The sequence below is a fragment of the Phocoena sinus genome, chromosome 8 (genome assembly GCF_008692025.1).
Source record: "Phocoena sinus isolate mPhoSin1 chromosome 8, mPhoSin1.pri, whole genome shotgun sequence".
Lineage (NCBI taxonomy): Eukaryota > Metazoa > Chordata > Mammalia > Artiodactyla > Phocoenidae > Phocoena > Phocoena sinus.
Genome location: NC_045770.1, coordinates 77032358 through 78185790, shown reverse-complemented (window position 1 = coordinate 78185790; position 1153433 = coordinate 77032358). Strand labels below are relative to the sequence as shown.

The 1153433-nt window shown below is 36.1% G+C and overlaps 1 protein-coding gene and 2 pseudogenes across 1 annotated transcript; 2 read left to right on the top strand and 1 right to left on the bottom strand.

The window, feature by feature from the left end:
* Window positions 1-281343: 281343 nt before the first annotated feature.
* Window positions 281344-284494, top strand: LOC116758360 (annotated as a pseudogene).
* Window positions 284495-452274: 167780 nt separating this feature from the next.
* LUZP2 (leucine zipper protein 2) lies at window positions 452275-967122 on the bottom strand. Its single transcript, XM_032641180.1, is given in 15 exon segments — window positions 452275-452373; window positions 453129-453206; window positions 471123-471215; window positions 492831-492998; window positions 504146-504220; window positions 558706-558768; window positions 572096-572158; window positions 656201-656263; window positions 662859-662940; window positions 676059-676129; window positions 679872-679989; window positions 899259-899326; window positions 899328-899570; window positions 902697-902764; window positions 967026-967122. Coding segments are annotated over 15 exon segments (1449 nt in total).
* LOC116758944 lies at window positions 586665-586788 on the top strand (annotated as a pseudogene).
* Window positions 967123-1153433: the final 186311 nt, after the last annotated feature.

Here is a 1153433-nt window from a genome sequence, read left to right as displayed (position 1 = left end):
TTTGTTGAAAGACTTTTAACCACAGTTTTAATTTCATTACTTGTGATTGGTCTGTTCGTATATTCTATTTCTTCCTGGTTCAGTCTCGGCAGGTTGTACCTTTCTAAGAGTTTGTCTGTTTCTTCCAGGTTGTCCATTTTATTGGCATGCAGTTGCTTGTAGTTGTCTCTTATGATCCTTTCTATTTCTGCTGTGTCCGTTGTAACTTCTCCTTTTTCATTTCTAATTTTATTGATTTTAGTCCTCTCCCTTTTTTTCTTGACGAGTTTGGCTAAAGGTTTATCAATTTTGTTTATCTTCTTAAAGAACCAGCTTTTAGTTTTATTGATCTTTGCTATTGTTTTCTTCAGTTCTATACCATTAATTTCTGCTCTGATCTTTATGATTTCTTTCCTTGTATTGACTTTGGGTTTCTTTGTTCTTCTTTCTCTAGGTCCTTTAGTTGTAAGGTTGTTTATTTGAGATGTTTCTTGTTTCAGAGGTTTTGGGTTGCCTTGTTTTCATTGTCATTATATATGATAATATTTTAAAGGGCTATTAAAATACGCTTAACCTTGGATATCAAAGTCCATGTGTCTCCAGTTTCAAATAAGCGAAAGTTTTGTGAAGTAGCTAGGGCAAGACACATATAGTATATAGATCCATATGAAGTCAAAATTTATTTGAAAAGAAGATATGAATTTCTCAAATATGCTTGATGTTGGAGTACTGTGAGATTTTAGAACTAATTAATCATTGTGGTTTTAATAGTACTATACTGCAAGTGAGCAGTAAAAATAGCAAGACACAGTGAGAATGAAAGATTCAGCATATTTTCCTCAAACTGGACCCTCATCCCAAAACTCCATTAGCTCCACCAACAGTCCCCTCTCTTACCTGGGAGACTACAGACCCTGAGACTCACCTTCCCTCACTGTAGTAACAATATATGAGCAAGAGAGGAAGCCAGTGACATTTACCTTTGTAGGAAAAATCATATGCAGGTGACAACTATGATTTGACGAATTCTTTAGGGAGAGGGTAAAATTCCAGCAAGAGCAGAGGATTTATCTGAAAGCTTGTAGACATTCACAAAAAAAAAATTAGATAGTAATGAATGTGGGAGGTTGTTTTATGATATCCTCTGAAGGCCTAAGTGGTTTGAAAGATGATGATGAGATAGGGACTTGGGCTCGAACATGAGAAAAAAGGGCACTAATCTAGGAAAAAATTGATAGGGTCATCATTTTAGGGGAGCTGTTGCCATGGTGGAGTCATTGTGAGAACTGAATTTAGAAATCAGAAGACCACTGGACACTGTGGAGTCTGAATGGAGTATCATTAAAACAGGAAAGTATGGGTTAGGACAATAGGCTACCATGAGGGTGTGGAGTTAAGGGTTTTGCACAAATTATTAGCCCTTTGGTATGTGCATGTTTAGGTAGCAAACAGGAAAACAAATATTATCCAAATCTATGCAAAAAAGAAAGCTACAGAGTATATACTGAAGAAGGAAATAGAGCTTGTATTAGAGTGGGTGTATTTGTCTGAGTCTGTTTGGCTGACACTGAATTTAGAGCTCTGCCTTTTTTTTTTTATTGAAGTATGGTTGATTTACAATGTTGTGTTAATTTCTGCTGTACAGCAAAGTGATTTAGTTATACATGTACATATGTTCCTTTTTATATTCTTTTCCATTATGGTTTATCACAGGTTATTGAATATAGTTCCCTGTGCTATACAGTAGGACCTTGTTGTTTATCCATTCTGTATATACTAGTTTGCATCTGCTAATCCCAAACTCCCACTCCATCCCCCCTCCCCCTCCCCTTGGCAACCACAAGTCTGTTCTCTATGTCTCTGAGTCTGTTTCTGTTTCATAGATAAGTTCATTTATGTCACATTTTAGATTCTACATATAGGTGATATCATATGGTATTTGTCTTTCTCTTTCTGACTTACTTCACTTAGTTTGAAAACCTCTAGGTCCATCCATGTTGCTGCGAATGACATTATTTCATTCCTTTTTTATGGCTAAGTAGTATTCCATTGTATATATGTACCACATCTTTATCCATTCATCTGTTGACAGACATTTAGGTTGCTTCCATGTCTTGGCTATTGTGAATAGTGCTGCTTTGAACATAGGGTTTCATGTATCTTTTTGAATTAGTGTTTTATCTGGATATATGCCCAGGAGTGGAATTGCTGGATCATATGGAAACTCTATTTTTAGTTTTTTGAGGAACCTCCATATTGTTTTCCATAGTGGCAGCTACAATTTACATTCCCACCAACACTGTAGGAGAGTTTCCTTTTCTCCACACCCTCTCCAGCATTTGTTATTTGTAGACTTTATAATGATGGCCATTCTGACTGGTGTGAGGTGATATCTGATTGTAGTTTTGATTTGCATTTCTCTAATATTAATGATGTTGAGTATCTTTCATGTGCCTATTTGCCATCTGTATGTCTTTAAGCCATTTTGAGATTATTTTTGAATATGGTGTGAGGGTGTGTTCTAACTTCATTGATTTACATGCGCTGTCCAACTTTCCAGTACGACTTGCTGAAGAAACTGTTTTTTCCCCATTGCAGTATTGCCTCCTTTGTTGAAGATTAATTATCCTTTGGTGTGTGGGGTTTATTTCTGGACTCTCTATTCTGTTCCATTGATTCATATGTCCGTTTTTGTGCCAGTGACATGCTGTTTTGTTTACTGTAGCTTAGTAGTATTGTCTGAATTCTGGAGGGTTATTCTTCTTGTCTTTTTGAGTGTTGTCTCCTAGAAGCCCAGGACAAAGTAAAAAGTATATAATTAAAGGAAGGAGTAGTTGGTTTGTGACATAGAGATGTTTAGCTCACAAGTAATGAAATTCCTTAAGCGTTATTTAAAAATACAAGTTCTTAAAAAAAAAAAAAAAATACAAGTTCTTTAACAAAATTTCTGAGAATGTGTCTTACGTTTCCCATAAGTATTCAGCTAATATTTTGACAATGAAGGATTGAAACCGTGGAGTTAGGGATGCTAGTTTTAGTAACGAGAGAATAGGGAGATATTCTTTTGAGCAAGGGAATTATGTGTGATTAGAGCTGTGTTTTCAGAAGAATAACCTATTGACCATGTTTTGGAAAGTTTGGAGAAGAAGCTGCATTTCTGCAAGAATCATGCTGGCCTAAAACAAAGTGGTTAATATGGGAACTGATGAAACAACAGAAGCGTAAGTTACATTGCATAACTTGTTTCTGTGTGGTTTGATGTTTGATAAAAAAGACAAAATAGAAAGCAAATATGAATTAACATTATAGAATAATGTTAAATAGCAAGGGCCATGAAATAATAAAGGTTCATATTTGTTTCCTGACTCAGCACTTGATAGCTTTGGGATCTTAAATATGTCATGTGTTTCTCTTTCTCTTAATTTCCTTATAATTAAATATTAATAATTGTAGCCAAACCTAGTTTTATTGTGACCTCTGAAAGGAATAAATCTGGTAGAGTACTTAGTGGACTTATTTAGTGGAGGCTGTAAATTATTATATCTAGTAATATTTTAAAAGGTTTAATCATGTTTTTCAGGTAAAATGGTTCATTACATTAGTTTAGTGTTCATCATTCTGTAATAAAGAACATCAGGTAATGAATATGAAAGATAAATATGTTCTGGAAATCCCAAGTACAGTACATTCTTGAGTTGAATCAGTATAACTGAGAATTAGATATTCCAGCTCTTTACAATGTGATTTGAACATTATAGGGCACATTTAGTGTTCAGATGTACACTTTATGCTTACAGAAGCATTTTGGCTACCTGAGACTTCAATAGTTTGGGAGTTAGTTAGCGGATTTTGAATGAAATAGTCAATTACAGATGCAAGGTGTAAAAATGCAGATGCATTCAAAAAGAACTTTGGAAACTGTGGGCTGCAAGAAAGTCATTTGAAATGATATTTTCCATCAATGAGTCTTTTTATTAAAAAAAATGTTCCTTACATAAACTGATTATTACATTTATCAAAGCCCATTTGGATTAATCCATGTTTATAGGTTAGGAACAAATAATCATATTGGGGAAGTAAATGTGATGTGCAGTCACACAGTGACTTCTTCTCACAATATGATGTCTTCAGTATAATTTATTTGGAGCAACCTATTTCTCCAGAGAGAGAGCCCACCTTGTTGGTGGATTTTCTTTGTCATATGGAATGACATACCACTGTATTTCAACATAGCTGATGCTCCTCCCAATTTCTTTGTGTGTCAGCTACCTAGCTACGTGCTACCACATATATTCTAAATATAATCCTAGACTGTTTCTTCACACTAAAATATTTATGGCTGAGACCCTCCATATTCATCCTTTCAATGTAGAACTTTGGTTGAAAGTATGGGTTTTGGAACTGCAGTACCTTGATTTCAAATCCTAGCTCTGTCAAGTAAACAACTATTTTATCTTGAGGGAATATCTACTTTTCTAAGCCTTAGTTTCTTAATCTGAAAAATTCAGTAACTATTTCTTTATAATAAGGGCATTTTAAAGGTAAAATGATAACATATTCAATATTTAAGCACAGCTCTAGGAACTGATATCCTATGTAGTACTTTGTGTGGTTCAAAAGAAGCCTCCTCTCCTTCAATACACTTTACTGCCATGTGCCCATAAATTGTTACAATAAATAATTTTTATGATCACCAAGTGAATGGTGTCTCCTAGAGTTGTGTCCTATACAGCCTGCACAGCAATTGGCCACCCCCAAATGGCTGGCAAAAATAGGTGCTCAGTACATGGTTATGACAACAGTATCCCATTTATAAAGCCTTAAAAGTGGGAAGAATTTCAGACTAGTCTGTGGAAGGCAAGTGAGTTTGGGTGGTTAGTCCATATCCTCCATGCTAAACCTTTCTCTAATGAATTTTTGGCTTTTCTCTATCTAAAATTACTCAGACAATATGAGTTAGTTAAGCAGTACAAACAATATGCTACAATTCCACCTATTTTTCTTTATCATCCTGGAAAGTGTGAGGTGGGTTCCCTGTGCTAAGCTGTCATGAATTTCCCCTGGGAGAAGGTACTAGCCACTTAGACACTCCTCCTGACTTCTTAGCTCAATTTCAATAATCTTTGTGGATTTATATCCCTAATTACCCTATCTTACATTTTGTTTTCCCTGTAAGCTGCTCCAAATTATTTTGATTTGGAGAAAATTAGGTGTAAATACTAAACATATATGTAATCATACTTACACATTATGTTTGAAATAGAAAATGAATTTAGCCTCATATTTTCCACAGTTGCTGAACAGAGGCATGGTTTATGAATTGTGAGACTGTATGAAAGCTGATGAGGTAGTGAGACCCAGTAACTTTATTTAATCTTCCTTCTACAATTTGGTTGCCCTGATTTCCTCTACATGTTACAAAATGATTGACTGCTTAATATTATCATATCTCTGCTTTGAAGTTGCACTAACAAAAGGCAATTCAAGAACAGGGTTGAAAATATTTTATTCGGTTTTTGACAGTGTATGTTTAATTTACACTAATGCATATTTTAGAAAATAATTTTAAATGTTGCTGTTTTTATTTGCATAGCACCAGAAAGTCATTTATCTTCATGAAATTAACTCCCTTATTTTATTAATGTTGAATATTGCAAGTTAACTACCTCCTAATGAAATAAATTTAGGTGAAATGAAACGCTTTATTTATTATTCAGCATTTTACTACCAAGTCGTAAAGGTGATCAGCTTTAATAAGTTGTGCCATAACATTTCTCAATAGTCTGTGGTCAAAATAAGCAGAGATTATGTTATACAGACATCACAGTTATGATGGAAAATAAAGTATATGTATATTTAAAACAAAGTATTCATATTAGAAAATAAAATATTTACTGAACATGTTTTCAATTTAGTCAAGTAATAAAACTATTTTTCACAAAGTATTGTAATTACTGTGTTTTAAGCAATTGACACATACTATCTCATTTATTCCTAATGACAACCTTATAAAGTAGGCATTATTATTGTCCTCAATTCACAGATGAGGAAATCAGACACAAATAGAACAATGCTGCTGCTTTGATAGGCAGTAGATTAAACATATGTTTAACAACACCAAAAAGCTCAATGTTACATGAAATCATTGGAACAGGCAATTAAGAATAATTGAATCCCCCAATATGGAATTAGAATTAATACAAACATATAAAAGCATATACAGTGATTATATATATGCTTATATTATATACCTTTGCATTAATTCAAACATGAGCATGCATGTTTGTATGTGTGTATGTTCATGTGTGTGTAGAGAGACCTTCAATTTTAAATATACGGTTTAGTAAGTCCTCATATCAAGTGCCATCTCACTGGGTAATCGCTGAGACCATTATGCAGCTGTAACAACAAAGGAAAATAGCACAGATCTAAAGCTACCCATATCCCTTACTTTTCTAATGCATCATAATCTTGTGTCATCCATTGATCTTCAGACACATACTTTTGCATTGAAAATGGCTATTTTTTATCCTCGAGTGTCTATATTGTTTATAAAGAGATCTCAGTCTCTCTGTGTATAGTAGTTCAGTCAAGGTCTCTGTTGGCTCTTATATTGTCTAGTCTGGTCCCTATTAGCTACGGTGCAGCTTCAATAAAGAATAAACTTAGTAGAATTTACTCTTCTTCAAAAATGCCTGTCACGCACCTGGAGCACCTGCTCTGCAGCTCAGCAGCTCTGGGAGAGGTAACAGAGGCTAATTCTTAGTAGGAGGATCACGTCTAAATAGAATTATCTCCATAAAATGATCTTATTTTGTGCAGAAGTTACTGATACTATTACTTTGTCTGTTATAATAAGGCTCCCATCCTTCTCACTGCAACAGCCTAGGATTTTATACAGTATTTCTTATTTCTAATCTTTCATGTGAAATAAAATTTTAAGTGATAACACTAATTTGTTAATTGTGTTGTTTGTAATTTGCTTTAAGCCACTTCAGTATAAGTGAGGTGAGATACCTGTGTCTGTTAGTTCTCATGTCCACCTTGGGACAGTACATTTTGGAAGCTCTCTAATCAGCAGTGTAGTCTCCAGTGCTGCTGTTCTACAAATGTTTTAATATGGTTATGTGATCTTCGCTAGACTGTTTGCTAATTTTAAGTGATGATAAACATTTTTGCATTGATGAAATAAATGGTATTAAGATATGGGAATTAGTTAGAAACATTGTATACTCTGATATTATTAAGAATATAAAAATCTGGTGAGCGTAGTAGCCAATTCTCCCAAGTGGAGCTCTTAACCTAGGATTCCAGTTTGGTCCTGAATCCCACCCACCACCTGTGCAGAGCCGTGCAATCCAATTTGATAGAAGCCAGCCACATTCAGTCACTTAAATATAAGTGAAATAAAATTAACATTTTAGTATCTGTCGCTTAGTTTACATGGTTTTAGAGGCTGTCTGCTGCATCTACCCAAAACAACCCACAGTGTTGAAGTTCAAATTGGCTTATAACAGACAAAAATAATAATAGACTGCATCTCTAGAATCCTATTGTAAGCTAAAAAGTGCTGAGCACTTTGTCTGAATTAACATTTGATCTTTACAACAAATTTGAGGTAATTAATATGTTATCTCCATTCTTCTGATGGGGACAGGGAGGCACAGAAATATGCATATATATATATGCACATGCAACTGTAATTAGCACACAAATAGAACTTTATATTATAATTTCATATAAACATTACAAAAGCTTTTCCCTCATGGTTCTCTTTATTTTTTATAGTAACTGTAATTTAATACATATGCAATGTCAGTTGTATTGAGGTGTGATTTTAAGACTATTGTTCAATTCAATTTTTCATAGTCTTTTTAAAAATAATAAATGATTCAGTAATGAGCCTTTCTGTGCCTTAAACTTTCTGCTCCTGTTGAGCTATACTTGTTGAATAAATTCCCCAGGACAGATCGTGAAATAATTAGAACTATTGCCACATATTACCTTGTTTTTTCAAAAAGTTTATACTGCTTTACAATGCAAAAAGTAGCATAGTTATGCTCCAGTTTTACTGCATCTTGCTAGCAATGGGTACAATAATTATAATGTTTACAATTTGTTAGTGTAAAAATAATGCCCCCATATGCATTTTTACAGTTTTTTGATCTGACATGTACTATTATAAACATTGTCATTCTTAAAGGTGAACATTTTAACTGTCTGTATTTAGTATCTGCCTTTCTTATGTTAACTGAACATTTTGTGTTCATTTAACTTTCAGAATTTAACACCAAGTGTGGGAGATTAAAGGTAGACATTTTCTCTGTATTTGGTAATTACAAACTATTTGTAAGAGTTTTAAAAAATAGGTTCACTTGGTATTTCCATGTGCAGCACTGCTGCACCTATTTGAATAAATAACACATCATGACAGAATGCCAGATATTTGAAAGATCTGTGGGAATGTTGGAGTACAAAATTCCTAGAGCATGTTGAGTGCTTCCATGATTCCAGAAGCTCTTCTGATAGAGCTGCCTTATTAACTGTGCTTAAAATGTTTAAAAGGCAGTAAAACTGAAAGGGTAAAATTTAAAAACTACCCTTAGCCGTTTGTCTAATGCCTTACTTTTAGCACACGTTACAAGAGTGAACCTGGATCACAAATTCTTTGCCAACATTCAGTCAACTTTGTTGAACTTTTGTAGTACAGAAGATACTCATCCAACACATAAAATCTAGGACAAGGCAACCTTTAATAGTCTTTCTACATCTTAGAATTTATGATTCTGTCATTTCACTTTTTATTACTTAGACGGTCTTACAGTGCTGAAAGTGGGGATGGAGTAAGGAGTTGTACAACCTTCAATTTAAAGGAGGTTGAATGCTGTATTCTCTCTGTAAGATCAAAATAGTTAGGATCTGGAAAGCAGAGTATGTAGTCCCCAAATTTTTAACCTGATATATAAAAACTCCTTCAATCTTTTCCTGTTGTATTCTACTGCTCTGGCTCTATAGTAACTATTACTCAGGAGAATAAACACTCTTCATAAACAAGTCTCATTTTATTTTAATAATCTTAATATTTTATTTGAATGTCATGTGAGGATTCCTCACTCAAAACCCTGGCTATATAATTAAGGATCTTAATGATCCAATAAAGCCAATACCATCTGGTTCTGTCCTTTAGGCCAGGGGTCTCCAACCCCCTGAGCCGAGGACCGGTATGGGTCCTCAGCCTCTTAGGAACCGGGGCCACACAGCAGGAGGTGAGCGACTCCCCATGGCTCACATTACCCCTGAACCGTTCCATCCTCCCCCGTCCCTCCCCCATCCCTGCCCCGTCCATGGAAAAATTGTCTTCCACCAAACTGGTCCCTGGTGCCAAAAAGGTTGGGGACCGCTGCTTTAGGCTGAAATGAGGGGGGATGTGAAGCCCAGGCATTGGCTCGTGCCAGAATTGGTAAGTTAGGCTTATGCCTGATAGTAAGGGCTATGCCTGAAAGAAAGAGATAAATAACTAGACATCAGGCTTCTTAGAGCAGTGATGGTGTCTTACACCTTTTTATAGCCAGGCTAATTAGCTCAGGCCTGGGACATGGCTGGTTACCATACTTAGAGCTTTAACTAGGGGATCATGAAGCAGAATTAATAAGTTCTATGTCCCATTGACATGCGAAATGTAGAAGCAGAGAAAAAGTAAGTTATGAGAGAGAACAGTTGAAGAACCTGTGATCCCCAAAGTACGTACGGGGGAAGAGGTAGAGAGAAACAGAAAAATAATTTGAATTAGAGAAGACAAAATTATTCAGAAACAGACTGGATGACTATATGCTGAATTGCTAATAGTTATCTTATTGGTATAATTGCTTGTTTCTTTTATTTCTCTTTCCTGTTTTTGTTTCATATATAAAATATGTGTAACATTTCTATAGGGAAACTTTATATTACCATATGCTCTATGATCTAAACCCTCGTTTTTCTCTCTCTTCATCACTATCCTTTACCTAACCACTTCTAGCCAAGCCTGCTAAACCGATATTCAGTCACTTCCGCAAATACACTAAGGACTCTTCCATCTCAAGGTATCTGCCTTTCTTACTCTTCTTTTTGTCTGGATTACTGTTTCCCCAGTTCTCCATGTGACTGGATCTTCTGTGTCCTTAAGATCAGGATATGTACAGAAACCACCTCTTGCTGAGAAACCACATCTAAAGAATCCCACTATGTCCCCTCCCAACTCCAGGCATTGCCTACTAAGTCACTGGTGTATTTTCTTCATGGCACCTGTCAATGCGGAATATTAATTTACTTGTTTATTATCCTCTACTCAGTACCAGAAGGAAACTCCTTGAAGCAGGGACCTTGTCTAACTTGTACATTAATATGTCCCACACCTAGAACAATATCTGGTACCCAGTAAATGTTCAACTAGTCATTGCTGAATAAAAAATGAACAAGTGTATGTGTTTATTGTCATCTTAATATTCTCAAGTAGAGAATTACAGATATATCAAGATACAAACTTGGCAATTGATGAAAATGGATCTGGTGTTCCTTTAACTAGCATCCTCTAACTTCGCTATCTAAATGAACCAAATTGACTTAATAGTTATTTAGGTAACTATATTTCAAATAAATTTTATGCTTCCTTGGCAAAGTTGTGGTGAGGGTGTATAGGGGAGGAACAGTATTGTCCTTACCCAGGCTGGAGTGATTTCCATGTAGGGAATTGGCACTTTTGATTGCTGTGCATAGGCCTGGAAGGTAGAATCTGGAAATAGCTTCTAAAAAAAAGTAACAATGAAAATAATAGTTTCCTGTGCCATTAGTGAGCAAACTACTATATGCTAGGCATCTTGAATAGCTTATCCTTGTTTTGTAGCAAACATTATCCCAATCTTACATCAAATCTCAGTGGGAGACATCAGTGATTACCTCCTAGAGAGGACAGATTGCTGTAGGGCTAAGCCGTGCAACCTTGCTGTTAAGGTTGACATGGAACTAGGAATATTTGATGAATTCAAAGCCAGAATCCTTCATCTGCCTTGTTTTTTGAAGGTTATAATAGGGTATGCTATGATAGCAAAATTATGTCTTTTTCCTTCATTTATCTCAAATGTATCTGAGGCCATTTACCCTTATATAAATCATTTAGAAGCAACGGAAATTCCTTTTGCTTCCTTTGATAAAACCTTTTTTCCTCTAAGCAAACATCAGCAGAAAATAGTGTGCTTTCTCTCCCTCGTGATGCAACCTGAATCCACTTAGTCCGCTAAAGATAAGCATCCCTCTAAGGCACAGACCACAGGGAGGAAAAAGATTGATCAACGTTGTAGAAGAAAACTGTTATCTCTTCTAAAACTTCACCCTCCCTGTTTGACACCCACACCGAGTCTTCATTTATTTAATATAATTCTTAGCATGGAATGGAGCTCACCACTAAAATTAAGTAATTGGATCAACAAGGACCTGGTATAGATAGATAGTCAGATTCTTTCCAGTGGTCTACAAATCTAACATGGCAAACCCCTCACTACTTTGTCCACATTTTCTACGAGTAACCCCTCTTTGAATCTGTCCTGGACACACTGCCTTCCTTGCTGCCTTTGAATATACCAGGTATGCTTTGTTTTAAGTCTTTACTCTGTTGTTCCCCTCTGCCAGGAACGCTTTTGCCCAGACATCCATCCCACTCACTCGCCAGTGTTCTTCAAGTCTGAGCTCAAATTTAAACTTTGCAATGACGCCCTTCTCTGACTACCCATTTAAAGTTGCAACTGAACCCTGCCCCTTAACTTACTCTACTTTTATTTTCCATAGCATTTATTGAGTTCTAATATATACTGTAGCTTATCATTTTTATTGTTTATTGTGTATAAACAGTAAACCCCCTTGCTAGAATGTAAGCTCCATTAGTACCTGGATTCTTATGTACTTTGTTCATTGATGTATCTAAACTCTGAAAACACTGCAAGGTTCACAGTAGGCTCTCAATTAATATTTGTTGAATGATGGAAGTACTGGATAGCTTTCCTTTCCACCAAACAGCAAGTACTAACCAGATAATAAGCTAATGGTTGCATCCTTAAAGTCTTTCAGACAAGGATAAGAGGTATACAAAGAAAAATCCACAGCAGTGGCATCTAAGATAAGAGAGTATTCTTTCACTGAAAAATGGCAGTAACTTCTGGACTGAAAAAGAGACTATAATCCCATTGCTGAAATGGTTCCTTCTTGCAAAGGCACAAAGTGGAAATGAAAACTGTAAGAGCAATTTAATCTGAGCCTCTTTTGTGTTTCTTCTCCTACAGGTTGGTTGTTTTAAGGAAACTAAAACGAGAGCACAAAACATGAATTTCTTGTGTATCAATATCATGGGAAAATAGTGTTGGTGTTTCAACACTGACTCTCCACAGCGTACACACACACATGCATACGCACACAATCTCCACCTCCAGGATTTCATTGGAAATTACTTAATGAACTAATTAGCAAACTGGTAATCTTAGAGTAGTTACATTTATGCATTTGACCTATTAAAAGAATATTAAATCAGGAGGTGTGTATACATAATAAAATCCCTTTCTACAAGCTACACATTATTAATAAGGGTAAGAAGGTCTGAGATAATGGAAAGATTAATATTCTGACTACCTTGTTCTGAGATAAGGGAAAGGTTGATAATCTAACTACCTTGATGCTTGCAGTCGTTGTCTCAACCCAATGTGAATTCCATATTTGCTTTTCCTCCTCTGCTTCTAAGATTTGTAAGCTAAATTTTATTCTCAGATTCCTTCATATGGCATGATCTCCTTCACACATTCTGAAACCTGTAGCTAGCTCAGTGGTCATCAGTCTGTTTTGCTGAGGAAGGGAAATACAACACTTGTGGTCACTTTTTCTGTTTTGCTTGTGTGTGTGTGTACGTGTAAGTGCCTGTTTTTCCCGCCCTCCCTCTCTCCCTTCCTTCCTTCTTCCCTTTTTCTTTCTTTACTTCTCTCTTCCTTTCTGTTTCTCTTCCTTTCTCTTCTGTCTTTGCCTTCCTACTTTCCTTTCTTTCTCTTTCTTTTTCTCTATTTCGCGTGCTCTCTCTCCCTCTCTTCCTCCCTCCCTCCTCCCTTCCTTCCTTTCTTTCATAGAGTAACTTTTAGTTTCACTGAGACTTCTCTTCACAGTGACAAGATTCCTGATCCTGTTTTTTGCCCAATCGCTTAAACCCTCTGTATAACAAATACATGTAATAATTCAATTCCTGCCTTTGAGAATCTTTTAAAAATAGTTACAGAAATAAGGTTCAAATGTATGCATAATTAAATAAGCCAGAAAGATCCAGAGAGTGATGTATGTGATCTAGGCAGAACTTAAGCACTGTGGTAATCACAATGATGACTAGAGTATAAATAGAGCATTTAAAGTGAACTATACACTCTCCTGTGTGCTTTACGTGCAGTTCTCTTAACCTTATGAAAGATATGTTGAGAGAGTTCTCCTTGTTCGTATGAGGAAACTGAGATAAAAAATGTTAAAATAAACGTGCCAAAATTACACAGCTGATGACACAGGAACTCAAGGTTTCAGTCCAGGTCTGTCTGCCTCTAGAACCAAATCCATAAATCACATTACTTCTGCTGAGAACTAAAATGATCAGAATAGCTCCTTGTCAGGATGGAAATTGAGTAGGCCTTGCAAGTCGTTAAGGTTTAGGTTAGTGGAGAGGACAAGAAGGAAAAATAGCAACTCTGGCTCAGTGATAGTAAATTTATCACTGTAGGGGCTTCCCTGGTGGCGCAGCGGTTGAGAGTCCGCCTGCCGTTTCAGGGGACGGGTTCGTGCCCCGGTCCGGGAGGATCCCACATGCCGCGGAGCGGCTGGGCCCGTGAGCCATGGCCGCTGGGCCTGCGCGTCCGGAGCCTGTGCTCCGCAGCGGGAGGGGCCATGACGGTGAGAGGCCTGTGTACCGCAAAAAAAAAAAAAAAAAAAAAAATTTATCACTGTAAGGTGGTGTGATCGTGTGGCTTTCCCTTGTTTAGTAATTTTAGGGGCCTGCACATGAAGTTATTTGAAAGTTTGGCTATAAATAAATATCTCTGCTTCAGTACTTATTTCTGCTCATCATGGATTGGATGAAGACAATGAATTTGACAGATAGTTGGTTTTCCAGGATGATTCAAATGCTGGAAAACCCACATGATTATTGAAAAAAAAAAAGGAAGGGGTACCTGATTCCTTTTTCTTGGCCTCATTTTATAAAAAGAAAAAGAAAACTGAATTCACCCTGTCCAGCCAAATACATGTCATCCGATTTCAGTGCCTGAAGGATTCATCATTCTGTCAGGCCAGCTGCCTTTCTACATGCTGTTCATAATCACAACCCACACAAACAGTTTTTCGTGGAGAAACTGAAGAAGCAACTCAAGTTAATGAAAGACGTAGTCATGTGCAAAACAATAAGTTTAAAAGAAGAGCTATGAAGAGCTTATAGAAGATTAGACGTAATAAAGTTTTGAAAGACAAACCCGGGCATTCCAGGAAACACTGATTTGTTGGCATTAGTAACAGTGTGAAGGCAGTGACTCAGATAGAACCCTCAGGAGGAAAGTCAGCAACCATCAGCACTGATCCAGGTCCATTCATTAGCGCAGATAATGCACTCCTTCTCTACCACAGAAAGTAAATCAATTTCAAGTTGGCTTTGCATTAACAAAGACGGGGATTTTGCTTAGATATGTTATCATAAATTGAGGCAAACCCTGAATGCTAATGTTTTTTAAGAGAAAAAAAAATTGTTTTCCTTGAAGAAGGTAGCTGGTACAAGCCATAGGACCATTAAGCCTGGTTCACTCTATGGTGAAAATAAGGAGAAAGTTCATGCCTTGCATTATGGATAGTTTAGAACATACTGGAATCCCACATCCCATCCAAAAACACACATCTGAGTTCCTTGAGGGCAGTAAATGTCTTAGTGGCATTATAGTGGTAATCCTAATAGCCAAACACACTGGTGTATACATTGTAGATGATCCGTAACGTGAAATGAATTAAAGTACTTCCTTTTGAAGAAGTACTTTAAAGCAAGTAACCAAAAGGAGTGGGTGGCCTTTGACAGACAAAGAAAAACAAAAACTCTTAGCTTTTGACACAGAGGAAAAAAACCCTGAGAGATGTAACAGCCCTTACTCTTCTCAGCCAAGTAGTCATGCTTTACAGAGTTGCTATTAATGATTTTATATTATCAGTGAATATTGTGTTGTTTTCTTTTCTTTCTTTTTTTTTTTGCGGTACGCGGGCCTCTCACTGTTGTGGCCTCTCCCGTTGCGGAGCACAGGCTCCAGACGCGCAGGCTCAGCGGCCATGGCTCACGGGCCTAGCCGCTCGGCGGCATGTGGGATCTTCCCGGACCGGGGCACGAACCCGTGTCCCCTGCATCGGCAGGTGGACTCTCAACCACTGCCCCACCAGGGAAGCCTGAATATTGTGTTTTTGAATGATGACATTGTCTCCTAGGCTTTTATGCTCCAGATCTTATCTGTGCAGTTTGTACCCCCTGTTGTCTTTAACAATAAAGGATTCATTTAGATTCACCAAAATGTCATGCAATTTGATTGGTTTTCTATTTTAAAATGGGAAGATGGAAGCACCTGGCTTTCATAGCAGCCTTCAGTAATTCTGACCTTGGTTCAATAATCCATTTAGAAGGTAGAAAACGATTCTGTAATGCAAAGTACATAACCCAGCTACAGTTATCACAGAACATTTTCCAAGTGCTAACACCTTTCCTTTTGAAAACTCAAGAAGACATTCTTCAGTTCTTTGTTTTTATAATATGTTTTACTTTAGATTAGTCTGTGGTTATATTGTGTGTTGTCTCTCAAATACCTTGAGGATAAATAGATAATATCAATATAATAAAAACAAAACACAGGAGGTAAAGGTGGAAATGCATGTAGATAGCAGAAAAATATACTAGTGAGAAAATAAGTAAATAAAACTATTTTAACTGAGTGACAGAGGCCAAAGCATTCCCAGCATATTAAAATGTCCTCTGGAAAAAGCAATTATAAATGAAGCTAATATAGAAACACTATTTTGAGGAAAATGCTTGGAATGGCTGCCCTGTGTTCCCATAAGTTTCCCTTGGATGGATACTCTCATGTAGAAATACATTTATATTGCATTTCTATCTTGAATGTGTGAATTCTTATATTTTCAAAACTACAAAATGGAGCAGATGATTTACTGCAAAAATACTGTAAGATATAAAAGAAATGAAGACATATGATACACTTCTCTTATACTCTCACAGTTCCTGGCATAGTCTTGGGCATTTTATGATAAACTGGAAACTCTAGCATTGAGAAATTCCTCTATTACCTTGTATTGTCCGGGTCAATAGTCATCTTAAATATTTGCTGTGTAGTTATATGTGCCTTGGAACTTCAATACAAATAAATGCCATTCAGATATGTTTGGTTTGAATGATACTCTAGAAATAAATTAGTCCAGGGATGATAGGTAGATACAGAGACAGATTCTCTAATTGATTAATTGAGCTGCCTGGAATACTATATTGAAATGGACTCTGTTAGACTTAAGAAAACAGAATTTTGGGAAAGTTTAATGATGTCTCCTAAGGACATAGAAGAGAATATTTGTAACCTTTGCCCCAGATATTTGTTGTCACATATTCCATTAAAAAATTAATGTAAAATTCACATAACATACAATTCACCATTTTCACTTTGCCCATTTTAAAGTGTACAATTAAGTGGCTTTTAGTATGTTTGCAGTGCTGTGTAATCATCATCAGTATCTAATTCCAGAACATTTTCATCATCTTTAAAGAAACCCCATGCCTCCTAACTCCTCCTTATTCCCATCATCTGGAAACCACTAATCTACTTTCTGTCTCAATGGATTTGCCTATTCTAGATGTTTCATATAACTGACATCACAATATGTTATCTTTTATGTATTGTTTCTTCCACTTAGCATAATATATTTTCAAGGTTCATCCACGTAGTAGCATATATCAGTATTTAATTTCTTCTTAATTGAACAGATATATCACATTTTTGTCCATTCATACACGATTCAGTTTTACATTAACCAAGTAATATCCTTTGAAAAAAGATCATCTTTTTTGTAATTGTAACTATAACTTTTTGTAATTAATTAATGTACTTTGGTGGTATTTTAGTTGTTTTGATATTCGTATTTAACCCTTGATTTTTCATGGTAATGGAAAAGACCTTTCACATAAATCACCTCAAATTAAAAAAAAAAATAGATGAACATGTGAATTAACCTTAGAGTCACTACATATTTTTTATGCCCTATTTGAGCTATGTTCAAAATTTGACGTTAATGGTTAAAAAATAAAACTATGGTTAAGTCTTCTCAGAGTGGGCAAAGACGAAACAAATGAATATCCGGTTAATATAAAATAGAAATCATCTGCTATTAGAAATATCTTGTGTATCTTATTAATATTTAAGAACTCAGTGCCATGGACTAATGGAAAGAATACAGATTTTGGAGTCAGGCAGACATGGGTTTGAATGCTAGTTCCACTGTTTCTTAATTATGTATTACTTGGCATGTTACTTTAAGTTCCTCATCTGTAAAATGTGGATAATAATAATCCCCCAAACAGGGATAGAGCAAAGATTAAAGGAGCTAATATATGTAAAGTAACTAGTACATGGCACACAGGAGCTCAAGAAATATTAATTCCCTTCCTTTTGCAAACATTGCTTCTGCTTCATAATTAGTAATCTAGTGTTATCTGAATGAACTGCACAATCATTCCCTCCCTGCTTTTAATGCATTCTATTTCATTTTATTAGGAAAGCTTTCTTCCGTTTCCATTGCTTTTCACTCATTTCTTTTTTAATCTTCAGAAAAAAAAAACTGCCAAAAACAAAAACTTTAATCACTTCTAGAGTTATTGGCATATTCCCTATTTGACTTCCCATACTCCTTGTGTTCTTTAAGGTCAAGGAATTTATCAGAATTCACAGTGAAGGCTGGTGCAGTTTTTAGCTACTTTGATATTCATATTTAGCTACTGAAAGCCCCACCAAACTATAATCTCTTTGCAGAAGGTAACATGTTAAGTTTGAAGCTATGAAGACTCTGATACTTTACCCTACTTGCAATTTTCAAGCTAACAATTAACCTGTCAGAGTGTATAGTGTATGCATGTGTGTGAGGTATATATGCATGCATATTATGTATGTATATACACACATACACACACATATATATATACATACACATATATATGTATATACATTCTTATATATACTAAAGAACACACCATTTACTCACAGAGCATCTTGTGTTTCCTACCATTTCTCCACTCCCAGTTTCCCCAGGGTGAGCCATGGAGGTCTAGAGGTACCACAGGAGGAGAGGAACTCGTAAATTATAAAACTCAGTAGCTTACTTAGGGCACTGGCACATCTGCCTTTCCTCTCCTCCAGAGAAAGAGACATCTTTGCCTTGGAACATAAAACCTCTCTGGGAAGAGAAAGCTTTTCTATCTGGGAAAGAAGTAAATGACTCCAAGGGGAATATGAATTTAAGTCCCTCCAGAGCAATATATTATCTCTAACTTCCAAGGCATGTTTGTTATTCACTCATAAAGCCCAGACTGTGCAGAAATATGAAAATGTTCATGCAGCTTTTTCTCTCAACATAACCATGTCTGTCTGAAATTTGCATTTCCATTTCCCAGATGCTTGCTAGAATGAATTAATTTATGGTGTTTTCTTATTCCATGATTCTCTGCTTTTCAGCTCTTCTAACTGATTTTAAGAATTCCTCTTGTGAACATTTTCTTTCCCTACTAGAGTGTAGATCCCTTGTAAGCCTGAGCTGTACCTTATAGTTCTTTTGGAATCCATAGTGTTAATAATAGTGCTAGCTGCAAGGAAATTACACAGTAATACCTGGTGGCTGTCCATTTATTCCAGTTAGTCAACATAAAGAGGGGAAAAAAATCTATGTTTTTGTTATTTTAATGTATATGATTTGATGACATGTTCTTAGAAGGTATAGAACTCTTTTATTATCTGTGGTGTTAATGTACATGGTGTATCAAAGCATCTCCATGATATAGTGCAGGTGTCTGTCTGAATAGGAGTTTGATTCCATTACTTAAAATTAGTAACTTTTCAAACATGTTTTAAAAGAGTAGCTCCCATTGAGCTAACACTCTGTGCCTGGCCCTGTATCGGGCACCTTGCATACACTTTCTCACTTTTCACCTTTGTCTCCTTGGAGACAGGCATTGAGTACGGTTTAAAGTAGTTGTTCTATTATTCTTTTTGGAAGTTACTCAAAGCGATTAGTTAGGCAGCCTGACTAGAGGACAGTATAGGTACTCCATTCTTCTCTTACCCATGAACTTATTCGTTTAAAGGAGATTCAGTCTCTTATGCTACTGAGCGTATTTACGGCTTTGAAACGATGCCACGCAAATCTGTAACTGCTCTCTGTGAAGGATGGTAGGGCAGTTTGCCATTATCAACTACCATGGCATATAATTTTTCCCAGACACAGTATAAACTCTTTCCCATTCCAGAACAGGATGCATGATGCTAAAATTCTGGAAGCCAATATGTCTAGACATTGTGTTCTAACCCAGCATACAATGAGAATATAAACAGGAATATAAACAGCTTGGCCTGTGAGCCCTTGATTGCTTTTGCTTCTTTTCCCCTTCAAGATACGATTGATGTTTGCATGTGTGATTATTTGTCACTCCTCTGTGCCCGTTCTCTTCAAAGGTTGAGTTTCTAGGCAGTACTGAATAGTCCATGCCAAAAATTTGTGACTGTTTTTGCTATTCTCTTTTATTTTCACTGACATCAAAGTTTTTTCACTGACTTATTTCTGTCTTGGGAAATGCTAGGTTAGTTTCAAAATAGACCATAGTAGGAATGCTTTGGGACATAAAATAACTACTCTGTTAAATGAAAAAGTTATTGTGTTTGATGATTATGATAGATCAAGATGGCAGAAAAATTATTTGACATCCCTAAGAGATAGGGCTTAATTCTCTCCTTGCATCTCTACCCAAAAGTTATTGTATTTGATGATTATGATAGATCAAGATGGCAGAAAAATTATTTGACATCCCTAAGAGATAGGGCTTAATTCTCGCAAGGAGAGAATTAAGCCCTATCTCTTAGGGATGTCAAATACATCTCTACCCACCTTAGTAATTTGTCTAGCCAGTACAATGTGCTGGAAGTGACATGTGCATTTCAAGCTAGGTCAAAAGAAGCTTGCCCCCAAAGAAAGTTGCAGTGTTAATCATTTAACGTGCCAAGAAATGTATTTCATAATTTCTTATAGGCAAAATACTTCAATTTTAAACCACTAGTAAACTAAACTTGAAATAATTGCTCTAAACTTTAAAAAAAAACTATACTAAAAAAAACACATTTACTATGCTATCTACCTCAGTTGTCATATGGCCTTTCTCTGGTATTCAGATCACTATGAAATATGGGAAAAATTGAAAGATGATAAAAGAAGTATATTCATTGTGTCTCTTTTTAGGAAAAAGAATTTGGGATATATACTCTGGGAAGAGTATTCATCTCAAAAATAACAGATAGTCTAAAAGTAGCCTCATTTGTTTTTGTTTTTGCGGTACGCGGGCCTCTCACTGTTGTGGCCTCTCCCACTGCGGAGCGCAGGGTCAGCGGCCATGGCTCACGGGCCCAGTCGCTCCGCGGCATGTGGGATCTTCCCGGACCGGGGCACAAACCCGTGTCCCCTGCATCGGCAGGCGGACTCCCAACCACTGCACCACCAGGGAAGCCCTCCCTCATCACTTTTATTCAACATTGTATTAGAGGTCCCAGTCAGTTCAATAAATCTAGAAAAATAAATAAAAGGCATACAGATTGAAATGAAGGAAGTATAACTATTTATTTATAGATAGCATTACTGTCATGAAGGAAACTTTGCAATGTATACTAGAACTAATAGGTTGCAGAATTCAAGGTCAATATACAAAAATCAATTATATACCTGTATAATTTCATTAGATAATCATACATGGAGATCAAAATACCCTTCACAACATAAAAAATATGAAGTCCTTTGGGCTCAATATTAAAAAAAAAAAAGATGTCCAAGATCTTTACACTGAAAATACAAGCTCTTGCTGGGTTAATTATGGAGTGTCTGAATAAATGCAGATTTATGCCATGCTCAAGCAACAGAAACATTTAATATTATTAAAATATCAATATTAGGGAGAGACTATGTACATTCATACAATGGAATATTATTCAGTGATTAAAAGAAATGACCTATCAAGCCATGGAAAAACATGGAGGAACCTTACTTACATGTTGCTAAGTGAAAGGAGCCAATATGAAAATGTTCAATTAAAAATTTAAAAAGTTCTACAAAAAAAAAAACCCAATCAAAAATTAAGCAGAAGACCTGTATGGACATTTCTCCAAAGAAGACATACAGAAGGCCAATAGGCACATTAAAAAATGTTCAATATCAATACTTATTAGAGAAATGCAAATCAAAACCACACTGAGTTATCATTTCACACCTGTCAGAGTGGCCATCATTAAAAAGTCTACAAATAATAAATGCCGGAGAGAGTGTGGAGAAAAGGAAACCCTCCTACACTGTTGGTGGGACTGTAAATTGGTGCAGTCACTATGGAAAACAGTGTGGAGCTTCCTTAAAAAACTAAACAGTAGAGTACCATATGATCCAGCAATCCCACTCCTGGGCATGTATCCAGAGAAAACTAATTTGAAAAGATACATGCACCCCAATGTTCATAGCAGCACTACTTACAAAAGCTAAGACATGGAAGCAACCTAAATGTCCATTGACAGATGAATAGATAAAGAAGATGTGGTACATATATACAATGGAATATTACTCAGCCATTAAAAAAATGAAATAATGTCATTTGCAGCAACATGGATGGACCTGGAGGTTATCATACTAAGTGAAGTAAGACAGGGAAAGACAAATACCATATGATATCACTTATATGTGGAATCTAAAATAGGATACATACGTCTTTATTTACAAAATAGAAACAGACTCACAGAGGTAGAAAACAAACTTATGATTATACCTAAGGGGCAAGGGTGGGGACGAGATAAATTAGGAGTTTGGGATAAGCAGAAAAAATAATTAAGAAGGTTCTATATGGTTCCAAATATATGACATTCTGGAAAAGGCAAAAACAACAGCGGTTTTTGGTATCTTCTAACAAATTCCCTCTTATGATTAAGCCAAAAATAAATAAATTTGGCATATAAATGTAATAAGCATTTATATGTCATTTAACTTAGTTTTATTTTGTTATTTTTCAGGTGAAAGTAGATAAGTACACTAGAGAGAGACTTGACTTGGGGACTGAATAGAAAGAACAAAGATACAGACTTTAATTAAATATAAAAATAAATGTTATTTTACTCAGAAGAATCCAGTGAGGGAAATTCATATCAAAGTAGTAGGTATCTAAACAAACACGAACTTGGTGATATCATCATGTGAAAGCTGTAGAGAAGAATACAGCCTAGTATATGTAATTATTTTTGATTTGCAGTGAATTTGAATCATGTGCACAGCAAGATAGACTGAGAATTAGTCCAGTGGACCACACAGTATCCATACCCAGTGAATTATTGCTTTCTCTATATAATACTCTTATTTTATCTAGGTTTCATTTTTCCATCTGTTAGAATTCACCACCTTTTAAAGATATTGATAGGTTTTACTGGTATTTGGAATTTTAACTCACAAGGTTTTCTGACATTCTTTCCATTTCTTCCCAATACCAAGAATGGACTCTATATAAAACATAATTCCAGAAAATTTAGAGTATTAACTTTGGTGAAAATTAGACATATACCATTAATCAGATAACAGAAAGAAAATCAAGTGGTAAAAAAGAATTAGCAATGTTTGTAGAGTAATATAAGTAAAAATATGTGAATCCTGTTTTCACACTTTTACCTAGTAATCGTGGACGTGCCATCTCACCATTGGGAGCCTCAACTTTCTCATATTGCAAAACTAGTCTGGAGAACAGATGAAAGATAAGGAAAGCTCTTTAGACACTCTTCAATATACACTATTCTTAAGCATTCTTAAGTAGACCAACAGCAATATTAATAAACCTATGGCTAGCATGAGATTGTCACAGAACTGTTGTTCTTCAATGTGAAATACACTCAAACAGTATCTTGAATACTTGAATAATGGTTTACTTTAAAACCATGAATGGTAGTTGGACGACGGGTGCTTCTATAAGTATTTGTGGTGTTGGCTTACTGAAACCTCTGTTTTCATCCAGCATATTGCACTAGTTATTTAAATCTTTGCCAGCACAGTAGGCGATTACATATTATTCAGACCTTGGCCCAAGTTTGCTGCCTGGAAGTACTTTGTCCTAATAGAGTAATAATGGGTCAAAAGTATGACCAAATCCCCTTCCCATTGCAACTCTTATTCTCCTGCTCTCAATATTTTAGGAAATTCTGATGGCGTTTTTATTTCTCTTGACCACCTCTAGCTCTGATTCTTTGTTTCTACTGTAATTCTTATTCTCTGCTCTGCTACTTCCCACCTCTGTCATTTCTAAAGGATGACAATTCAGACAACATGAAGGGGACCGAACTGAAGCATAAAGTCTTTTCTTTAAAAAAGCATCAATTTCCCTCTAACCCCAAAGTTATAACATTATGAGTTTAGTACTGGCTAGTTTTCCATAGTTCATGTCATTTACTCTTGTAAATATCAGTGAGTTATGTTTTTATGGTGCATACTAAATTCTCCATTTTAGAGAGGGGGAAACTGAGGATCAGAATGGTTATGAAATATGATCATGTTAGGAAATAAGCAAAGATGTCTTACGGAATAGATTCCAACCTCTGATCTCCTTAATCTAGACCAGAAATGCTATTCTTCCCCTATTTAAGTTCGTTATTTGACTTCTTCAATAAGCATGCTCATCCATTATCTGGTAAAATGTTTTGTCCTTCCTTGTTATTTCTAATCTTATTCTCTCACTTTCTTTAATTTTCTTTTTGCAGGTCTACAGGTAGTAGTATTTCCTCTTTTTTTTTTTTTTTTTTTTTGTGGTACGCGGGCCTCTCACTGTTGTGGCCTCTCCCATTGTAGAGCACAGGCTCCCGACACGCAGGCTCAGCGGCCATGGCTCATGGGCCTAGCCCCCCCGCGGCATGTGGGATTTTCCTGGACCGGGGCACGAACCCGCGTCCCCTGCATCGGCAGGAGGACTCTCAACCACTGCACCACCAAGGAAGCCCAGTATTTCCTCTATATTTAATCCTTTTTCAGGCTGTATTGTTATTCTGAATGACATAAACACCAACCAAAATATAATTATAAATATTTCAAGTGTCAGCACATTGAAAGATTTTGATATCAGTAATTTCAGTTTCCTCTGTCTCCCACCGATTACAGTGTATAGCCAAAATCAACACATTTTGCAAGTTAGTACCAGGCTTTCCTTTGCTTTAATTTTCCTGTAGTTGAAGACGCTTATAATTCTGAAAGATAGTACTTCTTAATAATGATGCAAACGAAAATTGCAAATCTCACTTTAATTCAGTAAATTGTGGTAACAGTTTAGGATATCTCATTTTGCACCCATTGTTGACCCACTTGAAAATGATGACAGTTTATCCACAGTAGAAGCTAGTGCTGTGCTAAGAGGGAGCAATTATTAGAATTTTGTATCAACCACAGGCAGAATTTCCAAAATGTCAGCAGAATCATGTGCAAATTAACAACAAGATAAAATTAGCAGACCTGATAGAGATAAGCATAATAACTTCTACACAGCATAAAAATCTCGTTGAATAAAAAATGCAGGTTTATATTTTGGACTTTTGGAAAACAAGCATAAGGGTATATTTTTTCTTTTTCTATAATATGTTTCAACCATTTTGTTATTGGCCTAAGATGATCACTGTGTGTATTTACATGTTTGGTTATTTATAAGAAAATTAGGTTCAGTTTTGAGTATGTAAAGCAATACATTTCTCCCAAGGTTCAAACTATTTTCAGATCATTCTTTGCCTTTTGCAGGTTAGCTGCCTTTGAGCTTAGTGGCTTCAGTATAGAATGTTTTATTTCTGTTTCAACTTTTCTTTTAATTGGAACCTCAGCTCATGTCCTTATAAATCCTACAATTTTAGTTATTTCACAGAGAAATAATGTGGGATTGGCTGTATAACAGTGTGAGCTGATCTTAAAGTTTGAAGGGTGTGCTTTGGAATTTTGCTTTCAATCTACAAAAGGCAAAAACCACATCAAACTTGACAGAGCTCAACATTCATAATTCTCCTGTTGTCCTTACTTCACCCAGTAGCATCATTTCTCATCCTCTCAATCCATCCTTCCTATTAGAGTAGAATGTGAGATTTGATATTACTCATATGTTATTAAAGCTAAGGAATGTGTCCGTTCACTTAACAGATGTTGAACGAGCATTGTCTATATGCCAGAAAAACGCAGACGAACATGTTATTCCTTGTGAGAATTCCAGCATAGTATTCTCCTGGGGATCTTATTAAAATGCAGATCCAGATTCAGTAGGGTTGGCATATGGTCTGGTTTTCTACATTAGTAAGAAGCCCCCAAGGAGTAATAGTGCTGCTGGTCTGATCAGGAACCATACTGTGAGTCACAAGATTCCAGGAAAGTGAGAAAGAGTAAGAGTAAAAACAAAGTAAAGTGAAATAAGTATTTTTCCAGAGAGTTTTAAGTGTACAAATAAAAACGAATAAGGAAATGACTATAGAATTTCAGGAGTAGGGTTTCTAATTTTAAATAGGGTAGTCAAGGAAGCCTCCACTGAGAAGGTGATATTTGAGTAAAATCCTAAAAATTTTAGGTAGTAAGAAGCAGATATTTGGTGGGGAGAGCCTTCCAGGCAGAATAAATGAAAAATGCTTTGTGTAGCAACATGAGTAATGTGTTGAGGCCGGCAAGGTAGAATGTGGCCCATGAAGAATGAGTAGCAGAAGGAGCTTAGGAGAAGAAGTCAGAAAGTTAACAAGGAGCCAGATAATAGCGTTTTGTAGGCCTTTTAGTAATGACTTTGCCTTTTATTCTGAGTGGTATAGTGGGCTTTGAGGATCATTCTTATTACCCTTTTGAGAAATAAACACACACACACGTTAAATGCAGAAGCAGTGAGGTCATTTAGGAGGCTAGGGCAGTAAGCAAGATGAAGATGGTGGTGGTTTGTACGAAATGTTAGCTGTAAATGTGATGAGTGATAGATATATTTTGATGGTAAAAATGTCACTGATGGACTGATGTAGTAACTTAGAGGGGGGAAAAGAGGAGTTAAAAATGACTTCCCTGGTGGTGCAGTGGTTAAGACTCTGAGCTCCCATTGCAGGGGGCCCAGGTTCGATCCCTGGTCAGGGAACTAGATCCCACATGCAGCAACTAAGTTCGCATATCACAACGAATGAGCCCGCCTGCCACAACTAAGACCCAGCGCAACCAAATAAATAACAATAATTACAAAAATGATTCAAAATGCTTTGGCCTGGGCAACTGAAAGGAAGGAGATGTTGTTATGTGAGCAGGGAAGATCAAATGCATTGTAGAATTAGGGAGGAGATGAAGAGTTCAGTTTTGGAAATGTTAAGATCAAGATGGCTATTAGACGTTTAAGTTGATTTGAATAAGCAACTGGATATAAGAGTCTGGAGTTCAGGCTGGAGATATACGTCTTCATCAGTCTATATATGGAATTTGAAGGCAAGAGCCTGGATAAGATCACTATTAACGTTAATATAGATGAAAGGATTTCCTTTGTTAAGGCATCAGAAATATGAGAATGACCAGTAAAGGGGAATGAGAAGAAGTGATACTGGTAGGACAAAAGAACAAAGAGAACATGGTGGCTTGGAAGCCAGAAAGTTAGTGTTTCAAGGAGGATAAAAGGATTAACTGAGTCATTAACTAATGATGAGATTATGATCAGATATAGCAAAGTGGACCACACTGAAGATCTTGAGAACTGTTATTTTGATAGAGCAGCTGTCTTGATTAAAATGGGTCAAACATAAAATGGGCAAAGACACAATATAGACAGCTCTTTGAGGAAAGTGGGTTTTTTGTTTGTCATAAAGAAAGATATAGAGGGTGAGAGGAGGGTTTATTCAAGGATGTGAGAAACCACATCTAGTATGTGTGCTAAGCAAATAACAAATAGAAGAGAATTGATGATACAGGCAAAGGAAAGTGTAATTACCAAAGCAATACCCTTTCATAGGCAAGAGGGCATGGGATCCACTGCACAAGTGATGTGACAGGCTCTGCTAGGAGCACAGAATGTTTACCTACAGCAGAAGACTAGGCAGAAAACATGGGTAAAGGTGCAAGTCTGTGGGTAGATGTGGTGAAGCAAGGTGACAAGCAGAGAATGAGGATGGAGAGGTGGTATTTAGGGGTGTTGGGAGAGAGGAGTACATAAGAAATAATGCCTAGCAGACTAATGGAGTTCAAGAATTAGGAAAATATAGGGTAGTCATGTAAAGAAATTGTGGGCCCACTTGATGTTGGAGATCAAGAATGTAAACTGAAACCAGAAGATATGTTTGCGTGTTTCCCCCAGCTATGTTATGCTGATTAGGGATGCCCTAATTCTACCTTGGCTTTACTTTGATGTCTCAAAATAAGTCATAGGCTCAGGGAATACTGGAAAATATGTAGCAGTACCTCATTCTGTTATTACATAGGCTTGCTCCATAAATCCCAGGGCAGAACTCTGTAGCAGTACAGATGTGAGCATGCCTAAAATTCTCAGTGCGCTCTTTATAGTCCTAAACCTATATCCAAACAGTAATAACTTATTAACCTCCAACTGATCCCTTGCTAAAAGCTCCTGAAGCAATTAGTGCTTCCACATGGGTGTTTGATAAAAAGAAGGAATGAGCAGCCGTAGGCACCCAAGCATGTTCAGGAGGCAAGACCTAGTTCAATTTATAATTTCAGTCCTAAGAGGAAGAGGATTGTTGGAAAGAGAGCAAAGTGGCAGGGCTTTTTCTCATACTGGCAAATGCCAAGGGACATCTTACTCATCCTAGTTAATGAAAGGAAGAGATGGAAAAGAGAGAGAGAAATAGCAAAGAGTCATGTTGCCTTTTAAGTGGAGAGAAGGTTTTTGTTTTCTTCCTTGTATTTTATTGCTTATACTCCTACCACATCAGCCACATGTAGGAGGAAACTAAAGTTAATTACAGTGTGTTCAGTTTTTCATTACATTTTAAACACACATAATGTTTAATGAATATGGCAGATAAGTGTCCTATAAGCTGAACAATTTGGTTATTTTTTCCATCCAGAGTCTCTCACTTGTTTTTCTATTTAAAACTGTACCTTTAACCAGACCATGACATGCACATAAAGAGGTAGACCCAGTGTTTACTGTGCTTGATATTCAAGGCCCCTTCAGGGACACAAGTATGGGTCTACTGACTATATGCTTCCCTTTATACCTTATCTGTTAGTCCTGTCTCTTTAGATCATGACTTATCATCTTTTTCCAAACAAGCACTTGTCCCTCAGATCTAACAACATATTTGGTTTCTGTGGTTATGACTCTGGGCCTTTATTCTTTAGCCCACTTTTGTATTCATCCTTCCTTTACTTCCGGCTCACCTATTTCAATTATAACACTGAGGACCCAGGCTCAGTGTCAGTACATCAGACCATTATCCCTTCTAGGTCTTCCCATATACATTATACAAAGAGTAATTAGACACCTATAAAAATATACTGAAAATTTAAGCATATTATTCAACACTTCAACTCCCATATCCAGTAGGTTGCCAGGTTCTATCACTTCACCCTCTACAATAGCTCTTGTAGCAATTCCCTCCTATTTAAAGACCCAGTGTCAAAGTAGTGGCACTGAGTATTCACTGCTATGGACTGTGATGCTAACCTCTTAAATAGCATCCTCACTTTTAACTTTGTTCCCATTCAAGCCATTGATCTGGAGAGCTGTCAGACTGCTCTTCCTAAAACAGTGCTTTTTTTTTCAGGGGCTCTCAACTTACTGAATATATCAAATATGTTATGTTACAGAACATATAGAAAATATGTCTGAATTTGCATTCAGAATATTTCACCATCTTTTCCTATCCTGCCTTTCTGGTTATCTTCATTTTCATACAGGAAATTAAGGACTCAATAGCACTGAACTCCATTGCAAATATAAATTTTATTTTCCTTCATTATTAAATCTTCTGGCACTAACATTTAGAATACTCTCCACTCTACTATGTCTACTTCCAAAGATCCCATCTCATTCTTCCATAACATGTTCCGTGAGAACATCACATATCGGAATTAATGAATGGCAGAATTAATTTTTTTCCTTGTTCATTAACCCAAAGCTTTTTGTTTCTCTGTTACAAAAATCATCAAATCTTACTTTGAATTATCCTTAAGTGTACACCATAATATTATATCTGTAATATTTCAGGTTATTGAATGCCAGAAAAGCTTAATCATTTATATTTGTAAGCCTTTCAGGATTAGGAAATACTTGGCAAGTGGCAAATTATATAAAATTATTGTCAATTCAAAAATCATAACTAACTTCCTCTTTTCAATATGATGATTTCAGTACTTTAAATTAGCCATCCAGTTGTATGCATCTAGAAAACTAGACAGAATTCCTGAAGCAACTGTGTTTATGTATTAGACAACAGACAACGCAGAGCCGTTATCCCTGAGTGAATGGGAACAAGAATGATAATCTCCATCATCGCCCTATTTTTTGGCTTCAAGGCATTTATTGAACCACAGTGAGGAATTCAAACAGATACGTTGTATTTTTGAGCTGCGAAAGGAGAGATCAAAGATTAAGTAGTCCAGAATGAATGGAAATTGCATGTAGAATACTGAAAGGGTGCTAGTAGCAGAAATAACTCCATAAATTAGTATAAGGACTACTTTAGACTGCCTGAATATTAAGCTGAGCATACATAGGGTGGAACACGTGAGAGTGAACAAAGAACAAGCTTAGAGGGGAAAATGCTCAGTACAGGTAACGATTCCCAGAGCTCCTATAGCGTTGAGAAATATTAAAGTTCTAACGAATCTTAATGGTGAGATTTCGTGGAAAATTCTGGGTATTCAGGATTTGAATAAAGACCACACCTTAGGAGTGAGAAAATTCTAACCTGAGAATATAGGCTACTCTAGCCCAATAATAAAAAAGCTTAAAAGCAAGTCTTGGTTTCCACAATAAGGTGTTAATTTCTACTTAACACCTCAGTCCCTTCACATAAGGCTGGAAAGCAAAAAAACAAAAATTCACACAACAAAAATAAGCCTTAAAAAAAAAAAAAGCCTTGAAAGGACCAAGCTGATCTGCCTGGCAGAATAATGCCCCAAACTCTCTTAAGGAAGACGACAAAATCTAGACACTCAAAAATGTAGCATTTAGGGCTTCCCTGGTGGCGCAGTGGTTGAGAGTCTGCCTGCTGATGCAGGGGACACAGGTTTGTGCCCGGTCCAGGAAGATCCCATGTGCCGCGGGGCGGCTGGGCCCGTGAGCCATGGCCGCTGAGCCTGCGCGTCCAGAGCCTGTGCTCCGCAATGGGAGAGGCCACAACAGTGAGAAGCCCACGTACCGCCAAAAAAAAAAAAAAAAAAATGTAGCATTTATAATGTCCAGGATAAAATAAAACATCACTGAGCATACAAAGCATCAGGAAAATGGTATACTTAATGACAGAAATAATGCAATTAGAGGAAAAAGAATCTGGTAGAGATATGAAAATATGTGCAAATATGTAAAGGAAAACATTAACATAATGAAGAGAGAAATAGTAACACAAGAGGACAAGTAACATTTCTATAAGTTAAAATAGAATGTCTGAAGTAAAAAATTTGCTAAATGGTACTTATACCAAATTAGACTCTAGGAAAAAAATAATGAGTAAATTTGAAGACAATAGAAATGATATTTATAGTGATTTGCAGAATAAGAAAAAAAATGGATAAATGAAGGACAGAAAAGATATTTGAGTCAGTAATGGCCAGAGAAAATCCATCTTCTTTGAGTAATATTAAACATGGTCTGAAAAACTGAGTGAATCCAAACCAGAATAAAGAGACAACCACAAAATAGAAATTTCACAACCAAACTTTTAGATCAATAATAGAAAAAAATTTTTTTCTATTAAACAAAAATAAGAATGAAGGATAAAGAATAACTTATTAGAAAAAACATAATCTAAAACACATTGAAAATCCTAACAAAATGAATGAAAAAATAGTCTACTTGGAATTCTATATCACGTGGAAATATTTTTCTAAATCGACAGCAAAATGGTTTATATTCCAACAACAAAAGCTAAGAGAATTTTTACAAGCACATCTATAATGGAAGCCATGTCAACCAACCAACCAACCAACCAACAGAAAAACCCAATGATGTTCAACAGAAAGAAAAGTCCATATATAAAATTGAATCTACAAAAAGAATGTAGAAATGCCATTAAAAAGTGATTCTGCAACTTTGTGATTTTTTTTTTAAGTCATGTTTCTCTAAGTGTTTAAAACTCAAATTTGTTAGGACTTTCTCATGCCAAGATCCTTTGACAGAAAATAGTCTGTCACCTGATCTTAGTGTTGGTGGTTAAGCAACTGTCTGGTGCAAATTCACCACTGGCAAAGTCTCTTTAAACTCCAGGAGTCCAGGACAGCTGTGCCCCTTATGCCTAGATGGGTCCCTGTGTCACTCTGGCTTCAGTTTTTGCATCTGTACCAGAGCAGAGGAGCTTCAAAAGTCCTGCACAATCTTAAGGAGGAGAAACATGCTCCCAATCACCACACCACAGCAATAGGGAAGGTGAGGAGCAGGTAGAACATTGATAGATTGCGATAAATTGTACACAAAATTGTATGTCAACTACTTCAATAATGTTAAAATAATAATGGTAATATTATTAAAAACTATCATTATCTACCCTCTTCTCAAAGAGCTGAGGGATGCAAATAGAAATGCATTTTAGGTTAGAAATTGAAGCTGCTATTGTGGTGGTTGATTTTACTATTTCGGAACCAATTTTCAGTTGTCCGTTGGCTCAATGATCTAGCTGAACTATGAATCAGATTGCTAATCTTTTCCCACTTAATATCCTTCAGTGGTTCTGTTCCTACCTGGTACTCATTTCTTCAATATCATAGCCTTAGCCTTCTTTCTCTATTCTAAACTGCCTCCATGTACTTCTACAATGCAAAATTATGTGTTTCTTCCTAATATACATTGCTTTTGACTGCATTGTGAGACCTGCTTCTTCTTAAACATACTTTAGATTCACTCATCTGTGTCTTAGTACCTACTCTTCATTCTACAAATTTGGCAACACCCTCTGAATTTGTTATTTCCTCTATGTATCAATCCAAAACTTCCCACAGCTTACTAGAAATAACTGTTTCCTAATACAGTTGTAAAATTACTGGTTCCCCTTTTGTTTGACTCCTTCCTTCACAGACCCTGGTCTTAATGTACTCATCTGTAATAAATAGCTTAGGCAACCCATTTAACAAAATGTTCTTTAAAAAAAAATCATAGTTATCTAGGTTAGCAACTCTGGGCACCAGAATCTTGATATACATGTCAGCTTAACCTGCCTAGATACAACATCTAATAGTATCTAGACATGTTTATAACTCTTGATATTATATTGGTTCCAAGTGAATTTGTAAAAATCATTGATTACAATTTTGGTATGAGGTTATGTGCAAACATTAGCAATGATAAAGTTGACAGTTACAAAGATGTTACTGTAAGAAGGATGTAGTTGACCTTTATGACCTCATTGCCAGGTTCTAGTAAAGTCTCTTTGCTGGCCATGGAAAATGATTTCTGTTCAGAATACTGTGAAGTTCTCTTTGCATTGTACTTGTCCCTCTGATTTTCTTCTGTATCCCATGGGTTCTTACATAAAGTTGACTCTGAGCTAGAATGTTGTTTTTCCGCTTGAGGACCCCTAAAGGATATTAGTGAGACTGCACAGCTAAAAGTCTTTTTTTTTTTAAAATAACTCGGTCTCAATAAATGACTTGTAAGTAGGTCTTGTGAGAAACCCAGCTCCCTTTTTATTTATTTATTTTTCTCTTGTTCATTAAGAGTAGATTCAAGATCTCTCATCTGAACAACTTTTCTGGAAGATTTGCCTGTCTTATACATTCTTTCTACCATGATCATATACCACATCAAGGAGTAGGAGAGGTATCTTAAAGCCTGCTTCCTCTTTCTCTTCTGAAAAGACTCTATGGCTCCTTCTTCCCAACTTGCAAATCGATCACAGACTGTTTTTATAAGGGGGAAACATTTACAAGTTGTCCTGCATCATACCAGCTGGGCCTTTTCATTAGTCAAAACCTACATCCTTGCCTGAAGCTGATACGCTTGGGGCTTGCTTGGTCCATATGAATCAGTCATAAATTGGAGGGAGAGCTTTCTGTACTCTCTTCAAGCATGTTTATTTTTCTTATTTAAAACTCCCACAGTATATCTGAGCTAGGAAGCTTCTCCCTAGAGGCATGACCAATGTATATCGAGTTTTCTCTGTTATTCTAATTTTCTAGGATTTTCCTCTTCATGGCAATGACAACTCATTAAATGGACCAAAAAAAGTGGACTTAATGTTTATACAGTTGTAAAACTTTTCATCGATTTGAATTCACACACAATTAGTATTTTTAAAAAATCTTTTTCATACCATGCATTTCAATTTGGGATTCAAAAACCCTGGTCATTATAGTGAGAGGATATATTTTCCAGTATGCTTATACATCAAAAAGAGGTTAATATTCTTGGGAACTTGCTTTCTGATGAAAGTACAGTTTTGGAACAGTACTGCAATTCATTCTTAAATTTCAAGACTGGTTTGGTTGCCAAGATATACAGGATCATCCCTTGAGCATAAAAGACACTGTAGTTGTGCTAATTGTAATTAAGTCAAGAATGACTGTTCTTCCTGTTTAGAATGTCAAAAAGAGGTGGCAGTAAGTCACTGCCTAGACAGCGTGGCAAAAGAAACAGGTATAAGGACACTGACATATGATTTTAGTTAGATGAGTCACACCTAATTTCCTGTAATTCAAGAGATAAAGTCTCTGCCATTTTGGCAGACACACTCTATAAAGACTTGGTTAAATGACAGTGTGAAGTTGCACTTGGGCTGGAGCTTATGCTCATGAGTTAATTCGATAGGAATGCCATAACAAAGTACCACAGACTGGGTGGTTTAAATAACAAAAATTTATTTTCTCAAGAGAGGCTGGAAGTCCGAGATCAAGGTGTCTGCAGGGTTGGTTTCCTCTGAGTACCTCTCTCCTTAGCTTGTAGGTGACCATCTTTTCTTTGTCTTCACATGGTCTTTCCTCTGTGCATGCCTGTGTCCTAATCTCTTCTTATATAGACACCAGTCATGTTGGATTAGGACCCACTCATCTGGCTTCATTTTGCCATAATTACCTGTTTAAAGGTCCCATCTTCAAATATAGTGGCATGCTGAGGTACTAGGAAATAGACTTCAAGATAGGATTTTTTTAAGACACAACTTAGCCCCTAAAAGTCCTATCTGGGGCCCCTAACAGCCCTATCTTTTGCCTAGTAGTTCTTCTACTTCTACTTCCTACTTCTAAGTAGGACTTCTCTCAGTCATCCAGCACCTCTGTAGCACCTCTTTCATAGCAATGACCTGTAGAGTTCAGAGCTTCATGAAACATCAAATCTACCTGAACTGTATCTGAGTGAGGCTCCTGTCACATAGCATTTGACTTCTTGTCAGAAAGGACAATTTCTGGGCAAGGTGAACTTCATATCAATGCTGCCACTTACTTTCTAATGAGGAGACATGAGTTGGCTATCTAGGGAGCTATAACAATATCCTAATGATGAAATGCTCTTTTCTTAAAATTTAATTTAATTAATTAATTTATTATACAGCAGGTTTTTATTATCTATTTTATACATATTAGTGTATACATGTCATTCCCAATCTCCCAGTTCATCCCACCACCATCCCCCCGCCCACTTTCCCCCCTTGGTGTCCATACTTTGTTCTCTACATCTGTGTCTCTATTTCTGCCTTGCAAACCGGTTCATCTGTACCATTTTTCTAGATTCCACATACATGTGTTAATATATGGTATTTGTTTTCTCTTTCTGACTTACTTCACTCAGTGTGACAGTCTCTAGGTCCATCCATGTCTCTAAAAATGACCCAATTTCATTCCTTTTTATGGCTGAGTAATATTCCATTGTATATATGTACCACATCTTCTTTATCCATTCATCTCTCGATGGGCACTTAGGTTGCTTCCATGACCTGGCTATTGTAAATACTGCTGCAATGAACACTAGGGTGCATGTGTCTTTTTGAATTACGGTTTTCTCTGGGTATATGCTCAGTAGTGGGATTGCTGGGTCATATGGGAACTCTGTTTTTAGTTTTTTAAGGGACCTTCATATTGTTCTCCATAGTGGCTGTATCAATTTACATTCCCACCAACAGTGCAAGAGGGTTCCCTTTTCTCCACACCCTCTCCAGTATTTGTTGTTTGTAGATTTTCTTATGATGCCTATTCTAACTGGTGTGAGGTGATACCTCATTGTAGTTTTGATTTGCATTTCTCTAATAATTAGTGATGTTGAGCATCTTTTCATGTGCCTCTTGGCCATCTGTGTATCTTTGGAGAAATGTCTATTGAAGTCTTCTGCCCATTTTTGGATTGGGTTGTTTGTCTTTTTAATATTGAGTTGCATGAGCTGTTTATACATTTTGGAGGTTAATCTTCTGTCTGTTGATTCGTTTGTAAATATTTTCTCCCATTCTGAGGGTTGTCTTTTTGTCTTGTTTATAGTTTCCTTTGCTGTGCAAAAGATTTTAAGTTTCATTAGGTCCCATTTGTTCATTTTTGTTTTTATTTCCATTTCTCTAGGAGGTAGGTCAAAAAAAGACCTTGCTGTGATTTATGTCAAAGAGTGTTCTTCCTATGTTTTCTTCTAAGAGTGTTCTACTGTCCGGTCTTAGATTTAGGTCTTTAATCCATTTTGAGTTTATTTTGGTGCATGGTGTTAGGGAGTGTTCTAACTTCATTCTTTCAAACGTAGCTCTCCAGTTTTCCCAGCACCACTTATTGAAGAGACTGTCTTTTCTCCATTGTATATCCTTGCCTCCTTTATCATAGATTAGTTGACAGTAGGTGCATGGGTTTATCTCTGGGCTTTCTATCCTGTTCCACTGATCCATATTTCTGTTTTTGTGCCAGTACCATATTGTCTTGATTACTGTAGCTTTGTAGTATAGTCTGAAGTCAGGGAGTCCTATTCCTCCACCTCCATTTTTCTTTCTCAAGATTGCTTTGGCTATTCGGGGTCTTTTGTGTCTCCATACAAATTTTAAGATTTTTGTTCTAGCTCTGTAAAAAATGACATTGGTAATTTGATAGGGATTTCATCGAATCTGTAGATTGCTTTGGGTAGTAGAGGTCATTTTCACAATATTGATTCTTCCATTCCAAGAACATGGTATATCTCTCCGTCTGTTTGTGTCATCTTAAATTTCTTTCATCAGTGTCTTAAAATTTTCTGAGTATAGTTCTTTTACCTCCTTAGGTAGGTTTATTCCTAGGTATTTTATTCTTTTTGTTGCAATGGTGAATGGGATTGTTTCCTTAATTTCTCTTTCTGATCTTTCATTGTTAGTGTATAGGAATGCCAGAGATTTCTGTACGTTAATTTTGTATCCTGCAACTTTACCAAATTCATTGATTAGCTCTGTAGTTTTCTGGTAGCATCTTGAGGATTTTCTATGTATAGTATCATGTCATCTGAAAACAGTGACAGTTTTACTTCTTCTTTTCCAATTTTTATTCCTTTTATTTCTTTTTCTTCTCTGATTGCTGTGGCTAGAACTTCCAGACATATGTAGAATAATAGTGGTGAGAGTGGACATCCTTGTGTTGTTCCTGATCATAGAGGAATTGCTTTCTGTTTTTCACCATTGAGGATGATGTTTGCTGTGGGTTTGTCATATATGGCCTTTATTATGTTGAGGTAGGTTCCCTCTATGCACACTTTCTGAAGAGTTTTTATCATAAGTGGGTGTTGAATTTTGTCAAAAGCCTTTTCTGTATCTATTGAGATAATCATATGGTTTTTATTCTTCAGTTTGTTAATATGGTGTATCACATTGATTGATTTGCATATTTTGAAGAATCCTTGCATCCCTGAAATAAATACCACTTGATCATGGTGTATAATTCTTTACTCTCTTGTTGGATTCTGTTTGCTAGTATTCTGTTGAGGATTTTTCATCTATATTCATCAGTGATATTGGAATGTAACTTTCTTTTTTTTGGAAGTATCTCTGTCTGGTTTTGGTATCAGGGTGATGCTGATCTCATGGAATGAGTTTGGGTGTGTTCCTTCCTCTGAAGTTTTCTGGAAGAGTTTGAGAAGCATGGGTGTTAGCTCTTCTCTAAATGTTTGATAGAATTCACATGTGAAGCCAGCTGGTCCTGGACTTTTGTTTGTTTGAAGATTTCTAATCACCATTTCAATTTTGTTACTTCTGATTGGTCTGCTCATATTTTCTATTTCTTCCTGGTTCACTCTTGTAGGATTATACCTTTCTAAGAATTTGTCCATTCCTTCCAGATTGTACAATTCATTGGCATAGAGCTGCTTGTAGTAGTCTCTTAGGATGCTTTGTATTTCTGTGGTGTCTGTTGTAGCTTCTCCTTTTTCATTTCTAATTTTATTTATTTGAGTCCTCTCCCTCTTTTTCCTGATGATATGGCTAAAGGTTTATCAATTTTGTTTATCTTCTCAAAGAACCAGCTTTTAGTTTTATTGATCTTTGCTGTTGTTTTCTTTGTTTCTATTTCATTTATTTCTGCTCTGATCTTTATGATTTCTTTCCTTCTACTAATTTTGGATTTGTTTGTTCTTTCTCTAGTTCCTTTAGTTGTAAGGTTAGATTGTTTATTTGAGATTTTTCTTGTTTCTTGAGGTAGGATTGTGTTGCTTTAAACTTCCCTCTTAGAACTGCTTTTGCTGCATCCCATAAGTTTGGATCCTCATGTTTTCATTGTCATTTGTCTCTAGGTATTTTTTTGTTTACTCTCTGATTTTGTCAGTGATCTCTGGTTATTTAGTAACATATTGTTTAGCCTCCATGTGTTTGTGGTTTTACATTTTTTCCCCCTGTAATTGATTTCTAATCTCATAGCGTTGTGGTCAGAAAAGATGCTTGATATAGTTTCAGTTATCTCAGATTTACCGAGGCTTGATTTGTGACCCCAGATGTGATCTATCCTGGAGAATGTTCCGTCTGCACTTGAGAAGAAAGTGTAATCTGCTCTTTTCAGGTGGAATGTCCTATAAATAACAGTTAAATCTACCTGGTCTATTGTGTCATTTAAAGCTTGTGTTTCCTTATTAATTTTCTGACTGCATGATCTGTCAGTTGGTGTAAGTGATGTCTTGAAATACCCCAGTACTGTTGATTTCCTCTTTTATAGCTGTTAGCAGTTGCCTTCTGTATTGAGGTGCTCCCATGTTGGGTGCATATATATTTAGAATTATTATATCTTTTTCTTGGATTGATCCCTTGATTATTATGTAGTGTCCTTACTTGTTTCTTGTAACATTCTTTATTTTAAAGGGTATTTTATCTGATAGGAGTATTGCTACTCCAGCTTTCTTTTGATTTCCATTTGCATGGAATATCTTTTTCCATCCCCTCACTTTCCATCTGTATGTGTCCCTAGGTCTGAAGTGGGTCTCTTCTAGACAGCATATACATGGGTCTTGTTTTTGTATCCTTTCAGCAAGCTATGTCTTTGGGTTGGAGCATTTAATCCATTCACATTTAAGGTGATTATTGATATGTATGTTCCTATAATCATTTTCTTAATTGTTATGGGCTTGTTTTTGTATGTCCTTTTTCTTTTCCTGTGTTTCCCACTTAGAGAAGTTCCTTTAGCATTTTTTGTAGAGCTGGTTTGGTGATGCTGAATTCTCTTAGGTTTTGTTTGTCTGTAAAGCTTTTGATTTCTCTGTCAAATGTGAATGAGATCCTTGCTGGGTAGAGTAATCTTGGTTGTAGTTTCTTCCCTTTCACCACTTTAAATATATTGTGCCACTCCCTTCTGGCTTGTAGAGTTTCTGCTGAGAAATCAGCTGTTAACCTTATGGGAGTTCCCTTGTATGTTTTATTTTCTTTTTTCCCTTGTTGCTTTTAATAATTTTTCTTTGTCTTTATTTTCTGTCAATTTGATTACCATGTGTCTCGGCGTGTTCCTCATTGGGTTTATCCTGCTTGGGACTCTCTACACTTCCTGGACTTGGGTGACTATTTCCTTTCCCATGTTAGGGAACTTTTTGATTATAATCTCTTCAAATATTTTGTCGGGTCCTTTCTCTCTCTTTTCTCCTTCTGGGACCCCTATAATGTGAATGTTGGTGTGCGTAATGTTGTCCCAGAGGTCTCTTAGACTGTCTTCATTTCTTTTCCTTTTTTTTTTTCTTTATTCTGTTCTGTGGCATTCAATTCCACCATTCTGTCTTCCAGGTCACTTATCCGTTCTTTGGCCTTAGTTATTCTGCTATGGATTCCTTCTAGTGTATTTTTCATTTCGGTTACTGTATTGTTCATCTCTGTTTGTTTGTTCTTTAATTCTTCTAGGTGTTTGCTCTTTAATTCTTCTAGGTCTTTGTTAAACATTTCTTGCATCTTCTTGATCTTTGCCTCCATTCTTTTTCCAAGGTCCTGGATCATCTTCACTATCATTATTCTGAATTTTTTTCTGGAAAGTTTCCTATCTCTACTTCCTTTAATTGTTTTTCTGTGGTTTTATCTTGTTCCTTCATCTGGTGCATAGTCCTCTGCCTTTTCATTTTGTCTGTCTTTCTGTGAATGTGGTTTTTGTTCCACAGGCTGCAGAATTGTAGTACTTCTTGCTTCTGCTGTCTATGCTTTGACATGCTTTTTTGATTCTAGCAGGCATTTGTCTGACACCAAAATTCCCATCAGCACTCACAGAGAAAAGAAAAAGTCTCTCTGTGAATGCCATTTAGATTGCCAGCGAAACTAATTATGCTGTTACCCATTTTTAATATGCTTAATTTATCCTATTAAATTTTAACAGGATGTGCATATTTAACGTGATATACAGAAATACCTACAAAACAACTCTTTAATATTAGTGCCCTGTTATATTTGAAAGTAAAAATGAAAAGAATAAAATCTTGATGATATATCATTCAGAAACAGCAGGTATTGATAAACATAAATCTTCATTTTAATGTAGGCATGGGTTGTTTCTAATTAGCAGGTTTTATACATTTTGGAAAGTAAAACAAAACAAAACAAAGTGGAATCAATATTTATATACTCGGAAAATTTGTATTGTTTCCTTAGAAAAAGAAATAGCCTATAAATGGTGTTAAGACTGTGAAAGTAGTTTCATGATATTGTTGACCTCAGTAACTGTAGGCCAGGAAAATATATTTGCAGAGGACCATCCTCATCATTTGTATTTTGGCCATTTATGCCAGGGGTAGTAGCAGATTTCATTATTTACAGTCACTTACTATGACATTTAATTACTTATTGTCTCTTGTAATTACCTAAGGGTTTCATTGTTTACCCATGTTCTTGGCAGGGTTCTAAAGTCTGTGAGTGTAGTTGTATGTCTTTGAAAAAATGCAGGCAATAATCCATCCCATGATTGCTTAATCAAGCCTGGAATCACACTCCATGTTCAGGAACTATTTGTAAATTGGACTTGAAAATTGGCTATAATTGTCATCTCAAAATTCTAGGAGAGTATTCCTCAACCTGAATCAGAATTTTCAAGAATTTCACGAGATAAAAACGGAATCCCTGAATATGCATCTTTACATAGCGCCTCAGGAAAACATTCTTTCTCACTAAGGTCACGAATTTTATTACAGGATTTTATAATGTTAGGTGAGCCACCTATATCAGGATGCTGAAAGTTATTTCAGATTCTGCTGTCTCCTATCATAACCCTAAATCCAATCAGTACTAAATCTAGTGAGTTCTGCTTGCTTCATAATTATTTACCTCGCTTCTTTGTTTTTCATTTATTGCCATTGCCATAATTCAGACTCTACTGATATTTACTTGGATTCTATAATAATGATCCCATTGGTCTTTGTTCCTCTCATCTAAATGTTCTATTAAACTACTTTCCACATGGGACCCAGAGTGATCCTTCTCAGGGCAAATCGAACCTGAACCAAGATCAAGACCCTGCAGGGACTCTCCCTGGTCTTCATGCTAATTCCAACCTTGTTTTGGTGCACAGAAAATCTGTCAAAATCTGACCCTTACTTACATCTCCACCATTCTTATCCTCTCTGGGTAAGTAAATATTATTTAGAATTCAATTTTAGTTTTTCTGTTTACTTTTTAGCCATAACTCTTTGCATTCTTTTATTTTACTTAATTTGTTTTATTTTAGTGGTTGTTCTAGTAACTAAAATATATTTCCTTAAAATTTGGAAACCTACTTAAAGTTAATACAGTACCACCTTATCTTAACTGTAAAATCCTTGAAAATGCATAGTTCCACTCATACACTCCCTGTTCTTTGCAGCATATTTGTTATATGCATTACAGCTACATATGCTATAAAAACCCACAATTCAATGTCAAAATTGCCCTTTAATTAATTGCATGTTATTTTAAATAAATTAACAGAGAAAATAAACATATTTACACGTATATTTACCATTTCAGCACTTTTCATTTATTCCTGAAGATCTGAGTTTCCATCTTATATAATTTCCCTTAGAAACTTTCTGTATTATTTTGTGTAGTGCAGGCTTGCCACCATCTGGTTCTCTTAGTTTTATTTATGGCCTATCATAATTTGAAAGATATTTTCATTGTATAAAGGGATACACATTGACAATATATACTAATATATATGTTGGTGTGTGTATATACATACAGGTATATACATATATGCTTATATATCTATTTTCTTAAAGATACCTTTTCACTGTAAATTATACTTGAAATAAAACTGTATTGCTGTGTAACAAATTTCTTCCCTATTCCCCTGATTGCTGTTTTGTAAAGAATTAGATAGAAAACCAAAAAAGGGAGATCTGCTTGAATCTCAAATTTTGAGCATCAAATGATGTTTACTTTAAGCTAATTATTTGATTAATTAGTATCAGAGGAATGGTTAGTAACAGTATGGTTCACACAGAGATAATGACAGAAAGTTTTATCTACATTTCTTTCCAAACATAAAATCAGTAATCTTCTTAGTTACTCCTTTGATGAGCTTCCTGGATTAAAATAATAAACAAAATAAAAACCAAAAGGATATTTTCAATGTGTTATCAGTGCAGTAAAAGCCAAAATATTGTTGTTGCTTTCTATTAAATGCTCATTAGCAAACGACCATTTTGAATTTGAAATTGGTGTTTGCTTCATGAGTTAATTATGACATTTCTCCCATTTTAGATGCAACTCAATTAGCTTGCTGCTAAAAGCAAAAGGAATGGTGAGTTCCTTCAAATAATGTTAGTTGTTCCCTTTTAAACATCCACTAAATACATCATACTTAGGTGTGATACTCCTATACTTTTTTTTGCAAAGTCCGTTGGCTTTCAGAAATAAATAATGAAAATGTTGTGTGTGTGTGTGTGTGTGTGTGTGTGTGTGTGTGTGTGTGTACTGTATCTATCCATCTATGTCTGTACCTATATCATCTCTATCTACCTCTCCATCTATCTAATCTCCACCTTCTTGCTGCTCCTGTTGGCTTTCATCCCTGGAATTTTTTTGTGACCTGGAAGAAAAGTGTTTTCTTTAGAATTTTAAAGACAATGGATATCATGCATGAAGTCTTTAAGAACACTTATTCATGAATATCTGCATTTTTTTTCTGGAAAATGCAAAAGAGAATTGTGCTTTTGAAAGCCTGGGGTCATCAACAAGAAAATTTGGAATATTTATAGACTTTTTTTTCAAAACAAGATTTTATGAAGAGTAAAGCTGGAGAGAGGACTGGGGAAGAGAGCCTTGGGAAAAGTCAGTATAGCAATAGAAGCTTATAACTGAATTCATCAAGTTTTTCAAATGAGAACATACAGAAAAATCAGATAAGAGCTCCAGTAAAATTTATTTCAGATTACAAAGTAAGGTAATGTGTGTTTGTGGAGATGGTGTGTAGAGTTTAGTTAGAAGCATGTCTCTGTTCCAATAAGCATTGAAATTGATCATTCTCATGCTCAGTTCACTGAATGCAGGAGATGAGGAAGTTTCTAATTATGTTAGTTTTAATGTGAAAAAAAGTGATAAAGCATAATTTTAAGTTACACTGCTACTTAAGCTGTCTGTGGCGAGGAGAAATGTTTCCTTTGAGATCATATAACAAAAGAAAACATATGCTCTGGAATAAGCATTCTTAGTTTTTGATACTGTAACATTTTCAAAAATTATTTATAGATATTAAATAGTTACTTCTGATCTCGTATCACAGGTCAGAACTGTGAAGTAGGGAGCTTATAGAAAGTCCTTCTCTTTGCTAGTTTCATTTTAACTTAATTGAACAAAACAGAAGGATTAAATGATCTGTAAGCCAACATTAAAATGCATAGTCCTGGGTATTAAAATGGGGCAGGGTCAGGCAGATGGTCAGAGACGATTGCTACCCCTGTTTAGACAGGATGATTTTGAACGTTTTAGATAGGCCTGTGGCTCTGGAATGCCAAAGTGTCATAGGCAACTGTTTGCTTTAGTTGTTAAAAATAGAGCACTGTTTAAAATTTAGAACTATTTATTTAAAAACCTCAAAAGGGTTGTTAAATCTGTATGTAAGATGTTGTGTTTCCCATGAGCATGTCATCCAAGTAGAGCCTGCCAGAACAAAGCATCAAAGAAGAGTGTGTGTTGCCAAATTAAATCATGGTGTCAAAATATGAAACCAACTTAACCTGTAATACTTGAGGAAAATAGTATGTAAAGTAGGACCCAGTGAAAACACCTGGACAAGATATTGTCTATAGAGTTGAGTGTACCTTATTCATAAAGGTAACTCATCATTTGAAGTACCAGAATTTTATTTGAGACTAAACTTACTAAACTGATTAGTGGTGTTGAAATGCTGAAGTTAGGGTGAGATTTGCTCATAGCATTACTATAAGAATACCGTTCTTATTACTATAAGAATTGTTCATAGCATTACTTATAGCACTCAGATTTTGTCACAATTGGAGAGTTTGGAAGAATCCTTCACCCCCCATGTTTTGTCATTTGTCTCTTTTGTAAACATTGTCCCCTTCCCACCACTTCCCATAGGTAAGAAGTGCATATCCTCATCCTTCGAAGCTAGGGCCTGTGAATTCTGACATCTTGAGTATGTTGCATGAAAAACAACAAACAAGATACTAAAGTAGGGCTTCCCTGGTGGCGCAGTGGTTGAGAGTCCGCCTGCGGATGCAGGGGACACGGGTTCGTGCCCTGGTCCGGGAAGATCCCACGTGCCGTGAGCAGCTGGGCCCATGAGCCATGGCCGCTGAGCCTGTGCGTCCAGAGCCTGTGCTCTGCAACGGGAGAGGCCACAACAGTGAGAGGCATGCGTACCGCAAAAAAAAAAAAAAAAAAAAAGATACTAAAGTAACTCTAATTTCATTAATAAACATTCATGAAGCACTCATACTTTCTCAAGTACTTTGATAAACCTCTCAGATAGGGAATGAATAAATGTTTTTTGCTGAAGGAGCTCTCTGTCTGGTTCAGGAAACATGCTATGCAAACAAATAAAATACAGCCCAAAACAAATAGAAGCAAGAGTGGGGTTCTGAAGCAGGATGGGGGTCAATAGTTAGACTTGGCATGGGTGACTATTTCAGGGTCAACTCACTGGAAGACATTTACCTGAGTTTGTATTTAAATGAAAATGGAAAATTCCCAAGAAAGCAAGGAGAAAAGATGTTCCAAGATGAGGAATCTCCATAAGGAAAAAAATGCTCAATCGATCATAAGTATTAGACGGAAGAGAAAGGGATAGAAAAATCTAGGATGACACCAGTTTCAGACTTTGATATTGTGTGCATAACTGAGCAATAAGACAGGGAGAATTAGAGGAGGAACAGTTATGGGAGGGAAGGGCAGGAAAATGGGTAACATGATGAGAGCCACTTAGGGATTAAACAAAGCAAAGAACATAGCTTGTATCATTCACGTTCATGGCAAAAAACAGATGGCATACTCAAATTTGGGTAATTTGTGGCCAATGCATGATAAAGGAACAACTTATACAGGGGTGGGTAGGTTGTAGATAAGCTACAAGCAACAGTGAAGTACAAAGTGGATCCTAACAGCAGGTCATGGTCACCACCCCTATGGCTAAAGGCTGGCGGCAGTTATCTGAACATGGAGACAGATCTTTGCAGAGAAAACCATCTGAAAGGTTCTATGATCTTTGCTCAAAGGATGATCAAGCTTTGATCAAGCTTTCCCAGGCAGCCCTGCAGGAAGGAACCTGGGGAAACAAGTACACTAGGCTTATTTCTTTTCTCTCTTTTCTATCTATTATTAGCATTCTCCATTGGTCAAACCCAAACAGAAACCAGAAGCCAGGGAGTCACTGATATTTTCATATTGTTGAACTACCTTAGACACAGAATAGAGAAAAAAAAATGGTTAGTGTTTATTTGGAGAGACCAACAGAAGATTTCCAGTACATGGGTCAACTTATACCTTCAAGATTTGCTGTCTAAAGTGGTTTAAAATAAATACCGTTTCCCAAACAACTACTTTTCTCAAAAAATAAATTTCTTTTGCTATTTAATAATACTAGCAATAGGATATATATATATCTTCATAAGTTATAAAAGTCATATATATAAATGTGTTTTGTTCACATACACGAACCAACTCCCTGAAATTCCCCTTGTGTCTCTTGAGCCCATGTAGGGTCAATTTATTTTCTTCCAGTGAAATATTTGTTAGATCTGTTTCATCTGTTCCAAGCCGCAAACACTCCATTAGCTATAAACACTCCATTTAGTGTGACCTAGGTAAAATGTAATTACTATTGACTAGGTTCTAATTTTCCAAGGAATATTAAAAGTAATATGTCGAGAAAAATTATGAAATTTTCTTTTTTAGGAACAGTCCCAGATATCAATACAATACACAGAGGGCAGTTTGCCTACTATAAATGCCAAGTGTATGAAAATTGTTTTCAAATATTGTCAGTTATCAAGTGCCATAAGCATCTCTGTCACTTATGATGCTACGTAGAGAAGCAATCATTTGTCAGAATTTCTAGTCTAGAGAACTTTTACTATGAAAATACAGTTTCACAAGATGACTCTAGGAACAAATATTAGAAATTTCTATCAACATGATATTTATGGATCACTGAAGCATTTTGCCATTTCTTGAAACTATAGCATGGTAATTGTGTGAATTATTCTTTTTGGTACTACTCAGTAAAGTTTAAAAAGGCTATAAAAGGCAAAAGAAGTATACTTTTGACAGAATGAACCACTTTTGAGAAACATATTTCTTATAAATACTTGCTAAAAATGGCAAGTCATTTCTGAAGGGATAAGAATGACATAAGATGTGCTTCCCTGGTGGCGCAGTGGTTGAGAGTCCGCCTGCCGATGCAGGGGACACGGGTTTGTGCCCCGGTCCTGGAGGATCCCACATGCCGCGGAGCGGCTGGGCCCGTGAGCCATGGCCGCTGGGCCTGTGTGTCCGGAGCCTGTGCTCCACGGCGGGAGAGGCCACAACAGTGAGAGGCCCGCGTACCGCAAAAAAAAAAAAAAAAAAAAAAAAAAAAAAAAAAAAAAAAGAATGACATAAGATGATGTTCAGTTACTCCATAGTAATGTTAATAAATTATGCTGGAGCTTTAAAGTATAGGGTTGATGGGCCTGAGGACACTGTGTCAGGAGGGAGTTGGGAAGGAAACTTACTTAACCAAATAGTGAAGTTTGAAATCTTGAGTTATTACAGATTCGTTGAATACCCAAACTGTTCTGTTCCTTTTGGATAGGATATTCATGACAATTATATTTTGAAAGGAATTACTAGATTTTTTGATATCACAGAAAAATCTCAAGAAATAAATCCCATAATTTTTTAAATTGTATAATAAACAGTATGGTATAATAAGAGATGTGTTGAACTGAAATTCAAAAGAGTTTAAATTCTGATTCTTAAGCCGTGAAGGACTGTGACTTTGGAAAAGTCATATAATCTCTCTGGACTGCATTGCTGATGTATAAATTATTCTGGGTGGACATTATTTTAAAAATTATATCATCACTTTTACTTTTAATATTGATTAATATTGACTTTATAACTTGGTCCTGAAAAAGACCAGTTCATTCATAAAAGTTGTAAAAAAAAAAAAAAATACCCAAAGGATGATGCAGTCCTTGTTTTTAGTCTTTCTTTTATGATTAGCTAGAAAGTATTTCATAGTAAAGGCTCTAAGTGAATTTCAACTTTTAATGAGCAGAGTACACAATTTTTTTTGGTAATAAATTTATTTATATTTTTGGCTGCGTTGGGTCTTCACTGCTGCATGTGGGCTTTCTCTAGTTGCAGCGAGCAGGGGCTACTCTTCGATGTGGTATGCAGGCTTCTCATTGCGGTGGCTTCTCTTGTCGCGGGGTACGGGCTCTAGGTGTGTGGGCTTCAGTAGTTGTGGCACGCGGGCTCAGTAGTTGTGGCTTGCAGGCTCTAGAGTGTAGGCTCAGTAGTTGCGGCACACGGGCTTAGTTGCTCCCTGGCATGTGGGATCTTCCTGGGCTTGAACCCGTGTTCCCTGCATTGGCAGGTGGATTCTTAACCACTGTGCCACCAGGGAAGTCCCAGAATACACAATTCTTTGAAAAGTATACAATAAAATGTGCTAAAATGTACTTAGTAAGTTAATCAGAGACTCCTGGTTTAATGGGATCTAGACAATATGTTCCTAAATGCTAGTTCATGTACTCGCTTCACAAAAATTCCCATGGATGTTTTAAAACAAAGAAATTCCTGAGCCTTAACTAAGACACATAGAATAAGCCATGTCTGATGCAATCAAAATTTAAGTATAAAAACTACCTAGATAATTCTGATGTGCAGACATATTAGAGAATCAACTTTCTAGACCACCACTACCACTAACCTCATCACCACCACCACCACTCTCTGTGTTCTTAATAACAGTGTTCTTAATTGGGGAGGTGCAGACACTTGTTAGAATATAAACACTAAATGTAGCAAATAATAATAATAATAAAATAATAATTAGAGGGATTGCAGGTCAAAGTTTCAATGGCGTCTGAGGCTACCTAGTCCATCAAAGTCCTAACCCCTATAAAGCATTAAAAAAAATAAAATAAAATTAAAAAACCCTTAATGTCGGTTGGTCTGCTGCTGTTTTCATGCAAACATGGAGTTTCAGTGTTTGGACTGGAATATACTAGAAGGACTCAAATTCTAGTATTCTCTGGGAAGAATGTAAAGACCAATTATATGGTAGGTCACATGCTAGCGTTGGGTAAATTTTAAGAAATATGATGAATGTGTTTACAGCATAAAGGTAAAAGTACATCTTCCTGAAACAAACGTTATGTAGCCAGATCAAGGATACAGTTTCCTATAGCAGAAATGTTTGACTAGTGTCACTTCATTATAAACCTCATGATATACATTAAATTTTTCTATGTTGAGTAATAAATAAACTCTTTAGTTAAGATTAACTCTCACAGCAAGAAAATAGTAAACATTTACAGATTTAACCTTAAAAAGACCTTCACCCTCACTGGCTGAATTCCAAAATTGTTTTTGACTTTTGTGATCATCAGAATGAAAGGATATACTCTACCATTCTCTTTATTGAAAGTCCTAAAGTAAAACCACTAGAAAACAGATGAAAAAGATAAAGCTTTACGGCTGCTTGAGTAGGAGGATAGTTCAAAGTGAGGGTGTCTTGACTTCTGGCAGTAAGCAGATATTTTATATGTTACAAGCATTAGGATGATCATGAGAAAAGAATACTAAGAAACAGAAATGTGATGTGGGCCAAAGGGAAATATGTCCCTGAGGTTAGTTATAATTGACCTGTTTTCACAAGGAGATGCATAAGAGTAAGGAAAACTGGGAAATTGTGTTCTGCAATTTCACATTTGGAAAGAAAAATATTTGGCTTAGGATCAAGGCATGTTATTTTTGGTCAAACAAGGATTGCAGAAATCGTTAACCCTTTAACTCTTTAGAATTTTTCTGGGAAATGTAGTAACTAGTTGATTAATTCAGTAAGATAATTTCCTCTTTCAGATTTTCCTTAATTACAGTGGTGATCTTTAGTTTCTAATAATGTTAACTTAGAATTAGTCAATGTTTTAATCTTATTCTTATTTCACAACAGTCATGCAAAATGACTATAAAATGGAAAGAGTAGGGGAAAATTAGCTACTAGATTCCACTTCATTGTACACTCATTAAAACATTCATAGATAAAAGACTGGAGTAAACAAAGATGAATTTATTTCAACAGTATTTTATTATTTTCAGTGTCTCCCTTAATTAAATTTATTCTTAAATATTTGTTCTTTTTAATGCTATAGAAAGTGGAATTTTTAATTTCAATTATTTTTAATTGCTAGCGTATAGAAATTCAATTTAGCATATTTATCTTGTATCATGGTAAGCAGTGTACTGAAATTTAAAAGGTCTAGTTTGTGTGTTTGTATTTCTTAAGATTTCCCTCAAAAAATATCGTGCCGTCGTGAATGGAGATAATTGTGTTCCTTCCTTTCCAATCTGGATGCCTTTATTTCTTTATTGCTTTTTTCTTGCCTAATTGCCCTGAAAGAATTTCTTGTATATTGTCGAATAGAAGTGATGGGAGCAGACACCTTTGCCTTGCTCTTAATCCTAGGGGCAGGGGGCTGTATTCAGTCTTTCACCATTAAGTATGACGTTAGCTGTGTTTTTCATAAATGCCCTTTTTCAGGTTAAGGAAGTTCCCTATTATTCCTAATTTTTGAGTGTTTTAATCAACAAAAAGTATGCTGTATTTTGACAAATGTTTTCTCTTTGTCTCTTAAGATGACCATGTACAAATCAAATATGTACATGTTTTACATATATATTTCTATGTAATATATAATTTAATAATTTGTATATTATATACAATAATTTATATATTATACACACACAGAATAGATGTTTTAGTCTTTAATCTCTCTAAGTTGATGAAAATGAACTTTTGCTATTGAGAGTTGGAATTCATAGAAATGCAAAATCATCCATAGATATATTTACTCTCTGCAGTACTTCTGAAAGTTTTCCCTCTGCAAATACAAATACTCTGATACATTTTATCAAAAATTATATGATTCGTATGTAATTGTATATACGAATTATCAAGAGTATACCTGACAAGAATGAAGCACCTTTTCAATTAAGCATTGATGAGAACCAAATTTTCCACCTTAAATTTTACAAGTCTGATGATTGTAAGAGTTTACATAGGGTAGTGTTTTGCTCTGTAATTTTCAAATCTTGTCTTTACTACTCACACTCAGTGCTAAACACAGAGAATGTAGGGCACACTGGTACTGCAGTACCTCTGGCCCTGCACTTTTCTTTAACAAAGAGAAGTCACAACATAATGGTTGGTTATAATACTATCATATGTTATTCCAATTCATATATGTCCTGTCATAACTAAGTAACAAGTTATGACACAGAGTTAAATGATTGAAAGTATTCATGGGACTCCATAGGGCCTAGACATGTGAGGATTTAATAAAGGTAAAAGGTACTAGCAGGAGAAAGTGTACAGGCAATAATATAGCAGTTCTAAGATGTCCAGGCATAGTCCCTAAGTGTCCTTTATGGGTCTCATAAGACATACATTGTTTTTAGATTATGAACAGCCAAGGTATGTAGAAGACACCATGCTTTCAGGGGAATCAATGTATGAGTTCACTTAAGGGGCTCTTATATCCTGCTGGTCATGTAGTTAAATCCAGGCTGTGTAAGTACATATATATGATAAACAATGTAGACAAGCTAGTACAGGGTACTTCCAAGGAAATTTTGCATTTTCAACATCAGGTTAAAATTCATTAGCTAACGTATTTCATCTCTATCTTGGCCTAGGTTCGGTGTTAGACTTCCAAACATTCCTGGAGATCAGCGGAGCTACCTTAGTTCAGTGGCATGTTAAACATATTCTTATATAACTATATGTTAAAATTATGGCTAACTATAAAATACACTCCCTTTAACCCAAATTAAATGAACACTCCAACTCTAAACTCAACTTTTCCTCAATTGGATTCCCAAAATACCTGTGGCTACTCTATAATCAACTAATAGGATGAGAAATATGATACAGAGGAAGTTGGAATTGAAAGAGAAAGAGATTTAATTATATTAAAATTATCTTAACATTGCTTTTTTTTTTCTTTTTTCAAAATTTTACTCATGGTCATCTTACAAAGATGAACACGTTACTAAGGCCTATCGGAGCAGGTCCACGTGCTTAAGCAACCTCAAAGCTTAAATACTGTCAGAGTCACAGGAAATTGTCCTCTGCCAAGTTAATTTATTAAAATACAGAAAATGTAGATGTAAAATTGGATATCAGAAATCACGGGTTCTCAAGACCATGTGGCATGTTCCTTTAGAGAGTAAGGAGTCCATACTTGTCTTATTACTTCTTAATCTCTTCACTTCCAGTCTGCTGCTCTGTTGAGGGAACTATTCCTTTCTTTGAATGGGAATGTCCCTGATCATGTATCTGGCTCGAGCGTCCAACCAGGCTCAAAGCTCCTATAGATATTCTGGTCATCACAGTCATCATCATAATTATCACCCTCCCCAACACCATGACTGTTTAAAAACAGACAAACTTGTTATGTTGAGCAATTTAGTTCTCCATTGACTAGAAGTTCTTTACCCCTGAAAGCCCAGGATTTTAGTTTATTATTTTTGCATAACAAAACATGCCAAATTAAATTATTGTGTTCAGTTTCTTTGTAACACTTAGGAGGAGTCCCTGGGGTCCCTCTCTTCCTTCTCCAACAATCCAGTGAAAAAGGACAAAATCAGCTTTAAAATAAGTTTCTCCCTGTTTATGGCCTTTGAAGTTTCAGAAGTAATGTATATGAGTAACCTTTGATGCTGTGTGCAGTGAAGTGATTGTCCAAAGGGAGCTATAACTCATTAGAGATTGAGTTTATAGGAGCTAAGTCTGATGTAATTAAGGAAATTTTGGGGGTAAAAGTAAGATTTGAGTTGGAGCTGATATGCAGGGTTTCATATGTCAGTGAGAGACAAGACTGGAAAGTAGACTGGAGCCAAATCGCTAAGGTTTTGAAAGCTAAACTTTTTAGTTTTGACTCTATATTGATTCTGTATTGGACAATAGCAGTTATGAAGGTTTCTGAGCAGAAACTGAACATAATAAGAGCTATAAGTAAGGAAAGTCAATTCAGCAGCTGTGAGAGAGATAGAAAGCTGAAGAGAATAAAGGACCAATTAAGAGATGGCTAAGAGAGTGGAAGACCAGGTGAAAGGGAATCAAAAGACAGTTAGCAAAGAGAGAAATGGAATGAGCTTGAATAGAAAGCTTTCTGTTGACCTTCATCAGAATGTTGAAATAGATTTATGACATAGGTACCTGATTGAAAAGGTAAAATTTTATGCTATTTAAGAGAGACACACATAAATCTCATGTCACGTGAAGCTCCACTGAATTTTACATATTAATCTTACTGAAAAAAAGTATTAAACTTCTACCAACCTAATAATCACATTTGGATCTTTTCAGTGCTTCACTGCAGATCTTCACTGCAGATAACAGATATTAGGAATATAATCATAACACATTTCCTATGCTTAACTTGGTTCAGGCTGCCGTCACAAAATATAAAGTAGCAAATTACTTATTTTCAAAATGGGCATATATTATATCATATGCATGAATTTTTCAGTGAAATGTGCATTGTTGCAAAAGGACCATTGATATATGTGCTTATACTGAGTATCATCAGTACATAAAATGAATAAATTCTAATGATATGTGTCTCTTCTTGATGAATAGATCTAGAAATGAGATTTTCCTCGGAAAAATTACAGTCCCCCCCTCCTCCAGGAATTTGGAAATAAAACCTAGCAAACATCTGGGTTTCCTGTCAAAGGCAAATAATCTATGCTTAGAATCCTACATCAAAATCCCAGGATATTCAGATTTTGTTTTATAGTAGTGGCCTTAGATAGGACTGGTGAAGAAATGTGTATTTAGTTTATTTATTGAAATTGAACAAAATCTATGACTTTTATCTGTTTCCTGGAAATGGACTCTACAATGGTATGTGCATGTACATGTGATCGCAAGTGTTTCTAGAATAATACCTGTCAGGGAAGGAAAAAATTGGGATGTGGCACAGGAAAAATATAATTGTGAAGCATATGCAACAAAGTCTTCAACTAATCTCAGGGGGAATGTGACGTTGGAATGGCCCTTCAGAATTGTACTGACTTACGGAAAAGTGATGCTGCCTTTGCATCTCCACATCAACCACTCATTTGGATGAGGGCTACCTCCTGCTGTGGCACAGATTCTTGGGAGGTAGTTGTGGTTTCTCTTGTGGTACGCGGGCCTCTCACTGTTGTGGCCTCTCCGTTGAGGAGCAACAGGCTCCGGACGCCCAGGCTCAGCGGCCATGGCTCACGGGCCCAGCCACTCCGCGTCATGTGGGCTCTTCCCGGACCAGGGCACGAACCCGTGTCCCCTGCATCGGCAGGGGGACTCTCAACCACTGCGCCACCAGGGAAGCCCGGGAGGTAGTTCTTTGGAATCATCTCCAAGCTTCCACTCTTAGCACGCTCTAATAGACATAGCAGCCAATAGTCTTTGTCATATATATATTTTATTAGCTTCTCTCTTAAACTTAAAGTAATAACCAAAGCCATTAATAGAGTCTATATATTATCAGGCCATACTGTTTTATTTCTGTTCTTTGAATGTGTCAACTTCTTCCTAGCCATGAGGTCTTTGAACATGCTATTATTCTGCCTAAAAAATGTTGCAAAGCATAGTATAATCCAGAGAGAATTAAATTGAATCATACTTTAAGCCCACTTTAGCTGGTGTGGTCAAATGAAGTGCCACAGAATCGAGATAGCAAGGCCCTCTTGTTCTGAAATAATGTCATCTGTTTTTGGTAATAAACTTCCTTTTAAAATATTGGGTTGGCCAAAAAGTAACATCTTATGGAAAACCTGAATGAACATTTTGGCCAACCCAATATTAGTAGACTACATGTCTCATATTAAAATACATTTTTAAAAGTTCTTAGGTCTGATTTTTTTTTTTAGTGAAAACATTCCCTTTAATTCACTAGAATACACTGTTAAACTTTGAATAAACAGGTTATAACCATTTGGCTTCTTTACATCAGATCTATTTAAGAGATTCCCTTTTCTCTGTTGAGGAGTTTTTCTTACTCTTTAAGTAATACATTTCATAGTCCCAAATGAAATTGGCTATGTTTATTTTGTTATTACTTTATGGAAATAAATTATGTCTGCCAAAGGCAATGTTTCTAATCACTCTTTCCTAGGTTAACTGCAGTCTATATTTTAACTCAAGCTGGTTGTAGTGGACAGGGTCTTTGTGTGCTTTCTCTGATTCCCTCAATTATCCCTTCCTGCTCTTACACTTGTTCTTATTCTTTCCCTTTGTGTTCCACCCACTCTGCTGTCCCTGTGCTTCAGATTCAGGGTATCAGATCGGACATACCATATCTTATACTAAAGAAGGCTTTTGATGCAACCCTGAAGTGCAGAGGAGTTAATTCCCTATGGAGTGGACTTTGAACAGTGGCAGACAGGAAATGGGAGTGAGCTAAGCAAATGCATTCCTCCTCTTCCCCTTTCCAGGTAGGAATGGTTTCTCTTTGTCGTCCACATGGAAAATTTCTATGGGCCAAGTGAACGCACCTGCAGAACAGCCTGCTACGTGTCTTCCTAGGGTATCATGCACTGGTTGGCACCACGGTCATATATCACATCGTTTTCCGCTTGCTGCACACCTGTTCTCCTTCATCCTCACTGTCCTGTATTTGTAATGGCCAGATAAAGTGTCAGGACTCTACTCTTGGATTTGGGCTCTGCTGTCTACTGGCTTAAATTTCTGATATGAAACATTGTCTTCTTCTCCTCTTCCTCCTTCTCATTATTATTATTATTAATGTACATTAATTGCTGTATACGTCTTAGATTAATTTTTGCAGAGACACTATAATATGAAGTGAGTCTGTTCATTTTAATTAGCTAACACACATTTAGATTTACTTTACAAGTTTCTCTTTTTAAATAAAAGACATTGGTATAAATAATCAACTTGGAAGTTAACAAATGATACATGTCTTCAATGTGTCTTTTTTTATTATTATTTTTTTTGCGGTATGCGGGCCTTTCACTGTTGTGGCCTCTCCCATTGTGGAGCACAGGCTCCAGACGCGCAGGCTCAGTGGCCATGGCTCACGGGCCCAGCTGCTCCGCGGCATGTGGGATCTTCCCGGACCGGGACACAAACCTGTGTCCCCTGCATCGGCAGGCGGACTCTCAACCATTGCGCCACCAGGGAAGCCCAATATGTGTCATTTTTGAAGATTTCTTTTAAAAAAATTTTTTTTCAGTTCTGGTATCTCACCTCAGTTAGACCCCATAAGAAAAAAACAGGGGAGGTGTAAAATTGCAGTTAATAGTTGAGGTCTGAATTATGACTCCCTCTTGTTTCCTGGGTGTCTTAAATAATCTATTTAAACACACACCCCACCCCTTGTGCTCTGTGTTAATTTAATTCTTTACACATTTTGTTACCCAGGTATTTTTTGCCATGATAGTTTTACAGAAAATATGTACATACTTCTCTGACTTTGGCTTTTTTTCCTTAATATGGAAATCATGATTTCTCATGGAAATCATTCCAAGGCCATCTGATATTTTAAAAATTGATTACATGGTATTGATATGACATATTGAGTCATTTCAGTATTGTTGCATTGACACTTTTATTTTTATGGTATAAATTCCCAGGAGTTAAATCACTGTATCCAGTGATAGACCTTTTAACTATATATATATATTTGATATATATATATTTGATAACATATATTTGTTATCAAAATACTAACACATTTCAATTTTTTTACCATGTTTACTCAAGATATTTTCTTTAAGAGATAAAATAATACATTTAGAGTTTGTCTTCTTTATACCTCCTCAGAGACCTTTTCTAGATGTGACTTAAGAATCTGACAGTAGAGTATATCTTTTCCATTCATGTTTTATGCCTTTGTTCCACACATGTTCATTCACAGGCAAATATTTTTCGGTGAATTGTTCCAATTTACATGAATATCACATTATACATATATTTCTGCATCTTGCAGTTTTCCTCAGTATCTTCTTAGAATATCTATCCAACTTTAAATATCTATTGGATCTAATTCAGTAATTTTAACACCTATGTTGTACTCAGGGACTGTGTTTTTCTTTTGAATTTGTATTGTTTTGTAGCTTCTGTAAGAGGCCATACATAATGATGAATTATATCTACATTCAGAAGACAATAGATACTTAGTCAAACAGCCATCTGTTCATTCCTTGTTGTTCTTATGCAAATAACTCAGTGAGATCATTTATCTGAAGCTGAGACAGAAAATATAGATTTCAAGAAAATAAAAATTATGAAATGATTGTATATTCTCAAAAAGTAGAGATGATGCTCACAGAGTCATAAAGTCATGCTGCTACAAGGGACTTGGGAATTTTTCTCTTCTTTCATGCAAATCTTTGAAATGGGGTTGAATGTGGTCTCCTTACCATAGGATCATGCTTTAATTTTTAAACAAGAGGGTACCCCCTCCTACATTCAGTTATTAACTCCTGACTTCCAACCCCCTTTTTAAAATTTTCTTTCTTTGTTGCATGCGTATTACTTTTTCTCTCCAAACTGAATGCCTCTTTGGCTTTTCTGTAAAAGTTATTCTGCCACTGTGTCCTGAGCAACAAAGTTGGGTTTTGAGTGAGCTGGGGCTCTGGAGTCAGTCTAATTCTCTACTATCCAGATGTCTGACTTTGGGCAAGGTACTTTACCTCCCTGTGTCTTGGTCTAATCAGGTATAAAATGGAATGTAAAAATAATTTCTTCAAGGAGTATTATAAGAATAATCTTTACCATCATTATGCTTAAGCAACTCAGGCAAGTAGAATAAACTTGGGACAGTCTTTAGTTTCATAACCCAGTTTCACCATTTACCATTTACTCTTTGACACTGGGTAAGTCATACTTTCTGTAATCTCAGTCCTTCAGCTTGTATCTAAGAGAATTAATGCATACTTAATATTTTAAATAACATACAAAATGAATGAAGTACTGATAAACACTACAGTATGGATGAATCTTGAAAATATTATGCTAAGTGAAAGAAGTTAGTCACAAAAGCACATGTACCATGTGATTCCATTTATATGAATTGTCCAGAATGGGCAAAATCTATGTATAGAGAAAGTAGATTGGGGTTACCTAGGGCTGGGGGAGGCAGGGGAAATTGGGAGGTGATAGCTGAAGATCTGGCATTTCTTTTTGCTACAGTGAAAATGTTTTTGATTGTCATTGTACAACTCTGTGAATATAGTGCAAAAAAATCTTGAATTTAACTGTAAATGTGTGAATGTATGGTGTGTCAATTATCTTTCAATAAAGCTGTTAAAAACGCAGTAGAAAAAAATCAATAACCCAAAGTTTGGTTATTCAGAAAGACAAAAAGGAAATTGATAAATCAGTATCTAGAAGCTAGATTAAGAACAAAATGAGGGAATATCCAAGTTACTAAAATAAGGTATGAAAAGACATACCATTACTGACCTTACAAAGATCAAATGGAGTAAAAGGAACAGCTTGAAATGGTATTGTTAAAAGGTCATTTATTTCCTGCATCTAAACTCTACCACAGAGGGCTTCCCTGGTGGCGCAGTGGTTGAGAGTCCACCTGCCGATGCAGGGGACACGGATTCGTGCCCCGGTCCGGGAAGATCCCACATGCCGCGGAGCGGCTGGGCCCGTGAGCCATGGCTCCACAGCGGGAGAGGCCACAACAGTGAGAGGCCCACGTACCGCAAAAAAAAAAAAAAAAAGAAAAGAAAAAGAACCATAAACTCTACCACAAATATTAGTCAAAGAGGAAGTCAGCCCTCCTGTTATTAACTACCCTTTAATTTAGTAGTTGGGTTTGATATAGGCAGAATGTATCTAGGAAAGAACTCTGAGTTTGAATGGTACTTAAGTTCCACTAGAGGTTCCTGCAACTTTGAGTAAGTTATCTACTATAAAGATACATAAAAAGGTATTATTTCTCTCTAAAGTAAAAGTAATATCAGGCTTCATAGAGTTCTTGAGATAATTCACGTGCAAAATTTTATTATTCAGTTTCTGTGAGCGACTGCATCAATTGATAGGAAGTTTTATACGATAGAGCAGTACTTTGAATAAAGAAATTAATAGGTTTCGATGAGAAAAGGAATAAAGGGGAACAAGGAAAAATCAAAGTGACATGGATGAATAGTAAGTAGGTGAGACTGAATAATAGCATCTAAGAAATAAATGGGAATATCCCTAGGGAAGTAAATCTAAATTTTCTTTTGAAGAAGATGGGCCTTTGCAACTTGAGTTTGAATTTATGTTAGGGTATCTAAGTGAATTATTCCAATAGTGGGAATTATAAGTAGGTATAAAGGAGACCTTGAGTTTTTAAAATTTAAAATCCAGAACTTTATGCATAAAAGTAGATATTAAAATAATATGATTTGGTGAGCTTTCCATTGAACTGAGTATAAAGAAATAAAGGCCAGTACATCAGACTGAAATTTGAAGGGATGCTCAAATTTGAAAAGAAAAAGTAGGAAATGTTATCAAAGGTAGAGAAATAGAAAAAAAAAGAAAACATTATTTACTACAATTCAAAGAAAAATTGAATTATTGAAATAATTGTACTAGGTTAAGGCAAGTGAAGCATATTAGGGAAATAAAATGTTGGAGGTATTTTAAATAGTAAACACAGAGTGGCAAGAACAGAAGTTATATTGACAAGTGAGTTTAATAGAGAGTTGAATTAAAACAGGAAGTTACACAGGTTTACATGTAAGTTTAATTTTGTCATACATTCTTCTTATATCTAGGAACATTTTCACATACTTCTCTGGCCGTCTTATTGGCATTTGTGACCCCCATATGCTACCATTCTTTTACTCACTTCCTCTGCCAGCCACACTTGGGCTACTTGCTGTTCCTCAGTCATGCCAGGTACTCCAATTTCAAGGTGTTTGCATATGATATGTTCTGTGCCTAGAGTACTCTTCTACCTGGTACTTGGATGGCTAGTCCCTCATTTTTTTGAATTCCTTTTAAAATGTCACCTCTTTGGTGACATTTGGAGAATCCTTTGGAGAATCCTTTCCTAAAACTCATACAAAATATCTCTGATCACACTCCCTATGCTCTTTTCTGATTTATGTGTTTATTTATAACTCAATACTACCTGATATCATATAACAACTTTTTGTATTTATTTACTCATACGTCCTCCTTTAGAATGAAACTCCTTAAATATCAGTGATTCTGTGTTTTCACCACTCTATGTCTGACATTAGAAAAGTATCTGGAACATAATTGGTGCTTATTATCAGTTGGACTGTGTCCCCACACAAAAGATAATTAAGTCATGACCCCCAGTACCACAGAATGTGACCTTATTAAAATGACGTTGAATTCCTGAATTCTGTAGGCCTGATGTGCATATAAAAAGGGGAAACTTGGACAGAGAGATGGACACACAGGGGGAAAATGTTGTGAAGACCCACGGAGAATGCCATGTAAAGACAAAGGATTAGAGTGATAGTTCTACAAGCCAAAAAAAAAAAAAAACAAAGGGACAAAGATTGCCAACAAACTACCAGAAGCTAGGAAGAAATACAGAAATATTCCACTATTCATATCTAGGAACATTCTTATATGTTTTCACAAGAGTACTGGTCTGCCAACACCTTATTTCAGATTTCTAGCCTCCATAACTATGATACAGTAAGTTGCTGCTGTTTTATGTCACCCAGGTTTGTGGTACTTTGTTAACAGTAGCCCTAGGAATCTAATACAGTGTCTAATAAACATTTATCAGTGAATGAATTTGAGTTCCATAGGCAGATTTTGGAAAACACTGACACAATGCAAAATTTTGAAAATAATAAATCATTAAGAAAGAAAGAGATAAAAAGAGGAAGGAAAAGAGGGAGGGAGGAAGAGAGAAAAAGATAAATCTATTTGTGATCCTATGAAAACATTTTGCTTGGTTATGAAGCTGAAGAATAAGAGGACCTTGTTAGCCTAAGACAACTAAATGTTTTTCAGCAATCCAAAGTGTTTTGTGAATGAAGAGGAAAGGGCTTATATTATTATTTCTTGTTATAATCCAGGAATTGATTTTGAGTCAATGTAACATATTCTATAGTACTCTCAGAGTGTGGGGGGGAAAACAGTGTTTTTAAAAATGCCACTGGGAATTGATAGGAATTGCATTGAATCTGTAGATCACTTTGGGTTGTATTGACATTTCAACAATATTAAATTTTCCAACCCACGAACATAGGATATCTTTCTATATGTTTGTATCTTGTTTAATTTTTTCATCAATATTTGTGGTTTTCAGCATACACATCTTTTACCTTCTTAGTTAAGTATATTCCTAGGTATTTTATTCTTTTTGGTGCTATTGCTAATAGGTTATGTTCATAATTTTCAGGTAGTTTATTATTAGTTTATAGACTGTAACTGATTTTTGTATGTTGATTTTGTATTCTGCAACTTGAATTTGAAATAAATCCTGAATTTGTTTATTAGTTCTTTTTTTTTAAAGGAGTCCTTAGGATTTTCTATGTATAAGATCATGTCATTTTTAAAAAAAGACAATTTTACTTCTTCCTTTACAATTTGGATGCCTTTTATTCCTTTTTCCCGTATATTTGCTCTGACTAGGACTTCCAGTATTATGTTGAATAGAAGTGATAAGAGTGGGCATCCTTGCCTTGTTCCTGATATTAGAAGAAGGCACAAAAATGAACACCATTGTTTCTGATTTAATACTAACACCATGCGATTGAATTACCTCATTCATTTTAGAGGAGTTACTGTGTGTTAGGCCAATTACCTGTAAATGAGAATATAGGAAAATTATTCCTATAATTTGGGGTCTAATTAGACCCAAAACTTGAGTTCATTTGTACTTTATAATGAATAAGCCTGTAGCTCCTTTCCAAGGGTTGAAGAATATCTAAACTGATTCTTTAACATTTGATCCATTCATAGGATTATGTTTTACTAACGATCTATTGTTACTATGCTTAGGAGGTAGGGAAGTTCAGGTGATAATGCTCTCTTGCTTCAATGTAGTAAATACTCCCGAGCAATGCCTCACTTTGAGGTGGGCCTAGCAGTCCTCTGCTAACTTTCTTTCCCTTCCACTTTTGGTAAACCCATAGGAACTGGCCTCTTGGCTTTACTTTCCTCATATATGTATCCAGGCATGTCAATGGTCTCGAGGCTACTCTCATATTTATAGTCATAAATTCCCTTTCCATCTTTGATCTTAAAACCAGAGGCAGCTTCATGGGCCTGAGTCCTGTGCAATCACATAGGGTCCACTTTCTCAAAAGGGCCCCATGATTGGTTTTATGCTCTGATATGGCTGTCTTGAAATTTGTAATAATTTTATCTTTGAACTTGTGTTTTGTAAGTGAAGTCTAGTAGGAAATAGAGCATATGTGTGACCAGTGGATATATGTAGATAGATTGGGCAATAATAGCCATACTGGTGAACTCAAGCCCTCAGGCACTTACAGGTGAAGATGCAGCAGTAGAATTCATAAACAAGCATTTTGAATTACAGGTCTTCCTCTATGTTTGATGGGGTTAGGTCCCAATAAACCCATCATAAGTTGAAAATATTGTAAGTTGAAAACGTATTTAATACACCTAACATACTGAATATCATAGCTTAGCCTAGCCTACCTTAAACGTGCTCAGGACACTTAAATTAGCCTACAGCTGGGCAGAATTATCTAACACAGAGCCTATTTTGTAATAAAGTATTGACTATCTCATGTAATTTGTTGAATGCCATAATGAAAGTGAGAAACAGAATGGTTCTTTGGGCTACAGGATGGTTGTAGGTGTTACGGTTGTTTTCCTTCATGGTCTCATGGCTGACTGGGAGCTGTAGCTTGCTGCCACTGCCCAGTATCACAAGGAAGTATGTACAAAAATTGCTAGCCATGGAAAATATCACAATTTAAAACCTGAAGTTTGGTTTCTATTTAATGCATATTGCTTTCGCACCATCATAAAGTCAAAAAATATTAAACTCAACCGTTGTAAATTGGGGACTATCTGTATATACAAATGATAAATCCAATTTTGGCTTCACAATTTATAGGAAATATTAGAAGGACCACTATAATGCCACAATATAAATTTAAAGTTTAAATTAAATACAAAAACACAAGAAACTGATTTGCATGAGGTAGTAAATATTTTTAGAAACAATATCCATGAGAATCATCAGGTGTACATTGCACACAAGTTTATTTTGAAGTGTTGTTTTGTTACTGACCGGGGTTCTTGGCCTCTTTAATCAATAGAAATTGATAAGAGGCCAGATAAGAAATTCAGGCGGGGCTTTATTGAGGCCCCTGCTGCAGCAGGGGAGGAGCAAGAACAAGTACCAGGTTCCCTTGCTCGCTCACTCGCTCCTAGAGGGGGGGCGAGCTTGTTCCTTACATGGGGTGAGGGTAGGGGTGTATCCAGGGGTCGGGCCGGAGGGGTTTGCCCACCCCTGTGGTGGTGGTGTGTGTAGGGGGCGTGCACAGTAACCTGCCTTTGCTGCTGACACCCTGCTTTTGCTCCTGGCTCTTCAGAAGTGGCAGTTGGGTGTTTTGGACTTTTTTGTATCTTGTCCATAATTTGCCCCAGCTGTGCATGCGTGCAGTTATTTTTAGTGCCTTATAGTTTATTTGTATTTCCTGCTGGAGGAGATGTTTGTCCAGGTGCAAGCACTGCAGCAAACGGTTCCAGGTCACAGCCTGTCTCTGTTTCTTTTCAAATACATCAATTGAGAATAATTTGTAAATTTTGATGACCAAACAATGATTTTGCAGAAAGCCACCCATAAAAGTCTTATGATCAAAGTATCACATTAATAAAGTAGTATTATTTATCTTTTAAAATAAAAATGTGGCACCAAAAATATTTTTTCTGTAGTTTTGTAAGTTTATGTTATTATTTATGGATCACTGTTATTATCCCTATTATGTTTTATTAATAATAATGTGTTTGGAAAGGAAACACCTGTATATTTTAGCAGCTTTAATGGTACTTTTATTCCCCTATTTTTAACAAGCTGCCATGGATTTTCATTTTACATTGACACCCCCCAAATTGTGTGGCCAACCCTCCCTAAGCCTTAGGATGTAAGTCATTTATATCGAAGCCTGAAAGAGGACTTACTGGGCATAAGCTATTTATATTATGAAAACTTTTCATTCTCCTATTGCTTTTTGTGGGATCCCACAGAATAAAATAGTAGTGATAGGTAGAATTCAAACTCGAAAACCTACCTTACTCTCATCCATAAGTTCATAGTTTTCACCTTAAGTTCACAGTTTACATTAAGGCTCACTCCTGGTGATATTCTACGGGTTTGGACAGATATATAATCAAATATATTTATCATTATAGTATTATACAGGGTATTTTCACTGCCCTAAAAATCCTCTGTGCTCTACCTATTCATCCCCCAACCCCACCCCTGACAGCCATTGATCTTTTGATAGTCTCTTCAGTTTTGCCTTTACTATCATGTCGTGTATTGTAGTTGGAATCATACAATATATAGCCTTTTCATATTGTCTGTTTTCACTTAGTAATATACATTTAAGGTTCCTCCATTTTATTTCATGGCTTGATAGCTCATTTCTGAGATGTAGTTTAAAATTCTGAATTTTCTTGCATTCATTATATATCATAGATCAGACATGGGCTAAGTGTACAAAGACGAATCAGTTATGGCTCCCACATGATGCAGTTCACAGTTCAGAAGGAAAGGCAGGTGAACAGACTGAGGATAAGAATGAAAGTAATAAAGTCCTGTGATAGAGGCAAGTACACAGTCTTATAGAGATAAGGGGGAGCACCCCCTCCACAATGAGATAAAGGAAAGGGAGCTCAGAGATGACTTGGGGACTAAAACCTGAAAGATTAGAACTTCATTTAAGTCTGAAGAAGAGGAAAAGCTATGTACTAGGGAGAGATTGTTATCTTGTATAGAGGCACAAATAAGTGAGAGATCATGCTGCATTCAGAGATTTAGAAGTATAATCACATTGATTAAAACGTAGGCGTTAGGGCTTCCCTGGTGGCACAGTGGTTGAGAGTCCGCCTGCCGATGCAGGGGACACGGGTTCGTGCCCCGGTCCAGGAAGATCCCACATGCCGCGGAGCGGCTAGGCCCGTGAGCCATGGCTGCTGAGCCTGCGCATCCGGAGCCTGTGCTCCGCAACCGGAGAGGCCACAGCAGTGAGAGGCCCGCGTACCGCAAAAAACAAAAACAAACAAACAAAAAAAACACGTAGGCGTTAGGTGAAGAAGTAGCACATCTACTAGGATAGTTGGGTAGGGGTGTGTTCATCTTCTGGTGATTTTTCCTTACCTACATTGTCTGAAGACCTGGTTCGTTCATATGTTCCCTGACCCTGAGCTGTACCCATGGCCTCCGGGGCTTTGTTTCTGCTTCAGAGACTCTGATTCTGGTTTTAGAACTAATTCCAGCCTACCAACTATATCAGGCCTCAAGGGCTGTTCCTAACTGCTTACTTTGATTTCCCTGAAACTCAAGCATTTTTTTACCGTCTTGACCTGACACTGACCAAGAAGTCCATAAAGGAAAAAAGACTCAGTTTCGATTTTAACAAATGCATTAACCAAAGTTTAAACACCTCTGGGTCATTTGGCTATTTTATTTCCTTGGTTTAGGTTTGAAAACTATGATTAGTTCAAGGTGCACAGACTTAAACTGATCATAGTTTTTGCTTCATGACACACTTGCAGCATTGATCCATCATGATCCACTTTATTCATTTATTGAATTGGATAAGTATATAAGAGTAAAAATCACGACTGAATTGATTTGATTATGAAGGAACTGATCACTTGTATGAGACATCAGACAAAAAAGTTAAGCACAATGATATTTTGCGTTAAATACTTGTTTTTTTTTCCTTTCTTCAGAATGAGTAAACCCACACATTTGACTGGATGTTGTCAGAATGACACTTCAACCTTGGCTACAGTGGCAAGCAATCTCAAAGACATTCTTCTATGTAATCTTAATACCATTTTTCACACCTAACACTTAGAATTACATGATAATCAGCCTAACTCAGACTTCCCTAATTTTCTTCCAGTTGTCCTTTTCAGATACATACACACACACACACACTCACTCACACACTCACAAACACACACGGGACTGAGATCATCTGGGTAATTGATTCTTGCTCAAGGTCAGCAATGTGTTTGCCAAAATTTAGAGTCTGGCCCTGGTGTCATCTGAAGGCATTCTGTTTTTTTACCACAGCCTTAAGTGAAGTTCAATTAGTATGAATTAGACTTTGGGGCTGGCCAGTTCTTGACTCTCTCCAGTTTGAGTCTTAGGATTCCGAAGTAGAGAGTAAGTTACAAGCAGAATTTCTCCTTTGATTGTAGTGGTGTATACCACTTAAAATACTATCTGCTGACTTCTGTAAGGTAGAAAAAAAATATGTGCATATTTAACAAAATTAAAACTTTTGTGTTTCCTAGTTAGGAGATCTTAAACCAGAGTTATTTTATTAAAAAGAAAAGAAAAGAAAAGAAAAAGAACTCACTGCAAAACCAGATTCAAGCAACTTACTGAATCTGTAAGATGAAGGAGTAAAAGATAAAAAACTTTCACTCTCCCATTCCAGCTAAATGACAGTTCTACTATGTTCTGGAGATGTGTATATGCAAAATATTTAAAAAGTGTACATATCAGAGTCAAAACTTTGACCATGGAAAGGGAGGATTCCCCTCTGAAAGATATTCTCTAAAAGAATGGAAAAATCGGAGAACTATATCACTTATTCAGAAAGTATGTCTACATGTATCTATTTAAAAATATACATCAGAAATGAAGCATTAAACCAAGGAAGTTGGTGCATGCCTAAATTTCACTTTGGATTATTTCAGTCAAATTGTGCCACTTCATGTGCTGCCACTTTGGTGTTTGTGGAATATTACTTTTCTGTCACACTTCGCTAACTTTATTTTTCAAGGTCACGCATTTTCTTAGGCTTCTGAGAAGATGAGTCACTAATGAGCAAAGATCAGCATTGCTTAACTTCTTCATGTAGGAAGGATACATAGTGGTCAGAGGTATGGATTCAAGTCACTGGCACAAATCCTCTGGCAGAGAGAAATCATTTTCCAGTTTAATTATGAAAGTGACCTGACATGCTTTATAGCGTGGGACAATTATTCTTTATAAAATAGAAGTGCTATAAATTCTGATCCTCTGTCTCTTTTTCAGAAAAGCATGTGTTTTTTTCTGTCTCACAGCTTCTCTCAAACACGTAAATGGTGTGGCTGAAAGGTTGCATGATCAGGTCTCTTTCTGAAAATGTCAGGATATCCCCTTTACTTTATATCAGTTATAGCACCTCTCTATATTTCTAAATTTCTTCCAAATGATTCAATCATTCCCTTAGGTTGGACTGCACACAAGATTTCTACTCATCATTGGAAACGTCTGGGAAGAGCAGTGATGTATTTTGCTGAAGGGGAGTCATCAATCACCGTGTGTTCTAAATCAGCTCCTTGGTCAGACAAGGAAGAGGAAAGTAATTGAAGGATAGCATATATCTCTTGATTCTGGAATTTTTAGCCCACTGTCTTAAAACAACAAACAAACAAGAAAAGAACCACACACATAGAAAGGCTTCTCTTTCTGCTAGTTTGCAACAGAATTTGTTGACTCTCTAAATACTTGCTTATAAATATTTCTTTAGTGAGTTAAGTGACTTGGGGGTCATACATTTTGCCCTTAGCATTTCTAAAATGATGGTGAGAAGAGAAACATATGAATGAATTAGTCTGAGTTATTTTCTGATTCACTTAATTATGCATGAAACCAAAAATAAGAAACCCTGACCTTTATATGCTATAGAGAGAATGTGCTGTAGTATTCCATTCAAGTAGCTGTGAGGTAATTCATTGGTAAGATGCTAATGAGCAGAGAAATGATTCTCTGAAAAACGTTCAGTGTTATTTGGTGCCGGGCACAGTAATTAATTCCTTTGCTAAAGTCACTAGAGTAATTTTATCTCCTAATTCTGAAGCTAATAGCAGAATTTCCAAAATTTGAGGACAGTGTGACAAAACATTTCTCACAGTAAACCTGTCTCCCATTCACTGCCTCATTATCCTTGTAATTCATCATGATCAGAAAATTTGGCGGCAGTTGCTCTTGCAAATCAAGTGAGATTATTGATACATGGCAGCTGTTTCTTGGAATCCTTATATTGCAACAGTAAGCTGTTGGCGGGATGGGGGGGTGACAGATTATTTTAAATAGTTACCATTGAAACAGAAGGGACAGGGGCATGGCACAACCTTTGAAAGAATGACATAGTCCAGGGACATGACGTAAACTGATTAGGACCAGATGGATCCAAGATGGCAGACAGGTCAACTTCCACTAGACCTTGAGCCTCAGTATATGCTCACTGTAACACATCAGCAAATTAAATGACACTCACAGGTGCTATGACAGTTCCAAGGCTGACCATAAGAATCAAAAAGTGGGCGGTGACCCAATTCCTGGAAATCCCCGCCCCTTCCCAAAATAGCTGGAATACTCCTCCCACTCACTAGCCTATGAAATTACCCACCCCTATAAAAACTGACAACCCCATAGCCTGGTGCCTTTCTCACTTTCTGAGATGGCCCACACTCTGTCTGTGGAGTGTGTTTCTCTCTAAATAAATCCACTTCTTACCTATCACTTTCTCTCTCACTGAATTCTTTCTGCCAGGAGATATTAAGAACCTGAGCTTCATTAAGCCCTGAAACCAGGTGTGTGATCTCAGTTGGAAGACCGTGGGTTTTGGCCAGGTTCGAGTCCCGGCCGCATGGGTTCGAGTCCCAATTTGAGGTGCACAGTTTCACCATCACAGTACGAGATCAACTAAAACCTCACTTAAAACAAACAAAAATAAAAATAATTTAAATAACTATATCCAATAAAAATTGGCAACTATCTTTTTTTTTTTTTTTTTTTTTTTTTCGGTACGCAGGCCTCTCACTGTTGTGGCCTCTCCCATTGCAGAGCACAGGCTCCGGACACGCAGGCTCAGCGGCTGTGGCTCACGGGCCCAGCCGCTCTGTGGCATGTGGGATTTTCCTGGACCGGGACATGAATCCGTGTCCCCTGCATTGGCAGGCGGACTCTCAACCACTGAGCCACCAGGGAAGCCCTGGCAACTATCTTTAAAGCAGAGCAGAGGTATAGATATTCTTCTGTTTCTCATGACCTCAGACCTCTTTTGGGTTTATTTTATTGTGCAGATTTAGTAGGACGAAGTGGCCTTCAACTATAGTGACCAATGTCTGTCATGTCAGTATTTGTTTTCCTTTCTTCTTTTAATAGCCGCTGTATTTAATATTAGAATTCATTTTGAAAATACATGACCCTGTGCATGTATCAAGTTAGAAAATGATTTATTTGCCTGTACAGTGTGGTGATTCAAAGAAAAAGCATACTCCCAACCCATGATCACAGGAGACATGCTTTTAATCACTTTATCTTTTTTTCTGGTGTATCATTAAAAGGCATGTTTTATCAACTAGGACTAAGTTTTCTAAGGGAGCTATTTTAAAATGGAAAGCTTCAGAAAGCAGTAGAGGCAAATTAAACCACACTAGCTAGTAAACATGGATGCCTGTCACAAGACTCTTCTCCTTGAACATATATAGTGTTGCTGTGGCTTTTTATATTACATAGAATGTCCATGGGACTGCCATACGGGGGATGAAAAAGGTTTCTCTCTCCTGTGATCCATCTGTTTTTGCTGTTCAGTAATATTTAGCAGGTGAGGGCCTCAGCATACATTCCCTTGCTTAATATATTGATTTTCTGTGATAAAAAATTACTCCTGACTCTCCTGTTTTATAGTATTACTGGGGAGAATACCTCTCACTGCAGAAACCTATCTCCTCTTACTATGCTGATAGAGAAAGAGGGTTGGCTCCTAACCTAATCTTCCCCCAACATATGCTCTATTGTGGATTTTAATCATGAACAGAGAGATACAAAATAGAAAAATATTTCTACTCAACTATGGCATCATGGCTAGTCTGCTCCTTTATGGCATTGTAAACTTCAGAGTTCTGATTCACATCTCAGGAATGTAATCTTCAAGTCATGAATGACTATGAAGAATCTAGCTCACATAAGTTATATAAATTTTGGAAATTTAATTTAAAATAGACATAGCATTTTTTAAATCCCATAACACTATACATTGTATAGGTTCTAGTAAGAATGTTCCAGACTCTCTTGAGTTGTTTTTTTTTTTTTTTTTTTTAATTCTAACCTTTATCTGTTTACAACAGATAGATGATCATATGCTACTTAAAGCCTTATCTCATCAGTGGCTAATATGACCTCCCCACCTGACTCCCATTCCCTAAACTGAAAAATTCCTACCCATCCTCCAGGGCTCTGTGAGACAGATCAGGCACCACCTTCCCCGTCCTCAATTACTGTACCATTATTTATCTATTTTTTTAAAGTCTTAATCACATCATCTAAATAGTTGAAGTCCACAAAGCTGAATTACTAAATTGAGTTACTGTTTTTAACATAACAATAGGAGTTGTGAAAACCTGAAAGAATATGAGAAATGGAATTAGGAATCACACAGAGGAAGAGAATAGCTTTAAAGTGTCAGATGACCATTGCAGATCCCGTGACCCAAAGTTAGTCTATGTTTGATCCAAAAATAGCGTAAGAAGATTTTGTAGAATAAAGTACCCAGAGAGAAAGTTGAGGTAGGGTAACAATCTAGGCGTAGGGACTAGGGCCAAGGCGAAGGTACAGAAGGACACTGACAATTTGTTGGGAAATCTAACTGTAGACTTATATAGAAGCCAACTAGGTGTGAAATGGTAGAGAAAACTCTTATCTCTGCCCTCTGGAAATTAAAGAAATGGATCTTTTCAAATTTATTGAGGTGAAATTAATATGTAATAAATGCATCCATTTCAAGTGTGTAGTAATAACTTTTGGAAAGTGTATACAGTCAAGTAACCATCACAGTCAAGAAATAGAATATTTCCATTACTCCCCAAAAGTTTCCATTAGCTCTTTTCCACTCAGAATCTCTACTTCCAGTCCTAAGCAACTGCTGCTCTCCTTAGTGTCACTATAAATTATATTAGTCTTTTCAGCAGTCTCTATCAATGGAATCATATCGTATCTCCATTATGTCTGGCTTATTTCACTTCAGCATGATATTTTGAGATTCATCCATGTTTCTGTGTGTAGCAGTAAATTTTCATATCAATTTCTGAGTAGAATTCCACTATATATTAGTTTGTTTATTCTTTAATTGGAATACATTTACCTTGTTTCCAGTTTTAGAGTTATGAATGCAGCCAGTATAGTTATGTACAATTATTTGAGTTGATATATTTTAATTGGTCTAAAATGTTGATTCCTCTGGGCTAAAAATCCATAAGTATGATTTACAGGTTGTACGTTAAGTATGTGGTTAACTTTTTAAGAAACTGCAAAACTCTTTTCAAAGTGTTTCTGTAACCGAAAGTAGAGTCTGGCTGCTCACTGCTCAAAAGCCAATAAAGAGGCAAGGTTGGTGGAAAGGAAAGTTTGCTTTATTTTGGATGCCAGCAATGGGACCCCTGTCCAAAGGCTGACGTCCCCCCACTGACAGTCAGTGGGCAATAGCTTTCATAGACAGAGGGAGGGGGCTACATGCAGAAACAGCATGGTCAGCTCTGACAGTCATCTTGAAATTAGTCATGCAGTGGTCTGACCAATGTCATCTTGATTGTTTTAGGTACAGTTAACCTTCAGTTCCAGGGTCGGTTTGTTCCCATTTCTTTGAGGCCAGCTCTCGGAATGGTGGCAGCTTATGTCATGGCTACAGTGTGGTCATCGTGTAGTTAACTTCTTCCACCTGGCGGGGGTTTCAGTATCTATAAGACAGCTCCCAGGATGTGGCTTAGAATATTACCTATAGCCCTTGAGAAGGAACTAAAGGTCCTTGACTTTGCTTAATGACTAAACTATTATTATTTAGTCTCGTTGGACAGCTTGTCTTTGCTTCTGCATTTTCTCACTTCTCCTATTAAACTTATTCTTTTGCTGAAGTTTTTCCACAGACAAAAGGCAGGCTGAGGACATGGGGGTCAAGGACCATAGGGTCCTGCTCTGTTTCATGTCTACCATTGTATATTCCCAAGAGCAATGTATATACACTCCAGTTAGTTCACATCATTGCAAACACATAATACTGTCTTCCTCCTAAATTTTATCCATTTTAATTAATGTGTAGGAGAATCACATCTTGGTTTTCATTTGGATTTTCCTGATAATTAATGATTTGCACATCTTTTCATGTGCTTATTGGCCATTTATATGCCTTCTTGTGTGAGGTATATGTGCAAATATATTGACCATTATGAGTGACTATTTTTTGTTGTTATTGTATTGAGAGAATTCTTTGTATATTTCAGTAAAACATTTTGATTAAATATACACCTGTTAAAATTTCTCCAGTAGTTGGCTTGCCTTTTAATTTTCTTAATAGTATCTTTTGAAGGGCAGAAGTTTTCAAATTAAATGAAATTAAGTTTATCACTTCTAAATGTATGCACATTTTTTGTGTCCTAAGAAATAGTTTCTTATACCAGGGTCGCAAACAATTTCTTATATATTTTGTTTAAAGGCTTATTGTTCTAGGTTTCATATTTAGATCTATGATATATTTAGAGTTGAATTTTCTTTGTGGTGTAAAGCAACGTTCTAGGTTATTTTTAAATGTTTTGATGTGTAGGTCTATAATTGCTCCAACAAAATTTTTTTAGAAGATTCTTTATTCTGCATTGGGTTAAGTTGTTTGCCTTTTTAAAGGATCAACTGAGTACTGAGATATGGAAGCTGTATTCTGTTCTGTTGGTCTATATGTCTATTCTTATGCCTATACAACAACACTGTCATGATTTCTTTAGCTTTAGAGTAATTCTTGAAATTAGGTACTGTGATTACTCTATATTTTTCTTTTAAAATATCAATATTCTTAATCTTTTATATTTCCAAAAACTTAGGATCATCTTATTAATTTTTACAAAAATACTTAGGATTTTGATAGGGATTTCATTGAGTCTATAGATCAATTTTGGGAAGAATTAACACCTTTACTGAACCTCATAGTATATCTTTCCATTTATTTAGCTATTCTTTAATTTTCTTAGAAGTGTTTTGTAGTTGTCAATGTATAGATCTTGTACATATTTTGTTACACTTTAATATATTTTTGATGCCATTGTAAATGGTATTTTAAAAATTAATATTAGCTGTTGCTAGCATGTAGACATAAATTTCAGTATATTGCTCTTGTATTTTATAACCCTGTTGAACTCAGTTGTTAGTTCTAGTAGCACTTTGGGGGGCTCCTCCTGTAGCATTCTCTACATATATGATTATGTCTTCTGCTTGTGAATGCAGTGTTATTTCTTCACTTAAATCTGTGTGTCTGAGGTAGACACCTTCTGAAATTGCTCTTGATAATCCCTGTCTTGTGGCATTCATCCTCTGTGTAATGCCCTCTCTGAGAATGGGCAGGACCTAATGACTCGATTCTAATGACTAGAATATGACAAAGTGATGAGATATCACTTCTGATACTAAGTTACCAAAGGCAGTCTTTGCTCACCCTCTCCCTCTCTCACCTGCTCTTTTATGAGATAAATAGCTTAATAGAGAGATGTCACATGGTGAGAAGCTGAGCGTGACTTTGCCCAACAGACAGCAAGCAAAAGAGGCTACAAGTACAGGGCTTCCCTGGTGGCGCAGTGGTTGAGGGTCCGCCTGCTGATGCAGGAGACATGGGTTTGTGCCCCGGTCCGGGAAGATCCCACATGCCGCGGAGCGACTGGGCCCGTGAGCCATGGCCGCTGAGCCTGAGCGTCCGGAGCCTGTGCTCCGCAACGGGAGAGGCCACGGCAGTGAGAGGCCCACATACGCAAAGAAAAAAAAAAAAAAAAAGGCTACAAGTACAATAGTCTGCAAGGAACTGAGTCCTGCCAAGGAGCACGTAAGATTAGAAGAGAATCCTTCCGCAGTGAAAGTGAAACCTTGAGATGACTGAATGCCCCACTGACACATTGAGTGCAACTTTGTGAACAAGCCGGAGACAGGCTAGATTTCCTAGAACAGCGTTTTAAAAAGACAGATTACAATTCTCTTGTACATAATGTAAACAATAAAGATGTGGGTTGTAAAGTAAAATAGATTGTTGTGCTTACAGAAAAACATAAATCATAAAAGTAGCAAAAAAAAAGTAGCAAAACAAGGATGAGGCATCTGAAAATAAACAGAGAAAGGATTCTGGCATGCGTACAATTAAAAGAATCCCTGTATCTTTAAAGAAATTAGAAACATTCATTTAAATACCCCGTTATTTTCTTGTCTTTTTTTTTTTAACATCTTTATTGGAGTATAATTGCTTTACAGTGGTGTGTTAGTTTCTGCTTTATAACAAAGTGAATCAGTTATACATATACACATGTTCCCATATCTCTTCTTCCTTGCTTCTCTTTCCCTCCCACCCTCCCTATCCCACCCCTCTAGGTGGTCACAAACCACCTAGCTGATCTCCCTGTGGTACGCGGCTGCTTCCCACTAGCTATCCACTTTATGCTTGGTAGTGTATATATCTCCATGCCACTCTCTCACCTCGCCACAGCCTCCCCCTCGCCCTCCCCATATCCTCAAGTCCATGCTCTAGTAGGTTTGTGTCTTTATTCCCATCTTACCCCTAGGTTCTTCATGACTTTTTTTTTTTCCTTAGATTCCATATATATGTGTTAGCATACGGTATTTGTTTTTCTCTTTCTGACTTACTTCATTCTGTATGACAGACTCTAGGTCCATCCACCTCACCACAGATAGCTCAATTTCGTTTCTTTCTATGGCTAAGTAATATTCTGTTGTATGTATGTGCCACATCTTCTTTATCCATTCATCTGTTGATGGACACTTAGGTTGCTTCCATGTCCTGGCTATTGTAAATAGAGCTGCAATGAACATTTTGGTACATGACTCTTTGAATTCTGGTTTTCTCAGGGTATATGCCCAGTAGTGGGATTGGGTCATATGGTAGTTCTATTTTTAGTTTTTTAAGGAACCTCCATACTGTTCTCCATGGTGGCTGTATTTTCTTATCACCCACGATCACAGGGCTAGTGAGTGGCAGACCCTGGGTTAGGTCTAGGCTGGTCTGACAGACATACCCCTCCGGGACATCAAGTTTGGCCTGACTGCTGGCTCCAGTTTTGCCCTTATCTAATGAATGACCATGGACAAGTTCTTGACCTCACTGAGTCAGTTTCTCTGTGTATGACTACAGGCTCCTAACCCCTTTCCATAAATACAATTGCTGTGAGAATACCAACTAAATGAGATAAGGCCTTTGTAAGTATTTTAAAAACTCTAAAACAATCTGAAAATATAAAGATTATTAAAATTATAATGTATTTTAAAATATAAAATGGTTGTTGCTGTCACAGTTCTAGTAATTCTACTTTGGGAAAAGAAAGTAACAAAAGCAACAAAAGTTTGTTGAGAAAAAAGTTTATTATTTATTAAAATCTGTCAACAAAGTTTAAAAGCTGCTAAAAGACCATATATTTTCTCAGTCTCTTTCAATATACAGAGAAGAATGAACTGAAGTCAATACAGGTGGTAAATGATACAAATGTATGGATTTCAAAACATGATTTTACTGAGTGTACTATGCTCCACTGCTAAAGCAGGGCATGCAGTATGAGTCTGCCACTTTTCTGTGTTGTTCTTTACAATGTTAGGTGGGTTCCCAGTTTTATGAATTTACGTTTCCCTAAGAAAGTGAAATTGTGTAACCCAGATTGGGACTTGAACGCGTGGTTTTTGGTTGAGATCACATACCTGGTCTCAGGACTTAATGAAGCTCAGGTTCTTGATGTCTCGTCACAGAAAGAATTCAGTGAGAGACAAAGTGATAGGTAAGAAGTGGGTTTATTTAGAGAGAAACACACTCCACAGACAGAGTGTGGGGACGGCCCATCTCAGAAGGCGAGAGGCCCTGAAATATGGGGTGGTTAGTTTTTATGGACTGGGTAATTTCACAGGCTAATGAGTGTAAGGATTATCCCAGATATTTTGGGGAAGGCGTGGAGAGTTCCAGGAATTGGGCCACCACCCACTTTTTGATCTTTGATGGTCAGCCTTGGAAATGTCAAGGTGCTGGTGGGTGTGTCACTTAGCATGCTAATGTATTACAATGAGCATATAGTGAGGCTCAAGGTCCATTGGAAGTCAAATCTTCCACCACCTTGGACCTAGTTGGTTCTAACCAGTTTTTGTCATGTCCTATGGCTATGTCATTCTTTTAAAGGTTGTGCCCTGCCCCCTTCCCTCCTATTACAAAAGGACTATTTAAAATCTTGAACTAGTTTTTTAGCTTAAAGAATTAAACTGAACTGGAAACTCATTTCTTCTGTAAAGAGCAAATGAATATATTCAAGAGCAAAAGTATATACTTTCTGACAATTTTTTAATCCTTTGCTGGCCTAATTAAAAATAAAACAATGCTAGGAGAATATACATAGTGTTGAATTAAATTGAACTGTTTACTTATTCACACTTTCATTCATTACAGTCTCTAGAGAAGGAGAATTTATCAACTTATTTGGCCAACATTTAACATACTTTAGGGTGAGAGTTGGACAGTGGCTTTCTTGCCAACCTGAGTCTCCTGAAGACTATTCTGACACTTTGCCATCAGGGAGTCCACATGAGAGCAACACTGATGGGCCATTTCTAAGTGGTATAGGTCTCTGCAGGGGTCTAAAACTATAAAAAATTCTTCAAACGTATTTTGAAGTAATTTTATCCTAGAGGTGGGCCCTTTCCAGGCAATTTATTTTCAAATTTTGGAAATCCTTTAATGACTGGCAGCCCTTGTGTCTACAAATGAGGATAAATTCTAAAGACTTCTTTTCCTAGAATAAATCTCATCTTTCTCTGTGTCTTACTCTGATCTTAATCATTGTTGAGGAATATATTTTAACTTCCTTATTCAAGAGTTGTCTCTACTCTAATTTGAGGGATAAAAGCTATAACCCAGGGAAGTATTATTGTAAAGAAACAGAGCTCAGAGAGAGCTGTGACACAGCAAATAATGTTTGTGCTGTCTAGGATCTGTCTCTGGCTCTTATCAATGCATTTAATTTATTTTTTTATTTTTGGCTGCATTGGGTCTTCGTTGTCACACGCAGGCTTTCTCTAGTTGCAGTGAGCATGGGCTACTCTTCGTTGTGGTGCGGGGGCTTCTCACTGCGGTGGCTTCTCTGGTTGGGGAGCAGGGCTCTAGATGTGTGGGCTTCAGTACTTGTAGCACGTGGGCTCAGTAGTTGCAGCACGCAGGCTCAGTAGTTGTGACTCACAGGCTCTAGAACGCAGGCTCAGTAGTGGTGCACAGACTTGGTTGCTCCACAGCATGTGGGATCTTCCCAGACCAGGGATCGAATCCCTGTCCCCTGCATTGGCAGACGGATTCTTAACCACTGTGCCACCAGGGAAGTCCCCATGAATTTTAAAATATTTACCAGAAAAAAAAAAAAAATCTGGGGGAAAAAAAAAGAAATCTTCTGGGGATAAAAAAAAAAAAAAGGCCTGCTCTAAGGATCTGACTAGTTCTCTAGTAGAACACATTGTTCCATACATTTGGCCATTTAAGCCTAGTCAATTAGAAAGCTGGCATCATGGAAACTCTGAACATGTGCTAATGGAACAGGTTTTTTGGTTTGTTTCTTTTTTTATTTACTCTTGGAAAATACTATCAAGCATAGAAAAAGCTTAAATAGACAGTTCATGCATAGTGGTGAATTGTGAAAAAGTAAATGGATACAAATAGGCAATTAACGTATGAAAGGCAAATAGTAATACACCCTTGTGATTGATCAAAGAAATGTGTATTTAAAACAACATCCCAGCACTGGTTTTACTCTAACAGAATAAATATAATTGTTATTACAAAGTGGACTGGACCATAGTTACATTACTGTTGCCATGATAAATTGGTGTATTCTTTTTAAAAGCTAAAGAGGTAACATGTAACAATAGTTATGCAGGAATTCAAATGATCTAATCAAGAAAGCTAATTCCAGGAAACTACTCTATGATTATACATAAACAGAAGCCCGAAATTTAGTACAGAGAAATGCTTTTAGATGCATTCTCTATGATTGAAATTTAAAAATACTAGGAATAACTAAATTGTACAATATTATGAAATTGATACAAGGGGCCATTAAATGACCATTAAATGTTTAATTAATGTGAAGTCATAGCAGAACAATGAGAGGAGGGAGGCGTGGGCTTTTTACATGTTATCTAATATCATAAATAAATTTATATTAATACAGTGATTATATTTACATAAACATATGTACCTGTGTATAAACATGTCTCATCTTACCCTTCAGAATATAGGGGTAAAGTTGTATCTAATTTCTAGGATCACTCTGATGATTAAATGTGAAGTATAAAGTATGCATATAAATAAATTACATTCTAAAGTTATGATGAGGACTTCCCTGGTGGTGCAGTGGTTAAGAATATGCCTGCCAGGGCTTCCCTGGTGGCGCAGTGGTTGAGAATCTGCCTGTTAATGCAGGGGACACGGGTTTGAGCCCTGGTCTGGGAGGATCCCACATGCTGCGGAGCAGCTAGGCCCGTGAGCGACAACTACTGAGCCTGCGCGTCTGGAGCCTGTGCTCCGCAACAAGAGAGGCCGCGATAGTGAGAGGCCCACGCACCGCGATGAAGAGTGGCCCCCACTTGCCACAACTAGAGAAAGCCCTCGCACAGAAACGAAGACCCAACACAGCCATAAATAAATTTTAAAAAAATTAATTAAAAAAAAAAAAAAAAAGAATATGCCTGCCAATGCAGGGGACACAGGTTCGAGCCCTGGTCCAGGAAGATCCCACATGCTGCGGAGCAGCTAGGCCCATGTGCCACAACTACTGAGCCTGCGCTCTGGAGCCCGTGAGCCACAACTACTGAGCCCACGTGCCACAACTACTAAAGACCATGTATTTAGAGCCCATGCTCCACAACAGGAGAAGCCACCACAATGAGAAGCCCACACACTGCAATGAAGAGTGGCCCCCGCTCGCCACAACTAGAGAAAGCCCACACGCATCAAAGAAGACCCAACGCAGCCAAAAAAATAAATAAATTTATTTTAAAAAAATAAAGTTATGATGAGAAGATATCTATAATTAATAAATTACTTTCTAAGTGGGCTTTAGGTCAATAAAAATAAAGGGTCAAAATAAGTTATGTTCTCAGCTTTGTATTTTTTGTTGATGTAAGAGGTGTGACTTTGGTTCATGGAATTACAAAGCAGACATAATCATATTAAGGATAATATATTCATTTCATAATAGTGGAAACCACCTGTGCTATCCTCTAATCTCAATTTCACAAAGTACAACAGTGACATGTTCTAATGTATGCTAAGTCTCCATATCTCATTAGTATTCTACTCAACAGTCTCACAATTCATAAAATGAATGCATTTCTGCTCAGCAGTTTCAGAAAGTGTGAAACTTTGCCCATCGTCCATTTCAAATGACATTTGTATTTATGGAGTTTGTCTAAATATCCCATTTCCTCTGAACAGAAATGATTTGAAGCAGCTGTATTGCAAGGAAAAACGTAATAGAAAAAAAAAAAAGGACAATTAGGGTTAAAATCAAAAGGAAACCCTTGAAAGTGACCTGAGAGGTCTGGAGCTGCCAGTACTTTCTCATGGAGAGGCTGATGGTTAGAGTTGTGGTATACTGTTCTCGCTTCCTAACTAACAAATATGGTTTAAAAGGAAATTTTGATTGTATGAAAACAGAAAGTTGATCAAGTCAGGGGTGGGGGTGTGGTCTGGAATCTTAAGGAGACAGAAATTCCTTTCCTGTGCACTAACTGATGTGTAATTTCAGTGTCCCAACTTCCTTCCATTCTTATATGGCTTTGCTGTCTAGGAATAATTATAACAACTGTGTATTTGGCACTTAACTTTGTGACAACTTAGTGCTGATGTATACGGTTGAGCATGCTGTGTACTGCACAACACTGGAACCCTATTCACTTTGTAGTCAACTTAAATGCATATGTTCAAATCATTTTTAATGGCAGCAAGATGTCTTGGGGAAGGGAATCTGTTTTGGTTAACACAGAGACACCACATGGGTAAATTGTGGCCCTGAACTGTACTTAGAAGGTGAAATACATTATCTATTTTATTTTTATAGAAACCTTTTATAATGGAACAGTATCTTTTTTTTTTTTTTTTTTGGAGGGTGTGTGTTGGGTCTTCATTGCTGCGTCCGGGCTTTTCTCTAGTTGCGACGGGTGGGGGGCTACTCTTCGTTGTGGTGCGTGGGCTTCTCGTTGTGGTGGCTTCTCTTGTTGTGGAGCACAGGCTCTAGGCATATGGGCCTCAGTAGTTGTGGCTCACGGGTTCTAGAGCGCAGGGTCAGGAGTTGTGGTGATTGGGCTTAGTTGCTCTGCAGCTTGTGGGATCTTCCCGGGACCAGGGCTTGAACCCTTGTCCCCTGCATTGGCAGGCAGATTCTTAACTACTGTGCCACCAGGGAAGTCCCTGGAACAGTATCTTAATTTAAAGATGAAGACATTGAGCTTAAGAAAGATTGAAACTTGTCCAAGGTCATAGAGCTACTCATTGACAGACCTGGGACTTGAGTCCAGATTATTCTAATTATAAAGCTCATAAGTTTAAAAGAGTCATTTTATTATGGAAGTTCCAAACTTATTCAGTGTTAAAACAGACTATATTGAATCTCCATGTATCCATCACCCAGCTTCTGCAACTATCAGTGGTCTTGTCATCATGCTTCATTTATACTTCTATCCAGCATTTTAAAAATCTTATTTATATTTCCCAGGCTCCTCATCTTATGTTTTAAAAAAAGCTAATTACAATACATAGTTGAATTACAAGCGGCCTCCAGTATTTTATTTATGAAAGAGAAGTTCATGAACACACACATAAATTGGTCAGAAGAGAAATGAACAAAGATTGACCTTCTTGACTATTTTAAAAGTAAGGAAGACTAAAAAAATCAAACTCAAATATATATATATATATATATATAGTATATATTCTTAATGGAAAGCAATAAAAGTTCATAGATTCTGAAAGGCTTACCTAAACTTCTGGCAAAATGGGTTGTAACCACATGAGACTTTTAGCAGCTGTATCATCAGTTGACTTAAAGAAAAATCACATCCATACACATTTGAGATGGGAATGACCTCTGAGATCATGCAGTCAGTTCTTTATTATAAGATTGTGCTTGCTTTGCTTTGCAGTATATTCACCCACCTGATTTTAAAGTCAGACAACATAAAACAACAGGCTTATATAGACATCATAAAGGGCAATTACAAAAGTTGTCCCAGTTGCCTGATAATCATACACTAACTACTGACAAGTCAGAGAGATAGTGCCCTCCGAGATGTACAGTTGTCTTCACAGATAGGAGGTCATATTTCAATTATTATGACAAAAACATTTGATTGAGAATATTCAGTAAGTCAAAAAAGGTCTAATCATGGCATATGGAATTAAGAGTGATACAGAAATGTTAGAAATGTACATATTATATACTTATTTGCATATATTTTTATGTATATTAAGGTTTACATATAAATTTTAAGGTTTTTCTTTGTCTTTTGGGGGGTTAGGGGCAGGTCTTCCGTCAAGATTGTAATGTCTACTTATGCCAATGACTTTCTCAAAATTAGAGGATCCATCTAACTGTTTATTTTCTGGGAAATTCACTTTGATCTCCTGTGCATAATATTCAGCAACAGATTCAAAGTTGGGGTGGGGTGAGGTTGTGATTTATAGAGGCCTTTTTCTGAGTAGCTCCATCCTCTGGGAAGTATCCCATGTGCTCTACACAGTAAGCCAGTTCCGCCTTCCCATACTCCACACTCTCCCTCGTCAACTTAGGGTAGCCACTGTGTTTGGATCCTTCTCCTTGTGCCATGGCTCAGAAGGCATCTTTAGGCAGAAAGCCAGGGTTGATCATAGGGGTTCACCTCATTCTTTTCTCCTTCTCTTAGGGATTACAGCCCTGCAATTCTTATTTTTCAATGTTTGAGAAAATTTTTCAAAAATTTATTTCCCAGTTTTCTTGTTATTTAGAGGGGGAAGCTAAAACTAGTGCCAAGTACCCTATTATGACCACAGGCATAAATTTTCTCTACAAGGTTTAGCCCTTGGAGTATGTATGTATGTATTTATCTCTTACATGGACTGATTTAAATGTACTTCCTAAATACAGTCTTCCTGGATCACTCAGCTATAATTAAAATTAGACTTTATCCCCTTTTTCCTCAATAATGTTTACTCATATCCAAATTTTAAGTTGTGTCATATTTTATTTAGTTATGGATCAACCCCTGGTGGAGAGGTTGGTCTCTAATCTTGGGCTTCTCACTGTTGTGGCCTCTCCCGTTGTGGAGCACAGGCTCCGGACGCACAGGCTCAGCGGCCATGGCTCACGGGCCCAGCCGCTCCGCGGCATGTGGGATCTTCCCGGACCAGGGCACGAACCCGCGACCCCTGCATTGGCAGGTGGACTCTCAACCACTGTGCCACCAGGGAAGCCCCGGTCTCTAATCTTGAAAGTGGTGATACAAAAGGAACAATGCATCTACTTGCATGGTATCTTGCTTGAGAGTACCTTCTAAAATCAGCCACAAAATCTGCTGGGACAATCAAAGCTGATAACTTATTGAATTGAGGAGGCCACAGGCTGTCAAAGTCATTGTCAGGTTCTGGGCCATTCTGGAGTAGCCTCAATAATATAATGAATAAAATTTACAACATAGCTGTATCTTGTTAATCATATTACCAAGAGACCAGGCTCTGATATTTCCAAGCATATGGAAAAAATAAAGCTTAATTTGATAAGGTAGCAAACACTGCTTGACCACTCCATATAATGAAGCATTTTCTCTGTTGATGAAAAATAATATATACTGAGCAACACTGTGTATAGATTCTTTAAAAATAATTCTTTATATTAGAAACATCTCTATTGCAAATTACTGGACGTGTATTAGTCTCCTTCAATTGTAAATTCACCTCCACTACATGACTATTCATCCTCTATTCCATACTTGTACAAAGCAGATGTTTAATAAAAATATTATTAATCTAGGGAATTAAACTTCAACTGTTTAAGCTGTCATCCTGTCAATTCTGGAATTAATATATCTAAAATTGTGATAAAATAACTATGGTTTCACTATTTAAGGAGGCAATAATTAAAACTTACCTAAATTTTCATATTCAAATCTTTGACAGTCTCATGAAATGAGATATGGATTCTTTGCTGGAGAAAGCACCCATAAATTCATACATCATTTGCCTGTGACCTGAAGGAATTCCCTATTTATTCACGTAGGAAGTGATATTTTCAGTTTATCTAAAAGAGGGGGCAGACCCTGTTGGTATTTGCTAAATAGAAGGAGTCTAAGAAATAACAGTTTTGTCCTTGCAAGAATATTTGGGCAATTGGAGATACATTTGTCTCATTTCCTACTAAAAGAGCAATATATATAGTTTTAAGATAATAAACAATAATAACTATAAGGGAATGATGACTTTATTTCCTCTCATTTATGTAATCCGTTTAATAAACATTTAGTGTATTTCTACTACAGCTGGACACTGCAGAAAGTTTTAGGAATACTGTCATGAACCAAACAACCTTGGTTTTGCTTTTATGATTCTTCAGTTCTTGTTTGGGGAGATAAATAATGAACAGGTGAGCAAATAAGTAAACATATTCATTTTTACTATAAGGAATATAAATAAAATATAGCATTGTGATAGAAAATGTCTTTGGAGACCTGAAGGATGCAAATGTTGTAGGTAACTTATATATAACAGAAGAGTGTTCCAGACATAGGGAACAGAACCCAAAGGACTTGAGGTTGGGTAACGTCTAACGCCTTTTGGAGACACAGTGTGTGAGCATGGGAGCCCTCCACATTGTTCAGAATTAGATCAAGGATAGGAATATAGCCAATATTTTATAATAACTATAAATGGAGTACAGCCTTTAAAAATTGTGAAGCACTATATTGTATACCTATAACTTATAGGTACATCCATTATACTTTAGTAAAAAATTATATCAGGGATGGAGGGAGGAGGCAGATCATAGAGCACCATATGTCATGATAAAAGGCTCTCTGTTCAGCATCAAGCAAGGAAACTAAAAGAATGAACCCTTTCACAATGGAAGATGAAGCTACAAATTCCTACTAAAGAAATAAGTGATAATGAACCACTTATGAACTCAGGTTAGGAGAGAGAACAAACGTGAATAAGTATGCACCAGACACAAGAAGTAAAGGCATTGCAAAAGAGAAGCCATGTGACACAGACGAAAATAACATGATACCTAAATCACTAGATCCACCACTTTCTAGCCAGGCAGGTAGAAAGAAAACCAGAAGAAAGGGTTGTCGTGGAAATTAAGACAAAAAAAGTGTTCAAAACCAAGTAAATCTTTAAAATAAAATAGAAGTAGCAATGATTTCTAATGTAGAAGATAAAATGTAAATTTTAGGATAGATATGGAAAGATGCGCCATAGCATCTTTCAGAAACGTTAACTAATGCCATAATCATCACACTGGAAGTTTCTATGGCTTGTTAAATACAGGGATCAGAACTCTTACAAGCATCCTAAAACTAAATATGTTCCCTGGCATGTGATCAAGTGGAAGATAAAAGAGAGAATCTAGAATTTATTGATCACATACTCTGTGCTAGGCATTTTGAATAAGACAGTGATTAAGAACACAGAAGCAACAGATGAATTGCCAGTGTTCAAATCTCAGCTTTACCATTTATCAGCTCTGTGATCTTGAGCATGGGACATCCAAACATCAAAGGGTCCTAAAATGCTGTTTCAGTATTTTTATGTAGATCATTACTCATAGCACTATACATGTGGCTATAATAGTTTATTTAAAATCAGCTTGTTTTTCCAAATAATTGACCTATCTCATCAGAACTTTAGTGAGAGATACAACGAAAGAAGAATGAGCTGTTATTTAAGCCCTTTTCAGCTACAGCATTTATGTATTTCTCTTCTGCATACAATTAGTTAATACAATTGCTTCCTTCTTTATTTCTTTAATTGTTTTAAAGGTTTAATGTGCTAGCTCTCAATTTTTTGGAAATAAAATGCTCCCTAAACCAAGCTATGGGCTGAAAAACACATGCTCTGTTCAGGTAACCAGTTAGCAAGTTTAAAATCACTATGAAAATAACACATTTTAATTACTTTCTGATATAGTTGAGAGTTCAAATATGCCAATACATGTGACTGAGCAGTCAAGAGATAAATTTCTCCTTTCCCAGTCACTCCCACAGTTTAGATTTTTTTCCTTCTTGCTTCTGATATACAGTGTTATCTGCAGTGATGAATTTTAATGGTCTAATAAAGCTTTTCATTTACAGGAGGCTTTTTAATCAATGAGATCAGAATGAAAAGTGACGTAGTTAAGAAAAAATTGTCAGTTATAACAGAAAACCATTAAAAATTATACTTGTGTATCTATACGTGCAATGCCTATCTCCTTTTCACTTAAATCATATAAAGGAACATTTAATTGGCATCCACATCAGAGCTCTTTATCAACTTTCTTATACAACTACAACCATAATGCCTTCTGGTATTTTAACCGAAAGAAGACTTAAAGACACTTGATGACAATATGGATGTAAAATATGTCTAGATCATTATAATTACCGTCAAACTTATATAATAAAAATCAGTTATTTTAATGAGTAGCTTTTACTAATTCTTTCATATATTCATAGAAAAGCTAACTTTATTTCTTTAATGATATTTACTTATAGGTTATTTTAATTTAATATAATTGTACAATTACAAAAACACACAAATTATATAACTGTCTTTGGGAAGAGGCAGTTCAATGGGTGAAAATTCACTGACCTTAAAAATTTAGTGGGCTATGAACGTTGGTCACTATGGTTTACAGAAGAGAGAGGGTTCATCAGTTAATCCAGTGTGTCAGTTAAAGAGTTCATATTAAAAAGAGTATACTGTTCCTCAAAATGATAACGACCGTAAATGACAAACCCACAGCTAACATAATACTCAAATGGTAAAAATTGAAAACCATCCTTCTAAAATCAGGAACAAAACAAGGATGCCCACTCTCACCACTCTTATTCAACACAGTATTAGAAGTCCTAGCCAGAGCAATTAGGCAAAAAAAAAGAAAAGGCATCCAAGTTGGAAAAGAAAAGGTAAAACCATCACTCTTTGTGGGTGACATGATTTTATATATAGAAAACCCAAAGACTCCACCAAAACTATTCTAAACAATAAACACATACAGTAAATTTTCCAGGCAAAAAATCAACATACAAAATTCTGTTGTGTTTCTATATATTAACGATGAGGTATTAAGCAGGCCAAAAAGTGTCTTCAGTTTTTTAAGTAAAAATAAAAGACACATTTTTCATTTTCACCAAGAACTTTATTGAACAACATATTCATCCTTTTGTTCCACTACCTTCTGCCATTTTTCAGGCAACTTCATAATTCCATCTTCCCAAAACTTTTTATCTTTTTGAGCAAAAACTGTTCCAGGTGCCTTTTATAGTTTTCCAGGGAATTGAAATTTTTTCTCTTAAGAGAATTTTGTAAAGACCAAAATAAATGGAAATCTGAAGGTGCAATGTCTGGTGGATACGGCAGATGAATCAGAACTTCACAGCCAAGCTGTAACAGTTTTTGCCTGGTCTTCAAAGAAACATGCGGTCTTGCATTACCCTGATGGAAGATTATGCGTTTTCTGGTGACTAATTCTGGACGCTTTTCGTCAAGTGCTGCTTTCATTTGGTCTAATTGGGAACAGTACTTGTTGGAATTAATCATTTGGTTTTCCGGAAGAAGCTCATAATAGAGGACTCCCTTCCAATCCCACCATACTGACATCACCTTCTTTGGATGAAGACTGGGCTTTGGTGTGGTTGGTGGTGGTTCATTTCACTTACCCCATGATCTCTTCCATTCCACATTGTTGTACAGTGTCCACTTTTCATCACCCGTCACAATTTGTTTTAAAAACGGAAGATTTTCATTACATTTCAGTAGAGAATTGCATGCGGAAATATGGTCAGGAAGGTTTTTTGGCTTAACTTTTGTGGAACCCAGACATCAGAATGATTCACATAACCAAGCTGGTGCAAATGATTTTCAGTGCTTGATTTGGGTATTTTGAGTATGTCGGCTATCTCCCGCGTAGTATAACGTTGATTGTTCTCAATTATTGTTTCAATTTGATTGCTATCAACTTCAGCTCTTCTATCCGACCGTGGAGCATCATCCAATGAGAAATCTCCAGCACGAAACTTTGCAAACAACTTTTGACATGCTCGATCAGTCACAGCACCTTCTCCATACACTGCACAAATCTTTTTCGTGCATTTCAGTTGCGTTTCTACCGTTCTTGAAGTAATAAAGCATAATATGCCGAAAATGTTGCTTTTTGTCTTCCATCTTCAATATTAAAATGGCTACACAAAAATTCACCAATTTTGATGCCTTTTTTTAAAATGCACGCTGATATGACAGCTGTCACATACAGTCTAACAAAGTTGTTTCAAATGAAGTTAAAGACAACTAAGTGCTACTAGAGTCATCTTATGGAAAAAAAATGAACAAACCTTTTGGCCCACCCATTAGAAGAAAGAGAAATTAATAAAACAATCTCATTTATAACATAACATAAAATACCTAGATTTAACTAAGGAAGTGAAAGACCTATATACACTAAAAAATATAAAACATTGTTGAAAGAAATTGAAGAAGAAACAAATAAGTGGAAAGATATCCAGTACTCATGGATTGGAAGAATTAACATTGTTAAAAAGTCCATATTACCTAAAGCAACCTACAGAGTCAGTGCAGTCCCTATCAAAATCCAAAGCATATTTTTTCACATAAATGGAACAAAACATTCTAAAATTTATATGGAACCATGAAAGACCCGGAATAACCAAAGAAATCTTGAGAAAAAAGAACAAAGCTGATGGTATCACACTCCCTGATTTCAAACTATATTACAAAGCTGTAGTATTCAAAAAAGTATGGTATTGGCAGAAAAATAGATACATAGATCAACTGAACAGCATCAACAGCTAAGAAATAAACCTGCACATATGTAGATAATTAATTTATGACAAAGAAACAAAGATCATACAGCGGAGAAAGGACAGTCTCTTCAATAAATAGTGTTGGGAAAACTCAACAGTCATGTGCAAATGAAACTAGACCACTATCTCATACCATACATAAAAATCAACTCAAAATAGATTAAAGGTTTGAATCTAAGACCTGAAACCATAAAATTCCTGGAAGAAAACATAGGCAGTATGGTCTTTGACATTAGCCTTAGCAATATCTTTCTAGATTTGTTTTTTCAGGGAAGGGAAACAAAAGAAAAAATAAACAAGTGGAACTTCATCAAAATAAAAACCTCCTGCACAGCAAAGAAACCCATCAACCAAATGAAAAGACAACCTACTGAATGGGAGAAGATATTTGTGAATCATATATCCAATAAGGAGTTAATATCCAAAATATATAAAGAACTCATATAATCCAACAACAACAACAACAAAAACCCAATTAAAAAATGTGCAAAGAAGTTGAACAGTTTTACAAAGAAGACATACAGATGGATAGCAGGCACATGAAAAGATGTTCATCATCACTAATCATGGGGGAAGTACAAATCAAAACCACATGAATATTATATCTGTTAGAATGGCTGTTATCAAAAATACAGGAAATAAATGTTAGTGAGAATGTGGAGAAAAGAAAACACTCATACACTCTTAATGGGAATGTAAATCTGTGCAGCCTCTATGGAAAACAGTATGGAGATTCCTCAAAAAATTAGAAATAGAGCTACCATATGATCCAGCTATCCCACTTCTGGGTATTTATCCAAAGAATACAAAAACATTAATTTGAAAAGATATGTGTACTCCTATGTTTCTTTCAGCATTATTTACAATAGCCAAAATATGGAAATAACCTTACTGCCCATCAATGGATGAATAAAGAAGATATTTATAGTATATACACATGTAACACTACACAGCCATAGAAAAGATGAAATCTTGCCATTTGCAACAACATGGATGGATCTTGAGGGTATTATGCTAAGTCAAACTGGTCAGAGAAAGACAAATGTATGAAACCATGTGATTTCAATCATATGTGGAATATAAAAAAATGAACAAACCAAACAAGAATAAACACATAGGTACAGAGAACAGAGTAGTGGTTACAAGAGGGGGTGAGACAGCAGGGAGAGTGAAATGCGTAAAGAGGATCAACTGTATATTGATGGATGGAAACTAAATTTTTGTTGGCGATCACATTATAGGGTATACAGAAGTAGAACTATAATTTACACATGAAACATATAAACCAATGTTACTTCAATAAAAATAAATTTAAAAAAGAGCTTACCGTATTTTTGAAAAATTTGAAAATCAGTAAGTTATATGTCAAAAAGGTGAAGATGCTATACAGAGTTAAGGCATACTTGGTATCAATGTAGTATTTAATCTTGAATCTATAACACAACCAAGATGATTTGTCTCTGATAATACTTAAAATAACTAAATATAGTATTACCTGAGTTTCTAATGGTGTATTCCTAATGTTAATACTTTATATTGCTAATTTATATTTGTATCTGTACTTTAGAGAAAAAAATCACATTTAATTTTAAAGTACATATTTGGTACCAGATAAGTAGAGAATTTTCTCATATTTTAAATGAATAAGAAATAAGTTATTAGATAAGGAATGAACCACTGTACCTCTGGCATTGTCATTAGACAAACCCCACTGGACAAATAAGCCTACAGGTCTACAGAAAGGAAGAGAAAGTAACTTTTAGTTCTTATAGTCAATGAAACATACCGAATATGTGCATTTATGCACAAGTGTGTGCCTGTGATAGGCAGCAGTGTGTCTGATGGTAAATGGAGCATGAGGTTCATTGAGCTGGAAGGGTTGCATTTTCATTTTTATCTTCATCATTTTTCTCTATGTCTATTTTTTCAAAACATAGAACATTGGAGATGAAAGATATGTGAAACAATTTGTCATCCAGTGGTTGCAGCCATGTTCTTCAGAGGTCTAGGGATCCAGGCAAATACCTCAGTGTCCTCTGTTGGTGGATAGAGTCAGCGTTAGTGAGGAGAGGCCAGCACCTGAGGCTGGAGTTCTCCACCTCCAGCCCAAGAAGATTAGCACTTCCCTCTTTACAGAGCAGACTCCCACATAAGGTTTCCTTTGAAGAAAGAAAAAAAAGAAATCCATATTTTAAACTATTGAGATCTTACCCCTCCTTTTACAGATAAGAAAATGTTAAGGCCAGAAAGGTTTAGAATTCATTTAAGGTCACATACGTAGTAAGACTCAGTGCTACTCCTCAACACGCATATTTTAAAATTCCTTCTCTCTTCCTCCTCCCTCTCGTTTATTCCTTGCTGTGAAAATAAAGTTGAAGAAAACAATTCAAAAAATAATTATAGAGAATCCATTCTATACCAGAGGTACTCATCAAGTATCAGCCAAAGCTTGGATAATTCCAGCTGAAGTTTCTTCTCTGAAAGTTTTCTGATGGCTTCCTTATTATGAAGGATTTTAAGGCTGGGTCAGAGCTGATAAAGAAAGTGTGCTTTGACAGATTAGCAATGTCTATCATTGTTTTAGGAATGAGAGCACACAGCCACTGAAGCCCTGAACCCGGTGGTATTGATTATTGCTGCTGTAACAGATGATCAAAAACGTAGTGGTTTCAAACAATATCCATGTATTATCTCACACTTCTGTAGGTCAGAAGTCCAGGTATAGCACGACACAGCTTGGGGCTCTGTCATAAGATGTTTTACAGGAGTGAAATCAAGGAGGCAGCAGGGTAGCATTCCTTTTAGGTTGTTGATAGAATTCAGTTCCATGCAGAGATCCCTGTTTGCTTTCTGGCTGTTTCCAGGTAGACTCTCTTAACTCTTTGGCCACCTGTATTCCTCATCATGTTTCCTTCTTCATTTCCAAGGCAGCCTCAGTGCACTGAGTTCTCTCCCTTTGAATCTCTTTGACGTCTCCTTCTGCCTCACGTCTTCTGCCTCCAGCAAGAGAACAGTCTGTTCACAAGGGCTCATGGGATTAGGTTGGATGCGCCCAAATAATCCAGAATAACCTCCCTTTTTAAGATTAGTAACCTTAATTACATCTTCAAGCACTCTTTTGCCACATAACAAAACATATTTATAGGTCACAGGGATTAGGTCTTGGGTGTCTTTGGGAGGTCATTCTGTATACCACACCAGTTCCTCAGAGAGCCCTTTATTAAAACCAGGTATTTGTTTGGAAATCACAGCACATATTTTTCAATCATATTTATTTACTAAAGGTGTTTATAAATCAGCCATTATGAAAAATACATTTTAACCCATAAAACCCCAGCGTATTTAAACATACATTTAAAGAACTGTTATAAAGAAAAATATATCATAATCTTGATCTCTTAGGTATGAAGAATATTGGCATAATATATCCTCTTCAAAGAACATTAACCTGGAAGAAATAATAAATTTATAACATGCAAAGATCATTGTCTAAGTCATCTCAGTTGAATCAGTTGATGTACTGAGTCTAATAATTTTGAAGAAATAAAAGGAAGAATTTCAGTTAACAGTAGTCTCTTTAGGTAAGAAGGCAGGCAACCATCAATGTCTTTGAATGTCCATCTTCTTACAATCTCACCTTTGGATAAAGGAATCAATTTGACATGGATGATATGGAGAGAGACCAAGCCCTTTAAGTAAAAAATAACTGGGATGCTAAGAATCCATAAAATCAGTATGAGTTTACAAGATGATGCTATCCTCCTCCTTCCTTCTCCATATGCAGTTGTTAGGCTGTATTAATGGAGGTAGAATATGTAGTATAAGTGAGGAGATAATCCTCATCTCTGCATTGGTCAAGCTACACCTAAAATGTTGTATTCAATATTGGAAATCATGCTTTGTAGAAATAAACATTGTGGATTTTAGAATAGAGCTTCCAACATGTTAAGAGAGATCAAATAATGGCATTTGAGGAATTGTTAAAATAATTGAAGATAAGAATAAAGATCTAGTCCTATTTGCAATTATTTAAAAGACTTTCCTGAAATGAAAAAAAAAAAAAAAGGCTTCCCTGGTGGCGCAGTGGTTGAGAGTCCGCCTGCCGATGCAGGGGACGCGGGTTCGTGCCCCGGTCCGGGAGGATCCCACGTGCCGCGGAGCGGCTGGGCCCATGAGCCATGGCCGCTGAGCCTGCGCGTCCGGAGCCTGTGCTCCAGAATGGGAGAGGCCACAACAGCGAGAGGCCCACGTACCAAAAAAAAAAAAAAAAAAAAGGGAAGATTTTTGACTAATTAGGTCAAAGTAACAGAGAAGCATGTCTCTGCCTTAATAAAGGTAAGAGATAACTTCGTTACTTTGGGAACTGTTTAACACTGAAAAAGCTACCCCAGAGAGTGATCTCCTAGTAACTGGAGATGTTCAAGGAGGCCTTGATGAATATTTGGAGGTCATGCTATAGAGAGAGCAGCGGTGCTTCTCAAACTTTAATACACATACCAACCATCTGGGGACCTTGTTAAAACTGTAATGTCTGAATCGGTAGATCCAGGGTAGGCGTAAGAGTCTGCATTTCTAAGAAGTCCCAGGTAATGCAGATTGCTGCTGCTCCCCAGACCCCTCTCTGAGCAGCAATTTTGTGGAAGGATTACATGCACAGTATAGCAGAATGCATTAGTGATCTAAGAATCCTTTCATCCCTGATACCTTATTAAATCCTGTTGGGCATATGAGGAACACGATTGTTCTGTCGGTTAGGGAATTTCTATAATCCTTTCCACTTTGGCAAGAGAAATAGGCAAACTTTCACAAAAGTCAGAGAAAGTGAGATTATCTTGACTAAGAGGAGGACATCTGGGACTTGGTATACATTTCTCCTCACCATATATTATTTCTGTCTCTTATATTGAGGTTTTTGACAGCAAATGATGATCAGAAACTGTTTTCTGGTTCCCTTAGAGGTATCACTTCATTTTGTATAACTGTTCCTTGGCTTCATTTAGTATGTTTGAAGTAGAACTCTTAATTGAGGCCTTTATATTTGGATCATGCTTAAATGTCAAATGAATTTTGGCAAATTCCATGTGGCAGGCAAAAACATTCAACTTCCAAAGCCTTTTGTTCTTATTTTATACTTTCTATGGTCTCGCTGTAAAGGGAGGGCTGTTAAAACTTTAGTCACTGACTCTAAGCGGAAGCATGGTGACTGAATTATATAAATCTCTGATCAGAAATGTCTAAGCACTTTATCTGCATTAGCACATGGATTATAAACCATATGTAGTTTTCCCATAATTAAATATTTTCTCTAAAATGCAATGCATTTTCTGCTACATTAACAAAGTTCCATTCAAAGAAGGTAGTGATGGTTTCACTGCTACATGATTGATTCTAGTTACTTGTTTTGGCATTGGATGGGGGCTATCAAAGGGAAAAAAGTTAAGATTTTCACATAATTTTCAAAACCTGTCACAAAGCAGATAAAACAACCAATTATTCTCCCCTCCTCTTTATACTCTAATTTGAAGCCTTGTAGCTTCAAATTAGAATAAAAATGTCATTAGTATAGTTCAAATTTTAGCTCCTAGTACTAGCATCAGGCTAAGAACTCCACTAAGTCAAAGAAAGAATCTGCACCCATCAGTTTGAGAAGGCTGAAAGGAAAATAATGAAAGTACTAAGAAATGTTCTAATTCTTAGTATTTGTTTCCAATGTGTCTACTAATCATTAGTAAGTATGAGTACATGATTTAATAGATTTGTTACAGATTATGTAGAAAATCATTATAAATTGGTTCAAGGAGCTAGGCTTCAAGCTTTGTGCTCTGATTAATGGAAACCATTCTTTTAGGATGATAAAAGGGACAGTCAGTTTAGGGGAACTTAAGTTGACAGATTTTATTTACCATATTGGGAGAAAATGAAACTATTTACTTTGCATTTAGATGCCAATCATTGAAAAATCAATTCCTATAAATAGTTTCTATCTTCCTGTCTGCTTTAAAAGGAGACGGTTACAAAACCTCTTTAGAAGACTAATCTTGGTACAGGTCCACGTTTCAGAGGCCCAAAATGGTCTATCAAAAACAGATTCATAGTTGAAGAAATTTAATTTTTGAACAGTTGGGAAAGTAAAATTTCCACAGAACTCAACCAAGGTGGATGGGGTTGTCTTGATTTGGTACCATTGAGACATATATTAGTTGATCCTACTGTATGAGACTAAAGCAGGATATGTAGTTTTATATAGTTATATACATATGTGTATGTATATACACACACGTGTGTGTATGCATGTCTGTGTGTATATACTTCAAACATGTATATTGTTTTATTGAGCATGTCTTTAATACACAATGCTTATGTGACAGCAGTGTATTTGGAGATGGGGTGTGATAGGAAAATGAGTTCCAGGAGAATATGGAGGCAGACTGTAGAGATGGGGGGAAGCTGGAACCAGATGCTCATTGTGGAGTCCAGCATGTAAGAGGGAGAGGGATAGGGAGAGGGGAAGGAGGGAAGGGAGGGAGGGAGGGAGGAAAGAAAGAATGATATTTCTACAGAAATTGTTCGAGGGTATTTAGATTCATTTAGATTCATTTCTCATATGTCTATTGGAAAGAAAAAAAGACAAATTTAAACATCAGCTTTATTTTAAAGGGGTTCTGTACTCTTTTAAAGATGTTATTGTGTTAGAGAGAGAAATATTCACCGTTAACATTTAATAAATTCATTTTGCTCAAAATAGCATCATTATAGCTCTCCCAATTCCTATATTATCCTATTATTATTATTGCTATATCAGTATCTCAGTGTTTTACTTTAGGCTTGTATTAAAATATCTTTTAGTGCAAAATCGTACCTATCTTATCTGTATCCACATGCACTGCAAATTTTTATGGCTGCTTTTATCAGATAAATATGAGATTGACTTGTAAAGGCCAATAGAAATTCTAGTTGGGAACTGACTTGAGATTGCAATGAAAAAATAGATAATTTTATTCCTAGATTCTTTAATCTATTTTAATTTTGATTGGCTAGGAGCCAAGTATTCCAGATACGTGGAAATCTTACTTATTTCTCAACATTCTTCAATAGAAGCCCAAGTTCTTCCGTTCAAGGGTCTCAAAGCTCAGGTTAAAACACCCTCAGATTTTATATGCCCTTTTAACCCCTTCCACAGAATTTGGCTTTCCTGCATTGTTTTCAGAAACAGTTTTGAGTTCTATTTTCTGTCTCCTGTTGAAATTCCTAATGCTTATAGTCTTATAAAGAATTCTGTGATTCCATCATTGTCAATGGGAAGAGACCCTGCAAAAACACACTGAGGATATGAGAGTCCAGTGGTCACTCACTGAGCAGGATGATAGGAATGGAAAAGTGTTCAAATACCTGCTTCTTAGCAGGTGTGACCTCTTGGCTTTACTATGATTATGCAGGCTTTGTCATATGGAGAGAGGTGTGGGTTGAGAGGTGTTTCTGGGTTTTTTGTTTTGTTTTGTTTTTAAGATAATGGTATTAGCAAAGGTTTAATGAAAGTTTAGAGTTGATAAGTACACATTAAAATATGTCTTCCATTAAAAATTTGAGCTCTTTTCAGGCATACCAACTTATGGACGAACTGTGCTAGGAGAGTATAATAATTTTCCAAATTCTCAATTTTACAAAGATTACTGATTCTAGAGTAGGGGGAATAAAAACAAGGAGCTGTCAGATTGCCTCAGGTGTAAACATATATTATTTTAAAAACAATTTAAAAACCTAACAATATTGTTCTATGTGATTATGAATTCTTATTATATACTCTGTTCCTTTTATACACGTCTTGGAGATAACAACCCCAAAGGCAGTATGTTCTGGTATTGCGTGACATATACTAACAGTATCTTACCCTCTCTCTCTTCTCTTGCGCCCCCTATGTGTATGTGTGCGTGTGGCGTGTGTGTCTCCCTACCTCTGTTCTTTATAGCTGCTGCCATCCTTTCTGGGTTCCATTTTATACGACTACTATGGTTGCTTTTTTGTTATTGATACAATGGCAGAATTGAGTAGTTACAAGAGAAAGTGCATGGCCTGCAAAGCTAACATTGTTCCCTATTAAGCTTTAAAAAAAGTTTGCTGATCTTTGATATATGTTGTAAAACAGAACATTTTGAAGTAGGGAGAAAGATGGATTAGAAGGGTTTCCAAAATTCTACTCCCTATTGTAGCCATGGCAGACCTCACTTACTAATATGAGACAGTACAGATTTTACTGTCATACAGATGTGGACTCTTTTTTAATACTTTGAGATCTGGAGAAAATAACAATCTTTAAAATTAATTTTTCTTATTTGCAAAGTAAAGCAAAGCCACTTACTTTATTAATTAGAATACGTATATAAAACATAAAGTGTAGCTTTCTATAAATAATAATAATTTTTCTCTCTTCCAAATGTTTTTCATTAAAATGTCCTCATAAGTAGAACTAATAAGAAGTCTTAACAGGAATTTATGTTTTTACTGCATCCAAATAGGAATTTTGTGTTTCTTACTTGAGTATCTTGGTCCATAGAGTTCCCGTTGCTAGGATGCCCATCTTATTAGTAGACAACTGTCAAAATACATATCCCCACTTGTCCTTGTATATTTAACATAAAAGATACTCCTTTATATAACTTTTTTCACTTCCAATTCTTGAATAACTCCAGAAAATGTAGAATTTATGTCTTGTCATCACTATAGCTACTGATAGTATAAAAGTGGAAATACAGTAGATACAGAAATTCTAAATGAGAACTATTTCATGTACAAAGTTATCATTTTTCAAAGTGTGTTTTAAGGTGAAATTAAATAGATTAGCTCTTGATAATCTATTTGATTGTTTATTAATTGTTGTAGTAAATGACTCCTCAGTTTGAAGAAAATTATCATGAACTAGTAGCCATTAGTTAAATAATTAGAATCAGAGTAAAAGTATCAAAGTAAACATTGAACTAATTTGTTCAAAGATGGACTCCATTGCATAATTTTTATGTCTATGTGTGATTAAGAAAATCCATTCAAGGAAATACATGTGTGCATTACATATATAATTTGTCATGTATGTCATAAAATAATCAGTTTCCCAATTACATTTGTCATCTAAAATATAAATCAAATCCAGAAAGTGGTAAAATTTTCTTCTCACTAATCAATAGATGTTATGAAGGCCATTCACTAAAAATGAGGCCCTTGAATAATTGGAGAGTTCATAAAAACTTACTAAAAACCTACTTACTCCATTTTAGAAATAATTTTAACTGCTCCTGCTATTTAGTTTCTCAGGCTACAGAAAATTTGAGTTGTGGGGATTATAATTTTAGCAGGAAAAAATGAAAATTGATTATGAGAGATGAAAAAGAAAACTCATTGAGGACTTCCCTGGTGGCACAGTGGTTAAGAATCTGCCTAACAGTGCAGGGGACACAGGTTCGAGCCCTGGTCCGGGAAGATCCCACATGCCGCGGAGCAACTAAGCCCATGCGCCACAACTACTGAAGCCTGCGCGACTAGAGCCCATGCTCTGCAATGAGAAGCCACCGCAGTGAGAAGCCCGTGCATCGCAGCGAAGACCCAATGCAGCCAAAACTTAAATAAATAAAAAAAAAAAAAAAAAAAAAACTCATTGATAGAGGGAAAAAGAGAGAGGAAGATGAGTGTGGGAAGGCGAGAGGAAGAAAGAAAGGAAAACAAGAAATAGAATTGATTTATACAATGTGAAGCATTTTATGGCCATTTGAGCCAGTTGACCAATTTTTTTTTAATTGAATAAAGCAACCTAGGTATTTCTACCAATCCACTGAGATCTTCCTACAGGTGACATTAAGTGACATGTTGGACCTTCCCATTCTTTCTAGTAGTGAAATGGAAGTTAAAATCAAGTGAATTAGCTAGCTTCTTTGTCCTGAGCTATTGCCAGCCTTTGCCGTTTGTTAAATGCCAGAAATATCTTTGAGAACAAGCAGATGTTTTCTTCTACCAGAAATCAATTGCATTTATGTAAATTTATTCAGCTCTTCCCTTTGCCCCTCGGGTATGGCCTGAAAGGTTAGTATAAACCCGTAGATTCTAAAACAATAATAGCAGCAGACAAATGTAAAAAAATCAGAGCTCTGTGGATTAAGATGAATAGAATTTTAACAGTATTACTCAGAGTATATGCATTTTACCTTAGAAATTCATCCCCAAGAAATTTGAAGTACACAGTGTTTGTCCTGCATCTATTCGTAAGCTTTTGTATTATCTTCCACCTCTAATGAAGACATTCACCCATAGTCTCTATTAACATTTTATATTGCATTCATAGAAGAAAATATTTCAACTAGTGCATTTACTAAGCACTCTGGGAATGTGTCTGTTTGTTTTAAACCAGGGACTGTTCTCAAAGGATCACCCTATTTATTCCTTTATACGTAAAAGGGAACTTTTACCTAAGCATTTGTATCGAAGTAGGGGTTAGAAAGGAGAAGGCGAAGGTTAATTGTATTTCAGAATCAAAGGCAATATGGCAGCTGTTTGTGATTCTTTTATCACCTTGATTCCAGAACTTACTAAGAATTGCCTGTTGTGTTGTGCATGTGGGATAGAGCAGAGAACAGGAAAGAGACAGTTGTCATTTCATAGGGTTGTCAGGTGAGGGGAAATGTAAACATTAGATCCTCATTCAAGTCATCAGCTAGTTCATTATAACTGTGGTAAATGCTCTGAAAAATACACGTAGCCTTAAAATAATGAGGATGACTAATCTGTCTGGAATCAGAATTCTTTCCAAAGGAAGTGAAATTTAAGATGAGAGATACAGGTTAGATGGAGAAGAGTATACTGGCTAGAGTTAATAGATTGTATTAAAGTCTTGGGGTAGGAGGACAGTGTAGGAAGTTATCAACATCTACATGAGATTGTGGCTTTGCTTGAGTAACAGCTATGGAAATGGTGAGATATGGACAGATCCAAATTGAATTTCATATCCATGAAAGAAGAATTATCTATCTTCTGTTGTCTACTGTGTCCCCATCCATAACACAGCAGCTAGCTCTCAGTAAGTGCTCAGTTCCGTGTTATGAAAGTACCACAAATGGTTGCCATTGTTGTGTCTCTTTAGTCTGTTCCTAAACAAATATGGCCAATGTTAATGTTTGACAATTATCTTGTCATTGTCTGTTACATTACTGTATTTTTATATGTTTTTAAATATTTCACAAGACATTTCGCACTGCACTGTCATTGCCTGTGTGTTTGTCTGTATCTCCTACTAGCTAGCGTGACCTCAAAATACTATCTGATGTGTAGTCCTCTGGCTCACCATAGACTGTATAATTGTTATGCCCACAGCCATTCATTCTTAAAATAGCTGATGAAGAGCTCTCTGGAGAGTAATTACAGAGAAGTAACATATGATGCAAATTAATTGGGGGAAATTAATTCATGTAATTATCTTCCAGACAGAATAAAATAGGCATGTTTTTAGTTTTCTTTACCTTCTTTGTTCATGTACATGCACATTGAACATAGTTTTAAGCAAAGTTATACATGTTTTCTCTTTTCGTATTTTAGTTTGAGATTATAAATTTCATTTTTAAATTTATTGATTTCATATTATTCCATCTGGTTTCTGCATCGTTATTTATTTCTGTTATAATTACCTCTGCTATTACAATTGTCCTCCTGTTACCATTGTACCTTTTTTTTAACCTAAGTAAACACTGGGTCCTATTGTTTCTTCTTTTACTCACAGGGCATTTCTGCAGCAGTTATCCTCTGTCTTTCTTGAATCATTAGTTTCTTTCTTCATTTAAAAGTCCTTTTCTGTCAGTTGGGTCACTAGAACTTAGACACTGAGACCAAGTTAGGAGTGCAAAAAGTTTTTGGTGAGTGATTTCTATGAAAGACAGAAGTGAGAGAGAGCAGAATTGAACAAAGAAAGCCTTCAAAGTATGATGCAGGTTTGAGATCTGTGAAAAGAAAGGGAAGAGAAATCGGGAATGGGCAGGGAGATCCTTCATGTTAATGCTAATCTGCAATGTCTTGATCAATTCAACACGGATGTCCAGAACAAGGAATGCCTTAGAGAAGTCATGCAGGACACAGAAATGGACAGGCCATTCTCAGTCATTGACTCAGGCTGCCTGGCATGACCACGGCAGTGGTTTGAAAATGGCAGTGGATACAGAATGCACTTCCATCTGGACGCTGTCAACTAACTGTACTCTTGTAATATCACAGCTTTTTTCTTTAAGGGATATAAAAATAGCAGATGACCTTGAATGTTACAGCTTATCCTTTATGCTACATGAATCAACTTGTCTATTAGTGTTCAGGACTCAGCTCTTACAGAGTTTTCTGGGTCTTTCTTCCTGAGGAGATATTTAGAAGACAGAAAGTAGTGGGCTAACCTATAGGCCCCTCACTGAAGTTGGTTTCTGGGCCATAATTCGTACCCATTCTCTTCTTCTGTTTTCTATTCTTAATTTCTCTTGCCATTGAGTTGTCAGCTGGTTCCAATGGATTGCTTGGTGTTGTGGCCCAAATCCTCATTCTGGAAGAGTCTGAGGCCCTGTTAACCATACTTTTCTCAGGCCAGATTGTTATACCTACCATTCATAGTCCCAGTTGGACAAGGGATTACCAAGAAGTACCCAAGTAGATAACCTGTGTTCTACATATCATCTTCTCTGACCCTACTATGTAATAGTAGCCCAAATTTCTTTTCTCATCCATGTCAATTACCCATGCAAAGATGGTGGCTGCTCTTCTTGCATGCTGGTTCACTGACCAAAAGAATCTAAATTGCCCAAGTAGTAACCATAGATTCCTGTTTTAAGGAATCTTTGCTGTGCTCCCTAGCAAAAGTATTTTCCCTTTGGAACCAGGACCTTTAATCCTGCAAACCCTAGAGTTGCAGGGACAGAAAGCAAAACATACCTCAGTGACTCATTGGAAATCATGGTAAGTGGTGCCAGACACTCTTCTACCCCTTTGTGTCTGGCCTTTTGTGTTCTTCCTGTTGTGGACATAGTGCCATATATAGGTTTCTGATTTAGTTTATATTTTGCATCCTACAGGATAGAATCCTATACTCACAAACTATTCCTCTGAGCTGCTATTTCAGCTGTGCCTTTAGAAGGCCATTTGAACACTCTGTGAGACTATGATTATGGACTCACTTCTGTACCTCTTTTGCTGGTGAAATTTTATAGTGTGTGACATTCCATACCTGTGGATCATGTACTCCATAAACACTTGAATAATGATGTTGGCTGAGACCGTTCAGCCAGGAAAGGCAAGTCTGTATTGGGAATAGGTATCTTTCCTCTGAGATAGAATTCCTTGTCTTTCCAAGATGGAGAGAGCACAGTGTAACTGATTTGCCATCAGGCAGCTAGCTGGTTTCTTCAAGAAACAGTACCATATTGGAGACTTGGGGATTGGTCACTATTACTGGTAGATTTATTATTCAGAAGCAGGAGTAGTTAAATTGGCCTTGCTAAGAAGGATTCCATGCTATCTGAGCCTATATGCGGTTTCCATCTCTGCCACTCTGGTCACTCTGGGGGTTTGCCCAGTATTCCAGTGCTGAGGTAGCTGGATGACACCAACTGGCCAAATCATTTGCTAGATCTAGGAGCTCAAGTGATATGGGGCTTTTAAAGCCTCCTTTCCTCTAGGCATTGATTAAAGTTATACAGTCAGTTTCCTCCTTGAGCCCAGAAAAGATAGATGTCAGCAACTTCAGAATGTATTTATAGCTCATAACTGTAGTAAAGAGAAAGGCTGTTTCTCTCTTGAACCCTGTGTATTAAAAATTAAGGATGACTCCCATCTGTTGAGGTCACATATCCATCCTCAATGATTACTGAGACCACAGGGGTAAAGGTTCTTATAAACTGGTCTGGATTAGGTACCCACCTAATTAGTGAGTTAGGGCAGAAAGAACTTTTCATGATAGATTGCTTTACCTGAATCATAAGGAATATTTAGGTTTATTTCTCCAAAGTTAATTCTGGAAATAAAATCTAACCAAGAACCAGTGAGTTAAAAAAAAATGTCCAGTATAAGCATCTTAATGAATATTTTTCTCCTTCTGCATTATCTTATTATGAGACACCCTGTAGGGTATATTATACAAATAATAAATATGCATATATTTATATATGCTAGCATACTGATGTCTAAACAATATATTTTACAAGGTTATATGTCATGTTTGAATGTACCAAATTCACTCTGATCTCATTATTAATAACCATTATTTCATATTTTTGAAGTAATATATGGAAAATAGTGCTTCATTATTTAATGCTTTGCATATTTTAATTCTCAGTTTTGGTGAATATTGCTTCATATATGTTTATCTTTCTTATTACATCTGTGTAAATTGTCTGTTCATGTCCTTAATTTTTATTTGTCTGTTGCAAGCTTTGTTGTATTTTTTATCCTGAAAAGGAATAAACCTGTAATTATATTAACATTAACATGCTTGTCATTTTAAATGAAAAAAAAAAATCTTATTTTCACTTCTTTTGTTAATCATTTAATAATTAGTTACTTTTGATTCATTCATTTTGATTTATTAAAAAACTATCAACTGAGCTATGTTCTAAATATCTATATGGAACAAAAAGGCATGGTCCTTCTCTCCATGGAGTTTATTGTTAAATGTCATTTCAATCTTTTCAATAATCTCCCCTACTAGATCCAGTAAATATTAAAGGAAAATATACCATAAATAAATATGTTAAAGTCAAACATTCATTTTATTTGCATACTCCAATTCTTTAATATGTTACCATGTGCTGTGAATCTCTTTAAGAGTTATAGTAGATAGTGTTTCCAAAACATTTCTCCATGGAATAGTTCTTCCTGAAAGCATTAATTAGTGCTAGTGTTCAAGAACATTACAATTTTTTAAAATTTTGTAGTAGAATATCTTTCTACCTATCTTTAAAAAGTATTATTTTCTAACCTACCTGAATCTTCTTTTGACATATGCATAAAGTGTAGCTCTAAAATGACTTTCCTCAGGTTACCTAGTTATACAATATAATTAGTAAATATCATTTTCTTATTTCTCTTTGAATCTATTTATTAATTTCACATATAAATTTGGGTATTTTGAGTATTTCTGTTCTAATACATACACTACATTTCTCTTTTTGTGTCATTTGAAAATATTTTTGTTATTTCTCCTTTATTATTTAACTAAAAATTATACCGTGGCTAGTCTTCGATTTTAAACATTTTCGTATGTTTGTTTTCATATTTTCTGACTTTCTGTCACTGTAGTTTCTATTTTATATTGTAATTTTTTGTTAGTCAATTAAAATGTCTGATTGTGATTGGACTTATATTGTTCTAAGTTGATTAAGGAAGCTGAAGAAATTCATAAACATCAGTATTTAACCATCTCCTCCAGGAACATGATTTGCTTTTCCATTCCTTTACGTCTTTTAAAATACTTGTATTTTATTTTATATTGCCAATGATGACCAATGCACTATTTGATAACATTTTATTTAAGCTTTTTCTATAAGTATACATAGGTGGGTCTTTATACAATTTTTAAAACATTATCTCTATTAGATTTGGGGACACTCAATCATTCCAATATAAAATATCTCTTTACAAAAAAGAAATCCTTTGTATTTTAACTCCGTAACATTCACTTATTTTATCTTTGATGGCAAAATTAGATGTGTATGTAAATTAGATTAAGGTTATTTGAGGGCATGATTATGTTTATAATTAATGAGTATGATTATAAAAATATTTACATACTTTAGTTAAATATACCAAATTATATGCATACTTTCTGTCTAGCCAATGTTTTTGAAATGTCTTTCAAAAGTTTTTTAAAATATAAAAATATATTTTCATTAAATTAAAGGAACTCTTTTTTTTCACTACCTTATGTGTTATTTAGGTTGAGCATAAACCTTATTCAATTATTTTGGCTTTGGGTGAATTTTAATTGCTTTAAAAGCACTATCAGAGTTCCCAAACAAAGAATAATGTTTTGTTGTGGTATTAGATGTTTAAAAGTCTGTAGCACAGACAGCTTGGGATAATGGAAAGGTAAGTGCCTTGGATATAATGAAGTGAGCCAGCTTCTCTCAGTAAACTCACTTTGTGATCTGAAATTCTTTTGTCTTTCTGTATATAAAATTAAGACTTCTATGATTTATATCAGTTTACCACATAATCAGCATTATTTTGGAGGATCTACTCCCCAATTCTCAGTTAATTTGGTTTTGATGAAACTGAATCTCAATTGTTTGATGCTGAAGATGAGCCATATCTGTCCAATAAGGATTACATCTCATTTGTCCCAATTACTCATTCAGTAGTTACTGGGGTCCAAATTAGGCTAACCCAAAATGATGCTGGAAATTTTGCTAGAACTGTTGAGATAAGTTTTCACTTTTTACTGAGGTTATAAAGGTAATGAGAAATAAGTTTAGAAATAGTGCACATCCTTGCCACACTCTGGGTGAGTATGCCTGAGAATAAAGTCAATAAAGAGGAAAACAATGAAGAGAAGCATGAATGAAAGGATACAAATAAAAATATCCTCTGGATACCATTGGGACTCTTAATTTAGCAGTGCCTGAAGCTGGTTTTCCCCTTGGAATCTTTTATTACATATGCCCATTCTCTTTTCTGTATAAGCTAATGTGTGATGAGTATCACATGTAACAGTGTTCCGATATAAAATACAGCCTTGAATTAGATAAAATTTAGAATTTAGTATTCTAAGAATGCTTCTGGATTCTTAAGTCATTATCTACAAAAAATAGTTTTAAAACACTTATGAAGAATGACACTTATTCACTATAAAATTTACTTCTTTGAAAGCAACAATTCTTTGGATAGATGTTGAATGGTTACTTAGCAGAATAAATGACCATAATTATCTGATGATAACACCTCAAATCTTGATTTAGAGTTGTTATAGTCAGTTCAGACTGCTATAACAAATTACTATAGACTGAGTGACTTAACAACAAACATTTATTTTTCACAGTTCTGGAGGCTGAGAAGTCTAATATCAAGAGGGTATCAGATCCAGTGTCTGTTGAGGACTGCTTCCTAGCTTGTAAATAGCTGCTTTCTGTATCCTCACATGTCAGAGAGAGAGAAAGAGAGAGAGAGAGAAAGAGAAAGCAAACTCTCCTTTTTCTTCTTAGAAGGTTTCCGCCCTCATGCCATATTTACCTCCCAATGGGTCCACCTCCTAATACATTGGTTGTTATAATTTCAACATATGAATTTGGGTTAGACACAAGCATTCAGTCCATAACAAGATTTCAAGATAAATAATGTTTAACCAAACAAACAAACTTGTTAAGGATCTCTTAAGGATAATTGCTGACATAGTCCAATTATCTATCATATATTACCTGGCTTATTGTAATTATCTCCTAACTGTTCTCTCCATTTCTATTTGGGTTCCCTGATAGTCTTTTCTCAACACAATGTATGAAGTTGCTGCTTTAGAATATGTCATGTCACTCTCTGCTCAAAACATTCTCATGGTTCACCCAGAGCAAATTAATAATGCCGTAATAATGTCTTATATAGCCCTCTATGATCTAATGCTCCAAGATCTCTCTGGTTTCATATACTACCACTGTCTCTCTACCCACCCTGCCATGATGGACTCCTTGGTTTTCTGCAAATACACTAGATAGACTCCTCTCCTGGGTTCCTGTATTATTTTTCCTATAAATATATCCAGGCTTTCTCTCTTAACCTTCTTTAATTAGTACACAAATGTCACTTTCTCAGTGAGGATTTCCCTGACTACCGAATTTAAAATTGCAAAATCCCCTGGAATTGCTATCCTGTCTCTGCTTAATTTTCTCTGTGTCACTTAGCGCCAATCAATATTTTGTAGGGTTATTTATTTATATTATTTCTTCCATCTCCACCCTCTGTCAGAAACCAGCTCCTTGTGGCCATGAAGGCCAGATTTTAAAAATATCAATTTTGTTCATCAGTGAACACTCAGTACTCAGAAATTGCAAGAATGCCTTGCAAATAGTTGGAGTTGAGATATTTACTAAATTAAAGGATTAATAAATGTATTGGTTAATCAATGACAATAAATTTCACATAATTGGGGACTTCCCTGGCAGTCCAGTGGTTAAGACTCCGCACTTCCACTGCAGGGGGCACAGGTTCGAACCCTGGTTGGGGAACTAAGATCCCACATGCTGCGTGGCATGGCCAAAAAAAAAAAAACCTCACATACTTCGTAAATAAATATTTGTTGATACATAAATGAATGAAAGGATGAATAAACATAAATAAAAATAAAAGCATTTATATTAGAGTTTTTCAGAGAAATAGAATCAATAGGACATGTATAAATACACAGAAAGAAATTTATTATGAGGGATTAGCTTATTTAATTATGAAGGCTGAGAAGTCCCATGGTCTGCCATCTGTAAGCTGGAGGCCCAGGAAAGCTGGTGGTACAGTTTCTGTCCAAAAATGAAGGCCTGAGAACTGGGGAGTTGACGATGTTAAGTCCCGGTCAGAGTCCAAAGGCCAGAGAACTGAAAGCATCAGTGTCCGAGAGCGGGAGAAAATACCAGTCAAACAAAGATTAAATGTATCCTTCTTTCATCGTTTTTTTTTTTTTTCCTGTTTAGATCCTCAACAGATTGGATGATGACCACCCACATTGGTGAGGGCAATCTTCTTTGCTCTCAGGCTATTAATTCAAATGCTAGTAATCTCTTCCAATAACACCATCACAGACACACCCAGAAATAATGCTTTACCAGATACTGAGCAAGTCAAATTGACAGAAAATTAACTGTCACATGGATAAATGAATTTCTGGTACACTCTGGCCATATTGAACAAAAAGCAGTATATTGTTTCACTACATAGATTTTTGCACCTGAACAGCAGACTGATAATGCCATCCTATATTTATACCTCTTCTTGTAATTTTCAAAATATCTTAATATCTTTAGTTCATAAAATATCCTTATGAGATGGTCTGCCAGTTATCAGTTAATTCTTCAGTTCAAATTTAATCTCCTTCATCCTACTTTATACCAGAGCTGGACCTATAAACCCTTCTTCTTTGCCAGCTGGGACAGTATCATGCTTTTTCGTTAGAGGGTACAGGATGAGCACTGGAGGAGAAAAGTGCTTCTCATACTGGTACAGGTGTGCTCCTCTCTTCTAGCTCCTACATGATTCAGCAGACAGTGGTGTATGGAACATCTAGTGGTAATCCCTTCCAGTGAATTTCAGTGGTACCCTGGTACGCAGCTTCTCAAAGAGTTTCTCTGGCACCACAGTCAGTGGTTTCCTGCTTACCAGCTCCAGCCTGCAGCATTTCCATAAACCTTTCCATTATTCAAGGGCACAGCCTACACAACAAGGTCTTAATTTGTGTTGAGGATGGTCACCTTCCAAGTTTGTTTCTTTTTTGGACATTGTCTCAGCCATGGACATAGTGGCTGTTCCCTATATCTGTTATTCCTGTAATCTTTGCAGTTCTTTTTATCTCTTATGAATTATGAACTGTTACTACTTAATATGATTTTATATTATTTTTTCCCATTGAAATTATGAAGCAGTTCTGTGTCCTGATGACTGATACAAATAGGCATCAGATGTCTTATTTTATCAATGAGTGGCAGCTTAACCTTATGTGAGCCTTAGATTGCTCATCTGAGTAATACAGTAGAATTACTGATCTCTCAAATCCACTTCAGACATTAAATTATATTACATATGTGATAGGGTTCTGTATTTGCAATGATATGACCTTTAAATGTATCATCACTAAAATTATGTCCATTATTTCAAATCCCTGACATATTTGTTTATAGAAATCACAGACTCCCAAAGCCTATTTTCTGAACACTCCCTGTGTAATCAAGGTGTAGAATTAAAATCTGCCGGATTAAAGAGAAAATCCTTGCAAGAAGGAGCCTTTTCCGTATCAGAGAGGGCACATGTATTTAGGCTAGCTTTCATTTTACTTTCTTTACAACAACTGCAGTTTAGTCATCTTTCCATAACCTATATATAGTATGGTCCACCCAATTCTCCCATGGCTCACAGAATGCATCCTATCCTATCCTATTTATATTTCAGTCTACTCCATAATCTATCGCCTTCATCATACAAAAGTATAAAACTAACTCTCTTAACAGTCACATGATAATACTGCTCACCATAATATATACACTAACTAAAGCCGATTAGCCAAAATACATAGACTAAAATAATTTCTGGACAGTGTCCTATAATGAATAATTAGAGCATTTTGCAGTGCTCTTATGATGAAAATCTATTCATGGCCCTCAATTCTAGACAGTTTCTCTGTGCAGCTCATCAGTCACTCAATATATGAAGATTAAGAGGCATTCTGCTCTGAACATGAGTAATTTCAACAGATAACATCATCTTTGAAGAAGCAGACCAGTTGTTCATAGGGATGGGGAACCCTCTTGAACACATTTCAGGTTAGATCACTGATTAAAGTTGTCTGAAGTAGGCAATTACATTTCTATGCTAGGACCAATATCTTCTTGGAGCCGTAGTTTCTTTTACTCTAAAATGGGTAGTTGTGGGACTTCCCTGGCAGTCCAGCGGTTAAGTCTCTGCACTTCCACTGCAGGGGGCATGGGTTCGATCCGTGGTCAGGGAACTAGGATCCCACATGCAGCACGGCATGGCAAAAAAAATAAAATGGGTAATTGTAAGAAAGAAATGAGATAATCTGTGCAGAATTAGAAAATTAAAATATATATAAAATTCTAATTGAAAGAAAGCCTCATTTGTACACATATAATGTTAGGAAGTCATTTAACCTCCCCAAACCTCTTTTACCTTGTATGCAAATGGTGATAATAAAAATGATTCTCTTCTTAGCATTGTTATAAATGCTTATTCAGTGAATGGGACATAGAAAACATGCAGTATAAATTATCCATTATCGTTATTATTACTATAAGTATGCTGAGATACGTCCTTTTTACTCCTTAGCACTGCACACAGAAAAGGCATGGAATGTACTGTGGGACTTAATACACTTTGTCCTCCTGCTTGACTGGGTAGTATAGACTCTTTTTTTATGAAATAACTCCAGGAGTTCAGTGGAATCAGTCACTTGGTTGAGACATGTCTTTCAGCTGTAAGACTTCAGTCAGCTACTCCTAATCTTGATTCTCTGGGTACCCCAGATTTGGGGGTAAATGGCAGTACCTCCCCTGAGTTTTCTTTTGTGTATCATCTGTGACTTGATGATTTATCCACATTTACCTTCTAGGTGATTCTGCCAGGTACTCTGCAAGATCTTGATTGCTGATAGCCATGAAAATGAATGAAGAAATACAGCTCACTTGAAAAACGTAGATCATTATCATAACTCTGTTTTAATGTGCTCTGTTTGGTATGATTGTTTCATACGGGATTTCATATAGTATGATTCTTTTAAACATCAGGTTACCCCTAACAGCCTATTGAATGCAGGCTGGAATTATTTCATATACTGTCCTTTTCACCCAAATAATGTTAATTTTTACAACTCCCATTTAAAATTGAATAAGTTCACAGTGATGATATTTCCTCAGTTGCAATTTTCAAAATAATTGGTTATATAAAAGTTATTCCAAAAAAACCCTATAATTCTTAAATTACCATAAATACAGGTTTTAAAATACAGTTTTAAATCATTACCGGCCCCCTTATCGGCTCACATCTGAATTGCCATTTATAAATTTACCAGTCTTTATAGAGCAGCCCTCCACTATTAAACTTCTACTCTCAGGCAATTTCAGGTTCCTTATGTGGATTATAGTGATTAAAGGACCCTCAGTTGGACAGAATACTCAAGTTCGTTAGCCTCAAGTTCTCTTCACTTTGCAAATAGAATTAAAATATCTTTAAAATAATGTTTTCCCTAAATTATAAAGTTTTATTATATGCTAAACTTAGAGAAACAACAAACAACACTTCTGCAGATAGACAATTTTATATTGTTCTACCCGGAAAATGAACCTTAAAATAAGATGTTCTACCTTCAGGTTCTACCTTCTGCCATCTGCCATTTGTAAATGTTAAAGCCACAAGAATTAATTTGCTGTCTTGCATTTCAGTTTTGTTTATAAACAAAAATATGTCAACATTATAATAAATAATTTGCAAGAAAGTAATATAATTTTGCAATACAATTGTAATCAAATAATAAAAATATTCCTGGCACATAGCATTATATAATATTCAATTTCCCTTGCAGCTTAGGATCACATTTTACGTACATACCACTCATTCATCCAGCATGTATTAATGGCATCACTGTCAACTATGGACCAAACATTCTCCTTAATTCATAAAATGATGCTCAATAATTGTTAATATTATAAGCTCAGGTAATGTCTTCATACTATCAGGAATCTAAGATGTAATTTTAAGTTACTATTGGAAATAATTATAAAAGATGGAAATATATTTTCATAAGAAGAGCTAGAGAAGAAATGCCTAGCAGAGTAGATATAAATTTTTTACATTGAAGACATAGGAATAATATAAAATCAAGATAAAGAAGCCCTAAGCTTTGAATAGAATCCCTGCCTAATATGGGGTGGATGTAAACCATTTTAGTTCCTTCAAGTAGCTGAACGAACAAACATAGAAGGGGCTACTTTATTGGCTGGGACACTTGATTCTGATGACCAATGAGATATGGGGTTGCCACTCTACAGTGGATGCATGGAGAACTATGTCTGGAGTCTAGTTATATCAGTGTACTTTTATTCCTAAATAATAATTGTTAATGAGAACTATAGTTCTTATTGAAAAATAATTAGGATAGAGATTCATTCACTAATAATGATTGTACTGATTCATTCTCTTCAATGATGAAGTTATTTCTGTGAGAAACAGCTCTACAGAAAAATAATGAAATCAACCTGCTGAGTGTTAGAAGAGGTAAGGGTAAAGTGAAATGAATGATGGAAAAAAGGAAGCTATGATGATCTAATTCAGCCTAATGCCCTGCTAGAGAAGAAGAATAATAGCAGCTATGCTTTTGCCCTTGTTATTTATTTTAAAGATTTTCTTAAATTTTATATGAAGAGTATCCATGATACCTCACTTTACAACTTAAAATCCAGCTGAAAGTATGAATGAATTGGCATCATCCCTTCATGACTATGATGGTTCATGGGACTTTGTGCTTTCCCTGTTTGGTGGTAAGGAGGAATGTGAGTTTCTTCTTCCACGTAAAGGATATGAATGGACACTGAAAGGCAAAAAATGATTGGCACTGTCTCTAACTTGCTCTAACTTTTATAACCTGCATCATCTGGGCTTTGTCATTCTCTGAAGGCAGGTAGCAAATGGAAGGGACTGGCAGGATTATCAGAAAGCGGAGGGAGAGGAAGATGGGGTAATGAATCCTATGCCCTGTCTCGGCCATTCCCTTCTTGCTTTACTATGGATCTGATAGTGGCTGTGTTTGTGTTCTAAGCTACCAGCTAATATAGAATGGCTTTTTTCTCATCATTACTCTCCTGGCTGTCTTTAATGTTAGATTTAGATGTAGTGTTGTCTTCATGATGCTTGCTATCGTCGTCTTTACACTTGATTACACATACTGTGAGTGCGTAACTTTAATCCTTACCTTTGCTTATTCCACTGTAAGCAGTTTTTTCAGTAAATCGTTTTCAGAGAAAACCTTTGAGTGTCCATTCTGTTGCCTGCTGGTTACTTGACTATTATACCAGTCAGTAAAGTTTCACCTCAACACATGTTGTCTTCCTAGTAATACTTTCTCCTTTAACCTCTGTCCATTTCCACCTGGACTTAAGTTTTCTTCAGAAGGTAGTTGTAGTCTGTGCTATTGGTAAGACTACATAACGCAAAATTTATTTAAATAATAACCTCAGTTAAGAAAAGATTCACTGGGACTTCCCTGGTGGTGCAGTGGTTAAGAATCTGCCTGCCAATGCAGGGGACATGGGTTCGAGCTCTGGTCTGGGAAAATCCCATATGCCGTGGATCAACTAAGCCTGTGCACCACAACTACTGAGCCCATGCTTTAGAGCCCGCGAGCCACAACTACTGAGCCCGCGTGCCATAACTACTGAAGCCCACGCGCCTAGAGCCCATGCTTTGCAACAAAGAGAAGCTACCACAATGAGCAGCCCACACACCACAATGAAGAGTAGCCTCTGCTCGCTGCAACTAGTGAAAGCCTGCAACGAAGACCCAGCGCAGCCAAAAATAAAATTAATTAATTTAAAAATTTTAGAAAAGATTCACTGAAAATGATGTGGCTAAATATTCTACCCTTGAAAAATAAAAATGAATCCAGGATTGATGGCACCATAGACAATAGAGTATAGACAGTAGAGTTACTTCAACCTTGTGGACCTTTCCCTTTCTCAGAGACATTTTTCTTCTTAAATAACCTTTTTACATATTTGCTGAACAGAATTATTGAGTTGCTACAATCTCCTTAATTCATTGACTGATGATTAGAATTGGAAGGAATCTTAGTGATCACAAGGCCAAGAATGGAGAAGAGACTTGGCCAACATCCCGTAGTTTACAACCAGCAAAGTCAGGTGTGAGTCTTGGACTCCCTATGCAATGAGGGCATCCATGGGAGACGAGATATATGGCTCTTATTTATAGATTGCCCTCATAATAAATGTGTTTTACAAATTTAAGTGTGCATTGTTATATATTGTATACATGTGTATGCATGGCAATATTTATGGATAGATTGGTAGGAATAGAGGTAGGGCTAGAAATATCTATAAAATTTAGAGCTAGATATGAAGATATAGATAGAGGTATGCTTCTAGAATTAGGAGGTCTCCAATTAGGGGGGGGTGCCTTAAAGTGTAAGTCTTCTGAAAAGGATGAAGGACTAGCCCTGATCATTTCATTTATGATGATATTTCCCCAAACATCAGGGAAGCAACATGTAGTCCTGGTTCTGACAAGGCCCATAGGCTCTATCATTCTTTAAATCTCCCAGTTGGTTTCACCAAGAGGGAATAAGGCAACTGTGAATGGCCTGAAGGGGTTGCAGCTCCTTAATTACCACTCCTGCCCTATGATGTTGATTGAACATTAGAGTCCTCCCAGAGTTCCTGCCCAAGTTAGCCTTGGAGGTGTTCTACAGAGGACAGGAGCTTTGAGCAAACTGCACCAATAGATTCCGTGTAAGCTGCTGGGACAGTAGATATCCTGAAGGATGAGCTCAGAAATAAAACACAGGAAGCTGAGGAAAAGCAGAGGGAAATGACATGGCAGGATTTGGGACTTGTTACAAATTGATTCTGATGAGATAGTTGCTAAAAGCGAAGTGCAAAATATGCAGCTTCGTATTTTAAACCTTGCCCTGTTTATGAGAAAAAAATAAGACCTTGGAATTCAAGCCATGAATTTAGGTACAATTAAATGCAAAGAGTAAAATTAGTACTAAAACACGCCTTCCTCTGGCAGCAGCATCTAACCCTTGCTTTAGAATGGGTGCCATAAATGCGATTGGAGCCTAGCACAGGAGCAAGACACAGGGAAGTTGCTCAAAAAATGTATTGAAGGAATAATTACATTAGTGAAAGGTGGGTATCACATATACTGCAGACTGGCAACAAAAGACTACCAATTATAGAAGGATCTCTCTGCAAAGATCCAGAAGATTCACCAGGATTTTGGAAGTGCCTCATAGCCAGTATCATTATTCTATAGTGTATGGTTTGAATAAAGAATTCAGTTTCCTCTCCCACTGCTTCCTTCTGACCTTCCACAATAGATAGTAAATAATAGACCAGTTTTACTAGAGTTTCTTCTTTTTTTTTTTAAAGGAATGAAGTGGAATAACTGAAATAGAAGCGGTCATTCAGAGTTGTTGAAAGGTAAGGTTATTTCACTTTCTTTCTAATGTGACACATCCCCTGCCTCTGTGTGAATTGACCTGTGACCATCAGTACAGAAGATATTACTCAAGATCGGCATGTAGTAATTCTAAATGTACTGCAGTTAGAGAAAATCTTTTCAAAAATATCTTAAGTCAAAAGCAAAATATAGACTTGTTTAGACTTAAATACAGTAGATTTACTTGTGTGTTTTGTTCAGTTACATTCTGTTGAATGAAGGCCGTCGCCAGATGTGACACATTTGCAAACTTATTAAAGAGGGAAAAGGCTGTGGGGAAAAGCTTAAATAAGCATGTCTTTTCAAAGAAAATGTGATATGACAGAAATATGTAAATATGATATAAAGTAAACTTTAATCCACCATTATTTTTTCATAAAACTACATAATAGCATAATAAATTTTACTTTCATATTAAATATATACCATTAACTATGTATTGATAAATCTTAAGGATTACTTTATAATAATCTAACTGCCTTTGAAGTCTGTTGAACATTCATACAATAGGCTTCTGTTGTATAGTAAGTATGTCAGGTTTTTGGTCTGATAGTTACAAAATTGCTCCCTGGTGGAGGACCATGACTAATAGTGGTAAGTAGTCATCCATAATCCCAGAGAGAAATGCAAAACAAAACAGAACAATAAAACAAAAAAAAAAAGCTCACAGATAAGTAAGTAGTTCAGGGTGAGAAGTAATGTAAGCTTTAATTATATCTATACTATATTATTTTTTAACTGGTGGTGGATACATGAGTTTTTAAATTTATTTTTCAGTGTTCTTTTCTATGCAAAATATTTAAAATTAAAAATATATTCAAATAAGTTTAACATGGATTTATATCTATCCATAGTGGTGTGATCTAATCTTTTGGTTCCTGGACCTAATTCCAACATGGCAGGGGGCCTCCCACACAACATCAAGCTATTGTGGGATATCAGCAGGATGTCTGAGAATTCTACTCAATTCTGACACTGTTTACCTAGACATAACATTGGATTCCAGTGGTTAGGGGTTCAATTCTACAAGGGTATCTTCACCCTGCAAATTCAGACTTCAGTTGGAAGCCCAGGTTATCACCTGTGCTTCTGACTGACTGTTTATAGGTTGGAGGCTCCAAAGAACCCCCTCCTTCAACTTCAGACACCAGTTACACATACAGGTTGTTACTTGTACTTCTGACCAACTGACTACAGATCAGATGTTCCCCTGACCTCCTCCTTGGGTTCAGTTAATTTTCTAGAGCAGCTCACAGAACTCAGAGAAACATTTTACTTATTAGATTACTGGTTTATTATAAAATAATATAATTCAGAAACAGCCAGATAGAAGAGATGCATAGGGCAATGTATGGGCAAAGGACATGGAGCTTCCGTGACTTCTTCAGGGTGAAACTTCCAGCATCTCCACTTATTCATCAACATGGAAACTCTCTGAACCCTGTCCTTTTGGATTTGTATGGAGGCTTCTTTGCATAGGCATGATAGAATAAATCACTGGTCATTGGCAATTAATTCAACTTCCAGCTCCTCTTCCCTCTTCTGAGGCCAAGGGATGAGACAGAAAGTTCCCACCCTCCATCATGAGGCTGGTTCCCCTGGCAATCAGCCCCCATCCTTAGGTGACCTAAGGACATTCCAAAATTCACCTATAGACATAATAAAAGACACCACTTAAGAGATTCCAAGGTTTTTAGAAACTCTGTGCTAGAAACTGGATGGACCAAATATATATTTGTTATTATAAATCACAGTGTCAAACCTCACAATTTCAAAATTCCATGTAAGTATCTTAAGTATTACTTTAATGCAGTATAAATAAGGTTATGATTTGGAGACCATCATTATATATTAAGGACAAAATACAATAATTTCCTTACCTCAAATAAATGAATTCTGGCAGTTATGGTAAAATGTTCCATGGATAGGGCTTCCCTGGTGGCGCAGTGGTTGAGAGTTTGCCTGCCGATGCAGGGGACACGGGTTCGTGCCCTGGTTCGGGAAGATCCCACATGCCATGGACCGGCTGGGCCCGTGAGCCATGGCCGCTGAGCCTGTGCGTCCGGAGCCTGTGCTCCGCAACGGGAGAGGCCACAACAGTGAGAAGCCTGCGTACCACCAAAAAAGAAAAAAAAGTTCCATGGATAGATTCACAGGAGTATTAAAAAGGTGTTGTATCTCAAGGAATGCTAAGTTCAGGAAAATAATCTGCTCAGGGACACTGGTGACAATGCAGACCCAGGTAAGACAGAGATATATGAAGATTTTTTTTCTCACAGAATATAAAAGTAAATCAAAAGCAAGATGCTATTAATAATAAGTAAATAAATTAAAGCAGGAGATTATGATAAGGGAGCTTAACAAAAATTAATGGAACCAGAGAAAGCCTCCAGAAGGAAGTTATACTGATTGACAACTCATGGTATTCCATGCAGAAAAAGTGCCATTGAACACAAGCACATGAGAATATGGAGCAGTCTAAAAAACACATCACTCTCCCCACTAGAACAGACTTTTCCTTATTCTTTTTCAGAATCACGTCTCAATGAATTGAAGTATGCTAAACTTATTTGACCAGTCTCTTTGACCTGAGTCCACTGAACTGCATCTGTTGTTTGATGTTCATCCACTGACTCATTATCTAATTTGCCAAGTAAAATGCCTCACATTATATAAACTATAAAGAATAGAGAAAGAATGGAGGGAGAGAAGTAAACAACAAAGATATGATAGAGGTAAACATAAAAGGGGTAGAAAGAAAAAAAATATATGTATGGCAGACATATTCCTTGAAGGTTATCCAAACAGGTAGTTTTATTTCAATGCTTATTCTTCACAAAGATAACTTGATCTCGGTAGTTGTGTGCTCATTGTCCTAGTAAAGACATTAATCCACATCCTTATACGAAGCTGATTTGAAGATAAGATAGACATAGAATAGTTTTATCTCCTGCTCGCTCATTTATTTTCAAAGAAGTTTTGACAACCATTTCCTTTCACAGGGTATGTGTCTCCCGAAGACTCTGAGAATGTTACTTCTTACTCACTCAACAACGTATTCATACTTGAAACACTAAATGAAATATTTTCCTTACATCTAACCAGAAAACTCCTTGTTCAAATCAATACTCATATCTCTACCAAATTCATAACAGAGCATAATTTCTTAGCAGGTCCTGGGCATATGCAGTATACAATTAGAAAAGGTAATAGGATAATCAAATTATATGTTTTTTAAAACTTTATTTTCTTCAATATTTTCACCTGTGTTTTAAAATCACTTTATTGAGCTGTGATTTACAAGTAAAAAGCTATGCATACTTAATGCATACAACTTGATAAGTTTGGCGATAAGTATATACTCATCACCACCATCAAAGCCAAAGACATCTCCATCACCTCTCAAAGTTTCCTCTTGCCCCCACTGTTGTTATTATTATGTGTATAGAAATAACTCTAAACAAGATCTATCATCATAAAAACTTTTAAATATGCAGTACAGTATTATTAACTGTAGGCACCATGCTGTGAAGTGGATCTTCAGAATTAATTTATCTAGCATAACTGAAACTGTATCATTTGACCATCACCTCCCATTCCCTTTCCCCACAGTTCTTGTCTATCACTATCTCTTCTCTGCTTTCAGTTTGAGTATTTTAGAGTCTACATGTAGTTAGATCATGATGTATTTTTGTCTTTGTTTGGCTTATTTCACTTAGCATAATGTTACAAATGGCAGGATTTCCTTCTTTTTAAAAGTTGAATACTATTCCATTGTATGTCTATACAACATTTTCTTTATCTGTTCACCTGTTAATAAACATTCAGGTTGTTTCCATATCTTGGCTTTTGTGAATAATGCTGCAGTGAATATTAGAGTGCAGGTATCTTTTTGAGATCCTGATTTCAATTCCTGTGGAAAAATTACCAGAAGTGGGATTGTTGGATCATATGATAGATTTATTTTTAATTTTTTCATAAAACTCCACACTGTTTTCCACAGTGACTATACCAAATTACATTTCCACCAACAGTGTACCAGGGTTCCCTTTTTGCTATGTGCTCACCCACTCTTGTTGTCTTCTGTTTTTTTGAATGATAGCCTTCCTAACAGATGTGAGGTGATATCTCAGTGTTGGTTTGATCTGCATTTCCTTGATGAATACAAACGTTGGACACCGTTTCTTTTATGTATTGGTCATTTGTATGGTTTTTTTGTGTGTGTGAGAAACATCTACCTGGATACTTTGCCCAGTTTTTAATTGTATGTGACTGTGTTTGAGGTGTAGGAGTTCTTTATATATATTTGGTATTAACCCCCTATCAAACATATGATTAGCAAATATTTTCTTCCATTCTCTGAGTTGTCTTTTGACTCTTGTTTCTTTTGCTGTGTAAGATTTTTAGTTTGATATAATCCCACTTGTTTATTTTTTGCTCGTGCCTTTAGTGTCAGATCCAAAAAATTGTTGTAAGACAAATATCAAGGACTTTTCCCCCTGGTGTTTCAGTCATAGGTTTTTAAGTCTTTAATCCATTTTGAGTTGATTTTTGTGTATGGTGTTAGGTATAGGTCCAATTTCATTCTTTTGCATGTGGATATCCAGTTTTCCCAACACCATTTATTGAAGAAATTATCCTTTCCCCACTTTGTAGTCTTGGCATTCTTCTCAAAGATTAATTGACTATACACGTGTGGGATTATTTCTGAGCTATTTTTTAAAAAAATATTTTTTATTGTGGTAAAATATATATAACATAAAACTTTCTATCTTAACTGTTTTAAAATATAGTTTAGTGGTATTAAGTACATTATATAGTTGCTCAACCATCATCACCATCCATTTCCAGAATGCTTCATCTAGTAAAACTAAAACTCCTCACCCATTGGTCTATGTTACTGTTTTTATAGCAATACAATACTGTTTTGATTACTATAACTTTGTAATATAGTTTAAAATCAGAACGTGTGATGGCTTTGAGCATTCTCAAGATTGCTTGGCTATTTGGGGTCTTTTGTGGTCCCATACAAATTTTAGAGCTGCTTTTTCTATTTCTGGGGAAATGCCATTGGAGTTTTGATAAAGATTGCATTGAATCTGTGTATTGTTTTGTGTAGTATGGATATTTAACAATATTAATTCTTCTAATCCATGAATTTAGAATAACTTTGCATTTATTTGTGTCTTCTTCAGTCTTTTTTATTGGTGTTTTATAATTTTCAGTGTACTGATCTTTCATCTCCTTGGTTAAATTTATTCCTAAGTATTCTTGTTGATGCTATTATAAAAAAGATTATTTTCTTAATTTCTCTTTCTGATAGTTCATTGTTAGTGTATAGAAATGCAACTGATTTTTGTATATTAATATTGTATCCTGCAACTTTACTGAGTTAATTTATTAACTCAGTAAGTAAATTTATAAATATATAAATTTATAAATTATAAACTTATTTATAAATATATAAAATCCTAAACACTGAGTGGAGTCTTTAGGGTTTTATATATATAATATGCAGTCTGAAAATAGAGACAATTTTACTTCTTCCTTTCTAATTTGGATGCCTTTTGTTCCTTTTTCTTGCCTAATTGTTCTGCTAGGGCCTTTAGTTTTATATTGAATAGAAGTGGTTAGAGTGGGAACCCTTGTATTATTCACGATCTTAGAGGAAAAGCTTTCAGCTTTTTCCATTGAGTATGATGTTAGCTGTTGGCATGTTATACACACACACACACACACACACACACACACACACACACACATACACACACCTACAGCCTTTATTATATTGAGGTACACTCTTTCTATACCTAATTTGTTGAGAGTTTTTATTTTTATCATGAAGGGATGTTGAATTTTGTCAGATCCTTTTTCTGTGTCTATTGGGATGATCATATGATTTTTATCTTTCATTTGTGGGTGTGGTATACCACATTTATTGATTTACATATGTTGCACCATCCTTACATTCCAGGGGTATATTCCACCTGATTGTGATATATGATTATTTTAATGTTTTGCTGAATGTAGTTTGCTGCTTCAATTTCTTTACTCATTATTGATCTGCTCAGATTTTCAATTTCTTCTTGATTCAGTCCTGATAGGTGGTAGGTTTCTAGGAATTTCTCCATTTTTTCTAGCTGTACATTTTTTGGCAAATATTTATTCATGGAAATCTCTTACAACTCTTTGTATTTCTGTGATATCAGTTGTAATGCCCTTTGTTTTATTTAAACTTTTGTTATTTAAGTCTTTTCTCTCCTTTTCTTCATCTTGTTAAGGGTCTGTCAATTTTGTTTATCTTTTCAAAAAACAAAAATGGAATCACAACATAATTTATAGGATGCAATCAAAGCAGTTCTAAGAGGGAGTTTTACAGTGATAAATACCTATATTTAAAAAAAAGAAAAATTTTAATTGACAGCCTAACTTATACCTGAAGGAACTAGAAAAAGAAGAACAACTAAGCCCAAAGTTAGTAGATGGAAGGAAGTAATAAGGATTAGAGCAGAAATAAATGAAATATCAATGAGAAAAACAATAGACAAGATGAAGGTTACTGTGGACTATATATTTTAACCAAGTCTCATCTTTGTTGCTCTTCCCCTATCCCTCCCCAACCCTACTAATTGGGTGAATTACTAGTGAGTCAATCCTTTCCACACCCAAACTCTAATCATATTACATCATATCTCCTGGATACCCAGTGATTTGGAGCATATTGAATCATTACCTATAAAATGAAAAATGAACTTATCACTTTTCATCTTTTGCTAGTAACAAGAGACATGGTGTACAGATGGCCAAGAGGCACATGAAAAGATGCTCAACATCGTTAATTATTAGAGAAATGCAAATCAAACTGCTATGAGGTACCACCTCACACCAGTCAGAATGGCCTTCATTAAAAAGTCTACAAATAACAAATGCTGGTGAGGGTGTGGAGAAAAGGAAACCTTCCTACACTGTTGGTGAGAATGTAAGTTGGTGCAGCCACTGTGGAAAACAGTATGGAGGTTCCTCAAAAACTAAAAATACAGTTGCCGTATGATCCAACAGTCCCACTCCTGGGCATATATCTGGACAAAACTGTAATTCAAAAAGATACATGCAACTCTGTGTTCATAGCAGCACTATTCACAATAGCCAAGATGTGGAAACAACCTAAATGCCCCTCAACACATGAATGGATAAAGAAGGTGTGGCATGTATATACAATGGAATACTACTCAGCCATAAAAAAATGAAATAATGCTATTTACAGCAACATGGATGGACTTAGAGATTATGATACTCAGTGAAATAAGTCAGAAACAGAAAGACACATACCTTATGATATCACTTATATGAAGAATTTAAAGTATGACACAACTGAACCTATCTATGAGACAGAAATAGACTCACAGACATAGAGAACAGACTTACAGTTGCCAAGGGTGGGAGAGAGATGGCTTGGGAGTTTGAAGTTAGCAGATGCAAACCATTATATAATGAATGGGTAAACAACAAGATCCTACTGTATAGCCCAGGGAGATATATTCAGTATCCTGTGATAAGAATAAAAAAAAAAGAATTTTTTTGATATAAATATATATGTGTGTGTGTGTATATATATATATATATATATATATATATATAAAACTGAATCACTTTGCAGCAGAAATTAACAGAACATTGTAAATCAATTACACTTCAATAAAAATTAAAAACAAAAGACGAGACATAGTATTTTGGAGGCCTATTTGGATTTTGGAGACAGTGACCAACATATGAGTGAGTTGCTCCAAGTAATTCACCTAATAATCCTAAGCTTGTCAGATCTGAGTGAAACTCAGTACTAAAAATGATTCTTCCACAGGATTTCTTTTATCAAAACTTTGCTGTATTTGGCAAAAAACTATTCTCTTGGTGGATGGGACATTATCAGTAAAGACTAGCTAAATTATCTTCCCAGTTTGCCTCTTATCTGATAGTATATGATAGTTCTTTGGTTTTTTCCCCTAGTCTCTTTGTTTTTATATTTGATTTAGCCCATTTCTCCAATCCCTGGTGTCCCTAAACCATACATCAAAATCTTTTTTTTTTAAGTCTCAGGAAGAGCTTTTGTCTCCCATTCTTTTTTTTTAATTTTATTTATTTTTTTATATAGCAGGTTCTTATTAGTTATCCATTTTATACTTATTAGTGTATATATGTCAATGCAATCGCCCAATTCATCACACCACCACCACCCCATGCCACTTTACCCCCTTGTTGTCCATACATTTGTTCTCTACATCTGTGTCTCAATTTCTGCCCTGCAAACTGGTTCATCTGTACCACTTTTCTAGGTTCCACATTTATGCATTAATATGCGATATTTGTTATTCTCTTTCTGACTTACTTCACTCTGTATGACAGTCTCTATATCCATCCACATCTCTACAAATGACCCAACTTCGTTCCTTTTTATGGTTGAGTAATATTCCATTGTATATATGTATCACATATTCTTTATCCATTCGTCAGTTGATGGGGATTTAGGTTGCTTCCATGTCCTGGCTATTGTAAATAGTGCTGCAATGAACATTGGGGTGCATGTGTCTTTTTGAATTATGGTTTTCTCCAGCTATATGCCCAGTAGTGGAATTGCTGGGTTGTATTGTAGTTCTATTTTTAGTTTTTTAAGGAACCTCCATATTCTCCATAGTGGCTGTAGCACTTTACATTCCCACCACCAGTGCAAGAGCGTTCCCTTCTCTTCACACCCTCTCCAGCATTTGTTGTTTGTAGATTTTCTGATGATATCCATTCTAACTTGTGTGAGGTGATACCTCATTGTAGTTTTGATTTGCATTTCTTTAATAATTAGTGATGTTGAGCAGCTTTTCATGTGCTTCTTGGCCATCTGTATGTCTTCTTTGGAGAAATGTCTGTTTAGGTCTTCTGCCCATTTTTGGATTGGGTTGTTTGTTTTTTTAATACTGAACTGTATGAGCTATTTATATATTTTGGAGATTAATCCTTTGTCTGTTGATTCGTTTGCAAATATTTTCTCCCATTCTGAGGGTTGTCTTTTCATCTTGTTTGTAGTTTCCTTTGCTGTGCAAAAGATTTTAAGTTTCATTAGGTCCCATTTGTTTATTTTTGGTTTTATTTCCATTACTATAGGAGGGGGGTCAAAAAAGATCTTGCTGTGACTTATGTCAAAGAGTGTTCTTCCTATGCTTTCCTCTAAGAGTTTTATAGTGTCCAGTCTTACATTTAGGTCTCTAATCCATTTTGAGTTTATTTTTGGGTATGGTGTTAGGGAGTGTTCTAATTTCATTCTTTTACATGTAGCTGTCCAGTTTTCCCAGCACCACTTATTGAAGAGACTGTCTTTTCTCCATTGTACGTCCTTGCCTCCTTTGTCATAGATTAGTTGACCATAGGTTCATGGGTTTGTCTCTGGGCTTTCTATCTTGTTACAATGATCTATATTTCTGTTTTTGTTCCAGTACCATATTGTCTTGATTACTGTAGCTTTGTATTATAGTCTGAAGTCAGGGAGTCTGATTCCTCCAGCTCCGTTTTTTTTTCCCTCAGGACTATTTGGCTATTCGGTGTCTTTTGTGTCTCCTTACAAATTTTAAGATCTTTTGTTCTAGTTCTGTAAAAAATGCCATTGGTAATTCGATAGGGATTGCATTGAATCTGTAGATTGCTTTGGGTAGTCTAGTCATTTTCACAATATTGATTCTTCCAATCCAAGAACATGGTATATCTCTCCATCTGTTTGTATCATCTTTAATTTCTTTCATCAGTGTCTTATAGTTTTCTGCATACAGTCTTTTGTCTCCCTGGGTAGGTTTATTCCTATGTATTTTATTCTTTTCATTGCAATGGTGAAAGGGATTGTATCCTTAATTTCTCTTTCAGGGTTTTCATCATTACTGTATAGGAATGCAAGAGATTTCTGTGCATTACTTTTGTATCCTGCAACTTAGCAAATTCATTGATTATCTCTGGTAGTTTTCTGGTGGCATCTTTAGGATTCTCTATGTATAGTATCATGTCATCTGCAGACAGTGACAGTTTTACTTCTTCTTTGCCAATTTGTATTCCTTTTATTTTTTTTTTTCTTCTCTGATTGCTATGGGTAGGACTTCCAATACTATGTTGAATAATAGTGGTGAGAGTTTTTGCTGATTATTCATTTTAAATACAGCAGTGTGTACATGTGGCTTGTTCTTAAGGGATGCAGAATAGCGCTTCTTCACTGAATTTCAGCCTGGCTATACTGCTTAATCTTCCTTGTAGACACAGAAGAGACTCTAGCAAACACTATATTATATTCAAGAAACTGTCCAATTTCAGGTGCTTTAATGATCTACCCAATGGCTGGCTCATCATAAATTGTTGCTATATGATCCCTTTCACAACCATTGACACTGGCCTAATTGTTAACTCACAGTGCACTCTGAATTAGATAAAGACAAATGCTTTGTTCCTGAAGCTTATTTCCTCCTGTCAGAAAAATTATCTAAAACTTGGAAATAGGCAAACAGATTACTGAGTGCTTTTTTAGTGCAATTCTGGGCTTGCAACTTTGATAGAGTTTATATTGATTAGGCTGCTTTATAACTGTGTAAGAATAGATATTAACCTGCAGATTTTTATCAGGTAGAGAGGCAAATAATTTCTTTCTGGAAGAATAGATAACCTCAGGGTTATGGTTTATGGCCCTGCTAGACATTAATTAGATTTCTATATAAACCAGCATCCTTAACCTGGTATTTCTTTGTCAAATTTTCTATACACACTTAGCTTCCCAAGCATTCTTTGAACTGGTCATACCATTTTACAGCTTTTATTCTTAATTAATGAATTGAATAGAATCTTTGAATGTGCATTCTACGTGTATATGGAGAAATGATTTTTTTCCTTTTTGAAAATTATACTTTAACATCCTTTTTCATGCTCTCCTTTTTCATGATCAAGGCTCTAGTTCCTTTTTATCCCCACCCCAACAGACATCCTGAGGTTTCTGCAGTACTTTATATACAGTGTCAAGGTCAAAATCTTTTATTTTTAAGGGAAAAATTACAGTTCATTATGATTTACAAGCACATAGCAAAATACCATGAAACCAGTAGCTTCCAGAAGGGGCCGTTGCTATAGAGATCTCATTACAGATATCCTGCATGGAGATTGATTAGATGATTATTAGAATGATTATTATTTTCAGTGGCCAGTTACCACCTTTAATATTATTATACATTCGGACAGGAAGAGGAATAAAGCCATAAAGTTGCCAATCTGAAGACTTGGCGACTGTCTGGCATGCTGTTTGCTATGCAGGAGGTGGATCAGAAGGGAGGGAGAAAGCAAATTTGCTTCAACATTAGCTGAAAAAACTGGCAGTCCTGTGTAATAAATACCTCTACTGTAAATAATTTTTAGTCCACTGCAGTTTCCTTAGAGCAGGACAAATTTGGATAACAAGTTAGACTTCATATAGAGGGAAAATACTTAAAAGAATATTATATAGACAGCATGGCATATATAAGGCAGTGAGTCTTCAAATTGTGCATGAGTTCATTATGAGCACGTAATGAAAAAGCAGCTTCCTAGCATCTAGCTGGAGAAAAAGTAAGTCTCTTAAAGTAAGTCTGGGGTGTGATCCAGAAATCTATATTTATATTACTAGCCTCTGATTATTTAAATGCTGGTGTCATACCTAACACTTCAATACTAGGGTGGGTTAAGACAACACTGGTTTTCTCCCTTTAATCTCGGTTTTGCTTTCATGTGTCCTGGAGTAAGTCACCTATATTCTTTGTGTGGGTAACATAAATAATATGGTTAGTCTATAATGTATCTGTATCTATCTTTCATCCATCTATCTACCAACCAACCAAGTAACCAACCAACCAATCTCCTGACCTATCCCTATTTCAAGTCCTTGCACCATTCTTATTAGGATAATTTATGCCTCTTCTTTAATTTCCTCTGTATTCAGACTCTTTAATCTTGTCTAATTTCCTTAATATTCTGTCTGGGATATTCTAGTGATTTTGAGGGGAAGATTAAAGTGACAACACTCACATCACATGTCCATAAAATGTTACATACTTATCACAAGCACCCACTGCTTTTCTGAGCACTTCTTCAGTATTCAAAAAAATAAATAAATAAACAACAACAAACAAAATCTACCCTCTGTTGCCACTGGCATGCAAATTTGAGTGCTTTAAATGTGTCAGTTCATTATTATAGTGGATGCATCTAATCATTTTTTTTAGATCTGAAGAACAGTTGTTGGTGCACACACATGCACATGCATGCACACACACAGAGTAAAATCTACTAGGAATACCAGTCATATCAAAATAGACCATTAATTACACCAGCAAAAATATATTTCCAGTTGTCCTCGGAAAAATGTTATATGATGTTAAGTGATGGAGGAAAGTTGCACCCCTAAGAAAACTGTTCAGTGTATCATTCCGTGTATTTCCACTAACAAGATATTAAACTAAATCTAAAACTAGACTAGATTATATATACACCACAGCTGTACCTGTTATGCCATCAGTCACCTTAAATGTAATCCTTTTAGAACCATACTTAGAAGTTTATAAAGCATTTTTACCTTTGTTATCTCATTTGGTCCTCTTAGCAATCCTATGAGGTAAGGAGGGTAGGTGTGGATCTTCTTAGTTTATAGGCAAGGGTAATTAATTTCAGGGAGAATGCATGACTTGCCTCAGTACACAAGGCTAATTAGCCTGCAAGGGGCAGAACCAGGGTGTGGACCGAAAGTATATTAAATTAATTTCAGAGTGATTCTCACTACAGTGCCGTGACAAAGAAGTCATGGGACCAGTAAGAAAGTGAGCTTTCCGTTTATTTTTCCATCATTATTTAGTGAGCCACTACTTTGTGCCAACTGGGAATACAGCCATAAACAAAAGAGATAAAGTCTCTGCTCTCAAGGAGAGTGTATTTTGGACAGCTAGCAAATCAACAAATCAATATAAAGTGTAATGTTAAGTAATAAATATTATGAAGATAAAGACAGACATGGAGATAACAAGTAATAGGATTGACAAGGTAGAGCAGAGATGCTATTTTACATGGGATAGTCATTGTACACATCTCAGATAAGGTGATATTTGAATAGAGCCTGCAAAGGGGTGAGCTATTTGATATTGGAGGAATAGCAGCCATGGAAGAAAAAAAGAGCACAAAGACCCGGAGGCAAGATGTATTTGGGAGTTCCAGGCACAGCAAAGAGACCAGTGTGACTGGAGTCGAGTGAGCCATAGGTAGAGTAGCAAAAGATGAAGATATTTTGTCAATTAAATGGGAGACTATTGAAGAGTCTTAGGCGGGAGGGATGCTATGATTTGACTTATGTTTAAAATAGTTATGACTTTTTGTGCTATAAAGAGAGGAAAAGGGGTAAAATGGAATGATAGTTTAAGAGGCAAGTATAGTCATTCAAGAAACTTAAAAATGTTTAATTTTAAGATTTTAATGAATTTTGTGAGCTCCAAATCTTTCATGAGTTGTTCAGTTCTACAGAGGCCCTGTCTCATTTATCTCTTTCAAAGAAATTTTAATGTGTATCAGGGAGGGTTCTGTTCACAAGCAAACCTTTAAAAAGAGGTACTGGAGGGAGAAGAATTAAAGATGTCTATTAGTTTTTGAAGTTAGGATAAAGGAATATTGAAAAGAAAAGTAAATGCTCAATTTCTAAAATGAGAATAGAAATCTTATTTGAAAAAGATACGGAAGGTACTAGAATCATTTCCACCATAAAATTTAAAATATGGTTCTTTTGTTTTATCAGTGTTTTAAAACTCTCCTGGATTTTTATTTCTATTAAGTATCAAATAAAATTTGTAACTTTAAAATTTTACTCCTTTGTCCAAACAATTAAAAACAAAAAACTGGGCTTCCCTGGTGGCGCAGTGGTTGAGAGTCCGTCTGTCGATGCAGAGGACGCGGGTTCGTGCCCCAGTCCGGGAAGATCCCACATACCGCGGAGCGGCTGGGCCCATGAGCCATGGCCACTGAGCCTGCGCGTCCGGAGGCTGCGCTCCGCAGCGAGAGAGGCCACAGCAGTGAGAGGCCCGCATACCGAAAAAACAAAAGCAAAAAAAAAAAACTGCATTTCTCTTCAAAGTTGTATGTTAATGAACAGAGAGTAAAATTAAAAATAATACTGTAATTGCTAACTTTGAAATTTCATATTAAAACAAGAAGCATACACAACACTAATACTAATAACTGCTATCTTTTTACCAGTATTTCATAAATGAAAAGAAAATGACAATTCTTTTTTTTTTTTTTTCCTTTTTTGGCCATACCATGCAGCATGTGGGATCTTAGTTCCCCGACCAGGGATCAAACCCACGTGCCCTACGTTGGAAGCATGGAGTCTTAACCACTGGACCACCGGGGAAGTCCAACAATTCTTAAAACATAGGGAGAGAAAGAATTTCTTAGAAGAATCACTTTATTATCATGTTTCTCATTTTTTTTTTTGTTTTGTCTACATGTAGGATGTGGAAAATTTCAACACAAGCTACATTTACACATAGTTCAGTGTTTGAGAAACAGATTTCTCCTCTACTGGTCTCCTAAACTCACTTACAAGTGAAAAAAAATGACACTGATTCTCAATGTTGACATCACAGTGAAATGAGATAATGCATGCAACCCAATTCAAGAAGCAAATGAAAATTGCTCGGAAATGTGAATTAATGACTGGCCTCTTCAGTGAGGTAAGGCAGTGTAATGGAAGGAGCTCTGTTAGGCTCTCTCAGGTTACAATTCCTTTCATACTTATTAGTTTATGAACTTGAGAAAGTTACATCATCCCACTGATGTTCTGGTTTCTCAACTGAAAAGCAAGCAAAATAATAATCATTTAAAGGGTTATTAGGTTAAACAAAAAAGTATATATTGTTTCCTTATATGAAGATTTTTGCACATAGAAGATTGAGCAAAATTAAGCTCAATTGAGCTCAATTAATTTTAGTATTTTTCCTCCTATTCCTTCCCCAGCATTCCATCAAAATCTCTCTTATAATAATAAATGTATGAGAGTGGAAATGACACCATGCAATTATTATACTTTTTACAGCCCCAGATATCAACATATTAACTACTGTCTACAAGGGTCTTGGAATTATCAAAGGGTGTGCTATGGTTTTTCTTTCAAGCACATGTTTTGTTTTGTTTTTCTCATTGTTTTTCTTTTTATGTTTCAACAGCGCAAGAAAAAATTTTCCTCATTAAGTATCTTGTCTTCTTGAGAGATGTTCTCTCAGTGGATGCTTTTTTTCTTCCCATTTTGCCTCTGTTTTTTAGAGGGGCCTGCCAAAGAATCCTTAAGTTGGTTCTTTTGTTTTTAATTTATTTTTAACTATTTTTTTCTACCTCAAAAAATAAAGACTGATAATTTTAAAATTTATTTGTTTCTGGTAATAAGGCAGATGGAGTGGTTTATCAATTTTTCATTGCCACTTCTTGTTTTAATTTGATTCTGTACTATTTGCCTATTGTTCTTTTCTTTTTTTAATTAATTTTATTTATTTTTGGCTGTGTTGGGTCTTCGTTGCTGTGTGTGGGCTTTCTCTAGTGGTGGCGAGCGGGGGCTACTCTTTGTTGCGGTGCGTGGGCTTCTCATTGCGGGGGCTTCTCTTGTTGCAGAGCACGGGCTCTAGGCGCACGGGCTCAGTAGTTGTGGCTCTAGAGCGCAGGCTTGGTAGTTGTGGTGCACAGACTTAATTGCTCTGCAGTACGTGGGATCTTCCCAGACCAGAGGTGGAACCCGTGTCCCCTGCATTGGCAGGTGGATTCGTAACCACTGCGCCACCAGGGAAGTCCCTCTGCCTATTGTTCTAATCCTGTTTTTGTATTTATTATTGTTCTACATTGCAAAAAAAAGACCAATTTAATCTCATGACTTTTCTCAAATACATTTAAATAACTCAGAATAATTAAGTTAAAAATATAAGCAAGCAACTAGAAGTTCTAGTAGGCAGGAAATATATATATGCTGGGGAAAAACAAACAGCAACAAAAAACTCAGCACCAGTCTCCTCAGTTCGTTTAACTGAGAATGGGAAAGGTTAGAGACTAGAAAGAAGAATAATATTTAGAATATTCTAAAGGGGAATAATTAGAATGAAGAACCATGTGGCTTAGAAACATGATAGCATTCTGAGCAAATTTTTCAATGATACTACTGTTTGTACCAAATGGAATTTTCACCCTCATTTGTTAAAACGCTGTTTTAATACTTTATTCCTATTAAGAAAAAGTCAGAAATTGGCAAAAAATGAGAAGAATAAGAAGAAAAAATCACTAGAGGGAATACTAGATGCTTGACAAAACAGTCAATTCAGTTGTGGAGCCTACAGTGTAAGTGTTAGACTCATAGACAGTATAAAACATGGATTGTAGTACAGATTAACCAAGAGCTGTCGAAGTAACCCCAGGCAAATCATACTTCTTTTTTGAAACTTAATTTTCTTATCTGTAAAGTGAAAGAGTAAATACTAATTGTGTTACAATCTACAGTGCTATCTTAAAAATTATAAAATTATATTCAGCAAATATTATTGAAAATACGCTAAAGGCAAACATTTTGCTAGATGATAAAATTAATACAAAATTTCCCTGACAAATTGCTAATAATCTACTGCAAGAAGTCTTATAAAAATAACTAAGAAAACGTTATACAAGTATGCCCAGAGGCTGTGATACTGATATAAACCAAGTGCTCGGAAGACACCATGAGGTTGGTGGTGGGGTTTAGAATGTGAGCACTCACAGTGTTATCAATTAGACTGAGCTTTGTATTTGTACGTAATTGACTTGGCCATGTCTCTATCATATATTTTAGCATACCTTATATATTTTACATTTTATTTCCTCTAATTAAATAATCCCTCATTTCTGATAAGAAAATAAAATTAGAATAACATTATGACACACTCTAAATTCAGGTGTTACATGACAGATATCCAAAGAGCAAGCAGCCAACTGATCCAAAAGACCTTAGAAGCTATACGTCAGCCCTGCAGTAGCTGGAGGCAAGACCGTTTCTTAAAAAATTCCACAGTAGTCAGAATTTTGTGTGTAGAATCAAACCATTCAGACGGTCTGATGAGTTGTTGCCCAAAGTAATGATAGTATGTGGTCTTTGGCCAAAACAGGAAGGTGTGAAAGTCATATGGAATTTCTTCTTCTTTTTTCTTTTAAACGAAGTGTCTGCCAACAACTTATTTGAACTGGCAAATGTCACACAATAAACGTGGCATAATAGTAAACAAGAATTTTGCAAATCTCTGCCAAAATTCAGTTTTAACTTGAAAAGGCTGACAGAAGTTTCTCTTCTCTGCTCTAGGACTTACTGCTTTCGACAGATTCTCTCTTCTCATTGTCCCTAAACAACATCATCCTGCTGAATAAACTCCCCTTGGTCAGGGGAAGCAAGTATAACAACAGAAAACTAAACAGGGCTCCCAAGGCTAAGCAAAAGCCATTGTTGCATTTCATTTCCTCAGTGCATTAAGAAAACTTAAATGTATTTTACCTCTAGGACATGGAAGCATTACAAGACCCATTTAAATTGAGCATTGAGTCTTATTCCCTAAGTTAAAATAAAATGCACACTTTTATTGTAGATATGCTGTGAAACAATGTGAGATACATTTATGAGCTGTAGGACATGGGAGGGGGGATGGGATATTCTTTTCTCCCTTCATTTGACTTCAGTGTTATCATTTAAGCAAAACTACTGAGAATAATAACTCATTTTAAAATAATTTAAACATACCTCAAACTGAAAATGTAATATTTCCCTGAGCTCTTTATGATGCATTTCAAATTTTCTGAGTCTGTTAAAGAGAATCAAAGGACCAGGGCTAATTCCTATATTCCTTGAAAAGAGTACAGGCAGCATATGGAACCTGCAAAGATATCTGAGAATGAATATGATTCCTGACACCAACCCTGACCAACCATGGTTCACAAATCTTTAATACTAAAATTCCTGACCAAGACTTTTATGAGAAAGAACTAATTGTGATATATATATAGATATCATATAGATGTATACATATCTGTGATTATAATAAACATGAAAGGCATGAATGTCAATGTTTCTTAAAGCATGAGCATAAAACATTAATCAAAGAATAACCTAAGTCTATTTCATAAAATGTTTTAGATTCCTAAGCCCAACCCCTGACCTACCACATTCTAATAAGAAAAAAAATGGAAACCTGTGTATACACTTTTTAAAAACATGTATGTCAGGGGATTTTTAAGTATCATAAAGTTTAATATCTGTTGTTTTTACATTTTATAGACAAGGAGAAATTCGACCAAAGCAGGATTATAATATATTTCCTCTTGAGTTCAAGGCCAAGTGTTCTCCCCTGTATGATTCAATGTCAGATGTGACCAACAGTGGTTAGATAACTTGCTTTGCTCTTTATTCAGAGAACTCAGGTGTGCTCATCTCCCATGAGCAAGGACCTAGTATAGTCACCAGACCATAGATAGCTCACAGAGCCATTTTGTTTGATGGGTTTTTCTTCTCCTTAGTCAGAGATATTGGCCTCATATTGAACCTCGATAAATGTATGTGTTTTTTGGTTTTGTTTTGTTTTCCAAAATTAGAGTAAACAGGATAGCTGAGTGATCTTGAGGAAAGACAACTGTGATTGTTATAATTTGAAAGAGGGACTAGATTTGTACTGTGCTTCTGTTCAGAATCAGAAACAGCCATTTTTCCACTGAGAGATCAAATGTGCCCCTGTCAGCTTTCATTGAGATCTCTGATGGCCATAGAATCTTGGAGTTGAGATGGTCTCTTTAACAGTACCTAGTTCTCTCCCCTTTCAACAATGCCTCAGTGCTTAAAAACATCCCTTAGCACCAAATACATATATATATATGATTACATTCTCTTATTACTGTACAGACTCTCCATGTACCCTCCAAAGAGTAACAGGAAATATAAGAAAATAAAATAGGTAAAATGTTAAGATATTTTAAAATTCTGATTGTAAAAATGTAGAAACTAGCATTTAGCAAGTACCTAACATGTGACAGAGCCTGGGCACATTCATTTAACTTCTCACTGTTCAATGGACTATTGGATATATCCCTGGACACACTTAAAAGATAAAGAAACTGAGGCTTGGTTATCCAGCAAAAAAAAAAAAAAAAAAAAAAAAAGCATTTGAACCCAGATTTTTTTCCTGCTTTTCATACCCCTGTTCTTCCACTATGTGATTTCCATTGAGTATTTTTATAACTTCACTACTATGAGTTAACACAGAGCAAGTGGAATTATAAGAAAACCTCTTTTATTCATACACTCTGAGTCTCCCTGCCTGGAATCTCTGTGGTCCCTGTTACTTTGTCATGAGGAGAGCTGCAGATCCCTTGCCTTGTAAGAAAATGTGTGCTGGGTTTTGTGATCACTGCAGGAAGTGGTAAAAAGATTGCAGAGACAGACTCCCTGTGTTTAATTCCCAGCACTGTCATTTCTAATACGAGGCTTTAGGCACATTACTTAATCTCTCAAGTGTCTATTTCCCCATACTATATCCTGGGATTGTTGTGAGGTCCAAAGGAGACTGTTTGTGTAAAATAAAATGCTGAAAATCATGCCACAGCATGTGGTGTCATATTGTTTGTAGTACAGTTGTTATTACACTAAGCATCAGACATGTGACCTTGGGCACATTGCTTAACCCCTATTAGCTTGAGTTTTCTTGAATCTTAGAAAAATAAAATAACGTTTCTTTCATGCTTGTAAAGGGGAATTAAATTGGATGACTTATGTAATAAGATGTCTAGCAAAATACCAGGAAAAGAGCAGACACTTTATAAATGCTACTTTTCCCCTGTGTTCCAGATGGCTGTGGAGCCATCCTCTTCCTACCCTATTATGGTTTTGTATTAATGTGAGGGCTGATCTGAATATGTTGTTCTTTTGTGCTCAATACAAAACAAGTAGGTTAGTTGCGACCCTGCTCAGGAGGTACTATCTTCACTCCAAACTCGATGTTAGTTCTTAAAGAGATAAAAGGTGATTCTTCTGGTGAGGTTATGTAAGATTAGTATCTTACATCAACTTTTTTTTTTTTTTTTTTTTTTGGCGGTATGTGGGCCTCTCACTGCTGTGGCCTCTCCCGTTGCGGAGCGCAGGCTCAGCGGCCATGGCTCACGGGCCCAGCCGCTCCGCGGCATGTGGGATCTTCCCAGACCGGGGCACGAACCCGTGTCCCCTGCATCGGCAGGCGGACTCTCAACCACTGCGCCACGAGGGAAGCCCTTACATCAACTTTTTGATCAGTCTTACAACCTCCCAATAGAACATAACTGACATGTTACATAATAAATGAAGAGTCTGGGATCAATACCACTTACCCACTATCAAATCATAGTCTAAAAACCACAGTCTCAGAAATCATAGTCTATCATCTCTACCAACAAACTCACAATTTATGAGGTTTATTAGGGCTTTGACCTTTTTAAAAATGTAAATATATCAGGGCAGGGAAATTTGGAGCACCAATTATTGAATATCGATACATCTCTAGGAAAGATGTGTTTGTCTAAAACTGTGTCTTATATATTGGCCAGCAAGCCCTGTGCATCAGAATCACTCCTGGGATGTGCGATGTTTGTGGGGTGGAGTTGTGCTAGAATGACCATTTCTGAGTATCACATATTTCTTTCATTTAGAATTTGCTGAGAAATTACCTGGGTAATCTGCATTTAAAACCTTTTCAGGTGATTCTTATGCATATTTACATTTAAGAACAATTGATTATTTTAGCCTTGTCTGCACATCTGTTCTCCTAGAATAGATGAAAACTTAAAAAAAAGATAAATAATATGCCCTGATTCTGCTCACGGAGATTCAGATTTAATTGTTCTGGGATCACTCCTGGACATCGGTATATTGTTTAAAAAAAAAAAAACCCAGGTGATGTTAACATATAACCAGCGATAAGGACTACTGACTCAGCCTTGGAAACATATTCAACACCAGTCTCACCAATACCTTCCTTCTTATACCAGCTCATTGGTGACTTGGCCCTTAAGTGTTTCATTGCTGACTTGGCCCTTAAGTGTATTTGATCTTGAAGTCTCTGAATTTTGAACATTTCTGCACTAGAACATGTAGATTTTTGGAAGTAGAGACATGCAGTTTACTTGGGCAGGGTTAGAGAGCACTTCCAAATGGTACCCATGGAGTCGAGGTTTCTGATATGACCCAGAGTACGACTGTATAACTTGGTGATGGGAAAAGAGGCAAGAGAGGAAAGGACATCTGACAGGGAAAGTGAATGAATTGGGAAGAAAATTGCAAATTTGAGCAGGCACCACCCTTTCTACATAAAGCTGAAATTGAAAGTCATTCGAGATAGCAGACAGAAAATAGATTCTAAGGTGTCTTTTATCAGAATCACACTTAATGATCTTATACATTTGTAGAAGTTTCATAAAAATGGGAGAAAACACAAACACATTTTCCCTAAATAAAACCAGCTACATAATTTGTGGGGCCTGGTGCTAAATTAAAATATGGAAAAAAGGGCTATTAAATGTACTGAACATAAAGTTTGTTTCTAAAACAAAAGTGCTCCTTTTTTTCTACGATCTCTCTCAACATGGTGACTTTTTTTGCTTTTTGTTTGATTTGATGATTTTATAAACTTTTTAAATGTAGAAATAATTATAAATCTACATACAGTGGAAAAAAGAAACTGGAAGTATTTTCCTGCCTAGAATGATTCCTATTCCCCTTTGAACCTAAGTGGTTTGATTAAGAGGTGCTAAGAACATAATTTACTTTACACTTAATGTTCATACGACCTAAGTGAATAAGGAAAAGACCCTATGAGGGAGTTCTGTATTTTCTGGAAATTGTTTCTGTGTTTAGAGATACAGGAGAAGAGTAATCTTCTATTTGTGGGCTCTCTTTAGTCACCCTCCAGCCCTCCAAAGACAGTACATGGTTGTGACTTGGTTATTACACTCCTGTATTCTTTTTCCCCTAAATTCTATGTTGGGTCACACTGTGCTGTCTGCAAAAAAAGAAGTACAGGTTTGCAACTGTTATAATCATTTTGAAGAATAAGAAACAATCCAGAAAGATCCCATGTATCCTTTACACAGTAATCCCCAATGATGACATCTTGCAAAATTACAATAAACTATCACAACAAGTACATTAAAGTGACACAAAACATTTCCATCATAATAAGGATCTCTCATGGTGGCCTTTTACAGTCATTTGCACTTTCTTCCCAAACTCACCCTTTCTAGTACTGATACTTAACTCCTCGCAATAACTAACTGGTACCTCATTTTATAATCTTATCATTTCATGAATGTTATATAAGTGGAATCACAAAGTAAGTAATCTTTTGGGAGTGGTTTTTTTCCCCTCAGCAAATTTCTCTGGTGGTCCATTCATATTGGGTATCAATAGCTCATTCCTACTTAGTGTTGAATGGTGATCCATGTTATGGATGTATCAGTTTCTTTAACCATGTGTATCTGTTGAAAGACATCTGGGCTGTTTCCAGTTTGGGGCAATTTTGAATAGAGTTGCTATGAACATCCATGGACAGGATTTTGTGGGAGCATAAGTCTTCATTTCTCCGGATGAATGCCCAGGAGTGTGACTGATTGATTGTATGGTAATTGTGTGTATAGTTCTGTGTGTGTGTGTGTGTGTAGTTCTTAAAGAAACTATAAAACTGTTTTCCAAAGTGGGCTGTTATTTTACATTCCCACCAACATTATATGTGTGATGAGTTTCTCCGTATCCTTGTCAGAATTTGGTGTGTCACTATGCTGCTGTTTTTTGGGTTTTTTTTTTGCGGTACGTGGGCCTCTCACTGTTGTGGCCTCTCCCGTTGCAGAGCACAGGCTCCGGACGCGCAGGCTCAGCAGCCATGGCTCACAGGCCCAGCCGCTCCGCGGCATGTGGGATCTTCCCGGACCGGGGCACGAACCCGTGTCCCCTGCATCGGCAGGCGGACTCCCAACCACTGCGCCACCAGGGAAGCCCTATGCTGCTGTTTTGTTTGTTTGTTTTTAATTTTTATTTTTTACCTGAGCCATTGCTGTAGGTGTGCAGGTATCATTGTGTTTTTAATTTGTATTTCATCAGTGACTAAAGATGTTAAGCATCATTTTATATGCTTATTTGCAATCTCTGTATCCTCTTTAGTGAAAGGGCTGTCCTTATACCCATTTTCAAATTGGATGGTTTATACTTTTACAGTTCAGTTTTGAGAGTTCTATGTATGATCTAGTTAGTACTCTTTAAGCAAATGTTTTGGGTTTGCAAATATTTTAGTTTGTAAATATTTTCTCTTAGACTTAGCTTGTCTTTTCATCCTCTCTTAGCAAGGTCTTTCAGAGAGCAAAAGTTTTTAATTTAGGTAAAGTTCAATTCATCAATTTTTCTTTTTATGGACTGTACTTTAGGTGTCAAGCATATGGACGCTACATAATTGAAATCCCAAAGATGTTTTTCTGGTTTTTATTATAATGAGTGATTTTTGTTTTTTGAACAGCAGACAGTTTGGTGATTATGAGACTCTGGATCTTATTTAAACCTTCTGTTTTAGCTGGCTTCTTCCCACATTCATCATTTCCTCATTTTTTCCAGGTGAGAGTAAAAGTCCAGGTTCTGGGAGTGGGAAAGGGACAAATTAGAAGTATGGGATTATTAACATATACAAACTACTATATATAAAATAGATAAGCAACAAGGATTTACTGTATCGCACAAGGACTATACCCAAAATTTTGTAATAACCTGTAATGGAATATAATCTGCAAAATAACTGAATCACTATGCTGTGTACCTGAAACTAACACAATATTATAAATCAAGTATACTTCAGTAAAAGGAAACAAACAAACAAAAAAGTCCAGATTCTTCACTTAGTCTTTGTTGACACCTGATATGGGGAGGAGTTCCTTGATAGTAGAGGTGGGAGTGACAGTTCAGGCTCTCTGCTATCAGGTCTCTGCTGATACCACCCTGACTGGGAGATGTAGAAGTACCTACATATTACTGCCCACATGACACCATGGAGGGGGTGGACTTATCATTATGAGGTTTGAAAGTCCTGAATCTGCACTAAGCCATTTCCGACATCACCCCAGCTGGGAGGGGAGGAACACTTCATTATTCCTATAGGTGGGCTGGAAGTCTAGGCTCTCAGTTAAACCTTTGTTAACATGAGTGGCGGGGCGGGGGGTGGGGGGACTTGATCATTTTCTGTGGTGTTTGGCTAGAATAGAGAGATAATTGTCTAAATTTTTCTGTCTTGCGATTTGAATAGAAAGAGCTGGTGTGATATTGTGATTTATAATACATATTTTGTCTTCGTCCCATTTCTGGCATAGAGCTCTTAAAACCTTTGAAGTTTCTTAATAAGAGAGAGAAGTGTGCCCCTCTCTCAGATTAATCAAACCTGCAGAACGGGTCATGGGAACCTCTGATTTATGACCAGTTTGTCAGAAGTATAAGTAAAACCTGGGTTTGTGGTTGGAATCTGAAGTGGAAGACAGTCTTGTGGGACAGAGCCCTTAACTTGTGGAATTTGACGCCATCTCCAGGTGTACAGTGTCAGATTTGAGTTGAATTGTAACATACCCAGCTGGTGCTGGAGAGTTGCTTAGTGGTGTGGGTAAAAAAAACACACACACGTTGGGATTAGGTGCAGAACACTTAAGTAGCTTTTTCTGAGCCCTATCCTCCGTTCCTTCCTCCCTTCCTCCCTTCCTCTCTTCCTCTCTTCCTCTCTTCCTCTCTTCCTCTCTTCCCTTCCTTCCCTCCCTTCCCTCCTTTTCCTTCCCTCCTTCCTGTCCTTTCTTTCTTTCCTTCCTTTTTTTTTTTTCCTTTCTTTCACACTTAGGCATTTCCAGGTTGCTGACTTTTTTCAATTCCAAGTCTGTGATACATAAGTCATAAAGAAAACCCCTGGAACTCACCGCTATCATTTCCTGGGGCCAGTAGTCTCCAGCTCTTCTGGCTTTTCTCTAAGATTTCAATCTTCTTATATTTTCTTTATATATAATGTTTAAGGACTTTAATTGTACTCAGTACAATTGTACAGAGTAGGATATGGGCCCACTCTCAAATATTTAGCATAATAGAGAGGTCTTCCTATAAAACGTAATCTCGGAACTTCTGTCTCTAAATGCTTTGAAACTTCTTTTCCACTGGCTCTCTGTCTGGGGCTACTCTTCAGAAGGAGCTGGTAGCACTGTGTTCTGCAGGCAATGGACTGGGGCTTAAAACTCCTGGTTGTACTATGAGCTCTTCCAGTCATTCACTGTGTGCCTTCAGGCAGGTTGCTTTCTCTGCCAGTCCTCTGTTTCCTCATTTATAAAATAAATAAACTGTTTGGACTAATGAAGTCTAGAATTTACTTTAGCATCATATAGGGTGCATTTGACCTCCCTCACGTCTTCTTCCGATCAGTACGGCCAAGACTGTGTAATGTGTAGATTTGGCTTTTGTCTGTGGTATTGTGCCATTCACACACACTGAAATATTTCAAAAGTACGTGGCAGCAGGGATGAGAACGTGGGCCTCAGAGGTTCCAGTGTTGGACTTTCCAGTCTGGTAGCCAGTTATATGTGGTTATTTTTCAATTTTATGAGTGCAACTGAGGAATTTAAAATTTTAATTCTAATTAATTTAAATTTAAAACTGCTACTCAGTTCATTTGATAGAAAGCTTATGCATCTTCGGAGCAACTTGGGTATCTGAATTGCCTTTTCCAAATTCAAATTTTATGAAATCTAAATACAGATCAAGTACATAGATAAACATTTAGCATTCGAATTGAGATGTTCTGTTAGTCTAACATAAACGCAAGATTTTGGTGACTCAGAACAAAAAAGAAGGTTAACTATCTCATTAATAATTTTTGTATTGACTGTATGCTGACATGGTAATATTTTGGATATTGGGTTAAATAAAAGTATAGCATTAAAATTAACTTAATACGGTTTAGTTTTAGGGTTGTTGTTGTCATCTTTTTTTAAATGTCTTTTTTGGCTACTATTAAATTTGAAGTTACAGTTGTAGTTCTCATCATCTTTCTCTTGGATGGTGTTGTTCCAAGGAAAGGCAAATGTAGATGATCCTTGTATATCTGGTTCTGGGGATATTTGGATTTGATGACTAACCATGAAGATTTGTTTGTTCTTAGTCTTCCTCTTTTCCTTAAGTATTTCCACATGGCAGGGATTTGCAATGTTGGAGAGGATGAAGGTTGGCATCAAAACTGATTTAAGATTCCACAGTTACAGTATCAATTATTGATATTCATAAAGTTTAGGAATGGTTTTCTTTGGATAATCTCATCTTTTCCTGACTAAAACACAGTGGGGAGAAAATACCACTGTTTCCTGTATATAGATGAGAAGGATGAATCTCAGAAATCCTAGTCCCCAAATGACGTTATAGAATCCAATCTAGAGACTCTCAGTTACCCCTTATATTTGATTATTAAAGCGACCTCACATCTTTCCGACCCTACTTGTTCTGAGTGCTCCACAGTAATCCCCAACTACAATGAAAGTCAACTAAAACTGATGACTAAGTGTTAAGGCTTTGTTATGGGCTTCTGGGGTTTGAATCTGGGTCCATGACTTACTAGGTCGATAGGCAAATATCCATATTTTTAATCTCTCTCCTAGTTAGCTTCTTTTCATTTTTTAAGTTGTGGTGACGAAAACACACATAATGTAAAATCTACCTCTTAACAAATGTTTAAGTGTACAGTACTGTTAACTAAATGTACGTGTTGTACAGCAAATTTCTAGAAATTCATCTTGCATGACTGAACCTCTATACCCATTGGACAACAACTCCCCATTTCCCCTTCCCTACAGTCACTGGAAACCACCATTCTACTCTCTGCTCCTATAAGTTTGACTACATTAGGTACCTCATATAATTGAAATCGTGGTATTTGGTGATTGGCTTACTTCACTTACCATAATGTCTTCAAGTTTCATCTATGTTATAACATATGACAGAACTTCTTTTAAAAGTTGGGATTATAGTAGTACACACTGTCTAGATTAATTTTAAAGGCAAAATGAAGACAACACAAACCCTACAATATATTAAGAGATCATTTTATTTTCGTTTTTAATAATTTTAATAATAACTTCTATGCAGTGTGAAAAACAACTACTGAATAGGGTTGAACATGGCAAAAAGAAGAAAGTTCATGCTAAGAATCAGAGGGTGTACCCTCAGTCTTTAACAAAAGAACAAGAATGCCTAATGTCCCTCTCAACTTGAATAAACTTTAGACAGTCTTCTTTCTGATTGTAGGCCCCTGCCTTCCTTTTTCTTAAAGCATTTACTTTAGAAAACATTTGAGTTATTTCCCTGCCCCTTTGAGACATATGTAAAACTTTTTAAAAACCTCTTGTCAGTTTTAAGACCCAGGGATGTCTCTCTTAAGGACCTGGGAGGCATCCCTTTGAATTACAAGCATCCAGGAAGATATCACCCCTATCTCAGAGACCCTGTGGGATAGTAGGAGCCTAACTTTGATAGGCACCAATTAGCAAACACAGATGGCTTAATCACAGAGAAGAACATTAGCAAACTCAGGAATAACTCAATGTGTTCCACACATTCCACTGATAGACCTCTCCCAAAGTACTCCAGTACTTTTCTACCAGCTCAGCTCTCTCACCTTTATTTCGGCTGAGTTGAGTTACAACTTTAGCTCTGGCTTCTGTCCTCTATTGTAATAACCTTGAATAAAGTCTTCCTTACCTATTTAACCTTGTCTGGTGCAACTTTAGCTTTAACGAACAATATATCTTAGTATGTAAACATTCTTATAATACCTCTAATAAAATTTAAAGTCAAGGGCCATTATTAAAAAAAAAAAAACCTAAGAAAAATAATTCCTAGCAAAACCTCAGAGAAACAAACAAGAGAAGTACATTATTTTACTAAAAGATTATAAATTAGCTCACTCAAACTTATTGGTTTGTGGTTAAAAATTAACTAAATAAAAGATATTCCTCTTTTACTAGAGTTTTCCCAAGTTAACTTAATCATGGACTCTAAAAGGTCACTAAATCTGCCCCTCTCCTTATTACCTTTTTTGGATTACTTTCTTCCTTCTACAGGGCCCTGCTTTTTTTTTTTTTAATCTTATATACATGTATATTACCTCTAAATTCATAGAAAATTAACTTGAAAATAAAAGTTTCTTCTTTCTAATCATATTAAAATTTTCAACATTTTTGGAGGTGGCCCTTAATTAAAGACAACAAACATAGCAGGGTAGAGGTAATGCTGTTAGGGATACAAAAGTGAGTAAGGTTTGTCTTTGTTCTCAGTGTACACACTGTAATTATTTGCAGCAATAACTATACTGCAAATGGGATTCAGATATAAAAGGGGATACAAGCATATTTGTATTTGGAATGAAGAAATATATATAACATTCTTTATGGTTAGTAACAAAAATATATTTTATGATTAAGAGAGAGGAAATTTTGAATAATTATGTAAAGAAAAAGGAAAAATATTTCATTAAAGGAAACAGCATGAGCAAAGATGTGCTGTTTTAATCAAAGTGACCCAGGAACAAGAAGGTCAGCCAGTTTTGATTCACTATAGGGAAAATAGGGTAGTCATGGAAGATAATGCTACAAGGGTAAGCAGGGAGTTCAAAAATTGAACTGCACAGTGTGTACTTAATTGAAAAATCAATCCATAGGAGTCCTTATAGTTTTCAAAGCAGGGGTGTAACATGATTAGAGCCCTTGTCAAAATGATGCGGCAGCAGTACGTAGGCAGAATTGGAACATAAACCAATTCAGGGTGAAAAAATTTTAAAAAGAGCTTTAAAACAAAAAAACAAACTTGTTACTGCCTGACTTCTGACTTCAATACGTAGAATAAAGCTACAGTAATCAAGACAGTGTGGTATTAGCTAAATAACAGACCAGTGGAACAAAATAGAAAACCTAGATATAGGCCTTTGTAAGTATAGTCAACTGTATTCTAGATCAACCGATCTTTGACAAAAAAAGCAAAGGCAGTACAATGGGAAAAAACGATAGTCTTTTCAACAAATGGTGCTGTAACAACCAAACATCCACACAAAAAAATAAATCTAAGCAAAGGCCCTATACCCTTCACAAAAATTAAACCAAAATGAATCATAGACCTAAGTGTAAAATTCAAAACTATAAAAGTTCTAGAATGTAACATAGGAGAAAACCTAGATGAACTTAGGTATAGTGATGACTTTTAAGATGTAATACCAGGGTTTCCCTGGTGGCGCAGTGGTTGAGAGTCCGCCTGCCGATGCAGGGGACACGGGTTCGTGCCCTGGTCCGGGAAGATCCCACATGCCGCGGAGTGGCTGGGCCCGTGAGCCATTGCCGCTGGGCCTGCGTGTCCGGAGCCTGTGCTCCGCAACGGGAGGGGCCATAGCAGTGAGAAGCCCATGTACGGCAAAAAAAAAAACAACAAGAAAACTACAATGAGGTGTCAACTCACACCAGTCAGAATGGCCATCATCAAAAAATCTACAAACAATAAATGCTGGAGAGGGTGTGGAGAAAAGGGAACCCTCTCGCACTGTTGGTGGGAATGTAAATTGATACAACCACTATGGAGAACAGTGTGGAGGTTCCTTAAAACACTAAAAATAGAACTACCATATGACCCAGCAATCCCACTACTTAGCATATACCCAGAGAAAACCATAAACCATAAGCACTGGGCTTCCCTGATGGCGCAGTGGTTAAGAACCCACCTGCCAATGCAGGGGACACGGGTTCGAGCCCTGGTCTGGGAAGATCCCACATGCCATGAGCAGCTAAGCCCATGCACCACAACTACTGAGCCTGTGCTCTAGAGCCCACAAGCTGCAACTACTGAGCCCATGTGCCACAACCACTGAAGCCCATGCATCTAGAGCCTGTGCTCCACAACAAGAGAAGCCACCTCAATGAGAAGCCCATGCACCGCAACGAAGAGTAGACCCCGCTTGTCACAACTAGAGAAAGCCTGCGCTCAGCACAAGACCCAATGCAACCAAAAAAAAAAAAAACAAAAACAAAAACAAAAACCATAAGCACTATTTACAATAGCCAGGTCATGGAGGCAACCTAAATGCCTATCTACAGATGAGCGGATAAAGAAGATGTGGTACATATATACAATGGAATATTACTCAGACATTACATGGAACGAAACTGGGTCATTTGTAGAGACATGGATGGACCTAGAGACAGTCATATAGAATGAAATAAGTCAGAAAAACAAATATCATATATTAACGCAATATGTAGAATTTAGAAAAATGATACAGATGAACTATTTGCAAAGCAGAAATAGAAACACAGATGTAGAGAACAAATGTATGGACAGCAAGGGGGAAAGGGGGAGTGGGATGAATTGGGAGATTGGGATTGACATATACACAATACTATGTATAAAATAGGTAACTAATGAGAACCTACTGTATTGCACAGGGAAATCTACTCAGTGCTCTGTGGTGACCTAAATGGGAAGGAAATCCAAAAAAGAGAGAATATATGTATACATATAGCCGATTCACTTTGCTGTACAGCAGAAACTAACACAACATTGTAAAGCAACTATACCCCAATTAAAAAAAAAAAACATAGAATGCACAACACAAGAATGAACTGCAAAGTAAACCATGGACTTCCGGTAATAATGATATTGTCTATGTATGTCCATCAATTGTAACAAATGTACCACTGTAGTGTGGGATGTTGATAGTGGAGGATGCTGTTGGAACAGAGCATATATGGGAACTTTCTGGATTTTCAGCTCAATTTTTCTATATACCTAAAACTGCTCTAAACAATAAAGGCTATTAGACAAACTAACAACCTTTGGGGTAACAGGGAAATGAACTAAAGTGGCAATGGAAATGAGGTATAATCTATGGAAAATGAGAACTAATCTTACATTGGAAAATTTAAAGAAGTTAGAAATTTCAGGATTCAGAGAATATACAGAAATATAGAATATAAGGGAAAGGAATGACTTAGAAAGAGTTTGATTTCAGTTTGAATAAAAACAGCTTAAAACTTTGCAGTGCCTCAATGGAGATAAACTATGGAAGAGCTGCAAAAACCAAAACCCTAGCAAGAGTCAGAAACAGTCATTTACTTTGGCTAAAATGAATATCCAACACCTTTTTCTCTCATAGCCCCAGACTACAGGTGCTCCCAGAGAACAAAGCTAATAAAAACTCAGGAGGATTAAACAAACACTAGCTTGAACAGCAGTTTCGCGAGGCATTCAGACCAAAAATTACAGTTACCAAAAGGGTAAATTAAAGAACGGAATTAAAGCATAGTAATGGCAAAAGAACAATTCTATTGTATTTTGTTTTTTTGTGTGTGAGAAAATTGAAAAAACAATCCCAATTCTCTTCTCTAAATTCTATTTATTGTCTAACGGTATCGGAATGGCATTAAAGTAAATTGAAAATTAAACTCACCTATTATTGTAGCAATAGCTGTTTTCATTTCTTGGTAGTGACACTAGGTCTTTGGCCACATCCATATGCATGCAAATTAATAAATTTTCTTTACATACTGGTTTTCAGTGTATTTCAAAACATAAAATATATATATATATATTCAGTTTCATATATATCCAGTTTCATTTAAATGATTATGATTAGAGAACCATTCATCAATATTGATACATTATTATTATTGTCTATACATTATAATATACCCTTAGTCTTGAACTAATCTCTTTTTTTCCTTTTTCTTTTTTCTTATCCAGAATACTGTATTACATTTCCTAGTCATGTCTCCTTAGGCTTTTAACAAACTTTCATGTTTTTGATGACCTTGATAATTTTGAGGTATATTAGTGAAGTATTTTGTAGAATACCCATCAGTTGAATGTTGACTTTTTTTGTCCCATGATGAGACTGAAGTTACGGGTTTGGAGGAGGAAGAACACAGAAGTAAAGTGCCATTATCACCATATCATATCAAGAGCAAGTACTCTCAGCATGGCATCCTTAATGCTAATCTTGATCACCTGGCACAGAGGGTGTTTGGTTTCTCCATGGTAAAGTTACTCTTTCCATATTTTTTCCCTTTCAGAGGAAGTTACTACATGCATCTCACATTTAAGGAGAGGGATTTCCTGCTCCCTCCTTAAGTGCTGAGTACCAACGTAAACTATTTAGAATTTGTTTGCAAAAGAGATTTGTCTCCTCTCCATCATCTACGTATTCATTCAGTTATTTGTTTATATTAGTATCAACTCATGGAAATTTACTTTATACATTGCAGTATAATCCAGTTCTATTTTACTTAGATTATTGCTCCACTTGTTCCAGCTTTGGCCATTTAGAGCTCTTTCAGGTGGTTCCTGTGTCCTTTTGACATATGCTCATTTTTTTGATCACTTTATTTTGTGGCACTACAAGATGTTGAGGCTCATCTTGTATATTTCTTATCCCATCCAGCCCTAGAATTGGCTGTTTCTTCAAGGAGCCCTTGTCCCTTTTATTGGATAATGGTACTAGAAACAAAGACCTCGGTACTAGGTTTGTTCCTTGCTAGAGTATGATTATTTCTGGGCACTCTCAGCGGACAGAATAAGGGAAAATATATATGTGTATACTAACCAATGTATATACATACATCTATAAGTATTTTTATAGGTGGTTAATATGCGTCTACATTAAGGTAAACATGAGTTCATAATGATGTCTTCAACTCTATTCCATTATCGTGTATATCCTTCTAGCCTTCTCCCCTTCCTTATCTGTAACCTCTCACTCCAACAGTGAGAAACCTGGCTCCCATCATTCATCATCCATTTATTTAATCGTTCAATTCCAGTATACATCTGTAATGGTTTCAGAAGTGTTAATATGTATGCCTAGGGAAAACAATTTTATTACGTAGAGTGCGGTGCTAATGCATAGTTACGTTTCACTTTAGTCTTATAGATTCTATTCATTTCTAAAGTTGCTTATGGCAACACCATTTTTCCTCTACCCCCTTCAATAAGATTGCTTTATACATTTTTGAATACAGTTAGATTGTTCTGCTGCATTCTGCATTCCATCCTGGGATCATCCAGCCTCCTAAATTATTACCATCATTTTAAAATTTGCATATATTAAGTATGGTTCGCTGTTTGTGCTGTTCTATGAGTTTTAGCAAATGTATAGTGTCATGTATTCACCATTCAAGTATCATATACAACAGTTTCACTACTTCCCAAAAGAACCCTTGTATTTCACCTATTCAACACTCCTGCTGACCCCTGCTAAATCCCTGGCAACCACTGGTCTGTTTACCTTCTCTATAGTTTTGCCATTCTTAAAATGCCATATCCTTCTCTTATGGGGATGGTTTCAGCTTTGACTGTAGAATTAGAGGCAAGAGATATGCCCTACACAATACCTAGTAGCCTAACAGCACCAGTAAAGCAAATGTTTTTATACCCATTATATATATGATAATGAGGCTCAGTGATATAAAATGTGTTACAGAAGCTAAAATAATATTACACAGTAGACTATATGAAAATTTCTTACATAAAACGTATTAGTATAGCTACAATATACTCATGAAAAGTTTTATCATACATGTAATAAGCATGTTACACGTTGTATCTAGTGTGGGAATTAAGCATAGACAATGGAATAATTCTAGAAGCTTTTAAACAAGTCCCAAAGCAAATTGTGTAGCAGAAGACACTAACACATTACAAAAATGTAAAAGACTTCAAAAATACATTGATGCATTTAAATTTTCTTAAATCTCAATGTTCATTGAAAAGAAATAGAGAAGAAAATAAATTGTATTTTGGAGATATTGGATGTTGAATCAAAGCTGAGACGCTCAGTAACTGCACAAACCATTTATTGTCATATTCATCAGCATTGTGAGTACCACTCTTGGCAGATGACAACAGAAGAGTTGCTCCTTAGAAGTCTGGAGAAAGATTAGGGTGATAAATTCTGCCCCAAGTAAGCTTGTTATATACCTCTATTCTTATCAGGGCACTGAGGTGTTATATAGAGGGTATGAGAGGACAGAATATAAGGTTATATACTGATAGTAAATGTGCACAGCATACTGAAAATGCTATTAAGTAGATTAACCACATAATCTGTAGGATTCTATTTGAATTGTCATGCCTTTTGATCATCAAATATAAAATATTTGCTACTAATTAGTAATGTTCTATCAGATATGTGTACATATAAAATGTTCTGTCAGATATATATATATATATATATATATATATCTTAGAAGTACAAAAATAGCCAGTTACATCTTTCAAATCCTTGTGTGTTATACTTGATTCAAAATAATCTTTAAATTTTTATCATAGTTAAAGTAAACATTTTAAAAGAGAATCAAATATAATGCTTACATTTAAGCTTAATTTCAGTTTCATCCAATTAATGGTTTCTTCAATTACTCAAGAAGAAGGCAGACTGAACTCCTTCAGTGGGAACTGAAATGTCAAATTGTATATATTTTTAAGTCTATAGGCAAGGAACGACACATACTTCTTTGAGCATTCTTGAAAAAACGAAGGATTGGCTTTGGTCATTGTAAAGTCAAATATTTAGTTCACTAGAGGCAATTAATAGTTTTCTAGTGGCTATATCCTGAGTTGTATTTCTGCCAGAGAATAGCTCAAGAAAAAGTAAAATTGGAGAAATGCACTTCTAGTAATTTTTACACACACACACATACAAATACACACAAATACTGAATGGACACACTCTTTACTCCATCACTTCCCACTCCTTAGCCACACATTTCAAACTGTGAACTGTTTCATATTTTTCTTTAGCTTCTCTACTAGAAAGCAAAAGCTTTGATGGTGAATTTAGGTCTAACCAGAATCCATGATCAATACATATTTGTATCAAATATATTTATGGCAATAGTTTTGGATCTTTTGTTTCTCATACTTCATTCAAGAATTTGCCCCACTCCTTTAGTTCTAATTCCGTTGGGCTTCTGTTCATAAACTTTTAAATATTGATCTTGTTAAGAGTCTCCCTAATTCTTCAAAATCATAGCTTTGCAATTTTCCTTTTTTGTATTTCTCTGGACAATTAATAGTTGTTGATAATTCTGGAGTCAGACAGACAAAGATTTAAATCTTGTTTCTGCTATTTACCAGGTCTGTACTCCCAAGTTACATAATTTCTCTACGCTTCAGGGTTTTTTGGTTTTAACTTCTTAAATAAGGTTGATAAAGTCTGTAAAAATGTTGTTGTGAGGATCAACCATCACAGCCTGTATTTTTAGCCCAGTCACTGTCAAATGCTAAGATGTTAATTGTTACTCTTGATACTGTTTTTCATATTATTATTAATAATCAGACTTCAGAATTCCACACTGCCCATAGTTGACCAGCCTGTTTCTCCTCAGTGGACCTGACATTGTTACTTAACAGTGAAGCAAAGTAAGGGAGAGTGTCTTATCCAGTGCAGGCAGACCCCTAATATCCTTGCAATATGGCCTTGTTTATTGAATAAAATAATAATGAACGAAAAACAATAATGTAGCCTAGCATGTTATCTGCACGGAAAACAATGAATTGTCAATTTAGGAAATTATGTGGAAGTATGTGAAATTGAGGAATTATATGATGACCTAAACTAGTGGTATAGTTTGTATTCTATGAAAGAATTTTTTACCCTGAATTATTTTTATAATATTCTGTTTCTCATTTCATTGGGATAGCTATAATGTTTTACCAATATCTGAATAGAACTGAACTTTAGGTGAAAGTTGTTTTGTAGTCAGAGCCTTATTTAACAAAGTTATACATGAGAATATAAAACTAATTTCAAAAACTGACCAGTAATAGTAAAGACTAGAACAAGAGACAGAGCTTGACTTTGAATTACAGTTAGAATCTTCCCGTTATTTTAACATCAATAAAAGTATTTTTTGCTTTTAAAGTGTAGTACCATTTATTTTTAGGTGTTCCAGTTTCAACTGTATCTAGTAGAAATTAAAATGAACCTCATAAAACCATTTTCTTACTAGAAATGTAAGAATACTTATCAAACTTTTGAGAAGCTAGCTTTGGCTTTCAAATCAGTGATAACAGTTTAAATATTTTCTACTACATAATGAAACTGTGCCAATCTTTTAGTATTGGGAAAGAAAATGAACTGAAATTGTTTCAAAAGGTGCTTGCTGAGATACAGGTTTCCATGATAACTGAATAATGTGTCAGGGAAAACAAATTCTCATAGGACAAAAGTATTATTTGTGAGTGACTCTAAAGGGAAATGACGCATTCTGTGTTAACATGTGACAAAATTTGGAGGGGGCAGTGGGTTGATTTTAGTAACAAAGAGGAGAAAGAACGTACAAGCACATCATTTAACACTATTTCTTGATTTCCTATAAAATCTTATAGGATGTTATTTAAAACTCATCTATTGTAAGACTCTAATAGTGAATAATTTTATTTAAAAAATGTGCTTCAAATAACCGAATTTGAAAAAAATATATTTAAAAGTTAAAATTGCATATAAAACTTCAATCAAGATATTTTTTTAAATCACTTTTTTTCTTCCCAAATTTTTGTTTGATGGTATATATGATTTGCTATCATTCATATACTCTTTAGAAAGAATCAAATTTCTGTTGGGTAATTAATGTTGGAGCATTTTCCAAGCTCTCCAATATTTTGTTTTCAGTATTACATTTAAAGGCTGCTTAATGCAGTGTATGAATATAAATTTTCATTTAATCTGCATTCTTTTAATTAAGTGATATTTTTCAACACCATAATGTTATTATGAATAGTTTTGCAAACAAATCTTTGTGCACTTCACTTACTCTGATGTGTTAGCATTTCTATATTTGAAAAGCTAGTAATAGAATATTCTGAGACTACACATAATACAGCTGTTTCCTGGTGTTCTTAATTAAGAATGTCACATTTCCTACTTTTGCCTCAGTATCTACCATAATTTTCTCATCAACAAGAAGCTTTCAAGACAATGATTTATAAATGCACTCTGTGACAAATGAAGAAAGAGAATAAAAACAATGTGAAAATTAGAGAAAAGCAATGGAATTCTATGTAGGCATTAAATAGATGATTAGGTTAAAACTCTTTAATGACATGTAAGTATATTTTAGCGTATTTTTAGATATTAAATACTGTTATTTTTAAATGTGCATGTGATAAAAATTATTTCAAATTTAAAATCAGTCATCTCTAAATGCTGGTATTATGAATACTTATCAGTATTTTACAAAAGTTAAAAAGTAAAAATTTAGTCTGTATATTTGAAAAATTTCCAGGAAGAGGCACATTTTGTCAATTACTAACTTAAAAGCATTTCCGGGCTTCCCTGGTGGCGCAGTGGTTGAGAGTCCGCCTGCCGATGCAGGGGACACGGGTTCGTGCCCCGGTCTGGGAGGATCCCACGTGCCGCGGAGCGGCTGGGCCCGTGAGCCATGGCCGCTGAGCCTGCGCGTCCGGAGCCTGTCCTCCGCAACGGGAGAGGCCACAGCAGTGAGAGGCCCGCGTAACGCATAAAAAAAAAAAAAAAAAAAAAAAAAAAAAAGCATTTCCTCGAGAAAATGTGGCTCTTAAATATAAATGCTTCTTTTTTCATATATTATACATATCAATACTTTCATTAGAAAACTGATCACCTGCAGCATTTGTTATTCAAAAACTATCATGTTGTCAATTTCATATCTTATTTTGTTCCTACTTATCATTAAATAGGTGACCCGCAATTTATAGTGACGTTTAAAAGTATTTCCTCTGATATCACAACCTCCTTTAAAAGCACCAATAGTTTCCTATGGCTAAGGTATTCTCGCCTGCCTCCTTTCCCCAGAGGGGTCTTCTTTCAGCTCCTGGAGTATATGTGCTTTTTCCTGAAGCAGGACTTTCTCAAGCATGAGTGTGTTCAGTAAATATTAGCTGTGAGAGCACATGAAGCAACAAATTCACTTAATTTTCATTCTTGTTTTTGTTCGAATTTCTATAATGTATTAAGCAATGTGCATATAAGACTATGAGGAAAAAGCATTTTGATGCCCTAGACTTGTTTCAGAACACTGGATTTAGGTTTTCATTTTTTTTGTTGTTGTTGAGAATATGGTGTAATAACAGATACTCTGTCTTGTTGTGATAACATTAAAAATGTATGCATTGTAAAATATTTTTAACCATAGAGATCATATAAACTAAATTTATTATTATTCTTACTGCTACTGTTTTTATTGTTGTTGTGGATGGTATATTTATTGTTATTATTGTTGTAGGTTCTTTGTTCACCAAAAGATTTTTTTAAATGATATTAGAAAGCTTGAAAAGCAAAATACGGCAATAAAAACTCTAAGAATACAGGTTTCAGTTAATTTAAACTGATAAGTTATTCATTTGGGATCTCATTAGTGATGCTCTTCAAATACTTCAATAAATTTTATATGCTGGAGTTAAGTTTACAGGTAAAATGAGACATCTAATTCTAAAGCATAATCAACTTATAATTTTAGAAATGTATCTGCCATTAATTTTCCTTTCCACTGTTCTTCCCTTTTGTCCACTTTGTTACTGAACTATCAGTATTTCAGGCTCAGCCATCTCAAATGTCTGCCACATTCCAGGTCCTAGATATACAAAGATACAAAATAACCTAGTTTCCTACTTAAAAAGTTTAGGCAGTTTGAACCACACAAAGGATTTCACTAACTGTATAATATTATTATAGATAAAGAGAAATATTTAAAAATTACTTCCCAATGTGAACAAAAATTTTAAAATTCCTATGTAGTTTATATGTCTGAAAAAATTACAAATAAATCATAGTTGTCCAATATATTAAATATATTTGCTATTTGATAAAATATGCAATAATATTGATCATGTTCAAAAATACTTGCTACTATCTTGTAATAACTGAGGTTCTCTTAAAGAAAATTATACATACATACACACAAGCACGCAGGGTAGTGTCTTCTCTTAACCTACAATAGGTACAGTATACATCCAATTTATAATTGCATGAGTGTCACTTCTTCATAAAAAGTTGATGCAACTGCCTGCAAAAGGGCAGAGTTGCTGATAAGGTTATAATTGATGGGAATAACTTCTTAGTTTAGGGAACACATCCACTGGATTTTAAGAATTTTTTGAAGACTCAGAGTGTTTTTGCTTTTATAAATGGGAGATAAGAGATGGCTGCATATAGGATATGATACTTTAAAGCCAGCACTGCTTTTATAAATGGGAGATAAGAGATGGCTGCATATAGGATATGATACTTTAAACCCAAAAAGCTCTGCCGTGATTTCACAAAATCTTGAACAATTCAGTCACCATCATAACTAATTAATCTCAACACATACAGAAGGCTCTTGTTTCCTATGGTTTTGAGAAGTTCTTTTGGTGAAAGTTGGAATTATTTTGATTTGTTTTGCTTTAATTTTAATTGTTCAAACTCCATTTAGACTTCTACAGTGAATATTTTCACATAAATGGTTATGTAACATACTGTTCACACCTAGAGGTTTGAAACTAATAATAGTTTTAACTAAAAATTAATTGAGTTATGAAATGAGAGTATTGGTCTATAAGCATGTTTTTCAAATTAATTCTTTGAATTTCTGGATTTATACAGGGATGTCCATGATCCCCCAAGAGGGAAGACGAGGTTTGAGTAGAGAGGGAATATGCAGCCACTTATCACCTGCAAGAAAGGAGAGAGTTCTGATCTTTACCTATGTTCAAATATTAGACTTCTTGCTTAGAATTATTTTAAAAATAAAATAAAATAATTTGTCCTGCTATAAAAAGCACAAAACTCCCTTTTAACCTTGATTTTAAGATACGCCTTTTTATTTACAGCTGTAAGTAGCAGAACGGAGATTCAAACCAGGCAGTATAGCTTCAGAGTCTGCTGTTAATAGCTAGGCATGCTGCATTCCAGAAACTGTGCTAGAAATGTAACATGTAATCTCATTGCATTATGTTCAGTGTTTTTGAACCATCACCCTTGTTTCATAGAAAACTAATGAAAACTGGTAAATTGTGCAAAATGTCACACAGCCAGGGATGAAAGACCAGAAAACAGGATGTGAATAGTCTGTCAAACTCCACAGTCTGCACTCATGCATGTTGCTTGGCACTAAGTTTCTTACACTAATGTTAAGTTCTTTAGTCTCATAGCAGAAAAGGCATTTGATAGCAAATTCCAAAGCCATTCTCCAGGGTTTGATGTATAAAAGAGAGTCTAGAGTAGTGAGGGTGCCCTCATCAATACAGCTTGCAAGTGCCTTGCAGCACAGCACGTAAGTCAACATAGCCAAATCTCAAAGAGCAGTGTTAGCATCTCTCTAACACAAAATTATTTACATAGATCTGATTAGAAACATCCCTATCTTTAGAGGCTTGAAGATTCAAGAAGGTAGTGAATTCCAGGTACGTTTAATCTCAGAATGTATTCTGTTCAGGATGTATTCTGTTCAGAATTTTAAGGCGTTCATATTTTACCTTACTAAAATTATATTGAATTAATTTTTAAATTTAGTCTGTATCACTCTTTGGTATCATGATTACTTTTTTTTTTTCTTTGCTACCTGTTGTTTGAGGGCGCTTTGCATTAACATCACTTCTTATCTATTCTAATGTCCTATGTTCACTCTTGTAGAACAAGCGTGCGTCCTCATTCTTGTTTTTCAGCATTTGAAGACAAAGTAGAAGGTGGACAAATTAGTAGAAATGAGAAATGCTATAGGAAAGATTTGAATTATACAGTTAGAGTGTTTGGTATGGGGTGAGAGTCATATGGAGATCTTCAGTGTTTTGTCATCAAGGTCCAAGACTCCCCTAAATGCACTTTTTTACTGAGAAAATACAGGTCATTGGTATCTCCGTTTTTTGTTTGTGTCTTTGACTGACTTTTACATCCAAAGTTACAAGATCTTTATTCTTTCTTTTCAAATTGTCTCTCTTCTCAAATGCCGGTATGTCTCCTTTCATTGTCTAGCTGCTATACTTGGGCTCATGGCCATATTCCTTATTGCTTCCTATGGAACTTTGCACCAATTATTACCTATCTCTCTCATGCAGAATTTCAATATCTCCTTCCTTTGCTTCCTTTCTCTCTAATTAAAAATGTGTTCCCACCATTTACCTAAAAATTGGAGCTTCCCTTGATCTGTCTGCCCTTATCTTCACTACCAAATTTCCTGGAAGAATGATCCATGTTTACCTCCACACCCTTGCAAATTCCTGCCAATATTAACACACTTGTATTTCTCAAATCCAATTCCATTTCTCTTTTTAGCTACCACTCTCCCTCTATTGATCACCCAAAATATAGCAATCTTCCTTTCACTTTCCCTGCCTCCAGCTTCCTGCCTTCTGATCTTTTCCTCTATTTAACCACTTGAGGTATCTTTCTAAAACTTTAAGCTTGTCAGTGTTTCCCTTGCTTAAGTTCTTTCACTGACTTTCTAGTGGCTTCTTGATATGGCCTAAGTAATAGGTTGATAGATAAGCCCTGGAGAGGAAAAAATAAATCACATCAAATATTCTTTCCACATGCTATAAAGAAATAGAATTTTATATTTGGCATTTTATGCTTAGTGATTTTTATGGGAGAAAAAGAAACATAAGGAAAATAGGTCAATAATTTTTATCTCCAAAGCAAAATATGCCCTTACACTTAATAAGTCTATGGCTTGGTTCATTATCAGTCAGACCATATGGGGAAGTCTTCCTGATTTATGGCTAGGTAACTGGTAAACAAAAAATAATCTGCAATACCTTTATAATTACTTGTATCTGCTGCTTTAGGGACACCAAGGAAGCCATTACTACTGGGAGGGATTCCCTAACGATTATAATGACAGTATCTTAAAAGGAATTAGAACATGATTGGTATTATACGTATTATACGTATTATGTCATATATTATACGACAGTCCTAAGAATTCAATAGTGATATTTACTCTGAATATATATATATATATATATATATAACTTATTGGAATTAGGTACAGTAAAATTTCCACCAAAAAATAATGTTTATTTCCCTCTACATATATTTTTAATTTGGTAAAATACTAGTTAATTTTCTCTTCAGATTGTTACAAAAGCCCTTGAAAAGAGACCAAAGCTTATATCCCAGGGAATCTAGTTCTATAAGTAATGTTCTTATTTGATAGTCCCCAAGGTAAATGAAAGAGTGAACATTTATTAGCATATGATTTCAAACCATTCCTGGACACCAAGCAATGCAGCAGTGTTAAAAAGTCATAAAGCTAGCTTCAGTCAATGTATTGATATTTGTTAGTTCAATGATATTATGATTTAAACATGCAAGTGTTTAACCTACAACCTAAAAGAAAATAACTGAAAAAAAACTAAAAACCTAAAAAAATTGTGCACATATCAGTTTGCACATATTGATGTGAAAAATAAAGAATTTTAGGATTAAAAATGTTTGTTGTGTCTAAAATGCTCTGTCTACTAAGATGTAGGTATATAAGACATCAAGGCCTACCAAAAATAACTAAATATTTAAACTTATAAATACCTTGCAGAAGTTTTTTATTCCTATGCATTCGTTGTCATCCTCAAAATTATCTTGTTCATATCTTGGGAAGACATGTATTTAAATTTATATGTTTAAATAAATAGCATGTAAAGTATACAGTTACATAAATGGTAGATCCTTCGAGGAGTGGAAGGACTAGCTAATAGCAAACAACTGATCAGAAGGTGAGCTTTCAGACACTTATAACTGATATCTGTGCTCAGTGAGAGATTATCTGATCTAGTGGCAGGAAAATGGGGAGAATAAATAGTCTTATTTTTAACGTCGCCTTTAATTCCCAGTTTGAGAATCTCCATTATTCACAATGTTGGCTGTAAATTAGAATACCTACAGGCTTTTAAAATCATTTCCCAGACTGCACTCCAGCTCAATTAAATCAGTATCTCTGGACATGGGACTTTGGCATTAGAATATTTATAGCTCCATGGTGATTAAAATGCGTGGCACAGGTTGAGGATCACTGATCTATTATGACTCCAGGTGCATCTTGAGAGTTCTTGGAAAATTCTCTCCAACAGATTTTTGGCAAAGGAGAGAGAGATGCAAACACTCCTTGCTCCAAACCTGCAGATGACAAGCAGAATGTAATTTGCACTCGGGTGCCTTCAAGCTCCTGGATAGGGCTTGGTGCCCTGATGTGACTTTAGCATTCCTGACAAATTTGAAAACTTGGCAAATAGCCATTGTCCAATTAAACAGGTTCAACAATCATGGCCATTAAATTGCAAAGTTTAAGTCTAAGCCAGTGAGTGGCAGGGGAAGGAAGAAAACAGCCTGGCGTGGGGGTGTTCTAATAACATTATGTCATTGCTTTTTAATCTGCATTTCTTGTCCAAATTGTTTTTCATTGTTATCTTTTATTTCTGCTGTATCTTATACCATTTGCTGTTATAATCCATAAATTTAAATGTACTCTGAGGATTCTATTGTACTTTTAAGAAAACAATTCATACTTATTGTTTAGATATATTTTCACATGAACAATAAAATAAGGTAAGAGCTTAATTTTGGAGGAAAATAATATCATCCAATCAAAGAACCTTCCTTATATCTTTTCATAGTATTACCCAAGTTTCCAGATATGATCATGACACTGATTATATACATCTATCACTTGCTTTGTTGGTGCCAGTTGGATCACATTCAGATTGATTTTTCATAAGAACAGAATTTTGTGGCATTTTAACTTACTCCATTTTCTTTTTTTTTTTCTTTTTTTTTTCGCGGTACGCGGGCCTCTCACTGTTGCGGCCTCTCCCGTTGCGGAGCACAGGCTCCGGACACGCAGGCTCAGCGGCCATGGCTCACAGGCCCAGCCGCTCCGTGGCATGTGGGATCCTCCCGGACCAGGGCACGAACCCATGTCCCCTGCATCGGCAGGCGGACTCTCAACCACTGCGCCACCAGGGAAGCCCTGTTTTCAGATCTAAATAAAACTTATCATTGCCCTGAGCTGAAAACATGCCATTAGATTTGCTAAGTATAATTAAATTTAAAATGAGAGCAAAAACACCTGCAGAAGTATTCAGTCTAAAACTAGAGTTTGCCGTGTCTTACTGTGGAAAGTACCTCCTGTTTAAAATGTACTAACTTGACTGTACAGAAGCCACTTTATATGACTGCTTAGGCTCTATGCATATTTAAATATTTCTTAAAATCCTTGAAGAGGTGATGTTTACCCTTCAAAGATGAAAGTTTGCAAGCTATAAGGAATTATATGCACCAGTAATAAGGAGATTCATATTACATAGTGATTAATATAAAATTATCATCAGTTCTTACATAATGCAGCTTTTCACTTTCAAACCTTTTGATCCCAGGATGCAGCCTGCCAAAGATGAAAACTTTTTCATGTATTGTTTCTTCTAATTCTAGAAAATTGCTGGTAGGTCAGCATCTTAGTTAAAATGTAGATTATAGGATAGGTGATGCACAGAGTCACAGAAGCTCTTGTTTTGAAAGAACAAATGAGCTAGCTGTCGATAACCACATTTGATGTATGTATTGAATTAAACGTTAATATGCTTTTATTGTCAGAAGCCTGAAGTTTTCAAAGCCAATGCAGCCCTCTATCAGGCGATAGAAGGTATTATGATTCAACGAGTAATTTATAGCTAGAGCAGTAACTAGGCGAGATAAATTTGCTGTGAAACCATTAGGAAAAATTAGTTAATTCACCCATAATTATTGCTGAGGATATTTGTGCCCTGACCTACTCAATTAAGGCTTCAACACCTGCCGCTTTTTCTTTGCTATTCTGCTGAGAATTCCCTGGCCAATAAAACCATTTAGTTGTAGGAACATAGCTGAGTGATTACAGTGATTAAAAACAGATCTCACTCTTAACTCTGTGAGAAATTCTTCTTGCAGTTTTTTCAAAATTACTTTTCCTTATTGTTCAGGCCAAAGCTATAAGAATATATTATATATTTCCAAATTAACAGGATAAATCTTCTAGATGCATTAAGACGTATAAACAACATTTGCTTTAAAATGTTATGCTTAAACACTAACAGTTAATAAACAGGACATATAAAGAGGATCAAAGATAATGTATCAGATGGAGTAAGTGAACACCTTGTGTATTATGTGTGCATTAACTGAAGCTTGCCGAATACTTACTATTGTGGACAATTCATAATTATTAATTAATAACATCTTACGGGAAACCCGAACGAACTTTTTGGCCAACCCAATAGCTAGGCTCTCAAGTGGACAATAAAATGCTATTGCATATTTAGGAAGCAGGGTGTTTTATATAATGTGCTTGGTTTATTTTCTTCCATCAGCATCATTTGAGAATTTTCAGTGCTGGGTAGAATGGGCAGGGACATGTGAAGTGCCTTATTATCTGCCTTATTATTTCCAAACAGAGTAAGGTAGCCTTGTCTATGGTATAAACACACTGCATTGATTGGGGGTATTGTTAGGACAACAATGTTTGACTTATTCCATGAAAGTGACTCTGATAATAATGAAAGTGTCTTTGCAAAAGTTTTCCTCTTATACTATGATTCCATGTTTTCTTTCCTCTCTGGTGGTAAAAACAATCCTGAATTTGGTGGATATATTTTTGTAGTATATAAAAGCATTCTCTCTCTCTCTCTCCCTCTCTTTCTCGGTAGATAGATATATATATCGAGAGAGAGGTTTTATATATATATATATATATATATATATATATATATATATATATATATATGTATATATATAATGGACTATATATATTATATATATAGTCCATAAACCATATGTAAGCATGGTTCTTAATAATTTCAAACATTATGTAATGAATTCCACATTTCTAAGTCAATTGGTCAAATACTGATTCTTTTTTTGTAAACATGCACACATCATTTATTTTGTTATATATAATAATTGAGTAGCAGTTTCTAAAGACTATGGATTATTTTCATATGTATTAATAGCATATAATTTACAATGTATACACACACTGTAACAAAGCATGAAATACAAACTACTCAGCCTCTTAAAAGTAGCCTCCTGTTCAAGATTAACATGATAAACTATAACTAGTGTTAGTAAAACAGGAAATACTACTATGTTATTGAACCATCTAACCAGTGACTTTCTTTTTCTTTTCTTTTTCTTTGTTGGTTATCTATTTTAAATATAGCAGTGTGTACATGTCAATCCCAAACTCCCAATCTATTCTCCTCCCTCCACCCTTGCCCCCTAGTAACCATAAATTCATTCTCTAAGCCTGTGAGTCTGTTTCTGTTTTGTGAGTTCATTTGTAGCATTTTTTTGTTTTTAGATTCCACATATAAGCCATATCATATGATATTTGTCTTTCTCTGACTTACTTCACTTAGTATGGTAATCTCCAGGTCGATCCATTTTGCTGCAAAAAACATGGTTCAAAAGGCTACATGCACCCCAATGTTCACTGCAGCACTGTTTGTAATAGCCAAGACATGGAAGCAACCTAAATGTCCATCGACAGATGAATGGATAAAGATGTGCTATATATACAGTGGAATATTACTCAGTCATTAAAAAGAATGAAATAATGCCATTTGCAGCAACTATTGATTCTTATCTTCCTCATAATATCAGTAGAGTTTCACATTTGATCACAACTTTTTCTTACTAGACATATTTATTGAGCTTCTGTTCCTGACACAGAGCTACTAAATCCCTTGTATTCTCCTGGGTGATAGGAGCAACTTCTGTTCTAATGAGGGAACACTTGGTAGGCTCCTGGATGGGAACTTGTCACCAGAAAGACCAAGCCATGATTAGAAGCTAGGTACTTTCAGCTCCCCCCTACCCCATTCTCCAGAGAAAGGAGAGGGGATGGAAATTGAGTTAATCATCATGCCTACATGATGAAAGCTCCATAAAAATCACCAGTGTATGGAGTTGGTGAACACATTCCCTCATGACTCCATGGGGACAGAAGCTCCTGCACTTGGGATCCTTCGGAACTTTGCCTTGTGTATCTTTTTGTCTGGCTGTTCGTGTGATTCCTTCATCATATCCCTCATTATATAATAAGCTAGTAAACGTAAGTGCTTCCTTGAGTTTTGTGAGCATTTCTGGAAAATTATCAAACCCAGAAGGGGTTGTGAGAACTATAATTTATAGCTAGTTAGTCAGGAGTACAAGTGACAACCTGGACTTATAATTGGTGTCTGAAGTGGTATGGTCTTATGGAACTGAACTCAACTTGTGGGATCTGAAACTATCTCCAGGTAGGTAATGTCAGAACTGAATTGAATTGTAGGACACTAGGCTAGTGTCAGAGAATTGACCAGTGCAGGAAAAAAAAATTCATACATCTAGTGTCAGAAGTATTGTATGAGAGCAAAGGAAAACACAGCGCATTTTTCTTATACAGCTTCAGAGACACCATATTCTTATATTCTTGTGGATTGTGTTGCTTTGATTATTTTCCAGGGCATTTTTCCCCCTTTCCTCTTCCTCCTTCACTGGCCACTTTTCATTAGTTTCCATTGCTTCCCAATCTTTTCAACCTTGGGATTACCCATGTCTCAGTACTTGATCCTTCTCTCTATACTAACTGTCTTGGTACTCTCATTTAGCATAAACTTTAATTACCATCTGTGTTAATGGATTCCAAATGCATAGCTTTCAAATTCCAAATGCTTACCTAACATGTCTACTTGGATTTAACCATATCAAACCTAATAGGTCTAAAATGTACATGTGATCTGTGTCTCCAAACCTATTTCATCCACAGTCTTCCCCTTCTTCATAATGGAAAAACTCTGAATACTCCAAACAAGGCTACTATTTTCATAACTCACAATTTACACACAGATTTTTCAAAAATACTGTTGCCTTTGTTTTATGAATATATCCAGAATCTAGCATTGTGTATCCTTTATTTCCTCTATTTTAGAGACTCTCAATTTGTCACTGGTGCCATATTTACATTCAAGACACTGTGCGGAGATATGCAGGTGATTCAGAGATGAGTAAAAGATAATTCAAGACATCAGGGGTACTATTATCAAATAGAGATGCTCAAATATGTTCTCTAATAATTACAATTCAAGGAAAAAAAACCTTGATTCTATGAGTTTTGACTAATATCAAATAAACAAAGTATTAAGAGGTTTTTTTTTTACAGGAGGAAAACATCTAATACCAATCTGCTTGTGAATAAATAAAAATTAAAAACTATCTTATGTTTTAAAGTCTGAGTTCTGCAATTAAATACGTAAGTTTTGAAACCCAGACTCCTGAATTTACCAGCTATTGACATTATCCAAGTTACTTCATTTCTCTGGACTTGGTGCCCTAATTTTTAAAATGTAATTAATAACTGAGTGGATTGAGTTAATGAAGGTAAAGCACTTAGCAAGTGTTTTGTATATAGTAGGTGATCAATAGATATGAACAGCCATGCTTCATAGATGTCACTTCTATTCCCAACACATTTGCTCGCTTTTGTCTGCATTTCCTAACTCATGAACACCCAGCTTGCAATGTCTTTCTTTTTTTCCCTCCTTGCACCTTTCCAACTTAGGCATGCCCTTCCAGGCCTAGTGAAAACTTGCCTCTTTTAAAAAACAAAAAAAACCTTTTATTCTAATTAGTGTCACATAACTGGATTTTCCTCAAGTCCTTTCCCTGTACTTCATTGCACTTAATGTCTTGAGCTTCTCTTCATGCTATTTTTCAGTTTTATATTCTAACACCTTTTTGTATTTTTATTTTTTAATGGGACTCTGCATTCCTTAGGCGTAAATCATATTACTTCATTTGCATTTTCTTTCCTCAATATCAGATACAATGTTCTTCACAGAATGCACTTAACACAGGCTTGGCCAAATATCTACACTCGAAGCCTAAAAGTTTACATTAGAGGAATATATATGAATTTCACCCACTTATGATAATTCTCAAACTACACATTTCTGTAAGATGCACAGCTGTGATAGCCTATGCCTTAATGCTATATGCAGTTTGGATAAGTAAATAACTGTTAGAAAGTACTATTTCTTAAAGGGGGCTCTGTTTTGATGGATAATTTTCAGTGAACTCCTCTGTCAAAAAATAAAGATGAAATTGTATTTTATTTTTATCTATTCCAAAATGTATTACAAGCATAATAGTTTCATGAAGTCCAGTATGTTTTGGAGTGTGAGCTATATTAATTTTTCTAAGCAGAATTCAGAACATACATTTACAAATTAAATTTACTGGAATGCAAAAGTAATAAGGATTCTTACAGTGAGAAACACTAAGTTTATAGGGGAGGAAAGGATCTGAGATAAGATTTTAGTTAACTATGATCTTCAGAGAGGGATGCCAATGTCATAGATGTGTGTAAAAAGATCTAATGGGCTATTGTAGTGTTCAGAATAAGACTTCACTGATTTAGAACCTATTTGTTCCTTAAAAGCATACTAGGACTGCTACACATTATTTATGACAGAGCAATTTGAATCCGTCTAGAATTGAAGAGTAAAAAAATTAATTTGTTAGCCCTCACCACTGGTTAAATGATTTTATCTGAATGTCTATTGAAATCATTCTTGATTCTGTGTAGAGATGACAGATGATTTAATAAAAACTACTTAGAATTTTCTACTCAAATTAGTTAAGAGAAGTGGATTGGAAATTTTGAAGGCAATTTGACACCAAAATCAAGATAATTATATCTAGTGTCACATTCCTCTGATGATGTCCCCCTCCTCTCTTAAGCACAAGTTTGCTCATTCCTGTCTTCATGTATTTGTTCCTAATCTTTAACTAATGAGTACACTGCCAGGTTTGTCCCTTCTCTGCTTCTTATAAAACTGAATTTAATACTTTTATAGCAACAGCTAGTGGCTGTGCATATTATTATGGGAACAGATGCTTTTAAGGGACACCTGTCGTACAGTACAAATTTTGTCTTTTGAAAAGTTTTCTCTCTTTGTGTTTTTCTGCATGCAAAAGCCTACTTACTTTTTGGGGGAAACATCTGTGTTCAGAGCACACTTCATACGTTATAGAAGAGAGAGTTCCTTACGTGAAGGTGCTGAGGGACTCCATGGCAAGGTCACCTCTTTCCATCTCAATTCTAACTTCCAATGGTGTCTGAAATGTCACTATTAAAATCAGTGCTCTGGGTTGTAACTGTGATCTGTGTTCCATCAGTTTTATTCCATCACTAATTTATTCCTCAAACATTAAATGCTTCTGTGAACCATGTATTGAAAATAAAAAGAATCGTGAAAAACTACATATGATCTTGGAGATCTCACTGTCTCCTGGGGAGATAGACACAAATACTATAATACACAATATTATAATAAACAGTTTATATCATCATTATACAAAACACCTTGAACTTCTAGGTAAAATGCATATTCTTAGAAGAGTAATATTAGTATGATTATGTAAGAAAAATAATGGAGAACTTATAAACACGTTTGATTATTTAAAAAATATAATGAGCACAGTACACTATATAATGGAAATGACTATACATCCAATATATATACAACTGCAGCCCCAGAAATTGCAATTGCAATCCCTTGAAAGACCCCAACCAAGCTGCCCTTGAAAACCTGACCAGTAGAATACATAAGAGATAATAATAAATGCTTATTGTTGTTTAAGGTAAGAAGTTTTAGAATGATTTAATATATAGCTTAGATAAGTAATACCATAGAAAAGATATTCTTCATTGTATTCTTCTGTAAGTTTTAAAGTATGTACAAATTAATTTGTTTATGGATAAATAAAAAATTTCAAGTACTTCTTTTTTATCTCAAACATTTGTGGTTTAAAAAAATTGTCCTTTTCGCCAGTGACTTCTGTTGAAAATCAATTGGCCGTGTATGTGTCTGTCAATGAGAATGTTTTGTGCTCTCTTTTCTGTTCACTGGTCCTACTTGCCTATGCTTACTCTATCTCATACTGTCTTGATTATAGTAAGTTTAAAAATCATATGATGTAAGTTCTCCAATTTTTTTCTTATTTCTCAAGATTTTTTTTTTTTACTATCATAGGTCTTTTGCTTCCCCATATAAATTTTAGAAACAACTTGTCACTTCTTTAAAAAATTGAGCAAATTTTGACAGAAATTTATAAATATAATTTTTTAAATTACTGAATGCATTTGTAACATGCTAAAATCCATAATTATCTTACCCATAATTCTTTACTTAAATGTATTTTACTGTCATATCGGTCAGTGTACCTAGCTTATAGTAAGTATTCCAAAATATTTTGAAGAAATAAAGACAATTTATTTTCATTAATTTCTTCAATTCATAATTATTTTATTATAGTATGTTTTCTTTTTTCTCTTGAAGTTGAGCTTACATGTGAGACCTATACTGGATATGTATTGTCTTTTAGGTACTTTTTTTTTTCAATTTGGATTTTTCCACTAAATGGTGAAGTCTTGGGTTATATTTGTACTTTAAAAAAAATTCTAGGAGAAAACAGTGTTCTAACATACATCAGATATATGTGTATATATTATGTATATGTACGTATACATATTCTATAAAGATGGTTTAAACATTATCTAAAATTAGTATGTACAGTTAACAATGTACATACTATTTAATGAGTGATAGAGAAAATTTAAATAATGTATAAAGTTCTTAAAAATTTAGTACCATATCTTCAAAATGTGTTTTATGGAATACAAATTCTTAAATAAAATCAGTGAACAAAAAAGGCTTCACTGTTGGGCTTCCCTGGTGACGCAGTGGTTGAGAGTCCGCCTGCCAATGCAGGGGACATGGGTTCGTGCCCCCGTCCGGGAAGATCCCACATGCCGCGGAGCGGCTGGGCCCGTGAGCCATGGCCACTGAGCCTGCGCATCCGGAGCCTGTGCTCCGCAACGGGAGAGGCCACAACAGTGAGAGGCCCGCGTACCGCAAAAACAAAACAAAACAAAACAAAACAAAAAAGGCTTCACTGTCAAATCAAAAATTGTTAATCTTACACTCTATCCTCTTTCCCTTGGCTCTCTCAGTATATATTGGTTCATTAAACGTTCTGAGACATTCTGTTATAAAGAAGCCAGTTTATCAGTGTTAAAGATAGAATTCTGCAAACTAGTCTGACCATTTTACCCCATCTGGCAGAACATCTATTAATATCAGTCAGTTACAATGCTTTTCAGAAACTTGTAGACTAGGGTGTCCATGGACAAGAGGCATAGGCATTGATTAAAAAATTTTTATAAATGAGGAATTTCAGGTACCACCCCAGACCTAGTGAATCTGAATCTGCAAATTAACAGAATTCTTCAGGATGTTCTTATGCAGGTTAAATTTTAGAACAACTGCCTTAGTATACAATTTTTTTTTTTTTTTGTGGTACGCGGGCCTCTCACTGCTGTGGCCTCTCCCATTGCAGAGCACAGGCTCTGGACACGCAGGCCCAGCGGCCATGGCTCATGGGCCCAGCCGCTCCGCGGCATGTGGGATCTTCCCAGACCGGGGCATGAACCCGTGTCCCCTGCATCAGCAGGTGGACTCTCAACCCTGCGCCACCAGGGAAGCCCCTTAGTATACAATTTTTAAAATTTGGGTTTAATATCTTGCCCCCTAAATATCTATTATTAATGACCAGTGCTTAATTTAACTTTGGTTTTTATAAATATTAAAGATTTTTATGGAGTGCGTTGCTTCCAGGCTTTTAGACTATTCCTGTGTGCTCCAACATATGGGTTCTGTCACTGTAGGTTTCAGGTAAACTGTATAGCTGATTATATTCCAATCTTAAACTACTTGTTATAGAACATGGGAAAGGAGACATTAGTTTCCTTCTTAGCTCTCCTAAATCTCTATGAACATTTAAAATGTTTCTCTTCTGCCTTTAAAGTAAAACTTGTATTTTATATGTCCATATTATTACTGAAGTGGCTTGATTTGAAACAACATTTCTGCATTTTTTGATTGCCCTTTACCCCCATTGAATAGCTTGAAAAAGGGGGGAAACTAATGTCACAGAATAACTTTTAGATCTGAATCAGTGAGTGATGCCTATCCCTGAGGTCCTCCTTACAGTTATAAAAGTTTCTTATTACCATATTTCATTTTTATTTGCTACAGTTGGTTTCTTTCTTTCCTTCTCAATCTACATAAGAGAGGATTTTATTTGTTAAAGCAGGATTTTGATGGTTGTTTAAGTTCTGATATATATATGATATATATATATGATATATATATATATATTGATATATATATATATATATATATATCTTCCTTTGGGTAACCTTCCCAAAATTGGCAAATTTGCTGCATTTGAGTCTTCTCCCCCAAGATGGAAATCAGAAACTCATTTTCTGGGTCTCCCTGAAGGCATGTAGATATGTGAATCAAGTCTTTAAATCAGAGATACCAGTGTGAGACTTTTATTCAGAAGAAAACAATGTGAGGAAGCAGGTGTCTCAAGAAATTCATTTTTCAAAGAGGATGTTAGCAAAGGCAGTTAGTTTTGGTGGGTAGATTGGCAGAGGTTTTGAAGTTCTGTGCCCCTTGTCCGCACTGTGAGCTAATGTGTTCACTCCCTGGGTGTTCAGTGTCATTGCAGGAACAGTATTGGGTTGTAATTAGTGTTTTTCTGGGCTGTGTAATGTCAAAGTTCTAATCTTTGCTTCTCACCAAGTGATCTTTGCGTTGCCTAATATCTTTTTAAAAATTCCTGTTCTGCTTAAACGTGTTGCAATGGATTCTCTTGTTTGCAAATGAGAATGCAGACTAATAAATGATGAATGTTTTTAACATTACGTCAGTTAATTAGCTTTAAAATTGTGTCTGTAATAGGTTTATTGTCTTTCAAGAAAGTCTGAAATAGTGATAAGTACACAGTACATATTGAAAAATGTGTATAGGAGTTGATTTATATTTTCCTTGCTAAATTACAGAAACTTTCTAATTCTCTTTCCAACTGGATGATCATGATCTAAAATGGATAAAAAAATATGTTTGCTAATGTGTATTATTCCACAAATCTATCTTTCTTATCTTTATTCTGTTATATCCCAGATAGCAATGAAAAGAAACTAGCATAATAAGAAAATCTTTGGAAAAGTATATCAGATGATTCACTTCCAATTGCTCCCCTTATATGAGTTACTAAAGACATGGCAATTTTTGTGAATCAATGTAATTTTAGCACTCTTCTTGCCTGATTGTTTTGCAAGAAAGAAAGAAAGGAAGAAGAAGAAGACACTGTCACTGGCAAGTGATTCTCCTACCTGCTTATCTCCCTGAAGAACAACTCGTACAACATGTATGGAAATTGTGATTCAGCTGGATGATGTCCCAACTGAGGTACTTAAATTTTAAGTTTAAAGACTGATGACAAATGAGGATTACTTGGCCTGATTCTATATATCTAAGCTTCAGCACACAGAATTCACAAGATAATACATTATTTTGTGAATACTGCCAGGTGCATGCAATACTGCAATTGCATGCAAGAAAAGGAAAGATGACTGTGCTGATTACAGTCATGCCTCAGTATCTGTGTGGGATTGGTTCCGGGACTTGCCTTGAATAGCAGAACTGTGGATACTACAGTCCCATGGTCAGCCCTCCATATCTGCAGATGCAGAACCCATGGATAACAAGAGCAGACTGTATAATCACCTTGTTCTTCTAGATCTGTTCTTTCTCTACCTTCCTGTATCCCCAGTGTGCTGTCGGAGTGTGATCCTGATGGTTCCCTTGCACTCTGGGTTTGAGTTATGTTCAATCATTGAAGGACCAGAGAGAACATGGCCAAGTTAAAATATATTGTAGGCTGATCAAACCCAGGGAAAGCTTGTTGCTTAGGTTTTCCATTCCTTTACAGTGTCTAATCATTTTAGTTATAACTATTAATATTAGGGAAATTTAAACACATGGTTTATTATTTCCCTAAAAACTGAGGACATCCTCATTATTCTCATGCCATCATCCTTTTCTCTCTTTTTTTTTTAAGATTTATTTATTATTTATTTTTATTTTGGCTGCATTGGGTCTTAGTTGCGTCACTCGGGATCTTTTGTTGTGGCATGCAGGCTTCTGTCTAGTTGTGGTGCGCAGGCTCCAGGGCACGTGGGCTCTGTAGTTGTGGTGTGTGGGCTCTAGAGCACATGGGCTCTATAATTTGTGGCATGCAAGCTCTCTAGTTGAGGTGCACAAGCTCAGTAGTTGTGGCGCATGGGCCTAGTTGCCCTGCAGCATGTGGGATCTCAGTTCCCTGACCAGGGATGGAACCCATGTTCTCTGCAGTGCAAGGCGGATTCTTTACCACTGGACCACGAGGGAAGTCCCTCTCTCTTTCTTTATAATTATTCCAGCCTTGTTTTGCTTGTCTTCTGATTTATGTTTTCATGTAAACATTATAACCAGTTGTACTTTAAAGTGACTGTACTGTTTGCCTTATAGATTTGAGAGGAATTATAATCTGTCTTTTCAAAATGCCATTTGAAGAGAAATGTAATTTGTTTATTTTTGTGACTTTGCTTTTCAGATGCTTAAAAAAGGTACTTTTCCTTTTCATTTTTATTTTGCCATTTAAACATTTTAGGCTAAATAAGGAAGTTTAACTCTAAACATGCTCAAGTTTTATTCTTCAAATATCAAAGTTATCTATCAAATGCCATGTCATCACATCTTGACATGACATTATTTTAATGGATATAACACCTTTGTGAATACAAATGAAAACTTTTTTTGTTTTACTCTTGCAAGTAAATGACTAATACAAAGAAAATGTGTAATGTACTTTTTTACATTTGGTGTTGAATTTTTAAAAGTTGAATGAATGCAAAGAGGTCAGTTAACATAAGAGAAGAAGCAAATATGAAAAACAAATGGAAAAAATGTTCACTCTTTTGAGTAATCAACAAAAACATATTTAATCAAACTTAAGGCATCATGTTTATACTGTGAACACTAGACAATATTACAATTATAATGATGAGTGCTAGAAGATGTAGTGAAATGAAAACATTGAGATAGTTTTAGAAATTGTAAATTGGTTTAAATTTTTAAAAATCAATCAGGTAATAAGTAGCGATAGTTATAAAGACGTTTATGTACTCACTTCTGGTTATTGCCACTTTGAGATAGCTGGGGTGCTTGTATTCTAAGTTTATAGTAAAAAAGACAAAATTTTAACTCACAAACATACTTCTTGATGCATTATCTATTATTTAAAAAGAAAGGGAAAAAAGCCTGGAAATAACTGAAGTGAACAATGGTACTGAAATGGAACACTGATGCAAGCCTTATTACCTTATCATTAAATATATAGTTAGAATGGCGACTAAAGATAATGGGAAACATTTTGAAATATTACATTAAATAATAAATTTATATTTATTCAGTGATTATAGTTTCAGTAATACATTTCTGTTTGTGTATTTGCTTAATTTGAAAAATGGAAATGGAAATAAAATATTAACTACTTCATAGTTATGAGAAGTAAATGCAATAATATAAAGTGTTCAGAACAGTGTCTGGCTCATAATAAGCCTGCAATGTAGGTTATTATTGCTATTATTGTGAAACGGCATTGAAACGGCATAAGCCAGTTTTAGCTTTGAAATTATTGTTTTTTTCTTTGTTTGTTATGATATAACTCAGTGGTTCTTAACATTAGTGCAAGGTAATCTTTATGAGTCTCTATCCCCACAACCCCACACTGATCAGGTGGTATATCATAATGAAATTTGACTCTTGAATTCTGCTGCTCAAAGAAACATAACATTTTTTTTGAAAAAATGCTTTTGCACAAATACATACACAAATACTCAACTGTTACAGAACACTTACTGTAATCTTGATAAAGTTTCAGTTGTGAAACTAAGTGCTGAAAAAAGTATCTTGCAGAGACGACTCTCTTGAGGAAGATGCAGTATTTCATGGTTAGCTAGGCTAATTTAATGGTCTGATTAAACAACAAAATCCTCTCCCAGTTACAGAGACACAGGGCCAAAACTGAGCCCTAAGCCTGGACATACAGTCTGAGATCACAGGCTGCTAAAATCACCTCATGCAATTCTTATAAGGGGAGAGATGCCTGTAGAATCTTCCTAACTAATCTACATATATTGGCTGCCATATATTTCCCCAATGAAAACATATTTCTATTTATCTAGAGTAACTAGAAAATATTCTATTGAGGATGCTATAGCTATAGGTGAGCATTTTTAGTACCCCATCCATAAAGAATACACAAGTGATTAGAAAACTTCAAATATTAACTGCCATTAAAGTACAATTTAGAACTAAGACAGGTGTATTACATTGTCTCTGTTGAAATGTTGAGAATAAAATTAGAGAAAATATGACAATTATGAATGTTGTTATAATTTACCTTGAATATTTTACACATGAGTATACAATAAATAATTATACAACCAAATTATGGGCAAGGATGGGAGGAGGCACTTGATATTAAAGGAAGTAATTGTGAGGGGATGGAAAACATATGCCATGCAAATGGAAATCAAAACAAAGCTGGAGTAGCAATTCTCATGTCAGACAAAATAGACTTTAAAATAAAGACTATTAAAAGAGACAAAGAAGGACACTACATAATGATCAAGGGATTAATCCAAGAAAAAGATATAACAATTGTAAATATTTATGCATACAACATAGGAGCAACTCAATACATAAGGCAAATGCTAACAGCCATAAAAGGGGAAATCGACAATAACACAATAATAGTAGGGGATTTAACACCCTACTTTCACCAGTGGACAGATCAACCAAAATGAAAATAAATAAACACAAGCTTTAAATGATACATTAAAAAACATGGACTTAATTGATATTTATAGGACATTCCATCCAAAAACAACAGAATACACTTTCTTCTCAAGTGCTCATGGAACATTCTCCAGGATAGATCATATCTTGGGTCACAAATCAAGCCTTGGTAAATTTAATAAAATTGAAATCGTATCAAGTATCTTTCCTGACCACAACGCTATGAGACTAGATATCAATTACAGGAATAAAACCATAAAAAATACAAACACATGGAGGCTGAACAATACGCTGCTAAATAACAAAGAGATCACTAAAGAAATCAAAGAGGAAATCAAAAAATACCTAGAAACAAATGACAATGAAAACACGACAACCCAAAACCTACTGGATGCAACAAAAGCATTTCTAAGAGGGAAGTTTACAGCAATACAATCCTACCTCAAGAAACAAGAAAAATCTCAAATAAACAACCTAACCTTACACCTAAAGCAATTAGAGAAAGAAAAACAAAAAATCAAAATTAGCAGAAGGAAAGAAATCATAAACATCAGATCAGAAATAAATGAAAAGAAATGAAGGAAATGATAGCAAAGATCAATAAAACCAAAAGCTCTTCATTGAGATGATAAACAAAATTGATAAACCATTAGCCAGACTCATCACGATAAAAAGGGAGAAGGCTCAAATCAACAGAATATGAAAAAGGAGAAGTAACAACTGACACTGCAGAAATACAAAGGATCATGAGACATTACTACGAACAACCCTATGCAAGTAAAATGGACAACCTGGAAGAAATGGACAGATTCTTAGAAAAGCACAACCTTCTGTGCTTCCTGAACCAGGAAGAAATAGAAAATATAAACAGACTAATCACAAGCACTGAAATTGAAACTGTGATTAAAAATCTTCCAACAGACAAAAGCCCAGGACCAGATGGCTTCACAGGTGAATTCTATCAAACATTTAGTGAAGAGCTAACACCAGTCCTTCTCAAAATGTTCCAAAATATAGCAGAGAGAGGAACACACCCAAACGCATTCTTCAAGGCCACCATCACCCTGAAACCAAAACCAGACAAAGATGTCACAAAGAAAGAAAACTACAGGCCAATATCACTGATGAACATAGATGCAAAATCCTCAAAAAAATACTAGCAAACAGAATCCAGCAGCACATTAAAAGGATCATATACCATGATCCAGGGGGGTTTATCCCAGGAACACAAGGATTCATCAAACTAAACAAATTAACCAATGTGATACACCATATTAACAAACTGAAGGATTAAAACCATATAATCATCTCAATAGACACAGAAAAAGCTTTTGACAAAATTCAACACCCATTTATGATAAAAACTCTCCAGAAAGTAGGCAGAGAGGGAACTTACCTCAACATAATAAAGGCCATATCTGACAAACCCACAGCCAACATGGTTCTCAGTGATGAAAAACTGAAAGCATTTCCACTAAGATCAGGAACAAGGTTGCCCACTCTCACCACTATTATTCAACATAATTTTGGAAGTTTTAGCCACAGCATTCAGAGATGGAAAAGAAATAAAAGGAATCCAAATCGGAAAAGAAGAAGTAAAACTGTCACTGTTTGCAGATGACATGATACTATACATAGAGGATCCTAAAGATGCTACCAGAAAACTACTACAGCTAAGCAATGAATTTGGTAAAGTAGTAGGTTACAAAATTAATGCACAGAAATCTATTGCATTCCTATACACTAATGATGAAAAATCTGAAAGAGAAATTAAGGAAACAGTCCCATTTACCATTGCAACAAAAATAATAAAATACCTAGGAATAAACCTACCTAAGAAGACCAAAGACTGTATGCAGAAAACTATAAGACACTGATGAGAGAAATTAATATGATACAAACAGATGGAGAGATATACCATGTTCTTGGATTGGAAGAATCAACGTTGTGAAAATGACTGTACCTCCCAGAGCAATCTACAGATTCAATGCAATCCCTATCAAACTACCACTGGCATTTTTCACTGAACTAGAATAAAAAATTTCACAATTTGTATGGAAACACAAAAGACCCAGAATAGCCAAAGCAATCTTGAGAACGAAAAACGGAGCTGGAGGAATCAGGCTCCCTGACTTCAGACTATACTACAAAGCTACAGTAATCAAGACAGTATGGTATTGGCACAGAAACAGAAATATAGGTCAATGGAACAAGATAGAAAGCCCAGAGATAAACCCATGCACATATGGTCACCTTATCTTTGACGAAGGAGGCAAGAATACACAATGGAAAAAATACAGCATCTTCCATAAGTGGTGCTGGGAATAATGGAGAGACACATGCAAAAGAATGAAATTAGAACACACCCTAACACTATACACAAAAATGAACTCAAAATGGATTAAAGACCTAAATATAAGGCCAGATACTATAAAACTCTTTGAGCAAAACATAGGCAGAACACTCGATCACATGAATCACAGGGAGATCCTTTTTGACACACCTCCTAGAGAAATGGAAATTTAAAAAAATATAAACAAATGGGACTTAATGAAACTTAAAAGCTTTTGCACAGCAAAGAAACCATAAACAAAACGAAAAGATGACCCTCAGAATGGGAGAAAATATTTGCAAACGAAGCCACTGACAAAGGTTTAATCTCCAAAATATACAAGCAGCTCATGCAGCTCAATATCAAAAAAACAAACAACTCAAACCAAAAGTGGGCAGAAGATGTAAATAGACATTCCTCCAAAGAAGATATCCAGATTGCCAACAAACACATGAAATGATGCTCAACATCACTAATCAGAGAAATGCAAATCAAAACTACAGTTAGGTATCAGCTCACCCTGGTCAGAATGGCCATCATCAGAAAATCTACAAACAATAAATGCTGGAGAGGTGTGGAGAAAAGGGAACCCTCTTGCACTGTTGGTGGGAATGTAAATTGATACAGCCACTATGGAGAACAGTATGGAGGTTCCTTAAAATACTAAAATTAGAATTACCATATGACCCAGTAATCCCACTACTGGGCCTATACCCAGAGGAAACCATAATTCAAAAAGACACATGCACTCCAATGTTCATTGTAGCGCTGTTTACAATAACCAGGTCATCGAAGCAACCTAAATGCCCACTGACAGATGAATGGATAAAGAAGATGTGGTACCTATAGATGATGGGATATTACTCAGCTATGAGAAAGGAACGAAACTGGGTCATTTCTAGAGATGTGGATGGACCTAGAGATTGGCATACAGAGTGAAGTAAGTTAGAAAGAGAAAAACAAATATCGTATATTAATGCATATATGTGGAATCTAGAAAAATGGTACAGATGAACTGGTGTGCAAGGCAGAAATAGAGACACAGATGTAGAGAACAAACATATGGACACCAAGGGGGGATACTGGGGGGGTGGGTGGTGGTATGAACTGGGAAATTGGGATTGACATATATATATTAATATGTATAAAATAGATAGCTAATGAGAACCTGTTGCATAAAAATAAATTTTAAAAAGATTAAAAGAGGGCTTCCCTGGTGGCGCAGTGGTTGAGAGTCCGCCTGCCGATTCAGGGGACACGGGTTCGTGCCCTGGTCCGGGAAGATCCCACATGCCGCAGAGTGGCTGGGCCCGTGAGCCATGGCCACTTAGCCTGAGCATCTGGAGCCTGTGCTCCACAACGGGAGAAGCCCCAACAGTGAGAGGCCCGCTTACCAAAAAAAAAAAAGATTAAAAGACAAAAAAATAAATACATATAATTAGTATTTATCAATGATTATTAAAGTTTTGCTCCTCATGAAAAGGATTACATTGGAGTTATATTCATCCCCTGAATTTTCATATGCTTCAAATTTGAGAGTCATGAATAATAAATGTTTAAATTTTACCTAAGGGAATCTAAATGTGCATGCTTAACAATTCATAGAAGAGATGTGAGTCTTGATTACCTTGGACAGTTTTATTTCATTTCTCTGCCTCCTTTAGCTGCATTGAAGATTTTTCAATTTATATTAATTTTCAGTTTGTTTGTGATGTACCCAGTCATAGCTTTCTCATTTATATGTTCTTTGAGGTTCACTGAGCTTTTTGAATCTTTAAATTTATTATTTTTACCTAATTTGCAAAATTTCAATAATTATTACTTCCAAAAAGAAAATAAATCTGCTGAGCTGCAAAGGAGGTGACTTAGACAGCCCTAAATTAATTGTTGAAGAAAACTCTTCAGAGTTTCAGCTTTACATGAAGCTGGTCTGTAGCTAATTGGAACCAAAATAGGTTGGTCAACATAATTCACTAAGGAGAACCACTCTGAGCTATTTTAGATATAAGATTTGGATTTCTTTATAATTAGTATAGAAGTTCCAGTACAAGGGACAGCTGTTGCACTGAAAGTAATAAGAGAATCAGAAGATCCAGATATAATTTGAAATTAGCATTAGAACAAGTAGTAGAAAATATGCATGGTATCACATTATTTCAGTTTAATATAATCTTATATATTCTTATATTTTATGAAGCATGTGCTTACTTTAGCTCTAATTCTATAATGTGGAATTAATTATTCTCATTATTTCTAGTGATTTTATATAATATTGGATTAAATATTCACTTCTGTAACAGGAAAAATATATATGTAGTCTCCAGTGACAATTCAGCCTTCTCCTCTTTGACTCTGCTTCTTATTACATCATCTTTCAGATAAGGATTAGAACAGAAGCCCTCTACTGGCCTGCCCAGGGAGATTCATTCTGGAACCTCAGGAGATGTCTGTCTCCATTCTGCCTCTCTGTTATCTGTGGATAGAGGGCAAAGGAACAGGTATTTTCAGAAGTCAGTGTCTATGTAAATGCTTTGGATTAAAAAAGCTTCTGAGAACCCCCATCACTCACTTAATATTATTCTGGTTGGAGGCTAATTTAAATAATTTGGATAAGATGAAGGGATTTGGGGTAATTTTTTCTTTAAATGCTCTTTCAGCTATTAAAAAATGATTTATAAACATGGGTCACTCTCTGCTATGAAGAATATAAACTTTCTACCTCTCCAAAAATGGGTTTTCTCTGATCTACATGAGCTCATGTGTGACTTTATCTGCCTTACCTGTAAAGTGAGGTAGAGTTGTAGTAATAACCTAGGCTTTAGAACCTGGGGTCTTTCACTTGATAATTCTGTGACTTGGGAGGACTACTTGCTTTCTTTTTTCTTTGTTCTTCTCATCTGTCAATTTGGAATAATAATAATGGCTTTTTCACGTTGTCATTAGGATTAAAATAGATGATGCATGTAAATTGCATATAGTAGACTTTTATATCAAAGTTCTATTTTATTTGATTAAATTAAAAACATGTTATATATGTAGTAAACAACTTTAATTTTACAGGCAAAATTTTATGTGTTAAAAAACACATTTTTAGTTTATTCACTATAAAATTCTTGTATGTAATTGTAACCCCTGTTAATGACAGAACAAGATAATCAACAATATTGTGTTGTATTGATATAGGATACAGATATTTATGGTAATATGTAAACTTTAAAGATAGAGTAATAAGGTATGAACCAGTGAATTAGTCATCTGAATTAATTTATTTTCCATAGAAAGTGGTTAACTTATACAAGACAAAATTAATAAAAATAAAATTATTTCTGTAAAGATAAATTATATTATCTAGACTTATACTGAGAAAAGTAGCTCATTAAATGAATGACTTTCTAAATAACACTTAGGATCAATAAAATTAAAAACATTACAATAAAAACTTACGTACATGTCTAAATTTTTATTAACATTAAATCGAGTCTTTACTTGCTACAGTTTTCAAAACAGTTTGAAAATGAATAAATAAATAAATTTATATTTTAAAAAAAGATAAATTTAACCCTGCTTTTCTTTGGACAGTTAATAGCATTCTGGCTCATCTCAGGAAGCTGTGGAAGACATGCAGTCTTGAGAATTTGGCACTGCTACCACATTTCCACACTAAGGTAGAGATAACTTGATGGAAGACTTTCTGGTTTCAGCCAGGGTTATACTGCTGAACTGGGAATTTCAAATATGGGGAATGTATAAATCAGGAGAATTTTAGTAGAAACCAATCTAACATTGTTGAAACAAACTCAGAAAATGTCTTGTTAAAGATGCGTAGTTTTCCATGGAAGTGAGAGCAATAAAGGAACTCAGGAAGAACGTGGAATAGAGACTATTAACATGAAGGTTTTCTTCATCAGTTCCTGCCTCTCCAGTCTCTGCAAATCAATATCAGTTCTCTCTGTTTCACTTTTGGCCCGCAGACTTCTCTGACCCACTGGGTAGAAACTAGGCACTTCACAGCTCCTAAATTTGTGTGCAGTGAGACTGACTCAACCAATCCTTGTCCTAGTGCCAACCTCTCAGCACAGATTCTTAAATCGGTATATTAACTTGCATGTCTAGGGATGGCACTAAGAGTTTACTTGGTTAGTTAACCAAAATATAGATCTAAAGGTTGGCTACCCCAAATTAAGTCAAGATCTCATGACTCCCTTGGAATACTGTAGAGAATACTATCCAATGGCTTAAGAAGATCAGAATGTTAGAATAGACATATTATGTAGGACTTGTTAATATCTTCTATATCATCTAGGATACAAGGCTTTGAGAACCACATTAATAAAGGAGTAAGGCATGAAAGGCTTTGAGAGCTCTTTAGTGGAGTTTTTATACGCATAAGACATTACAGTGCCCCTAGTTAGTCAAGTAACCACCAAAAGTTGGAATCATAAGAGCTGGGTCCCCAGACTTAATGTAGGAGTTGAAGCACTATTAATATGCAGGTAAATTACAACAACTGGTTCTCTGGGGTGAGGAAGGAGGAGCGCTGATTTGTAGAATTTTCCAATTTCCATGTGAAAATCTTCACCATAGCTGGTTAGATAATTTCAAGCTACAAAGGTGGCATCACTGAATATGAAGACAGAAAGAGATAACACACAAAAGGCTTTCTCTACTCAGTGGGTGCCAACTTTAGCACACCACTAAAAAGAGTCATCTCTGTAGTGCTTCCGAATTCTTAACCTACAGAATCCATGTACGTTATGATTATTGATTTTTTCTGCCACTAAATGTTGGACTGATTTGTTACACAAACATAGTAATAGAAGAGGCATTACACTTTTTTTTTTTTACTACTCGATGTCATATTCCTTGTCTAAAGTAGAACTTGCCCTTTAAAAATTTTTTTAAAAAAACAGAAAGATACTCATATTTCTTACCCATCCACTAACAATAAAACAGAAGTTTTTTGGGGTTTCTTTTTCCCCTCCTCCTATAGCATCTAGCCACATTGATTTTTCCAATGTCTGTGTTACATAACAAACAGCAGTTTGGGTAATAGCCTCATATTCTAGGATAAAACACACATACACAATAAATTCTCATATATAATAGAATATGAAACAAAGACAACATGAAAAGAACATAATAATGGCATTAAATGATGTCAGTCATAAAAACTGTAACGTATAAAATGTTACGGTACTTGTTCTGTAAGTGTATAAACATCTCAAATTTTCTTCAAGATAGAGCATCTATAAAGCACAATGAGACATGTACACCATCTCATAGATGAAATTCTCCTTAGCCCATCAGATTATGCCTCCATCCTTGATACCCTGAAAAATGGCTCTGCTGAGAATTAACCCATGTTTCTGATTTACTTATCATCTTCCTCCCATCTGACCCCATGATTCCATATCCCAATTTCTCTGAGGGTTATTTTCTCCACTTATATATGAAGCCAGTATGACCAGCCATGAGAGAAAAGACTTTAATCATTTCCTTGGGATACGTCTTGGTGAAGTTAATAGGAATTGGAGATGCAGTCTAAGCATCAAGAACTCCATGCCCAAACTATAAATCAAAATAAGTAGGAGCTTGAGTCTGTTTCCAAAGGATGGACATAATCCAAAGTAAAATATTGGTGGCTCAGAGATGAAGTCAAGATCGGTGAAAGTCAGTACTGGGATAAGGAATGTTAGAAAGTCATAAAAATTGTTAGAAAGTATGTAGCAGTTGGTGTTAGGAACAGTAAGGGAACAAATAAAATATAGCCCAAATGCTCTAAGGGCACAGACGTCTCAAAGTCTTCATATTCCTTTCATAGCAAGTATGTCATCCTCAACAAAACCTTCCCCTAAATGCTCAAGGAGCTTGACTAAAGCTAGGCATTAATCTTGGAGGGTCCTCATACTTATACTTCCATAGACAGTAACTTATCCTTAAAAGTTTAGCTATTTCATAAAAATTGTTAGAAAGTCTCTATTACTTTCCTAAAAAGTATATACTGGGAAAAATGAACAACTTCTATAACATACTATAGAGCATTTTAGTTGTGCATTGTTATTACATAGAGTCCTATGCATCAGATGATGTTGTATTAAAGATAAAAGCCTGATACTCAGATTAAACAATGTACCCAAGTAAATGGTAATGGTTCTCAAATTCAGTTCTGATCAAAATGTATGTTTTATTTCTTGGTTCTTTTTTTTTAAGATCACATTGCCTCCCTGCTGCTTGGTAATTTGTAAATTTAAAGACTAAAGTAATGCAAATGTAAGTTTCTATACTTTTTACCATTTGATTTGCATATATTTGAATAAAAAGAAAATGCTTAAGTGAATTTTTTCTCTGTTATTTTCAATAATCAAGAACGTGTCATTTATTTGTGTACTTAAAGACTCAATCACAGCTATTTTCAAAGTTACATGATAGCATTTGTAAATTGAGACTATATTAAATGCATTATTGGAAAACATAAAAATATTAAAAAGTGTTCATCTTAAATTTTAGGTATTAAGCACTATATTATAGTGTTTTAAAACAGTTTAATTAAAATACTCAGCCTAAACACCTCTAACATTTCTCTATATCGTTTGAAATTCTTTTATAAATAATCTCTATGTACAAAAGTACAACCCATTTTCATGTTTTATACAGTTTATTTCACACAGCCAGCCCATTTATTTGAATATAATCATCTGTATTTTTATGAAAAAATAAAAGAGAATTATGGACACTCATAATCTTCTCTTTAAACAAAGATTTTGGTTGGTGTTGAGATTTGCCCAAGGATCTAAATGCACATAGCCAGCCTATCCCAGTGCTCCTGGAGAATACTCACATATGACTTAAGACTATCCAACACCCCACCAATTCTTAGTCATGATGGCTCCATCAAGATTAAGTAAAATAAGTTGCCTGGGAAAAAACTCCATCTTTCCAGAAGAAAGCAAACAACCTCCTTTTGTCCTGTATATCCCAAAATGCACACCCTCACTCACATCCCTTCATCTGCCTGCTCATGCAAATACACAAACTCCATCCTCACCACAGAACCCATGGCAAGAACTTGTCCAATTTCATTCTGTAAGCACAGATCCACCTGCACGGCCAATTTTTATTGTGCTCATTTCCTTTGGTTCTTAAACTGCCATTAGTTCTGTGTGTTCATCAGCCATTATAATGTGCTTACAGCTCAAACTTCTACAAGTACATAGGCATATAAAAGGGAAAGAAGTGAACATTTCCTCTTAATAGTATCTATAAATCTATATCTGTCTATCTAATTGTATTTTTGTATCTGTATGTCTGTGTATAAATGTATATGTATATAAATATATGTGCATATATGATTTTAAAATATTTAGTTTGAGATAATTTTAGATTTATAGGCTGTTTTGAAAAATAATACAGAGAAATCCTTTGTCTCCTTCACTCAATTTTCCTCAATGATAACATCTTGTATAAACTATAATTCAATATCACAAGAAGGAAAATGTCTTTAAATACAATCGACCAACCTCATTCAGATTTCAGATTGCATCAGTTTTACATTTAGACTTCTTTACTATAACTGAGTCTTCCAATACATGAACACATGATTCTCCATTTATTTAGGTCTTCCTTGATTTCATAAATCAACCTTATGTAATTTGCAGCATATAAACCTATACATATTTTGTTAGATAAAGACAAAATATTTATTTGGAGCCATTGAAAATGGTCTTGTGTTTCTGAATTCAGTTTCCACTTATTTGTTTCTAGTATGTAAAAATGCAATTGATCTTTGTATGTTGATCTTTTATCTTGTGATCTTGATGGACTCAGTTCTCTGAAGTTTTTTTTTCTTTTATTTTTGTTGTTATTATTGTTATTAGTTTATTGACTCCTTGGGATTTTCTAAGTAGAAAATCATGCCATCATCAAACAGGGCCAGTTTTTTTTCTTTCTAATATGTATGACTTTTATTTATTATTTTTCTTATTGTGCTGGCTAGAACTTCCTGTACTATGTTAAATAAAAGTGCACAGTGGTCATTCTTGCCTTGTTTCTGATCTTAGGGGGAAAGCATTCAGTCTTTCACTGTTAAGTATATGGCTAACTGGAGATTTCTTGTAGATGCTCTTTGTCAAGGTGAGATAATTCCATTCTATTCCTTATTTGCTGAGAGTTATTTTCATAAATTGGTGTTTGATTTTTGTCAAATACTTCTTCTGCATCAAATGATATGATCATGCATTTTTTTCCCTTAATCTATTAATAGAGCCAGGTATGTTGATTAATTTTCAAGTATTGAACCAAGCCTTGAATCCCTGGAATAAATTCCACTTGGTGACGCTATGTAATTGTTTTTACGTATTGTTAAGTTCTATTTCCTAATATTTTGATAAGAATTTGTATGTCAATATTCATGAAGTATTTAGTTGTTTTTATTTTTTATTCATTTTTTTTGTACAGTTCAGTCTCAGTGTAATACTTGCCTCATAATTTGAATTAGAGTGTGTTCTCTCTTTCTTCTGTATTCTGACAGTGATTGTATAAAATGAGCATTGATTCTCCTTTAAATGTTTGGTAGAATTCTCCAGTGAGGACTAGAAGTTTACATTTCAGGAACCTTTAAATTATGAATTAAATTTCTTTAAACGTTCCATGTTTATTTAGATTGTCATTTCATCTTGACAGAGATTTGGTAGCTTCTGGTTTTGAGGACTTAGTTCATTTTTTTCAAATTTTGCAAATTTATGAGCATAAAATGATTTATAGTATTCCCTTATTATCTTCTAAATGATTCAGGCTCAGTAGTTATATCCCCCATTTCATCTGTGGTAATGGTGATCTGTTTCTTCAGTGATATATTTTTTAATATTTTTTTTGAATTTAACTATGACATTGTATTTGAGGTAAGCTTCTTGTATTATAGAAAGCATATAGTTATATCATTTTCTCTTTTATTTTCTGTTTAGTCTGCTAGTCTGCAATTTGTATATGTAGATCATTTATATTTAATGCAATTATTGATGAGTTGGAACTTAAGTCTTGCAATTTATTATTTGTTTTTTTGTTTGTTTTCTCTGGTTCTTGTTTCTTTTCTTCATGTGGGTAACTTGAGCATTTTTAGTATCCCATCTTTCTATATTTGTAACATTGTTTATTATATTGTTTTGTATAGTTTTCTTAGTGATGTGCTAGGTATTACAATATATGTGCATAACTTATTGCTGTCTACTAAACAACGTTGTATCACTGCAAGTGAAATGTAGATCATTACTGCTCTTTAGGTTTCTTTACTCTCCTAAGTTTATAAATGCAATTAGACTGCGTATTTCCTCTCCATTTACTGAGTTCCACTTGACACTGTTCTCATTTGGGTTTCAAACATAAAATCTGATTTTTAAAAATTTGTGAAGAGGATAGTATTTACCATTATTCTATAAATTCTATTGTTTCTCCTTTTTCTGGAATTCTAAGACTTCTGCAATTATTGCCCTTTTTGGAGAACATTTTTTATCATTTTTTAAGAGGAAGTCTGTTGGTGACACATTCTCTTAGTTTTCTTCCTCTGAGAAGTATTTATTCCCTCTTCATACCTAAGGATATTTTCATTAGCCATAGAATTCAGGTTAACAGTTTTTTTTTCTTTTATCACTTGAAAAATGTCATATCAGCTCCTCTAGCTTCCATGGTTTCACATGAAAACTGTTATTCAAGTCACTGTTCCCCTATACATAATGGATGTTATCTCTCATTGCTTTCTATGTGTTTTCTTTGTTTTTAATTTTCAGGAGTTTAATCATGATGTGTATTAGCGTGAATACTTGTGGGCTTATCCTGTTTTCAATAGACTCAGCTTTCTTAATTTAGAAGTTTATGTCCTTCATTGAATTTGAGAAACTTTTAGCCGTTACTTTTCAATTTATTTTCAGCTTTACTCTCTGTTTCCTCTCTTTCTAGGATTTGGATAACACAAATTTTGGGATTATTCATTATTTTCCTACAGATCTTAAAAGCTTTGTTCCCTTCTTTTTTGTGTATAGTTTTTCTTCTCTTGTTCATGTGGGTAATTTCTATTGTTTTGTCTTCAAGTACAATGACTGATTCTTTCCTGTCATATTTATTCTGCTATTGAGCCTCTTCACTTCAATTTTCTGTATTGCATTTTTCAGTGTTATAATATCCATTTGGTTCTGTTTTGTATCTTTATTGCTTTGGTAGATTCTCTCTCTCTGTCTCTCTTAATTTGTTTCAAGATTATTTGTAATTAATTTTAAAAGTTAATGGTGGTTACTTTAAGATCACTGTTAGATAATTCCAATCTCTGATTTATCTCTATATTAGCAAGTGCTGATCGCTTTTGACTCATTCAGATTGTGAATTTCCTGATTCTTGGCATGATCAGTATTTTTTTATTTAGTTCTGTACATTTTGGCTATTATTCTAGAAGACTTTATGTTATATTTAAATCTTTTACTTTAGCAGATAGCCAGCCTGAGGTTTGCATGCAGAATTTGTTCTATTTTGATGGGCTGTGGTTCCAGTAACAATTTAGTTTTTCAAGCTTTTATAATACTTTTGGTCTCACTTTTTTGTGTGTGTCCTTGGAGTTAATGCTAATCCTTGTTTATGCTGCCTGCTAGCCCCTGCTGATGCTGCCTGCAGGGGCAGAAGGTATTTTTTCCTACTTGGCTGCCTGATGCCTCTAGGTGAGGGATGGGAGGTGAGGGATCCTGTGGCCCATCTGAATAGAGGGCACTTCCTTGGACCACTTCACTGGAGCCTGCCTTTGCCATGCCACAGGGCTACCTGGTGTCTCTAGGTGGGAGACGGAGGACCCTTTCCCTTGACTCCACATAGGGACAAAGAAGACTCCCTAGTCCTGGCTTATTCATGTTGGTTCAACCCCAGAAGAAGTCTATGGCTCCTGTAGGCTGAGAGTGCTCCCAAAGCCAAGACATTTGTTTTTTTTAGGGATTACCTGCTAGTATGTGGTTTTCTTCACGTTTTCAGTGGGACCTCCTTACGATCCATAGTGAAAGGGGTTTCTTCTGCTTTGTTAGAGTTCAGGAAACAATGGGTCTACATTATGTTTTGAAGCAGAATGAATGTCATGAGATAGTGTTCTCCCAGTCCTGTGATCCTTAGTTCATCCTCTTTTTTAAACATCTGTCAGCATTATACTTTGTTTGCCTGTTGTTTTATTTCCAAGTTTTATTGTGGTATTAGGGGAGAACTGGAAAGAGACAAGTCTATGCCATCTTGCTGAGACTAGAAGTTTATGTTCCTTGTTAATTATTTTTGTACTTCTCAGAAATAAAATCAATACAGGTATACCTCACAGATATTGTGGGTTCAGTTCCAAACCACCACAACAAATCAAATATTGCAATAAAGCAAGTCACACATTTTTTTGGTTTCCCAGTACATATAAAAGTTATGTTTCTACTATACTCTAGACTACTAAGTGTGCAGTAGCACTATATCTAAAAAAACAGTGTGCATGCATTAATTAAAAACTACTTTACTGCTAAAAAAAAAAATGCTAACCATCATCTCGGCCTTCAGCGTATTGTAATCTATTTGCTTGTAGAGGGTCTCGCCTTAATGTTGATGCTGCTGACTGATCAGGGTGGTGGTTGCTGAAGGTTGGGGTGACTGTGGCAGTTTCTTAAAATAAGACCACAATGAAGTTTGCTACATCGATTGACTTTTACTTTTATGAACAGTTTCTCTGGAGCATGCAATGCCTTTTAATAGCATTTGACCCACAGAAGAACTTCTTTCGAGATTGCAGTCAATCCTTTCAAATCCTGCCATGCTTTATCAACTATGTTTATGTAATGTTCTCAATCTTCAATTGTTATTTCAATAATCTTCACAGAATCTTCCCTAGGAGTAGATTCCATCTCAAGAACACTTTCTTTGCTCATCCATAAGAAGCAACTCCTCATCTATTCAAGTTTTATCATGAGATCACAGCAGTTCAGTCACATCTTCTGGCTCCTCTTCTAGTTCTCTTGACATTTCTACTGCATCTGCAGTTACTGCCTCTGCTCAAGTCTTGAAACTTTCAGTCATCCATGAGGGTTGGAATCAACTTCTTCCAGACTCCTGTTAATGTTGATATTTTGACCTCTAACCATGAATCTCAAATGTTCTTAATGGAATCTAGAATGATGAATCCTTTCCAGAAAGTTTCAATTTGCCAGATCTATCAGAGGAATCAGCTATAGCATTACAAAAGGTATTTCTTAAATGATAAGACTTGAAAATTGAAATTACTCTTTAATCCATGGGCTGCAGAATAGACACTGTGTTGACAGGCATGAAAACAACACTAATCCCATTGTACATCTCCATCAGAGCTCTTGGGTGACCAAGTTCATTGTCAATGAGCAGTCATATTTTGAAAGGAATGTTTTTTCTGAGTGGTAGTTCTCAACAGTGGGCTTAAAATCTTCAGTAAACTATGTTGTAAACAGATGTGTGGTCATCCAGGCTTTGTTGTTCCATTTATAGAGCACAGGCAGAGTAGAGTCAGCATAATTCTTAAGGGCCCTAGGATTTTCAGAATGGTAAATAAACATTGGCTTCAACTTCAAATAACTGGCTGCATTAGCCCCTTACAAGAGAGTCAGGCTATCCTTTGAAGCTTGAAGCCAGGCACTGACTTCTCCTCTCTAGCTAAGGAAGCCCTAGATGGCCCCTTCTTCCAATATAAGGCTGTTTCATCTACATTGAAAATCTATTGTTTGGTGTAGCCACCTTCCTTAATTATCTTAGCTAGAACTTTTGGATAACTTGATGCAGCTTCTATAACAGCACTTGCTGCTTCATCTTGCACTTTTAAGTTATGGAGATGGCTTCTTTCCTTAAACCTTATGAACCAACCTCTGCTAGCCCCAAACTTTGGTTCTGCAGCTTCCTCACCTCTCTCAGCCTTCCTAGAATTGAAGAGACAGGACTTTGCTCTGGATTAGGCTTTGGCTTAAGGTGATGTTGTGACTGGTTGAATCTTCTCTCTAGACCACTCAAACTTTCTCCATATCAGCAAGAAGGCTGTTTCACTTTCTCATCATAAGTGTATTCACTGGAGTAATACTTAATTTCCTTCAAGAACGTTTCTTTTGCATTCGAAATTTAGCTAACTGTTTGGCGCAAGAGGCCTAGCTTTTGGCATATCTCTGCTTTTGATATGCCTTCCTCACTTAGCTTAATCATTTCTAGCTTTTGATTTAAAGTGAGAGACATATCACTTTTCCCTTCATTTGAACACTTAGAGGGCATTGTAGGGTTATTAATTGGGCTAATTTCAATATTGTGTCTCAGGAAATAAGGAGGCTCAAGGAGAGGAAGACAGAAGGGGGAATGGCCAGTTAGTGGAGCAGTCATAACATACACATTTATCCATTAAGTTCACTGTCTTTATGGGCATTGTCTGAGACACCCCCAAAACAATAATAGTGACATCAAATATCACTGATCACCATAATAATTATAACAATAATGAAAAAGTTTGAAATATTGTGAGAATTACCAAAATGTAATGTAGAGACACCAAATGAGTAAGTGCTACTGGAAAAATGACATCAATAGACTGACTTGATGCAGGATTGCCACAAACCCTCAATTTGTGGCAAAAAATGGAATATCTGTGAAGCTCAATAAAGGAAAGTGCAATGAAATGAGCTATGCCTGTATAGCAAACTGAAATGATCATTATAAGCCTGAATAATTAATAATTAAGTGAGAAACTAAAAACTTCAAACAAAACCAAGAATAGGCTAAATTTATAACATCAGAACACCAAATTCCTCACTGGATGGAGGGAATTCTCCTTGTAAGAAATTTTCTGCACACTTAATATTAGAACTACAGTTGGTACAGTGAGTGCCTCAAACTGTAACATTGTCAATCACCAATTATTCTCTAAGTTCCCCCCTCCCCTTAGGGAGAAGCTCTTGAGAAGTTCATGATACATTATTGTCAAGAAGTCTTTCAGGAAATATGTCTTACACTAAAAAAATGAACCAGAGTGAAAAGAAGCATAGGACTTTATGTGAAAAATGGTAAAATCAAATTTCAGCATATATGATAAAGGAAGTATAGGTAAAATGGATTAATAGTTACAGGTCAATAAGAATTAGTAAAACTCAAGTCAATAGTTGGGTTATGAGTAATCATAAGCAAAGCAACTCAGTCATCTTAATGAGAAAATGTTAAACAACAGCCACCAAGTAAAGTGGTGCTCATCAATTTACATTTTCTTATCTAATAATGTATTTAAGTCATTTATTTTTTATTTGTTTTTCTTGTTTAATATATTTATTTAGTTCAGTAGTTGTTAGTCACCAGCTATAAGTTTATTTTTGTTTTTCTCTGAATTCCTGTGTAATTTTATCTACGTGTCCTCTGCCTGTTGTTTCAGTAGGTGCTTTGTGTAAATTTTAGAACTAGTTGGTTAAAAAATAAATTAATGATACAAAAATTTTAAAACTATGGTTGCTAAAAAAAGCAACTCAGTTAAGATTCTACACTCCTGAGAGACAAGGTTCAATGTAAGTTTGTCTGAAAGAACATTGTGGCCTGAACAAAGATGGTGGCAGTAGAGAAGTGGAAAATTTGAAATTTCAATTCTAATAGGTTTGTTCTTGTTTATACCATGAGCACGTTGGGCTGGCTCTTTCCATTTAAAAAACTAGGAATACTATTTAAATGCATTTTTTCCCTACTCTTTCAATGCTTTTTAGAGAGAAAATTTAGAATAAAATCACAATGCCAATAGACCCTAATAATCCTTTACCCTTACAAAATTAACTGTCCCCTGGAAGTCTTGTTTCTGCAAAGCATGGGACTGTTTGCTCTTACATACCAGAAAAAGATCTCACAAGATACAGAGATAAGAGATAAATAGATTGATAGATAAATAATAGAGTGCGAGGTTGCAGATGAAATTTTGCATGATATTTCACAGCCATCATTTATGTATAACCATTGGACAATGTGAATATATATATATGTGTATATATACACACATATATATTTTTTAGAATAAAATCTTCTAAAGCCTAAAATACATTTGGCAAAATGCTAGTGTTTGTTAAGTATAATGTGTGTTATATTTTTTATGAATTTTTGAGTTTGAAATATTCATAGGACACTATAGCAACAATTGTAACTTTTCTCTATTTTTGTGTTTTTCTCTAACCTACACTAGACAGTTATATTCAAATGTTATCTGACGACCCATCCCACACTCTGCATCCCCATTTCAAGAGACTATCAGGGAATTTTTCATTTCTTTTCACAAGGAAAATAAGGGCAAATCCACTGAAGGCCTTGCAGTTTATATAAACCATATTTTGCTTCTCAGAAGACCATCTGTTATTCATCAGATATCTATATGTCATTTTCTGAAATACAAGTCTTCAATATCAAAGAAGTCTGGTGAAAACAATATTCTATTTTAAGAAGTAATTTGTTTAATTTTGGATTTGTCATTCACCATTCCTTCTTGGTATCACGTAATTGTTAATATTCTCTTGTTTAAAGGATGGATAGGATCACTGTGAGAAGAAATTTTTACATTACTCAGGACATGTTAAAGAAGAAGAGAATTTTTAAAGTTTTAATTAGTCTATATTACTTGATTTCCTCAGTACTCTCTGGAGGAATAATAAAAATGAATGGGGGAATATTAGTAGAGAAGTATCTGGTTAGAAAATTATTTTTACTCTGTTGGAGTATTTAATATGTTCTTTATGAGGAAAAATGCTTAGAGCAAGTAATGGAAGTACAATAATAACATATCTTTCTGTAATAATCAAGAAGGATTTGACCAGAGTACAAGCTACTTGTCACTGTGAATAAATTGGGCTTTTTATTCACAGCATCAGAGTTTTAAGGGACCTTATATGCCCTGTCATCCAACTGCTTGATTTCACAATCAAGGAAACTGAACTCCAGAGCAAGTGAATAATTTTCCCAGACAAGCACCTGCAACATTCACATCTTTTATTAGACAGAATATGAATGCTTCTAGTTTTAGTAATGCTTTCTGTGAACATTTCCATTGTGTCTTCTACCACACTTCCTTGTGAAATATATATTTCAGAGTGATAAAGATTTGATATCTGAAATTAAAGGTTGAAAAAATCTTATTCATGTTGTTTTTTATTTATACAAATAGAAAAATCCTGAATCTTAGAAATGTGGAAACCCATTTCAGACTGAGGTTAAATATCAGCCCGCGTCTTCTTCATAAGATTCAGAGTTGCTTTTTATTTCAGATTTTACCAGCTATATTGCAGATATTGTTAATTATCTCTCCACCCATCTTTTAAACTTTTTCTCTCCATAGGGGTGGAGGTTAGAGGGGAAAATATATCGAAATTGGTATATCAATTCAAATTTTTGTATTTTTCTATATATGGACCTAATATAGGACCAATACATAGGACTAATATGTGACCAATATAATATCATTTATATGTTTTAAATTATATATTTTTAATATATATATTTTGCTTCCTATTGCTTCACTCAGTGTTGTGTAATCCAAATCTAGTTCATTCCTTTTACCTAATGAATAAAATTTTATTATATCACTGCACATAACTAGATTACTCCATTCCTCTTTTCAGGGACATTTCAGTTTCTAATTTTTGGACAATATACACTTTGTTGTACCAGACATTCATCTGCACATTGTGAAAGAAGTAGTGCATCAGGCAGAGTTACACAAAGAAAATGTTATTGAACTCTATACAATGTAGAAGATAGATTGAATTCAACTCTACTGAAACAAAAGGTGGGAGAGATTTTAAGCACTTGGGTGAGCTAATGGAAAAATACTGGAGAAGTTAGTGGGGTGCATGGTCAATGGGGTATGTCTAGCACAATGGGTTATTTCTGAGTTTTCAATTGTTTATCTCTACTATTCATCTGTGTTGCTAATTGGCCTTATCAAAATTAGGTTCCTACCTCCTACAGAAGCTGGGAGATAGGGAGAGTATCCTCTTGATTATATTTCAAAAGAATGACTCCCAGGTCCTTAAGAAAGTCATCCCAGAGTTGTAAAACTGGCAAGAGAGTATGAGAAGATTTACTCCAAAGGTCAGAGAAAGAATTTACAATTGCAAGTTTTCTCAAGTAAATGCTGTAAAAAAATTTTTTTTTAAATCAGGTACCTATACTTAGGAAATCAACATCCTAATGTTTAGTCAAACTGAAGGGAATGCAAAGGCCACCTTAGTTAGCATGTTAATGGGTTTATTTCATATTTGGATATCTAAGTAAAATTGCTGTTCACTGGTTATGCATACCTTCAAATTTGGTAGATATTGCTAATTATCAAAATATTTTACCGATTTTGAGTCCAATCAGTAGTGTATAAATGCTAAAATTTTCTACAATTGTTGCTAACTTTTTTTTTTTACTAATTATACAATTTTTATCATTATGCTGGCATTTCTTTTTATTTGATACACATTTTCTTGATTTCTAGTAATACTGTCATATTTGACATTTGACATTTCTCTTCGTTAACTGACTTTTCAAATCCTTTTTCTATCCAAATATTTTCCATTAGGTTGTCTTTTTCTTACTTCTTGTAGAAATTCTTTAGATAATTTCAGTAACAATCCTTTGTTCAATTAAGGCGTTAAAAATATCTTGTCCAATCTCTGATTAGTCTTTCAATTTTGCTTGGTTAATTTTACACAGTAAAAAATGTATTGGTATACAGTGTAGTCAAGTTTATCAGTCATTTCCTCTACACCTTTTTTTCCAGAGGCATCCAAGTAATTTCTTTATATCTCAAAGTCATAAAGATCACTATTTAATAATTTCTTCTAAAAAATTTACAGTAAACCATTTGCATTGAAGATTATTTTTGTTCAGAATATTTATCATGTATATGAGATTTTTTTCCCCCTCCTCACATGATATAAACAATTTTTATGAACTCTTTATTAATGGGTGCACTATTTCTTTATTATATATTCTAATGCTAACTCTTCAAACCTATGCTCTAAGATATGTGTGGATTGTTTTTTCCTAGATTCCCTGTATTTTTTGTTTGCTTTCGTTGTTTATCTCTGTATAATACAACTGTCTTTTATATATCAGGCTTATTTACAGCCCATTGGTACAGAGTAATGTCGAAATAAGCAAAACATTTAGTCTTCTGGAGTTGACATTACTGTGGAGAAAGATAAGCAATAAAAAAAAAATGATTAAATAAAAATGTTGTGATTTAAGCTTCAGAGATAAATGAATCAAGGAAGAATTAAGAATGGAAAGGTTACTTTTTTTTCTTTAAATAATGGGCAACACATTAATCACTGAGAGAATTATATTTAAGGAAGACAATGAAGGTGAGGAGTGAGCCATGTCTATATTTGAGGGTAAGACTAACAGAGAAATTGAAAATCAAAGAGACAAGACCTGAGGCGGGAACATGCCTCATATGTTTAAGAAACACCCAGGTGGACAGTACAGCTGGAGCAGATTGAGACACCATTTGGTAGACAATTTTAACAACTTTCACTTTTACTCTAACAGAAATAGGGAGCCAGTTCAAGGCTTTTGAGCAAAAGAATGATAATTACACTTCTGTTTTAGAAGGATTATTTTGGCCACTATGTCAACAGTAGAGAGGTAGGATACAAAAGGAGGAACAGGAAGAAAATTTAGGAAGCTATTGTAACAACCCAGGTATGAAGATGGTGCACTAATTGTCAAATAATATATACTTTAAAGGGGGTGATAAAGGTATTTTCTGGTGAATCATAAACTGGCTGGAATGAGATTGTAAAAGTAAAAATGACTAGAAGGTTTTTGGCCTGAGAATTAGAAGCATTTTCATTTTGCATCCGTTTCTTTGAAATACAAAATTATAAAACTTTATTAGATATAGATATAAATGTAAATGGGCTAACTGTATAGATATAATTGTAGTTTCATTGAAAAATACTGTCCTTTTTATTTTATTTTTGAATATCATTTTGGCAGTTCTTAGATCTTTAATCTTGCAAAGGAATTTTCTTATTAGCTTGTTAAAGTCTGTGAAACTCCTGGTGATATTTTGACCATCATTCTTTTGAATATATTAACAAGTTTACTCTCTTAGAGAGTAAAACACTAATTACTTACCTAGCAATGCATCATTCATATGGCAAATTTTATGTCTATACTGCCAAAACAGAAGTCTCTAAACTGAGATTAGTTTCAGATAATTTCCATTTTCATTGGACTAACATTTCTAAAGATTTTTAATTAAATTTAAATTGGCATTCAAGTAAAATATATACAATGACATATTTAGCCAAGAAACTGGAAACTGTGACTTATGTTTTGTTAATCAAAACAGAAGAAAATAGCTTTTAGAATCTAACGTAAAAAAAGCATTCTTTACAAAAAAGCATTCTTTACTAACAAAAGAATTTCCAATTAAAAGAATCAAAATTACATGAGAATAAGTCATTTAAATGCTTTGAAAAGGACCTCAAAAGTAGATATAATTTGATGCAATGGGCTTTATACTTAAATGTTCCCTTGTGGCCCACAGAAATAATTTCTACTTGACAAATGTAGTAATTAAGAAATATTTCACTTAATTGTTACAATTGGGATTGGGTTAGATTTTTAGATGATTTTAAATAGAGACCATAAATTGCTTGGGATAGTTACAAATTGATGTAACAAAAGAAAGCCAATGACAATATTTTAGTCTATTTCAAATGGACTGAAATTTTTGAAAAAATATACATAATTTCAGGGTAGAAATAATTTTTAAAACTCCTAAATTGGCCATGGTTAATATTTACTTCTCTAATTGGATATCATTTTAATTAGTATATACATAATTTAAAGATACAGATCTTTATTGATCACTTAAAATTACTTTTAATAAAATACCTTGTTTTCAGTCCCAAGGGAGGAAAAAGTGAACATTTAGAAATAGTTATTGCCCCAAGAGAGTGTCTCCAATATGTCCCACTGACAAAAAAAAAAAAATTGTATTTCCAATGTTTATTCCATTTACTAGTAAATAAAAACAAAACAAATGCCACAGAGATAATAAAAACTGTAATAATTTAAAAACTGTTACAATATGTTAAAAAGATTCATTAATCAATTCCCCATACCTGCTATAGAAAGAAATGAAGGTGATTCTATTCGTGAGTTTTCAGTCTCTTCCTTAAAATGTGTGCTTGTGTGTTTAATATATTATATATAGAAATAATTTGTGCAGTTGCAATACTATAGTTGATTTCCTAAAAAGCTATGCATGATATGGAAAAATATATCTCTTAATATCGATTTAGTGACAAGAGGGTAGGGAATCGGTTAGTAATTATATTTTAGTTGACCAAGTTCAGTTGCCACACTTCATTTATTTTATTATCTCCATTGCTTTTGAGAGAGAGAGAGAGAGAGAAATGGAGAAGGGCATGAGGGTAGGTGAGGAACAAAGAAAGGAGAGAATAGAAAGGAGGAAGGGAAAGAAGGGGTTGGAGAGGAGAGAGAGAAAAAAATGAAGAAAGAATTTAACTTTTACTGGGAGCTTAATCTGAGCCAGGCCTAAATTTAAGTACTGTATATAAAATATTCAATTCTTGTGATTACACCATAAAGTAGGTAAAATAAGTTCAGTAATATAGGCAAAAATATGGTATGTAGAAACTTAACAAGTGGAAGAGCCGGGGTTGTAACCAAGCAGGCCACTGACACAGACGCTCCTAAATGACTCCTCTAAAATCAAAACTACAATGAGGTACCACCTTACACCAATCAGAATAGCCACAAATAAAAAATGTACAAATCACAAATACTGGACAGGGTGTAGAGAAAAGGGAATCCTCCTACACTGTTGGTGGGAATGTAAATTGGTGCAGCCACTATGGAGAACAGTATGGAAGTTCCTCAAAATACTAAAAGTAGAGTTGTCATTTGATCCAGCAATCCCACTCCTGGACATACATCTGGACAAAACTATAATTCAAAAAGATGCATGCAACTCTGTGTTCATAGCAGCACTATTTACAATACCCAAGACGTGGAAACAATGTAAATGTCCCTCGACAGATGAAGGACAAAGAAGATGTGTTATGTATATACAATGGAATATTACTCAGCCATCAAAAAGAACGAAATAATGCCATTTGCAGCAACATGGATGGAACAAGTGATTATCATACTAAGTGAAGTAAGCCAGAAAGAGAAGACAAATACCATATCACTTATATGTGAAATCTAAAATATGACACAAATTAATTTATCTATGAAACAGAAACAGACTCACAGACATAGGGAACAGACTTGTGGTTGCCAAGGGGAAGGGGGGCAGGGGAGGGATGGTTGAGAGTTTGAGACTAGCAAATGCAAACTATTATATATAGACTGGATAAACAACAAGGTCCTATTGTATAGCACAGGGAACTATATTCAATATCCTGTAATAAACCATAATGGAAAATAAAAAATATAACTAAACTAAATGACACCTCTAGATGCCTTTAACCAAGGGTGGGCCATCTCCAGCTGATCATACTTTCCAAAATTCCCTACTTCCTTACACCCTCACATAAGCATGCATTTAATTTATTTTTACCTTAAATACATTGAAGACAGAATTTGTGAAACAGGAAAGGATTTCAGATTTAACATATATAAATTAATTTTTTCTACAGGCCAGACTCTGAAACAAGTTTTGTCTTGGATTGGGGAAGACTTAATCTCCTTGTCCATCACCCTTAGTCCTGAAAGCTACCCTAAATTAACTTTCAGTCCAAGCAAATGTGGTGTGCTTGCTTTCTAATCATATCTTCAAAACACTTATCATAAGGAGACTGTGGCTTCTGAACCCCTCCTTCCTACATGGAGATTACATAAATGCTACTGTTTCAGGTATTCAGTAACAAAGATGTTTTTAGTACCTGTAGGTATATCAAACTGACACATGGCAAATAAAACTTGATTACATCCAACTTTTTTTTTTTTTCCGGTGTGCGGGCCTCTCACGGTCGTGGCTTCTCCCATTGCGAAGCACACGCGCAGGCTAAGCAGCCATGGCTCTCGGGCCCAGCCGCTCCGCGGCACGTGGGACCCTCCCGGACTGGGGCACGAACCCGCGTCCCCCGCATCGGCAGGCGGACTCTCAACCACTGTGCCACCAGGGAAGCCCTACATCCAACATTTTTTTCAAGAAAAAGTCTTGATTTCCCTAACACTAACTGTAGTATTAGAGACATGGGACTATTTAAATTTCTGATCACTTTAATACATATTCTAATGATAAAGCACAATATAATTCAATACAACCACTTCCTTTTTATTATCTTTTTAAATTATCAAGATGGCTACTTTTTGGAAAAAGGTTGGAAAGGAGTTAGAAAAACAGCATACCAATTTCTTATGTGTTTATCCTGAGGACCAAGATTGAAATAAAATATGCTTCGGATTTGATTATCTGTGAATGTAAGATAACACAAATTGTCCAATCAGACATACACAATTCAGATAACGTACCCAGTGTCAAACTTCACTAATAAATTTAATGAGATAGGTCATTCTGAGTCCCAGGAAAAGCAGAAAATATCTATCTTAGAACTTTTCTGTCCACATAAGAATATTCTCTAGCCCATATTTTTGTTATGGCTCTCTCTAAATGTTGCGAACAGAGCATTACTTACAGAGAATGAAGCAATCTTGGAGATGCTACATCTCCATTTTATACGCTGATAATTATATAATGTGACATTTTGTAGGGATGTATAGCACACAAATCTATACAATCCATGTTTATTTATCATAGTCAATCCTGTACGTATCCTATACATAACAGATTCAACCTGCTAAAAACATTCTATACCTAAGTACTTCCCCTATAGTAATTACCAGAGTATGTCTGCCTGTAGGTCGGTTATTATATTTAGTAATAATCATCCTCCCTCCCTCCCTCCTTCCCATCCTTCCTTTCTTCCCTCCTTCCTTCCTTCCTTCCTTCCTTTTTTTCCTTTCATACTTTTATCAGTGAACCTACACTGGAAAAGTAGGAATAGGATTTTATTTATTTATTTATTTAACCTCTTTATTGGAGTATAATTATTTTACAGTCGTGTCAGTTTGTGCTGTATCACAAAGTGAATCAGCTATACATGTACATATATCCCCCATCCCTTCCTTCTTGCATCTCCCTCCCACCATCCCTATCCCACACCTATAGGTGGTCACAAAATACCAAGCTGATCTCCCTATGCTATGCAGCTGCTTCCAACTAGCTATCTATTTTACATTTGATAGTGTATATATGTCCATGCCACTCTCTCCCTTCATCCCAGTTTACCCTTGCCCCCTCCCCGAGTCCTCAAGCCCATTCCCTACATCTGTGTCTTTATTCCTGTCCTGCCCCTAGGTTCTTCAGAATCTTTTTTTTTTTTAGATTCCATATATATGTGTTAGCATATGGTATTTGTTTTTCTCTTTCTGACTTACTTCACTCTGTATGATAGACTCTAGGTCCATCCACCTCACTACAAATAACTCAATTTCATTTCTTTTTATGACTGAGTAATATTCCATTGTATGTATGTGTCACATCTTCTTTATCCATTCATCTGTCGATGGACATTTAGGATGCTTCCATGTCCTGGCTATTGTAAATAGTGCTGCAATGAACACTGTGGAACATGACTCATTTTGAATTATGGTTTTCTCTAGGCATGTGCCCAGCTATGGGATTGCTGGGTCGTATGGTAATTCTATTTTTAGTTTTTTAAAGAACCTCCATATGGTTCTCCATAGTGGCTCTATCAATTTACATTCCCACCAACAGTACAAGAGTGTTCCCTTTTCTCCACACACTCTCCAGCACTTATTGTTTGTAGACTTTTTGATGATGGCCATTCTGCAGGTGTGAGGTGATACCTCATTGTAGTTTTGATTTGCATTTCTCTAATGATTAGTGATGTTGAGCATCCTTTCATGTGTTTGTTGGCAATCTGTATACCTTCTTTGGAGAAATGCCTATTTAGGTCTTCTGCCCATTTTTGGATTGGGCTGTTTGTTTTTTTGATATTGAGCTGCTTGTATAATTTGGAGATTAATCCTTTGTCAGTTGCTTCATTTGCAAATATTTTCTCCCGTTCTGAGGGTTGTCTTTATGTCTTGTTTATGGTTTCCTTTTCTGTGCAAACCTCTTAGGTTTCATTAGGTCCCATTTGTTTATTTTTGTTTTTATTTCCCTTTCTCTAGGACATGGCTCAAAAAGGATCTTGCTGTGATTTACGTCATAGAGTATTCTGCCTGTGTTTTCCCATAAGAGTTTTATAGAGTCTGGCCTTATATTTAAGTCTTTAATCCATTTTGAGTTTATTTTTGTGTATGGTGTTAGGGAGTGTTCTAATTTCATTCTTTTACATGTAGTTGCCCAGTTTTCACAGCACCACTTATTAAAGAGGCTGTCCTTCTCGATTGTATATTCTTGCCTCCCTTATCAAAGATATGGTGACCATATGTGCATGGGTTTATCTCTGGGATTTCTATCCTGTTCCCTTGGTCTGTATTTCTGTTTTTGTGCCAGTACCATACTGTCTTGATGACTGTAGCTTTGTACTATAGATAAACGCACGCATATATGGGCACCTAATTTATGACAAAAGAGGCAAGAACATACAATGGAGAAAGGACAGCCTCTTCAATTAGTGGTGCTGGGAAAACTGGACAGCTACATGTAAAAGAATGAAATTACAACACTTCCTAACACCATACACAAAAATAAACTCAAAACGGATTAAAGACCTAAATGTAAGGCCAGACACTATAGAAGTTTTAGAGGAAAATATAGAACACTCTATGACATAAATCACAGCAAGATCCTTTTTGACCCACTTCCTAGAGTAGTGGAAATAAAAACAAAAATAAACAACTGGGAACGAAGGGGGGAAAGTGGGGCGTGGGGTGTGGGGGGGGTTGGATGAATTGGGAGATTGGGATTGACATATATACACTAATAAGTATAAAATAGATAACTTATAAGAACCTGCTGTATAGCACCGAGAACTCCACTTCGCTGTACAGTAGAAACTAACACAACATTGTAAAACAACTATACCCTAATAAAAAAAAATGGGACCTAATTAAACATAAAAGCTTTTGCACAGCAAAAGAAACCATAAACAAGATGAAAAGACAACTCTTAGAATGGGAGAAAATATTTGCAAATGAAGCAACTGACAAGGGATTAATTTCCAAAATGCACAAGCAGCTCATGTAGCTCAATATCAAAAGAAATCAAACAACCCAATGCAAAAATGGGCAGAAGACCTAAGTAGACATTTCACCAAAGACATACAGATTGCCAACAAACACGTGAAATGCAAATCAAAACCACAATGAGGTGTCACCTCACACCGGTCAGAATTGCCATCGTCAAAAAATCTACAAACAATAAATGCTGGAGAGGCTGTGGAGCAAAGAGAAGCTGCCTGCGCTGTTGGTGGGAATGTAAGTTGATACAGCCACTACGGAGAACAGTATGGAGTTTCCTTAAAAACTAAAAATGGAACTACCATATGATCCAGCAATCTCACTACTGGGCATATACCGTAAGAAAACCGTAACTCAGAAAGATACATGTACCACAGTAGTCACTGCAGCACTATTTACAATAGCCAAGTCATGGATATGTTTGACACTATCTTTCAAATGATTTTCTAAGACATATGGAGAGTATTTTCATTAGATTATAGAACATGTACCAATACACTTCTCAGAGAGTAAACTTGTGTTATGATATCAGTCTTAAATTTAAAAATCTGTACCCAAGACAGCTTAGGGTAATAGAAAGATTGATGATCCTGGGTATAAGGGGTTATGCCTATTCTTCTAGTAATTTACTTTGTGACATGAGGCAAATTACTTTCATATTCTACACCTTGGGTTTCCAAATGAATGCATGTATCATGAATAAATGCTTGTGTCCTATGCATCATTCTTTTGGGGAAACTACCACATTCCAATGATCAGTTACTATAGCTTTGATGAGACTGAAACCCATCCTGCACTGTAGAGGGCGCTGAAGGTAACCCAGATCTGGCCAGTCTGAACTCCATTTCCATAGCAAGTCACATTTTCAGTGATTGATTACGACCCAGATGGGCCAACAGATTTAATCCTAAGACTTTTGCTGACACTTGGAGAAGACAAATCCTCTTCCTGCTGAGGTTTTGAAGGGGGTAGAATTTTAGCTTAGGTCTGGTGGACATATTTGTCATAATCTAGAAGAGGCTGGGTGAGAATAAAGCCATCAGAGAGGAAAACACGGTAGAAACAATTTACAAATAATAATAAGTGTACCATACTCTTTATTATAAATTACTTTAGATAATTGATTTTTCCCTAACATATTCATTGATTTTTTTCTAACTTTTGTACTGTAGCCAACCTATAGTTGCAATTAAAAAAACAAATGTAGTTCTGTCTTGAATATTTACTGTTTTCGCCTATAATCATGTATAAATCCCAAGTGATAAAAGAAAGACATCTGCCAAATCTTTGCTCATTCATCAGAGTTGGAAATGACTTCTTCACTGAATTACATTTGAATGCTGGAAGACTATTTGCTCAAGTTTTTTTTTTTTTTGCTAATTACAATGTAATGGCTAAAAATATCATGCACGTTTAAGTTTAATTTGCACTATCAAAATTTCCCCCATTATTCTAAACAGTCAGCAAAACAATGAATCAAGCCCTGATTTGTAGCATTTGCAATTTTTGTTTTATAAATTGGTAAATTTCTACTATGGCCTATTTCAGCCTACCAACATAACTAAGCATTTGACACAGTGAAAAGATCTGTATTTTAACCATACATATACAATAGATTTAAATCTCAAGAGTATAGTTTACATTAAACTTAGTAAAATAATTGGGAAATTATGAATTTCAATTATGTATTACCTTTGTTTTTAATATAACATATTTAAGTCTAAGTTAATATAATTTAATTTTTAATAATGGCTGTATTTAACAACTTTAACAATTTTTTTTCACAGACATCCTGAAAATTTAACAATTACCACATTAGGATCTCTGTCTTCTTTGAGTCACAGTTTCTGGACTTTAAAATGGATAGTTTTGAGTATCAAATGAGATAATTCCTATAGAATGAAAAAGAAAATTGAATATCTTCATGAGGTTACTGGTACTAAATAGGGTTTTCCTTTCCATCAGAATTACAATCTCACTTAACATTTCCTTACATATGAAATATAATTGATAAAAGAATCCTCTTTTTAGGATTATTTTAGGAAGTAAATGAGACAAAGTTCTTAGCACAGTTTATGGGCATAAAAATCGAGTAATACTATCTATTGTTATTGGTTTAATTATTAAAACATTACTTTAGGTCTTACAGTTAAGGACATTCACTCCTGGGGTAGCATCTTCCCTTCATTTTCCTCATATATAGGGTGTGAAATAAAATTTTTGTCCCCTCAGCTTGTCTGGGCAAAATTATGTCCTTTGGATGGACTCACTCACAGGGCTTCTGTGATATGCTGTTGCCTGGCTGAAACTTAATTCAGCCTTGAAACTCCAACCAGCTTCTTCTAATTTTTAGCTCTCTGGACATTCAAACACAGGTAATCCTCAGTACCTCAAAAATGCTTTCTGTCACATATTGTCTGTTGCCTAGTTATGAACCCACAGTAATATCCTTGGGAGATTCCGTTAGTGAATTGGGGAGTTTGTGTGTCATAAAACAGCTCTACTACTGCAAACCAAAAAAAATAAACATGTAAATAATTTGAATATTTTAAAATGCAAATCATCATTATCACTCTGCTTTGGAGCATTGTGTTTGGTAAGATTGGAGTTAGGTTGGTCCATTCAGCATGAAGAGTTATTCAGACAGGAAGCCTGCTCTTAAATTATGCCAATCACTGGCTGAAATTATTCAGGAGCGTTTTCATTGAATATCTTCTTTCTCCAAATTCCAGTTAAAGCTGGATTTTAAATACAAGTGGTCACAAAATATTCATCCTAAGAACAGTGATTGTGATTCTTTATTAAACCAGCCTACCTACAGTTTTTAACATGCACTGCGGTGTTAAGTCATTACATGCCTTTTCATTAGCTCAAATCTATATTGAAGTTTATAGTCTTAGATGCCCTAATAGAACATCTCCCACTTTTTAAGACTTCACACTGATAGTTTTAGGCTACTCTTTGTTGAATTACAGTGATAAGAGACCTTCCTTCTGACATCATCTTGATTCACTGAATAACACAGTTCATTAGTTCCAAGGTCCCTTTCTCAATCTTCAATTCACTTTTCTAGCAGAATTAAAGCATATTTTAAATAAATTTTCCTCCTCAAACTGAAGCTTTACTACATACAGAATATGTTGGAACAACAGTCAACCTAAGCAGGTAAGAAGCCTTAGTTTATAAGGATTATAAATTTTGGAATAATCACGCCTGCATAATTCTGCTAATTGCAAGGGCCATGACTGACAGTCATTTTCTTTAATCAGTTTTTTATTAGTTTATCAGCATTTCTAGTTTTATTTATTTAAAAATATAAATATATATATGCATCAGCATCATAAAATATACAAAGTAAAATAATAAAAATATAAACTAAATGAAATTAAAAATACCTGGCACATAAGAATTACATAGTAAATATAATTTCCTTTGCTGGTTGGAATAAAATAAGTATGAGATAATCAATCATTAAATACATATTCAGTAAATGAGTTATCTACTACTTGACAAACACTGAGCTAGACACAGCATATAATGGTAAATGATGGAGTGGGTCATGATCTCTGTCACCATGCAGTTAACTTATACAAAGGTGGCTAATAAATCATAATTATAAACTGTTAATATAATGCATTTCATCATATACTCCGTAGGATTCTAAGAGATATGCTTAAGTTTCTGTTTGGAAAAATGATGAGAGAGAAAGCTAGAGTTTAACAAAATCCAGGAAATATAGATGAAAGGCACAGCAGTGAAATAGATATTTTCTTTTGAAAGCCTCAGCAAATAAAGTTGAGGCAAAGAAATCCTAAACCTTTGAAGTGAATCTTGGTGTAATGGGGGACAAAGCTGACATCTGTGCAAAACAGAGCTAATGTTGGCAGGTCAGAATACGATGAAATGTACTGATGAACTCTAGCATGAAATTACTGTGGAGAGAGCAAAGGCTATGTTTCCCTGCATGTTACAGAAAGTAATGAAATTTCTAACTGCTTTTATAGATAGAAAAACACATATATCTAGACTTGGGCATTTTGGAGGATTAGATTATTCTTCAGCATATTTACTCTCCCTCCCCTCCTCTATGGAAAGATTTTTTTACCAGTTGGGTTGGTCACGTATCTTGCTGTAGACAATGGCATATTAGCAGACGTGAGATGAGCAGAGGCTTAAAATGTGCTTGTGGGGTGGAACTTATCTTTTGTAACTCTCCTATATCCATGAAAAAGTAAATATTCTTCCCGGTAGCCATTCCCCCTTCAATCTGGGCCCAGAATAAATTCATCCTGAGCATATCTGAATGAAATTTACAGCTAAATATGCAGCTAGAGACAGAGCCACTCAGGCAAGCCCCACCTGTGTCAGCTAACACCTTAGTAGACGTACAACTGTGAAAACTAGAATAAATTGTTGCTTTAAAGTCAGGGAGTTTGTGTGGTTGTTATACAGTATTATACCTAATAAATATAGAAATTAGTAACAAAAAGGGAATGTTACTTTAACACAAACCTAAACTATGTGACAGTGGGCTTTGAAGTCAGGTGGTAAAGAGACAGAAGACTGTTAACCAAACCATCCTCTCTTAATGATTATATAAAGAGGTGGAGGCAGTGTAAGAATTTATTATCCAACTGTATGGAGAAAGCTCTGAAAGGTTATCTACGAGAGGGAATTGACAATGTCAGGTATTATTATATTTACCACAGGGATGGTATTAAAATATTTAACAAGTAGAAAAGAACTGGTACCATCAACTTAAATGTATACGACAAATAAAAATGGATTTTGGTCATAAACAACTGGTATGGCTGTAATGGTGCGAACCAGGTTAACGCATACTTTAATTCCAAATTATTTAACACTCCACAGAATGAAAAGATTTCTCTATGTTGATCAGAAAAAAAGAGTAGAATAACAAGTAATTTTTTGTAAAAAAAATAGGAAATAAGAATATTCTAATTCTTCGATAACTTTATTTACAATAATTACTCTTTTCTCCCACCCTGATTCTTATATTGATAACTCTTGTTTTCCAGTTATTTTCTATGCTGAAAAACTAGGTTTGAGTCTCAGCCACCAACTAGGTCATGCTAAAATATAAAATATAAACCCAGAGTCAATATTCTGCAGCATTTTTCAATTATTTTTTTAGCAGCTCTGTAAAGGTCTATTCTATTCACCTGCTGTATGTTGCACATAAGAAAATGAAAAGGCAATTTGAACATTAGCCTGTAATATTCTCTCCACTCTGAAAGAATTGCCTATTCCCTGCGTAATAAAATTCCTGTTTAGGTACATTGTACTGGTTATTCTCCATTTGCTCCACCAGATCCCATTTCTATTCTTTTCTGCCTTGTTCTGTGCCAAGGAGTCTGACCTCTAGATTGTATGTTCACATTGATTTTTAGTTAAATTGAGTTATTGGGAGTAACAGGTAGTTGATGATAGGAAGAGAGGAGAGAGATATTGGGGGTCTTTATTTTCCACAGCTAACTCTGCTCACACACTCTCTGTGGGATACTTACACTCTGATCTAGATATCACATTCTGATATATACGATGCCCCAGTTCATTTACCAGAGAAATCATAATGTTGACAGTCTTGCATGCAGCCCAGAACAAGAGAAAGTTTTGTAGTAGACACAAACAACAGTGCTACCTGTCCAGCTATATAGACGTTAGAATCCAGTGATAGCTGAGGTATCCCTGGCAGTTAGGAAAGGTATATGAAGCCTCTGGAATGTTCGAATAGGAGAATCAGAGTGGACTTGCCTAGGATTTTGAAGTAATGCCAATACTGTCTTTCTGTGTCAAATAGTCTCCCCATTTGAAAAATGGATCTAGGGTTGCTTCTGAGTCCTTTAAAGACTTATCAAGGACCATGGGACACGAAATGACTGTGGAAACTGAGATGGATTTCACAAAGTTTGAGTTGCCTGATTTAGCAAATGATAAAATGGGATGCATACAGTTGCAGTCTATTATGAAACAGAAATAAAATAAATAAAACAAGGATTAAGTTTGTCTTGAAGATTTAAGGAAATTGAATGAAAAGCAGGCTTAGACTCTCATGATACCTATTCCTACTACTTTGTTATCTCCCCCTCAATACAACCCAGTGGCTTCACAGGAAATTCCCTATGAGCAATTGATTAAAGAAGTAAAAGTTTGGCCTGGTTTGCAGATGAGTATACACCATCTGTTGGCACCCAACTGGGAAAAGATGGCCCTACCTTACAGCCTCTCTTAGGGATTTTCTGAAAGACAATGGTGAAGAAAAATTCTCCCAGTTAGCAAAACTACAGGCAATACATCTGTTATCTCCTCCAATATTAAAGATGGCCAGAAGTACAGATTAACACTAATTGAGGCACACTGTCTCATGGGTTGGCTAGATGGTTAAGAAGTTGAAAGAAAATTAAAATGTCTTGGAATGAAGTGTGAGGTGAAATCCCTTATAATGATCACAAATGTGAAGATATCTGTATCCAACACAAATATTCACTAACTGCCTTCCACTGGTCTCCTCATAATCAAAGGGAAAAGACAACCCATTCTTTCGAAGTTGTTCTGTGTCTTTCCCAGAATCCTGGGTTTGCCCAGTGATTCCCTGTACAAAATGGTTGTGGTGGCAGGAATGGTGTATATTAAGGCACATAACATTTTTAGTTCACCAAGACTGCCTTGCTCTTACCACTTCTGAGTGCCCAAAATGCTAATATCAGAGGTCAGTGCTGAGCTACTCTTATGGCTCCATTACTCCAGGAGATTGGCCCACCACCAAGGTGTAGGTTGATTACATTAGACATGAGAAGGAAAGGGACAGCAAAGTTGTCCCAAAGAAAGAAATAGATAGTTATTTTAATTTTGTTCTTGCCTACACAAAAGCATGTCTACCAGCAATACAATTTCCGGACTTATAAAATGTGTATTCATACACGATGTTCCATAAAATATTGCCTTTATTTAGGAATTCACTGTACAGTGAAATAAGTGTGGTGATAGGCTCACACACAGAACCGACAGATCTTACCACACGCCACATCACTTTGAAAAGCTGACAATAAAATGGCAAAACAGTGTATAGCATTAATTTTAGTAAGGAAATGGGAAAAATCCTAGAATTTTAGGTGGTATCCTAGAGGATGTGATCTATATCTTAAATTAGCAGCCAATATTTGGTGTCCTTTTCCCCATAACAAGAATAAATGGGTCTAGAAACCGAAAGGTGGAGGTGAATGTGGCCTATTTTAGTATTTTACCTTATAGCGCACTTCTAGAAAAGTTGTGTTTCCTAAACCTATTACTTTGCAATCAGTGGATGTGGAGGTTTACTCACCAAGGCAGGAACATTTTTAGTAAGAACCTGGGCATGGTTGTACTAAAATCTAAGGTACAATTTCCTACGGGGTGGTTTTTTTCTCATGTCTGTAAGCTCTCTCCAGGCTTCATTAACAGCCAGTTACCTCTTCTTTCCTCATGTCTCTCTTTGTCTACATGTGGTAACAACTTCTTGATGTTCCTAGACTCTGGGGACTTTATATTGCTTGTTAGATACCTTAGTTACTGTAAATAACTTCATTAAATCCTTTTCAGTTAAAATCTTTGAGCGTGCCATCTGTTTCCTGCCAGGAATATGACTGCTACATTTACCCATAAAATTCCCCTGAACATTCTCTTCCTTTCTTCCATTTCTTTTCCCCTTAGCCTCTGTTTAATCTACACCTACATTAAAAATTACCAGAATGAAGTGATTTTAATCTTTGCTATAGATGAAATTTTATTTAACCATTTTCAATTACATGACATTTTAATCAGGCATTGAAATCATACTCTGAAAATGACAATGAGCCAGGGATTCATATTACATCTGTAAAAGTTACATTACTTCTTGTATGAAAGTTTTGGTACGAAAAATGTGCCTATCCCTTTAAATTAAAAAGAAAAAATAAATTCACTTACAAGGGGCATGATAGAAATAGAAAATTATACAGATATATATGCAGATATAGATAGACCCAGGGATCAAGTGGTCAGCTAGTCAGAAATGATGATCTTTGTATGAGAAGGAATAATGGCTTCCCCAATCATTGCATTAACTATAATACTTTTCCAGATCAGAGAAACTAGGTAACCTCACTTCTGGCAAGACAACAAGGTTCTCTCATTCTTATAGGCTTTGGATTGGGTTCAACATGAAAGAATGAAACAACTGTGCTGTGAATGGCCTGAAGTCAACTACATCATTGCCTCTCTGACCAGAATTGAACTTCAGTGTCTTAGTGAATTCCCAGAGATCTGGCCTTGTGTAACTTGAGAGGTGTCTTCAGATAATAATAGCTTTGAGCAGAACACACTAATAGACTCCAGCGGACAGCCCAGGGGGATGCACTTGGTGAAAACATATATATAGCTTGAAGGAAATGGGAGAGATTGGAGGGAAAGTTACCTGCAGGAGGCTTGCATTAGCTACAGACTGATTTTGATGAGGAAGTTGATTGAAAAAACAAAAACATGCAAAGTGTGTCTTTATAGTCTAAAAGTGTACCTTATCTATCAAGCAATTATGTTGATTTTTAAAAAGAGCTTCAGATTCATGCTATCAATTTGCTAACAGTTAAAGGTGGAACAAAGAGTAACATTACCTCTAAAGTTGCCACAGCTATCTTTGACAGCAGACTTGAATTGTTGCTTTACAGTGGGTGCTGTAAGGGTGTTTGGAACCTAGCACCAAAACAGCACCCAGGGAGGTTATTCAAGAAACATATTCAAAGGCTTCCCTGGTGGCGCAGTGGTTGAGAGTCCACCTGCTGATGTAGGGGATACGCATTAGTGCCCTGGTCTGGGAAGATTCCACGTGCCGCAGAGCCGCTGGGCCCGTGAGCCATGGCCGCTGGGCCTGCGCGTCCGGAGCCTGTGCTCCGCTACGGGAGAGGCCACAACAGTGAGAGGCCCGCATACCGCAAAAAAAAAAAAAAAAAAAAAAAAAAAAGAAACATATTTAAGGTATGGAGACTAATATCACATCTATCATACATCGATATCAAAACACTATCATACATCGATATCAAAACACTATCAATCATGGCAGGATCTTTCTGTGAAGCTCCAGAAAATTCCCTAGGACTTTGGAAGTGCTTCATTGACTGTGTTCTCATTCAATACTGTATAAATTAATTGAGGGGGTAAAAAGTCAGTTTACCCTTACTTCCCTAGAGTCCTCTTTCCAACCCTCCACCCATGCTATCACAATCATATTCTAAATAATAGACCAGTTGTCCCATCACTGCTTATAGAGTGAAGTTGGCTAATAGACGTAAAGGAGGTCACCCTTGGTTGTAAAATTCAATCACTTCGCTTTACTTTCTAATGTAAAATATTTCTCACCTCTTTGTGAACTAACCTATGACTTTTGAAGCAGAAGATATACCTCAAGACAGAGAAGTAGTCATTCTAGATATATTACACATAGAGAAAACTTTTTTTTTTTGTGGTACGCGGGCCTCTCACTGCTGTGGCCTCTCCCGTTGTGGAGCACAGGCTCCGGACGCGCAGGCTTAGCGGCCATGGCTCACGGACCCAGCCGCTCCGCTGCATGTGGGATCTTTCCGGACCGGGGCACGAACCCATGTCTCCTGCATCGGCAGGCAGACTCTCAACCACTGCGCCACCAGGGAAGCCCCAAAACATTTTTTTTTTTAATCTTTTAGGACATGAGAAAAACTGAGCTTGTCATCTTGTTTATTACTAGGTCCAACAGATTTTCCTGCTTGTGTGCTTCTTTCAATTGTGTTTTCTTCAAAGAATACTGTCACCTCATAGGATTTTGAAAACCATTTATGGAAGAGGAAAAAGATACTGGGGAAAATATCCTCAAATAAATATGACTTTCCAAAGCAGAACTTCTTAAAAATTTATCTTTACTAAGTTACTTTTATCAAACATTCTAACTGTATAATATCAAGTAATATAATATCTGTACACTGTCAAGTAGTGTATAAAAAAGGTAGTCACAGATATAATTACGTTTTAAAATACTTTTTGTATAAACATTTTAAAACTGTGAATTATAAAGCAGACCGATATGAAAAGTACACATTTAATTTACCATCCCTGTCCAAAGCTAATATCAGTTCTTAATTTCATTTCTACTCTATGCACCACTTTAACCTAGGTGCAGGACAGCTCCATATCCAGTCTGGAGCCTTCTTGCATTAGCCGAATCAGCTCCAAGAATTACAGCCCCAAAGCAAAGAGAAATACCACAGATATCCATTTATGCTATAAAGTGTACTTTAATTCATCTTTAAACTTTTCCACAACACTGCATGGTCATGGCTCTCGTCTTGCAGTTTACACATATTTTCTATGCATTAATCATTTTAAAACACTACATATTAATATGCTAACTATATTTGATGTCTGTATAAGGGTCATATGTGTCTACTGTTTAGTGTATATTAGTATGTAATGTTTAATATACTATTGTGTATCTAACGTATGTCATAATAAAGATCTAGCCAATATGTATGGCTGATTCACTTTGTTATAAAGCAGAAACGGACACACCACTGTAGAGCAATTATACTCCAATAAAGATGTTAAAAAAAAAAAGACATAGCCAAACAAATTTTACACAGATTTGATAAGTATTCCCAGTAATATGACCTCACAGTTGCTTCCTTGTAGACAAGCTTTTAATGAAATTTAAAGTGTAATATGTGATTACAATGTGGAAATCATAAACAGACATGCATAGGATAGATGTCCTTCAGTTAAATGAATGGATACCTGTGGTTAGAATTAAAATTTCCAGTGAAAACTTTTAAAGTGATTTAAATATTGTGCCTCAAACATTCATGAACTAAAAGAGATGTTTTAGGGAACTGCAGTAAATGATTCAAAGGTAATATGGTATAACCATGACCTTGACAAGGTAGATGGCTGTAAAGACTTAGGAGAAAAAAATTGTATATATAAACATACACACATACACACACACACACACATATATATATATATATATGCAGAAAACAAATCGAAGGCAAGATATATAACTGTTCACATATAATGTAGAATTTTAAATATACATGTATGAATAATCAAGAATAAGTTATCGTAAGTTTCAAATAAGTGATTGGTGTTATGGATCTTTGTTCTTCCACTAATTGGATAGATTTGTATGTGAATTTACCTTTTTCCTTAACCTGAGTCTAATCAAATGACATCATACCTCTTGTTGCCATTCTTAAGGGAACAAAAGCATAGAATATGAACATTAGAGGAATCGGTATTAAATGTCCTCCTCTCCCAGATGTCTTCCTTCCCAGAAACTTCCAAAGGCATACTATAATTGTAAGGCCCTCTGCCACTTGTGTCAGGATGGCTGATGTTTTTGATTTTATGGAGTTGCATCCCTGGGGGACTAGGACTGTCACGTAGTTTTAGTAACATTGTATAGTTCTTAAAGTATGTTCTATACTTTTCAAAATTCTGTTCAGAAAATATTTTTTTAATTATTTAATGTATAGAAATATAGGTTGCATTTGATAGTGAAATCATGTGCTCTATAGTGTTTGCATGTGGACTTTGTTGCTAGATAACCTAGTTCAAGTTCTGGCTCCACCTTTAAGATTTGCTGGTTCTGGAACAGATTTTTTGGTTATATTTTGTTTTAACTAGTTCTGTTCCTGAACTTTATTATCTATAACATTAGGAATAATAGCTATGTCTATCTTACAGGGTAACCACCGTGATTACCAGTGATAATATATGTAAAGTGCCTGGAGCAATAACTGGCACATAGCAATTAATCAATAAATGCTTGCTCTTCACAGGTACACAAATCCAAAACTGTCAAAAGTTGAGTATACTACTTGCTCATGTTATAAAACTATTTCATTATGAAATGTATTCATCAAAACAAAACTGGTTGTCCAAAATTCAAGGTGCCATGCATACATGGGATAAATAAAAGAAATGAACCTACCAGTATATTTACAATATTTTACATGTGTAAAGGATGTAGAATGAGGGCTGCATGATATGGTACAGGCTACAGAAGCAATTGGTTAGATGTAAGCTGAATGTCGTAAACGTTAGGAAGTTGAAGAGGAGGGAAATAGACATTTGAAGTAAGAGGACAAACATATACTAAAGCATGACGTTTCATTCATTCACTTATTCAAAACATATTTATTGATGACCTGCAGTATAACAGGTACCATCCTAGGCATTGAAATATAACAGTGACCTGAAGAAAGTTCTACCCTTATAGAACTTATATTCTACAGAAAAGACACAGACAAATCAAAAACATACATTTAAATGTATGTCAGGTGTTTATAATTCCTACAGAGGAATGTAAAGCAAGATACGCACATACAGAGTGTGAGGTGGTGGGTTATCTCTTTGTACGGGGTGGTTAGGGATGGCCTCACTGATACGTAGCATTTGAGTAGAAGACAGAATGAAGTGAGGGAGGAAATAACAGTATATCTTGGGAAAGAATATTAAAAGCAGATAAAAAAGATATTTTCAAAATCTTGAAGTAAAGAATACTTTACCCTGATTGAGGAGCATCAAGGAACAGAGTTGTTGTAGTAGGCTGGGCCAAAGAAGAGTATTAGAAAAGGTCAGAAAAACAGTGGTAAGCGAGATCATACAGGGCTATGCTGGCTATTAAAAAGAAATTTGGAGTGAGTCGGAAAGCCACTGAGATACTTTCAGGAGAATAGTTAAACTATAGGATATTGTTTGTTGACTCTTGGTATCCATTTTTAAAAATTTATTTATTATTTATTTATTTAATTTTTTTGGCTGTGTTGGGTCTTTGTTGCTGCACGCGGGCTTTCTCTAGTTGCAGTGAGCAAGGGCTGCTCTTCGTTGCTGTGCACGGGCTTCTCACGCGGTGGCTTCCCTTGTTGCGGAGCACGGGTTCTAGGCGTGCGGGCTTCAATAGTTGTGGCACACAGGCTTAGTAGTTGTGGCTCGAGAGCTCTAGAGTGCAGGCTCAGTAGTTGTGGCACACGGGCTTAGTTGCTCCGCGGCATGTGGGATCTTCCGGGACCAGAGCTTGCACCCATGTCCCCTGCATTGGCAGGCAGATTCTTAACCACTGCACCACTAGGGTAGTCCCTCTTGGTGTCCATTTTCACCTCTATTAGTTTTCTCTATCATATGGATTGAAAAGCTAAAAACTACATTTTCCAGACTCCCTTGCACTTAGGGATCTGGGTTTGGGTTTCACACGTGAGATAGATTCTCATCAGATTTGGAAAGCAAAAAGAGGCAGTGACCATCTTCCTACAAATTCTTTCTATTTCTGATGATTGAGAATATTGTGGTTTTCCTAATAGCTACACTATTTTATAGTGGAAAAAATTGGAGGAAATAAACCTTCACAGATAAAGATCTGTGATTGCGTTTTCTGACCAGTTTGAGTACTGTGATGATCATATTAGTAGGGCATGGGCTAAAGATGGTTGATGTTATAAAGTGGCAAAAGAGTTAGTTGAATAATCTGCTTATGATCACTTGGAATAAAGGTAATACAAAAAGCAAGGTACCAATGGCATATTTATGATGATAACATGCAGCAAATTTGTATCAGAATTGGATCATAATCTCGGGGGTTTTAATTCTCTGACAAAGACATGGCCAGAAGGTCAAAAAGCTTCTATAACTAGAATGAAAATCTTTTAAAAAATACATTATCTATAACCACTTGGCTGATACAGTCTAAAATCAGTTAAAAATTACAGTCTCCTCCTGTAGTTTGCTCTAATATAATGTTAATAATAGCCTTGCCACGACTCTTATATGATAGTTAGAGATTTATAGGGACTGTGTGCATTTATAAAAAAGGAAATAGGATGATTTGGGTGAACTCTACATATTATGAATCTTTCAATCGACCAAGGTTTTCTTCTCAGCAGAGTGTCATTCTCTTTTGTGCGGTGTGTCAACACTAGCTTGATGACAAAGTTATCTCACCTGGAGGAGTTACTCAGCTAGAGGAAGGTGGTACTCCTCATTTACCAGATTATTACCCTTCATTGCTCTAGATTATAACTGGAGTCAGATCCCAGCATCATTCATGGGTAAGATTACAAAGACTGATCCAGGAGTAGACAGATTATTTATAAAAATATTTACAAGACTATTAATAATAAGTTTATGAACAATAACTCCAGTGATATTTCTCTGGGTGGACGCTAAGAAAGTCATATTAGGAAAGAAGAAATATATCAGCCCATATTTATTGATGTGTGTGAACATACTGAAGATTCTCTGTCCAATGCATTAGCACAAAAACCTACTTGTAATAGACATCTGAAAATTGGCTGAAATATCTGCTGAGTTAAAGCCTGTACTAAATTAAACCCAGACACAAGATATTTATGTGATAAAGGCAAACAAAGACATAGATAGGATATTGTAAGTCACATATCATGTGATAGCAAGCTTAGTAAACGAGATGAACACTAGAATCATTAAAAAGCTTTGTGATATCTGTAATTTATAGGTCATAGATGAAGAAGAGAAATGTGGTCATTGCAGTAGGCTCTCTTTGCTCAATGGTTACGATTAAATAACATGTGGCATCAAGCTGGGGAATGCACAGGGTATTATTCTTTCCTACTACATGAATGACATCTTGTTAATTTGACCTACCGACAAGAAGTAGCAGTTATCCTATGCACCTTGGTGATGTAAACGTGTGGAAAATGACTATTTCTGCAACCCCAATGATTCTATGGGTCACCTCCTAATGTTTTTGTACCAGAAATAAATATAAAGGGACATCTAAAATCATAAATGCGGTCAAGAACACTAATGGCTCAGATCTTGTAAGAATAAAGATTTGGCCCATTCAATATTAGATGAGAAAGTTGAGCTTACTGATGCCTGTGGTCCAAGGGAATGAAGAATGGATAGTGATGAGTCTGCTAAAGAAATAAATACTGTAACATTTGAGATTATTTTCTGAGATTATATAGATGTATGTGTGTATATGTTTTAGTGTGTAGGCATTACACCATTAAAATTTTTTCTGGTATTCTACTATCACATGCAAAGGTATATTAGTTGTATTTAATTTTTAATCTAAAAAAGGGAATGAATATGAACATAACTATACTGTCTCATATAATGATCTGTAAGTTCAATTAAATTTAGAAACAGTCCAGCATTTGGACTTCCAATAATTGCTTAGCTACGTGACTGTTTTTGACAATGAGATAGTCATTTATGACTGTGCACAAGGGCTTGAAATGTCCTTGTGCATTGGGACTTGTCCTGTTGTACCTTGTCAGTGACAAGGGAAGTGCTTCCACAGTATTGCAGCTTCTCTTTGAGCTTGGGCCTCAAAATGAATTCATGTGGTGTAGATCAGTGCTTAAGCAAAGCAGGGATCTAAACCCAATGGAAACTGCTACTTGAAGCATAGAACTCATCCACTTAACCACAAACACATAGGGAATATATACTTATCATATGCCACTGAGATTTTATGGTTGGTTGTTTTACCATAGCTAATTGATGCAGTTAATATGATAACTGAAGTTACAGGGATGTTTAAAATGTGCTTCAGGAAGCCACACAGCTTAGTTGTTTGGAATTCTTGCTCCATTTTATGACATATCAGAGTTATCCCATATTGAATAATTTAAAAGATGTCTTTCGTATTAAAACAAATACTGCTTCTATTTAGGAAGAGAATAACAATATCTCATGGGTTCTTAAAATTAATTAGGAGACATAAAATTTTCTGTATACAGAGAATTGCTTCTGTTTATACCTTAAGTAAGCTCAATCTCATCTAAAATTAGGTATATTATATATTAATGTGCAAAAGCTTGGTGAGCATTATTATGAGCTTTGATAATTCTTAAAATGTTTTAAAGTAAGTTGCATGGTCGAACTTATTTCAGAAATACATCTCCAGCAGGATTGTGGAATATAGATGTGTATATGTCAGGGAGCAAAGATTTTGCAATGCTGAGGGGCTAGTTTTAAGTTAGTGCAATAGTTCAGAAAAAACAATGACAAACTGTAGTAGCATTGTGCAATGATTAATTTGATGATGCTTAATGACATAAAAATATAGGGGAGGGCTTCCCTGGTGGCGCAGTTGTTGAGAGTCCGCCTGCCAATGCAGGGGACGCAGGTTCGTGCCCCGGTCCGGGAAGATCCCACATGCTGCAGAGCGGCTGGGCCCGTGAGCCATGGCCGCTGAGCCTGCGCATCCGGAGCCTGTGATCCACAACGGGAGAGGCCACAACAGTGAGAAGCCCGCGTACCGCAAAAAAAAAAAAAAAAAAATATATATATATATATATATATATGAAAGAAAAAAGCGTCAAGGATGAATAAAAAAGTCCCTGTTTAGTCTATGAGATAGAAAGCAATCCAAGATTGAACGCAGTGTTGGCACTCTAGAGGTGGAGGATGATTATTCAATTTGTCTCTTTCATAACACTTGAGACTATTATTCAATAATTTAATTTAAATATATATTTTCCAAACTCTGGCAGGGGTACACAATCAGGGAATACTTAGTTAAGTTGCCAAATATAATCTCATCCAGAAAGATGACATATTTTAGTTTGTAATACTCCTATTCATTGAGGAGTAACAACCAAGGATAGTAATAACATCCAAGGAAAGGTATATGTAGACAATATGCTATGTTTAAAAAAAAATCTTCATGAATAAATAAAGCAGATACCAGCTCCCTTGTTTCTAGAACTAGCACTCTCTCTACTCTCAGATGGCAGTGTTGAGCATCTGCAAAGACAGGATATCAATTAGCTAATGTCTCAGTTGTCCTCCCTAAATTTGAATCACTTTCAAGAAATATACTGTCATATTGGGACACAGAGAAATTATATTTCCAACATTGCTCATGAAATTAATCTCAAGACAGAAATAAGATACAAAAAAGATAGAAAAGTTCTCCACTAGATGAGTGTTGAAAAGTGAAACAACTAGTGTCAAACATTAACAAAAGAAATCTTCGATTCTCCCCTGCAATGAAACTCATCATAGTGCAATGTCAGCCTAAATGGCCTTTGCATTTGCATTACTTAATCTCTTCATAGAGAAACAGGAAGATAAGTAAGACATTGTCAGATCTCAGATCAACAGGGAATAGTAATCATGGATTGAGCATCATTTGCCCCAGCAAAGGAAGCTGAATGAAATTAAGGTTGTTATATCCTAAGAACAAACTATAGCTTGCACTAACTTTAGCCACACACTGTGACTTGCAGAAATTTCAGGCAGATGAATATCATCTCTTCTGAGTTGGCATAGTTTCTAGAAATAATATTTTGTTATAATAAATAGGCCTTTCTTGATCAGTGAGTAAACATCCAGACATGTCCCTTCAACAGTTATGCTACTTGTAAATCACATAAAGGGTAGCTAGACTGGCATACAGTAATGAGTGGAGAGGCAGAATATTAAGACTGGATTAAGAGTTCATTCCTTGGACTTAATAAGGATCTAGGATTGTGTCTCATTTGTGTCACTAACTGCAGGACACTGGGTTGGACGAGGTACTAAGCTAATATAAGCCTTAGGCTCCCTAAATAGAAATAAAATTTGCGTAAGAATTATGTAAGGTAATATATATTAAAGTTGTAACAGTTTTTAAAGCATGAAATAAAGAGGCAGAAAATTGTAGCTGTCAGTGATGACAGAATACTGGTCATGGTGGTTTTGATGTTATTTTTCTGGTTAGAACTCCCTAGTCCGATACATGTTTGTTGTAGTCCTTTGGCTTCCTGGTGAATTTACAATATGAGACAATTTGATTAAAAAGGATTACTTAGAGATTTTATAGGATTCTGTGACTCAATACACATTAAAGTAAAAAAGGCCCAGTATAAGTCTGAATCAGAGAAGAAGTTTACAAAGATTTCATAAATTGGAAATATAATTCTCCATATTCTGTAAAATCCACTATTTTTCCTTCCCAACACTACAACCACCCATGTATGGGTCCAGTGAGTAGAGAATGGGGGACTTGTGAATAAAATAATACAGGGAAAGGGGATTGCAAAGCACAGGAGAGAGAGTGTTCTGATTTAGATTAGGGGTCAACGAAAGTCTCACTGGTGGGGTAACAACTGAAGAGAGATATGAATGAATGGAGGAGGACCCTTTCTGGCAGGAGGATTTGTAGGAACTGAGGCCACAAGCAGAAGCAATGTGAAGCAATCAAGAAACATCAAGGCCAGTGTGACTGGAGCCCCCTGAGCAGAGGAGAGTGATGGGACACTAGGTGATGAGTTTGGACTTAAGGAATAGGACACTTAAGAGGAAAGGAATGAAATGCTGTGATTTGCATTTTTTTTCTTTAGTTTTTATTCCTTTACTAAAGATTTAGTTCCATATCTCAACTTAGAGATCACAGACGTAAGTTAATTCAGAAGAGTACTTTCTGATGTTGAAATGATAGTCACTTTTAGAATACTTTCTCATTATTAAGATGTACAAAGTAGCAGCTTTTCCAGTGAATTCCTGCCTAGTTGCACTTTCTTATCTTCCTTTTAGATACAGAAGGGTCTAAGGGCAACACTGTAATATATTCAAGAAATGGCCCAAGTTCAGGCTCTGTAATGGCTTACCAATCAGCTAGTAACTGCCAATCACCATTCTATTATTTCTATTATAATCAGTGAGAAGATTTCCTCTCCAAACTTGTCAGAAGCAAACTTTTATCTCCTGGAGTACGCTTCCTTTTCTGATACCTTTTTCATGGTCAAGTCTATCTATAGTACCCACTACTCTCTCTTAAGAAAACATCCAGAAACTTCTGTAACATTCAAAATACAGTATCACATCAAAACTCTTTATTCTGTAGGAAAAATCACAGTTCCTAAAACTTATAATGATGAAGAAATAATGGAATCATATTTTAAAAGAGGCTGTTCCCTAAGAGATTTCATCACAGCCATCTCTATGGCAGATGATTAGATTATTATTAGAATGATTATCCGTATTATTCCATTGATAATGTGATTGATAGCTTTTATATTCAGACCAAAAGAGGAAATAAGTCATTAAGTTGCTGTGTCATGGATTGCCAAGACCACCCCCAGGTTTAGTGATTCATTAGAGGGATCACAGGACACAGCATACAGTTGTATTTATGACTATGATTTATTATTATGAAAGAGTAGAAAACAAAATCAGAAAAAGTGCACATGGGGTGAAGTCCTGAGGAAACCAAGTACAAGCTTATGAGAGTCCTAAGAGTTCTCTCTCTTGGAATCACACAAAGTGCACTTAATTCATTCATCAGTGGATTAAGAAAACACATGTGTCATGTTGTCTACCAGGGAAACTCATTAGAGACTCAGTGCCAGCATATATGTTTGGGGGTATTCACATGAAAAACTGCTTATCATGTTAAAAATTTCCAGACTCCCGGAAGGAAAGCATGTGTTCAGCATAAACCTTATTGTTTGCATAAAATGTTTAGACACAATGAGCCACTCTAATCTAACTAGGAAATTGTGGGAACGCTCCTGAAAACCAAGTTTCCAGATGCCAGCCAATGGCCAACCTTTCAAGCAGGTCTTTCTAAGAACAGCTATCTCAGAACCAACACAACTATTTTTATCTGCTTTTGACAATCTGAAAATTTGATCACAGTCTGGCAAGGTGATTACTGTGTAAGAGTTGTACATGTGTTCATGTGCATACATAGTATATATAGTATTATGTGTGTATGTATATACACACGTGTATATATATATGTATATGGTCAGTTCACTACTACTACGAAGACAAATAAGTAAGATAATAGTATAACATATGCTGAAAGCAATGCTGGGGTTAGTGGTACTATTTTGGATAAGAGAAGATCAGTTAAAAAAAAAGTCTCTTAAAAAGAGTTATTTGAGTAGAGACTGGAACGAACATGAGGAGTAAGAATAAACATTGAGAGTCACAGACATAGAAAACGAACTTGTGGTTACCGGGGGGCAAGCTGGAGGTGGGGAGGGATAAACTGGGAGATTGGGACTGACATATATATATATATATATATATATATATATATATATATATATATATACACACACATACACATAACTAATAAGGGCCTACTGTATAGCACAAGGAACTCTACTCGATACTCTGTAATGACCCACATGGGAAAAGAATCTAAAAAATAGTGGATATATGTATATATATAACTGATTCACTTTGCTGTACAGCAGAAACTAACACAACATTGTAAATCAACTATACTCCAATAAAAATTTTTTTAAAAAGAAAAAAAAAACCATTAAGAGTAAGAATATTTGAGGAAGAGAGAAAAGTAAAAGCAAGGGTCCTGGGGCAGATGTTTGCTAGCAAATTAAAGAAACAGAAAGAAGGCCAGTGTGATTTGAGCAGGATGAGCCATGAGAAGAATGGAATGATATGAGGCCAAGAAAGGTTGACAGAACTGAGAACCTACTAGGTCAGGGTAAAAATCTTTTATGTTAAAATATGTTTTTAATCAAATTTGCAGGGAGATCGGAAGCCATTGGAACACTTAAGGAGAGGAGCGTCATGACCTGATTTAGGTTTTAAAGAATTGTTATGGAAACTGTACAGCAAATAGTTTATAGGGGTGGGGGTGAAAGCAGAGAGATGATATAGGAAGCTACTAGAGTAGTTCAAGAAGTATAAAGTTTTTATTTTAAGAGTTTTTAAGATTTATTAACCATTCCAAGCAGAATTCAGTAAAAGAAAAATCCCATTCACGTGAATCTATTTACATGTGTTCCTTTGAAAAAAAGGAGAGGGTTAAAGACTTCACTCAGAGGCTTTAGAGCTTGTAGTGATTAAAGATAGAAAAGAAAAGGTGATGTTTCATTTTCCTGCATAAGAAAAGAAAATCTCAATTCAAAATGCATAAATGTGAGTTGAATCCTTTCTACCATAAAATATGAACTGTGGTTGTTTTGATTAATGCTTTATCAATGTTTTAAATACCTCAGGTATTATTTCTCTGAGATCTTTGGAAGAATTTTTAAACTAGGAAAGCAAAGAGATGATCTGAAATGCATACTTTTATACCCTTTGTATAAGAATAGCAAACAGAGAACTTACAGTTTCAACAAACTACTCAGGCACTTAATTTAAAAAAAACAACTTTCTCATTGCAATTACAGACTAAGATTTTTCATTAAAATATTATATCTCTTAGTTATGGAAAATAAATATATGACTTATTTTTATTCTCTTTAAGGTTATCAATATTACTTATTAACATAAGGAAAAAGATCTAGAAAATAAATTATTTTTAAAAAGAACAAAATTCCATCGTATTACAATTTTTGCAATATACATAAACAAAATCACACAGACTGTATTGGACTTGGTGATTTACAACAGAGACAGAAAAAATTTATGTAAATAAATATTATGTGACAAAGCAAATGAATAAATAGTCACTTGATTCCACAGTTTTAGGGATTTTACAAGGATGATCACAGTATCTGTGACTCCGGTATCTTACCAGCTATAAGTATAATACAGAACTATCTTGAGGAATTCAGTGGTTTTTTTCTCCAGATAATTAAAAGTAGGAGTATTCTTTTGGAGGTGAGAAAATTACAATGCCTGCCCTCTACACACACACCAATACTTGCTGAATATGTTCAACGCATGAAAGTTTGTGTATGTATATTCAGAGGTTTTTTTACACATATGTACATATGAGCATTTTGAATATAAGTACATGGCAATGTGCATGTATGTATGCAAACATGTTAAATACATTGCATATATGGTAATAGGTAACGTTTATATAAGGGTTACTATAATCCAGGTATTCTGTTTATATTGTATGTTATTCAAATGGATACCTACTGTAATTATTAGATAGCCATTCTTATTTCAATTTTAAAATGATAAAAACGAGGCACATAATGGATAAAAAATGTGCCTATGATCATCCATTTAATGAATAGTTGAACTGAGAATCCCCAAGAAGTTCAAATCCAAAGTCTTTGGTTTTAACCATTATGCAGTACCACTTCTAATATATACATATGTCCCCTAGATGTTTGGACCTTACTATGTAGAGAAGTAACTATTAGATAAGCAGATTGGATACATTCTGAGCAGTTTATTACAAGACAGCGAATAGAGACCCATGCTCAGGAAGGTCTCTGCAGCCCTCTAATGAAAGCCACCACCACATACTTCATCCCTGGACCGAGAAAAAATAGATAAGCTTTCTGAGACAAGTATTAGTAAGCTTCCACTATTTATGCACATCTTAGGAAACAACTGGAGATGTTAGATAATGTGATGGAGAGAAATAGTAAGTGACTTGGTTTCCTACTTGTAATCCAGAGATTATCTGTGAAGATTATACAGTACACACTAGATCTTAGATAAAAGCAAAGAAACTTTGGTGGGTGACACCAGGGAAGAGTTAGCATTTTGTTCTTCAAGTTATTGGTATACATTTGACTAGCATTGACTGAAATTTCAAATACAACACACAGAGAACAGGCAAAGTTTTAAGGTATTGTTTTAAACAAAAAGTAAACACAGTTTTTACTCATAAACACACACTGGTTTAAAAAATATACTGAACTTTTTAAAGTTTGAAAAAATAGTCCATGCCCAGAAACATCCAATGCTAGTTCCAATCATAAGAACATTCCACCTATTGTTGCTGGGGACAAATGAAATATTCCAATTTCCTTGACATTATAGTTAAGTTATGATTTCTCTAATAACACACATTCTTTTTTTTTAGCATAGTCACAATGTGTATCATGTGACATACTTGCTTCCTTCATTTGCATCCAATTAAAATATACCTTGGATATAAATCAGAATAATATATAAAATTCCTTTAGGGTTCTCTGTATATGCAGCCCTGCTGAAATGAATCCACTCTTTGGGCATCCCATGAATGACTCCAATGTAACTCCTTAGTCTGGGTCCAACAGTAGCCAAATGAGCAGACATGAACCATTCATGTCCCTGAATGAAGATGGACAGGAACCAAGCCTGTAGATGAGGCAGGTTTCGATTTCTAAATCAAATGGTAGCTTTGGTCACTGCAACTATGTTGGGACTTCACACAAGAATAGTATCTCATGCTTTTAGAATCTTAATATCTCGTGCTTTTAGAGTTCTTGTGTATATAATCCTGTGAACAGTTAAAAAATAAAATAAAATCACAGAACCATGACAGGAATAAAGACACAGACATAGAGAAGGTACTTGAGGACATGGGGAGGGGGAAGGGTAAGCTGGGACAAAGTGAGAGAGTGGCATGGACATATATACACTACCAAATGTAAGATAGATAGCTAGTGGGAAGCAGCCGCATAGCACAGGAAGATCAGCTCCATGCTTTGTGACCACCTAGAGAGGTGGGCTAGGGAGGGTGGGAAGGAGATGCAAGAGGGAGGGGATATATGTATACATATAGCTGATTCACTTTGTTATGCAGCAGAAACTAACACAACATTGTAAAGCAATTACACTCCAATAAAGATGTGAAAAAAATAAAAATCACAGCAAGCAAACCAAAAAGTACTCAACACCTATTCTTACATTTTGCTGTGTCATATTATTAGGCATGGATACATGCATGGATATGTGTACCACACATGACAGGGGTGAACATATAGAGGCACATATGCTTAATGTATGTGCTAACAAACATGAATGTGCCCAAATGCCAGAAACCACAAACGAATATAGAACACATACCTAAGAGGACGCCCACAGTAGGACTATACAGAGTAATATCCACTCATAGAAGGAGACATATTTACATAAATACAAACACAATCAGGATTAATGATTTTCAGCTAATAGATGAGATCTTGAAGAATGAAACAGATGCATTCCAGAAGGATGTGAAATTTATTAGGAAACTCAAACACCAAAAAGCCTTTAAATCTTTACTCCCCTGATGAAGTGGTAATGAAAGGAGAAATGAGAGGCTGTGGACATAATTTTGTGAGGAAAAGAGATGTGTGCTAACTGCTCATCAAAAAGCTGTTCTGCCTTTCCAGAGGAAGTGTGAGCATATTTCTTCCAGAGTTCTGATTTCCCCAAGCTGCAATCAATTCTTTAATCCCTTACTCTGTGTATTCAAATTAATCTGAAAACACATAAATGAGACTCTCAATTTACTAACAGGAGACTAACTTTTGAGAAAATTCATTTTTCAAGCAGTCTAGAGGTCATCACATTCATGATCACCTAATTCACTTTCCTGGACACACGTAGCTGTTCTCACTTAAGGAAAGGAATAAAGGTACAGTCTGCACTATCATATCAGAAGTTTAAGATCAAAATTTCTTTCTTTCAAATGCACTCAATTTTTTATACATTCCCTGGCTTTAATATAAGCATGTGTATAGTTCAATGGCTAGACCCAAATCCACTAAGTAAATTTTATTTAAACATCTTAAATCATAATAGCAAGCATCCTTAGCAACATCAATTTCAGGAATTAAGAGTATACCTTATGAGTGTGCTGATGTGTTAATCACCCCTTCATTTACCAACACCTCCCCTACACTTCTGCCACTCTTTGTCAAAAACAACATGCCCTGTGGCTCCTGAATGAAGAGTCTACATTGTGTTTCTTATACTGGAAATATGATCACTTGACAATATGGAAACTGGGCAACACACATGTACCAGTTTACAGATTCAGATAACTGTTTCAGTAAAGGACACAAGTAGGATCTCTGGGGAGTTTCTGCTCTATCATCTCTATAATGCTTGGGACAAATATTGAAATAGCCTAAGGGGAGATAAACTGAAATTCCCAGGATGGATGTTTATCATCTTGGACCTGCTGCTCACTTAACAAGGGATAAGGGTAGAGCCTGGAGAGAGGTAGAACTCCTGTACTCAATTTTGCTCTATCCTTTAAACTTGAACAGAACAAATCTGCTAAATATATGTCACTAGAATAATGCAAATGAAATATTTTTCTAATAGCCAGACTTTACATAATAATAGGGTTAAAGAATAAGAAAAAAAGGAACACATGTTCTAGCTCTTTCTTCTCTCTCTTGGTAGAGATACTGACCATGGAAGCTAGAGATCTGCTTATTGTATAACCAGGAGCAGTTTACTATCCCTGTGGGATGGAGGGTGGGCATTGCTGGGAATAAGTGCACTTCATTACTGTTCTTCTCAAGTGGCATGTGTCTAAGAGGCATGAAGTAGAATGTTGTAACTAAGGAAATTAAGCAGTTTGGTTTGAACTAAGATAGATGAAGAGAAAACACATGTACACAGAATTTTTATTTGTGTTGATGCTGCCATGGTACATGGAAACCACTCCAGCCATAGAAAATTTTAATTTCAAACTTCTGGTCTTCTAATATGCACACAAACTCTAGAGATATACTGGAGAGAGTGGGAGAGAAAGAGAGACAGAGATAGATTATAAAATGTCTAAGGGAATAAATTAAGTTTAAAAGGCAACTAACCCAATCAACCTCAGAAGTCTTAGCTTGCACAGACTAAGAAGCAAAGGCATTTGCCTCAAATGCTGCTCTCATTCTCTACCCACCACATTTCCAAAATTATTTTTAGTTGAATCCCAGAATATACTTTCAAATATTTCAAGGTAATATCTGAAAATTAACAAAATTTCATTTTGGAGGTTTTGGAAATCTACATAGAATGTTAATTAAGCTTAACTCAAATGCCTTTTCCTAGGTGAAATCATCAGACAAGTTCTGATCCCTTTGTGCTAAAATCTTAATGCTTTTCTTGGTAGTAGTTACCACTGTTTGTAATTAGGTGTTTAATTGCATGCTATGTTGTTTAGCGGCTGCCTCTTCCACCAGAATGTAAGCTGTGTAAAGACAATGCTCTAACTTTTTCTGGAGAAACAGTAGGAGATACTGATTAAACACATGAACTCCAGCAACATATTACCAGTCAGTGTCCCAGTTCATCCTCTTACTACAAGTGTAATGATGGGCAAGTTGTGCAACATCTTTGTAATTGCTTCCTCCTGTATAAAATAAGGAGTAATATAGTATCTACTTCCCAGGATGTTGTAAGGATTTCACAGGTAGCATATCTCCTGAAACCACAATCATGAAAAAGACACTTTAGAGTATGCTGCAGTGTGGGTTCCTTTGTTAATTTAAGCATAATTATGAGGATAAAATTCTTTGATCATACATTGTTTATTAAATTTGAAAATTAAAGAAAATGATTGATGACTGGATATCAGCAACATCCAGTACCCTGTCTAATACCTTGATCTTATTGATAAAAACACCTTTAAATCTGTTTTTTGTGTGTGTGCTTCTCAGAAAACTTAGTGAAATAGTGTTCATAAAATTTTCAGTGTTTCTCAGGGGGAAAAGAAGAGATAAGTCCAAAATAATTATAACTTGTCAGTATCACGTCTTAACTATCTTATCAGCATTATAGCTATCATAGAAACAGACTTTCACGTTGTGAGAATACAAAGCAGATGTGAATCCTTGATGGAGTTCTTGCCACATTACTCCAGTTACAAATAGCACTCACCCTGTCTTGGGGGGAAAAAAAAACAGAAAATACTCCCGATGACTGCAAATGCTGAAATCAAGGAGAATTGCCCCCTTTCCTATATTATGGTAAAAAGCAGCATTTTCATAGTATAAATAGAACTTGGCTTGAGAAGTTATCCCAGGAACAGCATGTTGCCTGTGGAAACAAATTTACCTGCAAATAGTGCCAACAGGGTTTGCCTGGGAACCTCAGCTGCACCAGAAGGTCAAAGTAGCAGAAAACTGAATTGTCAGTGGCACTAAAGCCTGATAAACAGGCCAGACCCATAGAATGTACAATGCCAAGAGTGAATGTACTACTCTGGTGGGGGACGTTGATAATGGTGCAGGCTATGCATGTGAGGCCAGGAGGTGTAGGGGAAATCTCTATATGTTACGCTCAATTTTGCTGTGAACATTAAACTGATCTAAAAAAAATCTTAATAAAAAAATAGCTATCAGAAAATTAGTAATAGACAGAAACCTCCTCAACTTTATAAAGAACATCCACAAAAGAAAAAAAAAAGCCTACAGCTGACATCATACTTAATGGTGAATGCTTCCTCTCTAAGATCAGGGACGAGGCAAGAGCACACTCACCACTGCTGTTCAACAGAATGCTGCAAGTTCTAGCCAGCACAGTAAGTCAAGAAAATGAGATTAAATGGTTACAGATTGAAAAGGCATGTCCCTATTTGTAGTTGGCATGATTTTCTATGTATAAAACTCAAAAAACTTAAAAAATTTAAAACTAAGTGAGTTCAGTTTGTCTGCAGGATAAAATGTACATATATCTTACATAAACTGCATTTAGAGTAGCAATAAACATGTGGTCACCAACATTAAAAAAACAATACCATTTATATAGCCCCAAAATGAAGTAACTAGTTATCAATCTAACAATAGATTTACAGGACTTATATGCTGAAAACTACAAAATACTGAGAAAAGAAATCAAAAGTGTCTAAATAATTGAAGAAACATGCAGTGTTATAGACTGGAAGGCTAAACATAGCAAAGATGCAGATTCTCCCTAAATTGATCTATATAGCTTTAAAGCTATTCCTGTCAAAACTTCAGCAAAGTTTTTGTAGACATAGAAAAATTATTCTAAAACTCATGTTGAAAGTAAAAGGCCCTAGAACAACTAACATAATTTTCAAAAAAGGAAAATAAAGTGGGAAGAAACAATCCTCCGAACTATATAGTTAGGACTCTGTGGGAATTGGCTGAGGGATATTCAAATCTATGGAATAGAATAAAGAACTCAGATACAGAGGTCCACAAATATACCCAATTTGGGGGATTTTTTGTTTTGTTTTGTTTTTACATCTTTATTGGAGTATAATTGCTTTATGATGGTGTGTTAGTTTCTGGTTTATTACAAAGTGAATCAGTTATACATATACACATGTTCCCATATCTCTTCCATCTTGCATCTCCCTCCCTCCCACCCTCCCTATCCCACCCCTCTATGTGGTCACAAAGCACCGAGCTGATCTCCCTGTGCTATGCGGCTGCTTCCCACAAGCTATCTATTTTACGTTTGGTAGTGTATATATGTCCATGCCACTCTGTCACTTTGTCACAGCTTACCCTTCTCCCTCCCCATATCCTCAAGTCCATTCTCTAGTAGGTCTGTGTTTTTATTCCTGTCTTACCCCTAGGTTCTTCATGACATTTTTTTTTCTTAAATTCCATATATATGTGTTAGCATACGGTATTTGTCTTTCTCTTTCTGACTTACTTCACTCTGTATGACAGACTCTAGAGACTCAACCTCATTACAAATAGCTCAATTTTGTTTCTTTTTATGGCTGAGTAATATTCCATTGTATATATGTGCCACATCTTCTTTATCCATTCATCCGATGATGGACACTTAGGTTGTTTCCATCTCCTGGCTATTGTAAATAGAGCTGCAATGAACATTTTGGTACATGACTCTTTTTGAATTATGGTTTTCTCAGGGTATATGCCCAGTAGCAGGATTGCTGGGTCATACGGTAGTTCTATTTGTAGTTTTTTAAGGAACCTCCATACTGTTCTCCATAGTGGCTATACCAATTCACATTCCCACCAGCAGTGCAAGAGTGTTCTCTTTTCTCCACACCCTCTCCAGCATTTATTGTTCCTAGATTTTTTGATGATGGCCATTCTGACTGGTGTGAGATGATATCTCATTGTAGTTTTGATTTGCATTTCTCTAATGATTAATGATGTTGAGCATTCTTTCATGTGTTTGTTGGCAGTCTGTATATCTTCTTTGGAGAAATGTCTATTTAGGTCTTCTGCCCATTTTTGGATTGGGTTGTTTGTTTTTTTGTTATTGAGCTGCATGAGCTGCTTGTAAATTTTGGAGATTAATCCTTTGTCAGTTGCTTCATTTGCAAATATTTTCTCTCATTCTGAGGGTTGTCTTTTTGTCTTGTTTATGGTTTCCTTTGCTGTGCCAAAGCTTTGAAGTTTTATTAGGTCCCATTTGTTTATTTTTGTTTTTATTTCCATTTCTCTAGGAGGTGGGTCAAAAAGGATCTGGCTGTGATTTATGTCATAGAGTGTTCTGCCTATGTTTTCCTCTAAGAGTTTGGTAGTTTCTGGCCTTACATTTAGGTCTTTAAGACCTGTATGCAGAAAATTATAAGACACTGATGAAAGAAATTAAAGATGATACAAATAGATGGAGAGATATACCATATTCTTGGATTGGAAGAATCAACATGGTGAAAATGACTCTACTACCCAAAGCAATCTACAGATTCAATGCAATCCCTATCAAACTACCACTGGCATTTTTCACAGAACTAGAACATAAAATTTCACAATTTGTATGGAAACACAAAAGACCCCAAATAGCCAAAGTAATCTTGAGAATGAAAAACGGAGCTGGAGGAATCAGGCTCACTGACTTCAGACTATACTACAAAGCTACAGTAATCAAGACACTATGGTACTGGCACAAAAACAGAAGTAGAGATCAATGGAACAGGATAGAAAGCCCAGAGATAAACCCACACACATATGGTCACCTTATCTTTGATAAAGGAGGCAGGAATGTACAGTGGAGAAAGGACAGCCTCTTCAATAAGTGGTGCTGGGAAAACTGGACAGGTACATGTAAAAGTATGAGATTAGATCACTCCCTAACACCATACACAAAAATAAGCCCGATTTGTTTTTTACTGAGCAATCTGACATTGAAATCAGTTTGGTGGGTCTTATTCCAAGTATACTGAATGCATTTCAACTTCCTGATTCTGTCATTGATTTCCTTCTCATTTGATTCCAATAACAATCAGTGATATGAAACAAGGGTATATTTTAGATAATATTACGTATTCAAAAAAATAAAAACAGTATATAATAGTATTTTAGCATTTTATATAGTACATACTATATAATAGAAAATATATACAAAAATAATCATTGTGCATTTTCACAATTCTTTCTCTGTGTTGGAGTTTAAATAGAAGCCCAGACTTTACAGCGATAATTACATAAAATTATTGCTCAGACACCAAGTCACTGGAAATTATTCAGGCTCATTGAAGGATTTTTGGAACTCTACATTTTTAGACTTTCCTCTCCCTTCCTCTGTCATAAGCAGAATCAACCTGGAGATGACATGGACTTGTCAAGGTGGCTCTCTTCTCCCAGCTGACGAGAAGATAAAACTTGGCTAAATTTGTTAGAATTTGAGTTCACTTTATATTCAAATTATTTAAGTCATAGTTTCAGGGTTCAGTTAATGAATTCCCCATTTATTAGAACTCTCTGGAAGATTCAAGTTACATTTTTGAAGCTTCCCCCAAAACCTGTAGCAGGATTGAAGGTGACCCAAGTTGTGCGCATTTAGAACTCCAGAGAACAAAGCACAGTGCTTATAGGGTAGGACTGTCTGACACACCCACTGGACCTGGTAGATGAGTGACATTATAATTAAAATGACTTTATACTGATGAACTTGGACGCATCTATCCAGAGCCAGAGAATAGATGCAGTAGCTCAGGGTTTTCTAATTAGTTTCATAAAAAATAATTTACAGCCTTGCCCCCTGAAGGACAGCCTTCTGTAGTTGCCAACAATATTCATATGCTACCTTTAAGAAAAAGCTTTCATTTCAGGGTAATGTGATAACAAATCTGTAGGTACAAATTAAACTGGATAAATTATTATTTTTTGTTTTTGGTTGTTTTTCTTTCTATTTTCTGGTCAGAGGGTTTAATGAGCAAACTTACAAAATAGACTGTCTCCTGTCTTGTGATAAATGAACATTAAAATGATAAAAATATACGATATATTCCTTGTGCTAGTCCTTTGTAGTGTGCAAAAGTTGGCAGGATAGACAATTGGAGGAAAATGTAGGTTGGAAAATAAATCAAGCTTCAGGTATATGCATTTTGGTCATAAAAAGAAAGAAGAGGGGCTTCCCTGGTGGTGCAGTGGTTGAGAGTCCGCCTGCCGATGCAGGGCACACGGGTTTGGGCCCCAGTCCGGGAAGATCCCACATGCCGCGGAGCGGCTGGGCCCGTGAGCCCTGGCCGCTGGGCCTGCGCGTCTGGAGCCTGTGCTCTGCAACGGGAGAGGCCACAACAGTGAGAGGCCCGCATACCGCAAAATAAAAAAAATGGGGATGGGGTTGATATTGGGGAAGATTAGGTATTAATGTGCACTCAGCCATTGTTTATTTTAGGTTCTGCTTCTCATCTCACCTTCAAAAGTCTTAGATTAGCTCCCAGCATCTCTTTCCCAAATTGTTACGTTAAATCCTCTAACTCTTTTGAGCTGCATATTTCTCTAATCTATCCATAGTCAGCTTGAAAAGGTGTTTTTCTAAACCACAAATTTTATCAGATTATGTAATACACAAAATTAAATCTAAACAAGACAAAAAGTACTAACTTACTGCCAAAAGTTATGACCTCCCATTTCCCTGTAGGATAACATCTAGATTTCATAATTCAGTTTGTCTACATTTACCGCCTTTTATCCAAGAGCACCATTGTTAAGTCCCTATTACTAAGGTGCATGAAATGCTGTAAACTCAGCTTGTTCTTCTCCGAGCCTACCCTGCACGTTCACATTTTCTAGACCTTGCTCAGCACTCCCTAATATGGTCCCATGGCTAATGAATATCTTTTGAAGAGCAGTTTAAAGGACAAATCCCCAAGCCTAATAAATTCTGTGTAGTTAAAAGGTTATAAGCATCCTTTCTATCCTGCTATTTCCCCTGCTCCTCCATCAGAGAACACGATCACATAACTTCAAAGTAACTAAGTCTAAATTTGTCTCAAATATTCTTGTGAGTATAACACCAAGGAATGCAACAGATGTATATGAGTATAGATATAGTGGGTAGTTGATTAAATTTATGGAAGAACTACTTTCTAATTAAAGGAAACAAAAAATGAAAGTGGTAAGTTTAAGAATTAAACAAGGGACTTCCCTGGAGGTCCAGTGGTTAAGACTCCTCACTTCCACTGCAGGGGGCACAGGTTCCATCCCTAGTCAGGGAACTAAGATCCTGCATGCTGCAAGGCCAATACATACATACATATATACATACATACATACATAACTTGAGTTTTAAAAAAAAGAATTAAACAAGAGAGTACAATGAAAGGATAGGCACAGGTCTTCAAAATACTTATCTTGATTAGTTAAAAATTCAGCCTGATTAGAAAAAGTACCTGTCTTTGGAAATTAAGTAATAAAATATGCAGTTTGATCGGACAATCATTCAGAAATTCAGCTGCTTCAATATATGGCTTGCCCATTGAATTATACAGAAGACCTATGGAGGAACATAGCTGGGTCTGTAAATTATGAAATGGGATGAGCCACGAATGCATCTTCATTAAAACGATTACACATCATCTCACTTACATACAAATTTCCACCAATACTACCCCACTAATCTGTTTATTTCTGTGCTTTTTGACAACAATCTGCCATCTGCCAAAATGTGATAATCTAGCAGCAAAGCCATGCAAGATAACACCAAAACTATGTAGGTAAAGAAATCCCTCTAATTTCTTATCTCTCTGTGTGAAATTTAGCACACAATCCATGATGGGACGTGTGTTATACTGGTGTGTCTCCAAATAATCAATAGAATTACACTGTAGTAAGGAGAGAACAGATTTTGATCTGATTTGTGTCCCAACTTCATCTAGTACTAGCTGTAAAAATATAAGTTAAACAATATACTAAACATAGTAATCTAAAATACTTCTGGATTCCTAAAAGTTTGTGTTGTGTAGGATAGTGAAATTAAGCACCAGTGACAAAAATTGAGATTACTAACTACAAAATTTGACATTAAAACAAATAAACTAAAAAACCATTCAGCTACCATCTTTTACATCTGAACACACAAAACACAAGAAATATCCAATATCAAATATCAAAATAAACTAGCAAGCTTTAAATTAAGAAAGAAACAAGAAAATTATTCATGGAAAAGTCACTATTTTATTCCCTGTTTTCTCATTCCTTCAGGTTCTTATGATTTTGGACTGTAGAAAACATTATCACAAACTATTCCTTGTTTGTGGATTGGTACTGGGGAAACAGACTTAACCTCTACTGATTTCTTTCCTCTTTGTAAAAATGGGTATAATGATACTTATTCTTAAAATGTTGACACAGATCAAAATATAATAATAGATGCAGCACATATTTGGGGAATGCACAGTAGATACAAAACAAATGTGAGTTAATTTCTGGTCCCTTTCTGGAGGTTAACAATATAGCAGAAAAAGTGAAGAGGTTACACATCCCAGGTTCAAATTCCTTTACTACTTATTAGCTGTCTGAACTTGGGAAAGTTGCTTTATATGACTGATGTTCTGATTCTTCTTCTGTAAAGCAGATAAAACAACGCTTATTTTAAAGAGTTGTTAAAAGATTAAATATAATATATGAAGATTTCTAATAAAATACATTATCCAAAGTAGGTACTCAGTTAAGTTTAGTTTGTTCCATTCCTCTTCTTTTCTCAGCCTTCCTTTCTTTCAGTCAGAATGTCTATATGTTAACAATAAATAGATGGGTCCTATGAGGATGCAAACAGCAATATTTATATTAATTTTGCTATTTTTGGTGACATCACATTGGATAAAATGTAGCTCTCAGATCATCAGACCAGACATTCTGAGCTACTCTTTGGAAGTTTTAAAATTATTTTATATGCACATCTTTGATTTTAATGCAAATATCCCACTTGAAAATTTTTGTTGAATCAAATTTGTATTAAACAGGACATATGCCAAAGATCCCTGTAACCAAGGCTAGCAACTTATTTTCTTGAAAAGCCTTGAATGGGACATATCATTTCTTGTTTGTTTTTCTTAGAGTGATTTAATTCTCTGGAATTTAAAAAACAAAGTAAACAGAAGTAAAGTCAACAGAGGGATTTAGGCTCTGCAATGATTCATTGACAAGTCTTGGTTGAGTTTGTACCTGTGCTCCCTGTCTGTATTTCAAGAGAGGCTCATTAAATTGAGTTTCTTAAGACTTTTTTTTCCTGTAAAACCCTTAAAGAACACAGCAAAATAAAAAAACAAATGCATAACTGGCAAACAAAAACTATAGCAAATGGAATGAACTATGACAGAACAAAATCCAACCCCCCTATCTATTAAATTAAGAGATAGATGAGGCTAGATGCTGAAATTAAGCATCTTTTCCTAGAATATTACAAAGGAGAAAAATATTGCAATTAAGTTCTAAGTTGATTGGAAACGTGTGCATTTTGGAAAAATTTATTTGTGATAGTACCACCATTTGTTGCATTTATTACAATGGGCACTTTAGCACTGGTTAGCTATTCAGAAATCCTCAGGCATTGGAATAAAAGAGGAAAAAATAAAGAAGTTACAAAAGGAAAATAAGATTCTGAATCAAAGCAATAAATCTGAGGCCAGTTGACAGTGCCAATAACGAGTTTTAGACTGGGAAAGAGCACATGGGGTCTCAATATGAATTCTCTACTGACTGACCAAGTGACTCCAGGAAATCTATACTCCCTATTTTCTCAAACTTGTCTGCAATTTATTATATTTTTGAGATACACATTCCCTCTAGCTTTAAATATACATAATTCTATTTGATAAATATTAAACATTTGCCATGACAAGTAGTTTGATAGGAGCTGGAAGAGAATACAGTTATCTATATAGTTCGTGTTCTCAAATTTCTTTCAATCTAAAGCAAAAAGAGAACATTTAGAGGTAAATTAAAATTCTAGTTAGAGGACTTCTGACTGGACAAAATGGTGAAGACCTATTTTCATAAAGTACAACTGTAATCTTTGAATACAGTGTAGGATGCCGTGTAAAGAGAGCTCTGACATGTGGAAATAGGAAGACAGATGGTTAGAGACCCCAGGACTGATGGGAAGAGTGCCAGACAGGGTGTCTTATGACCCTAAAAGAAATAAGACATCCTTGTGACTAAAGTAGTCCTTAACATACTAACCTTACCTGTTTGGCCCGAAGTACTAAATAAATAAGGTATCCCTTTTTCTTTTTATTTATCCAAGTTTCACTTCGCTGTGGAATATTAATAGATACACTGCTCTTCCCTTGTTTTTTTCCTTCTTTCTGTTTTTGTCCTCCTTCTGTATGTTTGTGTTTTGTTACGTACTCTTGAATATTCCCTCTAAACTAGGAAAATAATTAAGCCAATTAAGCTTTAAATCAAGCTTTGGAGTTGGTCTTTAAGCTAACACACAGGCCAGCAGACTGAGATAGATGCTGATGGTGGATCCAAGAGGAGAAATGGGTAGTCCCTGTCCTCAGAGGAATTATGACATCGGATTTTACTTACACAAATTATTCCAACACAAAGCAGATTCAATATTATAAAAGTGGAACGAGCAGAAACGTGTGTTGAATGAAAGGGTTGAGAGCAAATCTCTTTGGAATGATAAGAAAAGGTATCTTGGAAGGATATTTTTTGAGATGGACTTTGAAGGATGGGAAGAAGTTTGACGGATTATGGCAGCAATGAGAACAGCATGGATGAAATAATATAAGCGAAGACATGGAGGTGTGGCGAGTTAGAATTATGATCAAGAAACAGTATATCAAACAATTTGACTTGGTTATAGAGGAGTGCATACAGGGAAGATAATACTTGAGAGGAAGGAAATTCCAATATTTGGCCAAGAGTGTGTCTATTATTAAATAATTCATAGGGAACCACTTAAACACTTTTAATGGAGGAGTATGGCATCATTATGCTCCTGCCAGGATGATGCAGTAGTAGTCAGTGTGAAGTTTAAGAATGGAAAATAAACAGGTGGGCAAATCCAGTTAAAGGGCTACTTAAGATCAGGTGGAGATATCAAAGGCCTGAAATAAGGTATTAACAGTGGTCATGTGACAAAAAGGACACTTATTTGAATAAAAAGAGATTAGAACCTGCATAGTTTGGAAAATTCAACTGAAATAGAGATGAAAAGAAAGGGGGTGTTCAGTTTAAATAAAAGGTTTAAAGCACTTGCAACTCCCAGAAAAGGTTGAGAGCAGTAAGAAGCCGAGCACGAGAAAGAGTCGGGAGAAGCATTTATTCTAACTAGTATTTATTTCACATTCAATACTTTTATTTTCCCCCCTATGGCTGAAAACCTGTAGATATACAACTAGGGAACAAAGCTATTGAGAACTGAAGAGGCAGAAGTAAACAAGAACACAAAAACAAATCTCTCCTGACATTTACAACAAAACCTAAGCTACAAATAGGCTTAGAGAATGGAAGCCAATCACCTCAACAGGCAACAGAGCAACTTTAGCATGTTTTATTTTTGTTGAATAATTGCAAAACTGATTAAATAGCCCACCTTATTTCTATAAATTGTATTTATTTTATAATAGTATTATAACTGAATTAAAATAAGTTAAAAATAAAACATTATTTTAGCATTGGTTATTTTTTATTTCTCTGGGTTCTCAAGTTCCTTGTTCATATCTTTATGTGTGCATATTTTACACGGTTAAAATTACAGTGCCTGTACTATTCTATATTCCATTTTTCATACATATAAATTGTTTTCATGTTGTGGGTTATATTATACATTTATGTTTTACGTTTCCGAACAATACTCTATTGATTAAATTTGTCAAAAATTGTAGAATTATTCTTCAGGGGTTGAAGTGTTAGGCTCTTTTTAGGTTTTGATTATCAGAGTTGATACTGTGATAAGTGTCAGTCTGCATATTACAAGCCTTTACTCTAAATCATGTCAGCTGATTCCAGGCATTTTCCTGTATCTTTCAGGCTTGGCTGTTAACTCCTGCTGGGAAGGCGTCTTGCCTTATTCCCCACTGCATCTGCTGAAACTTGCATATATTAAGCCCTAAAGTACATGTTTGTATAATGTGATTTTTCCTTTTCTTCAGTTATTAGCATAGGGAGAAGAGGAGAAGGAAGAATGAAAGGGAAATGAATGTTTTTATGGGTAGCAGAATAAGGTCAAAATGTGGTAATTTAGTTTACTACACACAGTGTGAGTCAAAGAAACATTTAGCAGCAGCTATGTGACAACATTATGCTAAGAAGTTGTTTTCTTTTTTTAAAGTGGACCTCAAAGAACATACAAAGCAGTTAATATTTGCTCTCATTTCCCTCCTCCCTTCCTAACAGTCACTGATACCTTTCTGGAGGCTTATTGCATCCTCATGAGATAAACAGGGTGGAGATAAGCAAATATACAGGCATACCATGTATACTTGGCATAATACATGCCCTACCCTACCCAACTTATGGGCAGGTATACCAAGGTAAGTTAATCGGACACTCCCTCCCAGGAATTTGAATATTGAACAGAGTATAGAACATCTATAAAGGGTTGGGTATATTCATTCTAGTATGGGGCATTGCCCTGATTCTCTGGCTACAAGACTTTTTTTCCCTTTTATTTCTAGTCTTGCCTCCCAGTTTTCTGGAACAGCCTTTATTCCAGTCCATTCCCAAGCTGGTCTCTCCTGTCTTCTCCTTGATACTGTAAAATCCTGATGTTCGGTCAATAAACTCCCTTGGTTTAACTTGTTCAGAATAATTTGCTTTGCTAGGAAACAAAGAGGTCTGTTGATACAAGTCATCAAACCCATAAAACCCCACATAAGAAAACTGTGGAAGAGCTGTGGTACAAGTTTACACTGGGAAACCACAAGAGGGACACCTAACCCAGCTCAGAGAGGAAGGAGTAGAGCCTAGCCAAACCGCATGGTCCATTTCAAAATATTTGCTGTATACGTAAAATAAACACATATAATTGTTTTAATTAGCATGCCTGTGCTTGTTTATTAAATTCTTCTGAAAATAATGTGTATTTAAGGAAATCAACCTAGCTTTTAACGGAGCATCAGAAAGAAGAAATATGTCCAGAATATAAGGTGACTTTGGAGAATTAAGTGGAACCAGAACTCACAGAACCTTCCAGAGCCCACTGAGCAAACTCCGAATTAAACAGAACCAGAACTCACAGAACTTTCCAGAGCCCACTGAGCAAACTCCGAATTAAACGGAACCAGAACTCACAGAACCTTCCAGAGTCCACAGAGCAAACTCTGAATTAAGTGGAAACAACTTACAGAACCTTCCGGAACCCACTGAGTAAACTCACAAAACCTTCCAGAGCCCACAGAGCAAGCAGAATTAAACGGAACCAGAACTCACAGAACCTTCCGGAACCCACTGAGCAAACTCTGTATTAAACGGAACCAGAACTCACCGGGAAGCTCTGGGCTGACAGCACCTTCAGGAGTCCGCCATGCACCCTTCCCCCATCAGGCTTGGTGCTCGTGGTTGGTCACCACCTCTGTGCTGGGCTGTCCTCGTTGTCTTCACAGACCGGCTGCTCTGACCCCTCCTGCGGCTCTGAGGCTGCTGACTCCTCACTGTTTTGTCTTACTGCCTCTCATTGCAGCGGGGGCAGGAGCCCGAATCCTCCTCCTCGTGGACCACATGCAGGCTCACTGGCATCACCTGGATCTTGTTGAAGTGCTGCATCCTAGGCCTTCAGCAGCAGATTGTTAAGAGGATCTGCACTTGACAAGGTTTCTCAATTATCTACAGTTACATAACAAATCACTCCAAAACATAGATGCTAAAAACAGTAAATATGTATGATCTCACACCGTTTCTTTTTTTTAAAGAGATAATATTTCATTTTTATTTTTTGACATCTTTATTGGAGTATAATTGCTTTACAATGGTGTGTTAGTTTCTGCTTTATAACAAAGTGAATCAGTTATACACATACATGTTCCCATATCTCCTCCCTCTTGCGTCTCCCTCCCTCCCACCCTCCCTATCCCACCCCTCTAGGTGGTCACAAAGCACCGAGCTGATTTCCCTGTGCTTTGCGGCTGCTTCCCACTAGCTATCTATTTTACATTTGGTAGTGTATATATGTCCATGCCACTCTCTCACTTTGTCACTGCTTACCCTTCCACCTTCCCATGTCCTCAAGTCCATTCTCTAGTAGGTCTGTGTCTTTATTCCCATCTTACCCCTAGGTTCTTCATGACCTTTTTTTTTCTTAGATTCCATACATATGTGTTAGCATACGGTATTTGTTTGTCTCTTTCTGACTTACTTCACTCTGTATGACAGACTCTAGGTCCATCCACCTCACTACAAATAACTCAATTTCATTTCTTTTTATGGCTGAGTAATATTCCATTGTATATCTGAGGGTCAGGGGGCAGCTTTGCTGGATGGCTCCGGCTCAGTCCTTCTGTGCCATAATTTTAGGGCACCCCTAAATTGTATATAATTTAATACAAAATTCATTTGAGTCCTTTTAAAAAGAGAGAATATAAAGACAGCTATTTCTCTCCTGTCTCTAAAAAAAATTATTTCCCTTTTTCCTAATAGAGATGAGGAAGTCATGTTGGAGAATTCATCATTTGCAGAATTTGGAACCAGGTAACCTGAACTGGAATCCAACATTCAATATTTCGTTATTTTTTATAATATTTCTCAAGATACTTTTTCTCTGTGCTTTAGTGTTATCATTTGTAAAATGAGCATAATAATAGAACATATTATTGTTATAAGTTTTAAACGAGTTTACTCATGCAAAGTGATTAGAATAGTACTTTCCACATTGTAAGTTTCCAGCAAATAATTATTTTAATTAATATTTAGTTATTGTTATATTAATGGGTTTTTAAAGGGATAAAACATAGTTTCTGTGCTAATATGTAAAATACAAAGGCAGTTGGACATTTTTGAGAGATTCAGTGAACAAGCGAACATAAGTAATAAGGAATGCTCATGCAATAGAAATTCAATTTTAAACCTATAAAGGTTAGTTCATAAACATTAACATAAATGCAGACTGCATAAATTAAAACTCGTGGAGAATCTCCCTCAGGCTATCAAGATGGCACAGTAGCAGTTCCTGGACAATTACATTTGGTGATTGGGGAGGAGCATTCTCTGTGAAAACGGATTTATAATGAACTTGCTCTGCAAGTGAATGTCTTCTAGAAATTAATTTTCTCTGTTTTGGATGTTCCAAGTTGAGAGAACAAAATGAATTGAGGTCCCTCATGTGAAAGTTGTTAACTTGTACTTAGGTGTGAATGGGGAAAACAGTAAATGGGACTGAAAGTAAGCAATTATGAACTAGAAGGTTGGATTAGAGGCAGATTGTAACAAATCATATTTAGACTTGATACTGTAGTTGCTGAGGACCTGAAGGTACTTTCTGGATCGAGAAATTATGTAATACAGATTAGTGACTTAGACAGTAGAAGCCAGCAGTGTGGCCAAGGTGATTAGAGGGAGCAAAGAGATCAGGAGAAAGGAGAGACGGTCAGAGGCTGTGGCACTAGGCTAAATGATTGATGATCAAGACCAGATCTCAGACTACAGCAATCAGAATGGAAATTAAGACATAAATTTAAGAGAAATGCACAATGGCCGTGGATAAGCAAATATATACTCCCTTCAAAGAAGTCCTAATTCTTCCAAGAAATGTAAGAGGTTCTAAATCTTCTAAGAAGTCTCATAACTTTTTTTATATATTATAGGACCTGGGAAGATGCAGGGAGAGTTCCTGGAGGTAAACACATGAAGGTAAGGGTATCCCCTTAGACTGTGCCCCCAGGGGATTTTAACTCAGCTTAATCTACCCTCAACCTCCAATATGCTACTCTTGAAAGAAAATTTTCAAATCCTAAGCATCACACTGAGTGGCTATCTTTGGTGTCTAAAACTGGTTATAAATGTACAGAGAGATAATATTGGCTTAGATAGCTACTTGGATGTTGTTAATGAAGCAAAGATTTAGATTTTCAAAAAGATGACCGTAGACTAAAGGCTTCATTTAAGCAGTTCCTCCATAGGTTATCAGAGACATCCATTTTTCTCAAATCCGTCATTGGACCACCTCTTAACTGTCCTGTCAGCAAGTTTCACCATCATTCACCACTCTCCCCATGAACTAGTCTCTTCATAAGTCTTCTAGGACTCACTCTTCTGGTCTTCCTAGTCCTCTGGCTCATCTTCTTGGACTTTAAATGCAGCAGGTCCTGAAAACTCTGCCCTGGACCATTGTACCCTCTCAGACTATACTCCTGCTCTCTGAGCTGTCTCATCCACACCTAGAATCTCCACTGCCCATCTTTACATAGCAACAAATGTACAACTCCCACCAGACTTCTCCCCAGAATCCAAGACCCTTGTATCCAGTTGCCTATTTGACATCACTCTTGCCCACCTCCTTCTCAGGCTTCAGGTATCAGGTATATTTTTACCTCCTCAGTGTTGCCTACTTGACCATCATATTTTATTCAAGTTTCCTCTGATATCCTCTATTCTAAAGTTATTATTCTTTCTTTCAAATTACACTTGAATTTGCCAGATTTCTCTATTTATTTTTAAATCCCTAATGGAGAGAATAGTTAACTTATCCAGTTTTGTACCATAACATTCTCCCTATTAATCCAATGAACACCTAGTTTCTAGACTATATTGTGGATTAAGAAACCCTTTGTTGAATGAATGTAGAGAAATTAATTATTTTCTAATGAGAAACATACTAATTAGGTGATAATTATATCATTTTGTAATAAGAAAGATTCAGATAAACTAATAAAAAAGCTGCCGACTTTCTGTTAAAAGCAGCTTACCTTATTAAGAATGCCCTCCTTGGCAATGTATGTTTTCTTATTCAGATTATCCAAAACACTACTAATTTTCTTATGCATTAGGATATTGTTATCTCTGATCAAACTCTGACATTTATTAATTCCTACTTCCTCTGAGTCTTACTGAAAGACAGGAGTTAATCTGATGTTATAATAGTAACTAATAGCACTTATTAACATTAACTCATTTTTACATAAAAATTAATAATATTCTAAGAATCTTCACATCTAACAATTTATTTGCTCCTTTCAGACAGTTATAAATCTGACATGATGATTAGAATTTTATACATGAAAGTCCATGGCTCAGAGTTTTCACATGGGTAAGTTCTCAGTAAGACAACAAAATAGAATGAACTAATGTAGACAATCCCTTATGATTTTCTCTCTTGCCCAGCTCCCGCTATTAATTTCAAAATGCTGATAAAATATAACCAAAATATAAATCTAATCCCAAATGAAAGAAAATGAAATCCTAGGTGCCAAATAAAGAGGGACGTAAGGCAACAGGGGAAAACTCATGAGTTTGGGAACAATTTGAATGGCTCATTAGCACTCATTCAGGCATAGAAGTTGGAGCCTTGGGATAAGGGAGAGATGCAGGAGGCTCTTAGCTCCTTGAACTAAGTCCTGAGCACAACTTGGGACAAAGAAATGACCCCATTACTGCCCCCACTGCATCAGTGAAACCATAGGGCTATATTCTCTGCTTGATAAAATAAAGTACCAAACAAATTGTAGCCCTGTTTAAAATGTACCAGGGATAAACTTTTAAAACACCCTCTATTAGCACCTTTTAATAAATCCTCCATTTAAGCAGCAAACTTCTTGACGGTTGAAATCATAACAGAGGTCATCCCCAGTCCCTAGTACTATGTTTTCTAATCAGGTTTGGCATATAATTAAAAAAAAAATCTTTAAGAAACAGGTGTCATAATAGAAGCAGCTGCTGTTGTCACTAGGCATGCATTAAAAATCGGACAGACATCCTTTTACTTCGCACTGACTTTGCCTTGTCAACTTGTCTAAAGCAGTATAAGCATCTAAAAAAGATGGGATGGAAGAGTGGTGAAACATGCTAGGGAGAATGTTAAACTGAATGAAGAGCACAGAGAAACTGATTGCTTTTCAGATTACCTTCACATCTTTTTATGTTTATAATCATTCATGTATTTTCTATTAATAGACATAAATACAGTCATGCAATTTGTCTATGTTGTTCAATGTTGTAAAGCCATCATGTGCCTCAGTTTCTGACACATAGAAGGACTCATCAGATTGTTTTCTCGATGAATGCTTCAACATACATGATTGATATATATATATTTTTTTCTTTTCTCTTTATGGCAGTGAAAGAAAGGTATATGCTATTTAATTAGCAAAGAAACATTAAAACAAATAGATCAAATTACCGTTTCTGTGGGTATCACTTTGACTCACCCCTCCCTTCTCTTTCACAGTGGGCCAGAGAGTCACAGATTGCTGTGCCAGGAGTGAACTCAGCCAGCTGGCACTGAGCAGTTTAAACATGTTCTCTCTTTTGCATATTGCCGTGGGATATGAGGGATAGAGTCAATGTGATAGAGTCAAGCATGTCCTGGACAGGCTCCAAAGCCTATGTGGTTGGAAATGCAGACATGAAATGGTCAGATCAGTCAGGGAGCAGCAATGATTATTTTTGTCCAAGGACCACATATTCTTTTTATTCAAATCTTGACTCTTCTTATCACATCACATATCAAAAAGCTGGATCTATAACAGTCCTAAGATACAGTTTCCCTTAAATGATCTATCTTAAGCATAGATTAAGGAAAAAAAAAAACAAGATATCATTGCTTTCAGATGTTGAAAACAGACAGCATGCACTACTCAGTCTTGGCTTACCCAGTTCCTATAGCAGGATTTGAACATCTATTGTACAACATAACATAATAAAATGTTCATTTTATACTGTTTGGTACAATTTTTTTGAATCTATAGGTCACTGTTTACCTTGAGGTTGACTAGTACCAAATGCCATCTGATGATATGTACTATGAACTCTATACAATGTAATTTACCCTGGATCTTAAAACCTTCTTCCTTTCCAAGGGCAGTCTTATCTTTGGAACGGCCACCCTCTCCCACACCAAAACAACAAATCCTTCCAACCTGATTAGCAATTAATATTAAATGGCATTAAATAATTAAAAGAAATAATTTAAATAAAAATTAAATAATTAGATTAGGAATTAAATAAATTAAATAATATTAAGATAAAAAGCAAACTCCTTACCAAAAATTCCTGTATAATCAGACCCCAACAAACTCTATAATATCATCTTTTACCCACCTACTATGTCTTGACCATATTATCCTTTTTTCTCCTGACCCTCAAATACAACAGTCTCACTCCCATCTCAGAGCCTCTTATTCTCCTGCCTGGAATACTCTTGCTGATGTAATTCACATAGCTGTCTCACCCCTGCTTGCTGCTTTCCAGTCTAGCAGACATCATCTATCACATTTCTTTAGTTGATGTCTTTTGTAGAACTCACTACCACTCTGCATTATCAAAAATATTTGTGTGTTTATTGTGCAATTTTCTCCCGTAGGATATAGTGTATATGTGGGCAGGTACTTTTTTGGGCAAGTTTTCTGTTTCCTTCAACAGCAATTGGTGTATAGAAGGCACCCCGTAAATTAAGGAGAAGTGTACTGAGATTGTTTTAAATCAGATGCTTATGGAGAGTTTTCCATGTGGTTCTCTATTTTAAATATTATAAGCAAAACCTGAATTCAAACTAGAATAAAACTGTGGTGTTGTGCTGCAGAACACGTGTATCTTATAAGCTATTATACCATATACTAAATATTATAAACAAATTTTAAATTCACACATTAAATTTTCTTGTGCTGCAGACATACATCTTATATAATGTGAATGGTACTTCAAGAACCAATGTGGTAGCTAGGAGAGAAATGTTAGAATGGTAGCTTTTAATTTAGGAGAGATAACAGTTTGTTTTTTGAGTCATGGCAGAAGAATACAATTTGTCTGGGAGTAAGTCATCCATGACCCTAACTCCTAGCTTTCTACAAAATGGAAAACAACATATGGCAGAATTAATTTTACCTTTAACTCTTTAAATGAATGTACAAATTCCCCACAATGATCTGGGTGCAAATCAGCCACTGGCTATGAAACAATCATGGGCAATGGAGATCAGGAGACTTTGCTTCAGCTCTGCTATTAAAAGAGTTGTAAGGGGCTTCCCTGGTGGCTCAGTGGTTGAGAGTCTGCCTGCCAATGCAGGAGATGAGGGTTCATGCCCCGGTCTGGGAAGATCCCACATGCTGCTGAGTGGCTGGGCCCGTGAGCCATGGCCCCTGAGCCTGCGCGCGTCCGGAGCCTGTGCGTGTCCGGAGCCTGTGCTCCGCAACCAGAGAGGCCACAACAGTGAGAGGCCCGCGTACCGCAAAAAAAAAAAAAAAAAAAAAAAAAAAAAAGAGTTGTATGAACACTAGAAAGTCATTTAACATTATTATGGCTCTGTTTTTAGAACATCTGTTGAGTCCTTCCAGATTTAATCAGGACTAATGTTTATTGCTGTTCATTTATTAATTCATGTGTTCATTTATGTATTCAATAATAAATATGTTTTGTTTTTTTTTTTCTAATCTGTTAGGTAATGGCTGTGGCAGAGAGTTAGGATTTCATACCTCTCAGGTCCTATGAGTCTAAGTTGCCTCACTTCTCTGTGTTTTAGGTTCATTATCCACAAATGATTAAATCAATGTGAAATGTGAACCTTTCCTGGCAAAATTGTTATGAGAGTCAAATGTGCTATTTTTTAAAAAAATGTATAAGGTAACAGAAAAATGCAGTAAATACTGATAGCTTGGGTAACCTCTGGGTAAGTAAGATTTCCACAATAAAGACGTTTCATAGGGTATTACCCAATAAATAATTGAATATGCAGGAAACTCAAGTCACGGTTGATTCTTTTAACTAGAGGTTAAAATTACTGATACATATCAGGAAACTGAGCTATGATTGATTCTTCAGATAGATGTTGAGAAGTATTCTGGTATGTTAAAGTGTTCTCATGTTTTGATTTATTTAAGATATTTTACGTGCAGATACAACATTCTTAGGAGGTACACAACTAAAAAGGGTTAAAACATCATGTAAATATGACAGAAAAAGGTGAGCAGCTATTTCATCAAACTGTAGTTTTTGCTCATTTGAAGTGAGCACAGCATTTCTTCCCGGCTTTACAGCAGAAGTTTATGGACCGCCCCCACGCAACTTAGAGGAGCTTTCTTGGACTCCAACACTCACTATAGCAAAAAGGAAAGGAAGCTCCAAAGTTGAGGGAATTGTTATCACAGAGGGCAATTCTTATGATCTTGTTCACTAATAATAAAATAACTGCAAGTTTACAGAGCACTTTCCATTGTTCTAAGTACTTTACATTTATTACATCATCTACTTTTTCATGAGCCTTATGAAGTAGGCTCCACTTTGTATTGGAGCATAAAGAGGTTTAAAATGTACACACAAGTCATTCAGTGGAAGAGCTAGGATAGGAAGGAGGGGAAACTGGGGAGGAAGAAAGAACAGATAGGAAGAAGGAAGAAAAAATGAATCTATGTTAAAGATGATCAAGTTAAGAGATATTTTTCCTTTATCAGAATTGTTCATCCCTTTTCATGGCTAAATCTAATTCCAAAGCAGGCTAAGTCCTACTTCATCAATGAAATATTTTTTAACTAAGTTATCTCACCCATAATTTTCTTTCAGCACTGGACTGGTCTTGGGACTCAGCACTTAGTCATTCCCTCATTTTCTAATTTGTAAAGATTGTCTGTGCACACAGATTGTGAGAGTTGTGGATCCTAAGATATGTCTTTAATATGTTGTTAAATGTTAACATACTATAAATATCTACAAGCTATATTTAATCAGTATTACCGACTTGAGATTTTTAAGTGTTGGTGTGTATGTACTGGTTTCATTAGTTTTGAATTCTGTATACAATTTCATTATTTGGAAAAAGAAAATATACCAAATTTATTTGTTTTCTCACTGAAAGATACTTGAATGACTTTCCATTTTTTCTTATTTTAAACATTGCTGCAATTAATATTCTTGTACAGGCATATATGAAAAATGCAAAAACTTTTTCTTCCCTCTTTGGTCTTCAGAGTGGTTGTACCACTTAAAAGTGTTTTGTGGTTACTTATTCCCTAGTATCCTGACCAAAAACTAATGTAATCAAAGTTTTTAATTTTTGCCAATTATTTCGATTCATATTTCTCATATTTCTGGTGGGATTGAGCATGTTTTTTTTCATAATATTTTAACTGAAACTTTTAATAGAAAATTGCAAGAATTAGTGCACTCCTCAATGACCTTACAAAATAATCACAAAGTATTACAACGATCCAAATGAAAAAGTAGAACATAAACACCACAGAAGCCTCCCTCCATGCCTCCTTCCACTCCCTACTTGCTCTCAAAGGTAACCATTGTCCTGGCATGTAACACAAGAGATTAGTTTTGTCTATTTCATGACTTAATATATAAAATTATTTGGTATTTATTCTTTGCACCTATCATATTTGGTCAACATAACAGTTTGCCGATCTCTTCATGGTCTTCCATGTGGTCAAAATTTATTTCAATTGCTGTGTTTTTAATTCATATTTATATATTCTTTATTTAATTTTATATGGACATCTGGGTTATTTACAGTTTCTATTATTAATAATATAGTTATGAATAATACTGCTCTGCATATACTTATAATTGTATTGTTAGCTTGCATACGCACACATTTCTGTTTCACATATATATGAATATACACTTAGGAGTGGAATATACATGTATATGCATATGTATACATATGTGCACATACATATGTATGTACGCATGTTTATACACATGTGTTGGTTTGCAAACTGGTCCCCAGACACAGAGGGCAAGGAGAAACTGCAGAAAGAGTCAGACTACTCCAGATTGGTAGGTGGCAGGTTTTATAAGCAGGAACCTTATATAAGAGACTTGTCTTGGGTGACTGCAAGAGGAGTATATCTCTGCATCAGCCAACCAGAATCTGTTAAAAGTTTATATAGAGTCCTTAATGATATTCAGTCATGTATAACATCCAGATGGTTTCAACAATACATTGCTTTCTTTAGGCTTCATCCTTGAAATGGCTCCCACTGTGGGAATAGTGGGCAGAACATACATCCCAAGGACAGGGGAGGGTGTGGAGTTTCTGAGTGAGCAGATCCAGCCTGCTGGTCAAGTAGCCATCTATCTTTTTGACGACTTCCTCTAACTAAATATATATATTTGTATATATGAATCTACACATACACACAAACACATACACTTAAGAATGGAATTACTAAGCCATAAATTATACGTATGTCCAGCTTGAATATACACTGACAATTTCCCAAAGTAGTTTATCTAGTTCCAGTATACTGAATTTATCAATTAATGGGTTAAATTTATATCTTTATAAAATCTAATCTTCCTCTCCATGAATTTAAATCTTTTCATGTTTACTCAGGTCTTCTTCAATACCCTTTAAGAATTATTGCATTGTTTATATCCTTTGAATATTGTTCAATATTTCTTTTTAAAGAATTCACACATCATATAATAGTTTTTTATTGCTGTTATGATAGTAGCTTTGATTTATCTATGACAGTTTCTGTTTAGTTTTTCCCACTAGGTTTTTATTTCTTTGAATTTTAACTAATTTGGAACTTACACATTTTCTTCCTTTTTCTTAAGGAATAAATATAAAATATGTAAAAGGCATGAGTGTCTTAATTAGAGCTAAATATATAAACCATAGTTTTAGTCTCTTTCTAAGCAATATAAGAAGGTAGAAATACCTTAACTAGCACATTCCCTTTCATCTTCTCTATGATCACGCTTTAATTTAACCATTTAATGGAGTGTAATGTACATATGAAGAGTGCACGTTGCATAGATGTGCAGAGGGACGCATTGTCCAAACTTAACACATGCATAACTAGCACCTCAATTAAGAAAGGAACACTATTACAAACTGGAAACTCCCTTCTTACTCCATTCCAAATAAAGATAGTAGAGGTAGTCATAGAGAAACAAGAAAGGAGATTCCAGAGGGATTTAAATGACAGTTTGAGAAGTTTGTTATGTTCTCACTAAAGATTAGGAAGCTTTCAGTGTTTTGTAATCTGAAGTCTCAAGACTGGAGTTGTGCTTAAGAAATGCTGGATCTGAGAGTGAGGGAAGAAGTCTGACAATTAGGGCACCATTTTGTTGTATATATGAGAGATTTTAATTGAGGAGGCAGAACAAATTTTAAGAAGGAAACAACCATAAAAGATATGGCAGTGCTGGAATTTGCAGGGCTCAGTGATTGATGTAGTGTTGGTGTAAATGAGGGGCCATGTGGGTGAAGGCGGAAAGCTAGGAAAATAATGACCATTATAAAGAACTGTGGAATTGAGACAAGCTTGGGCTTGAAACTTAGGGTGCAGGCATTTTTTTTCGGGTGCAGCTAACCAGCTTTCTGTCAGAAGTGAATGCCCGGGGTTCAGGAATAAAAATGTGTTATTAGATGGAAAACTAATAAATGTGTTATGAAAAGCATAGCTAAACTATGTATATGAATGCGGTCACCAAAAAGAAGGTACAAAGAAAATCAGAGCAGAAACTATTGTGAAAGTGAGTAGGGTGAGCAGACACATAAGAAGAACAAGAGAGTGAGGTATCCCCAGTGATAATGGACAAAAGAATGTCCATGAGGCAGTTGTGTCCACAGTATGAGAGGCTACAGAAAAGTCCAGGAAAAATAGGTGAGAAGGGAAGCTATTTAATTTGTCTTCTTAATTTATGCTCCTCTTTTATCTTTTTGCCCTTATCTACAACTAATTTGTCTTTGAACTGTCACTTTTCCTGTCAGAGATTAGGAACAGAGCCAGCCTTTAGTTATGGTTTATATACCTGGTGTCAAAATCGAAACCTGGTTTATATACCTGGTGTCAAAATCCAAACCTAAGTTAAAGATGTGTTTTGTGAATGTTACCATGTATTAGCAGAATGAATTTACTATTTCCCTTGTTGAACAAATGTTCACGTAGTGTTTAATATAAAACAATTACTTTTCTGTGCACTAGAGTTTTAACGATAAGGGAGACAAACCCCTCCCTTCATGGAGCTTTTGTTACAGTTGGAAATGCAGAAAACCACATATAAATGTGAAAAGATAATACAAGGTAGCAGTAAGTCTATGAAGAAAATCAAGCTGCAAAACCAATGTAGTAGCAAGAATGTAGCAGAGTGTAGTAGAGTTAATTGATAGAAGCAATTTTTCATCCCTTTCTGGAACCATCCCTTTGCATATGATTGAGGACTTCTTTCCTATTGAGAGATTATGTATGTTTCCCTTCCTATTGCTCCTGAAATTGGCCACTTACTTTGGCAAGTGATAGGTCTGCAGACATAATGTAAACAGACACTTCTAAAAGGGCTTGCATTTGGATTTTCCTATATCACTTCTGCATCAGCATAAAAAGACATGCCTGAACAATAAGTTGGGAGGAGACCTTCAAGATGGTGGAGGAGTAAGACGTGGAGATCACCTTCCTCCCCACAAATACATCAGAAATACATCTACATGTGGAACAATTCCTATAGAACACCTACTGAACGCTGGCAGAAGACCTCAGACCCCCCAAAAGGCAAGAAACTCCCCATGTACCTGAGTAGGGCAAAAGAAAAAACAGAGACAAAAGAATAGGGATGGGACCTGCATCAGTGGGAGGGAGCTGTGAAGGAGGAAAGGTTTCCACACACTAGAAGCCCCTTTGCAGGCGGAGACTGCGGGTGGCGGAGCGGGGAAGCTTTGGAGCCATGGAGGAGAGTGCAGCAACAGGGGTGAGGAGGGCAAAGTAAAGAGATTCCCGCACAGATGATCGGTGCTGACCAGCATGCACCAGCCCGAGAGGCTTGTCTGCTACCCCTGCCGGGGCGGGCGGGGGCTGAGAGTTCAGGCTCGGGCTTCAGAGCTTGGATCGCAGGGAGAGGACTGGGGTTGGCTGTGTGAACACAGGCTAAGGGGTGCTAGTGCACCATGGCTAGCCGGGAGGGAGTCTAGGAAAAAGTCTGAATCTGCCTAAGAGGCAAGGGACCATTGTTTCAGGGTGCACAAGGAAAGGGGATTCAGAGCACTGCCTAAACGAGCTCTAGTGATGGGCACCTGCCACGGCTATCAGCACGGAACCCAGAGACAGGCATGAAATGCTAAGGCTGCTGCTGCTGCCACCAAGAGTCCTATGTGCAAGCACAGGTCACTATCGACACTTCCCCTCGCGGGAGCCTGTGCAGCCCGCCACTGCCAGGGTCCCGTGATCCAGGGACAACTTCCCCGGGAGAGTACATGGCGCCTCAGGCTGTTGCAATGTCATGCTTGCCTCTGCTGCCGCAGGCTCGCCCCACATTCCATACCCCTCCCTCCCCCAGCCTGAGTAAGCCAGAGCCCCCGAAGCAGCTGCTCCTTTAACCCCGTCCTGTCTGGGCAAAGAACAGACGCCCTCAGGCGACCTACATGCAGAGGTGGGGCCAAAACCAAAGCTGAACCCCGGGAGCTGTGCAAACAAAGGAGAGAAAGGGGAATTTCTCCCAGAAGCCTCAGGAGCAGCGGATTAAATATCCACAATCAACTTGATGTACCCTGCATCTGTGGAATACCTGAATACACAACGAATCATCTGAAAATTGAGGCAGTGGAGTTTGGGAGCAACTGTAGACTTGGGGTTTGCTCTCTGCATCTAATTTGTTTCTGGTTTTAAGTTTATCTTAGTTTAGTATTTAGAGTTTATTATCATTGGCAGATTTGTTTATTGATTTGGTTGCTCTCTTCCTCTTTTTTTTATATATACAGATATGTATATATAATTTTTCCTTTTTCTCTTTTTGTGACTGTGTATGTGTATGCCTCTTTGTGTGAGTCTGTCTGTACAGCTTTGCTTTTACCATTTATCCTAGGGTTCTGTCTGTCCATTTTATTTTTATTTTTTTAGTATAGGTTTTAGCGCTTGTTATCATTCATGGACTTCTTTCTTGGTTAGGATGCTCTCTTCTTTCTTTCTTTCTTTTTTTTATTACTTTTTAATGTTATTATTTTTAATAATTATTTTCTATTTTAATAACTTCCCCTTCCTTCCTTTCTTTCTCTCTTTCTTTCTTTCTTCCTTTCTTTCTTCTTTCTCTCTTTCTTTTCCTCTCCCTATTCTTCTGAGCTGTGTGGCTCACAGGGTCTTTGTGTTCTGGCTGGGTGTCAGGCCTGGGCCTCTGAGGTGGGATAGCTGAGGCCAGGACACAGGTCCACCAGAGACCTCCTGGCTCCATGTAATATCAAACAGCAAAAGCTCTCCCAGAGATCTCCATCTCAACGCTAATACCCAGCTCCACCCAATGGTCAGCAAACTCCAGTGCTGGAAGCCCCATTGCCAAACAACTAGCAAGACAGGAAAACAACCCCACCCGGTAGGAGAGAGGCAGCCTAAAATCATAATAAGGTCACACACACCACAAAACACACAACCGGACGTGACCCTGTCCACCAGAAAGACAAGATCCAGCCACACCGCCCAGAACAAAGATACCAGTTCCCTCCATCAGGAAGCCTACACAAGACACTGAAACAACCTCAACCACTGTGGGCAGATACCAAAAAAAATGGGAACTACAAACCTGCAGCCTGCGAAAAGGAGACCCCCCCCAAACACAGTAAGTTAAACAAAATGAGAAGACAGAGAAATATGCAGCAGATGAAGGAGAAAGGTAAAAACCCACCAGACCAAACAAATGAAGAGGAAATAGGCAGTCTACCTGAAAAAGAATTCAGAGTAATGATAGTAAAGATGATCCGAAATCTTGGAAATAGAATGGAGAAATAACAAGGACCTAGAAGAACTAAAGAGCAAACAAAAAATGATGAACACCACAATAAATGAAATTAAAAATTCTCTAGAAGGAATCAATAGCAGAATAACTGAGGCAGAAGAATAGATAAGTGACCTGGAAGATAAAATACTGGAAATAACAGCTGCAGAGCAGAATAAAGAGAAAAGGATGAAAAGAATTGAGGAAAGTCTCAGAGAACTCTGGGACAACATTAAATACACCAACATTCGAATTATACGGGCCCCAGGAGAAGAAAAGAAAAAGAAAGGGTCTGAAAAAATATTTGAAGGGATTATAGTTGAAAACTTCACTAACTTGGGAAAGGAAATAGTCAATCAAGTCCAGGAAGTGTAGAGAATCCCATACAGGATAAATCCAAGGAGAAGCACACCAAGACACATATTAATCAAACTATCAAAAATTAAATACAAAGAAAAAATATCAAAAGCAGCAAGGGAAAAGCAACAAATAACACACAAGGGAATCCCCATAAGGTTAACAGCTGATCTTTCAGCAGAAACTCTGCAAGCAAGAAGGGAGTGGCAGGACATATTTAAAGTGATGAAAGGGAAAAACTTACAACCAAGATTACTCTACCCAGCAAAGATCTCATTCAGATTTGATGGAGAAATTAAAGCCTTTACAGACAAGCAAAAGCTAAAACAATTCAGCACCACCAAACCAACTTTACAACAAACACTAAAGGAACTTCTCTAGGTAAGAAACACAAGAGAAGGAAAAAACCTACAAAACCAAACCCAACACAATTAAGAAAATAGTAATAGGAACATACGTATCAGTAATTACCTTAAATGTAAATTGATTAAATGCTCCAACCAAAAGGCACAGACTGGCTGAACGGATACAAAAACAAGACCCGAATACATGCTGTCTGCAAGAGATCCACTTCAGACCTAGGGACACATAAAGACTGAAAGTGAGGAAATGGAAAAACTTATTCCATACAAATGGAAATCAATAGAAAGCTGGAGTAGTAATTTTTTTTTTTTTTTTTTTTTTTTTGTGGTATGCAGGCCTCTCACCGCCGTGGCCTCTCCCACTGTGGAGCACAGGCTCTGGATGCGCAGGCCCAGTGGCCACAGCTCACAGGCCCAGCCGCTCCACAGCAGGCGGGATCTTCCTGGACTGGGGCACAAACCCGTGTCCCCTGCATTGGCAGGCAGACTCCCAACCACTGCGCCACCAGGGAAGCTCTGGAGTAGTAATTCTTATATCAAACAAAATAGACTTTAAAATAAAGACTATTACAAGAGACAAAGAAGGACACTACATAGTGATCAAAGGATCATTCCAAGAAGATGATATAACAGTTGTAAATATTTATGCACTCAATATAGCAGCACCTCAATACATAAGGCAAATGCTAACAGCCATAAAAGGGGAAATTGACAGTAACACAATCATAGTAGGGGACTTTAACACCCCACTTTCACCAATGGACAGATCATCCAAAATGAAAATAAATAAGGAAACACAAGCTTTAAATGATACATTAAACGAGATGGACTTAAGTGATATTTATAGGACATTCCATCCAAAAACAACAGAAAACACTATTCTCTCAATTGCTCATGGGACATTCTCCAGGATAGATTATACCTTGGGTCACAAAGCAAGCCTTGGTAAATTTAAGAAAATTGAAATCATATCAAGTATCTTTTCTGACCACAATGCTATGAGACTAGATATCAATTACAGGAAAAAATCTGTAAAAAATACAAACACATAGAGGCTAAACAATACACTACTTAATAATCAAGAGATCACTGAAGAAATCAAAGAGGAAATAAAAAAATACTAGAAACAAATGACAATGAAAATATGATGACACAAAACCAATGGGATGAAGCAAAAGCAGTTCTAAGAAGGAAGTTTATAGCAATACACTCCTACCTCAAGAAACAAGAAACATCTCAAATAAACAACCTAACCTTACACCTAAAGCAATTAGAGAAAGAAGAACAAAAACCTCCCAAAGTTAGCAGAAGGAAAGAAATCATAAAGATCAGATCAGAAAAAAATGAAAAAGAAATGAAGGAAACGATAGCTAAGATCAATAAAACTAAAAGCTGGTTCTTTGAGAAGAGAAACAAAATTGATAAACCATTAGCCAGACTCATCAAGAAAAGAAGGGAGAAGACTCAAATCAATAGAATTAGAAATGAAAAAGGAGGAGTAACAACTGACACTACAGAAATACAAAGGATCATGAGAGATTACTACAAGCAAATATGTGCCAAAAAAATTGACAACCTGGAATAAGTGGACAAATTCTTAGAAAAGCAAAATCTTCCAAGACTGAACCAGGAAGAAATAGAAAATATAAACAAACCAATCACAGGCACTGAAATTGAGACTGATTAAAAATTTTCCAATAAACAAAAGCCCAGAATCAGATGGATTCACAGGCGAATTCTATCAAACATTTAGAGAAGAGCTAACACCTATCCTTCTCAAATTCTACCAAAATACAGCAGAGAGAGGAACACTCCCGAACTCATTCTACGAGGCCACTATCACCCTGATACCAAAACCAGACAAAGATGTCACAAAGAAAGAAAACTACAGGCCAATATCACTGATGCACATTGATGCAAAAATCCTCAACAAATACTAGCCAAGAGAATCCAACAGCACATTAAAAGGATCATATGCCATGATCAAGTGGGGTTTATCCCAGGAATGCAAGGATTCTTCAGGATACACAAATCAATCAATGTGATAAACCATATTAAAAAATTGAAGGAGAAAAACCATATGATCCTCTCAATAGATGCAGAAAAAGCTTTCGACAAAATTCAACATCCATTTATGATAAAAACCCTCCAGAAAGTAGGCATAGAGGGAACTTATCTCAACATAATAAAGGCCATTTATGACAAACTCACAGCCAATATAGGTCACAATGGTGAAAAACTAAAACCATTTCCACAGAGATCAGGGACAAGACAAGGTGGCCCACTCTCACCACTATTATTCAACATACTTTTGAAAGTTTTGGCCACCTCAGTCAGAGAATAAAAAGAAATAAAAGGAATCCAAAGCAGAAAAGAAGAAGTAACGCTGTCACTGTTTGCAGATGACATGATACTATACATAGAGAATCCTAAAGATGCTACCAGAAAACTACTACAGCTAATCAATGAATTTGGTAAAGTAGCAGGATACAAAATTAATGCACAGAAATCTCTTGCATTCCTATAGACTAATGATGAAAAATATGAAAGAGAAATTAAGGAAACACTCCCATTTACCATTGCAACAAAAAGAATACAATACCTAGGAATAAATCTACCTAAGGAGACAAAAGACCTGTATGCAGAAAACTATGACACTGATGAAAGAAAATAAAGATGATAGAAACAGATGGAGAGATATACCATGTTCTTGGACTGGAAGAATCAACATTATGAAAATGACTATACTACCAAAAGCAATCTACAGATCCAATGCAATCCCTATCAAAGTACCAATGGCATTTTTCACAGAACTAGAACAAAATATTTCACAATTTGTATGGAAACACAAAAGACCCCGAATAGCCAAAGCAGTCTTGAGAATGAAAAATGGAGCTGAAGGAATCAGGCTCCCTGACTTCAGACTATACTACAAAGCTACAGTAATCAAGACACTATGGTACTGGCACAAAAACAGAAATATAGATCAATGGAACAGGATAGAAAACCCGGAGATAAACCAAGCACATACGGTCACCTTATTTTTGATAAAGGGGGCAAGCATATACAATGGAGAGAAGACAGCCTCTTCAATAAGTGGTGCTGGGAAAACTGGACAGCTACATGTAAAAGAATGAAAATAGAACACTCCTTAACACCATACACAAAAATAAACTCAAAATGGTATAAAGACCTAAAAGTAAGGCCAGGCACTATCAAATTCTTAGAGGAAAGCATAGGCAGAACACTCTATGACATAAATCACAGCAAGATCCTTTTTGACCCACCTCCTAGAGAAAGGGAAATAAAAACAAAAATAAACAAATGGGACCTAATGAAACTTCAAAGCTTTTACACAGCAAAGGAAACCATAAAAAAGACCAAAAGACAACCCTCAGAATGGGAGAAAATATTTGCAAATGAAGCAACTGACAAAGTATTAATCTCCACAATTTACAAGCAGCTCAATATCAAAAAAAAATCAACAACCCAATCCAAAAATGGGCAAAAGACCTAAATAGACATTTCTCCAAAGAAGATATACAGATTTCCAACAAATACATGAAAGAATGCTCAACATCACTAATCATTCAGAAATGCAAATAAAAACTACAATGAGGTATCACCTCACACCAGTCAGAATGGCCATCATCAGAACAATCTACAAACAGTAAATGCTGGAGAGGATATGGAGAAAAGGGAACCCTCTTGCACTGTTAGTGGGAATGTAAATTGATACAGCCACTATGGAGAACACTATGGAGGTTCCTGAAAAAACTAAAAATAGAACTACCATACGACCCAGCAATCCCACTACCAGGCATATACCCTGAGAAAACCATAATTCAAAAAGGGTCATGTACCACAATGTTCACTACAGCTCTATTTACAATAGCCAGGACATGGAAGCAACCTAAGTGTCCACTGACAGATAAATGGATAGAGAAGATGTGGCACATATATACAATGGAATATTACTCAGTCATAAAAAATAACGAAATTGAGTTATTTGTAGTGAGGTGGATGGACATAGAGTCTGTCATACAGAGTGAAGTAAGTCAGAAAGAGAAAAACAAATACCATATGCTAACACATATATATAGAATAAAAGAAAAAAAAATTGTTCTGAAAAACCTAGGGCAGGACAGGAATAAAGATGCAGATGTAGAGATGGACTTGAGGGCATGGGGAGGTGGAAGGGTAAGCTGGGATGAAGTGAGAGAGTGGCATTGACTTATATATACTACCAAATGTAAAATAGATAGCTAGTGGCAAGCTACTGCATAGCACAGGGATATCAGCTCGGTGCTTTGTGACCACCTAGAAAGGTGGGATAGAGAGTGTGGGAGGGAGATGCAAGAGAGACGAGATATAGGGATATATTTATATGTATAGCTGATTCACTTTGTTATAAAGCAGAAACTAACACACAATTGTAAAGCAACTATACTCCAATAAAGATGTTAAAAAAATAAATAAATGATGAAATCTTCAAAAAAATATATATCAGCAAAGTATTTTTTTAAATATGTAAAAGGACTGCTTTTAAAAGTCAAATGGGTAACCCTGAAATTATAACCTAAGAGAGAGACCAAAAAATGAATGAAAAAATAAGAGGCATACTGAAGAAGTCTGGGAAGTCCGACAGATATTGGGAAAACTAAGGAATTTATCAGATCTGAAGGACATGAATATCAGAATTAAAATATTCACCAGATGGTCAAGCATAATCAATGAAAAAAGAAGTCTATAGATAGTTCATTAGGAAATTTCAAAATATCAAGGATAAAAAGAATGCTTTTTTGACCTATTAAAGCAGAAATTGGCAAACTATAGCTCATGTACCAAATCTGACCCACTATTTGTTTTTGTAAATAAAGTTTTATTGGAACATAAAAAAAGACTAAGTTGGAGGACACCTAACACTTGGTTTCAAACTGTATCATAAATTAAAAAGGCAGCAGGGGTATTGGTGAAAGTATAGACATATAGATCAATGTAAATGAATAGAGAACCTAGAAATAGGTTCATGTAAGTACAGTCAGCTGATCTTTGGAAAAGGAGCAAAAACAACCCAATGAAGAGCGAATGATATATGCAACAAATGATGATGAAATAATTGGACATTCATAGGCAGAAAATCCAACCTAGAAACAGACTTTATACCTTTCACAAATATTAACCCTGAATAGATAATAGATCTGAATAAAAAATAAAAAACTATACTCCAATATAAAATAAAAATTTTTAAAAACTATGAAAGTTCTGGGAGGAAAAAAAGTAGAGAAACTCCCTGTGGCTTTGAGTTTTTAGATACAACAGCAAAAACATGATCCATTAAAAAATTAAATTCTACTTTATTTTCATAGTAGAGAACAATAAATATATATACAAATGAATCTTAAATGCATATGCTTTGTGCAAAAAGCTAGTCTGAAAAGGCTGTATATTGCATGATTCCAATTACATTAACTTCTGTAGAAGATAAAACTATAGAGATGTTAAGCACATCAGTGGCTCCTAGGGGTTCAGAGGGGGAGGGAGAGAGTTGAATAGGTGAAGCACAGGGGTCCTTTTTTAGGGAGGTGAAAGTATTCTGCATGATACTGTAATGGGGGAATATATGACACTAGCCTGTTGTCAAAATGCATAGAAATTTAAGCATGACGAGTGAAGCTTAATGTATATAAGTTTAAAAAAACATCATTTAAGACATTGGGGAATTCTAGCATGGTATGAAGAATATAAGAAAACAATCTAGTACATTACAATGTATGAAAAATGCCACTGAAGGAGTTGGGCTACAAAGGTGCTGTCCTTAGTAATTTTTGGAAATGAATGGAGTCTGTAAGACTAAAGGCAAAAGTAACTGTACGCGAAGCACTGTACTCTAGTTGGCAAAGTTGTTTCCCTCAAAGGCTTGACTTAAGAATTATGACACTGGGATTGAACAATTAAGTAAATAGATGGAAGATGATGGGAACTTGGTTTCTTATTGTTGGGGTGAGAATTTACAGTAAATGAGTCTAGAATGGTCCAGGTAGAAATTCATTAGAGTTGTAGATATCAGAATGAATCCATGTTTTTTTTAAATGTATTTGCAGATAGCTGAATATAGAGATGCTTATATATAATATGTATATATACATGGGTCACTATAGACACATACATTTCCTTTGTTACTTGAGTGGGACTATAAATAATGACATCCCAAGAGCAATAAATACACCTAGTGGCTAAATATTGTTTTCTAATGCTGTCCCCCAATAAAAGTATCAGAGATCTTTGGAGAGAAGGCTGATTCTAGGAATGGGACAGGAAATATACAAGAGAATCTTATAGTGCAAAAAAGTAAGAAAGTACTCAAAAAACAAAACAAAAACCTCACAATAATGGGGTATGTCAAAAATACACAGGAACCAACTGAAACTGAAAGAGCTCCCAATTGCCAAAGCCAAAACAATTTGGACAACAAAATAAATCAAATAATTTTGCATTATAACCTAATATAAAATAAAGTATAAAATAAATATCTATAACTTTATAGTGATATAGATAAATTATTAATGGAGAAGGTTAGACAAAACTCTTGTGCAAGAGAATTTCAAATAATTTATTTAGATATTCTGCCCTCAAGGAGGTAGAATATAACTCTTCACTTCTTAAGTGTCAGCTGCACATGGTGACTTATTTCCCCAAAGTAACAGAAATGGGAACAAAAAGAGTCAGTTTACAGTGAATAAATCTGACAAATACTATCTCAGCAATGTGATTAAATTCAGCATTAACAATGGTAAGTCATGTTGATAGCATGTACCCTTGATATTATGAGATGAAAATGACATTTTGCTTTTGTGGTCTTTCTCCCAAACACAGATAACCTCAGTCTAATCATGAGAAAAACATCAGACAAATTCCATCTTAGGGGCATTCTGGAAAATACCTAACCAGTACTCCTCAAAATGGTTTAGGTCATCGAAACAAGGAAAATTTGAGAAACTGTCACAGACAAAAGAAGCCTAAAGGGACATATTGACTAAAGGTAATGAGATATCATGGTTGGGATCCTGGAATAGAAAAAGGATACATGGTAGAAAATGAGAAAAATGAATAAAGTATGAACTTGAGTTAATAATAAAGGATCAATGTTGGTTCACTAATTATGAAAAAATGTAACATAGTAATATAAAATGTTAATAATGAGGAAACTGGTTGTGGAGTACATGGGAACTCAACATCACATGTTCCACCAAACAGCTGAGATCCAGCCTTCCTAACATTGTCCATAATGACTGTACAAAACTACTTATACAGAATCAAACTTCCCCCTTTTCTCTATCTATGAACATGGTAATTCCTGGGATACTCACTGCTTCTGGAGAGGCAGCAGAGCTGAGCTGGAGATGAACCTTGGACCATGAGAACTGGCATGTAAATACTGACTTACTGGTTATGTAACTGGGGCAATTTACTAGCCTCTCTATGCCTCATACTCCACTCTGTAAACTGAGCATGATGACAGAAACCTCCTCATATGATTGTTAGGAGAATTAAATTGGAAAACACTTAGAATATTAGCTGATACATAATGAGTACATAAAATGAATGTGTAAGTAAAATAGTAAGTAAAAATGAATATGGTTTCTAGTTTTTCTTTTAATTGATGTATTATAAAAAGAGTCGAAGTAAGCATTCTAGAATGCTTATGACCTGGCAGGGATAATAGATTCCAACAGGAATAGCAAACATGTCTTTAAAGCTATGGAGCCACCAGCTCCCAGGATTTCCATTATTTAAATTGTTTAGGACCTCAGTGAACCTGGTATAAACTAGCTAAGAGACCATGGGAGTTAGAATATTACAGAAACAGTAAGTCAAGGTGATTACTGGAATTGTAGATAATATCCCACGTTGTGATAGATTCAATCCTATTCCTAAAAGAGTCATCTGCTTGCATTAATTCTTGCATTAAAGTCATAAAAATACAAATTAAGAAAACATGATTTCAGAATGTTAAACCAACAGAAGGCTCATTAGTCAAAGGTCTTTATTAGATACTTTCTATTTGTTTTAAATGAAGTAAGTTAACTAAAAAAAGACAAAATCCTGTATGAACTTTTGTGATGTTTATAGATTATAATATCATACAACCCACCTTCTTTTATATATAAAACTTCAAACACAAATAAAATCTTAACTACAAATAAAAGCATAATAGGTCCAGAGGAAACACAAATTGTAATACACGGTGTGATTTGGGGTGTGGTGATAAGGATGCAAGTGGAGGGCAGCCGAAAATTGTACTGCTAATAAGGTCATAATGTTCAGGGTATTTGCTGTAGCTGAGTTGTAAATTTAGTTCCAACCTTCCTTGAAGCCAAGTGTAAAGTAAAATACAGCCTGTTTTACAATTCTCATTATCAAGTAATCGAAAAGATACCAGAGACATAGAAGATGCAAAGCTATTCCAAGCAATAAGCTCTAAAATAAAAATCTTAGAAATCAAGGTCATAATTTAAGGCAAGAAAATCAATTAGGCCAGGAACCAAGATACTATAATCCAAATTTATGGTTGTTAAACTGAGGATAAAGCTGCAATTTTCTTTTTCTTTTTTATAAATTTATTTATTTCTTTTTGCCTACATTGGGTCTTCGTTGCTGCGCGTGGGCTTTCTCTAGTTGCCGTGAGCTGGGCAGGGGCCCACTCTTCGTTGCGGTGTGTGGGCTTCTCATTGCGGTGGCTTCTCTTTTTGCGGAACATGGGCTCTAGGCACACAGGCTTCAGTAGTTGTGACTCGCAGGCTCTAGAGCGCAAGCTCAGTAGTTGTGGTGCACGGGCTTAGTTGCTCCGTGGCATGTGGGATCTTCCCTGACCAGAGCTTGAACCCATGTCCCCTGCACTGGCAGGCAGATTCTTGACCACTGCGCCACCAGGGAAGCCCCTAGAGCTGCAATTTTAATGGTTTTCATCCCAAGGCACACAGAGTAGGATGAACAATTAGATTTTCTTTTTTCCCATCGTATGCGCTACATTTTACTTATTCTCACTCCCACTTGAGAATGGACTGAATACAAGCAAGAGAGAGTCTTTTCTATACTTTTTGATATGAAAGACTAGATCATTTGCCTCACCATTGTATTCTTAACAGCTAATAGTATCTGACACATAACAGATATTTTTGTGTAAATCCAAAATTTGAAATGATTTTTTTAAAATTCAGTTGAGTAATATTGGGCTAAACTGAGGGGATGTGCAGGCAGGCACGGATCTCTTAATATTGCCTAAATTCTCAGTTTATCCAATGACAAAGCATGCTGGGGAAGAACAGAGCGGTCAAAGTTAAGTATCAGCATATTCATGCCCACATGAAAGGTTTATGGCACTTTCTCCTCCTTGGAGAGACAACTGGGGACTGTACTGTGGCAGAAGATCAAGAAGATCTGACTCTTCAAAAATAGGGTTGAAAACAGATTCAGGGAATCTTGGTTCACTATGACTATAGTGGCCTCTTCAAAGTCGTAATAAAAAATATGGGATTTTCTCAAATTTGGAGGATTTTAATAATACATTTATCAGGAACTTTGGTTGTAGCAGCAAGATTAAGAGAATTTGAGAGGCAAAGGAGTGAGTTCAGGATGTGCAAAAGGTTTGTAATTGGCAAAAGTGAACCAAGGTCAGAAAATTCTAGAAGAAACCTTCATACACAAAAGGTTGCTATTCTGATTATTATTAAAAGTATTATGGGCTTCTCTGGTGGCGCGGTGGTTGAGAGTCCGCCTGCCGATGCAGGGGGATGAGAGTTCGTGCCCCGGTCCGGGAAGATCCCACATGCCGCGGAGCGGCTGGGCCCGTGAGCCATGGCCGCTGAGCCTGCGCGTCCGGAGCCTGTGCTCCGCAACGGGAGAGGCCACAACAGTGAGAGGCCCGCGTACCGAAAAAAAAAAAAAAAAAGTATGTAACTTACCAGTTACCTTGGGACCAATAACATTGCACAAATGTGTTTCAACACAATGATTAGAACTATAAGTAGTGGTCTTCAGACTGGGTTGCAGTCACCTTGGAGGTACATAAGACTGACTGTGGAAAGAGAGTTTTAGACCTTCTTCTCCTTCACCTCTTCCTTCTCCTCTTTCTTCTTTCCTCCCTCTTTCTTTTTCTCTTTATGTGTATATATAGATATACATATACGCACACACATATATACATACACACATATATACACACATATATTTATATACACGTATATATAATATATGTGCATGAGTGTATGTGAGTAATCCCTTTATTCTTTTCTATTTGGGGAACGGTTTATAATGCAATAGTATATCAATAATAATGATAATACCCCTCACTTATTGAGTGATATTATTAATATACACACAACATTGTTGTAAGCTTAACAAATATTAAACAATTCAATCCTCACAATGACTGTATGAAGTAGGTACTGTTATTACCCATCTCTTAGGATGAGGTTAAGAGTGGCATCTATTGATATAATAACTTACTGAAGGTCACAAAATTAGGAAGTGGCAGAGCTGCAATTCAAATCTAAGCAATCTGACTGCAGCGTTGGTGGTTCTGCCTACTACAGGAGTACGTGTATATAATGCATAATTAATAAAATATGAGCATATTTAGAGGTGTGTGCTCAAGAAATTTAAAAGGAATGACTTTTATAAAATATAAGAGATCATTTAGACTACCTTAAAAATTTTAAATTATTCATCTCAAGAGGCTAATGAATTAACAAAATGGATGTACTTAACAATGTTTGGAAAACCATTCTAGGATTAAAGTGCTGTTATACACGATGCAGCGCCTTTATAAGGATTTATTAAGCAATGTGTTCTGTTTGGTAGCACTGATCTATATGCTGTGTTTAATTCTTGGTATATATAGCACACAAATACAGATGACCTCTTCTTGCTACTTTACCATCTTTTTAAGGAGATGGAAAGTCAACAGTCCCTAAACAAAAACACACTAATACTAAAGTCAAGATTAACTTTGACCCTCAGGTTTTTTGTTGCAACATTTGATTCTATCAATGATAATATCTTCTGATTAACATTGAGAGAATTGGCCTTGAATCACTAACATATGTATAAGGAGCCAATTTAGCTTCTAAATTACGCAGAAATAGCTTAGCATAACATCTGGTTAATGTGCTACTAAAAATGAATTTAATTTTAATAGATTAAAGTTATATAAGCCTCCTTTGGGAGAAAGAGCAGACAAATTGAATTTTCTCAAATATAAGAATTATATGTAATACACATTTTTGTAAATGGGGACATTTTTATTAAAATAGGTATTTATTTTTGTGACTTTTTGGCATAAAATATCTAAAGTAATGAGTATTATGATATCTTCTGTATCAATTTTCTTTTAAGAGAATATAGTTTTTTTCTGTTAGTTTGTTGATTGATTGATTGATTGATTGATTGGTGTTGATTGGTGTTTATTGTGGGGTAATGGAGGGGAATGCTTCTCTTCTTTTTTCAGTGATGGATTTTGAATAAGGCAGCCTTGCACATACAATGCTAGCCTATGATTTCTTAAATCAATCAATCTCATTTTCCATGAGAGTTCTCAAATTTTCTGTGGTATTTACCTTGTAGTTGATTAATTTGTAATACTTTGTGGATGATTACTTTGAGACATTGAAGACACCTCTTATGCCTTCCACCTTTTCTTTTAACTCAGTGGTGGGAGTATATGGATAGACTTAAGGTGAATATTACATTATATGTGTACAAAGATGGGTACATTTTTCTCTGGAGAGAATTTGTAGCTTTCAAGAGATTCTTTAAAGGATTGAGTATTAGGAAAAAAAGAAGAAATATAATATTTTAGATCAATATTGAATTTCCCAAAAAGTCATTTCAGTAGTGATTAGTTTTCTCAGAATCAGAACTAAGTTGTTACAAGTTCCAAACCAATCATCGAGTGACTTCGATTAACTTATCTGTAAAAGAGTTACTTTGGATTAGGTTTACTTTTAGTGTCCTTTCTAACTAAAGAGCCCGTGTCTTTGGATTCATTTCAAAGAAACAAACAATTCCAGCTCAGATTGGAATTTACCAATACAATGGGCTATTTCAACTTTCTACAGTCATTATTGGCTATTTATTAACATTTTAAACATTGATACATATTTAGAGATTGTCCATGGGATGACAGTATGGAATTTTATTTATTAATGACATTTTGAATAATTTTCAGTTGATTTTTAGCTATGTTTAAAGAAATTGTTCAGCAGAAAGATCTGGTAAATGCTATTCCATTTAATCCCTTCTTCCCTAAATCTATTATCTCTTCAAATTTGTACATATATATATGTATACATATATATACATATGTATAATTATATATATCTACTCTGTGTGTGTGTAAAATGATGGTCATAAAGTGTGAAATAGGTACTTTATAAATCTTAGTAATTTATATCTTTGCCCCCAAAAACAATTTTTATGTTTTTTTTTCCCCTCATCTGGAAATATATTTTGGGGAACCTGAAAGAATTCATTCAGCCTTTTTTTTTTTTCTTTTTTTTTGCGGTACGCGGGCCTCTCACCGCTGTGGCCTCTCCCGTTGCGGAGCACAGGCTCCGGACGCGCAGGCTCAGCGGCCATGGCTCACGGTCCCAGCCACCTCCGCGGCATGTGGGATCCTCCCGGACCGGGGCACGAACCCGCGTCCCCTGCATCGGCAGGCGGACTCTCAACCACTGCGCCACCAGGGAAGCCCCATTCAGCCTTTTTGTGAGTTTAATTAGAGTATGAAAATACTGTTTCCTATGATTATCACATCTTGATGTATTTTCTTTTGGGGTTTAGATAACTCAGAGAAGTTATGAATGTGAATCAAGGAATGTGGCAGGTATTGAATGTCTCCTCATAATTTGGCATAAAGTGCCTGGGAGAAAGCTGAAGAAATGAAACTCTCAGAAGAAAGCCACTTCTTTAAACTTTTGTATGAAGTAGATCTTTCAGAACACTTTTATGCCTTTCATTTATTGGGCAATAATCTCTTAATAAATAAAATGTACCTTCGGGGCTGAAAAGTTTGAACTATGTAGGGCAGGCCTGCAGGCTGAAAATGCTTGGGCAGGAGCTGATGCTACAGTCTTAAGGCAGAATTTCTTCTCCAGGAAAATAATCTGTTTTGCTCATAGAGCCTTTTAAGTGATAGGATGAGTTCCACCCATATTGCTAAGGATAATCTACTTGAAGCCAAATTATTGTATATGTTAACCACATTTTTAAAATATCTTGGACTTCCCTGGCGGTCCAGTGGTTAAGACACCGTGCTTGCAACGCCGGGGTCTCGGGTTTGAACACTGGTCGGGGAACTAAGATCCCACCTGCCTCACAGTGTGGCCAAAAGAAAATATCTATATATTTCTATATATAGATATATAGCTTTGCAACACCAAGATTAGCATTTGGTTGAATAACTGGGTACTATAGCCTAGCAAGGTTGATACATAAAATATCACACCTGGATTAAGTATACAGAAGCTTAATATTAAAGTAAAAGAAGTAGACAGGGAGAAATAATTCACAGTTCATATCCATACTACTTTTACCATTTGGATCAGAAAGTTACTAGAAGGCAAATCATCCTTAAAGTCCAGACATTTGCATGTTTCTTTTGTTCATTATCTCATTTCATGTCTCAGGAATCATATTAGGACTTTCCAACAACACTTATGATGCCCTTTATATAGTCATTTATAGTTCAAATGAGAACCTCAATCCTTCACCACAGATCCAGAAATTGTAATTTGTTGTCTTCATGAAGTTAACATTTCCTGTGTTATGTCAGAAAAACTATCTAAAATTAGGAAGTAGACCAAGTGTTTACTGAATCTTCAATGCAGTGCTGAGCTTATTTATTGGCTGGTCTACTTTACAGCTCTATAGTGGCAAAGGTTAATATAAAAATTCTTGTTTAATTAGATACTGTAATGGTTAAGTTTATTTTTCAACTTAGGTGGGCCACAGTGCCCAGATATTTGATTAAACATTATTCTGGATGTTTCTGTTATGGAACATTTCATCTTCATGGCTTAAAATGGAATAATAGCCTCCAGTAGACTTGTGAAATAAACAGAGTTTATCATTGGGATGTTAACATCTACCTTATACTCTGACTTGTAAGACTACATTACCCCATGGGTTCAATGTCTTTGTGATTTCTGCATTTTAGAATTAGAATATCTACGGGTAATTCATTTTTAAACTTTTTTTTTCTCTTGAAGAAATACCTCTGATGAAGTTTTTTTCAAGGGCTGAGAAATCTATGGCTTGTTCCAGGCCTGACTTACTTTACTTTTATGTAGGATTGGACACTACTTTAAGAGTTTCCTCTTTAACAACATTATTCTCTAAGAACCCTGGGGAAAACTTTATCCTTCATTTATTTATTATGCCAGGCTGAATGTTTTCTTGCTATTTTCTACATCCTATTGTGGCTCTTCTCCATAAATAAACACAGGAAGTCCTCAACAGCTTTGGTTTTGGATATACCTATAGCTTCTTCAATGATTTGTATTCACCTGTCTTCCCTTGGCCAGACACCAATTCATTTTAATGTCTGAAAGATGCTTCAATTATATGGGCTTCTTAAAACTCAAATTCACCTATCTAAATAGATCGATGGAATAGAATAGAATCCAGAGGTATACTCACACATACTTTAAACAGTTGAGGTTTTCTTATATAATAGGGCAAATAAAATACACGTAGAGAACAAATGAGTCAATAAATTGTGTTGGGACAATTGGATATCCATATGCAAAAATATGAGCTTTGGTCCATACCTTGCACCATATACAAATATTAACTCAAAATGGATCATAGGACTAAATGGTAACCCTAAAACTGTAGAGATTATAGCAGGAAACATTTTTTACCTTGTGTTAAAAAAAGATTACTTGAGGGCTTCCCTGGTGATGCAGTGGTTGAGAGTCCGCCTGCCGATGCAGGGGATACAGGTTCGTGCCCCAGTCCGGGAGGATCCCACATGCCGCGGAGCGGCTAGGCCCGTGATCCATGGCCGCTGAGCCTGCGCGTCCGGAGCCTGTGCTCTGCAATGGGAGAGGCCACAACAGTGAGAGGCCCGTGTACTGCAAAAAAAAAAAAAAAAAAAAGATTACTTGAATATGACACCAGAAACACAATCCAAAAAGAACACATTCATAGATTATACTTCATCAAAATAAAAAATAACAATTTCTTCAAAAGGAACTTGTAAGAGAACAAAATGGGAAGCCAAAGATCAGAAGAAGATCAATACAAAGCATATATCTGATAAATGACTTTTATCCGGAATAGATAAAGAACTGTCGAGTCAACAGTAACAAAATGTACAACCTGATTTTAAAAAAAAGTGTACAAAATATTTGAGCAGATGATTCATCAGAAAGATATATGAATGGCAAAAATCACATAAAAAATGCTCAACATCATTCGTCAACAGGGAAATGTGAATTAACATCATAATTAAATATCACTGCACACCTATTTGAATAACAAAAATTAAAAAGACTAACCATACTAAATGCTTGAGAGGACATGAAGGAACCGAAAAGCTTGCACACTGCTGGTGGGAATGTAAAATGGTGCAACTACTTTGGGAAATAGTCATTTCATTCCTAGGTATTTACCCAAGAAAAAAGGAAATTTATGTCCATAAAAGATCTATACATGAATGTTCATAGAAACTTTGTAATGGTTAAAAACTGAAAGCAACACAAATGTCCATCAACAGGTGAATAGATTCACAAATTGTGTTACATTCATGCAGCGCAATAGTGCTTAGCAATTATTATTGATACAACAACCTAGACCCTTAACATTATATTTCCTTCTAGGCGCATTCTACTTCCTGCAAGAAAGCTTCTACAAACAAGCTGGTAAGCACAGTCTATGTGAAGTCCCATCACAAATAGATGCCATTAATTTCTAATTCAGGCACTATCAAGTATTGGTAAATATAGTTTCTTCATTATATGCATTCTCCTCCTTCATTCAATCTTTCAGCAGAGCTTTACCAACAACCCATTAAACTGAAGGCATTATTAATTTGCATACTATTTTAGATGAAAAACTTCTACCTTGCTTTCTCTGTTCTTTTCTCCTAACCATCATCCTTTTCTTTCCCCATATCTTTATTTAGTGTCATTCTTTATTTAGCTGGAAAAAACCCAGCAAATACAATACAAAATAAGATGAAATCTCTTACTTCATGAGGCTCATAGGAAACAGGTGTCTTAAACATTTTTGCATTCACCAGTAAAACTATGTCTTACACAGAGCAGCACACCAAAATGTATTTTGATGTTACATTTCAAGTCTCAGGAACTTCACTTTTACTCTTGGAATTTATTGTCAGAAGAGATATTTTGACCCAGGCGGTGGCCATGTTCTTAGCTATTCAGTCAGCTTCAAAGTATTTATTGTCTTCTCCACTAAATTTTAGGACTAGGCGTGTAGGCATGGCAGAATATATTAAAACTTCAACACCAAGCATGTTGTGCCACAATCAATTATTAAAAAGTTGAATTTTATATTGCATTTTCAGATCAACCAAGTTAACTTTGGAATATGTCAAGATCACAACCACATTGACATTTTTCTATGTGCCTTGCCCCATGTAGTAGCCCTTTATAATAAAGCCACTTTGATCTTCTTTTGTTGATTAACTATGCCAATCTCTTTCATACCTCAGGACCACTGCATGGCCATGTTTCTTCTGCCTAAAAGACTCTACAAAAAAAAAAAAAAAAAAAAAAGACTCTACAATTAGTAATATTTACTGGCCAATTCATTCATTCGTTAGATTTCAGCTGTAAATTCCAGTTTCTGAAAGATACCCACCTCTGATCACCCCAGTATAATTTTGGCACATAGTTACATTTCTCTTAGCATATGATATTTTTTCCAAGTATGTTAACTAGGTGTGTTATTATAATATATATATATATATAGCAAATTATATAACAACAGGCACAAACCAATGGCAACAGAACTGATGCTCATTTATGCTTAAGTAGGGTCCTGGGATGCCCTGTTGGAAGACTTATTACATATTTAGTTTCTGAATAATGGAAAGTTCAGGAACATTCAAAGGAATGGGCCAGGGTAACCTAGGTAATGACTATTTACCAAGTGCTACAGAAGGATTTCAAAATTTTCAATGCTATTCTGGTGCATACAGTTATATTTCAGTTTTCCTTATCACAGTTTCTATTTGTCTTTCTATCTGTGTTATTGTTTAACATTGCCCATTAGTCTCACTAGATAATATGCTCCATCACAATAAAAACTGCCTCTGTTTAAAAACCATTCAAACTATAATAGCTAGAGATGACTAATGAATAAACAAATGATTCTGATGCTGATGCATGATACTCTACTACATACTATATTAAGGAAAAAATGTTCTGTGTTCTCTTCCAAAGCACCTAGCATTGTTTTCCAATTTGTGTTTGGAAAGTCTTAGTGTTTGTAAGTAGGTACACTCTACACAGTTGAGTACTTGAGAGAGGTTTTTTCTTTTCTTTTTTTTTGGCCATGCCCTGCAGCTTGTAGGATCTTAGTTCCCCTACCAGGGATCGAACCCGTGCCCCCTGCATTGAATTCACTCCTGAACACGCCAGAAAATGCTCCTCTTGGAGCCATTATGGTTCATCACATAATTGACCTGACAGAAAATGGCTACACTCCCTTCTACCAGAAACAAGAATAATGGTTTATTAATATTATGAACAATAAAACCGAGGAACTAGGTATAAAATACATAGCAAGATTTTATAGGTGTCAGAATTACTAAGTCGGTGGTGAATATTTCCTGTAGGTACTTTTATCTAGTTGAATATGACTGAATGTAATGGTCCTCTCTACGTAAGCAAATCCTCCTGCCATTTGAATGCTGAATGGAGACAATTTTTGAGTGTGTCACTGACAAAGTATAACAGCTGTACTGGATGTCTGTCCCCCAAATCCTTTGAAAATGTTTGCTTTAACCAAAAAACAAACAACAACAACAAAAAAGATTGTCTCAAAGTCAGCAGGTAATTAAACTACCACATATTAGGTTTTCAAATTCCCCATCATTCTGAAAGTATTGTTATGTGAATTTATTTTTAATAATCTTATGGATTTGAATAGGTTCTCTTGCCTTATTGCTTAATGTGAATTATTTATTTTCCATTGGATTTACAAATGAAGCCAATATATACAGGATCTAGCAATCAAGATATAATGCAAACTCTGTAAATTATCTGGAGCCTCAGAAATGTGGGGTACCTGGCAGAGAAGGGTCAGAGAACTTGTGAACCTGTGCTAGTATTTGGTGTCTTACATAATGAATAATCTATTGTGAACTCAGTATGATTTTTAAGAAACACATGCATAGTGCTTATTATATACCAGCCATATTTCAAGCAATTTAAAATACTGTTACCTTTAAAACACTAAATGCAGGTATTCCCATTTTTACTTTCTCCGTGAGGTTCATGGAGGCTAAAGAAGGTATACAGCTAGAGAGTTACAAAATAAATCTCCTCTCTCCCATACCATCTAAATATCCTCCTTCAACTCTACTTTCTTTTTTGTTTTTTTTGTATAACATTTATCTTTCTAATATACCATATAAATATATTTTTTGAGATTTTATTTATTTGGTTACTAATCACTGCCTTTGTTTATTTATTTGGTTACTAATCTCCACCCACTAGAATATAAGCTAGATCAAGGAGGGATCATATCTCTTTCATTCACAGACATATCTTAAACATCTAGAACAGTGCCCGGAACACTAAAGGACCTCTATACATATTTAGTTAAATGAATATATGATTGTTACACCATATCATGCCATAGAAGGTAACTGTAAGCTTTTAAAATACTGTACTAAAAATTTATATCAAAACATGTGGAATTGAGTTAGTGCTCAATAAATATAATAATAATTAATACTATCATTAAAATATATAAATTCATTTTTTGTAATTTGACCACTACAAATTTATTTGAAATATAGTTATCTTGTTTCCCAAAACTAAAAGTCTCTTCAACTCTTGGAGTCACTTTTTAATTGTTGAATAGGAAATGCCCAAAATATCTTTTTCTTTTTTATTCTTTTTATACTATACTGCAAGAATGTCAATGATGTGTATGTTTTACTTGCATTTTCAAATATAGCCAACTTAAACATTGACTGAGATTACAAGAAGTTTCGTGGAATCAAGGGCAATCAGGAATTATTCAGATGGGGGTGTATGCCCATACAACCAAGTATGAATTTCTTCCAGCGTGTAACTTGAGGAGGGAGGACGTATGGAATCTGGCTTAAGACTGCTGAATCCTGATATACATATTTAAAAAGCCATTAATTTAAATAAATATTTTAATGAATAAGTGGGATTAAATATTTATTTAATACATCACATTTCCTGAGTGTACAAGGAAATACCAAAGTGAAGAAATTGTACTATTTTTCTAGAAACAGATTTCCAAGAAGAGTACAGGGTCCTGAGTTCTGGTTCTGGTTCTGTTTTCAAGCATATAGGCCTGAAAATGATATTAGTTCTTGATGTTTTCATCATCCCTCACTTATAAAGTGGGAATAAAGATGGCATTCTCTATATTGTCATATATATCAATACTATATCAATACCATATATCAATACTATTCAGTATTGATAGGTAATACTGATATTTGAGAATTGAGTTAGATCCTGTAAGTATAACACACTTGATAAACAGAAAACATTTTACTAATATAGGGACTTTTAAAATTAATTAAACAGTTAAAAACGCGAGAAAGTGAATGGAAATCTAAATTGTGACATGCTCACGCAGTGGAGCTCAGTAGCGACAATGACGTACTGAAACATACAAAAAAATGTATTCACACCAAAAAATTAACAAATAAACTTCTTTAATTTGAAATTGTTTTACTGGACATGACAAAACTCAAATTCTTATTTTGTTTAATCTGGGCAGCTTAGTAGATTAGACATTGCAAGGAGATCCTAGAAATTTTACTGCTCTTCTTCCTTTAATCATCCTTTATTCACAGACTCATTCATCCATTCCTTCACCAGTTTTTTCATGCATCAACCCAGGTACTGGCCAACTCATTGATCGGTCCTTCGTTTCCCACTCATTACATATGTGCATTGTATTATCTGTATATCCGTACAACTGCACATCTATGCACTTACCAATCTGTCTGTCATCTATCCTCTATTCATCCATTCATCCTCCTAACTCAGCATCTACCCAGTCACCCAACATTATTAAAACGGACTGTAACTTAGGCATTAAGCTCTATTAGACAACTAAGGAGTAAGAAAAAAATTGCATTAAGCTTATCTCAGGCAAGAGAGGAGATGAAGCTTAATTTCCTTTAGTTAATGAACTTTTTAAAATTGCAAATGACTTTCAAATAATTTTTTCGATATTCATCTCTTCACCTCTGTTTACTTTCATCATGAATTTTCAGAGCAATGTAGCCACACAGATAAAAATTACATGTGAAATTTGAGAAAAATATATAGCTACTCAGGCTCCAACACAAGACTTCTGTTGCACAACATCCATCAACTTAGCCTGGGTATCAGATATTCTGATATCTTTACAAGGATTTTGGTACGTAGCCCAGCACTGAGGACCATAGGCTTCAGAGAAATCCTACAATGTAGCTTTCATTCAATATTATGTTTTCATGGCATGCCTCAAGAGAACAAAGATATATATTTTTTAACCAGACGTCATACAATATAAATCTCACATTGTGTAAATATAGGCAACAAACCAATATAAACCAAAATATTCAAAGTGTGTGTAGTTATAGTTGTTAAAAACACCACATATGTTAGTGAAAAGAGAAACAGTACATTTTATAATAAACTTATGTTTATTAAGAAGAAAGAAAATACAGTTCTCTTTATACATCATTCACCTTACAGTTTTATAAGAAACTCCTTCATTTTCCAGGAGGAAATAATACTGAAGATATATTTCTGGATTCTCTCGACTCCTCATTAAGGGAGGAGGGGATTTTTATGAGTGATGGGTTGTGAGTTTAAAATCCATTGACCCTTTTTTTCTCTACTCAGCAGAGTTAAGTTAAAGTCATCTGTTGCTTGGTGACTTCTCTTTGTTCCTTCTTTTGGAACTCTCCCTGTGTAATAAACATTCTCCCCCACCTAATCTCTGTATGATAAGCAGAGCTGATTTATAGCTTAAAGCTTTCTTTACAGAAGCATTTCTGGAACCCATCTCTCTGTCTTGCTTTCAAGATTTTATGAAAATTAGTCTATAATTTGCTTTTTAGCTAGTCTGGAATCTGTCTTGCAAAACCAGTTCTTATATGCAAATATGGATTTAGGATGCAAAGATAATAAAGGGAGAAATAAATGTGATATAACACTTTTATGGACTAATACTGATAAGTCTGGAAAGATGGTTAAGGGGATGTTTTGTGGAGAGCTTTGTATACCTGGTAAAAAGACTGGACATAATCCTATAAGATTTGAAGAGATAAGAGGGATTTGAGAGAGGAGGAAATGGGCACAGTTGCATTTTGGACAGACAACTATTTAAGCTACAGTATAGGAGACCAGATGGAGAAGACTGAGGCAGGGGGGACCCGTGTGGTAGGCTCCGACAGTGATTTGGAGGGGGTGATAAAGTCTGGAAAAGAACAGTGGCTGTGGAAATGTAGAAGAATATTCAGAATGAAATATCTATTTTAACTTCGTATCATCATAAATAAATGGCCAATTATTATTGAAATATCTCTTACCTCTCCTGCTTCTGACTTCCAGAATTAGACGAGTAAGATCATCTACTTCACTGTTTTTGGTTTTCCTATTATTAAAACAGCAGAGAGAAAAACATGGAGGGGATGCATTTTGACATCTGAATACGTTGCTTAACCTCTAAAACTGGCAAATAGGAGTCTCTTCTGAGAAACACACTTCTCACCAGTAGCATCTGGCAGTTCATTCTGAAATATGTTTTCCAGGTTGCAAAGGACTTAGGATTTCACTGCAGAGTTTTCAAGGGAAAAGCTCTGTCCTTGCTGCTTTCAGTATCATTGTCTTTGAATCAGAACTTTGCATAGATGCAGTTTATGGACACAAAAGTCTCATTTAAGATGTTCCATCCATGTTAAATTTCAGTTAAACTCTAAAAGCTATTACTACTAATGAGGAGTAAAAGTTAAGGTATCAAGGCCTGGCATACAACACTCCCCAATATCTTTCAACTTCTGCCATGTCACCACTGATATCTTTTGCTATTTGTTATACCCAAGCTCTCCACGTTTTCTCCTATCTATATGCATTTGTTCATGCCATTGCCTCTGCCCCAATTCCCCCTCCCCAATTCCAACATTTTGCTGACTCCTTCTCTTTATAAATTCACTTCAAAGTTTAATTTCTTTTTGAAATATTTCTTATACACCCCAACCATTTCAACCCCCTTACACTATCCCCATACGCTGTGCAAAGTTTTCCAACTCTGTACTTTTTCTGTTTATTTTGAGAATCTTACAAATTTTAATGCATACGTGGTCAATAAATCAGCATTTCAAGTTTGCTTAAGAGAGACTCAAAAAGAAACAAGATTATTACAGCAAAAGCTCTTTATGTATACAATCAAAATTAGAGCGCTTACATCTGTTATCCCTGGAAAAATATGTTATAAGCAGTTGATAAAAAGTGTAATCTTTCAGGTCTCTTTTTGCAGACAGCAGTCAGCAACAACTGTTAATAAACTGCATTTAGTTCTTGTTCTCAATATCCATTTCTTTTCTCTAATAAATAGACTTATGTAAAACCTTTATTTGGAAAACATATTCTAGTGATAAACTTGTTCAGAAAAGCTATAATTGCTTTTTGATACATACTAGAGAATATAAGCTGAATCTTCTCTTGAATGGGCTTAAGGAACTCTTGCTTCTATAATGTTTAAATAAACAAAACAAATGTTTTACCCCAGGTGAAATGAATGAATTGCTCCCCACAGGCTTACAAGGCAGCTATGTAGCTACGGGAAAAAATTGGCCTGGAATACAGTTCCACATAACAAAAAGATTGAACAGTGCAAGGTTCTGAGTTAAGAAATTGCAACACATTTCTTGAAAGAGGGAAAAAGAATAGTTTTAAAGTCTGATAGAGTAGTCTGAAAGTTCCTTGAGAAATACAACATTTTGAAAAGTAGAGAGCAGTCCATTGGTAATGGAGAAAGAACGTGAATTTCAAATATATAGCTTAATAGATGGTCTTGCTTATGAGTAGTAAAATCATGTTTAAATGCATATACCCATATACGCTCATTGAACTTGTCAAATAACATTGAACAACATATATTAATCATACCCTTTACAGATAGGGAAAGTGATACCCAACCAGTTTTAGAGACTTTACTGTCTCAGTTTGCAAATAATCAAAAGAATTAAAGTAAAACCCAGATCACCTGAATTCAAATACGTTCCCTTCCCCCAAATGGCAAGAATTGACAAAATATTTGTAAGAAAATAATACATATATATAATAAATTCTAAATTGGTTAGTTGAGAAGACTTTTTTTTAAATTGTAAAGCAATTTTTCTCAAAGTTATTTTTTTCTGTCTCTTTCAGCATGTAGCAGTTCTGGTCGTTAGTGGCATTTCTTTACTGTGGTATATTGGTTGCCTGATTGAATGCAGGAAGCTCTGATATGACAAAAGTGTTTAACAGTATATACAAAGAGAATTTTTTAACATATCTGAAATATATCCATGACTACACCTATTTTCAGCTTCAGTAAATGTTCGTACTTTTAAATATCGACATGCGGTGGAAAATGTAGGATATATACAAATTGTGAAGTGAGTTAGAGGAGAGACTATTCAACGCAGAAGAAAAAGGTAAAGACATTGGTGGTTGTAGTTTCAGACTGGCTTTGCCTTTTAACTGTGGCTTAAGTGCAGGAGTTCAGGATATTAACATGACCTTAGCAACCTCCTTAAATACTGAGTTAGAGATGTTCACTCCCTTGAAAGATATTCAGAACTGGGCATAATTAACTGCAACCACAGCTGACCCCAATGTACCTGAAAGTTACACGTGATAAGGGGGTGGGGAAGATCCTGTTATCTCCTACTTGGACTTTCCTTAATCCAAATCACTTCAGAGGCATGGATGGCACAGGTGAATGAAGTGAGAGTACTGACAAACTATTTGCTGATATAACTTTTTTCCCCCCGATGATATATGAACGTGTTTGTAATTTCAGGAAACAATAATAGTTTGATAGTGCATAGGCATTGAGAAAGTAGTCTGTATATTTTGCTAACATACATGAATCATATTCAACTTAATTTATAGAGTGGTTTTCAATTGTATCAGAGTCAACTTCTTCTTTTCACAAAAATTAACATTCATTCATGAGTGTTAGAAGAAGATATTCATGGGTAATATAATTTGCCCATAACATAGTGTAAACAATTAAAATAATGCTCCCATTTTAAAATTGATATAAATGGAAACTTATTTATAACAAATCAAGATATATTTTAATACATACATTTTAAGCACGATAAGGTTTTTGAATTTTATTTATTTTTTATACAGCAGGCTCTTATTAGTCATCACATTTATACACATCAGTGTATACATGTCAATCCCAATCGCACAATTTATCACAACACCATCCCAACCCCCGCCCGCTTCCCCCCCTTGGTGTCCATACGTTTGTTTTCTACATCTGTGTCTCAATTTCTGCCCTGCAAACCGGTTCATCTGAACATTTTCCTAGGTTCCACATATATGTGTTTAATATACGATATTTGTTTTTCTCTTTCTGACTTACTTCACTCTGTATGACAGTCTCTAGATCCATCCACACCTCTACAAATGACCCAATTTCGTTCCTTTTTATGGCTGAGCAATATTCCATTGTATATATGTACATCTTCGTTATTCCATTCGTCTGTCGATGCGCATTTAGGTTGCTTCCATGACCTGGCTATTGTAAACAGTGCTGCAATGAACATTGGGGTGCATGTGTCTTTTTAAATTATGGTTTTCTCTGCGTATATGCCCAGTAGTGGGATTGCTGGGTTATATGGTAATTCTATTTTTAGTTTTTTAAGGACCCTCCATACTGTTCTCTATAGTGGCTGTATCAATTTACATTCCCAACAACAGTGCAAGAGGGTTCCCTTTCCTCCACACCCTCTCCAGCATCTGTTGTTTGTAGATTTTGTGATGATGCCCATTCTAACTGGTGTGAGGTGGTACCTCATTGTAGTTTTGATTTGCATTTCTCTAATAATTAGTGATGTTGAGCAGCTTTTCATGTGCTTCTTGGCCATCTGTGTGTCTTCTTTGGAGACATGTCTATTTAGATCTTCTGCCCATTTTTGGATTGGGTTGTTTGTTTATTTAATATTGAGCGGCATGAGCTGTTTATATACTTTGGAGATTAATCCTTTGTCAGTTGATTCATTTGCAAATATTTTCTCCCATTTTGAGGGTTGTCTTTTCGTCTTGTTTATGGCTTCCTTTGCTGTGCAAAAGCTTTTAAGTTTCATTAGGTCCCATTTGTTTATTTTTGTTTTTATTTCCATTACTCTAGGAGGTGGATCAAAAAAGATCTTTAAACATGATGAGTTCTAAAACCTAGTGAAGTGAAGTGACTACACGCTTGTACCTATACGTAAAATACAGTAGTCATAAATGCAACAACTTTTAAGGAAGACTGTTATAAGAGTACTGTATTGACAACTCACATCTCACAAGCAGCACTAGTATTAGTGACATTATTTTATGAAATTTGAATAGTCCATGATAAAGTTCTGAATGAGACAAATATTATTTTCCTTAGTTTGCTTTATAGCTGAATGTATTTATTTATTGTAAATTAAACTACTCATGAAATTTACTATGTATTAGACCCTTATGAAAAACTTTATTATTCTATAGAAACAGTTATATAGTTATAGTTTAGTTTCTGGTAATCAGATGACTGTGTATGTGTGTGTGTTTCATCTAAATAATGATCTGGTAAGGATTTTAAAGTCACGTTGAATGTGAAACAATACTTCTTTGTTTAGTATGGTCCTGGGCACTGTAGGATGACTCATGTCATCTTTCTTCCTAATCATAAACTACAGTGCAGCATTCCCCCCACAATTCCTACAGCACCTTTTGTGGGTGGCACCACCAATGTTCACAACAATAGTTTCTAGATGGATTTCTCAGTGGATAATCCATTTTCACTACTGGCAATTTAAAGTAATTGTAGCCAGTTATAAAATATTTGCTCCAAACAACACACAGTATTATCTGGAATGCCTTTCACACTTGGCCTGTAGAATCTCTCACCATCTTTTGATAAACCTACTCATTTTTAAAGAGTTAACTGAGGCAACACTTTCTCTAGGAATATTTTCCTAACACTCTAATCCAGACCCTGTAACCTTCCTCTAGACTACAATAAATTTTTCTCTGCTCTTTTCCTTACCATGTAGTAATATTTTGTTATAACTTAGTCATTCAATATTTTCACAGATTGTACTCCGTTTAAAGTTATTACAATATATGGCCATATTTCTCCATACTGTACCATATATCCTTGTTGCTTATTTTATACATAGTAGTTTCTATCTCTTAATCCCATACTCCTATCTTGCTCCTCCCCCTTTCCATGTCCCCACTGGTAACCACTAGTTTGTTCTCTATATCTGTGAGTCTTTTTATATATATATTTACTTTTGTTTGTTTTATTTTTTAGACTCCACATATAAGTGATAACGTAGAATATTTGTCATTCTCTGACTTATTTCACTAAGCATAATACCTTCTAGATCCATTCCCCTTGTTGCAAATGGCAGAATTTTATTCTTTTTAATGGCTGAGTGATATTCCATTGTATATAAATACTATATCTTCTTCATCCATTCATCTGTTGGTGGACACTTAGGTTGCTTCCATATCTTGGCTGTTTAAATAATGCTGCTATGAACATTGGGATGCATGTATCTTTTTGAATTAGTGTTTTTGTTTTTTTAAAAATATATATCCAGGAGTAGAATTGCTGGATCATATGGTAGTTCTATTTTTAGTTTTTTGAGGAACTCCCATATTGTTTTCCACAGTGGCTGCATCAATTTACAACCCCACCAGCTGTGTATAAGCGTTCCCTTTTTTCCACATCCTTGCCAACATTTGTTATTTGTGGTCTCTTTGGTGACAGCATTGACAGGTGTGAGGTAATCTCTCATTGCTGTTTTGATTTTCACTTATCTGATGTTTATCGATGTTGAGAGTACCTATTGGCCACCTGTATGTCTTCTTTGGAAAAATATTTATTCTTCTGCCCATTTTTAATGGGGTTGTTTGTTTGTTTTTGATATTGAATGCTGTTTGGATGAAATTTTGATTAATATTTTGAATATTAACCCCTTATCAGTCATATGACTTGCAAAATTTTTCTGTCATTCAGTAGGTTGTCTTTTTGTTTTCAGTGGTTTCCTTTGCTGAATAGAAGCTTTTAACTTTAATTAGGTCCCATTTGTTACCATACAGTATTGAAACTATCAGTTTAGAAATCTACCTCACCTACTTATAAAGCTTATCTGGATATGATAGGAGCATCTATCTCTAAAACATAACTAAATATCTGCCACACTGCAGGTGCTTGAAATTCAGTATTGCCTGCTGTTGAGTTTTCAAAGAAAGTTCAGCTATTTCTCACTAGACTTTCCATTTAAATTAAAATGTTTCAATGAAAGAGCCTTCATACGTTTCCTTGTGGAAGATTTATGTTAATTTTACAAATATATGAGCATCTGTATATTTTCATGGGGAACACACAGTGCCTTTTCTAGCACTGAGATGCTTGAAATGGGGTTATTTCCCTTTCAAACAAAAAACAAATAAATTATATTTTTTCCCTTGGCGCTTAAAAGAAATAAAACAAAATGTTTCAAAATGGTTATAATCGAGATCTCCTGTTATTTTATTCTACTGGGGAAAACACACTGGGTATCAAACATGCTAGACTGACTTCCAAACTGTAATCCACTATGGAAAATGTAGTACTTCGTAGTATTTCTCTCTAGATCTACTTTTTTTCTCCCTAAAAGAGCAAGCCTCTTAGAAATAGAATCTATTTCTTCTGTCATTATTATATCCTATCTTTAGTATGGTGCTTTGCCCTACTGGGTTAAAAAAAATTGAACTAAATATATGGGATGCCATTCACTACAAAATATTATTTTTTGAAAGATATATTCCTTTGTTCATTGAATATATGTTACGCACTTCTACGTTCCAAGCACTGAGACAACAACAGAGATAAAGGTGAAAATTCCTCCTGCAGGAGGTCATGATCTACTAGAAGAGGCTGACAGAAAAATCCCCAGCTCTGAGAGAGACAGGCATACGATGGGGTTGAGCATCAAACCAGTGGGTGCCTGAGCTGAAAGTCTGAGTATTGGAAGGCATCTGCTGGATAAGGAGAAATGGTGAAAAGAAAGAATGTGCAAAAGCCCCATAAAAAGCTTATTGTGGATATATGTGTGAAAGGAGCTGTGTCAGGAATGACTGAAATGTGACCTGAGGACTTCCATGTTCCCTGCCTGGGCTGAACTTTTGTTGAACACTCTAAAATCAAACCGCCGAATAGTTGCTGAATTGCCAAAACCAAAGAATAATGCTGAGAACTGGACTTTTTCTGGACGAAAGAAAACATACCTTTCCCTAGTAAAGGATGAGATGTACTCCACAACCCAATTGTACGTGTAGAACAAATTTATCCTCCAATCCAAAGTTTTGCTAAACAACTTGTGTAAGCCTGCCTGAACTTCTTTTTTCCCATCAAAACCCTTACCCATTTTCTCTGATGGGACACTATTCGGGGTTCCTCCAGAATCTGTGATCCCCAAATTGCAGTTCTAAGTCACCAAATAAACTACCTTTTTGCCTCTTTATAGCTCACGGTTCTTTTGGTTGACATATGCGAGAGGCTGGTGAGAGCAATGAGTGATAAGACTGAAGAGGTAGCCTGGTGCGTGAGCTACCTGACACCCTCTCTGCCAGATGAAGGCAAATCTTTGAAAGTATGATATTTTAGGGAAATCTGAACATCGTGTTTATTCTTTAGAAAGATTAGTACTCTGGATTCTGAATTAATTTATGTATCCAATATTGTCTTTTATGTAGGATTTGGTAGTTAATTTATGCATAGTGTTTATATCAATAGATAGAGGAAAAAAATTATTTTTTGCTTCCTTTGGGCCAGGTTGTAGTAGATTAATTACAAATATGCTCCCAATTCTTCCCTTCTGTATCTATACTCCTTTTAATAGACTTCACAAACCCTCCTAAGAAGAAGAGGAGTCAATTTCTCCATACCTCAAATCCGAGTTGGCCCTGTCACTTGACTTGGCCAGTAGGAAGCAGCAGGAATAGCTGTGTGCTAGTTCCAAGTCTAGGGCTCAAGACTCTTGCACATTTCTACTCTTACTCATGGACTCCACACCCTTCCCTCCAGCACCATCATCAAATCATATGCTAATAAGTACCAGCTAGCATGCTGGAATGCTGGACAATGAGACCATATGGAAGAGAGTAAATTTATCCCAGCTAAAGACATTTGAACCCAGGTATCAATAGTTCTTCCACAACTTACAACTGACCACATGCTCCTGAAGAAACCCAGCTGAGGTCAGATGAGTGTAGCAGAGATGAAAAGACCTTTCAGCAGATAAATAGATGTATAAGCATATGAAAATGTTTCTTGTTATAAGCCATTGATATCTGGTAGATATAAAAGGTACACCATTAAGGCAATGGATAACTTGATGTGTAGGCACTTCATAGTGTTTTACTATGTTACTTTAATGCTATCTACCTTGCAAGGCAAATAATATTATAGTCTGCATTTTTTAGACTATAAATCTGAGCTTATACAGTTAATTCTCTTTCCTCATTGGTACTCTAGCTCATTACTGCTAAAGCCCAGGATCTTCTCTGTCAACTGCATTGTCTTTTCAAATTCTTCTCTCTTGAGAAAAAAGAATGAAGTCAAGTATTTTGGTCTACAGTGTAACTCATGGAGAAATGAGTTGAATCGCAATGAACAAAACATATATCCATTGATTTCAACATTAATGAGTTTTTAGTCCAAGAAAACTGCAGTTTTCACCAGATAATGCAGCCCCTTAGGCAGAAAATATTATTAATTATGCTTTAAAAAGCATCCTTGCCCCTAGAATAGAAACTATGAAAAATACATATGATATGAGATCATTAAAAAGGAGTAGGAATTTCATCAGAATTATTGTTATGGGTATTCTCTCCTCAACCTACTTAATTAGAGAGCATAATGAGTGACCACTGTGATGGAAAACATCTCTCTCCTCTCAATTTATGAGAAAAAAAATAGTTTTAAAATGGTATCAACATTATCATTCCTTTCTCTCAGGCCCAGAATATAAAAGTATGCTATATATTTCCACATTCACAGAAAAAAATTGTTAGCTGCTTAAGCCACATTAATGTCACCTGTTTAAATAATAATGTTATGTTCAACCACTGCTAATCAGTAAACATGATAAACCAAGATCATCAGAGTTAACTTATTAGAGGAAATATATTTATACCTGGTTTATTATTTTTGCATTAATTGAAACTTGCCAAATATTTACTGCTGTGAAGAATTCTTTTTTTTTTTTTTTTGCTAATATAATGCTTTTCTTTATTTATTAAAAGAGACATTCCTGCTTTTCTGCGCTACCCAGAGAGGGGTCCATACAGCATTGCTCTGGGTTCATCTCGTAAGTTAAAGGAAACCCGGATCCCTTGATGTCCTGCAAATAAAGGAGAAGGATGTCCTCAAATTCCTTGCAGCAGGAACCCACCTAGGTAGCATCAACCTTGACTACCCAACAGAACAGTACATCTACAAAATGAAAAGTGATGGTATTACCTCATACACCTAAAGAGGACCTGGGAGAAGCTTCTGCTGGCAGCTCGTGCCATTGGTGCCATTGTTGCCATTGAAAACGGGGCAGATGTCAGTGTTGTATCCTCCGGGAATACTGGCTAGCAAACTGTGCTGAAGTTTGCTGCTGCCACTGGACCCCTCGTATTGCTGGCTGCTTTTCTCCTGGAATCTTCCCTAACGAGATCTAGGTAGCCTTCCGGGAGCCACGACTTCCCTTGGTTACTGATCCAGGGCTGATCTCAGAGGTGTCTTATGTTAACCCACCTACCGTCATTGTGTCCCACAGACTCTCCTCTGCACTATGTGGACATTGCCATCCCCGAGCAACGATAAGGGAGCTCACATGATAGTCCGCTGTGGTGGATGTGGCGGCCGTGCGGGGCGGGGGCGGGAGCGGCGGCGGCGGCAGCTGCAGCGGCGCGAGACGCGGGAAGATCTGCGCATGCGTGGCACTGTCTCCCATGAACCCCCGGGGTCAGATCAGCCTGATCTCTACTTCTACAGAGGTGCTGAAGAGATTGAAAAGGAAGAGCTGGCGGTGGCTGGAAAGGGTGTGACCCAGGAGGAATTTCCAGGTGAATGGACTGCTCCAGCTCCCAAGAATTTACTGTACTCTACCTGAGGTTGCAGACAGGTCTGCAGGTGCCCTCTGTGGCCATCCAGCAGTTCCCTCGTGAAGACTGCGGCACTCAGCTCACTACTGGGGACTGGACTGCAGCTTCCCCTGCTCAGGCCACTGAACAGGTAGGAACAGCCACTGAGTGGTCTTAAGTTGTTCTTCCACAGAACCTTAAACAGAAAATGTAAATAAGATTGACAGAAAATATAGTTTCTTAAAAAAAATGACATTCCTGAATTAGATTCAGTAGGATATTTTGTGGGTATGTATGTATGTATATATATACATACACACAAGCACACACACGTAGGAATGTATCTATCCCCACACATGTATGAATGTGTTTGGGTAATAGAGAAATGGAGAGACAGCTGTGGTTATATATACCTTTTATTCACTCACACATTTACAACAAAAGATATGCATCCCATTTATTGACCAATTAGATATGAACAAATGACTAACCACAATCACACATTTTCACCATGCTAAAAGTTTTCTTTTTAAAAAATGCATCCAAGTTTTTCTTTTAGATTAACCTACGTTTTATTTCTAATTAAAGTATAGTACTGGAGTTCAAAATAGCTGATACAACTTAACTGTTAAGAGTTTCAGAAATAAAGTGATTTCTGTCATACTTGTGTTTTATTTCCCCTGGATTTTTTGAAAGCAGATTATGGGGGAATATGAAAACTCTCAATACTTTTCTTATTGTTTTAATCCAGGATATTAGACCTGATAATGGTTTTGCATATGGCATCAATTGTGGGGTCTTTAAGATACAAGTGTTGTTTGCCTGATTCCATAAATATGAGATTAATATAGAAATTCTTTGAGGATGGTAAAAGAGACTATATACATATGTTTGTTTCTCTGTGTGTATTTCTTAGTGAATTCTTTGTTATTTTTCTCCATTATGTGATTTATCTTTTCAATCATAGCTATACAAAAGTTCACCTCATTTATAGTTTTATGTTGTTATTTCAATAACCATATTTTCAAGTTTTGCAGCTGTTTTTATAGGACCTAGTGCTAATGTTTTTTCACTCTGAAAATGGTTCATGTTTATCAGGCTTTTATTTTAAATGTTATTATTTCATTTGTATCTTTGAGATTCCTAAATATTATTTTGAAATCTTGTTACCCTGTCCTGTAAAACTGATTTTTTTGCAGTGCCTCCTCTGTGGTCTGATTTAGACTTTATTTACTTTCTTAGAAATAGATTTCTTATATATCTTAGAATATGGGTTCAAAGACCTATTTTGTGGGGAAATTTTCATTTTCTGTTTGATCCTTTAATTTTGCTCCTCTTTTCTACTCTGCTCACCTATACCTGTTGAGCGGGATTGTGATTGCCTGTACCTGATTCCAGTTTCCCCAGTCAGAAATCAGGTCTTACATGAGTTTTAGGGCTCTTTCTACAGGGAGATACTGTGACATCAGACGTCCATTCACCAACAAGTTAGTAACTCATCTCAGCCAAAAGTTACATGCTGCGTATTTATCACAAATGTGAGATATTCCTAGGTACACTTCTTTAAAGTGTGTGTGGGCTTGGGGAGTTGGAGACTGCTTTTACAAGTAAAGAAATTCTAACCTTGTCCTCACTTCAACCTATGAGTTCAGCTCTAGTGCTCTCTTTTTTTGGCATATTTTTATCCCTATAGTTAATCAAAGCTGAATTGCAGGCTGCATCTTCATTTTGTAAAGTTCAGAGAATAAAATTCTGCTTTGACTCTCTCCTGCTTCTGACCCAAGAACATAATCTTGTTTTTGTGTTTATTTTTTAAATAAGAGAAATTTATTTTGTCACTATTATGAAGGTTAGAAGTTAGGGATCAAGGCGACAGCAGAGCTGGTTTCTTCTTCTTCTTTTTTTTTTTTTCGGTACGCGGGCCTCTCACTGCTGTGGCCTCTTCCGTTGCGGAGCACAGGCTCCGGACGCGCAGGCTCAGCGGCCATGGCTCACGGGCCCAGCCGCTCCGCGGCATGTGGGATCTTCCCGGACCAGGGCACGAACCCGTGTCGCCTGCATCAGCAGGCGGACTCTCAACCACTACGCCACCAGGGAAGCCCTCTTCTTCTTTTTAAATTGAAATATAGTTGATTTATAATGTTTCAGGTGTACAGCAAAGTGATTCAGTTATACATATATATTTTTTCTTTTTCAAATTCTTTTCCATTGTAGATTATAGAAGATACTGAATATAATTCCCAATTACAATACAGTAGGTCCTAGTTGTTTATCTATTTTATATATAGTAATGTATATATATATATATATATATATATATTTTTTTTTTTTTTTTTTTTTTTTTTGTATGCGGGCCTCTCAGTGTTGTGGCCTCTCCCGCTGCGGAGCACAGGCTCCAGACGCGCAGGCTCCGGACGCGCAGGCTCAGCGGCCATGGCTCCGGACGCGCAGGCTCAGCGGCCATGGCTCACGGGCCCAGCTGCCCCACGGCACGTGGGATCCTCCCGGACCAGGGCACGAACCCATGTACCCTGCATCGGCAGGTGGACTCTCAACCACTGTGCCACCAGGGAAGCCCAGTAATGTCTATCTTTTAAGCTATTCTTGTTTTTGAGCTAAGGTATTTCTTTTTGGTTTTCTTCATATGTGCTTTTTTTGCTTTGTTTTTTTTTTGTTTTGCTATTGTTATGTTTTATACAAAAAGGAGTGTATTGATCTCTAAACCTATGGAATCCACCATTAACTTTTAAATATCCTTTTATTTTTGATATGCACTTACTTATCTGTTGTCTTGTTCCTCTTTATATATTCAGGTGTTTTTCTAAAAATTTTGAAAAAGTCCCATCCATCAAATAATGACTTTTTTTTTTTACCTTTACCCAGTCAGAGATAGTCTCAGTGAAAAAATAACTCTCAAGTTATATGGATCAGGAGTTAGTTTCCACCCAGTTCCAAGCTTCTCAAGTTGGTTTCTTTAGACATGCTAGAGAGGATCATTTAGTTATTTTGATTAAATTATGGATAGATATGTCTATATATCTATTTAATATATCACCCCCAACTATATATCTATATATAATTTAATAAAAATAACTAAGTATATATATGATGTTTATAAATACACTTAAAATATATTATATTTTATATATAAAGTTCTGTTTTCATATTATGTTTCTGTGTAAGAAAATTCTAATGACTTCTAATTGTTTATCATATCAAATATCAGTTCCTCATGTATCTTTTTCAGAAATACTGACTTTTCCCCATATGTTACATTAGAAGCATTCTCTTTAATTGATATCAAAAGGGGTGAATTAAGTCCAACAACTGTTTCTTCAACTGGTTTTTCTGTGCATATTAATGTCCTGAGGCAACACAGTTTTGGCCTTTAAGCATCTTTTTTTATATCAGGATGCTAAAATAAATATTTTAAGAATTATAATACAAGAATAGAATATATATCAGTTTTATGAATACTTTGGGTAGAATGAAATAATTACTTTAAGGGTATTCTCAGAAATGATATATAGTACCCCAAAATCTTATCTGCATGTGATTAGAATAAGAATATAGAGGATACTGTGGAAAAGAGAGTGAGCTCTGCAGTTAAATTCACCTGGTCTGAAACCCTAGCTCCATAGTTTACTAACTATTTCACCTGACCACTCTGGCCTAGAGGCCCTAAGCATAGAATGGGAATAATAATAGTAACTGTCTCATAGAGCTGATGAAGGTATAGAGATAACAGAAATAATGCATTTAGCAAGTGTTTTGAAAAAAATGTAAGTGGTCAATAAATATTAGCTGTCCTTATTCATAATTATCAGTATAATTCTCAATAAATTACTTGTTTCTCTCTATATACTTCACTAAGGACCAGCCTGGAGTATCTATTTTCCACCCTGTACTTTTCCAAGTTGGGCATGATCTTCAAGCCCCAGACACAAATTCCTCCTCCTCTAGAAACTTTTTGCTGATTAGCTCCCTGTCACTGGATTCTCCTAAATTCTATATTCTTATATTTGTTTTCAGCTTGTGCTTTGTTCACTTCATTTTATAACCTAGAACCTTTTTTTAAAAAATTAAAAGTCTTAAGAAAAATTGCCAGGTTCGTTAAATCAAAAACTATACAATATTCTTCACACGGAAGGCACTTAATAAAATTTTAGTTAAATACCTACTACAATCAAACCTGAAAGTATCAGTAGTGGAATATATAAGCTATGCATTTACCCATTTATAAATAGATAATTCTCAAAGTATGCATTGTTTTTTTTATTTTTACATCTGTGCCATCGTATTCCTTAGTGCTGTATAGAATTTTAGTCTAGTAAAAAAAGTAGTATTCATAATTCTTATGGGAGATTTTGTTTGTCTGGAACACTGTAGTTAAATGCTGCTTTTAAAAATAAGGATGGAATTTCATTTAAGCTACCTGAAAATAAATGATAAGTCCAATAATTTTTTTAAGTTTAACATGGTATGGAGTAAGAACTAAATTTTTTTTACACAAATGCAAGTTTAAGCCTATTGGAATGGAAAGAAAATTTGTAGTAGCAAGAGACTCCCGATAATTAACGTTAGCCCAAAGGGGTGAATAGGTTTGATAAGGGAAGTTTTACTTTTTGTCCAGTCTTTAGAGAGATAAGCCTATTTTACAGGCTAGCTCCATGGGCAGGCCAAGCTTATATTGATTGAAAATCTGATTCTTCCTTAGAAAACAGTTTGGTATGATTACTATAACTCCTCTCCTAGAACTATTATATGTCATTTATTACAGCACAATTTAGATCTAGTTCACATAGAACAAATTGAGCTGTGTTGTCTTTACCACTAGTTAGATTTCAGCTTGATGTCTGTTCAAATCATTCTTAAGCCTGAGTAGGTCTTACAGGCAGTTTTAAGACAAACTGCTTAGCATTTTCCATTTAACAAAATTAGTTCAAGGATTTAGATAGGAAATGTTGAAGGCAGTTTGACACCAAAATCAAGATATACCTTAACAAGCATCATACTTATCTGCTACAACCATCGTCCTAAGCATACTTGCTTGTTTTTATCCTCAAGCTTATGTTCATAATTTTAATACTGCCAGTTTGTTTTTCCTTTCCTAGATCTTTAAGAACTGAATAACAGTGTTATAGTAATTTCATGCTGAGTGATCAGACATGTTGTAAGGGGAATAGTGGCTACTTGTAGAAAACATGTTGTGCTATATGAATTTTCTCTTTTGAAAGTCAGTTATCTCAATGTGAACTTTATGCATGTGAATTAATATTTCAGTTTTTCAGGCAACATTATTTGTCTACACAATATGTCTGTCTACATACATCATTATAAAAGTTTAATCTCTTTATGATGGTACTTGAAACACTTCAAGCTCAAGGGTACCTTTCTGCATATCTACACTAGCTTCTAACAACGTCTAAACTGTCACCATTGAAGTTATTTCATTTATAGCTTCTTCATTTATAAAGTTCTTCATTTATAGGTTCATTGCCATACAGTCATTCATCTATCAAGCATTCATTGAGTATTTGTATGAACCAGATATAAAGGCATAATATAAGATACTTGACATAAAAGTCCTCACTGATTATTGGAAAATGGACATAAATGGTTTAATACACTAAACTGTAATAAGTCTATCTGAAAACTCTTTGACATTTTCAAACTTGTTTTTATGCATTGCTTTGCATTTTGATTCTTAAAAGCTCCACTAAGCACAACCACCTTTCCAGGCATATAGATTCGAATCAGCCCAACTAGAAACCTAATGTGCGTCTTCTTAATGTGTGTACCACCGGTAGATCTTTGCTACTGAATGTGCTAGAACATGTTTTGCGATTTTAAAAATAAATTGTTATTTGACAACAATCCTAAAAAAAAAAGTATAAAAGTATATATCACTATTTAAAATAAAGCATATTGGACCTTCACATAAACTGCATATTTCCTGGGAAATGAAATCAGAAAATATTTGGAAGATAATATCAGTAATTAATAGTTACTAGAATATAGAATATCATTAAATTTATATCATAATTTTTATAAAGCATGTGTTTCTAAGGCTTTTTGACAGCTATACTGAGATGCGATTTACATGTCATACCAAACAATTCAGTTTTTAGTGTATTCATAGAGTTGTACAACCATCAGGACAATCTTATTTAAAATATTCTCATTATCATGAAAAGAAATTTAATATCCCTGGATACAGGATGGTAGTCCAGTTGTTTAAAAAAATATCACTGCTGAATGGACTAATGTATCATAAGAAACAAATTGACTAGCCAGTGGAAAGTATCAATGTTCAAGACGTGTGAAAGATTTGTAGCTCTAAGAGCAGTGAGATCCAATGGCTATTGCAAAGTGCCATTTACATTCACAAAAAGATAATGAACAGCTCAGGGTGAGTGACAGGCAATTAAAATCAAGGTATGAAACCTGGGGAGCCTCTTTGATGAGCTCTCATCACCCAATGTGGGGAGAAAGGAGAAGTCAAAGACCAAGCACAGACCTCAATAGTTAGAGAGATTGAACATCAAGGATAGTTAAAGGCTGAACTAAGATGGTCTGCTTTAACAAGGCAAAGGCTCAGGCTGGGAAAACTCTGACCTGCATGATGCAAACGTCTGAGTGGGTGCCTGTGAAGATTTTCACTTCCCTGAATACTCTGAACCTTTTCAACCCGAGCACATGGCTCACCCCATGACACCAAAATTTTGACACCAAAATCAAGATATAATTTCTTCTATGAAGGAAGAAAATGCAGAGACCTCCCCTCCACAAGACAACACCTGCTCTCCTTAGGACCTGCCCCTCTTCCCCTCCTGTTTTACTAGGTTTATAATTAGAATTATGCCACAGCATAAGCCAGCATGACATACACTGAACCTGATAGTGGAGAGAAATGTCTAATAATCCAAAGGAGCTGCAGGGCCTAACAGGAATCTATTACTTTGGATTTTCCACCACTACCCAACCATGTGGACTGCCTCATTTATACAGACAAGTCTACATTATAGTCGGTTCAGGATAAATCATGCTGTGCTAATAACAAATGACCCTATAATCTCAGAATCCAATTGATTTACCACAGTCATGCTGGTTTATTTGCTACACATCTACCAAGGAAGAGCTGCCACTCAGCTCCGTGAATTGTCCCTGTGGGACTCAGTCTGACAGAGCAGGCTCAATTTGGAACAATGGTTCTCTTTATAGAGAACATGAAAGAAGAAGGCATTGACTCAAATCTTCATCTTGGAAGCTATTCATATGACTTCTTCTCATGTTTCACTGGTAAAAAAAAACCTCACAGCCCATTCTGCCATCAGCAGGACAGGTATTTTAGAATAGGCAGGTAATATTACAAACATTAATACAAACTGCCACATTTTAAAAATTTTTAATAGATTTTTATTGGGGTATAATTGCTTCATAATACTATGTTAGTTTCTGTTGCACAACAAAGTAAATCAGCCATATGTACACACGTCTCCATGTCCCCTCCCTCTTGAGCCTCCCTCCCATCCTCCGTATCCCACCCCTCTAGGTCATCGCAAAGCACGGGGCTGATCTCCCTGTGCTATGCTGCTGCTTCCCACCAGCCAACTATTTTACATTCGGTAGTCTATATCTGTCGTTGCTACTCTCACTTCGCCCAGCTTCACCCTCCCACCCCTTGTCTTCAAGTCCATTTTCTATGTCTACCTCTTTATTCCTGCCCCACAACTAGGTTCATCAGTAACATTTTTATTTTTTATTAGATTCCATATATATGCTTTATTTGTTTTACTCTTTCTGACTTACTTCACTCTATGATAGACTCTAGGTCCATCCACCTCACTACAAATAACTCAATTTCGTTTCTTTTTATGGCTGAGTAACATTCCATTGTATACATGTGCCACATCTTCTTTATTCATTCATCTGTCAATGGAAATTTAGGTTGCTTCCATGTCCTGGCTATTGTAAATAGTGCTGCAGGGGGACCTTGAAGATGGCGGAAGAGTAAGACGCGGAGATCGCCTTCCTCCCCACGGATACACCAGAAATACATCCACACGTGGAACAACTCCTACAGAACTCCTACTGAAGGCTGGCAGAAGACCTCAGACCTCCCAAAAGGCAAGAAACTCCCCACGTACCTGGGTAGGGCAAAAGAAAAAAGAAAAAACAGAGACAAAAGAATAAGGACGGCACCTGCATCAGTGGGAGGGAGCTGTGAAGGAGGAAAAGTTTCCACACACTAGGAAGCCCCTCCGCGGGCGGAGACTGCGGGAGGCGGAGGGGGGAGCTTCGGGACCGCGGAGTAGTGCACAGCGACGGGTGCGGAGGGCAAAGCGGGGAGATTCCTGCACAGACGATCGGTGCCGACCAGCACTCACCAACCCGAGAGGCTTGCTGCTCACCCACCGGGGCGGGCGGGGCTGCGAGCTGAGGCTCGGGTTTTGGTTTTGGACGGAGCTCAGGGAGAGGACTGGGGTTGGCGGCTTGACCATAGCCTGAAGGGGTTAGTGCACCACGACTAGCCGGGAGGGAGTTCGGGGAAAAGCCTGCACCAGCCGAAGAGGCAAGAGACTTTTTCTTCCCTCTTTGTCTCCTGGTGCGCGAGGAGAGGGGTTTAAGAGCGCTGCTTAAAGGAACTCCAGAGACGGGCGCGAGCCGCGGCTAAAAGCGCGAACCCCAGAGACGGGCGCGAGCCGCGGCTGAGGGCGCGAGCCGCCGAGACGGGCGTGAGCCGCGGCTGAAAGCGCAAACCCCAGAGACAGGCGCGAGCCGCGGCTGAGGGCGCGAGCCCCCGAGACGGGCGCGAGCCGCGGCTGAAAGCGCAAACCCCAGAGACGGGCGCGAGCCGCGGCTAAAACCGCGGACCCCAGAGACAGGCGGGAGACGCTAAGGCTGCTGCTGCCGCCACCAAGGGGCCTGTGTGCGAGCACAGGTCACTCTCCACACCCCTCTTCCGCGGAGCCTGTGCAGCCCGCCACTGCCAGGTTCCCGGGATCCAGGGACAACTTCCCCGGGACAGCGCACGGCGGGCCTCAGGCTGGTGCAACGTCACGCCGGCCTCTGCCGCAACGTCAAGCTGCCTCTGCCGCCGCAGGCCGGCCCCGCACGCAGTGCCCCTCCTTCCCCCATCCCCCAACCCCCGGCCTGAGTGAGCCGGAGGCCCCGAATCAGCGGCTCCTTTAACCCCGTCCTGTCTGAGCGAAAAAAACAGACGCCCTCCAGCGACCTACACGCAGAGGCAGGGCCAAATCCAAAGCTGAGCTCCTGTGAGCTGTGAAAACAAAGAAGAGAAAGGGAAATCTCTCCCAGCAGCCACAGAAGCAGCGGATTAAAGCTCCACAATCAACTTGATATACCCTGCATCTGTGGAATACCTGAATAGACAAGGAATGATCCCAAATTGAACAGGTGGAATTTAGGAGCGAAATCTATGATTTTTTTCCCTTTTCCTCTTTTTGTGAAGGTGTACGTGTATGCTCCTGTGTGACATCTAGTCTGTATACTCTAGCTTCCACCATTTGTCCTAGGGCTCTATCCGTCCATGACTTTTTTTAAAAATTCTTTTTCTTAATAATTAAGTTTAATTGTAATAACTTTATTATACTTTACCTTCGTTCTTTCTTTCTTTCCTTCCTTCCCTCCCTCCTTTAGACAACGAATCACCCCAAATTGAGGAGGTGGTCTCAGGGAGCAGGATTTATGATTTTTCCCCCTTTACCTCTTTTTGTGAAGGTGTATGTGTATGCTTCTGTGTAAGATTTTCTCTGTATAGCTTTGCTTCCAACATTTGTCCTAAGGTTCTATCCGTCCCTTTTTTTTTTTCTAAATATTTTTTAATTCAATAACTATATTATACTTTATTTTATTTTTACTGTATCATCTTTCTTTCTGTCTTTTTTTCCTTCTTTCCCTCCTTCCTTCCTTCCTCCCTCCCTCCCTCCTTTCTTTCCTTCTTTGCTTCTTTCTTCCTTCCTTCCTTTCCTCCTTTCCTTCTTTCTTTCCTCATACTTCTACTAATTCTCTCTACTTTTTCTCCCTTTTATTCTGAGCCGTGTGGATGAAAGGCTCTTGGTGCTCCAGCCAGGAGTCAGGGCTCTGCCTCTGAGGTAGGAGAGCCAACTTCAGGTCACTGGTCAACAAGAGACCTCCCAGCTCCACAGAATATTAAACAGCGGAAATCTCCCAGAGACCTCCATCTTAACACCAGCACCCAGCTTCACTCAACGACCAGCAAGCCACAGTGCTGGACAACCTATGCCAAACAACTAGCAAAACAGGAACACAACCCCACCCATTAGCAGAGAGGCTGCCTAAAATCATAATAAGGCCACAGACACCCCAAAACACACCACCAGACGTGAACCTGCCCACTAGAGAGACAAGATCCAGCCTCATCCAGCACAACACAGGCACTAGTCCCCTCCACCAGGAAGCCTACACAACCCACTGAAACAACCTTAGCCACTGGAGACAGACATCAAAAACAACGGGAACTACGAACCTGCAGCCTGCAAAAAGGAGACCCCAAACACAGTAAGATAAGCAAAATGAGAAGACAGAAAAACACACAGCAGATGAAGGAGCAAGATAAAAACCCACCAGACCTAACAAATGAAGAGGAAATAGGCAATCTACCTGAAAAAGAATTCAGAATAATGATAGTAAGGATGATCCAAAATCTTGGAAGTAGAATGGACAAAATGCAAGAAACAGTTAACAAGGACCTACAAGAACTAAAGATGAAACAAGCAACGATGAACAATGCAATAAATGAAATTAAAATCACTCTAGATAGGATCAATAGCAGAATAACTGAGGCAGAAGAACGGATAAGTGACCTGGAAGATAAAGTAGTGGAAATAACTACTGCAGAGCAGAATAAAGAAAAAAGAATGAAAAGAACTGAGGACAGTCTCAGAGACCTCTGGGACAACATGAAACGCACCAACATTCGAATTATAGGGGTTCCAGAAGAAGAAGAAAGAAAGAAAGGGACTGAGAAAATATTTGAAGAGATTATAGTTGAAAACTTCCCTAATATGGGAAAGGAAATAGTTAATCAAGTCCAGGAAGCACAGAGGGTCCCATACAGGATAAATACAAGGAGAAACACGCCAAGACACATATTAATCAAACTGTCAAAAATTAAATACAAAGAAAGCATATTAAAAGCAGCAAGGGAAAAACAACAAATAACACACAAGGGAATCCCCATAAGGTTAACAGCGGATCTCTCAGCAGAAACCCTACAAGCCAGAAGGGAGTGGCAGGACATACTGAAAGTGATGAAGGAGAATAGCCTGCAACCAAGACTACTCTACCCAGCAAGGATCTCATTCACATTTGATGGAGAAATTAAAACCTTTACAGACAAGCAAAAGCTGAGAGAGTTCAGCACCACCAAACCAGCTTTACAACAAATGCTAAAGGAACTTCTCTAGACACGAAACACAAGAGAAGGAAATGACCTATAGTAGCGAACCCAAAACAATATATAAAATGGAAATATGAACATACATATCGATAATTACCTTAAATGTAAATGGACTAAATGCTCCCACCAAAAGACACAGATTGGCTGAATGGATACAAAAACAAGACCCTTATATATGCTGTCTACAAGAGACCCACTTCAGAACTAGAGACACATACAGACTGAAAGTAAGGGGATGGAAAAAGATATTCCATGCAAATGGAAACCAAAAGAAAGCTGGAGTAGCAATTCTCATATCAGACAAAATAGACTTTAAAATAAGGACTATTAAAAGGGACAAAGAAGGACACTACATAATGATCAAGGGATCGATCCAAGAAGAAGATATAACAATTGTAAATATTTATGCACCCAACATAGGAGCACCTCAATACATAAGGCAAATACTAACAACCATAAAAGGGGAGATCAACAGTAACACATTCATAGTAGGGGACTTTAACACCCCACTTTCACCCATGGACAGATCATCCAAAATGAAAATAAATAAGGAAACACAAGCTTTAAATGATACATTAAACAAGATGGACTTAATTGATATTTATAGGACACTCCATCCAAAAACAACAGAATACACATTTTTCTCAAGTGCTCATGGAACATTCTCCAGGATAGATCATATCTTGGGTCACAAATCAAGCCTTGGTAAATTTAAGAAAACTGAAATTGTATCAAGTATCTTTTCCGACCACAACGCCATGAGACTAGATATCAACTACAGGAAAAGATCTGTAAAAAATACAAACACATGGAGGCTAAACAATACACTACTTAATAATGAAGTGATCACTGAAGAAATCAAAGAGGAAATAAAAAAATACCTAGAAACAAATGACAATGGAGACACAACGACCCAAAACCTATGGGATGCAGCAAAAGCAGTTCTAAGGGGGAAGTTTATAGCAATACAAGCCCACCTTAAGAAGCAGGAAACATCTCGAATAAACAACCTAACCTTGCACCTCAAGCAATTAGAGAAAGAAGAACAAAAAAACCCCAAAGCTAGCAGAAGGAAAGAAATCATAAAAATCAGATCAGAAATAAATGAAAAAGAAATGAAGGAAACAATAGCAAAGATCAATAAAACTAAAAGCTGGTTCTTTGAGAAGATAAACAAAATAGATAAACCACTTGCCAGACTCATCAAGAAAAAAAGGGAGAAGACTCAAATCAATAGAATTAGAAATGAAAAAGGAGAAGTAACAACTGACACTGCAGAAATAAAAAAAATCATGAGAGATTACTACAAGCAACTCTATGCCAATAAAATGGACAATCTGGAAGAAATGGACAAATTCTTAGAAATGCACAACCTGCCAAGACTGAATCAGGAAGAAATAGAAAATATGAACAGACCAATCACAAGCACTGAAATTGAAACTGTGATTAAAAACCTTCCAACAAACAAAAGCCCAGGACCAGATGGCTTCACAGGTGAATTCTATCAAACGTTTAGAGAAGAGCTAACACCTATCCTTCTCAAACTCTTCCAAAATATAGCAGAGGGAGGAACACTCCCAAATTCCTTCTACGAAGCCACCATCACCTTGATACCAAAACCAGACAAGGATGTCACAAAGAAAGAAAACTACAGGCCAATATCACTGATGAACATAGATGCAAAAATCCTCAACAAAATACTAGCAAACAGAATCCAACAGCACATTAAAAGGATCATACACCATGATCAAGTGGGGTTTATTCCAGGAATGCAAGGATTCTTCAATATACGCAAATCTATCAATGTGATAAACTATATTAACAAATTGAAGGAGAAAAACCATATGATCATCTCAATAGATGCAGAGAAAGCTTTCGACAAAATTCAACACCCATTTATGATAAAAACCCTCCAGAAAGTAGGCATAGAGGGAACTTTCCTAAACATAATAAAAGCCATATATGACAAGCCCACAGCAAACATCATCCTCAATGGTGAAAAACTGAAAGCATTTCCACTAAAATCAGGAACAAGACAAGGTTGCCCACTCTCACCACTCTTATTCAACATAGTTTTGGAAGTTTTAGCCACAGCAATCAGAGAAGAAAAGGAAATAAAAGGAATCCAAATCGGAAAAGAAGAAGTAAAGCTGTCACTGTTTGCAGATGACATGATACTATACATAGAGAATCCTAAAGATGCTACCAGAAAACTACTAGAGCTAATCAATGAATTTGGTAAAGTAGCAGGATACAAAATTAATGCACAGAAATCTCTGGCATTCCTATATACTAATGATGAAAAATCTGAAAGTGAAATCAAGAAAACACTCCCATTTACCATTGCAACAAAAAGAATAAAATATCTAGGAATAAACCTACCTAAGGATACGAAAGACCTGTATGCAGAAAATTATAAGACACTGATGAAAGAAATTAAAGATGATACAAATAGATGGAGAGATATACCATGTTCTTGGATGGGAAGAATCAACATTGTGAAAATGACTCTACTACCCAAAGCAATCTACAGATTCAATGCAATCCCTATCAAACTACCACTGGCATTTTTCACAGAACTAGAACAAAAAATTTCGCAATTTGTATGGAAACACAAAAGACCCCGAATAGCCAAAGCAATCTTTAGAACGAAAAAAGGAGCTGGAGGAATAAGGCTCCCTGACTTCAGACTATATTACAAAGCAACAGTAATCAAGACAGTATGGTACTGGCACAAAAACAGAAAGACAGATCAGTGGAACAGGATAGAAAGCCCAGAGATAAACCCACGCACATATGGACACCTTATCTTTGATAAAGGAGGCAGGAATGTACAGTGGAGAAAGGACAGCCTCTTCAATAAATGGTGCTGGGAAAACTGGACAGGTACATGTAAAAGTATGAGATTAGATCACTCCCTAACACCATACACAAAAATAAGCTCAAAATGGATTAAAGACCTAAATGTAAGGCCAGAAACTATCAAACTCTTAGAAGAAAACATAGGAAGAACACTCTATGACATAAATCACAGCAAGATCCTTTCTGACCCACCTCCTAGAGTAATGGAAATAAAAACAAAAATAAACAAATGGGACCTAATGAAACTTCAAAGCTTTTGCACAGCAAAGGAAACCATAACCAAGACCAAAAGACAACCCTCAGAATGGGAGAAAACATTTGCAAATGAAGCAACTGACAAAGGATTAATCTCCAAAATTTACAAGCAGCTCATGCAGCTCAATAACAAAAAAACAAACAACCCCATCCAAAAATGGGCAGAAGACCTAAATAGACATTTCTCCAAAGAAGATATACAGAATGCCAACAAACACATGAAAGAATGCTCAACATCATTAATCATTAGAGAAATGCAAATCAAAACTACAATGAGATATCATCTCACACCAGTCAGAATGGCCATCATCAAAAAATCAAGAAACAATAAATGCTGGAGAGGGTGTGGAGAAAAGGGGACACTCTTGCACTGCTGGTGGGAATGTGAATTGGTTCAGCCACTGTGGAGAACAGTATGGAGGTTCCTTAAAAAACTACAAATAGAATTACCATATGACCCAGCAATCCCACTACTTGGCATATACCCTGAGAAAACCAAAATTCAAAGAGAGTCATGTACCAAAATGTTCATTGCAGCTCTATTTACAATAGCCAGGACATGGAAACAACCTAAGCGCCCATCATCGGATGAATGGATAAAGAAGATGTGGCACATATACACAATGGAATATTACTCAGCCTTAAAAAGAAATGAAATTGAGCTATTTGTAATGAGATGGATAGACCTAGAATCTGTCATACAGAGTGAAGTAAGTCAGAAAGAAAAAGACAAATACCGTATGCTAACACATATATATGGAATTTAAGGGAAAAAAATGTCATGAAGAACCTAGGGGTAAGATAGGAATAAAGACGCAGACCTACTGGAGAACGGACTTAAGGATATGGGGAGGGGGAAGGGTGAGTTTTGACAGGGCGAGAGAGAGTCATGGACATATACACACTAACAAACGTAGTAAGGTAGATAGCTGGGGGGAAGCAGCCGCAAGGCACAGGGATATTAGCTCGGTGCTTTGTGACAGCCTGGAAGGGTGGGATGGGGAGAGTGGGAGGGAGGGAGACGCAAGAGGGAAGACATATGGGAACATATGTATATGTATAGCTGATTCACTTTGTTGTAAAGCAGAAACTAACACACCATTGTAAAGCAATTATACCCCAATAAAGATGTTTAAAAAAAAAAAAAAAGACCTAAATGTAAGGCCAGAAACTATCAAACTCTTAGAAGAAAACATAGGAAGAACACTCTATGACATAAATCACAGCAAGATCCTTTCTGACCCACCTCCTAGAGTAATGGAAATAAAAACAAAAATAAACAAATGGGACCTAATGAAACTTCAAAGCTTTTGCACAGCAAAGGAAACCATAACCAAGACCAAAAGACAACCCTCAGAATGGGAGAAAACATTTGCAAATGAAGCAACTGACAAAGGATTAATCTCCAAAATTTACAAGCAGCTCATGCAGCTCAATAACAAAAAAACAAACAACCCCATCCAAAAATGGGCAGAAGACCTAAATAGACATTTCTCCAAAGAAGATATACAGAATGCCAACAAACACATGAAAGAATGCTCAACATCATTAATCATTAGAGAAATGCAAATCAAAACTACAATGAGATATCATCTCACACCAGTCAGAATGGCCATCATCAAAAAATCAAGAAACAATAAATGCTGGAGAGGGTGTGGAGAAAAGGGGACACTCTTGCACTGCTGGTGGGAATGTGAATTGGTTCAGCCACTGTGGAGAACAGTATGGAGGTTCCTTAAAAAACTACAAATAGAATTACCATATGACCCAGCAATCCCACTACTTGGCATATACCCTGAGAAAACCAAAATTCAAAGAGAGTCATGTACCAAAATGTTCATCGCAGCTCTATTTACAATAGCCAGGACATGGAAACAACCTAAGCGCCCATCATCGGATGAATGGATAAAGAAGATGTGGCACATATACACAATGGAATATTACTCAGCCTTAAAAAGAAATGAAATTGAGCTATTTGTAATGAGATGGATAGACCTAGAATCTGTCATACAGAGTGAAGTAAGTCAGAAAGACAAAGACAAATACCGTATGCTAACACATATATATGGAATTTAAGGGAAAAAAATGTCATGAAGAACCTAGGGGTAAGATAGGAATAAAGACGCAGACCTACTGGAGAACGGACTTAAGGATATGGGGAGGGGGAAGGGTGAGTTTTGACAGGGCGAGAGAGAGTCATGGACATATACACACTAACAAACGTAGTAAGGTAGATAGCTGGGGGGAAGCAGCCGCAAGGCACAGGGATATTAGCTCGGTGCTTTGTGACAGCCTGGAAGGGTGGGATGGGGAGAGTGGGAGGGAGGGAGACGCAAGAGGGAAGACATATGGGAACATATGTATATGTATAGCTGATTCACTTTGTTGTAAAGCAGAAACTAACACACCATTGTAAAGCAATTATACCCCAATAAAGATGTTTAAAAAAAAAAAAAAAAAAATAGTGCTGCAATGAACATTGTGGTACATGTCTCTTTTTGAATTATGGTTTTCTCAGGGTATATGCCTAGTAGTGGGATTGCTGGGTCATATGGTAGTTCTATTGTTAGTTTTTTAAGGAACCTCCATACTGTTTTCCATAGTGGTTGTATCAATTTACATTCCCACAAACAGTGCAGGAGGGTTCCCTTTTCACCACACCATTTTCAGCATTTATTGCTTCTAGATTTGTTGATAATGGCCATTCTGACCAGCATGAGGTGACACCTCATTGTAGCTTTAATTTGCATTTCTCTAATAATTAGTTATGTTGAGCATCTTTTTATGTGCCTCTTGGCCATCTGTATGTCTTCCTTGGTGAAATGTCTGTTTAGGTCTTCTGCCCATTTTTTTTTTTTAACATCTTTATTGGGGTATAATTGCTTTACAATGGTGTGTTAGTTTCTGATTTATAACAAAGTGAATCAGCTATACATATACATGTGCTCCCATGTGTCTTCCCTCTTGCGTCTCCCTCCCTCCCACTCTCCCCCTCCCACCCCTCCAGGCTGTCCCAAAGCCCCGAGCTTATATCCCTGTGCCTTGCGGCTGCTTCCCCCTAGCTATCTACCTTACTACGTTTGTTAGTGTGTATATGTCCATGACTCTCTCTCGCCCTGTCAAAACTCACCCTTCCCCCTCCCCATATCCTCAAGTCCGTTCTCCAGTAGGTCTGCGCCTCTATTCCTGTCTTATCCCTAGGTTCTTCATGACATTTTTTCTCCTTAAATTCCATATATATGTGTTAGCATACGGTATTTGTCTTTGTCTTTCTGACTTACTTCACTCTGTATGACAGACTCTAGGTCTATCCATCTCATTACAAATATCTCAATTTCATTTCTTTTTAAGGCTGAGTAATATTCCATTGTGTATATGTGCCACATCTTCTTTATCCATTCGTCCGATGATGGGCGCTTAGGTTCTTTCCATCTCCGGGCTATTGTAAATAGAGCTGCAATGAACATTTTGGTACATGACTCTTTTTGAATTTTGGTTTTCTCAGGGTATATGCCCAGTAGTGGGATTGCTGGGTCATATGGTAATTCTAACTTCTGCCCATTTTTTAACTGGATTGTTTGGGGTTTTTTTGATATTGAGCTCCATGAGCTGTTTGTATATATTGGAGATTAATCCTTTGTCTGTTCTTTCATTTGCAAATATTTTCTCCCATTCTGAGGGTTGTCTTTTTGTCTTGTTTATGATTTCCTTTGCTGTGCAAAAGCTTTTAAGTTTAATTAAGTCTCATTTGTTTACTTTTGTTTTTATTTATGTTATTCTAGGAGGTGGATTAATAAAAGATCTTGCTATGATTTACATCAGAGTGCTTTTCCTATGTTTTCCTCTAAGAGTTTTATAGTGTCTTATCTTACATTTAAGTCTTTAATCCATTTGGAGCTTATTTTTGTGTATGGTGTTAGGTAGTGTTCTAATTTCATTCTTTTACATGTAGCTGTCCAGTTTTCCCAGAGCCACTTATTGAAGAGGCTGTCTTTTCTCCATTATATGTTCTTGCCTCCTTTGTCGTAAATTAGGTGCCCATATGTGCATGGGTTTATCTCTGGGCATTCTATCTTGTACCATTGATCTACATTTCTGTTTTGGGGCCAGTACCATACTGTCTTGATTACTGTAGCTTTGTGGTATAGTTTGAAGTTGGGGAGCCTGATTCCTCCAGTTCCATTTTTCTTTCTCAAGATTGCTTTGGGGCTTCCCTGGTGGCACAGTGGTTGAGAGTCAGCCTGCCGATGCAGGGGACACAGGTTTGTGCCCCAGTCCGGGAAGATCCCACATGCCACAGAGCGGCTAGGCCCGTGATCCATGGCTGCTGAGCCTGCGCGTCCGGAGCCTGTGCTCTGCAACGGGAGAGGCCACAACAATGAGAGGCCCGCATAACGCAAAAAAAAAAAAAAGATTGCTTTGGCTATTCAGGGTCTTTTGTGTTTCCATACAAATTGTAAAATTTTTTGTTCTAATTCTGTAAAGAATTCCGTTGGTAGTTTGATCGGGATTGCATTGAATCTGTAGATTGCTTTGGGTAGTATTATCATTTTCACCATATTGATTCTTCCAATCCAAGATGGTATGAATGTATTCTGATTAACTGTTTTCCTATAGGTGAATATTTTGGTTGTCTTACATGTTTCATCATTCTAAATTATGCTAAACAGAACATGTATCAACACATACACATTTTTCACATATTATTTTTTAGGTTAGGTTTAAATAATACAAAGAATATAGAATTCTTTTTCAGATCTGAAAATCTTCAGATCAACCTTTATATGTCTCTGCCTTTCTCTCTATTTTTTTTCTTTTTCTCATTTTTGTAAATTGCTTCATTCTTCCAAAAGTGTCTGACAAAAATTCTTCTAAAGAATGCATCTTTACAGTGATAAGGCAGAGTACAGAACCACCTTTACCTTTGGTCATTAAAAAATGAACATTTTCATCTACCAAGGAAGGAGAGGAGAGGAGGAAGGACAGTCTGCACTGCTCTGACACTGCATTACTCCCCACTGTTCTATGTCTTTTCTCCTTGCAGACACAGGTTGTGTAGGGAGTCAATTATTTACAAGTTTTGTGTGACTACATTGGGTCTAGTACCGACTTCTGATCAATTCTTGTATAACTTCTATTCCCGCTTTTTCGTCCCAAGCAGTAATGCAGAGCTGATGTTTCCTACTTAAATGGGATAATGATGTTTCCTACTTAAATGGGATAATGCCATTCTTTTTCAATTTTCAAACCCAGGTGTTTAGTGCTAATTCGTGGTTGTAACAGTCTATACAACATGAATTAATCACATCTAGTATATAGGGTGAAATCACAGGTTCAAAATTAAATATGTTTCATGTTGCTACATAAAGAATACAGTTTTTGACAATTTTAAATTAGAAACATATAAATCTTCAGTTGCTGTTCCTTCATTGGTAACGAGAATGATGTTGAAAATTATTTAAGGCCTCAAAGACAATAGCTGTGATTGAGGGTTTCTGAAAATAAGGGAGAATGATATGGGTATGTGTTCTTAAGCAAGTAGAGGAATTAGACTTATAGTTGGAAAACCTTCTCTGCTATAATAGGAGAAAGAGAAGAAAGTATGTGTGTGGTTACTGGCAGGTTTTAAGCTTTGATATAGATCAAGTACAAGTTTTCAGAACTGATAGGCAGAAAGTGACAGACCCTAATGGTTATGAATTAAACTGTAAAGTGGGGATAACAGTAGAATATATGTGCTTTTATTTAGATAGACTTGAATCCCAGAATCACAGTTTCCTTTCAACATTACTTTGTGGATATGACACATACACTTTACTCATTAGATTCCTCATTTTAAAATGGACATAATAATTTCACTTAATTTTTTAGGTTGTCACGAGAACTAAATAAACACTGCAAATAAAATGTTGACATTCAATAAATGTGATTGCTTCATTGCTTTATCTTAGATATTAAAGTAAACTACTTTAGGCTTTTCCATTATTTTATTATTCAGTACTAATTTTTGTTTCTTATGAATCTTAAGAGCAATTGTCAGAACTGAGAGGAGACTGAGAATACCAGTATAATATAAAAGGTTGCAGGGATACCAATGTTCCGTGTACATCTAACATTAGTGAACTGTGTAGAAATGTCTCCTCTGAAAATTATTCTCTGATCTTTATGGTTAGCGTATTTAGAAAGTACACTAAATCTATTTCATTGACAAATTTATAGTTGATACATATTTTTTAATTTAACTCAGCTGGATTCTCTAAAATATCATCTGAATATTAAACAATGAAATGATCAAATATATTGTTCATGGTTCAATTCTCTTGATTTCATGGATTAATTCTTAACTTAAAGTCAGAAGTTGGTGTTCATAGAGCTTCCCAGTGGCCCTCCTTAGAGGTGGACAAGAAATGGGGAAAAATGGAATTGAAATTCACCGTAGAGAATCTGTTTAGAGAATTTGTTTTCTCTAAACTTTTCCTTATAATATATATGATCTAGAGAGATTATATTTACCTTAAGTCAGTAAGTCAAACTTCAATTTTAAATTAGGTCTATAAAAAGAGAAAGTCGACAATTATCTGAGAACTAAAAGGTGAGGAAAACTCATGTATAAAAAAGGTACTTATTTAGCACATGTGATCAAAGTCTTATGAAAGAAAAAATATTCAGTAGAAAATATTATAGTTAAGTTTTTCCAAAGGTTTATTCCTTGGGATGTTAATAAATAACATGCATAAATCATCAGCTGCAAAAGCAGTAACCGTACAGGGATGGGGCACACTAAGTTTGGAATCACTGATTCCAAACAAATATTAACAAGGAATATTAATATTCCAAACAAATATTAATATTTGTTTAATATAAACAAATATTAACAAGGCAATTTACTGCAGGACTTCTCAGAACCTTTTTTTTTTTTTTTTTTTTTTTTGCCGTATGCGGGCCTCTCACTGTTGTGGCCTCTCCTGTTGTGGAGCACAGGCCCCGGACGCGCAGGCTCAGCGGCCATGGCTCATGGGTCCAGCCGCTCCGCGGCATGTGGGATCTTCCCGGACCGGGGCACGAACACGTGTCCCCTGCATCGGCAGGCGGACTCTCAACCACTGCACCACCAGGGAAGCCCTCAGAACCTTTAATACACACATATACTCTTTCAGTCTTCAAGAGGAACATGTAACATATAACATTTCTCAAATGTGTTTAATCACAAAACACTTTATTAACAATAAAACCTCTTGGAAATATTCTTAGAAAACAGGGATCAGGTAGACAGCTAAAAAGAAAGTTAGACAAGAAAAGTTTAGGAAGTAGATTGGTGCAAACAAAAAAATGGAAATGCATGAACTAATATATTGGTCTATTTTTTTCCTGAGAAAAAAGACTCACACACATACATACACATACAAACACACTCATATATGAGAAATTTTACAATGTCACAAACCAGTCCTCCTTAGTTTTATAATAAATGATTCACCAACATTAAAAAGACTAAATTTACATACTATTGGGACTCTTCTTTGAAATACTGGGAGATTTGCAATATTAAAAAATATATTATATACTTTAATAATAAATAATGCATAAATACAATCAATAAAGTAGGTTTTAATATTTCCAAGATACTAAACTAGCAGAATTAACCCTGGACTGAACAGGAAAGCAATTTAACCATCAGTTTTAATTGAATGAATGAAATGATCATGAAGCTTGTTAGTGTATCATCACATGAAAAATCTTGTTCATACTTTTCAAACCAATGCCCTCAGTTGAAAGTTTAGCATCATACAGCCTTGACAAAAAGGATTTCCAGATAAAGGCTCAACTTATGAAAGATAAAAACAATATTAACAGGACAGCAGATGTTAATGTACCAGGTATTCTATGCGGAACCTCTATTTTCACACATTCTAGGTAGAGAATCTGACATTTATACCATTTTGAGGAATGCTTATGATTATTGTTTTATAGTAACTTAGTTTTTCTTTGGAGAAAGTATATATTTTTTGTGGTATTGACACTGCTATAAGAGTAAAGGGGAAAAAGAGAAAGAATGAGGAATAAAAAGAAATAGCAAAGAAAATGGAGAGGGAGGTTTCTTCTCACTATATTAAACTCGAGTATATACCAATTGGGACATTCTTTTTTATACTTGTTTGTATTGTCTCTTCCTAGAATACCTATTTCTTCCTTTCTAATTGGCTAAATCTTAGATTTATTTCAACAATTAACTCTAGTACCATCTCTAGAAAACCTTCCTTGATTTTGCCCACCTACATGGGTCTGAATTAAGTGGTCCTTTTCTGTGCTACCCTGGGATTGGGCTGTATGACAGCATTGGTAGTTTTTACCATCCTGTATAATAATCACACACACACATCTATTTCCTGCATTAAACTGAGAGCTTCCTGACTACGGAGACGGTCTAATCCATTTCTTATCATGGACACCTACCCTGGCTCATCTTAGTGCTAACATTAATTTTATACATTAATTCAATAATAACAGCAAAATTGAACACCTACTATAGTTAAACCTTGAATGATGCAGGAGGGGTGGTGTTAGGGGGCCCATCCCCACAGAGTTGCATATCTGCATATAAATGTATAGTCAGCCCTCCATCTGGGTGCTTCCGCATCTGAGGATTCAACCAAGATTGTGAAGTACTGTAGTACTATATATAGTGAAAAAAATCTGAGTGGAAGTAGACCCAAACAGTTCAAGCCCGTGTTGTTCAAGGATCAACCATACATATCAAGCAGTATGACAGGCAATGATACCACAATGTTGACCAATACCAGACACATGAGTGCCTGTCCTCGTGACCTGTGCAGATTGAGGAAAGACTCCTGGAAGCAATGGCAAACACACGTATCACCTACGCCAGCAGCACTGTCAATCACAATCATGAAAATCCATCTTTAGTTGGCTGCTATAGCCATGCAGGAAGGATATAGCTAATAAGCCTGATGTTCTATTATTGGGGAAAAAGTTTCCTTTTATTTTAGTAGCTCTTAATATGACCAATGACAGTGGCCCCAAACTGGAGCATTGTAGTGAATCAACCATCTTGAGCCATAAAGCTCTTTCTCAGGGCACAGGTGAAAAGAATAAATTCACTTGGAGTGAATTTTCTCTTATGTTCATACGTGCTAACTTATAAAAAACAAAAATCCAAGGGCAAAATATTTACATTTCAGAAGTGGTCAATGATAAATGAAATAAATGCCAACCAAAGCTTTAAAACAATTATAAGTAAATAGTATACTTTGCAATGGAATATTACTCAGCCATAAAAAGAAACGAAATTGAGTTATTTGTAGTCAGGTGGATGGACCTAGAGTCTGTCATACAGAGTGAAGAAGGTCAGAAAGAGAAAAACAAAATACCGTATGCTAACACATATATATGAAATCTAAAAAAAATATGGTACTAATGAACCTAGTGGCAGGACAGGAATAAAGACGTAGACATAAAGAATGGACTTGAGGACACGGTGGGGAGGGGGAAGCTGGGGCAAAGTGAGAGTAGCATTGACATATACACACTACCGAATGTAAAATAGTTAGCTAGTGGGAAGCAGCCACGTAGCACAGGGAGATCAGCTTGGTGCTTTGTGATGACCTAGAGGGGTGGAATAGGGAGGGTGGGAGGGAGGCCCAAGAAGGAGGGCATATGGGGATATATGCATGCATATGGCTGATTCACTTTGTTGTACAACAGAAACTAACACAGTATTGTGAAGCAATTATACTCCAATAAAGATCTATTGAAAAAGAAAATAGCATACGTTGGAAACATCACAAGGAGGGGAGAATTCTGCCTCTTACTGTGAGCTCAACTTTAGCAGAGTCTGCCTGGGGCATGAGAGACATGTTTTCAAAGATATTTTCTGCCTCTCATCTCCTGGATGATATTCATGACCCAATGAAGTCTTAGAACCACATGTTTACTCTGGGACTTATGAAATCCCTCGATGAAGTATCCAGGAGGATTTTTGTGAGTCTAACTTTGTCAAGTCCCTCAATTTTAGAAACAAAGTACTTTCAAAATTGTTCCGACTAAGATGTCAATTCTTTCCCCCTTTCTCCCTCTCTTTCCCTAAAACTCTATTCAATATTTTCTCCCCCAGAACTCTATTTCAGATGCTTGGAGATTTATTCCTCTAGTTACTGGTGTATTTACACATTATTTATTGAGCACCTACTATACACCAGGCACTCTTCTAGACACTGAGACCACACCTTTGAGCAAAACAGATTATATTCCTGCTCAAATGGAGCTTATATTATAACAATGAAAAGTTTATCTTGATATCAAATATGAATTTTTCTAAGGACTGAATTACTGCTTATCATTTATAGTAAGTTTTAAAAAGTTGACTTTCACACACATAAAAGTTAAAATGGATGCAAGCAGAGAAATAAGAAACAAACAATGTGCAATGGGACAAGCCTAATTTATCTGTGATATTCTTACATTATTGAGAGGTTCAGAAATCTTTGTATTTTATAGTACTGATGTGAAGTACAGAGGTAACATACTAAAAATAAAATGCTTGATGTTATCACAAACCTCATATCAAAATGTTATCATTAATCATTTAGATCATGTGTTTACCTTTACACCTAAAGGTTATATTTATAGAAAGTTTATGTTAAGAAATCCTTATATTTCAGTATGAATGTTGTGAAAACTATAACCTTAAAAGATTATTTATTTGCTTTCTCAGTGTCCTCTATTCTACCCTTATTACAGCTGGTAATTTTACAAACAACCTTTTGTTCATGTTTCTGCTAACTGCTCTAAAAGTATTGCTATCAGGTAAGAGGATGTGAAACATTTATTGGGTACAATCATTATAAATCTCTATAGTGTTATCTTATTCCTTTAAAGAGCAGAAATCTATTTTCAACATTAAGCAGTAGTTAGGTCAGATCTATTGTTCAGGTAGACATCAGTTAAATTTGGCAATTTTCTCACCTTTCTTTCTGCTACCCAAAATAATCCTTTGGTGTATCTTTACAGACTTTTGTTCTAGCATTCTACTAGGGAAATGTCTTGAGAGCAGAAGTTTCCATTTACCCCAGTTCTCTCTACTGGATTGTGTGTGTGTGAGTTTTCTTTCACTCTATTATTTATCTCTGATTACTTTGGCACTTAATCCTTGGAAAATATGCTAAAATGGAAAATTAGAATAGAAGCTATTTTGGGACTCAAAAAAAGCATCTGTGAATGACTAAGAGCCCTGTAAACCAATGCAGTTCTAATAGGATGAAGGGCACTCACTGGTGAATGGAGAAAAGATGCAGAGTCTAGGGAAAGAATCTTAATTTTCAGAAAAGAAATGAGTGATACAACATTTACAGAGTAGCTGTTCTGCATCCTTTGCTGCCTTATGCAATGAAAATATTTAACTGAATTACACTCACCCCTCAACCCCCCAAAATGCCACAACACTTCTGTAAAGGTTATTTGACTTTTATTTTTTTAAGTGCAGGAATTGAGATCAAGATTAAATAATAATTCATCCAGGGTCACCCAGCAAGCAGTTACACACTGAGCTGAAATTTGAAACAAGGTGTTTCTGACTCCTAAAGGAAGCTATTTGCTTTCCTTTTCTACTTTACTGAAAGATGTAGGGGCAATGCCTGATCTCTTAAAGCTCAAACTGAGGAAGATTCCTCTAGAAAGTTCTCCTTAAGAAGGTTTAATTAACCCTTGGTCAACTTACATCTGAAAACATTAAGACACAAACCCAGTATCTCATGCAAGATATTTTTCATTTTGATTTGTTTTTTCTGTTATCTTTAATAGTAACAACTAAGGTTTACTGAATAGTGTCATATGGTTTCTAGAATATAATAGTATAATGGTCCCTGGAATATATAATGATATATATTCAGTATACTCTTATAACAGTATAATAGTATAATTGTTCCTAAAAAAACATTATATATACATATATATGTATATATATATGTATATATATATATGCATTTTATCCCAAAACATACAGTCCTACAAGACAACAGGTTAGATCTTATCTCTATTTAATATATGAAGAAACCAAAGCTCAGAGAGATGGAATGTTTTACCCAAGGTCACACAGCTGATGACTGGGAAAGCCAGGTTCTTTGCATTGTATCCTGATGACTTTTTAAAGATGGTTTGCAAGTACAGTGAGCCCTCCATATCAGTAAGTTCCACATCTGCAGATTCAATCAATATTCAAAAATATTTTGAAAATAAAATTAAGAAAAAATTTATAAAGTTCCCATAAGAAAAAATTAAATGTGCTGCACACTGACAACTACTTACATGGCATTTACAGCTACTTATACAACCTTCACATTGTATTAGGTATTATCAGTAATCTAGAGATGACTTAAAGTATACAGGAGGATGTACCTAAATTATATGCAAATACCACCCCATTTTCTATAAGGGACTTGAGCATCACAGATTTTAATATCTGTAGGCTTCCTGGAACCAATTCCTCTTGGAAACCGGGGAAAGATGCTACCTCTAAGGACACAGAAGAAGCAGCCTGGGCACATACCTACTACACTGCACAGGCACCAGTACCCACTCCTACTATATCATGTTCTGCCAGGGTGTTTTCACACAAGTGCTTTAACTCTCAAAAATCAGAGCCTTGCAATTTACTCGTGGCATGTGAAACATGTGGGCAGCAGCTTATATTTATTAGGGGGAAGATCAATTTCAGACATAATTAAGAGACTGAACTTTGGAATCAGAAAGATCTGTGTTTAAATACCAGTTTAACTAACTATATACTAGCTAAACAATCCTTAACAAGTTACTTGTCCTCTCTGAACTTTAGTTTCCACATATATAACACGAAAGAGAACATTGGTCAGCAATAAAAATAGAACAAGCTACTGATACGTGAAAAAACATTGCTGTGTCTCAAAAACATTATGCAGAGTAGATGAACTAATCTATGATGAAAATGATCATAACAGTTGTTGCATCTGGCTGGGGTTGGGAGAAACAGAAATTGATTTGAAGGGACACAAATGACTTTTTGAGTGTGATGGTAGTATTCATTATCTGGATAGTTACAAAAGTATATTTGTTTTCCAGAACTCATCAAATGACATGTTTAAGATTTGTGCATTCCTCTTATTTTATTTCCACCAAAAAAAATAAATAAAATATTGAATTCTGGTTAGTGATATTCAGGCTGAAATGTCTAGGGGTAAAGCATACTGAGTTTATAACTAAGGATCAAATAAATCCAAAATATGATAGATAAACTGCATTGTCAAATAAGACAGATAGCTGAATGGATAGAGAAATGGTTGGAAGGATATATACATGTTAAAGCAAACATAGTGTTGACGAAGTTGATCTAAGAAAGAAATGGAAAGTTTCATTCGAGGCAAATTTGAGAATTATAACCCAGGAAAAGCATCTCAGAAAGCTCTGAGAACTGTTGCACCCGTTAGAAGTCAAGGCACAGTTATATAAGTTTTTTGAGACAGAGGGCTGTACATTAAATGACATTTTATTGACAGTTTACACAATCCAGAGTTAAGTGTCTTCATGGCCTCTTACAGGATCAAGAAGGAATGTTATCTTTTAAGGAGTTGTCTTGTTGATGCTAGGAGAATGTTGCTGTTTATGGTTGAGCAGGTGTTTCTGATCATGGGGGAGGTTTAGTCGATGCATAATGCAGACATACAATGCACAGTAGGGGGAAGAGAGGAAGCCAAAGGGCAGAGACAAAATTTATGTTTAAATTTTTTCTGGTCTTGCCATAAAATATGAATTTTATTTCACAATAGCAAAATATATATTGTAGATTTTATGTGGTGTTAGTTCTTTCAAATTTTCCAAAAGGTTGAAAGTTTTTATAATAAGTGTTGGGGGGTAAACAGAGGGGTAAAAACATTAAAATAAAAGATATATTTCAAGGCATCCAGTAACCCATATCTTTGGTTAACATGAAGTTCTTCCAGAATAACTCTTTTTACAATGCTGTGAATATTTTATCTTCCAGCATTAGTTTGAGTCAGACTCTCAAAGACAAGTACGATTGACTCCTGAACAACATAGGGACTGTGCAGTCAAAAATCCATGTGTAACTTAACAGTCAGCACTCAACATTCATGGTTCCACATCTGTGGATTTAACCAACTGCAGATCATATAGTACTGTAGCACATATTTATTGAAAAAATGCTGTATATATAAGTGGACCCTCAAATTTCAAACCTGTGCTGTTCAAGGGTTAACTCTAGAATGTTTGTTATCTGGGTTAATAAGAGAGACATCTGTGCCCTCCTTGTCAAAGGGTTTAGTAGGGTAAGCCCAGACAGTTTTTTGGTTTTTTTTCCTTCCTCTCTCTTTTTTCTCTTTTTTGTGGTGCAAATGTTTGACTTAAACTTTGATTGCTGAGGCATCCATTTCAAAGAAACATTCACTTTTAGAGGGCTATCTGGAATAAACATCCTACCAGTCACAAGACTAGATACGTAGCCAGGCTTCCTCCCCACACTGAGGCTCCTTTGTTTTAGAGATCTTGGTTGATTTTGATAACTGACCATTTAGGCCACTGATTTTCTTTTCTCATCCCATGCTATAAATACCTCTCTTATGTTTTAAATTCACCAAGGAAGACTGAAACCCTAGGCACCCACCCTTGACCCCAGTAAAAGCAGAACCCCAGGTTTTCTCTCTCTCTCTCTTTTTTTTTACATCTTTATTGGAATATAATTGCTTTACAATGGTGTGTTAGTTTCTGCTTTATAACAAAGTGAATCAGTTATACATATACATATGTTCCCATATCTCCTCCCTCTTGCGTCTCCCTCCCTCCCACTCTCCCTATCCCACCCCTCTAGGTGGTCACAAAGCACGGAGCTGATCTCTCTGTGCTATGCGGCTGCTTCCCACGAAACGAAATTGAGCTATTTGTAATGAGGTGGATAGACCTAGAGTCTGTCATACAGAGTGAAGTAAGTCAGAAAGAGAAAGACAAATACCGTATGCTAACACATATATATGGAATTTAAGGAAAAAAATGTCATGAAGAACCTAGGGGTAAGACAGGAATAAAGACACAGACGTACTAGAGAATGGACTTGAGGATATGGGGAGGGGGAAGGGTAAGCTGTGACAAAGTGAGAGAGAGGCATGGACATATATACACTCTCTCTCTCTCTTTGTCTCTGTCTCTCTCAGCCTCTCTTTCTCTCTCTATGATCTTACTGTGTGGTCTCAAGTGTGCTGTGTAATATCTAGGTTTTGTAAAAAATAAACCTTCATTTTTTTCAGTGTCTTGCAATCATAATAAGAACCACAAGGGCTGGTCCAACCACAACATTGGTTATTGATAGCATAAAATGTTAATAAACAGAAACATCAATACAGTTGGGAGACCATAAGGGGGAGATCTCATACCCTGCGACAACAGCAGAGCCCAAGAGGAAGAAGAAAGACTACTCTTCTTTCCTGGCAAGGACATGGCCTCCCAACTGCATTTTCCCCTCTATAAAAGTGTTCTCCTTCCCTTGCTGTGCAGACCCTTGAACATGGCTCCCCATTGTTGGAGACCATGAATTGCACTTCTCTGCTGATCCCAGATATACCCATCTTTGCTGGAGAAGTATCTGGCAGTCTGTTTCTTTTAGGCCAACAATAGACTGAGACTGGCACAAAACAAGGATGAATCTGGTTTTATGAAAACAGAAACAATTGATATACTGCACAAGATAACAAGACTCCTCATTTAGAATCTTTAAATAGATATGTCAAAAATATTCAAGGACGTGATATTTCCTATGCAGAAGAAAAGCTACAGAATGTAACACTTAAGAATATTTTAAGAATATTTTAGGAATTTTCTTTGTATGGCACTAACTCAGTTATTTAAAATAAGATGTTTATTGCTATCTTTTAGTTTAAACATTAGAGAATGTCCATCCAGGACACAGTTTTCTTATTCAAGGGAAATTTAATTCAGACATTTAGTCTGCGCTTCCAGGGGATTATTAATTTTGACCTACAAAGAGAAGACAAAATCAGCTCCATTCTCTCTTTAGAATTATACAAATACACAATATAAGACTTGGAAAAAAATTTAAGATCATCTAGTTCATTGCTCTTCAAATTGTTTTCTTTGGACCCCTAAACATGTATTAAATGACTCCAAGCTTGGCCTAGGGAATTCTGGCCCCATTTCAATGAGAGAAACTTCTCTTTTATCTGTTCTACTTGAATAGATTCTGTTTGAAAAACAGGTGCTGCTGCAGGAAAAATACATGCCTGGAAAACTATTCACATAATAACTTATATCTAACTTCATCTAACCGATTAAGAAACAGGTTATTGAAGATAGGTTAAATGGCAAGAAGCAAAACCGCTACAGTAGTTAGTATCAGAACTAAAAATGGGATGTCCTTCTTCTGCCCTTTAGTTCAATGCTCTGCCTCTGATACTTCATTGCACTTTTTTTAGTTGTCTGTTTTTACTAGAGAGCATCATATCCTCTGATCACTGAGATAAATCAAGCTTCTCCATAAAAACACACAAAGAAATCCACAAAAACAAAAACATTGAATTAATTGTTAAATACCACAATTTCTTTTATAAGCAGTGCTATAATTCTCAAAGTTAGCATGCATTAGAATCACCAGAAAAAAAAATTTAAATCTATAGTCCTGGGCTTCCATCCTGATGTTCTGATGGAGTAGTGTCAGAAAGAGCTTAGGAATCTGTGTTTTTTTGTATGCATTTTAGTGTATGGGATCCTCAGTTATCCTTTGAGGCTATTAATTTAAGAAACACATTTTCAATGGTTGTTGTTTCCCAAATTTGGTTGATTATAGACTCATCTGAAGAGGTTTTTAAAATTACAGATTACTTAACTAAGACTACTCACTCAGACTGTTTAAGATAAGATCCGAGATTTGTGTTTTAAGAATTTTAAGGAAGCAGGGCTTCCCTGGTGTCGCAGTGGTTGAGAGTCCGCCTGCCAATGCAGGGGATACGGGTTCGTGCCCCGGTCCGGGAAGATCCCACATGCCGTGGAGCGGCTGGGCCCGTGAGCCATGGCCGCTGAGCCTGCGCATCCGGAGTCTGTGCTCCGCAACGGGAGAGGCCACAACAGTGAGAGGCCCGCGTACAGCAAAAAAAAAAAAAAAAAAAAAAAAAAAAATTTAAGGAAGCAAAACAAGCAAGCAAACAAACCAAAACCAAAAAAAAAAAAAAAAAACCCTAATCTCTGAAGAGTTCTGATTTGGGAATCAGTGTTAGTTGACAATATTGTATACCCATGGACATTCCTGGTGACTTTCTATCAAACAAAGCACACTACGTTTTTTAAAAATTAGACATCTCAAGGAGTCACTTTAAATTGCGTTTTAGGACAAAGACAATTTCCGCCTTTAAAAAATTAGAGTTAACGTTTATTTGAGGCAATAACTTAAACTTTTCTTTCACAATTACCATGTAAATTTATTACCATGCTATTTTTGTAACATTCTTATAATTCTTTGCAGATATAACCAGTAAGCATGAGTAAATTTACACTGGCAAGATACATATAAACTAGGCAGAAATTTTAAGAAAAATCAAAATGCCTATTTTGTCTAAAGTTGGATGAGAGATTACCAAAACACTTTTTAAAATTAAAAAAAAATTTTTTTTGTCCAGGACAGCAGTATTTGACTAGATAATTATGCCACTTTTCCAGTTGAGAGTTTCATTCGTTAATATAAACCAGATACTGGCTCATAATTTGTTCTTCAAAATATGATCAGTGCTCCATCTGCCCTAGAATCACCTGGGTGCATTTTAGAAATGAAGATTGCTGCATGACAACTAGGTATGCTGAGGTATGATGTAAGTGATGTGACAGAGGCGGGATGGCACAGGGCTGGCAAGAGGAACAGCAAATAATTCAGGATATAAAGGGTCAGAGTGGCATAAAATAGGATTAGACATTTAGATTGGGGGTCTGAAATGCTAGCATAACTAATTGTTACTTTATTCACAGAGCATGGGGTGGGTTGTGGGTTTAAGCGTTTTGAATCTAGTCACTCCCCACAATACTCTGGGGAAAAGTGGTGCACCCAGAGGTCACCAGGTACTGTTGTACCGCTCTGTCCTCAAAGGCAAGCACAACTCTGATGGCTCTTTCTGTGCTTTTGTTCAATCTCCTCTTTGACTGAAATCTTCCTCTAATTATCTGCCTAGAAACTCCCATGCATCTTAAGATCCAGTTCAAATGCCACATACATTTTGTTGCTCTTTTCCTTGAAACCTTTCTACTTTGCATTTCTTTTAAATGTATAATACAATCTTATGCATTTCTATTATATAATTATACTGTCAAGGAGGCGGAAATTTCCCCCTCTGCCTCTCTTGAGTTCTTGTGCCTGGACTAATAATAATATTGACAGAAGACAGATTAATAGGCAAAAAAATAAATAAATGTTAATTTGTGCATACGGAATTCTTGTGGAAATGGGACCTAAGAAGTGGTCAAAGCAAGCAGCTTTTGAACTTGTTAGAAAAAGAAATAATAAATTTGTGAGGTATTGGCAAGACAAAGAAGCCTAGGCTTTAGGTGCTTAATTAGAATGGGATTTGAGCAAAGTTTGGGCTTGGATAGTAAATTAGTAAAGAAGTAACAAGGTTTGTTTATACAGGCTCCTCGGCCCTGAATTCCCTGTCTGGTGATAAGAGTGTCCTACTTCCCAGTACAGGGAGGGCACATTTCACACAGGAGATTTATTTAGCTTTCAGAAAAAGAGAGATGAGGGTCCCTATTGCACTGGCTGTTTCTTAAGTAACTTTAATTCAAAATAATTAATATGCCATTGAGTCATATTTTGGGGTGGCCTGCCCATGGCCCTAACTAGGTATGCTGAGGGATGGTGTAAGTGATGTGACAGAGACGGTTGATTTTAGCATATTACTAACCCTTGATGTTAGCATATTACTTAGACAAATGGGTATGAAATTCCTCATTTGTAAAATGAGACTTTTTAACAGTACCGATGTCATACAAGTCTTGGGAGAATTAATTGAAATAATGTATATAAAGTGTTAGAACAGTGTCTGACATGTAGTAAGTGTTCTGCAAATACTAGCCATTAACTGCTACTATATGGCATTTATTACCTAGAACTAAAGTCAATGGTCGACATCTGTTTTGCTAACTAAACAGCAACTTTTTAAAGAAAGGAAATGTGCTTGAGTATAAATGGAGAATGCACTTAGAAATAATTGTTAGTAAATATCAACTAGATTTGATGGAAATATAAAAGTAAAACTTCTAGGGCAATGCTTTATAGCCCAGAATTAATTAGTGGTGTGAGGAATCAGAAATGATAAGGGCATAGTGTTTTGTGAGGGAGTATTTCTAGGACCGACACCACATAGACTGCTTTTCTGTCTAAGACTACAAGAGTTTGCATATCCCATATGGCTGTTGGCAACCTTTGGTATTCCTTGGCTTATAGGCGCAAAACCTGAATCTGCCTTTATCTTCACATGGCGTTCTCCCTGTAGCGTTATGTGTGTCTGTGTCCAAATTTCCCCTTTTCATAAGGGCACCAGTCATATTGGATTAGGGCCCACTCTAATGGCCTCATTTTAACTAATCATATCTGGAATAATGCAATTGCCAAATAAAGTTACGTTTTGGAGGTTAAGACTTCGCATATGAATTTTGGGGGGACACATTCAACCTACAACACAGGATAGATATTTTAACACAGGATCTACTATGTAAATAATTCTCTATTCATATAATGTTACATTTGAAAAACACATCAACTTGCAAGGCCATTTTAATCAAGGGTCATTGAAATTTCTCAAATCTAGAAGAACATACCCAATTTACCTGATGCATTTTCTTCTGAATCACATTTTCATAATAGCTTGAGTCTGCTTTCTGCTTTTATAAGAAGATTTAATGGACACATGTGAGTACCAAGGAATTCTGCACAAGTATAATGAGAATGCATATTCAGGTATAATGGGAATATTTTTTTCACGAAGTGTAACTAGTTTAATGTAAATTCTGCTGAATGACTGGGCCAACGGAATTATTAAGTTGCTACCACATAACATGTATAGATAAAATTTAACTCACAGTATTTAACCAGGCAGCAAAAACATTTTTCTTAAAGTTGGATTAAATAAGAGAAAGTACATTGAAAGTGCATATTGTAGTAAACCTTGATTTGGACATATGGTGTATCTAGGGACACAATGCAGAACTGAAAAACATTAGATCAAAGTGCATTGCAGAACTCTAGATAATTTCCAGTGAATACATGTATCTGTAACCGTATACTCTGCAGCTTTGATATTACCTAACTGTATACAATCTTTGTTTTTTTCCCTGTAAGTGCCAACTTTAATGAGTCTCTAAAAACAGTTCTACAATAGAAGACAAGGGTGATTTATTTGAAGATTTGAGCGATTACATTGTATTTGTCTTGTGTCCTTTTATAATATTCACAGTTGCAATCACAAAGATGAGAATTATAGTCATTCTGTAAAATTGAAGGTGAGTGTTAAAATCATCCCCATTTTACAAATAAAGTAATGGAGGGAGAATTTATGTAAGTTCCTCAAGCACGTATGTTTAATGAATGACAAAGCCAGAACTTGGACTTCTGAATCCATTTACATAACCACTAAACTACACCATATTTTACTTGTACTGAGTTAATTTATTTAATTTCATTTAATGATAATTCAACTAATGTATAAAAGCTAACTTAAAAGGAAAAATAAGCCCATCCTGAAATTTTAACCATGAACAATTAGAGGAGTTCAACAATTGGTCAACAAATATTTATTGAGCATTTACTTTGTGCCAGGCCTCATGCTATACCTGGCATTATAGCTGTGAATGAGACAGACAGTAGATGGGGTTTCATGGAGCTGAATTTGGACTCAAGGAGGGAAAGGAGGAGTAAAAAGGAAACAAATCAAAAAAAAAAAATTAGCTTCAATGCTAAAAATGGAAGCTAAAGAGATAATAAAACCCAAAGTGCCAGAGAGATTGCTGTAAATAGAGTGGTTGAAAGTTCTCTTTGAGAAGGTGATATTTGGGGTGAAAATTTAGTTATATAACTTTGGTTATGAGAGGCACCAGGGGAAGAGTGCTCCAGGCAGTGAGCAAAGCAAATAAAGAGGTAACTTGCGTGGTGTTTGCAACAAATATTAGAGAACTCTGCATTGCACCCAATGCAGAGAATCAATTTCAGGAGACTTATGATTGAAGACACAGGTTATTTCTGTTTGTTCCTCTAATGCCGTGACACATCTCCTAACAAGCATAATGAGAGGTCACCAGCTTGTGGTTCTATATTAATTAAATTTGGAGCTCTAAGACAGTAGAGGTCAAACTCTCCTTGAAATCCAATTAAGGTGATTTCTAAGTAATCAATAGAGAGTGATTTTTCTTGTATAAAAATGTTTAAAATTTTTTTCCCGCTTATAGAGCAATGTATCATCATATATATAGTTACACAGTCTCTTTATGCATTTATGAATATATAAAATAATTTTACATTAAATAAACCGACATCTGCACTTTTAATCTTCCACCATCTGTTCTACTTATTCTTTTTCTTATAACATTTATCACTTTCTAACATTCAATATAATTTGCATGTTTGACCATTATTGTTTATGGAGTTCCACGCTCTACAGAGTATGAGCTCCACAAGCTCAGAAATGATTATCTTGTTTTGTTCATTAATATAGGGTCCAGAAAAATGCTTGATACATGACAGGTGCTTTATAGATATTGAATAAGTTAACAGATTAATGAATAAATGAATTAAAATGGTGTTTAGAGACTGGCTACAAATTCAAAATTATATATACAATGTATATAACATATATATAGATGTATATATACAGCAGGACAATGGAAGGGGTGAATATTTTAGAGAGATTCCTATTTTTGAACCAGGTCATCTCTTAAGCTCTCTTAAGCCTTAACAATCTATGATTCTATGTCACAACCGTTTAGCTTAACATCTACCTGTGAACAAACTAAATATATATAATACATCCAAATATAAACATATATAATACTCTAAGTAAATATTTTGTTAAATACTTTTTAGTTTTACATTAAAATATTATTTTTTTCTCTTTATGAATCTCTAAAATGTGTCCAGGCAAAATGAATGAGTTTTATATTTTGGTAGCAATTTCTTCTTTGAGATTTTTTAAAATCCTCTGGGAATTTAGACTTCAAAAAGACAAGTTTAATTGAGTTGAATCTATTTGCTTTGTGAATGTGCAAATACATACCGAGACACAGAACACATAATTCTATGAAAGGCAGGTCCTATGGAGGAAGAAGCAAACCTATAGTATAATATGTTTAAACTTGACAATGTTACTTTATAAGGTTTATGCCCAATCTATGTAACTGTCCATATAAAACAAGACAGTTCTTGTCCTCCCATAAAAATACACAAGATAAATTTTATTTATTTTAGCATTAAAACTGCCTCTGGTAATATCCGAAATTCACACTTTCATTTAAACTTAGCAGATTTTGTGAGTAAAGATAAATCATCTACAGTTAATGTGCTAAAGCATTAACTGTTCAGTGAAGTGTAGAAATGGAGATTAAAATCTAAACTTCAACTCACGCCTTTGGCATGTTATTTTTCCCTTTCTTAATTTTTCCATTTACAAAGATAACAAATGTACCTTAAAGAATTTTATACTATCCTGCTTTACCCTCAGAATAAGTGTTACCTCCAGAAACAAACATTACCATTTATCATATATGTAGATATGACTCATGCTCTTTTGAAAGGAAAAAATGTTCATAATTGAGGACATATTTTATAAAACTCCTTCTAAAATAAGAATTTGGTTAAGGTTTATTTATTATGATTGTGGCCAGCCTTATTTATACATAGAAATTTTGATGAAATAAAATATTTTTTATAATATCCTATTAATACAGCAAATGGAAAAGATATAACTGTGACCTAATTTATGAAAGTAGGGTAGGCCAAAAATTTCTTTGGGTTTTTCTGTAAGATATGGAAAGCCCAAATGAACTTTCTGGCCAACCCAATATATATATATAAATATCATTGATAACATAAAAACATGGATGTTTATCTCAAACTGTGGTCAAATCTGAATCATCCAAAATGATGTGAGGAAGCAACTAGCATATATTGAAGTTTACCCTAATTTAGTCCTATGTACAGATTTTATGGCAGGTAGAAACTTTACATAGGCCATTCCATTTAATCTTCAAAATATCTGGTAACGTTAGTACAAAAACTTGAATTTCTTCAGTGACAAGATTGAGACTCAGGGAAAATGAATAAATTGCCCATAGCTACAGAGTGAGAAATTGGGATGCAAATCCAGTTTTGATTGACTCAAAGTTATTAATCCTACAGGCATTCTCCATTTGGTGTTGTGAGGGCTGAGAGGATGGTCAGCAGAGAAGGAAGAGAAATTTGGTTAAATAAAATTTTTGATTAAGAGCATCTTTGACCAAAAATGCCTTTTTTCTACAAAGTTACAAATCTTTTGGAAATATCTGTGCCCCTGTTTCTGACTCAATAATGTTCACAAAGTAAATCAATGTGATAAGTATTATATTTATTTGACAGCTGGGGAGAGCCTTTAGTGATACTTTGAGACTATCAAATCTCATGTGTCAGCATGAGAAACTACCACAGTACTTCTGTTTAAAATGTTTTTATTCTGTTTGTATGTTCAGACTACTTAGAGCCAAAAAGAAAAGTGATGAGTAAATCACAGTAGTAAAACATAGTGGTTAAAAGCATGGATTCTGTAGCCAGATTCTCTGAATTTTAATACAGGAACACCTAGTTTGTAGCTACATAATTTTAGGGAACTTAATATTCCTCTCAGTTTCCCCATCTACAAAACGGGGTTAACAATAGTACCCACTTCTTGGTGTTTTGTTGAGGATTAAGTAAATTAAATAAGGTTTTATTTAGAAACGTATCTGGGTTTTTATTATCAATACACAGACCCGGAGGAAGGTGGAGTTACATTTCTGTAACTCCAGACAAGCCCCTCAGTTCTCTGCCTCTGAGGTTTTTCATCTGCAAAAAAGAGAAGAGTGGGCTGGAATCCTCTCTTGGAGAAACGAGAAGATTCTCTCTTAACCAAAGAAATTTTCAGGGCTCTTGTTCCTATGCATTCAAAGAGCTCTGGGCCAATATTGGAACTGGATGAAAAAAATATGTATATATATATATATATATATATATATATATATATACACACACACACACACACATAATATAATATATAAAGTGTTTAAGGAAAATATAGGCACTATTGTGGTATTTTAAAAACCTTGGAAAGAGAACATATAGGAAAAACTGTGTCCTGATATCAAAGACAGGTATTCATATCTGAAAGAAACTCACTGAGGCTGTGAAGACTGCCACAATTACCAAATTAACTTCTCTAATAAGTAGAAAAGGTATTTTGCAGGATGTAGGGAATGGTGAGGCATGTTCTTCAAACTATTTTATTTTATGCCAGCTAGAATGTATGACATAGCTAAACATGTTTTGGCCTATTCAGAAAAGTCAGTTCTCAAATAAGAATAACTCAGCATTATTTGAGACCTCATTTTTCTCCTTCTCCATATAACTAAATGCTTATTGCTCGGCTGACCACAATGATTTTTTGTGAAATATCTGTGCCAGAACAGAAAATTCCTTTCTCTGAAGATGACAGTGGAGCTATATACTGTTACTGATGGAAGTACAACAGATGCTCTGCAGAAAGAAATAATGTCCATGTCCAGGCAAATCTGGGGAGACTGCATCAGGCAAGATTAAACATTTTTATTTACTGAAAGTTTATCAGGATCTCCGATACATGCATGACAACTATAATACACAGTGTCTTCTGTATTTACGGGATATGTCTTGTAGACATGATCACACTATAGAAAATGATTATAGTAAAAAGCCATTTGGCTTTTTTGGAATCCAATGTGTATTGAAGTTCTGCTTCTGTCTCTTATAACCTTGGACAAATTACTTAACACTCTGAACCTCCATTTCTCTTCTATAAATAAGAGGTATGGATATACCTTGCAGTCCTAGGTCATCATTTTCTTTTATATCTGGTATGCAAATGACTCATAAATATATTGTTAACATTCGGAACAGACTTACAGAAAATATTTTATGCACTTCACTACATAAACACTGCACCTGAATATATAGTCTCAAATGAGCTTTTTAAAATTTAACCTAACTTCTCTCCTTTCGGCATTTCTTGACTTTTCTCAGTTTCTGGCAGAAATCAGTTCTCTCCATCTTGACTACTTCATTATTACTTCTCTGCAGATGACACAGAAATCCACATCTAGAACTTTATCCACATCCAGCCTCATATTTCTAACACCCTATCCAATATCTCTTCCTGGTTGTTTAGCTAAATCTCTAAATCATTTCAGATATTTCATTTGTTGTATATTTTACCACCTTCTGTATATCACAGTTTACTTGAATACATCATAACTGTCCTGAGATTTATTTATTCATTGAAAACATATTTACTGAGAATCATGCTCCTCCGTTAAAAGATTTTTAAAACCTATCATAAATAAGATAATTTCGGTTGGCTAAAAAGATATGAAACAAGATACATGTCCATGTACAAGGCATAGCAGAGTGCTGAGGACATAAAAAGTAATAAATAGATATAAATCAATTAACATCAATAATAAGTACACAAAAGCAATTAAAATTATTAGCGATTATTATTAATATAGAATAATATTATTAACTATAGTTATATTAGCGATATATTAATAAAGACACTGCAGAATTTTTAGCAGAGGGATTTAGCATGGTCTGACCATCTGGTTGTACTATCTCTACTTTTTTCCTTCTCTAGTATCTTCTCCATGAACTAACACAGAAAATCATCACTTGAAGAATTTGTATCTAATGCTGTTGCCCCCCACCTCACTGTTTAAAACTTTTCCATAGCTCATCATTACACTTAGGGAAAATTTCAAATGCACACTCTGCTTACAAGAATATTTATAACCTGGACACTGCCTGTCTCTTGAATCCATATGCCTCTCTCAATAGATTTCTAAACTACAGCTACACTAGCCTTCCTGAGGTTGTTCTCCCTTGAAAACATTTTCATTTGTTGATTTTGCTTCTCAGGATGAATGTAAGGTTAACAACACCATCATGTTATAGTGATTTTAGTCTTCTAATTAGATACCCTGTTTCTGTCCAGGTAGAGCTATACCACTTGCAAATCCTAGTGCAAAAGGAAACTATAAGGCCCTTCATGTAAAACAAATGTTTTCAAAGAAATGGACTAAAATATAAAGCTTTTTTCCTTGTTCCTGTGGTTTCTCTTTCCACTCATGGGGCCTCACAAACGCTACATGCGAATAGGGTGTCAAAGAACAACAGACATGCATATTGTGCTTAGGAGCATCCTCTGCTCACATGCCTGGTACATTGTCTCATCAGACTTCAATTACAAAACAGTCAAAAATGAAATTATCAAGAATTTCAAGACAACAAAAGCAGAGCACTAAACTAAGTGTGGGCCCTTTTGAGAGCAAAGCTTTGTGCAATAGCAGGTGTCCCACCCTCATGAAGCCAGTCCTTCTCCCATCCAAACTTCAGATAGTCTGTTCTTCTAAGTGAAGTGTGAGTGACCCTTCAAATGTAATTCAGGTCATGTTCAATGACCTTCCATCGTTCTAAAAATGTCTTATTCACCTTTTTATCACTAACACCTATTAGAATGTCTGACATAGTGAAGGTTTAATAGATAATTGATGAGTAACTATTTAAGAGGATTATAAATCTAGGCTAGCTAACTTAACAGATGAGTTTAAATGCAACAGTACATTGGGTTTATTGGGCCTTTGTATTGATCAGAACTCTTGGTTGCAAATGACAGAATCCAAATTTAAGTTGATTTAAGGATATAGGAATGTTATCCGTCTGTGTGACTATGACATCATGAGCTAATTTGTTTGCAAGAATAGCTGGTTTAAAGGACTCAAATTACATAATCAGAATATAACCTCTTTCTCTTGAGTCTGTTCTCTTTTATGTTGGTTTTATTCTCAAGAACGAAATATCCACAGAATAGCCATGTTTGTCCTTATTAGTTCTAGATTTTCATCCTATCATTTTTTTACTCAGTAAATGAGAACTTTTCCATCTCAATATTTTGAACAGAACTATTAGACCTAATTCTAGTTGGCCCAAATTAAATCACGTGCCCATACCTGAACAAACAACTCTGATTCTGTTAGACCAAGTTTAGACCACTGTAAGTGACAAAGTGTTCCTTAAAAAGAAGTCTGGCATTTTTGCCAGAATAGTGATGGATATGTGTATCTTCATCTTGCTCCATAAAGCCAGATTATTCTCTGTGATGGTTGTACCAGTGTATCACACCAGTAACTTATTTTGGGGAAATTGTTAAACAAATTTTTATGAGTATATTTGGGTAAATAAACTTGGAAAGATATACATTTTGTTTATAGAATTATTACATTTCCAACCTAGAAAAAAAAGTAAGCTCCTTGATTTGAGAATATCTAGACTATCAGGGATGTCTGACAATCATGTCTACAGACTACAAAGTCTCTCATCGTAAATGGAGGTGGCGAAATAAGTGGATACTGGCTACTCAGTAAGCAAGGACACTTGGTCTGTTTCTTTAGATTTTCTCACTGGAGGTGTCTGGGTTTAGGAAGTTGAAAACTTGTTGTAGAACAGGGAGTTGAAGCCCAATTACTACAGAGGATTTAATCAGCTCATGATGGGTTCTTTTTCCATTCAGAAAAGGTTTTGTCCCTAAAAAAGTAAGATAATGATCATTATAGGACTTTGGGTTTAGCAAGTAACATAAGAATTTACTATGCACTGATCCCTATGTTCATTCACACAATCTTTCACAACTCTATGAGATAACAATAGTAATCAGTTCCAAGTGACAACTGAGAAACTTATGTCTTAGAGAAGTTAAAGAATGCAAATCAGGTCAAATAAAGATAATGACAAAGATAAATACATTGCTTCCAGGATTATGAAGATGGCCTCCCTCATCCTTGTGCTTCGCTGTGCCCTTGAATCGGGCACGTTTCCTGACTTGCAGGAGCCGCTGTGGTGTAAGCATCATCAGTCTCCTCAGCAGCAGCATCTTACTCAGTACCACCTTTAGAACTTGCCCGGGACACCATTTAAAGTTGGGAGAAACTTGTACTTGAGGCCTAACATTCTTTTTTTTTTTTTTTTTTTTGTGGTACGCGGGCCTCTCACTGTTGTGGCCTCTCCCGTTGCGGAGCACAGGCTCCGGACGCGTAGGCTCAGCGGCCATGGCTCATGGGCCCAGCCGCTCCGCGCGGCATGTGGGATCTTCCCGGACCGGGGCACGAACCCGTGTCCCCTGCATCGGCAGGCGGACTCTCAACCACTGCGCCACCAGGGAAGCCCCTAACATTCTTTTTAATGCTCATTTTAAGTTTCTTTTTCCCTTCCACTCCAAAGGCCGAGCACAGTCGTGATGCCAGGCACCTCTCCTCCTCATATACACCAAGGAGAACTAAACTGAGTGGTGTTAGTATTCTCTGGCATGTCTGTGTTTAAAAACAGAGGATACCATAATTCAAAGGAAGAATCGCCAGTAGTAGAATTGGGACATCATAAAAAGTCAGTAGGGAAGATATTTGGGTGGTATTAGAACACGCCATGCAACCTTCTGTTTAAAGTTGGCTCTGTTCATTGGTACTTGGTAGTGTCGTTGATGATTTTTCTATGAAGAAAGATTTCTTTACCAAAAATGCCTCCGTTTGCCTTAGATTTTTAACCTGCTTCAAGACGCCAATTCAAACCTAGTGACTATAGCTCACATGAATGCATTCTACCCATAAATACCGTTCAATGACTAGAGTTCTTCTCATGAAACTTCAGAGTAAATGTCTCTAATCATAGTTTACTACCTATGCTCCTACCCTAAGCAATGATTTTGAGTCTTAAACATTGACATACCTGATATTTAAACTCAGAACAGGTGTTAGATTGGGGCTTCATAGTTAGAGGTTCTGTTTTCTAGTAAAGACTTTTCTACTTCCTAGCTTGGGATCCTGTGTAAATCAGTTTGTCTCCTTGAATCTCAGCTACTTCTTCTGCACAGTTAGGATTGTCATCATAACTCTGCCTCAGGATTGTGATGAAAGTAAAATGTAAAGAGGACATGAATGTTCTGTGAACACTTTAAAGAGCTGGAAAAATGTTCGATGCATTTCCTGAAATATGGACTATGTATTCTCAGTTTTTGTGTGAAGTTGGTATTATGATTAAAAGGTCCCTAGGCTTTGGAGACTAACTCTTCGTGAATTCAGAAATGACATCACTTACACTCTGTGATGATGGGCAAACCAGTTTCATCTGTAAAGAAGATTAAAAAGAACCCAGCCCATAGGCTTATCATGTAGCTCAAATGAAATATAGTGCAGAGCACTTAGCAACATGCCTGGGACTTAGTAGATAGTAAATGAATGTTAGATGATGATGATGATGATGATACTGAGAGATGTTTTCCAAGTTCTGTGATCACCAAGTATTACTTTGTTACTCATAGGACACTATTTCTAATAGCTATAATTTATTAGCTATGCACAAAAATGCTTAGAATATGAAAAATATTTCAACATCCTGCCAACTTTCATCTTTGAATCCTAATTAACTTCATCAAGATATACAAAAGTATCCTTTCTCTGCTAAGCAAAATGCAAATCCCTAAGTCTCAGATTTCCAGTCAATATCTGGGGGCTCGATTCTTTAGAATGCATTGTGGTTGACTTACTTAAGAGATGGTTTATGTGTTCAACAAGAAAAACTTCATCTGTGTTTAACTCAGACAATTAGACTTTTATGGGATTTTGTTTTCTTTTGTTTTAAAACTATTAGGTCAATTTTCCTTCCTCCTGCACTGATTTCCCAGCAAAGCTAACCTAAACTCCATTTCCTAAGCAGTAGGTTAAGGAAATTAAAATGATGTTAAGAGGATTCATCACTTTTTGCACAGATGTCAAACGGGTTTCAACTCATTAGTCAAACACGATTGGGACTGCCTGTCACGATTGCGGTATTGAAAAGAAATCTGAGATCTTGGAAAACCTGAGTGTCATGATGGAAGAGAGATGTCTGCCATGGGATTGTGGGTATCACAAGTGGAACTATGTAATCAAAGATTTGTCATCTTTGATTTGTATAGCATAGAATGAATAAATGGAGGTTTAGAGCCTCTCATAACATATGGAAGAAATAATTTCTTGATATCATCCTCAGAGATTGTCTCTGCAAATGGGTTTTATTTCAGAATATTTGTCAATATTAAACTTATTTCCCAAGGAAGAACTGAAAGCCATAGAGATATACATTTGACATTTTTTTGGCAAATGGCACTCTTATAGAAAAATTCTGGCAGCAGCTTTTACCTTAGGAAAGTTTTTGTTATTTCTTTGTTTTCTTGGTTTAGTTTCCATTTTAGATAGACTTTATTTTTTAGAGCAGCTTTAGCTTCACAGCAACATTGAGCAGAATATACAGAGATGCCTCGTTTTTCCATATAATCCCTGCTCCCACCACACACGTCATCATCCATTATCAACCCTCTGCACAAGAGTGGTACCTATGTTAACAATAGATTAACCTATATTGACTCATCATTATCACCCAAAGTCCATAGTTTACTTTAGGGTTTACTCTTGGTGAACTACTGAACTATACCATTTGTATTTTGCTGTGTATACATGCATATATATTTTATTTATATCACAACATTAGAAACTCTACACAAAACTATCTTTTGTGTAGGGTTTAAACAAAGCAAAAAAAAAATCATGAACATGTTTTTATTGTCTCTCTCCAGCCAAGTCAAGTTTTCAGTAAAATTGCAGGTATTAGAAATTTGTTAGGTCCTTGCTTAACAACCAGGCATATTTAATATGTTGGTAGAATGACTAAACCCTCTGAGCTTTCTGAGGAATTTTCTGAAATCAGTATCCTTCTTTTGAGAGGGACTGAAAGAGGATAAAGTATAAAGTAAACTGATTAAAAGGCAAAATGGAAATTAAACTGTTTCAGCCTCCATGTTCTAGGTAATGCAAATTTGGGGCTCTGATCATTGGTGTTTATTAATATAAGGTAATAGAAAAACTCAAAAACAGTAAGGTTGGTGCTATGGACTAAATTGTGTTCCACCAAAATTAATGTTTTGAAGTCCTAACCCCCTAATGTGACTATATTTGGAGATAGAGCTTTCGGGAGGTGATTAGGGTTAAATGAGTTCATGTAAGGTTAACTAAGGGTAGGGGCCTAATCTAATATAACTGGGGACCTTAGAGGAAGAGGAAGAGAGAGAAAAATCTCTCTCTTTCTCTCTCTCTCTACACACACACCAAAGAAAGGCCATGTGAGCACACAGCAAGAAAGCAGCTATTTGCAAGCCAGGAAGAGAGCCTTCACCAGAAGCCAGCTGTACAAGAGCTTGATCTGGAACTTCTCAGCCTCCAGAACTGTGAGAAAATAAATCTCTGCTGTTTAAGCCACCCAATCTGTGATATTTTGTTATGGCAGCCTGAGCTGACTAATGTAGAAGGCTTGGGAGTTAAATTCCTGGTCCCGCTATCGTTACCTTATACTTGATTTTGGGCACATTACTTAATCTCTTCGAGTTTAGTGTCCGACAGTAAAATACAAATAATAAAATATGCTTTATTGTGTTTTTGTGAGAATCAAATAAGATTATATAATTCCTGGGACATGGTGAATGTTTAACAGCTATTAAATTCCATCAACCAGGTTATAGAAGGTGAATAGGGTCTTAGACACAGGTGTGAAACAAACAAAAAATGGTTCAGTGTGGCTCAGTGAGCTCTCACACTGTTAGATGAGAACTTGGTTAAAGTTGCAAGTGCAAAATGAAGGTCTGTCAAGCTCATTCAATTCTAATGCACCATCAATGGTAAGAGTTTGTTAAGAAATGAAGAAAATGCAAAACAATATAGGAAGTGGTGACAACAGACAAAAATTGAGCCAATCCTGATAAACTAGGGTATATGGTAACATGAAATGTGAGCCTTAGCTTTTGTTCAAAATGAATCTTTTCACATAATTCCTTGGTTGTTTTTCTGTAACAACTCACACTTTTCTTAAGCAACACCTTGAGGACAGACTCACAGTTAGCCATAAAAATTGATCTCTAGATCAGTAGTTACTGTGTTGAGTTTCAGTCTCAAAGTTGTAAGCAGCTTGCTGTGTGACCCACAGCTTATCGTTTGACTGCTCTGAATCTCATTTCCCTCCTTTGTGAAAAGAAGGGTAGAGTCACCATTGTCTTTGAGAAGTTTAAAACTAACAAATTGTTTTGCTCTTATATTCATTAACAAAGAAAATCGATTCATCTATAATTTGAACATTATGAAATTTATTTATATTTTATTTAAAAATAGTTATTGTGTGTGGGGCACTGTGTTAAGGTAATTGGACATTTATAGGAAAAATGTAATATGGGCATAAGCAAAAGGAATTTGCTATATTCTACATGGTCTTAACCACTGGAGAAATTTGTGTTCTGTTTTCATGAGAGCTTGAGAATTCCTGCTTCTTGGCATATTTTGGGGCAGTCTGCCCTGAATCTCATCAGTAGCAATTAAATATTCAAGAAAATAAATAATCTCTCCTACTCTTACATGAGCACATTTTACCCCCAAAGGTTGACACAAACTATATTAAAAGATTGAGACAGTAGGTAAATTTTTTGAACCTCAGTTTTCTCAAAGTTAGCAAATGGAGTAGTTTCCAAGTTTCGCTGATCAACAGACTTGTCTAGGGAAAATTAAAAATCGTATATTCCATAACCCCATCTTGCACTTATTAAACAAAGAGTTCTGAGACTGATGCTGGAGAGGCTGTGTGAGTCAAGAGCTCTCTGCAATATTTGTGATTTGGGAAACTCAATTATACATTCAACAAGAGCCTTGGTGTTATTTAATATACTCTGATACAAAATTCTGTATCCTTTATCCTGGTTAGCACCGAAGATTTTACTTTTGAGCTGACAGGATCTTAGCGGTAAATGATCTAAAATTCTTATTACACCCCATAAAGTAAATTTGCAGAAATTAGCTAATTTGGCTACACTCCCACAATCAATTAGTAAAAAGAAAATCAAGGCTGTGTGTAGCTTGAATCCCGGGACCAGTGAAATTTGGTGTATTTATGAACAGAATATTCAGAAACAAGTCCAAAAAGATATTTCATTAATTAATATTCAACTTTTATTGCGGTGATTTTTCCCCCTTTGATCAAGATTGCTTTTGATCCCAAATCTAAAGACTGGTCATTTTATTCCTTTTAGTAAAATTTTCAGAATTTGCTCTGTATAATTCCTCCCACATATTATATTCACATGTTAAATAGCAATTGTTCAGGATTCATAATCAATCAAGCTGATTCTACATCCAAATCCATTTCCTCCAAATTTAATGTTAATTTACTTAGAAAACAGTCATCTGACCTTATTAAAACACAGACAGGTGTTTTATATTCCTGTAATGTTGGTTTTCTGTAATATTACATAATGATGCATATTCCTGTAATATTAGGTTTCTGCTTCCTGAGTTTCTCAAAACAGTTTTTAGAAATTAATTTATGAAAAGCAATCCTACACACAGTGGGTGTTTAAAATTATATTTCCAGTGAAAACATTTAAGCTAACCAGGTTATCACAAATTTCAGTGGAACATAATGGAAAAGTTATTTATTTGGAGGCACCAGTCCTGTGAAGCATTTGCATTAGCTTTCCAACTCATCTCCCAGGAATAATATACTTTGTCAATTTATACCTGCATTTCTTAAATTTCATTAATGTTTTTCTTAAATCAAAGGTGCTCATTCAATGAAGGACAAAGGAGGATTTTGGTGAAGGTTTAGTGCCAAGTAATTGAAGTTTAGTGCCAAATAATCAGCTATTGATAAGAATGTCATAGGGCTGTGTCATGATTTTATTTGAGAACAATTGAAAAGTTCCATGAAATATAGTTACCAGGACTAACGTAGAAGAAAACAGTAGCTTTATACTAAGTGGGACAAGATTCCAAGTTTCCAGGACGATGTATTAGAGCAAACTCTCAATTCCATCTTAGGAGGAGTTCTGGAGTACTGAATCAGACTTGAGACTCATAAAGTTATAGAGAAATACGAAGTTCTCAGACTCAAAATTTGCACATGGCTGTTTAAATGAAATATTCATATTGCATATTTTGGTAGAGTTAATAAGATAGATGAAAGCATATTATCAAAAACAAACAGCACCTTGATTTGATTTTACTGGCCTGAAGATGAGATCCTGGCAAAATTACGGACTGTGCTTAATGGAAATCTTACACTGACCTGTGGTGTCATGATAATGGATTGCTGCAGAGATAAAAGCATAATTTGCCTGACTTCTGATTCAAAAAGTTGAAATAAAAAAGCACAGCCAGATGGAAATAGTGGACCCTCTGAAATCATTTAAGATTTCGTTGGATTTATATCCTGACTCATAGTGAGGTGTTGTGTGCCTCCGGGGAATGAATCTGACCTTCTCAATTCAGTTTTTTAAGGTGTTAAAAATGGGAATAATGTTACCTCTTTTCAGGAATGATTTGAAGGTTAAATGAAGTAATGTATTCAAAGCACCTAGGATGGTGTTGATCCATTCATTCAATACATGTAAATAGTCCACTATTTGCCAGGTATATTTCTAGGCATAGGTAAGACATTGGTTATTAAAGCAAACATCCTACATTCCTTGAGTGTGTATTCTGGTAAAGAAGATGGACAAGAGATAAATACAGTTGACCCATTGAACTATGCGAAGATTATAGCTTTGACAAGTTGAACTTTATAGTCATCCCTCAGTATCTCCAGTTCTGCACCCATGAATTCAACCAACCATGAACCCTGTAGTACTGTGGTACGGCTTACTGAAAAAGATCCACCTATAAGTAGATCTGTGCAGCTCAAACCCATGTTGTTCAAGAGTCACCTGCATATAGCGAAACACCAGTAGTAACTAGCCCTTTAAAGAAAAACAAGACTGGGCACGAAAATAGCATGTAAAAAGGAGTCAAAGAAGGACTCTCAAGAGGTATTTCCTGAGGAGAGACTAGAAGGAAGTGAGGGGATGAGCACCTAGGAGAGACGCCTCCAGGCAAAACCTAAGGAGAGACAATGTGTTGGAAATGTGTGAGGGTCAGTGAGCCTGGAAAGGATGGAGCAGGGGACGATCACATACTGTCATTGTACAGTACATGAATTTTTGATTTTTTGTATAAATTTGGGAAAGGAATTAGTCTGAATAGGAAAGTCACATAATCTGATTTATGTATCAAACTATCATTATGATTACTGTTTGGAAATAGGCTTTACTGCTAAGAGCAGCAGCAGGGAGAATAGCTGATTAATGCAGCAGTGGAGGTGAAAAATAATGGTGCATTAGACATAATGTTTTAGCAATGGCTGTGGTGAGGTAGATTCAGTGATGTGATAGATTTTGAGACTGTAGTTGACAAGATGTACTAATAGAATCACTATGGAGTGTGAAAAAATCAAAAAGCGTCAAGGATGATTTCGGGTTTATAGCAGCTATCATTTTGGAGTGTTTACAGTATGTCAGAACAGTAATTCAAAGAGGTGGGTGTACTTACGATTAGCGTTCTCATTATAGGGGTACATTTCCAGAGCCTGTGTGCTTACCCTCTATAATAGACTGTCTTTTAGCAATACTAATATTACTAGCTAATAGCACTCTTTAAAATATGATAAAAGCACTAATAATAGAGTCTGATACTTGCATGTGGCTTTATAGAATTTAAAGTTCACGAAAGGCACTATGAATATTCTTAACTGTTTAATCTGTTCTCTCCTAAAAATAAAGAATCACAATTTTTACCTGGGAACTGTTGAGAAAGATTTTATTTATGTATATTTTTCCAATGAGCATTTTGAGCCAATACTAAAATAAAAACTAGTTAGTAACTATTTCTAATTATTTCAAAAAGTAGATGTGTCTGCAATTTATTATTAACATTTCTTCAAATGACTATTGTTATTTTTACCTATTCATTAGCTCGTATCTCAGCCCTGATATTAGACACATCCTAGCAAATACTTCGGGCAAAAAAAAAAAGATACTTTGGGGATATATGTGTACGTATAGCTGATTTACTTTGTTATACAACAGAAACTAACACAACATTGTAAAGCAATTATACTCCAATAAAGATGTTTAAAAAAAGAAAAAAAATAATAATAAATACTGTGAATTTTTTTCAAAAAAAAAGTGGATTTACAAAAAATACTCTTCTACCACGTAGTCCTCAGTTTTCCTTTTATTAATTCAGATTAGTTCAAATCAGTTAATGTAACCCTACAATTGCTTTACTTTTTCAAACATTTATGAATTTAATAAATATACCTTATAAATAAATTTAATAAAAATACTTCCACTAATAAAATATACTATTTATTGCACAATAGTACAATATATATATTATGCAATATATATACTATATATATATTATTTTTAGTCAAAATCATTATTTTGTATTAGAAGAAAGCTTTACTTTTTTTTTAAATTAATTTATTATTATTATTATTTTTGGTTGCGTTGGGTCTTAGCTGCTGCGCGCGGAGCTTCTCATTGCGGTGGCTTCTCTTTGCTGCGGATCACGGGCTCTAGGCACGTGGGCTTCAGTAGTTGTGGCACGTGGGCTCAGTAGTTGTGGCTCACGGGCTCTAGAGTGCAGACTCAGTAATTGTGGCGCAATTACTGAATTAATTAATTAGTTTGTAAACATATTGCCATCTAATAATCATAGACCTTTTTTTAAAATAAATTTATTTTTGGCTGTGTTGGGTCTTCGTTGCAGTGCTCGGGCTTCTCATTGCGGTGGCTTCTCCTGCTGCGGAGCGTGGGCTCTAGGCACGTGGGCTTCAGTAGTTGTGGTTCGTGGGCTCCAGAGCACAAGCACAGGAGTTGTGGTGCACGGGCCCAACTGCTCTGCGGCATGTGGGATCTTCCCGGACCAGGGATCAAACCCGTGTCCCCTGCATTGGCAGGTGGATTCTAAACCACTGCGCCACCAGGGAAGCCCCATAGACCTTTAATATATAAGATGGATAACCTCTGACAGCTTTCCAAGTGATTATATAGAACTCTTGAATCCAGGTCATTAGCAAACTGGATGGTGAATAACAAAGAGCAATGAGCTATTCATACAGTTGGGATGCATAATAAAAGAAAACTCAAGTTGGGCAGGAGATGCAGTATATAGCTATTTTTTCTACCTATAAATTATAACAGCAGGCTCCTTTTAAAAATCAAATCTAATCACATTAAACTCTGTGTTTTCAAAAGGTTTTAACATTTCTCAGGGTTTACATGTATTGTCATAAATTATGAATATGGAAGTCAGAAAAACTTAGCTTGGATAAAAGCCCTGATTCTTACAGAGAGGAGCATGTGAAATGAAGTAGGATCCCATAGCACTATGAGTCTCAGTTTCATTGTTTATAAAATCAGGATAACATTAGTTTGTCATCTACCCATCACCCAGTTTAAAACAAAACAAAAAAAGAATAAAAATAACAAAAACAAACCTCTACCTTTTGTGCCTTATTCATAATATAACCTTTGTAATGAATCCAGTCACCTTATCCAACTTGGAGCTCTTTATTTATAGACTTTCTTAGCTCCTGATCTCTCATCTTCTGTCTTTATCCTTAGCATCTTGGACTTGATGGTTTAAAATGCTTCTCATATTGTTTTAGTTATTACTGGAAACCATGATTTGAACTTATTCCATCAGCTTCCTTTTGATCTGGGTAAAACACTATCAGACGGTTGTTACCCAGTCTTGGCCTACCAGATTTCCCCAGTTCCCACAAAATGGATGAGCTAAGAAGAGACTGAAAGTTGAGAGGTTGAGTCTTAGCTGTTTTCAAATATTTGAAATTAAGGTACAAAAAACTTACATCCTGTGAAGTTTCACAGGGCTCATCTCAGACAATGAAGATGTAAATGTTAATGCCAAGCCTAAATAAACGTGAGCCACAAATATAACTTTATAATCCTTTCCTCTTTCCTGTGCAATGATAACCAGCAACATCCTTATCCTTATCTTATGACTTAAAAGAGTGGATTGGTTCCTCTTAGTCCTTAACTTTTAAGCCTTCTAAACATCAAATTTACTTTGCCAGCTTACAAGTCTTTTTGTAAAAATTGAGAAAATAATTTGAAATTATCATATTTGACTCACTAGGGTTTTATATTTTTCTTATTCTGACTGTAACAAACAAAAAACCTAAAAACCTGTAAACCTCAAGGCAAGCATATCTCTATTTTTATGAAGGGAAACCTGCAACTTACTGTAATAGAAAAGATTCATTTATGAAAGACAGCTACTGCTTCTCTTCCGCTTCTCTTCATCCTCTTTGTAGGATGAGGTGAGCTGTTACAGTTGGTCTTCTCAAGGTGTACTGCCTCATTCTAAAGCTCATCACTTCTTACTCAAATTATTGTTTTTATATTTCTGTTTTTACCTTCATTAACCCATTATCTAAATGTCTAATTTTATATGTCTTCTGTTTTGTTTTTAAGATTCAGAAATTTAAAAATATGTTTAAATGGTTCAAAGACCATAAAAATGGCTCATATTCCTAATTTCAAAATCAATTGTCTTAAACATTTTGATATATTTGCTTCCAACTTTATTTTTATCATCATTTAAAAATCTTATTAGAGTGATATATGAATGCGATAGCTTTCTTTTAGAAATTAGATCATTGCAAATAAAGCTGACTTTGACTTTTTCTGACCTAATATCATTTCTTAACTTAGTACTTCTCAGAGTAAAAGTAGGTTGTCCAAAATCTTTAGCTGGAATAAAGATTTCATCAACTTGTAACGTTTGTATCCAGGTAGATGCTCAGTTTTATGCATTATACTCTGATCCCACAGATGTAAATCCCTCTCATATTCTAAAAACTTGCTGAATTTCCATCACTAAATGTAGACTTTTTGTCTTTGTTTACAAAATCCCTCTCAGTTTAGGTCCCTGAACCCCTGAGAAGTCCTCTTGGACTCTTTTAGGCAAAGATGATTCTCCTTCTTTCAAGCCTTCTTTATGATCCTTTCTCTGTTATGGAAGTTTTCCCAGTGTTCTAGAGCTGTGGGTTTTTATGTGGCCTCCTCTACTGGACTTTGAAGACCTTGAGAGCAGAGGCTTATTCATGTTCATGTTTCTTACTCCTCAATCCAACGTGATACTGGGTTTTAGCTGGATCTCGACACATTTAATTGTATAAAAATGGGATAAAATGGGGGTAATGAGTGCCAAAGAATAAGGCATGATGTCAGTAAGAGTTTCAACTTGGTATTTATTAACTTATGTAGGACATTTTTAGATAAAATAATTGAGAGTAGAGATTAAAAAGTGACAATATTTCACAGGTTTTCTTCAATGTTTGTCTAATTCAGTAGGTTTCCTGAAGTAAAACATTTGTTCAAGAGAAGAGATTAAGTTTTTAGCACTAGGAAAATGTTCTATTGGAAAAAATTAGATTAAAAAAATTTTTTTTTTAAAAATCACTTTTTAAGGGACTTTTAAGGTCTTAGAACTCATTATTTATCCTCACAGGAAGAAAAATATAATAAGTGAATTGTCTGTTTCTGTAAATGATTTAGCAGTTGACAGCTCTAAAATAGTTCCTTGAAACCCTGATAAAATCATGCAAAAATTATTTTTGCTTGTTTTCAGTTTTGTGTAGCTCCAACTGAATCTTTTAATTCCTTAAAGTATAGGTAAATACAGCTTATTGATAGGCAATCAATGTGAGTTTAATATATATAGAGAATTAATCTGGAGAATTTGCAAGTAATCATGTTTCTGAAATTATGTTGATTTGGCATTGGGGAATAATTTCAATGATTAACATTACTATAGTAATTCAGTTGCAATAAGAAGATTGATATCAATCCAAAAGGAGATTCAGTTATTGTGTGCTCCTAGGTCTTTAGAATTAATATAACTATGCTCATAGATCAATTAGATAAAGATTGAAGGGGAGGAATTTGTTGATAAAAAACAAAGCTGAGTGAGAGGAATTTGTTTTGGCATGTATGTATATGGTTGTGTGGAAATACTGACTGATGACTTTTTGGATAGACAGAAAAATTTAATCAATAGCGGAGCACCCTATGGGATATCAGCTAACCAGCAATCTGGGACTTAACCTCAATCAAACCAGAAGTTTCCTTGAAGAGTTACATGGCAATCTTACCTTGTAGATCTTCAGTACATTAAATGACAGAAGTAATTTTATTGAACTTGCCTGTGGTCTCATTTTGATTAAAAGGTCTTCTTCAGCATTTCAGTGTGTGTTACAGCCTTGCCAGTTACCATCTCACTGAATATGGACTAATCTAGAAGATAGGGCACACACTGAAATGTCTAATCCAGATAAAGGAATTCTGATGAAATGAGTTCCAAAGATAGAATTGCTTGGTGTCTCTTAAATGGCAGTATTCAAAAAGAAAATCTATTAAATTGAATGAAATAAAGGTAACAGTGTGTATCTGTCAGCTTTTCTATACAACAAAGAAACCCAAAACTCTTATGACCTACAATATGCACTTTTTTCCTGCTCGTGAATCTCTAGGTTAGCAGAAGTGCGATTAAGACTGTGGTTCTCTTTCAGGCTGCAGGTGGAATTTGGGTCTTTTTCAGTAGGTCTTATGCTGGGGACCTGGCCAAAAGCAACCGAGGCATGTTTTTCTTTCCCTGGAATATTGGAATGTAAATGCTAAGCACACTTTGGGTCCCTGTTTCTGTCAGTTCCACTAAGAGTTCCACGGCGAAAACAAGTCACATGACCAAGGCCAACATCAGTGAAGTGAGGAAGTAAATTCTGCCCATAATGGGAGGAGAAAATAAATAAATCTTTGTTGATAAATTGCTATATTTGAAATGGATAACCAACCAGGACCTAGTGAATGGCACAGGGAACTCTGCTTAATATTATGTAACAACCTAAATGGGAAAAGAATTTGAAAGAGAATAGATACGTGTATATTTATAACTGAATCACTTTGCTGTACACCTGTAACTATCACAACGTTGTTATATACTCCAATATAAAATAAAATGTTAAAAAAAAATGGAAATTATCATATGCATTTAGTAAGCGAACTCAAAGTAATAAACTGGCTTTTTCAATGCCAGTTTATTAAAAAAAAAAACCTTAAACTTAAATACTAGTTCACCTGCCTTACCTGAGACCATTTGCTTGGGAAAAATTTTAAGAGTAAAGTAAGTAAGGCAAGAAAGAGTGCTATGGGGTCACTAAAGTGAAACTGTTTCTAATGTCACAAAAATGCATCTGGCCACTCTGAATAGTTTACAAGTATAAATTGTGTTTATTATCAATACACAATAATATATTAATTATATTAATAATAATAAATATATAGAATAGTAATATAATTAATATATAATAATACATCAATTATATTAATTAATGATAAATAATATATAAAATATTATTATTTCTATTCTATTATTATTCATGCTTCTGTGGGAGAAAACCACGAGATGTAGCCAAATATTCAATATTTACTTTCAGAGTAATAGAAACCTGAATTATTATATGGGGTCACAACATACCAGAATAAAGTTTGCATTTCCCAACCTCCCTTGCAAGGAGACAAGTGCCAGGTTCTTGTCAATGAGATGTAAACACTAAAGATTTGTGGAAGTTCCCAGAAATTTCAGCAGATATGTTCAAGGCAGAACAATCGTATGAAAAAGCAAGGGCCCCTGAGGACTTTGTAGAGGAAAGCCCTGAGTGACATAACATCTGAATTTTACCTGAGGAGGAATCAAAACTACCATCACTAACTCAGGTGTCTTACTCCTGCATTTTTATTCTCTTCTCTCCACTTTTCTTATCATGAACTAGGAAAAATGTTCTAGAACTTGTGAAACTTTAAAAATTTTCTTGCCCACGTTATTGCCTTCAGCATGTAAAACCTGTGGCTACAACCTCACTTTGATAAATCTTAACATGTGAATATCGATGTCTTGCTAGTCTTCTGTTACTTTCGTTAGAACATGAATTTCTAGCTAGTAACTAGAAAATAATTATAAACAATAAAATCACCTAAAATTCAATGTTCAGGGCAGTGTTCATTTTTTCAAAGTTGTTTACATTTTAGTAAAACAATTGTGTGATATATGTATTAAAGATAAGTGTGACAGGGGCTTCCCTGGTGGTGCAGTGGTTGGAAGTCCGCCTGCTGATTCAGGGGACCCGGGTTCGTGTCCCGGTCTGGGAGGATCCCACATGCCGCGGAGCGGCTGGGCCCATGAGCCATGGCCACTGAGCCTGCGCGTCAGGAGCCTGTGCTCCACAGCGGGAGAGGCCACAGCAGTGAGAGGCCCGCGTACTGCAAAAAAATAAGTGTGACAGGATCGTGTCAGCCATTGAATATGTTCATTTAAATTAAAAAAAAAACAACGGAAAAAAGGCTCTCTTTCCAATATTCTATTTTTATGGGGTATAGTCATGGGAATGTATTAGATAGTATTGTTCTGACGAATAATTAGTTACTACATTCCTTGTGGTCAATATTTAATGGAAATGACAATAAGATTTATATGCTGTGGCTCCATAAGCTCATATACCACAATTTCCAACAAATATTATAGCACCCTTTGTTGACTTCCTTTTCACCTGGTTACTCTGACTCACCTATTAATCTTAGTTTTAACATCACTTCCTCTAGATTTCCAAAAATCTAGGTTGGATGGTTTCTACTCTTTGTTCTCACAGCCCTTGTATTGCTCTCGGTAAGGCAAGCGTTCTATTCTACCTTCTCAGTTTTATAAGAGTAGAAACTGTTTCTTATCTATTTAAAATACTCTCACTGGGAATGACATATAATAGGTGTTTAATAATATTACTTTGTAGATAAAGTAGTAAAATAGTAAATAAATAAAACAATACATTAGTAAAATCTAACTCTTAAAAAAAAGGTAAAACTTTACATACACAATACCGCTAAGTTCTCAAAAGAAACTATTGGAGAAAGTGTTATCTCCATTTCACACACAAGGTAGTGGAAGTTTAAAGACATTTAGTAACCTGCCCAAGTTATTGTATTATGGAGCCACAGACATAACCTCTGTTTTATATCAGTAAACATAGTTTTTCTTCATCGCCATCTATGACTTTCTCTAACTTGTCTGCAAAACAGAATCATCACAGGTACCTGTTCAGCACATGAATTAATGACCCTGCAATAACAATTCTGATTCACTATGTTTAAGTTGGGAATTAGATCCCATATGCTTTTATTTTAAGAAATGAGTGGTTTTCTTGCAGCTAGTATTTAAGAAAAACAGGTATAGATAATTTTCCAGAACTTGAGTCTGATTGATCTTAAGCATGTTTTAACATATTGATTGGATAGTCTTTTCAAATACTGTGCAATCTGCTCATAAAAATATTGACTTACAGTCTCTACTATGGACTATTTTCTTCGTAGTCCTAAATTTGAAAGAGAAATAATTAAAAATGAATTTATCATTGCCATTTTTTAATATTTCATTTTAGTGTAACTTGCTTCACTCAGTCTCTTTCAGAAATAAACAAGAAAGTTAGAATATCTAAATATAAAGTGACACAATAATAAAGACTATATAAAGCTCACTTTTTTTTTACAAATTTTGTAAGCTAAGATATTGCTAGCAAAGGAGATTTTTTAATTAAAAAATAAATTAGAACACCTTTGTACTGTTACTCCATGATATGTTACAGTGAGAAATCCTGTGATTCCTTAAGAGAATTAAAATAATTTTAACAGTACTTGTTTCTATGACTTAAGGTATATAAATATCTTAAAGACATAAAAGGAACTTAAGCAACCTAGTTGTTATTCCTTATTTTGATTTACTATTTACAAGGTGTGTAATCATTCTAAGTTACTATAACCTTCAAATTGTTTCCAAATCTGTAAATGAATATAATGATGATATCAATAATAGTATCATGAAATTGTTATAAGAATCAAATAGGAAAATAAATGTAAAGCTTTCGAGACATTGCATGGTACACGATAAGCATTTAATGAATGTTTTAATTATCTTAGTTATTTTATATTTATGTGAAATGACTTGTCACTATGACAAAAAGATATTTCAGTTTTGTCTACGAAATGCAGCGTGATTGAATGGCAAAAAATATTGACATGATATAACAATCAAAACACAAATAATTCTGAGAAATGGGGCTTCTTTTATCAGCTGTGTGACTTGCTTGTCCATATCAAAAAAATGAATATAATAATACCTAAACTGCTACCTTATCTCATTAAACTGCTCTGAGGTTTACATCAGGGATCACATAGTAAAGTACTGATGTAAGCTATCCATTGTGCTTTCATGTGTTCCCAGTGGTCCCACGTAAATGATGTGCTTGTTAATTGGAGTAAGCATCTATCAATACTGGAAATTCACCAATCAAGACAGGAGATGGTGGTAGCTTTCATTGAAAAAGTACCTTATGGTAAAGTTGAAGTTGTAAGTAAGGTTGATCTAAGACAGAATGTGTAGTTTGGGCACGTTGAATTGTTGAGGGAAGGCATAGTGGGAAGAGGCAAGAGGGAAATCTATGCTTGGTTTCCAACTTCAAAATAATTCTGGAATTCATTTGTGAATTCTAAAATTCCAGAAACCTAAAATGGATTTTTAAAAAGTTATACTAAAATAAAATATTATTTCCCTCTGATTATTCATAATGAATATCATTTTCAGCAATAATGTACAATACAAATAAGTTGCTTAAAAATTGCTCACATTACGGGCCTCATACGTTCCTTTGTTTTTGCAACTTCTGTTCCAGTTAACTTCAGTAGATAATACAGAGTAATTTATGGCGATTACTGTAAACTAGATCAAGAAAATGACAAAATTCTTTAGTGGCCCATCAAAATTTATGTTCATGGGGAAATACTTCTTATAGTTGTGCCTATTATTATGTTGTGAAATTGTATTTTCATGGCAAAGACTCTCTAGACCATAAATTATAAAAAATGATTGCTTTGCTTTCGCACAGCATCATAAGTTACAGAGGTGCTCAGGGCACCAGGCAACTGACAGATTTGAATACAATTTTTACACAATGTTTTTGGTGTTTATAGCAACCAAAATATGATATATGTGATTTCTCTGAGACTATTACTAAAGATATAATTTCATACTATTTTCTTGTCATTTTATATTTCACATTATTTTAAAACTTAGAATTCTATCAACAAACAGTGGCTGTTTACCTAAGTCACAGGAAATAGTGTGTTTATATAAAGTCAGATACCTTGTAATTTGGAACAGATGGAGCGAGCCTAACAATTGTTCACTAAGATAGAATGAATTGACCCCTAAATTGGGCCCATGAAACACAGAAAGATTTTCAATTAGTTGGTTTTGCTACTACGACAATTGAATCGAACACATTCACACACATGATAAAAATATATGTATAAACTATCTCTACAGTTTTAACAAATTTATTAACATTTTCAGAGAAAATCAGTTTATCGGATAATTTTCACCTGCCTTCAATGTAAACAGTAAATCCTAAAAATGGTAGTTGAACCCTGGACTGAATGTCCTCCACTTGCTTCTTCAGATAAACCTTCTACCCTTTTCTGCTGCGTGGTGCCCAGGATGGACTACCTTCATCGTTCCTGGGCTTCTGGCTTCTGTTTGTTTTAAAACAATGGAGAGGAACAGTAGTAGATAGGACAGAGAGAAATAACTGAGGTCAGGGTATTTTATTTCCTCAGCTTCCTCCCCTGTAGAGTTTTCCCAGGAGGACTGCGTTTCTAAGGTCAAAGACCATAATCCCTCTCCACTCATATCTGAATCCCCATACATGTTAATTGCTTCCTTTCTACCCTTAAGGGTGGGAGTGGTGCCCTGCTGTACTGCCATTGTGGTTTACCCTCATCTTAACCACACCTTTGAAAATAGTGTCGTTAATATTGTATAAACTCTGTAAATTACCTAATTTTGATCTGGCTTTTTTGCCATGGCTGTGACTGATACAACCCATTTTTATTTTTTTATTGTTCTTGTTTGTTTAAGCCCAAAGTGTTCATCTTTTTGCCCTTTTCCAGACACTGTTTTACTTTCTATATTTCCTATCTTGATATACAGCACTCTACAGGTGAAAATATGAATTCTGGGAATCATCCTAGATTCCTTCCTCTCTCTGGTCTCTTACAATCAGCATCTAACTGTTGGTGGTTTATTGAATATGCCCTTGCAAATGTGGTTGCTTACCTTAAAATGTCCTTTCCCTATCTGTCTTCTTGGAAAACTCCTATTTTTCCTGCAAATCCCGGATCAGTTAAAAGTTCTTCCATTGAGCTGTCTTGAAAGTATTCTCCCAACCCAAGTTCAAATAATCATTCCCCTTTCTTTAGATTTATGTCCTTGCTTCTTATTTTACTCTGATCACATTGATTGTGCTATATTTTGTTAATTTACATATTAGTTTATCCAAACCAGTAAGATCGTTCCTTGAAGGCAGAAACATAATCTTACTCATTTTTCTATCCCAAAAGATTAGCCTAGAACTTGATACAGAATAAGTGCTCAATAAATGTTTTCTAAATCAGATTACTGTAATTAATATTGAATTTGTTGTTTTCTTGCCACATCTGGAGTTTTCGTGATACATAGGCTAATTTCCCTCGGTGAGAGAGCATCTTGACTTATACTGTTTACCCATGGCTGGTGGTGGAGAGGAAAGGGTAGTTATCAGGATGTCAAGTAGAGTAAGAAATACTAAGATCTCATATTCCACCATACTCTATAAGTTGACAAAACCCTGGATTCTTGTATGATACATGCTTTGACTACAGTAAATATACTCTTCTTGACTTATGCAAATTTTAGTGATTATTTTCCCATGGTACTATTATTTTTAAAAATAGCCTGTAAAGAGAACCAAAATATAACTATGTCAACAGATCCTAAAGAAATGAAATAAAAAATTAGCATTCCCAGGTAAGAAATGTTTGTTAAATCTATTATATTCATATGGTTAATAAGCTAGGTTTATAGAAATTAGTCACAGTATTAAGTATAACTTGCAATTTCAAAGTGTGTGGTGACAATATTATAAGGTTTACAAGATGGTGATGTTGTTCCAAACAAGTAAGATCAAGTTTTTGTTTGATTGAGCCTTACTATGTAACAGGCTCTGTGCCTAAGGAACAGGACAGTGGCTCCAGTTTTTATGACCTCACCATGATATGAGGGGGAGGGGAAGGCACACAGATAATTAACTATGATGATGCTGTGACTTTATTAATATAGCCTTATGTACAGTATTATGGAGAAACTAGATTACCATTCTACCTTTTAAAGAAAAAGATGCTGTGACTTTTCTCCAACAAAATGAACAATATAAGTATTTAGGAGCACCTGTGCTTACAAACTTCAGACAAAAGAAAAGCCTGTTCTGTCTCTTTTTTTTTTGAATTGTTGGTTTTATTTATTTATTTATTTATTGAAGTATAATTGATGTATGATATTATATGTTACAGGTGTACAATATAGTGATTCCCAATTTTAAAGGTTATAGTCCGTTTATAAGTTATGAAAATATTTGCTATATTCCCTGTGTTGTACAATATTCCTTGTAGCTTATTTTATACCTAATAGTTTGTACCTGTTAACTCCCTACTCCTATATTACCCCTCCCCCCTTCTCTCTCTCCACTGGTAACCATTAGCTTGTTCTCTATGTCTGTGAGTCTGCTTCTTTGTTGTTATATTCACTAGTTTGTTGTATTTTTTTTAATTGGAGGAGGCTGTTCTCCTTGTGACAGTGCTCACCCATATTACACTCTATCCCCAGCTTAAATTCCCACATGCATTCATCATAATCACTCTCTTTGCATTTCACTCTAAACTTTCAATTTTTCTTTTCACTCCCCTGGCAAGATGACAGCCTTCATAAAAATTCAAACTCTTTGTCTATTCTGGAGATTGCAGTGCTGCAGCTGCACATTTCTTGGGAAACAATGACAGCGGGCTTCATTTTGAATTCATTGTCAGTAACCACTAACCTCAAGTGGGCTTCAGTGTTGCCCAGTGGCCTCACGAAAATGCCTCATACCTGTTTTTTCTCCTATTCTCCTAGATGACTGTTTAAAAATTTCCTTCTCTTTTCCCAGATTTCCAGCAACAATTCCTCTCTGTCATTCTCAGCTGATGATCTTATTCTCTACTTAACTGATAAAATCAAAGCATTCTGAAGAAAACTCCACCTGCTCTAACCTATTTGGAGTTTACTTCTCCAAGTCCAAAATTCTCAATTTCTCTTTTCTGATTTAAAAAATTTTTTCATAGCACTAATTATCATTTGCACATCAGTTTAAAAAAGAAAAGAAAAAGAAGAATTAAAAAAAAAAACCTTTCTATCTCCATCGCCTAAAGTAGTTCCACGCTTATGGTAGTTGCACAGTAACTATAGAGATGGGAGTGCTTTGTTGACTATGATCTAAGAATCCCTGGGGTCTTGGTGAGGGTGCTATGGGTGAGGGAGGGAGCAGAAGTTGCTCTGGCCTGCATATCCCATCCCAACAGAACAGCTCCAAACCTGTAAGCATAATCCTCAACTTTCAGGTGTATGGCTTGGGGTGACTCTCCCAACAGGACATAACCTGCACAGTGTTTCTCAGTGTGCAGTACAATCTTTCTAGAGGACATCATCAAAAAATATAGACTCCCATTCCCTGATCACCCAGAAATTCTGGTTAGGAAGTTCTGCATTGTAGGGAATTCTGCTCCAGGTTGTTTCAGGCCTAAAGTTTGAGAAACACTGCCTTCAAGAATTTAAGACAGCATTTTAACTGGTTTTTTAATTCCAGTACTGCAAATATTTATTGACAGTTACTGTCGTTCCAACATCAAAAAGGCAACAAAGGGCCAGCATTATTGCCCTTACTGTTTTTTATCTTTATTTTCAAAGACACGACCCTGCATGCAGAGTTTGGACCCTTGCCAAAATTTGGGGTAAAATGTCAATTTCTTAAATAATTACAAATGAAAATAAACAATTAATTATCAAAGTGAATGCTTCCAAAAATGAAATTTACTACTCTCTCTAGCTATAGGAAAAGCATGTTTCAAATTTAATTAACATTAAATACATCTACAATATCATATATCCCTGGCATATCATTCTTCATAGCTCAACACCCAGACTAATTTGGGGAAAAAATAATAGATTAGGGAATGCACCTTCTTCACAAAGCTAGAGTGAGGAAAAAGGGAAGACTTAGCAAGAAGTCAGTTTCCTTTTGATAGTTAGGCAAACTGTGGTGACCTCAAATTGAGAAGCATGGTTGACAAAGGGTTGATTACATCTCACCTAAGGATTAATAAAAATGAAAACTTTTATGTTTCTATAAAAAAAACAAATTCTATTCATTTGCATATTCAGTGAGTCATTATTGAGAGAGTAGACATCACAGGAAATTGGACTGAGCATCAAGACTGTGCCTCGAGGACAAAGTGAATAAGCAGAGGGGGTTATAAGAAGTAGAAATCTCTAGAGGAGAGAACATAGGGCTTTCATGTCTACTTGTGACTGATTCACTATGTCAAGAAAGTTCCAGACGATGGCTCCCAGCAAGGATAGTGATTATGACTAATAAAAAGGCCCAGCTGTATAATGCAGGATAATTTATAAATGTTTCAACATGTGAGAAGGGCTGTAATCAGTTTGCAAGAAAGTGCCAGAGGAAACGTCTCATCATGAACAGGGAGAGTGACCTAGAAGCCTTTTAGATACCTCCCCTCGTCTCTACGTGTTACTCAAATGGCTACTGGCACTTCCATGATGCCTCCAAAAGTACAGTGCCATTTTTCATTTATTCATCCTTTTATTTATCAAGTGTTTATTAAACTTAAAGTATGAGTATATATAACTCACAAAAGTGATATTACCATCACAGCTTGACAATGTTCTTATGATAGCCTCTGTCCAAAGGAGGGATCTTTTTACAAATTACTGAGCCTGTTATTTTGTGTATGACTACTTCAGTGTAAGAAAGCCAGACTTCACTTCTTCGCTTATGCTGTTTAAAATTCTTCTCTTATGTTTCCTGTACTTTCCTTCATTTTTCTCCCTGTTCCTCTCATACTGTTTATATGCACACAAACATGCACACACACATATAAAAACAAGTGCTATTCTGTCTACTCTTCCATGTGAATATGAAGATGAATCTGAGAGGCCTGCAAACTTTACCTAGATCTTTCTACTTTAAAAAATAAATAAACGGGGGCTTCCCTAGTGGTGCAGTGGTTGAGAGTCCGCCTGCCGGTGCAAGGGACACGGGTTCGTGCCCCGGTCCGGGAGGATCCCGCATGCCGCGGAGCGTCTGGGCCCGTGAGCCATGGCCGCTGGGCCTGCGCGTACAGAGCCTGTGCTCCACAGTGGGAGAGGCCACAGAAGTGAGAGGCCCGTGTACCGCCAAAAATAAATAAATAAATAAATAAAATAAATAAACGTATGGACACCAAGGGGGGAAAGTGGTGGTGGTGGGATGAATTGAGAGATTGGGATTGACATGTATACACTAATATGTATAAAATGGATAACTAATAAGAACCTGCTGTATGAAAAAATAAATAAAATTCAAATAAATAAATAAGATCTATTTCATGTAGCATAGTGTCCTTCAGGTTCACCCATGTAGTTACAAATGACAGGACTTCCTTTTTTCAATACTGCATAATATTCCATTGTGTGTATATGCCACATTTTCTTTAACCTTCCATGCATCAATGGGCCTTTGAGTTGTTTCTGTATCTTAGCTATCATGCATGAATATGGGAGTGCAGATATCTATTTGAGATCCTGATTACATTCTTTTGGAGATATATCCAGAAGAGGTATCATAGTTCTATTTTTAACTTTTGAGGAATCTCCATACTGTTTTTCATAGTGGCTACCAACATTTAAATTCTCATTGGTAGTGTATAAGGATTCTAATTTCTCTACATCCTCACCATTTGTTATCATTATAACAATAGTGAAATAAGCCAGACACAGAAAAACAAATACTGCATGATATAACTTAGATGTGTAATCCAAAATAGTCAAACGCATACCAGAGGAGAGTAAAATAGTGGTTGCTAAGGTCTGGGGTCAACAGGAAATAGGGAGATGTTGATCAAAGAGTACCAACTTTCAGTTATGCGAAGTGAGTAAGTCTGTGGACTGAATGTACAGTATGGTGACTATAATTTACAGTACTCTATTGTATACTTGAAACTTGCTAAGTAGGTAGATCTTAAGTGTTCTCACAACCCACACAGATTTAAAAAAAAATAAAGACTATGGTAACTATGTGAGGTGATAGATATGTTAATTAGTTTGATTGTGGTGATCATTTCACAATGCGTATATATATCAAGACATCAGGTTGTTCACTTTAAAAATATACACTTTTTATTTGTCATTTCTACCTCAATAAAGCTGAAAAATGAATAAATCAATGAATGAATGAAGAAATAATAACAAAGACTAGACCAAGGTCCCTCTGTTGCTGGGGGAGGCCAGAGGCCCTATGCTAAGGTCAAGTTCAATGGAGAAATAAGGGGGAATCGCATTTCTTAGGCATGTTAGATACCAGTGCACAGGTGACTGTGATCCCCACAAATTTTAGCACCAGAATGAGGAGGAAATAGGTAATGCTCCCTGGCTTTGAGTTGAGGCCATCACCACCAGGACCCTTGCTGTGACCAGCTATGGGTAAGTCTCCTTTGGGACCTTACAAACCTCCATTGTTATGGCTTCCACTACAGAATACTCTTTCCCATTATTGCTATAAATGTATTGTCTATGTGCATTTCCACTCATCTATGTGCATTTCTCCTACCCCTTATGGAATTGAGGTAATTAGGGCCATCTTACTGAGGCATGTGGAAGACCATGAAACTACCTGACTACCTTCATCTTGTACCATTGTCTTCGCCAAACAATTCAGTGTGGAAGACCCGTGCCTTACGGTAAAGGATGTAAAGATAGAGTCACAGTAAAGGATGCTCAACCAAGAGTCAGAGCTTTATACAGTATGGATGACTGTCCATAGGGAAACATAACCAATAAAAAGACATTGCTGGGAAGGCTTCATGGAAGCAACACTTCCCACACCAGAATTGGTGCACAGCTGGTGCATTGCAGTTTTTTGGAGGGAGTTGCAATCAAAGACTCAGGCCCTGCCAAGCTAGGCTCGCTCATACACATAGCTATGTTCCTAGTTACATTATGGCTCTTTATTTGAGACTTTAACTGATTCAATTTTTCTCCAGTCTACCTCTAAACTTTTTCACTTCCTATCCCTCTTCCCTTTCTCTCCCCTGTGTCCCCTGGGTTCATAAAAAATAGGAACCTTTTGTTCAAGAGTCCTCAGCAGTGGCAAATTTACCCCAATTGCTCTGAGTGTTATCTGACCCTTGCCTGACAGGTGCAGTTCTATTGGGAAAATGCAAAACTGCAGGGCTGGCACTTCTTTTTATCTCTTGCTTTCACTGTAGCAGCTCTACAGTTTCCTGAAAAGTTGATAATAATAATGTGTTTTTAATCAGAAAACTAGTCCCTGCTAAAGTGTAATATTATCAATACTTCTGAAAAACATTGCTTTGGGGCAGTTTGAATATGCATGACCTCAAGACAGACCATTCAGAAATAGCTCTAGTCAGGATTGTAAAAATGAATATTCAATTTCTCTTCCTGTAGAAATCTGGGATAGCAAACACAAGAAGAATTGAATCCTTCTTGTTACATAGTTTGGCTGACATGAGGTAAAGACACACACTCAGATAGGAAAGCAAGTATCAGCCTTTAGATGGAGGAGGTGATAGTTTAGTTGGTAGATTATAAGACACCAAGTCATGTTTACCAGTAGGCAGGTTTTTGTATGTTAAAAATATCACACAGAAGTCAGGACTTTCTTTAGTTTCCTCCTCCCTTGTATTTGGATTGATTGATGGTTTGATTGACTTTTTTACACAGGCAATTCCCTCTACATGACAGGAAGGGTGGTCATCTTGTCTGGCTTTATTTTTAATTTATCTTACACCTTTGAAGTAGCATCAGTAAATTTGCCCTTAGAAGTTTCCAGGAGGAGAGGAAATGCTGCTATTTTTCTATCTTCCTAGCACTCTTGTCCCACTGGCTTTGGAATGATTGAAATTGACCTCAGTGCTACTCTCTGAGTAGGTCTGTCTGGCTAAGGCATCTTTCCTCTCTCTCCCCTCTTATTATCCCTTAGTTGAAAACTCTAACTTTTCAAGGCACCTAAAAATGTGGCTAGCAGTATTTTAACATCTGAGTTTATTCCTAGATCTGTGAAGTAGGCCCTTAGAACTTTAGGAAACTTAAGGTTGTATTACCAAAGAATTCTACATTTAGAGTTCCAGATCATGTCTGAGCAATATTAAAATGGAACAGTCCACACTGCTGCTTGGCAACAACACTATATTTTTCTAGTCATTGACTCTTTCCTTCTTCTATGTAAGTATTTCAGATAGTCTTCTCCCCCCTGAAACCTGTGTGGAACCCAAGTTCATGTGCCCAGCACTCAGTGAGGCCAAATAAACCTAAACATTGGCGTCTGGATCAGAGAAAGGTTTATTTTAAGGGCCAAGCAAGAAGAATGGGTGGCTCATACTCAAAAGACCTGAACGTGGTGGGGGGGGTGGGGGGTGGAATGATTGGGAGATTGGGATCGACATATATACACTAATATGCATAAAATAGATAACTAATAAGAATGTGCTGTATAAAAATAAATTAATTTAATTAAATTAAAAAAACAAAGAAGTTCCTAATAAAATTGAGAAAAAAAAAGACCTGAACACCCCAATGGGTTTCAGGGAAGAAGTTTTTACAGGCAAAATTTGAGGAGAGGGATGCAGAGTGTACAACCTTCCTCTGATTGGTTGGTGATGATGTAACAGGGTGGTGGTGTTCCAGGAATCTCAATCATCAGTCTTCTGTTCCAACCAGTCTGGGGTGAATGTGCTTGTGCTCAGCCTGAAGTTACCATCCCCCACCTGGGTGGGGGCCTTAGTTTCCTGTAGAAGAACGCAGAGATATGTGTCCAACTGTTATTGCACATCCCTAGAAGGAACCAGGACCAGGCCCCATGCAGCACTATTGTTTCTTTCTGCATTCCCTCACTCTTCTAACTAGTAAAGGTTTGAATCTGCCCTTTGGAACTCAGGGAAGGTCTAGGAGGCTGAAAGCCTTTTTCCTACAAACAAGAAATGCGGAACACAGAAAGGATTTTGTTCTTGAGAGGGCCCCCATGGAGTCCTGCTTGGTTTCAATCCCCTCTGTTCTTTGATACTCCTCGATCTTAAAGGGAACAGGTGTTGGACAAGAAAGGGAATAACATTTTGGTTAGAGAGGTCAATCATAAACTAAGAAGAGGAACTGAGTTTTAAGGGGACTCAGTTTCAAACCTAAAATACATCCTTCTTTATCCTCATTCTAGATCTTCACCTTGTTTTTTCACTAATAAGAAAAACAATCAGAAGAGAACTCCAAGTTTTTACCATATTTCCCTATTGACTTGCATCAGTTTCCACAAACTCTTCCAACTCTCCTGCTCTGATAGTGAATGATTGGTGCTGTTGGCAAGGTTGGTCCCTCCACTCATTTCCTAGTCCATTCCCTTGTCCCTACTAAAGGACTTGGATCCTGCATTTCCTCTCTCTCTCCTGCATCACTAAGTTTATTCATTCTCTTTGGTCTTTCTCAAGAGCATAAAAAAAGCTGTTATAATTTCTATCCAAAGCAAAACAAATCAACCCAACCTCCACCCAAGCCTTACCTCACCATTTTTCTTCCCTTTTTAGACACTTCTCCTTCCCAAAGTTGTTTGTAATCTATATTACAGATTGATAGATGATAGCTAGATAGAGATAGATTCCAATTTCATTCTTTTCACTCTGTTATGCCCATCTTAATCAGGCTATAATTCTTCTATACTGTATTCTTCTATACAGTATTCTATACTGACAGTTGTCCAGGACCCCAATGTCCTCCCCATTGTTAATTAAAATTGTAGTTTCTCAGCCTAGGCTATACTTAAATCATCACTGAGAAAATGTTTCAGTTAATCAGTCCTTCTGAAACCATACAACTCAGATTGGGACTTGAACCCATGGTCTTTTAATTGAGATCACATACCTGGTCTTAGGACGTTAAATAAAGCTCAGGTTCTTGATGTCTCATCACAGAAAGTATTCAGCGAGAGTCAAAGTGAAAGGTAAGAAATGGATTTATTTAGAAAGAAACACACTCCACAGATAGAGTGGGGACCATCCCAGAAGGCAAGAGACCCCGAAATATGGGGTGGTTAGTTTTTATGGGCTGGGTAATTTCATAGGCTAATGAGTGGGAGGATTATTCCAACTATTTTGAGGAAGGGGCAGAGATTTCCAGGAATTGGGCCACTGCCCACTTTTTGGTCTTTGATGGTTGGCCTCAAAACTGTCATGGCGCTGGTGGGTGTGTCACTTAGCTTATGCTAATATATTACAATGAGCGTATAATGAGGTTCAAGGTCCATTGGAAGTCAAATCTTCTGCCATCTTGGACCTAGTTGGTTCTAACCAGTTTTTGTCATGTCCTATGGCTATGCCATTCTTTTAATGGTTGTACCCTCTCCCCTTCCCTCCTGTTTCACTTCTCCTTGAAATGTCTTTCTTTGGCCCTCCCAGATATAATACTTTCATGTTGTGTTTGGTTTTGTTTTTTCTCCTCACTCTAATGAACAATTCTCATTCTTTTCTGCTGATTTGTCATCATAATTTGTGTTTTCACAAATGAAGTTTCCTGGCACTGACTTTTAAGAATCCTTCTCTTTTTAACCTATGCTAACTCCACTATTATATTACATAATCTCATATTTTTTTAAGGCAGCTACATTTAATGACTTTCAATCTATGTATCATCTATTGACTCAACTCTAGACACATATATCTAAATGATTATTCATGACCTTAATTTACTGTCTAAAAGTACTCTCAAACTTAACACATCTGACTCTGAACTCATCTTCCCTTTAAACCTGCTTCACAGTCAGCCTCATCATTTCTGTCACAATTCCATTCTTCCAATTAATACTTGGAATTATTTTTCACTTCTCTCTCTTAATTGCCATATCCAATCCAGAAAAAACAATTGTCTTCTCCATTATCAAAATATATCAAGAATATGACTACTGAGCATTTTTCTTCCCTCCACTGAACCATCCTGTCCAAGCTGCTATCATTTTTCCCTGTATTACTACAGAGCGCCCACCTAACTGTTCTCATTGCATCTCCATTGTCCCCTTTGGTTTATTCTTGACACAGCAGCCCAAGTGAGTCCCTTAAATTATAAATCAGAATTAGCAAGTTTCCATTTCATTCAAAATAAAATCCAAAGTCTTAAGCACCTACAGAATCTGTCTCCAATTAACACCCATACTTCTGTGATTTTTCTTCATGCCCAATCATTGTGAGTGACACAGACTTCCTTGCTGTTCCTCAAGCCAAGTGCCTTGAAATATTCTCCACCTAGGGCTCTCTTCCCCCAAATAGCTACTTGCATTGCTCCCATATTTCCTTTAGGTTTTACTCAAATGTCACCTTACTATTTAAGCCATTCCTGAGTGCTCTATTTAAAATTCTATCTCCTCTCTCCAAACTCTGTTACAATTTCCTGATTTATTATTCTCCATAACACATATCTCTACTGAACACACTACAGTTTATACATAATTTATTTTTATTGTTTTGTCTCACTTCTCTAGAATCTTGCATTGTCATCATTTGAGACTCAGTAAGTAAAACAGAATCACAAGCCATACTCAGACCTACAGAATCAATATCCGCATTTAACAAGGTCCCTAGCTGATTCATGCACACATTAAAGTCTGAAAAGTACTGCCCTAGAAATCTCATGAAATATCATATATTACTCTGTTTCTTTGAGAGCCTGGCATACAGAAAGTGCTCAATAAATATTCATTAAATTAATGAGTAAATGAATTCCAGTTTTAATAACATCTCACAGTTATTCAATCTCACACTCACATCTACCAGGAAGGATGGACTGTGAGGATAGGAAATGATGACACTAAGTAATCTAAGGGTATCAGGAGAATTAATGGATCTTGAATGCAATTGATTTTGATGAAGGACATGTTCTCAGGTGGTGGATTGAAAGCAAAAATCCAAAGTGCAGCTTTTCAAGTCAGTGTCATACCCCTTTACATTCACTCCCCTTTACTTCTCTGTGAAGAATTTTGAATTGTGAAACATATAAGCACTTGAACTGAGAAAGTTATTAGAATATATGAGAAATAAAGAATTTCATGTTGAAACCTCTAAGCTCAAAAGCAGCTAACCTGCAGAAGGCAAATTTTGATTTGAGCTTTGGGAGGCATTTATTACTTTACATGCTCAAAGCTGAACCTAATTATCTCATAAATAAGCAAGCATGAACACACAAGCAATGATCCTCTTAGGCCAAAATTAAAGGAGTTAAAACTGATTAAGCTGAAATGAAGAAATGTACCCATGGTCTTGTTTTTCAAAGGTGCAAACTCTCCTTTTTTATTTCAATTCATGATATTTTCATTTTCTATAGAATTTATTATATCCACCAATTCTGCTAACTTGGGCCTATTGATTGCACACAATTTTTTCCTGGAGACTTTGTAAGGTCTAATGTGGATCAGAATAAAGATTCTAATGATTATTGCCTCTTAGCACTTTTAGTGAATAAATAGCCCTGTCTTCCAGTTTGGGTCACCATTTGGGCTACAAAGTAGATTGTCATAATTAATACCATCACCCTGTTTCGTTAAAAATTTTTAAAGATTTTGCTACCACTAATAAGAAATGATATCTTTTAAAATTACAGGCTTATTCACATTTATATAAAAATAAGTAATATTGGAGAAAAATAAGCATGCATTACTATGTTCAAAGTTTTCAATATGTTAATTGAAATACTTGTAATTATATTTTGATGGATGTTTATTTCATCTAGAACAGCGATACTATTTGCAAAGGAATAAAACAGAACAACAAAACCCCTGTAGGTTAGCACAGAGAATTTCAAGAAAACAAAAAGATAAAAGTAAAACTAACAAAGACAAATTATTATTATTACTATTATTATTATTATTATTTTAAGTAACTGATGAGAGAGGATCACTGAGAGAGAACTCAATGTCTTGAACAGTTAACAAAATTGTTAACTTGCCTGGACTTGCTTAGGATGTTATAAATCAAAGTGTAGTTTGTACTACATATTTTGTAATTTGGAGAAATTTCTAACCAACTGGAGCCTCCTCTGTTTTCTCCTATCTAAAATAAAGTATATAATCTGTGCCATGAAACTCTCACTCATTTGATATTATAGGAGAGAAGAGAAGAAGTATACGAAACTACTGTGCAAAACTGGATAGGCTAGATTTGTATAATGTTTTAACATCAAGGCTGGGAAGAAACATGGCAAAATAATTTTATTGGTGATTTTTGCTCCACTCCCTTCCAATTACCTGAGATCTCAGCCCTTTGACATTAGAGAAATATAATACAATTTGAAGGAAAAAAACATGATGATCATTTATTCCATCTTTTTTGTTACACAGATTAGAAAATTTAGTCCCAGATATGTACAGTGTTTGCCCGGAGTTGTACAACTAGTGGATACCAAAACAGTGATGGCTAATTTTATGTGTCAACTTGACTGGGCCTGAGGAACCCAGATACCTGGTCAAACATTATTCTGGGTGTATCTGTGAGAATATTTTTGGATGAGATTATCATTTTATTTGGTAGATTGAATAAAGTAGATTGTCCTCCCCCGAGTGGGTGGGTCTCATCCAGTCCATGAAGGCCTAAACAGAACACGAAAACTGACTCTCCTCCTACTAAGGGAGAATTCCTCCTGCCCACTGCTTTCAAATTAGACATTGACTTTTTTCCTGCCTTTGGACTCACACTGAAAGATTGGCTCTTCATTGGCCTCGAGCCTGTTGGCTTTTAGACTAGAACTGTATCATTGGCTCTCCTGGGTCCAGCTTGCTAGCTCTCCCTGCAAGTCTTGGAACTCATCAGCCTTCTTAATTACATGAGACAATTCTTATAATAAGTCTGATGTATACATCTTATTGATTCTGTTTCTCTAGAGAATCTGAATAATACAAAAACCGAGACAGAGCCCAGCACTTTTGATTTTTAGAGTTTTTTTTTTTTTCAATCATCCCACTCCTCTACTTCTTTCTATCAGTTCTTGCTGAGAAACTGCCAGGCAGATAGCTCACCTCTACCATAAGGACCATTATGACAGATTTACCTTAAAAAGCACCTGATGGACCCTTATTTGTCCAGCTTCAGAAAACCCTTGGTCCCTAATGTTGAACAATCTTTCCTCTTTTAAATCCCCAAACCACTTCCTTGTTTTTGTGTGGCCAACCAAGGGCTGCCAGTGTACCTGAAGACCAATTAGAACATCTCCCCTGCTTCTAACACTCCCAATTTAATATACAATCTTATGTCTGAATCTATGTTGAGCCACCAATTTTCAAAATATTTTTCTACACTGTATCGCTCCTATCTTCTGGGACTCCAATTACAAACAGGTTAGACTATTTGACATTGTAAGCCAATTTTAGATGCTCTCAATAGTTTTTACACACATTTTTCTCTGTGTGTTTTTTTCTTTGAACTTCCTTCAAAGATCCTTTTCTTTGTCGTCATTACTTAACACAGTCTCTTTTCTCCATACCTAGCAGAATACCAGAGCATAAAAAGTAATCAAAAGCATTCATGAACAAATGAATAGTGAGAGGAAAAAAGTGAATTTAAAACAACTTGAAAGAAGACAGTAAACTTTATTTTGTTATCATGGGAGGCTTTCAAACTCCTCTATGGATAGATCTTGCAGATTATCCATATTGATTATATATATTCACTTTTAGGCATTTTATATCTTTGGGTTTTTCTCACTAGATGCTGCAGTCATGAATTATGGTTGCACGTTTTCCCCTCCTGAAATATAATAGTCTTCTAATAATCCAGTTACATATTATATTTTTCTAACAGAGTGGTATTTTTAAAAATCCCTATTACTAATTACTAATAATATAAATCCAATTTAATAAATGGCACAATGGTGAAAATTCAACTTAATCTATAATGTTTATCAAGCTGAACATCGTATTTTCCAAAAATATCTATAAAGTATTTGAGTTGAATACATTTGAAAAGGCAAAATTATGGATACTCCATATGGATACTCCATACTTCCCTTCAACCACCTCTTCCCACCCTGCCCTAGGCTGTCTTTGTATGTTTTAGCTTATTAAAGGCTCTGAGAAATCTATAAGAAAGAAACTTGTTTGATGGAATTTAAGCCAGAATTTTCCCAACTTATTTAACCATTGAATGTTTTTCTACTAGAATATCTGTTATTCCCTCTTAGTAAAATATATTCTTTAAAAACATACTGCTCAATGTTTGGAAGCCATCACCGGGAAGGTAGTTAGAAATGCACATCTCAGGTCCCACCCCAGGTCTCCTATATCAGAATCTTCATTTTAATAAGATCTCCAGTTGAGAAGCACTGCTGATTTACTATATGGCTTCCTAAATACCAATTGTTAGCAACCACTGCTTATGTTAACTTTGTTTTCCCTTGCTAAGCCCAACCATTGAGCTAGATGGCTTGTGAAACTTTTAATCTGTTCCCAAAGGCTGCAAAGCAGCAATTTATACTTCAACCTTAAACTGTTTGTTATTCATAGAGGAGAAAGGAAGTGCAGCTTCTAAGCTTCTTACACCTCCAAAATCTTTTACACGTCTAAATACTCTCTCCCTTAAGGCAAATTCTGAAATTTTGATTTTTGAGTGGCTTGACCTTACAATTATTTCTGCATTTCTTATTTATCTTGTCTTCTTGGAAAACAATGTAAAGCAGCAGGGGTTTCAATTAATACATTTCTCCGGTGAAGATGGTGGCCGGGACATTCAGGTTTGGGCATAGCATCAAAGAGATTTTCATACTCAGTGCACCATGTCAGCTGCTGTACCTCCACCCTGATTGTCCGGAGAGGGTCTTTGCCATAACATTTCCATGGTGTACTTTAAGAGATTTCTGTGACTGCATAACTTGTGGCCTGAATCTTGACCTCTCAGAAATATAGTAAACTACCTGACATCTTCTAATAAAGTCTCTTTGTGCTTAAATTGGTCAGTGTAGGACCTGTTGTTTGCAAATGGGACATTTGAATGATTCAGAAGTCAATGACTTTCCTCACTATTTTCAAGTCATTTAAATTTCCTCCTTAAGTGAGGTATGTAATAGCTCTGTATATTAAAGGACAGATTAGAACAGTGCTAGGCATGCAGTAGATGATGAATAAATAAATATGGATTGATTGATATTAACATTACTAGATTACTCTTTATAAAGATTATCTTCTGAGAGTAATGTAAAAATTTCCTACCAAGTTGTCAAGATCTGTATTAGATTTAAGAAGGTGTTTGCTAAGGTGATTTATCCTCCAAACTCTTCTTTTGTGTTTTATTATGATACCTTTATGTCCTCAATATCAAATAAAGAGTCTGGTGTAATAAGAGACTGTGCAGAGTGTTATCTCTGACAGTTCATTTCCAATTTACTACCTATGCAGTAGTCTGTCATATCCATATCATTTCAGTGAATTGATGCAGTTTTAGTGTTCAACTGGCCTATTTACAAGAGAGAAAGAACAAAACATTGTCCCTTTGAAATGACTCTAAACTTCGCTTATCATTCTACAAAACAACTCATAAAGACTGCATGGAAAACTGCACATCAGCTAAGCAGTATCTAGGCTGAGGTACCTAACCTTAAGTTTCAGAGTTTGAGAACAAATAAGGAGTAGTAGGTTTGGTTCAATATATCTGAAGTTTCAGAACATAAAATTTGTAGATGCTACATTCGTTTGGTTGATAGATAATGCCAGGTGTACATTGTAAGCACAGCAAAGATGACAATGCTGCATTTATACTGTATGACATTTTAGATCATTTTCCCATCCTTTTCTACCTTCTTCTGATTTTATGGAGTGTGTCTTATGGAATATATCACCTGGAGTTCCCTGATCTTTACTTCTATTTAGGTTTTAGCAAGAGATTAGAAAGTGGGAGAAACGAGAGAGTGAGATTTATGTCCCTGTTTCTGTCCTTCCTGGGCCATTGTTTGGCAGTGGATGAATTCCTCTAATGAGGGCCACAGCTCCTGATAGTTGGTCCTCATCTCCAGTCAGAGCTTCCTTACAAAGTTCTGCTAATAACTCCTTGACCTCCAGCTTTTCCCTGCAGACCTAATGGTGGCAGCTACTCCCCACCACTGTTAACTCCAGGATGATTCAACACCACTCTTAGATTGCCTAACCTATTAGGATCTTTGTATTTAGTCTCTTCATTAAATTCTACTCTCATCTTTTTTGATTGTGCATCTATTTTTCTGCTGGGATCTGGATTGACATAGTAACTGGTACCAGGAGTTGACCTGGGAAAACAGAACCTGAAAATAAGAATCTGGGATTGGTTTGATCATATATTTGATGAGTTCATGTGTATCTTTCATAATAGATTAATTGAGTTGTTGGTAATGCATGGTGTGTAATAACTCATGTTTTCCCTGAAGATGGATGGGAAGTGAAGTGAGTGGAGGGCAAGTTGCTGGAAAATGAAGCTTATGTGGCACCTGGTCAGGATGACAATGGCGATTCAAGAGAAATGTGGCATAAGCTGTGTTTCTAGCAAAAATAGAAAATATACACAAAGGAAAGGATGAAGTTTAAAGAAAATTACTGCCCAGCTCAAGGCATAAGAGGAAAATCAGAAAGTCTCTACAGCAGTTTTTAAAAACTTCTTTATTTCATTTAGGTACAGAGTAGATATGACCTGTCAGTTCCAAGGCTTGAATGTGTTTTAAGATTGTGGAAACAAGTTCTTAGAATTTCCAGATCTCTTATTAAAAGTACAGCAATAGTGGGAAAGAAGCTGAACTCTGAGAAATGAAATGGGACATTTGGGAAAATACAGACAAGGCTGAACTTTCTTTGCAAAAAGAGACATATTTCTATTCATTCCTAATCATCACCAAGCCCTTAGAGAGCTGGTTCCAACATAGCTTAGATCAGAAACGGAATCCCTTTTCTAACAGGACCTAGGCTAATAATGGAAGAGTTAAAGGACTTTGACAGTCTGAATACGAAGGAGATTGGGGAACACACGTGGGAATGAATTCTAAGGGTGTTGGAACCAGGAGGACAAAAGATCAAGAAAGCAGAAGGAAAACCAAATCAAAACAATTTGATAAGGCTGAATTTATCAACATGGATGTACTTGCCTGAAACTTAATAAGTTGGTTCAAGCACTTGGAGGTGGCGTCAGTCTTTATTTATGCCCCATTGCTCAGAAAAATGTGAATTAATGGACTGGTGCAATGGCCTTCTAAAATCCCTGTTAAGTACCAACTGGAAGAAAACACTACACAAGATATGGGCACTGTCCGATGGGACATGTTGTATGCCTTAAATATGTAGACAATATAGAGCATCACCTGTCCTGTAGCTACACTATCCATGTCCAGAAGTTGAGAAGTAGAGATGAGAGTGGGCACTGTCAACTAATAATTCACTTAAGGAATTTTGCTTCTTGTTCTTTTAAGCTTGAACTTTGTGAGTTTGGATGACCTAGTATTCTAAGCTGGAATACTTCCACCAGAGAAGATAGTTATGGCCATGTGATGTTCCACATATACGCTGCTAACCGGAGTTGCACAAAAGGAGTCATTCTGTTAGTCTGAGTGATTATTCCTGACTACAAAACAAAAAATAGAATGTTGTGAGACTACAAGACCCTATCTAGAAATCAGCAGGCTCAACAGGTACATTTTTTTGTGCATTATTGCCTTGTACCTATGGCTTCCTACCTTCTACAATGGCAGTGAATACAGTATTTCTCATATTCCTGAACAAGTGTAAACAAATGAGGACTTTGGTTCTTAATCTCTGCAAGCTAACATATTACAACTAATTAAATATGCATGTATAAAACCTATGAACTATGTAAGATAAAATTTCTAAAATAGAACTTGTAGCCCAACCCCCCCAAAAATAGAATGAAAACATTGTTCTATATCATGGTAATATCATCCACTGAGTTGGTCCCTCTAGAAACCTTGATTTCTTTCTTTCCCTCTCTCCTTACATCCATTTCATCAGTGGTCCTTGTTGCTTCTGTCTTGAAAATATATTCTAAATCCAATCACTTCTCATCACCATTAGATTTACCAGGCTTTACTGTTAATTGTCACTCAAGTCTATTCTTCACACTATATAAAGAGCAATGCTTTAACTACTGAAATCATATTATGTCAACCCCCTGCTCACACCATCTGAAGTCCATGCAAGGCCAGGTATGATCAGACTACTATGCCTCTTCCTGTCAATTCATATTCTGTCACTCTTTGTAAACACTCTAGTCTGGACACACTGGTCTTCTTGCAATTCCTAGAATATCTCAAGCTCATTTCCAACACAGAGCCTTGGCCTAAAGGACTGGCTCTAGGCCTTTGCGTAACTTTGTTCCTTAACATCATTCGAATAATGTTCAAATTTCACTTGTGACCTAACTGTGTAAAGTACAAGTATTTTCCTCATTATAATCCGTCTGTTTTGCTACTTTACTTCATAGTATGCATCACTCTCCAAAGCGTAATAGATTTTTATGTATTTCCTTCTTTATTTCCCACCTTCCTCACCAAAATATAAGCTTTGTGAATTCAAGAAATTTGTCTTGTTCACTTCTGTATCTCCAGTAGTTAAGATGGTACCTGGCGATTTTAGATGTTCAGTGTTGTTCTCATAGATAATTTACTGTCTCTTTTTAGCTTGACAGGCATTAGAAACTTTAAGCCTTTTTTTTCATTCTCTGTTACTTTGGTCAAGGCATTAAATCTTCTCTGAACCTATTTTTTCCTCTGTAAAAATGGGAACAGTTATCTTCCTTTGATATCTGTGTTGGTACATGTGACAGTAAATGAATAATAGAAGTTTCACTTTATATTTTTTACCGTTCTCAATGCTATCCACAAATATGTGGTTCTCATTAAACTATAACATTCATAGTCCTAGACCTTTTTTCTTTTTTTTTTTTTTGCTGCGGTGCGCGGGCCTCTCACTGTTGTGGCCTCTCCCATTGCGGAGCACAGGCTCCGGATGCGCAGGCTCAGCGGCCATGGCTCACGGGCCCAGCCACTCCGCGGCATGTGGGATCTTCCCGGACCGGGGCACGAACACGTGTCCCCTGCATCGGCAGGCGGACTCAACCACTGCGCCACCAGGGAAGCCCCAGTCCTAGACCTCTTATCCAATTCACTTCTCTCAGTAACCAGGATGACTTCACCCTGGGCACCAAGTAAATTTTAGGGAAATTACTGATGTTATTAAAAATTTAAATCACCTGTTAAAATTTGAAATGTACATTGTTGCAAATAAAGTCATGCTTTCCTCCATGACCCATCTCAACTTGGTACTTTCATTTTAGCCTAATCCATATTAAAGCAATTTGTTAGGAAACAAGATTTTATTTCTCACAATGAATAGTTAATATTCTGTTGTTATTGGACAATTTGATGATACAAAGATTACCAATGAGAATCAGGGATAAAATAACTGCAGATTTAATCACCTGCTGAGACTAATTATAACCTTGCCTTAGGTAACTATCATAGTGATTGCGTTATGTATCCAAACAAATAGAATTGATTAAGAAATGCTGTAAAGTTAACCCTGTTTTATAATGTATGCAATTTGTAATCAGTGAAAAATGAGTTGAAAATTTATTACAGTTAAGAAAGGAGCTAGATATAGCATAAAGAGCTGAGATATTTTTGAGTTCACATTTCTGAGCCTGAATCCTGGCAGCCTCACTTGCTGGGGGATATGGAATATCATCTGAGATAATGGTGCAGGAGAGCCTAGTACAAGTTTTGGCATAATAAATGGTGGCCATTATCTTTTATTATTGAAGCTGAATATAGTAAAGCATATGACTCAAAAACTGAAAGGCTATTTGTTAGACGATTTGGCATTTGTGATGATAGATACTCCTAAAACCTGAAAACAAATATGTTGCTTGAAATAACAGCATTGGAAGTTTCTCCTCCTTTCTGTTTTTTTTACTAGAAATGCTTATGGTGATTTTATTATCAGGAAAAGATAAACATGCAGAAAGATAAATATAGATAGATTTTTCTTGATAGTATAAATACTTGTCTTTAGAGTAACTGTTTAAAAATATGCTTATTGTTCCTATGAATGAAAACCTATTATATTGGATATGGTCCTAAAGAAAATCAGGAAATCTATGGTGTTGGCTAATTTTAAGTATAGGCATCCTTGACTGGGCAGTAGGGTATTCAGATATTTGGTCAAACATTTTTCTGGGTATTTTTGTGAGGGTGTTTTTAGATGAAATTAACATTTAAATCTGTAAGTGGATTATCCTCCATAATGTGAGTGGCTCTCATCCAATCAACTGAATGCCTGAATAGAACATAAATGCTGACCCTCATTATGGTAAGAGAGAGTTCTTTCTGCCTAATAGTCTTCAAAATGAGACACTGGCAGTTGTCCTGCCTTTAGAGTTTAACTGAAACATTGGTTCTCCTGACTCTCAGGCCTTTGGACTCGGATTGAAACTAAACCATTGGCTATCCTGTATCATCTCCAGCTTGCAAACTCACCCTGCAGATCTTGGGACCTGTCAGCATCCCAATAGCGTTTAGCCAGTTCCCTAAAATAAATCTCTCTCTCTCTCTCTCTCCACACACACACACACACACACACACACACACACACACACACACACACACACACACATATGTATACCTTATTGTATATATTGTATCCTTTATGTATATCCGAAAAGATATATATATACATACACACACATTCTACTGGTTCTGTTTTTTTGGTGAAACTTGACCAATATATTTACCTACTTGGAAGTGAAAAAATTGATACTTTATCTTTCTAAGAACTAGGACCACCATCATCAATATGCAGTTAACAATAATAGCTGTAATAAACCTTCTTAGAATGCCTATTATTTATTAATGTTTGATGTACAACTTGATATGAATTATCTCTTTCTATCTCCATAAGAATTAGATTAGGAGGTTATAACAACCTGCGTGGTAAAGATGAGGAAGCTGGACAATAATTTATTTTAGGGCACTCTGTGAGTAAGAAGGTTGACCTGTATTAAGAGTGCCTTATTTAAAACAAAAAAACCCTACTTTTTCTTATGCTAACTTTCTCTTCAGGGCCTCTAGATTCTTAATGGTAATTTAGATGTATAGACTTTACTTATTAATCCATTTGTTATTGGAATAAAGGCCTTATCAATTCTGTTTGGATACTTCCATAGACTTCAGAAAACACAGGCATTTCTCTCTTGACTACATGGATCCAAGCATTGGATAGGCCATTGATCACCTTTAGAAATACGTATATATTATTCCGGGCTGTACTATCACCATTCTTTGCCTGAAGCTCCTGCCATATATTATATGATATTCTTTGCCATGAAATGTCTTCATTTGAAGCCTATATTCTATGCTATGGGTATTTTATGTCATGTGTTCTTCTACTGAATACAGTAAAATTTAGTATCAATTTATAGTATTTTGGATTTCAATAGAATAAAAGAGAATTAAGTCATGATTTTCCATGATTCCTTCAATTGTTCCTTAGCAAGTCATGGTGAGAAACCACTATCAAGTCTTCCTGATATAAAAGCTGAGTATTGGGCTTCCCTGGTGGCGCAGTGGTTGAGAGTCCATCTGCCGATGCAGGGGACACGGGTTCGTGCCCCGGTCCGGGAAGATCCCACATGCCACGGAGTGGCTGGGCCCGTGAGCCATGGCCGCTGAGCCTGCGCGTCCGGAGCCTGTGCTCCGCAACGGGAGAGGCCACAGCAGTGAGAGACCCGCATACAGCAAAAAAAAAAAAAAAAAAAAAAAAACCAAAAAAACGCTGAGTATTATGCTTTACTTTGATCATGCAAAAGTGATTTTCTCTTCATTCTGCCGTCTTAATTTCTAAAATACCACTACTTTATTACCTTTTCCAATGTGAAAACACTTTGAAGTAGACATAAATCAGTGCTCTTCTTTTCCTGAAACATTTTATTTTATATATATATATATATATATATATATATGCCTTATTGCCATAGGATACATTTATTATGAGGAAGAGGAGTAATAAGCTATGATATTTACATGCTACTTACAGTTTTCAAAGCAGTTTTTACCAAGTTATCTCATGTAATTCCTTCACATATGATTCATATAATTCCTACACACTCATAAATGGATCCAGCAAACATTTCTTGGGGATGTAATATATCTGCCATTAAAATCTCAAGTTAGTAGGGAAGATAGAGGGAAAAAGTAATTAAAATAATGTGATTGGGGTGGGATAGGGAGGGTGGGAGGGAGCCAGACGCAAGAGGGAAGAGATATGGGAACACATGTATATGTATAACTGATTCACATTGTTATAAAGCAGAAACTGACACACCATTGTAAAGCAATTATACCCCAATAAAGATGCTAAAAAATATAATAATGTGATGAGCACTGTTAGCACTGAGTTCTTTAACAACACATAGGAGTGGCTTCTTATCCAGCCAGAAGTAGGAAAAACAAAGGATTCTTTGAGGATTTTATATATGGCTTCAAAGTCAAAATGTGACTAGTTTTACTTAAAAGAAGTTGCAGGGGAAATATGTAAGGCGGGGTCAGAACCAGGGCAAAGGACATGGCTGTGAGGAGATAGTTAAGAGTACAGACTCTGGAGCCAGAAAGTACAGGTGCATAAATTTGCGTTGGCTTCTTACTAATTGTACAACCTTGCGCCTCATAAGTAAAATGGGAACAATAGTAGGATATACTTTCTAGGATCGGCATACGTATTTAATGAGTTGATATGTGGAATACAGAAGTGGCGTGGCACATAGTAAGCATTCAGTAAAGGTCATTATCCTGTCTGGAGTAAGCGGAGGGGTTCTAGTAGTGGACAAAACTCCCAGCAGAGCATATTTTTTCTCCATTTTACACATAAAGAAACTGTAACGAAAAGTGACGTCTAATATTTAAGCAGTCCTTCCTCTTTTTGATATACATTATTGCTTTGAGTCCTTCTTTTATTAAAACATAACACAATAAACTTCTTTGTAACTTAATTTCCTAAAAAGAATCACTACCTAAATAGCACTAAGTTGCAAATAGTCACTTGTAAATACACTGCCTGTCAACTCTCTAGAGCTGTTTGGCAATAAGAAAAACAGCAGTTCAGTTTTGGTTCAGATCTTCTGCTCTAGCACTTTCAGGCTACTTTAGACAGACTTGAGTATTATTACAAATGTTACACTAGTTATATATTCCAGACATCTTACCACTTACACATGAGGTTTTCCAAATAAGGACCTCCATAAGGCTCAGCTTCACAAGTAACATGTTTTCATTTAAAAACAGATGCTGCCTTACATGTGGGATTCCAACATGACCTAGAAAGTTCCCCTTTTGTTTTAACTCTGTTCCTGATAGGATATCACCTTTAAATCAGAATAGGTATCATTTTATGCTTTACCAATTTATCTAATCCTGCTCTGTTTCCATACATAACATAATTTAATTTTGTGATGAATCCCTGACTCTCAGAATAATTGGAATTGGATTGAATACATTTAAATATTGAACTCTCCAGCTTATTACATCAATGTAAATAGGTAGAAAAAAAGCATTAAAGCTAAATTTTTGAGAATATCATAAAATGACCTGAACTGTGCTAGCCCTAGTGGAGACTATGAACCAACTATACAATTTAGCTCTAGTTTTTGAGTATGATATAGTTTTTATTGTTGTTCATTTTATGAAATAGCTCTTGCCTTTTTCCTTCTATTATTCAAAAGAGATATGAAGAAAATGTGAATGTTTAAGGTAGAAATGCATAGTGAATTCTTCTGTCAGGACAGTTGCACAAGAAGGATACGAGGCAGCTTTCCCAATTAGTGTTCCCAACATACACTGTTATGACAGCTCCATCCACAATGACTTTATTTCAGAGTTCATCATAGCATGCCGGGAAGTCTTGGCCTGAATCACTCAGTTATAATCACATTTATGTTACTATTTCTGGAGTTATTAATTTAATATGCATGCATGGACTGAATTCCATGAATTTAGGGATTATAGTAGTCAGATTTATCTACCCATCCTCAGTATTTTGTAAGTGCATGTCTTATAACTGGACAATAAATATTTTTTGGATGAGTGAATGAATAAACAAATCAACGAATTTACTCTTGTAAATAGGTCTCAGTCCCCTGTTTTTAGGAGTATGGGTTTATAGCCATTGCCTGAGTTTGTTTTCCTCAACTTCCTTTATTTCTTTCAAAGCATCTTACAAAACAATCTTCTACAAAATTCTGCCATTCACATCCACTTACCTCAATTTTCTTTTTTTTTTTTTGGTTGTTCTCTATGCATCTTTTTTTTTTTAACTATTCTTTCTAAAGATACTTAAATTGTGTAGAAGCAAAACAGATTTCTAAGAAAAAAACTGGAACACAATCTAATCTGAAATGTATTATATAGACGAAATACTTCAGAAGAGCTTTCATAAGGGAGGTATGTTATTATTTAGAAAATGTCATGATAGTTGTAGTTGATGGCTACAGCTCAAGGGATGGACTTTGAATCATAATACCCCTTACCCACCACTAAAGATTTATTCAGTTAAGTACCACTGTGAACACAAAGTGTATCCACCTCCCCATCTTTGAATGGCAAGCCAAATGAGTCACTGGGCATCGTGGTGGACCTAAATGAATTCTTCATTTTTGACTGGAAACAAAGGGCACAGATGTTTTAACTGCACAGACAGAATGAGATTTGGGAACATAAAAGCCAAGAGGACAGAGTCATCATTCAAAAACACAATGTAGCAGATAATATCAAAGTTTAAGAACAGTTCTGCAAAATGAGATTTGTTGGCTGGAGTAGGTAAGGGTCACTGTTTCTCTCCAGATTTTCTCTTTTAAGCTAGAAGCTGAGACATCTAGACTTGTCAAAGATAATTACCAATCCTTCTGTGAATAAATTTTCATTCTTCAGTGAGAAAGTAACGTAATTCACTTTACACATATTGAGTACCTAAAATATATTCTATTGATATAGACAATTTCTGTACTTGAGAGTGAGAATGATATGCTTACAACTAATCAAAATACAAGACATAAAGCTGCCATTTGTTCCCACTCCACGATTAAAATTAGATTTAACCATCCTGTGATTTATGCTAATTACTTATGTTAGAGTATACCTCATCTCTTATTTTAATTTGAAAAGAAATTCATGCTGGGTTTGTGACAATATTGAATTATTTTTCCCCATATAAGTTTCATAATTATTAATTCCCAACATCCAGCCTGAGTTTTTTTCCCCTGAGATATAGATGAAAGTGATCCATTCCCAAGTAATAAACAGATGAATTAGGACATGATTGATTTTGCTTATCCCTCTGAGAGGTTTATCTGGGCAACCTCCTCCATTTTGCTATTAATGGAAACATATCACCTCTACTCTTTCTTGTTATCACCCTTAATCTTTTACAAGCTTTTTCTTAGCTCATTTCTTAACATTAATTGTACTACAATTTTGGACAAACCATTGTATTATTCACTAATAAGAATTTTTTCCTTGAATTTCTACAGCAATATTTCTATCATTATTTGGTATGATTCTACCCTGGGCATGATGATACAGCTGGCCTGACAGAATAATGAATCCTCCAGGCCCTGAAATGGGGTTCATGCCTTTGCCTGGACAGCCTACTTCATTTTCTCTTTATTTTTATACAAAGAGACAAAGAGAAAGAAATTTTCCTTCAGATTTTTTGAATTCTCCTGAGTCTGGCTGTTTCCGATGATATGATTAAGATCATCTTAAGAGACCCATTATACTTTAATATTCATTCTGTTCTCATTCCATTTTCCATGATTAATATCAGTAAGGGAAAGCTCTTTATAGTCAAACCTTCAAACCAATTCTTGGCTAAATTCCTGAATGTAATGGCCAAGTAAATGTTGAGAGCAAACCCTTAACGGAGGTGAGGGAGTTTTCTGTATGAGTATTCAAGGGAAGGCTTTACAGACAGAATAAAAGCCTGGAAGGGATTTATGCCTCCTATGTTCAAAGAATACCAAGGAAGACAGTGAAACCGGAGGATAACAGAAGACCAGAGTTGTCAAAGGTGGTCAGCAAGGTAAGGTCTTCCTGGCCATTGTAATGACTTTGGCAGTGTATCTATCTCATGCTTTGAGCATTTAAAGTCTTTGTTGACCACACCCCTCATTTTAATGAGGAGCTCAATGATTTCTCTCCATTCTTCCTGTCAGAAATATGACACTAAGGATGTATGGAAGTTTCCATGTTGAAGCATATTTTGAAGGGGTAAAAATTTTCTTCTACTTGTTCCTATGTCTAATGCATTAGGGTTGTGTGGCTGTACTTAAAAGAATGTTTTTCCTTGGTAATTAGGTTTCTTTTCATGAGCAAAAGGGAAAGGAAGAATGAGATCATCATATGATATTTGCTTAGATGGAGGAAGTTAAAAAAAACAAATAAATAAAAGTGAAAGTAATGAGACAAAGGCAATCTAAACCAGAGCTCAAATTAGAGCCAAGTATTTTTTGTTTGTTTGTTTGTTTGTTTTTTCAAGTATAGGGATCCCCCCAATGCAGTAAACTAATACATTCTAAATCTTGACCCAGATGACCTGCCTTCCAATTCAGTGGTCTTTCAGTCATTTATCAAATGCTCATTAAAAAAAGTTAATATGTGTTAGATACTGTCTTAGGCCGTGGCACTATAAAAACAAATCAAACTTGATCTCAAGGAACTCACATGTTTACCTACATATAAATAAATAACTATAACCATATTGAGGCAAGTGCATTTTCCACCTTTTTCTTTAGCTACTATCATCCTTCTAAATTTGATACACAGTAAAGAGAGTTGTGAATTAGATGATGAAGTTAGTTTTCTGTTGAAAATGAGGAAAATATTTAGTTAGATGTCACCATTAAGAAATCAAACATTAAGTGAATTAAAAATCATCAGTGTTCTTTTAGATAATTTATAAGAGGTGGTCTGAGAAGTGGAGAGAAAACTTTATTTTGTCCAAAAAAAAGTCTAAGAAATAACCATATATCTCTCCACCGAAAACACTTCTGAATGTCAATATACTCCAACATTTATTGGATAAATTGGCTGTAATTATGCATTAATATGATTAAATGGCTGGCATTTTAGTCCATAGCTATTAGATAAGAGCCAGGGAATACAAAAGAAAAGTTCCTCAAGGAAATTAAAAGTGCTACTCCAGTGAACACACAAATGATAAGAAAGCAAAACAGCCTACTGCTGATATGAAAAAAGTTTTAGTTGTTGGGGTAGAAGATCAAATCAGCCACAACATTCCCTTAAGCTTAAATCTAATCCAGAGCAAGGCCAGAACTCTTTTCAATTCTCTGAAGGCTGAGAGAGGTGAGGAAGCTGCAGAAGAAAAGTTTGAAGCTGGCAGAAGTTGGTTCATGAGGTTTAAGAAAAGAAGCCGTCTCCAAAACATAAAAGTGCAAGGCAAAGTAGCAAGTGCTGACATAGAAGCTGCATCACGTTATCCAGAAGATCTGCCTAAGATAATTAATGAAGCTGGCTACACTAAACAACAGATTTTTGATGTAGATGAGACAGTATTTCAGTTGGAAGAAGATGCCATCTGGGATTTTCATAGAGAGGAGAAGTCATTGCCTGGCATCAAGCTTCAGACAGGGTGACTGTTTTGTTAGTGGCTAATTAAGCTGATGACTCGAAGTTAAAGCCAACGCTGACTCACCATTCCAAAACTCCTAGGGCTTTTAAGAATTATGATAAATCTACTCTGACTGTGCTCTATAAATGAAACAACAAAGCCTGATGACAGCACATCCATTTACAACGTGGTTTACAGAACAGTTTAAGCCCACAGTTGAGACCTACTGCACAGAAAAACAAAAAACAAAAAAACATGTCTTTCAAAATATGACTGCTCATTGACAACGTACCTGGTCACCAAGACCTCTGATGGAGACTAATGTTGTTTTCATGCCTCCTAATACAACATCTATACTGTAGCTCATGGATCAAATAGTAATTTTGACTTCCAAGTCTTATTATTTAAGAACTACATTTTGTAAGGCTATAGTTTCCATAGATAGTGATTCCTCTGATGGATCTGGACAAAATAAATGGAAAACTTTCTAGAAAGGATTTAGCATTCTAGATGCCATTAAGAACATTCATGATTCATGGAAAAAGGTCAAAATTACAACTTTAACAGAAATCTGGAATGGTACCATTATTCATTTGCTTCTTTTACTTGATAAAGTTACTTTTAGCATCTTTTTTTTTTTTGGTTCATTTTTGGAAGAAGGATGTTAATATATTTCTCTAAAACTTTTAATAAGGATTAACCCATATGTGTTGCTTTGTTCAGCACATTAATTCCTAATCAGTACCCCAGATTAGTGGTTGCAAGTTACAGAGGATCTTTCCTAAGAGAACCTCATTATGTAGTGTTCTGAGGTTCACATTTTTCTAAAGGGATTTTTTTTTTAATTGATGCCTTGGTTCTTTTCTAGTTAGCATGTCTTTTATAATAAGCTGCAGTTATTTTATTATTATAGTTCAAACTGCCAAAATACATTGAAGCAATTTAAATAGACTCTGGAAACTGTGGGAGTAAAAATTAAAATCCTCATTTTTCTTTTATAGCGATATGAGAATTATATCACACCTCTAAAATGTCAATGTGCAGAGCATTAAGAAATTCACCATTCAAGAGTTAAATATTTGATCACTGAAAAAAAATCCAATCTAAGTGAAATATATGATTTGACTGCAGTGGAGCTCATAAAGAATCAAATATATGAAGTCTTAATGTTCAAAAAATGTTGAAGAGGGCTTCCCTGGTGGCGCAGTGGTTGAGAGTCCGCCTGCCGATGCAGGGGACACGGGTTCGTGCCCTGGTCCGGGAGGATCCCACATGCCGCGGAGCGGCTGGGCCGGTGAGCCGTGGCCGCTGAGCCTGCGCGTCCGGAGCCTGTGCTCCGCAGCGGGAGAGGCCACAACAGTGAGAGGCCCGTGTACCGCAAAAAAAAAAAAAAAAAATGTTGAAGAAAGTGTTACTTTATTTATCCATGTAGAAATATACCAAGAGATAAATTGAACCAAGTGAGTAGATGCTTATGTTACGTTGATTCTAGATTATTCTAAATAAATTGCACCCCCTTTACCTGTTATCTTTTGGCCTTTAAGCAATCAGTTCAATTCCACTTCACTGTTTGCTAACCTTGTTTATCAATGCCATGCACCTTATGATGATTCTGAGATGAACCACTAAGTCAATATTCATAACAGATGAATAGCATTGCTTAAAATTTTCATGCAGAAAGGAGATGTATCAGTGAGATACATGGATCTAATCCACCAGTATGAATCCCCAGCCAAGAAGACTCATTTCACAAATTAACTTTGCCAGTCATTTGACATGTTTTCCACAATTTAACCATTATAAATAATATTTTCCTTTTTTGAAATAACATAAAATTAATAGAGAAAACACTGTATACATTTCTAAACCTCACAGATTCACTCAGAGGCACAAAGAGTTTTGTTGGAAGGCTATATAATGTATGTCTCCTCATGGAAATATGTCAATGTTCTCCAGCCTAGACTACCAGAAACACGCCTGTAGTTGACCAAGTTGCAGTGAAGGTGAACACATACCTTGGGGAGACCATGAGAGAACCACTGGGTGCTTAGAAAGTATCTATTTTAGGATGTGGATTCAGTTGGGTGACTTAGAGGGAGGGTCTAAAGAAGTGGAGTTTGCTTTAGATTGTATGCTATCAGAAAGTGATAGAAATTCTATGATAGAATATCTCAATAAATCTCATTTACAGGGACAGCTGACTAGAGCAATAATAAATCTGTCATTGATAAAGAAGTAACAGTCACTCATCTTAGCCAAGAGAGAGGGATGTGTGGTATAGGTAAACAGCACAGGGGCCTTGGATTTGTCTGTGCTTAAGACTGTAAAGTGGCCTTGTTTTGTTTCATTTTATCAGTCTTGGAGCAACCTTGTCTGGGGCTGGTATTCCGAGACTGTTTATGGCCAACAGAAGTCTGGTGAGCCTACTAGTGAGCTCCAGGCCAATTTGCAAATGTCAGTGGATTTTTTTTTTTCTTTTTCAAAAACAATACAACATAGTTATATTTACTATGACTTCTGTCTGCACTTTCAAATTTATCTGACAGCCTTGATCATTTCCATAGGTTAAAATGCATGTGAAAGAATTTCTTTTTATACTTCTCTCAGGAAATGCCCTGGAATGTAAATGATATATACTTGGCAGAAGGGAGATATCAATCATCATGTGTCCAGAATTAGTTTCCTTTCTCTGTGAAAGAGGGAATTTATGAGGAAAATAATTTTGGAATAACATGCATCTATTAATATTATACTTTTTTAGTCCATTATCTTAAAAATTAAGATTATTATCTTGATTAAAAACAATTGTTTCTGTTAGTTTATAAAATTACTTCTTTGCTTTCCTACTACTTGTTAACTTAAAAATCCATTTTCAAGCCCATTTTGACCCTATATTCATTATTCAATTTTTTTGAAAAACTTCGTAATAGACTTTATTTTTTAAAGAGCAGTTTCAGATTTAGTGCAAAATAGAGAGCAAGGTACGGAGATTTCCCATAAGCCTTATCCACCAATATATGTTTAGCCTGCCCAGTTATCGATATCCCCCAATAGAGTGGTATATTTGTTACAGTTGATGAACCTATATTGATACATCATTATCACATATTAGGGTTAATCTTGGTGTTGTACATTCTATGGGTTAGGAAAAATATATAATATATAATGACATGTACCCACCATTATAGTTAACATAGCATAGTTTCAATGCCCTAAATATCTTCTGTGCTCCACCTATTCACCCTACCTTCATGTTTCTCACCATTAAGTATGATGTTAGTTATAGGTTGTTTACATTTTTTATCAATGTGAGGAATTTCCCCTCTTTTCTAGTTTACTGAGAATTTTTATCATGAATGGATGTTGGATTTTGTCAAATGCTTTCTCTGCATTTATTGATATGATTGTGTGGTTTTTCTTTTTCAGTCTGTTAGTCTAATGATGTGATGGATTACATTAATTAATTTTCAAAGTTGAAACAGCCTTGCATACCTGGGATAAATTGACTTGGTTGTGGTGTATATTTTTTTGTACTTTGTTGGATTCAATTTGCTAATATCTTTTGAAGATGTTTGCATCATTGTACATGAGAGATATTGGTCTGTGATTTTCTTTTCTAGTAATGTCTCTTTCTTGTTTTGGTATTAGCACAGTGCTGACCTAATAGAATGAGTTAGAATGTATTCCTTCTTCTGAAAAAAGATTATAAATAATTGGTATAATTTCTTTATTAAATGTTTGGTAGGATTCACCAGTGAGCCTGTCTGGGTTTGGCGCTCTCTGATTTGGAAAGTTATTAAATATTGATTCAATTTCTTTAATATATAGGACCCTTTAGATTGTCTTTTCTTCTCATATGAGTTTTGGGAGATTGTATCATTGGAATTTTTCCATTGCATCAGGATTATCAAATTTGTGGGCATAGAGTTGTTTATAGTATTCCTTTATTATCTTTTTAATGCCCATGGAATTTGAAGTGATGTCTTCTCTTTCATTTCTGATAGTGCTAATTTGTGTCTTCTCGCTTTTTTTCTTAGTTGCCCTGGTTAAAGCCTTATTGATTTTATTGATCTTTTAAAAAATCAGCTTTTGGTTTTATTTACTTTCTTTATTAATTTCCTAAGTTAGTCCTCATGCCAAAGAGACATATTTTGGAGTGACAAATTTTGCTTCCCTACAAGGTAGTAACATACAAAAAATAAAGTGCACAAATATTAAGTGCACTTCTCATTATATTTTTATATTTGTAGACACATATAACTACACTCAACTAACTACATCAATATGTGAAGCATCTGTAAGATCCTACATGCTTTCTCCCAAATATACCCTAAAACTATAGCTACTCTACTCTTTTCTGTCTTTTAATTTTATATAAATGAAATCATACAGCGTTTATATTTTTGTCTCTGATTTATCTTGCTCATTATTATGTCTGTGAAATTAATCTATATTTTTTAAAAATCATTTTTGTGAAGTAGTTGGTTGTATATGAATATATCACAAGCTTCTTATCTTTTTAACTGTTTGTGACTGGTTGGTCTGTTTGCCAGTTATTACTTTATATATATATATATATATATAAAACATATATATATATTACTATATATAGTATACATATACTGCTATGAACTTAATCAGACATGCATTTTGGAGTGGAATTTTAAGGTCATAGTATAGGCATATATTTACGTTTGCAGATCAGGTCAGCAGTGCATGATTTTTGTAGTTGTTGGAGAGCCTAGTTCAGTTATCTTTAGCTACTCCAGTGAGTGAGTAATGGTATATCTTTGTGATTTTAGATTTCATTTTCCTGATAGATTAAGTAATGATGTTATCCACCTTTTTACATGCTTATTGGCAATTTGGATATTCTCTTCTGTGATGTCTGTCTTTGTCTTTTTTTTTCTATTTGATTATCTCACTCCTTATTTATTTATAAGAGATACACTCTAATGACTAAAATCCTTTCTGGGATACCATGTCCGGGCCTGGCTGCTTGCTCCAGATTTGGTTCTTAGTGCCTAGTCTTGGATAAGCTATACAAACTCTCTGATTCTCAGCTTTCTTAGATTTCCAATGAAATCAGAAGATTATTCCTTTTGTATAAATGTTTTTGTTAGAATTAGAACCCAAATATGATAATGTATATGTAAGTGTTTACAAAGGTACAAGGCATTCTAAAACTATAGGGAGTTGCTTGAATAAAAAGTATCACTAAATATTTTTACACGAATTTTAAAATGTGTGACATTATTTCAGGGCTTGCAACTCTCACCCTAAGAAAATAAGGAAAAAAAAAAAAATCAGTGAAAGGTAGTCTAAAGAGTATACTCTGAGCTTCACCGAAACTTTGTTATCTGATGTTTACACACTGATAAAAGGGCATGTACTTTTTCCGAGACAGCCTGTTTCTTGATACAGAGAAGGATGAAAGGTAATCAATCTAGGTGGTCAGTTATATGAATGTGTTTGGTTTCAAAAGATGATTACACAGAATATGCTATTCTCCACTGCTAAAAGAATGCATTAAGTGTGAGACCCACGCCTTTGCAGTGTGGCTCCTTATGATGCTTTTTGTGTTCAAATTTTTATAAAATCACTTTATGTTGGTGTACTGTAAACCCTGGCAGTTGGATTTTCTCTCTCTCTTTTAAATTTTTTGTAACGCAAGTGCCTTAGGCTTTGATTGCAGAGGCATCCACTTCAAAGAGGCATAGACTTCAAAGATGGCTATCTCAGATAAGCACATTGCCAGCCATAGATTAAATAAAGAGCCTTGCTGGGCACCTCCCCCCCTCCTCTACCCAGGCTGCTTTGCTTTAGAGATCTTTGTTGATTTCCATAACTGACCTTTAGGCCACTTGTTCTTTTTTCTCTTTCCTGGCTTTAAATTCCCACTCTTATGTTTTAAATTCACCAATAAAAAGTGAGCCCCACAAATCCTTGTCCTCCCCCACTTGACCCCGATAAAAGCAGACCCCTAGGCCTACATGCACTCTCTTTCTCTCTACCTGCAACTTCACTGTGTGGTTTCGGTGTACACGTAGTTTCCAGGGTCTGTAAGTGTCAACTGAAAAGAAATGCACAACGTGAGAATCATGAGTTAAGTTTTATTGGGGGCAAAATTAGGACTATAGTCCAGGAGACAGCATCTCAGACAGCTCTGAGAAATTGCTCCAGAGAGGTAGAGGGGAAGGTTAGTATATATGTGATTTTGGTGAAGGGGGAGTACATGAAATCAAGCACATATTTTATGCAGGTTACTTCTAGTCACAAGGAGCAAACATCACCATGAAGTATTTTAGTGCTTTTCTAGATATGAGAAGGTGCAAGAACTGGGCTCATAAAATCTTCTGAAAATATCTAACTATCTGAAGACCTGTTTTGCCAGTTTTTCCTAGAGCACTGAGTGCCTTGTTCCTGATCTCCACCCTGGAATCCTTTCAGGGGGTATTGACGGTCATCAGCTGCAGCTGCTGATTTTCAACACCCCCCTGAAAGGAGTTCAGGGTGGAGATCAGAAATGAGGCACTCTGTGCTCTGGAAAAAACTGGTGGAACAGGTCTTCAGATAGATATTTTCAGGAGCCAATTTTATGAGCCCAGTTCTTGTATTGAATATCTCCTCATATCTAGAAAAGCACTAAAATCCTTCATGGTGATGTGTGCTCCTTGTGACTAGCAGTAACCTTCACGAGACTAGCAGAAACCTTCTGCAAAAAAATACGTGCTTGGGGCTTCCCTGGTGGCGCAGTGGTTGAGAGCCCTCCTGCTGATGCAGGGCATACGCGTTCGTGTCCCGGTCTGGGAAGATCCCACATGCCGAGGAGCGGCTGGGCCCGTGAGCCATGGCCGCTGAGCCTGCGCGTACGGAGCCTGTGCTCCACAACGGGAGAGGCCACAACAGTGAGAGGCCCGCGTACCGGAAAAAAAAAAGGCCTGGATGTTAAGAGAATATTAGAGGGGTCGGAGGAGCAATCCTAAACTGCATCAGTTAGGATTGGCTTCAGCTGAACGTATTAGAACTCAAAGAACAATATCTTAAACAAACAAGGCTCTGCCATCTTACTGTGTCTGAGCTTCATACACAAAATGACTGGTGCTCCACCGAAGAAATCCCAGCTCTGTACTAGATGAGGAAATGAAGGACAGGAATGCTGCTAGCTGAGTCTGTCCCAATTTTTCAGGAAAACAATAGCTATCCTCAAAATTCTCCCCATTTCATAGTCCATAATATGATCACATGGCTACAAAGAATGAATAGAAAGTATATTGAGCACAAGGCCATCCTAAATAAAGTTGGAGTTTTGTTAGCAAAAGTCTTAATCATATTCATATATATGTATATATCATATGTTTTTCTATATGTCTCAATATTTTACATTTATGATAACTAAAAAAGTGTTTATCTAAGCTATGACAACAAATTAAAAGTCTTATATATATATTCCTTCCAAGGAGAGAAGATAGATTAGATAGATAGATAAATGATAGACAGATAGATATTGTACTATATATATTAGAACATAAGGTATTTAAATAAGTATTTTGTATTATTTTTCTAGTGATGCTGTGATAAAATATCACAAACTTAGTGACTTAACACAAGTTTATTACGAAAAATTTCTTGAGATCAGAAGACTTAAATGAGTCTTGTAGGGCTAAAATCAAGGTTGCATTGCTTTCTCCAGGAGAGAATGTACTTCCTTGCCTTCTCCAGTTTTAGAGGTCACCTGCGTTTCTCTGCTCATGACCCCATCCTCCACCTTCAAAGCCAGCAGCAGGGTACCATCTTGAAAACTATCTCTGATCTCTGTTTCTATTATCACATCTCTGACTCTGACTGTCCTGCCTCTGTTTTATAAGGAAACTTATGATCAATTTGGGCCCACCCAGATAATTCAAGATAATCTCCTCATGTCAATATTCTTAACATCACCTGTGAAAAGTCCCTTTTGCAAGGCAAGGTATTATTTATAGGTTTTGAAGATAAGGATATGGACATCTTAAGGGGAGATATTATTCTGTCTACCACACATTTTAAACCAACTGAGAAGGTATGAATCATCTAACAATGGTAATAAGAATATTCCAAATATTGTTACTTATAGAAAATAGTCATTACCTCACACCATATACCAAAATAAATTTTAGAAAGATAAAACAGTTTTATGTACAAAAAATGTTTAAGTCAAAACATTTGAAAGAAAATACCATCAGTAACACATTTCGGGTAGCTCAGGACTTTGCAAGCACCAAGATTAAATTAAAAATAGTAAGTGAATAGCTATGATATCTTAATGTATAAATATGTAAAATATTGTCTAAAGAAAATACAAAATATATAAATAAGAGAAAACGATAAAGAGGAAATAGTTACAACATGTATGACAATTAATTTATAAATATCCTTTGCAGTCAATATCTTATAAAATAGTGAACACTTACAATATGCTCCATACTGTGCCTAGATACTTGTTCCAGTCCTGATAGAGCCTCTACTAGGATAAGAGCTGTGAAACAACTAAGCCCACTGATGCAATAAAGAGCAATTAGAGACGGTGGTCTAGGAAAGTCTCTCATAGAAGTGATATTTAAATTGTGATCTGAAGGGAGAGATGAAGACAAGAATCTGATATCTAGGCAAGAGCAGGCACAGTGGCCTTGAGAAAAGAAATGCCTTGAGGAACCAAATGCAGACCAGGAGGGCTGAAGAAGACATAAATGGGAGTGTGGTTTGAGATAAGGTTAGAGAGGTAAGCAGAAGCCAGATCATAAAGGGCTCTGGATTATGTTTAAAGTTGTGCATTTTATGTACAGTATGGTAGCAATAGTTAAAAATACTGCAGTGTATAATTTGGGAGAGAATAGTTCTTGAAAGTTCTCATCACATGAAAAAAATTGATAGCTGTATGTGGTGATGGATGTTAGCTAAACTTAGAACAGTAATCATTTTGCAACATATATCAAATCATTGTGTTTTACACCTAAAACTAATACAACATTGTATGTCAATTATATTTCAATTTTAAAAAATAAGAAGATTGTACATTTTAGTCAGAGTAATGGAAATCCACTAAGGGACTTAAACTAGAAAATTTCAAAATATTAGCTACCCTTTATAAATATTTCTGTGGCTGCTGCATTTAAAATATAGTTTACTATAAGGTAATGTGGGAATGTCTATTCTGATAATTTAACAAATTTCTAGCCAAAGAGATATCCATAGAGATAATTCTCCTTCTATAAATCTATTCAAAAAAAACAACAGAAATGTAACTTATTAAAGATTATTGCAGATATCTTCCTCTAAAAGTTAATCATGAAATCCAGGGGAAATCAAAACATCTTTTAATAAAAGATTATTAAAGATATGATACATTCAAAATGTTATATTCTGTAGCCATTAAAAGGTGTTTTTAAGGAATGCTTACAAAGCAGAATGGGAAATTTTTCATGAATCAGTGTTACACAGTGGAAATCAGATTAAGGCACTATATATGTGTGTGGTAAATTCATTTTCTGAGTACAGTTATGTGAGGGTACACACACATAAATATATTATATATATGTATGTATATCAGTCTCTGCATATGTTTAATCATGTTTGACCTCCAACAGACTGTCTTATTACTAAGACCAATTTTTCCAAACTTCGCTAGGGTCATTAGCTATTCATCCAAATGTGGGTATATTTGCATAGTCAAAATCAATTGAACATGTATGCAACTATCCAGAAAACACAGACAAATTATAAGAGCAAATGAGATATCTTGGACACTAAATGTAGATCTGCTAAAGTACCACCAGCTAAAATATAAATAGAAGAAAAGAAAGCACATTTGAAGGGCTACTTTCCTCCCAGGGGCTAAGTTTGTTGTTGTTGTTTTAATAAAATTTCTGAAAGAGAACTATTTTCAGTCCTCCCAAAGATGTCACACGACACTTTATCTAAATTTTATATGACGTGAGACCCAGAAAGATTAAGCTGGGATGGTGGGAGATTTGGAATTTGAACTTGGTTTTGCCTGATGACAGCACACTGAATGTCTAGGTGGTCTGAAAGGACAACTGAATCTTCATAATATCAGTCTCCCCATTCTGCCTTGGAAATCATCACAAGCAAAAAAATCCAGGACACACACACTAAGTCATATTCAGAACTGTTTTTCCCAACTATACAAATTACATTAAAGGTGCTTTTTTGACAGGCCTGGTGACAGAAGGAACACCCTTATCCATGTTAGATGGATGGCAAAAGTAGCACAGGTAGAGATTGTCCTGAAGTCCACAGTAGCATGAGTCAGCCTCAAAAGCAGAAATCAAACTTTACAGGGGGGTGTTTTATCAGCCAAAATAGGAGAGGTAACTGGGGGAGAGGGAGAGCCGGATTTTACACTCCTTCAGAACCTGTCTTTAGCATTTATCCAATTGCTTTCTAATATGAGCAGGAGAAAGAGGGTGATTTATTATGGCCAAATAAAAAATATATTGCATGCTAGTCTATTTGTGGCAACTTCTAACCCAGGCATGCTAGTTTTCAGTTCCCATACTAGTGTTAATCACTGTAATGATCACTACCTATAAAAACAATTGAAAACTAAAAATGAATAGTTTAGAATTTCCTTAACAACTCAGCATCTCTCTTCATCATTCTCATGCCATAATTCCATATTCTGTTTCTTTTTATATGTCCCACCCTTGTTTTGCTTGTCTCTTCATTTATGTTTTTCTATAAACAGTGCAATCAATTATACTTTAAAGCCAACTTCCATGTTATTTACATTATGTAGCTCAGAAGAACTGTAATCTGTCTTTTAAAATCATGGTTTCAAGGGAAAGGTTACCTGTTTATATACTTGACTTTGCCTTCCAAATGCTCATTTATCATATATTTTCCCTTTAATTTTATTTTGCCTGTTAGTCATTTCACATTCAGTCAATAAGGCAGCTTTAGGAAAAGAGCATCTGGTATCATTGAAGCTGTAAACGTGATCTAAAGAGTTTTGCTCTCCAACTGTCCCAGTCATCTATTAAATATCACTCACGATGACATGATGTGTCATTCATACTAATAGATGTAACAGCATTATAAATGGAAATGCCAAATTGAACTTTTTCTTTTTTTCTTTCAGCCTTGTAAGCAATTCAGAACTACCAAAAGAAGAAAAAGCCTAAATGTAAACTTCCACATTTGGGAGTGTAAATTTTTTAAAGTTAAAAAAATACAAAGAGACAGTTTTCATAAAAAGAAAAGCAAGTGTAAACATATACATGGAAAAATGTTCACCTTTGGGAATCATAATATAAATGTTTATTAAAATAGCCCTGTTACTATTTTTGCACGAGCAAAATTATTAGAAAAATCAATAAAACACACATTGCTAACAAAGTTTTAGTAAAATTTAAGCATAGATATAGTATCATTAGTATTCAAATTGTCATAAACTTCTTAAAAGTAGCAAGATAAAAAAACACAATACTTATAAAGACATACATGTATAAATACCTGGTGATCTGACCCCAGAAATTTAACAAATACTATGTTATGCTACCAAAAGATGCTTATTAATGAATCATCTATCATTAGAAAAAAAACAACTGAATGTAACTAAAACAGAATCATTTTGAAATGGTATATTAGTACAACTGATGTTAACGTGGCCATTAAATGTATATTTATTATAAAGAGCAAGGAGAAACTTTTGTAATGTTACATAAAATCATAAAATTTAGTTGTATGATTATCACGTGTGCATACATACATGTTTTCCCAAAGCAAATACACAGTGGGAATCAAAAAAATTTAATGAGCTATTTATTAAAGGTTTGGGTTTAATATAACAAAGCTATACACAATGTGTGTATGTTTTGGAATTTGGGAGGGAGTAGGAAAGGTAACTGTCCCTTATCTCTAGTTTTAGCTCCTAAATATAAGATGCAGGGCCTTATTTCATAAGACTATGAAGTGAGCTTGGCAATGTCAAATAATATGAACAGGCAAGCTAAATGGTCATCACAGCACATAATCAGCAATAAACCAAGTCTCAGCTTCACCAGGGTTTGCCCTGTGAAGAATTCATATAACTTTTCTGCATAATAATGTACATTTCTGACCCAAAACACAAAAAGTGAGTGAAACATGCTGTTCATGTAAATGTCCGGGTGCCTTCATAAAAAAAGCAAAAATTTTACCCAAGTTTTTAAAATTTTTTGGATATTCACTAAGAAAAATGTTTACTTTTGGCACATTGAACTTAGACAAACTATGTACATCTCTATTATTCCTAGTATGTCCTTTCAAATCTTAATAAAGACTTTTCTAAATTCTGCTGTAAGGTGAAGACTACTACTAAGTATCTTCTTGTACTAAAAACATTCTAAAAATGAACACTGTCTTTCTGGTATAAGATGGTCCACACACCATATTCTCTCTGGGGATCCTTTCTCAATATACTGTACTAAACATAACAATTTGTTCCTCTACTTTTTTTAGTTCGGTACATATATAATTTTTGTATTATACATACAATACATAATATAATGAACAAACATGAATTTTTGAGTCTGCTCAAGTCTCAGGTCCTTCACTTAGGGTCTCATGGCCTCAGTAAACACATACTACCAATAAGATAAATTTTTGTTGATTAGAAATGTGTCTTGCTATAAGGAACAGAGTACTTAATTAACAGCTGCTTAAACAAATATAGGTGAATTTTTCTCACTGGCAACCTTTGCAACTGTTGATTCAGCTGCTCTATATTGCCAGCAGGAATACAACCTCTTTCATTGTTTCTTCTCCATCATCTGTAGTGAACTGGAGTTTGTCCTCATTTTTCTTTCCTGGTCACAAGACGGCTGCTTGCTTCTACAGATTTCACATCAGTATACAAGACGCTAGCTATGGCTCTGTTCCCTTATCAAGAAACAAACTTTTCAAGACTCCAACTCACTCTTGTTGGCAGATTTTCAGTTAGATACTATTGTCTAGAATTTAGTTACATAGCCAACCCTAACTGCAGACAGGCTGAAAAATAAGGGAATACGGTTGTGGAAATTGGCTTAGAACACTAGTTTTCCATCACATAGGAAGGTGACATGAAAGGGAAAGTGAACAGTGTGTAGGCTCCCAACAGTATAGACCACAATAGTATTTATTCTACAGAGTTATTATGATAATTATATGAGAATGTATAATTATCTGTCACAAACTGTGTTTTCAATGATTTTTAGGGCCATGATTTTAGCTATAGTTGTTTACATGCCTTAATCGTTCATATTGTAGTCTGCTTAAGGGTAGGAGCTGTATTTAATTCATTTATGCATATCTGATACCTCACACTATTTAGAACAATGAAGATGAAAGCCAAATATTGGCAATTATAGCTTTTACATATAAACATTTCTTTTTTCTTTTCTGTCTTTTAATTTGTATTAACTACCACTTTATATCAATCATTAATATTTGCTGTAAAGTTTATAATTTTACTGTAAACTTTGTGAGGCTTAGCACTATGGGTATTCTAGTTAACTCTTTAAATTTTCAGTGTTCTTTCTGTTTCAAAAAAAAAGGCAAACAAATTGGCCAAGTATATCTCAAGATCTTGCAGAATTTACACTTGACATCTGTAAACAAAAGATCAATTTGCTTAACTTGATTCCCCAACATTATATCAGTTTTATCTTTAGGAAGACAAAGCCTCTGGTTTCCTCCTGGCCTCACAGAGAGTTCACTGACTTATTCCCTTTTTCAAAGAGGTTCATCCTATGCACTTTCTCTGATCGTTAAAGAAATATACATTTTTGTGACACAGAGTGTGAGGAATTAATTACAGTAAGAATTACATTTTTATTGGATATAGGCCAGGTGACTAAGAGCTACAATTTTTAAACATTCCTAACTAAGAATAAATCAAAGTAGATGATATTATCAAAGATATAACGTTCCTGCAATCAGAGGAGGAGAATGAAAGGGATTTGCTAAGGAAAGGAACTGGCAAAGTTGGTCAAGTCATAATACAGTACACACCTCATAGTCAAGAGTCCTTCCAAGAAAATTAATAAAAATTGTTAGAGACTTCTAAATTCCCTTCTCTTTTTAATCTGTGAAATTTATTATTATGTAAACTGTGAGGACATAAATCCTTCTTTGTTGCATGGCAGAGAGTAGGAACTCAATAAAAATTATTGAAGTATTAATAAAATTCAAATGTGGAAAAATCTAACTAAAACTGAGAGAAAAACTCCCACTTCTAGAGGACAATGCAACTTAGTTTTTAGACCTTGAATTATGCACACCCAAACAATATGCCGAAGTCTTTGTACACTGTTGCTTGTAAACTTCTCCATCTCGGGGAATTCTGCCAAACATATTTAGTGATACAAATATATCGACATCCAGAGAACATACTTTCCATCTTTTCTCTTCTCCAAGTTTAGGTAATCACCAGTAATCATTAGAAATCTGGTACACACAAAAGACAATAAATGCAAACTAGTGAACTGATGGTAAACAATATAAAGGTAGAAAATCAATGCAAAGAGGCTCAAAATCTCTGTGTCTTAAAAAAAAATGTGATCTTCACATATATCAATTCAGAATAAGTACATATCAAAAGATGACGTGACATTTCAGATAATTACTGAATTAGAGGTTCTCACTCTTGGTTCTGACCATAGAGTTCATTTAGATTGAACCCCAAACCCCTGCTACTCCATGGAATGCTTAAAACTTGTGTCAATCCCTGAAAATTGGACACATAGCCTCTGGCCAAACACTACACTTGAAATTTAATGATGGTCAAAACTGGTATTATGAAAAAGTCTGAATATGTACATTTCAGGCAAGACTTAATTACTAGAGTCCAAAGTCTAAATGTCAGAGGAGGCAAAATCCAACAACCCCAAGACCTAATGCTCTCTGAGAATGTTACACATCTCATTCCACCTCCCTAGATATTTCTTTCTCATTGGAGAATTGAAGAGTTTAATCAACCTGCTTTTAAAATCCCTTAGTTCCATGATGTGTGATCTGCGAAAAATGAAGAAAACTGAAAACTGAGAAAGAAACTTTTCACTTAGGAGACTATGAGTCATATTGACCTACAAAGTTCACATTTTTAACAACATTTATTAGCAAAAATTTTAACACTGACATTTGTAGACCTCTAAATCTCTAGAACAAAGCTTCAAACACAATTTACATAGTTATATTTGACCCCAAAGTAAACACTTTCTACACTTGTTCAATTTAATTTTAATTAATCATTAATTATCACCAACAACCTGGGTAGGTAAGAGCCCAGTACACACAGAGGCAATTCATATATACCAATTAGTAAACTAGCAATATCTATCAGAGAAGTGAAGAGTTTACTACTGAAAAGAGATTCCAAATTCCCCATGGAAAGCCTATATGTAACACATCATGTGAGGCAGTCCACACCCACATTGTGAGACTCTCATATCAGTCTTTCCAACTCACTGTTTCTCTAGCTAGAATAGCTTCCTATTAGTTCATAATTTTATTACTACTAGCATTGACCTTTCTGAATTGTTTTCACTTGACTCTCTATGATAAAGGTAGAAGATAAACACCTGCCAGGACCTCTCTCACTAGAGACTTTTTCTTATTTTCGGAGGTCTGGATTTCCCTAAGTCAGAGTCAATTATATCTAGGTTATATTTAAGTATTTTATTATGTCAATGTTCGTGACAAGTTATCTAGAAATTCCTTGAACACAAACATGGCTTTCCATATTCAAATCTTAGTGAAGCACACTTCTTTTTTATTTACAGGATTAATATTTCAGAGAAGTGAAAGAATTTTAAAAATGGTCAGAATAATTAGAAGATATTTCTCTCCAACCTTTAATATTGTGCTTTGTTTGCTTCTTTTAATACATACCTTTACAGTGCTGCATCACTGAAATAAATTCTGAATATGTTTACATTCTTTGCATGTTGATTAAAGCTCAGTTCATGTTGGTGTAGAGTGACTATTATTTCCTTAAGGAAAATAGTGGACAGGACAAAGATACTCTTATCCTTATATAAATTCTATTCAATATGTATCTCTCTCTATATCTCTCTCTCTATATATATAAAATATATATCCATATATGTAATATATATATATCCTAGTTTTAATTGCTTTCAAATAAAGATTTTGAATAAGCTTATTTAAATCTTAAAAGCAATAATACAAAACAATTAATGCATTTGTGTGCATGTGATCTTTTGTTGGGATCCTGCTTTAAAGTCAGTCACTGCTGGAGTAGTCAAAGCTGATTAATTACTGAGTCCAGGAGGTCACAGGGCATTGAGGTGACTAAGACCCTGGGATATTTTTGGGATAGCTTCAATAATATAATGAATACAATTTTCATATATTTTCCATAACTTGTAAATAAAATTACAAAGAAATCAGCCTCTGGTATTCTCAAACATATGAAAGCATATTTGGTTTTAATTTGATAACCCAGAAATGCTTCCAAAATGCTTCATAGCCACCCCACAAAGTAGAGCATTTTCTTGATCTATGAAAAAATACTAAGTTTTCCCATGGATAAAAATAATATGAGTCATATCCATATAGTAAACATTTAGAATGGACATTCCTGAAGGAGGCCTATTCATTTTTCATTCTTACATTTGCCTCAGCCAATGACCATTTCATCCTCAACTCCATATTTGCATTACCATTAATAAGCATATTATTAATTGATTTGAACATATATAGAACAGTAGTTCAAGTGTTTAAAGTATTACTTTGCTAATTTTGAAGTGGTTATATATTCAAGATCATGAAAAAAGTACTTATGCTTTTAGCCTACATGCCACTGAGTCAGACTTCTTCATTGCATACTGCTTTGGCAATTGAATGAAACTTATGGATCCTCTCTTGTGAATATATGTGCATTTTCTCCTTGGGGAAAAAATAAGTAGCAATACACATACACATTCTATCACGTAAACCCATACATATACCATCTACATGAAGTATCTTGGTAATTCCTGACCCCCTAAGATCCAACCTTAGACCCAAGTTTTACAACCCCTCATATAGGGAGACATTTATGTTTGTATTTCTTTTAGCAGAAGGCTAGACATCTAGTTTTTTAAAAGAAATAGCAATCTGTTGTAATTTGTGTTCTCCAGAAGCTAACGATGTTTGGGTATAAGATGCTCATTAGGTGTTTATTGCATAAAGAGTATGGAAGCAGGAACAAACGGAAGTCGAACTGTGATGCGTAATCAATCAAGCCTTGGGCAACCACGAAAAGACCTCTGGAGTGAATATTACCTGCTAGGGAGGCCCTGAGACAGACCAAAATGGCTGGGACGTTATGCCTCTGTCTCTTTCAATCGCTGTATGCAAGTTGCCCTGAGAAGTACATAACGTCAAGTGAAGTGAATTATCCTGAGGAGCTGACACCTAGCTACTGTCTTCTCATCACACGCCCCACTTTGGGACAACAACTACTTTCTTGAAGAGGGATATGGTCAGTTTACTCTTTGTGCCATTGAGATCCATTTTTCTCTGTACATTGAACAGCTGATTCTTCAGGATTCTAGTGATCCTCTTTTCCTAAGGGAAAACAGGAAAGTTACAGAAAGTACTATTATAGCTGTGATTAGAGTTATTCTCAGTGCTTCAATGGACACTTACCTTTCCCCTCCTCTACTCTCTATTCTAGGTCATTCCCACAGTCAGCCACGACCTTTTCAGTTCCTTATCCCCAAGGGCTTTAAATCCCTGTCCGCCACATCCTTCCCAGCCTGAAACGGTTACACCTCTTTATTTATAATCAAAACTGGACGTAGACATACCAAGAGGCAGCCAAGTGAATCAGCTGGGTTTCACATGTATTCCTGTTTTCCTCTACCGTGAATTACAGTCCTGCTTCCTCCTGATTATCAAGATCGATTACTCTTGCTGTGAAATGTTTCTTATTTTTGTGTGCTAGTTTTTTGATACAAAATGCTCAGGTGACAGCTATAACTCATAATTTAAGGTAACACTTATGATAACCTCTAGAAAAATTGTTCTCCCAGTAGGGAATTGGAACTTCTAGCATTATGGAAAGTGGGGTTTCAGGGATGGGAAGCATAATGTCCCCAAATGGCTCCTTTGAGAGTTATGGACTGTAGGACACTAGTTCCTACACCTGTTGCTTCCAGGATCAATATATTCTCTCTATTGGGGAAACAATGACACACAAAGGTCTTTAATATAGTGTGCAGTGTCATATCACTCTTGTAAAGCACTACCTCTGGGCTGGTAGTTCAGCTGTGACTCCAGTAAGCTATTGCAGTCTTCTGTCAGGTCAGCTGATTTGGGGTGATGCAATGTGTGATGGCATATTACCAGTGGATCTCACCATCATGGGTTCTCTCACATATCTCCTTTGCTTCAAAATACCTGCCTGATCTGAAGCAATATGATTTCGAATCTCATGCTAATGGATCAAATATCTAATAAACCCTCAGATATTAGTGCTATCTAAAAACCCTAAAGACTCATGAGCAATTGTATCTACCCCTAGGAAAGAAAACCTCTGGCTCTTCCAGAGCTGATAAAGACCTATGTAATCAACTTGGCACCAAGTGATCAGTCACATCAAGGAAAAGTTCTGTAATAGAGGTTGAACGTTGGCTCTGTGGCTAGTAGGTTAGACATTTGACAGCATCAGTAGCTAAATCAGCTTCAGTAATAGCAGTCCATGCTGTTAGGCCAGTGCACAGCCCAATCTCTACCACTGTTCAATTGGTTCCTTTTTCCATTGTGCTGTCACCTGACTGCCCACTGATAATGTGGCTGAAATCACTCAGCCAGGTGATTGTGTTTACAGAGATATTTAGTGCCTCTTTCATGGTAGAGGCATGCTCTCTGATGGGCATTGCCATATGATACAAAGATCTTTATACTTTATGCTCGTGTCCATATGTCTATCCATATGATAATTTTCTATACTTCCTTGTCTATGACCTTCAAGTCTTTTTTGCTTAGCTCCCTGACCAGCCAGACAAGCTATTTGCCTTTCCGTGAGCATACTCTAAACTTGGGCCAGTTCTCTTTCCTCATAAGGTAGACAAACAGATGCACTGCTCATTGGGAAGCTTTATCCTCACCACTGTCTTTCAAGGCCATTCTAATTGTGGATATATTTTTTTCAGCTAGCATGCATATGAAGAAAGATGATTTATTTGTAAAATAAACTCAAGCTTTTTCTTCCTCCAGGTAGATACATGGGATCCCCCATAAGTTATAGGCATAGGTTGATGAAGGGTGTTAGTAAAAGAGTAGTGAGTCCCATGGGGGTCTGGGCTGCCTGCTCATATAGTTTGCTGGGAATCCTCTGGTCCTATTCATGCTCAATCTCAGATGTATCACTTCTATCTTACAGTGGTTTGTTGCCCAGCTACAAAACCTTATGATTTGGTGAGTCTAAGAGGATGCAGTTCATGATGGATAGTTCTGGGCACATGGCAGTACATGACTCAAAATGAGGTTAGAGATGAAAATAGCTGCCAGGTCATACAGAGTGTCATAAGTCATGGAAACATATTTACTGTCTTGGAAATTTGACTAGGTAACTAAAAGAATGGATCCCTTTGTGGTGGGGCAGTACGAAAGTGATATTAAAAAACAACCAAATAGAATAGTAGCTAGATCTAGTCACCACAGGAAAGTGAATGCATAGACAACATTGAGAATGAAAGATACCATGAAACAGAAGGTTTGTGACACAAGAAGGAGATAGAGTTAGTAGTCAGTCCCTAAATCTACCCTGTGTCCTTTAATATTTGTAGTTCCAATTCTAATTGACATGTGCTTTTATCAGGATAAATGTAGGCTTTCCTGCTCTAATGTGAATAAATGTTTAAAGATGTACAAGTCCACGGGCTTCCCTGGTGGCGCAGTGGTTGAGAGTCTGCCTGCCGATGCAGGGGACGTGGGTTCGTGACCCGGTCCAGGAAGCCCACGTGCCGCGGAGTGGCTGGGCCCGTGAGCCATGGCCGCTGGGCCTGCGCTCCGGAGCCTGTGCTCCGCAACAGGAGAGGCCACAACAGTGAGAGGCCCGCGTATCACACACACACACACACAAAAGATGTACAAGTCCAATCCAGGAGGGAGAATTTCAACATTTAGACAGCTAGTGCAGAGAGGAGGGATCAGCAGGAAAGACTGAAAATAAACAGTCATAGAGATAAAAATGTGTTATAAAAGCCAAGAGAAAAAAAATGCTTAAAATAAAAAAGATTTAAATTAAAGGTATACTTTCTTAAAGCATTCAAACGAGAGGGTGGGGGGAGTCTAAAAAGTTTAACATCACCCGGGGAGGGGGAGCTTCTAGAGATGGAAGATACTAAAGAAGACAATTTACACTGTAGCCAGAAAGCTGAACACCTTCAACATCCAACCAGCAAGAAGCGACCATGGATTATTAAAATGCAGTGAAAAGAAATTTTATATGCATTCTAAAATTAATCTATTGTCTGGTATGAGAGTGGAGTCAATGGAAGAGACAATATCAAATATTTAATCATGAATTCTGTGCCAGATTCTGTGTAAGAGCACAGAATCCAAAGCCAGACTGCTTGGATTCAAAGCCTAGTTCTCTCAGTAACCACTGTGCCATCTTGGGCAATTTAAATATTCTCTCAATTTTCTTAATATAAATTGGGAATAAAAGCAATATTCACTGCATAGAGTTGTGAGATTTAAATGTGCTCCATAAGTAATTCATAACTGTTATTTCTACATTATGTAATCTTTACAGTAAGTCTCTGAGATGAGTAGTATCTCCATTTAATGGTGGGAGGAAAAAGCTCAGGAAAGCGACTTCTGAAAGATCTACCACTGATATATGACAGAGCAATGATTCAAGTCTAGGTCTTCTTACAAAGCTTGAGTGTTCCCATTCTGATTTGCAGTCTATGAAGGACAGCATTTATCCAAGCCATACAGATATGCAACGTGGATACATTATCCATGAGACTTACATGTTAACAGGTCTTTCATCCAAGAAAGGCTACCAAAACCTTCTCTAAAATGCAGTTACAAATAGAGTCAAATAAAATATTTTCTAAGCAACTGCTATGTGTACAGCTGCATTAGAATCTGGGTGAAGATGATACAAGATGATAATTAAACGTGGTTTAAATTAGGGATTAAATTTCAGGATTTCAAGGATTAAATTTCAAAGAAAAACTGAAATATGGAGGAGAGATGTTCACTTCAATGATATCATTGTGATAAATTCATTGTAATCCGTAGTCTGTCCCAGAGTCCTTCAAAGTTTGGACATAAAACTTTTGTAGCACCTCCACAGTAGTTCGGTTCTCAAGGGCAAACTAGAAGTGATCAGATCCTGGAAATAGAGAAAGCATCCCAATGCTCAAGGAAGACTTCTCTAAAGGATTAAATTTGCACCAAACTGCTGTTTAGCAGTAGAACAAGAATAAGGGAGAGAAAATGTTAGTGTTATGAATTTTATATTATCCTCTAACAATGCCCATTCTTTAACAGCAGGAAGTTACTTTAAAGCTTTACTAAAGAATTGGATGACTAAATAGAATGCATATATTTTTGTCTTGTGTTTATATTTTATATGTCAAGAGATTTTAAGAAAAGCGCTCTTATGATGAAAGAGTTCAGGCATAAGCAAATAAATAAACCTTGCTTGCATTTCCATCTCAGACATTGAAGAACTTGGAGTGATTCGTGTGGATCTGAAATGTCCTTGGCTGCCCAAGAGAGACCATGGTTCCCTTTCAGAACAGTTGGAAGATCATTTATGAAGCATTTCTTTTAGAAAGTCAACAATATATGAAACTTAAATAATTATCATTAGGAGAATGCAGAGGAGATGCCACCCTTGTGAAAAGAAGAATGTCAGAAATCTCATCCCTCTAATGACATTTGGTTGAGAATTAAGTACAGAGGGGAGCCCAAGCAAAAAAAGTAAATAAATAAATTTTTGAAAATAAAAGTCATTAATTTTTTATAAAATTTTAATGATCTTGCTTGCTAAATGCAAGAACCACAGTAGAAATTTTGACATAATTTTAAAAAGTAAGAGCCTGTCATCAAAGTCTTACCAGGTGACCGGCTGTTTCTGTCAGGGCAGTAAAAAGTAGGAGACATAGACATACATTCATATGTTCATGCTTCATCCATCATTATTAAAATCAAACACACACACACACACACACACATACACACGGAGTCCACATTATTTTCATCATGGTGACAAGAATTAAAGAACTTTAAGTCTGAGTATTTTCACTTTGGGTGCATGGTATGTGAAAAAAAAGTGGCTCATAATGGGCTGAAATGTACTGAATGCTATCCAAAATCTTGTGCATTTCAGATATATTACCTCAATTTTCATAGTAGGTTCTGTAGAGAGACACCGAGGTCAGACTGGTTCCACCTAAAACACGAGATTTAATTAAACATGACATTATTTGAATTTGTGGTAGAGATAAATCCATAAATTAAAGTCTCAGCTGTGGAAAAGCATTCTGAAATGTTTCTCAACTGTTTTTCCATTTTAACTAAATAATAATTTCCTAGAGAAACCAGATTTCCATCAGTGGCCAGAAAGAAAAAAACAAATCATGAAGTATACAAGTATCAAAAGTTTTAAAGCCTGCTTTTGGATTGCATCTAAGTAATTATTTTCAGGTTTTTAATAAATTTAAATAGGTAATATGACAAGAACCTATTTTTCAAATGATTTCCCTATTTCATTAGCCCTGCTACTTGTGAAATAAGATAAAGATGAGCTAGATGTCATTTAAATTATTTTTTTAAGGAACTGCTTATATTTTCTTATAATATTCATGGATCTGGTTAAATTAAGTGCTCTCTTTGTTTTTGGAATACAAATTGCTATCTTTGCATCTCCAAGGAAGCATCAATAAGAAACTTTGGCAAAGATATGCTCAGGAAAATTCAAAACACTTAAAGTTGACTGTTAGCCAAATTTAAATCACTATGTAATTAACATTAATTTGAAAAATTGTATGGCGTTAAAATATACCTATATATATGATTCTCTGACATCCTTAAATGTCACTACTATGTGAAACAAGTAATATTGGTTTCTTTTCTCCTCTGACTTTGTTATATAATGAATGAAAGGGAGCTATAATTTTTGTGCACAATTATGAAATTTCAGTGTCTTTAAAGGTGTTTTTCATATAATAAACCATAGAGGATTTTATTCAATAACATCAGAATGAGTAGTGTGGCAGTTAATAGAAGAAGTCAGTTGATAAGATTCAGAACAGATCAGAACAATCTGAGAGGAAATTAAGAAAACCTTCTCATTTATAATAGAAACACAAAGAATGAAATACTTAGGAATAAACTTAAACGAGACAAAAGACTTGTACACTAAAAACTATAAAACATTGCTTCAAGAATTAAGGAAGGACTTCCCTGGTGGCACAGTGGTTAAGAATCTGGCTGCCAATGCAGGGGACACGGATTTGATCCCTGGTCCAGGAAGATCCCACATGCCGCAGAGCAACTAAGCCCGTGCACCACAACTACTGAGCCTGTGCTCTAGAGCCTGTGCACCACAACTACTGAGCTGTGAGCCACAACAAGAGAAGCCACAGCAATGAGAAGCCTACGCACCGCAAAGAAGAGTAGCCCCCACCCACTTCAACTAGAGAAAGTCCACGCACAGCAACAAAGACCCAACGCAGCCAAATATAAATAAATAAATTTTTTAAATAAAAAGAATTAAGGAAGACAAACAGATAGAAAGACATTTTATGTTCATGGATTGGAAAACTTAACATTGTTAAAATAGCCATTCTACCCAAAACATCTACAGGTTCAATGCAATCCCTAGCGAAATCCCAATATGGTGCTGGAAAAACTGTATATCCATATGTAAAAGAATAAAATTAAACTCTTATATAACACTATACAAAAAACTCAATTCAAAATGGATTAAAGATTTGAATGTAAGACTTGAAACTATAAATTCCTAGCAGAAAAGGTGGGTAAAACTTCATGACATTGATCTTGGTAATAATTTATTGGTTATGAAACCAAGAGCACAGACAATAAAAGCAAAAATAGGCAAGTGGGAGTACATCAAGCTGAAGCATTTCTACATATCAAAGGAAACAATCAACGGAGTAAAAAGGCAACATATAGAATGGGAAAATATTTGTAAACCATATATATGATAAGGAGTTAATCCAAAATATATGAGGAACTCATACAACTCCATATAAAAAAAATACAACTTGATTTTTTAAATGGACAAAGGACTTGAATAGACACATCTCCAAAGAAGATATACAAATGGCCAACAGGTACGTGGAAAAGTGTTCAACACCACTAATAATAAGGGAAATACAAACAAAAAATATAATCAACTTTCACCTCACACCTATTAGGATGACCATTACGAAAAACAAACAAACAAACAAAACACACACAAAAAATAACACATGTTGGCAAGAATGTGAGGAAATTGGAACCCTTGTGCACTATTGGTGGAATTGTAAAATGGTGTAGCTGCTATGGAAAACAGTTCCTAAAAACAATTTTTTTAATTGAAGTATAGTTGATTTACAGTGTTGTGTTAGTTTCAGGTGCACAGCAAAGTGGTGAATCACTTTTTCAGATTATTTTCCATTATAGGTTATTACAAGATATTGAATATAGTTGTCTGTGCTATACAGTAGGTATATATAATGAGGATATCCAAAATGTAAGATGATATACCAGTGAAAGACATTCTTGGTAGAAATGTAAAGCTTAATCCTGAGTCTAGAACACATATTGGAGCTCTTGCCTCTCATAATATTTACTTGAAATAACCAAATATATTAACCTAGAGTACATTCCTTCTCATCTTCCAGGAAGTTCTTACTTCCCTCCTCAATCTCCCTCTTCAATTGGAGTAGCTTAGCTTTTATCATTTTATGTGTTAGAGTTCCAAGTAAGGTCCAAGTAAGATTTCCTTTGATGAAGAAAAAGTCTATATTTTAAAAAATGACTGAAAATTAGTGGATTCTGGTACCTTCTTTTACAGATGAGACATATAAAGTCCAGCTAGGCTTACGACTCGTTGAAGGTCATGTAACTAGTGAGGTAAGGTTGATCCTTGACTCAGAATCTCCACTCTTGCCAGTATTCTCTCTGTATGTATGTGATTTTATCTCTATGAATAAAAGTAGGACAAAACAATTGGAAAGTCATTATTATTAAGATAATATAAGACATTATAACAGGTAGTAAGAATGAAAAGTAAGACCCATATCCTTTCTCAAGGAGTTCCCATCAATATAATCTAATTGAGTTTGCTTAGTGTTTTGAAAAAGATATGAATGCACAATTACTTACAAAATAATATGAACTGTTTATAGTATGTTTTCTGAAGCATATATAAAGTGATCCGGGAATAAGGGTCAGAGATAATTATTTCTACCAGAAAAGGGATATTCAGGAATTTTTTCAAAGAAGAGTTAACATTTGAAAAGAAAACAGATGTTTAACAGGAAGATTAGGACAGAAGCCCATTCCATGCAAAAGAAACATGAACAAACATATGTACTATTCTCATCATTACATTATGGTGTCTACCAGGGGCTAGGAACTCTATTGTTGCTTTGAATTCTCACAACCACACAGTAAAGTAAATGTTGTTTTTCCTCAGTACATAAGTGAACAAACTGAAGTTCAGATAGGGTTAAGGGAGAGAAAATCTACTCCGAATGATACATAGAAGATCCAATTTGGATGCAGGATACCCCAGAAAACTTTGCTTTTTTTTTTCCTAGCTGTATTTCCTAGGTCTAGGTTCATATATAGAGACAGCAGCTTTTTTTTTTTTTCTAGTACATGACAGGCAAAGTCATGACAGAGGAAATCACTAAGTATACAGAGAAAGCTAATGAGCAGAAGTGCTATCAAAGCTGTTGCACTCATGTCTGCATACTCTTCCGAGGTCCATTATTCCTCCAGGACAGAGCTGGGCATTGTTTCTCATCGCCTCCATATCATTAATTTTGAACCAGGAGGAACAGGAAAAAGATGACTTCCAGCAAAAATAAGCAGAAGGGAGAAATTGAACAGAAATTATTTATATAAGTTAGAATAATTCTAAGAACTTCTATAACTATTGGCAGTGGTGCAATTAAAAAGAAACAGGAAAAAAGAGATTACAGATTTATCTATCAATATACACAATTTTGCTATACTGGAAGTTGGAAAGTTAACTTCTAAAATGTAAGATTAACTGCAGAGTCTACTATGGGCTAGGAATTCTATTGTTGCTTTAAATTCTTACACACCCTGTAAAGTAAATGTTGTTTTTCCTCGATCTGTAAATGAACAAACTGAAGCTCAGATGGGGTTAAAGGAGAAGAAGAGTTATGTGTTTATTCATCCAACATATAGTTCTGAGTACTTACGAGTTCCATGCATCAGTGTAGTTTCTGGGGATAAAATTGTGAACAAAACACACAAGCAAGCATGTGAGGGTATGTGTGTGGTGGTGGTGATGGAGAATACAATAAATGAAATAAGTATGCAAAATTTAGTATTTAGGTGATGTTAGGAGCTGTGAAAAAGAAATGCATAAGAAAATAGTCAGGAAGTATCAGAATGTTTAGGGTAGAAATGATTTTAAGATTTTGAGTAAGGGAATGAAGGAAGATGTGAGAGAAAGAGTAAAGAGAGAAAACTAAAAGGTAATGGAGGGCTACCCTAGTGGCGCAGTGGTTAAGAACCTGCGTGCCAATGCAGGGGACACGGGTTCGAGCCCTAGTCGGGAAAGATCCCACATGTCGCAGAGCAACTAAGCCGGTGCGCCACAACTACTGAGCCTGCGCTCTACAGCCCATGAGCCACAACTACTGAAGCCCGCACACCTAGAGCTGGTGCTCCACAAGAGAAGCCACCGCAATGAGAAGCCCGCGCACCGCAACGAAGAGCAGCCCCTGCTCGCCACAACTAGAGAAAGTCTGCGCACAGCAACAAAGACCCAATGCAACCAAAAATAATTAATTTTTAAAAATCGTATTAAAAAAAAGGTAATGGAATCAGTTCATGTAGTGTTCTTTAGGCCATTATGCCATTATAGTGTTTTTATTCCTCAAATAAAAATAATTGTGAGTGAAAATTATATTTTTTTCAATAAAAGCATATTTATTCTGGCCAGGAAAAAAACATAGATGATGATAGATAAATAGATAGATATAGAGACATAAACAGTGGCATAAGAAAGTAAATCACAATCTTAACATGTTAGATGTGCAAGATAATAGCAGAAATTTTCACCCTTTTTTTTTTTTTTTTGTGGTACACGGGCCTCTCACCGTTGTGGCCTCTCCCGTTGCGGAGCACAGGCTCCGGACGCGCAGGCTCAGCGGCCATGGCTCACGGGCCCAGCCACTCCGCGGCACGCGGGATCCTCCCAGACCGGGGCAGGAACCCGCGTCCCCTGCATCGGCAGGCGGACTCTCAACCACTGCGCCACCAGGGAAGCCCTCACCCATTTTTAAAAGGATTTCAATCAAAGAAATAGCAAACTCATAATTTGGAAAAATCATCATTCAAAATTGAGATGATGTACTTAGTCTAACATGGTAAATTTATAGGAAAATTGCTTCAGATAAGAATGCAGACAATTGTGTGTAGCAATGTATGTTTGCCTTTTTTAGAGCTCCCTGTTGGGGTCCAAAGAGTTAATCTGACATATATTAGATAAAAAACGGTAGCACATGGAGACATGCCCAACACTGCTACAGACTCTCAGGTTAATGTAATGAGTCTATAGTTAACGAAATGTCCCCAGTTTCCCAAGTAAAGGCAACACAATCTTTAGGCTGCATTCACAGAGGAAGAATGTGCAGAATGTAGGATGCAACACTTTTGCTTAACTCTGCATTGATCACTGGAGGACCGCATCTCAGAATGAGAGATCACTCCTCAGTTTCAAATCATCAAGATGGAGTTCATATAGAGCACCCAACATGGCTGGGGAAATAACTACTCTGTAATGTGAGGCCTGACTAAAGGAATTGAAGATTAAGAAAATAGAACAAGTGATATGTTTAATGATCTAAGAAGCTGTCCTGAAAGAGTGAAAAAAAAAACCCAACAAAACCTTATTTTGATTGGCCCTAGAAGAATTTAGACTAATCCAATGTAGATAATAAAGAAGCAGATTTTTGCCTTAATATAAGGAAAATCTTTATAATCACTGGAGTTAACCCATAATAAAGTAGGGTAGCGAAGGTATTGATTACCTAGTAACTGAAGATATTAGATCTCGATAAACATTTGGAAGAAATATTGTTAGGCAGGGTTTCTCAAACTAATATGCACATGCTTCATCTGCGAATTTTGTTTAAATGAAGATTTTGGAAAAGTAGGGGTGTGATTTTACATTCCTAACAAGCTTCTAGGTGACACCCATGCTTCTGGTCAACTGCTCACACTTCGAGTAGCAAACATGTAGAGCAATTAAATACACTTCTTTTGTAGCTTGAAATAGGTGATCTAAATTTTTTTTCAGTCCTGAAACTTTATTAGGCATTGCTGAGCATGCTATAAACAAAGCTGCTGTCTGGTTAGGAATTCTCTCCTTCACCCTGACAAAAGCAGAAAATCTTTTGAGGAATCAGCCAGGGTAAGTGAATCACTTTGTCTAAAGAGGAGGAAATCCCGAGTGCATTGTGTGTTAACACACATGCTACATAATTTCTGCTTCCTATATTGACGTTTATGACCCAAAAAAAGGTTAAGATAGGTCTTTTTCCTGTAGTCTTTTAGTGATATTCTTTCATTTTTTGTTACTCCTCCGTTGTCTTCCTTAATATTGTTGGAAGTAAAACATTTTACTGAGATATTTGCATTAGAGACATGCTGAATGTGTGTATAGATTTTGGCAAATTGCAGGTGGCAGCTGAAATGTTCAAATACTTTTAACATCCAAAGTGTTTAGTTGGAATTTTTTTTCCTTTTATGGTCCAGCTGTAATAAAGACCAATTAAAGCTTTGGCCACTTGGCTGTGGATGGCTAATGACTTACATAAATCTTCTAAACAAGACTGTCTGAGCACAATCCCTTCCTTTAAACATAGAAGATTCTGAACATTACTTAGTTTGACCATAATTAAATCTTTCAGTTCCCTCAAGGCAGTGAGTGTTTTTCCTCTATGTGATTAATTTTGGTTATTTATTTTAACTTCACATAAGGAACATCAAGGGATAAAAGAGTAAACACTTCAAAATAGTGTTCAAAACCTGTCATAGAATAGACATAACAACCAATTATTCTTCCTTTTTCTGTTCTAAGGCTTCAAACAATCATGGGGAAAATGTTATTATTTCGATAGTATGATTTTCAAATATGAATGATATTATCCAAGCTAAGAATTCCAGTTATCTTCAAAGAAAAAATCTGTACCATCATTTCCAGAAAACTGAAAAGAAAAGTTCCAAAAAATCTAAGAAAGATTCTAGTTCTGACAGAGGTTTCCAGACTACTAACTGATAGCAAAAATATAAGGTACATTAATTGGCTTCCTCTCAATTACATACAAATCATGATAAATTGGAGTAAGGAACTAAGCTTCAGGCTTTGTGTTTAGGCTAGTGTAACCATTCTGTTTTTAGAATGATAAAAAGGGTACTTGACTTGGGAGAATTCAGGTGACTGTTAAACTTGATTCATTTTGTTGGTGGAAAATAAAACTATATTTCCTCTGGGTTCAGATGTCAATCAATGAAAATACAATCCTTATAAATAAATAGGGTTACATTATGTCATTTATTCTTTGCCTGCTTCAGAAGGAGACTGTCACAAAACCATTGTGGAAGATCAGTTGTGGTGCAGGCTTGTGAATCAGAAGCACACAATAGTCTCTTTCAAACAGATTCTGAATCAAGAGAGATTTAAGCATTTAGGGCTGGGAAAATATTTCTCACAGAAACAAATGGGCAAAAGATATTTTGAAAAATAAATAAAACAATCTTTCTATCATAAATTATATTTATACATTAAAATATATAATTATGTATTTATATATTGTATAATGTATACATTTATACACATATACCTATGTGTACACACATGTATATATGTACTGCATATGTACATATATACCTACATATTAGCATGCATACTTCTGGTGTGTTTATATGTATACAGGTATATGTGTATATATCACCATGTGTGTTCATACATATTTACATATATATATGTGTGTGTGTGTGTGGCTATAGCAGACATTTTAATTTTAAATTTTTAACTAAAAATTTCAAAAAGCACAATGTAACTATCAGGCAAACATCAAGTACCATATGCCACCAGAATTACTCAGGGACAGCACAACTCATGTTTTAAAATTATTTGTGCTGGGATCAAAGATAACAATGGCACACTGAAAAATCAATTTTATTCTAAAAAGTCTCTACTTTAAAAGAAAATGTTATCTAGAAAATATTTCAGATTCAGCATTAGCTTGTAATTAATTCACTTTACTGAAGATAACATCCATTGTACAGTCTGGATAATCTCTATTTCTACTGCTTAAGACCAACTAAAGAGGAAAAACTGTTATTAAAAGGGTGATACCCAGGAAGCAGCATGGCTTACTTGGAATTATCCCTAATGCTCAATGCTAACAGCAAATCCTCCTTTGACCCAGCCCTTGAAGACCATTATACATTACTTGATTTTGCATTGGTATCAAATACAAGTTGAAGATCTATACTGAAGATCTTCAGAAATATGAATTTTAGAATTTTCTATAGGGTAAAAAATATAGACTGATTCCAATTTCATATGACTCATTTCTGTTATTTTTTTATTCTCCACTTAAAATATACAGTTGTCACAAAAGATTTCAATGACATCAGAGTACATGGTTTGTTGACTACATAGGCTTTTGCAATTTTTATGCTGTCAAATCCATTTATTTTTCTTTTATGAGGTTAGTGTCTCTCTTTGGAATACCCTCTTTGCCTCAAGACTACACTGTTATATACATTATTTTATAAGACGGTTTTAATTTTAGATATTTGATTAACGCACTATGTTTGCATTTTTTCATGTAAATGAAATAGTTTAATTCTAAGTGCATTTAATGTAATTATCATTTATTGCAGTTAATTCTCATTCATTATTCTCAGGCACAGAGTTTAAGCTCCTTTTCCTGTCAACTCTCAGTTTTAATCCTTATGATCTTTTTATGCATTTGGATTTAGTATTTAGATTATCTTCATGTTTTTAAGAAATGTATATTTTGGAAACCCTAGCTTTGGGTAGTGTTTGTTCGTTTGTTTGCTTGTTTTCTTCTGTCCAGCACTCATTTCATCTCTCTCTGGTAAAAGCTTCTTCAGCACATTGACTTTCTTCTATGTATCCACCTTCCCTGCCCTAACTCACTATTGCATTCGGTTGTGTTGCTTCTCTCAAAGACTCTCAAAGACATCTCTTTACTTAGATATAGATGTGTCATAGATGACACAATCTTTAACTTAGAAATTTGAGCTTTTATGGATAAAATTAGATTGGAAACTGAGAGACCAGATCCATTGCACTTGGCGCACTTTGAAGATGCTCTCATTAGTTATGTCGTTCTAGATTTCTGATCCTGTTCCAATATCATATCTCTCTGATGCCAGGATCTTCAGTTTGTCCTTTATTGTTGGGCTACCCCCACTTAATTTCTTTCCAAGAAACCTCCTCCTGTTTCCAAGTAATTAGTCTTTTTTTTTTTTTTGTCCTGCAATGAAATAATTCTCATAGGCATGTAAGCTATAAACTCTTCATGGATTGGTGATCATGTTTTTAGTTCTGTTTCAGCTGTGATTTTTTTCACATTGTGACCAAGATTCCTATTTATGCCCTAACAACTGTTTACATATGAATGTTTAGTCATATGCCCTCACATGTACAGTCATATGACTGTTTTAGTCAATAGAATTCAAATATCACTAGTACGTGCTATAGAGAAATGTACTTAAAGTGAAGTTATTATGGGCTAAATTGCATCCCCCCAAAATTTGTATTTTGAAGTCCTTAGCCCTAGTATCTCAAAATGTAACCATATTTGAAAATAGGTCTTTAAAGAGGTAATTAAGATAAAATGAGGTCTTTAGGCTAGGCCCTAAATAAATATGATCAGTGTCCTTATAAGAAGGGATTAGAACACAAAAAAAGCATCTGAAGGCAAAGGAAAAAAGATAGCCATCTACAGGCCAAGAAGAGAGACCTTAGAATGAAATCAACCCTGCCAACACTTTGATCTTGGACTTTTAACCTCTACAACTGTGAGAAAATAAATTTGTTGTTTAAGCCACCCAGTCTGTGGTACTTTGTTATGAAAGCCTTAGAACACAAATACAGCAGGGGTGTGTCCTTCTTTGTGACTTTAATTTCTGTTTGCCAAAATGTGGAAGCCACGACTAGAGCTTGCATTGCCCTCTTGAACCAAAAGATGGTAGCTGCATATAAGATGTGCAAGGAAGAAGAATGATGGTAAATTGTGTAATGATTAATGTAATGGGCAGCAGAAACTTAAAAAGCTCTTTGATTCTGGCTAATTTTTCATGGTATCCCCAGAACAGACATGGTCAGTCTATTACACTTTTACTTGAAAGTCCATAGTCTGGTGAATGTAAGTCCTATTTCAAATGAAAAATGTGCCACTGTGGTACACCAGCCAGTGTAGGGTGGTACACCAGCCAGTGAAGGGTGTTACAGGAGTTGCGTGAGTAATGGAGTTGCCTCGGGACCATCGCATACTGGGTATAGTAGGACCCCAAACCCACGCCATAGTTAATTTTTCAATTCCAGTGTGAACAGTTGGAACACATATACCTAGCAATTAGCAGAAACCCCTCTTTGGTTACCTGACCTGTGGAGTAAGGGTTACTATGGTAGAAAAGGACGTATGGAAGCCCTTAGATTTGTCTCTACCAAAATAGCAAACCAAAAGCAATGCTGCCTTCCTAGAAAGATTAGGAGATTAATTTCACCATCAGTAACTTGAATTATGCAGGGTTGGTGATTCCAATCACATTCCAATTCCACTTGCTTCTTTTCTTGCGCCAAAGACAAATGGATCTTGGAGGAAGTGAGTGAGTTATTTTAAACTTAATTGGGTGATGACTTCAATTTCAGCTGCTGCTCCAGATGTCATTTCTTTTCTGGAGCAAATCAACACATCCTAGCACCTGATATTCAAGTATTGATCTGGTGAATGCTTTTTTTCTCTGCCTGTGAGTAGGGACACCAGAGACAGTTTGCATAGAGCTAGCAGATCCAATACCATAGCTTCATTCTCTTACCCAGAGCTGTACCAGTTATACCATAAAATAAGCCATGGGTGCATTGATCCCTTCTCTATTCCATATGTCATGTGTATTCATCATATTGATGATGTCATGTAGATTGTAGTGGGTGAGCCAGAAGTAATAACAAGCCTAAATACCTTTATAAGATGTGTACTTAAAAGTAGGAAATATAGAGAAATTCAATAGCCTTTCACATCCATAAAGTTTCTAAATATATATATGCACACGTATATATAATTATATGTTTATTATATTATAAATATATCTCTTCTAAGGTGAAGGGCAGCACCATACTTAGTGAACCTCTTTGAATTTTGGAGGATTATACACCCTTATTGGGCATGCTATTCCAGCCCATTTACCAAGAAACCCAAAAAGCTGCCATTTCTAAGTGGGACTCCAAGCAAGAAAAGTCTTATTAATGGGTCTTGGCTTCTGGACAAGCTATTATGGTACAGGGGCCATATGGACTCTGGAGATGATGATAATTTTTGAAGTCTATATATTGAATAGGAATGCTGTCTGGAGCCTTTGGTGGGCCCCTATGTGGTGATCATAACACAGGGCTTTAGGATGTGGAGCAATGCTATTCCACCCTCCCTATATAACTATACTATAGAGAAGCAGTTTCTGACTTGCATGGTCTTAGGAAAGGTGGAAAGCTTTCTATGGTCAATTAAATTATCATGTGACCTGACCTCCCTACCCAGGTAACCTGATGCCCAAGGTGTAATGTGGGGCATGCCCAGCAACACTCCATCCAGTGGGAGTGGAATATTTCAGATCAGGCTCAAGCAGACCTTAAATGCATTAGCAACCGGATTCACTTCTGTGGCTGCTGTTCCTGCTATATCTTCCTTTGTAATTCTATAACACCTATATTTCTTCCCTATTTTCAGCTGTAGCTATTGCTCGTTATAACTCGTTATAACTGTTTAGAGCACTTACACAAAGCTTGTGAGAGAATTACAAAGGAAGCCAAAGGCACCCACTTTGCATTTATAAAGACCTATACAATTAAAAAGATAAGAATATACAAATACATGCATTTTCCTTTACACGGAACTGGTGTTTCAAAATAGTCAATATATTTTTATTGTTCTGTTTTCAGCAAAACACTCACAAAAAAATAGCAGTCATCCCTTCTTGCAGTGTCTATTTTTCCCACCAGCTTCCAAAATTTTCTAGGTCTACATTATTTAGTAAAGACAAGCGTAATATGAATCAAGTCTTACGTTATAAAAACATGGCTACACACACATCCAGTACATGTCCAAGCATAATAGAGCTTGAAATACAATATATGACAGATTATAACTCAGGACATATAATCTATCCGTAAAAACAAAAACTATTATTCTATCCATTATGTGAAAATACGATATCTAACATTTTTGTTCAAGATGGAAAATCTATAAACAAAGATAAGCAGTGTGCACCATCTTGTGGATGAATTTTCCATGAACACAGCAGGTTGCACCTCCATCTCCCCACATTTTGAACAAAGGATCAGGCTGTCTCTACTGAGAAGTAACCTATATCCTGGACCTTACCATCTACTTCTCACCCAAATGTAAGCTTGCAGGCCCCAGTTTTTCAGAGTTCCCCTCTCTAGTTATAATGTAGCCAATATGATAAAGCTGTCTGGGATAGAGGAGATGGCTCAGGCATTTTCTTCAGAGCAATCAAGGCTGGGTTACTAAGATACTGGAGCACAGCCCAGGCATCAAGAACTTCAGGCCCATGTCATAAAGTGATTCAATGCAGGTATAGGTTTGATTACAATTTGGAATCAAAGATGTTGACATCAGAGTCTGAAGTAATGCTCTGGGATAACAGAAGTATGAGGTAAAGAAAGTTGGGGGTCAGAATTTTGCAATCACATAAATCTCCCAAACACAATGAGTACAAGAAGCTCAAATTAAATAGTGTAGCTTAAAAACTCCAAAAGTATAGGCTTCCCTTGGTGTAAAGAGAATGCTTAGGACTACTACTTAATCTTCTGTATTTAATACTTTCTCCTCATAAAAGTAGCTCATTTCATCTAACAATTAATCCTTCAATTTAGATACTATTTTCATTATTCCAACTCTACCAGCAAGGAAATTAAGGCATAGAAAATCCACCTAACTTGCAAAGATTACAAACCTAATAATAAAGGCTTGGAATCTGGATTCAAATGCAAAAATGCCAGCTCCATAGTGTGTGCACTTAACCACTCTGCTAATTCATGTTTAACTATGTTTTAATGATTTCAGTGGTTTAGGATCAATAATACTTTTGCCTTTTCTGTTAGACAGTACAAGGCTGAAAAAAGGTTCCTGTAAGATGAAAGGAGTAATAAATGATGAAAAATAGAGAACTTAGAAGCAAAAGAGATAGATGGAATGGAAGTGATCCCCAAAATCTGATACAGTCAAGAGTTTAAAGGACATGTGATTGACCCCTGTTTCTTAATAGAGAAATATTATGCTAACATATAGACTTGCCCTCATGCAGATCTGTATTGAAGTCATATGTATATTCAAATAGTTTGACGTCTTAGACATCTAACAATTCTTTTAAAAAATATCTTTTTATTGTGTTAAAATACACATGACATAAACATACTGACTCTTGGAAACCATTTTTCTCATTTGCAAGGTGAAAACAAAACTATCTACCTTGCTTAATTAAAAGCTGGATAAGATACATGGTAAATTCAGTGTTTGCAATAAATGATAATTCTTTTCTACTTTTCAAGAATGTTTTAATGGAAATCACTATACAAACAAATATAACAAGCTGTCTCAACATGAGCTCGTATTTTTATTCACACTCAAAGAAGATGCTAAAACAGACATAAGGGAAAATACGCAAAGCTCTCACATGTCTTTCTAAATTCCACTGTTTTAAAGTACAGGGACTGGTAGATGAGAAAATGTTTACTTGAACGTCAATTTGGACTGCAAAGAAACAGAGGTAATAATCACTTTGACTCAGGCAGTGATAGGAAGATCAAGCCCTCTATACAAATGAGGACACTGAAACCTAGCAAATCTGAAGGAATTGCCTGGTGTCTCACAGCTAGTTATCTATAAAGGCAGGATTTGAGTAGCAGTATCTGGGATGCACGTGGTGTGATTTTTTTAAACTAAATACTCAAACTATATACCAGATGATAACTTCTTTGCAGTAAAAGCTATAGTTTAAAAAAAAAAAGTAGAGGGCTAACAAATAAATACACTAAATTTATAAACCAGGAATAAAACAAAAACCAAACTTTTTCACATGTGGAAATATTTTGAGTGGAGAATTAGCCGCATAAACTCCATGGATACTCCTCTGCTTCATGTTGTCACATAATTAAGGTCACTTTTATTCATGAATGTCCTTTACATGACTAACGCTCTTATATAGACACATAATAATAACAACAAGAGTAATAATAATAGAGTTATTCCCAAAAATATAACCAAATACACAAATAAGCAAAGCCAATCTGCCTCCATACATTTACTCACCAAAAAAAAAGAGAGAGAGAGAGACAGAGACACAGGGAGAGACAATTGTGAATTTTAGAGAATTATTCACAATTCCAAAAATGTTCCATGTGTATCTTACCTGAGTCCTTGGTACACACTGTTTCCATTGCTACTCGTCCTTGTTTGAATGAGTGGTTAACAATGCAGTTTTCCTATCTGATCTATCACTGATGCTTAAAAGTTACTTCCTCTGTATAGCTTTCCTCACTCTTAACCCCCAATAAACACCTGAATTTCAGGAACCTTACCAATTAATCTTGTCTCCCTACAGCTACTAGTTAGCACCATGCCTAGAACCTAGTAAATAACAAAAATCTTTTCTAATTGAAAAGTACTTTATATAAATCGAGCTACATATTGTCAATAAAATAATTTAGTTTTAGGGTGAAATTGAATATGTTAGTGTTTGTTTCACTGATAGTCGATTTTATGATTATTAAACTGATACAAAAGGTTTCGTGTCACTCTAAAACAGAGCTATCATGAAATACGAACTATTATTAAAGAACTAGACTCAGACGTGTAATTAGATTCAAAATAGCAGTACCAAAAGAAACTGGTGAACTAATTTATCTAAGTGTGCAGTTCACTACAAACTCATACATATACACATGCATGCATGCATACATATATATATAATATGTATATATTTATAATTACATAAAAATTATCTAGAAAATGCACATATATGTTTTATTTAATTTGCCTCACTGATCTAGAAAACATTTGCAGCCACATAAATTACCTGAAACAGATATCAAATCCAGAAGGAAAGAAAAATACCTTCTGAAGAGCTATGAGGACTCTACACTAAAATCTATGCACCTTACTTATAGAAGAATTTATTAAGACTCTTCAGGTAAAACCTTTTTAGCCTTTTTCTAGAAATACTTCTAAAACATACGGCCATTTGTTTTCTCAGCCCAGGGAAGATTAAAATATAGGTAATTATACTGCTAATGGCAAGAAGTGAAAATTGACTGTAGCAGACAGAACAGAACCTTGGGTGTTCCCTGGTGGTCTAGTGGTTAGGATTTGGTGCTTTCACTGCTGTTGGCCGGGGTTCAATCCCTGGTCTGGGAACTGAGATCCCGCAAGCCGAAAAAAGCAAACAAACAAAAACATCTAAAAAACCTTAATGTGAGAGAAATAGAGAGAGGGAGACAGAGACAGAGATAAAGCAGTGACAGTGAGAGAGCTGAGGAATAGAAAAAAGGAAGGCAGAAAGGAGAGGAGGGAGGGAGAAATAGAAGGAAGGAAGGAGGAAAGGAAGGGAAAAAGAAAAGAAATATTTAAGGAATCAGCAGAATAAGGTCTTAAATGAAAAGTAAAGCAGTTCGGACCATGTAGAGAATGGCCAATAATGCTGGTGTAGTGGAGGAAAAACTTTTCCTTGCTCCTCCTAGGTTTGGTTTCTGGGGTTCTGTGAATTAAACTGATAACAGACAAATTAACAGGAGAAGAGACATGCACATATATTAATTTTTAATTTTACATGCCCAGGGACATCACAGAAAGAACTGACTACCCAAAGGAGCAGTGAGATTTGTCTTATATATTGTCATTTTCTTCAGATACCTTCCTTTTATCCCTGAATAAATTATGGCCTGAAATATTAGCATCAACCTACAGATTCTAAAACTGTGCAGAGTAGGAAGTAAGAATTCTAAAATGGAATTCTGAACTGAAGAGCAATGGACTCTGATAGGAGTATTATTTAGAATATACTTGATTTAAATGACAAGTTCCCCCTTATCAACTTGTGAAAGTATAGTGTTGGCCGCCCTTCATCCATCTGCAATTTTGTGTTTCCTGTTTAACTCCTAAGAGAGCCATTGCTCTCTGAATGTTTCATATTTCTTTCTCAGGAAGAAGAAAATACTTCATAGTCTTCACGCTCAACAAATTTCTTTACTAAATACCCAGAGGACTTGCCTCTTTACTGGAACCTGGACATTCACCTTGTAAGATCACTATATTCATTAATTCATCATGCAAGTAGAATTGTACCACAGTACTTTTTAAATCAAAACAGCAATCAACTAGGAAAGAACTGGGGATAATTCTATCTTAAATATCTAGAAAGATACAGTAACTATTAATTGTCCTTTCATCACCTGGAATCAAACTGTTACGTTCATTCAGTGAACCTTTTTGAGAATGTCCTTCTGTTAATTTCTGCGTTGAACCCTGGAGTTATAACAATGAACAGGAGAATACTATTCTTACCCTCTCAGAGCTTGCAGTACAAAGGGAACTGAGAAAAAATTAGATGTTACACAAGTCACCAGCCAATTATTAGTAGCTTTGGTGAGCTATCTAACGAGGAAAAGAAAGTCATACGGATTATATGATAAAGTTTCTGGTTCAGGAGAACCTTACAGGATAAAGTCAAATTTAAGGTAAGACATAAGATGAATTAGTTGGGAAAAGTGTTGCAGACAGAGAAAAAAGCCTATATTCAGGCCCTGGGGTGAGAAAATCTTGAGAGAATTGAAGGACGATATTAAAATTGAAGTAATTTGATCACAGAGAATTAAGTGAGGGACAGCTGTAGCAGAAAAAATGGTGAAGACTGGCCTTTAGAAGGAAAGCAATTGGAAACCACAGAGAGGATTTAAGCAGAGAGTCTGGTGTTGAGAGCAGATAGTAGGAGGATGCAGTAGAGGCAGTGAGACAAGTTTGTAGGCTATCCATTCATCTATAAATGAGGTGATGATATCTTAGCCTTTAGGCAATAGCTGAGATACATAAATACATTCAAGACATAATTACAAATATAATTGCTAGGATATGATCATTGACTAGAGAGGGTGGTCAGAATGTAAAAAAAGAATAATAATATCAAGGACAATTTCCAGGTTTCTAGCTTGAGCAAATGAGTGGATAATTATCATGTTAAAAACAAATTTTTAAAGCTGTGAGAGATATAGACAAATAATTGAATTGCCAAAGCAGACTCATAAGAATTAAAGATCCTAGAGCAATATTTATTCTAATTTCAAAGATACCACTAATGGAGAGGCGCAGGTGAATCAGAGAAGAGATTGGATATCAGCACTGTTTATAGTTTATATCTTGGCAAATTAAGACATTCTCTGATGCTTATTTAACAAAAGAAGGCTCCGAGTGTGTGTGTGTGTGTGTGTGTGTGTGTGTGTGTGTGTGTGTGGGTGGGTGTGTCTCTCAGACTTCCCTCGTGGCACAGTGGTTAAGAATCTGCCTGCCAATGCAGGGCACGTGGGTTCGATCCCTAGTCCGGGAAGATCCCACGTGCCGTGGAGCAACTAAGCCCATGCGCCACAACTGTTGAGCCTGTGCTCTAGAGCTGGTGAGCCACAACTACTGAGGCTGCATGCTGCAACTGCTGAAGCCTGGGGGCCTAGAGCCCGTGCTCCACAGAAAGAGAAGTACGCACACTGCAATGAAGAGTAGCCCCCGCTCGCTGCAACTAGAGAAGGCCCACACAGCAATGAAGACCCAAAGCAGCCAAAAACAAACAAATAAATAAATAAATACATTTATTTTTAAAATGTATGCTATCTCACTCTGATATTTAAATAGCATGCATGGCCCAGATTCCAAGACTTCGTTTTTGTTTTTATTTGTTTGTATAGCTATAAGCAATCCTAGATGAACCAGATATAGCTTGCTAAAAATATTCCATAGATGTGGACCCTTCTGGTAGTACATAGCATTTGTGTCTTTACCAAGAAATCTTCCATTTGTGTATTCAAGAGCAATTGACCAGGTTATTTTTCTTTCTTGATATTCCCCAAAACGAAGGCAATCAGTGGCAGTCCTGCTAATTCTTTCTCACCCTCTGTGCCTAAGAATCTTAGAAAGTATTTCTGTTACTGTTTTCCTAAAGAGCATATACTGGAAAAAATGAAGACCTATTTAAACTGTGCCACAGCATTAAAATTTTGTATAATATGCTTTCAGGTGCACTGACATTAATTGCTACAATAACCCTGTGCAAAATGTAGTATTATCATTTTACAAAAGAGGACTCTGACACTCAGGGAGGTTAAGTAACTTATCCTAAGGAATTAAGTTGTAGAGATGGTTCTTAAATCCATTTCTGACTTCAAATTTGATATTCTTTTCTCTGTACTATACTGCCTCCATGCTTGTTGTAAATGGTACATTTAAAGCCTAACTAAAGAAATATAAATGTAGCATTATATTTATTTGGGGATTGATTTAGATGCATTTGAAAGAAAAATATCTTAAGTGCCTAGTTTTATTTTATTTCAATTGTGTTTCAAGAATCAAGAAGCTGTAACTTATTTGTGCACTGAAGGGCTTATTCACAATTATTTTCAACTTGCATTAAAACGGTGATGCATTTAGAACACATTATACGAATTAGTGAAAAAGATAAGAAAATATATAAATGGAATCTTGTGTGCTAAGGACTATATTATTATGCTTTTTGCTAATTGTGTGATTGCAAATTCATCTCTAAGTTTTCCATCTATCATCATTCCTATAAAGAGGTTTTCGTTTGTTTGTTTTTAATAACAAATAATCTCTATGTACCAATCAGTAAAATCCAAATACGCAGAATTCTACAGTAAAGGTTCTGGTAACTCAATTTCCAGCTTGCATCCACCATCAACAAGCAATTTCCTGACACAAGGTGAGTGTCTTACAATTCAATTCAACTCTGACATTATCTATCTGGCAATAGAATCAGATCCTTCAGGTTAAGGGCTCAGTCCGACAAGACTGCCTACTCCCCACACTTCAGAGTCCAGTCACAAGTCCAAGCTGTCACCTGGGCTTCTGACTGACCAGCTACAGATAGGAGATTTTAATAACTGCCTCCTTGGTTTCGATTAATTTGCTAGAGCAGCTCATAGCACTCAGAGAACATTTTGCTTACTAGATTTACCAGTTTATTATGAAAGGATATAACTCAGGAACAACCAGATGGAAGAGATGCATAGGGCAAGGCATGGGGTGTTGGGGAGGAAAATTTTCCCTCTACCTTTCTAGGGTCTTTGGCTGGTCTAATAATCAAATCAACATAAGACAGGTTAACAGGAGAAAAATAAATTTAATTACATACACAAGGGAGTGCCACAAAGACAATCAGACTTAAGGACAGGTCAGGCATTGAGGCTTATATGCCATCCTGAGCTAAGGAATGGGATAGGGGCCTGGGCCTCCAGAGGGGAAGAGGATAATTCACAGGATAATAAGAGGAGCAGATGTTTGGTAATTAGATGATTGCTCTAACATACAAATAAGTCATTCACATTAAAGAAAAAGTTATCTCTGTTAAAATAGCTCTCTTCCTGGTCCAATCTCCCTAACTAAATTATTTAAGGTAGTTAAGAGACAGGTAAAAGTTTTCTTGAGCTTGCAGGGTCTTGATTGCTTTCACCGCAAAATGGTTCTTATGCCAAAGGGACCTATTTTGGGGTGGTAAATTTGACTTTCCTTCATGGTGAAAGGGTACAGAGTTTCTATGCCCTCTCTGTGCGTGCCACTCCCCCCAAATCTCCATGTGTCCACCAAGCTGGAGGTTTTCCAAACACATTTTGGGTTTTTCAGAAGGCTTCATTACATAGGCATAGTTGATTAATTCATCTGCCTTTGGCAATTGGTCCCAACCTTCTAAGCACATGGTTGTTTCTCCTGGCAACCAGCCGCCATCCTTAGGTGTGGTCCAAAAGTCACCTCCTTCACATAAAAAAAAAATCTTTAATGCTCTCAATACTTAGGAAATGCCAAGAGCTTTCGGAGCTCTGTGCCAGAAACAAAGACAATGACCAAATATATATTTTTTTTATTGTAAACTGCAATATTACACAGTTTTTTATAATTCTTTTGTCTAAGCAAGCTCTTTAGACCGATATAATCATCAGCGACTCTACAGAAGAGCAATCAACTACTTCTCTGAAAGACAGATTTTGTGTAATGTTTAGATTTGTAACAAGAGTCTGGAGGGTTCATATTATGCTTAAACCAGTCGTCCCAGGGCCTCCCAGGAGCAGTTTAACAGCTCCATTATTCATAGTCAAGGCCTCCCACACAGATTTCAAACTAAGGAAGTCCTTTCAGGATAGATCCCTCCTTCTCTACAGAAGAAAGCAAAAACTTTCTTCTACCCCATATATGCATATATAGTATAACCTCTGACAATCCTCCCAAGAAACACACACACACACACACACACACACACACACACACACACTCTCTCTCTCTCTCTCTCTCTCTCTCTCTCTCTCTCTCTCTCTCTTCCCTTTCCAATAGTGCCTGTGGAATAAGCGTATCTACTTTCACTCTATGAACAAGGATCCATCTGCAGGGTAAATTCTCAGGGACACGTCTTTGTTTTGTCTTCCCTGGACTGTACTCAGTTTATTCAGCAGTTAGACATTTCCTCCAACTTTGTCCTTGCATCTCAAACTTCTGGCACTGACAATGGGAAGACATTAGCCCTTTTCCAGTTAATTATATTTTATCCCTCAAAAATATAATTAAGATGGCAAACTAAAATGACCATAATTGATACTAGAAATTACTTTATTAAGTAAGAAACCAACAGAGCAAGGAACGAAAAGCAAGAACAAGCTAATTAAACACCATTATAACCAAAAACTGCCAAGGAGTCTGGAGTGTACAGATTACTGTTGAGAAATGTTGCTTGTGATGTGGTTCAGGACGTGCTACTTCAAAATATGGCTCTTTGGCATATTGAAACTTCAAGCTAAAGGAATTTGAGAAATGGCATGTGAAGGAAGGACTTCCTGACCTTCCCCAAAGTCAGGTCATAAAAGCTAGGAAGGACTTTCTGATAATCTTTTGAAGCAGTCATAGAAGCTTCACGTGAGAGGTGACCTTCGTATAACTGAAGGAAAGGAGCATTCTTATCTCTGAAGATGGATTCACAGAGGAGTCTGATGAGCAACCCTGCTAAGTAAGTCAGCCCCAGTTGACTACACTTAGCACATACTCTTTGTTCTATCACGTCTTTCCAGGACGTTCCACACCTCATCAAAACTCTCATAAAAGCATTCAGGTTTTTTTTTTGCAGTACGCGGGCCTCTCACTGTTGTGGCCTCTCCCGTTGCGAAGCACAGGCTCCGGACGCGCAGGCTCAGCAGCCATGGCTCACGGGCCCAACCGCTCCGCGGCATGTGGGATCTTCCCAGACCGGGGCACGAACTCTCATCCCCTGCATCGGCAGGCGGACTCCCAACCACTGCGCCACCAGGGCAGCCCAGCATTCAGGTTTAACTGTGTCTTTGGATCTTCATTTCCTCATGAAGGCTCCTATGTTACATAAAAATTACATTAAATAGATTTGTATCCTTTTCTCTCATTAATTGTTCTTTTGTTCCAGGGGTCCCAGTAAAGAATTGAAAATAGTAGAGGGAAAGGTATTTTTCCTCCCTTAGAGTTTCTGGTGACGACAGAGGGATGACCAGGACAGCCCACTTGCTCTGGGGCCTCCAGATGGGATCCTGAGAAAACTAGCAAAAGGCTGTGAATGGTAAGAATTCTTACCTCAAGGTCATCCTTCCTGGATCTCTGCCAGTAGTACCCAGAGGGAGGGAAAGGTAAAAATTATATGTTGTCACTTCCTTTCAAATTTAGACTAGAAGGAGAAAAACACTTGTAAAAATTAGTTCTTTGAATTGTGACTTTGGTTAAATTTGGCTTTGGGGTACCCACTGGTTATTGATTTTTTTTTTCCCCTCTCAGGCACAACTATTGCTTTCCTGTTTGTTTTTTTCGTGTGTGTGTCCTGAAAGCTTGGCATGGCTTTCTGCCTCTCAGAGCAGACAGTTTGTCAGTTCTTGTGTTTAAGAGATCAGCCATCAGGTTTGGGACCCCAAGAATATGGTCAGAGATTTGGGGTGCATCTCAATAGCAGCTAATATACTACTGACCATTGCCAGCTCTCAAGGGGGATTTTCTAAGTCTTTCTTTATGCTACCTTTGGGAGTGGTTTTGAATCCTAGGAGGATTGCTTCTTTTGTGCCCTCTTTGGGGAAGTCCTTGCACCAATTGTCAAATAATAAAATGCTTATTAGCTTTGGTTTTGAGTCACTCAATACATATACCTTGGTTTTAGAAAAAGAGTTCAATACTGCCAGGAATATGTACTGTTTGTCCTAAATCCCGATTACAAGATTTTTGAAAGAATGTGTATGTATGTATGTGTGTATATATACATATGAGTTCTATGGTCAGAAGTTGGCCTAATTGGAAGCTGATATTCAGAGATTAACAGGAGCTATTTTTAAAAGGAATCTCTGTCCTCTTTATTTGATTCTGCTCTTCCCATGGGAAATTCTCAGTTGACTCAAACCCCCTTCTCAAACCCCTGCTGACTCTATGTTCTTTCTGGCAATTTTATCCACCTATTTCTTGTTGGCATGATTTCACTGAGGGTAATTTTGAACTTCACTGCCTTCTTTGGGAAACTTAAGATCCCCCCAAACTGACTACCCTAAGACCTCTTCCTTCTCATTGCTTCTTCTCTTTCTTCTCCCTTTTGCCACCTTAGATCTTCCATTCAGTTCTCTTGAATCCTTGGATATGTCCCCCTTCAAACCCCTACCTCCTTCATCCCTCGGTCTCTCCCTGCCATATCTTTTCCTTCCTACTTCAGTCCCTCACCTCCCTACATTCACTTTAACCCATACCCTCCATCAGGAGTGTGTGTGTGTATGTGTGTGTTTTGTTTTTTTTTTTGCGGTACGCGGGCCTCTCACTGCTGTGGCCTCTCCCGTTGTGGAGCACAGGCTCCGGACGCGCAGGCTCAGCGGCCATGGCTCACGGGACCAGCCGCTCCGCGGCATGTGAGATCTTCCCGGACGGGGGCACGAACCCGTGTCCCCTGCATCGGCAGGCGGACTCTCAACCACTGCGCCACCAGGGAAGCCCAGGGTTTTTTTAAGAAACCTCTGAACACAACTACCTGAAGCTGAACAAGAAAAAGGCTAATTGAAAATAGATTGGATATTTTATCTACTTAGATAGCTTTAGAGACATTCAGACAGCTGTTAGGTGTCACCTCGGTCACTTGCCTAGAAGGTTGTCCACAGCCTCATTAGATTACATATCAGGGCAAAAAAATCTTAAAAGTCTTCTCTACAAATATTGGTAAAAAGCATTAGCCCTGCTACTGAGTAGGCAATTTTAACTTGTCCCATTTACTAGGAACACAATTCAGATAACAATGTAAACTGGTTATAAACCAGTGAGTTTGTATTATTATGTTTTATTGACTCATGGTTACAGTTTAAAAATGAAAACCATAAGATCTCTGCATCTGTCTGTATGTTTATGTATGTCTCTATATATGTATGTTATAGATGAGTGGTATTTTTCTATCTGCAAATGGTATCACCAAATTAAGTTATGAAATCCATTAAAGGAGTTTCATTTAATTGGCTAAAAAATAAATGAGCACTTATATAAATTATTTCTAGAACACCTGGAAATGTAGAAAGTACCCGCCATTTTTTAAAGTTTACATGGTCTGAGATAATCTGTGATAAATAAAGCTACTTTTAAAATTGTCAGTAATATAAAAAAAACAGGCATATCTCCAATGTTAGCATTAAGTATAATGAAGACATATATTTTTTTCTACCCAGGTAAACTAATCAAACAAGTTTATGATACCTCTATGAGATGTCAAAAACTATAAAACTATAAATCCAACCTAAAAGCAAAGTGTACAATAAAAATAAATTGCTTCATGCGTGTCAAAAACAGCAGTTAAAAAAAATAGGAAGAACTGTATGTTTAATTTTCTAGGTTCTTCGCTTCTGTGATATTTTTGATACTTGCCTGGTTTGTCAACAAGAAAGGTAACTAAGGATGATGACTAGCTTTGTTTAATGTCTCATGAAATTTGCATGAGTAATTCAAGCATAATTAAGAACAAGTGAAGTAAATAGATATAAGTGGGTTAACAGTTTATAAATGAGCTTTTCAACAATAATTATGTTTTATAATGTCTACTTAAAAGTCATTTCAAAAATCTTTTTGATAACTTGAAACCTTAAAGCTACATATACAAAATTAAGTAATGAATATTCACTGAATATCTAGATCATTTCTAAATAAGACAAAATACTGCAACATTAATTTCTGAATATGAATTTACGTTTATCTACTTTTGGCTTTTTAGTACAGAGGAACTGAAGATATTTTGGCCTATTAATAATATCTTCTGTAATTCACAATTGCATGCTTCCTAGTTTTCACTGAAAATTAATATTACTAAGAATTAAAAATTTCATTTACTTATGTAAATGAAACCAGTAGAAACCACAAGGATGAAGGAAAAAAACTCCGTATGTAAAGTATACAAGGAAAGTAGAATGTGTTTTTGATAAGAAAAGTAATAAAATCTGAAAATACTTTTTTGTTAAAGGAAATAAAAGTAATTTTGTCCTAGTTTAGAGGTTACGTACAAGTTGTTTCAAAAAATAAAGGGGGGGCTTCCCTGGTGGTGCAGTGGTTGAGAGTCCACCTGCCGATGCAGGGGACACAGGTTCGTGCCCCGGTCCGGTAAGATCCCACATGCCGGGGAGCGGCTGGGCCCGTGAACCATGGCCGCTGAGCCTGCGCGTCCGGAGCCTGTGCTCCGCAACGGGAGAGACCACAACAGAGAGGCCCGTGTACCGCAACAACAACAAAAACAAAAAAAGCGGGGCGGGTGTGTGTGTGTGTGTGTGTGTGTGTGTGTGTGTGTGTGTGGAATAAAACCTCAAAACTAAATGGGTATAGAAAGTTGAAAAGGGAAAGAGAATTTTATTTTGCATGATCAAGCTGCTAAGATTGGATGGGTTAGGCTTCCGGGAAGATGGCGGAAGAGTAAGACGCGGAGATCATCTTACTCCCCACAGATACACCAGAAATACATCTACACGTGGAACAACTCCTACAGAACACCTAATGAACGCTGGCAGAAGACCTCAGACATCCCAAAAGGCAAGAAACCCCCCACGTACCTGGGTAGGGCAAAAGAAAAAAGAATAAACAGAGACAAAAGGATAGGGACGGGACCTGCACCAGTGGGAGGGAGCCGTGAAGGAGGAAAGGATTCCACACACTAGGAAGCCCCTTCGCGGGCGGAGACTGCGGGTGGCGGAGGGGGAAAGCTTCAGAGCTGGGGAGGAGAGCACAGCAACAGGGGTGCGGGGGGCAAAGCAGAGAGATTCCCGCACAGAGGATCAGGGCCGACCGGCACTCACCAGCCCGAGAGGCTTGTCTGCTCACCCGCCGGGGCGGGCGGGGCTGGGAGCTGAGGCTCGGGCTTCCGTCAGAGCGCAGGGAGAGGGCTGGGGTTGGCGGCGTGAACACAGCCTGCAGGGGGTTAGTGTGTCACGGCTAGCCGGGAGGGAGTCGGGGGAAATGTCTGTACCTGCCGAAGAGGCAAGAGACTTTTTCTTCCCTCTTTGTTTCCTGGTGCGCGAGGAAAGGGGATTAAGAACACTGCTTAAAGGAGCCCCAGAGACGGGCGTGAGCCGCGGCTAAAAGCGCAGACCCCAAAACGGGCATGAGGCGCTAAGGCTGCTGCTGCCGCCAACAAGAAGCCTGTGTGCGAGCACAGGTCACTATCAACACTCCCCTTCCGGGGAGCCTCTGCAGCCCGCCACTGCCAGGGTTCCGGGATCCAGGGACAACTCCCCCGGGAGGACGCACGGCGCACCTCAGGCTGGTGCAACGTCACCCCCCCCAGTGAGCCAGAGTCCGCGAATCAGCAGCTCCTTTAACCCCGTCCTGTCTGAGCGAACAACAGACGCCCTCCGGCAACCTACATGCAGAGGCGGGGCCAAATCCAAAGCTGATCCCCTGGGAGCTGTGAGAACAAAGAAGAGAAAGGGAAATCTCTGCCAGCAGCCTCAGAAGCAGCGGATTAAAGCTCCACAATCAACTTGATGTACCTGCATCTGTGGAATACATGAATAGACAACGAATCATCATCCCAAATTAAGGAGGTGGACTTTGAGAGCAAGATTTATGATTTTTTCCCCTTTTCCTCTTATTGTGAGTGTGTATGTGTATGCTTCTGTGTGAGATTTTGTCTGTATAGCTTTGCTTCCACCATTTGTCCTAGGGTTCTATCCGTCCGTTTGTTTTTTTTTTCTCTTAATATTTTTTTATTTTAATAACTTTATTATATTTTATCTTTATTTTATTTTATCTTCTTTTTTTCCTTCCCTCCTTCCTTCCTTCCTCCCTCCCTTTCTTTCTTTCTACTTCTACTAATTATGTATTTCTACTTTTTCTCCCTTTTATTCTGAGCCGTGTGGATGAAAGGCTCTTGGTGCTGCAGTCAGGAGTCAGTGCTGTGCCTCTGAGGTGGGAGAGCCAACTTAAGGACACTGGTCCACAAGAGACTTCCCAGCTCTACATAATATCAAATGGTGAAAATCTCCCAGAGATCTCCATCTCAACACCAGCACCCAGCTTCACTCAACGACCAGCAAGCTACAGTGCTGGACATCCTATGCCAAACAGCTAGCAAGGCAGGAACACAACCCCACCCATTAGCAGAGAGGCTGCCTAAAATCATAACTAGTCCACAGACACCCCAAAACACACCAGCAGACGTAGACTTGCCCACCAGAAAGACAAGATCCAGGCTCATCCACCAGAACACAGGCCCTAGTCCCCTCCGCCAGGAAGCTTACACAACCCACTGAACCAACCTTAGCCACTGGGGACAAACACCAAAAACAATGGGAACTACGAACCTGCAGCCTGCAAAAAGGAGACCCCCAAACACAGTAAGATAAGCAAAATGAGAAGACAGAAAAACACACAGCAGATGAAGGAGCAAGATAAAAACCCACCAGATGTAACAAATGAAGAGGAAATAGGCAGTCTACCTGCAAAAGAATTCAGAATAATGATAGTAAAGATGATCCAAAATCTTGGAAATAGAATAGACAAAATGCAAGAAACATTTAACAAGGACCTAGAAGAACTAAAGATGAAACAAACAACGATGAACAACACAATAAATGAAATGAAAAATACTCTAGATGGGATCAATAGCAGAATAACTGAGGCAGAAGAACGGATAAGTGACCTGGAAGATAAAATAGTGGAAATAACTACTGCAGAGCAGAATAAAGAAAAAAAGAATGAAAAGAACTGAGGACAGTCTCAGAGACCTCTGGGACAACATTAAATACACCAACATTCGAATTATAGGGGTTCCAGAAGAAGAAGAGAAAAAGAAGGGGACTGAGAAAATATTTGAAGAGATTATAGTTGAAAACTTCCCTAATATGGGAAAGGAAATAATCAAGTCCACGAAGCACAGAGAGTCCCATACAGGATAAATCCAAGGAGAAATATGCCAAGACACATATTAATCAAACTGTCAAAAATTAAATACAATGAAAACATATTAAAAGCAGCAAGGGAAAAACAACAAATACCACACGAGGGAATCCCCATAAGGATAACAGCTGATCTTTCAGCAGAAACTCTGCAAGCCAGAAGGGACTGGCAGGACATATTTAAAGTGATGAAGGAGAAAAACCTGCAACCAAGATTACTCTACCCAGCAAGGATCTCATTTAGATTTGATGGAGAAATTAAAACCTTTACAGACAAGCAAAAGCTGAGAGTTCAGCACCACCAAACCAGCTCTACAACAACTGCTAAAGGAACTTCTCTAGGCAAGAAACACAAGAGAAGGAAAAGAACTACAATAATGAGCCCAAAACAATTAAGAAAATGGGAATAGGAACATACATATCGATAATTACCTTAAATGTAAGTAGACTAAATGCTCCACCCAAAAGACACAGATTAGCTGAATGGATACAAAAACAAGACCCATATATTTGCTGTCTACAAGAGACACACTTCAGACCTAGAGACACATACAGACTGAAAGTAAGGGGATGGAAAAAGATATTTCATGCAAATGGAAACCAAAAGAAAGCTGGAGTAGCAATTCTAGTATCAGACAAAATAGACTTTAAAATAAAGACTATTAGAAGACACAAAGAAGGACATTACATAATGATCAAGGGATCGATCCAAGAAAAAGATACAACAATTGTAAATATTTATGCACCCTACATAGGAGCACCTCAATACATAAGGCAAATACTAAAAGCCATAAAAGGGGAAATTCATAGTAGGGGACTTTAACACCCCACTTTCACTGATGTACAGATCATCTAAAATGAAAATAAATAAGGAAACACAAGCTTTAAATGATACATTAAACAAGATGGACTTAATTGATATTTCTAGGACATTCCATCCAAAAACAACAGAATACATATTTTTCACAAGTGCTCATGGAACATTCTCTAGGATAGATCATATCTTCGGTCACAAATCAAGCCTTGGTAAATTTAAGAAAATTGAAATCGTATCAAGTATCTTTTCAGACCAGAACGCTATGAGACTAGATGTCAATTACAGGAAAAGATCTGTAAAAAATACAAACACATGGAGGCTAAACAATACACTACTTAATAACAAAGTGATCACTGAAGAAATCAAAGAGGAAATTAAAAAATACCTAGAAACAAATGACAATGGAGACACGATGACCCAAAACCTATGGGATGAAGCAAAAGCAGTTCTAAGAGGGAAGGTTATAGCAATACAATCCTACCTTAAGAAACAGGAAATCTCGAATAAACAACCTAACCTTGCACCTAAAGCAATTAGAGAAAGAAGAACAAAAAGAACCCCAAAGTTAGCAGAAGGAAAGAAATCATAAAAATCAGATCAGAAATAAATGAAAAAGAAATGAAGGAAATGACAGCAAAGATCAATAAAACTAAAAGTTGGTTCTTTGAGAAGATAAACAAAATAGATAATCCATTAGCCAGACTCACCAAGAAAAAAAGGGAGAAGACTCAAATGAATAGAATTAGAAATGAAAAAGGAGAAGTAACAACTGACACTGCAGAAATACAAAAGATCATGAGAGATTACTACAAGCAACTCTATGCCAATAAAATGGACAACCTGGAAGAAATGGACAAATTCTTAGAAATGCACAACCTGTCAAGACTGAATCAAGTAGAGATAGAAAATATGAACAGACCCATCACAAGCACAGAAATTGAAACTGTGATTAAAAATCTTCCAATAAACAAAAGCCCAGGACCAGATGGCTTCACAGGCAAATTCTATCAAACATTTAGAGAAGAGCTAACACCTATCCTTCTCAAACTCTTCCAAAATATACAGAGGGAGGAACACTCCCAAACTCATTCTACGAGGCCACCATCACCCTGATACCAAAACCAGACAAGGATGTCACAAAGAAAGAAAACTACAGGCCAATATCACTGATGAACATAGATGCAAAAATCCAAAACAAAATACTAGCAAACAGAATCCAAAAGCACATTAAAAGGATCATACACCATGATCAAGTGGGGTTTATTCCAGGAATGCAAAGATTCTTCAATATACACAAATCAATCAACGTGATACACCATATTAACAAATTGAAGGAGAAAACCATATGATCATCTCAATAGATGCCGAGAAAGCTTTTGACAAAATTCAACACCCATTTATGAAAAAAATCCTGCGGAAAGTAGGCATAGAGGGAACTTTCCTCAACATAATAAAGGCCATATATGACAAACCCACAGCCAACATCGTCCTCAATGGTGAAAAACTGAGAGCATTTCCACTAAGATCAGGAACAAGACAAGGTTGCCCACTCTCACCACTCTTATTCAACATAGTTTTGGAAGTTTTAACCAAGCAATCAGAGAAGAAAAGGAAATAAAAGGAATCCAAATCGGAAAGAAGAAGTAAAGCTGTCACTGTTTGCAGATGACATGGTACTATACATAGAGAATCCTGAAGATGCTACCAGAAAACTACTAGAGCTAATCAATGAATTTGGTATAGTAGCAGGATACAAAATTAATGCACAGAAGTCTCTGGCACTCCTATACACTAATGATGAAAAATCTGAAAGTGAAATTAAGAAAACACTCCCATTTACCATTGCAACAAAAAGAATAAAATATCAAGGAATAAACCTACCTAAGGAGACAAAAGACCTGTATACAGAAAACTATAAGACACTGATGAAAGAAATTAAAGATGATACAAATAGATGGAGAGATATACCATGTTCTTGGATTGGAAGAATCAACATTGTGAAAATGACTCTACTACCCAAAGCAATCTACAGATTCAATGCAATCCCTATCAAACTACCACTTGCATATTTCACAGAACTAGAACAAAAAATTTCACAATTTGTATGGAAACACAAAAGACTCCGAATAGCCAAAGCAATCTTGAGAATGAAGAACGGAGCTGGAGGAATCAGGCTCCCTGACTTCAGACTATACTACAAAGGTACAGTAATCAAGACAGTATGGTACTGGCACAAAAACAGAAAGATAGATCAGTGGAACAGGATAGAAAGCCCAGAGATCAATCCACGCACATATGGTCACCTTATCTTTGATAAAGGAGGCAGGAATGTACAATGGAGAAAGGACAGCCTCTTCAATAAGTGGTGCTGGGAAAACTGGACAGGTACATGTAAAAGTATGAGATTAGATCACTCCCTAACACCATACACAAAAATAAGCTCAAAATGGATTAAAGACCTAAATGTAAGGCCAGACACTATCAAACTCTTAGAGGAAAATGTAGGCAGGGCACTCTATGACATAAATCACAGCAAGACTGTTTTTGACCCACCTCCTAGAGAAATGGAAATAAAAACAAAAATAAACAAATGGGACCTAATGAAACTTCAAAGCTTTTGCACAGCAAAGGAAACCATAAACAAGACCAAAAGAAAACCCTCAGAATGGGAGAAAATATTTGCAAATGAAGCAACTGATAAAGGATTAGTCTCCAAAATTTATAAGCAGCTCTTGCAGCTTAATAAGAAAAAACCAAACAACCCAATCCAAAAATGGGCAGAAGACCTAAATAGACATTTCTCCAAAGAAGATATACAGACTGCCAACAAACACATGAAAGACTGCTCAACATCACTAATCGTTAGAGAAATGCAAATCAAAACTACAATGAGATATCATCTCACACCAGTCAGAATGGCCATCGTCAAAAAATCTAGAAACAGTAAATGCTGGAGAGGGTGTGGAGAAAAGGGAACCCTGTTGCACTGTTGGTGGGCATGTAAATTGATACTGTGGAGAACAGTATGGAGGTTCCTTAAAAAACTACAAATAGAACTGCCATATGACCCAGCAATCCCACTACTGAGCATATACCCTGAGAAAACCATAATTCAAAAAGAGTCATGTACCAAAATGTTCATTGCAGCTTTATTTACAATAGCCTGGAGATGGAAACAACCTAAGTGCCTATCATCGGATGAATGGATAAAGAAGATGTGGCACATATATACAATGGAATATTACTCAGCCATAAAAAGAAATGAAATTGAGCTATTTGTAATGAGGTGGATAGACCTAGAGTCTGTCATACAGAGTGAAGTAAGTCAGAAAGAGAGAGACAAATACCGTATGCTAACACATATATATGGAATTAAAAAAAAAAATGTCATGAAGAACCTAGGAGTAAGGAATAAAGACACAGACCTACTAGAAATGCACTTGAGGATATGGGGAGGGGAAAGGGTAAGCTGTGACAAAGCAAGAGATAGGCATGGACATATATACACTACCAAACGTAAGGTAGACAGCTAGTGGGAAGTAGCCGCATAGCACAGGGAGATCAGCTCGGTGCTTTGTGACCGCCTGGAGGGGTGGGATAGGGAGGGTGGGAGGGAGGGAGACGCAAGAGGGAAGAGATATGGGAATATATGTATATATATATATATATATAACTGATTCATTTTGTTGTAAAGCAGAAACTAACACACCATTGTAAAGCAATTAAAAAAAAAGAGTGGATGGGTTTATTTATAAAGATTTGTTTTTTTAAAAAATTAGCTTTAGTGTTAATCGTACATTGATGCAAGACCATAATTTTGTTTTATTTCTCTGTTAAAATTACAGGGTTTTATTGGATTATTGGTATCTTCTAAATAAGAGATAATAAAAGATTTCGCTTTACCTTTGAGTTAATCTGCCTAGAAAATAAATACTCTGCATTTTATCAAAATAATTTCCTGTGCTCCCTGTTATATTAGGTTTCTGATTACTTAAGACAACTGGGTCTTCTCAGTATTAAGAGACTAAGTTTTGTTCACAACCATTTAACCATCAGTATTTGCCTTTAAATTTTTGTATTCTCACTTTGGTTAAATAGATAATTAAATATTTTTTTATAATGATCAGTGGTCCTGGTTAATCAAATATCTAAAGTTTTTGACATTTTTCAGTGACTTCCCCAAATCAAAATCTGAATGGAATCTTTTTGTCCTTGCACAAAATTTGACATTTCCTAGAGGGTCCCTGGGATATCTCAAAGGATTTGTCTCTCTTCTTGTAAAGGAGAGATGTTAAATTTATTAGGTTTATTTGGTATATTAAATTATGTGGAAAGCATTTTCAAGTAAGAAATGATGATAAACCTTCTCAGATTATGGGTATATGTTACTAATATAGGTATCCCAGAAATTGTGTAAAGTTTATAAAAATTTGTCAACACCCTTATTGTCCCATTATTACGTTAAAGTGCTGTATACCACAGAAATAACTTTTATTATCAAATTGAACTCTCATCAGATCTTTATGTCATTTTAAATCTTTTATCATTTGCAGGCAATTATTGTTCTACTCTGATTCTTCTCTGGAAGTGTCTACAGGTAAGAATTCTCCATGATTATGTCTCTTGAATAATTTTGAGATCATGCTACAAGACTGAGTAAGAATTTCCAGAGCTAATGGAAAAATTGGTAGAATCATAAAACTGCCAACCCGATATCAAGTAGAACAAGAATTCATTACATGGGAGTGAATGAATCAATAAGAACAATTATAATTTCTAATGACTTTTGTTTGAAACATTGTTGGTTCTTTAACGCTTTGTTTTCTGGATTTAAGTCTAACTTTCCTCTTTTATCTTAAGCTATCTGTAATTTACAGCAATTTGGTAAAGATTACCTTTGTGAACAAAGATAAAACAATGACTTTTTCTCTCTACCTGATCCCTACAGATTTTGGAAACTGAGTGTTCTTTTTTTTTTTAAGACTAACAAAAACTATTTTACTAAAACATAAGCTTTACAGAAGTTTTCAGACAAGCCATACAAAATGATCACAAGCTTTTTCTTGAAGGGAGGATTCCACACTTGACAGCAAAGTCATAGTGTTATTAGTGAGGGCTCTAATTTTTGTTTAATGCTCCCATTTGGGTTCAAACAGTCAAGCTTGTCCATCTACAGCATCTAAATAAAGTTAGACTTGGCTAGAGAGCGAATTCTAAAGAACTGGTTAGCTGATTTTAACCAATGAAATTAGATCTTCATAAAAAAGGGGGAAAGAACCCATAAAATTAAAACTACCTCCCCTCCCTCAAAAAAATATAAAGAAAAACACCCACACCGCTGCAGCTAACGCTGACAACTACCTTCATTCACAGTGCTTTATACTTAAACCATCATGGGGAAAATGGATAAATGCAGAGAGTTATTTGTATAAGTTCAATAGAATGTATTCTCCCTATAACAGGACACAACTGGAAATACTGGTTATTTTACCAAGGCTTTGACTGGTATGTCTTATTTGACAACAATGCGTAAAATCAGATATGACCAAAATGCTTTAAGGAACATAGGTTAACTATAAGGAACCAATGCTTATAAAGCCCCTTGGACACCTGACCTGTAACTAGTATATAGAGTTCCCATCATTACAGATGATTAAGAAAAGTCACTTTCTGGCAGGTCCAGGAACCTCAGGATATTTGGGGTTCCTTAAGAAGAGAATTCAACTAAATCTGTAGGTATTACAGGAAAAATCTGATAGAGAGCCCTTGGCTTGGCTTCTTCAGCTTGAGAGGCTTTTAAAAGTCTAAACTGAGATTTCTTATAAAGGGTTCCAACAAAGCATCCTCAAAAAAGGGCCTGAAAGAAATTTCTGATTCCAGTGTCTGGGAAGGAAAATTATAAGAAAAGCCTAGAACATCTCCCAGTACTAGAAAGGAAGACCATGTGTAAAAAAAAAGAAAAAAAAAAACAAGGAGGATTTGTCAAAGTGACATAGTAGTCAACTTGGAAGAGCCCAATGGTTAATCGGAATAAACTGAGCAACGAAGTTAATAACAATGATGGACCTCCATACTGTTTTCTATGGTGATGTACTGTTTCATATTCCCACCAGCAGTGTACAAGAGTTCCAATTTTTCCACATCCTTGCTAACACTTGTTATCTTCTGTTCCTTTTCTGTTTTTTTTTTAATGATAACTATTCTAACAAGTATAAGGTTCATTGTACTTTTGATTTGAATTTCCCCAATGATTAGTGATATTGAATGTCTTTTCATATGCCTGTTGGCCATTTGTATGTCTTCTTTGCAGAAATGTCTATTCAAGCCTTTTTCTCATTTTTAATCAGGTTACTTATATATTTATTTCTTTGCTATTGAGTTGTAGGGATTCCTTAGATATTTTGGATATGAACTCCTTATCACATATATGGTTTGCCAGTATTTTCTCCATTCCATAAGTTACCTTTACAACTCTGTTAATTGTTTCCTCTTTTGATCAGACACTTTTAACTTTGTTGTAGTCCCACCTGCCTCTTGGTTATTTTCCTTTAGTTTCTTGTGCTTTTGGTATCATCTTCAGTAAATTATGTCCTAGACCAATGTCATGAAGCTTTTCCCCCATGTTTTATTTTAGGAGTTTTATAGTTTCAGGTTAAATCTTTAAATAATTTTGAGTTGATTATGGTGTAACATAAGGGTACAGTTTCATTATTTTGCATGAGGAAATCCAATTTTCACAACACCATTTGCTGAAGAGACTATCCTTTCCCCATTGTGTATTCTTGACACTCTTTTTGAAGATCATTTGACTGTATATGCATGGGCTTATTTCTGGGCTCTCTATTCTGTTCCATTGGTCTATATGTTTGTCTTTATGCTAGTACCATTTTGTTTTAATTACTGTGACTTTGTAATATATTTTGAAATCAGGATTTGAGATGTTTCCAGTTTTGTTCTTTCTCAAGGTTACTTTGGCTATTCAGGATCTTTTGTGGTTCCATATGAGTAATTACCATATGATCCAACAATCCCATTCTTGGGTATATATACAAAAGAACTGAAATCAGGGTCTTGAAAAATATACGCACAACCATGTTTACTGCAGCATTATTCACAATAGCCAAGATATGGAAACAACCTAAATGTCCACTGACAGATGAATGGATAAAGAAAATGTATATAGATACAATGATATATTACTCGTCCTTTAAAAGGAAGGAAATCCTGACATATGTAAACAACATGGGTGAACTGTGAGAACATTATGCTAATGAAATAAGCCAGTCACGGAAGGACAAATACTGCATGATTCCATTTATATGTGGTACCTAAATAGTCAGACTCATAGAAGCAGAGAGTAGAATGGTGGTTTCTAGAGGTTGGGTGGAAGGGGAAATGGGGAGTTGCTACTCAATGGACATAGTGGTGCAGTTATGCAAGATTAATAAGTTCTGGAGATCAGCTGTACAACATTTTGCCTATGGTTAAAAATATTGTGTTGTACTGTGTACTTAACAATTTGTTAAGAGAGTAGAGTTCATGTTTGTTCTTATCACAATAAAATAATAATAATGATAATAATGGATTATGAGTCATAGGAAAAATAAATATTCTCCAGATCAGACTGCTATATATAAGTTAATTAATTAATTAAATGGGGGAAAACCAATAGCTTTTTTTTCTAATTAAAAAAGGTAGAAGGACTAATAAAAAATAGATATTTAGCAAACACCAAAGTATTGAATTATAAAATTATCACAATAAAAGGATTAACAAATATTCTTAAAGTATCTTTCAATAAAGTGCTTTATAAATCATTAATGGAAACTAGCTAACTACAATTCAAAACCCTAGAACCTCCACCTTAGCCAATTGATCAAAGGTAGCATGATCTGTAGTCAGATATCCTAACATTATGTATTTCTTAATATGATGAAATAAGAAAGCTACATGGTATCATTTCTGTGGTATTTTTGCCAAATGTACATTCAAGCATGAGTAAGCATCATACATACGTAAACTAAGAGGTATTCTAAGAAATAATAAGAAGAAGAAATAGTATTTTTACTAGTCATGATTGATAGACAAAGAAGATGCAAAAACTTTCCTTGATATGAAGAGACTAAAGAGACAGAAAACTATACTCAAGATGTGGGACCCTGGATTGGATCCTGGACCAGAAAAAAAAGACAGGAGTCCAAAATTGGTAAAATTTGATTAAGTCTGTAGATGAGTTAGTAGCATTGTATCAATGTTACTTCTCTGGTTTTGCTACTTATTCAATGGTTATATAAGATGTAATATCTGGGAAGATGAGTGAATGGCAGACAAGAGCTTTGTACTTTTTTTTTGCAACTTGTTGGTACGTTTGAATTATTAAAAAAAATTATTTGTCATTTTGAGGGTCTTTCTAGTTTTTAGAGATGAATGATAGCACACAGATTTATAATATATACTATTAACTTAAGCTATGAATTCAAATATTTAATAGACATGCACATGTGCACATATTTATAGGAAGACAGGTAAAATCAAAATAGTGCCAGTGTCTAATTTTTTAACTAAATTAAAAGATGAACAAAATATATAAAAAGTGTTAGAATTTGCTACATAATGCAGTATTTGTATATTAAGTTTGTTGCTATAGTGGCATTGTCTATTTTGTCTTCTCCACTTCTTTCTAGCCAAGGTAATCTCAAAAATCTTATCTCAAGTAAGTCATCTAAACTACACCAAATACTTCTTTCTGATTTCAAGAGAGTTTCCAGGTATAATGTAATTTACTCTCAGGGAAGAATTAGAAGACATCTACTGAAAATCAAGAAAGCCTAATAAACCATATATAAATATATTGCTTATTGCAATGACCCCACCACTAATATGATCAAACCACTAACATGTTCATCAGAGTTGTATAAGTTATTTCAGATTATATAAGAAGTCATTTTTATAAACATTTGATAGGAAAAATATTCTATTTTCCTAGTAATAACAATACCTGTTAAATGTTACATTTGCTAAATATAAATATTTTTTTGATGACATGTAATTATTAATGGTCTGTGGTATGTGGGGATGATAGAGCCACTGGGCAAATAGATTCTTTACAAGATTTTCATATTCTTTAAGAACAGTTGACACAATGAAATTTTTATTTAAGATGAATTAATTGGCACGCACAGTGTTCTCCTAAGGAGTAATACAATTAATTTAAAAACTACTAGTTAAAACATTGAAATAGAAAATGCTTTGTGCTCTAAAGGGGGCTGAACATGATCTTTATAAGGATAAAGTGTTTGGGCCAAATGCAAGAAGTACAATCTTAAGATCTTTTGTGATAAATAAGAAGAATTTTTGCCAGACTACTTCTCTCCAGTAATAAATTAGGTTGTCTTAACAGTCACAGCATTCCAGAACTGAAAGCAAACGTGTATGTCATCTCATCCAGTCGCTTGATTTTGTAGATAAGAAATAGCCATAGAGAGGTTAACTAATTTGCCCAGCTAGGCATCAGAAACTTTGGACTGTCATATCACACTACATAATAACAGTTCTGGTTATAATGATGCTTTATAAGAGTCCTTTTCAAACATTTTCATTGTGTCCTCGTCCACACTTCCTCAGTGGGTATTTAATTTGTGCTGCTTGGGTGAGATCTCATTTTACATACTTTAAGTAACTGGTGTTAAAGTGAGGTTTAAAGCTAGAGGTAGCAAATGTTAACTATGCTATTTTTGATTTATGAAAATGAAAAAAGGCCTAAGGCTGAGAGAGGTAAGAATCTTTTTATTCATAGATAAGAACAGTGAGGTTAACTCTCAGCGTTGACCTTATAATACTCTTGTATTTAAAGCATTCTGTGCTATTAGAGGAGATGCATTTCTAAAACTCCAAGTGCTAGTCTCTGCCTAAAGTGCTTGAAGCCTTTTAATCTGTTGATTAACATCAAAACATATTTTTAAGCATCTGTTGTGCCCAGAATTGTGCTAATTGCCGAAAGCGTAACAGAAAGCAATTTACACAGGATCTCTGTTCTCTTAAGAGTGTACAGTATAGTAGCGGATCATAAAATAACAAAAGGCTGTTGCTACATAGTTTTGTGATATGGTATGTAAAGTACATCGCATTGTAGTGTATAAGAAGGGTGCTGGATTAGTCAACTCTTGCTAAAATAATGATGCATAACAAACACACCATAAATGTGTGGCTTGATTTCTATTTCTATTTATGGTGCAACGGTTGATTTTAGAGTAGTGCTCCCATCATAGGTACCCACAAAACTGTATTAAAAAAATAAGGCAATGTTTTTAAGGAAATGGACAATAAAACAAGGCCCTGATAAGATCCAAGGGGAAACCGAATTGAAAAGTTGAATCCTTTGAAGATAGAGGGACTTGGTAATGTTCTTTCTAGGCTTTCAGAAATGTTTCCTAACAGGATAAAACCAAGAATACACAGTTAAAGGTGATCAACCAGTAAAGAAGCTGTATATTATGACACAATCAACCCTTTTCTGAGGAAAGACACAGATTCCAAAGTCTTTACAATATAAATCAATAATGTCCAGTGTACAATGTTTAAAAAGCCAATTGTAAATAAATAACAAATATAGTGCATTGACTCCCATCATAAACAACTGAAACAATTAGATAAAAATATATGAAATGTCCATTTTTACACTGGCCAACAGGCAGTACTGATGAACTCTCTGAACTAAACAAGTAAGATTACCTCTATGATTGCTCTTTCTGTATGGAGGCACTTTATGGTTCAAGAGGAGGTTGATAAAAGCTAAGTTGAACATGGCAGTCTTAATGAAATAAGGAAGGCAGATATCAGAGTTCGAGGGAGCCAGGATTTATACAGGATAAATACCAGAGAGGAGAAAGCTACAGGGAGAAACAGTTCCAGAATTCTTCATGGGTATCTCTTTAAGTTTAGGCTGTAAAGAGTGACAAAATATGCCACCTGAATATATGCCACTTTGGCTTGAGGATTGTTTTTTTTTTTTTTTTTTTTTTTTTTTTGCGGTACGCGGGCCTCTCACTGTTGTGGCCTCTCCCGTTGCGGAGCACAGGCTCTGGACGTGCAGGCTCAGCGGCCATGGCTCACGGGCCCAGCCACCCTGTGGCATGTGGGATCTTCCCAGACCGGGGCACGAACCTGTGTCCCCTGCATCGGCAGGCGGACTCTCAACCACTGCGCCACCAGGGAAGCCCCTTGAGGATTGTTTTTATCTGAAGGCATTTGAAAAGAAGCAGATACAAGAAAAGCTCCTTCCTTCCCACTATTTGCCTAAAAGCAGAATATAAATTCAGGAAGGTGCCCCTCTTCTATTTTCTACCAGGAAGGATAAAGGCTAATCCCTGGAGACAGTTTGAGGCCCTTATCAGTGGAGAAGGTCCAGACTTTAGGTCTACATAACAAACTTTACTCTTGTTTACCGTGCTTTGCCTGGCTATCTTCCTATAACTGGCCTGCTCCAAATCTTTCTTTCTTTTGTCTTTAACTGAAGATAGTATTTAATCTGAGTTCCAAGCCACCTCTGAAATTACTCATGTTTTTCCCCTGGGAATCTCTCATGCATACATGAGGTATACTGTTAACAAACTTCTGTTTGTTTTTCTTTTGTTAATCTGTCCTTTGTTAAAAGGCTCCAGTGAAGAATTCAGAAGAGTAGGGGGAAAGTATTTTTCCTCCCCTAAAGCTAAATAATAAGCTGTACATTTGCAGACTAAGACAAGGCCAGTAAAATAACAGCTAATGGGGTGACCAATTCTTTGAATTCGTACAAGACTGGGAGATGTTTAAATCCTCACCAGGTGAAGTGGTAGTTCAAACTCCAGAATGATCACACCTTATAGTGTTCAGCCATTCCACATACTTTAACCCAGGTAGTATAAAGATGCTCAAGAATTGAAAGAAATAAATGAACATACAAAGAGGAGAAACAAAAGATATAAAAATGAAACAAATAGAAGTGTTGAAAAAAAATTTTTTTTTATCACTGAATGGGCTTACCAGTGGATAGGACCCTGCAGACCAAAAGATTATAAATTTGAAGTTAAAGAGTTAAAAAACAATTGTGAGATAATAGAAATCGAATACATGTGTACAGAGACACAGAAGCAAATGAGGGAAGGTAGGGCAGCAAAGATACCTGAAGAAATAATGTTCTTACAGTTTTTCAACTTTTATGAAAACTATAAATCCACAAATCCAAAAATGCTCAGAAGTGAACCAGGATAAGCACAAAGAAAAAAATACCAAGGCAGTTCATATTCAAAATGGTAAAATCCAGTAATAAAAGGAAAATCATATGATCAGCCAGAGAAAAGAGACAAATCATTTGCAGAGGAAAAAATGTAAGAATTGCTACTTACTTGTCAGAAACAATGCAAGGGCAAATAAAATGACATACCTTTAACTTGTTAAAAGGAAAACAAAATCTGTCAACGTTGAATTCTTTATCCATGAAAACAGTATTCGAAAAAGAAAGACTTCTTTCAGACCAAAATCTAGAAAACGTGTCTCCAGAAGACTCATGCTTTGAGACATATGAAAGAAAGTAACTTAGACTGAAGAAAATGAGCCAGTTGTAAAGTTTGGTGTATGGAAAGAAATGAAGAGTACTAGAAATGGTAAAATATATTAAAAAGATAAATATCGGATTTCTTCATCTTTCTTTAAAATACCTTAAAAATATAGTCCAACTAAAGACAAATTATTATAAATACATTTTGGGGTTTATGTCATATAGAATTTAAATGTTTTATAAATATAGCTCAAAGGGTGAAAGGGACAAATGGAATTAATTACACTGTTATTAGTCTCTTATATATAAAATAGTATGATATTATTTGAAATTAAATGTGATATTGTAAAAATATGTTTTAAACCCTTGAACAATAGCTAAGAATATAGCACAATAAGTCTAATAAACTCACAGTGGAAATAAAATGGAAGATAAAAACCTTAATAAAATTAATTCAAAATAAGGGAAAAATGAGAAAAATGGAACATGTATACACTTCTGGAGGAAACATAAAATGATGCAGCAACTTTGGAGAACAGTCTAGCAGTTCCTCAAATAAACACAGAGTGTCATATGACACAGCAATTCTACTCCTAGGTAAACATCCAAGAGAAATAAAAGCATATGACTGCATTAAAACTTATATATGAATGTTTATAGCAACATTATGCGCATAAACCAAAATGTGGAAACAAATGAAATCTCCGAGTGGCTCAACAAAATGTGGTGTACCCGTACAATGAAATATTATTTGTCCATAAAGAGGAGAAAGTAATGAAATATTCTGCGACATGGGTAACCTTGAAAACTTTATGTTAAGTGAAATAAAGTCAGTCACAAAAGACCACACATTGTATGATTCCACTTAACATGAATAGTTTTTCATCTTACAAAACTGAAACTCTATGCCCATTAAACAATAACTCCTCGTTTCTCTTGTCACCTAGACCCTGGTAACCTCTATTCTCTATGAATTTGCCTACTCAAAAGTCTTGCATAAAATGGAATCATGCAATATTTGTCCTTTTCTGTCTGGCTTTAAACACTTAATATTTGCAAGGTTCATCCATGTTGGAGCACATCAGAATTTTCTTCCTTTTTGAGACTGAATATTTCATTGTGTGTATATACCACAGTGCTTATCCCTTTATCTATTGGTAAACTTGGGTTGCTTCTGCTTTTTAACTATTGTGAATAATGTCACTACAAACACGGGTGTACAAATATTCCTTTGAGATCCTACTTTTATATCTCACGTATATACCCAGAAATGAAATTGCTGGATGATATGAGTTCTATTTTTAACTTTTTGAGGAACCATCAAACAGTCTTCCATAACAGCTGCACCATTTTACATTCCTACCAACAGTGAAAAAGATTCAAATTTCTCCATTTCCTTGTTAAATCTTACTATTTCCAGGGTTTTTTTGTTTTTGTTTTATAGTAGCCATCTAATGGGTGTGAGGTGGTATCTCATTGTGGTTTTGATTTGATCAATGATTATTTTTTTAACTGTCTCTTTCCCCCTTCATTTTTTTGGGTTTATGTTCCATGCATTTTGGAGCTCTGATGTTAGGTGGATATATGTTCATAATTATTATATTTTCCTAAAGGACCAACCCTTTTATCCCATTCTAAAATGTTCTTCTTTATATGTAGTTACTTTTTAATTTTGTTTGTAAGTCTATTTTGATATTAGTATAGCAATGCCAGATTTCTCATGGTTGCCTCCTGCATTTTGTAACTTTTTAAAAAATTCTTTTTCTTTCAACCAATTTAATTTAAAGTGTATCTCTAATAAGACAGTGTAGTGTTGGATCATGGTTAATTTTATCCAGTCTTCTAATCTCTGCCTTTTGGACTGTTTAATCCATCTACATTTAAGGTGATTATTTATAAAGTAGGATTTATTTGTAATTGTGTGAATTGTTTTCCGTAAGTCTCAGGCCTTTTTTGGTTTCTCTATCCCTCCATTGTACCCTCTTTTATGTTAAATATTTTCTAGTGTACCATTTTTAATTCAGATGTCATTTATTTTACTATTATTTAGTTATTTTTCTTAGTGGGTTACCTGGGGATTTGCAGTTAACAATTTATTTTATTATGATCTAGATTATATTGACACCATTTTAATTTCAATGGTATACAAAAACTGCTTCTGTATATTTCCATTGCCACTTGCCTCCTTTGTGCTATATTTCTCATACAAATTACATCTTTATTCATTGCTTTCCCATCAACACAAATTTCTAATTATTCCTCTATGGAGCTGTCTTTTAAGTAAGATGGGAGAAAATAGAGTACTAAACGAAAATATATCTATGCTGACTTTTATATTTACTATGTAATTTCTGCTACTGATGATTTTTATTTCTTCATGTAGATTTGATTTACTGTCTACTACACTTTCACTTCTGTCTAAAGATTTCCTGTAGTATTTCTTATAGGATAGGTCTGCTAGCAACAAATCTCTCAGTTTTGCTTATAGGTTAATGTCTTAAATTCTCCTTCTATATCCACTTTGCTGGATATAAAATTCTTGGTTAACAGACTTTTTTCTCTCAGTGCATTGAATATATCATCCATGGCCTTCTGACCTCCATAGTTTTGATGAAAAATAGGTTGTTAATGCTACTGAAATCCCTTGAAAGTGTTGAGTCACTTCTCTCTTGTTCTTTTCAAGATTATCCTTTTATCTTTGGCTTTACATAGTTTGGTTATAGAGTAACTAGGTCTGAATTTCTTTGGGTTTAAACTAAACAGAGTTCACTGAACTTCTTAGGTGTTTAATTTTTTTTCATCAAATTTGAAAAGTTTCATGCCATTATTTCTTCAAATGTTCTTTCTTCTCCTTTATCACTCTCTTTTCCTTCTGGAAATGCCACCTATAGACAGTGTCTATACTGTTACACTTGAAGTTGTCCCACATGTCCTCGAGACTGTAGGTAAGGAGACTTTTTAGTAAAGAGATCTGCAAGTGAAGAGACCCCAGGCAGAAGTAGCTGGAACTCAATGAATATAGGAGAGAATGATGGGGACGGGTCAGTATCACAGATGTGCTAGCTTTGCAGTTATAGGGCCCTGAATCTCAGAAGGGTCCTCTACTTGGTTTGATGCTCCGTGTCACTGTCATAAAATCATCAATGATTTTTGAACAACGGCTCAACATTTTCATTCAGCATCGGGCCCTGCATATTATATAACTGGTATTATGGGAGAGGACAGGTTTAAAGGGACAGACTGAACCAGAACTCAAAGAACCCTTACACTGAATTTTATTTTAAGTAAGATAGCCAGACATTGGAGTGTATTAAGCAAGGGAGAGTTGTGGTATGTTTTGTAGAGAGGCAAAGTAGGTAAGAATATCGACTCTGAGGTCAAACTGCCTGGGTTCAAATCCAACTCTGCTACTTAGTAGGTATGTCATTTTGGATGATTTACTTAAATCCCTTTTGCTTTAGTGTCTTCAGATATAAAGTGAAAAAATGATGTAAGTTACTTTGCTGGTTGTGGTGAAGGTTGGGTTAAAATACATATGTGAAGTGGTTAGAAGATTTATGGGTACATTATAATAACTCTATATATATTTGCTATTATGATTAGTAGCACTAGTAGGATTTTTGCAATGTGTGTTGTAAGGATGTTGCCATCCATTTTGCTGGAGAGCAGTGAGAGAAGCAGTGAGTGGCAGGTAATGTGGTCAAATTTGAAATTGCCAGAGGCCAGATCTTATAGGTCTTCATGGTTTTGGGTGAGAAGTTTGGATTTTGAAATGAAAAAGTTGCAAAGAGCATAATGTTCTGATTTGCATCTTATTCCCTTAGTTCCATCTATTTATTAAAGATTTAAAGATTTGACTCAAACTCCACTCAGTAAAAAATATAAGTAAATTTTGGAATTCTTGCTGCTTCTTGAGGGAGACAGAATAGCAACTTAACTGAATTCAAGGACAGCTGCATTCTCTAATCTTTGAAGGCACGGAAGGGCCTGAGGCCAACACTGTAATATATGCGAGAAATGGTCCAAGTTCAAGTTTCTTAATGACCTACTCACCAGCAAACTTGTTGAAAATACTCACATTGTAAGTCCTTTCATAATCATCAATAATGACCAATCTGTTACCCCACAGTACTTCTCTAACAAGGGTGGAGGCAAACTTCTAGCTCCTGTAACCTGTTTCTCTTCCTAACCTCTCTACAGTTTTTGTTTCTCCACTATTAAGACATCTGGAGATGCCTGTAACACGTAAATTCCATTGCCAAATAAAAAAACCCTTATCCTCCTGAAGGGGGGAATAAAATCACAGTTCAAAATAGTTTACAAGTAAAAATATTGAAATCAGTAACTTCCAAAAGGGGCTGTTGCTATGGAGATCCCATTACAGTCATCCTCCATGGCAGTCAATTAGATAATTGTGGCTAGGACAATTATTAGTACTACCAGCCATCAATAACCACATTCGGTGTTTTAATACCTCCAAGCAAGCAGGTCAAACAAAGCCACTGCCTTGCCAACTTGCTGACATTGTCTGGCTTGATTATTTCTGTGTAAGAAGTAGACCAGTATTGGGGAGACAAGCAACATCGCTTCACTACTGTCTGAAAGCTGCAGTATTTGGAAGATAGTTGGAGAAATTTTCTGTTATGAAGAGCTTGTAAGTGTACTGCAAGGAAAAATCTTAGAACAGGGAAGTTTGTATAACTAGGTAGATCTCATATAACAGGAAACCGGGACAGTTCTGGGACCTAAAGAATAGTAATTATATAGGTGGCCTGTCATATATACTGCAGTGGTTTAAACTTTAGCTTGCATAGGTTCATCTTGAATATAAAATAAAAATACAGAGTCCTTAGCTCCAGCACAGACAATCTGTTTCAGTCATTCTAGAGTATGGCCAAGGAATGTTTTTGTAATGCTAATGTAAGTTTAGAAGCAGGAGACACAGTAAATGCTGGGTAGGGATGACGACACTGACTTTCCTCGTGATTCTGGTTTCATGGGTCTTGGGCAAGTCAACTAAAGTTTTCAGTTTATCACATTCATCATAATCTGATAAACTAATCTACTAAGAAAACTTTTTTTTTTTTTTGGTAAAAGCCACCTATCCTTGTTTCAAGTTATTTCTTCATTCTAGTTAGGAAAAGCTATGGCTATTCTTTGTAGAGCCAAACTTTTTATCTCTGCTCATATTTTAGTAAGTAGCTCTATCAGAGATTTTAGGGATATTTGGATGGGAGAGAATAAGTGCCAGTGCCCATCGCTCCATAAAACGTAAATGCCTAAAACACCTTTCTCCTGTTTTAAGTGACTTACCCAGGGCCGATAGGCTGATTTTCCTCCAAGACACAGAGCCATGGTCTGGACTGAGAATTTTCTTTCAACTTTCAGAGTGACTCTCATTTCACTTCGATGACAGGGAAACATTGAAGCCATCAGAGACAGTGCATTTTACATTTATTTATTCACCTTGTGTTCATTGAGCACCTAATTGTGTCAGACTCTGGGGATATGGCAATGAAGGAAACAGACAAAGCCCTGCTCTCCAGGAGATTACATTTTAGAAGCGGGAGACTGAGAAAACAAATATACAAACACATGTGTAATATAATGTCATGTATTGATGCATTTTATGCAGAGAAGACAAACAAGGTAAGGGAATAGATGGTGATAGCAGAACGGTGGGGACAGGGGTACCATTTTAGATAGGAGAATCAAGGATAATCCTTCTAATATGGTGAAATTTAAAGAGAGAATAGAGCCAAGTGAGGTGAATAAATATTTAGAGGAAAAACATCCCAGTCAGAGGCACCAACAGGTACTAAGACACTGGACAAGAGCTTCTCAGCAGGTTCAAGACACAGCAGAGGCCAGCCTAAAGGAAATCAAGTGAGCTGTGGGGAAGTGGTGAGAAGTGAGGCCAAGAAAGGGAGGCCCAGCACTGAAGGGTCTAGTAGCCCATGATGAGGATAATAGTTTTTTATTTTAATATAATTCTCAGTGATCTTAGAAACCCTTGGATAGCTTTAAAGAGAGAAATGTCATGATGTAACTTTTTAAAAAAGAATCAGTATGGACACTATAATAGTGAATAGACTGTAGGGTAAAGTGTAAAAACATTGTCTTTAATGAGCGTGTTGGTTATAAGAATTCCAGACTTTTCAAGGAGCTTTTAGGCCCACAGAGACCTTATCTCATTTACTTCCTCAAAAGAAATTTCAGGGCATATCAGGAAGGAGTCTGTTCACATACTTTCCTTTAATAAAGGGAGAATGGGAAAAAGGAAGGTATAAAGAAGTCCACCAGGCTTTGAAGCTTTGAAGTGGTGATGAGGAAAGATTGAAAAGGAAATTTGATGCTTCTATTTCCCAAAAGAGAATAAAAATCTAATTTCAAAAAGGTAATGAATGTGTGTAGAATCATTTCTACTGTAAAATTTGAAATGAGGCTTGGTTTTGATTAAGGTTTCATTGGTGCTTTAAAAGCCCCAGAAAAACTACAATACCACTGGGCCTATGCAAGTTTAAAACTGGCAAAGGCAAAGAACAATCTGGAACACAAATATTTTTCTGCTTTTTCTATAAAAATATCATTGAAGCATGTAAATACTTTTATTCATATACCTACTCACTTAATTTTTGAGAAGAACTGTCCAACATCTACTTGGATTATAGCCTACCATGCATCTTACTGAAATTATTATGGTTGCAAGTTGGGGTAAACAAACTGATTTTTTCACAAATGTTATTCATTACCTATTAAGATAAATAGTAAAAAGCAACCTGGAAAATAATTTACACAAGAAAGGTAAAAGATATATAATTACATTCTTATAAAATTCTTAGGAAACAAACAGAATCCTTTAATTAGTATTTTTGACTCTCAAAAAGAGACAGAAATTAGATGTTTTTAGGAGAAAAATAATTTGATGCTATTGTGTGAATAAATGGAGAGACACTTCATGCCGCCGCCCAGGGATTTTTAAAAGGATAATCATATTTTGACTCACCCATCTTAAGAAATATGAGTTCAACATAGCATTATCTAGAAAAACCCAGTTTTTTCTTCAGATAATCAAAATTAGGAGAGTTTCTTTTTAAGCAAGGCAAATCATACCTCCTGTTCAGTCACACACACACACACACACACACACACACACACACACACAGAAAGAGAAATATACTGTACAGGTGTCCAATTCCAAATGCATAATAATTTTCCTATTGGGCATTTGTGAATGTATTCATGGAGTTATGGATACCTTTAAAATAGAAATAGGTAGTGTTTATTAAGGGGCTACTGTTTGTCCTGTTTGTATGACCCCATTCAATATTTAAAGGAAATAGCTGTTATCATGAGGTATGTCATCTTATTATTTTCAATTTACTAGTGAAGATACTAAAACACACAGAGCTTAGCTAATTGTCTGAGGTCTCACAGTTAAGAAGCTGAACAAGGAATTTAAGGCAAGCAGTCTGACTGCAAGTCTTTGCTCAAAATCACATTGTAACACTTCTAGTGTAGTTATGTGTACACTCCTAAAGGTTTATATATATGCACACAATGAAGTAAGTTTTGGGACTCTGACCTGAAAGTAGTATATTTTAAGTCACAAAATTGAGACCCAAGCTCAGAAAGGCTTCTGAAGATTTCCTAAAAACAAAAAATCTGCCACCACCACCATGCTTGCCCTAACTCTTAACCTAAGCAAAGCACACAGGTTAACCTTCAGAGAAGAGGGCAGTGAGTTTGCATTATTAATATCTAAGAAAAGAACAGGCGACATTTAAATCTCTGATGTGTTAAAGAACAATAGTTACCTGTCAGGTCACCTGGTGAAGCAGGAGTTTCTAGAAACTGTGCAGTATGAATCCAGCAGACAAATCTACCTTCAGATTATCTGAGAAAAAAATAAATTATGCAAAGCACCCCAGATCTTAAGTAAAAGCCAATTAACCTTGGCAGTTGTATCATGGAGTAATTAGTATTTCATTCTGCAAGTTACAGACATACATTTAATTGTGTTTTACCCAAATTTCAAATTAAACACATAGATAAGAAAGTAACAATTCATCACTTTACTTAAAGAGAGAGAGAGAAAAAGACAAACCTAAGCAAAGCATTTCCTCATAATAAACAGACACTGGTTTAAAAAAGTGTAGTGATTTCAAAGTAATCCACACCTGGAAACTTTTACACCCAATGCCTGTCATATGCATATCCTCTCATTAACGTTTGAGATAAAAGGAACACGTCCCTTTCCTTGGTCTTATGATTCCATCTTATCTCTCTAACAGTGTAGTGTACCTATGCTCTAGTACAGTCGGGGCATGTGGTATAATTAGTAGTATAATTACTCGCCTTCTTTTCCTCAGATAAAAAATACTTTGGTTAATATAAGGACAGTTGGCAGATTTTTTTTGAGGCTTCATACATAGGAAACCATGCTGAAAGAAATTCCCCTTTTTAGACCATCCAGTGAATAACTCCAAATGTAATTCCCTACTCTAGGTCTAACTATAGACAAATGAAAAGACATAAAGAGGTACATGAGGCAAGCCTTTGTATTTGAGGGATGGGAATGATTGTCCGTATCAAATGGCTGATTTGAGATGCTGATTTGGTGTGTCCGTTTGCACAACCCAGATCAGCACAGTTGTGCTTATTGCAACTGCACTGGACATTCACTTTACTATACATACATGCATCAAGGCATGTATGTACATGGGTAGAGATGTAAACATATGAAGGTATTCATAAACTAAATTTATGCATCCACAAATTAAAATGTTCACAAGTGCCAGAAAACACAAATATATATAGAAACTACCATATTAATGCCTACAATGAGCAAATGCAGACAGGAGCATGCCCAGATGCATACAGTGACGGTACGTGTGTTCATGTATGCAACTGTTCACGTACGCAACTGTTAGGGTTCAGTTAATGATGAATAAAACAAATGCATCCTAGAAATATCTAAAATTTATTTGTGAACTCCAGTACCCCAAAACCTTAAATGCGTAACCCCCAAATAAGATGATCATGAAAGGGGAAATAGAAAGTGAGATTAACATTGCAAAGGAGAAGAATCTGCCCTAAATTTTCATTCAAAAAACTAGTCTATGTCTCCATTATGAGATGAATGAGGATATTTTTTCAAGGATTCATATTTCTCCACCTTTTTATCTCTTTAATTACGACCAGGAGGATAAAATGTGAGAAGGTGTTTTCTTTTTCAAAGATCAAAGAGTTCATTTCATCAACTTGGTACTATCTAATTTACTTTTTTGAACATACCTACCTGGTCCACCATTCTCCTGATTCAGAGAAAGCTTGTTCTCTATCTCACACCTTTCCAAACTTGCAAACATTAAGTGGGCTAATACACAATCAAGCATCTACATATTCACTGTGTAACAAATGACTGGAAACACATCTAGTAAATACATTCAATTTTACTCATACCGCATCTATGCATCTACTTCAGAGGGATTTATTTCACAGATTAAATGAGTGGACTTAAAACATGCTCTAAATTACCTGTTCCTCTTACGCACAATGTCCCCATCTCTTACCCATATTGTACTGCTCCTCTTTCACTATGTCAGAATCTCCCGGTGAAGTCATTGTCAGTGGATTTCACGAGCGAAGTGTCAGCAGCACATTTTACTCATGTTGGAAACTTGACCATTTAAATATGTAGACTCTCTGCTCAGTGTACACTAAGATTTACATACTTAGTGTGTTATTCCAAAGAAAGGCATGAAGGGTAGTTTTGGGGATTTCCAGCCCAGATGATCTTTAAGTTTTGGGACCAAGATTGAAGAAACCTAAAGGGTCAAACTGAAACTTGCAGGGGAAAAATAACCAATATGTCACCGTGAGTATGCTGCTACTTTAACAGGAACTTATCAGGGATGTTCATCCTCTGCTCCATTGTGCTGCATCCACCAAACTTGAGCTGGAAGCTTCTGCTTAGTATCTATCTCTTGATTTACTTTTACTGGGCACTTTATCATGAAAAAAGTGGTAAAGATGAGCCATAGTCAGAGAGAGGACAAGACCCACCACAGGATGCTCTCTCTTTTTCTCACTCTTGGTAGAGATGCTGCCCAAAGAAGGATGCCTATTCAGCAGTTAATCAGGTGCAGAGGTCAACTGCTTCTTCCAGGAGCCTCAAATAGTGCCTGATTTTCTGGGAACAAATATATTGCATTATATGACCTTCCCAAGATGCCACTGTGTCTACATGATATGAGGTGAAACGGTGTTCTCAAAGGAATTAAAGAATTTAGGAGTGGGAGGTACCAAGAAGGGGGGGAAAGGGGGACAACACACACATAGCACATTTGCTTTATTTCTGATGCAAATGCTGTAATGGTACAAGCTAATCCTGGTCAATCATCATGACATTGAATGCATGGCTTTTCTGAGAGAAAGAGAGACAGAGAAATAAAATTTCTATTTTTATGAAAGAAACCTATATTTCGCTGTCATCTATACCTCATAGACTCATATATCCTAGCATTCAGGGACTAGAAAGCAATGGCACTTTTTCCATATGATGCTTTCTTTTTTTGAACAGCACTAATTCACAACCATTTATTTGAATTCAAGCATTCAGTTTCAAATATTGTTAGCTAATATCTGAAAATACTACAAAATTTATTTTTGAAGATTTGGACAGTCATGCAAAATATATTCATTAATATTAGTTTAATACCATTTTCTAAGTGAGAACTTCACACAGGTATGGTACATTCACACCCCCACCGCTGCCCCATGGTATGCTGTAAAGAGAACCCTGTGTAGCAGTCATACACTTTTCTGTGTACTTCCCTCATTAATGGTTGTCTCTTTCTCTAAACTGTAAGCGCCATGAAAGCAGGACTCTGGCATTCGCAGGAGAGACAGTGTGGTGAAATGGTTAAGCACATAGATTCAAGAAGCTCATTGCCAGATCTATATCCTACTTCTTCCTCTTGCAGGCTGTATGATCTTGGGCAATTCAATTAACATTTTCTACCTCAATTGCCTCATCTGTGAAAGGAGGATAACTGTAATATCTATCTTAAATAATCCTCAGACTATTTAACTAATAATAAAAAATTAAAACAGTGGCTGGTATATATTAAGCACAACATTAATATTCATAATTACTATTTTTGTTTACTATCGGATCTTCAAAAGAAGTGGAATGGCAGGCACATTGTAGGATCGCAAAGAATATTTATTGAATGACTGAATGACTGGCTGCCTGAATGAACAAAGGGAGAAAGGAGATCATCAAGATTATGTTATTCAGCGATTTTCAAATCACTTTAGATTTGGACTTCCTTTCACCACTAAAAGTATATGCAGAATGTGTAAACCCCACAAATAAATTATATAAAAGTATAGATCCTCTAGTAGTGAGCCCCATCCTCTAGATATTCATTTACCTTCTCAGCAGCCCTTGGCTTATGTCTGCTAAAGAACTAGGGCTCAACAGAATGGAGAGGAAAATCTTAGCCCAACCACTTAAGGTCTAAGAGCTTAGAAACTTATACTAAAAGAAATCGAGTGTCTTGTACAGGTTCAGGCGAATGTCCAATCTGGGTTCCAATTTAAGTCACATACGTGCCATGTGAATTATGTCTATGACACTGAGCTGCATTCCAAAATTCATCCAGGAGTGCCATATCTACTCTGTTTAGTCACAGACACAAGCCCAACAGCAAACTGCAAGGGAAAAATAACCTAAAATCAAAACAAACAAGAGCAAGATATTTACTTTCTTTTCCTAAAAGACTATGTCTTATGATTTCCTGTTATCATACTAGAATGTGTTACCTTGTTGCTTTCTTTACTTCTTCCATTGATGCTTCAGGTTCTGATTTCGTTCAACACATATTTAAGCACCTACTATGGGGCAGCTGGTTTTAAGCACTTGAGACTCATTTGCAAACAAACAGACTGGAACTCTATTAAAAAAAAAAAAAACACTAAATAAAATAAGGGTTTTCTGGGACAGTGGCAAAGAGAGATTGAAGAAATTTCCAGGATGACATTTCAAAAAAGTTCTCAGATCATGAAACACAGAAGCAAGTACTATTTTAAAAGTTAATGTGTGTTTTTCAATTAGTTTAGGTAGATCATATACATAGTAGTCTTGGAAACAAACCTTTATTGAACAAAAATAGGCCATTTTTCAGTACCTTTTATTCTTCACCACTTGACCATCGATATTATATAATGTAACCGAGATGAACAAATAGTTTGGGGAAATTTAAGACTGTATACATGACTAAGAAAATGTCCCCTAAGTAAACAAGTGTATGTTGTCATTACTCTCTATGTCTGACCAGTTTACCCTACTCTCTGGTGTCACTGATAATTTCAACCTCTACTTCAAGTAGCGCTAATTACGTACCTGAGCTGCAAAAATAAAAGATTCCATTATAGCGAAGTTCACAAATATTATTTTAATCCAGCTATCCACACTGTCCATCTAAAGCAGTAAATGTCTCCTTCACATACAACTGTCTCAGACTTCTAATCCAGTACACTGTATGAAACAGAAATGCCTCTCAAATAGCACTTCAATGCTAAATATACGACTAAAGAATGAAAAACAAATTAGTTAGCCATAGATATTCAGTATTCAGAGATTTGAGATCACACAGAAAAACACATCCAGATGAGTTACTCAGTTTTTCACTTTTCATCTGAGAATGCTGGCATGGGATAGACACAGTCAGCTTTAAATTAATTTAGGTCTTACACATTTTAGGCACTAGTTTACATAGTTAATGCATATTAATGCATATAAAAGGAAACACAAAGTCCGAAACCAATTCCCAACTTAGAATGAATATATCAGTACTTCAAAATAATAGAGAGAAATAAATTGTTAGTTCTGGTAGTACTCATATTAAAATAAGTTATTCCACTGGAAAGTGTGTTTGTTTCTCAGTAGGAACCGTTCATATTCTACAAAGCATAAGTAATTCTTCACTGCTTACTGTTACAAGTACATAATAGAACTGTACTGTCTACATTCAACATTTTGCTTAATTTTTTTTTCCACGTGAGGATAGTTAGGCTATGAATGTTAACTCCTCAAAAACAACATCTATTTATATAGGAGCTAATTAAAAGAAATAATAAGAAATGGCATCTTTCTTACGGATAAAAGCCACATGTTTGTAAAGCATTTTAAACCTCAGCAATTAATGGATTGAGAGAAATAAAATGCATTCATTAAACTCAAGTCATAGTACATACTAAAAAGAATTCTGTGATTAACTGTTCAAAGGAACTCCCAGAATATTTCTTAAAAATATTTATAAAGCTCTTCTATTACAAATTATTTTTGTTTTTAAACAAATAATGCTGTGAATATACCACGTCAACTCTGCAGGGTGCATAATGCTCTCTATTGTTAAAGAAAAATGTGTACATTATATTCATTCAAAGCCCACTTGATCATGCCAGTATTTAAGAGAAGAAAATTGATTATATTATCATGTAGTAGAATAGGAATTTAGAGCATAGAAAAAATAATTTACAGATGAAGCTGTTCAAATTTGATTAATATTAAGCCAAATTCTCTTTCATCATTTCATCTAAAATTTTCGGAAAACTATCAGCCTGACTCTATTTTTATTATCTCCAAAGATTCCTCAAGACATAGTTTGCTAAGGTGAAATGGTGATTAACTTTCCATAGGCTCCATATGGTCTAGGTGGGAAGTTGGAGCCATGGGTGGAGGTAGGAGAGTAAACCTAAATTAAACTAAATTATCTGCTTCCCTTTCATAAATCTTTAGAGTTGGTTAGGGTTTCTGGGTACAATATGGAAATTACAAGGAATAGGACCTGGGAAATTAGCAATATTCCATCTCATCGAATTAAATGATTTTTAGAGCTGAGGAGTCAGCAGGAGCTTCAGACCTTGATCTTGTCTTTTGTCCTGGTTCACCCGAAAACCCTCTAAATCATCTATAAAACTAGTTCTCTTTCTTAGGTAGCCTGTAATCTGAAAAATACTGATAAGTGACACAGAATTACTCAGCAAGTACAATTGCTACATGAATATATCACAGTATCACTTTTACTGTTAATGATAGTTTGGCATTTCTCCAGATCACTAAATTTCTTTGAATATGTCATTGTGGTCAAAGTTGTGCCACCATATCCCAGAATTTAAGTTCATCTATTAATTACAGATCATGCCAGGATACTGTGCTCCAAATTAATTGTGGCTTGGCAGATCTAGTCTATAAAAACAATGGTTTTATATGCTTTCTACAAAATGGGTCTAACCAGCAGAAGTGAATAGATTTGGTGCAGACAAACTAACTGCATCATTTAACCAATTAATTTTAGTCTGTAAGTTTGATGCTATACCCATCGTTTCAATCAGTGTCAATTACTCTTGCTTATGAGGTATGTTCAGAGTTTCCAAGAGTGAATTTATTTGATCAGTGGTATTCCTATATACAGTCCCAATGTCAAAGGTTCCCACAGCCACTGATTTGTTTTAATAATACATTTGTTTTCAAAATATACAAATTGGGGTTCATTAGTTCTACATGGCTATTTTACTTTCATCAAATCCTCATTTTAAAATGTATATTATCTGCTTGCATATTTGTATTTTGGACCTCTCTTCCCATCCCACATCCCATTACCCAATTTCATACCAAAAATCACACTGAGCATTTCAAACAGCTTGATTTATAGCTTGAAGTAATTCCAGCAGACAACCATAGGGGTGTGTCTATAGAATGCCAAAAATCTAATCAATTGTGTCAGAAATTTAGTCATTCTTCCTTGATATTTTGTCTACATCATACTAAACATATTTAAAGAATTTTGTTAATTGACTAAACCCCTGACGGAATTGCCTTGATATTATTTAAACATGGTTCTAAATAGTAATGAGAATAGCAACGAACACACTCAAATAAATAATATATTTGGATCAGTACAGTTTCCAACCTTGAGGAGAGTGGCTCCAATTAACCAGCATGGACCAAAATCTTTATGATATGGTTTCAATTTGGATTCTAAGAATGCTGAGGATCCACATTTAATTATTCTCCAGCTGATTTAAAAAACAAGATCATGGAAGTACTGGATACCCAAATGAACCAGAAGAATTCAATGTGATATTGCATTTGAGTTCGAAAAAGACCAATTTATACTGGGCAATTCACTGATGACAATGATGATGTATGACTGTGGATATCCTTTTTTTTTTTTTTTTTCCGGTATGCGGGCCTCTCACTGTTGTGGCCTCTCCCGTTGCGGAGCGCAGGCTCCGGACGTGCAGGCTCAGCGGCCATGGCTCACGGGCCTAGCCACTCCGTGGCATGTGGGATCTTCCCGGACCGGGGCACGAATCCGCATCCCCTGCATCGGCAGGCGGACTCTCAACCACTGCGCCACCAGGGAAGCCTGGATATCCATTTTAATTAGGTTATTGCTTAAGGATCATAATTGGCCTGGAATCTTTTGGAAAATTTGTAGACTACTATATAAAGTTACATAAAATTGTGAAAAAGTTGCATGCTTTAAAAACTTAGTATTTCCATCAAGCTTGTGGTCTAAAAAGAGTATGAAGACAATAGCAAATGGATGTTTTTAACACAGTTTCTTGGTATTTACAGTCATTTCTTTTCTCTATTTGCCTTCCCTTCAGTGCTGGTCAATTGTTTTCCCGGGTTTTTTTCCTCTTCGCATTCAGTACAAGGAGGCACCATCACATTCTGTCAAACAATACAGAAAAGACAATCAGGAGAGTCAAAATAAAAGTGTTGAATGTAAAAATTAAAATCCTAACAGAATAACTCATGTACCTCAAGAAATATCTTACAGAAGACCAATGCCAGGCAGAAAATAAGTGTAAATATGTTAACACTGCTACTTCTTGAAGCACATAAAATATTTTCCACAAAAGGCAATGTTTCAAAAACTATTTTGAGAAAACTTTGGTCAAACCATTCAACTCTGATGAATCTAACCCCCAAATTAAAAATGTGTTAAGTAAAATGAATCCTAATAATTGCTATGATGTAATATGTTTGGTCAAATATAGAACAGTCCAGATAGAAGTTCAGAATTAAGCTCCTGAGTTGTTTCTTTGTTACTTGTTTTTGTGGGGGATATGTACTTCTTTCTGCCTTCTCTGCTTTCTCAAGTCTTCTTTTTATCTTCTTTGTCTTATAAAGAATACATGTATAATTTTTGTTCTCTGTTTACTTTTGTTTTGCTTCTTGGTTGCTGGGGAGGGGTGAGAACCCTCCCTTGCCCTTGTTCTTCTAGGACCTCAGCAAATCAAACCAAAAGCTTAGTGGCAGGCAGAGTGGTCATGGAAAGGTCCAGAGGCAATAGGTGAAAGATGTGTCTTGTATTAGGCAACACAGCATCCCTGCTTTAGCTAAAGCAAGAGAGAAAATCATGGAACCCAATAGCTTCAAAAAGTGCTTTCTGACAATCAAAACAAACAAACCAAACCAAATACCTGCGGGACAGGTTCAGATTCTGCAGTGTCATTGCTTGCAGGATTTTCTTTGTGCTTCATTGAACAGGTCGTGCTCCCCTGTAAAAGCTGCGATTGAAAATAGGTCAATGAAGTTAAATTAAATGAAGGGAGGGAATAGAAAATCTCCTTTGAAATCTTCCCATTGAAAACTTCCTTCACTTTGAGACAAACTGAAAGGTCAAGCTAGGGACAAATTTATCACAACATTAGTGGGATCCCAGGGAATGGGCAAGCATTCATAGTCCATTTGGGAATCTCAGTGATGCTTACGACGGTCGGCTGCTACAACAAAAGCTCAATTACAATGGAAAGTTCTTTCTTTGCAAAAATTTTTAAAAAGGAAAGAGTTACAAAACTACTATATTCTATATCCGTGATGTGTCTAGACGCTAGGATCTAAATATGTCCATGGTCTTTATGCCTGCCGGACATCAATATTGCAAGCCAGGAAACAACTTAAACAATATGATCGTTGTAAAAAATTAATAAACTGGAATCACAATTAAATAGAGTCAGGAGACCAGAAGGGGGCGTTCTCACACCTTGCAGCAATAGCAGAGACCAACAAGACGAAGAAAGACCCTCTTCTTTCCTGGCAACAACTCAGCCCATGCAAAGCCATGAACTCTTTGTTTACTGTAGCCCTTCCAACTTTCTTTTCCCCTCTAGGAAAGAATTCTTTTTCCTTTGCCTTGTGGGCACTTGCACCTTGCTCACCATGGTTGCAGACCCCAAATTGTAATTCTCTGCTGATCCCAAACAAACCCATCATTGCTGAAGAAATGTCTGCCAGTCTATTTGTTTTCGGTCAACATCATCAATCTGTCTAGCAAAAAACTTCAACATCTTAAAAAAGATATTTCTGGGAAGAAGATCATATATTTTACTAACCAGGAAATCTCATCTTATTAGCCTCAATTGTCTTGAAGAAAATGAATTACTGGCAGCATATTCCAGTTGCCCTTCATTTTTCATTTTAACCAAGGTTAAAATATTGAATTTTCCTTCCCGCCATCCCTCCCTTTCTTTCTTCTTTCTTCCTTAGTCTGCCTTGCCTCCCTCCTCCTTTCCTTACTGCCTCTCATTCTCCCTTCATCTCTTCCTTTTATTTTCATCTTTTTTATTTTCAACACATTTTAAAGTAACTAAAAATTGTTTAATGTAAGAATATGTACTTTTTTTAGTGATTTTTCTGTTATCCTTTCCCTGTATAAAACGTATAAAATGGAGACTGGGAGTTTAATAGTTCATGGCCACTGTGTAACTCTAACCTTGAACAAGTCAGTTTCTTTCTTTGAGGTCAAACAAGGAGGATACCTAAGCTGGCTTTGAACTCTAACTTTCCATAAATTCTAGGAGTGGATGATAACTAAAGAAGTTGCATATGAGATTTAACCTACTCCAATTCAAATCTGAGAGCAAAGTCATTTGCACATGCTCCCGATTCTTGCTCTACACGGCTCTTAATTGAACACTCATGTTACTTTACCCTTCTGTGTCTGTGTAATATGCTCTTTCCCTCCACCTTCATAAAAGTCTCTCTTCACTGGGAGATCCTGAAGACCAGCTACTTGTTCCCTCCCTAGCACAACATTTTCACCACTAGGTAGGCTCATCACACTCTCCTGCTCTAAAGGTACAATGCATTAGAAACATTAGCACACGTAATGTTTTTATATGTATATGCCTGTCTGGCTCTTTGATATATTGTAAGTGACTCTTTGATATATTGTAAGTTCCTTGAAGATAGAGGCTACATGTATCAGCCCTAGATCCCAGCTAGATGCCTATTAGATAGCAAGTGGTCAATATCTAATCACTTAATAAATGAATATAACAAACATTGGCTATGAAAATATTTCAGTCCTTTAGAATTTTCATAAATGCCTGAGTTTTTCATATGAGATTTAGTTATATTTGATAAAAGCTCCAAAATGGTTGCACATAGCCCCTTCTTCAAAATAAGCCTATACTATAGTGGAAAAGTAAGATTATAACTATAATAATAGAAATCAGTAGTGAAAACCTTGAGTGCCTTAGTCCAGAGAATTTTAGGCATCTACACAGAGGAATCTTCTACACTACCTAAGAATTTTTTTCCTTTTTATGTTGTACGGGTTTGAGTTAGGCCTAGAAACTAAAATTTCCCTGGAATATTATAATTGTTTTTACTGTAATAATACAACTGACCTTTGTTTTTATTATACTTGCTTTCGGCCTTGGGGAAAAAAAACTAAAATAAATGTACTAAATCAGGCTCAGAATGCAGAAAGTAACCTGCAGAGTATAAGGTTTCCCAATATATATTTTGGAATAATGGAGTTCATAAATCACATAAGTTTGGAGAAAAAGTTTATTTGAACATTAAACAGTGGTATTTAAGGTAGTTCTTCTCAGAGCCTTTAACACACAATTTCTTAAAGCTTTCCTCTTGAATGATCTGCTCGCATAATCATATAAGGTGCTTGTTAAAAAATAATACTCCTGGGTGATAATTCAGTCCTACGAATATAGGGCTTGCATTTTTAATCAGCAACACAGCAATTCAAATGCACAGTGAAATTTGAAATCCACTTCTTTGTAGTGTACAAATGCATTATAAATCTCTTAGGAGATATGATATAACCATTTGCCAAATCTATTTGAGCCCCAAACCGTTTTTTGTGTATGAATTATTACTTGAGGTCATTGTCATGAGAAAGGTACCATGGGATTTACGGTAGAGTATGTTCTTTCATTAATGGAAGCACAGCTGACTATCTGAGACAAGTCTTTGATCATCTGAACAATGAATACTTATTACATTTCAACAGTAAATAAAATATTACATGGCTGGAAGACAGCTCCAACCTTTTTTGATATTTTGATCTTATAATGAACACAGCCTTTAAATTTATTTTTTGTGTGCCTCGCAGGCATTGTGGAAACTTCATGAGATGGGGTTCCTAAAATTCCTAGTGTTTCTCAGAAAGGCAACAGATATAAGCACTCCTGAAGGTACACGCCTTCAAAACACTCCCTCAATTAGATAAAATTCAACCTGATGAGTATAGTGCCTATTTCTAGAAACTCAAGTAATAAAATATGTCTGCACAGATTCAGCTACTTCAGTATGCAGCTCACCTATTAATTATACAGGTGACCTACAGAGGACCACAGCTGGGTCTGTAAATTATGAAACGGGATGAGCCATGAACGTATCTTTATTAAAGTGATTATATGTTCTTTCTCACATACACCTCTTCCCCAATACCACCAGAATAACCAGTTTGTTTCTGTGCTTTGGGCAACAAACTACCATCTGACAAAATGTTACATTATGGCCACAAAGGGTAGGCAAAGTAACAACAAATTTAGATGAGACAAGCCCTTTTAATTATTTACCCCTGTAGGAAAAAATACATAATCCTACCATGGTGGGGCAGGCTCTAATACTGGGGTTTCCTTGATAATTATCAGGAGTCATGTGCAAATGAATTTGAGTCCCAACTCCATCTCCCACTATCTCTAATAATGAACATTGAGGTTCCAAACTTTGGTATTTTACAGAAGAATAAAATTAAACACCAGTGACAAACAAATTTCGACATTAGAACAAATCAACAAGCAAAACACACTGCTATTTTTCAACAATATTTCAGAAAAGAAATAACATTTTAATACTAAAATTATATAAAGGATCCAATGTCAAAAGAAATTGTTTTTGAGAGGCAGAGAGAGAGAGAGAGAGAGAGAAAGAGAGAGAGATTGGTTCATGGAAAATCTGCTAATATTTTGTTATTTGAATATTAAATGTCTATTTTCTACATTCCTATACTGTTGAAAACTTCATGACAGGGCAGTACTTGTCCTGCTTGGAATGATGGTAGGAAATAGCAATTTAACCTAAATTTTCCCTCATTTGTAAAATGGGGATAATTCAAAATTTTGACATCAAGTGACATGATACAATGTAGGTAACTCAGCTAGGTAAATGGAGGAAAGAGCCCATCTCAGGTTAGAATTGCTTTAGCCCTTATTTGCTGTATACACTTGGGAAAGTTACTTCATCTTAAGGAGGTTCTGACTCCTTATCTGTAGGGTAGGCAAAATGATCCCTACCTGACAGAATTTTTGGAAGATTTAGATTAAATAAAACTATAGAATGGTTCCTAAAGGAGTATTTTGCACATATTAGGTGCTCCTCTTATGACCTTTCTCTAAAACTTTAGAAGAACTCAAAATACTTAATGCAAATGCATAACTGGGCAACCTGAACTTTTACCAAGAAAAAATATCTCTGACAGTTAAAAAGTCCAACTCATTCTTCATATTTAATTAATATCTGGGACAAGCTGGAGGGCTAAAAACAAGCATGATTTTCAGAATACTGTGAAGGAGAAAAAATGGAATTAAGTACCAAGATTTTTTGAAACATAAACACATTTTGGCTAAATTTTTCTCTCATGTTAGTCTTGTGTACGAAATGAGTTTTTTAATATTTATTACAGAATGATACTTTAGTACTTTTTTTTGTTGTTTGTTTTTTTGCTGTATGTGGGCCTCTCACTGTTGTGGCCTCTCCCGTTTCGGAGCACAGGCTCCGGACACGCAGGCTCAGCGGCCATGGCTCACGGGCTCAGCCGCTCCGTGGCATGTGGGATCTTCCCGGACCAGGGCAGGAACCCGTGTCCCCTGCATCGGCAGGCGGACTCTACCCCTGCGCCACCAGGGAAGCCCTTTAGTACTGTTTTAATATTAAAAAGGGCAGAAACTAGAAAAGAAGGTCAACGATTAAAAATGTAATGCTGAATCAAAGTGATGGCTGTGAATTCAGTTAACAGAGGAATAGAGGAGTGGGAGGGAGACAGGGTCTGACACTGATGCTCCCTAACCAGGCTCCTCTAGGCAAGTCACATTACCTCTCTGAACCATAATTCTTCATCCTTCAAACAAAATAGTTAAAATTTTGAAACATGAAACCCTGTCTAACTTCATAGTTTTATTCATTTATTTAGTTTTAATTAATTAATGTATTTATTTATTTATTTTTGGCTGCGTTGGGTCTTTGTTGCTGAGTGCAGGCTTTCTCTAGTTGCAGCGAGCTGGGGGCTACACATCGTTGCACTGCACGGGCTTCTCATAGCGGTGGCTTCTCTTGTTGCGGAGCACCGGCTCTAGATATGCAGGCTTCAGTAGCTGTGGCACATGGGCTCAGTAGTTGTGGCTCACAGGTTCTAGAGCAACAGGCTCAGTAGTTGTGCACGGGCTTAGTTGCTCCACGGCATGTGGGATCTTCCCAGACCAGGGCTTGAACCCGTGTTCCCTGCATTGGCAGGCAGATTCTTAACCACTGTGCCACCAGTGGCACATAATTTTAGATATTCATAATTTCATAATTTTAGATATTTTGGAAAAAGTAAACTTCATAATTTCGTAACTTATGAAACTTCATAATTTTAGATATTTTGGAAAAATATTTACAAGCATCTGTTAAGATGAGTATTTTGTTTGGTGCTGAAGGAAATGTCAATACTTTTATAGTTTCTGTCCTCAAATTGCTTATTATCTAATACAGAATGAGAACTTTATACAAATAATCAACATGCAAGATGGACTGCGATACAGGATAAAATATGTGTATAAACCAAGTACTATGTGGACCCAGAGGTGAAAATCATTATGTCTCAGGGAAGGTAGGAGGGGTCAAAGAGTTATTGACCAATTTAACCTTTGTATTTGCACATCACTATTTGGCGAATTTCCTTATAATAATTATTAACATGCTTACTGGGTTATTTGTATTTTCCAAATTATAAGTTAATCATTATTCTTATGGTTTCTATATGATTCCTGATAAGAAATAATAATTAAGTTAACATTTTGCATGCTTTAAATTAAGATGTTATAGGGCTTCCCTGGTGGCACAGTGGTTGAGAGTCCGCCTGCCAATGCAGGGGACACGGGTTCGTGCCCCGGTCTGGGAAGATTCCACATGCCACGGAGCGACTAGGCCCGTGAGCCATGGCCGCTGAGCCTGTGCGTCTGGAGCCTGTGCTCCGTAACGGGAGAGGCCACAACAGTGAGAGGCCCTGCGTACCGCCAAAAAAAAAAAAAGAAAAAAAAGAAAAGAAAATTAAGATGTTATAGGAGGGTAAACATGGAAATTTATTATCTAATGTAAAAAGCAGAAATTTATTCTAAAGCCCTTAGGAAACTATCTGTACTTCCCATGTAATCTGGAGGCATGCCTTTTCCTTCTTAAAAAAAAAATACCACAGTAGCACAATGAAGAATGCCTTGTATGAAGCCAACCTTTTCAGATGGTCTGATGGAATGTAGCCCAGAATGACAATGGTATATGGTCTCTCAGCCCAATTACAGCAGGGCATGACTTGCCTAGAAAATTTTGTTAAGCTAATGTCTGCCAATGGCTCATCAGGGCATCAAATGCCACAGAGTCAATATTGGATATAATTGCAAACTAGGACTTTTTAAATCTCTGCCAAAATTGTTTTAGCATGCAAATGCTGGCATAACTTTCTACTCGCAGCTCTAGATTTACTTCCTGCACATTTTCTCCTCTCATTTCCCTGGACAGTGCTTTGCTGTTGAATAAACTCCCTTTGGTCAGGGACTTGTAAGCAGGTGTGATGGCAAGAATCTGAGGGAAGAGTGCTTCCAATGCTAAACATAAGCCGTTGCTGCCTTTCGGTTCCTCAGCACATTAAGAAAAGTTAAGTGTGTGCTACGTAGAGGAGTCAGAAACGCCGTAAAGCACAGCTACATTGAATAGTAAGTCTCAATCCCTATGTGGAAATTAAAATAAAATGTTCAATGTCTTTAATTCTTGATATGCTATTAAACAATATGAGGCACATTTGCAAACTGCAGGAAAATGGGATGAAGCAGGTACATCCCTTGCTTTCTCCGTGTGACTCCAAAATTACCATTGACGCAAAGCTGCTTTCAAAGGAATTTTTTTTTTTTTTTTTTTTGCGGTACACGGGCCTCTCACTGTTGTGGCCTCTCCCATCGCGGAGCACAGGCTCCGGACGCGCAGGCTCAGCGGCTATGGCTCACGGGCCCAGCCACTCCGCGGCCTGTGGGATCTTCCCGGACCGGGGCACGAACCCGTGTCCCCTGCATCAGCAGGCGGACTCTCAACCACTGCGCCACCAGGGAAGCCCTCAAAGGAATTTAAACATTTCCAAAACCGGTAGTCGAATACGCTGTTAAGCTTTTGGTGATCCATTTCAAGTTTTCTATGTCTACTAAGAAAAGGGTCAAGAAATCCAGTGGCCATTTTCCTAGGTGACCCTGCCTGGCTGCATAGGACAGGAAGTGGAACAAACCCACACAGCTATCTAAGAATATGCATGGTCTCTAATTCCAAGTTTAGGACCTTGTGCATACAAGATATTGAGACCTTGAGTATGAAAATTGCAGAGCAGCTTTTTTAGACTGAACTAATAAGGACATCCATGATAAAACTGAACACTGTGTATTTAATATCTATGATATACAATCATCATGATAAACCTGTAAGAAATCAACATTAAAGTTTCTCAAAATATTTAACAGGAAATATTGACGGAAGAAAATCTAGCTGGGTTTATTCAAATGATACACATTCCTGGGCTCTGTCCCAGATCTATTGACGAATAATCGGTGGGAGTGGAGCCTTACCACAAGCAGTTTTACAGGCTGACCTGATGAGTCATAGGCAGGCAAAAGTTTGAAAATCACTGACATCTATTTTATAGAAAAGGGATCTGAATAACAAAATCACTTGCCATACTGACGTGTTAGGAAACAGCAAAGTGGTAAATTCCAGGCTTTCTCTACCATGTTATTTAGTCTAGGGTATGATCAACAGGAATGAAAATGAATCACCTTTGCTATTTACTTACTAAGCGATTGCATGTGTTCCCATCAGCACTCAGTGAGGTTGCTGATGATCACAGAATCCTGCAATACAATGGGATGATCCCATGATAGTTCTTTTCCTCTACTCTAATGCTTCATTTCCTGACTACATTCCAGAATGGTTGTTTTTCATTATTCAGTCATATAATATACTATATTCTCTATTCTAGGCTAATTCTATTTTCAGATCCTTTTCACTGAGTTCACTTTTATTTTTGACTGAAATATTCTTCTCCTTATAGTTGTTTCCACCAGTTGCATCTGTTTCTGTCCTGGAGAGTAAAAGTGAATAAGATTAGATTTTTTAAATGATGGCTGTTCTAACTGGTGTGAGGTGATACCTCATTGTAGTTTTGATTTGCATTTCTCTAATAATTAGCTGTGTTGAGCATTTTTCATGTGTCCGTTGGCCATCTGTATGTCTTCTTTGGAGAAATGTCTACTTAGGTCTTCTGCCTATTTTTCAATTGGGATGTTTGGTTTTGTTATTGAGTTATATGACTTGTTGGTACACTTTGGAAAATAAGCCCCTGTTGATTGCATCGTTTGCAAATGTTTTCTCCCAGTCAGGAGGTTGTCTTTTTGTTTTGTTTATGATTTCCTTTGCTGTACAAAAGCCTGTAAGTTTGATTAGGTCACATTTGTTTATTTTTGCTTTTATTTCTATTGTCGTGGGAGACTGACCTAAGAAAATATTGGTACAATTTATGTCAGAGAATGTTTTGCCTATGTTCTCTTCTAAGAGTTTTATGGTGTCATGTTTTATCTGTAAGTCTTTAAGCCATTTTTGAGTTTATTTTTGCATGTGGTGTGAGCGTGTGTTCTAACTTCATTGATTTACATGCAGCTGTCCAGCTTTCCCAGCACCACTTGTTGAAGAGACTGTCTTTTCTCCTGTATTTTCTTGCCTCCTTTGTAGAAGATTAATTGACTGTAGGTGTGTGGGTTTATTTCTGAGCTCTCTATTCTGTTCCATTGATCCAAATGTCTGTTTTTGTGCCAATGCCATGCTGTTTTGATTACAGTACCTTTGTAGCATTGTCTGAAGTCTGGGAGGGTTATACAGCCTTATTTATAATATCCAAGACATGGAAACAACCTAAGTTTCCAGGTGAATAAAGTATTATATATAGAGGAATATATATGTATATGAATATTATTCAGACATAAAAAAGGAAGGAAATCCTGCCATTTGTGACAACATGGATAAACACTGAGGGGATTATGCTAAGTGAAATAAATCGGGAAAAAAAGACAAATAATATTATCTCATTTACATATATGAAATCAAACAAAACAAAATAAACCCATAGAAACAGAGCAGATGGGTAGTTGTCGGGGGCATGTGGGGGGATTGGGAAAGTAGGTGAAGGTGGTCAAAGGGTATAAACTTCCAATTATAAGATGGATAAGTTCTGGGAATATAATGTACACCTTAGTGAATATAGTTAACAATACTGTATTGTATATTTGAAAGTTGCTGAGAGAGTAGATTTTAAATGTTCTCACCACACACACACAAATTAACTGTGTAAGATGATGGATGTGTTAACTAACCTTATTATGGTTATCATTTCACAATATATAGATATAGAATATCACTACTTTGTGTACCTTAACCTTACATAGTGTAATGTGTCAATTATATTTTAATAAACTGGGAAAGAATTAGAAGTATTATAAAAGCAAGAAAAATACACAGTCTGAGGAGATAAAAAAGCAATAAAGCCAGACTCAGAAATGGCAAATGTTTTGGAAGTATCAGACTGGGAGTTTAAAAATAACTGTGGCTGATATGCTAAGGGTTCTAAGGGGAAAAGTGGACAAAATGCATGAACAAATGGGTAATATAAGCAGAAGATGGAAAAATCTAAGGATCAAATGGAAATGCTAAAAATAAAGCAAAAAAACAAACAAACAAAAAAAAAAACACTGTAACAGAAATGAAGACTGCCTTTGATGAGCTCATCAATATTCTGGACATTGCCCACTGAAAAAATTCAGTGAACTTGAAGACAGGTTGATAGAAAGGTACCAAACAGACGCAAAGATAAAAGGGTTTAAACAATGGACAGAATGTCCAGAATTGTAAAACAATTAGAAAACCTGCAATGTAGAGGTAATGGAAATACTAGAAGGATAAGAAAACAACAGAGGACATATTTGAAGTAAGAATGGTGAGAGTTCCCCAAAGGTAATGACAGAACTCAATCACAAATCCTGGAAGATTAGAAAAACAAAATTACATCTAGGCATGTCATCAAACTGCAGAAAACCACAGAGACATATTGAAAGAATCAAAAGGTGAAAACTTAACTACAGAGAAATAAGGATAGGAATTACTTCAGACTTCTACTTAAAAACAATTTAAGCAAGAAAAGATTGAAGTGAAATATTTAGTGTTAAAAAAATTGAAATATTATCCAGTAAAATTATCCTTCAAAAGTGAAGAAAAAATAAAGATCTCAGAAAAACAAAAACTGAGGGAATTTGTCACCAGTATACCTGCCTTTCAAGAAAAGTTAAAAGTTCTTCAGACAGGAGGAAATTATATAGTTCAGAAACCCTGATCTACAAAAAGAGAAGAAGAGTGTTCTAGAAGGAATAAGTGGACATAAAATAATGTTTTTATTTATCTTGTTCTTAACTGATGAAACGAATAACAGTCTGTTCAAAATGACAATAGCAACAATGTATTTGGTAATTACAGCTTATGGTTAAGTGAAATGAATGACAGCAATGTTATAATAGAGGAACTGGAAATACTCTATGTATACTCTCTGTATAAGGTTCTTTCACAACCCATGAAAGATGTGATAAATCCAAAACAGTTACAAATTATGGCAGACATCAATCCAACTATATAAATATTCACTTTAAATGTGAAGGGTCTAAATATATCAATAAAAGACAGGGATTGTAAGAGGGGATAAGAGAAGAGCACACAACTAGATGTTGTATATAAGAAACCAACTTTAAATATAAGGACACAGATTGATTAAAAGTTAAGGGACTCAGAAAGATATTCCATGCTAATGTTAATCAAAAGAAAGTTGGAGTAGCCATATTAATTTTAGGCAAAGCCAACTTCAGACCAAGAAAAATATCAGGGATAAAAATGGACATTTGTATAATACAGGGGCCAATTCTACAAAAATATATAACAATTCTTAACATGAATGCACCTAACAACAGAATGTCAAGATACATGAGTCAAAAACTGATAGAACTGCAAGGAGAAATAGACCAAACAACTATTATAGATTAAGGCTTCAACACTCTCTATCAATAGTGGACATATCAAGCAGGGAGAAAACTTCTAAGAATATAGTTGATCTGTAACAACACTGCAGATAAAGTGGATCTAATTGACATTTATGGAATACTTCATCAGACAAGAGGAGAATACACATTCTTCTCAAAGTCACATGGAACATTTAACAAGATAGACTGCATTCTGGGCCATAAAATACATTTGAACAAATGTAGAGTACGCCATCAGACTGCAATGGAACTAAACTAGAAATAAATTACAGAAAGACGGCTGATTGCTATATGGAACTCTCTGAGCTATTGCTCAATTACTCTGTAAATCTAAAACTGTACTAAAAAAACTTAATTACTTTTTAAAAGACACCATTAAGAAAATGAAAAGACAAGAAACATATGGAGAGAAATGTTTTCAAATCATATATTTGGTAAAGGATTTATATCCAGAATATATAAGGAATCTTACTACTCAACACTGAGAAGACAAACAACCCAGCAGAGCATGGGGAAACTATTTGAATAGAAATTTCACCAAAGAAAATATGTGACTTGCTAATAAGTATATACAAATATGCTCAAATTATTAACCATTAGGGAATTAACAATTAAGCCTGCATGAGCTCTCAATTATTAGTTATTGGCTTCATTCAGATCCCTATTTTATCTTACTTTTATTATTTAAAAAATTTTCTCATTTAGTAGTTTCTACATTTTTGAATTTCATAGAGCAGAAAAGGACATTTAAAAAAAAAGAAATGGGAATAAATTTGCCAACTATTAATTTTGTCAAGTAAGGGCACTAAAGTAAAAATTTAACTCAACAACTACCGTCTACTTTCTCTCTGTAAAAAACTAAGTAACACTGATTGATCTCTGATTAAAGAAAAAAGTCTTTTATAAAAAAACCTGATGTCAATATTTCAAAACACACAAAATATAAATATGGAAAAATGATTTTATTAGGTTATCCAGGGAAACAGAACTAATAGAATATATACATAGATATTTAAGAGGAGATTTTTTTATGGGAATTTGCTCATGTGATTATGGAAGATAAGACATGCCATGATATGCCCTCTGTAAGCTGGAGAACCAGGAAAGCTGGTTGCATAATTCAGTCCAAGTCCAAAGGGCTGTGAATCAGGGGAGCTGATGGTGTAACTCCCAACCCGAGGCCAAAGGCCTGAGAACAGGGGTGGGTGGCCTGCTGGTGTTAAGTCCCGGAGTTGGAAGGCCCCAGAAGCAAGAGCTCTGATATCTGACGGCAGAAGAAGGTATACATCCCAGCTCAAAGACAGAGAGAATTTGTACTTCCTCAATCTTTTCGTTCTATTTGGGCCTTCATGGGATTAGATGACGCCTGCTGTATTTATGAGGGAAGATCTTTTCTTAGTCAACTGATTCAAATGCTAATCTCTTCTGGAAACACCCTGTCAGACATACTCAGAAAAAATGTTTTACCAGCTCTCTGGGCATCCCTTACCTCAGTCATTTTGACACATAAAGTTAATCATCACAAATCCACCTCTTATCAACTTGGCACATTTATGTATCTTTTAACCATACTCAATCTCCAAATAAAGACGATAAGACTATACTTCTGCCTAACATGATGAAACTATCCTTCCTACAACAGAAAATGCACCAATCCCTTTATCAGAAGAAGAGGTAAATTTATTTTGTTTTTTCTTTATGAAATTATGTTTTTGATATCTTATTTGGATACTCGATTAAAGCAACCCAAACTGGAGCTTGAGTCTCCAGTTCATTAGAGTCAAGTTGAAGCTATTTTCACATTGCTGTATTGAAATGGAAGCAATGCATTTCATGCTATTTAACACAAATCAGAATATTTTGGGTGAATTTAGACAAGCTGAGTAACAGCAGTTCTCATAGATCCAAAGATCCTCCCACATTTTCCTGTAAGGTGGAGGAAGTCATCAGAATTATTCTCTTATTATTGGGGAATGCTAGAAAGGAACTATAGAGCTCTCCATGCTTAAGGTTAATTACACTCAGAGAACTATCGCTTGGGGAGATAATGGTCCACTAGCTCTCTCAAGGGAAGGCTTAGTTATGGATAAAATCACACATCAGCTTCCTGATCAATCACAGTCCTACATCAGTGCTTCTCTTATATATGGTTGCACAATAAACAAAGGGTTGTGGGATGGACCCCCCTCTACCTACTAGCAAAAGTCACATCATACTACCATTACAGAGCCTTATTTAGGCACTGATGTCTTTAAATGCAAATATAACAGAGTCTGAGAAGCAGAAACTCTATTACTAAACAACACTCTAAAGGGATTATGTCTTATCTAAACCAATGTTTTTCAAATTAAGAATCACCCCGGGTTGGGAAGAGTGTTGTTAAGTCCACGTTAAAAAATGTTTACCCTTAGTCCTATTTATTTAGAACTTACTGAAGAATTTCTCAAAATCTTAATTTTTAAAAACTCCTCACATGATTTTAATAATCGTGTACATGTGAAACACATTTTTTAGTAAAACTGGCCTGCACATTAGAATCACCTGGAAAAGTTAAAAAATAAATACAACTAATGTCTAGACTCCACATACCAAGATGCTGAGTCAATTTTTCTTTTTTTTAAATTTATTTTTATTGGCATATAGTTGCTTTACAATGTTGTGTTAGTTTCTACTGTAGAGCAAAGGGAATCAGCTATACGTATACATAGATCCTCTCTTTCTTGGATTTCCTTCCCATTTAGGTCAGCACAGAGCACTGAGTGTAGAGTTCCCTGTGCTATATGGTAGGTTCTCAATAGTTCTCTATTTTATACATAGTATTAATAGTTTATATATGTCAACCCCAATCTCCCAACTCATCCCAACCCCCTTCCCCTCTTGGTAACCATACGTTTGTTCTCTACATCTGTGTCTCTATTTCTGCTTTGCAAATAAGATCATCTATATCATTTTTCTACATTCTACATATATGTGTTAACATATGATATTTGTTTTTCTCTTTCTGACTTAACTTCACTCTGTATGACATTCTCTAGGTCCATCCACGTCTCTACAAAGAACCTAATTTCATTCCTTTTTATGGCTGAGTAATATTCCACTGTATATATGTACCACATTTTCCTTATCTGTTCGTCTCCTGATGGACATTTAAGTTGCTTCCATGTCCTGGCTATTGTAAACAGTGCTGCAATGAACACTGAGGTACATGTGTCTTTTTGAATTATGGTTTTCTCTGGCTATATGCCCAGTAGTGGGATTGCTGGGTCATATGGTAGTTCTATTTTTAGTTTTTTTTTTTTTTTTTTTAAGAAGATGTTGTGCGTAGGAGATTAATTAATTAATTAATTTTTGCTGTGTTGCGTCTTCATTTCTGTGCGAGGGCTTTCTCTAGCTGTGGCAAGCGGGGGCCACTCTTCATCGCGGTGTGTGGACCTCTCACTATCGCGGCCTCTCTTGTTGTGGAGCACAGGCTCCAGACATGCAGGCTCAGTAGTTGTGGCTCACGGGCCTAGTTGCTCCGCGGCATGTGGGATCTTCCCGGACCAGGGCTCGAACCCGTATCCCCTGCATTAGCAGGCGGATTCTCAACCACTGCGCCACCAGGGAAGCCCTATTTTTAGTTTTTTAAGGAACCTCTGTACTGTTCTCTATAGTGGCTGTATCAATTTACATTCCCACCAACAGTGCAAGAGGGTTCCTTTTTCTCCACACTGTCTCCAGCATTTACTGTTTGTAGATTTTTTGATGATGGCCATTCTAACCAGTGTGAGGTGATACCTCATTGTAGTTTCGATTTGCATTTCTCTAACTAGTGATGTTGGCATCCTTTTATGTGTTTGTTGGCAATCTGTATATCTTCTTTGGAGAAATGTCTATTTAGGTCTTCTGCCCAATTTTTGATTGGGTCATTTGTTTTTTTGATGTTGAGCTACATGAGCTGTTTGTATATTTTGGAGATTAACCCTTTGTCAGTTGCTTCGTTTGCAAATATTTTCTCCCATTCTGAGGGTTGTCTTTTCCTCTTGTTTATGGTTTCCTTTGCTGTGCAAAGGCTTTTAAGTTTAATTAGGTTCCATTTGTTTATTTTTGTTTTTATTTTCATTTCTCTAGGAGGAGGGTCAAAAAAGATCTTGCTGTGATTTATGTCAAAGAGTGTTCTATGTTTTCCTCTAAGAGTTTTATAGTGTCTGGTCTTATATTTAGGTCTTTAATCCATTTTTAGTTTATTTTTGTGTGTGGTGTTAGGGAGTGTTCTAATTTCTTTCTTTTTGAGTCAGTTTTTCTGAGATTGGTCCTGGTCATCAGTATTTTATAAAAACCCTCCATGTGATACTACAGTGAGGACAGGGCTAACAACTACTGATGTAGAATTGGAAAACTGATGTTCACAGCAACCTCATTAATTCCTACTGCTTACACCTGGCTTATCTCATTCACTTATATTACTCTCTTGGCCTTTAAATGTAACTGAGTCTACAACCTATAAATACTGAGCACTCTCTGCACTAGAAAGTGTAGCTGCTTGGAAGCAGAGATTTCAAAGACTAAAATCTAGGGAACTGAAATCAGGTTAGAGAGAGAGCGTTCATGCTGGTACAGGTGGAAGCTGCTTTTGGAAGGGACCCAGATCGGGGCCTCCACCAAGGTAGTAGATGCTTATGGGACTTACTGAAGGGAGAGGAGCAGCTAGTGACAAGGAAGGACAACAAAAGTCGAAAGAGAGTGGAGCAAACAAAAAAAGAATTTATGCCTCTCTCTTTTTTTTTTTTTTTTTTTTTTTTTGTGATACGCGGGCCTCTCACTTTGTGGCCTTTCCGGTTGCTGAGCACAGGCTCCGGACGCGCAGGCCCAGCGGCCATGGCTCACGGGCCCAGCCGCTCCGCGGCATGTGGGATCTTCCCAGACCGGGGCACGAACCCGTGTCCCTTGCATCAGCAAGCGGACTCTCAACCACTGCGCCGCCAGGGAAGCCCTATGCCTCTCTCTTGACAAGAAAAGTAGACCAAAATATTGCTTTGGGAAATCTTAACAAAACGTATAGAACTTTTCAGGTTTGCCTTCAGTGGGACTATTTTGTTTGTTTGTTAAGTTTGATAAAGTCCTGGTTCTTTGTTCTTTCATATGTTTTGGCCACCTCATGGCGTGAATGATTTGCTCAAGGTACTGATACACCAGTAAGGGCAGGAAAAAAGCAACTGAATTCCTCCTAATTCAAGGGCTCAAAGCAGGACATTGAAGGATCAAGCCTGAACATTACCCATAAGGGTGCAGGCCAGAAGCTTCCAAAATTCTTATTTATTTTTAATATTTTAAAATTGAGATATAATTGACATGTAACATTGTATTAGTTTTAGGTGTACAACATAACGATTTGATATACGTATATACTGCAAAATAATTTTTTGATAGTTTTAGGAAAGTATATCAAGAAACAAGGGCACTCTCCTTAAAATTAACCCAATGGTCTTATCATTTAACTGGACATAAACATTTGAAAATCTTAACTATATCCCTAATTTCAAACCACTCCTTAGCTTGGGAATCCAGTGCCCCTCCCACTTAAGTCCCAAATTATCTTCTTAGGCAACATCCCACCATTTTCTGTATGCTACTCTCTTCTCATATTATTCAGATTTTTTTTGCGGTACGCGAGCCTCTCACTGTTGTGGCCTCTCCCGTTGCGGAGCACAGGCTCCGGACGCGCAGGCCCAGCGGCCATGGCTCACGGGCCCAGCCGCTCGGCGGCATGTGGGATCCTCCCGGACCGGGGCACGAACCCGCGTCCCCTGCACCAGCAGGTGGACTCTCAACCACTGAGCCACCAGGGAAGCCCCCTCTATTCAGATGTTTTCTTGTCTCTGCACATTCACTCACACTGTCAGAGACCTATCTGTTCTTCAAACTACAGCAAAAATGTTCCTTCCTGCCCCAAACCTTCTTGACTTCTTCCTTCCTTGGAAGTAAATTGCAGACTATTTTATTTCTACTTCTCACTAACCTTATATTCTAAATTGTATGGTTTTGGAACATGTTTCAATATACAAAGATGTGAAGGCCAAATTGTTGAGAAATTTATATTTCTGAATTACTTTGGCAGTCAATAGAGGAAAAAGAGATAGACTTGTTTAACTTATGTTTCTATTCTGCCTTATTTCCTTTGCTATCACCTGATATCTTTTCCATCATGAAGAGTTTCAGCAGATACTTTCCATTTTGTCAACTAGATTGAAGCCTAGCTTTGAATCTATTAAATACAGCTGCTGTCATTTGCTGTTCCTCAAGCCCAGACATGATAGATCTGTTATCATGTCAAAGTTCCAGAACTAAAATTTCATTTCACTTATTACAAGTGAAAGCACAGAGTACAAGTTCCATATTTCCTATTATCATTTGAAGGGTAAGAATCTCCCTTCCTCTAATGTAATGTCTCTATAATGCAGGGTTGATTTGCTTCTTGGGGAGAATATTATTGAATCACATTCTTTGTTTGGGATTCTGTTTGTTTGTGTTTGTTTTTAATATTTTAATAGCTTTCTGTCATGTGATTGTGGGAATGACCCCCTGACCCCTCTAGCAATTCAAGTTCATAGTACCCCTAATTGTCTGATTACATTTCCTAGTGGAACACCTACATGATTCATATCTATCTGCATTTTCAAACTTAAAAGTACACTGTTTATTAGATAGTAGATATTACATATATATAGAAAGTTTCATGGTGGCATAAACTAGGGTTGTTAAAACGCTTATGTCCTTGTTTTCATGTTGAATGTTGTTAAAAACATTTTAAATAAATCTTACAATTTGAGTATCGCACTCAGGGGTACTCAGATATTCTTCCTTTGTAGTCTCAACTTGAGAGCTCTCATGGGCTTCAGAAGTGGTTTGTTGAGCCTTGAGAGAGAAAGAGAGAGAACATTAAAAAAAGAGAGAAATAGATTCAACAGAGAGATCCTAGGACTATTGTAAAACATGATACAATGGCAACATCACACTTAAAGAAGAAGAATAAAATGAAAATTTATATATATCAGAGACCTTAAAAACTGCACCTTAAATATTAACTGTGAAATTAAATAATTTCTATTCAATTTTATATTAATGCTGTCCAATGGGATTATTTTCCCACTGGAAATATTTATTTCTTGCATAATAAGCTTTTATTTTAAGGATCCTGGTTCCTCAAAAACACAGGAATCCTATCGTTTCTCTTTATTTTAAACCCCAGTATATCTGGGAAATAATAAGCAGACATCTTGTTTTTTTAATAGGAAATAAGATGTTTTCTAATATCTCACTGTAATTTACAAAAGAGAATTATATTCACTCCAGTGCTTCACTAACCAAGTACTGTTTTATGTCTCCAGAAACCCTAAATATTATTATAAATTTCTCTGTGCTACTTTCTACACGGAAATGCCAATGCACACGATCCAAGTTAGGCCTTTGGAACCTTCATTCTTGAAATTAAATACTGACTAGATTAAAAAGAGGTCTTAAATAGGTACATTAGTTCCAGTAGGGTGACTTGTCCAAGTTGTTTCTACAATGAGACACTTCTTATGGTTCACATTCCCAGTCTTCTGAAGCACCCTCTGGTTCTGCCCATTCCCAGCTTTTTTACTTCTGTCTTCTCCTGGATAGTATGAGCTCCTGATGTTCTACCATTAAAGCTCCTTCATTTAATTTGGTGAGGGTCAATGTTGATTGCTTGTAATCACAGAGACTTGAATGATACTGGGAGTCAATCAATAAAATAAAACTGACAGGGCTTCCCTGGTGGCACAGTGGTTGAGGGTCCGCCTGCCGATGCAGGAGATGCGGGTTCGTGCCCTGGTCCGGGAGAATCCCGTGTGCAGCGGAGTGGCTGGGCCCGTAAGCCATGGCCGCTGGGCCTGCGCGTCCGGAGCCTGTGCTGCGCGACGGGAGAGGCCACAGCAGTGAGAGGCCCGCGTACCGCAAATAAATAAATAAATAAAAAATAAAACTGACGGTACAACATAAGGCTGAGATAGATGTTTGCCATTGAAACCAACAGGAGGGAAACCTAACCCAGCTAGGTAAGCTGTAAAAAATAACACCAGGTTCACCAATGATGGAGATTACATTTTAGAGTAGGTATTCAATATTTTCCTTAAAATATAAATATGCCCATATTGATAAATGTTAATGTGTGCTTAATTATATTTTCTTATGCAAATATTGTGTATTTACAAAAATGCTCCCAGATTTTGGTGGTGAGACTTAGGTAAGAAATATGTGCAGAATAAAAGGTTTTAGATATCTGCCTATCTATCTATCTATCAATCATCTATCTACCTATCATCTATCTATTTTTGTAGGCCTTTGCTATTTTGGACAAAATATAAAAGGGACTTCATTTACAATTAAGTTCAGAAAGAGCAGGGGGAAAAGAATGACAGTGCAACTTTACTCCTCCATAAGTTTGCCAAAGGCTACCCTTGTGCTCATATATTAAAAAACTGGGGTGCCTGGTTTGTCAATTTCTACATCTATTTATGAAAGTTATCTCAGCTCTGCTTCAGGAAAAAAAATTACATATATTAATTACTTTTAACAACTGGAGGAAATTATACATCACTTCACCAATGTGAGCAACAATGCATGAAAAGTTAAATTACTTTAAATACAAAACCTTAGTATTTAATTGCAGAACTGGTTGCATTAAGCGTAATACATGCAATCCTTAATGTAGGCATTTGCTATCAGTGAAATGGCTCCTTTTATTTTATTTTATTTTATTATTTATTTATTTATTTTTGGCTGCGTTGGGTCTTCATTGCTGTGTGTGGGCTTTCGCTAGTTGTGGCGAGCGGGGGCTACTCTTCCTTGCAGTGTGCGGGCTTAGCCTTGCGGTGGCTTCTCTTGCTGCTGAGCACAGGCTCCAGGCACACGGGCTTCAGCAGTTGTGACTCTCGGGTTCTAGAGTAAAGGCTCAGTAGTTGTGGCACATGGGCTTAGCTGCTCTACGGCATGTGGGATCTTCTCAGATCAGGACTTGAACCCGTGGCCCCTGCATTGGCAGGCGGATTGTTAACCACTGCGCCACCAGGGAAGCCCCAATGGCTCCTTTTAGAAAGAAGCCTTATTGAGTCTGATGAATTAACAAAGAATGGGAACTGATTTTGGGGAATGATAATGTATTTTGGAGTTAAAGAAATGTGAATTCTGGTTCTGGATTAGCACATAAATAAATAAGGGCCTTAGACAACATATACAACTTTGAAGGGCCTCAGTTTTCTGCTGCCCTGCTAAATTAGGTCAAGAACACCTAAATTGCAGTATGTTTTTTGTCGTTTTTTTTATGTTTGTTTGTTGTTTAGGTAAAGGTAAAAAGGAGAGAGTTCTAAAACAAAATGAGGTTTGTGAGAATTAAAAATAGTACATGAACATGCTTCAAGGAGGAACTTTCAAAAGTGGAAAAGTAAGTTATGTCAAGTAGTTGATGGATTTGACCTCCAGATTGAGGAGTTTAGACTCTATCCACTAAGGAACGGAGAATTTAGGTGGTATATAAACAATAATACTTAACACCTTGACAACCTTAGACAGAATTACTTACAGGGTTGGTGCTTGTTAACTTCAGTCATTGCCACACAATTCAGTTAACTTTGTGTACATACATACACACACATTTTTATATACTATAAAATAACACCTATGGAGATTTAGAAGAACAAGTTTTCATGGGTATTTCTAAACTTAATTTCTAAATAACACAGTTGGTAATAAATTATGAAGTAAATGTAATGTAAATAATAGCAAATGTTGTTTATTCAAGAGAATTATTCTAAATTAATCATGAGAAATAGAATATTAGTGTTTCCAAAGTGTTTTGAATATGAATACTGCTCTACTAAACTGAATTACTAATTACTTGACAAGTAATAAATGTCTATTAATATTTCAAAATGACACAAATCTTTGTTTATATCAGAAAGAATCATTTAACAATAATTTATTTTCTGAATAATTTCCAAAGAATAATCAGTAAATATGTTGCTTATGCCCTGTGGTATTGCTGACAACTTTCAAATCCTAGAATAAGTCAGGAAACTGACTATCACATATATGGATGTATGTGGCCCATATGCACAAGGAGGACGATTTGAAAATGGGTTGGAAGAGTGCATGGATATGGTATGATTAAAATTTGGAAAAAGGAAGTTAATTTAGGTGGGAGTAAATGAGTAAAGTGACCCTTCAAAAGGGTCTGGAGCCTTGATCACATGCTTGCTGCAGTTCACAGATGGCTGCTAACATAGGTGGAAGCTACAAATACCCTCAAACCTTATGAGGCTTTAAATATTATTCTACAAAACCACATTCCAAGATGTGAAACTCTGAAGTCATTTTTAAGAAGGTAAAGTATGTGACACCAAAATATACCATACTGCTCACATTTCTTCCTCTGACAGTAGCCTCAAGAAACCTCAGAAATCAGGCCTCCATAATGTCAGCTTCAGAGGTAAGCCTGATAAAACTTTAAGCTCAATAACTTGTTGGGTAATCATTTGCTCCACAAACAGTCATTTATCACCTACTCTATTGGTTAGTGGAAGGCGTGAATGAGGAAGGAAGGAGGACATAAAAATGAACAAACAGGATCTCTGTCTTTACAGAATCTATTATTATGGTAGAGTATAAAACAGATTTTTATCTAAATGTCACTTGTATGTTGGAAAAAAATGGAAAAATTCAGAAGTAGGGAGATACATGGATCAACTGCAGTGTATATCTACAAGGAAATAATGTATAAAATAATTCAAATGAATTTTGCAATGAATTTTAAAGAAATGCATTACATCACTCATAAAATGTTAACCAACTGTGTCACCTTCCCTGAACAACTTAGTATCTCTGTTCTTCAGTTTATTCATATGAAAAATGAGGATAATCCTGTATGATGGTAGATCCATGTCATGATACAACTTTCAGAACAAATAGAATTTATAATACCAAGACTAAACCCTAATGAACACTGTGGACTTTGGGCGATTAAGATGTGTTAATGTAGGTTCATCAGCTGTAACAAATGCACCACTCTGGTGAGGGATGTTAATAATGGAGGAGGCTGTGGGTGTTAGGAGAGGGGATATGTGGGGACTTATACTTTCTGCTTAAATTTGCTGTGAACCTAAAACTGCTCTGAAAAACAAAGTCTATTTAAAATGAGACAAAAAATTAATAGTATTGAATTATAACCTAAAATCTAAAATAAATACCCACGAGTCCATGCTGATATAAATAAATGATTGAATCAATAAATAGAAGGACAAATAAATAGAAAGGACAAATATTTTTTTACAGAAGAATTCTCAGTAACATATTAGACACTCTCCTCTTCAGTAGGTGGAGAATAGGCTTCCCTTGAGTATAGGCTGAAATTAGTGATTCACTTCCAAAGAATAAGGTATGGAAAAGGACAAATACTAGCATTGTGGAGAAATCTGGCAGGCACCATCTTAACCAAGTGATGAGGGTTAACATCACCAATAATGTCATATATCCCTGGTATGATGATAAGAACACCGTGCCTCTGTGGTATTATTCACAAAAATCCATAACCCCCGTCTAAGTACAAAAACACATCAGACAGACCCACACTGGGGGACATTCTATAAAAATATCTGACCACTAGTCCTCAAAAGTGTCAAGGACATGAAATACAAGGAATGAAAAACTGTCAGACAAGAGGAGACTGAGACATGATGACTGAATGCAATGTGTTGCCCTGAATTGGATCCTAAAACAGAACAAGACGTTAGTAGAAAAGCTGGTGAAACCCAAGTTAGGTCTGTAGTTTGGTAACAGTATTATACCATTGCCAGTTTCTTAGTTTTGATAAATACGTCACAGCTATGTTTAGATGTTAACATTAAGGGATGTAAAGGATATACAGGAACTCTCTGTACTATTTTCTTAATGTTTTTCTAAGTTTAAAGTTATTTCAAAAGAAAAAAAATATTTTAATGAGGATAATAAAAAGTCTTCCTTCTAGAAACCTGTGAGGATTAAATAAGTTCATATGGGTATAGCACAACTCAATAACAATGCCAGCTACTATTAGTATTATTACTATTAACATTATATGCTAAAATTGTCCATGACAAATATGCATTAATTTCATAATAAAATAATTAATATATTATTATAAATGATTATTGTTAGGTGACTTTATGTCTATGAGCATATAAATACGCCAAAGTATTGATACCATACATATGTCCAAAATAGGAGTTTATCTCAAAGCACAAGCAAATGGCTAAAAGTGAAAGAAAAAAAAGCCTAGGAAATCAGGCATAGTCTTATTGAATGTTTTTTCACATATTTTAAAGTGGAAAATTAAAACATTTTATCTATTTTGTGCCAAAGAAATATTAAGCATTTGGAGAAGCTAGAGGAGGTCTGTTTTGAACATCGTGGCAGTAAAAACTTAATGAAACTAAGGTCATGTTTCTGATTGTCTCAGTAGTGACGTAATACAAGTTGGAATTTTACTGGGCCGTTGCTGGCCTTCAGCAGCATCAGCAGGAGGGATGAGGAAGAAGTGAGGGCTGACACTTCAGGGAGATACAGGGGTACCTTCTCAGTTGTGAAGAATGGCTCTAGGGCTTCCCTGGTGGCGCAGTGGTTGAGAGTCCGCCTGCCGATGAGGAGGACACGGGTTCGTGCCCTGGTCTGGGAAGATCCCACATGCCGCAGAGCGGCTGGGCCCGTGAGCCATGTCCCCTGAGCCTGCACGTCCGGAGCCTGTGCTCCACAACGGGAGAGGCCGCAACAGTGAAAGGCCCGCGTACCGCAAAAAAAAAAAAAAAAAAAAAAGCTCTAGATGGGGGTCCAATGTTTATAATGTCAGATTTGTGTGACAATTTTAGGCATAGCTGGGTAACTGTGTGGGGAGGTTGGTAGGAAGGGGTTTACATCAGTCAGATGAAACAGTATTACTGGGAGCAGGTAATAATGAAAGTACCATTATCATTACACAGTCTTATTCAGGTCAGGGACTCAAGGAGACGTAGGGAATAGGAGGATATTGTTTTTTGCCTAAGTGAGAGACCTGGGAAACGTCCATCAGGATTTCTTAAATGCTCAGCAAAGCAGGTTGGCATTCATGGAAGGATCCCGATTCTAGTATTAATGGGAAACTGAATTCCTAATCTATGAAAATAAGGTGAATACCGGTTTTAGAAATGGTCAGTTTTGTAGAGAGGGAGTAGGGAATGTTGCCCCTTGTGTCTTTATAAAAGCAACCAGGGAACGTCTCTGTTATCTACATCCATTGATACCATGGTGCCACAGGTGATATAGAGGATTCTCCTACATATGTTTTACCTGTATCAGGAATGATTCTGGAATAGATTAGAATCCAGTAGTAAATTTAGCCATGGAGAATGAGCAGTGGCAAAATTAAAGGTTCCCAGGGATTCAGCACACTCACTAGCCACATTCTGTATTTTAATCAAGGTCTGGACAATAAGGTTATTTTTTTTAAAATATTAAAAACTGTTTCGTAAAAACAAAAACTATTTGGTGTGTCTCAGATAACTTAAATATGGCAGTTGTATCACCATCCATGAAAAGGACATTCATAGGCATTCACGGCTTTTATGTTTTATTTAAAAATAAAATTAGAATATCTTACAAAGTCTATTGGAAACTAAATGACTGGAACCCCATGCTCACTTTTCAATTGATTCTAGTGTAACCTCAAATGGGATAACTAACAAAAGTAGGAGGATGAATTAAGACAAAGCTGTTTCCATCATGGGTACTGAAATTCATGGCATACTCATGACTAATGATGAAATATGAAAAGCACATGTGTCTAACATGAAAATTCACAGCCACTGCTGTCATTAAAATGAATATGTTTACTCTCCATGATAGAATTATTTTATGGATGTGAACAGCCTTAGAGACAGATATGGTTGCTCATGAACACATTGTGATTTGGCTAATGTGGGATCATTCTCTCTCCCAGATTCTTCATTTATTAATTTATTCATTTGTTTGTTCATTCATCTAACATTTACTATTAGTCACAATGTATTACGATGAGCATTAGAGGAACTCTAATAATGAAGATATGCCCCAGCACCCCCTAGGAGTTTGCTGTTCTGAATTAAAACATCAACCATTATGTGACATTTAGTGGCATCATTAGTAAATTTCCAGAAGCATCAGTGATTTTAATTTTTTTTATATAATGGAAATATAGGATCAGCTGATAATCTCTTACCTACCATAAGAAGCTAATACTAACTGAGCACTTGTGAGTGTGCTGTACATGCATTACCATATATCATATAAGAGGTTAGTATCCAAAATATATAAAGACCTCAAACAACTCAGTAGCAAGAAAACCCAACAATTCAATACAAAAAAAAATAATGTTCAGAGATTCTAAACAGACATTCCTCCAAAGAAGACATACTGATGGGCAACAAGCACACGAGAAGATGTTCAGCATAACTATAAGGGAAATGCAAATCAAAACCACGATAAGACATCACCTCACAAGTGTTAGAAAGGCTATTAACAAAAAGCCAAGGAATGTTGGAGAGCACATGGGCCAAAGGGAACCCTCATACACTGTTGGTGGGAATATAAAGTGGTGCAGCCGTTATGAAAATGGTATGGAAATTCCTCAAAATATTAAGAATAGAACTATCATACGTTGCAGTGATTCCACTTTTGGCTATTAATCCAAAAAAATTTTAAAAACCCACTAATTTGAAAAGATATACACACCCCTATATTTGTTAACAGCATTATTCATTTACAATAGACAAGATATGGAGACTACCTAAGTGACCACTGACAGATGAATTGATAAAGAAAATGTGGTACATGTATAGTGGAATTTTCTTTGGCCATAAAAAACAAATAAACTCTTGCCATTTGAAACAACATGGATGGACCTTGAGGACAATATACTAAGTGAAATAAGTCAGACAAAGAAAGACAAATACCACATGATCTCTCTTATATGTGGAGTCTAAAAACAAAGCAGCAAACAAAATAAAAACAAACACGCTTATAGATACAGAGAACAGACTGGTGGTTGCCAGTGGAAGGGGGTGGGATAGGAGAACTGGGTATAGGAAGTTAATTGCAAGGTAACAAATGGTAGCTAGATTTATGGTACTGATCATTTTGTAGTATATACACTACATACGCTATATACAAAGTATCATGTTTACACCTGAAACTAATATGTTATATACTAATTTTACCTCAATTAACTAAAAGCAAACCAAAAAACCTCTGTTGCCAATGACCTAGTTTTGAGACCTAAGATGGGTTACTAGCCTCCATGAGCCTTAGTTTTCTCACTTATAACATCAGAATGCTGTACCACCTCACAATGTTCATCTTTACTTTAACTGAGAAAACTTATGCAAAGCCCTTAGCAGTAAATCAGTCACAGAATGAGTGCTCTATAAACTTTGTGTTGTGGTAACATAAGAAGCAGTGCATATTTACATGTTCATCCATTTTTGTTAGCATATCTCTAAGATTCTAAGTAGTATGTTTTGAGAGAGCGGTTTGGTGCAGTAGACTTGGCATAAGAAACCTGGGTTCATGTTTAAGATCCTTTTTAAGTAAAATGGTTATAGTAAGATCTGCTCTACGTATTGTGATGATCTAATAAAACATCTTATGGCAATAGCCATAAAAAACCTTGCAAATCAAACTTCTCACTATCATCATTATTATTGAACAATTGGAAACATAAATTGGAATCCATGCAATAGCCTACAAAAGGGAAAAGTTTGCTCTTAGAGTATAATTGATGTGAATAACTTCCTAGGTTAGGTAGCTGCAAACACTCAGGAAATAGTCTTGCTTTCATAAAGAGGAGACCAAAGAGGGCCATAGATGCCATGGGAAAGCTTAACATCAGCACTCCAGGGGACTCAAAAACACTGTCTATGATCTCGCGAAATCCTGAATATCAATATGTTTCATATAGTAATGAAAAGCAAGGCTACTGCTTCTAATTTTCTTTGAAACATGTAAATCTAATTCACAGTGCACTGAGGGTAGATCAAGATGAAAAATAATTCTCTGCTCTTTCGTCAGTTCTGGCACAAAGAATATACTCACTTTTAGCAAATATAAAGACAGTATGTTTCCTGTTGCTTTTGGAAATTCTTTTGTGGGAATTCTTTTGATGAATGCTCAAATTATTTTCTTATTGTCAAACTCCATGTGGAATTGTGTGATAGACACTTCTGCAGACATGGACAACAACAATATCTTTTTATACCAAATAAGTCTGAAAATAATAATATTTAGCTTATTCTTATAACAAGCTTTTGAAGAAAATGGTATAATTATTCCCATGTTACTGGTGACGAGTTGGTCTAAAAAGTTGCATCTGTTACACAGCTGATTAGTGGCAGAGTACAAATTCAAATCCAGGCAATTTGCCTTTAATGTCTTTGTTCTTAAACACTAGATATACTACTTGCTATAAATTCAGCATTTAAGTTTATTAGGCTCATTGCTTTATAATGTTAGCTCTATTTCACAAAAGACTAATCATAGTCTTTGGTTCAACTTCTCAACATCTCACAAATAATTGGCAAAAGCCAGGATTTACAATTGGTCTATTGAATTCCAAATTCTGTGCTCTCACACACATGATTCTTGGCACTGGGTATCTGACATTTAGCCACAGATTGCAACACAGGTTTCCAGGACAGTGATGTTAAAGAGAGAAGCTAGCAAATTCAGGGTGCCCACCTAATAGAGCTTGTTAAGGACCATTGCCTGAAAAGGACCATTGGAAAGAAGCATAAGCCTGCCTCTGAAAAAGCTTGTTTAGCTTCTCTCTACATGCACTATGATGCTATTTAGACAGAACAGATTAGAATGTAACCCTAGTTAGCTTTAGCACACTGGAAATTAGTAAATTCTAGGTGAGTTTAATCCTATAGTAAATTAAATTGACTTGAATACACATAAATTTACTACCCTTCTTTAGAGTTTATTTTTAATGTTTATCATTTTCAGCATAATGGTTACTTTTATTTTGCTATATTTTGTTTGAAGCAGCACTTTGTTTCATTGGCTCTCCTGTTTTCTAACTTCATCTCTCTTAAGGAAGTCCTCCTCTGCCCACCAAGATTGGAAAACATTGCAGGACACTAACAGGAGTGTTACAGAGGGAATTTAGAAATTGGAGCTAGCGTGCATGTGAGAGGAGGCAGATAAGGTTTTCCAAGGCATTTGGGACAAAAGGCGTCTCCAGAGTCAGTAAGGACCTAATTTTCACTGGTAAACTGCAGGCCATGGGGTATATCACCGTTTTTGAACTCCCCTCCATAAATCAAAATTTATCCACACCTTCATTCATCGTCACCAACTTATCTCCCCACTCAGAAGTTGGTATGTCCCTACTCCTCTCCATGTCCAACTCTTCACCTTGTGATCATATTTATATTCCTTGATGCTTCTTCTGGAATTTTAAATCCTTATTACATATCTCTAACTTTTGTCTTCATTACCTTTTTTCATTCTTCCCTTTCTCTCTTACTAAAAAAGTACACAATCCCCTGTCATCCTACGAAGGAGCCCCGCATCCATTTGTCCACTCTCCTCTTCTTCTCAGCTAAGTGCCCTAACAAAATCATCTAGTCTTCCCACCTTCACTTCTTCACAAATTCCTTCAAATTTCATGTCCTTCGCATTTCTCAAATCCACCCCCACCTCCTTTCCCACTGCTACTGTCTCATGGCTCTTACCAAGAATATTATTCTCCCAATAAATTTGTTTGCTTCTATTAGCCTGTCCTCCTAATCTTTTTCTCTGTTGCTACTGGAATTATCTTCTTAAAATTGTAACCTTATCAGATTTCCCTTGTTAAAAATCTTCTAGTAGATTCCCAGTTACTGAAAGATATATAATTAAATGAATGAATAATTTCCAGAGAGGAAAAAAGTATTGTCAACAAAATGATCATAGCAAGTTGATTAAATTCCATATAGATGTCCTTTTCTTCTGCGAGAGTTATAAGGAAATATCTCTTATAGTTTTTTCTTTTTTTTTTTTAGGATTAAGATTTTAGTGCATCTAAAGAGACAAAAGAAAGGTTAGATGAGAATATCTAGTGTTAAAGAAAAAATGTCCCTTGGATTGATAATCAATGGAGGGGATACTGGGATCTGTCTTACTTATGAACAGCCAACTGGTGATGAGTTGTTGGGTTGAAGGCACCACGAAAGTCATTACTATTTGATGAGCATTCAAGAAATTGTAATGAAAATATAGGAAAAGAAAATGGAACAAGTCATCCGTTGGTTCTTCTACCATTTCTGCCGCGGAACCCAGCCACTCAGGCAGCCAGAGGAGTGGCAGTGGTCCAGCCACCCAGCACATGAAGTCCCCCAGTGCATCCAGCAGGAGCCCTCTTCACCAGGATGCCCAAGAGGAAGGTCTGGTCTGTCAAAGGGAGTGGTGATCAAGCATCGCAAGAGGTGAGTGTTGATGGTGTCATTTAACCTTCTAATGCAAACGTGTAGATGCAGCCAAAAAAGGTGGCTGGAACGGATGAATCTTTACCAAAATAAAGTGCAAAAAAAAGGTAAAGAGGCTCAAGTGGCTAATCACGATAATAAAGAATATTTAGCTGCAGAAAACGGAGAAACTAAATAGGAGAGTCCATCTCCTCTGATGAAGCAGGGAGAAAGACGCCAAGTCTGATTAATAGCATGTATACCATATCATGTCAGTGGTTCCTGTCTCCCTTCTTGTACAATCCAAGAGAATATTTTTATCAATTATTTTTTAAATGCAAGTTTTTTTGTAGCTCTAGAAACATTTTTAAGAAGGAGGGAATCTCACCTTATCACATTTTTTTAAAGTGTAAATGCTTTGTTTTTAAGAGGTGAAATTATTTGCTGGTGGTGTTGTTGTTGTTGTTGGTGATGTTTTTATTTGTTTGTTTTGGTACAACCAGAAAAGAGCAGCATATTGAATATGGGAGGTTTTGATTGTCTTGAGTATTAGTTTAACATCCATAGGTGGGGCAGTAGTTTTTATATCCTATAATACTCAGTACACTAAATGACAATTTGGAGTCACAGTTGTGCATTGAATATGTTTTGAACATTTTAAATTACTTCTATTCTCATGTTTTTTAGTATAGTTGTTTCCTAAAGAAAACTGCTCTTTGATCTTGGCTCTTCCTGTCAGACTTACATGTACTCTGTAACATCTCTGGTAGTGGTAGTCCAGTTTCCCTAGTAACTTTGTTAATGTGCTATGAAAGATTGAAAATTTGAGTCTGTAGTGTATATTATATTAAACTGTAAATTAGTGAGAGTTACGATGTAACAGTGTATCAACATTTGAAGATCTTGGTACTTGCTATACTCTTAAGAAAAATTTGCATATAAATTTCAGGCCAGAAAGTCACTGGAATAACTGTTTAAAAAAGGATTACAACTACATGCCTTTTAAAATTTTGTTACAAACATTAAGAAATGTGTATAACCGTTAAAATCTCAATTATAAAAGAAAAAAGAAGAAAATGGAAACTGGTGGTCATTCTTAACATAAAAGATATTCAGTAGTGTTTTCTCTGAATATCAATGTCTTCCTAGACTTATGTAAATTAACATTTCTACCAAAAATGTTTTATTCTTATGTTATTTTAATTTCAGAAGGATTAAATGAATTATATCATTTGCTAACATATGTCTTTAAAAGAAGTTCAGAGAGGTATCCAACTAATCAATTTCTATAAGTAATATTCTTATTATACATGTACCAAGGATGAAGAATAAATGAAAATCTGGTTTCAGACCATTCCAGGGTACAAATATGCACACCAATAATAGAAAGAAAGCATCAAAGGGCCCTTGTTGCTTCAATTTTTATATTTACTAGATTAAATATATATCATAATTTACAACGTTAGCTGAAAATATTTATATGCATATATAATATGTATGTTTATATAGTAACAAGTGAAATATTATATAATTTTAACTTAGACTTAACTTCCTTGCCACATATATGCCACATCTGCTGGGAAGTAATTAAGCAAGCAATTATGACCTTCTCGGACCAAAAATGAAACCCAAACAAAATTTCTTAGATGTAATGTTATATTTTATACAAATGTTTTAGACTCGTGTTTTCATCTTTATTCTCACAATAATCCTGGACATACAAAGATATAAAACATATATTTTTAGCATGGAAAGAACACAAACTGGTTGGTGTTACAGATAACTAAATGGTTAGCTAAGGACAGAGAGCTGATAGAGAAACAGATCTGTCTAAAATTGAAAACCTTTAGGCTCGTTGGGAAATCTCTTCTAGAAGCAGGAAAGTGGAGGAAAAGGGCAGCCTTACTTCTTCGATTCCTTTCCTACTCCTAGAGTAAGGATTTTAATAGTTTCCAACTTTGGCTGTAAATATAAATAATCTGGGAGCTTTAAATAATCCCCCAAACTAGCCTGTACTTCTGCTGAATTATATTAAAATGTAAGTATTGACATCAGATATAAATGATGCTTCCAATGATTAAAAAAAAATGCAGCCTAGGTTGAGACCCTTTGGTCTATGATGATTTCAGGGGCACTGTTTTGAGAGTCCTTAGAAATTACTTTGCAACAGATTTTTGGCAGAAAAAGTGAAATACAAATCCCCCTTGCTCTAAACCTCCGGGAACCAAGCAGAATGCAATTTTCACTTGGATGCCTTCAAGCTCCTGAATAGGGCCACTGTTGCCTGCTGCCCTAAAATGACTTTGGCATTTCTACCAAACTGGAAAAAAAAAAAAATAAGCAAATCATCCTTGTCCAATTAAGTTGATGCCATGGTTGTGACCTTTACCAATGTCAACTGCAGCTAAATCCAAGGCAGTGAGTTGCACGGAAACAAAAACAAAGAAGATGGTGACTGCCTGGGGTGGGAATGAAATAATGAGCTTTCCTAACACAATTTCATCATTTTTAAAATCTACACTACTTTTCTGAATTGCTTCTCATTTCTGCTTTCTTTCAATTTTCTCCTTTCTTTACAGCATTTACAATTGTGATCACTGACATTAAATGTATTGTGAGGATGCATCCACACTTTTACGCTAAAAAAGCTGTAGTTGTACTTATTTGAATAAATGTGTTCTTACATCTGCACAATAGTTTTTGTTTTAATTAATATCCTACCAGAAACCTTCTTTAAATCTTCTCAAAGTGTTATCCTCATCTCCAGTACTTATGAATTCATATACTTATTGACTGTTTCTCAGTGTCAGACACTACTACATATGCTAAATGCTGTATGTTAATTTTCTTATTTAATCTTCCCAACAGTTCTGTAAGGTTGGTGCTGTTATTGTCTTCATTTTATACATATGGAAGCTTAGTCTCAGAGAAGTTGAGTTGATCAAGATTTCAAAATTAGAAAGTTGTGGAAAAAATATGTTTATTTAGTCTGACTAGTGAATCTTCTCTCTCTAAATTTTTTTCCCTTGTATTTATGTTCATTATACACGATTTCTTAGATGTAAATGAAAAGCACAGCCTAATTACATAGGCAGAAGTCCCTCTGGGCCCTCAAGAGTCTTGGCTGGAACACTTGGGACAGAAACACAAGCCTTTTCTATTTTTATAGTTCCCTGCCCTGATGTGGTGATTGGTGAGTTTCAGCCCAGGAAGCAGATGACCCCGTGGTGGTCATCTCAGCCATCTCCCTAAGCCATAAGACCTGTGGGAGCCTGGTGCAGGCAGCAGCCACATCCCCTCTCCTGAGGCCCCTGTCCCAGTAGAGGGACCAAGGCAGGGAGGAGCAGAGACCCAGCCAGATGAGCTTAGGTTCCTCTGCATCCTGTCCTGCAGAGATACCAGCCCTGAGGGGGAAGAGGAGAGAGGAAGGGAGGAGCCTGGCAACTGGCTTTGTCCAGCATTTTTCTCATCTTGTTTAATCCTCCCAGTAAATATCATCACACTGGTGTATGGAGTGAATCCTAGCTCTTAAACCCTCTATCGTGCAGCTATAAACACCAACAACATTGCTGTATTAATAATTCATAGTTTTCACCTAAAAGGGTAGACCTCTCAGTAATACATTTCCTGTTCTTCCTCTTACATTTATATAATTTCTAAGTTATATAAAGTCACATTTAATATTTTATAATAAAGTGAATATAATTAAGTAAAACAGTACAATGGATATATAAAAATTATTAGTTTTCCAGAATGTGCCATAAATTGAACAAGATTTTTAATAATTAGTTTCCCTTTTCTGGACACTTACTATGCATTTAGCTCTACTACACAAACAGTACAAGTCAAAGATAAATTAATATGTTGATCAAGTATTATTTGTATATTATCAATGATGCCCAGTAGGCCCATCTTAAAGGCTTAACACACACACACACACACACATACACACACACATAGGAGCATGTCATTCACTAACTCTGGGAGTTAGGAGGACCTTGATTTGTAGTGTTTGCCAATTTCTATAGTATAAATACTACCAACTTCAATCTACCAAGGTGATATCAATGAACATGAAGGTAGACAGAGATACCAGTAGAATACCATTATACGGTATTTCCACTACATGGATCCCAAAGACATAATATCTTCAAGACATAGAATCTTCAGAGATAATAGCATGATATAGTATATTTGATATTTACATTTGTTTTTAGTATGATTTCCTTAATTTTAAGTGTATATAATTAATATTTAATAGTAACTTTAAGAGCTGACTAGTACAAATTCTGAAAATGTAACAGCTAGCTTTTATAAGTGTGTATGAGCCATCTCCAGCAGACCACTGGAGTATTCACCATTCTAAATATATACAATGACATGCATATTCTGCTTTTTTGTACTGGTAAAACAAGCAGGGAAAAGTCATGGTTCTCAGCTCAAATATACAATAAAGAGTAACTCAAAAAAAGATAAGGGGAAGGGGTACACTTTTACCATAAGCATTTCATCTATTATACTATACATAAAACCATTTAAATTATTCCTCTTGTCTGGTGTCCTTTGTGATCCTCATATCTTTTTATTCTACATTGTCTCATCAGGAAATTTAATTTCCAACATTTAGTTGCTGTCTATGGTGATGATGCCAAATCCTTTACCTCCACTCAGATATTGTCCCTCAGTTCCAGATTTAAATGTATAAACACCTATTGGATATGGACACTTGATTGTGTGAAAGGTGTCTAATACTTAGCGTGTTGTAAAACAAACCACTTTGGGTTCTGCCTAAAAAAGCTCCTCTTGTCTTTTGTATTCACGGCGAACGAATGTAAACACTGAGCGTTATTCTTTATTTTCTCTCTTCATGCATCTCACTTCATCACTAGGTCACTGCAGTTCTATGCCTCAGTTACATTTGGAATCCCATTTCCACTTCTGCACCATAGATCAGGTCACTGTCATCTGCCTGGATCAGTGAAATTGTCAGTGGTTTGCTTGTTTCTACTCCAGTTAGAGTCATTTTATACAAAATAATTAAATCAGATCTCCTAGCTCATATCTTTGCTCTTTACCTCTCTGTGGGAACAGTATTTTATACATAATAAAATATATCTTATAACAAAGACATCATCTCATGTGCATTTGGATCCAGGTATCTCCTTAGTCTTTATCTTTAATCAAAGCTATTTGGAATATGGAAATCCGAATACAAACTATGTGACAGACAAGGGATTAGTCTTCAACATTTACAAACAGCTTTTGCAGCTTAATATCACCAAAACAAACAACCCAGTCAAAAAAAAAAAAGACCTAAATAGACATTTCTCCAAAGAAGACATACAGATGGCCAAGAGGCACATGAAAAGATGTTCAACATTGCTAATTATTAGAGAAATGCAAATGAAAACTATTGATACAATGAGATATCACCTTACACCAGTCAGAATGGCTGTCGTCAAAAAATCCACACTGGAGAGGGTGTGGAGAGAAGGGAACCCTCCTACACTGTTGGTGGGAATGTAAATTGGTGCAGCCACCATGGAGAACAGTATGGAGGGTCCTTAAGAAACTAAAAATAGCACTACCATAAGATCCTACAATCCCACTCCTGGGCATATACCTGGAGAAAAACATGGTCTGAAACGATACACGCACCCCAATGTTCATTGCAGTGCTGTTACAATAGCAAAGACATGGAAGAAACCTAAATGTCCATCAATAGAAGAATGGATAAAGAAGATGTGGTACATATATATAATAGAATATTACTTAGCCATTAAAAAGAATGAAATAATGCCATTTGCAGCAACATGGATGGACCTAGAAATTGTCATACTGAGTGAAGTAAGTCAGACAGTGAAAGAGAAATAGCATATGATATCGCTAATATGCAGGATCTTTAAAAAAATGATACAAATGAACTTATTTACAAAATAGAAACAGACTTAGAGAATGAACTTATGGTTACCAGGGGGGGAAGCACGGTGGGGGAGGGATAGTTATGGAGTTTGGGATTGAGATGTACACACTGCTATGTTTAAAAATAACCAACAAGGACCTACTGTATAGCACAGGGAACTCTGCTCAATATTAACATTGTTAATCAACCGTACACCATATAAAAATGAAAATTAAAATAAAAAGTTAAAAAAAAACAAATACAAAAAAATGTCCTGATCTACTACATACCCTTTGCACATTTTCCTTGTTTTCTCTTTACAGAAAATTAGGCTACAATTTCCAAGAGGTCAGGGTTGTGTCCTTTCAAGTTTGTGTCTCCAGTGATGAGCATAGTCCTTACATACAGATGGAAAACAATTTAGCTGAATACTTGGCACTTAATGAGCAATCAATGATATTTATTTTCTAACTTCTAAGGAAAATGTCCAATGAGAAGAGGGACACTGATGTGGATTGAATGTGTCCTCCAAAATCTTATGTTGAAGCCCTGACCTCCAGTGTAATGGTATTGGGAGATGGGGCCTTCTGGAGGTAATTAGATTAAGTCATGAAGGTAGGGCCCTCATGATGGGATTAGTTCCCTTATAAAGAAGAGAGAGATAGAGATCCATCTTTCTTTCTGTGCAAACACTCCTAGAGAAGACCATATGAGCACACAGCTAGAAGGCAGCTGTTTACAATCCAGGAAGAGGGCCCTCATAAAGAAATGAACAAGGCAGCACCCTAATCTTGGGCTTCACATCCTCCAAAACTGTGAGAAATGAATGTATGTTGTTGAAGTCATCTAGTCCATCACATTTTGTTATAGCAACCTGAGATGACTAAAACAGAAATGCAGCAAGTGACATTTCAAATGAATTCTCTGGCAATGTTGCTTTGGATACTCAATAACGTAGAGCAAATCCATGAGCTAAGCACAGCCATCTCCCTTAAGGGGAGAGAAGTATGCAGCCATCACTGTATTCAAGGTATGACCAAGAGCCATGCAGAATAAACACTGTGCTCTTAGAACACTGAGAATAGAAAAAATAATTCTAACTAGGAGGGCAAGAAAAAATTCACTTGAATCATAGAGTAGGCATGTCAGCAATGGAGAATGCAGTGAAGGAAAGGAGGCTGAAAAACCTGATTGAGTTTCCTCAGCAGAAACTTAAGCTGTAGGACTAAAAGATTATGTAGCAGACAAGCTCCAGAATTTTAAAAAAATTACCAACACGTACATTATTTTTTAAGTTTTCATCAATAAATTCTCATAATATTGAACTGCCTACCTAATGAAATTTGTGACTTTTAAAATCCACAGTGAATATAATTTATATGTATACATGTGTATGTACATATGTATTCATATACACACACACGCATGATGCAATAAAAAAATCTGTCTGCATTATCCAATCTTCTGGAAGAGAAAATAAAAATAAAATGACATTTTGGGGGCTATATTTCTTTTTTCCAAATGTAGGTTGAAAATTGCTTACTTGGATGTGTTTCACAGATTTCAGGAAAAACCATTCAAATACCCCTCTCCTTTCAAAGAAGAGGTGAAGATTTTAAAGAAATGTAGATGAGAATAGCCATATATCTTGGAAAATAAGAAAAACTATGATTTGTAATGCTCATGTCACAATGCTTTGAAATAGGCATTGAGGAAACTGAGTCACAGAGAGGTTAAGTGATGTACTCACACACACTCCCAGTCAGCTCCCTGTTAGGTACATAATATCACTGTGGCTATAATTAGCCAACTCTGAAGACTTAGCAGTTAAATGTCCTCATTTAAAAGTTATGTTTTTGGTATTCAGAGAAAAATTGTTTCATGACTGAAAAGTTTGCTTCTTTTGCATACACCCTTATCACATTTTATTATTCAGGATTTTTCAAATATTATCTGTGAGGTGCCTGCATAGAGATTCAAAACCCAAGTATACATAAAATATAATTTCCACCACTATTGAAAAGATAAAGACTATGAGCAAAACATAAATGCCAGAGAAGCTTTTAATGCTAATCTATAAAATGAAATGCTCTACAGTACATCAACTTAGATTTATTGAACTTTATCTTAAACATTTTGGATTTCTGTTATTATTTTTTGAAAAATGAGCAATCTCTAAGACACGTGCATCTAAATGCTTCCTATGTTTTCCTGTGATAAGCCAAGAGAAATAATAAATATTTATTATTTATCTCAATGACAGGACATATGTTTATTAATAGTAAATCAGTTAAAGTAACAATCAGTAATTTCCTCTACACATTCAGGGTCATAAAGAGCCCAGTTTTATAATGGGCTTAAATAAATGTATTTTGAGTTGGAGACAAGTGTAATGTGCCCATAAATTGACGAAGCTGCTTTTCCCAAAGTCACTGGACTTAATAAGGGTGAATCTTTGCTCCTCCCTTAGACTGACATGAAGTGGAGGCAGTATGTGGCTTCCTGGCAGGTGGGGGAGATTGTGTGGGTAGCTGTGCATTCAACCAATGACCCGTTTCAATAAATTTACCCAGGATTTTTCCTAAACATAAATAACATACATTATTAATGCAACTTTCTTCCCTGAGTTTGGTTGAATTAAAAAAATACTGTAGACCTAGAGTTTTCAAAAGAGGTTCAGAAAGATATAAAGGAGAAAAATATTGGCCTAAAATTTTTTGAGATACTTCAGGACGTAATAAAAACCAAGAGAATAATATGAAATGGAAATACATATTTTAAAATGATTTTGACAGAAAAACGAGATTATACAGATTAATGTGTCATCGAGAAATCGACCAGCTACAGACAAAAACAGAACATTAGAAAATTTATTTTGTTTTACTTAACTTTGACTCTTCATCCTGCAAATAGTATTTCCCTAATCTACAATTTGTCCATATCCCCTTTCATCCAAATATAAGGAATCACAGAAACAAGCAGTAAGAAAGCCCCAGATGTAATGCATCAGTAGGTACTTGTAACAGTGGTTCTCAGGGTTTTTTGCCCACCCTCCCCCAGTCCACTGGAGATTTGCTTTAGAAGTTGGACTGGTATCTATAACAGTTATTTTAATAGCAAATGATCCTGGGGCATGTAATAAGAGAACCATCACTTTCAAGTATACTGCCTGAAACTAAACTCCTTTCTGCAATAACTATTTCAGTTTACCAAGATTTATTTAAATGTAGAGCCTGCAGATTGAAGGTTCTGATGATTGAAACAAAAGCAGAACTGAATGCTTCCCTGGTGGCGCAGTGCTTGAGAGTCTGCCTGCCGATGCAGGGGACACGGGTTCGTGCCCCGGTCCAGGAAGATCCCACACGCAGCGGAGCGGCTGGGCCCGTGAGCCATGGCCGCTGAGCCTGCGCGTCCGGAGCCTGTGCTCCGCAACACGAGAGGCCACAGCAGTGAGAGGCCCGCATACCGCAAACAAACAAACAAACAAACAAACAAACAAAAGCAGAACTGAAAGGCCGCCTTTGTCCTGTCTAAAGTAGGGTGGTGGTAGGGATTTGCAAGGAAGATTTGCTTAAGTCAGTTGATCTCAAAATACCCTAAGGAGCTCTTAAAAACTAATGATGACTGGAACCAAACCAGAAAGAAGTTGTTTTAACAGGGCCAGGGTGAGTCCCAAGTATCAGGATTTTTTAAAAAGACGTATCCCAAGGGATTCTAATGTACAGGCAATGTTGAGAACTACAGACTTAATTTCTGAAAAACATATCCACTTTTGTAAAGATGGTGGTTATACCTTAGGAGAAAGTATTTTCCATATTAGACCTCTGGTGTATACTGGAATGTAATACAAGATATTTTCTTTTAACTATTGTAAAATAATGATAAAAATAATAATAATCCTGCCTAAGAAACAGCTGGCTCTCTACTAAAGAAAAGTTGTTTTCCAACATTCTCCAAGTGACTATGAAGACTTTACAAACTGGGTTACTATCTCCCATTCACTTCCTGATTTTTCAATGAATCTGATATCTTACCTGGATTCACTTTGATGATAATACAGAATGAAGTAAAGTGAGTACCTTACTCGATTTTACTTTTCGAAGCACAAATAAAGTGTACCTTGCTTCTTGTCCTTGCATCTGCAATCTTAGTGTCATTTGGCATGGATGGAATTGATATCCGAGTTGGACTCGGCTTGAAGAGATTCAAAGGGGGAGGAGGTTGATCATGGAAAACAGTTGAGAGGCAGAGTTGTACCGTCTCTTTCATTGCTTTCAGCTGCGACGCCTATGAAAACAAGAGAGATCACAACACAATGTTTACATGCGGTTCTGGTCATCATTTACCTGATTAGATTCTCCCTTTCCTCCTAGCCTACACTTGTTCCCTACACAAATACGTATTAATTTCAAATGCAATTGCCTAACATAAATTCCATTACGACGTGCCGTTTAATACACACTCAGTCTGTTTTTTAGGAGCTAATGTGTTTCATGATATATTTTGAACACTGGAATTCAGAGACATATCTTACATTTTCCCCTTGAACTGACATGATTTCAATCATGATACTTTGCTGGCAAGGAAATATACTCTAGGGTCACTTTAAAGTGGAACATGTCCTTCTTAGAAACCTGCCATCTTTCTATTAGCAACAACCTTCTTTATTACAAATCACTCCTCTTGTGATGTAGGCTTCTGTGTTTCTCAGATAGGCCTGTACCTCCACTCAATTTCTGATATAACTCTTATTTCCTCTGGGCCCTGCTAAGTGGTAGGAGTTATTTGGATGTGATTGTAAGTGACAATATCAACATTTTCTATTAACATAGTATATCATAATATTCTAAGCACTTTCACAAAAAATAACTTTATGCTTTCTAACGTCTGTGAAACTGGCATTATTATTTCTCTTTCACTATAAAGGAAACTTTCTTAATTTTTAAAAAAAATTTATATTGGAGTATAGTTGACTTACAATGTTGTTTTAGTTTCAGGTGTACAGCAAAGTGATTCAGTTATACATATACATATATCCATTCTTTTTTAGATTCTTTCCCCATATAGGTCATTATAGAGTATTGAGTAGTAGTGTTCCCTGCGCTATACAGGAGATCCTTGGTGATTGTCTACTTTATATACAGTAGTGTATATGTGTTAATTCCAACCTCCTAATTTATCCCTTCCCCCACCTTTCCCCTTTGGTAACCATAAGTTTGTTTTCTAAGTTTGTGAATCTGTTTTTATTTTGTAAATAAGTTCATTTGTATCATTTTTTTAGATTTCACATATTAGTAATATCATATAGTATTTGTCTTTCTCTCTCTGATTTACTTCACTTAGTATGATAATCTCTAGGTCCATCCATGTTGCTGCAAATGGCATCATTTCATTCTTTTTTTTGGCTGAGTAACATTTCATTGTATATATGTACCACATCTCTTTATCCATTCCTCTGTCAATGGCCTTTTAGGTTGCTTCCATGTCTTGGCTATTGTAAATAGTGCTGCAATGAACACTGGGGTGCATGCATCTTTTCGAATTATGGTTTTCTCCAGATATATGCCCAGGAGTGGGATTGCAGGATCATATGGTATGTTTAGTTTTTAAAGGAACCTCCATACTGTTCTCCATAGTGTTTGTACCAATTTACATTCCCACCAACAGTGTGGGGGGGTTCCCTTTTCTCCACACCCTCTCCAGCATTTATTGCAGACTATTTTTTCTTTAGGTTTACATCCCAAGGCAGACAACCATCTCTAACTCCCATCTAACCCCCAAATCCCACTGCTAAAAATATTTTAAATTGCTGACAAGGTTTAAAAATGATACAGAATTGAGTAAAAATGACAGAGACATCCCCAGGTGCAAAAATGCAGACAGACATACAACCTTGGGAAAATCTCATGGTAACTCAGTGGTAACTGGGGACATGCATAGACCCTAGTAAGACAATAACACATAAATATCCACTTCAAGATATGAAATATGGTCTTTGGGGTGAGAGAGATGAAGACAGAGATTAGGTGCTAAAGCCATATCCCTGGACAAACTGGCATATGTGGAGTTTACCCTTTCACTGTACCCATGGATCAATGAAGCAGCAAAGTCTATTGTCTCTTCCTGTCAAAGTAGTATACTCCCAATCAAACTACTGCCTTTTATATATGATATCAGGAATACACCTGCATATTGCATCCCATCCTATTTCTTGTCTCCTATAAAGCCCTTGTGGTCAATTTCTTGAGAGTAGTGACTATGACTTTGATCCTTACCAATGCCCACCTCTGTGTTTTCTACTCATAAGTGGTATGAAATTTATCCTTAAGATGAGATTGTCTATTGCTAGAATAGCAGTTAAAGAAATCTCTCTCTGGTCATATCAAGAGATTTTTTAAAAGGCAACAGTAAGAGCAGCAACTGGCAATATATAAGCAATAGGACAAACAAGTACCTCCTTCTCATTAATCTTGCCCTGTCAAGTTGTCCAAGACAAAATAAAAATCTGATAAGAACTAGAATGGAGGGGCTTTGTTAAGTGGACGAGAAGGAGCTAAGCTGAATGGTAACCTTATATTCAAAATGGTCCCTTTTATTTGCTTGCCTGAGTCGCTAGATTCTTGCCCTTTCCCCACTTAATTACTTTCTATGATTGATCCTATTTGTTTCCTTCATACAATTTATCATTAATTTTAATTTATATGTATATACATATGTATAAGTTGCCTATTTTGTTCAGAACTGTATAGCTAGCACATAACACAATCCCTGACACATTAGAAGGAACACACACAAAAAAGCTTTTTGAATAAATGACTTAGGTGAAAATGTTGTTTCTCTTTTGTCAGGGAAAGAAACTGACAAGCTATATCAGTAAAAAGAAATGAAGTAATGGCTCAGATTTCCCTTCCTATTGATTCTTTGTTATAATCTTGGATGACCCTTCCCTTCTCTCACTACAGAATAAGAGATCATGGCACTGGGTACTGTGTCAGGAGTGAAATATTCCAGATGGCATTGAACAATTTAAATATATTTCGTTTTCTTATATTATCATTAGACAATGGAAATAGAGCTAACGTGACGAGGTCAGGCAGGTCTTGGCCAGCACTCAAAGCTAACATGGCTTTGAAATGTAGCTTTTCAATGCTTAGATAATGCAGGAAGTATTATCTAAGTATATGCAGGATAGTTATTTTTCACTGCATTCTTATCATGGCTTCTCTTACAGTATATATGTAAAAGTTGGATCTATAACAGTCACAAAGTATATGTTGACATAATATACAAATTCCTGAGTAATGGCTGAACTCGGATGCCGAAAATAAATAATGAACAGCATCAAGCTAATAGTTCATTTTCAGTAAATATTGTTTAGGCAAGACAAATTTTCCAATGGAACAGTCAATGGGATAGGCATATATGCTACAATTTTAATCATCTGAACTTGGTGCAATCATCTCTTCTGCTCCTACAGACCTCCTGACATTCTCAGGGTCACCTTGGACGGTAGTGTCAACAACACATAGATATAACCTCCAACTCCTCACCTTTCATATCCATTGCAGTGTAGTAAGTTATCTTTGCTCTTATGTTTCAACCTATTATTAATCTCTTAGCTTTTGATTTCATTTCTTTTTTTTTGGGATCACAAGCCTATGACTTGGCCTCCTATATTAGATTCTGGCTCCTCTCCTTCATTATATTGTAGATTTTTCCTACTAGAGACCACAGGTTTCTGTGAGCAATGCTGTCCCAGTTTGGTCATCTTTCTACCAAAAAAAAAAAAAAAAGTCCATGTCTTTCTAGTTAGTCCCTCTAACTTAACAGAGCCTGTTACTGACACTACTCAGGTTTGGCTTGACCCATCCCATGAGCAGGACCCAGATAACGATTTTTACACCAAAATGGTCATTACATTTTAATTTGTACTGCTAGCTGTAGTCTGTTTTAAAATTGCAGGTAAGGTCACTGTTCACTTTGAAGTTCATTGGAACAAGATGTCACCTAATGAAATACAATGTAAACCATATAAAGTATACTTTGCTCTAGATCTTACAACCTATTCCTTCTTAAGATCAGCCTTACTTTTGCCCTTGATCTTCTCCCCACACCAAAACACTTTTCCCACTTCCTTTGCCGCATGTTAGTAAAATGCAAAGTCTTTATGAAGATCCTGCTTGTCACAGTGTCCTTTATTTATAGCCCACTGAACATTCCAAGTTCATTCCCACCTTAGGGCCTTTACACTTGCGGTTTCTTCTGCCTGCAGAACCCTCTTTCCAAACATCTACATGGGAAATTTCCACTTGAAATGTATGTTTCAGCTCACATATTATCTTCTTCAAAGTCTCTATCACATTTCTTAAATTATGTCCTATGAAGCCCTTGTCATAAATGCATATTATCTTATCATTATATCTATTTCTGTTACAATGTAATTTCTTTGAGGGCTGGTATTTTTTTCTTTTTTTTTTAAATTTTTATTTTATATTGGAGTATAGTTGATTTACAATATTGTGTTAGTTTCATGTGTACTGCAAAGTGATTCAGTTAGATATATACATGTATCTATTCTTTATCAAATTCTTTTCCCATTTAGGTTATTACACAACATTGAGCAGCATTCCCTGTGCTACACAGTAGGGCCGGTATTTTTTTGGAGAATCACTGGTTTCTAACTCAACAGATATTTGTTAAATGAATAAATAAAGCAAACCCTCCAGAGGATATGTTTTATGTGAGAAAATAATGAAATATTTCTCATTTTATCCTGTATATTATATAATACAAAAAAGTATTATTTTAGACATTAAAATACTACTGCTTATGCTGTATAATATGTAAAGCTTATAAGAAATTTTTGTTTATATATATGATCTTGAGATGGTGGGAGATTTAGAAGGCAATTTTGTGTGTGTGTCTGTATGTGTACTTTTCTCAGAAAAATGCATTTTGGGGGGAACAAGAAGATATATATTGCAAAGACAACAGTGTCCCTAATTTCTCACCTCCTGACAAAAGTTCACAAGGTAATATTCATGTCTACCTTCATTTATTTACATGAAGATGTGAAGTCCTCAGAGAGATCTGGGTGCATCAATGACAGCTGGCTTTGGAAAGATCGTGAAGGACTGTGAATCCAAAGCCTTTCCCCTTACCTTTATTTCACCATGAAATTGGCTCTATGAATCCTATAAAGTCATTCAGCAGTTTTACTTTTTCTGCTCTAGGTGATCTCTATGTCCCTTGTATGTAGGATGAATAGCATGTGTGTTAACTTATGAAGTTATATTACCTTCATCTACCTATTCAATCAATAACTATTTATTATGCTCTTGCTGTGTGCCAGACACACTGTGGCAAGAACAGTTCTTGTTCATTTACTACTTTGTCCTGGGAGTCTGTGCAGATCACCTAACTTGTGTCATCTGTAATACAATGTAATAATGCATGCTGTCCTGGGTGAAATTTTGTGAGGGTCAGATGCAATAGAAACTTTTAACATAAGAATTTGAGAGATAGTTTCCAAACCATAAAGTTGTTTTTACACTCCAGTAGCTGAAGCTAACTATAATTCATAAGATACTGCCAAATAAATAATTGATTGTTTGGAAAACCAATATTGATTCTTAGATCTTGAGATTATTATTGGGAGAGTAAACTGAGACTTCTTTCACAAGAAATATGAAATGAGAACCAAGTTAGAGTGTGAAGATATAGTTTTCATAATATTTATTAAGTATTTAAGACTATTTGAAGCCCAGATATAACATTCTTTGGAGCTAGACACCTGAAGAGAATTAAAAAGTCTCATAAAAAAATGATGGGGAGAGGTGAAGAGCAATTTCATTAAACTGTAGTTTTTATCGATTTTGAAGTGAGCTAGCATTTCTACCTGACTTTATGATTGTAGTTTACGAGCCTCAAACATACCTTACATGAGATTTGTTGAAATCAACCTCCAGTAATATGCAATGCTTTTATAGTTCACTGTAGCAAAAGGAGTGACAAGATCCTGAAGGTTAAAGAGAAAAATTATCACAGAGATGCAGTCTCTCTATGATCTCATTCACTAATAATAATAATTACTATGCTTCCTGAGTGTTTTTCATGTGCCAAGAATTCCCAGTACTTTACTTTTTTTGATGAATATCATTTTCTCATCACCCTTATAAATTGAATTTTTATTATTATTCCATTTTACAGTGAAGTATAAAGAGTTTGAGCAATTTGAATATGGTCATTCAGTGACAGAGTTATGATCTGAACAGACAGACTGACTGCGGGGCCCTTATTTAAACACTACAACATATAATCTCTCATCCTGTATCCAGCCTGGCATTGTGAGGGCTAAGCACATAGTGCTCTTGGTAGAAGTGGGGAGGAGGAAGGCATAGGATGGATAAGACAAAGGAGAAAATACATTATCTTCAAGTTCTGTGACTCAGGACAAACGACAATTTGCCCATGAAACGTCATGTGACAAAACCGGTTTTTATAACTCACATGTACTTAAAATACACATATTACCTTTTTGTGTTTCTCTAAACTCCTGTTTCAATGTATAATTATTTCCTAATTTTTGGTGCCCAACAAAATTGTGAGAGATGTGGGACCCAAGATTGTGTATCATAAGTGTTTTCTGTTTCTCACAGCACCTGGCACACAGTGGTCACACAAACAGCATTTCAAACCCATATAATCATTCACTGACTAAATGGATTATTTGAAGTTAAGTAAGGGAAAAAAATTAATGTAAGGAAGAACATTCCAACCGTCATAGCTGTTAAAAACTCAGAGTGGGAGGGCCTGCCTCAGAATCTTGGAAATTCAACGTCTTTCTAGAACTTAAAACAGGGATAGCAAAGAAAGGAAAAATAAAAACATGATCTAATTGAACTTCAGGATTATACATACCTCTGATTGTCTGATTCTACCAATTCTATAAAGAGTCGTTTCCTTTTTAAAAACTAATTGGTATAAGCTTCTTTTATAAATTAAAGAAATCTCATAAAGTGGAATCTTGGTAAGATGAATTATATTTGACCTAGTCTAGAAAAAAGCAGGCAGGTTTCCCTAAAATTCTTAAATATTATATTAATTACTTGGATAAATATAAAATGAGACAATCACAAAGGAGCAAGGTTGTTAAAATATCTTATTCATTCAAAAGCCATATTTATCCCAAAGATGTAAACCTTAAGAAGGAAAATATTTATAATTCACAAAATGTGCTTACAGTTCCCCTACTGCAACACTTTCTAGACATCCTGTTTGAAATGTTAGTTATGCTAGCTATGAAGAGGTTCTGGCCGCATATAAATGAAGAAAATGCCTATGTGAGATCCAAGTCTTAAAGGAAGTTGTGGTCTTTCACAACCACTGCATAGTGAGAAGGAGGCAACGAGACCTCCAAAATGAATCCACCTTAAATGTTCCATCTCTTCTATTCTGTAGGTTCTAACTGGTGATTAGAAGGCAACTTCCTTTCTTTACAAAGTTGCTAAATGTATACAGATATTATTGCAAAATAAGTTATGAATGTGATCATCTTACTTGCTTAATATTCCAAATAAAATGATTTCTAAGTTTTGATCACAAAAATGGAAAGCCCTTGACAGCAGGCAGAACCTTTCATTTTTTAAAACTGCTTATTTTGAAAAATATAGGGGCATACAGAGAAAGACATAACAAACATCAGGTAAATAGCAACCTGAATTAAATGTTAAAAAGCATCATTTTAATTATATAATATGTTATATATAATACTTACATAATTATATTAAATACATTTATATGATAATATATGCATATGGCTATTTTAATATGCATGTACAGTTATTACATGTAACTAATGTATATATACAAAACATATGCAATATAATGTATGTATATAATGCATGAAATATACATATGTATATGTGTAAATTAAAGACTGTGTCTATACAGCTTTAAAAGGATAGAACATTTGAGAAACAGTAGATGTATCTGTAAGCATCCTTAGCGTTATTTCACTCCATCTTTCCCCAAAGGCGATTGCGTCCATAAATTTGATATGAGTATCTTTCTACTCTATTTATGATATGTAATCAAAACAAAATATGTTTCATGTATTTGAACAATTGTTAAATACTGTACATAATAATTCTGACATTTTTCATTCCACAGTGTATGTTATAGATATATCAATATTGATACAGGTATCTTTATATTTATCAATATTAAATTTGGTTACCATTTGAAAATGAGTATAGTAAATATATGGATTATATGTATTAATTTTAACAGCAAATATTTTAATTATTTCCTTTTATTATTAATACAAACACTGCTGTATTTAATGTCCTTATACACGTTTCCAGGTACATATGGATAAGTGAAAATTCTAAGGTACACACCTTTAAAAACTGATTTTAATAATTACTCCCATTACTAATGTATCAGAATTTGGTATCACCAGACTTTTAAATTTTTATCAATTTGATAGTGTTGAGATGCTATCTCATTGTTTTTATTCACATTTCCACTTTTCTGGTGAGGTTAAGTATTTTTTAAAAATAAACTATTGAAATATAGCAGATAATGAAAGAATATATGGGTCTTAAGTGTACTTTTAAAAATTTACGTACATTTTAAAGAAATATTGCTGTATGCATACTGATTTAGGATTGCAATATTCTTCTCCTGGACTGATCCATATGAGACTCTCTTCTTATCACTAAAAAGCCTTTACTTCAAGTCTACTTTTAATGATGTTCATGTTGATACACAAGCTTTCTTTGTATTACTGTATACAGAGTTCATCTTTTTTTCCCTATTCTCCTACTTATAGATCTTTTGTTTCTTTATATTTAAAGGTGTCTTTTGTATAAATCATAAAGTTTTTGCTTAGTGTAGTCTTATAATTTTAGCCTTGTACTTGGAATATGTTAACCATTTAAAAATTTAATTACTAATATACTTAAGTTGATATCTACCATTTTACTATTCACTTTCTATTTTAGCTCATCTTTTTATATCCAACAATTTGACTATGAAGTGGGTTATCTTTGTGTTTAATCTGATTGTGCATTATTTATATTTTTGAATCTGTGGTTGATATCTTTCAAAGTTATTGAAAATATTTAGCCATTATGTCTGAATATTGCTCTGTTTGTCACTTATTCTGGCACAACAATTATATAATTTAGAAATTCTGAAATTGTCTTATTCATTTCTTGTACTTTTTCTGCTTACTTTCCATTTATTTGTACTTTCTATACATTAGTATAGGTATTTGATATTAATTTTCCTTTCATTTCACTAGTTTTCAGTTCTACTATGTCCAATCAACCATTCTGCTATTAAATACATGAGTTAAATTCTTAATTACATGAATTATATTGTTCTAATTCTAGAATAGCTAGTTGACTTTTTTATAGATTCTAAGTCTAGTGAAAAGTTTTGTCTTTTTACCTGTTTTAGATTTCTCCTATTGTAATATATGTAATGCTATATACATGCCCATAGAAATATTATGCATATATACGTATATATGTATATAATAGTTGTTAAATTTTTGAGTACTTGTTTTCTTATTCCAATATCTGAATCAGCTCCAGGTGTACATATCTTGTCTTCTTTATTTATATTGGCCAGATTGCATTCTCTCTTTACATGTCTAGAAATTTTTTTTTTTTTTTTCGGTACGCGGTCCTCTCACTGTTGTGGCCTCTTCCGTTGCGGAGCACAGGCTCCGGACGCGCAGGCTCAGCGGCCATGGCTCACAGCATGGCCGCTCCACGGCATGTGGGATCCTCCCGGACCAGGGCATGAACCCGTGTCCCCTGCATCGGCAGGCAGACTCTCAACCACTGCGCCACCAGGGAAGCCCTAGAAATATTTTTATTACATGCCAAATATTGTGTATAAATGAACCAAAAATTCTCCAGATGATATATAGAGAAGGTTTATTTTTCCATTGTTAGACCGAATGATGGCTAACTCCAATCTAATCAAGAATTAATTTCAGGCAGGGGATGCATTGAATGTTTGTTAAAATGCAGATTATTCTTGGATTGGCCCTGTTGCTACATCATAGACTTTTCATGTTTCTGACTGAGAGCAATGTGGGTGTTTTTTGTCTTCTCAAGTCTGAAATACTATGATTTCATTTTCAGATTTAGAGTTTTCTGTATTAATATTTTCTAGATATATGTTCTAGGAATTAGAGAAAGCTACATTGGATTCAATAAATGGGTTGCTGAGTGAACAAAGAAATAATTTTAAAATCATTTTACCCTTTCGTTCTGAGTGAACTAAAGAAAAAAGGAATATTTACTTCCCACAATTTTATATAGTTGATTTAAAAATGAAAGGAGGCATTAAGAAATTTTGCCAAATACTGTAACTATAAAGAAGCAGAACCATAATTCTAAATTTTATGACTAACTCCTTCCTCCATATTATATTTCCCTTTCCAAATACCAACTCCTTATTCTCCATGCATGTCTCATATGAAGAGCACTGATAGGCAAAGTAGGCATCAGATGAGAGTTGTGGTTTATTCTGGGCATGTACAATTGTAACACAATGAGGCATTAACAAAAATAAAATGAAGTAGATGAGGTAAAAAGAGGCAAAGAAAACCTTTTGGAATTAATGTTGATGATAGTACAACTTTGTGAACTTTAAAAGTGTGACTTTTATGGCATGTGAATTTTATTTCAATAAAGCTGTTATAAAGATGGAATGTCAGCCACTCTTGCATTATCTTTGTATAAACAGAGTTGCTTAAGAGAGCTACTTTCTTCTTTTAATGCCTCTTCCTCCAGGACTTTAAGATTTCCAAAATAAAAAGTGTCAATGACTACTTCCATTTGCTTTACAACTCATTCATACAAAGTTAATACATGACATCTTTGTTGATGCTTTAAAGTATGTTTATTCACTGTATTATAGAGCAAGTGTACCAGTAAAGTGAAAAATAAGCCATGCAATCACAGAGCCTCAACCTTGAGTAGATTTACTATAGCAGCAAAAACAAGAAAAGAATTGGGTTCCAGGGCTTCCCTGGTGGCACAGTGGTTAAGAGTCCGCCTGCCGATGCAGGGGACACGGGTTCGTGCCCCGGTCTGGGAAGATCCCACATGCCGCGGAGCGGCTGGGCTCGTGAGCCATGGCCGCTGAGCCTGCGCGTCCGGAGCCTGTGCTCCGCAACGGAAGAGGCCACAACAGTGAGAGGCCCGCGTACAGCAAAACAAAAAACAAACAAACAAACAAACAAAAAAAAAAGAATTGGGTTCCAAAGAAAGTATCAAATACTCATGAATTCTATCACCATATTACATGCACAGCATCTGGAATTGCACTGATAAATCAAGAGCAGCAATGAGTACACCTAGCTTCATCTTCTGCAACCAAAGTCTGATGGCTCATGGATGTCAACTTACCCGGTCAAGAGCTGCTTTCTCCAGTTCATTTTTCGCCACAGCTAATTTTCGTTCCAGATCAGTAAGCTGTTGGGCCTATAAAATGAAAGAGAGGTACATCTTTTTAGTAAATTCTATAACCTTTCCCCTCCACTTTAAGTATCTGTCATTCATTGCCAAAGAATTAGAAAAACAAAAACCTTGTGAAATTCATTTAGAATGCAGGTTAAAAATACTCTATTACATGGTCATTTGGTTAAGCTGCAGAAAATGTTGTTCTGGATGAATATACACTAAATGTTTCACTGGGTCAAAATGTCTAGTTGCAAAGTTCCAGCTCATGTCCCAGAAAATATTTGTGGTATAAATCCATCAGTCATGTTTCTAGTTGCTATGGACTAAATTTTGTCCCTCCCTAAAACTCGTATGTTGAAGCTCTACACCCCTCCCACACACCATGTAACTGTGTTTGGGGATAAGGCCTTTAGGGAGGTAATCAAGGTTAAACGAGGTCATAAAGGTGAGGCCCTGATACCACAGAATTAGTGTCCTTATAAGAAGAGGAAGAGACACCAGAGACCTCTCTCCACCCTCACACAGAGGGAAGATACAGTGAGAAGTCACCATCTGCAAGCCAGAAAGAGCTCTCACTAGAAAATGAATCTGCCAGCACCTTGATCCCAGAACCATGAGAAAATAGATTCTGTTTTTTAAGCCACCCATTCTGTTGTATTTTGTTAAGGCATCCTGAGAAGCCCAATACAATAGTATTCACTCTTTTTCTATTTTTATTTTTAAACCAGTATAACTCTATCCCACCGTATCTCTGTATCTTTGCAAATGTCACAACTGTACTGCTAAAAGAAAAGAGCCTCAGATTTGGAAGATGTGTTTTAAAGTCCTGCCTCCACCAATGCCTAGCTACTGTATATACTATAGTTATATACTGACAAAGAGATGCTCTGCAGGCTCACACAGGATCTGCAGAAGGGCCAGCCTCCCCTCATGCCTCAGAGCCTCGCTACACCTGTGGCTTTTGTCAGTCTCCTACATTTAGCCAATGAAAAGAATTTAAGTCTGGAAGGAACAGAGGGTGGTTCTGATGGTCTTGTGAGGCAAGTGGATTGAGTTCGCCTTCGCCTGGGAGAAGTCCGCAGAGGGGCTCATCACTTCTGCAGTGACCAGGACGTCCCCATTCTGGATCTCCATCCTGGGTGTTACAATGCTGTGGGCTTGTAGCAAGGCTGTAGCCAACCACCAAGGTGCCTACTTGTCTTTTGCTCTTCCCTTCTCTCCCTCACGGTCTGGAAAATAGCGCCCTGCACCATTGTCCTTGAATAACCTTTTTTTTTCCCTTTCCTTATGGTAAGCACCTAGGCAGGAGGAGAAGGTGAGGATATTTTTCTTGATTATGAAAACCTATATCCATTCTTTGTGTCCAGGCATAGTTTTCATCCCCTAAATCGATCTGTGCTACTTTCCACACAATAATTTTCCAGTAGGCAATTGTTGCCCTTAAACAGTAACCTAATCATGTACATGAAATATATATGTGCACTTCTAAATATACAATAATGTTTAAAAATAAAATCATTGTGAATGAGGGAGAGAGAGAGAGAGGACTGACGAAGAGGGTTGTTTCCAATTTGAGGGCACCTCCAAGTGAGTGGACTCTCATAAGCTCTGAACCGTGGCCCCCGCTTGGCCTGTCTCTGTCTTTCTGGCCACCTGCCCGCACATCAGGAGGGCTTCAGGACCATAGGCCTCAGTCTCGCATTCCTGGCCCGGGCTTGGGCCACTCTGCTGGCCCTGCATTGCGGCTGCCCTGGGTCCAGCTGCATTCCTCAACCACGGAGCACTCAAGACTTCCCCTGTGACAATCCCTGCTACCGCAGGCCCTGCCAGGGCCAGCTTCTGTCCACAGGACTGAGGCCCAAAAGAAGGAAGAAGAGTGGTCCTTCTGTCTGTCCCCAGCCTCTAGGCCTAGGACAGGAGTTAGGGAAGACAGGGAGGGGCAGTGCATGGGCCTTAGTGGGATAGTGGCCATCCCCACACCCCTGGTGGCTGTAGGCAAGTTCCTGGGAACTCATGTGGGAAGAGGGCAAGAGTGTCAGCACCAGCCTCAGTGCCAATCAACATTCTCAGTCACCAGCTGGAAGGGAGTTAGTGCTGCCCCGCAATCGCCTATGTCTTGGACACCTTTCTACCCCCACAAAGCATGTCATGATATCTTCATCCTCAGGGTCCTTTAGGTGGGCAGCCTCTCTCCTCAAGATGCTGTCATTCATTATCTGCAGTCCAGAGGGTGGGGTCCGCATAGTTACAAGTCCTCCTGCCTCCATCCCTCTCCCTCCTTGTGTGGGTTTCAGTCTAAATCCTGTCATCCACACCAAGGGACTCCCACAAAACGATGACTTCAGGGTGTGCAGCCATCCAGGAAGCCTGTATTAGGACAGGTTGAATGAATTCCAACAGAAATAGCAAATATGCCTTTGAAAGCTCATTGCCATTAGTTCCCAGGATTTCAAGTATTTACCTCTTCTAAGAACTCGTTGAACTTGGTAAAATCTAGCCAAGAGATCTTGGGATACAAAAGGTTACAAAAACAGTTAAGAAAAGTAACCACAGGAATTGCAGATTTGGACTCATATTATCATACTTTAGTCTTAGTTTTGAAAGGATCAGTTATTGGATTAAATCATATATCGGGGCTTCCCTGGTGGTGCAGTGGTTGAGAGTCCGCCTGCCGATGCAGGGGACACGGGTTCATGTCCCGGTTCGGGAAGATCCCACATGCCGTGGAGCAGCTGGGCTTGTGAGCCATGGCCACTGAGCCTGCGCGTCCGGAGCCTGTGCTCCGTAACGGGAGAGGCCACAACAGTGACAGGCCCGCATACCGCAAAAACAAACAAACAAAAAAAAGAAATGTAAACATTCCAGTCCCATCCCAGAGCTAATAAATCAGAAGCTACATTAAAAAAAATCATATATCGTATTTATAAAATTATAGAAAATAAAAAGAGGTCTGTGGGTTTTAAAGCATGAGAAAACCTATGAAAGACAGGAGGGTTTACTGGATTGTGAATTTTGTCTGTTTTAAGTCATTTATGTGCTTTGTCAATTTAATTCACATGAAAAAAAGGATAGGGTTATTTCAGGGGAGGTAGTCGTGAATCTAGAGTAGCTTTCACTCACAACCAATCTTTGAATAAGTATCTATAAAGTGATTAGTTTTGTTCAGACTAAGAAGGAAACATCATCTGTGCACATAGGTTGAAAATACACGAGGCAGCAAGCATGTAAAGTGAAAATCACAATATGAGACTCTAACTGCTAAGCTGAGAGTGTGTTAAGCTGCAACAGAGAACAGAGGAGGCCTGAGAAGTCAGAGTATTCTTCCTAATAAGAATAACACCAAAAAAACCTAACATTTAATCTTTATGTGAGTATATTTTCTCATTTGAGATTTATAACATGAGAGGCTAGAGTCCATATGATAATATTTAATTTACTCAAAAAATTGTGAAGCTCCACAGCTCCACGTTTTTATAGACCACAAAACACTGGAGCCTGGCTTGGCTCTGCCGTCCGGTCTATCAATTTTGGAGCTGTTCCTTGCTGTTTTTCTCGAGGATCCACCTTAAATTGGGCTAGATTATGAAGGATGAAATCAATGCTGTATTTAATGCAAAAACTGTCTTTTTTTCCTAAGTAACCTAAATGTATAGTCGTAGCATGAAGCAAACAGAAAGGACATAATGCAGACAGTTAAATTTTATCTGAAATTTTAATGAACCATTTTACAAAATTTTGGCAAATGCATACATCTGCAAGGTTCTAATTCATTATTTATACATTAGGTGTGTAATTCAATACTTCTGAAAACTCACTGGGACAAGGATTATCTTAATCCTTTTCCACTTCCTTCCCTCTAGGTGAGAATATCCAGGTATCTTCTTTCTAATTTTCTGGTGAATTTCCCTGAAATTTGTAGCATATGAAAACATTTATACCTAAAAAGGACCTGAAATGAGTTTAACACTAAATGTATTAGAATATCAAACATAAATTAAACACATGAGATCTACGGAAAGTATATATGTCTTGTGAATGGGATGTGAAAGTAGATGATGGGTAGTGACAGAAGAAGGAGGCACTGATGATGGGGCCATGAAGTTCTATCCATTTGTCTTGACTGTGCTGCAAATTTGTTCCAAGACTTCCGGCAGCCAGGTATTAAAAAAAAAAAAAAAAGTTGGCTCCAAAACTGTCATCACCAAAGAGAGTAAACACACCAGAGACACACATGCAGCAGGTTTTTTCCAAGCAACAGGTTCTAATATAAAATTATAACAAACAGATTTTATAATTCAACTCGGAGAATCAATTTGTTTTTCAGGAGCCAAGAAAATGTGGCACAAAATCACAGTTCATTTTAAACTAAGTATAACACCTAGGCTACATTGATGTGTGTGTGTGCGTGTGTGTTTTTCCACCGAGACACAGAAAGCAGTAGGAGCAAGTCAAAATATTGGCTTTCCCAGAAAGAGAGACAAATGCCACATGATATCACTTATGTGTGAGTCTAAAACATGACACAGATGAACTTATCTACGAAACAGAAACAGACTCCATGACATAGAAAACAGATTCGTGGTTGCCAAGGGGGAAGGTGGATGGGGGGAGGGACGGATCGGGAATTTAGGGTTAGCAGATGTAAATTATTACATAGAGAATAGATAAACAATAAGGTCCTACTGTATAGCACAGGGAACTATAGTCAATATCCTGTGATAAACCATAACGGAAAAGAATATGAAAAATAACATATATATATGTGTATTACTGAATCACTTTGCTGTACAGCAGAAATTAACAAGACATTATAAATGAACTATACTTGAATAAAATAAATTTAAAAAAAAGAAAAAATATATCGACTTTCCTCTAAGGATATGCACAATAATTCTTCTCTTTCTCACATACTCTATAAGATTGATTGAAATACAATTGGCTGATAAATAGCTGAGATGCCAAGATAAAGAAATTAAACCTTTTTTTTTTTGTCACCATTGAGTCTTATCAGTTAGCAATGCCTAGACATAATGAGTCAACAACATTTAAAGAAATTAAATCCCTGACTATATTGGGTTAAATTAAGAAGAGATGAGGGACAGTACAGACTTCTGAATGCTAATTAAGGTCTCAGCTCTTTAATCTTCTGATAAAACGTAGGAAGAAGAAGCACCACAGGGGTATCAGCATAATGATGTCTAGCCACACTCTTCTCTGGCATGGACTTCTTGCTTGGAAAGACTAACCTGGACGTGGTCCCAGCTAGGGCCAGATCAGGGAAGCGTTTATACAGACTCCGAATACGGAATTCAGAACAGAGCCATCTCCTAGTGTTTTAGCCACTACAGAGTTATAATAAGCAATCTTACAAGACTGCTCTGACTCATTTGTTGAGGATATAACTCAGTAGAGAACTAGATTGGAAGGGGGGTCACTGAGGGGCCTGGAAGTAAGAGCCAACATTACAATAAGCTTTTAGGTGGCATCAGCAAAACAAGGTCAGAAATCTTTACAAGTTTTCTAACAATATGTTTGCTACTTTGTTATTAATAAGATGATACTTGCTGTATATTTTGGTACCAATAAGAACCCTCAATCAGGCTTGTTGCAGCAAATTTTGCAGAAATAGGGATAGTGAGTACAAGTTCCATTGGAGTGTGGGAAGAAAACATTAGAAATTCTAAATTTTAATTTAGATTTAAAAAATGTAAAATAGGTGGCATTATAAAATACTCTGTAGTCTACATTTTTATTCTAAAATATTCCGTGGTTCTAATGTAAAAATATTAGAACTTATTTTTACGTATTTTCTGTTTCACCACTGCTTTCCTTTCATTTTGTTTATGTTTATAATGTACATAATATAGAAGTAAAATAATAAGATGATAATAAAAGATAACAACAGCCTAAACTTGTGAGAGAGATACATATTCCTCATAACAACTCTATTTGGTACATAGTATGTCTTTCATCCTTTTTAAATGAGGAAGCTGAGACACAGGTTTATTAAATATCTTGCTCAAGGTCACACAGCTGGGGAATGACGGATCTGGAACTCAAACCTAGGCAGTTTGGATCCAAAGCTGGTCCTCCTAACCACTAAAGATGTGAGTGTATATAATTTATAACCAATACATATACATATATCAAATGATATGTGCTTAAAATTTATTAATATGCTTTATGGTTAGAAATGTTTGGAGACCACTTAGAAGACTGGTGGAATTTTGTGTGTTTAAGATTATTCATCCAATGAGGATAATAAATTCATAACAGAGATGTTTTCAAATACTCAGTAGGGTGTACTAGGTATTTGGTGAAAGGATAATAATAGGATTGCTTTTTTTAATGCATGATTCAATGCATCTGTTAGTATTTATGAAGCACATGCTCCCTGATCGGCAGCACTAACCTAGAAGCTGTGGATAATACTCAAGAGATATAACACAGAACAAAACACCACCACCGTCATCTCTACGTTCCACTTTACCACTGAGTAAAGGAGGCAGAAAGTCAAAAACTCCTGCCTGCTTCTACTCACTCCCATAAAAGTATAAAGTTGTAGCACCAAGATTATATTTGGCCATTGGATTGTTTGATGCAGCACCTGTTCATTTCAACATTAGTAACTTGGTTATAATTCTGAGAGACTTGGCATTGAATGACTAATATATGTAAAAGGAACAAACACCTCAAATTACACAGGAATAGCTTACATAACATCTGGTTATAAGTGCTATTAAAAGTCAATGTTAATACGTAAAAATTATAAAGTTCAGCAAGGCTTTTCATTGGGAAATAAGAGAAGATATACATATTTTTTCTCGAAGTTAAATTCTTATAAATATATTATTGCCATTATGTGTATGTGTACATGCATTGTAGTGATTATGGTCACTAAAGAAAACTTATCGTGAATAATTTTTTTATTATGTTCTCGATATCAGTTCCCTTTCTCCCCTCAAAAATGCCTAGACTTTGGAGGTGACTGCTTCACACTCTTTCTCAGCCATATTATTTTAGGAGAAAATATCTCAACACTCAGTTCCAGAGATGAGGATGCAATTTCTTAAAGCAATTACTCTATATCAACTCCCTAGTCAAACGATTGTATTGGGTTTGGACATCTAATTAATGTCAGGCCAGAGACAAGAAGATATTTACTGGTGGCTTCTGCAAAGAAAGCTGCCTCTCTTCATCTGAGTGAATAAAAAGTATATTCTCTTTTTCTTGGTAGTATAGTATGAGGATGTTTAAGTCTAAGCTCTAATAGGCATTATTTATAAAATAAAAGAGGACAACATGAGGTTAAACTTGTCCTGTAGACGAAAGCAAAGCATATAAAATAGATAGGATAGGATCTGGTGACTTAGAAAACTTCACAGTCAAACCACACCTGAAGTCAAATGAATTTGTATTTTTGGTTATTTGTATTTTTGGTTATTGTGAGTAAATAAAATTCATTTTTATTAATTAAATTATTGTTATTTATATTTTTGTTATTTAAGAATAAAAAGATTAAAGATTCTTGACATGACACAATAACTGGTTTTGGACTAGTCCTCCTCTCGTAAACAATTATGAGCTAATCATGCCCAGCTGTGAACCTTGAAATATTGGAACCTCACTAGGTAAGACTCATGACTACTCCAGCTTTCTACTTGAGGACAATTTCCTGACCTAAGTGCAAAGGGCTGTGGTCCAAGCAGATCACTGTAGTTGGACTGAACTGTGGAGGCAGAGATCAGAGTTTGGGGCAGATTAAATGGCTGGAGTATATGGGGCAGAGCAGCAGAGAAAAGTGAGGTGAGCAGGGCAGGGCCTCCAAAAGTCAGGTTGTTGGGAGATGTTCCTGCAAGTCCTTGGCTGAGAGTTGGACTGCACATACACAGAGCAATACATGACACAAGGCTAATCACAAAGAAACTGTTATATGACTCACAGCAGAACAGAAACCCTAGAGGTTGAGCACTGCAAAAGGATGCCAGCATTCTACATTCATAAACGTTATCAACACCACAGGCATCAAAGCGACAGCCTTTAGGTTAATAGCCTTGCACAGGAGCAGTGGTTGGCAAACTCCCAAATTCCAAATCTGGCTTACTGCCTTTTTTTTTTAACACGTGCATGGTTTTTTTTAAAATTAATTAATTAATTTTTGGGGCTGGGTTGGGTCTTCGTTGCTGCATGCGGGCTTTCTCTAGTTGCAGCGAGCGGGGCTACTCTTTGTTGTGGTGCACAGACTTCTCGTTGCAGTGGCTTCTCTTGTTGCGGAGCATGGGCTCTAGGCACGCGGGCTTCAGTAGTTGTGGCATGCAGGCTCAGTAGTTGTGGCTTGCAGGCTCTAGAGCACAGGCTCAGTAGTTGTGGTGCACGGGCTTAGTTGCTCTGCAGCATGTGGGGTCTTCCCGGACCAGGACTTGAGCCTGTGTCCCCTGCATTGGCAGGCAGATTCTTAACCACTAGGCCACCAGGGAAGTCCCTGCCTGTTTTCATAAATAGAATTTTATTGGAACACAGCCACCTTTATTTATTTATGTATTGTCTAGTTGTTTTTGTGCTACCATGGTGGAATTGAGTAGTTGAGATAGAGACCATATAAGTTTGCAAAGACTAAAATATTTACTGTGTGATAATTTACAGAAAAGGTTTGCTGAGTCTTGCCCTACTATAAAGTCCACTTTTAGGCTTGCCTTAAGAAAGTCTAAATCAAAACCTAGATACGATTCTGGGAGGTAGGGCTGGGGGAAGATTTTTGGAGATTTAGCTCTGTTAAGTGAGAGAAGCTTAAGCTTTATCACGGACTTTTCACATATCTGCAATGACAAAATATAAAGTCAACTCTACATCAAGATAAATATCAGTTTAACTGTATTATTGGACAAAAATTAATTATCTTCTTCTGAAGATAAAATCCAGAGTCTCTGTGATATATAAATGACAATGTCTAGCACAAAATAAAATCTTATTGGCATGCAAAGAAATGAAATGTATGACCCGAAGTTAAAAGAGTAGACAATGGTAGCCAATATCTAGATGACTCATATGTTGGATATAATATTGTAAGGCAGCTATTAAAAATACTATCAAAAAATTAAAGGTAACATGTTCTTAATTAGTGATGAGATAGGTAATTTTAGCAGAAAAACTGTATTATAAAAAAGAACCAGGGCTTCCCTGGTGGCGCAGTGGTTAAGAATACACCTGCCAATGCAGGGAACATGGGTTCAAGCCCTGGTCCGGGAAGATCCCACATGCTGCGGAGCAACTAAGCCCGTGCGTCACAACTACTGAGCCTCCACTCTAGAGCCTGTGAGCCACAACTACTGAAGCCTGTGCACCTAGAGCCCATGCTTCACAACAAGAGAAGCCACCGCAATGAGAAGCCCGCGCACCACAACGAAGCGTAGCCCCGCTCGCCGCAACTAGAGAAAGCCTGCGTGCAGCAATGAAGACCCAATGCAGCCAAAAATAAATAAAATAAATAAATTTAAAAAAAAAAGAACCAAATGGAAATTCTAGAAAGAAAAATTTCACTGGATAGACTTATCAAAAAAATGCAGATGAAAGAAGAAAGAGCTACTAAATATGAAATGATATCAACAGAAATTATTCATTCTGAAAAGCTGTAAGGAAAAAAAGCTTGAAAAAACATGAATGGTGGGGGTCTCAGAGATCTTTAGAACAATATTAAAAACACTAATATGTGTATTGGAATAATGGAAGAAGAGTGTGAAAAAAATGGAAAAAAATCATTTAAAATTATTAGAAAAAATTTAATGAAAGATGTGAAAAACCTGTATGTTGTAAATTATGCAACATTACTGACAGAAATGGCAGAAATTCTAAATTAATGGAAAGATATACCATGTCTATGAATTGAAACATTAAATCCTGTTAAACTGAAATATTCAATATTCTTATGATACCTGTTCTCCCCATATTAATCTATTAGATAAAATGCAAACCAGGTTAGCATTCCCGTAGGATTTCTTTTTTTTTTCTGTAAATTTACTAAACTGGTCCTAAAACTTGTATCTAAAATAATATTTTAAAAAACACTGGAGTGTAGGAGTTAACGCTGTCTGATTTCAAGACTAACTCTGAAGCTACATTAATAAGGACAGTGTAGTATTAGCATAAGAATAGACATATACTGAAATAAATTATAAGAGAATCCAGAAATCTACTCAAACAAATATAGTCAATTGAAAACATATATAGCCATTTGACTTTTGAAAAAGATAAAAATGTAAATAATTCAATGTGTAAAAAACAATAACTTCAATAAATGGTGATAAAGGAATGGAAGATTATATATATGTGTATGTAAAATCAAACTTGACTTTTTTTTTTTTTTTTTTTTGTGGTACGCGGGGCCTCTCACTGTTGTGGCCTCTCCTGTTGCGGAGCACAGGCTCCGAACGTGCAGGCTCAGCGGCCATGGCTCACGGGCCCAGCCGCTCCACGGCATGTGGGATCTTCCCGGACCAGGGCACGAACCCGCGTTCCCTGCATCGGCAGGCGGACTCTCAGCCACTGCGCCACCAGGGAAGCCCAATAACCTTTATACTCCTCTAAGTAGAGGACCTCTCACCCTTCCTCCTTTCCTCCCCACCTTCACTCCTTCCTCCCTTCCCTTTCTCACATTTTCATTTACCAGATATTATTTTCTGTGCTCTGATATGAGATCAGTTACAAATGCAACACAAGGCAACACCTCTAACTTTATGAAGCTCACAGTCTAAAGGGCTTCTTAAACATTTCTGTATTCACCACTAAATCTATCAATGTGCCTTCCACATAGTGAGACAACAAAATTATACTGGCATTCTATGCAGTGTCTCAGGAACTCCAACTTTACTAGTAGAATTGCATGCATTTTACTAGGCTGTCAGAAGAGAAGAGATACCTTGACCTAATGGACTATATAATGTCTCACTGGCCTTCTTTATAGTTCACTGAATGAAGCATATTCTTATACACCTCAGGGTCATCATGTGTACCTGTTCTTTTGGCCTGGAATCATGGAAAATTTCCCACTACTTTGTTTCCCCTGGTCAGTTATTACTCACCCCTTAGATTACAGTTGAAATGCTAATTCTCACCAAGATCCAGTTCTGAATTGCAAACATAATTTTAGCATCTTTTTTATATTCTCTTGTGAGATACTGTATTTTCCTTTCTAGTACTTTCACCAGTTGTGATATTCAAAATATAAAATGATTGATATGGTACGGATATGAACCAATAAATGTGACTCTACTCTCAATGCTGGAGCAGGGTCCTGGGAATTTTCTGCTTGACATGTGTCAAGCAGTCACGTAGTCTCTAGGCAGGAGCATTGTGACAGCTCCTAAGAGACTTGCCACAGTCTCATAGATTCAGCCAGGAAACAGACATGAGCCAAAATCAATTTGGACAGTTTATTATGCATACTTAAAGCATAAGGAAGATCAGGATGGCATTGGCAATCCACACCTCTAGTATCAGTGGATGACATCAAACATGGGGTGCCACATGACAGACAACACAGGTGGTGGTTCTCTCTGCCACTGTGATTCAACTCTAAACTACAGGAAAGCAGTTTTATAGCTTACAGTTTTACCCAGAGAAGGGGGAGTGGTGTGATATGGAAAGTCCCATGCCTCACTGGCATTAGGAAGATAGGAAGTTACTCCATCACAGCCTCCTGCAAGGTACAGAGGGAAATGAGAAGCAGTCTTTCAACAGCTTCTAACAAGACGACCTATACTTCCGTGTCCCATGGAGGATCACAGGGCATTCCACCAAGACTTGGGTTATATGTCACATTAGCCTTGCTTTTGTGACTTATATGGAGATATGCAAGGCTATCAGGTGGTCATGGCAGAGCCATTTTGCTACAATAAGTGTTAGCCATTTATCGATGAATGACAGCTTAGTGGGCGGGGGGGAGGTACAGGATTCCAGGAGAAGGACCAGGATGAAAGAGACAAAGGTACCAGTTGGTACATAAGTGCTTTAATATTTAAACAACTTACACACCTATATTAATGTATACCGGTTAAATTTAATCCCTACTTATTATAGTTGTCACCCAGCCATTTATCTGATTGTTAATGTCTCATACCCTCACTAGACAACAGTCTTGTTCACAACAGGGACTGCTTCCATTTTGCCAACCACGGAAGAGATAATTGTTAAAATTGTGCTAGGTACCTGGTGGATGTTTAATAAATATTGGATCGACACATGGGCAAATGAGTAAATTTGATGCTAACACCACATACTGTACTAAAATAACAGGTTTCTTATCCTTCTCCAAGCACTTTTTTTTTTCCCCTGATGTGTGTCTGAAGAGCCTCCGTGTTTACAAAAACTCACTATCTAGTTGAACATTTTGAGGATTTCTAGTCCTCACTTTAACAGTCCAAAGAATGCTCCTCCAGGAGCCCATTCAGGCCATCACGTAAATCTCTTTTCTCTGGCAGTTAATGGACATGACAGACAATGGCTGCACTTCCTTCTAACAGGCACAGGAATTGATGGTTTATTAACATTACTGACAGGAGTGCTGAAGGGACAGTGGATTAAATCCAGCACAGAATTTTGTAGGTGTCAGGATTAAGTCCGTGGTAAATATTTTGAATAGGTTTTTTTTTTTCCTTTTCTACGTGAATCTGCCTGAATGTCACAGTCCCCTCTATTTGTGTAAATCTTCCTGCCATTTGAAGGCTAGATGAAGCCAGTAGTTTAATGTTGTCACTGCCGAAGTATAGCAGCTGCTCTGGATACATGTTCCAAACATCCTTTCAAAATTTTTATTCCACTAAGTGAATTTTGTTGAAAGCAGCAGGTATTGAAATGCCTACATACCAGCTTGTCAAATTCCCTGCTATTCTAGATGTGTACTTTTTTTTACCCCTTTAAACTCATTTTAATGCATTTTAGTAGGGAGTTTTAATATATTTCCAAGGCCTCTTTCCCAACAGACCAATTTTGTTCTTTTCACTTGAATTTAAAAGTGGAACAAAAGACACAGGATTTGGCATTTACAGGGTAAGCTACACTCTAGGGAATACCCAAAGTCCTAGAAGTGTGGTATTCATCCAGAAAGGGAACAAAGAGCTTCGCAACCTATGGCAATATCTCAGCCCTCATGCAATTATATATAACACGATCCACATTTTTTAAGCACCTTCTGTTTTTAAAACATACATTAAATAGTGCTTATACATGCAGGTCAAGTTCTAAACAATTTATACCTATATTTAATAGGTAAAAAGCTAAACAAAGTAAGTGTTCTTTACTGGTTTTACTAGATGTGCAAACAAGTTTGTGGAGGTCCAGCAAACTATATAGGTAATATGTAGAAGAAATAAATTCAAACTCAGATTTTGATGATTCCAAAGCCCACTCTTATCTCTCAAATTCTTCACCTAATTCTTGGCTCAAGTGTCACCTGCTTAAAGAGTTTTTCTAGACTTTTAGCATTGCAAACTACCTTACTTCCTGCCTGAAATTCCCCATCCTCTATTTCTCTCTACTTTTCATTTTTCCTCTAGCACTTAACTTTCCAATATACTACATAAATTATTTTTCTATTTATTGAGTATTGCCTGTCACACCTACTTGAACATAAGCTCTAACCAAGTAGGAAACTTCTGTTCACTGATGAATCTCATAAGCACCTGGAAAAGTGCCTGGTAATATTAACCTCTCAAAAAAACTTGTTAATCGAATGCATTATCTTTATACTACAACATGACTTAGAAGGTCTTTGTAAGGATTGGAAACATTTTTAAATGTGATCAAGGCGCATAGTTGGTGTCCAACAAAAGAGAAAGATAATGATGATAACAATAATAATTTATATTATGATTAAAGAGAGATATTATCATTTTTTAGTCAAGCTACTGCTGCATTATTTAATATTTAGTTTTCTTATTAGCAGATCTAAAATTCTCCCCAGTCTCAGTTGCCAGTACAAATGCCAAATTGTTAACAAAATGATGACTTTTATTCAAATCAATTCAATTTGACTCCACAAATATTTATCACTCATCCTGTAGCAGTCAATATGCAAATTATGAGGATTATGAAGATGCATAAGATACAGACTCCGCCCTCCAAGAATAGGTACTGTAGGGGGGATATCATGCATAAACCAGCAATTACTTCCCATGTGAATAGGGTATGTGCTACAACAGAGGATGGCATGAGGTTCTGGCGGCGGTTTTCAATTCTGAATTACTTTTATTACGAATGGCAAGAAGGGTGTAGAGTTTCTTTCCATGCTACAAAAAAACTAGCTTCCAAACTGTACTACTGGGTGAAAAAAGGTGACTGAAAATTTTCTGTAATCTAACAAGACAAATTTTATTTTCCTAATGTTTAAATATATTTTACTGAGCTAATTAGGATAATGACTAAAATCACCAGTGAGGATAAAATACCATTAGCTCCTAAGCACAAATCTACATGAACAGTCACATAAACTCCTTTATCCAATCTTTACTATTAAATGTTTATAATTAAGGGTATTGATAAGCGTTCTGAAATATAATTTAAAATACTTGTGTTTCGTTTTTCCTTTTCTATTTACTAGCTCTAAGATTATCACCAATACCCTTATTTTCTCAAATCTTCAGTTTTTTCATCTGTAAAATGGGAATAATAGTAACAGTGAAAATTTACAGAATATCTACCATGTGCTAAGAATTGTGCTGATACTCACATGTTATTTTGTTAAACTTTGCAAAGCTCTTTAAGTATTATTGTTACTACCACTCAGCAAAGGAGGCAAGAAAACCTTAAAAAGGCTTTACCTTTATGGCCCAAAGTTACCTTACTAGAATCTGGCAGTAGGTACTCATATGCCTGATTCCAAAACCTTCATCTAATTAAGACTATTGATCTGAGGTTATATAAGAAGATAATGCACAGCTTTTCCCCCAATAATTATGCTGTTCGGGGCTTCATTGTATCCCAAATGATAGTAAACTGTAGTGGGACATTAAACTTGTTCCTTCCCTCTATACGACTAAGAACAAAAATGCTGAAATGGAAACTGGATTTTTCATGTGAGAAATGTTTCATGAAACCACAACATATAACACAGAAAGAAAACAAGGAACGTTCAAATCAATGTCTTGATTAATCAAATTTTCTTAGTCTTAAAAATTTTGAGCTACAAAGAACCTGACAAAGATAATTAACTTAATCCCTCTGTGGGATTTCCTTTCTAGTAAAATAGTCCTAGGATGTTTAACAACGTCAAAGTGTTCTTCTAAAGTTTACATGAGGTAATGAATGCAAAAAATTGATGCACAACTTTTTTGAGGGGGTCTTTGGAATAATTATCTTGTAGAGCTGTCACTTTGGTTTCAGCAAAATTGGGCTTTGTAGCCCAATTCATTAGCTATACAGCTTCTCTAAACACAATAAAAAAACCCTCAAATTTTCTGTTGGCCTTCTTAGTATGTCACTGGTCTATCCTTACAGTTAGAGAGGTTACATGACTTGTAATTGTAGCTGTCAAAATGGGGGTCAAAATGTGTATTTCACGTGTCTTGAAGCTATCATTTAGCTTGATCTACTTAGCCTCCAGAGGGCTTAGTGTATTCCTGTGTCAGTGATCACCATCTAATTCTGAGAAACTCATATCTGGATAATGAATGAATGAATAAATCTCTTCTAAATAACACGTTTTATGGAACATGGGAAAATTTCTTTTCTGGGCAATTTGGTAAATTAAACTTTGCAAGGAGTTGTTTTAAGGTTTACTGTTCCTCTTCCTTAGGTGTCCCCTTATGTGGCATTCATTCACTCATCTCATTCATCAATTCAGCTACTAGTCACCTCATCCACTCATCATTTATCCTTCCACTTGCATACCCCCTATCCTATTATCCATGCACTCCTCCATTTACCTACTCATCCATCCATCCACTTATCTATCTCCCAAATCATCCATGTCTCCGCTCATCTATCCATCCATTATGCATCCACCCACTCACTTACTCAATCCAGTAATCTATCCAAACAGCTCAGGGTGGCATTTGAGATACAAAGGAGAGTTACATTAAGCTCATCTCAGAGAAGGAAAGAAGAGAAACTTAACCCCTTTCAGTTAGAGAATCGAAAAGGATATTCAGATTATTTCCAAAGATCTAATCATTTCTTATTCCTACACATTTAAATCAGGAATCCTTAGAGTACTGTGACTGCGTATGAAAATAACTGCACTGCAGCCCAAATCCTCTGAGGCAGAATCTCAAGTAGCTTAGCATGGGCTTCAGTGTTTTGAATATCTACACATAAATTTCAATTCAAATCCATCATTAAGAAGCACTGCCTCTGAGGCGGTACAGTGAGGCTTTCACTGAGGATCGTGGTTCGCTTGGCATATGCCCCAGTAGGACACTCACATTTGTACTCATGCTTAACAGCAGTATAAATCCCATACGTTCCCAAGACAGAGGTCACCTCAACTCAGTACACTCAAAATGTTTCATAAATGTAGCTGCTTAAACTAAACCAGTACAACTGCTGGTGTCAGTGAAGAGAAAAACAATATATTTTGGAACTGCCTCACTCTGTGTTTGTCAATTGAAAATAAACCAAATCTGCATGTGTGCGTGCATGTGGGTGTGGGTGTGGTTTCGGAAGGAAGCTTCCCCTTTAGTCTCCAAGAGTCAGGAACACAGAGGGAGTAGTTGCCTGGATTTTCTCTCCACTGTTTTTCATTCAGGGAGTGGGGGAGGTGTGGATTTTATGAGTGGTGAACTGCGAAACTTCTAAAAATTCACTTTTCTATACTCAGCAGGATTAAGGTCTGCTTCCTGTTGTCCTGTGATAGCCTTTTACAAACCTTTCTACCCTGTGACTGCTATGCTTTAGGAAATGTAAGGCCCAGGGCCTGGTTTTCGTAACCAATTGTGGAGCCAACCCAGCCCTGCTCTTGGGATTTTATACATGAAGATGTGGTTTGCGTTGTAGCTAGCCTAATATCTGCCTCACACACCAATTTCTCTTATGCAAGTGTGACTTTAGGGAGTGGCCTGGGATGAGGACAGTATTAAAGGTCTCATATTTGGCTATTGGTAATCGTAATCCCACCCTCCAATCCTGGAATAAGCATGCTATTAGATTTCCATTCTTCTGATACACATACATAGCCAAACTAAATATATATTCATATACATATATAAAATTTCAGCACTTCTTGAAATGTGACATGACCAAATTGATCATGAGATACTTGCTCCATCATCTGTTTATTCTTCAGCTGGAATTACTATGGAACTGTAGAAGAGATCAGTTTACCAACATCTACTCATAAGCCAGATTCCTGCATAATCCTTGGTATCTTCTTACCCTTCACCTATCATATCCAGGTCATGGCTAAATCATCTATATGTTACCTTCTAGGTATCTTTCAACTCTGCCCATTCTCTCCATTTACACTTCAGAAACTCAGTCCAAGTTACTACCACCTGTAGTAATGATGGTAGATGGTCCAAGTTACTACCATCTGTAATGATGAAAGGGAGAATAAAACGGAAGGCGAAAAATCACATAGGTGTTGCTTTATCTACAGGAAAGCCTCCTCAGATCCATTCGACAAGAGTAGTGCCAAGGTATGGGATTGCTGAGAGCAGGCTGTAGTATCTCTTGCTCCTCAAAATGATATTTGTCCTCCTGGTAACACACAGCCTGTGAATGCAGTGGCTATAACTGCTAGAAGGGTGTAGGATCCATAATATACGCCGCATCCTACATGAATGTAAAGGCAGATAAAGAATATGGAAGCTCCATTTGCACGTATGTATCGAATGATTTATCCGTAGTTAACGTCACGGCAGCTGAGCGTTACTGATGAGAAGGCAGTTATTGTGTCTGGTGTGTAATGTATTGCTAGGAACAAGCCTGTTACGATTTGTAGAATTAAACAAATACCTAATAGAGAACCAAAGTCTCATCATGACGAGGTATTTGATGGGGCTGGGAGGTCAATAAATGCATTGTTGATGATTTTTATTAGTGGGTGTGATTTTCTGATGTTGGTCATTGGTGTTCTTATAGTTGAATGACAACGATGATTTTTCATGCCATTAGTCATGGTTAGAATCCACGTGGGAATGATGATGACATGTATTTATTTTAAGTGTTACTTTTGTGATTAGTTTTGTGGGGTTTTCTTCAAAATCTTCGGGTTGACTGTGGGTAGTGGTGTTGGGTGCGGGACTGTTGAATTTTGGTGGCTCATTTTTAGTCCTGATGATGTTTTTGATTTATTTAGGGGGGATACTGGTCGCATTTGATTACACGACAGCTATGGCTACTGAGCAGTATACTGAAGTTTGGGTTTCTAATAAGACTGTTTTGGGGGCATTTCTTCCAGGATTGATAATAGAGAGGTTTTTTTTGTTGTTGTTGTTTATTTGTTTGTTTGCCGTACGCGGGCCTCTCACTGTTGTGGCCTCTCTCGTTGCGGAGCACAGGCTCCGGATGCGCAGGCTCAGCGGCCATGGCTCACGGGCCCAGCCACTCCGCGGCATGTGGGATCTTCCCGGACCGGGGCACGAACCCGTGTCCCCTGCATCGGCAGGGGGACTCTCAACCACTGCGCCACCAGGGAAGCCCGATAATAGAGTTTTTAATGGTGCTGTATGTTTTAAAGGATGAAGAGGTGGAAGTTGTGTTTACCTTTAATGGGCTGGGGGACTGGGTGATTTATGACACCGGTCATCCTGGTTTTTTAAGGGAGGAAGCTATGGGGACTGCAGCATTATATAGTTATGGTACTTAGTTGGTAATTGTTACTGGCTGATCGCTGTTTATTGGTGCTGTGGTTATCATTGAGATTACTCATGGTAATTAAATAAAAGCATGCTAAGGAGAAGGATAATAAGGAACGACAGGAAATATAGTTTGATAAGGCCTTTTTGGCTTGAGACTAGCGTAGACAGCTTTAATTGAATAAGGGATGTGGTTTTGGGTAAAATATTTTCTAGCCAGATTAAGTCTAAGTGGGAGGATGCTGAGTTTTGGCTTATTGATAGATTTAAGTAGGGAGGTAAGTGGTGCATGATAGTGGGGAAATATCCTAAAAGACTAGAAAACTTGAGGGGTATTTGAGGGGCAAATAAACTAAGTTTTCTGCGTTAAGAAATTTAACCTGCGTTAAGGTTAATTTCAAGTGCTGGTACAAAGGGCACTGTACCAGCACTTGAAATTAAGGGCAGTTAATTTTAGGTATGGGGGCACGGTTATTAGGGGGACTGTTGTCAGGGGGATGTTGTTGGAGATAATGAATCCGGCAAAAACACTTCCAATTAGTAGGCATTTGATGGAGTTAACTAAGAATGGGTTGTTTTCATTGATTGAGGTTAAGGGAGAGAAACGAGGCTGTCCTAGTAGTGGGAAGAAGATAACGCCAGCACTATAGACAGCTGTGAGGGTGGTGGCAGCTAGCGTTATTAGCAGGGCTCGGGTGTTGGTATAAGACGTGTTAGCAGCTGGTGAGGAAAGGCATTCCCGTCCGTGCTAAACTTCCAATAATAAGGGCTGTTGTGGTGAAAGGTATAGCTTTGAATTGGCCTCCTATTTTTTGAATATCTTGTTTGTCGTTCAGGCTGTGGATAATAGATCTGGAGTATATGAATAGTATGGCCTTAAAAAAAGCATGTGTGCAGATGTGCAAGAATACTAGATAGGGTTGGTTGATGTCAACTGTTACTATTATTAGGCCTAATTGGCTTGAAGTGGAGAAAGCAACAATTTTTTTAATGTCATTTTGGGTGAGGGTACCTATTGCTGCGAATAGGGTGGTGAGGGCTCCTAGGCATAGTGCTATTGTTTGAATGTTTGTTGTTTTCTGTTAAGGGTAAAATCGAAAAAGCAAGAAGATTCCTGCCACGACTAATGTGCCTGAGTGGAGTAAGGCTGATACAGGAGTAGGGCCTTCTATTGCTGAGGGGAGTCAAGGGTGAAGTCCAAACTGAGCTATTTCCTGCCTACAGCTAGTACAAGCCCTACGAGGAGGAGATTTGAGTGATGTTAGTACAAGCCATATGAGGGGGAGATTTGAGTGATGTTAGTACAAGCCATATGAGGGGGAGATTTGAGTGATGTAAGTCGAATGTAAAAATTTGTTGCAGGGGGCTGGTGGCGCAGTGGTTGAGAGTCTGCCTGCCAATGCAGGGGACACGGGTTCGAGCCCTGGTCTGGGAGGATCCCACATGCCGTGGAGCAACTAGGCCCGTGAGCCACAATTACTGAGCCTGCGCGTCTGGAGGCTGTGCTCCGCAGCGAGAGAGGCCGCAATAGTGAGAGGCCCGCGCACCGCGATGAAGAGTAGTCCCCGCTTGCCACAGCTGGAGAAAGCCCTCGCACAGAAAAACGAAGACCCAACACAGCCATAAATAGATAAATAAATAAAAAATAAAAATAAAAAGGGAGATGGGTCTAAGAAAAAAAAAATTTGTTGCAGGTCTCATGTGTTTAGGTTAAATAGGAATCATGCTATTGACATAATAAATCCAATATCCCTGATGAGGTTACATAGGATTGCCTGGAGAACGGCTGTGTTTGCGTCTGTTCGCCGGTATTACCACCACCCAAGGAGCAGGAAAGATATAATTCCGACCCCCACTCACCCAATAAAAAGTTGGAAGAGGTTGTTGGCGGTAACAAGAATTAACATGGTGGTAAGGAAGAGGAGTAGATATTTGAAGAACCGATTAATATAGGGATCCGAGTGTATGTATCATAGTGAGAACTCCATAGTAGACCATGTGACAAACAATGCTACGGGTACGAATTTTATTGAGAAGTAATCTATGTTGAAGCTAAGTGTTAATTTAAGGGTTTGAACCGTGATCCAATGTCAGTTTGAAATAATTATTTCTTGGCCTGTGTGGACAAATATTGTGGTTGGAATTAGGCTGGTAATGAAAGCACATGAACAGTGTTTTTTTACATATGATGGATTTTTATCGCTTTTGTAAAGATTGGTGTTAATTATTATAATTGGATTGTTAATATAAGTAGTGTGACTAGAGCGAAAGAGGAAAATAGGTTTATTACTTTTATTTGGAGTTGCACCGATTTTTTGGTTCCTAAGACCAACGGATAACTACTATCCTTTAAAAGCTTGAAAAAGCCACACTGTTAGGCATGGGAGCATGAATTAGCAGTTCTTGTATACTTTCTCGGTAAATAAGAAGTTTCAACCTTCTGTTACTAGATTCACAATCTAGTGGGTTTTTTTAAACTATATTTACAATACAGGGGGCCTAGGATGATTTGGGGATTTAGTGACAATAGTAGGAGGGGTAAGATGTGAAGGGTTATAAGGGCATTCTCTCGTGTGAAGGAGGGTGTAATGTTATTAATATGGTGTGTGTATTTACCGCATTGTGTTGTAATTAGTATATGTAGAGAGTATAAGGCTGTAATTACAATGTTGGCTCCTATTAAGATAATGGTAATATTTGATTATGAGAAGGACGATGTAACTACAAACAACTCTCCGACCAGATTAATGGTTGGGGGTAAGGCCAAGTTTCTTAGGCTTGCTAGCAGTCATCAAGCGGCTATTAGTGGGAGGAAGGTCTGTAAGCCTCAGGCTAAGATTATTGTTAGGCTATGGACTCACTCATAATTTGAGTTTGCTAGGCAGAATAGTATGGATGATGTGAGGCCATGGGCAATTATTAAAGTGGTGGCTCCTATATAACTTCAAGGTGTTTGGATAAGAATAGCGACAATGACAAGTGCTATATGACTAATGGAAGAATATGCGATAAGTGATTTTAGGTCTGTTTGGCGCAGACAGATTGAACTGGTTATGATTATTTCTCATAGGGAAAGCATAAGAAAGGGGTATGCTATGAATTCTTTTAGTGGGTTAAGTATCGCTGTGATTCGTAGTATGCCGTAGCCTCCAAGTTTTAGTAATATGGCTGCAAGGACTATAGAGCCTGCGATGGGGGTTTCTACATGTGCTTTGGGTAATCAAAGGTGGAGATGAAACGTCATATGAAAACGTTGGATCAAGAATTGGGTAATGCTTTCGTTCAATACTGCAATGTTAAGAAATGTAGAGAGCCCGTAGCGGTTTTTTTTTTTTTTTTTTTTTTTTTTTTTGCGGTATGCGAGCTTCTCACTGTTGTGGCCTCTCCCGTTGCAGAGCACAGGCTCCTGACGCGCAGGCTCGGTGGCCATGGCTCACGGGCCCAGCCGCTCCGCGGCATGTGGGATCTTCCCAGACCGGGGCACGAACCCGTGTCCCCTGCATTGGCAGGCGGACTCTCAACCACTGCGCCACCAGGGAAGCCCCAACCCGTAGTGTTTTGAATATATACTAGTGCTACTAGAAGTGGGTGACCCGACAGGTGTGTAGAATAAAAAATAGAGTCCTGCATTAAGGCGTTCTGTCTGGTTAACTCATCAAGTGATGATAATGAGTGTAGGAACTAGTGTGGCCTCGAATATAATGTACAATAAAATTAGTTCTGTGACACTAAATGTTATAATTACAAATGTCGGTAATATGATTCGTATAGTGATGTATAGTTTTTTTCGGGTCAGTGACTCTGAGCAGGTGAGACTGGCTGGCCATTAATAGAGTCATATTGTTAAGATCAATAGCAGTGTAAATAAGGAGTCGGAAAAGAACATTAGTAAGAAATTAAGGCTATTATCATTAAACTGATTAAGGAGGAGCAGGCTTGTGAGGCTAATTAGCAGGCTATGGGCTGTAGCATCAATTCAAGCCATATTTTTTGATAAACAAGTCAGGGGTGTTAATATAATCGCAGGGACAATAAATTTTAGCATTGGAGGAGGTTAAGATTTTGTACGCAGTTGGTGCCATATGTGTTCGATACTATCACTAGTAAGGATAATCCAAGTGTGGCCTCCCAGGCTACGAACACTAGTAGGATGATTGGTATTATGCTGGCTAAAGGGAAGTGTGAATTTAGGATCATTAGGGTTGCCATTACGAATAGTGATAATGTTATGCCTTCTAGAAATAATAGTTAGGATATTAAGTGGGATCGATATATTAGCAGCCCTACAAGAGATACTGTAAAAGCTATAATAATATTTATATATACTAAAGGCACTTGGTAATTATGAATTTAGTCATAATCTAATGAGTTGAAATCATTTGTTTTGTTTTAAACTAAATACCATATTCAGTTCATTCTAGTCCTTTTTGGGTTCATTCATAGGCCAGGCTAATTGCCAATAATGAGAGTAAGAGCAGGGCTATGGTGAGTATTGTTTTTAGACAATTTGTTTGAGTTGCTCAGGGGAGGGGCAGTAGAAGGGCAATTTCTACTGCAATAGAAATTTCTACTTCAATTGCTGCAATAACCTCACGTGCAGAAAAATAGTTACAATGGCAGGACTGAAACTGCTACACTTACAAACACTGGCTGGCTAGGTTGGCTCTTGACTTCCATCTGGGAGCTTGGATTTTGGTAAGCTTCCCACCACTCCCTGATAAGAGTGGCTCAGAGTTACTAAACTCTTTGTGCAAACTATGGATTATGCTGAAAACCCGCTTTCCTTCTGGGAGTTTGGAATTACTGTATGTACCAGGCAGAGGTGCACATGCCTATGTGTCCAGCCCCCAGTAAAAACCTAGGACTCCCAGGCTCAGGCAAGCATTTCTAATAGAAAACATTTCACATGTATTGTCACACCTGTTGATACAGGAATTAAAGCATGTCTATGTGACTTCACTGAAAGAGGACTCTTGGAATCCAGTGCTTTATATCCTCTGGGTTTTGCCTCATGCCTTTTCCCCCTTTGCTTATTTTGCTCTGTATCTTTTGGCTGTAATAAAACCATAGTCATGAGTATGACTAGATGCTTAGTCTCATGAGTCTTCCTAGCAAATCATGCAACCCTGGGATGGTCCTGGGGACTCCTGACTCATCTTTGAACTGGTCTTCCTTCCTCTAAGTTGTCCTCCCTCCAAAAACAAAACATGGCTATGTGATTACATGCCCTTTAAATGTTTTGATTCAAACATTTCAGTATATGCTACTACTATAGGGCCAGGGTTGACAAACTTATTTTTGTAAAGGGCCAGATTGTTTGGAGGGCCATATGGTCTCTATCATAACTACTTAACTCTGTCCTGGTAGCAAAAGCAGCCATAGATAGGACATAAACAAATGAGTATAGCTGTATTCTAATACCAGGGGTTTTTTTGAACACTGGAATTGAATTTCATATAAGTTTTACCCATCCTGAAGTATTATTCATTTGATTTTTAAAAAGTCATTTAAAAACGTGAATTCCATTTCTAACACACAGGCTATACAAAAATATATAATGGTTTAGAGTTGGCTAGGGAATTCCCTGGCAGTCCAATGGTTAGAACTCTGCACTTCCACTACAGGGGACCTGGGTTCGATCCTTGGTCGGTGTACTAGAATCCCACAAGCTGCGAGTGCTGCAGCCAAAAACGAAAGAAAACAAAACAAAAAAATATTCTCGAATTTTTTCAATAAATACGTACTACAGAACTACAGGGTCTGCACTTGACTGAATCAGCGAATACAGAAATGCAGATGTGGAGGGCTGACTATAAAGCTACACGTGGATTTTTGACTGTGCAGGCTTGACACCCCCAAGCCCCATGCTGTTCAAGGGTCAACTGTACTACCTATCATTCTATCTCCCGCTCTATCCCTCCTTCACAATGCCTGTTCCAGCCATAGTAAACTCTCATATCCTAGAGTTCTGTGCTCACTCTACCACTGGGTGGTTGACATGTGCAACTCTCTGCTTTGAACTCTTCCCCCCATTGATCCTATTTCCCTAGTAAAATAGCATTTGCTTTTTTATTTCATGTCAGTCATCACTTCCTCATCACAATCACAACTCCAAGGACATCAGATGATATTATTAACTCTCTGAACATTGGGTGCAGGTTCACCTCAGTACTTCTCATTTTTAAAATTCATTTGTTTAACTGTTTACTCAATACCTGTTTCATCTGTCAGGTCATATGCTACATGAAGGTCGGTATAGCATCTGTTAGTGTATACCTTTGTCTTTCCAATACTTTGTACAGTATTTGGCACAGAGTTTTCTCTCAAAAGGCATGTGTTGAATTAATTCATCAGTATTTACTATGTGTCTGGTGCTTGCCTAGATACTAGAGACACAAAGAAAATAAAATGTAATTGAAAAGCTTACAGACACTAGTGAGGTGAAAGAAATGTATAATTTCAATGTAATGTAGTAAGCACTGAAATATACATATGTGTATATATTTATATTTATATGGCTCATGGAAAATAGAGGATTATCTCCAGACTGGAGAGCCAAGAAAGAGGAGAGAGTGCTGATGAGTATGGAACTTTATTGCATTTGGAAGGCTAAGTAAGGGTTGGTGAGCTAGATGACTAGGAAAAATATTGAGGAACTTAGAACTTGAGAATAGAAATATTAAAAAAAAAAACAAAAAAAACGCATTCAGTATAATGTAGGAAGAGAGAATGGCCCCATACCTCAACCTAGGGAATAAAGAAACGTTTCTGGGAAAAGATAACACCTGAGTTCTAGTTTTAACAATGAGTAAGAATTGAGCAAATTTTCCAGAATACTGGCGTGATGAGTTCTGTGACATCTTCAATGAAGTAGTTATCTGGCAGGTGAAAATTATTTTTAAAAAAGCCATTTAAAGTCACTGGAGGGCTTCCCTGGTGGCGCAGTGGTTGGGGGTCCGCCTGCCGATGCAGGGGATGCGGGTTCGTGCCCCGGTCCGGGAAGGTCCCACATGCCGTGGAGCAGCTGGGCCCGTGAGCCATGGCCACTGAGCCTGCGCGTCCGGAGCCTGTGCTCCACAATGGGAGAGGCCACAACAGTGAGAGGCCCGCGTACGCAAAAAAAATAAAAATAAATAAAGTCACTGGAAGTCATCCTAAGGGCATATAGAAAATTAATAAACATATATTTTAAAAAATGACTAAATCTTGTTCAGAATAGCTAGGTCTGTGGCAGCTGAACCACCCTCTTCTAATCCTCCCCAGCTCTGTGTAATGGAAACTCTAAGTGTGCTAATTCAGAAGAGTAAAGCCAAGAAGACAGAGTTCCCTCTTCTCTAAGCTTCCAGTCTATGACAATGGTTTCACCCCATCAGGGGCAGGCAAGCAGTGTTTCTCATTACCCTGTAGGACTGTGTGGTGAAAGCTCTATTTTGAGTATGACAAAGCAAGAATGCTGGGGCTTGATCTTCCCCAACCCCTCCACCTTAGCTCATTTGTAACACAGAGGTTCTATCCAGGGAGAGAGACAAGCCAAGAGGACCAAATGCTACTACTCTCAGTCACACCCACTTGTAGAGCTGGGATGTCACTCAGGGAGAAAAGGGCAGTTGTCTTCACCTCCAGCCCAGGTGTAGTGGTACACAGCTTCTGCCCAAGGGGAGAGGCAGGCCTTAAGGATCATGAGCTCTGCAAATATACCTGAAAGTGCTGATTTCAGAAGGAAGCTAAAATAATTTCATGCCCAAAGCCATTGTAGAAAATAATGAAGAGGTTTAAAAAGGAATTTGTAGCCTCTTGATACTCCTAAGAAAAAGGGAAACAGCAGAGCAGCCAGAAGTTTCACAAAGAAAACCAGGGAAAAGACAGTCTGAAAGAGTCCTCCTGGGATTACAAACAAATCTGGATGCCAAGACTATATACGCATATATTAGGCTACACTGACTCAGGAACAATTAGAGTGGGATATAGAAGATTGGAAGCATTCCCTAAGCCACAAGCAGATTCATCAGCCAAGCTCAACGGCACAAAGGGCTTAGGTACAACTTCTAACCAAACACTAAAAAAAATGACAAGCTACTCTGACCCGGGGACAACTCCTAGGAAGCAAGGTTTATGAATAAATCATAATCATCACTGATGATCTGGAACAATGGAAGACTGTCCATGCTAAAGGCTATACCCTCTCCAGATGAAGTAAAAAGGAAACTTCCAAGGTACTAGTTCCTGGATGAACATGAGACAAACTTTGAAATTCCTTGAATTATGAACACAGTTTACAAGTTACACATTTTACAGGTTCAACAGTAAAGGGTGAACATTTTTAACCAACAAGTTCATTATGCTAAACCAGGAGTGGCCCCTGGGTAATCAATCTAAAAGAAAAATCTGAACAGGAACATCCAAGGCTGCACAGTGAGGGAGGAAATAGGCTTCATAGATTTAGTTTCGCAAAATCACTAAACAAGGAAGTAAATGAACAAGTAAACAATAGCAGCAAGCCTCAGGAGAGGAAGGGAATCAATACTGAGATTTGGTACAATATATTATCTAAAATGTCTAATTTTCAGCAATAAAATTGTAAGACATTCAAAGAAACAGGAATGTATAACTCATACATAGGTTACAAAAAAAGGCAATAGGAATTGCCTTTGAGGCAGCCCAGACAGTGGACATAGCAAACAAAGAATTCAGAAGAGGGATTATAAATATGTGAAAAGAACGAAAGGAAACAATGCTTAAATAATTAAATGAAAGTATGATGACAATGCCTTATCAAATAGAGAATAGCAATAATAAGATTGGAATTATTCAAAAGAACAAGATGAAAATTATGGAGTCAAAAGTACAATAACCAAATGGAAAAAAGAAAATCACTAACGGGCCCAATATTGTATTTGACCTGGAGGAAGAAAATATTCAGAAAAATTGATGGTAGATTGATAGCAGTTCTACAATTTAAGAACAGAGATTAAAAAATGAATAAAAATGAACAGAGCCTTAAAGAAATGTGGGAAATAATTAGGCACACTGAAATATACATAAATGAAATACTGGAAGGAGAGAAAGGAGAAGAAAAAATATTCAAAGAAATGGTAGTTGAAAATCTCCCAAATTGGAGGACAAAATTAATCAACACATCCATAAGCTCAACAAACTTCACATACAATAAACTCAAAGAGATCTAAGTTCAGACATATCACTGTCAAAATCTAGAGAGGCAAACATAACAAGAACTTATCAAAAGCACCAAGAGGAGAACAACTCATCAAGTACCAGAGACCACCCCAATAAAACTAACCACTGAGATGCAAGAGGGAGGAGATATGAGGATATATGTATATGTATAGCTGATTCACTTTGTTATAAAGAAGAAACTAACACACCATTGTAAAGCAATTATACTCCAATAAAGGTGTTAAAAAAAAAAAAAAGGAAATAATGAAGGCCAGAAGGTAGTGTGATGACATATCCAAAGGAGTGAAGGAGAAAAAGTCACCCAGAAATCTTATACACAGTAAATCTATCTTTCAAAAATGAAGGCAAAATATGCACATTCCTGGATAAAGGGAAAAAAAAGAATTTGAAGAATTTGAGCTGGCACGTCTGCCTTATAAAAAACACTAACGGTAGATTTTTAGACTGAAAGCAAGTGATGAAAGATTTAAATACACGTGGGGAAAAAAAAGAGCACTGGTAAAGGTAATTAGTGATTATAAAAGAATATATTTGCATCTCTCTCTTTTCTTCTTTTAACTAATTATAAACAATTGCTTAAACTATACAGGTATCCCTCACTTTTCAAAAGTTCACTTTATGCTACTCCACTTTTACAAAAGACCTGCATTAGTACCTGCTTTTCCTAAATGAAAGAAATGTGAATGCTTTATCTCAATTAATTTTGTGCATCCATTGGCAAGATGTGTCCTAAGGTAATTGTTTCTTTGCTCAGAACAGGTTTCATAGGAATGCTCTACTTTCAAATAGCAGAGGAAACCTGTATACACACACACACACAAACATATATACATTATATATATATGTATATTTGTAAGATTTGTAAGATTTTCCATATATACATATTATATCTATAAATTGTATTGTTGCTCCTGTAACATATAGAAATATAATACATTTGACAATAATAGCATACAAGAGGAGTGGAAACGAAACTGAATTTTAGTAGTAAAATGACAACTTTGGTAACTTGAATTCACAGGAAGAAATAATGAGAATAAAGAGAAGCAGAAATCTCATATAAGAAGGCTAATAAAATACATTCTAAAATTCTTTAATTGCTCTACTTTCTCCTCTCAACTTCTTTGAAAGACAAAAGATAACATGTATAGTCATGATATGAATAAAAATAATAGAAAAGAAAAGAGTGTTTGTGGAGGGAGTGAAGCTGTGTAGGTATAAGATTCTATCCCTCACTGTAAATAAGTTAATATAAATCTAAAGTAGATACTGATAATTTGATGTATATTGTAAGACCTAGAAGAAGCTTTAGAAACATAGATCAAAATATAGTTAAATAATAAAAAGGAATTAAAATGTTACATTAGAAGACATTGCATTATATAAAAGAAGGCAGTAAAATAGTATCAAAATAGTCAAAAGAGTAACAAAAGAGTAACAAAGTAGTCATGAGACACACAGAAAACAAAAAGAAAGGTGACATACACTTAAATTCAACCATATAAATAATAATAGTAATGTGAATGGATAAAACAATCAGAGTGCAGAGATTGTCAGACTGGATAAAAAGGAAGAACGAAATCTGTTGTGTCTCAGCATTATTCATAATATCAAAAAAGGGGAAGCAACCTAATGTCTACAATTTGATGAATAGGTGTGCAGCTAACGCCTATTAACATGAATGAACCTTGAAAACATTATGCTAAGTCAAAGCAGCCAGGCACAAAATACCAAGTATTATATGATTCTATTTATATGAAGTGTTCAAAATGTGAAAATCAACAGAGACAAAAATTAGACTAGCAGTTGCCATGGGCTGGGAGGAAGGGGAATATACAGTGACTATTAATGAGCATAAGTATATTTTGTAGTGATAAAAATGTTTTAAAATTGGATAGTTGCAGAAGTATGTGAATATATTATAAAAACCACTGAATTTTTCAATTCAAATAGATGAATTTTATGCTATATGAAGTATATCTCAATAAAACTTTTACAAATTGTTAAGAAAAACAGAGATAAGAAATGGAAAACTACAAGAAATGCAAGACTTTCATGATTCAGGGTTTGATGTTGATGAGACTGAAGAGATAGGTAGAGATGAGCCTTGCAAACCATCTAAGGAGGTTGGACTTAATCCTATAATGACTAGACAGACAATGATGGATTTAGAAGTGGAATAATGGGAAAATTTAAACTTTAAACAGACAACCCTTCTTTTGACAGTGTGGAAGATAGACTGAAAGAGTAAAATGTTGAAGTCAGGGAACTCTGCCAGTGATTCTAGAGAGGTGAAGAAAGTCTGAACCAACACAAAGAATGTGAAAATGAAGAAAAATATTTAGAAGGAAAATTTTACCATTACTTTTCTGTGTGGTTATAAGTAAATGTGTAGTCATGCTGGAAACATCTCTCTGCCTATTCTTGTAGGCTTCTGAGTTCCAGAATTAGGTAAGCAAGATCACCTGCTTCATTCCTTTTAGGTTTTCCTATTATAAAAACAGCAATGAGGAGTGGAGAAAGATGTGGAAAGGATGCATTTTGACATCCAATTATATTGTTAATCTCTGGAACTGGCAAATAGGAGTCTATTCAGGGAAATGTGTTTCTTGCCAGTGGCATCTGGCAATTAATGCTAAAATGTGCTTTCCAGCCTGCAAAGAACTTAGGATTTCACTGCAAGATTTAAAGAGAAGTATTGGTACTCACGCCTGTCTATAGCAATGTACTCAAAATCAAAACTGCATAAATGTAGATATGAGCATATGATGTGCATTAATGATGACTCTACTCATATTAATCTTCAATTAAATTCAGCAAAGCTAATAAATGGTAAAGTTTGAAGCCCTTAACCTGCAATACAAGGCACTCCAATACCTGACTTAGGTACCTCTTTCAGCTCTGACTCCATGTCTCAGCTTTTCCCAGGTTATTTCTAGCTCCTTTTACTATTTGCCAATTTCAAACTTCCCATGCTCTCTCATACCTCAGGCCATTTAGCCAAGCCGCTGCATATACCCTCAAAGGAACTTCTCCAAGTTTATACCTGTATAACTACTTCTCTTTCCAAACTCAGATGAAACCAACTTTGTCTTCAAAATGCTTCTTAAATGCTCCAACCGCAACAGGACCAACCATCGCCGAAAGCGATATTAGGTTTTCCAATTTTCCTATTCTCCACTCTATATCAATTCTCATATACTTCTAATCTGTTTTTATATTTGCACATATACATATTTTATAAGTATATTTCTGTGAATATATGATCTTACATATGCATAAATCATATGTATATATCTAGAGTTTTTAACTAAATTGCAATTTATGTAATATAATGTTTGAGTGCATGGGGTCCTGGAGTCAGAATGCCTTAATCTCTTAGAGACACACAATTACCTCATCTAAAATCTGTGGTTGATAATAGCAAGACTAACCTTAAAGCAGTGGTTCCCAAACTTGTCTGCTCATTGAAGGTAACTGGGAAGCTTCAAAAACTTCTTATGTCTTTGTTCCATCTCCACACATTTTATTTAATTGGTATGGAGTGATGCCTGGGCTTTAGAATTTTTTAAAAATTTTCATCTGATTCTAATGGGCATATAAGTTTGGAAACCACTGCCTTAAAGGGAGGATTATATACAGTCATGCATGTGTGTTAGCAGCATATTGGTCAACATTCGACATTTAAAATAGTAATTGCTATTATTATTTGTGGAATTTTTGATTGAAAGCCATATCTTTTTTTTTTGCCCATGGCACATAGGTGAAGTACTTAGTACAGGGATAGTGGCACTCAATTTCTTTACTAGGTAAATTAGAATACATCAATATTAGATGAATTCCCCTCACAAAAACAAAGGAGCTTTCAGTTCTATAAAGAAAGGTGGCAGACACACAGGTAACTACAGTAAAACCCAGCATGGGACAACTGAGCTCAGAGCACTACATTGTAGTAGTGTAGAGGAAAATTGGGCGCATAAATTTTCCCTGATTTAAACAAGATGCTAATGAAAAAGATGAAGGAGGAAGACGAGGAGGAGAAGAGGAACTTACATTTATTCGGCATTGCACAAAACTATGAACTTTCCCAATTTTACAGATGAAGAAATTAAGACCCAGAAGTTGAAATAATTTGACTAAAATCACTCTAGTCAGTGACGCTCTAGCTTCAGAGTACTTAAGCATTGTGCTGCAGTGTAAGAGCAAGGAGTCACCACACACCTCTAATCAACAAGTTGTATATGGACTTCCTATGTAGGAACCCATGGGATAAGTGGTGTAAGAGTTTGTGCACGACTCTGGGCATGCTTCTATACAATCAGTTGGTCAATTCTCAGCTCAGTCATTACTATGATAAAAATAAATTAGGGTGGGGCTTCCCTGGTGGCGCAGTGGCTGAGAGTCCACCTGCCGATGCAGGGGACACGGGTTTGTGCCCTGGTCCGGGAAGATCCCACATGCCGCGGAGCGGCTGGGCCCGTGAGCCATGGCCGCTGAGCCTGTGCGTCCGGAGCCTGTGCTCCACAACAGGAGAGGCCACAACACTGAGAGGCCCGCGTAACCGCAAAAAAAAATAAATCAGGGTGAAACTGAAACGACTGAATATCAACAAAGAAAAAAAAACTTCCCAATCCACTAATTCATACATTATACAAAGCTTAATGAGGTGGACCATAGATATAATTATAAGGGCCAGAAAATATAAAACATCTAAAAGAAAACACAAACCTTGTCAAAAGTGGCAACACTTTAGGACCTTAGATCAGGCAAGTATTTCTTAGAGAGACACAAAAAGTTCTAATATCAAGGAAACACTTATAACTCTGATTTAATTAAAAAAGAATTTTTTTTCCTCTATGAAAGTCACAGCTTAGAAAATGAAAACCAAACCACATAGTGGGAGACATCATTTGCAAAATATACATCTAATAAAGAACTTATACCTAGAATATATAAATAACCATTATGATTCAATTACTAGATAACAATCCAATACAAAAATAAAATACTTTTTTAAAAAGAATAAAACATTTAAATAGACATTTCAACCATGAAGATATATAAATGTAAAGTAAGCATATGAAAAGTATTCAGCATCATTAACCTTAGGGGAATGCAAACTATAAATACATGCTTGACCATTATACATGATTAGAAAAGGTAAAATTTAAAAGACTGACCCAGCCAAGTACTGGCAGGAAAGTAGAGTTCATTGATATCTTATACTTTGCTGGTGGGAATGCAATTGTACATTCAATTTAGAAACAATATGGCAGTTTCTTACAAAATTAAACATACCATGTGACCTAACTATTCTACCTCAAAATTTACCCATGAACAGTGAAAATATATGTGCACTCAAAGAGTTCCGTTTGAGTGTTCATAGCAGCATTATTCACAATAGTCCCAAACTGGAAACAACCAAAGTAATAATTAGCTGGTGATTTTTTAAAAAATGTGGTGTATCCATCTAGGAAAATTAAATTAGATGAAATGAAACTAAAAAGGAACAAATGATTGACTGATTCAACAACATGGATAAATTCAAAAGCATTATACTATTTTTATTTCTATGACATGTTAGAAAAGGCACAAACAATAGTTTGGAGGTGAGGGAGAGGACTGACACTAAAGGGGCCTAAGGTAACTTTTATTTTTGAGATTATGGCAATGGAATATGTCTTGATTATGTTGACAGTTACACAGTATATATTTCAAAAGTCAACGAATTGTCCAATAAAAATGATGAATTTTGTTGAATGCAAGTTATACTTCAATAGACCTAATTATGAATACATAAATAAATAATAAGAAATTTTCTTTTTTGTGGGAATTCACTGTTAGAGGTGTGAGGTTCTATCACAAAAGCAGAGTACAAATGATGTTGCTTTGGAATGCCAGCCATTACCCAAAGCCTCTACTTATCTGAAATAGACATAAACCCCCTGTAGAAAGTATTATATTTGGATTGTTTCCTGCTACATAAACTGCATCTAATATAATGTCTGACACATAGATTTTATTTGAGAAACATCTGTTGAATTCTTTAATTTCTGCTTGGCTCTAGTCGATTAGCTCTAATTTAGAGACTGGTTTTTCTTTGTCACACCTGTGCAATTAGCAATTGAGATTAATATACTTTTTGCTCAACAGAGAGATTAAAGAGGTAAACTTCAAAATAAGAACTATTATAATTCACTGTATAAAATTTTGAATGAAAATCTTAGCGCTCTTTTGGAAAATCATAATTAGCAAAGTAAAACCCAAATGTGATATGAGAAAAAGCTTGGTAGAATTAGGAAGTATAATGCATTGATTGCTGACACCTCAGGGTGCCACAGTACTGTCATACATGAATACTGGGGGGAAAAAATTGACTTTCCACATTTCCCTTGAGGTAACGAGAGAATTCATGATGCTGTGCCCGGTGTGATACCCTGAGGATTCCATTTATGTCCCTCCCACCTAAACACAACGGTACCTCTCAGTCTTCTCTCAGGCTTGCTTATGAGCAACATCAAAAACGGGGACAAAAAGTTTATCTTTATATTTCTGTCTGCATATATTAAAAGAAAATACTAGAAGGGAAGATGAAGGCAATCAGCACTTGCTGATTCACATACACTATCTATACAACCACCACTTCTATAGTGTAGTAATGATTACCATTTTGCAGCTGGGAAAATAGCTCAAAGAGTTTATTCAACTCAAGAGTAGAAAGAGGGTTTCCCTGGTGGCGCAGTGATTGAGAGTCCGCCTGCCGATGCAGGGGAGGCGGGTTCGTGCCCCGGTCCGGGAAGATCCCACATGCCGTGGAGCGGCTGGGCCCGTGAGCCATGGCCGCTGAGCCTGCGCGTCCGGAGCCTGTGCTCCGCAAGGAGAGGCCACAACAGTGAGAGGCCCGCGTACCGCAAAAAAAAAAAAAAAAAAAGAGTAGAAAGAGCCTGGATTCTATCCAAGTTACTGTTAGAACTACAAACACTTGGTTATCAATATTATGATCAAAAAGAATGATCCTTTTTTAAAACAATAATAGATAATACTTATTGTGAATTTAATATGTGCCAGACACTATTGTAAGTTGGTTATTTACTTGTATCAGTTCACTAAGTTCTCAAAATAACTGTATTATACAGAAGCTATCTCATTAATCTCATTTTACAGGTGAGAAAAGAAGAGACATATGTTTATTCTCTTGTTCAAATCCCTACTGAAATTGACAGTATTAAACACAGAGGCCTGGATCCAGAGTCTCTGCTTTTAATTGATGCACAATCCTTCCTCTTATATGGGTTGGAAATGAAGATATAAGAACAGTTGTGAATCAAATACAGACTTAATAAATGCCTAAAATAGGTAAGACCAATCCAAGTGCTCCCATTTTTTTCCCCATTACTCAGAATATTTGATTGTACTTCTCTTTTCACAGCCTAGTAGATAATTTTAAGTGAGAAAATGTTTATGCCCCATTAAGTAGCAATACAGTTTCCATTTTCATTAAATTGCTTATTAAAAAGAAATATGAAAATTTTAGATTGTAATGTGGGTTTTTTTTTTTTTTGGTGTACTGTCTGAGAATAATGCTTCTATATCACCAGCCTCCTTTCCTCTCTCCTTTTGTCCTATATTCACTTTAAAGTCAAAAGACATTTAAGTTGGTAACTAGTAAAAGAAAAAAACAAAAATGAAAACAAAAACAGAACCAGAACCTGTGGGCCTGCTGATCTGTCAGAAGCACCTACATGGTGCTGAGTAGTTACTGACATATACCTTGCTGACTGGAAAGATAAGCCATACCCAGGCCCCATGGAGGAAAAGAACGAATCAGAGTGGGAAGCTGATTTCCAAACACAAGTCAGCAGGAACTTGAACATTTTTCCCACTAAGAGAAGAAACTATTCATAAAATTATTGACACTTTTATCTCGAAATTATTAACATCACCGTTAATGCCCCTCATGATTTGGCACCATTTTTTTTTTCCCCAGTATCTTCTGGCCTCTTTCCACATTTACCATACATTTCAGCAAGTCCTCTGACAACTTATTAAACAGTAATGCATGTTAGACTGTTTTCTCAAGAAAGACAGCATTCCTCACTTACTCACTGACTCTTCCCTTCCTTCCTTCTTTCCTTCATTTCTACAAATATTTACTAACTACCAAGTGTAGACTTTGACCCAATGCCCTCAAGATCTAACCCAGTGTCACTCTTGCATGAAGCTTGTCCCAATGTAGTAATTATTCTATTGATCTTTGGCCCTCCTTCACGACCCCTCCCCCAAGAGTGGTAGATAAAGTGCTTATACAACACTTACTATAATGTATTAAAATTAATTGTAAACTATCCTATCACTGTTACTGACAGGGCATGGCAACTTACCATCCAATTTTTTTTCCCTGTGCCTGCTACAAAATATCAGCTGTGATGAGTGAAAAAGAGGGCAGGGTGGGGGGGCCCGGAGATGTTAAATAACAGATGCAAATATCCTCTTTCAGAGGTCCATATACAAAAGAAACATTAGTAAGTTAAGTGAAAAGTCTGAAAGGGAACTCAAATCACCTCATTTCAAATGCTGCTTTCCACAACACCAATGTCTATAGAATTTTTAAATTGAGAAAAAGAAAAGTTTCACATCATTAATTAAATGCCCTAGGGCCTTGTAATTTAAAGTGTGGCTCATAGACCAATACAGTCAGCACTGCCTAGGGTCTTGTTTGAAATGTGGAATCTCAAGCCCCATCCCAGACTTACTGAATCAGAATATCCTTTTAACAAGACACACAGCTGATCCTTACACATGTTAAAATGTATGAAACACCAACAGACCATCCTCATTCAGTAAAGCTGGGTATTATTATTAAAACAGCCAAAATTGAATAGGCAGTCTATAAAACTGTGCTTGATTGCTACCAAACTCTTACACGTTAAGATAACATTAAAATCTAAGCAGTATGCAAATAAAAGGGCTCAAATAAGTGAAAACATTAAATATAAGGTAGCTGTTATCCACAATGTAAAGTAAAAACAAATTCAATACCTGAAGAAAGGGGGAGAATTGTAATATTAAGTTAACATAGGTTCTGCCCAGCTTGAAACAAAAAAATCCAGAGGGCTATTTTCAATATTATTATTTTAGAAGATTTTATAGATTTTAATGAATAAATTATCAGTATATTGGCATATCAAATTTGTCCAAGATAAACCCAAGCATGAAACCAAATTATTATAGCAAAGGCTTCTTACACAACTAATTAGATTAGATTAGAGACAATTTCCATTTATTATTCCTGCAAACAATATGTTAAAGGCAGTTGGAAAAGAGAATGTAATCTTTCACCTCTCTGACACCAGACAATGGTCAACTGCAATTATATTAAGAAATTGCATCTAGCTCTTGGCCTCTATATCCATTTCTTTAATAAAAAGACTCATGTAAAACTTTATTAGGAAAAAAATATATATACCCCAACAATTTCATTTCTGAAAAGCTATTATGCCTTTAGTCCTTGATTGCTATAGAAATACTAAAAAGCATGAGCTGTTTTCTCTGTAGAATGTTCTGAAGATCCTTTTGTCTTTGTTTATAAATAAAATTTTAAAATATATATTTGCCTAAAACGAAGGAGATGAACTGATCTGCGCCAGGCTTCCAAGTCAACTCTGTATCTTAAAGGAGAAATAAAAGGGCCTGGAATACAGTTTTATACATCCCAGAGACTGCAAAGTATGAAGGCCTGAGTTGAAAAGATGTGACACATTTCTTGAATGAGACTAAGAAAAACATTTGTTTAGACTCTGAAAAAGTGACCTGGTATTATCCTAAGAAGCATACTTCCCTCTGGAAAAACAAAAACAAAATAAATTCATTGATAATGGAATGTGTGTAAAATATTTCGCAGAATTCATTTGCATATATAATCTCATTTGATTCTGTTAAATAACTTTGAAATGTGTGTACTGATATTATCCATAGTTTACTAAAAGAGGAATTGATGACCAACAAGGCTAAGTGACTACTTAACCTCAGTTTGCAGGTAAGAGAAAGATAATAAAGAACCCAATTCCCTGACTGCAACCACACATTCTTTTTGCCACATCAAGCTACATTCATTAAGGAAGAAGAAATGGACAAAATATTCAGTAGATGATGGCTTAGGGTTGATATAAGTAAGACTTTTTACATATAGATTAGGCAAAGCTGTGAAATAGAAGTGCCTTTCCCTTTCTCTTGCAGCATGCAAAGCACTCTTAGGTCCCATAGTAGGTGCTTCGTAATTGTGCTATAAGTTTTATCTGACTTGCTGCAAGAAGCAATGATGACGCTAAAAGATTTTACCCAAAATATGATCATAGAGTTTCTGCACATCATATAATATATCCCATATGGATTTTCCCAGCCTTGGGGAATTTTCATACTTCTGCTTCTAGAGGAGTTGGAGTAGCAATGGCTGGAGCAGGGTGGGAGGATATGCTAGTTGTGACTTTCACAAAAGAAAAGATTATTTGGTGGTTGCCTGAGGCAGTGGGTGGGAGGTGGATGAAATAGGTAAAGGGGGCCAAATGATACAAACTCCCAGTTATAAAATAAATAAGTCATGGGGATGTAATGTACATCATGGTGATTATAGTTAGTAATACTGTATTGCATACTTGAAAGTTATTAAGAGAATAATCTTTCTTAAAAGATCTTATCACACACATCCAATTGTAAATATTTATGGTTATGGATATAACTAGACTTACTCTGGTGATCAATCTGCAACATATACAAATATCAAATAATTATGCTGTACACCTAAAACCAATGTAATGTTATTTGTCAATTACACCTCAATTTAAAAAAAAGAAGAGATTATGCGATTGGGAAGAAAACTGAAAAATGTGTGCTGGTGACTGTAAAATTTGGTATCTGGCTAAGTAGCATGAATTGCAAGCATTGAAATGATTTTCATTGCCTACTCAAATAATGCACCCCACTTTGCCTTCCCAGGTTATTTCATCATTAGGAGTAAACTGAGTTCTACTCTTGGCTAAGAAACCACAAATGTTCCTGGGACTGAAAAACAATTACATCATGTTAAATTCCCTTTCTGAAAGGGTCTCATTGGTGTGGGCATGAAGAATAGAAAGGGCAAAGAATACAGAGACAAAGAATAAAGAGGGAACCAAAAGAGACTGTGGGGAAAAACACATTACTTTATAGAATGAGCTTGGAATCTCTGTGGGAATCAGATAGATATACAAAAAATTAACTGTAATTGAGCGTGAGAAGGGGATTCTTCATCAGAATTTTGTAAGAAGGAAAAAACCCTGCTTTAGAATATTGTGAATCTTAATCACTGAACATTTACAATCAGAGACAATGTGGTCAGGGAGATTAGCCAATGTTGTGCAAGAGACTAGAGTTGGAGGTATTACAAGATCCTTCTAATGTGAAGGTTCTACATTGTTTAAAACTTATGTAACAAGTTGATCTGACTTGTTTCTCAAATGGGGTTTGTTAAATTCAAATTATAATGGTAGGGAAGAAGATAAAGAAGAAATCTTTAGAGACATATCAGGGTCAATGATTGAAGTGATAGTGTTGCCATGGTAAAAGACTCCCAGTGTATACTACTTATGGATTCTGCTCTTGCCGTCATAAGCTGTACATTCCTTTCTATAAACTATGAAATTTATGGAGAACTGTTCTATTTAAAATTCCTCTAAACTGTCGGTTGCAGCAGCTTTCCATGCAATTACCTTCAGTGGTAATTGCTTTCTTCTCTTTTATTATGGGTAGGTCAACAAACACCCTAGTAACTGAGTAACAGCAATGAAATGAAATGAAGAGTAAAGTAAATTCACAAATATGCTTCTCAAATGTCTCCTGCCAAGACAAAGGAGAACATCTAAATGTGTTACCAAAAGAAGTACTCAAAGGAGAAAAATAACTTGCCCTTGTTTTCTGAAATTATGGTTGGCATCACCACTAAGATAAAGGATATAGAAAACAAAGCATTTAAAAAATGTATAATGAGTGAAATTGCTGTGTTTTCTTCACTGTTCTTTCTTTTAATTTTATATTCAAAATAATTATGTTTAGAATAGAGATCTTACTGTAATTACTTTCTATTTTAATTAGAGATGAAAAGCTATCTGAGGATGTAATATGTCCCTGAGCAGTGCTTCTAGGTGCTCAAATTTGACTCTACAAAAGGTCATAATTTCTAATCTATAATTTCAGAACCGAAGACAATTTCTGCTCTTCTAGAAGCACATGTTGAACTTTCAGTGTGCCCAGAAGAAACATGTTTCTCACTGAAAAAAAAAATGTTTTAATGTACTAAAAAATAGAAGCATTTAGGACCTAAAGAAACCAGTGCATCAATTAGTGGCTGTTGTGCCTAGAACTGAAATAGCAGTATACCAGGCAAGTCCCACGAAAAGAGTGACTTTCCCCAAAGGTCTCATGATGGCGCCACTGCTCTATATGTGCTCCAAGCAAGGACCTGTGCAAAGTCAGCTGAACTTAGTAAAGGCCGGGGGCCCCTCAGAATGGGAGGACAGCTGGCTAAGCCAAGACATACATGCAACATGATGGACAGGAGAAGAATAGGTAGAAAAGGTCAGCAACACAAGGCTCATCCCAGCATCTCAGACACAAGGAGAAACATTCTAGGGCTGGTCTAAAGTTAATTGTCGAGCTGTTTGGAAGATGGTGGAGGAGTAAGACATGGAGATCACCTTCCTCCCAACAAATACATCAGAAATACATCTACATGTGGAACAACTCCTACAGAACACCTACGGAATGCTGGCAGAAGACCTCAGACCTCCCAAAAGGCAAGAAACTCCCCAGGTACCTGGGTAGGGCAAAAGAAAAATGAAAAAAAAAAAAAAAAACAGAGACAAAAGAATAGGGACAGGACCTGCAACTCTGGGAGGGAGCTGTGAAGGAGGAAAAGTTTCCACACACTAGGAAGCCCCTTCGCGGGCGGAGACTGCGGGTGGCAGAGGGGGGAAGCTTCGGAGCCACGGAGGAGAGCGCAGCAACAGGGGTGCGGAGGGCAAAACAGAGAGATTCCTGCACAGAGGATCGGTGCCGACCAGCACTTACCAGCCTGAGAGGCTTGTCGGCTCACGCACTGTGGTGGGAGGGGGCTGGGAGTTGAGGCTCGGGCTTTGGAGGTCAGATCCCAGGGAGAGGACTAGGGTTGGCTGCGGGAACACAGCCTGAAGGGGGCTAGTGCACCACAAGTAGCCGAAGGGAGTCAGGGAAAAAGTCTGGACCTGCCAAAGAGACAAGAGGCCATTGTTTCAGGGTGCGTGAGGAGAGGGTATTCCTTCCCTGTGTGCCCACAGAAGGCAGAGCACCGCCTAAGTGAGCTTCAGAAACGGGCGTGAGCCGCAGCAATCAATCAGCTTGGACCCCAGAGATGGGCATGAAACGATAACGCTGCTGCTGCAGCCACCAAGAATCCTGTGTGCAAGCACAGGTCACTATCCATACCCCCCAGGAGCCTGTGCGGCCCACCACTGCTAGGGTCCTGTGATCCAGGGACAACTTCCCTGGGAGAACACACAGCGTGCCTCAGGCTGTTGCAATGTCACGCTGGCCTCTGCCGCTGCAGGCTTGCCCCGCATTCTAGTTACGACTACCTTACCCCTCCCTCCCCCCAGCCTGAGAGAGCAAGAGAGCCCTAATCAGCCGCTGCTTTAACCCTCTCCTGTCTGGGCAGGAAGAGGTGCCTGAGGGCAACCTACATGCAGAGGCAGGGCCAAAACCAAAGCTGAACCCCAGGAGCTGTGCAAACAAAGAAGAGAAAGGGAAATCTCTCCGTGCAGCCTCGGGAGCAGCAGATTAAATCCCCATAATCAACTTGATGTACCCTGCATCTGCAGAATACCTGAATAGACAACGAATGTTCCCAAAATTGAGGCAGTGGACTTTGGGAGCAAAAGTAGACTTGGGATTAGCTGTCTGAGACTGATTTGTTTCTGATTTTTATATTTATCTTAGTTTAGTTTTTAGTGCTTGTTATCATTGGTGGCTTTGTTTATTGGTTTGGTTGCTCTCTTCTTTTATTTTTTTATCTTTTAAAAATTTTATTATTATTTTTTTTTTTTTCTTCATTTTTTTTCTTCCTTTTATTCCTAGCTGTGTGGTTGGCAGGGTCTTGGTGCTCCAGCTGGGTGTCAGGCCTGAGCCTCCAAGGTGGGAGAGCCCGGTCCAGGGCTGGACCACCAGAGACCTCCCAGCCCCATGTAATATCAATTGCTGAGAGCTCTCCCAGAGATCTCCATCTCAACACTAACACCCAGCTCCACCCAATGGCCAGCAAGCTCCAGTGCTGGACTCCCTATGCCAAACAACTAGCAAGACAGGAACACAACCCAACGCATTATCAGAGAGGCTGCCTAAAATCATTCTAAGTTCACAGACACCCCAAAACATACCACCAGACATGGTCCTGACCACCAGAAAGAAAAGATCCATTCTCACCCCAGAACACAGGTGCAAGTCCCCTCCACCAGGAAGTCTACACAAGCCATGGAACCAACCTCACCAACTGGGGGTAGACACCAAAAACAATGGGAGCTAGGAACATTCACACTGTGAAAACAAGACCCCAAACACAGTAAGTTTAACAAAAGAGAAATATGCAGCAGGTGAAGGAGCAAGGTAAAAACCCACCAGACCAAACAAATGAAGAGGAAATAGGCAGTCTATCTGAAAAAGAATTCAAAGTAATGATAGTAAAGATGATCCAAAATCTTGGAAATAGAATGGAGAAAATACAAGAAACGTTTAACAAGGGGCTAGAAGAACTAAAGAGCAAGCAAACAATGATGAACAACACAAATACATGAAATTAAAAATTCTCTAGAAGGAGTCATTAGCAGAATAACTGAGGCAGAAGAACGGAAAAGTGACCTGGAAGATAAAATAGTGGAAATAACTGCCGCAGAGCAGAATAAAGAAAAAAGAATGAAAAGAACTGAGGACAGTCTCAGAGACCTCTGGGACAACATTAAACACACCAACATTCGAATTATAGGGGTCCCAGAAGAAGAAGGGAGAAAGGAACGGTCTGAGAAAATATTTGAAGAGATTATAGTTGAAAACTTCCCTAACATGGGAAAGGAAATAGTCAATCAAGTCTAGGAAGCACAGAGAATCCCATACAGGAAAAATCCAAGGAGAAACACGCCAAGACACATATTAATCAAACTATCAAAAATTAAATACAAAGAAAAACTATTACAAGCAGCAAGGGAAAAACAACAAATAGAGTCTGTCATACAGAGTGAAGTAAGTCAGAAAGAGAAAAACAAATGCCATATGCTAACACATATATATGGAATCTAAAAAAAAAAAAAGTGGTTCTGAAGAACCTAAGGTCAGGACAGGAATAAAGATGCAGAGGTAGAGAATGGACTTGAGGACACGGGGAGGGGGAAGGGCAAACTGGGACAAAGTGAGAGAGTGGCATGGACATATATACACTACCAAATGTAAAATAGATAGCTAGTGGGAAGCAGCTGCATAGCACAGGGAGATCAGCTCGGTGGTTTATGACCACCTAGAGGGGTGGGATAGGGAGGGTGGGAGGGAGGCGCCAGAGGGAGGGGATATGGGGATATATGTATACATATAGCTGATTCACTTTATTATACAGCAGAAACCAACATAATATTGTAAAGCAATTATACTCCAATAAAGACATTAAAAAAAATAAAGTTAATTGTCTTTATTTTGATTCTCTGCAGAAAAATTCACACTTATGCCTTATTCCATAACATATCTTAGCCTTTAGACCATTTCTCTACAAAGACTTTGCAAATATATAACATTTGTCATTTGCTACAATGGTAAGACGCTGGTGAGCAAATACTGCAGAGTGTCCTTCTAGAGACTGAAGGCTGGCTATAGGCAAAATATTTAGAGCTCATTCAGGGATGGCAGATAGGTACCAACCATGACTGACTTTTAGGAGCTGCTTAGAATGAGGATGATGTCAAGCCTAGACCCAAGCTCAGTGGAAAATAACCCCATGACCCTTTAGCAAGGTATTGGATAGGCAGGCACAGGGTATGGGGTAGGGACACACAAAGATATTCACTTTTTAAAATGTATTTACAATATCTGGCTTAAATCACTTAACATGTTTTATTTTCCTATGGGAAAAGTCATAACTGTTTTTTCAAATCTCAAATTAATGATAAAATTTCATTAAAATGGTAAAACTTAAAAACATATTTAAAGTTATAAACATTTTCTAAAAATAATTTCTAACATAATCATCAGCCTGGCAGTTATAGAATACACCTCAGTTTTCTAATAAGTGAACAGAGTAGGAAAGAAAAAGACAGAAACTTGAAACAAGCACAGTATTCTCAATAACAACCAGAGAAAACTCTGCTTACCATTGCCTAAAAGTGCTTAGCATGGCAGAAGGTGAGGGCCAATATGTAAAGCAATGATTCCTAAACTGTTAAACTTTGGATAGGTATAGACCATTTGATAATCTGATAAATTATATAAGCTCCTCTCCAAGAAAAATGCCATATGTAAACCTATAAAAATATGAAAATATTCTGAGGAGTCAATATCTTCCTGAAATTCATCCATTGACTTCAAATCCCTTGCTAAAGTGTGAAGAAATCCTGGTGAAATGGGGAAAAAAACAAAAACAAATACAACAACACTTTGCTCAGTGCCTGACAGATAATACGTGCTCAATCAATAATTTTTGAGAAATGAACAAACATGAAGTCAGGAAGCTTAGATTGAAGTTGTGTTATCACAGATAAGTCACTTTAAAGCTCTAGGCTTGGTTTCTTAAGAAATCTTGTACTTTTAGTGATTTTCAGTATTTGGAATATTCTCAACATTTTCAGAGAAGAATTAATGTTTAATAAATTTAAATTTGCTATGACTTCTGAAAAGAAGCATGTCCTTTTAAAACCTGCATATATACTCCATTATCTGGTGAATAATAAGAAAATAAGTGAGGCTATTTGGCTTTTGTGCTTTAAAACATGGAAGGAGCAAGCCTGAAAAGTTGGGTTGATTTGGACAAGGTCAGTTAAATTTCTCCTGTTTCTTACCACAGAACATACCTCTATACTATAGTTTTAAAAACGAGTAGGTTAGATAATAATAATAATATAGGGAGTCAGAAAAAAAAAAAAACTGTTTCAAGAGTTGCAAATTCTAAACTGAAAACAGCCTATTTTTGTACTGAAAATGCTTATGTTTTTTAAGCAAATGCATTGAGTATTAGTTACCAACAGATTATTTTTTACATCAACAAGTTATATTTCCAGTTAAGCATATTTGCCCTTTTAATCTTTGAATTAGTACAGTAGAAAATATTTCTGAAAAGTATAATCCACAGATTCCCCCTAAGAAGCAAAGTAGAAATATAACTGAAAAATGTGATATAGTGGAGTCGCAGGACTTAGATTAGAACAAAACTCTGCCACTTACTAGTTCTATGATTTCAGATAAGTCTTTTACCTTCTCTAGGCCTTGTTTTTCTGATACACGCTAAGGTGACAGTATCAGCTGCCCTGACTGACTCATAAAATTATTTTGAGGCACAAATGAATGTGTTTTGAAAATTAAAGTTTGTTAAATCATGGAAGAAAATAAAATCAGTACCCCCTTTAACCTCTCCTGTAAGGTGTCTATATTTTTAGGGCCAAAACTCACATAACTGGAGATAAATTGACACATAACAAATGAGTGGCACTGAAAATGCTTTTGCTCATTAAAAAAAATGGTTTAACACGTGGATGAGATAAATGTAAGTTAATGAAAGACAGATGCACAAAAATTATCTTAATTTATACAAGGGTTTAAAAATTAAGGGACAACTGCTTCACGAAATTCCTTTATAGAAGACTCAAATCATCAGAAAATAATCTGACACTTGTTGGATCCATACTTGGGAATTCATGTGGCAATATTCCTGTTTTCAAAAGCAGATACCAGTTGAACACATCTGGTTTCTAGAGAAAATACCAATGAGAACACATGCCATTTTGATGTCACAGTTTCAAAATGAGTGTTATCTGGTCTATCACCAAACGCGGCAGAATAATTGTCAGAATTTTGATACAGTGGTATAACTATGCTATAGAAATAGTTATCAAAGGAATAACTATAAATTTCTGTCAAATATACTTGAGCGAAGAAACTCTAAGTCAGTTCAATTTTAAATAAATAACTAAATAAATATTAAAATAAATAAAATAGTGATGGTTTCAATCTGTTAATAAATTAGCTTCACAAATAAATATTTTGGTGGCCTGGAGTAATTTCAAACTTCTCAAGGCCTCAATACCCTTATGGTAAAATGGATTCTACAACTTCTTCCCTCTGTCTCATAGAGATTGTAGTGAGGATCAAATGAAATAATGTACATCACAGCACTGGGTAGAGTATAAAATGCTAAATACATATAAGGCATTATTTTTATCGATAGGCTGTAAACTTCATGTAGGCAGTAATTTAAATAATTCATTATTGTATTTGAAACATTGAATAACACATAGTTTTTATGAAGTTGGTTTTATTGAATAATAGAAATAGTCGCAAAATCGGTATCCCTCACTGGAAATCTAATATGTCATAGTTCTTTTCATAAAACAGCTAGATGCATCCAAACAGAATGTCTCAGAAGATTGGAACGCAGGGAAAAAGATGGATACTGGGAACAAAAACGTCTATGCATTTGAAGGTCAGGACATCGGCAAAGATTTTGCAAGTACCAGAGGACAAAGCAAGATGGATTATTCAATATGTGCTACAACTAGTAAGCAACAGAAAGATGGTCAGGGGTTTAGAGTGTGAAGAACAGACAAATAACAAAATGAAGAGCCAGTCACCAGGGAGACCACAGGAAGTAAGAGAAAGAAAGATAAAGAAAGAAAAAAAAAAAGGCAGGGGAGAGGATTAGACCCAGACTGTGAACATGAATGTATCTGATAGATGTAAATCCCTTCTCAGTTATACACAATATCTACTCTATTGATGACCTTGGACCATTAACTTTTTGGCCTCACTTTACACACACACCCGTCCCCCCCAATACACACATCATGTGTGTATATACATATACACACACAAATACTCAATGCATCAGACGTATACACCTAAGTTGTTTTGAGGAGTAAGCATGTTTAGTGCTCAATATATATCAGTTGTTATCATTACTAGAGATTTTTTAATTCTACAGATTCAAGGTTACACGTCTAGAATGAAGCAATAAAAACTTTTTAAAGAAACACATTCTTTGGGCATATTTACCATCAACATATCATGTATTATTTTCTGTATATGTACTATAAACACAATATTAAATGAGGATTGACGTGATGCTTATGATGCTCTTTAAAGAGACCAAATGTTAGCAACATAACATGTGGAACAGAGCCTTCAGCAAAGGCATAAATATATTGGTCTCCACACAGGAAAAGTCAGTCCAGGAAGCTGTCATGGCCAAAATATACGTTCAAAAGGCTTCCCACCCAGAATGTATCTAATCTTAAGCCTACAGAACATGAAAGTGAGTTCAGAGATAATTTCCATTTAAACTCAGTAACGTCTCCTTCTGAAAATCTGGTATCAAAACTCAAACAGTCTCGCATTCCCTACCTCAATAGGCAAGTTGATACATTTAATTTTTGGTGACTAGGGAGCATTACGTAAATTGTTTTGAAGTGACCAAAACAACAACAAAAAAGTACGTAAGTGAAATTGAGTGGCTTACATTTTAAAATAAATGTTTAAGCTGCCCAGTAATCATATTTAGGGCAAATTAAAACAGTAATTTTCATTTTATAATTTCTCAAACAACAAAGTTTGTTACTGCTTTACTGCTTGTATTATTTAGTTAATTACTGCGATGAACTGAATTGTGTCTCCCCCCAAACTCATATGTTGAAAGCCTACCCCCAATGTGATTTTTACTAGAAGATGGAGCCTATAAGGAGGTAATTAAGGTTAAATGAGGTCCTAAGGGTGGGATCCTGATATTGTAGGATTAGTGTCCTTATAAGGAGAGACATAAGTGAGCTCACTAGTTCTCCTCCGTGTGAGGACACAGTGGGAAGGTGGCTGCTGCTAACCAGGAAGAGGGCTCTCACTAGAAACCAAACCCTGCCAGACTTGATCTCAGACTTTCCAGCCTCCAGACTGTGAGAAAATAAATTTCTGTTGTTTAAGCCACTGGGTCCATGGTATTTTTTTATGTCAGCCTGAGCAGACTAACATATTTATTTACCTATTCATTTATTCTTGTTTCTTTAATGAGAATACCCAGTTCTCTGGGTATTCCTAAAGTCTTAATTAAACACAACATTTTTTTTTTCTTACTACACTGATGGGATAGTCAACTGTTATAATTTTCTTAAGAAAGTTGACCTCAGCAAGATGAACGGCTAGGAGATCCCAACACTTTTCTCCTCCTCTCAAAAAACCCAGCAAAAATAGTAAAGGAACTATAAACTGATGAAAATATCTCAGGAAAAGCTCTAGACTACAATGGGGAAGTAGCAAAAACACTGTAGAGCTCAAAAACTGATGATGGTTACATAGAAAAGCATAGGAAGCATTTTACCTTCAGCACTCCATCTCCCAGTCTAGAGCAGCTTAGTGCCAGGAGGGGTCCCCACAGAAGAACTTCACCGCATAGGTAAAAGGAGAGCAGGAGAACCCCTGCAAGCCTCACCACTGTGGATTTGTATCATTTTCACCAACACTGATCCTGATGATGGAGCATCTCAGAGTCTCTGCTGCTGAATCTCCTCCCCAGGGCTGGGGCTACTGTTGCATGAGAACTGCCCTCAAGGGCCCCCAGTAGCCATTCTCTGGGATTGGGATGCCCCAGCATGTAGCCTCATATGAGACCAGAGCTTCTATACTGCTCTGAGATCTGCCTCGCTGGGTTCTCAGTTCCCAGCTCTGACTCATCATTTCTGGGGACCGGCTGACTGATGCTCTGAGTCCCACCCCAGAGTCCCAGGTCATAGCTCTGACCTGTTAGTGCCAGGGCTATGCTGCTGCTGGTCTGAGCCCCATCCTCTAGGTCCAACACAGATTTAATGGACCACCACCAGGGATATGTTACTGCTCTTCTGTGACTGCCCCCTGGGGTCAAAGTTGGGACTTTGTTCCATCATCCCAAGACTGTGCTGCTACTGTACCCTGACCCCAAGCCATTGCACACCCTATCACCCCAGGGTCCATGCTGCTGCTGTATCCTCCCTGCCTACCCCCAATCTGAGTCACTGTGGAGAGTCCCAGAGACTCAGACTACAGTTCCCCAGAGATCTGCAGATTCTTACACAATGGACACCAATGCCATTGCTGCACAAGTGTACCTGTGCCTCAGGATCCTGGTACTGTTGTAGTTCCACATACATCTGATCCTAGGACTCTGGCTCCACTACTTCTCTGAGTGCCAGCATACCAGACCAGCCAATAAGAGGGATCCCCTTGGCTAGAACGTCTTCTCACAAGTGAAAAAGGAGAATAGGAGAATCTCAGCAGTCTTTGCCACTCAGGAAGTCAATAACCTTAGCCACCACCACCAACCACAGGACCTCGGCCGTCTTGAGCACAGTGGACCCCTATAGTCTGTGCTAACATTGACCTCAGCTGATGGAGCTGCATGGAGACTATTCTGCTGTGCTCTTTCAAGAATAAAAGGTACCCTCACAACCACATTTGGGGAAAGTCTTTCCTTACCAAAGTCAGGCCATTTGTGACAACCTAAGTGAAATAAGCCAGACAGAGAAAGAAAATACTGTATGTTGTCACTTATATGTGGAATCTTCAAAAAAATAAAAGGCTGATTTTATAGGAACAAAGAATTGAATGGTGGCTGCAAGGAGCAGAGAGGAGGGAAATGATGTGATGGATGTCAAAGTGTACAAATTTGCATTTATAAGAAGAATAAGTTCTGAGGATCAAATGTATAGCATGGTGACTGTGGTTAATAACGGGGTATTTATCATTCAAAATTGCTGAGAGTAGATCTAAATCTTTCTCACTATACACACAAATAGTTAACTATGTGAGGTGAGGGATGTGTTCATTATTTTGATCTTGGTAATCATTCCACAATGTATTTGTACATCAAAACGTCATGCTGTACATTTTAAATATGTATGATTATATTTGTCGGTTATTCCTCATTCAAGTTAAAAAATCCAAACTCCAAAAATAATGTCTATCAGGTTTCAATAACATTAAAATTTTTCAATAATTTTAGTGAATTACTTTATAGTTACATACACATTCAATAAAAAACTACACTTTGAGATAAAAATAAAAACACATTTTTCATCAGAGCATAAATTAGAATCATCATACACACACTTTTTTAACTTTTTATTTTATATTGGAGTATAGTTGATTAAAAATGGTGTGCTAGTTTCAGGTGTACAGCAAAGTGATACAGTTATACATATACGTGGATCTATTCTTTTTCAAGTTCTTTTCCCATTTAGGTTGTTACATAATATTGAGCAGCATTCCCTGTGCTATACAGTAGGTCCTTGTTGGTTATGCATTTTTAAATACAGCAGTGTGTACAGGTCAATCTCAAACTCCCTAACTATCTCTCCCCTGCCACCCTTGCCCCTGGTAATCATACCTTTGTTCTCTAAGTCTATGAGTCTGTTTCTGTTTTGTAAATAAGTTCATTTGTATCACTTTTTTTAGAGTCCACATATAAGTGATAACATACAATATTTGTCTTTCTCTATCTGACTTACTTCACTCAGTATGACAATCTCTAGGTCCATCCATGTTGCTGCAAATGGCATTATTTCATTCTTTTTAATGGCTGAGTAATATTCCATTGCATATATGTGCCACATCTTGTCTATCCACATATATTCATAAGGAAAAAATTCACTTTTGGCACACATATCATAAAACTACACTTTTAAATTTTTATGAAGAAATTATAACTAAAGGATACTTTTATGTTTTAAAAAAGCAGAATATGTATAATATATAATCTATATTAACATACATATGTTAATCACAAAGCAGATTATGCCTAATACAAAAGGAACTAAACAGAAATGCAAAATATTTCAAAATATTGAGTGTGCTCCAAGTGATGGGATTTTAAGTGTTTTTTTTTTTTTTTGGCCTTATACATTTAGACATGTTTTGAAATTGTTCTATACTGAAAAAATAATTCTTCTGAAATTAAAAAAATAAGTATATGTAAAAGTAAAATAGAGGAGCAAAATGGAGGGTAGGTATTTCAGAGAATATCAACTCCAAACTGAATCAAGGAAGATAAAAAGTAACTCAAGTCCTGGGCAAATAACAATCCACAGGACCTCAATTCTTTCCTTAGTACAGAATGTTTACTGCTGCTGGCAGCCTTCCCTAATCAAAAGCCAGCTCTCAAACATTAATAAGGACACTGAATTTGTCAGTATGTCTTGCAATTGTCAGCACATGCCATTACTTTTAAGATAAATTCACGTGCTTTAGCGGCAGGCATTGCTCCTTCAAAGATTATCTTCACTAAAAACCATCAAATCTATTCAAAACTGAATAGATTCTCAGGAAACTACTTTCAGGGAAATAAAATATTTTGCTACTTATCTCAGGATTCAGCAAGTTATTGCCAAAAATATTTGTGGACTCATTTTAATAGATGCATGGATGGATTCCTGTGGTCACAGACATTAGCTTCTACTCTCTACTGCCCTGACCTATCTATTTATGTATCCATGTACATACATATGTATGTATGTATGTATTCATTCATTTATTTAACATGTTTATACAGTACCTAAAATGTGCACTGTTGATATAAAACTAAGCAAATGAGATGATATAAATGTAAGTTGTCATCAAGATGAGTGGATGAGTACATTACAGCAGAAATTTTTGGTTGCCTCTCCATTAACAATTAGATTTCTTTAGTTCTAAAAAGAAGCAACCTTTTACAGTAGAAGCTGAAAACACTAAAGTCTCACTTTTGCATAGGGTCATGCCCAAGTTTGGGGAGACTTCTCAAAAAATGTTCCTCCTTTACAAAAATTATGACAGTCAAGGACAAGCGTCTCCCCCCGCACCCTTTTCTTTGACTTTGTACACAGGTATATAGCTCTTTAGACACCATCACTATATAATGAGGAATCAAAGCTTAGAACAAGTCAGTTATGTGAGGATCATGATATGAAAAAGTCTGAAACACAAACAAACAAAAAACTCTGGGTCCTTGTTGACATTGTTTAGCTACTGAATAAGTTAATTTAACTACTAAAATTGCCATGCTTCTAGATCTCATGTTATTGGAGTTAATAAAAATTAAACAGTGTTTTGGGGAGAGAATATGGGAAGACATCCTAATTTGTGCAACTTCATGGTCTATTCATACACAATTCACTTGATTTCATATAAAAGTGCTCTTCTCAAAGTGGCCTAAAATAACAAGGCTTACAAATAATGTCTCATTTTTTCAAATAATACAGATATGCAACAAATCTTGATTTTGGTAATTTCTGAAAGTTGATAAATTACTAATCTATATTTAACAACTGTCATATTACAAAGAAGTAAATCATGGAAAATTATTGGATCTCATTCTTTTCTCCCAACTTTTCTTTCTATAACTCTTCAATTTGAGAAATGAAATTCAAAAAATTTAAAAAGCCTCATATGATCTTCTGTCTTTACATAAATCTCCCAGCCTAATACCTAAAAGTTATCAGCTCTAGGGAGCTTGGAATTCTCTTATTATATTCCTGATCTTATTAAGTTAACCAAATCAGAGAACTAGACATTTCTTTGCAAATATGAACACACACACACACACACACACACACACACACACACACACACACACACTAGGTTTTTTTGTTTTTTTTTTTTTTTTTGCCAATTTCAATTATTTGTTATTGGTGACTGCAAAAAGCTAAGGCCAAACTGAATGTAAAAGTTAAGATACCCTGAGCTTAAGAGTCTCAGTATGAAAGATTGAAGGTACACAGGCAAATATCTTGGATTTTATACTTTTATCTTATCTATTTATCACATGCAATGAGCAGTGCTGAGAGTCAGTAAGCATTAATGAGAATAAATTCAAAGTTTTCTTGGTGTGCTGGAGAATATCTTGTTATAGATGAGATTAAAGGAATGGCAGGAAGCATATTTATGAAAGACTAAATGGCAAAATGTACCCAGATTCATGACTTGCATGGAATAAGGATTTAATAGATATTGGTTTACATAACAGGAACACCTTCCCATGATTCTAAGCCAAAAATAAATGTGTCAGAGAAGAGTGAGAAGTCATTTCTTACTGTTTTAATCAGAAAAATTAAAGGATTTTCCAACCATTAGATAACACGAAGAATTTTCTGTACTTTAAACCTGATATTCATAGATTGGGATGATCACTGTAGTGAACACATTTTTGAAAAATAGATATTACGCACAAAGTAATTTGCACTTATTTATTAAACAAATTATTATTCCTACTACTAAGAGCCTAATACTCTATCACTCTACTGCATTTGGGAATGCAGATGGCACAATTAAAGGCACCTACTTCTATCTCCTCTGTTCAACGGAGATAAAAGGAAATATCTCTATTAGTTTCTTCTTGCTACTATAACAAACTACCATGAACTAAGTGGCTTAAACAACAGCACAATTTATTCTCTTTTTGTTCTGAAAGTCAGAAGTTTGAAATGAATTTTATGGAGCAAAATCAAGGTGTTGAAAGGGCTGTTTTTTCTGGAGGCTATAGGGGAAAAATCCTTTACATTGTCTTTCCGCCCCCAGCTTCCGTGGTTACATAATCTTCTTTTTACTTAGGCAGTCCTGTCTTACTCCTATTAAAAACTTGTGCGATTATACTAGATAACTTGGGATAATCTTCCCATGTTAAGATCCTTAACTGAATCACCTCTGCAAATTCTCCTTTGCCATAAAATATAACATTCACGGGTTCCAGGGATTAGCAAGTGGATATATTTGGGAGGCCATTAGTCAGTCAACCATAACCATAGTCTGTGATAGATGTCTACCTATACATAGGCATTGATCTTATCAAGTATCAATCACCAAAATCAATCAACCATGATTAAACATGAAGACTATAATAAGAAGATTTATATAGGCATCTCTGGAAGTCAAGAATGTAAGTCACCAGTGGACCTCATCTGTGGAAACTTGTTCAGTATATGCTCTCCTTAATGTAAATATTCTGAAAGACATGCCTCAATGTTGAATTAAAGTAATTGAAGCTTACAAAGGGACTTTAAACACTTTGGAATGAAGCCTGCCTTTGATTAAGAATGTACCTAGGAAACCATAACTGTATTTATCTCCACTAATTAAGTAGGCAATAAAATGAAAAAACCTTCAATTCAGTCAAATAAAACTTTAATTCTTGTGAAAATCTGGAAATTAAATTTAAGCTAAATGATATTTTAGATAGTTTAGGTATTGAGCTAGCCAGTTGGAGGGGGTAGGGAGGAAGATGCTTACCTTAAATAATAAATCCTTCTTCCCATAACGAAGCTCCTTCAGCTGGGCTTGGATTTTTTTTGACTGTTAAAAAAAAAAAAAAATGGATTAGTGACTTAATTTCATTTATATTTTCTAACTTGAAGATTAAAATTCTTTTAAACTGCATAAGAATGAATTTTGCAGCCAAAGTAAAAAGAGCTCAACTAGTTTGGAAATGGTTTAGTCATTTTGGGAAACTGTTTGGCAGCTTCTTATAAATATAAATTATACAGAAATTCTTTCTAGGTATCTGCCTAAGAGAAATTATAATATATACATAAATGTTTACAGTATATTTATTCATAATAGTCAAGAGCTGGAAATATCCCACATGTCCATTAACTGATGAATAGTAAACAAATTATGGTACATCCATGAAATGAAATACCAAAATACGGTTAGGCATTTCTTAAAATAAATTAAGTCTGAAACGTAACAATATAGATGTATTTCAAATGTATTAGAGCATGTGAAAGAATCCAGTCACAAAAAGCTATATTTTGTATAATACCATATATATGATATTATAGAAAAGACAAAAGACTAGGGACATAAATCAGGTTGGTAGTTGACGTGGACTGGGGGTTGGTGGTAGAGATTATAAAATATCAAGTGGGAACTTTGTAGGTGATGAAAATATCCTCTATCCTGAATACTGATCAAACCCATTAAAGTATATATGATGAATTCTATGTAAATTACATCTCAGTAAAATTCTATGTAAATTATATCTCAATAAAATTTAATTTTAAAAGTTGCTGGCCATAACAGTTACATGTAAAAAATGAAACTGAACATTCTCTAGCACCATATACAAAAGTAAACTCAAGATGGATTAAAGACATAAATGTAAGATTGGATACTATAAAACTCCTAGAGCAAAACATAGGCAGGACATAAATTATTGTAATAATTTTTTGGATCCATCTCCTAAAGCAAAGGTAACAAAAGCAGAAAAAAACAAATGAGACCTAATTAAACTTAAAAGCTTTTGCACAGCAAAGGAAACCAACCACAAAACGATAAGACAACCTATTGAATGGGAGAAGATACTTGTGAATGATATGACTGATAAGGGGTTAATATCCAACATATACAAATAGCTCATACAACTCAACATCAAACAACAAAAACAACAACCTTGTTAAAAAATGGGCAGAAGACTAATGAGAACCTACTGTACAGCACAGGGAACTCTACTCAATGCCGTGTGGTGACCTAATGGGAAGGAAATCTAAAAAAGCAGGGGTAGGTGTATAACTGATTCACTTTGCTGTAGAGCAGAAAATAACACAACATTGTAAAGCAACTATACTCCAATAAAAAGTTTTTAAATAAAGGGCAGAAGAACTGAATAGACCCTTTTCCAAAGAGGAAATGCAGATGGCCAACAGGCACGTGAAAAGATGCTCAACACTGCTAATCATCAAGGACATGCAAATCAAAACCAGAAAGAGATATCACCTCACACCTGTCTGAATGGCCATCATCAAAAAGTCTACAAATAACAAATGTTGGCAAGGATGTGGAGAAAAGAGAACCCTAGTATACTGTTGCTGGTATTTTAAGTTGGTGCAGCTACTATGGAAAACAATGTGGCGCTTACTCAAACAACTAAAAATAGAACTACCATATGACCCAGAAATCCCACTGTTGGGTATATATTTGAAGAAAATAAAAACACTAATTCAAAAAGATATATGCACTCCAATGTTCATAGCAGCATTACTTCAATAGCCAAGATATGGAAGCAACTTAAGTGTCCATCAACAGATGAATGGATAAAAAGAATGTGGTGTAAATATATACAATGAAACATTCGGCCATAAAAAAGAATTAAATTTTGCCATTTGCAATATGGTGGATGGACCTAGAGGGTATTATGCTTAGTGAAATAAGTCAGACAGAGAAAGACAAATACTCTATGTTATCACATATGTGGAATCTAAAAACAAAACAAATCTAAAGAAAAAACAGAAACAGACTCACAGATATAGAGAACAAACTAGCAGTTACCAATGGGGAGGAGGAGGTAGGGAAGGGCAAGACAGGTGTATGGGATTAAGAGTTACCAAATACCATGCATAAAATAAATAAGCAAAAAGGATATATTGTACAGAACAGGCAAATATAGCCATTATTTTGTAATAATTTTAAATGAAGTATAATCTATAAAAATATTGAATCCCTATGTTGCACACCTGAAACTAATATAATATTGGAAATCAACTATACCTCAATAAAAAACAAAAGAGGAGAGTAGGATAAATCAAGTACACCTTCAGTTTAGATGTAGGGTTTAATACAGTATTAATTTCTTGGCTATTTTTTGAACTTAGCTTTAAAAACATGTATCCTGTAATAAAATGGTTGCCAGACTTTAATGTGCACAAGAATCACCTGGAGGGCTTCTTTTTTGGATCAGCAGCCATGGCTCACCAGCCTAGCCGCTCTGCGGCACGTGGGATCTTCCCGGACCGGTGTCCCCTGCACTGGCAGGCGGACTCTCAACCACTGCGCCACCAGGGAAGCCCCTGAAAGGCTTCCTAAAACACAGAATAAGTCAGTGAAACTATTCTATACGATACTGTAAGGGCGGTTATATGTTATACGTTTGTCAAACTCTATAGAATGTAAACAACTAAGAATGAAACCTAAACTCAACTAGGGACTCTGGGTGATGATGATGTGTCAGTCAATGCAGTTTCATCAATTATAGCAGATTTACTGCTCTGGTGGAGGATGCTGCTAATGGGGGGCTGTGTGGAGGCAGGGAGTACCTGGGAGCTCTCCGAACTTTCAGCTCAATTTTGCTGTGAACCTAAAGCTTCTCTAAAAACAGAAAATCTATTTAAAAAACAAAAAATAGAGGAGGAGCTTCAAGATGGCGGAAGAGTAAGACACGGAGATCACCTTCTTCCCCACAAATACATCAGAAATACATCTACATATGGAACTGATCCTATAAAACACCTACTGAACGCTGGCAGAAGACCTCAGACCTCTCAAAAGGCAAGAAACTCCCCATGTACCTGAGGAGGGCAAAACAAAAATGAAAAAACACAGACAAAAGAATAGAGACGGGACCTGCACCAGTGGGAGGGAGCTGTGAAGGAGGAAAGGTTTCCACACACTAGGAAGCCCCTTCATGGACGGAGACTGCGGGTGGCGGGGTGGGGGGGAAGCTTCGGAGCCACGGAGGAGAGCACAGCAACAGGGGTGCGGAGGGCAAAGCAGACAGATTCCCGGACAGAGGATCAGTGCTGACCAGCACTCACCAGCCCGAGAGGCTTGTCTGCTCACACACAGGGACACGTGGGGGCTGGGAGCTGAGGCTCGGGCTTCAGTCGGATCCCAGGGAGAGGATTGGGGTTGGTGGCGTGAACACAGCCTGAAGGGGTTAGTGCGCCATGGCTAGCCGGGAGTGTGCCCGAGAAAAGGTCTGGACCTACTGAAGAGGCAAGAGACTTTTTCTTCCCTCTTTGTTTCCTGATGCGCGAGGAGAGGGGATTAAGACTGCTGCTTAAAGGAGCTCCAGAGACGGGCGTGAGCTGCGGCTAACAGCACGGACCCCAGAGATAGGCATGAGACGCTAAGGCTGCTGCTGCCGCCACCAAGAAGCCTGTGTGCGAGCACAGGTCACTATCCACACGTCCCCTCCCAGGAGCCTGTGCAGCCCGCCACTGCCAGGGTCACGTGATCCAGGGACAACGTCCCAGGAGAACGCACGGCGCGCCTCAGGCTGGTGCAACGTCACGCTGGCCACTGCCACCGCAGGCTCGCCACGCATCCGCACCCCTCCCTCTTCCCGGCCTGAGTGAGCCAGAGACCCCGAATCAGCTGCTCCTTTTTAACCCCGTCCTGTCTAAGCAAAGAACACACGCCCTCAGGCGACCTACATGCAGAGGTGGGTCCAAATCCAAAGCTGAACCCGGGGAGCTGTGTGAACAAAGAAGAGAAAGGGAAATTTCTCCCAGCAGCCTCAGGAGCAGCAGATTAAATCTCCACAATCAACTTGATGTAACCTGCATTTGTGGAATACCTGAATAGACAACAAATTATCCCAAATTGAGGAGGTGGACTTTGGGAGCAACTATATATATATATATATATATATTTTTTTTTTTTTTTTTTTTTTTTTTTCCCTTTTTCTCTTTTTGGGAGTGTGTATGTGTAGGCTTCTGTTTCTGATTTTGTCTGTATAACTTCACTTTTACCATTTTTCCTAGGGTTCTGTCTGTCTGGTTTTAATTTCGTAGTGTTATTTTTTTTCTTTTTTCTTTTTTTTTTTTTGCATTACACAGGCTTTTGTGGAGCACAGGCTCCGGACGGGCAGGCTTAGCCGCCATGGCTCACAGGCCTAGCCACTCCACAGCATGTGGGATCATCCCAGACTGGGGCACAAACCTGTGTCCCCTGCATCAGCAGGAGGACTCCCAACCACTGTGCCACCAGGGAAGCCCCTTTCTTTTTTAGTATAGATTTTAGTACTTGTTATCATCGGTGGATTTGTTTTTTGGTTTGGTTGCTCTCTTCTTTCTTTCATTCTTTTTTTTTTATTACTTAAAAAACATTTTTTTAATAATTAGTTTTTACTTTAATAACTTTATTTTATTTTATCTTCTTCTTTCTTTCTTTCTTTTTTTTTCCCCTTTTATTCTGAGCCATGTGGATGACTGGCTCTTGGTGCTCCAGCCAGGCATAAGGGCTGTGCCTCGGAGGTGGGAGAGCTAAGTTCAGGACACTGGTCCACAAGAGACATCCCAGCTCCATGTAATATCAAACAGTGAAAATTTCCCTGAGATCTCCATCTCGATGCCAAGACCCAGCTCCAATCAATGACAAGCAAGCTACAGTGCTGGACACCCTACGCCAAACAACTAGCAAGACAGGAATACAACCCCATCCACTAGCAGAGAGGCTGCCTAAAATCATAATAAGGCCACAGACACCCCAAAACACACTACCAGACGTGGACATGCCCACCAGAAAGACAAGATCCAGCCTCATCCACCAGAACACAGGCACTAGTCCCCTCCACCAGAAAGCCTACACAACCCACTTAACCAACCTTAGCCACTGGGGACAGACACCAAAAACAACAGGAACTACGAACCTGCACCCAGCGAAAAGAAGACCCCCAAAACTGTAAGTTAATTAAAATGAGAAGACAGAGAAATACACAGCAGATGAAGGAGCAAGGCAAAAACCCACGAGACCCAACAAATGAAGAGGAAATAGGCAGTCTACCCGAAAAAGAATTCAGAATAATGATAGTAAAGATGATCCAAAATCTTGGAAATAGAATTGAGAAAATACAAGAAACGTTTAACAAGGATCTAGACGAACTAAAGAGCAAACAAACAATGATGAACAGCACAATAAATGAAATTTAAAATTCTCTAGAAGGGATTAAAAGCAGAATAACTGAGGAAGAATGGATGAGTGACCTTGAAGATAAAATAGTGGGAAAAACTAGCACAGAGCAGAGTAAAGAATAAAAGAATGAAAAGAATTGAGGACAGTCTCAGAGATGCCTTGGAAAACATTATACACATGAACATTCAAATTATAGGGGTCCCAGAAGAAGAAGAGAAAGAGAAAGGGACTGAGAAAATATTGAAAAGATTATAGTGGAAAACTTCCATAATATGGGAAAGGAAATAGCTAATCAGTCCAGGAAGCACAGGGAGTCCCATTAAGGATAAATACAAGGAGAAACACGCCAAGACACATATTAATCAAACTATCAAAAATTAAATACAGAGAAAAAGTATTAAAAACAGCAAGAAAAAAACAACAAACACACAAAGGAATCCCCATAAGGTTAACAGCTGAATTTTCAGCAGAAACTCTACAAGGCAAAAGGGAGTGACAGGACATATTTAAAGGGATGAAGGAGAAAAATCTACAACCAAGATTAACCTAACCAGCAAAGATCTCATTCAGACTTGATGGAGAAATTAAAAACTTTACAGACAAGCAAAAGCTAAGAGAATTCAGCACCACCAAACCACCTTTACAACAAATGCTAAAGGAACTTCTCTAGGCAGGAAACACAAGACAAGGAAAAGACCTACAATAACAAACCCAGAACAATTAAGAAAATGATAATAGGAACATACATATCGATAATTACATTAAATGTAAAGGGATTAAATGCTCCAAACAAAAGACATAGACTGGCTGAATGGATACAAAAACAAAACCCATATATATGCTGTCTACAAGAGACCCACTTCAGACCTAAGGACACATACAGACTGAAAGTGAGGGATGGAAAAAGATATTCCATGCAAATGGAAATCAAAAGAAAGCTGGAGTAGCAATTCTCATATCAGACAAAATAGACTTTAAAGACTACTACAAGAGACAAAGAAGGACACTACATAATGATCAAGAGATCAATCCAAGAAGAAGATATAACAATTGTAAATATTTATGCACCCAACACAGGAGCACCTCAATACATAAGGCAAATACTAACAGCCATAAAAGCATAAATCGACAGTAACACATTCACAGTAGGGGACTTTAACACCCCACTTTCACCAATGGACAGATCATCCAAAATGAAAGTAAATAAGGAAACACAAGCTTTAAATGATACATTAAACAAGATGGACTTAATTGATATTTGTAGGACATTCCATCCAAAAACAACAGAATACACATTTTTCTCAAGTGCTCATGCAACATTCTCCAGGATAGATCATATCTTGGGTCACAAAACAAGCCTTGGTAAATTTAAGAAAATTGAAATTGTATCAAGTATCTTTTCCGACCACAATGCTATGAGACTAGATATCAATTACAGGAAAAGATCTGTAAAAAATATAAACACATGGAGGCTGAATCATACGTTACTAAATAACCAAGAGATCAGTGAAGAAATCAAAGATGCAATCAAAAAATACTTAGAAACCAATGAAAATGAAAACACGACAACCCAAAACCTATGGGATGCAGCAAAAGCAGTTCTAAGAGGGAAGTTTATAGCAATACAATCCTACCTTAAGAAACAAGAAACATCTCAAATAAACAACCTAACCTTACACCTAAAGGAATTAGAGAAAGAGGAACAAGAAAACCCCAAAGTTATCAGAAGGAAAGAAATCATAAAGATCAGATCAGAAATAAATGAAAAAGAAATGAAGGAAACAATAGCAAAGATGAATAAAACTAAAAGCTGGTTCTTTGAGAAGAGAAACAAAATTGATAAACCATTAGCCAGACTCATCAAAAAAAAAAGGGAGAAAATTCAAATCAATGGAATTAGAAATGAAAAAGGAGAAGGAACAACTGACACTGCAGAAATAAAAAAGATCATGAGAGATTACTACAAGCAACTATATGCCAATAAAAAGGACAACCTGGAAGACTTGAACAAATTCTTTCAAATGCACAACCTTCCAAGACTGAACAAGGAAGTAATAGGAAATATGAACAGACAAATCACAGGAACTGAAATTGAAACTGTGATTAAAAATCTTCCAACAAACAAAAGCCCAGGACCAGATGGCTTCACAGGCGAATTCTATCAAACATTTAGAGAAGAGCTAACACCTATCCTTCTCAAACTCTTCCAAAATACAGCAGAGGGTGGAACACTCCCAAACTCATTCTAGGAGGCCACCATCACCCTGATACCAAAACCAGACAAAGATGCCACAAAGAAAGAAAACTACAGGCCAATATCACTGATCAACATAGATGCAAAAATCCTCAACAAAATCCTAACAAACAGAATCCAACAGCAGATTAAAAGGATCATACACCATGGTCAAGTGGGTTTTATTCCAGGAATGCAAGGATTCTTCAATATATGCAAATCAATCAATGTGACACACCATATTAAAAAGTTGAAGTAGAAAAACCATATGATCATCTCAGTAGATGCAGAGAAAGCTTTAACAGAATTCAACATCCATTTATGATAAAAACTCTCCAGAAAGTAGGCATAGAGGGAACTTTCCTCAACATAATAAAGGCAATAAATGACAAACCCACAGCCAACATCACACTCAATGGTGAAAAACTGAAACCATTTCCAGTAAGATCAGGAACAAGAGAAGGTTGCCCACTCTCACCACTATTATTCAACATACTTTTGGAATTTTATACCACAGCAGTCAGAGAAGAAAAAGAAATAAAAGGAATCCAAAGCAGAAAAGAAGAAGTAATGCTGTCACTGTTTGCAGATGACATGATACTATACATAGAGAATCCTAAAGATGCTACCAGAAAACTACTAGAGCTAATCAATGAAATTGGTAAAGTAGCAGAATACAAAATTAATGCACAGAAATCTCTGGCATTCCTATACACTAATGATGAAAAATCTGAAAGTGAAATTAAGAAAACACTCCCATTTACCATTGCAACAAAAAGAATAAAATATCTAGGAATAAACCTACCTAAGGAGACAAAAGACCTGTATGCAGAAAATTATAAGACACTGATGAAAGAAATTAAAGATGATACAAATTGATGGAGAGATGTACCAATGTCTTGGATTGGAAGAATCAACATTGTGAAAATGACTATACTACCCAAAGCAACCTACAGGTTCAATGCAATCCCTATCAAACTACCACTGGCATTTTTCACAGAACTAGAACAAAAAATTTCGCAATTTGTATGGAAACACAAAAGACCCGTAATAGCGAAAGCAATCTTGAGAACAAAAAACGGAGCTGGAGGAATCAGGCTCCCTGACTTTAGAGTTTACTACAAAGCTACAGTAATCAACACAGTATGGTACTGGCATAAAACAGAAAGACAGATCAATGGAACAGAAGAGAAAGCCCAGAGATAAATGCAGGCCCATATGGTCATCTTATCTTTGATAAAGGAGGCAGGAATATGCAGTGGAGAAAAGACCGCCTCTTCAGTAAATGGTGCTGGGAAAACTGGACAGCTAAATGTGAAAGAATGAAATTAGAACACTCCCTAACACCATACACAAAAATAAACTGAAAATGGATTAGAGAGCTAAATGTAAGGCCAGACACTATCAAACTCTTAGAGGAAAACATAGGAAGAACACTCTATGACATAAATCACAGCAAGATCCTATTTGACCCACCTCCTATAGGAATGGAAATAAAAACAAAAATAAACAAATGGGACCTAATGAAACTTCAAAGCTTTTGCACCGCAAAGGAAAGCACAAACCATAAACAAGATGAAAAGATAACTCTCAGGGGCTTCCCTGGTGGCGCAGTGGTTGAGAGTCCGCCTGCTGATGTGGGGGACACGGGTTCGCGCCCTGGTCCGGGAAGATCCCACATGTCGCGGAGCGGCTGCGCCCGTGAGCCATGGCCGCTGAGCCTGCGTGTCCGGAGCCTGTGCTCCGCAACGGGAGAGGCCACAACAGTGAGGCCCACGTACCGCTAAATAAATAAATAAATAAATAAAAGGGGGAAAAGGATTCATTGGCCGTGCATCTATAAAAAAAAAAAAAAAAAGACAACCCTCAGAATGGGAGAAAATATTTGCAAATGAAGCAACTGACAAAGGTTTAACCTCCAAAATTTACAAGTGGCACAGGCAGCTCAATATCAAAATAGGAAACAACCCAAGCCAAAAATGGACAGAAGACCTAAATACACATTTCTCCAAAGAAGATATACAGACTGCCAACAAACACATGAAAGAATGCTCAAGATCATTAATTAGAGAAATGCAAATCAAAACTACAATGAGATATCACCTCACACCAGTCAGAATGGCCATCATCAAAAAATCTAGAAACAATAAATGCTGGAGAGCGTGTGGAGAAAAGGGAACCCTCTTGCACTGTTGGTGGGAATGTAGATTGACAAAGCCACTATGGAGAACAGTATGGAGGTTCCTTAAAAAACTACAAATAGAACTACCATATGACCCAGCAATCCCACTACTGGGCATATACCCTGAGAAAACCAAAATTCAAAAAGAGTCATGTACCAAAATGTTCATTGTAGCTCTGTTTACAATAGCCAGGACATGGAAGCAATCTAGGTGTCCATTGGCAGATGAATGGATAAAGAAGAGGTGGCACGTATATACGATGGAATATTACTCAGCCATAAAAAGAAACGAAATTGAGTTATTTGTGGTGAGGTGGATGGACCTAGAGTGTGTCATACAGAGTGAAGTAAGTCAGAAAGAGAAAAACAAATACCGTGTGCTAACACATATATAGAATCTAAAAAAAAAAAAAAAAAAAAAAAAAAAGGTCACGAAGAATCTAGGGGCAGGACAGCAATAAAGACGCAGACACAGAGAATGGACTTGAGGACACGGGGAGGGGGAAGGGTAAGCTGGGACTGAGTGAGAGAGTGGCATGGACATATTATACACTACCAAACGTAAAATAGATAGCTAGTGGGAAGCAGCCGCATAGCACAGGGAGACCAGCTCGGTGCTTTGTGACCACCTAGAGGGGTGGGATAGGGAGGGTAGGAGGGAGGGAGATGCAAGAGGGAAGAAGTATGGGGACATATGTATGTGTATAACTGATTCACTTTGTTATAAAGCAAAAACTAACACACCATTGTAAAGCAGTTATACTCCAATAAAGATGTTAAATAAATAAATAAATAAAGTAGCTGGCCATAGTACCTTATAAACTACAGGATCCTCATGGGATTATTATATCCTAGTAAACTGTACTGGTACAAAACTCCTCTTTGATATGTAAGCCCTCTCATATGTTAAAATATTGTACTTTTCCAAGACTACATGGAATGTTTATGAGTCTTCCAGTGAATAAACTGCAACTGTGATTCAGTTTCTTATTACATTCAAAATGTTTCCAACTATGCAAGGTAGTGGATTTTGCAAAGTGGGGGACTGTGTTATGATGGTGTTATAATTACTAAATCATCATCTAATGCTGGAACCATCACCAATTAGAGTATACTCTTGTAAGTGTTGTAAATGATACACCCCTGAGAGGTTCAAACATTAGAAACACAGTTTTTTCACAGATATTCCTGTCAGGAGCCAACTACATTGGCCTATTAAATCAAGAAGTTGAAATAAATAAATAAGGAAATAGAGCAAATGAATAAATTATAATGAACATATTTCAATTTATTTTAACGTTATACATTACTGATCTACGAAAAGTCTAGGAATTCATAAATAAGAATGCAGAAATAATATGTCCTCTGAGGAATTGAGATGAGAAATATGAATCTTTTTGAATTAAGGGTCTAAAAAATATAGGTAGCCCCAGGTTGTTGTTGTTGTTTGTTTTTTCATTCTTCTGTTTGTTTATAAACACCACAGACACCTTCTCCTAGGAGACACCTCCTCCTAGGAGACACCTCTTTTTCCTGTACATGGGTGCTGTGGGGACCTGGGAACATGTCAACCATCTCAGAATACAGCTTCAATCCAGGTGGTTTCAAAACTCATATCCACTTGCTTACGCTCTTACAAGTAACATTCAGAAACTGCATGCTACATACGCAATATTTCTAGAAACCTAGCAAATATCAACAATATAAAGAGTTTATTTATATCCAAATAGAAAAATACAATGAAAAAACAACACTGCACAGGCTCATATCTATATGCCATTCAGTTTGATTATTCATTTATGGGGCAACATTTAGTTTCCATGTATTAAAAAGTTCTATTCATTTCATGTACAATATTATTGTAAAGACACTATAAATGGATTATTATATTGCATGTTGACTCTAACTCCAGCACTCATAATAATGACTTTTTTTTTTTTTTTTTTTTGCGGTACGTGGGCCTCTCACCGCCGTGGCCTCTCCCGTTGCGGAGCACAGGCTCCGGACGCGCAGGCTCAGCGGCCATGGCTCACGGGCCCAGCCGCTCTACGGCATGTGGGATCTTCCCGGACCGGGACACGAACCCATGTCCCCTACATCAGCAGGCGGACTCCCAACCACTGCGCCACCAGGGAAGCCCAATAATGACTTTTATATGTCCACCAAGCAAGTATCGTCACCTTCTTTAACAGAAACAAACAAATTCTGGATGAGCACATGGTCACCAGCCTAAATGGCCTTTTCCTGCCTCCCTACAACTTAGCTAGGCATGTGACCTAGTTCTGGCAAATAGAATACAATGACATAGCTGCCATTACTTCCTAGATAAACTCCTAAAGAGCAATGCCTGTGAGTCACTGGGTAATCTTCCCTGTTCCTCCTGCTGGAAGGTGGTAATAACAGGAAAAGGCTGTTTTGTTTTGTTTTTTTTGCGGTACGCGGGCCTCTTACTGTTGTGGCCTCTCCCGTTGCGGAGCACAGGCTCCGGATGCGCAGGCTCAGCGGCCATGGCTCACGGGCCTAGCCGCTCCGCGGCATGCGGGATCTTCCCCGACCGGGGCACGAACACGTGTCCCTGCATTCGGCAGGCAGACTCTCAACCACTGCGCCACCAGGGAAGCCCAGGAAAAGGCTTTTTGAATGAGAGGCGGCTCCATATTTAGGAGATGGTAGAAGTAGTTCACCAGCACTGTACCTTGCTTCTAGTCTGCTATGGGAAAAGGGGTAAACTTGTGTTCTTGTTCTCACTAAACCTCTTTCCTTTCCCCTTCCTTCACAGGCATCAGGTGTTCATTGAGGTTTGAAGGCTAACACGCCTGTTCCTTATCATTCACAGGCTTTTCCACTAAAAAAAATTTGCATGACTAAACTTTTCTTTGTGTATGCTTCTTTGAGACTCCAGCTAATACATTGAATGCTGTCTCCTCTCCTTGAGGTATAAAGAATCACTTACTATGGCACTATTTCTACTATGTCTTTACTATTACTAAGAATTGCTGACTATGAGCTATATTTCTACAACATTAACTGAAGTACAGATTGATTTGGAAGATCAAGAGGACAAAAAATTGATTTTAATTAAACCTGGACTAAACAGAATGACTTTTTTCCCCCTAAGAAATGTATGAGATGATATTCTTGTCCAGCAAATAGAACCAATGACTCTACTTGTTTCTTAAGTTTTATGGTCAGTCCTAGATCCTCATTTTGACACTTGATTGTCACTGCAAAACTGTGTAGACATCACATAGAAGGTACCAAAAGTGAAAAATTTCATGGCCTTCCAGGTGTTTTGCTAGTAAGGAAATCCTGATAATCCAGTTAAGGAAGGAATCCAGAATATCATTTAGGAAAGTGACACTTAACTGGCTTAAAATTTTTCTTTTTCGTTTTGGAGATGAACTGTTAAAACATCCAAAAATACCTAGAAGTTTAAAATGTGTTTTTTATTTTCTTATTCCAATGTTTGCATTTATGTTTTAGGGGAAAACTGTCACCAGATGTCTGGGTTTAACAAAAAAATTGGCACTAATATTGTTTCTATTCATTTGAAACTATAAGAAGTGAAAACTTACCTCTTCTGCATGTATTCCACATAGCTTGTTTCCTGACAAGAGTTTGTGTTTCAAGCTTTTATTCTGAAGAAGAAACATAGTTTTTATTGCTAAGAAGTTATAAAATATTAAAAATTTCCTTAAATATGTCAGCAGCATTTCTCTATGTCTTGTTCACAGATAAGTCCTTCATGATATGAGATGTAGTGGATTTGCAATAAATTGAGTTGAATCTGTAATGTAAAAGAATGTTTCCTTTATTTAATAAAAAATCTGACGTATTAGCATTAACACATTTATTAGAAAATATGGAACTTTCTTTGGTCTTACATTTAACTCTGTTTTATTATATTCATGTATGTTGTCTTATAAAATAATTTTAGTTTCAAATGTGTAATTGGTACTAGTTTCTTAAAGCACCCCTCTAAACAGCATTTATTTCTACCATCATCTGGATGTTGGTCACCCTTGGAATCTAGTCTAATATAGTCACAGACACTCTAGGGTCTGAATTTCCTTTAAATGTTATGGGTTTAGAGTCCACTTATATTCTGACACCTGTGCATTGCACATCAAGTGCTTCTTGATGCTCAGAAACTATTTCTTCTTCCAGGCCTCAAAAGTGTACTCTAATTTGCTGGACTTGACGTAGAACATTCTTTCATAGAAAGAATGTTACGTTTAGAAATGGAAGCAAAGTGTTAGCCATCTGAATCTAAACCCTTACAGTGAGTCAATTACATATCCCTCATTATACTCAGGCTTTTCTTTGTCCCATAACTGAGTACCTACTCTTCTTTTAGACAGGCAGGCTAAAGGAGAGCAGAAAACTTTGTAAAACCCACAGGATTTAGACTTTGTACTGTCTCTACAGGAGCGAACAATGTAATGGAAAGTACATCTCATATATAATGGCTCTAAAGAGAGTCAATTTGATGAACATCATAAGCAAATTGAATTAAATTTATGCAGCGTGAATGAATGAATACATCAAATTTAAGACTTCTTCTTCATCAGTACCTTTTTTTTTTTTTTTTTTTTTTTTTAGGTTCCGTATACATGCGTTAGCATACGGTATTGTTTATCTCTTTCTGATTTTACTGCACTGTTACTGATGAACCTAGTGGCAGGACAGGAGTAAAGACATAGACATAGATAATGGACTTGAGGACACAGAGGGGAGGGAGAAGCTGGGGCGAAGTGAGAGTAGAATCGACATATATACACTACCAAATGTAAAATAGCTAATGGGAAGCAGCAGCATGGCACAGGGAGATCAGCTCAGTGCTTTGCCATGACCTAGAGGGGTGGGATAGGGAGGGTGGGAGGGAGGCTCAAGAGGGAGGGGTTATGGGGACGTACATATGCATATGGCTGATTCACTTTGTTGTGTGCCAGAGGCTAGCGTAGTATTGTGAAGCAGTTATACTTCAATAAAGATATATTAAAAATAAATAAAATGTACAAAAAACAAAGACTTCTTCACACACAATTCTCACCTGATTATGAACACCATTTCCTATTTTATCTTCCTGTCATGCAGACAGTGGGTACAGCTGCCTCAATTTGAAAGAATCCTTTGTCTAACTTTTCCTCCTTAGCTAAGAGTTGAAATTGTAAAAAACTTGCTTAGAATTTTAATACCTTGAAATGTTTTACACAAATGAGGAGTTATCTTGATTCACTTAGTAATGTTTTTTTTTGCAAATATTTGTACTCATTATACAACAAAACACAAGATTAACGTTTTTAAAGAGTATTTAATGTACAGTATTCCTGTATTTAAAAGCTCATAAACTATAATAAAGAGATACATATGATGTTCTAACTCTGCAGTGTTGCTCAGTCTGTAGGTTAAAAAAATACCCTAAGTTTCCTTCTGTACATGTCTATTTATGATATTTTTGACATGTGTATTCTTAATATTTTTTCTATTAAAATTGTCCTATTTTTCTTTTTGATTTCTCTTATTGTTTTTGTACATAAGGGATATACCTTTACTATCTCTAGAGATCTGTTACTCACTTTGATTTTCATCATTTTTATGGCTATAGTTTTTAGTGAAAGATGGGTGAAATTCAAATAAGGTCTATAGCTTGTTTACTAATATTGTATTAATGTTAATTTTCTGGCTCAATAATTGTAGTATCACTGTATGATGTTACATTAGAGGTTTGGGGTAAAGGTACATGAGAACATTCTGTATTAATTTGCTACTCCAATGTTTGTAATGTCTTTTTGGATCTGACAGTTAAAGCACAAGCAAAAAAACTAGCAAGTGGGACTGCATCAAACTAAATAACTTCTGCATAGCAAAATAAACCATCAACAAGTAAAAAGAAAACCTACGAAATGGTAAAAAAAAAAAGTTGCAAACCATATATCTGATGATAAGGGGTTAATATCTAAAACATGTAAAGAACTCATATAACTCAATAGCAAAAAAAAATTAATAACCTAATTAAAAAATGGACAAAGGACCTGAATAGACATTTCTCCAAAGAAGATATAGAAAAGGTCAACAGGTACATGAAAAAATCCTCAACATCACTAGTCATTAGGGAAAAGCAGACTGAAACGATAAAATATCACTTCATGCCTGTTAGAATGGCCATCATCAAAAAGACAAGAGATAAATGCTGGCATGAATGCAGAGAAAAGGGAATCTTTGTGCACTTCTGGTGGAAATGTAAATTGCTACAGCCACTATGAAAACAGTACGGAGGATACTCAAAAAATTAAAAATAGAACTACCATAAGATCCAGCAATTCCACTTCTTGGAATATAACCAAAGAAAAAGAAAACATTAACTTGAAAAGATATCTGTACACTTCCCCACCCCACCCCGTGTTCATAGCAGCAATATTTACAGTAGCCAAGACATGGAAACAACCTAAGTGTCCACTGATGGATGAATGAACAGAGACGCTGTGATACATATGTATGTAAAACAGCCATTAAAATGAGGAAATACTACCATTAGTGACAACATGGATGAAATCTGAAGGAAGATAAGTCAGATAGAGAAACTAAATAAAAAGTACCAAACTCACAGACTTATGATTACCAAGGTGAAGGGTACAAGGAGGGGTAATTGGAGGAAGGTGGTCAAGAGGTACAAATTTCCAGTTATAAGATAAATATGTTCTAGGGACGTAATGTCCAACATGATAACTATAGCTAACACTGATGTATGATATATAGAAAAATTGTTAAGAGAGAAAAGCCTAAGAGCTCTGATCACAAGGAAAATATTTTCCTTCTTTCTTTCTTTGCTTTTTACTGTATCTATATGAGAAGATGGATGGGCTAAACCTACCATGGTCATCATTTCACAATATATGTAAATCAAACCATCATGATATACGCCTTAAATTATACAGTGATGTATGTCAATTATTCTCAACAAAACTGGGAGCAGTTATCTCAAAATAGAAAGTTAAATAGCTAAAAATAAATTAAGATAAATAAATAAAATTGAGACAAGATTAGTGAAGTACATCTAATATGAGGCCTTATGTGTTAACACAATCCATCCATACATGAGTAAATTTATTAGAAATGATAATAAAGTTAATAACATATCTCAGAATTGGTGTATGTAATCTATACTACTTAAAATTTGCATCTTCATTTAAAGTTTTTTATTCCTTTTTTGTTTTTCCTTCTTTCTTCCTTCCTTTCTTTATTTTTCTTTCTTTTCCTTTTGTTCATTCTGTTCAATGCTGAAGTGATAGATAAAGCAGTGAATATTCCTCTTCAAATATGTGTGATAGACTTGGACAATGCAACTGGATTAGCACAAGGAAGATTGTCCTACATGGATATCCTGTGGCCACAACAAAAATGAGCACTGATTATGTTGTGTGTCCACAGTCTGCTGTGGCAGTTGATAATTCTGGGCAACTGTGTAAACAATATGTTTCCATTAAGATAAATGTCATTTCCAGAGCTTAAGAATTAGACTATTTCACTATTTTGAAATAAATCCAGAAATGAGGATAATTAACTATAATCACCCATAATGGGGCCAATTGTGGGATACAAGGAAGACTTATCAAGGCCCTTATTGAGATAGTTCTTAGCTGGCATGTTTTTCAGAAACATGGATGGCACAGAACATTGGAGAGGGAATGCTGATTCTCAGACAATTCACTGATTTAACCTTTCTACTCAATGTTAGTGATCATATTCTTCTTTAATCCCAGAAAGAATTGACTTGTTATCATTTAGGCATTAAGATCATAGTCTTGGGCTTCCCTGGTGGCGCAGTTGTTGGGAGTCCGCCTGCCGATGCGGGGGACACAAGTTCGTGCCCCGGTCCGGGAAGATCCCACATGCCGCAGAGCGGCTGGGCCCGTGAGCCACGGACGCTGAGCCTGTGCGTCCGGAGCCTGTGCTCCGCAACGGGAGAGGCCACGGCAGTGAGAGGCCCACGTACCACAAAAAAAAAAAAAAAAAAAAAAGAAGAACATAGTTTTTACAGTTTAATCAGACTTGTATCATTTTATCTACCCTCTAAACAATGGATCTCATCCTATCAAACTTCATGTGCTTTTACAAGGTCTAAAATAACAATGTACACAAGTAATTATGCCTAAAATGCTAGGATCCAATAATGATTATGCCTCGCTTGAGGGGACATAAGAAAAAGTAGATTAAAAGAATTATAAAATGTTTAGATGTCTGTTTTTCTTGCCTGTCATACTTCTACTATCCCATCTTCTAATAACTGTACCTTGCTTTTCCTTGTGAAAAATATTTTTCCATGCTAATTCCACGGTGGCTTTGTGTGACACTAACTTTACCCACTCTATCAAGGCAAAGGATGAAACTCAAGCTCAGCCAGTCAGAGGCTTGATCCAGAGTTGGTAAAGTTAACATAAAAGTTGCTGGTGAGACTCAAATATAAAACTCTCATTTTCAAGAATTATTGAGGAAAATGTGCCGAGGGTCATCACTATGTCAGAACTCACCTGAGACTGAATATAACATAGAAAAAGAACACACGAGTATAGAGAAATACTGAATTCTACTGATGTTCTTGGTCCTTCTCCCCTGTTTTACACTTGCCTGAAGCTAGTGTGTATACTCCTGGATTTTTCAGCTACATGCTTCTAGCACCAGCTGCTCTGTTCTCTTGACACCATACTTAAATCTTTTTTTCCACCTATCCCTACATAATCGTTAATTCTGTCACTGCCCTAAGATTCAGAGTAGCCACTCCCTCCAACAAAAAAAAAACAAACATCCAAGCTTATATCTAATGCTCATGCTTATCAGGATGTGGGCAGAGAATATATCCACCTATTTTGGCTTCTCTAAATAAAAGCAGACTCTGCTTACTACCCACTAAAGGAATGTCTCCCAGTTGGATTCTGTACAAATTTGGGGTGGCTTAAAACAAATGTCTCTACAGCCTTCTTAGGAACCCAGCTTCTTGGGAATCTACCTAAAATGCCATTTAATATCTCCCCTTAACTATATGATAAAACTCAAACTCAAATCTGATAGTAACAAAATATTTTTAATGGTTAGATCTGCTAATCTAGCTTTGATTTTTGCCTGGGAACTTAAAACATCACATTTTCAGTATAGCTTACTTGGTAGCTCAAACCCAACAGATATTCTGGGTTACAAAACAGAAAGAGATACACATCTCTATAATCTTGCAATATGTAAATGTAAAAATTCCAAAATTACTAGGAGTTTCCATTTTACATTGTTCTTTCAAATGAAATTAGGTATTAATCAGGATTTTTGCTTGCAAATTATAGAAAGCAATAATGGCTAGCTAAGTCAAGCAAAGCATGAATTTATTGTGAAGATTTCATGTAGGATAAAGAGAACACTTGGGGAATAAGGTTCAGAAAATAGGCAAGAACCAAGTAGGAGGAGGTATCCATAATTATAAGACAGGAATAGAGTTACTGTGACAGTTGAATGAGAGGCTGTAAATCAGTGTACTTAATTACAAGGTGGGTTGATGAGGTCTCAATGAATTTTCATGGTAAAAGTCAAAATCTGGGGACACTTAGGATTGTCAAATATAATAAATAATGTAAATGTGTTTGTCACATTATTTTCTGGACTTAAATAAAATATATGACTGCTGCCATGCAGCTGAAAACATGTGTTAATGTCTCCAAAGTGCAACTAAGTATAAACCAAAAGTAAAAACACCTGCAAGTGGTATTCAAAATAAAACCAGAGATTTCTGCGTCTCACTGCAGGAAGCATCTCCTATTTTAAAACTTCCTAAAACTGTGCATAAACCACTATATATGAATGCTTCAGAGCCAAATTTGTTTCAATTTAAATGTGTTTTTAAAATGCCTGAAAAATGGACATGTCCTTTCAAATATGGTTGCAACTGGAAAACTTATAACCCATATAAAGAAAGCAATAGAGTTTAGGGGTAAGATGTGACTTAAATACTTTGCTTCTAAAATATTGGCAGATGTTATAATATTTCATAAATTCCCTAACAGTCTCTTTCTGAGAACATCTCAGGAAATGGATGGGTTACTGGACTGAGATCTAAACAATGAATGCGTATTTCATCAGTTCATGGGATGCACAATTTTTTCTCTTTTTAATGTTTCTAAAATCAGGACGTGATCTACAACATTATGCACTTTTCATTTAGTATTTATGGTTCCCTCTACCCCAAGAAGTTGTTAAGTCACAAACCACTTTAACGATTGATGACTCCTTAAAATTTAAAGATTTCTGTTTTAAAATAAGGGGTGAAGAGATCAATAAAGGGGAGAAACACTCAGCTGCATAGGAACTAGGGAAAATAAGAAATTTGTAAAAGGTCTTTTTATTTATTCTAAGCCACACAGAAGGAAAAAGCAGAATTTCAAAATGGATAAAGATAAAATTGTCTATAAAATAGTTTCAAGTCGATAATGGAGAAAAAGGCCAAAGGGAATCAGCCACCTATATATATTAAAATAAAAATACAGAGCTTTAGGCCTTTGGTCAAAAAAAAACCCTTAGATATTCTCTTTTAAATTATAGTAAAATATAATGTAGGTAGCAAGAAAGATACTTCGTTGAAAACCAAATATTTACACTACTTTTTTAAAATCATTCCTTTGTTTAAATATAATGTTATGATTTAAAATCTATATGTGGACTCGTTTCTACTTTAATTAAGATTTACATTTTTACAGAAAGATTTAGAATTGAGTAGACATGAGTGATAGGATCATCCTATAAACACTTAAAACCACCCTACAGCCATGCAATTATCCAAGTGATGGCAGATACCCCAGATGAGTGTTGGCCTTGCCAACTTGAATTCTAAATTTGCTGCAGGTGTAACAAAAGTTTTACAAGTGCTCAAAGATTTCCTCATTGAGGTTATCTCAGGAACAGGTTGAGATACTGAACTTGGCTCTAATTCATTAGAAAATTTAAGAGTGATTCATGAGAGTTTTATTCTTAGCACAAAGCTAGCTCTAATATCCAGTGTAAGTCCTTTAACCCCTAGACACTCAGTGTCAACATGTGTGAAATAATGAAGAATATCTCAGATTTCTTGCAGCTTCAGGACTATTGAGAGGGGACATGAGGGACGTGAGCTGATGATTTTTTTCTGATGTCAGTTAAAATATAGTTATAATACATTCCAATTTACCAAGTATAGTAATTATTCTCTGTGCCAGTCAGCACAGAGAATATCCCATACCTACAAGATCACTTTTCAAATAGTATGGATATAATATGGCACAGTGGCTGGGCTCTTAGGACAGAACAACTGTATTTAAATCCCACTTTTTCATAAGCTCTGTGATTTTTGATGCATCTCGTAACCTCTGGTGCCTCTGTTTTTCCACTCATAAAATGAGGTAACTATCATGACAAATGGGGTGGTTGTATTAAGTGAGACGATATAAACAAAACATGTATAACATGACTGTCACATGGTAAGTGCTCAATAAATATTAGCTCTTATTTCAATAAAATTCAGTTTGTCTTGCAAAAACAGAGAATACTCTTTTTGATGATTATGACAGCATTCCAAGAAGATTCAGAGTTTTGCCATCTCAATTTTTATATATACTATTATTTTAGAAGATGACAGATAAGATTCTAGCTCTTGAGCCCTCTAATTTCTCATACAGATAAAAGTTTATTGTGGAAGTCACTGCTCTCAGTAGTATTTCTCTTTATGTCTGATTTGGTCTTCCTTTAAAATAGACAATTCTCTTGGAAATAGAACCTGCTCCTGCTGTCATTAAAACCCCCTTCCCTTATCAGAGAGCTCTCATTCTAACGGGTTAAAAATTTTTGCTAAATATATGAAATGCTATTCATTCCAGAAATAACTTCATGAAAGAAAGCATTAATATTCTTTTTCTGTTTTTAATAAAATTATTTATTTTTGGCTGCATTGGGTCTTCGTTGCTGCACGCGGGCTTTCTCTAGTTGTGGCGAGCGGGGGCTACTCTTTGCTGTGGTGCACAGGCTTCTCATTATGGTGGCTTCTCCTGCTGCGGAGCACAGGCTCTAGGCATGGGCTTCAGTAGCTGTGGCATGCGGGCTAAGTATTTGTGGCTCACGGGCTCTAGAGTGCAGGCTCAGTAGTTGTAGCGCACTGGCTCTGCGGCACGTGGGATCTTCCTGGACCAGGGCTTGAATCCATGTCTCCTGCACTGGCAGGCGGATTCTTAACCACTGCACCACCAGGGAAGCCCAGCATTAATATTCTTGTCAAGTTATACAAACTTTTTATGTACTAGTAATGGAGCTAAAACAATCTCTCTCTTCAAGGAGTTCACAATCCATGAAGGAGTCTGACAGTGGCACTCAAAGTCTCTAGAGAGGCACCTACTCAGGGAATGATATTGAACTATCTTTAGAAGTGTAAAGGAGCAGCCAAATAATAAGAAATGGCAAAAGAGAGAGAATAGTATGTGTGCTAGACCACAGGATGCTCAAAAGAGTTGAGAGATAAGATGGGAGAGGAGCTTTGGGGTTAGTCAAACGGGGCCCTGTATGCCATTGAAGCCATGGCACTGAATGTTTAGCATGAAAGTCACATGATCAGATTTATTCTTTAGAAAAATAAAGTAGGAAGAATTTGGGATTTCAAATTCAGTAACATCTAAAGATTGTCACCATTTAGGTTTACTTAGCAGTTAAGTTTTAGGCAATATTTTGTACAGAGAATTAAAAACTCATACAACTCAGTAACAAAAGAAAAAATCTGATTAAAAATGAGTGAGTTCTGATATGGTTAACTAATCTATGACAAAGGAAGCAAGAACATACAATGGAGAAAAGAGAGTCTCTTCAATAAGTGGTGCTGGGAAAACTGGACAGCTACAAGTAAAAGAATGAAATTAGAACACTCCCTAACACCATACACAAAAATAAACTCAAAATGGATTAAAGACCTAAATGTAAGGCTGGACACTATAAAACTCTTAGAGGAAAACATAGCCAGAACACTCTTTGACGTAAATCACAGCAAGATCTTTTTTAACCCACCTCCTACAGTAATGAGAATAAAAACAAAAATAAACAAATGGGACTTAAAAGCTTTTGCACAGCAAAGGAAAGCATAAACCATAAACAAGACAAAAAGACAACCCTCAGAATGGCAAAAAATATTTGCAAATGAAGCAACTGACAAAGGATTAATCTCTAAAACTTACAAGCAGCTCATGTAGCTCAATACTAAAAAAACAACCCAATCCAAAAATGGGCAGAAGACCTAAATAGACATTTCTCCAAAGAAGATATACAGATGGCCAACAAACACATGAAAGAATGCTCAACATCACTAATCATTAGAGAAATGCAAATCAAAACTACAATGAGATATCATCTCACACCAGTCAGAATGGCCAGCATCAAAAAATCTAGAAACAATAAATGCTGGAGAGGGTGTGGAGAAAAGGGAACCCTCTTGCACTGTTGGTGGGAATGTAAATTGATACAGTCACTATGGAGAACAGTATGGAGGTTCCTTAAAAACTAAAAATAGAACTACCATACGACCCAGCAATCCCACTACTGGGCATATACACTGGGAAAACCATAATTCAAAAAGAGTCATGTACCAAAATGTTCATTGCAGCTCTATTTACAATAGCCAGCACATGGAAGCAACCTAAATGTCCATCAATAGAGGAATGGATAAAGAAGATGTGGTACATATATACAATGGAATATTACTCAGCCATAAAAAGGAATGAAACTGAGTCATTTGTAGAGACATGGATGGACCTAGATAGTGTTATACAAAGTGAAGTAAGTCAGAAAGAGAAAAACAAATATTGTATATTAATGCATGTATGTGGAATCTGAAAAAATTGGTATAGATGATCTTATTTATAAAGCAGAAATAGAGACACAGATGTAGAAAACAAATGTATGGATACCAAGGGGGAAAGGAGGGGGTAGAATGAATTGGGAGATTGGGATTGACATATATCCACTATTGATACTATGTATAAAATAACTAGTGAGAACGTACTGTATAGCACAGGGAACTCTATTCAGTGCTCTGTGGTGACGTAAATGAGAAGCAAATCCCCAAAAGAGGGGATATATATATATATGTATAGCTGATTCACTTTGCTGTACAGTATAAACTAACACAACATTGTAAAGCAACTACATTCCAATAAAAATCTTAAAAAAAGAATTAAGAAAAAAAGAGTGGGGAACTGAATAGACATTTTTCCAAAGAAACATAAATGGCCAACAGGTACATGAAAAGGTGCTCAACATTACTAATTATCAGAGAAATGCAAAACAAAACCACAATGAGATATCATTTCACACCTGTTAGAATGGCCATTATCAAAAAGATAAGAGATAGCAAGTGTTTTTGAGGATGTGGAGAAAAGGGAATACTAGTGCACTAAAGATGGGAATGGAAATTAGTGCAGCCACTATAGAAAACAGTATGGAGTTTAAACAGAATTACCCTACGATCTAGCAATCCCATTTCTGGTATATATCCAAAGGAAATGAAAACAGGACATAGAGAAGATACTCCCAGGTTTACTGCAGCATTATTTACAATAGCCAAGATATGGAAACAACCTAAGTGTCTGTCAATGGATGAATGGATAAAGAAGGTATCATATTGAGTATAGATCTAGATGCTGGGTTGGCCAAAAGTTTCATTTGGGTTTTTTCCATTAGACCTTACAGAAAAAACCAAACGAACTTTCTGGCCAACCCATATATACACACATAAATTTTGGGATATTATTCATTCATGAGAAAGAAGGAAATCCTGCCTTTTGCAACAACGTAGATGGACCTTGAAGGCATTATGCTAAGTAAGATAAGTTAGATAGAGTAAGACAAATACTGCATAATATCTCATATGTGGAATCTAAAAAAGCTAAACTTGTAGGAAAAGAGAGTAGAATAGTGATTACCAGGAACTGGACAGTTGGGAAAATGGAGATATTGGTCAAAAGATACAAACTTCTAGTTAGAAGATGAATAAGTTCTGGGGATCTAATGCACAATATTGTGGTCTATAGTTAATGATACTGTATTATATAATTGAAAGTTGCTAAGAGAGTAGATCTTAAATGTTCTCACCACAAAAAAAAGAAATGGTAATTATGTGAGGTGATGGGGGTGTTAGCTAATGCTATGGTAGTAATTATACTGCAATATATAAATGCATCAAGTCAACATGCTGTACACCTTAAACTTAGACAATGTTACAATTATTACTCAATAAAACTGGAAAAAATCACTGAGTGTTGAGTGTGTGTATTTAAACTAGCATTTGTTAAATGCTTATTTTGTGCCAGGTATTGTACAATGTGCTTTACATATATTATTTCATTGAATCTTTGCAGCAGCCCTACAGGCAAAACATTCTTAATCATTTCCATGTTAGAAATGACCAACCTGAGGCTTAATGACGTTATTTAACCTGCCCATGTTCAAGCAGCTACTAAGTGGTAGAGCTGGGATTTGTCCAGGTTTAACCTCTACCAGAACCCATGATCTTCTGGTAGAAGTTTTTACTAATTCTCTGCTTGTGGAAAAACAAACAAACAAGCAAAAAACAATAAAGACAAGTCCTGGATTTCTACTGAATAATGCATGGGCAATAACCAAAATGTACATAAACATGGAATTAGTCTTTGAGTTTTTAATTCCAGACACATGCACTTTCACCAGCCAGTAAAACCCCTCCAGGCAATAAAATAAATTATGGTTTATAAACTAGCTTTGCCCCTAGAGCAGTAACAAGGCAAGGTAAATTTGTTGTGAAATCATTAGGAAAGATCAGCTAATTCACTTGTAATTACTCCTGAGAATATTCCCTTCCTGATTTGCCCAGTTAAGACTTGAACACCTGCCACGCTCTCTTTGCAATTCTGGGAATTCCCAGCCCAAAGAAGCCAGTTCATCCTAGGAATCCACCTGAGAGACTTATAGCAATTGAGTAAAACTCTGTTTTTGGAGTTTTACAAAAAGTTATTTCACCATTTCCTCAGCCCCGGGATTTAAAAAAAAAGTGTTGGAATGTATTTCCACATTCAAATACAAGTGGTACAACTGCATAAGACATATCAACACTAAGACATTTAAAGCTAATGTCATTAACTTTAAAAATTGTTTTGTTCCATCTTTGCTAATCAGTCACCATTGCATTTGTAATGACTAAAGGTCATCAAATCTTACTTACAAGAATAAATTCGGACCCAGTTTATTATTTATGATTTAATTGAAGCTTGCCAAATATTGACTGTTGTGAGCAATTCCTTTTAAAGTTAGTACTAACAAAGATCTGATGTTATAGTTCAAGCCAGACAATAAAGTTTAACTGTTAAAATTTCAAAGGAAGATAATTTATTTAATACTTGGGGTTTCTGTTTTCCTCCCAGGATTACTGGAAAATTCCTGTGAGGTGTGGCAGGAAGAATAGGATTACCGTTTGCTTTTACGCTCCAAGCTGACATAAATTAGTCCTGTTGATGGTTTTACACATTGAAGTGATAGGGGCATTGACAGAATAATTCTTTTGTTTTAGTATTACCATAAATCTGACTCCACTAATAAGGGATGTGTCTTATTAAAGTGAAAAAGAGACCAAGTTTTTTTCATATATTTTAGCCTGAATTTGGTATACAGTTCAATATGTATATATATCCATAAGCAATATTTGCACTTTTTAAAAATGTATGATCTCACTGCTGCTAAATTCATGGGGCAATTCCTGTTTTTTGTCTTTTTTGTTTTATTATCAGGATCTAGAGAGTGTCATACAGAGTGAGGTAAGTTAGAAAGAGTAAAACAAATATCATATATTAACGTATATATGTGGAATCTAGAAAAATGGTACAAGCAGAAATTTCTGAGACACAGACATAGAGAACAAATGCATGAATACCAAGGGGGAAAGGGGTGGGGTGGGAGTAAATGGGAGATTGGGATTGACACATATACGCTATTGATACTATGTATAAAATAGACAACTGATGGGAACATACTGTATAGCACAGGGAACTCTACTTAATGCACTGTGGTGTCCTAAACGGGAGGAAAATCCAAAAGGGAGGGGTTATACGTATAGGTACGGCTGATTCATTTTGCTGTGCAGTAGAAGCTAACACAACATTGTAAAGCTACTATACTCCAATAGAAAATAATTTTTAAAAGAAAGGATTTGACACGTTCCCCCTCCTTGAAATATTCTTTTTTCAACTTGTCTTATGGAACGCCTCATTCTTTGTTTTGTGTTCTTTCTTTCTTTTTAAGATTCTCAATGGTCTTTTGTCAATCTCCAACACTTCTCACACATTTCAACTCTGGAGTAACTCATGGCTGAGTACTAGGACATTTTCTTTCTTTATCCTCACTACCTCATTGATTTCATCCATGATCATGGTTTTAAATACAATCTCTCCTCAAATCAAATGGCTAACTCATCCATCATATGTAGTCATCTCAAATTTGAGGTATCCAAAATTAGTGTCATCTTTCCCCCAAGCCTTCTTCAAGTAGTCTTCTCTCTCTCAGTTAAGGATGGTACCAACTTTCTGATTTTTCCTGCTAAAAATCTTGGAGCATTCTTGACTCTTCCCATTTTGTCACTACATAAGTTACTCAACACATATAATTGGCTTCATGATAAGATACACATACAGAATTAAATATTGCATCTGCTTCATTCTCTCCAGTCTCTTTTTCAAGAACTCCTGTTAGAGACATATTACAGACTCTCAATCTTTTATCCATGTCACTTATACACAGACACACAAACACACACACACACACACACACACACACGCACAAACATACCTTTTTATTTGTGTGAAATTCTAATTCCTCAAATTATGCTATGAGTTACTATTTCTCTTTTCAAACTTGTCCAGACAAGAGTATTTGTTTCTAAAATAGTTTTATTTTTATTTAAAATTATTCCAATGTTTATAAGCATAGTTTTTTCAAGGTTAATAACTTTAAATTTTATACCCACCCCCTCCTTTATTTTCTCTTTTAACATTTTTACAAAGAATTGGTATTTTTCATATTCTTGCATTTATCGTTTAAATTTACCTGAAACGCTTATTTTAGCATTTTTATCTGCACAGCCAATTAAGGCAATTGTACTTTTTTCCCCATAGAGGCCCGGGTGCAAAGGCTACAAATAGTAGTGTATGTAGCCTGTTGCTTATACAGGTTGCCCTAAGGGACAATGGAAATAGCTCTTTCCAGTGGACATCCATATGTGACCTCATGCTGTTCCCAATCTAGGCTGTAGACAGGTATGCAGGATGCCTTTGGAAGCCACCAGGGCACAGTGGCTAGGATTCACATTGACTAAGACATCACGTCCATCCACACCAACGTGCATAACGAGAACAATGTGACTGAGGCTCTACGCAGGGCTAACTTCAAGTCCCCTGGCTGCCATAAATTCTACATCATCAAGAAGCAGGGCTTTACCAGTTTAATGTGAATGCATTTGAAGAGATGGTGTCTGAAAAGTGGCTCTTCCAGGAAGGACCTCGAGTCACACATATCCCCAGCTGTGACCCCTTGGACAAATGGCAAGCTCTGCACTAGTAAGGGCTTTGACACTGCCCCCTCCTCACTCACAGCCACCAATAAATCCTCTTCATGTAAAATAAAATGAAATAAAATTGTCAGATTCTTCTATAAAGTTATCTACACTGAATTCTATTTGTTAATTTCTTTTACTGTCTTTCTTAGCACTAGGATTTTTATGTATTTTGGAATTCGGTATGCAGATTCATTTTGTGATGGAGTATTTATTTATTTATGTTTTAATTTTCTTGATTTCTGCTCATCAGTACTTGCCTAGTAGTTGTCCAGTTGGCTCTACCTGCTCTTCAGGTTCTCTAATATTTGTAATACTAAAAGAAAGTATGCTTTGAACTCATGATCTTGTGGCTTAGATCAAACATGTTAAGGGTGTTCACAGAAGGACAGTTCACAGAGGGACAGCTCCCCTACTTATGATTATCAAAACTATTTAGAGTGCAGGTGAATGAGTATTTTGCTCTTGGAGGAAACATCTGTGTTCAGAGTGCACTCTGAATGCTGTGGACAAGGCAGCTGCTCACATGATGCTGCTGAAGGATTTCATGTCAAATTTACTTCTCTACGTCTCAGTTTTGGCCTCTAGTGGTGTCGGAAATTTCACCACTAAAGTCAGAACCTTGGTTTTGATTTTATTAATTTAATCATTCATCTATTTATTCTTTAAATATTAAATAAGTGCTCCTGTAACCCATGTATGGTAGGTAAAAAAAGGCATTAATATATGTATCGATGTTCTACGTCACATATCGTTAGGGAATTGCAAATTAAAACAGCAGTGAAATTCCACCGCATATCTATTAGAATGGCAAAAATTCAAAACACTGAGTACACCAAATGCTGCCAAGGATTTGGAACAGCAGGAACTCTCATTCACTGTTGTTAGAATATAAAATGATACAATGACTTTGGGAGACAGTTGGCAGTTTCTTATAAAACTATATATATTCTCTAACATATGATCCAGCAATTGTGCTTCTCAATGTTTACCCAAAGGAGTTAAAAACTTAGGTTCACATAAAACCTTCGCAAGGATGCTTATAGCAGCTTTATTCATAATTTCCAAAACTTGGAAGCAATCGAGATATTTTTCAGTAGATGAAAGAATAAATAAACTGTGGTATATCCAGACAATGGAATATTATTCTGCACTAAAAAGAAATGAGCTGTCAAACCATGAAAAGACATGGAGTAAACTTAAATGAACATTATATGTCAATCTGAAAAGTATATATTCTATAATATTCCAACAATATGACATTCTGAAAAGGTAAAATTATGGAGACAGTGAAAAGATTTTTATTTGCTAAGGGTTTGAGGGAGGGAGGGATGAATAGGCAGAACACAGAAAATTTTTAGGGGAGTGAAATTATTCTCTATGAGACTGCAGGGATAGATTATGTAATTATACATTTGTCAAGACCCATAGAATATACAACACCATGAGTAAACCCTAATGTAAGCTTTGAACTTTGGGCGACAATGAGGTTTCAACGTGGGTTCATTGATTATAACAAATGTGCCACTCTTGTGTGGGATGCTGATAGTGGAGGAGGCCTCAGGTGTATGGAGATATAGAGTATACATGGGTATCTGTACTTTCCGCTCAATTTTGCTGTGAAACTGAAACTACTATAAAATATAAAATCTATGAAAATGAGGAAACAAATCTGTTCAACTTTATTAAAAACAAAACAATATCTGACCTCACAATCAACAAAGCAATAGACAAATAATCGGTATATTCACCACTTAAACCAAGTATATTGGATCTTCCATATAAAATATATATTCCTTGAGGAATATCAGCATGATTGTGTAACTGGATGGTTATTAATAAAAATATTTTTAAAACTTTATAATAAAACTACCTTACTATTCATAAAGTGGTCTTATACCATAGAGAGCTCTTTGAAAGTTCCTAAAGTAGCAGATTAATAGTTAAGAACTTAAGACCTATTGAAATAATGGACAGTATAACAGAGATGACAAATTAAACTATAAATATCATTTTTGTTGTTTATTAAAATAATGAATAAGCACACTAAAGAAAATATTAATAGTTTTTCAAATTGAGATATTTTTACAAATGTACAATTTTTTTTTTTTGCCGTACGCGGGCCTCTCACTGTTGTGGCCTCTCCCGTTGCGGAGCACAGGTTCCGGGCTCGCAGGCTCAGCAGCCATGGCTCACGGGCCCAGCCGCTCCGCGGCATGTGGGATCTTCCCGGACCGGGGCACGAACCCATGTCCTCTGCATCGGCAGGCGGACTCTCAACCACTGCGCCACCAGGGAAGGCCCCCAAATGTACAATTTTAAGCAAGTAAAATTTTACAATCGATTGTATTTATCTTCTCTGGTCGTTATGCACATACCAACAGCCCCCCTACACATTACTCACTCATCCTGCCCACCTTATAGACGCAGAGAGATAGTCAGATCTAGCTTCATCTCTGTTCCATTGTACGAACCTATCTTGATAAGACATCTGTTCCACCTCTATTTTTTTTGCAAGTAGCCAGTCATTCCTTTTTATTATTGCTAAATATCTTTACCAAGAATAACTTTTATTTCCCTTAAACTAGAACTAAAAATCTTTCAGCTGAATGAAAATATAGTTGAACTTTAAATGCATTAACTCATTAAGTATTGATGTATCATTCATAAGGTAAGTTATGAATATTCCAAATAATAAAACCCATGTAACAGTGAATAAGGACACATAGAATAAGTGAATCTCTTAACTCACAGGGCAAATAAAAAACAAAGCCAAGATTCAAACTCAGGTTTTGACCTCCATCAGATCCCCTGTCTCCATGGCCCGGGTTCATAAAAGCCTTAACCCTGCCTCTGACCCCAAAATGCAGCTATGAACATAGCGTGAGGAATTCTCTCCTGTGAAGCAATTACTGTCATGCTATACAGAGCACTTTCCACAACGCACACACGTTTGAAAGAACGTACTGCTGCCTGGAGGGTTGCCACGGTAAAGGAGAAGAAAGAAGGAAAAAAAAAAAATCCCAAAGTAGCTAAGAAATGTCCAGTGCTAGGCAAAGCCTGAGTTACAATAACAAACGAGATGCAGTCTTCACCATCTAGGATTTTACAGTCTAACCCCTATGTGGGTAGAGAATGAGGGGAACCTTACGACCTTGAAAGATATCATCACCTACTTGCTTACCTACCAAACCTTACTAGGGACTTCCTATAAGCCAGTGGGTCTCAAAATATGTTTTCACTGGCAGCAGCATCACCTGGATACTTACTGGGCCCAAACTGACCCAAACTCACAGAATCAGAAACAGAAACTCTGAGAGTGGGGCTTGGCTATCTGCAGGTTAACAAGCACTTCAGGTGATTCTGCTGCTCACGCAAGTTTGAGAAGCACTGCTGAAAGCAAATGTAATAACTCACCCCCGATTTATACAGACACAATCTAGTGGGCATTCCATTTCTGGGTTTGGGCTCACAGCTAAATCTCTCTCGTTCACATCATGTAGACATATTTTAAGTTGACTACTCCCATTCTTTCACTTTCACCACCCCACCTTGAATGATTTTAAATAATACAGATCATCTGAGTGACACATGGCTACCTTCAAATGCTACCCTAGCATTGTTACTAAGCAGTCTGCTCAAATATGGTAAAAGCACACACATAAATCTTTCTGGCTGCAGTACTGTGATGGGGTTATTTTTCACGATGATGGGAATATGATTCAAATAGCCTTTAACATAAACCTTGCACTGTATACTCTCCATGAATAGTAAACCAGCCAGCCAAATAACCTTTCTAGTGTCCACTTTCACAGACATTCCCTTTGTATTTTGTAAGGGTCTTGGACCTCAACATGGCCCCTGCTTGACTTGCAGTTATGTTTTCCAGCAAACTCATCAGGGGTCTGATGTCAAATGTAAACTGGGCTAGTGTTTTCCACTCAAGGTGTTTTGGCTTGGAGTTCACTCAAGTCTCACTTAAAGCTTAGAGTTGAAGGTAGTGTTTTTTCTATCTCAGTTACTCTACTAACCATAGTATAGTATCCTTATCATAGAGTCGATGACTTATAGTCACAAATAATGATTTATAAATTACTCAGTAGTAATAAAAATCAATATAAGACTGTGCATTTAGAAAGTCATAGGCATTTTATTATGCAATTTGCACGCATATTTTTATCTTGTGGTTCTTCTAATAGCCTTAGGAGGTGCTAGAATATTCATTTTGCAAGTTAGATAACTAAGACTGTGCATTTCACACTGTGATATTGCATTGTCCTAATCCTGCGTGCTTATTTGATGCATTTATTAGAACAAACTGGGTTTAGCTCTGTGTGATAGAGACTCATAATAGCAGAATCTTAAACAAGACAGAAGTTTCTTTTCTCTGCCTTTCTGACGCATAAGTCAAAGCCATGTGATTCTATCCCTTGAAGGTGTTATGGGCTAGACTCCTCTCCCTTGATGTGTTGCCACTTCTCTGATGGTGCCCTTGACTGTTTGGTCCATGATGTCTTCACCTCTATATTTACATTTTACCATCAAAGGAGGGGGAAAAAAGAGAAGAGTAAACTCATTTCCTTTATGGATACAACCTGGAAGCTATCATATATCTCCTTTGTTTATAGAACAGTGGCCAGAACATGGGGCTGGGACATGGCCCAGACAGATGAAAAGGAGGTTAGAAAATGTTTATTCTGGGTGTCAATTTGCTCAGATTAAAGTAGAGTATCTTTTTAGAACAGAGAAAACAGCTTTGGGGAAGAACTATCAATATTTGCCACATTTAATCACCCTCTCTCACCTTAATTTAGAACCTGGATCTTAACTCTTAAAATAGGAAGTGAAACTGGTAAATAATAAATCTTTAGTACTAAAGTTAATCAGCAGAACACATGAGAAGCACTTTTTTCAGCTGAAAACATTAGTCCACCTACTGCCTCATGCTCTATGAGTCTGCAAAAATCAATTAATTATGCATTTTTCTCCTAAGCCACTTATTATCCATCTGGTGAGAAAGCATCATAGGTGAAGGGTTTAGTCAATATTCCTCACATTAGGGTCCTCAAGTCACCTTCAGAACCACATAGGGTATTTCATCATAAATCAATCCTGGTTCCTGCCTAAACTGGGTGAATCAGAATCTCTGGTAATGTGGCCCAGGAACCTACATTTTAGCATTACTCCCAGGAGAGTCTTATGCACACTAAACTTTAAAACCACTGCAGAGCGAGAGGAAGAAATAGATAGATTTAAAAAATATTTTTATTGGTGTGTAGTTGGTTTACAATATTGTATTAGTTTCAGATGTACAGCAAAGTGAATCTGTTATACATATTCATATATCCACTCTTTTTCGGATTCTTTTTCCATATAGGCCATTACAGAGTATTGAGTAGAGTTCCCTGTGCTAAACAGTAGGTCCTTGTTAGTAGAAATAGATAAATCTAAATTCTTTTCTGGCTCTCTCTTATGACCTCCTATTACTGTCCTTCTGCAGTATCTGCGGGTTGGTCTTCCTATGCTTATTAATTCCTGGCAGGTGTTAGAGCTCAAACATTATGGTAGGAAATTATATAGACTCACTAAAAACAGTCAGACCTTCACAGTTATTAACTTATACAAGCTTCTTAATGATGTGAGGTAGCTAGCAAAATGCAGTATTACTATTCAACAGACAAGTCAACTAAACTGACATTCAGAGAGGTCAAGAGATTTGCACAATGACACACAGAGGTGGATGGAGATCTTTATATGACTGTAGGTTCTTGCTATTCTGCACCTTCTTACAGCTGTCTCCCGAGTAATAAGAAGGTTGAGGGCATAGCCTCAAGCATAACCACCAGTTGGCTTCAGCTTTGCCACACTGGACCCATGAAGATGTTCATCTTGACACCTCTTTCCTCAGTGCCTGTACTTTATCCCAACCAGAAGTCCTACGTAGCAATTTTTAATGTTGAAAATAATATCTAAGGTCTAATGGCTTTCCTGAGGGAAGATGGAATAAAGTAATACTGAATGCCTGCCCCAGGCACTAATCTAGGTTCTTCACATAATACAGATATAACAGCTCGCACTCTGAAGACCAAGGTTTTTGTCACGCTACCATTCTGACTTATCTCATGCAGGGCTTATAGTAGAAAAATAATCAATGAGCCTGCATTTACCTTTATTTTTAAAAATTATATTCAACACTGTAAAAAATATTCACTACTTAAGGAAGTTATGAATAGATGTAGAATTTCAAAATCACTAAATGCCACTTCACTTTCAAAATTTGGAAAGACCTACAGCTTGTACAAATCTTGTGCCCACATTTGATTCTTCTTGTAGTATGCCTGCTGTGCTCCGTGCTTTTAGACCAGCACTGGGGTTTTAAAGCATTAGAGTCTGTGAATAAACTGTCATCACATCTGTTTTAATTGCATTTCCATCTGCTCATGCAGTGTGCACCTGTGCTTGGCTGATTAGACTAGAACAAGGGAAAAGAGTCTTCTAATACGGTTTGCCTTAGAGTCGAAACCAAGATTTTTCACTTTTTATTTGATGGAGTGTCGGAGAGGAAAAAAGAACATGGAATGGAATTCACAAGACATGTGTTTTAGTCCTGGGTCTCCCGTTTATAAGCTGTCACTGTGGACATATCTGTACTGTGACATTTCTGAACCTCTGTTTCTCCATCTGCAATTATGTCTGCCTTGTCACTATGTTAGTGTGAGAATAAAAGGAAATAATAAAGGTACAAGTGCTTTGTAAATATAAAAAATGCAATTTTGCATATGCCATATATTCATATGTCATCGAGACTGAAACATAAACTAAAACAAGGTGTAAGATTCTTCTCAAATACAGAGTTTGCTGGTTAATTAAAAAAATCCATATGTTCTTCTACTTCTTCCTAATGCTGAAATTACTCTCCATTTTCGTGAGTACAAAATGGGAGATCAGAGCAGGAAGAGAGGAGTGTTGAAATGTAATTAACATTTTAAATATGCCTTTTAATCCTCCAAAATGTTTTAATATCCTTAAATAGTTTAATAGGTGCGTACTGAGCTGCTGCAGCCAGGGCAGGGAACAAAGTGCTTAGATTAGGGAATACAGCTGAGACTGAAGCAAATAGAGCAAGCAAATACAGTGTGAAATCATTCCAGATGGAAATAAGTACCCATAATTAGTACCAAACATTGTGCAAGGCATGTTAGAGGGAACAAACCTCCTTCAGAATGCTACTGAATCAGACTAGCACTGGTATATAAGGTGAATTTTCAGTGATTTTAAGTAAAGACTGAGAAAAGTCTGCAAACAATAATGCTCAGAGATAAGAAATCAATAGCCCAGTTCAGAGTGATGTGGGGAAAAACAGTGTCTGGACACATGAAAGGGAATCAGAACATCTTTGATATTTATTATAACAAGGAGGAAGAAGGTAGAAGAGGGGGAAGAGGGGACAGGAAGGGGGGAGGAAGTGGAAGGGGAAGATAAGCAGGAAGAGGAGGAAACCGTAGAACACCAGAATCAGATGTAACTAATGGAAGTCCAGGTTTCCATCACTTCCTTAGCAAGGTAGGATAAGGAATGAAGAGATAGTTGTACAAGTATCCGTGCATCATTACAGTTTGGGAAAATTACTTCCTAAAGTAATTACACATTACAAAGTTCACCCAAAATGTGGGTCAGTCATTCTCAAACAAACGTTTACATTGACTTCATAAAGTTCTGAATTAGTCTTTCCAGACACTATTAAACAATTCTTAATGTGGGTTCTATAGAATACTGGCCCTATGGAATAATAACTGTGATAATATCACTAACAATTCTATGATGAAATAAATTTGAGAAATATTTCTCTTTACTGAAGGACAGCCCAGAATCTGATTTAAAGAGAGTCTGGTGAGTCTTCAGGGGAAGTGTAGAGGTCATGATACTTGAGTGGAACTCAGGCCTTTCTGGTAATTAAATTCAAGAGTGATGTGTCCAGAGGGCACAAATTCAGGTTGACAGCACAACTTACAGAATGGGTGCTTCCTGGAACAAAGTATACATGACAACTGGTTGATGGTAGCAGACTGATGAGAGAGATGACTAAATTTCAAGAGACTAATTATAGCCTGATAAAAAGGAACACTGTCTTAGTGGTTTAAGGTCATTAATCAACCATTTCCACAGAGGAGACTGTGGTGGTTGACAACCTCACTAATAATCAACGTAATTCAAATTCCCAGGATAGCACTTTTATGCATCAAATTTGTTTTATAAAAATTGAAGAGAATATGAAACACTTAGAAAAAGTGAAGGTATAATGAAAAGGTAGTTTTAAAAACTACTAAAGAGATAATAAATTTGTATAACCCTTTTGCAAAATAATTTGACAATATATTTAACTGTCTTACGATTCTTATTACACTGTAACTCAGTATTACCATGTTTTAAAGAATGAGCCTAAAAATAGTATAGGGGAAAAAGAAGCAAAAGGCAAAAAGTTGTTCATTACCCAATATTTTATAACAATATAAAACCTAGAGGTAACAAAAATGTTTTCCAGAAGAGATGGTTAACTGAATAAACAGACATTCATCCCATGGCCAATTTATCTCCTTACTGTTTCCCTTACATTTAGATTTTAATCTGTGACACGAATGGAGAACAACAGCTATTGGATTTCTTACCAAGAAAATGATCAGGATAAAGACTCACATCACATGAAGGTTTGTTTTCAATAAAATATATTATCTAACAGAAATCCCCTTAAGGCTTTTATATAAATGATAGTCTATGACAGAGATTAACACAGACCAAATTTATTGGGTAATTTTTCAGCCAGCAGCATCAAAAACACAGAAAATTTAGAATAATTTTGGGAGATTTATTTTAAGTTTCTTCACTCAAATCCTTACTCAAAAACCAGGAAATTCTACCTTTGATAGACAGGTTTCTGGGTTGCAAGTAACAGAAACAGATGCTTGCTACCCTACAAAAAATGTTTGTATGTGTGCATATATACGTATATTGATACATATATATAGGGAGAGCTATACTCAAAGATTTTGATAGGTACAGGATGGTTGCAGGATAAGGGTTAGAAAACAGGCACCAAGATTACATTACAGCTACTCTTAAGGGATCCTCCAAAATATTCTCTAAGTATTCAAAATTCTGGCAGAACAGCTATGATCAGAAGGTTTAGGTAATGTGATTGTTCAAGAGACAAATAGCAGAAGGGTATGGCCTACCTCAGCCCCTGTAAACAGAAGGCAGCAGAGGAGGCAGTAAGACTACAACCAAAGGAAAATTCCTCCAGATGGGAGAATAAAAGGCAAGTAAGATAATGAGAGATAGATTAAATGTTCTAAAGCCAAAAATTGACAAAGTTTACTACAATAATCTCCAGGGCTGCTTTGTACTCACCAAGGGCAATCACCAAAGCCATAAAATATGCTATTCACAGGATAATGTTCTTTGTAACAATAATACAAGCTCTCCTCCCCTTTATCGGGTGTCCCTGGTCACTTGTACCCCAGATTCATATCCACTGGATCATGCTTACATGACTTGCGGGATAATTCTACTTAGGCTGCTTCTGTCTATTAGGTTTTACCAGCTTATACTTAATTTATCATTCCACTCCCAATTTGGATTATTCTTTCTGGTTTCTGCTAAGCTGTCTCACTATGAATGACAGTCATTGAGTCCAGGGTGGTATTATCCTTTAAGAGGAGACACACTTCTCTCACTCTCCTTTTTCTAGTCAACTAGCAAATTCTCAATATTATTTTCTACTTATTTAAGATATCCAATGTCTCTTCTTATCACTGATGACTATTAATAATTCTGAAAATATCTGTAAAGAAAATTTCCCTAAAGACATGACATCTGGAATACCAGATAGATAGATTGTATCACAATCTGCCTTTAGTCCCCTCTAATTCCTATAACATTTACTGTGATTCTGCTATATACCTGATTGGAGCTACATTATGAAGATGAATGAGGCCTGCCATCTGCCTTCAACATGCAATACACTGAGAAATACAGACATAGATTGAACATGCTATACTACTGACACGGTAAATGCTAGTTATTGATATCAGCTAGGTTTTTTGGAACCCAGGGGAGGGAAAATTGGCATTTCTGGGAAGGCTTCTCAGAAAAATTAATATTTATATTTTACTTTGAAAGTCACAGTAGGCCTCTCTCTCTCTCTCACATACACACACACACACACACACACACACACACAGGGCCATAATCTAAGTATAACCTAACTGGTGTTTAACCTCTCCTTCAGCCAGAAAAAGGTCTTGAACTTTAACTCAGGCTAGCGCTGAAGCTGAAATTAAGCATGGATTAGAGAGGACTAGAGAGAAATTTAGAAAAATTTGCAACCTGGGCAAAAGTGGCTCAGGGATTAAGAAATTATCTGATATGTGAGGCTTGATGAGGCAACAATAAGAGAAAACAACAGCTTTTGGTAATGACACACAGCCTTTTCCATGGGCAAGGAGGGAAGTTTAAATATGTCAGGTTAGTTTGGGGAAAAAGTATGGGAGGGGCTGTACTTAGAGCATAAAAGGTTAAAAGAGACAGGGTGGGAATGTTTTCTTAAACAAACAAAAAAAGAAACTTCAGTTTCACATAACAGATCAATGAAATAAATACCCTTCTGTTTAAAAGACTCTAATGTAATATTTGCTCCCATCCAGCACTGATGCCATTTTACCCTCTGCAATCTCTGCTGTCCTCTCATTTGCTTTGCCTGTATGTGTGGGGCTGAGTGCTTTCAATTCTACATCTGCTCGGATTACCTGACCAGCTCTCAAAACTCCCAAAGGTAGACTTTGTCATAGGGTGGAAAACCTTCCATTTGTGGAGGAGGTACTCAAAGATGATTTGGGAAAGGTCCCAAAGATGCTTGGCAAATATGCAAAAAACACATGGCCAAATCAGTGGTACCTGTTATGTGGACAAGTTCTTGGATGGCTGTTGGCTCTTTTTTATAATTCCCTCTATTTTGTTGCTCTTCCATTCTCCCGATTACATCTGGGAGAAATCTTCAGTTAGGTAGCCATGATCTTTAATACCCACCGGACGCCTTTGACAAGGGTAGTGAGATGAGTCCACGGGAGCAAGAGTTGGAGGCAGAAAGGTTCAAAAGAGCTATAGCAATAGCTACAGATAACAAGTGGTACTAGAGCTTAAGAGCACGTTGGGGCAGGCTTTTAATTCACCCTAAAATTGCTACACTTAGGTCCAATCATGGCAAAATATTTGTAGCATTCCATTCTAGATTTTGTTTAAATTATGATGGTGGTCCCAAAGGTGTAGGACGAGTACAACTAGAAACCCTTTGTTTTTGAGATGGCTGGACAAGGTTTAATCAGAACTGTGAGGATCCTTGCCTTGCATCTGAACAGGAAGATTTAGATTATAAATATAATATATAATGTGATAAAATATATATATTTCTCAGAGGGTGGTATCATCTTTGAAGGAATGCCCTGAGGTTCTTGTTTACACGGATATTCAACTGAGTTCCCACATCAGAACTGGTTACTTGTAATGTTGGGGAATATGGAACCAAATTTACATTTTAAAGAGAATGCCCAGGTGGTTCATTGTGCCATGGTTTGAGAACCACTGATATAGATATGTAGAAGGTAAGATGTTGGCCTTCCTCTGTGTGTGTGTATATGTGGAAGGAAATTCTGAGGTAAGAAAACATCAGATCTCCTGGAAACTTTCAGTCCTGAGAATTTGCCCCAAGTCCCCTAACCAACAAGTATCACAAGGAGAGCAGTGAGACTATGTCTCACAGGGTACCTAAAGATAACAGGAGACTTTCAAGTCTCCATGAGAGTAAAGCAGTCTTGTCAAAGGAAATCCAAGGAGCTTGCAGTCTATAGCCACACCTAAACTAAGTTTAAACCTCAGTAGAAAGGGTAGGTGAACCCGTGAACTGTTACAGTTTCTGATTAATACCAAGGGCAGGTGAGAGAACACTAAAACTTGAATGGCACGGCTGAGAGAGAGAGAGAACAGCTTCAGATATATATATATATATATATATATATATATATATGTATATATATAATATGTTATATAGATAATATATTATATAGATAATATATTATCTATATAACATATTATATTTTTATATATATATATATATATATATATATATATATATATATATATGTAAAACCCAGTGCTTCTTTGAAATGTTGCCAAAAGGAAGAATATAGCAAAACCTAAGAATAGCCAGTAACCCAGACAATCATGAAAGTTATACCTGAGACATTCCTGGGAACTTCAAATCTAAGTTCTCCCCCTGTCTGGAGCCTTGTTTTATCATAAGAGGAGAATGCAAGTGGTTTCTATTGGCTAATAAAAGGAATCCTTCCTCCTTTCTTTGGTGGAAATGTACTATTTTATTCATTTATCCTCTTAAAGGAAAAGAAGAAAAAGTATGGTCCATAGTTTATACTCTCTTAACTGAGTTGCCTACTAACTCTTCAAAAGAATTTCTGAAGCCAAGAGATGTTACTCAGCTTCTGTTGGTGTGCTGCTTTCCTGGGAAACAGGTTTTAAGACTGGAATTAATACCATTAGCAGCAACTGTCCACCTCAGCATGACCTCAATCTAGCTCCAGGCTCATCTCTTCCCAAACTCCTGGGAGTTTTGAGAATCTCATTTTCTAATTAATCTGAGTATTTCTCAGGCATTGTGGTTGTATTTCTGCCATTTCCTCACATTCTACACTTCTGCACTGATTGAAATCCTAGGAAGTCCCCCAAGCTTAGCAAAAATATCACCATTTCTATGAAGCCTTGCTAGATTTCCAAAGACCCCCAAACAACTTCTCCCTTTTTTCACCTTACACATCATGTTGACATATGCACCTAGCTTCCCAACTGCACAGCTATAAGTGGGATACTAGATTCCTTTTGCTCTATTCCTCACTGCATGTAGCACAGTGCTTTGCACACAGGAGTGTTTGATAAACATTATCTACTACATCTCCTCTTTCCAATGGATTTGTTACAGAAAAACGTGGTTGTACGTATGTTACTAAATGGGTCATTAAATCTGGCAGATGTCACTTTGCTTCTAAAAGAAACTTTTGAACAGTTTCCCCTCAGAACATCTTGTTCCAGGCTGGTTGTCATGGTCAACAGAATAGTCACTGCAGGGTTCAGCAAGAAATATGTCTAATTCCCTTCCCTGATAGGGAGGTTATACAGAGAATTACCCTCATGGGATTATTTCAGTTCTTCTTGTGAGCCAGGAATTGAGAGGAGCTCTTTAGTTATAGCCTTATGAGGACATTAGGGGAGAAAAAAGAACTCAGGAAGGTTCATGACAATTTGTGAAGAATAATAAAAGGGACAATTAAAAATAAATCAGTATCTGATTTGAGCACTGATAAGGATTAGATGAGAAAATGGATAACAAGGGTTTAGCCCACTGCCAAAAAAAAATCTAAAAAATATGTCATTCCACAGGGCTAAAGGAATTACTAGAAATGTATGGTAAAGACATTTAGTGTGAATGAGGGGGAAATAAGAGAGTGCTGGTGGCAGCGAAGGGCGGGGTTGGCTTTGGATAATCCCAGAGCCTGAGTGTCGAGCTATGCTACACTTGCTGTGCCCCACAGCCTGTGCTGGATGGGCAAGCCAGGGACATTCAAAAGGACTAGGAAAGAAGCAGCAAAATGTTTGGACCTTTAGATTATAATCTTTAAAAAGTATTATTTACTCAATATTTGCCATGGGCAAACTGACCAGGCCAAGTGTTTATATGTACACTATTATCAAAACTTCTCAACAAATATTTTAAGGTAGATTAAATTATTCTACTTTGGAAATGAGAACAATGTTAAGTATTAACAAAAACAGTAGTTAACATTTAGTAAGAACTTTCTAAGCTCTTGAAATTCTGCTGAGCATCAAACAGCGATTTTCAGGTGAGATTATCTTAGAGCACCTAACCCACAGTTTTTAGGTCACAAAAGTGGTATGTGCCAAAGCTATTGGTCAAACTCAACTTGTTCTTGTTCCTTTTACCCTCTTCAGTGTGTCCCATCTCTGACATGTTTGCTCCAATTTTGTGCTAGAATTTCTCTGCTAGACTCCTGGACTTTCACAAAGAATCTTTCATCCATGGGTGATTGTTTAAATTCACATCCTTCTGGGAGAAGATGATAGAAAACTTATTCCACAATAACAATATTATTCTCCTCCTCAGTGTGTGTGGTTTTTTAAAATTTGTTTTATTTACTTATGGATGCATTGGGTCCTCACTGCTGCACACAGGCTTTCTCTAGTTGCAGCGAGCGGGGGCTACTCTTCGTTGCGGTGTGCGGGCTTCTCACTGCAGTGGCTTCTCCTGTTCTGGAGCACGGGCTCTAGGCACAAGGGCTTCAGTAGTTGTGATGCACGGGCTTAGCTGCCCTGCAGCATGTGGGATCTTCCCAGACCAGGGCTTGAACCCGTGTCCCCTGTGTTGGCTGGTGGATTCTTAACCACTGTGCCGCCAGGGAAGTCCCCTCAATGTGGTTTTTATTTATACTTCCTTCATGCAAATTTTTAATGTCCTTGTTTGTAATTTGCTTATTTTCTTTGAGGAAATGCCTATTCTTTGCCCATTTCAAATTGAGTTATTTGTATTTTTATTATTGAAGAAGATTTATTTATATATTCTGGATACAAATCCTTTATTTGATATGATTTAAAACAGTTTATCTCATTCTGCAGCTTGTCTTCTTACTCTATTGTGTTTTCTGAGGAAAAATATTTTCAATTTTGATGAAGTACAATTTATTTTTCTTTTTATACTTACTCTTTGTACTATATCTGAGAAACTATTAGCTAAAGCATGGTCACAAATATCTACTCACAGGTTTTCTACTAATTTTTTTTTAGTTTTAGCTCATATACACATCTACGACCCATTTTGACATAATTTGTGTATATGATATCTAGCCACAAGGAATGGGGTAGTTCTTTCAGTGTGGGATGAATGCCAAATCAGAGTTTTAATGAATAATGATGTGCTACTATACTAAGTCAGAAGACATGCTTCTGATGGACCCACTGTGCGAAGTCCTCCAAGTTTCATTTAGATCCAGTGCAAACATGGTACACTTAACAAGTGTCTTCCTGTGACTGCACAAATCTTAGAACATGGAAAACCATTAAAATCCATACTAAAATTACTTTCTTTAAAATCATTTAGTTATGGAATATAATTAATACCTTTTAAAAATCACATTATTTAATCTCAAGCGACCCTTCCTCCCAATGTTTCCAATCAAAACCTGCCCTTTATTCACTTTCAAAAATGTCTTAGACACCTACTCTGTGGCAAAGCACTATGTTAGCTGAATGGGGTGAGAGGTAGGAAACTGAGTGAGATAAGCAGGGGACACAAGAGGTTCAGGAAAAGTAATACATGTGGTCAGATGTGGTAACCTCTAAAGTAAAGGTGCATACACATAGAAGGTGATCTGGAACAAAGAGTAATTCTTTCTGTTTAGCTCCGTTTCCTCCTCTTCCAATATTATTTTAGGCCTCTATGAACTTTGTTTTATTTGAATTATAATTATGTAATTATAATCAATTATAATCTCTTAGAATAGATTTTCATCAACTCTGCACTATGTACTTATGAAGATTTTTAGCTGGAAGTAAGGAAGCAGTGCGATAACAGTAAGAGTTAAAGTAAGCCATGGTAGATGTGGGATGATAGGGCGCACAGACAGGTGTCTACGTGTAACAGGACCGCAACACATGGAGCTCATTTGTACTGACTGGGTTCCTGGCTAATTAGTGGGCTGAGAGTGGAGGTAGATACAATATATCTCAATAGAGTATAACAAGCCACATAAATGTGATTGAGTTCAGTATTATGATTGATGAGTGATAAATGTGCTATATCTCCCAAGAACATTGCATTTCAAAATGGATGTGAGATGAGCCAAAGAGTAAAGCCCTGAATATGGACGTGCAGACATGGACTTGAGGCCATCGTAGAAGATTTTGCTTCTTTTTTATATTTCTTGTTGCTGTTGCTGTTTGTCTCCCCCCCTCAAGTAGTGCAAGCTCAGCAACACTCAAACTACACCTCATCCTACTTTGCATCGGAACATCCCTAAGGATTATATTATTCTCAGCCTTATTATCATTCAAAAGGAAAGGGTGTAGCAATATTTTCTCACTTTATACGGATCATTAAAGTTCTTTGCATTTCACAACAGCTCTTTAGTTTTTCCAAATGCTCCTAGTGAGACAGTCAAGACAGGCAGAAATACAGAGCAATGAGACCTTATCTTAAATTCCAATTTCTCTAGATGTGATGATAACAACTTCTTAGAAACTTTCTCCCCCAGTGAGAAATGAGAATAACTTTGTCCTAGTAGGTTACTTGAGTTGCCTTGGAAACCAATGTGCTGTCTGAAAAGAATAATTTTATCTTTAAAGAGAGCATCTCTCAATATAGTGGTTATAATTTTTCAGGAAAAAAAGTAAGATAGAATGGAAAATTATATTTTCCATTCTGGGGAGGGAACAAGGCTTGGATGACAAAATTCAGTTTCAGAAGGACAGGGAAAGGCTGCTTCTCTAAGCATAGGCTCCTAAAAGTATACTCAACAACTGTCACTTAAAAACGGGTCCTCAGGGCTTCCCTGGTGGCGCAGTGGTTGAGAGTCCGCCTGCCGATGCAGGGGACACGGGTTCGTGCCCCGGTCCAGGAAGATCCCACATGCCGCGGAGCGGCTGGGCCCGTGAGCCATGGCCGCTGAGCCTGCGCGTCCGGAGCCTGTCCTCCGCAACGGGAGAGGCCACAACAGTGAGAGGCCCGCGTAACGCATAAAAAAAAAAAAAAAAAAAAAAAAAAAAAACGGGTCCTCAGAGGATTTACTGAAGACAATTTAGATACAGGGTATGTGGAAGGTTGTGCTTCATTCAAGGCATGATTCTAGACATTCTATGCCAGAGACAACCTCCTAGATGTAATGAAAACTCTGGATCTTCTCTCTGCATACTTCTGGACAGACTACCTGAATCCCATGCATGAATCTTGGATTCAAAATCCCTAGGCTATGCCCCAATGGGTCTAAACAAGGTTATATGAAGATCTGATAAAGGGTTTTAACTTTAAAATACAAGATATATATTGAAGGGGTGAGAAAGAGGAGGTGGTGGCTGGGAACATGCTAAATGACTTTAAACTATAAGAGAACTATTTCATGGAATTTACATGAGTTCACCCCTGAACGCAGCTCAAGACAGCAAAATAATCATAGTTTACATTTATCAAGTGCTTATATTAATACTTTGCCAGGTACCATACTAAGTGCTCTACATATATTAACATTGTTTTACATTACAACAATTCTACAAGGTCCTGTGCCATAAGGCACAGAAAGAAAAATAACATTTTCAAGAATTTACATCCGTAAAGGTACAATGACAGGATTCTACCAAGAAAATTTGGCTTAGAAAGACCGAGATTTCACCTCCTTCTGCTGTGTAGTCTCAATAGTAAAATGCATGGGAAACGAGATTTTGACTCAATATAGAGAAATATCTGATTATAATTAAGCTGTCTTGCCGTAATTTTCTTTTCAAACACTGTCATGCTTTTCATACTAATATTATGCTAAAATTGTTGGGAAGAATTCACTCTTATCTGTCTTCTGAATAATTGTACAAGATTAAGGAAATTTGTTCTAATAAGTTTTGTTAAAACTTACTTCTAAAACCAAATGGGCATTTTTTTTGCTTCTTTTTGCTTTGGGAAGAATTCTAACAACTCAGCTTCTTTAGTGGTTATGTCAATTCCCTGTATTTTTTGAGCTAGTTCTGATAATTATATACATCTGCACATGCTTGTGTAAGTGTTGAAATATATTGTCAATATACAATTTTTTTCAGAGCATTCTCTTGTTTTATATTTTTAATATCTTTTGGCATTTGTAGTTACATTATAAGGTCATTTATTGTAGTCCTCTTCTTGACCAAAGCTTTAGAAGCTATTTTATTAGATTTTTAAATTTATTATTGTTTATTTTCCACTAGTGTCTTCTTTTTGTCTTTTATTTATTTGCTTTGGTTTAATTTATTTTTTTCTTTTCTAACTTTTCAAGTTGGATGCTTGGCTCATTATTATTTTATCTAATCTTTTTAATATAAAAATCTATTTAAAATTTTTAAATTGAAGTATAGTGGGCTTACAATATTATATTAGTTTCAGGTGTACAACATAGTAATTTGATATTTTTATTGAATATACTCCATACAAAGTTATTATAAAATATTGACTATATTCCCTGTGCTGTACATTACATCATTGTAACTTATTTATTTTATAACTAGTAGTTTGTGACTCTTAACTCTTGCCCTTCGCCTATTTTGCCCCTCTTCTACCCCGTTTTATACTCTGTATCTGTGAGTCTGTTTCTATTTTGTTATATTTGTTTATTTGTTTTATTTTTAGGTTCCACATATAAGTGAAAACATGTAGTATTTGCCTTTCTGTGTCTGACTTATTTTACTAGGCATAACATCCTCCAGAACCATCCATGTTGTTGCAAATGGCAAATTTTCATTCATTTTTATGGCTAATATTCCATTGTATATACATACCACATCTTTACCAATTCATCTGCTGATGGAAATTTAGGTCATTTCCACATCTTGCCTGTTGTAAATAATGCTGTTATGTCCAATAAGGGTTTAGTATTCAAAATATATAAAGAACTCATATAACTCAGTATCAAAAAATAAAAAAGCCAAACAACCCAATTACAAAATGAGCATTTTTCAAGGAAGATATACAGATGGCTAACAGGCACAGGAAAAGATGCTCAACTTCACTAATCACCAGGGAAATGAAAATCAAAACCACAATGATATATCACCTCACATCTGTCAGAATGGCTATCATCAAAAAGACAAGAAATAACAAGTGAGGATGTGAAGAAAAGGGAACCCTCATGTACCGCTGGTGGGAAGTTAATTAATATAAAAATTTAAATGTACCTATCTCTTAGACTATTATTATAGCTAAATTATACCCATTTTAATATTGTATTTTAATTATACTTCAGTTCAAATATTTTAAAAAATGTCACCATTGTTTCTTCTCTGACCAATGAGTGTTTTAAAAGTATTTATTTATCAACAAAAATATGTATTTTTGTTATTGATTTGTAGCATAAGGGTAGAGACTATAGTTGCCAGGTTACCAGTTTAAATTTATAGTTGAAAAGAGTGTGTATTCTCTAACTGTTGGGTGAAGAAGTCAACGTTTGCTTATTGAATTAATCTTGTTGACTGTGGTTTTTATTTGTTTTTGTTTTTGTTTTTTTTTTTGTGGTACGCGGGGCCTCTCACTGTTGTGGCTTCTCCCGTTGCGGAGCACAGGCTCCAGACGCGCAGGCTCAGCGGCCATGGCTCACGGGCCCAGCCGATCCGCGGCATGTGGGATTCCTCCCGGATCAGGGCATGAAACCGTGTCCCCTGCATCGGCAGATGGACTCTCAACCACTGCGCCACCAGGGAAGCCCTTGACTGTGTTTTTTAAATAGCATACATCTTTATTGACTGTTTTCTCTGATTGACCTACCAGATACTTAATTCATAAGTAGTATCTTAAACTCTAATAGCCATTCTGCTTTATAAAGGTATTATTAGATTCATATATATCTGGAATTATTACATCATCCTTGGAATATATATTTTCACATTAAATAAGGATTCTCTCTGTTAATAATGGTCTCTGTCTTAAATATAATTTTGTCTGGTATTAATTTATTTGCCACGACCTTATTTTAGTTGGTGCTTTTCTGGCATATTTATATTTTTTTCTATCTTTTTACTTTAAATATTTTGAGTACTTACAGCATATATTAGTACTTTTAAATATAATTGACATTATTCTAGATGTTTTAGTCTATTTGCATTCATTGTATAATGTGTTTGGATTTACTTATACTATGCTAGTATTTACTTTATAGGCTTCAAAGTCTCAGGGGAGATATTATTGTTATTACCATCATTGTCATTACATTTTTGTAACCCAGAGACACTGCAGAGGCAGAAAGTTTTCCTTAGATGTCCCTTTTACTTACCCTCAGCCTACACATTGACTGTGGGTATAGCCCCTTTGAGTATCCCAGCTTTATTCAACAGCTTAAGTTTAGCTGCTGGGCTCAAGGCCTAGAACGTCTATGTGCCAGTTAATTTTGTATGTGGCATTTGGCCCTAGGATACACTTGACTTCAGGTTCATTTAATAATTTTGTTTCAATTGTTTATCTGCACTTGGGAATTGATTTTTCTCTCTTGAGAGTTTGAAAAGCATCTACAATAATACATGTTTTAATTTTGGAAAAATTTAAATGTACTGAGCAGAAGAATTTTACTGAATATATAATTTGTCACATGGTCAGAAGCAGAATTCCTCCTGTTACTGCTTCACTTCTCTTTGAATTCTTCTTACCCCTCATATCTGCCCCATACAAAGGCCCTTCCCAACTCAAAGTCATTACCTTACTGCATGCTGCATTGTTCTCAAAGGAATTAAGGACACACAATGGCATATTAAACCCAATGACAAATTTTGCAATAAATAACTGGTATAACTGTATTTGTTATCAAGGTGCAGAAGCATTGAGACTAAATTCCTAAAACTGTAGTTACCCGTTTTGAATGTATACATTTTTTTCCAGGAGAGAGTCCAAATCTTTTCTCATTCATTAAGTGTTAGTGGTCCTAAATATTTTTTAAAAATCCCTGATGTACTGTATATCTCATGATGCTATATGAATGCAAAGTGGAAAATAAACATACATTTACGCTGCCTAACTTAATAACCTGGGGAGGAAACTACTTTGAAAAAAACTGAACGGTCATACAAAATCAAAATTATCAGCCACAAAAGTGGATTGAAATGCTCTTAGCTTGTTTCCGAGGGACAACAGCCAAATGCTTTTCTACTACTCCCACAAACTATACAATGAGGTCTTAGTAATAAAGACATTAATATGCAGAGAAAAGAATGCATGGGAAAGAGTTGGATGGCCAGAGTCAGAAGACCTGCACTGTGTCTCCGCTAATCTACAATCTTGGACAAGTGAGTGATTCAATTTATCTGAGTCTCAATTCATCTCTAAAAAACAAAAAAATAGGATAAACTGAGCCACCTCTCCCTCACAAGGTTGTAAGAATACAATAACTTAGAGTATATATGAACATTTCATAAAATATTAAATATTGCAAATTAGGATTATTGCTATAAATAGTAGTGGCAACATATACCCATTTCTCACAATAAGGCAGTAGAGTATAGTAATTCCTTGAATTCTGGGCATCAGATAGATGTAGTTTTATCTTGCTCTACTACATATCAGCAATGTGATCTTGGGAAAATTACTTAAATTTTCTTTCAAGCCTTAGATCACATGTTAAATGACAAAAATAGTAACATATAATAAATACGGTTGTGGTATACAAGGTGATTACAGTAGTGCCTGATACATACATGCTCAATATATATTACCTGTTATTATCTTTATTGCCCTTTTACATAATTATCTTGCAACTGTATCTACAGTCTACTTTATTCATCTGGAAGAGATTCGATTACTACTCACAGGGGTGTTATGAAGATCAAGTACCCTGATAAGGAGAAAGCACAGTACTAAGATACGGAGCAGTGCGAGGAATTGCCACACATTGAGCACATAGGAGTCAAAATTCCAAGCAGATCATTTCAATCTCCAAGTCATTTAGCTTCAAAACAACCCACAAGTTATACCCATTTTACAGATAAAGACACCAATGTAATGATAATTGAAACAATTTGGCAAATCTGGGGTTCAAAATGGTATCTCTCTGTCCTCAAGGCCTGAATCTACTCACGGCAAAATAAGCCACTGTGTTTCTCCAGGTACCTGGATTCCCCTGTTTGAGCCATTGTTTTCCCACAAGTCATTCTAAAAATGTAGAGCAGTTGTCATCCTGATACATTTTATCCACAGCCCAGATCATTATCTCATAACATTCCTACTTTTGTCCCCATTCCACATGTCTTTGGTTAATAATGGCCTCCTTTCAATAGCTTCTCAGGTCTCAGACAATCCGTAAGTACCAATTAGAAGGTGTATGCTCTATGCTTCCTGTTCGGAAGCCTTAGCCAACACTCTGCATCCTGAGTAACACCTCTTGTCCAAAACCTACAAACCTCCTTTCCTGTATATTCAGACAAATATCTCTTATTTAATATAGTTTAATAAGTCAATTAACTAGAATTTTGTATATTTATGCCCATAAAGAAAAGCACAAAAACATAAATATGGTACATTTAAAGAGCTCTGCTGTATGTCAGAAATGGCAGGGACAGGGAGAGAAGGGTAGGACACAGGCAAACTAGATGGAATGGACATTGAAGGATTTAAATTCTACCCACCATTCTTGATCAGTTGAAAGGCTGCCAATAGTTGGTGTTTTTGTTAATGTTGATGCTGTCATTATTTTTTATTATTAATTTTATATTTTTAGACTCTGAAAGTAACACAAATTCCAAGTAGAGTTAAAGAAAAGTTGATTTTTCTTGAACAATTTGAGAGTCGGTTGCCAACATAATGCTCACAGATATTTTTGTGTGCATTATCTACCAACAAGGATATCCTCATATAACATAAGCATCAAAAAAAAAAAATCAGTGCTCATACATTGCTACCATCTAACCTTAGATTCCATTCAACTTCTTCCATTTGTCCCAATAATGTCGTTTATTATAAAAACTTTCAGTCCAGAAGTACATTTCGCATTTGGTTGTCAGGTTTCTTTAATGTCCTTCAATCATCCTAAGCCTTTTTTGTCAATTTCATGACCTCTATATGTTTGAAGATTACAAACTAGTTATTTTGTAGAATGTCCCTTATCTTGAGCTTGTTCGATATTTCCTCTGGATAAGATTAAAGCTATGCAATTTTGGGAGAAATATCACAGAGATAATGGTATTTTTCTCATTGCATCCTATCAAATGGCACATAAATTTGACATGCCCTTTTACTGGTGACGTTACTTTTGATTTAGGTGGTATCTGCCAGATTTCACTGCTATAAAATTATTCTTTTTCCTTTTGTAATCAATAGGTATTCTGGGGAGAAGTATTTCAGGACTGTGTTAAGCAGCCTAATTCTCAAACTTCCTATTGGGTTTTTCCTTCTTTCCTTCCTTCTTTCCTTCCTTCCTTCCCTCCTTCCTTCCTTCCTCCCTCCCTTCTTTCCTTCCTTCCCTCCTTCTATCCTTCTACACCAGTATGGTTTCATGGTGGTATGGTTTCTATACCAGTGTGGTTTCATACTATCTTAATGGTTTATAATCCATTACTATCACTCTTTATTTTGTTGCTAGATTTTCCCCAATTTTGGCCAGCTGACCTATTCACACTGGCTTCTGTGTCCTCTTCTACGCCCCAATTATTATTTGAGCAATTTCTTATTTTCTAATACAATGAGATTTTCTAGGTTCATCTTGTACTTCCCCTAACACCAGCACTGAAATTAGTTATTTTTCCAAGCAATGTTAGTTCTTTATAGTGGAAAATACTATTTGAAACTGAGATCTGGGTTCTAGATGGGCTCATAGAGGTGATCATCTATTGAGGATCCCAACAGAGGGACTGAGGTGACCCCAGGCCCTTCTGATGGCAGAGCTAGGGGATATGTGGATATATATGCTTACTTATATACATTATATATAACATCTTTGAAAACACATTTTATACATATGCATTTACACATGGTTATACTCCAATAATAATCTTACCTCACAGGTTTTCTCCTTTTCCATCTGTATAACCTCCTTCTCCGATAGTAAGAAACCTGCCTCCCTTTAACTTACATAGTTAACTGTTTGAGCAATGCCCTGTATATAAGACATCTCCTGTTACTGCTATTGCCTGTCTACAGGTAAACCCTCTTCACCCCATGCAAGCTCCAACTCCCTGCACTTTCTCCCCTCCTATGTTTTTACTCTTTTTTCTTGGCTCAGGCTCCAATCCCCTATGCTCCCTACTTTAGGATAACCCACTTCAACCTCCTTGGTCTCTACCAAGCTTGATATAATTTCAACATCACTAGTTGGGAAATCAGTGTTTTTAAATACTACATTTTCAATCTGTTTAATTCTCCTTTAAATACTATTTGGTATAAAAAACTTTAAGGTCTTGATAATTATTGATAATGCAAACAACAGTGACTACTTAATGAGTGCTTACTCTATGCTTGACAGTGGACTAAACCTTCGTATACATTTTCTCATCTAATCCTCACCAGTCCTCAAATCAGATACTGCCATTGTTGTTGACATCATCATTGTTCATATGCTAATGAGAACATTCAGGCCACATAACTCATACATGATCACCTTTTTAGGAAAAGGTAGAAAATAAGTATCTGGAAGGTTGTTGTGAATGGCAGTGTGCTGACAAAAATGCTTGAAACCTCCATATTCATTTTTATAAGAAGTAAAGTTCAAGTGCTTCAGCAAAGGTTTTCTAATAGCAGAAGCATGCAGTTTCAAAGTTAGGACCACAGTCCTAACTTTGAAAGTTGAACAGCCAGAATTTGAACCAACTCTGACTGCAAAGCCCATGTTATCAGCTACTGCAATACTGAGTGCCTCATGACATCTGCATACTTACCTGCAGGGTACTACGACCTGATTAAGATTTCTTTTTTATCTTTCTTCAGAATTTCAAAGTGAAATTTTATAAATAGCTTCTTGATAATTCATGAAAGTGTTTGACAGACATAAAGTAGTAAAATTTATAATAGGTTAACATTCACTTAGGAGATTAATAAATGTCAATAAAATACACACTACTTTGGTATCAAATATGCAAAAACACATTCTGTATTAAGGAATTTAAAACACTGAGGCTGCTCGTGTCAAACTTCCTAACAGTTACATTTCTCAGTCCTTTCTGTGGTAGGAATATGAAATGTCAGGGGGCAACAGGGTTTAATGTGTAATGAAATGAGCATCCGGAAACTTGGACCCTGATCTAGCTCTGCAAATTTTTGGTTCTGTTACCGTGAGCAAGCCATTTTCACTCTCTAAGCCTTAATTTTCTTTTCTGCGAACTGCAAGGTTTGAAGTAGATTATGAAAGTATACGGTAGCTTTAAAAATTCAACATTTAATAAAATGTAAAACTTTACCTAGTATAAAAGCAGTGGCACTTTTAAGAACTATAAATGCATGTGATTAATGCAAATAATTTGCTTTCCTTTCTTATGGAACAGTAACTCAAGGAAAATGTTAAGGTAGAGCACAATAGCTGTCTCCACACTATTAGGGTTGGTGATAAGTATGAGCATGGTCAGCCTAAGCCTGAATTCAATCTTCTCCTCTGAATGAATTAAATGACTATATGAGGGGGACAGTGAGGTTTCAGTGGTTCTTCTATTTGCGCAATGGAATCAAGTGGAGGGAACTTTTAAAAATATCAGTATCTGAGCCCCATCATCCACAAAATCTGATTTAGTTGGTCCAGAGTAGAGGCCAGAACTAAGTTTTTGTTTTGTTTTGTATGCTTGTTTGTTTACGTAAAAGAGTCCCAGTGATTCTGATTGATAGCCAAGTTTGAGTACCTCTGTGCGAGAAGGAAAGGATCTCTGCCTGGAAATACCTAAGTAGGAAACCAGATTATGAGACTCAAGCTTTGTAGAACTCTTAAGATTGAATAGCCTTAAGGGTGAAATGCAGAATACTTTTCTCAACAAACTAAATATCACTTACTGGAAACGAACTTTGTTCAGCAAAATTAATAATAGTGATGTTTTGATTTTAGCAATTTTCATTGGCTGATGAATAATATCTTTCAGAATATATTAAATTCTCTCTCTTGTTATCCCATTAATGTGGTTTTTTCCCCAGTTCTCTGATTTGCATATATGATACCAAAGGGAGAGAGAGAGCAGTTTACAACAAAGTGTTCAGTTATTTTCATTCCAAGACACCTTTATATTTTTTTTCCTGTTTTGTGTTTATCTATGCTATTGCATTCATTCTTTTCTTGCTAATAATGGTTGTACCCAGAAGATCACAGAATATTGCTACAGTATATCACTCAGGGTTCCCCCGGCTCAACTGCTTCATTTTACAGTAAGGTCACTGAAGCCCAAGGAGGTGAATTTATTAGTCCAAAAATCACCCAAGGAGTTTGTCAGAACTAAATATGAAATTGGAATCCAGATCTCTGGCCTCCAAGTTGAGTGTTCTTTCCGTTAAACCATGGTCATTACACAAAGTACGAAAGTACAATGGCTTCACTCTATTTTATTTATTTATATTTAATAGAAACATATGGTTAGGCATACTTCCAATTAAACAGTGTCTTCTTTCTACTCTGACAATATCTTTGAAACTTCTTTTTTAGAATTTACAGTAAGGCACTTTATAAAATGCAAACATATTCTAACTTCATTACTTTTTAAAAAATAGATCTTTTCTGGAGTATAATTGTTTTACAATACTGTGTTAGTTTCTGTTGTACAACAAAGTGAATCAGCCATATGCATACATATATCCCCATATCCCCTCCCTCTTGAGCCTAACTCCCACCCTCCCTATCCCACCTCTCTAGGTCATCTCAAAGCACTCACTGAGCTGATGTCCCTGTGCTATGGTGCTGCTTCCTACTAGCTAACTATTTTACATTCGGTAGTGTATATATGTCAATGCTGCTCTCACTTCCCCCCATCCCGCCCACCCCGAGTCCTCAAGTCCTTTCTCTATGTTTACGTCTTTATTCCTGCCCTGCAGGAATAAAGCCCCATGTAGATTCCATGTATATGTGTTAGCATATGGTATTTGTTTTTCTCTTTCTGACTTACTTCACTCTGTATAACAGACTCTAGGTCCATCCACCTCACTACATTACTTTCTAATTACATATAGAATTTTGTTTAAACCAAAGTATTTTTCAACCCTCAGTTGCTATGGATACTAATGACTTTGCATCATATGCCACTTTTGCATATTTTCCAAGTTATGTTTCACTTTTTTTGAATGAAAATTGAATGGATCATTAACAATATATTATAGAAAACTAAGTTCTGGTATATAGTATTCTATTCTGCATTTCCATAGCAAATTTTTTTGAAAGGGAAAACACCCACTTGGAAAAATTAGAGCTGTTTTATTTATCATTTATAGTCTGTTCCATTACCTTAATGACACGTTTCCCTGTGAATAGCAGGATAATATTATTTATTATTTCATTTTACTTTCAGTTGAGGGTCAGGGCTATTACAGAGGATAATACGATCATTTAATAAATCTACACCAAGTCAAATGATAACAACAAAATTTTCTAGTGTGAAATTTCCTCTCATATTTTGTTCTATTCATTACTCAAGGTTCATTTTCTCAATAATGACTTTCATTACCCCATAGATAGATTTGATTTATCTTTTCTTCTATTACATATAGCAAGTGCTCTGCTGTATTGCATCCAATTCTATTAAAGCAAAGCTCCTAGGAAATGCATATTCATATTTTACTCATACCTTAATTTATTAATTCTACACATATTTATTTTGCATCTAATATATAACTTCTAATACTCTAGGCACTAGAGATGTATCAGTAAGTATAGTGTCATGGTCCTCATTGAGACTACCTTCTACTGGACATCTATCTTTGTCTCTTCCCAGAATCTTAAATGCCAGCACACACACAATACACACACTATTACACAGCAGAGATTTATGCATTACAAACAATTCTTTAGCAAACAGAAAAAAAGAGAAAAGAAACTGGCTTTTACTTTGGCTTTTCCAGCAGTTTTAAAGACTTTCTCTTCTCACTACAACTGGTTTATTCCCTTAGTTTTAAAGATAATAGGCAAGCAACAGAAATGCATTTATATATTATTAAATGAAATGCTGCAGTGTTCATAGAAATCAAGTTTGTACTTGACTCCTATTCCTAAACTCTTCTTTTTTTCTTTTTTTGCAGTACGCGGGCCTCTCACTGTTGTGGCCTCTCCCGTTGTGGAGCACAGGCTCCGGACGTGCAGGCTCAGTGGCCATGGCTCACTGGCCCAGCCGCTCCGTAGCATGTGGGATCTTCCCAGACCGGGGCACAAACCCGTGTCCCCTGCATCGGCAGGCGGACTCTCAACCACTGCACCGCCAGGGAAGCCCTAAACTCTTCTTTATGTCTAATCTTATGAGATAGTCAATTGCAATCTGTACAAGTTTCTGGAATATTTAAGATCATCCACAATATATTTCCAAATTTTCTTTTGTTGTTTTTTTTTCAAGGATATGTACTATAGTGCCTGTCCTTTCTTTCGAAGTTCCCTGAAAAACATCTTGTTCTGATTTTACTAAAGCAAGCTTCTGACTTTTTCCAAACTTCTTTCTTCAGAGATGTTAGTCTCATTCAAGATCCTAATTATTATCAAGAACGATGCTTACAGAAGTGACTCCATAATGATCACATGAATTCACTGAACTTTTCTGCACCAAACCTCTACAAAGTTTACAGAATTGTTCTACCTTTTGAGTTCAAGAGCCAAACATTGTGCCACTTGATTAAGATATTGTTTTTCTCCTGAGTAGTTTCCACCACTAGAGATGATATATAAAGAAATATTGTCAATATGACATGGTAAGTGCTAGATAGTCAGCCCTTTGACTATCAGTCTATTTGAAAGGAAGTACAACATAATGGCTAAGAGTCTGGGTTTGGAAATAGACCACTTGAGTCTGACTTGCAGCTTTCTTACGACAAGACTTTGAAGAGGTCACAAAATCCCAGTTTATTCATTTCTAAAATGAGGATAAATATAGTACTCAATTTTTAGAGTTCTACACATTTGAAGTATTTAAACCTCATAACAATATCTGGCACGTAACAAGCTTTCTATTAATATTAGCTATTGCCATTTATTAAGTATTTTCTGTGTCTGTTATATGTCATTCACTGTACCAAATCCTATAGCCAGAGCAGATAGGTAAACTTGGCTTTGACCCTCAGTCAAACTGTTATTATAGCAAATAAATGGTCAATTACAATCCAGTGTTATTTTGTTTTTAATTAGGAAAGTTCGTTTTTATGTTAAATGACATGATGGATGAATCCACGTTTCCATGAGAAAATTTTCTCTCCATGAGCTTCAGTGCTTACCTTCAACATTGACACCAAATGCTCTGGGAATGGAAATCAATGAAGTCCAAAGTACCATTCCCAGTAACAATAATAAACACAAGTAACAATGAGTAAGTGCTAACATTGTACTAGGCTTTGTGCTAAGAATTGCACAGGATGATCTCAGTTAATATCCACAGGAGAGAGGTCTTATGATGAATCTGTTATTACATAAACGAACAGGCAAAAAACTAAAATATACCCAAGATCACAAAGGGTTGGAGTCAAAATTTGGACCCAGATTTTCTGATTCCATTGCCCAGAGTCTTAACTGTAGGAGTCTGTAGTCTCCCCGTGATTCAAATTCATGCAGGATTGGAGGAATGGACGTCTATGAGAATCGTTACAGGTTCAAAAGATGATCAGAACTTAGTGAAATGAAATGTAACATGGTTAACTTTTTAACAAAGATGCACTCATGTCCTAAAACTCCCTGTGCAAATATGGAAAGGGAAGATGGTGTTTACTATCCACAACCACAAAAAAGACCAGAGGTTCTAATTATTGGCATTTTTGAAGTGAGTCTACTGTGTTGATTTGGCTATAAATGCAAGGTAGCATATGGGAAAATGTTTTTTAAACCACAAATCACTACACAATGTCTTGTGTACATACAAGTTGTGTTGTAGATATTGATTCTGCTCTAAAAGCTGGAGACAACATATGGGAAAGTGTCTGTAAATCACAAATCTCTCTACTATATCAATTTGTACATATCTGTTCCATTGATAGATACTTTTTTTTTTATTGGAGTATAATTACTTTACAATGTTTTGTTAGTTCCTGCTGTACAGTGAAGTGAATCAGCTATATGTATACATATATCCCCTCCCTCGTGGACCTCCCTCCACCCCATCCTACCCATCTGGGGCTTCAGAGAGCACTGAGCTGAGCTACCTGTGCTATACAGCAGGTTCCCCCTAGCTACGGTAGGGTATTTATGTCAAACCTAATCTCCCAATTCATCTTACCCACCCCTTCCCCCACAGTGTGCACACCTCCTTTCTCTATGTTTGCCTTTCTATTCCTGCCCTGCAAGTAGGTTCATCTGTACCATTTTTCTAGATTCCACATATATGCGTTAATATATGATATTTGTTTTTCTCTTTCTGACTTACTTCACTCTGTATGACAGACTCTAGGTCCATCCACATCTTTACAAATGACCCAGTTTCATTTCTGTTTATGGCTGAGTAAATTTTCATTTTTGCATGCAAATGTAAAACACTATAATTTATTTTGCTAATATTCTAATTCATAATTGAAAAGGATTTATTGTTCAATATCATGGTACTGTGAATGAACACAAAATGAGATTTTTGAAAGCACATAACTCATATTGTAATATCATAGAACGCATTTTCTAAAATTTCTAAGAATCAGATAATTATGTAAAATAAATATATTTAGAGCATTTGAAGGGGAAAGCTACTGGAGTTTGTAATTTATTTAATTTCATCATATTATAAGACTTTAGAGTTGGAAGTAAACTTTACAACCACCTAAATGAATTTACATGATTAAGATCAGTGTGATTTTGTGACTTATTTCTTAATACACTATTTATTAAGAAGAAGTAACAACCGTAACTCAGGTCTTCCGAGCTGTCTTCCAGGGCTCTTTCTCAAATATTACATGTCTTTTCTAAGAAAAGTTCCTCCAAGTTTTCCCTGTCACAGTAAATGATACCATTCGTTTGCTCAGTCCCCAAACTTAGGAAAAAATCATTGATTTATAGCTGTATGTAAACCTCTCCCCTGTGCCTTCACTGCATACTATAGATTCTTTCTCCAGAATATGGTCAATTCTCTTAATCTTCACTGTTGCTAGCATAGCCTAGGTTATTGTCCTCCTCACCTGGAATACTGCAGAGGTCACTGAATTGGACCTATTGCTTCTGCTACTATCCCATGGTAAACTATACTTCACAAATAGGCATCATCATTTTGTTAATGCGTATCTGGCTATAATAAATGCCTGCTTAAAATTATACTCAATATAAGTCAAAATGTTTAGTTTTCTATGTCCTCTAAGGTCCCGTATGATGCAAATCTTTCCCACCTCTCTGAACTCATCTTTCAATTATCTTTTTGTCAACTACTCTTCCATTATTAAGGTATTCCTAAAACACACCAAGACTTGCAATCTCAGTGCCTTTGAATTTGCTTTCAATTCTTCCTGACATTCATGCCCCACCCAAATTGTCATATGTCTGCCTCCTCTTCGTTGTTTAGGATTCAGTTAAAATCTTGTTGCTTGTTACAGAAACCTACTATGACAACTTGTCCCACTGATTATCCTGTATCCTGTAACCTGGCTGTATTAACTTCATAGCATTTATCTCTACTTGACTGTCTTGTTCCAACATAAGCCCCAGGAGAACAGAAATATTATCTGGCTAGTTCTTCACTGTATTACCAACTCTAGAAGAGTTCCTTACATGTATTGAAAAGGTATTAAAAAAAAAGTTTGCTGAATAAAAAATGATTGTGACCATATCTGTACAACCAATAAAGAATATTTAATATTGACTTTTCTTCACTTAAAGGAAATAGGAGGAAACAAAAGGATTTTACAATACAAACTTTAAAGCTAACACACAAGCAAATAATAATTTTAGGATATATCAACAATCATTAAAACTACTGGAAACACCATTCACCTAAATATAGGGATTTATGTTTTAAATCATGCTTATAGATTTATTTCTCAAAAGGGATAAGAAGTAATATGGAGAAGTACTGCCCTAGATTTAAATCAATCACTAGATAATAATGAGCCAGAGAGGCGGACATGCTGAGACCCGTGACAAAAAGTGTCATCCATTGAATAACAGTCATTAGTGAAGAGAAGGCAACACTGCAGCATTAGCCACTTCCTGGGACTTAGGATCCTAAGAGAACAATAACCAACACAAAGCATGGGGAATGTGTAAAGAGCTACTTTGGTAATAATACTTAAAGCTAATACTCGAGTAAAATGATTTCCATTTAGAAAAACAAAAAACAAAAACCTTTCACTTTGACATAGTCCCACTTGTCTATTTTACGATTTCACGTTGACATAGTACAGCTTGTCCATTTTGCTTCAATGACTTGTGCTTTTGATGTAATTTCTAAGAAATCATATTCAAGACCAATGTCAAGAAGCTTTTCCCCTATGATTTATTCAAGGAGTTTTATGGTTTCACATATTATGTTTAAGTCTTTAATCTATTTCAAATTTATTGGTTTATGGTTCGGATATGGATCCACTTTCATTCTTTTGCCTGTGGATATCTAGTTTCTCCAACATCATTTGTTGAAGATACTATCTTTTCCCCATTGTGTATTCTTGTGTCCCTTGTCAAATATCAATTGATAGTATGTATGTGGCTTTAATTCTGGGCTCTCTATTCTATTCCCTTGGTTTATACTTCTGTCTTCATGCCAGTACCATACTGTTTTAATTACTGTAGCTTCCACACAGAAAGAAAATAATCAACAGAATGAGAAAGCAATGTAAGGAATAGGAAAAAAGAAATTGCAAACCATGTCTGACAAGGGTTTAATATCCAAAATACATAAAGAATTCATACAGCTCAACATCAGAAAGCAAATTATCCAATTTAAAAACTGACAAAGGACCTTAATAGGCAGTTTTTTTCCAACAAGATATTCAAATGGCCAATGGGTACATGAAAAGTTGCTCAACATCATTAATCATTAGGAAATGCAAAACAAAGCCACAATGAGATAACAAGGATAAAAAGATTAAAAGATTAAAAAAAAGGATAACAAATGTTGGCAAGAATGTGGCAAATTTGGGGCTTCCCTGGTGGCACAGTGGTTGGGAGTCCGCCTGCTGATGCAGGGGACACGGGTTCGTGCCCCGGTCTGGGAAGATCCCACATGCCGCGGAGCAGCTGGGCCATGAGCCATGGCCGCTGAGCCTGCGCGTCTGGAGCCTGTGCTCCGCAACGGGAGAGACCACAGCAGTGAGAGGCCAGCGTACCGCAAAAAAAAAAAGAAAAGAATGTGGCAAATATGGAACTCTTCTACATTGTTGGTGGGGATGCAAAATGACATAGCTGCTATGAAAAATAGTATGGATGTTGCTCAAATAATTAAAACTACCATATGATCCAACAACTCCACTTCTGGATATACATCCAGAAGAATTAAAATAAAGATCTCAGACAGATAATTGCATTCCCATATATCAATACATGCCAGCATTATTCATGATTGCTAAGTTGTAGAAACAACACAAATTCCACGGATAGATGAATGGATAAAGAAAAAGTGTTATATACACATAATAGAATATTACTTAGACTTAAAAAAGAAGGTAATCCTGCCATTTGCAACAACATGGGTGAATCCTGAGAGCATTATGCTAAGTGAAATAAGCTGGTCACAGAGGACAAATACTGGATGATTCCACTTATATGAGGAATCCAAAATACTCAAACTCATAGAAGCAGAGACTAGAACAGTGGTTACCAGTTACCAGGCACTTGGGAAGGGAGGGAGAAATAAGTTGTTTCAATGGGTGAACATAAAGTTGCAGTTAGGCAAGAAGAATTAGTTCTAGGAATCTGCTCTACAGTGTAATCTTATAATCAACAATATTTTACAATGCACTTAAAAATTTTAGAGAGTGGACCTCATGTTAAATGTTCCTACCATAAAAAAAAAGGGGAAGGAGCACTTGGAAATTTTGGAAGGTGGTATAACCTTGACTGTGGAGATGGTTTCATGAGTGTATGTGTACGTTCAAACCCATCAAATTGTATTTAATACATATGTGCAGTTCTTTGTAGATCAGTTATACCTCAATAAAGCTCTTTAAAAAGCAGAAAAACAGAAAGCCTTTCACCTAATATGCACACACACACACACACACACACACACACGCTCCTATGATAAGATTGTGCCATAAAAGGATACATACAAAAACATAAAAGAAAGGAAATCTAAGTAAGAATGGTAAACAAATGTGTGCCATGTTTGTAGCTGAGAAGGCTAAAAACAGCAAAAAATGCCTCTTAGGCTCCATTCAGATTAGGACAGGAGGAAAACGGAGGCCAGTTTTAAATATTATGAGATCACAGAAATATTATAAAAAAGAAAGAAAAAATCATAATTTGACTTCTGTAGTAGAGGAAGTCATTTTCAAGAGAGAAATAATATCCATTGAGAATCTGCTCTATTCCACATTGTGTGAGGCACTCCACAAAATGCTTTTGTATTTAATCCTCATAACAATTCTATAAAGGGCACGCCTTATACTAATCATCCAAAGGAAAACAAAAATACAAACCCCCCAAAATCCTGGGAGATATTAAATGATCTGTCAATGGACACACAACAAAATTCACAGTAAAACCAAGATGTAAACAGCAGTGAGTGACTCAACAATTTATATTATATTTGCTATTAATACTGAATCAACAGAATCCAAATATCTTTACTGATATTGCTGTCATATAATGTCATTATTTTTAATATGTGCCATGCAGTGAAACACTTTTGGAAGGACTACAGTCTGCTACATTTCTCTGTGACTCACCTGTAGTTTCCATCATTTTTTTCTTAACATCTTTATTGGAGTATAATTGCTTTACAATGGTGTGTTAGTTTCTGCTTTATAAAAAGTGAATCAGCTGTACATATACATATATCCCCATATCTCCTCCCTCTTACATGTCCCTCCCACACTCCCTATCCCACCGCTCCAGGTGGTCACAAAGCACTGAGCTGATCTCCCTGTGCTATGCAGCTGCTTCCCACTAGCTATCTATTTTACATTTGATCGTGTATATATGTCCATGCCACTCTCTCACTTCGTCCCAGTTTACCCTTCCCCTTACCGGTGTCCTCAAGTCCATTCTCTATGTCTGCATCTTTATTCCTGTACTGCCCCTAGGTTCTTCAGAACCATTTTTTTTTTTTTTAGATTCCATATGTATGTGTTAGCATACGGTATTCATTTTTCTCTTTCTGACTTATTTCACTGTGTATGACAGACTCTAGGTCCATCCACCTCACTACAAATAATTCAATTTCGTTTCTTTTTATGGCTGAGTAACATTCCATTGTATATATGTGCCACAACTTCTTTATCCATTCATCTGTCAATGGACACTTAGGTTGCTTCCATGTCCTGCTTATTGTAAACAGAGATGCAATAAACATTGTGGTACGTGACTCTTTTTGAATTATGGTTTTCTCAGGGTATATGTCCACTAGTGGGATTGCTGGGTCATATAGTAGTTCTATTTTTGTTTTCTAAGGAACCTCCATACTGTTCTCTATAGTAGCTGTATCAATTTACATTCCCACCAACAGTGCAAGAGGGTTCCCTTTTCTTCACATCGCCTCTGGCATTTATTGTTTGTAGATTTTTTGATGATGGCCATTCTGACTGGTGTGAGGAGTTACCTCATTGTAATTTTGATTTGCATTTCTCTAATGATTAGTGATGTTGAGCATCCTTTCATGTGTTTGTTGGCATTCTGCATATCTTCTTTGGCGAAATGTGTATTAAGATCTTCTGCCCATTTTTGGATTGGGTTGTTTGTTTTTTTGATATTGAGCTGCATGAGCTGCTTGAAAATTTTGGAGATTAATCCTTTGTCAGTTGCTTCATTTGCAAATATTTTCTCCCATTCTGAGGGTTGTCTTTTCACCTTGTTTATGGTTTCCTTTGTTGTGAAAAAGCTTTTAAGTTTCATCAGGTCCCATTTATTTTTGTTTTTATTTCCATTTTTCTAGGAGGTGGGTCAAAAAGGATCTTGCTGTGATGTATGTCATAGAATGTTCTGCCTATGCTTTCCTCTAAGAATTTGATAGTTTATGGCCTTATATTTAGGCCTTTAATCCATTTTGAGTTTATTTTTGTGTATGGTGTTAGGGAGTGCTCTATTTCATTCTTTAACATGTAGTTGTCTAGTTTTCCCAGCACCACTTATTGAAACAACTGTCTTTTCTACATTGTAAATTCCTACCTACTTTGTCAAAGATAAGGGCACCATATGTGTGTGGGTTTATCTCTGGGCTTTCTATTCTGTTTCATTGATCTATATTTCTGTTTTTGTGCCAGTACCATACTGTCTTGATGACTGTAGCTTTGTAGTATACTCTGAAGTCAGGGGGCCTGATTCCTCCAGCTCCGTTTTTCTTTCTCAAGATTGCTTTGGCTATTCGGGGTCTTTTGTGTTTCCATACAAATTGTGAAATTTTTTGTTCTAGTCCTGTGAAAAATGCCAATGGTAGTTTGATAGGGATTGCATTGAATCTGTAGATTGTTTTGTGTAGTATAGTCATTTTCACAGTGTAGATTCTTGCAATCCAAGAACGTGGTATATCTCTCCATCTGTTTGTATCATCTTTAATTTCTTTCATCAGTCTTATAGTTTTCTGCATACAGGTCTTTTTTCTCCTTAGGTAGGTTTATTCCTAGGTACTTTATCCTTTTTGTTGCAATGGTAAATGGGAGTGTTTCCTTACTTTCTCTTTCAGATTTTTCATCATTAGTATATAGGAATGCAACAGATTTCTGTGCATTAATTTTGTATCCTGCTACTTTACCAAATTCATTGATTAGCTCTAGTAGTTTTCTGGTAGCATCTTTGGGATTCTCTATGTATAGTATCATGTCATCTGCAAACAGTGACAGCGTTACTCCTTTTCCAATTTGGTTTCCTTTTATTTCTTTTTCTTCTCTGACTTTTGTGGCTAAAACTTCCAAGACTATGTTGAATAATAATGGTGAGAGTCGGCAACCTTGTCTTGTTCTTGATCTTAGTGGAAATGTTTTCACTTTTTCACCATGGAGAATGATATTGGCTGTCGGTTTCTCATATGTGGCCTTTATTATGTTGACATAAGTTCCCTCTGTGCCTACTTTCTGGAGGGTTTTTATCATAATTGGGTGTTGAATTTTGTTGAAAGCTTTTTCTGCATCTATTCAGATGATCATATGGTTTTTATCCTTCAATTTGTTAATATGGTGTATCACATTGATTGATTTGTGTATATTGAAGAATCCTTGCATTCCTGGGATAAACCCCACTTGATCATGGTGTGTGATCCTTTTAATGTGCTGTTGCTTTCTGCTTGCAAGTATTTTGTTGAGGATTTTTGCATCTATGTTCATCAGTGATATTCGTCTGTAGTTTTCTCTGTTTGTGACATCTTTGTCTGTTTTTTGGTGTCAGGGTGATGGTGGCTTCATCGAATGAGTTTGGGAGTGTTCCCCCCTCTGCTATATTTTGAAAGAGATTGAGAAGGAGAGCTATTATATCTTCTCTAAATATTTGATAGAATTTGCCTGTGAATCCATCTGGTCCTGGGCTTTTGTTTGTTGGAAGATTTTTGATCACAGTTTCAATTTCAGTGCTTGTGATTGGTCTGCTTATATTTTCTATTTCTTCTTGGTTCAGTCGCAGAAGGTTGGGCTTTTGTAAGAAGTTGTTCATTTCTTCCAGGTTATCCATATCATTGGCATATAGTTGCTTGTAGTAATCTCTCATGATCCTTTGTATTTCTGCAGTGTCAGTTGTTACCTCTCCTTTTTCAATTCTAATTCAATTGATATGAGTCTTCTCCCTTTTTGTCTTGATGAGTCTAGCTAATGGTTTATCAATTTTGTTTATCTTCTCAATGAACCAGCTTTTAGTTTTATTGATCTTAGCGATTGTTTCCTTCATTTCTTTTTCATTTATTTCTGATCTGATCTTTATGATTTCTTTCCTTCTACTAACTTTGATTTTTGCTGTTGTTGTTGTTATTCTTCTTTCTCTAATTGCTTTAGGTGTAATGTCAGGTTGTTTATTTGAGATTTTCTTGTTTCTTGAGGTGGGATTGTATTACTGTAAACTTCTCTCTTAGAACTACTTTTGCTGCATCCCATAGGTGGTGGGTTGTTGAGTTTTCATTGTCATTTGTTTGTAGGTATTTTTTTATTTCCTCTTTTATTTCTTCAGTGATCTGTTGGTTATTTAGTAGTGTATTTTTTAACCTCCATGTGTTTATATTTTTTACATATTTTTCCTGTAATTGATATCTAGTCTCAGCATTGCAGATGGAAATAATACTTGGTACAATTTCAATTTTCTTAAATTTACCAAGGTTTGATTTGTGACCCAAGATACGATCTATCCTGGAGAATATTCCATGAGCACTTGAAAAAAATGTATTCTCTTGTTTTGGGATGGGATGTCCTATAAAAATCAATTAAGTCTACTTTGTTTAATGTGTCATTTAAAGCTGTGTTTCTTTATTTATTTACATTTTGGATGATCTGTTCATTGGTGAAAGTGGGGTGTTAAAGTCTCGTACTATGATTGTGTTACTGTCGATTTCCCCTTTTATGGCTGTTAGCATTTGCCTTATGTATTGAGGTGCTCCTATGTTTGGTGCATAAATATTTACAATTGTTCTATCTTCTTCTTGGATTTTGTATTGTTCATCGTTTGTTTGCTCTTTAGTTCTTCTAGGTCCTTGTTGAACATTTCTTGTATTTTCTCGATTCTATTTCCAAGATTTTGGATTATCTTTACTATCATTACTCTGAATTCTTTTTCAGGTAGACTGCCTATTTCCTCTTCATTTGTTTGGTCTGGTGTGTTTGTATCTTGCTGCTTCATCTGCTGCATATTTCTCTATCTTCTCATTTTGTTTAATGTACTGTTTTGGGGGTCTCCTTTTCACAGTGTGCAGGTTCGTAGTTCCCGTTGTTTTTTGTGTGTGCCCCCAGTGGCTAAGGTTGGTTCAGTGGCTTGTGTAGGCTTCCTGGTGGAGGGGACTGGTGCCTGTGTTCTGGTGGATGAGGCTGCATCTTGTCTTTCTGGTGGGCAGGACCATGTCCGGTGGTGTGCTTTGGGGTGTCTGTGACCTTATTATGATTTTAGGTAGCCTCTCTGCTAATGGGTTGTGTTGTGTTCCTGTCTTGCTAGTTGTTTGGCATAGGGTGTCCAGCACTGTAGCTTGCTGGTCGTTGAGGTGAGCTGGGTCTTAGTGTTGAGATGGAGATCTCTGGGAGAGCTTTCGCTGTTTGATATTCCATGGGGCTGGGAGGTCTCTGTTGGAGCAATGTCCTGAACTCGGCTCCCCTACCTCAAGAGGCTCAGACCTGACACCCAGCCGGAGCACCAAGACAATGTCAGACAGCCACACGGCTCAGAAGAACGGGGAGAGAAAAAAAAAAGAAAGAAAAATAAATAAATAAATTGAAATAAAATAAAGTTATTAAAATTAAAAAAATAAAATTATTAAAAATAAAGTAATAAAAAATAGAAAAACATTAAAAATAAAAAGAAGGAAAGAAGAGAGTAAGAAAACCAAACAACCAATCCACCAGTGATAACAAGCACCAAAAACTATACTAAAAAATATAAATAAATAAAAATGGACAGACAGAACCCTAAAACAAATGGTAAAAGCAAAGCTATACAGACAAAATCACACAAAGAAGCATACCATACATGCTCACAAAAGGAGAAAAAGGGTTAAATATATATATATATATACACATATACATTTAAAAAAAAGGATGAGAGCAACTAAATCAATAAACAAACCTACCAATGATAATAAGCTCTAAATAATAAACTAAGGTAAACATAAAGCCAGAAACAAATTAGATGCAGAAAGCAAACCCCTAGTCTACATTTGCTCCCAGCGTCCACTGCCTCAGTTTTGGGATGATTCGTTGCCTATTCACGTATTCCACAGATGCAGGGTACATCAAGTTGATTGTGGATATTTAATCTGCTGCTCCTGAGGCTGCTGGGAGAGATTTCCCTTTTCTTCTTTGTTCACACAGCTCCTGGGGTTCAGCTTTGGATTTGGCCCCGTCTCTGCGTGTAGGGTGCCTGAGGGCGTCTGTTCTTTGCTCAGAGAGGGCGGCGTTAAAGTAGCAGCTGATTAGGGGGCTCTGGCTCATTCAGGTGCGGGGGAGGGAGGGGTATGGAATGGGGGTTAGCTGGTGGTGGCAGAGGCCACCGGCATGACGTTGCACCAGCCTGAGGCGTGCCGTGTGTTCTCCCGGGGAAGTTGTCCCTGGATCATGGGACCCTGGCAGTGGCGGGCTGCACAGGCTCCCGGGAGGGGAGGTGTGGACAGTGACCTGTGCTTGCACACAGGCTTTTTGGTGGCTGCAGCAGCAGCCTTAGCATCTCGTGCCCGTCTCTGGTGTCCGCGCTGATAGCCGTGACTCTCGCCTGACTCTGGAGCTCGTGTAGGCAGTGCTCTGAATTCCCTCTCCTCGCGCACCCCACAACAATGGTCTCTTGCCTCTTTGGCAGTTCCAGACTTTTTCGCAGACTCCCTCCCGGCTAGCTGTGGAGCACTAGCCCCCTTCAGGCTGTGTTCTTGCGGCCAACCCCAGTCTTCCTCCTGGGATCTGACCTCCGAAGCCTGAGCCTTAGCTCGCAGCCCCCGCCCGCCCTGGCAGGTGAGCAGACAAGCCTCGTGGGCTGATGAATGCTGGTCGGCACCGGTCCTCTGTGCGGGACTCTCCCTGCTTTGCCCTCCGCACCCCTGTTGCTCTGCTTTCCTGCGTGGCTCTGAAGCTTCCCCTCCCACTGACGGTGAAGGGGCTCCCTATTGTATGGAAACTTTTCCTCCTTCACGGCTCCCTCCCAGAGGTGCAGGTCCTGTCCCTATTCTTTTGTCTCTGTTTTTCCTTTTGCCCTACCCAGGTACGTGAGGAGTTTCTTGCATTTGGGAAGTCTGAGGTCTTCTGCCAGCATTCAGTAGGTGCTCTGTAGGAGTTGTTCCACATGTAGATGTATTTTTGATGTATTTGTTGGGAGGAAGGTGATCTCCACATCTTACTCCTCTGCCATCTTGAAGGTCCCCCCTGAAAATGATTTTCAAATCCTGTTTTATGCTAATCTCATTGCCAATTCCCTAACTTTCATTTTTAGTCAAGTTTAACCCTAGTTCCCTTTCTGCCTAGTTCACTCCCCACATAAGTATGAAATTACCCTTCTGAGAACAAATCTAAATGCTGTACCTCCTTATGTTAAACTGTCTGGTGGCTTTACACTACTCCTGGCTCTAAAGTACCTTTTTATTTTCATCTCTTATTCCTTTCCTAAAACTTCTTAAACCTGTCCTCTTCTGCTAACACACATACACTCAAAGACACACTATGCTTTCTTGAACCTAATATATTTCCACTTATCCATAATATCAGACATGCTGTTTTCTGCACTTTCCTTTCAAGCTCTGCAAGGAAAGACCAAAAAGCACATGAAATGATACTTAACATCCTTAATTATTAGAGAAATGCAAATCAAAACTATAATGAGGTATCACCCCACACAGGTCAGAATGGCCATCATCAAAATGTCTACAAACAATAAATGCTGGATAGGGTGTGGAGAAAAGGGAGCCCTCCTACACTATTAGTGGGAATGTAAATTGGTACAGCCACTATGGGAAACAGTATGGAGGTTCCTTAAAAAATAGAGCTACCATATGATCCAGCAATCCCACTCCTGGGCACATAACCAGAGAAAACCATAATTTGAAAAGATACATGCACCCCAATGTTCATTGCAGCACTGTTTATAATAGCCTAGACATGGAAGCAACCTAAATGTCCATCGACAGATGAATGGATAAAGAAGATGTGGTACATATATACAATGGAGTATTACTCAGCCATAAAAAGAATGAAATAATGCCATTTGCAGCAACATGGATGGACCTAGAGATTATTATACTAAGTGAAGTAGGTCAGAGAAAAACAAATATATGATATCACTTATATGCAGAACTTAAAAAAATGGTACAAGTGAACTTATTTACAAAACAGAAATGGACTCAGACACACAGAACACAAATTTATGGTTACCAAAGGGGAAAGGTTGGGAGAGGGATAAATTAGTAGGAGTTTGGGATTAACATATACACACTATTATATATAAAATAGATAATCAACAAGGACCTACTGTATAGCACAGGGAACTCTACTCAATATTCTGTAATAACCTATATGGGAATATCACATATAGTTTTTTATAACATGCTTGCCCAGGATGTAGCTCTGATGCCACCTCCCTGACGAAACTTTCTCTAAAGTACAAAGGCAAGTTCTCTTGCCATTGTTTGCTTTCACCTATTATAACAATTTCCACACTTTATTTCAAAGGTTTCTCCTCTTTGTCTCACTAGGCTGAAAGCTCCTTGAGGGCACAAACTGTTATTTTTCTTGTGCATAGAGTGAATTAGTTTCATTCCTCCTCACAGTTTCCATGACTCCTTCATGCAGTCTTCCTGTCCACTTAATAAAATATGAATAATTTTAATTTCACACCTAAATTAAGGTGGAATTGTCATTCTCATTTTTTATACTTAATGTATTTTGTTTGTATGTTACTGTTTCAGAGGAAGAAAAAGAGCAACTTTGTGGCGAAATTATTACTGTAGAAGCATCTCAGTGTTAAGCAACTGTATTACTTAACTTGCTGATGTATATTGTTGCTTACTAAAAAGTAACCATTCTCTCATAAGTCATTGTGAGAAAAAAAAAAATTCTCTTATGACTGTGTGCAGGGAAAATCTAGCTTCCAGGCAGGTGACATGAATTTGATTAACAGAGAGAATCACACTATATACGATAATTGTTTTATGGGCTGTAAAATATAAAATGTGAAAAGTAATTCAGGATGGTGAAATGACAAAGCACTCTAGATAAAGCACAAAAAAAAAATCAGAAAAGTTTGAAACATCAGACATTATTATAAATGCATATTCCCATGAGAGTTTCTGGGCACAGATGTCAACAGAGATATATAAGTGACCTAACCGTCTTTGTGTTCCAGGCAAATAGTGTTTGGATATTTGAGGTCAGAAGTAGTTATTCCACAGGAGTGTTTTTATTCACACAAAAATTGAATCCTACCATTTCCCCACTTACTTTTTCAAAGCTATATATATAGATATAGATATACATATAGATATAGATATATAGTCTTTATATTTATAAAACACTGGAAATTCCATAGGTGGTATCGAGAGCCCTTCAAAAGCTGGTTCCTACCACTTGCCTGGAATCTGGGATCATTTCCTGGCACTCTACACCTCACTCTCTCTGCTCCAGTTGTAGTTTCCCAAACATGCTGTGCTAGCAGACTTTCTTTTCTTTCACTTGCTGTTACATCTACCTCACCTTTTATTCCCAGGAACAAACAAATCTTATCTCAGAGTTACCTCCCCAATGATTTTTGACATTCTCAGACACTCAGGTTTTGCCTGCCCTGTATGCCCATTGTACTTCTTAACAAAATGGCATTACATTTAATATTATTTCATGTTTTCATTATTTGCATGTATGCCTTTTTAACATATTCAAAAAACTATTGAGCTCCTGCTATGAGTACTGGGGTTAAGATAACAGATATAGCTCCTGATCTCTGCAAGAGTACAGACAATTGGGAAAGATGGACATTACGTAGCAATAACATTAAAATGTATGATTGAGTATTAAGGGCTTATGAGAGTATATTGCAGTTGTCAGACCAAGTACAGGGGCCAAGGAAGGCTTTCTGTGAAAGTGATGTTTAAGTTGAAGACGTAAGGATAAGTAGAACACATAGCATGTGTAGCCAGCTCACAGTAAATATTTGCTGAATGAACAAGTCACTGATAAAGTAGAACTTCTCCTAAACTTTCCATATAATTTCTGCAAACTTCTCACACTTTATTTTAAAGAAATTGAATGTTTAAAGGCTCAGGTTTTACCTCTTAAATATAAAAATATTTCTTAATACAAATAACTGAGAGAAGAATCCTGTAATAATTGTGCCTCCTCTTGTCCTCCACCTCCCACCTCTAGGATATTGGTTATTAAAGCCAGAAGAATATGTGATATATCGACTCCCAGCACTATGCCAATTTCTAAAATCCCATTTTTTAGCTATGGTATAGAAAGAAAAGGTGTCCAGTATTTTTCAACTTAGCTAATAAACTTAATCATTCTCACAAGGGCAAAGAAAATTGTTCTATCTGAATTTTCTTGAAGATGCAGTCACTTTTGTTGTCTGCCTTCTTGACACAAAAACCTGATCATCATCTGCCTGCAAAACACATCATCCATCTTGTCATCTGTCTGCAAATATTTTTGAATTTTTTTCCACTGATAGCTAAGTCTATTTTGACAATATATTTAAAGGAATGGAGCTAAAGTTGTTTTAAGGAACTAAGTTGCTGCCATTCAAAGACCTTGGGGAATTTTCTAGCCTAGTGCCTTAATATCTTTATTTGAGTATAATGTGGCCCATGCCTGGCATTTTTCTAAAGCACTAATTTAGTAAGCATATGTAATCTGCCAGGAGGGACCAGAAAAAACATACTAATAAATCTTATCTAAACATTTGGAAAAATGACTTGGGAGATGTGTCCATAACACATAAAAATATTACACAGTGTATGACAGGCCTCTACTTGGAAGAGGAAAATCAGAAATTGTGATGCACTTGCTAATTCCATTTCCTGAACAAGGATTTTTTTTTTTTAACTGCCATTCACTCTGCAATTGGACAAAACTGCCATGTATTATTTTTGCTGAGGACAGAGATCTGGACGCTGTGCTGCAGACTTGAAAAGGTATCCATCCCTCACTTCATTTTCTCAAACAAGATGAAGTCTCACAAAATCCTGAGATTTTGGAGAATCCACTTTGCCCTTCAAAATTTTGTATGCCCAATCTTTGTAGTTTAATTGAAAAGTCTGGGGGCTTTGAGGACAGAAATATCGTTTGAAATTTGGATTTCAGATTTCAACTCTGTACTTATTCATCTATAATTTTTATTGCCCTATTTAACCTCTCTCAGACTGTTTCTCATTTGTAAATTAGGGATATCATATGCCTTCACATATATCCCTAGTTATATAGGTATACGTGGCAGAGTTAGAATCGGAAATCCAAGTTTTAAAGATATTTCTGTCTTCTTAGTTATTACACTTTGATGAATCTTAAATAAAGTTTAATATTAATGACAACATTAATCTATTGCTTATAACAAAATATGTGAAATTAAAATATAAGTCAGATAATGAAAATGATCATCAGGGGAGTATTATTACTTACCAAATTACCAAATGATCAAATCTGAATCCAGAGGTCTGACTTTATAGCATATAACCACCATGCTGTATTGTTCTCAAGTGATTTGGTAAGAATTTATCTTTCTAAATGTAATCCCTGAGGGCATGGATTTGTCTTAAAGCATATGGTAGGATGTTAAAAATCAGTTCTTTCTTAGTTTTAGCTTAAATATTAATATAATTGTTATAAAATACTAAAACAAAAAAGTTTTAACTATACCACCATGGAAGGAAAGCAAACTTTTCTTTATCAGAAACTATATCAGTTACATGGCCTGCACTGTCACCTGTCACCCCGCAAAGTTAAAATAGTAAGAGTACTTACTACTGTGGTTGTCATGAGAAGTAAGGGAGATCATTGTTTGTAAAGCACTTAACACAGTGCTTACCAAATTGCTGAATGATGAAGTAAACTCTGAATCCAGATGTTTGATTTCATAGCATCAATTTGTTTTTAATTAATCTTTGACTGGGGCAAGATTTTTGCTATATTGTCATATTTTGTGGGAATATATTAACTGCATGTGTGTGTGTGTATACTTATTAGTATTATTAAATGAGATCAACATATTTTTTCCAGTACAAAAAATAAAAATACTTTAAGTGCCACTAAATTTTACAAGTTCTTGTCCTGATTTACCATGACTATATTGTTTCAAATCTTAATCATGCTCTAAGGAGCTTAAAAGCACTCACTTCCACTTAATCCCACCATTCACTGCTGGAAACTAAATTTTTACCTCATTGATGTCACTAACAGAGGGAATAAAAATGTTAGAGTTGAGAAGATAAAATATTTTAGAGCTGACATGGTCCAATCGCTTTATTTGTAAATGGAAGTACTGGGCTCATAAAACTCATAACATTTTTATTAGAAATGAAAGGAGAAGAGGAGGGAGATGTACCAATACAAACCAACCTCACCCCTGAGTTAGAGACCTCTGCATTCCCACCTGGCACCTAATCCATTATACTTCCATTTAGCTATTAAAAATTTAAGTACATCTGGACTTTACCCTGTGGTTCTAACTGTTCTATCTGGGATGGAAACTGAGCATCACTACCATTTTTTTTTTTTTTTTTTTTCCTTTGCGGTATGCGGGCCTTTCACTGTTGTGGCCTCTCCCATTGCGGAGCACAGGCTCCGGACGCACAGGCTCCGGACGCGCAGGCCCAGTGGCCATGGCTCACGGGCCCAGCCGCTCCGCGGCATGTGGGATCTTCCTGGACCGGGGTACGAACCAGTGTCCCCTGCATCGGCAGGCGGACTCTCAACCACTGCGCCACCAGGGAAGCCCCTCATTACCATGTTTTTATGAAGGACATTTTGATAAGTTATTTTAATAATACACAAAGCTTTATGCATTTGAAAATTCGTGATGAAGAGCTATGTCAGCCCTCCAGGAGGATGGTTCACTGAGCTAAATGGAGGCTGAGGGGTCTGGCAGATGAAAACAAACTGTTCTGTCTTTACTTTGAGAAATGTTGCTATTTTAAGATGCTAAAGGGTGATCAGAAAGAAGCAAGAAACTTCTGGATACAGTCTACCCTCAACTCTTATTTATATGTTCCCAATGCTTGGAGAGTTACATTACTGAATCAGATAAAACTGATTACTGATGGCTTTTTAAAACTCCTCACAGAAGGCAAGTATTAATGTCTTAGGAAGTCTAATTCACTATTCTTCAAGATGCCTAAAGCTAAACTCTTGATTAAAACTTCTGGTTGTAATCTGAGATATATTTTTTGCAATTTCTTTCAGCATGCATCAAAGTCAATAGAGAAAATACAGAAACAGTAAAAACAATACTGAGTGTAAGAATTAAAAATAGATGAGTTGGGCTTCCCTGGTGGCGCAGTGCTTGAGAATCCGCCTGCCAATGCAGGGGACACGGGTTCGTGCCCCGGCTCGGGAAGATCCCACATGCCGCAGAGCGGCTAGGCCCGTGAGCCATGGCCGCTGAGCCTGCGCGTCCGGAGCAGGCTCCGCAACGGGAGAGACCACAACAGTGAGAGGCCCGCATACCGCAAAAAAAAAAAAAAAAAAAAAAAAAAAAAAAATAGATGAGTGATTTGAAATTCTTTTACTTAAACTTGCAGTAACAGCATTTTGCAATTAATTTATAGAAATAATGTTATAGACCCATTGATATGTCTTTTATTAAAAATATTGTGTGAGGGGTTTAATTGTAGAGAATCAAATACATTTTCTACTGTTTAAATAACAAAGATTCTGTCTCCTACTCTCATCTCAAGTTAAGAAATCAATATGGTTCAGGAAATGCAGCTGAAAAAATAATCATTGATTTTGCTCTCATACTGATTCCTGAATAATGCTGAGAAATTCCCAACATACTAGAATCTAAATACTTCCTCTTGAGCAAACATAAGCTGAAACTACCATAAGCTACATGGGACAATGTAATGAAGAAACTATTTTAGCTCTGTGGGTTAATGAAAAAATAAGTTGGAAGAAGGGGAGGAGTTTCTCCAGGGATAAACTGAAAGGAAAAGAGCTGCTCTCCACAGAAAATTGATTTCACAACACAAGAAAAGAGAATATCCACATGTGCCAGAAATAAGTCCATTTTTTCCACGATGCCTTTGAGGACCACATACACATTCTCCAGGAATGAAGAAGAGGACTCCTCTCTTATCTCTCTAGGCTTTTATGATAGAAACCACTTGATCTCACTTGCCATTCAGCCCTTCAATACATATTTATGAATTACCTCTTATGTGTGAGGCTCTAGACCTAGAAACAAGGTTGGATAAATAAATGTTTTCACAGTCCAATGAACTAAACAGATACATAAACAAATAATTTTAATCATTAGTATTATCTGCAATGTAGAAGATTATGGCAAAAGAGGGAGTAATTAATTCTCCTCAAGTTAGGGGAATATAGATGTTTGAAAGGTTTCACAGAAAAGAAGCAAATTTTGATTCACACGATGTATAAATTGGAATTGGGCAAAATATAATAATAATAGTGTTACCAATTGCTTGCTAGGTGCTGAACACTGTGTTAAATTCTTTACAAAGACTAATTATCTCAGTTGATCCTCATGACAGCCACTGGGGTGGGTGCTATTATTGTCTCAACTTTATAGGTGACAAACTGTAAAGCCACAGAAAAGTTCAGAACTTTGCCAAAGTCATGTGGTGGGAAGCTGGATTTGAACACAAGCCCAAACCTTTGCTCCTGTCTACTATACTTTGCTGTCCCACCTGTAGAAGGAAGAGGAGGTGTCTCAGATGATAACCATTCAAAAGCCAGACATGCAAAACAGCACTGAGTAATTCAGCATGTGTGGAGCAAAAGCTCTATTTCTGGAGTGACAGGCATAGGACTGGGATAAAGAAAACAGCGACCAGGCAAGGAGGACTGTGTATGCCATGCATACTGAGGATGGAGTAAAGAAATACAAGACTGTAGGCCAGGAGATCAGATGGGAGATGACAACATTAGCCAACATGAAAGACTAGTCAGTCTGAAATAAAACGCATCAATGTGGCAATAGGTGATTAGCAAAATGCCGAGGAGAAAGAGTAGATAAGATTAGGAGAGGGACTGACTGTGGAGAGAAAAGAAGGAAAAGACTCTTAGGTAGCACGGTGTAATGTATACTACAAACCACAACAAAAAGGATGAAAGTTGTTTTCCAAAATCCAGATGTTTAGGTTTACTGCAATTCAGGATGTCACGTGCATCTTTAAGATATGCATATGCCTAGGGAAAGCACCATCTATTCACTAGATTTTTCTCTGAGAATGCATGTCCCATTCCTTAATCTTTTCATTAGGCAAAAATATATCATTTTGTTCCCTTTTGCTACCTGAAAAAAAGTTACCTTCATCCCTAATCCATGCAAACCCACAGGAATAATCTAATTTTACCTTTCCTTGTGTGACATTCAAATTGCTTTGCAGATGTTATCTCACCAATATTTACATTAGCCCTGTAAGCTGTGCCATGGAAAAACATACCCCTATCTTTAAAGGGTAAAGAGAGATTAGTTGACTCATCTGGGGAGCTGGAAAATAACAGCTCACTCTCTGGAATCAGCTCATTATGTGTAAGAGCAACTGGCAAATTGTTATTGATATTTCATGTGGCTTGAGTTGTTGGACTCTTTAGTTACTAGTAAACAATGAACTCAGGAGCAGGAGAGAAATTGAAGATGGCTTTTTTAAGACAGGCAGTTCTTTTTTTCTTAATTATTTGTAAGCTTTTCCACTGACCTGTGGACTCAATAAATAAGAATTTCAAGGTGATATTCAACATCAATGAAATATCCATAGAAATGTGGAGAGAAATGTTCACTATATAATACACCATCATCTTTTTACATCAAACATCATCTTGCAATCCATCCCAATAAAATAACATGAAAATATATTTTACAAATTTCTACCACTAAAGGAAGTTATAAGGGCAGGTCTGTCATACTCTTTATTATAGGCTGGTAGGCAACTCTGATAAAACACTGTAGCCCACTTTCCCAGTGAAGTAATTAATAAGTCCTGGGGAGAAATGGCAAATGATAGCTTTCTTTTCCTCGAATCACCCTTTTCTTTGTTGTTTGGTTGGTTTCCTGTTGTTTTTCAGGTTCTCATGCTCACTCGAATTTCTTCCCATGGTTCTAGCTCTTCCTTCTCGGTTTCCTTGGCAAGTCTCTGCATTGCCTGACCTTAAAAACTTGAAGTACCCTCTTGGATCCCTTCTCTCTTTTATCTACACTCACTCCCTATGGATGATCTTACCTAATTCTAGAAGGACATGATGGTGGCTTGGGCCACAGTGGAGTGCCATACAAGGGAAGAATAAAAGGCTGCATACTGAGTATATTGTAAAGGTAGACCCAACAAGATTTCCAGAATGACAGACTATGGGGTACACATAAAAGAGAAACATCAAAGATGGCTCCATGATTTTTGGTTAAATAACAGAAAGGATTAAGTTGGCTAAGACTGTGAAGATGACAAGTCTGTCCTAAAAGGAATCAGGAAGTGAGTTGTGGATATGCTACAGTTGAGAGGTCTATTAGATATTAAAGGTTGATTAGTGTCTTAATTAGCATTCAATCAAAGAAGCAAAACCTATGGGGTTCGGACTTCATGAGAGCAAGTATATTGGCTATTCTGTTAAACAGTGTTTCGTAATTCAGGCACATGGTAGTCATGGAATAATATTTGTTGAACTAAACGAAGAAGCACCAGTTTTATAATTAAATGAAATGGCTTAAAATTTTTCAACTTATATTAACCACGTTTTATGGAATTCCATACACAAAGAATGACTCATATCTTGATGTACATCCTTAAAACAACTGTGTCTATTTTATCTTTTTGGTTGAATCATATGAAATTTGATTCATATGATTCAAAATTTGATTCATTTTGTAGGCAATTTCATATAGCTTTACAAAATGGCAATTTCATATAGCTTTACTAATATGCTAACTACCACTCAGGGAAAATGCACAGAAATTTAGGTAAATCTATAAATAAAATTTATCTGTGTCGTGTGTGTGTATGTATGTATGTGTGCTAATTAATTTTCTCCTTTGACTTCCTGAGGTTTACAAATATAGGTCCCAATTCTGAAATCTACAACCAAATGGATACCAGTAACTTCATAATAAGCAAAAATAAATTAACAAAAAAATAGGACTGTCAATGACCCACAACACAACCCCATGTAAACTAGCTGTCCCTCTGCAGTTATATGCAGTTTAAATGCTGGCACTCAGTACTTTAGTGGGGAAAACAATTTGTGTGGACTCCACTGTGCTTTTGCAGCATTTAATAGCTATTTTCCCCACTGTAAAGAACGTAAAAAGAAACACTTAATACTTAAAATAGTGAGTCAAGTTCTCATTTTCACTCTTGTATTATATTTTTATAATTCATTTTTATATAGTGGTTGCCTGAGCAAATCCAACTACTTCACAGTGACAAACACACACACACACACACACACACACACACACACACACACATACAAAGACACACATGAGGAAAATTTTTAAATTTCTATTTTGTCTCTTCTCACAGAGGAAAATAAAGAAAAAAAAGTTATTTAAACCCCTCATTTTAGGAATGCTAATTCTCACATGTTCCTCCTCTATTATTCATTCCCTATCTACCTTAAGCATTGACTGTACTATTCTTATGCAGTCTATCTCTTCCACACACTTAAACATTCACAAATTAAGGGAAAATGATGAGGGAAGAAAATGTGTCCTTGGAATGTGAGGAGGCAGGTTCAGGTGAGATGCTGAAATGGGAACAGGAATGGGATGCTCAAAGAGTGAACAGCTGGAAAAGAAAACCAACTCACTGATCACCTGTGACATGTCAACCAGTTGCTAGTTTGCTTCCTTAGCAATTCTGCAAGTTAAGATTATCCCCTTCTGACTCCACATTTGAATAGCTTGAGGTTTATAAAATTTTCCAAGGCAACATGCATTTTAAACATTTATTCACTCATTTATTTGTTTGGTTTTATTTTTCAGTTTGTCAAAAAATGATTTGAAACAGCTTTAGAATCATACATTTAATAAGTGATAGAGTTCACATGGAAACACAGCTCTCTTTGATATCAAACTTTTGTTCTGCCATCTAAACCATGCCATCCTTTCTTAATACGAAAACTTGCTAATGACCAGGTAATAGATTAAGGACTTGTATTTTCTGTTTCTGAAAGGACTGATTTCACCTGTTTGCCAAAATAAAATGAAATGACTATAAATCATTAAAACAATATCTCATCTCTACTTTAAGCCAGAGTAATTCTAAATTAAATAGTCTCTCTAGGAAAACTTCATAAAGAAAATCATGAGTAAAGTCATCTTTTGGTTCTCTAGCCCATTGGCAGTTTGTTCAGTGGTCATTTCTATAACTCAGTACGTCAGGGTTCATTTTGTTTCTTTAATTTTATTGATGGAAATTTCTATACAGATCTGGTTCTGCACCCTTATATTTTTCAACTTATATGTATGTTTTCCAAATCTTGATTGTGGAGATGCTTTTCTTTTTTTTAATAAGAAGGAGGATTCCGTGTAAAACGATTTCTTTTTGTGTAGACCTTTCTCAGCATATTTTTCAAATAGAGGGACTCCTTAAATGTAGAACATGACACTGAATGCTAACCGAACAAGTATATGTTCTTAGATGTAGCTGGCTATATTATAGCTGTTATTTTATATAATTGATTACTCTATATTGAAATACACACACATGGAATTTAAACAGAAAATCTTTTTCTTAATTTTAGAATTGATACCCAAGATTTGTTACATATGGCTGTTAAATATATCATGGGTTAAGGATTGTAGATATTCAAATTCTTGTTGAGTGGTAGAGGACATCTTATATAGTAAACACAGTTAAATTTTACATTGCAGACAGGTTTATTCCTGCACTACAGAGTAATTCTATATAAGAACTTTAATTAAATCAATGTATTAGATTTTTTTAGCTCCACATCCTAAGGCTTATCTACACTAGATAATGTGACATTGGGCTTTTGGATTCAGAAGTTGGGTTTGAAACCTGCTTCTTCCATTCTATAGATTGGCAGAGAAAGAATTAAATTTTCTAAGCCTTATTTTATCAGATAATATCTACAGGAAAGGTTATGTGAGTATTGGAATTTGCCAACCGTTAGAACTGAGTACACTGCAAATTAGTCTGAAGCTTAAATAAATACAAGATAACATGTTAGTGACCTTCACAAAGGCATGAACTAAACATTATTGGCATTTATACTGTCTAAACCTCCTCCAAATTATTTGAACTAGTTGGGTTTGAGGACATGACAATAGTACCTGTATCATCTGTTTCCATGGTTAACTTTTTAATTTACAATTGGTGGTGATCACATAAGTGAAAGTGCTTTATAAAATCTAAGAGAATTCAAAAGATTCATTATTATTTTGATTTCTATTGCTTGTATATGAAGTTCTGTTTCACAACTAACCTACAAAGTTGACAATGCAAAGTATAAGGTTCCTGCAAACTCACACTTCAAAATAATTAAGGAGTGACTTGAATTCTATTTAATGACAGTGCTTTTATTTCTCTTCTGACCTCAGCTCCATTTTTTAGGGTAAACCCTGTAACCACTGGGCTCCATCATCTCCTGTCAATGTCAACGACCTGGACATCTTAATGGGCTATAACCAAGGAGTGACTTGGTGTGAAGTATCCAGATCACCTCTCTCCTCTTTCTGGTGTATGCTGTTTGAAGGGTAGTAAGTCAGTCTGTTTACAATACAATATGTTTAATAAAATTATCAATGAAATGTCTGTTTAATTTTTATTGTTTTATTATTAAGCCAACCCCTAGCCTTCAAACAACTCATATGTGATTCCATAGAAGACTGTATAAGGAGCCTATTTTATCAGAAGACCCTTCTGAGGAGAGGACTAAGTCTTGGGCAACTTCTTCTATATTCCAAAGTCTTGTTTCAGGAAACAAAGGTAAAGAAATAAAAACTACTAGGGTAATTTAAATTGATTAAAAAAAAGAAAAAACATAAGAACATTGTCAACAGTGTTATAAATATCTTCTGACTACATAATTTGGATCCACATGTCTTTACCTCTTTTTATGTACAATGGAAATTTTGTTTTTAATGAACAAGTCACTATCAACATATTCCTCATTTGTAAAAAGCAGCAATTGGATTTGTTCAGTGAATTCCACACAGTACACTGATCTCGTACAATGTTCCAGTAATTTAAGTGTTGATGGTCTAAATAGTTTGAGATAATCTGCGTGATTTTGGTGATGTGCTGATAAACACATCTGGGTGTGATGAAGGCCGATTTCTGACATTTGCCAATTTCTGTGGTGTCAATATTTCCACAATACCCAATTTCAAGCTACCAACAGCTTAATAACTGACTCAAAAAATTCCTGAATATTTAACAATCAGCTCTCATCAAGTGATAAGAGCCAGCTCCAGCATATCATTGAATGGTCCTATGCTGAAGCTACACAAACAAAAATGATAGAAAAATAAAAGTCTTGGAGTATAACCAGCTTTTTCTCAAAGATTTTTGACCATTAAATACTCTTTATAAATTAGTATCAATGTAACTCATGTTTACAGATCATAATGTCAGCCTATCTGTATCTTCTCATCCAGGTCTTTCCATGCAAATCAATCCACCATCTGAATCCTACTACCCGTATTTCTTTGCTGGGGGGCTTTCTGCCAAGGCACCCTTTTCTTGCTTATGTTGCAAGAGATGAATACCATGGAATTGAAATCTCTAGAATAAGCCTCAGCCAATATCCAAGAGAAGTTTTACAATGTCCTCCAAAACTTTCTCTAGGATGATTACATTCCATCACTTATAATTGTCTACCTTCCCTTCTTTGTCTTACTTCTCCATCCCCTGCCACTGTTTCTTTCTAAAATACTTAGTTTTGGATTTTTGTCTCAGGGTCCATTTCAGGAAAAATCCAGACTAAGACACACAGTTTAGAAAATGATGGGCTAGAACATCTCCACGACCTAATTTGGCTCTAATTTTCAAAGATTAAGATAACATCCAGAGATTTTTTTCTGAATCTTCAGACTACAAGCCTCAAGTCCCTTTTATCACTGTGCCTGGCCTATGTGGGTCACTTAATAAATATTTGCTGAGCTAATTCTTTCTGAGAACAAAACCAAGAGATGTTGACAAAGGAAAGAGTATGAAGTCAGGAGGTGCTTCCTAAAACCTTCCTATCTTTGGGGGACTAACTAGAAATTTAGGCTTTCTCTGAATAGCCTGTGTACCCATGGCCTCCTCACTTTGCCAATACTTGCCCAGCTTCTTTGTCTCTTCTTTCGCACCTGCCTTGTGTGTGCTTCAATATCTCACTATTTTTCTCCAACCTCTTGATAGCTTCAAATACTCAGTGATTAAGAAATACTCGTTCCTCATAAATCCTTCCAATTCACCTTGAATACTTGTAGGAAAAGATTTTTATACATCCTTTTATAATGTCACTTACTGAGACATTGCTAGACACTTGTATACATTATTTAATTTAGCACTTACAAATACAATTTGGAGTAAATATTATTAAACCCATTTTGTAAATGAGTAAACAGGCTCAGAGAAGTTAAGTCATTTTCCAAACTTGGGACAGTTATTAAATGGCAGAACTAGGTATTCTTCCTAGGCTCTTTTCATTAGATCACACCCTTTCTTACATTTAAGAAATAATAGAGTTAAGAAAATTTTGTGTATATCCCAGGATTCAGGTAATAATAGTCTAGTATGGGATATACAAACATCCAAAGTAGCATTTTTTCTTTCTCCTTTGTGAAACAATATAGACTCGTCCCAGAACATCTCTTTCATTAGCTGTGTTACCCTGGACCACATGCTAAGCTTCATTTATTAAATAATAATCATCATCATCATTATAATAATAATGACATGTATTCCACAAAATTGTTGTAACAGTTAAATTAACATGTCAAGAATGTTTAACACAGTTGAGAGAGACCTTCAAGATGGTGGAAGAGTAAGACGTGGAGATCACCTTCCTCCCCACATATACATCAGAAATAATCTACATGTGGAACAACTCCTACAGAACACCTACTGAACGCTGGCAGAAGACCTCAGACCTCCCAAAAGGCAAGAAACTCCCCATGTAACTGGGTAGGGCAAAAGAAAAAACAGAGACAAAAGAATAGGGACAGCCCCTCTGGGAGGGAGCTGTGAAGGATCATGGCAAAGTCAATTGGAAATCTTCTGGAAAGAATTCAGCATTCTAGATGCTATTAAGAACATTTGTGATTCACAGGAAAAGCTCAAAATATCAACATTAACAGGACTTTGGAAGAAGCTGATTCCAATCCTCATGAATGACTTTGAGCAGTTCAAGTCTTCAGTGGAAGAAGTAACTGCAGATGTGGTGGAATAGCTAGGAGAACTAGAATTAGAAGTGAAGCATGAAGGTATGATTGCACTGCTACAATCTCATGATAAACTTTAATGCATGAAGAGTTGCTTCTCATGGATGACAAAGAAAGTGGTTTCTTGAGATGGAATCTACTCCTGATGAATATGCTATGAAGATTATTGAAATGACAACAAAGGATTTAGAGTATTACATAAACATCATTGATAAATCAGCAGCAGGCTTTGAGGGGACTGACTCCAATTCTGAAAGAAGTTCTACTGTGGGTAAAATGCTATCAAACAGCATTGCATTTACAGAGGTCGTTCATGAAAGGAAGAGTCAATCAATGTGGCAAACTTCATTGTGGTCTTATTTTAAGAAACTGCCACAGCCACTTCAGCCTTCAACAACCATCACCACGATCAGTCAGCAGCCATCAACATCGAGGCAAGACCCTCCACCAGCAAAAAAGATTATACCCCGCTTAAGGCTCAGATGATGTTTTTAGCACTTTTTAGCAATACAGCATTTTAAAATTAAGGTGTGTACATTGTTCTTTTTTAGCTGTAAGTCTATTGCACAGTTAATAGATATAACTTTTATATACACTGGGAAACTAAAAATTTCATGTGACTCTATTGTGAAATTCACTTTATTGCAGTGTTCTGGAACAGAACATGCAGTAACTCCAAGGTATGACTGTACAGGTTTTATTACTATTACATCATTTTATTGTGTTTTGAGAAGTCTTTCCCATACAAGACTAAAATTTGGAAAAATCAAGGCTTGGAAAATCTTACTGATTTTATCTCCTCCCTGCTGAGTACAGTGCCCAGAACCAAAGTGTGTAATAAATAATGGCTTAAGATAAAACAGATGACTATTTAACCATCACCTATAAAATGGATCACGTGGGTGAATGGAATTCTTGCTAGAGCTTCAGTTCAGTTTCAAAATTAATAGGAGAAAATGGAATCTGCCATCATATGATACACTTAAGAAATTATTGCTAATAATAACCTGGAAACTTGCCTCATCCAATCCTTACCGTCTTAGCTTTCTGAGGCCACTGTAAGAAATTACCAGAAATTGGGTGACTTAAAACACGAGAAATTCATTGTCTATCAGTTCTGGGAGCCAGAAGTCACCAGGCTGAAATCCTGCTTTCAGCAGGGCTGAGCTCTCTCCAGAGGCCCTAGGAGAGAACTTGTTCCTTGTCCCTCCCAGTCAACTCATGGCTGTAGGCAACCATTGGCTTGTGGCTGCATCTTTCCCATCTTCAAGGCCAGCATATTCAAATATCTCCCTGCTCTGTCTTTGTACTGCCTCCTCCTCTCGGTGTGTGTCAAATAAGGGCAACTGTGATTGCATTTAGGGTCCACGAGGATAATTTCAGTATCTCAAAATTCTTAATCACATATGAAAAGACACTTTTTCATTATAAGGTAAAATAGGTACAGGTTCCAGGAACTGGGACCTGCTATATTTGGGCCATTTTTCAGCCTATTATGTATATTTTCCATGTAATAACTCATTAAAAAATATACCATGAGTAATGTTTAATTTGTGAGAGCCATATATTAAGAGATAACATTTATTAGGAAGAACAAGGAAGGACACAATTACAGCTGTTCTCATAACTATTATCTCCTTGGACCATCATAACAACTGTGGGAGTGGATGTGAGTGTTTCTACTTATATGATGATAACATCTAAGTATCACAGATAGTAAGTGTCAAAGATATGATTTGAAGCTGGTGTGTTTTAGTACCACTAACTTTTTTAGTACCGTGACACCTATTTTTGTCCTAAGCACTGGTCTTTTCTACACCTCTGAGAGGGAAAAATAGTTTATAATTGCCTAAGTAATTGTCTCAAAATATTTCCAACATTCTGTGAACTTGTACACTCACTAGAAATAAACCTTAAAATAATGATTTTCTAAACTAACTTTCTTTAAAGTTACATTTTACCACTAAAAATATAGGTTAAATGATGAAAACATTTTTTTAAAAAATTCTTGCTTGATGGTCTGATAACTATGCATTTTACATTTATTTATGACATGTACTAGAGAACTGCTTACTTTGGTGGTCAATATTTTTAAACACTCCTAGAATAAAAAACTCTAAGTAAATCCAAACACAATTTACAGCTATTTAGGGATTTGTTTGAAATACTAATGACCATCTTCTTGGAATTTATCCTGTGTATAGTACTTAGATATTAACTCACAGCTTATGAGTTACTGTTTCTACAGATTAAGAATTTATAAACTTTGGAGTTTAAGGAATCAAGGGGATCATTTCATGTAAAACCCTTATTTTACCAATGACACACATAAAAGTAGTGACTTCTCCAAGGTGACAAAATCACCAGATGCTGGTAAAAACTCCACTCTCTCAATAATCAGTCCAAGTCAAGTTACTTTTCTCATGCTTTCTTCCTCTCTCACTTCTTTCTTTCTTCCCTTTCTTTTTCCTTTTTTTTTTTTTTTTTTTTTGGTTTTCTTCTTTCCTGCTTTTATTCTTTCATTGCAGCATGTGAGGGAACCAAAAGTACAATACTCTGCCTTCCAGCTCCATATGAAAAAACTTGGGATAGCAAGCTTTAGCAGCTTCTAAACAATATGAGGTTTTCTGATTCTCTAGGACTTTCAAAGTCATTTCAAGGTGGTTTAAGGAATAACTCTCATAAGTTTGGGGACTCATTACTATGAATTATGGACAGTGGCCTATCCCATACAACTTACATAAATATAACCTGTTGAAGCAATATTTATTATTCACTCAACAAATATTTATCAAGTTCTTACTATTTTCCAGAAAGGATACAATAATAAATAAATATAAATAAATAAACAAAATAATTTAAAAAGTAAATATAACTTTTCTGTTCTTATATCTTTAAAAAACAAATACGTATATGGTAAATAATACTCTGTACACTTAAAATTTTGTTAATAGGGTGAACTACATGTTGTATGTTTGTGTGTTATTTTTAATAGACTTCATTTTTAGAGCAGTTAAATAGCAAAGTTGAGAGGAAAGTACATAGATTTCCCATATTCCACCTACCCCAACTCAGCCATAGCTTCTACCATTATAAGTCCCCCACTAGAGTGGTACATTTGTTACAAGGTTCACTCTTGGTGTTGTACATTCTAATAGTTTGGACAAATGTATAATGACATGTATCACAATTATAGTAGCACACAGAGTAGTTTCATATGCGTAAAATTTTTCTTTGTTCTGTCTACTTATCTATCCCTCTCTTCTATCCTTTGACAACCACTTATCTTTTTTTTTTTGGCTGTGCATGCAACATGCGGGATCTTAGTTCCCCAACCAGGGATCAAACTTGTGCCCCCTGCATTGTGGGTGTGGAGTCTTAACTGCTGAACCGCCAGTGAAGTCCCCCAAAACCACTTGCCTTTTTATTGTCTCCATAGTTTTGTCTTTTCCAGAATGTCATACAGCTGGAGTCACACAGCATGTAGACATTTCAAATTGGTTTCTTTAATTTAGTTAAGTTTCCTCTACGTCTTTTCGTGGCTTGATAGCTCATTTCCTTTTAGTGTTGAATAATATTCCATTGTCTGGATTATCACAGTTTATTTATCTATTAACCTACTGAAAGAAGGTTGCTTCAAGGTTTTGGCAATTAATGTACAAAGCTATTACAAACAGAGAAGATCATTTACCTAATGCTATATGACTAAAGCTTCCCTAGGTCTTTTTTTTTTTTTTTTCCGGTACGCAGGCCTCTCACTGTTGTGGCCTCTCCTGCTGTGGAGCACAGGCTCTGGACGCACAGGCTCAGGGCCATGGCTCACGGGCCCAGCTGCTCCGCGGCATGTGGGATCTTCCCGGACCGGGGCACGAACCCGTGTCCCCTGCATTGGCAGGCAGACTCTCAACCGCTGCGCCACCAGGGAAGCCCTCCCTAGGTCATTTTTACTAAGAATTTGAATGTAGCAATAAATATAAAATGAGAGAAGTAAAGATCCTTAATATGTTTGGAATGAGGGTGAAATTATATGCAAGGGAGCATTACTAACAAAGATATGGTGATGCAAATACATCATGCATGACTTGGGACTTGAAATGATTAAAGTATTACTTACTGCTCTGATCTGAGGGTTAGAAAATGGGTGAGGCTAAGAGGGAGTAATAGAAGTGTTTGTTGGTTTTCTTTATACATTTTATGTTATTGGTCCAATATCTAGGCAATCTTTTGCAATGAAACTTTCTTTCCTGTAGCAAATTCATCCAAGTTTTGAGTCGGGTTGCTCTCATCTAACAAAAGGATAGAAATGTGACTCAGACTTGGCCAAAATGCTCTACTCCCCTGCCCATGATGATTAACTCAGGCATCCAAACAATATAGGCTCTTTCCTGGGATTTTTCTGCTCATGTAATCTGAAAAAATGGTCTCACTTGGCTATTATTTCTAAGCGGGTAGAATATTAATCAGACAGCTCTTGGACTTCTTGTCTGCCATGTGGAGAGAGACACTATGAGAGATGGAATGAGACTGTTCAGTAGTTAGAGAGAGCCCTGTCTTACCTTGGCATTTATATTTAAATGAAATATGGAGTTTTAGTGTATTTGTTTGTTTGTTTAAGACCATTTTCTAAGCAAATAGTTTTCCATAGTATTGCTTATTGATGAACAAATTTTACCTCAGAACCCAATGACAATAATAACTATGATGATGATAATAGTTTCCATTTGTTACAAGCTAACTGTCTAAACATATGCTAAATGTCTTTCACACATTGTTTTCTCATTTATTAAATTAACCATATTCTGAGGTGCTTAAAACTTATAAAATAATGTTTATAGAAGACGCAAAATTAAGAAATCAAACTTTCCCCTTTACCTGAAGCATGACAGAGAATACTAGACATTCCTCTATCACAGAACAGAAATAGTGATCCAGATGCAGCCAGGGGCTAAAGACACAATTTCAGCTGAAAACTATTCCTAAAATTGTGTACAATGTCAGCATCTATCCAACATTCTCAATCAGGAAATTAGAACTTGGTGGAATTAATTGATTGTAACATTAAATAAAATGAGATTTTTGGTAGACCATAATCTCCCATAAGACAGCAGTCCTGGTTTACTTCAGAAACACTGAGTAAAAATTCTATGTCCTTGCAAACTAGAAAGTTTACTGATGTAATTGTATCTGATAGCGGTAATTTTCAGATTTATTTTTCTGTTTATTACTCTTTGGCTGTGTCAATCTGTTTGGCTGTTCCAACCCACTTTTGTAACACATACTTACAGCATTACTTACTCTTTGCAAGTCAACTGGCCTGAAATTGGATTCAGCTATAAGCATCAAAATTAACTACTTTCTTCACAGCAATAAACATCTAACAATCTTTTTTCACGTACAAGGAAACTTTTGAAGTATTCACTTTTTTTAATGTTTGCTTTCTTGATTATGAATAAATATCCATAAGTTCTAATCACTTCATTCCTTTCAAAACCCACCCCTTCAATGACACATTCAGTGCACCACACCTGAGTAGGTTATTGCCTTCATCGGCCCCTTTACAATATGTTATTGTAAAATGCTTATTTCAACCTGTTTTTATTGTAGATATTTTGCGCAAATTGTGTGATTATTATTGTATCATAACATATTATATGGCAAAATATGTTACTTGTTATACAATATTAAATTCTGCTCCTTACACCCTTCATGATCAGAGATTGTTTTGTGTTCATTGAAATTTATAATATTTATATATCTCAGGAACTAGCAAAATGTTGAGATAATTTTGGGAATTAAGTTATATGTTTATTACAAATGAATATATAAACAAACCTTATATATGCATCTAAATAAGCAGTATTAAAGTACTTCCATAGACAGATTTATATCTAATAAGTCTTTCCTCTTTCCCCATTGAAACATTGGCTAAGACTTATACCTAATAAAATGTTCTCTCTTTGCCTGTTTAGAAAAAAATTGCCTAAGCTGTTTACCTGGAATATACAAAATGGCATTTGAATAGTATCACCCTAAAATTCACGTCTACCTGGAACCTTAAGTTGTGCCCCTATTAATAAAGTGTTTTTTGCACATGTAATTAAGCTAAAATCAGGTTATACTGGATTAGGGTGGGTCCTAAATCCCATAAGAGGTGTCCATAAAGAAGAGTAGAAAACAAAGAGATGCATAGAGAAGGACATAGGAAGACAAGGCAGAGATTCTTGACAAGCCAAAGAATGTCAAGGATTGCCAGGAGGCGCTAGAAAGTAGGAAGAGGCAAAGCAGGATTATTCTCTAGAACCTTCAGAGGGAGCATGGTCCTCTGACATTTTTTTGATTTTAGACTTCAGAATGGTGAGAGAGTACACTCTTATTGTTTTAAGCCACCCAGCTTGTGTTACTTTATTACAGTAGCCCTAGGACCTAGTACAAATGGGTTATAATAAACTTTAGATAATGGATACACAATTAACCAAAATAACCAGTTGGCCAAAATTTCTCAGAAATCATCATTTTAAAAGATAAACCAGAAGGAATAAAGTAAGAAAGTTGTGATGGAATTATCTGAAAACATCTCAAGCATGTCCTGGACTCAGTACATATTCAACTCAAACTCTCACAAAGGTTCATCTGCAGGCACCATTTCAGAATGATGGCCCTGGAGCACTCTGTCACATTATGAAATATCCCATCATCTTCACTTGAGTGTCCTTATTGAGCCAAGAAGATGGAATAATTTATTTTACAGAGACTTACACAGCCACAAGAATTGAACGAAAATGGGTTTTCTTAAAATTTACCAGAATTTTATCTAGATCAGAGGTTACTGACTTTATTATTTTTTTGTTTCAGTCATGGACTCTCCCTGAAAATCTACATCCTCACCTTTGAAAAATACACATATGTGTCTATGTTTTTTTTTTCCTGTCATCTTAATAATTTCCAGATGGTCAGAGATTCTCTGATATCTTGCTGGGTCTCTAACTATCCCTGTTGTAGAGAATAGCAAATTAGGGAAACCAGCTTCAATCTCCAAATTTGGACATGGTGTCCAATGTTTATTTAATTTATTGAAGTCACTGGTGCTAAGAACGGACTTAAATATGGTTTTCATTTATCTTCACTGTACACAGAGTCCCGGCCCTGTGTTTTTTTTTGTGTGTAAAAAAATCTGAATTATAATATTTTAGTAAAGGTAGGATTCTAACTTTGAAGAGTCAGCATCTAGTTGAGGAAATAGTTCATACAAAAGCAAAGCTAAAATCACATGTTAAAGGATAGGCAAGAGGCCATGTATACACACAAGGTATTGTAATATACACACATGCACAACTGGATACTCTATCAGTGTCAGAGCACGTCTCTCAACCACTCAGAGCCCTTCAGTGATGACATAACATATACTAAAGCTGGTTACCACACTCTAACCCTTTTTTTTTTTAAAGAAAAGCTGTTAATACACTAGCTACCAAATTTTGGAACATTGTTTCCACGATGTGAAAGTTTTTCATAGTGTTAAATCCGTATTCCCAAGGAAAAATGAAAGCAAACAAATTAGAAATAAAACAAATCCTTTCTGTTTCTAAAGTGCATTGCAGCTCTAGGGCAGACATGACTTAGACTTTGCTAATCAGATATGATCCCTTCAAAATGCAGATACAGCAATTACTTACATGGGAAAACAGGCTAGATGTTATCCATGGTCTGATGCACAAGGGATATGGCTATGTGATACCGGAGCGCCCTGTGATGGGAAGATAAAGGTGGCTGGCAGCTTCCTGATCTTGGCAGAGGTAGCCCTGCCTTGAGACAAACAGCTCTGGGGTTTGTTTGTGGAGTTGTTCCTAAGCTCAGCTTACAAAATGCGTATGCACCTCTCCTAACATTTTGCTGAGTCCTCTAAATGGCTTAATAAGTCATTTTCTTCTTATCAGAGGTTGCTTTTTGTCACAACTGGCACATTGCCCCTAAAGACCCATGTTTTATTCCTCATATACCTGGATATGTGTCAATGATTATTTGGAACCCTTTGGAAACCCACAGATTGGCCAGTGACTTGACCTGTAGCAAGACTTTCCCCCCAGGCACTTATAACAACAGCAATAAAACAAAACATTAAAGAAGATTAAATTGCATATTAGTAGGAGATAGAGAAGGCAGATTAGTATTTCAAAGTTGGGTTAAACTATACAAGCCATGCGAAAAATAGATGAGCTAAGTAACTGAGAGACTAGAAAGAAAGGACAATGGAGCCATGAAATAGTGAGAGGGAAAACCTGCTATGGAGAGTAGTTTTGACAAATTTCTGATTTCTATCACTGGCAGAGTAAGACCCACTTTTATGGTTCCTGACTTTATTATTACCATTTTAGAAATGTGATTTCTTATTTTTTCCTTACCTCGAACTATCTTGAATGAGTCTCGGGCAAATAATCAATCAGAAGAATCTATACTAAAACAAACCATCACAGAAGAGATTTGGGGTGGGGGTACTTCCCCAACTTGCCTGTCTTCCTCCTTCCCTCCCTTCCTTCCTTTATTTCCTTCTTTCTTTCCTTCCTTCCCTTCTTTCTTTTCTTCCTCCCTTCCTTTCTTTCTTCTTTTCTTTTTCCCTCTCTCTCTTCCTTTCACTTTTCTTCCCTTCCCTTTGTTATCTCTATGTACTCACTAATTTAATATAGACTATGTTTTAATACTAATCTAATTCAAATATTTGTAGCTATGTACTCCTTTGAAAAGTCCTGAACATTATCAAACTCTCACATTTCATTAAGGAGTTTCAAACTAATCAGAGATGCTTGTCTCAATGCCTAATTTATCTAATATTTCAATACCTATGTATTACCATACTTATCCCTTCCTTATATCTGGAACCACTATAGAGAAACTTATTTTATCCTAGGGGAAACAGTGGATAAAATTAAAGAAAATTAGAAATGACAATAGAGAGAGGGTGTTTTAAAAGTGCAAAGTCAAAGAGAATTCTAAGCTTTGGAGTCAATAAGATTGTCTATATCACATGATGATGCAGTTATGGAAGTCAGAGAAGAAAGGCTAAGTGTTTTTGTTTCTTTGTTTTGCTTTCTGGTACAACTTTTTACATTTGTTGTAACCATACAATATCCAAATGCAAAATAAGTAATTGAATGCATAAAACGGATTACATAAGAGACATCAGAATTAGAGACAGATTAAGAAGTTACTAAAAAAAATGGTGAGATAGCTACTATAAATCAATTTTTGCACTGTAAGAAATCTCATATTCTGCAAATGTGTACACTAAAAATACAGGATGTATGAGAAAATTGTGACTGAGGAAGACCACTTACTGTGTAATTTTGTGATAATATTAACAAAATAATGACAATAGTAATAAAAATACAACCACAGTTTAATATTTTCTAGCATTTATCCCCCAAATCATACTCAATCCTTTGCATAGTCTTACACTTAGAATTTACTGTTTTCTCTTTTGAGATGTAGACCCTACAGGGAATTGACTTCTAATAAAGTAGATTATCAGAATTAATTTCTGATACATATTTTTCACTAATCTCTTATTTTAATACTGGGGAATGCCTTAGAGTCTTCTATATTCACAGTTTAGTCAGATATCTTGGTGCAGTAAGAAACATTTTTTAAAATGTTTTGAAGGCACTAAAACACCACTACATGCACTAAAGGGAGGTCCTTTTGCATATTTTCTTTTGTCTTTGTATGACAAAAATTTTCTCTAAAATTTGACAAGGCTTTCCCGATTGCTTCAAACCTCAACATGTTGGGAAAAATTACATATAAACCAACACAATTTTTCAAACTTTACTGACATCATTTCATCATTTATTAATTGCTAATAAGGTGATTTGGTACAAAGAAATACACACTGTGGCAGAATAGATTTGGCTTGCATGTTCCATGAAAGAGAATATAAGCAGAAAAGCAGAAGGCCTAGACCTGAAATTTGGACCCCTAAATCTCAATAAAGCTTCTGTGAGTAAAAGCAATCCCAGACACAGGTTAAATGTGATGTCCATGTGAAGACATAGATACCCATAGAGACAGATAAAATAAAGGAGCTTGAAATACTGTGATTAACTCATAGCTATACTCTTTTCAGTCTCACTCTTAACTTTCTTGGTTTAAAAAAAAAAAATCTATTTCTTTTTCTCTTGCATTCTCACTTTGCTATCCATATTCTCCAAATATTCTCCGATGTTCTTTCCCAGTTATGAACACAGTCTTTGAATCATGGGGTCCCATGTATTCCATTCCAGATATGACTGCCTGGATGGAAAAATCAAAATGCTTTCTGCCCTACACAGCATTTGCCTAAAAAATAAAATCTAAATATTTTCCCTCTCCAAGGGATGAGGTAAATCTTAAAAACTAAATGCCTAGCTTCTAACATAAAAGTGCCTTTTAAAATAAACAAATTTATAAAAAAAAAAAAAAAAGGACTTCCCTAGTGGCGCAGTGGTTGGGAGTCCACCTGCCAATGCAGGGGACATGGGTTCAAGCCCTGGTCCGGAAGATCCCACATGCCTTGGAGCAACTAAGCACATGAGACACAACTACTGAAGCCCACGTGCCTAGAGCCTGTGCTCCGCAACAAGAGAAGCCCACGCACCACAACGAAGACCCAACTCAGCCAAAAATAAATAAATTTATAAAAAAAAAAAGTGCCTTTTAAGATATTTACCTTCACATATGAAAAAAATACCGATCATTCTTTAATAACTCTTCAAAAGTCCCTTCTTAAGTTGGGACTTCCCCAATATCCTCACTCAGAAGTCATTCAGGAGATTTTGATCTTCTCCCAGAAATCTCTTTTATACCTGTATGATCTCCCTCACCTCTCTGTATTTTGTTTAGTCAATTTGCCTTTTTATTTTATTACTCCTGAACAAAAATCTTTCAGGTAGTGTCCATATAATTTTACCGTGCAGAGTATGGGCCAAGTATTTTGTTTAACCTCTACATACTGATTATTTGTCAAAATAACAAATCTAAAATTTCAATGAATTAATAAAAAGAAGTCAAATTAAAAGGATTCAGTTGATAATATATGTTCACCATTAGGTTTTGTTAGAGAAGTCAAAGACTTTTCTGGTTATCAAGTATCATCTTGCAGATTTTCAATATGATGAAAGTAAATAGTAGCAAATTTAATTACAAAGCTTACATTTGGCAGCCATTACTTCTGAAGAGTTGTATTGCTTTTTTAATTATACTAGCCTATACACTTAGAAAATTAATATTAAACTTAAAAAATGATCCCATGGAAGGAAATAAAATATTTTGTTAATCCTCATAGGTACCTGATATGAATAATTTATAGTTTGGTTTTAAAAGAGCTTCCTCCTTAAATTCTAGATTTTTAAAAAATTATGTAAGATGAAAAGTTAACTGATAATACATACACAGAGATATAAATTAGCCCATAATCCTCTCATTCTTATACAACGGGGTTCATGTTGTTGTTGTGTGCGTGTGTGTGTGTGTGCGTGGATGTGTGTGTACACGTCTAAATGTACTTTCTTTCCTATTTTAATACTGGCTTTAACATTGTTTTAAACATTCTCTTTGTCTTAAGTGATCCATGGGAAGTTTTAGACTTGAGTAATCGGGCCCTCTCTGAGCCCCAGAGAACAAGAAATTATCTAGTACAACCAGTATTTCGGTAACTCTAGTTTACTGACATTTTCCACCATAAACAGTAAATCCAAGATTTAGGCCTCAGGGAAAACATCATCAAGTCCATCTCATTAGACTTTCTTAAGAAGACTCAGAAGAAAAAATCATTAGAAAGAAATGAAAATACAATAGAATCATAAGGAAGACACTTAAAACTTTTCTTGTTTTCCTTTTTTCTATACATCATTTTGCACATTTGATAAACCATTTTAATGTCATGATCAGAGTACAAATGCTGAATCTTGATACCAAGGCATTTGTATAGTCTATTTTTTAACCTGGGCATCAAGGTGGAAATGATATAGGAATAATGTAGCTCATCTGTATTTGAAATGTCTCAAAAAATTGGAGGAAGGAAGGGAGGGAGGGAGGGAGGGAGGAAGGAAGGGGAATAAAGGAGACTAGAAATGGCTAAAGCAGTTGATTTGGGATTTAAAATCCACCTTAGTGGGATTGATAAAAGAAGATATATCTTTAATTAATCATGGTTTAATAGTTCTAAATAACTAATTTCATTCAAGGAAAAAAAGAAATAAAAAGGTGGAAATACAAATATGATGGAGAAATTTTAGAAAATAAAGTAGTTATGTAACAGGGTAGACAAAAAGTCAAAAGGAGGAAAAGTCATACATCATTTTATAGGATCCTTACATTTTAAAGGTTGTAAGGAAAGCGGTTACAGCTTATTTATTTCAAATCTACATAACTCCAAGATTACCTCACACAAATTTTTCATTCTAGATTGACTTTTCCTAACATAAGGTCCATTTCTAACTAGCTCTCTTCTTCAGTGCCTGTGATGTCATTTGGTAGACAAATAAATTTATAAAATAAAAATAAATTTTTAACATTGCCCAAGCAAAATATAATTAGAAGGGAAAATGACCTGGAGATGTATGAACTAATAACATTATCAAATATATGTTAAAGTAGGGATTATATACTCAAGTTTTAACCTTATAGTTCCTCTCCATTAGTACTTAACTAAAGGACGTATTTGCATGTGATCATACCCCAGAGCTTGCGGCAAATCAATGTTTGTTTCTGTATATTCTTTGACTTGTATGAAATTTTCCTGAAATATGTCTTACCTCATTTTGGAGATCTCGGATCATTTTGTTCTTTCTCTCCATTTCAGTCTTTAAAAAAGCAATCTGAAAACAAATAGAATATCATGTAGACATATTTCAAATTCATTTCTATAACTTTTATAAATTTATTTTCACAATTTTTGAAGTATAATAAAATTATCTCTTTGTCAACAAATACTGAAAAAGAACAAAGGGTTAAAATTTTCATTATCCACATTTTTATTGCCAAATTCATAAATATATCCACTAGTTATATAACATAACTTTTTCTTATGTAATAAAAGATTATTATTTTTTTTTTATTTAGTCTGTTTCTGTTTTATAAATAAGTTCATCTGGGGGGCAGGGATAGTTAGGGAGTTTGGGATTGACTGTACACACTGCTATATGTAAAATAAATAACCAACAAGGACCCACTGTATAAAAAAAATGAAGAGGGGACAAGAGAATGATATGCTTGAGATGAGATTGGCCATGTGTTGTTAATTCTTGAAGCTAATTGATGGATTCATGGGGATTTATTACACTACTTCCACTTTTGTGTAAGTCTGAAATTCTCCATAATAAAAAAGTTTAAAAAAAATTTTAAAAATTGAGAAATGCATGTTATGACTGTGATTCGCTTACTTGTCTAAACTTTAATTTTTAAAAATGTGGTTCTTAAACAAAGTTAAATTCTAGGGTTGGGCCTAGGAATCTCTTTAACTAAAACATGCTCCAGGTAATTTTTATATAAGGCCAGGTTTGAGAGCAATTGCATAGTGATGCTCCTGACCTCAAAAGCATGGAACGCTATAAATACTGTACCAGAGAAACCATGATGTTTCCTGCTGAATATGATATTGTCAGAATCTGTACCCTTAGTCCAGTTATTCAAACTGTATCTGTATAAACATTGCGTCTTTATCTGCCTGACTGCTTTCAAAAAGGTCAGTATGGCACAGTAGCTAAAATATGAGACTCTATGGTCCCTGAGGGTTCACTATTTATGTGAATGAATGACAGTGGATGAAACATTTAATTTTTCCAATTTTCAATTTTCTGCCAGTCACATTTTTTTAAAAAGTAAAAGGAACAGGTAAAATTAATTTTACTGATATATTTTATTTAATTCAATATATTCAAAATAGTATCATTTGACATGTAGTGGATTAATGATGATAAATTGACTTTTTTTTTGCAATATATCTTTAGAATCCACTGTGTGTTTTACACATACAGCATATCTCAATTTGGACTAGCCATTTTATAATGTTCAAAAGCCTCATGTATCTGGTGGTTATATATTGAATAACATAGTCTTAGAGGATTCCTGGAATGATGCAAAAGAGACTGGTAATGTGGATTATCTCTAGAGATAGATTAAGTCAGTGGAAATCAAATTTAGGAGTAAAGTTAATTTTTACCGTATATAATATATACACATTAAAAAAATAGTTCTGAAACCTTTCAAACATAAACAAAAGAACAAGAGTAATACTATGTAAAATGCTTCTGGGCCCACCCTAAGAATAAATATATATAAATGCTTTGTCCAATTTTCTTCAGACCTTGTAAAGAAAATGTTATAGTACTATTAAAGCCCCACCTAATTTTTCTTCCTCCCCTCCCCACAGAGGTAACCACTATCCTGGATTTGATGTGTAGTAGTCTTGTTCACTTTCTGTACATTATATTTGTTGTGCGTCTGTAAAGCTTTACAACACGTATTAACACCTTGTCTTTCCTGGCTTGTGTAGATGTCCTTGTATTACCATTTCCTCAAAAGGTAACAAAACCTAAACCAAAAAATTTTTGATGGTCCAAATACATGTAAAACAGAAGCAGAAGCCTGAGAACCACTATGTCCATCATTTTGGTCATAACAATTTTCAAGCTTACATTTGAATTATGAAGATCCTCGGAGCAACCTGAAAATTTGAGTCACACTCATTGTCCCATTAAGGAGATAGTTCAATTTAGTAATTAGATATATAATCAAGGGTAGCACATAAGAGTATCTGCTCTTAAATCTAAAATAGCACAATATTTACAGAATCAAATCCAAATGTTTTCCCTCTGTTTGAGAGTGAACAATTACAATTATTTCATTCTCCCCTTCTTATCCAACTTTCAACTACATCAACTATAGTCTTCCTAGCAGAAAGAATAATTGCTGAATGATTTGCAACAATTAAAACATATACTTATTTAATCCTTAGTTAACCTAGAATCCTCAAATAGGGAGAAAAAGCACAAACAGTCTGAGTCTTTACCAAAGTTCGGAAGTGATGAGTCCCAGTACTATGAAATCTGTCTTTTCCTAGATTCCACCAGATGCACATTAAAAAAAAATCATGCTTTTACTAAATATATGTTATTCCCATATTTGTTAAGCTTTCTGTCATCTCTTTCTGGACTTTGACTTAGAAAATATCAGTCATTCAACTCAAAACATAAACACATTCCCTCCAAAAGATAAGTATTATTTATTTCTGCAGGTATTTGAATTTATTGATCATGATGATATATTTTGCTAATATAGTCTTCAATTTGTTCTTATAGACCTTTTACATGTACATTCGTTAGTATAAAAATAGCTATTAGTTTACACATATAGCCATCAATTGATTTTGTAATCATAACTGATGAAGTTTATAAAATGAAATGAAAGTTTTCAAATTTTTTCTATTTTCCAGAAAATATTTGCCTATATTTGAAGTCAACTGATATTTAAAAATTAGTAGAAGTCACCATGAAAACCTTCTGGCTTTGGAATACTTGGGAAAGGAGTCTTTTAGCATAATAAAATTCCAACTGTGTTCAGCTATTCAAGTGTTGAATTTCTTCTTGCAGAAGCTTTAGCATTTTATATTTATTTATCTAGAAATTTACATGCACATTTTTAAATGTATCAGGGAACTGTTGCTCATAATACATTATTTGTTTGAATTCCTATTACAATTATGACTGTTAGCTCTTTTTTTTTTTTGCGGTACGCGGGCCTCTCACTGTTGTGGCGTCTCCCATTGTGGAGCACAGGCTCCGGACGCGCAGGCTCAGCGGCCATGGCTCACGGGCCCAGCCGCTCCGCAGCATGTGGGATCCTCCCAGACCAGGGCACGAACCCGTGTCCCCTGCATCGGCAGGCGGACTCCCAACCACTGCACCACCAGGGAAGCCCTTAGCTCTTTTTTAATTCAACATTTTAAAATTTGAGCCTGTCTTTCTATTCTTAATCTTTCTCATATCTTAAAGTCTTTTATCATAGTCTTTTCAAATAACTTAAATTTACCTTTTTCTGTTTTCTATTTTAGTATTGTCTTCACTAGTCTTTATAATACTCTCTTTATTGCACTGATGTTTTGCTTTTTAAATAACTACTTGAATTGATGTAGCTAATCTTTTATTTTTCTGGAAAAATGCATTTAAAGCTATCAATTCACCTCAATTATTATATTGGCATGTAGTGTCTTCACTATTATTAAGTATTTCTTTATTTCTTTTATTATTCCTTATTAACCGAAGGGTTATTACAAAATGTGTTATATATTTTCCAAACATAAAGAATTGTTTAACCATTTATAAAAATTTATTTTAAATTTTATAACAAAAGGATTGAATAACATGGTATATATGCTAGTCATATTTTTGGATGTATATAACTTTTTGTATTATACATATTATATTTCTATAAAATTTCTTTAGATGTTCTGCATGTACTTAAAAAGAACATAGTCACTTTTTTAGAGATTTCTATATATATCTAATATTTATTACTACCAGTTGTATTTTTAAGATCTTTGTATTTGCCTATTTCTCCCTTCACTCATAGACTGATGGATATGGAAGCTGATTTGTTAAGTACATTTATGTTTATGATGGTTATAACTATAAACACCTCATTTTATTTATTTATTTTTCTTTGCTAGCATATAATGCTTTCTCTTACATTATATTTGTGCTTTAAATTCTATTTGCCAGCATTAATATTGCTGTCAATCATTTACTTCTTTTATGTTGTTTTGCATATATTTTCCTGTATTGCTTACTTTAAGTATGTGGTCTTCTCAGTTGTTAAAATTAGCACATTTGCATATATTGTCCTAATTTCTTAATTGCAGTTATTCTGTGTCTTTTAAAAATTATTATTAAAATTTAAATTATCATTATTTCTAATACATTGAGACTTTTGCCAACAGTAATTCTTTTGCCTACATTTTTCTTTCAATCGGATAATTTATTTATTTTATTATTTTATTTTTTTCTTTCTATTGAGTAGATCAAATTTAGTTTAGATTCTACTATCTATTATATGCCAGATATAATTTTAGGGAAATTATGTATGTTATTTTAATTTTAATTATTCCCCAAATTCTTCAAATAAGGAAACTTGCAGAAGTTAAAGAGCTTACTCAAATTTACAGATAGTAGATTGTCCACTAGGAATTTAAACCCAGCACATTCTTATTCTGTAGCACATGTTAGGTTATGAATACATATAGGGTGTTCCTGGTTTAGTAGAGTATTTTGGGGTGGGAAAGGAAAATCCTCCCTCAAGATTCAATGCTGAACTTTAAGAAAAGCACTACAAGGACTCTGAGGTGAGGATAAAGCTGACTTGGCCAGTCCTGTCTCCTCCTTCTTCCCAACTATGCATCCTTTGTCCCACTTTTGCCATACTTGACTCTTCTAACTTTTGTTGAGCTCTTTCAAATGTTAGAGCTTTCTTCTTTTGGGATGTTAGACACAGTGTGCATAACATATTGGAATAAACACAGGTTCATGCCTTGGCTTCTCCAAATGCTAGCTGTGTAAATACAAGCAAGAGTTATTCATTTTCAGAAAAACAAAACAAAACAAAACAAAACAACAACAGTAGTGTGCAGTTTTATTGTGAGAATCTGAGAAAACAGTATGTGTGAATATTTCTATTCTGTTCTAACTGCCATTATTTGTGACTGGGCTATGAAGAAGTTGAGATTAAATGTGATAGATCAAGAAAGAAATGGGATTGAATTAGGGTTGTTCCTTATGCTGGGTCAGATTCTGAGGGGAGGAATCAACATGATAGTGCTAAAAATATGTCTGTTCTTCTACGTAACACCTGCTGTCCAAAGAGCCAGACACTAGGACACCTTGTAGGTTAGCAGTGAGTGTTGCCATGGCATAACAGAGAAGAACAAAGATGCTCATCCTTACAGGTGGGCTGGACAGATAACAGTGAATTTATTAACAAGAAATAATCCTGCACCCAGATGAACAGCCATTATTACAAAGACTGTCTCCAAGAAGCAGGTACCCCAGATGACAGACAGGGCTAAGTTGCAGAAGCAAAACTTTATACCCTAATCCAGATTATTCAAGGAAGACTTGCAAAAGAAAGGCAGGATGACAATTCTTAAAGGAGCTGGGATCCCAGGTAATCAACCTGGATGGAGACGTTGTATTAGTCCAGTTTCTAGCTTCTGTAAACTTGATGCTTTAACATCTACCTTACACATATACACAGACTAGCCTTGTTATGGACAACCCAGTAATATGCTTGCATCATCCTATCTTGACCTCCTGCCTTCCTCATCACTGCTCCTTCCCCACCCACTCCTCCTGGTGGTAAGCTTTTCAAATACACACTAACCAATACAGAGCCTAGAATTCCAGCCACCCCTTGTACTGAGTTCTCACACTTCAGGTGACTGTCCACCTGCCTTAATCACCCCAGGGCCGGGTACCAGAAAAATAGTCCCTGTGCCCCAGAGCCTGCTGAAATCATTCAAATGGGCCAATCCTAGGCCTGCTTACCCTGCCTAGCCCATTCCTTCCCACAGAAACCACAGTAAAGGCTCTTGTCCACAGTTTCCCCACCTTCCTTTGCCTTGTGCCTGACCTGGTGCTTGCCTGTGTGGTCCCCGGTCATGTGGCATGCCCCCCTCCTGGGAACTGTGAGAAATAAACTATCTTTCCAAAGGTAATTGTTTCCTGATCTACTGGTCTTACTATACCTCAAATTTTCTATTAATATACTATATTTTGAAATAGATTCAGGTCCTCGAACAAGATAAAAGGTTCAATCTCCATAAATGGTACATAAGTGCATGTGGGGAATGAGGTAGAAATCTAGTTTTTAGCACTATTATCCAGAGCACCATCTCTCCTGCCTGTGGTGAATATTAGTTATAAGAATTGAAACGTGAGGGTCAATGGAACATCATTTTGAAAGAGAAATTCTGGAGAGAAGTTTGATTCTTAAATTTTGGGGTGTCTCAGAATCACCTGTGTAGTTGATTAAGTAGGCAGATGGTGTGGCTCCACCCTTAGGAGATGTCTATTCAGTGGATGTAAGGTATGGCTTAGGGATCTGTATAGTTTAACTTAGTTCAAGGTCACACCCTAAAATTCAAGAGCCACTGATAGGGGGCCTGACACCAACACTCTTGCCCTGAGTTTTTCATCCATAAATAAGGGTTAGGAATCAGAAGACCCCTAAGAATCAAATACAACGAAAATATTTTTTTGAAATGATTGCTGCTAAGTATTTTTGTAATCTTGTTGATTGCGTTGTTTTCATTGTACTATCATTTATATTTGTCACAGGTGTATTTGTTCCATAATGATTTTAGGGAAAAAAGTTAACAATTTTCCAGGCCCAAAGCAAAGGACACAGAAGAGAAACACTTACAGTAGCCTGCTGTTTTTCTGCTTTCTCAGTTGTCTCTTTAAGCTGATTTTCCAGGGCCTCCTGGAGAGACTTCATTTGTTCTCTGTTTAGTAGAAAATAGAGAGCAAAAGAGAGACATCATATAAATCTCTTATTTCCTATTTACACGATGAAAGGAGGTTTTGCTGTATACATACATTTAGGAAACATAACTAGAATATATAGAGCCATGGTTAAACATACAAGATGTATCTCAGGACTCTGGTAATAAAGTCTTCTCTCCCATGCAAGCACTAAAAGCAAGCTGTATTTAAGGGAAATTGCCTTACTATTGTGTCTTATGAGAATCCTACTGTGTGAATCATCTGTGAGCTGCATAATGTGTTAAATCAAATCGATATAATAATTGGAGTTAGAAAGCTAATTTTAGTGACAGCATGCCAGGGTGTGAACATGCTGTTTAGAAAACAAGTTAACATAGACTTGCTGATGGGATAAAATAATCATTCCCTTGGATGCTCTACATTAACTAATTCTAAAGCATTGTGTTTTAGACATCTTGTATAAGGTCTGAGACTTTTTGTAAAAACAAAGAGAAAAAAGACGTATATGTAATGCAAAAGCTGCCTCATTTATTGGAGATAATAAAAAGTACAACTGCACATATATACATATTGTGTCTCAAGTTCAGTAGGACATAAGGACCTTCTCTCACATTAAAAATATAAATATTTTCATAAATATGAATTCCTCTCAAGGGTTTAGGATTTTCTCAATTATGACAAATTTTATTATATTACTGTGCCTTCATTTTATCACCTAAGCTATCACTTCAAAAAGTTCAGATAGGAGAGAGGGGGAAGATGGCGGAAGAGTAAGACGTGGAGATCACCCTCCTCCCCCACAGATACACCAGAAATACCTCTACACGTGGAACAACTCCTACAGAACACCTACTGAACACTGGCAGAAGACCTCAGACCTCCCAAAACGCAAGAAACTCCCCAAGTACCTGGGTAGGGCAAAAGAAAAAAGGAAAAACAGAGACAAAAGGATAGGGACGGGACCTGCACCAGTGGAAGGGAGCTGTGAAGGAGGAAAGGTTTCCACACACTAGGAAGCCCCTTCAAGGGCGGAGACTGTGGGTAGCGAAGTGGGGGAGCTTCGGGGCCGTGGAGGAGAGCGCAGCAACAGGGTTGCGGCGGGCAAAGTGGAGTGATTCCCGCACAGAGGATCGGTGCCGACCAACACTCACCAGCCAGAGAGGCTTGTCTGCTCACCCGCCGGGGCGGGAGGGGGGGGGGGGGGGGGGGGCTGGGAACTAAGGCTCGGGCTTCGGTCGGAGCGCAGGGAGAGGACTGGGGTTGGCGGCGTGAACACAGCCTGTGGGGGTTAGTGCACCACGGCTAGCCGGGAGGGAGACGGGGAAAAAGTCTGGACCTGCCAAAGAGGCAAGAGACTTAACACTTCCCTCTTTGTTTCCTGGTGCGTGAGGAGAGGGGATTAAGAGCGCTGCTTAAAGGAGCTCCAGAGACAGGCGCGAGCTGCCGCTAACAGCGCGGACACCAGAGACGGGCATGAGACACTAAGGCTGCTGCTGCCGCCACCAAGAAGCCTGTGTGGGAGCACAGGTCACTTTCCACACCTCCCCTCCCGGGAGCCTGTGCAGCCCGCCACTGCCAGGGTCCCGGGATCGAGGGACAACTTCCCCGGAAGAATGCACGGCGCACCTCAGGCTGGTGCAACGTCACGCAGGTCTCCGCTGCCGCAGGCCCGCCCCGCACTCCGTGCCCCTCCCTCTCCCCAGCCTGAGTGAGCCAGAGACCCAGAATCAGCGGCTACTTTAACCCCGTCCTGTCTGAGCGAAGAAGAGGCGACCTACACGCAGAGGCGGGTCCAAATCCAAAGCTGAACACCGGGAGCTGTGCGAACAAAGAAGAGAAAGGGAAATCTCTCCCAGCAGACTCAGGAGCAGCAGATTAAATCTACACAATCAACTTGATGTACCCTGCACCTGTGGAATACCTGAATAGACAACGAATCATCCCAAATTGAGGAGGTGGACTTTGAGAGCAAGATTTATTATTTTTTCCCCTTTTTCTCTTTTTGTGAGTGTGTATGTGTATGCTTCTGTGTGAGTTTTGTCTGTATAGCTTTGCTTTCACCATTTGTCCTAGGGTTCTATCCATCCATTTTTTGTTATTACGATTTAAAAAATTTTTTTTCTTAATGATTATTCTTTTATTTTAATAACTTTATTTTATTTTAGCTTTATTTATTTTATTTTATCTTCTTTCTTCCTTTCTTTTTACTTTTTCGCCCTTTTATTCTGAGCCCTGTGGATGAAAGACTCTTGGTGCTACAGCCAGGAGTCAGTGCTGTGCCTCTGAGGTGGGAGAGTCAATTTCAGGACACTGGTCCACAAGGGACCTCCCAGCTCCACATAATATCAAACGGGGAAAATCACCCAGAGTTCTCCATCTCAACACCAACACCCAGCTTCACTCAATGACCAGCAAGCTACAGTGCTGGACAACCTATGCCAAACAACTAGCAAGAAAGGAACACAACCCCACCCATTAGCAGAGAGGCTGCCTAAAATCATAATAAGTCCACAGACACCCCAAAACACACCACCAGACGCTGACCTGCCCACCAGAAAGACAAGATCCAGCCTCATCCACCAGAACACAGGCCCTAGTCCCCTCCACCAGGAAGCCTACACAACCCACTGAACCAACCTTAGCCACTGGGGACAAACACCAAAAACAACGCGAACTATGAACCTGCAGCCTGCAAAAAGGAGACACCAAACACAGTAAGATAAGCAAAATGAGAAGACAGAAAAACACACAGCAGATGAAGGAGCAAGATAAAAACCCACCAGACCTAACAAATGAAGAGGAAATAGGCAGTCCACCTGAAAAAGAATTCAGAATAATGATAGTAAAGATGATACAAAATCTTGGAAATAGAATAGGCAAAATGCAAGAAACATTTAACGAGGACCTAGAAGAACTAAAGATGAAACAAGCGACGATGAACAACACAATAAATGAAATTAAAAATACTCTAGAAGGGATCAATAGCAGAATAATTGAGGCAGAAGAACGGATGAGTGACCTGGAAGATAAAACAGTGGAAATAACTACTGCAGAGCAGAATAAAGAAAAAACAATGAAAAGAATTGAGGACAGTCTCAGAGACACCTGGGACAACATTAAACGTACAAACTTTCGAATTATACGGTTTCCAGAAGAAGAAGAGAAAAAGAAAGGGACTGAGAAAATATATGCAGAGATTCTAGTTGAAAACTTCCCTAATATGGGAAAGGAAATAGTTAATCAAGTCCAGGAAGCACAGAGAGTCCCATACAGGATAAATCCAAGGAGAAATATGCCAAGACACATATTAATCAAACTGTCAAAAATTAAATACAAAGAAAGCATATTAAAAGCAGCAAGGGAAAAACAACAAATAACAAACAAGGGAATCCCCATAAGGTTAACAGCTGATCTTTCAGCAGAAACTCTGCAAGCCAGAAGGTACTGACAGGACATATTTAAAGTGATGACGGAGAAAAACCTACAACCAAGATTACTTTAAGGATGTCATTCAGATTTGATGGAGAAATTAAAACCTTTACAGACAAGCAAAAGCTGAGAGAGTTCAGCACCACCAAACCAGCTTTACAACAAATGCTAAAGGATCTTCTCTAGGCAAGAAACACAAGAGAAGGAAAAGACCTATAATAACAAACCCAAAACAATTAAGAAAATGGGAATAGGAACATACATATCGATAACTACCTTAAATGTAAATGGATTAAATGCTCCCACCAAAAGACACAGACTGGCTGAATGGATAGAAAAACAAGACCCATATATATGCTGTCTACAAAAGACCCACTTCAGACCTAGAGACACATACAGACTGAAAGTAAGGGAAAGGAAAAAGATATTCCATGAAAATGGAAACCAAAAGAAAGCTGGAGTAGCAATTCTCATATCAGACAAAATAGACTTTAAAATAAGGACTATTAGAAGAGACAAAGAGGGACACTACATAATGATCAAGGGATCGATCCAAGAAGAAGATATAACAATTGTAAATATTTATGCACCTAACATAGGAGCACCTCAATACATAAGGAAAATACTAACAGCCATAAAAGGGGAAATCGACAGTAACACATTCATAGTAGGGGACTTTAACACCCCACTTTCACCCATGGACAGATCATCCAAAATGAAAATAAATAAGGAAACAAAAGCTTTAAATGATACATTAAACAAGATGGACTTAATTGATATTTATAGGTCATTCCATCCAAAAACAACAGAATACACATTTTTTTCAAGTGCTCATGGAACATTCTCCAGGATAGATCATATCTTGGGTCACAAATCAAGCCTTGGTAAATTTAAGAAAATTGAAACTGTATCAAGGATGTTTTCCGACCACAACACTATGAGAATAGATATCAATTACAGGAAAAGATCTGTAAAAAATACAAACACATGGAGGCGAAACAGTACACTACTTAATAAAGAACTGATCACTGAAGATATCAAGGAGGAAATCAAAAAATACCTGGAAACAAATGACAATGGAGACACGACGACCCAAAACCTATGGGATGCAGCAAAAGCAGTTCTAAGAGGGAAGTTTATAGCAATACAATCCTACCTTAAGAAACAGGAAACATCTCGAATAAAAAACCTAACCTTGCACCTAAAGCAATTAGAGAAAGAAGAACAAAAAATCCCCAAAGTTAGCAGAAGGAAAGAAATCATAAAAACCAGATCAGAAATAAATGAAAAAGAAATGAAGGAAACGATAGCAAAGATCAATAATACTAAAAGCTGGTTCTTTGAGACGATAAACAAAATTGACAAACCATTAGCCAGACTCATCAAGAAAAATAGGGAGAAGACTCAAATCAATAGAACTAGAAATGAAAAAGGAGAAGTAACAACTGACACTGCAGAAATAAAAAGATCATGAGAGACTACTACAAGCAACTCTATGCCAATAAAAAGGACAATCTGGAAGAAACGGACAAATTCATAGAAATGCACAACCTGCCAAGAATGAATCAGGAAGAAATAGAAAATATGAACAAACCAATCACAAGCACTGAAATTGAAACTGTGATTAAAAATCTTCCAACAAACAAAAGCCCAGGACCAGATGGCTTCACAGGCGAATTCTATCAAACATTTAGAGAAGAGCTAATACCTATCCTTCTCAAACTCTTCCAAAATATAGCAGAGGGAGGAACACTCCCAAACTCATTCTACAAGGCCACCATCACCCTGATACCAAAACCAGACAAGGATGTCACCAAGAAAGAATACTACAGGCCAATATCACTGATGAACATAGATGCAAAAATCCTCAATGAAATACTAGCAAACAGAATCCAACAGCACATTAAAAGGATCATACACCATGATCAAGTGGGGTTTATTCCAGGAATGCAAGGATTCTTCAATATACGCAAATATATCAATGTGAGAAACCATATTAACAAATTGAAGGAGAAAAACCATATGGTCATCTCAATAGATGCAGAGAAAGCTTTCAACAAAATTCAACACCCATTTATGATAAAAACCCTCCAGAAAGTAGGCATAGAGGGAACTTTCCTCAACATAACAAAGGCCATATATGACATACCCACAGCCAACATCGTCCTAAATGGTGAAAAACTGAGAGCATTTCCACTAAGATCAGGAAGAAGACAAGGATGCCCACTCTCACCACTTTTATTCAATATAGTTTTGGAAGTTTTAGCCACAGCAATCAGAGAAGAAAAGGAAATAAAAGGAATCCAAATCGGAAAAGAAGAAGTAAAGCTGTCACTGTTTGCAGATGACATGATACTATACGTAGAGAATCCGAAAGATACTACCAGAAAAGTACTAGAGCTAATAAATGAATTTGATAAAGTAGCAGGATACAAAATTAATGCACAGAAATCTGTGGTATTCCTATACACTAATGATGAAAAATCTGCAAGTGAAATCAAGAAAACACTCCCATTTACCACTGCAACGAAAAGAATAAAATATCTAGGAATAAACCTATCTAAGGAGACAAAAGACCTGTATGCAGAAAATTATAAGACACTGATGAAAGAAATTAAAGATGATACAAATAGATGGAGAGATATACCATGTTCTTTGATTGGAAGGATCAACATTGTGAAAATGACTCTACTACCCAAAGCAATCTACAGATTCAGTGCAATCCCTATCAAACTACCACTGGCATTTTTCACAGAACTAGAACAAAAAAATTCACAATTTGTATGGAAACACAAAAGACCCCGAATAGCCAAAGCAATCTTGAGAACAAAAAACGGAGCTGGAGGAATCAGACTCCCTGACTTCAGAGTTTACTACAAAACTACAGTAATCAAGACACTATGGTACTGGCACAAAAACGGAAATATAGATCAATGGAACAGGATAGAAATCCCAGAGATCAACCCACGCACATATGGTCACCTTATCTTTAATAAAGGAGGCAGGAATGTACAGTGGAGAAAGGACAGCCTCTTCAATAAGTGGTGCTGGGAAAACTGGACAGGTACATGTAAATGTATGAGATTAGATCACTCCCTAACACCATACACAAAAATAAGCTCAAAATGGATTAAAGACCTAAATGTAAGGACAGAAACTATCAAACTCTTAGAGGAAAACATAGGCAGAACACTCTGTGACATAAATCACAGCAAGATCCTTTTTGATCCACCTCCAAGAGAAATGGAAATGAAAACAAAAATAAACAAATGGGACCTAATGAAACTTCAAAACTTTTGCGCAGCAAAGGAAACCATAAACAAGACCAAAAGACAACCCTCAGAATGGGAGAAAATATTTGCAAATGAAGCAACTGACAAAGGATTAATCTCCAGAATTTACAAGCAGCTCATGCAGCTTAATAACAAAAAAACAAACAATGCAATCCAAAAATGGGCAGAAGACCTAAATAGACATTTCTCCAAAGAAGATATACAGACTGCCAACAAACACATGAAAGAATGCTCAACATCATTAATCATTAGAGAAATGCAAATCAAAACTACAATGAGATATCATCTCACACCAGTCAGAATGGCCATCATCAAAAAATCTAGAAACAATAAATGCTGGAGAGGGTGTGGAGAATAGGGAACACTCTTGCATTGCTGGTGGGAATGTGAATTGGTACAGCCACTATGGAGAACAGTATGGAGGTTCCTTAAAAAACTACAACTAGAACTACCATATGACCCAGCAATCCCACAGCTGGGCATATATCCTGAGAAAACCATAATTCAAAAAGAGTCATGTACCAAAATGTTCATTGCAGCTCTATTTACAATAGCCAGGAGATGGTAACAACCTAAGTGTCCATGATCAGATGAATGGATAAAGAAGATGTGTCATATATATACAATGGAATATTACTCAGCCATAAAAAGAAATGAAATTGAGCTATTTGTAATGAGGTGGATGGACCTAGAGTCTGTCATATAGAGTGAAGTAAGTCAGAAAGAGAAAGACAAATACCGTATGCTAACATATATATATAGAATCCAAAAAAATTAAGTCATGAAGAATCTAGGGGTAAGAAAGGAATAAAGACATAGACCTACTAGAGAATGGGCTTGAGGATATGGGGAGGGGGAAGGGTAAGCTGTGACAAAGTGAGAGAGTGGCATGGACATATATACACTACCAAACGTAAAATAGCTAGCTAGCGGGAAGCGGCCGCATAGCACAGGGAGATCAGCTTGGTGCTTTGTGACCACCTAGAGGGATGGGATAGGGAGGTGGGAGGGAGGGAGATGCAAGAGGGAAGAGATATGGGAACATATGTATATGTATAACTGATTCACTTTGTTATAAAGCAGAAACTAACACACCATTGTAAAGCAATTATACTCCAATAAAGATGTAAAAATAAAAAAGTTCAGATAGCAGATTACAGTATATGAGTGAGTGTGTGTGTGTAGGTGTGTGTTAAGTATGGCTAAAGGAATAAACTCCTTCAAAGCAACAGCAACAACCAAATAGAAACCTCTTCTAGTCTTACCAGCCGACAAACTAAATTTCCCAGTCTAGAGCGAAAAGACAACTTCTGGAACAAAAATATTTTCTTGGTGTGTAACCACAATAAAGAGACTATGGGATAGGAAAGCATGTTCTTAGACTCTTTTTTTTTTTTTTCCACCTATAAATGGGCACAATAATAGAACTACCTCATAGGTTTATAGTGAGGTTTAGAAGATGTAATATAGGCAAAATGCTTAGCAAATGCCTAGAAAATAATCACGTAATACACGAAACCATTATCACAACCACTGGCACCACTTGAGGTCCCTGTTCATTCTTTGACCACCACATCCTGCACAACCACAAGCTGCTCTTTCATCCAGAAGGATTTAATGATTACTCTAGAAACTATTAGGTCCCAGTTTCAATTTTAGGAATATCCATGAGAGTCTATACGATCGCTGGAATCAATCTGGATTTTGTTTATCAAGGCAATGTATAACAGGAACAAGTTATAAAATAATTACAGTCACTTTGGTTTTTAGATGATTTATGCTTGTTTGCGTAAAGCTTTAACATGCTTTTGCTTAAAGTGGATTTTAATTCTCAGCTTCCATTACGGCCTCAAACCGGTTTTATTTATCAGAATTGTTTCACATGTAGACTTCCATTATTTCTCCTGATATTTTCCACAAAGAGCATGTGTGGCATAATATAATACAAAATAACAGTAATATTTACATATATTGTAGGCTTACAGTATACCAGGCAGTCCATAAAATGGAAAACTGATACATAAAGGGGTGGTGGAATTGTGTTCTGCAGACTATGTGCTCAAATTCTAGAGAGTCATTATACTACCCCTATTGAGGGAGACAGAGAGGAAGAAAGAAGGAAGGGTCTACATTCTATTCCTAACACTCAAATCTTCAACAAGTACTGAATAAAAATGCAATAGGACTATTATATTTCCATCTAGAAAAAAGTTATAATAAAATCTTGTAATACTTATTTGTTATTTCTGTGTTTTAAAATTCTCATTTTTATTTTAAAATGATACATATATTTTAAAATTAAATGATAAAATTCATATATTTTATAAAAATTAAAATAAGTGTTTATATATGTATATATATTCAAAAATGCCCACATACTGACATCTATAGGCAATAGGGAGTAAGAAAAAAATAAGTTGCAAAAACTGTTAAAAGCTGGAGAAGGTACAGAATTCTCATGGCGAGGAAAGCTATCAGACAGAATGGCAAAGCAGGACTTTTGAAACTTCTGAATCTCTCCACCTCCTTTTTCAGACTTATTTCTGCACATTCTCACTGCTCCCATGCTTTAGGTGGCCCCAATCTCCTGTCCCACAACTTGCTCAGTTCTACTCCGACCACCCCCCCTCCACCAAATGGGATTTGCATAAACTATGTAGAGCTACTCTTGGGCCCTATTTGGCACTGAACTGAAGCTTGAATTCTAAAGAACTGTTGGCTCCAGCGACACTGTGATAGGGTTTCTCAGCTGTTGAGTACATTTTACCATAGAATTTCATGGTTACAAGGGATTTTAAAAGGCAGCTGTTTCACACATCTTCCATCCCCAATTATAAATATAAAAATACCTCACCCTACAGGAAGGTATTCTTTTCATGTGGTTACCAGATTGTATTGTCATAACATCACAGATAGAAAACCTTGCCACTATCTCAGGCATTCTTTTCCTTTACAGAGAACTCGATATACTAAAATCCATTAGTACACAGAGTCCAAAACTGCCTTCTCAAAATCTCTACCCACCATCCACTGTAGAGAGTAAAATGTTTTATTCCTTTTTATTTTCAAGACAGCTTTTCAGAAACTTCAGGGTACTCTCCTATCTCCCAGGGTCTCTATTTTTTGGTTACTTACTCTCACTCCTCACATAGTATGGCTTAAAAGTCTCTCCATCAACCGGACTCTTCTATGAATATTACCTAAGCTGTCTAAATATTTCTTAAATGTAACAATCAAGAGTCAATGCAACTTTCTCCTTCTCGTGTAAAAGTATGCGTGCATGTGCACACGCACACATGTACACTACACACGCAAACACACATATACACATTCCTTTCTCTGTACCTCTTTGGCAGAAAGACATGCTGCTCTCACTACCTGGTTGTTTACGACCATGCCATATCCTCTGCGTTTACTTACTTACAATCTAGTACAGCTACACAGAGGGACTTTATTAGTTGCCTGTTGGTTACAATTCCAAGAAGGAAATTCTAACTGATTCAGTTTTGTTTTGGTAGAGACACCTATAAGGTAATTAACTGTAGCCCATGATGTCAGAGACACATAAAAGCAGCATGACTTCTAGGGACTACTTCGCCAGGTAAGGGCCAGGCGACAAGGATCCCAGAGGACATGTAGTTACTGAGAACTGGGTGTATACGGCATCCGCAATACATTTTAGTCCTTCAGGCTCTGATAATACTTCTAAATTTGCCATCAGTTAATACTTTTTATAGTCTGAGATAACTTTTTTCTCTTTTACTGTTTATTAATCTCTTTTATTTTGGAAATGAGATATATAGCCTCTTTCACATTCAGATAACCATGATTTTTATAACTCTAAACAGCAAAAATCAAATGTATTATACTTTTGAGAAATCACCTATTGTTAGGATTTATTGAATTTTCCATGCTGACTTTGTGTACATTATACAAGTTATGCATTTTAACCAATTTTATAATTTTGGATAAAACTTTGAAGTCACAATACCAAAATATATGCTCCATTTAACACATTCATTGAAAAACTTGGTCCATCATCTGGCTATCTGTATACCATGCCAAACGTAGAGATGATGGCCTGAAATTCTTAATAACTCTAACCATGTTTTTCCTCATTTGCCTGGATATTTTGTCTGTCATGTAGAAACAACCATAGCTAACTTAAGAAAATATCAGTAAGCTAAAGGAACAGGTTTTTTCCTTATTCACATCACGCATAAGCCTGTCTCTTCATCTGTGTCTCTCCTGCAATAAAGAAAGGCTGATTTCGTTGCTCTTTCACTCCATGGCCCTCACTGATGAGATCTCTCTGTCTCTTCTCTAGGGGACCTTTCCTCAACCTGGTCTATGTCTCTTTCTTTCTGCCTTGAACAATGTTGTCAGAACAATTCCCCTAATATAATTCTTTAATTATATCATTGTTTTACAGAGCTACATGAATGGGTTTTCTGTTGCTTATGCTGAAGTCCACACTGAGCTAACCTTTGAGTGGTCCCAGTCTATGCACAACAGCTTTATTTTCTGATCTTTCCTGACTCATTCCGTCTTCTTCAGTCACTGCAACCCTCTCACTGGTATTGCACATGCATTATGCCGAAGTCATTTCTACTTTTATGTTTTTGTTTATTATCTTTTCCCAACATGGAAGACTCTACAAAAAGTGATAATTTTCAATGACTCTTGGTCTGTTTTTGTAATAGGGAAGAACATTTTGTATTCTATTACAAGTTGATCACTAAAGGGATGTTGCCTATAAGCTTAAATTATACATAATGGTCCATCTCTGGGAACCCTACATCCCAGGTAATGAGCATTAAGCTAAAATACCTTTGTTTAGCTCACAGGAAACATCCTGACCAGGTCTACCTGTGAGTGACTGCAGGGAAGAAAAAAATAACACATGCCCTCCGGAGGCTGCCGTTTTAGTATATAAAAGGAGCCTGAACTCTAACTCAGGCAAGATGGTTCTTCGGGGCACAAGCCCACGATCTTCTCGGTTTTTATGGCTTTCTGAATAAAGTCACTATTTCTTGCCTCAAGAACTCGTCTCTTGATTACTGGCCTGTTGTGCAGGGAGCAGTACAAGCTTAGGCTTGGTAACATTTTGACTAGCTATTTCTATTGCAAATATTGTTTATAATTCTCCACTAACTCAGTGAATCACATATATTTGTGTGATATTGAGCACAGGTGTTTTAAAAAGTGGATTATTTCAAACCAATAAAATAATTTAAAATCATGTAATTTTGGAAACATGCTCAGACCCATATTTTATGACATCTTTTTAATACTGGACTTTGGAGAGAATTTCATGTTCAACAAATAATGATTCCATTTAAATAATAACAAGAGTCAATATAAGATGCTTGATTTGATTTTTAACATGTCATCGCCTCAATGCCATGAGGTTTCTGGGTCAAGAGGCAAGGACAGTGGAGAAGATAGAAGATTGTGAGAAGGGACTACATAGTGTAGCGTCTGTCAACTTTTTAAACAGCTTTTTGCTTTGGATCAGTAAACTATCTTGAAAGGGTATGGCTATGGGTAAGACACAGCAGAGCAAATTCCAATTAACACAACTCTCATCAATTCACTTAAGCATTTTGAGCAACAATTTCCCATTTACTGAATGGGGACAATAATATTTAATTTATACTTGTGGTGTTGAAACAAGAAAAAAAATAAAGCATCTAGTAGAGCCTCTAGTAAATGTATAACAAATAACAAATGCTGGCTTGTTTCTACCTTAAAATACCTTGGCTTTTTTTTTTTTTCCCTTGAGAAGCAATTTCAAGTCATATAGTTTTTTTAATACTGCATAGAAATCTAGCTCATAGTTCACTTCCTTCCAAAATAAACACGGCAACAATAATAAAACTGTTCCAATTCTACTGCGTTAAGTTTACCCCATTTCTTACCACCCCCCACCACTATCGCCATGATCAAGTTTTGATATTATTAAAAAAGGCCAAAGTCCTCTACAAGTTATAAACTTCAGATCACAGAATCTGAAAAAAAAAAACACAAAAAACGACGGCCCACTGATGTCATTGTTATTGGATCTATTGATGGGCAGACTTATGTGGGCCCATCTTAGTGGGACGATAAAGGAAAGTACTCCAGATCCTTAACGTTGAGATCTGCAGACAAGCAGCATCAGTATCGGGATCACCCATCACCAGGGAACGTGTTAGAAATGCAGAATCTCAAGAGCCACCCTACACTTATTTTATAAGGATCTATATTTGAACAAGATTCTTATACATTAAAGTGTAAGTAAGAATATAAAGAAATGAATGCATTTAGAATAAACTTATTCTTGTGAAGTCTCTGAATGGAGTTTGGCTATGGAGGAAAAGAACTAAGAAAATAAAAGGAAAACACAGCCTTACCTTTGTTTCTGACCTATTTCCAGAAGCTTCTGAACATCAGTTTTGGCAGATTTCTCATCGTTTTTCAAATTCTGATAAGAAAAGTGGGAAAAGGAAGTCTTATTCATGTGATAAATTGAAGCTTACTTTACTTTTGTGTTTATGGCACAAGGGGTGGCTGCACTTATGCCCTGAAATAAGAATGTACAAACGAGGCCATGATGGTCCCCATGGCTCTCAGGATGCACATAGGCTCTCAGGATGCACAATTTATGACACCAAGTGGTGCAAGTGCTACACAGTGAGTGAAAGGGAATGAACTGAGATTCAGCCTTTAGAGGTTCAGTGGAGGAGAAAGTACTCTCCAAATACCTAGGTCTCTTTATAAGTGAATATAAAACATATCTTCTGCTCTTCATTTGAAGTTTTACTATATTCTCTGCAGGCATGTTAAACTGGTTCTGGCATAGTTTCTACAAACACAAGGGGATATAAAAGGCCTCCCTAAATAAGCTAAGTAATAATACATCAGGATGAAAGCAGTCAAATGGCATGCACCTGTTTGGTCTTGTCTATTTATTATTTATAAGTAACGCATTAGAATGCACAGAAAAACTAGGGCCGTTTAAAATTGTAACTGTTCTGTATAGATAGTGTATTAAAGAAAAAAACAGTCATTACTGTTTATTTACTCTGGCAAATTCAGCATTGACAGACCCTGAATTAAAAGAGAAAAGCCCACTGAGCTTTTCTCATTAGAGAATCTGACCCGTTAATCCTTCCCTGAAAACTTTCTTATTTATACTTAGTATATTATTTAACAGGGTGACCTATTCTTTTTGATATTAAAAGTTAAAACAGACGCAATAATATTGTTTGTAAAAAGAGCAGCTATGACAGGTAAGGAACTGCCAATAACAAGAATGGCAAACATGTTGCTTACCTAATATTTAATTAACAACAAAGCCATAGTGTCTGCCTTCACCACTTTTTCAACCTAATGCTAGAAACAATTTTCATGTAGTAAGTTAAGCATTCTGAGATGGATGTGGTGGGGTGAGCATCACAAGAGAACCCTTTTCCCTAAAATGACTGATTGATATCATTATTAGGAAGCAGCCAATAAAAGGTGCTCTGTTTATTTGAAAACAGTAGCTTGATGTAAAACACAAAAAAGCAGGTTTGGGGGAAAATCACCAATTATGGGATTTACAGTTCAAAGTGCATCATGGCCACATGACCTGGGACAGGTCACAAAATCTGCACTTTGACTTCCTTATCTGATAAACAGGGATGAGGATTTTGAAGAGCCTACATTAGACAGTTACTGGAAAACTCAAAGGGGATAATAGATGTGTGACAGCACTTGGTGAAAAGTATAATAAAAATATGCTTATTCATTTTACCATCTGCTTGCTACACTCCAGGCATTCTGAAGGAAACAAAGATTAAAAGGGCATGGCACTATCCTCAAGAAATTAAAAACAAAACAAAACATGAAATGAAGAAATGAAAATATGAAAAGGGTAGGTATGCAGATGAGGGTGTGAAAAATGTATCCAATTAGAGGAACTCATTAGTATTTGATTATTATTTCCCCAGCAATGTCCAGAGAAGTGGGGTATACGTCTTGGAAAATAATTTTGATGACTTTAAGGATACCAAAGATTGATATACCTACTACTTAATTAATACAATGTTTATACATGGATCTATATTGTGATGCCATCCAGGTGCTATGGTTACAGAGATGAACAAGGCTTTCAAAGCACATGTCTTTATGAAGCCCCATTGGAAAAAAATATGAAAAAAATGTGTACAAAGGGCAATATATTTATTTATTTACTATGAGTTTGAAACCTGGAATCAACATTTATTAGATGTATGACTTTGGGAGATTCCTGTGGCCCCTTTGAATTTCATTTCCTCACTGTACAATGAGTGAAATATTATCTTATTTTGTGAAAATCTTGTTGAAGGGATTTAATAAGATAAAAATTAAATAAAAAACACCTTGCACAATGGCTGTCACAAAATAAATAGAAGGCATTTTAAAAGATTGCAATTACATTTAGTGATAGATGTATTACCCTTTCAAAAAGTAACTCCACAAAATTGTACATTTATTTCAAGTAATTTCCTAGACTGTAATTCGATGTCTTTTTTTTGGATTCTATATATATGTTAGCATACGGTATTTACGGTATTTGTTTTTCTCTTTCTGACTTACTTCACTCTGTATGACGGTCTCTAGGTCCATCCACTTCACTACAAATAACTCAATTTCGTTTCTTGCTATGGCTGAGTAATATTCCATTGTATATATGTGCCACATCTTCTTTATCCATTCATCTGTCGATGGACACTTAGGGTGACTTAACTTAGGCTGCTAGTATAGAGATACTGAGTGTCCTGCCTGGAAGTACTGACCACTCATGGGCATTTATTTCACCATAAGCTTGAAAAATTCTCAACGTGCCAGGTGCTTCATGCCTCTAAGAAGGTGCAAGTGTCTTAAATATTCTTTGAAGTCTCATAAAACTTGTGAATTTCTACTTAATGAAAAGGTAGCATTCTGGCCTCAACTTCCTATATGGAAATCAATATGCACCCATTTTCATCCTAGTCAGTGCGTCCCTAATGCTCTGTGCAAACTTCTACCATAGAACTGTTATTCCTGCACTGTTACCATCTTGCTACCTGTCACTGTATCCTACTGGAGTGTGAGTAAATTTTCTGCTATTTTCATGTTCTCAAGATGTAATACAACTTCTGGAACAAGAGCTTGGGTGTTGGGCTCAAAATACCAGATCCACCTCCTAACTTCCTCTGTGCTCTCAGATTCCAAGCCCTTTTCTAACTCTGTTTTCTCACTTGTAAAATGAGGCTAATAATAATCATAGCATAATCATCATGTGAAAATTAATTAAAAATTGGAGAAAGAGGACCTAACACAAGAGACCACATTCAATAAACTGTAGTGCTTACTGACACCATAATCATCACCATGGGACTAAAAAGCTAAGAACAATGGTGATTACACAAGGTTCAGAAACTTGGTTCAGTGCGATAACTAACAGACCGGCTGTGGAGTCAGACTGCCTGCATTTAAACTCTGGTTTCCTTTGTGACATTCAAGCATGATTCCTCATGTGTAACAAGAAAACTCACATTTATAGTGCCTACCCTCATTGATATATTAGGAGAATTAAATCCTATAATACATACAAAGCTTTTAGTATCAGTATGTATTCAAAAATACAATGTTAAAGGAAAATATTAAAATATATTCTCAGATATTTCAGAAACTTTTCTTATCAGATACAGATCTTGTCTTTGGTTTTTGATTTAGATTTCACTGAGTACTAATACATTTTCACAGATGACACTTTCCTTTGCAAGGCATTTACCCATTTTAGTAATGAGGTTTATTAAAGAATTTTCAGAACTATCCTTTGTGGAATTTAAAGTTCTCTTCAAGAGATCATTTCTATATTCATTTATGACTCTTAGCCATAACTGCTTTTCATCATTTTGTAATATAAAAAACACAGGGGTCAAACTGATCTTAGAAACTGTGAGAAATTGATGGTTTTGCCAAGCACACAGTTTTCTCATTCCTGAATTTGCAAACCACAGATTCCCAGACTGCATTTCAAATGACATTTCTTTTCAAAGCTCATATAATAATAAATAATAACTCCCATGTTCAAGCCCAGAAATATATTCAAAACTGGTACAAAAAAAATGCAGAAGTCTTTACATGTTAACCCACTGAGACAAACCAGGTGACTCCTTACCCTTTGCTGCTGAGAAAATTAGTTTTCATCTCACCTGAAGGTTGACTTTAATTCCATCAAGTTCTCTTGATGTTTTTGTCAGCTGGCGGAGGATGGTGCTCCGCTCCTTCAAGACTTGCTTCAGCTGCTTTTCTAGCTCTCCAGAGTCCTGTCTAACACAGAAAGAAAAGGCATGAGGGCCCCCCAAATGCCTTCATTTGGCTCTAGCCACTTTGGCCATAAGCACAGACCCTTGCATTCTAAGCAAAATCTAGATAAACTGAAACCAATTATTACTAGGATTTTTTTTTTTTTTTTGCGGTACGCGGGCCTCTCACTGCTGTGGCCTCTACCATTGCGGAGCACAGGCTCCGGACACACAGGCTCAGCGGCCATGGCTCACGAGCCCGGCCGCTCTGCGGCATGTGGGATCTTCCCAGACCGGGGCACAAACCCGTGTCCCCTACATCGGCAGGCGGACTCTCAACCACTGCGCCACCAGGGAAGCCCGGATGTTTTGTTTTTATTAGTTCATCTAAAAAGGGAAAATTGAAATACCAGTTTTTTTAAGAAATTTTGCATTGAGGACTATCCAGGCTACAGTTTTCAGAACAACACTGCACATCTTTTGCATGTATAACAGTTTATCAGATACCTCTTGGAAAATAGATATTTTCCATGACATTACACACTTTTTTCTAAGGTCACTGAAGTTTTACAGCAAGAGATTTGATTTGAACCAAGGTAGATCAGAGATATAGACAGGTTCTGACACTGGGGGGACAAACTTGGGGGTGGAACCAGAGCAGAATGGAGGGGCTTTGCTTCGCCCTTGGTTTGTAGGGAATGAAGTACACTGAAAAGGCACCCCTTTCAAAATCTCTATTGCTGGGCTTCCCTGGTGGCACAGTGGTTGGGAGTCCGCCTGCCGGTGCAGGGGACGCGGGTTCGTGTCCCGGTCAGGGAGGATCCCACATGCCGCGGAGCGGCTGCGCCCGTGAGCCATGGCCGCTGAGCCTACGCGTCCGGAGCCTGTTGCTCCGCAACGGGAGAGACCACAGCAGTGAGAGGCCCGCGTATCGCAAAAAAAAAAAAAAAAAAAAAAAAAAAAAAAAAAAATCTCTATTGCTATTAAAGAAAATACCTCTAGAAATCAGTCAATAACTATAGTAATTACAGTGAAATTTGAACAGACTTGTTATCTATTACAAGGAAGGAAAGACTTATTATCATACATATATATGTACATTTTTTTCCCATTTTTCTCATATGGACTTTGCAAGATAATAAGACAGGTATTGTAATTCTAATTTTGCCGATATAAAAGACTGGGCTCAGAAAAATTAAGTTACTACCCTAAGATCCTACTTAAGGAATGAATGAACAAGTAGTGTGTATATTTGTGTGTGTGTGTGTGTATTTATATATATTATAGCAAGTGTGCACGTGTGGGGGAAGAATGTAGACAAGGAAACAGTTGTCAGTGCAGCACAGAACTATACCTGATAGGGAAAGGTTAAAAATAAGCTATTGGGAGTTGGGTGTCCTGTGAGGAGCTTCAGCGCACGTCCCGAGCTGAGGTGTCGGCTCAGCCGTTTCACGGGGAGCTCTCATTTGAAGGGCAGGTGGCAAGGCCTCTACATACGCCCCGCTATGAGCGAGTGAAACAGACTAAACGCGAAGGGAAAAAAGGTGGATGGGCTAAGCCTGAAGTGAGATTGCCAGATTTATGTCCTTTCTAGATGAAATGTGGATCCTTTAGCAACAGGAGTATTTATACCTCAAAGTGGAAGTTAGGGGGACCTTGAAGATGGCGGAAGAGTAAGACGCGGAGATCACCTTCCTCCCCACACATACACCAGAAATACATCTACACGTGGAACAACTCCTACAGAACGCCTACTGAAGGCTGGCAGAAGACCTCAGACCTCCCAAAACGCAAGAAACTCCCCACGTACCTGGGTAGGGCAAAAGAAAAAAAGAAAAAACAGAGACAAAAGAATAGGCACGGCACCTGCACCAGTGGTAGGGAGCTGTGAAGGAGGAAAAGTTTCCACACACTAGAAGCCCATTCGCGGGCGGAGACTGCGGGAGGCGGAGGGGGGAGCTTCGGCGACGCGGAGGAGTGCACAGCAACAGGGGTGCGGAGGGCAAAGCGGGGAGATTCCCGCACAGAGGATCGGTGCCGACCGGCAATCACCAGCCCGAGAGGCTTGTCTGCTCAACCGCCGGGGCGGGCGGGGCTGGGAGCTCAGGCTCGGGTTTCGGTTTCGGTCTGAGCGCAGGGAGAGGACTGGGTTTGGCGGCTTGAACATAGCCTGAAGGGGTTGGTGCACCACGGCTAGCCGGGAGGGAGTCCGGGGAAAAGTCTGCACCTGACGAAGAGGCAAGAGACATTTTCTTACCTCTCTGTTTCCTGGTGCACGAGGAGAGGGGTTTAAGAGCGCTGCTTAAAGGAACTCCAGAGACGGGCGCGAGCCGCGGCTAAAAGCGCGAACCCCAGAGACGGGCGGGAGACGCTAAGGCTGCTGCTGCCGCCACCAAGGGGTCTGTGTGCGAGCACAGGTCACTATCCACACCCATCTTCCGCGGAGCCCGTGCACTCCACCACTGCCAGGTTCCCGGGATCCAGGTACAACTTCCCTGGGAGAACGCACACCGGGCCTCAGGTTGGTGCAACGTCACGCCGGCCTCTGCCGCCGCAGGCCCGCCCCGCACGCAGTGCCCCTCCCTCCCTACCGGCCTGAGTGCGCCAGAGCCCCCGAATCAGCGGCTCCTTTAACCCTGTCCTGTCTGAGCAAAAAACAGACGCCCTCCAGCGACCTACACGCAGAGGCAGGGCCAAATCCAAAGCTGAGCTCCTGGGAGCTGTGAGAACAAAGAAGAGAAAGGGAAATCTCTCCCAGCAGCCTCAGAAGCAGCGGATTAAAGATCCACAATGAACTTGATGTACCCTGCATCTGTGGAATACATGAATAGACAACGAATCACCCCAAATTGAGGAGGGAGGTGGGCTTCGAGAGCAAGATCTATGATTTTTTCCCCTTTTCTCTGTTTGTAAATGTGTATGTGTATGCTTCTGTGTGAGATCTTGTCTGTATAGTTTTGCTTCCACCATTTGCCCTAGGGTTCTATCCGTCCATGGTTTTTAAAAAATTTTTTTCTTAATAATTAATTTTAATAACTTTATTATACTTTTCTTTCTTTCTTTCTTTCTTTCTTTCTTTCTTTCTTTCTTTCTTTCCTTCCTTCCTTCCTTCCTGCCCTCCTTTAGACAACGAATCATCCCAAAATGAGGAGGTGGTCTCTGAGAGCAAGATTTATGATTTTTTTCCCCTTTACCCCTTTTTGTGAGAGTGTATGTGTATGCTTCTGCGTAAGATTTTGTCTGTATAGCTTTGCTTCCAACATTTGTCCTAAGGTTCTATCTGTCCCTTTTTTTTTCTAAATAAGTATTTTTTAATTCAATAACTTTATTATACTTTATTTTATTTTACTGTATCTTCTTTCTTTCTGTCTTTTTTCCTTCTTTCCCTCCTTCCTTCCTTCCTCCCTCCCTCCCTCCCTCCTTTCTTTCCTTCTTGCCTTCTTTCCTTCTTTGCTTCTTTCTTTCTTTCTTCCTTCCTTCCTTCCTTCCCTCCTTCCCTCCTTTCTTTCTTTCTTCATACTTCTACTGATTCTCTCTACTTTTTCTCCCTTTTATTCTGAGCTGTGTGGATGAAAGGCTCTTGGTGCTCCAGCCAGGAGTCAGGGCTCTGCCTCTGAGGTAGGAGAGCCAACTACAAGACACTGGTCAACAAGAGACCTCCCAGCTCCACATAATATCAAACGGCGAAAATCTCCCAGAGATCTCCATCTCAACGCCAGCACCCAGCTTCACTCAACGACCAGCAAGCTACAGTGTTGGACAACCTATGGCAAACAACTAGCAAAACAGGAACACAACCCCACCCATTAGCAGAGAGGCTGCCTAAAATCATAATAAGGCCACAGACTCCCCAAAACACACCACCAGACGTAAATCTGCCCACGAGAGAGACAAGATCCAGCCTCATCCACCACAACACAGGCACTAGTCCCCTCCACCAGGAATCCTACACAACCCACTGAACCAACCTTAGCCACTGGAGACAGACATCAAAAACAGCGGGAATTACGAACCTGCAGCCTGCAAAAAGGAGACCCCAAACACAGTAAGATAAGCAAAATGAGAAGACAGAAAAACACACAGCAGATGAAGGAGCAAGATAAAAACCCACCAGACCTAACAAATGAAGAGGAAATAGGCAGTCCACCTGAAAAAGAATTCAGAATAATAATAGTAAGGATGATCCAAAATCTTGGAAGTAGAATGGACAAAATGCAAGAAACAGTTAACAAGGACCTAGAAGAAATAAAGATGAAACAAGCAACGATGAACAATGCAATAAATGAAATTAAAAGTACTCTAGGTAGGACCAATAGCAGAATAACTGAGGCAGAAGAACGGATAAATGACCTGGAAGATAAAGTAGTGGAAATAACTACTGCAGAGCAGAATAAAGAAAAAAGAATGAAAAGAACTGAGGACAGTCTCAGAGACCTCTGGGACAACATTAAACGCACCAACATTCGCATTATACGGTTTCCAGAAGAAGAAGAGAAAAAGAAAGGGACTGAGAAAATATTTGAAGAGATTCTAGTTGAAAACTTCCCTAATATGGGAAAGGAAATAGTTAATCAAGTCCAGGAAGCACAGAGAGTCCCATACAGGATAAATCCAAGGAGAAATATGCCAAGACACATATTAATCAAACTGTCAAAAATTAAATACAAAGAAAGCATATTAAAAGCAGCAAGGGAAAAATACAACACAAGGGAATCCCCATAAGGTTAACAGCTGATCTCTCAGCAGAAACCCTACAAGCCAGAAGGGAGTGGCAGGACAAACTGAAAGTGATGAAGGAGAAAAACCTGCAACCAAGACTACTCTACCCAGCAAGGATATCATTCAGATATGATGGAGAAATTAAAACCTTTACAGACAAGCAAAAGCTGAGAGAGGTCAGCACCACCAAACCAGCTTTACAACAAATGCTAAAGGAACTTCTCTAGACAAGAAACACAAGAGAAGGAAAAGACTATAATAACGAACCCAAAACAATTTAGAAAATGGGAATAGGAACATACATATCGATAATTACCTTAAATGTAAATGGACTAAATGCTCCCACCAAAAGACACAGATTGGCTGAATGGATACAAAAACAAGACCCTTATATATCCTGTCTACAAGAGACCCACTTCAGACCTAGAGACACATACAGACTGAAAGTAAGGAGATGGAAAAAGATATTCCATGCAAATGGAAACCAAAAGAAAGCTGGAGTAGCAATTCTCATATCAGACAAAATAGACTTTAAAATAAGGACTATTAGAAGAGACAAGGACACTACATAATGATCAAGGGATCGATCCAAGAAGAAGATATAACAATTGTAAATATTTATGCACCCAACATAGGAGCACCTCAATACATAAGGCAAATACTAACAGCCATAAAAGGGGAAATCAACAGTAACACATTCATAGTAGGGGACTTTAACACCCCACTTTCACTCATGGACAGATCATCCAAAATGAAAATCAATAAGGAAACACAGCTTTAAATGATACATTAAACAAGATGGACTTAATTGATATTTATAGGACACTCCATCCAAAAACAACAGAATACATATTTTTCTCAAGTGCTCACGGAACATTCTCCAGGATAGATCATATCTTGGGTCACAAATCAAGCCTTGGTAAATTTAAGAAAATTGAAATTGTATCAAGTATCTTTTCCAACCACAATGCCATGAGACTAGATATCAATTACAGGAAAAGATCTGTAAAAAAATATAAACACATGGAGGCTAAACAATACACTAGTTAATAATGAAGTGATCACTGAAGAAATCAAAGAGGAAATAAAAAAATACCTGGAAACAAATGACAATGGAGACACAACGACCCAAAACCTATGGGATGCAGCAAAAGCAGTTCTAAGGGGGAAGTTTATAGCAATACAAGCCCACCTTAAGAAGCAGGAAACATCTCGAATAAACAACCTAACCTTGCACCTCAAGCAATTAGAGAAAGAAGAACAAAAAAAACCCAAAGCTAGCAGAAGGAAAGAAATCATAAAAATCAGATCAGAAATAAATGAAAAAGAAATGAAGGAAACAATAGCAAAGATCAATAAAACTAAAAGTTGGTTCTTAGAGAAGATAAACAAAATAGATAAACCACTTGCCAGACTCATCAAGAAAAATAGGGAGAAGACTCAAATCAATAGAATTAGAAATGAAAAAGGAGAAGTAACAACTGACACTGCAGAAATAAAAAAGATCATGAGAGATTACTACAAGCAACACTATGCCAATAAAATGGACAATCTGGAAGAAATGGACAAATTCCTAGAAATGCACAACCTGCCAAGACTGAATCAGGAAGAAATAGAAAATATGAACAGACCAATCACAAGCACTGAAATTGAAACTGTCATTAAAAATCTTCCAACAAACAAAAGTCCAGGACCAGATGGCTTCACAGGTGAATTCTATCAAACATTTAGAGAAGCACTAACACCTATCCTTCTCAAACTCTTCCAAAATATAGCAGAGCGAGGAACACTCCCAAATTCCTTCTACGAGGCCACCATCACCTTGATACCAAAACCAGACAAGGATATCACAAATAAAGAAAACTACAGGCCAATATCACTGATGAACATAGATGCAAAAATCCTCAACAAAATACTAGCAAACAGAATCCAACAGCACATTAAAAGGATCATACACCATGATCAAGTGGGGTTTATTCCAGGAATGCAAGGATTCTTCAATATACGCAAATCTATCAATGTGATAAACCATATTAACAAATTGAAGGAGAAAAACCATATGATCATCTCAGTAGATGCAGAGAAAGCTTTCGACAAAATTCAACACCCATTTATGATAAAAACCCTCCAGAGTAGGCATAGAGGGAACTTTCCTCAACATAATAAAGGCCATATATGACAAGCCCACAGCAAACATCATCCTCAATGGTGAAAAACTGAAAGCATTTCCACTAAGATCAGGAAAAAGACAAGGTTGCCCACTCTCACCACTCTTATTCAACATAGTTTTGGAAGTTTTAGCCACAGCAATCAGAGAAGAAAAGGAAATAAAAGGAATCCAACTCGGAAAAGAAGAAGTAAAGCTGTCACTGTTTGCAGATGACATGATACTATACATAGAGAATCCTAAAGATGCTACCAGAAAACTACTAGAGCTAATCAATGAATTTGGTAAAGTAGCAGGATACAAAATTAATGCACAGAAATCTCTGGCATTCCTATATACTAATGATGAAAAATCTGAAAGTGAAATCAAGAAAACACTCCCATTTACCATTGCAACAAAAAGAATAAAATATCTAGGAATAAACCTACCTAAGGAGACGAAAGACCTGTATGCAGAAAATTATAAGACACTGATGAAAGAAATTAAAGATGATACAAATAGATGGAGAGATATACCATGTTCTTGGATGGGAAGAATCAACATTGTGAAAATGACTCTACTACCCAAAGCAATCTACAGATTCAATGCAATCCCTATCAAACTACCACTGGCATTTTTCACAGAACTAGAACAAAAAATTTCGCAATTTGTATGGAAACACAAAAGACCCCGAATAGCCAAAGCAATCTTGAGAACGAAGAACGGAGCTGGAGGAATCAGGCTCCCTGACTTCAGACTATACTACAAAGGTACAGTAATCAAGATAGTATGGTACTGGCACAAAAACAGAAAGATAGATCAATGGAACAGGATAGAAAGCCCACAGATAAACCCACGCACATATGGACACCTTGTCTTTGATAAAGGTGGCAGGAATGTACAGTGGAGAAAGGACAGCCTCTTCAAGAAGTGGTGCTGGGAAAACTGGACAGATACATATAAAAGTATGAGATTAGATCACTCCCTAACACCATACACAAAAATAAGCTCAAAATGGATTAAAGACCTAAATGTAAGGCCAGAAACTATCAAACTCTTAGAGGAAAACATAGGAAGAACACTCTATGACATAAATCACAGCAAGATCCCTTCTGACCCACCTCCTAGAGTAATGGAAATAAAAACAAAAATGAACAAATGGGACCTAATGAAACTTCAAAGCTTTTGCACAGCAAAGGAAACCATAAACAAGACCAAAAGACAACCCTCAGAATGGGAGAACATATTTGCAAATGAAGCAACTGACAAAGGATTAATCTCCAAAATTTACAAGCAGCTCATGCAGCTCAATAACAAAAAAACAAACCCAATCCTAAAATGGGCAAAAGACCTAAATAGACATTTCTCCAAAGAAGATATACAGACTGCCAACAAACACATGAAAGAATGTTCAACATCATTAATCATTAGAGAAATGCAAATCAAAACTACAATGAGATATCATCTCACACCAGTCAGAATGGCCATCATGAAAAAATCTACAAACAATAAATGCTGGAGAGGGTGTGGAGAAAAGGGAACACTCTTGCACTGCTGGTGGGAATGTGAATTGGTTCAGCCACTATGGAGAACAGTATGGAGGTTCCTTAAAAAACTACAACTAGAACTACCATATGACCCAGCAATCCCACAGCTGGGTATATACCCTGAGAAAACCAAAATTCAAAGAGAGTCATGTACCAAAATGTTCATTGCAGCTCTATTCACAATAGCCTGGAGATGGAAACAACCTAAGTTCCCATCATCGGATGAATGGATAAAGAAGATGTGTCACGTATATACAATGGAATATTACTCAGCCATAAAAAGAAACGAAATTGAGCTATTTGTAATGAGGTGGATAGACCTAGAGTCTGTCATGCAGAGTGAAGTAAGTCAGAAAGAAAAAGACAAATACCGTATGCTAACACATATATATGGAATTTAAGAAGAAAAAAAAATGTCATGAGGAACCTAGGGGTAAGACAGGAATAAAGACACAGACCTACTGGAGAACGGACTCGAGGATATGGGGAGGGGGAAGGGTGAGCTGTGACAGGGCGAGAGAGACTCATGGACATATACACACTAACAAACGTAAGGTAGATAGCTAGTGGGAAGCAGCCGCATGGCACAGGGATATCGGCTGCGTGCTTTGTGACCGCCTGGAGGGGTGGGATAGGGAGGGTGGGAGGGAGGGAGACGCAAGAGGGAAGATATATGGGAACGTATTTATATGTATAACCGATTCACTTTGTTATAAAGCAGAAACTAACACACCATTGTAAAGCAGTTATACCCCAATAAAGATGTTAAAAATAAAAAAAGTGGAAGTTAGAATAAAGCATTCCTTTAGAAATCACTTGAAAAAAAAAAAAAATGAGGTATTGTAATGAGGTGGATGGACCTAGAGTCTGTCATACAGAGTGAAGTAAGTCAGAAAGAGAAAGACAAATACCGTATGCTAACACATATATATGGAATTTAAGAAAAAAAAAAATTAAAAAAAAAAAAATGAAGAACCTAGGGGTAAGACAGGAATAAAGACACAGACCTACTAGAGAATGGACTTGAGGATATGGGGAGGGGGAAGGTAAGCTGTGACAAGGTGAAAGAGTGGCATGGACATATATACAGTACCAAACGTAAAATAGATAGCTAGTGGGAAGCAGCCACATAGCACAGGGAGATCAGCTCGGTTCTTTGTGACCACCTAGAGGGGTGGGATGGGGGGGGTGGGAGGGAGGGAGACTCAAGAGGGAAGAGAGATGGGAACATATGTGTATGTATAACTGATTCACTTTGTTATAAAGCAATTATACTCCAATAAAGATGTAAAAAAATGATTAATTGGTACACACAGGTGATTAGAGATGAGAATCACAAATCCAGAGAATTCCTGGTAAAAGTAATATAAAATATACGCATTTTGAAAGATAAATAGAATTTAGCTATATGAAAGGGGGAAAGCACATGTAAACACTAATGAAAATGAGCTTTCTGAATTAAAAAATAAGTGCACAAATGTCAGAAGGTTTGGAGTAGAAAATGGGGGTAGAGAGATTTGCTGCTGAAATGAGGATATGGAGAGCATGAGCAAAAGTATGCAAAACTCTTAAATGATGGTTAGGAGTATGGGCATTGCTTGGAAAACAAGGGGAGGACATGGAAGCTATCTAAATGTCCATCAACAGAGGACTGGATAAAGAAGATATGGTACATATATACAATGGAACATTACTCAGCCATTGAAAAGAATGAAATAATGCCATTTGCAGCAACTTGGACGGACCTAGAGATTATCATACTGAATGAAGTAAGTCAGACAGAGAAAGAGAGGTATCGTATGATATCCCTTATATACGGAATCTAAACAGAAATGATACAAACGAACTTATTTACAAAATAGAAACAGACTCACAGACTTAGAGAACGAACTTGTGGTTCCCGGGGGAAAGGGTGGGGGGAAGGGACAGTTAGGGAGTTTGGAATCGACATGCACACACTGCTGTATTCAAAATGGATAACCAACAAGGGGCTACTGTATAGCACAGGGAACTCTGCTCAGTGTTATGTGGCAGCCTGGATGGGAGGGGAGTTTGGGGGAGAATGGATACATGTATATGTATGGCTGAGTTGCTTTGCTGTGCGCCTGAAACTATCACAACATTGTTAATTGGCTATACTCCAATATAAAATAAAAAGTTAAAAAAAATATGACACACGTAAACTTATCTATAAAAAAAAAGGAAAAAAAAAAGGAATCAAGGGGAAGCAATTGAAAGGTTTTAAGCAGGGAGTGACATGGTCAGTTTTATGTTTTGCAAAGATTTCCCTGGCTAAAGACTGGGAAATGCACTGGAGGATGGAAAAATCTAGAAAAAAGGAGACTGTTAAGGCAGTTACCACTGAAATAAGCCACGGAAAAGACTGTGGTGGCCTAAATTAGTTTAGAAGCAGTAGAGACAGGGAAGCTTCGCTTGATTTCAGCAAAACATACAAAACTGAATCAATAATGTATAATTAAATTTTTTTATTTTGTATGTGTTATAGGGAAAGAGTGGGAAGGAGTTAGTTATTAATGTTGCCATGTCTCTGGTTTAGGCAACAGTTAAACACAGCCCTTCACTGAGAGAGAATCCATTGTATGAACAGCTTTTTAGTCAAAGTTGGGTTGACAAGTTCAACACTAAACTTGTAGGAAAATAGCTCAAATTCTCTCATCTTTAGTTTCTTTGTCTGTAAAATGCAATGCTACACGACCTCACACAGATTGTTATGTGTTAGTTGCAGCAACTTATGTAACATGTCTTTGAACCCACAGTAGATAATTTATTTTTAAAAGTATAAAATATTTATGACTGAGAAATTTGATGAATTTACAGTCTTTCTGCAGAATTACAAAGTAACTGGGTCTACCAATGGCCTTAGTCATGATTAATAAATGCACGTCATCTGCAATAGGTTTCTATTACAATTCTTTGCCTTTTCTCATTTTTTAAATGCAGGTTTCTAACACTCTTCATATTCCTCTTGTTTAAAGGAAATTGGAATGCTCCACTGCAAGAACCTCAATATTTCTCCCTGGCCTTGAGATTTTCACTGATGAACAGTAATCAGCCAGTAATAAGATAGTTACTAATGCCCCAGGTTTCCTTTCAGACTTACTAGCAAAGTCAAATAATGTACAGCAAGGCACATCGTCATCTACTTCTAATTATACAACCTTACTTCACGACATGATTTTTTTCCTGAATATTTGTGACAATAAACACATCTCTAAAATTATCTTAAGTGACCATAATAAATCACAGTGCTAGATTACAAGCACTGACAATGTATTAATGCAAGATGGTCTTACATATATTCATTCACTCATCTTCAGAACAACTCTATGAGATAAGCACTAGTATTAATAAACACTAGTATTAATTCCATTTTACCGCTGAAGAAATTGAGTCATAGGAATAATAATTTCCAAGAACATATCAAGGAAGTGTATCAGTCAGTCTCCAGTGTCCACTGTCTTTGCCATTATACTGTTAAGAACATACCGATTGGCTAGGACTTCTTTATAGATTAAAGTTCACTGTGCCCATCACAGAACTTAATCTGTGTGATTTCTTCCATCACTGTTGCATATATAAGTTTTCAGTATTTGGATTTATTTGCCATTTATTATTTGCCATTAAATAAAATTATGAATAGCATTTCCTTTATAATTATTTAAAATTATCTTTTAATTTCATTCTCATATCTGGTGTTCAAATAACTTCGTAAGGAAAGGAAAACAATTTTAATTCCTTTATTTTCTGGCAAATACACTAAGAACCATGAAGAAATCATTTATCAGAAAAATATAGCCGAAAGTGTTAATAGCACCACTCTAGATTCAATCATTCAAAGACCTTATGAAAGGGGAAATCAGCTACTCTGTAGAAGTAAACTACCTTGACAGAAGCATTGGTTAGCATCTTATCCGATCTTCTTACACTTACAAATGAGTGCGTGTTTATCTTCCAATACATGTTTTTTCCCCGTAACATAAAACAAAAAATATGACCCTCATGAAGTCATGTTTTGCAACTGTCTTGGAGCTCTTTCCATGTCTACCCATACTAAAATCCATTATGCCCATACTGTAGTATATTTCACCACTGGACATTTAAGGTGTTTTCAATTTTTCTTTCTTTCTTGAAAAGTAATGAAGTCCATATAAATGGGTAAAAATATTTTTCCTAAAATTTTCTATGACATATGTTCCCAGAAGTGGAAACATTTCACTCTAAAGTTGACACGTTAATTTTGATAGGCGACAGTAAATTGTCTTCCTGTAAACTAGGCTAGTCTGTACTTCTCTTATCAGTACAGTGTATTCTGATATTTTTCTCAACACTTTCACCTGAACTGGAAATTGTTCTCCCTCTCTTTATATAATATTTCTAGATGGCATGGGTGAACAATGATATCTTCTTTCTGATATAATTTCCAATTACTTCCATAGAAAGACTGATTATATTTTCATTACTTCAATCAGCACTTGTATTTCTTCCTCTATAAGTTATCTGTCTGGGCCATTTACCTATTTAAATTCTGGATTAGTTATTGTATTAATTTTCTGGGGCTGCTATAATAAGATACCACAGGATGGGTGACTCAAGCAACAGAATTTTTTGTCTCACAATTCTAGAGTCTAGAAATCCAAAATCAAGTTGTTGGTAGAGTTAGCTTCTTATGAGGGCTGTGAAGGAAGGATCTGTTCTAGGGCTGTCCCCTTGGCTTGCCGATGGCTGTCTTCCCTCTATGTCTCTTCACATTGTCTTCTATGTGCAACTCCATGTCCAAATTTTCCTTTTTTATAAGGACACCAGTCATATTGATTTAGAGCCCACTCCAGTGACCTCATGTTAACTTGATAAATTCTGCAAACACCCATCTCCAAATGATGTCACATATGATGGGTTAGGACTTCAATATATGAATTTTGGGGGGGACACAATTCAATCCATAACAGTTATCTAACATATTGATTTACAGACTGTCTGCGTCCAGTACGGTTTTTAGTTGTTATTACTGATATACGGAAAACATTTTCCAAATCTGTTATTTGTATTTCAATTTACCATCCCCTACAATTTTTGAAATATATTTCTAGATAAATATTTTCCTTTATGGCACCTGAATTGTTCTTGCACAGATGGATCTTCTCCATCCCAATATTATTCTTTAAAAGTTTGTGTATGCTTATGAAAATGCATTAATTGTTATTGGTGCTAAACTACCAAATTAATTTTGGAATATGTTTTATACATATGGTAAAAGGTAGGAATATAACTTAGATGTGGATAGCCAATTGTTTTAGCATAATTGGGACAATCCTTTCATCACTGATTTTGAAATGACATTTTTCTTATGTATCAAATTCCTTTTTACTGTATGTTTTGAATTCTCTATTCTGATCTATAGATGAATTTGTCTCAGAGCCATATCATTGTTTAGTTACTGAAACTGTGCACTATATTTTGATATTTCCTAGATTTTACCCTACTGTTTTTATTCATAGTTTTACTGAAATTTTTTTCTGTATTTGTTTCTTCTCAGTGAATTTTAGAATCAGCTTGTCAATTGCTCAAAAACTCCAACAGGGAATTTAATTAAAATCTCATTCATATTATAGTTATATTTAGGGAACTAGATAACAATAAGGTATCTTCTGGTACAGAAACATACAGTGTCTCACATATTGTTCTAGTTATTTTATACAATTCAGTAATGTTTTACAGTTATTTCATAGAGTTCTTATTCATTTCTTGTTAGACCTATTGCTGTTATTGTGGATGGATTTTTCCATTCAATTGTCGAAACGAATATTGCCAGCTTCTTTTAAAGCTATTGACTTTATATGTTGATCTTGATTCTGGATATCTTATTAAACAAACTTAGTTCTACCATTACTCAGTTGATTCGTTTGGCTTTTTTAAGTAGACAACACTTTTTTCTAATAGTTATAACATTTTTTTTTCTTTGCTAATTGCACTGGCTAGGACCTCCAAAACAAGGTTGAATAGAGAAAATGATGATATGTCTTTTATCTTGTGCTTGACTTTAAAATAGATGTATTAATTATGTTTCATCACTGAGCAAAATGTATGCAACTGTTTAGTGTAATTTTCAGGTGATACCATTTTTCTCAGCCCATTTTTTAAAATAAAATTTCTATTGAGTTATAACATTCATGCAGAAAAAAATGCACAATCCCATGACAAAAAATTTTACAAACAGAAAATACACTTTTGAAAATACCCAAAGTGTATTTTCAAAAGCTCTCCCCAAATAGAGCTAACATTCTGACTTCTATTACTTTATAATCATTTGCCTATGTTTCAAATTTATACAATTATACTGAATGTCTTTTGTGTTTGACTTGTTTTATATAACATGAAATTTCTGTAGAGAAATAGTTTGTTAGTTTTTATTTCTACTTGGTACACTAGTAAATAATTATGCTGTAATGTATTCTAGTGTTGACAGACACTTGTGCTTTGTTTTTTCCAGTTTTTGACTTTTGCGAATAATGCTGCTATTTATATTTTATATGCCTTGTATTTAACATATAAATACATGTATGCTGGGTATATATCTAAGAATGGAATTGCTCTATTATAGAGTATACCTTTGTACAACTTTAGTAAATACTGCCAAAGAATTCTCCAAACTGCTATAGAGTAGAAGTGGAGAAGTCCATTTCACACTCTTAATAACACTAGTATTGTCAGTATTTTTTTTTTATTTCAGTCACTCTAGTAGTTGTGTAATAGTATCTCAATTTAGCTATAATTTGCATTTTACTGTTGATTCATAAAGTGAGCACTTTACTAAAGATAATATTTGCATATTTTTCTTTTATAAAATGCTTGTTTATGCCTTTTGCCTTTTTCCCATTAGTTTGTCCATTGCTTAACACTGATTCACAGGAGGTATTTATATATTCCAAATAGGAGATGTTTGTTGGTTAAATGTATTGAAAACATTCCCTACTTTGCTGCTTGAAATCTCGATTTCTTAATGGTGTCTTTTGATGAGTACAAATATATTTGTATTGATAATACAAATATAGACTAAATTATTAACCTTTTATATTAGGAGTTGTCTCTTTTATACCCAAATTAAGAAATGTAGCCTTACTTACTATGTTATTTTCTAGAAGCTTAATTATTGAATAATTAGTTAAATTATTCATTTAACTCTTCACATTTTAGGTCTGCAATCCACCTGAAATTTTTTGTATTGAATGACTTAAGGGTCAAAATACATTTATTTTCATATGTATATACAAATAACTCAGAACCATTTATTAGACATATAATTACTTCCCTGTATTTTGCAATGCCATTTTTTCATAAATTCATTTTCTAAATTAAAAAGTGCCTGTTCCTATATTATTTAATCCATCAAATTTTTCTATTCGTCTATCCTTTTGTTAATGCCATCATCTCAAATAATATAGTTTATAAAATTGTGAAATGTAGATATCCCGTAATCTGAAAACTTGAATTTTATCTTTTTCTTCAAGATTCTCTTGCCCCTCATGGCCCCTGGCATTACCATATACCTTTTGGTTTGTCAATTTCAACAACAACAAAATAACTGTCAGTACTAATAAGATGTTTGTGTATTGACATTTTAAAAATACTAAATTTTCCGCTTTACCCACATTTCATTTATTTATTTAAAGATTTTTAAATATTCTCTCAACATTTTATAGTGTTCTGTGTACAAGTCTTGTACCACTTGGATTAACAGCTAGATATTTGAATTTTTTATCTGATTATAAATGCGTTCCCTTTTAGACATTCATTTCCAATTTTATCTTGTTGGAAATGATTTTTCTCAGGCCATTTTGGATGGATTTAAAAATGGGTTTTTGTATATGATTTTGCTTTCAGCAAACTCAATCTAAAAAATTATTTGTAGAATCTTTTGTATTTTCTACACAAATAATCATATTGTCTGTAAAAAATGATAGTTTCTCTTTATTTTTTTTCAATTCTTAAATCATTTACTAAGTTCTTTATCTTACTTTGTTATCAGAACCAAGAACCTTTTCTACGATGTTCAGTAGAATTGGCGATATAAATATCCTTTTCTTATACCAGATTGCAGGTATACAGACATCCTTTTCTTATTTCAGATGGCAGGGGAAAGCATTTCAATATCACAAATATGGTATTTCCTATAGGCCTTTCTATTCACTTTTTAAAAGCAATCAGTTTTTCTTTTACTGATTGTTACTGATTTTGACTTTTTACTGAACAGTAAAAAGTTCCCTTTTATTTTTGGTTTCTTAATCTGTTCTGTTTTAGTTGTAAATTGAATTTGAATGCTATCAAATGAGTGGGTTTTTTTTTTCATTACTGTACATGTTATTATTTACTCATAATTCTTTCATTCCTCCCTACCTTTGCCGTGTTGCAAATGTAGGCAGAATAAACATTCCAACACCACTCGGTTGGTCATGTAACACTCCCATGGAATGTTAGTGGACATGACACATCAAAGACTTTAAATATTGTTTGATTTTGTTTAGCCTCTTGTTTTCCTACTAATGGCTATAAGAAGAAATTCCCCCAGATAACTACTGCCATTTCAGGATTCTTCAGAAAAAAAAAAAAAGTAGAAAAAACATGAATTTGATTCATATTCTGAAGCAGAAATCACCTCAGTCACTCTTCAACCTGAGTTTGAAAAATTAGTATTATTGTAAGCCATTAAGCTTTTGGAGTAATTTGTAATGTAGCAGTATCACATCAAAAACTTGTCTCATGAATGCATTTGTTGAGAAGATCATACACATTTTTTCTTTTATACTATTAATATGCTGAATTATATACATCTTATGTGTATAATTAATGATTGCATTAAGTCAATTTCTCATTATTGAAATTTATTATATATAATTCTGTGAGTTGCTAATATTTTGTTTAGGATTTTTCCATTTATTCTCAGGGGAGAAATTCACTTGTAAATTTCCTTTCTCATTATATCCTTACAAAGCTTGGGATACAGGTTATGTTTAGTTCATGAAACAAATTGGCAAGTATTCCCTCTTTTCCTATTATCTGAATGAATTTTTGTACGATTGGTAATATTTCTACCCTAAATTAGTAGAATCGATATGTATAATCATGGACTGCAGTATCCTTTGTAGGAAGGTATTCACAGATTCAGTGATTTAACATATTCTTAACTATTCAGATATCCTAACTGTCCCTGTGTCAATATTAGGAAGACACATTAGTTTTAGGAATTTGTCCATTGTCATTCATTTGGTTCATGATTCTAGGTGTCAGCAATTTGGTCTGAGCACAACTGGGCAGTCTTCATCTTGGCTGGGCTTGTTCTTGTTTCTGTGATTCCCTGGTCAACTAAATGGCTCTGCACTGCGATTGACATGATGTTAGTTTGTCAGTGAAGACAGCTGGCCCATATGTCTTCTTCCTCCAGCAAGCTAGCCAGCCTTGCTCATATTGCAGTTCATCAGGGTTCTAAGAGAATCAGCAGAGGTAAAGGAATATGTTTTCAGGTTTAATCTTGGAATCACAAGACATCACATCTGCCATGTTATACTGGTCACAGAGCAAGTCACAAGTTCAGTCCAGATTCAAGAGGTAAAGAAATACACTTTACTTCTTGATGGGAGAAGCTTAAAAGTCATATTGTAAATGAGCATGTATGTAAGGCGAAGAATGATTATGGTCATATTTGCAAATGATCTGTTATGTAACCACAATTGCTGAGTTAATTCCTGTACTTCATTTCTCAGGGATTGGTCCTTTGAGTACTTGCCACCTTGTGCATTGGTGGTTCTCCAATGTCTTCAAAGGGATTTTTTTGACATTTTTTTTCAGTTTTTCCACTGGCTCCAAAATTGTTTGACAACAAACTTGTCTAATTTCACTAAAGATGAAACTTTTAGTGAATATTTGAACACTTTTATTTGCAACTACCCAATCTTACTGTCAGTTCAATTCTTCATTATCTAAATATTTATAGCACTATATTAATTGACTTCTTATTTGCTTCTCCAATCCATTTAATACACTGATTTCAAATCAGACTTTCTAAACTTAAAGTTCTATTTGGATCCACTTATAGTTCAAAACAGGTGGTTCCTTGGGCTATGTCAAGGTCAAGGCTGCTTGCCTTCTGGCTTGAAACTATCTTCATATTCCTTCAGTTTCCTTTGCTGATCCCTTTCATCTTATGTGTCCTGTGTTTGGTTAATTAGCAACTGAAGAGAATTTCTTGAAAATATTAAAAAAAATTTTTCTCTCTCTAGTTATGGGGCATGGGCTCCAGAGCGTGTTGGCTCTGTAGTTGTGGCACAAGGGCTCTAGAGTGTGTGGGCTCTGTAGTTTGCGGCACCCAGGCTCTCTAGTTGAGGTATGAGGGTTCAGTAGTTGTGGCATGCGGGCTTAGCTGCCCTGCGGCATGTGGGATCTTAGTTCCCCGACCAGGGATCAAACCTGCGTCCCCTGCATTGGTAGGCAGATCCTTTACCACTGGACCACCAGGGAAGTCCCTAAATGTATTTTTATCCATTTTCATTTGTATGAATAAACTGAAACTGAAATTAAAATAAATCCCCCTAATAATCATATATTAAATTCTTCCTAATAGCCAAAACCCTCAGAAAATGTCATACTCTAGTCTTTAACACTTGATTTCACAACACGAAACCTCTACATACATCAAGCCAGTCTCTTCTCTTTCTCTATTCTCCATCTCCCTTCAGAGTCTTATATTAACAGTGTAATTTATTATAATATTTATTTATATGTAATATTCATTTATATTAATAGTATATTATTTATGTATGTATCTTCATGTGTATTATGTATGTACGATTTATGAATATTATTTACGTGTACGTATATGTCTCACCACAAAATTGCAATTTTTGATTGCATGAATGTTGTCTAGTACTACTATTGCCTAGCACAGCATTTTCTACTGACAATGTTAAATTGTACCTGAGCCCTGTGCTCCCGGAAATTATCAGTGGTTAAGAAATTGACCCCAAACTTTGCGTTCTAGGAAATGTCTCACTGCCAAAAACGATCCTTCCCATATGACTTAGATCAGACTCACAGATGATCCCCTTGTCAACCTTTGACAAAGTCCAACATAGATCCTCCAAAGCCCATTATTTGTCTCATAAGTGATTATTAAGCGAAATATTTGCCTCCACTGACCAATGTGGACAAAATGCCTGCTACTTCATCTGATCAAATTATCACCAGGTTTCTTTCCTGCCCCAAGGCCCTTTGAAGGTTGTCCCGTTTTGAGCTTAAGCAAGTACTGGGAACTAAGCAAGCATTGGAACAAGGAACACCACAACACCTCTCCCCAGCTTAACAATCCCTTCTGAGAATCAGCCAACGGTGAAGAAACATTTCCTGTTCACTTGTCTGATCACACCACCTGCTCACCCCTCTGCCCCATACCCACTTCTTTCTAGCCTTGTGTTACTTCTGTCTATAAAAGAAAGCCTTTTCTGTCTTCACTCTAAGGTGAAGATTTAATGGTTAGAGCATTCTTATTGCAATAGTTTTTTGAATAAATGATTTCCTTAAGTCCAGATTGTTTTTATTTGCTAGCACATTGTGAAGTACTTAATAAATGTAGTTTGGTTGAATGAATTCTCACTTCTAGCTTTGGATGGAATTCTTACATCAGCCTGGGGTACATTTACCTACTCTTTGTTTGCCAATCTAGATAGAAAAATTGCCATATCTTACTTCCTCCATGAAATCTCCTCCTAGAACTATATAGTTCCTTCCTTTTCTGAATTTGCAGATCATTTATTCTGTCCATTTCTTCATTTTATAATTAATTGTTAGAGTTAGTATTTTTTTTTTTTTTTTTTTTTTGCGGTACGCGGGCCTCTCACTGCTGTGGCCTCTCCCGTTGCGGAACACAGGCTCCGGACGCGCAGGCTCAGCGGCCATGGCTCACGGGCCCAGCCGCTCCGCGGCATGTGGGATCTTCCCGGACCGGGGCACGAACCCGTGTCCCCTGCATCGGCAGGCGGACTCTCAACCACTGCACCACCAGGGAAGCCCAGAGTTAGTATTTTTTAATGAGTTATTGTACAACAACTTTTATAGAATAAAATGTGCTTGGAACCATGTATCTCTTCCCTTTTTTTCCTAAAAATTATTATTTAATTTCATGTTTAAACTGTCCTGGATTGGGCCAGTGAAAACCTCTACAAACTAGCTCTCATATTCTGTGACTTGTCTCCATCATTTGGAACTTTTCCTTATTCTTTTCGTTCCTTTGATGACCTGCCATAACCAATATTTCTGGATGTTTATTCCAAATGCAAATACAATGAAATCAATGACACTTATCATGGAGTAGTCTTAATGTTTCAACACCATTTTAAGTGTTTTTTAGTTTTAGTTTTAAATGAAAAAATCCTACAAGAGTTCTTTGAATACCTCCAGATTTAAACCTCATAAAATTCAAAGCTCTGGATTATTGTTATGAGATCTCAAGAAACTTTGCTTTTCCCCCCAAAAAGAACAACAACAACAGTAATTGCAGAAATATAAACCTCCATTCAGACTGCAGCATTTCTGCCTATATATAAAGAATCATTTATTATGGCAGCCCAAACTGTAGTTTCATGTTATTTATTCTTAAAAAAATAATATCTAATATTATGCACAAGTATATGTCAGACATGTGGCAGATATTTCACACATATCATTAATTCTCATAATCATCCTGAAATGTAAGTGACATTATACGTCCATTTTACAAGCAAGAAAGGAGAGATGCAGAGTAATTTCTCCAAGGTCACACAGATAGTATATCATGTAGGTAGTCTTCAATTCTAGATATATTTGATGACAAAATATTGCATTATATAGTCTCATTATAATAAATGATCCCAGTAAATATTTTCTTGGTTCCTTCTACATGTAGGAATCTTTCAAAGAATTATCAACATTAGCAATACATCATCCCTAATCCAGTGGCTTGCAATATATAGCTAAAATAGAACACATATGGAAATGAGGATAACATATGGCAAAATGTGATATGACTAAGTCATTAGGAGAGATCAACTTCAGGTTAAACAACCATGGAAAATTTAATGGAAGAAAAGATATCTGTGTTGGGGTTTGAATGATGCATAGGATTATTAAATGCAGTAAATGGAAAAGATATTCTGAGCAAGGGAACAATATGAGTGATGACAATGCAAATGAGAAAGTGCTGAGTGCCTATAAATTGTAAATCAGCAAGTAATATAGTCTAAATTGCATATAGGGTACTTACTGGGCTATTGGGTAAAACCTGAAAAAGTTGGTAACATTCAAATTATCGAAACCCTTGAATGCCATGTTCAGGAGTTTTGAATGCTTTCTATAGGAAATTTACTGCTTTGTGAAACACTAAGGAAGATATATTTAGGAATATATATAGTCAGGTTTCCAACTCAAATATATATCAAAAAGAAGAAATATTTAAATTATCCTCCCCCCAGAACAGCTGTCAAAGCTATTCCAAAGTGTAGATTCTTATTTATTCATAGTCAAAAAGACTGAATAAGAGTGACTTTTACTTGGCTTGGTCAGGATATTCAATTGGCGACCACAGGGAATTATATCCTGGGAAACATTTGCAATGCTTTCCTTCAAGAAATTCAAGAGAGCTGTAGAATTCCTCTGAATCTTGGCTCAAAGGCCACAGATTATTTTGCTAAGAGGCATCTGTGTTATCTGAAGCCATTCTTTTCCTTTTCTTTGTATCAGACCCAACATTCAACCAGCGTATTTGCATAATCCTTTTCTTTCAAGGTCTGCCAATGTAAACTAAGAGAATAACCCAAGCCCACTGTGGATGTGTGGCAGAATTCATTCTGTGTCCCTATGTACAGAAGTCTAGAAATCTATCTTTTAGGAAAGGAGGGTCTCTCATACAAATATAGTCAAAGATGGAAGTATCACAAGCCTTTTGGCAAGATTACTTGAAACTAAAAATATTCAACTCTTCTCCCACTAATCCTACAGCTGGGAATCTATTTATCCAGCCCTTAAGAGCATAAATTTAAAGCAGCATTAATCTTAGATAAATATTTGGAAATAAAATGAGACCTGAATAAACTGTTACATACACTGGCAAAGATGCTCTCCTGACCAAACTTCACTCAGATTCCACTGAGCCCTCTTCTCAGCTAAGCAAGTTTGGCATCCATCCTTGTCGGCCTACATCAGCCAGTTGTAGCAAGAATCTTGCTAAATCAGTTCAGCCAGAACCCACCCCCCTCAATATCTCATCATCTTTGATATCAGATCAAGTTCCTTATCCTCCGCTATTGCCCAGGTGATATCTGACAACTTTGACCTGCTTTCAGCAAGAATCCTGTCACCTTGGGTTAGCCAGAATCCTCCCTTACCCCTGATGTTTCCTCTTAGTAATTTACCATCTACTTACTCCCATCCTGCTCTATAGCTATAAATCCCTACTTGTCGAAGCTGTATTCAGGATTGAGCACTGTTCTATACTGAGATCTCTTTTTCCCCAATTACAATAATCCCTGAAAAAAATCTGTTTTTCTCTCTTAACTAGTGTCCAGTCTGGGTTTTCTCTGACAATATGACATTATTTTAATATTCATCTATGCAACAATTAGAGCTATGCCAGATGACTTGGAAGGGTTTCCATGAAGCACTTTTGAGTACTAAAAGAAAGAATGTAGAGTATGATGCATTTATATATTTGTATATAACACTAGCCATGATAATGCCCTGTGAATGTGTTTGTGCCTGTGTATGCCTACATAAAATTATAGTTTAAGGTCAGAAATTTGAAATGGAATGGGTTAACAGAGGCAGAGGAGGGTTGCAGATAGAGGGAATTTAGGAGATGAAAGGCAAGCAAAAAGGAAAAAGGAAAAAATAGACTGTGCTGCCTTTATATAAAATTATGTGTATATACATATGTGTATAACAAAATCAAGTTAAAGGTTTTAATTAAGAAATTTTTTAAATCACTGAATTTTTATAAAGAAACACACCAAAGAAGACATACGACTTCTTTGGTGTGGATGGATGATATCTCCATCCTCACAACCATCGCTCACAGCTAAGTAGGCATTGTATGAATATTTTGATATCTATTCTTACAAAAGAAAATCCTTACTAGAGCAATACTTTCCAGATTAAAGACATGGGAGATACAAAAAAGATATAAAGAGTAGAAAAATGTCACTGTCATGATGCATGTTTTAGCATATTCATTAGTTATGAAATTTGAAAATCAAAATTTGAGTTCCAGATTTTGTCACTAACATCAAGAAAATCACTGTAACTCTCTAGGTCTCAGTTTCCACATCTGTGACATAAATAGATTAATTTAAATTTCACAAATTGATAAAAATTTATGAAAATACCATTAATTTTATAGTGTAAGGGCAAATGGAAATTTAAAGAGGCTTAATTTTTCCTGTTGAAATAAGAAAAAGACATTTTTCTTCCCTCTCAGAGCATTTACTTTAGAAAACTCAAGTTCTTTCTCTGTCTGTTTGAAATATATGTAAATCTTCATTAAAGTTATAATAATCCACTAGCCATCTTTATGACCCCAAAATGTCCTTCTTAATTGACCTGGGAACTATTTCTTTGAAATATAATCATCAAGAAAGATAGCATCCCTATCTTCCAGTTTCTGTGAGAGAGTAGGAACCAAACTTTAGTAGGCACCTCCCTTTAAGTTAAAAACTACTTCCTGTCATAGAGTTGTGATAAGTTTATTTTTCCTTTGGATGAAGCTAATTAGGTAATGCAGATGAATATCCCAACTACCAAGTGAATTCAGGATGAGCAATGTGTGACCAATAGTACTATTGAATCCTCTTATTTGAGAACTAATTATTTATCTTGAGAAAATGTAATAGGTTGTATCTGCTCAGCTATATGAAAAGATGAGAGTTCTTGCTCTCTTTGCAAACTTTTAGCAGATTGCCTGTGATGCACATCACATGCTTATTCAATAATAAAACAGTTTTCTTTCTCTTCTATCTTTGTGGAGGTGTTTTCCGGCTTGGGAAGATATTTTAATTGTATTTTCCCCAAAATACTCAATTAACTTCTCTAAAATAGGAGAGAGATAGGGAGAGAGAGAAATCTATAGTGCTAATAATTATGCCTGTCATTTAATTAGTATATGCCTTGAAAGAAGCGTGAGATGAGACGCATTGTCTCTCATGATGTACACGATGCTGGATGTGATTTTTTCAAAGAATCAACCTCTCCCCTTCCCAATGACAACACAGTCCTAAATATAAGACATTGAGTGCATCAGATGTTCCAGCAAAGAAACAGCAATCTTTTTCAATGCTGAGACAAAGGAAAAAATATATATTTCTATTGGACTAACTGAGAAAAGTATATTATCTGTATGGAATATTCAGGAAAATTTAAGAGTAACTTTGCCTTACATCCTGACTTTAGAATTTGAATGCTTATCTCCACTGTGATAGCTCACAAGCAGTGTTTCTTAAACTTCTGTGGGTTTGCCAGCCTCTCTGATATTCCTACAAAAATATGAAAACTGTCCCTAGAAAATTTCCACACACTTATAAACTGACAAAATTTTATGTAAAATTTCAAAAGGCACATGAACTCCTTGTAGGAAAAGAACACTCTGATGCCACTGCAGACTTCTATCCATAAGCCATAGTCTCCTTATAAAGAACCCCTGATCTAAAAGTAGAGAGTCATTTGGGATCCTTAGTTACTTTGTTTTTCAAAATCACCTCCAGATATAAAGTGATTCTTGGAGTCAGTGGTGACTTAAGCTGAAGAGGGGCAAAACGTTTACAAAATATTTTACCAGTGGTAGGTTCAGAAAGAAACACTCATCTCTGCAGAGAGTTTAGAAGTTTGTGATGTGCAGGGAGAGCTTATCCAAGGAGAAAAGATATTGGTCCCATTTTGCCCTAGATTGTTTATTTATTTATTTTATTTTTATTTTTTAAATTTATTTTATTTTTGGCTGAGTTGGTTCTTCATTGCTGTGCGCGGGGTTTCTGTAGTTGTGGCGAGTGGGGTCTACCCTTCGTTGCAGTGCATGGGCTTCTCTTTGCAGTGGCTTCTGTTGTTGTGGAGCACAGGCTCTAGGTGCGCGGGCTTCAGTAGTTGTGGCATATGGGCTCAGTAGTTGTGGCTCGAGGGCTCTAGAGCGCAGGCTCAGTAGTTGTGGCACACGGGATTAGCTGCTCCGCGGCATGTGGGATCTTCCCAGACCAGGGCTTGAACCCATGTCCCCTGCATTGGCAGGCAGATTCTTAATCACTGCGTCATCAGGGAAGTCCCCCAGATTGTTTAAATGGTCACACAGAGGAAAAGTTTCCCTTACTGCTGCTCCCACTTGAATGTAATGGACGTTGCTTAATGACCATGGTGACAGAAGTTAACTATCTAACTAGCCAGTTAGAAAAAATATCTATCACTAGATTTTTAAGTATAGTTGGAATTCTAGCTTGTTCTTTAAAGGTATGGAGCCATTTTAGTTGACCCTGCCGCCCCTCAATAAATATCAACATTACTTCTTCATTCAAGCTAATTAAAACACACTTACTGTGTTTTCTTGGTTTTGGGGTATTTTTTTTTTTTTTTTTTTTTTTTCCCCGGGATGTGGGCCTCTCACCGCTGCGGCCTCTCTCGTTGCGGAGCACAGGCTCCGGACGCGCAGGCTCAGCGGCCATGGCTCACGGGCCCAAGCCGCTCCGCGGCATGTGGGATCCTCCCGGATCGGGGCACGAACCCGTGTCCCCTGCATCGGCAGGCGGACTCTCAACCACCGCGCCACCAGGGAAGCCCTTGGGGTATTTTTAAAATAAGTTTTTGAGCTATGTCTGAAAATCAGAAATGTCTAAAACATAGTTATTGCCTTAATGGAGTTCTTAGTCTAAAACACATAATCGCAGTAACATGTGATAACTTTATGCTAGAGAGATTTATTAAGTTCAGTGGTAGTGAGAGGCCAGGTTGTATTCTTAATGGATAATTCAAGCAGTAGAAATCCTTTGTGATTAAGACAATCCATACCAGAGAAAGGATGGCTACTTTAAAAGTAGTAGAAGTTTTCAGAAGGGCTTTCTATAGCATTGGCATGGGATGTGAGACTATTAATCACAGAGAAAAAATCCCTGTCAATACATGATCAATGTGTTAGGTTTTTATTAACTTCTTGTATCTATACAGAAACTTCACTAGGAGTAGAGGAATCCATGGCTTTGCATTCTGTTTGATGCAGGAAATGAATATTCTGCTTGGTGTCTGTGACCGATAGGAATTATATTGATTTTGCAAACCTCATATGCTAAGTGGTTTCAGATCCTGCTATCCTGCAAGTTGTATCTGGTCAGAGAGAGACTCTAAAGCAAGAGGGAAAAGAAAGCTTGCATGGTATCTCTGATTATGCAGAGGGAAAACTCCAAAGGCATCTCTAGAATAATAAAATCACCACCATTCATTTATATCAGTTTTTTTTCCTTTCAAGACTTCAGAGTGATTCATAAATCCCACCCCGCTGATTTTCTCTTTCACTTAGAAGACAGTGGTAGAGGCCTATTAAAATGTTAAATGGATTAATCCCAATGAATGATAATCATAGTTAACTTGGGGCAAAAGAAAACCCTCTCGCCAGAGGAGTGAATTTCTGTTACTACTTCCAGAGGTAGGACTGAATCCTGGCTCATGTTTACTTAAACTTTTCATGTTCTAAGGATCTGATAAACTAGTGGCTGAGAGAGGCAAACACTACAGCAGGTATTTAATCCATGAGCTTCTCTCCATATAATCACTGCTGGTGAACAAGGAAAGACCACCCAACTAAATTCTCCCAATAATACCTAGTTCCTCCCTTCTGACTGCTTTTAAGGACCACAGATATAAGTATGGCTACACTTGCAGAAAGAATGAAGGTGCAAAGGAATGCAGTGTGCATGCTTACTTGTCAGTAATCAGCTGTACTCAATATTTACTATTTTTTTAAGATTTTTTTGATGTGGACCGTTTTTAAAGTCTTTATTGAATTTGTTACAGTATTGCTTCTGTTTTATGTTTATTTTGTGTTTTGGCCGCAAGGTATGTGGGATCCCAGGCTCCCAACCAGGGATCAAACCCACACCCCCTGCATTGGAAGGTGAAGTCCCAACCACTGGACTGCCAGGGTAGCCCCCCCAATATCTACTATTTATTGGGACCCCATCAGCAAAGGAGGATTCTACCTAGAAAGAGTATTCTTAATGATTACTAGGAAATTTGAAATAGAATCCTTTATTCATCACCTAAGGCATAATTTTGTACTAAATATGAACAGGCATATGATAAAAATGTAGACACATTTGACAAAAGTATGTTTACCTCTCTCTTCAGCTTCATCTCCTCAACAGTTTCCTTCCTTATGCTCTATATTTCAGTCAAAATATGTTTTGTTCCATTTCTTGAATACTCTGTACTCTTTTATAACACTGTGTCTCTGTATATGGTATTCTCTTCTCCCAGAATATTATTTAGATTAATTCTAACCAGACAAACTCCTTTTTTTATCCTTCTAGAATGTGCTAGACATAGTTGTTTGCCTCGACATTAATTCCTTCTTCCTTCTCATACTGGCAGAGCCCACCCACATTAGAGGTTGCAAACACCACATATATACTTTCTCAGCCTCCACTGCAACAGGGACAGCTATGTCATGTGACAGATCTAGACAATGAGAGCTAGGAAGAAGTCTCTGGGGTCTTCAGAAAATTTTTTCTTATCTATCACAAATAGAGATAAAAAGGAAATATTTTACAGTCTTGGCAATCTTTTGCTTCGCCTTCCCTTTTCCTACTTCTAGAGATGTGACAATAATTTTGGGAACATGACACATCATTCCTAAAGATAGATGAGAGGGTGGCTTGCTGGAGATGGGTAATTGACATGTAAAAATAGCATTGGTACTTAATGACATACTTGGGCTGCAGGACCAGTTGTAGAAGCTCCAACATGCAGGTTTCTTGGTTTGGGGCTGCATGACTCTAATCTCTGTTCTATCTTCACTTGATTTTCTCCCTTTTGTGTCTGAGTCTCAAATCTTCCTCTATCTTTCTTTTACAGGGACCAAATCCAGGATGAACTCATATCAAGATCCTTAACCTAATTAAATCTGTAAAGAGTCTTCTTCCAAATAAATTCATATGCACAAGTTCTGGAGCTTAGGACATTGATATATCTTTTTAGTGCCAAGATTCAATGTACTACAGAGAGAGAGAGAGAGAGAGAGAAGATAAGATTTAAGAATTACAAGTGATTCACAAAGAAACAGCGTATCGTCTTTAATCTGGACTCCTGGTTACTCACGTAGTTGAGATTTCTCATGTGCTATTGGCCATATGTGTGTGTGTGTGTGTTTTTTTCAATAAATCAACCATTCAGGAATTTTGACTACTTCTTCTATTGCTGATTCAGTGTTTTATAATTATTTGTTATGAGAAAAAAGTCAATTTGTCTGATGCCTTAACTAAACTTTAAATCACATCTTTATACTCCCCTTCCTGTTCTCTCTTATTCAAGTATGTACAATGCTTCTGTACATTCTGTTAAAAATGGGCTAGACCTCTTCAATAAATGGTGCTGGGAAAACTGGACAGGTACATGTAAAAGTATGAGATTAGATCACTCCCTAACACCATACACAAAAATAAGCTCAAAATGGATTAAAGACCTAAATGTAAGGCCAGAAACTATCAAACTCTTAGAAGAAAACATAGGAAGAACACTCTATGACATAAATCACAGCAAGATCCTTTCTGACCCACCTCCTAGAGTAATGGAAATAAAAACAAAAATAAACAAATGGGACCTAATGAAACTTCAAAGCTTTTGCACAGCAAAGGAAACCATAACCAAGACCAAAAGACAACCCTCAGAATGGGAGAAAACATTTGCAAATGAAGCAACTGACAAAGGATTAATCTCCAAAATTTACAAGCAGCTCATGCAGCTCAATAACAAAAAAACAAACAACCCCATCCAAAAATGGGCAGAAGACCTAAATAGACATTTCTCCAAAGAAGATATACAGAATGCCAACAAACACATGAAAGAAAGCTCAACATCATTAATCATTAGAGAAATGCAAATCAAAACTACAATGAGATATCATCTCACACCAGTCAGAATGGCCATCATCAAAAAATCAAGAAACAATAAATGCTGGAGAGGGTGTGGAGAAAAGGGGACACTCTTGCACTGCTGGTGGGAATGTGAATTGGTTCAGCCACTGTGGAGAACAGTATGGAGGTTCCTTAAAAAACTACAAATAGAATTACCATATGACCCAGCAATCCCACTACTTGGCATATACCCTGAGAAAACCAAAATTCAAAGAGAGTCATGTACCAAAATGTTCATTGCAGCTCTATTTACAATAGCCAGGACATGGAAACAACCTAAGCGCCCATCATCGGATGAATGGATAAAGAAGATGTGGCACATATACACAATGGAATATTACTCAGCCTTAAAAAGAAATGAAATTGAGCTATTTGTAATGAGATGGATAGACCTAGAATCTGTCATACAGAGTGAAGTAAGTCAGAAAGAAAAAGACAAATACCGTATGCTAACACATATATATGGAATTTAAGGGAAAAAAAATGTCATGAAGAACCTAGGGGTAAGATAGGAATAAAGACGCAGACCTACTGGAGAACGGACTTAAGGATATGGGGAGGGGGAAGGGTGAGTTTTGACAGGGCGAGAGAGAGTCATGGACATATACACACTAACAAACGTAGTAAGGTAGATAGCTGGGGGGAAGCAGCCGCAAGGCACAGGGATATTAGCTCGGTGCTTTGTGACAGCCTGGAAGGGTGGGATGGGGAGAGTGGGAGGGAGGGAGGCGCAAGAGGGAAGACATATGGGAACATATGTATATGTATAGCTGATTCACTTTGTTGTAAATCAGAAACTAACACACCATTGTAAAGCAATTATACCCCAATAAAGATGTTTAAAAAAAAAAAAAAAAAAAGAAACGAAGATAGTTCTGGGAACTATAAAAAACTAGAAGAGCTTATTACCTGTGATTTTCTAATGACTGTACCAACATCTAGGATACTAATACGCTTTATTTTATAAAACTCAACATATTATTTGAGGACATAAGTTGTAGGTGTGGTAGATATCTACAAATGAAATTCACTAAGCTTGAATATATTGCTTCAAAAATTTTGTCTCATGTGTCCACAAGGAGTATTCTGAAATACTAATGTACCCACTCACAACTTTTAGGGTGATATGTAAATGTTTTCATTACAAATGTATGTAATTGCAAAGGATATAACTTCCTTTGTACTGTTACTGCTGAAATTTTTAAATGAGATTGTTACATTGCTCTTTTAAGTGGATCCAATGAAATAAAATACTATAACTATTTGAAAAAAAAAAAAAATGGGCTAGAAGCTGGAAATAAAAAAATAAATAAGAAACATGTGAATAAATATACTCTATTACAGTCCCTTCTGGTATATTTAACACATTCATATGATAAAAGGTCTGTGGAAGACTAAGGAAAGGCTGTTACTTAGGTGAGTCTGTAAGAGTGTGTTTTCCCTTTGCACTGCACTCTCTATGCCTAGTAGAGTCCTCCACCAATAAACAATCTACCAACAGAAGATGGATTAGGCAAAAACTAAACGACCTACTTTTCAAGGCCATGTTTGCAATGGTGACATCCAAAAAGAATGTGTGAGAAGTGTTGCGGGGTGGGGGGAAGATAGATATAATATGTAACAGAATTTAATCCATTTTGAAAATAGATATAAGTCATGATAACACTCAGAAAAGTTTTAATTATTCATCTAACAACATATGACAGCTGATATGCTCTTCTGTATTTTCCATTTGGTATTTTTTCATTGGGGTATAATTGACGTACGATTATATTAAGTTCAGGTGTTTAACATAATGTTTCAATATTTGTACATATTGGGAGAAAAGGACAGGACAGGAGAGGAGAGGAGATAAGAGAAGAGAAGAGAAAAGAAGAGAAGGGAAGGGAAGAGAAGAGATAATTAGTGAAGAGATTTAAGAGAGAGAATTTATTCAGCAAATGGTGGGAAACCAGGAACTAAGGAAAATAACTTGGTATATGGCAAATACCTAGTATCAGGCTGAAAGAGAGACTTTCAAAAATAAGACTGGCTTATACATTGTTAACAGTTGCATTGACTTCTGAGCTGTGCCTAGTGCCTCATCCCATCATTGTCCACAGTTTTCAGGATCCATTTAAAGTAAGTTGTACTCTGTGAGGCATTGCCTAGAGGCGGGGTTGCCCTCTACACTTGGGTCACTACACACAAGAGATCAGAGAACTGAGAGAAAGCAACATATGGAGAGAACAGAGAAAAGGGCAGTTTGCAGTGTTTAGTGGAAACAAGGAATCTCAGCAAACAATTCTCAGAAAAGGGAAAGACCTCAGAGAGTTCTGGTGTTACTAAAGGGAGAGACACGTTGGATTTCCCTCTTCCTGTGGGATGGGATGGAGACTCAAAAATTTTTAAATACATATGAAAGAGAAGATCAGCCATCTTGGCACCTTCCACATAGCTGACATTTGTTATAATAAAATAAATAATGTGCTCCCAACATTTAATAAATGTTATATATATATTTTATTCCTCACCTCACCTGGTCAAAATATTAGAAAAAGTGGTAATGATCATCTTCATCATCATCTTTTTCATGTGAGCAGATTATAAAACAGGACATACACTTCCAGGCAATTTTCTGTGCCTTAGAATATGACTATTGCTTCCTTCATCTGGGGAAGAAGTGTCAAGTATCAGTCACTGCACAGCTCACAGTAAAAGATTTTCCACTGCCCTATTAGTACTATGTGTATTCCTTCATTGTCACTTTTAATATGATCATTTTTTTCAGGAAATTTAGAGAATTACATAATCCTTTTTGTCCTTCATTCATTTCAACATAAAAATAAATAGACTCAAATTTTGCATAATTGTGTTCCTTTAGAAATGTAGTTATTTGAAATATTAGGGCATGTATGAATTTGAATATATGATTATGAAACAATAATTATAATAATATCACAGGGCACTTATTTTAAACTCCCTCATATATACTCATTCAACTCACTGACGGATATTCCTGACTCTAACAAGGTAATATAAGTTCAAAGTACTTAATGCCATGATAAAAGAAAGTTAAAATAGGGTATTCATTCACAGTTTGTTTTTTTTTTCTTTTACATAGTATGTGTAAGAAATTTTTCAAAATATATGTGGAAATAACTTGAATTATTTTTCTAACACATGAAAGAAAAACTAGAATCTAGGATAGAAATACTGTTAATTTGTAGAAAAGAGAAAATTGATCGATAATGCATTGACCTTGCTCAGTATTCATGGCAAACAGGGGATAGTAAAAATACTTTAAAGGTCATTTGTGACAAGCCCCAAAGTGCTCCTAGATGTAAGGACCTTCCCTCCATTCATGAAAAGCAAATCACTTGCGGCGGCAGAGACCTATTCTGAGCAACCTTCACTAAGCAATATATTCAAGGAGAGGAAAAAAAAGAATGACTCTTCAATTGAAATCACACCAGAAACTGCTCGGTGGACTGAATTAGTAGCTAGGCTACTGCTATTCTCCACCCATCCTGAGGGAGAGAAAAGCTATTCCACTTCTGCTAATTTACTTTACAATTTAGTATGGACCCTAACTGTCTGGACCACATAACATGCCGTGATTTGGCAGCAACCAGGGCTCATGGGAGCAATTTGAGGTTCTAAGAGGCAAACTGCCGCAGGATAATTTTAATTCTGGAAAGACAAATCTTGCTCACAGTCATGAGAGGATTGGTTAAAAACAAACAGCCAAACAAAAGAAAGTTATTAGATCCATGGGGATCTTCCTAAGGATGAGAACATAACATTAAAGAAAAAATAAATATAATTGATTATTATTATGCTTTTTCTTAGCAAAGCATAGTTAAATATAAGTTCAACTCTTTGTAGCTTTTCCTAAAATAACTATATCATGTTTGGTTCATATATTCTCCCTTTCCCCTCTGAAGGCTCTAAAGCATAGGGATAGCCTGACAACCTAGTGCCCACGTGCTTCTATATTAGAACACGTGCGAACACGTATGCATGTGTGTGTGTTTTGCGGGTGGGTTAGAAAAACATTTATCGAAGATCAATGTTTATTTTTATCCTGATTAAATTTTATATTTATATCAGTTCTAAAATGTCAATTAGCTTGGAAAATCATATCATTCTCTTCTTTTCTACAACTCAAGTTCCTAAAGCATACCTTACATCTACATGACTGAGCCCAAGATTATAAGTTTTACAGTTAGAGACATTAAAATATATAGTGAATGAGTCTTTACTCATGCATGATGATGTGTGAAAACTCACCTACTGTGTCTATTTTAGTGTCCTTTTTTATCATTGTTATGAATAAAGCCTTCTAAAATCAGGCTATTCATACTTGAAGTTCACCCCAACCCCGCCAAAAAAAAAAAGTGTCACCTTCTTTCTGACTTTTGTATTAAATTGCTAATCTCTGAGTATAATCTTTAGGAATGAGCCCACCAGACCACCTATAATATATATTGATACATGTGTTTTTAAGATGTACTTAGTAACTGTTGGTGGCCTTGCCTGGTTACTCTGAGGTATATAGAGGAATAACTGCCTCTATGAACTGATATAGAAACCAACAGGAGAAATCTTCCCAGGAATCTGACAGAGATGATGGACAGTTAGATCAGGGGCTAAGGGATTTGTTTAAAAAAATAAATATCTTCAGCATGTTTACTGGAAAATCATATGTTCTATCACTCTCACTGCTACAATTATCTGACCTTACAGTAATGACGTATAATTCTTGACGTCCATCACTTTTTAAGTATCTTTTAGGCTCCTGTTTTCATTTGCTTGTCCAGCATAGATTTCATGTTTTGTCATTATAATAATGTATACCACACATTATTAATAATATATTTATTAATTATGTAATAGATTATATATATTTTTTCATCCCTTTCTGTGTGCTCCAATTAACTAGCAAAACCTATCTGGCTGAACACAGACCTAACCTTCTCTTCTCACCTAAGCAGAATAAAGAATTTGGTGATGATGACATAATCAAATTAGATCTTCTCACGTGAAATCAGAAATGACAAAATGCACATAGAAAATCCACACCACTTGGCCATCCTACCACTTTTCCCTTTTAAATCTCATCTTCTGGAATTACTAGTAAATTCCATTCCTTTATTATTTTTCCCCACAAATCTTACTCTTGCTTCACTGGCACCAGGTTAAGGAGTTCATTGAAGAAACTGAAGACTTGGAGAAACTGCCTCATCTTCCTCAAGTCTAATCTCTACCCTTGAATTCATCTACATATATCTTCTCTCCTTTTAGAGTGGAGATAGTTCCTTATTCCCAGTAAGGCTTATGCCTCCACTTGTTTTAATAACAAAATTACCCAAAACAGCTGGTTATATACAGTCTCCTTTTCCTCAACTCCCATTCATTCTTAAAAGTATTTCAATCTTGCATCAGTATCCACTAAACCAGCAGAACTTTTTCCATTCAATTCCACAAATTATTAAACATCAATCATTATTATTTCTATTTAATTCTAGAGTTAATTCCATATAATTCCTCAAATTATTGAACATCCCAATATGTTCAGCACTGTTTTAAGTTCTAAGGTTATAGCAGTTCTTAAAATTAAAAAAAACAAAATCCCTGCTTTCTTGGGTCATACATCCTAATGAGGAGAGACATTTTATAGACAAGTTAGTAAACTACATAATATGTTAGATTTTGGTAAGTGCTAGAAGGAAAATTAGAGCAGGAAAAAAAAGTATAGGGAGTAAGAGTATAATGGGTGGGGTTGACTTGAAATTAGGTGACCTGGGAAACATCACTAAGATGGTGATTTTTAAGAAAAGACTTGAAAGGGTGAGGCAAATGGTCATACAGCAACCTAGAGAAGAGCTTTTTAAGAAGAGGGACAGGCAATTACAAATTGGGGAAGTAGAATTGTGCCTGACACATTCCTTCTTCCTCACTGACAGTTCCTACCATCATTTTGTTGTTAGCTTTTACCCCAAAGAAACTCTATGCTGTGGTTCCTCAGTGATGAAAATTCTGAGTCTCTCTTCTTTTCATCTATACTCTTTAGTAGTGTACTCTAGTAGTATCATCCATTCCACAGTGTTATGTATCATCTCTCCTCTGGTAACTACCAAATACATATTTCTAGCCAAGACTACTCTTCCAAGCTCTGTATCTATACATCCTTTTGCCCTCACATTTTCATCTAGGTCTCAGACTTTTCATGTCCTGGATAAAACTTTTGTATTTTTCCTTTGTTTTACCCATCATAGTGAATAGTATAACAACCCTCCCAATTCTCAACCCAAACACAATTAGTCATATTTGATATCTCCATTTTTCTACCTTTAATATTTAATCCCTCAGTAATCTCTGTAGGTTTTAATTCCAAGATACATTTCAAATATGCATACATCTCTTAGCTTGTCTGCTCATACTCTAACCCACCTAAGGTCAGCCATGACCTCCTAACTAGTTTCTCTGCTTACACAGAAGACTACTCCTTCAATCAACTTTTCACAAGTATTTTTCTCAGGATAATTTTTTTCAAAACGTAACTCTGGTAACTTTTTCCCCCAGTTAACGTTCTTAGTTGGCATCATAATGCATTTAGAATAGAATCCAAAGTCCTTTCTGTGATCCAAACAGACTTTTATCATCTCATATTTCATTCATACACTTCTCCTAGCTCCAAAATTCTGGCCAAACTAATCTTCAAAAAAACTTAAGGGAACTCAGCCCTCTCTGTATCATAAAGCCTTTGTACTGCTGTTTGTACAGTTAGAGGTTTCTCCCTCCATCTGTGCATGGCTAGTTTGCTTACATATTTAGATAACAGTTTACACGTTGTCTGTTTTTATTAAACTATAGCTGACTTACAATATTATATAAATTTCAGATGTACAACATAGTGATTTGATATTTTTATAGATTATACTCCATATAAAGTTATAATAAAATATTGGCTATATTCCCTGTGCTGTACATTATATCTTTGTAACTTATTTTATACCTAGTAGTTTTTACCTCTTCATCTCCTTCACCTATCTTGCCCCTCCCTTCACCCCTCTCCCCAGTGGTAACCACTATTTTGTCCTCTGTACCTGAGTCTGTTTCTATTTTGTTATATTTGTTTGTTTGCTTTATATATTTAGATTCCACATATAAGTGTAAACATACAGTATTTGTCTATCTCTGTCTGACTTACTTCACTAAGTGAAGTACTTTCCAGGTCCATTGTTTCAGACGGCAAAATTTATGCTTTGTTATGGCTGACTAATATTCCATATATATATGTATATACACACACATATATATCACATCTCCATTGTCTTATCAAAGAGGTCATATTTATAAATTATCCACTCATATATTTTTCCATCATAAAATTCTGTTAATGTTATTAAAGAATGAACAATTTAGCCTCTTTTTGTAAAGTCCAGGAGAAACATAAAAAGTAACTGTCTCTCAAAAGTGGGTTACTGTCAATGAAATAAATAGAATAGCAGTTGTGAAAATCAAATAGACTCCCATGTAGCTATTTGCAGGGGAAATGCCAAATGATTTTAACCCAAGAGTATTTTCCGTGTTTCATGGATTAGAGAGTAGCAGTTTAATATTCTCCTAAATGAGAATTTAAAGGTATTACTTAGCACCATTTGTGTTGACTTCATGTGTATACTCTATTAGGGTAAGAAAATAAATCACACAGCTTTAAATTTTTTTGGCAATATGCAGCCAAATGTCATGGTGTGTGCTTGGTAAAAATTGTTGATTTTTTTAGCTAGGTACTTTTACAATGAGGAAATTGTGCTAAACATGAAATAATGGCATTAAATGTGTTGTAGAGACTAGATATCAAGTTGTTTTCAACATTTTTGGTATATATATATACATATATAAATACTTACAAAGAACATAAAAACAATATTTTGTCTATATTTCTTGCTCCTTTATATAGATAATGAAAGCTTGGATTTGAAAATGTTAATTTAATGCTAGAATGAACCTCATATTCCTGCCAGGGCATTTACTACTTTTCTTGTTCGTAGTTTTACTGTCTACTTGCAATTTTTTCTTTTGCCAGCATTTAGTATCTTGGTGTAGTTGGGACACAAAAATCCTCTGGGGCCATCTTTCAGCACTTTATACTTCTGTTTGATCCCAAGTCACAAAAAATTTTGATTAAAATAGTTCCATTTGGCTGCTCACAGGGTGCCACTCATGTGGTTAGCACCAACCAACATTCTAGGCCATGCATAATACAGAGAGATTACATGGCATTAAGTACACAATGCATGAGGTCAGAATTTGATCCTTTGTAAACAATCAGTAAATGTTTGCTTTTATTGTTGCCATTGTTATTATCATTATACATTTAATTTTGGCAAAAAGGTAGGGTCTGTACGTGACAGGTGGATAGTCCCAGAGAAAAATGACATTGGCAAAAGAAAAAGATTTAGATTTTAGCAGAATCAAGATCTAAACAGAAATCAGTCTCCAGACAGCAAGATAAGTGGGTGCTGTGTGCAGAGTGAGAGCTTAGATAAGAAAGTGGACACATTCATATGAATGTCCCGAAGGACCAACTGTTGGGGAGAGCACGAACTAGAATGTTCATGTATGCTGGTGGGAGTGTTCATTTGTTCAACCACTTGGAATATAGTTTATCAACGTCTACGGACACTAAATATGTAGCTGTCCAATACATCAGTAATTCTTCTCTCAGAAGAGAGGTATATATATGTCCACAAGATAGCATAAACAAGATTTGCTTAAGTAACTTCATTTATAATAGGGAAAAAAAAACTGGAAACAACCAAAGTGTCCATCAATAGGAACATGGATAATTAAATTGTAGTATATTCATATAATGGAAAACTATACAACAATAAAAAGAGAATAAACTATTGCCACAGCCAGCAACATGGAGAAAATTCACAGACATTACACTGAACTAAAGAAGCCAGATGAAAGAAGTCCATGCTGAGTGATTCTACTTATGCTCATGATTGGCAAAAATGACCTCTGGTGGTAGAATCAAAGCAGCAGTTATCCCTTGAAAAGTATGAGTGGGTGTTGACTGGGAAAGGACATCGGGGAGCTTTCTAGGATGCTGGAAATATTCCATATCTTGATCTTGGTTGTGGTTACTTGAGTATAAAGACTCTTCTATATGTTTAATACATGTATCCTTTATGGTATAATAGTTAAATCTCAATTAAAAAATATAAAGTCTACATAAAAAGAAGGTGAGGCTTGGGTATGTCCTCCCTTTGAAAAAGGATGATAATGCCTATCAGTAATGTAGTGATTTCTCTATGTTATGTGGATTAATTCAAATACATTTAACCCTTCAGACCAGCTCTGGGGCAAAGCCATTCAGATTGCACTGAGTTTCAGAGAGGATTGTGACTTACATGTAAATGAACAATTAAGCCTGACTATAAGTAGTGGAGGGTCTATGAATTCAGGAAGTAGAGAGGGATAAATGAAAAGATTAAGCTGGCATAATCACCCCAGCTAGGGCTACAAGGTATGCAAATAAGTTCTGCTTTTTGAAGCAATTTAACCAAACAGTTAAAGATACCATAGCCACAACCAAACTCTTCCAGGCTAAAGCTCATCTCTGTTTCTTAGCAGTTCTGTACCCTAGGGCAAACTATACAGTCTCTCTAAGCCTTGGGGTGTTCATTGTAAAGTGAACTAATAAAGTTACCTACCTCACAGGTTTATTGTGAGGATTAAATGGGTTAATATAGATAAAGATTTAAGACAGGCTTTGGCAAATAGTAAATTCTGTGTAATGTTAACCTGTACATTGTTTCTCAAGAGTGACTACTACTAGCTATGACAATAATTTGTCTACTTTTGAAATTCAGAGACTGACAAAATGCCCTCAAAACGTGTTTTGGTGACCAATATAGGTTTGATAAATGTTTAATCTGCCAAACAATGACATTTAAAAATGAATTATAAAATTATATCAATATAACTTTATATAATAAGGATATTTTAATTCCAAACTGTTAGGACCACAAAACCGTAGTAAGAATAGACATTATCTCTATGTAAACATTATCCTTTAAACAAACCAAATTTAACTTCATGGATAATTCTATAGTGCAGTGTTTTTATTTCCTTTTCCTAATTTTATCTCAGACACAAGAAAACTTCATCATAGTCCAGTTAATTAAGCACAACCCAGCTGGTCCCCTTGGCATTGCAGGTGATAGCTAACACTATGCTGGGAAGTCGCAAACCTGAATTTTCATGTTAACAGGCAACTCTGGGGAGGACAAAGGAGAGCGTGAGCAGAGTCAGTTCTTCAGCATAAAATGTGGAAGGGCTCCAGTTGTGGAGTGAGGAGGTTGGGACAGTTAAGGCAATGAGAAGCATAAAGCATTCACCTAAAGTGACTGAGTTCTGGAAGTCACTGCGTTCATGAGCGCTGGGAAATCCCTATTGCCAGCAGAGCTGGACACATGTGGGAAGCCAAACTCCTGAGAAGTAGTAGATATTCTATTACAAATGACAGATGGGAGACTAATTAGTTGGATGGCATAGAACAGTTTCAATGGTCAGGCAGATGCAGATGTATATTGGATAGATGTACGTACATTTAGAATAAGAACATTGTGGGAGAGTGATTTTGAAAAACACAATTAACTGTTTCATTGGGAGGCAAGCTCTTCAAAGGACATATGGAAGGTGCCTCCTATTATATCTTGTAACTGGCATGAAAGTAAGCCAAAATATCTTTGAATTGTTTATGTTGGGACACTGTCTTGTGAGCAACTGCTCCAAACACTAAATGTCACAACAGTTAAACAGAATATGATTTAGGGAAGAGAAGGTTAGAAGTTGCAACAGTAAGCTTCAAATGATAAACAATTCAGCCAAAATTTTGTTTTCCAGAGTTCACTTTTTTCTTTTCAAATTCTACTGAAAACATGACTACAGATGTTTTACAAGGTATCTTTTCACACTACTTTCCTGCATACTGAAAATAAAAGCTTAGGATGAATTTCCCCAATCTCAATAATTACTAACATGTTTGATTTTATGTAGACCTTCAACAATGATGTGCAAAAGAATTTCTTAAATTTGGGAGGAGAGACTACAACGATATATGAGAGTGTCGATCAAACATGATACTTCTCATTTCTAGTCCTACTAAATATGGAGTCGTCTAATATTTGCTTTAATTCTCCTTCAGAAATATTTGGGAGTAGGTCAAAGAGGGACATAAGGTAACCTAGACTCACAGTTCATTTATTCATTCAACAATTTATTCATTCCCTCAACAAGCATTTATTGTTATCTACCATACATTCCATAAACCATCACTGTGGTAGAGCTGATGACACATCAGCAAACTAACCATAATCCCTGCCCTGAAGAAAAATCTCTGAGCCTATGATATCTCGGGGGGAAAATGAGGTATGGCCAGAGTGCTATAGGAGTAGAGTGGGGAAATACTCAAAATAGAATATGTTAGGTGGGTAATTACAGAGTGTTCTAAAAGGAAACTCATGTTTGATATCAGTAGCAGTACGGGAGAAGAGGAAATGGATACCTTGTTACATCTAGAAGTTAATAGCACATGCAAAGATGCATGGGAGGAGAGAAGAATGTATGGTACCTCAGAGGCCTGCTAACATTTCAGACAGGAAGGCATATGGGGGCAGGGAGGAGGTAAGAGATGAGAGATGACGGGTAGGTGGGTGCTAGATCATGAAGAGCTACGGACTTTGACTTTTGTTCCTAGAGTGACATTGACATATATTTGTCTGTCATCCCCCTAGGATTCATCTGAGCATTGGTGGGTATGTGCAAAAAACTTTTCAAAATAAAGTGAAAGAAATTTCTTAATGGAAGCTTAGGTAAGAAGGTTGTGTTTAGGATAAAGATAAGTAAGGTTAAAGCAAGGATGGGTTTTAGAAATGTCAAGAGGGCAGGACTCCAGGAGAAAATCCAGCCAATAACGCATTCCTTGTATCCAATTTGGGGAATTATATGGAAAGAAATATCTAATATACATCGTGAATAGTGTTATGATGCTATCTATCTATCATGTTCTAATAACTTAAAAATCCTCAGTAAAACCTCAGGGACATATAATCCTTTGTTGAAGTGGTATTTTCAGGGAGTAAAATTAATAAAGCATAATGAAGAGCTATAGTGTGAGAATGGAAATTCAGCAAAAGAAGAAATTCAGAGCAAGGTATTATAACAAAAACGTAAAGCTTGAAGACTCCTAGAAATATTAATGGCAGTAAGGTGGTACCAAGTTCTCTCCGTTTGTGAGATGGGAGTGTGAGTCAATTTTTAAGGTATCTAAGATATCTTAAACAATATCCAAGTATCCAAATAATCAAGGACTAAGGACAGCAGTATCTGACATTTGATCTACACCACAATAACTGCATCACCAGAGGGAGGTTAACTAGGCCTCTAATCCACTGAACTAGAAAAAGATTTAATGTTCCAGGGGCATGTGCAGAATTGTGTGTGGGGAGAAGTAAAAAGTAGAGCAGAAGGATATTAAATGACAGAGCTATATAAAATCTAAAAGGGTAGTTGAAACAGGAGCCTCAACAAGTCAATGACCAAGATTCTAAAGAAACTAAAAAAGATGATTCTGCTTTACATCTCAAACGAAAATTTAACTTGTATAAAACTTAACAAGTGACCTCTTCCAAGAAAATAAGCACTGGGACATCTCTCTGCAACTGGAGGATGAGAGAATATGGAGGCATCAGTTAACTGCACTTGCATAGGGACCCTAGTGCTGTTTGACAAGTGTCTCTACTTCTCACTGTATCCTTAGAGTCTCCCCCCAAAATTTTTTTGTCAGTGAACATTTTGATTTTGAATCTCCAAACATATTTCCTCTAAGCAATGACCCAAGTGATCAAACAGCCCTCTCACATAGAAAACACTTGGATAAGTAGGGCAAACATATACACAAACACACACACATACACACAGAGAAATAGAATTCACTAAATATGTCACATACTTGACAAAGGAATGTGAGAAATATGAAGTTGAAAGTGGTGTACTTCTTGCTTGGTAGGAAATCTAACAATATCAGGAAAGACAAAATGAAAACCCATATGTAATATAAAGGAAGCGATGACTCTTTAAGAGAGTCACATAAGGGTTCAAAATGGTAGAAAACATTCCCAAGCTGCAGAAATCAAGGAAGGCTGCATGGAGGTGACTTTTTAAGAATGACTATTGCCTTTGGTTAACCCTGAAACTAGGATCTGTGTGTAAACAGTTTGTGTGATCTTATGAAGCCAGAGCTGGGGAGCTAGAAAGTGAGATGGGTAGGGGGAAGAAACTAGTAGGGTTGACTTAAGGGACAGAATGGCACTGTGAGGAACTGGAGATCAAAACAGACCTTAGAAATAAAGAAAACACTTCACAGTAGTCTTCCCATAAGGGAAGGAAACCAGGTGTGATGGTTAATTTTATGTGTCAACTTGACTGGGTCAGAGGGTGTCTAGATATTTGGTTAAACATTATTCTGGAAAAGCTCCTTGACATTGGTCTTGTCAATGATTTATATGATATGACACCAAAAGCACAGGAAGCAAAGGCAAAAATAGACAAATGTGAGTGGTTACATCAAACTAAAATGTTTCTGTTCGGCAAAAAACAATCAGCAAAATGAAAATGCAATCTAAAAAATGGGAGAAAATACCTGCAAACCATATGTCTGATGAGGTTTAATATCCAAAATATATAAGGAACTCCTACAACTCAATAGCAGAACAAAACACAAATAATGCAATTAAAAAATGTACAAAGGACCTGAAAAGCTATTTCTCCAAAGAAGACATACAAGTGGCCAACAGGTATATGAAAATGTACTTGACATCACAAATCATCAGAGAAATGCAAACCAAAACCATAACAGGGCTTCCCTGGTGGCGCAGTGGTTGAGAGTCCGCCTGCCGATGCAGGGGACACGGGCTCGTGCCCGGTCTGGGAAGATCCCACGTGCCGCGGAGCGGCTGGGCCCGTGAGCCATGGCCGCTGGGCCTGCGCGTCCGGAGCCTGTGCCCCGCAACGGGAGAGGCCACAACAGTGAGAGGCCCGCGTACCATAAAAAAAAAAAAAAAAAAAAAAAATCACCTCACACCTGTTAAATGGCTGTCATCGAAAGACAATAAGTGTTAGTGAGGGTTTAGAGAAAAGGGAACGTTTGAACATTGTTAGTGGGAATGTAAATTGCTACAGCCACTATAAAAAGAGTATGGAGTGTCCTCAAAATATTAAAAATACAATTACTATATGATATAGCAATTCTATTTCTGGGTATTTATTCAAAGGAATAAAGCAGTACCCTGAACAGATATCTGCATGCTCATTGCAGCATTATTCACAATAGCCAAGATATGGAAACAACCTAAGTATCCATCGACAGATGAAGGCATAAAGAAAATGTTGTATAGATATACAATGGAATATTATTCAGCCGTAAAAAGAAAATCCTGCCACGTGTGACAACCTGGATGAACCTGGAAGTTATTATGCTAAGTGAAATAAACCAGACACAGAAAGACAAATACTGCATGATCTCACTTGTATGTGGAATCTAAAATAGCCAAACTCATAGAATCAGAGATTAGAATGGTGACTATCAGGAAATGGGGAGATGTTGGTCAAAGTGTACAAACTTTCTGTTATAAGATAAATAAGTTCAAGAGATCTAATGTCCAGCATGGTGATTATAGTTAATAATTCTCTAATGAGCACTTAAAGTTTGCTAAGACAGTAAATCTTAAGTGTTCTCACAATATATACAAAAAATGGTAGCTATGGGACATGATGTATGTATTGATTGACTTGACTGTGGCAATCATTTCACAATATGTACATATATCAAATTATCATGTTACACAATCTAAATAAATACAAATTTTATGTCAACCATACCTCAGTAAAACTGGAAAACAATTTTTAAATGGAAAAGAATTAAAGCAAAACAAAATATTTTTTCTGGGTGGGTGTGTGAAGTTGTTTTTGGATGAGATTAACATCTGAGTCCCTAGACTGTGTAAAAGCAAACTGCCATATCCAACGTGGGTGGGCTTTAACCAACCCATTGAAGGCCTGGACAGAACAAAAAGGTGCAGTAAGAGAGAATGCTCTCTCTCTCTCTCTCTCTCTCTCTCTCTCTCTCTCTCTCTCTCTCTGTCTTTGAGCTGAGACACTGGTCTTCTACTTTTGAACTCAAATTCAGACTGAAATTTACACCATCAGATAGCCTAGTTCTCAGGCCTTTGGACTTGGATTGGAACCTATACCACTGGCTTTCCTGGGTCTCCAGCTTGCTGATTATAGATCTTGGTACTTGTCAGCCTCCATAATCATGTGAGTAAATTCCTTACAATAAATCTCTTTACACATATATATTAAAGTGCATATACATCGATTGGTTCTGTTTCTCTGGAGAACCCAGACTAATATACCAGGGTACTTTTCTTCCAGCGCCTATCTATCTTTGGCTGAGGGCAGCTGCTCCTGTGTTTTGTGGTCTCAACTCCCTTAGGATTCAGACATGCCATCCGTGTGAATCAGAATCACAAAGTGTCCAGGGCACAGACACATAATTTGCAACAACCATGAAGATCAGACTAGGCCTAAGGAAACTGGAGAGAAAAATCTGTAGGACAGAGGGAACAGTATATGCAAACGGACGTAGATGTGAAAGTTCAGGGGAAATCACGGACAATGTGCAAAGCAGTTCTGAAGTCTAAAGGCAGTGAAGTCTTGATGAAATAGTACCGGAAAAAGATAATCTAGAGGTCTAGTTTAAGAAGTTTATTATTTTTCCCCTGTAGACAATTAGGAGCAAATAACAGCTTTGAGTAGTAAGGTGATATAAACAAAAGCAACCTTCAGAAAGGTCAGGTGGGTAATCAGACAGAAAATGTAATAAAAGGGAAATGAAGATTGATTAGGAAGCCAGTTAGGTTACTGAAAACATCGTGAAGAGAAGTTATGAGGATTTGATTTGGGAAAGATGGAGAAAAACTGAGACAAGTAAAGAAAGGAGGGATATTATAGAGGCAGACTTTTCAAGAAGCGGCTAGTGTTTTGTTGTAGACAATAAGGCAAAGAAAAAAAAAGGTTGCTAGTTGGGGCTTTCCCCTGAGATCAAGAATTCAGGACAGGGTTCTGCAATCTGAATGGAGATAACAATAAAGGGAGAGTGAGTTCTATTTTGGATCTTCTGTGTTTACAAAGATGGTTAGACCTCCAGACAGTGAAAAGACATGAACTGAGGTTAATCATGTTAGACCTTTAATGGGAAGTGAGCTGAGTTAGCTTACAGACAGTGACAAATACAAGAGGCACTGCTGGCAGGTAGGCAAGATGTGGGTGCCATTGAGGAGAAATAAATAAGATGTAGAAGAGAACAGATAAACCAAATGTCCCTAGTTAAAGGCAAGGGACCACATCAGGCAGTGCTAAGAGATGAGGTAATATTCCCTAGAAATACACTGCCTTCTGTAAGGAAATGCTGACAGGAATCTAACGAGGGCAGTTAATATTTCCGTTCTTTGTATACCTTGGCATCACTGGGACTTAAAAATAGTAGACGATCCATTCATGTTACTTGACTGGTAGTGGGAGAGATAGAAGAGTAGGAAAAAAAGCTAAAAAGAAAAAAAAAAAAAGAAAACAAAACAAAAGAGAGAGAGAAAAGAAAAGAAAAGAAGAATAGTGTCAACAGTAAATTCTCCCCTCCAGGCATGCAAAATAGAGGGCACAGAGTTGCTAACACCCTTCGGGTATTTTTCCTCTTTCTAAAGTTGCTCCCAGCTTCTCTGTGCTGCTTCTGTAGCAGCACTAGACTTGCTTAGATGGCAAACCTGTCAGAAGGTTTTTAAATCTTTTTAAAAGATCACCCCAGGGCCTCTCCTTCACAGAGCAGGATTAACAGTGCCCTGAACTTGCTTCCTTAGTGGAAATGAAGCTCTGGTCTAACCTAGACTTTCCAGTGTGTCGGTACTTCTTTAACCATTTCATTTCCTACAAGGGAAAAGTGATGATCAGTGGGCTGAAAGAAAGTAAATGCCTCACAGTCAGACAGGGAGTGAGATGGTAGAGAGAAGGGTCTTCATCTCCTCTATATTCTGTCTATAGAACTACTGGACTAGATTTCTTAATTGTGCTGTGAGATCTTTAACTGGAAAGGTTTTATTGGGGGATCAGTGATCACAGACCTCTCCACTCAACACAGCCATAATGACTGACCAGGAACTTTACACACCTGGTCTTGAATAATATTCACAAAATCCATATAAAAGACATGTTAGTGTCCATATTTTTCAGATAAGGGAATTAAGGCTTAGACTCTAAATGCAGTTGACTTGCCCAAGGTCACAAGACTAATAATAATTCAACGCGGGTTTGGACCCAGGTTTTCTGACTCCAAAGTCCATACTCTTTCCAACACTCAGAACTGCCTCTCAAACTTTGGACTACTGTAACATCAAGTGTCGTGCGAAAACAAGGGAGTGGAATTGGACAAATACTCTGTGATTTCATTAATTGCTCTAAAAGACCATGTTTCTTAGAATCTATGATCTTGAGAATCTTCTCAAAAATTTCTGCATAGAGAGGGTCTAAGGCATTTACTTGCTGAGAAAGTAGCAAGGACTTAGGAGGTTAATAATTATGGGAGTTTAAGAAACTGAGAGAAGAGGCATTTCTTTTGAGCTTCCCAAATCTTAAGAGAAATCTCACTCTCTTATGGCCCATCTAGCTTCTATTTATAATGTCCCTATCTTACTACTTCATGTGTAGTAGATGGTAGTAGGAAAGCAATAGATATTAGATTCTCAATATATCTTGTTGATGAATTATCTAGCCTATCTGGTCTAATTGTATATGTTTTGGATTCATCCATATCTTTCATTATCAGATAGAGGTGAGCTACATAGAAAAATTAGCTTTATTTTCAACACACCTCGAATTAATAGACTGAATATGTGCAATGTTTATATTAACATGAAATTGTTTAACCTTCACTTTACTTTCCCCAGAATTCATAATCTATTTCAATTTATTTGTACTGCACACTATTTGCATTAGTTCATCAGGTATCACAAAACTAATCTGATGTGATTTGACAGCATTTTTCCAAGAATAAATTGCATTCTTGAAATAAGAAAACATCACCCTAAGCTAATGGTTACACTGAATAAAATCCGAAACATATAAATGCATATAGAAACATTTGTAGTTCTTCTTTAGGCAGAAAGAAAAGTTTCTGTCCCACAACAAATGATTTCCATTGGTTTTCCTTATCTACATGACATTTTAAGAGATCCACCTCAGAATCAGCAAAGACAAGTAGAATTAATGACAATAGGAAATTTTCCAAGATGTTCCATATTCATCATCTTTTACTGTGAATGTAGTGAAGACTGTATGAATAATACATTATCTGTTACATGAAAATTCATGTAACAAAAATTCAACTTCACTAGGGTTCAGTCTATATTTATATCTTTGTATCCAAATTAAGGAAGGTACTTTATGACTATGAATAGCAGCAATTATGGGAAAATCAAGCATATGCTCTCATTTAACATCATACCAGCTCTTAACTAGTCAAGAGATGATATATTAAAGGAGATTTATCTACATTTTCAGTTTTCTTCTTTTGGTTCTGTAACCAATATTTACACAATTGTTTTTACTTATTAGAAGGCAGGCCAGCAGGCTAGACAAAGAAACATGTTGAAACTCTTGCTGCTTCTTTCATGTCACCACTATTTTTTGACAGATTTCTAAATTTCTTGAGCAAAGACTAAATTAAAGATGGTGAGTACTTAAAGGATTATTTCAGAGCTGAATTAGTCACTTTATCCCTGTCACACATCAGTAGGTAATACAGAGGGTCAGCTTTACTGATTTAGGGGGCTTGTTTATTTGAGAATCTTGATTTCCTAAATGTTCCTCGAAAATCTGACAATTTATTGAAAATATGTTAGACTAATTGCACTTTACTTTCCAACACATATCACTTTTCATTTTTAGTGGGAGTAATTTTAAAATGTCATGAATGTAGATCCTTGAATTTGCATACTTATTTTTTTCTTTTCTTGTTTACATCAGTGTTTCAGAATGAGGTGGTTAACTTCCAGCATGTGTAATGATACATATCTCACACAGCATGTGTTATCATGGGAAATACTCATCTATCCATCAATGTACTCACTCAATATTATCTAGTTAGTGCATATTATATGTACATCATAGTAAGTAAGGCAGGCACAATTTCTATAGGTAAGAGTATATATTCTGGTAAAGGAGATAATTAAACTAGTGATTGTAATCTTAGCATGTAAGTCTTATAGTAATCACAAATCACCACATAAACACACTGGAGAAGCACCTATGCATTACCACCATATCCCAAGATTCTCCCAAAGGTTGAGGGCAAATTCCAAAAGTTGTACCACTTTTAAAAGAACAAAAATAATACAACTGGGAAAATGCAACATCAGTATCACCAAAACTTTTAAAAATAAAACCTTTTCCTAAACTAGATTTTTTTTAAAAAATCCCTTAAAATTGAAATAATAAAAAGTAAAGTATAACTCCATGAGAAAAGACACTACTGTGTTTTTATTCAACAATTCATACCTAGTCAGTGCCTCTCACCTAGTAAGGGCTAATTAATATTTTTTTAAATAAACAATGAATGGGTAAAATAGCTGATGATATGTGTTGAAATATCTCTATTTCCACATCTCAGTTCTATAGTGTTTTAAGAAATGTAACTTGTCTGCATTACTATCATTGCTTCAAGTTACCATGTGTCAAATACCTAATATATCATTAAAATTTTTAGTACCTTTGTGAGGAAGTTATGATATAACATTTAAGTAAACAAGGTTTATAGAAGTTAAATAACTTGCCAAAGGTCACCTATACTATAAAGGTCAGAGCTGACATACATTCTCTCATCTGTCTGACCCATCTCATCTGATGCGACCCACTATCTTTCCATAACATAAAGTTCTTTCAACCAAAGCAATAACTGTATTCTTTCCACCCATATGTTATTTTATGACTCAGGGAAAATAAACCTGCTTAGCAGCAGCTGTCTCCATATAAGCTTGCTGAAAATGTTACTACGATCAAAAGTTAGAAATGAAAAATACCTCTCACAACACATTTCCTAGCTAGAGGACATAACAGTCTAAATGCCTAGGGTTGTTCTCTTGCAGAGCAGGCTGGATGCCTGGATGCAGCACTATATATTATTTTGTAGAAAATAACTTTTCAGGGAAGAATAACTGCTTCTTAATGATGACATGAACTCTCTTACAAATAAACTCACCCCTCATTTGTCAAGCTTAAATTAACATTGGGAGATGTACTGTGCTTCCCAGAGGGACTGAAAGTCCTGCCTTTGAGACAACCTTGATCTCTTCTGATACATTTCAAAGTTAATAAGCATATATTAAAATAAGAATCTACCTAAGAACCTGTACTATGAATGTTTAATACTTTGGATGTTGTTTTCTTAAAAGGAAATAATGTCTAAGGACATAGAGCTTACTTATTGAGTAACTTAGAAGTAACTGGGAATATAAAAACATAACATATAATTAGAGTGCTTAATAAACACTTGATTTTAGGACAATTACAACAAACACATTTGGAATACAGTGAAAAGGAGAAACTAAGGAAAAGCTATAAATCAGAGGTAGACATTCTGCTGTGACTCGGGGTCCAAAGTTGCATAGTAGAAAGTTTTGGACTGAAATTCCTAAAACCTGGTTAACAATCATCTAGCTGTTTGACCTTAGATGTTCATTCATTCATTCATTCTTTTTATTCATTAATAAAAATTCATTGAATACTTATTATGGGCCATGCATCATTCTAGGCACTGGATATATTTTAGTGAATAAAATATGTATGGTCTTTCCCTTTAGGGAGTTAGCAATGGTCAAATAAACAAGTCAAAAGCAACAATCTACCTGTTGATCTACAAATCCCCGCAATCTCTTCCTCCCTCCTTCCTTCCTTCTCTAGATAGATCAACAGATACAGATGCATCCACAGGTGTATGAACGTGTACGTGTGTACAAAATGTACATGTGTAGGGGAATGAAATTCATGACCCAAAATTGTCTCTTTGGCATGCAGATTATTTCCAGCTAAAAACAATCAAGGCCCAGAAGACTCAGGAAAAAACTTTGACCTTCCCCCTAACTGCCTGAAAGTTTTAGATAGAGGGTCTATTACAGGGATATCTGCACTGAATATGTGCTAGGTGTAGTGGGGAAACTCTTCGAGATCAGAATCCACTCTGTGCCTTACTGTCTCTGCACGGCCCAGCAAACATTTGCTAACCAAAAACTTGCTTTTCCATCTCCATGCCTTCCTCCTTTTTGAAGTCACAAACCACTGCTCCCAACAGCCTCTTTTGTCTTTAGCTGAAGATGGTATTTAAGGTGAGGGTTTCAGCTATTTTAGCGAGTAACTCAGTTTTCCTGGTTCTCTCTCATATATGCATGTTATTAAACTTTAATGTTCTCCTATTAATCTGTCTCTTGTAATTCTTAGACCAGCCAGAAGAACATAGAAAGGTGGAAGAATGTTACTTCCTTCTCAACACATGTTTTATATTCACATTTACAAATTGTGGTAGATGACCTACAGAAAATAAACAAGGAACAATAAGAAAAAGAATTAGAGCTACCTAGTTAGAGTGGGCAGGGAAGATGTTGCTGAAAAAGTGACATGAGGAGTCTTGAAAAATGTGAGAATGTCTGCTGTGCAAAGAGCAAGGGCTTCAGAGTTCCAGAAAGGAGGAAGAGCAGGTGAGAAGGCTCTGAGGCTAGAGCAATCTTAGGACATTTAAGGGGTCTACTGTGCCTGGAAAAGGGGAGAAGGTAGCACAACATGAGTTAAATGCAAGGTCAGACAAGGACAGGATCAGACATGAATTTATGAGACTTGGAATAGTATTGGTACATTATTCTAAGAGCAAAAAACAGTGATTTCAGAGAGTAATTTATGATTTCAAAGATTTTGATGGCTTGTAAGTGCAGAATAGATTGGAGGGAGTTTGGAGTGGAAGCAATAGGAAGTCTCCTCAGTGACAGGTAGCTGAGGATGCAGGCATAAATTAAAATGGTGACTGGAAATAGACAAGAATGAATAGAGTTAATATATATTTGGAAGTAGCAAAATAGAACATCCTTACTCTGTTGATTGTATTCTCCATAAAAATTTTCAATTATGTTATTTAGAATATTATCTTAGAGTTATGTTTTTATAAAAGTTTTGAGAGATTTTACTAATGGATATTAGAAAATCAGGTACTCCTAAGAAATTTTAGTGCTACTTCTGCATCAAATGAAATTTGTCTAATCCTAACTAGGTCAACCAGCTTCATTCATTTTCTTTACCTGTTAACTAGAGTTAATGTGTCCTATTGAATTTATTTTATTCTAATCCCTTGAATTGCTATTTTAATGATAGTGTAAACAGCTTTTATTTAAGGTGTCTGAGGTATTTTCTAACTAACGCTTTGGGATTTGGGAAAAAAATTATTAAACACCCACTTAAGAAGGATGTCTTCAAAAGATCATCTATAAATTATTTATATGACTTTTCAGAAATTACATCATGGAGTCATTTGAGCTTCACAAGAAAAATTTCAGCCATAAAAACTACTCTCTGAAAGCTCTTTCATAATCCAATATTATTTCACTGATTTCTAATCTTCTCTTCAATTCTTCCACATAAGATAAAGAATAAAATTTGCCATTGGCATTTTGTTGGGTTTTGTATGCTTTCAGAAATATGAAAAACATATTGGGAATTTTATAGAACAGAGATATTAATAATAATAATTTTTAAACGCTCATCAGGTATCTCAAAGAATTAAAAGTTTTTTTTATTTCAGCAATTGAGGCATCACATATTAAAAAATAATTAATACAGTAATTTTTATTTAAAAGCTGATATAGTAGATGTTGGGTAAGGGAAAAAATATTCCATTCTCAACCATGATGTTTCTATTTTGAAAATCCTCTACAGTGAACTGATTTTTCTGTTGAATGATTCAGCATTTATGGCCTTCTATGCATAATGTTAAAATTCTACACAAATGGTCAAAAATTTGACCTTATGGAAATTACTTTATAATTTATAACAATAATCCAAAATCATCTACAGTCCCTAAAATTGCCATAAAAATTGTCAGAAAAATGGAGTCATTTTCTATTCCTTTAATAGAAAGCATATTTTGAAAGCTTCACAGTACAAAGTTCAGAAATGCCAAACATGTTTCCTTTCACAAGTCTGTTGGAGAAAACAGAGTCTATTTTTCACCTAGGCATTGGTCCATGGTATAAAATTATTGTTCAGATAACCCAATCCTATTTTAAAGTGTTTATGATTTACTTTGTCCTTGAACTACAGCTTAATTTTCTTAAAGTGATTACAGAATAAAAAACAAACATCAAGTTCATGTCTACTGTGAAGATGGAACTATATCATGGATTCTTCCCTTAAGGAGGCAGGTTTCAAAAGCTTGGCTCACTTCCTAGAAACTGGCTAAAAATTCGGTCAGGCCATAATATACATGATATGTGAACAATATTTCTAAGTGAAAATTGAGCTTACATTTTTAAGTTAAAATTGCAACATCATATTTTCCTTGATATATGGGGAAAAGGGAAGACTCTAACTAAAATACCTGAAATGCCTCTTAACCAATTCCATCTGTGGGGCAATGGCACTAGGGGAAACCTCTTGGATATTGCTTGAGGAAGTGCTGAATTGTACAGGGAGGAAGCAGAAGAGGAAAGACAGGAAAGGACGGAGAAACAGAGATGGGCACAGGAAATCCAACTCTGATCATCATTATTATTTTTTATTTTTAACATGTCCAAGGCAGTGGCATTTGTTGTTTAGGAATATGGGGAAATCAAATTTGTGACGGGGTTGTGCATGAACATGTTCACTCATTTAAATATGAATTAAATAAAACAATAAAAGGGATGTAAATGCCATTTTGTATATGTTAACTAGAAAAAAAAAACTCTTGGTAATTACTTCTCATTCACTTTGTATTTTACAATTGAGATAAGGAACAGAAACACAAAATAAGGAATAGTATTTTCAGCATCATTATTTGAGCAAGAAAGAAAACTGTTCAGATTGTTTTTCCTTGTGGATGGAGAGACTCAAGGAGACCAAATCTTTTGAGAAACACTTTGTGAGACCACATGGCAGCTGCCACCTGCAATCCATTCTTCAACCACAGCCAGAGAAAAGTAAATAGACTTTTATTTATTGTATCTGAGGGAATTATAAATTACAGAGCACACCCACAGTGTTTAGAACTCTCAAAACTGAGTTCCTTCACTACATTTTTGTTTGTTTTGTTTTTGTGTTGTTGTTGTATCCTCCTAGTGATTCCCAGTGAAACTGACAAAAATGAAGTGGTCTGGGGCACCTGTCCGTGGGAGCATCAGCCAAAGATCGTTGAAGTAACTGTTTCATCCTTCAACCAAAGTATAGGGAGAGCAGTATTCAAAAGAGGAAGGAGAAGTTTGAGGGTAGCAAGAGAAAAAGGTCACCAGCTGACTCTCCTGGGCACATGGCAAAAGGAAATAAAAGAAGAATCAGAGTCTGGTCCCATGACAGGTCCTTGGGATTGAGAGAAAGCCAAGTAGGGTTCAAGAGGACCATGCTCAACAGTGCCAAATCTGTCTAATAATCCACACTCTACAGTTATTGTGCTAATTAAAAAACATGCAGAACAAAGGTCCAGCACAGCAACTAATGTATACTGAGTTAATAATAAGTGGTAATTTTCACCCCTTAACATTCATTTTTAAGTTGTTTCATTAGAGGAAAGGTATTGGCAATGTTGAATATTTCAGAATTCAAAAGAAAGACAGAATATTCAAAGGATTTAGCAACTGGAAGTTTAACGGTCATGTTAATGAGGAATTTCAGTACCCAGATGGTGGTAGAAACCAAATTGTGGTAGATTGAGCAGTAAATGTGTAGAAAGGAAACTAGAGCAGTAAAGGAATCCTGAAACTGTAAAACTCCTAGAAGAAAACATAGGGAAAAAGCATACTGACATTGGCCTTGCAAAAATTTTCTTGGAAATGACACCAGAAGCACAGGCAACAAAAACAAAAATAGACAAATGGGACTACATCAAACAAAAAGCTTCTGCATAACAAAGGAAACAATCAGCAAAGTGAAGAGAAAACCTATGTAAACGGAAGAAAATATTTTCAAATCATATATGTCATAAAAGGTTAGTATCCAAATTATATAAGAAACTCCTACACCTCAATATAAAAAAAAAAAACCCACAACAACCTCACTTTAAAATGGGCAGAAGATCTGAATAAATGTTCCTTCAAAGAAGACATACAAATGTCCAACAGGTATATTAAAATGTGTTCAATATAGTGGAAATGCAAGTCAAAACCACAATGATATATCACCTTATACCTGTTGGGATGGCTAGTATCAAAATGACAAGAGATAACAAATGTTGGCAGGGGTGTGGAGAAAATGGAACTCTTGTACATTGTTAGTAGGGATGTAAATTGGTACAGCCACTATTGAAAACGGCATGGAGTTTCCTCAAAAAACTTAAAAATGGAACTACTATATGATCCAGCAATTCCATCTCAGAGTATATACCCAAAAGAATTGAAATCAAAATCTCGAAGATATATCTGCACTCTCATATTCATTGAAAATAGAATTTTTTACAATATTTATAATATTTACAATAGCAAAGACATGAAATAATCTAAATGTCCATAGACAGATGAATGGATAAAGAAAAGGTGGTATATGCATAAAATGGAATTTTTTTTTTTTAAAGGGAATCATTCCATTTACTACCACATGGAGGAACTTGGAGGATATTACGCAAAGAGAAAAAAGCCAGACTCAGAAGAACAAATATCATAGGATCCCATTTATATTATATATAGTGAATCTAAAATAGTCAAATTCATAGAAGCAGAGAGTACAGTGGTGGTTACAAGGGGCTGAGGGAAGGGTAAACTGGGGAGATGTTGGTCAAAGGATGAAGTGCAAAGTTTCAGTTATGCAAGATGAATTAAGTCCTAGAGATTTACTGTCCAGCATTGTTCTTATAGTTAACAATAGTGTATTACATACTTAAAAAAAAATTTAAGATGGTAAAGCTAATGTAAAATGTTCTTATAACAGAAAAAGAGAAAGGGAGAAACTTTTACAGATGATGGTTATGTTTATGGAATTATTTATGGTGCCACATTTCACAGGCATCAACTCATCAACACATATACATTAAATACGTACAGATTTTGCATGTCAATAACATCTCAAACAAAGAAAAAAAAAAAGAAAATGAACCCTACATTCCCAGAACATTGTTTGAAAAGAAGGTGCTAATGCAGTGCTACTCAAAGGGGGTTAATTTTGCCGTTCCTGGGATATTTAGCAATGTCTAGAACCATTTTAGCTGTTACAGCTGAAAGTATATGTGTCCCATCTGCTAAACACTGGACAGGACCCACAACAAAGAATTATCTGGCCCCAAATTTCAAAGTTGGGCTCACTGCACAGTTCAGAATATATGTGTGAGTGGGTTCAATATTTGTATAAAAGTACATTCCACAATATTTAATAAATCACATTCTTAGAGACATCTCTCAATCAAAAATGTAACTGGTCCAGAATACATTTTGCTGAAAAGCCCATTCCCTCACAACATTTGCTGTCAGTCTGTTAATAAGCTCTTGGCATGCCGAACAGAGTGTGTTTTTTTATCTGCTAAGAGCAAGGAAAAAGGAAAAGTTAAATAAATAAATAAATGCCCCTTACTCTTGCTTTGAGAGCTAAATTAAAATACTCCTCCCTCACTTATGTAGCCTATTGATTACATCAATTACCTTTGTATCTTACAGTTGTTAGGAAGGCCTAATGTTCTGGAAGATTTAGCATACAATTTCAACTAGTTTAGTGTGATATTCAGGGAATGGGAGTCTTCTTAAATTCTCCTGCATAAAAAATACCATCTGTCCAGTGCGTCCATTAGTTATCCCACATTGAAAATGACATTCAGGAAGGAATGTTAGAGTCTTTGTGTAGGCAGTACTAAGTATCTTAAATTTGCTTTGAAAGTCCGTGTGTGTGTGTGTGTGTGTGTGTGTGTGTGTGTGTATGTGTGTGTGTGTGTGTGTGTATGTGTGTGTGTGTATGATGAAAGATTACTTTGGTGAAGAAAGAAAGGAAAATCTATAGGACTTTAATATGTAGTATCTTGTTATATCTGTCAGAATATCAATGATTTCAAAATCAAATGTTTATATGCATGTATGTTCACAGCAGTTTTTTTATAAGAACAGATATTAGAAGTAAGTTAATCCATCAATAAAATGACACTAGGGGAATTAACAGAGTTGTTCAAGGGGAATGTTTGCAATCCAAGAAGAAAAATTTTACGTAAAATTTATAAATAAAACATAGTAAAACCCCTAGGAATACATTAAACAAAAAAGAAACATGATTACAGGAAGAAAACATTAAAAATCTACACAGATACAAAAGAGGACTTGAATAATTTAAAAGGCATATTCCTGTTTTGTTGGAATGGAAGATTCACAGTGGTAAATATGTAAATTATTTCAGTTACCTTAAATTGATAATATGAATTGAATCAATGTTAACTACCATCTGGGTAGGATTTGGGAAAATCATTTTTTAATTATTCTAAAAATTTTTAAGATAAAAATATACAAAATGGCCTGGGCATCTTTGAGAAGAAAGAATTAAGAGGGGTAGCTGGATTTAGCAGAAAATGGAAATTCGTTATGCAAATACATCAGTTCAGATTGGCAATGACAATTACAGACAGACAGATACACAAAAACAAGCATACCCAAAATCAATAGGCAAAGTGGGGTTATTCAGTTAGAAGTTCTAGGTGACAAATGCTTAGCCCTTTTGAGAAAAACATAACGATAAATACCGATCTTACATAAACCAAAATGAATACTTAATTTGTTAATTTGTAAAATGAAATGAAATACAAATCTAAACCTGTTGGAAGCATGTTTTTTAAATAATTTTTAGTAAAGAGAGTTTTCTACAAATTTATTTAAAACTCTAGAAATCAAAACAGGTTTACAAATGTATTAATATAAATATAAAATATCTTACCTAAAATAAATGCATGTGTGCGTCTGTGCATGCGTTCAAATGACACCAAACTAGGAAGAATTCCAAGGCAGCAATTTGGTAGGTGGTCTATACTGGACTGAGAGGGTAGGCATTTGATGTGACAAATGATATAGATTCAGGTCTCACACATTGAAGTCAATTAGGCCTGGGTTCATATGCTGATATGACTGATCTCAAATATTTAATTATTTGAAGCTTCAGCTCATCCATAAAATGGGGATGATAACATCATAATTTATAGTGTCTATAAAGGTTATTGAGACCACAATAAGCATCACATAAGAAAAGATAATAAAATAATTGCTAGATAATAAAATAATTGCTATTTTTAAAATTTATTTACGGTTAATAGCAGTGAAGCTCTGTGACTTCTATGGTCACAGAGCTCTTAGTACCAGAGTTGCAACCTCAGTCCAGTGTTTTTGACTCCAAGCCTAGTGTTGCTTGTATGAACACTGTATTTTAATTACAAAAATGAAAATTTAAGATTCTACCAAGAAGCTTCTCTAAAGAATGTTAACTAGACTACATTTTACCCTTTTAATTTAAACTTATAGCATTGTTTTTAACTACAAGTATTTATTGGAACAAGGAACTACTGTATAGCACAGGGAACTCTACTCAATGTTGTGCAATAACCTATACAGGAAAAGAATCTGAAAAAGAAGGGATGTATGTATATATATATAACTGACTCACTTTGCTGTACATCTGAAACTAATAACACAACGTTGTAAATCAACTATACTCCAACATAAAATAAAAATTAAATTAAATCTTTTTGAAAAATTTTTAAAAATGAATTACTCTAATGAAATACTTTTCAGTTTTTTTAAATTATCATTATGTCAGAATACAGCCAGACATACAATTGATTCTGTCTCTATATGCTTAGTATTCTACCATTATACTTTTAAAGTAAAAACATCATAGCCAAGGATGGTTAAAGATGACCTGATTGGTAAATAAGGTCTCCAAATGAAATTATTCTTTTCATCCCTTTTCTTTACAACAAGGTTTTTCAAGATTCATGACTTAAGCTAAAAGAATCTGCCTTTTTAAAGTCTAGGAAGAGTCCAGGTGCCTATTCGGTATAGCACTAGCAAAACACAATTCCTCAAACACTGAACATGAACATTGTACTAATAAAACCAATAAGGTGTAGCTATTGGCAGTTACTACAAAATATGCCCACATAAAATGAACCAAAACATCCCATCCTCCCACCCACAAACCTAAACACATTTATATATGTGAGGATGGCCATTTTCACAACACAGAAATTTGGCGTGGAAAAAAAAAAAGATTCACTAGCAGCTTCCTCTAGTGGTTTACAACAATCATAGCATTAATTGTAAACCCTAAAGTTCAGTTCTATGAAAATGCACAGATCATTTAAAAGAAAATCATTAACACTAATCAGGAAAGCAGTTAGAGAGTCTAGACCAAATTATTTTTTATTCCAGGGATAGGATTGTAAAGTACTGGGTGATAAAGTATACTTGAGTAAAACTGAAAACAACTGGGAACAAGAATAATAAATAATTTGGAAGAGAGGAATGTTTGATGTGTGGGGGGAACAAACTGCTTATTTTGCTTCTGGGTGAGCCTGGGCACAAGCATTGCTTGCCCTAATTCTCCCATTCTACTAATGAAAAAGCTGAAGTCAAAAAGAACATTTTTTCCAAGGTCACAAGGCAGCTACTACCAGAGTCAGATCTTGAACTCAGTTCTGATTTCCCATTCTAGTGTTGCACCTTGCTGCCTGCCAGCGGCGGGGTAATGAGATTCTATTTCACTAGGTACTGAACCCAGCCTTTCTGTTTAAAGGGAAAATAATTTAATGAAAAACTCAAGTTTGACTACATATTCTGAACATCCTTTTGAAACCTATGGCTGGAAAATTGGACATTATTAACATTTAACTATCCAGGAAAATACGATGTATACTTAAGTTTTAATTGTGCAAAGTCATATTTAACCCTTGCCTCCCCTTTCTTCTCACCTACTTTTTGTACATTTTATATCTCATGAGAAAAGTTGAGTTAATAGAGAGCAGGGGATCTGCAATATAATTGACATTTGTGGTTTTGCTGCTCCACATCTATTTTCCCTCCTAGAAAAAGCACATTATTTATTTAGGGGATTCACTCTTGTATGACTTTCTGTCATATGGAAAGCTGATCAACCAGAGGATTCCATACCTTTGACTACAGCAATTAATTCTCAATGTTTTTCAAGAAAGGACATTCTCTTTCTGCAGGTGTTGCCAGTTTGTGTAGATATGTTTCTGGAGCTTCCATGTCATTTTTCTCCACATGGAGAGAGACAACTTGAGGATAAAACTACATGGCGAAAGGCAAGAGATAAACACCCACTGAATCCTGAGGGCATTCTTGGAGTTCCTGAAACCAGCCATGACTGAAGCCCAGTAGACTTATTCTAGACTCTCCAATGAGACCAATTAATTCCCTTTTCATGTTTAAGCGTTGGAGTTGAGTTTCTATTACTTATGAGCAAAAAATTTCAGATAAGTACCAGCAATAGAGATTAAAAAGGCAAGAAAACCACAGTGGTTTTCCTATAATAATTACACCAGACTTGCACTACGAACTCTTTGAAGGCAAAACGTACTGCCCCTTACAGTACTTAATACTATGCTTGCAATGCTGACACTGATGCTAGTTGTTGTCAGTTTTGCTGCTTTATAATTCTCATTTCTGTAAAGTTTAATTTATAAACTCTTAGGGAAAAAAGTATCTATCCTACGAACTCTCTTCATTCTTTGAGTTTTTGCGTTGGAGAATTTACTGCCCTGAAAGGAGTCAGAAAACTTGAGTTTTAGGGTACAAGGATTGCTAAGAGGCCAATTTTGTTCAGCCAACACAAATAGCAGCCTTCTCAAGATCATTGCTGAATTCTAAGAGCATATCTGTCTGCTTAGATGGTATATTTTATATTTCTGACTAAGCCTATTTATAACTTGCTATGTCTGCTCAGGTCCTTGAGTTGCTGGGAGTTAAATGTTCTTAGAAATCTGGACTGCCAGTCAGAAATCCTGGGAATGAAAACTAGCTCTTTGAATATATAAACTCTGTGTCCTCCCCACCATGAACTTCACTCTACAGAGTGAATACTCTTCATTCCTTTAACATAGCATGCATTCATATTGAATGTTTAAATTTATATACAGGCATACCTTGGAGATATTGTGGGTTCAGTTCCAGAGCACAGCAATAAAGCAAACAACAAAATAAATTGAGTTACGTAAAGTTTTTGTTTTCCCAATTGTATAAAAATTATGTTTACACTATACTGGAGTTTATCAAGTGTGCAAAAGCATTCTGTCTAAAAATACCAATATACATACCTTGATTTAAAAACACTTCATGCTAAAAAAAAACAAAGCTAAACATAATGGAAGCCTTCAGCAAGTCATAATCTTTTTGCTGGTAGATGGTCTTACCTCAATTGGCTGGTGGCTGCTGAATGGTCAGGGCCGCGTTTGTAAACCTTGCCACTGTATTGTCAACTAAGTTTACGTAATATTTTAAATCCTTCATTGTCATTTCAGCAATCTGAACAGCATCTTCACGAGAAGTAGTTTCCACCTCAAGAAACCACCTTCTTTACACCTCCATAAATATCAACTTCTCATCCGTTGCAGCAATTCATTCACATCTTCAGGCTCCACTTCTAATTCCAGTTCTCTTGCTAGTTCTACAGCATCTGCAGTCTTGAACTCCTCCAAGTCATCCGTGAGAGGTGGAACCAGCGTCTTCCAAACTCCTGTTAATGTTGATATTTTGACCTTTTCCCCTGAATCAGGAGTGTTCTTAATGGCATCTAGAATGATGAATCCTTTCCAGAAAGTCTTCAATTGACTTTTCCAAGATCCATTAGAGGAATCATTATCTATGGAAGGTATAGCCTTAGGAAATATATTTGTTAAAAAATAAGACTTGAAATTTGAAATGACTCCTTGATCCATGAGCTGCAGAATGGATCAGGCTGTGTTAGTACGCATGAAAACAACATTAGTCTCCTCGTACCATCAGAGATCTTGGATGACCACGTGCATTGTCAATGAGCAGTGATATTTTGAAAGAAATCTCTTTTTCTGAGCTGTATTTCTCAACAGTGGGCTTAAAATATTCAGTAAACCATGTTGTAAACAAATGTTTACAATAGAAGCTTTCTCAAAGCCATTGCTGAATTCCAAGAGTCCATCTGTCTGTTGTCATCCAGGCTTTGTTGTTCCATTCATAGAGCACAGGCAGAGTAGATTTAGCATAATTCTTTTTTTTTTCATTTTTATTGGAGTATATTTGATTTACAATGTTGTGTTGGTTTCTGCTGTACAGCAAAGTGAATCATTTATACATATACATATATCCATTCTTTTTCAGATTCTTTTCCCATATAGGTTATTACAGAGTACTGAGTAGAGTTCCCTGTGCTATACAGTAGATCCTTATTAGTTATCTATTGTATATATAGTAGTGTGTATATGTCAGTCCCAATCTCCCAATTTGCCGCTCTCCCCACCTTTCCCTCCGGTACCCATAAGTTTGTTTTTTACATCTGTGACTCTATTTCTGTTTTGCAAGTAAGTTCATTGTACCATTTTTTTAGATTCCACATATAAGCGATATCATGCGATATCTGTCTTTGTCTGACTTACTTCACTCTCTTAAGAACCCTAGAGAGTCCTTTTAAATGAAGCTCATTTACCTAAATGGTAAATGAGCTTCAACTTAAAGTCATCAGCTGCTTTAGCCCCTAATAAGTTTGTCATCTTATATAGGCACGTTTCCTGGTGCCCCAAAACAATTACAACAATAACATCAAAGATCACTCATTACAGATCACCATATCAAATATAATGATAATGAAAAGGTTTGAAATATTGAGAGAATTACCAAAATATGACACAGAGACATGAAGTCACCAAATGCTGTTGGAAAAATGGTAGCCGATAGACTTGTTCAACACAAGGTAGTCACAAACTTTCAATTTGTAAAAAAAACACAATATCTGTGAAGTGTAATAAAGTTAAGTGCAATAAAGAGAGGGTGCCTGTGTTCAAGAGTATGTAATTTGGGTCAGTTAAGTAAGATACCGTGCATTTTGAATATACGGATGAATAGTTAGGAGATTTCATGGACAATATTAATCATGTCATTTAACATATATATAGCTGTTATTTAAGGATTTTCCTCTATGTTTTCTCATTGTGTACTCACAAAAAAATTTGTCAGGAAAACTGGGGCTGAAAAGGTTAAATGGCTTGTAGAAAGCCATAGAGTAAGTGAATAATGGAGTAAAGACTAGAAAAAAACACAAGTATAGGTCAGTCTATGTATTCTTCCATCATGCTTTCCTTCTTCTCCAAATTTTTCAATAGAATGCTGGTTTTAGCTTTGTGTTTTAGCTGATACAATTCTTTATCACCTATATAATAGCAATAACGCTAAAAATGTCTTGATTTCCAAACTTTTGAGGACAATTTTTTTTTTTTAATGAGTCATTCTGTGGGTACCGCCCTTCCCATGATTCAAATCTGAATCTATTTGAGTGAAACCTCTCTTCCAAGTCAGGGGAAAAGATTCAATTACATAATTTTCTTTTAATTTCACAGCTTTTATATATAGTGGAAGAAAATTAAATCATCTCAGAATATCCCATGCATTCATTTTATTTCATGTTTGAATATTAACATAGGAACTATTCATCTCTTTCCCTCTTTTCCAATGCTGAAGAGACCTCTTTGGAAACTTTCATCTCTCTGATATAAAGATTCTGGTATCATTTTTTTTCTGGAGATTTTTCCTACATTTTCAGATATTTTTCATGACATTCTTCCCTATAAAATAAATGACTAGAGGACTAGGGGGTTGGGAGGTACTTACAGGCACCCAGGCATTGTTTCTCTGTGCTACCACTACTTAGAAGATTTGGATCTTTTATCTTAATTGGAAAATGTTTTAATAATATTATTTCTTTGAATATTTTATTTCCTCAATTATCTCAGTTTTTCTCTAGAAATTTATACAGCTATGTTGAGATTTCATTTTTCTTTTATGCTGACTGCTGGTAGAAATTTTAGTCTGATATTCTATTTTATAAATCTATATTCTAGCTTAATTTTTTCTGCCATTTAGGAATTTTTAAACAGTACCTATTTATATTAAAATCTAGATATTCAACCATAGGTCTTTTAAATATCTCTTTAGGTACTTTTTGAAAAAGAATTATATAAGTAAGTTCTATGATCTACAAATGACGATTTTTTCATAGTAAACTTTTTTGTTTTATGGATGTGATGTCTTCCCATGTCTCTGAAGCTAAGAACTGTGCTAATTTTAAAATCTCATATTCTCCTTATTAATTCCTTGTGGGTTTTTTTGGTTTAGTTTTTTGATTAATTTCGGTTTTTGTTTAGTGCTTATATATTGATCTCTTTCATTATTTTTTTCCAGAAATTTTTGGTGATCATTGATGATGATTACTATAGTCTTTTAAATTACCTGTTTGGGTGTCTGTGGGCATCGGTTCAGTTTACTAAAAATTGCATCTGCTGACTGTGAGAAAAGTGCCAAAATTACTGTGAAGAGTGAAAAAAGAGTATGCCACGGATTGGGGTTTTCTCTTAGGAAGAGGCTGTCTCCTCTTTCCTTTCTGGTACATGCCTAATTTAGGCATGTTTCTCTTTTCAAGCATTATTATTATTATTATTTAGTTTCTCAACCCACATCAAAGAAAATTAAAAAAAAAACAATATAATGAATCAGTAAATGTCTTTTACTAGGTTCACAAATGGTTAAATTTCACATTTGTAAAAGTATTAGTTAAAATGCAATAGCTAAATAATGAATCTCAGGGAAATGTAAACCTATGTTTACATCAGCCTAAGAAATAGAGGCTAATGGACATTTGTAATAAGATGGGCTTTCAACACAAAGGAAAACTGAGCTCCGTGGTTCTAGCAACACTCAAATCCAATGTACCGGAAAGTACAGCTGTGCTGACAAGGAGACAAGAGTGGAGCACATAGGTACCCGCTGACTCAGCAGCCCCAGCTGTGCAAGGTGACATCTGATCCAAGCATCTTTCTGAAGCCCATTGAGCAGACCCCACAGAGTCTAACATGGATGATAATTGTTTCAAAAATGCACCAGATGTTGAGTGTGTTTCTAAATTGGCACAGTCTTCATGAAGTTTTATTCAACTTCCTATGCCAACGTTGGATTTATCTTCCAATTAGTAATCACGTGGCAGTGAAGCAAAGGAACGCAAGCTGCAAATCTCCTGTGAGTTAATATTTTATTATTGCCTGCAGATCATGGAAAGTACAGAAACAAGGTAAAAAGATATATTGCGTTTCTAGATTATTAGTGCATTAAATTTCAGAAAAAGTGAAAAGAATGATGTCAAATATTTCTGTATTTCTGTGTTTTAAAACATAGCTATACATATAACTTGGTGGCTAAGAACAACGTTGTCTTAAAGTTAAGTATCTCCTCTTTTTAAAGGTATGGTTTCAATTTTTTTTTCATAAATGTTAATATCCTTTATTTGTTGTTGTTACTGTTTTGTTTGTTTTGGGTTTTTTAACTTTTTATTTTATATTGGAGTATAGTTGATTAACAATGTCGTGTTAGTTTCAGGTACACAACAAAATGATTCAGTTATACATATACATGTATCTATTCTTTTTCAAATTCTTTTGCCAATTAGGTTTTTACAGAATATTGAGCAGAGTTCCCTGTGCTACACAGTTAGGTCCTTTTTGGTTATCCATTTAAAATATAGCAGTGTGTATCTGTCAATCCCAAACTCCCTAACTATCCCTCCCTCCACCCTCCCCTGGGTAACCATAACAGACTTAGAGAACAAACTTATGGTTTCAATGTTTTTGATAGAGTAAAATTACTGAGAAGTGTGTAATGGTCATCCATGCAGATAATGCACTTCTTTACTTTAACATACAAGAATATAAAGATTTTAAGTGTCTAGATTTTTTATAAAACTATCTCTCTCATCTACCAAACATACGAATCAATTTGTAATTCTGGTCTTTATTTAAGTAGAATTATTTTATGTCTTTTATCATAAGATGCCCAAATGTTTTTTGAAAGTAGTCTAATTAAAAAGAATAGTTTAGGGCTTCCCTGGTGGCACAGTGGTTGAGAGTCCACCTGCCGATGCAGGGGACACAGGTTCATGCCCCGGTCCGGGAAGATCGCACATGCCGCGGAGCGGCTGGGCCCGTGAGCCGTGGCCGCTGAGCCTGCGCGTCCAGAGCCTGTACTCTGCAACGGGAGAGGCCACAGCAGTGAGAGGCCCGTGTACCACAGAAAGAGAAAAAAAAAAAGAATAGTTTAAAAATATTACCAAACTGCTACTCTATTTGCACCCAATAATATAATAAAACACATATTAACTGAAAGGACACCTTGCTTAAATTAACGTTTCTGGGAAACTGACTGCATTTTCTGTTTCAGTATAGATAGTCTGTATAAAGTCTTTCTAAAAAGACCCAGTGCACATCTTAGTAACAAAGAAACTTTATGAGCCGGATCATCTATGTCCATACCCTCTCCCCAAGCAATCCAGAAAGAATTGAGAGTATCTGTGAACCTGGTTGAGGAAAAACTACACCTTTATTTTTACCAACCTATAGCTAAAATTTAGTATTTCCTTCCATTATGAATATCAGCAACTAATCATAGTAGAATTAGCATTTCCTGTGACTTTGTCACTAGTGGAAAAACAGATATCTTCACATCACATTATGGTGGTGGCAGATAATCTAAGTATGTAATTCATGCTCATTAGTACTTTGAAATCACAAAAGTTAGCAGACCCATTGCTAGATCCTTCTAGGTGTACTTGTTTTCTACTGCTGCATACTTTAAACCACAACCTTAGCAGTTTAAAATCACCTGGGTCAGGTGTCCAGGCACAGCTGAACTGGGTCCCATGCTCAGGTCTTGCTGCAGCTCACAAGGCTGCAAACAAACCAGATTTGTACCAGATTTGCATCGGAGGGGTAGGGTCTTGTTCCAAGCTTACTTGGTGGTTTGCAGAATTCATTTTCTTGCAGTTGTAGAATGCACAGCAGCTTGCTTCTTCAAAATCAGCAGGAGAGAAGGTTTCTGCTGCTTCCAGCCTCTGACCTTAGACCACCTTTCAAAGGGTCCATGATTAGGTCAAGCTCACCCAAGTTAATCCTTCTTTTGGTTTCTCAAAATGAACTGATTACTGACTTAATTACATCTACAAAAATCTCTTCACCTTTGCCATATAATGTAACCTAATCACTGAAATGACCTTCATCGTATTCATATTCTGCTCATACTGAAGGAGAAGTGGGTTATGCAGTAGGGGACAGGAATCTTGGGATCATCCTAGAATCCCTCCTACCATATTACAAAATACAGTAATGAAGAAGCACATATATTAAAATATCATAAATATTTTAATAATATTTTGATAAATATATTTCAATACATTGGTTCTTTTTTTCCTGGGCATCTTATTTTATGTATTCAAAAACATTATTCTCAGAAAAGCTCTATAGATTTCACTGCTGACAAAATGATTTATGGAACAAAAAAAGATTAAAAATCCTTGTTCTAAAAGTACACCATTTCCTAAATTGCTCAGTCCAAAATTTAGAACTCATCTTGCTTCTACTTTTGCTAATAATCTAATTTATCCTGTCAGCGTTCCCTTCAAAATATATCCAAAATGTAACCACTTCAATCACTTCCATCAACCCCGAAAATTTTGTCTTCATTATCTCTCAACTGACTATTGTGAGAGCATGCTAAATAGCCTTCTCTCTCTTGTATTTGTGTTTGCTTTTTCCTCCATATATCATTATCTTTTTCAAGAATATAGATCAACTCAGGTCTTACATCTGCATAGATGACTCCACTGGTTTACAATTACACTAAGAAAAAAAATCCAGTACCATTCATCATGTCTGTGGAACACTTCGCAGGATCATTTCCCGCACTCTGCCCCTAACACTGGCAAAGATTCCATGCCCTAATGCCCAGTATCTGTGGGTAACTACATGGCAATATGGACTTTGCAGTTGTAAATCAGGTTACAGACATTAAAGATAGAGATGTTGGGGAACCTTCAACATGACGGAGGAGTAAGACAGGGAGATCACTTTCCTCCCTACAAATACATCAAAAATACACCTACATGTGGAACAACTCCTACACAACACCAACTGAATGCTGGCAGAAGACCTCAGACTTCTCAAAAGGCAAGAAAATACCCATGTACCTGGCCGTGTGGCTGACAGAGTCTTGCTGCTCTGGCCTGGTGTCAGGCCTGAGCCCCTGAGGTGGGAGAGCTGAGTTCAGGACACTGGACTACCAAAGACCTCCCGGCCCCATGTAATATCAATCAGTGAGAGCTCTCGCAGAGATCTCCGTCTCAACGCTAAGACCCAGCTCCACCCAATGGTCAGCAAACTCCAGTGCTGGAAGCCCCATGCCAAACAACTAGCAAGATAGGAACATAGCCCCACCCAGTAGGAGAGAGGTTGCCTAAAATCATGATAAGGGCACAGACACTACAAAACACACCACTGGGCGTGGCCCTGTTCACCAGAAAGACAAGATCCAGTCCCACTCCCCAGAACAAAGATACCAGTCCCCTCCACCAGGGAGCCTACACAAGCCACTGAAACAACTTCAACCACTGCGGGCAGATACCAAAAAAAATGAGAACTACAAACCTGCAGCCTGCGAAAAGGAGACCCCCCCCCAAACACAGTAAGTTAAACAAAATGAGAAGACAGAGAAATATGCAACAGATGAAGAAGAAAGGTAAAAAACCCACCAGACCAAACAAATGAAGAGGAAATAGGCAGTCTACCTGAAAAAGAATTCAGAGTAATGATAGTAAAGATGATCGAAAATCTAGGATATAGAATGGAGAAATAACAAGGACCTAGAAGAACTAAAGAGAAAACAAAAAGTGATGAACAACACAATAAATGAAATGAAAAATTCTCTAGAAGGATTCAATAGCAGAATGACTGAGGCAGAAGAATGGATAAGTGACCTGGAAGATAAAATACTGGAAATAACAGCTGCAGAGCAGAATAAAGAGAAAAGAATAAAAAGAATTGAGGACAGTATCAGAGAACTCTGGGACAACATTAAATGCACCAACATTCAAATTATAGGGGCCCCAGGAGAAGAGGAGAAAAAGAAAGGGTCTGAAAAAATATTTGAAGAGATTATAATTGAAAACTTCCCTAACTTGGGAAAGGAAATAGTCAATCAAGTCCAGGAAGTGTAGAGAATCCCATACAGGATAAATCCAAGGAGAAGCACACCAAGACACATATTAATCAAACTATCAAAAATTAAATACAAAGAAAAAATATTAAAAGCAGCAAGGGAAAAGCAACAAATAACATACAAGGAAATCCCCATAAGGTTAACAGCTGATCGTTCAGCAGAAACTCTGCAAGCAAGAAGGGAGTGGCAGGACATATTTAAAGTGATGAAAGGGAAAAACCTACAACCAAGATTACTCTACCCAGCTAGGATCTCATTCAGAGCCGATGGAGAAATTAAAATCTTTACAGACAAGCAAAAGTTAAGAGCATTTAGCACCACAAAACCAGCTTTACAACAAATGCTAAAGGAACTTCTCTAGGCAGGAAACACAAGACAAGGAAAAGACCTACAAAAACAAACCCAAAACAATTAAGAAAATGGTAATAGGAACATACATATCAATAATTACCTTAAATGTAAATGTGTTAAATGCTCCAACCAAAAGACACAGATTGGCTGAATGGATACAAAAACAAGACCCATATATATGCTGTCTACAAGAGACCCACTTCAGACTTACAGACACATACAGACTGAATGTGAGGGGATGGAAAAAGATATTCCATGCAACTGGAAATCAAAAGAAAGCTGGAGTAGCAATTCTCATATCAGACAAAATAGACTTTAAAATAAAGACTCTTACAGGAGACAAAGAAGGACACTACATAATGATCAAGGGATCAATCCAAGAAGAAGATATAACAATTGTAAATATTTATGCACCCAACATAGGAGCACCTCAATACATAAGGCAAATACTAACAGCCATAAAAGGGGAAATCAATAGTAACACAATCATAGTAGGGGACTTTAGCACCCCACTTTCACCAATGGACAAATCATCCAAAATGAATATAAATAAGGAAACATGTTTTAAATGATACATTAAACAAGATGGACTTAATTGATATTTATAGGACATTCCATCCAAAAACAACAGAAAACACTTTCTTCTCAAGTGCTCATGGAGCATTCTCCAGAATAGATCATATCTTGGGTCACAAATCAAGCTTTGGTAAATTTAAGAAAATTGAAATTGTATCAAGTATCTGTTCTGACCAAAATGCTATGAGACTAGATATCAATTACAGGAAAAAAACTGTAAAAAACACAAACACATAGAGGTTAAACAATACGTTACTAAATAACCAAGATATCATTGAAGAAATCAAAGAGGAAATCAAAAGTTACCTAGAAACAAAACGCAATGAAAACAGGATGACCCAAATTCTATGGGATGCAGCAAAAGCAGTTCTAAGTGAGAAGTTTATAGCAATACAATCCTACCTCAAGAAACAGGAAAAATCTCAAATAAAAACTTAACTTTACACCTAAAGCAATTAGAGAAAGAACAAAAATAACCCCAAAGTCAGCAGAAGGAAAGAAATCATAAAGATCAGATCAGAAATAAATTAAAAAGAAATGAAGGAAACAATTTCTAAGATCATAAAACTAAAAGCTAGTTCTTTGAGAAGATAAACAAAATTGATAAACCATTAGCCAGACTCATCAAGAAAAAAAGGGAGAAGTCCCAGATCAATAGAATTAGAAATGAAAAAGGAGAAGTAACAACTGACACTGTAGAAACACAAAGGATCATGATAGATGACTACAAGCAACTGTAAGCCAATAATGGACAGCATGGAAGAAATGGACAAATTCTTAGAAAAGCACAACCTTCCGAGACTGAACCAGGAATGATTACAATGTATAAATAGACCAATCACAAGCAATGAAATTGAGACTGTGATTAAAAATCTTCCAACAAACAAAAGCCCAGGACCAGATGGCTTCACAGGAGAATTCTATCAAACATTTAGAGAAGAGCTAACACCTATCCATCTCAAAATCTTCCAAAATATAGCAGAGGGGAGATCACTCCCAAACTCATTCTACGAGGCCACCATCACCCTGATACCAAAACCAAAGATGTCACAAAGAAAGAACACTATAGGCCAATATCACTGATTAACTTAGATGCAAAAATCCTCAACAAAATACTAGCAAACAGAATCCAACAGCACATTAAAAGGATCATACACCATGATCAAGTGGGGTTTATTTCAGCAATGCAAGTATTCTTCAATATATGCAAATCAATCAATGTGATACATTGTATTAACAAACTGAAGGATAAAAACCATATGATCATCTCAATAGATGCAGAAAAAGCTTTCAAAAAAATTCAACACCCATTTATGAGAAAACCTCTCCAGAAAGTAGGCAGAGAGGGAAGTTACCTCAACATAATAAAGGCCATATATGACACACCCACAGCCAGCATCATTCTCAATGGTGAACAATGAAAAGCATTTCCTCTAATATCAGGAACAAGACAAGGTTGCCTACTCTCACCATTATTAGTCAACATAGTTTTGGAAGTTTTAGCCACAGCAATCAGAGAAGAAAAAGAAATAAAAGGAATCAAAATTGGAAAAGAAGAAGTAAAAATGTCACTGGTGGCAGATGACATGGTACTATACATAGAGAATCCTAAAGAGGGTAGCAGAAAACTACTACAGCTAATTAATAAATTTGGTAGAGTAGCAGGATACAAAATTAATGCACAGAAATCTCTTGCATTCGTATACACTATTGATGAAAAATCTGAAAGAGAAATTAAGGAAACACTCCCATTTACCATTGCAACAAAAAGAAAAAAATTACCTAGGAATAAACCTACCTAAGGAGACAAAAGACCTGTATGCAGAAAACCATAAGACACTGAAGAAAGAAATTAAAGACAATACAAACAGATGGAGAGATATACCATGTTCTTGGATAGGAAGAATCAACATTGTGAAAATGACTATACTACTGAAAGCCATCTACAGATTCAGTGCAATCCCTATCAAACTACCATTGGCATTTTTCACAGAATTAGAACAAAAAATGTCAAAATTTGCATGGAAACACGAAAGACCCTGAATAACCAAAGTTATCTTGAGAAGGAAAAACAGGGCTGGAGGAATCAGGCTCCTTGCCTTCAGACTATACTACAAAGCTACAGTAATCAAGACAGTATGGTACTGGCATAAAAACAGAAATATAGATCAATGGACAGGATGGAAAGCCCAGAGATAAACCGATGCACATATGGTCACCTTAACTTTGACAAAGGAGGTAATAATATACAACGAAGAAAAGACAGCCTCCTCAATAAGTGGTGCTGGGAAAACTGGACAGCTACATTTAAAAGAATGAAATTAGAACACTTCCTAACACCATACACAAAAACAAACTCAAAATGGATTAAAGTCCTAAATGTAAGGCCAGACACTATATAACTCTTAGAGGAAAACAAAGGCAGAACATTCTATGACATAAATTACAGCAAGATCCTTTTTGACCCACCTCCTAGAGAAATGGGAATAAAAACAAAAATAAACAAATGGGACCCAATGAAACTTAAAAGCTTTTGCACAGCAAAGGAAACCATAAACAAATGAAAATACAGCCCTCAGAGTGGGAGAAAATATTTGCAAATGAAGCAACTGACAAAGGATTAATCTCCAAAATATGCAAGTGGCTCATGCAGCTCAATATCAAAAAAACAAACAACGTAATCCAAAAATGGGCAGAAGATCTAAATAGACATTTCTTCATAGAAGATATACAGATAGCAACAAACACATGAAAGGATGCTCAACATCACTAATCATTAGAGAAATGCAAGTCAAAACTACAATGAGGTATCACCTCACACCAGGCAGAACTGCCATCATCAAAAAATCTACAAACTATAAATGCTGGTGAGGATGTGGAGAAAAGGGAACCCTCTTGCACTGTTGGTGGGAATGTAAATTGATACAGCCACTATGGAGAATAATATGGAGCTTCCTTAAAATACTAAAATTAGAACTACCACATGACCCAGGAATCCCACTAATGGGCATATACCTTGAGAAAACCATAATTCAAAAAGAGTCATGTACCACAATGTTCATTGCAGCACTATTTACAATAGCCAGGGCATGGAAGCAATCTAAGTGTCCATCAACAGATGAATGGATAAAGAAGATGTGGCACATGTATACAATGGAATATTACTCAGCCATAAAAAGAAATGAAATTGAGTTATTTATAGTGAGGTGAATGGACCTAGAGTCTGTCATACAGAGTGAAGTAAGTCAGAAAGAGAAAAACAAATACCATATACTAACACATATATCTGGAATCTAAAGAAAAAAATGTTTCTAATGAACCTAGCGGCAGGACAGAATAAAGACGTAGATGTCGAGAATGGACTTAAGGACACAGGGAGGGGGAAGGGTAAGCTGGGATGAAATGAGAGAGTAGCATGGACATAAATACACTACCAAATATAAAATAGATAGCTAGTGGGAAGCAGCTGCACAGCACAGGGAGATCAGCTCGGTGCTTTTTCACCACCTAGAGGGATGGGATAGGGAGGGTGAGAGGGAGACACAAGAGGGAGGGGACATGGTGATATATGTATACGTATAGCTGATTCACTTTGTTATATAGCAGAAACTAACACAACATTATAAAGCAATTATACTCCAATAAAGATGTTAAAAAATTTTAAAAAAAGATTGGTTAACCTGGATTAACTAGGCGGGTTCAGTCTGATCACAGGAGTCCTTGAAAGCAGAAAACTTCCTCTGACTGTTAGCAGAGGAATGATGAAGCAAGAAAAACAAAGATCAGAGGTTCAGCGTGTGAGGCGCACTGGGCCTTCTGTTGGTGGCTTTTAAGTTGGGGAAAGGGAGACACAAGCATAAGAATGAGGGCATCATCTGGAATGACAGCTAGCCAATATCCACAAGAAAAGAAGGAACCATTCCTACAACAGCATGAAACTCAGTTATCCCAAAAGCTGGAATAAGCTTGGAAGGAGATTCTTTCTCAGAGCCTCCAGGAAGGAACAAAACCCTGCTGACACTTTGATTTTAGCCAGTAACACATGTGTCAGACTTCTGATCTACAGAACGGTCAGATAATAAATATGTATTGTTTTAAGCCACTAAATTTGTGGCAATTTTTTACAGAAGCAATAGAGAACCAATACAATGTCCCATTTAGCCCTAGGTACATCTCTAAATTGATTACCAACTTGTTCATACCTTATTTACTCTAATTAGCCACATGAGTTCTTTTTCGTGGTTAAGCCTCTACGTTTGTGGTAATTTATTGCAAAGCAATTGAAAATTAATATAATACAATAGAGATATTTGTTTGCACACTATTTAGTAGCCAATCAATAGTTAAATGCTTTTTTTCCTAGAAAGGACACTGCTGATCAATATTAAAATATTAGGAACCTGGTATCAATAGAGGATCCTTCCTCATTTTGAATTTTACCTGTTTACCTTTAAAGAATAATAAAAACTTTTAAACAATTATAGCAAGCCAGTTCTTAAATATGTGCCTTCATTTCTTAAAGAAATAAATAAGGACTTTGAGGCCCAACAGAACCTTTTTCAAATCTCGTTAATTTTGCACAGTGGGCAAATCCTCATTTGTAAAACTAGGATAATCTTTAACTAGCAGAGTAGTTAGGAAAATTCCTCATAGAGCAGTGTCCAACACCTAGGAAGCACTAAAAAAGGGTTAGTTTTCTAAATGTGTCCCTGGGATTGGTAAGAAACATAGTAAAGCATTTTGAACAAGTCACAGGGGAAAATACCACTTAGATACAGCAAACTCCTGTGGACAGATGGGTTTGTCACTGCATTCTAAACACTGACACTCTATCCTGGCATTTCAGACCACGCATTTGTTTTCTCTTGAGGTTTCCTATGTAGCACAGAAACTCAGCAATGTTATCTCTTAACTCTGCACACATTTCTCTATAATCTCAAAGTACAATAGTCAACAACCTAATATTTTAACAATTTCCATGCTATTACTTTTTTTTAACACCCTCTTAAGTACCTGTAATCTGAAGAGATTATGATCTCTAGACCCTGAATGTTTAACATCACCTGGCAATCTCTCACTTGCAGTTCATTTCCCACCTCATAATCCACAATATCCCCTGAACCTCTGTGCACAACATAGTTATGCAAAACACTTTAAAACAGAAAAGCTGCAATATTGATATCCTTGTGTCAGAACATGCACAGACAGCTGTTTCCCAAGTCCTTTATCAGATCTTTTAAGGTGCTTGAAGTAATGAAATCGTGCATAATTATAATTCTAACTACATGCATATATTTAACAAAAGACCGATTTTTGTCTTAACCTCTGACAAAAGTCCCTGTTGGCACAACTGAGCCCAAGGTCTTAATTACACCAGTGTGAAATTGAAATGAAGAGGTCAAAATGAAAACTTCTTTTCCATGGTTTATTGCCACTTCACAATAAAACAGCTTTGCATTCAAATGTATCATGAGTCTTTCTTTTATATTTTTTCTGCAGCACACTAATCTTTCAATACAGTGAAATTATATATTTTGACACAATGAAATTATATAGGAGTTTGTTTTTGTCTATTTATGGCTCATTTCATGTTAATTATAGATGACTCAGAATAAATATTCACCCCAAATGTGAAAAAAGGTAGATTAAAAACCAAGGTACTTCTTTTATTTTCCTAAGAAGAACTTTATCTATTTCTCAATACATTCAAAAAGTTAAGAAAAAAATGAATGTATTTGTTTATAAAAGTAAAATCATTAATCTTTTACTTCTAAGAAATTTTTAATGATGAGGAAAATATTTCAGTTACAAGGACATTCAACAGAGCATTTTCTAATAGTACACTATGTGAAATTAGTTAAGTAAAATATTAAGCATATATTACTGAATATTAATTAAATGAATCTCCATATGGTCTTACTAATTGGTTTCTGTACCTATATATCATTGTCCTTTCAGTTGCTTCCTATCTTGGGCCCACCTCTTTACACGTGTACCTCTTCTCCTCCACATTTTGCTCAATGACTTAGTAGTAGAGCTAAGATTATATCCAGAGAATCGCTAAAATTGTTTAAATGGTTTTACTCAAACTCAAGTTAAAATAGTTAAATTTCAAAATGAAGTCAGTAAATACATTAGTACCTGATACTCCATCCTCCCTGTGTGGACATTACTTCACAGGGAGAGTAAATTATCCACTCTCTCTTCTATATAGTATTTTTTCTTAAAACACAGACTTGCCACAAATTATATGCCATTAAAAAACTACCTTAGGAAAACAAACACACAAGCAAATAAACTCTCTTAGCCTCAATGTATCATCTGGTTATTGTCCAATATCTCTAGTTCATTTTGTAACAAAATTTCTTGAAAGAATTATCTATAATCCAATATCTTGTTTTCCTACTCTGTCCCAGACTCACATCATTTGTGCTTTCATCCCAGGGCTCTTTTCTAATACATTTTTAGAAAATTCCTACTGATCTCTAGATTACTGAAACGAATGGTCAGTTCTCAATTCACATCTTACTTTGAGCCATGGGCAACATACATTTTTTTCCCAGCTTTATTAAGGAATAACTGACAAAGAGAATTGTATATATTTAAAGTGTACAGCGTGATGATTTGATACACATACTCATTGTGAAATGATACCATGATCGAGATAATTAACACATCCATCACCTCACGTAGTTAGCTCTGTGTGTGTGTGTGTGTGTGTGTGTGTGAGAGAGTGTGTTGAGAACGCTTAAGATCTACTCTTAGCAAGTTTCTAGTATACAATACCATGTTATTTTCTTCTCAAAACTTTCTTCACTTGGCTTTCACGATCTGATCACTTTTGTTTTTCTTCCTGTCTCAATGTGCATTACTTTTTTTTTTTTTTTTTATAAATTTATTTATTCATTTATTTATTTTTGGCTGTGTTGGGTCTTCGTTTCTGTGCGAGGGCTTTCTCTAGTTGTGGCAAGCGGGGGCCACTCTTCATCGCGGTGCGCGGGCCTCTCACTGTCGCGGCCTCTCTTGCTGCGGAGCACAGGCTCCAGACGCGCAGAGCTCAGTATTTGTAGCTCACGGGCCCAGCTGCTCCGTGGCACGTGGGATCTTCCCAGACCAGGGCTTGAACCCGTGTCCCCTGCATTGGCAGGCAGACTCTCAACCACTGCGCCACCAGGGAAGCCCATCAATGTGCATTACTTTTTACTCTCTGCTGTATTTCCTTCTCATGTGCCCAACTTTAGGGATAAAGGGCACTAGGAATGCCCCGTATCAGTTAGAGGACTTCTCTCTTCTGTTTACTCTCACTCTTTATATAATCTCAGCTAATCTCATGGCTGTAAATGCCACAGCTATGCTAAAGACTCAAATTAATACATGTAGGACCTCTTCCCTGAATTCAACTTATGTAGGGAAGTGACTATTGACATCTTCACTTGGATGCATAATGGGTATGTAAAACATGGAAAGTCCCCCAAACCTAGTGGCTTTTCTCTCAATATTCCTCTTCTGAGTATAATACCAACAAATTTTAGTTACTCAGGCCAAAAAGAGAAAAATTTTATAGTTTCCCTTGACTCATCCCTCTCACTTTTAATATTCAATTAGACCAAAACTATCACGAAAGCCATTTAAAAATATATTTAGCATCTAATAACGTATATCCATTGCTACCATTACGATCCAAACTACCATCATCTTTTCTTGCCTATTTTATTGCTTTAGACTCCTAGCTGGCCCCCATGCTCCTTCCCTGCTCCACCTAGAGGCTATTCTCAGAACAGCAGTTAGAGTGATTTCTGAATCAGTGTCACACCCCATCTCTCCTCTGATCAGAACTCCTATTTGTCTCCGAGGCCCCAGATAATCTCCTCCCCACCACTACTCCTTTTCTGACCTAGTTCATTAATTCCAACCTTTGATACAATTATAAATGTTCCACAATAAACATATACTACTATTATAGTAAAAAATAGTAATCAATAATCAAGTTATTTAAAGTATTAATACTTTAGCTTTTTTACAATCAAGTGGCTTGACCTCTGCTATGCATCTAAGGTGATATCATCTGCAAGTGTAAAAAGTGTCAACATTCAAAGCATAATAAATATGTATTATATAGAAACAAATTTGAAGACTTTTTAATATGTGAATCACTGTCCTGAAAGATCAACTTCTTCAACTCCTCCTTATGAAATCATTATGCATCTCTCAGTTTAGGCTTCAATCACTGTTCACCTAGAATACTGAATATGACTCTAGCCTTACCTCCTACTAATACAAACTCTTTTCATTTATCTTTCACTTTGTCATGAGGACATATGCACAGTTTCTTAAATATTGTCTACAGATTTTCACATTTGATCTTTTCTCATTATTTTCCTACAAGTGGAATATTATTTTCCTTCCTTCTACATGTACATAAACACAAAATATTCTTCACAGTCTACCTAAGATGATAGCTCCTCTATTAATTTTCTCATTGTGAATTACCTGTCCTCTGAGGATCCCCTTGTTAAATTTTAAGTCTTTTAACATATTCTTCCTGGAATTATTCATATCTTCTTAACTTAATAATAAGATGTTTTAAAGGAATCTCTGTGGCAGAAGATACAATGCAATGAACTTGGACATTGGTTTCATATTAGTCAAAGGGTACAAAGTTTCACTTATGAAAGATGAATAAGTCCTAGAGAGCTACTGGTCAGTATAGTGCCTATACTTATCAATACTGTACTGTAGACTTAAAGGCTCGATAAGAGGGTAAACCTTATGTTAAATTTTTTATCAAATAAACAAATTAAAAGTCCAGTAGGAAACTTTTGTGGTGATGGATATGTTATAGCAGAGATTGTGGTGATGCCTTTCACTGATGTATCTTATCTCCACACTCAACAAGTTGCATACATTAAGTATGTACTGTTTTTTATATGTCAGTCAATTATAGTTCAATAATGAGGTTTAAAAGACTTTGGTTAAAATTCCTCTTTGAAGATAAAATACTGTAGTAGAACCAACAAGATGTGTGTATGTGTTTGTTTGTAGATAGATAGATAGATAGATAGATAGATAGATAGATAGATAGATGATAGAGAGAGATTTGAAACAAAATGGCTCATGCTACTATGGAGGCTTGGCAAGTCCAAAATCAATAGGGTAGGCGAGCAGGCTAGAAACCAAAGAACAGTTGCAGTCCAAGTTCAAAGGCAGTCTGCTAACAGAATTTCTTCCTGCTTGGGGAAGTCAGTCTCTCTCTAGTAAGGTCTTCAACTGATTGAATGCAGTTCATTCACAGTATGGAAGGTAAATTGCTTTACTCAAAATCTACTGATTTAAGTATTAATCTCATTTTAAAAATACCTTCACAGAAATATCTAGAATAATGTTTTAGCAAACCTCTAGTTACCATGGCCTAGTCAAGCTAACACACAAAATTAACAATTATAGGGAATTCCCTGGTGACCCAGTGTTTAGGACTCTGCGTTTTCACAGAACCCGGGCTGTGGACCCAGGTTCAGTCCCTGGTTGGGGAACTATGGTCCCAAGCTGCACAGCACAACCAAAAATTAAAAAAAAAAAAAAAAAAAAAAACCATTATAAATTCTATGTTTGAAAAATTTTAATTTTTAGAATGAAGATGGCTAAATTTATTTTACCTGGTTATTGTGAAGCCTTAAATACACAGCATATGCAAATTGCCTGGCCCAGTAATAAAGCAGGTATTGAGCAAAAATCACCCCTCCACCTCAGCCTTTCGTAAAAGCCCATTAAATTCAATACACCTAACAGGTCCTATGTTAGTTTCTCTGTGTGTGTGTATTTGTCTGTTTGTGTCCACATGTTTATGTACTTGCCAGCTAAATGGTCATCCCTGATCTAGGCACTTTAGCAAGTAGAACAAAAAACATAATTCCTACTCTCAATGAGCTAATGAGCTCCTACGGAGTGAACTAATATGCTGCTAATAGAAAACAGGGAAAAAACAATCTATCAAAAGATGCCATGTTGAAAATAATTGCCTATTATTTCAGAGTATAATTCATAGTCCAGTCAGTTAACGTGAGCTGCGTAGTGCTACTGAAATATAGTTTACAAAGTAAATGAAGCAAAACAGGCATGTACTTATAATCACTGAACTGCTGGAAAGCATAAAGTGATATGAAAAGGAAGGAGAAAAGACAAGAACAAAGACTTGGAGAAGGAAATGGCCTTGGTGTTTGAGAACAAGAAGGGAGAGAAGGAATTAAAGAGTTTTTAAGTCGCTATAGAACCTGTACTGGGCACTTCACAAGTTATTTATTCTTTTATAAGAAATGAGGAATTGAGTCTTACAGAAGTTAAGAAATTTGCCCAAGGTAACAAAGAAGACAGTTTATGATGCACATTAATCCAAAAGTATTCAGATTTCCAGTTTAAGAAGTCACAAGCTCTCATCTTAACGTTTAAACACAAATTTTGCTGGATCTAAATCCTACATGCTTATGCAAGAATCCAGAGCTGTGCAAAGAAACTTCATGTATTTCTTAAGTCCCTAAGGGATAACTTGGTGAGTGTTCATTAATCATTTTGGGCTTCATTGCTTCTGGCCTCAGGACTCTGACTTCTTCCACTACTGGCTTCTGCCTCTTCAATTTTACACCACAGAAGATCTCCCTCCTATTAATTCTATGATGGCCCGTTAGAATGTTTTAAAATGTACTGAATGAAACAGTTACAGTTGCCCTCTTTATCTTGTTCATTTGGTGTGTGTGTGTCTTGGGGTGGTGCTTAACTCCACCCCGAATGTCAGAGAAATGTGTTTTGATGATTTGAAAAATAAGAGGAATTTTGCTAGTTTTTTGTGGAATGTACTAAATACCTGGATAGCGGATTTAAGGTGATTTAAATAAGAGTAATGTTATTTTAGCTCACCTGATATTTTTGACTCACACTTCTGTTTCATGAGAAGACTGACTGATAGGACTAACACTCCATGCTGACTAAGATATGTGTACAACACATACCTTCATGTGGAGGCATTGCCACATCTAGCCAACTCATTTTGAGCAAAAGGCCATGACACTGATGAAAATGTGGTTGCAGAAGTGAGACCAGTACAATTTGGGAAATAACAAAGTGTTGTGAATAGAGGAATTTGACTTTGTTTTCCAGAAAGCCTTAATAGTCCTGAGCAGATATAGGCTGGTCAGAAGAAGTTAAGAAAGCAGCAAAATGCAATTTCAGTATTTGCTAGAGATTAATTTGTCGCTGGTCCTCAAGAAAATATAAGCACAGAAAGGGCAGAGAGGTGCTTTTTAAAAATCAGTTTAACTCTATAAATTCCTGAAAATGAAGTGTATTTGCTACAGAGATTAATTTATCACTGGTCCTCAAGAAGACATAAGCACAGAAAGGGCAGAGAGGTGCTTTTTAAAAATCAGTTTAACTCTATAAATTCCTGAAAATGAAGTTAATTTATTTCTGAAGAGGAGGACATATGGTCACTCAAATTTCCAGCAATTTAGGAAATAATAATAATATTATCCCAAGTTTGGAAATACAATGTGTGACTTGAGATTATAAGTTAAAACAGACTGAGAGGAAGACTTTTTGACTCTGATAGAAATAACCTTTTATCAGAACTGTAGCCCCACCACCGAGACCCCAGGAATGAAACTCCTGACTTAGGAGATGACACCCATGACTATTACTGAAGGCACAGGAGCAAAATAGAACAGAGATGTAAATTACCTAAAGCCAAAACATGACAGTGACTCTTTGAACACTTGAAAAGCCCAGACTTCAAGTTCATTAACACTTATAAGTAGTACTTCAGTGACGAGAAATTTATGAAAAAGAGAATATGACTGAAGATTCAGATTGAGGGTCCTTCACATTAAGACCATCTAAAATTGGAAATTTAATGCTCACACAGACTCCATTAAGCCAAAGTCTTCCTCATTTCCCAAGCATTTAGAAGGCTTAACCAGACTCAGGATACGCTCCAAGTGAGGTCAGATTGAGCCAACACTTATAGAAATTAGCCTCTTCAAGAGAAGTTGCCCTTAAAGAGAATAAGTAAGAAAGATGGCCATGATCCAAACTACCCCAAATGGGCTCTTTGGGCTCCTTGGGGAAATATGACCAATTTAGCCAGGCACTTTAGAGTGTGTGGGAAAGATTATACTGGGAGGACTCAGTCTGGCCATCCACCAGTCACTACCCTCCTCTTGGTGCGGAGGGTAAGGTCCAAAGAATGGAAATTCATTTTCTTTATTAAGAAAAGCTTTATACAGGAGAAAAATACGTCAAAGTACACGTATCCTGCTTTTTGCAAGTTTGCTTTATGCCACTTTGTTTTTACACAAGACCTAGATTAGTACTTGTTTTCACTAACTGAAAGATATTTGAAGAGGATTTTTGCTTTTAGAAAAGGTACAAAGCAAAGTAAACAGCATACAGATACCCCCAGCACTGACAGTGGCATCGCCAATCTCCTTCCCAGTAACTATACTCAGCATGTCGGTATCACGCCACCATAGCCTTCATCTGTGTCTCTGAGCATCTGTGCTTTATCTCGATTTATCTTGTGCATCTTTTATCAAAATGTGTCCTAAGGTAATTGCTTCTGTGCTTTAAACCATTTCAGCTTACAAAAGGTTTCATAGAGACACTCTACCTTCAGGTAGTGGGGGAAATCCATATTAAGTATGTCCTTCCCATATTTTGCCTTTCCTCAACTTTTAAGTAGCTGTTCAGGCTTTATTCTTGGTTATATTACAAGAGATTAGTAACAGGAAGAGAAACACATTCTCTAGAATTCCTTTATTGGAAAGAGGAAACCCCAATAATGACTGAAAATCAATTCCTCATTGGTTTGTTGGAGAATATTTGGAGGGATCCATTAACAAAAGCAAATTGAGGGATATTTCTTGCTCGTCTGACTTTGTAGATAGGACAATTTAGTAACAGTCATTTTAATTTATTCATAGAGCCCTTATAGTTTCAATTTCTAGTATTTACATTGTTCTCAGGATCATTACCCAATTCTGATCCACAGCCTCCACTATGGACTCTCATTCTTATACCTGACTCCTTCACCATGGCACATTCACTCTCAGAGGCTTGCAGTTCTACTTGTGCCTTAGCTTCTGGAAGTAACTTCCCATCTCAGGCTGACCATATATGGCCATATAAATTAGAATTTATATGTAATCTACCTCATGTATTAGTTTCACAGGATGCTAAAGATTGTTCATGTAAATTATTGGATGGGTAGTAGGAAGGGAGATCACTGGCTACACACACCAGATCAAGGTGAATTATTTTAGAACTAATCCTCTGAATGTGGATTAGTTCTAAAATAATTCTAAAAGAGAGAGAGAGGGGAAGAAGAGGGGGAGGAGGAGGAGAAGAAGAGGAAGAAGCAGAAGAGGAAGAAGCAGAAGAAGAAGGAGAAGAAGAAGAAGGAGGAGGAGAAGGAGAAGGAGAAGAAGAAAGATAAGGAGAAGGATAAGGAGGAGAAGGAGAAGGAGGAGAAGGAGAAGAAGAAGGAGAAGGAGGAGAAGGAGAAGAAGAAGGAAGAGGAGGAGGAGGAGGAGGAGGGACGGAGGGGAAGGGGAAGGGAGGAAAGAAAAGGAGGAAGAAGGGGAGGGGAAGAAGAAAGGGATCAGGGAAAGACTGAGACCTGGGAGGCTGAAAAATAGATTTTTAATCTAGGGAAAAAAAGCCTGTGTTTATTAGTGCTAATTAGATGATATTGAAGGCTAATGTTAATAAAAAACAATTTGCCACCACGGTGAAACAAAGGGATGAAGTAGTCACAACTAGCAGGTTGCATAATGGATAAGCACATGAATACATGTGCAGTCAACAGAAATTTTAAAAGTGCGGAAGCTCTAGGCTTATAAAGATAAGGGAAGACCAGCTTTGGGAATGTTGAATTGAAGATGACATATACAATTAAACAGCAAATTGTTTTTGCATCAGTGGTGAACATTAATCTGGCACTAAGATCAGAATTAGGTTACAGAATTAAAAAGTCATACTAGAGAAGATAAGTGAAGCCATAGGATTTGTGCAGAAGGAGGCTGGCATAGCCAAGAATAGATTCTCAGAGGTAAAAAGGAACTGACATAGCAGGTGGAGAAAGGAGGTTCGAAAGATAAGACACCAGTGAAAAATGATGGAAATGAAGACAGATGGTTTGGTAAGACTGCTTCCCTCCAACCACCTTGCCTCCTTAAAATGATTGGTGGTAAGGATGGGGGGTACTATATAGATCTTGAATAGCAGAGTACTCAGGGGGAAAACACGAGATGAAAAAAATATATATTATATATATATATGTAATATACATATAGTTGTTTGATATTTTGGCTAAAATATAAAGGGCAAAATGATTGAAGCAATTAAATTACAAAACAACAACAGTATCTCAGAAATAATGAGACAGTCATATGGAGAGCTATCATCCTCCAGATAAACAAAACAAAAAAGATCAATAATTTAATTAGAGAAACTTAGATAAGAGCATTAAGCCACATACCCAAAGTGGTGTTGATTTTTGTTTCTCTCTGTGTGAGTGATTTGCAATTAGTAAAATGTTTAGCATATAATTACATTTTACCTTATTTCATCAAGTTGAAAACAATCTACTTTTTCATGAGAGAAAATAATTTCCAGAACTTCCCTGGGATTGTCATGTATTGATTAAGCACTTATTCTTTGGAAAAACAATGCTATTAGTTTTTCATGAGTTTTTATTCAGTAGGACTTTTATTTTCTTTTTCATTCATTTAATCACTGGCTACATGCTAAGTCCTCATAATTTTATTTCTCTATAAATTTGTTTAATCTATTTTACCAATTAAAAAAAAAAAAACCTCAGTGAGTAAAGGCAGAAAGATAAAGCAACGTGCTTGAATTAACTAGGTGCTAAATGAACTGAATAATGTAGGAGAATGGAGGAGAAACGTCTCAGACTGAAGAAACAACTGCAAAGGCCCTTGAGTGAGGATGGGTGTAGCATATTCAAGAAACAGAAAGTCACAATGAGCATGGGGAAGAGTGGAATGAAATGAGATGGGAAAAATATTCCTCACGTGGCAATCGGCCCACCTATTTTTTTTTTCTTTTTTGAGGTAAAAGAGAAACACACACACACAACTCATAAAAATCCCAACTGCAGAATACATAACTCCTCTACTAGAACTGAATTAGAACTTTGAAGGTGCTAAGTAATAAAAAGTTAATGGTGCTACTTCTTCATATGCAATTTAATTTAAAACAATAAATGCTAAACTATAGAATGAGTGTATGGAAGTCTAACAAAATACTGTTGTTTCTCATGATGACTACTACAGCATCTAAAGGAATTCATCTGATGCCCATTCCTTCACTTCTTTCCTGCTAACATAACGATAATAACATTGTGGGGACCATGATCCCCCACTAAATACTTGCTTTCTCAGCTACCTTGCACCTTGGAGGAATCATCAGACACAAATGTGGCCAATGAGACATCAGCAAAAGTCTTTTGAAGGGTTGTGGGAAAGCATTTGCTTTCTTGATGACAGAGGACGAGAAGTGATTGTTACCATGCACAGTCAACCCCTCTTTCTTCCTTGAGCATGGATGTGGTGATTTCAGTAGAAGAAGTAATCTTGCAACCATCAGATCATAAAATAGAAGAGCAGAGGTTCAAATCCTAATATGGTAAAACATAAAGATAGAAAATCCTGATGCTATCATCCACCTGCTGAACCAATGACAGTAACAACACACCTCCTGACTTCTTGTTTAGATGAGGAAATTTAACCCAATGTGTTAGGACCTTGCTGGGCTGTCATGTAAAATTAAAAAAAAAAACACTAATATATATTTTAAACACGAATACAATGAAGTGTTATAAGTATTTGACATTTTTTTGTTGTTTTGGAAATCAAATGTCAAATACCCAGTTATGCTTTATCTTTTTTTTTTTTTTTTTTTTTTGTGGTACGTGGGCCTCTCACTGCTGTGGCCTCTCCCGCTGCAGAGCACAGGCTCCGGACGCGCAGGCTCAGCGGCCATGGCTCACAGGCCCAGCCGCTCTGCGGCATATGGGATCTTCCCAGACCGGGGCACGAACCTGTGTCCCCTGTATCGGCAGGCGGACTCTCAACGACTGCGCCACCAGGGAAGCCCTGCTTTATCATTTTTTTTTTTTTTTTTTTTTTTTGTGCGTTACGCGGGCCTCTCACTGTTGTGGCCTCTCCCGTTGCGGAGGACAGGCTCCGGACGCGCAGGCTCAGCGGCCATGGCTCACGGGCCCAGCCGCTCCGCGGCATGTGGGATCTTCCCAGACCGGGGCACGAACCCGTGTCCCCTGCATCGGCAGGCGGACTCTCAACCACTGCGCCACCAGGGAAGCCCTGCTTTATCATTTTTAAATGTGCACTGTGCTTGTGCTCAGAGCTCAATGAACATAAACACAGAAAACAGCATTCCTTGAGCTCTTACAGAAGCCAAACTAGTCCTTAAAGCTATAATAGATTGATACAATCACCTCAGCAATACTATGAGGATGGTGCTATTACAATTCATATTTTACAGATGAAGAACCAGAGGTTCAGAGTGTAACCAGCCCAAGGCCACACAAGTGTAATGAGTTGGGTCTGAACCCAGGTTTGTCTTCCTCCAGGGAGCCTGCTTCTAACCAGGCTCTGCCTCCTAATCAGCCTCTGCCTCCTAAAATGAATGAGCCATTTAATTATATAAGGTTTAATGGACCAAATTAATGAGAGTTTACGTACACTTTTTTTATGGAAAAAGAGGAAAACAGAATGATCCTCTCTAAGGATACACGCACACACACAATTTATATATTCAAGTTCAGTGTTCTTGCTTTCTTTTTGAAGTTGTCTACCTAATTATTACTTAATACTGTCTCAGGGAGTAACTATAACAGCATAACAAAGTGCCAAATACTAGCACCATTGAAATTGGAAACAGCCAAGTAACATATATGTTTTAACTTTTGTGAAAGCTATTTTAAGGAATAAAAGTACTGACAGATTGTTAATAGACCAAACAGGTATTCTGCTAATTAGATAAACTGGACACAGTATGCTTCTCTTTGTGTTGGATCCTAAAATTTCCAGAAATGTTTGAGCACAAGGATGGCAGCTGTCAAATGCTCTTCTTGATTTAAAGGTTCTCCCGTTGCTACAGCCTAATTCCAGAGCCCTGTGTACCCAAGAAACCCCTGACAACTTACATTTTAAAGGAACGTGAGTGGCTATAGGCCTGCATCTTATAATTGTGCAAAGAACTAATTTGATATGAAGGGGATCTTTAGACAAAATGAGATAATTGTGCTGCAATATATTAAAAACAAGTATCCTGTAATTTTTTGTTTACCAATGGAAAGGGTAAAAAAGGTGAAGATTGTTGAATACCTGACTGTACCACTGTCTATGGCCTTTCTCTTTGAAAATATGTTCTTTCTCAAATTTGCAACAGGCATAACTAGCTTGATAGTAAGCTGAGAATGCAGATTACTACTGGACACAATGCCATCAGGCTACACAGTAACAAATACTATATATAAACATGTTTGGAATTTAGAAGAAAAATTTTAAATTAGAGTTAGAAAAATAAAAAGACACAAGCTAGGAAAGATAACAAAATGGGCATTGAAATCACCGGTCTATGAAGTGATTTCCATTCAGTAGTCACTATCCCTGAGTCTTCAGCCCAATAAAAATGTAGGTACGTATGCTGTACCTTTCTCAATTGTTTTGTTTTTTATCTTAAATGTTAGTACGTATTTCACTTTTGCTGTTTTGCTTGTACTTGGTTCTAGCAAGATTTCACTGAGGTGACAAAAAAGAAATAAGACAGAGACCCAAACCAAACTAAAAAAAAAAGAAAGAATCAAGAAATTTATATATTGACATAATCAAGACCTGTCTTCCTTTCTGATTTAGTTTCCTGTGATCTAATACTTATTGATCTGGCTACTCGAACGCTAGTGTCAATGTTCATGCATGTCTATCCCCTGTCTGAGCCCTCCGTTTGATTGTTCTTTCATTTGCCTTGTGATCTGCTTGTAGGGTAAAAAAAAAAAAAAAAAGGTGCATAAAAAAAATGATTCACTGCAAATCAACTTATCATTTTAGCCACCCATTCTAACTGTACCCATATGGTTTGGATAGCTGAGAAAAAAAAACAGAATTGGAAAAGGGGAGAGTATGATGTAGCATGAACAGGAGGAGGTAACAGATGAGGATTTACCCTTAATTGCACAGTGGTAAAGAGCATCTGAGTGGGCTGTACTGAAAATCCCAGGAAAAGCAGACTGTGAAGGACTCACCCTCTTGCTGTTCTTACAGCCCTTATCTGATAGTTGCACTTGTTAGTGTTTAAGCAGGCTCAGCTGCCAGGAATTGACATTGTAGAAACACAAGGAAGAGCCAAAAATTTATTTCATCCAAAAAAGAGACAATAGGAGTGTTGGCTGAAAAGTATGTAAGTCTAGGGTTTCGCATACTTTCAAAGGAAAGCTGGAGGGAGTGGAATTATTTTCCCTGAATACTCAGTCCTGGGATGCACATTATTGAATCTACAGAAGTGATGACCAGTTATGGAGGACAAATGTAAAAATTGCCTGTGTATTTGGGAATAGTGTCATGTGGAAGAGGAAATATAATTTGTCTTATGCGGCCCTGGGGTTTAGGCTGATCTAGTACCAACTGTATAGGTGGAAGACAATTACAGTGTTGAATGTAGTAAGAATACTCTATTAATTACAATTATCCCCGAGTGAAATGTACAACCATGGGGAACATAGAGTTTCCTATCACTGGAGGTATTCAACAAGAAACTCCAACAAAGATGTTGTACAGAATGTTCCATCTTAGATGTCTCTTCCAACAATTAGTGACTAATTTGTGTATTAAATATGAAATAAGCATAACACGACAAATCTACTTTCACCTACTTGCCCTACAAAGCAAGTGCCCAGGAGTTGTTCAGTATCATTTGACCAACCTTGTTACTGATTATTCACTGACTCTCAAGGTCAATGAGTAGGGCCCATGTAGTTGGCATGAGGCAGGAAGAAGTTTTAAGGGATACCAAAATATGCGTTGTGCATTGGAAGAACATGAACACTTCCCTAGTAGTATTTACATGGGGCATGTATCTTTGTTTTGTAATCTAATGGAAATAACCGGTTCCCAGTTCCGGCTTTACCAATAATTCTTATACCTATGGAGCTATTTTCCTTTCTCTAGTGCAAGTCAGCCATCAAATTGTCCTGCTTTTGACCTACTAGAGAATGGACTTGAGGACACAGGGAGGGGGAAGGGTAAGCTGGGACAAAGTGAGAGAGTGGCATGGACATATATACACTACCAAATGTAAAACTGATAGCTAGTGGGAAGCAGCCGCATAGCACAGGGAGATCACCTAGAGGGGTGGGATAGGTAGGGTGGGAGTGAGGGAGACACAAGAGGGAAGAGATATGGGGATATATGTATATGTATAGCTGATTCACTTTGTTATAAAGCAGAGACTAACACACCATTGTAAAGCAATTATACTCCAATAAAGATGTTAAAAATTTTTTTAATTAAAAAAAATTGTCCTGCTTTTAATTTTAAAGTATTTCTGAATTCTTGTGCATCCTTAATCCCCTTTCAATCTGTATTTTCAATTCTAATAATTTCGGCATCATCATATTTTGTCTAGACTTTAGCCATTCAGAATTCTCTTGACCGCCCCACTGTGAAAGTGTGATATTTAAATTCAACTATGAGCATATTACTCTCTCATATAAAATCATTTAATGGTTCCCGACTTTCCACTGCAGGGGAACAAAACTTGCCGCCCCTATATATGTCTCTTTGGCTTGAAGATTATTTTGGGCTGATTGTTTTTAAAGAAAAAAAAAAAAAGACTCAGGGAGAGGTTTTACCTCTTCACCTTAACTATCTAAAAGAATTTAGATAAAGGGCCTGTTTCAGGAAGAACTATCACCATAAACAACTGAAGTATAAAATAAATTAGCTGTGCTAGACTGGGGAAAACTTAGCAAGGCCTTTCTGATCAAAAGTCCTCTTTGTGTCCCAGAGAGGGACTTGTCTCTGCATAGCCCAGCAAACATTTGTTTACCAACCATTTGCTTTTTTGCATCTTCCTGTAAATTACCCTCCTTCCCTTTGAAGTCCCATACCCTTCTCCTTCTCTCAAATGGTATATAAATTTCAAATGCCTAACTTGTCCTTGAGTCCCATATTCTTATGAAATCACCAAACATACATAATTAAAATTGATTTTTTCCTGTCAATCTGTCTCATATCAATTTAATTCTTAGATCAGCCAGAAGAACCTACAAGGGTAAAGGAACGTTTATTTCCTCCCCCACACCACAAAAGAGGTTTCCAAACAGTTCTAGATGTGGAACTATGTATTCAAATAAAATTGGATATGAGAAGTTTCAGTGTATTGAAGGAAGATTTGAATAGGGGAAGCACAGGGAATTTTTTTAGGGTGGTGAAACTTTTTTGTATGATAATGATACTATACTTGCAGATACATGATACTAAAAATTTGTCAAAACCCATAGAATCTACTGTTCAAAGAGTTAACATTAATGTGTACAAATTTAAAAAAAGAATCAGGGGATCTCAGGATGAAAGGCAGAATGCGAAAAAGCAATCTAACTGTACTTCAATTATACCAGATAAAGGCATATGTTTACTAACAAAAATCATACATCTTAAAATGTTGAGAGTTTTACCTGTTTATAAAGCTAATGAGTAATTTATTTTAGAACCATTTGATTTTAACAATATTTTGCAATTGGTTATTCTAAATAATAATTTCAACCTTATAAACATTTATTTTTGTACTTTAATTTGTATATTCAGTGTCAAGAGAATCTCCAATATTTGAAGATAAATCATTGTGAATGATAAAACACTTGGTATCTGTACACTAAAAGTAGCAAGATTGCCTTCAATTAGACTGATCTGGAAGGTTTTAAGAAACTAAAATGTCTTTTTATGTGTTAGTGTTGAAACACTAAATATGTCCTACTCACTTTCTTTAATTATTCTAATTAAACTTTTTAAGGGAGATGATGAATGGTTCTTCAACGAACTTTTTTTTTTTTTCAGGATGAGCATGTCCATTGCAAATGCAATGATAACATTTTGAGATGTTCAACAATGCCATTTATTTATTTATTTATTTATTTTTTGTGGTACGCGGGCCTCTCACTGTTGTGGCCTCTCCCGTTGCGAAGCACAGGCTCCGGACGCGCAGGCTCAGCGGCCATGGCTCACGGGCCCAGCCGCTCCGCGGCATGTGGGATCTTCCCGGACCGGGGCACGAACCCGTGTCCCCTGCATCGGCAGGCGGACTCTCAACCACTGCGCCACCAGGGAAGCCCTCAACAATGCCATTTTAAAAAACTCAGAAACTGTATTTCTGATTTTTTTCATATATTCACCCAAAATTATAAAAGTAAAATTCTTGTTGAGACCATATGTTCTTTCAACTTCCTAAATGAATTGTATACTAAGCAAGGTGGTAACTCTGCAAGTGTGAATCTTCAAATTGAGCTCATTTAGACTGTTAAAAATATCAGCATCTCCTGAAAGTTGAGAAATCATGCTATATTAGAGAACCACTTAAGTAATGAATTTTTTTTCCTCTGGAAAAAATAGTGATTTTTTTTTTTTTTTTTGGTCTCATTAGACAAATATGCACCACTACCTTTTCTCAGAAGAGGCAATGCACTTCAATATAAAAAGGAAATTCTGTAAATCATGTTGCACTTCATTAGAAATAAGTTTAGAAAATCAGCAATTTAGAAACAAAATTCATAATTTATGTCATTAACATTTTGTTAGTGACATCTTCAGAACTACTAATGTTTATGTATACACCATCCCATGTCTGCTTAAGCATATTTCAATAACAACTTTAATAAGACCTGGAACTCCTACAAATTTCTAACATTGCTTTTATATCATTGTTACAAATGACACTATTTTTCACACCTTAATTGATATGCTAAAACTGTATCTAAATAAACACAAATTTTCTATCTTTTGGATATATCCCATGCTTTTATGGACAGTTGTAAATCATCTAAACTTTTATTCAGATATATCTCATACAATCTCAGTGTTCATATAAAATCATCAGATATGTTATATACACAACCAGATGATAATGGAGTGAGGAAGGAAAAGAGGTTTCAGGGTAAATGGAACTGCAGTGATTGAGAACTTATACAAGCGAGGTAATAGAATGCTCAAATGTTTCTTTTCTCTTTCTTATTTAATGCTATGAAATTTAATCTAAGCCCTGCTTTAGCCATTTATTAAATTCTATAAATTTTGAATTTTCATTTTTTTTTGCTGGTTTGCAATCTAGCTTGAGTAATTCTGTCAACCAACTTTCTCCCTAGTAATTTTTTTAATTATTTATTTATTTATTTTTATTTATTTATGGCTGTGTTGGGTCTTCGTTTCTGTGCGAGGGCCTTCTCTAGTTGCGGCAAGTGGGGGCCACTCTTCATCGCGGTGCGCGTGCCTCTCACTATCGCGGCCCCTCTTATTGCGGAGCACAGGCTCCAGACGCGCAGGCTCAGTAATTGTGGCTCACGGGCCTAGACGCTCCACGGCATGTGGGATCTTCCCAGACCAGGGCTCGAACCCGTATCCCCTGAATTGGCAGGCAGATTCTCAACCACTAGCACCACCAGGGAAGCCCCCTCCCTAGTAATTTTTTAGAAAATGTTCTTCTTTAAAATATCTTAGAATTTGGATTTTTCTGTTTTTTAAAATTTTATTATTAATTTTTTTTTTTTTTTCGGTACGCGGGCCTCTCACTGTTGTGGCCTCTCCTGTTGCGAAGCACAGGCTCCGGACGCGCAGGCTCAGCGGCCGTGGCTCACGGGCCTAGCCGCTCCGCGGCATGTGAGATCTTCCTGGACCAGGGCACGAACCCGTGTTCCCTGCATCGGCAGGCAGACTCTCAACCACTGCGCCACCAGGGAAGGCCCTATATACCTCCATTTTATTCATGGGAAAAGGTACAGAGAAGTGACTCAAATCAAAAGACATAGATCTAGCATTTGAGCCCAGGCAGTGTAGGTTCAGAATACACACTCTTAACCCCTATACTACAAGTATATTGTGCTATCTATGCCCTATCTATGCCGGGATTCCATGCTAGTTCTTTCCAGTTATTACTTACTATTTTTGAATAGAGGATGTTCTTACCAGACCAGATATTCCCTGAAATGTATTGTATTAATGACATAGAACTGAGGAGTAAGCTGTGGCTGAAAGCATCTGCAATTTGAGATGCTGATGCTTACTCGGAACAACAGCACGCGTCATCAGTTAGGCAGATGATACACAGTGTTCTCTTGCAGCCTGCAGTCCCATTCGACAAATAAGAAAATCTTCCTGGTTCCCAGAGTCATCTCACTTATCCCAGCTTATTTATTTATTTTGGGCGTAGTAATTCACAGTCAATTTACTTCTTTTCAGCTGTCAGTAATTAGCAGCTCCAGAGTAGACTGCCACCCAGTGTGTCTCCTTAGTCCTGCCTACTAGCGATATGTTCTTGGTAAGGATGGTATATCTCTGTAGTTCATTTTTTTCCAGCCCCACTTTTCTTATCATTCTGCAATGTCACTGAGTGTTTGGATAGGCTTTCAAAGCCTGCCTGCACCTCAGGCCTCGTATTTCAAGTAAAGTATTGCTGTGGGGTCTCTCAGGGTATTGAGATCCACTTTTAGTCAATGCTGTTGTGTGCCTCCAACGTCCTCCCTAGCACCCTGTGGTGATTTGTTCCAAGTTTCAAAGCATCTGACAGCCTCTCTTCTCTCCCAGTTTCATAAGAGATAAATTTCCTTCTTTTTTTTCTTTTCGTTTCCTTTCAATTGTGTTATGGAAGTCATTGAGCTAGAAATGCCAGTATTCTGACATCTTTAACCAAATTAACATTAGTTTAATTTAAATTGATAACTTAGGGGAAAAAATAGCATACCCTGTAAACAAATACATTAAATATGACATACTTGACTCTGTCTAGTTTGGTGAAAAAATATGTTTTACTGTAGACTGAAATTTATTTATATGGTATGGCTTTTAAATACATACACACCATTTTCCAATCTGATGTTTGACATCTTATATATTATATATGAAATACATATGCAAAACAAAAGTTTTTTGTGTCATGCTATGCAATGGGAAGATGAAAGCAAGTGTTTGCATTTGGGTTTTGGTGGTAATTTTTAACAAAGTATACATAGTATCATTCCTTGTATTCACAGAAATAAAAAGTCAAATTGGTAGAACTATTATTTCACTTTCAACTTGATAATAATTTTTGAAGTAACAAGGATACTTTATATTATGTTTAAAGATACTATGGTGACTAACAGGCCAAAGGAGAGACTGATTTCTTGAGAGACTGAGTTACAAGTGCATACATCTAGTCTCTAGTACTTATCCTTCATCTTTGCTAGACTCAAAATAGACTCATCTTTGCTTGGCTGTTCAACAACAAAGAAACAAATAGTAAAGCAAAGGTTCCATTTGATGTTTTATTTTAAGAAAATAAAAGAAGTGGGAGAAAAGGTCAGTGATGTCTTTAATTTTGTGAACACAGTCCCCTACTACTTCTTACTTGCAATCTCAGTTGCCTACAGGGACCAAGCAGGCAGGTAATACAAATAAATGAACAGAATCTCTGCACCATATTTTGAAAATTCCCTTGTTTTTCTTACTATGTTTACTTTATTCAATTTTTGGCTTTATTTTCTTAGACTTTGTTCTAAGTCTTTATCAACATATAATTCTCAAAAAACTCACTTACATATAAGATAACTTGAAGCACAGAGAATTTGCTCAAGATCACACTTCTAGTAAGTTTTGATCCTTGCTGTATAAAACCCAAGTATTCTATCTTCTGAGTCTATGTTCTTAACTTCTTCCATCTAATAAACTAGTTTAGACTTTTTTTGTCTTTTAATAGACAGACACAAGTATTTCACCATTTAAAATTTAAAATACATGTTTATGCTTTTTCTCAAAATTTGAAAGATGTCAAAAGTATGGTTTTAAAGTGAATGATGATAATTATTGTATATGTAGTTTACAAAAAAGTTAATGGTTCATTTTATGAGAGAAAATAAAATCCATATTGTTGTAACATAATTACATAAATATCAGAGGGCACATTTGGGGAGATTTATTCATTCATTTTGAGATAGAAAATATGTGATGATTGAATATACAAAATAGGTCAAAATTTACAATATAAATTTTTCTACATAAAATTTTTGACAAAGTTAAATTAAGATTTTTTAAAAATATATTTTGATCTGAATTGTATCTCTTGCATGAATATTTTAATTTATATCCATAAGGACTTCTTTGTAATGATAAGATATACTAAAATACAACTTAGAAAAATGTATAAATACATAGATTTTTTCCACTATTTTTCCTCTCAGTTATCTTATACTTTTTAGATTCTGATTGATTGTTGTTTTTAATGGGGTGACTATGTAATTGAAATAGAAACTTGACTTTTCAGAAAGTTAGTTTAAGATTTTTGAATGGAATAACTTGTGTATCTTTTGCTAAGAATAAAGTGACACCTAATGTCAACCTTAATATATCTGGGTATGGTTTGAGGTGACCTATATATCTCGTTTTATTTAAAAATGTTTGAAAGCACTGTGGAAGCTCTATTTCATTGTTTTGGGATGAAATTTTTTTTTTTTTTGGTTTTTTGTGGTACGCGGGCCTCTCCCGTTGCGGAGCACAGGCTCCGGACGCGCAGGTTCAGCAGCCATGGCTCACGGGCCTAGCCGCTCCGCGGCATGTGGGATCTTTCCGGAGCTGGGCACGAACCCGTGTCCCCTGCATCAGCAGGCGGACTCTCAACCACTGCGCCACCAGGGAAGCCCTGGATGGAATGTTTTTATGGGTCCTCTACTCATGAATGACTTTGAATGTGAGCACAATGTTAAGTATAGATAAATTTGCAAAAATGCCACATACACATAATGGTAATTTTACATGTGGCTAGTGTCAAGGAGACAAGACAGTCATCAGGGCTTAGAAAGGCAGTTCATATCAAAACCCCATACTGGTTTACTCCTGTTCGCTCAGATTTCCTTTCTATACCGTATCATTCTTTAAGGTTCCAGCTTTCCTTCCCAAGCAACAGCCCAGCAATCTTTTACTGCCTTAATATCCACTCGTTGTAGTCTATGTCATTTTTAAATATACCACTTTGTTGAAGGAATTTAAAGTTGTCTCCTCTCAAACCAGGTTAAATGAGTCCTAATACACCCACAATTTCTGAAAGGGAAATGTGTCTGAGTATTTCATCAGCTTGATTTATATTCTGCGTGATATTTTGCATTTCCTTACATGTTGAAAAGTCTTGTCTCCTTTTTTGTTTTTGTTTTTGTTTTTTTTTTTTGTGTGTGGCGGTATGCGGGCCTCTCACTGCTGTGGCCTCTCCCGTTGTGGAGCACAGGCTCCGGATGCGCGGGCTCAGCGGCCATGGCTCACGGACCCAGCCGCTCCGCGGCACGTGGGATCTTCCCGGACCGGGGCACGAACCCGCATCCCCTGCATAGGCAGGCGGACTCTCAACCACTGCGCCACCGGGGAAGCCCTTGTCTCCTTTTTTGATTAAGATTAGTGCACTGTAATTGTTTACCTCCTCCACATATGTTAAGTAGGATTTGTTAGATATTGGAGCACAACCTTTTTTAAAAAATTTTTATTTTATATTGGAGTATAGTTGATTAACAATGTTGTGTTAGTTTCAGGTGTAGAGCTAAGTGATTCAGGAGTAAAACTTTTTTTGATGTATGGACTTGCTTGTTGGAGATGGTATCAGGATCACCCTGATGAGCAGACAGGGATTTTCAGGCTCTAATTGGTCGAGAACAAGGACAAGTTTATGATTCTTAGATGAGATTCCTGCAGACAGACATCAAAAGGGCATATTTGTCCTACCTATACTGATAATAGAACAGCAGTTGTAATGGTATGGGGGAAGCTAGTTGAACATTAATTATCTTTTCTTTTATATGCAAATTCCACAACATTAATTTTTTTTTTCTAGAAGACACCTTGTCCAGATTTATTTTAAATTATTGGTGTAAAAAATACTTATTGGATCAGAAAACTGTAAGCTCTTTCACAACACTACCAAATGCCTAATATTTCCTATGTGCATCCAAAATACCTGAATATATGGATAATTATTCTATCTTGGTTTTATATGAATAGCCTCTTGAAACCTGCATAAGATATTCTAAATTTGTCTGACATTTCAAAAGTGAAATATCTTATAGGCTTTTAGTAAATTTGTAGGGATTGACATAGCCTCATTTATTCTGAAAAGTAATATAAAATACCAATACCTATAAATGCCTCACCTCCATAACAACCAACAAAATCCTAGCTGTATCACATTCCCATTTCAGGTCACGTCCAGTGTCAGAAACAGGCAGCAGCAGTAGGCTATGTGCTAGTAGGGTCAGGTTTAGAGATTGGTACATTATATTCACGTGTCCTCTTTCCTATACTAATTTTTATTCTCAGCTGAGAAGATAAATTTGTCACAGAAAGCTTTTCATTCCCTACAGAATTTAGCAGATTGCTTTGTTTATATGTAATATACAATGGTATTATATATTAATCATAGTATATATAATCTGTTAACTCCTTTATTTAGCATATTGCTTTGTATATGCATGTATACGTATATTATATGAATACGTATATTATATGAATACGTATATAGGTGTACATACATGTATGTACAACCACACACATATTCTCTTCTTTTTATTTTCTACATACAAGACCAAACCAGCATGAGTTAATTACTTAAAAAACACTTTTACAGGGCTTCCCTGGTGGCGCAGTGGTTGAGAGTCCGCCTGCCGATGCAGGGGACACGGGTTCGTGCCCCGGTCCGGGAGGATCCCACATGCCGCGGAGCGGCTGGGCCCGTGAGCCATGGCTGCTGAGCCTGCGCATCCGGAGCCTGTGCTCCGCGACGGGAGAGGCCACAACAGTGAGAGGCCCGCGTACCGCAAAGAAAAAAAAAAAAAAAACACTTTTACAATAAGTATTGTATGAAATTATATATAATTATATTTTAAAATAATTCATGTAAGTATATTTATAATTAATAAATCAGACTTATACAAAATTATAAACTTGTAATAAATACTATTGTTTATAATAAATAAATCAGGACCTGTTGCACGTAACTTGAGAAAGAAAAGAAGCACCTCAAGGACCATGATTCCAGTCAAAGTCTTAAATGTGTTAGTTAATGGGTCTACATGAAATAACAGGGAAGAAACCAATTCTCATTCCCATTTCAATGGAAATCCATGGTACATTACTGAAAAAGTTCCTGCAGTGCTTTGAACAAGACAGAAAAGCATAAATGGCCAAAGACCATCATGTTTCCTAAGGATAAACAAGCTACAAACACAGACAAGGCATGTTTCCCAAGTGCATGGTGGGGTGTGTGTGTGTGTGTGTGTGTGTGTGTGTGTGTGGTAATTTTACAAGAATCATCTTGGCTCCAAAATTTAAAAGCATGAACATATAAAGTATGCCAACCATCCCTGCTTCTTATTTCAGAGTATAATTTACTTTATAATTTCTTCAGCATGGATGACCTATTACCAGCTCAATTAGTGCCAAAACCTGAAAATCCCCCTGATGGTAAATATATCATAGCCTAATTTGTTTTACCAGCTTTGATCGTGATTAGCCTATTTAGAATAATTAACACAATTCAGTTAAATACACACACACACACATACTGAGGGAAGGGGCTCAAGTCTCCTGCATTACACTTAGAGAAGAATGAGACATACTGTATGCTCCATAGACTGACAAGAAACACCTACTGTCTGTCATCCAAGAGGCATGACGTGTGGCATTACATTGTAAGTCTATCTCAGCCCAGGCTCTAGTCTCACCGCTGTAGGCTCAAACATCTGAATCTCCAGTACTTCAAAGCGTTCTATTTTTCATGGAAGATTCAAGTTAAGCTAACTCCTGCTTGTATGTCAATGTTTTAAAGCCTTCTGATCACTGGAACATGCTGCAATGATGGTTTCTGAATTTTTTTGTAGATGATAGGATGGCACAATTTAGAGAATACAAACTCTTCTATTACCTTCCTTGTCTTAGCTGAAACGGAATTCTCCTCCAGCACCACTCCCATGCCCAGCTTTTCTCAGTGGAGGAGGGTAATGGAGATAGCTATCATTTATTGAGGAATCACCAGTAGCCACTCCTTTATGCAGCACTTCATAGACCTAGCTTGAATTATAAAGACAATAACCATATGAGGTTGACACTTTGTAATAGAAGTTGAGATTCTAAAGCCCCTAAGTAAATGATTCAAGGTTGAAAAGCTAGATAATGCAGCAACCTTTGAATCCGCAAACTCTGGCTCTTAACTACCCATATTCCCACTCCCAATATACCCTAAGGCCAGGGGCTTGGAAACACTGGCATTCTCCAAGATATTTTCACTGCTTGCTGCTCACTACATCACCATCCGCATGTACAAATATATCCTTTAATTCTCATGCCACCCAGCTCATCTTCTCTCTTATACCTTTTCAAAAGTAGTATTTGTGGGTTTCATTATTCTCCTCCTTCAATTGAGGGTTCTGGTCCTGAGTCAGAAAATTTTAATTTCTATGTGGATAACTATGAGTTATTTATTTCTCAACATTATATATATATGTACTATATATACTATATATATGTATATATATACATTACACAAACACACACACACACACACACACACACACACACACACACACAGTTTTCTCTCCAAGGAATTTCCCCTTCAATCCAGCAAACGGAGGATGAATCTGGACTTTGTCATTTCTCTCAAATGTTCCACTTAGGAAATCTTAATCTCCAACATTTCATGTTCACAATGAGTATTCATTGCTCCTTCTCTCTCACTCCCTTCTCTCATTAGTCTTGCTCTTCTTCTACTATTCCTCGATATCTTCCTTTTACCACAATCTATTAGCCTATTTATCTATTTCACTTCACCCATTAAGACTTAACTGATTTTTGCCTTAACTTACTTTGTAGTAATTTAATATCCCCATTCCCCTTGTGAGTTTGTTACATGTGACAACGTGTGTGTATGCGTATGTGTATGTGTCTCCCATAGAACTTATTTGTAACTATCCACAGATGGTTCAAATGTTCAAACAATGTATGTTATATGATGGAATTAACTGTTCAAGAGTTTGGAGATTCTGTTACCTTATTCTGGCATCATGTCTGCCACCATGTCCTTAATCTAAAATGGATCACCCTTCAGAGACAATAACATACTGTTATTTTGAAATTTTGCAAGCACTTTCACCTTATTCAATTCACACAACTGCAGGGAGAGATAGGCAGTGTAGAATTCAATAATTTATAAATTATTTTCAAGTGAGTTCCTTCAGTCACAATACTGCCATTGTGCCAAAAGGAGCAGGTATTATCATTATCTTCACTTTAAATAGGAGAAAATCGAGAACCAGGGAGATACACTATCTTGTTGAAACTCAAATGATTTTAATACTTCTGTACTGAAAAATGCTTCTCAACTTATTTGAACATAGAATTTTAAGATTAAAGAGCTTTCACACATTGAATTAAAAAGGGGTAAGAATTCTCATTTCAATTTTTAACGTAAAGGTCTGGAAATTACTATTTCCTGATGTTGGTAAAACACACAAGCGACAGAATCAAATACTCATCCTAAAAGCTTTTTATTTAAGTTGACTATTTTCTATGGAATTACAGGTAATTATATTTTGGCTTTAAACTCTCTAACTAAAATGAAACCTGAAACTAGAATCCACAAAGTACTTCTGGCATTAGATAAAATAAGGTCAAGTCTTCCAAATGAGAAACAGAGAAGAATAGAAATAAAAACAATGCTATTCTAGCAAATATAGCTCCAAAATACTCATACTATTTATAAAAATTACTAATAATTTTGGAAATATTTAACTACATTTTTTTGTGTGGTACGCAGGACTCTCACTGTTGTGGCCTCTCCCGTTGCGGAGCACAGGCTCCGGACGCGCAGGCTCAGCGGCCATGGCTCACGGGCCCAGCTGCTCCGCGGCATGTGGGATCCTCCCGGACCGGGGCACGAACTCGTGTCCCCTGCATCGGCAGGCAGACTCTCAACCACTGCACCACCAGGGAAGCCCCTTAACTACAATTTTTATAACTCCTATTTATTTTTTATAAATATGATATAAAAATTCCACCATTTTACACATTCTAATAAAATGTTGGCAAGTACAAATAACTCATTTTTCAGAAAAACATGCAAGTGCCTTTCATGTGTAAGGCACTAGACCAGGTACTCTGAGGATAAGCAAAACCTGGTTTTGTTCTTCAAGGAGCTGTCAGTCTAGTACAGAAGATGCTTCACATGCATACAAAATAAACTTTATGCAAAGTTCTGAGCGATTTACAATTGTAAAAAAAATCCTATGAAAGGCAAAGATAAGATATTTTTGAGAGTGTAATGGTTCCTTCTAGCTGAAGCATGATGTCTAGTTTCATGGAGAAATTTTCATTTTATAAAATGAAATTCTGAATAAATTATCCAGGGTTATTCAGTAAGCAGTTGTACAAAATTACAAGTACTTCTACTTCCAAAAAGATGGAGTAGATGTACTTTTTCCTATTTCTCCCAGTAAGCGCAACTTAAAGTTTCTGGTAGTTATATACAAAACAAACATACAAAGACTCTGAAGATGGAGAGAAGAAAGTAGATGGGTTAGTGAAAGTGGGACTCAAGAAAGTAAATGCTAGTAAGTTCCTTGGTTTTCTTTTGTCCTTATATATCTCAGACTTGGAACTATGAAAGCCACAACTCAGAAACTCCAAAGGAACAAAGGAAATAAAAGTTTTAACAAAATTTTACTGTCTCTAGCCAAAGGATGTGAAAAGCGGCAGCTTACCAAACACACACAAAAAAACTATAGGCAATACCTCTCAACTACAGTCAAGCATAGCAGAAAAAAACTGTGGTCCCATCTTAACTCATCTTAACTCAAGGGAAAAACTTGTGAGTAGCCTAACCTCCATACTTGCCAGGCTGTACAAAGTAGTCTAAACCCTGCAACATGTTAATGTCAGAGAAGGACTTTCATCCTCAGTGGGTCGTGGCAACCTCTCCCCAGCGTGTCAATGGAAACTTGTGGGGAGCCTGTGTTTAAACCCCACTGAACAGTAATGAAGTTCTTCTCCCACTCCCACCTGAGATATTGTCACATGTGGCCTAGTAGAGAGTCAAGAGTTTCACTGCTGCCCAGAGGTAAAAATGCCACACATACCCCACCCCTCAAGTGATGTCAGTGCAGACTGCATAGAGAGTGAAAACTCCCACACCTGTCCAGCGGTAATAAGACCCCTTCTCCCCTAGGTTGTCAAAGGAGGTTTAGAGAGGAATTGCTATTTCTTCCACTACATGACAGTAACAAGGCATTGTCCTCATGTTACCAGGGTGGTGTCAGAGGAAGCCCACTAAAACAGGTGATTTAAATAAGACTCAGAATCTCATAACATAATACCCAAAATGTCCAGGTTTGAAAAAAAATCACTTATAGTAAGAATCATGAAAATCTCAACTTGAATGAAAAAGACAAAAAACAACATTGAGAAAAGAGAGACGTTAAAAATCATCTGACGGTGATTTTCAAGACGCCATCATTACAATGCTTTGATGGGTAATTGTAAACACACTTGAAGCAAATGAAAAGAAACTCTCAGCAAAGAAATAAAAAATGTTATACAGAAGAACCAAATAGAGTTTTATAATTTAAAAATACAGTAATCAAAATAAAAAGTGCAATGGATGAGCTCAAATGCAGAGTAAAGAGGACAAAGGAAACAAATCAGCAAACATGAAGATAGAATGGTAGTCATTACCCTGTCTAAGTAACAGAGAGAAAATAGACTGAAAAAATGTTGTCAAAGCTTCAGGAGCCTTTGAAACCATGACAAGACACCTAGCATTTCTGTCTCAACAATTGGTAGAATTACTGCACAGAAAATCTGTAGGAACATAGAAGAACTCAGTATCATCAACCAGTAGGATCTAATCAACATTTATGAAACACTCTACCCAACAACAGCAGAATAAATATTCTTTTCAAGTACCCATGGAACCTATACCAATACATACCATATTGTTTTCCATAAAATAAACCCCAATCATTTTAAAAGAATAGAAATCATACACAGTGTGTTTCTCTTACCAGAAGGTAATCAAACTAGAGATAAATAACAGAAAGATAATAGGTAAATCTCTAAACACTTAGAAACTAAACAACATACTTGTAAATAACAAGAGGAAAAACACAAGCAATATTATAAAATACAATGATCTGAATGAAAATGAAATTATTGCATATCAAAATTACTACATATCACAGCTAAGGCAGTGCCAAGAGGAAATTTCATAAGACTAAATACTTACATGAGAAAGGAGGAAAAAGGTCAAGTTAATAATATAAGCTTCTACCAAAAGAATCAAAAAAATAGGTACCAAATAAACCTAAATCAAGTAGAAGGAAGGAAATAATAAATGTAAGAGTATATATCAATTAAATTAACAACAAAAGATAAGACAGAATATTAATGAACTCAAAATCTGGTTCTCTAAAATGATCTAAACAATTGACAAACTTCCAGCAAGACTACATAAAAGAAGAGGACACAAATTACTGATATCAGAAATGAAACGAAGGATATCAGTGGAAACCATGCCAATATCAAAATAGAATACTATAAGTAACTCTACAAACATAACTTGACAATTTCAATGAACTCTACCTACTACTTAAAAAGTACAGACTACCACAAACTCACCTTGTATGAAACATATCATTTGAAGAGTCTTATGACTATTAAAGGCAAGAGATATTATTTGTAACTTAATAATTCCAAAAATAAATTGCCACCCCCAGAAGATGTCACTGAAGAATTCTACTAAATGTTTAAAGAAGTAATGAGCACCAATTCTATACAAGATCTTACAGAAGAGAAGGGGACACTTCCCAATTTATTTTATGAAGCTAGTATCACTCTGATAATCAAAACAGTATAGTAGCTAAAATATTAAAGGAAAAAAATACAAAAACAAAAAACTACTGATCAATATCCCTCATGAATATAGACCAAAAATCTTTAAGAAAATATTAAACAATAGGATTTGGCAACATATAAGAGGAATTATATACCATGATCAAGTGGTGCTTAGTCCTCAGATGAAAGGCTGGTTAACTACTGAGGAATTACTCAATGCAATGCAGACTAAAAAAGAAACATCACACAATCATATCAATTTATGCAAAAATTTTCTTTGACAAAATTCATTTCCCATTCATATGAAAACTCTTAGAGAACTTGGAACAAAGGAGAGTCTCCTTAATCTGATAATGAATATCTATTTAAAAAACCCTACAACTATCTTTACAATTAATGGTGAGACTTAATCCTTTCTCCCTAAGATTGGAAATAATGCACAGATATCCACTCTCACCGCTCTTATTTAACATAGTGCTGGATGTTCTAACCAGTGCAATAAGGTAAGAAAAGAAAATTTTTAAAAAACATAGATAAGAAAGGAAGAAATAAAATTGTCCTCATTTGCTGATAACATGATTATCAACATAGAAAATCCCAAGAAATAAAAAAATAAAGTCCTAGCATTAATATGTAAATTCAAAAGGTTGCAGTATACAAGTATACAAAAATTAATTTTATTTCTATGTGCCAGCAGTGAAATGTTGACACTAAAATTAAAAATACCATACCATTTACAAATAGGAAGAAAAGAAATAATTAGGTGGAAATCTAGTAAAGGATGTAAGGACTTTTATGCTCAAAATTTTTAAATGCTGATGAAAAATAATGCTATCTAAATAAATGGAAAGACTTACCTTTTTCATTTTTCATGGATTGGAATACAACATAATAAAGATGGCAATACTCTCCAAATTGATTTAAGAGTTTAACACAATTCTTATTAAAACCCTATCAATTTTTCATAGACGTAGATGTGCATATGGCAAGGTAAAATATGTAGAACAGATAAAAGACTTTTGAAAAGAAGAATAAAGTGAGAGGAATCAGTCTACCCAGTTACAAGACATTATATAACTACTGTAACCAGGAACGTGTGGTATTGATGGAGGAGGGATAGAGATATAGATGAGTGGAACAGTATAGAGAACTCAGAAATACATCCAAACAAATATGCTCAGTTGGATTTTGACATAGGTGCAAAGTGATTTCAATGGTGGAAAGACAGCCCTTCCAACAAATGGTGCTGGAGCAACTGGATATCTATGGGCAAAACAAAAACAAAAACAAAACTCAACCTTAAATTCCATACTTTATTCAAAATTTAAGTCATAATGAATCATGGAATTAACTGTAAAATGTATATGAGAAGAACAAAAAGCATAGAGGAAAAACATAGAGGAAAATCTTCTGGATCTAGAGCTAGACAAAGTCTTGATAACAAAACTATTACTCATACAAGGGAAAATTTATGTTTTGTTTCATAAATCTTCAAAATTTACCTTTATGTAAGGCAGCACCATTAAAAGAGAAAAAGATAAGCTATAGACTGGGAGAAAATATTTGCAAACCATTTATACAACAAGGACTAGAATCTAGAATATATAAAAAATTCTTAAAACAAACTCTAACTTAAAAAATTAATCTAACTAGAAAATGTGCAGATGACCTAAAGAGATTTTTTACCAGTGAGAATATACAGGTAGCAAATAAACACATGAAAAAATGTTCAACATAATTAGCCATTAAAGAAATGCAAATTGAAAGCATAATGAGCTATAACCACATACCTATCAGAATGGCCAAAATATAATTTTAAAAAGTTGTTGCAACAAAAGGAAAGTATTGTTGGTGGCAAGGTAAAATGATACAGCTGCTCTGCAAAACTGTTTGGCGGTTCCATGGAAAACTAAACATACTACTACCATATGACCGAGCAATTACACTTCCAGGCATTTATCCCAAAGAAATAAAAACTTATGTTCACATAAAAACCTGTTCACATGTGTTCATAGCATCTGTATTGGTAACAGCCCCCAAAGTGGAAAAAACACAGACAGCCTTCAACAGATGAATGGTTAAACAAACTGTGGCAATCCAAATTCCCAGCAACAAAAAGAATAAACTATGAATTCAAGCAATAATTTGGATGAATCGCCGAAGAATTATGCTGAGTGAATAAAAAAAAAGGCCAACTCAAAAGTTTACATACTGTGTCATTTCACTTATACATTATTCTTCAAATAGCAATAATTTATAAATGGAGAAGAGATTAGAAGGTTGCCAGGAACTGAGGTCAGAGGTGTGTGGGTGAGGTTAGTGAGTATGACTATAAAAGAGCAACACAAGGCATCATTGTGATGATGGAACTGTTCTGTCTCTTAATATTCTCTATGTCAATATCCTGGTCATAGTATTGTGTAATAGTTTTGTGAGAAGTTATCATTGGAGAAACGGGATAAAGGTAAGTAGGATTCCTTTTTATTGCCTCTGCATACAGATATACAATTATCTCAAAGTAAAAAAAAAAAAGTTTAATTAAATAAATTGATCCATAAAATATATTTTGAAAGTAGTAATAAAATTAACTGTGATTCCAAAATTAAAATTTCATGATCTCTTAATAAGTTTTAAACTTTGACTATTGAACCTTAAAGAGGACTTGAGGGTACATTCATCAATTCAGTTATACATTCAACATGTAATTCTTGAGTGCTATTATTATATGCTAGGTACTGTTCTATATTCTTATGAGAGAACCATGCACAAGGCAGATAAAATCTGTGATACCAAGAAATTACACTGAAATTGTAGATATAAATTTTAAAGAAGTAATCAAACCAACAAGGTGGTTTTAAATGATAATGAGTACAAGAATAAAGAAAGTAAAATAAGGTGATGGTGTTATAGTAATGGGTAAGGGACAGTTAAGAAAGGCTACTTTTAGGTGAGTCATCAGGTAATGTATTCCACGGAAAACACAAAGGACTGAGTCATATGAAGTTCTGTGGAAAGTTTTTCCAGGAAAGAGAAAATGTAGCGCAAAGGCCTTAATCAGGAACTATTTCCATGCATTTGAGGAACACAAAGACCATTGTGGCTAGAGTGAATAAAGAAGAAATAAGCAGAAGATGACATCAGAGAGATTGGCCAGGGCTAACTTATGGAAGGTTCTATTTTCCAGAATGGAAGTGAGATCAGTTAAAATATATTACAGAAGTCTAAGAAAAATATGATGATTCGAATTATGGTGGAAGAGATAGTGGAGATGAGAAAAAGTTGATTAAAGCTATGTTTTCTAGAACAGAGAGGACTTACAGAAGATTGAATGGACTGGATGGAGTGGGAGGAGAAAGAGGAATCAAGTAAAATTTCTTGGTTTTTGCTTAGACAGATATATAATGTACTTATTTTAAAATTAGATTTGAAAGAATTGATTTATATGTTTATTCAACAAGCATTTGTTATGGTCTATTAGGCCATCATACAACAAGTGCTGTTTCTGGACAATAAAGGAGTTGAAGGTAGCAAGGGAAACAGGCTGATAGCAACATGTACCATAGAGGTAAATAGAACATACGCAGAGGAGGCAACTATCTGTGCCTGGGATATTAGGAATGACCTCTAAATTTACTATGAAAATATTTTTATTGTGTGTTTAAGATGCACAGAGGTTTCACATATGGTGGGGGCGGGGTTGGAAGTTTCTCAAAACAGTGAGAAAACAAAGGAAAAAGCAAAGATTTGCTAAATAGCTAGTGATGGAGTCAGAATTAGAAATACCTTTTGAATGATAGTCTTGTGATCTTTTAACATTGTTCTCTTTGTAACTTCTTTCCTTCCCTGTTTTTTTTTTTTTAATTTTTTCTTTTAACCACTTTATTGTTTTCTCCCTTTCTCTAGTCCTTAAGTCAGAAATACTCATTGTTCACATTTATTTGAATTTGTTTTTTCTAAGTAATGTAGAGCCAGCTAATTCTTGACTTTTGCTGCTTCCTCTCTCACATGCATTTCAAATTCAACATGCACAGGTCTTATTTCTTCCAGAAGAATTGAAATGGAACTTGTTAATGACAAAATTCTCCTCATTCCAAGCTTGAATAATGAAAAAAGTAAATGTGGTAAGTTTTTAAACTGAACGACATATATTCAATTTTTTATTCTGCCATGTTTGTTTGTCTGTTTTTTTGCTTTTATGATTTTAAAATTACCCTTTTAGTAGTATTAAATAGATTAGAGAAAGAAAGGGAAAAAGAATGTGTGTGTGTACAAGTGTGTGGGTTTTAATGTCCTTTCCTGATCAAATACGAAATCATCCCCTCTGTGTCATAATGAAGTCACCCTGTTATTGTACATGTATCTGAAATTTCATTAGTTCTTGGAATCCAAAGATCAGAGAAACACTATTGACAATGACAATAGAATTGATATCCAAGTCGCTGTTACATTCTTGAAAGACAAACAGAAATCTGTAGGTAACTGGAGAGACAGAGATGGCTGCTGAAGGAGCTCTATTCCGCTAACATTCAGAGTGTGCTCCTAGAGTAGAAATGGCAGTTGGAACCCTTGTTCCTGTGGATTCTTCAGAAAGATGCTTCAGATGCTAGTTTGCTAAACATTAAATTTAACAAATGCTAGTATCACTAGGTTTCCCTAACTAGTAAGAAGCAAAGGTGAAGTTAAAGAATTTAAAAAGTGGGTAGATTTCTATGGGAGAAAGGGACAGATGTACCTCACTAAAGAAAATTAAAGAAATAGGCCCAATGTACAGGCTTTCTATCCTTAAAAGAGTACTCCATGGAATGGGCATGAAAATCTGTTTGCACAGAGGACATTAAATATAACTAATTATGTAAAGAAACATGGATTAGATGATGAAGAATATTCTTATCCAATTGGGAAGTTTCTATCCAGAAGAAAAGATATGAATTAAGTATTATTCACCTACTTATAGCTATATTGGTAACCATCAGTTCTATTTGAAAGGAAACCATTCACAAAATTGCTGCAGTGTTCAAGCAAAGTTGAGATCTAAACCAAACTGTATTTCTGAAAGGAGACACTAGTAGTAATAGATTACCTTCAATGTAAACATGATTACAATAGAAACCAAAAGTAGATCGCATTTAATGGAAATATATCACGGCAAAATAATCCTTTACTTACAGAGAGTATTGATTTGTAAAGTCATTTTTTAAATAAAATAAGCTTCTGGCAGCTCTAGAATTTCACTCTTCCTATACCACAAATTGTATTTTAAATACAATCTGTTCAAAACTAAAATAATTAACTTCAATCAAATTTGTTTCTCTCCTGCATTTCCTCTGATAACGACCCCATCCCTCCACCAGTTTGTCCAAGTGTGAAACTGTGTAATCAACATTTTTCTCTTTCTTTCTTCTAACTCATTGCCATCCAAATGATCACATTTGTCAATTCTATGTGAAATTTAATCGGTTTTGAATTCATTTTTTCCTATCCTCAAAACTATTCCCTGTTTCAACTTTCATCCTTCTTGACTTAGAATTTTATAATTTTCTCCAAATCGGCCTCTCTTGCTCACATTTTATACCACGTGGTCTTTGGAAACACATGAATCTTAACATTATATTTCATGAAACTACAATGACAGATTTCTTGGCATCATATACATGGTCTGACTCAGGGCTAATTTTATATACCTTATCCCCTATGATTATCTTAATATTCCAATCACCCAAAATTGTATGCCATTTCCTAGACATGCCATGCTGCTATGAAAGCCAGAACATATAAATAACAGTCATGTCTCTATGCATTCACTTTATCATTTATAATATGATGATGAATTTGGCAGCCACATCTTGGCTAACTGTGGGGATTCAAAGGGTTAATTCTTATATAACATTATGGATAAGCATGACATATGGTGAGTGCTCAATAATTACTAGACATATGATGACAACAACTAATCATAATGAAGAAAAACAATATTCATAGTTTTGTAAATGCCATTTTTATTTTCCAATAACACCCTCCATTTTTACCATAGTTCTCTACTTGGCAAACTCAGACTCAGTATTTTTTGGACACAATATAATAAATCTTGCCTGAGCACACCCACATCTATTACAGCACATGTCACACTGCAACATTAATGTTTATATTTCCATTAGTGTACAAAATATTTATACATTATATGTCTGTGTGTTTGTATAAGTAATGGGGGTAAAATGGTATTTATCTCACTGGATTTTATGAAGATTAAATGGGTTAACTATGTAAATTCCTCTGAATAGTGGACTACAAAGTGCTAGTTTTGGTTATTACTTTCTCCTTTAAACTTTGAGCTCCTTAAGGGTAAAAACTGACATTATTATATCCTCAGTAGCTAATGCAACTTTGGCACGTAGGATTGAACATTTTTGAAAAAATTATCCAAATGTTTTAATTTTAGAAGACAAGTGAAAATCATATACATTTTAGCTTGTATAGCCAAAAAAGTTACATCAATAAGGGATATTTTTAAAATTCAAGACATAAAACCTATCACAAAGGTATAATACTAATGTATCCCTAGTAGAAAAATAAGCGCCATTAGTCCTAAATTCCAATAATATTATCAGAAGATTCTTTTTTATTATGCTCTTTTTCAGCTACCTTAATATCTTCAGTTCCTCAAAGCTATGAACACAGAAGAGAGGTTTAGCACCTAAGTGAACCAATTCACAAAATATAATTAGAATCAGTGCATTCTGTGGGGACTTATGTCCTTGATGTCCTTTTTGAGCCACCATAAACAAATGTCTCCTCGCAGGGCAAGGATGCCTGAATAGATTGATTCATTGATTTATGCATTAACTCATTCAGCAAATGTTTACTTATTCATCAACATTATCTAATCACAGTTCCCACACATATAGCAGAGTATGACCGGGTTTTTACCTTTTGGGGAGATTTGACATTTCACTTATTTTGGATTATCATCAAAGACATTGTTTCCTAAAGTTGACATTCTTAAATATAAGAAATTAAAAAATTACTTATCTGGTAACACACTCATTAGTATAATGTGTTTTTATTAGACACTTATAAATTATAAATATACATAATCCTTCCCCACAGGAATTTTAAGGTTACCGGGGAAACACATAATAAATAAAAAATCACAAGAAACATATAATTACAAATTGTGGTAGTGATATGAGAAAATACAAAAGTATTTTTTTAGAAATTTAGAAAGGCCCGTCCAGGAAATTATACTTAAACTGCAATCCCCAGGTCAAGTACTAGTTAAATAATAAAGACTGAACCAGACAGAAGAGCTCCAGGTGGAGGAGAAAACAGAGAGATTGAGGAAGATCAGTATGGCTGGAACTGAGCAAGTACAGAGAAGGTGAAAGGAGGTAAAGATCCAGAAGGATTTAGTGACCAGACCATGAAGGAACTTAGAGGCTATGATGGGGGACTTTGGCACTTCCTCTTATGAGCACTTGGAAGCCAGGGAGAAGATTAAACAGGAAAGTGATTTGTTTATATGTCTCACTCTCCCACTCCATAGTGAATCCTTGGGATCAAAGAGATGTGTCTTCTTCATTGAATGGGAATACATGATTTTGGTTTAAAGATAATTTTGGAGTCAGGCAGAATTGACACCAAGCTCAGGCTCCATCATTTATGAGCTGTGTGATTTTAAACAAGGTTCCTAGAATCCTTATATGTAAAATGGGGATGCAAGTATGCCTACCTCACTGTGTTTTCATAAGGATCAAGTACGACAATACAATAGTAGGCACTCTTTAAATATTCATTATTATTGTTAATATCATTATATCCCAATCACCTAGGACATCGATTGGCCCATGGCTACATTTATGTAAATGATTACAGAGTTGGACTGAATTCTATACATAATAAACTGCAGCTACAGAATTTTTAATGAAAGTGGGTTATTGTAACTCAGAGTAGCATTTACATCCAACAAGTTTTTTAAAGGGAGCTACTGACAAAAGATTTGTTTTAAAAAGCACAAATGAGAATGTGTCTGTATCACATGGACTCCTTCCCCAGCCCACAATTACTTACATGCCTCTGTCTGCCCTTTATCACATTTCAGTTGTTTCCCTGTTTTGTAAATCATTCCAATTCTATTTATCAAAGTTCAGAATCTTCACCAGAAAGCCACAGAGTCAACCTTCTAAAATTATGTAAAGTTCCTGCAAATGGATTGTTAAACACCTTAAGTTGCTGCTGGTATAGCAAATTCCTGATGACTTTTCATTGGCCTTAGAGCAACAGACCAGGACTAGAAATGGAGTCTGAGCTCTCCCAGCACTAGAAGCTAACCAATACCTCTGTGGGCAACGTGTCACTTCATGCAGAGACACAACATTCAATCAGCTCAAGTCACACTTTGCTGTCTTATAATAACTCAACCTAAATTTCCCATGTGTCAGCTTCCCAGTAATGGATAGCAAGGTGGCAGGGAGAGGGTTTTTGCATCTACTGTTGGCCCCTACCCAGTGAAAAGTCCCATCACTCATGTTGGCCAAGCTGACTTCTCAGTGCTAAGAAAGATAGTATGTCCCTCTTAAGAATGCAAAGACATGAGGCTGGATATGTGATGGCCAGTTGCAGCATCTTGAATAATCTCTGTGATTCTGTTTTTCTTTAATGTAATACACAGAGGACTTTGTGGTTACTGTCTTCATGAGAAGGAGGTAAGACTTCCTTAACATACATTTGATGCTCACCAGAAGTGACCACAGCACAAAAACCAGCTCTGAGTACAGAAAATGAAATGGCTGTCACTCCCCATGATCCTGGGGTTTCCCCCAAATCCCTACTTCCTAAATGCATTTTTTCTGCCTTCATCACACTATTAAAATTTCCTCCCATTTGGATCTACAGAAAGTAATTGTTAGAGTGCCACAACACAGAATTATCTATGAGATTAATGAGAATAGAGTTCTTTGAAGTTCTAAAACAGTATGGCTGACCAGTAATAAACAAAGCTACCTATTTTGTGGTTGTCATAGGGTAAATGGTCTTAACTTCTGTGTGTTGCTTTTACACCTACTCCTAAATCCTGCATATTTTCAGCATTTGGTGTCCTACAACATTTTTGCCTTTGATTCCTGTTTCCAGTCATCTTGATTTGAGAAAGATGTTTATCACTGTGTATTTAACCGTCTAGGGTATGAATTATATTTACTCTGTCTCATCTCACTCTAGACAGTTCCTCCCAGACTCAGCTTGAACTTCCTGGTGCTCTGTGCTAGCATCGCTCTCTGGACTTTCCTCTAGGAGTGGGCGATGAACCATGGAAAGTGAGAGATGAAGGGATGGCGAGTTCTGGGACAGCCACTCATGCCAACCAATGAATAGAATTAGGATAGAAAGCCATTTGTACCTCTTAAAGTTGTCACGTGTGTTTCTAACATGTGTGGTTCTATAGAATCCTCCCGATAACTTGAAGATATTTTTATAGGCTCATTTTACAGAGGAGGAGACACCTTAAAAGAGCTTAAGTGACTTGTTATATTTTACAAAATAGTAAATAACTAAGATTATATTCAAACTCAGACTTCATTTCATATGTTGATGTTAATTTGGATTACTGAAGTACAATGCATCATAAATTAATCTTCATCACAAATACATACTTTTCCAGATTCCAAAGTACATATTTCATAATTAAACAATTAAATGTTCAGATAGAATTTTATATTTCTATTTAAGTATGTGTGTGTGTGTGTGTGTGTGTGTGTGTGTGTGTGATTATATATTTATCTTAAATTTGAGTCATAACCAGAGCAATTACTGGAGACTAAGTTCAATCTCTTTTCATAAGAGGGAAATGAGTCTCAGAGAAGTTCAGTAATTTCCTGTTTGTTCAACTAATTAGAAATCATAACTGACTTTAAGCCAGCAATTTGTAAGTCAATCTCTCTATTCTAGTGGGAACATCATACTTTACTTGAGTCTTAGGATAATTTTACTGAATGGTTCCAGCAAGGTAATAGCAACATTTTGCACACAGGAAAATAGGCCAAGGCTGGAAATATATAATCTAATCTTTGCCACTGACTATAGGATCACAGGGCTAGGTAGGGTCAAGGATAAGACCAAAACCTAGATCTCCTGTCTCTTTAGCAGCATTTTTCTCCACTGTACCACCCTGGTACGTGACACAGTCCTTATATGAGGAAAAATATTGCTTTAAATTTTTAGAACAGAAAAAAGTAATAAATGAATAATTAAAAATAGAGTGTTGTACCCTATAAGAACTGAATTCAACTCATCAGATTAAGAAAAAAAAAGAGCCCTGATACTGGGCACCCTGATTTAAAAGATAACATTAGTCTTATGACATTAACTTCATTGTTTAGGTTTTGTTTTCATAGTTTATTTTAAATTCAAATTTCTGGAAAATAAGAAAGTCAATTTCTGATTCCCCACATAGCAGCCACTTTACTTAAATAAGAGAACTGTGGGTCTACACACTTGTTGATGTATGACCTTCCAAGCATTTTTGTTATGCTATATATTTATGTTATATAGTTTATGTCCACTGACATATAAAGCAAGGTGTCACTTAAAGAGAGTGGGAATTATCACCTATGATTGAACTAGCAATCTCTCTAAAGCATAGCCTCTACTCTCAAGGCCCTGACCTCATCAGTGAAGATAACAGAGATGATCAATCTTTATTGATGTCATGGTACATTTGCTGTGACACACAGGAGGCATGATTCTGACCTTGTAATGAAGAATCCATGTAAGAAATTTGCTCTGAGTAGCAAGATTGTTTCATGGAAAGGGAAAATGTCATTTTTTAGTGATCATTTTTAGGAATATATTAATGTGTGCATAAAATATGACTCTAATCAAGGTTGTCAATGGTGTGGAAAGGGAAGGAAAGTAGGATCAATAGAACATATACAAGATTTCAGGCTTTCTGCTGGGCACCAAATGGATTATTTTATTTAAAACTCCCTGTATCAGCAGGAGGAAAGTGTTATTATGTACATTTTGCAGAGGTGGCTAATAAAGGTTAAGTTAATTACCCGAGTATCTATAGCCAGTTTGAGCTGCAGGTGGAATTCAAGTTCTACTTGCCTACAAATCCCATAAATTACATCTTCTAAAAATCAGTTATATGGGTCCCTGAAGCTTCTGAAAATGTAAGTTCAGGTTTAAAAAATGCCATAGTCTTTTATATTCTCTCTGACATAATCTTTAGTGTTTTCTTTATTTTGGGTTCTTGACTGAGTCAGAGACAGAACTTAGGAAATAATGCCTCAGAGTAGGGAACACATTAGAGCCTTTTGCACCTTATAAAGAAAGTGACAAACACAGAACCCAAGGTATATTGATAAGGCTGGTTAGATAAATGGAATTACAAGGGAGACCAGATAACCATTCCCAAAACCTAAACCATTCACATGCAGACATACATGTTACAAGCACAAAGCAAACACCCCAAAACATGTCTGAATTTCTACTTAAAGCTAATTTTTCCAGTAGATTAGGACATTGCTAGTTATTGTGTATTTCCAATACCTCTATACACAAATCACGTGATTCTCGTTCAAGCATTAGATTTTTTTGCTTAAATAGCTACACATTTGCTTCTGTATGCCAAGAGGATCAACACCAGGAGATTAAAATAACAATCTGCCAGAAGCACAGAATGGATCAAGTGAAAGGTTTTTCTAATGCTTCAGCATGGTACCTACATGAACCCAGGGGAGAAGAGATGGGTTTTAATAAAACCTATATCATCTTTATATCTTATCAAGATTTGTACGTTGCTGATCTAGAAACCAAGATGCTACTATGCCTTGACGGTGAAGAAACAAGTGACCCCTTAAGATCTTAGACTTTTAACCATTTATAGACTACTATGTTGCTGAACTCTGGCCCTAGCCTATAGTTATCTGAGGGGTAAAAGTGCATTAATAAACCAGAAGACAGATGAGAGACTATGGATTTTATTTTATTTTATTTATTTTTGGCTGCGTTGGGTCTCCATTGCTACGTGCAGGGCTTCTCTAGTTGCGGCGAGCTACTCTTCATTGCAGTGAGTGGGCTTCTCATTGCGGTGGCTTCTCTTGTCGTGGAGCACTGTCTCTAGGTGCGCCGGCATAGTAGTTGTGGTGCATGGGCTTAGCTGCTCCATTGCACGTGGGATCTTCCCGGACCAGGGCTCGAACCCATGTCCCCTGCATTGGCATGCATATTCTTAACCACTGCGCCATCAGGGAAGCCCAAGACTATGGATTTTAGAATGGAAAAGTAAATGGAAAAGGGATAACATCTTATTTCTCTTACTTACTGGATAAATGTGAGACAGTTCGTTAACTTCTTTTGAGCCTGTTTCCTTTCCTGTAAAATTGGGAATAGGAATGTCTCTTTCACTGTCGCTGGATGAAGGAAAAGAGCCCTAGATTTTTTTTCAAATGCTGTTGCCTGGGTTAGAGCCTCTGCAATATGAAGCTAGCAGCCTTCCCCTCCAGATTACAGTTATAGACCTTGACTATGATCTGGGAGGAGAGGAGGTCCATGTTCCTGTCTGCACCCACCCAAAGTAGTGCTTCTACCACACTGAGCTAGAAGGGCTAAGATGAAGCAGATCAGAGCTCGAATACAACAAACTCTGGCTCTTCTCAATAAGTTTTAGTAGATATCCCTAAATAAATGGTTATTTTCTGTACACTATTATAACAATTTCCTGAAATTCATAAAAAATTTTATCATTTTCACCAGTTACATTTGCTTCATTGGGGCGTGGGTCTACAGGGTTCCTCACACAACCATTCCAGAAGTCATCTCTATCTTGCGTTTCTAAAATGATCTCCTCCATCACCTATGGAAGGCGTCCCACTACGGCAGCAAACACTGTCTTAAATCAAAGCGTTTGGCTGGAGGACTCCTGTATATATATGTAGGAAAAATGTAATTCTGAAAAAGGTTTTAGCACTTTCTTTAAAACAAAAATTAGTATTTCCTACTTAATTACTTATAAAATAACTGTATCTTACTGAAAGGCTTATTTGGGTTTAAGTCTACAATGTTTAGTTTTATCATTGTATTTGTTAAGTGTAAATTTCACGAAAGCATACAGAAAAATCCCCAAAAGGGGCATGTGTGTGTTTGTGTTTGTGTGTGTGTGTGTGTGTGTGTGTGTATCAGCATTCTCATTTTAGGTACTTTTCCCCTGATTAAATATACAATCCTGACTCCTGAAACTACTCCTTAGGAAATCTATTCAGGTCATAATGCATAAAAATTTGAATCACTTCTTCTTGCTCTTCTTATGTCTTTCTGAATGTATTCACAAAATTTCACTAAATGTAACGTTATTGTGTTGTTGTTTTTGTTGCCTTTTGATTTTATGAGTAGAAATGATAGAGTCAACCCAACATAGCTTGCTGAACTATTTCAGTAGCACAGAAATTTTGAGCTTTATTAAAAACCACTCAGTTTCTACACCATATAATTCTACAGTGCTTAATGATACTATGTTTTCACATTGTGGAACTGTATTTACATTACGCTAAGTTGGCCATTAATTGCTGTGAATTCAGCAGGGGGTGTTGAGGAGATAGAGACTGTCAATCTTTAGATTTGTTATTTTGCACCCTCACAAGTTGATGACTCTAGAAAACAAAATAGAGATAAAAAATAGATAGGTGGACAGATAGACAGATACAAATTGATAGATAAATATATAGATATACCCCAAGGAATTAGGCAAATATATGTTCATTAAAACTCTATGAGAAATCTAATATCTTTTCAATAGGATGACTGTATCTACTTTATACTCTAATTCTTAAAAGATATTTCAAAACTGAAGGAGAGAAGATATCGGGACACTATCTTTATTGCTTTATACAAATTCATTGACAAATTTTTTAAAAAAGAGGTGAAACTTTAGTTTTTTTTAAAGCTCATTCAAGGCATTATAATGCCCAAAATAATAAGTTCTCAAAAGTCTGGTATAGTAAAGTTAATATTCTCAGAAGTAATTATGATTATTTGTTTTATTTAATCTCTTGAGTCAAATTAGAAATGGTGTTTGCTTATAAAAAAAGATTTCTACTATAAAATGGTTCAGATTAATATCTACATCATAAACCTCAACTCAGCATGGTCCTGTCATGTTGATGTCACTCTATATGAGACATAATTTCGGTTATTAGTCAGAACTCAGTGGGGAGCCCTCAGAGAGGAGAAACCTCATTTCTGCTTTGTACCAATGTTAAATGTACAGGCTGGTCTTTGGGATGATTAATAGTATATATTCCTTGTCCTTTTCTGGCAGATCTCTCCAGCTCAATCAGGATGAAATTTCAATTAACACCCCTACAAAGGATAAAACCTAAAGATAACTTTGGATTTTAAAAACTATTTAATAAAATAGCTCCCTTAAATATTAGACATATTACAATCAAACTGGGGACTGTCTCGACCAAATCACTGTGGGCATTTGGAGAAGACATATCTGAAGTTTAGAGCCTGGGCTTCTTAAAGAAAAAAGCCAAATAAGTGAACATTCTCAAGACGGATAATCTGAGAAGTATATAAAGTTATTACTTGTAACTTCTTTACTTTGGGAAAGCTAAAAGACTGCAAATTTAATATGTGGCCAAGGTCAAACAAATAGTACATGGCTGAGCTAAAACTAGAACTCAGTTGGTCAGTGTCACCGACATGTTGGTACCCTCTGTTTTGACTCTCTATGCCACCACTTTATTTCCACTGTCTTCACTTTCTCCATAGAGTATCATGTAATTGCATACTAGAAGACGAGAAAGCCAAATGGTATTTTAATGTCATTGTTAGTTTAAACTGAACTGTTAGATCACTTTATTTTTGTTTAGTCATAGTTTGAAACTCCCCATTTAGGAATAATAGGTTCCACTTCTACGTTGCTTAACATTGTATTTTTAGCACACATCACAACCTGGATAATGTTATATCTTCAATAATTAGCTTTTGAATGAATTAATTTATCTATCTGATACTAATATAAATACTACATGTAAGATATATATGCAGTGGGAAATGAAGAATAAAAGATGAATAAAATAAAATTATGCCTTCAAGGACCGCACACTTTAGTAGAAAAAGTAAGGACCACACCATGAAGACATGGCAGAAAATGCTAAGTACCACGGGATACAGTATGCTGGTGAAGATCAGAGATTAACGTAACGCTCTTGATTTTATATAATACTGAGCTAGAAGGAAAGCTGAACTAACATTTGTTTATTTCATTGTAATTTACACAGAAAAATCTCAAAATTCATCCCCACAATTAAACATGCTGTAGTTAATATCCTTTAAATCTCACCTTACAAATGATAAAACTCAGGCTTAGAGAGGTTATCTAATATAGCAATATGCCTAATACCCAAAGTTAAAAGAAATGGTCAGAACAGAACATGAAACCAAGTTCTCTGACTGATTACGAACCCTGTATTCCTGTATTTTTCTTCCCTCATTGCCTCACAGAAAAGTTTTATAGAAAACATGTTAGCTGGACCTGAACATAAATTCACCCCTTGGATAACTGAAGCAATAAATATCCACATCTACTAATAAAATAGTATTTTGTAAATAAGTTCACATCTTCATTTACTAGACTAATGAAGACTCAGAAAAAAATCATAATTACATGTGGGGTTATATGTTTATACAGTACACATCTATACTCTAGATATTTATATGTTTCCCGTTTCTTTCACAATACATTTTACAAAATACTTCTTTGGAAGAATAGCATGGTCATGAGAAGAATCACGTCCTATATTTCCAGATACATACCATTTCTCCTGAATTCACAATGTACTGTGACGTATTTCTGGCTGTCACTTGGACGATATTCAAAAAGCCCAAAAGAACATTAACATCTGGAAGGCTTAGATAAAGATTCCTCTGACGTGTAAGTTAATGAGCTAGATCTTCTAGAAAACTGTCTTTCCTTCAAAAAAGCTGAGACTTTTTGAGTCATTCAGAAATAACTTTTGGAATCATACAACGGGGGCCAGATGCAAGACTGAATGGGAAGACTGCACCTCATGAAAGCCTGCCAACCTTTCTACTCTGGCTTGGGATTTCAAGTTAGAAAGCTCAGATCTTATATTTTCTTAGAAGAACCTTCCTCTCACATCACTGGAACCGAATATACAGCTTTTTATTGAATATTTGGAAGGAAATGTGCCATAACCATACAGAAGTGAAACAAAAAGAGGTAATAGATAAATTTGACTTTAGAAATTTGGACATTACAGTAATTTGTAATTATCATAACACTTGGATATTCTGTCCATGCTGTGAATGAATACCTTTATGTTGTTCTACCCTTGATAGCTATCCTACCATAACATGGTAATTTTTATTCTTTGTGAAATAAGAAGATGAAACTGCCACCTTCTCCTCTTATCACTCTACTTCTCCCCCCAAGGAAGGAAAAATGATAGCACAGGGAACTATATTCAATATCCCGTGATAAACCATAATGGAAAAGAATATGGAAAAATATATATATATACGTATAACTGAATCACTTCGTTGTACAGCAGAAACTAACACAACATTGTAAATTAACTACACTTCAATAAAAAAAAATTAAGATTTAATCTATTAAGGAAGTTGATATAGAGAACCAACACAGTTGTTAAATTATTAAACAGGGAGGCAGTTAGAACTTAGGTGTCTCATGTCCTGGTGGCTTATGAAAGCAAAATGAAATCTAAGCCTGTAAATGCCTTAAAGTTATGAAATGAAAACACTAAGGACAGCCAATTACAACAGCCAACTGATTGGCAATTACAAATAGCCAATAGAGTATTTTCCTTTCTTTGCTTCTGTACTTTCTCTACATAAGTCTTTCTCCTTGTTCCTGTTGGTCCAGTGCTCCTAGCCACTTCCAGTTTGATACTGCCCAACTGGAATCAATTTTTGCTCAAATAAACTCTTAAAACTTTTAAGATGCCTCAGTTTATCTTTTAACTCAGGGAATCAGGGTTATTTTTATTCTAACTTGACAGAGCTATATACATTCACTTGCTTATTGCTACTTAGCAAATTATCACCAATTTAGTGGTTTAAAATACTACTCATTTATTATCTCATACTTCCATAGGTCAGAAATTCAGCACCACATAGCTGGAATTTCTGTCTAGGGTCTCACATGACAAAAATAAGAGTATTAGTAAGGTTTTTTTCCTTTCTGGAGTAGCTGGGAAAGGATCTGTTTCCAAGCTAATTCCGCTTGTTCCCAGAATTCAGTTTCTTGAGTTCGTAGGATTAAGGTCTCCATTTCTTTGATATATGCACTTCTGCATCTCCAACTGAGGAATGATGTTTTGAATTCTCACATTTCAAATCTCTCTTATTTTCATTTCTGCCTTCAGCTGGAAGGAATCTCTGCTTTTAAAAGCTCAGATGAGTAAATTGAGCCCAGTCAAAATAATCCAAGATAATCTCTGTATTTTCAGGTCAATATATTAGTAAACTTAATTAGATTTGTGAAAGCCCTTTTGCCATATGAAATAACACATTCATAAGAGTAACAGCAGGTGTTGGAAGGTCATGGAGGTGAAAATCCTGCCAACAACATTATGTAAACTTAGGAGGAAAGATATTTCACCTCTCTGGACCTTAATTTTCTCACTGAGCCTAGAAAATTGACCATCTTTTATAACAAGTAATGTAAATGCACAGCTAGCACACATCATGCCCCCCATGCTTACTTTGTCTTCATGCTTACTTTTATAAAGCATTTCCTCAGCACCAGCCAAGGTACTAGGCCTTTTACACACATGATTTCACTTAATTTTAAAAGTGCCATTAAATGGCCATTATCTTCATGTAGCAAATTTGAGCACTGTTATTAAGAGAGGTTGATAGGGACTTCCCTGGCAGTCCAGTGGTTAAGACCTCGCCTTCCATTGCAGGGGGTGCAGGTTCGATCCCTGGTTGGGGAGCTAAGATCCCACATACCTCGAGGCCAAAAACACCAAACCGTAAAACAGAAGCAACATCTTAACAAACTCAATGAAAATTTAAAAAATGGTCCACATCAAAAAGAATCTTTAAAAAAAAAATAGAGAGAGGTTGATAATTTCCTGAAAAGTACATATCTTCCCAGTGAAACAACTGGGATATATAGACACACGCACACACACACTCAGTTTCCTAGTGCTTTCATAACAGTGGTACCACAGTTCTGGAAGCTAGAAATTCAAAATCAAGATGTTGGCAGGGCCATGCTCTCTCTCCTTGCTTCTTGTGGTTGCCAGTAATCTTTGGTGCTTCTTGGTTTGTAGCAGCATAACTCTAATCTCTGTTCTACTGTCATATAACTGTCTTCCCTCTGTGTATGTGTGTCTTCATATGACATATTCCCATCTGTATGTGTCTTTAACTGTGTCTCCTATCCCCTTTTTATATATAAGGACACTGCTCACTGGATTATGGATCCACCTTACTCCTCTATGATCTTAATTTACATTAAGATCCTACTTTCAAATAAAGTCACATTCACAAATATCAGGGGTTAGAACATCAATATATCCTCTGTGGGTAGGGGGACCACACAGCTGGTATCTTTATAAGTTTACTTGAAAACAAAGAACAGTACTGACATTTGGGTTTCTCTCTGCCAAAAAAATGTCATCCATACTTAAGCATGAAAATGAATGGAGGATTTTTTTTTTAATTAGGGTATAGTTGCTTTTCAATGTTGTGTTAGTTTCCGCTGTATAACAAAGTAAATCAGCTATATGTACACATATATCCCCTCCCTTTTGGACCTCCCTCCCACCCATCTAGGTCACCACAGAGCACCAAGCTGAGCTCCCTGTGCTATACAGCAGGTTCCCATTAGTTATCTGTTTTATACATGGTAGTGTATATATGTCAATCCCAATCTCCCAATTCATCCTAATGCAAAAAGACACATGCACCCCAGTGTTTACTGCAGCACTATTTACAATCGCCAGGACATGGAAGCAACCTAAATGTCCATCGACAGAGGAATGGATAAAGAAGATGTGTACATATCTACAATGGAATATTACTCAGCCATAACAAGGAACGAAACTGGGTCATTTGTAGAGACGTGGATGGACCTAGAGTCTGTCGTACAGAGTGAAGTAAGTCAGAAAGAGAAAAACAAATATTGTATATTAACGCATGTATGTGAAACCTAGAAAAATGGCAAAGGATTTTGACTTATGGAAAACTAACTTTACACAAGCAATATAAACAACGGGTTTTTGTTTCTTAACGTACTTCTCAAATTTAGTAATGTCACCAAAATACTACGAATATTATTGATAAATATGCCAATATAACACAGCTTTAATGACTCACAGATGATTCTACCTTTTAAGAGGAGCACAGAAAAACTGTGGAATGAGGCAACTGAGAAGGAAGAACAGACAACAAAGAGACAACAGATGAGAATGAGGTCAAAGATTCAGTAGTTGTTTAGCCTGGAGAGATGAAGGTTAATGGCTCATGCTTGCTACATTTGAATCTGAATATCAGAAGAACCCAAAGCAGAAATGTTATTAGACAGTGTCTAGAAGTGTAGAACATAAGCTCAAGAGATGACAACTGCAGGCAAAATAAGGACATTCTGACAAAGTGGCTCAAAGATGATAGGATTCTACACAAATGGGGAGCAAACTCTCAAGAGAAGTGAGATGACCTCTAGGAAGTAATGGTTTGATGGGGATTCACTCCTAAACTGAGAACTGGGGTGATGATACACTCCATACCTGAGAATCAATAGCATGGTAGGTCATCTTCCTGGTTCTAATCTAGAAATGCAGTTTTACTTTGGAATCTATGTGTTCGTAACTTTTTCCCTAAATCTAAATGTCTCAAGACTCAAAGACTGACTATCTTCATATCCTCATTGTTTTGTTGATGGAGAAAACATTTCTAGATAAAAAGGAAGCTCAGCATTTGACAGCTACGTACATAGTGGATAATCCAATTAGTATAACACCGAACTTTGCAATCATTACCTACACAGATTACTGACTTAAAAAAGATTTCAAAGTGTACCATGTGGCCTTTGAACAGACCCAAAGAATTCACTGTAATTACTACACCAACCCCTCATTGGCACTGACTTTCTGGTGTCAGCAGGCTTACAGTGCTGGCAACAAGCCCATCTTTGGAATTAATTCTCTGGAGGCAAAGACATTCCACCGTGCTGTCAGCAGCTACAGCCTTCCATTACCATAAGGATATGCTTTAGATAAGACACAAAACCAGACTGATTTCAGACTACTGCAAGACTATCTTTGAAGATGGCATGATAATCTTCCTTGGCATCATATTTCTCAATAATATCCTTTCTCTGAAAACGATCAGCATATTTTCAGGGACAATATGAAAGCATAATTTTTGTTTTCTCTGAACACAGTGAGATATATATATATTTGCATGTTAGTTTCCTCCCATGCTTACTTCCATCCAGCTTGCCAATATAGTTACATTTTTCATCCATCTGCTGCCAAATTTTGCTTAAAGTTTTAAATCATACAGCCACTTCTATAAGAAGTCACTTATTATACCATCTTCCTGTTTCATCCCAGTTTTAGGAAACTCTCCTATTTCAGTTTCAACAGATGAAAGTTTCAGGCAAAATTAGGCTGTTGTTTTTATTTTTTGCTTAGTGTACAGAACCTTGTGCAAAGATGTTTCTATGGCTTATATTTTACTATGGCACTCATTTGTTTACTTGTTTCTCACACGACTCCTTTTGGAAGGAAGAAATTCCAGTTTTCTTTTCTGCATTTCCAGGGCCTGGTCTAACAATTCTCTATCTACAAAGCATAAAGCAAGTACTTGATAAATGTTTGTTACTTGACTAAAGAACGAATTAATACCACTCTTTTTAGTCTAAACATCTCTAATGTGATTCTATATAAGGTGGGCAGCGTGGAAGATGACAGGAGTTTAACCAAAAGGACATTACAAGAAAATAGCAATTTTATTGCTTTACTTATCATTAAACTTCCGGCTATGAGACAAAAGGGCAGTCTTAACATTCATCTAGAGTCTAGTGCTTTGCTAATTTTTGGAACAACAAGTAATTACTCTCTTTTGGAAGCTTATCATGCCCCATTCTCCCTCTTAATCTGATTACATTTGGACACTTAAATTTAACTCTCAAAGATCTTTAAGACCAATGGCACCTAACGTTGTATGGGAAGAACTGAACATAGGGTCAGAAAGTCTGATACTTCTGAATATATAAAAGTACCTGGTGACCAAGGATTTAGATTAAAGAAAATTAAACTGTGATTTATCCCATATGGAGAAACTTTGAAGGAAAATTTATTGTGTAGCAAATATGTATATTAATATGCAAAAGATTTCCCTATGAATTGAGTAACAACTCAAGTTAAATGCATAATATGAAAGAGTGTGTGTGTGTATACATAAAAACTTGAAGAAAATGCTGATAATTAAAACATAAAATATAGATCTTTGTATACCTATTTATACACATGCACGGATATACAGCATACATATTCAATATTTAAACTTCATTTAATGTCTGAATATATATAGTTTTCGACCTGACATATTTCCTCCTTTTACTAGCACTCCCAATGGCAATCCTTTATTGCAATTACCACTTCATTATTGAAACAGATTATAAATATTGGTCCCATTCTCCCCAATTATGAAACAGTATGATGACACAGAACAACTGGATATATCCTCCTGATATTTTAACATTTTAGCTGAAAACAGAGATTAAAATTGTTCATTTCTATTTTTTTTTGAACAGGGATATCTTGAATGTTGATAGCAGATCATAACAATAATAGATCATTCCCGACATTATTGCTCTTGCAGTTTGAGTCTACATTCTCATCTCTGGAGATCACTTGGTTCTTAATGATTTCCAAGCCAAGATTTTTAGTTTTTTATAGAATCTCTGCAGAACAGAGATTATTTAATTATTTTTTTTCATTTTGAATAACACAGAATTGGAGTCTATTGCTAATTGCCACTACCTATGGATTCCTGACTAAACATTTTTTATGTCATTTTAGGTACTCTATAATAAGGCAACAGTCTCCTTCTGCCAATAATTAACTAACTTGTTAATAAACTCCTTGTTCCTAATAATAAGTATTATATCTGCCTAGATATATTCACTACATTCTATCATCATTGATGATGGTGTTACTGTTTCCAAAACTGGAATTACCTTCCCTAGATCCTATTACTGGTACAAAAATCCTACCTATCTCTCATAGGTCAGCTCAAATACAACATGCTCCACAAATCTTAGCTAATCTCACAGCAGACTTAATCTTTTCTTCTCTTAAGATACCCACAAAATTTGAAATCTGAATTTAGAACTTATTCTGATTGATTTATATATAGTTATTTGTAGGAACATGCAAAATAGTTTTAGGATATATTGTAACATATTGTTTGATACCTAGAGGAAAAGTAAAGTGCAGGCTATAAATGAGGTTATTGAATTGATACCTCAAGAAAAATAAAGCTGCTGCCTTCGGATTATATTCCTGTCTGCTGTGCCTTATGGAACTGAAGTGGACAAACATGGAGATGTTTCCAGGTATCTTGTAAGGTACTCTTACCATAGCTTGTAAACTCTCCAGGACACAGATAAAGCTAAGCTACTTTGGCCTACAGAAGAGATGTGTGAGTAACACCTCAATATGCACGTGTAGTCTCCTCTCTTAGGAAGACTGAAGTAAGATCTGCTAAAAATTTCTCAATGTTATAACAAAATTATTAAATTTGTTCCATGTCTCTGGAGCCAAAATTATCCCAGGAGCAAGGCACTGTCGTGAAGCTTTGTCCTATGCTGACTGTAAGATGCTTGAAAACAAAGGCAATAAATATTAGCTCTTTTATATTCCATTACCAGAATCACTTGCCATCTCTTCACTGAAGTAAACAAAGTGATAATCTACTGTATTTTACAGTCTCACATTCTCTCTGCAGAGGTCTCTAGAGAGTCTTGGTGCTGCCCTCAACTATATATAAATAGCCACCGTCTTGCCTTCCTAACTTGCTTTTGTGAACCATGGACTCATTTCCTAAAATGCAATATTTTAATATTAAAGTCAAATATCTCAAAGATGAGTAATACTAACAATGTTGACAGTTGTGCTTTGGTTTTGAGGTCTACACACCATCCAGCAGAAATTGGATTGAATCCAGGCCTGATTTCCCATAAAGTACTTTGCCACTGAGGAAAATGAATCTGAGTTACTACTGACCTGAGCCTAATGTAAATCAATGACCTAGAAAAGCTTCATGTCCCAATACCAATTAGTTCTCCACTGCCTGTGCGTTTTTGCTCCTGCTTGGAGCACCTGACATTTTGAAACAATTAGAGGGCATCTGGACTCATCAGAGCTGAACTTCTGAGCTTCATCCCATGGAATAAAAGCCATCAGAGCTGCCCACAAACTGTGACTGCCTCTTTTTTAAGAATCTAATAGAATTGGCCCTATATATTGACAAAGATTAAACTGCATCTTTGCTAGAATTTGAGAGGCACAACATTCCCCATCCCCAGAGCTAATTTTTTTTAAGGATCTTTAAAAGTGTTCAAAGCCTCTACAGTCAATGCCAAATTTCTATGTTAACTTATCAAGGCTAATGGATAGGGACAAATCCATCACTCAGGAGAGTTTAATATATAATTGATAATCGTTGACAAGTATATAGTGTTGTTTACCTAAATGAGCCTGAGATTTATCACATTTCATTTGATGTATCACATTTCATAGGATCTAATATCAGACAAGTAAGAGAGAGTATGGTTGTTCATCTACAGGGATGACCTGTCTTACTGGGACACTAAAGTTTGTGTCCCTGTATAACTTGAGTATGTTTTTTCTCCGGCCACCAAAACTGTGAATCTAAATGCTAAAGCAGAAAACAGATAATAAACAAGGACCTACTATATAGCACAGGGAACTCTACTCAATATTCTGTGATAACCTATATGGGAAAAGAATCTGAAAAAGAATGGATACATATATATACACACATATATGTATATTTTGAAACTAAGAAAATTAGCTTCTAACGGCAAAGTTTCATATTCAAAATTGTTCAAATCTCACAGGAAAAAAAGTGAAAGTCCATTAGAGACAGCGGGAAACCAAAGAATGGGTATTGTTTGACTTGTGTGCATCACTGATAGATGTCTGTAATGGATTCTATTCTTAAAGGTACAAAGCATTCTATTGAAAGACCGGCCTCATTCTGTGTAATTTTAGTTCTCTTTGCCTATCCCTGTTATTATATAGCTCTGACTTTTAAAAGGAATATTTTACTACCTCTCTTCACACTAGGTAAAACCTTCCCTGGCAGTATATTTAGATGGTCATTTCTACTGTGCTCTCTTCCAAGCCAGAGAGTGCCACCCAGACAAGGGTTCTCTACAAGCACACGCCCATTGCTTTGGTTGGATTACACAGTCTGTGCTGCAAAGGTCTTTCCTGTTAAGGTTTAGCATTCAGAAGACCATGTCACGGGTACTAAGTAAGGCTGGGAAACTCTTCCAGATATATATCAGGTCATTTAAAATGCTGACAACCATACGGAGACAAGGAGAACTGAGAAAAATACAAAGCTAGAAAAATATCAGAAAACACACAGCTTCTCTTAACCAATGTCACATGCTTTTGCTCATGTTGTTTTGGTTCTTTCTCTTAAATAAACAATTGCATTTAAAAACATTGTAATTTTAGCAACACTCTTGCTAGAACGTTGTTGGAAACTCAAAATCCCAACTCAAATGTGAAATGTTCCACAAATTCTAATTACCAAGATTGGTGAAAAGAGTAGATCTGATAGAATGAAAGGCCGAGAAACTTATGACATGACATATTAAGAGTGCTTACTGTCAGGAAGTGTGAATCTAAAGATCCTGGCACAATATCCCAATTAAAGGTTAACAGTACAAAATGCTGATAGCCAAATGGTAATCATACACAGAATGTGCCCTGGTGGATTTTTCCATTTTCGGTCAGCACTCTCACTGCACAGTTCATTTTCTCCAACAGCTCTTTGTTAATCTGCAGGAGATGTAATTGGTATACTGCAGAACAGTAACCATTGGCTGAAAAGGACTGTAATAAAAACTGGTAGGCATTTGTTTTTAATTAAAAGACAATAAGTCCTGGGCGATAATTGTTCAAATATTCTTAGTGAATATCCTAGAAATAAATATCTTAAAAAGTCATTGTTGTTTTATATTTCACTGAAAGCCACAGCCACAACTGTCTTCCCAAAGTGTAGTCTGCTTTGTGAATATGACCTCATTCAACTTCACAGAATAGTATTCAGATGTCGTCTATTATTATCACAATTTTTCAGATGGCAAAAGAGAACTGCTGGGAAGTTACATGACTTGGCTCAAGGTCATACAATTGATGTGAAGGTGCAGCCATGCTATGGATTTTAGAGATTTCACATCCTATCTGACTTCATGTAGCCAACTGAAAGGCAAGGTCAGAATTTGGACAAAGTCAGGTCTGAGGTCCATGCTTACTGCAATTTCTCACTACCACAGTTTATTCTTATTGATCTCTCCAAAGGAACACAGAAGAACAGGAGTTATGACTAAAACACCTGGACTCCAGAAACTAGAGGAGTAGAAGGTAACTGAATCAACTAATAATCAAAACTATCGCTATTTTAAAACCAGAAGGGCAGCAATTGAGGATATGCAGAGAGATGAGTTTTGTACTTGGAATGACCTGGATCTGAAGCATGATTCTGCCCTTCACTTGGTGTGTGATCTTTGTCAAGTACTCATCTTTTCTCCACTTTGGTTTCCCCACATGAAAATAGGACAGTGGTTCCTATTTTAAAGAATTAAAGATGTTGTAAATCTATTTGCTAAGGTAACATAATTTTTAATAATACTGTGGATATCTTTTGAATGATACTTTATAAGAAGGAAGAGGATCGATATTTATAAATTATTAATCGCTATATTTCATCTCTGTTACAAGGTAAAGGTGATGACAAAGTCATTAATATAAAGTTAATTAAAATTATTGATAAAAATTAACTATGCCTTTAATAATTGATGGTATGCAATAAAATATTACCACCTGGTGAGGAAACACATATGGTTGTATACACAGTAGCTCTATCACCATGTTAAGGATGACAAGGCACAGTTTACACAGAGTCTCATATTCTGCTGCAGTTATACACCTTTAGTTATTTATTTTGAGAAGTGAGTAGATGATTTTACTGAATAATATTCTATAAAACATTCACACTTCTTGATGGAAAGCTGAATGTCAAGTACACATACAAGAAGATAAGTTTTAATTTTGGTGAATCAAAGGAGAAAACAGATAATTTTAAATGCACATAAAACAAACTAAAATATTCCAAGTATTAAAACCCTAACTAGAATATTAAACTCAAGGAGACGTCATTCAACTTTTTTTTTTCCCCAAACCCCAATTACTTTAGTTGTGAACATAGTTGCTGTCATATCATGCCTTAGATTCAGTGTTTGAATTGAGAATGTTCAGTTTGGGATCAGATGAGATGAAAAGGCCCTTATTCAACATTCAATTGTAAGCCAAATTAAAAATAAATGAGAGATAGCTTCAAGATGGTGGAGGAGTAAGACATAGACATCACCTTCCTCCCCACCAATACAACAAAAATACATTTACATGTGGAACAACTCCTACAGAACACCTACTGAACGCTGGCAGAAGACCTCAGACTTCCCAAAAGGCAAGAAACTCCCCACGTACCTGGGTAGGGCAAAAGAAAAAAGAAAAAACAGAGAAAGAAGAAGAGGGACAGGACCTGCACCAGTGGAAGGGAGCTGTGAAGGAGGAAAAGCTTCCATACACTAGGAAGCCCCTTCACTGGCAGAGATGGGTGATGGGGGTGGTGAAGCGTCAGAGCCACGGAGGACAGCAAAGCAAAAGCAATGCAGCGGGCAAATCGGAGAGATTCCCGCACGGAGGATCAGTGCCGACCAGAACTCATCAGCCTGAGACGCTTGTCTGCTCACCCAACGGGGCGGGTGAGGGCTGGGAGCTGAAGCTCGGGCAAGGATCTCATTCAGATTCAATGGAGAAACTGAAATCTTTACAGACAATCAAAAGCAAAGAGAATTCATAACCATCAAACCAGCTTTACAACAAATGCTAAAGGAACTTCTCTAGGCAGGAAACACAAGAGTAGGAAAAGACCTACAATAACAAACCCAAAACAGTTAAGAAACTGGTGATAGGAAAACACATGTTGATAATTGCCTTAAATGTGAATGGATTAAATGCTCCAACCAAAAGACACAGATTGGCTGAATGGATACAAAAAAAAGACCCATATATATGCTGTCTACAACAGACCCATCTCAGACCTAGGGACACATAGAGACTGAAAGTGAGGGGAAAAAAAGATATTCCATTTAATTTGAAATCAAAAGAAAGCTGGAGTAGCAACTCTTAAATCAGACAAAATAGACGTCAAAATAAACACTATTAGAAGAGGCAAAGAAGGACACATACATAATGATCAAGGGATCAATCCAAGTAGAAGATATAACAACTGTAAATATTTATTCACCCAACAAAGGAGCACCTCAACACTTAAGGCAAATGCTAACCGCCATAAATGGGGAAATTGACAGTAACACTATCATAGTAGGGGATATCAACACCCCACTTTCACCAATGGACAGATCATCCAAAATGAATGTAAATAAAGAAACACAAGCTTTATATGATACATTAAACAAGGTGGAGTGAATTGATATTTATAGGACATGCCATCCAAAAACAACAGAATAAAATTTCTTCTCAAGTGCTCATGGAACATTCTCCAAGATAGATCGTATCTTGGGTCACAAATCAAGCCTTGGTAAATTTAAGAAAATGGAAATCATATCCAGTATCTTTTCTGACCACAATGCTATCAGACTAGATATCAATTACAGGAAAAAAAATCTGTAAAAAATACAAACACATGGAGACTAAACAATACACTACTAAACAACCAAGAGATCACTGAAGAAATCAAAAAAATACCTAGAAACAAACGACAATGAAAACACGACGACCCAAAACCTATGGGATGCAGCAAAATCAGTTCTAAGAGGGAAGTTTATAGCAATACAATCCTACTTCAAGAAACAAGAAACATCTCAAATAAACAACCTAACCTTACACCTAAAGCAATTAGAGAAAGAACAAAAAAAACCCAAAGTTGGTAGAAGGAAAAATATCATAAAGATCAGATCAGAAATAAATGAAAAACAAATGAAGAAAACAATTGCCAAGATGGGTAAAATTAAACGCTAGTTCTTTGAGAAGATAAACAAAATTGATAAACCACTAGCCAGACTCATCAAGAAAAAAAGGGGGAAGACTCGAATCAATATAATTAGAAATGAAAAAGGAGACGTAACAACTGACACTTCAGAAAAACAAAGAATCATGAGAGATTACTACAAGCAACTATATGCCAATAAAAGGGACAACCTGGAAGAAATTGACAAATTCTTAGAAAAGCACAACCTCCCAAGACTGAACCAGGAAGAAATAGAAAATATAAACAAACCAATCACCAGCACTGAAATTGAAACTGTGATTAAAAATCTTCAAACAAACAAAAGCCCAGGATCAGATGGATTCACAGGCAAATTCTATCAAACATTTAGAGAAGAGCTAACACCTATGCTTCATAAATCTTCCAAAATATAGCAGAGGGAGGAACACTCCCAAAACTCATTCTATGAGGCCACCATTACGTTGATACCAAAACCAGACAAAGATGTCACAAAAAAAGAAAACTACAGACCAATTTCACTGATGCACATAGATGCAAAAATCCTCAACAAAATACTCGCAAACAGAATCCAACAGCACATTAAAAGGATCACACACCATGATCAAGTGGGGTTTATCCCAGGAAAGCAAGGATTCTTCAATATACGCAAATCAATCAATGTGTTAAAGCAATATTAACAAATTAAAGGAGAAAAACCATATGATCATCTCAACAGAGGCAGAAAACACTTTCAACAAAATTCAAAACCCATTTATGACAAAAACTCTCCAGAGAGTAGGCATAGAGGGAACTTACCTCAACATAATAAAGGCCATATATGACAAATCCACAGCCAACATCATTCTCAATGGTGAAAAACTGAAACCATTTCCACTAAGATCAGGAAAAAGAGAAGGCTGCCCACTTTCACCACTATTATTCAACATAGTTTTGGAAATTTTAGCTACAGCAATCATAGAAGAAAAAGAGATATAAGAAATCCAAATCCTAAAAGAAGTAAAACTGTCACTGTTTGCAGATGACATGATACTATATGCAGAGAATCGCAAAGATGCTATGAGAAAACTACTAGAGATAATCAATGGATCAGGTAAAGTAGCAGGATATAATATTAATGCACAGAAATCTCTTGCATTCCTATACACTAATGAAAAAAAATCTGAAAGAGAAATTAAGGAAACACTCCCATTTACCATTGCAACAAAAAAGAAAAAATTACCTAGGAATAAACCTACCCAAGGAGACAAAAGACGTGTATGCAGAAAACTATAAGACACTGATGAAAGAAATTAAAGACGATACAAACAGATGGAGAGATATACCATGTTCTTGGATTGGAAGAATCAACGTTGTGAAAATGACTATACTACACAAAACAATCTACAGATTCAATGCAATCCCTATCAAACTACCATTGGCATTTTTCACAGAACTAGAACAAAACATCACACAATTTGTATGGAAACACAAAAGACCCTGAATAGCTAAAGCAATCTTGAGAAAGAAAAACGAAGCTGGAGGAATCAGGCCCCCTGACTTCAGAGTATACTACAAAGCTACAGTCATCAAGACAGTATTGTACCAGCACCAAAATAGAAATATAGATCAATGAAACAGAATAGAAAGCCCAGAGATAAACCCACACACATATGGTGCCCTTATCTTTGACCAAGTAGGCAGGAATACACAATGGAGAAAAGACAGTCGTTTCAATAAGTGGTGCTGGGAAAACTGGACAGCTACATGTTAAAGAATGAAATTAGAACACTCCCTAACTCCATACACAAAAATAAACTCAAAGTGGATTAAAGACCTTAATGTAAGGCCAGACACTATAAAACTCTTAGAAGAAAACACAGGCAGAATACTCTATGACATAAATCACAGCAAGATCCTATTTGACCCACCTCCTAGAGAAATGGAAATAAATACAAAAATAAACAAATGGGACCTAATGAAACTCCAAGGCTGTTGTACAGCAAAGGAAACCATAAACAAGATGAAAAGACAACCTTCAGAATGGGAGAAAATATTTGCAAATGAAGCAACTGACAAAGGATTAATCTCCAAGATATACAGGCAGCTCATGCAGCTCAATATCAAGAAAACAAACAACCCAATCCAAAAATGGGCAGAAGACCTAAATAGACATTTCTCCAAAGAAGATATACAGATTGCCAACAAACACATGAAAGAATGCTCAACATCACTAATCATTAGAGAAATGCAAATCAAATCTACAATGAGATATCACCTCACACCGGTCAGAATAGCCATCATCTAAAAATCTACAAACAATAAATGCTGGAGAGGGTGTGGAGAAAAGGGAACCCTCTTGCACTGTTGGTGGGAATGTAAATTGATACAGCCACTATGGAGAACAGTATGGAGGTTCCTTAAAAAACTAAAAATAGAACTACCATACGACCCAGCAATCCCTCTACTGGGCATATACCTTGAGAAAACCATAATTCAAAAAGAGTCATGTACCACAATGTTCATTGCAGCACTATTCACAATAGCCAGGGCATGGAAGCAACCTAAGTGTCCATCAACAGATGAATGGATAAAGAAGATGTGGCACATATATACAATGGAATATTACTCAGCCATAAAAAGAAACGAAATTGAGTTATTTGCAGTGAGGTGGATGGATCTAGAATCTGTCATACAGAGTGAAGTAAATCAGAAACAGAAAAACAAATACTGTATGCTAACACATATATGTGGAATGTAAAAAAAAAAAAGGTTCTGAAGAACCTAGGGGCAGGACAGGAATAAAGATGCAGACATAGAGAATGGACTTGAGGACACGGGGAGGGGGAAGGGTAAGTTGGGACGAAGTGAGAGAGTGGTATAGTCACAAATATACTACCCAGTGTAAAATAGATAGCTAGTGGGAAACAGCCGTATAGCACACAGAGATCAGCACAGTGCTTTTCGTCCACCTAGAGGGGTGGGATAGGGAGGGTAGGAGGGAGATGCAAGAGGGAGGAGACATGGGGATATATGCTTATGTATAGCTGATTCACTTTGTTATAAAGCAGAAACTAACACAGCATTGTAAAGCAATTATACTCCAATAAAGATGTTAAAAATAAATTAATTAATTAAAATAATAAAAAAAAAAGGAAATAAATGAGGCAACAGGTCAAAGTCAGACTAAGGAAAAAGAATTTCTCTCTCATATATATAATTTCAAGCAGTGGTCTTTTCTAAGGATATCCTACAATGATGTGTGTACTTCACATGATTTGAAGAATTTTGAAGATCTTTTTATAGAAATCATAATGTAAGCACCAGCTGAGAATAATTTACTGTAAGGAGTCTTCTGAATTCTTTACAGTGCATTCAATTGTTCTTTCAGTGTATACAGAGTCTATTAGAGCCTGCCTAAATAAACTAAGATATTTGGAGTCTAATATCAGAATACCTTGCACTTGAGTAGCAAGTTAATAAATCACAGAGAATGGAATCAGTGAGCCTCAGAAGCCTTAGCGCATATCTAGTTCAAACCTCTTCATTTCAGCGAGGGGGAAATTAGGGAATTTTAAAGCACTTTCACATACATTATCTCTCTATTCTTACAGTAGCTTTGTGAAGTAGGGACAAGGTAACTAGGGAAACAACACAGATGGAGTATCAGAGAAAATTCAGAGGTGTCCATAGTGGTGATGAATTAGATATCTAGGAATAACTAGAAACCTACAGTACATTTACAGAAGACAATCAGATGGCATGTCCAATTACTACAACATTATAAGTTCTGGGATTTATGGGGGACAGAAGTTTATCTGAAGTGGGAGAGAAGAATGAGATGAGCAAATGGCCAAGTTACTAACTGAAGTCCGAGTTGGTCCAGAAATACAACCCAACAGCAATAAAGTAAGCAGGGATATTTACTACTTCAACTGCAGCTGAAGCCCGAGGTGACTAGGAAACACAAGTTGTTTTTTTTGTGTTTTTTTGTGTGTGTATGTGTGGTACGCGGGCCTCTCCCATTGCGGAGCACAGGCTCCGGACGCGCAGGCCCAGCGGCCACGGCTCACGGGCCTAGCAGCTCCGCGGCATGTGGGATCTTCCGGGACCGGGGCACGAACCCATGACCCCTGCATTGGCAGGCGGAGTCTCAACCACTGTGCCACCAGGGAAGCCCTGTTATTTTAAATATAATCTTTTGTTTTGAAAAATATCATTTATTTGTTGTTTGTTTTTAAGTGAGCCTGAACCTGGGATTTGGAGAGGGATAACAGGCTGGGATATTTCCTGGATGACTAAGTGTCTATCCAAGGTCACTAGGGACAGAGTAGGAAGCGAGGTTTCTTCCTCCAAAGCTGTATTTTTTTCCTTTTGCTATTCACATTCCCTTCAACCATTTTTTTTAATTAAAAGAAAAAAAAATCTAATTCTCTTGGCATCCTCAAAGGACCAGTTAAATGAAATTATAGGTTACCACAGATCATGCATTACTGTCAATCTCCGTTTCAGGGAAACCCTGCCTTTGCTCACAGTGAGGTTTCTAATTCACTGGCACTTAGTCCTTTAAAACCTCACCTTCTGGTGTCTGTAAACTGCATGATCTGTGACTCAACAATGGCTCAGCAAATTAAGGAATAGATGTTGATTCACCTAATAAGGGGATTGTTTCCTCTTCAGTATAAATATTTGACACAAAACACACATTATGATCGAAGAAAAGGAAGAAAGATCAAAGTTGTAAATAGATCTACGAAAATCAAGCAAAAAAGAAGGTTAAAAGATTATCCTAGCACACTAAAGTTTTCTGTATTTCTCTACATACTGGATGTTGGACTCATTTGGCTGGACATCTATTTCTCTACTAAATGACCTCTCCTCCATTCCTAAAAGGAAAATCCAGGTGAACATATAATGTCTAGCATCCATGGAACAACTTGGAAATCCTTCTCTGATACTTCTATACAATACGCACTGCTTACTCCCCTCTGCTCCCATAGCTTTTTTGCATTGGTCGCATACATTCCATTTACTTAGACAACAACAACAGTAACCACAAAGAAAAGCTGTCTAGGTTGAGAATGTCTTGAAGGCAGAGGCGGTGTCATTTATTTCTGTCTCCACTATTACATTCAGAACGTACTAGGTACTCAAGAAAATAGTTATGTATATTTATTTATCACAAGATGCTTTTAGTTTTGAAAAACATTCTAAATATTTTCTTATAACCTTTATACTGTTGTATTTCACAACTGGTTTCACGAAATTGAGAGAGACTCTAACTACCAGTGCCGGTAATTATAAACGGGAATACCCTAGGAATAGGATGACCACAAAGTTTTTTAAAGTCTAGGAAGAAAGCCTCCACCCAGATCTCTCTTTCTTTTACCCTGAAAGGTTGGTAAAACTAATTCAAAGCAGGAGAGTCTGAAATGAGATATGTGGCTAAAAGTATCACCTGATTCTCTCCTGTAAATCCCAAACCAACGCCCTCCCCCACCCACATCCCACTCCAAGGCTCTCTGGTTCCTCCCCAGGGGAAACATTTTAAGTACACTATCAAGGATAGGCTTATGAAGAAATACATTTGAACATAAGCAGAGAACACAGGTTCACATTTACAATAATTGAATTATAACATGAAAATTTAAAAATTAAAAACTCCATTTAGCCAACCCTCTTCAAGGGAAAGTCATAATACAAATTGCTTTGATGTATGACATAGGGAAATTCCCCTGACTTATTTTTTAACAGATAATTTGGGATAGTCAATAAAGCTATGTGCTTATTTTTAACTTGCACTACCTAAGAGTAGAAGCTTTGATAGCTCAAACTCAGCAAATATAACTGGGCTTTAAATTAATACAGTGAGCTAAAACTAGTTAGAAAGAATCTTCTATAGTGTTAATAACATTCAAGAAGAGAAATACAATAATCATGTCCTCAAAGGATATTTGTAATTTAATCCTCCTACATAAGCAATACAGAATGTGTTCCCAAGTGAGGATTAATTATTAATTATTTCCCGTGACTTTCACACATTTGAATTCTAACACTAATGTCATCACCCTTAGTGCATTCACAGTTTTCTAATTTAAAATGAAGTACTGAGTCATAATAATTACAAACAAGGTCACTTATCTTTTATTAAGCATGAAAACAGATCAAGATTTATTCATAAAAATGTATGACTTTTAATGGTTATTGCCACTTTGAAATTCAGGTCACTAAAACTAAGATAATAAGCTCATGGTGGGAGTGTGGTCTGAATCCATCTTAAGAAGATTTTGCTGCTATGCCTGAGAAGAAGATATATTTTTCATACAATTTGTTTATAAAATGAAGCTCCTCACATGTCTTAGGAGTAAAGTAAATACCTATGTGAATTTCATAAATAAGACCACTCTAAAAAACAAAATAAAACCAAAAAGGAGCATAATGGCTTCCAGAGCAGAGAGCTGAAGAGAGAGAGTAATATGACACGAAATTATTGAGTTTGTGGTTGGAAAGATGAGGCTAAGGTTCATTGCTTTTACAGACTATGATTGAACACATAGATTCTGCTGACTTACCTTTCTATTTCTAAAGAAAGTATGGAGACCCACCATTGAAAACATTGCCTCCTTTCTGATAGTAATTCTGTGGGTTTCTGTCACTTCTTTGATTCTCCACAAAAAGGTATTTGACAAAGAAAGAGGGATGATAACAGTTAATTTTGTTGGACTAATAGGCATATTCAAAGATTTGGAAAAGAAAGTTTAGAATGAATGGTAAATGTTATGAGTCAATGAAAAGAAAATGTACTTTGAAGTTTCCTGTGATTCATTTCTTTCCCACTGAACATGATTAATCATAAATTGACCAATTTTTGTCTTCATTAACCATCTAATATTTAATGTTAGAAACAGCATTCTGAAATCATATTACAATGATTCAATCTTTTGTGAGAGTAAAACAAAACCTAGAACAAAATAGGTCTGTGTGAGAGCAGCTCTTTAAGAAAAATCCAATTCAAAAAGGAGGTAAGGGAGTCACATTTATCATTTTGTTCACCCTTTATCTGCATGTCACTTCTATGTTTAAGTGCCTAGAAAAGATTCCCAAGGACCCACAAAGAAAGAATTATTTTCAGCAGAAGATTAAGGAACACACAAAAAGGAAGTATGTGAATATTCTCAATTTTAAAAGATTATATGCCACTTATTTAAAAAGGAGTGCGATAAATAAAACAGCTTATGAAGTGCAGAGATGAGTGAAAAAAAAAAAAACAAGAAAAGCTAAGTTGGAAAAATCCTTTCTGTTGGTTTAGGCAATGTAGTGAGATACAAATGATGACTCAAGAAACTAACAGCAATAAAATTCAATTTGGACCTGACACTGACTTGATTCACAAGCAATCCTCAGTCCTGAATTCTGGCTGATGGCAGTTGGACAAGTCTAATCAAATACAGTTTTACTGAATGTATGGAGCAGGACTTTTTCTTTAGAAACAGCAATATTGAGGTCTTCTTACTGTGTTTTAAGGTTTGCAAGTCAACTAAACACTGAATACAATCTGAAGGAGTGAAAGAGTCTGTTTACTTGTTTTCTCTATTTTTCACTATATTTACTCATGTTTATACTGTCCTTGTAATTTTTCAGCATTCAGGCCACTCAAAGAGAACATCTAAGTGTTCCATGTAGGCGCTGACCAAAGAAGGCAGGCTCTGCCACTTATTAGATATGATCGTTAGAAAATAAGCCCTTAATGATAAAATAGGTATAGTAGCATCTAATTTAAAGAGTTGTCAGGAGAATGAAATTAGATCTTATAGGTGAAATGCATACAAGTACTTAGCTCCTTTCAGTTTTCTTTGAACAGCAGCTGTTTTTTAGCTACAAACTCTAAATGTGGTTGTGAGGTTACTGGCCAGTTAGGATCAATTTTGTCTTTTCTTTGTCTTCTCAATTGTAGTTTCAAGTCCCTTAAGCTTTCTTCAGAGGTTTTATTTATTTTTAAGCCATCTCCACCTTTCAGGTTTCCGTCTTAGAATAAGCTATAACCATGTATGATTATGAAATACAGAAGGAGAAATGTCCCTGACTAACAGCTTAATTGGTATCAAATTCAAGGGCAAGACCCAGACTACTCAAAAAACTAAATGCCTACTCTAAAAATTGTATGGTGCATATAAACATAAAAAGAAGGTGTAAAATCTATTGTACTTATCAAACTGATAACCTAACCGTGATTATGTATAACTTAAATGGTAAATTGTCATTTTTTTCTGAAATATAAACATTGGAAGTTAAGAAGCCAGAATCCTCTGGAATATTCACCACTATACTCTTGAGGAAAATAATAAATGGCAAATTAAAGAGCTGATATAGGACATTTGGCTAAAATAACAATTTAATAACATAAATTGCCAAAACTATGCTACTATCGATACAGGTTCAGCTTAAGATAATTTAAGATGATCTTCAGAACCTGTGTTGTTCAAGCTATAAACAGAAGAGAGGAAATAAAGAAAGTGCATAATAAAGAAGGTTTAAGAAATATTTGGTTAATTGAAGTTAAGTTTGATTCTGTTACTTTGTTCAGTATGCTCCCATTCACTGATTTTTCAAGATGGGAACATAAAGTATAGAATTTCCAAAAGTTAATTGACCATAGAATCTGTTATCAAAGGATACCTAATAGAAATAGGATTCTGAATAATATACTTCAGAAATAAGTCTGACCTAATTTCAATTCTGCTTATGACCACAAAGGTGATACTGAACTACTGCAGAACACAGAGGTTCCTCTTTTCCAAGAGGAAAGCAGCATCTTTCCAAAAGAAAATGCTTTGATGAATTCTTATTCCATGAAGATTTAGCTAGGAGGAAAAAAAAAAAAAAACACAAAAAACTTTTGTTTAACTAGAAGTAACCAGAAAAACTCAATAATTAAGGAGAGAAGTGTATTTAGTAGAGTATTCATAAGAATCTGGCCTCGACTCTTAGCTAAGCATCAGAGGTAGTAAGTTACTCAGTAGAGGCGTTTTATTCATATGTTCCTTAAATAAACATCGTGCAAAATCACAAGTAGCATGCTACATACTCATGCCATGCAATTTTACCTCATATGGCTGTCGTGTTTGATTTCATTGTTGGGGTGGAATGTGTGTGTGTGTTTTCATATCCCCTCTCTAAAATAAATTAGGAATTTCACAAGAGAAAGGACTACCTGTCATCACCTATGCATTTCCAGACTTACAACTGTACCTTTAACAAAAGCAGAGGCTTAAATAAGTGATTACTAAATGGATTCTTCTAGCCCCTTTTCAAATCAGCACCTAATTTTCACTTTTGCAGTTTGCCTATGACATATCATATAAATTGGCAAAAATATATTAAGCAACAACATTTGCAGGCAGTAGGGTCAGTGTTGCAGATACTACTATCACTACAGACCCTGTGGCAAAGAAGGTCACACATAACACACACACACACACACACACACACACCAGAGTGCATGTAAATTACTAATACATACAAAGATAATTTGAATTTAGTGACTTCTCTCAGGAGATCAAAACAACTGTGAAAAAGCCATAACTGCAACATAACATTATTGAGGACTCTGATCGTGAGATAGTAAATCATTTATCTATACTTAATCACTTAGTAAGCAGTAGATCAGATGTATAATTACAGAATGGCAAGTGTCCAGCTATTTTCTACCCTGGTGCACAGAAATAAATGGTTGTCAATTTTCAGGATAGGAGTTGGTAGCTAAATATAAAGAACAACTTTCTAATATCTCAAATACTAAAAGTTTATTGGATATCATACCAGAATTTTGGACACAAAGTGATCACCCTTCAAAGAGGGGTTATGAGGTTTATAGGTGGCGTGGGACAGATTTTTTAAAAGCCAGCAAGTTTCATTTGATCTCTTCAGACAAGCCCAGGGTTTGGTATCCAGATGGTGGACTTTATTTCACTCACTGACAGTCTTTAGAGAGTCTAGTTCATTGTAGGTGCTCAATATGTATGCATATATTTTAATTAATGAAAGAACAAAATAACACAATTAGCAGTAATTTAAAAGCTTGGCACATCTTGACTTTTCCTGGTCGCTCTACCTAAAGTTATTATCTGCTTTATTTTCTTTCTAAATAAGTCTGAACAAGAGAAAAATGAAGAATGTTTGTTTTTTCCCTATTAGGGAAATAAAATCTAGAATTTAGAGTCTGGGTGTGTTGGGCATAGGGTGCCAAATAAACTTTTTTTTTGGTTATTTAGAATATTAAAGGCTGATATAAGAGATTTCATAGCAGCAAGTGGTCGTGTATACCCAGATAGGTTCCTCACACAGCCCAGCCACATCTCAGCGTTCCTGCTCTTAACTAATATGCTATACTGTCTCTCTTAGAACAGACCTTCTATTTGGAGTCCAGACCTTCTATTTGGAGTCCAGACCTTTTACAAAAAAATGGGACATATTGGCAGAGTAGAGAATGAGAAAGAATGTATTCCAGTTCCTGGTAAATGGCTAAGAGATCATGTTTGCTTGTTTGCTTGTTATTAACCCTGGTATGAGTTAAAATAGCTCTAGGCTATTGTATGTATCTGGGAATTGCAGTAAGCCAAATTTTTTTCATGTGAAAAAATACACATATTCTAGAATGATTATTTATAACACGTATCATTACTATATGCAATATAATAATGATTATATATATATACACATATATATAATTCTAGAATGATTATATATAAATTATTAGAAAAGCTCTGAGGAAGACATGATACAAGGCCAGAGGATAACTAAAAGTTGGCTGCAGAAACATCCATGAGACAGTTTATTGATACTCTCCTTCATGCTTTTATTGCCCATCACCAACCTTAGTCAAATCTGAGAAATGGCTGCATGTGGTTCCTCTTATCAGATGTCTACTCTTCTAGACCCCTGTTCCAAATGTAAATATGCTTGGAGTATCTGGCCTTCTTTTATATGCTCCTTTTTATTCTCTTAGGATTGACTAGAAAAGTAGCCTCATTTATGACTCTTCATACAAGGTAAAACAAATACATGAAAAGGTTAAAACAAAAAATCACAAACCTAGACAAAGACAAACAAACAAAAACTGTTGGAGTCAAACACATTTTTCCAGACCTATGAAATGAATAATAGTTGCATATTTAATAGAAAACCACAGTTCTAATTACATTCACTGCCACTGGACATCGTTTATCAAGTTTCAAGCAAGGCAGGAAGAAATCAATGTTTATTGAGCTCTTGGTATGTACAAGGACTTGAACTATATTCTTAAGAATTAATTAATTTTTATTTTACATGAAAAGTCAAATAATAAAAGTGAAAGAGGAAATTTGGGTTAGTATAACTTATTTTAGAAAATCCTAAATCTAAATTTTACAGTGAAATGTGAGACACACATCTCTCTAAGTCCTGTGGTTTTAGTAACTTTCTATTTCCATCCATTTCTAAGATCAGCCCTTTGCCAGAAAAAACATCTAGGAATTGTCATAAGCCAAAATATTTCTTTGAAAATTGTCTGCCTAAGTCACACTTGGAAAAAATTCATGAAAAAAATATTTATTACACACAAATGTGTTATAATTAGATGATCTATTAAATGACCAGCATTGTTCGTGTTAGAAGACTTCAGAATTTGCTTAATCCTTTTATGAACCATTTTATTAACATTATTTGGTAGAAGTGCACAAAGCTTATATTCCCCAAAATAAAATCATTTGAAATAGAATAATGGCTGTGGCTCAGTAGGAAGCATGTCTAGTATGGTTTAAGAGGGTGGGTGGTAGTGCTTAGGAATTATTAGCCTGGGCTATGCAGTCCTCCTGGACAGGCTTTGAACGCCTGCTCCACCAGTGACCTGCTGACTTTCAGGGAAAGTGACTCAACTGTCTGAGCTTCAACACATCATAATGACAGTACAATAACATCCATCTCCCAACCTTGTGTGTTGTGAGAATCAAATGAGAAATGTGTGAAAGCACTTAAGATAGAGCCAGGTACACAGCAAATGCTCAACACAGGTTAGCAAATATTTGTAGACTCCTGTTATTTTTAGATTAGTGGTGCATCTGTGGCATTTTAAATGTAATACAGTGTTTTTAAAATGCACAACCAGGATATATTTTTTTTAATGAGAACACTTTCTTCATCATTAAACAGTTATTTTGCCAGTGAAACAGTGTACACCCAAGAATTGAGAAATGCATTTTCCCTTTTATAGAAATATTATGATACTAAGCTTTGTACATACAGGGTCCTAGATAGCTAGAACTTTGAACCATGCCACTCAAGACTGAGGTGAGCCAAAACAGCCTCAGGGCTTAGAGAAATAGATTTATAATTGGGTTCTATGTGATTGTTCAACATGTGACATCTAGGAAAAAACCAAAATTATAAAAAATGAGTAGATTTCCACTTATATTTTGCTCATAATATATATGGCACTAAAATAATAGCAAAAAAATATTTTTATCAGTTGAAATAATTCTGCTTGTAATACTAGAACAAAATTCCCAGCCAAATTTAAAAACATTATATATATCTTTCCTTATTAACAAAATATAGTACATTGATGAATGTATTTTGCTAATGAACACTTTTCAATTCATAAGCATGGAATAAAATTTATAATTTGGTAAGGAAGTCAAATTAGAGAGGCTCATTAAGTCTGCAGAACCAATACCAAGTGTTGAATAATTCATCAGCCGTTTAACACATTTGCTAAAAAAAGCAAATTATTTTTATTACTGAGCTCATTCTAAATTTTTGTTTGTTTGTTTTGTGAAAGGATTATATTTTTTCAATGTGACACTCAAAAAGTTTAGTTGTAAAGTGATTAACAGGAGCTTTTGCTAATTAAGTCAGCAAAAGGAGATTTAGGCTGACACCATGCTAGGTGCTCAAATTAAGGGACAGTCCCACTGTATTAAAGAGAGTGCATTTATCACAGATAAACTCTCAGCCTCTTTATTTGATATGACAGGCAATAGAGAAAGAAAAGGAATCTTTCTAGTATTGCAGGCAACAGATACACAGCTGTTTTACTCCTAATTGTCTGATCTACAACTTTTGAAACAATTAGAAAGAACTTAAACAGTGCTGTCCTTAAGTGGAAGCAGAATGTAATAAAATATAAAGTAAGTTTCTTCTTAGTAAGTTAACTGGTCTCCCAGAACTGAATAAATAAGGGTTTGCAGATGTGTGTATAAAGACCTGTGGGTTATATGTGAACATCATTATACATCAGGAAACTAGGGAAATCTTAAGTCTTACCAAACAGAAGATAACAGCTAAGCTATCCAGTACTTCTTTTAAGAATCATAAAAAAAAAAAGGTATTTAGTCTTTAACCAATTAATTTTAATAAATTTCATTTATTAATTTATCTATATTGTGTACCTATTTCATATTGGCCACTAAACTGATGCTATAAACATAGGTATAATGAGCAGATTAACATTTTTGCCCTTGCATTTTGTAGGCTATTTTGGGATAGACAGTCTTCATCAGGTTAAAAGACTACTTGCCTAGTGTAAAATATGTACTTAAATAGTATTTGTGATACGGATGAATTAACAAAATATATGGCAATTTCTGTGATTTCTTACTTTTTAACATAAAGAAATTTGGGGATTTTTTTTTTCTAAATGGATAAAACCACTTACATTGATATTTCTACACTGTAATGTTCCCAAGTGATTTTCTTTTTAATGAATTTATCTTTGTATTTTGTGGAATTTATTAACTCACTTCCAAGTGACCTCTAACTGCTGCTCAGTCTACTAATAAATGTCATCTGAACTACTTGGCTTCTAAACAAGGTCTAAGAACAAAAATCTATACGATCACACAATTATTTCATTTCTATCGTTATTTGGTAGTTGAATAATTGGGTTTGTATGTATAAGTACAGAAAACAAAGAATTAAAAGTTAGAACTAGAAGCATTTTGAGCAGTTGCAATAACTTTGCGCTCTGCAATTCTGCAGAAGTAGGCTTCCATGCTCCACAAAAATAGGAGAATAGAGATTATAACCAATCAAAATTGCTATGCTAGTCTTTAACGTTATTCAACACCTGAAGGCAATTGTGTCCTTATTGACAGGGTGTATTTCTTCCATTCCTGAAGTTTCAAAATGGTCTTTTGATATTTCAAGGGTAACTGACTCAAGAAAGTTTAATCTGTCAAATTGCAAAAAAGAATTAGAAGTTCTAGTTATAAAACAATATAAAAATAAAGTTAAAATATTCACATATGTAGTATGTGCCAATGCATTTATACAGCTTTCCAAGATCCCTCTAATTCCTAATGAGTTAATAAATATGTTATACTTTTCAAATTCACATAATGAAGCTTTCAATATAGCATTAATATAACACTCTACTATACTTTATATATGTTTTAAAATATCGATGTATGCCAGGGAAATGAAAGAATATTCTATAAAATAAAGATCAGGAGCCATGGGTTTGGAATTAGACAAATCTGGCTTCAAATCCTAGCTCCACTTCTTGATCACTAGGAATGAGGTTTTTAGTTACCAAAAAAACATAGTCTCACTTTTTTCTTCATTATATCCTGATATCTTTGATGACAGCAAGGTGTGAATACAAAAAAGTATACTATGCTCCTTATCACATGTTTCTGAACAATGAGATGTAAGTTGAAGGTGCTGTTTCCTAAGGTTTCTGAGAAAGCCACTTAAAATGAAAGGGTAAAATAACAGCATTTATGTTTTGAATTTTTTTCCTTTTCTTTCTAAAATATAAAATTTGATAGATTTTATATGATAGATTTCACTATGAGGAAAAAAGCCCATGCTGAGGATGGCTGAGCTATTAGAAAAAAGAAGTCCAGAATCCTGACGGAATCATGGAGCCATCACACAAGGACTGGAATGACTTCCTTCAGACTTATCATGATATGAGCAAACTAAGCTATCATTAAAGCCACCATTTTATAAGTTTCATTCTTAGAACTGAGTGTAATTTTTAACTTATATACTAACTGCATCACTACAGGCGTAATCATGAATCACAATACCTCTGAATTTCAGTTTCTTTCACTTATAAAGAAGGTGTAATAGCAATAATTAGTTAACAAATTTTGGGGGGGTAAATTAAATTAAAAAAACACATATAAGTAAACTGCTTAGTATAATGCCTGCCACAAAATTTGCATTTATTATTTATTTTTATGTCATACTTAAAAGCAAGTCCTTTTTAAATTTCTTATTTTTAAATCTTTTTTATTTTACATTTGAAGGATCAAGGTAGACATTCAGATACTTGATTACTTAATTATAAGATAGGGTCAATCTTGTATTGTTACATCTCTATTTTTATTTTTAACTCTAACAATATATTTAATCATGAAACAGAATTTAGAAGACATGCTATGCCTCTGGTATATTGGAAGAAATGCATAATGCATTTTCTTTAAAGGGTTGTTTTTTTTCCTAAAAGATTTGCTCTAATTTTACAATCTCGCAAAGTCCTCTGAGTGAAAATTTCTATTCACCTCAAAGTATAGAAAAGAATGTCTGTGTCAAAAGCAGATGCACAAAAGTTTTCATAAAGACATAATTTAAAAATATTATGTAAGTTCAATATAAGAATTTATACATTGTAAGTGAATAACGTCATAATATTTTGATTTTAAAAGGTTATTTATTACTCAGCCATAAAAAGAAATGAAACTGAGTCATTTGCAGTGAGGTGGATGGACCTAGAGTCTGTCATACAGAGTGAAGTAAGTCAGAAAGAGAAAAACAATACCATATGCTAACACATATATATGGAATCTAAAAAAAAAAACTAAGTGGTTCTGAAGAACCTAGGGGCAGGACAGGAATAAAGATACAGATGTAGAGAATGGACTTGAGGACACGGGGAGGAGGAAGGGTAAGCTGGGACAAAGTGAGAGAGTGGCATGGACTTATATATATTACCAAATGTAAAATAGATACCTAAAGGGAAGCAGCCGCATAGCACAGGGAGATCAGCTCGGTGCTTTGTGTCCACCTAGAGGGGTGGGATGGGGAGGGTGGGAGGGAGACGCAAGAGGGAGGGGATATGGAGATATATGTATATGTATAACTGATTCACTTTGTTATAAAGCAGAAACTAACACACCATTGTAAAGCAATTATACTCCAATAAAGATGTTAAAAAAAAAGATATTAAAAGGTGTTATTTTGGGCAGCAGCTGATTTTTTTCAATACAGAATTAAGATATTCACCATAGCAAAGTTGTTAATTATTTTGAGGCAATTTTAAGTAAAATCTATCAGATTGAACAAATAAATGTCAAAAGCATGAACTCTTAAATGTTCTGTGAAGAGATGTATGGTTTTTTAAAATTTATTTATTTTTATTTATTTTATTTTTGGCTGCATTGGGTCTTCGTTGCTGCGTGCGGGCTTTTCTCTGGTTGCGGCGAGCGGGGGTTACTCTTCCTTGTGGTGCGTGGGCTTCTCATTGTGGTGGCTTCTCTTGTTGCAGAGCCCAGGCTCTAGACGCGCAGGCTTCAGTAGTTGTGGCACGCGGGCTCAGTTGTTTTGGGACATGGGCTTATTTGCTCCGAGGCATGTGGGATCTTCCCGGACCAGGGCTCAGACCCGTGTCCCCTGCATTGGCAGGCAGATTCTTAACCACTGTGCCACCAGGGAAGCCCCCATTTATCATTGTTTGTAGGATGTTTTTCTTTAAACAGAGTCATCAATTTCTTCTAATTTAATAAGTGATTGTTTTTAAGATTAATTATATTCATTATAATTATATTTCTAATAATCATAGAGGTTAACAATAGGTTTACTATAATATGTATTTCTAATATGTCAAGCAATCTTTATAAATAACTAAATTAACTTGCTGGTTAAGTATATTTATCAGTTTCCTCTTTTTTCAACTATTTCTATCTATCTATCTTTTTATAGGTATACTCTAAAAGTCAATTCTCTATGATTCATTGGAAAAGAACATATATATATATTTAAATTTATTTATTTATTTACTTTTAGCTGCGTTGGGTCTTCGTTGCTGTGCACAGGCTTTCCCCAGTTGTGGCAAGCAGGGGCTACTCTTCGTTGCAGTGTGCGGGCTTTTCTTTGCAGTGGCTTCTCTTGTTGCAAAGCATAGGCTGTAGGCGCATGGGTTTCAGTAATTGTGGCACGTGGGCTCAGTAGTTGTGGCACACAGGCTCAGTTGCTCCGCGGCATGTGGGATCTTCCCAGACCAGGGCTCAAACCCGTGTCCCCTGCGTTGGCAGGCGGATTCTTAACCACTGTGCCACCAGGGAAGTCCAAGAATATATTATTATTCTTAGTTTATTTGGATAACTATTTTCCATTTGCAATTTAGGTACTTTTTGATTTTTACTTTGTCAGTTACTTCTAAAGCAGCAATTTTTGACGTTGACAATTAGGCATAGTCTAGCCATGTAAGTTTTCTCTTTAACAAGTCTTTATGAAAGCCTCAAATCTTGATGATTACTCATTCCCCATCTCACTGAATAGATAACTCAAACATTTGTAATATAAAGTAAATATATCAGTTTACCAAAAACAAAAAACAAAAAAACCCTGAGTTAAAACTGAATTGAGAGGTTAGACATTATTTTCAGTACATGTTTAACCAGAAAAATGTGGTAGAGAAACTGAACTCTCTTTAGGTTAAGTTTCATTTAATTCATTCATTGATTTATTTAGAATTATTGAATGGTTATCAACATCCATATATGGTATGTGATATGTGATAAAAATGGAGATTGTGAATGTCTTGAGTGTAGGGTCCCTGCTCAACTGAATTTTGAATCTCCTGTCCTTAGCATATTATAGGGAAAGAGCAAAAGATGCCAGAGAAAAGGATGAAAGAAAATGAGAGGGAATAAACAAAGAAAGGGAGTTATCCCTGCAAGGAAGAGAGAAAGGTAAAAAGGATGAAAAAAATGAGGCAGTGTCCTGTGGTGATTAGAAGTTTGGTATGTGGTTGAAGATAAATCTGATCATGACTATAGGCTCTTATACTAACAAACCATGTAATCTTTTTCTCTCAGTATCTCATTTTTTCCTCTGTATGTCTTGACACTCATTCTATCCTAAATCTGTGTTATAATATAAATGAGGAAATCAAGACCAAGCCAATTAAATATGACAATAATGTCAAAATAATGAGCTTATTATTTTAAATACTAAGCAATTTCACCCAAAATACATCACTCAAATAAGGAACTCCAAAATACATCAATCTGCTATGCAAATACAGAAAAAGTGAGAATTGACCAGAGAAATTTATTAGAAGAAAATAGGATGGACAATAATAAAAGTGTAGTAGGGAGGGGGTCAGGATAAGCACACTGAAAGCTGACTCTCCTTCTTTCTTTCCTTCCCTTTTTTTTTTTTTTCTTTTTTTTTAATTGGCCCACCCTTCAGTAGAGCCCTGGTTCAGGTTTGGTTACCTGAATTTAAAAATATGAAGTTAAATCAAAAATAGTCAAAGTTTCAAAAGGTGAGAGATAATGATAGAACAAAGTGTTCATGAGGAAATGACAGAAATGCTTTAATTTAGCAAAGAATAATCTATAAAGTAATGATTAAGACAAACTCAACTTTCTCCTCAACTTGACTAAACTTTAGACGGGTTTCTTCCTGCCTATGTGGTCCCAACTCTCCTTTTCTTAGGCATTTACAAACTTGCAACTGTAAATTCTTTCTCTGCCCCTTTAAGTTGTAAATCTTCTCCCAGGAAGTTCTTTCTCAAAGACCTGGAAGCCATCTCTGTGAAATTTAATCATCAAGAATGATAGCATCCCTATTTCCCAGGCTCTGTGGGAGAGTAGGAGCCTAACTTTGATAACTGCCCATTGGCAAACATAAATGGCCTAATCACTGGCCAAACTCCTTTCTAACACTCTCCAGTACTTTTCCACAAGTTCACCCCAGTGCTTAAAAACTCTCTCACCTTTTACTTCAGTGGAGTTCCTTTTAATCACTCTCTCCTAATTGCAATAGTCTAATGAAGTCTTCCTGGCCTGTTTAAGTTTTCCAGTGCAGTTTTTCTTCGACAGTAATTTCATTAGTTCCCCAAAATATTAACTCATTTGCTTTCCTGAATAGCAAAAACTGCATGCTTATTTTTAAAGTCAAACACACACACACACACACACACACACACACACACACACACACACACACAGCTAAGAAAAATGGAAAGCAAGCAAGCAAGCAAGAAAGCTCAAGCACAAATTAAAATAGAAAAGAATGCATTTAGATTTAATAAAGATTCCCTTATGTAATAAAATGTTGAAACAAATGATCTGAGGGAGTTCTAGTTTCTACTCTTGGTGCATATATTCTTGGGAATATTCATAAAGAAACAAAAGTATTTTGTCCTAGATGACTTATACTATAAAAGGTGAGGAGATGGGGCTTCCCTGGTGGCGCAGTGGTTCAGGGTCCGCCTGCCGATGCAGGGAACGCGGGTTCGTGCCCTGGTCCAGGAGGATCCCGCATGCTGCGGAGCGGCTGGGCCCGTGGGCCATGGCCGCTGAGCCTGCGCTCCGCAACGGGAGAGGCCACCAGCAGTGAGAGGCCCGCATACCTCAAAAAAAAAAAAAAAAGATGAGGAGATGAACCATTCTTTGCTGAATAATTTAACGAAAACTTCCAACACTTTTAAATACCTAATCTTAACTAACTATGGTGTATTGCATATATAAAGTAATGAAATAGAACTAAGTGTAAAGTCAAAATTGAATTCCTAATTAGTGTGATAATATACAATTGCAAGATATTACACATCCATCTTAAGAATAATTACTCCTAAGAAAACACTCCCATTTACCATTGCAACAAAAAGAATAAAATATCTAGGAATAAACCTACTTAAGGAGACGAGAGACCTGTATGCAGAAAATTATAAGACACTGATGAAAGAAATTAAAGATGATACAATTCAATGGACAGATATACCATGTTCTTGGATGGGAAGAATCAACATTGTGAAAATGACTATACTACCCAAAGCAATCTACAGATTCAATGCAATCCCTATCAAACTACCACTGGCATTTTTCACAGAACTAGAACAAAAAACTTCGCAATTTGTATGGAAACACAAAAGACCCCGAATAGCCAAAGCAATCTTGAGAACGAAAAAAGGAGCTGGAGGAATCAGGCTCCCTGACTTCAGACTATACTACAAAGCTACAGTAATCAAGACAGTATGGTACTGGCACAAAAACAGAAAGATAGATCAGTGGAACAGGATAGAAAGCCCAGAGATAAACCCACGCACATATGGACACCTTATCTTTGATAAAGGTGGCAGGAATGTACAGTGGAGAAAGGACAGCCTCTTCAATAAATGGTGCTGGGAAAACTGGACAGGTACATATAAAAGTATGAGATTAGATCACTCCCTAACACCATACACAAAAATAAGCTCAAAATGGATTAAAGACCTAAATGTAAGGCCAGAAACTATCAAACTCTTAGAGGAAAACATAGGAAGAACACTCTATGACATAAATCACAGCAAGATCCTTTCTGACCCACCTCCTAGAGTAATGGAAATAAATACAAAAATAAACAAATGGGACCTAATGAAACTTCAAAGCTTTTGCACAGCAAAGGAAACCATAATCAAGACCAAAAGACAACCCTCAGAATGGGAGAACATATTTGCAGATGAAGCAACTGACAATGGATTAATCTCCAAAATTTACAAGCAGCTCATGCAGCTCAATAACAAAAAAAACAAACAACCCAATCCAAAAATGGGCAGAAGACCTAAATAGACATTTCTCCAAAGAAGATATACAGAATGCCAACAAACACATGAAAGAATGCTCAACATCATTAATCATTAGAGAAATGCAAATCAAAACTACAATGAGATATCATCTCACACCAGTCAGAATGGCCATCATCAAAAAATCTAGAAACAATAAATGCTGGAGAGGGTGTGGAGAAAAGGGAACACTCTTGCACTGCTGGTGGGAATGTGAATTGGTTCAGCCACTATGGAGAACAGTATGGAGGTTCCTTAAAAAACTACAAATAGAATTACCATATGACCCAGCAATCCCACTACTGGGCATATACCCTGAGAAAACCAAAATTCAAAAAGAGTCATGTACCAAAATGTTCATTGCAGCTCTATTTACAATAGCCCAGAGATGGAAACAACCTAAGCGCCCATCATCGGATGAATGGATAAAGAAGATGTGGCACATATATACAATGGAATATTACTCAGCCTTAAAAAGAAATGAAATTGAGCTATTTGTAATGAGATGGATAGACCTAGAGTCTGTCATTCAGAGTGAAGTAAGTCAGAAAGAAAAAGACAAATACCGTATGCTAACACATATATATGGAATTTAAGGAAAAAAAAATGTCATGAAGAACCTAGGGGTAAGACAGGAATAAAGACGCAGACCTACTGGAGAACGGACTTGAGGATATGGGGAGGGGGAAGGGTGAGCTTTGACAGGGTGAGAGAGAGTCATGGACATATACACACTAACAAACGTAGTAAGGTAGATAGCTAGGGAGAAGCAGCCGCAAGGCACAGGATATTAGCTCGGTGCTTTGTGACAGCCTGGAGGGGTGGGATAGGGAGAGTGGGAGGGAGGGAGACGCAAGAGGGAAGACATATGGGAACATATGTATATGTAAAACTGATTCACTTTGTTATAAAGCAGAAACTAACACACCATTGTAAAGCAATTATACCCCAATAAAGATGTTTAAAAAAAAAAAAAGAATAATTACTCCTCACAAAAACTTTGAGAAGCCCTGATTATAACTGCCATTTTACAAGTTTTAAACAGAAGTTTAGAGAAGACATAGAGTTAGTAATTTGCAAAGTTGGAACGTAAATCCAAATGAGTATGATGTCTCAGTTCTGAGTTAGGACACCAGTTTTTCAATCTCTATGATAACCGTGAAGAAGACTCTCATGCACTAGAGGAGTATGTAAAAATGAGCATTTGCAATATATAAGGTATTTCTTTTCAAGAATATTTTTATCCTTAAGTGCCAATGCTTATTACTTGGGCAACGTTCTGCTTTAAAATAGTACATTTGAAAAAATAACTATTTTTTATTTTTAATTATTTATATACCTATTTATTTATTACCCACTTACTATTGTTTAATGATGCTTTTTGTTTACATATTAGCTGAAAGCCAACTAAAGACCATTATATTCTTTGTCATGGGATTAAGTACTTATAAAACTGTGTCTGCAGAAAGACAAATATGGTATGATCTTACGTGTATGTGGAGTCTAAAAACTCATAGAGACAGAAAGTAGAATAGTGGTTGCTAGTGGTTGAGGGGAGGAGGGAATGAGGAGGTGGTGGTCGAAGGGTAGAAGTTTCAGTTATACATGACAAATAAATTCTGGAGATCTACTCTATATCATAGTGCCTCTAGGTAACAATACTGAATTGAAGATGTAAAATTTGATAAGGGGTAGATCTTTTTTTTTCCCGTTGCGGAGCACAGGCTCCAGACGCGCAGGCTCAGTGGCCATGGCTCACGGGCCCAGCCGCTCCACGGCACGTGAGATCTTCCCAGACCGGGGCACGAACCCGTGCCCCCTGCATCGGCAGGATTCTCAACCACTGCGCCACCAGGGAAGCCCAGGGGTCGACCTTATATTAAGTGTTCTTATCTCACACACACACACACACACACACACACACACACACACTAGTAAAAGAGGTGGGAAGAAACTTTGCGAGGTGATGGATATGGTTATGTCCGTGATGGTGATTTGGGATTCATGGATATATACTTAGCCCCAAACATCTGTTTACATAAAATATGTACAGCTTTTTACGTGTCTATCATACTTCAATAAAGAGGTTAAAAAATTGTGTCTGATATCTAAGGATAAATCTTCTCAAGTTCAGTTGTACCCCTGTGCTTAAAAAGAGAGAAAGAAACTTTTTCCTGCACAAGTTTTTGGAAAGCACAAAATATGCTTTTAGATAATGGAAAAATATTTTACAACTGAGCAATTAGACCTGTTAGAGAAGCTTCCAGTCTAAATTGTGAATGATTAGGCACTGAGGATATTTTTTATCTGCCATCCCTGATGCAGAACAGATATCAGTTGCCTCACAGATAAAAGCTTCACCCTTCAATTTTGTTTTCAGCTTTTGTCTGCCACCATCCTTGCACACAGAGAAGTCACATATGAGATGATGAACTGTGAACAGAAAATTGTCCACGGTTTGCGAACTGTCAGATTTAGAAATAAAGTTCTCCCTTTCCTTTCTGCATTGAGCACTTTTGTGCTTACATAAAGAAGAATAAACCCCATATTTATACACGGCAAAGCAGGACTGTAATCAATCTTCGGAGTAAAATCTCTACTGTTTTCCAGAAAAAAAGTATGTAAACAAAACTGTTTGTAATCATAATTAATATTATAGTTTATTTATTATGACAAAAATGACAAGAAAACTATTAGGTCTGAATCAGCAAATCTAATCAATAGAGATTATACTTTTAGAGTAATTTGCACGAATAAAATAAGATTTTTACAGTGTTCTGAAAATTGAAATAATTCAGCTCATTTAGGATTATTAAGTTTGACAGTGAAACTTGCTATATGCTTGTTCTAAGGGGAGTAGTAGCATGATGGCCTGACATCATCACAATATTACTTATTGTGTTCCCATCCCATACATCCACCATCGGCTATTGTTCTTATGGGTTACATCCAGTGGCTATTTCATGTGCATATGTACATCAATCTCCAGGATTTAAAGACTGAAAATTCACATAACTGTCTTCACTTACTAACATGGAATTAAAAGACAACTTTGCACAATTTAACACAAAGATCAGTATAGAGAGAGTCGCACAAATGGACACCCAGTTCACTCCTCTAAAAGAGATAATGAAATTTATACATAAGAGTTTCTATACTGATATCATATTCCTGGAAATGCCTTCTTAGAGATGGTTTAAAGGAATAAGAAGCATATCATTCTGACGGAAAAGTTTGGGGCTAAGTAATAGTCTAACAATCATACCCTATGGTTTCCTTATCTCAGTAGATGGATAAAGCTTTCAAAAGCCTAGTAAAATCAGCAGGAGAGTCAAAGAGACTTAATAGTTTCCTTCTAAAGAAATTAAAAAGGTAATTTTTAAACTTCAAAAATTATGACTAAAGAGTAAAAACAAATACATGCCTAAGGCAACTATATTATTTTTTCTAACCTATTAAATCATTCTAACCTATTAAATCATATCATATCATTTTTTTCTAACCTATTAAATCATACATGCCTAAGGCAACTATATTTATTTTTTCTAACCTATTAAATCATGTTGCTTTTTTCACACACCAAATTAACTACTAATTTGCTCACTGATTTACAGCAGGGATACCTAATACCTGGTTTAAGGATTTCGACTACCAACTTTGAACCCAAACTACACTTAGAATTATTTATAAAACAAACCAAGAGACAGCTACTAACTCTGATTTGGAGCTAGCACTTGAGTTAAATGTATTTGCTAAGATAAACACAAAATGTGAGCAGGGAAACATATTTTTATGATATGTAAATGCCTTTCCTAGGGTATGGTGAGAGGTATAAGAGGTATTCACTGGAGGAAAACGCTGAAAGGTTGTCTGGACAAGCAGCACAGGACAATTTCAAATTTGTTTCTTAGCAAACCTTCCATTGCTTGCGAAGCACTAAAGGAGATCACTTTCTTATACATAATAAATCACAAACTCTTAGAGTTGAAATGTGTCTTAAGAGACACTTCATGCAACCTTTGATCAGAAGCATCCATTTTTCATACAATTCCACCAAGAGTGGAATTCCATGTTCTTTCTCAATATCTTTGTAGTTGGGGAAATCAATGCTCCTTGTGGCAGCCCATCTGATCTTTAAGAAGCATAAGTGTTGGATTTTTTTCTTCTTTGAATAGAGGTCTTTTTGTCTAAAACTTTCATCTTTCATCCATTGACACTATTGCTAACCCATGGGAACCCAGAGAATGGCTTTTATTCCTTTCACATATTAGCTTTTTCAATATTTGAAGATAGGTTTTTACCTTCCATATTACCCTTCATGTCTCCTCTAACTGTATAATTTCAGATAAAGCCTTTATCTGACCTTAAGTTTCCTAATCTATAAAATAAAAGGTTTAAAAAACAATTTAATAGTAAAACATTTTATGTATGAAAAGTTAGTGGAAAGTTTGGTGCCCCATTGGCTTCCCCACTGGCTGTTTTAGAAACCTGTCAGGGGAATACATCTGTAGTAGTCAAAAGCTATATAGAAGAGAGACTGAGAAAACTCAAGACATGTGTATAGATGCAAATTTCTGTACTATTTCTAAAAGTGAATTATCTGTTTATTTCAGCCATTGATGAAGATACCTTTAATTCATCTCATTCTCTTCTGGACATGCCCCAGTTTGTCAAAATGGAGGATGAGCGTTCAATAACTTTCCCATTTTAAGAATTAGTCAACTTCAAAATTGGATTAAAGATGTGCAAACTATTTTACTATAAAGGGTTTTTTTCCTGCCTTTGTAACAGAAAAAAAAGAATCTATCCTAAATGATTAACCCTTTAATAATACAGTTAAATGCTACATGTTTGATGGCCTGAACCGCGACTGATAAAAGTCAGGTGTTGAATTCATCCAGTAATCTATTCAATCTATTCAATCACTTTAAGAAAGGCAATAATTCTCAATAAAATACTGGCAAACCAAATTCAGCATCACATTCAAATGACCATTCACCATGATCAAGTGGGATTTATCCCTGGGATGCAAGGACAATTCAACATATGCAAATCAATCAATGTGATATATCACATTAATAGAATGAAAGGAAATAATGATCTGATCATATCACCAGTTGCAGAAAAAAACATTTGACAAAAGGTGACATTGACTCATATAAAAACTCAACAAGGGCTTCCCTGGTGGCGCAGTGGTTGAGAGTCCGCCTGCCGATGCAGGGGACACGGGTTCGTGCCCCGGTGTGGGAGGATCCCACATGCCGCGGAGCGGCTGGGCCCGTGAGCCATGGCCACTGAGCCTGCGCGTCCGGAGCCTGTTGCTCCGCAACGGGAGAGGCCACAACAGTGAGAGGCCCGCGTACCACAAAAAAAAAAAAAAAAAAAAAAAAAAAAAAAAAAAAAAAACTCAACAAATTATATATAGAAGGAACATATTTCAACATAATAAAGGTCATATATGACAAGTTCACAGCTAACATTATATTCAATGATGAAAAGCTGAAAGCTCTTCCACAAAGATCAGGAACAGGACAAGGGTGCCCACTCTTACCACTACTATGCAATATAGTACTGGAAGTCCTAGCTAAGGAAATCAGGCAAGAAAAAGAAATAAAAGGTATCAGAACTGGAAATGAAGTTATCTCTATTTGCAGATGACATGATTTTATATATAGGAAGCCATAAAGACTCAAAAAAATTTTAGCTCTAATCAATGAATTCAGTAAAATTAACATGCAAAAATCAGTATCATTTCTATAAACAACACATTCTCTGAAAAAGAAATAAATAGATCTTATTTACAATAGCAACAAAATCCATAGAATACTTAGGAATAAATTTAACTAAGGAGGAGGAGTTTTTCTTCTCTAATAACTACAGATGAAAGAAATTGAAAGTGACACAAATAAATGGATAAGTATCCCATGTCCATCGATTGGAAGAATATTGTTGAAGTAGTACCAAAAACTATCTATACATTCAATGCAATTCCTATCAAGATTCCAAAGGCATTTTTTAAAGAAGGAGAAAAAACAATCTCATAATTTGTATGGAACCACAAAAGACCCCAAACAGGCAAAGAAATCCTGAGAAAGAAGAACAAAGCTGGGGGCATCATGCTTTTTTATTTCAAGTTATACTACAAAGCTACAGTCACAGAAAGAGTATGGTACTGGCATAAAAACAGACGAATACACTGATGGAACAGAATCAGGAGTCCAGAAATAAACCCAAGCATATACAGTCAACTACTATATGACATGGGAGACAAGAATACTCAATGGAGAAAAGAGGGTCTCTTCAAATAAATGGTGGTGACATAATTAGATATTCACATGTAAAAGATTGAAACTGGATCCCTATCTTACACCACTCACAAAAATTAACTCAAAATGGACTGAAAAAAAAAAAAATGGACTGAAGACGTAAATGTAAGATCTGAACCTGTAAAACTCCTAGAAGAAAAAATAGGAATATAGCTCCTTGACATAGATCTTGGTCATAGTTTTTTGGATAGGACACCTAAAGCACAAGCAACAAAATACAAAAATAAAAAAGTTGGACTACATCAAACTAAAAAGCTTCTGTACAGAAGAAGACACTATCAACAAAGTGAAAAGGCAACTTACTTATAGAATGGGAAAACATATTTGTAAACCATATATCTGATGTATCTGACAAACGGTTAATATCCAAACTATATAAAGAACCCATACAACTCAACAGCAAAAAATGCAAGTAGCCCAATTAAAAAAAAAAAAAAAAAATGGGCAAAGGACTCAAGTACATATTTCTCCAAAGAAGATATACAAAAGGCCAACAGATACGTGAAAAGATGCTCAACATCACTAGTCATTAGGGAAATGCAAATTAAAATCGCAATAAGATATCACCTCACACCTATTAGAATGATCATTACCAAAAACACAACAGATAAGAAATGTTGGCACTGGATATGGGAAACTTTGTGCACTATTGCTGGGATTGCAAATTGATACAGGCACTATGGAACAGTATGGAGGATCCTCAAAAAATTATAATAGAACTACCATATCATCCAGCAATTTCACAACTGGAAATATACCCAAAGGAAACAAAAGCATTAACTCAAAAATATATCTGGAGGAGCTCCAAGATGTCAGAAGAGTAGGACGTGGAGATCACTTTCCTCCCCCCAAATACATCAGAAATACATCTACATGTGGAACAATTCCTACAGAACACCTACTGAATGCTGGCAGAAGACCTCAGACCTCCCAAAAGGCAAGAAACTCCCCACGTACCTGGGTAGGGCAAAAGAAAAAAAAAACAGAGACAAAAGAATAGGGATGGGACCTGCATCAGTGGGAGGGAGCTGTGAAAGAGGAAAGGTTTCCACACACTAGAAGTTCCTTCACGGGCAGAGACTGCGGGTGGCAGAGAAGGGAACTTTGGCGCCACAGAGGAGAGCGCAGCAACAGGGGTACGGAGGGCAAAGCGGAGAGATTCCCGCACAGAGGATCGGTGCCAACTGGCACTCACCAGACCGAGAGGCTTGTCTGCTCACCCGCCGGGGCGGGCGGGGGCTGGGAGATGAGGCTCCGGCTTCGGAGCTCGGATGCCAGGGAGAGGACAGGGGTTGGCGGTGTGAACACAACCTTAAGGGGTTAGTGCACCACGGCTAGCCATGAGGGAGTCCAGGAAAAATTCTGGAGCTGCCAAAGAGGCAAGAGACTTTTTCTTCCCTCTTTGTTTTCCTGGTCCACGAGGAGAGGGGATTAAGAGCGCTGCTTAAAGGAGCTCCAGAGACGGGCGTGAGCCGCGGCTATCAGCGCAGACCGCAGAGACGGGTATGAGACGCTAAGGCCGCTGCTGCTGCCACCAAGAAGCCTGTGTGTGAGCACAGGTCACTATCCACACCGGCCCTCCTGGGAGCCTGTGCAGCCCGCCACTGCCAGGGTCCCGTGACCCAGGGACAACTTACCCGGAAGAACGCACAGCGCGCCTCAGACTGGTGCAACGTCACGCTGGCCTCTGCCGCCGCAGGCTCGCCCCACACTCCATGCCCCTCCCTCCCCCTGGCCTGAGTGAGCCAGAGCCCCCGAATCAGCGGCTCCTTTAACCCCGTCCTGTCTGAGCAAAGAACAGACACTCTCAGGTGACCTGCACACAGAGGCAGGGCCACATCCAAAGCTGAACCCTGGGAGCTGTGCGAACAAAGAAGAGAAAGGGAAATCTCTCCCAGCAGCCTCGGGAGCAGTGGATTAAATCTCCACAATCAACTTGATGTACCTGCATCTGTGGAATACCTGAAGAGACAATGAATCATCCCAAATTGAGGAGGTGGACTTTGGGAGCAACAATATATATATATATATTTTTTTTTTCCCTTTTTCTCTTTTTGTGAGTGTGTATATGTATGCTTCTGTGTGTGAGTTTGTCTGCATAGCTTTGCTTTTACCATTTGTCCTACAGTTCTGTCTATCCGATTTTTTTTGTTTTGTTTTGTTTCTTAGGATAGTTTTCAGCGCTTGTTATCATTGCTGGATTTGTTTTTTGGTTTGGTTGCTCCCTTCTTCCTTTCTTTCCTTTTTTTTAAAATTACTTTAAAAAAATTTTAGTGATTATTTTTTATTTTAATAACTTTTTAATTTTATTTTATCTTCTTCCTTCTTTTTTTTTCTCCCTTTGATTCTGAGCCATGTGGGTGAAAGGCTCTTGGTGCTCCAGCCAGGCATCAGGGCTGTGCCTCTGAGGTGGGAGAACCAAGTTCAGGATACTGGTCCACAAGACACCTCCAACCTCCATGTAATATCAAAGCAAAAATCTCCTGGAGATCTCCATCTTAACACCAAGACCCAGCTCCACCAAACGACCAGCAAGCTACAGTGCTGGACATCCTATGCCAAACAACTAGCAACACAGGAACACAACCCAACCCATTAGCAGAGAGGCTGCCTAAAATCATAATAAGGCCACAGACACCCCAAAACACACCACCAGACGTGGACCTGCCCACCAGAAAGACAAGATCCAGCCTCATCCACCAGAACACAGGCACTAGCCCCTACACCAGGAAGCCTACACAAACCCACTGAACCAAACTTAGCCACTGGGGGCAGACACCAAAAAAAAATGGGAACTACGAACCTGAAACCTGCGAAAAGGAGACCCCCAACACAGTAAGTTAAGCAAAATGAGAAGACAGAGAAACACACAGCAGATGAAGGAGCAAGATAAAAACCCACCAGACCTAACAAATGAAGAGGAAATAGGCAGTCTACCTGAAAGAGAATTCAGAATAATGATAGTAAAGATGATCCAAAATCGTGGAAATAGAATTGAGAAAACACAAGAAACGTTTAACAAGGACCTAGAAGAACTAAAGAGCAAACAAATGTGATAAACAACACAATAAATGAAATTAAAAATTCTCTAGAAGGGATCAATAGCAGAATAACTAAGGCAGAAGAACGGATAAATGACCTGGAAGAAAAAGTAGTGGAAATAACTACTGCAGAACAGAATAAAGAAAAAAGAATGAAAAGAATTTAGGACAGTCTCAGAGACCTCTGAGACAACACTAAAGGCACCAACATTCGAATTATAGGGGTTCCAGAAGAAGAAGAGAAAAAGAAAGGGACTGAGAAAATATTTGTAGAGATTAGAGTTGAACACTTCCCTAATATTGGAAAGGAAATAGTTAATCAAGTCAAGGAAGCACAGAGAGTCCCATACAGGAAAAATCTGATGCCAAGACACATATTAATCTATCAAAATTAAATAAAAAGAAAAAATATTAAAAGCAGCAAGGGAAAAACAAGAAATAACATAGAAGGGAATCCCCATAAGGTTAACAGCAGAACTTTCAGCAGAAACTCTGAAAGCCAGAAGGGAGTGGCAGGACATATTTAAAGTGATGAAGGGGAAAAACCTACAATCAAGATTACTCTACGCAGCAAGGATCTCATTCAGATTTGATGGAGAAATTAAAACCTTTACAGACAAGCAAAAGCTAAGAGAATTCAGCACCACCAAACCTGCTTTACAAAAAAAGCTAAAGGAACTTCTCTAGGCATGAAACACAAGAGAAGGAAAAGACCTACAATAACAAACCCAAAACAATTAAGAAAATGGTACAGGAGCATACATGTTGATAATTACCTTAAATGTAAATGGATTAAATGCTCCCACCAAAAGACATAGAATGGCTGAATGCATACAAAAACAAGACCCATGTATATGCTGTCTACAAGAGACCCACTTCAGACCTAGGGACACATACAGACTGAAAGTGAGGGGATGGAAAAAGATATTCCATGCAAATGGAAATCAAAAGAAAGCTGGAGTAGCAATTCTCATATCAGACAAAATAGACTTTAAAACAGAGACTATTACAAGAGACAAAGAAGGACACTACATAATGATCAAGGGATCAATCCAAGAAGAAGATATAACAATTGTAAATATTTATGCACCCAACATAGGAGCACCTCAATACATAAGGCAAATACTAACAGCCATAAAAGGGGAAATCAACAGTAACACAATCATAGTAGGGGACTTTAACACCCCATATTCACCAATGGACAGATCATCCAAAATGAAAATAAATAAGGAAACACAAGTTTTAAATAATACATTAAACAAGATGGACTTAATTGATATTTATAAGACATTCAATCCAAAAACAACAGAATACACTTTCTTCTCAAGTGCTGATGGAATACTCCCCAGGATAGATCAAATCCTAGGTCACAAATCAGCCTTAGTAAATTTAAGAAAATTGAAATTGTATCAAGTACCTTTTCCAACCACAACGCTATGAGACTAGATATCAATTACAGGAAAAAAAATCTGTAAAAAATACAAACACATGGAGGCTAAACAATACACTACTTAATAACTAAGAGATAACTGAAGAAATTAAAGAGGAAATCAAAATATTTCTAGAAACAAATGACAATGGAGACACGACGACCCAAAACCTATGGGATCCAGCAAAAGCAGTTCTAAGAGGGAAGTTTATAGCAATAGGATCCTACCTTACGAAACGAGAAACATGTCAAATAAACAACCTACCATTACACCTAATGCCATTAGAGAAAGAAGATTAAAAAAAAGCCACAGTTAGCAGAAGGAAAGATATCATAAAGGTCACATCAGAAATAAATGATAAAGAAATGAAGGAAACAATAGCAAAGATTAATAAAATGAAACGCCGGTTCTTTGAGAATATAAACAAAATTGATTAACCATTAGCCAGACTCATCAAGAAAAAAAGGGAGTTGGGGCTTCCCTGGTGGCACAGTGGTTGAGAATATGCCTGCCAATGCAGGGGACATGGGTTCAAGCCCTGGTCTGGGAAGATCCCACATGCCGTGGAGCAACTAAGCCAGTGAGCCACAACTACTGAGCCTGCGCATCTGGAGCCTGTGCTCTGCAACAAGAGTGGCCATGACAGTGAGAGGCCCGCACACCATGATGAAGAGTGACCCCCGCTTGCCACAACTAGAGAAAGCCCTCTCACAGAAACGAAGACCCAACACAACCAAAAATAAATAAATAAATTTATAAAAAGATCTGAAACAGATCTTCATGAAGTGAAGATCCGTAAAAGGACAACACGACTTTCTAAAAAAAAAAAAAAAAAAAAAAAAAGGAAAAAAAGAAAAAAGGGAGGAGACTCAAATCAATAAAATTAGAAATGAAAAAGGAGAAGTAACAACTGACACTGAAGAAATAAAAAGAATCATGAGAGATTACTACAAGTAACTCTATGCCAATAAAATGGACAACCTGGAAGAAATGGACAAATTCTTAGAAATGTACTACCTTCCAAGACTGAACCAGGAAGAAATAGAAAATATGAACAGACCAATCACAAGCACTGAAAGTGAAACTGTGATTAAAAATCTTCCAACATACCAAAATCCAGGACCAGATGGATTCACAGGCGAATTCTATCCAACATTTAGAGAAGAGCTAACACCTATCCTTATCAAACTCTTCCAAAATATAGCAGAGGGAGGAAAACTCCCAATCTCATTCTATGAGGCGACCATCACCCTGGTACCAAAACCAGACAAAGATGTCAGAAAGAAAGAAAACTACAGGCCAATATCACTGATGAACATAGATGCAAAAATCCTCAACAAAATACTAGCAAACAGAATCCAACAGCACATTAAAAGGATCAAACACCATGATCAAGTGGGGTTTATCCCAGGAATGAAAGGATTATTCAATATATGCGAATCAATCAATGTGAAGCACCATATTAACAAACTGAAGGAGAAAAAACATATGATCATCTCAATACATGCAGAGAAAGCTTTCGACAATATTCAACACCCATTTATGATAAAAACCCTCCAGAAAGTAGGCATAGAGGGAACTTTCCTCAACATAATAAAGGCCATATATGACAAACCCACAGCAAACATCATTCTCAATGGTGAAAAACTGAAACCATTTCCACTAAGATCAGGAACAACAGAAGGTTGCCCACTCTCACCACTATTATTCAACATAGTTTTGGAAATTTTAGCCACAGCAATCAGAAAAGAAAAAGAAATAAAAGGAATCCAATTCAGAAAAGAAGAAGTAATGCTGTCACTGTTTGGAGATGACATGATACTATACATAGAGAATCCTAAAGATGCTACCAGAAAACTACTAGAGCTAGTCAATGAATTTGGTAAAGTAGCAGAATACAAAATTAATGCACAGAAATCTCTTGCATTCCTATACACTATTAATGAAAAATATGAAAGTGAAATTAAGAAAACACTCCCATTTACCATTGCAACAAAATAATAAAATATCTAGGAATAAACCTACCAAAGGAGACAAAAGACCTGTATGCAGAAAATTATAAGACATTGATGAAAGAAATTAAAGATGATACAATTAGATGGAGAGATATACCATATTCTTGGATGGGAAGAATCAACATTATGAAAATGACTCTACTACCCAAAGCAATCTACAGATTCAATGCAATTCCTATCAAACTACCACTGGCATTTTTCACAGAACTAGAACAAAATGTTTCACAATTTGAATGGAAACGCAAAAGACCCTGAAGAGCCAAAGCAATCTTGAGAAAGAAAAAGAGAGCTGGAGGAATCAGACTCTCTGACTTCAGAGTTTACTACAAAGCTACAGTAATCAAGACAGTATGGTACTGGCACAAAAACAGAAATATAGATCAATGGAACAGGATAGAAAGCCCAGAGATAAATCCACGCACATATGTTCACCTTATTTTGATAAAGGAGGCAAGAATATACAGTGGAGAAAAGACAGCCTCTTCAATAACTGGTGCTGGGAAAAATGGACAGCTGCATGTAAAAGAATGAAATTAGAACACTCCCTAATACCATACACAAAAATAAACTCAAAATGGATTAATGACCTAAGTGTATGGCCATATACTGTCAAACTCTTAGAGGAAAACATAGGCAGAACACTCTATGACATAAATCACAACAAGATCCTTTTTGACCCACCTCCTAGAGAAATGGAAATAAAAACAAAAATAAACAAATGGGACCTAATGAAACTTAAAAGCTTTTGCACAGCAAAGGAAACCATAAACAAGACAAAAAGACAACCCTCAGAATGCGAGAAAATATTTCCAAGTGAAGCAACTGACAAAGGATTAATCTCCAAAATTTACAAGCAGCTCATGCAGCTCAATATCAAAAAAACAAACAATGCAATCCAAAAATGGGCAGAAGACCTAAATATACATTTCTCCAAAGAAGATATATAGATTGCCAACAAACACATGAAAGAATGCTCAACATCATTAATCATTAGAGAAATGCAAATTAAATCTACAATGAGATATCATCTCACACCAGTCAGGATGGCCATCATCAAAAAATCTACAAACAATAAATGCTGGAGAGGGTGTGGAGAAAAGGGAACCCTCTTGCACTGTTGGTGGGAATGTAAATTGATACAGCCACTATGGAGAACAGTATGGAGGTTCCTTAAAAAACTAGAACTACCATATGACCCAGCAATCCCACTACTGGGCATATCCCCTGAGAAAATCATAATTTAAGAACAGTCATGTGCCACATTGTTCATTGCAGCATTATTTACAATAGCCAGGACATGGAAGCAACGTAAGTGTCCATCAACAGATGAATGGATAAAGAAGAAGTGGCACATATATACAATGGAATATTACTCAGCCATAAAAAGAAATGAAATTGAGTTATTTGTAGTGAGGTGGATGGATCTAGAATCTGTCATACAGAGTGAAGTAAGTCAGAAAGAGAAAAACAAATACCGTATTCTAACACATATATACAGAATCTAAAAAAAAAAAAAAAAACGGTCATGAAGAACCTAGGGACAAGACGGGAATAAAGACACAGACCTACTAGAGAATGGACTTGAGGATATGGGGAGGGGGAAGGGTAAGCTGTGATAAAGTGAGAGACTGGCATGGACACATATACGCTACCAAGTGTAAAATACATAGCTAGTGGGAAGCAGCCACATAGCACAGGGAGATCAGCTCAGTGCTTTGTGACCACCTAGAGAGGTGGGATAGGGAGGTTGGGAGGGAGGGAGATGCAAGAGGGAAGAGATATGGCGATATATGTATACGTATAACTGATTCACTTTGTTATAAAGCAGAAACTAACACACCAATGTACAGCAATTAGACTCCAATAAAGATTTAAAAAAAAAAAAAGATATCTGTACTCCCATGTTCATAGCAGCATTATTTACAATAGCTAGGACATGGAAACAATCCAAGTGTCCACTCATGGATAAATGGAATAAATGGATAAAAGAAGTTGTGGTATATATTTACAAAAGGATATTATTCAGCCATAATAAACAAGGACATCCTGCCATTTGCAACAACATGGTTGAAACTTGAAGCAAAATAATTCAGAGAAAGACAAATACTGTATGATCTTACTTATACGTGGAATCTAAAACAAAACAAAACAAAACAAAAAACAAATAAAAACCAACCAACTAAACAAAAACACATTAAAAAAAAGAGCTCAGACTTGTGGTTACCAGAGGTGGAGGGCTGGGGGAGAGAAGAAATTGACGGAAGGTGGTCCAAAGATACAAATTCCACATTTTTTCCATATTCATGTAGTAAATCTTTCTTTTTCATAGCTAAAAAAACATTTTGAGTAACTGAGAACAAACCCTAACTAGAAATGTTTGATTACCATTTATAGTCTTCTTAAGCTTGTTTTAATATACATTATAACATTATATAAAATGTTATGATTATATATTATATATATATAATAAAATGTTATAAAATTTTATAACATTATAAAATTCCATTCCTGAGAATTTTGTTTATTTTATCTGTTGGAGTATATTGTTAAACTGTATACTTCTCCCTTCAGTTCTGTCAGGTTTTGCTTCATAGATTTTAGGATTCTGCTCTTAGGTACATACATGTTTTTAATTGATATATCTTCCTAATGGATTGATCCTTTTATCATTATTAAATGTCCCTCTTCACCTCATGTGACAGTTATTACCTTAAAGTCTATTTTGTCTCATACTATTTCTTTTTTAACAATTTTTATTATTGATAACACTATAGAAGGTTCTTATTTACAATATTATAGTTCAACTTTTGTATACACTACACCATGCTTATCACCAAAGTTTAGTTTCCATCCATCACCATACTGTTGACCCCCTTTACCCATTTTGCCCTCTTCCCACTCCTTCTTTCCCTTTGGTAACCAATACTTTGTTCTCTGTATCAATGTGTTTGTTTTTTATGTTTTGTTTATTTTTTTATATCCCAAACAAGAATGGAATTATATGGTATTTGTCTTTCTCCATTTGACTTCAGTTAGCTTAATACCCTCAAGGTCCATCCATGCTGTCACAAATGGCAAGATTTCATCTTTTTTTTATGGCTGAGTAGTATTCCATTGAATACATATACAACTTCTTCTTTATCCATTCATTCATCAATGGACACTTAGGTTGTTTCTATATCCTGAGTACTGTAAATAATGCTGTGATGATCACAGGGGTACATATATCAAATTAGTATTTTTGTATTCTTCAGATAAATAAGAAGTGGAAGAGATGGATCATGTGATAGCTCTATTTTTAATTTTTTGCAGAATCTCCATACTGTTTTCCATAGTTACTGAACCAATTTTCATTCCCACCAACAGGGTACAGGGTTCTATTTTCTCCACATCCTCTCCAACACTTATTTCTTGCTTTTTTGCATTCCAATGGGCATGAGGTGATACTTCACTGCGGTTTTGATTTGTATTCCCCTAATAATTTGTGATGTTGAACATCTTTTCATGTGCTTTTTGGCCACCTGTATGCCTTCTTTGGAAAAATGTCTATTCAACTCCTCTGTCAATTTTTCTTCTATGATCAACATCTAGGTCCACTCAAAGTTATTTTCTATTCTCTGCTTTATTTCCTGTGTATAGGTTATATTTTGTCTATATGTCCATGCTTCATAATTTTTTATTGTGGAAACTGGACATTTTGCATAATTTATGTAGCAATTATTTTGCATTATATTGATAGATTCTATATCTCTTGATAAATTGAATTATCCTTACTTTTCTTCAAAATGATTGACTAATTTCACTAGCTAAAGATCTATTACGAACCCGTGTTCCCTGCATTGGCAGGCGGACTCTCAACCACTGCACCACCAGGGAAGCCCTAAAGAACTATTTTTTAAATAAACTTTTAACCTTGAAAACCATAATTTATGAATCTTCTAGGTTTTAATACTGTGGAGAGGAAGTTTAAAATTTGATATTTCTTCACTTATAGTTAAAGTGTTTTACTTTGTTTTTGTTTAGTGATGAAGTATTTATTTTGCTGTTGGTATTTTTTTCTGCCTTATTTGTAATAATGTTTATTCTTGTAATTAAAACTTTTTTCCACTTAGATTATTAGTTTTGTCCTTTAAAAATATTGATTTGGTAACCAGTGAGAACCTTAGAAGTACAGCGTCAGTAAAGTTATCTGCTACTGTATATGTGATAATATTTTCCCTTCCATTTATTTTAGTATGCTATTCAAGAATATGTGATCCTAACAAATGCTTTATTGTTCTTTACCATTATAAATTTTCTTAGACTAGAATTTGTTATCTACCCTCCAAATATTTATTTTTGTGCTCATGTACGTTCACAAGGATAGTGAGTAGAATTTCCTCAGTCCCCTTCACTATCCAAATGGTTTATTTTGAATCTCTTTTGGATCTTAACCATCAAGGACAGTTTTAAAATAGTTCATGTCTTCAGGCCTTTTCTTCTTTTGATGAATCTGCTACTCTGGGGCTAGCATATTCATTAAGCTTTCTTGTTAGCCAGGCCTGTACACAAAGTCAGAGGGTGATTATATTTAGTCTCCTCAATGATCATCTGCCTTGCATATCAGTGACAATCCATTTGTGTGACAGGGGATGCCTTTAGTTGTTACCTAAAATATCTTCACATCCTACTTTTTAAGTGTAGTGCATACTGCAATAAAAATAATATTCTGTGGATTCAATGGTTTCACCATTTTCTTCGTGCCTATCCTTATATTCAGATCTTGGATCACTAAATTAGGTGGTCTGAGTAGAATTTTTCCCAGGGTTCTTTGAGAAATCCATTTGTTTACGGAGCACTAGACCTAATTTATCTTAAATATATGCATTTACAAAGTCATAAGAATCAACTAACAAAGTTTATCTTTGGTAACCAAAATGAGAAAATGCCCCTTGATTACTCATCGTAAGATATTATTAGCAGAAAAGATCAAATATCACTTAAAAAAAAAAAACTGTGAGAAACTTTCTTTCTACTGGTTACAGATATAATTATTGATTTACACGTTACCTAAAAGCAAAGCCCTGATTGCCCCTCAGGTGCTATACCAGCTGCAGCTTCTAGATAAATGAGACTGACCAGCTATGAATAACTGTCCCATTTTGCTCTGATTTCTGGCTTGGGGCATGCAAATATGCTGCTCTTTCTGAAGGCTTACATAAGACCAGAATGAAATATTCAACATAAAAAAGTGCCTGAGAATGTCACCTTTAAAAGGAATTATTATCATGGCCTCTCCAAATTATTTTGTATTTTTTTAACAGTCCAAACAGAATGTTATACTTTTATGATAGTAAAATGATGTCTTTGATGTCTTCTTATTATAAGCCTAAATCCTAATTTCACTGCTATTAAATCCAAACTTTCCTTTTTAGTGATGCACTTTGTGCCAACATTCTAAAATCAGGTGGCTAGATGTCACATAATACTGGTTTTACTCTTCGAATGAGGAAGGAGAAAAACTTTCAGAATTTCACAACTTGTATATTTGCATATTAAAGTCTGCAAAGTGCTTTGAAAGAGTTCACACCTAGAGTGCAAAGCTTGTTTTTTATTTGAATATATGCCTTTGAGAGGAAGAATTATGTATTCAAACCTCAAGCTCTCCACACTTTCAAATCTTGAAGTAGCACCTTAGGAGAGGCAATCAAGTGAACAGGATAGTTCAGTGGATTAAAAGCCAAGTTAACTGAACTGTTCTTGGGTTTAATTTGAACTCTGAACGTCAACAACTAATTTAATTTCCCTAGGTTTTCATTTCCTCTTTTAAGGAAAAAATGGAGGAGTTCATTTTAGAGACTAAGATATATTCTATTTAATCGTCATTCTGCTTCACAAATAACTCTAATTATAGTTATAAATGCATAATTCTAAAATTATGTGAAATAAACAAAATAGAGCAAAATCATAGAGCAGGAGCTGTCCGCCTTTATAATTATACTAGATTTTAAAAATTCTTCTATGTTCACACACCATTTTTTCCCTAATCTTCTTCCATTTTCCTGTGCTAATAAAGAAGAGTTGGCTTCCTTGAAATTGAGGTTAATGTTAAATAATTACCAGAATAATGCATATCACCGTATGACTGTGCTGACAATCAGAGGGAACTATGAAATAAGGGAGGCATGAAGTAGCTGAAATTATGTGAAATTTGACACAGTTCTACATAGTCTTTTCAACAACGTAGAAAATTATCCCTAACTTAAAACAGAAGAATTTGAGGCATACTAACATGTGAGATCCATGTGATCCGGGTCTCTAAGTTCACTTTTGTGTCTGTAAAATTAAAAGAGCACCTTTGGAGAGTAGATACTCCACAAATATGTGTTTAATAAATTAATTTTTCATAAATTTTTTCAATGTCACAGAAGTGTTCATTTTTTCCTATTCCATAAGAGTAAATTGGTTGTACCTTAATGTGAAACATATTTTATGAATTGTGCTTTGATATTCCTTTTGCATTCTTCACTTGCTACACTGATTTCCCTACGATTCTTTCCGATTTCAAATAGGAAACTGTCAGACCCATCCTTGTTCTTAGCTTCCACATGCTTGTCCTCTGCAAGGGTGAACCTTTTCAGTTTTCATAAGTTGTTTCATCCCATTTCACTTTTCCAAAGACAAGTCGTTTTATCAAAAGATGATTAATCAGCTCCAATCCATATACAGGGCATATGTTCAAGCCATCTTTTCAACTAGTGTGCATGAATGCAGTACCTTAGTTTTAATTACTTGATTCTTATCTTCTTCCTAAGCCCTATAAATCACACCTTTTCATCATTCCTTATCTCATGACCCAGTTTCCAATTGTAGCCTTTCTGTAGTGGTTACTGATGATAGATTCTTGCCCTAGTAGGCTTACTGCTGTCTCAAAGCCCTCCTGTAGTTGTGTTTCTTATTATCTTTTGCCAGGACTCATTTTTGAGATCAAAGTTCTGCCCTTGAAATAAAAATTAGACTGTAATGTATCCTCTGGCCCCATGTCTTATTATATAGAGGATACTCCTTTCAGAAACTATCACTGAGTTACAACCAAGACTCTTTACCCCTCAAAGAGGTGTCGTTTCAATTCTGATTTCTTTATCACCTTCCATTTTATGCTATAAATCATGCCCTACCAATTTAAGTGTAGAACTACAATGTCTCTCAGTGTTTCAAAGCTTTCCTACAAAACACTTACTTTCCATATTTTTAATTCTTTATCTAACTCGCTGTTAATCTTTGTGTTTTAAAATCTGCTCTATCCCATTTTTCAATGCAATAAACAAATCTACACACCCCACATAAAGCCCTCATTCTGTAACCCTCAACCACATCTTCACTCTTATTTTTAACTTTTCTCCTTCTCATATTACTTTCCAGCCATGCTCTTCCCTATTTCTGGACTACTCTTCCTATCTTTCTTCATTTGGCAAACTTTACACAGTCTTCATATTTTTTAGGAATCTCATCTGTGTCAAGTGGTTCCCTTAGCATAATTCTTTTTTTTAAATTTTTATTTTATATTGGAGTATAGTTAACAATATCGTGTTAGTTTCAGGTGTACAGCAAAGGGATTCAGTTATGCATATACATGTATCTATTCTTTTTCAAATTCTTTTCCCATTTAGGTTATTACACAATATTGAGCAGAGTTCCTTGTGTTATACAGTAGGTTCTTATTAATTATCTATTTTATATATAGTAGTGTGTATATGTCAATCCCATTTTCCCAATTTATCCCTCCCCCCTCCCTTCCCCTGTGGTAACTGTTTGTTTTCTACACCTGTGACTCTATTTCTGTTTTGTAACACGTCAGACTCAACTCTAGGTGCACTTAAGAATCACCTTATTTACAAAACATAGATGATTCTTAAGTTCACCTAGAGTTGAATCTGACCTGTTGCCCTGCCTTTCTTGTCTCTGATGTTTTCTTTACACATTCATAGTGAGGTTTCTACAATGGAAATCTGACTTTGTCATTGTCTCCTTTTTTCAATCAGGTCCCTTTGCTCTCAGAATGAATCATGGCATGTAACATATTTAGTTATTTGGCCTCTGCTTAACTCTCCATATCAAGTACATTTTTATTTGCTTTATAAAATTATTTATATTATATTCATATATATTTTTATATACTTAAATATATTTATATTTAAATTATATTTTTTCAAAGAAGGTCTGATTATCACAAGTTGTTTTAATATAGTATAGTTCCATACATTCTGACTTGAATTGTGGTCAATTATAACCTACAAAATTTGCCTGATACTGTAACATTTACTCTCAGCCAGTTGTTTAGAATGTTATGGTTGCATTGCTTTCTCTGAAGCCTACGTCCATGTTCCTTCAAAATAATATTATCCAGATATGTGACTAATTTTCTCATTTGCCAGGTTGTTATTTTGCTTGTATTCCAGGATATTAGGAAACATGTCTAATTTCGTACCATCTACAAATGTAATAAGCAGAGTTGCTTTCACAAATGTTTAAAAACTATTTAAATATTCAATAGAAAACACCTTAGTAAGAACAACACATTTATTTAAAATTTCACTTATGAATACTGAACATTATTCATTACTCAATTTGATATATGCCTTAATGAAATAAAATAGTTACAATCTTCATTTTTTTCCTGCAGGTTTTGATTTTGATATTTCTTTTTTGGCCAAGATTTGAATTTTTTATGCCTTTGTTTGATATTTAACGCAAAATAACTCTTTTCCTTCCATTTACATCACTTCTTAATTTTTCACGTACTTATGCTTTCTATTTGCTTCAGTTTGACTGAAATGCAAGAGAGATTTCTGTTCAGCCATTATATTCTAATGACAGTCATAGGCAAGGAAGTTCTTCAGGTACATGTCACTTTGCTCAGAACCATAATCATGCAGACCTTAAGGAATTAGGCTCAAACAGGATATACTGACATTCTATTAACTCACAATTGGGCAAGATGCTGATATTTCTACTATGTATTCACTCACCCATTCACTGATTCAAAAACATTGTTTATCTATTACTAGCCAACAACAAGGCTGAGTTCTGGAGGCAAAAGAAATATGATTCTTGCCATCATACACCTATGTTATGATGGACAATAAAGATGAGTAAACAATTACAACACAGTGGGATAAATCCTCCAGGGTGGAAATTCAGGATAGTAAAGGAGCACAGAGAAGTTTCACTAGATGGGACATCAGGAAAGGGTTTTTGAGTGAAATGGTAGACGTGAACAGATAAGAGAAAATTAGCCAGGGAAAATTAAAGTGCAGGGGCTGGATGAAAATACAGAACATTCCAGGGAGAGAGATTAGCAAATGAAAAAGCTAGAAAGATCTTGGAAGATTTGGGGGAAGACTTGGGGAAGTGACATTAGTACCAAATGGCCAGGGAGTATATACGTGCAAGAATGGAAGGTAGTGACAAAAGATAGGGTTGGAATAAAATCCTTGAAGGCCTTGTAAACTTTGTTTAGGATAGAGATAAATATGACCTAAATCAGTATTGAAATATGGTAACTGCCACTATACTATGCCATTATTTTCCAGGCAAATGTCCTATACTGCAGTCAAGATACTTTTAAAAAAACTATTTCTTTGTTTACAATTCTGAAAAAAGGAATATTATTTATTTAGAGCTGTGACCATATCTTCTAAAATTATGTTAAACAGTGGTCATAATGGTAAGCATGTGTATTTGCTTATGTACTGTTTTCTTTAGTGTTTTGACAAAACTCTACCAGGTTAGGGAAGTGTTCCTCTATTCTTAATTTGCTAAGAATTTGTATCATTAAAAGGTATTGAAATGTATCAATTATTTTTCCTCATGTGACTTTCATACTTAGAAGTTGAAACAGCTTAGACTTTCTATGTTAAATGCTATTTGATTATAAAACATTAATTACACATTTTGTGTAAATTTAGCAGATTCTGTTAAGATGCTACATCTACATTTAGAAGAAAAAATGGGCCTTCAGTTTTTCTTTCTTTAGTTCTCTTTATTAAGTTTTGTCCACCACATTAACTAGCTTCATAATGTAAACTGATTAACTTCTGGCCTTTTTCTATTTTCTAGAGGGGCTTATATAAAAATTAACCACTCTTGGAAAGTATGGTAGAATTCATGTGTAGTGTGTAAAGACTGAGTTATTTGTGTGTAAAGACATCTGAGCTGTACTTCATGTTTGTGTTGTTGTTTGATGTTTGTGTTTGTTTATGATTTTTTTTAATATATGTTAAAAAATCATTTAACATATTTTGTAGTACCCAAATAGAGGATTAAAAAATATCTATCCTCTTGTCAATAAATTTAGTTTTACCCTTTCACAATGTATATATGAATATTATGAATTGTTATTCTCCTAAATTATGCAAATTAGGATTCTAAGGCAATTTTCTAGTCTTAGATAACAACAAAGTTGATTTTGAAATAATCTCATGAAAAACTGCAGTCAAATTCTCAAAAATAAAGTGATGGCATCCTCAATTTATTTACTGTTTCATTTAAATGTACATAAAACAGTTTCTATTTAGGTTTAAAGCACTAAAAATAGTGGTATTTATATTGTTCCTCAACGTAGAAGTAGAACTACTGAGGAAAGACATTTAGAGGGAGGAATCTGTTTTAGTACACTAAAAATACTCAATTTACTAGCATTTAAAAATTTTCAATAGTGGAATATATTCCTTGCCTCTAGAAGTGGTTAGGCTGCATTGGCATCTGACATACACTGAGACACCTCAAGTCTAGGTAGATGTCTCAGGTCTGGACTGCAAGAAAACCAAATACTCTTTCAATGTTAGAATGTAATACCCCATTAAGCATCTCTAACAACCTATTCAGCTAATAAAATCAGTCCCTCTCTTATAATTGTGTTAGTCAAACTTGAAAAAATGTGAGCATTGATTTCTTACCTAAACCAGGGTACCGTTTGGAGTTTTTGTTTGTTTGGTTTTTGCTATTCCTAGATCTTTTTTTTTCTTTTTCTTCCAATTTTATTCAGATATAATTGGCACACTGTGCTGTATAAGTTTAAGGTGCAGAGCATAATAATTTGACTTACATACCTGATGAAACGATTACCAAAATAAGTTTAGTGAACATCCATCATTTCATATAGATACAAAAAAGAAGAAAAAAAATATTTTTCCTTGTGATGAGAACTCTCTTAATAACTTCCTATAATAACATACAGCAGTGTTATATTATTCATGTTGTACATTACATCTCAGTGTACAGATTTAAAAATAAGACAAAATTAAACTAAAAAATTACTCTTTAAATTATGCTTTAGACTTGTGTTTTAAATACATAAAAATAAGCAGATTCTATTTTTAAAAATTTCTAGTACACTGTCATATCTAGCAATTAGTATCAGAAGAGTTAGCACATCTGAGTCATTGTAATGAGACTGACATGTTACTCTACACAACAGGGAATTAGATTCATAAATGTTCTCAAAACCCCAGCCATTTAGATTTTATATAATTTTCTGAATATTTAAAAAAACGTCTGATAGGATATACATTTAGAAGTCAGACATTACATGAGATGGTGAGTTTTCTCCTTTCTATATTTACCCATAGTTTTTTTCTAGCCCATAGCATGGGGACCACTTCTTATTTCTACATTCTAAACAGCAGTAATTTTGTTTATATGTATTATATGGAATCTTCCAAAAAATGTACCAAAAACTACCATAAACAGCAACATGAACATTTAGGTGTCTTTAGCTAAAATTGTGAGCATTTAGAGTCATATCATTTGTCTCATTCAAAGTTATCTACTTCAGCAATATTTGAATTTGACTACCCAGAAATATTGCAGTTCACGTTGGCTGCATCTGGGCTCATGGCCATTTTCAAATGAAATGTTAAGAAGCCCTCCATTTTCTTTGGAAGATTCCAAATAGCACTGGGATGGTGCACAAAGTCTGGGACATCTCCTACCAAAGCATGGTCATATAGATGTAGTCATGCTAATTTGAGAATAAAACAAAGGTGCATTTAGATTTTTAGGACCCATGATCTATCTAAAGTGGTTCTCCTATATAAATACCAGTTGGCTTGTTAAAGTAGCTAGAATAAGTCAATGTATCCCTTTCATTAATTCATTCCTCATATTTTAAATAAATCAAATTTTCTGATTCTTCCTAAAGTATCAATTTTCTTGTATACAAATTTAAATGATCTACATGATCATCTTGCTTTGTCATTAAAAATATGTACATTCAAAAATAAACAAATAAGCCAACTCTCCCCTTAATACTTTTTGACATAATTTTTCCAAAAGTCATGATTGTCCACTTTTATAATATTTACTGTAATGTCCTATCTTCCTGGAACAGGGACAGACAGGTAATAAAGATTCCCTCTTTCAGTCCAAACAAAGAAATACCAACATATTGGGCAACCCTAACTGAGGATATATCTCCTTAAGTTTCACTGCTAAGTAGTCTTTTGCATTGATCTTCACCACAAATCTGTGAGTAACAGCTAAATTGTTAAATGACACAGCCATTCAAAAGAATGATGGACCATCTATTTTTATGACTGAAAGTGATAATCATTCAAACTAGCAAACTAGCATATTGCCAATAACTGTTTTGTATAATCATAGGTAACAGCCAAATGAGGGCTTTGTCCCAGCGTTTATCCATATTATTTTGTTTCATTGACTATGGAAACTGAGGGACTATCTCCACCACCTCTCCCCATATACACTTTTAATAATAGCTTTTGCACAAAGAAATATTCTCCAAATTGATATTTAACATTAGTAAAAACATAGCTATCAGTTTGGTAAATATCATATGAAAACCAAATGTTAATTCCCCTGGGCATACTTCTCCCCTTTCTTACATCTAAAGGGGTGATCTTGTCTAAAGCACTGGTTGTGGTTATCACTTCATGACCTTTAAAATAAAACAGATTGCCTTATATGGTCTGTTATCTGCTATATGCTAGAATCCCCCACAGTTCTGGCATTCAACTCGGATCCTTTCTCTTCTAGTAAGGAACAATACTCATTGTTCATACAATGAGTATTGTGGTAAGGAGGGGTGAGGAGGTAGAAATGGTAATATTGTAGTTATTTTGTTATATATCATCCTTAATTTTCTCTGTCCTCACTCTTTTTCTATTACTTTTAAACCTGATCATGTTATCATGTTATCCCTGGCTTCCTGGGAGCCTCTCTCTCTTTCCAGTATGCATTACTGGGAAGGGCACACCGTTGACATATTTATTTGGCATGTTTACATGATTAAACTCAATTAATTAACCATTGATGCACCATCTATTCTCTGAAATATAGACCTACTCTATTTCTCAAAAATGTGTATGATTACAAATAATAGAAACTCCTATTATGGTGATTTAAATAAGCATTTTTTAACATAAATAGAAGCCTAAATATAGTTATGCCATAGATGGTGAAGTTGCTTAATGATGATTTTAGAATTTCAGGCTATATTTATCTTTATGCTCATCTTTGATTAAACTACAGGTTTTCATTGTTACGCCTGTCACTTAATAATCAGAGGTCACAAGATATGTGTAAGATCATATGACATAGGCAGGATATGAACACAGATTTGCTTTGCTCTTAATCTTATGGTCTTATAAGTGTGATTATGTATATGTTCATAGGCTTAATTTCAGTTTTATATTTTCATCTATGTATTGCTTATTCATGTTTTGGGTGTGTGCGTGTGTGTAGTTTTTGAGTGCATGAAGGAAATATACCAGTCCATTTTCTTTTAAAGAAGTGACCTTAAAGCAAACTAAGTGAGAAATACAACCACACAAGTAGAGAAATATTATATTTCTTCTAACTAACACAGGTTGCTTATTTAAAAATTTTAAGTTAAAGCAAGGTAGTAAATATGGTATTCATAATTAAAAGGTAGATTTTATTTATTTAAGGATAAAGCTCCATTTCTGGTAGTTCTTGTCACATGAAATGTTGACTCTTTTGCATTAAACTATCGTGGTAAGTGGTATTTGCAAAAAGTATTTGTAATCATTTGTAATAAAAGTTTTTTTTTTTCATTTTAATGTCACAGACTAGAATGAAACTAACTTCTAGAATATACCTTAATGAAATCTAACAAATTTTCCTTCAGAAGTGATGCCAAGATATTTTTTAAAAAGGTCTCTTTATTAGTAGTACCCACTCTGTACTACTAAATATGGAAAGAATCTGTGATTTGAATGCATACGTATTTTACTTAAATAGAGCACATGCATTTTAATAAAAAAATCTTGGGTTCAGTTCATTATATAATTTCAGTATTGTCTTAGAAACATACTTTGAGAAATGAACTTAGAATATCAGAACTAAATAACTATTACATAAAATTTTACACATGTAGGACAAGTGTCTTTTAATGATCACTGGTTGAATTTTAGAATGTAGATCTGTGCTTAATTACTCAACTGTATGCATTTATTCAGTACATTATTATGCCATTCAAGTGTTTGATTGGACTTAGATTTGTAGTATTATGTAAGTCAATATATTGTTTTAAGAATCTTTGTACAGATTTTAAAGAGGAAAGTTTCATCCTCACATGTTTTTGTAGTGTGAAATCTCTGAAGGGGGTTTTAGAAATTCAATTTGTAAGACTTTCAATAATTTGCATTGCCAAGGGCCATCAAAAGAAATAGTAACATCTTTATTGTAAATATTTTCTAGATGACATTGTCCATCACATTGTCCAGACTATTAAAGAAGGTCCTATATGAGAATTGTTTTTATAATTCAATGCCATTAAAAAACTATCTTCTTCTTGAAAGACCTCCTTGTGATCATTATACTAAGAAATTTATAGGTGCTTTCCTTATCCTTCCTAGATGTAGGAAGTTCAAAAACATTTAGTATTCAATTACCTCCTGTCAAGACTATTTATCTCTTCCTTTTTAAGTCCTCATGTGGTATTGCTAGATCAAAATATGTGTGTACATATATATATATAAAATATTACTATAGTATTTGTAAAACATACATATGTTAAATTTGTATTTCACCTCAAAAGTGTTTAAGAAAAAGGTGGAATATAAAAGAAAACTATTTATTCTAAAAATCAACTTGATGGGGCTTCCCTGGTGGTGCAGTGGTTGAGAGTCCGCCTGCTGATGCAGGGAACACGGGTTCATGCCCTGGTCCGGGAAGATCCCACATGCCGCGGAGCAGCTAGGCCCGTGAGCCATGGCAGCTGAGCCTGCGCGTCCGGAGCCTGTGCATCAACTTGATGAAAACACCTCAAAAATACTAGCCTGTCATTAAGATATTATAAAGATTTAGAGACGTGTTCAACAAACAGAAAATGATAAGGTGAGGCAATTTTCTTTTCATTCCCACAGAGTTGATTTGGATTTGGAGAAGTTTTAGTCCCTGTACTTTAACTAAATAGGTGCACATTTTTAAAAGGAGCCTAAGGAGTCATATACGTCCTTATGGACTTTTTTTTTTATGCTTGTGTTTTTTAAATAATGTTTTAAAATATTTTTAATATTTATAAATACTACTTAAGATAAAACAGCAGAAAGATAAAGAGTAAAAACTGGGGAGGTAGGGAGGAGAGATGCAAATATATTGAATGCCTATGTGCTATGCATCGATTATTTCATGTAATCCTAATACTCGGCAAGATGGATATCATTATGCTGTATGTTATATATGTGCACACTAAGAATGAAACAGATAATTTAAAGAAACTGCTACAAAGAGCTATTAAGTGGAAGTTCCTAAATTCTTACAAAAACAAATGATGATTGTTTTAAAAAAACCTTAAAAGATGCTCCTGACAAAGGCCCTGGGAGAATAACGGAGGGAAGAGTTAAATGGAATAGGTAACAGAAGTCAGCAAAAACAAATTTTAGGTTCATATTTTTTATATCAGGAGACTAATAAAATATTTTAAATTCCAGGTATATCCTTTTGAAAGTATATCAGAGAAACAGAGAAGACAGTTTGAAAGGCAAGTAAAATGATTTAGAACCTTGGAGGTTTTAAGTGAAACTAAGAATAAAACAACTAAGCATTGTTTTGGCAAAAATGTAAACAAACAGATATGAAAATATCAATTCCAAAGCAATATAAAGAGATCTGAATGATGGGGAGATAACAATTTTTCACAAAAATATGAAAGATCAAACACTTTGGAATGCCTGACCAATGCTGGAGAAGATAAGTAAAAAATAGATGGAATCTTCCACATGCAGAATTTCATGAAACTTCTTAAAACACAATAAGCAACCTGGTGAAGACATAGAGGAAGATCCTGCTTTTGGTGAGTGTGGGGGAGGAAGCAGCCGATGGATTGCCATATGCAAGAGAAAAATCACTGGGCACACATTTTCTCTAAACACACACATATAATATGAACTCTGGGACTTTAAACTGAAAAGTTTTGTATGTACACTATCTTTTCAGGATGTTATGAATTATGTTTTGCAGGTTAAATATATAGAATAAATTGACTGTAAAAGATCTTGCCTTTAGGGTACCTAATTTTATTAAGTCGAAGTTTAACATAACTAAGACTATCATTATTTATATTTATACAATTTTAGTTTGATATTATTTCTAAACAGAAATTTATTATATAATCTTATCTGAAAATTTAATATAATCAGTGAAAAATGCAAAGCATTTTAAAATTTTAAATTATATCCCAAAATGTGTCCCAAAGTTATGCTGGTAAAAACATGAATTGATGTACCCACAAGGATGTTCAGTGAAGTGAAAGAGAATAAACAGCTCAGATGTTCATCAATTGGAGCACTAGTTGACTAGGCTATGGTACCTGGTACAGAATTTTAAAAAAAATCAAATACAGATTTTTTTCTAGAAGTATTTTCTTAAGAGTTATATAATGGGAGCAATAGGTAGATAAGAATATGAAACTAAAAAAGAGTATTTATTTTTACTATAGAAGATACTACATATTTATATTTCATGTATGTATATATGTTGTTGTATATATATGCATACGATGAGTGCTCTGATGCTTAGCACATGAGTGATAGTTTAATCTAAAATCAAATTTCAGACTTAACAACTGTTACAGATGTCAAGCAGAAAAACTGGCATGTCAAATATGCTAATGCTGAAGTTATTCATTTAACTTGCCCTGAATCCCCAAAGTGATGATAATAATGTAAATCTTCTCAGTGAATTCATAATTGTGTGTATTACATTTGAATTTTTAGATGCTTTAGTATTAGAATTAGAATACTTTTGATAAATTAAACAAAGAGAGGTACTAGTATTAAAATTTGCCTCAAGGATATGGAGGAAAGAAAAAGAACAAGAATTAAAGTATGTTAATGGCCAAGATGTGTAGGCATTTCAATCAAAACTTCCACAAGAATAAAAGGCTAAAGTAAAAACAAAATTTTAATGCATTTTTATTTTCAGGAATAAAAAGAAGAAAACTCAGATGGCTTCTCTTCGCAAAATAGTTTGGAGATCCATGAATATTTTGAAGATAAAATGGAGATATTTCTAGTAGTCTATAATAACCTATTAGAAGTATGCAAAAATAATATTACTTTTCAAAAAGATAATAAAACTGAAAATTTTAAAATATTTCATAGATGGATTTCTATAACTTGACAGATCATCTGTAGTTAACTTTTGACACTGAATTTTGTATTACAGCTTAAGTTTATCAAACAATCATACTCATTTGCCCTATTAAATGAGGTAAATGTCACCACTTGTGGAGAACTGCTAGAGTACTACCAGTGATCTCGAGCGAAACAATATTTTTATTTATCTATTTATCTATAATTTAGAATTTGGCAGTTAAAAGCCTTCAACCCATTGATTCCTGACCTTGGACAAGCATACATTAACCTTGTTTGAAAAGGGCAATTTATTGGCAGAAATAGTGTCTCTTCCTAATGATGAATATTAATTATACGTGTTTATACTATAATATGCTTCTCAAAAAGCACTACTTAAGATTCTTTTTCTGGTGTCAGAACGTATAGCGGACACTTTCAGGAGGACTATGATTAGCACTCATGTATTAGTATTTATGTGTTTCCCCCTTGGAAAACTAATGTATAAGGAGTTTTTTGCTACATGATTGAATCAGTAATTTGATCTCATAAACTGAATACACAGATAAAGACAAAGCATGACTACATTTATACATTCATTCATATTTTCATTCATTCATTGTAATTATTGAATATTCATTCTAATTATTGAATGGTTACAATATATCTGTTTCTTGGCTAGATCTTATGTATAAAGACATAATGACAAAAACAGATATAGTCTGTTTTGTGGAACTTACTGTCCTGTAGAGGGGGAAAAAAAACCCACAAAATTATAGCAACAATTAGATGATTAGAAACTGAAATGAGTTCTATGACGTGGAGGATGAATATAGGATGATGGAAGAAAATAACAGTTTTGACTGATTAGAATTGGAAGGTGGGAACAGATATCACTGAATATGTTAAGCCGTCAGACAGAAGCCAAGTTATGTACAAAATTGAAAAAGAATATTTAGAACGTTTTGAAGTTTAATTTAGATTTAACCCCTCATGCTACTGACCGATGACCTACTATGTATAAAACACTGAAATCGTATAGGAAATACAATGTGACATCGGATAGAACCTCTGTCTTTCAGGACCTTATATTGATGGCAATTAGGAATTAATGTTTTTTTGCAGCAGAGAAATATGACTAGAAAAGCCATGTAAGGTAATTTATTTGGCGGGATTCCGGAGTTTGAATGGGTGGATATTGTTTTCAATACATTTTAGCTCATCTTTACAGAAAGCAGACTCTCCAAGCTGCTTTGTTATGGTCACTCCATAGAAAAGGATCAGGAGGTAGGAGCAAATGAAATGATGATTTTCTTGAGTATTAATAAGGAACTTGGCTTGACCTCAGATAGGTCACTACCTCGCTCCAGAAAAAAAAAAAAAAAAAAAAAAAAAAGCTCCTCCAGGTTATAATCATCCTTAAGATATTATTTAGGCTATCAGCATTTATAAAATATGCTTCAAAGAACCTGTGCTTCCATGAGATGTTCTTTTGTGGCTAAATTAATTTAGTAATTTCTGCATATTTATCCACTGCTTAGAGGTTCATTTGCATTACTATATTAAAGATTATAAAAACTCCTGCAATAAAGAAATTTGTTTAACTTTCCTAAACCTAGCATTTCCTCCAAGAGGATTATCTTGCTCATTTAATGCCTGTTAATGTCTACTGAAACTAGTGGTGTACCTTGAAATATGCTGAGAAAGATGATTTTGACTCTAAAGAATCATTTACTTCCTTTTGCATTTTCAATTAGCCCTCAGATTTTCATGAAAGAAAACTTTTATACCTCCTCCACCAAAGCAAAATGCCCCCACCTACTGCGAACAGAGGATTGAGCCATATTTTCAGTAACAGTCACTTTGAGAGACCTCTGCAAAGACATCTAACAGGGAACGGAAGTCCAGACCTGGGAATTTGCAATTTCCTGCTTCTTAGAATGCTGCTGTCTATAGTCACAAACCCAAATCCTCCAGCACTACCAATTATAAACTGTGCCCCATTCAGCTCTATTTGTATTCTGACCTTTGCGTTTGAAAGATTTTTAAGGCTCTTCTCTGAGAAATTTTTAAAGCTCTAAGGAAGAGTGAGGCATTTGCAAAGAAAATGAGGCACTGACCCAGAAGCAGACTGTTGAGCGACCCACTTTGTAAGAAAAAAAGAGCATGCTCCCTGTGAAGACTGATTTTCTCAAGGCTGGATTAAGCGGGGTTTGCGTGGGAGGCAAATAAAGAATAAAGGCACTTAAGGAACAGAAAGAAATTTGCAGAAGATGTCAACAAATTACAAATTGTGTGTGTATGGGAGACAGAACACTCAGACAAATATATATATAGCGAGAGAGAGAGAGAGAGAAAGAGAGAGAGAGATTCTTATTTAACCAAAGTAAAGGGAGACTGTCATATCCTAGTCAGCATTAAACTCGTATAGCTTGAAATATTCAAAAACATAAACAGACACACAGCTACTTGTCAGGGAGAGAATGTGGTTATAACTCTTTACCTTTAAAGTCTGGAAAAACTATAATACTTTAATAAATAAAAGTGCTTTTGAACTAATATATAGTTAATTAAAATCACTTTTAAAAAAACTTCCATTTAGCAATTATCACCATCTATATTCTTATGGAGACATTCAGAGAAGCCCTAACTATCGTCTTCTCTTTTCTGCAATGTATATACCAAGACACGTTTATCTCTTTTCCAAAAGATAAACCATACTGAGGAAAAACAAAAGTAGTATCTTCAGAATATATTGCTCAGATCCTCTATGACTGGTAATAATGCTAGTTTTTTGGGGTTTTTTTAATGTTTCCATTAAAGAAAAGAAACTTGGCTTCCAGAATCCCGTATGTGATAAGACAGTTATGATTGGAGGTCACCACTGACTCATTGCTTGTATTCCAATAAAGATAATGAAAAGCATCAGAATCACATTCCCCACAGAGTTTAGCTATGGGCAAAATCTTTGGGATTTCAATCCCCACGTTTAAGTGAACTAGTCCAGTCCATGTCTAAGACCACCTACAGAAGTGTAGAATCCCACCTCCAAGACACACAGTGGGGTCTCTTAAAGTACCATTTGAATACTGCTGCATTGTAACGGGGAGCAAGGGGACAAAGGAACACTTTAATGGATTGGTCCATTTCCACTGAAGAACTGAAACTTCTGCCCCAGTGTGACTAAAAACATCAAAGTAAGGCCCGGTACAGAAAGATAAGTCCTTAAACAGAAATAAAACCCTAGTTAATCATTAGCTTCTAATACATCATAGGAACTGTCAAGCACTAGCAAGTATTAATCTGACTGAATGGTCTTTAAGCATGAGAACACCAATTTAACAAAATCACGTGTAACATAGTCAAATGAAAAATATATATATATATATAGTTTTGTAATCAAAGATCAAGATGACCAAAATAAGCAGTGAAAGGTTATAACTGATAACTCTTAAATTGCCTTTTGGCATTATATTTTATGGAAGAAAACGGTGAAGAAGGGGGTAAAAACTGCATCCTCAAAGTAAAGTTAGACTTCTTTAATCGTTAACTATACTAAAACCATAGCTTTTGAGTCAATAAGTCACACCTGAATGAAACCTGGATGAAGCAAGTTTCAGTTAGAAATGCTTTGTCAGTAACAGAGTGGTAATACGAAATTTTCCCCTGGGTGTCATACAACTGATTAATTGTTGCTAATTGATTTATTAGTTTCGGAGCCCTGTAGGAAGTTAAGCACTTCATAGTAGAATGATTGCTTTAGGAACCACTAAGAGATACAGATCAATCCATGAATAGCGATGGATATCTCCCTGAAAACAATGTTCATCCTCTATAGAAAAAAACGTGACAGAAAGATAGAAAGACAGAGGAAGGAAGGGAGGAATGGAGGAAGGGAGGAAGGGAGGGAGGGAGGAAGGGAGGAAGGGAGGAAGGGAGGAAGGGAGGAAGGAAGGAAGGAAGGGAGGGAGGGAGGGAGGGAGGGAGGGAGGGAGGGAGAGAGGGAGGAAATACACTTTTAAGGGAAACATTAAATTGGCCCCTTTGGCATTTGGAAATATGTATGTTATTTTGGTTTAGATGTTTCATTAAAATGATGGATAAAAAGAAAAAAGAGCCTCTGTAGATGCATCGTAATATAAAATCTAATGAATAAATAAGGTCAGCACTGTTAGTTTCTAAGCATCTCCGCATACATGCCTGGATCCCACCCACTTACTTCATATTTAAATCCAAGTTTTTACTTTATATTCAAGTAATATATGATGTAAAAACATATACAGATTTCCTAGAGTCCCTTTCTTAAATACACATTTGTTGCCTAGGAAGGTTATTTGTATATGAGTATGTGTGACTACTCATATCAGAGAATATATCAATAACATATCAGAGAATTTTCAGAGCAGAAAGTCTTTTAATAGAGTGAAAATTAGAAAAAATAACATAGTAGTACCTTAAAATATCTATTATTATTATCTTTCCCTGGTTTCATTAGCATCAATCTAAGTCTCAATTTCTCAGCATCTCATTAAAGGAATCCCAATCTGATCCCACCTGTGACAGCATGTTCCTAATGTTATAGTCATATGAACTTAATTTTGCTACCAGAAATGAGAAGCGATATTTTGCACAAGTTATTTTCTCTGCCTGAAAGCCAGCTCTGGGTTAGAGTCATGTCTGCATAAAGACATAATAATATCAAAACTAATATAAAATTAGAAATTTCAGGTAATCCCACTCTATTGTCTCTAGGATTGTGTGAGGGGGATAATTTCTTTATTTTTGGGAAAAGAAATGCAACATAATTTCCAGAAATGTCTCTTTTCCCCATGAGCACTATTTAAATAAATAAATAACAAGGAAAAATACATATGTGGAGAATGAGTGTTTGGGGCAGAGCAGGAAAGAAAAAAGAAGAATGCTAAGTATTCGTTGAGACAGGCATTACTCAATAGGCAGAACTGTCTTGGACAGAGAAAAAGGCCTCAACAATAGATGGAGAATCATAGTCCTGGATATTGATTGTATCCATTAATGAACAACAACAACAACAAAAAATTTGTCCACTTTCCTTAATTTTTCCCTAGACCTTTTCCCAATCCTCACCCTGAGCTTTCCCCTTCTAGCCTCTATTAGGTAATGAGTGTGAAGAAGGGCTGACCAAATCCCATTCTGTGTCATTTCATCTTTTAGTTCTGTGTCATTTCCCTTAGGCCTCAGTCATGACTTAGGGGGAGGAAGTGGAAGTAGTAGTGACTGGGAAGACTAATTAAAAGACTACCAATCTCGGTCATCAAATAACTTCTGTATCTACTTCACAGCCTAGAAGCTAAAATATTGGGGTTTGTAGTTGGATCTGTTCTTGCCGTGACTTTGTGACATTTGCTTAAATTCCCTCTCACTTTCAGGTCTTCATTTGTCAAGTTGTAGTACCTATATTTGATTTTTTGTAAGGATTAAATGTGCTAATTAGTGGAAAGTAGTGCAATATTTGGTAAGTCAAATGATCAAATGTATTATTAATGTTACTATGACAATTATTATCATTATTTTTATTGTTGTTATTATTAGTTAGGTCTTCCTATAAGGAAGTAGAGTGCTCACCAGGATTGGAAATCTGGAGGTATAGAGTAGGAGAACTTTTAATCATAATCCTCCTTTTCTGAAGACTTAGCATACAACTTAGCTCTGGTCAAGTGTTAACACCTTAACCCTGTCAAGTGTGTGACAGTGTCCGTAATGTCCATTACGTTTGGAGAAGCTCACAACTACATGAAGATGGCTTGGCACATCATCATTATTAGCGTCCTCAGAGCGTCAGCTACACCCACTTCTGGTCAGACTATTAAAACCCATGATTCCATGGTGATGAACAACATTAATACTCATACAGGTGTCTAATATTAAAATGAAATTAGAAAGAAACTCCAATCTGTCCCTTTGGAATACTCTCTGCCGGAATTTGTAAGACCGAATGGTTCTGAATGGACTCATCCTTGCTTGGATTTCCTTTGTTCTTTTCATACTTAGCTAATTAAGTTAGATTGCTTAAAAAAAAAAAAATTAAATGCCTCTAAACTCTGCACCTTTACAAAGCTTATACGTTGAAAGGCAAATCATGTTTTTCTTTACTTTGATACATAAAAATTTACATTTTGTGATATTTGAGACTTGGTGTGACCTACTGGGAATATTAAAGAACTCACATAGTATTTATTAAGGCGATGGCCAGTGGTGACAGCCCTAAATCATCATCTTTCCTGGTAAATTTTTTTTCTACTTCTTTTGTCCCTTGCCCTAGTCTCAAGTGTTAGATAAAATGTAGAAATTAGGGTAGAAAAGTTGGGATAGTATAGATATTTTTATGCTTACAAAAATGCTTATAAAATACTCTCTCTCTCTCTTTTTTTTTTTTTTTTTGCAGTACGCGGGCCTCTCACTGTCGTGGCCTCTCCCGTTGCGGAGCACAGGCTCCGGATGCGCAGGCTCAGCGACCATGGCTTACGGGCCTAGCCACTCCGAGGCATGTGGGATCTTCCCGGACTGGGGCACAAACCCGTGTCCCCTGCATCGGCAGGAGGACTCTCAACCACTGCACCACCAGGGAAGCCCAAATACTCTCTCTCTGAATTAGGTTTGAAGTGTAAAATTATTTGACTTCAAAGCATGTACCTCATTTAGTCAATGGTATCTTTTCTTTGAGTTTGACACCCTTTCTAGTTCTCAAACTTTTGCACTCCATGAATTGAAGAAACATGGCTATAGAATATGATAGAATGCTCCAGTTAACCATAACTCGCAGTATTTAATCACTATCAATGAAAAAAGTGAATGCCATAAAAGAAAGTGATTCCTTTTTTCTTAAAAATGCTGATTCCTCCCTACCTAAAAGAGAGCCTGACACATAGTAAGCACTATTAAATATTTGGTGAACAAATGAATTGACACTTCTGGTACCTATGAGTATAACTGTAACCATTGCTAACAGTATTCTCAAAATTAGTAGGGATAGGGAAATTTATATCTAAATGCTGTACTTTCCATACTTTCTTATGTATCAGTGTTTATAATCATTTCTGAGTCATGAAATACTTTCCATACCCCCCAAAAATGAACATGTAGAAAATATATGTAATATAACTCTAGAAATTAAGGATTTTTCAAAGAATATTCTTATGCAGTGTTTCTTAAAATACAGTATACACACTTAACACTTGTGAAGATTTTAAGTACTATGAGGATAAATTTTAAAAACATGGAATAGTTATATATTCATTTTTATAGCTTCTTTTGTAATGATAAGTTAAATTTGTTTTGCTTTATAAGCAAAAATATTAAAAGTTTCTTTCAAAATAAGTGTGCTTAAGTTAAAAAATAAGTTGGGTTAAAGAAAACTATTCAGGGAAGAATACTTCTCTATTTGCTGTTACAAGTTGATAAACTACAAGGAAGGAGGGATAACATCGAGAAAATCTTACAGGAAAACAGTACTGAAATATATTCTTCAGTTAGGCTAGATAGACCAAGAGAACCTAATTTATAACCTCCACCATGCAACATTCTCCCACTAAGGTTTGGTGTTTTTTTAGTTAAAATTTTTACTTTGAGAAAAAAATATAGATTCACAAGCAGTTGTTAGAAAAAAATGAGATCTCATGTTCTTTTTCTCTGGTTTCCTCCAACAGTACTATTATGCAACACTATAGTACAATATCAAAATCAGATTATTGACACTGATGTAACCCAGATACAAAATATTTCCATCACCACAAAAATTCCTTGTTACCATTAATCTACCTACCTAGCTACCTCCATCCCATACCTGAGTATAGAGTATACTGCTTGGTATACTCTATCTCAGGGAAGTCATGAAACCAAGTTTTCTTGGTCTCAGCAAAAGGCACAAGTGTGCCTTCCTAAAAAAATGAATAAGCTTTAGTTATGTATTAACTGTAAATTATATAATTTCAGCAATTTCTCTGTGTGTATGTGTGTGTTTTCCTCCTACCAAACATTTAGCACTAGTTTTATAGTCAACTTCTAGCAAGCTTTTTAGTTTAATTTTTTCCATATTTTTGTATCTTTTTGTCCATATTTTTTCTGTTGTCCTCAATAGGTCATCAATTTAATTTTAAAATGTTTACAATTTATTTTTTGTTGTTTGTCTTACTAACTTTTAGCCCTACATACATATCGTTTTCTGCACGCACACACATACATACACACAATCTATATCTATCTAATTTGAGCCACCTTAAACCATAAATAAAAGTAAAACAAAACTAAAAGTAGCTGTTGAGTTATTGGAAAGAGAATGAGAATGGGACTAAGGACTAAAGAGGTTCACTTATCATTACAGTTCCTTCAAATTCTGAAAATGGTATCACCACCACAGCAGGTCAAATTGAAGGGAATTTGAAATGGTAAGACTTGTGTCAATTTCTCTACAGCAGAAGTTAGTATTCAGTGAAGGCCCCATATCAAAATGTTGAACACTAACAGAAGGGACGTTTAGCATAGACAGAGAGAAGCCTGGGGTCTTTTCAAGGACACTTCATTGTACCTGCTTCATGACCCTGGGCTTATTCAATAAGCCTTGTAAACTGTAGACTATTCAGAGTCAATGCTCCTGATTCAATGACTTTGAGATCATGATATGAAAACATCAGAAAAGGATGAAATATAACTTTGCTTGATCCTCTAAACTGATATAAAATTGATTTAAATGACATGATTCTGAAGGCCAGGACTTTCATATTCTCCTCACTGACCCAGCAATAGTGTCCCCATTCATTTTAATTTTTTAAAAACTACTGCACAATGTCTCATAATTAAATGAATCAATTTACTTTGTGGTAAGTGTATTATTCATTTCTTTCTACACAAATGTGCCAAAGAATCTGAAAGAGTTTACTGTCTACAGTATGAAAACACTGCTCTTGCTCAGTAAAAATAGCTTTGCTATGGTGTACAGTGGATTTCAGGGAAGGGTGGATTATCATTACCTAAACTCTATCTAAAGAATTTAAACTCTGAATTAGAAAGAAAAAAAAAATAACTTTTCCAACTAGATGCCTCAGAAGTCAATAGAATGGAATCTTTCTAAAGAAGAGCTCTTGGCTATAAAGTCCTTGTTGCCTGCATGTTTCGTCAAAGCTTAAATTCTCATGAGGATACATCATCCTTATAATCGGGCCATGCATGTTTAACATTAGTCATGTTATATTACCTTGGGTGACCAGCACAAGAGACCAGGGGTTGTGACTTGAATGGCAATGTACAGATTATAAAACAATATTTTAATTTTAAAATATTTAATATATTAGTTTTTGTAATGAAATGTAGCATTTAGCACCTTCATCACTTGGCATTAGATGATGGAACTGGCCAGCTCAATTTCTGAAACACTTCCAGTAACCAAGAAAATTAATTTGAAAACTAGACTCTTATCCCATTTCAGCATCTGTCCAACATTTTTATTTAGGGTAAATTAAATTCTGACTCATTCATGAGTTAAATGAGTGGAGGTATCAATTCAACTTTTCACTGCCTTTATGCCTCACCTGACCTCTGTTTTTTAAGAAGCCTTACCACAAAAAGAATGCATTAAGAAATCTTCATTTTGCATTGTATAAAAAATATGAGTAACATTTTCACTCTTATCTAATGCTTTATGCAGCATTGCCTCTAAAACCCTTGATAAAAGATTTCATTGGGGTCAGAGTTAATATCTTACAAAGCAATGATGCAGGTTTCTAATAAAAACCAAGTCCATTGAATCTTTACCTACTCAGAGAGATTAGGTAGGACCTCAATTAAAGTAATATTGTTATCTCTTATGGTTCGTTTGCCTGTGAATACTGGTTACCAGGATCTTGATTTAGAGCTAAGTAGGCAATCTAAATACTCTAACCTGACGAAATGAAAACCATTACCAATGTCTGCAGTGTAATATTCTTATTTGCAAATTAACATTACAAATTAACTGTTTGTTTTTTAAATACACCAGCACTTGAAATTTTAAGTTAATTAATATGTATTAATTTATTCGCTAACCACCATTAAACTCACTGTACATGGTCCCTGGTATACGAAGAACTTATACAAAATGTTAAAGATATTATTGAATAGAGTTTTTTCACCTGTGCTCTTCCATATTTTCTACATTGTCTACAATGCTATAAAAATAAAAATATTTTTCTTTTGAAAATTAAATGTTACTTCAAATAAAAAAGAGTTACTTCCTTAAGCCCCAAATCCGATGAGAGATTGTCATCTTAAGTATAATCTATAGAGACCTCGATCTGGAGAACACTTAGATTTCTTATACTAAAAAGCAACTATAAGGAAAAACACAATAAAAATCCACACCAGAGGGATTCTCACTGTATAGCCAGATGCTGACTGAAAGCAAATCAGGGAAGGTTTATTATAGAATAACTTTTAAGTACAATTTTTCAGAAACAATAAGATGAGATAATTGCTAAAACATTAAGTATGGATTGGTGGAGAGAAATTTGTGGGGAAACTTTCAGTTTGAATTATGTGTGTGTAGGAAAAAAGGTACAACATTACCATGTGTTGTTTGTGTGTGCGTGTGTGTGTGTGTGTGAGAGAGAGAGAGAGAGAGAGAGAGAGAGAGAGAAAGAGAGAGAGAGAGAGAGAAAAGTGAGCGTAGAAATTGGGAACAGAAAGATTATATGTTGAGTCTTTACTGACTCCTCCAAATCATACATATAGAATATTTTTACTAAGTAAATCTTGTTTTATACGATCATAGTCATTCTGAGTTGTATCAAAGCCAAAAATCCAGTGAAGAAGCCCAAACAACTTCTTGTCAAAAGGATGACTGCACAGCCCTATTTGCTCTCACATCATTCCGTACTTGATTACAGAAAAGCCAACATAAAATTCTTTAGGATTGTGAAAAATATTTAAATGTCACCTTGAATGAAAACAACCTGACAATTTATCAAACTATATATTTATTCAGCACATGGGTCAAGCTTTGACAATGAGTTATGCTGGACACAAAGAAGCCTAAGACTGAGATCTTGCCCTCAAAGGACTTTCAGACTACCTGCGGAGCCTCCACCCTGCTCACACATCCAGGACTCGCTTACTGATGCACTTAACAGGTTCCATGGCTGTGTTCATATCTTTGTATTGTATAATTAGATGAATGGAACAGACTTTGCTTCTTTCAGGAAAATACAAAAAAAAAAAAAAAAAAGACATAGCAATATGAAAGAAAGACTTGATAAAATTCAATTTTTAGAATTAGGTTAATAAAATCATGTGAATATTTATGCCAATTACTATTCACTGTCTACTGATGTAAAGTGTCTTAAGTACTGTTATGAATTTAAAGGCATGTTTATTAAGGGTATGTGCTCTATTGTGAAAGCCTCATGAGCAAGTAGGTTCTATAGTTTTCTTTCAAACCACTCTCTTTAATGCTCTCCTCATAGGTAAATACCTTCCTAATAAAATCAGCTATTTGTACTTATTAGAAAAACTTTGGGCCAGTTATTGCCAAATATTAAACTATTCAAAAAAGATTCTTCTGCACTTTCTGATTTCTTCCATTTTTGAAAAAGAAAATCATTTCCAGTATTTGGTGATGTTTACAAATCAGTGGTCAAGGGAAACATGCATGCAAACTATAAGACATTGCTAACATCATTCCTCCAGAAAGCGTTTCATGACAAAGAAGTCTTGAAATCATAGCTTTACTGATATTCGATGGACATATCATTTCCCAGAGGGAAGTCTGAATAGAAAAAGAAAGGCACCATCTGTTTTTGAATTGCAAAGCAGCTGCTCCCTCATTGTGATCTGCTTCACTGGAACTAGAGCTATTAAACTTGTAATTCCAAATATATTTCCTTTTAATTAAACTAAATGTGGAGATTTCTATGAAAGTTTTCTCATTACTTTTTGAAAAGCAAGGTGGGCAATGACAAATTGATTCATAAAGAAGGTATACTATACATCTACAAAGTACATCGCCAAGTTTTCCTTCTTTAACATTGAAATGCTATGCTTCTTTTTCCCCCCTGAAAAAATTGCCATAGAGACAGTCTAGCTGCTTTTTGTTCTCCCTCTGTCTTCAAGTATAAGCATATTGCTGTATAACAGTCTCTTAACAGGTTACAGCAGCTTCTTAACCGTTTCTTAAAAGGCTACAGCGAATAGCAGTGCCCATTCACAGAGATATTTAATTGTAGAAATACATATCTAGGGAATTAAAAACATACTGTCTACTTTCAACACGGGTCCTTCTTCATTCTAGAACTGACTATTGTGGCTGGCTGTGGTGTATATAGAGCCAGAATCTTCACCTTCTTGATTTGACTGCAATCCTGGAAAACCCTTGGTACAGTGTTTGCCGTAAAATCCAACTTACATGTCAGTTTAAGAACCAAAAACTTCACCAGTCTTTGAGGATAATATACTCAATGATCTAATGCAACTTTAGAAACAAAAGTTCACATGTGCAGCTCGAAAGATGATTTTTGATTAAACATTCTTGATTCATCTCTTCTCCTTACCACAGTAGGACACAAGCTCTACATTCTTGCGGCTTCTATAACATCCTAAATGCATATTTGTATAGGATTTTATAACTTTTACTATTTAATAAGGATCTTTACAAGAGAAAAAAAAAATCTCTCCTTTGGACTGTATGTTCTTAAAATGCAGGATATCTACCTAATTCACCTATGAACCTACAGTACTAACCAGCAAATTGATTCTCTTTCCTTTAACCAAAAATTATTTTTTTAGTTACTTCTGTGTGCCAGGTTTTTCTAGTAGTTGAAAACTAGTGTGTCCCCTAAGCTCTTAAAAGAAAACCAGGGGTTAAAAAAAAGGCAACTTATAAAATTCTACTTATTAAATCACTGCTTTTGTCATGAAGCTTTAAAATCCACAATAGGAATAAAGAAGCTTCTTTCCTATTGTTAACTCAAGGGTTTCCAAATTTGTTTCACAACAGATTCCATTTCTTCATACTTTGTAGGCACATAAGGTTTACTTCAATGTAAACTTTCTATAAATTCTTATCTTAATATGTTTCACTTTTTCACATATGTCATTAAGACTCAAAAATGTCTTGATGTGGTCTGAGGGAGAGAGTTGTGTTCTGGAGGTGGGCTTGCACACGTGATCTGCTACCATGTCTAAGATTTACAATACCGCCACTATGACAAATGCTTATCTCTTCAGAGGACTGCTAGTGAAATGTAACTCTATTACTCGGTAAAGGTTAGCATATTAATCCATTATTCCTACTGGTACTCAAGCACAAGTAGATTTTTAATTTTTTTTAAGAAACAAGACCAGTTCAATTTATTAGGAGTTGGGTGGGGGGGTCAGACTGGCAGGAAGGCTTTGGCCAGCAGAGGCCTAAGAGGGTCCCCTATTCCTGGTCCTTGGCATCACCTTGTGTCAGATGTATTGACTGTCGACATTTGAAGAGGTCACTGTCTTGGGCTACAGCCCAAACTATTGTTTTGGTGAGGTCCAGGTTGACAAAAAAATATTCTGAGAGATCTAAAAACAAATTTTCAATTTCTCAAATTAGACTAGGTCAAACTCTCTAAGAACAACTGCTTAAACATATGCAGTCTAGATTATCCATTTTAAACAAGACCTCCAAGGTTACCTGGGCAAATCCCTCTTATTAAGGTTCTGAGTCCAATAGATGATATTATGGTTCTGATGATGACAGCCACCCTGAATCAACTATGGAGTAGATGACAAAGCTTTGCCCTGAGGATGACATAAATAGGATTACCTCAGAGATAGCTGGGTGAAACCCAGTCATGATGAAATAGGTATTTTAGACGATTATGTGAATGTATGAATAAGAGGGTGAGATATGCATGTCTCCTTCAAAGTGATCTAAATATAATATCACAAAGGCTAGATATACCTAGGACTATAAGTTAAAAAATTGGAATTATTCAGTCCATAGGTTAGGAAAAAGAATAAAAAAGGAATATTTTTCACTAGCTAAAGGAAACATGTAATGTGACTAATAAGCCACTATTTAGATGTCCTTCACATAAATGGAAGATGAGCTATTAAGTTATAGTGTGTCTTGGATGACTCATTTCTCAGGACTGCTCATCTTCTACTTCCAATTAAAACTCACATGGATTGTGGTAAAAAGGCTCGTTCTTAACCTGCCCACTAAAAGACATGTCTCTAATTCCTACCTGTGGCACTGACCATCTGTGAGGTTTGTGCAAATTCTTAACTTCCCCAAGTTTTAGTTTCCTCAACTGTAAAATGACAGTGATAAAAGAACCTATGCTGTGAAGTTGTAAGAGAATAAAATATATGAAGAGCTATAGCACTTAGCACAATGCTAAGACCCAAGACAATTTTTTTCAAAAGGAAAAGATAATAGCTGCTACTACTGTCATTATCTTTATGACTTGATCATAACTTAGCTAACTATGAATATTTGTCTGCAGAGGGGTAAGGTGATGATTGGAAAACATTTGTATCTATCAATCACCCTTGAATTTTTATTTTTCCTCAGTGACAGTAACAGAACTATATATTTCGACCTCTTGTAGGTTTAACTAATGATTTATCTTCTCTGCTAACTTGATTTATTTTGGGGTATGCTCACAAAAAATAAGTATCTGACATTTCAGTGGTATTACTATTGACTATCTAACTGAAACTCTCAGGTTTCCTAAATCTAGTTTGGCCTAGGTTTCAGTTCTTGTATAAGTGGGATTTATGTTGGTCCATGCTTCATTGTACCCCATCTCCCCCACCTCCAAAAGGATAACTGAACACAGGAAAATGTGTGTGAGAGATAAGACCGCCTTTTCCAATCTCCTTTCCATTGTTAAAAGTTCCATTAACTATTATTCAGCAACTTACTGAATTTTAAATTTATACACAAAGATTCTCTTGTGCAATCTCAATGCTATTGCATTCTTTCTTTTATTATATATATGGTTCCCCTGGATGGGAAAACATAAAAATCACACCTGATTTCTATGGCCAAGTGTGCTTCAAAGTGATATTCGAATGTGATCACACACACAAATATTCATTTCAATCATTTTTCAATTCTGCCTTCTCTTCGTGTTGATAACAATTCCATTTTCAAACATTCCTTTAGGTCATACACTAGTGAGTTTTGGAGTAGATAGTAACTTTTTGTAAAGTGTGATTAATTTAGTTCTGTTGGTAGTAATTTTATTGTATCTTGACAGCTGTCTTTCCACCAGATTTCCCCTTCTGAGAGTAAAATCCTTAAAATCCTACCATGCAAATTCTGCAAAATTAAAGATCTTAGATATTAGGTATTTTATACATTGTAGGGCTACTTTACAGTAGCACAACTATGAAACTTCTTAAATCAGATAATAAACTAAGAAAACTAGTGAAACTAAAGAAATCAGATATTAAAAGTAAAGCATTTATAGCTGCCTGACACCAACAGGTGCTGTTGCTATTGTTGTTTTTGCTGCTATTGCTGTTGTTATACTGAGCTAGCAGAGAGGAGCAAAGATATATTCCAGGCCTGTGCTGGCAATGTCTTCATGTCTAAAGCTTGGCTAAAATGAAAATCTCCCTGTTATTATGCTCACTCACAAATTTAAAAAGACCAAAATATTTTCTTGAAAAAATGCAGTTGTTTATATTCTTTTTTAGAAAGCACCTATTGTTACTATCAATTAACTATAATGAGGCAGTAATACTTTATTAAAGTATGAAGTATAACTTCTCATATAACAAACAATAAATAAATGAAATCCAAAGAAGACCAAGACATGGGAAAACAACACATTCCAGTACACATGCAGACCTGCTTCACTGAAACTATATCCTGGAAAGATGCAAAACCTCTTTGCCAACAACTTTTTGCAGAGATAGTTTTAGAGGGAGAAGTATTAGGTCTGTTCTTCCAATATGTTCACAATCCATTCCTGATTCTGGAAATCTCATGCTTCCTTTCTTCAAGTTTGTTCTTAGTAGACTTAAGCTCAAAGTGTTGTAAATATATAAAAACAATAAAACCTTGAAAGAAAGAATCTTTAATTCAAACCTTTGTCTTTTCCCCTAAACCTACATCCAATTTGCTAGATTCTCTCAGATGACAGACTGCATTATTCAACGACATGCAAGACTCTCCAAAATTCAAGACTCATTCAGAATAAAGTATTAGAGTATTTGAGTGGTGATGTTAATAGTCCTTAAATACAATTGTCTGAAGAACAGCTGTAGTCAAAGTATGAAGCAAGACCTCAGAAAAGAAGATGATGATGACTGTGAGAGCAAACCAGTTTATGAACTATTCTCCATTTGCTGACTAGCTTTGACCTGCGAACAAATAAAAAGTAGAAAGACCAAAAAAAGAACAACTCAATAGTTTGCATGATGATACACTATCATCTTCTGATGCTTCAATTATCAACTTAATATTCTCACAACTATATTAGGGACAATCAATAAACATATCCGTTAATAATTTTTAGCAGTTTCTTTTAGATTTGTTTAAGGAGGAGGAAGGGTCTGCACACTTCTCTTTCTCAGGCTATGGTACTTCCTTATGCTTTCTTGAGGTAAATTATTTCTTGCTTCTGAAACCAAAATCTTCTGTCCCTAGAATATACCCTGATTTATCCCAAACTCCTAAATTTAAGAATCTATGGACCCACTCAAATTCTCACTCAATTAAAAACAATTAAGTTAGTGGGGGAGAGGTGGCTCCCTTTGCCAGATCTGGAAGCCAGGAAAGAAAAAGGGAGGGAGAGGAAGAATTGGAAAGAGAAATAGAGACAGAGATAGAGAGACAAAGACAGAGACAGGCATTTGAAGCCCACACTAAAATCAAGTGAATTAAGATTTCTCCCTGATGATTTATAGAAAGGATAATATACCTTCAGGTAGCTATTTATTTTGTGCTAGGCCAACCTGTAAGTATAGAATGTTACAAAGGAAAAATAGCTCCATCAGATTTTTCCTCAAAATATTCAAAGGACTTTAACAGCCATGACTAAAGTGTCAAAGAACCTAGACTTTAGCTTCAGACATCCCTGGGCTCCACCATTCTGGCTCCATCATTGACCAGCTGGCCAGCTGAAGCCTCTTGCCTTAGCTAAGCTGTAATATACTCATTTATACATCGTATATAATAATTTAATTAAGCAACATAGATTAAATGAGGTAATATCTAACTCATAAGTGCTGTCTAATTATTCTCTATTAGTATTTGTTATTATTTTATTCACTAATAAAGTATGATGAATTAAAGCCCTTTTAATCCCTTCTTCTCAAAGAATCATTTCCCCTTCATCATTTCCATTTTATTTTCCAAGTCAGTAGAACCTTAATCACTACAAAGTGTTAAGTACCCCACATTTCAAAAACAATTCCTGGAATATGTCATCTTAGAAACCAAAGATAAAGTAAATTGTTTTTTGTTTTTTGTTTTTTTAATGGGAGGGAAATTACTTGCTCAGTGATAAAAAGGCAGGACTTTGATGTAATTAAAAACAGCCTCTCATATATCATAAGTGTTAAACACAACATAAAAATAACTTTGAGCAGCAACATAACTACCTTATACCATCTGATAAATTCAACCTCCTTAAGTGGATTTTTAAGAAAAAAATTATAGAAATTGGCTCAAATAATTAAACTTCCGCAAGTGATGTGATCGATGCCCTCACTGAGGTGGTTGATATTTTTGGAGTCAATAGATATGTAAGAAAAAATAAAAATGAGATTGAATAAATAGGATAAACTTTTTACATAAAAGATGTATAGAATTCTTAAACTGTAGCAGTAATTTTTTGGACAGGCAGTTGTCTTTTTCAAATAAGATTTCATTTATATGGTTCAACTTAGAACACAGATGATTTTTTTTAAATTATGTATTTTGTATTAGGGAGGATTACAAGAGAAATCTAACATATATGGTAACAAGAAATTATCAAACCCTGAAAAAGAAGCCATACAAAGAGTTCTGAGGCACAGATTGCATCATAGAGATTATTCCACCTCGAGTGGTCACAGAATTTCACATTCACATAAAACCTGTTCACATTTCACAAAAATAGGTTTTGCATTAATTTCCATAATTAAATGGTAAAGAAAAGTATCATATATTAAATATGTATAAGTGACAGGTGTTTTAAATCTGTTATCTGTTAATCTTCACAACAAGACTTCCAGATTGGTTATTTTTCCAATTCAAATGAAACAAATTATCATGAAGAATTTTCAACAGCTCATTCAAGGTCACATAGCTAGTAATGCAGAAGACTAGGATTCAACTGAGGTAGATCAGCCTCTATCTTACGTCTGTTTTCCCAAAAGTAAAGCCTAAGAGGGGCCTCCTTTGGAAACTGATTTTATCTCAATGAGTGAGTACTTTCAAAAGAAGTTGAGATGGAACATGATAGAACAAAAACGTTCAGCAAAGAAGTGGTCCCAGCAGAAGACTAGCTTCCCTTGGTCCCTAGGGAAGCTTGGAGCATGCACTGCACCACAGAGGTAGACCCACATGGTTGTTGACTGTAGAGACTGGGGATAGGGCACGAGGAGGTTGGGGGACAATGGAGGGAGAGGGTGTATCACACCCAGGGTGGGAGAGGAAGCCTAATTAGGCACCGGGTTGGGGGTGAGATGGGGGAGAAAATACACAGTATGCAGGGGTAGAGAAAGGGACCCCATTAAGGGAGGTTAGGGATAGGAGAAGGTGTTGCTGAAATAGAGGATGAATAAAACCCAGGATTAGGCAAAAAATCTCACTAAGGTCATTTTTCTGTAATTTTTTAGGTGATTCATTAGCATTTGGTGCCACCAAAAGCAACTGGTACCAGAAAAAGCAACAGGCAAATGGGGCACTCCTAGTGAAGATGGACCAGGCACCAAAAAGATCTACTACAGTCTCTGAAATCTGTTACAATATGTTATCTTTTCATATGAATATTCCATATGCTGGGATGTTAGATACTGGACCAAACTGATATCCTGTCAACTCCCTGGAACACAAGACTATGTTATTTTCCTTGCATTCTAATTTTCTCCTTCTCTTATGGGGGTTGGAACTTAACCTTGAAAAATTTCTGGCCAACCTGATTCCCTACCTCAACACAGGCAAGACTGTACAGTTATTACACAATTTTATACAAGGCTGAAGATGTAGCACACGGGTGTGTATGAGTGTGTGTCTGTGTGTGCATGCGTGTGTGTATTGCCTGCTCAAAGGTAGATCTGCCTCACTTATTTGTGAACCCAATAAAGTATTCTACTCTATTTGAAAACATTTATTTGTAGATAGTGATAATACCTTAGTTACAATACATTATGTATATATAAATTCTTGTTTTAAACAAATTTTTATAAAGATTTGACTGGTGTACTTTTTCTTTAAATGACACATTCTTACGAAAAAAAAAAGATCAATTTTACTCTTACAGGCTTCTTTTCACATTGGATAAACATCCACAGAAACTTAAGCTATTTTTTTATAATTAATTTTTATTGGAGTATAGTTGCTTTACAATGTTGTGTTAGTTTCTACCGTACAGCAAAATGACTCAGCTATACGTATACATATATCCCCTCTTTTTTGGATTTCCTTCCCATTTACGTCACCACAGAGCACTAAGTAGAGTTCCCTATGCAATACAGTAGGTTCTCATTAGTTATCTATTTTATACATAGTAGTGTATGTATGTCAATTCTAAACTCCCAATTCATCCCACTCCTCCCTTCCCCCCTTGGTGTCCATATGTTAGGTCTCTGCGTCTGTGTCTCTATTTCTGCTTTGCAAATAAGATCATCTATACCATTTTTCTAGATTCCACATGTATGTGTTAATACACGATATTTGTTTTTCTCTTTTTGACTTACTTCACTCTGTATGACAGTCTCTAGGTCCATCCGTGTGTCTAAAAATGACCCAATTTCGTTCTTTTTATGGCTGAGTAATATTCCATTGTATACATGTACCACATCTTCCTTATCCATTCGCCTGTCAACGGACATTTAGGTTGTTTCCATGACCTCGCTATTGTAAATAGTGTTGTAATGAACATTGGGGTGCATGTGTCTTTTTGAATTATTGTTTTCTCAGGGTATATGCCCAGTAGTGGGATTGCTGGGTCATATGGTAGTTCTGTTTTTAGTTTTGTAAGGAAACTCCATACTGTTTTCCACCATGGTTGTATCAATTTACATTCCCACCAACTGTGCAAGAGGGTTCCATTTTCTCCACACCCTCTCAGGCATTTATTGCTTGTAGATTTTTTGATGATGGCCATTCTGACAGGTGTGAGGTGATACCTCACTGTAGTTTTGAATTGCATTTCTCTTTTAATTAGAGATGTTGAGCATGTTTTCATGTGTTTGTTGGCCATCTGTATGTCTTCTTTGGAGAAATGTTTATTTAGGTTTTCTGCCCATTTTTGGATTGGGTTGTTTGTTTTTTTGATATATAAATTCTTAATATAAAATTTGCTTGACGTCCTCAAGTCACATAAAATTCATTTATGTGACAATTTTCATTCACATTTATATAAACATAAGAAGGGTTTTCTCTTTCTTTTCCTTTTTTAGTATGGAAATGGCAAATGGACCACCTATTTTCCACTAACTTTTTACAATTCTGCTTAGAAGCTATAACTTTGAATTTTTTATCATTATGATTATTACTATTCATCTTAGTGCCTTTATACATAGCTGTCTTCTTCCTGAGATTTACTTTCCTAAACAATTTTTTCCTGAATACTTTTAAGTGTTGAAAATCATGTAGTTCTGTGACACCTTCTACAACTCTCTCCTCTCTATTCCCAGAGGTGGGAAACTTTACTCTCTGACATTTGGTCTCCCTCACATTCCTCATTTCGCTACCCCCTCCTCAGTTCTCCTGAGATGTAGAGACTGTTTTATTTGCTTAGGGTTGCTCAGCTATAAGGCAAACTCACTTATTCTGAATCCATTCTTCTCATGTTACTACACTCTCAGTTTCACTATGAATGAGGAATAAGGGACTCATCCCCACGAAATATTTATCTCCCTCTTTCTGACAGTTTGTCTTTTATGTCCTTTTTATAGCCAGAACAAAACTATCCCCCTAAACAGAAAACAGTCACTGCCTGCATTCAGTGGAGCCTTTTTCTCCCAACAATCCAGTCTCCTCCTCCACAAACTCTAATTCAATGCCAGTGACGCACTGTGAGCATCTGTTTATGGTCACGGCGCTCACCACTCATCTTTAAAACATTCTAATTTCCAAAGGTCTGGGTTTTTTGTTTTTTGTTTTTCTTTCCCCAGATGCACTTCTTATTACAAAAAGTCACCAGGGAATCCTGACTGTATGTGCAGAATGTACTATACTTGCATCAAAACACTAAATCGGTTCCATTGTCACTTTGCCCTCCACTTAGCATTCTGTCTGGCAATTCTTATTTTCCCAGCCTATCATCCTTTCAGCACTTCTTTGGGATAAACACTCTCTACATTCAGTGTTTGAAAGGTTGCAGTAGACAAAAGCTGGTGATTTCCTGAAAGAACAATTCACACATTTCTACCAGAATTTAGCCTTTGCTTAGGACTGATGGGATTCATCTACTGATCTTTCATCGTACAATCTAGGCTGTGGAATCAGAGTCTAGGGTCCAAATCTTGGCCCTGAAACTTACTATAGCTGTAAGGAATGATGGATAGAAAGGAGTCACAGACAAAACGTTTTTTGTTTTGTGTTACACAGGTCTTGAGCATATTAAAAAATAATCTTTACACTTTCAATTCTTTAAACAGATAGTCAAAATAGCAGCATAATTTAAAAATGGCCATTGATCAATTTATGTTTTCCAAATATCTGAAAGTGCTTTAAAACATAGTTGTTGGCCTGGGACAAATCTCATCCATTTCTTTCTCTTGCTACATTGACTATAAAAATAAAATAAAACATTACCAATGATTACTACAGGATCATGACTAATCATCTTATGACTCTGTGTAGACTTTCTTTCATGTATAGATGTTTCCAGTTCAGACATGATCAAACCTTTTGTGAATTCAAAAGCAGGACCAAACGTAGGACCAAAATCATGCATGACAAAACATCAAATATTGCATACGTACCACCTCCTTTAAACCCTTCCAGGATGATAGCCTTTGCTTCATCTTTTAACAGGCATGTTAGGGATGCATGTTTGTGTCCGTTTGAAATTCATATGTTGAAACCCTAACCCTCACTGGGATGGAATTAGGAGGTGGGGCCTTTGAGAGGTAATTAGGTCATGAGGGTAGAACCCTCATGATGACACTAGTGCTCTTAGAAGAAGATACACAAGACTGTGCTTTCTGTCTCTCTGATCCATCAGGTAAGGATACAACAAGAAGACCACTGTCTGCAGACCAGGAGGAGTGCTCTCATTAGACAGTGGATCTGCCAGCACCTTAAGCTTGGACTTGCCAGCCTCCAGAACTGTGAGAAGTAAGTGTCTGTGGCTTAAGCCACCCAGTCTATGCTATTTTGTTATAGGAGCCAAAGCAGACTAAGACAAGGCAACTCTGCCTCCTCTACAGTCTAACTTTCCAGGTCCCAAGGTAACTAGGGTGTTGTGAAAGCCAAACTCAGCCCTGGCTCTGGGCCATCTACCTGTCATTACTAACAGTCTCCTCATCTATAAAAAGGAGTTATTAATAATTGCTACACAGGATGAAGTGAAAAGATATGAGCATGTATAAAAATTAAAATTTAAATTCTATATGTCAGATATCCTTATCTCCCTCACATAATGCCTATTTCCCTTAAAGTCTGTCCTGGAAAATTCTTTTAATTAAGAGTACATTGGGGAAATGGGTCCATTATTAAACTTTCAGGTCCAATTCCACTTAGGAGGAAACTAGACTTGTAGGAATCACTGTAGTGATGAATGGGACCAAGCTAACAGCACTGTGTTTCCAAATAAAGCCTATTTTCAAGGATAAATTCTCAAAAAACTGTAAAATAACTATGTGTAATATATAGATAATTTATTATAATTGCATATATTATAAAATACATGTATACTATATAGTATATATCATATATACATGCATATATACATGTACATGAATATACATACATTTATCTTTGGTAATTATTTTGATGTGAAATGAAGCCAGATTATTTTAGACATCAATTTTGAGATGAATGTGTCAGTCAATGAACAGGTTAAATCTAGAACGGAGATGACTGTACTATACTTCATACTTCACAGTGCCATCTTCTGACTACAAATGGAAGTGCAGTTCCAGTAAAACGACACAAACTTTCTAAGGAAAATCTGGGGGTCATAATACTAATAATGATAATAATAATTATTATTATTATTAGGTTAGGTTTCAGGATAGGCTGAGTTCAAATAATGAGTCTGTTAACTTTCACATCTGTAAAACAAAAGGTGACACTATTCGTGACAAGGGGATATTTTGAGGAGTTGCGTACACCAGACCCCTTAGCTCACTCATCCACGTGCGTGTATGGCACAAGTCTGGTTTTTACACTAGTCTGCATGTGGCTCTCAACAGCTCCTTTGTTTCTGAGTTACCTCCCAAATGCCTGACACCATGAATTTCAGTGTTAACTTTACTGTATGAGGATCCTGACCTTGAGGCTACGTCTATTAAATTGTGGGTTCAAATTTCACCTCTAGGACTTCCGTGGTGGCGCAGTGGTTGAGAGTCTGCCTGCCAATTCAGGGGGCACGAGTTCGTGCCCTGGTCCGGGAAGATCCCACATGCCGCGGAGCGGCTGGGCCCGTGAGCCATGGCTGCTGAGCCTGCGCATCCGGAGCCTGTGCTCCGCAACGGGAGAGGCCACAACAGTGAGAGGCCCGCGTACAGAAAACAACAACAACAACAAAAATTTCACCTCTACCTTTAGTAATGTTGTGACTTTAGGTATATTAACTTCTCTAATCTTCAGTGTTCTAATCTATAAAGCACATTCATGAAGTACAAAAAAGCATTAAAGTAATCCTAAAGAAATGTGTAGTACAATTCTTACACACAAAAAAACAAACAATAACTTTTACCTACTATTAGGTATGATCACACAGGTAGCAAGTGCTTAGCTGCAGTTAGAACGCAGGTCAGTCTGATTCCCACCACATGTTTCTAAGCTCCACAGTTGAAACATGGAAGCTATCTGGAGCCAGATGGTAGGACACTACAGGTCCCTGGTGTGACTTGGAAAAACAACATCCACAAATAAAGACCATATTATACAAATTCATGATTATTTTTCTTTCACAATAAAAACAAAATAAAATGAACATTATTTTAGTTGGAACTTTAAAGAAAGGACCGTCTGTTATATTTAGTTGTGAACTTAGAGGAAACCTGAGAGGAAGTTACATTTTTCTGTCCTCTCACCTTGTAAATCGGAACCTACATATGAGGCTGACGCAGATTTAGGGTCATGCCAGTGTTTTACGTTACACACTAGGAGGCGCTGTAGCACAGTGATTAAGAACATGGGCTAGAAAACTATTTGGAGTTTGACTTTAGACTCCACTACCTACCACTTTATAACTGAGGATTAGTAATCTAACCCTTGTGTGCCTTAGTCTCCACAGATATAAAATGGAGGCAACAACAACCACTACCTCACAAGAAGTCTACTGTGAGGATTAACCTGGTTTAAGATATTACATAAGTGTTAGCTCTTATTTATTATCATATCATCTTTTGATTCTTTTCTTTATTATTTCAGGAGAACTAACTGATACTGCAGAGAGGAAGAGAAGCAGGCAATATGGCTGACATAGTTGCACATTCTGTTTAACACATAAAGTTAATTGAAACAAAATCTGTTTTTCCACATCAGTCAAAACCAACTGCTACTAATGAAGGAGGTGGGGATCAAAATTTTCATTTTTACCAGGCTAAAATGTGAAGGAGAAAGTGGAGTTTTCATTCTTTTCAGTGCTATCAGTAAGATTTCACCTTGCTATCAAGTACTTTCTAAATAAAGTATGCCCCCTGATAAATCCATGTCATATAGTTTTATACCATTTAGTTTATTTGAGTTTAGTTTTAGTTTCTTAGCCCTCTGTAGAAAAGCGCAGGAGGCAGAGAATTATTTTCATGCAACTTGATTGATAAATGCAGCCTTGGTATGTGACAAGATTCTCACCTATTAAATTCATTTATATACATGTGAAAATAGGTGTTATTTTTTGCCAAAACATCACCATCTTTCCATCCTCTTGACTTCAGCTGCAATGTCCATGTTAAGCAAATGCTCAAGAGATCAAAGTGTCCCAGACTCTACAGTTTCAAATAGTTTCCAAATTTTCAGATAGAAAGCATCTGATTTCCACATTAAAATCAAAATTCTTTGGCCCCTTCCTCAGAGAATCTAATCTAATCTGTCTACGGTAGGGACAAGGAAGTAGCCTTTTTAATAAGCATCCCAGGAGATTCTGATTTAGGTACACTGAGGAGTGTACTTTGAGAAATACTGATCTGAGGAAACATATATTTTCTACATAGGAATATTGAAATTAGCTTGCAAAATTTTGTACTTATAATAAAGGCTTCAATTTATCTGGTTTAAAAATAATGAATTTCTTTGGCTGCTTTATTTAAGAATGTTTTTAATGTAGCCTGTCCCACCTCATGCAAACATGCAGCTATTTGCCAACAGTCTAGTTTCAGCATTCTTGTTTATAAGTTTTTTTCTTCAGTGTGTATTTATGCAGAGATTACATTTTATAGACATAGCTATAGTTTCATTCACAAAACGATTCTCAGAAAAATGAGCTAGGATCTGACCACTTTCTAGCTGGGAAAATATGGGTTAATTATTTAATATGTCTAAAATTCCTTCTCCCTAGTGATAAAACATGTATAAGTATAATGTGTTGCAAGGAAGTAAGGGTTGAGTGACAGAGAGTAAGCATCTAGCACACTGCCAGGGCAATAATTAGTCCTCAACATTACTGGCTGAATCTATAACTTACATGTCATATAAAATACCAATTGAAATAAAGACATACAAACAAAAAATCCATACATAAAAAAATCCCTTTTACACAAAAGGGATTCAGTATCTTTCAATATTTCTCTAAATTGTAGTGTCAGAAAAAAAAGTTTTCCCACATTTTTATGTGAACTTTTTTTGTAGAATGAGCTCACATTTCATTTTGTGGTATCTGAAGGAAAAAGCTACATGTTCTCAACAATATAAAGCTTACTCAACCATATCTGCTTCTTGCCAACATGTCACTTAAATTCTTCATGCATTTTCTTGTTTCTTTTATAATTTAAAGCAGCCCCCTCCCCCGCCTTTTCTGCTCAATGCTAAGAACTTAGCTTACTGCAAAGACCAGAAATGAATGACTGCCAGCATTAGAAAAGATAAAATTAAAATAACAAAAAAAACAAGAAAAAGAGGAAGGCTAGTGATTGAGGACTTTCCTTTCTACTCCTACCATCTCTGTTCTTGCACATAGCATTCAAAGTGCCCTACGGTGCTAGGCTTTTTATTTCCCTCGGCCACTCCAGCCCCTTCTCCACCATTCTGTGGAGATCATGACCAACCTTACCCATTGTGAGACTACTTAATTTTAAAATCCAGAATCCTCTACTTGTCCAAAGGATTGTTGGTGTTTATGCTGTCCTACTTCAAGATACATCTTTTTGGTCCTGCCATCTTTAGGTCAACTCAAAAAATGAACCTTCTTTAAGGGAATTAGTGTGATATGGTAATATAATTTCAATAACTATATTTAATGTTTAACTGGATTAGCAAAATTATTAGCAACATAATTTGGAGCTTTCAGACTCAGAATAGAAGCTAGGTCATGTCATACTAGTTTTCCATACTATTTTTCTTGAGGTATTGCATGTATTTAAATCAGTGTTCCTAACTGGAATTGGTTACGGTGATTTGGAATTGACTTTCACATTGGTCTCAAATCATCCACATGAGCTTGGAGGAAAATACATTCTCCATTCAGGGTTTTTTTGTTGTTGTTGTGTTTCATCTGTAATAAGGGAGGATAAGGCTGAGTTCCAAAATCTGTTCACCAACACTTTTGTCTTGCCTATACCAAGTAAAAGTTTTTATTAAGGACTGCTCTTTCTGAAATGCAATACACTCTGGTAGGGTAAAATCTCTCTAATCCTTTCAGCCAGGTAATGTAAAATTGGCAATATACTGAGTTGTATTTCTCTGTGCTAGACACTATTCTTTTTGTACCTTAGCTTATTTGATCCTCTTGACAAATCTATATGAGAGAGGCAATGTTATTTTGCCTTTTCATCGATGAGAAAAATGTGGCTAAGAGATGTTAATTGACATTTCTAAAATCATTTAGCTAGTAAAGCTGACTCAAAGTCTGTTTGATTCCATATTCTTTGGATTTAACACATACGACAGCACAAACATTTCCTGTAACCCCTACCCCATTCATCTCAAGCTACTCACTGAGTAAGTGCTTCTAGATGCTCAGAGTTGTGTGTTGAACAGAGTTAAAAGATGGGGAATTAATTAGAAACCCTTTTGAGGATAAACAGGAGGAAGTCACAGAAAGTCACATCCTCCATAGGGACATGAGATAAAGGCTAACCCAGAATCTACGTTAGCCTTTGCCGATACCTTAGCTCAGCTGAAAGGACTGCTTTGGAAGGCAGCAGGTCATCGCATGCTTTTTGTTCCATTTTTCCTAAGGAGCATTCACTGAGCTCAATTCCCTCCTGACCCCACCCCTAGAAGAATCATATCAAGAATAAACTACGATTTTATTATTTTGGCTGTGTCAGTCAAGAACTTTGAAATTCATTTAAGGAATTAATTTACTTTGATTTTTAATAATTAAATGTTGATTGCTTGAGGTATCCAATATAAAATCAACACACTGAATCGTAATAATTTCTACATATAGTAATAGCTAACATGCCTTAGGATTTCCTGAAGGATGAAGAGTACAGCTATATGCAGGTAGTGAGAGAGAACTTAATATACTTTCTTCAATCTTAATGGCCCTAAATGTTGGACATTATTATTTTCCATTTTATAGATGAGAAATTTAAGTCTCAGAATGGTTAAGAAACCTATCCAAAGGCAGGGAGTTTATGATATGTATGTGTAGAATGAAATCTATTACCACTTTGCCCTAAAAAATATTATATAACTAAAAATTGTTGATAGGCTATGATGAAAGTATAGAGACATGTAAACCAAATGAAATGTAATATCACCATAAATTAAAGCTAGATATGAACATATTTAGGACCTCATCTTTGTAAGATAGTTCAGTATGCTACCCATTGAACAATACTACACAGTTGCAGTATAGATTTAATAGGTGAGGAATATATATAAGCAAATGTCTCCTAGGAACTACACTTATAGGAAAGAGTTTCAATGAAAAGATCCCAAAGGTACCAAAAATATCACCTTACAATAGAACTGAAAAGCCAACAGTAACCACTATAGGTGTATCTCTTGCAAGGTGAATTGTGCAAAGTTGAGAACTCATTAGTGACTCTGCTTTGGGTTTTGAAAATGACCTGGAAATCTTTTTTAGGCCAACTCACTCTTCAAAAAACAACTGAATACAGGTGAACAAATGGTGTTCAGCTCATTATTGTAATTCCCTTTGACTGTAGCATGTTGTTCTATCATGATTCTACGTGGCTGGAGAATTTTTTAAATTACCTTATACTCTACAATAACTAGAATAGTTCTGGATATAAGGTAGGTACCAACTATACCAATGCGTCTTAATTACAGAAGAGATGACATGGAGAGTAATCATTTGATAGAAGAGAGAGAGCACTAGGGAAAGTTCTGGGTTCTTGTTTTGCTTTTCCTCTGTGGTCTTAGGGAAGTCTCAGTCACTCTGGACCTCAGTTTTCTCACCTCTAATATGAAGGGCTTTGGATGAGAACACAACCTTGTATTCACAGCATGTTTCCCAATAACAGACTCTTTAAAGTACACTCAAAGAGATTAAAAAACTCGAAAGCGGCACCAAGCAAGTCAGACATAATTTGCAATGCAATCACTACCTATGGTATAATGATGTCTCCTAGTATTCATGAAAGCATTTTCAGAGCACAGTGTTTATTTGGTTGAATTTTAGATTGTGTCTGAATGGAATGGTTTACTTTCGATATATATATTTTTTGCATCTTATGATCATGAAGCAACATTTCTAAATGTCCCAGTAAACATGTGCCCCTTTCTGATGCAGATTTAACATGATCTATGTCTTTTCTTTTCCCTTAGCAGCAAATTATACCCCGTTCTATGATCCACTCAACTGACATATAATGACACATATGCATACACACACAGTAATCTATGGCAAAAATATACACACTTGTTCATTTAATAGTCAGAATTTCATAGCACAACTATGAAGAGTTTATGATAAACTATGTGCAAACTAGTTGAGAGTACATGATCTCCAAAGCTCTTTTCAAAATTGGTTTACTATAAAGTCCCTTTTATGTGATGATTCTTAAGACATACAGCAGTTGAGCTTTTTCTATATCAGCAGTTCTCAAATTGTTTTCAATAGTAGAAAAAAAAAATCTACATTTTCTTCCCTTAATTTTTCTAAATGTTTCTACCTTTTATAGCTTGCTGATGGATGATAAAATTAACAAGTAGAAAATAAAGTTGTAGAAACTTTTATATCAATCTTGCCTATGTAGCTTGAAAGCATCCTTTTTTATTCATTGATGCTTATGCTCACGGCTTTGATTTGATGGTACAATTTATGCAATTTAATTAAATTCACTTGTAGCTATATAAATTAAATATTGCTAATCATACACTTTTGTGCTAAATCATATTCTATATGGTAAAATTAAATATCCCAATTTTTCATGGTGTTCACCAAAGTGCACAGTACCATCCAGGAACCAAAACACTTTTCAAAGACCCACCCGATTTACCAGGTAATCCTCATTATTTCTCCTGCTCCCCCTCTTCTTTGGCGATCTTTTCTTTCTTTTGCATGACGACTGTCACTCTTGTTAATTTTGTGCCGTCCAATTTATTTGCATCCAAGTTTTCATTTATTCTGCTATGTCCAGATCAATCACAGATACAAAAATTTCATGAAAATAATAACTATATAGTAATAGCTGCACAGGCTAACCACTGTTAAGTACTTACTATGTTCCACGGAATATGGTAAACTCTGTTTTTAGATGAACTCATTCAGTCTTTACCACAGCCCCCTCAGGTAGTTCCTATGAGTAGTCCTATTTTCTACTTGAAAAAACTGGATAAAAAGGCTAAGCAGGGCTTCCCTGGTGGCGCAGTGGTTGAGAGTCCACCTGCCGATGCATGGGACACGGGTTTGTGCCCCTGTCCAGGAGGATCCCACATGCCGCGGAGCGGCTGGGCCCGTGAGCCATGGCCGCTGGGCCTGTGCGTCCGGAGCCTGGGCTCCGCAACGGGGGAGGCCGCAACAGTGAGAGGCCCGCGTACCGCAAAAAAAAAAAAAAAAGGCTAAGCAATTCACCTAACATCATACAACTAGCAAATGTTGCATGATACTGTCAATTACAAAATATCATTTCTCTCATTGTCCTCGGTAAAAGTTATTTTTGATATTGCTTAATTGACTTTATTTGCTCTTTCCTCTATTCACACTTCAAACTTTGTTTAAAACCTTGTTGTTAATATTTATCCAACTTTACCTTATACATAAATATTTCTGAATGTGACTAGATTATAGGTACATGTATTTGTAACTAATATTTTATTGCCTTGATGTCTTATGTAACAACGGATTTATTGCAAGTACACTTTTGATGTGTAATAATGAAAACATCAAAAACATTTCTGAATGTTATGAAGATAAGTTCAAATGGAATTTTTTGGATTTTCTAGAGAAGAAAATTTAATATTAAACATTATCTGTTTAATCAGGTTACTTAAATGATTTTGTCCTATTTATTAAAAAAGATTTTCCTCTAGAAGTCAGTTAAAAATAGCACACATGCACCCACAACACACAAGCGCTCTCATAACACACATGAGAAAGCATAATTTCATTACACCCATATACCGCCAGTCGTTTCAGTGATTTTTCCTTCCTGGTTGGTAGGTCAAGTTCTCCCTTCCAATTACATAGAGTTTGGTCTGGGACAATTGTACAGTCAATTCATAAATGTTTGAGGTGTCTCTTTCATTAATTATAAAGAAAATTTAGTGCACAAAGATATTCCACAAATAAGTCATTAAAAAAACTGCTATTGTAATTAGGCAACTAAGGCCCTGAAAAGGGATTTAAAAAGTCAATACATTGGGTTTCCCTGGTGGCGCAGTGGTTGGGAGTCTGCCTGCCAATGCATGGGACACGGGTTCATGTCCCGGTCCGGAAGATCCCACGTGCCGCGGAGCGGCTGGGCCCATGAGCCATGGCCGCTGGGCCTGCGCGTCTGGAGCCTGTGCTCCGCAACGGGAGAGGCCACAGCAGTGGGAGGCCCATGTACCGCAGAAAAGTCAAAACATTTTTGCCAATATCTTGGCCTGGATGAGACATTTCTCTAACTCAATTACACAGAATGGAGAAATTCTTACAAAGAAATGTATGCAGGGTCATGTAAAGGTGTGTGTGAGGTAAGACTCCTTGTGTACTGGGCTTGGGACAAAAAAAATATAGTACCTCAGATCAATTTGGGGGAATTAAAGTAAGACTCCTTTGGATATCAAATTTGCTTAAAAATGAAAATTTTTTGGTGCTTATTGTGTTTTTTTGGTGCTTATTGTGACTCTTGTCTTTCCTTTATCCTATCCATCAACTTGATTCTGAGGAGAGATTGAGGCACAGAGCAAATAGGAGCCTGGGGCATCTTCAATATATAGTACCATCTAAAAATACATTCCAAAGTAAACATGTGGTGTGACTGCTGATCAGAGGGCCCAGGACAGACCTGTAAGGTGACTCCTGTTGGGAGGACTATAACCGACCATCTGCTTAAAGTTCTTGCTTGATGGAAAACCACCAGAAGTCAGTAGACCTTCACTCCTCCCCTACCATGTTCTCTCCCCATTAAGTCATTTAAAGCCAAAAGTATCAAGAGTAGAATCACAGCATAAAGGAACAGAGGTTCAGCAGACTAAAGTACAAGCCTTCTCCAGCACTCCATGGGTCCCTTTTCACCAAGAACTTCTGAAGATTTTTTCACCCTACTATTCCTTTCAATACCTGTACTACTTCTTTCTGAAGTGAATTGCTGGCTGCCTTGGAACAGCAATTTAATGCTTCTACAGAATAAGGCTATTTAAAAAGTACAGTTATTCTATTCTGAAGATATGTTTGCTTTCTTTGACCACATTTATTTGTGTACAGGTTAAATGGATTTCTGCACTAGCTACATCATTCATTAAATTCACTCTATTTTTTTTTTAATTTATACATACTTTACAAACAGGAGAGACAATATGCCAGGAAATTACAGCTCTTTTTACCTCTAGGGGTTCAGCAGTAAAACAGAGAACAGTTCTTGGCTATTGTTGAAGGTGAACATTTAGCTTTCTTTCAGGACAAATGAAGTAACTCTGACTGGGGGGGGCATAGATGCTGTTCACTTTGGTGAAAATTATGGAATTTTTGTGCTTCGGCATATAAAGTTGCTACAGAAAACGCAGGGATAAGGAAAAAATAAAAACAGAAAGCTATTCAAAAACTCGTATTTAAAAGACAGAATTATTTTAGAGTTTTCATCCCTGTGGGTAGAATACTATTTTACGGTAACCATCTTTCTCTAATTGCAGCATTTACTTTAGTGAACACATTCATTAACCTTAAAACAGAACTGAACTTAGACCTATTGGAAAGATAATAGCAAGGTATTAAAGAGCTATGACCAGAAAGAGATGTTGAAGCAAATAATTTTTTTTTTTTTTTTGCACCAAGAGTCTCAGATCTGTGTTCTCCACACTTTGAAAAGAACTTAATAATAAAAGACAAGTGATAACACCCGAAGGCAATAGGAAAATTTAGCAACTGCCACCCTCTGCTAGCGCATTCAACACAATTGAAGCATGTGAAATGCCTTTTGCTTCACAAACAGGACCACTGACTACGAAATTAAGTTAGCATAAGTCTTTGGCTAGAAAGCCTACTGTCACAGGTGGTCATGGTTCAGCTACACTGTTTTTCTCAGCCGGGCAATAAGCGCACCTCTACTAATGCAACTGTTCTTGCAAATCCGTTCAGTTTAGGTTCTAATGTGCACATTAACCAAGTGCGTACAAGAACTCTTAAATACTACAAAGAGAATGGCCTTCTGTTAGAGTCCACTGAAACATGAGCTCTTCTTTGCAAAATGACATATTGATAGTACCCAATTCATTGTCAAGTTCTCTTACTGTCACAAGGTAATCTGGGTATCCGGTACAGTAAATTGTTACCAAGTAATCACAATAATAAGACATGCCACCGATTAGGAAAAGTTTCGCTTTTTTAAGCCCAGCATGCTCTTTTGGTTGAGTTGGCAAGAGGGAAAATTTAAAGAAGACTTGTCACAGTTTTCACATACAACCAACACTGCAGAAGTTTCATATCTAAAGTAAACTAGGAACGCCTAATTCGATTTTTGTTGTGAAAAGTGCATTGACTTTTTTTTAAATTTATCCTTATAAAAATTAACATTTCTATAAGGTGATGGCTCTTTGTTTTTGTAGTATATAACCAACATTAAAACTTCGATTTCTGAGCCACTTAAATTACAGTATCCTTAAAAAGCAAGTGTACTTTTGGAACACTAGAGATTCACTGTACTTAAAAATCATTGTGGGCAGGGCTTCCATTTTTTAAATATTTATTATTCTCTGCATATATTGACAGGCATATACTTAAATGCCCCAAACTTTGAGAATTTCCTTTCTCTAGAAGAATTATTAACCACAACACAAGAGTTCAGAGTAAATAGCAAGACTCTTCAAAAAATAACAATTATGCATGATTAGCACTGAGTGTAGAGCTAGAAACAAATACTAAAATGGGCTGTTATTGGGGCAAGTTATTATAGTACCGGGAAGCAAAGTGATTTTAAAACCATCTGCCGTTTGTGAACTCAAGTGACAAGCAACCTTAAAAGAAAATAAAGAATACAGAATAATAAATAAAAATAAATAAAGAATACAGAATAAAGAATACTAAAATATTCCATTTTAGTCTCGGAAAGTCACCTGGGCTTTGTTTGCAAGCAGAGACTAAGTTCATCAACTACTGGGACTAAACCAAACAGTCCTCACACTAGAAGGAAAGTTTGGTTACAAGAGCCTGAAAGAGGGTGTGTCAGTTAGGAATGGAATCAAGAATTTTGCTGCCCTGACTTTTCATACATAATGAGTTTCCTTCATACTTCTCAATTTCAGAATTAGATATAATCCTATTTCCCCTCTTCATTTTCCAGCAGAAACATAATCAGATAATGTTTCCATTCACATAGATTTGAAAAGATCCTTATCCTGTGTGGGTCATTTTATTTTATAGTAGCCAAGGCAGAGAGGTTGCTGCCAGTATGTTCAGGCCATGCAGAATAAAGGCTCAGTCCTGGGCAATGAAACAGTCCACCTTTGTGCTGCTCTTGTGGAAGAAGAATGAAAACCCATCACCAACTTTGGGACTTGATCAACAGTGGAGAATCACAAAACTCTTTTCAATCAACGCATTTTAAACCTCCACTAAAAATAGCTCCTCTGTGCTTGGGCTTAAAGTCCCATCTATGGCCAGGGATGGAATACAGTACTTAATTGTTTCTGACTACGGTCCTTGCATCAGCACTCTGAGAGTGTCTTCTAACTTTTAATCGTCTTGTGTGCTCTTTAATTAGACCTGTTCACAAGACAGCCAAAGGAAAGTGCCTACCACTAAGCCTACTCAAGACATGAAAACAGTCTGATTCACAAGTCCAGGAACTTTGTGCAAGGCTAACCATCTCCCAAGATTTGTCATTTTTCTCTGGTTCCCTGTGCCTTAAAATGAGACACACTTGGGGGAGGAGGTAAGCGCTGTGGCTATTAAGATAGCTCCGTTGTATACAGAGACTGTCTGGTGACATTACTCTCCTTGTCTAATTTCCTTTCTTTATTTCGTCTCTTACCGCGTGTTATCTGTTTGCTACTACTAGCGCTGGAGGGAAACATGGCTTTGGAAGGAACACTTGGTCCCCTCACTGGGAGGAATACTGAGGATTTCTTTAAGGGCTAGGATAACTAGGAAAGGGCTCTACTCCCTCAGAAGGATTTCAGAGCCCGAATTATAGAGAGACCCCCCTAACTTAGGCGGGAGATGCAAACAGCTGAAGTGTCTGTCCTTGGCCTCCACAGGTGACCTGCGGTTGGACCAACCTACCGGCAACTCCCCTCAGCTCAGGTCACTCACGCTCCTGGACTCACCTGGTGCTGAGGACTAGCGCCGGCAGGAGAGGCAGCAGGTAGTGCGCTGGGCTGAATTTCATGCTTGTCACCTGCCGGGATCCTCCTTTCCTCGCTGTCTGCGCTTTCCCTCCTCGTCCTCCGGGTCCTGTCGCTCCTCAGTGCCCGGCTCTGTCCCCGGCCAACAATAAGCCCTCTCCAGCAGCAGACGGAAGGAAACAGACAAGCAAACGGACGAACTCCTTGCGAAGGCAGGCGCTGAGAGTGGGGAGTATCTTCGGGAGTGATGTCACCGGCGAGGCGAGCCCTGCCCGGGATTGTTCGCCGCCGCAGCTCCCGAGACCCGAGGGCGCGTTGTCACTAGCGCTGGAGGCGGCGCGGGGAGAGGGAGGGGGTGCCCAGCGATGGACCCGCGCGCTCCGGTCAACGGGCTGCACTCACCCAGCTGCACGCCCGCCTGGGGCTGATCTTTTTATTCCCGCTTCTCCATAGGATGGGGAAGGGCGAGGCGGGGGCGAGGAGAGAAATCTAATCTGCCAGTAACTGAACCGGCGTTCGCGGCAGGAGGTGAAACAGAATTCACTGGGAAAGACTATCGGAGGCTAGAGTCATAGGCAGGCGCCCCTCACTTGATTAAACAGTGTTTGTAAAAACGTTGCTCTGGAGAGAATGTTTAAAATATTATTCTAATTAAAAATGCATAATGACTCGTTTGATGTGAATGGAAGGGCAGTAGGAGCGAGCAGCGTCCAGAAATGCACCCTGAGACCGTATTGCCATTGCAAGCTTCTTAGTCCGCAAGCGTGGACTCTAAAGAGGTTTTCAGACAGTTAAGACATCTGCTCTTTCTGTGATTTGAAAATTTCTGACCTTCCTATAATTTCAATGTGACTCTGTTTGTACCACCAACGGGTAGTGGGGTTGGAGTTGATGTCCCAGGTTCACTCACCTAAAGGGTGGCTTTTCTTCAGGTGAGGAAACATAACTGAGAAAATCATCAAAATGTTAGTAATTAACTCGGAGTGGTGGTATTGGAAGGCAGAAGATTTTATCTGTCATTTTTTTCTACAGTTTCCAAATTTTCGTTAATGAACATCTGATATTTAGTAAGCTTTATTTTGAAAAATTAATTAGAAAAATGAAATAACAGAACTCTATCTTGCAAAAGTAATCCTAGAAAATAGTGCCAACTTCATCTACTAAGATGTTCGATTCTAGGATCTTTACAACAAGGGTATTCTGGCAGGATAACCTTGTTAAATAAATGTTTGTAAAGCACTACTTCATACATTGTTTCATTTGATTGTTTCAAGAGCCAACCTAGAGAAATATAAATAGTCCCATCATAGAGATGAGGAAAGATCTCATCAAGATCTGAGCTGTATTTTTTTTTTTTTTTCAACAAAGAACTGTGTTCTTCTAAATCTTAAGCAAACCCTACTGTTGCCTGGAACATCATACTTAGCATAACAAACTCGGTGATTAACACAAAGTTGATGTTCAATAGAGGTTGACATGCATCAGAGACCCTAGAGGGCAAAGGTCAGATGTTCTCCAGGAATTCCTATCCAGATGGCTCAGCTCATATCCCAGTGTTTTCAGGGGCTAGCCATTTACAGTAAAATTTAGATGAAACTTCCCCTTTAGTCTACTTTTTGAAGACATTACCTGTAGGAAAAATACATTTGTTATAAAGCTTTATTTTGTCTAATTTACCGATCTGTTTTTGCTTTTGCTTCTAATGGGATTGGAGTTAAAACACTCATACAGAACAAATATTACTTTAAAAAGCCCAAGCCAACAAAATAGATGAGTAATAACTTTTGTAAACTGGATACCACCCTCTTGGGCCATAGTAAAATCCACAACAGATATAACTAGGAATACACAAATCAACTCACTTGTGAACTGCATGTCATTTACAAAGAAAAATTGCACTACACTTTCCTAAAACAGAATTCTGACTCTGAAGAAAAATATGCATTTCAGTTTGCTTCTGCTAGAATTATCTAACAATAGATTCTCTGCTCAGTTTAGAAGGTGATCATTTGAGTTGTATACTCAACAAAGCCATATGACTACTTACTCTCTGGGGAATAACAGTCATATTTGTAAAACACATTTTTTGTTTAGCTAACAACTTTGAATTTATTGTGTGCTAACCATAGGAATCAAGTGTGGTAGTCATTCTTATTGTTCTCCTCTTTTGTGGTTGAGGTGACTGAGCGGTTGCGTAATTTGCTCAAGGTCCCTCAGTAACTCCTACAGTGGATATGGCATCCAAATTCAGTCTGCATTACTTCAAAACATTTGTTTTCTTGAGAAAGAGTTTTTTAAAATATGCTTACATAAGAAAAGCTTTTCCCCACCCTAAATTGTATTACTTTAAATTAGATGTGCAACATGAACAACAGACTGCTGTAGACTGTCAACCAAGAAAGGGAATCACAAAAATGAACTCTGTTTTGATGGTGTCTCACAGTTATGCTGTGCCACTGCACTGGATATCAACAAGCCATAAGGTTTGTTGACCTTTATGCATTTTCTGTAAGCAGCAAAAAAGACATCCGGGCTTCCCTGGTGGCGCAGTGGTTGATAATCTGCCTGCCAATGCAGGGGACACGGGTTCGAGCCCTGGTCTGGGAAGATCCCACATGCCGCAGAGCAACTAGGCCCGTGAGCCACAATTACTGAGCCTGCGCGTCCGGAGCCTGTGCTCTGCAACAAGAGAGGCCGCGATAGTGAGAGGCCCGCGCACCGCGATTAAGAGTGGCCCCCACTAGCCGCAACTAGAGAAAGCCCTCGCACAGAAACGAAGACCCAACACACCCAAAATTAAATAAATAAATTTATTTAAAAAAAAAAAGACATCTAACTTAGGAGGACATAGGAGCATCAGGCAAGCACATCTTGGAAAGTGAAGCTAAGTGGGACTGTGGAAATTCCTGCAGATTTAGAGGACTGAAGTATTATATTATGAATTCCAGTATAGATCCGCCTCCCAGCAGAAGACATTTCTTAGGGAACTACAAGAACATGTCTCCATCACCCATGACATTCTTTCCAGACTGTCACAGGAAAACTCAAATCCAGACTTGATTTTATGGCTTCAGAGAGTTTGTATATGAATGTTAAAAATGTAGCAGTGCAGGGCTTCCCTGGTGGCGCAGTGGTTGGGAGTCTGCCTGCGGATGCAGGGGACATGGGTTCGTGCCCCAGTCCGGGAAGATCCCACATGCCGCGGAGCGGCTAGGCCTGTGAGCCATGGCCGCTGAGCCTGCGCGTCCGGAGCCTGTGCTCCGCAACGGGAGAGGCCACAACAGTGAGAGGCCCGTGTATTGCAAAAAAAAAAAAAAAAAAAAAAATGTAGCAGTGCAGACAGGAGACTCAGCTGAAACTACTTGTCCTATACTGAGTCGCAACACTGAACTCAGCAAAAGTTTTTTGTAGTAACTATACCCAAGTCTGGATAAAGAACATGAAGAAAGCCCATGCAGTTTCACTGACAGGGTAGTCTCCATAAAATGCTGGAAATGGGAGACACAGAGGTTATTTTTTTTAAACAGCTTTATTGTGTACCTTAATTCAGGTACCCAAAACACCATTTCAAAGTATATAATTAAGTGATTTTTAATATATTGCCAAGGTTTTGAAAGCATCACTATTATCTAAGTCCAGAACATTTTCATCACCCCCAAAATAAACCCTATACCCACTAGCAGTCACCCACCACTCCCTTCTTTCTTCTCCCATCCTTGGCAACCACTAATCTAATTACTGTCACTAATGGATGTGCCTAATTCTTGACATTTTACATAAATTGAATCATACTACATATGGCCTTATGTAACTAATTTCCTTAGTATCGTTTCAAGGTTCATCTATGTTGTAGCATGTATCAGTACTTCATTCTTTTTTATTGCGGAATAATGCTCCACTGTAGAGATATACCACGTTGTATTTATCCATTCAACAATTGATAGACATTAGGGTCATTCCCATGTTTTGCCTATATGCTATGAACATCCATATAAAGTTTCCTTTGTGAACATCTGTTTCCAATTCTCTTGGAATATAACTAGGAGAGGAATTCCTGAGTCATATAATCACACTACGTTTAATTTTTTGAGAAACTGCCACACTGCTTTCCAAAATAACTGTATCATTGTACATTCCCACCATTAGTACAGGAAGATGTCAATTTTTCTATATCCTTGCCAACACTTGGTATTTTTAATTTATTATTATTATTACCATTATTATAGACATTCTAGTGGGTATGAATAGTATCTCATTGTGGTTTTGATTTGTGTTTACCTGATGGTTATTCTTACTGAGCATCTTTTCATGTGCTTGTTGCCCATTCATATACAGTTTTTGGAGATATGTTTCTTCAAATTCCCTGCCCATTTTGTCATTTATGATTTATTTCTGAATTATAAGAGTTCTTTATACATCCTGGATACAATTTATTTGCTAGATATACAACTTGAAAATGTTTTCTCCCAATCCATGGGTTACCTTTTCATTTTCTTGAGGGTGCCATTTTCAGCAAAAAAGTTTCTAATTTTCATGAAGTCCAATTAACATGTCTTTTTCTTTTGTTACTGTGCTCTTGGTATCTGAGAAGGTTTTGCTTCACCCAAGATCATGAAGATTTATGTCTATATTTTCTTCTAAGAGTTTTATTGTTTTATCTTTGATCCACTTGGAGTTTGTTTTTGTGTACGATAAGAGATAGGGGTCCAACTTAATTCTTTGCATGTGGGTATCCAGTTGTCCTATCATCATTTGTTGAAAAGGTTATTATTTCCCCCATTTAATTGTTCTGCTATTTCTTCTCTCTCAGAGTAATATGATTTCTGCATTTCCTTTTCTACTTTTATGTTCTAAACTCCAACATCTCCTAGAGTTTCATCCTTGATCCTCCTCTTTTAAAATTCTGTATTTTTCTTTCCATGGTGAACTTACATTTTGGGTTTTACTATCTATAATATGGTTAATCTCCAGCCTAGATTTCTTCACTGAGCTCTTACATAGATTTCTCTTGGGTACCTCAAAGTCAAACTCAATCACAATGAAATTTTGTTCTTCTCACCATCTGATGATCTTTCTTTTTGTTCCTTTATATGTCCATCAAGTCAGTCACCCAAACCTGAGAATCATCATGACCTTTAGCTCTCACTTCTCCCACATTTGGTCAATCAACAAGTCCTATGGATTTTACTAAGTATTGCTTTGTAATAATCGCCTACCCGTATGTTAAACCTGTCACCAGGGCTTTATTTAGGGTTCACTGTCTTTTGTTTCTGAAGTGTGTTCCTTACTCAGAGGTGTATCTTCCTCAAATCCATTCCCCCAGTATAATAGACTTAAGCTGTAAATATTTTTATTGCCTCAAAGATCCTAGGGAATTACTCTCAATAATATTTTCAACACACATCTCTTCCCTGTTCTTTCTTTAACTTCCATGTTCTACTCCTAAGAGAGCAACAGAAGTTTTCCTTGATGTCATTTAAAATTTTTCACATTATTCCTTCTTCCAGAAGTGTTCTATTACTCACCTTACCTGTATAGTCAGCCCTCCATATCTGTGAGTTCTGAATCTGAAGATTCAACCAACCGTGGATGAGAAATAATTGAAAAAGAAAATTCCAGAAAGTTCCAAAAGCAAAACTTGAATTTTCTGTGCACTGGCAACTATTTACATAGCATTTATATTGTATTTACAACTATTTAGATACCATTTACACTGTATTAGGTATTACAACTAATCTAGAGATGATGATTTAAAGTATACTGGAGAACTTGCATAGGTTATATGCAAATACTATGCCTTTTAATATAAGAGATTGGAGCATGCCAGAATTTTGGTATCCATGGGTGTCCAGAAACCAATTCCCTTCAGAGTTACGGAAGGATGACTATAACTTACTTTAATTATTTAAGCCTTACCAAGGCCATCACCTCTTTCTAGAATATTGTCCTTAACCCATCTGCCACCACAAACTTAAGTCTTCCCTTTCAAATGTGTTATGGCATGTGACAGATTGCCTTGATATTGAACTTATAATATTACTTAGTAATAATATATTTCTGTTCCTCACTATGCTATAAATCTATTAAGAATAGGAGAAGGGCATTTCTCATTTTTCTCAGTGCTAAAGAAGGTGAAGATGTTGTAAAATTATATTTTAATTTATGTATTTTCTCAGTCAATCACTAATTTTATTCAGATATTTGTCAACCCAGGGGTTAAAGGCTTAAAAAAAAAAAGATGTTTTAAATGGTTCATTGGAAATACAATATCTTTACAGCTTTTATACTCATTGTTTTATTGTTGCTCATGAAAACTATCCAAAGGAAATTTACTCTATGAAGGCCAATTATACCTTTTTTTAACCAAATACATCATAAGAAACAAAAGAGAAATATAAGGCTAATCCAAGTGTTTGTATTCCATTCAAAAATAAAACAAAATGAAAACAACAAACAAAAGCAAAAGCAAAAAAGACCAAGCCCTATACCCTCTCATTCTTTTGAGCCAGTCGTGTACATTGAATGGCCTTAACCCACCGAATTCCTCACCTTCTTGATAAATTATCCTGCCTGTTCTCACAAATGTTGAGAAGTCTATGCAAGAGCCTTGGAGCAGGACTTCACCAGGAAGGAAAAGGGACTCTGGGATCTTATCTGTCTTATTTGTTGCCCTGGAAACAATATTGTGTCTGCTTCTTTGCCAGTACACCATGTGTGCGAGTTACTCTGGGACTAGGTCTATTCACTTGGAGAAAGAGATAAACACAATAATAAAGACAACAGTTGCTCTTTTATCCAAATGCAGGAAATAAATTATAATTCTGCTTTTGGCAATTATATTGGGAATTCACCAGAGTACTGAAACCTCAATGAATCCTTTTGTAAACCAAGTATTTCATAATGAGCACAGCAATGCTTTAATGTATAAATTTAAGCTCTTTTTTAAAAAAAAAGTATGTTCATATTTTGCAGTATATTTACAAAGGAATCTGGCCTGCTGAACTGATTCATTCACTGGATCAGTTAAATTCCACCTAACCTTTAACAATCAATGGCAATCTCTTATTTCCTGGTTTGCTTTTGCTGCCCACATTAGGCTGTCTCAGTGAATTTCTCAACACAGATAAATTTATGACCCAATTCAGTCCCTCTTCTATGACTATCTCTCATTATAGAACCACTGTTAAACCAAGATTTCTAAGGTATGGTTTTTCCATGCTCACTCTATGTAACTTTGGACATATGGTTTTCAAAGCATCCTCTCATCCAACATTATATTTAACTCAAAATATAATTAATGATGAGAATTCTGCTTCCAGACATGAAGGAATAATTGGTATAAGACTTATCCTCCTACTATAAACAAATATAACATTTGAAAAAAATGAAATGACTATTTCAAGCATCGGGAAATAGGAAGAGCAGGATCATAGAAAGCAAGCCCACGCTCACACCAGCTTTCTCAAGATGAGGATTTTAACTACTATGCCACAGGAAGGTGAAGAAGAAGGGAAACAATAGTCCTACTGAGCCTAGTAAGCATAGTAAGCAGAGTTTTGATCTGCTAAAGTGTTTAGGATTTGTGGGAAATCAAACCAGAGAAGAAGCAGCTTTGCAAAAACCTCCAACATACTGCACGGGGATTTACTATGGATCCTTGGCCAAGGACTGGGCTTCATGAATGCAGTCCAGACTCTGAAAGGTCAAGTTCTGCTATCCTGCATTTACAGTGGGTCTGGAATAGAGATATCCAAGTTCTTGAACTACTGTGATATTAGAATTCTTATCCAGCCAGACTGGAAAGCCCTAACAGCACTTTATAAACACATCAAACATTTAACTGAAATTCCAGAAAGTCCAGACTTTTGGAATAAGAGCCATGCCTTGGTATAAAAGATGTATTTAGAACTAATGTCAAAACTGATAGAGATTCACTGTAAAAAGATTTTTAAAACTCTGACAGTAGTGTAAAGAGCCACCAGTAATTTAACTGTTTAGAGAGGAAAATTCAGCTTCCATTAAAGGAAGATGACACAATCTAGAATCTCTACAGTGTGTTCAGCACAATGCCAAGCGTAGGCCTGAATTACTGGATACATGAAGAAACATGAAAAGGTACTCATATTCAAAAATAACAGTAATCAGTGGAAACAGAACCCAAAGCAACACAGATTTTGAAATTAGTAGACAAGGACTATACAGATTTTAAGTATAAAAAATAAACAACTGAAAATTCTAGCACTGAAAACATGATATATGATATAAAAATGCACAGTTTGAAAAATGAAAGGTTAGTAAACTTGAAAACACATAAATAGAAATAATACTATCTGAAGGAGAAAATAATTAAAGAAATATAAGAACATGGATTTAGGGAACTGTGATATCATATCAAGGTGTCTAATAAACATACGTTTGGAATTCCAGAGAGAGAAGAGAAAAAAAAATTAGAGCACATAAATTATATTTTTAAAATGACCAAAATGCCAAGTATGTTTAAAAAACATACCTTTACATCTTCAAGAAGTTCCACCAAATTTAAGCAGGATAAATCCAAAGAGAACCACACTTAGATATATCATACTCAAATTGCTGAAAAGAAAAAGAGAAAATCTTAAACAGGAGCATAATATACAAAGTAATCTCAATACTCATGAGAGATTCTCAACAGAAACAATAGGGTGGAGAAGACAGTGGAACAGTATCTATAAAATGCTGTAAAACTATCAATCTAGAATTTTATATTCAGTAAAAATACCCTTAAAAATTGAGGGCAAAATAAAGACATTTTCAACTAAATAAACCTTGAAGAATTCTTAAAAGAAAATCTGCTCTATCACAGATCACAAAAGACATTGTTCAGGCTGAAGAAAAATGATACAATATGAAAATGCAAATTTATAGAAAAGAATGAAGAGTTCCAAAAATAGTACATATTTAGATGAATACAAAAGGCTGTGGTTTCTCTTAATTTTTTAATGAAAAAATAAAAACCAGTAACATTACATTCTGTGCCTTGAATATATAAAACTAATATATGGCAAAAGTAACATAAAGGATAGATATGGTAAAGGAATTATACTAATGGAAGGATCTTTGTCCTGTTATAGGACGTTATAAAACATTAACTTTAGATAGAATATGAAAAATATGACTGCATAATATTTACTAAAGTAACCACAAAACAAAGTGCAAATTCATACAGCAAATATTCCACAGTATAGAAAAAGAACAATGATAAAAAGAAAGATTAATACAAAAGGAGCAAGCAAGAAAGAAACAGAGGAACAATAGCTTAGATATGAGAGATAGAAAGCAAATAGTAAAATACGAGACAAAAAACTGTATTAATAATTAATTAAATTAAATTAAAAATAAGAGATTGTTATATTGGATAAATATACAATTAAAAGTTATCTACAAAAATTTTATTTTAAATATAAAGATAAAAAATAAATAAGAACTGTATAAGAAAGCATGAGTGGTAATAGTAGAAAAAAATGTTTATGACGTAGAATTTTACTAGAGATAAAGAGGTATATTTCATGTTGATAAAAAAAGTTAAATCATCAGAAAGATATAATACTTTTAACTGTGTATGTACTTAAAAACAAATTTTTTAAATAAAATATAAGAAGAAAAGGGATTCAAGGGAGAAAAAATAGCTTCAATTACAGATATTTCAAGAAACCATTCCAATAATCTATAAACTATACAAAATATCAGTTAGGATATACAATATTTGATAAATATTATTAACTAAACTTACCTAGTTAACATTTATAGAATGCCTCACCCAAAAAGCAGAAAACACATTTTTCTAAGTGTACATGGCACATTAACCATGGCAGACAATATGCCAGGCTACAATATAATTCTTTATGCATTTCAAAAAATTTGAAACTTCCAGAACATATACTCAGATCAAACAGAATTAAATTAAAAAATTAATGTCAAAATTTCCAGATATTTTAGGTAACCAATGAATAAAAGAAGAAATAACAGAAAAACTGGAAAAGATTTTGATTCAGATGAAAATGAAAAATACAATATATCAACAGCTGTGTAAAACAATGAGAGCAATGTTTAAAAGATAAATGCTTGTATTAGAAAGATAAAATATTAAAAAGAAGTGATCCAGTTTTCACCATAAGAAGCTATAAAAAGAGCAAATTAAACTCAAATAAATTGCATGGAAGAAAATAATAAAAATTAGAGCAGAAATTGATAGAGAAAATAGTTACAATGCATAGTACCAACATCATGAATAAAAGAGATAAGTATTACAGATATTACAGATATTAAATGAATGATAACAGTATATACTTCAATATATTTCACAATTTAGATGAAATGAACAAATTTATGAAAAAACTTACAAAAATGACCCAAGAAGAACTAGAAAATGTAAAAAGCCCTACTAAAGTAACTTAATTTATTTAAAGCTTTCCCAAAAGGGATATTCCAGATGGTTTATTATTTCTATCAAATGTTGAAATGTGAAATAATACTAATCTTAAACAAATTATTTCAGAAGTTAGAGGAGGATAGGTCGGCTCTGCCTATACTCTATGATAATTTTATGATTATTGTTTCTCTGGTAACAAAGCCAAAAACACTTGTAAGATGTAAATAGAGTTATAGGCAATTTCTCTTATGAACATGTAATGCAAAATTTTGTAGAAAATATTATAAAACCTAATCCAGCAATATATAAAAAGGACAAAACATTATCATCAGGTGGAAGATTGTGTAGAAATTCAATGTTAGTTTACATTCAAATTAAAATATTTTTATCACTTTAATGAAAGATAGGAGAAAAATTACATGATCATCTCAATCAATGTAGGAAAATTATTACAGTTTAACACCCATTCATGAAAATAAATTTCATCAAGCTGGAAATAGATGGGAAACCCTCAACATGATAAAGGATAGTTATAAAAGACTTTATTATATTCAGGGCTGGAAAGATTGAGTGCTTTCCTGTAAAAGTGAGAATTAAGCGAGGATATCCTTACACTACCTTAAAGGAGGAAAACATAACTGAATTATTTTATGACTTAGGTTAGTCAAATATTCCTTAGATAGGGTACAAAAGTGAAAACCAGAAGAGAAAATACATTGATAAATTCTACTTCAGAAAATGAAATACATTTGATCTTTAAAGAAACCATTAAGAAAATAAATAGGCAAGGAGAGATTGGGAGAAGAAATGTGCAATATAGTTTTGACAAAGAAATTGTACAAAACTATGTAATGACACTTAAAATGAACAATCAAAAGGCAAACAACACAATAAAGAGCTTGGAAAAAAACCTGAACATGTATTTCACAAAAGAAGACATTAGGGTATGAAGGCCAAGCACACACACATCAGAAAGTGTCCTCGACATCTTTACTCATCAAAGGAATGAAAAATAAAGCAACAATGAGAAACCACCCCTAGAAATGAGAAATTCACTGCTGGAATGTCTAAAGCAAAATCTAGCAAAATGAAATATTGGCAAGGATATGGTACAACTTGAACTCATATATTTAGACTATATAAAGTGACTTAATCACTTCAGATTGGCCACTTCTTAAAACATATGCATACACTATGATCCAGCAATTTCAATCCTAGTCATTTATCCAATACATATGATAGCATGCATCCACAAAATGGCTTGTATAACATGTATAGCATCTCTATTAATAACTAGACAAAATTTGTAAACAATTTAAAAAATTATCAGTACAAGAATGGGTGCAAATTTGAGGTCTATTCATACAGTTTTAAAAATAAATAAATCACTGTTATAACCAAAGAAGCCATAATAAGTTCATAGTACTTTATTTCATATGAACTTCAACAACAGGGAAAACTAATCTATGGTAATAAAAATCAGAACAGTGGTTGCCAATGAAGGATGTTTATTGAATGGAATTAAGTACAAGGACATTTTCTTGGTCAATCAAAATGTTTTATATCATGATTAGGGTGTTGGTTACAAAGGTGTTAAATTTTCCAAAGCTCATCAAATTTTTAAAATTTAACAGTTTTATCAGCTTTTTGTGGCATAATCATAAAATTTAACACTTAATACCTACGTATTTCACTTTACCTAAAATTTACTTATAAAATAGGATTATGATAGTCATTTTTACTTGTAATAAAACACTCGTGAAGACATCATCCACCCATCTATCCATCAATCCAGCCACCCATATATCCATCCACTCAACCAATATTTATTAAGAGCATCCTAGTCAATTACAGATGATATGAATATTTCACTGGAGCTGCAATTAATGTAAATATGGAATTACTAAGCAATTGTGTACTTTCTCTGAAATAGCAAGCAAAATTTACTATTCAAGGGTTCTAATTCAGCTTTTGAAGTCAAGGAACCTTCTTAAAGAAGGTAATTAGTTCTCTCCCACATAATACTGGTGTAGATCTCAGGCCACTGAAACGTGGAATAGTAATGGTAAGTCATTTGTGTTTATCCTGTAGCTCCATTAACCCTTGAGATGATGCACCCTGGCTGAAAACTTGAATGCAAACTCATGAGAAACCATAAGCAGAATTTAGCGGAACCAGTCAGTTAAGGTGCTCCCAGATTCCTTACCAACAGAAACTGAGATTGTTTTATGGTGCTACACTTTGTAGTAATTTCTTATGATCCAAGAGATTATCCAGTAGATAATATCAATCTGTGATATGACCAGAGGTGCGTTTAAAACTTTTATATTATAATTTATTTGGGGTACAGAATTTAACCTATTACTTGCTAGATTCTACTGAATTTTTAGCATTTTAGAACTGCAAAACACTTTGAAGATCTATTTGTTAATTTTTTTCAAGGATACAATATATGCTTTAACAGAAAGTGCTAATTTCCATGGCCTGTGTTAATATTTATGAAGTGCTTTTGAAGAATAGGAATTCATGTAATCCTCACTACATTTCTGTGGAGTAGAAATTCTTATCTCCAGTGTATAGACATAAAAGCTGAGCTCAGGAAGTTATACAGCTTGTCCACAATCATACAGTTAATAAGAATCAGCACTTGGATCTGAACTCCATTTATCTATTTTAGAGATAGGAAAACTGTGAACTTGTAAATAGGCCAAAGTCACTAATGGCCAATGGAGAATATGAACTCAAGTTTTCTCATCTCTAATCTGGTTTTCTGTTTTAACTTAAAAATAACTTTTCTCTATATCACACTTCCTTCAAAAGCAATTAGTTTTATTGTTTTCTTAACCTCATCTGCACTATTGATTAAAAATATAGCATTGTGTAAACCAAGTATACATTTTGGGATCTATGCTCATATTTTGATGCTTATTAATTAGATTAATGCTATTCAAACACATTAAGTGTCAAATAATACAGCTATAGTACCTGTTATAAACAACCAATATACAAGTTCTCTAAGTTACTTAAGCTCTCCCATATTAAAATTTTTGCAGTTAAAGATGTTCATACGGTATTCCCCCCACTCTCTCTTTGGTAAAAACTTCCTGTTTCTCAGTTTTATAAAAATGCACTATTTTGGTTTTATTTAAATGCAGCCTCTTTAGGGGAAAATATGATAATTAAAAATCTACATTGTAATACTACTGAAGAAACTATTGATACATGTTACTTTATTTTCCCATTTCTAAAAAAGTTAAACATTTGCTTTAGTCATTCCTGTTTCTTTTCTAACTCCCCAAATTAAACCATACACTTTGCTAGTGATTATAGCATTTATTCCAAAGAGGCACACCAAGAAATATAATCATTCTCAGTAATATTGGCAAAGTCTTGCATTTTACTAAATCAGATATCAAACATGTCTCTGTACATCTGCTGAAATCAAAGCTGAAAATTTCATGTTAAAACACAACTGGGGAGAGGGGGAAGATGGCAGAAGAGTAAGACACGGAGATCACCTTCCTCCCCACAGATGCATCAGAAATACGTCTACACGTGGAACAGCTCCTACAGAACACCCACTGAATGCTGGCAGAAGACCTCAGACCTCCCAAAAGGCAAGAAACTCCCCACGTACCTGGGTAGGGCAAAAGAAAAAAGGAAAAACAGAGACAAAAGGATAGGGACGGGACCTGCACCAGTGGAAGGGAGTTGTGAAGAAGGAAAGGTTTCCACACACTAGGAAGCCCCTTCGAGGGCGGAGACTGTGGGTGGCGGAGCGGGGGAGCTTCAGGGCCGTGGAGGAGAGCACAGCAACAGGGGTGCGGCGGGCAATGTGGAGTGATTCCCGCACAGAAGATCGGTGCTGACCAGCACTCAGCGGCCCAAGAGTTCGGTCTGCTCACCCACTGGGGCGGGCGGGGCCTGGGAGCTGAGGCTCGGGCTTCCGACGGATCCCAGGGACAGGACTGGGGTTGGCGGTGTCAACACAGCCTGAAGGGGTTAGTGCACCACAGCTAGCCAGGAGGGAGTCTGGGAAAAAGTCTGGACCTCCCGAAGAGGCAAGAGACTTTTTCTTCCCTCTTTGTTTCACGGTGCGCAAGCAGAGGGGATTAAGAGCGCTACTTAAAGGAACTCCAGAGACGGACACGCACCGCGGCTAACAGCGTGGACTCCAGAGACAGGCATGAGATGCGAAGGCTGCAGCTGCCGCCACCAAGAAGCCTGTGTGTGAGCACAGGTCACTATCCACACCTGCCCTCCCAGGAGCCTGTGCAGTCCGCCACAGCCAGAGTCCCATGATCCAGGGACAACTTCCCCGGGAGATCCCATGGACACCTCAGGCTGGTGCAACGTCCCGCCAGCCTCTGCCACCACAGGCTCGCCCCGCACTCCGTGCCCCTCCCTCCGCCCAGCCTGAGTGAGCCAGAGCCCCCGAATCAGGGGCTCCTTTAACCCTGTCCTATCTGAGTGAAGAACAGATGCCCTCTGGTGACCTACATGCAAAGGTGGGGCCAAATCCAAAGCTGCACCCCGGTAGCTGTGCGAACAAAGAAGAGAAAGGGAAATCTCTCCAAGGACCCTGAGAAGCAGCAGATTAAATCTCCACAATTAACTTGATGTACCCTGCATCGGTGGAATACCTGAATAGACAACGAATCATCCCAAATTGAGGAAGTGGACTTTGGGAGCAAGATATACTATTTTTTCCCCTTTTCCTCTTTTTGTTAGTGTGTATGTGTATGCTTCTGTGTTGAGATTCTGTCTGTATAGCTTTGCTTTCACCATTTGTCCTAGGGTTCTGTCCGTCAGTTTTTTTTGTTTGTTTTTTTACTTAAATTTTTTTCTTAATAATTATTATTTATTTTAAAAACTTTATTTTATCTTACTTTATTTTATTTTATCCCTTTCCTCCGTTCCTTCCCTCCCTCCCTCCCTGCTTTTCTCTTCTTTCTTTCTCTTTCTGTCTTTCTCTCTTTCTTTTCTTTCATCTTTTTCTCCCTTTTATTCTGACCCGTGTGGAGGAAAGGCTCTTGGTGCTGCAGCCAGGAGTCAGTGCTGTGCCTCTGAGGTGGGAGAGCCAACTTCAGGACATTGGTCCAGAGACCTCCCAGCTCCACATAATATAAAACGGCAAATATCTCCCAGAGATCTCCGTCTCAACACCAACACCTAGCTTCACTCAACGACCAGCAAGCTACAGTGCTGGACACCCTATGCCAAACAACTAGCAAGACAGGAACACAACCCCACCCATTAGCAAAGAGGCTGCCTAAAATCATAATAAGGCCACAGACACCCCAGAACACAGGACTAGACGTGGACCTGCTCACCAGAAAGACAAGATCCAGCCTCATACACCAGAACACACGCACCAGTCCCCTCCACCAGGAAGCCTACACAACCCACTGAACCAACTTTAACCACTAGGGACAGACACGGAAAACAACAGGAACTACGAACCTGCAGCCTGCAAAAAGGAGACCCCAAACACAGTAAGATAAGCAAAATGAGAAGACAGAAAAACACACAGCAGATGAAGGAGCAAGATAAAAACCCATCAGACCTAACAAATGAAGAGGAAATAGGCAGTCTACCTGAAAAAGAATTCAGAATAATGATAGTAAAGACAATCCAAAAATTTGGAAACAGAATAGAGAAAATGCAAGAAACATTTAACAAGGACCTAGAAGAACTAAAGAGGAAATGAATAACACAATAAACGAAATTAAAAATAATCTAGAAGGGATCAATAGCAGAATAACTGAGGCAGAAGAACGGATAAGTGACCTGCAAGATAAAGTAGTGGAAATAACTACTGAAGAGGAGAATAAAGAAAAAAGAAGGAAAAGAACTGAGGACATTCTCAGAGAACTCTTAGACAACATTAAACACACCAACATTCGAATTCTAGGGGTCCCAGAAGAAGAGAAAAATAAGGGAACTGAGAAAATATTTGAAGAGATTATAGTTGAAAACTTCCCTAATATGGGAAAGGAAATAGTTAATCAAGTCCAGGAAGCACAGAGAGTCCCATACAGGATAAATCCAAGGAGAAACACGCCAAAACACATTAATCAAACTTTCAAAGATTAAATACAAAGAAAACATATTAAAAGCAGCAAGGGAAACACAACAAATAGCACACAAGGGAATCCCGATAAGGTTAACAGCTGATCTTTCAGCAGAAACTCTGAAAACCAGAAGGGAGTGGCAGGATATATTTACATATGTATGATGAAGGAGAAAAACCTACAACCAAGATTACTCTACCCAGCAAGGATCTCATTCAGATTTGATGGAGAAATTAAAACCTTTACAGACAAGCAAAAGCTGAGAGCTCAGCACCACCAAACCAGCTTTACAAGAAATGCTAAAGGAACTTCTCTAGGCAAGAAACACAAGAGAAGGAAAAGACCTACACTAACAAACCCAAAACAATTAAGAAAATGGGAATAGGAACATACATATCGATAATTACCTTAAATGTAAATGGATTAAATGCTCGCAACAAAAGACACAGATTGGCTGGATGGATACAAAAACAAGACCCATATATATGCTGTCTACAAGAGACCCACGTCAAACCTAGGGACACATACAGACTGAAAGTGAGGGGATGGAAAAAGATATTCCATGCAAATGGAAATCAAAAGAAAGCTGGAGTAGCAATTCTCATATCAGACAAAATAGACTTTAAAATAAAGACTATTAGAAGACACAAAGAAGGACAGTACATCATGATCAAGGGATCGATCCAAGAAGAAGATATAACAATTGAAAATATTTATGCACCCAACATAGGAGCACCTCAATATATAAGGCAAATACTAACAGCCATAAAAGGGGATATCAACAGTAACACATTCATAGTAGGGGACATTAAGTCTCCACTTCCACCTATGGACAGATCATCCAAAATGAAAATAAATAAGTAGACACAAACTTTAAATGATACATTAAACAAGATGGACTTAATTGATATTTATAGGACACTCCATCCAAAAACAACAGAATACACTTTCTTCTCAAGTGCTCATGGAACATTCTCCAGGATAGACCATATTTTGGGTCACAAATATAGCCTTGGTAAATTTAAGAAAACTGAAATTGTATCAAGTATCTTTTCCGACCACAACGCTATGAGACTAGATATCAATTACAGGAAAAGATCTGTAAAAAATACAAACACATGGAGGCTAAACAATACACTACTTAATAACAAAGTGATCACTGAAGAAATCAAAGAGGAAATTAAAAAATACCTAGAAACAAATGACAATGGAGACACGACGACGCAAAACCTATGGGACGCAGCAAAAGCAGTTCTAAGAGGGAAGTTTATAGCAATACAATCCTACCTTAAGAAACAGGAAACACCTCAAATAAACAACCTAACCTTGCACCTAAAGCAATTAGAGAAAGAAGAACAAAAACCCCCAAAGTTAGCAGAAGGAAAGAAATCATAAAGATCAGATCAGAAATAAATGAAAAAGAAATGAAGGAAACGATAGCAAAGATCAATAAAACTAAAACCTGGTTCTTTGAGAAGATAAACAAAATAGATAAACCACTAGCCAGACTCATCAAGAAAAAAAGGGAGAAGACTCAAATCAATAGAATTACAAATGAAAAAGGAGAAGTAACAACTGACACTGCAGAAATACAAAAGATCATGAGAGATTACTAAAAGCAACTGTATGCCAGTAAAATGGACAACCTGGAAGAAATGGACAAATTCTTAGAAATGCACAACCTGCCAAGATTGAACCAGGAAGAAATAGAAAATATGAAGAGACCAATCACAAACACTGCAGTTGAGACTGTGATTAAAAATCTTCCAACAGGGCTTCCCTGGTGGCGCAGTGGTTGAAAGTCCGCCTGCTGATGAGGGGGACGTGGGTTCGTGCCCCGGTCCGGGAGGGTCCCGCGTGCCGCGGAGCGGCTGGGTCCGTGAGCCATGTGAGCCATGGCCGCTGAGCCTGCGCGTCCGGAGCCTGTGCTCCGCGGCAGGAGGGGCTGCAACAGTGAGAGGCCCGCATAACGCAAAAAAAAAAAAAAAAAAAAAAAAAAATCTTCCAACAAACAAAAGCCCAGGACCACATGGCTTCACAGGCGAATTCTATCAAACATTTAGAGAAGAGCTGACACCTATCCTTCTCAAACTCTTCCAAAATACAGCAGAGGGAGGAACACTCCCAATCTCATTCTACGAGGCCACCATCACCCCGATACCAAAACCAGAGAAAGATGTCACAAAGAAAGAAAACTATAGGCCAATATCACTGGTGAACATGGATGCAAAAATCCTCAACAAAATACTAGCAAAGAGAATCCAACAGCACATTAAAAGGATCAAACACCATGATCAAGTGGGGTTTATTCCAGGAATGCAAGGATTCTTCAATATATGCAAATCAATCAACGTGATACACCATATTAACAAATTGAAGGAGAGAAACCATATGATCATCTCAATAGATGCAGGAAAAGCTTTCAACAAAATTCAACACCCATTTATGATAAAAACCCTCCAGAAAGTAGGCATAGAGGGAACTTTCCTCAACATAATAAAGGCCATATATGACAAACCCACAGCCAACATCATCCTCAATGGTGAAAAACTGAAGCCATTTCCACTAAGATCAGGATCAAGAGAAGGTTGCCAACTCTCACCACTATTATTCAACATAGTTTTGGAAGTTTTAGCCACAGCAATCAGAGAAGAAAAAGAAATAAAAGGAATCCATATTGGAAAAGAAGAAATAAAACTGTCACTGTTTGCAGATGACATGATAATATACATAGACAATCCCAAAGGTGCTACCAGAAAACTACTAGAGCTAATAAATGAATTTGGTAAAGTAGCAGGATACAAAATTAATGCACAGAAATCTCTGGCATTCCTATACACTAACGATAAAAAATCTGAAAATGAAATTAAGAAAACACTCCCATTTACCACTGCAACAAAAAGAATAAAATATCTAGGAATAAACCTACCCAAGGAGACAAAAGATCTGTATGCAGAAAATTATAAGACACTGATGAAAGAAATTAAAGATGATACAAATAGATGGAGAGATATACCATGCTCTTGGATTGGAAGAATCAACACTGTGAAAATGACTCTACTACCCAAAGCAATCTACAGATTCAATGCAATCCCTATCAAACTACCACTGGCATTTTTCACAGAACTAGAACAAAAAATTTCACAATTTCTATGGAAACACAAAAGACCCCGAAAAGCCAAAGCAATCTTGAGAACGAAAAATGGATCTGGAGGAATCAGGCTCCCTGACTTCAGACTATACTACAAAGCTACAGTAATCAAGACAGTATGGTACTGGCACAAAAACAGAAAGATAGATCAATGGAACAGGATAGAAAGCCCAGAGATAAACTTACGCCCATATGGTCACCTTATCTTTGATAAAGGAGGCAAGAATATACAGTGGTGAAAAGACAGTCTCTTCAATAAGTGGTGCTGGGAAAACTGAACAGGTACATGTAAAAGTATGAGATTAGGACACTCCCTAACACCATACACAAATATAAGCTCAAAATGGATTAAAGATCTAAATGTAAGTCCAGAAACTGTCAAACTCTTAGAGGAAAACATAGGCAGAACACTCTATGACGTAAATCACAGCAAGATCCTTTTTGACCCACCTCCTAGAGAAATGGAGATAAGAACAAAAATAAATAAATGTGACCTAATGAAACTTCCAAGCTTTTGCACAGCAAAGGAAACCATAAACAAGACAATAAGACAACCCTCAGAATGGGAGAAGATATTTGCAAATTAAGCAACTGACAAAGGATTAATCTCCAAAATTTATAAGCAGCTCATGCAGCTCAATAACAAAAAACCAAACAACCCAATCCAAAAATGGGCAGAAGACCTAAATAGACATTTCTCCAAGGAAGATATACAGATTTCCAACAAACACATGAAAGAATGCTCAACATCATTAACCATTAGAGAAATGCAGATCAAAACTACAATGAGATATCATCTCACACCGGTCAGATTGGCCATCATCAAAAAATCTAGAAACAATAAATGCTGGAGAGGGTATGGAGAAAAGGGAACACTCTTGCTCTGCTGGTGGGAATGTAAATTGATACAGCCACTATGGAGAACAGTATGGAGGTTCCTTAAAAAACTAAAAATAGAACTACCATATGACCCAGCAATCCCACTACTGGGCATATACCCTGAGAAAACCATAATTCAAAAAGAGTCATGTACCAAAATGTTCACTGCAGCTCTATTTACAATAGCCAGGAGATGGTAGCAACCTAAGTGTCCATCACCGGAAGAATGGATAAAGAAGATGTGGCACATATATACAATGGAATTTTACTTAGCCATAAAAAGAAACGGAATTGAGTTATTTGCAGTGAGGCGGAAGGATCCAGAGTCTGTCATACAGAGTGAAGTAAGTCAGAAACAGAAAAACCAATACCATATGCTAACACATATATGTGGAATGTAAAAAAAAAAAAAAAAAAGGTTCTGAAGAACCTAGGGGCAGGAGAGGAATAAACATGCAGACATAGAGAATGGACTTGAGGAAATTGGGAGGGGGAAGGGTAAGCTGTGACAAAGTGAGACAGTTGCATGGACATTTATACACTACCAAATGTAAAATAGATAGCTAGTGGGAAGCAGCCGCATGGCACAGGGAGATCAGCTTAGTGCTTTGTGACCACCTAGAGAGGTGGGATAGGGAGGCTGGGAGGGAGGGAGACGCAAGAAAGAAGAGATATAGGAACATATGTATATGTGTAACTGATTCACTTTGTTATAAAGCAGAAACTAACACACCACTGTAAAGCAATTATATTCCAATAAAGATGTTAAAAAAAAGAAAGGAAGAGAACCAGAAATCGTAAATAGATTAACCCAACAAACCCCCTCCCCAAAAAAAACAAAAGCCACAACTGAAGGTGACCTGAACTTGTGTAGATTATGACCATCAAGTATTTGTTGCTTCACTACTTTCTCTGAGTAGGGAATAAGTAAAATTGTATATAATACTTATATTATACACATAATATATATGGTATACATACATATATACCGTATATTTTTTATACACATACATATATAATTATTTCTATACACATACATATAAATAATTGGGATCATGTTCAGTCTTAGTAGATATTTGCTGTTTTTCCTCCTTGCTCTGCTGCCCTTTATCGTGCTTTATAAGTAAATATTAATTTTCCTTTGGCAAAACACCTCTGTCTTCTCTCAGTTGTGATTTGAATGGGGCTGACACAATGTCTTGGTTTCAGAAGTAGATGTTCACCTCCAGCTATACCTAATCAGCATATTCTACACTCTGGTCACAATATTAGCTTAGGATGGGCTATTGTGCGTACAAAGCCACCATGTATAAAAATCCGTAACACATCAGTTTGCCTCAAACATCACATCAGCCTGTTATGCCTTTCCAGACCACTTTTGAACTTCCATTTTACTTGAGTTTTGTGGCTTCTATGATATTCAAAAGGGATATCAATTGCAAATCGCCTTCTGTTTTCCCTACTCTGTTAGTAGCTGGCTATGACAACTTTTTTTATGGCAGATATTCATTACATTCACTTTAAACTGCTCTCCAGATTTATTTCCCATACTGTTCCCCTAACCTTCCAGTTGTGTTTTCTTCCTGTTTTCTGGCTAGAAATATTGAGAGTTCTATTATTTTCATGCAATGCTTCCTTGGAATTATCTCAGGTACATTTCCTTCAATATATTTTAGCACTTCAGCATCTGAATGTGAAAGTAACTGTAAAGCCCACATAATACTTAAGTCTGCATTTTCATGATGTCTATGGAAATCCAGCTGTCCACTAAACAACTACATGGATTTATGCTGAGACCTCAGCCATTCACTGCAAAATCAATCAGATTCTAATAGAAAATGTACCTGTTTGAAAGAAACTGCACACATTTTTGGTTGTTATGGCATAAAAATGTAATTGGATAATAAAACTTGGTCTTTACAATACTCTGAATCTCTCAAAGTATGTAGGAAATAAAAACAAGTAGGACTATTATAGTAAATAGAAAAATGAAAAACAAAGAAGTAAGTGACATCTAAGGTCACACTGGATGCTGATAAGGTATCTGGGATTTTGATATAGAAAAAAAGAATATCAGTTTACTATCCTAATTACCACTATTGCTCTATAATTATTTTTAGTTAAGTACCAGATGTGTTAGGCATTTTGTTAAGGAATATGAAGAATGTGGCATCTCATATCAGAGATGGAACTTAAACCTTCTTGTTAGTTTTCTTCCTTTCCTGATTTTAATGTGTACTGAGTACCATATAAAAACTTAGAAACAAAGTTGCCTAATTAGTCTAGAGGTCTCTCCTCATCTTCTATTTCTATTTAGGAAATTCTATATTTCTTTCAGCTATGGATTTCAGATTCTTCTAATCATGACATAGGAATTTCTTTTCTCAAGGTGACAATGAAAGCTCTTGGTGCACAACAGAGAGCGTCTAAAGAATCAAGTTAAGGTTCACTGCACAGACAGGCTGCAATAATTTCAGTGTTGTACTGCATGGAGAGGGTTGTGGTGGAGAGACGACTTTCTGCTCTTAGATCCTCTTCCTGAATTATATCTCAGGTGTGAAAGGTGATCTGGTCGCTTCAGGCAACAAGAAATACAGATTAAGTCATTTATTTGTTAGAGTATAATTGCTTTTATCTAAGTTGATTTGGAGATCTTCATATTATATAGCTCAGAGGGGAAGTGCTGTGTCCTAAGTAGGCATAATTAAAACCAATCTCTCTGAGACAGATGAATACATAAATGAACTACCATTTGTTGAATACATTCTATGTGCCAGACAGTATGTAACATTCTCTATATTTGTTGTCTCACTTAATTTCATTTAACCTGCCCTCAAATCAACTTTGAATTGCCACTATATCAGTGAAATTTCCAAGAAATTAAGACACTTGTAAAACTTGGGAATAGGAATTTGAACATAGGTAAGCAGTAAACGATGGTGGTTAAGTGCAAAAAGTGACACTTGTATAGTCTTGGGCAAATATTTTTAACTTTATCAACTGTAAAATGAGATCAATAATACCAATCACCTCTTAAAGTTGTAAAGATTGGATGAGATCATGCATTTAAGATCTTAGTACAGTACCTGACATAGGTACATGCCTAATGAATATTACTGATTGCAATGAACACTGTGGAGCTTTGCTCAGAACCCTTCTTTAAGGCCCACATATCCAATCTCTCAGCTAGAAACGTCTGTTATAATGGCTCACAACTGTTCCTTTCAGAGGAAACTGCTCTCTACCACCAAAAACTGCCTTGTCCAAAGTTTTCTTATTCCATGAGCTGCTTTTGGCCAATTACTGGTTCATGTCTGGATATCAAGGCTCAACTTCCTTGCTCAACTTGGGAAAATTCTGAAGGGCCATCTCTCAACAAAGTTCCTCAAAGTATCCACTGAAGCTTTAGTGGTATTTCAGGCCACCTTCTTCACTTGTCCAATCTGCTTTCTTCACTTCCTTTCAGGTAAATCTCCTGAGAGTTCTTTCCAGTAGACCTGCACGCAACAGTTTGTCTCAGTCTGTTTCCAGGGAACCAAATCTAAGACACTGATAATGATGATGATAGGGAAGGGTGTATGTGTGATGCAGTGATGATATTTACCTCTAAAGTTAACTCTACTGATGACTACCTGGGACCTCATGTCCTGCAGCATGGGGGTTAAATAAACAGTATTGGGAAATGCAGCCTGTTACAATCACAGCAAATTATTTAACTTACTTGAGTCACAGTTTCTAGTTTCTTCACCTGATTTTTTTTTAGACTTAAAAGAGATACAACTTATAAAACATTCTGCATATAGTAAAAACTCAATAAAACTTGTAATCATTGTTCTAAGTCTCAATGCTTTCACTTGAAAGGTGAGGATCATTACACTTACCCTATCTACCTCCTAGGATATCTGGAATATCAAATGATGCAATAAAAGTGACCAAATTGTTACCAGCTATCACACAAACATAAAACATTTTCCCCATTATTACTGTACCAAAGAGAGAGATGCCAACATAAGATCTAACTTTTTATCTTAGGATGTATCAAATAAGAGTGCAACTCTGCTTCAAGACTATAATTGAGGAAAGGCCTTGGCTGATTATGCAGTAAAAGGCACTGAATATAAATTAACCTACACATTTTTTCTTTGTTGTTTATGATGGGTTGGGTCTGTGACCTTGGATAAGTCAAGTAATACATCTGAGTTTCAATTTCAATTTCAGGGACAGATTGTACGATAAAGAGATGATGAGATGGTTAATGAGATAGCATTTGTTGAGCCCTTTGAGATTCTTAGATGAAAGATGCCACATGAAGAAAATATACAACCTCCTGTACGAAGTTGGGGAAAAATACCATAAAGTGGCTTCTCAGCCAAAACACATGTTGATGACAAATAAAATCAAGGTGTTGTGTTAATCCCCCAGACCTTTCTTCATAGTCAGGGAACACAATTCCTGAACTTTTCTAGAAGTTTCAACGGCAATCTTGACTAAGTCCCTATATAAGCTACAAGTACTTAAAGACAAATCATAATGATAATAGAGTTTGCAGACTATTTTACAGTTTAAATATAAAGTTGGAGTTAAAATCCCGGAATCTGATGCCAACTATGAAACCCTTGCCCTAAAAGATATTAGTTGTGTAACCTTGAGTAAATTACTCACCCTCTTCTCTTTGCCTTATTTATTTTGTAAGTAACATGGGAATAATAATAGTACATAATTTATAGAGTTGTGAGGATTAAATGAGTAAAGTAATTAAAACAGTATCTCACATATAAGCTTGTTAGCTTGTTATATGTAGTCTAATGGGATCTCAAATTTAACAAAGGTCAAGGAGCACCTTGGGATAAATAGTGCAATATTTTCAAGAGACATGAGGTGTGAATAATATTGCAACAGTGTCACAATACAGTATTGTGAAACCCAGTATTGGCTTCTCTCAGAAAGAGCCTGCCTAAATGAGTTCTGAAAGTTATAGTGAAAAGAGCGACCCATAATTTGAACCCAAATAATGCAATCAGGTGGTTGGAACAGGGTCAAGGCTTAGAACAGAGACGGTCCTATCACCTGGAGCTATCATTTTTCCTGACATCTGGACCTGTATTTAAGGCCTTCATGTGTTTATGGGGATTTCTGCCTGAAGGTAACTTAAAAATACCACTTAGTTTCTCACAAAACTAGATCTTCTCATTCTAGGCAACATCAGGACTCTTTCTGATATATGTTAGCTATCTCTTTCAAAGGAAATACCTAAATTCCACACAGGAAATTGTCTTAGAAATTGTGATGATGCCAGAAGTAAATGGGAACTATTCCCTAACTCCTTCAGCAAATTAAGTTTTGTTTCTAGAAAAAGCAATACCAGGGAGCCATTATCTTAAGCCTTAGCATTACCCTAATTTATCTTAAATCACTCAGTCACATATATCAAAATGATATTAACACTGGAATGTTGGGAGCCAAGAAGTTTTCGCCATTAGAAGATGGCCGACACCCTGCTTCTCTTCCTGCTTAATGAGATAAAAGCCCGCGCCTAAAAACGAAAGCCCGCGCTTCCAACGAAAGCCCGCGCACGCAGCACCAATGATAATTTGCCAAATACTTCCCTTATTCTGGATCCCGCCCCCCTTTCTCTGTACTGTATAAATACAGCTACTGCAGCAATAAAAGTTTGAGGCTTGATCAGGATTTTGTCTTGCCTCCATTCTTTCGCGTCTCCTGCCCCTTCTTCTCTTTTCAACCCCTACAGGTTCCTCCTCGGACTCACAAGGATTTGTCCTGCTGGTCGGGACTCCCGGGGACGCCCGGGGCCAAGCACACTGGAATACACTAACAAAAGGAAAGAAATTAAGAAAACAGTAGGAGTTTATTTATAAACATTTCTTCTAAGAGCAAAGTATAAAGACACTAAATTAGTTCAGTTCTCCTTAGTATAAGAGAGAACATCAGACCACATTATATAGACATCCATTAGATGCCTCTGATGATGGGAATATTTAAATAATTAATGGATTTTCATTGGGGTATGAGGGCTGGGGTGTTAGGATAGACCCTGATCTCATTTTAGATCCTTGGTGACGGTTTTCAATAAACTCTTTATTTCTGACCTTTCTTTACCAGTCACTTGAATAATGATTCATTATTCTCTAGGATTTAAACTTCTGAAGCTCAAAGATTGCTACTTACATGAGATACACGCTAAGCTACCATAATAAAATGACCACCAAATACAGTGCATTAATATAATAACGTTTTATTTTTCTCTCACAATTTACAGAGTGAATAATTCAGGGCTGGTGGGCATCTATTCTCAACACATGGATTTCAAGGTTGCTCCAGTAATTATGACTTCCAAAACAGCAGGAAAGATGAAGAAAAGAATCTCTAAGAACCTGACCTTGAAATAGAAACACATCACTTACATTAAATCCCATGGGCTGTACATAGTAACAAAGCAAGAGAAGTTGGAAAATGCAGTCTCTAGCTGAGTAATCATGCAGCCATTTAAAATATGACTTTGTGATCATTTTCAAGGAAAAGATTGCATCTAACTTGTTGTTAACTTGGATATAGGGAAAGCACAAATTATAGTTAAAGAAAATAATAATGTGCATAGCAAAAGGATACAATGGTCAATTTTTAATCCTTCTCTTACTTCCCTATCTGCCATGTTTGACCAAAATGACCATTTTTCCTTAATAACTTTTTACATGGTTTCTGTAATACCAGTGTTTCTTTGGTTCTCATCTGACCTCATTGACCAACCTGTCTCAAATTCTTTGTTGGTTTCTCCTCATATACCCAACCTGTAAATATTACCATGTCCCTGAGCTTACTCTCCAAACTTTCCTTTTGTAAATTTACACTTGATCCCTAGGTGACATTAATGCCATAGATTACATAATGTCTCTAAGTCCATAAGCCAATGACTTTAAATAGATTCTAGGTTGGACCACTCTTCTGCACACAATATATCCTAGAGCCTATCTGACATCCCATTTGGATGTCCAACAGGCATAACACAACTAAAATATCTAAAACTGAACTCCTGACGTTTCCATACTCCAAAACTGGAACTCTTACTGGCTTCCTCGTCACAGTTCTATGGCATCCCTTCAGCAGGTCAAGAAAAACATGTTGTCATCATTCTTTATTTCTCTCTTCCTCTCACATATTTCCCCTACATATTCATCATTGTACTCTGCCAACTTTTCCTCCCATCCTCTATTCAACAGCTTCTTATGACCTCCACTATTACCACTTCAAACCAAGCCATCTTCATTTCTCACACTTGGTTATTTTATTTTCTAGTTCTCTTCATAACCACCCATAATCATTTCTCGACACAGAAGCTAAAGTGATCCTTTTAAAATAAATTAAGATTACATCATTCTGCTGATCAGAACCCTCTGGTGCTCAATTCTCACCTCACTCAAAGCAAGAGTCTGTCCTGTCTATGATCTGTTCCCTTGCTGTCTTTATGAACTCATCTGTGTCCCTTCCAGCAATGCTGACTTCCTTGCTCTTCATCAAACCTATCAAATGTGATCTAACTTCTGGTTCTTTGAAATTGTTCTTTCCTCTGCCTGCAATCTTTTTTTCTCCAGTGAAACCTATAGCTGGATTCCTTACTTCATGCAGACCTTTGATGAAATCCCACATTAACAGAGAGTCATACTACTTATTAATTTATTGCCTTTTAACCCCACACCCATCCTTTTATGACCTACTTTTTTGCTACGGAAGTTGGTTGCTAAAAACTATATTTTTCTTTTGCCAGCTGGCTCTCTGTCAAGTTCTGACAATAGGAGGCCCTGGAATAGAAGGCAAGAATAGAGGAAGAAAGGACTACTGTTTCTTTCTTCATGTTTCTGTTTTTTTCTATAATGACAATTTCAGAATAGACTTTTTAGCATTTCCTGTGGTGGTGGGCTCTTCTTCCCGTTCCTGGGTGACCTCAGAAAGTTTCCTCTTTACTGTGGCAGTAGGCAATGTATTTGAGCGGCAGGTAGACCACCTCTTTAGTGGTCTTAATATCAGTCTTGTGGGGTCCTTCCTCAAAGTTTCAATTTTTCCTCAGCCCCAGTGGTAGCAGGTGCTTTTTATAGCAACTCTTGCTACACTTTAGAATCTTCTTTTATCTCTTTCAGTAATTAAGAATATTTATCTAGTTATTCTTTATATTATTTCCTTTTTTACATAAAGGATGTCATTTGTTTCACTTGACTAGGTCTTGTCTGATACATTTACTCTGATCTATTTTCTGCCATTATTTATCCACATCTCAGCTACTATGTTTTAGTTTTTGAGTTTCTTGATTATATCCCTAAATTAATATATTAACTTTGTAATAGCAGGATCATTGCTTTTTTTGATCAGGATTTTATCTCCACTATCGAGAATAATATCTGGTATGGCAATATTTGTTGCTCAATGAAAATTTGTTGAAATAATGAATTTGTAGAAGGAGAAGCAAAGTATCTTCTATGGTATACAGATGGTTTAGGATGATAGAAATTCTGTGAAGACAGTTTAAATGTATAGTACTTGTATTATTCACAAGAGTATTTGTGTTTTCCTAATATATACAAATTGCTTAATTGTCAGTATAGTTTAGATCTCAATATCTGAAAATTAGTTCAAGCAGTTGATGCTTCTTTGTAACATTTACTGTAGATGAATGTTAAGAGGTCAATTTTGCTCACTAAATACCATCTCTACTTTTATGTTTTTTATTAGTTCCTTGGAATTAAAATATATTTCAATACATTTATAAAAAATAATGTAAATCCCTCTCTAGGAAGACATAACTTATTCCACAAGTATTTATTAACTAAAAAAGTAAAAGTTATATACCAGGTACTGCACTAATTTTGGGAAACAGGAGTAAGAAAGGAGGGGGGGAGAAAAAGAGACAGAGGAGGTGAGACAGTAATAGAGACCATGGAACTTAAAATCTCTCAGAAAAGACAGACATCACATAGGCAATAACAAGTTTATCTGGAAACTGTGGCTGGATGGAGATGGAAGTGGGGCTTGTTCCAGGAAGAAGGACATCCACATGCAGCAGAAGTAAGAGAGAGCATGTTTTGTTGAAGAAATCAAGTTAAGTTCAGCTTGGCTAAATCGGAGAGAATCAGAAAAGATAATGGAGAATGATGAGATATGTGACTTAAGAATAAAACAAAAGCCAGATTGCAGAGAACTGCAAAAGTCACTGTGCAAGAGACTGATTAAAGGAAATGTTACATTTGTTAAAGGAAGGGGAGTAAGCCATGTTCAGCAGAGGGAGAACTGGAGCTTGATGTGGTTCACTGGGACCTTACGAGGAGTTCTTTTTTTTTTTAACTTTTTGTTTTACATTGGAGTATAGCCGATTAACAATGTTGTGATAGTTTCAGGCACACAGCAAAGGGAATCAGCCATACATATGCAAGTATCCATTCTCCCCCAAACTCCCCTCCCATCCAGGCTGCCACGTAACATTGAGCAGAGTTCCCTGTGCTATACGGTAGGTCCTTGTTTGTTATGAATTTTAAATACAGCAGGGTGTACATGTCAATCCCAAACTCCCTATGGGGAGTTCTGAAGCTGGTGTGACCCTTCAAAGCTTTTCAGAGCTCTTTCAGTATTGGGTTAAGAGGGTTTGACTTTTATACTCCAAATTCATTCAGTCTGTGGATGTAGACCTATGGTATCAAGCTCAATGGGCAACGGAACTCACTTCAACCCTAAGGGCAATCCCCAAAGAAGTTGACAACTGAGATCTGTCAGCCAGCAGCTGGGATATTACACCTTCATTCTGGAAGGTGGATCTTGGCAATGTATCCTATCACCCACCACGTTTCATATTCTACTTCCAAGATATAGTCTTTAACATTTGTATACTTAATTCCAAATGTTATTTTGTCTGTGGTTTTAGTTTTTGAATCACCTGCTTTTTCTTTTAGAAGTCTAGGTCAATAACATACTTCCATTTTCTCCATTCCATCCTCCATATTGCTTTATCACATTACCATGCTACCTGGCTTCAGAGCCTGAAATATAATATAAAGCAGGAATTCTGCCTGACACACTAGATGATTCAGCTAGTTAACCCTGCCTACTTCTCCAGCCTTATGACCTATGACTTATCAGAATTCCCTACCTCTTATGCTTATAGAACCCCTTGTGGATCACCAAACACATGCCAAGTCTCACCTTTCTATCTTTACCATTGAGGTTTTTCTGACTGATCACCCTTTCCCCTTTGTGTATCTAATTAAATCTTACATGCATTTCAAGATTATGTTCATGTATTACATAATCCACTATGCTGTTGCTAGTCACCACACCTTGTTCTCCTGCCTCCCTATTACTATTTATTTGTTATTGCTTACATTAGACTATGTAATGATTTTTGGTTTATGTGTTTGACCCCTTCTCCAGACAATAAACTTTTGTATAAAGGGACAGTTTATTTTATCTCTGTCTCAAACTATAGCAAGATGTCTGGCTCCAAACAGACTTGTAGACACACAATAAATGCATGTGTGTGTAATAACAGTGCAAACCTTACCCGTGTCTTTTATAGTGCAAACCTTAAAAGGACAAAGAGAAAGAGACAGGCTTTCTGACTAGCTTTTTTTCACTAGACATAAGTGCTCAATCAATATGTGAATGGTTAAGAGTACTGATGAAAACGATAATGGCTTGAGGATTTCATAGTCCCTGCCAGCTCTAGAATTCAGTAACTGAATACTTTTATATAACAGTAGGGTTATAGAGAAAAAACAGTGGAAAACTAGAAAATATTGCCTCCCCCTTTTTATTTAGTTTGATTCTTCTCCACATAGCAACTCTGAAACTGGCTTAAAATTATGCCAGTTAGTATGAAACACTGAGAACACAAGAGCTGACAGTACCTTTTTGTTCCTCATTAATTTTTGTTTTACATGTAAGACAGCATAGATTCTAACTTTTTAATACTTTTTATGGTAATCTTGATAACAACCACAACCACAATACAAATATAGATCACCTTTTATTTAACAAATGAACATTTAAAATCTACTTTGTTCTATACACTGTCAGAGAGGCTGGAACTATATCAATGAACAAGACATATCCATGTTCCTGGAAACTTAGTGGAAGAAACAGACAATACGCAAGTCAATAAATATGTGTTTGACACATACTTAGCTTTCTGTTTCACAGGTGATAATAATAAAAAGTGAAAAACATGGCAAGGGGATTGAGAATGCTGAGGGACGGGGAGCAACTTTATATTTACTGATCATCTACAACATATGAAATGATCTGTTAAGTACTTACTACTTTTTCCTAACATCCCAAAAAACAAAAAAGTTAGGATTTTAATTTTTTTAGTAAGATATTTGAGACTCAGAAGTGTTAAAAAACTGTCTAAGCACATGAGAATCTAGTGGTGGAGGTTGCAGCAAAAAACAGATGTTCTTAGCACAAGACCTAAAAACACTTCAACAGAACTTTCAATAGTTGCAATTCAATGTTCAATGAATTTTCAGCCCATATCATTATTCCCCGCAAAATCAGTTCAGAACCTCCAATAGCACTAATCAATTGACACCAAGAGTACAGGCGTAAAGGGAGAAAGATGCAAATTTTTCAGGGACAAAAGATAAAGTCAGCCACTCGACAGTAAAAAAAAGTCACTTGCAACAAAGTGAAAAGGATGTCTTATTTCACCACAAGACTTCAGTAACCCAGCAAGAAAAGGAAGAGAAAAAATATAAGAAATGAATTAAAAAAAAAAAAAAAAAGCAGGGGGCTTCCCTGGTGGCGCAGTGGTTGAGAGTCTGCCTGCCGATGCAGGGGACACGAGTTTGTGCCCTGGTCCGGGAAGATCCCACATGCCGTGGAGCGGCTAGGCCCGTGAGCCATGGTCACTGAGCCTGCGCGTCCGGAGCCTGTGTGCCGCAATGGGAGAGGCCACAACAGAGAGAGGCTAGCATACCGCAAAAAAAAAAAAAAAAAAAAAAAAAAAGCAAAAACAAACAAAAACTTAGCAGTAGGCTTTAACTTCCATTTTTCAATCTTTTTTTTCCAGGAAAAACGAACAAATGCTCTGGACCAGTTCTAGGAAGTACATGTTTATTAACCAGGTTATTTTTTTTATTTTTTCCTAGTATATAAATATACAGCAAGAAATATAACAGATGCTCAAATGTTGTAGTGGTTTTATGAAAGCTAACAGCAAAGCATTAAACATATCTAAACCCGCCCACAACTGCTTTGCATTTATATAGCACTCAATATATATGAAAAACATATTTTTTACCATCACTGAAGTAAGCCACCCTTGCAACTCTTCTCATTTTGCAAATGAATAATAAAATGTCTCACAAAGGAACTAGTATCACTGTATTTTAGATGAGAAGACTCGGGTTTTATCCAGCTCAACATCTTATTTTATGGATGAGACAAGTGGGTCCCTGAGTCGACAGTTGATTTGTTCAAGGTCAATGGCAGAATTTAACTTAAAAGCAGTGCCTTTTTATTGCTAGTCCAGAGCTTTTGTAGCCATCACTACTCTTATACACATGTAGTACTGATGTTATGCATCTATTGAATTACAGATGCTCAAAAGCCTGGCAAATAGGATGCACTTTAAAAAAATTGTTGAATGAATACATTTCACTTTTTTCTTTCACGTCTCTACACATCCTTCCTAAGTCTGCCTATGGCTTGAGAAGGGTTGATGGGCTTCTCCATCTTTAAATCCTTTCCTTCATAGTTGATTGCAATGAGTCTTCATACTGGTTGTTCAGAGTTTTAACACCCAGAGAAGACATGTTTTTGTTGTTGTTGTTAGTCACGGCTAACTGAGAACGAATGACAATTCAGGCCAGGTCAGATCCATTTGGCTCTTAGCAGGTGGAATAAAGGAGGTAACTTTAAGGAAGGTTAAAAATGAAATAGAGATAATATTTAACTAGGGGCTTCTATTTCTGGCTAAATTAGCATTGGCAGCTGGATCTTTCCCTTAAATTCAATTCTCATGCCACACAACAGAGAAGGAAACAGTTGATGAATCTAATAAGTCTCTGGAGACAAAGAGGACAGATGAGTTTTTATGAATGGTAAGTGGAAGAGGGCCAGGTACCTCAGATAAGGGAAAGGTTAGAGGACACCTTTTAAGTTATGTCTTTTTCTTTACTCATGTTGCCCTAGGGAGATAATTGTCCAAGTTTCCAGGAAATGGAGTCTAAGATAAAAGCTTATGTGCTATTTATTATTGTTGTTGGGGAGTGTGGGAGAGGTGAGGGAGAGACAGTTGTGGCAGGGACCACTGCTTCTTCAGCTCATGGGGCTATATTAAGAGTAGCCACACAAACTACAGACTTTCCTCACTCTACAGCATTTTTCCAATAAGTGCTTTTGAAAATTTATACTACCTTTCAGGTGATTCTTTATTTTAAATGTAATAAAATCTTCACCACAAAACACAGTAAATAGATACACTATAAGAACTATTTGACATAATTGCAAGTAGTAACACACTCATCTGTCTACGTGACCCAGCAGTTCCTAGTCACAGAACATCATATGGAACAAATCTGAATTACAGCATGGTTGGATGAACCCAAACTTATTTTCCCTGTGATAAACAAAAGCTAAGAGGATGAAGAGTCTAAAAAATAAACACAAATAAAAATGTAAAAAACTAAAAACAATATCCACCATAACAAAAAGTGAACTTGTACAAAACACTATTTCCAATGTATAGTCAAAAATGCTTGCTACAGAGTGAGTAGGAGCAAAATAAGTTATACTAAGATTACAGTGAGAGACATGACAATACCAAGAAGAAACAAATGTGGCACCAGGTCAAACTGAACAAGATGGGGAAGCCGAGCTTTGAACATAAGAGGTAGGGTGGTATTTGGATTAACTCACAATTAGGATAAGGATGTGTGTGTGTATGTGATATGTGTGTGCAAGTATGTGTGTAAAACATAAAAATAGTTTAAAATTTGGAGCCTAAAAGATAGGCTCTAAACAAAAATCCTCAAAGGTAAATCTTCCAAGATATCTTGAAGTTTCTTCCAATGGCTTCTGTGTGTTTCTGGGTGCAGCCTCCTATGTGACTCACTGGTTGGGGATAATGTTTCCAAATTTTTATGTGGGAGGGGCAGGTACCTCCTCACTTCAGGCTGTCTTGACTATTTGGCCTCTCTGACAAGAGCCCTTGCTAAGGAAAAAATAAAAGAAATTGCCTCTGGACTCAGGAAACTCACTGTCCGTTTTAGCTCATTTGAGGGCACAGATGAGCCATGGTCCTGACCCCTGTCGTATTATTTGTGAAGCAGAAGTGTGCATTGGGAAGTAATAAGACTGAAACCTTCATACAAAATACCATTTACCATTTGCAAGTAAATGTAGAGTTCTTCTTAAACGTGATTTCAGAGGTGAAAGTGCAGGAAAAGCCCATGGCTAGAATGAAAGGGAAAGCAATTCTGTGCCTACACATATTATAAGAGGCCATCTGTCCCCTTTGTGTACTAGACTATGATTGCAAAGACTCCAAGTTACTGTTATAATAGTTATTACAGCTTAGTTTGCAATAATTTTATTTGGCCTGCAGAAACAGAGTAATGGACAGTTGTGCCCCGCCATCAGTAAAAACTTAATGAGGACAAAATTGATCTCATCAATTTCCCTGTTGTACCCTGTAAGCTTGCTATACCACAGACCTGCTCCTTACCTGACTTCCTTGTCCTGGGCAGGCCAATCATAATGCTGGGGTTTTCTTTGCTCACGGTCTTTGTCTAAGGAAACCTGGAAGTCCCTTAGTGAGAGAGCAGCATAGGCAGGTCTGTAGCTGGTTTTACTCTGGTTTGACTCAACTACAACAGCTTGAACCAGTGGTGGGCATTTAACCCATCAGCCAATCTATTATGAAACTAAGTCAGAGACTACTATTTGCCTCCCAATATCAATTATCTTTCTCCCTTCTTAGATGAATGAACAAGAGATGCACGAAATTCCTTCTAGTTATGAAGGTTCCCCTTTCCTTCTCCCTCTTGATGCACAGAATGTAAACATAATGGCCAAAGCATCACAGCTTTGAAGTTATCCCAGATATAGAAGCCACATTAAAAAGGATACTGCTTCCTTGACACATCTTCCAGGAGGTTTTACCACCAAACTTCCTTAACATGAAGGAAATAAACTTTTGCTTTGTTTAAATCATTACTTTTTGAGACTTTACTATTCCTAGTCAAAAATGATTCTGACAGTTCTCACTGGTTGGTGGTCTGTGAGACAGAAGTGACAAAGTAGACTTTGTACAAAATAGACCCATTATATTCCGTTCCTTTAGAATTCAAAATGTAGATTTGGAGAGAGAATCATTATTTTGTAGTGGAAACTGGAAAAAAAGCTAAACCAAGACATGTAGTATCAAAGTGCCTGTGTGATGATAATGCAGAGTCCTAAATTAAATATCAACAAACTCCTGATCTCTAGCACAGTCTTGGATCATGAATTATCCTGTATTTATGAAGTTTGGCATTATAACAATTCCTGGAGTCCTATTAGATTCCAACTCCATTACTTCCATGTATTTCATTGTAATAAATCCTAATTTTAGGAGCGATTCTAAGAATAGAGAGAGCTTCACACATGTGTTTTCTTTTTAGTGTTTTGTTAGAGTGCTTATAAATGCATGTGTTTTCCCTGTCCCTTCTGTATAATCATTTGCCAAGACCCAAGGCTCTAACTTTATCCTATCTCCAGAACAGATCTTTCACTTTCCATTTCTGTTAAATCTTTAGGTAGACACATATTTTCTGCTTCCTAGACAACTGGCAATGGCTCTTCCCCCTGATTTACTATTCCCATAAATCAATGTCAAGTAATATGTTTTATGGCCAGGCTAGAGAATGCTTCATCACCTCAGCTTGGGTTAACTATCCTATGCAAGTGACCATTCACTCCTGTAAGGTTGGACTATCCCATCTCCAAACAAAACAAAAAGAACTAATGCCCAAAATTTCCTCAACACTTCCCATAAAATGATATGCAAAAGCTTCAGTCTGACATTCAACATGACTTGATTCTACATTAGTCACCTTGGTAATCTGCTCTAGATTTACTGTACCTGATGCCTTATTCCATGGCCTTTCCTATATCTATACCTTTCCTCATGATTATTGCTCTTCCAAGAGCATCTTATTTTCTCTTATGAACCTTCTCACTATGGCTGAAATCACACTCATCCTTCAAGTCCCATCTCAAATATCTCCTCTATGGAGACTTCCTGCTTGGTCTCTCTCAATCTTTCTGTCAGATGTGATCTTATTCACATTTGAAACACAATAGTTTTTGTATTTGTAACACTTGAAATAATAGTTTGTCATCCCAATAGACTACTGGGACATTTTTTCTTTGGGGGTACAGGGCCTGTATCTTGCTGTTTGCTGGGCTACATGGATATTGTTTGCAAATTTAGTATGTATTCAACTGAATTGAGTGTGTTCTTGCTGTCTTTATTAAACTTTTCCTCTAAAACAAAGTGGTGAAATCTATACCGTTAAGACTCCAAGCATGCAAAATACAAGGATCGTAAAGAATGCGTCTTTTATTTTATTTTATTTTATTTTGCAACACGCAGGCCTCTCACTGTTGTGGCCTCTCCCGTTGCGGAGCACAGGCTCTGGACACGCAGGCTCAGCGGCCATGGCTCACGGGCCTAGCCACTCCGCGGCATGTGGGATCTTCCCGGACCGGGGCACGAACCCATGTCCCCGGCACCGGCAGGCGGACTCCCAACCACTGCGCCACCAGGGAAGGGAAGCCCCAAGAATGTGTCTTTCAAAGCTCAGCATGTATGAATGAAAATTATAGACTGGATGAAGGAGTCGATTTTTTAAATTGCATGGTGGCTTAAACGTTTGAGGAAATTCCGTTCCTTATCCTTGATGAATGCCTGAGATAAACTAGTCATATTCTTATCATTTGTAAATCCTTTAATTTTTTTTTCTAAAATGAAAACAGAATTCCAGAAGGATACTGTTAATTAAAGAGAAACACTAGGACCTCCCTGGTGGCACAGTGGTTAGGAATCTGCCTGTCAATTCAGGGGGCACAGGTTCGAGCCCTGGTCCAGGAAGATCCCACATGTCGTGGAGCAACTAAGCCCGTGTGCCACAACTACCGAGCCTGCGCTCTAGAGCCCGCGAGCCACAACTACTGAGTCCATGTGCCACAATTACTGAAGCCTGTGCGCCTAGAGCCCGTGCTCCACAACAAGAGAAGCCACCGCAGTGAGAAACCCATGCACCACAACGAAGACTAGACCCCGCTCGCCACAACTAGAGAAAGCCCGCGTGCAGCAACAAAGACCCAATGCAGCCAAAAATAAATAAATAAATTAATTAATTAAAAAAAAGAGAAACACTAGAAATTTGAACCACCAATTAACTCCTGGGAAACTCTCTTTGTTGAGAATGGAAACAGTCTAAGGGTTGGGGGAAGAAAAAAATTTTGTGGCACTCACAAAGAGACAATATAGCAATTTGATTAACACAACAAATTTTGTAGTGGGATCTGAGTTCAGAACCTGGCTCTGCTGTTTCCTGTCCCTGACTGTGGACAAGGTGGCTTAACCTCTTTAAAACAGTTGGATTCTTAATATGTGAAATGGACAGTACTCCTTTATTCACTGGTGTTTGTGAGAATTAGGGGAGGCAGTGAATACAGAGAATTAATTTTACCATGCTGGGCACATATTTCCTGCTCCATAAATTATTGTTGCTTGGTTAGTTGTACCTGTGTATCCTTTGTCTTGTGAACTAAATTAAAGTAAAGGAGATGCATGCCATGTTATCATGATTAGAATTAAAATTGCAAGTGACCCTCATCTTCATTTCTAGATAGTGACATTTTCCTAGCCCTTTTCGAAACCTAAAATATAAGTATAATATAATACCTTAAAATATAAATAATTTCCAGAAGGAAACAATATCACAGTAACTAATATATTGAAGATCCAATGAGGTTATGTTGCTGATATGTGATTCTCTTAAACAATAAAAAGAGACAGAGAGAATTTTCTAAATAGGTTTTACAAGTACCTTTGTGCAATGTATTTTCCTATTTAAGAAAATATCTTAGGTTTACATTAATAAAGATCTTAGATCTTACCTATGACTTTTATGAGCTTATTATTGATAATTCCACCAAATCTTGTGTCAGCAGAAGAGCAATTCCCCCACCAATTCACGAATCACCACATTTACAGGAAGAGGAACCCTTTCTCGTAACTTTTGATAAATATCTTTAACATCCCTCCTCCAAATGAAGTAAATAATGATAAATTCCAAATGTCATAAGGTGCTCAAAACATACTTGGTGCATCTATTTAAAATTATGAGTCGGCTTTTCTATATAAATATTTCATAGCTCTGAAGTGTCTATAATGTTACTGCACTCATAATAAGTGGGAAATTTGATATGTATTGTCAAACTGAATGAATATCAGTCTGCCACTTGCTTCCAAGTAATGGATGGATTTTAATGTACTGTTACCTGCTAGTCACTCCAGATATGGACAGGGTTTTATAAGTATTATGTACTTTGTGAGTCTTCAGGGTGGAAGACTCACAAAGGTGGGAAAAAGAAACTAAAATATTCTCCTACTAGTCCTCTACCTGTAATGCTGCTACCCTTCTATTGTCAACATAAACTAAGAAAGAGCCAGGATAAAAGGAAAAGATATCAAAGTGAAAGTAGGAGAAGCTATGGAATACATGTCCACAGAGTTTAAAAATGTGCATCCAATGTGTATAAGATATTGAATTATTTATTATTATCCCTATTCTTTTTTTTTTTTTTTTTTTTTTTGCGGTATGCAGGCCTCTCACTGTTGTGGCCTCTCCCGTTGCGGAGCACAGGCTCCGGACGCGCAGGCTCAGCGGCCATGGCTCACGGGCCTAGCCACTCCGCAGCATGTGGGATCTTCCCAGACCGGGGCACGAATCCGTGTTCCCTGCATCGGCAGGCGGACTCTCAACCACTGTGCCACCAGGGAAGCCCGAATTATTTATTATTATTTGAGCACAAATAGAAGAAACCAAATGTAGTTATAGTGGGAAAAGGATGGAACAAGGAACATGAAAAATGAGGCAGAAAAGTTGCCTGCTGTGGGAAGGATTTGGAACAAGTATCTAATCACATCATGCAACCTAAGCAGTGAGCTTTCTGTGTCTCTCTTGCCCTGGTTTTCCTGTGCATTGGTTTCATTTTCTTTCTTTCTAGAGACCGCCCTCTTCACCCACATGGAAGAATACAGCTACCCTCAGTTCTAAAGTTCTTTTTACATGAAGATATGGAAACAATCTTGTTATCTTTCTTAATCTCTCTATGTAGATCTCTGCACTCATTCTCCTCCCATACCTCTGCATTTTATTTAAATCTCTTAGGACTTCAAATGGCCCAAATTGAGTCAAATGTCTATTCATGGCCTTAAGAACAGTGTCTGGTAGCAAAGATGTGACTACAGAGGACCACCTTTCTGACAGTTGCCAAGTAGCAAGGCTAAATGGTCGAACCAATAGCATCCATCACAACCATAAACTCAGGTGCTATGCTACAACTGCCAAGCCGTAAAACAACACATCAGGTCTCAAAGACCTAAGTAATACCTGGGAGATAGAACACACACACACACAATACACACACACACATGCATACACACACACACATATATAAAGTTTAAAATACCATTGGAAGATCCTGGAAAAATAGAAAAGATATACATTTTTCTTTTCCTCCCACCAAGTACATTATATGTAAAACAATACAAGAAGACTACAAAAAGTGGAGAGAAGACAGGCTGGGATGTTGTGAGCCAAGGAACGAAAGACTGGAGAGTGCACTGAGTATTCTTTTTGCCTCAGATATCCTAACTTGGAGCTGAAGAACCTGGCAACACAGAAATGCCAACAGTCACACACACAAAAAGCCCAACAAAAGTATGTTCTTTCTAGCCAAGACCAGGAAAGAGGCAGCCTAGCAAGAGAGAAAATGTTTGGACAATGACTGTTCTAGTCTAGTCAAATACCACAGAAAAAATGGTGGCTCCCCTCCAGCCCCTGCTAGGCAAGATTGAGTAGACAGCCTAGACTTTCGTTCTAACCAGCTTAGAGGAGGTGTCCAAAACATCTGCCAGTGTGGTGTCAGAGAAGATAAAATAGGAAGCCAGGAGATTTATTCCCACTAGGAGGTATAGAATGCCCCCCACTTATATATAAACCATAATATATAAAACTTTGGGGGAAAAATAGGATAAAATCTTTAGGATTTAGGGATAGGCAAAGAGTTCTCAGCCTTGACATCAATAGTATGATACTTATAAAAGAAAGAAATTGATAAGTAGAACTTTACTCAAAATCTTAAAAATAACTATTTCTCTGTAAAACTCCCTGCAAAGATCATGAAAAGACAAGCTACAGACTGCAGAAAAATATTTGCAAACCATGCATACCACAAAGGACAAGTATCTAGAATACTGAAAGAACTCTCAAAACTCAAAAGTAAAAGAAATCCAATCAGAAAATGGACAAAATAACAGGAAGAGACATTTCACCCACAAAGATAAACAGTAAATAAACACCTGAAAAAATGTCCCATATCACTAGCCACTAGGGAAAGTCAAATGAAAACATAATTAGGTATCACTACATACCTACCAGAATGGTTACATTTTTTAAAATTAATTGACAAAAATCAAATGCTAGCAGGATGCAGAGAAACTGAATCACTTACACATTGCTGGCAGGAATGTACAATGGTACTGTCATTTTGGAAAACGGTTTGGCAGTTGTTAAAAGAAAACAAAAACTAAACCTGCAACTAACATATGACCCAGAAATTGTACGTCTGGGCATTTATTCCAGATAAATAAAGACTTGTGCTTACATGAAAACCTGTGCACAAATGTTTAAAGAAACTTTATTCTAATAGCCCCAAACTGGCAACAATCCAGATGTTCTTCAATAGATAGATGAAGGATTAAACAAACTATGGTAGACCTACATCATGAAATGTTATTACTCAGTAATAAAAGGAAACAAATTATCCATACACAACAACAACTTGGATGAATCCAAAAAATTATTCTGAGTGAAAAAGATCAAATCCCAAAAGATTATGTATGGTATGATTCCATTTATGTAACATTCCTGAAATGAACAAATTATAGAAATGGAGAACAGATAAGTGGTTCCTGGTGGCTAAGCAGGGGATTGCTGTGGGAGGAAGGTGGGCATGACTAACAAGGGACAATATGAGGGATTTTTGTGGTGATAGAATTCTCAGGCTTGACTGTATCGATGTCAATATATTGGTTTTGATATTATGCTACAGTTTTTCAGAATGTTACCTTTGGAAAACACTAGGTAAATGGTCACAGGATCTCTCTGTATTATTTTAACCAAATGTGAATCTACAATCATCTCAAAATAAAAACCTTGATTAAAAAAATAAACATTAAAAGTATCATGAAGCACATAAGGACTAAAAATTTGTCAAATAAATGGAATAGAAATGCAAAGAATGAATCTGTGACTTTAGTAGACATTTTCTGTCCTTTGATGACTCATAGAAAGTGGAAAACCTGCATAAAGTCTTGAAGGATAAGTCACTTAAAAAAAGAGAGAAGCAGAGATGGAATGGATTCTAGGTAGTATCACAACTAACAAAACATGGAAAGAGGGAGGCACGTGGCATGTGGGGTGGGGTAGTGGATCAGTGAGCATGGATGACTGACTGGCAGAATACTTCCCCAAATCAAATCATTCAGAATATTCAGAGTAGACAGCTTATTTTTTGGCCTAGATTCACCAATTTAGGCCATAAAATTCTAGTATCACATACCACTTCCTTTCCAAAGCCTCATTGCTCATCAAATGAGTCCATCAACAGCTCATTCACCTTCCAGAAAATTCTTAAAATCCCAGATCTTCTCTGACAGTCCCATTTAATAACACTTCATCGTGACATACGGTCTTGATCATTTTACCTTAAGAATTTTATAGACCTTGGAAGTATTAGTTCCTGTGGGTGTAACTGGAAACTTCCTTCTGAAAAAATAATCTTATTTTGTCATCTACCCCCGCTACTGTTTAATTAATTCATCTCTAGAGACTCACCATTGTGGCAGCTAGGTTCTTTTCATGCTACAGATTATTTTTTAGCATAATGTGTAAAGACTAAAGTTTTTCAAAGACGCATATGTAAGATTTTAAAAAGAAAGATGTTGGGCTTCCCTGGTGGCGCAGTGGTTGAGAGTCCGCCTGCCGATGCAGGGGACACGGGTTCGTGCCCCGGTCCGGGAGGATCCCACATGCCGCGGAGCGGCTGGGCCCGTGAGCCATGGCCGCTGAGCCTGCGCTTCCGGAGCCTGTGCTCCGCGGCGGGAGGGGCCACAACAGTGAGAAGCCCGTGTACCGCAAAAAAAAAAAAAAAAAAAAAGAAAGATGTTAAGAACCTATCATGTAAATAGACTTCAAAATAGATGAAGAGCTTGGTTGGACTTGGAAGTCTGCTAACACTCCTCATCTTCAGAAGAGATTTACTTGAGGCCAGCAGAAGTAGCATTTCTAGGCTTTCTCTAATGTATACTTATTTCTAGTCATTTTTATTTCTCACCAAATAGCTTTAATCATGATAACCATTCACTTATGCAATATCAATAATTTATATAATAATACTGAAATCTGTTGTTTATCTCAGTTATAACTAGATAGTATCAAGTTACATATTACAATGTGTTTTTAGCTTATTTTTTCTAGTCAGTGTCTGAGTTATTGTTAGCTTTTTAAAAGTGAGATGGTGAAACATGTTTTTTAATCTATTATAATCATCCTTTTGTCCAAATATTAAATGTAACTTCTCAAAGTGTTATCATTTATGCTGTCTCATTTCACCTTCAAACAATAATTTTATTTGGAAGGAATCAGTCATCAAGTTTGATAGTGAGTTTAGTGAGTTTCTGAGGGCTCACAGATGTCAGACTTGGCATGAAAACCAGAATCTTATAGAGAGAACAGAGGAGTGAACTGGCATTTATGGACAATCTACCATGGGCCAGCAGGCACTGTGGTAGAGACCAGAACAAAATTTTATCTTATTTTATCAAGGCAAAAGCCCAGTGAACTAGTGTTGTCATCTATACTATACTTGAAGAATGTGATGGTCAGAGGGACACATCAATTTACCAGAAGTTACCTTTCTAACATGAGAGCTGGGATTAAAATTGACATTTTCTGACTGCCAGTTTCAAATTGTAAACAATAGTAATATTATCCAACATGTATTAAACATTTAATATGTGTAAAGCATTGTTTTAAGTGATTTTTAATGGCTATTGTTTTGTTTTCTGCAAAACATGTTTGCCCTCCTTAAGATAATAGGAATGCACCTCCCCATCCCAATTAGAACAATTCCCCAGCAATTTAAAAAAATTGGAGCTGGGAGAAAAATACTTTTTCCTCTCTGATCATGCAGCTTTAAGGATATGAGCCTGGAATTAGGCAGCCGACTATCTTACTTCATGGAGAATTTTGTCTGATAGAACAAAGACAACATTCAGGGAAAACAAATTTAGAAGAAGCATATTTGTTTAAAAAGCCCTGTTTCTAAAGATCCCTACACTTCTATAACCAGATTTACTGCTATCTAGGCTATAGGTTTTTTGTTTTTCTTTTTGTTTTTTTCTGATACGCGGGGCCTCTCACTATTGTGGCCTTTCCCCTTGTGGAGCGCAGGCTCAGCGGCCACGGCTCACAGGCCCAGCTGCTCCGCGGCATGTGGGATCCTCCCAGACCGGGGCACGAACCAGTGTCCCCTGCATCCGCAGGTGGACTCTCAACCACTACGCCACCAGGGAAGCCCTAGGCTATAGTTTTGATATGTTATCCAATTATAATGGTTCTCATTTTTTGTTTTGCTTTGCATTTGCAATTCGTAGGGTTTTTTTTTCTTTTACTTGAACAAACTTTACCGATAGAAGATACCTTTAAACACATTGTTTCATTTGAACCTAAAACCAAACCTAATACAGTTTGTTTATTCATTCAATATTATTGAAGTCTTATGCATCAGATAACTATTCCAGGTGCTGAAGATACAACAGTGAAAAAAATCAGGCCAAGTGTTTTGCCCTTGTTTTTACTATAAGGTGAAGAATTTATAAGGCACAGAGAATTTATATGTCTTGCTGAAAGTTTCAGTATTAGCAAGTGGCAAAGAAGCTGAAACAAGGTGGATATGAGGTTCAGAGTTCAAGTTCTCCTTGTTTGAGAACGATCCTAATGAGAACCTGTTTCTCCTTTCTATTTGGTTTCTAGAGCAACCAAAAGTTTAATTTAGGTATTATATTCAACTCATGGTTGATTAAAAGATGAGTATTACATGGCTTGGGGAAAAGTATGGAGTCATAAAACTACCTCTTATAAGCTGAATGTCTTCTTTGCTTAGTCAATTTAGACTTTGCTGAGTCTAAGATGGATAGAGTTACAAGGGAAACTGATGCTCAGAGGAAATTTTCCATACTCAATTTTACATCTTACAGGGATTCATTATCTCACAGAGTGACAAATGTTTAAGGCGTCATATTTGATACTTTACCTTGAGTTTGGAAAACTCCTGAAACCTAGTAAGTGGTTCATAACCTTGCTGAGAGAGATCTAAGTGTGCTCAGGTTTGCAGTCAAACTTCCAGATTTTCCAAGAATTAATTTAATAGAAAATAACATTTTTATGAATTGAATTTCAAGAAATGCAAGTAAATACTTAGCAACTAGAACTCAGGGTGATGGGAAACAAAACAGCTTTGGACACCTTTTTTTGTTTTTTTTTTTGTACATCTTTCTAGAGAGATTTATTTGTGAGTGTCTCAACTCACAATTCTCTTTCTCAATGTCTTTTAGTTTATATCCTCTAAAGAGAAAAATCTTACTGACAAAGCTAAAGTCAGAGTCCTTGCTTGATCTAATGAACAAAGGCCAGGGAAACAAGCTCACAAAATGATAAACATGACTGCAATACAAACCCATAAATTTTATTTGGCTGAAGTTCCTACAGGTGTTTACTAAAATCACCTTGATTTATATGACTCAGTGTCAATTTTATTTGATAGAACCATTTCTTCTCTGAAATATGTGAATCCAGCCTAAAGTAACTTCTATAATGAGCCACATTCTTATAAACTATCTTAAGCATGGCAGGGGTGGCAGCAATCACAGAGACCCACGGTGTTAAGAAGAGAAAAAGAAAAAAAAGATTTATTTTTGGGCCAAATTTGTGAGAGTTTAAGTAAACCACTCATCAAATGTTTACTTTGTAATAAGGGCTGGTTTAAAATTATGCAGTGCCAACTTTGTTCTTTCACATTATGTCATCTTAGATTTACAACAGCCATATCAGGTAGGTATAATTGCTATCCCTCCTCTTCTGTTTTTTATTTTTGTTTTTCGTTGTTTTTAAATGACACATTAGGAAACAGAATCAAAGAAGTTAAATATCAACACTCTGTGCACCCAAAAAGCAGTCAGGTGTATCAAGAACAATAGTCGACAACAAGTCACAAAAATAAATAAAAGAAGGAACATTTGTTCTGAAGCAAATCTAACTGGTCAAAATGTGACGAGTCTGGGAAGGCCAATCCCTAATATGCATTAATTTAACAAAGGTCCTGAATATTTGACCATTTTAAGGCTCCACCATGTGAATCCTGAGACCTCTTACTACCTTTTTATACTCCACTCCCTATGGGATAAAGTGTTAAATTCACACCATGTTATTCAAAGCCCTATAAAATTTTAACCTTCTCTACCATTCTGTGTTTTCCCCCAATTCCACCACTGTGCACCCTATGTTTCAGACATTTAAACACATGCTGTCGCCTGAATTTTCCTTGAACTCTCATGTCTCCATAGCCTTGCTCTTATTCATCTTCCAGACACTCTCCCTCTGTTTTTCTCATTGTCTTTTCCTTTGCACCCCTTCTCACACTACCCTCTTCCCATCACCAGCTCACAGTTTCAACTAAAGAATATCTTTACATCAACCAAGGCTTAATTCAAATTCTGTTTCTATACAGCATTCTCTTTTAATTCTTCCTCTGCTACTACAACATATATAAAAATGATCCTTCTCATTCTTATTCCCTAAGGCACTCAACTTGCATATGTATTACAGTGCATTGTGTCACCAATAGTGGTTTTCTTGTAATGCTTATGATTTTAGCTCTGTGAAAACAGAACTAGATTTCTTTCCATCTTTTTTCTTCTCCAGTGCCTAACAGTGTTTTGTGAATATTAAGAATCTAATAAATATTGACAAGTTAAAATTACTTTGCTAAATGGTGACAAAAATAGTTAATATTTTATCACCAGAAAGATAGATAGATAGATAGCTAAAAGTCAAACTTATATAAAGATAAATATTACGTTAATAGCTTTAGCCAGAATTTCTCTTAGGAGGGAATAAGATTTGGTAGAAACAATAACGTGAAATGCTTTGGGAATACAAAGTGGGATAACAAGGACTTGATTCTCAGCCACCTTCAGAAAGTGTGAAGCCACCAAAGAGTGAGATGCATCATCAAAGGTAGAAGGATTAATAGAAGAAAAAGATAATTTTGAAAAGATGTACAGATAGAATTGGTCAGTGAAAATTACAACCAAAGGGTAGCCAGAAGTTTATTGTGGATTTGTGGTACCTAGTACTTCAACTGAGGTTTACTGAATGCACTATAAATCTCTTTTCAGAGACTTCCATTTCTAGAAGTGAAGTAGAATGGTTATCCTGTAACACCTCTTGCAACCAAAACCCTAAGCATTCAGGATAATATATAGTAAACATATTTCTAAGTTTATGGCTGTGTTTTCAAGAAAGCAAGGGAAATCAGAGGCTATATCACAGAGCAAGAGTGCATTGGGTGGCATAAAGCCATGTGGCAATTTTAGTGACCAAATGGCTTCATTGTAAGGGTTATGAGGAGATAAGGAGTCATTGCCTTGGGCTTTGAAACTAACATCCCCTTATATAGCCTCACCCTTGAAGTCTCAATGAAAAGAGTAAACTAACAAAATACAACTCTAAAGAGGGAGAAAAAGATAAATTGTCTGAGCCTTGAAGCTGAGTAAGAAAAAAGTCTTTTCCCAAAGACATATAAACAACACTTGCCCTAATTAGTCATCAGTGTTGAATTTACATTTCATGCAAATTCTATAAAAACTGCTGTGGTGGTTTTAAAATACATACACAAATTATTGGTACTTCTTCCTTTAGAAGGTGGAATTAATTTTCTTCTCTTGCATGTGGGCTGGACTTAATGACTCATTCATAACAGAATATGGCAGAAGTACAATGCGTGACTTTTGAAACTGTCATAAAAAGGCATTGCAGCTGCCTCCTTGTTCTCTCTTTTGAGTCACTCACTATGGGGGAATCTCCTGTCATGTTGTGTGGACACTTAAAACAGTCTTAAGGAAAGGTTCATGTGGAAACAAAGTAAAACATCGAATAACAAGCAAGGATTTAAGGCCTTCTGCCAATAACCATATGAGTGAGCAACCTTGAAAGTGGATCCTTCAGCCCCACTAAAGTCTTCAGATGACTAAACTTTGACCAATGCTTTGACTGTAACCTCATGAGAGATCCTGAGCCAGAACCATAGCTAAGCCACTCTTGAATTCCTGACCCACGACAAAGATCAGGTATCTCAAAATTTATAAATGTTATGATACATTATAATAAATATTTGTTGTTTAAAGCTTCTAAGATTGAAGCTTTACAAATTACTGTTATAGAGAAAAAGAGAAAATGAAATATCACACAACGAATTTAACTGAAAATCTGAGGCCAGGTCACCCCTTTGAGTTTTGGCAAAAGCCAGTCCAAAGCCTGTGTGAAGAGACAAATCTTACGTTTACAAAACTCCCTCAGTTAAAGAACATAAACTCACAAACCAAATTTTAAAAAGAAGATATCTGAGAGAGGAAAATCAATCAATAGTCAGGAGTAACAAAGAGTAGCATATAGAAGATTTAAATAGTAATTATTTGCAAAGTTAATCTGGATATATACAGAAATTTGAATTCCAAATTTAGACTATTCTTTCAAGTACACAAGGGATATTTTCAACAATGGACAAATAATAGATCATAACCAATTTCAATAAATTTCAAAGTTTGTATTATTTATGTCATTTTTTAACCATGATTTAATTACATTTGAATTCAAGATTAATATTATACCTAAAATACTCATATGTTTTTAAAATTATAAACACTCTTCTAAATAGCTTATGAGTCAAAAGGAAAGAATTGTTTACAATAGATATTGAAATATGTACTAAAAATATTTAACACTGCAGATAGTTAAAATTCTCTATTTTAATATTTTGAGGTATGCCTAAAATGATGATTATAGTTAAATTTATAAGTATGAATATTTACGTTTTAAACAAGGAAAGGCTAAAAACTGGCAAACTAAACTTTTGAGTTAAAAAGTAAGTAAAAGAGGGCTTCCCTGGTGGCGCAGTGGTTGAGAGTCCGCCTGCTGATGCAGGGGACGTGGGTTTGTGCCCCGGTCCGAGAAGATCCCACATGCCGCGGAGTGGCTGGGCCAGTGAGCCATGGCCGTTGAGCCTGCGTGTCCGGAGCCTGTGCTCCGCAACGGGAGAGGCCACAACAAGAGGCCTGCGTACTGCAAAAAAACCAAAACAAAACAAAACAAAAAACCAAAACAAAAACAGTAAGTAAAAGAATTAACCATTAAATATAAAATAATAAAAATAAATGCTATTAAAAATAATCAAAATGGGTTTATAAAGGTAATAAAATATATTTTAATACTAGAAACTCTAAGGAAGAAAAATTATGTAATCTTTTTAATACATTTACATAATAATTTGATAAAATTCAACATGCAATATCCCTCTCAGATCAAATGGAGATCAGCCCAGAAAAAAAAAAAAAAAAAGAGAGAAGTCAGATAAAATACAAGGCTCTTCTGTTTCAAAGCGTCAGAGAGCTGCTAAAATACTAAGTTAAAATACTAAGGGCTCAGATTCCAGAGAGGGACATACAACAGAGAGGTCAGCTGACCTCCTGCTGGCCAGTTTTCCCCTGGGAGTATTTGTTGATTCTGGTCTTGGACAGGAGGCTGAGAATACAAGCTTTACTTGGGTAGAGGGAAGCTGGTGAGATACAGACTAGTTATCAGAGCTTTCGGTGAAAATATTAGAGAATCGATTATCCTCTCAGGTGTACAGTTATAACACTTGCTTAATTCTCATGCTTCCTGGTCTAAAACGCCTACAAAGTTAAGCTAAAAACTTCTTAAGATCAGAGTAGGGTGTTTGGCTGTCCATAGAGAAGTTATTCAAAATAATAAATGAATATATATATTCAGATCACTGAATAAAAGGTCAATATAGATACATTTACTGCAATTCATATATCAGCAACAAACAGAAAGTGAAATTTGAAAAACAAAGATACAATTTAAAAATAATATCCTAAAGCATCAAACAGCAATGAATAAATCTCACTTAGAAGACTAACTTAGAAGACTGCACTGAAAAATACAAAATTTTATTGAAGAAATGTAAGGAAGATCTAAATACATCAATATTACAAAGATGTCAGTTTTCCCCAAAATTTAATTCAATACATATAAAAATCCTAGAAATTTTTGGAAATTGAAAATGTTAATCTAAAATATTTTTAATCATTTAAAAGACCAAGATAAACCAAGACAATCTTGAAGTAAAATAACTTAGCTGCAGAGCTACCAGATACAAAGCATTATTTTAAAAAACGGAAATAATTAAGATGACATGTCAACACAAGAATAGACAGGTGGAACAGAAAAGACGGTTAAGAAAAAGAACCAAACACCTAATTTTCCATATAGCCACGCAGTGCATCTTTAATAAAGTGATATTGGGTCAATTCAATACTAATATGGGAAAAACATGGAACTTAAACTCTAATTTGTACCTATGAGAGGCAGAAAATGGTCAGCCAAAGATGTGCATGTCCTAACCCTGGAAAATGTGAATATGTTGCCTGACTTAGCCAAAGGGAATTAAGGTTGTGGATGAAGTTAAGGTGGCTAGTCAGCTGATTAAAAATTACCCTATAGTATCTGAATGGAGCTACTGTAATCACAAAGATCTTTAAAAGTGGAAGGAGAGAGACAAGAGGTCAAAGTGATGTAATATGCGGAGGACTCAACTTGCCTTTGCTGGCTTTGAAGACGGAAGGGGGTCATGAGCAAATAAATGAGATTAGACTTTAGAAGCTGGAAAGGAAAAGAAAACAGACTTCCCTGCAGTCTCCAGAAAGGAATGCAGCTCTGCTGGTACACTGTTTGTAGTCCAGTGAGACCAGAGCTAGATTTCTGACCTATGGAACTATAAGATAATAAATTTGTATACCTTAAGGCATTAAATTTGTGGTAGTCTGTTACATCAGTCACAGAAAACTAGTGCAATACCATAGGCAAAAATCAATAGTAGAGGAATTGTAAATCTAAACCTGAATGTCAAAGGTAGATTAATAAAAAACAAACAAACCAAAACTTTTAGAATACAGTATAGAATATCTTCAAAATTTGGATGTAGACAAAAGTTTCTTAAACAATATTAGAAAAGTATTAACTAATATAGAGAAAAACATAAAATATTGGATTATGTAAACATTAAGTTCATTTTTTTTAAATGTCATTAAAAAATAAAAAACAAGCCATAGATTGCATGAAGATACTTTGTAGTATATATAGTCATCAAAGAGCTTGACAGAGGATATATAATGATCTTCTATATCAACTAAAAAGATGCAGACAACTCAATAGAAAAAATATTTAAAATATATATGAGCTATGATTGGCATACAAAAAAGCTGTACATATTTAATATATACATTTTGATGAGTTAAATGCCCAAAACTTATCATCACCTCTAGAAGTTTCTTCCCTTCTTTTTTTAATAAGAATATTTAGCATAAGATTTATCCTTTTAACAAATTTTTAAGTATATAATACAGTATTATTAATTATATGCACTATGTTGTATAGTAGATCTCTAGGACCAATTCATCATGCATAAGTGAAACTATGTACCCTTTGATTAATACCTCCTCCCCGATTTTCACAATAAAGGAGTCTTAGCTCTTAATAGCTTTCTTTAGTGTCTTCTCTTAACATTGTTGGTTGTTTACCCAATAATCATTTCTATGTTCTTTCTTATAAAAAACAAAAATTTTCTTTAATCCACTCTTCCTCAAGGAATTCAGGAGTAAATCTTTATAATGCTAAAACAATCAAGAGATTATGATTCAGCCTTCTAGGTTCAGATTAGGAAGGAAAATGTGATCAAATTCTAGCCAATGAGACCTAAGAGGATCTTTCCTAGAAGCTGATTAAGAGACTTTTTTTATCTGGAATATATTGTTGCCATTGTAAGCAGTGCCTGAAAATTCAGTTCTAATTTTGTGACCATGAGAAGGAGTTAGCCAGCATGGGGGTCATACCAGAGTAGGATATTAGAAATAAACAGTCTTTACTGACATCCTTAGGCTACTCTGTTAACCAATCCTGGACCCACACTGCCTTGGAACTTCTGCTTATATGAAGGGATAAAATGGCTTTATTAACTAAGCCATTTTGACATGATTTTTCTATTACTTGCATCAAAAATGATTACAGTATCACAGTTAATATAACACACTTGAGGGTGACCACTGGCCTTTACTTCTCCTCAGCTTAACTAACCTTTAGACACGTTTCTCACTGACTGGAGGCCAAAGACCTTCCTTTTTTTAGAACATTTACTTTAGAAAACTTGCAACTCTAAATTCTTTCTCTTCTCCTTGGCAGTGTAAAACGTCTCCCAGCCTCTTGACAGTTTTAAAACACAGCAAAGTCTTTCTCAAGGAGCTGGGAGCCATCCTTTGAAATATAAATACCAAAAAAAAAAAAAAAAAAGCACTCCTCTCTCCCAGTTTCTGTAGAAGTGTGGAAACCCAAGTTAGATAAGAGCTACTTAGCAAATAGATAACCTAAGCACATTCACCAAAATCCTCACTAATACCTTACTTTTCCACTAGGTCTTCCTAGTGCTTAAAAACTATCATGCCTTTTGTTTCAAGGGAGGAGTTGAGTTAGTCTCTCTCCTCTACTGCAATAGTCATAAACCCTGTTTGACTTGTCTGGTGGTATTTCCTACTATATGGTCAGAATAGTAGGAAAAAAAGCTACATTGCTTCAAGAGTCAGAAGTCAGGGTCCTGACTTAAAATATAGCAGCAAAAACCAAGCAACCAAACAAACAATAACAACAACAATAAAAAACCCCAAACCCCAGATGTATTTATTTATTGTTTTAAATGTAGGGTGTTATATTAGATGTAATCGAGAACATCAAAGGTAAATAAAGTAATAGCCTTCAAAGAACTTATAGCCTAAGGAGGGTGAAAAAAAGAATTAAGGTAAGTAAACAAATAACAATACTAAAAGTGAGTGGATCTTAGATCCTAAAAGTTAAATAACAAAGAGTTATGGGGAATAAAGGAAAGAGAAATCACATCCTACTAGAATTAGAAGTGGGGTAAGAAAAGCTTTTATTAAAAAGGACATTTAAAATGGCCTACATTATAGTGTTGGGGGAAGAGGTAGAGTGGACTCTAGGTATGTATATGCAACTGGGTAGCAGAGCTACAGAGGGAATTAAAGCACATATATGGTCAGAGAATAGAAAGCAGTACATAATTAGCAGGATTGTAGGTTCCAGCTATTTGAACTTGGGAAGTCACTTTTTATTGCTAAGCCTCAGTTTCTGTTTCTGTAAAGCATGGAATTTTGGCTGGATGATTTTGAAGATATCTTTCTGTCTGAAAAAAACTCACAATTTTATGATACATATATAGTTCAATTAGGCAAGAAATTATGCATCATTGTTAATACTTGCTTTAACTTATTTAAACTATTAAATAATTTGCAAACATGTATTCATCAAATAGAAAAGAACAACTTTTGAAAGAAACTAAAAAGAAGGGAGAGAGATTTTGTCATCTAATAGCAAAGTGGCACCCCATTTGGGTTCATGGCTCATTGGATCTGAATAGCCTAAGATGTTTTCACTCATTCTAGTCTAGCCAGTCCTTCTTTGTTAAAAGTCACTGGAGTGGTATCCCTTGGTACTGGAGCCAAGCAGTTCCTCTTTGTCATGAATTTTGCAAAAGAAGAAAACTTATGCTGCTGGAAATGGGGAAGAAGAAAAGATTATTTAATTTCTACTTATTAAAATAACAATAATGTCATTTCCAGTGTAGGAAGTCCTAGGAGAAAGTGATGAGGACACATTTTCAGCTTTCTCGTTTGTATAATATAATTTAATTATATTTGCAGATTATTAATGGGTGCAATTAACCAATTTGGGCATTAACTACTTGTCCCCTAAATGGAGCCTGCAAACAGCCCTTGAAATTTGGCATCTTAAAACAATGGTAGGCAGAAAAATGTCCTTATAAAGGCAGTATTTGGCTACCAAACTGTTCTGAATCTCAGCTCTAAAAATTAAACCAAGTCAGTGGATTTGACTGTCACTGGTGTAACTCTTTTTCTTTTTAAATTCCTGTACTACAAATGCATTGATTAATATGATCTCTGGCATCCTTACATAATTAACTCACTGTTTAACCACACATTAATCCATTGAAATTCCAAAGAAGGACAGCTTTTGCTTTTTATATCTTACTAAATTCTCACTGTCTAAGGAAAATAATTTCAGCATCAAAAAATAAATAAACTGTGACACGTCACATTAAATATGAATTTGTATCTATTAATTTTCCACAAATATAGTGTCATACTCTAGAATGAGACTTGAGAAGTGAAGGTATTCAAATATACAGCTTAATCATATCTGATGTATCCTCATTATTCTTTCAGCTTCTCTTATTGTACAGAGGTAATATTCATGATAGAACTGTCAGAAAGGGGAAGATTTTTCTCAGCTGATGTTTGATTATAAATGTAGCTAAGCACTCTGCTTTCTTACATTTGGGAAAACAAAAAACAAAAAACAATAACAACAATGCAAGTGTGATGAACTCAGAGGAATGTCCAGCTAGAGGGTCAAAAAAATGCAGTCTTGGACTTCCCTGGTGGCTCAGTGGTTAAAAATCCGCCTGCCAATGCAAGGGACACAGGTTCGAGCCCTGGTCTGGGAAGATCCCACATGCCACAGAGCAACTAAGCCCATGTGCCACAACTACTGAGCCTGCACTCTAGAGCCTGCAAGCCACAACTACTGAAGCCCGCATGCCATAATTACTGAAGCCTGCGTGCCTAGAGCTCCTGCTCCTCAACAAGAGAAGCCACTGCAATGAGAAGCCCATGCACCGCAACAAAGAGTAGCCCCGCTTGTGGCAACTAGAGAAAGCCCGTGTGCAGCAACGAAGACCCAACGCAGCCAAAAATAAATTAATTAATTAATAAAAAATAAAAGGTAATTCACAGGTCAGGGCTTCCTAAGTGTGCTGATGTCACTGTCCTGGCTGAACTTGGATTGCCTTCTCTTTAAAAAAAAAAAAAAAAAAAGCAGTCTTTCACTAAATGGCACCTCTGTAAACCTGTAAACCTCTAGGAGTCTCACTTCTTTCTCTGTAAAACAGAGAAAAAAAATCAAAATAATAATAATTTACATCCTTTTAGAACTGTACTATTTCTAACGGATATCAAGAGTACAAATGCACGTAATTTATTATTCTTCTTCTTAAAAAGTTGTTTTGTTTATTTGTGAAACTTTGTGACTGGGCAAACTTTATTTTATATTTTGCAAAATATTTTGTAAGCTCTGTGGCAGTTTTGTTGGGTTAAGCTATTATAATGTCAATGGACCTGTAATGAAGCGAAGGCCCACTTACTTAGGAAGGGGAGTGTTAAAGGATAACATCCCTCATTCCTGCTGTCAGTCATCTGTAGCAGAGGCTTTATTTCCTCACTTAAAAACAAAATGAAGAACTCAGTATTGAGAACAAAATGGGGTGATGGTGACTAATACATCCCATGGGGAAGGGTGTTCCTCCTCTTGAGTCCCTGGGGAATGGGATAAGGTCAGAGAGCAAAGCTAGCTAGGGTAGGGTCATAAACTTAATTTTAATGTGTTAATAAGAATATGCTTACTTGTGACATGTTGCATTCTGTGGTATCTTGTAAAATATTTCTGATAGAACCAAACCATTCCAGTTGCATAATCTATGTCCCAGAAACCAACAAATTAACAAAAAGAAAAATACATGAAAGAGGACTCCAAAGAAAATATGCTTAGTGGTTTAAACAGTGCCACTAAGAGATTTTTAGTAACATTGTTTGTGTGTATATGTGTGTGTGTGTGCGTGTGTGTGTGTGTGTGTGTGAATAGCTGAGGGATTGTGAGTTTCCTTATTAAGAAAATTATAATCTATTTATTCTTGGGCAAGGCATTTCTCTAATTAGGGCACCATTTTTTTAAATTTGTGAATAAAATAAATGGACAACTCATGGAATTCCAAACTTTGACTTACAGCATTATTAAAATGTCTTGAACTTAAACCACGTGCAAAATTCCGAAATAGAAAACAGATAAAAGTCATGGGTGAGAGTCATAAATCCTGACTCACATGGATTCATATAAGCCACATGTTGTAACTTAAGAAACAAGCCACAAAAATTTTAAGGCAATTTCTAATATATATTCAAGAAAGAGATAATCCCTATTATATATTCAAAAAATTTAAAAAGAGGGAAGATTCCTAAAAGTATTTTATGAAACCAGTAGGGCATTGAAATCAAAACCATAAAGGGAGAATATGAGAAAGGGAATACAGTAGGCAAATATATTTATCAAAACTATAAAAACCCTAAATAAAATGTTATTAAATATACAACTATATTAATAATTATATATATGTGTTACATATATGCTTATATAGGTACACAGATATAGGAAATATGGTTTATCTCAAGATAAAAACTTTGATAAGTACTTTGCTAGTGTGACACTGAGAGTGAGGGAAACAGGCTTTTTCAAATGTTGGTGAGTGTGCAAATTGGTATGATCTCTATGGGGAAAATGTGTCTATATATCATAATTCTAAATGCATGCCCCTTTAATTTAGCACTTGTTATCTTTTCCAATAAATAGGCATACATTGTTAATTACAAATGAATAAACGTATTTCTTATAGTGTTATTTGTGATAATACAAGATTAAAGCAGACTAAGGGTCCTTCTTTAAAAGAATGATCAAATAAATCATAATGTATCAATCTAATGATATTCTGCAAAACTAACTTGTAAAACAAATGAAAGAAGCACAGAGTCTAGCAGACTCTTAGACTCTGAGCCACTATTCTCCTGTTCTAATAACCTCAGGGCAAGGTACCAGGCAACTAGGGATAACCCCTTTGTCCCAGAGACCCCAGACATTATTCAAACTAGCCAATCCTAAATCTATTTATCCTACCTCTCCTATTTCTTCCTACTGAAACCACATTAAAGGCTCTTGCCCATCTTTAACTCTCACTCCCTTTGCCTCCTGGCCACCCCTGGTGCCTCCCCACATGGCCATGTGTGCAGTGGCATGGCATCCCCTCTGAGACATGTGAGTAACAATCATTTTAATGTCAGTATTCTCCTGATCTGTTGGCCTCACCAGACTTGAATAACAATAAAATCTACATTGTAAAGCAACAGAGAAGGGAATCATTTTATTACCTGTCTTTCATAATTTTTACCATTATTTTACAATTTGTAGATATTACCTATTTAAAATACTTCATAAAAGAAGCTAAATGTCATGATTTAATCTCAACAATTTCTTACACATATTAATATTAGGCAAAATCTCAAAACAAATATATTATTGTTGCTGAAAATTGAAAAAAATATAATGTGAAAAGTGAAAAATATAATTTCTGGCAAAATCCAGAATAAAGTGTTGAACTATGTGCTGTTACTTATTGTCCAAGAAACAAATATATCCTTGTCAATAAAAATTTTAAAAGGACCTTACTGGGGGAAAGTACAAAATAGGAATAAAGGACATAAAAGAAAATGTGAAAAACACATATATAATGTTCAGATGTGTGCTGATTCAACGTGGCTAATAGCCAATTTTCCCCAAATTAATTCAGAATTCAATGCAATTCCAATTAGAATTCCAACCCAGTTGCTCATAGCATTCATAGGAGTGTAGAAGCCCAAGAATAAACAAGTTAATTTTAAAAAGATAACAAAAGGACTTACCTAATGGTATTAGGGATTATAATAAAGCTAGAATAGTTTAAATGGCATGGTTAGGCACAAGAATAGACAAATTAAGTGATAAAACTGAAGAAGGAGTCCAGTAAAAGACCCATCAGTGTAAGGAAACTTATATATGAAAGCCGTATTACAAATAGGCAGGAAAGTATGCATTCTAGTAAACAGCACTATTAAAATTACTTATCGATATGGAAGAAAAGTAAAATTAGATCTCTAACTCAAATCATGCATAGATACACTCCAAGATTTATATGAGCCAAATACAATTTAAAAAGCTTTTTAAACTTTTGGAAGAAATTATTGGTGAAACTCTTGATTACATTGGGAGGAGACATCATAAACAAAAAGGAAAAAAAAAACCTGGCTTACTGGGCCACTCTCCACCTAATCCTCAGGATAATCTTTTGTAGATCTATTAGGGTTCAAAAGAGCACTGGACTAGAAAACCTTAGTCTGACATTAGGTCAATGCAAAGACTCATCTGATTTTTATAAAATTTTGATGAGGAAAACAGGTAAGTATTTTCCCCATTTTACAGATGAGTAACTGAGGCACAGAATGAAGACTGATATTTGGGGGAAGTAAATGATTCAATAATCACAAATTTTATAAATATACCTCATGTTAAAATGTAGAAAAAATGTCAACCCTTATACATTCTGGTACTGTATGGCACTACAATTATTATCTAGTTTTTCAAGAGTTGTTTCATTTCATTTTAAAATATGGACTCTTTTTTTTTTTTTGCGTTACGCGGGCCTCTCACTGTTGTGGCCTCTCCCATTGTGGAGCACATGCTCCGGACACGCAGGCTCAGTGGCCATGGCTCACAGGCCCAGCCGCTCCGTGGCATATAGGATCTTCCCGGACCAGGGCACGAACCCGTGTCCCCTGCATCGGCAGGCGGACTCTCAACCACTGAGCCACCAGGGAAGCCCTGGACTCATTTTTAAATTCATAATATTTTGCTTCTGAAAATCTAACATCATATAGATTTGGAAGGAGCATCGTAACTTCAGTGAACAACATACAACAATTTCAAATGTGTGTTAGCACCAGCATAATATGCCTCATAACAACATAATTAAGAGCTACATCTCCACATGAGAAATCTTCAGAGCAAAATTAGCTCTAAGGATTTATTATAATATAAATGAGACTTGGATTGTGCCAAGATTCACCAGAGTTACAAACCATCTTCTGTGTGTTAGCATTCTTTCCCCCTTTGAATAGAAAAATGCAGTCAAAGATACTACAAATAACCCTCATTAAGAGTAAGATGAATAAAGCTTTTATAGCTGTGTAGAAGAACACACTGGATCTCCTATATTGATTACTCTGTCAATAAAACAAACAATCTTCAATACAGGAGTGGTTCAATCGCAAATATCCATCAACTGGCTGGGTAAGTGCTGTGAAAATGTTTTATACCAAATAGTCCAGTCAAAAATTCTGGTGTATAGATTAGCCTGTGAGCTCCCTGAGGAAAGAGGTTTGTTTTCTTAACTCTTTTCAAATATCCCATAACCACATAGAGCCCTGATGCATAAAAAAGTTCAAAAAATATAAAATTGGTTTTCTGCACACTAAAGAACAGTACTTTGTGATGTATCTAGCCCAAGGTCTTTTTCTTTTGTCTTTTTCTTTAAAACAAAATTTTGACTTTTAGCAAAATGTTACTCTGTTACTTATAGTTTTTAAATCTAACATAATAAAACTTTACTATTTATGTAAGCACCTATGATATTCCAAGGCCCAAATTGGGAGATTATTCATACATGTTATATCATGTAATTTTCATGACAACCTATGAGGTAGGTCTTATTATTTTTCATTTTCAGGTGAGAAAACAGAAATGCAAATAGGTTAAGTAGTAAGTTGCCCAAATTCACATGGCTAGTGTGAGTTAGCGGGGAATTCAGTCCTTTTCTTAATGATTTAATCATTATGCCTAATAGATGGATTCTCAGTAATACAGTCAGGTTTCCTTTATTTTATATTTGATATTTAAATCACTTTTAATTTTTAAAAGGCAAAAGTACTGACTTCCCATACTATGAGCTTCTGTACATTTGCCATGCATTGCTGTTTCCTGGCCTCTTAAAGCATGTTTTTCTTGTTATGCTCAGTGTCTTCAAGTATCTCAGATATCATCATAGGCCAAAGGAATAAAACCTTCCACCATTCTGTTTAATCAAGCTCTCTAATTGTTCCAAGAACTGCCTGTTCTCATCAAGTTTATTCTTAAAGTTATTGGTAATCAGTGTTGCTGTGAAATTAGAGATAGAAATCAAATTATGAGAAACTGAAGTGAGCATACTTTTAATTATTTATATTTAATATATTTGATTGTTTGTATTTGTCTATGAAAATCTCCCTGAATAAGCAAGCTAATAAATTGCCTTTATTCTAAAATATGATTCATATCCAGTGAAAATTTATTCCTATTTTTGAAATTAATTCTATAAGGGAAGATGAATTAAAATGCATAATTCTTAAAACATAAGAATAAAGGACTATTTACTTGTTAAGGGTTAGACTGATTATTTGACTCTATATACGTGTATGTAGATGTATACATACACTCATATGCAGTGTATGTAGAGATAAATCTCATGTATTTTTGCTGATATGACTCTTCAGTTAAGGATTATTTAAACTGGTTAAAAAAAAGGACAATTATGATGATGATTTGCCTATTCTTTGAGATAAATTTTTCATTTTAGGAGTTGGGCTTTGTCTGTTTTGGTTTCTTTGCATTTTCCAATTTTTAGTTTAGATCTGGAATTTAGAAACTAAAGAAAAATTGCCCCCCCACAAAAGAAAGCAAGGAAATATGCAATGAGATGCTTAAAGAAATAAGTATACTCATTTCACACAAGTTTCTATTAATATGTTTTTCTGAAGCAATTCTCTATTTGATCATTCTTCACAATTATTTATTTCTAACAAAAATAAAAGTGCAGTTCTTGCCACAAAGATACAAATTTCTTGAATTTTTATTTCACTCTGTACTTAAGGAGAAAATTTCTTCTCCAAACTAATTTGGATATTTTTTTCTATTTTATTGTACTGGCTTTAAAGTGCTTCAGTTTGAAAGTTCTGTCATTAAAAAATAAGCTTTTTGTATTTGGGAATGTTTCAATTTTAACAAAATTTGAAGCTGTGCTATATTGCAAATGATTTTACAAAATAGTGTCTGGATACTTTTAAAAAATTATTTCAAAAATTGCATATTTCGATTGGTGAAGGACTTTTACATGCATTATCTTTTTCAATTTTCATAACAACTCTGTAAGGAAGTTACTAAGTTCATTTCTAAAATGAGAACATAAAAGTTGAGTAATAAAGGGTTTTGCCCATATGGTTACTAACTGGCAAAACTACAATGATCATTAATTTAATTAATTTATTAAACCAATAAAAAGTTTTGTCTACAACCTACTGAAAGTCCTTTTGGATGTGGTAAACAATCTGTCTACTCAGCTACCCTTCATCATTTTAGTATAGCAAACATAATGATTGGTGGGACTAAACCTACTGTTAGCTACAAGGATTGGAACACTATGGGCCTTTCCAGTCAATGAAGTCCCATCTCCCTTGTTATTGCTAGTGCTAGTTTCCGTTAGGGGTTTATAACCCTGGTTCATGTCAGTCAATAGCCACAATGACTGTCTCAGAAGTAGGCACCTAGGATTTTTGGTTGTGGTTGAAACCTTGGATTTTCATTTGATATTTGATGACGAGATTCTTGCAATCTTTCTGAACCTAAGCAGAGAAGCATGTTGTTTCTGGAGTGGACGTTAGCCATCAACAGAAACAAGAGAGCAAGGTGACACTTGAACAAGGTAGAGCAGAGCAAAACAAACTTTGGTCCTTGGATATCACCAGTTGAAGGTACTGGATCAAACAGATGTTGATTGTTACCACACTTCTAAATTTGCAAGTCACTTGGGTTAACTACCTCCATTGTTTAAGCCATTTTCTGTTAGCTTTTCATTTACATATAACTTAAAGACAAAGACAAATTCTAATATTATGTTATCTCCTCAGCTTTAAAAAAAAGTTGCTTTTTATTATATACAAAAGCAAGTAAAAACATTATCTAATTTATAGTCATAAGATTTTTAATTTATTAAGATAAAATGTTTTATTGATCTTAACCATGTATCTTGCTATCAATTCTTTACTTCTGACTCCTTGCAGTCCAAGACATGTTAAGCAGCAGTTCTTGCTCAAATAAGATTGCTGTAGATGGTAATGAAATTCCCAAACGGCCTTTCTGCAGGACTTCAGTTTCTGCCAATCACTCTCATTGATCACAGCTGAAAGTATCTTTGTCTTAAGACAGTTACCAGCCTGAAAATTACCACCCAAAGCTAAGGACACTTATTTGGATTAATGACAAAATGACTAATGAAGACTGGTCAAATATATACATGTCCACATTTAGAAGAAAATCCATAAAGGAGCTTTGCTGAGCTGGATAAAATAAATGAATGAAGTATTCAGCTGAGGCCATAACCCACCTAAGCAACTGGTTAAAAACAGCCAAATAAAGGCAGAAGTGACTTGTGCCTGTAATGGAGCCCCTACACCCTATCAACATAAGCTTGGAACCTAGAAATCCCAGAATGTCAGATTACAGGGTAGAAATTTGAATCTTTAAATTAAAATGTAATAGGTTTTCAAGAATCAAGTAAACAGATGCCAAATCTAAGCAGTGATGCATATAAAACTCAGCATGCAATCTGAATAAAAGGGAGAAATCATAAGCTGAAAAGGTAAGGATTGAGATACCTTAAAAGATATATATGTAAGCTCAGACAACAATGTCATTTAAGAACTTCAGCTCCATCCTTCCCTCTAAATTTCTTATGGCCAATTTTAATATGTAGAACTATATTTTGTATATCTGATACTCAGCTCCTTTCATTCTACTCCTCCATCATTCTTTAACTAGCATCTGTTATCTGAAGCATGCCATTCATCTGATGCATTAAGTTTTAGGTTGTGGTTGCTTTGGATCAGATAAGGGTAGAAGTTACGGAGTGAATGTGGGTTGAGGGTACTGTGTTATCAATATCTCCAGAGGTGCTTATATAGTACTTTTTTTCACTTAATTTTTTTCATACACCACAATTCACTCTTTTAAATGTACAAGTTTATTGAATTTAGATAATTGTATGCAGTTGTGTAACTACAAACAAGGTACAGAATATTCCATCACCCCCCAAAACTCCCTAATCCTTCCCCTTCTTAGTCAGCTCCTCATCCCCATAGCAAAGCAGGAAGCCTGGCATATATATACCAGGGAATATTGCTCATCCATAAAAGGAAATGAAATTGAGTTATTTGTAGCGAGGTAGATGAACCTAGAGTCTGTCATACAGAGTGAAGTGAGTCAGAAAACGAAAAAGAAATACTGTATGCTAACACATATATTTGAAATCTAAAAAAAAAAAGGTTCTGACGAACCTAGGGGCAGGACAGGAATAAAGACACAGACGTAGAGAATGGACTTGAGGACATGGGGAGGGGGAAGGGTAAGCTGGGATGAAGTGAGAGAGTGGCATGGACATATATACACTACAGATGTAAAACAGATAGCTAGTGAGAAGCAGCTGCATAGCACAGGGAGATCAGCTGGGTGCTTTGTGACCACCTAAAGGGGTGGGATAGGGAGGGTGGGAGGGAGACACAAGAGGGAGGGGATATGGGGATACATGTATACATATAGCTGATTCACTTTGTTATACAGCAGAAACTAACACAACATTGTAAAGCAATTAAACTCCAATAAAGGTGTTAAAAAGAAAAACCAAAATCCACAAAGCAAGTACATTAAAATACAGTTGTTCCTCAGTATCCACAGGGGATTGGTTTCAGGCCCACAGCAGATACCAAAATCCTCTGATGCTTAAGTTGCTTATGTAAAATTACATAGTACAGTTCTCCCTCCATATCTCAGGTTCTGCATCCACGTATTCAACAAACTGCATATAGAATGAAGAACCCGTGGATATGGAACACCAGCTGTAGACTGATGACAATTTTATTTCCAGATTAGACAGAAAATTAAATAATATTTGTTTGGACAGTTTGATTAATCTATTATATGAATTAATTAACATTACCTTTGACATTTGGCATTTGCAACTACACACTGTTCCCAGTGTTGTAAAAAGTACATAGTAGGTGCTCAATAAATATTTATGAAAGGAATAAACATATGACTGAACGTATTTGCCCAGATGGTTTCTGCAAACTGTAATAAATTTAAAACGCTGGTTTAGAAAGAGTATTTTTTAATGCAACCTGTACTTATCTGTTTTTATAATTATTTGACCATTTCAGTTGATATTAATGGTATAGTTAACTAAAGCCCCATGTTATACTTTCCGGTAGCTGAACTCAGCTCCAACCCTGGAGTTCTCAAGAATTATTGTGACTGAAGTGCTGATGGGGAGACTAACATATCCTCTGTGAGTCTAGCATTGTCTAATCTTGGTTACAATCTAATGGATCTCAAAGAGGGCATACATTTTCAAGAATCAAACCCACCCAGATGATGTGACTGTGTGATAGACATGAAAATTTGTGGCATTTCTCTCATACCTGAAGGGCTGGGTTTGTTTGAAACAGACAAAATTCCTCAATTATTGGGGAATTTGATGTCACAATATATATAACCTGATAACCCTAAGAGGCTGTAAAATGTGAAATGTAGTATTAATAGAAAGAAAATAAAAGGAAATATAAGATTTGGCCACTCAAGAAAACCTGAGTTTGCTCGTATCCTGGCTTGCCACTTACCAGATTATTATTCAAGATATTCTTTTGTTCATTCATTCAACAAATATTTCCTGAGTGCCAACTATGTGCCCAGCGCAGCTCTAGTCTCTGAGCATGCAGCAACCAAACATATTCTCTCCCCTCAAGGACATTACATTCTTGTGGGAGAAATAGCCAACAGTTTAAAAATAATTTCATAAAATACCTATTGCCATGAATAAAAAATAATATGATAGACATCGATGCATGTGGTAGAGAAAAACGGTATACAGGAAATTAGACATGGAGTATTTGAGGCAATACCATTGTGAATGCATAAGCCTGTGTTTTCTTCAAGCCTAAGCAGTTATCATGTGAGATAAAATCAGAATGATGTGAAGTCAATTAAATGAAGTAAACAATTAATGAACTAATCAAGTTTATTTCCCTATAAAGTTGGGATTATAATATATACTTTGTGAACTAGTTCTGCAGATTATGAAAAAATATGGGATGTGAGTCTTGTGGTGATTGGCATATACCAGGACCTTAAAAAGTAACATCATCTTAAGATGATGTTTACAATAGTGGTTGATGATGGCAGTACAATTAGTAGTCAGTATTTAAAAACAGTAGATCTTAAAAAGGGGTATTATTACTTGGAGAGGTAGTTCAGAGCAGAAGTTTTTATTTGGAATCTGTTTCCAGAACTGTGGTCCTCTTTTTCAGTTTCTCTACTTGTCTGGAAACTTACAAAACTTGCAGGTCTCAGAGTGGAACCCACCTTCCTTATCATGTTCTCATACCCTGAGCTGACCTGATTGGCTATAGATGTGTTAATTTTGTCCTGCCAAACCCTGGATTGGCCTGGCTCTGTTGAATGGGATTTATGTTATAGAATTATCCTTATTATTGAAGCCTAGATCATTAGTGTCCTCACCCACTTACTGGCTGCTTAGTGGTAAACCTTGAATACAGTGTCTTCTTTTTATCTGCAGTTCATTCATTTTGCTGCCTATAATACGTTTTTAAGTGCTAAGGGCAGCCTTCAGTGGTGAGAGAGCACATGTTTGAGATTACTTGAGTGTCCAATAAGATGGAAAGAGCTAAGAAAATTATGAGAACTCTGGATGGGACAGTGTAAGGTAAAGCACAGTCCACTAATTCAAAACTGCATGACTTTGCCCTACGCAGTACACAATCATAATGAAATTATATTTAAACCAGATGTATAAAGAGCTTTAATATAGTTAGGAAAGTCAAAGGAGGATCATCTTGGTTAATTGTAACATTTTTCTTTTTTTAATAAATTGTTGGTATTCAATTTCAGAGTCTGCCCTTAATTATTCAGAACAAAAGTGTCTAATTTCTGCCAGGAGCCAGCTTCCATTGTAGAACGTGTCCCTCTGTCCCCAACAGAGTGCACTCTTTTCTTATAAACCAGGCACATATTTTCAAGAATATAACTCTAAGGATTGGCAGATTAGTAGTTTACCTGCCATGTTGATGTTTCAGGGCTGAGGCTCTAACTCTAGAGTATTCTCTTGATTTTTAGGTAAACTAAGTATAAAAATGTCTTGTCCCAGTGAAACCCACACAAGGCAGTGTCTGCTTAGTTTTTTGCAAAGGCAATTAATGACTACTTCTATCTTCATTATTTCTTATTTCTTGCTGCAAGAACACCCCCCAGTGCCTGGCATCTAAAAGGAAATCAGAATATGAATGCATTCTTGTGGAGTAGTTAGAATCTTAGAACAGAAAGTAAATAGTAATGGCATTCAGTCAATGTGGTGTCATCCAAACAAAAAGAGAGGATTTTAGTGACTAATAATGCACAACATTTTTTTCTATTACCTACTCTTTCAGAAAAAAACTCCTTTCAATCAATTCATTTAGAAATTGTCCCAATTATTGTCTTCACATTCTATGTATGTGCAATATGTATGTGATAAAATAAAATTATTCTAAAATTTGGAAGAAATAAAATTACTGACCTAAGTTACACAAAGCTAAGTATAATATTTTCAAATTTGGATAGCATCTTTAAAATTGTCTACCTGGAGCCCAGCCCTCCCTACCTGCCACAGATATTTATGCCCCTTCATTTTAATTTCAAATTCCCTAGTACTGTTATTCTTGCTGATAAATCTTGGTCAGAATTATTCTTCAAAATACCTGGGAGGTAAATAATGATGTTATTTTACAATTGGGCCTGAGAAGGAGGAGATGCTATCTTTAGAATCAAAATTAACATTTACTGTTGTGAATTTCAGGCTACAAAATTGATCATGAACAAAGTAACAATAAAGAAGTAAATATTTTGATATGCCTTATTTGGCTTAGGTAGAAAACTATTGTTCATAAAATACTTTTTCTGGATGGCAAATATAGTATGAGAGTGGCTGTGGCCAACTTACATTTGCGTGTTATATAACACATACACGCAGAGGAATCTTTCAAACAGTGTTGGGTAATGTTAAATAAAGCAAGACAGATAAATATATACACTATAGAACCATTTCTATGGAGATTTTAAGACATGCCAAATTCAACGATATTGTTTTTATGGACATATATGTGTGATAAATCTATTTCAAATAGGCAAAGGAAGGATAAAACATAAAAAACCAAATTCAAGATAACGGCTACTTCTTGAATGGGGGAGAGAAGACGATGAGATTGAACTGGGGAGCATACTGAAAGACTATTTCTTAAGGTAGACAAGTTCAGGTTCAAGATGGTGATGGAAGAGGTCCTGAACTCACCTCCTCCCAAGAACACTCCAAATCTACAGTTACATAAGGAACAAAACTTTCTCTGAAAAAAAAAAAAAAAAAGCTAAAAACTGGCTCAGCAAGACCTATGCAAGAGCAGGCCCACATGGAAGCAGGTGAGAGAGGTTGGGACACAATCCTGCCAGAAACCCCACTCCTGGCACAGCTACCCACTGGCCCCCAAATCAGGAGGGGACTCAAAACCGGAGCTTCTCCCTGAGGAGCGAAGCGTTTGAACCCCACTTCCGGCACAGCCAACTTCTAAGACCTACACCAGAGAAACAGGCCCCCAAAACATTTAGCTTTGAAAACCACGCAAACTTGTGCCCATGAGACCCACATACCTGTAGCATTCTGAGAAGATTCTGACAGGGCTCCCTCGCAGGGACTCACCCAGCCCGGCCCGGTGTGGAAGCGGCAGATCACGGTGCACAGAGACATCATGTGGGAGAAGCTCCTTCACTTGCAGAGGCGTGTGGGCCTGAAGGCAGGCGTCTGATTTGACATCCACTTGGGGGCCCGCTGGGATGCTCTCAGCGGACAGAGAATGGAGGGCGCTATCTTTGTGTGCTCCAGGGCGCCAGGATCTCCCCAGGGAAGATTGTACGCAAGTATGCTGCCCAGTTTTACGTCTGGTGCCCCGTTTTTCTGTGACTACCACCAGGAGACAACTCTACATCGCCTGGCACAGGTGGCAGTCCTGCAGGACTGTATATATTGGCATACTCTAACGGCTGGTGCCTGGGACTTCCCTGTGGTCCAGTGGTTAAGACTCCCGGCTTCCAACACAGGCGGCGGCGCAGGTTTGTTCCGAGGGGGGAACTAAGATCCCACGCGCCGCGCTGCGTGGCCGGAAAAAAAAAAAAAAAAAAAAAAAAAAAACTGCTTCCTGAGGGTCTGGCTTCCAATTGGCCTGAATCAAGTTGCTGACTGAAATCTTCCCCTTTGCGACACTGCTAGGTCTTCGCACGCCCTCACGCCCTCAGCTACTGGGAGGCACTAAAAATTAAATAGGCTGGGCTTTCCTGGTGGCGCAGTGGTTTAGAGTCCGCCTGCCTGCCGATGTAGGGTACACGGGTTCGTGCCTGATTCGGGGAAGATCCCACGTGCTGCGGAGTGGCTGGGCCCGTCAGCCATGGCCGCTGAGCCTGCGCGTCCGGAGCCTGTGCTCCGCAACGGGAGAAGCCACGGCAGTGAGAGGCCCGCGTACCGCAAAAAAAAAAAAAAAATTAGATAGGCTGCTTGGACAATCACAAAGTTATGACGGACAACCATGAGGCAAGGTTGAAGGATAAGATTTATCTCCTATACGAGGCCACTCCAAGACTGGGAGAGGTGGCTGTCTTACCAAATGCATCGAAACCAACACAGAGAGTCAAGCAAAATGAAGAAACAAAGGAATGTGTTCCAAACGAAAAAACAAGGTAAGGCCTCAGAAAAAATCCTTAAAGTTAGTGTACTCACAAGTGTTTATATTACTATTATATACACCAATTATGTGTAACTTATTTTATATATTTAAGTTACTTTACATATCTAAGTGATATATGTGTAATTAACTTTATATATTTACCATATTACTTTATATAATTCAAATATTGCTTAATTAAATGTAACAAGCTAATACATAAAATTAAAACAGGTTAGAAGATAATTTAATGATATACACTTTTGTTTAGGAAGTTTCCAACCTTGGGACTTAAAAATATAAATCTGATTTAATGCTTTTCTTTAACAATATTACCAACACTTTTTTTGTCGTAAGATTAAAGAGAAGTTTAATTCCTAAATGTAGGAGACTTTTTTCTGTGTAATGACCTAAGACTATATGAGAACGCACAATAATGTACCTTATTTAAGAAAACATATGCTTTATTTTTACACTCCTCAAAACAATTATTTTCACAATTTTTCTAAATCGGATCTATGATTTTATGGTTAAAATTAATGAAGAGAAAGTAAGTCCCCTCTCTGACAATAGTTTAACCTAAAGTTCTCTGAATAATTCAGTCACTACATCTCTAAACAGAGAAGCTTGGTCTAATAGATGTCAGCCATCTCTAAAGTTCTGTGGGCTAAGCTGAAAGCCCTCAAGTTTGATATTTAGCCTCTCACTGTCTCTCCTTTCTTATATGGTGTTCTAAGAAACATTTATCAAAATTTGTTTTGCTTTCCAGAATGAAACCAAAGGTATGGAAAGCACATTCGTCACTGGATAGCTTCAGAGGACACAGTGTTCTCCAACTACATCTCATATGGAGGCAGATGTCTTCTTTAAGCTGGAGAAATGAGATAGAGAACGACAAGAACAAAGGTCAGACTCACAATTCATATCTGTGTTTGCTTTCTTCACCTTTCTAGTCTGGTATTTTCAACAGCCTCTAAGCCTATTATTCCTGTACAAACCAGTGTATTTCAAGTGTTCTTTGCTTTTGGATAACATGAGACACCTTTAAGTGAGAGCAAGAATCTGTAGGAATCTCTAACAATGATAATTTCATAATGTAGAATTGTATGCCCTATTGCACATGGAGGGTATGTGTGTCTGTGTCTATCTATGTATGTGTATGTCACCAGCAATGATGGCGGTGGGGAATAGAAACAATTTTATTTCACATCACATTAGCAATTTATATACCAAAGAAAGGATATAAATGATGCAAAATATAATGAGCAGTCTCATTAGCTAATCTCCTGTGAGCTGTTCTCCTGTGTTATCCTAAGTTTCAAATCTAATACAAGTAAGGAAACAGTCCTTACTAAGAGCATTCTGTTCTCAGGTGCTGCTTGGCACTTTCACGTGTGATCACATTTAATCTTTACAACAACTCCAACAACCAGTTGATTATATTACCAGGGAAAATAGATTAGGACTCTGCAGCTTAAGTAACTTTCTCAAGGTCACAACTGATGGTGACAAAGCAGACTCCTGAACTCAGGTCTAAGTCAAAAGTACCTGCTTTCCCACTGACTCTGGGAACATCCAATAACTTTAATTTAATCCTCTAAGTAAGATTCTTTCTACATTTTTATTTAGTACCTATGTGGCATTTGAATGTTTAAAACTTTAATGTAAATCCATAATTAGTAGAATAACTTCCATTGAAGCTATAAAATCATTGCAGTTTATATTTTTTTTATCCTTAATGTGCATACATTGTGTTCCCAACGAGTTGTTATTACTGATTTGAAAACGTTTGTTAGTATTTCTATTTGTGCTGGAAAATTATCTGTGACAAGAAGACATATTCTTGGAGGTACAGAGCTCACTTTCATCAACCTATCAGACAGGGATTAATTCATCCAGCTTTAATAAATGTAATAACCCTGATCTTGACAATGAAATTAGTAGTGTAAAGAAGATCTAATTGTTTTTTATACAGGCATTCTGTTTCCTTGCTTCCATCTTCAGACTGTTAGCCCCTTGAGAACAGAGACTATGTCTTTTTTCCTTTTGTCTCCTTTTGTGTTGGCATATCTCATGGCATGTATTAGATATTTAAAATTTAAATTATTCAATTAATACTGCTTGAGATGTTTCTGTGCATTAATTTGATTGAAGGAAAGTGATATTACTGTATGTAATGATAAAAATTGATGTTATAAACTTTAATATTATATATAGTATATATCAATATATAATTAATATATTAAGATTTACTAGCAAAAGAAAGTATTAGGTGATAATTTAATTTGTCTCAGTTTATCTTTTCTCAGTGTTTTGTGTAGCATTTTTCAACTGTCACTTCCCTGATTTGATGAGTAATTTGGATAGACCGTAGTACCCCAGGTACCCAGTTTTTGGTAGAGCGCCAATCTAGATGTCATGGTAAAGATATGTGTTTAGATATGGTTAACACTTAAATCAATAGACTCTGAATACTTTTGAGGAAAGTAGATTACTCTCCGTAATGTGGGCCTCATCCAGTCAGTTAAAATTTTTTAGAATAAAAGATGAAGATCTCTGAGGAAGAAGAAATTCTGCCTTTAGACTCAAGTTAAAACATCAACTCTTCCTGGGTCTCTAGCCTGCCAGCCTGCCCTGCAGATTTCAGATTTGCCAGCCACTACAATCCTGTGAGCCAACGCCTTAAATAAATACATCTATATCTGTCTATATCTATCCTATATCTATATATTTAGACACACAGACACACACATCCTATTTATTCTGTTTTTTTCTCTAGATAATCCTGACTTCTATACCTGCTATGGAGACAGTATTTTATCACCCTTAATCCTAGTCCTTTCTTTGACCTTCATTTAGGACAGAAGCAGTAACTCTTTCTTTGTAGTCCTCTCCCTTTCTCCTTTCTTATGCCTAGCATCCTGAGAAGAAAACATCTATCTGTTATTGTTCCAAAGTCTAACAGGTATTATGGGACATGCTGGTTTCTCTAAAGCAACCTACTAGAAATAAGGTAGACCTAGAATTTAAAAACCAGCTCGATCCCTCACTAGCTGCATAGCCCTGAGTAAATTAAGCCGGTTCAGTTATTTTTGAGACAGGGTTTCTATAACCATTAAAAATAATACACGAGAGGTAAGGTCCTTAGCATGAGGTTAAAAAGAAATGATTGATATTAGCTATTTCCTCCAGTCAGTAAAATAAAATGTTAGTGAAAGATTTCCAGATATTTTATTACTACTGCTATAGTTATACTGCCTACAATTGATTGTGACTGACATTGCTGGGTCATTTTACATTGACGGTTTTTAAATCCCCTTATTAAAGATAAAATAAGGTTGATGAGTCGAGTTCAAGATATTTTTCTGGAGCAGATTATATGATGAAAGAGTAAAAAGATCATGAAGAAGATTCTAGTGTGTAGGAATTGTTTTGTAATGGAAACCTACTCCTTTAACACAGATACTTAGTTACAAACTATGTTATACAGCCAAGGATATTGATTGAGGACTTTTTGTGCTGTAACAAATTCTGTTTTAAATGTCTCTTCTAAAGCCTTCTATCTTAGAACATATCCCAGCAAGTAGGCAGCACTTTCTGTGGTGCAGTCAGAATAGTTTTCAGCTGAACCTCTCTTTTTTCTTTAACATTTATCGCTGCGGGCCATGTCTCCACAGTCTCTTCAGAGCAGAGTGACTCAGACAAAGCAATGTTTACATCTACCTTTGGCTCATCTGTCTTTACATGCAGTTTTAACTCCTTCACCTGTCGTAATCCAAAATCCTGCAGACAGATTCATCAGTGTGATTCATCTCCTTCACATGGATGTCTCAGCTCCACTGCTACTGCAGTCATCCCTGCCTTACATCATGCTCAAATATGATGAAAGGAAACAGAAGCAAAGACATTTATCACAGATACTAAAGGGTTCCACCTTCATGACTGAATGGTACAGTTTATGCATTAGTCACAATAAATATAACCTGTTTACTGAAATCTGAATTATGGTCCTAAACTTCTGATTTTAAAGCTGAGACTTTTGCGAGAAGTTGCTTTTCTATACCTTACTAAAAGGCGTGGTATCACACCCACCATTGACTACATATCCAAAAGATATTTAACACTTTCTTTCTTGCTAAATAAATACAGATTTTGTTTGGCTGCTAATGTTTCTGTCACAGGGTGTTTACCATTCATTTTATGGAGGCGATGGTTTCCACAGTGAGATGAAGGGGGATCTTTTTAGAATATTCTGAGAAAAATATCCCTTCTTGGTAAAAATGGAAAGCCACACAGAGAGAAACCCATTTAATCCCTGCTCCCTTCTTTCCTGTTTGGGATGCTGTCCTGTGAGAATGTAATACCTGGAGATACAGCTGAAATATTGGGACCATGAAGAAATATACTGACAATCTTCTTTACACATTGTGGAAAAATGTGATGCCTCTGAGTTATTCACATTATTGCTAAGTGATTGTACCAAGACTAAATCTTTCTAATGTAGATTTCTCATTGAGTGACACAGAATCTATTTTGTTAGATCTGTTTTAGTTGGAGATGGTGTTTCTTGCAGATGAAAACTTTCCATTGATAAGTATGGGATTTTGTTCCGTCCTTGCACCTTGGAGAGGTGTGAGACCTTGGCTGATGGATTGATGCCAGGAAGTAGCTTAGGGAGGCAGAGCCGGGTCAGGAGGAGGAAGAAATCTGAGGTCCAAAGAAAACAAAAATGCCTGTGGCTAAGTGTTATTCTATTTTTTTAATTTCTTTTTTAACTAATTAATTTATTATTTTTGGCTGTGTTGGGTCTTCGTTGCTGCGCGCAGGCTTTTTCTAGTTGCAGCGAGCAGGGGCTACTCTTCTCATTGCGATGGCTTCTTTTGTTGCGGAGCATGGGCTCTAGGCACGCAAGCTTCAGTAGTTGTAGCGCACAGGCTCAGTAGTTGTGGCTCGCGGGCTCTGGAGCGCAGGCTCAATAGTTGTGGCGCACAGGCTTAGTTGCTCCATGGCATGTGGGATCTTCCTGGACCAGGGCTTGAACCTGTGTCCCCTGCATTGGCAGGTGGATTCCTAACCACTGCGCCACCAGGGAAGCCCTAAGTGTTATTTCAAATCACAGAAATCTCATAGTTTTAAGCAAAGGGAAAACAATGTTTTACATATAGTCCAGTAGGTACATTTGAATCTTGGTATAAGAGGCAAACCAAACCATCCAGAAAGAGGAACAGATACCAGAGCAAGATCAAGTAAGGAGGTTAAATAAATCCAATGAAAAAGCTAGGATGACAAAGACTGGTAGTAATTGGATTTCTTTCTACCCACAAAGGAGTTAGTGATTCTACCTTGATTAAGAGAGATGTGTGTATTCTTGTTTCTAAAACCCCAATACCCTTTCAATTCCTCTTTGACTCATTACACACATGCTGTTGAGTAAAGGAGAGGGCTCATAGGCATCAGAAAGTTTCAAATATATAATTCCCTGGTGTCTTTTTAAAGATCATCAGAAATGTCAGCCTTCTTGTTCAGCAAATGAGATGCCAAGAATATACATAGGACATTTCCTTATACTGTGCTTTATAGAGTCAAGTCAAAAAGCCTTTCCTGAGAGTCTTCTATGAACTTGGCCCTGGGACTGTTACATCTTTCAGAAGAGTAGCAATACCATATTGTATAAGGATTTTTATATAATCCACACAAACTTAAAGTAAAGGACACTCTTTCCCTTAAGCTAGCTTATTCCTTTAAAAGTGATCTTGCACATTCAGAGTCTGTAGTTATTTCTCTAGCGTAAGAGTAAATAAACATCCATTGCTTTTCCTCCAGAGTGTAGTCATCAATAAGATTTGACTGGGCTTTCTAAAGTATAGAAATCTTCACTTAGAAATGAAGTATTATTTATCTCTGTGTCATTTGTCAAGGCCTCTTGGAATATATGCTGCTACATCAATTTGGGTTATTAGTTCAAGCAACAGAAAACAACTGTAGCTAATATAAACAGAAAATTTATTCACAGGTTATCAGACAGCTCTTAGACCCTCTAGGAGATACATAGAACCAAAGTAGGGATATATATATATATATATATATATATATATATATATATATATATATACAGCAGAGGAACAATGCTATAAATTACGGTGCAGTGCTGCCCTGGCACAGGCATTACTATTGTTGCCCCTGGGAAAGGACACCAGAGCTTGCTCCATAGATATTGGACAATGGCACTGCCTTTGGAATGATCACCCCTGATGGTTCTGCAATCTGGTTTACCTGAGGCTGCTAATGCCAGCCTCAGCAGAAGAGATCCTGGACAATCCTCAATCCTTTGTGTCAATAGCATATTACTCAAATCTTGGGGTGAATGCCTGTGATTGGCAGACACAGTGTTGTGACAGTTAGCCTTACTGCTGGAGTGGTCAGGAGAGTAAATATCTAATATTTTGTATTTTGATAGAGGGCTTTGTTTCGTAATGAGGAGAGTTCCTAAATGTTGCAAAGGAATTCAAATTCTCAATTGCCAAAAGAATGGCAACTATCCACATAGCAGCTAATTATCTTTTCCCTTTTACTACTGATTGTTTGCTTCAGTTATAATTTTCTGTCTTTTGTGAGAAAAATAACATATGGATACAATACAACTGACACATTATTAATGAGGAAGTATATTCAGAGGGTGCTTAACTTGTCAGGTAAGTGGTTCAATCTTGATTCCAAACTATGGAAGACTTCAAAACTCATGCTATTTCCCTGATTGCCTTCTGTGGCCAAGGACACACATTTAAGAGTTTTGGTTGTGATTATTAGTAAAGTTTAAATAGAGTATACAGTAAACAGGCAATGAATCTATGTCCTGATTTTGTTGACCTCACCCTGGACCTGGATGAGACAAGTGGGTATTGGTCTTATGTCTATTCACTGGGTGATTTCACAGCACCTTCCAGCAGAACTCAAGTCAGAACTTCACATGAAACTGACAGTAATGGTTTGAGTCAAATGAATAGACTAGTATTATAGGATAACTTGTGTCTTTCCAGACCTGGGACTAAAGCAGCAATGACATTCATAAAGAGTACCCTGGTAGTAAGATATGGAAATCTGTGAGACTAATGAATGTCAGTGAGAGGTAGAGAAGGTTATGTGGCACATAGGAGGACCATATTTGGCAGCCTGTGTGTAAGAACATCCAGAGATTTACTAAACCAGCCAAGTTATAAGAGAGGCTTCCTTACAAGTGTTTCTGGTTACAGCATAGCACTCCTCTCTTTCTGCTGATACAAGAAAAATACGCTCTCCTCTTCCCTTTAGATTTTATATTAACTCTATACGGACTTGGCTACATAAATTGCAGGGCTTAGTGCAAAATAAAAATGTAAGGCTCATTGTTCACAAAGCAGCAAAAAGATGCTGTTAATGATACTAAAATATGAAATGTCTTCCTTTCTTCAATGCACGCTCTCTTTCTCTACTTGTCATAGTGGTTTTTAATTATTATTTAATAATATTCTAAGTAAAGAAAAACCAAAACTTTAAATTATTAGCATGAATTTTACCGTTAACCTTTATTTTGTATAATGTTAGTTTTAAATGCTTTATATTTGTTCAAATTTTTAAATGCTTTAGATATAATTTTACATGTTTTAATGTTAAACTATTAAGGGTTTTAAATAAGAACCCTTTTTTTTAATGTTTTAAAAGTTATTTTTAAAAGTTCTAAATAATACTTCACTCTTGTGCAGAATCACTGAAATTACACAACTTGTGTTTCAGAGCTCCCGCATGCATATGTGTTTTATTCTTACTATAGCAGTGGAAATGCACAAACTTTACTCGGTTCTTATTTCACCTCTTGATGCATGTCCTGCTGATAGTCTCTACCTTCAGCTTACTGATGAGTAAAGGACTGAAAAGAAAATGAACTACAGGTTGCCCTATTTTCCCCTTTTGTTTCTTTCTGTTGTCTTTTCCAGATCACTGATTGACTAGTACAGGAAAACTAGATGAATAAGAAAGAATGTGACCAGGTTACTTGGTTATTCATGTTTCTTAGAACACCATTGCCATCTTTCTGGATCTGAAGCAAGTCTCCCCACCCCTGACTTAGGTAGTAGACATAACATGCTGACCTTGTGCTAACTTTGATTATCTCCAAACTCATGGATCTCCCATAATCCTGTGCTCATAGAGCATCATGAGTGATATACACAAAAGGTGGAAGCAAGGAAGCAAGACCAGGGTCACACATATTGTGCCTATCTTCTCTGTCCTCATGCATGTTCCATTGTTCCATCAGACTATAGACAGAAAAAGACAAGTTCAAAGATAAATGTATCAAGAATTTAAAGGTGGCCTGTAAAGCTACCCTGATTCCTCTGTAAGAGACTCCCAAGACAGCTTATTTTGTGTTTATGTTGTTGTACTGAAATATTAGTCATTGTTCTCCCTCTCTCTCTCCCTTACCCCTCCCTAGTTCTCTCCTTCCTAACCCTTTCATTCTTTTCCTGGTACATCACCATACCGGCCTAACTTCTTAGGTGGAGAAAATGGGGAAAGTGAAAGTAGGAAGAACCAGAAGATAATTAGAAGTCTTGAGTACTCTGAAATCACACTCTTCCCTCACATCAACTCCAGTTTTGGCCAAATCTTGTATGCATACACAACTAAAATCATTTTTTATTTGTGAATATCTCTGTAATGTCCCTTAATAAGAAACCCTCAGAGAACTCCACCAGCTGGAATTCCATATATGCTCTGACATGCTGCAAATCTGTAAAAGACAAGGAATTCTGTTCACTCTGGTCTGCCTCCTCCGTTCCCCTACCCCAGACCCCCGGCCACAGTATCAATTGTATGTGTGCCACATGTGTACAGTTTACATAGCTGGATGTTGTCAAATTTCATCCATCTGACAGATACTTACTGTAAAATTTCCATTCCTGTAAATGAAAAGTTCTTCTGAAAACATAGGTGTATTCAGATGAGAAGATAACTTTGAGTTTACAGATCTATAAAGCATATGAACTTGGCATTTTGAAAAGACAGAAATACCATGCTTCATATGATGTGTGTTCCTGCAAAGTTCTATACAAATCAAAGTGTTACAAATCAGATTTTAAGTGAGTTCAAGGAATGTACTATTTAAATAAATCTTCTAGTGAATTCATTTGTAAAAGGGTAATCATTCTCTAATATGTTTTCTTTGGGCATTTATAATTTTTATTTATGGAGATTTTCCTGTACATATTTTTAGATAAGCAAATCATTTAATTAATACCATGTATATATTTTACTCTATTTTGAGTATCTATAATAAAACTATGAAGGTGCAATTTGTTGAGCTCTTAACAGGTGCCAGACAAAACATTTTGCATAGATTATTTATTAAATACTTGTAACAACCTATGTGGTGGATATTGTTATCCCATTTTAGATATGAAAAAACCAAGACTTAGATGGTTTAAATGATCTACCCAAAGGCAGGAAAAATTTAATGCCAAGCCTAAAGTCTCATGCTGTATTATATAGATTTATTATTGTAGTTCTGTAAATAGTCTAATGCATTTTGCCTCTGCTTATGTATAGTGAATGAGTTATCCCAATAGAGAACTGAGCACCATTCATAAGCATTTTCAACAACGCACAGTGGGATTGTGATATTACTAAATGAGACAGAAATAAAATGTACGTTGTAAAGGAAAATGCTTTTACAGTACTTACAGACTTTTCTCCTGGTTGATATCACAGATTTTAAAAATGTGCAGATAAACTCTGGGCATCTATTTCAGAGAATCATTGTGCATTTCTAAAACTGTGTATGTGTTTGGAAGTGGATATTTAAAACCACACAGAAGGCTTCAGTTTGACTGCAGAGCTTAGAGCTGCCTGATTATAAGCAGGTCCAGATGCCACCCTTTGCTCATGAATGACATTGTTTCTCAGACAACATCGTTCATTTTTTGCTATCATTTCCTAGGCAAATGTAAGCTTCTAAGTAAAGCTGTGTTTTTTGTTTTTTTAAATTTCCAATCTAACCAAATATACAGATATTTTTTCATCCTCAGTCCTGCAATTAAAATTTAAAGATTCAATTTTGAAACTTTACACATCACATTTATTTATTTGTATCAAGAAAGAGACATTCCTTTTTAAAAAATAATACAGAAGCAGATTTTGTATTTTATTAACATGCTATAATATTTTAAGTTGGAATTTATGGATATTTTGCTGAGATTCATTTTTATATTACCATTTATAAATACTTGAGTACTATTCTATGCTTATTAATATTGCTTTGAGGTTTGTTGGTTCCTAGAGGTGAGGAATAGACATCTTTCACATCAAAACACTGTAAGATTTATAATTATGAATTGTGATGGTGATGGTAGCAATAATATTGGTGGTGGTATTAGGGCACATTGTGTGTGTGTGTGTGTGTGTGTGTGTAGAAGTCAGTGTGTGTGTGTGTGTGTGTGTGTGTAGAAGTCAGTGTCAACATTTTCCATTCTCAAGATTTCTGTTAATCAAAATTGACTCCCATTAGCTGTATAATAACATAAAAATATCTGGCCAGACATTTACACACATCTTTTATCGTATTATAGTTTCTAACTTTCCTGGTTTTGATTTTGAAATGCCACAGATTATAAGTATGGCACTGATTTATTAATGTTTTACTTTCAGAGAAAAATGAACATTACTATATTTAAAATGTCACTAGATCTTAGAAAAATTTGAATGTGGGAAAAATTATTTAGATCAAAGAAATTCAATATGTGTTTATCTCCTCAATTATACAGTGAGCTTCTTTAGGGCAGGAATTGATTGTTTTAATTTCCTTTCATTATTTTCAGATAATGAAAAAATAGGCAAATATTACAAATCAAAGAGATGTGCCCTAGTATTTTTTTAAAAAAGAAAAAAGTTTTGTTTTGGTGTTTGATGACTTTTAGTTTTGTTTTTAAAGGATGAATATTTTTAGTTTATGTGATTGTGGTACATGAAAATTATTGGGTGCATCTAAAGAGCTAACAATTATGTATAAACTAAGGTCCAAGGATATATTGTATAACAGAGAATATAGCCAATATTTGTAGCCAATATTTTTTAATAACTATAAATGGAGTATAACCTTTAGAAATTATGAATCACTATATTGTGTACCCGTAACTTATATAATATTGTGTATCAACTCTACCTCAGTAAAAGAAAAAACCAAGATCTATGCACAGGAGGCTCAGGCCCAACTCACTGTTGTACATCTGTGACTAAGCACAGCACTGAGAGGAAGGTTGTCCTAATTGTACACCTCAAATAACCACTGGAGCCTGGGATGGACACCTGCATTGGTGGCACTGGCAGGTTCCAGGGCATGGGACTCAGTTCTAACCACATAAATGAGACATGTTTGCAGCAATATAAGATGATCCCTTGGGATGACTTGGCATCAGCTGTGTCAATCAGCCTTTGGCTTTGACATCAGCCAGGATTTGTGTAGCACAATGGCTTGTTCTGAAGCAACAAACTTCAGGCGGCAGGAGGAGTTTTAGAATCCTGCAGAGTCAAGGGGTATATTGGAGTTCTGAATTCACACTGGTTCTTTGGCATGAATAGCACTTCTTTCTGGATGTATCTAGGGAAAGATGCATTAGGTGGAAGGCTTGACAATGGAGATGTGAGTTTGAGTGGGCTCAAATGTTACACTTCAGAATGTTAAATAGAGGACAGTTATTCACACCTTAAACTATAAATCAGGATACCCCAGTCTTTATATATTAATGCACTGAATTCTCACAATAATATTAATATATGTAAAGTGCTATCATTGTGCTACTTTATATATGAGAAGTCTTTGAATTGGAAAAGTTAAGTAGCTTGCCCAACATTATATACTAAAGTGTTAGCTTTGAACCCAGGTTCACCTGACTAAATTCTGGACTTTTTGAGTGCTATGTTTTACTGTTTACAATAGTCATTGTCTCCTTCCTGAGGGAGATGGAGGGGATGTTTTAAGCAGTTATTTCTACTGCTTTCATCACTGCTATTTTGGATGCATTGTCTTCCAAATTTTTACCTTGGCTTGCCACAAGGGGGCATGCTTAGAATTCTGAGGACAGATGGAATAAGATCAACACTCAGCGGGAGGAAATCCTTGATTTCCCCCTAGACCAGTGACTCTCAAAGTGTATCCCCCAAACCAGCAGCATTAGCATTACCTGAGAACTTATTTAGAATGCAAATTATTGCATTGCTTAGCAATCTACTGTATCAAATTTCCAGGGATGGAGCCCAGTAATCTGTGAATGTGTAAACAAGTCTTCCAGGTGATTCTGATGCATGGCAAAATTTTAGAAACAGTGCACTGTTGGTTTTCTTATAGTAAATATGTATTTTTATTCATGAATGTTAGTTTTTCTTTAATTTTTCTACACTTTGAGAGCCACTACTTTAGAATAGATTATCATTTTCAAACTGAGGATCATGACATATTAGTGTACACATAATCAATTTAAAGAACTTGTAGAAAGAATATATAAGAGAATATCAAAGTATAATACACTTTGTAAGGGAAAAGTTCCTTTGTGAAATTCTGTTTTTACGTGGATCATTATGTAAAATGTGTCTTTCCTGTGGGTCGCGGTTAAAAAGCTACTGAATGCTTGAAAGCAAAATGAGATACACTCTCTCTTTTTAAAATTTTATTTTATTGAAGTATAGTTGATTTACAATGTTGTGTTAATTTCTACTGTACAGCGGTGATTCAGTTATACATACATATATATGTATATATACATCCTTTTCCATATTCATTTCCATTATGGTTTATCACAGGATATTGAATATAGTTCCTTGTGCTATACAGTAGGACTTTGTTGTTTATCCCTTCTATATATAATAGTTTGCATCTGCTAATCAGAAACTCCTAATCCATCCCCTTCCCCCCCCGCTTGGCAATCACAAGTCTGTTCTCTATGTCTGTGAGTCTGTTTCTGTTTTGTAGATAAGTTTGTTTGTGTCATATTTTAGATTCCACATATAAGTGATATCATATGGTATTTGTCTTTCTCTTTCTGACTTAGTTCACTTAGTATGATCATCTCTGGGTCCATCCATGTTGCTGCAGATGCACTATCTCATTCTTTTTTATGGCTGAGTAATATTCCTTTATATATATGAACCACGTCTTTATCCATTCACCTGTTTATGGACATTTAGGTTGCTTCCATGTCTTGGCTATTGTAAATAGTGCTACTATGAACATAGGGGTGTATGTATCCTTTCAAATTAGAGTTTTCTCTGGATATATGCCCAGGATTGGTACTACTGGATCGTATGGCAACTCTATTTTTAGTTTTTTGAAGAACCTCCATACTATTTTCCATAGTGGCTGCATCAATTTACATTCCCACCAGCAGTGTAGGAGGGTTCCTTTTTTTTCCACACTCTCTCCAACATTTGTTATTTGTAGACTTTTAATGATGGCCATTCTGACCAGTGTGAGGTGGTAAAAATGAGATACCCTCTTGATCGTGTATCGCCATGGCAATGCCTGAGCTGAGAAGGGTGAGGTGAACTTAGGAGGAGTGCTCATTTTAGAAGGGTAGAATATAGAGAAGGAACTTTGTTATGGAATTCAGTTCTGTAGTGAGGAGGTATGCTGCTTGAAAAACAAAACAAAACAAATAAACAGGGCTTCCGTGGTGGTGCAGTGGTTGCGAGTCTGCCTGCCGATGCAGGGGACACGGGTTTGTGCCCCGATCCGGGAGGATCCACATGCCGCGGAGCAGCTGGGCCCGTGGGCCACGGCCACTGAGCCTGCGCATCCGGAGCCTATGCTCCGCAGCAGGGGAGGCCACAACAGTGAGAGGCCCGCGTACCACAAAAAACAAAAACAAAAAAAACCAGATAAACATACAAACATATAAACATTCCTGAGAATTTTGTAGCCTAGACAGAAATTCACTGTGTAATCTAGTGGGAGATGACTAATTCACTTTGACCTTAAGGGCAATATTATTCCCAAACTATTATAATCCAGGAATACTGCATACACCCCTGATGAAAAATCTGCCTACCTAAATATCTTCCTGCTAGAAAACTGCTTCCTGCATCAGGAATTCGTATATCCCCATCATTAAGAAGGAATATTTTCGATTACATGTAGCAACATGTGGAATCCTGGCCTATTTGTCTCTCTAAGCTGAGTTTAGTTTGGGGAAGTCTGCTACCAGAGATAACTGCATCTAGATAATAAGAACATTATAGTCTCTGGAGAGGAGAAGCCCATTCAAATCCTATTTCACAGTAATCAGGAGTGGTTCTGCTTCTAAAACTGTTTTTTCTTTCTCATCCTTGGCCACTGATCATTTAGCTGTAAGGTCCCTGAGCTAAATGCAATAAGACAGGCTATATGACAAAAGTTTAGGCTTGTTTTGCACAAAGAGGCTAATAGGATCAGGAGAAAAGTGTTTTCATACAGACATATATTTCAATAAAAATCACAGAAAAACAAGTCAGAGCCATAAAGACATAATGTAAACCAAATTTCAGTCATCTAATAGTTAGCAATTCCCTACCTGGGTGGAAAAAAAAAATTATCTGATCCTGACATATGTTCTCAGATCAATATACACAGATGATGTTGTCATGACACAAACAAATAAGGTCCACAATAAAGCCCCCAGAAACAAGCTTTGTTTCTTATGTGTGAAGTCTCTGACATTCAGATAAGTATCATATTATTGAATACTAACTCCAATATGTGCTAGTGGGGGGAGTTCAGGGAAAAAATTCACTTGTCCTTTTAGCCCTCAATGTCTGTTTCAACAAAATACAGATAGGGAGGAGCTGAGAATAATAACTGATGAATGTAAAAAAAATTGTATAGGGATTAAAAGAGATATATAGAAAATACTTAAGTCCATGCTGGTAATATATAATAGTAAGCCCTCCATAAAAGATGCTTACCATTATTATTTCAATCAGTAGTTATTGCAATAAAAATTTAACCACAGCTCGAAACTCCACTGTCCCTAAACTGTTTCATTCATTTTTTTTTTTAACATCTACTATGTACCAACCCTAGGTACTGGGGTGCTGAGATGAATAAAACATGCTTCCTACTTTTCAGAAGCTCACTTTCTACCAAAGGACAAAAACATGCAAATTAATAGCTATAAGCAATATGATGGAAACTCTCATATGCCACATAAAAATACTATGGAAACACAGATGGAAAGCTTGAAGTAAAGCTCCAGAGAGGAGCAGCATCTTGGCCCAGGTCCAGGATCACAAATGGGAGAGAAGACACATGATTGAAGCCCTGAGCAAACAACATGGAACACCAGACCATAAGGTCCCTGGTTCCACCTTTCTTCTCTTCAGCTAGTGATTTCTTGTCTTTTGTCAGTAACAACCTGGGGTTTCTGAGAAAGATATTAATAGAAGCAGCTTGAAGACCTTAATTCAGTGTTTACAGCAACAGTTATAAAAATGTGGTCCATGGAGTCCTAGGGGTCCCTGGAAACTTTTAACGGGTCTGTCGGCAAAAACTATTTTCTTAGTAATACTAAGATTTTATTTGTCTTTTATTTCTGTGCTGATATCTGCACTATGATGCAAAAACAATAAAAGATAAACTGTTGGGTGCTACAGCCTGAATCTAGATAGTGGCACCAGATTCTATTAATAGCCATAATATTCTTCACTTAAATTGCTCTGAAAAAGAAGTGAAATTATTAATTGCATTAAATCTTAGCTCCTTTTTATATTTTGGGCAATTAAACAGGAAGTATGCATAAAACACTTCTGCAAGCAAGAGTACAACGGTTGCCTCAAGGAAAAACACATACTTGCTTGTTTGATTTACGAGCCAAATCAACCACTTTTTTAAAAAAATAAAATACCATTTTCACTTGAAAAGAACTAAAAACAGTTAATTGTGGTTATTTAGACTTTGATGCTCAGACATTTTTTCAAATTGGTATGAAGAGAATGTATCACTTCTAACTTGGATAGAGCAGATTCCTAAAGGAATGTATGATAGGAAGTAAAGGAAGTTTATGGTCAGATTGCAAAAAGCCCTGCTTGTCATATTAAGGAGATTAGGCAGTATTCAGTAGGCAAATGTGAAAAAAAACTAAACTAAACTAAAACTAAAACTAAAACTTATAAGCAGGGAAGATCAAACTGACATTTTAGACTAGCAATAGTTTGCTGAATGGATTGGTGTAGAAATACTGGAGATTGGGTCATGAGCTAGGAAGCTACTGCTGCCGTCCAGGTGCAGGATGGCGAGGGTCCAGAGGAGACATATGGCAAGCATATGTAGGGTGAAGGCACAATCTGACATGACGGTACTAGGTTTGCCGCAAGGAGATGTTCATAATTTGTGTTTAATTTTAGTTTCTACCTTGAGAACAATTGTCAATTCATACATATTAATAGAGCAAAGATAATTGAGACTTATATTTTACAAATCATAGAACTAATTTCATCCACTATTATCTTTCATGTTCTATTGTGTTTGAACTGCTTGTATGTTTATTTTTTCTCCTTGGTGCTACTTTTTGTGCGATGTTAGGTAGGCATGACATAAAGGAGCAGCTATGTACTAGATAAACACAGAGACACAAAAGACTCAAAACCAGAATGAGGTCTGTGGCAGAAAACAGTCGATATGCTCAAATTAATATAATTCAAGACTTTTTATTTACACAAGAATTATGCCAGAAGTTTGGAGGCAGGGTAAGAAAAATATATGGAATAGGTCTGTGACCCTGAGCTTATGACAGTAGAGATGTTAACACACCTATCTCTAAAATTGGAGAAGAGGGAAGGTTTATGGGCCCCAGGAAGGAGAAAATGATGTGGAGAAGGTTAGTGACTTTTGAAAGAAAGAAACAGATTACTTGACACAGAAGGGGTTAAGGGGGGAAATATATAACCTTTCTCTCTACTTTCAGTCTTCACTTGAGGATCCCAATGACCAAACACAGAGAATGTGAACCCCCTGATGTAAATCAGCACCCCAGGGCAGAGAGCAAGGTAGAAAAGGATGGACACAGATCTAATTGTATAAACAGAAGACCAAGCTAATTCACTTTTAGAATGTTTGGCTTTGCAAAAGATAGCATCAGATGAGATGGCAGAATAAAACCTTTACATATACATATGTGTGTGTATATATATAATGTATATTTCACTTTCTGTAATAACTTGCTTAAAGCCAGAAGTCACAGGGACTAAGATTCTGAATCTAATTACCAGAAACACAATATCCTTCTAGAGCAGGGTTTTTCGACCTTCACACTGTCTACATTTTGGGCAGGATAATTCTTGGTTGTGGAGGCTATTCTGTACATTATAAGATGTTTTAGGAACAGCCCTGGCCTCTACCCACCAGATGCCTCTGGCTCCTGACCCCTGCCCAGTTGTGACAACCAAAAATGTCTCCAGACATGGTCAGATATCTCCTGTGGGGTTCTGGGGGGAGAGACACACTTGGATCATCCTTCCCTCACTGAGAACCACTGAACTAAACCTTCAGTCTAGGCTTCCAAAGGACACCGGGATTTTTTTTATTATTAAAAAAAAGAAAAGGAAAAAAAAGTGCAGTCCATTTCAACATACTAACCTGGGTAATCTATTAGTAGTGATTATACTAAACCTTATTCAAGATTAGTCTGGTTAATTTAAATATGCTTCCAGGTATATTCAACTGCATAATCCCTGTGTCTAGAAAAAGCAAATATATTTAATTTTGAAAATCACAGAGGTATGTATAAATGTATATACAGTATGTATGAGAGAGAGTGAGAGAGAGAGAGAGATTCAAGGTTTTAGTAAAAGGAACCACTGTGTCAAAAGTCATATCATTAACAATCAATTCCATTTCATTATCACGGAAGTTTTTGACATTGTCAAATGGATTATGAAAAAGTGAAATATCTGGTACTGCACCTGTATTTGAAACTGTCAGTGACAACTTGGCAGCTTCTTTGAGGTGGCTGTAACATAGGGTAGCAGCATCCTTGAAACCATGTCTTGGAAGGAGTTTGCACTGAGGAGAAAAAGGACTTTCATCTCTGCCTCCCAGCCCAGACTCCCAGCTCTTAGGTAATATGGACATCTCTCCTGACTTCAGTCCCAGAATAACATGACACTGCTTGTTAAAACCAAAAGCACCGTGTCTGATTAAAGACAGGGAAGGAATCATTTGACCACAGGGGGCCTGCCTGATCTATCAAGGAAAGTAAACAGGAAGAAGCAGAGAATTTTAGGAACAAATACTATTTAATCTCTCCCCTGACTCCCATGAGCAGTTTAGCAGCTTTATATCCTCTTTGCTGAATGTATTCTATGGCTTTTCAGGACACTTCCTTCAATTTCACATCTCTCTGATAACCTTCTGTAGACCCTGTTATGGACCTGGTCTTTCTAAGTTAGTGATGGCTTTGGTGCTTCTATGTTTTCACCTGGGTAACTCACAGAGAAAAATCTAGAATGGCCTGATCTGATGTTTCCCAGATTTTAACCATTCTGTGTTATCATTATAGTTGTCACTTTATCAAACTACCACCAGAATTATTATTTACTTAATATTTCTCTTTAAATTGATGGTATTATACAGCTTAGGCTTAAGCATTCATATCCATACAAATCATTCTTTTGATATGTAAGCTTTTATTTTTTTCCTAAAAGGTGCTACCACCTTAATGACTTAGAGAACTGGAAATTAGTTATCAAAATCACCTGGCCTCCTGTTTTAGTAAAAGATCATTATTATTTACTTTTCACTAATTAATATTTTGTACCGGCATCATAAATCAATTTTTTTTTTTCTGGAAGTAGTGTGAAAGTAACTGCTTTCTTGGTTTCAATTGTGATCATTTGCTTTGGAGTTTAGGGCAAACAGAAGAAAGAACTTCCGCATGTAGAAATAAATATATTTATAATAATCGATTTGAAAATAGTGTGTATTTCTGCAACATAAAATTTCCATCTCATCAGCTCATCCACAAAGTGTTTACTCACTTTGGGTGTTGTGTGTCTGTGCTTATGTGTGAGGGGTATATGTGTCAATGTGTATCTGGGTTGACATCTCTATCAGAGAGACATAAACTTGGCTTTGATATACTTCATCCTCCACAACTCTCTTTTTCTTCTATTACAGAGGCTGAAAAGAACAGTACTCATCCTTCAAGCCCACCTAGAGATGATATTGTACTTAGGTCTAAACAAAGAGATATAATTGAAAGTTGCTAGGTGGGGCTTACAAGAATGCTGTATTAAAAGGATTAAATTAGCTGACATACCTCTTTTATCTTTTGCTCTCTTCTTTCTCTTCTCTGGGTAATCTGTGGCTCTGGAAGTAGAGCAGCCATTTTGTAACCATAAAGTAAAAATCTTGAGAACAAATTACCTGCATGAAAAAATAGAAGCAGGGTTTGCTTTCCTTGGTTTTCCTGTGGTATCACTGTGCTTCTTTACCAGCCGGGACTCACTACCCTTGATTTTATAAGGTGATTAAATTAAACCTTTTTTTCTTATGTTAAGACATTATTTGTTGGGTTTTATGTTATTTGCAGGTGAACAAATTATATAGAGAATAAGACTATCCTTAAATTAATTGAGAAGCAGCTAAATTACCAGTGGTAATTCAGAGAATATGAATTCATAGAAATTTACAGAATTCTTCAGAAGTCACTGGACTTTCCATGAATCAAGAAATAGAAGATAATGTAATCATATCAATGCCTTAAGGTATAGAGTAACTTCACATCTTATTCATATTGCGTGCATATTTTGTCTGTCTCAAATTCATTGTATATAATATATAAATACAAATATATTTATTTCACTGGAATATAGGAGAGGAACAGAAAAAGAAAGAAAATAGCTAACATTTTTTCTATGTGCCAGAAATTGTAAGAGACACTTTAAAAGCGCAACATCATTTAATCTTTACAAGAACTTTATAACATATGAGTAATTATCTCATATTTTGGAGGAGGAAACTGACATTTCCAGAGGTTAAGAAATGTGTCCATGGTTTCCAAATTAGCAAGTAAAACCACTCAAATTCCTCTAGTCAGATTCCTTCCCCTAACACTTTACTGAAAGTGCTGTTGTCAAGGCCCCAAATAACCTACACATTTTTGCTAAAATCAAGTCCTTTTCTCGGTTCTCATGTTGACTTCTCGTCAACATTTGCTACATGAATTTCTCACTTGTCCCTGAGTTCTGTCCTTCACCAGGTTTCTCATCATATTCACCTGTTTCATTTCTCCCACTTTATTTATTGTTACTTCTTAGTCTTTGTAGTTTCCTATGGTATTTCCTTGTTAGTTTTACCATTGAAAAGTTGAAATGACCCAGAGCTCAAGTTTTGGACCTCTTTTCTATCTTTCTCACTCTATTTGAAGATCTGCCTCACTGGCCTGTCTTTAAATGTTATTTAAATGTGGTTACTCACAAATTTATCTTTCAGACTCAGTCTTCACCCTGGAAATTAGACTTGAGAAGCCAGAGGCTGTTTGACAAACTCACTTGGATGTCTTATAGGCCTTCTTCCTCTTACTCTTCCCACATTTTCTCCATCTCAGTAAACGGCAACAACTTCTTTTGAGTATCTCAGGCCAAAAGGCCGGGCTTCATTCTTGACCTCAATCTTTCTCTTACATCTAACACTTAATCTATTTGTAAATCATTACAATTCTCCTTCAAAATACTATGTAGCGTCTATAGTGCAGTCATTTGGTACATCTCTTCTATTATCATTAGTCTAAGTCACCATTCTTTCTTGGGTCAGTTGCTGCAGTGACCTCCCAAATTATCTCCATGGTTATATCTTTACTCCATATGTTATTTTCCTTTGGCTGCTTTAGCAAATCACCACAAATGAGGTGGCTTAAACCAATACAACTTTTATTATCTTATATGTCTGGAGGTTATATGTCAAAATGGGTCTCACTGCGTAAAATCATGATATGTCAGCAGGAACACAATCCCTCCTGAAACTCTAGATGAGAGTCTTTTCTCTTGCCTTTTCCAACTTCTAGGGAAAGTTGGAAAACTTTCTCCTGCTTTCTTAGCTGTGGCTTTCTCCTCCATCTTCAAAGCCATCAGCATAGCATCTTCAGATATCTCTCTGACTCTGACCCCACCACCTTCATCTCTCACTTTTAAGGACCCTTGTGATTACATTGAACCACCAGGATAATCCAGGCTAATCTCCTCATTTCAAGATCCTTAACGTAATCACACCTTCAAAGTCCCTTTTAAGGTGATGCAATTTAAGGTGATGTGTTGGCGGTGCGGGGGAGGGCATTATTCTGCCTACCACAGTCCCTCACAGTTTATTCTTCACACAGCAGTCAGCATGATCCTCTGCCTCTGCACTGCCTCTTTATTCTTTGAATGTGGCAGACTTTGAACTTGGCATTAGTTGTTTTCTTTTCCTGGAACTTGTCCGTCCAAGATATTTCCATGATGTTTTTCCTCCTCACCTTCTTCAAACTTTTACTATAATGCCATCTCAGTAAGACCTTTCCTTCCCTCACCTCACCCCCAACTCCCTGTTGCATTTCCCTGCCTTATTTTTCTGCAGGGCATTCATCACACTAATATTCCATGTATTTTACTTCTTATTTTAAATCTGCTTATACTAACGTACATGTATGTGCCCTGAGGATACAATTTTTTTTTTCTGTTTTGTTCACTACCGAATCCCCCAACACTTAATAGGTGTTCAATGGGCTCAAAGTATTTGTGGGTTTAATCGGTTAACCAGTCTTGAAATTCAAATCTGACTGACACTTAAATTTATATTCTTTCCACTCTGCATGTATTTCTCAAAGTGTAGTGTATAATCCACCTGCATCAGAATTACCTGAAGATGCTTGACATGCAGAGTCCTGTGCCCTACCCAGTATATAATGAATTTGAAATTTCTTGGGATGGAATTTAGGAATCCACATTCTAATAAGAATTCCAGGTGATTCCTATGTATTCAGAAGTATTGCAAAGCATAGCATGGGAAACATGTTCTTTGTAGTATTTTATTGAGTATTTAGGGCCATATCGAAAGTATTTTTCTTGAGGGGAGTAATATTGAAAACTATTTATTTCTTCAGTACTCATAGTAAATATCATTAGGAGTTGGGGATGCAGATAATATTCTCCTATTAGCTCCTGTTACAGTATACATATAAACATATATCTTCCTTCTTGTGGTAGAAGAGATTTTCAGAGACCTGAGTCATAGAAACAGGCATTGGCAAACTTTTTTTGTAAAAGACCTGATAGTAAATATTTTAGGCTTTGAAGCCTACATATAGTGGTTTCATATATTCTACTTTGATTTTCTTCTTTTATAACCTTTTAGAATGTAGAAATTATTCTTATCACATGGACCAGATAAAAAGCAAGCCAGGCCATGGGCTGAGTTTGCTGAACTCTGACATAAAGCATTAAACGCCACTTTTAGTGACCACGGACATGTGATCTATGTAGATATTTTCTCTTTGATCTCTCTTTTTACATCCAGTGTCTGATTCTCCATTGTTACAATACGAAACAGATGTTTCATGGGAGAATGCCTCACAAAATGCTGGGGAATCATCTATGTGGGTTTGCTCTTTGTTTACTTTTTGGAGACTTGGCATAGAATCCACAGGAAGAGCTAATGAAGTGTAAGACAGTCTGACGAGATGTCCAATCCCCTGTTTTGACAGTGAGTCACTGTCAGGGGAGGGTGGTGTCAAATTTATGCTTGCTCCAGTTCTCATCCTTGTGTTTGGTTTCTTCATGCCACGTTTAGCACTCATCTTCTACGTACTCCCAAATTTAATATCACTAAGTTGGTGTCTCAATGATTATGGTGGTGTTTTACTTATTGTCCCACTTTATTTGCCACAGTTTCATGTCCAACAAGGCTATATTAAAAGCAAAAAGCAAGGCTCTGTGTGTGTGTGTGTGTGTGTGTGTGTGTGTGTGTGTAATATGAACAAGGTTGGGGGAGAGAGGGGAAGAGAGAGAAATAGAGAAACAGAGATACCAAAAGACTTTTATTCTTGTAGGAGAAATTGTATTGTCATACCCATATAGCCTGTGCTGAAATTTCCAATATATTTCTTACTGGCTAGCATACACATTCCCCAGTTGCTGTCAGCTTCTAATGACCCACATTTGCTTGGCTTCTCCAGAAAAGTACCCTCCACTGACTAGAGCTCTTTCTAACGCTGAAATTTATACTGATTCCCCTTCCCTGGATAACCCAGATCCGATGATTGATGCTACATGGAAATAAAAGGGAATCCCACGCTTCTAAAGAAGCTACACTGCTACATCAAGTGACTGTGTAGCCTGTACAGGTTATTATGTGCTATGATGTCAGACCACCAAGTCATAAAGTCTAGTGAGACCAGCTGCAATAGATGCTAAGATAAAAGTGACACATGAGGAATTGGGCTTGAACAGATCCAGAAGACACAAGGCAGTTACATGAAGAACTTGCTCTGTCCCTTATGCTCTATCACTCCTGTCATTGCTTCTCTGGCAGCTCACACCTAGTCTCTAATGGGGTATTTCTTGTAACAACCTTTTAGAAAAAGTAAACCTGAAGATTGGTTCAGAAATGGATTATCTACCATGTGTGGGTGCCACAGATAAACTGCTGCACCACTAAAGCCCTGCTCTGGATGGTGCTAAAGGAAACATGATAAAGGAAAATTCCCCAATGGATAACTTCGTTATTGTACCTAGTTATATACTTCATGTAGAGAATAAGTTAGCCAAAGTTGATAACATATACGGACCCATGGATGATGAAGAATGGTTTTGATGGTTGCTCATGAGGCCGTGAGGAGCACAATGAGAAAATTAGAAACAAAGAAATTTGAGAAAGAGGCATATAGGTGGATCTTATGAGACTGGGCACAAAGAGTATGTATCTTTGGGTCTTAGCTATGTGCCTAACAGAGAACATTTACTGTGGAATATGTACTCTATAAAAAATGAATATGATCACTCATCCAGTTGACATCAGCAAATCTCTGTCCTTGGATACCATTTGTGCAATGGGCTAATGAATGAATTAGTCATGGTAGCAAAGATGGAGGCTATGCATGGACCCAATAGCATGGAATCTCTCTCATTAAGACTGACCTCCAGGGCTTCCCTGGTGGCGCAGTGGTTGAGAGTCCGCCTGCCGATGCAGGGGACACGGGTTCGCTCCCCAGTCCGGGAAGATCCCACATGCCGCAGAGTGGCTGGGCCTGTGAGCCATGGCCGCTGAGCCTGCACGTCCGGAGCCTGTGCTCTGCAGCGGGAGAGGCCACAACAGTGAGAGGCCCGCGTACCACAAAAAAAAAAAAAAAAAGACTGACCTCCATATTGCCACTGTTGAATGTCCAACTTGTCAGCAACAGAAGGTAACTATGGCTTCCCTAACTGCCCATCCCCATCCCACAATGAAGCTTTTATTCCATAGTGAACATAGAAAAAATGTGTCCTGGTAGATTTTTGTCCCTCCCATATAGTGGTTGCTTTTCCCTCTCTCAGGAAGGAGTCTTTCTCAGGATTATTACCACTCTTTTTGTGGGCACATGGTGGGGAAGAGAAGGTGCAATCCTCCCTATATCTGCAGCCCCCAGGGGCTCCACACTCAACAATCCACATCTCATCTTCTACTAATTTATTAACCATTATTGCTGAATTCTTCCACTGGTGTCTGGCTACATCTGCCCCAGTTAAAGAATTGCTCGCACCCTGTCTCTCCCTGTACGTACCTGTCTCTTCTTACATTTTGGGTTAGATGGTTGCTCTGTGACAGATTCAGCTCTCTAATTGATTGGAGAAAAGTCATGAGCTTGCAGTTTGTCTGGCATGTTTTATTGCTGTAAAAATGAGTGTAATCTTTCTACCTCTCTACATCCTAAGCAGAAACCAAAACTCTACATGTTTTTATTTTGCTTTAAACCTTAAATATGAATATGTCTCACAGTTGGAATGTGCTTTTTCAACAAAAAGCATATTATAGCATATTTCCTATGGCTCCCACTGTTTCAATCCTATAGTTGTCTATTTGGCTTTACCCAAAATAATCTTAGATACAGCATATAACTCGCTTATTGCCTTTCTGCTCATATTTGTCTTACAACAACTGAATGTTTAATTGGTAATTGTACTCTATTAATTTGAATGGTTTTATGCATTTACATCCTCCATTGTTTGTTTGTTTTTAATGAAAAGGAAGAAGAGAGAAAGAAACAGAGAGAGAAGGGGGGTGGGGAGAGAGAGAGAGAGAAAGATCCAGTTTATTTTCTCAGTGATAACCAACTAACCAGCCTTGGGTAAATTAAGCAACTGAGCACCAACTGCTGCATCTGTGAAATAGTAAGGGTAAACCTATCATATCTTATAAGGTAGTTTGTGGAATAAGTGTGATCTTCTATATTAAATTCAGGGTCCACAGTGAGTGCTCATTTTCTCCCCTCTCTTTTGTGAGGGGCCTAAATTTAATAGAAATGGAACAACTAGAGAACAGTACTTAACTGCCTTTGATTTTAGCATCCTCATCTAAAGGGGACTTCATCTAAAGGTGATCTAAACTGATACGGGTCAAGGATATCTCACCTGGTAGTATAATTAACTATGAGACTGTGACTTGCTTTTATCTGTGGTCTAATTTCGTTTAAAGCCCTAGAATTTTTTGGTTGTACAATATGACTGGTATAAAACTTAGGAATACAAATTATTAAAACGTAACGATAGAGCCATAATGTGAACTGTTTTTGCTTTTTGTTTTTTCTGTACTGCAGTAATATAGAAGGAGAAAACATTCACTATGATAAGACATCCAGATAGGATTTTGAATTTTCACTGAGTTCTTAGAGTATTACTTCATGAGTTCGTACCAGTATTTAAATATTTTTTGCCTTCTAGGAATTTCTTTCTTTGTTTTCTTTTTTTCGCACAGATCTTGGCTGATTTCTGAGCATATTTTCTACTTTTGCATACCTAATTGTTGCTTCAAAATCTTGTGTAACAGGATTATTGTTAATCTCTTGCTTGGTTTGTAGAATGCTGGAACAGAATTTAGATAAAAGTAGCTAAAACAATGCATTGCTTTTTATTTCTTGGCTACATAAAATTTCATGTATTATTTTGTTTTGTTGTAAAATATACCATTTACTGCGTATTGTTACGAGCTTCTCACAAGTATTATAATTCTGATTATTTTTATTTTATTAAAAAGGATTAGATTTTGCAGTTTGGGCCTCCTATTAAATCTTTATAATGAAGATTTATTGTATAATAAAGTAATACCATAATAATAGTTCCTCCAATGCAGAAATAGTCTTGTGTGTGTAAGTTCATAAATCATACATATGCTTTGAACTGAAGAGTCAAAACTTATTATGAGTTAAATGATGAATTTACTCTCATTATTGATAATATAGTAGAGCAAATTAAAGAATATTTTAAGGAGAAGTGAAAAGTTCTTTTGCTATCCTAATATTATTATTCTCATTTTATATTTGAACTTTTGTCCACTATCCATGATTTTAAAGGTAGAATAATGTTTCCCTAAACATGCCCACACTCTATACTCATGTGTGCATATAGTATTATTTTGTATGGCAAAAGGGACTTTGCACATATAATTAAGGTTACTGACTTTAAAATACGTAGATAGGGCTTCCCTGGTGGCGCAGTGGTTGAGAGTCCGCCTGCCGATGCAGGGGACACTGGTTCGTGCCCTGGTCCGGGAAGATCCCACATGCTGTGGAGTGGCTAGGCCCGTGAGCCATGGCCGCTGAGCCTGTGCTCTGCAACGGGAGAGGCCACAACACTGAGAGGCCCACGTACCACAAAAAAAAAAAAAAGGTAGATTATTCTGGATTATGTGAGTAGGTACAGTCTAATCTAATATAAACTCTTAAAGGCAAAGAATCTTTTCCAACTAGAATTAGAGAGAAGTAGGTGAAAGCAGAGGAGATAAAGCTGTAAGGGAAATTTATGGTTGCTGACTTTGAAGATAGAGGAAGAGGGTTAGGAACCAAGGGATGTGGACAGCTTCTAGATACTGAGAATGGCCCCAGATGACAGCCAGTGAGGAAATGAACTGAATTCTGCTAATAACCTATAAAGCTGATTCTCTTCAGATATTCCATAAGAAATGCAGTCTTGCAGTTACCTTGCTTTTAGAATAATGATATTTGTATGGAAATTCTGATCTTCAAAACTGTGAAGTTAAAAATCTGTGTATTTTTTTAAAGTGATATCATTATATTTCATTCTATTTTTATTAAAATGTAATTGACTTACAATGTTATATTAGTTTCAGGTGTACAACATAGTGATTCAGTATTTTTCTAGAGTGTACTCCATTTAAAGTTATTATAAAATATTGGCTATATTCCCTGTACTGTCCAATGTATTCTTATGGCTTATTTCTTTTATACGTAGTTGTTTCTACCTCTTAATCCCCTACCTACTCTTGCCCCTCCTCCATCCCTCTCCCCACTGTGAACCACTAGTTTGTTCTCTATATCCGTGAGTCTGTTTCTGTTTTGTTATATTCATTTATTTGTTTTATTTTTTAGATTCCACATATAAGTGGTAATGTACAGTATTCATCTCTCTCTGTCTGACTTATTTCACTAAGCATAATTCCATCCAGGTCCACCTATATTGTTGAAAATGGCAAAATTTCATTCTTTTGAATGGCTGAGTAATATCATATATATCTATATCATCTGTATTTATAGATAGGTAGATATCACATTTTATTGATCCATTCATCTGTTGATGGACACTTAGGTTACTTCCATATCCTGGCTATTGTCAATAATGCTGCTGTGAACATTGGGATACATGTATCTTTTCCAATTAGTGTTTTTATTTTCTTCAGATATATACCGAGGAGTAGAAATGCTGGATCAAATGATAGTTCTACTTTTAGCTTTTTGAGGAACCTTCATACTATTTTCCACAGAGACTGCACCAATTTACATTCCCACCAACAATGTACTAGGGTTCCATTTTCTCCACGTCCTTGCCAACATTTATTTGTGGTCTTTTTGATGATAGCCATTCTGACAGGTGTGAGGTGATATCCCATTGTGGTATTGATTTGCATTTCCCCAACAACTAGCAATGTTGAGCATTGTTTCACATGCCTCTTGACCATTGTTTCACGTGCCTGTTGACGATCTATATGTCTTCTTTGGAAGATTTCTGTCTTCGCCTTTTATCCAGGTCTTCTGCCCATTTGTAAATCTGGTGTTTGTTTTTTGATATTGAGTTGTCTGAGCAGTTTATATATTTTGGATATTAACCCCTTATTGGTCATATAATTTGCAAATATTTTCTCCCATTCAGTAGGTTGACTTTTCATTTTGTCAGTGGTTGCCTTTGCTGTTCAAAAGCTTTTAAGTTTAACTAGTTTCCAGTTGTTTATTTTTGCATTCATTTTGTTTGCCTTAGAGACAGAACCAAAAAAATATCGCTATGATTTATGTCAATGAGTGCTGTCTGTGTTTTTTTCTAGGAGTTTTATGGTTTCCAGGATTTCATTTAGGTCTTTAATTCATTTTAAATTTATTTTTGTGTATTTTGTGAGAAAATTCTCTAATTTTATTCTTTTATATGTGGCTGTTCAGTTTTTCCAGCACCACTTATTGAAGAGACTATCTTTTCCCATTCTATATTCTTGCCACCTTTGTTGTGGTTTAGTTGACTATAAGTATATGGATTTATTTCTCAGCTCTCTATTCTGTTCCACTGATCGGTATGTCTGTTTTTTGTTTCAGTACCATACTGTGTTGATTACTGTAGCTTTGTAATATAGTCTGAAGTCAGGGAGTGTGATACCTCCAGCTTTGTTCTTTTTTCTCAAGATTGCTTGAGCTATTTGGGGTGATTTTTTTTGTTTCCATATGAATTTTAAGATTATTTTAGTTCTGTGGAAAATGTCATGGGTATTTTGATAGGGATTGCATTAAATCTATAGATTGACTTGGGTAGTATGGACATTTTAACAATATTCTTCCAATCCATGGACATGGGATATCTTTCCATTTATTTGTATCATCTTCAATTTCCTTCAACAGATTTTTATAGTTTTCAGAGTATAGGCCCTTCACCTCCTTGTTTATGTTTATTCCTAGATATATTATTCTTTGTGATGTGATTTTAATCAGGATTGTTTTCTTGCTTTCTCTTTTGGATAGCTCATTCTTGGTCTATAGAAAAGCAATAGATTTTTGTATACTAATCTTGTGTCCTGCAACTTTACTGAATTCATTTATTCTAGTAGATTTTTGGTGGCAACTTTAGGGTTTTCTATATATAGTATCATGTCATCCACAAATAGTGACAGTTTTACTCCTTCCCTCTAATTTGGATGCCTTTTATTTTTTTTTTCCTTGTCTGACTGCTGTGACTAGGACTTCCAATACTATGTTAAATAGAAGTGGCAAGAGTGGACATTCTTGTCTTGTTCTTGATTTTAGAGGAAAACCTTTCAACTTTTTACTATTGAATATGATGTTAGCTGTGGGTTTGTCATAAAAGACATTTATTATGTTGAGATATGTTCCCTGTATACCAGCTTTGATGAGAGATTTTATCATGAGTCAATGTTGAATTTTGTCAGATGCCTTTTCTGCATCTATTGAGATGATCATGTGATTTTTATCCTTTCTTTTATTAATGTGGTTTATCTCACTGATTGATTTGTGGATTGTTAACCATCCTTGCATTCCTGGAAAAAACCCCACTTGATCATGGTGCGTGATCCTTTTATATATTGTTCAACTCAATTTGTTAATATTTTGTTGAGAATTTTTGCATCTAAATTCATCAGAGATTGTGGCCTGTAATTTTCTTTTTTTGTTGTGTCTTTGTCTGGTTTTGGTATCAGGGTAAATGTGGTTTCATATAATGAATTTGGGAGTGTTCCATCCTCTTCAATTTTTGGAATAATTTGAGAAGGATAGGTATAAGCTCTTGATTATATGTTTGGTAGATTTCCCCTGTGAAGCCATCTGGTCCTGGACTTTTGTTTGCTGGGAGTTTTTTGATTACTGATTCAATATCACTACTAGTAGTCTGTTCAGATGATCTGTTTCTTCCTGATTCAGTTTTTGAAGATTATATAGTTCTAAGAATTTATCTGTTTCTTCTACATTGTCCAATTTGTTGGCATATAACAGTTTGTAATATATTCTCTTATGATTGTTCGTATCTCTGTGATATCAGTTCTACTTTCTCCTCTTTCATTTCTTATTTAGTTTATTTCGGTCCTCTCTTTCTGCTTCATGAACCTGGCTAAAAGCTTATCAATTTTGTTTATCTTTTCAAAAAATCAGCTTTTTGTTTCAATGATATTTTCTATTAATTTTTTAGGTCTCTGTTCTCTGATCTTTATTATTTCCTTTCTTCTGCTGACTTTGGGATTTGCTTTTTCCTCTTTTGCTAATCCTTTTTAGATGGTAAATTAGGTTGTGTATTTGCAATATTTCTTATTTCTTGAGGAAGGCCTGCATCACTATAAAATTCCTTATTAGAATTGTTTTTGCTGAGTCCCATAGATTTTGGAAAATTGTGTTTTTATTTTCATTTGTCTTGAGGTGTTTTCTGATTTTCTCTTTTATTTCTCAATTGACCCAACGGTTTTTTAAAGCATGTTGTCTGTTCTTCATGTGTTTGTGTGTTTTTCATTTTTCTTCCTGTAATTGATTTCTAGCATCAATATTATATCCTTGTGGTTGGAAAAGGTGTTTGATGTAATTTCTGCCCTCTTAAATTTGTTCACATTTGTTTTGTGCCTTACTGTGTGATCTATCCTGGATAATGTTCCATATGCACTTGAGGAGAATGTGTATTCAGCTGTTTTCTGATGGAATGTCCTGTAAATATCTTTTAAGTTCAACAGGTCTAATGTATCACTTAATGCCACTGTCTTCTTATAGATTTTTTGTCTGCATGATCTTTCCATTGATGTAAGTTGGGTGTTAAAGTCTCCTATTATTGCTGTATTATTGTCAGTTTCTCCCTTAATGTCTGTTAATATTTGCTTCATATATTTAGTTGGTCCTATATTAGGTATGTATATGTTAGTGAATATTATATCTTCTTCTCTTATTGATCCCTTTATCATTGTATAATGCTCTTCTATGCCTTTTGTTATAGACTTTGTTATAAAATCTACTTTGTCTAATATGAGTATTGCTACCCCAGCTTTCTTTTCCTTTCCATTTGCATGAAATATCTTTTAGCATCCCCTAACTTTCAGTGTGTATGTGTGTCTTTAGCTCTGGGGTGAGTCTCGTGTCAGCAGCATATAGATGGGTCTTTTTTTAATCCAATCAGCCACCCTTATCTTTTGATTGGAGCATCTAATCCATTAACATTTAAAGTGATTATTGATAGGTGTATGCTCATTGCCATTTTAGTATTTGTTTTCTGGTTATTTTTGTAATTATTCTCTGTTCTTCTTCTTTTAGTCTCTTCCTTTGTAGTTTGTTGATTTTCTTTAGTGTTAAGCTTGTGTTTATTTCTCTCTAGCTTTTGTGTATCTATTGCAGTATTTTGCTTTGTGGTTACCATGAGGTTCATATATGTTTACTTATAACTATATATACTTGTTTTAAACTGATAGTCATTTAAGGTCAAAACACTCTAAAAGATCTACATTTTTTTACTCTCCTCCCCCATGCATTGTGTTTTTGATGTCATATTTTACATTGCCATATCTACCCCTTTAGTGTTATTGTAGTTATAGTTGGTTTTACAATTTTTGTCTGTTAATCTTCATACTAGTTTATAAAAATTGGTTGATTCACAGCCTTTACTATATATTTGCCTTTAGTAGTGGGATTTTTCCTTTCCTATAGATTCTTACTTCTTGTTGTAGCCTTTTCTTTTCCCCTTAGACAAGACCCTTTAACATTTATTTTAAGGTAAGTTTAGTAGATGGAGTGTTTTAATTTTTACTTGTTTGAGAAATTCTTTAGCTCCTTCAATTCAGGAGATAAAGATAAAATTCTTTATCTCCTCAATTGCTGAGTAGAGTATCCCAGGTTGCAGGTTTTTCCCTTCCAGCACTATAAATATACCATGCTACTCCCTTCTGGCCTGCAAACTTCCTGCAGAAAAATCAGCTGATAACCTTATGGGGGTTCCCTTGTATATGACTCTTTGTTTTTCTCTTGTTGCCTTTAGAATTCTGTCTTTAATTTTGGCCATTTTAATTATGTCATGTCTTAGTGTGGGTGTCTTTGTATTCATCTTGTTTGGTACTTTTTATGCTTCCTATAACTGGGTATCTGTTTCCTTCTTCAGGTTCAGGATGTTTTCAGCCATAATCTCATCAAATGCAATTTTCAACAATTTCACCCTCTCTTCTGGGACTCCTATAATGTGAATGTTAGGACACTTAATGTTGTTTCTACAGGTCTATTAAACTATCCTCATTTTTTAAAATTTGTTTTCTTTTTGTTGTTCTGATTTGGTGATTTCCATTATTTTATCTTCCAGATTATTTGTGTGTTGTTCTGTATCACCTAGTCTTATTTTCATTTTTAATTTTTCTTATTTTAATTTCTTTCTATTATTTTTCATTTAAGTTGTATTCTTCAGCTATACCAGGTTCTTATTTTTCTTTTATTTATATTTTATTTTATTTAGTTTATTTAATTTTATCTTATATTGGAGCATAGTTGATTTACAATGTTGTGTTAGTTTCAGGTATACAGCAAAATGGTTCAGTTATACATATATCTATTCTTTGGTTCTTTTTTTTAATATATATATTTTAGTTTCTTATTAAAATTCTCATTGTGTTCATCTGTTCTTTTCCTAAGTTCTCTTACCATTTGTATAACTAATGCTTTGAATTCTTTATCTGGTAAATTATTTATCTCTTGTTTCATTAGCAATGTTTTCAGGATTTTTTCCTTGTTTTTCACTTGATACATATTCCTCTGTCTTCTCATTTTGTTTAACTTTCTCTGTCTTTCTTTATGAAGTTAGGTGAAATAGTTACCCATCCCAGTCTTGAAGGGGCGTACTTGTGTGAGAGTGTCCCTATGCAGTCTGCATGTGTCCAGTGGCTTTAGTGGGACAGCTGGACCTGAAGTGAGCATGGGTCACTTGTTCCCCTTTGGTGTGCTGGCATCTACCACCTTGGTCAAAGGTAGACCTGGGGATGGAGGGACCAGAGCCAGAGCCAAGTATGAGCCAGGGCTTCTCCTGTGCTCAGTGGCATTAACTGCCCTATCAGGGCTAGGGTCCAAGGTACTGGAGCAAAAATCCTGTGGATATGGTCCAAGCTGGTTCTATTTCTCCTAAGTATGCACACTCTCTTTGGCAATGGCACCTCAGCCCTAGTGGAGAGAGTGCCAGAGCAAGAGGTTCTGGAGCGGGCACCAGTTGCAGGGTGGCATGTGTGCTGAGAGGGTCCCCAATAAACTGTTCAGAGCCCACAGGTACTTTTCAATCAACTTCCTCCTCGCTGTTCCAGGGGTTGTAAGCAGGCATATGCCTGCATTCTTCAAAAGCAGAGTCTCAGTTTCTTACAGCCCTCTGGTAATTCCCACTGTTTTCAAACCAGCTAAGGGGACTCATCTTCCCTGTGTCAGAGCCCAGGGCTGTGGTGCCTAATATGTGGCTTGAACTCCTCACTCCCCAGGGAGGATCACCTCACCCATGATATCTCCCTCCTCTTCTGTCCCCTGGTAAGGGCATGGGTCCTGGTCTAATCGCTTCTCCTCCCTTTCTACCCTGTTCCCTGTGGATCTTTCTTTACAGCCTTCATTGTAGAAGAGCCTTTCTGCCAGTCTCCAGGTTGTTTTCAGCAAGAGTTGCTCCACATGTAGATGTATTTTGATGTGTTACTGGGGCAAGGTGAGCAGATACATACATGTATATGCGGTTTACATAGTTGCAATCATCATGTGCATGGAACTTCTGCTTTTAAAATCAATAAAACTTTCCTGTGTTCGTGGGACTTTGTAAGTGACTATGACGAATTACTCTCTGTTGATAATCTATAATTCACTTTGCCATTACTTTGTATTATGTCTTTGTGTTGTTTCCTAATTATATGGAAAATTGTCTGCTTATCTATTCATCTCTTTATGGTTTGTTTTATTGGATATAGATAAGCTTATAATAAATTTTGAACACACACATTACAGGAACAATAATAATACATATTTTTATGGCTTTTGCTTGTTGTCTTAATATCTTTTTTTGCTGAACTTACTGTATCAATTTAAACAGTACCTTAAAAAACTGATATGATGCAGAAGTATCAAGAGTTTACAAAGATTGTCTTGTTTACTGAGTAATCTGGCATTTGGCTCACTCTCAGTGTACGAAGTAGCCACAAAAGCATTTATTCGAATTTCACTCTTAATTCATTTCCCTGTTTAGGATTTGCTAAATGTGAGTCTACCGTGGGTTCAAAGCTTTGATTTCTTTAGTTTGTAAATTATATGTAAAACCTATATTATAAGAGAACTGCTGAAGGAAATTTTAAAGTTCAAATCAGAGTTGGATTTGATTTCAAACTCTTATATAATATGCTAGAATGGCACTCTTCTTGCCACCATTTAAAATGTTTTAATAACATAAAAATGAAAGTAAAACAAAATGCATTCCCTGACCCCGTACATATTTTATAAAGAGAATGAAGAAGAACCTGCTTCATAACACTTGAACTCTCATCCATTTCTAGAATATGAATGAATCAAGAGAGTAGAAAAGCATGCTGGTAGAAAGATGTACTTGGAGAGCTCATTTTGTGCTCTTAGTCCCTGTGTATAGAGAGAAATAAGGTGGCTGCCTTCTGTCCCCTTGTTTAGCTTCCAGTTTAAACATGATTAAGTTTGAAATGTGTTTCCTGTAGTGATAATCACAAAGAACTGATGACTGACACAAACCTAAAAAATTAAAAATGGTCATTAACTCATTCAGCCTCCAGTTCTGAGGAATCTAAATGGCAAGACATTGGTGATAGTTCCTACCAGGTAAGGCTGTGTTGGGATTACCTGCACTGCCAGCCTTAGGGAAGGCTAAGTCTGCCTGATTAAAGAGTTATGCTCTAAATGCTATGCTGTCTTGCTTACTTGAAATACTTATTGTGGGACAATTTTGGATCACAGAGTGATTAAAATATAGAAACAAGTAAATATAAATTGCTATTCAAAATAATATGTTCTGTCTTTTAAACTGCAGCAGCATATTTGTAACAATTTTAGTAGCAAGAAGCATTTAGGGGGAAATCACATACAGTTACACAGAGCTAGATTGAACTACAGAGTCAACAGTTTGAAGAACATCCAAGATGGGTGTTTTGCAAGACCTTTATGCTTGTGAAAAAAAATTTTGTTTCCAGTTTCCAGTTTTCTTTAGGCTCTCACCCACCCCTCTATCAAATATCCTAATCATATGCTCACATCAAAGTTTAATCATAATCTTAACTTTTACATATTTTTAATAAGCAGACATAGATTTCATCACATCATGAGATTTGATGTGAATTAAGCAGGGCACAAAATCCTTTGAATTTGGCTGTTGGGCATTTAGCTAGGGTTTCTCACGGGTTAAAGACCCACTTCTCCAATCATTCTTGCAGAGCGTATGATTAACAAAAGTACAAATGGCTACATACAAAGAGGGCTGTTTACAAATAATCAGCGTCATGTTGATGGATATTGTTCCTCTTGCCTGGAATAATCTTTACTCCCCTCACAAACTTTTCCCTATACAATTGCTACTTTATTAAGGGTCCGTATATGAGGAAATGTTTCAAGACCTTTACTGATGTTTTTAGATGGCCTTCTTTTGTGACTTAAGGCACTTTCTTACTTACATTTATTAGAAATTATTATATTACAGCTGTTGATTAATTTGACTGCCCTACCTTTAGATTATAAACTCTGTGAAGGAAGAGAATGGGTTTTTCAGAAGTTGTGCCTTCATGCCTATTTTAATGCCTGGGACAGGGTAGGTATCAAATAAATAGTTGTTGAATTAATTAATTAATTAATTAATTGGTTGATTGATGGAGTATTGATTATTCCAAAAACAAATACCTCATTTGTAAAAAGAGAATAATTATACTACCTACCTTATATGGTTACTATAAGGATTTAAGGATTAATATATGTAAAATGCTGAGAGTAGTGTATGATACAGTACAAACATTGTGTAAATGTTATTTTTGGCAGTTATTGTTAAAATTAATAATATGAGACATTAAGAACCTTTTAGATTCAGGAACCATGGGAGTAGAGGTGAAGATGCCAGAGGAGGTTAGATGATGAATTAGAAACATAAGAGAAATGAACAAAACTTGGCTTTCCACTTCTACAATCTTTACAAAAATATATTTTTTTTATTGAAGTATAGTTGTTTTACAATATTGTGTTACTTTCAGGTATACAACATAGTGATTCAGTATTTTTGCAGATTATATTCCAATATAGGTTATTACAAGATAATGGATATAATTCCCTGTGCTGTATAGTATATCCTTGTTGCTCATCTATTTTATACATAGTGGTTTATATCTGTTAATCCAACACCCCTAATTTGTCCTTCCTCCCTTCCCTAGCCCCTTTGGAAACCAAAGATTTGTTTTATATGTCTGTGAGTCTGTTTCTGTTTTGTATATACATTCATTTGTATATTTTGTAGATTCCACATATAAGTAATATCATATAGTTTTTGTCTTTCTCTGTCTAACTTATTCACTAAACATAGTATTTTCGAGGTCCATCCATATTGCTACAAATGGCAGTATTTCATTCTTTTTTATGGCTAATTTTCCATTGTATATATATACTAATTCTTCTTAATCCAATTGTCTGTTGATGGACACTTAACTTGGGTTGCTTCCATGTCTTGGCTATTGTAAATAGTGCTGCTATGAACATTGGGGTGCACCTTTTTGAATTAGTGTTTTCATTTTCTCTGGATCTATACCCAGGAATGGAACTACTGGATGTATGGTAGTTTGATTTTTAGTTTTTTAAGGAAACTTCATACTGTTTTCCACAGTGGTTACACCAATTTACATTCCCAACAGTATACTTTTCTCCATATCCTATCTAACATTTGTTATTTCTAGACTTTCTGATGATAGGTTACTTCTGCAGCCTTGATGTTGGTATCAAACTAACCCCAGGGCAGCTATTGATTCCCTCAGTTGGAACACTAATATGAGAACCTATGGTAAAGTTGTTAACTTTATTGAACATTATTATATAAAATTCTTGAAATCAGTGGGCCAGTCCAGGGATAGACTCTCTAACCTGTAACCTGAACATTTTTTATATAACACAACCCTTATGATTTAGTGGAAATATTCTATGTCCCATATTTGTTTATTTATCAAAATAAGGCCATTGCAAAAGAATAAATTGTCAGCTCCTCAAAGGGAAGGAGTTATGTTCTACTTATTGTTTTATCTCCAGTATCCAGCACCATAGATTCTCAGGCCCATTTGCACTCCACATCTGTACTCAAATATGCCCCAATAGAATCTGTACTCACATATGCACCAATAGAATATTTACTCTCATATCATTTGTTAAATGTCTCATATATGTATAAGACCTTAATATTCATCAATATACTATCTTCAGCATGAATTAGCCAAATGCCAAGGACATCTTAAGTAGCCACAACAAAGACAAAAGATTTGCAAACTCTTGAAATGCATTGCTTTGCATATCTATTTCCTTTTTTTAAAATTTTTCATTTCTGTTTTTAATAAATAGCTCTTTCAAGCATGATTGAATTTCACTCTTATTTCATTTACCTCTTTAGAATTAGATTTAGCAAATCCCAACATGGACTCAAAGCTTTTTTAGAAGCTAAAAACCTTAAATGATCTTTGACAAAAGTGATGGAAAAAATATCATGACACTGTTAACTCTTCTTTCTCCCCAAAGATATTCATAGGCCTTTTAAATGTTGCCATCAGTGTGTGTTTATGCTACTACAAAGTGTAAGATCTCACAGTGCAAAAAAAACCTATTTTAACCACAGAACATAAACTTTTCTAAAATAGTCCTTTGATTAGCGTTTAGCCACATCCAACAGATTGCTGTGATGAGACTCTCAAGTTCCAAAATTCCTTGATTCAGTGTGTGTGAGGGGTGGAGGGAGAAAGTTAGTCAAACCATTTTATCCAATGAATAGAACATTTGTTGAACTATTTCACTTTTCAAATATTTCTGGCATTGTATAATCACAGCTTACAACACAATACAATATAAATAAGAATGCTTTCCGAAATCTAAGCTAAAATTCTAAAGCCATCTGTTTTCCTAAATGTTTCATTGAGTAACAGTGCTGTTCTCTAGTGGACCACATGTGTGGTTCTGTTTTGTCTTTTGCCAATATTTACATGATATGCCATGCCACTGAAAAATCCATGTAATTCATCTAATCATCCTAATTCTGGGGATTGCATGGGCAAGCCATGAAATGATAGACTACTTTTCTCCTTTCCCCTACAGACTGTTGTGGTGTAGGCAGTTTGCTGATTATCTTCTTTTTCGTTGTTGCTTTCTGTTTTTTATTTTCAGTGCCAAATGGTAATGCATATTTATCACCTGTTATTGTTAAAAAATCAAAAAATCAGAGTTGTTTTGAGACACTATACCATGAATTAAATATCTCCTGACTCACCACAAAGGATGAGTTGTAAAGGCTGAGATTTAGGAAGACAGGTGCCCTTCCATAGTAGTGCAGTGGTCTCTACCTAAACAGTTTAACTGAATTACATAATAGTGGCATGGTGAATAAGCAGAATTTGGCTCAGAAAAAGTTGAAATCTGAAAAAGAGGCCAATTTGGTCTCTTCCTATAGAATTGGGGATGTTTTAAAGAGAGCTAGATAGATATGGCAAATACTTCCATTTCACCTTCATAAAATAATGATCTTCTAATAAAAAAGCTATTCAAAATGATCACACAGAAAACCTTTTTAATGGAATACAATATGTTTCTGTGCTTTTTCTGTATTAGTTCTTTTTGTTTTGCTGAAGCATGTAGCATCCATCTACTGATTGGCTCTGTACAGTACAGCACATTGTTTATACTCATGCATGACTAAGAGTTTCAGAGCTGAATTTTCAGAATGAAAGTATTTTAACTTTTAATTAAAAATAATGATTTGGGGAATCGGAAGTTCTACTTTTGATAAGAAATTTTGACCTTTTATGATTGTCTTTTCATTCTTTTTGGCTATTCGTAGTATACTAGTTTTCAATTCTTCTTATATTCCAACTAATGTCCAAATATTGAGTTTTTAACAGTTGTGTTGGAAGCATTTTTTGAAGTGCAGTTGATTTACAATATTATATTACTTTTAGATGTGTAGAACATAGTGATTCAATATTTTATATATTATACCCCATTTAAAGGTATTACAAAATAATACCTATCTTTCTCTGTGCTGTACAATATAGCCTTGTTGCTTATTTATTTTTTACATTGTAGTTTGTACCTCTTAATCCCATACCCTGTCTCGTCTCTTCCCCCTTAAGCGTTTTTGGAACAAATAAAACACTACTTCTTCACTGTGAGACACTGTATGAAATCAATAGCTAATCTGATAGAATAACAAAGAAAAAAAACCTTTAGCTTCCTTTTAAAAATTATAATGAAACAAAAAAATATATATGGGGAGTATTTCAACAGCAAAAAATGTACAATCAATACTTAAAAACCTACAAAGAAACCTGAAATCAATGTGTTTCCTTTCATTTGACGAAGGGTTTGAGAAAATGGTGGTAGCTGATGGAAGGATGGGAAACCTGAAGTTGACTACATTTTAGTGTACCATTTTTTAGATGCACTACCAGGTCAATGACTTATGGATTACTTCGTTATTTTTTATATTATGATTTTACATCTCCATTGTCAGCTTTCAGACTTGCCAGTATATCAGTAATTTATAAGAAACCTGTCAAACAAAATATTAATGAAATACAGTTGAGGGGAGAAGGAGAAACACTTTTTTCCTTTACCATGTTAATAATAAGGTTGTGTGCTCTTCTACCATTTTCATCCATACATTTTATACCAGATTTAAAGAAGTAGAACTTCCCTGGTGGTGTGGTGGTTAAGAATCTGCCTACCAATGCAGGGGACACAGGTTCGAGCCCTGGTCTGGGAAGATCCCACATGCCGCGGAGCAGCTAAGCCCATGCACCACAACTACTGAGCCTGCGCTCTAGAGCTTACAAGCCACAACCACTGAGCCCACATAACACAACTACTGAAGCCCGTGTGCCTAGAGCCCATGCTCTGCAACAAGATAAGCCACTGCAATGAGAAGCCCGCACACTGCAATGAAGAGTAGCCCGCACTTGACACAACTAGAGAAAGCCCGTGTGCAGCAACAAAAACCCAATGCAGCCACAAATAAATAAATAAATAAAAATTTTAAAATAAATAAATGAAGAAGTAAACTATCATAAAGAATAGGAATGTGTTTTTCTGGAAAGACCAGTCCCCAATATTTTTATGGTATAGGACAAGAGTTGAAAATAAATAAAATACTTTCTTTCCCTTCTTAAGGTCTATACCTTCTTAATGACCTGATGTCCAGGTTTTGTTTTAAAATTCTTGGAAACCAGGGACATCGTGGTACAGAAAGAGCTGGCTGCAAGTCCCTAGACAATGGCCCACCCGTTTCTTCTTAATTCCCTACTTCACCCTGTACCAAGGATGGCCTCAGGAGCATACTGCATACTCTTCAGCCTGCACTTCTAATATCAATTCGAATTTCCTCAGAAGCCACCTTGGCAATTCCTTTGGCTAACTGCACACACTGGAAGTGTGATCAACTTCAGGCGGATGGATTTGGAGAAGAGCCTTGAACAGGCTATGGAAGCAGCCATGAATCTTATCTGCAGGACATTGCAGGCTCAAGTACCGGTATGGGGGCTTAGAGAGAGTTGGAAAGGGCTCCTGTCTATCCTGTGTCTCCTTTCTCCATGAAAAAGGCACAGCAGAGGCGGGGACAGAAGAGGGCCCCCTAAAGTTTAGGAGTCAGGGAAGAGGACTCTCTTGCCTGGGTCTAAGGGCAGTTTTACAGATAGACCTCAGGTTAATAAATCCTTCCTATTAAATATTAGCTATTAAATCGTAGATAAATGTCTTAACCACTCTAATCTATAGTTTAAAGCCAGAGTGACTAGATTTGCCTATCTGCTCCACTATGTAATTGCTGCACAAGTTTGGGCAAATTACTTAATCTCTCTTTGCTTCAGTTTGCATCTGCAAGATGTGAGTAACAACGGTATCTACTTGGAAGGTTGTAATGAAGATTGAGTTCATATTTATAAAGTGCTTAAATATAGCCCAGCATATAATAAGCATTTAAGTATTTATTTTAAAAAATAAAAAGTTTTACTTGGAGTATATTATTTTTTTTTAACATCTTTATTGCAGTGTAATTGCTTTAAAATGGTGTGTTAGTTTCTGCTGTGTAACAGAGTGAATCAGCTATACCTATACATATATCCCCATATCTCCCCCCTCTGGCTTCTCCTTCACACCCTCCCTATCACAGCCCTCTAGGTGGACAGAAAGCACCAAGCTGATCTCCCTGTGCTCTGTGGCTGCTTCCCACTAGCTATCTATTTTACATTTGGTAGTGTATCTATGTCCATACCACTCTCTCACTTCGTGGCAGCTTACCCTACTCCATCCCTGGATCCTCAAGTCCATTCTCTATGTCTGAGTGTTTATTCCTGTCCTGCCCCTAGGTTCTTCAGAACCACTTTTTTTTTTTAAAGATTCCATATATGTGTGTTAGCATATGGTATTTGGTTTTCGCTTTCTGACTTACGTCACTCTGTATGACGGTCTCTAGGTCCATCCACCTCACTACAGATAACTCAATTTTGTTTCTTTTTATGGCTGAGTAATACTCCATTGTGTATACGTGCCACATGTTCTTTATCCATTCCTCTGTCGATGGACACTTAGGTAGCTTCCATGTCCTGGCTATTGTAAATAGACTTGCAATGAATATTTTGGTGCATGACTCATTTTGAATTATGGTTTTCTCAGGGTATATGCCCAGTAGTGGGATTGCAGGGTCACATGGTAGTTCTATTTTTAGTTTTTTAAGGAACTTCCATACTGTTCTCCATAGTGGCTATATCAATTTACATTCCCACCAGCACTGCACAAGGGTTCCCTTTTCTCCACAACCTCTCCAGCATTTATTGTTTGTAGATTTTTTTGATGATGGCCATTCTGACCAGTGTGAGGTGATACCTCATTGTAGTTTTGATTTGCATTTCTCTAATGATTAGTGATGTTGAGCATCCTTTCATGTGTTTGTTGGCAATATGTATATCATCTTTGGAGAAATGTCTATTTAGGTCTTCTGCCCATATTTGGATTGGGTTGTTTGTTTTTTTTGATATTGAGCTGCATGAGCTGCTTGTATATTTTGGAGATTAATCCTTTGTCAGTTGCTTCATTTGCAAATATTTTCTCCCATTCTAAAGGTTGTCTTTTCATCTTTTCTATGGTTTCCTTTGCTGTGCAAAAGCTTTTAACTTTCATTAGGTCCCGTTTGTTTATTTCTGTTCTTATTTCTCTAACTCTAGGAGGTGGGTCAAAAAGGATCTTGCTGTGATTTAGGTCATAGAGTGTTCTGCCTGTTTTTTACTGAGAGTTTTATAGTGTCTGGCCTTACATTTAGGTCTTTAATCCATTTTGAGTTTATTTTTGTGTATGGTGTTAGGGACTGCTCTAATTTCATTCTTTTATATGTAGCTGTCCAGTTTTTCCAGCACTACTTATCAAAGAGGCTGGCTTTTCTCCATTGTATATTCTTGCCTCTTTTATCAAATATAAGGTGACCATATGTGCTTAGGTTTATCTCTGGGTTTTCTATCCTGTTCCATTTATCTATATTTCTGGTTTTGTGCCAGTACCATACTGTCTTGATTACTGTAGCTTTGTAGTATAGTCTGAAGTCCAGGAGCCTGATTCCTTCAGCTCCGTTTTTCTTTCTTAAGATTGCTTTGGCTATTTGGGGTCTTTTGTGTTTCCATACAAATTGTGAAATTTTTTGTTCTAGTCCTGTGAAAAATGCCATTGGTAGTTTGATAGGGATTGCATTGAATCTGTAGATTGCTTTGGGTAGTAGAGTCATTTTCACAATGTTGATTCTTCCAATCCAAGAACATGGTATATCTCTCCATCTATTTGTATCATCTTTAATTTCTGTCCTCAGTGTCTTATAGTTTTCTGCATTCATGTCTTTTGTCTCCTTAGGTAGGTTTATTCTTAGGTATTTTATTCTTTTTGTTATAATGGTAAATGGGAGTGTTTCTTTAATTTCTCTTTCAGTATTTTCATCGTTAGTGTATAGGAATGCAAGAGATTTCTGTGCATTAATTTTGTATCCTGCTACTTTACCAAATTCATTGGTTAGCTCTAGTAGTTTTCTGGTAGCATCTTTAGGATTCTCTAAGTATAGTATCATGTCATCTGCAGAGTGACAGTTTTACTTCTTCTTTTCTGATTTGGATTCCTTTTATTTCTTTTTCTTCTCTGATTGCTGTGGCTAAAACTTCCAAAACTATGTTGAATAATAGTGGTGAGAGTGGGCAACCTTGTCTTGTTCCTGATCTTAGTGGAAATGGTTTCAGTTTTTCACCACTGAAAACGATCTTGGCTGTGGGTTTGTCATATATGACCTTTATTATGTTAAGTTCCCTCTATGCCTACTTTCTGGAGGGTTTTTATCATAAAGGGGGTGTTGAATATTGTCAAAAGCTTTTTCTGCATCTATTGAGATGATCATATGGTTTTTATCCTTCAGTTTCTTAATATGGTGTATCACATTGATTGATTTGCCTATATTGAAGCATCCTTGCATTCCTGGGATAAACCCCACTTGATCATGGTGTATGATCCTTTTAATGTGCTGTTGGATTCTGTTTGCTAGTATTTTGTTGAGGATTTTTGCATCTATGTTCATCAGTGATATTAGCCTGTAGTTTTCTTTTTTTGTGACATCTTTGTCTGGTTTTGGTATCAGGTGATGGTGGCCTTGTAGAATGAGTTTGGGAGTGTTCCTCCCTCTGCTATATTTTGGAAGAGTTTGAGAAGGATAGGTGTTAGCTCTGCTCTAAATGTGATAGAATTAACATGTAAAGTCTTCTGGTCCTGGGCTTTTGTTTGTTGGAAGATTTTTAATAACAGTTTCAATTTCAGTGCTTGTGATTGCTCTGTTTATATTTTCTGTTTCTTCCTGGTTCAGTCTCAAAAGGTTGTGCTTTTCTAAGAATTGGTCTATTTCTCCCAGTTGTCCATTTTTTTGGCATATAGTTGCTTGTAGTAATGTCTCATGATCCTTTGTATTTCTGTGGTGTCTAATAGTGTCAAATCTATTGATTTGAGTCTTCTACCTTTTTTTCTTGATGAGTTGGCTAACGGTTTATCAATTTTGTTTATCTTCTCAATGAACCAGCTTTTAGTTTTATTTATTTTTGCTATTGTTTCCTTCATTTGTTTTTCATTTACTTCTGATCTGATCTTTATGATTTCTTTCCTTCTGCTAACTTTGGGGTTTTTTTGTTCTTCTTTCTCTAATTGCTTTAGGTGTAAGTTTAGGTTGTTTATTTGAGCTGTTTCTTGTTCCTTGAAGTAGGAATGTATTGCTATAAACTACCCTCTTAGAACTGCTTTTGCTGCATCCCATAGGTTTTGGGTCATTGTGTTTTCACTGTCTTTTGTTTCTATATATTTTTAGATTTCCTCTATAATTTCTTCAGTGATCTCTTGGTTATTTAGTAGCATATTGGTTAGCCTCCATGTGTTTGTAGTTTTTACAGTTTTTTCCCTGTAATTGATATCTAGTCTCATAGCTTGTGGTCAGAAAAGATACTTGATATGATTTCAATTTTCTTAAATTTACCAAGCCTTGATTTGTGACCCAAGATATGATCTATCATGGAGAAAGTTCTACGAGCACTTGAGAAGAAAGTGTATTCTGTTGTTTTTGGATGGAATGTCCTATAAATATCAATTAAGTCCATCTTGTTTAATGTATCATTTAAAGCTTGTGTTTCCTTATTTATTTTCATTTTGGATGATCTGTCCATTGGTGAAAGTGGGGTGTTAAAGTCCCCTACTATGATTGTGTTAGTGTCAATTTCCCCTTTATGGCTGTTAGCATTTGCATGTATTGAGGTGCTTCTGTGTTGGGTGCATAAATATTTAAAATTGTTATATCATCTTCTTGGATTGATCCATTGATCATTATGTAGTGTCCTTCCTTTCTTCTCTTGTAATAGTTTTTATTTTACAGTGTATCTTGTCTAATTTGAGTATTGTACTCCAGCTTTGTTTTTATTCCCATATGCATGGAATAACTTTTTCCATCCCCTGACTTTCAGTCTGTATGTGTCCCTAGGTCTGAAGTGGGTTTCTTGTAGATAGCATATATACGGGTCTTGCTTTTGCATCCATTCAGCCAGTCTGTGTCTTTTCGTTGGGGCATTTAATCCATTTACATTTAAGGTAGTTATTGATATGTTTGTTCCTCTTACCATTTTGTTCATTGTTCTGGGTTTGTTAATTGTAGATCTTTTTCTTCTCTTGTGTTTCCTGCCTAGAGAAGTTCCTTTAGCAGTTGTTGTAAAGCTGGTTTGGTGGTGATGAATTCTCTTAGCTTTTGCTTGTCTGTAAAGGTTTTAATTTCTCCATTAAATCAGAATGAGATCCTTGCTGGGTAGATTAATGTTGGTTGTAGTTTTTTCCCTTTTATCACCTTACATATTTCCTGCCAGTCCCTTCTGGCTTGCAGAGTTTCTGCTTAAAGATCAGCTGTTTAACCTTATGGGGATTCCCTTGTACATTATTTGTTGCTTTTCCCTGGCTGATTTTAATATTTTTCTTTGTATTTAATTTTTGATAGTTTGATTAATATGTGTCTTGGCATGTTTCTCCTTGGATTTATCCTGTATGGGACTCTCTGTGCTTCTTGGACTTGATTGACTATTTCCTTTCCCATATTAGGGAAGTTTTCAACTATAACCTCATCAAATATTTTCTCAGTCCCTTTCTTTTTCTCTTCTTCTGGGACCCCTATAATTCAAACATTGGTGCATTTAATTTTGTCCCAGAGGTCTCTGAGACTGTCCTCAATTCTTTTTCTTTTTTCTGCTCTGCAGTAGTTATTTCCACTCCTTTATCTTCCAGGTCACTTATCCATTCTTCTGCCTCAGTTATTCTGCTATTGATTCCTTCTAGCGAATTTTTTATTTCATTTATTGTGGTGTTCATCATTATTTGTTTGCTCTTTAGTTTTTCTAGGTCCTTGTTAAACATTTCTTGTATTTTTTCCATTCTATTTCCAAGATTTTGGATCATCTTTACTATCATTATTGGGAATTTTTTTCAGGTAGACTGCCTATTTCCTCTTCACTTGTTTGGTCTGGTGGGTTTTTACCTTGCTTCTTCATCTGTTGTGTATTTCTGTCTTCTCATTTTGCTTAACTTACTGTGTCTGCGGTCTCCTTTTTGCAGGCTGCAAGCTCGTAGTTCCCGTTGTTTTTGGTGTCTGCCCCAGTGGGTAAGGTTGGTTCAGTAGGTTTTGTAGGCTTCCTGGCTGAGGGGACTGGTGCCTGTGTTCTGGTGGATGAGACTGGATCTTGTCTTTCTGGTGGGCAGGACCACGTCTGGAAGTGTGATTTGGGGTGTCTGTGAACTTATTATGATTTTAGGTAGCCTCTCTGCTAATGGGTGGGGTTGTGTTCCTGTGTTGCTAGTTGTTTGGCATAGGGTGTCCAACACCATAGCTTCCTGGTCGTTGAGTGGAGCTGAGTCTTAGCATTGAGAAGGAGATCTCTGGGAGATCTTTTGCCATGTGATATTATTTGGGGCCAGGAGGTATCTGGTGGGCCAGTGTCTTGAACTTGGCTCTCCCACCTCAGAGGCTCATGCCTGACACCCGGCCAGACACCAAGACCCTGTTAGCCACACGGCCTTAGCTTCTTCCTGAAGCAGACGCATTTTTGTAAGTATTTCAAGGTATCCAGAAGAAAGTGCTAGTCTTGTATGGACTAAGCCCGTGGATTTCAGCAACCTCAGCAGACACCTTTTTTTCTTTTCTGATTAAGTTCAGAACTTTCACCTTTTAACTCAAAGGAAGTACTTTATGTGGCGTGTCCGATTTGCCAGCTTCACTCCTCTTGCTTTGGGGTCATTATTAAGTAAAATAAGGGTCACTTGAGTACAAGCCCTGTGACACCCCAGTTGGTCTGATAACCCAGACGGCCACCAAGTGACTCACAGGTGGGCGGGATGCCTTACAACTGAGTATATTCTTAAATCCCTCATGTAATGGTTGCAAAGATTATAGAAGATAATGCATGCAATTCTTAGCCAAGTGGTTGGCTCATAGTAAGTGTGCCAAATTGTAACTTATAATGTATGTAACATAAAAATAAAGAAAACATTGTGCCCAAAATATACATTGTAAAATTAAAAATCATAGGTTTTTCATATATTTATCATTGTCTAGCATAAGTATACATTGAGTTTTCACTGTGAAAGCCAGTGGGTGCTGTTTTACCCTGGTTTTGCTTGTATTTTCTAAGATATATTTACCTTATATTTCATTTCCATTGTTTTTTTATGAACATTAATATGAGTAAATGGAAAGTCTATGTTATTCTTGTTTTTGGGAACCAACCCATTGACTTAGAGCGTGAACACTTGGTATGACCAAATTGATGCAAAGCTCTAAAGAGTGTAAGAAAATATCTGTCCCTGTTTTTCCTCTGAAGCAGTATCCTACCCAGAATGACAAATAATGAACCAATTTTATCTTCACAAAATAGGTGTAAGTGTTGTTAAAATGATATGTTAAAGTACATGTCCACTGTATTCTTCTGAAAGTTACTTTAGATTTTAACTTGAGAACTAATAAGTTTCTTGTCTTTAGTATTCATTTCTCATGTTCAAAATAAAGAGAAATGATTCCTGATTTAATACAACAGAAGATGGCCATTTGTCACCTTAAAGTTTCAGTATTTTCCATTTGCTTTAAATGAATGTCCATAAGATAATTTACAAAGATGCATGTAATTTTGGAAATATACTCATATTACTGAAAATATTAGATTAAAATATCATTCATAATTCATATGATAGAGATAGAGATGTTATACCCTCATTTAAAAGTTATTTTTTGAGAAAGATATAACCATGGAAATGAATTACTCATATGTGCTGTGTTTGGTGATTGTGTTTAAATGATTCAACACTGTAAATTGAATTAAATTGTAAGATTGTCTTAAATTATTTATTGGACATTTATTTAGATATGAATAAGCTTTTAACTTAAAATGTTTTCTAAATATTCACAGTGTAATAGTCTTGCTGCCAACTGCTTTCTTAAGGACATTACTTCTCTGTCTCTAATTTAGAAAATGTATATAGATATCCTAGTAAATTCCAACTTTCTTTGAAAGTCATTAATCAAAGGGCACATGGACAGCACTTGTTAATATAATAGTCTCTAAAGTGGCAAAGATAAATTGAGACAAAAGATCTATTTCTGACAACTACGGACTAACTTGAATCTCAATCTAGTACTTTAAGAAAAGTTCATCTTTCAGAGTTTCATAAGAATATTAAACATTTTTTTAGTTTAATCTTTTAGCCACCTTGAGACAGAAACAGCTGTCCAATTTCAGACTTTATAGACTTCCCGAATATAATTTAATTAATAAGATGTGACATCACCGTAGTAAGAAAATATGTTAAACACCACATTTCTTACTTGCAAAATTTATGTACATTATTTCCACAAAAGTTTTGTTAGAATTAAATGTAATAGTTTAAAACATCCAAACCTAATATAAAGTCTGATAAAAAAAATTGCATCACTCCTGTCCTATACCCTTCCATGTCTAATATAACCATCTTTTCTCAATGTTTGAACGCTTGTCAGCTGTTTTCTCTCTCTCTTTGTTCATTTTACTGAAACATTTTATTAAATTACATATATATGATGAAGAAAAAATATATATGATACAAAATATATATGATAGATATGATATTGACTGTGTTCACACATAAACACATATGTATTTATATGTAAAACAGAAATATTCATCCAGATAAAACCTTTATAAATACATAATTTGGAACCTATCATCATTTAAAAAGTTTCTGCTTGTTTTCAAGTAAAGATACTTGCTTTATTTTCTAATTTAAAGTAATTGTCAAGTATTAGTTAAGATAATGCCTGCAAAAAATGATCCCCAAATATATACTGGCTCAAATATAGTTGACAGCTTTTTTTTTTTCCTCACACAATAGAGAGGTTGTTCTTCAGTTAGTTGGCAATTTCCAATTCTAATGTTACCACTTTAAGTGGCCTGTACTTTTGCAGTGCTAATCTGTATTACATAAGTGAATGGGGAAAGAATATTACAATTTGGGAAGTTTTGGCCAGCCAGGGCTGGAAGTGAGTAGATCAGTTTCCTCATATCTGTTGGCTAGGACTCAATCACATGGCCACCCTCTACTGCAAAGGGGCTGGGAGATGGAATATAGCTATGTGCTCTGGAATAAGAAAAACTAAGTTGAGTCTTATTTGCAGTGAAAAGGATATAAGAAATTTCATGATATTTTAAAGTAGCAAACTACTATTAAACAAAATAGATAGCTAGTGGGAAGCAGCCGCATAGCACAGGGAGATCAGCTCAGTGCTTACTGACCATGTAGAGGAGTGAGATAGGGAGGGTGGGAGGGAGACACAAGAGGGAGGAGACATAGGGATATATGTTTATGTACAGCTGATTCACTTTGTTATAAAGCAGAAACTAACACACCATTGTAAAGCAATTATACTCCAATAAAAATGTTAAAAAAAACCCAATAACAGAAGAAAACAAAATTGCTTCTTTACTTAGTAAGGTATTTATATATGGCATAATAGTTTCCCTAAGTTTAAGTAGGTATCTTTATAAAGATAAAGTATAAAAAAACAAAATTATATAAATGATTTAGAGGCAGCCACTTGAAAATTAATTAAATGTTGTTAAATGAGAAAGAGAATAGCATAAGAAGATTACCACAGTAAATAAAAAAGGTAAATTAGAAGATAATAATGTAAGGGACAAGAATTGCTCTAAGGGAAAAACTACCATTGCTAGAAATACAAGCAGATAACTGGGTTGGTTATATGAAAGGGTTCTGAAAACAAACTTAAAGTTTACGTGAAGCGTGGTTCAAAAAAGGGACAGAGCAACCCCAGATAGTTGTGCTTCTTGCACATCATACAAAGACATCTGGTTGAGGTGCAAATGGGGTCCGAAATCCTAACTAGTCTATGCTGACTAACACTGTATTCAGGGAAAAACTAAGTCAGCTGGGAGGAAAGGGAGGGAGCATTTTCTTCACAGTATTGTCCCTTCTCTCCTGAACTACTGGAAGGGTACATGTGGTGGAAACTTTTCTGCTTTATCTGCCTATAGCAGGCATCTCTTTTAAATTTGCTGAAAGGTCCATATAGGCTAGTGGAGACCTTAAGTAGGGTAGGGAAGAAGGATGAAGAAAGGGTCTGTAAAGTTTCCGGGTGGATGTGGTATCCCAGGGGAAGTTCAGGATTTGCATATTTTGTTCTCTGAGCTTGCATTTCTTCTCATGTAAAATGAGAGTTGGACTAGAGTTTTTTTTTTCCTTTTTTAGTGCTAAGCAATTATGATTTTTAAAAATATATGTGTAAAATATAGAGAAATATATAATATGTATATATATATGTACCCCATTATGTCTTTCTGCAACTTAGAGTCAAGTATTTTGCTCTATGTTAATGGTCAAAGATAAAATATTCATTTAATTGTAGAATCTTTTATTTTCAAACTTTTGAATCTTACATTTTAACATTGATGGTCCAAGTCTGAGGAAAATTTTATTGTTCTGACATAGAGATATATTTTTATCTTATAACTTTTTTGCAAGGTCACAGGATAAAAGTTAGTTATTTAAGATCACTTAGTTCAAAATTTACTTGGAGGAGTCAAAACTTTATTTTCTTATTTGATAAATGAAAACAGTGTGTTAATGTATGAGTTAATCCTGCAACAACCAGAGACATCCTTAAGTTTTGATCAAGCAACCATTAGTGAAGTCTCCTCAGAATTGTTAAAAATCTAATTTATTTATACCCAATGACTCAGGGAAGAAGAAACCAGTGCTAGGACCAATGTCCCAGGTTGTTGAAGAGCTGGTTTTACAACCCTTCAAAGTTTATTTAACACTGTTGTTTGTTGTATAGAAGGAAATTTTATTTTAATGTCACTTTAGCTGCAGAATAATACGGATGAAAGCTTGGTCCTGAAATAAAGGATAATCATTTATGATAAGCTCATAGATTTGAAAACTATGCAAACAAATTAAATAAATGATTCAGTGTTTTATTATACTTATGTTTTCTTTAATTTCCCAATAAAGAGTTAAAGGAAAAAAACAAAGCAAAACCTATATTCAAGATGAGCGTTCTTTGTAAGATTGTTTGTTTGGTATAAGACAAATGGGGGCTCCCTGGTGGCGCAGTGGTTAAGACTCCTCCTGCCAATGCAGGGGACACACGTTTGAGCCCTGGTCCGGGAAGATCCCACATGCCGTGGAGCAACAAAGCCCGCACGCCACAACTACGGAGCCTGCGCTCTAGAGCCCGCGAGCCACAACTACTGAAGCCTGTGGGCCTGGAGCCCGTGCTCTGCAGCCAGAGAAGCCACTGTGGTGAGAAGCCCGCACACCTGAAGGAAGTGTGGCCCCGGCTCGCCACAACTAGAGAAAGCCTGCACGCAGCAACAAAGACCCAACACAGCCAAAATTAATTAAAAAAGAAAAAGACAAATGGTGTGAGTCTGTACAACATATGCAGTATAAAAACTGAACATTAGTTATATTTCCAAGAATAGCAAAACATAGAACATATTTCTGAAAAGTTACAAATACTGTCTTTTCCCCCACAACTTTAGTTTAAATGCACATATTCTCCCCACTCCCATGACCAAAACACAGAAAATTTAAATAGCATATCAACTTTTCAAGCTAGTTGCAAGGTCTCTAATTCCATTAAACTCCCTCCTAGGAGAGGAGTTGTGAGTTTTATGCTTGTGTGCGGGTTAATGCATTTCTGACATTTTCATGTAACTTCCCTGTGATGGTTAATTTTATGTGTCAGTTTGATTGAGCTTAATGATGCTCAGATAGCTTGTAAAACATTATATCCAAGTGTGTCTGAGAGGGTACTTCCAGAAGCGATTAACCTTTGAATGTATAGAATGAGTGAAAAATGTCACCCTTACCAATGTGGGTAGGCATCATCCAATCCATTGAGGGCCCAGATAGAACAAGAAGACAGAGGAAGGGTGAATTTGCTCTTTCTGCCTAAGCTGGGACATACACATTCTGCTGTCCTCAGGCATTCATGCTCTTGGTTTGGGGACCTTTGGACTCAAGCTGGGTTTTATACCATCAATTCCCCTGGTTCTCAGGCCTTTAGACTAAGACAGAATTATACTCCCAGATTTCCAGGTTCTCCAGCTGGCAGACAGCAGACTATGGGACTTCTCAGCCTCTATAATAGTGTGAAATGATTACTATTATACATGTTATATATTTTATATATATTTAACATTATATATATTTTATTTAATATCTTACATAAATGCATATATTTTATTATATATATTTGTCTAATATATCCTATCTATTTCCAATATATAAAATTTGTGTATATGTTTGTATATATTTATCCAATATTCTACTGAGTCTCTTTTCTCTGGAGAACCCTAACTAATACACACTGTTTCTCTGACTCTTGAAAAAAAACTAAAATCAAAATGTGAATGTGTCCTATGTTTATTAGATAACTCTATGCATCAATGTATTGTAAGGGTGTGGTTGTCTTTCTCCAATAAGGATATTTTTATATAGATTCCAGGAATATGATTTTAATTTATAATCATACAAGCATTTATTTTAGTTGCTTCATTTATTGAGTAAACAATAACTGAATGCCTATTAAATGAAAAGATGATATAACCAAGCGGTTAGGTATGCTAACTTTGGAGTCAGACTCTTTGGCTGCCACATCCACAATTTACTATTTCTGTGATTATAGACAAATATATTTTCTTCTTTAAGTTACAATTTTCACATCTGCAACATGGAGATAATATAATATCTACCTCATTGGATTGTAAGGATTAAACAAAATAATGATTTGCAGTTTTTAGGCCAATGGCATGCTATTAATACTAGATGGTCTTGTTCTTCTCATTTTAAGTTCTTATTATATGTTCGGTATCATACTAAGTCCTGAATATATACAGGGATAAGGCAGAGTTCTTACCCTTAGAGGTACCCACCTAGTGGATAAGACTGAACATAAATCCATAGTTGCATCGTGGTATTGTAAATGAGAGAGGTAAACTCAAAGTTTTATGGAAATACAGTGGGGGGTCAAGTGAAATTGAGTTGATGGTGGTATGAGAAAAAATTATTTATTTATTCCTTGACTACAAATAAATTATCTCTGACTTAGGAATGACACATCCCTTTAAAATTAAATGCCTGAAATATATTTATCAAAAACTTTTACATTTCTTATTACAGTATTGGGGCTCAAGGTGGGCTGCCCCCAAATATGTCACAATGGTGTATTGACTATTTTGTATTAAAGTTACTTAAGAAACAACCAGAGCAAGACCCTCCTTTCTGTCTTCCTGAAAGCAGGAAATGTATCTCCCATGTTAAAAGTTCACTCCTTGCATCTGTAGGTAGAGGACATCCTTACTGACAGAGATAGGGAATTTGGATGAGAAGCCTATATAAAACTTTGTTACTTTAATTTACTATCTCAAGCTCAAACTCTGTTTAAATTCTTCATGAATTGTGGACCCAAAACCTAAATTGCTTTGTACTTTCCATTCCTTTCAAATGTATTGTTTCTTTGTCTAAAAAGTGTAAAAGCTGCTTGCTTTGGCCACTTCTTACTTACTAGGTCCCATTTTTCTGAGACATAGTCCACATAAATTAAAATTTGTTTACTTCTGTTAATTTGTGTAAATTTTATTATTAGTCTAACTACAAGAACTCAGTAATTGCAATGTGAATCATTAATTCCAGCCAACCATTTTTTTCACTTTTAATATGTATATTTTATATGTATATACATTCTAGTTCCCACTTATTTAACATGAGTTTATGTATTAATAACTTTAAATATTTAAGTTTTTCTTTCCTGTTATTACCTTGACAGTATGTTTTTTCAGGACCTATTATTTCCCCTAATGTCTTTACATTAATCTTAGCTAATGAAAGGTACTTTGTAGCAAGTTATTAGAGAAAATTATGGGCTTTAGAATTTAGAAGACATAGACTTGAAACCTGGCTCTCTAATTTTTTTTTTTTTCTTATTAGACAATGACCTAATTGTCCAAACTCTCTGAGCCTGTTTTATTATCTGTAACAGAGAAATGGTGTTACTGCATAGGCCTGCTGTGGATATTAAATGAAATAATAAATTCAGAGAAATAAATTTTAGTACCTTGTAGATGATAAACTTGTAAGACATTAGCTCTCCCAATTTTCCTTCTCTTCAGTGGAAATTTACTGTATTTTGATTTAGGACCAAAATAATGGAGTTATCTTTAAACTTTTTCTTTCTCTTATATATTCAGTCACATATCAAAATTATTGATATTTTCTTTTTTTTTTTTTAAACATCTTTATTGGGGTATAATTGCTTTACAATGGTGTGTTAGTTTCTGCTTTATAACAAAGTGAATCGGCTATACATATACATATGTTCCCATATGTCTTCCCTCTTGCGTCTCCCTCCCTCCCACTCTCCCCATCCCACCCCTCCAGGCTGTCCCAAAGCCCTGAGCTAATATCCCTGTGCCTTGCGGCTGCTTCCCCCTAGCTATCTACCTTACTACGTTTGTTAGTGTGTATATGTCCATGACTCTCTCTCGCCCTGTCAAAACTCACCCTTCCCCCTCCCCATATCCTCAAGTCCGTTCTCCAGTAGGTCTGCGTCTTTATTCCTGTCTTACCCCTAGGTTCTTCATGACATTTTTTTCCCTTAAATTCCATATATATGTGTTAGCATACGGTATTTGTCTTTTTCTTTCTGACTTACTTCACTCTGTATGACAGACTCTAGGTCTATCCATCTCATTACAAATAGCTCAATTTCATTTCTTTTTAAGGCTGAGTAATATTCCATTGTGTATATGTGCCACATCTTCTTTATCCATTCATCCGATGATGGGCGCTTAGGTTGCTTCCATCTCCGGGCTATTGTAAATAGAGCTGCAATGAACATTTTGGTACATGACTCTTTGTGAATTTTGGTTTTCTCAGGGTATATGCCCAGTAGTGGGATTGCTGGGTCATATGATAATTCTATTTGTAGTTTTTTAAGGAACCTCCATACTGTTCTCCATAGTGGCTGAACCAATTCACATTCCCACCAGCAGTGCAAGAGTGTCCCCTTTTCTCCACACCCTCTCCAGCATTTATTGTTTCTAGATTTTTTGATGATGGCCATCCTGACTGGTGTGAGATGATATCTCATTGTAGTTTTGATTTGCATTTCTCTAATGATTAATGATGTTGAGCATTCTTTCATGTGTTTGTTGGCATTCTGTATATCTTCTTTGGAGAAATGTCTGTTTAGGTCTTCTGCCCATTTTTGGATGGGGTTGTTTGTTTTTTTGTTATTGAGCTGCATGAGCTGCTTGTAAATTTTGGAGATTAATCCTGATATTTTCTTAAATCTGACTATTTTCACAATGCCCTTTCTTTTTCCATTGCTTCCACTATGATTAAATTCTTTATGGAGACAATAGCAAAACTCTCTACCTTTATGTCTTATTTCTCTAAAGTCCTATTTCCTACATTATCTTTCTACTGGGTACCACCATCAATTAAACGTCGTTAAACATTGCTTTTTATCATTCGCTTTTTTCTTTTTTTTTTTTTTTTGCTGTACGCAGGCCTCTCACTGTTGTGGCCTCTCCCATTGTGGAGCACAGGCTCCGGATGCACAGGCTCAGCGGCCATGGCTCATGGGCCCAGCCGCTTCACGGCATGTGGGATCTTCCCGGACCAGGGCACGAACCCGTGTCCCCTGCATCGGCAGGCAGACTCTCAACCACTGCGCCACCAGGGAAGCCCTATCATTCGCTTTTTGATCAATGACCCTCAATGGCTTCCTGGGTCCTAATGCTTCAATGCCTAATTATACTATCGGCTGAAGATTCTGACTTTGTGGTACCTGGTCAGTGTTATTTCCAATAGATACAACATCTATCATTGTCTTTTCTTGTCAAATGGTTTTTCCAACCCACATTCAGTTCCCATACCTTTGTCTGGGATTTAGCCCAAAACTTCCTTGCAGACTTTCCAACAACCTAGGAGTAACATAAGGGAATAGGAGGCAAACAGTAAGAACAGATTCCTCTTTTGCTATGGTTACTCTGTCTCCTACAAATGATCAAGCATATCCTGGCTTTTGTCTTCATTCAAGCTGCTGTTCAGTTCTGAAATTACCACTCTACCTTCTGTCTTTTACTTCATTCAAAACAAACTAACCAAAATGCTAGGCTTTTTCTGGATTTTGGCAGTTTGCAGTTTATACTATAGAAATTAGAATATAGCAATGACATATAATCATTTCAGTCATCTAAGTATTTTCAATCCTTTATTGTTTTTAGTTTATCCAATAACCTGTGTTGGATGAGGCTGCATAGAGAATACCTCTGACCTGTTCTCTGGCCTTGACCAGTAAACAAGCTCAGAGCTCTTATAATTCTTTCCTAAGAACTTGCTCTGGGAGTCTAGTCTTCTTACTCAGTCTCTTAAGGTTTATCTCTCCTTAGCAGTAGCTCCTATTCTTTTTCTTGCTGGACCCCTGAGTAGACATACTGGTCTTGGATTTATAAGTAGCATATAATCACTCTATAAAACAAACAAAAGCTACAAACATAGTTTCAAAATATATCTCTATATTGTTGTCTTTACTTCTAAAATCTGTCCACTATGGTGACTAGGAATCCCCTTGAACATCTGCTGACATTTTTATCCATTCCTGTAAGAAATAATTTTGGTCACATGCTATGTATCAAATTCTTGGTTCTCATCAATTAATAAAACAAAGATTTCTGATTTCATGTAATTGTCACAATAGTAGGGAGTTGGGGAAGGTGAGGAAGCCAGACAGCAATATGGCTGAGCTCACCACTCACCTTGGCAAAGATCTGAGTTTTCACCTCTGCAATGGCTCCTCTTCCCAGCCAGAGATGGAGTAAAAGTCCATATTGCTATACAAGGGTTATCTGTGTCTCTCAAGCATCCTAGAGATATTCACTCACATACTGTCCTGCACAGGAATGCCCAGTAGACATTCAAAAACAAACAGGACTTTGATAACATGTACACCTCCTGTATACATGGGGGAGACCCAGTAAAATTGAGTAACTTGAACAAAAAGGCCCAAGCCATCACATTAAATACCACTTCCAGCTAAAGACAAAAGGAGATGTGGAGGTGGGGATGAAGGCAGTTATGGGAGGTTGTCAGGCAAAGCACAGTAAACAGGGTGTCATTGTTCTGCATATTTAAGTCCTTGCCTTCTCCAGTGATAAGAGTTTCTACTGATTTAGACATCCCCTTCTTCTTGGTACAGAGAGGAAGACATACTTACAGATGGAGATTTCCCCTATAAATGTAAAGGTCTCTTACAAAAGGTTAACTAACTTCTATACCTTTTCAGAGCTTCTCCTGTGCCTGCAGTTTATTAAAAATAACCAGCCCAGGCTTCCCTGGTGGCACAGTGGTTGAGAGTCTGCCTGTTGATGCAGGGGACATGGGTTCGTGCCGCGGTCTGGGAGAATCCCACATGCCGCCGAGCAGCTGGGCCCATGAGCCATGGCCGCTGAGCCTGCGCGTCCGGAGCCTGTGCTCCTGTGCTCCGCAATGGGAGAGGCCACGACAGTGAGAGGCCCGCGTACCGCAAAAAAAAAATAACCAGCCCAAGATAATCCTTATGCCAAAAAGGTATATTTTAGGGCAGGAGTCCCCAACCCCCAGGCCGCAGACCACTACTGGCCTGCAGCCTGTTAGGAACTGGGCCACACAGCCGGAGATAAGTGGCGGGAGAGCGAGTGAAGCTTCATCTGCTGCTCCCCACTGCTCCCCACTGCTCCCCATCGCCTGCATTACTGCCTGAACCACCCACCCTCCCGCCCCCCATCTGTGGAAAAATTGTCTTCCACGAAACCAGTCCCGGGTGCCAAAAAGGTTGGGGACCACTGCTTTAGGGTGACAAATTCTGCTTCCCTTCTGGGTGGATTTGTTCAAAATGTGTTTTTGTACCAGGATGTTTTACACTTTTCAGGAAGGAAAATAAACAATTTCTTCCATGTTTTGTTATTGGACTAATTAATTTTGCAGCAGTAATAACTGCAAATTCTTTAGCCCTCAATGTCCAGTTACTGTAGTCTTTATGTTCTTCACCAGTATTGAGCTCTGTTTAACACAAAACAATACCCTGTTCAATTTGCAAATAAATATTTCTAGAACACAATTTGGTAGAATATTTTGAGCAAGAAATTTGCATGAAGCAGCTATGGCTGCTTTAAATCCAGTGGGAAAGTTTTGCCTTTATTCTTCAAAAACATTAACTTTAAGAAAATATATTCAATTGTAAATCAACTATACTCCAATAAAAATTTTAAAAGTATATATATTCAAATATAAGACTGTTGCCTCTGAAGGTGTTCAATCTATGAGACTTTAAATCTATCATAGTGAAGTATTTTTATTTTTTAGTTTCCTCCAACATGGGGGATATACAAACTGATGAATGATCATTCTACCATTTTTAATTTTTAAAGAAAAATATATTCTGCAGAGAAAATATGGATAAGGAAGATCAACCAAATCACAAGTATAAAGTGCTTTTGTTTCTTTTTTATAGCTATTTCTTTAGTTGAAATTTAAAAATATATATATAGTAAAGCTATCCTAATACATAAAATTAAGATAAACATAAGATGATTTTTTGGAAATGATTTCCATATTTAATTTTGAAGGGAAACAGAATTGTTACCCTAAAATATGTCTCTTTGGAAAATGGATTATTTTAGGCTGCTATTTTAAGAAATAGAAAACATAGGAAAATTTTTAAAAACTGAGTAGAAGTTATATGAAAGGAAAATCAACATGGAGTCAGAATGGGTAAGAGAGCTCTCAAAAATGGAGCAGGGAGGCCATGGAAGAAGTATTGAATATTGACTTATGCACATCTCTGCCCAGATGGAATCTAAACTTTGACCACTTATTGTCTTAATATGGGCATCCAGAACATCTGCACAATGTTCCAGAAACTTAAGATACTCATTGAACCCTTACCCTGCATAACTCACAACAGACTGTCCCTTAAGAATAAATATTTCCTTTTTGCTTCAGAGCCAATCATAATTCTTGCAAGACAACTTTAACAACATTGAAGCTTTGACCTTTATAAGCGCCTAACTCTTTCTTTTTCCTGGAACACACTTTCAGTTTTACCTAAATCTGTTTTTCTTGAATTGCAGTTCCTAAGACCTCAAATAAATCTCTTTGTCCTTTTCAGCCTCCATACTGATTATTGTCCAACATTACATGGCATTAGCAGTGGGATCTGAAGTGACTCACCTCTCTATTGCAAGTAAGACACCTGCAGGAGTCCCTTGTACTCTCTTGTCTCCTCATTGGCCTTGGATTATGGGGGTAAGTCCTCTCGGTTCAGAACCTCCCATTTTGGTTGAGGTTCTGAGCCTTTATTTAGATGTCCTCTGTTGCTGGCTTTATCTGGGAAGGGAATCCTTCATCTTGATGAGTACTCAGTTATGTTGTGTTCACTTTTTTAAAGGCTCTGCCACTTTTTAAAGACTCTGGAGTACTGTCCAGAACTCCAGTTCATTTTATGTTTAAAATGTACATACCTTCCTCTTGTAAATTTCTGTTGCATTGGACTAAAATCACCCGAGATGATTTGAAACTCTGTTGATCCACTTGGGACTCATTTGAGATTCCTGTGTCAATTAATACATCTGCTTATAGGAGAGCTTATGGCTAGAGAATGAATGGAAGGTGTTGATTGAAAAGGTCCTCCTGATGATTTTTCTAGAATAGGCATAATGAGGCAAGCAGATCTCAAAAGCTGGCTGAAGAGCTCCACAAATTTCCCTTCTATTTCCTAAATATACTGACTGGTGTGTTATTCAACAGTGCATCCAATGGCCTGATGAAAATATCTATGACTATAATGGCCATTTTGAAAAAAACATTGAGGACCTGACAGATAAAACTGCCAGTTTATTTAACTCTGTCTTTATGGCAGGATTACAAGATGACTTAAGTGCCTTAGTTAAACAATATTCCTTAACATGGATTACTCTGAGACCCTGTGAATTGGCTACTCTAGCTGAACACTCTTTCGGACTCTTGCCCAGAAATCTGAACAGAAAACTACCAGAGCCGTGGATTCTCAGATCCAAATGGCTCAGTTTACAAATCTTCAAATGAAACAATTGTCCAGTCCCCTCCATCAGTAGAGCTCACGAATGGAATAATTAAAATTCAGCTAGCAAAATTAGTTGAGTCATTTTAGCTGCCTTGGCGAAAGCACTGTCTTTAATTTTGCTTGTCTAAAATCTCCCTCAGGAAGAAATAGACTGTCTCCGTTCCCTGCTGTGTGCAGGCTTTTGTGCAGGCTTGTTGACTTCCTGTGGTTTTTCTTTAGATGTACCTTGTTCACACGGTTTGTTTGTGAGATTACTGAAGGGGAGGCTAGGGAAGAGATCTGGTCACCTGTTAATTACTTATTCTTCATTTCTACTTCTTTGGCAAGGTATTGTGTGATCAAGAGATTTGAAAGGTGTGGCTAGAGCCGAGATGAGTAGGAGTATGGGGGGTGCCTGGTTTAAGTTTAGTGACAAGAGAAAGGGGCCTCAGGCAGGGAGCTCTTTCTTGCCAAAAGCTGCTTACAGATATACTGGTGGATAAGTCTTGCGTGTTTGTGGAAATTACTGTTAGTAATTACTGATCTACAAAACTATACTTGTTCCTTTCTGAGATAAAAAATTTACACTTAACTGACAGAAAGCATAACTAAAATATTATACCTGTGTGCTTAGTGATAAGATTGAAATATCTCATAATTTAAAAAACGAAAAAGAAAGTAGAGAGACAACAAGACCAGTGAAAAATTGACAATGAAAATTTTTATTCAGAGGAGCTAACGCTATTATTGGAATTGGGCTTTTAATCTGATTGAGCTTTTTGACAGCCTGTATAAAAAAGAACACATGAATTACAGCATTCTCATTATTGAGAAGGCAGAAGCATGGCAGTGTATAAAATTAGATAGAATTTATCCAACACTAAATTCTATAGGTATGCCAAATATACATTGTGGCAGGAGGACAAATGGCTGAGGGTTAAAATTCATATTTTACCTAGGTCAAAACTGAAGCCAAAGAGCATCATCATAGAATGAACTTCTGGGAACAGAGAAAAAAAATGAAAATTTTCTCAACTAAAGAAAATTGATCATAGATGTTGTACATCCTTTTGCAATTTTTTTTTTCTTGTCATATTTTGAGGTAGCAAAATATATAGTGGACTCAGAAATAAAGTTGGCTCAGCTGCATTTCCAGCAGCCAGGATTAAAGTTGTTCATTCCTGAAGAGGAATATGGGAATTACATACAAGTGTCTACACCTGTAAACCTTTTGCGCCATTGAAATCTACTTCTTTAAGTAAGTTGTGAAAACAACTCCTCCAAGATTCCAGTGGGCCGCCTTTCCTGGGAGAAACTTAGAAGATAAAGGTTAGAGAAACTGCAGGCCCTTTCACTGTAGTTGGGTTGGACATAAAAATGACAATGAAGTAATGTCATTCTACTGTATACTCAGCTAGTCTGGCACCTCTGGTGGTTCTGTGGCTTATGTGTCACAGAGTCATCTATTAGAGACCCAAACTCCTTATCACCATGGCTTTTTTCAAGTCATGCTTACTTCTCTTGTAATTTACCATAACAAGTGAGCTAGGGCATACCAGAATGCATCTAAGTGAATCCGCTGGGTGCCAATACACATTCTTCCCAGCCTATAGTGTTTAACAGTGTCCCTACCTTCCTGCCAAGAGAACAATTCTTGTCTTGCCTCCTGGTTTGCTGGCATAAGAACCCCGAAGTGTTGAAGCTGCACTGTAGCTTATAGTTCATTAGGTCTCTTGTTTTCCTCCTGGAAAAAGTATTTCCTTTTTGGAAAATAGGACTTTGAAACCTATAGGACCCAGAGGTGCAGGAACAGAAAGAACAAATTCCCCAAATAATTCAATGAGATTGAGGGTAAGTGGGGCTACTACTGCTTCCACCCTTGGTTTCTATACTGCATATTCTATTTATTGGAGATACGGCACTACATAAAATTTAAGTTGATTTAAGTTGTTAACTGAATCCTTAAGAATAGCAAAGCACCCTAACCAAGTATTGACTCCAACCTGATGCTTTAGCTTTGCCTCCAAAAGGCATTTTGATAAATTTTTAACATTGGCAGACTCTAGGTTTTCAAATATGTGATATGAGCAGTAAATCCCATGATCATATGCCTACTCCTGCATATTCCTTGTTATGTTTTGTGGGTCCTGTGGTTTGATATGATGCTATATGAGATCTCATACTGATGGATCAGACATCATCTAAGCCCTCAGATGGTGGTTCTGGTTGATATTGAAGTCAAACACATACTTGGATTGTGTGTCTCTCTCTGTCAGAATGAACTTTAGCCTCTTCCAGGGTAGACAGGGTCAAGTGAAGTCAATTTACCATCAAGTGTACAGTTGATTTATTTGAGGGATCACACTGTATTAGAAACTTAGTTTTGGTTCTGTGGCTGGCAATAGTAACAACAATAGCTAAAGCCACCTTCATAACTAGGGATCCATGCAGTTGGGCCTATCCATAGCCTCCATACCAGCAACCACAGTTATTCCATAAATGTGCTAATTGTATCAGTTTTGGGTGGTTGATGAAAGAAAGCGATTGGATTTCAACAGGCCAAATAATTGTGTCCACCTGTTTTTTTAGTGTTGCTTCTGTGAGGATCTCCCTACTGAACATCACCCTGTGACACAAAGATCCTCATATTTAATATTTTAATTATGTTACCAGAAATGTGTAAAAACAACAAACACATAAAGCCACATCATATGATCTTTTCTCCCATATTGCTATTATTCAAAAGAACAGGCAGTTAAAGGAGTAATGAGAATAACTTCTACTAGATGATTTTCTTCCTATAGTCTAGTTGCTAAATTTTTTTTTTTTTTTTGCGTTATGCGGGCCTCTCACTGTTGTGGGCCTCTCACTGTTGTGGGCTCTCCCGATGCGGAGCACATCTTCAGATCCTGTTCATAAGGTATGAAACCTCATTAATTTAAGGCTGGTTAAAAAACAAAAAAACCCTCAAAATCTACATAGTGAATGTCAAATCAATATCAAATTTATGATCTTTGTGTGCTCTTAGCTTGTACATTTGTGAAAAGAAAAATTAATAAATCTGCTTATAAAAAAAATTTAGCGGGCTTCCCTGGTGGCGCAGTGGTTGAGAGTCCGCCTGCCGATGCAGGAGACATGGGTTCGTGCCCTGGTCCGGGCAGATCTCACCTGGCCTGTGAGCCATGGCCGCTGAGCCTGTGCGTCCGGAACCTGTGCTCCGCACAGGCCTCCGGGAGAGGCCACAGCAGTGAGAGGCCCTTGTACCGCAAAAAAAAAAAATCTTTTACTGCAGAGTAAAGGAAAAAATGTGTTATGAAGGTTAAAAAAAAGTCAAAAATTAAACAATTTTTGAAGTATAACATTATTTTCATTTAAAAAGTCAATTGAAAGTATGATGAAAACAACAAAACTTTTTGTGAGTGTTGTTAATATAAACTGTCTTTTTCAGATAGATGTGTTTTTAACAGTTAAGTCTTGCTCTTTTTGGCATTCAAGTTAAACCTGGAAAGGCATGTACTGTTTAAAAAAGTATAGACTGTGTTTGAAGTTGTTTCCTCTATTTTCAATCTATATAGTTTTGAAATTATGAGTTGCTGCAACTTATATTAAAATGCTACGTGAATCAAAGTTGTGAATATAGCGTTTTATCTTTTAGATATTGAATATTTTAAAAACGGTTTATGACAAATAAAGGACACAAATAAAAGTCATAAATACAATAGGGATTTTACTTCAGATTTTATTTAATCAGTATGTAGTGCTTATAATGTGTGTTGGGAAGGGGAGAGGGACTGTATGGAACACAGAGTAATTAAATACACAGTCCCCTGTTTCTCTAAAATATTATAGTAATCTAACATAGAAAACACATTTTATTCTTTCACTTCTTTCCTTTTCTCCTTCCCTCCATTTATTTTTCCTCTTTCTAATCTTTAATTATTCCTGGCGGGTTAGCATAACTGGAATATTGAGAATATATTTCAAATTTGGACAGAGACCCACCTTGTCTGGTCAGGTCTTTCCTTAGCCTGAGGACTGAGGTCCCCTCTCATCCTCACAAGAGAAGCATGATATCCCTACAGCTTTAAATACGTGGCAGCTTTTGTGCTGGAGAACAGATGCTGTGGAAAGATAGATATTTAGAAAATGTCGAGAGATGAGAATATAGTAATGAAAAAAATAAAGTAAATGAACAGATATCCATGTTCATGAATTAGAAAGTTCATCATTTTTAAGATGTCAGTTCTCTCCAAATTGGTCTTAAATTTTACAACATCTTACTCAAAATATCAGCAGGGCTTTTAGTAGAAAATGAAAGAATGACTCTATAATTATACAGAAATACAAAGTACTTCAAGTAACCAAAACAAAATTTTTAAAAACAAATATGCAAGGCGTATACTTTATGATAGTGAAATACAATATAAAGCTACAGTAATTAAGATTGTGAGCTAAAAGTAGATAAATATGCAATAAAAAAATAGAGTCCAATTGACCACATATATGGTAAATTAATTTTCAACAAAAGTACCTGCAGTTTGACAGGTCCCCAAGATTACCCTCAGAATTAATAATTTGTTAGAAGAACTCATAGAACTCAGTAAAGTTGTATATTCATGGTTATGATTTATTACAATGAAAATATACAAAATAAAATCAGCAATGGGAAAAGGTACATATGGCTGGGTCCAGGAGAGTTCTAGGTGGAAGCTTCCCATTATCTTCTTCCAATGGAGTCATTTAGACAGCACTTACTTCTCCCAGAATGGAGTATTGTCAAACATAGAAGCTCACCCAAGCCATGGTGTCCAAGAATTGTACTGGCTATCAGTAAAGTATGCATGATAGACCACCCTCTATGACTGACCTTAGTCTCCAGTACCTCCAGAGGTCCAGATGGTATTACATGGCCCAAAGTTCTCATTATAAAATGCATTGTTAGCATAGACTATCAGGCATGACTCAAGGTTCCCAGGTAAGCAAAGACACTTTTATCAGGTAGTACATTCCATGAGCTTAGAGATTATCTTCTAGGAGTTGGACAAGGCCAAACCTGTTTTTTTTTTTTTTTTTTTTGGACATGTCTGATATTTACTGCACAATGCCAAGGTAATTAAATTGAGAAAAGAAAGTCTTTTAAAAATAATTCTAGAATTATAGATATCCATGTGGAAGAAATGGACCTTGAACTCTGACACCATACACAAAAGATAATCCCAAATCTATCAAAAACATAATATGAAGTTAAAATTATAAAATTCCTAGAAGAAAATCTATGGGAAAATTTTTTGACTTGAGTTAGGCAAATGCTTATTAGCAAACAAAATTAATAATTGTATAAGAAGCATGACTGAGAACTTATTTCATTAAAAATTATCTTCATGGGACTTCCCTGGTGGCACAGTGGTTAAGAATCCACCTGCCAATGCAGGGGACATGGGTTCAATCCCTGGTCTGGGAAGATTCCACATGCCATGGAGCAACTAAGCCCATGTGCCACAACTACTGAGCCTGTGCTCTAGAGCCTGGGAGCCACAACTACTGAAGCCCGCACGCCTAAAGCCTGTGCTCCACAACAAGAGAAGCCACTGCAATGAGAAGCCTGCACATCACAACGAAGAATAGCCCCTGCTTGCCACAATTAGAGAAAGCCTGTGCACAGCAATGAAGACCCAACACAGCCAAAAATAATAAATAAATTAATTTAAAAAATTATCTTCAAATGTAATTGTAAAAAATGAAAAGAAAATAACCGATAGAAAATACTTACGTTATGTGTATTTTACAAATTCTCTGTATCCAGAATAGAGCAAATTTGCAACTCAATGAACTTAAAAAGATAAACCCAATCAAAAAATCAAGATTGAACATGTGTTTTATAAAAGATGATTACATAAGTGAATAATAATAAGTCATTGGGAAAATGCAAATTCAAACCACAGTTAAAAAGACCAACAATACCAAAGGTTAGCAAGAATACAGAGTGACTAGATTTTCTAATGTGTTATTTATGAGAGTGCAAAATCATACAACTTCTTGGGAAAAATGTTTCTTTGGGAGCTAAACATACATTGACCATAAGACCCAGCAATTCTTACATAAAAGAAACAAAAACATATATTCACAAAAATATTTTTTATAAAATATACACAAGCATTGTATTTGTAAGAACCTAATATTGGAAACAAGCTACATTTCCGTCATTAGATGAATGGATACAAAAATTGAGGCATGTTCACACAGTGGAATACTACACCTCAATAGAAATAAGGCATCACAACTTGCAATGACATGATTGCATCTCAAAAACATTTTATTGTGTGAATAAAAATAGTGTGCTGAGGAAAAGAAGATGGGGTCAAAAGAGTACATACTGTGTGACATTTTTCTATGAAGTTCCAGAACAGAGAAAGCTAGTGATAGAAAACAGAGCAGTGATTATCTGATTTAGTGGAGGATGGGCAGCAAAGAAGAATGAGAGAACATTATGAGGTGATGGAAGTGCTCTATACCTTGATTAGGATGGTGAATACTTGGGTATACACATTTTTTCAACTCATTGAATGGCACAGTTGAAATGTGTACATTCTACTGTATCTAATTTTTTGTCAATAAAATTTATTAAAAATAATGAACAGATGATGACAAAGATGGGATCAATATAAATGAATGTACTAATTTTAGTCTCTTAGGAAATTGTTAAATTCTTACTCCCTGATATCAGAATCTTTCTGCTTAGTCCCCACTTTTTTTTTGTTTTTTTTTTTTTTGTTTTTTTGGTACGCAGGCCTCTCACTGCTGTGGCCTCTTCCGTTGCGGAGCGCAGGCTCCGGACGCGCAGGCTCAGTGGCCATGGCTCACGGGCCCAGCCGCTCCGCGGCATGTGGGATCTTCCCAGACCGGGGCACAAACCCGTGTACCCTGCATCGGCAGGCGGACTCTCAACCACTGCGCCACCAGGGAAGCCCAGTCCCCACTTTTATTGGAGTGTTCTGAGTCCAGTGTATGAAGAATCAGGTATCAGAGTGAGGAATTTCTCACTCAAAAAAAAAAAAAAAATCCAGAGCCCAATTTAACAAATACCAATACCACTTTCCCTTATAAAATGTAGGATAAAAAGAAAAGAAAGAAAAATGAATGAAAGAAAGGAAGGAAAGGAGGTTAACACTTCATAAAGGGATTTAGAGAGCAAATAATTTGAGGGATACCTGGAGCAGAAAGGGAATTCAGTATTTGTAGTTAGGAATCTGGCATTGAGAAAATAAGTTGAGTTTCACAGCAGTGATCAAAATGAAGTAGGAAGAGGATTTACAAATTGCTGGAATTTATCCATGGCTTACTTTTATGAACTGGTGAGGAAGCTAACCATCAATGACCTGAACACATAAATGATGCTTAATGAGTTTTTATTGCTTTTTCAAGGTTCTTAAATTATACACAATGTTCTTAGATATAGCAGTCTTTTGAAGTAAGTAAAGCAAATATTCTTCAATCATTAGTAATAACTCAAACCAAGAATATGTAAAGACTAAATCCATTTCAGGATTTACATAAAGTATAAGCAAATGCAAACTGATAAAAAATGCAAACATAGAATTTGGAGAAATGCTGGTTTCATTAATTTTACATTGCCATGCTGTCTTTTTAACATTCTCTCTAAAACTGCTACAGCAATCTGAAGAATAGAATGGCCAGCATTACACTATTGGCACCAGAAATAATGTTTTTGAAAATATCAGTATTGTTTTATATTGAGGTAATATTTTCCTTGAAGATTTCAACTTAATTATGGGGACAATTATTTGTATTATTTTCCCTCTAGCCAGGTATATCATTTTGAAACTGTCTATGGAGCATATACCAAATGGCTTAATTCTAGGAAAGTCATTGTGTGGAATTCTGCCTCAGTTCAAAAAAATGATTTGAAATTGCTTATTCAGATATATTAATACAATAGGAGTAAAAGTGAAATAAATAAAAAATACTTTTTAATGTAGAAAGGGAAGATTAATTGAGGGTAGAATATATACTTCAAATACATGTTATATGATCTTGTACAGTCCTTTGGTTAGACAAGAAATGCAGGCTTTTGTTGTTGTTTGTTTATTTATCAGGGCAAAAAATCTGTAAAGTTTTTCTCCCATGTCATTTTGCTAGAAGTTTTATTATTTCATATTTTACAGTTAAGACCATGATCCACCTTAATATGGTTGATTTTATATGAGGTGCCAGATTTAGATCAAGATTTTCCTCCTCCTCCTCTCCTTCCTCCTCCTCCTCTCTCTTTCTTCTTTTTTAACCTACGGATGCCCAATTTCTCCAGCACAGTTTGCTAAAAAGACTATCTCTACTACATTGAGCTACTTTGTCCCTTTGTCAAAAATTAATTGATTACTTGGGCATATTTGTGTGGCAGGCATATTTATGTGGGTCTATTTCTCACATTCTGTTCATTTTTCTATTTGTCTATCTCTTTGTCAGTACCACATTCTCCTGATTACTGATTACTGCAACTGTGTAATCATCTTTATTATCAGGAATCACTATTCCTCTCAATTATTCCTTCTTTTTTCAAAATTGTTCTGTCTCTTCCAGGGCTTTTCCCTTTCCATATAGATTTTAGAACAAGTTTTTAATGTTTACAAAGAAGCTTGCTAATATTAGATAATAATTTTGTTAAACCTATAGTTCAATTTAGGAAGAATTAACATTTTAAGTGAGAGTCTTCTGATCCATGGATATGGTATATTTCTCCATGTATTTAGCACTTCATTGATTTCTTTCATGAGTATTTTACAATTTTTATCATATAAGTCCTGTTCCTGTCTTGTTACACCATAGATTTACACCTAGGCATTTCATTTGCAATGGAACATTTGTACTTGATATTGTATTTTTAAATATTGATTTTTATTTGTTTGCTTTTGATATATAGAAATGCAATTAGATTTTGTGTTAACCTTGAATCCTTTGACCTTACTGACCTCACTTTTCTGTTCAAGGAGGGTTTTTTTTCTTATTGCAGATTTTGTGGGTTTTCTATGTAGACAGTTATGCTGTCTGCAAATAAAAGCAGTTTTATTTGTTTCTTTTCAATCTGTATAGCTTTTGCCTTGCCTTATTAGAGTGGTCAAAACATTTGGTAGTATATCAAATAAGAATGGTAAACATTCTTGCCTTTCATCTGATATTAGAGGGAAAGACTTTCAGCCTTTCACTATTGAATATGATGATAGATGTAGAATTTTGTACATATTCTTTATGAGGTTAAGGAAGTTTCTCACTATTCCTACTCTACTGGGAGTTTTTATCCTGAATGAGTGTTGAATTTTGTTGAATGCTTTTTTCTGTGTTCATTGATCGTATGATTTTTTTTTTTAAAGAATTTTAAAATGGTTCATTACCTTGATTGAGTTTTGAATTTTGAACCAGCCTTGCATACCTGGAAGAAAACCCATTTGGACATGGTGTATCTTAAAAAACACATTGCTGGATTATATTTGCTTTTTTGTTAGAGGTTTTTGCATATAAATTTATTAGGTATATTGGCCTGTAATTTTGATTTTCTGATTTTTCTACTGTCCCTGTTGGGCTTTGGTATCAGTTTAAACTGGATTCATTGGAAGTGTCCTCCCTTCTAATTCCTATTATAGATTGTATAAAATTGTCATTAACCTTTTTTTAAAAATGTTTGATAAAATACACCAGTTACTATCTGGATCTCCAGATTTATTTTTCAGGAGCTATTTAATTATAAATTCAACTTCTTTAGTAGATATAGGATTATTGAGGTTATGTCTTTCATCTTGGCTGAGTTTTGGTAGCTTGTGGGTTTTGAAGAATTGGTCCATGTCTTCTGTTTGGATTTATGAGTGCAAAGTTGTTTGTGGTATGCCCTCATTATGCTTGTAATGGTTGCAAGATCTGTTGTGCTATCCCCTGTTTTATTACTGATACTGATGTCTTATACATTTTATGTTTGTCAAACTTGCTAGAGGTTTATCAAGGTTTAACTTGCTAGAGGTTTAATTTTATTGATTTTTAAAATTAAAGTACTAAAATTTTGTACCATCAATTTTCTTTATTGTATTTCCTTAGTTTTATTCACTACTGCCCTTATCTCTGTTATTTCCTTCCATATGTTTGCTTTGAGTTTATCTTGCTCTTTTTATTTTCTAGCTTAAGATAGGAACTTAGATTATTGATCTGAGATATTACCTCTTTTCTGTTATAAGCATTTCATTCCATCAGTTTCGCTCTAAGCACTGCTTTGTCTACTTTCCACAAATTTTGATAGGTTGGTGTCCCTTTTCATTCAGTTCTACATATTTTTTTTCAAATTTTCATTTGGGATTTCCTCTTGATTCATGGATTATTTAGCAGTGAGTTGCTTAATTTCTTAGAATTTGGTGATTGTATTGTTGTTCTTCTGTTATTGATTTCAAGCTTAACACTATATTGAGGTTCACCATGACCATCCCCAAATTTTATAGGTGAAGGTATAGTATAAGTGGGATCATAGAGAAAGAATTCCTTAAGGATCATCTGGGATAGTGAGAGCAGAACAGGGACATTGGTAAAGGACTCATCAAAGAGAAGATGTTTTGTCTGTCTCTTAAGAGATGAATTTGCTTATTAGACAAGGTAGAGTGGAGGTTGGGGCACAGAATAGATGAAGAAAACTATGCACACAAGCAAAGACCCAAGTAGAAAGATAAGAAACAATAAGCTATGTATAATAAATGATGTTTCCAATTCATACTGCAATGAAGGTGGCAGCACTGAAAAAAGATGGGGCTAGAGAGATAGTCAAAGATTACATCTATAAGTAGACCTATCTTTAAATCATACCCAGGCAAATAGACACATGGATGCCCATATACCATATGTCTAAATTTCATAAGTTACGAATTAAGCTAGCTGTTAAGTACATAACATACATACTTTCACAGTGGTCTGACAAGCCAGGCTCTAATTTAGAAATCTCAAACTTCTTGAATTTCTTCACCAAAATGATCCAGTAAGAGGAGAGCTTTTCCTTGTGGTTTGCCTTTCTTCTTTTGCCAAACCTAGCTCCACCCTAAACCATAAAATGCCTGTCGCCCATGCTTGCAGATCCCCTGACCCTCGGCACATCTCCCACAAAGAAGCTCTCCACAGACATTCATACAGCATATTCCCTTGACCATATAGTTTACCTGTTGGGTAATGATGTGTCCAGAGGAAAGCTGGAAAGATACCCTGCAAAACATGGGTTCTAGGGCCTTATATGCTAATTATAATAACTTGGATATTTTCTTGCTGACTAAAGTGAGATACTGAAGACTTTTAATGTAATTAGTTTGTATACATTTTTAATTTTCACATAGCTATAAATTAGTGTTTAACATAAGTAGGAATAATTTTCCTTACAAGGAAAAGCAATGCATGACATTATCAATCCTCTTCAAAAGACTTCATTTATTAAGGTACTGCATGCTAGGTAGAATTAGAATTGACAGCCTACTAAATGAAGTGCTCACAAACATTTGTCATGTGAAATGTTCTATATATTTCAAGTACCCGAAATAACTGTTAAACTGGGAATTTAATTCTGCTAATGAGACATCCCAATCAATGGGAGTAATAGACTTGCCTCAAAATATATTATATTTGCATACCTTTAAGATAAGCCTGACACCACCGCTGGTCCTGGAATCCTCTGTTAAAAAAAAAAAAAAAAAAGCAAAGAGGAAAGCTTAACGGATGGACATAGACCTGGAAGTGGAATCTAGGCAGCCTGGTTTTCACATAGCATTGTCCAGTTGTTCCCCATTCATTCCTTAATCATGCAGACTGAAACTCCAGCAATTTTTTCTAACACTTGTTCACCCACACTGTGACTCCTAAACTAAATAAACATGACAATGATGGTGAATGATGGAATAATTTATATCTTAAAAAAAAATGTCAAAGACAGTAATTTTGTCATGTCTTAAAACTGTTGTATCTCCTGTACTTAGGGATGAAGAGAGGCACTCATTTAATGAGTTAAAATATGAAACAGCAAAACTCCCATTTTTTATCAACATTAAGAACTTTTTTTTTTAACCATGAAACAATCTTTATCACAAAGCTAGGTGGGTCACTATCATCAGTGCTCACTTTGTTAATTCTACTTGTTTTCCTGTCACTCCATCATTCCTGATAATGTAGTTGCTGAATTAGCTGTATCTCCAAGGTAGGAAGCATTAGACAGGTGACTGTACTCAAGTTCTAGAATCCTCATGTATACAGCAGGAGCTCTGGTATCACAGTTTGAATCTTCCACCCTATGTGAATGGTGGATTAGAATAAGTTCTTTGGGGTATGTGTGGGATGATCTCACTTAGGTTGGGAGTCCTAAGTGGCTTAGTCCAAAAGTTGACTGCCTTGGTCCATTTCTTCCAGGACAGTGGTAATTAAATTTGGATTGTCAATGATCCTTTGTCAATGTGATGAAAGCCACATTATACCCCCAACTTAGAAAAGCATATGAATCCACTCAAAAATTTGTATGCAATTTCAGGGAGATCCTGCCCCTCTAGAGCTTAGTCATAGGATCTCTTAAGTGTCCCAGGTCTCTTTCCTTCAGAATAATGTTATTCAAAGCTCCCTAATACAGGGTGATCTAAATATAGATGGTAATTAGAAAGTATTGATTGGATAAATAGTAGTTTTCTTTGGAGAAGCAGATGGAGTCTTTTGCTAAACTTTAAAAAATTTTTAAATTATTTTCTTATAAGGAACTGAGTCTCCATTATAAATTTTAAATTTGTTTAAATATTGAATTCAGTTAACATTTGCTGTGCTTCTGGCAAACATCTTATTTATAGACAGTTAAAGAAGCAATAACTTAGTGTTTAAGACCATAGATTCTTGGGCTTCCCTGGTGGCGCAGTGGTTGAAAGAACGTAGACTCTTGAGTCAGAATGGTTTGGATTTAAATTGGTGAAACTCTGCTTCAGTTTAATAAAGTTCAGAATATAATAATAGCTGGTTCATGAGGTTTTTATGTCAATCAAAAAAGTGAATACATATAAAACAACAACAAAATATCTGACATAGTAAGTGCAACTAGTATTTAGTTATAATTTTTATAAGAAGAAAGTTTAATATACAAAAAGTACTCTTTCCAGATATATATTTAATAAAAAGTAACCATCAAGAAAGGTTACATTTAATATTAGGGTACTGAAATTTACATTTGTAGTTGAAAAGTAAACATTTTAAATGGGCTATTTTGTAGAAATGTAGAGTGCTCTTTTTTTCTCGTCCTTTTTTCTCTAAGACTAAGCAGTCAGAGTAAGAAGAGTGGGAGAGATCAACTGTAGTTTGATTCACATGGATTAATTTGGGCTAAGGAGCAATTCCATATTTAAAAGTTTAGCCTTTAGAGAGAAGTCCAATATCAAACTCCTAATAAGACCACACAGGTTCTTTACCTTTGAGATCGATACTCTACTTATGCATTCATAGAGTTAAAATGAATGGGGAAAGAAAATAAGACTTGCTAGTGAAAACTTGTAGATAATGTAATAGAATATGAGTGTAGAACAAAGATCATTTTGGCACTCACTTTGCTATTTCTTGTCCAAAAAAAAGCTGTTCTTAATATTTTTGTTTTGTTTTCTAGTGGGAAATTATGTTTTGAGAGAATGTATTTACTACTTATTTGAATAGCTATTATTCCTTTTTCAATACTATTGCACTGGATTTACAAATCTGTATCATTCAGCCTACTCTTTGTGAACAGCTTGCAAATGCAGATAATGGAGCTAATGCAGCTCCAGATTTTTATTTGTAATCTAGCTAGGCATACAGGAGGCAAAACACTTCATTATCATTGCAGTTCCTCAAGGGATGTGCTGAATTGTCTCTATTTTATAGGATGTCCTAGGGGATCGAGGCTACAAATCTCATGCACTACAGAGAAGTGATAACTTTCATAGCCAATGTAGTCCAGGTGGATTTATTACATGGAAGCTTGACTTTGTACTTATTTCTTCTGCATCTGTAAATTACAGTGTCTGTGGAATAGATCATCAAGGAGGGGGAATCATTCTCTTTGTATTTCTACTTCACCTGAAGATAAAAGTTTAACAGACTCTATTACATGTGTAACTATAGTTAGAAGACTACTTCCTCATAAACACTGGCTACATATAATGGCCAGTTTTATATGATTCCTTGGAGTAATGGTATTTGATACCCTAGATTCTAACCTTAGCATCTTGTTCCCATTTTTTTTTAGACTTGAAATACTTTTCTACTTTCTACATTTACATAAATTCTATTTGTGATTTAAGAGATTATTAAAGGTTCATCTGCTCCATGAAGTTTTCTCTGACCACCCAATATGAAATAATCTTTTTTCCCTCTCTAGCATTTGTTGTCTGTGGCATTCATTTAAAATGTATGACTTTTGCCTCTGTAAATTTGCATTTGGCTATTGTATGAGCAATTGAATCTGTTGGATTCTCCCAATGAGCTTGTAAACTCTTTTAACACAGAATCATATTTTACACATAAAGAGTTGTCCTCCCTATTCTAGCTCCAAAGACAACTAGAGGGCTTTTTTTTTTTTTTCCTTGCTGAGACCCCTGCTAAGTCTTCAAACTCCAATGATAGGCTAAAGCAGAGGTTAGCAAATTATGGCCATTGGTCAAACCCATTGGCTGCTTATTTTTGTAAATGAAGTTTTATTGGAACACGACCATATCTACTCATTTATATATTGTCTATGGCTGCTTTCTTGCAGGCTGAGTTGAGTAGTTGCAACAAAGACCATATGGCCCACAGAGCCAAATATATTTACTATGTGACCCTTTACAGAAAGAAAAAAAAAGTTAGCCAATCCATAGAACACTACCCCAACTTGGAATTACCCTCTCTTTCTTCATGCTGATCCTGTATCTTTGGTGAGGCTAATGGGCTTATATCGTTTCCTCCATTATAACCCTCCCTACTCAATCTCTTCCCTTCTCAAGTAAAGACCTGCCTTACTGGAATTCATCAATTCTCTTGACCCTATATTTGAACCCAAGAAAAACGCTTATCCTAGACGTTGCTCTACTCCCTGTTTGAAAGCCATTAAGGCCCAGGCCTCATAGCCACTTTTCCATACCCCTATCTTCTATGTCCCTACCCCACCTCCTGATGCTCTAGAGGCTCAGGAAGGAGAGGAAAGCGGGAGAGTCCTGGCTCAGCTGAATATGGACTATGCCAAGTGAGATGAGCAGATCAGATTTTCCATAAGGTTTTTCCTTTAGCAAGAAGCATAACCTGAGTAAAAAACTACAGAGAAAATTATAGACAAGTTTTCAATAAGGGGTTGTGAATCTGAAAGAAATTTTTGTAAACCATTATGAAACAAATTACATTTCAATCAACTACCAGCAGGAAGGCTGAATTATCTTTCTGTTCTCTCTATAGAAAATCTTATTTCAGAATTGTTGTCATGAAAGAGGTGGGCTAATAGTATACAACTAAAAACGTAACAAAACAGTAGCATAGAGGTGAGACAGTCAACTAAGTAAATGCTTCAGTTACATTATTTTGGGGGGATTTTGTATTTATTTGATATTTGCCAGATCTTTACACTTAATAATATGTTGTTATTTCTCTTATACTTTTTTTTTAAACTATGCTTGCCTTTCTTTCTTTTTTTAAAAAAATTATTTATTTATTTATTTTTGGTTGCATTGGATCTTCGTTGCTGTGTGCAGGTTTTCTCTAGTTGCACTGAGTGGGGGCTACTCTTTGTTGTGGTGTGCTGGCTTCTCATTACGGTGGCTTCTCTTGTTGCAGAGCACAGGCTCTAGGCACGCAGGCTTCAGTAGTTGTGGCACACATGCTTAGTTGCTCTGTGGCATGTGGAATCTTCCCGGTCCAGGGATTAAACCCGTGTCCCCTGCATTGGCAGGTGGATTCTTAACCACTGAGCCAGCAGGGAAGTCCCTCTTATACTTCTTAATAAGTATTCACTTTTATATCTAATTTTGTAATCATATTACTGTATTTTTTCTTCTTTAAAAGCACTTCTCAAAATGTAGATCTACTTGTGTTCATTAATTGTCTGGAGATGCTATCTGTATGTTCCAGAGGCACCCACATTCATCATGAGCATAGAGGCTCCCCATGGCCTTAGACCTTTTTTACTTCCTGTGTTTGCAATATTTGAATCATAAGACTGTCCATCCATTGACTCCAAACACCAAAGCAGAATCTCCTTCTCTGGGAAACCTTCCCTCTTCTAGGCTGAGTTAGTTTCTCTCTTTTGATGTCTCACAACTGCTTATACCTTCCTCTAACAAAAACTCATTGCCATGTACTTTCATTCTCTGTTTATTTGTCCTGTTTCTCATCAGACTTTTAAGTCCTCTAGGATAGGGACTCATTATAGATTCATTGTTTAGCATAAAGCCGGACTTACAGTTGGGACTATAAATAATATTAAATTCATTTATAAAACCTTTTAACAAAACCACAAAAGGTAATCTTTATTTTATAGATTAATTGATTAAATGAGTAAATAAATAAATATTGGATCGTGGATTAGGTGTCTATCACTGTGCCAGATACGGAGTGCACAACGAAGAATAAGATACAAAACCTGCTTCAATTGCAGGAGAAAGAGTAACATATCAACTTCTGCTCTCTTCCTAATAGTAATTAACTTTCCCTAAGCCCTCATTCTGCTTTGGACACTCAGGTAAATATTTCACATGTTTTAACATACTTGATCCTCGTATTTACAGTGCAAGTAAATATTGTTACTGTTATTAACACATTTTACTGATGAGAAAAACAAGTCATTCAATACAAAAGAAACCTGTTCAAGGTTACCTAGACAGTAAGTGGCAATTCTGACCTTAAGCCAGGCAATTTGGCTCCAAAATCCACACTCTTTAACTATCAAACTATTGATTAGACCATTTGTGAGCAACTTCTGTGTGCCAGTGTTTTGGCTAGCAGGGATACATAAATTCATTAGACAGTAGAACAAGACAAAATGGTATTTAAACAATTAAAATATACAGTAGACTTCTATCCAAAATAAAAGTATAATTTTATATATAATTTGTAATTTTTTAAAATGTAACCAAGTACTTAAATCATAACTTATAAGAGCAGCATGTGTTACACAAATTAAAGTAATAGGAAAAAATAGGTGAACAGTCCCATTATATACAAATAATGTTTTCATGTTCCCATTTATTCCCTTCAAGACCAGTATTGTCCAACATAGTGTTTTTTCAATAAATTTAAATTTAAACAATCACACATCACTCACTGGTGGTTACCATTTGGATAACATCTCAAATGCATATATATCATCTTTTTTTCTGATTTTTTTATTGCCTAAAATTTTTTATTGCCTTAAAATTTCTCCCAGGGAATGTGATATTCTTATCTAGACTCTCAGTTTTGGACATTCAGGCTATTCCTAAATTTATTTCTCCTCTCAGAGCAAATCCTACAATGAATTTTCAGTGTGTATCTTTTTCTGCTTTTGTATACAAATATGTGTATCTTGCCTGTCCCATGAAACTAGTGTTCATATAAACAATTATCTGATATTAGCATTACTCTTTCTAAAAAGTTGAAGATTTTGTATGAATGAGTTCTATTAGTGTAAAACTGAGTTACAATTTCTATCTATCAGATGCCGTGATATAATAAAGTGTAACTTACAGTTTACCCTGACAAAGATGTCATACAATGTCTTTTTTTTTAGTATTTTTCTGTCCTTTTAGCTTTGCTTGAATCTGTTGATCATTGTGCCTCCTCTTTGCTATCACTTTTGTAAAATTTATAATTATAATTGTCAGATTGCATCATCTCTTTCTTAGCTTTGCATATTTTATTTTTATTAAAACCATCTATGCTATACCATCAGCCTATTAATAAGCACTTTCCCATTTAAAAGATGATGGAACTCAAAAGAGGATGGCTGTCTTAATAAACTGATCTTCAGATGTTTCCAACATTCAGATCAGGGTTTGTGAATCTTTTACTGAAAAGAGGATCTATTCTTTATCCTCTAATACCTGCCTCTTATTAGTGTACTTGGAGGTTACATTTTGACAAAGTAATCATACTTTTACTTTTAGTCTTGCATTTCCTCTTAATTTGCTGGAAGATTGTTCTCAACTAACGAAGTTAGAAACATCACATTTTATTTCCTTTTACTACAGTTACCTAAATGGGTTTTATTTCCTTTTACTACAGTTACCTAAATGGGTTATCACAGCATGGTCAGAAATTGGATTCATTTTGCAGCACTTTTCCTAACCTAGGCTAACAAGCACATCACATTTATTTTTTTAATATCTTGAAGTTTGCCTCTGAATTCTTCCCCCAGCTATATTTATATATATATGTGTATATATACACTGAAATATAATGCGTGGCAGAAGTTATCTCTTCCTTTTCTTTTTCCTTATTCTGTCCCAGCATGCATCCCTCTTGATCACGGCATAAGTTTTTATTACTTCCATGACATTCAATCTGTTCTCTCTTTAATTAACTCATGTACACTGTTGCCAAACTAAAATTTATAATATGTCTATCATGTTATTCCATTTCCATGCTTAAAAAGTCTTACAAATCTCTTATTTCCTTTAGGATAAAGTTAAAATATCCTACATTGCATAGGCTGTTAGAACATGTCATAGAGATCTGGAATTGAATTCTGGCTTTGCCACTTAATGACATTTGATTTTGGATAAATACTTTAACTTTGATAGACAATTTCTTTGTATACATAATTGCCTCTCCCTGTGAAAGTATTAGAAAAAGTAAATGAGACAATGACTGCGATACAGTAAGGGCAAAGTAAATGTTTTCTCTACTACATTCCCATGATATCGTTTTTAAGTCTTTCCAATATTTTTTTCTCAATATTGTTAAATTTTACTATGCCTTTCCAAAATTCATACCATACAGTGTTCAACTTCTTTGATAAATATAAAGAAGATTACTATATTTCTGAACTTACAGAACTTATGTCTCTAATTACAACAAAGACAAGGTGGTTGAAGTTCAGAAAACAAAGGCGAGAGTTGCAAGACAGGTCAGGAGGCTGAGACCAGATGGCAAAAGTTATTTCTGAGAGAAATTGTTCTTAAGCAAAACAAATGGCTATTAAGGATTTTTTATCAAGATAAAAACAATAAACTGGGCTGTTTAAGCAACATCACTCTCACTGAGAAGGACTAGAGGCTGAGAATATGGGTATTCTTAAAGAAGTTACTGGAGATAGTGGCAAAGTGGGTAATAGTGTTGATAGTAGAAATAAAGAGAAATCTGGCAGGTAATGTTGACTTGGTTATGACTGGATGGGAGTGTGTGGTAGTGAAGGGACACAGCGGTGTCAATGATGGCTGCCAGGTTTATGGGTCGAACTGCTAAATGGTGACTCTTGTTTTACTTTTCCATAGCATTTCTTTATCTCGTTACAGATGCTTTATTCCCCCTCAATGGACTGCAAGTTTCTTAGTCACAGAAAACATGAAAAACTTATTTACATCTTTCCAAATTCTCTTTTTATAGCAGGATTGCCAGTAAATGTTTGATAAGTAAATGCTTATAAAAAAGAAAGTTGTTTGGAGGCAAGTGAGATCTTCTGGATATCAGGTGATCTCTGAGATATTAGATAATCACCTCAGTCTCACTGAATAATACCAAAGCTTAAGTATTAACACCTATCATGAATAGTTATTTAATACACTTCCAAGTATTTGCACATCTCCACTTTAGTCTATTTTAATTTCTTTACTCAGAACGTTAGCTTCATCTGGACACTGGAGTGATCGGGAGGGGTATTTCAGTTAACACACGCAGTCAGAGATTTGACCTTACCTGGCAAAAGAACAGAAATGCGATCATTGCCTGGGTCTTCACTTCCATGAATTACTGTCTGTGAAGTAGTAACGAACTACTTACAACTTACCAATGATTACCATTCAGCAATTATTGGTATCTTTTGTGGGCCAGGAACTATGTGAGTAAGTCGTGATATAAAGATGAATACAATATAATTGCTGATCAACAAAAGCTTATACTGGCAGAGCCATAGATAATTGTAATATAATGCAGTAATGCAGACATGGTTGGCATGAACACATTCCAAGTGTCACCATCCCCATTCACTGGCACAAGGAAGACATACACAGTCTTCCAGGGCTCTATTTTTTGTTGATTCTGAACTTGGTTTCTTTCTCAATAGGTTGTTTCATGTAGCTGCTACAAATTATTTTACATTAGCATGTGACTTGAAGCTTATTTGCCATCAATGTGGGATTCTTATTGAAGGTGTGAAAAAAAAATGTTGATGAAACAAAGAACCTCTCTCCAACATTATTAACTAAGCCAGTTTCAGACTGAGTAATTTTGATGTTTGATTCTTCTACTTTTGTCTTGTTAGTTGAGTGAATACAACTGGAATATTAATACAGCTATGTTAGCAAAAATGCAAACCTCATGAGGCCAGTCCTTAGATATCTTTTTTGTGACTTTAAATTAATTTTTATTAAGGTATAATTTATATAACACTAATTAATTTCAGGTGTAAAATGAAGTTCATAGGTACAGGGAACAGATTGGTGGTTGCAAGGGGTGGGGGTGGGGGGTGGATGGATGAATGAAGGGGGTCAAAAGGTACACCTTTCCAGTTATAAAAAAAATAAGTCATGAAGATGTAATGCACAACGTGGAGGCTGCAGTTCATAATACCATATTGTATATTTGAAAGCTACTAAGAGAGTAGATCTTAAAAGTTCTCATCACAAGAAAAAATATTTCTTTTCTTTCACCTAACTATGTAAGGTGACAGATGTTAACTAGATATCCTTTTTTAAATGCAGATTTTATAGGAAGTTGAGGCAGAGATGGTTAAATGAGAAGTGCTCACTATATTTACAGTGGGGCATCTTTTATGTTACGTTACCCACATCCTCAGATTTTTTTCTCTAGAAACTGAACCAAGCAATTGGCGATACTCTCCACTCCACTTAGCATCTCTGTGTGTTTAACATGCTTCTGAATCCTTTTCTTATAAATATCCTTAACTGCGAAGAATCTGGAATTGATTTTCACAGATTCATTAAAGTGAAGTAGATTCAATACTGAATCAAGGCTGAAAGCAGCTACTGTCTTTGTGTTGTGGTCAACTGTGAAATGATTAGATCTCAGGCCACTTGTCCTCAGAAAGGCAGGACATCTGCCTGTGTGTAGGTTGTCCTCCTCCCCACATGTGGTATAACACTGAAAATAGAATTTGGGGGTCAGATAGGTTATTTGAAGTAATCAATCCTTCATAGCCTTATGCCAAGAAAAAGAGATACATATGGAGGAGTTTAAGAGTGGGGACCAGAATTGTAAAAGTGATGACTCTAGGATATCAAGGAGTTCAAGAGAATAATGCCTGGTCCCTAAGAGGTGCTTAGTAATTTTTTACTGAATGTAGGAATGAAAACCTAATTGCAAGAATAAAAATGTAGTGCTTGTTTTCCCTGAGATCTGTTATTCAAATCACTTTGCCAACTCATAATAGAGAACCAGATCACCATGGAGAAACTAAATTTTATATTAATCTTAACAATTTAGGATTCTATAATTAAGTGATGGATGCACTTCAAGTGTGATTCATTCTCTGTAGTTTGTTTACCTGACTAAAAGTTTTTGTTTTGTGTATATGTCTTTAAAAAAATTGAATCCTGTGGTTCTCAAATATTGTTTATAGACCAGATAGATCACAATCACTCAGGTAGCTTATTAACAATATGTATGCCTGGAACCTATTCCTTACACGTTAAGATTCATTAGATCTGAGTTTAGACACTTATATTTATTTTTAAATGCTCACCAGATAACTCTGATGTGATTCCAGGATTGGAATCTATCTCAGTAACTCAAATTACCATACCATTCATAGCTACAGTGCCTCTGAGAGGTTATTTGCTACCATTTTCTTGAAGTCTTGTAATACAGACTCACTATTTTCAAAACACATTTTAAAAAAAACACTTTATTAGTTCTGGAGAATTGTTTTGAATGCAGACTTGCAGAGAATTAGAATATCTGTATGCTAAGCAATATCTTATATGCTATAAAATATAAAACACGTTGAAACAAATTTTGTGGGAGGAGATCCTAAACAAGTTATTTCAGGGAGGTCCTTAAATGCAAATGTACATAATCATTCAGAAAAGACCCAGAGGTCTGTCAGCTAATCTGTACTTGCTCAAATACAAAAAAAAATACTAACTTAGGAGTTGAAAATTTTGACTATTTAAGTTTTAAATTAAAATGTCATAATTGTGTTTTATTTTTCAAGAAAAAAATTGATTTATGCTTTTTATTTTCTTGAGATATGTTACATTGGCGGGGGGAACAGTTCTAATTAACCTAACATAAGCCTGTCTTATTGTGGAAGGACAGGTTTTCCTTTGGGAAGTTATCAGATACATAGAGAAAAGTATCCTATTAGCAAAATACCAAGGAGTCTAAAAAGTAAATTACCTTATTTTCTAAATTACTCCATATTCTTAGCATGTTCTCAGAAAAATATATATATGTTTTCTTTTCCTGGGAATAGAATATGAGTTCTTATATTACTTTAAACAAAATTCAATTTCTCAATATTCTTTAAATTATAGTTCCAAAAATAATCTCACTACATCTGTCTTTTAAGATTATCAATATCTCTGTTCTGATAATCAGAAACCTCAGTCTCAAGGGCATGGGGAAATGAAAGGAAAAGAGATGTTTTGGTTCAATTCATACCTTCTTGATGGCTTTCCATATTAAAAATGTGGTTCTGGCCTTAGTATAAATTTTTGGTTATTTTATACTGTTTACCATTGTACAACCTTATTAGCAAAGGTATTTCAAGAAGGTGACAGGTGGGGTCAGTGAGTAAAGTCTCAAATCAGACATATTTTCTGATTTTCTTATACCTAGATTAGTATTTTTATTTTGGGCTTATGTGACTAAATGAGCCCTAGTTGTCTGGGTGCTTGAATATATAAAGGGGATTCTAGTAGATTATCCTCTTGCCCCATCCCTTTATGACCTATACTGGGAATTGAGCATGATTTTTTTAAGCTTTAAAGAAATGATATTTTTAAAATTTAAATTGCTATTTTCTAATATGAAGATAGAGTAATTTTAGATGTTCACCTCCATGACACCAATATTTCCAACTTCCTATATGCATGAAATAAATCACTTCCCTCATCATTTCACTCGTAAATTATTTCCATTAACTGTCAGAGCTTATTCGGTTCCAGAGACAACTTCCATCACCTCTTTTAGTAAGTGCCTTATTCCTTTGAAGTATATACAAGTTGTTAGATGTCTACATTTTTTTTTCTAGTTCCAGACCTCTTTCCAACCGCCCTCCCACTCAATAAAGGGAGGAGAAAAGAGTACAAAGCTCTACAATATTAAATCAGAATATCAAACATTACCTTAAAGAAAGAAAATGACATATTGAATTGTATTTTCATAAGTAAAGCATTTTATTTTATAAAAGATCTTTCAGGCTTAAAAAGGAGCCACAGCAACCCCTGTTGGTAATAGATTAATAATACCAATCCCTTGAATTAATTATTTTAATGGTAACTAATAATAATAGTAATAATAATAGGAGGTGATGAATCCTTTAAATAAGTCTTGAAATCTGGGAATTATCAATTAGGACAATCAAAGGTCTGGTAGTTGAAAGCATAGTCCATTGCCCACCTCTTGAAAGAAAGAGCTGTTGAGGAATCGATGGAGACTGTGGAAAGCACTGTTAGGCTTCGTGGCACTGATAGGAAGTCACTGTGGGTGGTGTTAAAATTATATAATTCTGCCTAGTAAGGAGAAACATTGAGACCTACGTCAGAATGCAAGAAGGGAACATTTCTCAGTTGATGATGCCCACTAAATACATTAAAATATTGTTAGGTGTTTTTATCTCTAGACTTGAAGTTTCTTCCTGTATGTGGATGTACAGTGGTGTCTCTAAGTGGAAACTAACCAGGAAAAATCATTGCATTTGTCATTTTTCTTGTCTCCCCTCTTAGAGTTCAGTCTGGAAAATAGAAGCATCTTTAGAATGTTTAGGCATTGAGAGATTTCGCTCAGGAAATGAGCTGCTTAAAAAAGAACTGGAAGGGAGCTTCCCTGGTGGCACAGTGGTTGAGAGTCCGCCTGCTGATGCAGGGGACACGGGTTCGTGCCCCGGTCCGGGAAGATCCCACATGCCGCAGAGTGGCTGGGCCCGTGAGCCATGGCCATTGAGCCTGCGCGTCTGGAGTCTGTGCTCCGCAACGGGAGAGGCCACAACAGTGAGAGGCCCACATACTGCAAAAAAAAAAGAAGAACTGGGAGGGAGAAGTGGTCAAGAAATCTCACTACAAGCTCACAGACCTGGTAATACAATCTGAAAGTTGTTTCCGCCATAGATCAGGAAACTGTTCACAAGGTTCACAGCTGAAACGAAAAAGAAAGTGAGATTTACAGGTGAAACCCAGAAGCTGATGTCAGATCTTATGTCTGAGAAAGCAGATGGCTGCCTGCCATTGCTACAGGTTCGTAAGGCTTCTGCTTTTCAAGCTTTCTTGTAAGTCTGCTTATAACTGGTGCACTGTAACTTGGAACATTGCCCAAAAGAGATTCTAGAAAATGTAGAATCTTCCAGAATGTAGAGGCTTCCAGACTCGATGATAGAGGGGAGAAAATAAAAAGGGATAGAATTGACTTGGAGTGCAGAAAATCTAACACAATGCCTTTCTCTTTCTTGGCATTAGGTACAAGAATTTCTTATGCACCTTTGCAGCAATTATCTCTTCTCTAGAATTCATTTAAAAATAGGGATTTGGGGGCTTCCCTGGTGGTGCAGTGGTTGGGGGTCCACCTGCCGATGCAGGGGATACGGGTACGCGGAGCGGCTGGGCCCGTGGGCCATGGACGCTGGGCCTGTGCGTCCGGAGCCTGTTGCTCCGCAATGGGAGAGGCCGCAGCAGTGGGAGGCCCGCGTACCGCAAAAAAAAAAAAAAAAAAAAGGGAATTTGTTGTGGACAAGCATACTGTGCAATATGAATATGTGGTAGAATTAAATATGATTAATTTGTAGTCACTGTCCTCTGTTGAGTATGCAAATTATTGGTTGCGGTATGAAGAAATGTTTAATAAGGCAGTGTTTGAATAGCAAATGGTTACAAATAAACGTTTTCAACTGTGGCACAGTCCCATGGCAGTATCCATGAACTTTAGAAATATAAATATGAATTACAGCTCCGTTACTTACTAATTTGCATAAAATACACTTAGTTTTCTCCTGTATGTAAAAATGTCAGTTGACCATCACTCTAAAGGTTGCAATGAATATTAAATAAAAATACAAATAAGGATGTATTTTCACAGCACCTGTCACACAGTAGATATTAGCTAAGTAATAATGATGATTCTCTTCCTTTCTTCATGGAAAGTGGCACTATTACTGTGTCAAATAGAATTTAAAAATCTAGAAGTTCAGAATTTGTACTTTAAATTTTGAGCAAAATGATAATTCTTTAGTTATGCATAATCCATACTATTTGACACATATAGTTTAAAACCATGGTCTTTTCAACTCTAAGAATTTCACCCACCAGCAATCAACAGCAAATATACAGGCATACCTCAAATATATTTGGGGTTTGGTTCCAGAGCACTGCAGTAAAGCAAATATTGAAATAAAGTGAGTCATAACAGAGTTTTTGATTCTCCAGTGCATATAAAAGTTATGTTTGTACTGTACTGTAGTCTAGGAATGTTTTTAGGCATTATGCCTACAAACACAATGTACATACCGTAATTTAAAACTACTTTATTGTTAAAAAATGCCAAGATCATCTGAGCCTTCAGTGAGTCAATCTTTTTGCTAGTGGTGGGTTTTGCCTCGAGTTGTTGAAGTTGGAGTGGCTATGGCAATTTCTTAAAATAAGACAACAATGAAGTTTACCATATTAATTGACTCTTTCTTTCACAAACTACTGATATTTCTCTGTAGCATGCAGTTATAGCATTTTATCCACAGCAGAATTTTTTTTGAAATTGGAGTCAATCCTCTCAAACTCTACTGCTGCTTTATTCACTAAGTCTATGTAATATTCAAGATCCTTTGTTGTCATTTCAACAATCTTCACAATATCTTCACCATGAGTAGATTCCATCTCAAGAAACCACTCTCTTTGTTCATCCATAAGAACAACTTGTCCGTTCAAACTGTATCATGAGATTGCAGCTATTCAGTCACATCCTTAGTCTCCACGTCTAATTCTAGTTCCCTTGTTATTTCTATTACATCTACAATTACTTCTAACACTACAGTCTTAAATTCCTCAAAGTCATCCATGAAAGTTGGAATCAACTTCATTCATACTCCTGTTAATGTTGATATTTTGACCTTTTCCCTTTAATCATGACTGTTCTTAATGTCATCTAGAAAGGTGAATCCTTTCCAGGATGTTTTCAATTAGCTTTGCGCAGATCCATTAGAGGAATCACTGTCTATGGTAGCTATAGCCTTTTGAAATGTATTTCTTAAATAATAAGACTTGAAAGTTGAAATTACTCCTTAATCCATGGGCTGAAGAATGGATGTTGTGTTAGCAAGCATGAAAACAACATTAATCTCATTGTACATCTTCATCAGAGCTCTGGGTGACCAGGTACATTGTCAGTAAACAGTAATATTTTGAAAGGAATCTTTTTTTTATTTTTCCTCCTGAGGAATAAGTCTCAAGAGGGGGCTTAAAATACTCAGTAAATCATGTTGTAGACTAATGTTCTGTCATCCAGGCTTTGTTGTTCCATTTAGAGAGTACAGGCAGAGTAGATTTAGCAAAATTCTTAAGGGCCTTAGGATTTTCAGAGTGGTAAATGAGCACTGGTTTCAACTTCAAGTCACCAGCTGCATTAACCCCGAGAGTCAGCCTGTCCTTTGAAGCTTTGAAGTCAGGCGTTGAATTCTCCTCTCTAGCTATGAAAGTCCTAGATGACATCTTTTTCCAATATAAGGACGTTTTGTCTACACTGAAAATCTGTTGTTTAGTGTAGCCACCTTCATTAATTATCTTAGCTAGATCTTCTGGGTAACTTGCTGCAGCTTCTACAACAGCATTTGGGCTTCACCTCGTACTTTTATGTTATGAAGGCGGCTTCTTTCCTCAAACCTCGTGAAGCAACCTCTGCCAGCTTCAAACTTTTCTTCTACAGCTTCCTCACTTCTCTCAGCCTTCATAGAATTGAAGAGAGTTAGGGCTTTGGTCTGGATTAGGCTTTGGTTTAAGGGAATGTTGTGACTGGTTAGAACTTCTCTGTAGACCACTCAAATTTTCTCCATATTAGCAATAAGGCTGTTGCACTTCCCTATCATCCTGTGTTCAGTGGAGTAGCACTTGTAATTTCCTTCAATAAGTTTTCCTTTACATTCACAACTTGGCTAACTGTTTGGTGCAGGAGGCCTAGGTTTTGGCCTTTGTTGGCTTTGACATGCCATCCTCACTGAGCTTAATCATTTCTAGTTGTTGATTTAACATGAGAGACATGCTACTCTTCCTTTCGTTTGAACACTTTGAGGCCATTGAAGGGTTATTAATTGGCTTACTTTCAATATTGTTGTGTCTCAAAGAATAAGGAGACCTGAGGAGAGGGAGAGAGACACAGAATAGCACACTGGTGGGACAGTCAGAACTCATACAGCATTTATCAATTAAGTTGTCCATCTTCCATGGGCATGGTTCATGGTGCCCCAAAACAATTACAATAGTAACATCAAAGGTCACAGATCACCATAACAAATATAATAATAGTGGAAAAATTTAAAATATTGGGAGAATTACCAAAATGTGACATAGAGACATTAGGTGAACAAATGCTGTTGGAAAAATGGCACCAATAGACTAACTTGCTCAACACAGGGTTGCCACAAACCTTCAATTTGTAAAAAATGCAGTGTCTGTTAAGTGCAATATAGAGAAACACAGTAAAACAAGGTATGCCTGAAGTTTAAAGATTTCTTTTTCCCCTGCTAATCTCAACTTCCTCTCTCTTGTTCTCTCTTTCTCTTTGCGTGTGTGTGTGTGTGTTCTGAAGAGAGAGAACTTTGATGTATAATTTTAGTATTTAATATACAATATAGTTATTATTACATAAACATATATTATTATATATTATATACACAATTAGTAATTATTATTATATATATAGAAAATGATTCTCTTTACCTGCTGTATTCTCTAGGCTGAAATGTATTAAGATTTTATGTATTAGAATAATACATTACTAGTCATTGTGTTTTGTCAAGCACACATTTTCTAGTAAATAACCCACGTAACTTCTCAGAATATCAGTCTTTTCAGGTTGTCATGATAAAACCTATATCTTCCTCTTCATGTGTGCCATCTTTTTTGAACTATTAAATTTCTAGACTGCTATGCACACAGTGTAGTCTCTTTTTTTAGAGTGCACATGTGGACAGTCTCTGAGTATAAATTTTTATACTGATCATCTACAGATACTGTGGTACTTAAGACAAATGTTAATGCAAAAACTTAAGTTTCCAGTATAAAAGATTCATATGTATCACTGCCTGCCCTTCTAAACCAATAATTACAAGTCCACAGGCATATTGTTTAATGATGAGTAGGCATTAAATCAATATTCACAGTTCATTGTGATTTCCGGTTTAGCCCTTGGAGTGAACAGGCCACGTTTCTTTGGATCATTTCCTCCTCCCGATGTTGATGGCTTTTCTGAGGCATGCAATAATTGGATGTGTGTTTCCAGGTGAAGAGCCACAATATGTGGTTATGAAGAGGCCATAAGCATTCACATCATGCAACTTCTTTTGCCCTCCCTCCCCTTGAATGTGTGGACTTTTAAGGGTATACTTTAAAAGTGTATGATTAGATTTTCATGCAGATCTTTGCTCCATGTATTATTACTGGCAGGTTTATTTTCATTTCTATGTGTACAGAATTTTTCAAAATTTGTAGCCACTTTAATTTAGTGGATCATGTTTCTGTATTGTTTCCTCCTATGATAAAAACAGACACAGACCCCCCCACACAAGGTTGTATTATAAACTTGGGCATTTAATCACTACTTATTATGCATACACTTTTATCTTCTGATTTTACTTTTTTTTTTTTGATTTTTGTTTTTTTGCGGTATGCAGGCCTCTCACTGTTGTGGCCTCTCCTGTTGCGGAGCACAGGCTCCGGACGCACAGGCTCAGCGGCCATGGCTCACGGGCCCAGCCGCTCCGTGGCATGTGGGATCTTCCTGGACTGGGCACAAACCCGTGTCCCCTGCATCGGCAGGCGGACTCTCAACCACTGCGCCACCAGGGAAGCCCTGATTTTACTTTTTATATCAGAATCTTCAGGAGTTTTGAAGAGTCTGTTGTGAAACTGAGGCGTTTGTGCAGACAGTCCCAGGCATTATTGGAAGACTGGTTATATCAGACCTAGGGATTAACATAACATCTTCGTAAATTAATTAATCCCTACTTACAACTAAACGAATGAAATTGTTTGCTTTAAATAGCAATATCAATATGGATGGACTAAAGGTTACATTTGAAATGTTGGAATAAATAATACAAAAGCAACATAATAAAGAAAAATAATGTATGTTTATTTTTTAAATATTTAATGGGTTGAGCTCCACACACGTGCACACACTGAAGGGACTTTTCAACTTCATTAGCAACTGAGCTTTCAGTACCTACTCTTGATAATATAAAATGTTGAAGACTCTGGGATTGCATTTAAAGAGCATATCTGTTTGGGGAGACACAGGATATAAATATATTAAAATGTAAATAGTAATGTACAAAGCAAAGCAACAACAAAGTAGCATATTTAACATTTAACTAAATTGCATAAGCAATAGGAAACATAGCTTTAAAAAAGGAGAAAACTCTTTGGGGGCAGATAAATCGCTTTCCATGGTAGTAGCCCTCGCAGCCAGCCAGGACAGCTTGACCAGTGAAAGCTCACTGTAGACCCTCACTTGTTTCAGGATATGGCCATCCAGAGAACCTTCAGTCCTTAATAAACTTGCCTTCTTCTATTAAAATGTTCCCAAACTGCTCCCTTGCAGTGCACCTGAAGACCAAGTAAAAAATCTCCCCACTTTCAACAGTCTCACTTAATAGAGCTGCTTGTCAACCAGATATTGTCTCAGCCTTCTCTTTTCTACTCTTTATAACTTGCTCTCCTCTATAACACCAATGAAATCCTGTTAAAGTAAAAGCAATGAGATATGAATTCCTTTGCAACACTTTAGGAATAAACATTCATCGTTGATTTTGTCTTGGACTTAGTTTTTTCTTCTGCAGAAGTAGTAGGCAACTCAATCACTTATGTTAAATACTTATTGCTGTCAATGACCAGCAAGGTTTTGCATTACGTTAATTTAAGAATAAACTTTCTTCTGAATGTTTATCTGCCCTTGGAATACAATCTGATCATTTTTTAAAAGTATCATTTACCAATATATATATATTTTTTAACATCTTTATTGGGGTATAATTGCTTTACAATAGTGTGTTAGTTTCTGATTTATAACAAAGTGAATCAGCTATACATATACATGTGCTCCCATGTGTCTTCCCTCTTGCGTCTCCCTCCCTCCCACTCTCCCCCTCCCACCCCTCCAGGCTGTCCCAAAGCCCCGAGCTAATATCCCTGTGCCTTGCGGCTGCTTCCCCCTAGCTATCTATCTTACTACGTTTGTTAGTGTGTATATGTCCATGACTCTTTCTCGCCCTGTCAAAACTCACCCTTCCCCCTCCCCATATCCTCAAGTCCGTTCTCCAGTAGGTCTGCGCCTCTATTCCTGTCTTATCCCTAGGTTCTTCATGACATTTTTTCCCCTTAAATTCCATATATATGTGTCAGCATACGGTATTTGTCTTTGTCTTTCTGACTTACTTCACTCTGTATGACAGACTCTAGGTCTATCCATCTCATTACAAATAACTCAATTTCATTTCTTTTTAAGGCTGAGTAATATTCCATTGTGTATATGTGCCACATCTTCTTTATCCATTCGTCCGATGATGGGCGCTTAGGTTCTTTCCATCTCCGGGCTATTGTAAATAGAGCTGCAATGAACATTTTGGTACATGACTCTTTGTGAATTTTGGTTTTCTCAGGGTATATGCCCAGTAGTGGGATTGCTGGGTCATATGGTAATTCTATTTGTAGTTTTTTAAGGAACCTCCATACTGTTCTCCATAGTGGCTGAACCAATTCACATTCCCACCAGCAGTGCAAGAGTGTCCCCTTTTCTCCACACCCTCTCCAGCATTTATTGTTTCTAGATTTTTTGATGATGGCCATTCTGACTGGTGTGAGATGATATCTCATTGTAGTTTTGATTTGCATTTCTCTAATGATTAATGATGTTGAGCATTCTTTCATGTGTTTGTTGGCATTCTGTATATCTTCTTTGGAGAAAATGTCTGTTTAGGTCTTCTGCCAATTTTTGGATGGGGTTGTTTGTTTTTTTGTTATTGAGCTGCATGAGCTGCTTGTAAATTTTGGAGATTAATCCTTTGTCAGTTGCTTCATTTGCAAATGTTTTCTCCCATTCTGAGGGTTGTCTTTTGGTCTTGGTTATGGTTTCCTTTGCTGTGCAAAAGCTTTGAAGTTTCATTAGGTCCCATTTGTTTATTTTTGTTTTTATTTCCATTACTCTAGGAGGTGGGTCAGAAAGGATCTTGCTGTGATTTATGTCATAGAGTGTTCTTCCTATGTTTTCCTCTAAGAGTTTGATAGTTTCTGGCCTTACATTTAGGTCTTTAATCCATTTTGAGCTTATTTTTGTGTATGGTGTTAGGGAGTGATCTAATCTCATACTTTTACATGTACCTGTCCAGTTTTCCCAGCACCATTTATTGAAGAGGCTGTCCTTTCTCCACTGTACATTCCTGCCTCCTTTATCAAAGATAAGGTGTCCATATGTGCGTGGGTTTATCTCTGGGCTTTCTATCCTGTTCCACTGATCTATCTTTCTGTTTTTGTGCCAGTACCATACTGTCTTGATTACTGTTGCTTTGTAGTATAGTCTGAAGTCAGGGAGCCTGATTCCTCCAGCTCCTTTTTTCGTTCTCAAGATTGCTTTGGCTATTCGGGGTCTTTTGTGTTTCCATACAAATTGCGAATTTTTTTGTTCTAGTTCTGTGAAAAATGCCAGTGGTAGTTTGATAGGGATTGCATTGAATCTGTAGATTGCTTTGGGTAGTAGAGTCATTTTCACAATGTTGATTCTTCCCATCCAAGAACATGGTATATCTCTCCATCTATTTGTATCATCTTTAATTTCTTTCATCAGTGTCTTATAATTTTCTGCATACAGGTCTTTCGTCTCCTTAGGTAGGTTTATTCCTAGATATTTTATTCTTTTTGTTGCAATGGTAAATGGGAGTGTTTTCTTGATTTCACTTTCAGATTTTTCATCATTAGTATATAGGAATGCCAGAGATTTCTGTGCATTAATTTTGTATCCTGCTACTTTACCAAATTCATTGATTAGCTCTAGTAGTTTTCTGGTAGCATCTTTAGGATTCTCTATGTATAGTATCATGTCATCTGCAAACAGTGACAGCTTTACTTCTTCTTTTCCGATGTGGATTTCTTTTATTTCCTTTTCTTCTCTGATTGCTGTGGCTAAAACTTCCAAAACTATGTTGAATAAGAGTGGTGAGAGTGGGCAACCTTGTCTTGTTCCTGATCTTAGTGGAAATGCTTTCAGTTTTTCACCATTGAGGATGATGTTTGCTGTGGGCTTGTCATATATGGCCTTTATTATGTTGAGGAAAGTTCCCTCTATGCCTACTTTCTGGAGGGTTTTTATCATAAATGGGTGTTGAATTTTGTCGAAAGCTTTCTCTGCATCTATTGAGATGATCATATGGTTTTTCTCCTTCAATTTGTTAATATGGTTTATCACATTGATAGATTTGCGTATATTGAAGAATCCTTGCATTCCTGGAATAAACCCCACTTGATCATGGTGTATGATCCTTTTAATGTGCTGTTGGATTCTGTTTGCTAGTATTTTGTTGAGGATTTTTGCATCTATGTTCATCAGTGATATTGGCCTGTAGTTTTCTTTCTTTGTGACATCCTTGTCTGGTTTTGGTATCAAGGTGATGGTGGCCTCATAGAAGGAATTTGGGAGTGTTCCTCCCTCTGCTATATTTTGGAAGAGTTCCAGAAGGATAGGTGTTAGCTCTTCTCTAAACGTTTGATAGAATTCACCTGTGAAGCCATCTGGTCCTGGGCTTTTGTTTGTTGGAAGATTTTTAATCACAGTTTCAATTTCAGTGCTTGTGATTGGTCTGTTCATATTTTCTATTTCTTCCTGATTCAGTCTTGGCAGGTTGTGCATTTCTAAGAATTTGTCCATTTCTTCCAGATTGTCCATTTTATTGGCATAGAGTTGCTTGTAGTAATCTCTCATGATTTTTTTTATTTCTGCAGTGTCAGTTGTTACTTCTCCTTTTTCATTTCTAATTCTATTGATTTGAGTCTTCTCCCTTTTTTTCTTGATGAGTCTGGCTAGTGGTTTATCTATTTTGTTTATCTTCTCAAAGAACCAGCTTTTAGTTTTATTGATCTTTGCTATCGTTTCCTTCATTTCTTTTTCATTTATTTCTGATCTGATTTTTATGATTTCTTTCCTTCTGCTAGCTTTGGGGCTTTTCTGTTCTTCTTTCTCTAATTGCTTGAGGTGCAAGGTTAGGTTGTTTATTCGAGATGTTTCCTGCTTCTTAAGATGGGCTTGTATTGCTATAAACTTCCCCCTTAGAACTGCTTTTGCTGCATCCCATAGGTTTTGGGTCGTTGTGTCTCCATTGTCATTTGTTTCTAGGTATTTTTTTATTTCCTCTTTGATTTCTTCAGTGATCACTTCATTATTAAGTAGTGTATTGTTTAGCCTCCATGTGTTTGTATATTTTACAGATCTTTTCCTGTAATTGATATCTAGTCTCATGGCGTTGTGGTCAGAAAAGATACTTGATACAATTTCAATTTTCTTAAATTTACCAAGGCTTGATTTGTGACCCAAGATATGATCTATCCTGGAGAATGTTCCATGAGCACTTGAGAAAAATGTGTATTCTGTTGTTTTTGGATGGAGTGTCCTATAAATATCAATTAAGTCCATCTTGTTTAATGTATCATTTAAAGCTTGTGTTTCCTTATTTATTTTCATTTTGGATGATCTGTCCATGGGTGAAAGTGGGGTGTTAAAGTCCCTTACTATGAATGTGTTACTGTCAATTTCCCCTTTTATGGCTGTTAGTATTTGCCTTACGTATTGAGGTGCTCCTATGTTGGGTGCATAAATATTTACAATTGTTATATCTTCTTCTTGGATCGATCCCTTGATCATTATGTAGTGTCCTTCTTTATCCCTTTTAATAGTCCTTATTTTAAAGTCTATTTTGTCTGATATGAGAATTGCTACTCCAGCTTTCTTTTGGTTTCCATTTGCATGGAATATCTTTTTCCATCCCCTTACTTTCAGTCTGTATGTGTCTCTAGGTCTGAGGTGGGTCTCTTGTAGACAGCATATACAAGGGTCTTGTTTTTGTATCCATTCAGCCAATCTGTGTCTTTTGGTGGGAGCATTTAGTCCATTTACATTTAAGGTAATTATCGATATGTATGTTCCTATTCCCATTTTCTATATTGTTTTGGGTTCGTTATTATAGGTCGTTTCCTTCTTTTGCATTTCTTATCTAGAGAAGTTCCTTTAGCATTTGTTGTAAAGCTGGTTTGGTGGTGCTGAACTCTCTCAGCTTTTGCTTGTCTGTAAAGGTTTTAATTTCTCCATCAAATCTGAATGAGATCCTTGCTGGGTAGAGTAGTCTTGGTTGCAGGTTTTTCTCCTTCATCACTTTCAGTATGTCCTGCCACTCCCTTCTGGCTTGTAGGGTTTCTGCTGAGAGATCAGCTGTTAACCTTATGGGGATTCCCTTGTGTGTTATTTGTTGTTTTTCCCTTGCTGCTTTTAATATGCTTTCTTTGTATTTAATTTTTGATAGTTTGATTAATATGTGTCTTGGCGTATTTCTCCTTGTATTTATCCTGTATGGGACTCCCTGTGCTTCCTGGACTTGATTAACTATTTCCTTTCCCATATTAGGGAAGTTTTCAACTATAATCTCTTCAAATATTTTCTCAGTCCCTTTCTTTTTTTCTTCTTCTTCTGGAACCCCTATAATTCGAATGTTGGTGCGTTTAATGTTGTCCCAGAGCTCTCTGAGACTGTCCTCAGTTCTTTTCATTCTTTTTTCTTTATTCTGCTCTGCAGTAGTTATTTCCACTACTTTATCTTCCAGGTCACTTATCCGTTCTTCTGCCTCAGTTATTCTGCTATTGATCCTATCTAGAGTACTTTTAATTTCATTTATTGCGTTGTTCATCGTTGCTTGTTTCATCTTTAGTTCTTGTAGGTCCTTGTTAACTGTTTCTTGCATTTTGTCCATTCTACTTCCAAGATTTCGGATCATCCTTACTATCATTATTCTGAATTCTTTTTCAGGTAGATTGCCTATTTCCTCTTCATTAGTTAGGTCTGGTGGGTTTTTATCTTGCTCCTTCATCTGCTGTGTGTTTTTCTGTCTTCTCATTTTGCTTATCTTACTGTGTTTGGGGTCTCCTTTTTGCAGGCTGCACGTTCGTAGTTCCCGTTGTTTTTGATGTCTGTCTCCAGTGGCTAAGGTTGTTTCAGCGGGTTGTGTAGGCTTCCTGGTGGAGGGGACTAGTGCCTGTGTTGTGCTGGATGAGGCTGGATCTTGTCTCTCTAGTGGGCAGGTTCACGTCTGGTGGTGTGTTTTGGGGTGTCTGTGGCCTTGTTATGATTTTAGGCAGCCTCTCTGCTAATGGGTGGGGTTGTGTTCCTGTTTTGCTAGTTGTTTGGCATAGGTTGTCCAGCACTGTGGCTTGCTGGTCTTTGAGTGAAGCTGGGTGCTGGTGTTAAGATGGAGGTCTCTGGGAGATTTCCACCGTTTAATATTATGTGGAGCTGGGAGGTCTCTTGTTGATCAGTGTCCTGAAGTTGGCTCTCCTACCTCAGAGGCAGAGCCCTGCCTCCTGGGCTGGAGCACCAAGAGCCTTTCATCCACACGGCTCAGAATATAAGGGAGGAAAAGTAGAGAGAATTATTAGAAGTATGAGGAAAGAAAGAAGGAAAGGAGGAAAGGAAGGAAGGAAGAAAGAAGCAAAGAAGGAAAGAAAGGAGGGAGGGAGGGAGGAAGGAAGGAAGGAAGGAGGGAAAGGAGAAAATGTAGAGAGAATTAGTAGAAGTATGAGGAAAGAAAGAGGGAAAGGAGGAAAGGAAGGAAGGAAGGAAGAAGCAAAGAAGGAAAGAAAGGAGGGAGGGAGGGAGGAAGGAAGGAAAGAAGGAGGGAAAGAAGGAGAAAATGTAGAGAGAATTAGTAGAAGTTTGAGGAAAGAGAGAAGGAAAGGAGGAAAGGAAGGAAGGAAGAAAGAAGCAAAGAAGGAAAGAAAGGGAGGGAGGGGGGGAAGGAAGGAAGGAAGGAGGGAAAGAAGGAGAAAATGTAGAGAGAATTAGTAGAAGTTTGAGGAAAGAAAGAAGGAAAAGAGGAAAGGAAGGAAGGAAGAAAGAAGCAAAGAAGGAAAGAAAGGAGGGAGGGAGGAAGGAAGGAGGGAAAGAAGGAAAAAAGACAGAAAGAAAGAAGATACAGTAAAAATAAAATAAAGTATAATATAGTTATTGTACTAAAAAATATTTAGAAAGAAAAAAAAAAAAAAAAAAGAACAGATAGAACCCTAGGACAAATGTTGGAAACAAAGCTATACAGAGAAAATCTTACACAGAAGCATACACATACGTGTTCACAAAGAGAGGCAAAGGGGGAAAAATCATAAATCCTGCTCCCAGAGACCACCTCCTCAACCTGGGGTGATTCGCTGTCTAAAGGAGGGAAGGAAGGAAGGAAAGAAAGAAAGAACGAAGGTAAAGTACAATAAAGTTATTACAATTAAAATTAATTATTAAGAAAAAAAAAAACCATGGACGGATAGAGCCCTAGGACAAATGTTGGAAGCAAAGCTATACAGAGAAAATCTTACACAGAAGCATACACATACACGTTCACAAAGAGAGGCAAAGGGGGAAAAATCATAAATCCTGCTCCCAGAGACCACCTCCTCAACCTGGGGTGATTCGCTGTCTAAAGGAGGGAAGGAAGGAAGGAAAGAAAGAAAGAAAGAACGAAGGTAAAGTACAATAAAGTTATTACAGTTAAAATTAATTATTAAGAAAAAAAAAATTTTTTTTTTTTTAAAAAAACCATGGACGGATAGAGCCCTAGGACAAATGTTGGAAGCAAAGCTATACAGAGAAAATCTTACACAGAAGCATACACATACACGTTCACAAAGAGAGGCAAAGGGGGAAAAATCATAAATCCTGCTCCCAGAGACCACCCCCTCAACCTGGGGTGATTCGCTGTCTAAAGGAGGGAAGGAGGGAAGGAAAGAAAGAAAGAAAGAACGAAGGTAAAGTTCAATAAAGTTATTACAATTAAAATTAATTATTAAAAAAAAAATTAAAAAAAAAAAAAAAAAAAAAAAAAACCATGGACGGATAGAGCCCTAGGACAAATGGTGAAAGCAAGAGTATACAGACAAGATCTCACACAGAAGCATACACGCACACATTCACAAAAAGAGGAGAAGGGAAAAAAATCACAGATCTCGCTCCTAAATTCCCCCTCTTCAATTTGGGATCACTCCCTGTCTATTCAGGTATTCCACAATGCAGGGCACATCAAGTTGATTGTGGAGCTTCAATCCGCCGCCTCCGCGGCTGCCGGGAGAGACCTCCCCCTCTCCTCCCTGCTCTCACAGCTCACAGGAGCTCAGCTTTGTACCCGGCCCTGCCCCTGCGCGCAGATCGCTGGAGGGCGTCTGTTTTTTTGCTCAGACAGGACGGGGTTAAAGGAGCCGCTGATTCGGGAGCTCCGGCTCACTCAGGCCGGGGGTTGGGGGATGGGGGAAAGCGGGGCACTGCGTGCGGGGCGGGCCTGCGGCGGCAGAGGCGGCGTGACGCTGCGGCAGAGGCCGGCGTGACGCTGCACCGGCCTGAGACCCGCCGTGCGTACTCCCGGGGAAGTTGTCCCTGGATCCCGGGAACCTGGCAGCGGCGGCCTGCACAGGCTCCGCGGAAGAGGGGCGCGGAGAGTGACCTGTGCTCGCACACAGCCCCCCTGGTGGCGGCAGCAGCAGCCCCAGCGTCTCCCGCCCGTCTCTGGGCTCCGCAGTTTCAGCCGCGGCTCGCGCCCGTCTCTGGGGCTCGCGCTTCCCGCCGCGGCTCGCGCCCGTCTCGGGGGCTCGCGCCCGTCTCGGGGGCTCGCGCCCGTCTCGGGGGCTCGCGCCCGTCTCGGGGGCTCGCGCCCGTCTCGGGGGCTCGCGCCCGTCTCGGGGGCTCGCGCCCGTCTCGGGGGCTCGCGCCCGTCTCGGGGGCTCGCGCCCGTCTCGGGGGCTCGCGCCCGTCTCGGGGGCTCGCGCCCTCAGCCGCGGCTCGCGCCCGTCTCTGGGGTTCGCGCTTTTAGCCGCGGCTCGCGCCCGTCTCTGGAGTTCCTTTAAGCAGCGCTCTTAAACCCCTCTCCTCGCGCACCAGGAAACAAAGAGGGAAGAAAAAGTCTCTTGCCTCTTCGGCTGGTGCAGGCTTTTCCCCGAACTCCCTCCCGGCTAGTCGTGGCGCACCAACCCCTTCAGGCTATGCTCAAGCCGCCAACTCCAGTCCTCTCCCTGCGCTCCGTCCAAAACCGAAACCCGAGCCTCAGCTCGCAGCCCCGCCCGCCCCGGCGGGTGAGCAGACAAGCCTCTCGGTTGGTGAGTGCCGGTCGGCACCGATCGTCTGTGCAGGAATCTCCCCGCTTTGCCCTCCACACCCGTCGCTGTGCACCACTCCGCGGTCCCGAAGCTCCCCCCTCCGCCTCCCGCAGTCTCCGCCCGCGGAGGGGCTTCCTAGTGTGTGGAAACTTTTCCTCCTTCACAGCTCCCTCCCACTGATGCAGGTGCCGTCCTTATTCTTTTGTCTCTGTTTTTTCTTTTTTCTTTTGCCCTACCCAGGTACGTGGGGAGTTTCTTGCCTTTTGGGAGCTCTGAGGTCTTCTGCCAGCCTTCAGTAGGTGTTCTGTAGGAGTTGTTCCACGTGTGGATGTATTTCTGGTGTATCCCTGGGGAGGAAGGCGATCTCCACGTCTTACTCTTCCGCCATCTTCCCGCCGACCTTCTACCAATATATTTTTAAAATAATCATGTCCAATTTAAAACCATAAATTTTTTTTCTTTAAGTGTTTAGACAAAAAAATGAAAAAAAAAAACTCAAAAAATTCCTTAGTTATATTAACTTTAAAAAATCACATTGTGGGCTTCCCTGGTGGCGCAATGGTTGGGGGTCCGCCTGCCAATGCGGGGGACACGGGTTCGTGCCCCGGTCCAGGAGGATCCCACATGCTGTGGAGCGGCTGGGCCCGTGGGCCATGGCTGCTGAGCCTGTGCGTACTGAGCCTGTGCTCCGCAGTGGGAGAGGCCACAGCGGTGAGAGGCCCATGTACCGCAAAAAAAAAAAAATCATATTGTGAAATATATAAAGATTTGAATAATCAAATTAACAATGTTGATAAAAAAATAATATTATGAAAGCATAATAAAAAAATCCAGGGCTTCCCTGGTGGTGCAGTAGTTGAGAGTCCGCCTGCCGGTGCAGGGGACATGGGTTCGTGCCCCGGTGTAGGAAGATCCCACATGCCACGGAGCGGCTGGGCCCGTGAGCCATGGCCGCTGAGCCTGCGCATCGGAGCCTGTGCTCCGCAACGGGAGAGGCCACAACAGTGAGCGGCCTGCGTACTGCAAAAAAAAAAAAAAAAAAAAAATCCAACTCAGACAGATATAAAATAAACCTGTGTTAAGGATTTTGTTTAACTCATTAATTCAATAATTATTATTTTGCATTAATGCAAAAAGTAAGAAATGATTCTAAGTAAAGTATAAATACCAGACATATTTATAGATCAGGAATACTGAAATGAATTTGCAAATGACCCAAAACTGACTTTCTCTTGGTTGAGGGGTATCAATTAAACCTCCATAAGAATTTATATGTCTGTCTCTAGAAAGTAATCAGTTTTCATTGCATTGCTTTTAGTGTTACACATGTAATAATTTCTACAGAATTATAAATAGCTTAATAAGAGACAAAATGGATATGCATGTTCCTATATGTTTAGATAATCTCCAGAAGCTCCAGCATTACAAAAAAAGGATATTCAATAATATCTTTTGCTTATTTCAAAGTCTTAACATTTTTTCTTAACCATCTTCAGAAAAAGTGGAAATAGCCAAGAAAAATGCCATTAATTAGAACCTACTTAATCAATTCTGTGTATAAATTGCTTGTGTTTATTTGTTAATGTTGATGGAATAAATATGATGGAGTGGGCAAGATTATAAGTAGAGATGGAAGAAATTATGGGAGAAGCACTTGAATCAGAAATTCAGTAAAAAAAAAAAAGTGTCCTCTAGGTATGTCATAGTGTTAACACAATTTGGGTTCTATTTCCTGACACTTCAAACACCTTAATGGAGACAAAAACAATAGTAATGCACCAGTTAAACATCAAAAGTTAAACAGATGGTATCATGAAAAGGCTTACAATAGGTTAACACTTACATGGCATTTACATAAACATGAGGCATTTCTAAATGACTCACATATATTCATTTACTTAATCTCAACAGCCCTATGAGATACTTCCACTACAGTTGAGAAAAGATGTGTGACAGAAAATTTGTAAAGTCTGTGATATTATTGTACAAAAGTAATTTGCTGTTTGGGCTCCTGAAATTCTTAGATAGTCAGAATCAGTTCTGTCCTTCCTCCTTTACATTGGAAAGAACATTTATAGTTCATGTAAATATATGTCAAAGGATACCCTTTGGAGAGGAGTTTAATTTTCACATTGCTCTGCCCTGGAGAGACTCGTCTTATCCTTGATAGTCGAGTGTATCATATTCCTATAAAACTACAAAATGGCTTTCCTTTTCTGTTTCTACCCATGACTCTTATTAGACTGGTTTCAGTATAATAGCAATAATTATCGTCATTGTATAACTACGTAGGATAAATTTTATTTCATATGCACTTTTTGAGAACATGATATGCTGGCTACTGTGATATGTGTTACAAATGAAAAGGTGGAGAAGTACTATAGGTTAATGGAAATCGTAAGTTATTTGCAGTGAACTTCAGACTTTCTGCTTTACATACCCTAAATTGGAAATACTTGTAAAATAAGAAATAGTATATTATTTCCTTCTTCATTGGTTTACTGTAAAATTTATATATATATACACATATATCTATATATTCTATCTCTCATTATATGTATGTATATATATGTATCATACATAATACCTCTTTATTTCTCACTATATGTGTTACCTTTCCATCTCTCACTGTGTGTGTGTGTGTGTGTGTGTGTGTGTGTGTGTGTGTATGTATATATATAGGGAGGGAGAGAGAGAGAGAGAACAAGAGAGAGAGGTGCCAACCCACTAAGCAATCAAAAATCCACGTATAACTTCTGAGTCCTCATAAACTTAATTACTAATAGACTCGTTGATGGGAAGACTTAACAATAATATAAACAGTTTATTAAAACATATGGTATACATTATGTTATTATATACTGTATTCTTATAATAAAGTAAGCTAGAGAAAAGAAAGTATTAATAAAATCATAAGGAAGAGAAGATACATTTAAAATACTGTACTATATTTGTAGATACAATAAGTTTACTTTGTGTACAAGATGAATTGTCTGTCAGTACGTACATCAATTTTGTCTTATATGATGTAAAACTGGAAATGTTACACATATTACTAACACTAGACATCAAAAATAAAAAGATAATATGAAAAAATTCATATTCTCAGGTATTCATGCATTCATGAATTGATAAGGAAGAAATATCAATATTATTGCTTTACAGTAGCCTAGTGTAATCAGTAATGACTGCCTCATGGTAGCCTAGCCTATACACTAATGAATGAATCATTATACATTTTTTATGGCATACAATATTATAGTCATATCCATAATACAGTATTGGAAACATTCTTACCTTAAAAAAAAATCTGTGATGATAGATTGATACGCAGTTTCTCCAATTATTGGAGAAAGAGGCATACTATATGGCAATATAATTCTTTGAAAGCAAAGCTATAGAAAAGTACAAAAACTAACACATTATTAATTTTATACTAAATATCACTCACCTTATGCCTATGTAAGGATAAACTAGTATCTACACAGATTTTATACTTAATGACATACCTAATTTTTTCTTAATTTTTTTTGATATTTCTAGTCTATGCTGATCCTCTATGAATTTTTCAAATTGTCAAAAATCTGAAAAAAAGTAGTTACTGCCTTTGAGGACTATCAGTGTTGGACTCCTTATATATCACCAACAGTACCTCCTGATAAGACAAAGCTGAATGTATCCATTATCCACAGCAATAACTGAGAATATCAATTCACAAAGCTTTGGCAGAATTTCTCATGGGGAGAAGGAAGGGAACTCCAAGGTCAGCAGCTACTGAGAATTGGAATTTTGATTTAAAAGAGCTCTTTCAAAGTGAAGGCTTGATTGAGATTGAATTGGGATCATGATACAATAATCCAGTATTGATGGAAGAAACTAACACACCATTGTAAAGCAATTATACTCCAATAAAGAAAAATAAATAAATAAAATAAAATAGCTCTTTCAAAGTGAAGGCTTGATTGAGATTGAATTGGGATCATGATACAATAATCCAGTATTGATGGAAACAGCCAAGTGAGGATTTTTCAGGAACTTCAAAGAATTGTAGGAACCAAGCTGTCTGTTGATGCCTTCCATTGAGATGGTAGCCCTTTTGGGAAGTTCCCACAATAAATATTAAAACTATTGCTTTAGAATGGAAGTCTGGGAAAAGTGAATACTAATGAAGACAGTAGAATACCAAAGTCATGTTAATGTAGACAATAAAGTGTGATTTTGATTCTTGGTATCCAGGCAGCACATGGGGGTAGAAAGTTTCAGATTTCACAGTTTTGAACCGTGTAGAAGAGACAGACACAGGAATAAACAATTTTGATAAACCTATGAATATAGTGCTGTGTAGCTCATGAGAAACCTTCCTAGAAAACTAGGAAGCTAGATCATAAATCAGCCTGGTAAAATACCTTAAAGAGTGCAAAATTTGAAGATCCAACTGTTTGTATAGTCGTCTCAGTGAATTATTTTAGAATGTTTTTACAGCTGAGGGCCTGAGCAGTATAAATAATTATCAGAGCTGTCTGCTCCTTAAACACTTTTGATGATTTGTTGTACTGACTTCATATCTAACTTTTAAAATTTACTAATATGGGATTCTGTGAGTCATGTCACCTTTACCTACGATGGGGAAATAAAACAGTCCTGTCAGCAAAAAGATTTCTTGGTATCAATACAGAAGAGAGAGAGAACACAGACTATTATTGAATAAGCATTAACAGATTTATGTGCATGTAATGGAGCATGAAAGTGATTATGAAGTTAGAATAAAATCTCACATATTTTATACAGCAAAACAGAAGAACGAACAATAATGTCTTTTACCTTCCTAATAGACAAAGGATCGCACCTTGTGACAGTCTTCTGTACATCTCCTGAAAGATCCTTGAGCTAATTCTGGAGATATGTTCTTACATATCTAGAGGTTATTTGGCCTAAAACTTGGAGGTATCTCTACATTTTCAAAACTGGTGATGGGCTTAATCCCTAGAGAGATTTATCTCTATATTCTCTATATTCCAAAGATTGAAGTATGGGCTCAGATTGACTGTGCCTCCAAGGAAACTCTTAAGAAAAGAAGGGGAAATGGTCTCCTTGTCTCCTAAAAATGGAGAATGCCATTTTCATTTATCCTTATATCTAAGATTTATTTATACGTTACTCTCAGATGCCAGCACAGAACTTTTAAAACTTGTTAATAAAACATAGTTATGAAAATGTTACTATATACATGGGCTTTATACCCAAAGGGAAATGCACAATAGAACAATCAAAATAAATTGAACTTGCTTTGTGCCACTTCCCCTGTGCCCTTACCTGTTTTGTTATGGGTTTCCCATAAATCTGTTCTAAGATATTATTAAAAGGGGAGTGGAGAAAGAAGCAATGATAGAATCAAGCATGTAACTACTCAGTGAAAACCCATGCTAGAAAGAAATTTGCTGATTTGATGACTTAACACTTTTGAGCAATTCTTTGCAAGGCAAATTTAATTTTCAGTTTTTCACCAAGGTATGGCTATGCAGTATTTTGATTATACTGGGCTCTTTAAGACCTAGCTATAATTTCTTAGCAGTTGATAAATCTTTTCAGGTATTTTTAAAAGGCTTTTGACACTCCCAATGCTTAGATGAAGCTATGTATCACTGAAATAATAGATTTTTGTTAGCCAATGGCCAATAGGATTCCTTCTTCTTTTTTGCTTAATTTTAGCTCAGCAAAGTAGTTGACAAATTGCTAGGCATTCCAGAATTGCATCTATTTATCAGCATCTGCACTGAACACCTGTGAAATCTAAAGATGTTCCTTATTGAGTGTATGACTTTTGAACCCCCAAAATAATATTATATCTTTAGTATAGTGTCCTTATAGATGATCAGAATTCAAGGCCTGTCCTCTGTTAATAGTAATGCTTAATAAACTGGCTACCATTACATTTTAAGAAATAATAAATAGGAATGCAAGTTGTACATTTCAAATAACTCAAAATTTAACATATCAAAAGCAAGTGAGCTACACATAAAATATAATTTCTTCAAAATCAAACAGGTCAAATATAATCAACCCTTCAACTTGGGAATCCAAAGTGGTATATATATGACCTCTGGGCTCTGGAGACCTGGGAAAACATAAACAGCCATTTCAATATGTAATTACACAAAAGCATTATTTGTAAAAAAAAAAAAAAAAAATGATCCCTTGAGGATTAAAGGAAGCTTAATATATTTACTGAAAACAATCTGTGATAAATATGCAGGACTTCAGAAATGAGAATGTTGTAAAGTATTTGAGCCAAATACTATCAGCTATTTATAATGAGTATATAAACATGGATTTCAAATATTGATGATAGCTTTCTATCTTCTAGGAAAGTTTAAAGTACTATATATATATATGTGTATTGTTTAATCAGTGGATTGGATTATACAAAGTGGCAGTGGTAAGAAAGAGATGTTACTGTATAAGATTTTAGTCCTAATACATGTATTGATTGCTCAACGTGGGTTTCTTAGATACTGCATAATTGTCTATGCTTTGTGGCCAACTATTGTCCTAAGAATATGAGAATGAGTGTTGTAGATCACCCCAATGACCTATTCAATCCTGCATTCCTTCCGTTTTTGGTGGGAAAATTTTTACCTGAAAGTGTAAGTAAATAGCATTTCAGTTAAAAATATTTGAACAAAAGTTATATAAATATATAATACATTTTAAACGAAATACAAAAACATAAATTAAATGCTATTTTTTTTCTACCTTCTCACACAAACTTCATTACCAGGCCCTGAAACCAGACATTTTAAATAATTTTTGATTTTTAACTTTCTCCTTGTGGTTAACTCTATAACTCTAATATGATTAAACTCTTATTTCTTGATTTGTCAAAATTAATCAGTATCTATAAATGTGCTCTGTTAAACGATGAATACTGAGCCCACTTATCATGGCCACGAGCCCCCTCACTCTTCTGTCCATTTTTAATTGACATGTTATTTTTTTTCTTATTGGTTATAACTTTAAGAGAAACTTTTTCTTCAATCAAAATTAAATATCTCTTCACTTCATACACACACTATTATATATATATAGTGTATGTACTATATATAGTAGACATAAATATTTGTATACATATATATAATACACATATGTATACATTTCATTTTATATAAATTGAGGATATTAGTGTCCCTACAATTTCCTCAACCTCCTCCCTCCCTTCTATTTCCTAATTGCTGTGAGTTATAATATTGTTTTTGCATTCTTAAACTTTATAGCATACACATTATCTTACAACCATAATTAAATCACTTCTGATTTGTCTACAAGTTAAATCTACAGATTGAAATAAGGCAATAAATAGCACTTACTCTATTTTAAGTTCTGGTTCACTGCAGAACTGTGTACTGCTCTTGGGATCTTTTTTTTTTTTTTTTTTTTTTTTTTGCGGTACGGGGCCCTCTCACCGCTGTGGCCTCTCCTGTTGCGGAGAACAGGCTCCGGACGCGCAGGCTCAGCGGCCATGGCTCACGGGCCCAGCCGCTCTGCGGCATGTGGAATCTTCCCAGACTAGGGCACAAACCCGTGTCCCCTGCATCGGCAGGCGGACTCTCAACTACTGTGCCATGCTATTGGGATCTTTTGAAAGAAATATTAATCTACGTTACTAACATGAAACGTTCAAGGAGAAGATTTCAAGTGTGAAGAATTAATCCTCTTTCCTTAAATTTCATCAGTTGTTAAGAATCATAGTAAATTTTAGTTTAAGTAAAGTAATAATTGAATCCAGATATTCTTAAATAGATCATTATTTTGTTTGAATTTATTTTTCCTGAAGTTTCTTTTTATTTTCTTCCTCTACTTTTTTTTAATAACAACAAATATCTGTGTCATATACTAAAATTATTTATTCTCTTAATCATGCTATATATATATATATATATATCATGGTACCTACCTTTTTAAACCACTCTTCCAGGAGCACTCTAACCTCCAGCTCAGATATGGCTCCCTTGATCTCTAAACAAGTTCCACAGCTGATATTGTGACTTTTATGAACTCATTCCTTTGCTAAGAATATGTTTTTCTAACATTTTTCTCATTCTTGGATTCTTTTTGATCTGCACATGCTAAAATAGCAAGAAGAGTTGAATACAGTGTCTTTAACTTTAAAATTTTTGATGACTGTCACTCTCATCACTAAGCAAGTAAAATGACATACAGTAACTCTTTCTTCTGGTAATGTTTTTTCCCTGCTTTTAAAACTATCCTAAAAAAATTTTTTTTAATAATAAAATATTGACTCCCTTACTGTATTCTACAGGCCCCACCAAAGTCTGCTGCCTGCCTGTGCCTACAACCCTCTCTTCCTTTAATTCTGTCCCTCACTCCTTACACTTTAACTACACTTACCTGCTTTCTATTCCTTGAACAAACCAAGCTCATTTCCACTTTGGGGCCTGTACACATGTTGTTTCCTGTTTCTTTAACCTTTTGCCCTGACTCTTCATATGCTGGATCCTTTTCATTATTTAGGAATTAATTCAAACATTACCTCCTTAAAGGTTTTTTCCTAGCCAACTAATAATGAAAATGTTCTACTCCAGTTATTACTCGTCAGATAAATCTGGTTTTTTTTCCTTTATGGTACTTATTTATGCCATTGTGAAAGTTCTTCTTTATTTATCAGCTTATTTATTTCTTGTCTCATCTAATAAAAAATTTAGTTCAAAGAAGGCAGGGAGATGGATTTTTGTTTGAATTTATATCCATACTGCTAAGAATCTTGGTGAATATGTGAATGATACCATATTTGATACCTTCTGGAAAATAAACAGACGAAATCTTGAAGAATGCATATAGCCATGGCAAAGAACTTGTCTGCCTGGCTCTGCCATTAATTACGTATGTGAGTTTCCACGAGATTATAACCTTTATGTATCTCATTTGTAAAATGAGGATATAGTAGTATCCACTGCAAAAGGTTGTTATGAGGGTTAGATGAGTTAATATTTATAAAGTGTTTAGAAGAGTGGATGGGCCAGCACATATTATGTGCTAAATATTTCCCAAAAAATAGACAACTCAAATTATATTTCAAAATCTTCAAGTTCCTTCTCTCTTTTCTGTTCTTATTCACTGGTCATAAATTCAATCAAGAAGGAGTGTAAAATTGGGTCATAATTTAATCAATTCCTCTCCTTTAATTTTCTCTGCTTTTGATGATATGTGTATTGCTGCCATTTTTCAGGCATGGATGGGCTGTGTATGTTTGTATATGGAGGATGGGAACATATTGATGCATCCTAAGTTCATGCAGTAGAAGTTAAGCTATAAATACTTTATCTTAAATAATAGTACTGCATCATTTATTAGAAGGAGTTTTTAAAAATTATTAATTGGAAAATGTATTTTTTCATAATCCCCTTTAACTTTGTAATTCTAAGGAGGATCATTTAAATCTTTTCTCTAAGAATGAGAATGACACTTTTTAAAACATTTTACACTGAAATAATTTGTTTGGCACTATCAAGAACATGCTTATTCAAAGCATTTGCCATCATATTTCAAGACCAGGAAAATATGTGTTCAAAAACAGATCAAACACTTGACAGGATTTGGACATCTCTCAGTGAGTCAAAATAACTTCTTCTTAATTCTCCCTTAGTTATGTTGTCTCTACTGATTTTAAAAGATTGAGCCCAAGGCTGACTCTGGGCAAGAATTTATATCCTCAGCCTCTCATTCAAAGTGCTCCACATTTTGTCCTTCCCTTTCCTTTCTAATCTTACACTTAATGCACTCATCAAGTGCCATTTGTGTGTGTGTGTGTGTTTTGAGTCTTATTGACTTATAAGCAGTCCTCCAAAACCACATTCCTCTTTCTTGCCCCTGGCCCTTGGCTCAAGTTGCTTGGTCTTCCTTGCCCTTGTATAATCCTAAAGAAAAATCAGGAAGTTTCAGAGCTAGTTTAAATTCCAAACTAAGATATTAATATTTGGGATATATAGCCTTCCTTATACTCCTATTATTTCCTTTTATTTCTTTTCCAATTCTATTTCCAGTGCTGCCAAAACAGACTAGAAAAATAAATATTTGAAAAAAGAATAATAAAACATTGATGTGAGTCTGGGTTAGCATCCTTAAATTTAGTCACCAACAATTCTTCCCTTCCCTACAAGTAGTTACTGACCCTCTCATCAAGTGGTAGAGTCTGTCCTCCCTTCCTTTGAATCTGGACTGGTCTTGGGACATGTTTTATCTAACAGAATTTGTAAAAGTGACCTTTTGGTCCAAGCTGAGCCTTTACTAGTACTGGCATCTTTCACTTTCTTTCTTCTGAAACCAGCTGCCAAATAAAAAGTTCAACTACCCTGAGATCAACATACCGTGAGGAAGCTGAGCTCACCATGAGGAGGTGCCCAGTGCAAGAGCATTATAATTGAAGCCTTCTTAGATCTTTCAGTCTAGCCCATGCATCAGCTGAATGCATCTGAATTAATAACCCCATCTGATGTCATGTGGAACTGAAGAACCACTCAGTTAACCACAATCATTCCACAGAATTGTGAGAAATAAATAATGCTGCTTACACCATTAAGTTTTTGTAGGTCTGTTACTCATAAATAGACAATAGAAAGTGTCTTGAGCTGCTTAGAAGAAAAATAAATGTGCAGAGAGATTAGAAATAAAACTCAAAGTGAAGATCCTATGAGAATGTTTTCTGTGTTATCGATTTATTATTATCGATTGTTCTTATTTCATTAAATGGAAGGTTAAACATCTTGCCTTCTTCACTTTGCTAGCTCTAGGCTACTTAATCTCTATGTGCCTTAACATCACCCTCATTAAAATGGAAATAATAGACTTGTTGTGAGTTAAGATACATAAAGAGCTTATGATGTATATAAAATGCTTAGAAAATTACCAAGCATGCCGTAAGCCTACATAAGTGTTTGAAATTATAATTATTTTCATTATTCTTAAGAGATATTAAATTCAAAAGAGGGATGAGGAAAATAAATTTTTTGGAAAATTATTACTTTATGTTAAGCCCTAGATAAAAACATTCTTATTAGATCTAAGTTCTGTGGAAGAAATTTCATTTTAATTAGTCTAAAGAACTAACATGTTTTATCCCATAGTTCTCCTTTTGCTTACTACTATGATACTTTAAAATATAGTTTATACTTAGCAATTGCAAATGTTTAGAATATTGGAAACTACTAACATTTGTTCTATTTCCTTTAACTTTTCTTCAAATATTAATTTATAAGTTCAATTATCATAAAATTTTATTTTATTTTTCTCATAAGAGAACAATTGTATTGTATTTTATTTATTTCATTTTAATTTTTTTAACACCTTTATTGGAGTATAATTGCTTTACAATGTTGTGTTAGTATCTGCTGTACAACAAAGTGAATCAGCTATATGTATACATGTATCCCCATATCCCCATCCTCTTAGGTCTCCCTTCCACCCTCCCTATCCCACCCCTTTAGGTGGTCACAAAGCACCGAGCTGATCTCCCTGTGCTATGCAGCTGCTTCTCACTAGCTATCTGTTTTACATTAGGTAGTGTATATATGTCAATGCTACTCTCTCACTTTGTCGCAGCTTACCCTTCCCCTTCCCCCTCCCCGTGTCCTCAAGTCCATTCTCTACATCTGTGTGTTTATTCCTGTCCTACCACTAGGTTCTTCAGAACCTTTTTTTTTTTTTTTTTGATACCATATATATGTGCTAGCATACGGTATTTGTTTTTCTCTTTCTGACTTACCTCACTCTGTATGACAGATTCTAGGTCCATCCACCTCACTACAAATAATTCAGTTTCATTTCTTTTTATGGCTGAGTAATATTCCATTGTATATATGTGCCACATCTTCTTTATCCATTCATCGGCCAATGGACAATTAGGTTGCTTCCATGTCCTGGCTATTGTAGATAGTGTTGCAGTGAACATTGTGGTACATGACTCTTTTTTTTTTTTTTTTTTTTTTTTTTTTTTTTTTTTTTTTTTATGCGTTACGCGGGCCTCTCACTGTTGTGGCCTCTCCCGTTGCGGAGGACAGGCTCCGGACGCGCAGGCCCAGCGGCCATGGCTCACGGGCCCAGCCGCTCCGCGGCATGCGGGACCCTCCCAGACCGGGGCACGAACCCGTGTCCCCTGCATCGGCAGGCGGACTCTCAACCACTGCGCCACCAGGGAAGCCCCATGACTCTTTTTGAATTATGGTTTTCTCAGGGTACATGCCCAGTGGTGGGATTGCTAGGTCATATGATAGTTTTATTTTTGTTTTTTTAAGGAACCTCCATACTATTCTCCATAGTGGCTGCATCAATATACATTCCCACCAACAGTGCAAGAGGGTTCCCTTTTCTCTACACCCTCTCCAAAATTTATCGTTTGTAGATTTTTTGATGATGGCCATTCTGACCAGTGTGAGGTGATACCTCATTGTAGTTTTGACTTGCATTATTCTAATGATTAGTGATGTTGAGCATCCTTCATGTGTTTGTTGGCAATCTGTATATCTTCTTTGGAGAAATGTTGATTTAGGTCTTCTGCCCATTTTTGGATTGGGTGGTCTGTTTTTTTGGTATTGAGCTGCATGAGCTGCTTGTATATTTTGGAGATTAATCATTTGTCAGTTGCTTCGTTTGCAAATATTCTGTCCCATTCTGAGGGTTGTCTTTTCGTCTTGTTTATTGTTTCCTTTTCTGTGCAAAAGCATTTAAGTTTCATTAGGTCCCATTTGTTTGTTTTTATTTCCATTTCTTTAGGAGCTGGGTCAAAAAGGATCTTGCTCTGATGTATGCCACAGAGTGTTCTGCCCATGTTTACCTCTAAGAGTTTCATAGTGTCTGGCCTTACATTTAAGTCTTTAATCCATTTTGAGTTTATTTTTGTGTATGGTGTTAGGGAGTATTCTAATTTCATTTTTTCACATGTAGCTATCCAGTTTTCCCAGCACCACTTATTGCAGAGGCTGTCTTTTCTCCATTGTATATTCTTGCCTCCTTTATTAAAGATGAGGTGACCATATGTGTGTGGGTTTATCTCTGGGCTTTCTATCCTGCTCCATTGATCTGTAGTTCGGTTTTTCTTCTGCCAGTGCCATTCTGTCTTGATTACTGTAGCTTTGTAGTATAATCTGAAGTCAGGGAGCTTGATTCCTCCAGCTCCATTTTTCTTTTTCAAGATTCCTTTGGCTATTCGGGGCCTTTTGTGTTTCCATACAAATTGTGGAATTTTTGTTCTAGTTCTGTGAAAAATGCCATTGGTAATTTGATAAGGATTGCATTGAATCTGTAGATTGCTTTGGGTAGTATAGTCATTTTCACAATGTTGATTTTTCCAATCCAAGAACATGGTGTATCTCTCCATCTGTTTGTACCATCTTTAATTTCTTTCATCAGTGTCTTATAGCTTTCTGCATATAGGTCTTTTGTCTCCTTAGGTAGGTTTATTCCTAGATATATTATTCTTTTTGTTGCAATGGTAAATGGGAGTGTTTCCTTAATTTCTCTTTCAGATTTTTCATCATTAGTGTATAAGAATGTAAGAGATTTCTGTGTGTTAATTTTGTATCCTGCTACTTTACCAAATTCATTGGTTAGCTCTACTAGTTTTCTGGTAGCATCTTTAGGATTCTCTATGTATAGTATCATGTCATCTGCAAACAGTGACAGTTTTACCTCTTCTTTTCTGATTTGGATTCCTTTTATTTCTTTTTTCTTCTCATTGCTGTGGCTAAAATTCCAAAACTAAGTTGAATAACAGTGGTGAGAGTGGCAACCTTATCTTGTTCCTGATCTTAGTGGAAATGGTTTCTTTTTTTAACCATTGGGAACACTGTTGGCTGTGGGTTTGACATATATGGGCTTTATTACGTTGAGGTAAGTTTCCTCTATGCCTACTTTTGGAGAGTTTTTATCAGAAATGGGTGTTGAATTTTGTCAGAAACCTTTTCTGCATCTATTCAGATGATCATATGGTTTTTCTCCTCTGATTTGTTTACATGGTGTATCATAGTGATTGTTTTGCATATATTGAAGAATCCTTGCATTCCTGGGTTAAACCCCACCTGATCATGGTGTATCATCTTTTTAATGTGCTGTTGGATTCTGTTTGCTAGTATGTTGTTGAGGATTTTTGCATCTATGTTCATCAGTGATATTGGTCTATAGTTTTCTTTTTTTGTGATATCTTTGTCTGGTTTTGGTATCAGGGTGATGGTGGCCTCGTTGAATGAGTCTGGGAGCATTCTTCCCTCTGCTATATTTTGGAAGAGTTTGAGAAGGATAGGTGTTAGCTCTTCTCTAAATGTTTGATAGAATTTGCCTGTGAAGCCATCTGGTCTTAGGCTTTTGTTTGTTGGAAGATTTTTAATCACAATTTCAATTTCAGTGCTTGTGATTGGTCTGTTTATATTTTCTATTTCTTCCTGGTTCAGTCTCAGAAGGTTGTGCTTTTCTAAGAATTTGTCCATTTCTTCCAGGTTGTCCATTTTATTGGCATAGAGTTGCTTGTAGTAATCTCTCATGATCCATTGTATTTCTGCACTGTCAGTTGTTATTTCTCCTTTTTCATTTCTAAATCTGTTGATTTCAGTCTTCCCCCTTTTTTTCTTGATGTGTCTGGCAAATGGTTTATCAATTTTGTCTCTCTTCTCAAAGAACCAGCTTTTAGTCTTATTGATCATTTCAATTGTTTCCTTCATTTCTTTTTCATTTATTTCTCATCTGATCTTTATGATTTCTTTCCTTCTGCTAACTTTGGGGGTTTTTTGTTCTTCTTTCTCTAATTGCTTTAAGTGTAAGTTTAGGTTGTTTATTTTAATTTTTTCTTGTTTCTTGAGGTAGCATTGTATTGCTATAAACTTCCCTCTTAGAACCACCTTTGCTGCATCCGATAGGTTTTGGGTCATCGTGTTTTCACTGTCATTTGTTTCTAGGTATTTTTTTATTTCCTCTTTGATTTCTTCAGTGATCTCTTTGTTATTTAGAAGCATATTGTTTAGCCTCCATGTGTTTGTATTTTTTACAGTTTTTTTCCTGTAATTGATATCTAGTCTCATAGAGTTGTGGTCAGAAAAGATACTTGATATGATTTCAATTTTCGTAAATTCACCAAGTCTTGATTTGTGACCCAGATATGATCTGTCCTGGAGAATGTTCCATAAGGACTTGAGAAGAATGTGTATTCTGTTATTTTTGAATGGAATGTCCTATAAATATCAATTAAGTCCATCTTGTTTAATGTGTCATTAAATGCTTGTTATTCCTTATTTTAATTTTGGATGATCTGTCCATTGTTGAAAGTGGGGTGTTAAAGTCCCCTACTATTATTGTGTTACTGTTGATTTCCCCTTTTATGGCTGTTAGCATTGGCTTATGTATTGAGGGGCTCCTGTGTTGGGTGAATAAATATTTACAATTATTATATCTTCTTCTTGGATTGATGCCTTGATCATTATGTAGTGTTGTTCTTGTAATAGTTTTGTAATAGTAATAGTCTTTATTTAAAGTAATAGTAATACACTTTATTTTAAAGTTTGTTTTGGCTGATATGAGAATTGCTACTCCAGCTTTCTTTTGATTTCCATTTGCATGGAATATCTTTTTCCATCCTCTCACTTTCAGTCTGTATGTGTCCCTAGGTCTGAAGTGGGTCTCTTGTAGACAGCATATATACAGGTCTTGTTTTTGGGTCTCTTGTAGACAGCATATATACGGGTCTTGTTTTTGTATGCATTCAGCAAGTCTATCTCTTTTCGTTGGCGCATTTAACCATTCACATTTAAGGTCATTATCTATATGTATGTTCCTATTACCATTTTCTTAATTGTTTTGGGTTTGTTTTTGTAGGTCTTTTACTTCTCTGTTTCCTGCCTAGAGATGCTAAATGTTCCTTTAGCATTTGTTTTAAAGCTTGTTTAATGGTGCTGAATTCTCTTAGCTTTTGCTTGTCTGTAAAGGTTTTAATTTCTCGATAGAATCTGAATGAGATCCTTGCTGGGTAGAGTAATCTTGGTTGTAGGTTTTTCCCTTTCATCACTTGAAATATGTCCTGCCACTCCCTTCTGACTTGAAGAGTTTCTGCTGAAAGATCAGTTGTTAACCTTATGGGGATTCCCTTGTATGTTTTTTGTTATTTTTCCCTTACTGCTTTTAATATTTTTTCTTTGTATTTAATTTCTGATAGTTTGATTAATATGTGTCTTGGCATGTTTCTTCTTGGATTTATCCTGTATGGGACTCTCTGCGCTTCCTGGACTTGATTGACTGTTTCCTTTCCCATGTTAGGGAAGTTTTCAAGTATAATTTCTGCAAATATTTTCTCAGGCCCGTTTTTCTCTTCTTCTTCTCGGACCCCTATAATTCGAATGTTGGTGTGTTTAATGTTGTTCCAGAGGTCTCTCAGACTGCCCTCAATTCTTTTCATTCTTTTTTCTTCATTCTGCTCTGCAGTAGTTATTTCCACTATTTTATCTTCCAGGTCACTTATCCATTCTTCTTTCTCAGTTATTCTGCTACCTATTCCTTTTAGAGAATTTTTAACTTCATTTATTGTGTTGTTCATCACTGTTTGTTTGCTCTTTAGTTCTTCTAGGTCCTTGTTAAACGTTTCTTGTATTTTCTCCATTCTATTTCCAAGATTTTGGATCATCTTTACTATCATTACTCTGAATTCTTTTTCAGGTAGACTGCCTATTTCCTCTTCTTTTTTTGTCTGCTGGATTTTTACCTTGCTTCTTCATCTGCTGCATATTTCTCTGTCTTCTCATTTTGTTTAACTTATTGTGTTTGGGGGTCTCCTTTACATAGGCTGCACGTTTGTAGTTCTGTTGTTTTTGGTGTCTGTTCCCAGTGGGTGACGTTGGTTCAGTGGCTTGTGTAGGCTTCCTGGTGGAGGGGACTGGTGCCTGTGTTCTGGTTGGTAGGGCTGGATCTTGTCTTTCTGGTGGGTGGGGCCATTTCCGGTGGTGAGTTTTGGAGTGTCTCTGAACTTCGTATGATTTTAGGCAGCCTCTCTTCTAATGGGTGGTTTTGTGTTCCTGTCTTGCTAGTTGTTTAGTATGGGTCATCCAGCGCTGTGGTCTGCTGCCGGTGGGTGGAGCTGGGTCTTAGTGTTGAGAGAGAGATCTCTGGGAGAGCTCTCAGCGATTGATATTACGTGGGGCCGGGAGGTCTCTGGTGGTCAAATGTCCTGAGCTTTCCTCTCCCACCTCAGAGGCTCAGGCCTGAAACCAGGCTGGAGCACCAAGACCCTCTCAGCCATATGGATCAGAAGAAAAGGGAGAAAAAAAGAAATAAAATAATTAATTATTAAAATTTTTAAAAATGATAATTAAAAAAATAGAACAACCAAACCAATAAACAAATCCACCAATAATAACAGGTGATAAAAACTATAATAAGCTAAACATAAAAATCAGAAATAAATCTGTCACAGACAGCCAACCCCAAGTCTTCAGCTGCTCCCGAAGTCCACTGCTTCAATTTTGGGATGATTTATTGTCTGTTCAGGTATTCTACAGACGTAGGGTACATCAAGTTGATTCTGGGAATTTTATCTGCTGCTCCTGAGGCTGCTGGGAGAAACTTCCCTTTCTCTTCTTTGTTTGCACAGCTCCTGGGGTTCAGCTTTGGTTTTGGCCCCACCTCTGTGTGTAGGTCGCCCTCAGGCATCTGTTCCTGCCCACACAGGATGGCATTAAAACAGCGGCTGATTAGGGGGCTCTGGCTCATTCAGGTTGGGGGGAGGGAGGGGTACATAGGTAGTTATATTTCGAATGTGGGGCAAGCCTGCAGTGGCAGAGGCCAGCGTGACGTTGCAACAGCCTGAGGCACCTCATGTGTTCTCCCTGGGGAATTTGTCCCTGGATCATTGGACCCTGGCAGTGGTGGACTGCACAGGCTCCCGGGGGTGGGGCCTGTGTGGATAGTGGCCTGTGCTTGCACACAGGATTTTTGGCAGCTGCAGTAGCAGCATTAGCATTTCATGTCCCTCTCTGGGGTCTGAGCTGTTGGCCACCACTTGTGCCCATCTCTGAAACTTGTTTAGGTGGTGCTCTGCCTTCTGTGGGCAGACAAGGAAGGAATCCCCTCACCTTGTGCACCCCGAAACAATGGTCTGTTGCCTCTTAGTCAGGTCCAGACATTTTCCTGGAGTCTCTCCTAGCTGGCTGTGGCACACTAGCCCCCTTCAGGCTGTGTTCACGCAACCAACCACAGTCCTCTCCCTGGGATCTGACCTCTGAAGCCTGAGCCTCAGCTCCCAGCCCCCACCCACCCCAGCAGGTGAGCAGACAAACCTCTCAGGCTGATGAGTGCTGGTCGGTACTGATCCTCTGTGTGGGAATCTCTCCGCTTTGCTCTCTACACCCCTGTTACTGTGCTCTCCTCCGTGGCTCCGAAGCTTCCTCCTCACCCACCCCCCGGTCTCCATCAGTGAAGGATCTTCATAGAGTGTGGAAACTTTTCCTCCTTCACAGCTTCCTCCCAGAAGTGCATGTCCTGTCTCTATTCTTTTGTCTCTGTTTTTTCTTTTGCCCTACCCACTTATGTGGGGATTTTCCTGCCTTTTGGGAAGTCTGAGGTCTTCTGCCAGCATTCAGTCGGTGTTCTGTAGGAGTTGTTCCTAATGTAGATGTATTTTTGATGTAGTTTTGGGGAGGAAGTTGATCTCCACATCTTACTCCTCTGCCATCTTGAATGTCTCCCCATCATAATATTTTAATTGTGCGTAATTTTGTTTTTATTTTGTGTTTACTATACATATTTTAATTTATTAAATATATTAAGTGCTATTATAATAAGTGCTTTGTTAGAGATTCAAAGAGATGACAAGGAATATAAAACTAAAAATCAGAAAAAATATCTCTACATTCATGGATATTATTTTTTAACCCAGAATGTTGACAGTTATGAAAATCACAAATCAATGCAATCTAACAATAAGTGCAGTACTAATGCATTGTACCCTGGAGCACTTCATTGTGTAAAAGAACCTACTTAGAAAAATATCAAATGAAAGATTCCTAAAAAAGTGACAAGTGAGCTAAATACTGATAAGAAATGAAGGGTGTATATGTCTGTGTGTGTGTCTGTTTGTATATGTGTAACTCGGGGTGTGCAAAGGTATATGAGGGTCAATGAGGCAAAGAGGTGGTGGGTAAAGGTGAAGCAGATAGGGCTCTGTGTCCTGTAAAAGTTTTTTAGATCTGGGATGAAGTGCAGGCAAATTCATATTTGAAAGACCACAATGTGGGAAAAAAGTAGAAAGAAAGTGTAGATGCATCAATAGAAAAATAACTGAATAAATTACTATTCATCCAACTCATGGAATATTTTGTAGCCAAGGAAAATAATGAATTAGAAACAGATGGATTAGTTTCTAGTAATATCTACAAATTGTTAAGGGAAATATAAAATGCAACAAATAATTACAAGTAAATTTTGTACATAGTATATATATAAATTTTTCATATGACCACACATATATATACTGATTTTACAGTGTGATCATATGAACAATGATTCCACATTACATGATTCAAATGCAGTTCATTTATTTCACTCACTGAATGAGATACTCATAATACAATTGATGTGAATTTCAATTTTTATGTGTGTGGGCAATAAAAGGGTACATTTTGGGTACAAGTTCAAATAATTAAAGGGTTGTTTTAAAATTGACTGATTATGCCCACACATATATGGTCAATTAACTTTCAAGAATACACAATGAGAATAGGATAGTCTTTTCAGTGAATGCATAAATTCTGAGGATCTAAGGTATAACATGGTGACTACAGTTGATAATACTTTATTGTATAATTAAAATTTGCGAACAGAGTAGATCTTAAAAGTTCTCAGCTAAAAAAAAAAAGTAATTACATGAGGTGATGGATGTGTTAATTAACTTGAATGTGAGAATCCTTTCACAATGTATGCATACATCGAATCATCACATTGTACACTTTAAATATATTACAATTTTATTTGTCAACAATACCTCAATAAAACTGGAAAAATAATTAAATTGACTGATTATGAATTTGTCCAATTTATGTCTTGTGCAAATCACATGCAAATCTGAGGTAAGATTTAAGTATTTTTGCATATCATATGCAAATGAAGGCTTTTAATTTACTTGATATTGTAAATTCATGTAGATGTTGTATACCGGTTTTTGATTAAAACACTTGTCAACTATGTCTATCAAATGTGTTTTACTATGTAAAATCTAACTCTCTTTATATATGTGATACATCTTTGAAATAAAGTGGTATGAAAAGGCAATGGTATTATTGTTAACCAAATATTATTCATATTAATTTCTTAAACAGTCACATTCAACTTAATTCATTCCAACATTTCATTATATATTGTCTCGTATAATGTTCATTTTATTTTATGAATGTGAGATGGTATTCCCAAAATGGCAATTGGTGTCCAATTTATGGTTATTCTTTCATTGACTACATTATATTGCTTTAGTTGATCCTTATGATAATTATTTGCTCATAGTATTCTAATGACTTCAAAAGGCATAAAATTCTAAGATCTAGATCCTCAATTTTTTAAAAAAATGTAATTGTAAATATTTTAATGTGACAGGAAGAGTTCAGTAGTTTCATTTGTATCCATTAGTTAATGCTCACTATAAGTTCTCATGAAGTCTGTGCTGAAAGCACACACAGTCTGGCTTCCTCCAAATGCTCTCATTCTTTCAAATGTAATTATTTCTGAGCTATTTTTGTATTTTGACCTAAAACAAATAGACTGCCAGATATTTGTCCAGCAAAGATGGGTTTATTTAGGATCAGCAAACAATTGAAATTCAGGGTCTGGAACCATGGCAAGCCATGTACAAATCCCCTGCACAGCAAGGGAAGGAGAGGGCTTTTATAGAGAGGAAAAGAAAGTTGGGAGTAAACAAAGAGTTTGACTTTTCATTGGCTGAGTACTTGCCAGGAAAGAAGGGGAGTCTTGGTTCTTTCTGTTGGACTCTGCTACTGTCACAGGGAGTGAGAACTACCTTTTCTGGTGTCCAGACTCTATTTAATTGAGTTTTCTGTTTATTAATTTTTTACAGTATAAACCTAAAATGCTATAAAATAAAATCTTAAAAAGGAAACATTATAGTAGTATAATGTTGAAAGAGCTCCCTACCCTCTGCCCTTTATTGTAGTCTCAGTGTACCTGTCTTAGCCTGTTTGAGCTGCTATAACAAAAAGACCATAGACTGGGTGGCTTATAAACAACAGAAATGTATCTTTCACACTTCTTGAGACTGGGAAGTCCAAGATCAAGGCACCAGCAGATTTGGTGAAGACCACTTCCTGATTCATCCATGGCTGTCTTCTCACTGTAACCTCATATGGCACAGGGTCCCTTTTATAAGGGCACTAAGCCCATTCATGAGAGCTCCATCCTCATTGTCTTATCAACTCTCAAAGGTCTCACCTCCAAACAGGGTGATTAGCTTTCAAGTATGGGGTGGAGGGAGACAAACATTCAGTCTATAGCAGTACTTAAAGGAAAATGAGCTTCAAATGAAATGATAAAACTGAAGTAGCCCAAAAGGTATATAATAATGTTTCATAGTGCCTATGACTGCCTCAGTGGAAATAATTTCCAGTTCACACCCAATTGGGTTGTCCTTCTTGCTGCAAAATTAGTCAGATATAAACTATACCATGTTCCCCTACCCTGCACTTTCAATTCTGGCCACAGAGCAGAAGAAGAAGCATGTGGACATGAACAAGGGTACAGAACATGAAGTTACTTTTCAAGGAAGGATGAAAACATATTAAGAAAAATGTAATGGCTCATCTTAATATCACAGTGTAAACACCATTCTCAAATAGCTGTCTGCAGGCAATTTTCCTATAATGTTGAATTAAAACAAAATCTCTTCAGAAATTGAGTTCACACACTTTCTATATTTGAGGACTAAATATAGAGCACATGCAGTATAAAATATAATTTTTCAGCAATTAGCAGTAAACATCCAGATATGGAGGGTTAGCATTCACATTATTAATTGCAGAGCCAGAATTGTGTCAGGTCCAAAGAAAAGGCCTATCAGAAAGTGATGGGAAACTCATTCCTCTGGTGCTGTAACTAATATTTTTACCAATTCCTATAGAGAAATAACTAAAAAATAATTTAGACATTGTATAGAACTGTATTGTTTAATTAAGCTTAGGGAAACTATGTAAACTATACATATATACCGCACCATAGTCATTAAAATTAACTTTTACAGGCAATACTCAATTATTTTTAATTTATTTTCTTATAACTTAAGCTTTAGAAACTTTATGGTAAGAGTTTAGTTGAATTTATCTTGTGTATATCTCTTTGTATAAAGTATCATTTGTTTTTTTTAAATGAATGAGCTTAGATACAAACTTGGACAAGTAAAGCCATGAGGCAGAAGTTCCTTCTTTGTTCACTTTGACTTTGTAAAAAAAAAAAAAAACACAGACTAGTTGTGCTTACATTCCATAGGAAAACTTTGTACCATTTACTATCCATACTTATATGTTATGACTTGCAGGATGTATGCAATTTGTTTTGAAGACACTTTTGAAATCTTATTCACTTAAAAAATAACTGATGAGGTTTCTTAAACTATGTGACTAAAGGAATTTTTGGTGGATGCTTCATCTCTTCTTTGTATATAATTTGTATTTGTCTTGTTCTTTTCTTTCTATATTCTCTTCTAGTTTTATGACCATCAATTGTAGGATGTTCTCAGTGTTTGCTTGTGTACTTGCTTCCAGTGAGCTCAAATTTTAAGAGTCCAGTCTATGTCTATAAGGTGAGATTCTGTCTCTGCTATTAGTTACACTATTTACTGTCTCATTTGTTTAATTATAAGGTTGATTGCATGCTGTTAGGACATTGGTCCCTTTTCCCCCATTCTAGTTTTCAGTTCAGGGATCTTGTTATTCATCTCTCTCCTGGACCTAGTATTTGGTTGTCCCCCTGCTGCAGGGAATGGATTTCATTCTTCCTCTAATATTCTCTTTTTTTTTTTTTTGACAACAAGAGCGATCTGATCATCTGTTGAGACCACTGAGTACCAGTGTTGCTTCATAGGTCATAAGTTTTATTGATTTTCAGCTGCACTCACTTCTCATTCTTGTCCAAGTTCCTAGGTCTCATTTTTCCTGCCTCCCCAATTTGCTGAGAAAAATAATTTTGCCTATTGCCAAAGTCCTAGATATAATGTCTGATTATCCAGATTACTCCCTATAATTCTTGTCCAAGCATTGATTTTCCATAAGAAAATACTCAGGAGGAATTTGCGTGTTCCTAATGCAAAATCATTGAGTAAGTTTTTTTTACCACTGTCTCTGTATACAACACATTGAAATTTGTGTCTGCATGAAATTTGGGTCATTAAATAAATGCCCTTTTCCCAACCATAGTCTCACCCCATATCCTTGGTCCCTGTATGCATTATTCTCAATGTATTGTTTTAATATACAGGCTATCAACTATTAAAATATAACAAAGAAAAGTTAGGTTTTCTTAGCTGAGGTAATAAGACAAAGCAATAAATGAATCCCAGGGGTTTTCTTTTGTACTAGCAAAGTGCTTTTAAAGCAGTTTCATATAGCAGCATTTATGCAGTTTTCTAAACTCTCACTCACTGAACTATTCAGTATATTATTAAATAAAGCTTTGCAAAAACGTTTTGTATCAAAAGAGTTAATTTTAGCACCACATATATTATCTCCCACTCTAACACCCAAAGAGGAAAGTGAACCAACAAATGCTGTTATATATGGACTAGCATTTCTCATGATGTGGTTACTGGATCAGTAGCATATGCAAATTGTTAGAAATGTGAGTTCTCAGACCCACCCCCAAACTTACTAAATCAGAAACTCTTCAGGGTAGAGCCCAGAAATTTCTGTTTTGACAAGCTATGTTGGCCATGAAAATGTCACACTCAGCTCTCCCGCTCTCCCGCTGCAGGGAACAAGATTAACTAATGGTCCCAACTGCAGCCCTTTTGGATCTGCCCCCATTTTCACATAAAGGCTGCTCCTAGCCAGTGACTGAGTAGATTAGGTATACTAAAGGAGCTGTATTTCCTGCATGATGCAGAGCTCCTTTAACAGGTAACTTTGGCCCGTAGCATCAGTCTTGCCAAAGCATTCTTAGTACTGTGCTATAGTCTGAGACTCTTTATATCAAATATTTTTCTTTCCTCTCTTTCTCACTGGGCTCAAACTTACTTCTTGGTCTGAATGATTTCCCCACTTTTCTGACTCCCTCCCTGTCATCTTTACCAGGCATCTCCTCCAATTCTTCTTTTGTACCTCTAATTTCATTTTAGTATTGACTTATCAGAGGACCCTCACTACTCCAAGTGGTACCAGGAATGCTTAAAAAAACAGGGGATATAAGTGGGGTTTTGTAAAAACCTAAATTAACAGTCAAGCTTTTCAGATACTCTGATGCACATTGAAGCTTGAGAACCAGTTTTATAGACCTTTTCCATTTTTGTTATAGTTAGCAATACTAAGTGGATCACAGCCCTCACATTAAGGAGATTACCAAGTGTTTCTTACTTGAGGGTATTGATTCTTAGAGGATGACTGAATTCAAGCAAGAATTGACAAAGGCAATATTTAACTACATCTATTAAATTTTGAATCAAACTGAAGAACAAAGAGAACTGAAACTATCATCTAGCAACATGACACATGCTGCTACAGGATCTTATAAAAGGTAAAGAGAATAAACCAAGTTAGAAAAGAACCCCTTGAGAATGAATATGCTCTATGAAATGATGAAAACAAAAGTGTATTCTTGTTTCAGACTTTTAATTAGATAAGATTAAGCCTTCTTTCTATATGATCCCCTAAAACCTTATTATCCTGGATCCTTGATTGTTACTCAGGTTATTGCATTTACAATAAGCAAACTGCTAGCCATGGTTATGTGGTATTCTACAAGGGAACACATCCTTTTGAACAGCCCTAAAGCACTTATTGACATCATGTGAGGACTTGGATTTTTACCATTTTCACCTTATAAATCTTGTAATAAATGATGTTTAGAAATCCAACAGAATATTCAGAGGGAAAACATCCCTGATATTTTAAAATAAGTATGCTGTGAGAGGGTGTAGGAAAAATCATACAGTGTTTGCTCATTTTCACAAATGCTGCCTGCTGATATTACTCCTTAAAGAAAAATATTTTTAACACAAAGTTCATACTGAATTTTTCCAATTACTTAAAATTTTGCTGTCATCCTTTGTGGTCAAGGATGGCATGATTCACTGTTTGCGGGAAATTGTTTCAGACTCTAGTCAGAGAAACTGAAAAATGTCTACTCTGGTACCCAGGCATTTTCTAAATTAGAATTGATTTCATCATCTTGGTAAACGCCTACATTTTTCTGTTTGTTTGATTTGCAGATTTGTGTTTGCATATTTTTTAGTTAAAATGAATTTTTATGCAAAGATATTGCTGAATAACTCATTTAAAAAACAGTTCTTTTTTAAAGCTAATTTTACCATATTAAACACATAGTAGCCCCCTCTTATACACAGGGGATACGTTACAAGACCCCTAGTGAATGCCTGAAGCCTCAGATAGTACTGAATCCTATGAGTACTGTTTTTTCCTAAACTCTACACACTTATGATAAAGTTTAATTTATAAATTAAGTGCAGTAAGAGATTACCAACAATAACTAATAATAAAACAATTATAACAACATATTGCAAAAAAAAGTTATGTGACTATGGCCTCTCTCTTTCCCTTTTCTCTCAAAATATCTTATTGTACAAATGTAATGCCTCTTCCGTCTTGAGTAAGCACTTATCATTCACTATGGCTGTAATTTTTGCAGTTTGAGATGCAACAGCAAAAAACTGGTATGGATTTCTTTTCCCTTTTTCACAATTTAACAAGTAGAAGACTTGTTCTTACAATAGATCATAGCACAACTTCAGCATACAGTTTTTCTCTTTCCTTATTAAATCAGAAACTTTCACTTCTTCACTTAAAGGAAGCACTTTAGGGCTTCTCTTTGGCATGAATGCCAGCATCGCTACTCTTGGGCTTTGGGGCCATTATGAAGTAAAATAAGGATTACCTGAAAACAAGCACTGCAGTACCTCGACAGTTGATCTGATGGATCTGATAACCAAGAAGGCTACTAAGTTACTATGGGAGGGATATGCTGACAAAGAGATGATTCACGTCCTGGGCAGGACAGAGTGGGATGACTTGAGATTTCATAACACTACTCAGGATGGTGCGTAATTTAAAACGTATGAGTTTATTTCTGGAAGTTTCTATTTAATATTTTCACACTGTAATTGACTGTAGTAACTAAAACTGAAGAAAGCAAAACCACTGTAGATAAGGGAGTCTATTGTATTTTATGAAATGTTTTGTTTTCCTTTTTTTTTTTTTTTGATATTTAAGTAGAATTTGACCTACAATTTGATGCTATATATTAATCCTGATTTCCTAGATCAGGCTGTGACATCCTTTCTCTGAACTATTTAGTTAGCAGTTAAGTTTCAAAAAATGATAAAAAATAAAATTAACAGGCTCTATTGATGATGGTGAAAATATCCTGAGTGTCTGTGTATGCCCAAACTCATCATTGTACACATTAAATATGTGCAGCTCTTTGTATATCAATTATGATCAATGATGCTGTTAAAACAAAAAACAAAAAGAGTTTAGGCTCTGATGTTAGGTTTACACCCTGTCATTTAACTGTAAATTCTAAGAGACTTTTTGAGATTTTTTTTTCTCATTTATATAATGGATGAGAAATATAGTGTTTGTATATATACTGAAAATCCTTTCATTTTAATGCTATTACTGTAGAAAGTCTGTGGGTTTATAAAAATTCAGGTAAGTAGGAAATCTTTTTTTAAAGGCACATATATACCTAAATTAAAATATATTAACTTAAAACATTAAGTTTCAAAACATTCAGCTTCAAAACATTCCATTTATCACAGGTTTTAAGGCCAAGTTCATTACAGTATTCTGGTACCAAGTCTTTTAAAATCAGGATGATCATACCATATTATCCCCATTCCCAGGGGCCTTCTTCCTTCTCTTCCCACAAAACACTTTCCTTTTCCTTACACTTGACTGCCTTTCTCTCCTCTCTGCTTGTGCACATGCTATTTATCTGCCTGGATGCCTGTTCCACTTTTTTATACCAAGGCCCAAACTCAAAGCATCTACACCTTGAAAAGTTTCTCTCTCTCTCACAAGCAATTACTTTTAATAACTTTCGTGGTTTGTGTGTGTGTGTGTGTGTGTGATATAAAAATGTTATTTCAGCAGTTATCATATTGCATTTTAATTATGTAGCAAAGCAGGTTTCTTTATCTCCCTCCCTGCTAGACCCTGGTACCTGAGGTTAAGGCAACCTAGCAGGCTTTGTGGTATAACTCAAGACACTCTCTTTAAAAACCATATCAGGGGCTTCCCTGGTGGCACAGTGGTTGAGAGTCCACCTGCCGTTGCAGGGGACATGGGTTCGTGCCCCGGTCTGGGAAGATCCGACATGCCGCGGAGCGGCTGGGCCCGTGAGCCATGGCCGCTGAGCCTGCGCGTCCGGAGACTGTGCTCCCCAATGGAAGAAACCACAACAGTGAGAGGCCCGCGTACCGCAAACAAACAAACAAACAAACAAAAAACATATCAATGTTAACTTACTAGTTATGCTGCTAAGAGAGAAAATTCTGGGTGCATTTTATATTGCTTCCCTTAGGCAGGCTCACTGTGAAGGCCTCCCCTTAGGCAGGCTCACTGTGAAGCCCTCCTCCACTACTTCTTTTGACCTGTGCATCTGCAAAGTCATCCTGCTCCCCCCTCTCCCTCATTTCTACCCAAAAGCAAGATATGATTGTCATTCTCACCTCCCATTCTCTTAGCTTTCTTTATGTGTATCATTCAGCCTCCCAAGCTCTCGCTCAGCAGAGTAAATATCGTAGAAATACTTTCACAGCATCAGTTACTTATTCTATTAATCTCAATCTCAAGACTTCTTACCCAAAGTCTTCTGGCATAGCCTACACCTGAATGGGTGGTTCATGATATCAGCCACAGAGCTTGCAAACTTTGATTTTCCTTCCTGCATTTTGCTGGAACTTTCCTTTAAGTTCTTCCTATTCTGTTTTTTCTGTTTCCTCAGCCTCTATATTTAGATTCTTTGGTGATACTCCTTCCAGGATATTACTAACAGTTAGACAGTAGATTAAGAACCTTACATGCATTTTCTCATTTAATCTACACAGTGCAATCCTATACACTAATTGTTCTATAATCAATATTTTTCAGATGAAAAGAATAAGGCTTAGAGAAACTTATGACTTTGCCCAAAGCCACAGAGCTAAAAAAGTTGACCTTAAACCAGATCAATTTAAGTGTACTTTTATGCTCTTAATCAGTGTATCAACAGCAAAAGAAACTCTTTAGAGGGGCATTCTTTTTTAATTTTTTTTTTTTTTTTTGAGTCATACAATAATGGCAACTTAGTGATGTATGCCAAAAGGTACTCCAGGTACAAAGAAGTCTTAGCCTGGATTTAAATATACCAAGGAATGCAGCTCTGGGTCTTCTCTAGCAGAACTATTATAAGATGCCTATAAGAATATGAGCAAATGAGTAGAATGCAATATTTTATAGCAGTTTTGATAGCAATAATGAATAGAAGGAATTTCATAGGGTTTGCTAAGAAGGCTTTGAATTCTATTTTCTATGTGAAAGAAAGATTATTAACGTTTAAATCATTACATTGAAAATCCCATTTCTAAAGCATTAAATTATTTGAAAGTTTGAATAATGAGTAAAATGTATTCAAGAGTGAATTCATTGTTAATGTTAAATCTGAAACATTGTTTTTACACGAAATAGTATTAAATATTTTCACTAACACAAAATATGGTTTTGCTTTAAGTTGGAGGACTAAAATTCATTCCCATTGTGAGGTAGATATAAAAAATAATGCACATGAAATACGTGCTTTTCTAAATAATGTTAGGTCTAGTATAGTAAACCAAATAAGTGACCTATTTACTGGATAATTCAGGAAAAAGAAAATGTTAGCCTATAGAAAATTACCACATCCAGCAGCAACATGCTTTTCTTTATTCTTTACCTTTCTGTTTTTTGTGTAGAATGGGAACATAGAGAGGACTGTATGTACTATTATCTCAGGAATTAGAGACAGTTGCATTTCAGTCTAAGGGGCATATCTATCAGCTAAATAACCTCAGTCAACTCAACTCTCTGAGCCCAGGCTTTCTCTTTTGCCAAATGAGTAATAATGTAGCTACCTGTATCAGGTAAAATTAATTTAGGCTGCAAAACAATGAGTCCTGTTAATACAGATATTTATTTATGTCTTTTATAAATATCTAGGTTATGTAGCCCAAGGCTGTATGTAGGCTCTGCCATATCTTTCCTGGGGTGTGGCTTCCATTCTCACAATCGAGGATGGTGACTTCCACATTCTAGGCAGCAAAGCAGAAAGACAAAATTAAGACTTCCACATACATCATATTGACCAGAACTCAGTCTTGTGGTCATAAGAAAGATATAAGGGGTGGTTGGGAATATAATCCTTATTCTGGGTGACTCTGTGCTCAGCTTTTTAGTGGTTATGCAATGAGGCAGTATAGTATGTTGAGTAAGAGTGCTAACTCTGGATTTGTATTACCTGAGTTTGTAGCCTGGGTTTGTCACTTACTTGCTGTTTGATCTTGAGAAAAATTCTCAGTGTCTTCATTTCCTCATGTGTAAAATTGGGATGATATCAGCACCTACCTTGTAAGTAGTTCTAAAAATTTCATGAGTTATAATATGTAAAGTGCATGCCTTATTTAAATGTGTCAATAACTGTTAAATCTTAAGATTTCATCTTAACATTCTATCTTTATATTTGCCAACTTGCAACAAACTACTCATTAATGTAACTAGACATAAGGCATATTTTTTTTCCTTCCAGAGAACAACCAAACGTGTACATCAATATATCCTTATACTGTATTTTGCTAAAGATTGCTGAAATCATCTTGGATCCCCAATTAAACCATGGGCTGAACATTGGGAGCCACAAAAGTAGACCAGTGGCTCCCTAACAAGGCCCACAGATAAAGTTTGTTAATTTTTAAATTTAACTATAAAAATGTATTTTTAATTCTGAAATTTCATTTTCTATTTATTTATTTATTTATTTATTTATTGGCTGTGCTGCATGGCATGTGGGGTCTTAGTGCCCCAACCAGGGATTGAACCCACACCCCTTGCAGTGGAAGCATGGAGACTTAACCACTGGACTGCCGGGGAAGTCCCTGAAATTTCATTTTCATAATAACCTGTAAAATAGTATATGGATAATCTAGATATTTTTAGTATACTCAATAATAGGAAACATGGGCTTTATGATCACATTCATACCAAGATGTATTATAATTGGTAATGGTTTTACAGCAGTTGAAATAGATAGCCAATAGTATATACACACCCAATTTAAAGATAAAAATAAAAAATCTTCTATAGCATTCAAATCAATTATAGGCTTTGAGATCTTGAGCCAATTTCTATATACCACAGTCTCCTCCAAAATGAGAATAATAATAATGAATTTATAAAGATAATGAAATGAGTTATGTATATAAAAAATTCAGATTTGTCTTGCCTCACTTGCCTCACTCCATCAACTGTAGAAGTAGTGACAACAATACAGATATTTTTTATTATTGATTTCCAGTGGAGAGTTTCATATGCCTCAAGATGAACCTTATTGCCATAGGAAAAAAGCAGCTTTAGGTTGTTACCAAAATTCACCTTATAGGAACAAATATTTAAGAAACTGCTCTGTTAGAGATTTTTAAGTATGAGGTATCGCTTCCTAAGACATAATTATTAGAAACAGCATTCTCTGTATTATTATGTTGAAGTCATAGTAGAAAAATATATTATCTGTATAACAGGACATGAGACTTTTTTTAATATGTTAAAGCAAGGCAAGATTATTTAAGACACCAAGTTATCAATACAAAGTTTATTGCCTGATAGTTTTGTTTGTCTTTCTAAAAGATTAAGAAAATTATGTTGTAGTAGGTTGAATTGTCTAATACCAAATAAATATGTCCAAGTCTTAATTCCTTACATCTCTGAACATGACCTTATTTGGAAATAGGGTCTTTACAGGTGCAATTAAGTTAAGGATCTTGAGATAAGATCATCCTCGATTTATGGCTGTAAATCCAATGACTGGAATCCTAGTAAGAGAAAGAAAAGAGTTATTTGAAACACACAGACACAAAGTGGAAAGCCATGTGAAGACAGAAGTGAATGAAGATTGAAGTGATACATCTATAAGACAAGGAACTTCAAGGATAGTATAAACCACCAGCAGTTAGGAGCCAGGTATTTGCCAGTACTTTTTTTTTTTTTTTTTTGCAGTACGAGGGCCTCTCCCGTCGCGGAGCACAGGCTCTGGATGCTCAGGCCCAGCGGCCATGGCCCACGGGCCCAGCCGCCCCGCGGCGGGCACGGGATCCTCCTGGGCCGGGGCACAAACCCGCATCCCCTGCATCAGCAGGCAGACTCTTAACCACTGCGCCACCAGGGAAGCCCTGCCAGTATTTTTTTTTTTTTTTTTTTTTTTTTTTTTACCTCTAAATGGAGACTATCTTTTACTTTGAGAATTACTAGTATAGGCAGCAAGTACTACTAAAGAATGTGAAATGAGACATTATAGTGGCTGGAAGAGTGAAAGATGGCTGGAAAGAACCTGGAGAACATCTCTTCTAAACTGCATTTTATAGATGAAGTCTGTCTGGATTTGGGCTGTGATTGGTTTTCACTTTACTTACTTTCTCTTAACCTGTCATGTTTCCTGGTTATTAGCTTCAGTGAGAAATTTAAAAGCTTTATGAAGCAGAGATCAAGTGACTATGTAACGTACAAACTAAATAGTTTCTCCCTAGAGATACAAATATCAGTTAAAATCGTACCTTAATGATTCCAGAAATCATTTTCTCAAAGCACCTATAATAAACAAAAGCTTCATTTTAAAAGAAAAACCAAAGACAAAATTTTCTTTGCCTCTTCAGAGGTTGCCAAGATGCAGTATAAAAAGATCACAGTTTCTTGCTTTTACTCCAGTGATACTTATGGTTTTGTAATGATAAAGTTTTCTCTTTCAGGGTCTTTGTGCACACAAGTTTCTGAAAGAAAAAAAATTTAAGGAGAGCTATTTTACAGGAGTTTTGCCTTTCAATATCTGAACAACTTTTACTCCATGGGGCACTTCTCTAACATCTTCATTTTTGTCTTCATTTTCTGTCTTAGTAATTGATCTGCAGGCTAATGGCTTTTGGAACAGATGCATTTAGACAGCTTCAGGTGGTGGATGGGAGTTGCTAGGTAACCTTGCCTGTAACAAGGTTGTTGAGTCTTTTACCTGAGAGCCTTGTCTGGGAAGAATCTGAGGCAAAGACTGCTTCTAACTCTTGTTTCTTTAGGCCTCTAAAAAGAGAGATTTCAAATAAATACATAGGTACTTAAAAAGAATTATCAGGAAATAGAAAGTCTCAGCATATCAATGTTTTATTTTCAGGCTTTAGGGGACATCTTTAAAAAAGTTATTCGACAAATTTTAAATATTAGATCAATGTTTTATTAAGATCTTAAAAAATATGGAATAACACATATATTTGTAGGTTCTTCTAGCTAAACTTTCTATTTCTTTAAACTGCTACCTAAAATTTATTTACATAATTGTTATTAAATTTAAACAACATTGTGGTTATGGTTATTTTCTTTGACTCAAGTCATCCTTGTAAGATCTTCAATCCTGAAGAAAAGGCACAAAATGAGTAATGGAGAAATATTACAAGGCTGTTGTAGTATTAGATGATTCAACTTTATGGCTATGTCTATTAGGTAAGTATTGATTATGATACAGTTACAAAGAAAAGAGGAAGACTGAAATATTGCCATTTGATTTGGTTCATGGAGGTTGTAAATTTTCATACCTGATTAGAAGCCAGATCTCTACTTGAAGACCTTTAAATAAGAGATAATTTCTCTGAGGAAGACAAGAGTTCAGTTTTCTGCCACTGTGCATTCCCTACTACTCTGATATCTCTCAACATGAGGGGAGAGTTGATTGGCTCAGAAATACAAAGCAGTTTGTTCAGTGTGGTCTGCTCTGTTGGAACAATCCTGTTCATTAGTTTGTTTTTAACCTAGAACCCAAGGGACTGATGAATAAGCATATGTGATAGTAGTAGTAAAAGACCAGAAATGATACAAATATTATTCTTCCAGGGCTTTCCGCAGAAGAATTTGGGTAGGTAACAAATACAGTTTTTTGTCCACTTATATAATGAGACATTTAAAAAATTTTCCTCCCACTCATTTTTATCTTTATTTAAACATACCTCTTTATCATTCTTACTGGGTACGTATTCGTTGAAAGCCCCCAAATCTAGCCCATTTATTTATAATGGAAAGGTAATATGATGACTTAAGAGGAAAATTTTCCATAGGGAAAACCCAAAATTAATTAGGTAACTAGGAAAAAAAACCCTACATTACCTTTTTTTTTTAAACCTAAATCTGTTGGCATTTGGTAGAAGAGATCTAGTTAGTGAATCTGTCTATATAACCAAGGCAGATGGGATGAGTATGGAATGATCTACTCGTGTGACAACAGCCCTTCTTTCCAACGTTATTGTCCATTGCCTTCCTAAGTAAACCCTCTGAAAAGGGTGAATAATAAATGTAGGAATCTTAATTTCTTAAAATGCAGTGTTAGACTATACCTGATACTAATATGGAAATGTTTTGCCATATAGGAACTATTTTACTTTCATTCACTGTATGCAGGCAGCTCACTTGGTTCAATTTGTTATTTCAAAGAGCTCTTCGATAAGATTGACATGAATTCAGTAGAGCAGAAGTTACTGTGAAGCATACATGCAAGTACATTTATATACACACAAATAAAACTATATTAGTAAAAAAATACACAACAACCCACTCAATATAAATTTTAGACTTCATACTGTAGAGAAATAAAGCTAGGCTATAGTGAAGATTTAGTTATACTTAGAGGTTTAGGGCTGCTATTGTTGACAATACCTGTTACCAGGGAAGAAATCATGCTTAGTTCAAAATCTTTTTTCTCCTAAGCATTAAGAGAGGTATAGAACACGGAGTGGGAAAAGGATGCATTATATAACAAAGCAGTGAAGAAATTTTGTTAAAAATGTATGGTTCTACACTGTTGTTCTTACTGTTTGCTTATCTCTCCCATGTGTCTTAGTTGGAGTCCCCAGAAAAAGCCCCCATTTCTGTGCAACCGGAATGATCCAAACAAATGCCAACTGTTGACAGGACTTTCTTTGATCATAAGATTATTCTTTAAATTTGTTACAGTCTCTAGGTTTTAAACTATAAGCAAGATGATTCAACATTTTATAGTTCAGTGTTCAAATTTAGTTTCATATTAAGCATGTTATATAGTTTTAGTGATATAATTTGAAAAAGAATCTGCATGGGAAGCTGTGCCCATAAATTCCTAGTCACCTTTGATGGAAGCTAGTTAGGTAGGCTGTTTCAGCAATTCAGATCGTAGAGCTGGGTTGTAGGAATAGATATAGAGAGAAATACATTTGTTTAGGTTTGGTAAATATTCTGAGCTTGATGTTATGTTGGATGGGGGGATAAGGGAAAGGGAGTTATTAATGATGCCTCAGGTCTCTGGGTTATGTGTCTTTGACTTTTTAAACAAAGTATTTCTTGTGAACAAATATATATTTGATATTAGTCCTATCTTCTTAATTATGTTTCCTGCTTATCATCTTTTCTCCCTCTTTTTCTTTTATTCCCTACCATTTCTAGTTCAATTATAGTTGTTTCTTTGTTTTCAAATTTATAATTTTATTTCTATTTTGTTTTATGGGTGATTAATTTTTTATCTTAACAAACATTTTTGAAAGTCTTTCTTTTATCACTTCTGTTCCTGAATAAGACAAAACTTTTAGCTTAATTTTATCTACTCATCTCCCTTACTGACATTCCAAAATCTTTTATAATAACCTAGAGTGGTTTTTTTTCAGATTTAAATTTTTAAGAAGTTTTTTCTTTCCTTTCAAAATTTTTTTTGTCATATTTAACTCTACCATGAACATATCAAGCATTCTGCCCTAAAAGATCTTGCCATTTCTAGAAAAAAAAGACACTACTCAAGGAAGAAAACTAGCCAAATAAATCAGAGTAAAGAGCCCTCCCACCCCAAGAAAAAAGAGGGAAGTACAACTTGATGTACATAAAAGGCTGGGTTAGGTGCGCTGATTCTCCCTGCAGTTGAAAATCCACATGTAACTGTACAGCCGGCCCCTCATTCTTGGTTCAGCGTCTTAGGATTCAACAGAAAAAAAAAAACCCATACAGCTCAAACCCATGTTGTTCAAGGGTCAACTGTTTTTATAAGTGGCGTATATACTTTTCAGAAATTTAGCTATGGAATTAACTAATTTACAGTGTTTTCTTATATTTATCTTTCAAATCAAAACTATACAAGTGATATATTTTTTAAAAATTAGAGACTTACCTGGTGGTCCAGCAGTTAAGACTTTGCGCTTCCACTACAGGGAGTTCAGGTTCAATCCCTGGTCTGGGAACTAAGATCCCACATGCTGTGTGGATAAAATAAATAAATAAATAAAAAGAAAATTATACCAAAGTGTTTAGTTTGAAAATAGAGCTATTATTTGATTGCACTCCCCTATAACTAAATTTGAAAAATTTAATTTTGTAAAGCAGTTCAGATTTTCTCAAAGGGTTTTACTCAATTTTGATAAAAATTCTCCCAGGGAAAGTAGATCAGAAATTCTTTAGGATATGATGGATTTTTAAAATATGACATCTGCAATTTTTTTTGGCTTTTTGTATTTGTTGATAATATCGTAAGATGAAGCACATTCTTTAGAGAATTCTCTTCTAAAATACAAGGCTTTATAGAGTTTTTGTTTTCAATATGTTTAATTTTTATAAATGTTTCTAGTGAGGAGACGAGTACCTTTAAAAATCTTTTCTTTTGTAATGTGAGATATATATATATGATGTCATTTCCCTAGCATAAATAAAGCGATATACTTTGCGTTTGTTTGCTACATGTGAAGAAATGTTTAGTATTAGAGTATATTTGTGTTGAAAGTGATCCTAATGATCATCTATCTTCTCCGCTTTATTTTATTAATTCAGTTATTGAAAAAATATATTTGAATTATTCACTAGATGACAGGAATTATAATACAAAGAATAGGCCACTAAAACCATACAGAGTTTACTAGGAAAACCATGAAAAACATAAGACCAAATGCTGTGAAGTGAATCATTGGAACCTAGACACAGCTTCAGTATATTATAGTTGTCACTGCCTCTTAACTGCCATGCACATTTAAATATTAAGAAATGCAACTGTGGCTGCTAAAGATAAATCAAAGCCATCTGAAATCATGGAATTATCCTAACACTTATAATTATTGAATGAATTACAAATAAAAGGTATTCATTAATATTCTGTAATTGTCAATCTTGTCTATAATGACAAATTGGAATAAAATATATCTAGTCAATAGCCAGATATAAGAATCTGCTGATACCTGAAGAGTAACTGTTTCCTTTATGTAATTTAGTGATTTCCAGGCTGGAGGTGCACGTGATGATAACTAAGGAAGCAAAATGAAAATATTCTGTTTCTACTTATTTTTATCTCAAGTATAAGAAATCAAACGTCTCTACTAATGAACATTTAGATTGACACCAGCACCCTCATTAACTCATGTTTTCTGCAGCTAGCTTTATTGTTGTAATCACCTCCCCCAAACCTATAGTACACCTGTTTTTGTCCCCTTTCTCTATGTTAAATATAATGAATCTCTTTGTGGGACCAGCTCTACCTTATCCAACCTATACAGTTATTGCAACCTGGTGTGCTTCTTACCTGTCAGGAAAACACTGATGAAAAATGTGTTTCTTCTCCTTTCCCTCCTCTCAAACATATTATAGCAGGCTTCAGTTGCAGTTTTGATTCTCTGTCACAATACAGGCCATGGAGTGTTAGAATAAAATGTTTAATCTGAAAGTGGGGCCTCATCCATTAACTTCTCTCATGTGAAGTTAACCTTCAAAGCTGAAAATTCATAGGGATGGATATATAACTATCTTGAGATTATACAATAGAGTGTTCAAAAATTGAATGCAGTAATTTATCTAAAAGAAGCAGTTGGGAATGCAGGAATATTTATGAAAGTTTGGTGTGTTTGTAGTAAATGTTGAGGAACTACAATAAAAACCTTAGAAATATGAGTGAAGTTACCTAACTTGAAATTGTAACTTGGAAAAAATTCACCTCATGTTATTTATCCTGTGCTTTCAAAATGTTAATTATGATTAATTCAAATATAATTTACATTCATAAAACCCTAGTAAAAAATAGTATTACTGATAATAGCATTTATTTTTTAATCATAATTATCTGGAGAAAGCTATGAGATTCCATACTTGTGTACGTCCTTGTGGGACCAGGACCATAACTTTTCATTTTTCTTTTTTTTTTTAACATTTTGTTTCCATATCAGACTTATCGTTTTGTTTCTTAAAATAGAGTTTTCCTTTAATTTTATGCCAATATGTGGTAAGGGGGTCTACCATATTTAAATATCTACCTATACACTTTTTTTTTCTTGAAATAGTAAGATCAGTAGGTTAATTGGCAGGTTTAGTACACACAATGGTGAAGAAATTACCCAATTACAATGTTCACTACTCAGCTTTACTTGTTATGGTTACAACTATATATTTTTTTTTAATCCACAAAAATATGCAAAAAACTAAAGACTTAAATGTTGATAACATGTAATTGGGTCCTATTACTCCATTTCTCTTGGAGAAAAAGAGCTAATATTGAATTTCTTGGGTATTTGAGTAGAATTTGCTTGCAGCATTTCTTATTTCTATTTTGTGTTTGAATTTTCCACATTTTTGTAATGGGAATTTCACTATTCAAAAATGGTAATGCATTTGAAGAAAGAAATATGACTACACTTAATAGCAGAGTGTGCTAGATTTCATATCCAGCATGTGCTTCCTCAAGTGTTTCCTAGTGCAATAGGAAACTGCAACATTCCTTCAAGGGAATGTTATGGGCAACCTGGGGATTCCTTTGGATTTTCTGGGGAGACACTAACCATCATTATTCCATTCACCTTGGTGGCCACTACACAGTGTTGCTAAATGAAAAGAAAATTGACTTCAAAACTGAGGCCTGCTAGTCCAAGCATTAATCCTTGTGATGATTATTTTGACATTCATATTTGGAACCACTTGTGGGTTTTTTGTTTGTTTTTGTTTTAAATTCATGACATATCAATGCTATGCCAGATCACCCCTAGTAAGCAATCTCATAAAACTTTCTTATTTTTTTCTCCTTCAGGGCTGCTAAGATTGACAATGGTCTATTACTTTGACATGCTCCCAGGGCTCCAGAACTTCCCCACACTTATTAGTGGAACTGCTAATCCCTCTTAAGACCTTTGGAAGCTTCCCCAGGGACCCAAAGTGATTTTCTGTTAATTCCACCCAATCTATATTCTAAGCCAGATCACGCTAAATATACTGAGTTAGTGAAAATGCACCTCATCATTTTCACATGATGCCTTAATGGAAAAATAGAAGCACTTATCCATTATTTGATTTGGTTATATACAAAAGGATTTATATAAGGACATGTTTTTATATTTCAGTGTTTTCTGATTACAGTCATAAGGTAAATAAGCGCTAGGGATGTAATGTACAACATGAAAAATATAGCTAAAACTGATGTGTTTTATATCCTGGGAGTTTTCATCATAAGGAAAAAAATGTTTTTATTTTGTATCTATATGAGACAATAGATATTCACTAAACATATTGTAGTAATCATTTCATGATATATGTAAGCTAAATCATTATGCTGTATAAACATATACATTTCTGTATATCAATTATATATCAATTAAACTTGGAAGGAAGAAATAAGTGTTTTGATGAAATTTCTTGTAAAATTAGATTGAAAAATCAACTGGACTTCTTTATATCAACAATTTAAAAGTAATGATGAAAGCTTCCTTCAAAAATACACAGTGGGTGTTCTACTAATCTGAACTTTTAAAAAAAAATTTAAACTCAGTTCTCCAAAGTTAGATTTTTTCCCCTTCTAAATCTGCATCTTTCATCAGAATAACTTAATCTATGTTCATGGCCCTGTCAATTTACAATTAAGTTCATTCATGTATTAAAAAATGTCGTTTAAGTAACCTATTTTTAAGGACAATGGCTATCATTCAACAAACCTGAAAAGTGGCAGTTATTCTCAAATTGTTGAGCACTTGAGCTTATTTACATTAAAAAATTTAAAGCAACTTTATTGAGATGTAAGTAATATATAAAAATCTGGATATATCTAATTATACAATTTGATGAGTTTGGACATATGCATGTCATCATGAAACTGATGAGGAAACTCAGCCTCTTTGTCCCAGCACTGAATTGAATCTTGGAGACAGAATTTTGGGTGAAGTAGAAGAGAATAGCTTTATAGCTTTGCCAGGCAAAGGGGGACACGGTGGGCTAATGCCCTCAAAGCTGTGTGTCCCCAACCCGGGGAGTGAGGGAGGTGTGGTTCATGAGCAGTCTTATAGTCAAGGGGCAGGGTTGCTGATAAGGATCAGGGTGACTGCAGGGCCTGCATTCCTTCAATCCAGAGACCATCTGGCGTCAGGTGGTCTCATGGTGGGCTTCTGTGTGGTCCTTGAGGTTATCAAACCATGACATTCTCTCTGGAATGAAGAATGCTTCATCAAGTAGTTAACATTTTCCATTTGGTGGGAGTTTTAGTTCTGCAGAAGAACTCAAAGATATCTTTATGTATATCACTTGAGGAGGAAGGACCCTACCCCAAGGCTTCACTATTGTTTCTTGACTGCTCCTCCCTTGTCTCTGCATCCCCACCCTTCCCTGATTAGCAACTGTTTGAACCTGCCCTTTGGAGCTCAGGGAAGGTCATGCAGGCTGAATGAAGCCTATTTCCTACAAACAAGAAACAGGGGACACAGAAAGACTTTTGTGCCTAGGAAGTCCACAGGTCCTGCTTGGTTTCAGTCCCCTCTTTCAATCCCCTTGGTTTCAATCCCCTCTTTGATACTCCTCAGTCTTGAGGAGAACAGGTGTTGGACAAGAAAGGAAATTATCATTTTGGATAGAGACGTGTCAACTGAAAAAAATACACGCAACCTAAAAGTTGAGAGTTATGTTTTATTTGGTGGAAATTTTTATGACTTAAGCTGAGGAGGCAGCATCTCAAGTAACCCTGAGAGAACTGCTCCAAGGAGGTGGGGGGAGCCAGGTAATATAGATAATATATTATACCAGGTAATATAATATACCTGCCCTTGTTAATTAAAGAAAACCAGGTATCTCAAGTTAAGGAATTTAGTGCTTTTCTGTGTATGGGAAGATGCAAGACTCTGGGCTCACTGAAATCATTCCTTTGATATGCACCTCAGCTATCTGTAGCCAGTATCTTGTATTTTCACATCCTGAGTTTCCTCAGGGCTCACCACAGGGAGTGGCTGCAGCCTGATGGCTGCTAGATGGCAGGTAATCTTTCCTTCCTGACTTCCCTCAGGGCTCACCAGCTCACATTCCTGGTGGCTGCCTTTGCTGATGACTGTGAAACCCTCTGTTTACTGATATGGCAGGAAATATTCCGTTTCTTAAAGGATAATCATAAACTTGTAAGGCCAACTGGCCCGAGGCAGGGGAACACAATCAGATTCACAGGTTGCATCAGACCGAAACTCTCCGGACCACCCAGTTCCAGAAACTGACCTGGAGACTTTCTGGACCACCCAGTTCAAGGAACTGACCTGGGGACTTTGCACCCGGCCCAACCTTCCTGCCTTTCGAGGGGCAGGACTAACGGTCCCCCAGGATACCCGAAAAGACCACTAAATAAGGAATACCCTGCGCCCTCCCAGGTTCACCACACCCCTTTCCCTTCTTCCCCTATAAAATCTTGCCCAACCCTCACCCGGGTGCGACTTCTCTGGCCCCTCTCTCGGACCAGTGAACCTCGCCCGGGAGCGCTCCCTAATAAAGCTCACTTGAAGCTTTCCTCTGTTTCGCAGTGCCGTTTGTTAAGATCCGACCTTACAAAACTCAGCAGAGGAACTCCGTTTTAGGGGGACTCAGTTTTAAAACCATAACCACAGTCAAAGTAACAGATATATCCATCACCTCCAAAAGTGTCCTCATGACTTTGTTGTTGTTGTTTTCTTATGGTAACAACACTTAACAGGAGATCTACCTTCTTAACAATTTCAAGTGCCCAGTACTGCGTTGTAACTATAATCACTATGTTGTAAGACAGATGTTTAGAACTTATTCATTTTGTAACTGAAACTTTATACCTATGAGAAATGAAATATTGCCTGCCATATCAGTAAACAAAGGATGCCACAGTCATCAGCGATTGCAGCCACCAGCCAAGGGTGAGCTGGTGATCCCTGAGGGAAGTCAGGAAGGAAAAAACAATACCTGCCATCTAGCAGCCATCAGACTACAGGCACTCGCCATGGTGAGCCCTGAGGAAACTCAGGATATGAAAACACAGGATACTGGCCCCAGATAGCTGAAGTGCATATCAAAGAAATGATTTCAGTGAGCCTAGACTCTTGCATCTTCCCATACATAGAAAAGCACTGAATTCCTTAGCTTGAGATACCTGGTTTTCTTTAATTAACAATAATCTTTTGATGTTCAGACTACCTCCCCTTTGTTGCAAAGCTCCTATATATCCTGGCTCCCCCCCTCACCTCCTCAGAGCAGTTCTCTCAGGGTTACTTGAGATGCTGCCTTCCAGGCTTGAACTCCTAAAAATTTCTGCTGAATAAAACATAACTCTCAACTTCTATTTTTAGTCTACACCTACTGCACAACAACTCCCCATTTCCTCCTACCCCCAGCCCCTGGAAACCACCATTCTACTATCTGCTTCTATGAGTTTGACTGTTTTACATACCTCATATAAGTGAAATCATGCATTGTTTTTCCTTCTGTTAACAACTTCTTTCAATGAGCATGATATCCTTCAGATTCATCCCTGTTGTGGCATACGACAAGATTTCTGTCTTTCTCAAGGCTGAATAACATTCCTTTGTATGTATATACCACTTTGTATATGTTCAAAATAATTAAAATCAGGACCTTGAAGAGATATCTACACCTCCATATTCATTGCAACTTTATTCACAATAACTAAGATATGGAAACAACCTAAACGCCCATGATGGATGAATGGGTAGAACTCTTGACAATATTCTTCTTTCTGACAACCAACACTTCTGTATAAAGTAGAAAAGTGCTTATACTGAGCCTGTCTTCTTACATCAAAGCTGAAGAGAGGTGAACCTAGCAACTTTGATTTTATTGCAAATATTTAATATATCTATTTAATTATTCAGATCAATAAGATATGTTTATATATGAGAGCTTCTCAGTGACTAAAACCATGTTTTATTTGCATCTCAGTGTTTTATTGCAGATATAAATACGTCTCCCTTCTCTCATTGCAGTAGCACCATCATTGCAAACACTATGTAGGTTTCCAGAATATCTTATTTTTTAAGTATTCATTAATTGCTTTGAAGTTTCTTTTGCATATTTCTACTCTACAAATAAATTTATTTCAAATATTTCTCTTCAAATATTCCATGTAGTACTGTTAACTGTGCATAGGGACTAACATCTGTAAAGTCACCTATATGTGATAGATATTTCTTAAATCTAATAATCATCTGGGTTTGTGTTGTCTTTATGTCATCTGGCATGTTGTCATTTCATGTTATAAGAGTTTGTTTCAATACTAAATGTCTTATTTCTTTGCTGAATTGGTGTGAAGCATAGCGTTGAAAATTGCAAGTCAGCTGGGAAAATAAGCAATTTTGCAACTATGTGAGACATTTTGAATTTAGCAGTTGATTGAAATATTTTCCAAACAGCTTCTTAATCTTGATCTGAAAATGTAGTAACTGATCTCATAGAAGCATAGAGTTTCTTAATTTGTACTTACAAGAAATAGCTGAAATGAGTTCAACTTTTTTTTTTTCCATCAGGTATTGGTGGTCTGGTTGGCACCATTGCATTATTTATCAGGCAGTTAAAACCCTTAGGTTATGGAAGAGAAATATACTGAGGAATAAATATTAAATTTGAGATAGTCCTCATATATAATAGCTATTATTCTGGTGTGCAGTATAGAAAGTATTTTATATTAATTTTCATTTAATTCAATAACTATAATTATTTTAAATAATATAAATTTTAGGCTCATGTAAAATATAAACATTTTGAAGAAGTAATTTTCTGGAGATGTAAAGTCCCCTTTTATGAATTATTAAGCTGAACCATTTTCAATTAGTATTTTTACAAATGAGCACTTTTGGTATTTTGGAAAACAGGTGGTAATTCATAACACAATTCCATTATGAGCAAGAATTTGATTAATTGTTAACATCAAAAGTTAAAAATCAGTCAGTAATGCCATAGTCAATTATATTCTGTATAGAAATGTCTAATACCCAATACTACTACTGCTGCTATTGATAAAGATATGTCATATATTACTCTACAAATATATTGTGAAAAATTTAGAATTACTTAAATAAAAATAAGCACTAGATCTTTTACACCTGCAAGAAAAATATAGAACTTTGCTCTCTAACATATCTAAAATAACAATCACACTTTCCTGGTGTTTCAAGGAAAAAGTCAAGTTCAGGTGCTGTGTGATCCTAGAAAGAGAAACATTCTGACTGCTGGGGCTATGTATTAAATCCCAGATAAGAAAAAGATTATTAAATGTTTGCATTTTACAGAGCAAGCCATACAAGTATTATTACAATTGTTATAACAATTTGAGTGGTTGTTAAAATGATTTTGAATTTTTATTACTATAAACATTTACAAACATTGATATTTCATGGCACACCATCCCAATTTGTGGCTTATCTGAAAGCTGTATCATACTCAGTTTAAAAATTTGTATTATGTATAACTTTACATAGATATGAAGTAATTTAAAAGAAAAAAGTGAACCTTTACAAATAAGTTATTTTAAATATTGTATGGAAATTTTAAGTACAGTACACAAATATTCTCAGTGGACTGTTTCCCACCACTCTTGACTAGAGTTTTTTGAATGGTAAAGTGTTTATCATATTAAACATGAAGGTGACACAAAAATGTAAAATATCTTTGAAATATGTTAATTATAACACTACGGAAAATTTTATGTTTATCCTGTTTTAATGTTGACAAGATGTTTTCATAAAAACTAACATAGTTGAGCCCAGGAAAACCTTGTGAGGCAGAATTATTACAAAGAAGAGGAAACTAAGTCTCAGACTAATTCAAATAATTCCAGTAAAATCAACATAGCTTATAAGATTAGAAAATACCCTGAAATTTTAAAGTTTGCTTGAATTGTACATAACCTCAAGTTTGTTAAGAGTAGCTTGATAGTTTAGATAAACTCCTAGTGAGTAGCTTAAATAGCACCAACTAATAACCACAGAGAATGCTAAATATGGTGCTTGGTAATAGTCAACTCACAGTGACAAATAGTGGCATTTGGATTTACTTTGGACAATGCATTTTCTAATACCAAATAATAATTATAAATAGATGTCACCTTCATCCAATAGGTTTCACAATTTGAGAATATTGCATTATGTATTCTCAATGTGTGATAGTGTATTTCCCTATCTCCAAAATAAGTCTAGGTAATACCTAAACCATTTTTACTAATACTCTAATTGACAATACTGAGGGAATAATAAATTAGCATTGTGCATGTATATGTTTGGGTATGTATACATATATGACATACTTTAAATCTATATATTATAAAATATTATTAAAATGCTAATAAACCTTTCATTCTCATCAGATTAAGACAATCTACTAAACACTCTCAGGCACTGTACAGAAAAAAGTGAAGCTTAAGAGTCAGTCTTCTGTTGCAGTTCTTTCTGCTTTACCCTTGATTACATGGGTCTAACCTCATTTTGATGTTTTCTTTTATATTACTTGATTAACAAACTTTGTCTTCCTCTCTAAATCAATGAATCCTCCACCAGGAAATTCATTCTGTTTCTTTCTGAGCACTACCACATTCCTTGCTCCATCATTTCAAAATCATTTCCATACTTTGGCTTTCCCATATAGCCTTTTTCACCCAAAGGGGAAAAAAATCATCCTCACCAAAACACAGTGAAATATTGTTCCCCATCGATTTACAGAATCTTAATTTTCTGGTAACTTCCGAATCACTCTTCACCAGGAATAACAGTCACAAAATGCACTCTCTGCTTGTTTCATGTCTACTTGTATGTGGTGTGTCGTGAACTTTGGAAGTCTGGCAGTTTAACTGCACACAGAAATATTAGGTTCACAGAGAAAGGTATTTAGTACATGATGTTTAAATGTAAGAACTCATGAATCGTTTTTAATAAAAATAAGCCATAATTCTAATATTAAAAATACTTTACATTATAGTTCTTCATTCAAAATAACAATTACATTCACAATTAAAACTAGAATTATAATTTTATTATTCCTTTTTTAACTTATCAATAGTTCTATGTCCTTTCATAGCTCCACTTCTTTTTGTATTGTTTTTAGATTACCCCACTGCCTGCTAAATGTAGTTTGAATACAGTTCAAACTACAGTTTGAACTGTACTCCAGGAGTAACTCCAGGAGTAACATTAGAACACAGACTTTTTATAAGGATTCTATTATCTCTTTAATTTGGAATCAAATGGAATAATGTTTTCTGAGAACAGGCAACACTTTTTCATTTTTTACTGAAGAGGGGCCATTATGTGATCCTGACATCATTATAGCAAATAGAATTGCTGCAGCATGCCAAAAGAAATACAACATTTAATGGAGATTTTTCTAAAAGCTTTTCAAAAACAAATTTGAAAATGTAGAACAAGGTTTTGGTTTTGTTGATCATTCTTTTTTCAGAAATATTATGGCAATTATTTTGTTCTGTGCACAGATGGCCAATTATTCAGAGGACCTGGTAAAGCAATAGATTGTGTGATGTGAAGATAAAGATGAAAAGTGGGTATCTAAGTGTTCAGGTCGGTATATTCTAGATACTACTGACAGACAGCAGGAATCAGAGGAAAAAGCAGAAAAAATATAGGAAAAAAGCCTCATTCTGGATAGGACAGGAAATAAAATATTATGAAGATGTTAATCAACATAAAAATCAACATGGTGAGCCTCATGAGGGTAAGGATTTCTGTTTCTCCACTGGTGCATCTCAAGTATCAATAGCATAGGAAACACACAATATTTATTGAATGAATGAATGAATAAGTGGATAAGAAGTAGCTGTCAGGGCCTGCTTGATATAAGCTAGGAGATGAATCTCAAAAGAACAAAGGAAATACAAAGATAGTAGCCAAATATCAACCCAGGTAATCAAATATTCTTAAAGTAACCTGTGTAAAACCAGCCTTGAAAGAGACTTACTGTTGCTGAATATCATTATCACATGATTTTAGTTCTTTAACTATATTTAACTATATATATATATATATATTTTTTTTTTTTTTCTTTTTCCATGCCACATTCACATTCAAGTTCAGTAGTGCCTAGTTCAAGATCAACATCAGGTTACAGATGTAGCTGCCAGACTTAAAAAGTTCTGAGGAATTAGCCTTAACGGAGGGAGAAGTGGGCATACTGTGGAAATATTTGCTTTAGTGGACTGAATATAATGACCCTGATCGACTGTTTCCATTTATGGGCCCAGGGAAAGCAAAGCCATTCACTGTTTTTACCTTATTAAATATTAGGTCTGAGGCATTCCACACGCAGTGACGAACTTTGCGAGACTTATTTAAGGACTCAACTATTTGGTATGGAATTTCTGAAGGTGAGGGTGTAGTGAGCACAGGACCAACAACTTTTCACCTCAGCCTTTCTGAAATAAAGTCCTTTTCTGTCACAGAAAGAGTACGAAAGCCTGCTAGTCATCGTCCTGTTCAGTGGGCAGAAAACCTGTTACGTAGTTATTGTAGCTATTCTCAGGTCACAAGGAATATCCCCAAAGGGCAATCTTGAATCCCAAACTTCAGCCACTGTGACATCTGGGAGATGACACTTGAGATATTTCACTAAAGAGGAAGCAACTCAGTGACCTCTTCCTCTCCCCATTCTGCTCTCTGCATTCCTGTAAGTCAGTGTTGTACTACCTCATGATGTTTGGAGCTGCTGAGAAGGTAGCAGTATGCCAAGTCATGCTACTCAGTAGCTACTAGGAATCATCATTTCCTTCTTTTTCTTTAAATCTTTATTTATTTGCTTATTTTGATTTTTAATGACATTTATTGTTTTCTTTCTAATTTTTCAAACAATACATATCACTGCAGACAACTAGAAATACATAAAAGCATAAAGTAAAAATTCACAATCCATAATTTCAACCCCCAGAGATAACCATCATCAGCATTTTGCTTCACTTCCTCCCAGTGTCTACATATTTCTTTTATTGAAGTATAATTGATCTACAACACTGTGTTATTTCCAGGTACACAGCATAGTGATTAAATATTTCTATACATTACAAAATGATCACCATGATATGTCTAGTTACCATCTGTCACCATGCAAATATACTACAATGTAATTGACTATACTCCCCATGCTGTACATTTCATCCCCATGACTCATTTATTTTCTAACTGGAAGTTTGTACCTCCTAATCTTTCTCATCTGTTTCACTCATTGCCCATCCCGTTCCCCTTTGGCAACCACCTATTTATTCTCTGTATCTATGAGTCTGTTCTGTTTTGTTATGTTTGTTCATTTGTTTCATTTTTTTTAGATTCCACATATGAATGAAATGATACTCTAGGTCTAACCATATTGTCAAAAATGTCAAGGTTTCATTTATTTTTACGTCTGAGTAATATTCCATTGTGTGTGTGTGTGTGTATATATATATATATATATATCTCACATCTTTGTTACCCATTCATCTGGTACACTGTTGGTGGGAATGTAAACTGGTATAGCCACTATGGAAAACAATATGAAGGTTCCTCAAAAAATGAAAAGTAGAACTACCATACCATCCATCCAGCAATTCCACTATATTTTTCTGAAGAAAACAAAAACACAAATTCAAAAAATTATATGCACCCCTGTGTTCGTTGTAGCATTATTTACAATAGCTAAGATATGAAAGCAACCTGTCCATCCATAAATGAATGGATAAAGTGCTATATACCACCCCCTTTTTGGGGATTTATTCTTAGTCCTCTATAGTGGGTACTGGCCAGGCTCAGTGCAGGCTCAATGACACACAAAAAAAATAGAACATGGATGCTTATATCTTTGGCACATCTATGAATTTCTTCTGCTATAATGCAAGCTTTTTACGGTGGCATATATTACCTTGTTCATTCCCTAGTGTATCTCTTGTTCTTAGAACAATGACACATAATATGTGTCAAAAAGAATTTTTTTTAAAAAGGGATTGTAGGGCTTCCCTGGTGGCGCGGTGGTTAAGAGTCTGCCTGCCGATGTAGGGGACACAGGTTCATACCCCGGTCCGGGAAGATCCCACATGCCGCGGAGCGGCTGGGCCCGTGAGCCATGGCCGCTGAGCCTGCGCGTCCGGAGCCTGTGCTCCGCAATGGGAGAGGCCACAGCAGTGAGAGGCCCGCGTACCGCAAAAAAAAAAAAAAAAAAAAAAAAAGAGATTGTAGGTAGACCCTTATGTATTCATGAAAGACATTCACAGTCACTTTCATTGATCACTTCCAGTAATGTTGTGACCATTTACTTGCTGAGAGCAGGAACAATCATTGCATTCCCCAGTGCTCAAAATAGTGCCTCCCAGACTGAGGAAACAAACTTATGGTTACCAAAAGGGAAAGGTGGGGGGAGGAATAAGTTAGGAGGTTGTGATTAACATAAACACCACTATATATAAAACAGATAATCAGTGACCTACTGTATAGTACAGGGAACTCTACTCAATACTCTGTAATAACCTGTATGGGAAAAGAATCTGAAATATAATAGATATAAATATATGTATGACTGAATCACTTTGCTGTACACCTGAAACTAATACAACATTGTAAGTCAACCATACTCCAATATAAAATAAAAACTAAAAAAGAATTTCTTCTGAATATTTGAAAATAAAAATCAGTGGTAACATGTAAAAAAAGTAGTGCCCAACACAGAGATGGTGCTCAGAAATATTTGGTCAGAAAATAATCAAAGGCATATTGTGTATACCTAAGACTTGTTATTAGTGACAATTCACAAATTTAGCCAGCATTAGTTAAAAACCTATTGTTTTGTGCCAGGTGTGTGTGCCAGATGCTGAATGCAATATATTAAAATGTAAGACGTAATGGAAACCCTCTGGGACAATATGAGTGGGAAACCAAATGTAGTTAGGACAATTAAGTAAGTGAAAATATGAGCCTCTCTATGTGAGCACTTAAAACAGAGGGACACAGAAAAAAATTAAATTAGAGATGGGCTGAGCACACTGGGCTAGAGAAGACAGAGGCACCTAGTTTGGAAGGAAAGAATTTGACCACTGCTCCAGAGAGTGTGAATTTGCATGCAAAGGAAGAGGAAAAGCATTGCCTTAGAAAATGGTTACATTAGGGTCACACTTTCTCTAGTTTACTCTTCCCTAGGCACACTTTCCTTTTTTCGGGTTATTCAAATGAGCCAAGTTTTTTGGGTTCTTTTTCCTCACCTGAGGAAATTGGTGTGCAATTTTCTTTGCCTTGAATATACTTTGCTTCCCTCCTTTCTCCTTGATTCACACCAGTTTCCTTTCAGTTTTCAGCTGAAATTGTATTTCTTTATAAAAAACTTCCCTGTCTCTCCTCTCCCCAGTCACCCCAGGCACTCACTATACTCACTCAGATTAGGCCAGCTTGTCCTACAATATACTTTCATAGCATTTCATAAAATTTTTTAACATCTTTATTGGAGTATAATTGCTCTACAATGGTGTATTAGTTTCTGCTTTATAACAAAGTGAATCAGCCATACATATATATATATATCCCCATATCTCCTCCCTCTTGTGTCTCCCTCACACCCTTCCTATCCCATCCCTCTAGGTGGTCACAAAACACCCAGTTGATCTCCCTGTTGTTATGTGGCTGCTTCCCACTAGCTATCTGTTTTACATTTGGTAGTGTATATATGTCCATGCCACTCTCTCACTTCGTCCCAGCTTACCCTTCCTCCTCCCCGTGTCCTCAAGTCCATTCTCTACGTCTGTGTGTTTATTCCTGTCCTGCCACTAGGTTCTTCAGAACCATTTTTTTTTTTTTTTTTAGATTCTATATATATGTGTTAGCATACGGTATTTGTTTTGTCTCTTTCTGACGTACTTCACTCTGTATGACAGGCTCTAGGTCCATCCACCTCACTACAGATAACTCAATTTCATTTCATAAATTTTTGTGGGGCGCTTACAATGACTGATATTAAATAAAATAATGAATTTTAATTTGTTGTTAATTGTCTTAATTGTTTCATCGCTGGACTGTTAGCTCCTTGCTTGAAGAGGTTTTATCTTCTATATCGGGAACTAGCCCAATCATTTTGACAGAGGGCATTCATTAAATTCTTATTAAATTACCAAAGGCACATGAGCTTTCTAAAATGTAGGTCCAAAGACAACAGGGTCCCCCAAAACATTGACTGAGTCCCATAACCTCTAGGGTAAAATTTGATAGTCCGCTGTGGAAAATCTTGAGCCACCTAAACCCATGGACAGTTACGATTTTAAAAAGTTGAAAATTCCAGAAGATTTCATCCCACTAACAACTTATGAAAAGTGATTGTTGCTGCTGTTGTTGTTTCAGGGGATGCTCAAACAACTCAGTAACACCCATATTGAATGTTGAGCAAAGATTTCTTTTGCTGATTTCTCCACCTTCCACCTGGGCCCTGAATGTAATCAAGCTTTCAGAGATTCAATTTCCCCTGCTCCTTGTCTCATATCTGCCATCCTTGTCACCAAACAAATGCAGTTCCCTCTGGCCAAAGTCATGTTCCTTATGTCTATTGTGCTCTGGTTTCTGTCTTTGATTATTAGGTTCTGCCTAACAACTTTCAACTATCCTTCCATAGCCCTCAGCACATGTTAACATTTTCAATATTCCTGTCCACACTTCTTCCACTTATCACAATGTAATCTCTACCTGCTGGCCTCAACTACAACTGGATCTTCTGGGAGGTACCACTTTCCCTATGTCCCTTTTAAATGAAAGCACTTTTCTCTCTCACACCCCAGAGGTGTAGGAGTCTAGAGACATTATCTGCAACTTTCAAGCTCCTTATCACTAATTTCAAGATAGTTCTTTTCCACTTGCTTAAAACAAACATACTGTAACAACCAAAACCCTTTTGAAGTTCTTAATCTCTCATTTTACTGTTGTAGACTCTGTCCTTCTTTGTCATAGTCATCAACAAAGCTTCTGTCACCCATTTCCACTCACTGACAATTTTGACAATTCAATCCTAGACACCCTATATCCCAACATCTGTCATCATCAGGATGATATATTGTCCATGCAGATGAACCACCAAATAATAGAGCTTCAATGGTCTGTATTATATTCAAACCAACAAATTTGATCTCTTTCCTCTTCAATTCTTCCCAACCTCCTTTCATTTTACTTTTTTTTTTTTTCCATCATTTCAGTATCCATCTCCCATTGCTACACACTGGAACATTCAACTACTATGTTGTGGCACAATATTAAAACTATAATGATGATAATTTTACACATCAAATCCAAAATGAATCTAGAATAAAAACCTCAATTTTACCTTCTTTGCCTTAATGATTATTGGAAGGCTTCAAAGCAGCATACCTTTCAGGGACCAAATAACTACAGTAGGTTCCCTACATATAAACCATCAAGTCGGGAACTTTCAAAGATGCAAACTTGCGTTCACACGTCCAATCACGTAAATTAGTTCACGTGTCTGGCGTACATTGTCATGTGCATGCATCCTCTACAAGTGGTTGTGCTTTTGTGTACTTTACTGTACACTACTATGTAGAGTACAGTAGTACAGTATATATATTTCAAGCCCAGGACGTCCGGAAGCAAGCGTAAAAGCAGTGGTGATGTAGCTGGTACTGCTAAGAAGCTCCAAGTGATAACGATGGAAACAAAAATGAAAATAATTGAGAGAGTAGAGTGAGGAGAAAAGCTGGAGGTAGATCTGCAAAAGGATGACTCCATTGAACTTGCTGTGCAACATGAGGAGCTTACTAATGACGACCTGGTGGAATTGGAGGCCCAGAGAAAGAACGAAGAGAGACAAGAGAAAGAAGAAGTAACTGAAGAACCAAAGAAATTCACAAGGCAGGAAATGGCAAGGGGATTTTCTTTATTTGAGGAGGCACCCGTTAGTTTTTGAGGCACAGGACCTGAACATAGAATGGTACACAAAGCCTGCAGCAGCCGTTCAGAATGCAATCCAGTGCTACTGTGTCATCTATGATGAGAAAAAACAGAGCTACTACCCAGACATCACTGGATCATTTTTTTCAAGAGGGTAGATAGAATTGAATCCAGCAAGGAACCAGAGCCTGTGCCATCAACGTCAGGTGTGAGTGAAATTGCAGCTTGCCCTCCTCCTATTGTTGAGGATCCCTCAGCTCTACCATCTCCCATCTCTTCTCCCTCCTCCAGTCAGTAACTCTCTTCTTGCCTGTTCACACGATGCCAGCCCCTGTATGCCAGTTGTAGTACTGGACTACTGTACTCTTTAAGGTATTGTACTATAGGATTAAAAATGTTTTTTTAAATTTTTGTGTTTGTTTTTTATGTATTATTTGTGTGAAAAGTATTATAAACCTATTACAGTACAGTACTATATAGCCAAATGTGTTAGTTGGGTACCTAGGCTAACTTTGTAGGACTTACGAACACGCTGTCAGAGAGGAACTCATTCATATGTAGGGGACTTACAGTATTCATACCAGGGCCTTGTCTCCTTTGAGCTAAGGCCCTTACGCTTCCTCACTGTGTCCCAAGGAATAAATGCTAGTTTAGGCCTGACGTGAGCTTGAATATCACAAATCTGAGGAGTCTCTGAAGAAGAGGTGCTCCAGTACTACAGGACAAACAGATTCACTGATTTCCCACAGAGCCATGCCTGTAAAGTTACTTTGCATTCCACATCTGAAATATCTAAAGGGTCCGTTCAAGAGATTACCTAAGTCGAAGAAATTTGTTTCCAAAAGGTAGAAGTCTTCACCTCTAGTGAGACAGAATACCGCAAATTACAAATAACAGTTTATTCAGCTTTATCCAACACATTTTTAAAAATCAGATAAATTAAGAAAAACAAAGAAAAAAAGAAGAAACTCAAAGGAAAGAAAAAGAAAATGCATTAGTTTTTACTCAATTTAGGAAGCCTCTCTCTTCCCATTAACAGTTAAATAGGGAAAGTGGAATGGGGAGTACGTATCTACCCAGCCACATTCCCACATGACTTGTATTTCAGACAATACGTAGAATAGAAATGTTTGGGTTGATGGAAATGTTCTACAATCAGCACTGGTCAATATAATAGACCCTAACCACATGTGTTTCTTGAGCACTTGAAAGGTATTTAGTGTTACTGAAGCATTGAATTTTAAATTTTACTTAAGTTTTATTTGAATTTAAATTTGTATAGCACGTGTGGTTAGTGGCTGCCATATTGGACAGCATGGACAGAAATATTTTTTTTTCAGGTTTCAGTGCTTTTCCATGCCCACACTAGTAACTGCTCTCACCGGAAAATTGTGAACTTTTTCCTCTTATTAACCTCATCTCCACAATATGAACTTTGTATCATTTACTTTTTATCTCTAATGATTAACATAGAGTCTGACGCATATTAAATACTCAAAAATACATGAATAACTGATGAATAGACAAACTAAAAATTACAACTATTCTAATTCTTTAAAATGCTTTACTCCATTCAAATGTCATTAAGAATGTTGAATGGTCATGTTAAGGCTATCAGAATCCTATTACCTGTCAAAAAACCACATAATTTTGCCATGCAGTGATTTGTTTAAAGATTAAAGTGTATTCTAAAAATTTTATTAAAATGTCCTGAATCTAATAAAAACAAACAGATATTGAAATAATAGATGCAATTTCTGGGTAAAAAGAAATGAAAATAGACTACAGGAGATATAAAACTGCTTAGTCATTTAGATGGGAAGATTTAACTTATTTATTCATCTGTGAAGTAATCTTTTATGGATCATAGGTGCATATAATTAGATAAATCATCATCTATGATTTATGGTCATCTTTGAATTATGCAGCGATTCCATCCCTAGGAATCAAAGAAAAGCCAAAAAGCATAGCCTAGATTGTACTTATTTTAGTGCTACTTACCTAATAAATTTTTGTAAGCAACATTTAAAGAATGAAAAAATAAATTATTGTGTCACCATGTGAAGGATCAGTTGAACATAATGTTAACAAAAATTAATATGTATAAGAAAATAAAGCAAATAAAAGTTGAACCTTCAATAATGTTCTACCTTTTAAAAACATATTTCTGTCTCTTGATGAAAGCCTGGAAGATAATATATCGGAAAAAAAAGTACTGTTATGTTGATTATAAATTTTGGAGGGTCAGTTATTTTTAATTTTGTGTGTTTGATATGTTAGTAATATATTTTGTAGTACATAGTAATTTAAGGGAAGATAACGTTGATACACAAAAAGGGCTGTAAAATTAAATATGAATCAGAAACTTATCCTTGCAGATAATATTAACCTGTTTGATATAAAAATGAGAAGTATTAGATTTCAGTTCATCAGCTGATTTTTTAGTGAGATGTTTTTCTTTCAGTTATCATAGGATTTTTTTACGAAATCAATTTGAATATAAACTCTTGAATCACTTTGAAAGATAGTGTCAATTTAAATGTGGTTTATTGAAATTTTATGATACAATCAGACAACAGATATTGATAAAATAAGCCTTATACATGTGATAGTCAAAGGGGTGTTCACCAAATATTTTCAACTATCTCCCTTTAGAGACATAATAGCAATGTCTTTCCTCATCCCCTTTTAAAATCAGGTATGACCATTGTTATTTTCAGTGGCCAATAAAGTATTGATGGAATTGATATATGTCCCTTTTGGGAAGAAAACTTTATAAGCCAGATTGTGATTTATGTCCTTTTCCTATATTGAGGTGTTTTGGAAGCACACAGATGGGCTTACATTAACCTGAGTCCTTAAGTGACTATGACGTTATATTACTACCAACCCTCGACATACTTAGTAGCATGCACATGACACAAACATTTCCCTTATTAAGAATCTGGTAATTCAGTTCTTTGTAAATAGGAATTTCCTTGCAAAAACAGTAAGTTTGGCTACATTATTGAAAATGCATTTATTTCATAGTAAAGAAATCTATCACTCCAATCAAAGAGAGTATAGCAAGAGCACAGCAAACCATGAATCAGAATTTTCAGTCTTACTACAGAAAATAAATAGTGAAAGAACACAAGGACTACATGGGATGGGTTCTGTAATGTTTAGCAATATCTGGACCATACTGTACAACCAATAAATGTTATTTAATCGCTTTCTTATCTATTGCTAATGGCATCTAGGAATTGTTTTTGTTTTGTTTTGTTTGTTTTTTAATCTGAAGTCATAATCTGGTATTCAAAACAGCTTCATAAAGCAAGTGAGATACGGAAAAACAGAAATTGAGCTTTTAAGGACAGAATCAATTAAAAATTCTTTAACGTAACAATTTAAGTTCATATGTAAGATAGTTAATGATGAGGAGAAAGGGTCAAACAAGCATAGATGAAGCCGTAATAAATAAGTTTCCAATTATTTTATTAGCTTCATCAGCTCCCTAATATAGGAAGACTAGTCTTCTGGGATGTAACTTCATTTATGAATAATATTCATGACTTAACACAATTGATAAAACATCTCAACCATAAAAACCAGAGTTTAATGAAAAGCAAGCTTATATAAAAGAACATTCATGTTCAATAGGCAAAAAATTAGACATATCATTGAAGAAATTAGGGGCAACAAATTGCACTAAGTGGAAAAATACTTTCAGATAATATAGGAAATATAAATGTACTTTTGATTCTTGAATAAAATCTTAATGCATTACAGTATTCTCAGTGTATAAGAAAATTCCAAGAGGAGATAATTTCTAGTGGAGCAGAGTTGAATTTTACTTCTTCTGAAGGGACTCAGATTTGAATTGCTGACTTGTAAAAAGATAGATCATGTAATATTCTTCCTGAGTGCATCTTTAGGACTGACAATGAGATCAGAAAGAATAGCATCTTTATTCAGTTACTGTTACAAACAGGAGATGTGTTCTGGAAACACCCACAGAAATAAAAACACAATTAACATAATGAGATGTCATTTTGTACCTATCAATTCTTTATATTTTATTTGTGTTATCATTTTTCACATAAATATTTTTTATTGTCTATTTTACCCTTACTCCACCTTCTCCTTCTACCCTCCATTCCTGAATTACACTCGCAAATATACACCATGTTGTAAGCGCTGTGAGAACAAAAAGCATGCTTTGTTTTGATATTATACCCCCAGGGCCTAGAACTGCTGTTAATTAATTAATATTTATTGAATAAATGAATTTGGTAAAGATTAAAATAAAAAACCTCACCAGGATGAAAAAGTTGTGAGAAAGCATTTACCATTAAAACTATTGGATAGTGCTGCAATGAACATTGAGGTGATACATGTATATGTATAACTGATTCACTTTGCTATACAGCAGAAACTAACACAACATTGTAAATCAACTACACTCCAATAAAAATTTTTGAAAATAAAGCATTTGGAATAGTAAAAAATAAAACAAACAAACAAAAACAACTCTTGGATAGTTTGGGCTTATATTCTTAGTCATCTGGGTTCACATTCTTGCAAGAGTTAAACATGCAGCCTAGACCTTGAACATAGTACCTTTTAGTTAATGTTCCTTAAGCAAATAAATACCCCCCAAATTTCTATATTATTTCAGATTTTCCTGAGGTTTTAGGACAATGTATGTGTTTTATCTCACGTAAGTCCCAAATTATTTAGAACTGATTACTAATAACAAAACCTTTTAAAGCATGTGGCAACAATGTACCAGGAAACAGGAAATTCCCAGAAGCCATCTTTCAAATCCAGGATCTAGCCTCCTATGATATCAGGGTCCTTTCCTCTCTCTGGCCTCCATCTCACTTCCAACCTATAATATGTCTCATTCATGAAAGTTTAGCATATATTTGTATTTGTAGCTTCTTACAAGGCACCTTAAAGACACACTACCTCCTCCACAATGGTCTACAGATACAGACCTTACTTTTTCATCTCTCATAAGAAAAACTTTAATACTAGCTGTTAAAGATGTATCTGAATCCTAATAAAATAAATAGTACAGATACAATTTTTTTACTATGAAAATTTACCCGGGACATTTTGTTGATCACATTATGAGACACACACACACACGCACACACACACACACATATACAGAGGAAATAAGAATATATAAGATAATATTAGCATGTGGTAAAATTTTATTTTTCCTTAATTCTATTACATACTATAAGATTTTTTTCAATGAAGATGAATTCTTTTTTTAAAATTTTCAAAAAAAACTATGCTAAGTTTTTCAAAGAAATAATTCTAATATTCTGTTATATTTTCCTTTATGTTTTAATGCTAACTTCTGATCTTCTCGGTTGCTAATGTTGCCTATGTTTGCTCCTTTTACTCTCTTAAACATTTCAAAATTCAAGCTGAGTAACCACCATGCATAAGGTCCTGTGCCCGTTCTTTGATCCTTTCATATGCTTAGTATGTTGTATTTAAAATTTTACTTTGGTTTCTATAATTTTATTTTTATTATTTTGTAAGCTTTTACTCAAAGCGTAGTATTCATTTGCTTTTTAAATTATAGTTTTGTTTTCTTATCTGTGTAAAAGTTTATTTATTCTCTTTTTCTTGAGAGAAGGACAGGGGCATTTCCAACCTAACGTCTTACCGTGCTCTTCCTCTCCAGGCACAGTGTTTCTCAAACATATAAGGCATGTTCCAGCACTAGTGGCTAACACACGCTCTTTCTCTGTCTGGAATGCTCTATACCCAAATATCCACATGTCATCTCCCTTACCAGCTTCAGGTCTATGTAAATGGAACCTTCTGGGTGATGCTTTCCTGGACAAATTTATTTAAAATTATAGCACCATCTGGTACATTTGACTTTCCACCTAGTGTTCTCTATTGTCTTATTTTTTTCTTCATAGTAATTTTCACCATCTGATATACTATGTTATTAACATTCTTTTTTTCTTATTGACTGCTTTTCTTATTGGAAAATAAGTTCCATGAATGCAGGGATTTTTATCCAATTTTTTCATTGCTGTATCTCTAGTGCTTATAAGAGTGCCTGTAAGTGTTTAATAAAACCCATTTGAATGAATGGTTAAACTTTACTGTGAAATACAACATCGGAAGCAGCTATTATTTAATATAACCACCTGAAATCAGGTGTTGAATATTCACATTTTTTATATGTCATTTACTATTTTCCTGACTTCGGTAAAATTACCTGTATATTTTTCAGTTTCTTTAGCTGTAAAATTGTTATTTTCAACCAAGAAGTCTGAATTAATTTAATGCACATACAAAATACTTAGGAGGCCAGATATTGATTTCTAAATACCATTCTGAAGGGACCAGAGATCCTTTGAAAAATGGATCAATCAAATGGTTGATTCCAAGGCTGAGACAGGGAAAGTAAAAATGAGCCTGGAATATCTTGTTGTGTTAGAAACTTTTTTTAAAAAGTGCTCGAAAAAATGACAGGCATAGACATAAAGATACAGGATTCCCACTGGCCAAATCTGGGATAATTTGACTATCAAAATTAATAAAGATAGTACCCCAGTGAATAAAATATGAACACATGTGTTTACAGTGCTAGAAAGAAAGAGCTCTAGTTGCAATACAATACAAATTAGTAACACTAGAAAATATCAGTTTGGCAACCATCATAGAAATATTGCTTCAGACAAGAATCATAAATGGACATTAAAATTATGAGTGAAAGCTTGATAATGAACTAGATATATATTTACCCTGACTCAAACTGTTTCTATAATTAACTCATTAATTACAAAGAGAAAAAATAACTTTAGAGCAGAGAAATCTTGTGGACACCACTTAACCAAATGATTCAAGTTGACATTACCAACAATAGGATAAACCAATATCATGTGTTTCCTAATGTGATATACTAAGAAGGACTTGGTATCACTTCTGGTGTTTTTGCTAAAAATGCATCAAATTGATCTGTTTATGAAGAAACATCAGACCACCTTAAATTGAGGACAAGCTATCAAATAACTGATAGGGGTTTTCAGACATAACAAGGTCATGAAAAGCAACAACAAAAAGAATGCAGAAATATTACATATTAAAGGATACTAAAGAACCATAACTAAATTTAATGTACGATCCTAAACTGGATTGTAGATTGGGAAAACAAATGAGCCATAGAGAACAAAATTGGTAAAAATTGAACATTGTATTAGTCAGGGTTTTCCAGAGAAAACCCCTTGAAAAATGTGGGAGGTACAGACCCCCAGAGCAGTTGAAAATCTTGAGTATAATTTTACAGTCCACCCTTTATATCCTCAGTTGTGCATCCACGGATTCAACCAACCACAAATGCTGTAGTACAACTGTAGTATTTACTGAAAAGAAATTCGAGTATAAGTAGTTCTGCACAGTTCAGACTCTGTTGTTCAAGTGTCAACTGTATACGTGTGTCCTGAGAATCAGAGGAGCCATTAATGTAAATCCCAGTCTGAGGGCCAGAGAAAATGAGATGTCCCATATCAAGCAGTCACACAAGGATAAAGGGAGTGAATTCCTCCTTGCTCCACCGTTTGTTCTATTCAGGCCCTCAACAAATGGGATGATGCCTGTCCACACTGGTGAGGGCAATCTACTTTACTGAGGCCACTGATTCAAGTGCTAATCTCATCCAGAAATGTCCTCATAAACACACACAGCAATGATATTTAATCTGGGCACCCCATGGCCAGTCAACTTGACACTTAAAATTAATCATTGCAGGGCTTCCCTGGTGGCGCAGTGGTTGGGAGTCTGCCTGCCAATGCAGGGGACACAGGTTTGTGCCCCAGTCCGGGAGGATCCCACATGCTGCAGAGCGGCTGGGCCCGTAACCCATGGCCGCTGAGCCTGCGTGTCCGGAGCCTGTGCTCCGCAGAGGGAGAGGCCACAACAGCGAGAGGCCCATGTACCGCAAAAAAAAAAAAAAAATCATTGCAAATATGGAGTGTAGATTAGATAATAGGAATATCAAGGTAATAGAAATATCAAATATCTTACTTTATTATAGTAGTTGTAGAAGTAAACAGTAAAATCTTTATGCATAAAAGGTACAGTATCTGCAATTTACTGTCAGCTGATCCAGAGAAAAGAACAGAAATAGTAAAGCAATGGGTCAGTTAATTCATCTGGGTAAAGGGTATAGCAGGGTTCTTTGTATTACACTTAAGTTTTAAAATACATTCAAATAAAAGTTATGAAAATGCTTACTGGAAAAAAATAGCATGTATTATAACTCAGTATGTGACTTGAACCTAATTCCATGAAGAGATGAATCAAGATATCACTGATTATTCTGACATACAAGGAAGAATCTTGTCTCATATTAATATACTCCAAAAACCCAATAATAATTAGAGAATATTATATAACTTTAGAATTAAAATCCACAGTACCCTGTAACATGAAATAACTGTTAGGAGTATGAAAGGGAACAAAATAAATTTACTTATTGTTTGATCTCAGAATTTTTACAGATGACAGAAAAATAAGTCTTACTAAGTTCCAATTGTGTTTTTATCTTGTCAAGGGAAAATGATTTTTAATCTGTGGAAGTAGAAAGTACATGGCTAAGGGAAAAAATAAGTCCCAAGATAGATGGCTAGGGAGCACTAAGCTAGATTTAAGGAATTTGGCTTTTAGGCCAAGAACATTGTCTCCAAGGTACTGAATGAAAGAGAAAATGCAATTTCTGAGAAAATATGTTGGCATTTGATAAACCATGGAGGATATGAAACATGTCAGAGCCAGAAGATGCCCACCCGCTACTTAATTTTCTAATAGAGATTAAGTGATTGCCTGAATCTACAGAACCACAAGTTTGACAGTAGAACCCCTTTCACAAAATATTTATATGGATTTTGTTTGAGATCTCTGGATAAAGAAATTAATGAACCATCATAGCTAATCTATCTCTTTTTATAGGTGGTAGATCAAGGTAATAACTTAGATCTGGAGTAGCATGATTAAAAATGTATCAAAATAACTTCCATTATACAGTTGTGGAGAGTGGATAAATAAACGTTTGAAAACCATAAAGTTAGATATATATATATATCTATGCTGTTTTTATATATATGTATATAAAAATATATACATATATATATATATATATATATAAAACCAGAATATTTCTCAGAGGGCACTAATAATTGAAGCAAAATCAATCCAGGATGTTATCTCAAGTTGTAGAACACAGAGATCAGGTCTTCACGTTTTCCTTGGCTACTTCTGCTAAATAATTGTCTGAAGACAATTTTGCTTTTTCCAGACTACCATATAAATGTAATCATACAGTATGCAACCTAATGAGTTTGCCTTTATTCCCTTGGTACAGTGTGTTTGTGACTTATTAAAAATGCTCTTAAGTCCAACATTTACTTTTATCTCTAGAAGTCCTGATTACTGTTAATGCCCACACATCTCGGGGATTTCACACTGCATGTTGAGCTGTTTCTTGGCTCTGTCCACTGACTGCTTAGAAATGAGTTTTCTTTGGTTTCCTAGTTTGGTAACAATCATTATCTGCCTTCCAGTTGCCAAAATTTTGCTAATGTTATTTTCCCTTCATATGGTTTTGTATGCTTTTTTCATAAACATTTTATTATTTTACTGGTACCATTTTAGGAGGGAGCAGAAGAAAATGCATATGTCTATTTTTTTCATCTTTACTTGAAAATTAGTCAAATGCTTTTTCTCAGTTAAAGTATCTATGCAAAGGGTTCATATTTCTGGCTATTATGAAGTGACAAGAAAAGAAATTGGCTCTCATCTTAAAAAACTCAACAAAAAAAAGATATGATTATATTGGACAACAGGCAGAGTTGTTCAAAAAGAGAGAAGGGTATGGAATATTCCATGTGCCTCCCAACCGGAGTGCAAATTCCTCCTAATACACTGGGCACTGAGTGGAGTCCTTAGGACGGTATCAGAAAGGGATCCTCAGGAATAGAACCAAATATGCCCAGTCTAAAGGCTGTTTTGGCCCCACCTAACAAAATTTAAAAACCAGCTTCAAAAGCATCAGTTTTCATTTAACTTAACTGTATCCAAGAACAAAGCTCAAATATAAATTTTTTTTAAAGTAACAAACAATGTAAAGATCAAAATATTGGTGAGAAAAATAAATAGAAATAGATTCAAGACTTACATAGATAATGGAAGTAGTAGACAAAGCAATAAAAAAGTGTGTGTGTGTGTGTGTGTGTGTGTGTATAAGAGAGAAGGGGATGCAGGGAAGGTTGGGAAAAGTGTGAGCATGATGTGAGAAAAGAAATAGAAGGTATGAAAAAGACCCTCATCAAAATTCTAGAAATGGAAAATATAACGTATAAGATCAATAGCAGATTAACACTACAGAAGATAGAATTGAGAAACGATCCAAAATATTCAAAATCCAAACTATGCCACACAGAGAACAATGTACTTGAAAAATATGAACAGGATATGAGTGAGCTATGGGACAAAATATGTGGAGGAAGTTGTATAGAAAACAAAAACAGGATCAAGATAATGATGAGTAAAATAAGAAAGTTCCTTTATCATTTTTCTAACTCCTGTCTTAAATTATACTGGTTTAATGGCTAACCCCCTGATGTAATTACTTTTCTGATTTAATTTTCTTATCTCTTTATCTCTCTCTTATTCAATCACCAATCAGTAATTGATCTTATGAGCTGTGAATTTTGACACAGATATGACCTTTGCCCTTAAGGAGATCAATGTTTACTGACTTGTGAGTGACACTAATTCCCATATAATGTGTTTATGTTACAGTAAATATATAAGAACTAAAGGAAGAGAGTTTGCTGACTCCTTGGATACATTGCCTTCAAAGTACCCAAGGAATATTGGTTTCTCTAATAATTTCTATGCATAACAATTACATAACCGCCACGACACCACTTTAATTGTTACAAGCAATATTTTGAAATAAAATCAACAAAAAATGTGTCAAAATTTTTAACATTAAAGTGAATCATTAAAAAACATTATAACATGCGTTTTAGTATCTTCTATAGACAATGATATAACTAAAATATCTTGATTTGTTTAAAATATGTTTCGTAGAAAGCAAAACTTTTAACAATTTATTAATTATTCACTGATATATATACTTAGTTGACCTCAACAATTAGTCTTCAATGAATTTAATTTTTTAAAGCTTTCTAACTAGCAATTATTTCAAATGTATCACAGTTTTGTTCAAAAACATCAAAAATGTAATACTATAATATTTAATTATGCCATCATTAATTTGTTCAAAAATTAAGTTCTATGGGTGCCTTATGAAAGACTCAGCTTTTGATACTTAATCATTTATATTATAGTTAAAACTTATACTCTCATTACATACAGGTGTTTTAGGCAGTTAGTTTATCTACCATTTGATAGCACTTTCGCAGGGGAAAACATGGGACAGCAGAAAAAGCATTAATCTAGGAACTGGGAGACCAAAATTCTATCTTAGGATCCACTATACTATACATAATATTGGAAAATCAATTTCTTCCTACTTAAAATTTTAGAAGGAATTAAATTAAAATTGTCAAATACCCTGCTGGTGACACACCGGTCTATTTCCTACATGTAGGTTTTGCTATCCATAGTACAGTCAAAATGTATGTTTTTTGTTATTCATAGTATAGTTAGAACCCATGGGTATGGAGAGTTGACTGGATATATAGGGTACTTGAATATCTGCAGATTTTGGTATCCCCCACAGATACCAAAGGACAACTATCCAGTTTTTCCACCACTGGAACCAGTATCAGCATTAAAATTGTTCTTAAGAGAGAACTTCATGTGACCACTAACAATAAAGTAGATTTGCTACTTGAGAAAAATTCATTTGCCATCAAGTACTAGAATATTTACAAGATCTCTCTTAATTCTAAAACTCAATATTCTCTAATGTTGTAATTTTTAGTTTTGAAAAAAACTTCTAAAACATCAATCTTCGTTCCATTTATTGGACTAGATGATGAGCCTTCTGACACAAACAGATGTGACTTTATAAACTCAAATGCCTTATACTCTTTTAATAGCACTTTAGGAAATTATGCTCCACAGTTATGTTAATTATGTTTCCTCTCAATGGACTAACCACAAAAAGCCAAGAGCCTCTTGAAGTCCTCAATTTAAATGAAATTGCTTTAATGGTAGATTTGAAGACTTACTAAATATTAACAAGCAGATCAAATTCCATACAGAGGCAGAGATGATTCAGTGCTTCTATTTATTATAAACCTTTAACAGTTGAGACTATATGCTTTTGTGGCTGAGTCCCTTTACGTTGAAAATAATCCTGAAAACAGAAGCATTTAATAACATGTATTATGAGTAATAAAATAAAATAGCTAAATATTTTAAAATTATGTATACTTCCTGAGTCTCTGTTTTATCCCTCTGGATATTATCACAGGTCTGTTTTAGGAAGAGCTCTGGGCAGACAAATGGTGACAACATTAAAAATCCAAGTGAGATCCTTTAAAGTATGCATTCAAACCTTTTAAAAAAGAATAAAGATTTTATAATAAGGTTAATGAAATTTGAAAAATCAAGAGTAAGGATTAGAAAAAGATGCTATAATCTGGGCATCATATTTGTTTCCAAGCTTCAGTAACAAATACGAATAAAGAAAATATAAAAATGTATCTCTCTTTATAAAAAGGAAGGAACCATACTGGTTATTTGGGGCAAAGCAATAATTGATATTAGATTATTTTCAAAATGGTTGAAACCCTCCTGTACCTCCCCTCTTACACCGTATTTTTAAAATGTAGTGAAAGCAGCTCTTGAGCCAATTAAATTCCATTAAATAGAAATTAAGAAATATTTAAATAAAATATTAAAATACACTATATGAAAATACTGACTGTAATCATTTCTCAGTTGTGGTATTATGGTGATTTATTTTTATTCTATATATTACATTTATAATCAGAAAAAGAGTAATACCTTTTAAATCAAATATTAAGAGGTAGCTAGATAGTAATTTTAAAAACAGCATTAGCACAGTAATGGGAAGAAGTAAACTAAAAATGAGTCATTGCTCTTTGAGTTTATTAGAAATACAAACTACTATGAAGATTTATTTAACGTATTTCTCACATAAATGTTTGATTCACTGTTGACCTCACTCACAAGAGGAAAAAAATAAAAGTAGTAGCAACAGCAGCAAAAAGGACAAATTTGTAAGTCCGGTATCCAAAGTTGTTTATCTCTATTAGTATGCAATCAGTTTCTAACTCAGCACAGATTCGTTGAACATTATTCATTGTTAGCTTTCTCTTAGGTACAAGAGTTTAAAAATCATAATCAGATTTCTTATCTTGAGTTCACAGTAGTTAAAAAAACCAACCAACCTCACAAATTAACATGACTGAGTTCTATAAGAAGTGATTTCAGAGCCCAGAATGGAGAACAGATGACAAATTCTACTCATAACAATCTTTCCATGTGTATCCATAACTCCATTTCACACAGTTCAAATCATATTGCTGGCCATTTCCCAAAGAGGCTAATGTTTTGCTTTGACTGTTCACTCTGAATGGAATGCCCTTTTACTCTGTGCCTCAAAATCCAACCCCATTCCTCTTTCACATGCTTTAAATCTCAATTACCAATGCCACCTACCTCGTGAAATATTCTATAGACATTATCTCCTTCCAGACCAGTACTCCCTGTCTATTCCCCTTCCATCAAATAATTTCTACTTTTCTAAACTGCTAGTTCATTTCATCCATATCTCACTTATGGTTCTTATCACTTTACACTGTATCTGAGTATTTGTTTATATAAATTACTTCCTCTATGTGGACATCATGAAAACACATCACTCTTCTCTTGTGAAGAGAATAGCTCCAGCTGCTGCCCTCCTAGATTTACACCGCATTCAAGCCAAAACTATGCTTCCCACATTCTGCTCCCAAACGTTGACTGAGCATAGCATGAGTAATATTAGAAGTCCATTCCTGCAGGATGAGGAGTGGTTCTACAGGGAAAGCATGGTTTGAGAAGTACACTCCTCCCTCTTCAAAATCTCCTTAGAACTGAGCTACAGCCTGGGATTCTTCCTAAATGATCCTCCTTTACCTGCTCTGTTTCACAGCCGTCAGCATTGCAGAGTGGTGTGAAAACTTTCCCTCCTTCTCATACTTGCTCCCCTTTACTCTTCATAGGCCTTTCTCCCAGTACACTTTTCGCATGTATAATCTTGTCACCTGCTTTTCAGAGGACCGAAAGTAAAACAAGTGGAGCCAGAAATATCATAGGAAAATGGGCAACAAAAATTGGTTTGGAGGCTGGCTCCCTCACCACCTCCCAGAAGGCACCATCCTGAGTCATATAATAAAGCACAGGTTGACAGCCCAATTGTTATCACTGCTGGTGACCTTGGAAAACACCCCTAGTACATTTGATGATTCAAGGATTTGAAATATATGAGGGGGAACAAAGCCAGCAGAGTTGGCTGATTACTGCCAAGTGGTATTAATGAGAGACTGAGGTTATTAACAAGCAGTTAAGTCCTAAATGTAAGAGCAAAGAGGTTCTTTGACAGCTTAAAGAGGTCTTTATCTCCTGAACTGGAAAAGCCAGAACAGCTGAACAGAAGCTAACCTAACAGAGTTCCAGAGCTTTAGAGATGTAAAAATGCCCAGCCAGGGAAGATCTTTTATTATCAGTACAGAACCCTAACTGGGAAAACTGTGACCCTGAAACGTGAATGGGGATATCTGGTGGAATCTCTGAAGACCTTAGCTCAGATCTTCTTCAAATCTCAGAGGTTAGAGAGGCTAGCCACCCTTCCCTAGCACAAGCTAGCACTACTCTGCTAGAAGGTGCTGCAGAAGTCTTGCCACTGCAGAGTAGCAGGTTTTCCCCTCAGAAGCTCAAATCTCCTCTCCTGTGACCAGGCTGATGACTTGGGTTAAATTTCAGCATAACCTGGCCAGGGACATGCTGGGCCTAATAAGGGAAGAAATGCATTATACAATAAAGAAGCTGAAGGAATTAATTTGCGTGTTGTGACATAGCCAAAAGAATAGGATTGGATTTTAAGGGTGTCTGACCAAGTGGGTCAGAACAAACCAGAATCCATTGACTTTTGTGCATTTCTCAAGATACAGGATTTAAACATCCTAGCAAAAAGACACAAAGTGGAGTCAGATTACTCTTTATTTATTTATTTTTTAACATGGATTTTGGAGCTAGACAGGTCTGCATTTACTTCTGACTACAAATTAACTGCATGCTGTTAGGCCAGTTGCTTATCTCTTAAAGCCTAGGTTTCCACAACTGTAAACAGGATATGGATATTGATATACCTATCTAACAAGGTTGTGCTGAGCACTAAAGCAAAATTGTTCCTTAAGTGACTCTTAGAAGCCTGGAGAACTGGAAAATAATGAGTGAAGTAATGTCTAAATTGCCCTGGCGGACCCTCAAAGACTAAATAAAGAGGGTGAAGTGGTCACACTGGAAAGCGTATGTTGTCTGAGAACAGAAGACCCATCAGAGTATTATGTACCATGGAAGGGCCCAGAGAACACACCCTTCACCAGAAGCACTGGGAATACTCTGCTGAGAGGGGAATCAACATCACAAAAAAGTTCAGTGATAACTCTCCATTGTAGGCAAGTGCTGACAACAGGAGAGGTGCCACACAGTTGGGCTCATTAATATCTAATAAAATTGTGGGACCCTATGTAATTGAGGTCACCTAACAGGGCCTAACAGCCAGAAGTCTGAAGACCTCAATTATTAGCAATGTTAAAGAGGAAGCTAAGGGAGCTTGATCTGCAGGGAATTGTGGAAATGATTGATAGAGCATGTTCTCCCTAGAGGCAAAATAGATGAGCAGCCAACAAAGGTCCTACTTCGCATCTGTGTGATTGTTTATTTTATGTCAAATTGCTGAGCTAAGGGGTACCCAGATAGTTGGTAAAACTGCATTTCCGAGTGTTTCCGGAATAGATTAGCATTTGAGTTGATGAGTAAAGCAGATGACCTTCTTCAGTGTGGGTGGGCATAATCTAACTTGTTGAGGGCTTGAATAGAACAAAAATGTAGAGGAAGGGTAAATTTGCCCTCTCACTGCTTGAGCTGAGACATCCATCTTCTCCTCCCCTTAGTTATTGGTGCCTTTGGTTCTCAGGCTTTTGGACTCAGATAAGGACTTACATAATCAGTCCCGTTGTTCCCAGACCTTTGGAATTGGACTAAATCATACCACCTACCTTCCTGATTCTACAACTGGCAGATGATAGATCATGAGATGTATCACCTCCTGAACCACATGAGCCAATTTCTATAATAAATCCGTCTATCAATCTATCAATCTATCTATCTATCTATCCATCAACTCCTGTAAGTCTCTTTCTATGGAGAACACTGACTAATACAATCTACAACCAGAAAAGGAGAAGAATGATAAAGCAGAAGACTTAGAGGGCAGTAGCCCCAGTACAAAGTTATGATCCTTTGCCAATTTTCTGATCTAGAATCCATTGACTGGAGAGAATGAGTACCAGTTGTAGCCCAAGACCAACTGTAGTGATGGAAACTACATTTGTCCCATTACTCTTTGCCCTCCCTTTTCTCAGTTTTCCCCTTAGAAAAAGAGCCCAATAGGAATTATATAGAAGCTGTGTGCTGACTGCATGGTGAAGATGATCTTTGTGGTGCAAGTGGTGACATGTGGTCATGAAATGCACTGCTTAGGTCCACTGGAAGGTGTGTTGTTGGCTGATAGCTCCAGCAGCTTTCATGTAAATTTAGGGTGGCATTTGTGCCAGGAATATTCTTCCTGTGGGCTGTTCTTCGATGGCTTACTGTGGTAGAGATACTAATTCTGGACCATTCCTGCAAGATATGGGATTTGTCTGACAGGCAACTCTGACACATCTCTCTCTTTTTGCCTAATCAAATTTTCTTAGAACTGTGCTGAAATCTAAGACTCTTCCTTACCCAATCTTCTTTCCTTCCCCCACTTCTTCAAAAATGTCAGAATTATATGCTGGTCTGAAGGCTCTCTCTGCCTTTTCATGCATTCTCCTCTTTACCCTCCCCCAAAGCATTCCCCTATCCAATAAATCTCTTGCACATATAATTCTGCCTTGATTTCTCCTCATCAAAGAATCTGAGCGAACTAACATGCTGTAGGAGATTATAAGACCATCTTGGAGAAGAAACTATGCCTTAACTCTCTTTAAATTCAACTCCATACCCTGTAAAAAGTAAATGTTTAATAATTGCATGTAAATTTTACATATACATGTAGATAAAAATCTGTAATCTCACATAATTATTTCCATTCTTTACTACTATTTGTAGTTGTGATGTGACACAGCAGAGTGGCAAACACAAAAATAAAAGATGAAGCAATGAATTAAAATCCATAATTCTATAATTTAAACTCTTTCAAGAAGCTAAGAGAACATTCAGAAATTATTGCTTTAAATGTGCTGAATAGTTTAGAAGGTAATCAGTACCATCTAAGCAGAATATAAAATTCAATAATTGTTTTACTTATACTGAGGAAAAAATTTGTATTAGTTCACATAGAGACATAAGACAATGTACACACATTTATTTAGATAGAGCCCAATAGGATATCAGCATCACAACTGAACATATGAAAAGATCTTTCCCTGTGGTGCTGTGAATTTATTAGCCTGTGTTTCTTCTACTTGAAGGGTTGTGAAAATGAAAGGAAGAAAATCAATTATTAGTGAAATGACATGCTCAGCAGCTCTTTAGAGCAGATCTTTTAAAGCTGCAAAAATGGTTCTGGCACAGCTGCAGGTTACTGCCAGGCAGAATGTGAAAAATTGCCATTGGCAACTAACAAGTATTTATTAACTTTGATAACCCTAGTATGAATAATTATAATGACATAGATATCAATTAAAAGTGCAGCAAATTTAATTGTGTTATTCTGGTGCAACACTCTATATTCATGTAATACCCTTTTCTTTTTTTATTGTCAGGCTATTATTTAAGCAGGTGCTGGAGAGATTTTTATTTGTTTCCTTTCTCTCTCTCTTTTTGTGTGGTGTGTGTGATACAGTAAATAATTAGACCTGGCCATTACTTTTTACTGTCAACATGAGGTATAATTTAAAAATTATATTTTTAAATTTATAATTTTTTAAATAAAATTTATAATTTTTTTATAAAATTAAATTTATAATTTTAAATTTATAATTTAAAAACTGTTATTCAAGAGATTGCTTGATTGATTTTATAGTAAGGACATTTAACATGAGATCTACCTATTTACAAATTTTTAAGTGCACAGTACAGTATTGTTTACTAGAGAGACAGCGTTGTACAATAGATCTCTAAAACGTATTCATCTTGCATAACTGAAACTGTATACAAGTTGAACAGCAAAGCCCCATTTTCCCCCTTTCTCTAGACCCTGGAAACCATCTTTCTATTGTCTGTTTCTATGAGTTTTACTACTTTATATACTTTATATAAATGGGTTCATATAGCATTTTTCCTTGTGTGGCTGGCTTCTTTCACTTAGCATAATGTCTTCCAGGTTCATCTATGTTGTCACATAAGCAGAATTTTCTTCTTTTTAAGGCTGTGTAATATTTCATTGTATGTATATACCACATTTTCTTTATCCACTCATCCATCAATGGACATTTAGTTTGTTTCCATATCTTAGCTACGTTGAATAATGCTGCAGTGAACACGGGAATACAGCTATCTCTGGATTTTCATTCTTTGGATATGTTGCTAAGAAGTGAGATTGATGGTAGAATGAGAAGCTCACAGAATGAGCTTGGGAGTATTACTTCCTCTGCAATTTTTTGCAAGAGTTTCAGAAGGATAGGTGTTAACTCTTCTCTAAATGTTTGATAGAATTCACCTGTGAATCCATCTGGTCCTGGATTTTTGTTTGTTGGAAGTTTTTAATCAGAGTATTAAAATCAGGTGCAAGTTGCAAATTTTGTTCTTCTTTTCATTGTTTTGGCTCTTCCAGAACACTTGTATTCCCATATAAATTTTAGACTCACCTTGTAAGTTTCTACATAGAAGCCTGCTGGGATTTGATTTGGATTAAATTGAATCTATAGATCAATTTGTGAAGAATTGCCATGTTAACAACATTCCTACCTTTATTTAGATCTTTCATTTCTCTTCGCCTGCCATAGTTTTCGGTGCAGAGGTCTTATATTCTTTTTGATAATTTTCTCTTAAGCATATTGTATTTCTCATCACTTTAAAAATGTAATTTATTTAATTTTATCTTGCTATTGTTTTCTGATAGCATAAAGATGCAATTAATTTTTTAAAATATTAATCATGCATTTGACAAACTGGCTAAAATTTCTTATTAGAAATTAGATTGACAGCTATCATAGTGGTTAATAATACAGACTTTGAAATCATCTGTACCTGCGTTTAAATCCTAACTCCTTCCTTTATCACCTCTGTGACTTTTGGGAAATTTGCCTAAGCTATCCAAACCTCTTTTTGTTAATGCAGAAGACAAGTATAAACAATACTGAATACCTTGTAGAGTTGCTGTGATGATAAAAGAGCTAATTCTTATAAAATTCTCATAAATGATTCTTACAGTGACCCACATATCTTTTAGGCCGCCACTATTCTGCTCAGGTCATCCAACCTCCATCTTCCAGCAGTAGTGTCTCTTTGCTGGAGGGCTTTATCTGGCCACCTGAGCCTGCTTTGTTCATAGATGTGAGCAGATTAGAAGACCTGGAGAATTACTCTTTGAGAGCTGCTGTTAACCTGTGATTGACAGAAGTAGGTGGCTAAATATTTCAGCTCCTTCTCTGCTAGAGTGGAATAACTCTAAGGTATGTTTTGTATTGGCTCCCAGAGTCTCCAGTGGGATTGAGCTCTGGTCAACCATAATAGCAATGTGTTTGATCATTCCCTCTTGACTGATTTTCTTCCCTTCCCTGTCTCTTTAATTACGGTTTTATTAAGAAGGTAGGCTCCCTATGAGTGAAATGAAATCAAGGACTTACTATAGAGATTAGAATTTACAAAGTTTTGAGAGCTTGGAGAACAAAATATGGAAGGTCATTGCCTGTGCATCACTTGGGAGCCTGAAGTTGTGCTACATCAGCAGTCCTTGAAGTCAGGAAAAGAAGTTTGACGTGATGAGAGGGAAAGAGAGACAGAGTGGAATCCACGAATATAGACAGGAACCCAAGTTTGTCTCACACTGTCTCTGACCTTATTGGCACAGGTGATTTCATAGAAAAAGCTTGAGGTGTTTGCCACAGAAATGTATATGTGCCTGTTCAGGACTCTGAAAGACTAGAGAGGGAATATCATGGGATCAGGGGGAGGTGCAAACCTGGCTGCTGCCACTCACTACCAAGGCAACCCAATAGATCAATGAAACCTGGTTGAGCGACACAAATCCCTGGCATTCTCCTCTGACCTCCTCAGCATGATAGCTGCTGCTTCATGGCTGCCTTCCCAGTCGTGTGCACATTTACGTCGCAGCCAACTTTAACCTGAAACCATACAGGGAAGGTAATTGTGGGAAACATAGTTGACACGGTACAAAATCACCACTTTTTTCTGCCTGAGTAACATTTCCTTCATCATTAAAATGAACTATTTGTACTCAAATTTTTGTCTCTGGGTCTAGGATTTTCTTCTTGATGGGAACACAATTTAAAACACTACTTACAGAGCACATAGTAAGAATTAAAAAAATCTTGTTATCTATGATCCTAGTCAAAACAGTAGTGTGTGATGATTGGCAACATCAATATGTGGTCTTTTCATCTTCCATATCCTACTCTCTCTGAAACTAGAACGGTTGTCATATTTTAGTGTGTATGCATGCGCATGCTTCTGTGTGTGTGTATATGCGTGTGTGTGTATATCTATCTCTGTCTATATATCCTTATATCCATATATGTGTGTGTGTATATATAAGTCTTTTAGGATCCCATACATTGAGAATATGATTTAGGAGGTGCTTTGAGGAATAAGAACATCTATATGTTAAATAAACACCCTAGATGGTTCTTATTAGGGTGGTCGATGGACTACATTTTGATAACATGTGATCTAGTATATACATGATATGTTCTGTATAGGTCTTTTGTTTTATTATATACAATGCCATGAGTGCTTTAGGTTTTTAGTTTTAGACAATATGTGATTTTATTTATTTCTACCTGATTCCAATGATGGGGAAGATAAAGAATAAATGAAAATAGGAAAGAAACTGTTTTACATTTTCCTTGCCAGGAAACACTAGATTGAATTATAGGACAGGCAAACACCTGAATATTTATCATTTTAAGTATTTCATAGTATTATTTAAAAACACTTACATAAAATTATGCTTAAAAGGAAACCTGTTGTTTAACAGAAGACTGTTTGAAACTCTTTAGCCAAATATTTCAAAATATACACAAAAACATAAATTTAGCAACTATATTATAACTTCCCGCCTTTGAGAAATATTTTAATTTCTTGGCATTGACATTGCTCTTGGCAGGTTTAAAAAGGGAACCCATAGAATGCTGAAAATTTTGGCAGGATTCCCCTTTCTTTCTACTCATACTATGCAAATTACCATCACAATCTGTCTAAGACACCAGTTCCAGGAAGAAGCTTATAATTAAAATGGATAATTGACCTCTTCTAAGAGACTTTCAGAATGAATTCATCCTGACTTATATCTGTGCTAACCTCAGTAATCACAGAATATTCAATACTCATAGTTTATGCTTCATTCATCTCTGTAAACTCTCTCTCATTATGTCTCCTGATGACCCAAACTATTTCTCTATGACCCCTGGAACACATAATAGGGCTTCAGCAAAGCTGCCTCTATCCTAATGTTTTGTCTGAATATCCCCTTTCTCACTCTAACAGAAAACTGGATGTCCTATGGGGACACTACATCACATAGCAGAACAACTTTATATCTCACTCCAAGGATTGTGCTATCTAGTCCTTATTAATATTTCCATACCACTGTTACTCTCTCCTCCCTGTCATCTTCATTTGAAGCTAATTACATTAATTATATCACCTGTACCACACCTTGTTCCTGTATATCTTTGACATTCGCCTTCATTTCTCAATAATATCCTCTCTCTCTCTCTCTCTCCCCCTCTCCAATTCTCGAGCTTCTTACATCTTTAGGCTTTCCATCTCCTATGACCCTCAATCCCCTCTCCCAACACTACCATGGCTTTATCTTTTTCTTTACAGTAATTTTACACCTTCCAAAATCTTAAAGCATCAACACGTTCCAATGGCTGCCTACCATTTTTCCATTTTACTCGTTATAATATCCAAACTCCCAAGTAAAATTTGCCTCACTGGCACATCCTATCTAGTGGTCTTTCCACAGCCTATCATATACCTTATATTCTTATTCTACTCTTTTCCTTCTTTACATTTAATGACTTAATTGTTATTATCTTAACTCTATTACCTCTATCTCTGAGAATTCAACTTAACACACCTCCAATCTGAGTTCAATACTGCTATCTCTTCACTCTTTGTCCATGGATACAGAAAAATAAACAAGCTAATAATTGGTCTCAATTTAAATTTATAACCATATGAGCCCTGAGTGGATCCCATCTATTCTACTCATTGAAGCTGGTGAATTCACTCAGCCACTCTCCCAGACATTTATTTCACACATCTTGACTACTCAGCTTCCAACATGCACTACCATTTCCCTTCCCTTGAAGAGAATAAAGAAATCAGAAAATGATTTCTACATATTTTCAATACCAAATCAGGAAGGGAGATGTTCTCTGCTTTGTTCTTTCTTAGGATTACTTTCAATATTTAGGATTGTTTGTAGTCCCATAAACATTTTAGTATTATTTTTTATACTTCTATGAAAAATTTCATTGGAACTTTGATGGGGATTGTGTTGCATCTATAGATGGCTTTGGGAAGTGTGGGCATTTTTGACAATATTGATTCTTCCAGTTCATTAACATGGGATACCTTTCCATTTATTTGTGTCTTTTCCAGTTATTTTTATCAAGGTCTTATAGTTTTCAGTGTAGAGATCTTTCATGTCCTTGGTTAAGCTTATTCCTAAGCATTTTATTGTTTTTGATGTTATTGTAAGTGAGACTGTTTTATTTATTTTTCATATAATTCATTGTTAGTGTATAGAAACACTACTGACTTTGTATGTTAATTTTGGATCTTGCAACTTTACTGAATTTGTAGATTAGGGCCAGCAGTTTTTGGGTGGAGTCTTTAGGGTACTCTGTAGTATATAAAATCATGTCATCTGCAAATAGAGACAATTTTAGCTTTTCTTCCTTTGCAATTATGTTGGCTTTTTTTAATTTTTTTTTGCCTGACTGATCTATCAAGGACTTCCAGTACTTTGTTAAATAGGACTGGTGAGAAAATTGTTCCTGATCTTAGAGGGAAAAATTTCAACCTTTCACCATTGAGTATGTTACCTGTGGGCTTGTCATATATGGTCTTCATTATTTTGAGGTAGAGTAGATAAAATTTTGAGTGACTTGAGATTTGGAACAATCCATTTGGTCTTTCAGGCTGCTTTGTTTGGTGTACAATTGTTAATACAAAATTCAAACCTTATATTTTAACCTATTTTTTAAATCTATTTCTCTTCTTATCTATGACGTACATTTTTCCCAAATGAAACATGCTTATATATCATTAAAACCTCTATTTTAGGGGGTTTACTATTTGTAGGAGTAAAATCCAGTATTTTCTATTGTATATTATATTAACTTTAAAAACATTGTAACTCACCTCAACATTTGTTATTTATTTATTTATATTTTAATATAATCTATCAATTTAATTTAATTTTTAACTACCTCTATTAACTACAGTTATTAACCTATTTTCTTTTTAAATATTCAGGCTGTAGTACACTACACATCTTCAAATATTTCAAGTTAAGATACATTCCATGAAGAATAAAAAATTATATACAACCTGTGATTATGGCTATGCAAAATTGTAGATGCATATATTTAGAAAAACTGAAAAGGATCAAAGATATAAAAAGTTGATTTGCAGGGAAGTAGAATATCTATTGATGTATTTTCTTTTGATTTTTGGTATTGTTATGATGTCTAAGAATATTTTAAAAATAAAATACTGGGCTTCCCTGGTGGCGCAGTGGTTGAGAGTCTGCCTGCCGATGCAGGGGACACGGGTTCGTGCCCCGGTCCGGGAAGATCCCACATGCCGCGGAGCGGCTGGGCCCGTGAGCCATGGCTGCTGAGTGTGCGCGTCCGGAGCCTCTGCTCCGCAAAGGGAGAGGCCGCAGCAGTGAGAGGCCCGCATACCGCAAAAAAAAAAAATAAAAAATAAAAAAAAAAAAATAAAATAAAATAAAATACTATAAATGTAAATCACTTAATATACTCTACTGTTTTCTACTCTCTAGAATGTGTCCACAGGATAGTGTCCTAGGCATAGAGAGATGGAGAATCAAATGGTAAGATCAGCAGGGGACTCATAGGCAATCAGCAAATGATTTTTGAAAAGCTGCTCACTGAGCTAGGCATAGTGGTAGATACACAGTAATAAATACACTGTTTCTGGAGGGCAGACAGCAGAAGCAAGAAGAACTACAATCCTGCAGCCTGTGGAACGAAAACCACATTCACAGAAAGAGAGACAAAATGAAAAGGAAGAGGACTATGTACCAGATGAAGGAACAAGATAAAACCCCAGTAAAACAACTAAATAAAGTAGAGATAGGCAACATTCCAGAAAAAGAATTCATAGTAATGATAGTGAAGATGATCCAGGACCTCAGAAAAAGAATGGAGGCAAAGATTGAGAAGATGCAAGAAATGTTTAACAAAGAAGTAGAAGAATTAAAGAAGAAACAAACAGAGATGAACAATACAATAACTGAAAAGAAAACTGCAATAGAAGGAATCAATAGCAGAATAACTGAGGCAGAAGAATGGATAAGTGACCTGGAAGACAGAATGGAGGAATTCACTGCTGTGGAACAGAATAAAGAAAAAAGAATGAAGGGCTTCCCTGGTGGCGCAGTGGTTGAGAGTCCACCTGCCGATGCAAGGGACACGGGTTCGTGCCCTGGTCCAGAAAGATCCCACATGCCATGGAGTGGCTAGGCCTGTGAGCCATGGCTGCTGAGCCTGCGCGTCTGGAGCCTGTGTTCCACAGCAGGAGAGGCCACAACAGTGAGAGGCCCGCGTACCGCAAAAGAAGAAAGAATGAAAAGAAATGAAGACAGCCTAAGAGACCTCTGGGACAACATTAAATGCAACAACATTTGCATTATAGGGGCCCCAGAAGGAGAAGAGAGAGAGAAAGGACCAGAGAAAATATTCAAAGAGATTATAGTCAAAAACTTCCCTAACATGGGAAAGGAAGTGGCCACCCAAGTCCAGGAAGCGCAGAGAGTCCCATACAGGATAAACCCAAGGAGAAACACGCCGAGACACATAGTAATCAAATTGGCAAAACAAAGACAAAGAAAGATTATTAAAAGCAGCAAGGGGAAAATAACATACAAGGGAACTCTCATACGGTTAACAGCTAATTTCTCAGCAGAAACTCTACAAGCAAGAAAGGAGTGGCATGATATACTTAAAGTGATGAAATGGAAGAACCTACAACCAAGATTACTCTACCTGGCAAGGATCTCATTCATATTTGATGGAGAAATCAAAAGCTTTACAGACAAGCAAAAGCTAAGAGAATTCAGCACCACCAAACCAGCTCTACAACAAATGCTAAAGGAACTTCTCTAAGTAGGAAACACAAGAGAAGAAAAGGACCTACAAAAACACCCGAAAACAATTAAGAAAATGGTAATAGGAACATACATATCAATAATTACCTTAAATGTGAATGGATTAAATGCTCCAACCAAAAGACACAGGCTTGCTGAATGGATATAAAAACAAGACCCATATATATGCTGTCTACAAGAGACCCACTTCAGACCTAGGGACACATTCAAACTGAAAGTGAGGGGATGGAAAAAGATATTCCATGCAAATGGAAATCAAAAGAAAGCTGGAGTAGCAATACTCATACCAGATAAAATAGACTTTAAAATAAAAAATGTTACAAGAGACAAGGAAGGACACTACATAATGATCAGGGGATCAATCCAAGAAGAAGATATAACAAGTATAAATATATATGCACCCATGATAGGAGCACCTCAATACATAAGGCAACTGCTAACAGCTGTAAAAGAGGAAATCGACAGTAACACAATAGTGGGGGACTTTAACACCTCACTTAAACCAATGGACAGATCATCCAAAATGAAAATAAATAAGGAAACAGAAGCTTTAAATGACACAATAGACCAGAAAGATTTAATTGATATATATAGGACATTCCATCCAACAACAGCAGATTACACTTTCTTCTCAAGTGTGCACGGAACATTCTCCAGGACAGATCTCATCTTGGGTCACAAATCAAGCCTCAGTAAATTTAAGAAAATTGAAATCATATCAAGCATCTTTTCTGACCACAACGCTGTGAGATTAGAAATCAAGTACAGGGAAAAAAGCATAAAAAACACAAACACATGGAGGCTAAGCAATATGTTACCAAATAACCAAGAGATCACTAAAGAAAGCAAAGAAGAAATAAAAAAAAAACCTAGAGACAAATGACAATGAAAACACGACGATCCAAAACCTATGTGATGCAGCAAAAACAGTTCTAAGAGGGAAGTTTATAGCTATACTAGCCTACCTCAAGAAACAGGAAAAATCTCAAATAAACAATCTAACCTTACACCTGAAGGAACTAGAGAAAGAAGAACAAACAAAACCCAAAGTCAGCAGATGGAAAGAGATCATCAAGATAAGAGCAGAAATAAATGAAATAGAAACAAAGAAAACAATAGCAAAGATCAATAAAACTAAAAGCTGGTTCTTTAAGAAGATAAACAAAATTGATAAGCCATTAGCCAGACTCATCAAGAAAAAGAGGGAGAGGACTCAAATAAATAAGATTAGAAATGAATAGAGTAGAAGTTACAACAAACACCACAGAAATATAAAGCATCCTAAGAGACTACTACAAGCAACTCTATGCCAATAAAATGAACAACGTGGAAGAAATGGACAAATTCTTAGAAAGGTATAGCCTTCCAAGCCTGAATCAGGAAGAAATAGAAAATATGAACAGACCAATCGCAAGTGCTGAAATTGAAACTGTGATTAAAAATCTTCCAACAAACAAAAGTCCGGGACCAGATGGTTTCACAGGTGAATTCTAACAAACATTTAGAAAAGAACTAATACCCATCCTTCTCAAACTCTTCCAAAAACTTGCAGAGGAAGGAACACTCCCAAACTCATTCTATGAGGCCATCACTCTGATACCAAAACCAGACAAAGATACTAAAAAAAAAATAGAAAATTACAGATCAATACCACTGATGAATATTCAAAAATCCTCAACAAAATACTAGCAAACAGAATCCAACAACACATTAAATGGATCATGCATCATGATCAAGTGGGATTTATCCCAGGGAGGCAAGGATTCTTCAATATACACAAATCAATCAATGTGATTCACCATATTAACAAATTGAAGAAGAAAAACCATATGATCATCTCAATAGATGCAGAAAAAACTTTTGACAGAATTCAACACCCATTTATGATAAAAACTCTCCAGAAAGGGGGCACAGAGGGAACCTACCTCAACATAATAAAGACCATATATGACAAACCCACAGTAAACATCATTCTCAATGGTGAAAAACTGAAAGCATTTCCTCTAAGATCAGGAACAAGACAAGGATGTCCACTCTCACCACTATTATTCAACATAGTTTTGGAAGTCCTAGCCACGGCAATCAGAAGAAAAAGAACTAAAAGGAATACAAACTGGAAAAGAAGAATTAAAACTGTCACTGTTTGCAGATGACATGATAGTATACATGGAGAATCCTAAAGATGCCACCAGAAAACTACTAGCGCCAATCAATGAATTTGGTAACGTTGCAGGATACAAAATTAATGCACAGAAATCTCTTGCATTCCTATACACTAATGATGAAAATTCTGAAAGAGGAATTAAGGAAACACTGCCATTTGCCATTTAAACAAAATGAATAAAATACCTAGGAATAAACCTACCTAGGGAGAGAAAAGACCTGTATGCAGAAAATTATAAGACACTGATGAAAGAAATTAAAGATGATGCAAATAGATGGAGAGATATACCATGTTTTTGATTGGAAGAATCAATATTGTGAAAATGACTATACTACCCAAAGCAATCTACAGATTCAATGCAATCCCTGTCAAAATACCAATGGCATTTTTTTTCGGAACTAGAACAAAAAATCTTAAAATTTGTATGGAGACACAAAGGACCCTGAATAGCCAAAGCAGTCTTGAGGGAGAAAAACGGAGCTGGAGGAGTCAGACTCCCTGACTTCAGACTATACTATAAAGCTACAGTAATCAAGACAATATGGTACTGGCACAAAAACAGAAACATAGATCAATGGAACAAGATAGAAAGCCCAGATATAATCCACGCACCTTTGGTCAATGAAGCTATGGCAAAGGAGGCAACGATATACAATGGAGAAAAGACAGTCTCTTCAATAAGTCGTGCTGGGGAAACTGGACAGCTACATGTAAAAGAATGAAATGAGAACACTCCCTAACACCATACACAAAAATAAACTCAAAATGGATTACAGACCTAAATGTAAGACTGGACACCATAAAACTCTTAGTGGAAAACATCGGAAGAACACTCTTTGACATATATCACAGCAAGATCTTTTTTGATCCACTTCCTAGAGTAATGGAAATAAAAACAAAAATAATCAAATGGGACCTAATGAAACTTCAAAGCTTTTGCACAGCAAAGGAAACCGTAAACAAGACCAAAAGAAAACCCTCAGAATGCAGAACATATTTGCAAATGAATCAACAGATGGAGGATTAATCTCCAAAATATATAAACAGCTCATGCAGCTCAATATTAAAAAAACAAACAACCCAATCCAAAAATGGTCAGAAGACCTAAATAGACATTTCTCCAAAGAAGACACACAGGTGGCCAAGAAGCACATGAAAAGCTGCTCAACATCACTAATTATTAGACAAATGCAAATCAAAACTACAATGAGGTATCACCTCACTCCACTTAGAATGGGCATCATCAGAAAATCTACAAACAGCAAATACTGGAGAGTGTGTGGAGAAAAAGAATCCCTCTTGCACTGTTGGTGGGAATGTAAATTGATACAGCCACTATGGAGAACAGTATGGAGTTCCCTTAAAAAACTAAAAATAGAATTACCATATGACTGAGCAATCCCACTACTGGGCATATACCCAGAGAAAACCATAATTCAAAAAGACACATGCACCCCACTGTTCATTGCAGCACTATTTACAATAGCCAGGTCATGGAAGCAGCCTAAATACCCACTGACAGACGAAGGGATAAAGAAGATGTGGTACATATATACAGTGGAATATTACTCAGCCGTAAAAAGGAACAAAATTGGGTCATTTGTAGAGACATGGGTGAACCTAGATAGAGACTGTCATACAGAGTGAAGTAAGTCAGAAAGAGAAAAACAAATATCGTATATTAATGCATATACGTGGAACCTAGAAAAATGTACAGATGAACCGGTTTGCAGGGCAGAAATTGAGACACAGATGTAGAGAACAAACATATGGACACCAAGGGGGAAAAGGGGGGAGCGTTGGGGGGGTGGTGTGATGAATTGGGAGATTGGGATTGACATGTATACACTGATGTGTATAAAAGTGATGACTAATAAGAACCTGCTGTATAAAAAAATAAATATAATAAAAATTTTAAAAAAAAGTGACACAGACACTAAGTAAACAAGTGCTGTTGGAAAAATGGCGCCAATAGACTAGCTCCATGCAGGGTTGCCACAAACGTTCAATTTGTAAAAAATTGATACTTTTTTCACAGTATCTGTGAAGTGCTATAAAGTGAATCAAAAAGAATAAAGAAAGAAAGAAAGAATATTTAATAAAGTAGAAGGTAATAAAATTAACATAAAATCAGTAGCCATTACACACATACAAATAAAAATAGTTTAGATGGAAAAGAAACATTCAGTTATTATAGAAAGAAAAATAAAATACATGTGGATAGTTTAACAAAAATATTCAAAACATACGTGAAAAATCTGCATAAACCATTCTTGAAGTTCTCAGAAAAATAATTCATCAATTGGAAAGACATAGCACATTCATGAATAGAAAAACAAAATATGAAGATGTTGGCTTTCCCTAATTTATATTACATTTGAATCAGTCTCAATAAAATATCAACAGATATTTTTGTAAGCTAGTCAGTATGATTGTAAATTCATTTTAAAAAAACCAACAGGCAAGAATTATCATGAGATTGACAGAAAAAGAAGAGAAATTACAGGGGAGCAGAAAAGTTAATATGCAATAACCCCCCATAATTAAAACCAATGTAATATTATTACATGAATAGAAAGAAAGCAGAACAGAAATTCCAGAAATAGACCCAAATGAATATGGATAATTAGGATAAAATACTTGTCTCATGAATCAGTAAGAAAAAACATGAAAAAGTTAATGAACAGGTTTAGAATAACTAGAAAGCTTTATGTAAGGTAGTGAATGGAAGCCTTATGTAAGCCTTATGAATCTATTCTTTAAACCATACATGAGAATATGAGAAAAATGAAATGTATCTTTTAATCATATGAATATGCTCTAGATATCCTACTCTATGAAAATTTATGGCAACTTGTATTATTTATATTTTTAAAACATATGCTTGCACTTTAGGATGTTTCAATAACGAATATGTTTGTCTGAGGTGTAAGGTCTTTGATAAGTATTATAGTTAGTGTGTTTTAATGGGTGCTAGAAGGTGAGAGAAATCACAGTAAACCTGGTGCACCTTCCTTATACTGTATTTTGATCTCGTGTTTTGTTGCGGGGTACTGGTGGTAATATATTTGTAATTAACATACTTAAAGCATTACTTTTAAACTAAAATAAGCATCTGTGCTCTATAACAGAATGCAAATTCTCTTACTTTTAATGATTAATCTTGAGAGTTCAAAGAAAATTTGTGTTTGAGATGGATTACTTTAGGCTGCTCCCAGACTCACAGGGGGGTGCATCTCCACTTCTTTCTGCTACTGGCCATACTTGAAGGGAAAAAAATTGGAAAGCACTGCCTTCAGTTATTTCCTTTTCTTCATCTTCTCACTTCCTCATTTCCATTTCAAAGCAGACCTTTCCAGTTTTTCTACTCCTGGCCTGTGAGAGGAAGGGTGTGTGCCCTCAATGGATAAATTGCTGAGTTGCCTGAGACTATTAACTAAAATGGTTGTTAAGAACAGGGGTAAGCAGATTGTAAGCAATGGAGGAGATACTCTGGCAGCAAAATATGAGAAAAATGAAGACCCTGAAAGATTAAATCAAGTGTTATTTCCATTTATAGAGGGTTTAACTCTGGCCAGAAAGACCATAGTTCCTTGCTGACTAATTTAGGCTTATATATCAACTGTGCATTTAAAGTTTTCAGTGGCTTTATGTTTTCCGCTTGTCCCTTCTAAGTGCACTTTTACAAATATTCTGGGACCCAAAGGAGAGAGAAAGTTTAGATCTGTCCCCTTTTCTCCCTTTCTGAAGTCACTTCAGAACTGCAGGATGATGGGGATTTCTTCAGACCGCAGGAGTAGCAGGTAATTTCGTTCATGGTGATTTAGTTTAGAACATAGCAAAGGAAATATTTCCATGAAAATGAATACATAGCTACCAAAATCAGATGAAGTCATCTGTAAATTCAACAGATAAAGTAAATTTAGTACTGTGTGCTTGCTGGAGGGAACTTTACGTATGGGTAAGAATGGGTCCCACTTGATCATACTACTTCTGTCTCTGTGAGTTCTTGCCCATCTCTTCTCAATCCAATTTTCTTCCTTGATTGAAAGTAGTTAGGGAACACTGGCTCTCTCTTCATTTTGCTGATTATAGTGACTAGAGTACTGCAGCGCACTGGAGAATGGTCATTACAGCTGGAGCTTGTTAAGTGAAGTGGAGCGTGAAGGGATGTGGGTTATAGTAAGATTATGGTTAGAGAAGCAACTGTATCGGGCAGATGTGTAGAAAACAGAATTTATAGTATGTATTGGTAGAAAATGTATGCTTGCTAGTGCTTTTACTTGATATTTTTTACATGATCTTCTGCATGGAAACGTATACCAAGCTCTTTTGAGTGTATAATTTTCATTCAAGTAATGTGAATACAGCTTATTCACGAGAATATGATCCTATTTAGTATACTTGAATCAGAATGAGAAAGTAATTCTCTTCTAAACATCCTACACATCTCTCCAACACAATGTTCTTAACGTTCTGGGAGATGAGTATAGAGACTCAGGGGCCACATTTCATTTTGACTCTAGTGAACTGAGATGTACTCACCAGTCTTTCATTTTCATTATATATATATTACTTAAAATGCCAATCAGAAAAGGCTACATACTGTATGATATCTTTATGACATCCTGGAAAAGACATGAAAAACTGTGGTGACAGTGAAAACATCGGTGCTTGCCTGGGATTGGGGAGGGATGGGAAGGAGTTATAGAGAATTTTTAGGGCAGTGAAAATAATCTGTATAATATTATAATGGTGTGTATATGTCATTATACATTTGTCCAAACCCATAGAGTGTACAACACTGAGAGTAAAACCTAATGTAAACTATGGACTGTGGGTGATTATGATGTGTCAATGTAGGCTTATCAGTTGTAACAAAAGTACCATTCTGGTGGGGAATGTGGATAATGGATGAAGCTATGCATATATGGGGTAAGGCTATATGAAGAATTTGTGTACCTCCTCCTCAATTTTACTGTGAACGTAAAACTACTATTTTAAAAAAGTATTTCTGAAAAAGTTTTCTTTTATCATCTTGAAAATATAAGGGTGATCTTGTTTTTTTTTTTTTTTTGCGGTATGCAGGCCTCTCACTGTTGTGGCCTCTCCCGTTGCGGAGC